Below are 824310 nucleotides of genomic sequence, written 5' to 3' on the forward strand. Positions count from 1 at the left end.
CATCTCAAAAAATAGTAATAATAATACTAATAATAATAAATAAAATCCAAAGCTTACAAAATATCAATAGTCAACAGAGAAATACAAATTAAAATCACAATGAAATACCACTACACGCAACAAAAGCAACTAACATAGGCCAGGCACGGTGGCTCACACCTGTAATCCCAGCACTTTAGTAGGCCAAGGCAGGCGGATCACCTGACGTCAGAAGTTCGAGACCAACCTGGCCAACATGGTGAAACCCCATCTCTACTAAAAATACAAAAATTAGCCGGGCATGGTGGCGTGCACCTGTAGTCCCAGCTACTCACAAGGCTGAGGCAGGAGAATCACTTGAACCCAGGAGGCAGAAGGCAGAGGTTGCAGTGAGCTGAGATCGTGACATTGTACTCCAGCCTGGGCAACAAGTGAGACTATATCTCAAAAAAAAAAAGCAAACTAATGTTAAAATAGTTCACAAAACAGTCAGGCATCGTGGCTCAGCCAGGGATGGTGGCTCACACCTGTAATCCCAGCACTTTGGGGAGGCTGAGGTGGGAAAACTGCTTAAGCCCAGGAGTTCAAGACCAGCCTGGACAACATGGCTACACCCCATGTCTACAGAAACTTTAAAAATTAGCCAGGCATGGTATTGTGTCCCTACAGTCCCAGCTACTCGGGAGGCTGAGGCAGCAGGATCCTTGAGCCACAGGAGTTCAAGGCTGCAGTGAGCTATTATTGTACCACTCACTGTACACTAGCCTGGGTGACAGAGAAAGACTCTGTCCCAAAAAAAGACAAAAAAAAAAAGGTTCACAAAACCCAGGATTAGCAACGATGTTGAACAACTGCAACTCTCGTACATTGCTGCTGGGAATGCAAAATGTTACACCCACTTTGGAAAAACAGTATGGCAGTATCTTATAAAGTTGAACATTCATTACTATATAACCTAGGCATTCTGCTTGTAGGCATTTACCCAAGAAAAATAAAAATATGTGCCCACAGAAAGATGTGCATCCAAATGATCACAGAATTATTATTCGTAAGATGTGCATGCTGGCCAGGCACAGTGGCTCACATTTGTATTCTCAGCACTTTGGGAGGCCAAGACAGGCAGATCTCTTGAGGCCAGGAGTTCGAGGTCAGCCTGGCCAACATGGTGAAATCCCGCCCCTACTAAAAATACAAAAATTAGCTGGGCATGGTGGTGCACACCTGTGATCCCAGCTACCCAGAGGCTGAGGCACGAGAATTGCTTGAACCCAGGAGGCAGAGGTTGCAGTGAGGCAAAATCACGCCACTGCACTCCAGCCTCAGCGACAGAGCGAGAGTCTGTCTCCAAAAAAAAGATGTGCAAATGATCATAGGATTATTATTCATAAATTCATGGGAAATTATTCATATATTCACTCATATAATGGTCATATATTAATTATAATTGAATAGATTATTCAAAATAACCAAAAACTAGAACCAAATGTCCTATCAATTGGTGAATGAATAAACAAATTGTGGATACACATATTATGGAACACTATCCAACAATATAAATGGAATAAAATATGAATATGTATAATACAAGCAAATCTCAAAAATATGCTAAGTAAAAGAGCTCAAAAATAAAAGACCACACACACTTCCTGATTCCAATTGCATGAAATTCTTTTTTTTCTTTTTTTTTTTTAAAGACAAGGCTTCACTCTGTTGCCTAGGCTCTGGAGTGCAGTGGTGAGATCACAGCTCACTGCAGCCTCAATTTCCTGGGCTCAAGCAATCTCTCACCTCAGCCTCCCAAGTAGCTGGGAATACAGGTGGGCGCCACAACACCCAGGTAATTTTTAAAATGTCTTTTAGAAATGGGATCCTGCTATATTGCCCAGACTTGAAACTACTGAAATACCAAAACTATACTGACAGAAAGCTGATGTGTGATTGCCTAGGGCGGGAGAAGGGAGTATACTGGGCAGCAGGGAGATCAACCACAAAAGGTTATAAGGAAACTTTTTAGGGTGAGGGAACTGCTCTCTACTTTGATGGTGGTGATGGTTACACAGCTGTATACATTTGCCAAAATTCATCAAAACATACACGTAAAATAATTTTATTTTATGTAACCAATACTTCAATATTTTTAAAAAGAGAAATTAATACAAAACTTAGCTGTTTTTATAAGAGATTTTACATTTAGTGTGTTATTTTGCCTAATGTAAATGATGTAAAACTCCCAACATAGATGGTTAGGCATTCATTTCCTATGTTTTGTTTTGTTTTGTTTTGTTTTGAGACAAGGTCTCGCTCTGCCAGCCAGGCTGGAGTGCAGTGGCTTAATCACGGCTCATTGCAGCCTTAATGTCTTGGACTCAACTGATCCTCCCACCTCAGTCTCCCGAGTAGCTGGAACTACAGGTGCGCACCACCAGAGCCAGGTAATTTTTGTATTTTTTGTAGAGAGGGTCTCATTTTGTTGCCCAGGCTTGTTTCAAAATCCTGGGCTTGAGCAATCTGCCCAGCTTAGCCTCCCAAACTGCTAGGATTACAGGCATGAGCCACCACGCTCAGGCTTTTTTTCCTATGATTTTTAAGGGAATGAGGAATCAAATGGGTAGTAAAGCATTCTGTATATTCCATAACTTCTGATATTTCAATGTCTGGTATTATTGTTTATCCTATCAGATTGTAACAATGATCCTAAGTTTGAATCTGTTCATATACTCTCAGACATGACTGAGTATAAACTGGTTCAAGCCAGATGCAGTGGCTCTAACTTATAATCCCAACACTTTGGAAGGCCGAGGCAGAAGGATTACTTGAGCCCAGGAGTTTGAGATAAGCCTGCGCAACAAAGTGAGACCCTGTCTCTACCAAAAAAAAAAAAAACATTAGCTGAGTGTGGTGGCACACGTCTGTGGTCACAGCTACTTGGGAGCCTGGATGGTTAAGGCTGCAGTGAGCAGTGTGATTGTGCCACTGCACTCCAGCCTGTACAACAGAGTAAGACCCTGCCTCAAAAGGAAAAAAAAAAAAAAGGTTCAACATTTCTAAATGGCAATTTAGCAAAACACAACAGCCCTGAAATTCTATACCCCATAATCCAATAATTCCATTTCTGGGAAATTAATCAATGAAAGCACACTAATACTTAGCTACAAAATGGTTCACTGCTATATTATTATTTAGAATAGGAAACAATATGAAATACCTTAAATGGTTACAAATAGGAATTTTATTTTATTTTTTTTTTGAGACAGGTCTTGCTCTGTTGCCCAGGCTGGAGTGCAGTAATGCGATCATGGCTCACTGCAGTCTTGACCTCCTAGGCTCAAGTGATTCTCTTACCTCAGCCTCCCGAGTAGCTGGGAATACAGGCACACACCACCACACCTAATTTTTTAGTATTTTTTGTAGAGACGAGATTTTGCCATGTTGCCCAGGCTGATCCTGAACTCCTAGGTTCAAGCAATCTGCCCACCTCGAACTCCCAGAGTGCTGGGATTACGGGCATGAGCTACCTCGTCCGGCCAAGATAATAATTTTTAAATTGTGATCTATCACATGATAGAATGTTTTGTGGTCTACATAAAAGTATACAGTAGAAGAATACTAAAAGATCAAAAAACATTTGGGCTATAGAAAGAAGTTTCTATTTTAGTAAAAAATTATGTGGATATACATTATATTTTTTTTTTTTTGAGACACAGTCTTGTTCTGTCACCCAGGCTGAAGTGCAGTGGCACCATCTCCGCTCACTGCAACCTCCACCTCCCAGGTTCAAGTGATTTTCCTGCCTCAGCCTCCAGAGTAACTGGGATTACAGGTGCCCGCCACCACACCCGGCTAATTTTTGTACTTTTTAGTAGAGATGGGGTTTCACCGTGTTGGCCAGGCCGGTCTCAAACTCCTGACCTCAAGTGATTGGTCTGCCTCGGCCTCCCAAAGCTGGGATTACAAGCGTGAGCCACAGAACCTGGCCATTCTACTCTTTTTACACATTTTATAATATATAATCTTCATGTAATTTTAGTTAATAAACATATATCAAAAAAAGCTAAGAGGGCCAGGTGTGATGGCTTACACCTGTAATCCCAGCACATTGGGAGGCTGAGGCAGGTGGATCACCTGAGGTCAGGAGTTCGAGACCAGCCTGACCAACAAGGTGAAACCCCATCTCTACTAAAAACACAAAAATTTGCCAGACACGTGGAGAGCGAGACTTCATCTCAAAAAAAAAAAAAAAAAAAAAAAAAAAAAAAAAAAAAGCTAAGAGTTGTTATTTCTGAGGTAGAATAACTAATGATCTTATCTTCTCTTTTTTCTTTTCTTCAAGATGGGGTCTTGCTTTGTCACCCAGGCCAGAGGGCAGTGGCACAATCATAGTTCACTGCAGCTTCAAACACCTGAACTCAAGCAATCTTCCCCGCTCATACTGCTCCCCAGCACCAGGAGCTGGGACTACAGGCACACGTCACCACATCCGGCTAATTTTTTTTTTCTTTTGGTGGGTAGAGACGGGGGCCTCACTATGTTGCCCAGGCTGCTGTCACACTCCTAGCTCAAGCTATCCTCCCACCTTGGCCTCCCAAAGCACTGGTATTACAGGTGTAAGCCACCAAGCATGACCACATCTTCTGCAAGACATATGTATTTTTTCCCTTGTTGCAAAAAATAAGTCATTTTACAAAGTCTCATAGATAAAACATCACTAACGTAAAGCTATAAATACCTTTTTTTAAATGAAACTCACAATATAAAATTAACCCATTTTAAACTAAACAATTCAGGCCAGGCGTGGTGGCTCATGCCTGTAATTCCAGCACTTTGGGAGGCCAAGGCAGGCAGATCACTTAAGGTCAGAAGTTTGAGAACAGCCTGGCCAACATGGTGAAACCCCATCTCTACTAAAAATACAAACATTAGCTGGGCATGGTGGTGTGCACTTTTTGTCCCAGTTACTTGGGGTGCTGAGGCAGGAGAATCACTTGAACTCAGGAGGAGGAGGTTGCAGTGAGCTGAGATCATGCCACTGCACTCCAGCCTGGGCGACAGAGTGAGACTCCATCTCAAAAAAAACACAAAAACAAAAATAAAATAATTCAATGGCATTTGGTGCATTTACAATGTTATGCCACCACCACCACTATTCTAGTTTGAAAACATTTAATTGTCTAATTTGTCCTCACCAAAATTAATACATATATCAAGAATGAGAAAATGTTAACTATCAAACTGTGTTCTACTAATCCTCTCCCCATCCCTCATATCTTGGTAAAGGGTCAAAGAGGCTATGCAATTGACAAGTTTATTAGGAAAGAAAGAAAAAAATAGACAAAATTACCTTTATCCCAATTTTCTCTTGAATAGTACTAATCTCTTTACACATATTTAAATCTTACAACATCAAAATTAGGTTGACTTGGACTCCAGTAACCAAGGTACAAAAGAAATAACAGATGAACAAGGGTTACCCATTAAGAATAACAAGAATAAGTTTGACATATAATGAAAAAAGTAGGGAACTTAATAGAAATGGAGAACTAAATATACACATATTCAGAGTTTTCTGAAATCCCATTAAGTAATGGTAAAGGGATTTTTCTTAAGCACAAAACTTCAAGAAAAAGAGAACAGAAGAAAAGAGAACTGCAAAAAAAATCTGGAAAAGGTAATCTATTTAGCAGAAGAGTGAAAGCTGAATTCCTAAGCCAGCAGTGGAGAAAGCCAACAAACCACCAGAGTTACACCACAGTTCCAACACCCATAATCTCACCCTGCCCCTCCTCTGCCCTGGAGAGAGTAAAACAGAGTGTCCCAGGACTGGCAGACAAGAGGCACAGTTATCAGGAAGTACAATACTGAAAATACGGAGATTAAATGAAAATCTACATATTGAATGAAACCTGCACCTGCCTCCCAACCCCCCTTCCCACCCAAAGCCCGCTTCCATTAATAGACCTCTAGTACAGCCAGGCCAATACCCTGCAAATAGGAGATCAGACATTTTCCTAAGGGATCTGACCAGGCCAAGATGAATCAAGATACTGACATTATGGGACTCCCAATAAAATGTCTCAGCGGATCACATTACAGCAAATCCCAAAAACAATAAGACCCAACCACCCACTCAGAACTACTAATCATCTGTCTGATATTTCACTCTTGAACATCAGCAAATAATCAAAGATTACCAGACATCTGAGGAAAGCCTCTAATTTGAAAGAGATCAAAACAAACAAAACTAAAGTCCACCTGGAAGAAATAGGACTATTCCAGACAGAAGAAAACTGTTATTAATACTGTTACAGAGATAAGATAGTATATCAATAAAACAAGAGAAATGGTATTTAAAAATATATTCTGAAAAAAGAATTTAGAAATTAAAAACCCAAGAGTAGAAATTAATAACTAAGAGAAGAATTAAAAGATGGTTGAACTGGGCAATGGCACCTGTAGGTATACATAAGAGAAATAAAACCATGTTCACACACAAACTTGTCCATAAATGTACATAGCAGCATTATTCACAATAGCCAAAAGGGGAAACAACCCAAACGTCCATCAACTGACGAATCCATGAGTAACTGTGGTATATCCACACAATTGTATTATTCAGCAATAAAAAGGAATGAAGGCCAGGCGTGGTGGCTCATGCCTGTAATCCCAGCACTTTGGGAGGCCGAGACAGGCGGATCACCTGAGGTCGGGAGTTCAAGACCAGCCTGACCAACATGGAGAAACCCCGTCTCTACTAAAAAAAAAATACAAAATTTGCCAGGCATGGTGGTGCATGCCTGTAATCCCAGCTACTCAGGAGGCTAAGGCAGGAGAATCGCTTGAACCTGGGAGGCGAAGGTTGCAGTGAGCCAAGATCATGCCATTGCACTCCAGCATGGGCAACAAGTACGAAACTCCATCTCAAAAAGAAAAATAAATAAATAAATAAATAAAAAAGGAATGAAATTCTTTTTTCCTTTATATTTTTTATAGACAAGGATAGATCAATACAAAAAAAGGAATGAAAATCTGATACATGCTACAACACAGGTGAATCCTGAAAACATTATGCTAAATGAAAGAAGCCATTCACAAAGGCTATATATTTTATAATTCCATTTATATGAAATGTCCAGAATAGGCAAATCTATAGAGACAGAAAGTAGACTGGTGTCTACTTTCCATTTGTAGACTGGTGTCTACAAATCTATAGAGACAGAAAGTAGACTACCCTCGAAGGGCCGAGGGTAGAAGAAATGTTGAGTGAGTGCTAAAGGGCATGGGTTTTGAGGAGGTGATGAAACTATTCTGAAATTAGATCATGGTGATGGTTGCACAACTCTATGAATATACTAAAAACCACTGGATTGTGCACTTTAAATGGGTAAACTGAATGGTATGTGAATTACATCTCAATATAGCCACTGTTTTTTTAATGATTGAAGAAATCACCCAGCAAGTTGAACTAAAAGAGACAGAGATGATCAAAAGTAGGAGGCAAAATAAAATTAGAAGACTATTCTAGGAGTTTCAACATCCAAACAACAGATAGTCCATTAAAAAAAGAAGAAGAACAGAGAAAACAAAGGGGAAGAAATTAAAGAAATAAATTTCTTTGAACTGAAGGACCTGAGTTTCTAAATTGAGAGGGCCTGCCAAGTACCCAATACAATGAATGAAAATAGACGTATCCCAAAGGTCTGGAAATTTCAGAACACTGGGAACGAAGAGAAAATCCTACAGGATTCCAGTAAAGAAAAACCAGATCACCTATTAAAAGTCAAGATCAGACTGCCTTCACACTGTTTTGTTTTTTGTTGTTGTTGTTGTTGTTGTTTTGTTTTGTTTTGGTACAGACAGGGTCTGGCCATGTTGCCCAGGCTGGTCTCAAACTCCTGGCTTCAAGTGATCCTCCCACCTTAGCCTCCCAAAGTGCTAAGATTACAGGCATGAGCCACCATGGCTGACCTGACCCTCACACTTAACAGCAGCACTGGAAGTTGGAAGACAAAAGAGCAATGCCTTCAAAATCTTTAAAGGAAAATTATTTCCAATCTAGAATTCTATACTCCTGCAAACTACAAATCAAGTGTGATAGCAGAATAAAGGCTACTAAACAATGTCCCCCACCAAAATGAGGGAGTAAACCAAGCAAGAAGATATGAAACCCAAGAGGTATCCAACACAGACAGGTAAGGAGAATCTCCACGGATGACAGTGAACGGAGGTTAACAGTTATGCACCAGGCATAGAGGGCAACAGTACAGATTAGAAATCAGGAGGGTCCAAAAGAGGTTTCTCCAAAAAGATGAAACAGAAAGTCTAAGGCTCCTCAACATCCTGAAAGGAGTTTCTGACAATTGGTGGAGAATCTAGGGTTGATTTAATGAGAGTCAAAGAAAACTAAACAAATAAAAAAAGACAATTACAATTTCAGAGAAAAGAAACATGAAAAACTATTAATAATATGTCATAGGCTCTGCTGTGAATTGTTTACATAGTTATAATGTAAACTCAGTAATAATCTAAACAAAATTACGATGTAACTATACTTGGAAAATGGCTAAAATTTTTTTATGAAAATAGGCTGGGCACGGTAGCTCACATCTGTATGTAATCCCAGCATTTTGGGAGGCCAAGGCAGGAGGTCTGCTTGAGCCCAGTAGTTCAAGACCAGCCTGGGCAACATAGTGAGGTCCCATCTCTACAAAAAAATTTTTAATTAGCCAGGTGTGATAGTGTGTGCCACTAGTCCTAGCTACTCAGGAGGCCGAGGTGGGAGGATGGCCTGAGTACAGAAGTTCGAGGTTACAGTGAGCTATGATTGCTCCACTGCATTCCAGCCTGAGCAACAGGTCAAGACCCTGTGCCTAAGAAAAAGAAAATATAATCATGCTATGTAGAATTATGGAGGTAAATACCAAAAGAAAAAGCATAAAGAACGAAAAGTGGTTATCTTTGGGTAGGAAGAGGAAGAGGCCTTGTTTTAACTATCTGACTTATTTTTGGGGTTTTACACATGCTTATTAAGTAAAATCAAATCTTTAACTTAAAAGCTATGTTGTAAAGGTATTCTTTTTTTTTTTTGAGACAAGGTCTCACTCTGTTGCTCAAGCTGAGTGCTGTGGCATGATCATGGCTCACTGCAGCCTCAACTTCCCAGATTCAAGCAATTCTCCAGGCAATTCTCCTGCCTCAGCCTCCTGAGCAGCTGGGACTACAGGCACACACCACCACTCCTGGCTATTTTTGACCATTTGTAGAAATGGGGTCTCGCTATGTTGCCCAGGCTGTTCTCAAACTCCTGGGCTCACGTGATCCTCCCACCTCGGCCTCCCAAAGTGCTGCAATTATAGGTGTGGGCTACTGCGCCCGGCCTACTAAAGGTATTCTTGAGAGACTTTTCAGGAGGCATGGACTGCACTGGCTAAGGCATCTTATAAAATATGAGTTCAAAGAAACCTGATTAGAGTCATCTTAGGTTCCAAGAATCTCTGAACTATGTTCAGAATCACTCATTTGTCTCAAATTTTCATTGCTGATTTTTTAGCTAATTCTGAAGGTCTTTGGTAAATGTTGAAAATAGAGCAATTCCTTCAACAGTGCCTTGTTTTTCAAAACGTCCATTCTCCCTTTGTGGCCAGGCATCATCTCCACCCCCCCAACCAGCAGGAATACCTTTCCAAAGACCATAAAAGTCTCGTTTGGTCACTGATAAACATCTGTAACCATTTTCTTTAAATCAGTGTTGGAAGAATCTTCTCAGTGCTCTGTGTCAGTGTTTATAGCTCATTCTTAAACTCTTTTTTTTTTTTTTTAAGACAGGGCCTCACTGTTGCCCAGGCTGCAGTGCAGTGGCGCGATCTCAGCTCACTGTAACCTCTGCCTCCTAGGTTCAAGCGATTCTCCTGCCTCAGCCTTCCAAATAGCTGGGACTACAGGTGCGTGCCAGCATGCCTGGCTAATTTTTGTATTTTTTGGTAGAGACTGGGTTTCACTGTGCTGGCCATGCTGGTCTTGAACTCCTGGTCTCAAGTGATCCGCCTGCCTCGGCCTCCCAAAGTGCTGGGATTACAGGCATGAGCCACCACACCTGGTCAGATTTATAACTTTTTTTTTTTTTGAGACAGGGTCTTGCTATTTTGCCCAAGCTGTTCTCAAACTCCTAGGTTCAAATGCTCCTCCCACCTCAATCTCCTGAGCAGCTGAGATTACAGGCATGCCCCACCATGCCCAGCTATGTTCACATATAACTTAGAAAAATAAAAGCTAAAGAAGGCCAGGTACGGTGGCCCACACCTGTAATCTCAACACACTGGGAGGCTGAGAGAGGAGGATTGCTTGAGCCCAAGAGTTTAAGAACAGCCCTGGCAACATAGTGATACCCCGTCTCTATAAGAAAAATTAAGAAATTAGTTGGGCATGGTGCCATGTGCCTGTAGTTCCAGCTACTTGGGATGCTGAGGTGGGAGGATCACTTGAGACTGGGAAGTCAAGGCTGCAGTGAGCCATGGTCGCACCACTGCACTCCAGCCTGGGCAACAGACCAAGATCCTGTCTCAAAAAAAAAAAAAAAAAGCTAAAGAAAATGATGTATGGTTCGAACATCCATTTCACCTCTAGGTAACCTTGTTTTTAACCCTTTCACTGCCAACAACAGCTACCCTTATATGCAGTACCAAGTGCAAGGCACTAGTCTAAGCATTTTATATATATTAACTCAACCTTTCATAAACATCCTACGAGGTAGACAGTATCAATATCCCCATCATTTGACTGATGAGCAAACTAAGATTCAATTTCAATTGGTCACAAAGGTAGTAATGACAGAGCCAGGAGCGAGTCCAGGAAGTTCTGACTCTAGAGTCCTCATTTTTAATAACGCTACCAAATTCTAATGAACTGCATAAAATGAAATCCTTTAACAAAACAAGTTTTAAAACTCCAGAAAACAAATCAATTTCTTCCTACTGTCCCCTCCTCACTAAATTTACAGTTCATTACTATTCATTTTCAAATTTTACTTTTAAATACAAACTCTTGTTATAACACCTGCAAACTGAAAGGGGTAAAATAAGTTGTCCCAATAAAACTACAATAATTCCCCCACTTAAGGTCTTATAAGAATAGGTATTTAGATTGAATATATAATAGTCATTTAGATTTAAGGATTTTCAACTCAGTATGAAACCTGAATTTCATTTCTTTAAATATTTAAATTTAAAATTATACAAATTAATAGTTTTCCCTCGCTTTTAGAAGAAAATACACATTGGAAAACTAAAAACCATCTTGATACCCTAAGTATAGGATGATCCTGTACTGAGATCACATCTACTTAGAGAAATAATACATGACTTTTGAAAGGATAAGTGAAGACAATATAACACTGAGAATTATTACGACACAACATTAACTGGAAAAAGAAAATTAAAGTTGTGCTATATAAACACCTTTTTTAAAAAACATAAGCATGTGGGGGCACATATCGTCAGGACCTCCTGAGGCTGTGTCATAGGCAAAAAAATTTATTAAAAAAAACCATAAGCATGTAGAAAGACAAAAATTACAGTAACAGTTGTGTTAAAGTAGAATAATGATTTATGTCACTTCGCAATTTTGCAGTAACATTTTCAAAAAGTTTAAAGACATTGTAAAAAGTTTAAACATAAAAAAAAATCAAGATGTTAGGTGACTTTGGAACTGTTCTAAAACTGCTTTGTGACGACAGCTTCACAACTCTGTAAATTTACTAAAATATCACAAAATTATACATTTAAAACGTGTGAATTTTATGGTATGTAAATTATACCCCAATAATGCTGCTTTAAAAAAATATGTTAGGAGAAACAACTCTTTTTACAATACTCACATGAGAAAACTGAGGCTGGGATGGGATAGGAAGTGACCCAGGAGGGAAGACTGGTGTGCTCTGAGATATTGGTGTTGAGGCTTGTGGTGATACAGTGGACTCAGGCAGGAGAGGGGGGTTTTCTAACTCCACTGGTTCACCACTTTGAAGTTTCTTCTGAAAAGGCTCTCCTCCTTCTTCAGATAACACTGACGTGTCCATTGGCTTATCTGGTTTAAAACAGGAGAAACAAATTGAGAAATATCACTCATCAATATTACTCATGTTCCAAAACCACTAAGAACAATTACACTACAGACATTTTCACTCTAAAAAAATAGTGACGTAATTTTTCAGAAAAGCTGACAGAATAATAGTAGACTGGGTCCTAGCAATCTACCAATACTTCCTTTGGTTGGCGGAGCAGTCCAAGCTCCTATTTTTAGGTATAGATCAAAACTGGATGCATCTGGGGCTACCCACCCATTCATAAAAAATGTTAAATTAACTTGGCTCCTTTCCTGATTTTATAGCTCAGTTTTTCACATTTCCTGTAGAAAAGCCCAAACTACTGGTACCTAATTTAACCATCATATATTCTACCACAGGCCTTGAAAGACAGTGAATTTGTCACCACTTTAGGTAAATACAGTATCTATAATTCATATTTACGAACTGATTATATTTGCATTAACAATTGCTAACTGCAGAGAGATGGATGCCTGTACAAATACAGATGAAGAAAAAAAATCTATCAATGCCAATCAGCACTGATTTATCAAAGAACTAAGAAAGAGAAGACACTAATCCTGACACACATTAGGAGGGAACACACACACACAAAACACAAAACACTGCTTTCCCATAGTATACTACCCACCTGTAGGCTATCAGGAACTTGCTTGGAGTCAGCCCAGCTAGCTAAGTATTTGATTCATCATTTGTATCCCCTATCTTACAACTTGACCCCAACCAGGCTTCCTCTAGACCACTCACAAACTACTAACAACATTTACCTTTTCCCCATAATTCACATTCATGCTACCAGCTACCCAAACTGCAACCTCAATACCCAGCTTTGCTGCTTAGCTTAGTCTCAACCTTACCAGTCTACACCTAATTTGGGATCCAGTGCTACAGGCCTTTAATATACTACCATAGCTGTGCTAAGTATTTTTGTTGCACCTTTTGAACTTTCTTGCCATGACAAAGCACATTAAAAACCTGCTGTTATAGGCACTACATACAAAAAAGGCTTTAGGTTAAGAGAAAAGCAAAAAAACAAATAAATACAAAAAGCACATATAGTTTCACAAACACTGATGTACATACATATTAAGCAAATGCATTAAATCTAAAATATAACTGACAAGGGAAAATACACTGTTACATAAAAAAAAAAAACTGAGTCATATACACAACATGCCAATTATGTAAAACTACTTTATGCATTGAAAACTGAAATATATCCAAATATACTAGTTGTAGCTATATCTGGAGTGTAGTATCACAGGTGATTTTTATTTTCATTAATTTCCTATATACTTAACAAACTTTCTACAATAAATATTGACTGTTTACAATCAGGGAGAAAGCTTTTTTTTTTTTGAGACAGGGTCTCGCTCTGTTGTCCAGGCTGCGACGCAGTGGTGCCACCTTGGCTCACTGCAACCTCCGCCTCCCAGGTTCAAGTGATTCTCCTGCCTCAGCCTCCTGAGTAGCTGGGATTACAGGCACCCGCCACCACACCCAGTTAATTTTTTATATTTTTAGTAGAGATGGGGTTTCACCATGGTGGCCAGGCTGGTCTCAAACTCCTGACCTCAGGTGATCTGCCCACCTTGGCCTCCCAAAGTATTGGGATTACAGGTGTGAGACACCGTGCCCAGCCTGAGAAAGTATATTTAATATAATTATTTTTATATTTTTTCAATGTTCACACTACAGATAAAAGATAAAAGAAACTGTTTTAAGAATTAACCAAACTTCACTTGTATTACCTGGGTTTTTGTAGAATTAATTCACCTAATCATGTTATACTTAGATTGATATCAGTCACTAATCATGTTATGCTTAGATTGATATTAGTCAATTTGGATACCTACAACTGATTTTAAGAGAAACAGCCAGAGACAAACTTTGTAGCAGAAGAAAGCCTAAGATCAAATTCTATCACTGATAAATTACATTTGAAAAACTGTTAAATGTCTATGTTTTATGTTACTCAAGAGCAGAGAAAGGATATAATAGGAGGCATATACATGACAGATGAAGGCACAGGCTCTGGAGGCAGCTGCCTGAGTTCAAATTCTGCTTCTACATCTCATTAGTTGAAAAATCTCTCTATGCCTCCATTTCCTCATCTGTAAAATGGGGATAAAAATAACACCTCCTTCTTAGGATGTTTGTGAGGATTCAATGAGAAAAACCACAGAAATGCCCTTAGAACAATGCCTTGCCTATACTAAGTGCTCAATAAATAAAACTATTATACCATTACTTGTATATGAAAGAGTGAAAAGATGAAAATCATAGAATTTATTAGAAAAAGCTTTGTAGAAATCGTAAGAACTTAGAAACATCTTGAATGACTGGATAGGAGACTAGGTCAGAGCAAAAGAAGCTTAAATAATGAGATAAATTAGGTAAGTGAAAAGGAAAGCTTTCTTGTGAATAAAGTAATATAAAATCTCTAAGTCGTCAAAGGAGTAAATGAATGAAGTTAAAATTTTTACCACCTACTCTTAACCATTCTTATGCTAAAACTATTTTAATAGCAAAAATAACCTATAAGGACCACAAGAAACAATTGCTGGTTCCTTCTCACCAGAAATGTGTTCACGTGTTGCTAGAAACAAGTAGGCCATTATTAATAAGTCCAGTTCTTCCCCATACTAATTCATTTCAGTTCAACTTTAAAAACAAAAATTTTTCCTTCAGAGCCTTTTTAAAAATTGAGCCAATACAGAAATCTCAATAGAATTAGTGCTAGAAAAGCAAAGAATGGGGGATGGTGTGTCCAGAATTGGTGGGTTCTTGGTCTCACTGACGTCAAGAATGAAGCCGCGGACCCTCACGGTGAGAGTTACAGCTCTTAAGGTGGCGCGTCTCGAGTCTGTCCCTTCTGATGTTCAGATGTGTTCGGAGTTTCTTCCTTCTGGTGGGTTCGTGGTCTCGCTGGTTCAGGAGTGAAGCTGCAGACCTTCGCGGTGAGTATTACAGCTCTTAAGGCAGCGCGTCTAGAGTTGTTCGTTCCTCCCAGTGGGCTCGTGGTCTCGCTGGCTTTAGGAGTGAAGCTACAGACCTCGCAGTGAGTGTTACAGCTCATAAAAGCAGCGTGGACCCAAAGAGTGAGCAGTAGCAAGATTTATTGCAAAGAGTGAAAGAACAAAGCTTCCACACTGTGGAAGGGGACCCGAGCGGGTTGCCACTGCTGGCTCGGGCAGCCTGCTTTTATTCTCTTATCTAGCCCCACCCACATCCTGCTGATTGGTAGAGCCAGTGGTCTGTGCTGACAGGGGGCTGATTGGTGCATTTACAATCCCTGAGCTAGACACAAAGGTTCTCCACGTCCCCACCAGATTAGCTAGATACAGAGTGTCCACACAAAGGTTCTCCAAGGCCCCACCAGAGTAGCTAGATACAGAGTGTCCATTGGTACATTCACAAACCCTGAGCTAGACACAGGGTGCTGATTGGTGTGTTTACAAACCTTGAGCTAGAAACAGAGTGCCGATTGGTGTATTTACAATCCCTGAGCTAGACATAAAGGTTCTCCACGTCCCACCAGAGCAGCCAGATACAGAGTGTGGATTGGTGCATTCACAAACTCAGAGCTAGACACAGGGTGCTGACTGGTGTGTTTACAAACCCTGAGCTAGATACAGAGTGCCGATTGGTGTATTTACAATCCCTGAGCTAGACATAAAGGTTCTCCACGTCCTCACCAGACTCAGCAGCCCAGCTGGCTTCACCCAGTGGATCTCGCACGGGGGCTGCAGGTGGAGCTGCCTACCAGTCCTGTGCCGTGCTCCTGCACTCCTCAGCCCTTTGGGTGGTCGATGGGACTAGGTGCCGTGGAGCAGGGGGCAGTGCTCATCAGGGAGGCTCAGCCACACAGGAGCCCACGGAGGGGGTGGAAGGCTCAGGCATGGCGGGCTGCAGGTCCCGAGTCCTGCCCCACTGGAAGGCAGCTAAGTAAGGCCCGGCGAGAAATCAAGCGCAGCGCCGGTGGGCTAGCACTGCTGGGGGACCCAGTACACCCTCCATAGCCGCTGGCCCGGGTGCTAAGCCCCTCATTGCCCGGGGGGCCGGCAGGGCCGGCCGGCTGCTCCGAGTGCAGGACCCGCCAAGCCCACACCCACCAGGAACTCCAGCTGGCCCGCAAGCGCCGCGCACAGCCCCGGTTGCTGCTCGCACCTCTCCCTGCACGCCTCCCTGCAAGCTGAGGGAGCGGGCTCCAGCCTTGGCCAGCCCAGAAAGGGGATCCCACAGTGCAGCGGTGGGCTGAAGGGCTCCTCAAGTGCCGCCAAAGTGGGAGCCCAGGCAGAGGAGGCGCCGAGAGCGAGCGAGGGCTGTGAGGACTGCCAGCACGCTGTCACCTCTCAATGGGGTTAGACAAAAAAAAAAAAAAAAAAAGGAAGGAAGGAAAAGCAAAGAACTGAGGACAGCACTTTACAGTAGGTCACATCCCTAAAGGTTAGACAAACATGAGTCCTACCGAATTGTGTAGGTCACAAGCATTCTAAAGTACAAAGAAGTAGTACATTTTGCAAGGCAGAAAAAGTGTTGCTCCTCTTCTAATCTGAGATCAACAGACAGATCAAGAGAGCTCACCTTGTCTCCCTTCTTGCTCTGTGGGACTGCTAGGAACGATAAAAGGAGTAGATCGGAAAGCATCAGGAGAAGGAGCAACAAGATCTGAAGAATTCCTTTATATAAAGAGAGAATCACAGGTTATTTTACCATAGCCACAGTTTTGCATTTCTGTATTTGCTTTTACTTTTTAACAGGAAAAAATATCTAAGGCATTCAGATAAATACTTATCAGCACTTTTCCCCAACAGCAACCTGAGGCTGGTGGAAGAACCAAAAATACTTCAATAACTATTTCCCACACCAGACATTTCTGTTGTAAAATAAGAACTTTTTCAAAAAGAGAGTAAGGGCAAAGTGAATGATCAGACACAAGGACATCATGATTTAAAAGCAAAATGAGCAGTGCTAGGAAATAAATTCATTTGCAGATTTGAGACATAAAAAAAATTATTCCATTTTTTTGCCTAATAATAGTCAGACCATGAACATTTTCATCAGAAAACTAAAACTAAACAAAAAAAACCAACAAGCGAACCTCTTTGCCCTAACATAAAGAAATCCAACTACTGTCAACTTAACAACCTATTCTCCACCCTCTGCTATTAAATGAGAAGAATTGCAAGTAAAACAGAGGAGCAGAATGCTTGTTTTGGATGTGTAACATTTTCTAAATAACTGCGCCTTTTCTTTCTTAGTGAAACGTTTGGGCTACTATTATAAAATTTTCAAATGGGACAACAGATTTATCTGCCTTCAACAGTTCTTCATCCCCAAAGCTCTAATGCATAGGTTCTACCATTTGGTTTCAAAAAGAATTCTAGACTAGCAGATAAGTTTAGCCTCTTTCAGCCTTAGCCTAAGACTCTCAGGCACATACTGCCTTGGCATAAGCTATTTTAGGCTTACTTACGTGGAAAGACTGTCCTGAACAAGGGACCTCTGACCAGAGAGCTGCAGGAGATGCAGAGTGGTGGCAGGAGTGGAAGCCAAAGAACACCCACCTTCCTCCCTTGAAGGAGTAGAGCAACCATCAGAAGATACTGAAAAAAAGAAATTCCAGTTGCACTTCTCAGATTGACACTACTGAGCTGCCAAAAACCATTCAGTACTGCAAAGAGTAATATCCATATTTCCAACATATTTCCATATTTCCAAAAGGGCAGAAATTGTTTTCTAATTATAGTACAACGAATGGACTACTACAATAGCACAAATCTTGAGTGAACATTAACCACCCCCGCAATGGGCTTCTTGAATAAAGAACTGATGAAGAGTTCCTTAGTCCTTTCTGTCATGATCTAAGCTTGGAGATTAAAAGCCAGAATCCTGGATGGGCGCAGTGGCTCACACCTGTAATCCTAGCACTTTGGGAGGCTGAGGCGGGTGGATCATCTGAGGTCAGGAGTTCAAGACTAGCCAGACCAACATGGTGAAACCTCATCTCTACTAAAAATACAAAAATTAGCTGGGCGTGGTGGTATGCGCCTGTAATCCCAGCTACTTGGAAGGCTAAGGCAGGAGCATCACTTGAACCTGCTAGGCAGAGGTTGCAGTGAGCTGAGATTGCACCACTGCACTCCAGCCTGGGCAACAGAGGGAGACTCCGTCTCAAAAAAATAAATAAATAAATAAAATAAAAGCCAGAATCCTTATACTTCTGCTTAGCTGCTCTTCTTTCTTGTGATGCTTCTATTAAAAAACAGCAAATGAGCCTTTTATTCCAACGTCTACCTTAGGTGAAGTCAAGCTCATGCCATGATACAGATGGGAGAAGTCAAAAAAATGCACATGACACTTGATGTTATAAATGCAGCAGTTTTCAAGATTTGGGCCTGCTCAAAGGAGTAAAAGGATTTATGAGCAGCCATTACTGTTTTATACTATGAAGAGTCTCTTGTTGGTCCCTTCCCCTTAGCAATAGATGGAGTATCAACTATATTAATCCCAGTGTAAAAGAATTTCTTAAATAAAACCTTACAACTTTAGTAAGAGACCAACAAAGGTTCCTCGGTGACCCTCTGAATGTCTTGCACAGCAACCTGTATCACAGCATAGCAAAGGAAGATAGCCTTCTTCCCTTCCCGCCTTACAACCAACATAATATGTTTTGCTGGTAATTAACTCAAGCTTTCTAGCTCTCTGAGGCTGTGGAATGAAAGATTGGTGGAGGTTAAAGAGGTGTGAAACAAATTATATCCTTTTAAGTTTTATGTCCTTTCCGCTAGATTTTAAATTCCTATCTGTGTCAGATTAACTAATAAACAGATTAAGTTAGTAAACTGTTACCCAGATGAATATGAAAAACCTAGGCTTAATATCATATTGAAGATTTGAAGACATAGTAGCCATGTAACAGAAAATGGCAGCCAGGTGTGGTGACTCATGCCTGTAAGCCCAGCACTGTGGGAGGCCAAGGCAGGCGGATCACAAGGTCAGGAGATCAAGACCATCATGGCTAACACAGTGAAACCCCATCTCTACTAAAAATACAAAAAATTAGCCAAGCATGGTGGCGGGTGCCTGTAGTCCCAGCTACTAGGGAGGCTGAGGCAGGAGAATGGCATGATCCCGGGAGGCGGAGCTTGCAGTGAGCCGAGATTGCGCCACTGCACTCCAGCCTGGGTGACAGAGTGAGACTCCATCTCAAAAAAAAAAAAAAGAAAAAAAGAAAATGGCTAGTATCCATAATACTAAATTTACTGTATTAGCTATTCTTCACCATCTCATTTCCAAAAGAGAGAAAATTATGTCAAAATATTAAATGGAAATTATTCCCAAAAAGCCCTTCTCACTAATTACTAGAAACACGTTTTCCTTCCATATCACAAACAAGTCTGCAAACCTATAAAATGCTTTGTAACTTAACCAGTAGCCTCAGAACTAAAGTAAAAGTTTAGATCTTTGGAGAAGAGCTGTAACGACAAATCACTCTTGGTACCTGTTTTATTGCTCTGGTCAAACAAGTCTTCCTGAGTTGACAAAACCTCAGGCTCTGGTGACTTCTGAATCTGCAGTCCACTTTCCATAAGTTCTTGTGCAGACAACTGTTCTTTTGCTTCCATAGCAGCAACAGATGCTTTGGGGCTAAAAGGCATGTCCTCTGACCTAGGAAATTCATATCACCAGGAGAAAAAGTTCCTAAGTTCAAATGTTTTTAAATAAAAAGCTTTTCCTGTTTTGTGTGTTTTTCTTTAATAATTTCAAAAATTCCAGTGGCTCTAATTTACATAATTATATATTAAAAAGGAAATAAACTACTCTTTATAGTGATAAAAGTCCTCAGCCCATTTTAAAACCTGTCTCACTCTCTCTCACAGCCAATACCTGTCTTCAACTCTGCTCAATACTGTGCTTCATGCTTTCTAAGATTTCTGATGAGTAACTTGGGGAATTTTTGTTACATATAATGTTATCTAGACCTGTATAAAGAATTCTGATCCAGACCCCAATGATGCCAGTAAGGAGAACAGTCCAAACCATGACATTCCATGGAAAGCATTTGATGTCAATTATCCTCCTTACTAGTGCCACACACATCTTCTGCTGACCTTTTCCATTTGATGTACCCAAACCCCAAACCAATTCTCCTTCAGATCAATACTAACATGTATAAGACATTCATCCCTGGCCCCTTTCCAGAGACTTATGAGGTTCACCTGTTCTACCACTCCCCAGGGTAAACAGAATAGCATAACTAGATGGAAGGCAGCATCTAAAAGAAAAGCCTAAAAAGTCACTGTTATGCTGAGTGTTTTACATTAGAAAGACAATTTCTCTTGATATTCAACTTTGCTTAGGACACTCTCTCCCCACTCTTTCCATTGAAGGAAATAACAAAACAATACTGTTTATTTATCCCCTATCCCAAACTGGAAGCATCCCAGTTTTCTTCTGCCATATTCAAACTTCACTTACTGGCCAGAGGTAATGAAGCTTTGGTTATAAAAATCACGAGAGATGAAGCAGAGGCACATTCCCCAATTCCTACCAAGTTAAGAGCCTAAAGAACCTGAGAAAATCCCTACATCTATCGATACCATAAAATACCAGATGCAGGATACCTAAGAACCCAAAGCAATCTGGGTGCTCCTCAAGTATAGAAACAGTAGGCTTTCAAATAAAATAGTCATGTTACTCTTCATAACACCAGAGAGGCTAAGAAGACCTCCCACAGACAAGCAGTGTCTCTGTAGACAAAGATCACAAAGGAGGAGTGGCAACCAAAGATTACGGAGTCATGCTTATAGTTAGAGCAGCCTTAAAACATCATTGCAGGCTAGGCAGAGTGGCTCACGCCTATAATCCCAGCACTTTGGGAAGCTGAGGCAGGAGGATTACTTGAGCCCAGGAGTTCGAGACCAGCTTGAGCAACATAGCGAGACTCCATTTCTACAACAAAAAAATTTTTTTAATCAACAAAAAAAGGTCTTTGTAGAATGCCTAAAGATAAGATTAGTAGTCAAGTGTGGCCCCAGTACTTGGGAGGCTGGGGCAGAGAATCACATGAGCCCAGGGCAACATAGTGAGACTTTGTTTCAAACAGACAGACAGACAGACAGACAAAAAACAATTCTTGAGACTTCATAAATAATCAACGTTTCCAATGGACCACAAGTATGCCCAGTACAAGGGGAAAATAATTTAAAAATCAACAATTTCTAAAAATGTTTTCATCTGGTAAAATGACATTAGTATAACCCTACAGCAAAACTCGTAAATCCTTTTTAGAAAGTTCGGCTTACCTTGCAGGTGGTGGATTTTGCTCTTTTACAACATGTACATCCTTACTGGGCTGTGCTGTCACAGGGATGTCCTTGCTGGACTGTTCTGCTATGGGGATATCTTCGTTGGACTGTTCTTCATGCTTAATTGCTGAGAGTTTTATAAAATGACAGGAAGGAGATAATTAAGTTTTCAAAATACTAGATACAGTCCCAGATGTTTTTTAAAAAGCAAAGATTTTAACAGAAGTCCAATTTAAAATATATACAGGCATCAGTCTATAAAGGAAAGTAACCAATAACTTAAAACCTCAGCCCACAAACCAACAATTGACAAGTATTTACCAGAAAACTCTTCAACCTTACTAAATTACTTAGATTATATTAATTTGGATAGCTGCAAAACTTATCAAAGAAAAAATAACTACCTCTAATATGGGAGAAAACACAACAACTCCAAATGCCAGAAAACATGTTTCATACCAGTATTAGCATCCACATCAGACAGCCTGGTATAACCAGAGTTGGTGGTTACTGATTGTAGCTGCTCTTTGTCCACTTCATATGGCACAGTATTTTCCTCAACATCCTGGCTCTGGGAGAGTTCCAGAACCCCAAAACCCAACTGTGATGAGGCAGTATCTAGGAACAAAATGCCAAGAAATTAGGTATCATCCCACAACATTATGCAATGTACAAGCTGCTGTCCTCAGCAAAGGAGGGTCCCGTTAAGTCCTTCACATCAAAGCCCTGTGCACCCCCCAAATTTTTCAAAAATAAAAAATAAATGTGGCCGAGCACGGTGGCTCACACCTATAATCCCGGCATTTGGGAGGCCAAGGTAGGTGAATCACTTGAGGTCAGGCGGTCAAGACCAGCCTGGCCAACATGGTGAAACCCCATCTCTACTAAAAATACAAAAATTAGCCAGGTGTGGTGGCGCACACATGTAATCCTGGCTACTCGGGAGGCTGAAGCACAAGAATGGCTTGAACCCAGGAGGCGGAGCTTGCAGTGAGCCAAGATTGCGCCACTGCACTCTAACCTGGGCAACAGAGCAAGACTCCGTCGCAAAAAAATAAAAAATAAATTTAAAAAAAATAAGTGCATTAAAGATGAAGGGGGAAAATGTGTAATAAAGTAAAAATACTTCATACTATAAAATCTTATAAGGAGACTACGTCTGCTTTCTAAAGGTACATCATAAACTACACCCACAGTCACAGCAATTCAGACTGTACTTACACCCCACAAAGTACACATTACAAAAATATTTGAAAAACAAATGAATACAAGAGGAAGAAAACTCAATATGCAGAAAGGGGCTAACCAATGAACTACAAATTCCTGAATACCAAATCAGGTGGAACATTTTAAATTACTAGCAAATTTCTTAATGACTCTCAATTTAATTATGAGAAATCTGCAACCTAATAAAGAGGAGAAATTTAGACATCTGCACAATCATGTTAAAGGGAAGTTAGAACAGTCTATTATTCTGAAAAAAGCACAAGGCTACCTTCAGCACCAAGGGAATGTGTAGTATTGCCTGAAGTATCTTCTTCCTTCTCTTTCTCCTTCTGTTCCAACTCTTCTCCCTTCTCTTCCTCCACAGCAGGAGCAGATTCCACTGACATTCCCAGAACACTACACAGCAGAAGGATATAATCATGTGTTCCCAGATAGTTTGGGACACTTTAATCAGAGCACTCTGACCCCCAACACATACCAACCATCTCTTAGCCAAACTTGAAAAAGTAAAATACCTCACCTTTATAGTGCTTCTTTCTACAAAAAGCACCTAAAAGATTAACAATTCAACATCCTACACAGAATTAAGTAAAGAAAAAATAAGGCACCAACATACTCGAATTTTATATTTTTGAGAAGAGGCAGAAAAATCTTGCATTCAGGAGAATTACTGACAAGTGACAAGAGAAGATATGCATTGGATGAGCACAGAAAGGGCTCAAAAAACTTTTTAAAAGTTCACAGAAGTATTTTAGTAAAAAATCTTAAAATACATATATAGAACCACAGAGTCCAAACAAAATTCAGGTAAGGAGCTTATATATGTATATAAATACACACACACACACACACACACACACACACACTTTTTATTTTTTACTTATTTTTTTTTTAAGAGACAGAGTCTGGGCCGGGCACAGTGGCTCACACCTGTAATCCCAGCACTTTGGGAGGCAGAGGCAGGCAGGTCACGAGGTCAAGAGATCGAGACCATCCTGGCTAACATGGTGAAACCCCGTCTCTACTAAAAATATAAAAATTAGCTGGGTGTGGTGGCATGCGCCTGTAGTCCCATCTACTCAGGAGGCTGAGGCAGGAAAATTGCTCGAACCCAGGAGGCGGAGGTTGCAGTGAGCCGAGATCGCGCCACTGCACTGCAGCCTGGTGACAGAGCGAGACTCTGTCTCAAAAAAAAAAAAAAAAGAGAGAGACAGAGTCTGTCTCCCAGGCTAAAGTGCAGTAGCACGATCACAGCTTACTGCAGCCTTGAACTACTGGGCACAAGCAAACTCCATATATTTTTAAAATAAGTTAACACCGACCAGGCACGGTGGCTCACGCCTGTAATCCCAGCACTTTGGGAGGCCAAGGAGGGCGCATCACGAGATCAGGAGATCGAGACCATCCTGGCTAACATGGTGAAACCCCATCTCTACTAAAAAATACAAAAAAATTAGCTGGGCGTGGTGGCAGGTGCCTGTAGTCCCAGCTACTCAGGAGGCTGAGGCAGTAGAATGGCGTGAACCCGGGAGGCAGAGCTTGCAGTGAGCCGAGATCGCGCCACTGCACTCCAGCCTGGGCGACAGAGCGAGACTCCACCTCAAAAAACAACAACAACAACAACAACAACAACAAGAAACAACCTATAAATTCAGCATTAAGGAAATGATTACATAATTTCACAATCTATTAATAACATATATCACCGTTAAAAATGTTTGAAACAAGGCCAGGCGCAGGGGCTTATCCCTGTAATCCCAGCACTTCGGGAGGCCGAAGTGGGCGGATCATTTAAGGTTAGTTCAAAACCAGCACGGCCAACATGGTGCAACCCCGTCTCTACTAAAAATACAAAAATTAGGCTGGGCGCGGTGGCTCATGCCTGTAATCCCAGCACTTTGGGAGGCCGAAACAGGCGGATCACAAGGTCAGGAGATCGAGACCATCCCGGCGAACAAGGTGAAACCCTGTCTCTACTAAAAATACAAAAAATTAGCCGGGCGTGGTGGCACGCACCTGTAGTCCCAGCTACTGGGGAGGCTGAGGCAGGAGAATTGCTTGAACCTGGGAATCGGAGGTTGCAGTGAGCCAAGATCACGCTACTGCACTCCAGCCTGGGAGACATGGCGAGACTCCGTCTCAAAAAAAAAAAAATTTAACCAGTGTGGTGTCATGTGCCTGTAGTCCCAGCTACTTGGGAGGCTGAAGCAGGAGAATCGCTTGAACCCAGGAGGTGGAGGTTGCAGTAAGCCGAGACTGCCCCACTGCACTCCAGCCTGGGCAACAGAAAAAGAGTCTGTCTCCAAAAAAAGAAAAGTGTGAAACAATCAAATACAAAATGTGAACCTGAATTGGATCTTAGATGCTATCAACCAACCAATCAATAAAACAAGACAAAAGACATCTTTGAGACAACTGGGAAAATCTGAACTGTATACTTAAATATTATGGAATTATTACTTTAAGTGTGATAACGGTACTATGATTATATAGAATAATGTACTTATTCTTAGGGGATGAATGCTGAAGTATTTAAGGGGACATTATATTAAGGAAAAATCTGATGTCTGCAACTTAAACAATTAATCCTCCCCAAAAAAGTACAGAACACACACACACACACACACACACACACACACACACACAGAACAAATGTATACTCTTTCATTTCTTCTGTGGGCTTAAACTTTTAAAATAAAAAACTTGGGGAATATGTTAAGTTTTAATTGTCATGAGAAAAATTTTCATGTTTTTAAGCAAAACATCAGCAAACATACACTTTTACTTTCCACATGATGTCAACCATATAAATCAAATGAACAAAAAAAGAGAGAAAAGATGCCAAAATGTTTACAGCAATTAGCCTCTGGGTGGCAGGATTACAGATGACATCTTTGCTTCCTTGCAACTTTCTACACAACTAATATTTCATAAAAAGAGCATTAAGCGTAACTGTAATAAACACAAAAGAGGTGAAAATATAAATTTGCAAAGTTGGGAACCGTGACCCAAGCAAGTGAAAGAAGACTAAGTAAAGATTTTTACAAAAGCAAAATAGAACATTATCTATATAACTGGAAGGACCAGATAAATGACTTTGGGAAACAGAGGGAAAGAAAGTTCAAGAGCAAATATTGCAAATGGTAGAAAAGAAGCAATGAAGGACGACAGCACAAAACAACACACTTTGAGCTCTTCTTAGTTTCTTTTGGTGTTTTTACCTCATGTCCCTGATCTCTAAATGCTGGTAGGCTCCGTGAGTCCTTGGACCTCTTTTCTAGCTACATTCACCCACTTAATGACCTCATCCAGACTCATGGTTTAGAATACTACCTATCTGCTTATGAGTCTGCAATTTAAATCTCTGGCCTAGACTTTTCCCTCTGAGCTCCAGGCCTCCTTGTCCAATTACCTCCTCAACACATCCAGCTGGTTGTTGAAAAGATAGCACAATGTTTCATATGTTTAAAACTGAACTTCCCCTCCTGCAGTCTTCTCTATCTTAACTGTCATTCCATTACTCTAGTTGCTCAAATCAAAAACTTGGAATCTGCCAGGCACGGTGGCATACATCTGTAGTCCCAGCTACTTGAAGCAAAACAAACCTGGAATAATTATTACTTCCTTCTTGTCTCTCACACTCCACATCTGATCTGTCTTTGAATCCCCTTTTCAAATACTCAGAATCTCACCATTCTTCATCTGCTTCAATCCTGGTCCAGCCACTATCACCTTTTGCTAAATTATGTCAATAGTTTCCTTGTTGGTCTTCCTGCCTCTAGCCTTGTCCTGCTTTCAGTCTATTCTTAATCAAGCAGCCAGAGTGACTCTGTTAAAAATCTAAATCAGATCATGTCCTTCCCCTGCTCAAAACCCTTAAATGTCTTCCTATCTCACTAAAAATAAGAGCCAAATTCCTCACAATGCCTTACATAATCTGGTTCCCTTCTGACTTCTCTGACCTCTTCTCTCACTTCTCTTAGTCACTCCACTACAGCCACACTAACCTCCCTGCTATTTCTCAAATATTCCAGGGACGCTCATGCCTCAGGGTCTTTGAACTTGCCATTCTCCATGCATGGATTACACTTATCCCAGATAACAGCAAATACACACTTACTTGTTTTTTGTTTTTTTTTTTTAAGATATGGTCTCACTCTGTTACACAAGCTAGAGTGCAGTGAAGCAATCATGGCTCACTGCAGTCTCAACCTCCCAGGCTCAAGCGATCCTCCCACCTCAGCCTCCCATGTAGCTGGGATCACAGGCGCACACTACCATGCCTGGCTTACTGTGTATTTTTTGTAGAGACAGGGTCTCACTATGTTGTCCAGGCTGCTCTCAAACTCCTGGGCTCAAGAGATCCTCCTGCCTCGGCCTCACTTAGATTTTTAATCAAATGTCCTATCAATGAAGCACTCCCTAGACACCCTATGTAAACTTGCAACCACTTTGTTGCTTCCTCTCCCCTTCCCTGCTATATTTATCTCTTCAGCCCTTATCAGCATCTAACATACTACATATTTTACTTATTTATCATATATTGCTATACCCTACACAAGAATGTAAGCTACATTAAGGTCTAGGATTTTTATTTCTTCTGATCACTTTGTATCCCCAAAATCCAAGAACACCTGGCACACAGAAAATACTCAATAGAAGGTACTTTGGCCGGGCACGGTGGCGCATGCCTGTAATCCCAGCACTTTGGGAGGCTGAGGCGGGCGGATCACGAGGTCAGGAGATCAAGACCATCCTGGCTAACATGGTGAAACCCCATCTCCACTAAAAATACAAAAAATTAGCCAGGCGTGGTAGCAGGTGCCTGTAGTCCCAGCTACTTGGGAGGCTGAGGCAGGAGAATGACGTGAACCCAGGAGGCGGAGCTTGCAGTGAGCCGAGATCGTGCCACTGCACTCCAGCCTGGGCAACAGAGCGAGACGCCGTCTCAAAAAAAAAAAAAGAAAGTACTTTGGGAGGCCGAGATGGGCAGATCACTTGAGGTCAGGAGTTCAAGACCAGCCTGGCCAACAAGGTGAAACCCTGTCTCTACTAAAAATACAAAAATTAGCCAGGCATGGTGGCACTTGCCTGTAATCCCAGCTACTCAGGAGGCTGAGGGACAAGGATCGCTTGAACTCAGGAGGTGGAAGTTGCAGTGAGCCAAGATGGTGGTGCCACTGCGCTCCAGCCTGGGCAACAAAGCAAGACTCCGTTTCAAAAAAGAAAAAAGAAAATACTCAAAAAAATTTGTAGAATGATTAGACAAATCAGAAAAAGCATGAAATAATTCAGATTACAGACAAAAAACAGTACTTTAGTTAAACTTTTCTCCACTGTCTAAAGTTGATGGAAAGAGAAAACAAAGGTTTAAATATATTATTTAGAAGTGTAAACGGAGCCAGAAGAATTAAAATAATTACCATCAAAAATTGAGAGGGTGAAAACAAACAAAAAAAAAATTGGGAGGGCCGCGGAGGTGCCTCACGCCCGTAATCCCAGCAGTTTGGGAGGCTGAGGGGGGTGGATCACCTGAGGTCGGGAGTTCAAGACCAGCCTGACGAACATGGAGAAACCCTATCTCCACTAAAAATACAAAATTAGCCGGGCATGGTGGCACATGCCTGTAATCCCAGCTACTTGGGAGGCTGAGGCAGGAGAATCGCTTGAACCCAGGAGGCGGAGGTTGCCGTGAGCCAAGATCATGCCATTGCACTCTGCCTGGGCAACAAGAGCGAAACTCGGTCTCAAAATAAAACAAACAAATAAACAAAAATTGGGAGGGTGTTGCTGAGTTACCCCATCTTTCATTATCAGAACTCAATTGTATTACTTTACATATAAAACACATTTATAGTTTTACAATAGTATTAGAGGTAGGAAGATAACCTCCCAAAGAAGTAAAACCATAAACAGTTAAAGAGAGTTGCCTTTGTGAAAAGGGAGCAAGGGTGAGGAAGGACTCTCTGCTTTTCATTATAAGCCCTTTTTACTATTATTTATTTATTTGTTTTTGAGGCAGGGTCTCACTCTGCCACCCAGGCTAGAGTGCAGCGGTGCAATCACGGCTCGCTGCAACCTCTGCTTCCCAGGCTTAAGCGATCCTCCCACCTCAGCCTCCTGAGTAGCTGGAACCACAGATGTGTGCCACCATGCCCAGCTAATTTTTTTGTATTTTTGGTAAAGACGGGATTTCACCATACTGCCCAGGCTGGTCTCAAACTCCTGAGCTCAAGTGATCCACCCGCCTTGGCCTCCCAAAGTGCTGAAATTATAGGCCTGAGCCACTGCACCCGGCCTATAAGCCCTTTTTAAAGTAAATGACTTATATTATTCTGTTAAAAATATTTAACAGCTCTCACCAAAATTAAAAATTGCTCCGTGAAAAACCCTATGAAGAGAAAGAAAGGATAGAGTGGGAGAAAATATTTGCAAAATACATATTCTACAAAAGACTAGTATCTAGAATATATAAAGAACTCTCAAAACACAATAGTAAAAAGACAATCCAATTAGAAAATGGACAAAAGATATGAAAAGACATTTCCCTGAAGAAAATGACAGGCAGCAAGTAAGCACATGAAAAAATCCTCACCATCATTAGCCATTAGGGAAATGCAAACTGAAACAACAATGAGGTATCACTACAGACTTGTAATGGCTAAAATAAAAAATACTGAAAACACCAAATGCCAGTAAGGATGAAAAAAAATTAGATCACTCATACATTGCTGGTGGGACTATAAAACAGTACGGCCACTCTAGAAAAGTTTGGCAGTTTCTTAAAAAAACAAACATGCAACTACCATGACCCAGCAATTGCAAATCTGGGCATTTATCCTAGAGAAATGAAGACTTATGCTCACAGAAAAACCTGTACATATGGCCGGGCACAGTGACTCACACCTATAATCTCAGCACTTTGGGAGGCTGAGGCAGGCAGATCACCTGAGGTCAGGAGTTCAAAACCAGTCTGATCAACATGGTGAAATCCCGCCTCTACTAAAAATACAAAAATTAGCCAGGCGTGATGGTGCACGGCTGTAGTCCCAGCTACTCAGGATGCTGAGGCTGAAGAATCACTTAAACCCTGGAGTGGAGGTTGCAGTGAGCTGAGATTGCATTCCAGCCTGGGCGACAGAGCAAGACTCCATCTCAAAAAAAAAAAAAAAGAAAAGAAAAACCTGTTCATAAATGCTTATAACAGCTTCTCAATAGTAGTCAAAAACAAGAAAAAAAAATGCAGATGTCCTTCAACAGATGAATGGTTAAACAAACTGTGGTACATCCACGGCATGGAAGACTACTCAGCAATAAAAATGAACTATTGATACATGCAAAAACATGGATGGAGCCCCAGAAGTTATGCTGATTGAAAAAGCCAATCCCAAGGATGGGCATGGTGGCTCATGCCTGTAACCCTGCATTCTAGGAGGATGAGACAGGAGGATTGCTTGAGCCCAGGCATTGGAGACCACCCTGGCCAATACAGCAAAACCCCATCTCTACAAAAAGTTAAAAAATTAGTTGGGTGTGGTGGCATGTGCCTGTCGTCTCAGCTACTTGCGAGGCTGAGATGGGAGGATTGCTTGAGCCCAGGAGGTGGAGGCTGCACTAACCATGACCTTGCCACTGCACTCCAGCCTGAGCAACAGAGTGAGGCCCTGTCTCAAAAAAAAAAAAAAGCCAATCACTAAAGGTTACAGACTGTATGATCCCATTTTATATAGTATTTTGAAATGACATTTTACACATGAAGAATGGATTAATGGCTGCCAGGGGTTTGGGTGCAAAAGACGGAGGTAGGTGTGGCTATAAAAGGGCAACAATAAACATCCTTGCAGTGTTAGAACTGTATCTTGACTGTTGTGGTGAAGACACAAACCTACGCAGGTGATAAAACTATGTAAAACTTAATACACACACGCATACACACACACATAAAAAGAAGTAAAACAGGAAATGTGAATAAATTTGGTGGATTTGGCCAGGCAAGGTGGTTCACACCTGTAATCCCAGCACTTTGGGAGACTGAGGCAAGTGGATCACTTGAGGTCAAGAGTTTAAGACCAGCCTGGCCAACATGGGGAAACCCCATCTCTACTAAAAATACAAACATTAGCCAGCAGTGGTGGTGGACACCTGTAATCCCAGCTACTCAGGAGGCTGAGGCAAGAGAATCGCTTGAACCTGGGAGGCAGAGGTTGCAGTGAGCCAAGATCACACCATTGCACTCCAGCCTGGGGAACAAGAGTGGGACTCCGTCTCAAAAAAAAAAGTGTTTTGAAGAGATTTCATTCTTTTGGAATCAACTCCAAATTCTTTCCAGCTTCATGGCCTATGCACACACAGTTCATTCTGTTTGGACAGCTCCTCCTTTCATACTGCACATAGAAATGTGCAGCTCTTCAACTATGCCCTCCAAGCCCTTCAACTATGCCTAACAAATTCATATTTATTGTTTAGATTGTATTCCACAAAGAGGTGTCCCCTTATCCTTCTGATTACGTTATATATATTTTTTCTCCTCTTTGCAATGATCACAGTTGTAATGGAATAGCTACTGATGTAATGACTCATTTAACATCTGTCTCTCCTATTAAATTATAAGCTCCACAATGGCAAAAGCCCCTTTAAAGCACATGCCACAGTGCCTGCACATTTATTTAACATGAAAAGAAGTAGCATGAAACTTCTCAAATAGCATTGCTTCATTCACAATGAGGGACGTGCATACTTCCTGTCCCCACTGGCTCAAACCAGGATGCTGAGCCACAAAAACATAGATAAGCCTGGCACATGTTCTTAAAGAGGTACCATAAACTTAAATGCCCACAGAAATCAAAGCAAGATAACATAGATGAGTGAAGCAGCTGGGTGTAAGAACAAAAGCACAAGCACTATGATAAATGACAAAAGAACACCTGGCCTCAGTGTCCAAGTACAATAATGAATTGTAGTGACTATGGCAAATCATAGCACTAATGCTCCATCTAAGCAGAGGCTGACTGCTACTCATAACTCCAGCCAACTGTTGCCAACAGAAACAAGAAATGCCAGAAGCTGGAAGTCTAAGTTTTATGAGAAATTTCCCCATTCTAAAATTCTGTCAATTAATTCAAATATATTAACATTTTACCACCTATGTAGGCCAAATAAAACACTTCTGCAGGCCACAATGAGCCCATCGGTTTGCAGGTTGTTCTAAAGCATTTATTTTACTTGATGATTTGTGAGAAAAAAAAAATTACGTACAGACACAGAGTGTAAAATAAAACACACCTCCAAAAAAGCTTTTCTTTTTGAGACAGGGTCTCACTCTATCAACCAGGCTGGAGTGCAGCGGCACAATCACGGCTGACTGCAGCCTCAATCTTCCAGGCTCAAGTGATCCTTCTATCTCAGTCTCCTGAATAGCTGGGGCTACAGGCACGGACCACCATGCCCTGCTATTTTTTTTTTTATTATTTTATTTTATTTTGAGACAGAGTCTCGCTCTGTCACCCAGGCTAGAGTGCAGTGGCACAATTTCGGCTCACTGCAACCTCTGCTTCCCAGGTTCAAGTGATTCTCCTGATGCAGCCTCCTGAGTGGCTGGTATTACAGGTACCCGCTACCACACCTCGTTAATTTTTGTATTTTTAAGAGACCGGGTTTCACCACGTTGTCCAGACTGGTATCAAACTCCTGACCTCAGGTGATCCGCCCACCTCAGCCTCCCGAAGTGCTGGGATTACAGGTGTGAGCTACCACACCCAGTCCTTTTTTTTTTTCTTTTGTAGAGACAGGGTCTCACTAGGTTGCCCAGGCTGATCTCAAACTCCTGGGCTCAAGTGATCCTCTTGTCTGAGCCTCCTAAAGTGCTGGGATTACAGGTGTGAGCCACTGCGCCCAGCCAAAAACCATTTCTTTTTAAGAAAAAACAATAGTCTTTAACCATCTCAAGCTAACATTCTCCTCTCTAACCACCTCCCCTTTCTACCACCCCAAAACTCCTGAAGTTCTCTACATTCTCCTTGGACCTTAGAAATATTGGGGCGGAAGACTGAGAAGCACTGATTAGTTAGAATGAAAGAGGAGGCATTAGAGTCATTAGGACCAGGTTCAAAGCCAGCTCTGCCACTTACTAGCAATGTACTCTAAAGCAAGTTATCTAATTTCTTTGTCCATCAATTTTCCCGTCTATACAATGGAAGTAATGTAATGTCTTCATCGTACAGCTGCTTTAAGAATAGGATTAAATAACATTATACTATATGCCAAACGTCCAATACAGGACCTAACACAGAGCATGAACTCAAAAAATGGGTATTATAAAGATATGCAAAAGACATGGTAACAATTGAATCTTGTTTAGGGTAAGAATTAAACATTCTAGATCTAAAACTGGTGGGGTACTTCAGTTGATAGATGGAAAACATGCCTAATAGTTCTGATAATACTCCTAAATTTTTTTTTTTTTTTTGCTGAGACGGAGTCTCACTCTGTCACTCAGGCTAGATAAAGTACACTGGTACAATCTCAGCTCACTGCAACCTCCGCCTCCCAGGTTCAAGCAACTCTCCTGCCTCAGCCTCCTGAATAGCTGGGATTACAGGCACGCACCACCAGGCCCAGCTAATTTTTCTGTTTTTAGTAGAGATGGGGTTTCACCATGTTGGCCAGGCTGGTCTCAAACTCCTGACCTCAAGTGATCCATCCGCCTCAGCCTCTCAAAGCGCTGGGATTACAGGCATGAGCCACCATGCCTGGCCCCTAAATACTTTTTAATAATTTTTTTCTACTAGGAGGAATGCTTATTTTGTTTCACATGCACAAGACAGATCATGATTTGAATAATGTAGGTATAAAAATTATTACCTTCACAAAACAGTTTCCAGCTATCAGTACTATTACAATACTATCTAATACAACCCTCAAGTCCCATTTCCTAATCCACAAGAAAGAGATTAATCCTTTTATCCTTGGGATGAGGCAACAGGTACAGATAAAAGAACAAATCTGATAATACATTTAAATAAACCCCTTCAAACACTGTATACCTGCTTGTCCTGTTTGGCTGAGGTAACTGCTCAATGACCTGACTGATGGAACCACATGTGTCCAAGTTAGAAGAATCCACAGGGTCTGAAAAAAATAACTGGATATTAGCATGAAAGACATTTACCAACAAACCTTAATACAAAATCAGGAATACAGACAATACCAATCTAATCAGTGACACTAGCACATCAACTTTTGAGTGACTACTACGCAGATACCACAGTAGGCTTCCTTACATACATTCGACACAACCACATAAAGTTTAAATCCACCCAGCACCAACAAGAGCACCCAAAAAATGCAAAGGGGACAGATAGCTTTAAACACCTCACCTGCAACCTTGTTTTCTTTCAAATGTTCATTGAACCCACTATTACCGTCTCCTCGTTCTTCTCCAGCTGTTTGTTCAGGATTGGACACAACATCCTAGAAAATACACATACAAAATATCCCCATTATATATGAAATAGTTCAAAATGAAACCTACTATTTGTGAACAATTTTTCCAATCAACTTTATTGAGAAGGTAATGATCTTCTAAATACTTATGTTTGCTGGTTTTCGGTTTAAAAAAAAAAATCTGCTCAATCTTCTTCAAACAAGGTATCACTCACCAACACAGGATTTTCTTTGTGCGTCTGGAGATTAGGAAGGTGTCGAGATAGCATACTGAAGTGAGAACCAGAATCATCCTCTAGAACCTGGCTTTCAGGCTGAGAATCTTCAATTATCAGGCAAGGAGTATCTTGCTGAGAGAAATCTGAATCCAACTGACTTCCAGTAGGGTCCATCTGCTCCCCTGGAATGGAATAACAAAAGATCAGTTCCGTGTAACCTACTAGCCTTGCTCACGCAGTCTAAACCTAAATAATGGGGCGGAAGTACAAGAGCTGGGAAACGGGACCACTTCAGGACTCCTCCAATTAGAATATTATATTTATAATTGCTGCAAGCACTTTCCTATCATGCCTACCAAGTCACCATTCCTCGTTATTTACAATAAGCCTGACTATCCCTCCCTATTTTTCATCACCTTCTCGTAGACACCCTTTCCCCTCCTTCCTAACCTCTTCTCTCCCCGCCCCTTTTTCCATCCCCCCCGCCACGTCCTTCTGGCGCCTCTACCTCCCCCCAAAAGAATGTTTTCTAAAATCTGTTCGCCAGAGGCCCCACAGCCTTTCAGCTTTCCTCACGACCACCAAGCCTTCTTAGCTAACGTTTCCCCACCCCCTCCTTAGGGCCCTCCAACCCCTTCCCCGTCACCGCCGCCATGCTTGCCACCCCGCCCCCTCCGGTCAGCCATCCCTTCAGACCCGAAATCCAGGCCTTCAGAGCCCACTGCACTCCCATTTCTCTCCAAACAGTACCAGGCATCCCGGCGGGAGGTCCCTCGCGCTCGAGCTAGAGGTCTCTGCACGCTCCCCAAGTCCCTCCAGATCGATCCCTAGGTCGCCGCTGTCGCCACCGCCGCCACCGGCCGCGAACTCCCCCTTTCCCGTCACGTCACACAATATCGGATCGTCCATTCGCTGCCGCCGCCCGCCACTCAAGAAATCCCGTGGATGATAGGTAGCTGCGGCAGAGTGCCCTGCCCCACGTAAGAAAAAGGAACACGGCGGCGCGTTTCCATGGCAGCATGGACGTTGCAGGCCCTCCCCTTTAGTAGAGCCGGAGAATGACGGTATCCTTGAACCGAAGGGACCTTGAGAGGGCGTGAAATACCTTCCCCTGCTTCCAGGACGATTGCATTTACCACTACTCAGACATTTCAGTACCTCTACCTGCTTTTTCTCGTTCACGCCCCTTAATCCCCGTCCCTCACCCTCTTTCCTGGAAAAGGAGAGAGTTTCCCAGCTTTCTCATAACAGGGCAAAGAAGAAGCGGCTTGAGGATGGCTAGGTACTTCAGAGCTGGTGAACCCAACAGAAGAGACTCTTTCTTCTTTGACACAGGGTTAACCTGTGTCAATCAGGATCCCTTTTGTGGGCCTCTACCCTGAATCCAAGGGCCTGACATTACATCTCTGCCAGGGCGTTTTTAGTATTTGTTTGTTTTTACATTGTATAAGGGCTCCAGTAAGCCATATTTCTTCCCATTGCCCTTTTCCGCCTAGGACGTATTTCAAGCTTCACACTTGTTTATCGTTGCCTTATCTTTTATGGGATTGCCTGCAGAGACTACAGCCCCAGACATATTTTGCACCTCCCATTGAGAGAATTGAGCACTGTCATTCTCAAACTCCATGGTAAAGAGAACAGCTGCCACCCCTTCTAACTAGATGACCTCAAAGATACTTCCAAACCCAGAGATTCTATTATCCTAATTATGGTGCCAGGGTCTTAAAGAGGGTGTGGCAGCTGTGACGAGTCTTAATGAACTAAGCCCCATGTGGCATATGTGTTTGTTTTGTTGTTGTTGTTGTTGAGGGGTGGGGGTATATTATTTAAGTGGCAGTTGGATCCAGGATAGAATTCTAGCCAGAGCAGCTGTCAATAGGGAAAGCACCTAGCACAGTGCCAAACATATACATAGTAGGCATTCAATATGAGGCAGTTTTCTCTTTCTACCCCAGGCTCAGATTTATTTCGGCACAGCCCAACCATGATTCTCCATTTCTGTAAATGCCCAATTCAGCACGTGATATAGGCAAAGCTGAAGTGGAGCTTCCTACCAGTCTTCTCACTGCTGCTATAAATTACAGTGATCCTATTTTCCAAACCAAATTCAAAGCATGTTGTCTGAATACACGTTACTTATGGGAACAAAAGGACTGACTCCTTGAAACTGTCCTGAAAAATCTAGAATCTATTACTGCTATAACTGGAATATAATTATGGTCGCCAGTATGTTTTATTAGTGGAGCTAAAATGAAATGGACCACACAGAGATGCATCTCACTTCTTAATCTTAAAATCATTTATAATTGACTCTTTTCATACTCCACTCCTAAAGCTGCAGAACACCAGTGACTAAACAAATCTAATACTTAAAGACCAGGTTAGAGCAATACTAACTACACTAGCTGGACAAAGTGAGTTCATCTGCTCTATTTGAGAGGGCACAACCAACCAGGTCCTGTTATGAGTAAATCATGACCTTGAGTCCCATAAAAATCCCCCAAAAGTTACCATTTTTTTGCTTTTCTTCTCCAGCCTGCTTCTGCTTCCTCCCCAAGTGAGGCACAAATAAACAGATCTGTTTGATTACTTGACAAGTGTGTTTGTCGAAACATAAAATGGCTGGGCGCAGTGGCTTACACCTGTAATCCCAGCACTTTGGGAGGCAGAGGCAGGTGGATTACTTGAGCCCAGGAATTTGAGACCAGCCTGGGCAACATGGCAAAAGCCCATCTCTAAAAAATATACGAAAAAAATTAGCTGGGTGTGGTGGCATGTGCCTGTAGTCCCAGCTACTCAGGAGGCTGAGGTGAGAGCATCTCCTGAACTAGGAGGCACAGGTTGCAATGAGCCAAGATTGCAACACTGTGCTCCAGCCTGGGCAAGAGAGTGAGACCCTGTCTGAAACAACAACAATAAAAACCTAAAAACCGCCAGGCGCAGTGGCTCACACCTGTAATCCCAGCACTTTGGGAGGACGAGGCGGGCGGATCATGAGGTCAGGAGATCGAGACCATCCTGGCTAAGATAGTGAAACCCCGCCTCTACTAAAAATACAAAAAATCAGCTGGGCATGGTGGTGGGCGCCTGTAGTCCCAGCTACTCAGGAGGCTGAGGCAGGAGAATTGCTTGAACCCTGGAGGCGTAGGTTACAGTGAGCCGAGATCGTGCCACTGCACTCCAGCGTGGGCAGCAGAGTGAGACTCCGTCACACACACACACACACACACACACACACACACACACAAAAGCCAGGTGCGGTAGCTCACGCCTGTAATCCCAGCACTCTGGGAGGCCAAGTCGGGCAGATCACGAGGTCAGGAGATCGAGACCATCCTGGCTAACACGGTGAAACACGGTCTCTACTAAAAATACAAAAAATTAGCCGGGTGCGCGGGCAGGCGCCTGTAGTCCCAGCTACTTGGGAGGCTGAGGCAGGAGAATGGCGTGAACCCGGGAGGCGGAGCTTGCAGTCAGCAGAGATCGCGCCACTGCACTCCAGCCTGGGTGACAGAGTGAGACCCCGTCTCAAAAAAAAAAAAAAAGCCTAAAAACCTCAGCCTGACTAAAAATAGATAAATAAATGAGTGAGCCATTTGCATTACTAAACAAGAATCTTAAAAAAAACTGTTAAGAAAAACTATTAATTCCTTGTTAGGCAGTGTGGCAATTAAATTAATCATTAAATTATCCAGAAAAATAAACTACAGGCAGAATGGTTGCAGCTAGATGAGCCAAAGGCCTTTATTGACTCCTAGACTGCAAAGGACCAACAGCACATCTACCTGTCTACAGGTAACATCTTTTCCTAAACCACCTTAGACAGAGAAATCTAACTTACCTCTAAAGCCCTCCCAGAGAAGGCTCATCAGATCTTAGGTTAACTTGCTTTAAAGTTTAACAAACCTCATTGTCAGAAATTTTTCTTCTAATATTAATCTTCTAATCTTCTAACCTAAATCCTTTATTATAGAATTTAAAGCCATTTCCTCTCATATTGTCTTTAACTGCTATCTTTAAAACCTAGATAGATGTCATTAAGTTGGGATCATCTCATTTGGTCCTATAATTATATAATAAATTTCAAACCATCAAACAACAAATCTAAATACTATATGACTTAGTTTGTGAGTATTTTTCTGAAGCCTCCTCAAAGACTTCTTAAGCAAAAGAACCCTAGCCCAGCTTATTCTTCCCTCACAGGTATTCCACCAACCTTTAAAGTTGCTTCACGATCTTATGAAAACTCATAGTTTTGGAGCTCAGTGGCAGAGTACTCTACTGAGGAGAATTGACAAGTGCCAAATTTAATGATAGGAAAACAATCATATATTCCTTTTTTTTTTTTTTTTTTGAGATGGAGTTTCACTCTTTTTGCCCAGGCTGGAGTGCAATGGTGTGATCTCCGCTTACGGCAACCCCTGCCTCCTGGGTTCAACTGATTCTCCTGCCTCAGCCTCCTGAGTAGCTAGGATTACAGGCATGTGCAACACACCTGGCTAATTTTGTATTTTTAGTAGAGACAGAGTTTCTCCATGTTGGTCAAGCAGGTCTCGAACTCCGGCCTCAGGTGATCCGCCCACCTCAGCCTCCCAAAGTGCTGGGATTACAGGCATGAGCCATAGTGCCCAGCCTCTCCCCTCTTTGTATAGAAGTAATCAAATCTTCACATCCAAGTATCATCTCCTGTCCACTCTACTTCTCTACGTTTGCAGTCTGGCTTCAACCTCCATAAATCTAATGCCTAGCACAATGCCAGACACAAAGTAGTTACTCTAAACATGTTAATGACTGATTCTAAAATTTTCTTGTCAAATTACCTCATTATCAGCCAGGTGCGGTAGCTCAAGTAATCCCAGTACTTTGGGAGGCCAAGGCAGGCTGATTGCTTGAGCTCAGGAGTTCAAGACTAGCCTGGCCAGCATGGTGAAACCCCGTCTCTATTAAAAATACAATGGTGGTGTGCACCTGTATTCCCAGCTACTCAGGAGGCTGAGGTGGAAGAATCACTTGAACCTGGGAGGCAGAGGTTGCAGTGAGCCGAGATCGCACCACTGCACCCCAGCCTGGGCTACAGAGTGAGACTCTGCCTCAAAAAACAACAACAAATTACCTCATTATCTTTGACGTCTGTAGTGTCTGATGCTGTTGCCATTCCCTCCTCAAAATTCTCATCCTGTGACTCGATAAATCCTGGCTCTTCTCTACCATCTCAGCTTTCTTTCCAATTCCTAACTTCCTGGAAGCCAGTACTATAGAATAAAAATCGAGAGTGATATGAACATGCTCAACACAGATGAACCTTGAAAACATTATGCTAAGTGAAATAAGCCAGACACAAAAGAACAAATATTGTGTGATTCCACTTATACGAGGTACCTAGAGTAGGCAAATTCAGAAAGAGAGAAAGTAGAATGGTGGCTGCCAGGAGCTAGGAGGAGGGAGGAAAGGGAATTTATTGTTTAATGATTTACATAGCTTCAGTTTGGGAAGATGAAAAAGTTCTGGAGATGGATGGTGGTGATGGTTGCACAACAATGTAAATGTACTTAATGCCACTGAACCATACACTTAAAAATGGTTATAATGGTACATTTATGTTATGTGTATTTTACTACAGTAACAAAAGTTTTTCAATGAGACTAAACTTTAATATTTAAAGATGTGTACTTAGATCATAAAAAATTTTAATAACAGGATTGCAATAAAAGAATGTATGGTTAATTGTATAGGTAACAGTGGGGTTGTAATTCATTAAGAGGCATGTGAGGTGCTTGGAAATGTTCTATTTTTTATTACCAGAGGCATTACACAGGTATACTATTTATAATTCATAAATTTGTACATTTATATTTTATTTTATTCACTTTATGTGTGCTATGTTTCACAATAAAGATGATTCAAAATAAATATCATTAATGCTAAAACTCATAATATGGTGAAAGAGGGTATATACATGATCTCAAAGTATCTCCCTAAAATGTACTGAATTATTACAAAGAGAAAAGTGGTAAATTTGCAGTGAAGAAACCTGGTATTCACCAACTCAACCAAGTGATCTCAGTTAATATACCAGTAAGGGAACAAAAAGCCATCTGTGTCACTTGATATAATGCACTGAGGATATATCACACTTTAATTGTATTCTTGCCAAAAATCTATAACCTGAATCTGATCATGAGAAAAAATCAGATAAATCCACATTAATGGGTGCTTTACAGATAAACAGCCCATATTCTCCAAAGAGAAAGAGAGAGAGAGAGAAAGAAGTGCTGCCAAGGTCAAGAATGACAATCAAAGTCTCAAGAAATGTTCTAGATTTGAGAAGACTACAAAGACAAAACCATTAAATGTAACAGATGATCCAGAACTGAATCCTGGACAAGAACTTGGTTTCCCTTCTTCTATAAATAATTCTAATGGGAGCACTGTTGATATCTGAATAAGGTCTGTAGATTAGTAACGAATCAATGTTATTTTCCTGATCTTGATAATTATACTCTGGTTATTAAATAAAAAATAAAGAAAGAGAATGGTACCAAATTATCCAAGATTGGAGCTGGGCAGTTTGGTACTAAGCAAAACTAAAGAAAAGTTAACCTGCACCTGACATAGGAACAGCATGAGGACAAGAGAAGGAATATACTTAGAGACTATGGAAACTGCCAGAAATCAGACCCAGGATGGTAGAAGGTGAGAAAAGTTCATTTTGCAAATTAAAAACAACAACAACAAAAAAAAAAAAACAAAACAAACCAGTTACTCCTAAACTCTTATGTTTCAATGGAAAGAAGGGAGTTTTTATGTCCTGGGGCTGAGAAATCTAAAAAGAATATAAGAGAAGACTTCAGTGGACAAGGACACCACTGTGTCCTAGTGGCTGAGCTGTGAAATAGTTACTCATATTCTGAGGTAGTGTGTGTACATAAAGTAACGTCTACGTACAAAGAAGGGAACAACAGACTCTGGGGCCTACTTAAGGGTGGAGAGGGGGAGGAGGATGAGAATCAAAAACTATCAGTTACTATGCTTGTTACCTGTGTGGCAAAATAATCTGTACACCAAACCCCGTGATAATGCAACTTACCTATTTAACAAACCTGCACATGTACCCCTGAACCTCAAATAAAATTTAAAAAATAATAATAAATAATAAAGTAAAAGTAACATAGCATGAACACAGTGCCTACTCTTGGATCCTACTTCCTGTGTCATTATTACACTTTCCCATTCTACTCTGAGCATATCCCTTCTGCAGTGTCTTCAGTACAGCTAGGTCTCAAAGGCTGATCTGGACTTGTACAGAGCTAGTGTGCTAACTAACAAGTGGCAAGAATAGCAGTAATGCATCTTGGCTCTACTCACATATAAGCACATCACACAGAGTCTCAAGAACTGAAAGTCAGAGCAAGTCAGAAAACCCATAAAACTGACCAAAAATTTCTTCACAAACTCAGGTTCATTTATTAATTTCAATTCACTTAAATGCAAGGTACCATTTTGGCTCCATGGTGGTGGTGGAGAGAGAGCAGTGTATAAGGATGAGTAATATCTAGTTTCTAGCTTCAAAGAATTTACAATCTAGGAAGGAGATAAGACATAGAAATAATGATAGTACAAGATACAATAAAAGTTCTGTAGGAATTGTGAGACAAATCGAAATAATTTTAGTCATGTGGTTATAATGAATACTTCTTGAGCACTTACTATGTTCTAAGTTCTATTTACTCTCACTCCTTTCTTGATTTCATCCAGTCACATTGCTATAAATACAATCTATATGCCAATGACTCCTAACTACGTCTTTGACCCACACCTCTCTCCCAAATTACCAATTTATGTATCTAACTGCCTATTCAATATCTTCATTTTGATGTCCAATTGACATCTCAAATTCAACATGCTTAAAATTGAACTCATCTCTTCTACCAAGTCTACTCCACCTGCAGCCTTCCCCATCTCAGTTGATGGCAACTTCACCCTTCTGGTTGCTTATAACAAAAAGCTTGAAGATACTGTCTTTTTATTAACAGAAAAAATTTTAAAAGCTATGTACTTATATAATACACCTTCAACAATTAGCAACAAATGCTCAATCTTCTTTTGTTGAAATTTTTTTTTTTCAAACAAATGCTCAATCTTATTTCATCTATATCCACCCACTTCCCCCAAACTGATTTCTAAACAAATCCCAGACATCATATAATTTTAACCAAAATACTTCTGTGTCTAAAATATAGAGAATATTTTAGGCCAGGCTTGGTGGCTCACACTTAAAATCCCAGCACTTTGGGAGGCTGAGGTGGGTGGACCACCTGAGGTCAGAAGTTTAAGACCAGCCTGGCCAACATGGTGAAACCCCATCCCTATTAAAAAATACAAAAATTAGCTGGGCATGGTGGCGAGCACCTGTAGTCCCAACTACTTGGGAGGCTGAGGCAGGAGAATCACTTGAACCTGGGAGGCGGAGGTTGCACTGAGCCGAAATCACGCTGCTGCACTCCAGCCTGGGCGACAGAGTGAGACTCTGTCTCAAAGAAATAAAATAAAATAAAGAGAATATTTTAAACATAAGAACACCGTCAACACACCCAAAGAAAATGAACAGGCCAGGCATGGTGGCTTACATCCCAGAACTTTGGGAGGCCAATGCAGGAGGATCACTTGAGCTCAGGAGGTCAAGTCTGCAGTGAGCAGTGATCATGCCACTGCACACCAGCCTGGGTGACAGTGACAGTCTGTCTAAAAAACACATATATATAAAGTTAAATTACTGTATTTTAAAATCACTTAAAACAATACTACCAATTCAATAGTTAGGCTTGTTTCTTTCATTTTGTTTTTTATTTTTAGTGACTGATATTTTTATTGAGGTAAAATTTACATACAGTGAAATCTATAGCTCTTAATTGTGTAATTTTTTTTTTTTTTAAGAGACAGGGTCTTGCTCTGTGGCCGAGGCTAGAGTGCAATGGCTTGATCATAGCTCACCACAGCCTTGAACTCCTGGGCTCAGCTCCTGGGCTCAAGCAATCCTCCCAGCTCAGTCTCCTCGGGGCTGGGACTACAGGTATGCACCACCACACCTGGCTAATTTTTCTTTCTTTTGTAGAGATGGGGTTACACTATGTTGCTCAGGTGGGTCTTGAACTCCTGGGCTCAAGCAATTCTCCCACCTCGACCTCCCAAAATGCTGGGAACACAGGCATGGGCCACCGTGCTTGGCCAGTAATTTGATGAGCTTTGACAAACATATACAGCCATGAAACCTACATATCAATCAATATATAGAACATTGTCATCACTCCAGAGAGTTATTCATGGTCCCTTCCAGTCAATCCCCATTCCACAAGGCAGTCATATTGTAACTTCTATGACCATAGATTAATTTTACCTGTAATACTATTTTATATAAATGGAATCACACAGTACGTGGTCTTTTGTGTCCAGCTTCTTTTGCTCAACATTTTGCATGTTGCTGCATGCATCAGTACTTCATTCTTTTTCATTGCTCAGCAACATTCAATTGTATGCAACACAACTTGTTTTATTAATTCTCCTATTACTGCATATTTGGGTTTAGACTATTATAAATAAAGTTGCTATGAACATTTATAAACAATTCGTTTTGTGAACATTTGTTTTCATTTATCTTGGGTAGATAACTAGAAGTGGAACTGCTGGGTCATAGGATGTGTGCTCCTTTCACTTTATAAGAAACTGCCAAAAACAGTTTTTGAAAATGACTGTAGGCCACCTGCAGTGGCTCGTGCCTGTAATCCCAACATTTTGGGAGGCTGAGTTGAGAGGTTCGCTTGAGCCAGAAGTTCAAGACCAGCCTGGGCAATACAGGGAGGCCTTATCTCTACAAAAAAATGTTTTAAAAATTAGTCAAGCATGGTGGCACCAGCCTGTAGTACCAGCTACTAGGGAGGCTGAGGTGGGAAGATCAATTGAGCCCAGGAGTTCAAGGTTGCAGTGAGCTATGATCGCACCACTTGCACTCCAGCCTGGGCAACACAGCAAGACTATGTCTCTTAAAAACAAATTAAAAATAAATAAATAAAATGATTGTATAATTTTATACTTCCACTAACAACATATTAGTTTCAGGTGCTCCACATTCTCACTAACATTTGGTTTGTCAGTGTGAAGTGATATCTCATGTTTGTTTTTTTTCTCATTTTTTTTTGAGTCTCACTCTGTCACCCAGGCTGGAGTGCAGTAGCGCGATCTTGGCTCACTGCAAGCTCCGCCTCCCGGGTTCACACCATTCTCCTGCCTCAGCCTCCTGAGCAGCTGGGACTACAGGCGCCCGCCACCACGACCTATTTTTTTTTTTTTTGTATTTTTTAGTAGAGACGGGGTTTCACTATGTTAGCCAAAATGGTCTCAATCTCCTGTCCTCATGATCTGCCCACCTTGGCCTCCTAAAGTGTTGGGATTACACGCGTGAGCCACCGTGCCCTGCCATTTGTTTTTTTCTTGAGGCAGAGTCTCACTTTGTCACTCCAGCTGGAGTGTGATGGCATGATCTCAGCTCACTGCAACCTCTGTCTCCCGGGTTCAAGCGATTCTTGTACAACCTCCCAAGTAGCTGGGATTACAGGCGCACACCACCACCCCCAGCTAATTTTTGTATTTTTAGTAGAGACGGGGTTTTGCCGTGTTGGCCAGGCTGGTCTTCAACTCCTGGACTCAAGCGATCAACCCGCCTTGGCCTCCAAAACTGCTGGGATTACATGCGTGAGCCACCTTGCCCGGCCTATCTTGTGTTTTTTAGTCAACTTTATATATCATTTATGTACAATTAAAATTGGGCCCATTTTAAGTGTAGAGTTTGATGAGTTCAATAAATGGGTGCGTGTGTGTGTGCGCGCATGCGCGGGTGTGTGTAGCTATGACTCCAATCAAATATAGAACATATCAATCACCCAAAAAGTTCCCTGTGCCCTTTGCAATCAATTCCCAGCCCTGGGCAATCATTTAGTTGCTTTCTGTCACTGTAGATTAGTTTTGCCCATTCTAGAATTTCAGATAAACTTATTCATGCAGTATGTACTGTGACAACCATGAAAATGTACCACTGGGCTGGGCAGAGTGGCTCACACCTGTAATCCCAACACTTCAGGAGCCTGAGGCAGGTGGATTACCTGATGTCAGGATTTCAAGACCAGCCTGGCCAACGTGGCAAAACTCTGTTTCTACTAAAAATACAAAAAATTAGCCGGGCATGGTGGCCAGCGCCTGTAATTCCAGCTACTCGGGAGGCTGAGGCAGGAGAATTGTTTGAACCCGGGAGGCGGAGGTTGCAGTAAGCAGAGATGACGCCACTACACTCCAGCCTGGGCAACAGAGCAAGACTCCATCTCAAAAAAAAAAAGATTCTTCCTTTCCAATCCTCCTTCCTTCCCTCTCTCCTTCCACAGATGTCAGGCTTACATCTTAGTCTGAAGTCTCACCCTGCCTTCTCCTGATTCTTCTTTGCAGTGTTTTAAAATATAGTCAGCCTTCCCTATATGTGGATTCTGCATCTGTGGATTCAACCAACCATGAATTGAAAATATTCAGAAAAAAAGGGTGGTTGGTTCCGTACTGAACATTCACAGACTTTTTTTTCTTGTAATTATTTGCCAAACAATACACCTATATACATAGCATTTACACTGTATTAGTTATTACAGGTAATCAAGAGACAATTTAATGCATACGGGAGGGCCAGGAATGGTGGCTAAAGCCTGTAATCCCATAGCTTTGGGAGACCAAGATGGGAGGATTGCTTGAGGCTAGGAGTTCGAGACCAGCCTGTGCAAAATAGCAAGACCCCCCTCCTCATCTCTACAAATCAATCAATAAATTAAAACAAAAATTTTTTGAGACAGAGTCTTGCTCTGTTGCCCAAGCTGGAGCGCACTGGCACGATCACAGCTCACTGCAACCTCAAGTGATACTTTTGCCTCAAGTGATCCTCCTGCTTTAGCCTCCCAAAGTGCTGGGATTATAAATGTGACCCACCGTGCCTGGCCATAAATACTATTGAATGAATGAATGAATTCCAGGCATTGTGCTAAGCATATTTAAAAGGTTGTTCCACTTAATTCTCAAAATAATCCCTATAAGGTGGGGTGCTATTATTTTAATTTTACAGACAAGGAAACTGAAGCACAGAGAAGATAAGCAAGTTGCCAAAGTTCACATAGTTGGTAAGTAAGAAAGTCAGTTCTGCAGAAGTAGTTGGGTTTGAGTTCGGTCATATCCCTTAAATCCTTTGTGGAATGAGATGAATCTTTATTCCACAAATAAGGTAAAGGTAAATAAATAAATCCTTAGATGAGTTAAGGAAAACAGAGTATTCAAGGAAAAATGAACAGCCTAAACAAAAAATACAAGAATGAGAAAAAGGCAAGTGGTTCAGACTGACTGAATAAAAAGGTTGATACAGGATATTTGCGGCCAGGCACGGTGTCTCACTCCTGTAATCCCAGTACTTTGGGAGGCCGAGGCGGAGAGATCACCTGAGGTCAGGAGTTCAAGACCAGCCTGGCCAAATGGTGAAACCCTGTCTCTACCAAAAATATAAAAAATTAGCCAGGTGTGTTGGTGCACACCTGCAATCCCAGCTACTCGGGAAGGTGAGGCAAGAGAATTGCTTGAACCTGGCAGGCGGAGGTTGCAGTGAGCCGAGATCGTGCCACTGCACTCCAGTCTGGGTGACAGAGCGAGACTCCGTTTCAAAAAATAAATAAATAAAATTTTAAAAATAAAATAAAAACAGGATATTTGCAGGAGGTAATGTTGGAAAGGGAAGTTAGGGCATATTATGAAGGATCTTTGAGAAGGAACTGATGAGAAGAAAGACAAAGTATTTGTGATTTTGTGATATTGTAAAGGGAATAATATTTCTTCAACCCAAGCATTCCTTGAAAGGAAATAACTCCATTCTATGAATACTTTGGGGAAAAAAAAGATGCAAAATATAATTCACACACAGGTATGGCCTGAAAACTAAGTTATATAGTTAGGTTTGAATCCTCTTTACCACCATCATCTCTACCACCACAAAGAAAATCCTTAAGAGATCCCTGCAGTAAGAGGTAGCTTTGCTCAGATTAAAAGAAAAGATGGTATCAGAGGTCACAGCCAAACACTACCTTCCATTTCACAGGCTAATGAAATGGATAAGGGAAGATGGTATTGATAAATTATTTTTTTCGCTTTTGGGAATCACTTTCTTAAATAAAAGAATGTGGGAAGTGAGGGAAGAAAAAGGGGAAATTTCTTCATTGTCCTTTGCAATGCTCTGCAGGGGGAAGGTAAACCCAGTCCCATTGCTCTGCCCATTTACTTAATGTGAACAAATAATAATTAGAAAAATATTTATTGTGGGCCTCCTCTGTGGCCCAGACATAGTAATAAATGCAGACTTCTTCCCCATCTCAACCTTTTTAGATATTATTTTACTCAGTGCCTTTTTAAAGGTTATTTTACTCCATGCCTTTGCAGACAAACCAGCTGTTCAGGCTGAGGTGACCCTATGGCTGCTGGTATGCATTATGATCATAGTATTTCCCCCAAAAGCCAAGGATAAGCCTCTGACACAGCACTTCTGTAATCCAACACGCCTCTCTCTGGGTAAGAATGCTTTACAGGCAGAACTGAGTGCAGGGAAGGAATCTGAGCTGTATGCAGCTCCCTTGGATATTTTGGTGGATAAAACCATGCAATCCAGCAGAGCAGGGCTGGAGTTCTGCCAAATGAGCTCAGACCCCCAGAAAAACTAATGACATTCATCAGGCTAGAAGAGAAGGCCCAGCATCTTTTCTTTATGAATTGCCAGAGCTGCCTTAAATCTTATGGAGACTTTAAGCATTGAAAGAATTATGATGTTCTTCTCTCCTATGAACACCTAATTCAAGATGAGTGCAACTAATTGCAAGTAAAGCTCTGATTTTTCATGGGGACAACTTTAATACTTTAAATGCCAAATATGAAATTATTTCCAGAAAAACTTAGAGATGCCCTTCCCACTTTGTTAAGAGTGTGCTTAATTTACCTATTGGATAATTTATCACTATACATTATGAAGGCCTGGGGGTTGAGAATTCCCTAACTGGTTTAAACTTAGCCGATACTTTTCAAACCATTTGAGATTTATACTATCTTTTGCCTTGTGCTGACTCCAGTGCATAACCAAGGAAACAGCCTATAATAGTGCCTTCCTCTTGCACCTCTTCTAACCTCCTCTTTCAGTGGTGGATCCTTAGACACCTTCGACAATTCAAGGGTCCTTCATCACAGTTCAAAAGCATTGGTGTGCCACTATATCTGCCAATTTTGCTTGACAAGACTGTGGAAGAAGCTACAGAATTGGAGAGCTCCCAAAAGATCATACTTGGTCATTCCAGGGGGTCAATAGTTAAATGAAACAAAACAGGAGGCTCCATAGCCATCAAACACTACTACCTGTGTCTGACAATCATGCATATCACAGGTCCCTAATAATCCCCTTGAGGCAGGAGAATAGTGTCTGGAGACAGGGAGCCTTCACTTCAGCCTCTGATTGGTGGGAGCCAAGTCTTCATTTGCAAAGGGTGTAACTTCACTTCAGCCTCTAATTGGTCACAGGCCAAGCCACCACTTCAGCCTCCAATAGGTCGCAGGCCAAGTCTTCATTTACATAGGATGTAATTAATAGGAAACCTCTAAAGGGTACTTAAACCCAAGAAGATTTGTGCAACTGGGGCCCTTGAGCCACTTACTCGAGCCCACTCCCACTCTGTGGAATGTACTTTCACTTCAATAAATCTATGCTTTCATCTTCCATTGGTTTGTTTGTGCATTTTGTCCAATTCTCTTTTTTTTTTTTGAGATGGAGTCTCACTCTGTCACCCAGCCTGGAGTACAGTGGCACAATCTCCACTCACTGCAACCTCCACTTCCTGGGTTCAAGCAATTCTCCTGCCTCAGCCTCCCGAGTAGCTGGGATTACAGGCACCCACCAACACGCCCAGCTAATTTTTGCATTTTTAGTAGAGATGGGGTTTCACCATGTTGGCCAGGCTGGTCTCGAACTCCTGACCTCAGGTGATCCACCCACCTCAGCCTCCCAAAGTGTTGGGATTACAGGCGTGAGCCACTGCGCCCAGCTAGTCCAATTCTTTGTTCAATATGCCAAGAACCTGGACAACTCGTAGTCAAGACCCTCCACTGGTAACACCCTTGGAAGGGCCTTTGAATTGCATCGTTTTACTACCAGGCTTCTGCCATAGCACACTTCCTAAATTCAATATAGATTTTTAAATACTTTATAATTCATATATGTATTTAATTTTTTATTTAGCTTTCTAAGTCTTATACATATGTATCAGAGCATTTTCTGTCTTTGCTTATAAAATTCTGGGACACAGATGCTAATGCTCCACAGTTTTCTTTTTTCTTTTTTTTTTTTCTGTTTGAGATAAGAGGCTTGCTCTGTTGCCCAAGCTAGAGCGCAGTGGCGAGATCTCGGCTCACTGCCTCCTGGGCTCAATTGATCCTCCCATCTCAGCCTCCTGAGTAGCTGGGACTACAGGCACACACCACCACACCCGGCTAATTTTTGTATTTTTTGTAAAGATGGGGTTCCATTATGTACCCCAGGCTGGTCTTGAACTTCTGGGCTCAAGCAATCCACCCGCCTCAGTCTCCCAAACAGCTGGGATTACAGATGTGAGCCACCACTCCTGTCCAGTTTTCTTTATAGAGCACTTTGGACAAGTGCTATGTGCAATTTAACACTTAAACATATTTTCTGGGCCGGGCACGGTGGCCCATGCCTGTAATTTCAGCACTTTGGGAGGCCGAGGTAGGTGGATCATGAGGTCAGGAGTTTGAGACCAGTATGGCCAACATGGTGAAACCCCGTCTCTACTAAAACTACAAAAATTAGCTGGGCATGGTGGCGCACGCCTGTAGTCCCAGCTACTCAGGAGGCTAAGGCAGAAGAATCGCTTGAACCCGGGAGGCAGAGGTTGCAGTGAACCAAGATCACGCCACTGCACTCCAACCTGGGCAAGAGAGCAAGACTCCGTCTCAAAAAAAAAATTTCTGGGCTGGGAACAGTGGCTCACGCTTGTAATCCCAGTCCTTTGGGAGGCCAAGGCAAGAGGACTGCTTGAGGCCAGGAGTTTGGGACCAACCTGTGCAACACACAAAGACCCTGTCTCTGTGAGACCCTGTCTCAAATAATCCTAGCTACTCCAGAGGCTGAGGTGCAAGGATCACTTGAGCCCAGAGTTTGAGGTTACAGTGAGCTACAATCATGCCACTATATACCAGCCTTGCTGACACAGCAAGACTCTGTCTCTAAATATATATACGTATATTTTGACAATATAATCATACTGGAATCATCACCCAGTGGAATGGCTGGAATACTGTTAACCAAGGAAAGAGGAGGATAATTAACAGACACCTATAGCCAATCTTTCTGTGACATTGTCAGACTTTGGCAGTGAGCCTGCAAAATACTCATCCAGCACACATAAGCAATTTTAGTACTATCATAATCTACATTTGCACTGTAATTAATAAAACCCAATTTTAGCAGGGCCTGAGATCACAAGGCTGAGTTTCTGCCCCTACCATCTAATCAGTGTGTGATCCTTCCCTATACCATTCAGATCTATTGTCTAGTCTCTTTGTGAGACTTGATGAAAGCAGAATCTTTGGTTAACTACTGCTGACCTTTATACTGAGACCCTGTGCTAGTTAGCGGCCTCATCTCTGCAGTTGCTATGGAAACTGTCCCTTTCTCCCCACAACCTATTCTGGCTCTCTGCCTCCACATGGTACTCTTACTGATTGCAGAAGAGGAGGCCTGTAAATCTCTCCAAGCTCTTTTCCAGATTCAGATCCACAAACGGGGGGGGGGGGGGCAGAGGTACAGCGGAACACCGTCTCATGTGTCATAGTCATGAGACTAGAGGGTGAGGCATCCCCAGCATCTGACATTCTGCCAGTACTCTTATTTTCCCCTTTCTGTGCAAAAAGGATTTTCAGGGCCATGTCCAAATTGGTTGCAGAGTGGACTGGCTGTTTTCCTGTAACACATGCTCCATGGTAGGGACCAGGATTGCTGTAAAGTTTTTTGTTTTGTTTTGAAACAGAGTCTCACTCTGTCACTCAGGCTGGAGTGCAGTGGTGCAATCCTGGCTTACTGCAACCTTCGCCTCCCGGGTTCAAGTGGTTCTCCTGCCTCAGCCTCCCGAGTAGCTGGGATTATAGGCGCCCAACACCACGCCCAGCTAATTTTTGTATTTTTAATAGAGGCAGGGTTTCTCCATGTTGGCCAGGCTGGTCTTGAACTCCTGACCTCAAGTGAACCACCCACTTTGGCCTCCCAAACTGCTGGGATTACAGGCGTGGGCCACTGTGCCCGGCCGCTGTGAAGTATTTAACATGCAGACACTGCCCAATCAGAACGTGGCTCACAGGCAGCCTTGCTGAATCTGATACTGTGTTCCTTTCTTTCCTGTACTATCTCCAAAGCAAAGGCAAACGGGACAAAAAAAAACCCAAAAACCCAAAAAACAAAACAAAACAAAAAAACAAAAAAACAAGTGCTGCTGGAGCCCTAGGGTGAAAGATAGGCGCTCCCATACATACATGTACAGAATGATTCGGTATCCTGGGTAAAAGACTACTCTGGAGTGTGGAGTAGGTGGAGACACACTGAGGAATGGGGGAGGCTAGACTAACAGCACTTTTTTACAAAGATGTTCCAGTCAGTCATAAAACAGTGCAAGGCCTCCTCAGTCCTTTCCCAACCTCTGGTTTTGATCTTAGAACTGTCAACCCCTTCTTTGGTGCAAACACTGCTCCTTCTGTTTTAAGAACTCCCGGGGGGTGGGAGGGGGGGAAGTAATACAACAGTCTCCTGAGGGAGACCCATCTCACTGTCACATCACTTGAAGATGGGAAGGTCTTTCCTAGGTTTTACTCAAATCCCCCTTGCTGCAGTCTGAGCTCATTGCACTCGAGTCCTGCACTCAGCAGAGATGGAAACTAGCCAGCCAACTGCTATCTTCAGAATAACAACTCACCAGGGACTCAAGGCCGGAAGGTCATTCTGTCCCCTCCAATACTGCGCAGCCTTCCAGAGCACTCCCAGGGCCCGGGGCAAGGACAGGGAAACCGAGGATGGAGACCTCGGGCAGGACCCAGGCAGGCAGTGACAAAAAACAAAAAAAAAAAAAAACACGCCAAACAACGATAATACAGACACACAGACACAGATGGAGGCAACGATACAAACTCGGAGGCAGAGAGGGACAAGATGGCTCCCCTCAGTTCGGGCGAGGCTGCGGAATTGCCAGACAGTACTTATCAGGGATACATCTTAACTAGAAGCTTCTTCCGGCGCCGAGGCAACCGCCTCGCCCCACCAATGGGTCCCCCAGAGACCCCACCCCCGCTCAAGTCTAAGTGGAAGCTCCCGCTGGTACTGGGGAGGGCGTGGTGGGAGGAAGGGGGCGGCCACCACCCTCTAGCCTGGCGAGACCGCAGAGCACGAGCTTCCAGCTCCGGCCCGCCCCTGCGGCGCCTGTGCCACGCCCCCTGACAGGCAGCAGCCAATGAACTGCACCTGCCGCCGGCCTTTAAGAGCCGCGCGCACTCTGCCTGCAGCGGAAGCTGCCGGACTAACACTCCGCGGGTGTTTCCATGGAGACCGAGGCCGAGCCTGCGCGGCCTCACGGCGTTGCCATGGAGACAACTCCGGGGCTGGGGCTCCGAAGTCCCGGCGCACCGCTGGCTCAGAACCCCGCGGAGCTGCTGTGCGAGGCCGGAGCCGCGGTGGCGGCTGCACGCTGGGACCTGCAGAAGCACTCTTTGCTAATTGTGATCGGCGATATCGGTACAGAGAGTCAGCTGAGGGCCGTGCGGGCCCACCTTGAACAAGGTGAGCCACTGTTCTGGCTGTGCTTCAGGCATCTCTACCCTGTGCTTCTCCGCCTTCTGCATTCAACTACCAATGCATACGTCTGCATCTCCATCCCTAGTGTGCACTTCCTGAGATCTGCGCCCTTGTCACCTGCATCTTCCATGCCATGTGTCCGTATCCTCTCGCTCTACTAACATCTCGCTTGCCCATCCTTACTGCACACTCCATGGCGTTCCGCAGTCTCCCTGAGGCAGCGGAGCTCTATGCAGCCCCTGGGGCCCCTCTGGTCACACCCTCCACCGCAGTGTTTTGGACCAGGTGTCCTGAAAGTCCTCACCATCCCTGGAGAATCCACGTCCCTATCTTGCTGTATCTTCTTTATGGTCCCTGAACCAGCACGGGGAGCTTTCTGAACGCCCCGTACAAATCTCAAATCTCTGAATGCCAGTAGCCAACCACTAAGTGACCTTCGTGGCTACCAGCTCCTAAGTCCTCACCTCCTTCCCCAGTGCTGTGCCTGTGGCTGTGGTGCAGTGCTGCGGAGCCACCTGCGGGTGGAAGCAAGCTGTGGAGGGCTGGGGACAAGGAAGGGAACACAGAAGGCGAACCTAGAATCCTACTTAGCTGTAAATGTGGGGAAGGTAGCCCTCAGTATCTGGGAATAGGCCCTTAGGTGTCACTTCCACCACAACTGGGGAACCTTACAAGAAAATTCCTACCTATAGACTCATTAATGACCGAGTTTAGTCTAAACTCTGTCCTTCTCCCTCTGGCTCAGGCAAAGCCTAGAAAAGCTGTAAACTGGGAGAAAGACACCATTACTAGCCACCTTTCTTTGAGACATCACTGAGGCTGATCATGGCAACTATCCATATACCCTCCCTCTCCTTACCTGTTCTGTGAACTTGAAAGTGTTCCTGCAGTCTCACCACCCTACAACCTGCAACCTTATCCAGAACCTTCTTTGTTTTTCTCCCACAGGGATTCTCTCCTGGAACATTGACCTGTCATCCTTTGACTTGAACCAACAGTTGAGACTCTTCATTACCCGGCACCTAGCTCACTTCTCCTCAGAGGTCAAAGGTTAGGACTAATGTTTTATTTCAGTCCTTTGGGTAAGAGCTGGTCACAGAGGTCCAGTCTCCCTGGGAGAAGTGGCCTTGCGGGAGGTTTGAGTGGAGGAGAAGGGAGGAACTTTATAGAGGAGGAAAATCATGGAATTCCATAGCTGTCCCCACATACCAAATATACTTTGCAGACATGGTTTGATACTGGAGGGAGACTGGAGAACATAACTTCTCCTTGAGAAGAGGGTTGTTTGTGGATAGCTGTTGACATGCACTAAAGAAATGAGGGACTCCTCTTAGTGATCAATCATCTCTCACGCAAAAATTCACTCTCTTCATTTGTGTTCCCCTTTCTGCATACCCCGGGTCTCCCTGCTTCCCTTTACAGACACCCCAGAATCCCCCATTCATCTTCCTTGACCCTTGTTTAGCATTTTTATTTAGGCTGCACAGGTTTCAGGGTTTCTGGTTCCTGCTTCGGCTTAGCCAACAGATCTCCAGGGCAGAGCAGAATCTTGGTACTTACATGATGATGGGCACCATCAAATCCAGAGTGGAAGGAGGGGCTCCTGAATTTACTGCTACAAGATCAAGTTGTACTCTGAGATTTGGCCCAGATCAAAGCTCACATAATGCAGTTTCCCATTCTGCTGGGTGGGAGGAATGGGTGGGTTAGAGATTTGAGAAAATAAGATGTTAGGCACTACCATTCCATGACAGATGTCTGTGAGGTGACTACGGAAAGCTCTACATGCTATTATAAAAGAACTAAGGCCGGGCACAGTGCTCACACCTGTAATCCCAACACTTTGGGAGGCTGAGGCGGGGAGATCACCTGAGGTCGGGAGTTCGAGGCCAGCCTGACCAACGGAGAAACCCCGCCTCTACTAAAAAATACAAAACTAGCTGGGCGTGGTGGTGCATGCCTGTAATCCCAGCTACTCAGGAGGCTGAGGCAGGAGAATCGCTTGAACCCGGGAGGCAGAGGTTGCAGTGAGCCAAGATCGTGCCATTGCACTCCAGCCTGGGCAACAAAAGTGAAACTCCATCTCAGGAAAAAAAAAAAAAGAAAAAGGAGCTAGGCATCTAGTCATGTTACTGGAAAATGTTGACACACCAATCCATCAGCTTAGTGGAATATAAAATCCATCCAGGTCAACAGCCACTGCAACTGAATGATTGAATTCATGTCTTATACAGATAATTCTCAATTACTCAGTATAGTAGTCACCTTTCCTTAATTATCTCTCCTCCTTTTCCACTGCTCCTAACTGCCAAATCTTTGATCACTTCCTGATCACTGATACTTATAGATGCTGCTAGGAAGTTGGAGAAAATAAGGCTAATATGACTAAAGCTCCATTAGCCTAGGAATATATACAGCAATTTTATATTAATATATGTGAGGCTGACATCTTCCTGATGTGACTGGCTTCCTGTAAAGCAGGCTACTCACTCTTTTGAGAATGTTTCTGTTTAGAATTACTCATGTCATGGCTTCCTCCATTTATCCCTAATGATGAAAATCGGCAGTTTTACCACTTAGTACTCCTAGGAGCTTTGGTGAAAGGCCAGATACAGGGATGACAGAGGATGAAATTAATGACTGAACAGAAGTTTGGGGATTATCTGCTGATGTTAATAATTCACACTGAATGCTCTAACCTTGTCCTTTTGGCTACAGAGACTTGAGAGTAGGCTGCTTTCTGGAATAATGTAAGAAATGAAAAGAAGTTAAACCAAAGTACTTAGCCATTCTTCAGATTAAGATGCAGCGATACTTGGGAAGACACTTACAGAGAGAACATAGTTATTCTCAGGCACTTCTTAGAAATGAGCATTGATATATAAACACCTACTAGGCCCTTTCCATCAAAGAGTTTGTCTGTGGTGTCCTCAAGGAGCTTAGGGCCATGTACCCTAGATCAGAGCTTACTTTGGCATACTGCATATTTTTAGGTTTGGACATTTTTATCATGGTCTGTCTATGTCACAGGAGAATAGTAGAGAATTTCCTGGAAAAACCCACACAGCTCAAGACAGCCACAGCCCCACCCCTGCTGGCTCCTCTTTCAGCTGTCCCCACAAACAACAGTCAGCCCAGAGCAGCTGCAGACACTGCCCCTCCCTCCAGCCTTCTGTTAGTGAGGACGCAAAGGGGACCAGGCAGCTGGGATGAGCTCAAGGGGATATGCTAGTGCCTTATGGCTTGACTACCCCACAGGCTGGGCCACCATTCCTATCACCTATCCTCAAGCCCTGGGCCAAAATGCTGAGAAAGCAGACAAAAATGTATCCTACAGTGACAAGGAGAGTGCACTTATTCCTAGGCACTGCCCCCTCCACATTGACATACCCACACACAGAAAAGAAGGGACCCTCTGATAAAGAGTCAGTGGCCCAGCTCCTTCTAGTGGTCAAGTCTGGTAAAAGCTTTCAAAGGTGATTTTTGCACCAGGTAGTCTCTCCAGTGGTGACTTTCTAACCCCTACAAAAAATCTGGATCTTCCGAGCATTCTAATACAAATTCAGAAACAATTAGGACAGTGGAAAACTGAGTTTCAATAACTCTCTGATTCTTTTACTATTGGATACCTATAGGAAATAGAAGGGGGCTTATAATTCATAACTAATATTCTAAGACTCTAAAAAACACAGGGCCGGGCATGGTGGCTTATGCCTGTAATCCCAGCACTTTGGGAGGCCGAGGTGGGTGGATCACTTGAGGTTAGGAGTTTGAGACCAGCCTGGACAACATGTTGAAACCCTCTTCTACTAAAAATACAAAAATTAGCCGAGGGTGGTGGTGCACACCTGTAATCCCAGCTACTCGGGAGGCAGGAGAATTGCTTGAACCCAGGAGACAGAGGTTGCAGTGAGCTGAGATCATGACATTGCAGTCCAGCCTGGGCGACAGAGCTAGACTCCATCTCAATAAATAAATAAATAAAAATACAGGCTGAGGGACCAGTCTGGAGGCCTTCGGTCTGACTCTCCATTTCCACTGACGGACTTAGGAAGTGATAGCTCTATTACTTCTACCAATACAACAGTTACCCTGAATTAATACAGCAGCTCATTAACCCCTGGAACCGGGGTCTGCATTGCTGTCTGAAATGGGAAAGCAAGGACATGAATAGGACTTCAAATCTCATACTGCAGGCATCTTTAGTTCTGGGTTTACCTGGGAGCTAAGAGTACTCCAGAGTTGATCTGGTCTGAGATCCTGATTTATGATTTCCTTGATCACCTAGATGACCTCTCAGAAATCTTCCACAAAAGGGAGAAAGACTTCCAGTGGCATTTGTACATTGCAGATTTGGAAGTCTAGGAATGAAGAAGCTTTTTTTTCATCTTTTATACAATTCAAACCTCACAGCATTATCGGAGGATGGTACTAATATTATACTCATTTCATAGTTTATGAAGTAGGCTCTGAGAGAGGTTAAGTCTCTTGTTTAGCAGCATGATTAGTAAAATGGTGGATCAAGTCTCAAATCCAGGGTTTCATATCTTACTTTGTAGCTCAGCTCAAGCCTCTCTTTCTTCTTTGGCATCTCACCATTTCATTGCAGCAGAGCCTAGGAATACAGCAGGTGGAGAGTTGGTTGTGGTGGGTAGCTGTTCAGAGGGTGAAGGCTGAAGGAAAACTCCACTGTGAGTTGGCACCATGCCCAGGGTGTGGCCCTTGGGGGTGGCAGCTGAGAATATGGGTGGGCTCTGTATTGGTCTGGGAAATGTTATTTTGTTCGTAAACTAAATGTCTACTTAAGTTTCCCTCCTAACACACTCCAGAAAGCCCTAGAAAGCAGGGAGGAGATAGAAGGCTTGAGGTGGGAGGAAATAAGAACGATGAAGTTGCAGAAGAGGGGTATTTCCCTTTTGTGATGCTCAGAACTCAGCCTGGTTTTCCCTGTGTATCTCTGCAGATGGCCGCTTCTACCCAAACGGGGTTGTTGCCATTGTCGCAGATTTGCATCCCCGGATCTAAGCAAGGATTGCTCCCCTTTTGTCCCCTCAACCCCCAAGAGTACTAGTGACTCAGCTCCTCCTCTCCTCTGGCTGCAATTAAGGGGGGATGGGGGATGCTGAGAGCACAGACTATTTTGGCTTCTCTGACCTTCAAAAGTAACTCTTGGCAGCCTGGGGCAAGGGTGGGGCTAGTGTTTGGGTGTGAGTGGGTGGCTGTGATTGTGAGGAAGGCCTTAGGAGCTGGCCAAACTGGGGAGGGTGGATGGGAAGAGGGCAGGGAAGGACTATGTAAGAGCATGAGCATCCTCGGGTTGGAAGGAAGTGCTACCACTCTCCAGATTCTTCCTTTGAGTCCTAGAGCGCTTTACTAAATCTGAGATGGAGGTAGAGACTAAGGGAAACAGGATCAACATTAGAAAGATCCAAATAATATAATATAGAAACAGCAAAGAGACAAGGAGAGAGCAAGAACCCAATCACCCTACAAAGTCATTATAGGGTTTTTTTAATCTAAAGAGTACTTCTGTTACATTTAATAATTGGCCTACAACCTTGCTTGGGCCGGAGGCCCTGGTGATCCTTCTTGGTCCTTGTTAACTCCTTCACTGTAAGGCAGAAAGCTCCCTGTCCCTTCAGGGACTTGTCTCTTCATATCCAATGACTCAAGAATCCCAAGAATCAGTGCCTGTGTGGTTACTGTGTTATGCTGCATTCCCATGAAACTTCATGTAGCTCTCAGGGTCCCTGTGCCCCACCCCAACAGGCTAGGGACCATGTGTCCACTCCGGAATTTCAAACTACCCTCTAACCCTAAAATAAGACTTATTTCTGCCCTCCTTGGTTTCTGTAGTGCTGAGGTTCAGAAGAAGGCAGCACATCTCTGCATCCCCAACCTTTGTCTTAAGCAGTTCCCCACACCTACCCCATGCTTTTGGGCCCCCAGCCTTTGTCTCCTGCTCCTCCAGGGACTGAAGGTCACTCCCTGGATCCATCTGAGGAGAGAGGCAGCAGATGGTTTCTAAGAGAAGGGGGAGAGCCCACGCAGCCCATGCCTCCTATAGCCTCGCTCTGTGCCCTAGCATGGGGCTTTGGTCTTTTGGCTGATGCCAAAAGAATATTTCCTAACTAAGCAGGGTTGGGAGAGAAAGGTCCTATGGGCCATAGGACATTGCAGAGGCTCCTTGAGCTGCTAGACAATCCCTCAGCCCCACAGAGCCAAGCAAAAGCACTGGAGCTCAGACGTCGTGAAGGCAAAGAAACAGTTAAGTCTCCAGTGCCTCGTCACGGACCAGCCCCTCTTCCCCGCCCTGGCGCCGCCCTCCTCATCAAGCACCCCCCTCCCCCCCCCACCGCCCGCCCCACTCCCACCCTAAGTGCTGCAGACTCTTCCCTGAAGCTGCCGGCTGAGGCCGGAGCTGCCGCCTCCATGAGAGGCTTCCTCCTACACCCCAGGGTAAGAACCGAACCAAAGGGCTTGGCATGTGGGGGTACACTGTGATAGGGAGGTGGGATGGGGGTCATGGAAAGGGTGCTGGTACCTAATCTGGCACATCTAGAACTAGCCCAGTGGCAGTAGGCAGGATGGGGAAATGGAGAGAGAAGATGAACGTTACTGGCTGTGGGCCCAGCCTGGACCCAGAACCAGAGGCCACCAGGGGCTGTGACAGTCCACCTCTCCAGCTGGGCGGGGATGGGAGAAATCAGCCTGGGACAGCAGCAGAGGGTGGTGCCACTGGCTCTGCCTGACAGCCCAGGATGCTGGAGGAGTTTGGGGGCTATGTTTCTGGTCAGAGGCAGAAGAATCTGAGAGAAAGGGGGATGTTATGGGAATGTGCCTAATAGGAGGGCCCCTGGGTGTCAGCTGCTGGATTGCTCAGCTGCTCCTATGCTGGGGGTGAGCAGGGCAGTGAGTTTTTGCCAAGTAAGGGAAGGTGGGGGACACTATGGAAAAGAAGGGAGGAAAGGGTCACTAAGACGTGGCACGCGCCTCCTTACAGACCAACCGGTTTGCAGTGGGCTCCCCCACCCTATTCCCTGCGGCTAGCTTTAGAATGGGACTCTAAACCCCCCTTTCTGGCCCTGCCGAGGCCACTCTGGAGACGGAGAACTCCCTCCCCAGCGGCTGCCCTGCATTTCCAGTCGTGTCAACCCCACAGGTTCCCAGTCTCAGCCCTACCCCCACCTCATCTCTGCTTCTCTTCCCAAGATGGGGGCTCTTGAACAGAGGAGCCAGTTTCTTCTCTCTCTCTGCATCCCCCCATCCCCACCCCCCATGCAGAAGCAGCCAAGAAAATGACTTGTCATGCTGGGGTGGGGGGTGGGGGCGGAGCTGGAGCCGGAGCTCAGCGCGCACACTCACACACTGCGGCAAACTGCAGCTGCCCAAACGGTCCCCCTCCCCTTCTGCCTCACTGCGGAGACACCTGCCCTCCTGCCTGCTCAGCCTCTGCACCGCAGCCCACCCCCCCCCGCAACTCCAGCACTGGCTGAGCACTGTGTGTCCCTGCCTCACAAGATGGTCCTCTCTAAAGAAAAAGGAAAAAACGAGTCAGTTCCCTTCAGTGAGAGAGCCAGGGGAGCAGAAGAAACGGCTTTCTCCCAGGCCTGAAAAAGAGAGGCACAGGATATAAACCATGTAATTTCAAGTCAGAACCACTCCCAGGGATAGAGTGAGGAACAGGACCTTATGCCAGGACAGGAACTGGGATCATAGAAGTCTTGTGGTGATAAATGGGGACCGTGAGGAATGGTTGGGGGCAGGGAGGGGTAGATAGAAAGCAAATCAGTGTGTGCTATAGATATTTGTCTTTCTGACCCTCCTACCTCAAATTTATGACCTTATTTGTGTGGAGGGAGCTCTTGTCTTTCTAAATCTGAACGACTTAAGGCTGGCAGCTTCCCGAACCTTGATATCCCTCACCTGCCCCAAGCCCTGCCCTTGCCTACATCTGAGGTGGCTCTTGTCCTCTGAATTTATCTCAAATGTTCCCTCAATTCTCAAGTAAATAGAAGGGAACCCTTGAATTCCCCTTTGGCCCAACCCACGCTGTATGGGGTTTGGTCTTCTGACACCATCGTTCATTTCCCCCACAGCTGCATCTGCAGCCCTGTGCTGCCAGATCTGCCTGATCCTGGCACCATGGCTCTGCCTCTTAACAAAGGCCCTGGCCCCAGGCTTCTCTTGTCCAAGCACCAGAAAGAAGAGAGAGCTGGGTCACAGAAGAGGGTCTAAGGGACAAATTATGGACCCTCCCACCAGTATCCTCCAGACAGCCCACTGCCATCTGTTGGATGCTCTGTGAGGTTAATGCCACTATGTACTGCAATTGGAAAGGGGATTTGGCAAGGAAGGGCGGGTGCAGGGGATGGCAGCATTCTTCTTCAGCATCTTCTGTCTCATTTGCCACTTTCTTTCTTTGCTGAATTGTTTGGTGTTTCATGTGAGGCTGGAGAAGGGAAATAGGGGATTTGGGGATGCCTTATCTTTCTCCATGGCCTGGGGAACACCCTGAATCTCTCCTTCCTTATTAATGTGTTTCTTGTTCAAGAACCTTTCACTCCCCATGCCCGTGGTAGAGGCCCCTAGGAGCGGGGCAAAGATGAGAGAAGAAACTGTTCACAATGAATAGGTTGTGGGGTAGTGAATCTGGCCTCTCTGAAACTTTGGGACATGAAGATCAGGTTGGAGAGGGTGTTGTGAAAACTTCCGAGCAGGAACAATATGATTGTGTGCATGTGTATTAGTGCGGGCTTGGCCTCTGAGGAACCAGAGGACAGAAAATGAAGTTATAGTCCTATGTCCATTCTTTGAATCATAAAACCCCAAAAATTTAGATAGCACAGGCTTCTCCGGGTCTTCTGGAACAGGAATTCTGGCCTTGGATGGCAAGAAGGGTGGGGAGTCTGTACCACACAGAAGCTCCTATTTCCTTATTTCTAGACACTCTGCGGGCAGGAAAGCCCAGGGCAGAGGCAAGCCAGGAAGGAGAAAGGGAAGTGAGGGTCATCATCCCAGGGGCCCTCTCTCCAGCTGAGCCCCCCATCCCCAGGCAGCACCAGGAGCTTAGTGCTCGAGAAGGACAAAAGCTTCTTGTCAATAGGGCAGTCTGAGGCCATAGTTCCAGGCAGAGGGATGGGGGCACAGGCAGCAGAGGGTGTGGTAGATGAAGGGAAGGAGAGGACAGCCAGTGTGGGAGAGGGGAGGTGGAAACCCTCTAAGGGAAGGGCTGGATGAGCCAGTTCCTAGACCTTACTCAGCAGTATCCAAGGTGGCAGGGCCTAAGGATACCTTCTCTTTCGTCTAAGCCCCATTTCCTGATAGCACATTCTTTCCTCTCCTGCACCACAATTTCTATACCTATTCTCAATATAAATTCCTACATCTCTCCCTCAGGCCAGAGGACCCTTTGCCACCAGAGTGAGATCCTAGAGACCATCATCCTGGTAAATCCCAGTGCAGACAGCATCAGCTCTGAGGTAAGGCCAGGGCCTGTGCCTTGCCAAACAGGCCTGGTGCAAGTGCTATACCCACCCTTGCCAGTGCTACCACTATTAGGCCAAGAATTCCTCTCTCTGCCATCTAAGCTGACGTATTGTCTCCAGCCCACTCTGGAGGTGTTATGAGGGACATAAGTTGGGAGCATGTTCTTGAGGTACTGAGGGGCCATTCATTGCCTTTCCCTGGATTTCCTATATCTGTGACCACTCCCCTTCTTCCATTCCAGGTTCATCATCTTCTTAGCAGCTCATCAGCTTATAAACTACTAATCTTGAGTGGGCAAAGTTTAGAGCCTGGGGGAGACCTCATCCTACAGAGTGGCACCTACTCATATGAAAACTTTGCCCAGGTCCTTCACAACCCCGAGGTAAGTTCCATGCCAGAGTGTCTGGGAGAAAGGGTAGCACTAGAGCTGTGGGAGGGATCTAAGGGAAAGTCTCATATTGCATGACCATGGGGGGCCCTGGCAGAAAGGTAAGAGTCCACCTTGGAAAGAGGTGAAGATTAGGGTACTGAATCTAAGTCAGACCAAAACAACTCTAGTGACCTGATCAGGTTTCTATCTCCTATTCTTCTAGATTTCCCAATTGCTCAGCAATAGAGACCCTGGGATACAGGCCTTCCTTACCGTGTCCTGCTTAGGGGAAGGTGATTGGAGCCACCTGGGATTATCCAGTTCCCAAGAGACCCTGCACCTCCGGCTAAACCCTGAGCCCACTCTGCCCACCATGGACGGCGTGGCTGAGTTCTCCGAGTATGTCTCTGAGACTGTGGACGTGCCATCCCCATTTGACCTACTAGAGCCCCCCACCTCAGGGGGCTTCCTCAAGCTCTCCAAGCCTTGTTGCTACATCTTCCCAGGTGGTCGTGGGGACTCTGCCCTCTTTGCTGTCAATGGTTTCAACATCCTGGTGGATGGTGGCTCTGATCGCAAGTCCTGTTTTTGGAAGCTGGTACGGCACTTGGACCGCATTGACTCGGTGCTACTCACACACATTGGGGCAGACAACCTGCCAGGCATCAATGGACTACTGCAGCGCAAAGTGGCAGAGCTAGAGGAGGAGCAGTCCCAGGGCTCTAGCAGTTACAGCGACTGGGTGAAGAACCTTATCTCTCCTGAGCTTGGAGTTGTCTTTTTCAACGTGCCTGAGAAGCTGCGGCTTCCTGATGCCTCCCGGAAAGCCAAGCGTAGCATTGAGGAGGCCTGCCTCACTCTGCAGCACTTAAACCGCCTGGGCATCCAGGCTGAGCCTCTATATCGTGTGGTCAGCAATACCATTGAGCCACTGACCCTCTTCCACAAAATGGGTGTGGGCCGGCTGGACATGTATGTCCTCAACCCTGTCAAGGACAGCAAGGAGATGCAGTTCCTCATGCAAAAGTGGGCAGGCAATAGTAAAGCCAAGACAGGCATCGTGCTGCCCAATGGGAAGGAGGCTGAGATCTCCGTGCCCTACCTTACCTCTATCACTGCTCTGGTGGTCTGGCTACCAGCCAATCCCACTGAGAAGATTGTGCGTGTGCTTTTTCCAGGAAATGCTCCCCAAAACAAGATCTTGGAGGGCCTAGAAAAGCTTCGGCATCTGGACTTCCTGCGTTACCCTGTGGCCACGCAGAAGGACCTGGCTTCTGGGGCTGTGCCTACCAACCTCAAGCCCAGCAAAATCAAACAGCGGGCTGATAGCAAGGAGAGCCTCAAAGCCACTACCAAGACGGCCGTGAGCAAGTTGGCCAAACGGGAGGAGGTGGTAGAAGAGGGAGCCAAGGAGGCACGTTCAGAGCTGGCCAAGGAGTTAGCCAAGACAGAGAAGAAGGCAAAAGAGTCATCTGAGAAGCCCCCAGAGAAGCCTGCCAAGCCTGAGAGGGTGAAGACAGAGTCAAGTGAGGCACTGAAGGCAGAGAAGCGAAAGCTGATCAAAGACAAGGTAGGGAAAAAGCACCTTAAAGAAAAGATATCAAAGCTGGAAGAAAAAAAAGACAAGGAGAAAAAAGAGATCAAAAAGGAGAGGAAAGAGCTCAAGAAGGATGAAGGAAGGAAGGAGGAGAAGAAGGATGCCAAGAAGGAGGAGAAGAGGAAAGATACCAAACCTGAGCTCAAGAAGATTTCCAAGCCAGACCTAAAGCCCTTTACTCCTGAGGTACGTAAGACCCTCTATAAAGCCAAGGTCCCTGGAAGAGTCAAAATAGACAGGAGCCGTGCTATCCGTGGGGAGAAGGAGCTGTCTTCTGAGCCCCAGACACCCCCAGCCCAGAAGGGAACTGTACCACTCCCAACCATCAGTGGGCACAGGGAGCTGGTCCTATCCTCACCAGAGGACCTCACACAGGACTTTGAGGAGATGAAGCGTGAGGAGAGGGCTTTGCTGGCTGAACAAAGGGACACAGGACTAGGAGATAAGCCATTCCCTCTAGACACTGCAGAGGAGGGACCCCCAAGTACAGCTATCCAGGGAACACCACCCTCTGTTCCAGGGCTGGGACAAGAAGAACATGTGATGAAGGAGAAAGAGCTTGTCCCAGAGGTCCCTGAGGAACAAGGCAGCAAGGACAGAGGCCTAGACTCTGGGGCTGAAACAGAGGAAGAGAAAGATACCTGGGAGGAAAAGAAGCAGAGGGAAGCAGAGAGGCTCCCAGACAGAACAGAAGCCAGAGAGGAAAGTGAACCTGAAGTAAAGGAGGATGTGATAGAAAAGGCTGAGTTAGAAGAAATGGAGGAGGTACACCCTTCAGATGAGGAGGAAGAGGACGCGACAAAAGCTGAGGGTTTTTACCAAAAACATATGCAGGAACCCTTGAAGGTAACTCCAAGGAGCCGGGAGGCTTTTGGGGGTCGGGAATTGGGACTCCAGGGCAAGGCCCCTGAGAAGGAGACCTCGTTATTCCTAAGCAGCCTGACCACACCTGCAGGAGCCACTGAGCATGTCTCTTACATCCAGGATGAGACAATCCCTGGCTACTCAGAGACTGAGCAGACCATCTCAGATGAGGAGATCCATGATGAGCCGGAGGAGCGCCCAGCTCCACCCAGATTTCATACAAGTACATATGACCTGCCCGGGCCTGAAGGTGCTGGCCCATTCGAAGCCAGCCAACCTGCCGATAGTGCTGTTCCTGCTACCTCTGGCAAAGTCTATGGAACGCCAGAGACTGAACTCACCTACCCCACTAACATAGTGGCTGCCCCTTTGGCTGAAGAGGAACATGTGTCCTCGGCCACTTCAATCACTGAGTGTGACAAACTTTCTTCCTTTGCCACATCAGTGGCTGAGGACCAATCTGTGGCCTCACTTACAGCTCCCCAGACAGAGGAGACAGGCAAGAGCTCCCTGCTGCTTGACACAGTCACAAGCATCCCTTCCTCCCGTACTGAAGCTACGCAGGGCTTGGACTATGTGCCATCAGCTGGTACCATCTCACCCACCTCCTCACTGGAAGAAGACAAGGGCTTCAAATCACCACCCTGTGAGGACTTCTCTGTGACTGGGGAGTCAGAGAAGAGAGGAGAGATCATAGGGAAAGGCTTGTCTGGAGAGAGAGCTGTGGAAGAGGAAGAGGAGGAGACAGCAAACGTAGAGATGTCTGAGAAACTTTGCAGTCAATATGGAACTCCAGTGTTTAGTGCCCCTGGGCATGCCCTACATCCAGGAGAACCAGCCCTTGGAGAAGCAGAGGAGCGGTGCCTTAGCCCAGATGACAGCACAGTGAAGATGGCTTCTCCTCCACCATCTGGCCCACCCAGTGCCACCCACACACCCTTTCATCAGTCCCCAGTGGAAGAAAAGTCTGAGCCCCAAGACTTTCAGGAGGCAGACTCCTGGGGAGACACTAAGCGCACACCAGGTGTGGGCAAAGAAGATGCTGCTGAGGAGACAGTCAAGCCAGGGCCTGAAGAGGGCACACTAGAGAAGGAAGAGAAAGTTCCTCCTCCCAGGAGCCCCCAGGCCCAGGAAGCACCTGTCAACATTGATGAGGGGCTTACAGGCTGTACCATTCAACTGTTGCCAGCACAGGATAAAGCAATAGTCTTTGAGATTATGGAGGCAGGAGAGCCCACAGGCCCAATTCTGGGAGCAGAAGCCCTTCCCGGAGGTTTGAGGACTTTACCCCAAGAACCTGGCAAACCTCAGAAAGATGAGGTGCTCAGATATCCTGACCGAAGCCTCTCTCCTGAAGATGCAGAATCCCTCTCTGTCCTCAGCGTGCCCTCCCCAGACACTGCCAACCAAGAGCCTACCCCCAAGTCTCCCTGTGGCCTGACAGAACAGTACCTACACAAAGACCGTTGGCCAGAGGTATCTCCAGAAGACACCCAGTCACTTTCTCTGTCAGAAGAGAGTCCCAGCAAGGAGACCTCCCTGGATGTCTCTTCTAAGCAGCTCTCTCCAGAAAGCCTTGGCACCCTCCAGTTTGGGGAACTAAACCTTGGGAAGGAAGAAATGGGGCATCTGATGCAGGCCGAGGATACCTCTCACCACACAGCTCCCATGTCTGTTCCAGAGCCCCATGCAGCCACAGCGTCACCTCCCACAGATGGGACAACTCGATACTCTGCACAGACAGACATCACAGATGACAGCCTTGACAGGAAGTCACCTGCCAGCTCATTCTCTCACTCTACACCTTCAGGAAATGGGAAGTACTTACCTGGGGCGATCACAAGCCCTGATGAACACATTCTGACACCTGATAGCTCCTTCTCCAAGAGTCCTGAGTCTTTGCCAGGCCCTGCCTTGGAGGACATTGCCATAAAGTGGGAAGATAAAGTTCCAGGGTTGAAAGACAGAACCTCAGAACAGAAGAAGGAACCTGAGCCAAAGGATGAAGTTTTACAGCAGAAAGACAAAACTCTGGAGCACAAGGAGGTGGTAGAGCCGAAGGATACAGCCATCTATCAGAAAGATGAGGCTCTGCATGTAAAGAATGAGGCTGTGAAACAGCAGGATAAGGCTTTAGAACAAAAGGGCAGAGACTTAGAGCAAAAAGACACAGCCCTAGAACAGAAGGACAAGGCCCTGGAACCAAAAGACAAAGACTTAGAAGAAAAAGACAAGGCCCTGGAACAGAAGGATAAGATTCCAGAAGAGAAAGACAAAGCCTTAGAACAAAAGGATACAGCCCTGGAACAGAAGGACAAGGCCCTGGAACCAAAAGATAAAGACTTGGAACAAAAGGACAGGGTCCTAGAACAGAAGGAGAAGATCCCAGAAGAGAAAGACAAAGCCTTAGATCAAAAAGTCAGAAGTGTTGAACATAAGGCTCCGGAGGACACGGTCGCTGAAATGAAGGACAGAGACCTAGAACAGACAGACAAAGCCCCTGAACAGAAACACCAGGCCCAGGAACAAAAGGATAAAGTCTCAGAAAAGAAGGATCAGGCCTTAGAACAAAAATACTGGGCTTTGGGACAGAAGGATGAAGCCCTGGAACAAAACATTCAGGCTCTGGAAGAGAACCACCAAACTCAGGAGCAGGAGAGCCTAGTGCAGGAGGATAAAACCAGGAAACCAAAGATGCTAGAGGAAAAATCCCCAGAAAAGGTCAAGGCCATGGAAGAGAAGTTAGAAGCTCTTCTGGAGAAGACCAAAGCTCTGGGCCTGGAAGAGAGCCTAGTGCAGGAGGGCAGGGCCAGAGAGCAGGAAGAAAAGTACTGGAGGGGGCAGGATGTGGTCCAGGAGTGGCAAGAAACATCTCCTACCAGAGAGGAGCCGGCTGGAGAACAGAAAGAGCTTGCCCCGGCATGGGAGGACACATCTCCTGAGCAGGACAATAGGTATTGGAGGGGCAGAGAGGATGTGGCCTTGGAACAGGACACATACTGGAGGGAGCTAAGCTGTGAGCGGAAGGTCTGGTTCCCTCACGAGCTGGATGGCCAGGGGGCCCGCCCACACTACACTGAGGAACGGGAAAGCACTTTCCTAGATGAGGGCCCAGATGATGAGCAAGAAGTACCCCTGCGGGAACACGCAACCCGGAGCCCCTGGGCCTCAGACTTCAAGGATTTCCAGGAATCCTCACCACAGAAGGGGCTAGAGGTGGAGCGCTGGCTTGCTGAATCACCAGTTGGGTTGCCACCAGAGGAAGAGGACAAACTGACCCGCTCTCCCTTTGAGATCATCTCCCCTCCAGCTTCCCCACCTGAGATGGTTGGACAAAGGGTTCCTTCAGCCCCAGGACAAGAGAGTCCTATCCCAGACCCTAAGCTCATGCCACACATGAAGAATGAACCCACTACTCCCTCATGGCTGGCTGACATCCCACCCTGGGTGCCCAAGGACAGACCCCTCCCCCCTGCACCCCTCTCCCCAGCTCCTGGTCCCCCCACACCTGCCCCGGAATCCCATACTCCTGCACCCTTCTCTTGGGGCACAGCCGAGTATGACAGTGTGGTGGCTGCAGTGCAGGAGGGGGCAGCTGAGTTGGAAGGTGGGCCATACTCCCCCCTGGGGAAGGACTACCGCAAGGCTGAAGGGGAAAGGGAAGAAGAAGGTAGGGCTGAGGCTCCTGACAAAAGCTCACACAGCTCAAAGGTACCAGAGGCCAGCAAAAGCCATGCCACCACGGAGCCTGAGCAGACTGAGCCGGAGCAGAGAGAGCCCACACCCTATCCTGATGAGAGAAGCTTTCAGTATGCAGACATCTATGAGCAGATGATGCTTACTGGGCTTGGCCCTGCATGCCCCACTAGAGAGCCTCCACTTGGAGCAGCTGGGGATTGGCCCCCATGCCTCTCAACCAAGGAGGCAGCTGCCGGCCGAAACACATCTGCAGAGAAGGAGCTTTCATCTCCTATCTCACCCAAGAGCCTCCAGTCTGACACTCCAACCTTCAGCTATGCAGCCCTGGCAGGACCCACTGTACCCCCAAGGCCAGAGCCAGGGCCAAGTATGGAGCCCAGCCTCACCCCACCTGCAGTTCCCCCCCGTGCTCCTATCCTGAGCAAAGGCCCAAGCCCCCCTCTTAATGGTAACATCCTGAGCTGCAGCCCAGATAGGAGGTCCCCATCCCCCAAGGAATCAGGCCGGAGTCACTGGGATGACAGCACTAGTGACTCAGAACTGGAGAAGGGGGCTCGGGAACAGCCAGAAAAAGAGGCCCAATCCCCAAGTCCTCCTCACCCCATTCCTATGGGGTCCCCCACATTATGGCCAGAAACTGAGGCACATGTTAGCCCTCCCTTGGACTCACACCTGGGGCCTGCCCGACCCAGTCTGGACTTCCCTGCTTCAGCCTTTGGCTTCTCCTCATTGCAGCCAGCTCCCCCACAGCTGCCCTCTCCAGCTGAACCCCGCTCGGCACCCTGTGGCTCCCTTGCCTTCTCTGGGGATCGAGCTCTGGCTCTGGCTCCAGGACCCCCCACCAGAACCCGGCATGATGAATACCTGGAAGTGACCAAGGCCCCCAGCCTGGATTCCTCACTGCCCCAGCTCCCATCACCCAGTTCTCCTGGGGCCCCTCTCCTCTCCAATCTGCCACGACCTGCCTCACCAGCCCTGTCTGAGGGCTCCTCCTCTGAGGCTACCACGCCTGTGATTTCAAGTGTGGCGGAGCGCTTCTCTCCAAGCCTTGAGGCTGCAGAACAGGAGTCTGGAGAGCTGGACCCAGGAATGGAACCAGCTGCCCACAGCCTCTGGGACCTCACTCCTCTGAGCCCAGCACCCCCAGCTTCACTGGACTTGGCCCTAGCTCCAGCTCCAAGCCTGCCTGGAGACATGGGTGATGGCATCCTGCCGTGCCACCTGGAGTGCTCAGAGGCAGCCACGGAGAAGCCAAGCCCCTTCCAGGTTCCCTCTGAGGATTGTGCAGCCAATGGCCCAACTGAAACCAGCCCTAACCCCCCAGGCCCTGCCCCAGCCAAGGCTGAAAATGAAGAGGCTGCGGCTTGCCCTGCCTGGGAACGTGGGGCCTGGCCTGAAGGAGCTGAGAGGAGCTCCCGGCCTGACACATTGCTCTCCCCTGAGCAGCCAGTGTGTCCTGCAGGGGGCTCCGGGGGCCCACCCAGCAGTGCCTCTCCTGAGGTCGAAGCTGGGCCCCAGGGATGTGCCACTGAGCCTCGGCCCCATCGTGGGGAGCTCTCCCCATCCTTCCTGAACCCACCTCTGCCCCCATCCATAGATGATAGGGACCTCTCAACTGAGGAAGTTCGGCTAGTAGGAAGAGGGGGGCGGCGCCGGGTAGGGGGGCCAGGGACCACTGGGGGCCCATGCCCTGTGACTGATGAGACACCCCCTACATCAGCCAGTGACTCAGGCTCCTCACAGTCAGATTCTGATGTCCCGCCAGAAACTGAGGAGTGTCCGTCCATCACAGCTGAGGCAGCCCTCGACTCAGATGAAGATGGAGACTTCCTACCTGTGGACAAAGCTGGGGGTGTCAGTGGTACTCACCACCCCAGGCCTGGCCATGACCCACCTCCTCTCCCACAGCCAGACCCCCGCCCATCCCCTCCCCGCCCTGATGTGTGCATGGCTGACCCCGAGGGGCTCAGCTCAGAGTCTGGGAGAGTAGAGAGGCTACGGGAGAAGGAAAAGGTTCAGGGGCGAGTAGGGCGCAGGGCCCCAGGCAAGGCCAAGCCAGCGTCCCCTGCACGGCGTCTGGATCTTCGGGGAAAACGCTCACCCACCCCTGGTAAAGGGCCTGCAGATCGAGCATCCCGGGCCCCACCTCGACCACGCAGCACCACAAGCCAGGTCACCCCAGCAGAGGAAAAGGATGGACACAGCCCCATGTCCAAAGGCCTAGTCAATGGACTCAAGGCAGGACCAAGTAAGTATATCATGAAACTTGGCAGAGAGTGTGGGTTAGGGCTGGGTGTGGGCTGGTCAGACTTCAGGAGTGGGACAGAGGGGAAGGTTGCCAAAAGGGTTCTACTTTTCCTCTACAATGAATCCTGGCTTGTCTCTACAGTGGCCTTGAGTTCCAAGGGCAGCTCTGGTGCCCCTGTATATGTGGATCTCGCCTACATCCCGAATCATTGCAGTGGCAAGACTGCTGACCTTGACTTCTTCCGTCGAGTGCGTGCATCCTACTATGTGGTCAGTGGGAATGACCCTGCCAATGGCGAGCCAAGCCGGGCTGTGCTGGATGCCCTGCTGGAGGGCAAGGCCCAGTGGGGGGAGAATCTTCAGGTGAGTAGCAAAGGACACCAAGGAAGTAGTCTGGTCAACGCTCACTCAGAGGCAGTAGTGGAACACAGTCCCTATTTATTAAAGGATGGGCCTTTTCTAAGGGCAGCAGAGCTGCTTCTGAGACCATGAGGTGCCCCTTCCCCCTCACCTACCTTCCCTTTATGTTCTCACATCAGACATATCTTATCTCCCTTCTAGGTGACTCTGATCCCTACTCATGACACGGAGGTGACTCGTGAGTGGTACCAACAAACTCATGAGCAGCAGCAACAACTGAATGTCCTGGTCCTGGCTAGCAGCAGCACCGTGGTGATGCAGGATGAGTCCTTCCCTGCCTGCAAGATTGAGTTCTGAAAGAGCCGCCCTCCCTTCCCCAAGGATCCACTCCCCCAGCTCCTTTAGAGAATGGCTACTGCTGAGTCCTTTGGGGTTGAGGGAGATGGGAGCTAGGGGGAGGGGAGGGAGATGTCTTGTTGTGGGGACTTGGGCTGGGCTAAATGGGAGGGGTTGTCCCTCCCCATCATCCATTCCTGTGAGGTGTCTCAAACCAAAGTTAACAGGGAGAGGATGGGGGAGGGGACAAATTAGAATAGGATAGCATCTGATGCCTGAGAACCCTCTCCTAGCACTGTCAAATGCTGGTATTGAATGGGGACTGAGGATGGGTCTCAGAGAGCAACCTCCTCCCTCGTAGAGGGAGATTATATCCCCAACTCCAGGGACCTCTTTATCTCAATCTATTTATTTGGCATCCTGGGAGGGATTTCCAATAGTAATTTATGTGACCTGGGGCAGGATACCGTCAGTGAGGTGCCCAGAGCTGCACCCTTTCCTCCATTTCCCATCCCCCATCTCCTCAACCACCAGGGTCTGAGTTCTAGCAGGGTCCTGGGGGTATCCCACTGCTATACTGTTCTACTGCTTCCCTCAGTATCTGAATGTCTCAATTTAAAACTTGAAGCTCTTTAGACCAATAGACTGGTGAGAGGAGAAAGGAGCTTATCCCCCAGACCCTGCTTTATACCATTCACATCCCAGGGCTGTGTCCAGACAGCACAAAACGGCAAGGAGAGCCCAAGCCCCAATGCCAGAATTCTTCCAAACTCCCTGACTCTTTGAAGTTTTTACTCACCCCATTTCAATTATCCTGATCCCTTCTCATCCCCTGCTTGGCTTCTCTGCATGTGGTCATCTGCTGTGGCTTGGTGTTTAATGGGTTAAAAATAAGCCACTGCCTGACATCCCAACATTTGACACCCCAGCAATGTGTGACTCCCCCAACATTCCACTATGCCATCCTGCAGCTGAAATGGGAACACTGGCTGCCTCTCCAAACCCGCTCTTGGACAGAGGATCTGGGAGGTGGAAGCCAGGCCAGAGGACTTGGGGAAAATGAGATGGAGGAAGGAAAAAGGGAGAAGCTGAGCCACAGCTTAACTCCTACAGAGTGAAATGAAAACGGGCTGAAAATACCACCCCAGGAGAGGACCTCGCCCCAAGCAAGCCAGTGAGCAGCCCTGCCAGACTACTGCCAGACTGAGAAACCCAGAAGCTGGTAGTCATGTGGGCTTGCCTTCTCTGCCAAACGACTGGGAAACCAAAATGAGCCCACCTTGTGTTCTTCCTAGCTCCACCCTCCCCGTGCTGCTGTGTTCTGCTCCTCCCCACGCTTCCCTGCTATAGTTCCCAGCTGCTGTAACGGAGCCACCTCCAACTCTAACAATAAACCAAGTTCATTGCAGATAGTGTAGTGCTGCTTAGGCTTTTTCTGACTCCATACATGCTTAGTTACTGGGCCCTGGCTTCTACCTCTCTGCTTCAACCAGTATTGAATTTATCTTGGAAGACTCCAATGCTTTTGATTACTGGAAACACTTGTGCCTGAGTATGAAGAATAGGAGCCTAGGGTGGATACATACATCTGGTCTGGGGGAGGGAAGAGGGGCAGAAGGCCTCCTGGGAAGGGGATATGCATTCCGTGGGGTCAAGAGTTGAGGACCAAATAACCAGGATCAGCTACCCTGGACAGCCTCTTGGGCTAAAGGGGTAAAAAGCTGAAGGACCCTAAGAGATCCAGAGCCTAATGAGGTTGGAAACAACTCTCCTTGTGCAGTCAGGATTTCCATGGAGTAAAACGGTCGACTTTCCTCCTCCATGGAAACCCTTTATAGTCCTAAGTATGTCAGAAGTGGCCAGGTTATGAATGTGTATATTTGGGGAGGGGCATATTCTAGCCCTCCCACTGTTCTGGGCTCTCTCATGGTAAAGATGTCAAAGGAGCAGAGAAAGGGCATAGCCCCTTTATATAAACTCCTCCTGACACTCCATCAGAGTGAAAAATTAACAGGATGATTCCAAGAACTTGGTGAGAAGGCATGTACCCTCTGGTGCTTCACAGAGAGGGAACCTCTTTCCAGTCCCCCATCCAACACTCTACTTACTCAATAAAGACCTTTTGGGGACCGGGCGTGGTGGCTCACACCTGTAATCCCAGCACTTTGGGAGGCCGAGGCGGGCAGATCACCTGAGGTCAGGAGTTCGAGACCAGCCTGGCCAACACGGCGAAACCCCGTCTCTACTAAAAATACAAAAAAAATTAGCTGGGTGTGGTGACGGGCATCTGTAATCCCAGCTACTCAGGAGGCTAAGGCAGGAGAATCGCTTGAACCCAGGAGGCGGCAGTTGCAGTGAGCTGAGATCGCACCACTGCACTGTAGCCTGGGTGACAGAGCGAGACTCTGTCTCTAAATAAATAAATAAATACCTTTTGAGATAGTGGGTTAACTGCCATAGGCTCCTCTTGGGATGCCTGATCTCTCTTTTTTTTTTTTTTTTTTGGAGACAGAGTCTCATTCTGTCACCAGGCTGGAGTGCAGTGGCGCGATCTTGGCTCACTGCAACCTCCACCTCCTGGATTCAAGCAATTCTCCTGCTTCAGCCTCCCGAGTAGCTGGGATTACAGGCATGTGCCACCATGCCCAGCTAATTTTTATATTTTTAGTAGAGATGGGGTTTCACCATGTTGGCCAGGATAGTCTCAATCTCTTGACCTCATGATCCACCCACCTCGGCCTCCCAAAGTGCTAGGATTACAGACAGATGTGAGCCACCACGCCCAGCTGATCTCTATATTTTTATAGTCTATTTTTGGATGCCTGATCTCTGTATTTTTACAGCCCATTCCTGCTCAACTATAATGGCTTTTGACCGATTCAGATTAATCAGTTACAGACACAATTGACTCATAGTCGTATTCCTTTTTTTTTTTTTTTGAGACAGAGTCTTGCATTTTTGCCCAGGCTGGAGGGCAGTGGCGTGATTTTGGCTCACTGCAACCTCTGCCTCCAGGGTTCAAGTGATTCTCCTGTCTCAGCCTCCCGAATAGCTGGGATTACAGGTGTCCACCACCATGCCTGGCTAATTTTTGTGTTTTTAGTAGAGACAAGGTTTCACCATGTTGGCCAGGTTGGTCTCCAACTCCTGACCTCAAATGATCTGCCCGCCTTGGCCTCCCAAAGTGCTGGGATTACAGGTGTAAGCCACCGTGCCCAGCCTATATTCATTCTTGAATTCACAAGGACATCACCATCATCCATCACCACCATTCTCATTAGTTTATATTTATTGAGCACTCATAATGTTCCAGCCCCCGACTCCAATGACCGCATTACCCCTCCTACCCACTCCCATTCCCATCCCTGGATCTTTGGAAAAAGCTTCATAATCATATCTGGCCCTCAGACACAATGATATAAGGACAAATTTCTTGGGGACCCTGCAGTGTTTGGTCTTTGGCCAGTCTGTCCCTGGCACAACTACAGAAATAAATATATATATATATATTTATTAAACCTTTGCTTGTATCTGTACAATATTGATCTCTGCTGATTGCTTAAAATAGAACCTGATTATCTCTACTACTACAGCATCTCCTAAGCCAAACAGCCCCACCACAGAGGAGGCCCACTTTCACAGACTGGCTAAGAATCCTCTAGAGCATTTTAAGTAGTTGCTCTGAATTTTGCACAGCAGTCTAATACCTACTTTTCCCTAGAGCTATTGCCCAGAGGAACAGGACTGAGGCAGAAGGGGCACTTGGGGATGATATGGAAGGATCTATAAGGCAAGTCTAAAGATTTAGTGGCCATGTCAGATGTTTGGGGAAGGGACTCTATTTTCCAGACATTTCAGATAGCCATCCCGGGCTCACCTGAGGAGTGCTGGCAAAGACAAGAGTCCCCTGAATGCACATATGGTCTAAGCGTACCTTGAGAAGTCGTGAACATTTCCCCAGAAAAGTGAAGACCCTAGAGTCCCCTCTTTTGCATTTGCTGTCGCCAGATGGTGTCTTCAGCAGTGAAGCGGCATTTCCTTTAACAATCTGTGATTTCCTAGGATGCTCAGAGAAGGCTGGGTAATGACAGACCAACCCACCCCAAGGAAATCCTATTCAAGTCTAATGGCTAAGTGAGGAGCCAATGGCTTCTTCGAACCTAAAACTGGCTCCTCCTCAACCACAGCTCTGGCACAGGTATGCTTCATACAAAGAGAACTACTTCCCCAGACACCGCTGGTGAGAGCTGGCCAGTGAGTTAGCCAACAGAAAAGGTTGCTGGCTCAAATGGCTGGTATAGTGTGATACCACTAATGAGAAAATTAATCACATGTTGCTGGTGGAAGGGGTGAGTGCTGGTCATGGGCTAGAGACTGGCTCTGAGGGTTTGGATCACCAGATGGATGCTGGGCTTGAGGAATACCCTCTCCAGGCAGCTGATCAATCACTTCAGGGACCACCCAGGACTTCTAATTTATCTCCTCAGGGACCTCCTGGGCCTGCAGATCAATCTCCTCAGGGAACTCTTGGGATGGTTTATCAATCTCAGGGATGCCCTGAGATAACAGATTGATCGCAGAAGTCTCCTGGGCCAGCCTGCCAACCTCCACAGAGAACTCCTGGTATGGCTGGATGACCTCCTCAGGGATCTCTTCAGCTGGGCTGCCAACTTCTACAAGGGTTTCCTGGACCAAGCTACCAACCCCTACATGGAACTTATGGACCAGCTTGCCAACCTCCACAGAGACCCCCTGGCATGGCTGGCTGACCTCCTCGGAGTTCTCCAGACATAGCTGGCAAACTTCCTCAGAGACTTTCTGGCACAGTTGGCTGGACTTCTGGCATGGCTGGCTGATGTGAGGGACCTCCTGGCATGTGTGGTTACCATTGTCATGGTTCTCCTGGCATTGCTGGCTGATGTCAGGGACCTTCTGACATGGCTGGCTGAGCGCCTCAGAAATGTCCTGGCATGGCTGGCTGATGTCAGGGACCTCCTGACATGGCTGGCTGACCTCCTCGTATGGCTGGCTGGTTTCCATAGGTGGCACCTGTGGGGACTGATTTGGTTCAAAAAGCTCTTGCTCCCCTTCTATGGAGAGCTCTTGTGCTCCACTCCCAGGGGTCTCCTGGAGCAGCCCAAGGCCTTGATGTTCTTCAGCCACGTGTGAATTTAGGGAGGGTTGATCACTGAAGCCAAATTGGGAGTTACCATCTACTGTAGTAGGGGAAGAAGGACCAGCACTGGACACAGTGCTAGAAGGGCCACTGCTGTCTGTAAAGCAAAGTCAAGAGATCAAGTTAGAGAAGCTGGAAGAGTAGGCTCTACCCTGTGCAGATAGTTCAAATGCTAGAATTGTTGGCCTATGCTACTTATGTCTTGAGGGAAGAGTGTCCAAATTCTTCCTAAGTTAAGCAGAGACTCCTAAGTTTGCTTACCTCAGGAACTGTCACCCTGGCCTAATGTATACTTTGAGAGTAACAATAAGGTACATCTAAGACTTCAGGAGAGAGTGCTAAGACCCACTTCATCTGGTTCTTTCACAAATACACTCCCATCCCAATTCCAAGTTCCCAAGGCCTCTCATTCCTACTTTGGAAGCATATGAATACTTTAGCCCAGTGGTTCATAAACAAAATCATGAAAAAATTTTTTAAAATACTAATTTCCAGTTTTCAACTCCAGAGATTCTAATTCTATAGGTTTAGCGTAAAGGTGTAGTTTGGAGGAGGGAGGAGGAAGAAGGCAATATAATTTTGTTGGAACACTCTCATTTGAATCTGATGTACACCTTCTGTTAAGAATCATTCTTTAAAGCAATCAATGTATTTCTGGGGCAGAGGTAATCATTATTTATAGCCCAAATGATAAGTTGGCAGAAGAATGTAGAAAAACCATGTAAATCAGAACAATAGGAAAGAAAATGGTTTACCTGGCTGGGTGCGGTGGCTCACGCCTGTAATCCCAGCACTTTGGGAGGCCGAGGCAGGCAGATCACTTGAGGTCAGGAGCTCTAAACCAGCCTGGCCAACATGGCAAAACCTTGTCTCTACTAAAAATACAAAAATTAGCCAGGCGTAGTGGCGGCTGTCTGTAATCCCAGCTACTCAGGAGGCTGAGGCAGGTGAATCACTTGAACCCCAGAGGTGGAGGTTGCAGTGAGCCGAAATTGTGCCACTATACTCCAGCCTGGGCAACAAAGCAAGACTCTGTCTCAGAAAAAAAAAAAAAAAGAAAATAGTTTACCCAAAAATGGAAGATGGCCATGGAATTTCTACATGGCAGTTCTTAACCTTTCTAGGGGTCAGTGGCCCCTTTGAGGTACTAAGTCAGATATCTTCCAGGAAAAATCTATATAAGAATATTCACACTAATCTTTACATGTGATTCCTGAAGCTCACAGACCCTACCCTGAAACCACATCTATGGATCCAGAGTTAAGACGCTTGTAAGTCTTGGGACATACAATGTTACAGGCTTGTGCATATTATATACACGGAAAACATTTAAAAACTGATTTCCTACATCCTGACAGTAGTGTAATAAAGACCTCAGAGTCTTCAATTACACTGTGGGATGATTCCTACTCCATCCTCTACTGCTTCATCGCCCTCTAGTACTTGACTAACCTACTTTTCCCTTGGTAAACATCATTTTTGTTGATAATATTATAACGATATATTAAAGCACTATGGTATCAATAATGACAGATTCTGGGAAAAGGGAACATCAGAACATATTGCCATTGAAGAAAACCTTGAAAAGTTGGTAAACCTGAGCCTACAAAGGCTCAATCCATCATTGAGTTGAAGGTATGCTAGTTATCTCTCTTCTGTAAACAATCAAAGGAGGGGCTGGACACGGTGGCTCATACTTGTAATCCCAGCACTTTGGGAGGCCGAGGTGGGCAGATCACAAGGTCAGGAGTTCGAGACCAGCCTGACCAACATAGTGAAACTCCTCCTCTACTAAAAATACAAAAAAAAATTAGCCAGGCATGGTGGCGCATGCCTGTAATCCCAGCTACAGCTACTCAGGAGGCTGAGGCAGAAGAATCACTTGAACCCAGGAGGCGGAGGTTGCAGTGAGCCGAGATTGCACCATTGCACTCCAGCCTGGATGACAGAGCAAGACTCCACCTCAAAAAAAAAAAAAAAAAAAAAAAAAAAAGAATCAAAGGAGGCATGCTTCAAGCAGAAAAAGAAGCCAGACGCGGTGGCTCATGCCTGTAATCCCAACACTTTGGGAGGCTGAGGTGGGTGCATCACTTGAGATCAGGAGTTCGAAACCAGCCTGGCCAACATGGCAAAACCCCGTCTCTACTAAAAATACAAAAATTAGCCAGGTATGGTGGCACGTGCCTGTAATCCCAGTTACTCAGGAGGCTGAGGTAGGAGAATCACTTGAGCCTGGGATGTGGAGGTTGCAGTGAGCCGAGATCGCGCCACTGTACTCCAGCCTGGGTGACGGAGCAAGACTCCATCTCAAAAAAAAAAAAAAAAAAAGAGAGAGAGAGAGAGAGAGAGAGAAGATCATGGTTTTGAACCAACAAGGCTTTAAGAGATGTGGAGCCTATTTCTGATGCAGACATACAGACCCTAAAGAAGACGTTTACCAGTGAGGCTACACACCTGATACTGAGTCAAAAATCTGATACTAGATGGAAAAAAAGAAAAAGAAAAGATGTAAGCTGAGCTTTACCCAAGTAAAGAAGTAGCCTTAATATCCTGCTAGTGGTCTGATTCAGGCAAATCAAAAAGGTCAAACAGAAACAGAAGAGGGAGAAGGGTAAGATTTCCAGGGGCACAGAAATCATAAACACTCCAGGAAACAGGTAAAAAGGGCAATGGCCCTACAAAGAGTGTAGGATAATCTGAAATTCAGGGGAGGAATTCTTGGTGTCAGAGAGGAAAGTTTCTTCCTCAAACAGGATGCCAGAAAAAGGGCAAAAATTCTACAACTGTTAAGTCCAATGCTGAATGAAGTAAGAATCTTTACTTCGGTCCTATCCAAATAAAATAATGAAAGGCATATTTGATTTCAGTTATTCCCCGGAGGCAGGATGATACTTCACCAGTGCCTCTGGCCCATATTCCCACCTCCAATTACCACCAGTAGCTCCTCCTCTCTATAGTCACTCTAACAACTCTGTGTGGCTCCACTGTTCACATTGTTACCAAAAATAACTAGTGATAGATTAGAGATAATAAACAAGATGGGAAAAAGCAGCATCTCAACTTAAACTAAAAATTGAAAACAGGCAACAGAGAGAAGGGTTATGTAGAAATAAGTAGCAGATTCTAGTCTCTCCTGCTCCCAGCCTTTTTTGTTTGCTTGTTTTTGAGACGGAGTCTCACTTTGTTGCCCAGGCTGGAGTGCATTGGCGCCATCTCAGCTCACTGCAAGCTCTGCCATTCTCCTGCCTCAGCCTTCCGAGTAGCTGGGACTACAGGCACCCACCACCACGCTCGGCTAATTTTTTGTATTTTTAGTAGAGACAGGGGTTTCACCGTGTTAGCCAGGATGGTCTCAATCTCCTGACCTCGTGATCTGCCCGCCTCGGCCTCCCAAAGTGCTGGGATTACAGGCGTGAGCCATCATGCCCGGCCTCCTGCTCCCAGCTTTTCTAAATATCTAGGTTGTCTGCTAGTCATCTTTACTGGAGAAAACTGTAGAGATCAAATAGGGATGAAAGGGGAATGAAGTCTCCATTCTTTCTTCCCCAAAGAGCGCTTTGAGGAAGAACTTCTCTCCAAATTAGAAATTATTCCTCTGAGGCAGGCGGGTCACCTGAGGTCGGGAGTTTGAGACCAGCCTGACCAACATGGAGAAACCCCGTCTCTACTAAAAATACAAAATTTAGCTGGGCGTGGTGGTGCATGCCTGTAATCCCAGCTACTTGGGAGGCTGAGGCAGGAGAATCGCTTGAACCAGGGAGGCAGACGTTGCAGTGAGCCAAGATCGTGCCTGGGCAATAAGAGCGAAACTCTGTCTCTCAAAAAAAAAAAACAATTATTCCTAATACTGCAGAAAACCTTCTCTCCAATGAAATAGAAGGAACATGGAGAACAGAGGTAAAGAGGTAAAGAGAGAGAATAAACAGATTCTCCTTTCATCTTAGAAATGGCAGATGAGACTGCTTCCCAGAATGGATATTCCTGGTCTTTCAAGCCCCACCTTCTTTGACCTCATGCAACAGGCCCCTCATTCACCAATCACTCCAGTCTTCATGACTTTTGTCTAGGCAGTTCCAAAAGGATTACTTACACCAAGGGGGCTTCTCAGAGCGCTGCTGGAGTTGCAGGGGAGGTGAATGAAGAGTACGTGGTGGAGAAAATGGGTTATCTGAGGCCTGGCTGCTGTGCATGGAATCAAAGAGGGCTGGAAAGGAGGTAGGGTGAAGGGAGAGGGAAGAAAAAAAGACATATGAGGAAGAATCCAGGAGCCACACGTTCTCAACATAAGTCAAAGCCAACTTACCCTTCCTTGGCTGAGAAGTAGCATTTCCTGGGGACCCTTCAACCAAACCATTTTCAATTTTTTAAACGTTATATTATGAACATTTTCAAACATATATTTTTAAAAAGTAGTTGAAAGACTGCTGCAGTCAATGCCCATATACCCGTCTCCTAGATTTAACACACTGACATTTTTGCCATACTTGTTTCATCTATTTCTGCATGCTAAAGTGTTTTAAAATAAATGACAGACATTATGAAACATGTCACCTCTAAATACTTCAAAATGCATCTCTAAAATATAAGAAATGGCTGGGTGCAGTGGCTCATGCCTGTAATCCTAACACTTTAGGAGGTCGAGGCAGGTGGATCACTTGAGGCCAGGAGTTCAAGACCAGCCTGGCCAACACAGCAAAACCCCATTTCTACTAAAAATACAAAAATGAGCCGGCATGGTGGCACATGCCTGTAATCCCAGCTATTTGGAAGGCTGAGGCTTGAGAATCGCTTGAACTTGGGAGGCAGAGGTTGCAGTGAGCTGAGATCGCACCACTGCACTCCAGCCTGGTGGCAGAGTGAAACTCTGTCTCAATAATAATAATAAAATATAAGATATTTTTCCAGCTGGGTGTGGTGGCTCATGCCTGTAAACCAGCACTTTGGGAGGCCAAGGTGGGTGGATCACTTGAGGCCAGAAGCTCAAGACAAGCCTGGTCAACATGGAGAAACCCCGTCTACTAAAAATGTAAAAATTAAGGCCGGGCACAGTGGCTCACGTCTGTAATCCCAGCACTTTAGGAGGCCGGGGCAGGCAGATCACGAGGTCAGGAGTTCAAGACCAGCCTGACCAACATGGTGAAACCCCGTCTCTACTAAAAATACAAAAATTAGCCGGGTGTAGTGGCACATGCCTGTAATCCCAGCTATTTAGGAGGCTGAGGCAGGAGAATTGCTTGAACCCAGGAAACAGAGGTTGCAGTGAGCCGAGATCGCATCATTGCACTCCAGCCTGGGCGACAGAGCAAGACTCTGTCTCAAAAAAAAAAAAAATTAGCTGGGTGTGGTGGTACATGACTGTAATCCCAGCTATTTGGGAGGCTGAGGCATGAGAATCACTTGAACCCAGGAGGCAGAGGTTGCACAGTGAGCAGAGATTGTGCCACTGCACTCTACCATGGGCGACAGAGAGAGACTCTGTCTCAAAAAAAAAAAAAAAAAAAAGAGAAGAGAAAAGATATATATAAAGAAATTTTTCCAACATAGCCAAACACCATTAACAAGCTAAACAAAATTAAAAATTATTGCCTAGTATCATTCAATACCCAGTCCATATTCAAATTTTCCCAATTATTCCCCCAAATGTCTTTTATAAAAGCATCCAAACATGAACCATGCACTGCATCTCGTTATGTCTTTGAAGTGTCTTTTAATCTAGAATAGTGCAGCCTCTCCTTTTTTCATAGTAACTTTTTTGAGACAGGGTCTCGCTGTCACCCAGGCTGGAGTGCAGTGGTGTGATCACAGCTCACTGCCGTCTTGACCTCCTGGCTCAAGCGATCATCACACCTCAGCACCTTGAGTAGCTGGGACTACAGGCACATATCACCACTCCTGGCTAATTTTTTGTATTTTAGTAGAGATGGGCTTTTACCATGCTGCCTAGGCTGATCTTGAACTCCTGGGCTCAAGCAATGTGCCCGCCTCAGCCTTCCAAAGTGTTAGGATTACAGGCGTGAGCCACCATCCCCAGCCCATAGTAACTTTTTGAAAAGAAGGTCAGGCACGGTGGCTCATGCCTGTAATCCCAGCACTTTGGGAGGCCGAGGCGGGTAGATCACCTGAGGTCAGGAATTCAAGACCAGCCTGGCCAATATGGAGAAATTCCATTTCTACAAAAAATACAAAAACTAGCCAGGCGTGGTGGTGGGCGCCTGTAATCTCAGCTACTTGGGAGGCTGAAGCAGGAGAATCACTTGAACCTTGAACCCGGGAGGCAGAGGTTGCAGTAAGCCAAGATCATGCCACTACACTCCAGCCTGGGCAACAAAGCAAGACTCCATCTCAAAAAAGAAAAAAAAAAAAAGAGAGAAAAGAGAAAAGAACAGGCCAGTTGTCTTTGCAGAAGGTCATGTCCCACATTCTGGACTTGTCTAATTGTTTCCACATAGAATCATTTAACTTATTTCACTATCCCTTGTATTTCCTATTAACTGGAAATTGATCTAACTTAACTGATTTATGTTAAATAATTTTGTTAAGAATACTTTAAGAGGTGATCCCATGTGCTGTATATTGCATCATACTGGAGGCATATTGCCTCATTGTCCCATTATAAGTAAGGCTAAGTTTACTAACTAGGTTAAGGTGGCACCAACAAGATCTCATTGTGAAGCTTTCCCCTTCTGATTAGGGGTGATCCTTTGAGGAATGTCTAGTTCTCCACCATCAACTGGCATATTCTCTGTAAAGAAGAGCTTTCCTTCTGCAAATGGGACTATTTGATTATACTGAACTACAGTTCTCACTGAAAAGGCAGAATGTTTATTTCCCTTTAATTGGTTTTCAGAGTAGAGAGTTAGTGAAAAATATTTTCCAATAGTGCTGGATGAGTATTAATTTGTCTTATTTACTTAATTTTGGCGGGGGGGGGGGGCAGAGTCTTGCTCTGTCACCCATGCTAGAGTGCTGTGGTACGATCACAGCTCACTGCAGCCTCAAACTCCCAGGTTCAAGCGATCCTCCAACCTCAGCTTCCTGAGTAGCTCAGACTACAGGCGCATAGCACAATGCCTAGCTCATTTCTGTATTTTTGTAGAGATGGGGTTTCACCATGTTGCCCAGGCTGGTCTCGAACTCCTGAACTCAAGTGATTCCCCTGCCTTGGCCTTCGAAAGTGCTGGGATTACAGGTGCATGAGCTACCTCACCTAGCACCCAGCTCTTGTTTTCATTCATTATGAGCTTGTGGATTTTTATTATATATATTCAGTGTGTGTGTGTGTGTGTGTGTGTGTGTGTGTGTGTGTGTGTGTGTGTGTTTTAGAGACAGGCTCTTACTCTGTCAGTGGCTGGAATGCAGTGATGCTAGCACAGTTCACTGCAGCCTCAAACTCCTGGGCTCAAGCAATCCTCCAACATCAGCCCACTGAGTAACTAGGACTATAGGTGTGTGCCATCATGCCTGGCTAACTTTTTAATTTTCTTAGAGATAAGATCTAGCTATGTTGCCCAGGCTGGTCTAAATTCCTAGGCTCAAGCGATACTCCCACTTCAGCCTCCTGAGTAGCTACATTCAGTGTACTTCAATCAACTACATAATTATTCTTTTTAATGCCCAAATTGTCCCAATTTTGGTCACTGGGAGCCTCTTTGGGCTTGATTGTTTCCTTGCTTTCCTTTACAACATGCTGCAAGATCATCCTGGGCTTTCTTTGCCCTCAGCCATGCATTCCAAACAAAATTGGTTCTTGGTGGGGGTAACAAAATCTTAGCTATTCCAATGGTAAATGGTCACAATACATAAACAGATATATGATATATCTGTGGTGTTAAAATTTCATGTGGTAGGAGGTAATTAGGAAAAAAAATTCTAAACAAACTGCTGGTTGGGTGGGGGGAGGGGGCAGGGATAGCATTAGGAGATATACCTAATGCTAAATGACAAGTTAATGGGTGCAGCACACCAGCGTGGCACATGTATACATATGTAACAAACCTGCACGTTGTACACATGTACCCTAAAACTTAAAGTATAATAAACAAACAAACAAACAAACAAACAAAACAAAAAAAAAACTCCTGGGATGGAGAGTAATTTCTACAAAGCTTTAAAAAAACCCTGCTCTAGACCAAAAATCAAGTTATTTCCCCATGGAATCCTGGTTACTTTTAGTGGATAATGGTACATAGAGACCAAAATCTAGTTGCTAAAGGAGCTCATGCTACATTTGCCAATGCATAGTACTAGAAAAAGCACTTAAAAACCAGAATTCATATTGATATTGCCAATTCATATTTATCATTACAGTATTTTAAAAGTCTTTTGAATTTATACTTTCATCTAATTTATCTTACTTTGAAAATCCTCGTTCCTAATAACAGGAACATAATTCCTTATTTGCTACTCTGTAATGCATATATATATATATATAAAATATATATTCACACACTATATACATAGTATCAATATCACTGTAGTATCAATATCACTATTAACAATTAAACTACTGAATAAGGATTACAATTATAGTTCTTTTTGTCCCACCAAAGAACTGATAAAGTATTCTAAAGTTATTGAAAAATTATTTTACCCATGTGGTTATGTTACTATTTTGATATACAGTTAGGGTCATTTCTTTCTTTTTTTGCAATTTTAGGTTTTGTTTCTTTTCTTAACTTTATATTTTGAAAAACATTTACAGGCTCACAAGTCAAAGCTATACAAAAAGGCACACTCAGAGAAACTGCATTTCCTTCATGCCCTTCAGCCCCATTCCCTATTGTTAAATCTGAGGTAATAAATTTTGTTTCTGGTTTATACTTCTAGCAAGTATTTTTTGTAAATATATATGTATTTTTTCTTTATTTCCCCTCTCTACTTACAATATAGGTAACATACTATTAACACTATTCTACATCTTGTTTTTTTCACTTAATAATATATCCTGGTGATTATTTCATATTAGATCATATAGAGCTTCCTCATTAGTTTTAACAGATGCATAGTATTCAATTGAGTGGACACACCACAGCTTTTTCAACTACTCTTGCACTAAAGAACTTCTGAGTCATTTCCAATATTTTGCCACTTTAAATAATGTCCCAATGAATAACTGTATATAAATGTTATTTCAGGCTGGGAGCAGTGGCTTACATCCATAATCCCAGCACTTTGGGAGGCTTAAGCAGGAGAGTCATTGAGGCCAGGAGTTCAAGACCAGCCTGGGCAATAAAGTGAGACTCTTGTCTCTACAAAAAATTTTAAAAATTATCTGGGCATGGTGGCACATGCCTGTAGTCCCAGCTATTTGGGAGGCTGAGGCAGGAGGATCACTTGAACACAGGATTCCAGCCTTCAGTGATCATGCCACTGTTCTCCAGGCATGATCATACCACAGTACTCCAGCCTAGGTGACAGAGCAAGACCCTGTCTCTAAAAAAACACATAAATAAGCAAATGTTATTTCAACTTTGCATAGAAATGGCTTCAGAATAGATTCTTAAAAGTGGATTATTGGGGCCGGGCGTGGTGGCTCACGCCTGTAATTACAGCACTTTGGGAGGCAGAGGTGGGCAGATCACGAGGTCAGGAGATCGAGACCATCCTGGCTAACACAGTGAAACCCCGTCCCTACTAAAAATACAAATAATTAGCCGGGTGTAGTGGTGGGCGCCTGTAGTCCCAGCTACTCAGGAGGCTGAGGCAAGAGAATGACGTGAACCCAGGAGGCAGAGCTTGCAGTGAGCCGAGATGGCACTACTGCACTCTAGCCTGGGCGACAGAGCAAGAGTCCGTCTCATAAAAAAAAAAAAAAAAGTGGATTATTGGATCAGAGGTTAACTATAATTCTGTGAGATACTACAAAATGTACCTCCATAGAGATTGTACCATTTTGTACCCCCACCAACAATGTACAGGATTTCTAGTTTCACCAGACTTGCCAAGAGAGTATATTGTCAAACTTTTGGATTTTTTCCAATCTAACAGGTGAGAAATAATATCTCAGTGTAGTTTTAATTTGCATACCTCTTATGGAAGGTTAAGCATAATTTCATATGTACAATGGCTATCTGCATTTCTTTCTCTGTACACTTCTTTTTTTTTTTTTTTTTTTTAGTGATGGGGTTGTTCAGGTAGTAGTAGCTGATTGTGTAGTAGCACAATCACAGCTCACTCCATCCTCGAACTCCTGGGCTCCAGTGATCCTTCTGCCTTGGCCTCCCAAAGTGCTGCTATTACAGGCATGAGTCACTGCACCTGGCCTAATTTGTCAATCTTTTTTTTGCTTCACAAGTTTGACTTTGAGTCAGAATTAGGCTTTCCTTACTTTCAGATGATAAAGGAATTTACCACTAACACCCTGCTTACTTTTAGTACTTGCATGGTTTAATTTTTTTTATTGAGGTGAAATCCACATAACATAAAAGTTAGCCATCTTAAATTGTATAATTCTGTGGCATTTAGTACACCCACAGTGCTGTGCAACCACCACCTCTATCTAGTTCCAAAACATTTTCGTCACCCCAGAAGAAACCCCATATCCATTAAGAAGTCAATCCCGGCTGCTCTGCCTATGGAGCAGCCATTCTTTTATTCCTTTACTTTCTTAATAAACTTGCTTTCACTTTATGGGGAAAAAAAAAAAAAGAAGTCAATCTCCATTCCATCCTACTCCCAAACCCTGGAAACCACCAATCTGCTTTCCGTCTCTATGGATTTACTTATTCTGGATATTTCATATAAATAAAATCATACAATATGTGACTTTTTGTGTTTGGTTTCTTGCATTTGGCATAATGTTTTTAAGGTTCATCCACATTTTAATATGTATCGGTACTTCATTCCTTTTTATAGCTCAGTAATATTCCATTGTATGTACATACTACATTTTATCTATTCATTGACATTTCAGTTGTTTTTACCTTTTGACTTTTTGAGAAAGGGTCTTGCTCTTTCATCAAGGCTGAAGTGCAGTGGTGTGATCGTAGCTCACTGTAACCTTGAATTCCTGGGTTCAAGTGATCCTCCCGCCTCAGCCTCCAGAGTAGCTAAGACTACAGGTGCACACCACCATGACTGGCTAATTTTTTTATTTCCTATTTTGTAGAGATATGTTGTCCAGGCTGGTCTTGAACGCCTGGTCTTAAGCAATCCTCCTGCCTTGGCCTAACAAAGAGCTGGGATTACAGGTGTGAGCCATCATCCTCAGCTTTGATTATTGTGAATAGTGTTGCCATGAACATCTGTGTGTATTTGTTTGAGTACCTGTTTTCAATTTTTTTTTTTTTTTTTTTTTTTTTTGAGTCTCACTCTGACACCCAGGCTGGAGTGCAGTGGCATGAACTTGGCTTATTACAGTCTCAACCTCTGGGGCTCAGGTGATTCTTCCACCTCAGTCTCCTGAGTAGCTGGGACTACAGGTGTGCACCACCATGCCCAGGTAACTTTCTGTATTTTTTTGTGGAGACAAGGTTTCACCATGTTGCCCAGGCTGGTCTTGAACTCCTGTGCTCAAGTGATCCGCCCACCTTGGCCTCCCAAAGAGCTGGGATTACAGGCATGAGCCACTGTGCCCAGCCTATGTTTAATTTTTTGAGGAACAAACTGTTTTCCACAGTAGCTGTACTATTTTATACTTCCATTAGCACTGTATGAGAGTTCCAGTTTGTCCACATCCTAACTAACACTTTCTTTTCTTTATTTTTAATGGCTATCCGGTGGGTATGAAGTGGTATGTCACTGTGGTTTAGATTTGTATATCCCTAAACTAATGAGAGTTAGCATCTTTTCATGTGCTTCTTAGCTATTTACATGTCTTCTTTGGAGAATGTCAATTCAAGTCCTTTGCTCCTTTTTAAACTGTGTTGTCTTTTTGTTGTTGTTATCATCTGTACGTATTAGATATAATATTTGTAAATATTTTCTCCCTTTCTGTAGTTGTTATTTTACTTTTTGATAATATCCTTTGATGCACAAATATTTTTAGTTTTGGTGAAGTCTAATTATTTTTTCTTTTGTTGCTTATGCTTTTGTTCTACAAATCCATTGCCAAATTTAAGGTCATTAAGATTTACTCTACGACTTCTTCTAAGAGATTTATAATTTTAACTCTTATACTTAGGTCATTGATCCATTTTGAGTTAATATTTTCATATGATATGAGGTAGGGGTGAATGAGTTCTTTTGCAATGTGAATACCTAGTGGTTTCAGCACCACTTATCGAAGAGACTATTCTTTCTCCATTGAATAGTTTTGACATCCTTGTTGAAAATCAACTGGCCATAGATGTTTAATTCTGGACTCTTGATTCTATTCTAGTGGTCTATATGTTTATACTTACAGCAATACCACACTGTTTTGATTACTATAGCTTTGCAATACATTTGGAAATTAGGAAGTTTGAGTCCTCCAGTTTTGTTTTGCTTTTTCAAGATTCTTTTGGCTGTTCAGGCCCTCTTACAGTTCCCTATGAATTAGAGGAGTCAGCTTTTCCATTTCTGAAGAAAAGACATTAAAATTCTGATAGGGATTGCATTAAATCCATAGATCGCTTTGGGGAATACTGCCATCTTAACAATATCATGTCTTCAACATGAACATGAAATGCCTTTCCATTTATATAGGTCCTCTTTAATTTTTTCTTTATTGAGACAGGGTCTCACTTTGTCACCCAGGCTAGAGTGCTGGTAGCTGGGCTACAGGCATGCATCACCACACCCAGCTAATTTTTTTTTTCAAGATGGAGTCTTGCTCTGTCACCCAGGCTGGAGTGCACTGGCGCGATCTTGGCTCACTGCAACCTCCGCCTCCCGGGTTCAAGCAATTCTCCTGCCTCAGCCTCCTGAGTAGCTGGGACTACAGGCACCCGCCACTGTGCCTGGCTATTTTTTTTATTATTATTATTTTTTAATAGAGACAGGGTTTCATCATGTTGGACAGGCTGGTCTTGAACTCCTGACCTTATGATCTTCCTGCTTCAGCCTCCCAAAGTGTTGGGATTACAGGCATGAGCCACCACACCCAGGCTTTTTTTTTTTCTTTTAATTTTTTGTAGAGACAGGGTTTCTCCATGCTGATCAGGCTGGTCTTGAACTTGTGAGCTTAAGCAATCTGCCTGCCTTGGCCTCCCAAAGTGTTGGGATTACAGGTGTGAGCCACCGCACCCTGCGTTGTTTTTTTTTTTTTTAAGCAAGACAGGGTTTCACTCTGTTGCCCAGGCTGGAGTACAGTGGTGCAATCATGGCTCACTGCAGTCTTGACCTTCCAGGTTCAGGTGATCCTCCTGCCTCAGCCTCCCAAGTAGCTAGGAATAAGAGGCACATGCGACCACACCCAGTTAAGTTTTCTTAAAAATTATTTGTAGACCCCGGGTGCAGTGGCTCACGCCTGTAATCCCAACACTTTGGGATGCCAAGGCGGTGGATCACCTGAGGTCAGGAGTTCGAGAGCAGCCTTGCCAACATGGTGAAACCCTGTCTCTACTAAAATTAGAAAAAAATTAGCTGGGCATGATGGCAAGCACCTGTAATCCCAGCTACTCGGGAGGCTGAGACAGGAGAATCGCTTGAACCTGGAAGGCGGAGGTTCCAGTGAGTGGACATTGCGCCACTGCACCCAAGCCTGGGTGACAGAGTGAGACTCCATCTCAAAAAAAAAAAAAAAAAAAAAAAAAAAAAATATATATATATATATATATATATACATATATATAATTTGTAGAGACAGGGCCTTATGTTGCCTAGGCTGGTCTTGAACTTCTTGGCTCAAGCAATCCTTCTGCCTCAGCCTCCCAAAGTGCTGGAATCACAGGCATGAACCACTGTACCTGGCCTTCCTTAATTTCTTTCAGCAATGTTTTGTAGTTTTTGGTGTACAAATCTTTCAACTTCTTGGTTAAATTTGTTCCCAGGCATTTTATTCTTTTGAATGCTATGGAAAATAGAATTGTTTTTATTATTTCCTTTTTCAGTTGTTCATTGCTGGTGTATATAAACACAATTGGGCCAGACACCGTGGCTCATGCCTGTAATCCCAGCACTTTGGGAGGCCGAGGTGGCAGGATCACTTGAAGCCAGTTCAAGAACAGCCTAGGCAATATGGCAATACCACATCTCTACAAAAAATTAGCCAGCCGTGGTGGCACATGCCTGTGGTCCTACCTACTTGGGAGGTTCAGGTGGGAGGATCACTTGAGCCTGGGAGGCAGAGGTTTCAGTGAGCTGAGATCATGCCAGTGCACTCCAGCCTGGGCAACAGAGCAACAACCTGTCTTAAAAAAAAAATCTTTATACAAATTTTAAAAAATTTATTTTGTAAGCCTGGGCTCATGCCTATAACCCCAGCACTTTGGGAGGCTGAGGTAGGAGGATCACTTGATTCCAGGAATTCGAGACCAGCCTGGGCAACATGGCAAAACCCCATCTCTACAAAAAATACAAAAATTAGCTGGATGTGGTGGTATATGCCTATAGCCCCAGCTATTTGGGAGGCTGAGGTGGAAGGATTGCTCCAGCACAGGAGGTCAAGGCTGCAGTGAGCCATGATGGCACAACTACACTCAAGCCTGGGTGACAGAATAAGACCCTATCTCAGCAAAAAATTACTTTATAGAGACAAGGTCTTGCTATGTTGACCACACTGGTCTTGAACTCCTGGCCTCAAATGATCCTCCCGCCTTAGCCTCTCAAAGTGCCAGGATTACAGGTACAAGCCACTGAGCCCGGCCCACAAGATTTTTGTGAGTTGATCTTTCTTTTTTCTTTCTTTTTTTTTTGAGACAGGGTGTTGCTCTATCACCCAGGCTAAAGTACAGTGATGCGATCACCAGTCACTGCCACCTTGACCTCCTATGCTCAAGCCATCCTCCTCCCTCAGCCTCTCAATTAGCTGGGACTACAGGTGCGCACCAACATGCCTGGCTAATTTATTTATTTATTTATTTTTTTTGTAGAGAGAGTGTCTCCCTATGTTGTCCAGGCTTGTCTCAAACTCCAGGGCTCAAGTGATCCTGCCACCTCAGCTTCCCAAAATGCTGGGAACACAGGCGTGAGCCACTGCGCCCAGTCTGAGTTCATCCTGTAACCTGCAACTCTGCTAAATTTGTTCGTTAGCTTTAATAGCCGCTTTTTTATTGTTGTTTTCTTTTGAGACTTCTTTGTGATTTTATATTTGGGACCATGTCCTCTGTGAACAGAAATACTTTTATTTTTTCTTTTCCAATTTGGATATTTTTTTTTCCTTGCCTAAAACTCCTGGTACGAATGTTGAATAGCAGTGGTTGAAGCCGGCATTCTTGTCTTGTTCCAAATCTTAGAGGGAAAGCCTTCAGTGTTACACTACTGAGTATGATGTGTGCTTTGGCTTTCATAAATGCCCTTTATCATGTTCATTAAGTTCCCTTCTATTCCTAGTTTGCTGAGTGTTTTTATCATGAAAGGGTGTTGGATTTTGTCAAATGTTTTTCTGTGTCAACTTAGATGACTGTGTTTTTTTCTCTCTTTCTAATAATGTAGTGTATTACAATGACCAGTTTTCTTGTATTGAATCACTCTTGCATTCCTGAGATAAATCTCATCAGCCCTGGTGTATAATTCTTTTATTGTGCTGTCGGATTTGGTTTGCTAGCATTTTGTTCGGGACTTTTGCCTCTATAATTAAGGGATATTGGTTTCTTCTCCTATGGTGTCATCTGAAATGTGTTATCTGACCTCAAGAAAATGTTTCCTTCTCTTCAATTTTTTTGGAAGAGCGTGAGTAGACTGAGTTACTTCTTTAAATATGTGGTAGAGTTCACCAGTGAAGCCATCTGGTTTTAGACTTTTTGTTTTTTGGAGGTTTTTGTTACTAATCTTTTTTGGCTGGACGCAGTGGCTTACACCAGTAATCCCAGCACTTTGGGAGGCCAAGGCGGGTGAATCACTTGAGGCCAGGAGTTCAAGACTAGCCTGGCCAACACGGCGAAACCCCGTCTCTACTAAAAATACAAAAATTAGCTGGGTGTGGTGGGCAGTGCCTGTAATCCCAGCTACTTGGGAGGCTGAGGCAGGAGAATCGTTTGAATGTAGGAGGCAGAGATTGCAGTGAGCTGAGATGATGCCACTGCACTCCAGCCTAGGCAACAGAGCAAGACTCTGTCTCAAAAAAAAAAAAAACCCACAATAATAATAATAATAATTTAATTTTTTCCTTGTTACAGGTGTGTTTAGACTTTCTACTTCTTGATTCAGTTTTTTTTTTTTTTGAGACGGAGTCTCGCTCTGTCGCCCAGGCTGGAGTGCAGTGGCGGGATCTCGGCTCACTGCAAGCTCCGCCTCCCGGGTTCATGCCATTCTCCTGCCTCAGCCTCCCAAGTAGCTGGGACTACAGGCGCCCGCCACTACGCCTGGCTAATTTTTTTGTATTTTTAGTAGAGACGGGGTTTCACCGTTTTAGCCGGGATAGTCTCGATCTCCTGACCTCGTGATCCGCCCATCTCGACCTCCCAAAGTGCTGGGATTACAGGCGTGAGCCACCACGCCCGGCTCCTTTTGCTTTTTGAGTTTAGTTTACTCTTCTTTTTCTAGTGTCATAAAGTATAAATTAGATTATTGATTTCAGATTTTTTTTTTTTTTGAGACAGGCTGGAATGCAATGGTACAATCTCAGCTCACTGCAACCTCTCCCTTCCAGGCATAAGCTCTCCTCCCACCTCAGACTCCCAAGCACCTGGGATTACAGGTTTGCACCACCGCACTTGGCTAATTTTAAAGTTTTTCTGTAGAGATGAAGTCTCACTATATTGCCCAGACAGGTCTTGAACTCTTGGGCTCAAGCAATCCTCCCACTTTGGCCTCCCAAAGTGTTGAGATTACAAATGTGAGCCACTACACCTGGCCCTTCTTTTTTTAAATTTAAATATTTATAGCTATAAAGTTCTCTCTGAGCACTAATTTTGCTGCATCCCATACCATCTGGCATGTTTTCATTTTCATTCATCTCAAAGTATAATCTAATTTCCCTTGTGAGTTCTTCTTCGACTCATTTGTCATTTAAGAGTATGTTGTTGGCTGGGCGCAGTGGCTCATGCCTGTAATCCTAGCATTTTGGGAGACCGAAGCCAGCAGATCTCTTGAGCTCAGCCTGGGCAACATGGTGAAACTCTGTCTCTATAAAAAAAAAAAAAAAAAGAAAAAAAAAAGAAAAAAGCAAAAATTAGCTGGGTGTGGTGGTGTGTGCCTGTAGTCCAGCTACTCAGGGGGTGAGTAGCTGGAGGTCGAGGTTGCACTGAGCCATGATCGTACCACTGCACGCCAGCCTGGGTGACAGAGTGAGACCCTGTCTCAAAAAAAACAAAAAAAAAAAGTATGTTGTTTCACCCACAAAAATTAAAAATAAAAAAGGAGTCCAGGCGTGGTGGCTCACACCTATAATCCTAGAACTTTGGGAGGCCAAGGCAGGTGGATCACCTGAGGTCAGGAGTTTGAGACCAGCCTGGCCAACATGGTGAAACCTCGTCGCTACTAAAAATACAAAAATTAGTTGGGGATGGTGGCACGTGCCTGTAGTCCCAGCTACTCAGGAGGCTGAGGTGGGGAATCGCTTGAATGCAGGAGGTTGCAGTGAGCTGAGATCATGCCACTGCACTCCAGCCTGGACGACAGAGTGAGAATCTGTTTCAAAAAAATAAAAAAGAAAAAGAATATGTTGTTTAATTTCTATACTTGTGAATTTTCCAGTTTTCTCTTCTGTTATTAATTCTAGCATCATTCCATTGTGGTTGGAGAAGGTCTTTTGTATGACTTCAACTTTTTAAAATTTATAGATACTTGTTTTGTGGCCTAACATATGGTCTATCCTGGAGGATATTTCATGTACATGTGAGAAGCATCTGCATTCTGCAGTTGTTGGATGGAATGGTCTACATATGTCTGTTAGGTCGAGTTGGTTTGTAGTGTTCTATTTCCTTACTAATTTTCTTCTTCTTTTTTTTTTTTTAATAGAGACAGGATCTCACTCTGTCACCCAGGCTGGAGTACAGTGGCACAATCACAACACACTACAACAGCCTTAACTTCCTGGGCTCAAGGAGTCCTCTCACCTTAGCCCCTCGGATAGCTGGGACTACAGGCATGTGCCACCATGCCCAATTAAATTTTTAATTTTTTGTAGAGACAGGGTCTCACTATGTTACCCAGACTGGTCTCAGATTCCTGGGCTTAAGCGACACTCCTGCTTATCCTTTCTTGTCCTCCCAAAGTGCTGGGATTTCCTTACTAATTTTCTGTGTGTTTTTTTTTTTTTTTTGAGACGGAGTATCACTCTGTTGTCCAGGCTTGAGTGCAGTGGCGCGATCTCGGCTTATTGCAAGCTCCACCTCCCGGGTTCATGCCATTCTCCTGCCTCAGCCTCCCGAGTAGGTGGGACTACAGGTGCCCGCCACCACGCCCGGCTAATTTTTTTGTATTTTTAGTAGAGATGGAGTTTCACCATGTTAGCCAGGATGGTCTCAATCTCCTGACCTTGTGATCCACCCGCCTCAGCCTCCCAAAGTGCTGGGATTACAGGTGTGAGCCACCTCGCCTGGCCACTTCCTTACTAATATTCCGACGAGTTGTTCTGTCCATTATTAAAAGTGAGTATTGGCTGGGCACAGTGGCTCATGCCTGCAACAACAGCATTTTGGCCGAGGCAGGAGGATCACTTAAATCTAGGAGGTCAAGGCTGCAGTGAACTATGATCACACCACTCCAGCCTGGGCAACAGAGCAAGACTCTGTCTCTAAAAATAAAATAAATAAAAGTAGGTTTTGAAGTCTGCAACTACTATTGTAGAATTCTTCCTTCAATTCTGTCAATGTTTGTGTCATGTATTTTGGGGCTCCGTTATTTGGTATGTGTTTATAATTGTTTTATCTTCCAATAAATTGACCTCATTATCAATATATGACTTTCTCTTACTTGTAACAACTTTTTTTAAAGAGACAGGGTCTTGCTATGTTCCCCAGTTGGAGTACTGCTGGGCTCAAGCAATCCTCCCACTTCAGCCTCCCAAGTAACTAAGACTGCAGGTATGCACCTCTGCACCGCTCCTCTTGTAACAATTTTTTTACTTAAAGACTATTTTGTCTAATACTGGTATAGCTACTTCAGCTCTCTTTTGGTTACTATTTGCACAGAATATGTTTTTCTATCCTTTTACTTTCAACCTATTTGTGTCTTCGGACCTAATGTGAGACTCTTCTCAAATATAAGACACCTGGCATACACACACACACAGACACACACACACACACACACACACACGCAGGCACGCACAAGGAAAGGTGGAATCTGTTAGAAAACAAAACAACATGAGAGAATATTACTAAAATTACAGTTCAAGGTATAAGTTGGAAGTCTGTCTTATTAGACTTTTCATTTGTTTATAATTATAATTGATATTATAATTATAATTAAATATTGACATTGTTAGAGTAAATAATAATTTTTTTTTTTCAGATGGAGTTTCTCTCTTGCCATCTACGCTGGAGGCCAGTAGCACGATCTTGGCTCACTACAAGCTCCACCTCCCAAGTTCAAGCAATTCTCCTACCTCAGCCTCCTGAGTAGCTGGGATTACAGGTGCCTGCCACCATGCCTCGCTGATTTGTGTATTTTTTAGTAGAGACAAGGTTTCCCCATGTTGGCCAGGCTGGTCTTGAACTCCTGACCTCAAGTGGTCCACCCTCCTTGGCCTCCCAAAGTGCTGGGATTACAGGCGTGAGCCACCATGCCCAGGCGTTAAAAGTATAAACTATAAATTAATAAATTAAAAACACAAAACACTATTATATTTTCCTAAATCTTGATTGCTTTTCTTCTGCTCACCTTATTATAATAGTCTTTCAATTAGAAAACTGTTGGAGTTTTCTATTTTTATTTATTTATTTATGTTTTGAGACACGGTCTCAGTCTATCACCCAGGCTGGAGTGTGGTGGCACAATCTCGGCTCACTGCAACCTTCACCTCCCAGGCTCAGGTGATCCTCCCACCTCAGCCTCCCAAATAGCTGGGACCCCAGGTACATGCCACCATACCTGGCTAATTTTATTTTTATTTTTATTTTTTTGTAGAGGTGGGGTTTTGCCATGTTGCCCAGGCTGATCTTGAACTCTTGAACTCAAGTGATCTGCCAGCCTCAGCCTCCCAAAGAGCTGGGATTACAGGTGTGAGCCACCATGCCTGGCTGAATTTTTGTTTGTTTGTTTTTATTATTACCATTTTTTAGAGATGGAGTCTCGCTGTGTTGCCCAGGCTGGAGTACAGTGGCACGATCTCAGCTCACGCAACTTCTGCCTCCCCAGTTCTAGCAATTCTCCTGCCTCGGCCTCCCAAGTAGCTGGGACTACAGGTGCATGCCACCATGCCCGGCTAATTTTTTGTATTTTAGTAGAGACGAGGTTTCACCGTATCACCCAGGCTGGTCTCGAACTTCTAAGCTTGGGCAATCCACCCTCCTTGGCCTCTCAAAGTGTTAGGATTACAGGCGTGAGCCACCATGCCTGGCCTTAAAATTTTTACTTTAAGTAATATTCTATTTTCTATAAAAATATTTAAGAACAGCAAATTAGAAAATAAACCAATTCAACACTAAATAAATAAATAGAGTCTCTTGTGGACACTTTAAAAAGTGCATTCTGGGCCGGGCGCAGTGACTCATGCCTGTAATCCCAGCACTTTGGGAGATCAAGTCAGGCGGATCACGAGGTCAAGAGATTAAGACCATCCTGGCCAACGTGGTGAAACCCTGTCTCTACTAAAAAAATACAAAAATTAGCTGTGCGTGGTGGTGCGCACCTGTAGTCCCAGCTATTCGGGAGGCTGAGGCAGAAGAATCACTTGAACCTGGAAGGCAGAGGTTGCGGTTAGCCAAAATCGTGCCACTGCACTCCAGCCTGGCAACAGAGTGAGACTCCATCTCAAAAAACAGAAAAAAAGAAAAAAAAAGTGCATTCTGGCCAGGTGTTGTGGCTCACACCTGTAACCCTAGCACCTTTGGAAGGCCGAGGTGGGTGGATCACCCAAGGTCAGGAGTCCAAGACCAGCCTGGCCAACATGGCGAAATCCTGTCTCTACTAAAAATTCAAAAATTAGCCGGGCATGGTGGCACTCCAGCCTGGGTGACAGAATGAAACTCCATCTCAAAAAAAAAAAAAAAATGCATTCTGAGGCCAGGCACAGGTTGTTCATTTGCCTTACAATGTTTTTAAGGAATGCTCTCTGCACAGCCACTTTTCTGCCCTGAATAAGTTAGAGTTAGGCAAAACAAATGTAGGCACTTTGTGTCAATCCTTCAAGTAGCCCACCAACAAATTAGAACAGAGAAAATTCTTTGAGAATAAGGTCTTCTCCGCTCCCTCTGGAACCAGGAACCAGGGTCCTACATTGAGAACGTGGGCTGTCATCTTCAAGAGCACAACAAAGCCAGGGAGGCAGGGTGGGGCAAGAGTGAGTAAAAATGCTGCAAAGCTTTTCTGCCATTTTTAGGTTGCCTCTTTCTGGATTCAGCATTTTCCTGGTTACTGAAAATCTTTTACTATTCTCCAGAGTTCTCACAATGTTGGTTCTAGCAGTTTTTTCTTACTTTTTGGTGTTTCTGTGGATGAACAAGCCCTTGGAGCTACCTACTTAACACATGATTTAATTTTTACGTTTAGATTTCCGATCCATATGGAGTTTATCCTGGTATACAGTGTGGGTTCAATTTCAATTTTTGTCAAATGCCTATTCAATTTACCCCCCGTCCATTTACTGAAAAGTCTTTCTGGCTGGGTGTGGTGGCTCACACCTGTAATCCCAGCACTGTGGGAACCCAAGGGGGGGTGGATCACCTGAGGTCAGGAGTTCAAGACCAGCCTGGGCAACATGGCAAAACCCCATCTCTACTAAAAATACAAAAATTAGCCAGGCATGGTGGCTTGTCCCTGTAATCCCAGCTACTCAGGAGGCTGAGGCAGGGAGAACTGCTTGAACCCAGGAGATGGAGGTTGTAGTCAGCTGAGATCCTGCCACTGCACTCCAGCCTGGGTGACAGAGTGAGACTCTGTCTCAAAAAAAGTCTTTGTGTCACACCTGTAATGCCAGTGCTTTGAGAGGCCAAGGCAGGAGGATCGTTTGAGCCCAGGAGTTCTGGGCTGCAATAAGCTACGACTGCAAAAATCAAAACTAAAATGAGATTTTATAGAATGATTTAAAATGTGGTAGGGCTAGTATTTGCTCACTGCTCTTCTTTTCAGGGTTTTTTCTCTCTCTCTTCTCTTTCTCTCTCTCTCTCTCTCTCTTTTGTGGTAACATCTTGCTCTGTCCACCCAGGCTGGAGCGCAGTGGCGTGATCATAGCTCACTGCAGCCTTGAACTCCTGGGTTCAAGTGATCCTCCCGTTTCAACATCCCAAGTAGATGAGACTACAGGCACACACCACCATGCATAGCCTTTTTTTTTTTTTTTTTTTCTGGAGAGATGGGGGTCTCACTATGTTGCACAGGCTAGTCTTGAACTCCTGGACTCAACAATCCTCCTGCCTCAGCCTCTAGAGTTGCTGGGATTACATATGTGAGCCACTGCACCCCACTCATTCTTCACTGTTCTTGGTTGTGTATTTTTCAATGAAAACTTTAGAATTCAGGAGTGATATTTCTATGATGTTTAGTTGGCCTATGCAATTATCCTTTTTTTTTTTTTTGAGATGGAGTCTCGCTCTGTCACCCAGGCTGGAGTGCAGTGGTGCGATCTTGGCTCATAGCAATCTCCGCCTCCTGGGCTCAAGCAGTTCTCCTAGCCTCCCAAGCAGCTGGGACTACAGGCACACACCAACATGCTCAGCTAATGTTTGTATTTTTTTTTTTTTTTGAGATGGAGTCTCACTCTGTTGCCAGGCCGGAGTGTAGTGGTGTGATCTCGGCTCCCTGCAACCTCTGCCTCCCAGGTTCAAGCGATTCTCCTGCCTCAGCCTCCTGGGTAGCTGGGACTGCAGGCGCACACCACCGCACCCAGCTAATTTTGGTATTTTTAGTAGAGGCAGGGTTTCACCATATTGGCCAGGATGGTCTCCATCACTTGACCTCGTGATCCACCCGCCTAGCCCTCCCAAAGTGCTGGGATTACAGGCATGAGCCACTGCGCCCGGCCTTATTTTTTTTCAGTAGAGACAGGTATCGCCATCTTGGCCAGGCTTGTCTCAAACTCCTGACCTCAGGTGATCCACCTGCCTCGGCCTCCCAAAGTGCTGGGATAACAGACATGAACCACTGCGCCCAGCCAGCAATTATACATTTTTAAGTGTACTTTTGTGTCTTTGTGGATTGCCTAACTAGCTTTCTAATTTACTACTTTCTTATATTCTAGGAAGCATGGGCATGGGGGCAGAGAGAAGGGTAAAAAAATAAGAATATCCCTACCTGCAGATGCCTGTGCCTGGGCATCAGTGTGGCGCTGGCAGACTCTACTCAAGAATTCACTCACTTGACGTAGGGAAAGGGCATTATGCAGTGTTTCCAGAGGGTAGATGGTAGGCACCATGGAACACCCTTCAAACCCTGTTTGAAAAGAGATGGGCAAAGTCAATGTTACTCCTGCCAGATATACCCCAACTGGCCAAGGAAGCATGGAGAGTCCCTGAGAGCCATCAGGAGAGTCCGTGGCTTTTGGAGTGTTGGGTATCCAAGACTCTTAGGAGAGGGAACTCTTTAGAGCCCCTAGGGAGTCTGTTTTTCTCACCTTCAGATTTCCTAAAACATCTACCTGCTAAGGCCTCAAGGTGAATCAAATCACCTTTCATGCTACCTATGGAGAGCTTGCAATGTCTCATGGAAAAATAAACAGAATCCCAGTAGGGTAGGCACCAACGTTGTTCTCACACTTTCTAGGGGAATAAAACAAGGATCCAGAGGTAAGGGGTGAAACTGCAGATCTAACATGAGATAGGGAGGTCAGGGAGCTGGGAAGAAACAGCAGATTTTGGGTATCATGAATAAGAGAACCAGATTAAGGAGAAGGACATGGAATCTGAGAAGGGGTTCATGCAAATTTAGGATGTCGGCAGAAAGGCTAGAATACTTGGATGCAAACTGGAGGGCATGCAATACACATGAAGCTCAGCCCAGGAAAACCACATGCATGAACAGGATGGGGATGGGAGTTCTTTCTTGGTAATTTCCATCACATCAAAGCTTCACTCTTCTGATCTACTGGAAAACCCCAGACTTGCTAGGGTCTTTCTACTTCATCAGAAAAATGAGGCAAATGCCCTAGAAAAAAGAAAAAGTACTGATTCTCTGCTCTAAACCCAAGAATTCCAATGTAGGTCTATCAGTCTGGGTAGGGTCAAGGATAAACATAAATATGTAACCCTAATACTAGGGACTGGTGATGGAAAAAATGTCCCCATTGGAGGATGAAGAAAAACACATCCAAACCACTATCTCAGTCCCCAGTCTTTCCTATGCCTCTTCAACATCTCCTTAAAGGGACTAAGGATACACGGGACAACGAAGTCTATGCAAGACAGCTTCCTGTTCACCAGTGACTAAAGCCCGTAACTCAAAAGGATTATAGCCTGACCATCTTCGAAGCTCTGGACTTTGCCCCAAGGATACAATTGAGGCTTCTGTGCCTCAATTTCTCCCATGATCTAGTGGCAGGAGGGCAGGAAAGTTACTGTCTCTAGCTCCTCAGAGTGGCTAGAAAAACATTTGGATTTGAAGATGGTGGTAGTAGAGGGTTAGAGTGATAAGAACAGATTCCAAGGCAAGAGATTACTCCTGTATTGAACAGAACTGGGGAATGAGTAACATTAGGGGGTGGTGAGAAAGGAGAATAGGAAGGGGATGAGCAGCCAATGCTACAGCTACCAGGCAGTCTGGCCCCAATCCCATCCAAGTGACTAAATGCAAGTTACATAAACTTAGGGCAAATAGGAGAAAGAAATAGGTGGGCTCTCCTGCCAGAAGTGCAATAAGCAAAGCAGTCAGACCCAGCCAGGGTAGTGGCAGCAGCCAGTTTGGTGGCAGGGGGTACCGTAGAGGCACTCGGGGTCATCCTGGCCTGAGCGCAGCCAGTTCCGGAAGAGGCGCAGGTGGTAGGAGCACTGGTGCAGGTGATGCGCCAGCGTGGCATCCAAGGAGACTGGCCGGCCCCCTGTACAGTCAGAGGAAAAACTGCGCAGCAACCGGACCACAGGGTGCTGGTCATCCAGCAGCTCTGGACGGGGTGAGGGGACCACGGCAGGAAGCACAAAGATAGAGAAAGAGAAGAGGGAGAGACAATGAGGGGGGCACTGACTAGCACAAGCATTACTGGGAGGTGGGGGCACTCAGATCCAAGGTGAGCTAAGAGAGAAGCAGAGATGGTCAGAGCCACTGGGCATCTCTTGCAGGGAAGAACAGTGGTGTCATCATACAATGAGTCTGAAAGAAGGGATAAGTGAGATCTCATCATACAGCAATGCCTTCCCCTTGCTCCTTGAGCATAATTCCGTCAGTGCTTGTAGACATCAGTCACATCATTGTGAACAGGGGTGAGCTGGCAGTTTTGCGGCTGGGAGTCTTGACTGCAGCTTCAGGATCCCTCATCATTGGATGAACCCTACTTAGGGCCTGCATTCTCAGGTGAATGGATTTATGTAGTAGGGATAAAAATGAAAAAGTGATGGTATTGTGTATCAAGACAGTCAAGCTAAAAAGGCTCTCTTTTAGGGCAGGCCTTCTGGACCACACTCTAAGATAGCTGAAGACAGGAATGGTATTAGGCAGTTGGCACAGGAGACTGGCAGGAAACCAGGTGTAGAACTCCTTTAAAACGGTATGTGTGGAAAATGGAATCAGTATGTGAAAATACCAATATTGACTAACCATCCTGTACCTTACTGTTGTTTAAACAATCAGTTAAAAAAAAAAAGTACACTAAAACTCCGGACTTAGAGATACTGTATCCATTACACAAGCTGAAAGTTAGATAATTTTATATTTTCTTCCCACTGCTGGTGAGTCTAACTGCACTTTTTTCAGCTGGTGAGTGGAAAAGCTTTGATTCTGAACCCCTCATTTTAGCTACTTGGCAAACTTTGTGGATGATGTAATTCAGCTACAAAAGGTTGAAGGCAGTCAAAGCCATGTGGAGAGGGGTGTAAGAGGAACAATAGTGAAAAGATCTTAGAGAAAAGATATGGGATCTTAAGACATGATGTGAGGATGGACAAGAACTTGAGTACAGGATGTTGGTATAGAGAAGGTAGAAACAAGGCAGCTCAGGATGACTGCTCAAAACTCCCAGACCAGAACTGGCTCCACAAGGTGATCCCATGAGACTGTGGTCTTCAGAGACCTTAGCTTGGATGTCAGGACAGATTTCAGCTCTACCTAGGCTAGTCTTGTGAGCACTAACTGTATATACCAATGGTCACATAGTTATATGGGTCCCTAGAAGATAACGGGCTTGACAAATCCAGTGGTCACACCCTGACATTCTGGATGAGCGTGAGCCACAGTCTTTCCCACTTTATTAATTTACTTTGGTGAATTCAGTGTGCAGCTTAGTAACAGGCTATACTTGTGTGCTGGATATAGTTACAGGATATAAGAGCAGCTTATTAGGAACAAAGGCAGAGAAAGGCTGAGGGCTGCTCTCCCATCAAAGTGTGAAGACACACTGCCTTGCCTCTTTTCCAAAGCCAGGTCCAGTATTTCCAGCTGCTGTTTCAAAGCCAGATATCATGGCAAGGAGATGGTGATGACGGAGCTGCTGTGACTTACCTGCAACTACAGACAAAACATCCACTTTGTAATTGCTGGTCAGTCAAGCAAGATCTTGGCCATGGAGAAGAGCCTTCATATTTCTTGAGGGTCAAATTGAATCTAGATAATCTTCCTCAGCAAGTGACATACAGCTCCAAATTTCTCCTATTGTCAACAGGTAGAGCCCAGATTCTGGCTTCTTAAGCATGTTAGCCTCCAAGCTCCAGCACAAGAAAAACAAAGGAGGCCACAAGGCCCCTGAGGAAGTGTGCAGGGCATTGGAGATCTTAAATTTGTTTTCCTGCACAACACCTGCATTTTCCAGCTCTTTTTTCCTCAACTCCTTTTAGCAGAATTAAATCTTCTTCAACGGGTGAGGCTGCTGAACAGTACTTCGGGGAATTGGAGGTACATACGTCTGAGGGTCTGTTTAATGGACTTGGGTCTTTTCTCATGGCACTTAAGAACTAGGAGATACGTGATTTAGCTCTGATTTCAGGAGCCCACGTTCCTTGTACTATATTGTGGACCCTAAGTCCAAGTCCCAGGCTATGCTATTCATGCATCAGGTTCTATTCTGGAGATGGCTGTGGCACATGAAGGCCAGAAGAGCTTGAAGCTAAATGAGCCGGCACACCCATGAGGCTCTGAACGGGAACTCCTGCCACAGGCACAATTGGGAGCCTGGGGGCAGGGATAAACTGAGCCAGCATAGGCTGGTCAACCTAGGGAGAGATTTCAGCAGTGCCTTGTGAAGATGTACAACCTGACTGGGCTAAAATCTAGCAGCTGTCACTTGCTAGCCAATAGGAGATTAGCACGTAGAGGTTTTCTAGTCAGGAAGCCAGCCTAGTTTTACTTCCCTCAGAGAGTCTTAGCTCTTGAATAGAAGAAAACCATACCTAAAAAACCTAGATTTACCCTGAAGACAAAATATAATACAGAGAGACAAATAAGGATACCAAGGATAAAACTTTGAAAGAGAGTGAGCCTGGGTTCTCCTGCTATACCCTACAAAGAGACCATACCCTTCAATTTATGGTTTACAGAGATCTCCAAGCTCTCCCACCTTAGTGTGGGCAGACCCAGTTCTTCAATGTTCTTAAAATATTATTCCTTCCTAAGCTCCCCCAGAATCCCCAGCAGACATCTCCACTCTTCAAACTTCTCTGCAATAGCTTTATCATAGGTAGGCTGGTGCCACATGGAAACTACACTTAAAAACTCAAGGTACAGTCCTTTTTCTTTTACCTACTACCTCCTACTCCTTTCTTTTTATTTTTATCCCAAAGCAACCTGGGCTCTTGTTTTCTAGGCCCAGGCAATAGGTTAGTAGTAACATAAAGCAAATGTCAGGAGCACAAGAGCCACACAAAATACACATAATGACAGGAGAAAGAAATACGGAGATGGGAAACTATATACTCAAGACTAACACCCATATAAGTAGGCTTAGGAGCTGGGAACTGCAGCATTGCTCCGAAAGAGGAACAAACTAGTCATCCACATCCACCCCAACAAGAGTTGGAGAAAACACAGAAAGATCAAAGTTATATCAGCTGAGGAATTGGGGGTATGGGGGAAGAGAAGAAATGGAATCAATCTAGGAAACACTATTCCCATCCTAAGAAGGGGAACCATCATATCTGTACACAGCCTGGCAGTCATGTGATAGGAAAGGGAGAGGTTTAATCAGTGTTTTGGTGGTGATGCTGACAAAAGTGACATAATGGTGATGATGGTGACTATGGAATTAAGACCCTGAGTTGCAGGGATGGGGCAGCCAGGCTGCAGCCAAGACTAAGGCTGTCACAAGGAAACCATCCCAGGAGGGACACTTAGTGAGTGACTCATTCAGAGACAGCAGGGTGTCAACACAGTGGAAGGAGAGGCAAAGTCAGTGTCGAAACTCAGAGTTAAGTGTCTAGAGGTGACATGGTGAGGAGGAATGACATTGAGTCAGAAGCAAACGTACCGTTAGTCGGATGCTTTGCAAACGACACAGAAAATCGTTTTACGGCCGGGACAAACAAGAGCTCTGGGGAGAAAAGACATCATGGGGATTATACCCACCCTTGTCCCCACCCTCTGCTCTGGAGTTTGCCCGCAAGATATTCTGTTCTTTAAAGTTAGTTATCTGACCTGCTCCCCTCCCCATCCCTTGGATTTCTAACTAACACACGTCAATCTCTTTTCCTTTGATAAATCTCTTAGGAATCAATGTGTCATCTCTACCACAATACACCCCTACAAACAACCCTAATTTTACCACTGTGTCTTCTTTCTGGTCATTTGGAAATAAAATCTTCACAGAAATATTCATCCCTTCCCCTAGTCTCTTTCCACATTATCTTTTCTCCCTTGGTTGAGTAACATTCCCTTCCCTAAACCCAATTTGCTGGATTTTAATCGAGGTTCCACCACTTTCTTCCCAACTATGCATCATCCTCCTTGGTCCTTACCCCTACAGGCCAGAATCCAGGAAAGAGTACAAACTGATGCAGCAGGACTGTATGTGGGAGATTATGAAGGGATAAGCATAAATAAGTAGTATTTTTATGGCAAGAGGAAATGCAAATGGAGGGGTGAAAGGGGTCCTGGTTCCTTCTCCCATCTATTACTGATGAAGAAAACTTGTTATAAGGCCAGTGTCATCTTAAGCATGAATAGTTCTTGAGCTATGTCCTTGCTGAGAGACAAGTGAAAAAAGGAGTTATCCCCCAAAACCCACCCACATACCATCTCGGTGCTTCAGACTGGCAGGTGGTAGCTTTTTGCCATGGCTGCGGGCGTAGTCCTGAAGATTCGGGGCACTGGAGGAGCCACCCAGCACTGTGGTGCTGAACAGCCCTGTGCACTGTGAGCCTGCAAGGCCGGGAGTGCGTTAGTAGCCACGTAAAGCCACAACTATCACACAGAACTATACACAACTTCACATGATAACATCAAGACACACATGCAGCCATTCAGAGCCACCACCATGTGGCCATTCCACATAACCACAAATGGCTTTACACTTCTCCATAGTCACAGTGGGCAAGCAAAAGGGGGATTCTTCTGAAGAGCTACATGGCAGAAACAACAGGCCACTACAAATGCAGGGTTAGTCATATTAGGGGATTCAAAGCTACTGGAAGGGATAGACTGTGCTCTTCAGGTGGCTCTCAGAAATGCCAAAATAACAGGTAGGTCCCTCTAGATTCCCCTCAGATTTAATTCGGCACCCCTTACCCTGGATATATAGCTTGAGAAACCCAGAAATCTAGTCCTTGTATATTTGAAAGGAAAAGGCTTTGACTGAAGCTAGAGACTATATTCTGAACACTCAGCTGGCACCCTTCCAATCCTTCCTAAGTTTTTCATCCAACATCCCCTCCCTTCAGGCCTTTTGACCTTTCCCAAGAATGAAAGTATGAGGCTCACAATTTTTTTTTTTTTTTAAGACAGGGTCTCACTCTGTTGCCCAGGCTGCAGTGCAGTGGCACAATCATAGCTCACTGCAGCCTTGGTCTCCCAAGCTCAAGTGATCCTCCCATCTTAGCTTCCCAAGTAGCTGGGATTGCAAGTACACACCATCATGCCTGGACAATTTTTTTATTTTTAGTAGAAATGAGGTCTCACTATGTTGCCCAGGTTGGTCTCTAACTCCTGAGCTCAAGTGATCCTCCCACCTTGGCCTCCCATAGTGCTGGGATTATTGGTGTGAGCCACAGCCCCCTGCCTCATTGAATTTTTTAAGCTAGAAGGGACTCATAGATCATCCAGTCCAACTTTCTTATTTTAGAGATGAAGAAACTGAGATCCAAAAGGGACCTCCTTTGCTCAAGGTCACATAGTTTTTTAGAAGCTAAGCTGGACTAGAATCCAGGTCTCCTGACTCTGAGGACCAACTGTATTGTTAGAAAATAAATAACTATTTTTTTTTAGGAACCAGCAGTTTCTAAAGTCAAGATGGACACAAATTGAAGGGCATGTGAAGAATCAGTTGATTATATGTAGAGCATGCCTATTATGTGAGGAGCACCCTACTAAGAAGGAATACAGGAAATAACAACAAAAAGACATGTTTGTTCTGCTTGCAAAAGTGTATTATCATGTAAGCCTATGCTCAAAGCCAGTTGCCCACACATATAAATTCTAAGAAAACAAAGAGAATTCCATTGCCAATGAGAGGATTAAATAAAATCTGAATAATCTCTGAAGTATGAAATAAATCAGACCAGTCACTGTCCCCAACAGCTGATCTAGAGGAGGGTTAGGACTCCACGGTCCCTTCTCCTACTATAGCCTATAAGGACAGAGTGGTCAAGAAGAAACAAGACTGATACCCAAGTTCTCAGGATTTGCCTCTCTACTTCCAAATCCATCTTAGCCAAGACCCTGGGTTTGGCTTGGGACTTAACATTCATAGGGGAAATGGATGGAGTGGAAAGGAGTTCAATTCCCTTGAGGCCACCAAGAAGGGACCATGGTTTCAGGGGTCCCAGGATTTCGGGGTCACCAGAGCAATCAGGAAGTTCAGATGCCTGATGATTCCCACCCTGGAATTCAGGACCTCTCCCCTATACAGCAACTTCCTCCACCTTTCATGTTCAAACAGGCTCTGGAATGAGATTCCAGAGAGTAATAACAGTTGCTAAATATGACTGCTTTTCTTCAGAGAAGCTAAAACTAGCTGGCTCTATCCCAGACCACCCCAAGCTTTGTCCTACATACACTTCCTCCACTGAATACTTTTCTGGTGCAGTCATGCCAACTCTGTTCTGCCCAGTCCTCAGATCATCTCAGAGGGTGGTCTCTACCTTACCACCACCATCTGCCAACCAGTTCCATGTCCATACCTCTGCCTTGCTCTTGAAAGCATTCCCACGGCCCACTTAACTGGGACAGACACACCTATCCTCTTTTCTAGTCTGTCTGAAACCTATTCTTTACTGGGACTTCTGGGAAGAGAGGTTCATTTCTTAGATCTACACTATTGTTGTTTCGGGTTTTTTTTTTTTTTTTGAGACAGAGTGTCACTCTGTCACCCAGGTTGGAGTACAGTGGCACAGTCTCAGCTCACTGCAACCTCCATCTTCTGGGTTCAAGCAATTCTCGTGTCTCAACCTCCCAAGTAGCTGGGATTACAGGCATGCGTCACCATGCTCAGCTAATTTTTGTATTTTTAGTAGAGATGGGGTTTCACTATGTTGGCCAGGCTAGTCTCAGAACTCCTGACCTCAAGTGATCTGCCTTCTTTGGCCTCCCAAAATGCTGGGATTATAGGCATGAGCCACTGCGCCTGGCCAGATCTACACACTTGTCATTTATTTCTCATGCCCCATACCATCTTCCTCATTTCAGGAATCTAGAAGGCAACTTATTCTCATAAAATTAGCCTGGAAAGTTACCAAAACCTTTCTCCCCCTTGCTAGTCCAAAAGCTGACCATTTTGGGGCCAAGAAAATGGCTGCCAAGGACAAAGGCAACAGAACAATTAGAGGCGCTAAATAGAGAGAATAATAGGACAAGACAGAAACAGCCAGAGGACCAAGACCAGACCCCACACAACCATGTCTGACCTCCAGTTCTAATTACTGGCTCACAAGGCACTGTGCTCAGAGATAGTTCCTCCCAAGGACTGCCCCCCACCCAAAGAATACAATACCCTCTGAGGCTTGGTCCTTCCTGCCGTCTGTGCTCTTAGAAAAAGCTGAGTGATGTTCTCTACCCCTTTCCAGGGATCCAAAAATCAAGAGACATTTCCTCAAAGTCCTGAGAGATGCCTCTGCCACTACACCAGTCTCAGACTGGTCAATTTTCCAGAAGGAAGGGGAAAAAGTTACAGGATTAGGAGATGATGGAGGAAAGGGCAAGGTGGTAAGAAGGGCAAGAGCGGGGATGTGAAAAACACAGGTTTCAGGGGAAGACGTGGCACATTTCTTCAAATGAGGAATACGACATTTATGAGGGTTGCAAGTACCTCTATTTATAGCTCTGTCTTTGATAACTCTGAAGGTTCAGAGTCTCCATGGCCCCTTAAGGTCTGGGCTAGACTGGAGGGACAGATAAGGAATGAGAGGGAAAGCCAGAAAAACGCCCTTTGGCCAGGGAAATGTGGTTGGTATAGAAAACCAAGAGATAAACACCTTCCTGGGATGGAATAATCATCTGAGATCCAAGTTCACATCTAACTATGGCTTCTCCCACTTCATCCTCCCTACCTCCACCTGATGATATTCCACTGATTGGACGGTCCCAAATCCCATGACAAAGGTTTCCCACAATAAAACTCTGAAGAACAGACAGACAACTTTTCCAACAATAGGTGAGAAATGCTGGCAAAACCATACCTAGGCCACTCTGCTTCATTTCTGTGGGTGGCCGTGAAGATGAAAAGAGCCGGTAGCCACCAGGCCTCGAGGATGAAGTCTCAGAAAGTACCTGCAGAAAAAGGACTCTATATTAATCATTTTGCCACCTCAACCCCAAAGTATAAAACTCAGGTCCTGGATTCCTGTCCCTACAAAGCCAAGCAATGTTAGAAAGTTTGGAAGTACCAAAGGATTTATAGGGGAAGAGGGATGAAAAGGGAACAGAGAATGTACTTTATGGAGGGAACTGTCCGGGGCATCTTTCTATACTAGAAGGCACTTCTATTTTCAAGATGCCTTTCCCCACAGCCCTCCCATTCCCAATCTGAGTTTGAGAAATCATTATTCAACCCATTCCTAGTTCTCAGCAGAGCAGAGTTTCCTAATTGTATCTATCCCCCCACAGACTCAGAAAGCCAATCACAATGGCTCAGCCACAGATAAGAGTCTGGCCACCCTCTCTTCTTTGCATGGGAGAGCTGTGGCTACTGCAACCATACTACATTCCTTGTTAGAACCAAGAAGCCCACCCCTCCACTGTCTCACCCCTAGAAACATGAAACAGAATTTTTACAATGCCCACAAGGGCCCAATCACACAACCCCCAAAACACACACATCCCACCCAGATAGTGTCTGAGCCCCTAGATCCCAAAAGGCAAAGACAGAAGGCAAGACAGGAAGGTGAGGTAGGGAGGGACACCTGTGTGCAGGATGCCAGGTGAGTGGTGGACACAGCCCGGGGCTGTAGGCCAATGGCTAGGGAAGGCTGGGGGAGGTCTCCCGACCTCCTGCAGCGCCGTCCCCGCAAGGGGATGAGGTCCAGGTTCCCCGTGCACTGCATGTTCATGACCTGCAATCAGACCGGGTGGAAAGCCGGTCACGGCTCCTTTAAACCCCAGGCTCCCAAAAGCCCCAGGGCCCACAGGGCAGAGCTAGTTACAGGGCTAGAGAGGATGACCAGCTAGGGCATAGCTGCTATAAAGGTCGTAAGTTTTATAATCTAAAATAGTTAAAAAGTATGAGATGACAAGAGGAGAAGAAGGGATGGAGGGAAGGATAAGTTGTATGCCTATATTTATAGAGCAAGGAAGATAAACATTAACATTAGTATCATAAGGCTTTGTGACCAAGGAGCAGAGAGATGATTTTCTTGCAAAGCTGAGGAAAATATCCTGGACAACCATCACCCTGGATAAGCCAGGGTCTAAGCAGCACTAGTAATTGAAAAGAAAGCCTGTGATTACAATAGGAAGCTTCCCATAGGCCTGAAAGAAGTCAATCTTATCAAGTCTGAGAGATGATACACAGAGCTTTCCTTTACCTGTGCCTTTTTTTTTTTTCCATCTTATAATGTTTTAAAATTTTTTGTAGAGACAGGATCTTGCCATGTTGCCCAGGCTGGTTTTGAACTCCTGGCCTCAAATGATTCTCCCACTTAGGCTTCCCAAAGTGTTGGGATTACAGGTGTGATCCACCACACGCAGCTGTCTATGTCTTATGACTGCATAAACCAGAAAAAAATGGTTGGGGGATGGGGGACGCGGTTCAGGCACAACAGCACCAGGAGAGACTAGCAGACCATGTGAATAGGAAAGACATTTGGAGGATCAGTTTATTGATGGAAGATTATGTATCATTCTATCCATGTGATCTATTGGATGTGAGTATAAAGGGTAATAGAGTACTACGGATACCAACCGACACCTACACCTCAAAGAGAAAATAATGTATATCCTACCTAAAGAAACTCTGCATATTACCAATGGCAATTTCACCTTAAAATAATCAGGAAGTAAAGGATGAATCAAAAGAAGAGACTGCAGTTCATCTTCTCAGCTTTCTCCAAAATCTGAATTGCAAAACTTTTGCTGAACCTAGGTCAGCTTGTTATAGATTCTTCTGATATATCCCTAAAATGGAAAAACCAATTCCTCTAAGATAGAGACCTGGCACCGAGCCAGGGTGAACACGGTCATTAGGACAGAGCAGAATCTAAATCAGACAGTCAAAGTCTCTGAGACAGGGATAAATTGTGGTGTCAAAATGAATGTAAGTGATACAGAAAGAGCAAGATAGGGGAAAAAAAAAAAGGATATAATTAGGCCAAAGACAGAAACAGTTTTTCCAGGAAAAAGACCAAAACAAAAACCTCAGATGGTTAGCTGGACACAATATGAGATTAATAACACTTACTGCCTTTAGGCTAGAGAGCTAGAACCAGAACTAGAAACAACCTCCAAGAACAGCAGAATATAGGCCCATGCTGATAAAGATCCTCATTAGAACAAGAGGAAGACAGACAGAGCTCTTGACTGACCCACTTTCTGGAATGACAGTACAGATAAAGTGCCAGGTATTTGCTCCTATCTGAGCTATAATTTTTACCCAAGGTGACCAAGAGCTGGAGAGGGCTGGACCTTTAATATCAATTGCATTGTTAATATATTACTGCTTGTTGAGCATCTATAAAGTGGATACTACTCACATTTTAGAGGTGAAAAAAAATTGAGGCTTAGAGAAGTTAAGGTCAGAGAAATGTAGAGAAGTTACCCAGCCAAAGTCACACAGCTTCCAAGTATTACACTGGGATTTTGGCCCGGAGTTCAAGCTGTTTCCACTAGATTTCCTTTTAAAGAACTACCTTTTCAAATTCATCCAGAGGCCTCCTCCTTAATCTTATCTCTTTAAACCCTTATCTCTCAGGCATCCCTCAATGGCAACTCTTTAATCTGAGAAGTAGCAACCAGTTAAAGAAGCACTACTGGGAGACCAGCTGTGAAAGAGAGATTAAGTAAAACATATCAATCAGAGCAGGAGGACTCTGCTTCAAGTCCCAAGAGACCCCCCAAGGGGATCTAGTGGATCTGTGGATATAGTCCTATGAGCACTGCCACCCCTTCATTTCTTCCCAAGGCCCTCTCATTACCTCCATGGAACCAGCTTTTCGGTTACGAATGAGGGGTGATCTCCTCGGAAGGCCAGGGCCCTCAGGAGGCTGGGGTGAAGTCTGCAATGCCCGGTCTGGTTCATCTGATGCCTTTCCTGGACACAGGTTCTCCATACTGCCTTGGTTGGTTTTCATCTCCTCATTCTATACAACAAAAGGCAGATAAGAGAGGTGTTAATGGCCTCCAAAATCCTAATCCCAGACTACCTAGCCCTTTTACTTCTCCCTGTACTGCTTCCCACCACTTGGTTCCTAAGTCCTTCAGTCCCAAATCCCAGCACTCTGACCCACCTCAGAAGAGGCTGGACGGAATCCACAGCCAGCCGGGGCACTGCCTTCTTCCTCAACACCTTTCACTCCGGGGCTGAAGTGTAGCTCCACATGGAACCGTTCCTCTGATAAGGGATCCTATGGAGCATAACCACAAGAGGGGGAAGTTGGGAGAAGCTGGATATTGTGGTGGAAGTAGAGAGGAACTCAAGGGGATTCATCCTCCCAGGAATTCAGGGTCTTGTCCCACTCCGGGGCTGACCTGTTATAGCTTCCTTTCAACTATATATTGTCTCTTACAGGATCCTCATTCCCTCATCTCTACCATTTGTGATTTCACCATTGCACATGACTTCTGAACTTCCAGCTTTACAACGCTTCCCATCACCTTCCACAATAACTCAGCTTGGCTGTGGTGCATATAGCAGAACATTTAAAGATACCTTGTGGGCCAGGAGCAGTGGCTCACACCTGTAATCCTAGCACCTTGGGAGGCTGGGACAGGCAGATCACTTGAGTCCAGGAGTTTGACACCACCCTGGGCAACATGTTGAGACCCTATCTCTACAAAAAATTAGCCGGGCATGGTGGCACATGTCTGTCATCCCAGCTACTTGGGAGGCTGATGTGAGAGGATCACTTGAGCCCAGGAGGCAGAGGTTGCAAGGCTGCAGTGAGCTCAGATTGTAGCACTGCACTCCAGCGCGGGTGACAGAGTGAGACCTTGTCTCAAAAAAAAAAAAAAAAAAAAAAAAGTATCATTGTGGAGCCGTATGCAGAAGGTATATGTATAACCATGTTTGAGGAAATAAGACTCATAACATTGTCCCAAATTCCATACTCTTCTAATGCCAGAGCTGTGTTCTAGGTTACCTCTCTGGCTCAACAACATCCCAGAACATATTTTCCATTCCAGTAGGAACCTCCTGGATGCTCTGTGTCATGCTGTGCGTAAGTGCCACACCTAGCTGGATTCTCCAAATTATAAGGATAAGCAAGTTTTTTTTTTTTAATAGAATTCAAAAGAAGGGGCCTTCCTCTCATCTCCCACCTGCTAGCTCCTCACCTGTGTGTTGTCCTCATAAAGCATGATGACAATCTGGGTCATGTAGTTAAGCTCTGAGATGGCACTAAGATAATCCAAAGCTCGCTGCCATTGTGCATCCTGGGTCTCCTACCAAATGCAAAAAGAGGTAAGCCATTGCTTAAGGAAATGGGAGTCAGAGAATGAGCAGGGAGCCAATGAGAATGGAGAAAGCTTTCATTTGAGAAGAGTAAAAGAATGCTGGGAAAAAGCTGTTCACAGGCTAAAGAAGAAGGAGGATCCTTACATCAAGAAGTCCTCCATAACGGAAGACACTGAGCAGGGAGTGGACATGGCTCTCACTGGTGAAATAGAGACGCGTTCGAACGTGGCGACCTGGGGAGAGCACGCCTCGGGAGTACCTGAGATAACAGCTAAATCACTCACACAGTCAGTTAACCCTGTTCCCACCCTTCTGCAAACTCCCTCCTCCCACCTCAAAGACTTCTCTCCTTTCCATCCCAAAATCTTGTCTATTCTTGGTTCCCCAGGCTGTCCCAGCTTTGATTCCCCCAAGGCTCCCTGACATGCCCCTCCCTCCATCCAACACCCCTCCCAGCCCTCCCTCACAGGGGATGCAGCTTGTTGACAGACTCATCCTCGTGGGTTCTCTGCAGGTCAAGTAGTATCTTCCGCAACAGTGGAAGACAGAAGCCCACAGCAATTTCCAGTTTCTCCTCCCGACTGATCCCGTACTCCTAGGGGCCACAGGCCAGGAATAAATACCTCAATAAATCTTGTTTTCTCATGCCTCATATTCCCAGGACCAAGATCATGCCTGTCTTCACCTCACGTCTAGGGCTTCTTTCATATCCACTACATTCCCCCTCTTCCAGGTGTCTCCTGAATTAGCCTCCTGTACTTACCAAGAGCCAGAGTGGACCCTGAGAAATGTAGCAACTCAACCTATTCCTTCTCTGAGTTGCTTTCCTCTAGTCTCAAATCACCCTTCCTTTCCACCTTTTCTCTCTTTCCTTCCCAACACCCTCATCCCCAGGCTAGGTCCCTTATACAAGACACACCTGGGGAATGACCACATCAGCCAGTGCCTTAGAGAGACGGAGCAACTCTGCTGTGCCTTGAAGTCCCAGACTCCCATTGTGCTGCACATCATACTTGACACAGTCATAGATGTCAGGGATCTTACTGATATCATAGCGCCCACTCTTCTGTCGAAAGTCACGCTCCAGCTTGCTCCAACGCTGTAGCATTAGCTCTAGTGTCTCACTGTGGTAGAGCTGCAGGTCTGGAAGAAAGGCAGGAATCAGATAAGAATCAAAGATTTTACCTCCAACAAAAGACCCTGACAACTCTGAAGTACAGCCAGAGGGAGGAGGAGGCCTGGTCTCTGACATTTAGGAGAGGACACCAGAATGCCTGAGAAACCCATCCATACCTGAGACCTTGAAGGGAAGATAGTAGTATTCATACCCACCTACAGACCTGGGGTCCTGCATTCGTTCCCGGATCTGGTGGGTGAGGTTTTCGATCAGGGCAAATACCTGATCACAGACCTTCACAGGATTCTGGATGATAGTCATGGAGTTGAGCAGGGAAGTACTTCTGGTGGGAGCCAGCTATGAAGAATAGAGAGAAGAAAAGCAAGACAGGCTCGGCACTAATTGCCCAGATTCCTGTGAGTTTATTACACAGAGACTACTCACAATACAGCTCTGTATGTTGGTTCACTCCAGTGAGCATTCTTAGGTTACTGGGCATACTAGCAGTTCTAGGCCTTCAGGTAAGGGCACTGCTCTAGCATATAGTCGTCTAAGAGGGATTGATTTTAAGAGTCCAGAGAAAATAAAACAGACCTAAGTTCTTTTCTTGAGGGCTCTAGAATACACATGGAAAATACTGGAGAATAAAGATTGAACCAAAATCCCTCAAAATCTCCACAGAATGTTTTCATGAGTAGAGATCACAGATAACATTATCTTCTTCCTCTAAACAAGATGCTAGCCTGAGCCTAGAGTAGAAATGCTGCCTCAAAACTGGGTTCTGACTCAGGCTTGTAGGACAGTAACAGTCAATGAGAAATGTGGAGGCAGAATCAAGACTGTGGCTGAAAATGCACAATTCTGTTTAGGTCCTCACAAGTTTCATTCTTGCTCGCAAAAGAAGGCAAGGCAGAAAGGAAAGCTGCCTTAGCTTTTTTGAGTTTGACAGTGAGCAATGGATTGGGAAATAAAGGAGCAAGGTCCTGTTCCTTATCAAGTCCTACTCAGAGAACACAGAAAATCCTATGGGCTCACAGCAATGTGCTTAGCTACTTAACTCATTTAAGAACCAATCAGAAATGTTACACAACAATGTAAATACATGTAATGCTACTGAACTGTAAACTTAAAAATGGTTAAAATGGTACCACAATTTTAAAGTTTTAAACATTTTTTTAAAAGAACATATCAGAAATGAGGAGTGGGAAGAGTAGAAAACCACTGCCTGGTCATTTGTGGCCTAGATATGCAGGAAAAAGAACGACCATATTGGGTAATGGCATATAGTGGGATTAATACTATAAAGCAATGTAACAGCCTGGGCGTTGGAGTTAGACCCCTTCGGTTTGTATTAGCTGGATGACATGAGGAAAATTGCTTAGATTCTTCTGAGCCTAGGTTTCCTCATCTGTAAAATGGGAGGAAAGTCCTTGTGGTCTACAGTCCTTGTAGTGCTTTAAAGATGACCATCAATTCTTTGTCTTCCTTTCCTTCCCTTCCCTTAAATCTGGCTGGCCCTGTAACTGTTTAACCAATAAAAAATAACAAAGTTATGTTGTGCTATTTCTGGGCCTACACTTTAAGAAAGCTTCTAAGCTTCTGCTTTTGAATATCCCTAAAGCTACCATTTAATACTTCTGGCTATCATGCTACGGAAACCATATGAAGAACCATGTGGAGAAAAGAGGCACTGAGGTTACAGGGAGAGCATGAAGAGGGAGAGAGCCAGCCATCCCACAGTCCCAGCTGAACTTCCAGATGGTTCCAGCTCCAGTCAATATCTGACTGCAATTTCAGGAGAGACTCCAAGCAAGATCAGATGAGCCCAGAACTGTGAGAGATAATAAAATGGTTGCTGTTTTAGGTTACTACGTTTTGGGGTAGTTTATTATGCAACAATGGATAACTGAAACGTTCTTTTGTTCAGGATCCTTGGGATCAGAGCTGTGCTTTGGAACTGAGAATCTGTGGGACTTTAGAAGTTAATACAGTACATATGCCATATGTATATAATACCTCCATCAGGGCCCATGGCATAACCAAACACATTAATATTTCTGCCACAAAATGCACGACTATTTACACTAAGTGGGAAAACTAAGGATTATAAAAGTCTTATGACAGTTCGTGTCAGGTTTAGCTGCCAAATGAATCTCAATGTCAAGAAAAAAATCTTTTTAATTTTCAAAATTATGCATAAGAGATTGTGGACCTGTACTTATCTCAAAGGGTTGCTGTAAGGATTAAATAATATATGTGTAAAATAACTAAAACAGTGCCTGGCATGCAGTAAATACTGTTATTATTGATCCCTACTATTTAGAATTCTAGGAATTGGGGATCCAGGCTATTTTTGAGCCTGACCTGATCGTAGTCCTCAGGGCCAAAGGGCGCATCCTGCTGTAGAATATGGTGCAGCCGAGCCTTCACCCGGTGCTGGCAGCTGCTCAAGGAATCCCCATCGCTGTCCAGTAGCCCATTCATGTTGGCACTCTTCACCATTTGCACCAAAATGGGTGTCAGCTCCCCTTCTAGAGCCAGAAGGCCCTAAAGAGAAAGCACAAGGTCTATTTGTTTCCCTTGCAGGTTAGCATCCCTAGGCCTAGATGGTCCCAGGGATCGAACGGGAGCTGGTTGAAGAGATGGGGCCTACCCTCACTAATTATTCTCAGCTCATTCTCGGTAGTACAGAATGGGTCCGATACATGCAGAAACTTCTCTGAGTTGGCCTACAAGCACCCTGAAATGCTCCAACTGGTTCTCCAAACTCTCTGCTTCTCTACCTAATGGAAACTGGGACTACAGAACTGTAGTATGCACCTTGGCGAAGGCAGCAGCAGTCATCTGAACACGACCCTCATCAGAGGCATAGATCTTGAGATCGTGGCGGAAAGTGCTATGGAGACGAAGCAGCCCACAACCAGGGAAGCCAGCATAGTCACCTGGGGACAAAGGTGGGGGACCACAAATGGACTGCTATAAATACTCGTGGAAGAAAAAATATTCATTCCCCCACTGTCTCTGTCCCTTCATTTTCCCCAACTTACTCTCTAATCATTTTATCCTGGCCCTGCTATGCGTTCACTCCCCAAAACACTCACCCTGTCCTCCAGGGTACATGCAGCGAAAAGCTCGCCCCAGCTCCTCAGCCTGAACACGGCCAGCAGGAGTCAGTTCTCCACCCCACTTCAGTACCAGCAACAGAGATGGGGCCAGAGTTTCCCTCTGTGGATCTGAAGGAATAAGAGGCAGTGAATGGTCTAGATCTAAGAAAAATAGTGGGAACATCTAAACCTTAGGTCTTCTGAGGAGACCAGAGATGTAATTTGGGGTAAAGGTCATCTATAGGCTCAAGAAAAAGAGATCTTGTGGGGAAAGAAGATGGACAAAAAACATAAAAAGAACACAAGATCTGAGAGGTAGTGGTAAGGGGGACTACATCTTACCTTGCCCCTCATTAGAAGCTTTTACTCCATGAGGGTAGTAAGTCAATTGTACCTTCCGGTTTATACCTGAGAAGTGACCATACCTGCAGGATAAAGTCACAGTTTATGTTCTGTTCCAGCACCCCAATTCTCACTGTTATTGGCTCCCTTTTGCTATCCCCTTTCTCACATCTCCAGTACAGACTTCAGCTGCTCTAGTTTTCCAGTCTTCTCCTCGATCTCACCACCTGGTTCTTTCTCCAGTTCAGCCAACAACAGCCTTGTGATATCCAGCACCTCCTAGAGGAAATAATAAGGTATCCATGCAGAAGGCCAAGTCCTAGACAGTTACCTTTCCATCCTAGTCTTTTATCAAGACTCCCAATGCCATATCCTCTATCTCTCTCATGGCACTGTTCCTCCTGGTCAGATTCACTACCTTACCTGGAGCTGCTCAGGTCGCTTGAGTTTTAATTTCCCTGTCTTGTAGCCACCATGTTTTTCAAACAGAGCAAAAAACCTGAAGAAGTAACGAGAAGCTTCAGTGTGGCATGAGACAGTCAAAGCCTCCAGGACTTGCCCCCCATGCAGTCTTCCTCACAAAAACCTATTTATGTAAATTAGGACACTCTTCTGACCTTGGGTGTTTCACTTCCATCTTCATCTTCTGCTTGGGAGTACGATCCCCATGACGAATAATTGCAATGACACAACGAAGTTCCATCCTAAGATCATAAATGTTATCAGAGCCTCTCCCACACCCCCATCCCACCTGCTGTCATCACATTACTTGACATGTCAAAAAAACAGAGGGGCTGAGCAGGGCTCAGGCCTGTGATCTCAGCACTTTGGGAGGCTGAGGTGGGAGGATCACTCAGGCCCAGGAGAAACATAGGGTGAGCATGAGCAACATAGGGTGAGTCTGTCTCTATAAAAAAAGTTAAAAGAAAAAAAATTATCCAGGCATGGTGCCACACGCCTGTGGTCCCAGCTATTTGGGAGGCTGAGGTGGGAGCATCACTTGAGCCCAGGAGATAGAGGCTGCAGTGAACCATGAGTGCACCACTGCACTCCAGCCTGGGAGACAGAGCCAGATCCTGTCGCAAAAAAAAAAAAAAAAAAAAAAAAGAAAGAAAAAGAAAAGGGAACTGAGATTAGGAATATAAATGGAGGCTGGGCATGGTGGCTCATGCCTGTAATCCCAGCTCGTTGGAAGGCCGAGGCGGGTGGATCACTTGACGTCAGGAGTTCAAGATCAGCCTGGTCACATGATGAAACCCCATCTCTACTAAAAACACAAAAATTAGCCAGATGTGCTCACCTGAACCCAGGAGGTGGAGGTTGCTGTGGGCCGAGATCATGCCACTGCACTCCAGCCTGGGCAACAGAGCTAGACTCTGTCTCAAAAACAAACACAACAAAACAAAAAAAACGGCGGGGGAATATAAGTGGAGTTAAGAAGACTGTGTATAAGAGGCCTAGGCTCCGTTAGTCAGATAGTGTGGGGTCAGGAAGTAACCATTAGCCTGGCTTAAGGAATCCCATGGGTCTTAAGTAGGTTACTCCAGATTTTTTGCTTTTGCTTACATAGTGCCAGATGTGGTGGGAACAATGGGAATGTCCTCAGCCTCCGTGGGGATGGACCATGGAATCTGGAACTGTGGGGCAAGCTCCCGCATTATGGTGTTCCTAGAAAGAGAAACAAAGAAGCCCTGTAAAAATGAATAAACCAGAACTACTCAGAGGAATGAAGCTCACAAAAACAAGCAGGCTGCAGGCAGAAGAATACCTTAATATAAAGTCTAAAAACATACAAACAAATACCCATATTTATGTAGTACAAATATAAATAAATACAAGGAATGACAAACACCAAATTATGGATTGTGGTTCCCTCTGGGGATGGGGAGGGGATGTTACTAGGGAGGAGTACATAGGGGCTTCGATTATATACACACACACACACACACACACACACACACACACACACACGTATGTGTACATACACACACGTATGTGTACAGTTTGTGTATATACACACATGTATGCGCATATAGATACACACATATGTGTATATAGATGCACATATGTGTATATAGATGCACATATGTATGTGTATATATACATATATACGTACATATATACACATATATACATATATGTGTACGTGTGTGTGTGTGTGTGTGTGTGTGTGTGTGTGTATATATATATATATATATATATTTTTTTTTTTTTTTTTTTTTTTTTTGAGATAGAGTTTCACTCTTGTTGCCCAGGCTGGAGTACAATGGCATGATCTCAGCTCACTGCAACCTCCACCTCCTGGGATCAAGTGATTCTACTGCCTCAGCCTCCCAAGCAGCTGAGATTATAGGGAACCACCACCACGGCTGACTAATTTTTTTTTTTTTTGGGTTTTTTTTTTTGAGATGGAGTCTCACTCTTGTCACCCAGGCTGGAGTACAGCGGCATGATCTCGGCTCACTGCAATCTCTTCCTCCCGGGTTCAAGTGATTCTCCTGTCTCAGCCTCCCAAGTAGCTGGGATTACAGGCGTCCACCAATATGCCTGGCTCATTTTTTTTTTGTATTTTTAGTAGAGATGGGGTTTCACCATGTTGGCCAGGCTGGTCTCGAAGTCCTGACCTCAGGTGATCCACGCACCCTGGCCTCCCAAAGTGCTGGGATTACAGGCGGAAGCCACTGAGCCTGGCCAATTTTTTGTATTTGTAGTAGAAACGAGGTTTCACCATGTTGGTCAGGCTGGTCTCAAACTCCTGACCTCAGGTGATCTACCCGCCTCGGCCTCCCAAAGTGCCAGGATTACAGGCGTGAGCTACCGCACCCGACCTATATTCCTAATATTTTATTTCTTAAGCTAGGTGGTGAATACATAGATGCTCACTATAGTCATCATTCCTCATATATTTCTGAATGGTTTATACATTACGTGACGAATTTCTTGGAAAGTCAAGTTGCAGAGCAGTATTATAGTATGACCACATTTAGTAAAAGAAATACAGTTTGGATATGGCAGAAAAAGATAAATTGTTATGTCTAAAACTGTTAACAACAATGGTCTCTGGGAGGGGCAGTGTTAGAAAGGCAAGGAGCCTGAGGAGCCCTTCCTTTCTTATTTTTATTTTTTAATTTAATTAATTAATTAATTTATTTATTTATTGGGACGCAGTTTTGCTCTTGTCACCCAGGCTGGAGTGCAATGGCACTATCTCAGCTCACTGCAACCTTCACCTCCTGCGTTCAAGCGATTCTCCTGCCGCAGCCTCCCTAGTAGCTGGGATTACAGGCATGCTCCACCATGCCTGGCTAAGGTTGTATCTTTAGTAGAAACAGGGTTTCACCATGTTGACCAGGCTGGTCTCTAACTCCTGACCTCAGGTGACCCACCCGCCTCAGCCTCTCAAAGTGCTGAGTTTATAGGCATGAGCCATCGCGCCTGGCCTGCTTTTTCACTTTTAAATCATATTTGTGATATTTAAAATAAAGCAAAAACTTTCAAATATTCTTCTGTAAGCCCATTCTCCCCAGCGCAGACCACTATGTCTCTTACCCCAGAATCTTGGCACAGTCATCGTAGTATTTCATCGAGTTCTTGACAAAACTAAAGCCATTGACATCACACACAAAGGAATGACCATTGGCACGAAGAAGGTCAAATCCACAAACTGTTTGCTGCAAGGAAAAGAAGAAAGATGAGAACAAGACAGTTACTCTTCCCGGACCCCTGTTCCTTCCTTTCTCCTTCATTTCACAACCTCCCTGGGCCCTCCTCTACCTTGAAAGCTACGCAGACTTTCCTGGCCACCAGCTTTTCCATGGCAGTCAGCATGACTGGATATCGAATCTCTTTCCCCTCACTGTCTCGTTCAACCTTCCCATCCAAAGCTGGAGATTTTCTAGCTTCAGCATGGGCATAATCTGGCCCCACTGTATACACCTGCAGGTACATAGCATCACTGAGTATGCCCACAGCTCACCCTGTATATGAGAAGACAATATGAGCACTAGGTCTGTAGACGAGTTTCAGAGTAAAACAACAACAACAAAAACAAAACAAATCCTGAGCATTAAGGAGACTGACCAACATTTTTCCTACTGAGCCTTACTGAAGTATCATTATGAATTTCTCCTCGGGACTCCACTACTGTCAGGTAGTCCTTATTAAAAAATAATTTACAAACATTATACCATTTTTCTAAGTCAGCCTTGCCCTTGCTCTGATAGTGAAAATGTGAATGTCTGTATCCTCCACTCATTATCTTCACCTGAATATGAAAGCCAATCACATTCACATCATGTTATTTTCTAGGACCTCCTCCCCATATACTTCCACCTGCTTCCCAAGTACCCCATCCCCACCCACACATTTGTAACCTCTTAAATCCCTATATCCACCATAACCTTGACATCTGTGCCATCTGTTGGCATAAACTCCTCATAGATGTACGACCCCGTCTTTCGGACGCTGCTCTCAGGAGAGTAAACACTGCTTCGGCTGCCAATCTTCAAGAGAAAAAAAGAAGAAAAAGCAATGTTGCCTCAACTCTCTGTTCTGTCCCCAAATTCTCCATCTTCCTTCCCCACAACCTCATCCTTGCCCTTGCACCTCTCTGACTCCCCAGATGCTCAAATATCCCCCCTACCTTACGAAAGAGACGCTGGCTTCCTCCTCCAGCTGAGCTGGGGTAGTAGATGTAAACATTGTGGTCTTCTGCACTCACTGGCTTCTCCACAAAGGGCTTGGGAAAGACAGCTCCATTGACCTCTACTTGGTCTTCACCTTCTATCAGGTTGCATTCTGAAAGGTGGATGTGTAGTCATTCCTATGGCCTAAGGTTGTGGAATATTACTAATTCTCATTTCCCCAGGTTTTCATCTCTATAACCCTCAAATTTTTATGACTATATCTTTGTAATAGATGAGGTAAAATCTCTATATAACAGGTCCAACCCTCTGTCCGAAGACTCATGGCTCTAACCCCACCCATAATCCAATAACCAAAACCCCACATAGATAGGTGGTATACAGGAGATGTCTAGAAGATGGAAACGTGGCTAAGTCATAGAAAGCAAGGAAAGGCAGGACTAACCCTCCCTCAGGCCAGGTACTCACCCTCAGGCCGGGCAGGATCACGGTTGAGCACAGCATATCGAGGCAGATCAATACCCTCTTCCTGCAGGATCCGGTACACCTCCCTCCTGTCACCCCCAAATAAAATAGCTGGGAGAGGTGGGAGTAACTAAGGGGAGAGGCTGGGGATTTCATTTGCACAGGATTAAAAGACACCAGGGCACAAAATTATGGTACAAAAATTAGGCATGTTGGTTTGACTCTGCCCCTCTCACAGTGGGTTCCCCGAACACGCATGATCCCAAAGCCACCCATCTCACTGGTCAACAGGAAGTTATACCTATCTTGGATGTAATACTGCATGGCCAGATCATTGATAAGAAAGGGGTTTCGAAGCTTGGAGTAAGCAACAGCTTTGTCCAGAGGAAAGCCTGGGATGGAGACAGGAAATAAAGAGACCAAAGGAAGGGAGAGAAAGAGAACGAGAAAAGAGCAAGAGAGATACAAAGACATATTAAAGCTATTAGCTGCCACTGAGCTCCTCTACCCATTCAACCCATCACTTATTCTTCTTCCCAGCTCCCCAAGTCTAGGATATTTATCAAGAAAAAGTAAAACAGAAGTTATTTTTACAGTCCTTCCAGAGACCCAATTCTGTCAGAGATCCTAAGACACTTAGAGTTGTCCTGAGGTTAGACTATAGGCTTTAAACCCCCGGCAACTCCTCCAAGATGCAGGGAAAGCAAACTCCTTGGCACCATTCTCTAGTGTGTCACAAGTAGCTGACGGCTCTTTACTAAGGAAATAAGACAATAAGAACCTCATTTCCCGAACCAGTATTCCCACCACCATTCCCTCCCATTTTCCTTCATAGACCCCAACCTTTGGAGTGGAAAGAGATGAGGCAGTGGCAGGATGGCCAGTTTTCCACAGGTTCATTAAGGATTACATCTTCTCCCAGAATGACAACAGTCAGGTAGTCAAATCTGCAGAGTCGCTCTAGGATTTGAGTCATTGGCTTGGACTTGGATTTCTTGGTCATGGCACAGATGCCAACAATGATCTGAGGTTCAGGAGGCTACAGAGAGGAAGTGCTATCAGAAACTCAAGAACTTCCCACCAATATCACCCCCTTCTGGGAACACTGTCTTATCTTCTTAGGGCACAGAGTTTCTTGCCAGGACTCTGGACCTATGGGATAAAGGGTGCCTCCTAACTTTGATCGAGGTTGAGGCACAGCTAGGGATTCCAACTGCCTACAGAATAGGAGCCTTTCCACAGTAGGAAATATGTGCTCAAGCAGGAGAGCTAGAGAACCAACAACCATGAGACGACAGGAAGATCCTAAGGGCAGGGGTTTCTTTTTTTTTTTTTTTGGAGATAGAGTCTCACTCTGTCGCCCAGGCTGGCATGCAGTGGCACGATTTCTGCTCACTGCAACCTCCAACTCCCGGGCTCAAGCGATTCTCCTGCCTAGACCTCCCGAGTAGCTGGGATTACAGGCGCCCACCACCACACCCAGCTAATTTTTGTATTTTTAGTAGAGACAGGGTTTCACCATGTTGGACAGGCTGCTTTTGAATTCCTGACCTCAAATGATCTGGCCGCCTTGGCCTTCCAAAGTGCTGGGATTACCCACGCCCGGCCAGGGCAGGGATTTCTAAGAGAGGCAACCTACCAATCTCTACTGCCCCTCCCCTAAACTAGGATAGGGCCTGTTTATGACAGGGAGTCTATGCATTCGGAAAGAACAGAGAGGTATCTCTAACCAATAGAATCTTAACTCTTTAGGACAGAGGCTCCAACCCCAAGTTACATCATTTTCCCCATTCTTACCACTTCATCCTCCTCATCCTCAAGGAGCTCGCTGTCACTCTCTTCTGGCCTCATGCCTATTCCACGGGTGCCCAGCCCCTCATCTCCAGCTCCAAGGAAGAAGTGGGCCGTGGTACTCTCGCCCTCACTGGCCGTCAATGACCACATCCCTGCCGGAACACCCACTCATCCCGCTCTGCAGAGGGGGGTACCCCATCAGCTCAGAACCCAAGCCCCCTGGCTGTGGGTGGGGCTGGGGATGGAGATGAAAAGCATAAGAGGGAACTATAAGGGGAAACAAAACAAAGCTATAGGAAGAAGGATCAACAAGAAAGGAGGCATATGGGCTATGACTTGAGATGCTAAAAGAGCCATAAAAGAAAAGCAAGGTATCCCTTTTCCTCCCTGCTCACCCCACCCCAACCAATAAATTAGTAAGAGGATCAGATAATCAGCCCTTACAATGCCGGCATGTCCCTGATTTGGCCAGCAAGAAACATTAACTTCAGGCAGCAAATGGGAAAGGCAGGTCCTCGAGGAAGGCTACTCTTGAGTCCTACCAGAAGAGAAGGTTAGAGTGACATTTCAAACTTTGGACTCATTTCACAATGTTCCTAGCCCTTTTCCACCTCCTCACAGTAGTGTTGAATTCAGTAATTTAATTCAAAGGCAGAGGAATGAGAGAGCTCAGCTGCCTTTCCCCTTAAACCTCTTCTTCATTCTTCCCAAAGATTAACTCAAAAAATATTTATTGAGGGCACCCTACATTCTAAGCATTATATCAGAACATTAAGGCCAGGCACACTGGCTTACACCTATAATCTCGGCGCTTTGGGAGGCTGAGGAGGGTGGATCACTTGAGTCCAGGAGTTCAAGACCAGCCAGGCAACATGTCAAAACCCAGTTTCTACAAAAACATTCAAAAATTAGGCAGGCATGGTGGTGCATGCCTGTAGTCCCAACTACTTGGGAGGCTGAGGCAAGAGGATCATTTGAGCCCAGGATGCAGACGTTGCAGTGAGCTGAGATCACGCCATTGCACTCCAGCCTGGGTGACAGAGTGAGACCCTCTCTCAAACCAAAAATTTAAAAAATAATAAAACCCCCATGCTCTCTCTCTCCTTCATCTACTCCACCTTAAAAGACAGTTGCACAGCCAGATACCATGGTTCATCCCTGTAATTCCAGCATTTTGGGAGGCTGAGGCAAGAGGATCGCTCGGGCTTAGGGGTTTAAGACCGGCCAGGGCAACATAGCAAGACCTCATCTCTACAAAAAAATTTTAAGGCTGGGTGCAGTGGTTCATGCGTGTAATCCCAGCACTTTCGGAGGCTGAACCAGGATGACTGCTTGAGCCTCGGAGTTTGAGACCAGCCTGGGCAATATAGGTAGACCTGACCTTTACAAAAGCTTTTTCTTAAATTAGCCATGCATGGTGGCACGTTGCCTGTGGTCCCAGCTACTTGGGAGGTTAAGCTGGGAGGACTGTTTAAGCCCAAGAGGTCGGGACTGCAATGACCCGTGATTGTACCACTGCACTCCAGCCTGGGCGACACAAAAATACCCTGTTTCGGCCAGGCACGGTGGCTCACGCCTGTAATCCCAGCACTTTGGGACGCCGAGGCGGGTGATCACGAGGTCAGGAGATCGAGACCATCCTGGCTAACACGGTGAAACCCCGTCTCTACTAAAAATACACAAAAAAAATTAGCCGGGCATGGTGGCCGGCTCCTGTAGTCCTAGCTACTGGGGAGGCTGAGGCAGGAAAATGGTGTGAACCCGGGAGGCGGAGCTTGCAGTGAGTGGAGATCATGTCACTGCACTCCAGCCTGGGCAAAAGAGCAAGACTCCGTCTCAAAAAAAAAAAAAATACCGTTTCAAAAGGAAAAAAAAAAAATTTCTTTTCTTGAGATGGAGTCTCGCTCTCTTGCCCAGGCTGGAGAGCAGTGGCATGACCTCAGCTCACTGCAACCTCCACCTCCCGGGTTCAAGCAATTCTGCCTCAGCCTCCCGAGTAGCTGGGACCACAGGCACACCCCACCATGCCTGGCCAATTTTTGTATTTTTTTTTTTTAGTAGAGACGGGGTTTCACCATGCGGTCCAGGCTAGTCTCGAACTCCTGACCTCATGATCCACCTGCCTCGGCCTCCCAAAGTGCTGGGATTACAGGCGTGAACCGCCATACCCGGCCAAAAAGTTTTTAAAAATTAGCCAGGCATAGTGAGTGGCACAAGCCTGTGGTCCCAGCTACTCAATAGACTGAGGTGGAAGGTTTGTTTAAGCCCAAGAGGTCAAGGCTGCAGTGAGCTGTGATCGTGCCACTGCACTCCAGCCTGGGTGAGAGCAAAACCCTGCCTCAAATAATGATGATAATAATAATAATAATAATAATAATAATAATAATAATAATAATAGAAGACAAATGCCCAAGTTCAGAAAACCTGTTCAGGGAAAGAGGTCTAGTGTGGTTGGGAGGTTGAGAATACAGGCATCCATACAGTAGTCTCCAGCCCACTCTCAAACTGAAATCTCAATGTTCTCTCTAGTGTCCCCTGGTACTATAGAACCAGTGCTAGTCTAGGCCAAGGTCCCTCACACCAGGAGCTACAGTGAAAAAAAAAAAAATCCTGCCTAAAACTGTACCAGTAAGAATATCTTAAGACTTTAACTTGAACCAGCAGTTCCACTTCTGTGTACACACAAGTAATGTAGTTGTTCTCAACCAGCTGTGATTTTGCTACACAGGGGACTTTTGGCAGGAGACATTTTTGGTTGTCACAATTGGAAAGGTACTATTGGCGTCTAGTGAGTAGAAGCCAGGGATACTGCCAAACATTCTAAAATGCATAAGATATCTCCTCACAACCAAGAATTATCCAGCCTTAAATCTCAGTAGTGCTGAGGTAGAGAAACCCTGCTGTAGAGAAATTCTCCTACATAAGACTTTTGTGAGGAACTTCTTAATCCTCTTCATCTCTCTGTTGGTAATGAGAAAAACTGAAAACAGTTCAGAGGTTACAAGTAGAATCCATAAATATAATGTCATATATAGAAATGATAGACTAATAGCAATGTAAAAATAAAAGCTATATGTAATAAATGGACAGTTTCCAAATACAAACTGCAGAAATATACCTGCAGTACATCGCTATTGTATAAATACAAATGTTACATATGGTTTATGACTGCATATATAATTAGTAGAAGTATAAAAACAGGGACTGGAAAGAAAGACATCAAATTCATGATAGTGGTTACCTTTGAGAAGGGAGAATGGAACTGAGGATTCAAATGGTACTCCACAACCTTATCTACAATGTTTATTTCAATTGTAAAAAAGATCTGAAGCAAATACACAGGTTAACATTTGTTCCTATGAATTGTAAGGATATGAATATCTGTTATTATTTTCCAAAAATAAAAATTGAGTCACACATCAGCAATTTTCCGTGGTCTCCAAAAGTTCTCAGAAACACTGACCAATGACTCTAGTGAAAGCCACAAACTCCTTAAGTAAATGAACTTGTCTTACAGAAATAATATCTTATATATGTAATTAGTCTCATAGATTTTGAAAACAGTCTTGAACAATTATTTTCTCTATCTTTATTTCAAACTCTTTCATTACAACTGGGGTTTGCAGTTTTGACTAGAAAGTTCTAGCTGACCACCAGGCACAGTGGCTCACACCTGTAATCTCAGCATTTTGGGAGGCCAAGGCAGGCAGATCACTTGAGGTCAGGAGTTCAAGAACAGCCTGGCCAACATGGCGAAACCCCGCCTCTACTAAAAATACAAAAAATTAGCCGGGTGGGGTGGCGCACGCCTGTAATCCCAGCTACTCAGGAGGCTGGGGCTGGAGAATCGCTTGAAACCAGGAGGCAGAGGTTGCAGTGAGCCGAGATCACGCCACTGCACTCCAGCCTGGGCAACAAGAGTGAAAATCCTGTCTCAAAAAAAAAAATAAACAGAAAGAAAGTTCTAGCGGACCTTTATATAGACCTCGACCTCTCGACCTTTCCAGTTTTCATTATCTGCTGTCTTTATTTCTCAACTGCCACGGGGGTGCGACATTCTCCTTAGGCTTAATATTTCTTGTTGTGCACTGCAGGTCTCACACACACACTCTTACCCCTGATAAAAACGCTATTTTTTTGAATTCCTTTTCAGTGACCTGACCCAATTTCCCTGACTTGGGACATTCCCAAGGTCCCTGTATAGTTTGAGCAAGTAGAATTTTGTTGCATTCTTTATCTTCGCTCTGAAGCCGGGACTTTCTCTCAACTCTAAGATTCCTAACCCTTTGCCCTTTCTTCCATTGAGTCCTTCCTCGTTTTCCACTGAATGTACACTCATGTTCTTGAAATTCTACTGCAACTACATAACGGGGCATGGTAACTAATAGAATAGGGAAGAGACTGTTTACAAATATGTGGCTGAAGAGAGACGAAAGGTCTAAATTCCCAGTTAACAAAGCAAAAATAGAAGCCTGACAGAAATAGCTATGAAATAAGCCAGGATTTATTTAGATGCACCTCTGGGAGAAGATGGGCTTTAATGTGGTGTTCCCAGAGCCGCTTCCCTGTTTTCCATGCTCTTCTCCCCATCCGCCTCTCCCCCAAGCTTTGTTGTGAAAGAAAAGAAAACTTCACACTCCACACTGGGCTAAAGGGCAGTCTTACTCTGACAGGAATCAATGTGAATGGAAGGAAAGAAGCAAGGAGATAGGCGAGTAAGGTAACGAGGGAGGGGCAGGCAGGCAATCTTCTCAGGAACATCTATGTTAGATCTGGAGAAGGGGTAGAAGGGAGGGTAAACGGTGTAACTTCTTTAACCCTTAGAATTTAGGGCTCCTTGCATAGTCATCTAATTTCCTAAATCACTATGCACTTGATGGTGGACTCCATTGGTAGCGAAGAGGAAATATCAATACAAATTCCAGGCAGGAATACTTCCAACACAGAAAAACTCCTCAGGCCACCAACACTATTTTCTGCCCACCTTGAACAGTGGACGCCTCACTTCCTTCTTAATGCAATTTTTAATTCTTCAGACACACTCCTCATTCCGACTCTGATCAACTGTGCTCCTCTCCCTGTTCTCAGTATCAGCTGCTTCGTTTCGCCTTCTTTCCCCAACTTGCTATGACTCTTGCCCCAATACTGACTGCAGCCTCCCCATCCCACCCCGCATCATTGGTCAACTAATTCCATTAATCCAACTAATCCTCGCACTCACTGATTGCCCAGTATTAAACTCCTTCACCCTCTCGCACGAGTCATCATACTTGGTAACATCTTTATATTGACCCCTCAGTGACCCCCCACAATGACGACCTGCCATCCATTCTTTCCTCACATCACCCCTCCCTCCAGGCTGTCTTCTCTCAGCCGCAACCCATTCCTCAAGCTACCCCCTTCCTCCTGGACTCCAGCCCCACCCCTCCTGGCGCAGATCCCTTCCACCTTGATCCTCTCCCCTGTACGACTCCGCTCCTCCATCCTCCCACAGGACCCCCTCTTCCTCACGCAGACCCCCACATACCTATCTCCTCTCCCGCCGACCCCCTCCTCGGTACTCTCCTCGCACAGCTCCGGGTCACGAATACCGCCCTCGCATCCCGACTCCACTAGCCTTTGCCCGCCCCCGCCTTCGCCGCCTCACTCTCCCTACGCTGACACTAAGGCCCCTCCGCTGGGCCTCTTCCCAAAGCGGAGCCCACCCGGAACGAACCCCAGCCCTGGGAACCCACCAAGCCCACTCTACCGCGCCCACCCGGTCCGATACCGCCCCCAGCCCCAGCCACTCCCCCACCGCCCCCGGCCTTCACTCACCCGCCTCCCTCCGCTCGCGCAGCCGAACCTGCAGGCAGCGACACCTGACAGCGGCCCAATCAAAGCGCGACTTCTTTGCGGTTCCACCAATCAGCGAAGGGCGCGCACCGGTAACAGAGTCAGGCTGCGTTGGCCGGCGCTTCTGCGCGGAGGAGCGTGACCCCTAGTGGCTCTGGGAGGGAATGCAACTTGATGCTCCCTTCCTTTGATTTCTTAGTGTGTCGCCAAAGTCCAGAAGCGTGGTCTAGACAGAGACGTTTCATGAGACGACGGGGTGGGTGGGAAGCCTCATGCTGAGAAAGAGGAAGAGGCAGAGTTTGTGCCATTGCTGTTCCTTCAGAGCAAAAACCAGGTCTTCCCTTTGTCTTATGAGACAAAACAGGGTCTCATATATGTACAGATCCAATAAATAAAGGTTGAAAATTTTAACAGATGTAAAGAGGACTGATAGGGAGACTGGAGACAAAAAAGAGACAAGGAGAGAAGCAGATAAGAAAGTTAAGGGAAGGAACAGAGAGACATTTACAGAGGAGGCAAGAAAGTGGATGGACCTGGAACTCTAGACAAATTGATTCCTATCTCCACAGCCTGCTTTTTCTCTATGCTCCAGACAAAGCTGGATTTGAATCCTGGCCTTACCTCTAATAGCTGTGCAGCCTTGAGCGACTCACTTAATTTCTCTGAGCCTTTATTTTTCTCATCCATAAAAATAGGATTAAAAACCTAGGGCTGGGCTCGGTGGCTCACGCCTGTAATCCCAGCACTTTCGGAGGCCAAGTTAGGCGGATCACTAGGTCAGGAGGTCGAGATCATCCTGGCCAACATGGTGAAACCCCGTCTCTACTGAATATACAGAAATTAGCCGAGTGTGGTGGTGCGCACCTGTAATCCCAGCTACTCGGGAGGCTGAGGCAGGAGAATCGTTTGAACCCGGGAGGTGGAGACTGCAGTGAGCCGAAATGGCGCCACTGCACCCCAGCCTGGTGAGAAAGCCAGACTCCTTCTCAAAAAAAAAAAAAGAACCCAAAAAAACCCCCCAAAAACCTAATTAAGGCCAATTGTAGTGGCTCGCGCCTACAATCCCAGTACGTTGGGTGGCCGAGGCGGGCAGATCGCTGGAGTGCAAGGAGTTCAAGACCAGCCTGGTCAACATGATGAAACTCTGTCTCTACAAGAAATGCAAAAGCTAGCCAGGTGTGGTGGCGTATGCCTGTGCTCCCAGCTACTTAGGAGGCTGAGGCGGGAGGATCACTTGAGCCTGGGAGATGGAGTTTGCAGTGAGCCAAGATCACCTCACTACATTCCAACCTGGGTGACAGAGCGAGGCCCTGTCTCAAAAAACAACAACAACAAAACACCTCACTTAAAGGTACTGATAATATGAAAGCATTTTGTATTGTATATGTTATTGCTCTTATTATCCTCGCATCTTCACTTGGGTTTCCCTGGTCAAGACAGTTGTTCCCTTTTCCTTCTCTGCAATATTAGGGGTCTTGCCACTTTTCCAGTCGTGCCTCATTGTACTGACCCCACAAGGCCTCCTGAATGGACATAGAAATGATTCTAATGGCTTGAATAGATTATTCTAAGAGGAATAGATGCCTCCCTAGTTCATGCTCAGGCTCATACCCCCTCCACCACTCTAGCCCTTCAAACTAGCTATTACAGCATCTTCCAGGTATTTAACTCCCCTTACTATCCCCATGAAAATGTAGACTCTGTCCCCAGTAATCATTGGAACAATCCAATTCAACTCAATGAAATAATACATATAAAAGTTCCTTGTAATTGTAAAGTGCTTTAAAAATATTAAATACTATTGACAACAATAATTCTTATTAAATAAATGAAATACCATATAACAATACCATATATTGATTACTTCCATATGCTGCAAAATAATTTTTTAAATGAGCATTAATATATTATGTGCTTGTAAAAGGCACACAAGGGATAAGAAAAGTGCATAAGTACATGTGTTTTCTCAGTGGAATTATTGTTCACATTTGGGAAGCTACTCTCTAAACTTGGGTAATTTCTCTACTCCTCTGGCTGTCTTATTTCTCCTTCGGTAATTATCTCTTCCCACTTCCTATTCCTTAGTAACACCCTCTCAATCAAATAGCAACCCTACTGCTCTGGAAGATTATCTCCCTATTTATCTGGATAAATACACGCTATTCTAAGAAATTATATTTATTTACTCATGGCTACTTTTCAACCTAGGTAAAGAGGCCCCACAACACAGGTAACATTTTCCACACTACAGCTGCATAACTCTGTTCTCTAATAATTGATGTCTTACCAGAAGAAGAAGGGATGGACCCAAGAGAGAAGTGGACACTTCTAAGAATACCCACAAATGACAAAGGTAGAATAAAAGGACACAAGGAAGGCCTAAGGAGAATGAAGGGAATGAGAGTAATATGGGGGAATTTTCTATGTAAAGGGAATTCTCTTTCCCAAATACTCTCTGTTAAGATTTCCAAGTATCTGTCTTGTGGGTACACCAGGATAGCAGAGGGAAGGGACTAATGCCACGGTGCTACTCCACCTTAACTGACCCTCCACGCTGAAGCCCCTCATCTCTATTTCAACTCTAGCATTCATTCTCCTTGCTACCAGGACAAAGGTCAAATCATACCTGGAGCTGGGAAACAAAGCCCTCTCAAATCTGAATATGTGTTTCACGAGGAGAGAGAGAGCAGCAGAGGGGACCACGAGGAAGGCAGAGATTCCCTGACGACCTCATGCCTTTGTACACCACTCGCCTTTACTCTCTGGATTAAACAGCATTAGGGAGACAAGAGAGGAAACACATGTGGTGTCTGGAGACCTGTGCCTGCCTGTTCCAGTCCCACACCCAGTCATCTCACCACACCCTTCACCTCACTTTACCTTCTCCTCCAGCACAGGAACTAGGAACTACGGAGAGAGAAGCCAAGGGAGAGGAGGAGGAGGAAACTAACGATTCCCTGCCCACCCCCACACCCAGCACCACCAACAGGTGGGCAAGCTTGCCGAGAAAACGCAGAGGGCATCCTGTGAGCAGCAAACACATCTGAGCCTGGAAAAGACGCAGAGAAGTAAAAGATCAAAGGTGAGGTAGGGGACGTGGAGGAAAGTGGGAGAGACAAAAGGAAAACAAAAAGTGGGGGATCATGAGAAGCAGAGGCAGGAAATAACAGGGCTTCAGACTTGGGTGCAGAATGGAGGTGGAGGACACAGCACAGATGGCATAAGAATTAATATTTCCTTGGTTCCTCCCAGGGAGTCCTTTCTCAACTTTGTAAGGCGTGCACAGAGGTGGCAAGGAAGCACCTTGCTCCTCTTCCTGGTTCTAAGGAAAAGGTGACCTTGAGCCAGTGGGTGTCTTTCCCAGTGCCTGCCTCTAACCCTGTGCTTTCTCCATATCCTCCTCTGGTATCTGTGTTTATTCCGCGGTTTCCCCGCGGCTGCCCCCGGGAGACCGAAGAGGTGGCTGGGGCAGGCCGAAAGCAGAGGAAAGGTTGGGCAGTGTCACCCTTGCACACCCACAGGGTAGACGGATCGAGTTTCAGCTTAAACCGAGGGGTGTGGGGGAAGGGTGTTGGGTTCAGCTAGTCCACGTGGGTGCTGTCCTCCACTTGGTGCTGAAATCTGGGCGGCCACATCCCCGGGGCGGGAGGGGGCTACATCCCCGGCTTTAGACGCGCGAGTCTCAGGTCCCGCTAATTACCTGGCGGGTGCTGCCCACCCCTGCCCTCGCGCACCTAGCGCGGTGGCAGGCGGGAAGGCGGGGCCTGGGGGAGCCCCACCCCTGGAGACTGCGGCTGGGGCCTCCCTCTCCTCCGCCCGCCCGCCTGCCACTAGCTCATTGCGCCTCTCCTGCAGTCTGATTGGCACCGGCTCCCATTCCGGCTCCAGCCTCCAATCCGACCCCCATTTCGGCTGCAGCCTCGGACCTAGCTCCGGCCCTCGGTCTATCCGGTTGCATCCTCCCTCCCTGTTCCGGATCTTATCTTGCGCCAGCGCCTACTCCAGGATCCCGTAGCCAGACCTCAAGCCATGGCTGGTCCCTTCTCCCGTCTGCTGTCCGCCCGCCCGGGACTCAGGCTCCTGGCTTTGGCCGGAGCGGGGTCTCTAGCCGCTGGGTTTCTGCTCCGACCGGAACCTGTACGAGCTGCCAGTGAACGACGGAGGCTGTATCCCCCGAGGTAACAGTGCCTGAGGCGCGGGAGGAGGCGGGGGCAGGAGGTGATGGGAACGAAGGTGCGGGTAGAAGTGAGAATCCGGGCAACAGAGAAGGGCTATAATCACGAAGGCCCTGGAGCTGGAGGGCTGTGCAGTCTGCAGACCTCAGTGGGGTGGGGGTGGGGGCCAAAACCATAAAGCAAGAACATTCCTGGGGACCTGCCAAGACCAGCTCTGGCCCTACGAGTTCTAGCTGCACTGGCTGCCCAAATCCCTAATTGTAAAGCCAGGAACTATCCTTTTCGCTCCCCTCCATCTCCTTCCCTCATTTCCTCAATTCCTCTCCTTAGGCTTTTCCCCTCCTCCATCCGTAGTGTTGTGTCATGGGAGGAAAGAACTGAGCAGATCTGAAGAAACTGAGCTGGCCAGCCAGAGGCAACTAGAACTATTAGGAAAGCATAGACTCTGAAAGTCCCTAAAGAGATTACCAAGGTTTACCCTCTTTCTAATTCCCCCTCCTCCCGCGGAGCAAAGCCAGACATGGCCAACTGGACAGCTCCCAGGTAACTGCACTAGGTCTAGGCGTCTGTGCCCTCCCTCCATGGTTACTGGGTACCCCCTCCCCAGCGCTGAGTACCCAGACCTCCGAAAGCACAACAACTGCATGGCCAGTCACCTGACCCCAGCAGTCTATGCACGGCTCTGCGACAAGACCACACCCACTGGTTGGACGCTAGATCAGTGTATCCAGACTGGCGTGGACAACCCTGGCCACCCCTTCATCAAGACTGTGGGCATGGTGGCTGGAGATGAGGAGACCTATGAGGTAGGGGGTCCCCAGAGTCTCCCTGATGATCCAATTCATCTTCCCAGTAATCCCAGCTCCTTTCCCCTAAAGACCTCTCACTTTCCCCCAAGACTCTGAGCCCCCCATACTTAAGTTTTCTGAACCAGTGAAATCAATGCACAATTGAAGTCTGGGGAGGGATTCCCTCTCCTTAACCATCTCTCCCTCTTAACTCCCCTTAGGTATTTGCTGACCTGTTTGACCCTGTGATCCAAGAGCGACACAATGGATATGACCCCCGGACAATGAAGCACACCACGGATCTAGATGCCAGTAAAGTGAGTTCAAATATCCCACTTCTGATTTGCATTGCCTGTGTACAACACTCTGTATCTCCAACCCCTTCACCTTATTTCCTGACTCATGGTCATTATACAGCTGAGCTTTTAATCTTAATGTAAGGAAAGAATCATATCTTAAGGGGCAGCATATATGGAGATGGAAGGATAGATAAGAATGACCATGACCCAAGGTGGGTGGTTTGGGGAAAGGTCTGCAATGCCCCCTTCAATTCCAGTGCTTTCCCAAAGGGCCTCTTCTTCCAATGCATGCAGGAAGAATGCACAAAGAGTCCTCTAATGCCTAAGGAAGGTCTCTCCTTTCCCAGGGGCCCTCAGTTCCCACCGTGTTTCTGTGACTTACATTCATTTCCCTTATCTCCCAGATCCGTTCTGGCTACTTTGATGAGAGGTATGTATTGTCCTCTAGAGTCAGAACTGGCCGAAGCATCCGAGGACTCAGTCTGCCTCCAGCTTGCACTCGAGCAGAGCGACGAGAGGTGGAACGTGTTGTGGTGGATGCACTGAGTGGCCTGAAGGGTGACCTGGCTGGACGTTACTATAGGCTCAGTGAGATGACAGAGGCTGAACAGCAGCAGCTTATTGATGTGAGGGCCTTAAGAGGGTGCTGGTTGGTGGGAGCAGATGGGGAAGGCTGGGCCAGATGAGACATGGGCTCTGAAAGGCCCAGGGGCCACCATGAAGATTCTTAACCCAAGTCCCGTTACTCTTCCCAGGACCACTTTCTGTTTGATAAGCCTGTGTCCCCGTTGCTGACTGCAGCAGGAATGGCTCGAGACTGGCCAGATGCTCGTGGAATTTGGTATGAAGCTGCTCATTACCTCTTTTGTCTTCATGCCCTCATAAATGCTTTTTTTCCCTCTATCTCTCCCAATTCTTGCCTTGCCTCTTGATCACTGTCCCTCTCCGGCCCTCAGGCACAACAATGAGAAGAGCTTCCTGATCTGGGTGAATGAGGAGGATCATACACGGGTGATCTCCATGGAGAAGGGTGGTAACATGAAGAGAGTGTTTGAAAGATTCTGCCGAGGCCTCAAAGAGGTTAGAGAAGACTATGTAGGGGAGCTAGGTGGGAGGACATAAGGAAAACCAAAGAGTAGCATAAATAGATTATGTAATTTACCAACCAACCCAGGACATGTCTTATAGTAAAAAGGACTATCTAGGACTCACTCCAGGACTAAAGGTGTAAACCAGCTGGGACCATACTGGGAAAACCAGGACATGTGGTCACACTAAGATTAGGAAAAGAAAGAGTGTCAGGAATCTTAGGAAGTGAACAAGGCTGTTGACAGAGAGTGCAAAGAAGGAATAAATGAGATGGCACGTCAGTGCCTGGGATGTGTGCAGTGGGATGGTGAGGTGTGCAGATAAGGAAAACATTCGAGCTTAGATTGATGTTGGCGGGGAGAGGTTGCTGTGTTCATGACTCTAATATAACCACCCAGTTCTGAGACAAGGTAGGCCTTGACTCTGGATTCTATCATTCTTGTTAAAGTATCGGGTCTAGGCTTTAAGTTGAGAGTTCGGAGAGAGACTGGGGAAGGTGGAGGATAGAATGGTTCAAGTTCTAGAATATGTGGCTCTAGATGAGAGGTTGAACTGAATCATCAATCCTACATGGATTGGGTCTCCGTATTCAAGTCTACATTAGAAATCCCCATAAACTCAATTCAATTCTTACTGTATGTTCTCAAACATACAGTTCTATTTTAGGTTTGCAAAGAAAAAGAGCTCCTCTTTTAGATTCTGAGAAGTTTCTACTATTTTTGGCAAGTAATAGATAACATATTCTGACTATGAGTGGGTAGGGAAGTACCTTTAAATTATATGCCTCAGTTTCCTCATCTGTAAAATTGGGATAATGAGATTTTCTACATTTTAGGTTGTTGTGGGGATTAAGTGAAATACAGGTAAAGTACTTGGTCCACAGTAAGTGCTTAATAAGTGTTAAAGTGTTAGCTGCAATATTATTCTGGATGGAAGAGTTTCCCCCCATGTTCAGCATGTAAGATATCCCCTATGGCATGGTTCCTTCTGAACTATAAAGAGGATCCCTTTACTCATGTTGGGTTGTGGTCTTTGTGACCATCATTCTGCTAGATCCCTTGTCTCTTGAACTCTAATAGTCATCTTCATGACTACATGGTTAAGTGAAGCCAAACGCCTTCCCCCCGCCCCCTATTCCTATGAATCTGGCTTTTCTGCTCTGTTTTCATCTTTCTCTGCATTCACACAGGTGCTCCGTTCACAGCTAACAGAATGTTATCTTACCTCTTCCTGGCAAAGCTTACACCTTCATCTTCTGTCTGAAGGGACCCTTCTAAGCTCTAGGCTCATTAGCAAAGCAAAGATAATCGATGCATGCAGACCTCATTGAATAATCAGTCATCTCTCAGTTCAGTTTACCACCTCTGTTCATTTCCCTAGATCATCCTTAATACACCACTCCTTCGAGTTTTCTTCTTCCACATAAGATATTTTTTCACAATCTCATTATTATGCACATCATAATTTTGCATCATGCATGCATGAAAACAATAACAAACCTTTTTCATTTAAAAAAAGACCAATGTCATTCATTCACAGCCAAGTTTCTGTTCTAGACATATTTCTAGTGTTCTTGTGGGTCTAGCTAAGGGAGGGTCCAGGGTTAATGAAATATCCCTGATTTTTCGTTAACAAAACCTTTGTGGACTCAGGTGGAGAGACTTATCCAAGAACGTGGCTGGGAGTTCATGTGGAATGAGCGTTTGGGATACATCTTGACCTGTCCATCTAACCTGGGCACTGGACTTCGGGCAGGAGTGCACATCAAACTGCCCCTGCTAAGCAAAGTAAAGGAGTTGTGGGGTTACAGAGGGGTGTGAGTAAGGAAGGGTGGGTTGTGGATGGGGAGGGAGTGGACCCTTTGGAAAGGAGCCAAACATGTTGTGGCTAAAGGGTCAGAGGACAGGCCAGGCACAGTGGCTCATGCCTCTAATCCCAACACTTGGGAGGCCAAGGCAGGCAGATTACTTGAGCCCAGGAGTTCAAGACCAGCCTGGGCAACCTGGTGAAACCCCATCTCTACTACAAATACAAAAGTTAGCTGGGTGTAGTGGAGGCTGAGGTGAGAGGATCACTTAAGCCTGGGAAGTCGAGGCTTCAGTGAGCTGTGATCACTCCAGCCTGGGTGACAGAGAGAGACCCTGTCTAAAAAAAATTAAAAAAGAAAAAAGAAAAAAGGAAAAAAAAAGTTCAGGAGACAGAGCTCTGAGCAGGTTCAGGGCTCTTTCAGGTAGGACTAGTCTCTGCCTCTATTGACCCTGCTCCCAATCCCTATCTCCTCTCTAGGATAGCCGCTTCCCAAAGATCCTGGAGAACCTAAGACTCCAAAAACGTGGTACTGGAGGAGTGGACACTGCTGCTACAGGCGGTGTCTTTGATATTTCTAATTTGGACCGACTAGGCAAATCAGAGGTGAGATCCTAAGGGATTAGGACAAGGAGAGGTATAGGTCTGCGAGGGCCGAAATATGGCAGTGAGTGAGCCTCCGGGATGTAAGATAATCTGAAATGAAATTCAGGTTGAGTGGGGAGGCAATTGGAAATGAGCAGGCAAGTCAGTCAGTGATAAAGAAAAACTCAGACTGTAGGAAGCAGATCAAAGATTAGTGTCCCTTAGGTGGAGCTGGTGCAACTGGTCATCGATGGAGTAAACTATTTGATTGATTGTGAACGGCGTCTGGAGAGAGGCCAGGATATCCGCATCCCCACACCTGTCATCCACACCAAGCATTAACTCCCCATCGCCAGCTGATGACTCAAGATTCCCAGGAGTTCTGCTCATTCTAATGATGGCCCATTCTACTTGCTCTGGACCTGCCCCCGCATCCCCTGCCTCCATCCTAGTAAAGACTCCTTGCTATGCTGCAGCTGTCTGTGTTACTTCTAATGGTGGGGTGAGGAGGGAGCAGCCTTCAGGAAATGAAAAGAGGCAGTGGGATTATTTATGATGGAAAGAGACTCCAGATATGGCAACCCAGGAACACTGATTCTCAGGTGGGTGGAAAGCATTAACATTTTACCCATATTCCTCATCAGCTTCTGAAAATAATCAGGATGCACTTCTGTTTGCACTTTATTCATTATGACTTAAGATTTCTCTCCCCACAATCTCCTTCTACTGTAGAGACAGGCTCATAGCAGGTGGCCAAGGAAGCTGATAGTCAATACCAGGGACCAGGAAGGTCGTGACCAGTCCTGGAGGCCCCAGGCTGTACTTCGACCTATAATAGACAGGGAATGGGAGTAATATCACAACTCAGCTCTCCAGGAGCATTGATACTTGGAAATTAGCGCTCTGCCTGTAGACTCCTTCACTCCAGGGATCTCCCTGGGTGCACTCTAAGAGCCAGACAGCACCAAATTAGGGGTTTGATTCTGGGTCAGGAGATGGAGGATCAAGCTGTGCAGCTGGGAACTCACCTTGCTGTTCTGGGCTCTCCTTTCCCTCATGTTGGGCCCATGCAACTGCTCGTCGCTGCTCAGGACTCAGAAAGGCCATTTGCTCAGGAGTGACAGCCACAGCCTGAGCACTGGTGAGACTAGATAGTTGGATGGGACTAAACACCACCTGAGGGCAGGGGTAGGAATCAGTGCATGCATGTAGTCCCCATTGGGCCCTGGCTCTCCTGTGGTCACCCCAGTCCATTAATACTTACAGCAAATTTAGGAGGAGGGATGACAGAAATGGCAAGAGGAGTAACGCCCTGGATCTGTCCCCGCAGCAGTGCTGAAAGAGCCAGGTCTGGGATCCCAGCTGTTGAAGCAAGTGGCATCCAAACATTGTCTTAGACTGACCTTCCCTCTCTTCAAACCTATAGACCTTCTCTAACTACTCCCAAAGTGCCCTATCATAGACCTTCCCCAATATGTCTCTAGCCCCTTATTTAAACACCCTCAGGCCCCCACCTTAAGAATTGCAGGGCAGTCTTCCATCCAGTCCACCCATGGTATAGAAACCAAACCAACTTGCACCAGCAGTGGCCCAGCTCCCCACCTGCTATGGTGCCAATTTCAGTGAAGATCTCAGGCCCCCAGTTACTGATTGGGCCAAACCCACCAGGCAGTACAAGTAGGTGGGCCAGAACCTCCAGTTGTTCCTCAGAGCACTGGAGATGCAGGGTGCCGAGGAAGAGAGCTGCTTGGCTGTAGAACAGTAGGAAGGAAGGAAGAAGAATTCGGCTTCAGTGAAAGGGGCTGTGGTCATGAGACAAAGGAAGAGATGGCTTCAAATGAGTTCCCTTCCTCCATGGGACCAGACCTTCATGATCCTTCTTTCCCCAGTAAGTCCACCTTTACCTCAGCACCACCACCCTCAGCCCCTTCACAAATGACCTGAACTCCCAACTGCTGATGTGCTGGAGCTCCTCTGGCCGCAGTCCACAGAGAGTATAACCCAGCGCTGTCAGATGAACGAAGTCCAGGTGGCTCACATGCCGACCACTCTGCCGTAGGAAACTGGAGACCACAATGCGGAGCTGGGGTGGGGGGTGGGAGAAGAGGGGAAGGAGGAAAGTTATGGAGAATTAATGGACAGGGAAGTGATAGGTGTTACTGGGTTATATTCTGTTACTATTAAGACCTAAGGAGTCATGGGGAAGGCTGAGGACTCAGAAAAGAAAAGGAAAGAAAAAGAGGAAGCCTCCAGGAAAAGAGGTAGGAGACAGTATTATGTGTCCAGGGCCTCAGAGTGAATAAATCAGAGTCCTGAAGGTCACTAGTATGGGGTATCAACAAAAGATAGAAAGAAGGACCAGGTAGGGTCACAGGAAAAAAATTCCTTGGGCTTTAGATGATCTATAGGGCTGGGTCTGTGGGATGGGTGTTTGGGAAGCCGTAGGGAGGAGGAAAAGTGTTACCTGAGTGGTGCTCCAGCCATCTATCTGCCCCAGGGTGCTCAGCACTCCCCAGTCCACTAGGATCAGCTCCTGTAGTTCCCGATCTCCTAGACCTATTAAGAGCCTACCAAGCTGCAGGATCTGCTCAGGACGAAATCCCCGGGGGGGACCCCACAACTAGGAGAAAGACAGGAACAATGTGAGTGGAAAAGCAGTGGATTGGGAGTCATACTGCTGGGTTTTAAGTCTTGCCTCTGCCCTTAGCTGTATAACTCTAGGTAAATCATTTGCCTTTTCTTTAGTTTCCTCCACTATAAAATGAGACCGTTGCCTTACAGTTCCTCTAAGGTGTTTTGAAAGACATTACAATCAGTGGAAAAGAAGAGCAAACTAACTCTAGTCCATGAGTTCCACACTTTTATGTGCATCAGACACAGAGACGCTTATTAAAACAGATGCCTAGGGCCCAGCACAGTGGCTAACAGCTGTAATCCCAGCACTTTGGGAGGCTGAGGTGGGAGGATTGCTTGAGCCCAGAAGTTCGAGACCATCCTGGGCAACATAGTGAAACCCCATCTCTACCAAAGATACAAAAATTAGCCAGGTGTGGTGCACCTGTAGTCCCAGCTACTTGAGAGGCTGAGGCAGGAGGATCGTTTGAACCCAGGATGTAGAGGTTACAGTGAGCCAAGATCACACCACTGCACTCCAGCCTGGATGCTGGGTGACAGAGTGAGACTCTGTCTCAAAAAAAAAAAAAAAAAAAAAAAAAGGAGATGCAGATGTCTAGACTCTTTCCCCCAGAGGCTTATTTTTTAATTTATGAGACAGGGTCTTGCTCTGACACCCAGGCTGGAGGGCAGTGGTGCGATCTTGGCACATTGCACCCTCCACCTCCTGCACTCATGGGATTCTCCTACCCCAGCCTCCTGAGTAGCTGGGATTACAGGCATGTGCCGCCACACCCAGCTAATGTTTTTTCTATTTTTAGTAGAGACAGGGTTTCACCATGTTGCCCAGTCTGGTCTCTAACTCCTGGGCTCAAGCAATCCACCTGCCTCCGCCTCCCAAAGTGCTGTGATTACAGGCATGAGTCACTGCGCCCAGCCTCCCCAAAGGTTTTTATTAAGTCAGTGAAGCATGGTAATCTGGCACTGGCACTGTTCCCATGCTCAGTTCAGCAGCACATACCCCAAAAAATTGGAATGATACAGAGATTTGCATGGCGCCTGTGCAAGGATAACACGCAAATTCATGAAGCATGCCTTTTTTTTTTTTTTTTTTTTTTGAGATGGAGTCTTGCTCTGTCACCCAGGATGGAGTGCATTGGCTTGACTTCGGCTCACTGCAAGCTCCCCCTCCCAGGTTCACGCCATTCTCCTGCCTCAGCCTCCCAAGTAGCTGGGACAACAAGTGTGCACCACCATGCCCGGCTAACTTTTTTGTATTTTTAGTAGAGACCGTGTTTCGCCGTGTTAGACAGGATGGTCTTGATCTCCTGACCTCGTGATCTGCCCGCCTTGGCCTCCCAAAGTTCTGAGATTATAGGCGTGAGCCGCTGCACCCAGCCGAAGCATGCCATTATTTTTTTAAGAAAGAAAAAAAAATAAAGAAAAAAATCTGTTCCCTTGATGATCGTGATATGCATTAAAATTTGGTAACCACTGCTTTCGTCCCTCTATTCATTATACTAGCTCTCTTTCCTCAATATTTATCTCCCTTCACCTCCTACTTGTGACCCAAATCTTCTAACTCTTCTATCTCTTGCTTCCCCCACCTCTCATCCAACTCTCCATTCTCTTTGTGTCCTACATCACACCCAAATAGCTTCCTCATGGCCAACCCCAGTTGGCTCTCCATCCCTAACCTGTTTTGCTTTGCCCATGGCTGCCCGCAGTTCCTCAGGCCCAAGTCCTGGGTCTCCTGCAAATAATGTCAGGCAGTCCTCAAAGTCTGAGAGCTCCATCTCTGCAATCTGGGTTGCAGACCAGGCTGCTGGGAATGTCCCTCGTACATCTGCACAATTTGGCACAGGTTCTGAAGGGGGAAGGCAGGGCCAGGAGGTCAGCGCAGTAATAAAATATGCCCAGAGAGATATCTGTAGATAGAGTGAGTCTTCCAACCTTTGGAGGATAGAGCACTGTGAGAAATAGGGATCAAAGGAGTATTACAGAGTAATATGTATAGGGCTTAGGAGATAATAGAACAAGAAGTGATTGGAGATGCCAAGACTTTTATAGATGGAAGACTGAGGATGTTATTCAGAGATTTAATGGTAGCACTGAATTTGAACCCAGTTCTCCAGCCTCACAATGTCTCCTTCAAAGCTTCTAGGGATCTCCCCAGCAGAGAGCTCCACACTTAGCCGAGCTAGAGCTGAGTCTAGAGCAGACACGAGAGAGCAGGAAAATGGAAGTTCTGGGCTAAAAGAAAACTTAATAGTTTACAAACTCCCAGAACTACAGAATTCTAGAACTACAAGAGGCTTGAAGATCATCCCTCTAAACTCTTTGCTTTATAAATTAGAAAACCCAGTCCCAGGGAAGAGCACATGTAGAACCCAGACCGTTTGATACTCCCTGTACATCCTGCTGGACATATAAGTATTTGGGTAGTTTCACCTGGAAGATCCTCAGCAGCTGGTCGCACCACCCCTGCTACCAGGGCTGCTTTCTTGGCAGCAAGCTGTGGCTCCCTACACAGCTGTCCAACTCTGCTCTGCTCCCAGCTCTGCTGCTTTTCTAGAAGCCGCTCCAGGGTCTCTGGACCCAAGGCCTCCTGCATGAGAAGGTAGAAGGAGAGTGGGGAGATCTGGACAGATCAGGACCTGCTGCTATAGCTCTAAGTCCAAAGTCCTGTCTCTGTTTTGCAGTCTCCCCCCAGATCTAGGCTTCATATCCTTTGCCCTCTTTGGCCACGGGTCCCCATAACCAGCTCACCAGTCCCCTCTATGCATTTACTCCCTTCCCTTCTTCCTTCATCTCACCCTGGGGATCAAGGAAATTGCCTCAGTAGACAGAGTGAATACTAGGCGTCCAGCTTGCTCTACTTCATCCTGGCTCCACAACTCTGGTTTCCTGGGGACAGGAAGAAAATCGGGGGCTGGGGAGCTGAGGGAACTGTGAGGAAAAGGAAGGGGAAAAGAGGACATGCTAGGATTTCGGACACAGGGCTCCAGGGGACCTTAAGAATATGGAACAGGCTGCCACTGATGATGGTGGCTGAGGGACTGGGTATAGAATGAGTTAGAATCTGAAGTTCTCGAAGGTCCATACCCAAGAACAGACTCCTGCAATAGCAGCCATCCCAGCTCTGTGGCAAATGTCTCTCCTAGGCAGAAGCCTTGCAGCTGACTGAGATGGGACAGCAGGATCTGTAGGGGGATCTGTCGTGTGCTCTCTGTCCCCAGGAATCCAACCAAAGGGCCTAAGGTCTCCAGCACTTCCCCTGAGACTGGAGTCTCCTTTGGAGCCTGGAGAAGAGCATCAGAACTTGGACAATGCACTTCTGACTCAGAATACCAGACACCTTGATCAAGACACCAAGCCCCCTAACCTTCCCTCCCTCCTGCTCCCAGCTCAGCACCCTATGATGCTCACTACCTTTGTTCACTTCCTTAAGCAATGAGCCCAGATAGGAGCAGGCAGAAAGACTGAGAGGTGGACTCCAAGAGATTTCTCGGACTCCAAGAGGTATGGACAAGTAACGTGAAGCATATTATCAAGGAACAGAACCCAGAGGCAAAACAGGGGCCAGGCCTTGTAGACAGGAATCTGTTTGGCAGCAAGAAAGCAAGAAGTAGAGGGTTGGGGGACAGTCAGAGAGCATTGTCTGAGGAGCAAGAATTGCCCAGGGCAGCAAATCTGAGTCTGGTAGGGTGGACTCTTACCAGGTTTTGTAGTGCCCTCTCTGCCAGGGCTGCCTGGTGGAGGGGGGTCAGTGCCAGCAGCTGCTCTGGAGCTCTTTGCACCAGCTCCACCACCAACATAATGGATTCATTGGATAGTCTGTCCATCAACTGGATCCTATTACAGCAATTTGACAACAACAGGATTCAGGTGGAGCTGGGCCAAGTCGAGAAGGGACCACAAAACCCCACAGTCCGCAGCTAAGATGTGACCCCAGACCAAATTTAGTGAAGCTGGACAGGAACTGATAGTAAACAGCTCCAGGGCCAATTCCCACCATCAAGCTTGAGTGGGGGAGAAAAAGGGAGCAACATATTTCTAGTCTTCCTAAAAAAAAAAAATAACGAACAATCCTACCTGATCTAATGGACTCAAAAGCTCCAAATATTAAGTACCATTAACATTTCCCCATTTTATAGATTAAAAAACTGAGGTTCACAGAGATCAAATGTTGAGGTCTCTCACTCCCAATTCCCGTTTTTTTCCACAGGACCACCCTTCCTCTGCTTGTGAAGAGGTCCCTTCTTGTTTGTACGTGCTATACAATTTACAAAGTTCTTTCAGGTGTTATCTCATTTGATCCTACAACAAGACCTGGCCTCACTCCATCACTCAGGCTGGAGCACAGTGGTGCTGCGATCTCAGTTCACTGCAACCCGCACCTCCCAGGTTCAAGCAATTCTCGTGCCTCAGCCTCCCGAATAGCTGGAATTACACGCACGTGCCACCACGCCCAGCTAACTTTTGTATTTTTAGTAGAGATGGTGTTTTGCCATGTTGGCCAGTCTGGTCTTGAACACCTGACCTCCGTGATCCACCCACCTTGGCCTCCCCAAATGCTGGGATTATAGGCATGAGCCACTGCACCCAGACAAAATAGGTGTTTCTCTTATCCTTCTTTCACAAATGAGAAACTCAAGTTTTTTGATGCATGGTCTAGGATCTTTCACCTCATCTGTAACCTTGGGATTCTAAATTATCTCACAGAACCCACATATTTAAACAGATCTGAATGGCATTAAAAAAAAGTAAAAACAGGCCGGACGCAGTGGCTCATGCCTGTAATCCCAGCACTTTGGGAGGCCGAGGCAGGCAGATCACAGGGTCAGAAATTCGAGACCACCCTGAGCAACATGGTGAAACCCCGTCTCTACTAAAAATGCAAAAATTAGCCGGGTGTGGTGGCACGCGCCTGTAATCCCAGCTACTCAGCAGGCTGAGGCAGGAGAATTGCTTGAACCCCAGAGGGAGAGGTTGCAGTGAGCCGAGATGGCACCATTGCACTCCAGCCTGGGTGACAGAGCGAGACTCTGTCTCAAAAATATAAATAAATAAACAAATAAATAAATAAATCCCTTTTACCCGAAATCAGAGGTGATAACCTGTACCCTACCTAGGATTACCAGTTCTGGAACTGGGCTAAGTCATACAAGAGCTGAAATCTGTGGAAAGGCCTATAAAAATATAAGAATGTTGGGAAGCCGAGGTGGGCAGATCACTTGAAGCCAGGAGTTCAAGACCAGCCTGGCCAACATGGTGAAAGCTCGTCCCTACAACAAATACAAAAATTAGCCTGGCATGGTGGTGCACACCTACAGTCCCAGCTACTCGGGAGACTGAGGCAGGAGAATTGCTTGAACCTGGAAGATGGAGGTTGCAGTGAGCCGAGATCACGTCACTGCACTCCAGCCTTGGTGACACAGCAAAACTCTGTCTCAAAAAAAAAAAAAAAGAAAAAAAAGAAAAAAGTAGGAATGAAGTCAACTGCTTTTACTCCACTTCAGCTCCATATTCCCCAGGAAGACTGTAACACCAGCATTTTCCTATCCTGACTTACAGTGCGGATGGCAACGGGGTGGTGGTAGGGGTAAAATGAGAAAAGCAGCATATGAGTAACATACTAATAAATTTCTCCATGGGTAGGGAGGAGCCTTGGGTTCCTATAGCCTTTTCTTCCCACAACCTGTATATGAACGTGCTCTACAACATTCCTGCCATGGGGCCATCTGGCTTAGGCTCGAACAGCTCCAAGGACCAGGAACTCACTACCTTAGTTTTTCTTATACTATGTAAAAATCTGATCTCCGTTAACTACTCTTAGTCTTGCCCAATGGGGCCACTCATAAATATGACAATCTAATTTCTACTTGATAGCCCCTCAGGTATTTGAAGGTATTTATCACATTTTTCATATATTTTTCTCTCGATCTACTCCTCTGAATGCACTAAGAACACAGTGCCCTGAGCAAACTACAATCCTCTGGGGCAGATTTGGAGCATTGCCTCCCTCACTTCAGATGCTCTGTCTCAATCTCAATTAATGTGGACTAGGTTATTGTAAGATTACTTGGCAGGCTTCAATACAGTGTTGCCACCCTCAGCTGCCCTGTGCTGGAGCATATTCTGGGAACCAGTCAATACATAGAGCAACTTTGAATAAAATCCTCTGCTTTGGGCTATAAATTATGTCAGGGAACTACCAGACAGAAAAACTACCTCCTCCAGGGCATTCCCTAAGGGCAGATCTTCACCCCAGATTGAGCTTTCTGAGGGGCCAATATCTCTAGCTGCAGTACTTACGGTAAGTCCAGGAGTAGCTTGCTATCCAGCCCGTTCAGTTCTGGCCCTACAGTTGTCCATTCTGGTTCTGGCATTGCCATCCTCCGCTGTAGCTCTGCCCAGATACAGGCCCTCTGTAGGGAAGCAGTGTGAGGCCAGAGCAGAACATAGGAGCTGGGTTCTATACCTAGGGTCCCAGCCTCCCTGCTCCCACTAAAGTCCAGGCACCCCCTCTCACCAGGCTCCCTCGAACTCTAGTGGGCAGCTGATAGATCATGTGCACCACTTCAAGGAAGTCTACCATGGAGTTGATCTGCTGCAGAAACTCACAGGACATGCCTCCTGCCAGGGTGCCCAGAGCCCTGTGGGTGTGTGAGTGGGGAGAGGCTCATTCAACACATACAACAGCCTGTTTGCTCCTTGATATCAGTACTCTCAACACAAGTACAGATGTTCATCCACCGTAATTTATGGTTTGAGAAATGTTTTTACATAGATATCTCATCAGCTCCCCATAACATCACTGCTGTTTATCAGAGGAGAAAATAAGGATTTATGGAAGTCAGGTGACATTCCCAACATCATTCTGCTAGAAATGTGGTAAACTGAAACTAGAGCCATGTCTTAGATTCTGAAGCCCTTGGGAGGCTGAGGCGGGTGGATCACCTGAGGTCAGGAGTTTGAGACCAGCCTGGCCAAAATGGTGAAACCCCATCTCTACTAAAAATACAAAAATTAGCTGGGTATGGTGGCACATTCCTGTAATCCCAGCTACTCCAGAGGCTGAGACAGGAGAATCGCTTGAACCTGGGAGGCAGAGGTTGCAGTGAGCCGAAATCGCGCCACTGCACTCCAGCCTGGGCAACAGAGCAAGACTGTCTCGAAAAAAAAAAAAAAAAAAAGATTCTGAAGCCCATTGTTCTTCTAATGTGGGTGTAAGTAAAGTGATACCTTCTTATTCCTATTTATTCTTGCTTGGCCAGTGCCTCTGAAGTCATCCTGAAGTAAACTAACAGTAGCAAATGACTACTGGGACTTTACAATGGACCAAACACTGTGTTAAATATCTTACATGACCTACCTCATTTAATCTTCACAGTAACTACCTATGAGGCTGGTGCCATTGTAATTCTCATTTAAAGAAGGGAAAACTGACACAGGGACGTTAAATGACTTGCCCAAGAGGACAAGTAGGTGACAGGACTGGAACCTGAATCCAGGTTTTCTGAGTCCTTTGGCTCTAGTCAGGATAGGCATGGCACTGTGGAAGGAAAGGAGGGCAAAGGGAGGTGCTAGGAGAACGTCCACGAGGCAGGGACTATGCATCATTCATCCCTATATCCCCCATTCCATATCACATGGTGCCTGGCACATAGTAAGCACTCAAAAAAATGTTGGTCGAATTCAGCGCACTGCTCAACACAAGTTACTCACTGCAGATTCCTGAGGGTAAGGTTGGTGGGTACTTGCATCTTCTTCCAGAGAAACTGTGCCTACAAGAGAAAGAAAGACGAGCCCCTTCCCAGAAGAGACACTGTCCAAGGATACCCCCTAGAGTGGAGAGGCAGGACTGCCTTGGACCCAGTCCTGCCTCCTCACTCTGTGGGACCCACCAGCCTCCCACTCTCCCAGATGCCCACTCTTCTCTCGAGAGTGAGAAAGAAATGAAAGAAAAGGGAAGGAGAAAGAAAAAGAAAAGCAAGTCACATTATAAGAGATACTAGGGGGCTGGGTGCAGTGGCTCAGGTCTGTAATCCCAGCACTTTGGGAGGCCAAGGCAGGAGGATTGCTTGAGGCCAGGAGTTCAAGACCAATCTGGACAGCATAGTACCTCAACATAGTGTCTCCACATAGTGTCCACATTTTTGTATTGTCTGTCTCTACAAAAAATTTAAAAATTGGCCGGGCATGGTGGCTCACACCTGTAATCCCAGCACTTTGAGAGGCAGAGGCAGGCAGATCACAAGGTCAGCAGTTCGAGACCAGCCTGGCCAATATGGTGAAACCCTGTCTCTACTAAAACAAAAAAAAAATTAGCCAGGCATTGTGGGGAGTGCCTGTAGTCCCAGCTACTCGGGAGGCTGAGGCAGGAGAATCGCTTGAACCCGGGAGACAGAGGTTGCAGTGAGCCAAGCTTGTGCCACTGTACTCAAGCCTGGGTGACAGAGCAAGACTTCATCTCAAAAAACAAAAAAAAAATTTAAAAATTAGCCAGGCATGGTGGTAACCACCTGTCGTCCTAGCTATTCAGGAGGCTGAGGCAGAAAGATTGCCTGAGCTCAGGAGTTTGAGGTTACAGCGAACTCTGATCATGCCACTGCACTGCAGCCTGGGCAACAGAGTGAGACTGTATCTCAAACAATCAAATAAAGGATAGTAGGGATAAGCTGGCCAAATAGGGCTAAGGGATAGGTAAAGAAGGTAGACTACATTGAGGGAGGAAGTTCTGAAATTAAGTGGGGAGAATTACCTGCTGCTCAGACCAGGGCAGCTCCCAGTAGCGTCTTCGATTTGCCAGAAGAGCCAAGGAATCCAGTTGTAGCAGCTTTAATGGGAGCAGGGGAAGCAGGCAGTCTGGCCAGGTGGTGGGAATAGGCTGCTGGCGGTGATGGGTATAGCAGTGTAGTGATAGGTGAGAGAGTCTGTACTTAGCACTCAGAGAAAAGGAACCATGGGGGTGGAAAGGGACCAAAGCTAGGACAGAAGTGGAATGGCATTTGCCACTGTAGCAATAAACGCCTAAGAGCCTCACACTGCAGGCTGCTGTGGTCAAGTGTTGCTGCTAGTTAGGCACCAGGCAAACAAAGTCCCTTAGCTTCTCCCAGCCTTGGTCTTTTCATCTGAAAGCAGGGTGGGTGGCCTGGAAGATTTCTCAGGCCCTTCCAGCTTTGACATTAGTCTAGGACAATGTGAGTGGATCATGCTGTCCTGCATCTGGCACTGGGGAGGGCTGCTAATGGGCACAGAGCTAACCAGAACTCTCAGGGCCACTGCAGGGTAGTGTGGGAGGTAGCACCAGCCATATGAAACTGCCCCAGAATGGGGAGAGGAGCTCAGTTGGGAGATCTCACACTTACCTGACCAGGGATACACACAGCTGGACCAGCACCTGTTGTACCCATATTTTTAACACCATCTTTAACCTGCATGAGAATTGGTTGTGTGTGTGTGTGTGTGTGTGTGTGTGTGTGTGTGTGTAAGTGGGGAGGTATGAAAGGCCTTCCCTGGCCTCAGGGAAGATGCCTTCCTCCCAACCAGAAAGAGCCGGTATCCCTGATTATCTCATCCTCCTTGCCACTCTCATACCCGAAAGGTCTGCAGCAGTGCTGCGGTCTGGCAGGCTGAGAGGCGTGACAGTTCAGGGGCCAGGCAGGAACAAGCCCCGACCAGGACTCGCCTAGGGATGGCCTGGAGTGTCTGGGGGCTGAGGCCTGGTAGCAGAAGGTGCAAGGAGCAGAGTTCCTCCAGGGATAGCTAAAGAGCAAGAGAGACAAGAGGCCTGAAGAAGAAGGGAAGGGTGTTGGGGAAGACAACAATCACAATGCAGCAAGGCAGTAAGTATGAGGGGAGCGGAGAGAGAGGAGGGGCAGATGCAGGAGCCAGGTTAAAAGAGGATAGAGACCTCTGGCGGGAGGCTGAGAAGTTGCTGCTACTCACATCGTGCCTAGGAAGGAGCCGTCCAAGCAGCAGGACAGCCTGTGTTGGGATGGGACCGAAAACAACAGCTCTCAGGACCCAGCAGCCAGGTCCTAAGTGGGTTCCTAAGGCAAACCCTCCAAAACTTCCCGCTGCCTCTTAACCATCCCTAGTAACCATCCTCAGTGACTCAGGTCCCTTCTTGATCTGAGGAAAGGGAATGAAGGCGTCCTCCTGCAGACAGAGTTTACCTCTACTGTTCACCCAGGGAAAGGAGGGGCTGCTTTTATCCCTGAATGGGATTCTCTTGACTGGGGCTCAAGCGGGGATGGAGGGTACATGCCAGGGAGTGAGACAGGCAAACCTGAGCAGGTGTAACACTAGTTCCCTGCAGGACAGGAAGCATGGCTCTAAGCTGGGGCTCTGACAGCTCCTGAAGGAAGCGGAGGCCCAGCTGAGAGAAGAGAGGGGCCCAGACCCGCAGCTCCCGGGGGCTCAGCACCGCTCCTCCAGATGAGCGCAACACACCCAGAAGTTCATATGCCACCTGTAACCAAAGAAGGTTTAGGACTGGAGAGAAAAGACAGATGAACCTTGAACTTCCTCTCTAATCCCACATCTGAATTTCCCAGGGCCTGGGCTAGGGTTTGGAACTAGGGATTGGACTGGAGTAGATTAGGTTCAAAATGGCAAAGGGTATGTTTGGGGTGCTACAGACCAGATAGAGAAGGGCCAGGAAGAGGTGGTAACAGGTAAGAATGGCCATGGAGTAAGGAATGGAGGTTGCAAAAGTGGGATGGGGGCTGGCACCACTGTGCTCAAGTTGACACAATGGGAAAGCCATCCACACAGACCCAGGGGAAGCCTAAAGTCTTGTAGGCTTGTGCTGAGGGGCTCACCCGTCCTTCTGGGCTGAGGGTCCCATTGGCTGCACATTCCAGCAGCCCCCGTTCTACTGGCCCCGTTGGATCACTCAGGGGCACTAGGCTCTGCAGCTCCTCAGGGCTCAGGAAACAGGCGAGGGGCCCAAGCCTGAGGAGGGCATGAAGCTGACCTTTGTGTGGTCCCCAAGACTAGCACTAAGGCAGGCCTGGCAGCAGATGGTATGGGTACATACACTGGGCACTCTGACACTACACCACTACACAGGGGCACCATCTATAGACCTCTCTCCTGGAACTCTATGCTGCCTGAGGCCACTGCCTACTCTCTTGCCCCTTTCTTCCTAGAACACCGACCCAGCGTGACAGCTGTGCCTTCCTCTCTCTACCTCTTCCACTCTTGCCTTGGTTACTGATCCCACAACAACTCACCTGCGTACCTGCTCCTCACCATCCTGGACACTCTGGTTTACCAGGCTGCGCAGCACATGGCGGGCATGCCCTGGCCCCAGACCTGCTGCTGGCCAGCTATCCTCCAGGGCCTGGATCTGAGATGGGGAAGGTTAGCTCGCACTGGGGTCACTATAGGGTTCTTGCAGGGAGGGGCCACTGAGAGACATGCCATTGACTCTTTGTCCCCACTAGCAGAAGATGGGCCAGTCAAGTAAAGAAGATGATTCTCATACCTGGTGAGGGCTGAGCTGCAAAAAGTTCTCCAGAGGGAGGTGGGGGAGCAGGGGCAGCACTGCCCACAGCAGCTCCTGGGGCCAGGCAGGCACTTCCCCAAACAGTTCAGGGGCCAGCAGTCGCTTTGCCAGAGCCTCCTTCTGTTCAGGCCTCATTCCTGGGCTGTAATCCCGGATGGCAGCCAGGCTGCGAGGAGTCATGGGTCTTAACCCTTTGTCTTCCTCCAAACTGTTTTCCTCTGACCCTCTGTAGCCCTGCTGTCTAGATAGGAAGGAGACTCTCCCTGTTTTTTTGTTTTGTTTTGTTTTTTGTTTTTTTTAAGACGGAGTCTCGCTCTGTCACCCAGGCTGGAGTGCAGTGGCACGATCTTGGTTCACTGCAACCTCTGCCTCCCAGGTTCAAGCTATCCTCCTGCCTCAGCCTCCAGAGTAACTGGGACTACAAGCGCCCACCACCATGCCTGGCTAATTTTTGTAGTTTAATAGAGACGGGGTTTCACCATATTGGCCAGGCTGGTCTCGAACTCACTAGGCGGACCTAGTGATCCACCTGCCTCGGGCTCCCAACGTGCTGGGATTACAGGCATGAGCCACCACGCCCATCCTCTCCCTGGTTTTAATAGAGAGGAGCTCTCTGATCCTTTTGTAGTTCATTAGCATAATGATTGGGTTTTCACACTCAGGCGTGAGATGTGCCTCTCTCAAACCTTGCTACGATGTTGGCACATTGCCTATCTGGCATGAAAGAAAAAAACAGAGAGGAGCTCCGGAAGGGGCTGCTCCAGGTGGATGCGGTTGGCCTGACCGTGACAGGAGCAGGAGGAGTAGTGCAAGAACCTTACACACTGTCGTTGGCTAACAGGGATGGTGGGAAGCGCATCAGGTCAGAGACAGCCAAGAAAGGGATGAGTGGTGACAGGTCAATGAAGAGCTGGGAGGTGAGGCGTGGGTACCGCTGGAGCAGCAGGGCTGTCAGGCGACCCAGGGCCTGCTCCTCGGATGGTGGTACCTGTAGGGGCACAGGAATGGATTCTGCCTCTGGAGATGCTCAGTATCCCTGCCATTTCCTCTCTGGAGTTCCTCCTCCCACTAAAGCAAGCCCTCTGAACACTAGGCTCCAGGTGCCCTTGCTCCCCTTTCTCAGTGCTCACCTGCAGCTTCCCCTGCAGCTTCCCCTGCAGCATGAGTGTCAGGAAGCCCTGTGCAGCCTCCCTCTCTGCTGAAAGCACCAGCTGCTGGAGGTTTTCTGGGGGCATATGCAGGTACGCCTGCGAATAGGAGGTCATGGTGGGTATGGCCTCACCTCACGGGGCAGGGACCTCCAGCCATGGCTGTCACCCAGCCCACCCATGTGCCCTCCACCTGTTACCTGCACTAGAATCTGCAGGGCCCAAACACTCTTTTCCCTCTGGAGCAGATCCCACAGCACAGGCTGGTGGGAAGAAAGACAATATGCCAACAGAGCTGTCTTCTCTGTCTCTCCTGCAGCTCCCCCAGGCATTCCAGCTCCACTTGCTGGGATGCTTGTCCATCATCTCAAGTGTGATTCTTCAGATATTAAGCTCTTTTAGGTCCGGGATCATATCTCTAATTTCTCTTGTACCCTCTCCCATGCCAGGTCCATAGTTGGCTCAATTAATACTTGTAGACCTGAACCAAATACTATGAGACTATCTAATTCCATTTTACTGGGCCCAGGGTTTGAAAAAGGTGGCCCCAACATGGAGTAAGAAATCTTTATATATCCTACAGAACCTAGCAAAGTGCCTTGCATATAATAGGCACTCAGTGAATTAATTATGGTGTTTAACATATTCTCACCCCTCCATTCTACAGACTAAAAACTGAAGCCCAGAAAAACTAAATGAAATTGCTTGCCTAAGATCACACTAATTTGTGGCACAGTTGAACCTAGAACCAAAGTCTTCTGATTGGTAGTGTCCCTGAATCTTTCTCATTCCTACCTTATCTTCCTGTATTCTGCCAGCCTCCAATTCTCACTCTCTAGGGGAAAAATTTAGAGTCCTCTAACTTGATCCTTTTTCTTTCTGGTGCAGAAAGTGAGAGAGTCAAAGAGCCCAAAAGAATAACAAGGTAATATTTATTGCATGTTTGTGTATCATGCACTGTGCTAAGCCCACAGCATGTATTATCTCATATACCATTATCATCCCTAGTTTATAAATGAGACGAGAAAAATATTGCTCAGAGAAGTTAAATAACTCATTCAAGGCTGGTCACAGAACCAAGATATGAATCCAAGCCTGTCTGACTCTAGAGCTGTGTGCTTCAACTACTACCCCACACTACTGCCTCTGAGTATTCGAGGAATTCCCCTGGAGGGCCTTCTCACTGTTCTAGGAGCTTTCCCTCTGGCAGAGCACTCACACTAAAGCAGGCCAGCAGCTCCATCTTGCTTATACCAGAGCTGGGGTTGACAGTGGGTTCAAAGCCTGATGGGGTTGGCTGCTCCTCATCTTGTTCCAGGTATTCCCCAATCGTCCGTAGCACACTGCGCCGGCCCTCTGGGCGAAAGGCATCCCAGAAGGAGCAGTTGTCTGGGAGACTGGAGAGCAGTAGGGCCCGACCCAGCATCCCCTGGGCCTCAGCGCCCCCAGCCCCTGGACCCAAGAGGAAGGTCAGCAGGCGGAGGAGATAGTGTAGGCGTGTGGGGTGAGCAAGAGCTGGGACAGAGGACTGACAGCGTGGCAACTGGGATAGCATGCCAAGGAGGAAGGGGCCAGGGGTCAGACAGAGTGGGGATGGTCCCAGTGGTGGCAGAGAGGGCAGAAGGGGGCCCAGCAGCCCTTCTAGGAAGCAAGTGTCATTGCCCCCACGACTTATCCTGCATTGGCCTGCTAGCCAAGGCCAGAAGGGCACCAGGACCTCATACATGGTGTCATTGGCACAGACCATCACCAGGAAGCTGCCCCCATCCGGGCAGCGTTCCCCACAGGGTCCAATGTGGCATGGTGGGGAGGCAGTGACATCTGGGGTGGGGCCCTGGCACACATGCTGGACCCAAGCCTGGTTGCTGGGGGGCACAGCCTGTAGACTTGCCTCCCCACACAGTCGCTCAGCCCACAGAGTCTCATTCTCCAAGAAGCAGCCCCAAAAGATGTCTGGGGTGAGGGGAACAGGGGGCAGGCCTTCAGGGCAGCTGGTAGGGGGTGGGAGCAGGCCAGCACAGAGCCGCTTCACCAGGCGGCGGTTGGAGCCAGACAGGGCTGAAAAGGAGAGGTTACTGCAGATCGCATCCAAAAACTCATCAGGAAACTGGTCGTGGCAGGCCTGTAGCCAGCCTTGGGCACCTGGTGCCCAGGACACTGCATACCACACAGCTGTCTGGCAGATGGCAGTGGTGCTGGGATGGGGCTGTGGAGTGGCAGGCTTGGTGTGCTGGCAGAGCAAGTGGATGGAGAAGTTGGAAATGCTGTAGGGTGGTGCTGGGCCTAAGTGGTTCTCACAGAGGGCCTCCACAGTGATGGCTCGCCGTTGGCGTGGGCTGATGTGGGCTGACGGCTGAGAAGCTCTGGGCAGAGGCACGCCCGTGCTCAGGCAGTGAAGGAGGGCAGGGGGTGGGGGTGGTGATCCAGACAGAAAGCCCAGCGCCTGGACATCCCAGGAAAGGTTGTGCCGGACGCCCCTGGGTGCAGAGGGAGGAGCAGGCAGGATCTGGTCAGTTCACATTTCCTCCAGCTGAAGATTCTGACCCTGACTCAGAGCCCTCAAGGGGCATGGCAAGCATAGGCTTTTCTACAAGCGAGGTCCCTGAGAGTTTAGGCGTTACTGGTTGAAATGCTGCAACGGGGCAAAAAAGAGAAAGCTGCCCTGCCAAGGTCCAAAATCACCTAGGAGAAGCCCCAGTTGGAATTCTTTCTGTCCACCTGGCCCCCTTCTGTCTCCTTTCTTCGTATGCTTTTAGATAGCTTAAACACAACCCTCAGCGGGCCTCATGTTAGGAAATCTGCTCAGCAACTCAATATGTCTAACTACTGTCTGGCATTGTTGTACTGAAGTAGTAAGGGGGTAGAGGAATCCAGCTGTGTCCTTATTTTCCAAATCCCATCTTTACTAGCTAACATTATTAAGCGCTATGTGCCAGCACGGTTTTAAGTCGTTTGCATACACAGTATCAACTCATTTAACCGGGTGCAACAACTCTGTGGTAACTAATATTATCATTCTCATTTTATAAATGGGGAAACTGAGGTATAGAAAGACTATGTAACCTGCTCAAGGTCATATGGCTAGGAAGAGGTGGAGCTGGGACACCAACCCAGACAGTCACACCCCAAAACCACTAAACTACACTCCTCCCATCAGTTTTCCTCTCTAGAGGCTGAGGTCTTCAGCTCTTCACCTCCAGATTTTCCAGGCCCAATCCCTCAGAACTGGTCTCCTGTTACTTACCATAAGAGCAGCTGTTGAAGGTTACCTAGGAGGGAAAGAGTAAGGAAGAAAACTACCCCAATTTCACTTTCCTTGCCCTGCCACATCCCAGTCCCAGCCCTGGCCACACTCACCTCCCTGGCACTGCCCATTGGTATCAGGCTCTGGCTGCCCCAAAATGGAGAAGACCTCATCCTGCAGGGAGTGAGTGACACGGAGCAGCCCCTCCTGAAAGGCAGCATAGAGGGGGGCCCCCACTGTGCGTAGCAGACCGCCCCAAAGAGCCTCCTTGGAGCCTAGCTCCCCTGTTGGGGTAAGCAAACCCAACAGACCCTGCAAAAAGTGAGGAGCTGCCTCCCTCCCATCGAGGCCTGTGGCATTGGTGGGGTCCACACTGGGCTGCACCTGCACCAGAGCTTGCCAGCGTGTGCCCTCTAACAACAGCAGCAGAGAAGGCAACCAGTCAGCAGCCAGGACACAGTCAGACGGCCCATCACGGGTGCATGGGGGCCGAGTTGGGGTAGGGGGGCCCCCAGGAACTAAGGCTCCCAGCAGCACCTCCACAAGTCCACCCAGCACCCCTGCCTGGTGCACCAGGAAATCTCGGGGAGTCTGCTCCTGTCCCAGCAGTGCCAGCATATCCCCTAGCAGCCCTAGCATTGGCTCCCAGTCGGGGCTACCTCTCAGTGTCACTAGAAAATCATGGAGCCGCAGAGCAGGCGGCTGGAGAGGTGGGGGCTCTCCTACTGGTCCTTCCCCCATTCTCCCAGGCTCAAAGGAAGAAGAAATGTTGGCCAGGAATGTAAAGAACCGTGAGCGGCTCAGGGAGCCCTGGGGAGCCTGGTCCAGAGTGGAGAGCAATGACTTCAGGAAGGAGAGACCAGGGTCCAGGGAATGAGGCCCAGTAGGGGCCAGAGTCACTGTAAGGAGAGAAACCAGAGGTCACTGAAGGAGAGGAACACAGAGCCCAAACTCAACCCTGCCCCTGAGCACAGTTCCCTACCTGGATCTAAAGATGAGGTGAGGGGATGGTGAGCTGAACCCCTTTCACTGGCCTACAGTAAGTCTTGGCCTGCTTTTCTTAACCCTCATTTTTCCCTTTTGCACAAGTCTCTGCCTCTCTCCTTTGTCCTTCTATCTAACAGGTTCACCTCCATATTCTTAAAGTCTTTTTCCAGCCACCCTCCTCCTCATCCCCAGTTCTGCTCACTGTTCTTCTTACCTGCAAAGGACAGCAGCAGCAGCAGCAGCAGCAGCAGCAGCAGGGGCCAGAGGCTGAGAGCCATGTTTCCAAGTGAACACTGGTACCGGAGGTGAGTTCTGGTTATTCTCACCTGTGTGGGATAGCCAGGTGAGGGCAGGGCACTGCAGGCAACCTGAGGCTCCACTGACACTGTAGTGTGGTCTTTCAGGAAACAATATGTGTAACCTGACAGCAGGTTTGTTACCTGAGCCGCTGAATATCTGATCCTTTAGCTCTGGAGAAGGGTATGCTTCTGTGAGAGGGACTAATGATAGGGGATCCCAGGGGCCCCTCAGAGAAACCCAAGGAGATTGCTTGAGTTAGGAGCCAGTGATGCAGAAAGGAACAGGCAGACATGGAGATGGAGAACTGGAGACCAGGGGTGTAATCTGGGGTTCTGCAGAAGCAAAGAAAACAAAGAGGATATGAAGGAGCTAAGAAGCAAGTAGGATTTGAGGAAATTGAAGAAGAAATGACGCCCAGGAGAAACAAACTGCACAGCAAGGTATAAACAGACGAGAGGTCCAGTCCAAGGATGGAGAATTCAGGAAGAGGAGAGCTGCTTTCAACTACTACCCAGAACCACAGAGTGTCAAGAGCTGAGCAGTACCCCAGAGATCACATACACCAAACTTTTTCACTTATGGATAAGGAAACAGACCCAGAGAAATGTGATTTGCTCATTAGGCCATTCAAATGTTTGGGTCTTTCCTTCCCCCTCCGGGATCCCCTATCATTTGGTTCTTTCTCTGTGGCCTAGGTGAAAGCCCTATCAAAAACTCTGAGCTGAGAAGACAGAAACCAGATTAAATCACTATGCACAGGGACTGATCTCCCTACACACAGAACTGCTCATGGAACAGAGAAAGAGATTTCATTCAAAATAATCTGGTCTGGTCAGGGTTAGAAGTCTTTTTTCGTCATTTTTGTTTTTTGTTTTATTGGTTTTTTGGTTTTGGTTTTTTTGAGATGGAATCTCTCTCTGTTGCCCAGGCTGGAGTTCAGTGGGGCTATCTGACCACTGCAACCCCTGCCTCCTGGGTTCAAGCGATTTTCCTGCCTCAGCCTCCCAAGTAGCTGGGATTACAGGCACGTGCCACCACACCCAGCTAATTTTTGTATTTTTAGTAGAGATGGGGTTTCACCATGTTGGCCAGGCAGGTCTTGAACTCCTGACCTCAAGTGATCTGCCCACCTCAGCCTCCCAAAGTGCTGGGGTTACAGGTGTGAGCCACCGCGGCATTTTTTTTTTTTTTTTTGAGATGGAGTCTCACTCTGTTACCCAGGCTGGAGTGCAGTGGCACTATCTTGGCTCACTGCAATTTCTGCCTCCTTCATTCAAGCGATTATCCTGTCTCAGCCTCCCAAGTAGCTGAGGACTACAGGCATGCGCCACCGCGCACGGCTAATTTTTGTATTTTTTGGTGGAGACGGGGTTTCACTATGTTGCCCAAGCTGGTCTTGAACTCCTGACCTCAAGTGATTTATCCACCTCAGTCTCCCAAAGTGCTGAGATTACAGGCTTGAGCTACTGCCCCAGTCCAGGATTAGAAGTCTTTTCCATTCTCCATCTATATCTCCCCAAAGGCCTTCACTTTATACCAACTCTAAATAGTAATTCAACACTGAAGCTATACCCAAACTTTTATTCTGTCCTTCTTTCCCTAGAACCCTTCCCCATTCTCTCCCTCAAATCCACACATGGAACTTCATTATTAATGTGCTTCTGATCTAGAAGATTCACTTAGGATCATAGAGTTTTATTTTTGTGTATTTATTTACTTAGAGACAGGGTCTTGGTCCATGGCCCAGGCTGGAATACTGTGGTATGATCCTAGCTCACTGCACCCTCAAACTCCTGGACTCAAGCAATCCTCCTGCTTCGGCCTCCCAGGATCACAGAAGAGACCTGAGGAATCCTCTGGTAAGAACTTCTCATTTTATAGACAGGGGAATTGAAGCCCAGAGAAATGGAATGACTTAACCCAGGTCACAAAGACAGCTGGGAGCAATGATGGGATTTTCCAAGGCAAATCAAAAGTTGAGATCAGTGAAATGATCTGTTGTGTAATTTTACCAATATTCCCTTTGCCCATCAAGGATACCACACCTAGTCTAAAAAGCAGACAGTTGAATCTGAGGGAGAATACGACCTGAGTTCCCAACAGCTTTGTGGTTCCAGCCCATCCTGTAATCCTTCTGAATTTCTGCCCTTCATTCTGTAACAACCCTCTTATAATAAATTATCCTTCTTTCCTCATAGGGTAGCAAAAAATGAGATGGTCTAGGTTCAAACCCTGGTTCCAACATTTACTAGCTGTGTGTCCTGGGGCAGTTTCTAAATCTCTGTTTTTGGTTTTTTGGGTTTTTGTTGTTGTGGTTGTTGTTGCTGTTGTTGTTTTTACTGTAAAAAGGAAAAAACCCTAGTGTAGAGTTTTTGTGAGGATTAAATTAGATAATGCATTTAAAGTACTTAGTGCAATGTCTAGCATTCATTCAACAAAGATTAAGCACTTATTATGGGCCAGACACTGGTACAGAATAAACATTCACTCTATGTTACTATTACTATTATTAGAATAGCTCAAGATGAATTTTTCTACTTGAAACTAAAGGAGTTCTAATGAATACATAAATGATTATCTGGAAGTTGTATCTTGAGTGAAAGACCTTCAGAACAAATATGGAACTAGTTGAGTCAACCAGAGAGAGAAACAATGAGGATTCCCTTAACTCAGGATGGAAATTTTCCTGGCAGTCCACGTTCTGCTGTTGTAAGCCATTGATTAAGCAATTCTCTTGCCGCTAAGGATTCAGACTATGTGCAAACTGACGGCAAAGTGCTTAGGGTTTATGGCACATATACCAGGCTATTTGAGTGTATTGGTAATTGCTTATAATTTGATAAAGTTCAACAAGAGCAAGACAAGTTCCAACCTACAGGTGACCAAATGGAAACAGAGAACAACCAGCAAATTTAAATTACAAAGGTCCAGAACAAGAAATTAATCATATGTCCTGCTAAAATGAAATGGATAAGACTGGTGATAACTGGAACACTCTGTGATCTGCCAGTTAGAATGGGTATACCTGGGAAGAGCCACAGGAGTTGAGAACTCTGAAACATCCTCACTCCCCAAAACTCCCACAGGACACTCTCTGCCTGACAAGAACAGATGCCTCCCTTTTTTTTTTTAATTGAAACTGAGTCTCACACTGTCGCCCAGGCTGCAGTGCAGTGGTGTGATCTCAGCTCACTGCAACCTCCACCTCCTGGGTTCAAGCAATTCTCATGCTTCAGCCTCGTGAATAGCTGGGATTATAGGTGCGTGCCACCAGGCCCAGCTGATTTTTTGTATTTTTTGTAGAGACAGGGTTTTGCCATGTTGCCCAGGCTGGTCTCAAACTCCTGGGCTCAGGCAATTTGCCTGCCTCGGCCTCCCAAGTGCTAGGATTACAGGCGTGAGCCACAATGCTCAGCCAGATGCCTCCCTTTGTAAAGTACAATTATTTTTCTCTTTTTTTGGTTTGGCTTTGGTAACTGAAATATTTATTGCTTACTAGATATCTAGGTGTTTCTCACATTTCCCAGATCTCTTGCAGTTAGCTGGGATCAGGTGATTAGTTCTGTTCAATGGACTGTGGTTGACCAAAGAATTTAAGAGCTAGCAAATGAGCCTCCAACAATCTCTTCCCTGTTGAGGCAACCTAGAAACCACATGTTGAGATGGCAGTGTCACAAGGTCAAAATAGCCCGAGGCTCCAAATTACCACAGCATTTACAGTCAGTCTTTGTCATTTGTGAGTTCTGTATTTGTGGATTTGCCTAGTCACTAAATGTTTGTAACCCAAAATCAATACTTACAGTGCTATTGAGGTCATTCACAGACTTGTATTGAGAGGTGACAAGTTGGAGTCACCTGATATACACGTTCCCAGCTGAGGTGGAACAAGGCAGTGCTCTGCCTTCTTGTTGCAGCTCTCATGGTGTAAATATTAGTGTCTTTTTTTTTTTTTTTTGAGACGGAGTCTTGCTGTGTCACCAGACTGGAGTGCAGTGGCGATCTCAGCTCACTGCAACCTCCGACCCCCTGGTTTAAGTGATTCTCCTCCCTCAGCCTCCTGAGTAGCTGGGATTACAGGCATGTGCCACCACCCCCAGCTATTTTTTGTATTTTTAGTAGAGATGGGGTTTTACCATGTTGGCCAGGATGGTCTCGATCTCCTGACCTCGTGATCTGCCCGTCTCGGCCTCCCAAAGTGCTGGGATTACAGCCGTGACCACCACACCTGGCCAGTAAGTGTCTTTTTTGTGGTCTATCTAGTGATGCACTTTTTGCATTTTGGGGCTATTTGTTGGTGATTTCACTGTTTAAAATGGCCCTTAAGCTTAATGCCAAAGTGTTGTGTGGTGTTCTTAAGAGCAAGAAGGCTGTAATGTGCCTTATAGAGAAAATTATACTGGAAAAGCTTCATTCACTACCGGGCGTAGTGGCTCATGCCTGTAATCCCAGCACTTTGGGAGGCTGAGGCGGGTGGATCACCTGAGGTCAGAAGTTCGAGACCAGCCTGGCCAACCTGGTGAAACTCTGTCTCTACTAAAAACACAAAAATTGGCTGGGCGTGGTAGCGGGCACCTGTAATCCCAGCTACTCAGGAGGCTGAAGCAGGAGAATCACTTGAACCCAGGAGGCAGATGTTGCAGTGAGCCGAGATTGCGCCATTGCACTCTAGCCTAGGTGACAGAGGGAGACTCTGTCTCAAAAAAAAAAAAAAAAAGCTTCATTCAAGCATGAGGCACAGTGCTGTTGGCCATGAGTTCAATGTTAATCAATCAACAACATATATTAAGTAAGGTGTCTATAAACAGAAACACAAAGAAAACCAAGGTTATGTATTTGATCAGTTGATGAAAATGTTGTCACCAGAGGCTCACAGGAACCTAACCCTGTATTTCCCCTGGGAGCAGTGGTTCAGTAGTCACTAATTCAGTTGTTTGCTGCACCTTTATAAAACATAATCATCATAAATAATAAAAATTTACTGTAGCTGCCTTGAACAGTTACCCAACCAGTATTGAAACCTTCATGAGTGAGTAATATGTCTTTCTTATACTAAACCACTGAGATTTAGGGGTTAATTTATTCTTGCAGCAGAGCCTTTGACTCTTCTGATTAAGACAGTTAAATTATGTTTGCACTTTGATATCAGATCTCTGAATTCTAGGTCTTCATTCCATATTTATTAGTCTGGTGACCCCAAGAAGTTTCTATAATTCACTTATCTGTAAAATGGAGATACTATTACTCACCCACCCAATTTTGCTCATTCACTTGTATTATAAAGTGTCTTGATGTGGCAGGTACTGGAACAGATCCACTAAATCTTACCACCACTATGATTAGACTAGCTCAAGATGAATTCTTCTTCTGCAACCCAATCTTTTTGGCCGGGTGCAGTGGCTCATGCCTGTAATCCCAGCACTTTGGGAGGCCGAGGCGGGCGGGTCACGAGGTCAGGAGATCGAGACCATCCTGGCTAACATGGTGAAACCCCATCTCTACTAAAAATACAAAAAATTAGCTGGTCGCGGTGGTGAGCGCCTGTAGTCCCAGCTACCTGGGAGGCTGAGGCAGAAGAATGGCATGAACCTGGGAGGAGAAGCTTGCAGTGAGCTGAGATTGTGCCACTGCACTCCAGCCTGGGAGACAGAGCAAGACTCCAACTCGGAAAAAAAAAAAAAAAAAGAATCTTTTCTTTTTTTTAGAGATGGAGTTTTGCTGTTGATGCCCAGGCTGGAGTGCAATGGCACAATCTCGGCTCACTGCAACCTCCGCCTCCCAGGTTCAAGCGATTCTCCTGCCTCAGCCTCAGTAGCTGGGATTACAGGTGCAAGCCACCATGCCCAGATGTTTTTTGTATTTTTCAGTAGAGACGGGGTTTCTCCATGTTGGCCAGACTGCTCTCAAACTCCTGACCTCAGGTGATCTGCCTGCCTTGGCCTCCCAAAGTCCTGGGATTACAGGCGTGAGCCACTGCGCCTTGCCAACTTAAAGAATCTTAATACAAAAATTGGTACAAGAAATAGCATCTTAAGTGAAAGACCTTCAAACAAAATACAGAAAAAGTTAAGCAGCAAGGAGATCTTTGAGGACTCCCCCAGCCCATAGAAACTGTTTAGCAGTTCTTGAGATTAGAATAGGAAGAACAGGTTTGAAGAAGTGGTAATAAGTTCAGTTTTGGACGTATTACAACACAGCGAGACCCCCATCTCTACAAAAAATTAAAAAATTTAGCCGGGTGTGGTGGTATGCACCTGTAGTCCCAACTACTTGAGAGCCTGAGGCAGGAGAGTCACTTGAGCCTGGAAGATCAAAGCTGCAGTGAGCTATGACTGCACCACTGCACTCCAGCCTGGGTGAAAGAGCAAGACCCTGTCTCAGAAACCAAACCAAACCAAATAAACAACAACCACAAAACAGGGGAGGAGATAAAATTACTATCTTCACGGACGTTTTATTATTTGATCATATGAGGAACTAGTTAGGAGGGACAGGGATTTCTGTTTTGTTCATTCACTGATATATCCCAAGTGTCTAGAACAATGTTTGGAATGTACAAACTCAACAAATTTGTTGAATAAACTTCCATTCCTGTAGAATTAAAGCCAGATTGTTTTCACTGAGGAAAGAGTTAAAGAATAAAATGCAGAACGCACAGACCACAGATCAGCTATAGGAAGTCAGGAGGGGGCCAGGGAACAGTAGCTCACGCCTGTAATCCCAGCACTTTGGGAGGCTAAGGAGGGGCGGATTATTTGAGGCCAGGAGTTCAAGACCAGCCTGGCCAACATGGCAAAAACTCGTCTCTACTAAAAATACAAAAATTAGCCAGGCGTGGTGGCGTGACTCTAGTCCCAGTTACTTGGGAGGCTGAGGCACGAGAATCGCTTAAACCCAGGAGGCAGAGGTTGCAATGAGCATAGATTGTGCCACTGCACTCCAGCTTGGGCGACAGAGTGATACTCCATCTCGAAAATGTCAGAACAGACTAATTTGAGTAATAATAAGAAAACTCCAGTTTCCTGCACAGCCAGCTCTGTGTGGGAAAAAGAAAGAAAAAAAGAGGGGGCAGGGGAGAGAGGGAGAGAGAGAGAGAGAGAGAAAGGAAGGGAGCTAGGGAGGGAAAAAGGGAAGAAAAGAAAACAAAAGAAAGTCAGAAGGGCACATCTGTGTAGTGTTGGAGGAAAAAAGGGGAAGGAGGGAATATTCATCAAATACCTATAAAGCAGTGCTTTTGAATCTTTTTTTTTTTTTTTTGCAAACTCTGCCACCCAGATTCAAGCGATTCTCCTGTCTCAGCCTCCTGAGGCTGGGATTACAGGCGTCTGCCACTGCGCCCAGCTAATTTTTGTAGTTTTATTAGACAGGGTTTCACCATCTCTTGAACTCCTGACCTCATGATTCACCTGCCTCAGCCTCCCAAAGTGCTGGGATTACAGGCGTGAGCCACCACACCCGGCCACTTCTGAATCTTTTATGTGCAGCTACATCACCTGATTCAATAGGCCTGGGTGATGAGGCCTGAGATTCTATATATTTTTTTTGAGATGGAGTCTCGCTCTGTCGCCTAGGCTGGAGTGCGGTGGCACAGTCTCGGCTCACTGCAAACTCCATCTCCTGGGTTCAAGCGATTCTCCTGCCTCAGCCTCCTGAGTAGCTGGGATTACAGGTGTGTGCCACCACACCCAGCTAAATTTTGTATTTTTAGTAGAGATGGGAGTTCACCATGTTGGTCAGGCTGGTCTCGAACTCCTGACCTCGTGATCCGCCCACCTCAGCCTCCCAAAGTGCTGGAATTGCAGGTGTGAGCCACTGCGCCTGGCCTCTATACTTATTTTTATTTTATTATTTTTTTTGAGATGGAGTCTCTCTCTGTCACCCAGGCTGGAGTGCAGTGACGCGATCTCGGCTCACTGAAAGCTCCGCCTCCCAGGTTCAAGCCATTCTCCTGCCTCAGCCTCTCCGAGTATCTGGGACTACAGGCACCCGCCACCAGGCCCGGCTAATTTTTTTGTATTTTTAGTAGAGACGGGGTTTCACCGTGGTCTGGATCTCCTGACCTCGTGATCCGCCCGCCTCGGCCTCCCAAAAGTGCTGGGATTACAAGCGTGAGCCACAATGCCCGGCCTTCTCTTTCTATCTTTTAAACGTTTCTGTTTCTCGGGTTTCTGTCTCCAGCCTTCTTTTCTTCTAATAATTTGTTTGGATTATTAGGAGGCTGGAGTGTGGTAGCTCATTCACAGCTCACTGCAGCCTTGACTTTCCAGGCTCAAGCCATCCTCCCACCTCAGCCTCCTGAGTAGCTGGGACCACAGACACATGCCACCACACCCAGCTAATGTTCCTTTTTTATTTTTTTTGGTAGTGATGGGGTCTCACTATGTTGCCCAGGCTGGTCTTGAACTCCTGGGCTCCAGCAATCCTCCTGCCTCAGCCTCCTGAGGAGCTGGAATCACAGGCATGAGGCCACCAATCCAGCCTTTAAAAAAAAAAATTGTTTTGTAGAGACAGATCTCACTATGTTGCCCAGGGTGGTCTTGAACACCTGGCCTTAAGTGATCCTCTTGACTCAGCCTTCCAAAATGTTGGGATTACAGGTGTGAGCCTCTGCATCTGGCCCTAATAGTATTAAATGTTATATTTGACCATTGTTATCTCTAATTCTAGTTGATTCCTCTGAAATTTCTAGATATAAAATCGTGTCTAAATATCACATTTTTAGTTATTTCCAAATATTTATGCCACATTTCTTATGAGGATTTCTAATCAATGTTATATATTGCAGTTTATTTTTAAAACATTTTTGTTTTCTTCCTCATTTTATGAGGAATGACTGAAATGATTTTCATTGAAATGTTAATATTGATTCTTGGTTTTAGATAATCTTTACTTCATTTTAAAAATTCAGATATAATTCATATGAAATTCACCATTTTGTGTGTGTGTGTGTGTGTGTGTGTGTGTGTGTGTGTGTGTGTGTTTTGAGACAGGGTCTCGCTGTTGTCACCCAGGCTGGAGTAGAGTGGCATGATCTTGGCTCACTGCAACCTCCACCTCCTAGGCTTAGCCTACCAGGTAGCTGGGACTACAGGTGTTCTCCACACCTGGCTAATTTTTGCTTTCTTTTTTTTTTTTTTTTGTAGAGATGGGATTTTACCATGTTGCCCAGACTGGTCTCAAACTCCTGAGCTCAAGTGATCCACCCACCTCGGCTTCCCAAAGTGCTGTGATTACAGGTGTGAGCCACTGCACCCAGCCAAATTCACAATTTTAATGTGTACAATTCAGTGTTTTTATTTTATTTTATTTATTTAATTTTGAGATGGAGTTTCGCTCTTGTTGCCCAGGCTGGAGTGCAATGGCGCAGTCTTGGCTCACTGCAACCTCTACCTCCCGGGTTCAAGCAATTTTCCTGCCTCAGCCTCCAAAGTAGCCGGGATTACAGGCAACCCCCCACCCACCACACCCGGCTAATTTTGTATTTTTAGTAGAGACAGGGTTTCACCATGTTGGCCAGGCTGGTCTTGAACTCCTGACCTAAGGTGATCTGCCCACCTCGGCCTCCCAAACTGCTGGGATTACAAGCGTGAGCCACTGCACATGGCCCAATTCAGTGTTTTTAAATATATTATATTGTTGAACTATTCAAGACTATCCAATTCCAGAACATTTCCATCACCTGCCAAATAAACCCTATACCTATCATCTGTCAGTCTCAATTCCTCCCTCCCCAACCCCCAAGAAACCACTAATCTACTTTCTGTCTTCATAGATTTGTTTATTCTGGACATTCAATTCATTTGCCTTTTCCCCATCTTGGCCTTTTTGCCAGACATACTCTTAGGTGAGGACTTTATAATTACCACCCTATTGCCCCCTTCCATCTCTTCCCCACTTGGGTAGCAGCCCTTACTTAAGGTTGGGTGTTACTGACCTTACCTCCAGTTCAGGAGAAAGCCTTAATTAGTGATTTCATCACAACCACCACCTTACCTCAACAATTTGTTCAGACGTAAGCATATGACCTAACTTCTTGGTCCAATCAGAGTGGTGGTCAGGATATCTTTAGAGGAGTGGAGGTTGACTTACCTGCAGTTAATGCCCAAATTTTAAGTGTACATTTTGTTGAATTTTTACATCTGTATATACCGGTGTAACCACCATGCAGATCAAGATATGGAACATATCTATAGCACTCCAGATGCTTCATGCTTCCTCCCCATCAGTATCTTCACTCCAAGAATAACCATTATTGTGACCCAAAGCTCAAAAATTTTGTTCATTGACTGAGAAAGGAGTCACCGGCTCTCTTCCCCTGCATATGGGGAAATAGGTATGCAAGCCTAGGCGCTTCAGAAAATTGTCTGGCTACCCAAGTGAAGCCAGTCTGAGAATAACAAGAACACGTGGAGGAGAGCGCAGACAGGAAAATTCCAGAGAAACAAAACCACAGATCTAACAACAGTGAATTTTTACATTAAATCAATCCTGAAGCTATACTACCTTTGAATTTTCCAGTCTCCAGTAAGCTATTTTATTGTTTAAATGGCTTCAACTGATTTTTTTCTCAACTCAGAATTTTTAACCTGAGTTAGAACCTTAGCTCTACCTCTTACTTGGTATGTGCTCTTGGGCAAGCTACTTAACTTACTTAATTTCTTTAGGCCTTAGTTTTCTGATCTCTAAAAATGTGACGCTATCTTCCATATATGATTATTTTATGAAATATGCATACTCTATATACAGTATATATATACTAAATATATAAATAACCTCATACATGTTAAACACTCAATAAGTGATATAATTTTTAATAATAAACATGTCTAAAGACTTAAGTCTTCTAACGATGGAATGGGATCCCTTCTAGATAATAAATCCCAAATAACTAGAAACATTAAGCATTACCTGGATAATCCTCCTTTCAGTGATGTTCTAAAAGGTGTTCCTGCTTTGATGGGAGATAGATTAACTCTGAAATCCCTTCTAACACTAAAAACCTGTACAACACTTACTGATTTGAACACTGCCCTGAGCTATGGCAAAATGAAATAAAGAGACTTCCGGTCCAGAAACAGGTAAAAATAATATCCAATTAAAGTTAATGGTTCACAAGAGAAGCAACATGAGTGGAACACGCAATGGAAACAATACTTCTCAATTAGTTACACTAACAGCTCTGAAGATCTCCTTACTCCACAGAGGGGCCTTTACCTATGCATCAGGGAGGGAGAGGGTAAAATTAGGACTCTAATCAGGCAGTAGAGGTTGCAGGAAGGGTGGAAGCTATAATGATAAAGTCAAGAAATGAGTCAGATTCAGGAGCTGTGGAAAGGGTAGAAAGCTAAGGAGCACAGACTCCACTGGCATCTGAGCTAACTTGTTTTGTTCTTTTTTAGAGATAGGGTCTCGCTATGTTGCCCAGGCTGGAATGCAGTGATATGATCCTAGCTTGCTGTAGCCTCGAACTCCCTGCCTCAAACAATCCTGCCTCAGCCCATAGCTGGGACTAGAGGCACACATCACCACACTCAGCTTGAACTAACTCTTTTACTTGACCTTATGCCTTTCAATATCCCTTATCTCAGGGTCACACTACTGAGCAGCTATCAGGAGTATTTATAAGACACTTATACAGAGTCTCACTCTGTTGCCCAGGCTGGAGTGCAGTGGTGCAATCTTGGCTCACTGCAACCTCTGACTCCCAGGTTCAAGTGATTCTCCTGCCTCAGGCTCCCAAGTAGCTATGATTACAAGCATCTGCCACCACACCCAGCTAATTTTTTTGTATTTTTAGTAGAGACAGGGTTTCACCACGCCTGGCCTAGACACTTATACTTTTTAATTTTAATGAACAGACATTGTTCTATCTGAATGTTTATATTTTCAATTCTCTATTTCCAACAATTCCCTTCATTATCTTTTGCTGGGCCCAAGGATATTGAAGCCATCCATTGCTTTACTTGTCTTCCAAGTTCATCAGTGCCTGCACTGCAAAGGAAACAGATTGTGAGGCTGGAGAGCTAAGAATATTCTACATATATAAATGTTTGGTGAAGACCTTGCTTTTCTGGGTTCTAGGTTCCCTCACAAGTCTTTACTAATCTTTAAATTAAGCCATATGATTCTGTGTACTCTTTGCCATAGACAAGTTTTATTAGGATTAAAGAAACTACCTTGCTGCATTTTCCTCCTTTTCACCCTGTCCTCCCTAGAGAATAAGTGGGAAGTCAGGGCTAAGAATGACTAGAAGGAACAGGATTAAATTTAGGCAACATTGTGAAGTAAGCAAAGCCTGTCTTTCACATCTTGCCCTAAATTCCATGTTCCAATATTATAAATTCCTCATTTCCCACCTGTGCCCACCACACACAAACACACAGTCCTCCTCTCTAATTTCTTATTTTCAAACTGAGTTGATTTCAACTAGGTATGAGGGGAAAAACCCAGATAACACATATTAAATCATTAAAATCCACCCCTAAATCTTCTGTTTTTGGTTTGTCTTGAGACGGAGCCTCATTCTTTTGCCAGGCTGGAGTTCAGTGGCGTGATCTCCGCTCACTGCAACCTCCGCCTTCCAGGTTCAAGCAATTCTCATGCCTCAGCCTCCCGAGTAGCTGGGACTACAGGCATGTGCCACAACGTCCAGCTGATTTTTTGTATTTTAGTAGAGACAGGGTCTCACCATGTTGGCCAGGATGATCCTAATCTCCTGACCTTGTGATCTGCCCGCCTCGGCCTCCCAAAGTGCTGGGATTACAGGTGTGAGCCACCGTGCCCGGCCTTTTTTTTTCCTTTTAGAGGGAAATTGTATTAAGCCAAATTAGTCATAGAGTAATGAAATTTAGGAAAAATAACTTTGAATAGATAGTTCCCAGTTTACATCAAACTCTACTATTTAAATCACATATTTATCTTTATAGAGGCTGACACTAGAAGGGGCAGATACAAACAGAAGTTTAGAATTCATAAACCTCTTTAGGCAGTTAGGACAGTGAGCACGTGTGGGCATACTGCTCATTGTCTGATCCCCCATAGCTCTCCAGCTTGAGGCTTAGGCCCTGCTGCTCAAGTCTGAAATGCAATCTTCAGAGAGAATAAACGTGCAGAAACTGGTGGGCTGCCCAAATCAAGCAAGAGCCTACCTTGTCCTAATTCCCAACAACTGGGATTAGACTTTCTCTTCTTGGGAAATAAGCTCTCATACCTCATAGGATTTGGGTGTCCCCTGCTACAGAAGCAGAGTTTCTAGGTTCTCTCTCAGTTAGGGAAAAGTGGGACACATTCCCAGAATGTGACATACCAAACCAAGAATTTTAGTTTCTGCCTATTTTAGTTGTAGGCAGAAATTGAGAAGCTGAGATGCCAGAATAGTGGACACCCTCCTCCTTCTCCACAGCTATAAACGCTATATATATATTCCCATGGTCCCCATGACTGCCCTAACTCCATACCTGCAAACTCTTGTAACTTCTTACGTTCCTCTAGGTTATACTGAAGCTTTTCTAGCAACTCAAAATATCGGAAGAGTGAGTCTCTGGGCCAAACACGGTCATCCTGATCCATTTCCATTAGCCCGGGCAGATTTTCGTGCACAAGAGTCTCCCAGTCCAAACGACCTGCAGGGAGGAATGCTTCAGAAAAGCACGTCTAGATTTGTAAAAGTTGGGTAAGAGCTGGTAAATCCTATGGTGTGGGTGGAAAGGTGGGGTGGAAAGAGGTAACAGGAAGCAAGGAGGGAAAGGGTGCATCAGTAAGAAACCACTTTTTACAACGAGCAAAGAGGGCCACAGCCACACTTACCCGAAGTGAAGAAGAAGTACAGGGGAAATTAAGAAGCAAAAACAAAGTAATTAAGACCAGAAAATTGGAAAGGAGATATACTAGGAGAGCTCCTGTTAAGACTAAGATGTCTTAAAGAGGAGTCTGAATTCAAATGGAAAAAACTCATTATTATAGTTCTTCGGCTCACCAATAGATTCAGAAAATCTGGATTCAGAAGAGGAAGAATAGGAAGAGGATGTGGAGGAGACACAGGAGGAAGACTGGTACTCTCTCTTTTTTGACAAGGTCTCTTCTGTTTTTGATGCAGATGTTATTAAATCCTCTTCAGTGGCACCATAATTAGACTCTACTTCAGACACTTCTGATAAGTCCAAACTTTCCCTTTGTTGACTAGCTCCTCTTGAACTTAAAGAAGAAATTTATGGCTTCACAAACATTTACAAGATATGACTAGTCCACTCATTATTCTGGTTCTGCCCCTGGCCACCCCCTAAAGCTGGGGCATAAGACAATGAGGGCCAAACTACTCCCAAACTCTAAACTCAGGCACTTCCAACCTCAATCATTCATGTGTCATCCTTAACTCTTCTCTCCCCTCCCATATCCAGTCCATCAAGAAATCCTGCTGACTCTACCTTCGAAATATATCTTTTCTCAATAACTCACTGCCACCACTCTGGCCTAAGCTGTCATCATTTCTTGCCTGGGCAGCAGCATAGCCTCCCAACTGATCTCTCTACTCCTTCCCTTGTTCTTCTATCAACACAGCAACCAGAGTAATCCTTCTTAAACGTAAGTCACTTCATGTCACTCCTCTGTTCTGCTTGCCATTTCAAAGTCCCTACAATGGCACCCATAACCCTACAGGATCAGGTCACCATTCTCTCTCTGACTTCATTTCCCAGCACTCTTCCCCCTGCTCACTCTACTCCAGTCACAATGGCCTCTGCTGTTTCTCAAACAAACCAAGCATGCTTCCAGCTTCGGAGCTTTGCACCGTTTCATCTGCCTATTAACAATCTTCTTACAGATATCCACATGGTAATCCCCTTACCTCCTTCGAGTCTTTGCTCACATTACCTTTTCAATGAGGTCACCGTGACTACCCTGTTTAAAACTACAACCCATCTGCAGCTGGGCACGATGGCTCACACCTGTAATCCTAACACTTTTGGAGGCTGAGGCGGGTGGAGTGCCTGAGCTCAGGAGTTTGAGACCAGCCCGGGCAACATGGTGAAACCTCGTCTCTACTAAAATACAAAAAAATAAATAAATAAATTAGCCAGGCATGGTGGCGGACACCTGCAGTCCCAGCTACTTGGGAGGCTGAGGCAGGAGAGTCGCTTGAACCCAGGAGGCGGAGGTTGCAGTGAGCCGATATATCGTGCCACTGCACTCCAGCCTGGTGACAGAGCGAGACTCTGCCTCAAAAAAAAAAAGAAAAAAAAACCTACAACCCATTTGCAATCCCACCTTCTACTCCCAATCTCCCTTAACCTGTTCTACTTTTAATTTTCCCATAATGCTTATCATATTTTAACAGATTAATTTACTTAATATATTCACTGCTTATTATCTCTTTACCACTACTAATATGTAAGCTCCATGAAGCAGGCATTATTGTCTATTTTGTTCACTGATAACATCCCAAGCACCTACTAAGTATTCAATAATTATTTGTTCTTTATTGTTTTTTGTTTGTTTTTTTTTGAGACAGGGTCTTGCTCTGTCACCCAGGCTGCAGAGCAGTGGCACAATCACGGCTCACCACAGCCTCAACCTCTCAGCTCAAGCAGTCCTCCCACCTCAGCCTCCTAAGTAGCTGGGACCACAGGAACACACCACCACATCCAGCTAATTTTTGTTCATAGAGACAGGATTTTACCATATTGCCTAGTTTAGTCTCGAACTCCTGAGCTCAAGTCATCTGCCCACCAGTTTTCCAAAATGCTGGTATTACAGGCATGAGTCACCGCACCCACCCTGCTAAATTTTTGAGATGGGATCTTGCTCTGTTGCCCAGGCTGGAGTATAGTGGTGCAATCATGTCTCAATGCAGTCTTGAACTTCTGGCTTGAACTTCAAGCAATCCTCTTGCCTTCACCTCTCAAAGTGTTGGGATTACAAGTATAATCCACCTCATCTAGCCAGTAATTATTTGTTAATAAGTGAATGAGTTTACTTCCGCTTCTGCTTTTTTTGTCCACTGCTAAACACTTGGGGTCTAGAATCATATCTGTTTCATGGAAGGTATTTGTATTAGTGTCCTGTGGCTGCCATAACAAATTACTATAAACTTGGTAGCTTAAAATGACAGAAATATATTCCGTCACAATTCTAGAGGCTAGAGTCTGAAATGAAGGTGTTGGCAGGGCCATATTCCCTCTGGAGGCTTTAGGGGAGAAGTTCCTTGCCTCTTCTACCTTCTGGCAGCTGCCTGGCATTCCTCAGCTTCCCTTGGCTTGCGGTGGCATTAGCCCCAACCTCTATCTCCGTCTTCACATCGCCTTCTCCTATTCTCTGTGTCTTCTCCTCTTTCATCTTTTATAAGGACCCTTGCCATTGGATTTAGGACCTACCTGGATAATCTAGGATGATCTCATCTCAAGATCCTTAACTTAGGATCTTTTTTTTTTTCCAAATAAGGTCACATTCACAGGTTCCAGGGAGCAAAGACATGGACATATTATTTCGGGTGCCACTAGTCAACCTACTACAATATGCAGTTATTAAATGAATGAATTATCTCTCAAAGCCAATCTTCATCTTTAGTTTTCCACCCTCTCCTCCTTCATGTGTTTCTATCCCAGTTCACATACATACTCCTAACCTGTCCTCTATTTTGCTATGGCTTGACGTCAGTGCTTCATGTGACATGTTTTTTCTCCTGCAGAGCAAAAAAAAAAAAGAGCAAAGACAGTTATATTCAAGCAAAAGTGTGGTAAGAAAAAAAAAGTTCATATCAGAAAGTGAAGAAAACTAATTGGGGAGAACAAATTGTAGTCAAGGGGTGAAAAAAATGGAGGACACCCCACAGTGGATGAAGAATCAGGCAATATTCTAGAGCTGGAGAATTCTTATCCTTGGGGGCAAATCTACTGTCACAAAGGGAAAAGTGGGGTCGAGAAGTAGAAACAAGAAATGAGCTCAGGAAACCCTTGAGAAGGAAAGTTGGGGTTGAAAAGGGAGAAGCAGACCTCTGGATGATCTGCCGCTTGAACATGTCAGCTTTGAGCTGAACCTCCCGACGCGCCATCTCCTCATTCAGCTCTTTCCTGATATTCTGAAAGTTAGTAACTGCCCCAAAGGGCCATTAGGAGCTGGGAGATGGTAATGACTAGACTTGGGAAGAGGGCTTGGGTGGGGAGAATCCAAGTGAAATATCCAATCCAGAACCCAAGCCTTCCTGCTACACTAGGTTCTTTATACCCATAAGCCACCAATCCCAGCTTTCAGAATAACTTTTTCCCAACCACACTTCCCAAACAAGTTTCACCTCCTCTATGCTTACCCATCATGGCTACTATGATACTTCGAAAGATAATGGAGCCAAGCAACAACCAAAGGATGAAATAGATGCTGCTGAAGATGCGACTGACTTCAGGCACCTTCCAGACGTCCTGAAGCAGTGCATACCAATGATCCAAGGTGAAGAGAATGAACACTGTTACCAGGGAATTCGGGAGGTCCCTAAAGAAAAAGACATGTGAATAGACAGAAGCAGAGACCTAAACCTTTCAAAAATGGTACCATTCTTACTTTTAAAGAAACATAAAGCATTTCTTTGTAGTTTGTTCTGATTTTGGCTCCTTTTCTACCATACTCAGTTTTTAGCTAATCATTCTATAGTTTGAAGTTTTTTTTTGTTGTTGTTTTTATTAGATGCAGTCTCACTCTGTTGCCCAGGCTGGAGTGCAGTGGCGCGATCTAGGCTCACTGCAACCTCCACCTCCTGGGTTCAAGAGATTCTCCTGCCTCAGCCTCCCGAGTAGCTGGGATTATAGGCATGCACCACCACGCCCAGCTAATTTGTGTATTTTTAGTAGAGATGGGGTTTTGTCATGTTGGCCAGGCTGGTCTCGAACTCCTGACCTAAGGTGATCTGCCAGTCTCAGCCTCCCAAAGTGCTAGGATTATAGGTGTGAGCCACCGCACCCAGCCTAAATTCTCCTTTATCATGAATAATCTATGACTAACTCTCACTATTCCATTAGTTCTTGGGTATAATAAATAATAAACAGGTATTGACTGAATTTTTTAAAGATGAATGAATCACCAACTAGATAGTTTTTCTATTTTTTTTTCTTTTTTTTTTTGAGACAGAGTCTCACTCTATCATCCACGCTGGAGTTGCGTGATCTCAGCTCACTTCAACCTCTGCACTCCAGGCTCAAGCACTTCTCTCACCTCAGCCTCCCGAGTAGTTGGGATTACAGGCATGCGCCACCATGCCCAGCTAATTTTCATATTTTTAGTAGAGACAAGGTTTCACCATGTTGGCCAGGCTGGTCTTGAACCCCTAACCTCAAGTGATCTGCCTGCCTCAGCCTCCTAAAGTGCTGGGATTACAGGTGTGAGCCACCATGGCTGGCCATTTTTTCTAATTTTATTCTCTACTGCTCTATGGACTCCACTTAATAGAAGATCACTCGCAAATTTAGCAAAATTTAGCAAAATTAGCAAATTTAGCAAAATAGAAGATCATTCACAAAATTATTCCTATTAGTTTGCTGGTATGAAATGATACCCAAGCAAATGGGTATGTTACATAAACATATGTGATCCTAAATAATGAATATATACAAATTATAAAATTAATATTTAAAAATTACTAAAAAAGTAAAAAGTTTCCAGGGAGGTATCTAAATTTTCCTACCTTTCTTTTTAGTCCCCCATATACAATTTATCGAAAACATGAGAGCTTTTATAGGATAAAATCTGGGACTTTCCTAACTCAATACTCTTACAAAACTATCTGTTAGAATTTAACAGAGTGCTGAGAGGCACTGACAAGATTGAATTCTAATTCATAAACAGGATTATCCACTCAAAATTCAAGTTGATTTTCTTCTAGAAAACACTGATTAGTGGTTTAATATTTAAAAAATATGTAACACTTCATAAATTTGTGTTTCATCCTTGCACAAGGGCCATGCTAATCTTCTCTATATCGTTCCAATTTTAGTACATGTGCTGCCGAAGTGAGCACTGATTAGTGTTTTCTAGACAGAGATCAGGAATAGGCGTGTGCATGTGTAATATGTAGAGATTGGGATAAAACCAGTGATCATATTTGAGAATCATAGTAACATTAATTGATCACTTATAATGTGTTACATACTGTGCTAAGTGCTTAAATGCATTACCACATTTAACCCCACACTCTTATGAAGTAGCACTGCTATTATTCTTTTTTTTTTTTTTCTTTTCTTTTTGAGATGGAGATGGAGTTTCACTCTTTGTTGCCCAGGCTGGAGTGCAGTGGCTCAATCTCAGCTCACTGCAATCTCTGCCTCCCAAGTTCAAGTGATTCTCCTATCTCAGCCTCTGGAGTAGCTGGGATTACAGGCGCCCACCACCACACCTGGCTAATTTTTGTATTTTTAGTAGAGACAGGGTTTCACCATGTTGGCCAGGCTGGTCTCGAACTCCTGACTCAGGTGATCCACCTGTCTTGGCTTCTGAAACTGCTGGGATTATAGGCATGAGCCACTGTGCCCAGCCTATTCCCATTTTTCTTTTCTTTTTCTTTCTTTCTTTTTTTTTTTTTTTTTTTTTGAGATGGAGTATTGCTCTGTTGCCAGGCTGGAGTACAGTGGCACTATATCGGCTCACTGCAATCTCTGCCTCCCAGATTCAAGCAATTCTCCTGCCTCAGACTCCCGAGTAGCTGGGACTACAGGCGCCTGCCACCACGGCTGGCTAATTTTTGTATTTTTGGTAGATACAGGGTTTCACCATGTTGGCTAGGATGGTCTCGATCTCTTTACCTCATGATCCACCCGCCTTGGCCTCCCAAAGTGCTGGGATTTCAGGGGTGAGCCACCGCGCCCTGCCCCCATTTTTCAAAAGAGGTAACTGAGTCACAGAAACCAAGCTTAACCACTGGAGTGTACTGCTATTTAAAGATGCCTGATGACAGTGTGGTTTGAATTTGCAAAACCCAGAATAAACATGGAACTAGCTGCCCTAACCTCAAGATCAGAGCTAATACCATTCACTATTCTTTTGCTTTCTCTTTCCCTCTCCCTATTGTGTTCTATTTCAGTTTCTTGGAATAGACTGCACTTTTTATATTACTATACTTTGGACAAGCTTCCTGGTCTCTTAGCCAAATTTTCTCCCCTCACCCAGCTGTCCCCAGCTCTGCTTACGAGAAGAACACATGGTACTCCAGGTCCTGACGAGGTGAACGGGTGTACTCTGAGAAGACGTAGACACCAGTCACAGCAAAAATGTAGAAGAAGATGAGCAGCAACATCAAGAGGAAGGTCATGCTCTAGAGGCCATAACTCTCATGTCAGATGTGGGCCAAACTAGGCTGATCTCCACCAACAGCCCAGTCAAGCTCACCTGGCAATCCCCCACCAAACCCTCTCTTGCACTGCTGAACCCAGTCATCTTTGAACCATGGCACCTGTCCCCAGCCCCTTCTCATCCAATAACATTTCACAGGACGTTTCATTGCCTTCTTTGACCCACCCAGATTTCTTTCATATATTTTTTTTTTTTTTAGACGGAGTTTCACTCTGTCGCCTAGGCTAGAGTGCAGTGGCGCAGTCTCGGCTCACTGCAACTTCCGCCTCCCGGGTTCAAGTGATTCTTCTGCCTCAGCCTCCTGAGTAGCTGGGATTACAGGCACACACCACCAAGCCCGGCAATTTTTTTTTTTTTTTTTTTTTTTTTTTGGTATTTTTAGTAGAGACAGGGTTTCACCATGTTGGTCAGGCTGGTCTCGAACTCCTGACCTCATGACCCATCCCCCTCGGCTTCCCAAAGTGCTGGGATTACAGGCGTGAGCCACCGCACCCGGCCAATTTGTTTCATATTCTATGTTAAGCCCTCACATTTATCTACCTTGCCCCCTGCTTTAGCTTGCAACAGTCAAATCACCTTGAGGGCCCTGACCAGGACCAAAATAATAATTTGAATTTGACGGAATTGTGCAAGGAGTTTGAGAGACCTCAGCACCCGGCAGATCCTCAGAAGCTGAAGCCACACCGATTGGCCTGTTACCCCTACCAATACCACAACCTCGGGAAGCAGGGACTGTGGAAAACACACAGGTTATAAGTAAAATACACCCCAAGGCACCCAGGCAGAATTGCAGCTTCTTCATCTTATCCTCTTCATTGTTCCCTGGGCGTTATCCCTTGAATAGCATTCTCTGAGAAGTGCTTACTATTCAGCCTTTCTATATTAAGTTGCTTAAACACTATACTTAAACTTGTTCAGATATAAAAAGGGGGATAAAATTCATGGTTATTTAATTGGGTTGTTGTGGAGCATAAATGAGATAATGTAAGGAAAACACTTAAAATAATGCTTGGCACTTAGTAAGTGCTCAGTAACCGGCAGATGCTCTTGTTGGCATTGATGTTGTAGTTAGTCTACTTTGCTCCTAATACCAACAACTCCTGCAATGATTGATGTTTAGTTTTAGGGAAAAAAAATCAAAAGAAAGAAGTTAAGTAAATTTTTGTTTCTTCCTATTATCATGTTAACTTGTTCTTTCGATTCACCTAGGCACATTCTTCATCCCACTAAACGAACCCTCAGGATCTCTATCCTTACCAACATGGTAACAACAAAGTCAAAGACATTCCAGGCACTCTTCCAGAAAACAGAAAAGTTGGATAGCCACTTAAGAAGGATCTCCAGGATGAAAATAAGCAAGATAAACCAAGCTGCCACCTCCAAGGTCAGCTTCAATGGCCATAGTTTGGTATTTGTGGATTCCAGCAATTCTGTGAAGATAGAGCAAAGGAGGAATAAAAGTTAAGGAAGCTGGAAACCGAATGATGGAGAATGAACACACTTATAAACCACAGTTTTGCCCACTACTGTTCCATTTTTCTTCACACTGTGTTAAGAGTTAAGAGTTTCTCTTCTTAACACTGTTGCTTCAACCTGTGAAATACAGGGAAGGACAGAATTGACCATAAAACACAGCCACAACCAATCTGTTCATATAGTTATGTCTGCCCAGCTACAAGTCACTTGCGATCCACTCTGGGGCTCACACAGCTACTAAGAGAGTACTCTCTTTAATTACCCCTACCTCCAAACCCCACCCCCATCTACTGTACTGTTATCTCAGTCCCAAAGTTCACAAGAAAGCAATGGGTCTTGAGAACAGAATGAAAATACAGGGCCATGATATCTGAACTACTTTATAACGAATGTAGAAACAAGCCACAATCATTAGGGTATATCGAATTATAACAATAAATCACTTGGTTCTGTTAGCTTTCTTTTAAAACTTTTCCTTTCTTCCCTGCCTAAAATTTTGCTCTGCAAAGCAAACTGAATGCAAATTTCCTCTCTAGAAACCTATTATTTACTTTTGTTTTGTTTTGTTTTTTGTTTTTTGTTTTTTTTTTTGAGATGGAGTTTCGCTCTTGTTGCCCAGGCTGGAGTGCAATGGTGCGATCTTGTCTCACTGCAACCTCCACCTCCGGGGTTCAAGCAATTCTCCTGCCTCAGCCTTCCGAGTAGCTGGGATTACAGGCATGCACCACCACACCCGGCTAATTTTGTATTTTCAGTAGAGATGGGGTTTCTCCATGTTGAGGCTGGTCTCAAACTCCTGACCTCAGGTGATCCGCCCACCTCAGCCTCCCAAAGTGCTGGGATTATAGGCGTGAGCCACCACACCTGGCCGAAACCTATTATTTACTAATTGCTATTCCTTAATTCATTGCCTTTCTCTTTCAACCTTCTTCATCTCTTTTATACAATGAATGGATGTATGCCATACCCTTGGAAAAAAAAAAAACACTCAGATTATAATAGGCTTAAGAGCTAAATAGAAATCAACATTGTGGTGCTCTGGCTTTAAAGTCATCCTGATGCTGAACTGAATCCAGACAAAAAGAACAGAACAATACTTCAATCATCCCTAGAATTTTACAGAGGTTGGCCCCTTCTAAAAACCAATGGAGTTACGCTATACTTATTTCTATGCTTGTTTTGAGAGAGAATCTCACTCTGTCACCCAGGCTGGAGGAGTGCAGTTGCATAATCACGGTTCACGGAAGCCTGGCTCTTCCGGGCTCAAGAGCCTCTGGGTAACTGGGACCACAGGCACATGTCACCATGCCCAGCTAATTTTTTCTTTAAATTACTTGTAGAGATGGGGTCTCCCTATGCTGCCCAGGTTGGCCTCAAACTGCTGGGCTAAAGCGATCCGCCCGCCTTGGTCTCCCAAAGTGCTGGGGTTATAGGCATGAGCCACTGCACCCAGCACTCCTATGCTTATTTAGGCTCTGTACTTCTGTAAGTTTTTCTTTCACGTAAGTTTCTCTAAGACGGACAATTTTTCACATTTTAACATACATGAAATTAGGATGCTTTTTTTTTTTTCTTTGAGACACAGTCTCGCTCTGTTGCCAAGATGGAGTGCAGTGGTGCAATCTCAGCTCACTGCAACCTCCGCCTCCTGGGTTCAAGCGATTCTCCTGCCTCAGCCTCCCAAGTAGCTGGGACTACAGACATGCGCCACCATGCCCAGCTAATTTTTGTATTTTTGGTAGAGACAGGGTTTCACCATGTTGGCCAGGATGGTCTCCATCTCTAGACCTCGTGATCTGCCCACCTCGGCCTCCCAAAGTGAGGATGCATTTTACAACCAGCGATGTGTCCCAGTTTAATTGAGCATGATTTTTATTTCTTATTGGTAAACAGTGAATTTCACCATTGATGACAGCTTAAATTCAATAAAATACAAAATTTTTTCACTTAACAATAAATTCTAGCTCTCAGGAGCATGGGATTATATAATTAGAAAGAGCTGAGGACCACATTTGTGGCTGGAAAATAGAATGCTATAATTTTTATTCAGTTTTTGCCCTTGCAAAACAGGAACCCAAACAGAGCAATGAAGTAAAATAAGGCTCTTGTAAAGCAGAATATAGTTTTGAGTAGTTTAAAATAGTTTAAGTAGGGAAGTCCAAATTATAGAAGCAGTAGCACTTTTACTCTCTGGAAAAATGAATAATTTTATAGAAGCTAAACAAACCCAAGGAAGTTCAGAGGAACGAATAGCAGAAATTGCCTCAGCAGCACAGAATGTGCAGAAGTGACTGCCTCCACTCTACATCAAGTAATGTGTCCTCTCTGAAGATGAAAAATAACTTTTTAAAATTCTTGGAATTTTTCAGGCTGCTATAGCAAGGCAAAGGAGTCTTAATGGAAATAGAGACCAGGAGCCCAGTGAAGTCTACCCAGGAATCTTAGCCAGTGAAGTGAAGTAGCAGTGAACATCTATGCTTCAATATTCTTCTCAGGGTGACAGACAGTAGCCATTTGATCAAGCAAGTCAGGCAAATATATAATTCTGTTTTACAGGGTAGAGTTCACCATGAACAGTCATCTATTGCTACTCCCTATTCTAGAAAAACAACAGTAGGTCACCTCACAGAATACCAGGTAAATTCACATTGGTTTCAAGGAGTCCAATATTATAGGTGAGGAGAATAGTACACTGCAACAAACTGATATGTAGATGTTGACATTTACACAGTTTTAATATTTTTAGTAATGTTTTGGCTAGTTATATCCATCATGAAACAAGGAATACTGATGTTGAAACATAATTTCTTTCTTTTTTTTTTTGAGATGGATTCCCACTCACTCTGTCGCCCAGCTGCCATCTCGGCTCACTGCAAACTCCGCCTCCCAGGTTCAAGCGATTCTCTTGCCTCAGCCTCCGGAGAAACTGGGACCATAGATGCGCATCACCATACCCACTAATTCTTGTATTTTCAGTAGAGACGGGGTTTCACCATGTTGGCCAGGTTGGTCTTGAACTCCTGACCTCAAGTGATCCGCAGGACTAGGCCTCCCAAATTGCTGGGATTACAGGTGTGAGCCACATGCCCAGCCAGCAATACAATTTCATGAAGAGCATTAAGAATGATAATTCTGCAAGTATAATCTCAAGATGATGTTCATCTGATTCTATAAATTCCATTCATTTGACCAAAAACTTTATATAGCACATCAAACCCTCTCTAGTACTTTAAAAGTCAATGTAAAAAATTGTAATCTTCAGGAATATGCCCACCTTTGGGAAAAAATTGTAATGATATTATACTTAGGTTTTATTTTATTTTTGAGACAGGGTCTTGCTCTGTCACCCAGGCTGCAGTGCACTGGTGAGATCATAGCTCACTGCTGCCTCAATCTCCTGGCCTCAAGTGATCCTGCCACCTCAGCCTCCCAATATACTCAGTTTTTAATTTTAAGGATTATCTACACTTGCATTGTGTTATTTTCTGACAAATGCTTGCAAATGAGTCAAATCTTTTTTTCTTTCTCATTATTTAGAAACAAAATATGAGATTTTTAAAATAAGCCAATTGGTGTTTAAAATGCAAAAGAGAATTACCAATATCCAGTTGTGGAAGCAGATTTTTTTAAAGCCCTAACAGTTTAGATCACTTTGTGATTGGAAAAAAAATTTTTTAAGCCTAAAAAAAGTCTTAATGTTTATCATATGAATTAGTCTGTTCAAAGAAATCTGTTAATCACAAATAATTTCCCTCTGCAAAATCCCTCCTCCCTTTCTACCACAAGAATAAGCTTAATAAAATAAAATTTCCAGGAGCTTGCCAGGTAATTTCTAGTCTGGCAATCTACTTATCCTCTGGCACAGTGACCATGTTTCATATTCAGTTAACTGTTTTACCAAATAGAATAGTTAGTGCTATTCTATTTTGATTTGTCTATTAGATCTAGGGCAGGGGTCCCAAGCCCCAGGCTACGGACTGGTACCAGTCCATGGTCTGTTAGGAACCCGGCCATGCAGCAGGAAGTGAGTGGTGGGTGAGTGAGCATTACCGCCTGAGCTCCACCTCCTGTCAGATCAGCTGCGGCATTAGATTCTCACAGGAGGGCGAGCCCTATTGTGAACTGCATGTGCGTGACCCTTAGGAGAATCTAATGCCTGATGATCTGAGGTGGAACAGCTTCATCCTGAAACCTCCCTCCTACCCCATCCATGGAAAAACTGTCTTGCAAGAAACCAGTCCCTGATGCCAAAAAGGCTGGGGACCACTGATCTAGGAAATCCTGTATAGTTACTATTATTTACTTCATTCCAAGGCTTAGGACTATAATTCTAGCCATGCAAGGCAAATACATGGCAGCAATCATACAATAAAAGGGAATTATAAGTAAGTTAGTTCAAAATCTTCACCATTACGAGGAGGAAATAAAACACCTCAAAGTATATAGTATACTGTAGTGGGTCTGTGACATCAATTATTGTTGTATATTTAAATATCTTTGACCTGACTGCAGTAAAGGACTATTTTATTTTTTTGAGACAGGGTCTCACTTTGTCACCTAGGCTGGAGTTCCGTTGCATGATGGCTCACTGCAACCTCCGCCTCCCAGGCTCAAGCGATCCTCCCACCTCAGCCTGCTGAGTAGCTGGGACTACAGGCATGTGCCACCACACCTAGCTAACTTTTGTATTTTTTGTAGAGATGAGGTTTCTCCACATTGGCCAGGCTGGTCTCAAACTCCTGAGCTCAAGCGATCCTCCCGCCTCAGCCTCCCAAAGTGCTGGGATTACAGGCATGAACCACCATGCCTGGGCCCCAGAGATAAGCTTGTAGGGGACTTGGAGCTAGAGGCAGAGTCCTGAACTGGCTACAGGCACTGGACATTTCTGTTGAGGAAAATATCTGTGTGAAATAAACAGCCAAGAGCTTCATAACTACTCCCTTCTCTTAAAAATTCCTCCTAGGCTGGACGTGGTAACTCACGCCTGTAATCCCAGCACTTTGGGAGGCTAAGGCATGAGGATCTTTTGAGCCCAGGAGTTCAAGACCAGCCTGGGCAACATAGTGAGACCCTGTCTCTACAAAAATAAAATCAACATAATTAGCCTGGTGTAGTGGGCATGCACCTGTAGTCCAAGCTACTCAGGAGGCCGAGGTGGGAGGATCAACTGAGCCCTGGAGGTCGAGGCTGCAACAAGCCATGATCACACCACTGCACTCCAGCCTAAGCAACAAAGTGAGACTCTGTCTCTAAAACATAAAGTGGGAGACTTCCCCACAACAGTGAGAATGAAACAAGTTCTACTGTCCTTTCATCATTTCTGAGCAGTTTGAGATTATCAACAAATGAGCTCACTGATTTTGCAGACATACTTATGTTTTGAATGTATTTCATATAATTTATTATTGGTTTCAGAATCATTTCCTTTTTAAGTAATTTTTTTGGCTCAGCTAATATCTTAGTTGTACCTACCTTTCCATACTTTGTGAGCTTTCTTATTTATACTTAATCTTTCTAAATATACTTGTAAAAATGTAAATGTTAGATCGTTCACTGATAGGCACCAATATCTTTAACAGAAAAGGTTAATTCAAACAAATGTCAGGCTAAACTGACAACAGAAATAAAACTGGTCTTCCCAAGTTCAGTTCCTTGTGGATTTGTTATATTGCTACATATTACACCTAGTTTTATGTGTCTAGATGCTCTGTATCTAGTATACTCTTGAGAGCCTCCAAATATTAATATTTCTTTTTTTTTTGAGATGGGGTGCAGTGGCGTGATTTCAGCTCACTGCAACCTCGGCTTCCCACGATCAAGCGTCCTCCTGCCTCAGCCTACTGAGTAGCTGGGATTACAGGTGCCCACCACCACGCCCAGCTAATTTTTTCTATTTTTAGTACAGATGGGGTTTCAACATGTTGGCTAGGCTGGTCTTGAATTCCTGACCTCAAGTGATTCAACCACCTCGGCCTCCCAAAGTGCTGAGATTACAGGTGTGAGCTACCGTGCCCAGCGAATATTTCTAGATTTTAGCAGTTGCATAAATTCTACTCCAGGAGGCTTAATATAATTGTCCTTAATATAAATGTCACATTTCAAATGACATTCAAAAATGTAAAATGATCAATTTAGAAAAAAAAATTACTCCTACCCACTTCCTCTTTTTCTTTTTCTTTTTTTTTTTTTTGAGACAGAGTTGTACTCTGTCGCCCAGGCTGAAATGCAGTGGCACAATCTCGGCTCACTGAAACCTACGCCTCCTGGGTTTAAGCGATTCTCCTGCCTCAGCCTCCCAAGTAGCTGGGACTACAAGCGCGTGCTACCAAGCCCGGCTAATTTTTTGTATTTTTTAGTAGAGACAGGGTTTCACCATGTTGCCCAGGCTGGTCTCCAACTCCTGAGCTCCGGCAATCCACACGCCCCGGCCTCCCAAAGTGCTAGGATTACACGTGTGAGCCGGCGTGCCCGGCCTCACTTCCTCTTTCATACAAGGTCAGTTCTCACCTATTTCAACCATCAATATGATCGTATTCAAAAAGACCAGGAAGATGATGAAGTTTTTGAAGAGAGGACCTGTTGTCTCTTAAGGAAATGTACAGAGTGGAGTTCTTTCTGATTTATGCAGCTGAAATAATAAGAGCAATAACATAAGCAGTGAAAATGAGACAGTGGAGTATGGGGAGCAAAAAATAAGTCATTAGGCAGATGATCAACAGCCAGGATAAAAATGAGTGACATGAAAGGATACACTCAAGGACCCATCCGGCCCACAAAGAAAGAGGTGGCCTCTGACTGCAGCGCACATGAAGCCTGCTCAACAGCCTCTGGGCATGTGAAATCTGTTCTATACGCTGAGGCTTTATAGAGAAACGCACTAGCTGGTGTTGATCTCCCAATACAAGTTTCTTCTGGCGGGAAGGATCTACAACAAAAATTAAAAAGGGATAGTGGATAAATACAAACAAAATAGACCAGGTAGGGTTGGGGGCAGGGATACTGGTCAGGTAATGGGTTCCCCTAATGCCTTACTGCTAGTCCTTCTCTTCTCACAGCAACTAAGAATTCTGTTTGGAGTGAGAGCAAATGTATTGCTTATGACCAACACTGTCCATGCCCACAAAAGCAGCAGGCTCACTCTCAAAGTTTTAAGAGTCTTTGACAGAAACTCTTCCCAATCATCCATGGCTAGTGGCTATCCTAGGCCTAAAAGTGAAAGACGTGGATTCTATCTCTTCAGTTTTATTTACAAGCCCTTGATTTATCAAGTTTGGTAAACCAGCAACTAAACCTCCCCAGAATTTTCCACTCTTAAATGTAGAGGATGTGGATAGGAGTCTTAAATTTAAATTAGTGAAGAAATAGGCTGCTGACCAAGTAACTCCCTGATAGTGTGCCGCGGCACAGCTTGGCTCAAGCCTTGCAAATGCTCAATGAGAGAGAAAGTATCGATGAGACGTGAACGAATGGCATCAGCTCGGGGAAGCTGCATCTGCTCTTCTTGTTGGTAAGCGGCCATGTCTGCTAAGAAAATGTAAGCATCAAGTGTCATTTCATTCTTGGAGCTGCACCAAGGATTACAGGTTTTCTGTCCCCTCCTCCCCACCCTCTTTACCCTTAAGATTCCTTAATGTACCCACATCTACGAACTAGGAGCAGTTGGGAAGAACAAACATTCTACTAGGACTCAGGGTGTTTTGAAACAAAAGGGGCTAAGTGGTAAAGACATTGCACAGTCGACCAAGCGGCCAGGCATCTTCACTTTGTGATGGCATTTCTAATTAAAACTCATTAAAAACAAAACAAAACAAACAAAAACACCGCAAGAAAAAGGAGCAGCCACAAGGGCAGGGGCCCGGGGCTGGACAAAGAATCTGGGTCCCACCTGTGCCTGAGACAATCGGGCAATGAGGTGGAGTTGGGGGAGGTCTTGGCCTGCTCACGCAAGAGAAACCAAGTGCAGAGAAATTGGACAAAATGCCAAAGCCTGACATTTTGAAAATGGGTCCCGTCCCAAGTGTGTCCACTCCAACACTCCTTCGGGGGCTAGCTCCTTCTCTCCTCCATTCTCGCTTCTGGGCCTCACCTCAGCCCAGGTTCTCTTTGCCCACTCAGTCCTTATTTCACGCTTCCGCCTCCAGCTCAGGTGCCCCGAGCCTGGCTACCCCTATGCAAGACGAGCTCAGGGCCGGCTCCCAGCCTCACTGCGCCCCATTCCCCGCCCCGCTCGACCCCCAGGTTTCGGCTCACCCCGGGACCCGGCCCTAGCCCCTACCCACAGCCCAGGACCATGCGGAGCAACGCTCGCCCAGCCACTCGCCGCCTAGGCCCCGCCCCGCCCCGCTCTCCGGCCACTCAGCGGTAACCAGCTGGTCCCGCCCGCCGGACGAAGGCGACGCGCAGCCAATCAGCGGCTGCCACACAGCGGCCCGAGCCGGGTTTGGGGGTTGGGACCTCCGGCTGCAGGTCCCCTGGGCCAGACGCGCCAGCGCAGGCAGCCGGTTTGTGGTCGCGCGCCCGACCTCCGCAGTCCCAGCCGAGCCGCGACCCTTCCGGCCGTCCCCACCCCACCTCGCCGCCATGCGCCTCCGCCGCCTAGCGCTGTTCCCGGGTGTGGCGCTGCTTCTTGCCGCGGCCCGCCTCGCCGCTGCCTCCGAACTCACGGACGACAACTTCGAGAGTCGCATCTCCTACACGGGATCTGCGGGCCTCATGCTCGTCGGGTTTTTCGCCCCCTGATGACGCCACTCTGCCAAGGCGGGGGAAGAAGGGCCGGGCTGGGCCGGGGCCGGGGGCGAGGGCGCGGGGAACTGTTGGGCCTACGCAGCGCCGGCGCCCTTCATTCCTGTGGGCCCCTGCTGTGGCGGGCACATTTCTCATTCCCGGGAGCTGGAGGTGCCTCGCCGAGAGCGGTGGAGTCGGTGCTGATCGGCCCAAGGAAAACCCGAAGGCTGCGCTCACGCAGGGCCTCATCCTTATCTCGGTGCTCTTGTGGCACTTCCTATTTGCAGAGGGTTTTGCCACCCCTTCCCCCAGTTCAATATGTAGCTATATTGTTTCTGCATGAGTCAGTATTAATGTTACTCCAGTCTACAGACTAGACATCCCAAAGCCTTGTAGTGGAAGCGGACGTTTCACCAAATGCAGAAGTCCTGGATCCCTAGGGTATTTCCTTTCATCTTACCTCACGCCGCACAGCCATTGGTTTCTAGCCAAGGTCACTGAGTGGCTGCAGAATGGTCCTAAGTGCTTTCTTGAGGCAGGCAATTTGTCCGTCACATGGTGTACAGTTTCTCCCTTCAGCTGATCACTTACATCTCAGTACCGGCAGATACCTCTGTCCAAACGAAAAGAGTACCTGAACAAGAATAATTCCATCATAATCTGTCCATATTGTCCATTTTAATTAGGATTTCTTTAAAATGTCAATACTCCGAATAGGAACAGCTCCAGTCGACAGCTCCCAGCATGAGTGACGCAGAAGACGGGTGATTTCTGCATTTCCATCTGAGGTACCCGGTTCATCTCAATAGGGAGTGCCAGACAGTGGGCGCAGGTCAGTGGGTGCGCGCACTGTGCACGAGCCGAAGCAGGGCGAGGCATTGCCTCACTCGGGAAGCGCAAGGGGTCAGGGAGTTCCCTTTCCTAGTCAAAGAAAGTGGTGACAGACAGCACCTGGAAAATCGGGTCACTCCCACCCGAAAACTTCGCTTTTCCGACGGGCTTAAAAAACAGCGCACCAGGAGATTATATCCCGCACCTGGCTCGGAGGGTCCTACACCCACGGAGTCTCGCTGATTGCTAGCACAGCAGTCTGAGATCAAACTGCAAGGCGGCAGCGAGGCTGGGGGAGGGGTGCCTGCCATTGCCCAGGCTTGCTTAGGTAAACAAAGCAGCCGGGAAGCTCGAACTGGGTGGAGCCCACCACAGCTCAAGGAGGCCTGCCTGCCTCTGTAGGCTCCACCTCTGGGGGCAGGGCACAGACAAACAAAAAGACAGCAGTAACCTCTGCAGACTTAAATGTCCCTGTCTGACAGCTTTGAAGAGAGCAGTGGTTCTCCTAGCACGCAGCTGGAGATCTGAGAACGGCCAGACTGCCTCCTCAAGTGGGTCCCTGACCCCTGACCCCCAAGCAGCCTAACTGGGAGGCAACCCCCAGCAGGGGCAGACTGACACCTCACACGGCCAGGTACTCCAACAGACCTGCAGCTGAGGGTCCTGTCTGTTAGAAGGAAAACTAACAAACAGAAAGGACGTCCACACCAAAAACCCATCTGTACATCACCATCATCGAAAACCAAAAGTAGATAGAACCACAAAGATGGGGAAAAAACAGAGCAGAAAAACTGCAAACTCTAAAAAGCAGAGCACCTCTCCTCCTCCAAAGGAACACAGTTCCTCACCAGCAACGGAACAAAGCTGGACGGAGAATGACTTTGACGAGCTGAGAGAAGAAGGCTTCAGACGATCAAATTACTCTGAGCTACGGGAGGACATTCAAACCAAAGGCAAAGAAGTTGAAAACTTTGAAAAAAATTTAGAAGAATGTATAACTACAATAACCAATACAGAGAAGTGCTTAAAGGAGCTGATGGAGCTGAAAGCCAAGGCTCAAGAACTACGTGAAGAATGCAGAAGCCTCAGGAGCCGATGCAATCAACTGGAAGAAAGGGTATCAGCGATGGAAGATGAAATGAATGAAATGAAGCGAGAAGGGAAGTTTAGAGAAAAAAGAATAAAAAGAAATGAGCAAAGCCTCCAAGAAATATGGGACTATGTGAAAAGACCAAATCTACGTCTGACTGGTGTACCTGAAAGTGATGGGGAGAATGGAACCAAGTTGGAAAACACTCTACAGGATATTATCCAGGAGAACTTCCCCAATCTAGCAAGGCAGGCCAACATTCAGATTCAGGAAATACAGAGAATGCCACAAAGATACTCCTCGAGAAGAGCAACACCAAGACACATAATTGTCAGATTCACCAAAGTTGAAATGAAGGAAAAAATGTTAAGGGCAGCCAGAGAGAAAGGTGGGTTACCCTGAAAGGGAAGCCCATCAGGCTAACAGCAGATCTCTCGGCATAAACTCTACAAGCCAGAAGAGAGTGGGGGCCAATATTCAACATTCTTAAAGAAAAGAATTTTCAACCCAGAATTTCATATCCAGCCAAATTAAGCTTCATAAGTGAAGGAGAAATAAAATACTTTACAGACAAGCAAATGCTGAGAGATTTTGTCACCACCAGGCCTGCCCTAAAAGAGCTCCTGAAGGAAGCACTAAACATGGACAGGAACAAACGGTACCAGCCGCTGCAAAATCATGCCAAAATGTAAAGACCATCGAGACTAGGAAGAAACTGCATCAACTAATGAGCAAAATAACCAGCTAACATCATAATGACAGGATCAAATTCACACATAACAATATTAACTTTAAATGTAAATGGACTAAATGCTCCAATTAAAAGACACAGACTGGCAAATTGGATAAAGAGTCAAGACCCATCAGTGTGCTGTATTCAGGAAACCCATCTCACGTGCAGAGACACACATAGGCTCAAAATAAAAGGATGGAGGAAGATCTACCAAGCAAATGGAAAACAAAAAAAGGCAGGGGTTGCAATCCTAGTCTCTGATAAAACAGACTTTAAACCAACAAAGATCAAAAGAGACGAAGGCCATTACTTAATGATCAATTAAGTAATTAAGGCCTTGTTGATCAATTCAACAAGAAGAGCTAACTATCCTAAATATATATGCACCCAATACAGGAGCACCCAGATTCATAAAGCAAGTCCTGAGTGACCTACAAAGAGACTTAGACTCCCACACATTAATAATGGGAGACTTTAACACCCCACTGTCAACATTAGACAGATCAACGAGACAGAAAGTCAACAAGAATACCCAGGAATTGAACTCAGCTCTCCACCAAGCGGACCTAATAGACATCTACAGAACTCTCCACCCCAAATCAACAGAATATACGTTTTTTTCAGCACCACACCACACCTATTCCAAAATTGGCCACATAGTTGGAAGTAAAGCTCTCCTCAGCAAATGTAAAAGAACAGAAATTATAACAAACTATCTCTCAGACCACAGTGCAATCAAACTAGAACTCAGGATTAAGAATCTCACTCAAAACCGCTCAACTACATGGAAACTGAACAACCTGCTCCTGAATGACTACTGGGTACATAACGAAATGAAGGCAGAAATAAAGATGTTCTTTGAAACCAACGAGAACAAAGACACAACATACCAGAATCTCTGGGACACATTCAAAGCAGTGTGTAGAGGGAAATTTATAGCACTAAATGCCCACAAGAGAAAGCAGGAAAGATCCAAAATTGACACCCTAACATCACAATTAAAAGAACTAGAAAAGCAAAAGCAAACACATTCAAAAGCTAGCAGAAGGCAAGAAATAACTAAAATCAGAGCAGAACTGAAGGAAATAGAGACACAAAAAACCCTTCAAAAAATTAACGAATCCAGGAGCTGGTTTTTTGAAAGGATCAACAAAATTGATAGACCGCTAGCAAGACTAATAAAGAAAAAAAGAGAGAAGAATCAAATAGATGCAATAAAAAATGATAAAAGGGATATCACCACCAATCCCACAGAAATACAAACTACCATCAGAGAATACTACAAACACGTCTACGCAAATAAACCAGAAAATCTAGAAGAAATGGATAAATTCCTCGACACATACACTCTCCCAAGACTAAACCAGGAAGAAGTTGAATCTCTGAATAGACCAATAACAGGAGCTGAAATTGTGGCAATAATCAATAGCTTACCAACGAAAAAGAGTCCAGGACCAGATGGATTCACAGCCAAATTCTACCAGAGGTACAAGGAGGAACTGGTACCATTCCTTCTGAAACTATTCCAATCAATAGAAAAAGAGGGAATCCTTCCTAACTCATTTTATGAGGCCAGCATCATCCTGATACCAAAGCCGGGCAGAAACACAACCAAAAAAGAGAATTTTAGACCAATATCCTTGATGAACATTGATGCAAAAATCCTCAATAAAATACTGGCAAACCGAATCCAGCAGCACATCAAAAAGCTTATCCACCATGATCAAGTGGGCTTCATCCCTGGGATGCAAGGCTGGTTCAATATACGCAAATCAATAAATGTAATCCAGCATATAAACAGAACCAAAGACAAAAACCACATGATTATCTCAATAGATGCAGAAAAGGCCTTTGATAAAATTCAACAACCCTTCATGCTAAAAACTCTCAATAAATTAGGTATTGATGGGACGTATCTCAAAATCATAAGAGCTATCTATGACAGACCCACAGCCAATATCATACTGAATGGGCAAAAACTGGAAGCATTCCCTTTGAAAACTGGCACAAGACAGGGATGCCCTCTCTCACCACTCCTATTCAACATAGTGTTGGAAATTCTGGCCAGGACAATTAGGCAGGAGAAGGAAATAAAGAGTATTCAATTAGGAAAAGAGGAAGTCAAATTGTCCCTGTTTGCAGACGACATGACCGTATATCTACAAAACCCCATTGTCTCAGCTCAAAATCTCCTTAAGCTGATAAGCAACTTCAGCAAAGTCTCAGGATACAAAATCAATGTACAAAAATCACAAGCATTCTTATACACCAACAACAGACAAACAGAGAGCCAAATCGTGAGTGAACTCCCATTCACAATTGCTTCAAAGAGAATAAAATACCTAGGAATCCAACTTACAAGGGATGTGAAGGACCTCTTCAAGGAGAACTACAAACTACTGCTCAAGGAAATAAAAGAGGACACAAACAAATGGAAGAACATTCCATGCTCATGGGTAGGAAGAATCAATATCGTGAAAATGGCCATACTGCCCAAGGTAATTTACAGATTCAATGCCATCCCCATCAAGCTACCAATGACTTTCTTCACAGAATTGGAAAAAACTACTTTAAAGTTCATATGGAACCAAAAAAGAGCCCGCATTGCCAAGTCAATCCTGAGCCAAAAGAACAAAGCTGGAGGCATCACACTACCTGACTTCAAACTATACTACAAGGCTACAGTAACCAAAACAGCATGGTAGTGGTACCAAAACAGAGATATAGATCAATGGAACAGAACAGAGCCCTCAGAAATAACACTGCATATCTACAACTATCTGATCTTTGACAAACCTGAGAAAAACAAGCAATGGGGAAAGGATTCCCTATTTAATAAATGGTGCTGGAAAAACTGGCTAGCCATATGTAGAAAGCTGAAACTGGATCCCTTCCTTACACCTTATACAAAAATCAATTAAAGATAGATTAAAGACTTAAATGTTAGACCTAAAACCATAAAAACCCTAGAAGAAAACCTAGGCATTATCATTCAGGACATAGGCATGGGCAAGGACTTCATGTCTAAAACACCAAAAGCAATGGCTACAAAAGCCAAAATTGACAAATGGGATCTAATTAAACTAAAGAGCTTCTGCACGGCAAAAGAAACTACCATCAGAGTGAACAGGCAACCTACAAAATGGGAGAAAATTTTTGCAACCTACTCATCTGACAAAGGGCTAATATCCAGAATCTACAAAGAACTCAAACAAATTTACAAGAAACAAACAAACAACCCCATCAAAAAGTGGGCAAAGGACATGAACAGACACTTCTCAAAAGAAGACATTTATGCAGCCAAAAAACACATGAAAAAATGCTCACCATCACTGGCCATCAGAGAAATGCAAATCAAAACCACAATGACATACCATCTCACACCAGTTAGAGTGGCAATCATAAAAAAGTCAGGAAACAACAGGTGCTGGAGAGGATGTGGAGAAATAGGAACACTTTTACACTGTTGGTGGGACTGTAAACTAGTTCAACCATTGTGGAAGTCAGTGTGGCGATTCCTCAGGGACCTAGAACTAGAAATACCATTTGACCCAGCCATCCCATTACTGGGTATATACCCAGAGGACTATAAATCATGCTGCTATAAAGACACATGCACACGTATGTTTATTGCGGGACTATTCACAATAGCAAAGACTTGGAACCAACCCAAATGTCCAACAATGATAGACTGGATTAAGAAAATGTGGCACATATACACCATGGAATACTATGCAGCCATAAAAAATGATGAGTTCACGTCCTTTGTAGGGACATGGATGAAATTGGAAATCATCATTCTCAGTAAACTATAGCAAGAACAAAAAACGAAATACCGCATATTCTCACTCATAGGTGGGAACTGAACAATGAGAACACATGGACACAGGAAGGGGAACATCACACTCTGGGGACTGTTGTGGGGTGGGGGGAGGGGGGAGGGATAGCATTGGGAGATATACCTAATGCTAGATGATGAGTTAGTGGGTGCAGCGCACCAGCATGGCACATGTATACATATGTAACTAACCTGCACATTGTGCACATGTACCCTAAAACTTAAAGTATTAAAAAAAAAAAAAAGAACAGCTTTTGGATTTACCCTGAGGTACTGTTAGTTAATTAAAGATCATGTGATAGATTGCAAATAAATAAATAAATAAATAAAATAAAATGTCAATACTCCAGTGAGAAAGTAACCAATATTGAGTAAATACTCCACTTTAGGGTGACTTAAATGAACAAGGGTGTAAATTCCTTAGATAGAACTAACTCAAAATAATCTGTTGGGGAGAAGGAAGAGCAAATAAGATTTCTGGCCCAGTCAATTTGAGTGGTTTTCTTTGTTTTGTTTTTGTTTTTTGTTTTTTAAACCTCCAGATCACTATCATAGTAAACAGTGATTCCTTTATCCTTGGGATAGCTCAATATATATAATTACAGTACTTAATTTTTCCCCTCCTGGCACAGTGACCCTTGGTTTAATACTATCCGTGTTCAAAAATGTCAGTAAAAGTTGTATATAACTTTTATTTGCTTCAGACTCAGGTCTTCGCTTCTTAGCCTCAAACAACTTGCTAAGGGTTACACGAAAAAAGTCCTGTAGTAAAGACCACCTGAATCAGAATGATGTGCTAGAGATGGCAAATTTTGTTTTCAGCTTGGACAGATTTTGTGTCCAGGGCATTTCTGGGGCTAACTGGCAGTACAGATTACACATATAGATAGTTCTTATACATCTCTGGAACTCATGTTCTCTCTTAGGAACAACTCTTCCCAATTATATGATAATGCTGTTAGCTTTGAGGGGGTGTCACTAAATTTGTAAAAACTGGGGGTGTCTGAGTTTGTCAGATCTGAGTAATGCTTTTTACTACAGGGGTCATGCAACAATTTAATGTGGGAATTGTTGGAGAATAGTGCGCCACTAGAATATTGGTTTAAAAAAGGAATTTTGGGGCCAGGCGCGGTGGCTCCCGCCTGTAATCCCAGCACTTTGGGAGGCCGAGGTGGGCGGATCACCTGAGGTTGGGAGTTCGAGATCAGCCTGACCATGAAGGAGAAACCCCGAATCTACTAAAAATACAAAATTAGCTGGGCATAGTGGCACATGCCTGTAATCTCAGCTACTCAGGAGGCTGAGGCAGGAGAATAGCTTGAACCCACGAAGCAGAGGCTGCAGTGAGCCAAGATCATACCATTGCACCCCAGCCTGGGCAATAAGAGCGAAATTCTGTCTCAAAAAAAAAAAAAAAATAGAATTTTTTGTTTGAATTGAAGGGGGTCTTTCCTACTTTAAGTTGTTACACGTGCTACCCTAAAAACTAGATATCCCATCAGGCACTGACTGTCTCAAGAATTGGGTGGATCTCTGCTGTGGTGTCTGCTTTGAATTTGTTTAAAAGAAAAAGTCACCCTCCACAATGTCAGCAAAGAAGTTGAGTTTTCTCAATGAGCAATTTGGAGTTAAAGAAGTCTCCTGTTGATGTCTTTTATATCTTCACATTCCACTACAGTTTTTTTTTTTTTTTGAGATGGAGTCTCGCTTTGTTGCCCAGGCTAGAGTGCAATGGCACGATCTTGACCCACTACAACCTCTGCCTCTTGGGTTCAAGTGATTCCCCTGCCTCAGCCTCCCAAGTAGCTGAGATTACAGGCCCGCCACAATGCCCGGCTAATTTTTTTGTATTTTTAGTAGAGATGGGTTTCACCATTTGGGCCAGGCTTCTCTTGAACTCCTGACCTCAGGTAATCTACCCACCTCGTCCTCCCAAAGTGCTAGGATTACAGGCGTGAGCCACCATACCCGGCCTATTTTTTTTTATTTTATTTAAGACAGAGTCTTGCTCTGTTACCCAGGCTGGAGTGCAGTGGCATGATCTGGGCTCACCGCAACCTCCGCCTCCCAGGTTCAAGCGATTCTCCTACCTCAGCCTCCTGAGTAGCTGGGATTACAGGCACACACCACCAAGCCCGGCTAATTTTTGCATTTTAGAAGAGACGGGGTTTCACCATGTTAGGCTGGTGACAAACCACTGACCTCAGGTGATCCACCCTCCTCGGCCTCCCAAAGTGCTGGGATTACAGGCGTGAGCCACCTAGCCCGGCCTTGGTATTTTTATTTATTAACATTTCAGCTGGAAATGTTTTCTGACTGCTATATTCCTTTGTACAGTTCAGGAGTACTATCTTACAAGAAACAGTTAAAGAATCCTTAGTAAGAGTAAAATGGGCTGCGCTCGGTGGCTCACGCCTGTAATCCCAACACTTTGGGAGGCTGAGTCGGGTGGATCACGAGGTCAGGAGATTGAGACCATCCTGGCTAACACGGTGAAACCCTGTCTCTACTAAAAATATAAAAAATTAGTCGGGCATGGTGGCGGGCGCTTGTAGTCCCAGCTACTCGGGAGGCTGAGGCAGGAGAATGGCGTGAACCCAGGAGGCGGAGGTTGCAGTGAGCCAAGAGCAGTGAGCCAAGATCGGACCACTGCACTCCAGCCTGGGCGACAGAGTAAGACTCCATCTCAAAAAAAAAAAAAAAAAACAAAACACAGTAAAATGGGGTCTGGCATGAAAAGAGATGGGCAAAGTCAATGTTATTCCTGCCAGATATACCCCAACTGGCCAAGGAAGCAGGGAGAGTCCCTGAGAGCCATCAGGAGAGTCCGTGGCTTTTGGAGTGTGGGGTATCCAAGACTCTTAGGAGAAGGAACTCTTTAGAGCGCCTAGGGAGTCTGTTTTTCTCACCTTCAGATTTCCTAAAACATCTACCTGCTAAGGCCTCAAGGTGAATCAAATCACCTCTCATGCTACCTATGGAGAGCTTGCAATGTCCCATGGAAAAATAAACAGAATCCCAGTAGAGTAAGCACCAACGTTGCTCTCACATTTTCTAGGGGAATAAAACAAGGATCCAGAGGTAAGGGGTGAAACTGCAGATCTAACATGAGATAGGGAGGTCAGGGAGCTGGGAAGAAACAGCAGATTTTGGGTATCATGCATAAGAGAACCAGATTAAGAAGGACATGGAATCTGAGAAGGGGTTCATGCAAATTTAGGATGTCAGTAGAAAGGCTAGAATACTCGGACGCAAACTGGAGGGCATGCAATACACATGAAGCTCAGCCCAGGAAAACCACATGCATAATCAGGAAGGGGATGGAAGTTCTTTCTTGGTAATTTCCATCACATCAAAGCATCACCCTTCTGATCTACTGGAAAACCCCAGACTTGCTAGGATCTTTCTACTTCATCAGAAAAATGAGGCAAATGCCCTAGAAAAAAGAAAAAGTACTGATTCTCTGCTCTAAACCCAAGAATTCCAATGTAGGTCTATCAGTCTGGGTAGGGTCAAGGATAAACATAAATATGTAACCCTAATACTAGGGACTGGTGATGGAAAAAATGTCCCCATTGGAGGATGAAGAAAAACACATCCAAACCACTATCTCAGTCCCCAGTCTTTCCTATGCCTCCTCAACATCTCCTTAAAGGGACTAAGGATACACGGGACAACGAAGTCTATGCAAGACAGCTTCCTGTTCACCAGTGACTAAAGCCCGTAACTCAAAAGGATTATAGCCTGACCATCTTCGAACCTCTGGACTTTGCCCCAAGGATACAATTGAGGCTTCTGTGCCTCAATTTCTCCCATGATCTAGTGGCAGGAGGGCAGGAAAGTTACTGTCTCTAGCTCCTCAGAGTGGCTAGAAAAACATTTGGATTTGAAGATGGTGGTAGTAGAGGGTTAGAGTGATAAGAACAGATTCCAAGGCAAGAGATTACTCCTGTATTGAACAGAACTGGGGAATGAGTAACATTAGGGGGTGGTGAGAAAGGAGAATAGGAAGGGGATGAGCAGCCAATGCTACAGCTACCAGGCAGTCTGGCCCCAATCCCATCCAAGTGACTAAATGCAAGTTACATAACCTTAGGGCAAATAGGAGAAAGAAATAGGTGGGCTCTCCTGCCAGAAGTGCAATAAGCAAAGCAGTCAGACCCAGCCAGGGTAGTGGCAGCAGCCAGTTTGGTGGCAGGGGGTACCGTAGAGGCATTCGGGGTCATCCTGGCCTGAGCGCAGCCAGTTCCGGAAGAGGCGCAGGTGGTAGGAGCACTGGTGCAGGTGATGCGCCAGCGTGGCATCCAAGGAGACTGGCCGGCCCCCTGTACAGTCAGAGGAAAAACTGCGCAGCAACCGGACCACAGGGTGCTGGTCATCCAGCAGCTCTGGACGGGGTGAGGGGACCACGGCAGGAAGCACAAAGATAGAGAAAGAGAAGAGGGAGAGACAATGAGGGGGGCACTGACTAGCACAAGCATTACTGGGAGGTGGGGGCACTCAGATCCAAGGTGAGCTAAGAGAGAAGCAGAGATGGTCAGAGCCACTGGGCATCTCTTGCAGGGAAGAACAGTGGTGTCATCATACAATGAGTCTGAAAGAAGGGATAAGTGAGATCTCATCATACAGCAATGCCTTCCCCTTGCTCCTTGAGCATAATTCCGTCAGTGCTTGTAGACATCAGTCACATCATTGTGAACAGGGGTGAGCTGGCAGTTTTGCAGCTGGGAGTCTTGACTGCAGCTTCAGGATCCCTCATCATTGGATGAACCCTACTTAGGGCCTGCATTCTCAGGTGAATGGATTTATGTAGTAGGGATAAAAATGAAAAAGTGATGGTATTGTGTATCAAGACAGTCAAGCTAAAAAGGCTCTCTTTTAGGGCAGGCCTTCTGGACCACACTCTAAGATAGCTGAAGACAGGAATGGTATTAGGCAGTTGGCACAGGAGACTGGCAGGAAACCAGGTGTAGAACTCCTTTAAAACGGTATGTGTGGAAAATGGAATCAGTATGTGAAAATACCAATATTGACTAACCATCCTGTACCTTACTGTTGTTTAAACAATCAGTTAAAAAAAAAAAGTACACTAAAACTCCGGACTTAGAGATACTGTATCCATTACACAAGCTGAAAGTTAGATAATTTTATATTTTCTTCCCACTGCTGGTGAGTCTAACTGCACTTTTTTCAGCTGGTGAGTGGAAAAGCTTTGATTCTGAACCCCTCATTTTAGCTATTTGGCAAACTTTGTGGATGATGTAATTCAGCTACAAAAGGTTGAAGGCAGTCAAAGCCATGTGGAGAGGGGTGTAAGAGGAACAATAGTGAAAAGATCTTAGAGAAAAGATATGGGATCTTAAGACATGATGTGAGGATGGACAAGAACTTGAGTACAGGATGTTGGTATAGAGAAGGTAGAAACAAGGCAGCTCAGGATGACTGCTCAAAACTCCCAGACCAGAACTGGCTCCACAAGGTGATCCCATGAGACTGTGGTCTTCAGAGACCTTAGCTTGGATGTCAGGACAGATTTCAGCTCTACCTAGGCTAGTCTTGTGAGCACTAACTGTATATACCAATGGTCACATAGTTATATGGGTCCCTAGAAGATAACGGGCTTGACAAATCCAGTGGTCACACCCTGACATTCTGGATGAGCGTGAGCCACAGTCTTTCCCACTTTATTAATTTACTTTGGTGAATTCAGTGTGCAGCTTAGTAACAGGCTATACTTGTGTGCTGGATATAGTTACAGGATATAAGAGCAGCTTATTAGGAACAAAGGCAGAGAAAGGCTGAGGGCTGCTCTCCCATCAAAGTGTGAAGACACACTGCCTTGCCTCTTTTCCAAAGCCAGGTCCAGTATTTCCAGCTGCTGTTTCAAAGCCAGATATCATGGCAAGGAGATGGTGATGACGGAGCTGCTGTGACTTACCTGCAACTACAGACAAAACATCCACTTTGTAATTGCTGGTCAGTCAAGCAAGATCTTGGCCATGGAGAAGAGCCTTCATATTTCTTGAGGGTCAAATTGAATCTAGATAATCTTCCTCAGCAAGTGACATACAGCTCCAAATTTCTCCTATTGTCAACAGGTAGAGCCCAGATTCTGGCTTCTTAAGCATGTTAGCCTCCAAGCTCCAGCACAAGAAAAACAAAGGAGGCCACAAGGCCCCTGAGGAAGTGTGCAGGGCATTGGAGATCTTAAATTTGTTTTCCTGCACAACACCTGCATTTTCCAGCTCTTTTTTCCTCAACTCCTTTTAGCAGAATTAAATCTTCTTCAACGGGTGAGGCTGCTGAACAGTACTTCGGGGAATTGGAGGTACATACGTCTGAGGGTCTGTTTAATGGACTTGGGTCTTTTCTCATGGCACTTAAGAACTAGGAGATACGTGATTTAGCTCTGATTTCAGGAGCCCACGTTCCTTGTACTATATTGTGGACCCTAAGTCCAAGTCCCAGGCTATGCTATTCATGCATCAGGTTCTATTCTGGAGATGGCTGTGGCACATGAAGGCCAGAAGAGCTTGAAGCTAAATGAGCCGGCACACCCATGAGGCTCTGAATGGGAACTCCTGCCACAGGCACAATTGGGAGCCTGGGGGCAGGGATAAACTGAGCCAGCATAGGCTGGTCAACCTAGGGAGAGATTTCAGCAGTGCCTTGTGAAGATGTACAACCTGACTGGGCTAAAATCTAGCAGCTGTCACTTGCTAGCCAATAGGAGATTAGCACGTAGAGGTTTTCTAGTCAGGAAGCCAGCCTAGTTTTACTTCCCTCAGAGAGTCTTAGCTCTTGAATAGAAGAAAACCATACCTAAAAAACCTAGATTTACCCTGAAGACAAAATATAATACAGAGAGACAAATAAGGATACCAAGGATAAAACTTTGAAAGAGAGTGAGCCTGGGTTCTCCTGCTATACCCTACAAAGAGACCATACCCTTCAATTTATGGTTTACAGAGATCTCCAAGCTCTCCCACCTTAGTGTGGGCAGACCCAGTTCTTCAATGTTCTTAAAATATTATTCCTTCCTAAGCTCCCCCAGAATCCCCAGCAGACATCTCCACTCTTCAAACTTCTCTGCAATAGCTTTATCATAGGTAGGCTGGTGCCACATGGAAACTACACTTAAAAACTCAAGGTACAGTCCTTTTTCTTTTACCTACTACCTCCTACTCCTTTCTTTTTATTTTTATCCCAAAGCAACCTGGGCTCTTGTTTTCTAGGCCCAGGCAATAGGTTAGTAGTAACATAAAGCAAATGTCAGGAGCACAAGAGCCACACAAAATACACATAATGACAGGAGAAAGAAATACGGAGATGGGAAACTATATACTCAAGACTAACACCCATATAAGTAGGCTTAGGAGCTGGGAACTGCAGCATTGCTCCGAAAGAGGAACAAACTAGTCATCCACATCCACCCCAACAAGAGTTGGAGAAAACACAGAAAGATCAAAGTTATATCAGCTGAGGAATTGGGGGTATGGGGGAAGAGAAGAAATGGAATCAATCTAGGAAACACTATTCCCATCCTAAGAAGGGGAACCATCATATCTGTACACAGCCTGGCAGTCATGTGATAGGAAAGGGAGAGGTTTAATCAGTGTTTTGGTGGTGATGCTGACAAAAGTGACATAATGGTGATGATGGTGACTATGGAATTAAGACCCTGAGTTGCAGGGATGGGGCAGCCAGGCTGCAGCCAAGACTAAGGCTGTCACAAGGAAACCATCCCAGGAGGGACACTTAGTGAGTGACTCATTCAGAGACAGCAGGGTGTCAACACAGTGGAAGGAGAGGCAAAGTCAGTGTCGAAACTCAGAGTTAAGTGTCTAGAGGTGACATGGTGAGGAGGAATGACATTGAGTCAGAAGCAAACGTACCGTTAGTCGGATGCTTTGCAAACGACACAGAAAATCGTTTTACGGCCGGGACAAACAAGAGCTCTGGGGAGAAAAGACATCATGGGGATTATACCCACCCTTGTCCCCACCCTCTGCTCTGGAGTTTGCCCGCAAGATATTCTGTTCTTTAAAGTTAGTTATCTGACCTGCTCCCCTCCCCATCCCTTGGATTTCTAACTAACACACGTCAATCTCTTTTCCTTTGATAAATCTCTTAGGAATCAATGTGTCATCTCTACCACAATACACCCCTACAAACAACCCTAATTTTACCACTGTGTCTTCTTTCTGGTCATTTGGAAATAAAATCTTCACAGAAATATTCATCCCTTCCCCTAGTCTCTTTCCACATTATCTTTTCTCCCTTGGTTGAGTAACATTCCCTTCCCTAAACCCAATTTGCTGGATTTTAATCGAGGTTCCACCACTTTCTTCCCAACTATGCATCATCCTCCTTGGTCCTTACCCCTACAGGCCAGAATCCAGGAAAGAGTACAAACTGATGCAGCAGGACTGTATGTGGGAGATTATGAAGGGATAAGCATAAATAAGTAGTATTTTTATGGCAAGAGGAAATGCAAATGGAGGGGTGAAAGGGGTCCTGGTTCCTTCTCCCATCTATTACTGATGAAGAAAACTTGTTATAAGGCCAGTGTCATCTTAAGCATGAATAGTTCTTGAGCTATGTCCTTGCTGAGAGACAAGTGAAAAAAGGAGTTATCCCCCAAAACCCACCCACATACCATCTCGGTGCTTCAGACTGGCAGGTGGTAGCTTTTTGCCATGGCTGCGGGCGTAGTCCTGAAGATTCGGGGCACTGGAGGAGCCACCCAGCACTGTGGTGCTGAACAGCCCTGTGCACTGTGAGCCTGCAAGGCCGGGAGTGCGTTAGTAGCCACGTAAAGCCACAACTATCACACAGAACTATACACAACTTCACATGATAACATCAAGACACACATGCAGCCATTCAGAGCCACCACCATGTGGCCATTCCACATAACCACAAATGGCTTTACACTTCTCCATAGTCACAGTGGGCAAGCAAAAGGGGGATTCTTCTGAAGAGCTACATGGCAGAAACAACAGGCCACTACAAATGCAGGGTTAGTCATATTAGGGGATTCAAAGCTACTGGAAGGGATAGACTGTGCTCTTCAGGTGGCTCTCAGAAATGCCAAAATAACAGGTAGGTCCCTCTAGATTCCCCTCAGATTTAATTCGGCACCCCTTACCCTGGATATATAGCTTGAGAAACCCAGAAATCTAGTCCTTGTATATTTGAAAGGAAAAGGCTTTGACTGAAGCTAGAGACTATATTCTGAACACTCAGCTGGCACCCTTCCAATCCTTCCTAAGTTTTTCATCCAACATCCCCTCCCTTCAGGCCTTTTGACCTTTCCCAAGAATGAAAGTATGAGGCTCACAATTTTTTTTTTTTTTAAGACAGGGTCTCACTCTGTTGCCCAGGCTGCAGTGCAGTGGCACAATCATAGCTCACTGCAGCCTTGGTCTCCCAAGCTCAAGTGATCCTCCCATCTTAGCTTCCCAAGTAGCTGGGATTGCAAGTACACACCATCATGCCTGGACAATTTTTTTATTTTTAGTAGAAATGAGGTCTCACTATGTTGCCCAGGTTGGTCTCTAACTCCTGAGCTCAAGTGATCCTCCCACCTTGGCCTCCCATAGTGCTGGGATTATTGGTGTGAGCCACAGCCCCCTGCCTCATTGAATTTTTTAAGCTAGAAGGGACTCATAGATCATCCAGTCCAACTTTCTTATTTTAGAGATGAAGAAACTGAGATCCAAAAGGGACCTCCTTTGCTCAAGGTCACATAGTTTTTTAGAAGCTAAGCTGGACTAGAATCCAGGTCTCCTGACTCTGAGGACCAACTGTATTGTTAGAAAATAAATAACTATTTTTTTTTAGGAACCAGCAGTTTCTAAAGTCAAGATGGACACAAATTGAAGGGCATGTGAAGAATCAGTTGATTATATGTAGAGCATGCCTATTATGTGAGGAGCACCCTACTAAGAAGGAATACAGGAAATAACAACAAAAAGACATGTTTGTTCTGCTTGCAAAAGTGTATTATCATGTAAGCCTATGCTCAAAGCCAGTTGCCCACACATATAAATTCTAAGAAAACAAAGAGAATTCCATTGCCAATGAGAGGATTAAATAAAATCTGAATAATCTCTGAAGTATGAAATAAATCAGACCAGTCACTGTCCCCAACAGCTGATCTAGAGGAGGGTTAGGACTCCACGGTCCCTTCTCCTACTATAGCCTATAAGGACAGAGTGGTCAAGAAGAAACAAGACTGATACCCAAGTTCTCAGGATTTGCCTCTCTACTTCCAAATCCATCTTAGCCAAGACCCTGGGTTTGGCTTGGGACTTAACATTCATAGGGGAAATGGATGGAGTGGAAAGGAGTTCAATTCCCTTGAGGCCACCAAGAAGGGACCATGGTTTCAGGGGTCCCAGGATTTCGGGGTCACCAGAGCAATCAGGAAGTTCAGATGCCTGATGATTCCCACCCTGGAATTCAGGACCTCTCCCCTATACAGCAACTTCCTCCACCTTTCATGTTCAAACAGGCTCTGGAATGAGATTCCAGAGAGTAATAACAGTTGCTAAATATGACTGCTTTTCTTCAGAGAAGCTAAAACTAGCTGGCTCTATCCCAGACCACCCCAAGCTTTGTCCTACATACACTTCCTCCACTGAATACTTTTCTGGTGCAGTCATGCCAACTCTGTTCTGCCCAGTCCTCAGATCATCTCAGAGGGTGGTCTCTACCTTACCACCACCATCTGCCAACCAGTTCCATGTCCATACCTCTGCCTTGCTCTTGAAAGCATTCCCACGGCCCACTTAACTGGGACAGACACACCTATCCTCTTTTCTAGTCTGTCTGAAACCTATTCTTTACTGGGACTTCTGGGAAGAGAGGTTCATTTCTTAGATCTACACTATTGTTGTTTCGGGTTTTTTTTTTTTTTTTTTTTTTTTTTTTTTTGAGACAGAGTGTCACTCTGTCACCCAGGTTGGAGTACAGTGGCACAGTCTCAGCTCACTGCAACCTCCATCTTCTGGGTTCAAGCAATTCTCGTGTCTCAACCTCCCAAGTAGCTGGGATTACAGGCATGCGTCACCATGCTCAGCTAATTTTTGTATTTTTAGTAGAGATGGGGTTTCACTATGTTGGCCAGGCTAGTCTCAGAACTCCTGACCTCAAGTGATCTGCCTTCTTTGGCCTCCCAAAATGCTGGGATTATAGGCATGAGCCACTGCGCCTGGCCAGATCTACACACTTGTCATTTATTTCTCATGCCCCATACCATCTTCCTCATTTCAGGAATCTAGAAGGCAACTTATTCTCATAAAATTAGCCTGGAAAGTTACCAAAACCTTTCTCCCCCTTGCTAGTCCAAAAGCTGACCATTTTGGGGCCAAGAAAATGGCTGCCAAGGACAAAGGCAACAGAACAATTAGAGGCGCTAAATAGAGAGAATAATAGGACAAGACAGAAACAGCCAGAGGACCAAGACCAGACCCCACACAACCATGTCTGACCTCCAGTTCTAATTACTGGCTCACAAGGCACTGTGCTCAGAGATAGTTCCTCCCAAGGACTGCCCCCCACCCAAAGAATACAATACCCTCTGAGGCTTGGTCCTTCCTGCCGTCTGTGCTCTTAGAAAAAGCTGAGTGATGTTCTCTACCCCTTTCCAGGGATCCAAAAATCAAGAGACATTTCCTCAAAGTCCTGAGAGATGCCTCTGCCACTACACCAGTCTCAGACTGGTCAATTTTCCAGAAGGAAGGGGAAAAAGTTACAGGATTAGGAGATGATGGAGGAAAGGGCAAGGTGGTAAGAAGGGCAAGAGCGGGGATGTGAAAAACACAGGTTTCAGGGGAAGACGTGGCACATTTCTTCAAATGAGGAATACGACATTTATGAGGGTTGCAAGTACCTCTATTTATAGCTCTGTCTTTGATAACTCTGAAGGTTCAGAGTCTCCATGGCCCCTTAAGGTCTGGGCTAGACTGGAGGGACAGATAAGGAATGAGAGGGAAAGCCAGAAAAACGCCCTTTGGCCAGGGAAATGTGGTTGGTATAGAAAACCAAGAGATAAACACCTTCCTGGGATGGAATAATCATCTGAGATCCAAGTTCACATCTAACTATGGCTTCTCCCACTTCATCCTCCCTACCTCCACCTGATGATATTCCACTGATTGGACGGTCCCAAATCCCATGACAAAGGTTTCCCACAATAAAACTCTGAAGAACAGACAGACAACTTTTCCAACAATAGGTGAGAAATGCTGGCAAAACCATACCTAGGCCACTCTGCTTCATTTCTGTGGGTGGCCGTGAAGATGAAAAGAGCCGGTAGCCACCAGGCCTCGAGGATGAAGTCTCAGAAAGTACCTGCAGAAAAAGGACTCTATATTAATCATTTTGCCACCTCAACCCCAAAGTATAAAACTCAGGTCCTGGATTCCTGTCCCTACAAAGCCAAGCAATGTTAGAAAGTTTGGAAGTACCAAAGGATTTATAGGGGAAGAGGGATGAAAAGGGAACAGAGAATGTACTTTATGGAGGGAACTGTCCGGGGCATCTTTCTATACTAGAAGGCACTTCTATTTTCAAGATGCCTTTCCCCACAGCCCTCCCATTCCCAATCTGAGTTTGAGAAATCATTATTCAACCCATTCCTAGTTCTCAGCAGAGCAGAGTTTCCTAATTGTATCTATCCCCCCACAGACTCAGAAAGCCAATCACAATGGCTCAGCCACAGATAAGAGTCTGGCCACCCTCTCTTCTTTGCATGGGAGAGCTGTGGCTACTGCAACCATACTACATTCCTTGTTAGAACCAAGAAGCCCACCCCTCCACTGTCTCACCCCTAGAAACATGAAACAGAATTTTTACAATGCCCACAAGGGCCCAATCACACAACCCCCAAAACACACACATCCCACCCAGATAGTGTCTGAGCCCCTAGATCCCAAAAGGCAAAGACAGAAGGCAAGACAGGAAGGTGAGGTAGGGAGGGACACCTGTGTGCAGGATGCCAGGTGAGTGGTGGACACAGCCCGGGGCTGTAGGCCAATGGCTAGGGAAGGCTGGGGGAGGTCTCCCGACCTCCTGCAGCGCCGTCCCCGCAAGGGGATGAGGTCCAGGTTCCCCGTGCACTGCATGTTCATGACCTGCAATCAGACCGGGTGGAAAGCCGGTCACGGCTCCTTTAAACCCCAGGCTCCCAAAAGCCCCAGGGCCCACAGGGCAGAGCTAGTTACAGGGCTAGAGAGGATGACCAGCTAGGGCATAGCTGCTATAAAGGTCGTAAGTTTTATAATCTAAAATAGTTAAAAAGTATGAGATGACAAGAGGAGAAGAAGGGATGGAGGGAAGGATAAGTTGTATGCCTATATTTATAGAGCAAGGAAGATAAACATTAACATTAGTATCATAAGGCTTTGTGACCAAGGAGCAGAGAGATGATTTTCTTGCAAAGCTGAGGAAAATATCCTGGACAACCATCACCCTGGATAAGCCAGGGTCTAAGCAGCACTAGTAATTGAAAAGAAAGCCTGTGATTACAATAGGAAGCTTCCCATAGGCCTGAAAGAAGTCAATCTTATCAAGTCTGAGAGATGATACACAGAGCTTTCCTTTACCTGTGCCTTTTTTTTTTTTCCATCTTATAATGTTTTAAAATTTTTTGTAGAGACAGGATCTTGCCATGTTGCCCAGGCTGGTTTTGAACTCCTGGCCTCAAATGATTCTCCCACTTAGGCTTCCCAAAGTGTTGGGATTACAGGTGTGATCCACCACACGCAGCTGTCTATGTCTTATGACTGCATAAACCAGAAAAAAATGGTTGGGGGATGGGGGACGCGGTTCAGGCACAACAGCACCAGGAGAGACTAGCAGACCATGTGAATAGGAAAGACATTTGGAGGATCAGTTTATTGATGGAAGATTATGTATCATTCTATCCATGTGATCTATTGGATGTGAGTATAAAGGGTAATAGAGTACTACGGATACCAACCGACACCTACACCTCAAAGAGAAAATAATGTATATCCTACCTAAAGAAACTCTGCATATTACCAATGGCAATTTCACCTTAAAATAATCAGGAAGTAAAGGATGAATCAAAAGAAGAGACTGCAGTTCATCTTCTCAGCTTTCTCCAAAATCTGAATTGCAAAACTTTTGCTGAACCTAGGTCAGCTTGTTATAGATTCTTCTGATATATCCCTAAAATGGAAAAACCAATTCCTCTAAGATAGAGACCTGGCACCGAGCCAGGGTGAACACGGTCATTAGGACAGAGCAGAATCTAAATCAGACAGTCAAAGTCTCTGAGACAGGGATAAATTGTGGTGTCAAAATGAATGTAAGTGATACAGAAAGAGCAAGATAGGGGAAAAAAAAAAAGGATATAATTAGGCCAAAGACAGAAACAGTTTTTCCAGGAAAAAGACCAAAACAAAAACCTCAGATGGTTAGCTGGACACAATATGAGATTAATAACACTTACTGCCTTTAGGCTAGAGAGCTAGAACCAGAACTAGAAACAACCTCCAAGAACAGCAGAATATAGGCCCATGCTGATAAAGATCCTCATTAGAACAAGAGGAAGACAGACAGAGCTCTTGACTGACCCACTTTCTGGAATGACAGTACAGATAAAGTGCCAGGTATTTGCTCCTATCTGAGCTATAATTTTTACCCAAGGTGACCAAGAGCTGGAGAGGGCTGGACCTTTAATATCAATTGCATTGTTAATATATTACTGCTTGTTGAGCATCTATAAAGTGGATACTACTCACATTTTAGAGGTGAAAAAAAATTGAGGCTTAGAGAAGTTAAGGTCAGAGAAATGTAGAGAAGTTACCCAGCCAAAGTCACACAGCTTCCAAGTATTACACTGGGATTTTGGCCCGGAGTTCAAGCTGTTTCCACTAGATTTCCTTTTAAAGAACTACCTTTTCAAATTCATCCAGAGGCCTCCTCCTTAATCTTATCTCTTTAAACCCTTATCTCTCAGGCATCCCTCAATGGCAACTCTTTAATCTGAGAAGTAGCAACCAGTTAAAGAAGCACTACTGGGAGACCAGCTGTGAAAGAGAGATTAAGTAAAACATATCAATCAGAGCAGGAGGACTCTGCTTCAAGTCCCAAGAGACCCCCCAAGGGGATCTAGTGGATCTGTGGATATAGTCCTATGAGCACTGCCACCCCTTCATTTCTTCCCAAGGCCCTCTCATTACCTCCATGGAACCAGCTTTTCGGTTACGAATGAGGGGTGATCTCCTCGGAAGGCCAGGGCCCTCAGGAGGCTGGGGTGAAGTCTGCAATGCCCGGTCTGGTTCATCTGATGCCTTTCCTGGACACAGGTTCTCCATACTGCCTTGGTTGGTTTTCATCTCCTCATTCTATACAACAAAAGGCAGATAAGAGAGGTGTTAATGGCCTCCAAAATCCTAATCCCAGACTACCTAGCCCTTTTACTTCTCCCTGTACTGCTTCCCACCACTTGGTTCCTAAGTCCTTCAGTCCCAAATCCCAGCACTCTGACCCACCTCAGAAGAGGCTGGACGGAATCCACAGCCAGCCGGGGCACTGCCTTCTTCCTCAACACCTTTCACTCCGGGGCTGAAGTGTAGCTCCACATGGAACCGTTCCTCTGATAAGGGATCCTATGGAGCATAACCACAAGAGGGGGAAGTTGGGAGAAGCTGGATATTGTGGTGGAAGTAGAGAGGAACTCAAGGGGATTCATCCTCCCAGGAATTCAGGGTCTTGTCCCACTCCGGGGCTGACCTGTTATAGCTTCCTTTCAACTATATATTGTCTCTTACAGGATCCTCATTCCCTCATCTCTACCATTTGTGATTTCACCATTGCACATGACTTCTGAACTTCCAGCTTTACAACGCTTCCCATCACCTTCCACAATAACTCAGCTTGGCTGTGGTGCATATAGCAGAACATTTAAAGATACCTTGTGGGCCAGGAGCAGTGGCTCACACCTGTAATCCTAGCACCTTGGGAGGCTGGGACAGGCAGATCACTTGAGTCCAGGAGTTTGACACCACCCTGGGCAACATGTTGAGACCCTATCTCTACAAAAAATTAGCCGGGCATGGTGGCACATGTCTGTCATCCCAGCTACTTGGGAGGCTGATGTGAGAGGATCACTTGAGCCCAGGAGGCAGAGGTTGCAAGGCTGCAGTGAGCTCAGATTGTAGCACTGCACTCCAGCGCGGGTGACAGAGTGAGACCTTGTCTCAAAAAAAAAAAAAAAAAAAAAAAAGTATCATTGTGGAGCCGTATGCAGAAGGTATATGTATAACCATGTTTGAGGAAATAAGACTCATAACATTGTCCCAAATTCCATACTCTTCTAATGCCAGAGCTGTGTTCTAGGTTACCTCTCTGGCTCAACAACATCCCAGAACATATTTTCCATTCCAGTAGGAACTTCCTGGATGCTCTGTGTCATGCTGTGCGTAAGTGCCACACCTAGCTGGATTCTCCAAATTATAAGGATAAGCAAGTTTTTTTTTTTTAATAGAATTCAAAAGAAGGGGCCTTCCTCTCATCTCCCACCTGCTAGCTCCTCACCTGTGTGTTGTCCTCATAAAGCATGATGACAATCTGGGTCATGTAGTTAAGCTCTGAGATGGCACTAAGATAATCCAAAGCTCGCTGCCATTGTGCATCCTGGGTCTCCTACCAAATGCAAAAAGAGGTAAGCCATTGCTTAAGGAAATGGGAGTCAGAGAATGAGCAGGGAGCCAATGAGAATGGAGAAAGCTTTCATTTGAGAAGAGTAAAAGAATGCTGGGAAAAAGCTGTTCACAGGCTAAAGAAGAAGGAGGATCCTTACATCAAGAAGTCCTCCATAACGGAAGACACTGAGCAGGGAGTGGACATGGCTCTCACTGGTGAAATAGAGACGCGTTCGAACGTGGCGACCTGGGGAGAGCACGCCTCGGGAGTACCTGAGATAACAGCTAAATCACTCACACAGTCAGTTAACCCTGTTCCCACCCTTCTGCAAACTCCCTCCTCCCACCTCAAAGACTTCTCTCCTTTCCATCCCAAAATCTTGTCTATTCTTGGTTCCCCAGGCTGTCCCAGCTTTGATTCCCCCAAGGCTCCCTGACATGCCCCTCCCTCCATCCAACACCCCTCCCAGCCCTCCCTCACAGGGGATGCAGCTTGTTGACAGACTCATCCTCGTGGGTTCTCTGCAGGTCAAGTAGTATCTTCCGCAACAGTGGAAGACAGAAGCCCACAGCAATTTCCAGTTTCTCCTCCCGACTGATCCCGTACTCCTAGGGGCCACAGGCCAGGAATAAATACCTCAATAAATCTTGTTTTCTCATGCCTCATATTCCCAGGACCAAGATCATGCCTGTCTTCACCTCACGTCTAGGGCTTCTTTCATATCCACTACATTCCCCCTCTTCCAGGTGTCTCCTGAATTAGCCTCCTGTACTTACCAAGAGCCAGAGTGGACCCTGAGAAATGTAGCAACTCAACCTATTCCTTCTCTGAGTTGCTTTCCTCTAGTCTCAAATCACCCTTCCTTTCCACCTTTTCTCTCTTTCCTTCCCAACACCCTCATCCCCAGGCTAGGTCCCTTATACAAGACACACCTGGGGAATGACCACATCAGCCAGTGCCTTAGAGAGACGGAGCAACTCTGCTGTGCCTTGAAGTCCCAGACTCCCATTGTGCTGCACATCATACTTGACACAGTCATAGATGTCAGGGATCTTACTGATATCATAGCGCCCACTCTTCTGTCGAAAGTCACGCTCCAGCTTGCTCCAACGCTGTAGCATTAGCTCTAGTGTCTCACTGTGGTAGAGCTGCAGGTCTGGAAGAAAGGCAGGAATCAGATAAGAATCAAAGATTTTACCTCCAACAAAAGACCCTGACAACTCTGAAGTACAGCCAGAGGGAGGAGGAGGCCTGGTCTCTGACATTTAGGAGAGGACACCAGAATGCCTGAGAAACCCATCCATACCTGAGACCTTGAAGGGAAGATAGTAGTATTCATACCCACCTACAGACCTGGGGTCCTGCATTCGTTCCCGGATCTGGTGGGTGAGGTTTTCGATCAGGGCAAATACCTGATCACAGACCTTCACAGGATTCTGGATGATAGTCATGGAGTTGAGCAGGGAAGTACTTCTGGTGGGAGCCAGCTATGAAGAATAGAGAGAAGAAAAGCAAGACAGGCTCGGCACTAATTGCCCAGATTCCTGTGAGTTTATTACACAGAGACTACTCACAATACAGCTCTGTATGTTGGTTCACTCCAGTGAGCATTCTTAGGTTACTGGGCATACTAGCAGTTCTAGGCCTTCAGGTAAGGGCACTGCTCTAGCATATAGTCGTCTAAGAGGGATTGATTTTAAGAGTCCAGAGAAAATAAAACAGACCTAAGTTCTTTTCTTGAGGGCTCTAGAATACACATGGAAAATACTGGAGAATAAAGATTGAACCAAAATCCCTCAAAATCTCCACAGAATGTTTTCATGAGTAGAGATCACAGATAACATTATCTTCTTCCTCTAAACAAGATGCTAGCCTGAGCCTAGAGTAGAAATGCTGCCTCAAAACTGGGTTCTGACTCAGGCTTGTAGGACAGTAACAGTCAATGAGAAATGTGGAGGCAGAATCAAGACTGTGGCTGAAAATGCACAATTCTGTTTAGGTCCTCACAAGTTTCATTCTTGCTCGCAAAAGAAGGCAAGGCAGAAAGGAAAGCTGCCTTAGCTTTTTTGAGTTTGACAGTGAGCAATGGATTGGGAAATAAAGGAGCAAGGTCCTGTTCCTTATCAAGTCCTACTCAGAGAACACAGAAAATCCTATGGGCTCACAGCAATGTGCTTAGCTACTTAACTCATTTAAGAACCAATCAGAAATGTTACACAACAATGTAAATACATGTAATGCTACTGAACTGTAAACTTAAAAATGGTTAAAATGGTACCACAATTTTAAAGTTTTAAACATTTTTTTAAAAGAACATATCAGAAATGAGGAGTGGGAAGAGTAGAAAACCACTGCCTGGTCATTTGTGGCCTAGATATGCAGGAAAAAGAACGACCATATTGGGTAATGGCATATAGTGGGATTAATACTATAAAGCAATGTAACAGCCTGGGCGTTGGAGTTAGACCCCTTCGGTTTGTATTAGCTGGATGACATGAGGAAAATTGCTTAGATTCTTCTGAGCCTAGGTTTCCTCATCTGTAAAATGGGAGGAAAGTCCTTGTGGTCTACAGTCCTTGTAGTGCTTTAAAGATGACCATCAATTCTTTGTCTTCCTTTCCTTCCCTTCCCTTAAATCTGGCTGGCCCTGTAACTGTTTAACCAATAAAAAATAACAAAGTTATGTTGTGCTATTTCTGGGCCTACACTTTAAGAAAGCTTCTAAGCTTCTGCTTTTGAATATCCCTAAAGCTACCATTTAATACATCTGGCTATCATGCTACGGAAACCATATGAAGAACCATGTGGAGAAAAGAGGCACTGAGGTTACAGGGAGAGCATGAAGAGGGAGAGAGCCAGCCATCCCACAGTCCCAGCTGAACTTCCAGATGGTTCCAGCTCCAGTCAATATCTGACTGCAATTTCAGGAGAGACTCCAAGCAAGATCAGATGAGCCCAGAACTGTGAGAGATAATAAAATGGTTGCTGTTTTAGGTTACTACGTTTTGGGGTAGTTTATTATGCAACAATGGATAACTGAAACGTTCTTTTGTTCAGGATCCTTGGGATCAGAGCTGTGCTTTGGAACTGAGAATCTGTGGGACTTTAGAAGTTAATACAGTACATATGCCATATGTATATAATACCTCCATCAGGGCCCATGGCATAACCAAACACATTAATATTTCTGCCACAAAATGCACGACTATTTACACTAAGTGGGAAAACTAAGGATTATAAAAGTCTTATGACAGTTCGTGTCAGGTTTAGCTGCCAAATGAATCTCAATGTCAAGAAAAAAATCTTTTTAATTTTCAAAATTATGCATAAGAGATTGTGGACCTGTACTTATCTCAAAGGGTTGCTGTAAGGATTAAATAATATATGTGTAAAATAACTAAAACAGTGCCTGGCATGCAGTAAATACTGTTATTATTGATCCCTACTATTTAGAATTCTAGGAATTGGGGATCCAGGCTATTTTTGAGCCTGACCTGATCGTAGTCCTCAGGGCCAAAGGGCGCATCCTGCTGTAGAATATGGTGCAGCCGAGCCTTCACCCGGTGCTGGCAGCTGCTCAAGGAATCCCCATCGCTGTCCAGTAGCCCATTCATGTTGGCACTCTTCACCATTTGCACCAAAATGGGTGTCAGCTCCCCTTCTAGAGCCAGAAGGCCCTAAAGAGAAAGCACAAGGTCTATTTGTTTCCCTTGCAGGTTAGCATCCCTAGGCCTAGATGGTCCCAGGGATCGAACGGGAGCTGGTTGAAGAGATGGGGCCTACCCTCACTAATTATTCTCAGCTCATTCTCGGTAGTACAGAATGGGTCCGATACATGCAGAAACTTCTCTGAGTTGGCCTACAAGCACCCTGAAATGCTCCAACTGGTTCTCCAAACTCTCTGCTTCTCTACCTAATGGAAACTGGGACTACAGAACTGTAGTATGCACCTTGGCGAAGGCAGCAGCAGTCATCTGAACACGACCCTCATCAGAGGCATAGATCTTGAGATCGTGGCGGAAAGTGCTATGGAGACGAAGCAGCCCACAACCAGGGAAGCCAGCATAGTCACCTGGGGACAAAGGTGGGGGACCACAAATGGACTGCTATAAATACTCGTGGAAGAAAAAATATTCATTCCCCCACTGTCTCTGTCCCTTCATTTTCCCCAACTTACTCTCTAATCATTTTATCCTGGCCCTGCTATGCGTTCACTCCCCAAAACACTCACCCTGTCCTCCAGGGTACATGCAGCGAAAAGCTCGCCCCAGCTCCTCAGCCTGAACACGGCCAGCAGGAGTCAGTTCTCCACCCCACTTCAGTACCAGCAACAGAGATGGGGCCAGAGTTTCCCTCTGTGGATCTGAAGGAATAAGAGGCAGTGAATGGTCTAGATCTAAGAAAAATAGTGGGAACATCTAAACCTTAGGTCTTCTGAGGAGACCAGAGATGTAATTTGGGGTAAAGGTCATCTATAGGCTCAAGAAAAAGAGATCTTGTGGGGAAAGAAGATGGACAAAAAACATAAAAAGAACACAAGATCTGAGAGGTAGTGGTAAGGGGGACTACATCTTACCTTGCCCCTCATTAGAAGCTTTTACTCCATGAGGGTAGTAAGTCAATTGTACCTTCCGGTTTATACCTGAGAAGTGACCATACCTGCAGGATAAAGTCACAGTTTATGTTCTGTTCCAGCACCCCAATTCTCACTGTTATTGGCTCCCTTTTGCTATCCCCTTTCTCACATCTCCAGTACAGACTTCAGCTGCTCTAGTTTTCCAGTCTTCTCCTCGATCTCACCACCTGGTTCTTTCTCCAGTTCAGCCAACAACAGCCTTGTGATATCCAGCACCTCCTAGAGGAAATAATAAGGTATCCATGCAGAAGGCCAAGTCCTAGACAGTTACCTTTCCATCCTAGTCTTTTATCAAGACTCCCAATGCCATATCCTCTATCTCTCTCATGGCACTGTTCCTCCTGGTCAGATTCACTACCTTACCTGGAGCTGCTCAGGTCGCTTGAGTTTTAATTTCCCTGTCTTGTAGCCACCATGTTTTTCAAACAGAGCAAAAAACCTGAAGAAGTAACGAGAAGCTTCAGTGTGGCATGAGACAGTCAAAGCCTCCAGGACTTGCCCCCCATGCAGTCTTCCTCACAAAAACCTATTTATGTAAATTAGGACACTCTTCTGACCTTGGGTGTTTCACTTCCATCTTCATCTTCTGCTTGGGAGTACGATCCCCATGACGAATAATTGCAATGACACAACGAAGTTCCATCCTAAGATCATAAATGTTATCAGAGCCTCTCCCACACCCCCATCCCACCTGCTGTCATCACATTACTTGACATGTCAAAAAAACAGAGGGGCTGAGCAGGGCTCAGGCCTGTGATCTCAGCACTTTGGGAGGCTGAGGTGGGAGGATCACTCAGGCCCAGGAGAAACATAGGGTGAGCATGAGCAACATAGGGTGAGTCTGTCTCTATAAAAAAAGTTAAAAGAAAAAAAATTATCCAGGCATGGTGCCACACGCCTGTGGTCCCAGCTATTTGGGAGGCTGAGGTGGGAGCATCACTTGAGCCCAGGAGATAGAGGCTGCAGTGAACCATGAGTGCACCACTGCACTCCAGCCTGGGAGACAGAGCCAGATCCTGTCGCAAAAAAAAAAAAAAAAAAAAAAAAAAGAAAGAAAGAAAAAGAAAAGGGAACTGAGATTAGGAATATAAATGGAGGCTGGGCATGGTGGCTCATGCCTGTAATCCCAGCTCGTTGGAAGGCCGAGGCGGGTGGATCACTTGACGTCAGGAGTTCAAGATCAGCCTGGTCACATGGTGAAACCCCATCTCTACTAAAAACACAAAAATTAGCCAGATGTGCTCACCTGAACCCAGGAGGTGGAGGTTGCTGTGGGCCGAGATCATGCCACTGCACTCCAGCCTGGGCAACAGAGCTAGACTCTGTCTCAAAAACAAACACAACAAAACAAAAAAAACGGCGGGGGAATATAAGTGGAGTTAAGAAGACTGTGTATAAGAGGCCTAGGCTCCGTTAGTCAGATAGTGTGGGGTCAGGAAGTAACCATTAGCCTGGCTTAAGGAATCCCATGGGTCTTAAGTAGGTTACTCCAGATTTTTTGCTTTTGCTTACATAGTGCCAGATGTGGTGGGAACAATGGGAATGTCCTCAGCCTCCGTGGGGATGGACCATGGAATCTGGAACTGTGGGGCAAGCTCCCGCATTATGGTGTTCCTAGAAAGAGAAACAAAGAAGCCCTGTAAAAATGAATAAACCAGAACTACTCAGAGGAATGAAGCTCACAAAAACAAGCAGGCTGCAGGCAGAAGAATACCTTAATATAAAGTCTAAAAACATACAAACAAATACCCATATTTATGTAGTACAAATATAAATAAATACAAGGAATGACAAACACCAAATTATGGATTGTGGTTCCCTCTGGGGATGGGGAGGGGATGTTACTAGGGAGGAGTACATAGGGGCTTCGATTATATACACACACACACACACACACACACACACACATACACGTATGTGTACATACACACACGTATGTGTACAGTTTGTGTATATACACACATGTATGCGCATATAGATACACACATATGTGTATATAGATGCACATATGTGTATATAGATGCACATATGTATGTGTATATATACATATATACGTACATATATACACATATATACATATATGTGTACGTGTGTGTGTGTGTGTGTGTGTGTGTGTATATATATATATATATATTTTTTTTTTTTTTTTTTTTTTTTTTTGAGATAGAGTTTCACTCTTGTTGCCCAGGCTGGAGTACAATGGCATGATCTCAGCTCACTGCAACCTCCACCTCCTGGGATCAAGTGATTCTACTGCCTCAGCCTCCCAAGCAGCTGAGATTATAGGGAACCACCACCACGGCTGACTAATTTTTTTTTTTTTTGGGTTTTTTTTTTTGAGATGGAGTCTCACTCTTGTCACCCAGGCTGGAGTACAGCGGCATGATCTCGGCTCACTGCAATCTCTTCCTCCCGGGTTCAAGTGATTCTCCTGTCTCAGCCTCCCAAGTAGCTGGGATTACAGGCGTCCACCAATATGCCTGGCTCATTTTTTTTTTGTATTTTTAGTAGAGATGGGGTTTCACCATGTTGGCCAGGCTGGTCTCGAAGTCCTGACCTCAGGTGATCCACGCACCCTGGCCTCCCAAAGTGCTGGGATTACAGGCGGAAGCCACTGAGCCTGGCCAATTTTTTGTATTTGTAGTAGAAACGAGGTTTCACCATGTTGGTCAGGCTGGTCTCAAACTCCTGACCTCAGGTGATCTACCCGCCTCGGCCTCCCAAAGTGCCAGGATTACAGGCGTGAGCTACCGCACCCGACCTATATTCCTAATATTTTATTTCTTAAGCTAGGTGGTGAATACATAGATGCTCACTATAGTCATCATTCCTCATATATTTCTGAATGGTTTATACATTACGTGACGAATTTCTTGGAAAGTCAAGTTGCAGAGCAGTATTATAGTATGACCACATTTAGTAAAAGAAATACAGTTTGGATATGGCAGAAAAAGATAAATTGTTATGTCTAAAACTGTTAACAACAATGGTCTCTGGGAGGGGCAGTGTTAGAAAGGCAAGGGCTACCGCACCCGACCTATATTCCTAATATTTTATTTCTTAAGCTAGGTAGTGAATACATAGATGCTCACTATAGTCATCATTCCTCATATATTTCTGAATGGTTTATACATTACGTGACAAATTTCTTGGAAAGTCAAGTTGCAGAGCAGTATTATAGTATGACCACATTTAGTAAAAGAAATACAGTTTGGATATGGCAGAAAAAGATAAATTGTTATGTCTAAAACTGTTAACAACAATGGTCTCTGGGAGGGGCAGTGTTAGAAAGGCAAGGAGCCTGAGGAGCCCTTCCTTTCTTATTTTTATTTTTTTAATTTAATTAATTAATTAATTTATTTATTTATTGGGACGCAGTTTTGCTCTTGTCACCCAGGCTGGAGTGCAATGGCACTATCTCAGCTCACTGCAACCTTCACCTCCTGCGTTCAAGCGATTCTCCTGCCGCAGCCTCCCTAGTAGCTGGGATTACAGGCATGCTCCACCATGCCTGGCTAAGGTTGTATCTTTAGTAGAAACAGGGTTTCACCATGTTGACCAGGCTGGTCTCTAACTCCTGACCTCAGGTGACCCACCCGCCTCAGCCTCTCAAAGTGCTGAGTTTATAGGCATGAGCCATCGCGCCTGGCCTGCTTTTTCACTTTTAAATCATATTTGTGATATTTAAAATAAAGCAAAAACTTTCAAATATTCTTCTGTAAGCCCATTCTCCCCAGCGCAGACCACTATGTCTCTTACCCCAGAATCTTGGCACAGTCATCGTAGTATTTCATCGAGTTCTTGACAAAACTAAAGCCATTGACATCACACACAAAGGAATGACCATTGGCACGAAGAAGGTCAAATCCACAAACTGTTTGCTGCAAGGAAAAGAAGAAAGATGAGAACAAGACAGTTACTCTTCCCGGACCCCTGTTCCTTCCTTTCTCCCTCATTTCACAACCTCCCTGGGCCCTCCTCTACCTTGAAAGCTACGCAGACTTTCCTGGCCACCAGCTTTTCCATGGCAGTCAGCATGACTGGATATTGAATCTCTTTCCCCTCACTGTCTCGTTCAACCTTCCCATCCAAAGCTGGAGATTTTCTAGCTTCAGCATGGGCATAATCTGGCCCCACTGTATACACCTGCAGGTACATAGCATCACTGAGTATGCCCACAGCTCACCCTGTATATGAGAAGACAATATGAGCACTAGGTCTGTAGACGAGTTTCAGAGTAAAACAACAACAACAAAAACAAAACAAATCCTGAGCATTAAGGAGACTGACCAACATTTTTCCTACTGAGCCTTACTGAAGTATCATTATGAATTTCTCCTCGGGACTCCACTACTGTCAGGTAGTCCTTATTAAAAAATAATTTACAAACATTATACCATTTTTCTAAGTCAGCCTTGCCCTTGCTCTGATAGTGAAAATGTGAATGTCTGTATCCTCCACTCATTATCTTCACCTGAATATGAAAGCCAATCACATTCACATCATGTTATTTTCTAGGACCTCCTCCCCATATACTTCCACCTGCTTCCCAAGTACCCCATCCCCACCCACACATTTGTAACCTCTTAAATCCCTATATCCACCATAACCTTGACATCTGTGCCATCTGTTGGCATAAACTCCTCATAGATGTACGACCCCGTCTTTCGGACGCTGCTCTCAGGAGAGTAAACACTGCTTCGGCTGCCAATCTTCAAGAGAAAAAAAGAAGAAAAAGCAATGTTGCCTCAACTCTCTGTTCTGTCCCCAAATTCTCCATCTTCCTTCCCCACAACCTCATCCTTGCCCTTGCACCTCTCTGACTCCCCAGATGCTCAAATATCCCCCCTACCTTACGAAAGAGACGCTGGCTTCCTCCTCCAGCTGAGCTGGGGTAGTAGATGTAAACATTGTGGTCTTCTGCACTCACTGGCTTCTCCACAAAGGGCTTGGGAAAGACAGCTCCATTGACCTCTACTTGGTCTTCACCTTCTATCAGGTTGCATTCTGAAAGGTGGATGTGTAGTCATTCCTATGGCCTAAGGTTGTGGAATATTACTAATTCTCATTTCCCCAGGTTTTCATCTCTATAACCCTCAAATTTTTATGACTATATCTTTGTAATAGATGAGGTAAAATCTCTATATAACAGGTCCAACCCTCTGTCCGAAGACTCATGGCTCTAACCCCACCCATAATCCAATAACCAAAACCCCACATAGATAGGTGGTATACAGGAGATGTCTAGAAGATGGAAACGTGGCTAAGTCATAGAAAGCAAGGAAAGGCAGGACTAACCCTCCCTCAGGCCAGGTACTCACCCTCAGGCCGGGCAGGATCACGGTTGAGCACAGCATATCGAGGCAGATCAATACCCTCTTCCTGCAGGATCCGGTACACCTCCCTCCTGTCACCCCCAAATAAAATAGCTGGGAGAGGTGGGAGTAACTAAGGGGAGAGGCTGGGGATTTCATTTGCACAGGATTAAAAGACACCAGGGCACAAAATTATGGTACAAAAATTAGGCATGTTGGTTTGACTCTGCCCCTCTCACAGTGGGTTCCCCGAACACGCATGATCCCAAAGCCACCCATCTCACTGGTCAACAGGAAGTTATACCTATCTTGGATGTAATACTGCATGGCCAGATCATTGATAAGAAAGGGGTTTCGAAGCTTGGAGTAAGCAACAGCTTTGTCCAGAGGAAAGCCTGGGATGGAGACAGGAAATAAAGAGACCAAAGGAAGGGAGAGAAAGAGAACGAGAAAAGAGCAAGAGAGATACAAAGACATATTAAAGCTATTAGCTGCCACTGAGCTCCTCTACCCATTCAACCCATCACTTATTCTTCTTCCCAGCTCCCCAAGTCTAGGATATTTATCAAGAAAAAGTAAAACAGAAGTTATTTTTACAGTCCTTCCAGAGACCCAATTCTGTCAGAGATCCTAAGACACTTAGAGTTGTCCTGAGGTTAGACTATAGGCTTTAAACCCCCGGCAACTCCTCCAAGATGTAGGGAAAGCAAACTCCTTGGCACCATTCTCTAGTGTGTCACAAGTAGCTGACGGCTCTTTACTAAGGAAATAAGACAATAAGAACCTCATTTCCCGAACCAGTATTCCCACCACCATTCCCTCCCATTTTCCTTCATAGACCCCAACCTTTGGAGTGGAAAGAGATGAGGCAGTGGCAGGATGGCCAGTTTTCCACAGGTTCATTAAGGATTACATCTTCTCCCAGAATGACAACAGTCAGGTAGTCAAATCTGCAGAGTCGCTCTAGGATTTGAGTCATTGGCTTGGACTTGGATTTCTTGGTCATGGCACAGATGCCAACAATGATCTGAGGTTCAGGAGGCTACAGAGAGGAAGTGCTATCAGAAACTCAAGAACTTCCCACCAATATCACCCCCTTCTGGGAACACTGTCTTATCTTCTTAGGGCACAGAGTTTCTTGCCAGGACTCTGGACCTATGGGATAAAGGGTGCCTCCTAACTTTGATCGAGGTTGAGGCACAGCTAGGGATTCCAACTGCCTACAGAATAGGAGCCTTTCCACAGTAGGAAATATGTGCTCAAGCAGGAGAGCTAGAGAACCAACAACCATGAGACGACAGGAAGATCCTAAGGGCAGGGGTTTCTTTTTTTTTTTTTTTGGAGATAGAGTCTCACTCTGTCGCCCAGGCTGGCATGCAGTGGCACGATTTCTGCTCACTGCAACCTCCAACTCCCGGGCTCAAGCGATTCTCCTGCCTAGACCTCCCGAGTAGCTGGGATTACAGGCGCCCACCACCACACCCAGCTAATTTTTGTATTTTTAGTAGAGACAGGGTTTCACCATGTTGGACAGGCTGCTTTTGAATTCCTGACCTCAAATGATCTGGCCGCCTTGGCCTTCCAAAGTGCTGGGATTACCCACGCCCGGCCAGGGCAGGGATTTCTAAGAGAGGCAACCTACCAATCTCTACTGCCCCTCCCCTAAACTAGGATAGGGCCTGTTTATGACAGGGAGTCTATGCATTCGGAAAGAACAGAGAGGTATCTCTAACCAATAGAATCTTAACTCTTTAGGACAGAGGCTCCAACCCCAAGTTACATCATTTTCCCCATTCTTACCACTTCATCCTCCTCATCCTCAAGGAGCTCGCTGTCACTCTCTTCTGGCCTCATGCCTATTCCACGGGTGCCCAGCCCCTCATCTCCAGCTCCAAGGAAGAAGTGGGCCGTGGTACTCTCGCCCTCACTGGCCGTCAATGACCACATCCCTGCCGGAACACCCACTCATCCCGCTCTGCAGAGGGGGGTACCCCATCAGCTCAGAACCCAAGCCCCCTGGCTGTGGGTGGGGCTGGGGATGGAGATGAAAAGCATAAGAGGGAACTATAAGGGGAAACAAAACAAAGCTATAGGAAGAAGGATCAACAAGAAAGGAGGCATATGGGCTATGACTTGAGATGCTAAAAGAGCCATAAAAGAAAAGCAAGGTATCCCTTTTCCTCCCTGCTCACCCCACCCCAACCAATAAATTAGTAAGAGGATCAGATAATCAGCCCTTACAATGCCGGCATGTCCCTGATTTGGCCAGCAAGAAACATTAACTTCAGGCAGCAAATGGGAAAGGCAGGTCCTCGAGGAAGGCTACTCTTGAGTCCTACCAGAAGAGAAGGTTAGAGTGACATTTCAAACTTTGGACTCATTTCACAATGTTCCTAGCCCTTTTCCACCTCCTCACAGTAGTGTTGAATTCAGTAATTTAATTCAAAGGCAGAGGAATGAGAGAGCTCAGCTGCCTTTCCCCTTAAACCTCTTCTTCATTCTTCCCAAAGATTAACTCAAAAAATATTTATTGAGGGCACCCTACATTCTAAGCATTATATCAGAACATTAAGGCCAGGCACACTGGCTTACACCTATAATCTCGGCGCTTTGGGAGGCTGAGGAGGGTGGATCACTTGAGTCCAGGAGTTCAAGACCAGCCAGGCAACATGTCAAAACCCAGTTTCTACAAAAACATTCAAAAATTAGGCAGGCATGGTGGTGCATGCCTGTAGTCCCAACTACTTGGGAGGCTGAGGCAAGAGGATCATTTGAGCCCAGGATGCAGACGTTGCAGTGAGCTGAGATCACGCCATTGCACTCCAGCCTGGGTGACAGAGTGAGACCCTCTCTCAAACCAAAAATTTAAAAAATAATAAAACCCCCATGCTCTCTCTCTCCTTCATCTACTCCACCTTAAAAGACAGTTGCACAGCCAGATACCATGGTTCATCCCTGTAATTCCAGCATTTTGGGAGGCTGAGGCAAGAGGATCGCTCGGGCTTAGGGGTTTAAGACCGGCCAGGGCAACATAGCAAGACCTCATCTCTACAAAAAAATTTTAAGGCTGGGTGCAGTGGTTCATGCGTGTAATCCCAGCACTTTCGGAGGCTGAACCAGGATGACTGCTTGAGCCTCGGAGTTTGAGACCAGCCTGGGCAATATAGGTAGACCTGACCTTTACAAAAGCTTTTTCTTAAATTAGCCATGCATGGTGGCACGTTGCCTGTGGTCCCAGCTACTTGGGAGGTTAAGCTGGGAGGACTGTTTAAGCCCAAGAGGTCGGGACCGCAATGACCCGTGATTGTACCACTGCACTCCAGCCTGGGCGACACAAAAATACCCTGTTTCGGCCAGGCACGGTGGCTCACGCCTGTAATCCCAGCACTTTGGGACGCCGAGGCGGGTGATCACGAGGTCAGGAGATCGAGACCATCCTGGCTAACACGGTGAAACCCCGTCTCTACTAAAAATACACAAAAAAAATTAGCCGGGCATGGTGGCCGGCTCCTGTAGTCCTAGCTACTGGGGAGGCTGAGGCAGGAAAATGGTGTGAACCCGGGAGGCGGAGCTTGCAGTGAGTGGAGATCATGTCACTGCACTCCAGCCTGGGCAAAAGAGCAAGACTCCGTCTCAAAAAAAAAAAAAATACCGTTTCAAAAGGAAAAAAAAAAAATTTCTTTTCTTGAGATGGAGTCTCGCTCTCTTGCCCAGGCTGGAGAGCAGTGGCATGACCTCAGCTCACTGCAACCTCCACCTCCCGGGTTCAAGCAATTCTGCCTCAGCCTCCCGAGTAGCTGGGACCACAGGCACACCCCACCATGCCTGGCCAATTTTTGTATTTTTTTTTTTTAGTAGAGACGGGGTTTCACCATGCGGTCCAGGCTAGTCTCGAACTCCTGACCTCATGATCCACCTGCCTCGGCCTCCCAAAGTGCTGGGATTACAGGCGTGAACCGCCATACCCGGCCAAAAAGTTTTTAAAAATTAGCCAGGCATAGTGAGTGGCACAAGCCTGTGGTCCCAGCTACTCAATAGACTGAGGTGGAAGGTTTGTTTAAGCCCAAGAGGTCAAGGCTGCAGTGAGCTGTGATCGTGCCACTGCACTCCAGCCTGGGTGAGAGCAAAACCCTGCCTCAAATAATGATGATGATAATAATAATAATAATAATAATAATAATAATAATAATAGAAGACAAATGCCCAAGTTCAGAAAACCTGTTCAGGGAAAGAGGTCTAGTGTGGTTGGGAGGTTGAGAATACAGGCATCCATACAGTAGTCTCCAGCCCACTCTCAAACTGAAATCTCAATGTTCTCTCTAGTGTCCCCTGGTACTATAGAACCAGTGCTAGTCTAGGCCAAGGTCCCTCACACCAGGAGCTACAGTGAAAAAAAAAAAAATCCTGCCTAAAACTGTACCAGTAAGAATATCTTAAGACTTTAACTTGAACCAGCAGTTCCACTTCTGTGTACACACAAGTAATGTAGTTGTTCTCAACCAGCTGTGATTTTGCTACACAGGGGACTTTTGGCAGGAGACATTTTTGGTTGTCACAATTGGAAAGGTACTATTGGCGTCTAGTGAGTAGAAGCCAGGGATACTGCCAAACATTCTAAAATGCGTAAGATATCTCCTCACAACCAAGAATTATCCAGCCTTAAATCTCAGTAGTGCTGAGGTAGAGAAACCCTGCTGTAGAGAAATTCTCCTACATAAGACTTTTGTGAGGAACTTCTTAATCCTCTTCATCTCTCTGTTGGTAATGAGAAAAACTGAAAACAGTTCAGAGGTTACAAGTAGAATCCATAAATATAATGTCATATATAGAAATGATAGACTAATAGCAATGTAAAAATAAAAGCTATATGTAATAAATGGACAGTTTCCAAATACAAACTGCAGAAATATACCTGCAGTACATCGCTATTGTATAAATACAAATGTTACATATGGTTTATGACTGCATATATAATTAGTAGAAGTATAAAAACAGGGACTGGAAAGAAAGACATCAAATTCATGATAGTGGTTACCTTTGAGAAGGGAGAATGGAACTGAGGATTCAAATGGTACTCCACAACCTTATCTACAATGTTTATTTCAATTGTAAAAAAGATCTGAAGCAAATACACAGGTTAACATTTGTTCCTATGAATTGTAAGGATATGAATATCTGTTATTATTTTCCAAAAATAAAAATTGAGTCACACATCAGCAATTTTCCGTGGTCTCCAAAAGTTCTCAGAAACACTGACCAATGACTCTAGTGAAAGCCACAAACTCCTTAAGTAAATGAACTTGTCTTACAGAAATAATATCTTATATATGTAATTAGTCTCATAGATTTTGAAAACAGTCTTGAACAATTATTTTCTCTATCTTTATTTCAAACTCTTTCATTACAACTGGGGTTTGCAGTTTTGACTAGAAAGTTCTAGCTGACCACCAGGCACAGTGGCTCACACCTGTAATCTCAGCATTTTGGGAGGCCAAGGCAGGCAGATCACTTGAGGTCAGGAGTTCAAGAACAGCCTGGCCAACATGGCGAAACCCCGCCTCTACTAAAAATACAAAAAATTAGCCGGGTGGGGTGGCGCACGCCTGTAATCCCAGCTACTCAGGAGGCTGGGGCTGGAGAATCGCTTGAAACCAGGAGGCAGAGGTTGCAGTGAGCCGAGATCACGCCACTGCACTCCAGCCTGGGCAACAAGAGTGAAAATCCTGTCTCAAAAAAAAAAATAAACAGAAAGAAAGTTCTAGCGGACCTTTATATAGACCTCGACCTCTCGACCTTTCCAGTTTTCATTATCTGCTGTCTTTATTTCTCAACTGCCACGGGGGTGCGACATTCTCCTTAGGCTTAATATTTCTAGTTGTGCACTGCAGGTCTCACACACACACTCTTACCCCTGATAAAAACGCTATTTTTTTGAATTCCTTTTCAGTGACCTGACCCAATTTCCCTGACTTGGGACATTCCCAAGGTCCCTGTATAGTTTGAGCAAGTAGAATTTTGTTGCATTCTTTATCTTCGCTCTGAAGCCGGGACTTTCTCTCAACTCTAAGATTCCTAACCCTTTGCCCTTTCTTCCATTGAGTCCTTCCTCGTTTTCCACTGAATGTACACTCATGTTCTTGAAATTCTACTGCAACTACATAACGGGGCATGGTAACTAATAGAATAGGGAAGAGACTGTTTACAAATATGTGGCTGAAGAGAGACGAAAGGTCTAAATTCCCAGTTAACAAAGCAAAAATAGAAGCCTGACAGAAATAGCTATGAAATAAGCCAGGATTTATTTAGATGCACCTCTGGGAGAAGATGGGCTTTAATGTGGTGTTCCCAGAGCCGCTTCCCTGTTTTCCATGCTCTTCTCCCCATCCGCCTCTCCCCCAAGCTTTGTTGTGAAAGAAAAGAAAACTTCACACTCCACACTGGGCTAAAGGGCAGTCTTACTCTGACAGGAATCAATGTGAATGGAAGGAAAGAAGCAAGGAGATAGGCGAGTAAGGTAACGAGGGAGGGGCAGGCAGGCAATCTTCTCAGGAACATCTATGTTAGATCTGGAGAAGGGGTAGAAGGGAGGGTAAACGGTGTAACTTCTTTAACCCTTAGAATTTAGGGCTCCTTGCATAGTCATCTAATTTCCTAAATCACTATGCACTTGATGGTGGACTCCATTGGTAGCGAAGAGGAAATATCAATACAAATTCCAGGCAGGAATACTTCCAACACAGAAAAACTCCTCAGGCCACCAACACTATTTTCTGCCCACCTTGAACAGTGGACGCCTCACTTCCTTCTTAATGCAATTTTTAATTCTTCAGACACACTCCTCATTCCGACTCTGATCAACTGTGCTCCTCTCCCTGTTCTCAGTATCAGCTGCTTCGTTTCGCCTTCTTTCCCCAACTTGCTATGACTCTTGCCCCAATACTGACTGCAGCCTCCCCATCCCACCCCGCATCATTGGTCAACTAATTCCATTAATCCAACTAATCCTCGCACTCACTGATTGCCCAGTATTAAACTCCTTCACCCTCTCGCACGAGTCATCATACTTGGTAACATCTTTATATTGACCCCTCAGTGACCCCCCACAATGACGACCTGCCATCCATTCTTTCCTCACATCACCCCTCCCTCCAGGCTGTCTTCTCTCAGCCGCAACCCATTCCTCAAGCTACCCCCTTCCTCCTGGACTCCAGCCCCACCCCTCCTGGCGCAGATCCCTTCCACCTTGATCCTCTCCCCTGTACGACTCCGCTCCTCCATCCTCCCACAGGACCCCCTCTTCCTCACGCAGACCCCCACATACCTATCTCCTCTCCCGCCGACCCCCTCCTCGGTACTCTCCTCGCACAGCTCCGGGTCACGAATACCGCCCTCGCATCCCGACTCCACTAGCCTTTGCCCGCCCCCGCCTTCGCCGCCTCACTCTCCCTACGCTGACACTAAGGCCCCTCCGCTGGGCCTCTTCCCAAAGCGGAGCCCACCCGGAACGAACCCCAGCCCTGGGAACCCACCAAGCCCACTCTACCGCGCCCACCCGGTCCGATACCGCCCCCAGCCCCAGCCACTCCCCCACCGCCCCCGGCCTTCACTCACCCGCCTCCCTCCGCTCGCGCAGCCGAACCTGCAGGCAGCGACACCTGACAGCGGCCCAATCAAAGCGCGACTTCTTTGCGGTTCCACCAATCAGCGAAGGGCGCGCACCGGTAACAGAGTCAGGCTGCGTTGGCCGGCGCTTCTGCGCGGAGGAGCGTGACCCCTAGTGGCTCTGGGAGGGAATGCAACTTGATGCTCCCTTCCTTTGATTTCTTAGTGTGTCGCCAAAGTCCAGAAGCGTGGTCTAGACAGAGACGTTTCATGAGACGACGGGGTGGGTGGGAAGCCTCATGCTGAGAAAGAGGAAGAGGCAGAGTTTGTGCCATTGCTGTTCCTTCAGAGCAAAAACCAGGTCTTCCCTTTGTCTTATGAGACAAAACAGGGTCTCATATATGTACAGATCCAATAAATAAAGGTTGAAAATTTTAACAGATGTAAAGAGGACTGATAGGGAGACTGGAGACAAAAAAGAGACAAGGAGAGAAGCAGATAAGAAAGTTAAGGGAAGGAACAGAGAGACATTTACAGAGGAGGCAAGAAAGTGGATGGACCTGGAACTCTAGACAAATTGATTCCTATCTCCACAGCCTGCTTTTTCTCTATGCTCCAGACAAAGCTGGATTTGAATCCTGGCCTTACCTCTAATAGCTGTGCAGCCTTGAGCGACTCACTTAATTTCTCTGAGCCTTTATTTTTCTCATCCATAAAAATAGGATTAAAAACCTAGGGCTGGGCTCGGTGGCTCACGCCTGTAATCCCAGCACTTTCGGAGGCCAAGTTAGGCGGATCACTAGGTCAGGAGGTCGAGATCATCCTGGCCAACATGGTGAAACCCCGTCTCTACTGAATATACAGAAATTAGCCGAGTGTGGTGGTGCGCACCTGTAATCCCAGCTACTCGGGAGGCTGAGGCAGGAGAATCGTTTGAACCCGGGAGGTGGAGACTGCAGTGAGCCGAAATGGCGCCACTGCACCCCAGCCTGGTGAGAAAGCCAGACTCCTTCTCAAAAAAAAAAAAAGAACCCAAAAAAACCCCCCAAAAACCTAATTAAGGCCAATTGTAGTGGCTCGCGCCTACAATCCCAGTACGTTGGGAGGCCGAGGCGGGCAGATCGCTGGAGTGCAAGGAGTTCAAGACCAGCCTGGTCAACATGATGAAACTCTGTCTCTACAAGAAATGCAAAAGCTAGCCAGGTGTGGTGGCGTATGCCTGTGCTCCCAGCTACTTAGGAGGCTGAGGCGGGAGGATCACTTGAGCCTGGGAGATGGAGTTTGCAGTGAGCCAAGATCACCTCACTACATTCCAACCTGGGTGACAGAGCGAGGCCCTGTCTCAAAAAACAACAACAACAAAACACCTCACTTAAAGGTACTGATAATATGAAAGCATTTTGTATTGTATATGTTATTGCTCTTATTATCCTCGCATCTTCACTTGGGTTTCCCTGGTCAAGACAGTTGTTCCCTTTTCCTTCTCTGCAATATTAGGGGTCTTGCCACTTTTCCAGTCGTGCCTCATTGTACTGACCCCACAAGGCCTCCTGAATGGACATAGAAATGATTCTAATGGCTTGAATAGATTATTCTAAGAGGAATAGATGCCTCCCTAGTTCATGCTCAGGCTCATACCCCCTCCACCACTCTAGCCCTTCAAACTAGCTATTACAGCATCTTCCAGGTATTTAACTCCCCTTACTATCCCCATGAAAATGTAGACTCTGTCCCCAGTAATCATTGGAACAATCCAATTCAACTCAATGAAATAATACATATAAAAGTTCCTTGTAATTGTAAAGTGCTTTAAAAATATTAAATACTATTGACAACAATAATTCTTATTAAATAAATGAAATACCATATAACAATACCATATATTGATTACTTCCATATGCTGCAAAATAATTTTTTAAATGAGCATTAATATATTATGTGCTTGTAAAAGGCACACAAGGGATAAGAAAAGTGCATAAGTACATGTGTTTTCTCAGTGGAATTATTGTTCACATTTGGGAAGCTACTCTCTAAACTTGGGTAATTTCTCTACTCCTCTGGCTGTCTTATTTCTCCTTCGGTAATTATCTCTTCCCACTTCCTATTCCTTAGTAACACCCTCTCAATCAAATAGCAACCCTACTGCTCTGGAAGATTATCTCCCTATTTATCTGGATAAATACACGCTATTCTAAGAAATTATATTTATTTACTCATGGCTACTTTTCAACCTAGGTAAAGAGGCCCCACAACACAGGTAACATTTTCCACACTACAGCTGCATAACTCTGTTCTCTAATAATTGATGTCTTACCAGAAGAAGAAGGGATGGACCCAAGAGAGAAGTGGACACTTCTAAGAATACCCACAAATGACAAAGGTAGAATAAAAGGACACAAGGAAGGCCTAAGGAGAATGAAGGGAATGAGAGTAATATGGGGGAATTTTCTATGTAAAGGGAATTCTCTTTCCCAAATACTCTCTGTTAAGATTTCCAAGTATCTGTCTTGTGGGTACACCAGGATAGCAGAGGGAAGGGACTAATGCCACGGTGCTACTCCACCTTAACTGACCCTCCACGCTGAAGCCCCTCATCTCTATTTCAACTCTAGCATTCATTCTCCTTGCTACCAGGACAAAGGTCAAATCATACCTGGAGCTGGGAAACAAAGCCCTCTCAAATCTGAATATGTGTTTCACGAGGAGAGAGAGAGCAGCAGAGGGGACCACGAGGAAGGCAGAGATTCCCTGACCACCTCATGCCTTTGTACACCACTCGCCTTTACTCTCTGGATTAAACAGCATTAGGGAGACAAGAGAGGAAACACATGTGGTGTCTGGAGACCTGTGCCTGCCTGTTCCAGTCCCACACCCAGTCATCTCACCACACCCTTCACCTCACTTTACCTTCTCCTCCAGCACAGGAACTAGGAACTACGGAGAGAGAAGCCAAGGGAGAGGAGGAGGAGGAAACTAACGATTCCCTGCCCACCCCCACACCCAGCACCACCAACAGGTGGGCAAGCTTGCCGAGAAAACGCAGAGGGCATCCTGTGAGCAGCAAACACATCTGAGCCTGGAAAAGACGCAGAGAAGTAAAAGATCAAAGGTGAGGTAGGGGACGTGGAGGAAAGTGGGAGAGACAAAAGGAAAACAAAAAGTGGGGGATCATGAGAAGCAGAGGCAGGAAATAACAGGGCTTCAGACTTGGGTGCAGAATGGAGGTGGAGGACACAGCACAGATGGCATAAGAATTAATATTTCCTTGGTTCCTCCCAGGGAGTCCTTTCTCAACTTTGTAAGGCGTGCACAGAGGTGGCAAGGAAGCACCTTGCTCCTCTTCCTGGTTCTAAGGAAAAGGTGACCTTGAGCCAGTGGGTGTCTTTCCCAGTGCCTGCCTCTAACCCTGTGCTTTCTCCATATCCTCCTCTGGTATCTGTGTTTATTCCGCGGTTTCCCCGCGGCTGCCCCCGGGAGACCGAAGAGGTGGCTGGGGCAGGCCGAAAGCAGAGGAAAGGTTGGGCAGTGTCACCCTTGCACACCCACAGGGTAGACGGATCGAGTTTCAGCTTAAACCGAGGGGTGTGGGGGAAGGGTGTTGGGTTCAGCTAGTCCACGTGGGTGCTGTCCTCCACTTGGTGCTGAAATCTGGGCGGCCACATCCCCGGGGCGGGAGGGGGCTACATCCCCGGCTTTAGACGCGCGAGTCTCAGGTCCCGCTAATTACCTGGCGGGTGCTGCCCACCCCTGCCCTCGCGCACCTAGCGCGGTGGCAGGCGGGAAGGCGGGGCCTGGGGGAGCCCCACCCCTGGAGACTGCGGCTGGGGCCTCCCTCTCCTCCGCCCGCCCGCCTGCCACTAGCTCATTGCGCCTCTCCTGCAGTCTGATTGGCACCGGCTCCCATTCCGGCTCCAGCCTCCAATCCGACCCCCATTTCGGCTGCAGCCTCGGACCTAGCTCCGGCCCTCGGTCTATCCGGTTGCATCCTCCCTCCCTGTTCCGGATCTTATCTTGCGCCAGCGCCTACTCCAGGATCCCGTAGCCAGACCTCAAGCCATGGCTGGTCCCTTCTCCCGTCTGCTGTCCGCCCGCCCGGGACTCAGGCTCCTGGCTTTGGCCGGAGCGGGGTCTCTAGCCGCTGGGTTTCTGCTCCGACCGGAACCTGTACGAGCTGCCAGTGAACGACGGAGGCTGTATCCCCCGAGGTAACAGTGCCTGAGGCGCGGGAGGAGGCGGGGGCAGGAGGTGATGGGAACGAAGGTGCGGGTAGAAGTGAGAATCCGGGCAACAGAGAAGGGCTATAATCACGAAGGCCCTGGAGCTGGAGGGCTGTGCAGTCTGCAGACCTCAGTGGGGTGGGGGTGGGGGCCAAAACCATAAAGCAAGAACATTCCTGGGGACCTGCCAAGACCAGCTCTGGCCCTACGAGTTCTAGCTGCACTGGCTGCCCAAATCCCTAATTGTAAAGCCAGGAACTATCCTTTTCGCTCCCCTCCATCTCCTTCCCTCATTTCCTCAATTCCTCTCCTTAGGCTTTTCCCCTCCTCCATCCGTAGTGTTGTGTCATGGGAGGAAAGAACTGAGCAGATCTGAAGAAACTGAGCTGGCCAGCCAGAGGCAACTAGAACTATTAGGAAAGCATAGACTCTGAAAGTCCCTAAAGAGATTACCAAGGTTTACCCTCTTTCTAATTCCCCCTCCTCCCGCGGAGCAAAGCCAGACATGGCCAACTGGACAGCTCCCAGGTAACTGCACTAGGTCTAGGCGTCTGTGCCCTCCCTCCATGGTTACTGGGTACCCCCTCCCCAGCGCTGAGTACCCAGACCTCCGAAAGCACAACAACTGCATGGCCAGTCACCTGACCCCAGCAGTCTATGCACGGCTCTGCGACAAGACCACACCCACTGGTTGGACGCTAGATCAGTGTATCCAGACTGGCGTGGACAACCCTGGCCACCCCTTCATCAAGACTGTGGGCATGGTGGCTGGAGATGAGGAGACCTATGAGGTAGGGGGTCCCCAGAGTCTCCCTGATGATCCAATTCATCTTCCCAGTAATCCCAGCTCCTTTCCCCTAAAGACCTCTCACTTTCCCCCAAGACTCTGAGCCCCCCATACTTAAGTTTTCTGAACCAGTGAAATCAATGCACAATTGAAGTCTGGGGAGGGATTCCCTCTCCTTAACCATCTCTCCCTCTTAACTCCCCTTAGGTATTTGCTGACCTGTTTGACCCTGTGATCCAAGAGCGACACAATGGATATGACCCCCGGACAATGAAGCACACCACGGATCTAGATGCCAGTAAAGTGAGTTCAAATATCCCACTTCTGATTTGCATTGCCTGTGTACAACACTCTGTATCTCCAACCCCTTCACCTTATTTCCTGACTCATGGTCATTATACAGCTGAGCTTTTAATCTTAATGTAAGGAAAGAATCATATCTTAAGGGGCAGCATATATGGAGATGGAAGGATAGATAAGAATGACCATGACCCAAGGTGGGTGGTTTGGGGAAAGGTCTGCAATGCCCCCTTCAATTCCAGTGCTTTCCCAAAGGGCCTCTTCTTCCAATGCATGCAGGAAGAATGCACAAAGAGTCCTCTAATGCCTAAGGAAGGTCTCTCCTTTCCCAGGGGCCCTCAGTTCCCACCGTGTTTCTGTGACTTACATTCATTTCCCTTATCTCCCAGATCCGTTCTGGCTACTTTGATGAGAGGTATGTATTGTCCTCTAGAGTCAGAACTGGCCGAAGCATCCGAGGACTCAGTCTGCCTCCAGCTTGCACTCGAGCAGAGCGACGAGAGGTGGAACGTGTTGTGGTGGATGCACTGAGTGGCCTGAAGGGTGACCTGGCTGGACGTTACTATAGGCTCAGTGAGATGACAGAGGCTGAACAGCAGCAGCTTATTGATGTGAGGGCCTTAAGAGGGTGCTGGTTGGTGGGAGCAGATGGGGAAGGCTGGGCCAGATGAGACATGGGCTCTGAAAGGCCCAGGGGCCACCATGAAGATTCTTAACCCAAGTCCCGTTACTCTTCCCAGGACCACTTTCTGTTTGATAAGCCTGTGTCCCCGTTGCTGACTGCAGCAGGAATGGCTCGAGACTGGCCAGATGCTCGTGGAATTTGGTATGAAGCTGCTCATTACCTCTTTTGTCTTCATGCCCTCATAAATGCTTTTTTTCCCTCTATCTCTCCCAATTCTTGCCTTGCCTCTTGATCACTGTCCCTCTCCGGCCCTCAGGCACAACAATGAGAAGAGCTTCCTGATCTGGGTGAATGAGGAGGATCATACACGGGTGATCTCCATGGAGAAGGGTGGTAACATGAAGAGAGTGTTTGAAAGATTCTGCCGAGGCCTCAAAGAGGTTAGAGAAGATTGTGTAGGGGAGCTAGGTGGGAGGACATAAGGAAAACCAAAGAGTAGCATAAATAGATTATGTAATTTATCAACCAACCCAAGACATGTCTGATGGTAAAAAGGACTACCTAGGACTCACTCTAGGACTAAAGGTATAAACCAGCTGGGACCATACTGGGAAAACCAGGACATGTGGTCACACTAAGATTAGGAAAAGAGTGTCAGGAACCTTAGAAAGTGAAGAAGGCAGGTAATGCAAAGAAGGAATAACTGAGATGGCACGTCAGTGCCTGGGATGTGTGCAGTGGGATGGTGAGGTGTGCAGATAAGGAAAACATTCGAGCTTAGATTGATGTTGGCGGGGAGAGGTTGCTGTGTTCATGACTCTAATATAACCACCCAGTTCTGAGACAAGGTAGGCCTTGACTCTGGATTCTATCATTCTTGTTAAAGTATCGGGTCTAGGCTTTAAGTTGAGAGTTCAGAGGGAGACTGGGGAAGGTGGAGGATAGAATGGTTCGAGTTCTAGAATATGTGGCTCTAGATGAGAGGTTGAACTGAATCATCAATCCTACATGGATTGGGTCTCCGTATTCAAGTCTACATTAGAAATCCCCATAAACTCAATTCAATTCTTACTGTATGTTCTCAAACATACAGTTCTATTTTAGGTTTGCAAAGAAAAAGAGCTCCTCTTTTAGATTCTGAGAAGTTTCTACTATTTTTGGCAAGTAATAGATAACATATTCTGACTATGAGTGGGTAGGGAAGTACCTTTAAATTATATGCCTCAGTTTCCTCATCTGTAAAATTGGGATAATGAGATTTTCTACATTTTAGGTTGTTGTGGGGATTAAGTGAAATACAGGTAAAGTACTTGGTCCACAGTAAGTGCTTAATAAGTGTTAAAGTGTTAGCTGCAATATTATTCTGGATGGAAGAGTTTCCCCCCATGTTCAGCACATAAGATATCCCTGGTGGCATGGTTCCTTCTGAACTACAAACAGGATCCCTTTACTCATGTTGGATAGTGGTCTTTGTGATCATCACTCTGCTAGATCCCTTGTCTCTTGAACTCTAATAGTCATCTTCATGACTACATGGTTAATGGAAGCAAAATGCCTTCCCCCTGTCCCCTATTCCTATGAATCTGGCTTTCCTGCTCTGTTTTCATCTTTCTCTGCATTCACACAGGTGCTCCGTTCACAGCTAATAGAACGTTATCTCACCTCTTCCTGGCAAAGCTTACACCTTCATCTTCTGTCTGAAAGGACCCTTCCAAGCTCTAGGCTCATTAGCAAAGCAAAGATAATCGATGCATGCAGACCTCATTGAATAATCAGTCCTCTCTCAGTTCAGTTTACCACCTCTGTTCATTTCCCTAGATCATCCTTAATACACCACGCCTTCGAGTTTTCTTCTTCCACATAAGATATTTTTTCACAATCTCATTATTATGCACATCATAATTTTGCATCATGCATGCATGAAAACAATAACAAACCTTTTTCATTTAAAAAAAGACCAATGTCATTCATTCACAGCCAAGTTTCTATTCTAGACAAATTTCTAGTGTTCTTGTGGGTCTAGCTAAGGGAGGGTCCAGGGTTAATGAAATATCCCTGATTTTTCATTAATAAAAACTTTGTGGACTCAGGTGGAGAGACTTATCCAAGAACGTGGCTGGGAGTTCATGTGGAATGAGCGTTTGGGATACATCTTGACCTGTCCATCTAACCTGGGCACTGGACTTCGGGCAGGAGTGCACATCAAACTGCCCCTGCTAAGCAAAGTAAAGGAGTTGTGGGGTTACAGAGGGGTGTGAGTAAGGAAGGGTGGGTTGTGGATGGGGAGGGAGTGGACCCTTTGGAGAGGAGCCAAACATGTTGTGGCTAAAGGGTCAGAGGACAGGCCAGGCACAGTGGCTCATGCCTCTAATCCCAACACTTGGGAGGCCAAGGCAGGCAGATCATTTGAGCCCAGGAGTTCAAGACCAGCCTGGGCAACCTGGTGAAACCCCATCTCTACTACAAATACAAAAGTTAGCTGGGTGTAGTGGAGGCTGAGGTGAGAGGATCACTTAAGCCTGGGAAGTCGAGGCTTCAGTGAGCTGTGATCACTCCAGCCTGGGTGACAGAGAGAGACCCTGTCTAAAAAAAAAAAAAAAGAAAAAAGGAAAAAAAAAAGTTCAGGAGACAGAGCTCTGAGCAGGTTCAGGGCTCTTTCAGGTAGGACTAGTCTCTGCCTCTATTGACCCTGCTCCCAATCCCTATCTCCTCTCTAGGATAGCCGCTTCCCAAAGATCCTGGAGAACCTAAGACTCCAAAAGCGTGGTACTGGAGGAGTGGACACTGCTGCCACAGGCGGTGTCTTTGATATTTCTAATTTGGACCGACTAGGCAAATCAGAGGTGAGATCCTAAGGGATTAGGATGAGGAGAGGTATAGGTCTGTGGGGGCTGAAATATGGCAGTGAGTGAGCCTCCGGGATGTAACATAATCTGAAATGAAATTCAGGTTGAGTGGGGAGGCAATTGGAAATGAGCAGGCAAGTCAGTCAGTGATAAAGAAAAACTCAGACTGTAGGAAGCAGAGATCAAAGATTAGTGTCCTTCAGGTGGAGCTGGTGCAACTGGTCATCGATGGAGTAAACTATTTGATTGATTGTGAACGGCGTCTGGAGAGAGGCCAGGATATCCGCATCCCCACACCTGTCATCCACACCAAGCATTAACTCCCCATCGCCAGCTGATGACTCAAGATTCCAAGGAGTTCTGCTCATTCTAATGATGGCCCATTCTACTTGCTCTGGACCTGCCCTCGCATCCCCTGCCTCCATCCTAGTAAAGACTCCTTGCTATGCTGCAGCTGTCTGTGTTACTTCTAATGGTGGGGTGAGGAGGGAGCAGCCTTCAGGAAATGAAAAGAGGCAGTGGGATTATTTATGATGGAAAGAGACTCCAGATATGGCAACCCAGGAACACTGATTCTCAGGTGGGTGGAAAGCATTAACATTTTACCCATATTCCTCATCAGCTTCTGAAAATAATCAGGATGCACTTCTGTTTGCACTTTATTCATTATGACTTAAGATTTCTCTCCCCACAATCTCCTTCTACTGTAGAGACAGGCTCATAGCAGGTGGCCAAGGAAGCTGATAGTCAATACCAGGGACCAGGAAGGTCGTGACCAGTCCTGGAGGCCCCAGGCTGTACTTCGACCTATAATAGACAGGGAATGGGAGTAATATCACAACTCAGCTCTCCAGGAGCATTGATACTTGGAAATTAGCGCTCTGCCTGTAGACTCCTTCACTCCAGGGATCTCCCTGGGTGCACTCTAAGAGCCAGACAGCACCAAATTAGGGGTTTGATTCTGGGTCAGGAGATGGAGGATCAAGCTGTGCAGCTGGGAACTCACCTTGCTGTTCTGGGCTCTCCTTTCCCTCATGTTGGGCCCATGCAACTGCTCGTCGCTGCTCAGGACTCAGAAAGGCCATTTGCTCAGGAGTGACAGCCACAGCCTGAGCACTGGCGAGACTAGATAGTTGGATGGGACTAAACACCACCTGAGGGCAGGGGTAGGAATCAGTGCATGCATGTAGTCCCCATTGGGCCCTGGCTCTCCTGTGGTCACCCCAGTCCATTAATACTTACAGCAAATTTAGGAGGAGGGATGACAGAAATGGCAAGAGGAGTAACGCCCTGGATCTGTCCCCGCAGCAGTGCTGAAAGAGCCAGGTCTGGGATCCCAGCTGTTGAAGCAAGTGGCATCCAAACATTGTCTTAGACTGACCTTCCCTCTCTTCAAACCTATAGACCTTCTCTAACTACTCCCAAAGTGCCCTATCATAGACCTTCCCCAATATGTCTCTAGCCCCTTATTTAAACACCCTCTCAGGCCCACACCTGAAGAATTGCAGGGCAGTCTTCCATCCAGTCCACCCATGGTATAGAAACCAAACCAACTTGCACCAGCAGTGGCCCAGCTCCCCACCTGCTATGGTGCCAATTTCAGTGAAGATCTCAGGCCCCCAGTTACTGATTGGGCCAAACCCACCAGGCAGTACAAAGAGGTGGGCCAGAAACTCCAGTTGTTCCTCAGAGCACTGCAGATGCAGGGTGCCCAGGAAGAGAGCTGCTTGGCTGTAGAACAGTGGGAAGGAAGGAAGAAGAATTCGGCTTCAGTGAAAGGGACTGTGGTCATGAGACAAAGGAAGAGATGGCTTCAAATGAGTTCCCTTCCTCCATGGGACTATAACTTCATGATCCTCCTTTCCCCAGCAAGTCCACCTTTACCTGAACACGACCACCCTCAGCCCCTTCACAAATGACCTAAACTCCCAACTGCTGATGTGCTGGAGCTCCTCTGGCCGCAGTCCACAGAGAGTATAACCCAGCGCTGTCAGATGAACGAAGTCCAGGTGGCTCACATGCCGACCACTCTGCCGTAGGAAACTGGAGACCACAATGCGGAGCTGGGGTGGGGGGTGGGAGAAGAGGGGAAGGAGGAAAGTTATGGAGAATTAATGGACAGGGAAGTGATAGGTGTTACTGGGTTATATTCTGTTACTATTAAGACCTAAGGAGTCATGGGGAAGGCTGAGGACTCAGAAAAGAAAAGGAAAGAAAAAGAGGAAGCCTCCAGGAAAAGAGGTAGGAGACAGTATTATGTGTCCAGGGCCTCAGAGTGAATAAATCAAGAGTCCTGAAGGTCACTAGTATGGGATATTAACAAAAGACAGAAAGAATGACCAGGTAGGGTCACAGGAAAAAATTCCTTGGGCTTTAGATGATCTATAGGGCTGGGTCTGTGGGATGGGTGTTTGGGAAGCGGTAGGGAGGAGTAAAAGTGTTACCTGAGTGGAGCTCCAGCCATCTATCTGCCCCAGGGTGCTCAGCACTCCCCAGTCCACTAGGATCAGCTCCTGTAGTTCCTGATCTCCCAGACCTATTAAGAGTCTACCGAGCTGCAGGATCTGCTCAGGACCAAATCCCCGGGGGGGACCCCACAACTAGGAGAAAGAGAGGAACAATGTGAGTGGAAAACCAGTAGATTGGGAGTCAGAATGCTGGGTTTTAAGTCTTGCCTCTGACCTTAGCTGTATAACTCTAGGCAAGTCACTTGCCTTTTCTTTGGTTTCCTCCACTATAAAATGAGACCGTTGCCTTACAGTTCCTCTAAGGTGTTTTGAAAGACATTACAATCAGTGGAAAAGAAGAGCAAACTAACTCTAGTCCATGAGTTCCACACTTTTATGTGCATCAGACACAGAGACGCTTATTAAAATGCAGATGCCTGGGGCCCAGCACAGTGGCTCACAGCTGTAATCCCAGCACTTTGGGAGGCTGAGGTGGGAGGAATGCTTGAGCCCAGGAGTTCAAGACCATCCTGGGCAACACAGCGAAACCTCATCTCTACCAAAAATACAAAAATTAGCCAGGTGTAGTGGTGTGCACCTGTAGTCCCAGCTTCTCGAGAGGCTGAGGCAGGAGGATCGTTTGAGCCCAGGATGTAGAGGTTACAGTGAGCCAAGATCACACCACCGCACTCCAGCCTGGATGCTGGGTGACAGAGTGAGACTGTGTCTCAAAAAAAAAAAAAAAAAAAAAAGCAGATGCAGATGTCTAGACTTTCTCCCAGAGGCTTATTTTTTAATTTATGAGACAGGGTCTTGCTCTGACACCCAGGCTGGAGTGCAGTGGTGTGATCTTGGCTCATTGCACCCTCCACCTCCTGCGCTCAGGGGATTCTCCTACCCCAGCCTCCTGAGTAGCTGGGATTACAGGCATGTGCCGCCACACCCAGCTAATTTTTTTTCTATTTTTAGTAGAGACAGGGCTTCACCATGTTGCCCAGTCTGGTCTCAAACTCCTGGGCTCAAGCAATCCACCTGCCTCAGCCTCCCAAAGTGCTGTGATTACAGGCACGAGCCACTCCGTCCAGCCTCCGCAAAGGTTTTTATTAAGTCAGTCTAGCATGGTAATCCAGCATTGGCACTGTTCCCGTGCTCGGTTCAGCAGCACATATACAAAAAAAAATTGGAATGATACAGAGATTAGCATGGCGCCTGCGCAAGGATAACACACAAATTCATGAAGTATGCCATTATTTTTTAAGAAAGAAAAAAAAAGAAAAAAGAAAAAAATCTGTTCCCTTGATGATTGTGATATGCATTAAAATTTGGTAATCACTGCTTTAGTCCCTCTATTCATTATAGTAGCTCTCTTTCCTCAATATTTATCTCTCCTCACCTTCTACTTGTGACCCAAATCTTCTAACTCTTTTATCTTCTGCTTCCCCCACCTCTCATCCAACTCTCTATTCTCTTCGTGTCCTACATCACACCCACACAGCTTCCTCATGGCCAACCTCAGTTGGCTCTCCGTCCCTGACCCATTTTGCTTTGCCCATGGCTGCCCGTGGTTCCTCAGGCCCAAGTCCTGGGTCTCCTGCAAATAGTGTCAGGCAGTCCTTAAAGTCTGAGAGCTCCATCTCAGCAATCTGGGTTGCAGAGCAGGCTGCTGGGAATGTCCCTCGTACATCTGCACAATTTGGCACAGGTTCTGAAGGGGGAAGGCAGGGCCAGGAGGTATCTGTAGATGGAATGACTCTTCCAACCTTTGGAGGATGGAGCACTGTGGGAAGTAGGGATCGAGGGAGTATTACAGGTTAAGATGTATAGGGCTTAGAAGTGAATTGAACAAGAAGTGATTGGAGATGCCAAGTCCCTCATTTTATAGATGGAAGACTGAGGATGTTGGTCAGGGATTTCATGGCAGAGCTGAATTTGAAACCAGTTCTCTAGCCTCACAATGTCTCCTTCGAGGGATCTCCCCAGCAGAGAGCTCCACACTTAGCCGAGCTAGAGCTGAGTCAGCTGTTTAAAGAGACAAGACAGCAGGAAAATGGAAGTTCTGGGCTAAAGGAAAACTTAATAGTTTACACACTCCCAGAGCTATAGAATTTTAGAACTAGACGAGACTTGAAGATCATCCCTCTAAACTCTTTGCTTTATAAATTAGAAAACCCAGTCCCAGAGAAAAGCACATGTAGAACCCAGACCGTTTGATACTCCCTGTACATCCTGCTGGACATATAAGTATTTGGGTAGTTTCACCTGGAAGATCCTCAGCAGCTGGTCGCACCACCCCTGCTACCAGGGCTGCTTTCTTGGCAGCAAGCTGTGGCCCCCTACACAGCTGTCCAACTCTGCTCTGCTCCCAGCTCTGCTGCTTTTCTAGAAGCCGCTCCAGGGTCTCTGGACCCAAGGCCTCCTGCATGAGAAGGTAGAAGGAGAGTGGGGAGATCTGGACAGATCAGGACCTGCTGCTATAGCTATAAGTCCAAAGTCCTGTCTCTGTTTCGCAGTATCCCCCCAGATCTAGGCTTCATATCCTTTGCCCTCGTTGGCCACGGGTCCCCATAACCAGCTCACCAGTCCCCTCTATGCATTTACTCCCTTCCCTTCTTCCTTCATCTCACCCTGGGGATCAAGGAAATTGCCTCAGTAGACAGAGTGAATACTAGGCGTCCAGCTTGCTCTACTTCATCCTGGCTCCACAACTCTGGTTTCCTGGGGACAGGAAGAAAATCGGGGGCTGGGGAGCTGAGGGAACTGTGAGGAAAAGGAAGGGGAAAAGAGGACATGCTAGGATTTCGGACACAGGGCTCCAAGGGCCCTTAGGAATATGGAACAGGCTGCCACTGATGATGGTGGCTGAGGGACTGGGTATAGAATGAGTTAGAATCTGAAGTTCTCGAAGATCCATACCCAAGAACAGACTCCTGCAATAGCAGCCATCCCAGCTCTGTGGCAAATGTCTCTCCTAGGCAGAAGCCTTACAGCTGACTGAGATGGGACAGCAGGATCTGTAGGGGGATCTGTCGTGTGCTCTCTGTCCCCAGGAATCCAACCAAAGGGCCTAAGGTCTCCAGCACTTCCCCTGAGACTGGAGTCTCCTTTGGAGCCTGGAGAAGAGCATCAGAACTTGGACAATGCACTTCTGACTCAGAATACCAGACACCTTGATCAAGACACCAAGCCCCCTGACCTTCCCTCCCTCCTGCTCCCAACTCAGCACCCTATGATGCTCACTACCTTTGTTCACTTTCTTAAGCAATGAGACCAGATAGGAGCAGGCAGAAAGACTGAGAGGTGGACTCCAAGAGATTTCTCGGACTCCAAGAGGTATGGACAAGTAACGTGAAGCATATTATCAAGGAACAGAACCCAGAGGCAAAACGGGCCAGGCCTTGTAGACAGGAACCTGTTTGGCAGCAAGAAAGCAAGAAGTAGAGGGTTGGAGGACAGTCAGAGAGCATTGTCTGAGGAGCAAGAATTGCCCAGGGCAGCAAATCTGAGTCTGGTAGGGTGGACTCTTACCAGGTTTTGTAGTGCCCTCTCTGCCAGGGCTGCCTGGTGGAGGGGGGTCAGTGCCAGCAGCTGCTCTGGAGCTCTTTGCACCAGCTCCACCACCAACATAATGGATTCATTGGATAGTCTGTCCATCAACTGGATTCTATTATAGCAATTTGACAACAATATCATTCAAGTGGAGCTGGGCCAAGTCGAGAAGGGACCACAGAACCCCACAGTCCCCAGCTAAGATGTGACCCCAGACCAAATTTAGTGAAGCTGGACAGGAACTGACAGTAAACAGCTCCAGGGCCAATTCCCACCATCAAGCTTGAGTGGGGGAGAAAAAGGGAGCAACATATTTCTAGTCTTCCTAAAAAAAAAAAATAACGAACAATCCTACCTGATCTAATGGACTCAAAAGCTCCAAATATTAAGTACCATTAACATTTCCCCATTTTATAGATTAAAAAACTGAGGTTCACAGAGATCAAATGTTGAGGTCTCTCACTCCCAATTCCCGTTTTTTTCCACAGGACCACCCTTCCTCTGCTTGTGAAGAGGTCCCTTCTTGTTTGTACGTGCTATACAATTTACAAAGTTCTTTCAGGTGTTATCTCATTTGATCCTACAACAAGACCTGGCCTCACTCCATCACTCAGGCTGGAGCACAGTGGTGCTGCGATCTCAGTTCACTGCAACCCGCACCTCCCAGGTTCAAGCAATTCTCGTGCCTCAGCCTCCCGAATAGCTGGAATTACACGCACGTGCCACCACGCCCAGCTAACTTTTGTATTTTTAGTAGAGATGGTGTTTTGCCATGTTGGCCAGTCTGGTCTTGAACACCTGACCTCCGTGATCCACCCACCTTGGCCTCCCCAAATGCTGGGATTATAGGCATGAGCCACTGCACCCAGACAAAATAGGTGTTTCTCTTATCCTTCTTTCACAAATGAGAAACTCAAGTTTTTTGATGCATGGTCTAGGATCTTTCACCTCATCTGTAACCTTGGGATTCTAAATTATCTCACAGAACCCACATATTTAAACAGATCTGAATGGCATTAAAAAAAAGTAAAAACAGGCCGGACGCAGTGGCTCATGCCTGTAATCCCAGCACTTTGGGAGGCCGAGGCAGGCAGATCACAGGGTCAGAAATTCGAGACCACCCTGAGCAACATGGTGAAACCCCGTCTCTACTAAAAATGCAAAAATTAGCCGGGTGTGGTGGCACGCGCCTGTAATCCCAGCTACTCAGGAGGCTGAGGCAGAAGTGCTTGAACCCCAGAGGGAGAGGTTGCAGTGAGCCGAGATGGCACCATTGCACTCCAGCCTGGGTGACAGAGCGAGACTCTGTCTCAAAAATATAAATAAATAAACAAATAAATAAATAAATCCCTTTTACCCGAAATCAGAGGTGATAACCTGTACCCTACCTAGGATTACCAGTTCTGGAACTGGGCTAAGTCATACAAGAGCTGAAATCTGTGGAAAGGCCTATAAAAATATAAGAATGTTGGGAAGCCGAGGTGGGCAGATCACTTGAAGCCAGGAGTTCAAGACCAGCCTGGCCAACATGGTGAAAGCTCGTCCCTACAACAAATACAAAAATTAGCCTGGCATGGTGGTGCACACCTACAGTCCCAGCTACTCGGGAGACTGAGGCAGGAGAATTGCTTGAACCTGGAAGATGGAGGTTGCAGTGAGCCGAGATCACGTCACTGCACTCCAGCCTTGGTGACACAGCAAAACTCTGTCTCAAAAAAAAAAAAAAAAAGAAAAAGAAAAAAGTAAGAATGAAGTCAACTGCTTTTACTCCACTTCAGCTCCATATTCCCCAGGAAGACTGTAACACCAGCATTTTCCTATCCTGACTTACAGTGCGGATGGCAACGGGGTGGTGGTAGGGGTAAAATGAGAAAAGCAGCATATGAGTAACATACTAATAAATTTCTCCATGGGTAGGGAGGAGCCTTGGGTTCCTATAGCCTTTTCTTCCCACAACCTGTATATGAACGTGCTCTACAACATTCCTGCCATGGGGCCATCTGGCTTAGGCTCGAACAGCTCCAAGGACCAGGAACTCACTACCTTAGTTTTTCTTATACTATGTAAAAATCTGATCTCCGTTAACTACTCTTAGTCTTGCCCAATGGGGCCACTCATAAATATGACAATCTAATTTCTACTTGATAGCCCCTCAGGTATTTGAAGGTATTTATCACATTTTTCATATATTTTTCTCTCGATCCACTCCTCTGAATGCACTAAGAACACAGTGCCCTGAGCAAACTACAATCCTCTGGGGCAGATTTGGAGCATTGCCTCCCTCACTTCAGATGCTCTGTCTCAATCTCAATTAATGTGGACTAGGTTATTGTAAGATTACTTGGCAGGCTTCAATACAGTGTTGCCACCCTCAGCTGCCCTGTGCTGGAGCATATTCTGGGAACCAGTCAATACATAGAGCAACTTTGAATAAAATCCTCTGCTTTGGGCTATAAATTATGTCAGGGAACTACCAGACAGAAAAACTACCTCCTCCAGGGCATTCCCTAAGGGCAGATCTTCACCCCAGATTGAGCTTTCTGAGGGGCCAATATCTCTAGCTGCAGTACTTACGGTAAGTCCAGGAGTAGCTTGCTATCCAGCCCGTTCAGTTCTGGCCCTACAGTTGTCCATTCTGGTTCTGGCATTGCCATCCTCCGCTGTAGCTCTGCCCAGATACAGGCCCTCTGTAGGGAAGCAGAGTGAGGCCAGAGCAGAACATAGGAGCTGGGTTCTATACCTAGGGTCCCAGCCTCCCTGCTCCCACTAAAGTCCAGGCATCCCCTCTCACCAGGCTCCCTCGAACTCTAGTGGGCAGCTGATAGATCATGTGCACCACTTCAAGGAAGTCTACCATGGAGTTGATCTGCTGCAGAAACTCACAGGACATGCCTCCTGCCAGGGTGCCCAGAGCCCTGTGGGTGTGTGAGTGGGGAGAGGCTCATTCAACACATACAACAGCCTGTTTGCTCCTTGATATCAGTACTCTCAACACAAGTACAGATGTTCATCCACCGTAATTTATGGTTTGAGAAATGTTTTTACATAGATATCTCATCAGCTCCCCATAACATCACTGCTGTTTATCAGAGGAGAAAATAAGGATTTATGGAAGTCAGGTGACATTCCCAACATCATTCTGCTAGAAATGTGGTAAACTGAAACTAGAGACATGTCTTAGATTCTGAAGCCCTTGGGAGGCTGAGGCGGGTGGATCACCTGAGGTCAGGAGTTTGAGACCAGCCTGGCCAAAATGGTGAAACCCCATCTCTACTAAAAATACAAAAATTAGCTGGGTATGGTGGCACATTCCTGTAATCCCAGCTACTCCAGAGGCTGAGACAGGAGAATCGCTTGAACCTGGGAGGCAGAGGTTGCAGTGAGCCGAAATCGCGCCACTGCACTCCAGCCTGGGCAACAGAGCAAGACTGTCTCGAAAAAAAAAAAAAAAAAGATTCTGAAGCCCATTGTTCTTCTAATGTGGGTATAAGTAAAGTGATACCTTCTTATTCCTATTTATTCTTGCTTGGCCAGTGCCTCTGAAGTCATCCTGAAGTAAACTAACAGTAGCAAATGACTACTGGAACTTTACAATGGACCAAACACTGTGTTAAATATCTTACATGACCTACCTCATTTAATCTTCACAGTAACTACCTATGAGGCTGGTGCCATTGTAATTCTCATTTAAAGAAGGGAAAACTGACACAGGGACGTTAAATGACTTGCCCAAGAGGACAAGTAGGTGACAGGACTGGAACCTGAATCCAGGTTTTCTGAGTCCTTTGGCTCTAGTCAGGATAGGCATGGCACTGTGGAAGGAAAGGAGGGCAAAGGGAGGTGCTAGGAGAACGTCCACGAGGCAGGGACTATGCATCATTCATCCCTATATCCCCCATTCCATATCATATGGTGCCTGGCACATAGTAAGCACTCAAAAAAATGTTGGTCGAATTCAGCGCACTGCTCAACACAAGTTACTCACTGTAGATTCCTGAGGGTCAGGTTGGTGGGTACTTGCATCTTCTTCCAGAGAAACTGTGCCTACAAGAGAAAGAAAGACGAGCCCCTTCCCAGAAGAGACACTGTCCAAGGATACCCCCTAGAGTGGAGAGGCAGGACTGCCTTGGACCCAGTCCTGCCTCCTCACTCTGTGGGACCCACCAGCCTCCCACTCTCCCAGATGCCCACTCTTCTCTCGAGAGTGAGAAAGAAATGAAAGAAAAGGGAAGGAGAAAGAAAAAGAAAAGCAAGTCACATTATAAGGGATACTAGGGGGCTGGGTGCAGTGGCTCAGGTCTGTAATCCCAGCACTTTGGGAGGCCAAGGCAGGAGGATTGCTTGAGGCCAGGAGTTCAAGACCAATCTGGACAGCATAGTACCTCAACATAGTGTCTCCACATAGTGTCCACATTTTTGTATTGTCTGTCTCTACAAAAAATTTAAAAATTGGCCGGGCATGGTGGCTCACACCTGTAATCCCAGCACTTTGAGAGGCAGAGGCAGGCAGATCACAAGGTCAGCAGTTCGAGACCAGCCTGGCCAATATGGTGAAACCCTGTCTCTACTAAAACAAAAAAAAAATTAGCCGGGCATTGTGGGGAGTGCCTGTAGTCCCAGCTACTCGGGAGGCTGAGGCAGGAGAATCGCTTGAACCCGGGAGACAGAGGTTGCAGTGAGCCAAGCTTGTGCCACTGTACTCAAGCCTGGGTGACAGAGCAAGACTTCATCTCAAAAAACAAAAAAAAAATTTAAAAATTAGCCAGGCATGGTGGTAACCACCTGTCATCCTAGCTATTCAGGAGGCTGAGGCAGAAAGATTGCCTGAGCTCATGAGTTTGAGGTTACAGCGAACTCTGATCATGCCACTGCACTGCAGCCTGGGCAACAGAGTGAGACTGTATCTCAAACAATCAAATAAAGGATAGTAGGGATAAGCTGGCCAAATAGGGCTAAGGGATAGGTAAAGAAGGTAGACTACATTGAGGGAGGAAGTTCTGAAATTAAGTGGGGAGAATTACCTGCTGCTCAGACCAGGGCAGCTCCCAGTAGCGTCTTCGATTTGCCAGAAGAGCCAAGGAATCCAGTTGTAGCAGCTTTAATGGGAGCAGGGGAAGCAGGCAGTCTGGCCAGGTGGTGGGAATAGGCTGCTGGCGGTGATGGGTATAGCAGTGTAGTGATAGGTGAGAGAGTCTGTACTTAGCACTCAGAGAAAAGGAACCATGGGGGTGGAAAGGGACCAAAGCTAGGACAGAAGTGGAATGGCATTTGCCACTGTAGCAATAAACGCCTAAGAGCCTCACACTGCAGGCTGCTGTGGTCAAGTGTTGCTGCTAGTTAGGCACCAGGCAAACAAAGTCCCTTAGCTTCTCCCAGCCTTGGTCTTTTCATCTGAAAGCAGGGTGGGTGGCCTGGAAGATTTCTCAGGCCCTTCCAGCTTTGACATTAGTCTAGGACAATGTGAGTGGATCATGCTGTCCTGCATCTGGCACTGGGGAGGGCTGCTAATGGGCACAGAGCTAACCAGAACTCTCAGGGCCACTGCAGGGTAGTGTGGGAGGTAGCACCAGCCATATGAAACTGCCCCAGAATGGGGAGAGGAGCTCAGTTGGGAGATCTCACACTTACCTGACCAGGGATGCACACAGCTGGACCAGCACCTGTTGTACCCATATTTTTAACACCATCTTTAACCTGCATGAGAATTGGTTGTGTGTGTGTGTGTGTGTGTGTGTGTGTAAGTGGGGAGGTATGAAAGGCCTTCCCTGGCCTCAGGGAAGATGCCTTCCTCCCAACCAGAAAGAGCCGGTATCCCTGATTATCTCATCCTCCTTGCCACTCTCATACCCGAAAGGTCTGCAGCAGTGCTGCGGTCTGGCAGGCTGAGAGGCGTGACAGTTCAGGGGCCAGGCAGGAACAAGCCCCGACCAGGACTCGCCTAGGGATGGCCTGGAGTGTCTGGGGGCTGAGGCCTGGTAGCAGAAGGTGCAAGGAGCAGAGTTCCTCCAGGGATAGCTAAAGAGCAAGAGAGACAAGAGGCCTGAAGAAGAAGGGAAGGGTGTTGGGGAAGACAACAATCACAATGCAGCAAGGCAGTAAGTATGAGGGGAGCGGAGAGAGAGGAGGGGCAGATGCAGGAGCCAGGTTAAAAGAGGATAGAGACCTCTGGCGGGAGGCTGAGAAGTTGCTGCTACTCACATCGTGCCTAGGAAGGAGCCGTCCAAGCAGCAGGACAGCCTGTGTTGGGATGGGACCGAAAACAACAGCTCTCAGGACCCAGCAGCCAGGTCCTAAGTGGGTTCCTAAGGCAAACCCTCCAAAACTTCCCGCTGCCTCTTAACCATCCCCAGTAACCATCCTCAGTGACTCAGGTCCCTTCTTGATCTGAGGAAAGGGAATGAAGGCGTCCTCCTGCAGACAGAGTTTACCTCTACTGTTCACCCAGGGAAAGGAGGGGCTGCTTTTATCCCTGAATGGGATTCTCTTGACTGGGGCTCAAGCGGGGATGGAGGGTACATGCCAGGGAGTGAGACAGGCAAACCTGAGCAGGTGTAACACTAGTTCCCTGCAGGACAGGAAGCATGGCTCTAAGCTGGGGCTCTGACAGCTCCTGAAGGAAGCGGAGGCCCAGCTGAGAGAAGAGAGGGGCCCAGACCCGCAGCTCCCGGGGGCTCAGCACCGCTCCTCCAGATGAGCGCAACACACCCAGAAGTTCATATGCCACCTGTAACCAAAGAAGGTTTAGGACTGGAGAGAAAAGACAGATGAACCTTGAACTTCCTCTCTAATCCCACATCTGAATTTCCCAGGGCCTGGGCTAGGGTTTGGAACTAGGGATTGGACTGGAGTAGATTAGGTTCAAAATGGCAAAGGGTATGTTTGGGGTGCTACAGACCAGATAGAGAAGGGCCAGGAAGAGGTGGTAACAGGTAAGAATGGCCATGGAGTAAGGAATGGAGGTTGCAAAAGTGGGATGGGGGCTGGCACCACTGTGCTCAAGTTGACACAATGGGAAAGCCATCCACACAGACCCAGGGGAAGCCTAAAGTCTTGTAGGCTTGTGCTGAGGGGCTCACCCGTCCTTCTGGGCTGAGGGTCCCATTGGCTGCACATTCCAGCAGCCCCCGTTCTACTGGCCCCGTTGGATCACTCAGGGGCACTAGGCTCTGCAGCTCCTCAGGGCTCAGGAAACAGGCGAGGGGCCCAAGCCTGAGGAGGGCATGAAGCTGACCTTTGTGTGGTCCCCAAGACTAGCACTAAGGCAGGCCTGGCAGCAGATGGTATGGGTACATACACTGGGCACTCTGACACTACACCACTACACAGGGGCACCATCTATAGACCTCTCTCCTGGAACTCTATGCTGCCTGAGGCCACTGCCTACTCTCTTGCCCCTTTCTTCCTAGAACACCGACCCAGCGTGACAGCTGTGCCTTCCTCTCTCTACCTCTTCCACTCTTGCCTTGGTTACTGATCCCACAACAACTCACCTGCGTACCTGCTCCTCACCATCCTGGACACTCTGGTTTACCAGGCTGCGCAGCACATGGCGGGCATGCCCTGGCCCCAGACCTGCTGCTGGCCAGCTATCCTCCAGGGCCTGGATCTGAGATGGGGAAGGTTAGCTCGCACTGGGGTCACTATAGGGTTCTTGCAGGGAGGGGCCACTGAGAGACATGCCATTGACTCTTTGTCCCCACTAGCAGAAGATGGGCCAGTCAAGTAAAGAAGATGATTCTCATACCTGGTGAGGGCTGAGCTGCAAAAAGTTCTCCAGAGGGAGGTGGGGGAGCAGGGGCAGCACTGCCCACAGCAGCTCCTGGGGCCAGGCAGGCACTTCCCCAAACAGTTCAGGGGCCAGCAGTCGCTTTGCCAGAGCCTCCTTCTGTTCAGGCCTCATTCCTGGGCTGTAATCCCGGATGGCAGCCAGGCTGCGAGGAGTCATGGGTCTTAACCCTTTGTCTTCCTCCAAACTGTTTTCCTCTGACCCTCTGTAGCCCTGCTGTCTAGATAGGAAGGAGACTCTCCCTGTTTTTTTGTTTTGTTTTGTTTTTTGTTTTTTTTAAGACGGAGTCTCGCTCTGTCACCCAGGCTGGAGTGCAGTGGCACGATCTTGGCTCACTGCAACCTCTGCCTCCCAGGTTCAAGCTATCCTCCTGCCTCAGCCTCCAGAGTAACTGGGACTACAAGCGCCCACCACCATGCCTGGCTAATTTTTGTAGTTTAATAGAGACAGGGTTTCACCATATTGGCCAGGCTGGTCTCGAACTCACTAGGCGGACCTAGTGATCCACCTGCCTCGGGCTCCCAACGTGCTGGGATTACAGGCATGAGCCACCACGCCCATCCTCTCCCTGGTTTTAATAGAGAGGAGCTCTCTGATCCTTTTGTAGTTCATTAGCATAATGATTGGGTTTTCACACTCAGGCGTGAGATGTGCCTCTCTCAAACCTTGCTACGATGTTGGCACATTGCCTATCTGGCATGAAAGAAAAAAACAGAGAGGAGCTCCGGAAGGGGCTGCTCCAGGTGGATGCGGTTGGCCTGACCGTGACAGGAGCAGGAGGAGTAGTGCAAGAACCTTACACACTGTCGTTGGCTAACAGGGATGGTGGGAAGCGCATCAGGTCAGAGACAGCCAAGAAAGGGATGAGTGGTGACAGGTCAATGAAGAGCTGGGAGGTGAGGCGTGGGTACCGCTGGAGCAGCAGGGCTGTCAGGCGACCCAGGGCCTGCTCCTCGGATGGTGGTACCTGTAGGGGCACAGGAATGGATTCTGCCTCTGGAGATGCTCAGTATCCCTGCCATTTCCTCTCTGGAGTTCCTCCTCCCACTAAAGCAAGCCCTCTGAACACTAGGCTCCAGGTGCCCTTGCTCCCCTTTCTCAGTGCTCACCTGCAGCTTCCCCTGCAGCTTCCCCTGCAGCATGAGTGTCAGGAAGCCCTGTGCAGCCTCCCTCTCTGCTGAAAGCACCAGCTGCTGGAGGTTTTCTGGGGGCATATGCAGGTACGCCTGCGAATAGGAGGTCATGGTGGGTATGGCCTCACCTCACGGGGCAGGGACCTCCAGCCATGGCTGTCACCCAGCCCACCCATGTGCCCTCCACCTGTTACCTGCACTAGAATCTGCAGGGCCCAAACACTCTTTTCCCTCTGGAGCAGATCCCACAGCACAGGCTGGTGGGAAGAAAGACAATATGCCAACAGAGCTGTCTTCTCTGTCTCTCCTGCAGCTCCCCCAGGCATTCCAACTCCACTTGCTGGGATGCTTGTCCATCATCTCAAGTGTGATTCTTCAGATATTAAGCTCTTTTAGGTCCGGGATCATATCTCTAATTTCTCTTGTACCCTCTCCCATGCCAGGTCCATAGTTGGCTCAATTAATACTTGTAGACCTGAACCAAATACTATGAGACTATCTAATTCCATTTTACTGGGCCCAGGGTTTGAAAAAGGTGGCCCCAACATGGAGTAAGAAATCTTTATATATCCTACAGAACCTAGCAAAGTGCCTTGCATATAATAGGCACTCAGTGAATTAATTATGGTGTTTAACATATTCTCACCCCTCCATTCTACAGACTAAAAACTGAAGCCCAGAAAAACTAAATGAAATTGCTTGCCTAAGATCACACTAATTTGTGGCACAGTTGAACCTAGAACCAAAGTCTTCTGATTGGTAGTGTCCCTGAATCTTTCTCATTCCTACCTTATCTTCCTGTATTCTGCCAGCCTCCAATTCTCACTCTCTAGGGGAAAAATTTAGAGTCCTCTAACTTGATCCTTTTTCTTTCTGGTGCAGAAAGTGAGAGAGTCAAAGAGCCCAAAAGAATAACAAGGTAATATTTATTGCATGTTTGTGTATCATGCACTGTGCTAAGCCCACAGCATGTATTATCTCATATACCATTATCATCCCTAGTTTATAAATGAGACGAGAAAAATATTGCTCAGAGAAGTTAAATAACTCATTCAAGGCTGGTCACAGAACCAAGATATGAATCCAAGCCTGTCTGACTCTAGAGCTGTGTGCTTCAACTACTACCCCACACTACTGCCTCTGAGTATTCGAGGAATTCCCCTGGAGGGCCTTCTCACTGTTCTAGGAGCTTTCCCTCTGGCAGAGCACTCACACTAAAGCAGGCCAGCAGCTCCATCTTGCTTATACCAGAGCTGGGGTTGACAGTGGGTTCAAAGCCTGATGGGGTTGGCTGCTCCTCATCTTGTTCCAGGTATTCCCCAATCGTCCGTAGCACACTGCGCCGGCCCTCTGGGCGAAAGGCATCCCAGAAGGAGCAGTTGTCTGGGAGACTGGAGAGCAGTAGGGCCCGACCCAGCATCCCCTGGGCCTCAGCGCCCCCAGCCCCTGGACCCAAGAGGAAGGTCAGCAGGCGGAGGAGATAGTGTAGGCGTGTGGGGTGAGCAAGAGCTGGGACAGAGGACTGACAGCGTGGCAACTGGGATAGCATGCCAAGGAGGAAGGGGCCAGGGGTCAGACAGAGTGGGGATGGTCCCAGTGGTGGCAGAGAGGGCAGAAGGGGGCCCAGCAGCCCTTCTAGGAAGCAAGTGTCATTGCCCCCACGACTTATCCTGCATTGGCCTGCTAGCCAAGGCCAGAAGGGCACCAGGACCTCATACATGGTGTCATTGGCACAGACCATCACCAGGAAGCTGCCCCCATCCGGGCAGCGTTCCCCACAGGGTCCAATGTGGCATGGTGGGGAGGCAGTGACATCTGGGGTGGGGCCCTGGCACACATGCTGGACCCAAGCCTGGTTGCTGGGGGGCACAGCCTGTAGACTTGCCTCCCCACACAGTCGCTCAGCCCACAGAGTCTCATTCTCCAAGAAGCAGCCCCAAAAGATGTCTGGGGTGAGGGGAACAGGGGGCAGGCCTTCAGGGCAGCTGGTAGGGGGTGGGAGCAGGCCAGCACAGAGCCGCTTCACCAGGCGGCGGTTGGAGCCAGACAGGGCTGAAAAGGAGAGGTTACTGCAGATCGCATCCAAAAACTCATCAGGAAACTGGTCGTGGCAGGCCTGTAGCCAGCCTTGGGCACCTGGTGCCCAGGACACTGCATACCACACAGCTGTCTGGCAGATGGCAGTGGTGCTGGGATGGGGCTGTGGAGTGGCAGGCTTGGTGTGCTGGCAGAGCAAGTGGATGGAGAAGTTGGAAATGCTGTAGGGTGGTGCTGGGCCTAAGTGGTTCTCACAGAGGGCCTCCACAGTGATGGCTCGCCGTTGGCGTGGGCTGATGTGGGCTGACGGCTGAGAAGCTCTGGGCAGAGGCACGCCCGTGCTCAGGCAGTGAAGGAGGGCAGGGGGTGGGGGTGGTGATCCAGACAGAAAGCCCAGCGCCTGGACATCCCAGGAAAGGTTGTGCCGGACGCCCCTGGGTGCAGAGGGAGGAGCAGGCAGGATCTGGTCAGTTCACATTTCCTCCAGCTGAAGATTCTGACCCTGACTCAGAGCCCTCAAGGGGCATGGCAAGCATAGGCTTTTCTACAAGCGAGGTCCCTGAGAGTTTAGGCGTTACTGGTTGAAATGCTGCAACGGGGCAAAAAAGAGAAAGCTGCCCTGCCAAGGTCCAAAATCACCTAGGAGAAGCCCCAGTTGGAATTCTTTCTGTCCACCTGGCCCCCTTCTGTCTCCTTTCTTCATATGCTTTTAGATAGCTTAAACACAACCCTCAGCGGGCCTCATGTTAGGAAATCTGCTCAGCAACTCAATATGTCTAACTACTGTCTGGCATTGTTGTACTGAAGTAGTAAGGGGGTAGAGGAATCCAGCTGTGTCCTTATTTTCCAAATCCCATCTTTACTAGCTAACATTATTAAGCGCTATGTGCCAGCACGGTTTTAAGTCGTTTGCATACACAGTATCAACTCATTTAACCGGGTGCAACAACTCTGTGGTAACTAATATTATCATTCTCATTTTATAAATGGGGAAACTGAGGTATAGAAAGACTATGTAACCTGCTCAAGGTCATATGGCTAGGAAGAGGTGGAGCTGGGACACCAACCCAGACAGTCACACCCCAAAACCACTAAACTACACTCCTCCCATCAGTTTTCCTCTCTAGAGGCTGAGGTCTTCAGCTCTTCACCTCCAGATTTTCCAGGCCCAATCCCTCAGAACTGGTCTCCTGTTACTTACCATAAGAGCAGCTGTTGAAGGTTACCTAGGAGGGAAAGAGTAAGGAAGAAAACTACCCCAATTTCACTTTCCTTGCCCTGCCACATCCCAGTCCCAGCCCTGGCCACACTCACCTCCCTGGCACTGCCCATTGGTATCAGGCTCTGGCTGCCCCAAAATGGAGAAGACCTCATCCTGCAGGGAGTGAGTGACACGGAGCAGCCCCTCCTGAAAGGCAGCATAGAGGGGGGCCCCCACTGTGCGTAGCAGACCGCCCCAAAGAGCCTCCTTGGAGCCTAGCTCCCCTGTTGGGGTAAGCAAACCCAACAGACCCTGCAAAAAGTGAGGAGCTGCCTCCCTCCCATCGAGGCCTGTGGCATTGGTGGGGTCCACACTGGGCTGCACCTGCACCAGAGCTTGCCAGCGTGTGCCCTCTAACAACAGCAGCAGAGAAGGCAACCAGTCAGCAGCCAGGACACAGTCAGACGGCCCATCACGGGTGCATGGGGGCTGAGTTGGGGTAGGGGGGCCCCCAGGAACTAAGGCTCCCAGCAGCACCTCCACAAGTCCACCCAGCACCCCTGCCTGGTGCACCAGGAAATCTCGGGGAGTCTGCTCCTGTCCCAGCAGTGCCAGCATATCCCCTAGCAGCCCTAGCATTGGCTCCCAGTCGGGGCTACCTCTCAGTGTCACTAGAAAATCATGGAGCCGCAGAGCAGGCGGCTGGAGAGGTGGGGGCTCTCCTACTGGTCCTTCCCCCATTCTCCCAGGCTCAAAGGAAGAAGAAATGTTGGCCAGGAATGTAAAGAACCGTGAGCGGCTCAGGGAGCCCTGGGGAGCCTGGTCCAGAGTGGAGAGCAATGACTTCAGGAAGGAGAGACCAGGGTCCAGGGAATGAGGCCCAGTAGGGGCCAGAGTCACTGTAAGGAGAGAAACCAGAGGTCACTGAAGGAGAGGAACACAGAGCCCAAACTCAACCCTGCCCCTGAGCACAGTTCCCTACCTGGATCTAAAGATGAGGTGAGGGGATGGTGAGCTGAACCCCTTTCACTGGCCTACAGTAAGTCTTGGCCTGCTTTTCTTAACCCTCATTTTTCCCTTTTGCACAAGTCTCTGCCTCTCTCCTTTGTCCTTCTATCTAACAGGTTCACCTCCATATTCTTAAAGTCTTTTTCCAGCCACCCTCCTCCTCATCCCCAGTTCTGCTCACTGTTCTTCTTACCTGCAAAGGACAGCAGCAGCAGCAGCAGCAGCAGCAGCAGCAGGGGCCAGAGGCTGAGAGCCATGTTTCCAAGTGAACACTGGTACCGGAGGTGAGTTCTGGTTATTCTCACCTGTGTGGGATAGCCAGGTGAGGGCAGGGCACTGCAGGCAACCTGAGGCTCCACTGACACTGTAGTGTGGTCTTTCAGGAAACAATATGTGTAACCTGACAGCAGGTTTGTTACCTGAGCCGCTGAATATCTGATCCTTTAGCTCTGGAGAAGGGTATGCTTCTGTGAGAGGGACTAATGATAGGGGATCCCAGGGGCCCCTCAGAGAAACCCAAGGAGATTGCTTGAGTTAGGAGCCAGTGATGCAGAAAGGAACAGGCAGACATGGAGATGGAGAACTGGAGACCAGGGGTGTAATCTGGGGTTCTGCAGAAGCAAAGAAAACAAAGAGGATATGAAGGAGCTAAGAAGCAAGTAGGATTTGAGGAAATTGAAGAAGAAATGACGCCCAGGAGAAACAAACTGCACAGCAAGGTATAAACAGACGAGAGGTCCAGTCCAAGGATGGAGAATTCAGGAAGAGGAGAGCTGCTTTCAACTACTACCCAGAACCACAGAGTGTCAAGAGCTGAGCAGTACCCCAGAGATCACATACACCAAACTTTTTCACTTATGGATAAGGAAACAGACCCAGAGAAATGTGATTTGCTCATTAGGCCATTCAAATGTTTGGGTCTTTCCTTCCCCCTCCGGGATCCCCTATCATTTGGTTCTTTCTCTGTGGCCTAGTAGGTAAAAGCCCCATCAAAAACTCTGAGCTGAGAAGACAGAAACCAGATTTAAATCACTATGCACAGGGACTGATCTCCCTACACACAGAATTGCTCATGGAACAGAGAGAGAAAGAGATGTCATTCAAAATAATCTGGTCTGGTCAGGGTTAGAAGTCTTTTTTGTTGTTGTTTTTGTTTTTTGTTTTTTCCAGGGGATGGTTTGAGATGTAATCTCTCTCTGTTGCCCAGGCTGGAGTGCAGTGGGGCTATCTCACCACCGCAACCTCTTCCTTCCGGGTTCAAGCGATTTTCCTGCCTCAGCCTCCCAAGTAGCTGGGATTACAGGCACGTGCCACCACACCCAGCTAATTTTTGTATTTTTAGTAGAGATGGGGTTTCACCACGTTGGCTAGGCTTGTCTTGAACTGACCTCAAGTGATCTACCCACCTCAGCCTCCCAAAGTGCTGGGGTTACAGGCGTGAGCCACAGCGCCTTTTTTTTTTTTTTTTTTTTTTTTTTTGAGATGGAGTCTCACTCTGTTACGCAGGCTGGAGTACAGTGGCACTATCGGCTCACTGCAATTTCTGCCTCCTTGGTTCAAGCAATTATCCTGCCTCAGCCTCCCAAGTAGTTGGGGGACTACAGGCATGCGCCACCATGCATGGCTAATTTTTGTATTTTTTGTGGAGATGGGGTTTCACCATGTTGCCCAAGCTGGTCTTGAACTCCTGACCTCAAGTGATTCATCCACCTTGGCCTCCCAAAGTGGTGGGATTACAGGCTTGAGCCACTACCCCAGGCCAGGGTTAGAAGTCTTTTCCATTCTCCATCTATATCTCCCCAAAGGCCTTCACTTTACACCAACTCTAAATAGCAATTCAACACTGAAGCTATACCCAAACTTTTATTCTGTCCTTCTTTCCCTAGAAACCTTCCCCATTCTCTCCCTCAAATCCACACATGGAACTTCATTATTAATGTGCTTCTGACCTAGAAGATTCACTTAGGATCACAGAGTTTTATTTTTGTGTATTTATTTACTTAGAGACAGGGTCTTGGTCCATGGCCCAGGCTGGAATACTGTGGTATGATCCTAGCTCACTGCACCCTCAAACTCCTGGACTCAAGCAATCCTCCTGCTTCGGCCTCCCAGGATCACAGAAGAGACCTGAGGAATCCTCTGGTAAGAACTTCTCATTTTATAGACAGGGGAATTGAAGCCCAAAGAAATGGAATGACTTAACCCAGGTCACAAAGACAGCTGGGAGCAATGATGGGATTTTCCAAGGCAAATCAAAAGTTGAGATCAGTGAAATGATCTGTTGTGTAATTTTACCAATATTCCCTTTGCCCATCAAGGATACCACATCTAGTCTAAAAAGCAGACAGATGAATCCGAGGGAGAATACGACCTGAGTTCCCAACAGCTTTGTGGTTCCAGCCCATCCTGTAATCCTTCTGAATTTCTGCCCTTCATTCTGTAACAACTCTCTTATAACAAATTATCCTTCTTTCCTCATAGGGTAGCAAAAAATGAGATGGTCTAGGTTCAAACCCTGGTTCCAACATTTACTAGCTGTGTGTCCTGGGGCAGTTTCTAAATCTCTGTTTTTGGTTTTTTGGGTTTTTGTTGTTGTGGTTGTTGTTGCTGTTGTTGTTTTTACTGTAAAAAGGAAAAAACCCTAGTGTAGAGTTTTTGTGAGGATTAAATTAGATAATGCATTTAAAGTACTTAGTGCAATGTCTAGCATTCATTCAACAAAGATTAAGCACTTATTATGGGCCAGACACTGGTACAGAATAAACATTCACTCTATGTTACTATTACTATTATTAGAATAGCTCAAGATGATTTTCTCTACTCGAAACTAAAGGAGTTCTAATGAATACATAAATGATTATCTGGAAGTTGTATCTTGAGTGAAAGACCTTCAGAACAAATATGGAACTAGTTGAGTCAACCAGAGAGAGAAACAATGAGGATTCCCTCAACTCAGGATGGAAATTTTCCTGGCAGTCCACGTTCTGCTGTTGTAAGCCGTTGATTAAGCAATTCTCTTGCCGCTAAGGATTCAGACTATGTGCAAACTGATGGCGAAGTGCTTAGGGTTTATGGCAAATATCCCAGGCTATTTGAGTGTATTGGTTATTGCTTATAATTTGACAAAGTTCAACAAGAGCGAGACAAGTTCCAACCTGCAGATGACCAAATGGAAACAGAGAACAACCAGCAAATTTAAATTACAAAGGTCCAGAACAAGAAATTAATCATATGTCCTGCTAAAATGAAATGGATAAGACTGGTGATAACTGGAACACTCTGTGATCTGCCAGTTAGAATGGGTATACCTGGGAAGAGCCACAGGAGTTGAGAACTCTGAAACATCCTCACTCCCCAAAACTCCCACAGGATACTCTCTGCCTGACAAGAACAGATACCTCCCTAACCGGTTGCGGTGGCTCACGCCTCTAATCCGAGCACTTTGGGAGGCTGAGGCAGGCAGATCATGAGGTCAAGAGATTGAGACCATCCTGGCCAACATGGTGAAACCCTGTCTCTACTAAAAAATACAAAAAATTAGCTGGGCATGGTGGCATGTGCCTGTAGTCCCAGCTACTCGGGAGGCTGAGGCAGAAGAATCGCTTGAAACCGGAAGGCAGAGGTTGCACTGAGCCAAGATCCCACCACTGCACTCCAGCCTGGGCAACAAGAGGGAAACTCTATCTCAAAAAAAAAAAAACAACAAAAAAGAACAGATGCCTCCTTTTTTTTTTGAAACTGAGTCTCACTCTGATACCCAGGCTGCAGTGCAGTGATGTGATCTCAGCTCACTGCAACCTCCACCTCCTGGGTTCAAGCAATTCTCATGCTTCAGCCTCCTGAGTAGCTGGGATTATAGGTGTGTGCCACCACGTCCAGCTGATTTTTTGTGTTTTTAGTAGAGACAGGGTTTCCCCATGTTGCCCAGGCTGGTCTCAAACTCCTGGACTCAGGCAATTCACTTACTTCGGCTTCCCAAGTGCTTGGATTACAGGCGTGAACCACCATGCCCAGCCAGATGCCTCTCTTTGTAAAGTACAATTATTTTTCTCTTTTTTTGGTTTGGCTTTGGTAACTGAAATATTTATTGCTTACTAGATATCTAGGTGTTTTTCACATTTCCCAGGTCTCTTGCAGTTAGCTGGGCTCAGGTGATTAGTTCTGTTCAATGGACTGTGGTTGAACAAAGAATTTAAGAGCTAGCAAATGAGCCTCCAACAATCTCTTCCCTGTTGAGGCAACCTAGAAACCACATGTTGAGATGGCAGTGTCACAAGGTCAAAATAGCCCGAGGCTCCAAATTACCACAGCATTTACAGTCAGTCTTTGTCATTTGTGAGTTCTGTATTTGTGGATTTGCCTAGTCACTAAATGTTTGTAACCCAAAATCAATACTTACAGTGCTATTGAGGTCATTCACAGACTTGTATTGAGAGGTGACAAGTTGGAGTCACCTGATATACACGTTCCCAGCTGAGGTGGAACAAGGCAGTGCTCTGCCTTCTTGTTGCAGCTCTCATGGTGTAAATATTAGTGTCTTTTTTTTTTTTTTTTTTGAGACGGAGTCTTGCTGTGTCACCAGACTGGAGTGCAGTGGCGATCTCAGCTCACTGCAACCTCCGACCCCCTGGTTTAAGTGATTCTCCTCCCTCAGCCTCCCGAGTAGCTGGGATTACAGGCATGTGCCACCACCCCCAGCTATTTTTTGTATTTTTAGTAGAGACGGGGTTTTACCATGTTGGCCAGGATGGTCTCAATCTCCTGACCTCATGATCCGCCCACCTTGGCCTCCCAAAGTGCTGGGATTACAGGCGTGAGCCACCGCGCCCAGCCAGTGTCTTTTTTGAGCTCTATCTAGTGATGCACTTTTTGTGTTTTGGGGCTGTTTGTTGGTGATTTCACCGTTTAAAATGGCTCCTAAGCTTAATGCCAAAGTGTTGTGTGGTGTTCTTAATAGCAAGAAGGCTGTAAAGTGCCTTATAGAGAAAATGTATGCTAGAAAAGCTTCATTCAGGCCAGGCACGGTGGCTCACGCCTGTAATCACAGCACTTCAGGAGGCAAAGGAGCGGCGGATTACTTGAGGCCAGGAGTTTAAGACCAGCCTGGCCAACATGGCAAAAAACCCATCTCTACTAAAAATACGAAAATTAGCCAGGTGTGGTGGCGTGTGACTGTAGTCCCAGTTACTTGGGAGGCTGAGGCACGAGAATCGCTTAAACCCAGGAGGCGGAGGTTGTAATGAGCAGAGACTGTGCCACTGCACTGCAGCTTGGGCGACAGAGTGATACTCCGTCTCAAAAACGTCAGAAGAGACTAATTTGAGTAATAATAGTAAAACTCCAGTCTCCTGCACAGCCAGCTCTGTGTGGGAAAAAGAAAGAAAGAGAGAAGGGGCAGGGGAGAGAGGGAGAGGGAAGGAAGGAAGGGAGAAAGGAAGAAAGGAAGGAAAGAAGGAAGGAAGGAAAGGAGGGAGGGAGGGAAAAAAGGAAGAAAAGAAAAAAAGAAAAGGGAAGAAAAGAAAAAGTCAAGAGGGTATATCTGTGTAGTGTTTTGGGGGAAAAGGGAAGGAGGGAATATTCATCAAATACCTATGAAGCAGTGCCTTATGAATCTTTTTTTTTTTTGCAACCTCTGCCAGCCAGGTTCAAGCTATTTTCCTGCCTCAGCCTCCTGAGTAGCTGGGATTACAGGCGCCTTACACCGCCCCCAGCTAATTTTTGTAGTTTTACTAGAGACAGGGTTTCACCATGTTGGCCAGGCTGGTCTTGAACTCCTGACCTCATGATTCACCTGCCTCGGCCTCCCAAAGTGCTGGGATTACAGGCGTGAGCCACCACACCCGGCTGTTCTGAATCTTTTATGTGCAGCTACATCACCTGATTCAATAGGCCTGGGGAATGGGGCCTGAGATTCTTTTTCCTTTTTTTTGGTTGGAGTTCAGTGGTGTGATCTCAGCTTACTGCAACCTCCACCTCCCGGGTTCAAGCAATGCTCCTGCCTCAGCCTCCTGAGTAGCTGGGATTACAGGTGTGTGCCACCACGCCCAGCTGATTTTTGTATTTTTAGTAGGGACAGGGTTTCACCATGTTGGTCAGGCTGGTCTGGAACTCCTGACCTCGTGATCCACCCACCTCTGCCTCCCAAAGTGCTGGGATTACAGGCGTGAGCCACCATGCCCGGCCTCTATACTTATTTTTTTAATTATTTTTTAGTCTCTTGCTAGTGAGAGATTCTACACTTCTAACAAATGACCAGATGAGGCCAATTCTGCTCATCTTCAGGCCACACTTTGAGCAAAACTATTCAAGAGCATCTCCTTTGTGGATAATATATGTAAGATTTATGATATAATGCTTCCTTATTCTGTTTTATGATGTTTATTGTATTCTGATTGACAAGTTCAATGGATGATGCTCCAGTCCAGCTCTTTTTTTTTTTTTTTTTTTTTTTTGAGACAGAGTTTCTCTCGTTGACCAGGCTGGAGTGCAGTGGTGCGCTCTCGGCTCACTGCAACCTCCACCTCCCGGGTTCAAGCAATTCTCCTGCCTCAGCCTCCCAAGTAGCTGGGATTACAGGCACCCACGACCACGCCCAGCTAATTTTGTATTTTTAGTAGAGATGGGGTTTCACCATGTTGGCCAGGCTGGTCTTGAACTCCTGACCTAAGGTGATCCACCCGACTCGGTCTCCCAAACTGCTGGGATTACAAGCATGAGTCACCACACCTGGCCCAATTCAGTGTTTTTAAATATATTACATTGTTGAACTATTCAAGGCTATCTAATTCCAGAACATTTCCATCACCTGCCAAATAAACCCTATACCTATCATCTGTCAGTCTCAATTCCTCCCTCCCCAACCCCCAAGAAACCACTAATCTACTTTCTGTCTTCATAGATTTGTTTATTCTGGACATTCAATTCATTTGCCTTTTCCCCATCTTGGCCTTTTTGCCAGACATACTCTTAGGTGAGGACTTTATAATTACCACCCTATTGCCCCCTTCCATCTCTTCCCCACTTGGGTAGCAGCCCTTACGTAAGGTTGGGTGTTACTGACCTTACCTCCAGTTCAGGAGAAAGCCTTAATTAGTGATTTCATCACATCCACCACCTTACCTCAACAATTTGTTCAGACGTAAGCATATGACCTAACTTCTTGGTGCAATCAGAGTGGTGGTCAGGATATCTTTAGAGGAGTGGAGGTTGACTTACCTACAGTTAATGCCCAAATTTTAAGTGTACATTTTGTTGAATTTTTACATCTGTATATACCGGTGTAACCACCATGCAGATCAAGATATGGAACATATCTATAGCACTCCAGATGCTTCATGCTTCCTCCCCATCAGTATCTTCACTCCAAGAATAACCATTATTGTGACCCAAAGCTCAAAAATTTTGTTCATTGACTGAGAAAGGAGTCACTGGCTCTCTTCCCCTGCATATGGGGAAATAGGTATGCAAGCCTAGGCGCTTCAGAAAATTGTCTGGCTACCCAAGTGAAGCCAGTCTGAGAATAACAAGAACACGTGGAGGAGAGCGCAGACAGGAAAATTCCAGAGAAACAAAACCACAGATCTAACAACAGTGAATTTTTACATTAAATCAATCCTGAAGCTATACTACCTTTGAATTTTCCAGTCTCCAGTAAGCTATTTTATTGTTTAAATGGCTTCAACTGATTTTTTTCTCAACTCAGAATTTTTAACCTGAGTTAGAACCTTAGCTCTACCTCTTACTTGGTATGTGCTCTTGGGCAAGCTACTTAACTTACTTAATTTCTTTAGGCCTTAGTTTTCTGATCTCTAAAAATGTGACGCTATCTTCCATATATGATTATTTTATGAAATATGCATACTCTATATACAGTATATATATACTAAATATATAAATATCCTCATACATGTTAAACACTCAATAAGTGATATAATTTTTAATAATAAACATGTCTAAAGACTTAAGTCTTCTAACGATGGAATGGGATCCCTTCTAGATAATAAATCCCAAATAACTAGAAACATTAAGCATTACCTGGATAATCCTCCTTTCAGTGATGTTCTAAAAGGTGTTCCTGCTTTGATGGGAGATAGATTAACTCTGAAATCCCTTCTAACACTAAAAACCTGTACAACACTTACTGATTTGAGCACTGCCCTGAGCAATGGCAAAATGAAATAAAGAGACTTTCGGTCCAGAAACAGGTAAAAATAATATCCAATTAAAGTTAATGGTTCACAAGAGAAGCAACATGAGTAGAACACGCAATGGAAACAATACTTCTCAATTAGTTACACTAACAGCTCTGAAGATCTCCTTACTCCACAGAGGGGCCTTTACCTATGCATCAGGGAGGGAGAGGGTAAAATTAGGACTCTAATCAGGCAGTAGAGGTTGCAGGAAGGGTGGAAGCTATAATGATAAAGTCAAGAAATGAGTCAGATTCAGGAGCTGTGGAAAGGGTAGAAAGCTAAGGAGCACAGACTCCGCTGGCATCTGAGCTAACTTGTTTTGTTCTTTTTTAGAGATATGGTCTTGCTATGTTGCCCAGGCTGGAATGCAGTGGTATGATCCTAGCTTGCTGCAGCCTCCAACTCCTGGCCTCAAACAATTCTGCCTCAGCTCATAGCTGGGACTAGAGGCACACATCACCACACTCAGCTTGAACTAACTCTTTTGCTTGACTTTATGCCTTTCAATATCCCTTATCCCAGAGGCAGACTACTGAGCAGCTACTAGGAGCATCTATTAGACACTTATAAATATATATATATATATATATATATATATATATATATATATATATATATATTTTTTTTTTTTTTTTTTTGAGACCGAGTCTCACTCTGTTGCCCAGGCTGGAGTGCAGTGGTGCGATCTTGGCTCACTGCAACCTCTGCCTCCCAGGTTCAAGTGATTCTCCTGCCTCAGGCTCTAGAGTGGCTGGGATTACAGGCATCTGCCACCACACCTGGCTAAATTTTTTTTTTGTATTTTTTAGCAGAGACAGGGTTTCACCATGCTGGCCAGGCTGGTCTTGAACTCCCGAACTCAGGTGATCTATCCGCCTCGGTGTCCCAAAGTGCTGGGATTACAGGCGTGAGCCACCGCGCCCGGCCTAGACACTTATACTTTTTAATTTTAATGAACAGATATTGTTCTATCTGAATGTTTATATTTTCAATTCTCTATTTCCAACAATTCCCTTCATTATCTTTTGCTGGGCCCAAGGATATTGAAGCCATCCATTGCTTTACTTGTCTTCCAAGTTCATCAGTGCCTGCACTGCAAAGGAAACAGATTGTGAGGCTGGAGAGCTAAGAATATTCTACATATATAAATGTTTGGTGAAGACCTTGCTTTTCTGGGTTCCAGGTTCCCACAAAAGTCTTTATTAATCTTTTAATTAAGCCTTATGATTCTGTGTACTCTTTGCCATAGACAAGTTTATCAGGATTAAAGAAACTACCTTGCTGCATTTTCCTCCTTTTCACCCTGTCCTCCCTAGAGAATAAGTGGGAAGGCAGGGCTAAGAATGACTAGAAGGAACAGGATTAAATTTAGGCAACATTGTGAAGTAAGCAAAGCCTGTCTTTCACATCTTGCCCTAAATTCCATGTTCCAATATTATAAATTCCTCATTTCCCACCTGTGCCCACCACACACAAACACACAGTCCTCCTCTCTAATTTCTTATTTTCAAACTGAGTTGATTTCAACTAGATATGAGGGGGAAACCCCAGATAACACATATTAAATTGTAAAAATCTGCCCTTAACTGTTCTGTTTTTGCTTTGTTTTGAGACAGAGTCTCGTTCTGTTGCCAGGCTGGAGTTCAGTGGCGTGATCTCCGCTCACTGCAACCTCCGCCTTCCAGGTTCAAGCAATTCTCATGCCTCAGCCTCCTGAGTAGCTGGGACTACAGGCATGTGCCACCAGGCCCGGCTGATATTTTGTATTTTAGTAGAGACAGGGTCTCACCATGTTGGCCAGGATGATCCTGATCTCCTGACCTCGTGATCTGCCCACCTCAGCCTCCCAAAGTGCTGGGATTACAGGCATGAGCCGCCGTGCCCAGCCTTTTTTTTTCCTTTTAGAGGGAAATTGTATTAATCCAAATTAGTCAGAGAGTAATGAAATTTAGGAAAAATAATTTTGGATAGTTCTCAGTTTACATCAAACTCTACTATTTAAATCACATATTTATCTTTATAGAGGCTGACACTAGAAGGGGCAGATACAAGCAGAAGTTTAGAATTCATAAACCTCTTTAGGGAGTTAGGACAGTGAGCACTTGTGGGCATCCTGCTCATTGTCTGATCCCCCATAGCTCTCCAGCTTGAGGCTTAGGCCCTGCTGCTCAAGTCTGAAATGCAATCTTCAGAGAGAACAAACGTGCAGAAACTGGTGGGCTGCCCAAATCAAGCAAGAGCCTACCTTGTCCTAATTCCCAACAACTGGGATTAGACTTTCTCTTCTTGGGAAATAAGCTCTCATACCTCATAGGATTTGGGTGTCCCCTGCTACAGAAGCAGAGTTTCTAGGTTCTCTCTCAGTTAGAGAAAACTGGGACACATTCCCAGAATATGACATACCAAACCAAGAATTTGCCTATTTTAGGTGTAGGCAGAAATTGAGAAGCTGAAATGCCAGAATAGTGGACACCCTCCTCCTTCTCCACAGCTATAAATGCTATATATATATTCCCATGGTCCCCATGACTGCCCTAACTCCATACCTGCAAACTCTTGTAACTTCTTATGCTCCTCTAGGTTACACTGAAGCTTTTCTAGCAACTCAAAATATCGGAAGAGTGAGTCTCTGGGCCAAACACGGTCATCCTGATCCATTTCCATTAGCCTGGGCAGATTCTCGTGCACAAGAGTTTCCCAGTCCAAATGACCTATAGGGAGGAATGCTTCAGAAAAGCATGTCTAGATTTGTAAAAGCTGGGTAAGAGCTGGTAAATCCTATGGTGTGGGTGGAAAGGTGGAGTGGAAAGAGGTAACAGGAAGCAAGGAGGGAAAGGGTGCATCAGCAAGAAACCACTTTTTACAATGAGCAAAGAGGCCACGGCCACACTTACCCAAAGCGAAGAAGAAGTACAGGGGAAATTAAGAAGCAAAAAGAAAGTAATTAAGACCAGAAAATTGGAAAGGAGATATAGTAGGAGAGCTCCTGTTAAGACTAAGATGTCTTAAAGAGGAGTCTGAATTCAAATGGAAAAAACTCATTATTATAGTTCTTCGGCTCACCAATAGATTCAGAAAATCTGGATTCAGAAGAGGAAGAATAGGAAGAGGATGTGGATGAGACACAGGAGGAAGACTGGTACTCTCTTTTTTGACAAGGTCTCTTCTGTTTTTGATGCAGATGTTATTAAATCCTCTTCAGTGGCACCATAATTAGACTCTACTTCAGACACTTCTGATAAGTCCAAACTTTCCCTTTGTTGACTAGCTCCTCTTGAACTTAAAGAAGAAATTTATGGCTTCACAAACATTTACAAGATATGACTAGTCCACTCATTATTCTGGTTCTGCCCCTGGCCACCCCCTAAAGCTGGGGCATAAGACAATGAGGGCCAAACTACTCCCAAACTCTAAACTCAGGCACTTCCAACCTCAATCATTCATGTGTCATCCTTAACTCTTCTCTTCCCTCCCATATCCAGTCCATCAAGAAATCCTGCTGACTCTACCTTCGAAATATATCTTTTCTCAATAACTCACTGCCACCACTCTGGCCTAAGCTGTCATCATTTCTTGCCTGGGCAGCAGCATAGCCTCCCAGCTGATCTCTCTGCTCCTTCCCTTGTTCTTCTATCAACACAGCAACCAGAGTAATCCTTCTTAAACGTAAGTCACTTCATGTCACCCCTCTGTTCTGCTTGCCATTTCAAAGTCCCTACAATGGCACCCATAACCCTACAGGATCAGGTCACCATTCTCTCTCTGACTTCATTTCCCAGCACTCTTCCCCCTGCTCACTCTACTCCAGTCACAATGGCCTCTTTGCTGTTTCTCAAACACACCAAGCATGCATCCAGCTTAGGAGCTTTGCACTAGCTGTTTCATCTGCCTATTAACACTCTTCTTACAGATATCCACATGGTAATCCCTTTACCTCCTTCGAGTCTTTGCTCACATTACCTTTTCAATGAGGTCACCGTGACTACCCTGTTTAAAACTACAACCCATCTGCGGCTGGGCACGATAGCTCACGCCTGTAATCCTAACACTTTTGGAGGCTGAGGCGGGTGGAGTGCCTGAGCTCAGGAACTTGAGACCAGCCTGGGCAACATGGTGAAACCTCGTCTCTACTAAAATACAAAAAAATAAACAAATAAATTAGCCAGGCATGGTGGCAGGCACCTGTAGTCCCAGCTATTTGGGAGGCTGAGGCAGGAGAGTCGCTTGAACCCAGGAGGCGGAGGTTGCAGTGAGCCGATATATCGTGCCACTGCACTCCACAGCCTGGTGACAGAGCGAGACTCTGTCTCAAGAAAAAAAAACTACAACCCATCTGCAATCCCACCTTATACTCCCAATCTCCCTTAACCTGTTCTACTTTTAACTTTCCCATAATGCTTATCATATTTTAACAGATTACTTAATATATTCACTGCTTATTATCTCTTTACCACTACTAATATGTAAGCTCCATGAAGCAGGCATTATTGTCTATTTTGTTCACTGATAACATCCCAAGCACCTACTAAGTATTCAATAATTATTTGTTCTTTATTGTTTTTGTTTGTTTTTTTTGAGACAGGGTCTTGCTCTGTCACCCAGGCTGCAGAGCAGTGGCACAATCACGGCTCACCACAGCCTCAACCTCTCAGCTCAAGCAGTCCTCCCACCTCAGCCTCCTAAGTAGCTGGGACCACAGGAACACACCACCACATCCAGCTAATTTTTGTTCGCAGAGACAGGATTTTGCCATATTACCTAGTTTAGTCTTGAACTCCTGAGCTCAAGTCATCTGCCCACCTCAGTTTTCGAAAATGCTGGTATTATAGGCATGAGTGCCCATGCCCACCCTGCTAAATTTTTGAGATGGGATCTTGCTCTGTTGCCCAGGCTGGAGTATAGTGGTGCAATCATGTCTCAATGCAGCCTTGAACTTCTGGCTTGAACTTCAAGCAATCCTCTTGCCTTCACCTCTCAAAGTGTTGGGATTACAAGTGTAAGCCACCACATCCACCCAGTAATTATTTGTTAATGAGTGAATGAGTTTACTTCTGCTTCTGCTTTTTTTGTCCACTGCTAAACACTTGGGGTCTAGAATCATATCTGTTTCATGGAAGGTATTTGTATTAGTGTCCTGTGGCTGCCATAACAAATTACTATAAACTTGGTAGCTTAAAATGACAGAAATATATTCCGTCACAATTCTAGAGGCTAGAGTCTGAAATGAAGGTGTTGGCAGGGCCATATTCCCTCTGGAGGCTTTAGGGGAGAAGTTCCTTGCCTCTTCTACCTTCTGGCAGCTGCCTGGCATTCCTCAGCTTCCCTTGGCTTGTGGCGGCATTAACCCTAACCTCTATCTCCGTCTTCACATCGCCTTCTCCTATTCTCTGTGTCTTCTCCTCTTTCAACTCTTATAAGTACCCTTGCCATTGGATTTAGGACCTACCTGGATAATCTAGGATGATCTCATCTCAAGATCCTTAACTTAGGATCTTTTTTTTTTTCCAAATAAGGTCACATTCACAGGTTCCAGGGAGCAAAGACATGGACATATTATTTCGGGTGCCACTAGTCAACCTACTACAATATGCAGTTATTAAATGAATGAATTATCTCTCAAAGCCAATCTTCATCTTTAGTTTTCCACCCTCTCCTCCTTCATGTGTTTCTATCCCAGTTCACATACATACTCCTAACCTGGCATCTATTTTGCTGTGGCTTGACCTCAGTGCCTCACGTGACATGTTTTTTTCTCCTGCAAAGCAAAAAAAAAAAAGAAAAAAAAAAGAAAAAAGAGCAAAGACAGTTATATTCAAGCAAAAGTGTGGTAAGAAAAAAAGAGTTCATATCAGAAAGTGAAGAAAACTAATTGGGGAGAACAAATTGTAGTCACGGGGTGAAAAAAATGGAGGACTCCCCACAGTGGATGAAGAATCAGGCAATATTCTAGAGCTGGAGAATTCTTATCCTTGGGGGCAAATCTACTGTCACAAAGGGAAAAGTGGGGTCAAGGAGCAGAAACAAGAAATGAGCTCAGGAAACCCTTGAGAAGGAAAGTTGGGGTTGAAAAGGGAGAAGTAGATCTCTGGATGATCTGCCGCTTGAACATATCAGCTTTGAGCTGAACCTCCTGACATGCCATCTCCTCATGCAGCTCTTTCCTGATATTCTGCAAGTTAATGACTTCCCCAAAGGGCCATTAGGAGCTGGGAGATGGTAATGACTAGACTTGGGAAGAGGGCTTGGGTGGGGAGAATCCAAGTGAAATATCCAATCCAGAACCCAAGCCTTCCTGCTACACTAGGTTCTTTATACCCATAAGCCACCAATCCCAGCTTTCAGAATAACTTTTTCCCAACCACACTTCCCAAACAAGTTTCACCTCCTCTATGCTTACCCATCATGGCTACTATGATACTTCGAAAGATAATGGAGCCAAGCAACAACCAAAGGATGAAATAGATGCTGCTGAAGATGCGACTGACTTCAGGCACCTTCCAGACGTCCTGAAGCAGTGCATACCAATGATCCAAGGTGAAGAGAATGAACACTGTTACCAGGGAATTCGGGAGGTCCCTAAAGAAAAAAGCATGTGAATAGACGGAAGCAGAGACCTAAACCTTTCAAAAATGGTATCATTCCTACTTTCAAAGAAACATAAAGCATTTCTTTGTAGTTTGTTCTGATTTTGGCTCCTTTTCTACCATACTGTTTTTAGCTAATCATTCTTGTTTGAAGTTGTTTTATTTTAATTTAATTTAATTTAATTTAATTTTTTTTGAGACAGAGTCTCGCTCTGTTGCCCAGGCTGGAGTGTAGTGGCACGATCTCAGCTCACTGCAACCTCCACCTCATGGGTTCAAGAGATTCTCGTCTCAGCCCCGCAAGGAGCTGGGATTACAGGCACGCACCACCACGCCCAGCTAATTTGTGTATTTTTAGTAGAGCCATCTCTACTAAACTTTTGTCATGTTGGCCAGGCTGGTCTCAAACTCCTGACCTAAGGTGATCCACCAGTCTCAGCCTCCCAAAATGCTAGGATTATAGGCGTGAGCTACCACACCCAGCCTAAATTCTCCTTTATCATGAATAATCTGTGACTACCTCTCACTACTCCATTAGTCCTGGGGTATAATAAATAATAAATAGGTATTGACTGAATTTTTTAAAGATGAATGAATTTTTAAAGATCAATTTTTTAAAGATGAATGAATCACCAACTAGATAGTTTTCTAATTTTTTTTTCTTTTTTTGAGACAGAGTCTCACTCTATCATCCAAGCTGGAGTGGCGTGATCTCAGCTCACTTCAACCTCTGCCCCCCAGGCTCAAGTGATTGTCTTGACTCAGCCTCCCGAGTAGTTGAGATTACAGGTGTGCACCACCATGCCCAGCTAATTTTCATATTTCATATTTTTAGTAGAGACAGGGTTTCACCATGTTGGCCAGGCTGGTCTTGAACTCCTGACCTCAAGTGATCTATCTGCCTGCCTCCACCTCCCAAGGTGCTGGGATTACAGATGTGAGCCACCATGCCCAGCGGTTTTTTCTAATTTTATTCTCCACTGCTCTATGGACTCCACTTAATAGAAGATCACTCGTAAATTTAGCAAAATTTAGCAAAATTAGCAAATTTAGCAAAATAGAAGATCATTCAAAAAATTATTCCTATTAGTTTGCTGGTATGAAATGATATGCAAGTAAATGGGTATGTTACATAAACATATGTGATCCTAAATAATGAATATATACAAATTATAAAATTAATAATATTTAAAAATTGCTAAAAAAGTAAAAAGTTTCCGGGAAGGTATCTAAATTTTCCTACCTTTCTTTTTAGTTCCCCATACACAATTTATTGAAAACATCAGAGCTTGTATAGGATAAATTCTAGGACTTTCCTAACTCAATACTCTTACAAAACTATCTGTTAGAGTCTAACAGAGTCCTGAGAGGCGCTGACCAGATTGAATTATAATTCATAAGCAAGATTATCTACTCTAAATTCAAGCTGATTTTCTTCTAGAAAACACTGATTAGTGAGGTTTTGTTAATATTTAAAAAATATGTAACACTTCATAAATTTGTGTTTCATCCTTGCACAAGGGCCATGCTAATCTTCTCTATATCGTTCCAATTTTAGTACATGTGCTGCCGAAGTGAGCACTGATTAGTGTTTTCTAGACAGAGATCAGGAATAGGCGTGTGCATGTGTAATATGTAGAGATTGGGATAAAACCAGTGATCATATTTGAGAATCATAGTAACATTAATTGATCACTTATAACGTGTTACATACTGTGCTAAGTGCTTAAATGCATTACCACATTTAACCCCACACTCTTATGAAGTAGCACTGCTATTATTCCCCCCACCTTTCTTTTTTTTTGAGACAGAATTTCACTCTTTGTAGCCCAGGCTGGAGTGCAGTGGCTCAATCTCAGCTCACTGCAATCTCCGCCTCCCTAGTTCAAGTGATTCTCCTGTCTCAGCCTCCCGAGTAGCTGGGATTACAGGCACCCACCACCATGCCCAGCTAATTTTGTATTTTTAGTGGAGACAGGGTTTCACCATGTTGGCCAGGCTGGTCTCGAACTCCTGACCTCAGGTGATCCACCCGCCTTGGCTTCTCAAAGTGCTGGGATTACAGGCGTAAGCCACCATGCCCAGCCTATTTCCATTTTTCTTTTCTTTTTCTTTTTTTTTTTTTTTTTGAGATGGAGTCTCGCTCTGTTGCCAGGCTGGAGTACAGTGGCATGATCTCGGCTCACTGCAATCTCTGCCTCCCAGATTCAAGCAATTCTCCTGCCTCAGCCTCCCGAGTAGCTGGGACTACAGGTGCAAGCCACCACGCCTGGCTAATTTTTGTATTTTTGGTAGAGATGGGTTTTCACCATGTTGGCCATGATAGTCTCGATCCCTTGACCTCATGATCCACCCGCCTCAGCCTCCCAAAGTGCTGGGATTTCAGGGGTGAGCCACTGTGCCTGGCCCCCAGTTTTCAAAAGACGTAACTGAGTCACAGAAACCAAGCTCAACCACTGGAGTGTACCGCTATTTAAAGATGCCTGATGACAGTGTGGTTTGAATTTGCAAAACCCAGAATAAACATGGAACTAGCTGCCCTAACCTCAAGATCAGAGCTAATACCATTCACTGTTCTTTTGCTTTCTCTTTCCCTCTCCCTATTGTGTTCTATTTCAGTTTCTTGGAATAGACTGTACTTTTTATATTACTATACTTTGGACAAGCTTCCTGGTCTCTTAGCCAAATTTTCTCCCCTCACTCAGCTGTCACTCAGCTCTGCTTACGAGAATACATGATACTCCAGGTCCTGACGAGGTAAATGGGTGTACTCTGAGAAGACGTAGACACCAGTCACAACAAAAATGTAGAAGATGAGCAGCAACATCAAGAGGAAAGTCATGCTCTAGAGGCCATAAACTCAAGTCAGATGTGGGCCAGACTAGGCTGATCTCCACCAACAGCCCAGTCAAGCCCACCTGGCAATCTCCCACCAAACCCTCTCTTGCACTGCTGAACCCAGTCATCTCTGAACCATGGCACCTGTCCCCAGCCCCTTCTCATCCAATAACATTTCACAGGACGTTTCATTGCCTTCTTTGACCCATCCAGATTTGTTTCATATTCTTTTTTTTTTTTTTAAACGGAGTTTCACTCTGTCGCCTAGGCTGGAGTGCAGTGGAGCAGTCTCGGCTCACTGCAACTTCCGCCTCCTGGGTTCAAGTGATTCTTCTGCCTCAGCCTCCTGAGTAGCTGGGATTACAGGCACACACCACCAAGCCCGGCAATTTTTTTTTTTTTTTTTTTGGTATTTTTAGTAGAGACAGGGTTTCACCATGTTGGTCAGGCTGGTCTCGAACTCCTGACCTCATGACCCATCCCCCTCGGCCTCCCAAAGTGCTGGGATTACAGGCATGAGCCACCGCACCCGGCCAATTTGTTTCATATTCTATGTTAAGCCCTCACATTTATCTACCTTGCCCCCTGCTTTAGCTTGCAACAGTCAAATCACCTTGAGGGCCCTGACCAGGACCAAAATAATAACTCGAATTTGACGGAATTGTGCAAGGAGTTTGAGAGACCTCAGCACCCGGCAGATCCTCAGAAGCTGAAGCCACACCGATTGGCCTGTTACCCCTACCAATACCACAACCTCGGGAAGCAGGGACTGTGGAAAACACACAGGTTATAAGTAAAATACACCCCAAGGCACCCAGGCAGAATTGCAGCTTCTTCATCTTATCCTCTTCATTGTTCCCTGGGCGTTATCCTTTGAATAGCATTCTCTGAGAAGTGCTTACTATTCAGCCTTTCTATATTAAGTTGCTTAAACACTATACTTCAACTTGTTCAGATATAAAAAGGGGGATAAAATTCATGGTTATTTAATTAGGTTGTTGTGGAGCATAAATGAGATAATGTAAGGAAAACACTTAAAATAGTGCTTGGCACTTAGTAAGTGCTCAGTAACCGGCAGATGCTCTTGTTGGCATTGATGTTGTAGTTAGTCTACTTTGCTCCTAATACCAACAACTCCTGCAATGATTGATGTTTAGTTTTAGGAAAAAAAAATCAAAAGAAAGAAGTTAAGTAAATTTTTGTTTCTTCCTATTATCATGTTAACTTGTTCTTTCGATTCACCTAGGCACATTCTTCATCCCACTAAACGAACCCTCAGGATCTCTATCCTTACCAACATGGTAACAACAAAGTCAAAGACATTCCAGGCACTCTTCCAGAAAACAGAAAAGTTGGATAGCCACTTAAGAAGGATCTCCAGGATGAAAATAAGCAAGATAAACCAAGCTGCCCCCTCCAAGGTCAGCTTCAATGGCCATAGTTTGGTATTTGTGGATTCCAGCAATTCTGTGAGGATAGAGCAAAGGAGGAATAAAAGTTAAGGAAGCTGGAAACCGAATGATGGAGAATGAACACACTTATAAACCACAGTTTTGCCCACTACTGTTCCATTTTTCTTCACACTGTGTTAAGAGTTAAGAGTTTCTCTTCTTAACACTGTTGCTTCAACCTGTGAAATACAGGGAAGGACAGAATTGACCATAAAACACAGCCACAACCAATCTGTTCATATAGTTATGTCTGCCCAGCTACAAGTCACTTGCGATCCACTCTGGGGCTCACACAGCTACTAAGAGACTACTCTCTTTAATTACCCCTACCTCCAACCCCCCACCCCCATCTACTGTACTGTTATCTCAGTCCCAAAGTTCACAAGAAAGCAATGGGTCTTGAGAACAGAATGAAAATACAGGGCCATGATATCTGAACTACTTTATAACGAATGTAGAAACAAGCCACAATCATTAGGGTATATCGAATTATAACAATAAATCACTTGGTTCTGTTAGCTTTCTTTTAAAACTTTTCCTTTCTTCCCTGCCTAAAATTGGTTTTGTTCTGCAAAGCAAATTGAATGCATACTTCCTCTCTAGAACCTTATTATTTACCAATTGCTATTCCTTAATTCATTGCCTTTCTCTTTCAACCTTCTTCATCTCTTTTATACAATTAATGGATGTATGCCATGCTCTAGAAAAAAAAACACTGAAATTAAAATGGCTTAAGAGCTAAATAGAAATCAACATTGTGGTGCTCTGGCTTTAAATTCATCCTGATGCTGAACTGGATCCAGACAAAAAGAACAGAACCATACTTCGATCATCCCTAGAATTTTACAGAGGTTGGCCCCTTCTAAAAACCAATGGGGTTACACTATACTTATTCCTATGCTTGTTTTGAGACAGAGTCTCACTCTGTCACCCAGGCTGGAGGAGTGCAGTGGCATAATCACAGTTCGCGGAAGCCTGGATCTTCCGGGCTCAAGAGCCTCTGGGTAACTGGGACCACAGGCACATGTCACCATGCCCAGCTAATTTTTTCTTTAAATTACTTGTAGAGATGGGGTCTCCCTATGCTGCCCAGGTTGGCCTCAAACTCCTGGGCTCAAGCGATCCTCCGGCCTTGGTCTCCCAAAGTGCTGGGGTTATAGGCATGAGCCACTGCACCCAGCACTCCTATGCTTATTTAGGCTCTGTACTTCTTCCGTAAGTTTTTCTTTCATGCACATTTCTCTAAGATGGACAATATTTCACATTTTAACATCCATGAAATTAGGATGCTTTTTTTTTTTTTTTTTTTTTTTGAGATGGAATCTCGCTCTGTTTCCAGGCTGGAGTGCAGTGGTGCAATCTCAGCTTACTGCAACCTCTGCCTCTGCGCCACCATGCCCAGCTAATTTTATTATTTTTGGTAGAGACGGGGTTTCACCATGTTGGCCAGGATGGTCTCTATCTCTAGACCTCGTGATCTGCCCACCTCGGCCTCCCAAAGTGAGGATGCATTTTACAACCAGCGATGTGTCCCAGTTTAATTGAGCATGATTTTTATTTCTTATTGGTAAACAGTGAATTTCACCATTGATGACAGCTTAAATTCAATAAAATACAAAATTTTTTCACTTAACAATAAATTCTAGCTCTCAGGAGCATGGGATTATATAATTAGAAAGAGCTGAGGACCACATTTGTGGCTGGAAAATAGAATGCTATAATTTTTATTCAGTTTTTGCCCTTGCAAAACAGGAACCCAAACAGAGCAATGAAGTAAAATAAGGCTCTTGTAAAGCAGAATATAGTTTTGAGTAGTTTAAAATAGTTTAAGTAGGGAAGTCCAAATTATAGAAGCAGTAGCACTTTTACTCTCTGGAAAAATGAATAATTTTATAGAAGCTAAACAAACCCAAGGAAGTTCAGAGGAACGAATAGCAGAAATTGCCTCAGCAGCACAGAATGTGCAGAAGTGACTGCCTCCACTCTACATCAAGTAATGTGTCCTCTCTGAAGATGAAAAATAACTTTTTAAAATTCTTGGAATTTTTCAGGCTGCTATAGCAAAGCAAAGGAGTCTTAATGGAAATAGAGACCAGGAGCCCAGTGAAGTCTACCCAGGAATCTTAGCCAGTGAAGTGAAGTAGCAGTGAACATCTATGTTTCAATATTCTTCTCAGGGTGACAGACAGTAGCCATTTGATCAAGCAAGTCAGGCAAATACATAATTCTGTTTTACAAGGTAGAGTTCACCATGAACAGTCATCTATTGCTACTCCCTATTCTAGAAAAACAACAGTAGGTCACCTCACAGAATACCAGGTAAATTCACATTGGTTTCAAGGAGTCCAATACTATAGGTGAGGAGAATAGTACACTGTAACAATAAACTGTTATGTAGATTTTGACATTTACAGTTTTAATATTTTTAGTAATGTTTTGGCTAGTTATATCCATCATGAAACAAGGAACACTGATGTTGAAACATAATTTCTTTCTTTCTTTTTTTTTTGAAATGGAGTCTCACTCAATCTGTTGCCCAGCTGCCATCTCAGCTCACTACAAACTCCGCCTCCCGGGTTCAAGCGATTCTTCTGCCTCAGCCTCCTGAGTAACTGGAACCATAGGTGCACATCACCATACCCACTGATTCTTGTATTTTTAGTAGAGATGGGGTTTCACCATGTTGGCCAGGTTGGTCTTGAACTCCTGACCTCAAGTGATCCGCAGGACTAGGCCTCCCAAATTGCTGGGATTACAGGCATGAGCCACATGCCCAGCCAGAAATACAATTTCATGAAGAGCATTAAGAGTGATAATTCTGGCTGGGCGCGGTGGCTCATGCCTGTAATCCCAGCTCTTTGGGAGGCCGAGGCGGGCGGATCACGAGGTCAGAAGTTCGAGACCATCCTGGCTAACATAGTGAAACCCCGTCTCTACTAAAAATACAAAAAATTAGCTGGGCGTGGTGGCGGGCGCCTGTAATCCTAGCTACTTGGGAGGCTGAGGCAGGAGAATGGCATGAACCCAGGGGGTGGAGCTTGCAGTGAGCAGAGATGGCGTCTCTGCACTCCAGCCTGGGAGACAGAGCAAGAGTCTGTCTCAAAAAAAAAAAAAAAAAAAAAAGAATGACAATTCTGCAAGTTTAATCTCAAGATGATCTTCATCAGATTCTATAAATTCCATTCATATGACCAAAAACTTTATATAGCACATCAAACCCTCTCTAGGACTTTAAAAGTCAATGTAAAAAATTGTAATCTTCAGGAATATGCCCACCTTTGGGAAAAAATTGTAATGATATTATACTTAGGTTTTATTTTATTTTTGATACAGAATCTTGCTCTGTCACCCAGGCTGCAGTGCACTGGTGAGATCATAGCTCACTGCTGCCTCAATCCCCTGGGCTCAAGTGATCCTCCCACCTCACCCTCCTAATATACTCAGTTTTTAATTTTAAGTAGAGATTGTCTACACTTGCAATGTGTTATTTTCTGACAAAGGCTTGCAAATGAGTCAAATCATTTTTTCTTTCTCATTATTTGAAACAAAATACAAGATTTTAAAAATAAGCCAATTGATGTTTAAAGTGCAAAACAGAGGCCAGGCACAGTGGCTCATGCCTGTAATCCCAGCACTTTGGGATGCCGAGGCGGGCGGATCACCAGGTCAGGAGATCGAGACCATCCTGGCTAACACAGTGAAACCCCATCACTACTAAAAATACACAAAATTAGCCAGGTGTGATGGCAGGGGCCTGTAGTCCCAGCTACTCGGGAGGCTGAGGCAGGAGAATGGCGTGAACCTGGGAGGCAGAGCTTGCAGTGAGCCGAGATCGTGCCACTGCACTCCAGCCTGGGTGACAGAGCGAGACTCCGTCTCAAAAAATAATAATAATAAAATAATAAAATTTAAAAAATAAAGTGCAAAACAGAATTACCAATATCCAGTTGTGGAAGTAGATTTTTTAAAGCCCTAACAGTTTAGATCGCTTTGTGATCTGGAAAAAAAATTTTAAGCCTAAAAAAAGTCTTAATGTTTATCATATGAATTAGTCTGTTCAAAGAAATCTGTTAATCACAAATAATTTCCCTCTGCAAAATCCCTCCTCCGTTTCTCCCACAAGAATAAACTTAATAAGATAAAATTTCCACGAGCTTGCCAGATAATTTCTAGTCTGGCAATCTACTTATCCTCTGACACAGTGATCATGTTTCATATTCAGTTAACTGTTTTACCAAATAGAATAGTTAGTGCTATTCTATTTTGATTTGTCTATTAGATCTAGGGCAGGGGTCCCAAGCCCCAGGCTACGGACTGGTACCAGTCCATGGTCTGTTAGGAACCCGGCCATGCAGCAGGAAGTGAGTGGTGGGTGAGTGAGCATTACCGCCTGAGCTCCACCTCCTGTCAGATCAGCTGCGGCATTAGATTCTCATAGGAGGGCAAGCCCTATTGTGAACTGCATGTGCGTGACCCTTAGGAGAATCTAATGCCTGATGATCTGAGGTGGAACAGCTTCATCCTGAAACCTCCCTCCTACCCCATCCATGGAAAAACTGTCTTCCAAGAAACCAGTCCCTGAAGCCAAAAAGGCTGGGGACCACTGATCTAGGAAATCCTGTATAGTTACTATTATTTACTTCATTCCAAGGCTTAGTACTATAATCCTAGCCATGCAAGGCAAATACATGGCAGCAATCATACAATAAAAGGGAATTATAAGTAACTTAGTTCAAAATCTTCACCATTATGAGGAGGAAATAAAACACCTCAAAGTATATAGTATACTGTAGTGGGTCCGTGACATCAATTATTGTTGTTTATTTAAATATCTTTGACCTGACTGCAGTAAAGGACTATTTTTTTCGAGACAGGGTCTCACTTTGTCACCTAGGCTGGAGTTCAGTTGCACGATGTCTCACTGCAACCTCCGCCTCCCAGGCTCAAGCGATCCTCCCACCTCAGCCTACTGAGTAGCTGGGACTACAGGCATGTGCCACCACACCTAGCTAATTTTTGTATTTTTTGTAGAGATGAGGTTTCTCCACATTGGCCAGACTGGTCTCAAACTCCTGAGCTCAAGCAATCCTCCTGCCTCAGCCTCCCAAAGTGCTGGGATTACAGGCATGAGCCACCATGCCTGGGCCCCAGAGATAAGCTTGTAGGGGACTTGGAGCTAGAGGCAGAGTTCTGAACTGGCTACCGGCACTGGACACTTCTGTTGAGGAAAATATCTGTGTGACATAAACAGCCAAGAGCTTCATAACTACGCCCTTCTCTTAAAAATTCCTCCTAGGCTGGACGTGGTAACTCATGCCTGTAATCCCAGCACTTTGGGAGGCTGAGGTATGAGGATCACTTAAGCCCAGGAGTTCAAGACCAGCCTGGACAACATAGTGAGACCCTGTCTCTACAAAAAAAAAATCAACATAATTAGCTTGGTGTAGTGGCATGCACCTGTAGTCCAAGCTACTCAGGAGGCTGACGTGGGAGGATCAATAGAGCTCTGGAGGTTGAGGATGCAGCGAGCCATGATCACACCACTATACTCCAACCTAAGTAACAAAGTGAGACTCTGTCACTAAAAAATAAAGTGGGAGACTTCTCTACAACAGTGAGAATGAAACAAGTGAGTAGTTCTACTGTCCTTTCATCATTTCTGAGCAGTTTGAGATTATCAACAAATGAGCTCACTGATTTTGCAGACATCCTTATGTTTTGAATATGTTTCATATAATTTATTATTGGTTTAAGAATCATTTCCTTTTAAGTAATTTTTTTGGCTCAGCTAATATCTTAGTGGTACCTACCTTTCCATACTTTGTGAGCTTTCTTATTTTTACTTGAATAATATTTCTAAATATACTTGTAAAAATGTAAATGTTAGGCTGGGCGCAGTGGCTCACCCCTGTAATCCCAGCACTCTGGGAGGCCGAGGCGGGTGGATCACGAGGTCAGGAGATTGAGACCATCCTGGCTAACACGGTGAAACCCCGTCTCTACTAAAAAATACAAAAAATTAGCTGGGCGTGGTGGCGGGCACCTGTAGTCCCAGCTACTTCGGAGGCTGAGGCAGGAGAATGGCGTGAACCTGGGAGGCTGAGCTTGTGGTGAGCCAAGATCGTGCCACTGCACTCCAGCCTGGGCGACCGAGTGAAACTCCGTCTCAAAAAAAAAAAAAATGTAAATGTTAGATCATTCACCGATAGGCACCAATATCTTTAACAGAAAAGGTTAATGCAAACAATTGTCAGCCTAAACTGACAACAGAAATAAAACTGGTCTTCCCAAGTTCAATTCCTTGTGGATTTGTTACATTGCTACATATTACACCTAGTTTTATGTGTCTAGATGCTCTGTATCTAGTATACGCTTGAGAGCCCTCCAAATATTAATATTTCTTTTTTTTTTTTTTGAGATCAGGTGCAGTGGCGTGATTTCGGCTTACTGCAACCTCCGCCTCCCAGGATCAAGTGTTATTCTGCCACAGCCTCCTGAGTAGCTGGGATTACAGGTGTCCGCCACCACGCCCAGCTAATTTTTTGTATTTTTAGTAGAGATGGGATTTCGCCATGTTGGCTAGGCTGGTCTTGAATTCCTGACCTCAAGTGATTCAACCACCTCGGCCTCCCAAAGTGCTGAGATTACAGGTGTGAGCTACCGTGCCCAGCGAATATTTCTAGATTTTAGCAGTTGCATAAATTCTACTCCAGGAGGCTTAATTGTCCTTAATATAAATGTCACATTTCAAATGACATTCAAAAATGTAAAATGATCAATTTAGAAAAAAAAAATTACTCCTACCCACTTCCTCTTTTTCTTTTTCTTTTTTTTTTTTTTTTGAGACAGAGTTGTACTCTGTCGCCCAGGCTGAAATGCAGTGGCACAATCTCAGCTCACTGAAACCTACGCCTCCTGGGTTCAAGCGATTCTCCTGCCTCAGCCTCCCGAGTAGCTGGGACTACAGGCCATGCCACCACGCCCAGCTAATTTTTTGTATTTTTTAGTAGAAACAGGGTTTCACCATGTTGCCCAGGCTGGTCTTGAACTCCTGAGCTTTGGCAATCCGCCTGCCTCGGCCTCCCACAGTGCTAGGATTACACGTGTGAGCCGCCGCGCCTGGCCTCACTTCCTCTTTCATACAATGTCAGTTCTCACGTATTTCAACCATCAGTACGATCGTATTCAAAAAGATCAGGAAGATGATGAAGTTTTTGAAGAGAGGACCTGTTGTCTCTTAAGGAAACATACAGAGTGGAGTTCTTTCTGATTTATGCAGCTGAAATAATAAGAGCAATAACATAAGCAGTGAGAATGAGACAATGGAGTTTGGGAAGCAAAAAATAAGTCATTAGGCAGATGATCAACAGCCAGGATAAAAATGAGTGACATGAAAGGATACACTCAAGGACCCATCCGGCCCACAAAGAAAGAGGTGGCCTCTGACTGCAGCGCACATGAAGCCTGCTCAACAGCCTCTGGGCATGTGAAATCTGTTCTATACGTTGAGGCTTTATAGAGACGCCCACTAGCTGGTGTTGATCTCCCAACATAAGTTTCTTCTGGCGGGAAGGATCTACAACAAAAATTGAAAAGGGGTAGTGGATAAATACAAACAAAATAGACCAGGTAGGGTTGGGGGCAGGGATACTGTTCAGATAATGGGTCCCCCTAATGGCTTACTGCTGGTCCTTCTCTTCTCACAGCAACTAAGAATTCTGTTTGGAGTGAGAGCAAATGTATTGCTTATGACCAACACTGTCCATGCCCACAAAAGCAGCAGGTTCACTCTCAAAGTTTTAAGAGTCTTTGACAGAAACTGTTCCGTATCATCCACGGCTAGTGGCTATCCTAGGCCTAAAAGTGAAAGACGTGGATTCTATCTCCTTAGTTTTATTTACAAGCCCTTGATTTATCAAGTTTGGTAAACCAGCAACTAAACCGGCCTCCCCAGAATTTTCCACTCTTAAATGTAGAGGATGTGGATAGGAGTCTTAAATTTAAATTAGTGAAGAAATAGGCTGCTGACCAAGTAACTCCTGATAGTGTGTCGCAGCACAGCTTGGCTCAAGCCTTGCAAATGCTCGATGAGAGAGAAAGTATCGATGAGACGTGAACGAATGGCATCAGCTCGGGGAAGCTGCATCTGCCCTTCTTGTTGGTAAGCGGCCATGTCTGCTAAGAAAATGTAAGCATCAAGTGTCATTTCATTCTTGGAGCTGCACCAAGGATTACAGGTTTTCTGTCCCCTCCTCCCCACCCTCTTTGCCCTTAAGATTCCTTAATGTACCCACATCTACGAACTAGGAGCAGTTGGGCAGAACAAACATTCTACTAAGACTCAGGGTTTTTTGAAACAAAAGGGGCTAAGAGTGGTAAAGACATTGAGCAGTCGACCAAGTGGCCAGGCATCTTCACTTTGTGACGGCACTACCAATTAAAAGCTCATTAAAAAAAAAAAAAAAAAAAAAAAAAGTCCGGGCGTGGTGGCTCACGCCTGTAATTCCAGCACTTTGGAATGCCGAGGCGAGCGGATCACGAGGTCAGGAGATAGAGACCATCCTGGCTAACACGGTGAAACCCGGTCTCTACTAAAAATACAAAAAATTAGCCGGGCGTGGTGGCGGGCGCCTGTAGGCCCAGCTACTCGGGAAGCTGAGGCAGGAGAATGGCGTGAACCCGGGAGGCAGAGCTTGCAGTGAGCGGAGATCGCGCCACTGCACTCCAGCGTGGGGGACAGAGCAAGACGGCATCTCAGACAAAACAAAACAAAACAAAACAAGAAACTCAATAAAAAAGGAGCAGCCACAAGGGCAGGGGCCCGGGGCTGGACAAAGAAGAACCTGGGTCCCACCTGGGCCTGAGAGAATCGGGCAATGAGGTGGAGTTGGGGGAGGGCTTGGCCTGCCCACGCAAGAGAAACCAAGTGAAGAGAAATTGGACAAAATGCCAAAGCCTGACATTTTGAAAATGGGTCCCGTCCCAAGTGTGTCCACTCCAACACTCCTTCGGGGGCTAGCTCCTTCTCTCCTCCATTCTCGCTTCTGGGCCTCACCTCAGCCCAGGTTCTCTTCGCCCACTCAGTCCTGACTTCACGCTTCCACCTCCAGCTCAGGCGCCCCCTGAGCCCGGCTACCCCTACGCAGGACGAGCTCAGGGCCGGCTCCCAGCCTCACTGCGCCCCATTTCCCGCCCCGCCCGACCCCCAGGTTTCGGCTCACCCCGGGACCCGGCCCTAGCCCCTGCCCCCAGCCCAGGACCGGGCCCAGCCACGCTCGCCCAGACACTCGCCGCCTCGGCCCCGCCCCGCGCTCCGGCCACTCGGCGGTAACGAGTTGGTCCCGCCCGCCCGACGAAGGCGACGCGCAGCCAATCAGCGGCTGCCACACAGCGGCCCAAGCCGGGTTTGGGGGTTGGGACCTCCGGCTGCAGGTCCGCCTGGGCCAGACGCGCGAGCGCAAGCAGCGGGTTAGTGGTCGCGCGCCCGACCTCCGCAGTCCCAGCCGAGCCGCGACCCTTCCGGCCGTCCCCACCCCACCTCGCCGCCATGCGCCTCCGCCGCCTAGCGCTGTTCCCGGGTGTGGCGCTGCTTCTTGCCGCGGCCCGCCTCGCCGCTGCCTCCGACGTGCTAGAACTCACGGACGACAACTTCGAGAGTCGCATCTCCGACACGGGCTCTGCGGGCCTCATGCTCGTCGAGTTCTTCGCCCCCTGGTGAGTCCATTCTGCCGAGGCGGGGGAAGAAAGGCGGGGCTGGGCCGGGGGCGAGAGCGCGGGGAACTGTTGGGCCTACGCAGCGCCGGGGCCCTTCATTCCTGTGGGCCCCTGCTGCGGCGGGCACATTTCTCATTCCCGGGAGCTGGAGGCGCCTCGCCGAGAGCGGGGGAGTCGGTGCTGATCGGCCCAAGGAAAACCCGAAGGCTGCGCTCACGCAGGGCCTCATCCTTATCTCGGTGCTCTTGTGGCACTTCCTATTTGCAGAGGGTTTTGCCACCCCTTCCCCCAGTCCAATATGTAGCTATATCTTTTCTGCGTGAGTCAGTATTAATGCTCCTCCAGTCTACAGACTAGGCATCCCAAAGCCTTGTAGTGGAAGCGGACGTTTCACCAAATGCAGAAGTCCTGGATCCCTAGGGTATTTCCTTTCATCTTACCTCACGCCGCACAGCCATTGGTTTCTAGCCAAGGTCACTGAGTGGCTGCAGAATGGTCGTAAGTGCTTTCTTGAGGCAGGTAATTTGTCCGTCACATGGTGTACAGTTTCTCCCTTCAGCTGATCACTTACATCTCAGTACCGGCAGATACCTCTGTCCAAACGAAAGGAGTACGTGAACAAGAATAATTCCATCAGAATCTGTCCATATTGTCTGTTTTAAATAGCATTTCTTTAAAATGTCAAAAAAGACTCCAATGAGAAAATAACCAATATTGATTACATACTCCACTTTAGGGTGACTTAAGTGATCAAGGGTGTAAATTCCTTAGATAGAACTAACTCGAAATAAAAAACTGTTGGGGAGAAGGAAGAGCAAATAAGATTTCTGGCCCAGTCAACTTGAGTGTTTGTTTTTTTTTTTTATTTGTGTGTGTGTGTGTTTTTAAACCTCCAGATCATTACCAGAGTAAACAGTGATTCCTTTATCCTGGGGATAGCTCTCTATATATAATTCAATATATATAATTACAGTACTTAATTTTTCCCCTCCTGGCACAGTGACCCTTGGTTTAATACTATCCGTGTTCAAAAATGTCAGTAAAAGTTGTGTATAACTTTTATTTGCTTCAGACTCAGGTCTTCCCTTCTTAGCCTCAAACAACTTGCTAAGGGTTACACGAAAAAAGTCCTGTAGTAAAGACCACCTGAATCAGAATGATGTGCTAGAGATGGCAAATTTTGTTTGCAGCTTGGACAGATTTTGTGTCCAGGGCATTTCTGGGGCTAACTGGCAGTACAGATTACACATATAGATAGTTCTTATACATCTCTGGAACTCATGTTCTCTCTTAGGAACAACTCTTCCCAATTATATAATCATGCTGTTAGCTTTGAGGGGGTGTCAATAATTTGTAAAAACTGGGGGTGTCACTAAGTTTGTCAGATCTGAGTGATGCTTTTTACTACAGGGGTCATGCAACAATTTAAAGTAGGAATTGTTGGAGAATAGTGGGCCACTAGAATATTAGTTTAAAAAAGGAATTTTGGGGCTGGGCATGGTGGCTCCCGCCTGTAATCCCAGCACTTTGGGAGGCCGAGGCAGGCGGATCACCTGAGGTCGGGAGTTCAAGACCAGTCTGACCATCATGGAGAAACCCCCGTCTCTACTAAAAATACGAAATTAGCCGGGCATAGTGGCACATGCCTGTAATCCCAGCTACTCAGGAAGCTGAGGCAGGAGAATAGCTTGAACCCAGGAAGCAGAGGCTGCAGTGAGCCACGATCCTGCCATTGCACTCCAGCCTGGGCAACAAGAGCGAAACTCTGTCTCAAAAAAAAAAACCAGAATTTTTTATTTGAATTGAAGGGGGTGTTTCCTACTTTAAATTGTTACACGTGCTACCCTAAAAACTACATATCCCATCAGGCACTGACTGTCCCAAGAATTGGGTGGATCTCTGCTGTGGTGTCTGCTTTTAATTGGTTTAAAAGAAAAAGTCATCCTCCACAATTTCAGCAAGAAAGATGAGTTTTCTGAATGAGCAATTTGGAGTTAAAGAAGTCTCCTGTTGAGGTCTTTATTTCTTCACATTCCACTACATTTTTTTTGTGTGTGTGTTTGTGTATTTTTTTTTTTTTGAGATGGAGTCTCGCTTTGTTGCCCAGGCTAGAGTGCCATGGCACTATCTTGACTCACTGCAACCTCCGCCTCTTGGGTTCAAGTGATTCCCCTGCCTCAGCCTCCCGAGTAGCTGGGATTACAGGTGCCTGCCACAATGCCCAGCTAATTTTTTTGTATTTTTAATAGAGACAGGGTTTCACCATGTTGGCCAGGCTGGTCTCGAACTCCTGACTTCAGGTGATCTGCCCACCTTGGCCTCCCAAAATGCTGGGATTACTGGCATGAGCCACTGCACCCAGCCTGTTTTTTTGTTTTTGTTTTGTTTTGTTTTGTTTTGTTTTTGAGACAGAGTCTTGCTCTGTTACCCAGGCTGGAGTGCAGTGGCATGGTCTGGGCTCACTGCAACCTCCGCCTCCCGTGTTCAAGTGATTCTCCTGCCTCAGCCTCCTGAGTAGCTGGGATTACAGGCACGCACCACCAAGCCCGGCTAATTTTTGTATTTTAGTAGAGACGGGGTTTCACCATGTTAGCCTGATGGTGAACTCCTGACCTCAGGAGATCCACCCTCCTCGGCCTCCCAAAGTGCTGGGATTACAGGCGTGCGCCACCTAGCCTGGCCTCTGTATTTTTATTTATTAACATTTCAGCTGGAAATGTTTTCTGACTGCTATATTCCTTTGTACAGTTCAGTAGTACTATCTTACAAGAAACAGTTAAAAAATCCTTAGTAAGAGTAAAATGGGGTCTGGCCCTGTTGTGCATTCCTGTAATCCCAGCAGTTTGGGAGGCCAAGGCAGGCAGATCACTTGAGATCAGGAGTTCAGACCAGCCTGGCCAACATGGGGAAACCCCATCTCTACTAAAAATACAAAAATTAGCTGGACGTGGTGGCGCACATCTGTAATCCCAGCTATTTGGGAGGCTGAGTTGGGAAAATCACTTGAACCCAGGAGGCAGTGGCGAGGTAAGAGACCAGCCTGGGCAGCATGGCCAGACCCCATCTCTACTAAAAAATGACAAAAATTAACCGGGCATGGTAGCACACGCCTGTAGTCCTAGCTACTCAGGAGGCTGAGGTGGGAGGAGAAGATCACTTGAGCCTGGGAGGTGGAGGTTGCAGGAAGCTGAGATTGCACCATTGCACTCCAGCCTAAATGACAGTGTGAGACCATCTCAAAAAAGAAAGTAAAATGGGCTTTTTTTTTTTTAACCTTATTCTCGTCACAAAATAGACCTATTTAAGCAAATTCTTTTTCCGCTTTCATGTTTCAAGTGAAAGTGAAAGGTGAAAGCTTGCTTTGCTTGCTTTTTTTTTTTTTGAGACAGTCTCTCTCTGTTGCCAAGGCTGGAGTGCAGTGGCGCGATCCCGGCTCTGCAACCTCCGCCTCCCCTGTCTGGCTAATTTTTTTTTTTTTTTTTTTTTTTAAGTAGAGACCAGGTTTCACCATGTTGGCCAGGCTGGTCTTGAACTCCTGACTTCACCTGAATCACCTGCGTTGGACTCCCAAAGTGCTGGGATTTCAGGCGTGAGCCACCGTGCCTGGCTTAGTGAAAGCTTTCTTTGCAGTTGATTTTGTAGACTAATATTTCCATTATGGAGTTAATCTGCTATATATTTTTAAGGATAAGAGTATCTGAATTTCTCTGGGGAAATAACACTATTTAAATGTTTGGAAATGTCCGAAAATTTATTGATTAGTGTTAATATGTAATATTAAGTCCTTGGCCGGGCACGGTGGCTCACGCCTGTAATCCCAGCACTTTGGGAGGTCAAGGCGGGTGGATCACGAGGTCAAGAGATCGAGACCATCCTGGCCAACATGGTGAAACCCCGTCTCTACTAAAAATACAAAAAGTTAGCTGGGCGTGGTAGCAGGTGCCTGTAGTCCCAGCTACTCGGGAGGCTGAGGCAGGAGAATGGTGTGAACCCAGGAGGTGGAGCTTGCAGTAAGCCAAGATCACGCCACTGCACTCCAGCCTGGGCGACAGCGAGACTCCTTCTCAAAAAAAAAAAAAGTCCTCAACATCTATTTATGCTATAGATGTGTATGCTACCCTCTAAGACAGTAGTAATAAATAATGGCTGGGTGCAAAGGCTCACGCCTGTAATCCCAGCACTTTGGGAGGCCAAGGTGGGCAGATCACGAGGTTCAGGAGTTTGAGACTAGCCTGGCCAACATGGGGAAACCTTGTCTCTACTAAAAATACAAAAATTGGCTAGGCACGGTGGCAGGAGCCTGTAATCCCAGCTACTCAGGAGGCTGAGGCAGGAGAATTGCTTGAACCTGGGAGGTGCAGGTTGCAGTGAGCTGAGATCATGCCACTGGACTCCAGCCTGAGTGACAGAGCAAGACTCCGTCTCGAAAAAAAAAAAAAAAATAATATATGTGCTAATTTCTTTACTTGTAATCCCCACCCCGAGTTGATCTTTTCAACATCAACATTTAGCTCATATTTTTTTTTTCCTTCCCTGGACAACTAACTGGTTGATCCTGCCTCTCTATTGGCATCTAATAATACTGTGTCACCCCTGCCAGACTGGTGTTCCTATAAGGAAAGGACTATACCAATTTTCTTATCAAAGACACTTGATAAGGCACTTATCAAAAAGTACTTGACGCATGGCACACATGATGAAGTGATGATTATGGGTGAATATATGTTGGAATTCATTATCAACTGCCAGGTGCCATCCCTGAGGATAGATAGAATTAATTGTGTTTTAATATTTTCTAGGGGTGGGTGAAAGAAGTAGTGGTTAATCTTGAAGGATGTATGTTAACCAACCCTGATTTCCCTTAAATACCACCTGAGTTCCATTCCTGCTGGATTTGAAGAGGAGAGTCTCCTCCAGCCTCATTGAAACTCTTTTTGTGGATTTGATGACCTTATGGATATTGCCAAAGTTTAAGGCAGTGGATTTTAGTCCCAGCCTTGCAGCTTACACACACACCTGGTTGCTCCCCAGATTTCTGGAGATTCTCATTCAGTAAGCCATGCATACTTTTGTTGTTTTAATGCTCTGTGGGTATTTTTGATAAGCATCTAGAGTTGACACCTACTGGCTTGACCTAGTAACTATTGTATGTGATTTTTTTCTCTTAAAATGTTTGAAGATAGTTGAAACAATTAACTCATAAATCTGTTGCCTCAGCCTTGACAACTACTATATATTCAACAGAAATCTCTCATCTGTCTCTTCTTTATTCTCATTGCTGCCATTCCGGTCCAAGCTTTTATTGTCTGCCATGTGAAATATATTATCTTCTAGATGGCTTTACTCTTGTCTCTATTTTCTCCCTTTCTGTCAGTCTTTGACATTGCTGATTGACGTAGTCTTAGTACACGTGCACGCACATTTATTATCTCACAAAAGCCCTTTACAGTTCTCTGAATGCATCATGCTTACTGGTATTCTTTTACGTTTGCTCTACTATCTCCCTCATCTTAAATACCCTGCCCTCTTCTCTCTGAAGCGTTAAATCCTTAAAGACCCAGATCCAATTGTTACTCCCTTTAAAATCCATTTACTATGCAGTATTAAAGGAATACAGAGGATATAATGAATAAGACCCTATTTCACACACATAAGATACCACTGATTGTGAGAGGAACTATCTTGTGTCTCACTGAGAAAGAAATACTACCACTGAAACTATAACATGACTGCAAAATACATCTTAATATCAGGAAAAAACAATGAATCTGAAATACAGCATAAGGAATAGCATTTGTTTGCACTCAGTCTGAAAAACATAGCCAGTACATTTGAAGTCCCCTATGTGCCCCTTTACCATCTTATACACTCCTTTATCTTGAATTTGGTATTTATCATTTGGTTCTTTTATACTTTAATAGGCCGCCTGAAGGCCTTGGAGAATAAGCTGTTATAATCCTTTATTTTAAACAAGTTTTAGGTGTACAATATTTCCAAGTTATCCATCACTTGATAAAATTACACCATTGACTATTGAAATATATCTGCTCAAGTTTCTTCTCTATTATATTTCTATTTTTGCTGTCTACGGGAAGGTTACAGAACTCACCTTCTCAACGTGATCCCTCTGCAACCCTTTGGCTTTTGAAAAGGTGATGTACAGCTGGTGCTAGCTGTATATACACTGATTAGGATTTTCTGGGCAGAGGAGCCGGTGCTTCTGGTGGCCCTCTGGGAAAGGTATTCTAGTTTACATGTTTTGTTATCACTTCTCATGGCTAGGTGAACTATGTAGCTGTAAAAATCAGGCCTGCCATCTAAAAGACTTAATATCATACTTGAGACATTACAGGGTTTCAGTCACAATTTTGTGTCCCCACCCCCACCCCGAGACAGAGTCTTATTCTGTCACCCAGGCTGGAGTGCAGTGGCGCGATGTCAGCTCACTGCAACCTCCACCTCCCAGGTTCAAGCAATTCTCCTGCCTCAGCCTCCCGATTAGCTTTGATTACAGGTGCCCACCACCACGCCTGGCTAATTTTTGTATTGTCAGTAGAGACGGGGTTTCACTATTTTGGCCAGGCTGGTCTTGAACTCCTGACCTCGAGTGATCTACTCGCCTTGGCCTCCCAAAGTGCTGGGATTACAGGTGTGAGCTTCAGTCACTATTTTTAACAACCACAATGCTGGTTTCCCAGGGAATTGTATTTTCCTCTGGGGAATTCTATCAGAAATGGGATTATTTCTATTTTGTCCTTCATTCAGCCTCATTAATTGGTCAAAAGGGCATTAACCCATTCAACCCTCTTTAATAATGTGGCGTACACCTTTGACTACAGCTTTCACAACTTAGTTATACTTTGTATTGAGAAAATAGAGCTGCCCTGTGCTGAGCCAGTACTATGGAGTCAACCTCAGTCTAGGGGTAGGACCTTTACCTCTTGAGAGTTCTGGTTTACTTTAACAATAATGAATGTTGTTCATGTGATGATTTTGCTTTTTGGAAGTGTCTACTAGCTCAAAGGTAGTATTATAGTTTGAGATTCTTCCTAGTGAGACAACATTAACAAATTCATAGGACTAAACTGAGAATTTGGCTTTTTTAATACGTATATAGGTGTGGACACTGCAAGAGACTTGCACCTGAGTATGAAGCTGCAGCTACCAGATTAAAAGGAATAGTCCCATTAGCAAAGGTAAGTACAGGTGGATTCTTCACTAAAGGACGTGAAGTATTTTAAAAAGTAGTTTGTTGTCTCAGCTTTGTTACATGGAAAAAAATAACAGTAATAAATAGTTTGTAAGATTAACATTCATTTTCTCTACTCTTATTCTGCTAAGAAGAGCGAATACTAGTTTCTGGGCAAATACACAACTGACTTGTAGTTTCAAAAGATTAAAAGTAGTGGCTGGGCGCAATGGCTCATGCCTGTAATCCCAGCACTTTGGGAGGCCGAGGTGGGTGGATCACGAAGTCAAGAGATTGAGACCATCCTAGCCAACACGGTGAAACCCTGTCTCAACTAAAAATACAAAAATTAGCTGGGTGTGATGGCACGTGCCTGTAGTCCCAGCTACTCAGGAGACTGAGGCAGGAGAATTGCTTGAACCCAGGAGATGAAGGTTTCAGTGAGCCGAGATCGGGCCACTGCACTCCAGCCTGGTGACAGAGCAAGACTCCGTCTCAAAAAAAAAAAAAAAAAAAAATTAAAAGTAGTGAGAGTAAGGAAATTACTGGCATAAGAAGTAAAATAGACCAGGTATGGTGCCTCACAGCTGTAATTCCAGCACTTTGGGATGATTACTTGAGGCCAGGAGTTTGTTGCCTGGGCAACAAAGCAAGACCTCATCTCTACAAAAAATTTAAAAAGCTGGGTGTGTTGGCTCACACCTGTAGTCCCAGCTTCTCAAAAGGCTGAAGCAGGAGGATTGCTTGAGGCTGCAGTGACTAGACACTGCACACTACTAGACTCCAGCCTAGGTGACAGAGTAAGACCCTGTCTCTTAAAAAAAAAAAAAAAAGTGTAATCCCAGTACTTTGGGAGGCCAAGGCAAGTAGATCACTTGAGACCAGCCTGGGCAACATGGCAAAATTCCATCTCTACTAAAGATACAGGCAGGCTTCCATAGTCCCAGCTACTCAGAGGCTGAGGTGGAAGGATTGCTTAAGCCAGAGAGGTTGAGGCTGCACTGAGCTGTGATTGAACCATTGCACTCTAGCCTGGGCAATAGAGCGAAACCCTGTCTCAAAAAAAAAAAAAGTAGTAAAGTATATGGTAAATAAGAATTAAAGATGGAAAGCAGAAGTACAGCTATAAAGGTTAAAATAATCATTGAGGCTGGGCACGGTGGCTCACGCCTGTAATCCCAGCACTTTGACAGGCTGAGGAGGGCGGATCACCTGAGGTCAAGAGTTCGAGACCCGCCTGGCCAACATGGTGAAACCCCATCTCTACTAAAAAATATAAAAATTAGCCATGTGTGGTGGCAGGTGCCTGTAATCCCAGCTACTTGGAAGGCTGAGACAGGACAATCGCTTGAACCCAGGGGGGCGGAGGTTGCAGTGAGCTGAGATCATGGCACTGTACTCCAGCCTGGGCGACAGAGCAAGACTCCATCTCAAAAAATAATAATAATCTACAAGTAAATGAGTTCCCTAAACTGCTATGTGATAATCACAATGATGGTAATACGAAAATGATATGAGGATATTGATGAAAATGTAACCAAATGGTCAACTGTAAACTTGGTATTTGTTTTTACAATTAAAGTAATGCTTCCAGAATGTTGCCATTCTGTAGTAAACCCATAGTTGTTCTAGTCTAAAAGCTCTTACCTCTGCCAAATAGTTCATATATAAGGCTATTTTTGGAAATTACTTTTAATCTTATCAAGCAGCTTGCCATAGGAAAAAAATTTAATCATAGCCAGGCGCTGTGGCTCACGCCTGTAATCCCAGCACTTTGGGAGGCCAAGGCGGGTGGATCTCCTGAGGTCTGGAGTTCAAGACCAGCCTGGCCAACATGGTGAAACCCCGTCTCTACTAAAAATACAAAAATTAGCCAGGTGTGGTGGCCGGTGCCTGCAATCCCAGCTACTCGGGAGGCTGAGGCAGGAGAATGGCTTGAACCTGTGTGGTAGAGGTTGCAGTGAGCTGAGTTCGTGCCATTGCACTCCAGCCTGGGCAACAAGAGTGAAACTCCGTCTCAAAAAAAAAAAAAAAAATTCAATCACAATTCCTACCTGTGTGACTATAGACACATTAATTAATTTTCTGGATCTTAGTTTACCCATCTTAGAGCATAAGGATCATACTTCATAATCTTATGGAGATTAAATGAGATAATATATGCAAAGTACTTGTGCCTGGGTTGGAGTAAGTGGCTCGTTCCGGGAAATTATTTTCCTTCTTCCTGATAGGTCTCACTAGATCGGTTATGTTATGGTATAGCCCAGATTCAAACTAGTTCAGGGTACGTGTACAGGTGTTGGTACCTTTGATAATAGCTCTAGATGATTTGCAAAATCAAATTACATTACACCTAAAGGATATGTACCACCATCGATATATCCCCTTGGTGATAGTCGTAATCAAAGTAAGCCACTGTTAATAATTTAAGTGATTTATCCCTCATGTGTTCTGAGGCAGAAAAAAGATGAAGACCACCGCTTTAGCTAATAGAGACTACAAGGGCAGAATTTAAACAGGAACTTTGCATTTTATGTGAGGCCTAGGAATCTCAATTTTAAAGAATTCCTTAGGCAGTTCTGATGTAGTTAGGCAAGCTCCAGTCTGCCTTTAAAATCTAATGTTCTGTGGCATATATGCCAAGAATTCCTTGATCCCCTTAGGATTTGACCAATCCTAGTATTTTGAGAATATAGGAAGAACCTGCAGCAGAAACTTGGATAAGAAAATAGTTTGTGTATTTTGATCTTTAGGTTGATTGCACTGCCAACACTAACACCTGTAATAAATATGGAGTCAGTGGATATCCAACCCTGAAGATATTTAGAGATGGTGAAGAAGCAGGTGCTTATGATGGACCTAGGACTGCTGGTAAGGATCCTGAATTACATTCTGGAAACTGATGTTAAGTACCTTATTCTTTGTAGTGGAAACATAAAAATGTGTTTTTCTACACAGTATACTTTCAGTCTTAAAACTTCCTCATCTAAGAGGTCAGTTTGGTGGTAACAAAAGACCTCTCTAAATGAACAGATTATATAAGTAATATAGAAAATACACAAACTTGATTTATAAGGTCAGCTCGACATTTTTTCATTTTACAAATATTTATTGAGTAATTACTGTGTGCCAGATATTCTAAATATACTAGGTCGTTGGCATTTATTGATAAAATAGACAAGGTCCCTACTCTTGTGAAGCTTACATTCTGGGGGATGAGGGGGAGAAGGCAACAAACAAGTTTTAAAAATATAGATGAGCTGGGTGCAGTGGCACGTACCTATAGTTTTAGCTACTCGGGAGGCTGAGGTGAGAGACTGTCTTGAGCACAGCCTGGGCAATATAAGTTTGTCCCCATCTCCAATAAAAAGTTTGGGCCGGGGCCGGGTGCGGTGGCTCACGCCTGTAATCCCAGCACTTTGGGAGGCCGAGGCAGGTGGATCACGAGGTCAGGAGATCGAGACCATCCTGGCTAACACAGTGAAACCCCATCTCTACCAAAAATACAAAAAATTAGCCGGGCGTGGTGGCGGGCGCCTGTAGTCCTAGCTGCTCGGGAGGCTGAGGCAGGAGAATGGGGTGAACCTGGGAGGCGGAGCTTGCAGTGAGCCGAGATCGCGCCACTGCACTCCAACATGGGCGACAGAGCGAGACTCCGTCTCAAAAAAAAAAAAAAAAGTGTGGGCCAGGCACAGTGGCTCACACCTATAATCCCAGCACTTTGGGAGGCTGAGGTGGGCAGATCACGAGGTCAGGAATTTGAGGCCAGCCTGGCCAGCATGGTGAAACCCCATTTCTGCTAAAAATAGAAAAAATTAGCACTGGGCGTGGTGGCACATGCCTGTAATCCCAGCTACTCAGGAGGCTGAGGCAGGAGAATCACTTGAACCCAGGAGGCGGAGGTTGCAGTGAGCCAAGATTGTGTCACAGCACTCCAGCCTGGGCAACAGAGCGAGACTCCATCTCCACACACACAAAGGTATGTGTGTTATCTCCATGTATATATGGATAACCATCTCATACCCATTAGGATGGCTACTATTTAAAAAAAAAAAAACAACGAAATAGGCCGGGCGCGGTGGCTCACGCCTGTAATCCTAGCACTTTGGGAGGCTGGCGGATCACCTGAGGTCGGGAGTTCGAGACCAGCCTGACCAACATGGGGAAACCCTGTCACTACTAAAAATACAAAATTAGCCAGGAGTGGTGGTACATGCCTGTAATCCCAGCTACTCGGGAGGCTGAGGCAGGAGAATCGCTTGAACCTGGGAGGCGGGGTTGCGGTGAGCCAAGATCATGCCATTGTACTCCAGCCTGGGCAACAAGAAGGAAACTCCGTCTCAAAACAACAACAACAACAAAATAGCCAATGTTGGTATGGATGTAGAGAAATTGGAAACTTTGTGCACTATTAGGAATGTAAAATGGGACAACCACTATGGAAAACACAGTATGTTGGTTCCTTTAAAAATTAAAAATAGGGCCAGGCCTGGTGGCTCATGCCTATAATCCCAGCACTTTGGGAGGCCAAGGCAGGCAGATCATTTGAGATCAGGAGTTTGAGGCCAGCCAGGACAATGTGGTGAAACCGTCTCTCTACTAAAAATACAAAAATTAGCTGGGTGTGATGCGCATACCTGTAATCCCAGCTACCTGGGAGGCTGAGGCAGGAGGATCACTTGAGCCCGGGAGGCAGAGGTTGTAGTGAGTCGAGATCGGGCCACTGCACTCCAGCCTGGGGAACAACGCAAGACTCCGTCTCAAAAAAAAAAAAAGATTGAAAAAATTAAAAATAGAAGGCCAGGCACGGTAGCTCATGACTGTAATCCCAGCTCTTTGGGAGGCCAAGGTAGGCTGATCACTTGAGGTCAGGAGTTCTAGACCAGCCTGGCCAACATGGTGAAACCATGTCTCCACCAAAAAATACAAAAATTAGCTGGGCGTGGTGGTGCACACGTGTAGTCCTAGCTACTTGAGAGGCTAAGGCAGGAGACTCGCTTGAACCTGGAAGGTGGAGGTTGCAGCGAGCTGAGATCACACCACTGCACTCCAGCCTGGGTGACAGTGAGACCCTGTCTCAAAAAAAAAAATAAAAATGAAAATAAAATTACTAGGCCAGGCGTGGTGGCTCACGTCTGTAATCCCAGCACTTTGGGAGGCTGAGGCAGGCGGATCACAAGGTCAGGAGAGCGAGACCATCCTGGCTAACACATTGAAACCCCGTCTCTACTAAAAATACAAAAAATTAGCCGGGTGCAGTGGCGGGTGCCTGTAGTTCCAGCTACTCGGGAGGCTGAGGCAGGAGAATGGCGTGAACCCTGGAGGCGGAGCTTGCAGTAAGCGGAGATAGCACCACTGCAGTCTGGCCTGGGCGAAAGAGTGAGACTCTGTCTCAAAAATAAGTAAATAAATAAATAAAATTACCATATATATGATCCAGCTTCTGTATGCCCACTTCTGAGTATACATTTAGTTCTCACTTAATGTTGTCTATAGATTCTTGGAAGCTGTGACTTTTAAGTGAAACAACCTATAACAAAACTTGTTTTTTTTTTTCCTCATCAATGTTACAGGAAACAGTGTTATTCTAGGACTTGCTATGCATTCTTTCTCTTGAAGTTGCAGTTTCTGAGAACATATGAATAATATTGAGGACTTATTGTATACCCAAAAGAAGATAGTTGTACACCTATATCCACAGCAGCATTATTCATAGTAGCCAAAAGGTAGAAGTAACCCAAGTATCTTATCAGTGAATGAATAGTAAACAAAATACGGTATATGCATCCAGTGGAAGATTATTCAGCCTTAAAGAAGAAAATTCTGACTACATGCTGCTATATGATTCCACTTACATGAGGTAGCACAAATAGTATACAAAATTGTATGTTTAAAAATGGTTAACAAGGGCCAGGCATGGTGGCTCACGCCTGTAATCCCAGCACTTTGGGAGGTCGAGGTGGGCAGATCACGAGGTCAGGAGTTCAAGACCAGCCTGACCAGCCAACATAGTGAAACCCCGTCTGTACTAAAAATACAAAAAATTAGCCGGGCGTGGTGGCAGGAGCCTGTAATTCCAGCTACTCGGGAGGCTGAGGCAGGAGAATTGCTTGAACCCAGGAGGCGGATGTTGCAGTGAGCCAATGTTGCAATCGCGCCATTGCACTCCAGCCTGGGTGACAAGAGTGAAACTCCATCTCAAACAAACAAAAAAATGGTTTAACAAGGCTCATGCCTGAAATCCCAGCACTTTGGGAAGCTGAGGCAGGTGGTTTGCTTGAGCCTAGGAGTTGGAGGCCATCCTGGGCAACATAGTGAGACCCCGTCTTTATAAAAATACAAAAAACTAGCCAGGTGGGATGGTGCATGCCTGTAGACCCAGCTACTCAGGAGACTGAGGCGAGAGGTCTGATTGACCCTGGGAGGTCGAGGCTGCAGTGAGCAATGATCATGCCGCTGGACCCCAGCCTGGGTGACAGAAGGAGACCCTGTCTCAAAAAAAAAATAAAGAAAAGAAAAAAAAGATTGGAAACAAATGTCCATCAGTTTTGCAATTGTGTCTGCTTAAATAAACTGTGGCACATTTATAGTGAAACACTATGCATTGTAAACAATGTTTCTGTTAAAAAAAAAACTTTTTTTTTTTTTTTTGAGACAGAGTCTCACTCTGTCACCCAGGCTGGAGTGCAGTGGCACGACCTCGGCTCACTGCAAGCTCCGCCTCCCGGGTTCACACCATTCTCCTGCCTCAGCCTCCCGAGTAGCTCGGGACCACAGGCGCCCGCCACCATGCCCGGCTAATTTTTTTGGTATTTTTAGTGGAGACGGGGTTTCACCGTGTTAGCCAGGATGGTCTCGATCTCCTGACCTCGTGATCTGCCCGCCTCGGCCTCCCAAAGTGCTGTGATTACAGGCGTGAGCCACAGCACCCGGCCAAAAAAACTTTTTAATAATAATAAAAAACGCTATGCCACTGTAATAAAAGGTTGAGGTAGCTATGTATATATAATTGCCTGTTTATGCAGAAAATGTCTGGAAGGATATACAAGCAACTGAAATCTTGGCTGGGTGTGGTGGCTCACGCCTGTAATCCCAGCACTTTGGGAGGCCAAGGTAGGTGGATCAAAGGTCAGGAGATCGAGACCATCCTGTCTAACATGGTGAAACCCCGTCTCTACTAAAAAAATACAAAAAAAAGTAGCCGGGCATGGTGGTGGGCACCTGTAGTCCCAGCTACTCAGGAGGCTGAGGTAGGAGAATGGCATGAACACAGGAGGCAGAGCTTGCAGTGAGCTGAGATTGTGCCACTGCACTCCAGCCTGGGCGACAGAGCGAGACTCTGTCTCAAAAAAAAAAAAAAAAAAACCTGAAATCTTACAAGGAGGAAACTGGGTGACTAGGGACAAGGGTGGCAAGAAGATTTCATCTTATACCCTTTTGTACCTTCTGAATTGTGAATGATGAATAATTGCCTTCTCAAAAATTATAAATAAGTTGTGTTGTCATAACTTTTATTTTGACTTCTAAGATGGAATTGTCAGCCACTTGAAGAAGCAGGCAGGACCAGCTTCAGTGCCTCTCAGGACTGAGGAAGAATTTAAGAAATTCATTAGTGATAAAGATGCCTCTATAGTAGGTAAGTAGCAAATATTAAACCGTGCCACAGAATTGTCAGTTTGGTTTCCAAAACCCTCCATGTCTGGGAAAACCACAGAATTAAAGCAGTTAAGGAAACCTTGGGGCAGTTGAGAAGGCAACTGACAGAATTGGGTCAGCAATTACTATAATGTACTATATAGTACATTATATAATTACTATATAATGTAATTATAATGTGGGGGGCAATTGGTGTTTTATTTGAGTGGGTTTGTGTTCTCATAGATGTAAAGGTTTAATTTCAATTAAAGGGACTGGAAGGGGTGGGTGTGGGGAAAAAAATAAAGGACTAGGATAGGAATATCTTCAGCGTTTTCTAATGCTTCTTAAACTCTGAGATTTGACTCACAATAGGGTAGTTATGACTGAAAATAAGGTTTTAAGGTAGGAAGATACAAGTAAATAATAAACCTCTGCTATTTTCACAGAAATTAGGGAACTTTAAAATCAGATCGCTAGGATTTATCTTGTTTTTGCAGCATTCATTGCTTTCTCATGTGTTGCAGTATCTCGTTTTTAAATGACATGAGCCAGTTAAACACTTTCTGCATCTTAGATGTTCATTGTTTTGTTTTTTAAATGTGATATATGATAAATTTGACTAAAAAATAAATTTAAACATAAAAGCTATGTTTGTGCTTCTCTTAGTCTCCTAATTACTGTAATAAAACTGACTTTCGCCTGGCTCAGTGGCTCACGCCTGTAATCCCAGCACTTTGGGAGGCTGAAGCGGGCGGATCACCTGAGGTCGGGAGTTTGAGACCAACCTGACCAACATGGAGAAACCCTGTCTCTACTAAAAATACAAAATTAGCCGAGCATGGTGGTGCATGCCTGTAATCTCAGCTACTCGGGAGGCTGAGGCAGGAGAAACGCTTGAACCCGGGAGGCGGAGGTTGGGGTGAGCTAAGATCGCGCCATTGTACTCCAGCCTGGGCAACAAGAGCAAAACTCTGTCGCAAAAAAAAAAAAAAAAAAGTGACTTTCTGGCAGCAGAATATGGTTTACTGTTTAAATTTGGCTAAAAGCCACTTTTTATCATCTAGATTTTACTGATTCTTTATATTTTACAAGGAGTTAGCATGTATTTATTAAACATTTATGTTTTAGTCACTTTTCTAAATGAGTAGTTCTGAAGACAAATATAGAGAAGGAAAAAAATTGGGTGAAGTGGTTTACAGTTTATTTTGACATGTCATCTTAATTTAATCCTTCTGATACCTGAAATAGTCCCTGAAACTCTTAAGCAATTTGCCCAAATTTGTTCAATTATGGGAAAGTAAAATGAAGACTTGAACACTGACAAATTTTCTCCCTTGGCTCTCTCAAGAAATGTTTCTGTAAAGGGTAGAGGGAAAATTCTCATCCTAAATATTGTGCCTGTCTGAGGTAGTCATGGCAAAGCAGACCCAGTCCTCAAAATAGAATGAAATGTTTATGGTTTATGGAATAGACGTTTATGGTTTGGAATGTCCATCTGTCAGCACTTATTGCTTCTTCCTTGTGTTTAATATTTTCTGTATAGGTTTTTTCGATGATTCATTCAGTGAGGCTCACTCCGAGTTCCTAAAAGCAGCCAGCAACTTGAGGGATAACTACCGATTTGCACATACGAATGTTGAGTCTCTGGTGAACGAGTATGATGATAATGGAGAGTAAGTGACTGAGTTGAATCTCCTGACCAAGTATTATTGTGTGAACTGGTGATACTGATTGACTGGGACAAGGTTTCACTCTGTCACCCAGGCTGGAGTGCAGTGGTGCAATCTCTGCTCACTGCAGCCTCCACCTCCCAGGTTCAAACGATTCTCGCGCCTCAACCTCCTGCATAGCTGGGAGTACAGGCACGCGCCACCACACCCTGCTAATTTTTGTATTTTTAGTAGAGACAGGGTTTCACCATGTTGCCCAGGCTGGTTTCAAATTCCTGGCCTCAAGTGTTCCACCCACCTCGGCCTCCCAAAGTGCTGAGATTACAGGCATGAGCCACCGCACCCAGCTGAATTGGTCATTTTTATACCTAATTTTTCCCAAGGGTTTATTGAGTACTTTCAAGGCATTATGCTACATGCCCAGAAACTATTGCTGCCTTCAAGGAACATCCCTCTATCTAGTAGAGGGAGATTGTATGCATGAACATATATAAAAATGAAAGTGTAAGTGTATGTAGAACTATATATGGAGTGGTTGGAAGTACAAAAGAGGGAGTGTTTTTTTCTTCTTATGGGGTAGGGGGGTAATATCAGAAATATTCATAGAGGGGGTGACTCTTGAAGGATCAGTTTTCTCTGGAAGGTTATGGCCTTTGAAATAAAAATTATTCCAGATAGAGCACCAGGAGTGAAGGCCTTGAGATGTAAGATAGCCTAGGCATGTTGGGGCCCATAGTACTGCTGGAGTATTGTTTGTGATTGAGATCATAATGAAAGATAAGATTGGAGTATTAAGCAGAGACCAAATTATAAATTTTAAGTGCCATACAAAAGAGCTTTGATTTTATCTTTTAGACATTTGAGAGCCATTAAAAGACTTTGGGCTGGGGAGTAATGCCTAGTGTTCCATTACTGGAATACTAAGCTTGTGGGAGTTATTTATATCCTCCTGCTCAAGGTCATTGCCAAGGTCTGATCTTTCACAAAAACAATTTGCAACCTCCCACGTAAATGGGTTAAATTTGTGAAGAAGTCACTGGCAGCCACATGATAATGATTTGAAGGGGGAGTGGTGCAAGGCATTCTAAGGATTCTAAGGAGAATTCTAAGGACTATAAGGAGAATCTAAACTGAGGATGACATGTGAGAGTCTAAACTCGGTCAACAGCATTAGTGGCAATGGATAGGAAGGGGTGAGTATAAAAAAATGTAAACAATAGTCACTAACTATGAGTGAAAAGAAGATTCAGAGCAAGTTTGAGTTTATTTTTTTATTTTTTTCAGACAGAGTCTCGCCCTTGTTGCCCAGGCTGGAGTGCAGTGGTGCGATCTCGGCTCACTACAACCTCCGCCTCCTGGGTTCAAGTGATTCTCCTGCCTCAGCCTCCTGAGTAGCTAGGATTACAGGTGTGCACCACCACACCTGGGTAGTTTATGTGTTTTTAGTAGAGACAGGGTTTCATCATATTAGCCAGTCTGGTCTCAAACTCCTGACCTGAGGTGATCTGTCTGCCTCGGGCTCCCAAAGTGTTGGGATTACAGGTGTGAGCCACCACACCCAGCCCGCTATTGTTTCTAAAGGTTTGAAAATCTACTCTAACCCCCTTTTGAGATAATGAAAAAGCTGAAGCCCAGAAGGATTAAATTGAGACCTGGTCCAACGTGTTTGGAATTAGTTGGGGAACTATGATTAGAACCACGTTCTCTTAATTTTCTAACCCAAAATTTAGTAAACCCTATACCCAATTATTGCACTTAAGATTAAGGTGGTTAGCATCTTAGTGTTAATGAGAAGGTCTTGTTGCTGAATCTGTGGTACTAGAAAAGAGTCCTTATGTGCTTAGATGTTGCTAGTTAAAAGTGGCAGCAAAAGTACATAGTCTGAGCTTTACATGAAACATGGGAGCTCCACCAGTAATCCCAGCATTTTTGGAGGCTGAGATGGGAGGATCGCTTGAGCCTGGGAGTTCAAGACCACCCTTGGTAACATGATGAGACCCCCATCTCTACAAAAATTTAAAAAATAAATTAGTTGTGCATGGTGGTGCACACCTGTGTTCTCAGCTATTTGGGCAGCTAAGGTAGGAGGATCACTTGAGCCTAGGAGTTCAAGGCTACAGTGAGCTATAATCACACCATTGCACTCCAGCCTGAGCAACAGAGCGAAACCCTATCTCAAAAAAAAAAAGATGGGAGACAGTTCTTCTGCTATCTGCCTACTGAGACTTTTCTTTTTTTTTTTTAAGGGGTATCATCTTATTTCGTCCTTCACATCTCACTAACAAGTTTGAGGACAAGACTGTGGCATATACAGAGCAAAAAATGACCAGTGGCAAAATTAAAAAGTTTATCCAGGAAAACATGTGAGTACTTCTTTGTATCTTGTCTGGGATTTATTTGCTTGATTTTAGTTTGTTTACCTCAGTTATTAAGCCGAGCTATATTTTGGCGTAAACAGTCTATTTGGGGGGATTGTAATAGTAATAGTTTGAGTTTATATTAAAGCAGTAATGTGTGGGTGTTAGAACTCCTGTTGTCATCCTGTAAGGTATATATTGCTCAGTACTTGTTCTAAATGTTTAAAATCTCTTTCCTTCATAAATGCTATCAATTATTTTGTGGCAACTTTATGATATAGCTAAAAACTTGGCAAGCCAGTTGATAATGGATTATTTCATTTCAGTTTTGGTATCTGCCCTCACATGACAGAAGACAATAAAGATTTGATACAGGGCAAGGACTTACTTATTGCTTACTATGATGTGGACTATGAAAAGAACGCTAAAGGTTCCAACTACTGGAGAAACAGGTAATAAGAATTATGTTTTTCCCTCATGAACAAGTTTACCCAATGTATAGACAGTCCCTTCTAACTATCTTGTTGGTTCCTTAAGAATCTGTAAAACAATAAATGGTTCCTTAAGAAGAGGTAAAAAAAAAAAAAAAAAAATTAAAGTAACTATCCTGTTACCATGTGTGGTATAAAAGCAGGAAAGAATGGGAACATTTGGCTTCCAAATTGTCTACAATTGACTTCAAATGGCTACATTTGAAGCCATAAGGACAAATAAACTGTTTTCACAATCTGTTGGGCATGTATTTCGTAGGTGTTTCTTTGCTTTGTGACACAGTGACTCCAAGTAGAAGGTGGAAATTTGATATAAAATGCACTTAAAACATTGTGCTTACTTGCACATTGAGCCTCTCAGTGCATTTTACCCTTACAAATTTTGTTTTCAGATCAGTTATTATGCCTATAATAGATTTCAGTTATATATTACAGCAAGATTTAGCAGGAATGCACCAGTTGATTGGGTATCACCAATTTGCCAGTGAAGTTCAGTAAGGCATTGAAGTATATCATAACCCTGTGTCAGTGCCCAAGAGCTCAGACTGTTCAGACTGATTCCAGAAGGCTAGAACTATAGAACTTAGTCTTTGCTTTCCAATCACTTGCTTCTTAGTTTCAAAAGTGCTTGACCACCCTGTATAGTCTTGGCACAAATGTCTCTTGTTTCCCACAGGGTAATGATGGTGGCAAAGAAATTCCTGGATGCTGGGCACAAACTCAACTTTGCTGTAGCTAGCCGCAAAACCTTTAGCCATGAACTTTCTGATTTTGGCTTGGAGAGCACTGCTGGAGAGATTCCTGTTGTTGCTATCAGAACTGCTAAAGGAGAGAAGTTTGTCATGCAGGAGGAGTTCTCGTGAGTTGCTAGTTGGGCTTTGATTCTCCAAGGCAATTATTAAAGCCTTTTATACTACAAAGGATTTCTAAAGAACAATAACCCTGGAATGTGAAGATAGGTCTTTTAATCAAGACCTATGACTGTCATTTTTCTCAATTTAAATATAGGTACTTTAGACCAGGCGTGGTGGCTCACGCCTGTAATCCCAGCACTTTGGGAGGCCAAGGCAGGTGGATCGCCTAAGGTCGGGAGTTCGAGACCAGCCTGACCAACATAGAGAAACCCCGTCTCTACTAAAAATGCAAAAAAATTAGCCAGGCACGGTGGTGCATGCCTGCAATCCCAGCTACTCAGGAGGCTGAGGCAGGAGAATCGCTTGAACCTGGGAGGCGGAGGTTGCGGTGAACCAGGATCGTGCCATTGCACTCTGGCCTGGGCAACAAGAGCGAAACTCTGTCTCAAAAAAAGAAATAAATAAAGAAAAATAAATACATATAGGTACTTTAAGGATTATGATCCTTAATGAATTCTGAAAACTAATGAAAGGATGGCAGGTTGGAATTCTTACATGATTCCACTTGGTCATTAGAAATAGCAGATAAAGGGTGAGCACAGTGGCTCACACCTGTAATCCCAGCACTTTGGGAGGCCGAGGCATGTGGATCACAGGAGTTAAAGACCAGCCTGGCCCACATAGTGAAACCCCGTCTCTACTAAAAATACAAAAATTAGCCGGGTGTGACGGTGCGCACCTGTAATTCCAGCTACTGGGGAGGCTGAGGCACCAGAATCACTTGAACCCGGGAGGAAGAGGTTGCAGTGAGCTGAGATCATGCCACTGTTCTCCAGCCTGGGTGACAGAGCAAGACTCTGTCTCAAAAAAAAAAAAAAAAAAAAAGAAAGAAATAGATAAGATTGGACAGCCTCCTTTGGGCCAGATGTGGTGGCTCACACCTATAATCCCAGCACTTTGGGAGGCTGAGGCAGGAAGATCACTTGATCACTTGAGCCCATGAGTTTGAGGCCAGCCTGGGCAACATAGCAAGACCCCGTCTCCAAAAAATTTAAAAATCTAAAAAAAGATTGAACAGTCTCCTTGATACTGACGTAATTTCAAACCAAACCATTCCCCCCCCTCATCCCTACAGAATGTATTTTCTTTTTGAAATAGCACATGGGTCTAAAGTGAACTCAGAATCGGGAAGATCTGAAGACCCCGGAAACAATTTTTACCCTCACTTTCTGAGATTTTGGGAGATTGAGACAAGAGAAAATCTTCCTTGTGAGCCAGTCAATAAAACAAAATACTGTAAATAGTGTGCTCCAGAGCAATAAGACCTTGTTTTCTTACAAAGATGAATCTCCAGAAGACCAATGATTCTCCTTTCTCTGAACTTTGTAATCCACAAAGAACACACTAGAAATAAAAGGAACGGTTTGTTTCTTCAGTCGGTAGTTCTGCATATTGAGAGATGAGAGTCCCCCTTTTTTAGCCTTGAAAAGCTAAAATACATAGTAACTATTCAAAGAAATTGCTGTAATTTTCTCAGCGGTGGGAATAGATTAACAAGCCTTACCCTTGTTTTCCAATTGTAGGCGTGATGGGAAGGCTCTGGAGAGGTTCCTGCAGGATTACTTTGATGGCAATCTGAAGAGATACCTGAAGTCTGAACCTATCCCAGAGAGCAATGATGGGCCTGTGAAGGTGAGGTGCTCACAGCCTCATCAAGCTATGAGCAATTGCCTGTCCTCATTTCTTTGTTCCAAAACTGTGGGGTCTAAATGAAGACTTCGTTGGCCATCTCTTTTTTTTTTTGTCCTTACTCCCGAGTCATAAAATAAGCATTGGCAGGCCAAGCGGTGGCTCATGCCTGTAATCCCAGCACTTTGGGAGGCAAAGGCGGGCACATCACAAGGTCAAGAGTTTGAGACCAGCCTGCCCAACATGGTGAAACCCCGTATCTACTAAAAACACAAAAAAATCAGCCGGGCATGGTGGCGGGCGCCTGTAAGCCCAGCTACTCGGGAGGCTGAGGCAGGAGAATCGCCTGAACCCAGGAAGCAGAGGTTGCAGTGAGTCAAGATTATGCCACTGCACTCCAGCCTGGGCGACAAGAGCGAAACTCCATCTCAAAAAAAAAAAAAGCATTGGCAGGGCTCATAATGCTTGGTAGGGGCAAGCGTGTAAAGCCTGCGTAGAATTTTCTGATGAAATTTATATTGGGCTAAGTTACTCTTGAGGATAGAGCAACCCCTAAGAACAGTGTGTTGCTTTGAATTTTTTATAGGGATGTGGTCTTACTCTGTTGCCTCAGCCTTCTGAGTAGCTTGGACTGCAGGCATGTGCCACCAAGCTTGGCTTGAAATTATTTTAAGGAATGGTTGGGTAGCACTTCTATGTCCTGTAACTTCCTGAACATAGTTTGACAGGTGACAGACATAGGAACGAGTTGGTATCTAGTGAATGACAACATCTTTAATACAATCTGTAAATGTGATTTGGGTTTCCATGACTTATTTTCTGTGGTAACACATCAAATTAGAGAGGGATTGGGTCTAGGAACAAATACAGTTGTGAATTTATTTTTTTATGTTACCAACTAGAGATTCTTCTGTGTTTTCCAGGTAGTGGTAGCAGAGAATTTTGATGAAATAGTGAATAATGAAAATAAAGATGTGCTGATTGAATTTTATGCCCCTTGGTGTGGTCACTGTAAGAACCTGGAGCCCAAGTATAAAGAACTTGGCGAGAAGGTAAGTGTGAACCCTATTCTGAGGATAACATTTGAGCGGGAGCAGTAAGTTTATGTATGTATTCAGCATTGGCTAATTTGGTTGGTTCCTAAGTACTGATAGATTTTTTTCCCAATTACTTGCTGTTTACTCACTTTCTCGTGACTGCCCCCTAGTGCTCCAGCCTGTGCAGTGCCTGAGATACCCACTTTTAACATTCCATTCCTCAGGCTCAATCTAGATAATGGTTAAAAATATCTAAGGACTTCTGAATTTTGGTAATGGCTTACATGAATCCATATGGTCCTTCATCTTAAAACATTTGGCTTAGCCCCTGTAATGTCTTATTCAGACCAGGTAAATTTGAAGGTGGCAATATGTAGAGTCTTAATACAAGAGAAAAAAGGGAAGCTTGTGGAAAGTGAGGTACTACCATCTGCAAACCACTCTTCCCACATGAACAGCAGTTTATCTGCTGGAATTACAGGTGCGCACCACCACACCCGGCTAATTTTTGTATTTTTAGTGTTTGAAGAATGAGATTGTTTTAAGTCTTCAATTGACTAAGTGTCCCTCTGTCACTGAAAACTTGAAATGTAAACATTTAACCTGTTTTATTAACAGCTCAGCAAAGACCCAAATATCGTCATAGCCAAGATGGATGCCACAGCCAATGATGTGCCTTCTCCATATGAAGTCAGAGGGTAAGTGGCTTAAAACTTAACAAAAGTGTCTAGGCAATAGATAGGAATAAAGCTTGTAACCACCAGGAAATCATTACTAGACATAGTTTTCATATTCAGTTGAAGGCAGAACCACTGATTCCTTCTTGGCTTAAGAGTTCTGCAGTATGGGCCCACATAACTGCTTGAAATTAATAAATGTTTCTTTCCCCAGTTTTCCTACCATATACTTCTCTCCAGCCAACAAGAAGCTAAATCCAAAGAAATATGAAGTAAGTGAATTGTCCCATATCCCCACAAATATATACACAGACGTAAACACACAACCTTAAACATAGTTCTTTAATTGGGTTTATTTATTTATTTAATTATTTTTTGAGACGGAGTTTCGCTCTTGTTGCCTGGGCTGGAGTGCAATGGCGTGATCTCGGCTCACCGTTCAAGCGATTCTCCTGCCTCAGCCTCCCGAGTAGCTGGGATTACAGGCATGCGCCACCACCCCGGCTAATTTTGTATTTTTAGTAGAGATGGGGTTTCTCCATGTTGGTTGGGCTGGTCTTGAACTCCTAACCTCAGGTGATCAGCCTGCCTTGGCCTCCCAAAGTGCTGGGATTACAGGCGTGAGCCACCGTGCTAGGCTAATTGGGTTTATTTAACTAAAATCTCTTTAAACTCTCATGGGCAGTATATGTGGCTGCTAATATGCTTTTACAAACTCAGAAGTCTTCCTGTTTGGGTGGGGCAGATCAGGGTTCTTTAAAAAGTTACACTTTTAAGCTGATCTTTCTGTTTTCAGGGTGGCCGTGAATTAAGTGATTTTATTAGCTATCTACAAAGAGAAGCTACAAACCCCCCTGTAATTCAAGAAGAAAAACCCAAGAAGAAGAAGAAGGCACAGGAGGATCTCTAAAGCAGTAGCCAAACACCACTTTGTAAAAGGACTCTTCCATCAGAGATGGGAAAACCATTGGGGAGGACTAGGACCCATATGGGAATTATTACCTCTCAGGGCCGAGAGGACAGAATGGATATAATCTGAATCCTGTTAAATTTTCTCTAAACTGTTTCTTAGCTGCACTGTTTATGGAAATACCAGGACCAGTTTATGTTTGTGGTTTTGGGAAAAATTATTTGTGTTGGGGGAAATGTTGTGGGGGTGGGGTTGAGTTGGGGGTATTTTCTAATTTTTTTTGTACATTTGGAACAGTGACAATAAATGAGACCCCTTTAAACTGTCTTATTTTCCACCAGATTGAGAACCAGATGTTCTCTACACACTATCACTGTTCAATAGAGCTTTCTTCAGTGATGGAAATGCTCTGTAATCTACACTGTTCAGTACAGGTAGCTACGGAGCATCTGAAATATGGCTAGAAACTACATTTTTGTTTTGATTAATTTAAATAGCCATACAGTTGCTACCATACTGGTCACGGCAGCTGTAGACTGACTGGGTCCATAGTTCATCACCTCAAAATTCTTTCAAAATTTATTATCTCTTTCTCTCCTTACATGTTTATTTCCCAGGCCTACCCTGGTGATTAGAACAGCTGAAGGGCCTTTCTTGTTAGGCTGTCCATGCCCTAAGGATGGGTTCCTGTTTATCCTTGCCACGCAGCTGAGCTTACTGCATGTTTATATCTCCCAAGGACTGTTCTCTGCTCAGAAATGCCCTGTCAAGGGTGTGGCATCACGCAGTTTCATCCAAGTTGTTTCAGGAATTGCTGACACTGCTGGGTGCAGTTCTATCCCCTAAAGCCTAGGGTGTGGCCCTTTAACTTCCCCTTCAGTAGAACTGGGAAAGGCAGTACCATTCCTAGTTATGAGTGAAGCATCCACTTTCTTTTGTAACAATGAGGAACAGAAAGGATAAGACTGAAGAGTGATCTTTTGTCCAACTAAACCATTTATCTCCTTTTGTAGGTAAATTCAAATCCTGCCCAGTTATAGTTTTCAGTCACTGGAGAATTCCAGGTAGGAGCCCTACTTTAGGTGATCCTAGGAACTCCTATGTTCAGAAAAGAATTTTCTTCCTACTATATAATTACAGTATTTAGCTGTCAATTTTAAGATGAATTTGGTAGAGCCTTATAGTAAAGTATGTATCTTGGTCACACACAAAGCTTGGAAAAAGTAAAAGATGTCTAAACCATAATCTTGTAACTCATAACATCTGGGCTGGGGCCCGGGGATCTAATTGTTTAGAGAGCCCCAAAAGTGGCTCAGATGTAAAGCCAGGGTTAAGAACCATCTGCCTTGGAAGATTTAAGGGAAACATATAAACTTGTACAAAGGACACAGAAGCAGTCAGTTTTAATTTTTTAGCCATGTTGGTAAAAGTTCATTTTCAGTACATGGGTAACACCCAGGCCCTTTCCCATTATATCCAGGTATGCTACAAGTTCTTTTAACTCTTATCAGAAGTTATTATTACTGTTTCCTTAGAGAGGCTACCAGGCTAAAATTCACTTAGTTTGGTTTGTCTAATGTCCTCATTATTTTATCCTGAAGATGATGTCATTTCTCAGGACTTGAAAATGACTTGGCTGAACTAAAGGTAAAAAAGCCAAGCCTCTGTCACTTTTCCTAGACTCCTAGGCACAGCTATGGAGTCTTTGCACAGTGCCCATACCCTAAAAATTAATAATGAAAACCAAACCTCAAGAACCTAGAGCAGCTCTCTACTTGCCACCATGGACTCCAGTGGTCAGCATAAGAAAAGCAGATAGTTGCATTCTATTTAGTTTATAGCTGCTTTGTTCCTTTGTGTTTCACTAAGCAGAGGCTCAAAAATTCCCTTGATAACTTCAGCTGCCCCTGTTCTTTTCCTCAAACTCCAGGATGAGACCTTTAATGTGGGACAATTTCTGGTGAAGGTACTCACAGCGACGCTTTTCTTCTCTGTAACTTGGGTACTGCTGCAGAGAAAAAGCATCCATGTCAAAAAGTAAAAATTCTCATTCTACCTTGCTTCCGTTCCCAGACCTTGTCTTACCTTCCTGAACTTTTTATATTCCTGGATTATCTTGTCTTCCAGGACCTGAAACAGAAATTACTAGCACTGAGTTCAACATTAAGAAATGAGAGAGGGGCGGCCAGGCATGGTGGCTCACGCCTGTAATCCCAGCACTTTGGGCGGCTGAGGCAGGCAGATAACGAGGTCAGGAGATCTTGACCATCCTGGCTAACACAGTGAAACCCGTCTCTACTAAAAAAATACAAAAAAATTAGCTGGGCGTGGTGGCAGGCGCTTGTAGTCTCAGCTGCTCGGGAGGCTGCGGCAGGAGAATGGGGCAGGAGAATGGCGTGAACCCGGGAGGCGGAGCTTGCAGTGAGCCAAGATCACGCTACTGCACTCCAGCCTGGGCAACCAAGTGAGACTGTCTCAAAAAGAAAAAAAAAAGAGAGAGGGGCCAGGCGCAGTGGCTCACACCTGTAATCCCAGCGCTTTGGGAGACTGAGGTGGGTGGATCACTTGAAGTCAGGAGTTCAAGACCAGCCTGGCCAACATGGTAAAACCCTGTCTCTACTAAAAATACAAAAAGTGGCTGGGCATGGTGGCACATACCTATAATCCCAGCTATTCGGAAAGCTGAGGCATGAGAATCGCTTTAGCCTAAGAGGTGGAGGTTGCAGCGAGCCAAGATTGCGCCACTGCACTCCAGCTTGAGAGACGGAGCTAGACTGTCCCCCCAAAAAAAGAAGGGAAGTAACTTCCCTTCTCATTCTACCAAATGATACAGACTAATTTTTCCCTTCAAACAGGTTTCCTTGTCACTTTGCTTAGTCACTTTATAAACACAGGTGTATGGATGGTTAGCAGGGGGTTAATGGCCAGTAGAGCTGGAAAGCCAGGCTGGGTCCTGTCCTTACCTTGTATTCTGGAGTTCCTCGCCGAACTCTTTTAATCTCTGCTCCCAGCTCTATGAACCTTTGGCTTGCAGTCCCAACACGGGCATGCAGGATGCGGTATTCAGCATAATCTGTCTCAAAGTCCTGCTCATAGGCATGTTGCTGTTCTGCACTGTGGATGGCCCTGTATTGCCTGCCAGGAGCAGAGAGTTGTCACCTTCAATTTCATTGCCCCTGAAAAGCCCCCAGCTTCCAGGAAGTGTATCTTAATATATGAACAAGTCTTGATGAAATTGGAAAAAGCAAGGAACTCACAGGAGGTAGTCTGGTATATCTTCAGGACTTGGGGATTCAGAATCTAGGAAGGAAGCAAGAAAACACAAGTGATTATAAGTCTTTTCCACTGGCATTTTTACCCTCCTCTCATTAACTCACCTTCTTGAACTGAGGAACTGTGTTCTAATCTGGGGTCCATGTCCTCATCTTCTTGCTCCCAATCTTCTCCCTCTTGTAAATCCTGATTGGTCAGGCCTTGTAGGGGGCTTGGCACTAAAGGCAGAGTTCTGAACCTCTTTTCTTCCAGTTCTACAGTGGCTACAGGCACTGAACGTTTCTGTTGAGGAAAATATCTGTGTGACATAAACAGCCAAGAGCTTCCTAAATATGTTCTTCTCTCAAGAATTTCTCCTAGGCTGGGCACAGTGGCTCATACCTGTAATCCTGACCGTTTCAGAGGCTCAGGTGGGGGGATCGCTTGAGCCCAAGATTTCAAGACTAGTCTGGGTAACATAGTGAGACCCTATCTCTACAAAAAAATAAAAAAATGAGCCTGGTGTAGTGGCACACACCAGCTGAGGAGGGAGAATCGAGCCTAGGAGTTCAAGGCTGTGGTGAGCCGTGATCATACCACAACACTCCAGCCTGAGGTGACTGAGTGAGAATAAGAAAAAAAAAAAGGATGGCCTGAGCCCAGGAGTCTCCAGCCTGGGGAACAGAGAGACCTTGTCTCTAAAAAAATTCCTCCCATATAACGAGCTTCCAATTTCTAAATTTTAGCTTGACTAAAAGTGCTTTTCAAAATAGTCTTTGCCACTGTTTAATTATATTAATGTTACAAAAAAAAAGCCCTTGCCATTCTAACTTACCTTGTCCAGACGTTTCCGGCTGGCAGAGGAAGGCAGTGCCTGAACAGGTTCTCTGTTTGGAACATGGGTCTGGCTTCTAGGATATTTTAAGGGAATGGGACAGATGAAGACCAGGGTAGGAGGTGGAACTGGATCTTTTATTACAACATTTAAGAGTGGAGATTAGAAAGGAAGACAATGCCAAAGCTTCCCATGTTAGTCCCACCCCATCCAAAGTACCTCACTTCCCACTGTGCCATGTGCTCCCTTGAGGATCCTGGGAGTGACTGTCCTTGGTTGCTTGCCAGTGGATCTGACACTGACACCTGGTGGGGAAAGTGGCAGGAGCACTTGGTTCCCTGGAGTACTGGGATACCTTGGACTTCAGGCTTTGCCCCACCTTATCACAACTCCCTGCAATTTCTGGCCTCACCCACCTCCTCTAGTGCCATCTGTGGCTGTGATACTGCATCTCCTTCAGAATAGCCTCCTGTGTTCTGCCAACTCTCAGGATGTCTGGCATCTTCAGTCAGGTTGTGTCCCTGAACTGATGATGGGGCTGGGATAGAATCCATGGCTGCCCAAATAATGAGGCGCTCCCTGAGTGAGCCCAGGCAGTGGAGGCTGTTAGGCCCAGACCTGGAAAAGGATGGTGGAAAAAAATAGGAGGGTGGAGACCTCTTAAGCACCTCTCCACATTTCCCTCCCCCACTTTCCACAAACCCTTTCTTGCCGGCTACCTGTTCCCCCTCACCTGAGGAAGCGTTGGCACACAAGGTCCAAGCTACCACCAGCGCCCTCCTGACAACACTGGGACACTATGAAGGAGAAGAGGCAGGACCAACCAGGGCCTGGGAGTCTCAGATACTGGGGGTGGAAGGAGACGGTAAGCCCCATGAAGTCAGCCCCTCCCCCTCCTGCCGCCGCCACTCGTCCGGGAGCCAGTCCGTAAGTAAGACTAAGACGGGTCCCACAGGGCTTGTTAGCACACCAGGTGCAGCTGGGCCTGAGTTCCCCAGGAGGCCGAAACAGCACAGTCCCCTCAAACCACAGCCCCCTGGGACAACCCCAGCAGCCTCCTCGCCCCACTTGGAGTTCAGTTATCGGAACTACCTCAGACCGTGACTACTCGCAGCCTCCGGCCCCGACCGCACCTTCCACCTCCAGCCCACGTTTATGCTCCCTCGCCCTCACCTCGCTCACACACCCTGAGCTCGCACTTACCCCTCGGTGGCCTTGGAAAGCAATCACCGGCCGTACCTGCGGGGAGAGCGAAGATGTGACCGTTGAGCGCAGGTGAAGCAGTGTCCCCAGGATCCGGCGTCCGGAGCCCGGGATCACCTGCCTAGCGGGCTTCACTTGGAGAGGTGGGGAGGCCAGAGCTTGCGGAAGCCGCTCCCTCTCCCCTGCACCTTCTCCAGGGTCGCCGGCTGAGGCCCAAGGTCCCTAGGGGCAGTGACTAGAGAAGAAGGGGGCCGGCCGTACCTGTTGCCGCTGACACTCTTGCAGCGCCCGCAGGGCAGCGTCGTTGAGCCTGAGCAGTAAGAGGCTAGTCCGGGCAGCTTGCGTGAAGCAGAGCCGGAGCTGTCCTCTCAGAGGCTCCTGGAGCTCCTCCATGGCGACGAGTTCGAGTGCAAGCAGCACGGGGGCCACAGGCGAGGGCCACCACCGCCACCTCCTCTGTTCAGGGTTTGGTTGGCACACCCGGTAACCCACGTCTGCCCCACCCTCCGCCAGGAACCCGCCCCCGGCCCCACCTCCCGCCAGCGCCACCCCAAGCTTTCCCAGCCGCGTGGGCGGCGCTTCGCTCTCCCCGGCCAACCGCCCGGACCTCGGCGCTTTCTTCTAGGATCCGCATGAATCGCTTTGGGCTATCGGAAGAGCTATCCCCAGTTCTCGGGAGAAAGAGTCCGCGACCAGCGTCTGACCTCTCACTCAGAGTCCCCAGTCCTGCCTTAGTTTCCCCAGCGACCCTGAATTTGGAGTTGCTGTCTCTAAGTGAAAGCTGAACCTGCAACCCCTTGAGGGTTTCAGCCGCAGAGGGGCGGGAGAAAGGGCCTGGTTGGTAGGCGGGCTCAGCGGTTCGCGCCCAGTTAGCCCCGAGCTTCGGAGACCCGAGAGACCAGAGGATGGCTGACACGAAGGGGCACCCGAGACAGCGCCTGGGCTTTTTCCCGCCCGCGGTTCCACCGCTCTGAAACCGATTTCTAACAGAGAGGTAATTGGGGCCCTGCGGTTGTGGTGGCAGCAGTGAAAGTTGGCTGTCACCGACTGGAGCGCCCCCAGTTGGTGGGCAGGGATACGGGCGCGGGTAGTGGCAGGAAAGTTGCAGGGCAGAGAGCCAGAACCCAGTCCTAGGTCTCACCTCGTGGCCTAAACACGCGTCAGAGTGGTGAGACCGCTCCCTGAGGAGGGCCAGGAGCTGCCATGAAGTCGCCAGGCATTCCAGAGGGCCAGATCCTGGTGCACTGAGACCCCAGCACCAACCTCTGGCCAGCCCTTGGTGTCTCCACTTGTTCCTGTTTGATTATGTTTCCCAAGAGCCCCGATGTTGTCCTGTTTCCTAAACAGGATCCCTCTGTTAAATCCCTGGACCTGCACAATCCCCGGGAACCTTAACGTCCTCTACTACAAATAAAATTACCTATACATTTGTCAAAACTCATAAAAAAAAAATACATTTTTTTTTTTTTTTTTGAGACGAAGTCTTGCTCTGTCGCCCAGGCTGGAGTGCAGTGGCACGATCTCCGCTCACTGCAAGCCCCGCCTCCTGGGTTCACGCCATTCTCCTGCCTCAGCCTCCCGAGTAACTGGGACTACGGGCACCCACCACCACGCCTGGCTAATGTTTTGTATTTTTAGTAGAGATGGGGTTTCACCGTGTTAGCCAGGATGGTTTTGATCTCCTGACCTCGTGATCCACCCGCCTCGGCTTCCCAAAGTGCTGGGATTACAGGGATGAGCCACCGCGCCCGGCTAATACACATAAAATTTGTATGTAAATTATACTTCAATAAAGTTGATCTTTAAAATCTGTGCTATTTCTGTTTCTCTGCGGCAATATCCTAATCTGATAAACAGTTGTGGTAATGGATAAAGCTGGTCTCTTAGCTGGGCATGGCGGTGCATGCCTGTAGTCCCAGCTACTCAGGAGGCTGAAGCAGGAGGATCGCTTGAATCCATGAATCAGGTTGCAGTGAGCCATGTTTTCGCCACTGAACTTCAGCCTGAGCAACAGAGAGAGACCCTGTCTCAAAAAAAGAAAAAAAGGCCAGGCGCGCTGGCAGATTCCATCTCAAAAAAAAAAAAAAAAAAAAAAAAAAAAAAAAAAGAGGCTGGGTGCGGTAGCTCATGCCTGTAATCCCAGCACTTTGGGAGGCTGAGGCAGGTGGATTACCTGAGCTCAGGAGTTCGAGACCACCCAGGGCAACATGGTGAAACCCTGTCTCTACTAAAACTACAAAAAAATTAACCAGGTGTGGTGGCGCACACCTGTAGTCCCAGCTACTTGGGAGGCTGAGGCAGGAGAATCGCTTGAGCCCCAGAGGTGAATGTTGCAGTGAGCTGAGATCACGCCACTCCACTCCAGCTTAGGCTGGAGTGAGACTCCATCTCAAAAAGAAACCTGAGTTTTGCTGAATACGGGGACAGAGAAATGGGAGTCATGGTGGAGGAAATAGGATCAAGAAAAAGTTTTAAGATGGGAGAAATAGCATGTTCCATGTTGACGGAAATAATTTTTAGAACATCTCCAAAATTTTGATGGTGTAGGAGATTTACTGCAGTAGTGCCCTTGAATAGGTTTGAGGTCATGAGATCTATTCAGGATTAGCTAAAGCCTAAAGGTAGGAGTGTGGGCAGTTCGTTTATGGTAACAGGCCACAGGCAGAGAAGGTGGGTGTAAGTGTAGAGGTTAGGTAGATGTGGTGGGAGTCTGAAAATTTTTTTCTGATTGCTTCCATTTTTCTCAGTGAAGTAGGAAGCAACTGAGAGAGAGAATGAGGGAGGAGTGATTGGGGTTGAGGTGTGAAAATAGTGTGAAACAGTTGCCTGTAAGTGTGAGAGAGTGAATAAGTTAGGAATGTGTCAAACACTAAGGACTGATGATAAATCTGAGGCTTAGAGAAGCAGAGATTCTAAACCTAGGCCTACAGATCATACAATTCAGGGAATCTGTGAACTTGGAAGGGAAAAAAAATTACATATTTATTTATTTATTTATTTTTGAGGCAGGTGTCCCTCAGTTGCCCAGGCTGGAGTGCAGTGGCACAATCATAGTTCACTGCATCCTCGAACTCCTGGGGTCAAGCAGTCCACCCACCTCAGCCTCCTTCATAGCTGTAACTACAGGAGCGTGCCACCATACCTAGCAATTTTTTAAATTTTTTGTAGAGACAGGATCTTGCCATGTTGCCCAGGCTGGTCTCAAACTCCTGGCCTCAAGTGATCCTCCCACCTCAGCCTCCCAAAGTGCTGAGATTTACAGGCATGAGTCTCCATGCTCAGCCAAAATTACATCTGTATTTTCACTAACTTTTAACAGAAATTTAGCATCTCCTTTAATTATGAATGTAGGCAACAAATCACTGGTACTGGCAGTAACTGCAATGTTATTACTAATAGAAATAACAGATATTTTCATTTTACATTACAAGTGTTGAAGATACATCTAAATATTGTTTGCATTCAGCACACTTTGTAATTATAATTGATATTAGACTTGCTGTTAGATCTTTAATACATTGATAAAAATCAGTTACATCATAAACATTTTAATATTTTGATAATTATATGTGAATATAATTGTTTTTCTTTATGAACCCCTGTGTTTTTTGCAAATTTAAAAAATGTTTATTTATTTTCTTTTTTTGGAGGCCAGAGTTTGGCTCTTGTCAACCAGGCTGGAGTGCAATGGTGCGATCTTGGCTCACTGCAAGCTCTGCCTCCCAGGTTCACGCCATTCTCCTGCCTCAGCCTCCCGAGTAGCTGAGACTACAGGCGCCCGCCACCACGCCCGGCTAATTTTTTGTATTTTTTTTAGTAGAGACGGGGTTTCGCCATGTTAGCCAGGATGGTCTCGATCTCCTGACCTCGTGATCCGCCCACCTCGGCCTCCCAAAGTGCTGGGATTACAGGCGTCAGCCACCGCGCCCTGCGATCTTGACTGTTTTTAAGTGTATGGTTCAGTAGTGTTAAGTATCGCCTATCCTATCGCCCTGCAGCCAATCTCCAAAGCTCTTTATCTTGGAAAACTGAAACTCTATATCCATTTAACAATTCCCGATTTCCCCCTCCTCCCAGCCCCTAGCAACAACCACCCTTCTGCCTTCTGTATCTGTGAATTTGACTACTGTAGATACCTCATACAGTAGTCTACCCTTATCTTCAGGGAAGTTCCAAGGCCCTCAGTGGATGCCTGAAACTGCAGATAATACTGAACCTGAATAATGACAATCAGAACATGTTTCTGTTCATGTCTCCCATCCACAAATGTAATGCCTTTTCTGTCTTAATTAAGCACTTAATGATGCACTGTGGCCATAACTTTTGCAGTTTGAGGTGCAACAGCAAAACTGGCATGAGTTTTTCTCTCTTTTTTTCACAATTTCACGAATAGGGGAGATTTGTTCTTACCTTAAATCTTAGCTAACTCAGCATAAGATTTTTTTTTTCCTTATTGAGAACTTCTACCTTTTCACTTAAAGGAAGCACTTGATGGCTTCTCTTTGGCAAAACCAAATTGGCAGCAACACTACTCTTGCATTTTGGGCTCATTATTAAGTAAAATAAGGGTTGCTTGCATATAAACACTGTGATACGCTCTGATAACTGAGATGGCTACTAAGTGATTAGTGGGTGGGTGTTGCCTACAGTGTGGATACACTGGACAAAGGAAGGATTGCCATCCTGGGTGGGATGGAGAGGGAGGACACAAGATTTTATCACACTATTCAGAACAGCACTCAATTGAAAAGCTTCTGAGTTGTTGGCCAGCCACGGTGGCTCACGCCTGTGATCCCAGCACTTTGGGAGGCCGAGGCAGGTGGACCATTTGAGGTCAGGAGTTCGAGACCAGCCTGGCCAACATAGCGAAATCCCATGTCTACTAAAAACACAAAAATTAGCTGGGAGCGGTGACTAATTTTAGTCCCAGCTACTCGGGAGGAGGAGACAGGAGAATCACTTCAACCCAGGAGGCAGAGGTTTCAGTGAGCTGAGATAGAGCAAGGTCTGTCTCAAAAACAAACAAAACAAACAAACAAACAAACAACAAAAGAAAAACTTATTGTTTATGTCTGCATTTTTCCTTTTTTTTTTTTTTTTTGAGACAAGGTCTCACTATGTTACCCAAGCTGGAGTGCAATGGTACAATCCCGGCTCACTGAAACCTCTGCCTACTGGGTTCAAGCGATTCTCCTGCCTCAGCCTCCTGGGACTATAGGCATGCCACCATGCCTGGCTGATTTTTGTATTTTCAATAAAGATGGGGTTTCACCATGTTGCCCAGGCTGGTCTCGAACTCCTGGACTCAAGTGATCCACCTGCCTCGGCTTCTCCAAGTGCTGGGATTACAGGTGTGAGCCACCGCACCTGGTCCTACTTCTTCTTCTTTTTTTTTTTTTGAGACACAGTTTGCTTTGTCACCCAGGCTGGACTGCAGTGGTGCGATCTCAGCTCACTGCAACCTCTGCCTCCCGGGTTCAAGCAATTCTGGTGCCTCAGCCTCCCGAGTACCTGGGATTACAGGCACATGCCACTGTGCCCCGCTAATTTTTGTATTTTTAGTAGAGATGGGGTTTCACCATGTTGTCCAGGCTGGTCTTGAACTCCTGACCTCAGGTGATCCGCCCGCCTTGGCCTCCCATAGTGCTAGGATTACAAGCGTGAGCCACCATGCCCGACCCTACTTCTATTTTTAAAATGAGGATTTAACTCTCATCTGCCCCCAAAATATGCATGTACTTTCTCTCTCCATCCTCCTAATGTAGTAATGTTATTTTTGTTATATCAATATTGAATGTTTCTATTATTAGGAGTATGTAAATGTTATTTGCAAGCTGTGACACTTACCATATTATGTTCACATTTTCCTTCTTGTATGTTCCTCTACACCAATTAATAATTATGCATTTTTTTTGTTTGCTTAGTTACCTATGTACTTATTACCAATTCATTCTCATACCCTCTTCTAGGAGTATAACTCTCCTCTTAGTATAACCAAATACAATCAGATAATTTATCAATTTTATCAGTTTCCATTTTTTCTTAGATATATGGCTCCAGAGCCCTCCATACTCCTGCTCCAATCTGAAATGATTGTTCTCTAGGTCGGCTGCAAAGCTATTATCCTGGGATCTCCCTTCTATCTCAGCTGGAGGATTTCCTTCACTTACCTCCTGTGTCAGATACACTTTTTCCTGGATCCTGTAACTTTTTTCTTGGCTTACTCCCTCATTTTGGTGCAAAGCCTCAAAGGATTTATCCACCATGCATTCTTTTCAGGAAGCTTTTGGACAAATCCTTTGAGACTTTGCATACCTTTATTTTATTCTCATAACTTTTTTTTTTCTTTTTTTTGAGATGGAGTCTTCGCTCTGTCACCAGGCTGGAGTGCAGTGGCGTGATCTCGGCTCACTGCAACCTCTGCCTCCTGGGTTCAAGCAATTCTCGTGCCTCAGCCTCCTGAGTAGCTGGGATTACAGGCACGCACCACCACACCTGGCTTTTTTTTTTTTTTTTTTGAGACATAGTCTAACTCTGTCACCAGGCTGTAGTGCAGTGGCACAATTTCAGCTCACTGCAATCTCCACCTCCCGGGTTCAAGCCACTCTCCTGCCTCAGCCTCCCGAGTAGCTGGGATTACAGGCATACGCCACCACACTCAGCCAATTTTTATATTTTTAGTAGAGACAGGGTTTCACCACATTGGTCAGGATGGTCTCAATCTCCTGACCTCATGATCCGCCCAGCTTGGCATCCCAAAGTGCTGGGATTACAGGCGTGAGCCACCATGCCTGGCCAACTTTTTTTTTGAGACAGTCTCACTCTGTTGCCCAGGCTGGAGTGCAGTGGCATGATCTCGGCTCACTGCAACCTCTGCCTTCTGGGTTCAAGCAATTCTTGTGCCTCAGCCTCTTGAGTAGCTGGGACTACAGGCATGTGCCACCACGCCTGGCTAATTTTTGTATATTCTTTTAGTACAGACGGGGCTTCATTATGTTGGCTAGGCTGGTCTCGAACTCCTGGCCTCAAGTGATCCACTGGCCTCGGCCTCCCAAAGTGCTGGGATTACAGGCATGAGCCACCAAGCCTGGCTTCATAATTTTTTTTAAGAGACAGAATTTTGCCCTGTTGCCCAGGCTGGAGTGCAGTGACACAATCATAGCTCACTGCAGCCTCAACCTCCTTGGCTCAAGCAATCCTCCCACCTCAGCCTCCCAAGTAGCTGGGACTACAGGCACACACCACCATATCTGGCTAATTTTTTTTTTTTTGAAATGGAATCTTCCTCTGTCGTCCAGGCTGGAGTGTGGTGACGTGATCTTGGCTCACTGAAACCTCCACCTCTGGGTTCATGTGATTCTCCTGTCTCAGCTTTCTGGAGTAGCTGGGACTACAAGCGGGTGCCACCACGCCCAGCTATTTTTTTTTTTTTTTTTTTTTTTTTTTTTGTATTTTTAGTAGAGACGAGGTTTCATCATGTTGGCCAGGCTGGTCTCAAACTCCTGACCTTGTGATCCGCCCACCTTGGCCTCCCAAAGTGCTGGGATTACAGGTATCAGCCACCGCACCTGGCCACATGTGGCTAATTTTTAAAAGTTTTGTAGAGATGGGTCTCCCTACCCAAGCTGGTCTCAAAGTCTTGGTCTCAAGTGATTCTCTTGACTTGGCCTCTCAAAGTGTTAGGATTTCAGGCATAAACAACTGAGTCCAGCCTATTCTCTTCAGGTATTTGATAACATTGCCCCATTGTCTTCTCGTTTCCAGTGTTGCTGCTGACAAGTCTGTAGCCATTCTGATTCTTCATCCTTTGTATATGAACTATTTTTTATCTCAGAAGCCATTAGGATCTTTTTAATTCTGACACTCTGATGTGTGGTGATGTAGAGCTTTTCTCATTTCTTGGGTTGGGCACTCTGTGACCTCCCTCTATTTTTGTTTTATTTATTTATTTTAATTAATTAATTCGTTTGTTTGTTTGGAGATGGTGTCTCACTCTGTCACCCAGGCTGGAGTGCAGTGGCGCGATCTCGGCTCACTGCAAGCTCCGCCTTCCGGGTTCACGCCATTCTCCTGCCTCAGCCTCCCGAGTAGCTGGGACTACAGGCACCCGCCACTGCGCCCAGCTAATTTTTTGTATTTTTAGTAGAGACAGGGTTTCACCATGGTCTCGATCTCCTGACCTCGTGATCCGCCTGCCTCAGCCTCCCAAAGTGCTGGGATTACAGGTGTGAGCCACCGCGCCCGGCCCTAATTAATTTTTTTGAGACGGTGTCTCACTCTGTCGCCCAAGTTGGAGTGTAATGACTGAATCTTGGCTCACTGCAACCTCCACCTACCGGGTTCAAGTGATTCTCCCGCCTCAGCCTCCCAAGTAGCTGGGACTATAGGCGCGCACCATCACGCTTGGCTAATTTTTGTATTTTTAGTAAAGACAAGGTTTTGCCATGTTGGCCAGGCTGGTCTTGAACTCATGACCTCAGGTGATCCGCTCACATCAGCCTCCCAAAGTGCTGGGATTACAGGCGTGAGCCACTGTGCTCTGCCATTATTTATTTATTTATTACTTTTTTTTTTTTTTTAGACAGAGTCTCACTCTGCTGCCCAGGCTGGAGTGCAGTGGAGCAATCTCGGCTCACTGAAACCTCCATCTCCTAGGTTCAAGCTATTCTCCTGCTTCAGCCTCCCAAGTAGTTGGGATTACAGGCGCCCACCACCACACCCGGCTAATTTTTGTATTTTTAGTAGAGATGAGGTTTCACCATGTTGGCCAGGCGGGTCACCAACTCCTGGCCTCAAATGATCCACCTGCCTCAGCCTCCCAAAGTGCTGGGATTACAGGCGTGATCCACCGCGCCCCGCCTGAATGTTTCTTTCTTTCTTTTATTTTTTCCTTTTTTTTAGAGACATAGTCTTGCTCTGTTACCCATGCTGGAGTACGGTGGCGAGATCACGACTCACTACAACTTTGAATTCCTGGATTCAAGCAATCCTCCCATCTCAGCCTCCTGAGTAGCTAAGGACTACAGGTGCGTACCACCACTCCTGGCTGTTTTCTGAATATCTGTTTTTATAAACTCCCTATTGTTGTTCAATACCCTCTCTCAAAGAATACTATTTATAGTCCTGTGTCTCCGATTTTCTTGTGATCTTGCAACTGAATTGTTTCTGTATCCTCTGGGACTGAATTTTCTTTTTCTTTTTTTTTTTTTTTTTTTGAGACAGATACTTGCTCTGTCACCCAGGCTAGAGTTCAGTGGCTTGATCTCAGCTCATTGCAACCTCCGCCTCCTGGGTTCAAGCAATTCTTGCGCCTCAGCCTCCCAAGTAGCTGGAATTACAGATGCATGCCACCACGCCCCACTAATTTTTGTATTTTTAGTAGGGACTGGGTTTCACCATGTTGGCCAGGCTGGTCTTGTACTCCTGACCTCAAGTGATCTGCCCGTCTCGGCCTCCCAAAGTGCTGGGATTATAGGCATGAGCCACCATGCCCAGCCATGAGACTGAATTTTCTGCTTGTGTTTTTTTGGGGTCTATTTTTATGTTAGGACTGTTTTCTCCAACGCTTGGTGATCTTTGGCTCTATATTCATCTCTACAAGCAAGGCACTAAAAAGCTGGTTGAAGGCCAGACACAGCGGCTCACGCCTGTAATCCCAGCACTTTGGGAGGCTGAGGCAGGCAGATCATGAGGTCAGGAGGTCGAGACCATCCTGACTAACACGGTGAAACCCTGTCTCTACTAAAAATACAAAAAATTAGCCAGGTGTGGTGGCGGGTGCCTGTAGTCCCAGCTACTTGGGAGGCTGAGGCAGGAGAATGGTATGAGCCCAGGAGGCGGAGCTTGCAGTGAGCCGAGATTATGCCACTGCACTCCAGCCTGGACCACAGAGCAAGACTCTGTCTCAAAAAAAAAAAAAAAAAAAAGCTGGTTGACGTTTGGTACGCATGGAAAGAGCTGCCTACACTTTAAGATAATCTGACTGGACCATTTCATTATGTAAGGCCTAAGTTCATCTAATTATCCAAGCTTATCCCCCTCTCAGGGCCTTGGTATATGCTGTTTCTCTTGTGTGTGTTTGATTAAAAGTATTTGGCTGAAGTGACAGAAATCTGACTCAAGGTAGCTTAAACCAACAAAACAATATGGTAGTTCCCACACCAGGAAACTCAATGTAGAACAAATGTTACAGTTGAGGTATCCAGTGGTCCAACAGCATGACCAAGAACCAAGATTCTTTCTGCTACTCATTTGCTTCAACCTAAGGCTGGCTCTCTTCTAGGTGATAGACTAGAGCTGCCAGGAGCAGTATGGGCTATGTGTTTCCTCATTCATGTCAACGGGAAACAGCATTGTCACCACCCTAGCAATGGAAAAAAAGTCCTTCTCTTTGGTCTGATCAGGCTAATTTAGGCCACATGCTCACTCCTGAACCAATAACTGTTACCAGGTGAATACCACAAAATAATCTGCTTAGGCCTGGGTTCGTTTTTTTGTTTTTTTTTTTTTGAGATGGAGTCTGCTCTGTGGCCCAGGCTGGAGTGCAGTGGCGCTCCACTCGGCTTACTGCAACCTCCGCCTCCTGGGTTCACGCCATTCTCCTGCCTCAGCCTCCCAGGTAGCTGGGACTACAGGCGCCTGCAACCACGCCTGGCTAATTTTTTGTATTTTTAGTAGAGACGGGGTTTCACCGTGTTAGCCAGGATGGTCTTGATCTCCTGACCTCATGATCAGCCCGCCTCGGCCTCCCAAAGTGCTGGGATTACAGGCGTGAGCCACCACGCCCGGCCAGGCCTGGGTTCTTAAACCAATCAATATTAAAAGGGATTAGTTTACTTTGATTGACTTAGCCATTCAGTACCACTCTTGGAGTATAGGCTGGAGGGGAAGAATTTTTTTATTTTTTGAGACAGAGTTTCACTCTTGCTGCCCAGGCTGGAATGCAATGGTGCGATTTCCGCTCACCGCAACCTCTGCCTCCCGGGTTCAAGTGATTCTCCTGCCTCAGACTCCCGAGTATCTGGGATTGCGGGCATGCGCCGCCATGCCAGGCTAATTTTGTATTTTTAGTAGAGACGGGGGTTTTACCATGTTGGTCAGGCTGGTCTTGAACCCCTGACCTCAGGTGGTCTGCCCACCTCAGCCTCCCAAAATGCTGGGATTATAGGCGTGAGCCACCTTGCCCAGCCAGAATTTTTTTTTTTTTTTGAGACAGGGTCTTGCTCTGTTGCCCAGGCTGGAGTGCTGTGGCATGATTACAGCTCACTGCAGTGTCAACCTCCTGAGCTCAAGCCATCCTTCCACCTCACACCCTCGAGTAGCTGGGACTATAGGCACACACCACCACACCTGGCTAGATTTTTAGTTTTTTTTTTTTTTTTTTTGAGATGGTATCTCACTCTATCACCCAGGCTGGAGTGCAGTGGTGCAATCATGGCTCACTGCAACCTCCTCCTCCCAGGTGCAAGCAATTCTCTAGCCTCAGCCTCTCGAGTAGCTGGGATTACAAGGTATGTGCACCATGCCTGGCTAATTTTTGTATTTTTAGTAGAGATGGGTTTTCACCATGTTGGCCAGACTGGTCTTGAACTCCTGACCTCAAGAGATCTGCCTGCCTAGGCCTCCCAAAGTGCTGGGATTACAGGCATGAGCCACCACGTTCAGCCTAATTTTTAAATTTTTTGTAGAGACGGGGTCTCACTATATTGCCTAAGCTTGTCTCAGACTCCTGGCCTCAAGGGATCCTCCCTGTCGGCTTCCCAAAGTGCTGAGATTACAGGCATGAGCCACCATGCCCAACCTGGAGACAGGGTTTCACTGTGTTATCCAGGATGGTCTTGATCTCCTGACCTCGTGATCGGCCCGCCTCGGTCTCCCAAAGTGCTGGGATTACAGGCGTGAGCCACTGTGCCCAGCCTTCAACCAGCTTTTTAGTGCCTTGCTTGTAGAGAACCACTTCTGAGGTAATATTTATTTATTTGTTTGTTTTTTGAGACAGGGTCTCATTCTGTCACCCAGGCTGGAGTGCAGTGGCGTGATCATAGCTCACTGCACCCTCCATGAGGTAACATTTAAACTGAGACCTAGAGCCTGTTGCCTGTGATAGTCTCCTGACTGGTCTCCTCATTTCTATTCATCTGCTGTAATCCATTCTCTACTGGTAAAGTGATCTTTTCAAAGCTTACACTATGCTAATGAAGAGCACAGGCTGGGTTAGACTCTCAGCTCCACCCCTTATTATCTCAGTTTCGTTGAGAAAGTTATTTAACCTGCCAGGGCCGAGGTTTCTAAATCAGTAGGAGGGGGATAATGACACCTCCAAAGGTCATCGTAAGGCTCAAATAAGAAAAGTACACTAGGGCCGGGCGCGGTGGCTCACGCCTGTAATCCCAGCACTTTGGGAGGCTGAGGTGGGCGGATCACAAGGTCAGGAGATCGAGACCATCCTGGCTAACACGGTGTAACCCCGTCTCTACCAAAAACACAAAAAATTAGCCGGGCGTAGTGGCGGGCGCCTGTAGTCCCAGCTACTTGGGAGGCTGAGCCAGGAGAATGGCGTGAACCCGGGAGGCGGAGCTTGCAGTGAGCCGAGATGGCGCCACTGCACTCCAGCCTGGGCGACAGAGTGAGACTCTGTCTAAAAAAAAAAAAAAAAGAAAAGTACACTAAATGTACCAAATAAAAACCCACCTGATGTTAGCTAGTAGTTATATTAGCAGTAGTAACTTGGATCTTGTCACAACCCTACCTCCCTATCTGACCTAGTTTCACACCACCCTGCTCATTAGGCATTAGTGACTTGCCCTTTACCTACACAATAATCCTGTGGCTCTTGATGGGATGACCTGAGGGAGGAGGGCCTTAGGGCCTTCACACGTGCTGTTCCCTCCTGAAATGTTCTCCCTGCCCTTCCCTCCTGGGCTTGGCTAATTTCTCATCTTTTTGCTTTAGCTCAAATATCACTTACTTCACCTCCCTAATCAAAATTAAAGTCTACAGAGTCCACAGGTGTACTCCCTTCATAGCACCAGCAGTACTATTTAGTTACTTCATACCAGGTGGAATTGTTCACAGAGTCTTCATTCAAATTACACTGACATCTGTTTTTATGGGTCAGTGCTTAAGCTGTGTGCACTGCGAAACATTTTGAATATCATCCTTGCGTGGAATCTGTTATTTTCCTTTAAAGCTATTATCATGATCAGTTTTCATATATAGGCTGGGCATGGTGGTTCAAGCCTGTAATCCCAGCACTTTGGGAGGCTGGGGTGGGTAGATCACTTGAGGTCAGGAGTTCGAGACCAGCCTGGCCAACATGGTGAAACCCTGTCTCTACTAAAAAAAAATACAGTCCGAGCACAGTGGCTTGCACCTGTTATCCCAGCACTGTGGGAGGCCGAGGCAGGTGGATCACCTGAGGTCAGGAGTTTGAGACCAGCCTGACCAACATGGTTAAAGCCTGTCTCTACTAAAAAATACAAAAATTAGCCGAGCGTGGTGGCACGCACCTGTAGGCCCAGCTACTCGGGAAGCTGAGGCAGGAGAATTGCTTGAACCTGGGAGGTGGAGGTTGCAGTGAGCCGAAATCGCACCACTGTACTCCAACCTGGGCGACAGAGCAAGACTCCATCTCAAAAAAAAAAAAAAAAAATTATCCGGGCGTGGTGGCGGGTGCCTGTAATCCCAGCTACTCGGGAGGCTGAGAAAGGAGAATCGCTTGAATACAAGATGGTGGAGGTTGCAGTGAGCCGAGAGCATACCACTCCAGCCTCCAGCCTGGGTAACAGAGTAAGACTGTCTCAAAAAAAACCAAAAATTCATATATATAGACAGACATATAAATACATATATGGATATTAGAGAGAGAGAGGCAGACAGGGAGAGGGAGAGAGAGAAAGTGTGAGAGAGCTTTTTTCTCTGTATCTTTCATGATTATAGGAATATGCTGTGCTCATCAAGATATACCCAATTGTGGCTGTGCACCGTGGCTCACACCTGTAATCCTTGCACTTTGGGGGGCCAAGGAGGGCGGATCACCTGAGGTCAGGAGTTCCAGACCAGCCTAGCCAACATGATGGAATCCCATCTCCAGAAAAACAAAAATACAAAAATTAGCCGGGCATGATGGCGGGTGCCTGTAATCGCAGCTACTTGGGAGGCTGAGGTGGGAGAATAGCTTGAACACAGGAAGCAGAGGTTGCAGTGAGCCGAGATCACGCCAATGCACTCCAGCTTGGGTGTCTCTTATTAACTGTTTATTTATTATTTATTTTGAGATGGAGTCTGGCTCTGTCGCCCAGGCTGGAGGGCAGTGGCGTGATCTCGGCTCACTGCAAGCTGCTGCTCCTGGGTTCACACGGTTCTCCGGCCTCAGCCTCTCAAGTAGCTGGGACTACAGGCGCCTGCCACCACACCCAGCTATTTTTTTTTTTTGTATTTTTAGTAGAGACGGGGTTTTACCGTGTTAGCCAGGATGGTCTCGATGTCCTGACCTCGTGATCCACCCGCCTCTGCCTCCCAAAGTGCTGGGATTACAGGCGTGAGCCACCTTGCCCAGCCTTTCTTATTAACTCTTTTTTTTTTGAGATGCAGTCTCGCTCTGTCGCCCAGGCTAGAGTGCAGTGGTGCGATCTCGGCTCACTGCAAGCTCCATCTACCGGGTTCACGCCATTCTCCTGCCTCAGCCTCCTGAGTAGCTGGGACTACAGGCGCCCGCCACCACGCCCGGCTAATTCTTATTAACTTTTTTTTTAGACGGGATCTCGCACTGTCGCCTGGGCTGGAGTGCAATGGCGCGATCTCGGCTCACTGCAACTTCCGCCTCCCGGGTTCAAGCGATTCTCCTGCCTCAGCCTCCCAAGTAGCTGGAATTACAGGCGCGCCACCACGCCCGGCTAATTTTTTGTATTTTTAGGGTTTTCACCATTGTTGGTCAGGCTGCTGGTCTCGAACTCCTGACCTTCTGATCTGCCCACCTCAGCCTCCCAAAGTGCTGGGATTACAGGCGTGAGCCACCACGCCCGGCCCTCCAGGGTCTTAATACAAAACCGGGTGGCTGGTGGCGATGGTACAGTAAGAAAAGCTCCAGAGGGGAAAAGCGAATATGTGAATTATCTAATCTCAGCCACTGATCCAACTCCATAGTCTGTGACTTTTGGAGTCCTCCAATACTTCCAAGCTGCATGTTCACATTTAAAGTTTCTGGGGGAAAACGAACAGGGTAGAGTTTTAGGAAATACCAGATGTTGCTGCGATTTTCTACAGTGAAGGGGCGTGGAAGGGGACAATGGGAGTAGAAGCGGGTTTCTGAAGTTGTGTTTGTACTTGATTTTAAGCGAGCTGTGAACAACTCGTGTCCAAATAAGTGGCTGAGAGGTGGTCCTAAGTAAGCACAAGTTTAGTAGTAGAGTACTCGTAACACAGAACTGGCTGAAACCCCGCCCTCTTGTCTACGGGCGTTCTTTCAGGGCGACTTTGTCAGTACCCCAAACTGTCCCCGCATGAGGTCACTCTGCACGGTCACGTGCTCGAGCCCGCGGGAGCGCCACATCGCCAGCCGCACCCCTCCACCCCCAACCTGCCCACGTGACCCGGCCTAGTTTCTCCAGGCCCGTCCCTACGTCTCACTCGGGAAGCCCCGCCCCACGCTGAGCGCTCCGCCTGCGACCCTCCGCCACTTACCCACCCCGGCTCAAGCACGACCCGTGGATCCACGTGCTTTTTCTTGTCCAATGGGAGCCGGCTCCCGGGCGCGAAGGGGCGGGGAGGAAAGGAACGACTGTGCTACGTTGCCAGAAGGGGCGGGACCTGCAACGTCCGACAGAACGAGGGGACGTAACGGAGGCAGGTTGGAGCCGCTGCCGTCGCCATGACCCGTGAGCACCGAGCCCCCTTCTCCTTGCCCTTTTCTTTCCGTTCACCCTAAACACCACCGGCGAGGCGCCGGCTTTGACCTTCCGTAGCTTCCCTAGCAAGGCGTTTCTCTGGGCGCGCTCTGTGGCCACCCTCACACTCGGTGCCCGGAAATCGAGCCCTTTGCCCACGGCTACTTCACGGGACCACCCTCCCGGGTTAGGCATAGGCCCTCCCGGATCTTCCGCGGTGTAAGGAGAAGGCCAGCGCCCCTGTGATAGGCCCAGAGCCCCCACTCCACAAGCCAGCCCATCCCCCACGGAGACCCAAACCGTCCACACACACCTTGCCAGCTGTTTGGGCCCCACGCCGCCCCAAAACACGCCTCCAGCTGGCCCCTTGGGACCTCCCTTCTCTAGTCCGTATTTTGACCTGGCCCGTGGCAGATTCGCCACTCCCCCCTACCCCAAGCAGCCTGGGCCTCGATGGGCCGTTGTCGGGGCCCGGAGATTGAAGTGGTGTTGGATCCTGCTGCTGGCCGCGCTGGGGTAGAAGGGTCGCCGGTGTGTGGGCAGAGCGGCCCCCGCGTCTCACCTTTAATTTTCTTTCCTTAGGCGGTAACCAGCGTGAGCTCGCCCGCCAGAAGAATATGAAAAAGCAGAGCGACTCGGTTAAGGGAAAGCGCCGAGATGACGGGCTTTCTGCTGCCGCCCGCAAGCAGAGGTAGCCCCAGGGAGGGGAGGGAAAGGGACGGTGGAGACCTGGGTTAGACCAAGGGTTATAGAAGGAAAGAGAGCTACCTCAGGGCTTGAATGTGGACTAGTCGTGAGGAGCAGAGTGCATTGCTTCCTCTAGGGTTTTATTTCCTCCCCACCCTCCAAATTGTTAGCTCACAGCCTTACAGGAAAGGACGGGGGCGGGCGCCTGCCCTCAGTCTGATTTCTGAGCGTCCCTGGGTCTGACCTTAAGGGCAAGGGCAGGGAGCTTCACATTTCAAATACAGTTGTGGTTACGGCAGCCCAGTACTTTTGGCCCTCCTTGCTGTTCGGTTCTCCTCCCTTCTCCCAACCTCCTCACTGGTGTTGCTGGGTGTGGTCCTCAATACAGAATAGAGACCCTTGGGCCTGTGTCACCAGACTTCTGACCCCTTGGGCAACAGCCAGATGGAGACTGGTCGCCTTTTGAGCCTCAGCTCTCTTCCTCTTGTTCTCCTAGGGTGGGAGTACAGCAGCCAAACGCTGAACTTAGTCCCATCCACTTCCATCTTATCCTTTGTGCCCTTCATCCCCCTGCATCTTGTCCTTTTTGCCCTCTGGTACCTCCCAGTGCCCCATCATCTCTACCCCCAGGGACTCGGAGATCATGCAGCAGAAGCAGAAAAAGGCAAACGAGAAGAAGGAGGAACCCAAGTAGCTTTGTGGCTTCGTGTCCAACCCTCTTGCCCTTCGCCTGTGTGCCTGGAGCCAGTCCCACCACGCTCGCGTTTCCTCCTGTAGTGCTCACAGGTCCCAGCACCGATGGCATTCCCTTTGCCCTGAGTCTGCAGCGGGTCCCTTTTGTGCTTCCTTCCCCTCAGGTAGCCTCTCTCCCCCTGGGCCACTCCCGGGGGTGAGGGGGTTACCCCTTCCCAGTGTTTTTTATTCCTGTGGGGCTCACCCCAAAGTATTAAAAGTAGCTTTGTAATTCCTTGAGCGCCTGGTTTGACTGGGGACTTGGGGGGATGGGGTTGGAAGAATGACTGCCCTTTCCCACCAAAAAAGGGAGAACTCTTTAGATTCAGATTGTGGGTATGTAGACTTAATAAGTGAAACATCACAGAAGAAGCCTTTATTATACAATGACAACCAAACAAGTACTCCGGATATGCAGTAGAGGAATCCTCTAAGAACCATAGAGACTTCTTTTCTGTGATTTTTGTTCCCCACCCTTGAACACCATCTCTAGGATGGAGTTGGCCTAAGAGTGAATGCTGCAAGATCTGTGTTTATGCCTCTTTTCCTCATTCTTCCTCAGTTTGTTCGTCTGCTTGAAAGTTGGCCAAAAAATCCTGCTGCTCACCGACTTCCCGTGGTCAGCTGCTGTCAAGCGTTCACTTTCTCTTCTGTCATTCCTCATGGAATGAGGGTGGTTTTGTCTTCCCGCTTCCCTTGACCTCAAAATCAGGATTAAAACCTGGGGTAGCCTCTGTGCTCCTTTCTTCTATGCCCTGGTTTGTTCTGTGGTTCTGGGCTTCTTATATCCGTGTGCCCAGGGCTGAACTCCTTATTTTCCTTTCTCCAAGGGCAGAGCCGAGTCTTCAGTCCCTGTTGGTCTTTCCCCACCCCCACTTCCAGCCCAAGAGCCAGGAAAGGGCTGGTGCCACACTGTCTGCTGGGATCAGCGGTGGTTCTTTGAGCTGCTGATTTGGGTGTTAGGCTCTTGAGCTGGGATGCAGATGTAACAGTAGCTCCAGTGAGTCAGACACTCTGCCCAGCACATTAGACTGTGTTTGACCACTTCTTCCAGTTCATAGTATTGACTTCAGCCCAAACGGAGATAACTCCCTGTGTGTCCTTGAGGTATTGAGCTGGGCTGGACAGCTCCCCTTGAGCCAACTCTAGGAGTACAATGTCAGGGGAACCCCAGTTTGTGAAAAGGACTTAGACTGGAGGATATTTGTTATCTGGGGATATGATGCGGTGGCGGCGGCGCCTCAAGATAAGGGGCTGGGGTTTCTGGGTGGGGGGCCAACAGAGTGGTGCCAGTAACAGCCCCAGATAGAGGAGTACGCAGGCCCAGCATGAGGCAACCTTGACCCAGAAGGTGGCCCAGCTACCCTTGATGAAGGTCTTTTCCAGTTCTGCTCCCTCATAGCTGTGTAACCAAAGGCTCTGGTTAGAGAATATGAAGGGCCTTAGCTTTTAGACCTGTTCTACCTCCTCACCAAATATAATGGCAGACCCATGTGTGTCTGGAATGGCCTTGAATTGCTCTTTCCTTAAAATAGCTAGCTCTTCAGGAGAGTATCTAAGGCCCACTCCATCTTACCTGAACCAGTTGGTAAGGGTAACCATGACATAGAGTGAGGCAAGGAAGAAGACGAAGTGGAAGGCAGAATAGTTGTAGGAAAGATGCTGGACTTGGACTGGAGGAGCTGGAGGGGTTTCTTGGTCAGCTGGCCTCGCAGCCCCACCCCTTTGCCCTGGAGAGAGGAAATGGCTGCTGGGAGCAGAGCTGCTGAAACACCTCTTCCCCTCTCCCCCAACTACCTTTGTTAAGGCTCTTGAGGGTTCTTATGGCACTCCACAGAGATCTACCACTTCTTATGGTTCCTCACTTGGCACTCACCTTTGTCTGCCTCCACTGTTTCAGGGCAGCAGAAACACAGTGAGGGCTTCTGCAAAACAGAACGCAGGTTTTGGAATGGTCTTAAAAGATGTGAGGGTGTTAATCTAGGAAACTTCCCCCGTGAAAAGATTGGTCTAGTATTAAAAAGTGGAGGCACACCTGGGTTCAAATTCTAGCTCCAGCATATAAGTGGCTGTGCAGACTTTGGTAAGATGTTTAATCTTTTGTGCCTCGATTTCTCCATTTGTAAAATGGAGCAAATACCTACCTCACAGGGTTGTTGTGAGGGTTAAATTAAATGAGATTATGTAAAAGTATCTAGCACAGTTGCCTAGCACATTGTGGGTACTCAATAAAAGGTAACAGCAGCTATAATCTGAGCATTCTGGGTAGAGGTTGGTAGGATGTGTGTGTGTCTTTGTGTGGGGGAGGGAGGGTGTTGGGGATATGGAGCTCTTTATCCTCACCTGAAACTCATAGCTGTAAACCTTGACAATCCACAGGGGTCCAAATACCTCAGCCAGGTAGGAGGCCTCATTGCTGAGAAAGAATAGAGTTCTTAAGCTGGTTTAGTTAAATAGGGATTATCTGGGGGCATTTACTACCAATTGGTCCATACTGGTAATCCTCAAAAGGGTACCATACTCCCTGTGCCCTTTTCCACCAAAGATTTAGAATTCTATTCATGTGAGAGCCCTAAGGTCTTTGGACATATTTTAAATTCTCAAGTCATTCCCCCCACCCCCTTCATCTCATACAGATCATCTGACAAAGTACTATTCTTAGAATTTGTCCCTGTTTGTGGGGAGCTTTTCTCACTCTAGTCTTGCTCTAAACTTTAAATAATGGTCCCAGACATTGTCCTGACCATCCTTCCCTGTCTTGGGCACCCTCCTTTCATACCTCCACCCTTGACACCTTTACGCACCAAGCAAAAAGCACACAAGCATACATGATGCTAGCACTCAGCATTGCTAGAGAGATATCTGGTGTTTGGGGTTCCATTTTACTCAGGCCAGGCAGGCACAGGGTGTGATTCTGTCCTTGAAGGATTACTGGGAAGGGACAACAGAAGAGATGGGTATTAACAATGAGCTAGGTATTTGGCAGGGGCAAAAAAAGGTCTTAGCATGGAGAATCCAGGTCCTGTCCCTTACCTCTCTCTGGAGGACGGCTGGACAGTGCAGAGAAAGTCAGATACATGATATAGCAGCTGATGACAGAAGCTTGTAGGAGGCCAGAGCGGGGTTGCTCTGGGGAGTAAGTATAATTGCTTTAGTCTACAGGCTGGTAATTTCCTCCATTTCTACCCCCACTTGTACTTCTGTCTCCCCATCCTTTGGTGGGGATAGGGAAGCAGAGATTCTTTTATCAAATAATTGAGATTAGGGAGGTAATGAAACTTGCTATGCTTTTAAGGCCCCCAAAACCTGGAATGCTGTAGGACATGTACCCACTGAGGCGGATGCAAGGAGCGATGGAGAGGAAGGAGATGAGGCCACAGAAGCAAAGGTGCAGACTGAGGAGCATCTTGTTAAGCAGGCAGCCAGCTGGGTGTGTATAATAGTGGAATAGGAGCACAGCTCCCACACCTGCCATGCTGTAGAATCCTAGGGTGGCCAGCAGGACAGCCAGGAACCAGCTACAGTCTTGAGCTGCACCTGTCTGCCTAAGGGTGGAAAGTGGGCAATGGCTTGGAGCTCCAGCATTTTTTTTTTTTTTGAGTTGGGAGTCTTGCTCTGTTGCCCAGGCTGGAGTGCAATGGTGTGGTCTCAGCTCACTGCAACCTCCGCCTCTTGGGTTCAAGTGATTCTCCTACCTCAGCCTCCTGAGTAGCTGGGATTACAGGCACCTACCACCATGTCCAGCTAACTTTTATATTTTTACTAGAGATGGGGTTTCACCATGTTGGCCAGGCTGGTCTCAAACTCCTGACCTCATGATCCACCCACCTCGGCCTCCCAAAGTGCTGGGATTACAGGCATGAGCCACCGTGCCCAGCTGGAGCTCCAACTCTTTTACCCATTACCAACTACTCCCCTGCTCTCAGAAGACTGGTGTGACTAGCCATCCTACTTGGCCCACGCAGTCATCACATTCCTAAGCTTTTTTGATACTGCTCAGTGGGAAGCTGTGGGACCAGTGCTCTGCCGTGCCTTTTGCCCAGCCCTTTCCATGTAGTAATACTAGAAACCTCCCCAGGAAAAGCCTTTAGGGTTATGTGCCCCTTACCAGTTCTTGTTCCAGGAATGGGCAAAAGCTGTAATAAGCACCAACTGCAGTAGGATGAATGCAAAGCCTCCACAGATGCCAATGTAATGCCATGCTGCAAGATGGGCACCAGTGGAAAAATGTCAAATTGTTACTTTTTTTTTTTTTTGAGACAGAGTCTTGCTCTGTCACCCAGGCTAGAGTGCAGTGGTGTGATTTCAGCTCACTGCAACCTCTGCCTCCCGGGTTCAAGTGATTCTTCTGCCTCCACCTCCTGAGCAGCTGGGATTACAGGTGCGTGCCACCATGCCCGGCTAATATTTTGTATTTTTAGTAGAGATGGGGTTTCACCATGTTAGCCAGGATTGTCTTGATCTCTTGACCTCGTGATCCGCCCGCCTCAGCCTCCCAAAGTGCTGGGATTACAGGCGTGAGCCACTGCACCCGGCCATTACTCCTCTTCTTACCCACTTGTTATCTTAGAAAACTTAGCCTACTCCTGCCAAGAGTGTGGGAGGGAGAGTACCTGGGAAGAGATGCTCATCAGGAATGCAGAAGGCAATAGCACAGAGACCTAACAGGAACAGCAGCTTGAGGAGCCAGAAGCTGGTTAGGAGGGAGAAAGAAAAACAGACTCAGGAGAAAAGGCAAAGGACAGTGAAGAGTGCCTATGGGGAAAGGCAAAAGAGAAACCAAAAATATAGGAAAGAGGACAGACGAGACAACTAAGGAGGAACCAATCCCAAATGAGAGGGGGTTGGGACAGGCCTACTGCACCTTATTCCAAATTCTAACTCAAAGATACTTAATAGCATCTGGGCAATGTTTTACAGTTTATAAAGGATTGTGTTACCAAGATAACCCCACTGTTACCTCCATTTTAGATGCTAGAAGCACAAAGTCTGGCTCAAGGTTACACAGCAAGTACACGAGAAGCAGGGACTTAAACCTGTTTTCTGTCTTTTTACAGTGCTATTACTTCATCCCGGAATTTCCTTTACCCAGCCTATGTCTACTTTCCCTCCTCTGTCCCCTCCCCACCCAGAAAGTACACACAAACCTATTATGCAGCTGTGCCCGCGGGCTGGTGGGGGAGTGGAGGTGGACCAGCAACACAGCCTGCAGCAGGTGGAAGGTGGCGGTTCCTGCACATACTCGGTACACAGCCCCAGAGCCACTGAGCACTGGACAGTCAGAGAGGCCAAACAGGTGGGCACACAACCCCGAGGGCATCTGGATCTGGGAGTGTGTGTGAGAGAAATGGCAGGACAAGTCATAATGCATGGAAAGGTACCTACTTGTCACGGGTATGACCACTCATTTGTCTCCTGCCCCCAACCGAAACCTTTTCTATCTTAGGGTTTTTCCTTTTATCTCTTCCCACCTGACAACCCGACCCCCTCTCACTTACCCTGTGTGTCTTGCCCCACACCCTTTCCACTACTGTCCTTGACAGCAGGAGGCAGCAGATTGCTGAGGCCCCCACATGGAGGAGGATGTAGAACAGGCGGCTGCAAGTGGATGCGGTGAGAGAGGGCCACCTAGAGTGGCAGCAGCTGGCACAAGGAGCAGGCCCACAGCAGCACACCTGGGAGTAGAGCAGATGCAAGGCAGCGAGGTGGAGACTTGCTGAGGAAAGGCATACGTTAATGTATGTGTGAGGTTAACCCAGGAGGTTGAATTCCAAAATTTCCCCTTCCCCTTTCTTCCTTTTACTCAGGTTCTGTTTCAAGCTGATTCCAGCCATTTGGGATTGCCGCCCACTGACAACTTAGTAGGGCTTTCATTATAAGCAGGCTTGAGATATCTGACCTTTCTCTCGACCTAAACACCTGGGGCTGGAAACATGGCGGGAGAGATTTACAGATTATACCTGGGGCAACGAACCAGAACGACATTAGAGGAGAAAAGAGGCCTGTCGTTTTTATTGGCTTCTGCACGTCTTCCTCCCCAGCTTCGGCCACTCTCCCCTTCGCACCCTCTCACCTGACAGAAGGGACTTTTCACTAGGACACTGCTGCCTCCGCTGTGCTGCTGTGCCAGGCCCAGGGAGGTGCCGGGGCTGGGGCCGGCCTTGGCACCCACCATCCTTGTCCCAGGGATTAGGCTTAGGTCCACCAGATGGAAGGCAGATGAGAGCAGCAGTTGCTTCTGTCCTCAGCCCATTGGACTGCCACTGTGTTGGGGCTGAGCACCCGGTCCCGGGCAGAATGGAGACGTCCGGAAGAGAACACTGACCTCCAGGTTGCGGTAAATGCAAATGCCCTGTGAAGGAGCTTTGTCCTTAGGGCCTCAACACTGCGGCCACTCAGGCTGTTCTCTCCAGATTAGGGGGCAGTTTGTCTATCTGGCCCCCTGTGGATTAGCATTCTTTATTGGTTTAGGATTAGACGTCATTCAGGTTGAACGGAGTTCCCTGAGGTGGGTGGGTGCGTGTTTATGTGTTGAGGGGACTATTCCTAGTTTATGAGGTGGTTAAGGATATCGGTGGGGTGGGCTGGAGCGGTGTCGGGTTAGGTCTGAGAGAAGGCCTCGCACAAAACACTGTACAAACCCGAAAGGAAGTCTGAGAGACGAACCGCCTTCCTCCCTGAAGCTTCTAGAACTGGAGCAGAAAGAAGGTGTGGCCCAGGGCCAGCCCCGCCTCCTCCCCGGGCGGAAGCTGTGTCAGTTGCCGGAAGTCGGCGTGAGGTGGGGCTTATGCGGCGGCGTGGTGAAATAGATATGGCGACCGAGGGGGATGTGGAGCTGGAGTTGGAGACTGAGACCAGTGGACCAGAGCGGCCTCCGGAGAAGCCACGGAAACATGACAGCGGTGCGGCGGACTTGGAGCGGGTCACCGACTATGCAGAGGAGAAGGAGATCCAGAGTTCCAATCTGGAGACGGTAAGGTTGGCCAAGAGCATGTCGGGGCGGGCTGAGAGCAGAGGGGGGCTCTGAGGCTGTAGCTGGAAGCCAGCGCTCCAAGACGGGGTTCTGATCCCGTTGGCAGGAGGAGGCAATAGGGTAGAGCCGAGGGAAACAGCGGTCACCGGAGCGCGCCGCTTGCCTAAAGGAGCTTGATAGTGGGCTTAAGGGGACCTCAGGTGCATAGAATGGAATTAAACATAGTCCTTGCTACCTGGTAACACTTGTCATCGTGAATCCATGCATGAACCGCTTGTTTTGTTGGCCTTTTAGATTATTGGGAATTGTGGGTAGCGGTGCAGTAACTAGACCTGCCTTTCCCATAGGCCATGTCTGTGATTGGAGACAGAAGGTCCCGGGAGCAGAAAGCCAAACAGGAGCGGTAAGTCTTCAGGGGCAGCCAACTTTAACAGTTCTTCCCTCCCCGGTCCCCAGACAAAAATAAAAACCATTATTAAGCCTTTATACCGTTCTTCAAATTTATCACCAATTCCTGCAGATCTAGGCGCCACAACTTTACTCTTGTTAGCAGAAGGCCTCCTGGCAACACCTGCTGCCAAGACTCCAGGGGAAAGGAGTATTAGTGGGAGTTTTTATTTTCAATCAAGGGTTTATCAAGATTTATTTACAGGGCACTTCTGGGAATGACCCTTCCTGGGAGTTTATGGTGTTGGTTGAGAATGAGGACTAATATATTTAAATATTTTTGCAGGGAGAAAGAACTGGCAAAAGTCACTATCAAGAAGGAAGATCTGGAGCTAATAGTGAGTGGTAGTGCCTAACTAGTGTATGCGGAGGGGAGGCTATTCTGCTTAATTTGGGTTGTTTCCTGAAACAAGCGGAGTCAGTATATTTGGTGGCACATTAATGCCTGGGAACCTATGTAACATGATTTTTTTCTGCAGATGACTGAGATGGAGATATCTCGAGCAGCAGCAGAACGCAGTTTGCGGGAACACATGGGCAACGTGGTAGAGGCGCTTATTGCCCTAACCAACTGATGCGTGCTTTCTCAAATATACCTACTGGATTAATTTATGGCAATAAAATTTTTTTTTGTCTTTTTCAGTTTTATCATCTTGGGTCAAGTAGAGTGTATACTATATCCTATGTTGTGGAGAATTTATATGTTGGAGACTAACTGAATTTAAGTGACCCATTAAAATCTAGCACACCTGTATGAAAAATCAGTGTAGAAGAATACCTCATGTGCAGATGCTAGGTGGCAGGCCAGTCTCATTCATCTGACTAGCTCTCAACAGTATTCAAGGTACATCTGGAGTCTCAGCAGAGTTACTGTACTCAAATGGCATGTGTCTCCAAGACAGCTTATGAATATCTAAAAGGCCAGCTACCTGCCTAGGAGCCACTATATATATAGATAGATGTAGGTTATGAACCCAGTTCATAGGCCACCTTGAGTTAGAATTTTGGTACCTACAACATGCTTGATTTTGAGTGATTAAAAAAAAATAATTTGGCTGGGTGCTGTGGCTCACACCTCTAATCCCAGCACTTTGGGAGGTCGAGGCAGGTAGATCACGAGGTCAGGAATTCAAGACCAGCCTGGCCAACATGTGAAACCCCGTCTCCACTGAAAATAGAAAAATTAGCTGGGCATGGTGGTGGGCGCCTATAATCCCAGCTATTCTGGAGGCTGAGGCAGGAATCGCTTGAAATTGGAAAGCAGAGGTTGCAGTGAGCTGAGATCACACTACTGTACTACTGTACTCCAGCCTGGGGGAAAGAGTGAAACTCCATCTCAAAAAAAAAAAAAAAAAAAAAAGCCCGGGCACAGTGGCTCACACCTGTAATCCCAGCACTTTGGGAGGCTGAGGCAGTCGGATCATGAGGTCAGGAGTTGAAGACAAGCCTGGCCAACATGGTGAAACCCTGTCTCTACTAAAAATACAAAAAAAATAAAATTAGCCAGGCGTGGTGGTGCATGCCTGTAGTCCCAGCTACTCAGGAGGCTGAAGCAGAAGAATTGCTTGAACCAGGGAGGCGGAAGTTGCAGTGAGCTGAGATTGTGCCACTGTACTCCAGCCTGGGTGACAGAGCGAGACTGTCTCAAAAACAAAACAACAAAAAAGAATTTAGGGGCCAGGCATGGTGGCTCATGCCTGTAATCCCAACACCTTGGGAAGCTGAGGCAAGACGATCACTTGAGCCCAGCAGTTTGAGACCAGCTTGGGCAACACAGTGAGATTTCGTCTCTACCGCGCTCCCCCCACCACCAAAAAAAGAATTTAGGTACCTGAGGGTTAGAACATGGTAAGACTAGAAGATATCAAAGGTTGGGCCAGGTGTGGTGACTCATGCCTGTAACCCCAGCACTTTGGGGAGGCTGGGCTGGGAGGACTGTGTCAGGTCAGGATTTCCAGACCAGCCTGGGCAACATAGCATGACCTTGTCTCTACTAAAATTAAAAAAAAAAAAAGCCAGGCATGGTGGCATGTGCCTGTCTGTGGTCCCAGATACTCTGGAGGCTGAGATGGATTTGCTTGAGCCTGGGAGGTTGAGGCTGCAGTGAGCTGAGATTGTGCTACTGCACTCCAGCCTGGGCGACAGAGCAAGACTGTCTCAAAACGAAAAAAACCTATGAAAGGTTTTGATTGGTATTCAAATTCTAAGCCATAATACATTCTACATGCCATTTCCTATCCTAGAGAGAAGGTAATTTTACTTTAAAGGTTAATCAGGGCCGGGCGTGGTGGCGCATGCCTATAATCCCAGCACTCTGGGAGGCCGAGGCAGGTGGATCACCTGGGATCAGGAGTTTGAGACGAGCCTGGCCAAAATGGTGAAACCCCATCTCTACTAAAAGTACAAAAAAAAATTAGCTGGGTGTGGTGGTGGACGCCTGTAATTCCAGCTACTAGGGAGGCTGAGGCAGGAGAATCTCTTGAACCCAGGAGGTTGCAGTGAGCAGAGATCGCGCCACTGCACTCCAGACTGGGCAACAAGAGTGAAACTCCATCTCAAAAAAAAAAAAAAAAAAAATCAGCTTGGACCAACTCACACATGTTGAACTAGTTTCCTCAACTATAAAACTGTGACGGCCCCAGCTAGGCACAGTGGCTCAACGCCTGTAATCTCAGCACTTTGGGAGGCTGAGGCGGGCGGATCGCGAAGTGAAGATCAAGACCATCCTGGCTAACATGGTGAAACCCCGTCTCTACTAAAAATACAAAAATTAGCCAGGCATGGTGGCAGGCGCCTGTAGTCCCAGCTACTCGGGAGGCTGAGGCACTCTAGCCTGGGCAACAGAGCCGTCTCTTTAAAACAAACAAACAAACAAAAAAAAAACCCTGCAACGGCCCCTGAGTCTGCTGTAAGGACACTCAAATGGCAATTACAGACATTTCTCCAAGAGTTTCAAGGCCTTACCCTCATTCTGACTCTAGGATAATTCTTAGATTGTATCCCACACAACAGTGACTTGTACCTGTGTTCATCTTTATGTATTTACCACCTCATAGTAATTATTTGCATTCATTTTTATCGTACGACACTAAACTATTTGATTCTTCCAGTGGGACATTTAAAGGATGTGAGAAGACCTTGGTCTTCTCAAAAACATCTGTATTTGGTCATGGAATAAATCCAGATGCTACCTAAAGCCAAGCTAGTACCTGAGCTTGTTTCTGAGATCAAAGGGAATTATCAAAATGTGAAACACCTTCTGCCTGACAATTGTTATCTTTTACTTTAATAGGCAATTAATACTTGTCAGCTTGGACATTTTATTTCCAGTATCATGCTAAAAATCTCCTTGTTGTGTGATTCTTTTATTTCTTGACATGCACACATATATGGATCAAAAAGTATGTACAACTAGAAAAACGGACTCCAAGCAAAAATGGAAAACATGTTTCCATGAGCTTAGATTTCCGGGTATATTACTCCTAAACCTAAGGTAGAAGTAATGCATTGTTCACTTACATGTCCACTTTTCTAACCCAAGCTAAGGGCTGGAAAAAGAAAGTCAGAACAGTCCCAAGTAAATATGGGAAACCATAGCAGTGATAAAACCTAAGATTTCTCAGAAATAGTTTTAAGTGGGAAGCCTCTAATCCTACCTGGACAGTGCTTTCCTGTGGGTTTCTCAGCATGAGTCCAAACCTCACAAAGCACCTTCAAAGTCTGGGCTACCCAGTATCACAAGTATAGCAGTAAGTCCAATATCTGGATACAGGGGCCAAGGAAACAATGAAAAAACCAAATCAAGGACCAGATGCTGAGACTCCCCTTGTGTTCCACAGTTGGAAGAATAAGCAGTTGGACCCTAGGTAGTTTTCCGCTTCTTGGCAGATGGCCGCTCAAATACATCTCGTACCCCAGCTGCCTTTTGTTTGAAGAACTTTGTGTTCTGGGCACTCTCTTGGCCCCAAGCTGAGTCAAAGGAGGTGGTATCTTGATCCACAAGGTGAGTGTATTTGGTGCGACCTGAGCGTCCAAAGTTCTTGACCTGAGGGAAGGATGGATGATGAGTTATACCACCAAACAAACCATGCCTCAGCTATCAATACATCACTTTTCTCTGTCATGTTATTAAGGTTCCCCATACCTGCATGACTTTAGGAAGAATGGTTTTATTGAAATGATCCTCCAGGGTAGGAGCGCTGAAATCTCTCTTGTATACTTCTTCATCCTCATCCTGTATAAAAAAAATCTTATCAATCTTGTGGCTTTATTTCCTATATATTCAAACCACAAATTTATTAAACTCTACAATAAGGGATACAGAGAAAGCAGAGGGTATTGAGCCTTTCTTCAAGAGCTTACATCTAGTTGAAGAGATGACATTCTTTTTTTTTTTTCTGAGACGGACTCTCGCTCTGTTGCCCAGGCTGGAGTGCACTGCCGCGATCTTGGCTCACTGCAACCTCCGTCTCCCAGGTTCAAGCAGTTCTCCTGCCTCAGCCTCCCGAGTAGCTGAGGCTACAGGTGCATGCCACCACACTCGGCTAATTTTTTGTATTTTTAATAGAGACGGAGTTTCACCGTGTTAGCCCAGATGGTCTCGATATCCCGACCTTGCGATCTGCCCACCTTGGCCTCCCAAAGTGCTGGGATTACAGGTGTGAACCACTGCGCCCGGCCGAGATGATATTCTTTTTCCTTTGTTGTATTTCTCCTTTTTTTTTTTTTTTTTCCCTGAGACAGCGTCTCATTCTGATGTCCTGATGTCCAGGCTGGAGTGCAGTGGGGTCACTACTGCTCACTGAAGCCTTGACCTCCCAGGATCAAACGATGCTCTCACCTCAGCCTCCTGAGTGGCTGGGACTACAGGTGCATGCAACTATGCCTAATTTTCTCCTTGAGTGTAGACGTGTCTTGAAGGTTGGCTTATTCTCTGCACTCAATGTGTTTGTTTACTCATGTGACTTCAACTCTGCATAGGCCTCTCAAATCTGCAATCCTGGATTTTTTACTGGCTTTCATATATCATAAGTTGGATATTTTATTGGGACTTGAAATGCACGTCTAAAGTGAAAACCATTTATTAATACCTAACCTTTCCATATCAACCTCTTCTCTTTAACTTTTCTGTTAGTAGGACCAGCGTACTCTTCGATTACCTAGATTCAAAACTGAGTAACCTCTGTGTGCATTCAATCAGTTGCCACATCTTACAAACTCTTACCACCTGGGTTATTAGTTTTCCTCTACTATCAGTCTCACATACTGTCATGGCACTGATGTTTCTAGACTGTAACTCATTATAATCTTTGCCTTGCTCAAAAACTTCAATGGTTGTCTATTAAATGAATACAACACCTAGGCTGGGCGCAGTGGCTCACGCCCGTAATCCCAGCACTTTGGGAGGCCAAGGCGGGCGGATCACGAGGTCACGAGTTCAAGACCCACCTGACCAACATGGTGAAACTCTGTCTCTACTAAAAATACAAAAAACACTAGGCCTGGTGGCGCGCACCTGTAATCTCAGCTACACAGGAGGCCAAGGCAGGAGAATCACTTGAACTCAGGAGGTGGAGGTTGCAGTGAGCTGAGATCGCACCACTGCACTCCAGCCTGGGTGACAGAGCGAGATTCCATCTCAAAAATAAATAAATAAATAAATAAATGAATACAACTCCTCTGTGTAGTAATCAAGGCCAAATATTATACAGCCTTAATCCACCTTTTCAGTTCTCTTTGCCGCTTCCCTTCACAGCTGATGCTTTCTGCCTCCACTCCTGCTGGTCTCCACCTGGAATGTCTTCCCAGCACCGAATGTCAAAAAGTCTATACATCTTGGCCGGGCATAGTAGCTCACGCCTGTAATCCCAGCACTTTGGGATACTGAGGTGGGCACATCGCCTAAGGTCAGGAGTTCAAGACCAGCCTGGCCAACATGGAGAAACCCCGTCTCTACTAAAAATACAAAAACTAGTTGGGCGTGGTGGTACACGCCTGTATTCCCAGCTACTTGGGGGACTGGGGCAGGAGAATTGCTTGAACCCGGGAGGCGGAGGTTGCAGTGAGCCAAGATCGCACCACTGCACTCAAGCCTAGGTGACAAAAAAAAAAATTATATATTTAATTTTTTTTTTTTTGATACAGTCTCACTCTGTCGCCCAGGCTAGAGTGCAGTGGCGTGATCTCGGCTCACTGCAAGTTCCGCCTCCCAGGTTCACGCCATTCTCCTGCCTCAGCCTCCCAAGTAGCTGTGACTACAGGCGCCCGCCACCACGCCTAGCTAATTTTTTGTATTTTTAGTAGAGATGGGTTTTCACCATGTTAGCCAGGATGGTCTCAATCTCCTGACCTCATGATCCGCCTGCCTTGGCCTCCCAAAGTGCTGGGATTACAGGCGTGAGCCACCGCGCCCGGCCCAAAATTATACATCTTAAATGCTTAAATGTTACAACCTTTACGTCAACCCTTTCAATCTTCTACCAAATATAACATCTCTCTCGTCAGAACCCCTACAGTACTTTACTTTTACTTATGTTATAGTGATTATGTATTCTCGCTAACAGTGCTAAACAGTGACCTTTGCATAGTATATGCACTAAAGCTTACTTACTCAATGAAATAAACAACATTAGTAAGGCTGGATGCAGTTGCTCTTGCCTGTAATCCCAGCACTTTGGGAGGCCAAGGTGGAAGGAGAGTTTGAGCCCAGGAGTTTGAGACCAGCCTGGGCTACATAGCAAAACCCATCTCTACAAAATAGAAATTAGGTGTGGTGGCACACACCTGTAGTCCCAATTACTCAGGAGGCTGAGGCAGGAGGACTGCTTGAGCCCAGGAGAATGAGGCAGCAGTGAGCCATGACTGCACCACTGCACTCTAGCCTGAGTGATAATATTACAATGCTGTGATACATATTTATAAACACATATGCTGAAGGAATTAAAAATAGCACTATCTTGTTTAAGAAAGACTTTTTAAAAACAATTTATTTTGAGACAAAGTCTTGGTCAGCCACCCAGGCTGCAGTGCAGTGGCACGATCACGGCTGACTGCAGCCTCAACCTCTCGGGCTGAAGCAATCCTTCCACCTCAGCCCCTTGATAGGTGACACTACAGGCACGGACCACCACGCCTAATTTTTGTATTTTTTGTAGAGATGGGGTTTTGCCATGTTGCCCGGGCTGAACTCCTGGGCTCAACTGATCTGCTGGCCTTGCCTCCCAAAATGTTAAGATTACAGGCATTAGCCAATGTACCTGGCCCACCAAAGGACTTTCACATACACTTTTCTTATGTATCTTAACTAGCAATGAACTGCTTCTCTAAGAAACTTGATTATTAAAGCTGCGAACTGCTTAAGCAAACAAACTTTATGACCGAAGCAGTACAAGAAGTAGTTCATAATCTCCACTGAATAGTAAGCTACATCTGCTGGAAAACTACCTAAGTAAACACTTCCTGCTAATCAGATAGACCTGAAACTGATTTTGGAGGGTGGCAGGGAAGCCGCCACTGAAGTTTTAACAGCATCTGCAGTGAAAGGCAGGAATTTAGTTGCAGTGGGGATATTTAGAATTTGCCACACGGCACTTGAAAAAGCTAGTCTAGTTTTTGGTGCAAACTGCTTTAACATTAGGAAATAAACCATACAGGGTTAACAGATTGCTATTTTGATCTTAGTCTTTATATGAAAAACAAAGATGACGGCATTCCATCTAATGGTTAGATAATAAACCATTTTTTTTGGTTAGTTACTCTTGGGTACTGTCAGTTCAGAATGAAGTGAACTAACTTTCTGCCACCCAAAAGTGAATTAATGTAAAGCTATTTGCAGAGTTTGGTTTTCACATAACCAAAACTTCTCATTCAGCTATGAAAGAATGACAACTATGTCATGTGGAGGACCTAATTAGTCCACTATCTGTACAGATCACTTCTCTATTTCATTTCCTCAATTTATCTAAGGCTGGGGATGATGGCTCATGCCTGTATTCCTAATACTTTGGGAGGCTGAGGTGGGAGGATTGCTTGAGGCCAGAAGGTCAACACCAGCCTGGGCAACATAGTGAAACCTGGTCTTTACGAAAAATTAAAAAAAAAATAACCAAAAAAAAAAAAAAAGCCAGGCATGGTTGTTGCATGCCTGTAGTCCCAGCTACTCTGGAGGCTGAAGCAGGTGTAAAGCGCAGGACGTCAAGGTTGCAGTGAACTATAATCGCACCACCGTACCCCAGCCTGGGTGACAGCGAGACTCTGTCTCTTAAAAAAAAAAAAAAAGTCTATTACATCATTTCCTATTTTTGAGAGTTGGGGCCAAAAGAGAGAACAGTTGATGCTACTTCTGTCATCCAATTGCTGATGCTTTTCTCTGAGTTTATATTGTTCAGAAGGAAAAAGCAAATGAGAAAGCTGACCACTGGCAAGTGGAAATTACATTCCAGAATATTCTTGAAGAGAAAAATAATTCAAAGTTTCTGAGTTATTCCTACTGCCCAATTTTCTGACTCTCTTTTCACTTCTTACCATGAAGAAGGCACCCCGGTGATAATACTTCTGTAAGAACTTGTATTTGCCCTTAACAGCTTTGTTGGTAATGACTTTGCCGTTTGCCCGAAGTTCAGCTCTCCTCTCTTCCTCAGTCAGGTTTCGCATGCGTTCAATTTCTGCTTTCTCCTTCTCAAGCCTGTCCAGGGAGCAAAACAATTTATTGGTACTGTTACAGCTTCAGAAAGACCAAATTATCTGAAAATAACAGTCCCATGTCATTTCAAGTATTAGTCACCTTCTTTAATTCTAGTCATTGCCTATTAGGAATCAAGATAAGGAGCTCAATAAACAAATGGGTGAGTTAGTCTTCATTATGTTTGCTAGACTAGGTATTGCCAACTTTCAAAAGTTGATTCTAGCCCTTCTGACGTTCAGACATACTATTACTGCTGGGTTTTCCAACATTACAAATTCTCTTTCCCTAAAAGGTCTTCTTAGCTTTAAAAAAAAAAAAAAATCAGTGAATTTAAAATAAGTGTCTGAGGCTTTGCTGGTATTCCTTTATGTAAGTGTATCATAATCATATAGGTGCTTGCATGTCATAAACCAAAGATTACCATCATTAATTAGATTGCAGTAACTTTTTTTTTTTTTTTTCTTTTTGGTGAGATGGAGTCTTGCTCTGTCGCCCAGGCTGGAGTGCAGTGGTGTGATCTTGGCTCACTGCAAGCTCCGCCTCCTGGGTTCATGCCATTCTCCTGCCTCAGCCTCCCGATTAGCTGGGACTACAGGTGCCCGCCACCATGCCCAGCTAATCTTTTTGAATTTTTAGTAGAGACGGGGTTTCACCGTGTTAGCCAGGATGGTCTCAATCTCCTGACCTCGTGATCCGCCCGCCTTGGCCTTCCAAAGTGTTGGGATTATAGGCGTGAGCCACTGCGCCCAGCCAGATTGCAGTAACTTTTTAGCCAGTGTTGGGGAGAGGGAGTGATATCCCTTGTCTCCAAATAAAATGCATACATACACACAATTTTGTGTACAATTTTATATTTTTTTGAGATGGAATCTTGCTCTGTTGCCCAGGCTGGAGTGCAGTGGCATGATCTTGGCTCACTGCAACCTCTGCCTCCCAGGTTCAAGCTATTCTCCTGCTTCAGCCTCCTGAGTAGCTGGGATTACAGGTGTGTGCCACCATGCCCGACTAATTTTTGTATTTTTAGTACAGACAGGGTTTCACCATGTTGGACAGGCGGGTGTCAAACTCCTGACCTTGTGAGCCGCCCACCTCGGCCTCCCAAATTGTTGGGATTACAGGCGTGAGCCACCACGCCCGGCCTTGTGTACAATTTTAAAGGGCACTTAGACTCCTACTCCTACAGGTCCAGGATAAAAATCTTAGAAACTACAGGCTGAGGGCCAGGCGTGGTGGCTCATGCCTGTAATCCCAGCACTTTGGGAGGCCGAGGTGGGTGGATCACCTGAAGTCAGGAGTTCAAGGCCAGCCTGGCCGACATGGTGAAAACCCACCTCTACTAAAAATACAAAAATTAGCTGGGCGTGGTGGCATATACCTGTAGTCCCAGCTACGCAGGAGGCTGAGGCAGGAGAACCGCTTGACTCCCAGGGGGTGGAGGTTGTAGTGAGCCAAGATTGCGCCACTGCACTCCAGCCTGGGCGACAGAGTGAGACTGTGTCTCAAAAAAAAAAAAAAAACCAAAAACAAAAAATTACAGGCTGAGTATGGAGTTATCTACTGTGTGTAGCTCATACTCAGGCAAGTTTTCTTTTTTTCTTTTTTTTTTTTTTCCAGATAGAGTCTCACTCTGTCACCTAGGCTGGAGTGCAGTGGCACGATCTCAGCTCACCGCAACCTCTGCCTGCCGGGTTCAAGCGATTCTCTTGCCTCCGCCTCCCGAGTAGCTGGGAATAACAGGCACACACCACCACACCCAGCTAATTTTTGTATTTTAGTAGAGATAGGTTTTCACCATGTTGGCCAAGCTGGTCTTGAACTCTCAGCCTGAAGTGATTCGCCTGCCTCAGCCACCCAAAGTGCTGGGATTATGGGTGTGAGCCATCACGCCCAGCCTAGAGTTATCTATTGATGGTTTCCTTTGTAATCTGGGATTACCCTCTCATACCTAGTAATTTACAGGAATGAGTGATGCAGCTCAGAAATGATTCTGCTGGGGCCGGGCATGATGGCTCATGCCATAATCCCAGCACTTTGGGAGGCCGAGTTGGGTGGACAACCTGAGATCATGAGTTCGAGACCAGCCTGACCAACATGGTGAAACCCTGTCTGTACTAAAAATACGAAAATTAGCCAGGCATGGTGGCGCATGCCTGTAATCCCAGCTACTTGGGAGGCTGAGGCAGGAAAATCACTTGAACCTGGCAGGCGGAGGCTGCAGTGAGCTGAGATTGTGACACTTCACTGCAGCCTGGGTGAAAAGTGAAACTTCATGTCAAAAAAAAAAAAAAAAGATTCTGCTCTAACACAGTGTAGATTATTTAAGTGCCACAAATTCTTCCCCTCACAGTATGTATGCCCCTTTTCAAAAAGTATGACTTTGCTGCTCCTCCTCTGCAGAGGTGGAGTCTGTTTCTCCACCTGCTTAAAGCTAGGTTGGCCTTGTGACTTGCTTTGACCAGTATGTGGCAAGATCGATGTATGAGTTCTGGAACCGACATGTCAGAAGACCTTGCCCTCTTAGAATGGTGCCCTGAGACTGCTATGTAAGGAAGCCAGTCTAATCCAGTGAAGGATAAGTGAGGTATCCTAACTGATAGCCACCACCTACTACTAACATGTGAGTGAAGCCCTTTTAAGTTTCCAGCCCAGTCAACCTTCCAGCTGGATGCAACTACATAAGTAAGCCCAGGTGAAATCAGTAGAGGAACTGTTCAGCCAACCTCCAAAGTTGTGAAAAGTAATAAATTATAGTTTCAAGTCACTCAATTGTGGGTTGGGTTGTACACAAGAAGAGATAACTACTAACAGTTACTAATTTTTGTGTCTACTAGGAAACTAAAGGGAGCACTGGCTGGCACTCTATTATGGACACACATCGACAAAGTGTTTTTCTCTTCCCTGATTTCACTGTAGCAAGTGAAACTCATATTCCAATTATAGGAAACTCACAAAGCAACAAGAACTCTGAAGGTGGCTAGAATGGAACTCACAGTAGGTAATGAGTCTCAGAGCTATCCTGCTAGAAACCTGTTCCATTAGCAGCATTAACTCTAGGCTCATCTTTTTACTCACGCTTCTCGATCTTCTCTGTCCCTCTTGATTCTTTTTAGCTCTCGAACTTTCCATGCCTCATATTCCTCCTCATCATTTTCATCATCAGTATTGAGTGCATCCAATGCAGCCAGGGATCGCTTGTTCTCTTCCAGCTCTTTTTTGGTTTCCTCTTCGACAATCTGGATAGGGAGAACAATTCAGCTTGGACTTCCTTACTCTCCTCAGACAAACCTGATTACACTATTTCTTGTACTCATTCCTTGCAACCACTCCCCAGTACCTTGAGTGTGTACTTGCGCCTTTCCTCAGCCATGCGTTTTGCTTCCTGCTCCAGCTCCTTCTGTTTCAATGCTTCGGCTTCACGTTCTTGAACTGTCACTCGGTCCTTCCTGCATCACAGAGATCCTGTTAATTGCCCAAAGTCCTTAGAGTGGAGTGCTTTGTTCCCCTAGACCTAGTCCCATCCAAATCAGACAAAAACCAAACAATCTTTGGCTCTATTATTTTCAAAGAGCAAAAAACGCTGAGTCATCCCAGGTCTTTTTTTTTTTTTTTTTTTTTGAGACGGAGTCTCACTTGTCGCCTAGGCTGCAGTGCAGTGGTGTGATCTTGGCTCACTGCAACCTCCGCCTCCTGGGTTCAAGCAATTCTCTGCCTCAGCCTCCTGAGTAGCTGGGATTACAAGAGTCTGCCACCACACCTGATTAATTTCTTTGTATTTTTAGTAGAGATGGGGTTTCACCATCTTGGCTAGGCTGGTCTTGAACTCCTGACCTCCTGATCCACCTACCTCAGCCTCCCAAAGTGCTGGGATTACAGTCGTGAGCCACCGTGCCCAGCCATCATCCCAGGTCTTTAGAGGACTAAAATCATGTTCATCTTTGAGAACTGCCTAGACAGCAAAGAACCTGCTGGCCTCTAAGCAGTAGGATTTCTAGCCATCAGGAAAGGAATAGGAATTTGCTCGTTGAGTTTAATTTTGTGCTTAAAAATATATGGCCTTGGCTTGGTGCCGTGGCTCATGCCTGTAATCCTAGCACTTTGGGAGGCTGAGGAGGACGGATCACCTGAGGTTGGGAGTTCGAGACCAGCCTGACCAACATGGAAAAACCCCCTCTCTACTAAAAATACAAAATTAGCCAGGCGTGGTGGCGCATGCCTGTAATCCCAGCTACTCGGGAGACAGAGGCAGAACTGCTTGAAACCAGGAGGTGGAGGTTGTGGTGAGCCGAGATCATGCCATTGCACTCCAGCCTGGGCAACAAGAGCGAAACTCTGTCTCAAACAAACAAAAAAAGGCCTTGGACAGATATATGCTCTATTACTGAAAAAAGAGATGTGAAAACAAACTCAGGTTCTCTGCTAACGCCAAGATATTCCTCAGCAGCTAGTCTGCCAAGGGTAGAGCACTAGCAAAAGCACTTTCACTCAGCGTTTAGATTTCAGAATAGCAAGACAGAAAACAGACTTTTGTCTCCAGGCCTGGAAAGTGGTAATTAAGTGGATTCAGATCTGGCTTGTGAGATACTTACTTTCGAATGAAGACTGGCTTAAGGCGAGGCTCCATCTCATCTTCACTGTCTGTGTACTCTTCATACTCAGACTCTGATTCTGACTCCTCTCCAGAACGACCCTCATCTTCCACTTCCATGACTTCCATCTCTTCATTTTTTCTCTCCTGTGCTCGCTGACGCATCATGCCACGCCGCCGCTCTATTTCCTATCAAGTCATATATATAAGCCAGTCAGTCAAATGGCCTATGGCTTTTTGTTCGTCTCATCAAACACAACAAATTCAAATGTAAAAAGATACAACTTAGTATCATTCTATTTTTAATCCTATCCCCACAAACAAGGAACATGATCAGAGTCCTGCCAAAGCAGTGATCTCATGTTTTTAAGGCTTCAACAAATGAGCACTGGCATGAACTTTTTCTTATATCCAGAAAAAAACTTCCCATGTTCCTTTATCATACCTCATCATCAATTTCCTCCTCCTCTTCTTCACTGCTGTCTTCTCGTTCCATGCGCCAAGCATCTCCTTCTACTTCTGAGTCACTCTCTCCTACCACTTCAGGTTCCACTATTTTTCGATGTCGAGCCAATCTGAAAAACAGTATCTCCAAATGTAACACCAATGTCATAAAAATGAAGTAGCATCAACTGCATTTCCATAGCCACAGAGCACATTATGTTTGCCTTCATTAATACTGAAGTTTTTTTTTTTTTGAGGCAGGGTCTTGCTCTGTCGCCCAGGCTGCAGTGCAGTGGTGCGATCTTGGCTCACTGCCACCTCTGCCTCCCAGACTCAAGTGATCCTCCCACCTCAGCCTCCTGAGTAGCTGGGACTATAGGCGTGCCACCACACCTGGCTAATATTTGTATTTTTTGTAGAGACGGGGTTTTACCATGTTGCCCAGGCTGGTCTTGAACTCCTGGACTTAGGCAATCTGCCCACCTCAGCCTCTCAAAGTGCTGGGATTATAGGTGTGAGCCACCATGTCCATCCAGTATTAAAGTATTGAGGTGGAGGAAACTGAGGTGCAGATTAAAGAAACTAAACTAGGATGTCAGAGCGAATAGTCAAGTTGGGCCTGAAATACTAAATGTATGTTGAGGCATCCTGGGGCACCACAGCAAGCCAGCAAACTCATAGGGATGCATTGGGATTTTTTTTTTTTTGAGACAGAATCTCACTCTGTCACCCAGGCTGAAGTGCAAGGGCATGATCTTGGCTCACCACAACCTCCACCTCCCAGGTTCAAGTGATAATCCCTGCCTCAGCCTCCCGAGTAGCTGGGATTACAGGCATGCACCACCACACCCAGCTAATTTTTTTATTTTTAGTAGAGATGGAGTTTCGCCATATTGGCCAGGCTAGTCTTGAACTCCTGACCTCAGGTGATCCGCCTGCCTAGGCCTCCCAAAGTGCTGGGATTACAGGCATGAGTCACTGAGCCTGGCCTGCATTGGAATATTTTTAATAGCTCAAGATAATTCACTTTCAACATTAAGTCACACTACATTCCTTTCGAGAATATCGTGTCTTTGTGAAACTGGGTTTTGGTGGCTGCTGTGATAAAAAGTAAAAGAAAGTATAGTATGAAAATCAATATAAAACAAGACATGAAAAAGTGACAGTGCTGATTCCAAGGTTTGAAAGGCTGTCAGTGTCCAACAGGCAAACAAATTCCACTAGTAACTATGGTTATGTGAGAATGAATAAAAGTGTTTTTTCCCCCCTGGGCACTGTAATTTTATTTTTTTTTCTTTTTTCTTTTCTTTTTTTTTTTTTGAGATGGAGTCTCGCTTTGTCACCCAGGCTGGAGTGCAGTGGCGTGATCTCGGCTCACTGCAATCTCTGCCTGCCAGGTTCAAGCAATTCTCTGCCTCAGCCTCCCAAGTAGCTGGGATTACAGGTGCCCGCCACCAGGCCTGGCTAATTTTTTTGTATTTTTAGTAGAGATGGGGTTTTACCAAGTTGGCCAGGCTGGTCTTGAACTCCTGACCTCGTGATCCACCCGCCTCAGCCTCCCAAAGTGCTAGGATTACAGGCGTGAGCCACCGCACCTGGCCATGGGCACTGTTAATCTTCAAGTGGCAAAGTTATTAGGACATAAATACTTATTAAGTTACTTGGCTCTAACTACTTAATAACTAAAATAAACAGAACTGTTTTGGCCCAGGAGCTCTGTGAAAAAACTCCTGGGACAATTATGAACGGTGAAAGTTCAGGACTCCTGGCCTACTCTATAAAGTAATGTCTCCATCAATATATAACATACAAAATCCCTCACTGGGAGGCTCTCTTTCTACCATGAGACCTTTATAAGGTCTTTTCTCCTACTTCAGTGTCATTTCCCCTTATTAGCATTTAGAATAAGTAGATGTATAAAATCAATTTACCAAAGTTTATAAAACATCTTTGTGCTAAAAAGACTCCTCTCAACAGCCAACAAATGGTCTGTGTTTTCTATTCCCATAAGGAGTTGAGTAGGTCCTTTAGGCCAGAAGTAACCTGCTGTTTCCTGAAGCTGCCACTTTGTAGCTTTGGTCATGTAACTTTCTTAGCCCCTTTGTGCTCTTAGTTTCCTCCTTTTGTGAAATGGGGATAATAGCACCTATTTCATAAAGTTATTGTATGGATTACAAGAATTAGCAAATGTAATCTACTTGGTAGTACTATTCAAGTATTAGCTATTATTATTATTATTAAGCTGTAGAGGTTCATGTTCAAGTAAACACAATCACAGACATTACCTCTCTTCCACATCTTCACTAATACGGTTCTGTAAACGCCGTAGCCGGGGGTCACTGGATGAATCCTCCTCCTGTTCCTCAGGCTCTGCTTCTTGTTCTTTGGCTTTCTTAATGAACTGAAATTCTTCATCCTCCTCATCTGAGGACTCCATAGGGGCATAGTCTGGCCTTTTTCCGGACACATAACGCTTTACCTTCACTTTTTCCATTGAAATCTCACCTGGGCGAGAAAGGTAACTTATGTTTCAGTAGCCTCTTTCTCAATGTGCTTCAACCCATCACGGCCTTTGCAAATAGAGCCCTTTATTCATAGTAGACAAGAGTCTAAGCAGAAGAAGAAGAGAGCCACTACCCAACCATCTACTCTTCTAATGGTGTTTTCCTACAAAGGCCAAGTCATGAGACTGCATCCTTGTGAAAGCCAACACTGATGATAATGAGGCTTACCTTGAGTACAATGAAGTAGAGGAAGGTAGGCAGTGAAACAGTAGAAAAAAGTCCCCCCCCAAAAAGGCAGACTGCATCCATCACAAATTCATGGTATCCCACCTCAACTATACCCTTAAACAAATTATTTGTAACAGTGCCCAGCACATAGTAAGGGTAATTTCTGCAGGAACATAAAACTGCTCAGGCATTCTTGTAGTTCCCTCTGGAATTTCCATGGCAGCCTTTATAACATACTGCCACATGACTCAATATTCTAATCTTACCTATTTCTACCTTCTTTTCCTTTACCTTATGTGTTATCAAACATGCAAGAGTATGTAATCTCTTACAAATACAATTCTTTTTTTTTTTTTTTTTTTGAGACGGAGTCTCGCTCTGTCGCCCAGGCTGGAGTGCAGTGGCGTGGTCTCGGCTCACTGCAACCTCCGCCTCCCGGGTTCAAGTGATTCTTCTGCCTCAGCTTCCTGAGTAGCTGGGACTACAGACGCATGCCACCATGCCCAGCTAATTTTTTGTATTTTTAGTAGAGATGGGGTTTCACCGTATTAGCCATGATGGTCTCGATCTCCTGACCTCATGATCCGCCCACCTCAGCCTCCCAAAGTGCTGGGATTACAGGCGTGAGCCACAGCACCCAGCCTACAAATACAAACAATTCTAGTGAACAAAGACAGTGAAAACTAACCAACTTATTTTATGAGTATAACCTTGATAACCAAATTGGACAGTTCAAAGGAAAACTTTAGGTGGATTTCACTTACAAACACAAATACAAAAATACTAAATAACGTAAGAGCAAATTTATCCCAGCAATATAAAAACTACCAAAAAAAAAAAAAGAAACAAAAAAAAAAAACCCCTAGACCAACACAACTTATTAGAATTTAGCCCAAGACTAGAAGGATAGTTTGACCTTAGAAAATTAATGAGGGGGCCAGGTGCAGTGGCTCATGCCTATAATCGCAGCATTTTGGAAGGTTGAGGCAGGAGGATTGCTTAAACCCAGGAGTTCGAGACCAGCCTGGGTTTAGACCTCATCTCTACTAAAAACAAAAAAAATTACCCGGACATAGTGGTATATGCCTGTGGTCCCAAGCTACATGGGAGGCTGAGGTGGGAGAATCACTGGAGCCCAGGAGGTTGAGGCTGCGGCAAGCCATGACCACACCAAGGCACTCACTTTAGCCTGAGTGATAGAGTGAGACCCTGTGTCAAACACAAAAATATATATAGCTGGGCACAGTGGCTCATGCTTGTAATCCCAGCACTTTGGAAAGCCAAGGTGGGCAGATCAGTTGAGGCTAGGAGTTCGAGACCAGCCTGCCCAACATGGCAAAACTCCGTCTCTACTAAAAATACAAAAATTAGCCAGACATGGTGGCACAGACTTTTTAATCCAAGCTACTCAGGTGGCTGAGGCAGGAGAATAACTTGAACCTGGAAGGTGGAGGTTGCAGTGAGCTGAGATCGTGCTACTGCACTCCAGCCTGGGCAACACAGTAAGACTCTGTCTTTAAAAACAAAACAAAACAAAACAAAATTCCAAAAAAAAATGTACATAGATAGATAGATGAACAATGGGAGGGAAGCAATATACTATTTTTACTTTTTAAAATTTTATTTTTGTTTGTTATTTTTTAAAAGGTAGAGAAAGGGTCTTGCTATGTTGCCCAAGCTGGCCTTGGACTCCTGGCCTCAAGTGATCCTCCAGCCTCAGTCTCCCAAAGTGCTAGGATTACAGGTGTGAGCCATCTCTCCTAGCCTACTATTTTTTAAAGTCACATTTTTAAAAAATAATAGATACAGCAGACTTTATACTTAATGATAAAACAATAGAAACATTCTATTTATTTATTTATTTATTTTTTTTGAGATGGAGTCTCGCTCTGTTGCCCAGGCTGCAGTGCAGTGGCATGATCTCCGCTCACTGCAACCTCCGCCCCCTGGGTTCAAGCAATTCTCCCTGCCTCAGGCTCCTGAGTAGCTGGGATTACAGGTGCCCACCACCATGCCTGGCTAATTTGTGTATTTTTTAGTAAAGACAGGGTTTCAACATGTAGGCCAGGCTGGTCTTGAACTCCTGACCTCAGGTGATCTGCCAGCCTCAGTATCATAAAGTGCTGGGATTTCAGGTGTGAGCCACTGTGACTGGCCAGAAGCATTCTCTTTAAAAATCAGTGGGCATCCAGCTGGGTGTGGTGGCTCACGCCTGTAATCCCAGCACTCTGGGAGGCCAAGGCGGACGGATCACAACGTCAGGAAATTGAGAACATCCTGGCTAACACAGTGAAACCCCATCTCCACTAAAAAGACAAAAAAATTAGCCAGGCATGGTGGCGAGTGCCTGTAGTCCCAGCTACTTGGGAGGCTGAGGCAGGAGAATGGCGTGAACCCGGGACACAGAGCTTGCAGTGAGCGAGATAGCACCACTGCACTCCAGCTTGGGCAAGAGAGCGAGACTCCGTCTCAAAAAAACAAAAAACCAAAAAATTAGCCGGGTGTGGTGGCACGCACCTGTAGTCCCAGCTACTCAAGAGGCTGAGGCAGGAGAATGGTGTGAACCCAGGGGCGGAGCTTGCAGTGAGCCGAGATCGCGCCACTGCACTCCAGCCTAGGCGACAGGGTAAGACTCCATCTCAAAAAAAACAAACAACAACAACAAAAAAAACCAGTGAGCATCCTAATGTTGTACCTATCACACCTTCTAGTCAACACTGTATTATGGTTCTAATTTGGGCAATAAGGAAAAGTTATAAGGATTTAAAAGGAAGAAACTGCCATAATTTGCAGATTATATGGTTGTCTTTGTAGAAAACACAAGATAACAAATAGATAAAAGAGTTCAGAAAAAATGCTAGATAAAAAACTTATTTATAAAAATAAGCATACCTGTACATTAGCTACATATAATTAGAAAGTACAATTTTATTTTTATTTATTTTCTTGAGACAGGGTCTCACTCTGTTGCCTAGGGTGGAGTGCGGTGGCGCAATCATGGCTCACCGCAGCGTCAGCCTCCTAGGCTCAAACCATTCTCCTGCCTCAGCCTCCCAAGTAGCTGGGACTACAGGCGTGCAACACCATGCCGGTCTAATTTTTAAAATTTTTTTGTACAGACGAGGTCTCACTATGCTGCCCATGCTGGTCTTGAACTCCTGGACTCAAGTGATCCTCTTGCCTAGGGCCTCCCAAAGTGCTGGGATTACAGGCGTGAGCCACCATGCCTGGCTTATTTTCTACTGTTTGAGAAAGGGTCTCATTCTGTTACCCAGGCTGGTGTGCAGTGGCATGATCACAGCTCACTGCAGTCTCAACCTCCTGGGCTAAAGTGAGCCTCCCTCTTCAGCCTCTCAGTAGCTGGGACTACAGACAGGTACCACCCAGGTAATTTTGTTTTTTTGTAGAGCACTGTATTTTTTGGGGTCTCGCTATGTTGCCCAGGCTGAAGAAAATATAGTTTTAAAATACCATTAACGGTCACAAGTAATCTATAAGATACTGTGGAATAAATCCAACAAACAATGTACAAGGCTTTTAGGAGGAAAAATATGTAATTTTATTGAAAGATAAAAAAGATGTAAATAGAGAAATATTTCATGTTCAAGGATGAGAAGATGGCAACTGCACCTGAATTAACCTATAAATGTATAATCTATCATTTTAATGCAATTCCATTAAAAGTTGTCTCCAGGCTTATTCCAAAATCATATGGAAGAACAGGAGGCCCCAAAATGCCAAGACAATGCTGAAGAAGAATAAAGCTGATGGGGGCGGGGAAGGAGGGGTGGGGCATAGTTTACCAGATATGTCAGTGACCCAGGAAGTACACAGAGATCAATGTAACAGAGAAAAGAAAAACAAACTTATATGAGAACTCGAGTATATTATAGGGATGGCATTAAAAATCAGTAGAAAATGGATGGGGTGAGAAGGGACAATTGGCCAACCATATAGTAAAATTAGACCTCTAACTTCCACCACAGACACAAAAATTCCAGATGGATTAAAGACGCAACTATGAAAAACTTATCTTAAATATTTACATTCCCTACTGGACTGTAAGCTAACTTATAATCTGTCTTGTATAAGTGTGTATTCAACTCAATTTAATATATACAAACACTCAGAAGATAGAAAACCTTTACAATATGAGTATCTGTGATCTCAGTGCAGGGAAGGATTATTTCTTAAACGATATACAAAAAAAAGCTAAAACCATACAAGATAAAGTTGATAAATCTGATAATACTAAAACTAGAAACGTGTGTAAGAGAAGACTCCATAATTAAAAGACAAGCCAAAAAATGGGGAAACGTATACTATAGATTTGGAATATATAAAAACAAAGCAAACAGAAAGTGGGTAACTGACAGAAACAGGTAATTCATGGAAAAGAAAATCTAGAGAGCTTATTAGACACATGAACAAGATGCCCAGCATCGGCCGGACGCAGTAGCTCTATGGTGAGCCGAGATGGAGCCATTGCACTCCAGCTTGGTCAACAAGAGTGAAACTCTTTCTCAAAAAAAAAAAAAAAAAAAGCCCAGCATCACTAGTAATCAGGGGAATGCAAATTAGAATAATGAGATACCATTTCACACCTGTTAGATTGGGCAAAAAATGTAAAAATCTGATACAACCAAGTGTGTAGATGATGAATATATGGGAAATAAAGCTCTTAGGTTCTCAAAGTTTGTTTTCTTTTTTTTCTTTGAGACAGAGTCTTGCTCTGTTGGCCAGGCTGGAGTGCAGTGGCATGATCTTGGCTCCATGAAACCTCCACCTGCCGGGTTCAAGTGATTCTCCTGCCTCAGCCTTCCAAACAGCTGGGATTACAGGCGTGCGCCATCACACCCGGCTAATTTTTGTATTTTTAGTAGAGACGGGGTTTCACCATGTTGGCCAGGCTGGTCTCAAACTCCTGACCTCAGGTGATCCACCCATCTCGGCCTCCCAAAGTGCTGGGATTACAGGCCTGAGGCATCACGCCCAGCCTTTGTTTTAACAGACAGGGTCTTGATCTGTTGCTTAGGTTGGAGTGTAATGGCACAATCATAGCTCATTGCATCTTTGAACTTTCGAGCATAAGTGATCCTCCTGCTTTGGCTTCCCCCAAGTAGCAGGAGCACATCACTACATCCCGCTAATTTTTAATTATTATTATTATTATTATTTTTGAGACGAAGTCTTGCTCTTGTCCCCCAGGCTGGAGTGCAATGGTGCGATCTCGGCTCACTGCAACCTCTGCCCCCTGAGTTCAAGTGATTCTCCTGCCTCAGCCTACCGAGTAGCTGGGATTACAGGCGCCTGCCACCACACCTGGCTAATTTTTGTATTTTTAGTAGAGACGGTTTCACCACGTTGGCCAGGTTGGTCTCGAACTCTTGACCTCAGGTGATCCACCAGCCTCAGCCTCCCAAAGTGCTGGGATTACAGGCGTGAGCCACCGCGCCGGGCCCTAATTTTTATTTTTGCAGAGATTGGCGGGGGTGGGGGGTGGTCTCGCTATGTTGCCCAAGCTGGTCTTGAACTCCTGGCCTCAAGCGATCCTCCTGCCTCAGCCTCCCGAAGTGCTGAGATTACAGGTGTAAGCCACTGTGCTCCACAAATTCTTATGTTCTTATAACTTACTTTGGGGAGCAATTGGCAACAGGTACTAAATAAAGCTAGTATTGGCTAGAGAATGACAATTGCAGAACTTTCTTTTTTTTTTTTTGAGAGAGTGTCTCACACTGTGGCCCAGGCTGGAGTGCAATGGTGCGATCTCTGCTCACTGCGACCTCCACCTCCCGGGTTCAAGCAATTCTCCTGCCTCAGATTCCCAAGTAGCTGGGATTACAGGTACCCACCACCATGCATGGCTAATTTTTTGTATTTTTAGTAGAGACGGGGTTTCGCCATGATCGCCAGGCTGTCTTGAACTCCTGACCTCAGGTGTTCAGCCCGCCTCAGCCTCCCAAAGTGCTGGGTTTATGGGCATAAGACACCGTGCCTGGCCGCAGCACTTTTTTGAACAAGGGGACAACCACCTGCCTCTCAGTAGGGAATAAAGTGTGGATTACAGTTTATTTTATACAATGGAATTCATAAGCTGTTAAGATGAATGAATTAGATGTATAGGGATCCAAAGATAATTCTCAAAAGCCATGTTGAGACTAGATACGGCGGCATCTACTCGGGAGGCTGAGGCAGGAGGACAGCCTGAGCCCCAGGAATTCGAGTCCAGCCTGGGCAGCATAAGCAGACTTCTATGGACAGCAAAAGAGGGACTGTATCCCGCACAATGCCCTGCCAACAGGCATTCTCTATCTATCTATCTAGTCTGATATTATATACATATTCTGATATATACTTAAGTTCCTAATTATTAGATTAATAATATACTTAAGTTCCTAAGTAATTACACTAATAATACATAAATTCTTGTAATTATATGTAATTAGTGATATTATATTCTAATCATAATATATATTAGACTAATACATATATTCTAGCATATATATATTAGACATATATATTCTGATATATACTTAAGTTCCTAATGTTTTTATATGTGTAATATATATTATATATATGTAACATTAGTCTAAGGAATTTGTGGAGGCTAACAGAAGAGAGGTGCTTGCTGAATACGAGAGCAGGCCACAGGAACAAGATCGGATGCAAGTGGGTGGGGGTGGAAAGATCGAAGAATCTGGCAGCCAGATCTCAAGAGCTGGCGGGGTTGGAGTGGTCTGTCCGGGAGAGGTCTGGAGGTTGCTGGGGCCGGAAGGGGTTAAAATTCGACTGGGAAGAGGGTGTTAGCACCGTACCTTTCTCATTGCGAACTGGGACGGCCCCAGCCGTAGACTGAATGGGCGGTTGCTTCATGAGAGCGCTTGGGACCGACATGTTGATGGCAGCGACGGTGATTCCCGAAACTTGACTAATTCCAAACAGTGAACACCAGCAACGTCAACGAAGAGAAGAAATTCCTTCCACCTGAGTCCGCGAACACAGCTGCGCGACTGATAGAGAAACTACTTACGGCTGAGCTAGATAAACCGGAAATACGTGACGAGAGGATTGTGGGATGGTGGACGACGTTTGGGCGCCCACAGCTAGGAAGTCGAGTCGGTTTCTGCGCATGCTCATTGGCTGCCCGCATGTCCTCTACGTCGCAGAATTTGGAAGCAGCTTTTGGCGGGAAATTTTGCTTCCTTTGGGCTTTGCTGTTAGGACTCTGCGGTGAGGAAGGTTCGAATGAAAGATTTTACGTGTTAGCTTGGTTTGAAGCCAAGAACGGTATAGTGAATAAGAAACTCAGGCGACAGTGAGTTACTGTTTGAATGGCTTGTTGAAAGCTCAGAAGAAGTAGAGTTTGATGGAATAAAAATCTTGCCAGTAGTATCCGATTAGCTTAGTTCATAAGGCCAGGGTGGGCTGTGGTGCGGTATTTGGTTTCACAGGGCAGGTGGTGCTGATTTAGGCCAGTGACCGAAAAAAAAAAAAAAAAAACTCCCGAGGTGCCTGGGACATTGCCCACCTGAAATCCCAAAACTCCACTTTTTTAGGCTTTCAGGTTTTTCCAGTTTCTGGAAACTACCTATTAAAATACATTCCTGGCTAGAAAATGTTTGTATTTAAATATCTAAGTAATTATTATTCTTTTGAGACTGTCTTTTTCTGTCACCCAGGCTGGAGTGCAGTGGCTCGATCTCAGCTCACTGCAGTCTCCACCTCCCGGGTTTAAGCAATTCTCGTGCCTCAGCCTTCTGATTAGCTGGGATTACAGGCGCCTGCCACCACTCCCTGCTGATTTTTGTATTTTTAGTAGAGACGAGGTTTCACCATGTTGGCCAGGCTTAAGTGATCCGCCCACTCCGGCCTCCCACAGTGCTGAGTGTTGGCGTGGGCCACCACTCCCGGCTAATTTTTGTATTTTTAGTAGAGGCAGGGTTTCGCCATGTTGCCCAGGCTGGTCTTGAACTCCTGACCTCAGATGATCCACCTACCTCGGCCTCCCCAAAGTGCTGGGATTACAGAGGTGAGCCACCGCACCCGGCCTATTTAAGAACTCTTTAAGGACTTACAGGATAATAACAGAAGCAGCTCCAATTTACAAGCTGAGTCGTGTTAAAAAATATATATAATATTGGCTAATTGGAAAGTCAGGACACATTTCACAGTAGAAAGGACTTTATAACTGCGGGGGAGACAAGGGACAGTAGGAACAAAGTCTTAAAGTCCAGAAACAGTATGTTTTATACAGGACACCATGAAAAGTTTGGTTTTATCAGTAATTTTTGAGTCATGAGGGGCCTTGAAGTTGCTATTAATATGATTAACCCAAATTACTTCACCTGTGTTCTACAATTGGGCCTTGAGTGGGAGAAGAAATGAAACTGGACAAATCTCAGGCAAGGAACAGTGTGGGACCCAACTAAGCAACCAAGGAAACAGTTTTGGGCTAGAAGGAACCTTAAAGAGAATAGCCAGAATCTTATTTTATTATTTATAGAAGAGGGTCTTGCTCTGTCGCTCAGGCTGGAGTTCCGCGCAATCACGGCTCACTGTGGCCTCATCCTTCTAGGTTCAAGCCATTTTCCCACCCCTGCCTTCTGAGTAGCTGGGACTACAGACGTACAACACCACGCTGGGCTAATTTTTGTATTTTTTATAGAGATGGGGTCTCACTATGTTGCCCAGGCTGGTTTGGAACTCCTGGGCCCAAGTGATCCACTCCTCTCGGCCTCTCAAAGTGTTGGGATTACAGGCGTTAGCCACCGCTCCCGGCCTGTTAGTGTTTTTCAAAGCGACATCCCAGTACCACCAGAATCAAAATCACCAGTCAAAGGTAAAAATGTCAGTTCAGCCCCAGGACATCCCTAAAGAATTTGAGTCTAGGGCTTTAAGACAGCATTTTTTTTTTTTTGAGACGGAGTCTCACTCTTGTTGCCCAGACTGGAGTGCAATGGCGCGATCTCAGCTCACTGCAACCTCTGCCCCCTGGGTTCAAGCAATTCTGCCTCAGCCTCCTGAGTAACTGGGATTACAGGCACGCGCCACCAAGCCCGGCTAATTTTTGTAATTTTAGTAGAGACGGGGTTTCGTCATGTTGGCCAGGCTGGTCTCAAACTCCTGACCTCAGGTGATCCGCCGCCTCAGCCTCCCAAAGTGCTTAGGATTACAGGCGGGAGCCACCGCGCCTGGCCAAGGCGGCCTTCTTAAGAAGCGCGCGTAAAACCCCAACTTCCTGCTCTGGCGCTGCGGCCGCTGGGGATCTGAGTGGGCTCCGCCCCGCCTCGGACCCGCCCCTCCCGGCCTCCCGCCGCAATCTTGGCGGGAAGGCGCCGGCCGCTAAGAAGCCGAAAGATGTCCAGGTCGGGCGCGGCGGCTGAGAAGGCGGACTCCAGACAGCGACCCCAGATGAAGGTGAGAAACGGACTGGTGCTTCCAAGGTGTGCTCCTGCCTCGGTTTTTGTGAGGGTTATGCGGGACACAGGCCCAGGAGGTCGAGGGCACCTGGCACCGGGGGTAGGCGGGGGATCCCTGCCCTTAGGCCTTCAGCTTTGACGAAAGGTTCTTATCAATAACCCGAGAAATAGTGGGAGAGTCACATCTGGGATTCCCTTTCTTCAACCTTCTGCGTTTTCTTCTGCCACAGTTATGATCGGCTTCACACTCTTTAAATAATTCCAGACAATCCGCAGCTGACAGTTGGGGTATTTGCCCCAGTCACAAATGCTAGTCATTATTATTATTGGTCTGGAAAACTTATGGGCAAATGTGCCCAGTAAGTGAATTCTACTGAGGTTAAGGTTAGTGAATTACATATCTAGGATTTTGGAGGGGAAAATAAGTTTTCTTACGAAGGGTGTCAATTTGGATTTATTTATTTTTTTGAGCTTAAGTCTCACTCTGTTGCCCAGGCTGGAGGGCAGTGGTGTGATCTCGGCTCACTGCAACCTCCGTCTCCCGGGTTCAAGTGATTCTTCTGCCTCAGCCTCCTGAGTAGCTGGGACTACAGGCGTGTGCCACTATGCCCAGCTAATTTTTGTATTTTTAGTAGAGACAGGTGGTTTCATTATGTTAGCCAGGATGGTCTCGATCTCCTGACCTCGCGATCTGCCCGATTGGGCCTCCCAAAGTGCTGGGATTACAGGCGTGAGCCACTGCACCTGGCCTCAATTTGGATTTATATTGTCTTTGGGAAATGGGAATTATTAGATCTGTTAGGGATCCTGTAAGAAAAGGCACAGGACTTGGAGTTCTAATATTCTGTTTTCTTTTATTGATCTGAATAGGTAAATGAATATAAAGAAAATCAAAACATCGCTTATGTGTCTCTGAGACCAGCACAGACTACAGTTTTAATAAAAACAGCTAAGGTCTATCTTGCCCCCTTTTCACTCAGTAATTACCAGCTAGACCAGCTTATGTGCCCCAAATCCCTATCAGAAAAGAATTCTAACAATGAAGTGGCGTGTAAGAAGACTAAAATAAAGAAAACTTGCAGAAGGATTATACCTCCAAAGATGAAAAACACATCTTCCAAGGCAGAATCCACGCTGCAAAATTCATCCTCAGCTGTTCATACTGAAAGTAACAAGCTACAACCCAAGAGAACGGCAGATGCGATGAATCTCAGTGTTGATGTGGAAAGTAGTCAGGATGGAGACAGTGATGAAGATACCACACCATCCCTGGTAAGAACTTAATTAGTAGCTTGTTCTGGTTTCTCTTTTTTGAAATTTGAAGTTCTGATAAATCGAAGTTTTTCGAGGATCTCTCTGGTACAAACAAGTTATTTCATCATCTAATGTAAGTATAAATGTAATAATACATTTTTATTATTTTTAAGGTTTAACAAATAACTTCCTTGGGTTATTTTTGCTCTTGCTGTTGATGTGTCAATGAAAGGATTGACTTAATCTTTACTCTGCTTCCTTTTTTCTTTCTCTAAACTAACTGCATATATTTTTGGGTTTAGTCATACTTTATGGTGCCTTTCTCACCTTTACATGTTTATGTACAGTATATCAGAAGTCATCAGTTTGTGGGACATGGTATTGACTGACCTTTGATATCAGGGTAGGGAAACATAAATTGATTCTATGGTTGTGTTGAATAATATTTCCTTTAAATGCAAAACGAGACAAATGACAGAGTAGGTAAGATACATGAGAAACACATTTGTTCTGTGTAATTCCAATCAATTTAAGGAATTTGGTGTGTAATTTTTTTCTTTTTTTTTTTTTTGGAGACAGAGTCTCGCTCTGTCGCCCAGGCCAGAGTGCAGTGACGCTATCTCGGCTCACTGCAACCTCGGCCTCCCAGTTTTAATAGATTGTCCTGCTTCAGCCTCCTGAGTAGCTGGGATTACAGGCGCGTGCCACCACACCTGGTTAATTTTGTGTTTTTAGTAGAGACGGGGTTTCACCATGTTTGTCAGGCTGGTCTCTAACTCCTGACCTTGTGATCCACCCGCCTCAGCCTCCCAAAGTGCTGGGATTACAGGGGTGAGCCACTGCGCCCAGCCTGGTCTGTAATTCTTTTGGCTTCTGCTGCCTACCAGGAGCGCCGTGCTCCATTCAAAGTGACAAATTTTAACTGGACAAGATAAAACATACATAGCACATGACACAATGTTGATGGAACTCAGAAAACAGAAAATGATCCTAGGGAAAGGGAGATACTATAATTGAAGGCTTGTTGTTATGAAATAGAAGTTTGCTTTATGCTTTCTCGTCCCAGAGTTAAGAACCAGGACTCATAGTGGGACAGCATGGGGTAAGTATTAAATGAATTGGACTTGGGGTTGAGAGCCTAGCATGGCCACTTTTTTTTTTTTTTTTTTTTTTTTTTGAGACGAGTCTTGTTCTGTTGCCCAGGATGGAGCGCAGTGGCATGATCTCGGCTTACTGCAAGCTCCTCCTCCCGGGTTCACACCATTCTCCTGCCTCAGCCTCCTGAGTAGCTGGGATTACAGGCGCCCGCCACCATGCCCGGCTAATTTTTTATATTTTCAGTAGAGACAGGGTTCCACCATGTTCGCCAGGATGGTCTCGATCTCCTGACCTCATGATCCGCCCGCCTCGGCCTCCCAAAGTGCTGGAATTACAGGCGTGAGCCACCGCGCCTGGCCTAGCACGGGTACTTCTAAGAAACCTTGTTCCTTTAAGCAAATGACCTTAGGGGATTGGATAAAATCTGTGGTTCTCAAACTTTAGGCTATATCAGAATTACATGGAGAGTTTGTTAAAACTCCATTGCAGGGCCCCACCAACAGTTTCTGATTCAGAAGTTGGGGCATACAATTTGCATATCTTTTTTCTTTTTCTTTCTTTCTTTTCTTTTTTTTTTTTTAATGGAGATGTTGGGATGTTTGTGGGGTGGAGGTTGGGAGGTGTTGCCCAAGCTGGTCTTAAGCTCCTGAGCTCAACCAGTCCTCCAACCTCAGACTCCCAAAGTGCTAGGATTATAGGCTTGAGCCACCACACCCAGCCCAATTTGCATATTTAACAGTTTCCTAGAGACGCTGATGTTAGTCCAGGACTGCACTTTGATAACCACTGGATTAGGTTATCCCTTTGGCCTCTTAGACTGTAAGATTCTGAAGAAGTCAGGCTCGGTGGCTCACGCCTGTAATCCCAGCACCTTGGGAGGCTGAAGCAGGTGGATCACCTGAGGTGGGGAGTTTGAGACCAGCCTGACCAACATGGAGAAACCCCGTCTCTACCAAAAATACAAAATTAGCTGGGCGTGGTGGCACAGGCCTGTAATCCCAGCTACTAGGGAGGCCGAGGCAGGAGAATCTCTTGAACCTGGAAGGTGGAGGTTGCGGTGAGCCGAGATCGTGCTGTTGCACTCCAGCCTGGGCAACAAGAGTGAAACTCCGTCTCAAAAAAAAAAAAAAAAAAAGATTCTGAAGAATACAAGGTAAATATAAAGCAGATTTTAGTTTGATGTAATGAAATAGGTCCATTAATAGAGTTGCTCCTAAAGAAAAAAAAAAGGAGGTGGACAGATCACCTGAGATGAGGAGTTCCAGACCAGCCTGCCCAAAATGGTGAAACCCTATTTCTACTAAAAATACAAAAATTAGGCCGGCCATGGTGGTTCATGCCTGCACTCCCGGCACTTTGGGAGGCCACGGTGGGTGGATCACTTGAGGTCAGGAGTTGGAGACCAGCCTGGCCAACATGGTGAAAGCCTGTCTCTCCTAAATATAACAAATATTAGCCAGGCATGGTGGTGGGCACCTGTAGTCCCAGCTACTCAGGAGGCTGAGTCAGGATAATTGCTTGAACTGAGGAGGTAGAGGTTGCAGTGAGCCGAGATCATACCACTGCACACCAGCCTGGGCGACAGAGCGAGACTCTGTCCCCACTTCCCCACCAAAAAAAAAGAAAATATAAAAATTAGCCAGGCGTGGTGGCAGGTGCCTGTAATCTGAGCTACTCGGGAGGCTGAGATGGGAGAATCGCTTGAACCTAGGTGGTGGAGGTTGCAGTGAGCTGAGATCAGGCCACTGCACTCCAGCCTGGGTGACAGAGCAAGACTCTTGTTTTAAAAAAGTAAAAAATAAAGCCTCCCAAATAGCTGGGACTACAGGCATGTGCCACCTTGCCAGGCTAATTTTGACTTTTTATTTTGTAGAGATGTGGGTGTGCCATATTTATTGCCCAGGCTGGTCTAAAACTCCTGGGCTCAAGCAGGCTGCCCACCTCGGCCTCCCAAAGTGCTGGGATTACAGATGTGAGCCACTGAGCCCAGCCAAGATACTTTTTTTTTTTGAGACAGGGTCTCACTCTATTACCCAGGATGGAGTGCAGAGGCACGATCTCAGCTCACTGCAACCTTCACCTCCCAGGTTCAAGCGATTCTCCCATCTCAGCGTCCCGAGTAGCTGGGATTACTGGCGTGTGCCACCATGCCTAGCTAATTTTTTGTATTTTTAGTGGAGAAGGGGTTTCTCCATGTTGGCCAGGCTGGTTTTTAACTCCTGACCTCAAGTGATCTGCCTGCCTCAGCCTCTCACAGTGCTGGGATTACAGGCGTGAGCCACCGCGCATGCCATGTCTTTCTTTCTTGGTTTATTCTTTCATTTTGGTGAAGTACAGCTTTCTGAGAAAAAGTGTATACGAGGCAAATACTTTGCATATCAGAGAAATTTTTTTGTTTTTTTTTTTGAGACGGAGTCTCACCTGTCGCCCAGGCTGGAATGTAGTGGTGCGATCTCAGCTTACTGTAACTTTTTGTTTTTTTAATAGAGATGGGGTTTTACCATATTGGCCAGGCTGGTCTCAAACTCCTGACCTCGTGATCTGCCGGCTTCAGTCTCCCAAAGTGCTAGGATTATAGGCGTGAGCCACTGCACCTGGCCCAGAAAAAGTCTTTAGCTTTATATTTGATTGATGACCTAATTGGATTTAGAATTGTAAGTTGAAAATAATCTTTCCTTAGAATTTTTAATGCATTGTTCCATTGTCTTCCAGCTTCCTTCAATGTTGAAAGTTTGTGCCATTCTGATTCTGGATTCTTTGTGATCTTTTTTTCCCCTCTGCATGCTTTTAAGATCTTTTCTGGCTGGGTGTGGTAAGGCAGGCCTGTAGTTTCAGCTTCTTGGGAGGCTAAGGCTGGAGCCCAGGAGTGCAAGGCTGCAGTAAGTTATAATCAAGCCAATGCACTTCAGCCTGGGTGACAGAGTGAGACGCTATCACTTTAAAAAAAAAAATTGTGATAACATGCCGAGGCCTGGGTTCATCTTTGTTTTTTTTTTGTTTTTTTGTTTTTTTTTCTTGAGGTGGGGTCTCACCCTGTCGCCCAGGCTGGAGAGCAGTGGCACAGTCTTGCCTCACTGCAACCTCTGCCTTCTAGGTTCAAGCGATTCTCCTGTCTCAGCTTCCTGAGTAGCTAGGACTACAGGCATGCGCCACCATGCCTGGGTAATTTTTGTATTTTTAGTAGAGATTAGGTTTCACCATGGTGGCTAGGCTGGTCTCGAACTCCTGATCTCAGGTGATCTGCCCACCCAAAGTGCTTGGATTACAGGCATGAGCCATTGCACCCGGCTTGCTTTGTTTTTTTTTTTTTTTTTTTTTTTTTTTGAGACAGTCTCGGCTCTTGCCCTGGCAGCTAGAATGCAGTGGTGTGATCTCGGCTCACTGCAACCACTGCCTCCCAGGTTCAAGCAACTCTTGTGCCTCAGCCTCCCAAGTAGCTGGGATTACAGGTGTGCACTACCACACCCAGCTAGTTTTTTTGTATTTTTAGTAGAGACGGGGTTTCGACACGTTGGCCAGGCTGGTTTCAAGTTCCTGGCCTCTAGTGATCTGCCTGGTGGCCTCCCAAAGTGCTGGGATTACATGCATGAGCCACTGAGCTTGCTTGCCTGGGTCCTTTTTCATTCATTATGCATCCAAAGGCTGCATACTCATTGGGCCTTTTTAATCTGGAAGCTCATGTCTTTAGTTTTGAGAAACTTTAAAATAATATTTGTTTTCAAACTATTATTTTTTAGAGATGGGGTCTCACTCTGTTGCCCAGGCTAGAACACAGTGGTGTCATCATAGCTTACTACAAACTTGAACTTCTGGGCTCCAGTGATCCTCCTGCTTTGGTCTCCCACTTAACGTTATTTTTCTTTCTTTTCTTTTCTTTTTTTTTTTTTTTTGAGATGGAGTCTGGCTCTGTTGCCCAGAGTGGAGTGCAGTGGCGCCATCTCGGCTCACTGCAAGCTCCGCCTCCCGGGTTCATGCCATTCTCCTGCCTCAGCCTCCTGTGTAGCTGGGACTACAGGCGCCCACCACCATGCCCGGCTAATTTTTTGTATTTTTTAGTAGAGATGGGCTTTCACTGTGTTAGCTAGGATGGTCTCGATCTCCTGACCTTGTGATCTGCCTGCCTCTGCCTCCCAAAGTGCTGGGATTACAGGCGTGAGCCACTGCTCCCAGCCCTTTCTTTTTTTTTTTTGTTTGTTTGTTTTTTGAGACGGAGTCTTGCTCTGTGGCCCAGGCTGGATGGAGTGCAGTGGCATGATCTGGGTTCACTGCAACCTCCATCTCCCGGGTTCAAGCAATTCTTCTGTCTCAGCCTCCCGAGTAGCTGGGACTACAGGCGTGTGTCACCACACCCGGCTAATTTTTGTATTTTTAGTAGAGACTGGGTTTTGCCATGCTGGCCAGGATGGTCCTGATTTCCTGACCTGGTGATCTGCCTGCCTCGGCCTCTCAAAGTGCTAGGATTACAGGCGTGAGCCACCACACCCGGCCTGCCATTTATATTATTTTTTAATAATTGATTCTCTTCCAATTTCTCAGCAGTTTCTCGAACAATGAATTGGATATTGGACCTCTAAGACTGAGTATTTTTTTGTCTTTTCTGTTCATGTGTTTATCTTTTTGTTCTACTTTCTAAATTTAAGCCTTTTCATGGATTTAAAAACTATTGAGTTCTTATTTTTTGAATTTTCTTTTCTTACAGTATTTTGCTATTTCCTGAATATACTGCCTTATATCTCAGGGTTTTAAAAAATTAGCTTACTGTTACATTAGTGGCTTTTTAGGAGAAAGTAGAGACATGTACTTACTCACTCTACTGCGTTTAAGGGAAGTTTTTTTGTTGGAAAAAAATAACTTTTTTTTTTTTTTTTTTTGAGACGGAGTTTCGCTCTTATTGTCCAGGCTAGAGTGCAATGGTGCGATCTCGGCTTGCTGCAACCCCCACCTCCCAGGTTCAAGCGATTTTCCTGCCCCGGCCTCCTGAGTAGCTGGGATTACAGGCTCCTGCCACTATACCTGGCTAATTTTTTTTTTTTTTTTGTATTTTTAGTTGAGACAGGATTTCACCATGTTGGCCAGGCTGGTCTCGAACTCCTGACTTCAGGTGATCTGCCCACTTCGGCCTCCCAAAGTGCTGGGATTACAGGTGTGAGCCACCACGTCTGACCAACTTTTATATTTTTAGTAGAGATGAGGTTTCACCATTTTGGCCAGGTTGGTCTTGAACTCCAGACCTCAGGTGTTCCATCCACTTCAGCTTCCCAAATTGATGGGATTACAGGCGTGAGCCACTGCCCCTGGCCAAAAATAACTTTTGTGTAATAGTACAATTAATTGCCACTAGGAAATAATTTGCTACTAGATCATACTACTTGATTTCTAATATCAGATCACTTCTTAACTGGGAAGCCATACAGATATTTTGGGGGTATCCCAAATCCAGACTTACTGAAATATCCAATTCAGCAAACGTCTGTTTTGGTAAGATGATGAAATGAATAGAGATAGTACAATTTGAAGTAAAGTATTCATGTAGAAAATGAAACATGTAGTTTTGTGAAGTGCTTTTCCTGTAGATTATATAAAGTAATGGAATCTTTTTGGTGTAATTTTATAGGATTTTTCGGGATTGTCACCCTACGAAAGGAAGAGACTGAAGAACATATCAGAAAACGCAGACTTTTTTGCTTCTCTTCAGTTGTCTGAGGTTTGTGTGGAGTCTATTTAAAAGCAAGATGCAGGGCCGGGAACAGTGGGTAGCGCCTGTAATCCTGTCACTTGGGGAGGCTGACATGGGAGAATCGCTTGAGGCCAGGAGTTCGAGATCAGCCTGGGTAACATACGGAGACCCGCCCCCCGCCCCCCGCCCCCCACCCCAATCTCTATAAAAAGTAAATTAGTTGAGCATAGTGATGCATGTCTGGAGTCCTAGCTACTGGGGTGGCTGAGGTGGAAGGATGGCTTGAGTTTGGAAAGTCAAGGCTGCCGTGAGCTATGATCATGCCACTGCATTCCAGCTTGGGCAACAGAGCCAGACCCTGTCTCAAAACAGCAACAACAAGAGCCGTAAAACCCAAGATGTCATAACTCCCACCAGGTCAATAACATATCAGGTTTCATAGTGTCATATGAGGGAGGGTAAAATTGGAGCAGGTTTTGTGCTTAATAGGAAGAGGTTACTGTACTCTGTTGATTCTAAGGCATTATTTTTTTTGTCTTTTTTTTTTTTTTTGAGACGGAGTTTTGCTCTTGTTGCCCAGGCTGGAGTGCAATGGCACGATCTTGGCTCACTGCAACCTCTGCCTCCCGGGTTCAAGTGATTCTCCTACCTTAGCTTCCCAAGTAGCTGGGATTACAGGCGCCCGCCACCACGCCTGTAATTTTTGTATTTTTAGTAGGAATGGGGTTTCACCATGTTGGTAAGGCTGGTCTCGAACTGCTGACCTCGGGTGATCTACTTGCCTTGACCTCCCAAAGTGCTGGGATTACAGTTGTGATCCACCATGCCTGGCCTGTCTTTTTTTTTTTTGAGACAGGGTCTCGCTGCGTTGCCCAGGCTGGAGTACAGTGGCGCTGATCATGACTCATGGCCTATCTTAAGGATCTTTAGTTCCTGAATAGACCTTAGTTTAGTGTGGGTATAGTAGCAGATGCTTAATATTTTAAAAGGTAAGATACGTAGTTATAACATTTTTACATGATTTTTATACTTTACAGTCTGCTGCAAGACTCCGTGAAATGATAGAGAAGAGACAGCCTCCTAAATCCAAAAGGTAAAATATCTAGTTTGCAATGCCTGAACCATGATACATTGCTCAACTGTTTTATAATTTGAAAAAAATGGTTTGGTGTGGTAAGCTTAACAGATCATAAAGTGCTATTTAATCTCAGTCCCTCTAGGATCTCTGAGGGAATGCTACCCTTTAATAACTTTACAATTCTCATCTTCATCAAAGGAATATGGAGCAAATAAAATGGAGAGCTGAATTTTGTTTATATTTATTGTTGCTACTAATGAAGGGAAATCTTTATTTCCACTAAATTACTGTCACTTAGAAAACTATTAAAGATTCTTCTACTTACTTTTAATTTTTCTGGCTATCTTTTTGCGTCTCAATTTGTTTTTGCTTTCTTAGTCCTAGAATAAAGGAAAGGAATTAACATTTATTGAATATCTCTGAAACATACTGCAGTGATCTAGCAATTTTGTCCTATATTATCTCATTTAACTCTGACAACCACTGCATGTGGTAGGTAATATATTCATTTTGTGAGTTAGAAATCAGGCTCAAAAGATAAAATTGTTGGCTGGGTGCAGTGGCTCATGCCTATAATCCCAGCACTTTGGGAGGTTGAGTCAGGGGGTCACCTGAGGTCGAGAGTTCAAGACTGGCCTGACCAACATGGAGAAACCCCATCGCTACTAAAAAAAAAAAAAAAATTAAAAATTAGCCGGGTGTGGTGGCACATGTCTGAATCCCAGCTACTCAAGAGGCTAAAGCAGGAGAATCGCTTGAACCCGGGAGGCAGAGGTCATGGTGAGCCAAGATTGCACCATTGCACTCCAGCCTGGGCAATAAGAGTGAGACTCCATCTCACAAAAAAAAAAAAAACAAAAAAAAACAACTATTTGCTGAAAGTCAAAACAGCTTATAAGTGGTAGCTTTAGGATTTGAACTCAAGGGTGTTTAAATTTTGAATTATCTCCATTGCATTTTAGCAGTGCTTACATATAAATGAAGAAACTAAAATCTTGGTATCATTAGCTCATTTGTTTAGTGCCAGTTCCTAATGAAATGTAGCTTCATTTACTTGGTTTGATTCTGTTACAGGACAATTAGCTTGAGAAAAGCTGGACCTTTAATCATGGCCAGGTATTTTCAAGTGTGAAAAGTTACTATAAGAGGAACATCATTAACACTGGAAAAACAGTAGCACTGGTCCTGTTGCCCGCTGATTAGTAGCTTTACATTTGCATTTTTTTATTAGCCAAGATTGGTGATTTCTTCCTAAATCACAAAATTCTAGCCCTTAATAGTTGTATAGGCAGTAGCAAGTTGATAGTATGGAAGTTGTGTAATGTAGCGCAGAAGTGTAGCCTTTGAGATTTAGCAAATTTGGGTTCAAGTTTTGATTCAGTCACTTACAGCTATGACAGTAACCTTGGATACTTTATATAATTTTTCTTTCTGTAAAGCTGGCATTATGCTAATCTAGAAGGATTTAAATTTTTTGAAAATTATTAAATATACATATAAAAAGGTACATATAATGTATTTGTGTAGTTGAAAAATTATACAGGTCCCATCCATGTACCTGCCATCCAGGTTAATAGAAATTACGAATACCCCTGAAGGCCCATATATACCCCTCCCTCCCGATACAACCACTATGCTGAATTTTGTGGTAATATTTCCTTGCATTTATTTATTGCTTTTTTTTTTTTTTTTGAGATGGAGTCTCGCTCTGTTGCCCAGTCTGGAGTGCAGTGGCGCGATCTCGGCTCACTGCAACCTCCACCTCCCAGGTTCATGCCATTCTCCTGCCTCAGCCTCCCGAGTAACTGGGACTATAGGCGCCCGCCACCACGCCCGGCTAATTTTTTGGATTTTTAGTAGACGGGGTTTCACCGTGTTAGCCAGGATGGTCTCAATCTCCTGACCTCGTGATCCGCCTGCCTCGGCCTCCCAAAGTGCTGGGATTACAGGCGTGAGCCACTGTGCCCAGCCTATAGTTTCATTTTTATTTATTTATTTTTTTGAGACAGAGTCTTGCTCTGTTGCCCAGGCTGGAGTACAGTGGTGTAATCTTGGCTCACTGCAGCCTCTGCCTCCCAGGTTCAAGCAATTCTCATGCCTCAGCCTTCTGAGTAGCTGGGATTACAGGTGCTCATGACCATGCTCTGCTAAATTTTGTATTTTTAGTAGATACGGGGTTTCGCCATGTTGGCAAGGCTGGTCTGGAACTCTGGACCTCAAGTGATCCACCCACCTCAGCCTCCCAAAGTGCTGGGATTACAGGTGTGAGCCACTGTGCCTGGCTATTGATTTATAGTTTTACTACCAGTGAGTGTATCCTTAAACACTATATTGTTTAGCTTTGTCTTTTTTTGGTGTTCACATACAATATGCCTTTTTTATATTCTGAGATTTTCTTATTTTGCTCATCTTTACATATTTATGCTTTTAAATTTACCCATGTTGATGCGCACAGCTTTATTTCGTTCTTTTTTTCTGCTATATGATATTCCACTGTATGAATGTACTACATTTTATTCTACTGTTGATGAACAATTGAGTTGTTATTTTTATTATGAAAAGTGCTGCTCCAAACATTCTTAAGTCTCTTAGTGCTTATGTATGGGAGTTTCTCTAGGAGTAGATTTCTAGGATTGTATGACAGCCCATATTATTCCATATACTCAGGTGTCTTTTTTGAGGATTAAATATGAGATGGAATGTTGACTACAGTTTTTAGTATATAGTATACTTTCAATCAGTAGGTTTTACTAATTCTCGAAGTAATGTGGACTATAACTGATAATTTTTTATGTGAATTTTTGGAAATAATTTCAGAGGCTTCTCTTTCCCCAACATTTTAAAATGAATTACTTTTTTAAAAATGAAAAAATAGTGCATAAAAAAATAGAGAATGTATATTATTTAAAAAGTAAACTACAGTGTATGGAAGGGAATGCAGTGAAACGTTTTAAGTTTCCTTCCTATTTTAGACCTTAGTTTTCCAGGCCTTTTCCCTAGAAGTAGTAGTTTTATGTGTATTCCTCCAAAGGTAACCTCAGCATGTACAAATGTATGTGTATATGTAACCTTTTTGTATACATGTACTGGACTTTGTTTTTGCTTTTTATAACCAAGGGTTCCTTTCAGCAGTGCATAAAGATCTATATCATTCTTTTTATGGCTGCGTATTATTCTATTAGATATGTATACCATAATTTAACAGACCTCACCTCTTTTTGATGAACATTTAGGTTTGTTTTTTCCATACTTCTTATTAAGATAATTGTGGCCATGTATATATATATCTATGCAGTTTATAAATATATCTGTGGTATATATTCCTAGAAGTTATCTCTTTAGTATTAGTAAATACATTTTATTGTTTTGTGAGTATAACATGAGTTTTTCCCCACTCCTTTAGAAAGAAGCCTAAGAGAGAAAATGGGATTGGATGTAGAAGGTCAATGCGATTACTAAAAGTTGATCCTTCGGGAGTTTCATTACCAGCAGCTCCAACACCGCCGACATTAGTAGCAGATGAAACTGTAAGGAAATGTGCAAATATAATATTTTAATGTAATAAAATACTGAAAAATTTGAAGTGTTGAAACTAGACTAAAAGTTCATTAAATTATGTTTAATTTTATATTTCATTAATACTTGAATGTTGTATGGTTTTGTTTTGTTTTTTTGAGATGGAGTCTCACTCTGTCGCCCAGACTGGAGTGCAGTGGCATGATCTTGCCTCACTGCAACCCCCTCCTCCCGTGTTCAAGCGATTCTCCTGCCTCAGCCTCCCGAATAGCTGGGATTACAGGCACATGCCACCATACCTGGCTGATTTTTTTTATTTTTGGTAGAGACGGGGTTTCACCATGCTGGCCAGGCTGGTCTTGAACTCCTGACCTGAAGTGGTCTGCCTGCCTCGGCCTCCCAAAGTGCTGGGATTACAGGTGTGAGCCACTGTGCCCGGCCCATTTGTACGCTTTAATGAGTAAGATTTCGAAGTCGTAAAGACTGTATTGGATTCTGTATTTCTGCAGGACTTACCTGCTTAGGATTGTGGGTGAGTTAATTAACCTTTCTGATTGTTTCTCCATTAAAAAAAAGTCAGCAATAATAGAACCCTCAGTAAATATGTACAATTTTATGTCAGTTTAAAAAAAAAACCTCAAAGAGCTACTGTAAAGATAAATGAAATCATATCTATAAAGTTTCTCACATATTAGGGGCTTAGTAATCAATAGAATATAGTTATTAATGTTAATAAATACGTGATAATGTGTAGTTTTAGTGAGTAGAGTTTTATTTAGCAAACATTTTCTAAATATTTTTTATTCAAGAACACCTATTTTTAATACTTTATATGTAAGTGTTTAATTGTAAATAGGAAGATAGCACTAATTAGGCTGGTGTTTTGGGAGCAAATTGCAAATCTAGGTGTTATGGGAAGCAGCATAGAAGAGTAGCTTCAAATTTTTTTGAAGCCTCAGCCCACAAGAAATATATTTGTGGCCAGGTGTAGTGGTTCATGCCTGTAATCCCAGCACTTTGGGAGGCTGAGGCAGGAGGATCGCTTGAACCCAGAAGTTTGAGACCAGCCTAGGCAACATCAAGAGACCCTGTTCTTACAAAAAAAATACAAAAATCAGCTGGGTGTGGTGGCATGTGCCTGTAGTCCCAGCTCCTCAGGAGGCTGAGGTGGGAGCATCACTTGAGACGTTAATTTAAAAATATATATATATATTTATTTACATTGTAACTATCACACATATATGCAACTGAAACCACAGTTTGTCAAACGACACTTAATACATGTGGTGCACTTTGGTATTTCTTTTTTTTTTTTCTTTCTGAGACAGAGTCTCCCTCTGTCACCCAGGCTGGAGTGCAGTGGCACAATCTCAGTTCACTGCAACCTCCGCCTCCCGGGTTCAAGTGATTCTCATGCCTGAGCCTCCAGAGTAGCTGGGACTGTAGGTGTGTGCTACCACGCCTGGCTAAGTTTTGTTTTTTTGTTTTTTTTTTTTTTTTTTTGAGACGGAGTCTCAATCTGTTGCCCAGGCTGGAGTGCGGTGCTGTGATTTTGGCTCACTGTAAGCTCTGCATCCCAGGTTCATGCCATTCTCCTGGCTCAGCCTCCGCTGGGACTATAGGCACCTGCCACCACGCCCGGCTAATTTTTTTGTATTTTTAGTAGAGATGGGGTTTCACTGCGTTAGCCAGGATGGTCTCAATCTGACCTCATGATCTGCCCGCCTCGGCCTCCCAAAATGCTAGGATTACAGGTATGAGCCACCGCACCCGGCCCACGCATGGCTAATTTTTGTATTTTTAGTAGAAATGGGGTTTCGCCATGTTGGCCAGGCTGGTCTGGAACTTCTGGCCTCAAGCTATTTGCCTGCCTCAGCCTCCCAAAGTGCAGGGATCACAGGTGTGAGCCATGTACCTGGCCTGGTATTTCTATTCTATTCTCATTCACTACAACAAATTGCTAGTTGTGACATACTAACATGATTTCTCACCCACTAATTGGTTACAAACTGTTTAAAAAAATACTGATGTAGGTATAATACTGAGTAATGAGTTAAGATAATCTGAGTCAATTCTCAGCTTCTCCAGTTATTGGCTGTGTGACTTTGGGCAAGTTAACTCCTCTTAAGTTTCTGGGGTTTTTTTGTTTTTGTTTTTTGTTTTTTTTTGAGATGGAGTCTTGCCCTGTCACCCAGGCTGGAGTGCAATAGTGCAGTCTTGGCTCACTGCAACCTCCAACACCTGGGTTCACACGATTCTCCTGCCTCAGCCTCCTGAGCTGCTGGGATTACAGGTGCCTGCCACCACGCCCAGCAAATTTTTGTATTTTTAGTAGAGATGGGATTTCACCATATTGGCCAGGCTGGTCTCGAACTCCTGACCTTGTGATCCGCCTGCCTCGGCCTGCCAAAGTGCTGGGATTACAGTCTCTAAGTTTCAATCCACTGTCTTTAAAATGTGATACCTCATTTGCTAGGTTGTTGAGAGGATTAAATGAGATAATACATGTTATTATTACTTTATAGGGTACCTGGCATTCATTTATTGAACAATTATTTTGAATGTCCATGATATGCCACCATTACTGTTGATGTTGAAAGTGAAGTTGTGGGGAAAACAGACAAATACCCTTGCCCTCCTTGTGTTTATATTCTAGGGCAGGGAGCCCAACAAATAACTTTTTATTTTTTATAACAGCCTTTGTTACCTCCTGGGCCTTTAGAAATGACTTCTGAAAATCAAGAAGACAACAATGAACGATTTAAAGGATTTCTGCACACATGGGCAGGAATGAGCAAGGTATCACTTGGGAAGGCCAATAGCCTTTAGAATCATCTGTTAAGGAAATATATATATATGTAAAAATATATACATACTAACTTAGTTCTTTCATCTCTCCCAATGTTTCAGCCAAGTAGTAAGAACACTGAGAAGGGATTATCTAGCATTAAAAGGTAAGTTGAAATTCCTTGTGTTTCTTTTATATTTTTTGAGATGTTTGAGTTATAAAGACTATACGCCATTTTAGGGAATTTTGAAAGTGAGATGAAATGTTTCCACCCTAACAACTGTTGTTTTTGTGTATTTCCTCACAAGTGTTGCCATATACAATACCACTAGGATATAAGCTTCATATACAATACCACTAGGATATAAGCAAGAATTCTATTTCAATAACCAGAACAGTGCCTGGCACATAATATATGTTCAGTGTTGAATAAATGAGTGAATCCACATACATTTTTACTATATGTTGTAATGTATATACAATTTTGCATTACACTTTTTTCTTTTTCTTTTTTTTTTTTTTTTTTTTTGTTTTTTGAGACAAGGTCTCCCTCTATCGCTTAGGCTGCAGTGCAGTGGCACTATCTTGGCTCATTGCAACCTTCGCTTCCTGGGCTCAAATGATCCTCCCACCTCAGCCTCCCAAGTAGCTTGGACTACAGGCGTGCACCATCACATCTCACTAATTTTTGTATTTGTAGAGATGAGATTTTGCTGTGTTGCCCAGGTTGGTCTTGAATACCTGGGCTCAAGTGAGCTGTCTGCCTTGGACTCCCAAAGTGCTGGGATTACAGGTGTGAGCCAGTGTGCCTGGCCTGCGTTATGTTTTTTTTCATTTGCGGTTGCATGTTACTAGAGTCTTTAAAATTATTGAATAATTATAAAATATTCCATTGAGTAGAAGGAGTTCACTTCTCCTCCTACCTGCTTGGTATTTGCGGTTGTTTTCCATTTAGCTTTGTGTGTTTGTGTATGTGTTTGTTGAAGTATATGGATATGATAGTGGATTATTTCTTTAGGTTAGATTTCCAGAAGTGAGATTAATGCATCAAATATTGTGAACATTTTTATGGCTTTTAGTACACATTGCCGAATTGTTGCTCAAAGGTCTTTTTTTTTCTTCTGAACATTTTATATGAACTTACTCTTCCACTAGCAATATGTGTGAGTATGTGTATTTAACTGCAGCCTACCAGCTTTTGGTGTTATTAAAATTATCAAGGGTAATTTAAAAAGTGAAAGAATATTGCTTAATTTGATTTCCTTGGTTACCAGGAGATTGAATAGTTCCCATATTTATTTGCTAATTGTGATTTTTCTTTTTGAATAATCTTTTACTTATTTTGACTATTGAGATTGGTTTTACTTACAAAATTTAACTTTGTAATTTTCTTAGCTACAAAGCCAATTTAAATGGCATGGTCATTAGTGAAGATACCGTTTACAAAGTTACCACAGGCCCAATATTCTCTATGGCTCTCCATCCATCAGAAACTAGAACTTTGGTAGCAGTTGGGGCCAAATTTGGGCAAGTTGGACTTTGTGATTTGGTAAGTTATTAAATTTCTTGAATATATTATAGTTTGACTAAAGCAAATAGGCTGGAAGAGAATAGGCTAGAGCCATGTGTTTATAAATGTTGCGTGAGACTTACAATTTTGGGCTTTATGATGCTTTATGATTCCAAATTTTAGAAATCTGGAAGAATTTAAATTTGCTTTATAGAACTTTAATATTTTTAGCTTGAATATCATTAACCATCTGGTCATAAATTAACTGCCAGAAAACTTTGTTACACTTTGTGTGATCTTTTCACATATACATTTAAAGTGGCCGGGTGCGGTGGGTCACGCCTGTAATGCCAGCACTTTGAGAGGCTGAGGCGGTCGGATCACCTGAGGTCAGGAGTTCGAGACCAGCCTGGCCAACATGGTGAAACCCCGTCTGTAGTAAAAAAATACAAAAATTAGCTGGGCGTGGTGGTAGGTGCCTGTAATCCCAGCTACTCAGGAGGCTGAGGCAGGAGAATTGCTTGAACCCAGGAGACGGAGGTTGGAGTGAGTCGACACTGTGCCATCCAGCCTGGGTGATAGAGTAAGACTCCGTCTCAAAAAAAAAAAAAGGGCTGGGAGCGGTGGCTCACGCCTGTAATCCCAGCACTTTGGGAGGCCGAGGCGGGTGGATCACGAAGTCAGGAGATCGAGACCGTCCTGGCTAACACAGTGAAACCGCGTCTCTACTAAAAAACCCCATCGCTACTAAAAATGGAACAAATTAGCTAGGCGTGGTGGCAGGTGCCTGTAGTCCCAGCTACTCGGGAGGCTGAAGCAGGAGAATGGCGTGAACCTGGGAGGGGGAGCTTGCAGTGAGCCGAGATCGCACCACTGCACTCCAGCCTGGGCGACAGAGCGAGACTCTGTGTAAAAAAAAAAAAAAAAAAAAAAAAAAAGATCAAAGTTTAGTTTTCTTTTTTTGGAGAGGGAGTCTTGCTCTGTCGCCCAGGCTGGAGTGCAGTGGTGTGATCTCGGCTCACTGCAAGCTCCGCCTCTCAGGTTCACGCCATTCTCTTGCCTCAACCTCCCGAGTAGCTGGGACTACAGGCGCCTGCCACCATGCCTGGCTAATTTTTTCTATTTTTAGTAGAGGTGGGGTTTCCCCATGGTCTTGATCTCCTGACCTCGTGATCTGCCTGCCTTGGCCTCCCAAAGTGCTGGGATTACAGGCATGAGCCACGGCGCCCAGCCCGAAGTTTAGTTTTCTAGTTGTGTTTAAAATATGGTCTGCTATGGTCTGAATGTTTTTGTCTTCCCCAAAATTCATATGTTGAAATACTAATCCCTATGGTATTAGGAGGTAGGACCTTTGGGAGGTGATTAGGTCATGAATAAGATTAGTGCCCTTATAAAAGAAACCCAGGAGAGACCACTGTCCCTTCTACCATATGAGGACACAGCTAGAAGGCACCAACTATGAACCAGAAAGTAGGCCCTTACCAGACACTGAATGAACTGGAAGCTTGATCTTGGTCTTCCTAGTCACCAGGACTGTGAGAAATAAAATGCTGCTGTTGATAAGCCACTCAGTTTATGGTATGTTGTTTTAGCATCCCAAATGGACTAAGAAACAGTTTCTAAGCTGTATCAAAATATCTTCCCAGGGACCTGCTTTGGAATGATTTTAGTTATCTTTGATGAGTCAGAAATAGATACTGAATTCCATTCATTGTGCATATAATTCTGCATGAAATACTGTCTGTTATTACAAAATTGAGAAAAGTCAAGTTAATGTTCTCTGAATTTATTTTCTTATTGGGGAAGAAGACCAAAGACATGAAAAATGCCATAAGGACAATTAATGAAGGTGAAGAAATAGTGGTGACTTGAAGTTGGTTGGGGTTTATAAACAAAATTTGCAAGTTTGAAGACAGAAACCAAGTTCTTATTTTGGGATCATAGATTCTCCCTTATTTTGATAAGATGTGAGTGGGGATAGGAGGTGATAGGATTTAGCAAAGAAAACTGAAGCAAAAAAGTGGGAAGAAGATCAGAATAGTATGTTTTGGAAGCCAAGAGATGAGTTTCAAGGATGGGAGGTTGACAGAGCCTTTTGCAGAGAAGTTAAAAGAATGGAGAAAAGGCCATTGATTTTGAAAATAGGGTACCATGTAGTGAGTTGAGAGAATAGCTTTGACAATGAGGTAAGTAAGGAACAAAGGCTTTAGGAGATTAAGGAAGTATGGGGGTAATGAAAGAACTGGAGAAGCATTGGATAGAGACTTTTTTTTTTTTTTCCCGCCCCTGAGATACGGTCCCACTCTGTTGCCCAGGCTGGAGTGCAGTGGCATGATCATAGCTCACTGCAGCCTCAACTTCCCACGGTCAAGCAATTCTCCACCTCAGCTTCCTGCGTAGCTGGGACTACGGTCATGTGCCACCACACCTGGCTAATTTTTTAACTTTTTGTAGAGATGGGTCTCACTATGTTGCCTAGGCTCATCTCAAACTCCTGAGCTCAAGCACTCCACCTGCTTCAGCCTCCCAAAGTGCTGGGATTACAGGTGTGAGCCACCACACCCATCTGAGACTACTTTTTGAAGAATTTTGCAAAGGAAAAATTGAAAATTAGCATGATTAAATGAAGGTTTTTTTTTGGATGAGTTGATCTGTATAGATTTAAGACATACATAAAAATCCTTTTTTCATATCTTTCATGATGACTCCAAAAATCTGTATTACAGCCGGACGCGGTGGCTCACACCTGTGATCCCAGCACTTTGGGATGCCAAGGTTTGGCGGATCACCTGAGGTCTGGAGTTCAAGACCAGCCTGAACAACATGATGAAATCCCATCTCTACTAAAGATACAAAATTAGCCGGGCATGGTGGCACATGCCTGTAATCCCAGCTACTTGGGAGGCTGAGGCAGGAGATTTGCTTGAACACAGGAGACGGAGGTTGCAGTGAGCCGAGATGGCGCCATTGCACTCCAGCCTGGGAAACAAGAGCAAAACACCACCTCAAAAAAAAAAAAAAAAAAAAAAAATCTGTATTACTAGGTCTCTGTAGTCCAGTATCTCCATCAACCTAATTTTCCAGGACATTTGGCAATCTCATTAACAGATTTAACAAGTCTAAAAGCAATATTACCTTGTCTATCCTGTGCTCACAATTTCCCCAGTTTTTTTAAAAAATGGCTTCATTGAGGTAATAATTTACCTATCATAAAATCCTATTTAAAAAATGTAAAATTCAATGCTTTTTTTTCTTTTTTTTTGAGATGGGAATCTTGCTCTGTCACCCAGGCTGGAGTGCTGTGGTGTGATCCTGGCTCACTGCAATCTCTGCCTCCTGGGTTCAGGTGATTCTCGTGCCTCAGCCTCCTGAGTAGCTGGGATTATAGGCGCTCGCTGCCACACCTGGCTAATTTTTTTTTTTTTGAGACGAGTCTTGCTCTGTTGCCCAGGCTGGCATGCAGTGGCGTGATCTCTGCTCACTGCAGCCTCCGCCTCCTGGGTTCAAGCAGTTCTCTGCCTCAGCCTCCCAAGTGGCTGGGATTACAGGCGTCCGCTACCACACCTGGCTAATTTTTTTGTTTTTTTAGTAGAGATGGGGTTTCACCATCTTGGCCAGGCTGGTCTTGAACTCCTGACCTTGTAATCCACCCGCCTCGGCCTCCCAAAGTGCTGGGTTTACACGAATGAGTCACCGTGCCCAGCCTAATTTTTGTATTTTTTGTAGAGATGAGGCTTCTCCATGTTGGCCAGGCTGATCTGGAACTCCTGACCTCAAGTGATTTTCACCTGCTTCGGCCTCCCAGAGCTGCGATTACAGGCGTGAGCCACTGCACCTGGCCTCAGTGGTTTTTAATAAGTTTACTTAGTTGTTTAATTATCATAGTCTGGTTTTAGAACATTTTCATCATCCCTATAAGATCCCTCATGCTGGCTGGGTGCAGTGGCTCATGCTTGTAATTCCAGGGCTTTGGGAAGTCAAGGCAGGAGGATGGCTTAAGCCCACTAATTTGAGACCTGCCTAGGTGACATAGTGAGATGCCTGTCTCTTAAAAAAAACAAACAAACAAAAAAAAAACTGGATGTAGTGGTGTGTGCCATTAGTCCCAGCTACTCAGGAAGTTGAGCTGGGAATATCACCTGAGCTCAAGGCGGTTGAGGCTGCAGTGAGCCATGATTGTGTCACTGTACTCCAGGCTGGATTGACAGAGTGAGACCCTATCTCAAAAAAAGAAAAAAAATTCACTTACTGCAATAAGAAAGAAGCAGAACCTAATGTAGTATACTTCAAAAACTAGCTACCAAGGAGAGAAACAAATCTGTAGCAGAGCTAGGAGACAGCATAATTTAGCTTCTGCCCTGCCCCGTGTGCAGAATCTATACTGGTAAATTGACCAAATCCTGAGAATTTTCTATATTATCAAAAGTAGAGAGAAGCACATTGGGTATTCCGATTTTTCCTCTTTTCAATGAGGAATGGGGAAATAGTTGCTGGGGTGAAATCAGGAAAAATAGAAGAAGTAGGGACAGTGAGTAGTAGAACTGATTGTCTTCAAAGGAAGTTTTCTTGGCCCACGGGAGTGGTAACACCCTCCACCGCCATACAAGTAGGTGGTATGAATCCTGGTATAAAATAATGAACAAGGCCGGGCGCAGTGGCTCATGCCTGTAATCCCAACACTTTGGGAGGCTGAGGCAGGTGAATCACCTGAGGTCGAGTTCAAGATCAGCCTGACTAACATGGTGAAACCCTGTCTCTACTAAAAATACAAAATTAGCTGGGTATGGTGATGTGCACCTGTAATCCCAGCCACTTGGGAAACTAAGGCAGGAGAATTGCTTGAACCCGGGAGGCAGAGGTTGCAGTGAGCCGGCATTGCACCACTGCACTCCAGCCTGGGCGACAGAGTTGAGACTTTTTTTTTTTTTTTTTTGAGGCCAAAAAAACTGCATTTCAGATTACCTGCTGTCTCAACATGGTGAAACCCCGTCTCCACTAAAAATACAAAAATTAGCCAAGCATGGTGGTGGGTGCCTGTAATCCCAGCGACTCAGGAGGCTGAGACAGGAGAATCGCTTGAACCTGGGAGGTGGAGGTTGCAGTGAGCTGAGATCGTGCCACTGCACTCAAGCCTGGGTGACAGAGTGAGACTTCATCTCAAAAAAAAAAAAAAAAAGACTGTTGGAGGAAGGGTGAGAATAATATTCTCAAATCAATATAAATTATCTAAAATTAACAGTTTAAAAAATAAAAAGCATAATGACTACAATTGCTTTTTGTTTTATACTTTTGCCATTGTAGAAGATAATGTCTCTGTAAATACTTGAAATTCAAAAATTCCTTTAGCTTCATTTTCTTATATTATTTTGACAGATTTATGTGTACCTATACAGATAGAATGATAGCGAAGAAATTTTAAAAAAGGACCATGCTGTATATGCCGTTTTAAATCACATTAAATTTAACTATAAAGATGTCTATAATCTCAGTGTTTCAATGATAATTTTGGTTAATTTTAGATTTGGAATGATTTTTTTTTTTGAGACGGAGTCTCGCTTTGTCGCCCAGGCTGGAGTTCAGTGGTGCAATCTTGGCTCACTGCAACCTCTGCCTCCCCGGTTCAAGCAATTCTCTGCCTCAGCCTCCTGAGTAGCTGGAATTACAGGTGTCTGCCACCACGCCCGGCTAATTTTTGTATTTTTAGTAGAGACGGGGTTTCACCATCTTGGCCAGGCTGGTCTTGAATTCCTGACCTCGTGATCCACCCACCTCAGCCTCCCAAAGTGCTGGGATTACAGGTGAGCCACCGCGCCTGGCCTGGAGTGATTTTTTTAAAACTTCCATCTTTGTACATTTCTGCATTGTTTGAGTTCTTTATACCAAGAGAAAATTTTATTTTTCTAGAAAACAAATGCTATAAACAAATATGTCAGTAGTTTCTAACTCTGGTAACAGGAAGAGTATGTGTGATTATAATAATTTTTTCTCTTATTTTTTCTTTTAAAGAATACTTCTCTCCATTTTAAAATTTAAAATAAAAAAGAAAACAAAAATGCTTGACCATTTCAGAGTAGAGTAAGCCAGATTTAGAGGTGATTCTTTGGTTCATAATATGCCATATGGCATAGAAACATAACTTGTTCTGAAAAGCGACTTCTCAGGAGCTGGCAATCCAGTTGTGGAAAGGATAGTCCTTAGGAGTAGGTATATTAATATGGAAATTCAAATACATGCATTTTTATGGTGTTATTTTTTTATTTTATTTTATTTTATTTTATTTTATTTTATTTTATTTTTTGAGACGGAGTCTTGCTCTGTCACCCAGGCTGGAGTGCAGTGGTGAGATGTCGGCTCACTGCAAGCTCCACCTCCCGGATTCATGCCATTCTCCTGCCTCAGCCTCCCGAGTAGATGGGACTACAGGTGCCGGCCACCACGCCCGGCTAGTTTTTTGTATTTTTAGTAGAGATGGGGTTTCACCATGTTAGCCAGGATGGTCTCGATCTCCTGACCTCGTGATCCGCCCGCCTTGGCCTCCCAAAGTGCTAGGATTACAGGCGTGAGCCACCGCGCCCGGCCATTTTTATGGTGCATTTAGAGGACAAAGTATGTTTAAAACCATTATCTTTGTCCCAGGACCAAATACCTTACGAAAATTACACTGAGAATGAGTAAGTTAATATTATACAGAAGAAGCCTGCTGCAGAAGCAAAGTGGTAAGGTACTGATACTGTTTTAGTTAGCAATTATACCATGTGTGAAATAGAGTAGATTTATCATTTCCTGAGGATTTTATAAACTGACAGTAATATATAAACTATTTTGTTAGTTACAGAAAGCTGGTCACTGTTAATGTGACTTGGTATTGTTGGATTGAAAACTAGAAAAAAGTTAATGACAAGATAAAGTTTCTCATTCTGACTTTGTGAAGGGGAGAGTGGTTACAATTATAGACTAAGAAAAGACTGAATATAATCCAGTGTAAATTCTTTAATGACATAATAGCATAGCAAAAATCACTATTTTTCACTAGTTTTTTTCTCTCTCCCCTTTCCCGCAACTCTCTTCCAGACCCAGCAACCTAAAGAAGATGGAGTTTATGTTTTTCATCCCCATAGTCAGCCAGTTAGCTGTCTTTACTTCTCACCCGCCAATCCGGCCCACATACTGTCACTGAGCTATGATGGCACGTTACGCTGTGGGGATTTTTCCAGGGCTATTTTTGAAGAGGTAAATGTTAATGTGTTTACATGCTGACTTCAGATGATATTCTAGATTCTTCGAAATGCCACATGAATAATTATTATACCAATTGGGAGAAGTGGTATAGCAGAAGGACTTTGAGAACTACGCTGCCTAAGTTCAAATCCCAGATCATCTGTTACTAGTTGTATGACCTTGACAAGTTGCTTAACCTTGTTGTGCCTCACTTTCCTTAGCTGTGAAATGGGATTTAACAGGACTGACCTTACAGGGTTGTCATGAGAATTTAATGAGCTTATGCAGATAAAGTACTTAGAAGAGAGCCTGGCACATAGTATGTGTTTGCGCTTGTTAAATTTCTTTTTTTTTTCTCTCCCAAAGCTTTTAACTAAAATAACTTACTCTTCTGTTTTTAGGCATAAGACTTGTATTTAGCTGGGTGTGGTGGCTCATGCTTGTAATCTCAGCACTTTGGGAAGCCAAGGTGGGAGACTCACTTCAGGCCAGGAGTTCCAGACCAGCCTGGGCAACATGGCGAGACCTTGTCTCTACAGAAAATAAAAAATATTAGCTGAGCTTGGTGGTGTGTGCCTGTAGTCTCAGCTACTCAGGAGGCTGAGGTGGGAGAATCACTTGAGCCCAGGAGTTCAAGATCAGCCTGGGCAACATAGTAAGACCTTGTCTCTAAAAAAAATTAGCTTGGTGTGGTGGCATGTGCCTGTAGTCACAGCTACTCAGGAGGCTGAGGTGTGAGGATTGCTTGAGCCCAGGAGATTGAGGCTGTAGTAAAGCCGTGATCACATACATCATTGCACTTCAGCCTGGGTGACAGAGTGAGACCCTCTCTCAAAATAAGACATCTTCTACTTAATGTTTAAAACAAACATATCATTTGAAATGAACTTTCAGATTTGCTTAACTGTATCAGATTGCCTCAATAAGATAAGTCTTATAAGTTGAACTTTTTTATTTTATTTTTTTTGAGACGGAGTTTTACTCTCGTCACCTAGGCTGGAGTGCAGTGGCGAGATCTCGGCTCACTGCAACTTCTGCCTCCCAGGTTCAAGCAATTCTTCTGCCTCAGCCTCCTGAGTAGCAGGGATTACAGGCACCCATCATCACGCCCGGGTAATTTGTTGTTGTTGTTGTTGTCGTCGTTGTTGTTGTTGTAGAGATGGAGTCTCACTCTGTCGCCCAGGCTGGAGTGCAGTGGTGCGATCTTGGCTCACTGCAAGCTCCGCCTCCCAGGTTCAAGTGATTCTCCTGTCTCAGCCTCCTGAGTAGCTGGGACTACAGGCGCATGCCACCATGCCAAGCTAATTTTTGTATTTTTAGTAGGGACGGGGTTTCACCATGTTGACCAGGCTGGTCTCGAACTCCTGACCTTGTAATCCACCTGCCTCAGCCTCCCAAAGTGCTGGGATTACAGCGTGAGCCACTGTGTGTGGTCAGATTTGCCTCTTCTGGACATTTCATATAAATGAAATCATACAATTTGTGGTCTTTTGTGACTGGTTTCTTTAACAAAATGTATTCAAAGTTCATCCATGTTGTAGCCGTGTATCAGTACTTCATTCCTTTTTATGGCTGCATAATATGCCATTGTATGGGTATTCCACATTTTATTCATCTGTTCATCAGTTGATGAACATTTGTGTTTCTATTCTTTCTTTATATATTTATTTTTGAAACAGAGTCTCGCTCTTGTTGCCCAGGCTGCAGTGCAGCAGTGCAATCTTGGCTCACTGCAACTTCCACCTCCCGGGTTCAAGCAATTCTCCTGCCTCATCCTCCTGAGTAGCTGGGATTACAGGCACGTGCCACCACACCTGGCTAATTTTTGTATTTTTAGTAGAGACAGGGTTTCCCCATGTTGGCCAGGCTGGTCTTGAACTCCTGACCTCAGGTGATCCACCCACCTTGGCCTCCCAAAGTCTTGGGATTACAGGTGTGAGCCACCACGCCTGGCCTTACTTATTTTTATTTTTTGAGATGGGGGTCTCACTCTGTCACTCCAGCTGGAGTGAAGTGGCTTGATCTCGGCTCACCGCAGCCTCTGCCTCCCAGGCTCACGTGATCCTCCCACCTAAGCCTCCTGAGTAGCTGGAACTATAGTCATGTGTCACCATGCTTGGCTAATTTTTGTATTTTTAGTAGAGACGGTGTTTTGCCATGTTGCCCAGGCTGGTCTCAAACTCCTGAGCTCAAGTGATCTGCCCACCTTGGCCTTCCAAAGTGCTGGTATTACAGGCATGAGCCACCGCGCCTGGCTGTAACTTACATTTCAATAAGCTTGACTTTAAAACAATAGGTGGAGAACTCCTATAGCTTAATTAAAAAAGCTAACCCAATTAAAAAATGGGCAAAGGATCTGAATAAACATTTCTTTAAAGAAACACAAATGGCACCGGGTGCGGTGGCTCACCCCTGTAATCCCAGAACTTTGGGAGGCTGAGGCGGGTGGATCACCTGAGGTCAGGAATTTGAGACCAGCCTGGCCAACATGGTGAAACCCCATCTCTACTAAAAATACAAAAATTAGCCAGGCGCGGTGGCAGGCACCTGTAGTCCCAGCTACTGGGGACGCTGAGGCAGGAGAATCGCTTGAACCCGGGAGGTGGAGTTTGCAGTGAGGTGAGATTGCACCACTGCACTCCAGCCTGGGCGACAGAGCGAGACTGTCTCAAAAAAAAAAAACAAAAAAAAACAAAAAAACCCCACAAATGGCAAATAAGCACATGAAAAGATTCTAAGCATCATTATTCATTAGGGAAATGCAAATCACAATGAGATACCCCTTTACACTCACTAGGATAACGATACTTGCCAGTAATAAGTGTTGACAATGATGTGGAAAAATTGAAACCCTCATATTTTGAGAATTGGTATGTGAAATGGTAAAGTTGGTTGGGGAAAGTTTGACAGTTCCTTAAATGTTAAACAGAGTTACCATATGACCTAGCAATATCCCTCCTAGGTATACACCCAAGAGAAATGAAAGCACATGTCCACACAAAAACTTGTACGGGAATGTTCATACAAGCATTATTTGCAATAATACAAAGAATAGGTTGGGCATGGTAGCTCACACCTGTAATCTCAGCACTGACAGAGGCCGAGGAGGGTGGATCACTAGAGCTCAGGAGTTCAAGACCAGCCTGGCCAACATAGTGAAACCGCACCTCTAAAAGAATACAAAAATTAGCTGGGCGTGGTAGCATGCGCCTGTGGTCCCAGCTACTTGGGAGGCCTGAGGCATGAGAATCACTTGAACCTGGAAGGGTGAGGCTCCAGTAAGCCGAGATTGCATCACTGCGCTCCAGTCTGGGTGACAGAGGGAGACTCTCAAAAAAAGTTACATATGGTACAATTTACCACTTTAGGTATATAATTCTCTGAGTTTTGGTGAATTGTGTACACATGTGTAACTATCGTAATCAAGATATAGAGCTGGGCGCAGTGGCTCACGCCTGTAATCCCAGCGCTTTGGGAGGCCGAGGCAGGTGGATCACTTGAGGTGAGGAGTTCGAGACCAGCCTGGCCAACATGGTGAAACCCCATCTCTACTAAAAACACAAAAAATTAGATGGGCATGGTGGCTCACGCCTGTAGTCCCAGCTACTCAGAAGGCTAGGCCACGGAGAATCGCTTGAACCCAGGAGGCAGAGGTTGCAGTGAGCCAAGATTGTGCCATTGTACTCTAGTCTGTGTGACAGAGTGAGACTCCATCTCAAAAAAAAAAAAAAAAGAAATTTTCCATTTCCCTCAAGATTACGTCATGACCTTTTGTAGTCATTCTCCTCCCATTGCCTGCAATCCCTGGCAACTACTGAAGTGATTACTGTCCCCATAGTTTTGCCTTTTTCTGAATGTCAGGCAGTTGGAATTATATGATTTGTAGACTTTTGTTTCTGGCTTTTACCTAGAGTAACAGTTTTAAGATGCGTTCATGCTATTGCATATATTCGTAATTTGTTTCAGATACCACTGACTAAACAGTTACCTTATACTAGGCACTATCTTGAGTGTGCTTTATATACATCATTAAGCCTTATAACACCCTAGAAAATGAGTAATGTTATTGCATTTAACAGGTGAAAAAACTGAGGCAGAGAGGTTTATGAGGTTGCTCAAGGACATAGATGGCAGAACAAGAATTTACACCAGGATTTGTGTGACTCCAAAGCCCCTGCTCTTAATCATTTAAATATATTGAGTATGCCAAGTTTTCATTTGTATATATTGGTCTTTTTGTGGGGTGTGAAGGTTGTGATGCCTTTAGCATATTAATTTATTCTTAGTTTATAACACTTGTTTTTAAAACTAAAAATCAGTTCATGATTCAACAATAAGAATTGTGGTCATCCCCTCTTAATTGACAGGAAGATTTATTTTTTATTCTTTATGTGCATGAGTCCTAAACCCAAAGTGATTGCATTGTAGATTACATGTGATTAAAAACTTAATAACGTGCTCATGATATAGTCGGGCATGGTGGCACGCACCAGTAATCTTAGCTACTTGGGAGGCTGAGGCAGGAGAATCACTTGAAGCCAGGAGGCGGAGATTGCATTGAGCCGAGATCGTGCCACTGTACTCCAGCCTGGGCAACAGAGTGAGACTCTGTCTCAAAAAAAAAAAAAACACGCTCATGATAAAATATTTACAGTAAATCAGATATGAAAGTAAATCTGCCTGTTGTTCATTCCCATTATCACAAGTAACCGTTGTTGCATATCTTGAGTATGCTTCCACAAAGTACACCTATGCTTACAAGCATATAGTTATACATTTTTTTCTCCTCTTCTTTATACTAATGGCTTCATACTAATATACATAGCCTTTTGCAACTCTTTTCACTTAATAGTATATCTTGGACAGTTAATACTATAAAACTACCTTATTCTTTTTAGCATTGCATGGTATTTCAAAATAGAGGTGGATCATCATTTATTTAACCAGATCTCTCTTGGTGGATATTTATGTTGCTTCTTATTGCTATTATAAGCAATCTTGCAGCAGACATTTTTATAGATCTCTTAGTGAAATTACTGGGTCAAAAAGTATAAGCATTAAACATTTTGATAGATGTAGCCTGATTAACTGTCAAAAATGTATATATTTACTCTTCTACTGAGAGTAGGTGAGCATTCAGCTGTGTGTCTTGGACTTGGTTGGCAAAGTTACTTTGCATATTAAAATATAATTTCAATTGGGTAGAATTCACATTCAGTTCTTTTCTGTTAAGTTTCACAGGGTAGATCTGGAACTGAGGTTTATTGGATTGAGAGATTTGGGATGTAGCCCTGACATGGGTAGATGGGCCATTTAATTGTAGACACAGCTGATCAGTGCCTTTGTTTCTTTTTTGTTTTGTTTTGTTTCTTTTTTTTTTTTTTAATTTTCAGTTAGAAGGAATAAGTTCTAATGTTCAGTAGCAGAATAGGGTAACTATAGTTAACAACAGTGTATTGTATATTTTAAAATAGCCAGAAGAGAGGACTTGAAATGTTCCCAACACATAGAAATGATAAATATTGAAGGTAATGGAACCCCAAATACCCTGACTGTGTTTCCATTATGTCCTGTGCATCTGATGGGGATGATGAGAGGATAAATGAGGTTATTTGGGTAAAGTGTTTTATAACCCTTTTACCAAAGAATTTATGCTTTGGCTTTCTTTACAAGAAGAGTGTGATATAAGCTGATTGTTACTTATATTCTTAGGTGTATAGAAATGAAAGAAGTAGCTTTTCCTCCTTCGACTTCTTGGCAGAAGATGCCTCCACTTTAATAGTAGGACACTGGGATGGAAATATGTCACTGGTGGATAGACGGACACCTGGAACTTCTTATGAGAAACTTACCAGTTCTTCTATGGGAAAAATAAGAACTGTTCATGTCCACCCAGTGCATAGACAGTATTTTATCACTGCCGGATTGAGGTATGGTCTTTATAAGACTTTATGACTTAGACCTTTTAATGTCACAATTACATGGTTTAGTTTGGTTGTCAAAGATATTGTAATACAATATTACAAAAGGTATTACTTTTGTAATACCCAAAGGCCAAGTAATTTTCCTTTCTATACTGATTGAGACTTGAGTGATTTTTTTTGAAAATGAAAAATTCTTTTAGATTTGATAAATAGTGAAAAAGCTGAAAGAAATTTTTGTTTTCCTTGGCATTATATGCATTCGCCTCTTATGAGAAGAAAATTTAAATTTCACAGAAAAAAAAGTTACATGTGACCTATAACTTGTTGGCCTGTGTTAACTTTTTTCTAGGAAGGATTGAAAAACCAACTAGAAACTTGACAGCTGGGCGTGGTGGCTCATGCCTGTAATCCCAGCCCTTTGGGAGGCTGAGGCAGGCAGATCACTTGAGGTCAGGAGTTCGAGACCAGCCTGGCCAATATGGTGAGACCCTGTCTCTACTAAAAATACAAAAACTAACCAGGTGTGGTGGCATGCACCTGTAATCCCAGGTACTTGGGAGGCTGAGGCACAGAATCACTTGAACACAGGAGGCGGAAGTTGCAGTGAGCCAAGATTGCACCATTGCATTCCAGCCTGGATGACAGAGCGAGACTCTTGTCTCCAAAAAAAAAAAAAAAAAAAAAAAAGTCTTTCTGTACACACTGGATCCAAGTATCTGCTATAGTTTTGAGATGTGTCTAGTATTGTACTTGTTATCTATACCAGTTTTGGGGAAATTAATAAGAGTATTAGAGGGTTCTGTCTTTTTTTTTTTTTTTTTTTTTGAGATGGAATCTTACTCTCAGCTCACTGCAACCTCCGCCTCCCAGGTTCAAGCGATTCTTCTGCTTCAGCCTCCTGAGTAGCTGGGATTATAGGCGTGCACTACCATACCTAGCTAATGTTTGTATTTTTAGTAGAGACAGGGTCTCACTGTCTTGGCCAGGCTGGTCTTGAACTCCTGACCCTGTGATCCACCCGCCTTGGCCTCCCAAAGTGCTGGGATTACAGGCGTGAGCCACCATGCCTGGCCTTAGAGAGTTCTGTTTTTTTTTTTTGTTTGTTTGTTTGTTTGAAATGGAGTTTTGCTCTTGTTGCCCAGGCTGGAGTGCAATGGCGCGATCTCGGCTCACTGCAACCTCCGCCTCCCAGGTTCAAGCAATTCTCCTGCCTCAGCCTCCCAAGTAGCTGGGATTACAGGCATGCACCACCACATTAATCTTGTATTTTTAGTAGAGACGGGGTTTCTCCATGTTGAGGCTGGTTTCGAACTCCTGATCTCAGATGATCCACCTGCCTCCACCTCCCAAAGTGCTGGGATTACAGACTTGAGCCACCGCACCTGGCTGAGAGTTCTGTCTTAAATGTTCTTCAGTATAGCAAGTATGTGAGTGTCTAACTTATGTTTAGCCCTGTTGTAGAGGTTCATTACATGTACTATGGCAACATTGATCATTGTTTCTCCCATTACAGGGATACTCATATTTATGATGCAAGGCGATTGAATTCCAGGAGAAGTCAGCCTTTGATTTCTTTGACTGAACATACAAAGAGCATTGCTTCCGCCTATTTTTCACCTCTTACTGGTAACAGAGTGGTGACCACATGTGCTGATTGTAATCTGAGGTAAATTGGGAAGGCAGAAATGTTTTTAGGGAATCTAAAGAGTCTATAGCTACTGTGTCAGTAAACCAAAAGCTTTGTTTACTGCTGTTCCCTATTAAATTGCTAGTGTTATTGTTTAGTAGTCATATGTAGGTTCCTAAAGACTGGTGACCTGTATTTAATGGCTTTTCAGCGGTTTTTGGGTCCTGGAAATTTCCTTGAGACTGGCAAAGGTCCGTAGGTACCCTGGGGGGTTTATGGTCTGGCTTCCCTTTAAGCACTGAAGAATCCCAGAAACCAGGCTGTGTAGTATCCTGAAAAGGAGATAATTTTAGCATACTTTGGGGTCAGTGGGATCTATTCTGCAAGTGAAGTGCTGAATGGAAATTGCAGAGCCCCAGACCATGGGCAGACAGAAAAGAGCAAAAACTGGGATTCTATACAAACTATTGGATATGGTTTTATAGTTCTAGGGTTTTAGCTTTAGTACCTTCCTATAGCTACTTCCTAAAAATGGATTTAAAGTGTAATATAAACCAATCGAACAAAAAACAGAAAACAGTGTCAATAAAGATGTCGGGAACATTAGTGTAATCACAAAGGAAAATTATTTTGTTCTCTTTTAGAATCCCTGATTTTGCTTAAAATTTCAAGCATTTTCAGTTTATGAGAGTTTTACCTTAAGTGATTTTGGAATTCATATATTATTCAGTTGAATGTATACTGTTCACCAGGCTCCAGAATGGCACCCAGTTTCTGTTTAAACCCACCTGATGGGAAGAGCGTGGTCTGCAGTGTGTGACAGGTGTCTAGTTAGTTTCTAGCAAAGTCTGTGAGTATTAACCAGGTGTTGTAGGAAGAGAGTCACCCGGGAATGGTAGGCCAGGATCCCGTTTCCACTCATGTAGTTTCCTTTGTCTCAAAAGCTGCTTATTCTGTTCCTGTTCGTTTACACTGCAGTTTACTCTTGTTACATTAACTATTAGTGGTTTGGCTTTCTACTAATCTATTTAGGCAATAAACTCTAGTGCCAGCAAACCACACTAGAAAAGCTAGGCACAAGGAGAAGAGAAGGAGGTGGTGATGCTGTTAGTTTCCTTCTGCTGTAGTGCTCAGTGGAGGCTTCTAGACTCCTCTCCAACTGCTGTATAAAAATTCCTCTCTTTGGCCAGGTGCAGTGGCTTAGGCCTATAATCCCAGCATTTCGGGAGGCTGAGGTGGGAGGATCACTTGAGCCCAGGAGTTCGAGACCAGCCTGGGCACCAAGGAGAGACCCTGTCTCTACAGAAAAAATTAGCCAGATATGGTAGTGTGTACTTGTAGTCCCAGCTACTTGGGAGGCTGAGGCGGGAGGATCACTTGAGCCTAGGAGGTTGAGGCTTTAGTGAGCTGTGACGGTGCCATTGCACTTCAGCCTGGGCATCAGAATGAGACGTTGTCTCTTGAAAACCAAAACACAACTCCTCTCCTTTGTTGCTGGTTGGTCTTAGTCTGGAAATGACACTATCAGGCCTTCAGCTGATGAGTCTCAGGGAAACTGCTCTTGATACACAGATGTACTTTTAGGTGATTTGTACATTTTCAGGCCACATCCTTTATGTCCCATATTTTTGTGAATTTTGTATATAGTTTTACAGTTCAGATGATCGCTTTAGAATGGGCATTTTATTTCTATTCATTTATCATTATTGATGTTTTTTTAGAGACAGTATCTCTTTGTTGCCCAGGCTGGAGTGCAGTGGCATGATCATGGCTCACTACAACCCTGACGTGCTGGGCTCCAGCCAACTTACGGGCTCTAGCAATCTTACGGCCTCAGCTTCCCAAGTAGCTGGGTCTAGAGGCATGTGCCACCATACCTAGCTATTTTTTTTTAAATTTTTTTTTGTAGTGATAGGGTCTCACTATATTGCCCAGGCTGGTCTCAAACTCCTGGCTTCAAGTGATCCTCCCACCTTGGCCTCAAAGTGCTGAGATTACAGGCATGAGCCACAACACTCAGCCAAATGATTTCTACGCTAAACTATAAGCACTGACTTATTTTATAAAACGTCTTGTAACTTTTGTTTAGTATCTTGACCAAGATTTGTTAGCGCCTGATCTTACTCTTTTTTTTTTTTTTTTTTTTTTTTTTGTAGACAAGGTTCTCGCTCTGTTGCTCAGGCTGGAGTGCAGTAGAGTGATCATAGCTTAGTGTAATCTCAAACTCCTGGGCTCAAGTGATCTTCTCACCTCAGCCTCCTGAGTAGCTCGGACTACAGGCATGTGCCCCATGCCCAGCTAATTTTTAAATTTTTTGTACAGATGGGTCTCACTGTATTGCCCAGGTTGGTCTCAAACTCTTGGCCTCAGGTGATCCTCCTGTGGATTACAGGCATGGGCCTCTAAACCCGGCCTGATCCTACATATTTTTAAGTGACAGTTATATATTTCATACCATGAATTAATGAGAAGCTTGTTAAATACACTGATATTTATTTCAGAAAGTTTTTAAGTAACAAAAGAATGTCTTACTCTCTTTATTTTGCAGAATTTTTGACAGCAGCTGTATATCTTCTAAGATTCCGCTCCTCACCACCATCAGGTAGGCTTCTATATGCCAAATAATGTAGATGTGGATTACTATGAACTATTTGTTGCAGTGCATACATTAGACATCTGATTGTCAAAGAGATGTAATAGTCCTGATTTTTGAATACAAAAATTATAAGTGTCCCAGTTTGCTAGTTCCTATCCAGAAGGGTTCTTGCTTCCAGGTTCCCTGTGTCTGTAGAGGTTCAGTCTCTTGTAGTCAGTAGCTGTTCTCTGCAGGTGGGAGGTTATTTTTGGTTAAGGTTAATGACTTTATTCTGAACTGAATTACTCATGTTATCTTATTAAAGAAGACTGTAACTACTCACTTGCTGATGAGGCTGTCTGAAGGTCTGTTTATTTGTGTCTGTTTATTCTGGGCCTTGAGGGCTTCCCCATCTTCCCACTTCATTTCTTTGATTATACTCTTGCATCAACTACTTTGAATGTATTTGTGTATTTTTTTTTTTTTTTTTTTTTTGAGATGGAGTGTCACTCTGTTGCCTAGGCTGGAGTGCAGTGGCGTGATCTCTGCTCACTGCAATCTTCACCTCTTAGGTTCAAGCTATTCTCCTGCCTCAGCCTCCTGAGTAGCTGGGATTACAGGCATGCACCACTATGCCCAGCTAATTTTTTGTATCTTTAGTAGCGACGGGGTTTCATCATGTTGGTCAGGCTGGTCTCGAACTCCTGATCTTGTGATCCACCCGCCTCGGCCTCCCAAAGTGCTGGGATTACAGGCGTAAGCCACGGCGCCTGGCCTTGTATGTGTGTATTTTACATCAAACTTTACTCAATGCCTTCTCCTTGATATTCCTCTTTGTCACTATTTATGAAGTTGCGAATAGTGTGTGATATACATTGATTGTTGCTTCATACATTTTGTTCCATTTTATCAGTTTCTTTTTTTTTTTTTTTTTTTTTCAGGTCCACAATTTTTTTTTTTTTTTAATTTTTTTTTAAAGATAGAGTCTCACTTTGTAGCCCAGGCTGGAGTGCAGTGGCATGATCTTGGCTCACTGCAGCCTCCGCCTCCTGGGTGCAAGCAATTCTCCTGCCTCAGCCTCCCAAGAAGCTGGGATTACAGGTGCACGCCACCCTGCCTGGCTAATTTCTGTTTTTTTTTTTGTTTTTTGTTTTTTTGTTTTTTTTTGAGACAGAGTCTCACTCTGTTGTCCAGGCTGGAGTGCAGGCTCGCGATCTCGGCTCACTACAAGCTCCACCTCCCTGGTTCATGCCATTCTCCTGCCTCAGCCTCCTGAGTAGCTGGGACTACAGGCGCCTGCCACCATGCCCGGCGAATTTTTTGTATTTTTAGTAGAGATGGGGTTTCACTGTGTTAGCCAGGATGGTCTCCATCTCCTGACCTCGTGACCCACCTGCCTCGGCCTCCCAAAGTGCTGGGATTACAGGCGTGAGCCACCACACCCAGCCTAATTTCTGTATTTTTAGTAGAGATGAGGTTTCTCCACATTGGTTAGGCTGGTCTCTAACTTTTGACCTCAAGCGGCCACCCACCTTGGCCTCCCAAAGTGCTGGGATTACAAGTGTGAGCCACTGTGCCCAGCCTATTTTATTTAGAGACAGAGTCTCGCTCTGTTGTCCAGGCTGGAGTGCACTGGCACGATCTCGGCTCACTGCAGCCTCCGCCTCCTGGGTTCAGGCGATTCTCCTGCCTCAACCTCTTGAGTAGCTGGGACTACAGGCATGCACCACTATGCCCCACTAATTTTTGTATTTTTTTTAGTAGAGACAGGGTTTCCCATGTTGGCCAGGCTGGTTTTGAACTTCTGGCCTCAAGTGATCCGCTTGCCTTGGCCTCCTAAAGTGCTGAGATTACAGACATGAGCCACTGCATCCAGTCTTATTTTTTAATTGACTAATAAAATTGTGTGTATTTATCATGTACAACATGTTTTGAAATATATACATTGTGGAATGGCTAAATCAAGCTAATTAACATATGTATTACCTCACGTACTTACCATTTTTTTGTGATGAGAACACTTAAAATCTGTCAGCAATCTTCAAGAATATAATATATTGTTATTGACTATAGTCATCCTGATGTACAATAGACCTCTTGAATGTATTTCTCCTATTAACTGAAATTTAATAGTTTTTGACCAACATCTCCCCAAACCTTTCCCTCTCTGCCCAGCAGTTTGTTAACTACTCTCTTTTTTAAAAAAAAAAAAAAAAAAGAAACAGGGTCTCGCTCCCTTGCCCAGTATGGAGTGTGGTGGCATGATCATGGCTCACTTCAGCCTCAATCTCCTGGACTTGAGCAGTCCTCTTGCCTCAGCCTCCCAAGTAGATGGGACTTCAGACACACAGAACCATGCCCTGCTAGTTAAAAAAATTATTTGTAGAGATGAGGACTTGCTGTTGCCCAGGCTGGTCTGGAAGTCCTGGCCTCAGCCGATCCTCCCACGTGGGCCTCCCGAAGTGTTGGCATTACAGGCATGAGCCATCATGCCCGGCCTTACAACTTTGTTATTTTTTATTTATTATTATTTTTTAGACTAGTCAAGTGTAGTAGTGAGAAGGTGGGAAAGAGTAGAACAAAGAGTTTTATCTGTAACTGACTGTGAACAATCAATTAAGATAAGTTACTACCTTTGAACCAGCCTCAGCTTTTTAATATTCCCCATATGAGTGAGGTCATGTGGTATATGTCTTTCTGTACCTGGCTTGTTTTACTTAACATAATGTCTCCAGGTTCATCCACGACAGGATTTTCTTGTTTTAAGTGAAATAGTATTCCGTTATGTGTATATACTACGTTTTCTTTATTCATTTATCCATTGATTTGTTGATTCCATATCTTAGATGTGACAGTGAATGTGGGAGTACAGGTATCTCATAGATAGTTCATTTCCTTTGGATATATTCTCAGTAGTGGGATTGCTGGATCATATGGTAGTGCCATTGTTACTTTTTTGAGGAACCTCATACTGTTTTCCATTATGGCTGCACCAATTTACATTTCCACCAACAATGTACAAGGGGTCCTTCTTCTCCATATCTTTACCAATACTTGCTATCTTTTGCTGTTTTCATAATGGCCATTCTACTAGATGTAAGGTGATATCTCATTGTGGTTTTACCTTGCATTTCACTGATTAGTGATACTGAACGTATTTTCATATAATTGGCCATTTGTATATCGTCTTTTGAGAAGTGTGTATTCAGATCTTTTGCCCATTTTTTAATTATTTGTTTTCTTTTTTTTTTTTAAACGGAGTCTTGCTCTTGTTGCCCAAGCTGGAGTGCAGTGGCATGATCTGGGCTCACTGCAACCTCCGCCTCCTGGGTTCAAGCAGTTCTCGTGCCTCAGCCTCCTGAGTAGCTGGATTACAGGCATGAGCCACAATGCCTGGCTAACTTTCCTATTTTTAGTGGAGATGGGATTTCACCATGTTGGTCAGGCTGGTCTTGAACTCCTGACCTCAGATGATCCACCTTCCTCAGCCCCGCAAAGTGCTGGGATTATAGGCATGAGCCACTGTGCCCAGCCAGTATTATGTATATTTATTTTATTTTTTAATTTTTAATTTTAATTTTTTGAAATGGAGTCTCCCTCTGACACGGGGGCTGGAGTGCAGTGGCGCGATCTCAGCTCGCTGCAACCTCCACCTCCCGGGTTCAAGCAATTCTGCCTCAGCCTCCCCAGTAGCTGGGATTACAGGCAAGCACCACCATGCCTGGCTAATTTTTGTATTTTTATTTTTTTTTTTGAGACAGAATCTCACTCTGTTGCCCAGGCTGGAATGCAGTGGTGCAATCTCGGCTCACTGTAGCCTCCATCTCCTGGGTTCAAGCAATTCTCCTGCCTCAGCCTCCCCAGTAGCTGGGATTACAGGCAAGCACCACCATGCCTGGCTACTTTTTGTATTTTTATTTTTATTTTTTTTGAGACAGAGTCTCACTCTGTTGCCCAGGCTGGAATGCAGTGGTGCAATCTTGGCTCACTGTAGCCTCCATCTCCTGGGTTCAAGTGATTCTCCGGCCTCAGCCTCCCTAGGAGCTGGGATTACAGGCACCCGCCACCATGGCCAGCTAATTTTCCTATTTTTAGTAGAGACGGGGTTTCACCATGTTGGCCAGGCTGTCTCGAACTCCTGACCTTGAATGATCCACCCTCTTGGCCTCCCAAAGTGCTGGGATTACAGGTGTGAGCCACTGTACCTGGCCAATTTTTGTGTTTTTAGTAGACTGGGTTTCGCCGTGTTGGACAGGCTGGTCTCGAACTCCTGACCTCAGGTGTTCCACCTGCCTCGGCCTCCCAAAGTGCTGGGATGACAGGCTTGGGCCACTGTGCCTGGCCATATTATGTATATTTTTAAAAAATTTATGTAGGGTGACTATTCTAGGGGGTAAGAATTTTCATTAATGATGGGGTCATTTAAGTGGCAGTGGGAAATGTGTAGTCCATACTTTAATGAAAAAGGATTGTTAGTGATATTAAGGCAAAAAGACTAAAAGGGCAGTACTTCTGTTTTTGCTTTTGGGAACTATAAAGGGCTCCATATGTTTTATTTTGGGAGATTTTTAGATGAGGAGGATATCGTCTCTGTCCAGAGGTTCAGTCCTGTAAGGATGAGGTAAGGTTGGTGGTAACTCAGTAACTTAATGAGAAGAAACTTGGCAGAGAAAACTAGCATTTAGGAGCAATGCCGTCTTTACCCTCTGCCCAATGCTACCTTATTTAACCTTACTTCATTTAAAAAATATATTGTTTTCCTCACTAGGCACAACACTTTCACTGGGCGATGGCTGACCAGGTTCCAAGCCATGTGGGATCCTAAACAAGAAGACTGTGTCATAGTTGGCAGCATGGCCCATCCACGACGGGTAGAAATCTTCCATGAGACAGGAAAGAGGGTGCATTCGTTTGGTGGAGAATACCTTGTCTCTGTGTGTTCCATCAATGCCATGCACCCAACTCGGTATATTTTGGCTGGAGGTAATTCCAGCGGGAAGATACATGTTTTTATGAATGAAAAAAGCTGCTGAGTTTTTGGTTTAGGAACATCAATTTGTTCAAATTGACCACTGTCTAAGGAGCCTAGTAATCGGCGTGCCTTAGTGTGTTTATGTGGTAATGTGTTACATTTAGCAATTATAACATTGTTTTATTAATAAGACTATAAGAAGAGTGTACTTTTAGTAAGGGAGAAGTCTTGGAGGGTTGCTTCTGCAGGACGGGGAGGGAATTTGAGGGGAGGCTGAGGTGCCGTCAGGACTTTTTTTTTTTTTTTTTTTTTGAGATGGAGTTTTGCTCTTGTTGCCCAGGCTGGAGTGCAATAGCGCGATCTTGGCTCACCGCAACCTCCGCCTCCCAGGTTCAAGCGATTCTCCTGCCTCAGACTCCTAAGTAGCTGGGATTACAGGCACCTGCCACCACGCCTGGCTATTTTTTTGTATTTTTAGTAGAGATGGGGTTTCATCATGTTGGCCAGGCTGGTCTCGAGCTCCTGACCTCAGGTGATCTGCCCGCCTCGGCCTCCAAAAGTGCTGGAATTACAGGCGTGAGCCACCATGCCTGGCCATCAGAACTTGTAATCAAGACAGTATGTTGAGAAATTCTAACATTATAAATTACAAAGCTTTGACTATTAAAGTTTTTGTGATCTAATGATACAGTTTTGATTCTATAGTAATTTGTGGCTTATTTTATAGTTTATAATGAATACTTATTTCTAGACTCATACACTGGAAGGGGACCCGGAAAGGTAATGTAACTCAGTGATTTTAAAACTTGATTTTTTTAACTGAGAACTTTTTTTGCCCCCTGCCTGTAGGTTAAGTCTTACGTGAAATGCCAAGATAATTGCTGAGCAGCTTTGGTTACCCAGGGCGGGGTCTGGGTCTGTCTGTACTTTGCCTTTACTCTAGATGGCTCCTGAGACACAGGCAGGACTCCCAAGCACCGGGTTGGGATCTGCCCTGGTCCCGGCATTCCAGTATAAGATTGCCTCAGACCTGTGTTTTTCAGACTGGGTTTTTGCTCTTCACATGAAATCAAGTTAGATGACAATGACTGGTGTTGAAAAAAATGAAAAGGAAAGAATTTGTAAAGAACAGAAAATATATTTGAGTAAGTATTGTTTGGTAAAACTTAGTTACATATGCATATATATTTGTTAGGTATATATGTTTATGTGTATTCTGATGTAAAATATATATATATATATATTTTATTACTATAGTACCATGGGTAATGGATAAAGAAGTTAAAGCTACTGCTTAGAATGAAGAAGGCCCCAGGCTTACCTGTCCCGATCTTTAAACTGTCCGAAGGAAATTCAATAGCCTGTTAAGTGAATACCTTCATTCTTACTTGTATTTGGGGGAATATTATGAAATACTCACCACTTTTGGTATTTTATGAAAATGTTTTCTTTTCAGAAGTTATGGTAATTTCAATGTGTTTGTTGTTGGGAGGGGAGCTGCCAAATCAGTTACTAATATTACTGTGTGACATCTATCCAACTTTTTTCATTATTCTTCATTGCCAAATACTGAAAGACTTGTAAATGGCTTTGGCAATATGTTTGAATTCTAAGAGGAAATATTTTCCCATAATTGTATATCAGAGAAATATAGTGATATACAATTTCCTTGAAAACCAATTTCTAAATAATTTTCTTCTCTGTAATCTAAGTGTAAAAAGGTTTAGTTTTTTAATAGGTTTAGGTGTTTATAAGCAATAGTTCTCTATTTTCTAGTTGATATAAGTAGAAGAATTGACAAGTGAGATGGAAATGTTAATTTATAAAGGGAAAGAAAAGCTAGGTGAGGTTGAGTTATAATTAAACTGTTCAGGAAACATCGTAAAGGCTTTAGGCTCCCTTTTTCATTTCTATACCAATTAATCTCATGGGTTCTAGAGTGGTTAGTTCTACGGGAATTGTTTTTGTTTTTGTTTTTAAAGATGCTGAAAACTACTCTCAATCAAATTAGTACCATCATTTAAGCTTTGAATACTTGGCAGTAATTGCCTGGGCTCGTCAATAAATGTTAGCAAATTCTTGATGTTCCTCACTTTTGTGGTTTCTTTTGCCATTGTGGCTTCATAAACAGTGCTATTTATATTCAGTTATACTTTATAGAGTTATATCTTCAGGCAGTGCAGGAAGGAAGGAGAATGAGTAGGGACTTTTTTTTTTTTTTATTGGTGATAAGCTTTCTAATGGAGTAATTGTTTAAATCTAGACAGCACATAAAAGAAAATTGTCTCCCTTGGGACATTCTTACACTGTAATCTGTAGTGAAAGGTACTTCTCCCACAGACTTGCCTACAGCTGTGTGGCTTCTGTAATTATGTGTGTATTATGATTGCCTCCTTCGGGATAAGCCTTTTCTGTAAGTTTGGCCTTTATGATATCTCTTAAGCTCTGAATTCCGCTTGAGTTTTTTTTTTTTTTTTTTTTTAAGATACCCAGGCTTTTGTTATGTAACTTTTAAGGAAGGAGCAGACAATTCTCATTTTTGGTTGTCAGAGACTTTGTCAGACTAGGAGAGACCACAAATGATTAGGAATTAATAGAATCTGAGTTGCTTAAGTCCTATTTTAGTATTCTGGTCTTTGAGCTTCCTTTCCACCAAGAAGATTTTGCAAGGGGAGTTCTCCAGGAAAACAGGGAGCCTTAGGGCTATGGATACAAGGATTTAAATCCTTTCAGCTAATGTACAGTACATGGGGTAGGGTGGGGGAGAAGACACACATGCCTTCTGAATCAATCTGAGAAGAGGAAATATATGCCCTCTAACTTCAGATTCCAAAAACTTCAATGTCCTATTGGGCGGTCCTTTCTGACTTAGTACATTTCCCCCTGCTTTTTAGTAGGGTGTTGATGGCTAGAAATAACAAGACAGCAGATTGTATTTTGACTTATTTGGCTGTAAATACTTGGATTTTCAAATGAAAAGGTAGAATTTATGAGGAAGATAACATTTAGTACACTTACACGGAGCTGAAGAACAAAACATTTTATGATACATTTTCCCCAAAATGGAAACTGGGCAAGAGGAAATTTATTAAAAGGGTGCTTTGCTTGTTTTACTCCATTCCATCAGCAGGTCGTAGGGGTCTGAAGAGGAAGCCTGTTCATGAGCTAAAACCAAAAGTGTGTTCAGGTGCAGAGGAGCTAGATTGTGCTAGAGGAACCCAAAGCAGAGGGAGTAGGGACTAGAGTCCTACAGGGGTGTGTGCACAGGTAGTTCTTGATAAGCTGTCAGCAGAAGGGAGGCTGCTGTGAATCGGCAGGGCCACGGGAAGCCACCCAGGTCCAGTGTTTCTTGTGCTTTTTACTCTTTGGATCACTTCAAGCAAAATCTTATGTCATAAAAACAAAAAATTCCGCTGGGGATAGGGTGCTAGATAGCATTTTTTAGGTAGTGGGTACCTCTGAAATTTGGAGGTAACATAGCCTGATTGGTGTTTAGGAGGATGATCTGGCAACAGAAATGGGAGAGTGGAGGGCAGGCAGAATTGAAAAGACAAAGATTAGGTAAGAAGCTAGCACAGTGGACCAAGCCCCCATTATCACCTCTTATCCTCATGGAATTTAGAAGACCATTTCCAATTCCGTAGCCACAGAGTGATGGTTACATAATCAGATGAGATAATGCTATAGGGATATATTTTGTAAATATGTGGTGGTGGTATCATTGTAGTTCCTTCTTAGAAAGTATTTTCTGTGCTCCCACTTACTCCAGGCTTGAGTAAGAACAGCAGACCAGAAGGTGGACAATCTGGGTTCTAGTTTGGACTCTACCACTATGTAATCTTGGGAAAATCACTTAGTCTTCTTGGTTTTCCTCATCAGAAAAATACCCAATTCACTTTAAAATTATTACATATATAGCTTCTCAGTTTTTTTTTTTTTTTTTTTTTTTGATGTGGAGTCTTGCTCTGTCACCCAGGCTGGAGTGTAGTGGTGTGATCTCAGCTCACTGCAACCTCCGCCTCCCAGGTTCAAGCGATTCTCCTACCTTAGCCTCCTGAGTAGCTGGAATTATAGGCGCCCGCCACCACACCTGGCTAATTTTTGTATTTTTAGTAGAGACGGGGGTTTCACCACGTTGGTCGGGCTGGTCTTGAACTCCTGACCTCGTGATCCTCCCGACTTGGCCTCCCAAAGGGCTGGGATTACAGGCGTGAGCCACTGTGCCTGGCCGCTTCTCAGTTTCTAACAGTATTTATCTGGGGGTAAGGACAAGGATAATAGGTGGATACAAGCAAAATAATTATGTTATATGATCCAAGTGAATAGTAGTCAGCTGTGTAAATCCCACCAGTATCCTTTTATCTATGTGTTAGTAACTTTAAGGGAGGAAAAGTAAGACAGGCTATTATTAAAGAAAGAGCCCACTCTTCCATGATATTTAAATATTTATTTAAGTTTAAAAATAATCTTCATGGCACCAATGATTTTATGCTAACTACATACTGCATATGTAGAAAAAAGTACATTGCTTTGAAGGAAAATGTAACTTAAGAGTTTTTGGCACACAGAAGGTTAACAACTATATATTTTTAAATGTATCTAAGAAATTCACATTTGCAGGTAGTTTACCCTCTACTGCTTAAAGATGCAGTATGCTATTCTTTAGTAAGAGTTTTATTTCCTGATAGATGAAGCTATGAAAACCATTGCTTTTTCTACAATGAGATAAACTAATTTTGAGAGAAAATGAGAGACATGTTAGAACACAGTATAACCAGGTTAAAAACTTGAACAATTTTTAAAGGTGGAGATATACCAAAAAAGACTAGTCACCAATCAAAGGAGGTTTATTATTCAAGCACTATTTGAAAAGCAAACTGAAGGAAACTTTTCTATCCATATTTTCTGGGATGAGCCCTGGAAAAAAACAACCCTAAAGTTTCTGTTTACAGAGCAAAATTTAGCTGTTAGAAATGGCATAGACTACTGTACTGTTAGAACTCTAGACACAAGGAACATACTAGGATATGGAATACTGCATCTGTCTCTAATGTGAATATGAAAGGTCAGAGTTGAGGCTATCACTCACTGCATAGAAACACCAGATTCTACAAACTGAGGTAGGAGCACTACACTAAAAGGTAATCTTCTATGTTGCATAAGACAGTAGATACCAGGTGGACACCAGCCCCCTGTCTCCTGACAGCCTTTTCATCTCTGGGTCTACTTTTCACGTTAGTCCTGTGCTAAATAAAGCCTTTGCTATGTAGATGACAAGTGGCAGTGGCTAGTTGATTTTAACTGACCCCTAATCTCTACTAGGATCTCCTTCGGTTTGTATTGTCACTCGATAAATAGATGTTTATAATTCTGCCTAAATTGTTGCTGGTATGAAAATGGTCAGAGAAGCCCTCTTCCCTTCTTAGATTCCAGCTGTGTTTTAGCATTCCAGTATTTGATCTTGCCCATTTGGCATCAGACATCTCTTTGCTGGTTAGTTGTTCAAGCACCCTTTAAACAAGCAACCCTAGTGCCTCCACTGGGAAGAGGTCCCAGATCTTTGATACATGTCAGGCATGGAAACAGAGCTGACTGACCCTCTTCTGCTAACATACTGGTAAGGATCAGTTTTATTGTCTAGAGCAGGATTGGCGTATTATGGCCTGTAGGCTAAATTCAGCTCACTGTTTTCATAAAGTTTTATTGGAACACAGCCATGTTCCTTCATTTACAAATTATCTGTGGCTGTTTTTGTGCTGTGATGGCAGAATTGAGCAGTTGTGACACAGTATGGCGTGCTAAACCAAAATATTTACTGTGTAGCACTTGACATAAGTTGATTGACCTCTGGTCCAGATGAAAGGATGTCTTTAAAATTATGCAAATCTCTCCCTAAGAACCCCAATTATTCCACAGTTGTCATATTGTAAACATGGACATGGTTCTACCATCTCGGGGGACAAAATAGGGGAGGTCAAGTCTACAAGTGACTTGTTCTGTTCTGCGTTTGGGGCTGTCCAATTAGGGTATCAGCAGCTGCTCTACTTTTGTGTGGGTCCAGGAATATGTCCATTGACCACCCTTAAATAAGCCCTCAAGCCCCAGATGACTTAGAAATCTCTCCCTGAGATGAAAACAGGATCTTGTGTGTGATTGGTTTTAGAGTTGAAGAGCTTGGGCCTAGGATCCCACACTCGCCCTTCATATGCCTGTGCTGCGTGCTTCGAGGACTTCCCTCTGCAAGGATGGTGATGCTTTCCTAGAACTTATGCAGAGGATGACCCTAGGGGGCAGCATTTCTACATCTAAGTGTTGGTCTCTGCCACGGTCACATTCTGTGTTTTGTAGGCATCTCTTAGAAATCTATTTTAAAAGATTCTTTTCCTGGTCCCTTCTAAGGCTGTTGATCTTGGAATTCTATTTTCTGAAGCTTTTCATTCTCAGGATCAGTTTCTTTCTTGCATCGTTTAGTTCATCAGGCTCTATTTTCTTAATCCATAAAGTAAAAACAAAATATGAATTGTTAAGAAAATAACATTTCGTTGTTAAAATATAAATTGAAATAGTCTTTGGGTCAAGGGGGTGTATATAAAATAAGCACTGCTATCCAAATCTCAACAGTCTCTCAGGTAACTTAACTCTGCTTTCTCTTAACTACACTTTGTCCAACATTTCTGACAGAACTATCTATCTCTGGTACCACTGAATTCGTTTAACGCCCCTGGAGCACTATAAAAGTCTTGAGGTTCTTCGGAAAAAAAAAATCACGTTAAGTCTAGTTTCATTATACAAAACTATGGTGATGCCCACTAGGCTCTAGACTAAGGGGACAGACTTACCCCACCCCTGATGCTGCTGTTGCTGTAGCGGTGGTCCCTTCAGATGCCCACTCTGCTCAGATTTGAAAAAACAAAAGGAAAAGAAAATCCAACTCAGACCATCATAAGAAGCAACTTTCCATTTAATCATTCTACATGGATGTTTACTTTTTTAAAAGTTCTGGCTGGCAAAAAAAACAAACAAAAAACTAAACAGTCCCCATTGTCCAGATCCCTGGCCTGCCCTGCTGAGGCTGCAGTGATGAGTCTACTGGAACCCAGTGGCACCAGCAGGAAAAGCTCCTGCAGAATACAGAGGACAGCAGCTCTCTAGTTTTCAACTAGTGTCCCCTCTGCTAGGTGATACTACTGCAATAATCAGTAATAGTAAAATAAATTATTTTTATTTGATACTTCAAAATAATATACATCTATGAAAAATCAAAATTCAAAACCAAAAATTATCCTGCAAATTGGAAAGATGAGAAACAGAGTCGCTGAGCCTTTCTTGAAATAACTTCTGAAGAAAATGAGTTTTCCCAGTTTGTTTAGACAGGGCATGAGCCTATCCCTTTCTTCTTCTGGGAAACACCCTCCTAGGCTGCAGTGGACTTTGAGTCATGAGAGGAGGACTTGGTATATGTGCCGATGGTTCCGCGATGGGTCCCATTGCTGGGAATGGGTAGCCGGGTTCCTTGGTCCACCTGGCTAGTTTTTGGGAGGAGTCATGCCTTCTCAGGTGTCAATGAGCAGGCTCACCACTGAGCGGATTTTGCAGGCAAACCATCGCCTGAGGGGACAAAAGTATTGATAGTGGAATTGTTCAAACTCGGGGGTCTGGCGGATATCACGGAAAAAGGCAATGTCAAGGTCAGACTCGGTAAGGATGATCAGGAGGAGGAGCAAAACAAAGAGGAGTCCCATGGTCACAAGGAGCAAACGGAGGACACTTAGAACAAACTTATTCACCTGTTCCTCCTCGGGCCCGCTGTGCCCCTGACACAGGGCCCTCAGCTCTCCCCCAAGGGCCTCCACCTCTGTAGCAGTTGGGGTGCTGGCTTCAGATTCCTTCTCCTCCTCAATGCTGCAGGTGGCTCCATTGATCTGCCGGGAAAGCAACATCAGCTCCAGGCTGTGCTCAGCCACAGGGGTGGGCAGCACGCTGTCTGCAGGGCTGTAGGCCTCGTCTGCAATCACAGCTACTCGCTCATTGCTATCTGTCCGGCTGCTTCTCACGTGAGGCAGGAAGGTGTCCCCATGGGAAGTGGAACGCACTGGTGTGGAATGGGCACTGTCCCGTAAGGACTCTAGGCCTAGAAAGGCAAAAGGAACATGAGTAGGCTGTGTCCCAATGCACCCTTTGCTTTCCAGTAGCACCCATTGTGTTTTATTGGGTACCATTCTGCACACCCACATGACCAGCAGCAGTAGCCACTGCACTCTATTTTGATATATCGAGAAGACGACAGGCCGGGTATGGTGGCTTACACCTGTCATCTCAGCACTTTGGGAGGCCGAGATGGGTGGATCGCTTGAGGTCAGGAGTTCCAGACCAGCCTGGCCAACGTGGTGAAACCCCATCTCAACTAAAAATACAAAAATCAGCCGGGCCTGGTGGCACATGCCTGTAATCCCAGTTACTTGGTGGGCTGAGGCAGGAGAATCGCTTGAACCCGGGAGGCGGAGGTTGCAGTGAGCTGAGATCGCACTATTACACTCCATCCTCGGCAACAGAGTGAGTAAGATTCCATCTTAAAAAAAAGAAAAAGGCTGGGCGTGGTGCCTCATGCCTGTAATCCCAGCACTTTGGGAGGCCAAGGCGGGCGGATCATGAGGTAAGGAGTTCGAGACCAGCCTGGCCAACATGGTGAAACCCCGTCTGTACTAAAAATACAAAAATCAGCCACGTGTGGTGGCGGGCATCTGTAATCCCAGCTACTCAGGAGGGGAGGCAGGAGAACTGCTTGAACTTGGGAGGCAGAGGTTATAGTTAGCAGAGATCGTGCCACTGCACTCCAGCCTGGGTGACAGAGCAAGACTCTGCCTCGGGGCGAGGAGGAAGCCAGGTGTGGTAGTGCATGCCTGTTGTCCCAGCTACTTTGTAGGGGGGCAGATTGCTTGAGCCTGGGAGGTCAAAGCTGCAGTAAACCAAGATCACACCACTGCATTCCAACCTGAGCAACAGAGAAAGACTGTCTCAAAAAAAAAAAAAAAATATATATATATATATATATATATATATATGTATGTATGAAACAAGAGAAGGCACAGAAATCACAGTGGCCATTTTAGAAGAGTTTTTCTTTGCTTTTTGCTTACGGTTTTGGCCTAGTTTGTGTGTGTTTTGAGATGGAGTCTTACTCTGTCGCCCAGGTTGGAATGCAGTGGTGCAATCTCAGCTCACTACAACTTCTGCCTCCCGGGTTCCAGCGATTCTTGTGTCTCAGCCTTCTGAGTAGCTGGGAATACAGGTGTCTGCCACCACACCCAGCTAATTTTTTTATTTTGAGTAGAGACGGGGTTTTGCCATTTTGGCCAGGCTGGTCTAGAACTCCTGGCCTCCCAAAGTGCTGGGATTATAGGTGTGAGCCACCGCACCCAGCCCCTAATTTGTTAAAGATTCTGCCTTTCTTGCCTTTGGTGTCCTGGGCCTAGTTTTTTTTTTTTTTTTTTTTTTTCTTTCAGTCTTTCATATGATTTTATTTTCTTCCTTCAACCATAATAATATGATATCCAAATTTTGTCTTAACTGCTGGGTCTGTAAACACAGGCTTATCCATCACACTTATAGGCAAGGCAAATGCTGCTTCTTGAAATGGTCCCACCATGGACCCTCTGGTCATCCAACCCAAGACGCCCCCTTGCCTGGCTTTATCTTCACTATATTGTGTGGCCACTTCATTGAATCTCATCCCAGACTTTAACTTTTCCATGGCTTCCATGATTTTGCCATGTTTTTCCCATAGAATGTGTCTGACCTTTACTGCATTGCCACCACCTTTGGGACCTTGAGCCTTCTTGTCAGCACTGTCACTCCCAGAGGCTGCACCCCCTTTCCCCGCTTTTCCAGAACCACTTTTTCCTTTGGGCGGCATCTTGGAAGCTTGTTGTTGAACTCTGAACTCTGGGCCTGGTTTTTACCCCAGTTTGAAAGAATCTGAATTCCAAACTACCCCTGATGCAGAGCTGGGACCACGGTTTGAGTCTCAAGTCTGCCTGTTGGGTGGAGGGCTTTAAGAGGCAGGAATGGGCCAGACACGATGGCTCCCATCTGTAATCCCAGCACTTTGGGAGGCCAAGGCAGGTGGATCACTTGAGCCAAAGGGTTCAAGACCAGGCTGGGCAACATAGACACTGTAACTATAAAATTTTTAATAAAAGAGAGGTAGGAATGGGGAGAAGGGGAATATGTCATGCCTAACTGGGTTTCATCAAATACCGAATATCCTTGTAAAAACCCAGCATACAGCATCTTGAGCTTATAAGGTCAATATTTTTGGATTTCTGCAGCTGCTCTCAGTCTCTTCAGCCTCCGTTCTAGCTGTTCTGACTTTGTGGAATGATGGGGTAGAAACTCTCTCTGCTCTTCTTGAGGGGGCATGGGAGTAGTCCCTGGCCAGCTCCCTCTCTTTTCCTCTGAGAAGGAGCTGGGTCTAGAATAGGCTGAAAAGCTCCCCTATCTTTAGACACTTCAGAGCACAAAACAGTTTGAGAAGATCTTGTTGCGGGGGTGGATTTCTCTTACATTTGGTAGGAGGAAGGGGTATTCTATCCCCTAAAACTACCCATTATCTCTTCTCTCTTCCCAAGGTTCTCACAGGACTCAAGCCCTGGCAGGGAAAACAGGAGCTGGTTACACTCTCAACTGAACAGCAGCCACCCAGGCCAGAGGCTTTGGGCATATAGTGAGTGAGCGCGGCCCCCATCACAGTGCTCCCAAGGAAATGGCTTCTTGTTTTAGGCTCAATGTCTGCATTTTCCACTCCTGGCCATCTTGGTGATGCTGGTGTGGTTCTCTCTGCCTTTGTGACCTATGACAAGAAAAGCCAGTCCCCTTCTGTTGCCCTGAAATAGTCCCTGACAATCCCAGACTGAACCAGATTCCCAGCTCAGTAAAGGTTTTACCTAAGTCAGGTTGATTAGGGAGTTTTTTGGTTCAGGGCTAGCTCCAGAAGCCCAAAGGGTCTCTTTTTTCCCCTTCTTCCAGGACATGAAGCAGTCCAAAGGTCTCTCTTAAAAAGGTGTTAGTAACCTTTCAGAAGCAGTGTGTCCCATCTTCCTTGGCTCCCTCATGGCTTGGCCGTTTGCACCCAGGCAGCCTGCCTGACCAGCCTTGTGGAGCCTGTCTTGGCACAGGCACAGTTAAGGATTCTCCAGAGGAATGAGCCCTGGAATCTGGGTTATGAATGAGTAGGACAATGGGGAGAGAGGGTGGGGGCAAAGGCAGGGCACCTGCCATCTAGTTACGCTCCCCATTGCGTCACGGCTCATATATTTGCCACAGCTCTCAATCTCTGCTTTCAGAAGCTCCTCATAGTCTTAGCTGTATTTTTTGTCCCTGTGCTAAAATCTTAAATTTGTATAATGCTTTCATCTTTTTAAAGCACTTTGATTTTATCTTTCAGTAACTCCACAAGGTAGTGAGGGCAAGAGGTTATCTGAAGTCATGTGGTTGGCAGTTAATGGCAAAACCAAGGATAGAATCCAAGCCGCTTTCTAGTTCATGATCCTGCTGATCATATCTATTAAGTCCTCATGTTGTCAACAGGTTCCTGGAAACCATGACTTTAAGCCAAATGATGTTACAGCAGGTCCTCCAATGTTTTCTTCAGCATCATTTTGTTATAATTTTTTTAAAGTTCTTTAGTTTTTTGAGACAGTCTTACTCCATTGCCTAGACTGGAGTGCAGTGGTACAATCACGGCTCACTGCAGCCTCGACCTCCCAGGCTCAGGTGATCCTCCCACCTCAGCCTCCTGAGTAGCTGGGACTACAGGCATGTGCCACCACGCCTAGCTAATTTTCGTATTTTTTGTAGAGACAGGTTTTTGTGCTGGGATTACAGATGTGAGCCACCACGCCCAGCCCCATTTTGTTATAATGTTGATGAGAAAAAAAAAAGTTTAATTGTACATCATTTTGCTTAAAGTTGCAGTTTCTAAAGACCCTGTCAACGCTGTTAAGTGATGACTTAACTGTAGTCGGATTCCATGGAATGGAACCATGGGCCAGGACGGATTAAATCAACAGCCAGCATCTACCTTAGATTTAGGTCTTAATTGCTCGAGAAACTGTTTTGAAATAACCTGAAATTAAGAGTCTCTGTCCCTTGTTCTAGAGCTCTTGCTGTTCCTCTGATCTCTCTTCCACAGTATTCCTCCCTGATGTCCCCATTTGCACATGCAGCTTGAGGAATATGTACCTTGGGACAGGTTATGGGTCACTGATAAAGCAGAAACCTTAAGGCCCTGGTTGCAGCATATTGCTTGCTTGGCTCCTTTCCCAGGCAGTCCTCAGCCCCATTGCATAGGGCGCCTGCCACCCTTTCAAAGGCCTGCCCCTTCATGAAGACAGCTCTGACTGCAGGATCTTTCAAAGTATGAAAAGCTTAGCTTAACCTACGATTACACCCCTCAGCTTGTGGGGAAGGAGAGGCAGATGCTGTGACATCAGAAGAGGAAAATGTCAGAGGACCACCTGGAGCCACATCATACTGGGAGCTGTTGGTGCTCTCATTAAACAAGATAATGGATAGATAGGCATTTCTTTTTTTTTTTCTTTTCTTTTTTTTTTTTTTTTTTGAGATGGAATCTCACTCCATCTCATTGCCCAGGCTGGAGTGCAATGGTGCAATCTCGGCTCACTGCAGCCTCCGACCCCCGGGTTCAAGTGATTCTCCCACCTCAGCCCTGCGAGTAGCTGGGATTACAGGCGCCCACCACCATGCCCGGCTAATTTTTGTATTTTTAGTAGAGATGGGGTTTCGCCATGTTGGCCAGGCTGGTCTGAGCTCCTGACCTCAAGTGATCTGCCCATCTCAGCCTCCCAAAGTGCTGGGATTACAGGCATGAGCCACCACATCCAATTAGATGTGCATTTCTAGTAGAATGCCTGACAAATACAGTTGCTCAGTAAATATCAGTTGGTCTCCTCCCTTAACAGAAGATCTCACCTGTAAGGTGACCCTCCCACATCAGGTTAGTCCTATATTAGAAACTGTTTTCACTGCTGTAAAAGCCACCACCTGTCCTGCCATTTCATCGAACCTGTTATTTTGGGATAGATGGGATGGGTGCCGTGGGAAGGATCTGCGCTAACTGGCACAGCAAAACAGGAGAGCCTTTTTTACCTTGGAAATGCTCCAGCTGATTCCCTTGCCCGGGGGTCACAGCAGTCAGGACCCTACCCTGGAGCCGGGGCCCCATCCTCAGGATGCGCACACTTAGGGGCCGAAAGCAGTGATTAGTCAGCCGGAGCTGGACCCGGACTCTGGTGTGAATCTTAATCAGACTCTTCCCCATGGTGGCCCAGGAAGGCAAATACTTCTTCAGTGGAAACCAGCTGATCTCTTCAGAGAAACCAGCCAGGCAGGGAGAGATACAGAGAGGCAAAGATGGAAAGCCAACTAGGAACAAAGGATTTCTGCAGATCCCACATCATAGCAGCCCCTTGGCAGTGCCTCGCGTGTTGCAGGGAGAAGGTCACCTCCCCAAGCTTCACATCAGGCTGAACTGCAGGGAAGGAGCAGCTCTGAGAGGCCACCGTTATCAGGGGACTGGATTTAGTCAGAAGCACTTAGAGCCATAAAAAGTAATGCTTCCTTGGCCTGCAGCTCTTTCCCTGAGGCCTGGATAAGGGCTCCAACCTCTCAGAGGGCAAGGGACAGAGGGGGCAGAGAACAATCCCAGAGGGTAAGGGGAATCAAGACCGTCCCAGAAAATCCAGGATGTAAAGTGACAAGGCCATTGGCCTTTATCCAGGCCATATATAGTCCAGGCCTGCCCTGGTGCCAGCCAAGTTGCATGGTCAGCCTAGCTTTGGGGCTGGGTGGCTCTGAAGTGGGAGGAGGTAGTCTCTGTGATACTAAATGGGCCAAATGGACTATAGAAAAGAAAGTCTTTGGTGGAGCATGAACCAATTTAAATGCCTCTAAATTCCTTGGGGTTTTTGTTGGTTGCGCCCTTCTTCTGAGGCCCTCATCGCATCCCTCGCAGCCCCTCCCTCCCTGGTTGGGGTGGGCAGTTAGTTAGGGTCAGCAGTGCCTGTCAGGACCTTTAAAGGCAAGCCCTCCTCTTGAAAGACGTTGCACCTGAACTCTCGCCTCCTGGAAACTAACCCATTCTTTACTTCCACAGGCTTGGTAGCCCCTGTACTGATAAAGCCATTTAATTGCTACAATCTTTTATTTATTTCCACATCCAAACCTGATGTCCATCTCCCTCTCCTCACCCTGAGCCTGTGAGGTTCATTTGGGCCAGGTCAGTTTTACCTGCGCTGTCCTGCATCTAATGGGTCCTGGGCTGGGGGCCATGACCAGGGCCACTTGCAGCCTTGGGCACAGGGTGTGAGAAGCACCTGGAAGTCTGCTGAGCTGTAACCTACCAAGTGTGCCATTCTATGAGGCTGGTTTTGAGGAAGTGCCCTGGCCCTAGGGGGCCTATACTCCTCAGCAGCCTCTCCCCACTGTACGTCTCTTTGCATTTGGCAGCAAGGGGGAATAGTTTGGACAAGGAACCTGCTGCTGCAATGGGAGGAGGAGGCTGGAGGTAAAGCCAGAGCTGAATGGGGACCTGACTCAGCCTCAGCATGTCTCAGGATCACAAGGACTGTTTTCCCCGCCTCTGAGTTGTTCTACTAACCCTACTTGGCAGCAACTCTCAGTGAGTTTTGTCTCTACACAGAGAGCCTCAGCCCTCCCTCTTTTGGGAATGCTGGTTTCCTGGACATTCTTCCCTGTTCTGGGAAGTAGGCATGCACAAGGCTCCTCTCCTGTTTTACATCCTGCATGGTGCTAGCTTCCCTAGGGTGAGCCTTTTGTTTGGGAGGACAGCTGTCCCAGCTCTCTGTGGAGGATGGGGATGGACCCTCTAGCTTCAGCCTCAGAGGGATGGAAAGAAAGGCCACAGAGGGGAGAAAGTTATGTTTCCTCAGAGAATTTCATTCTACTTCCTGAGATGTACACCCCAAAAGAGGGACGGAGAGAGCCAAGGGACAGTGAGAGCCAAGCTCAGTTCTCCGGGTCAGCCTAAGATGGGAGGAAACACCAGGAGGCTGTGTCTCATGATGGTCATATATCCATAATTCCATTCTTTGCATAACAATTCTACTTGGTAGTCCACAGGCACTCTCCCACACCCAGCTCTGTTCTGCAGTGGGGGAACTAGGCTCAGAGATAAAACAACCTGTTACAGAAAGTGCATGGCAGAGCTCCTAGTCAGACCTTGGCTTCCTGATCAGAACTCTGCACTGTGCTTGCTGCCGGCCTGTAAACGCTTTAGTCTCTTTCAAGTACTTCCGCACATATTAGCTTCCTTGCAACCAATGGGGTGGGCAAGGAAGATGTCCCTATTTTACAAATGGAGCAATGAAGATACTCAAGTAACTTGATGGTGTTTGTCTAGCCGGGGTTCTCAACCTCTAGACCATAGGGAGTTACATACTAGACTTTGGTAACATGGAATCTCACACTCACAGTGACACATCCTAAAATCCTAAACACAAATTAGATCTCAGGGAAACAGCAGAGTGATAGCCTTCCTAACGTGAGCAATTCATTTTCATTCCCAAGCAGCATTCTTACAGAAAGGACAAAGGGCTGTCCTGCCAGCTTCCACACCATTAATCCCAGGAGAGAGACAGGTATGAACCAATTCTGCTGTTTCCCGCTGTGTGAGATTTCTGAGGTCCTAAAAAAACACCATCTTCGGGAATGAAAGCACTCAACTTTACACCTGTATCCAGCCTGCGGGTGACCTGGGCCAGTGACAGCAGCTAGAGGGCAGTATTCCAAGAGCGCCTCCTAACAGCATTAACTACCCAGAGAATAGATTGTTGGCCTCAGCTATTGGGGTATCTAGTTCAGTGGAGATACGTAGAATTTCTCTCTCTTCCCACCTCGGCCTGCTCCAAAGGAAGGGAGTCTGGAGGGAGATGGGTCGTATTGAATTTCCTGAGACAGTGGTAAGATATGCAGATAGCAACAGGACAAATTTCTTTCTTTTTTTTTTGAGATGGAGTCTTACTCTGTTGCCCAGGCTGGAGTGCAGTGGCACGATCTCAGCTCACTGCAACCTCCGCCTCCTGGGTTCAAGCAATCCTCTTGCCTCAACCCCCCAAGTAGCTGGGATTACAGGCGTGCATCACCACACCTGGTTAATTTTTGTATTTTTAGTAGAGACGGGGTTTCACCATGTTGGCCAGGCTGGTCTCAAACTACTGACCTTAGGTGATCCACCCACCTCAGCCTCCCAGAGTGCTGGGACTACAGGCGTGAGCCACTGCCCAGCCAACGGGACAGATTTCTATAGCTGAAGCAAAACATGGTGGCAGCTACTAGAAATGCTTCGGAACCAAGAAGTGAAAATTCTTGGTTAACAGTCTCAGCCATCCTGATAATTTTACTGTGGAGATTGGTCAGATTTAGCAAACAAGTGGAATCCTCTTTTTTTTCTTGAGACAGAGTCTCTGTCACCCAGGCTGGAGTGCAGTGGTGCAATCTGGGCTCACTGCAGCCTCCACCTCTGCCTTCCGGGTTCAAGCAGTTCTCCCACCTCAGCCTCCCTAGTAGCTGGGATTACAGGCTCCCACGACCATGCCCTGCTAATTTTTTGTATTTTTGGTAGAGAAGGGGTTTCACCATGTTGGCCAGGCTGCTCTCAAACTCCTGAGACCTGAATTGAACCTCCCAAAGTGTTGGGATTACAGGCGTGAGCCACTGCGCCAGCCCCTTTTTTTAAAAAATTCTTTTTTTTTTTTGGACAGTCTCCTTTACCCAGGCTGGAGAGCAGTGGCACGAACTCAGCTCACTGCAACCTCTGCATCCCAGGCTCAAGCGAGTCTCCTACCTCAGCCCCCCGAGTAGCTGGGATTAGTCATGTGCCACCACGCCCAGCTAGTTTTTGTATTTTTAGTAGAGACAGGGTTTCACCATTTTGGCCGGGCTGGTCTTGAACTCCTGACCTCAAGTGATCCACCCATCTAGGCCTCCCAAAGTATTGAGATTACAGGTGTGAGCCACCGCACAGGGCGTGAAAATCCTCTTGATGGAAAGCAATTTCAGAACTGCATGGAACCTATAGATCCCACATATGCAAGTCCCCCAAAGGGCTAACCCAGCACCCTCAAATCCACAACCCTCCTGCTTAGATACCCACACCCCTTTACCCTGTACCCAGCTAATATTCCCATCCACTGGATAAAACCTCCTACTTGCCACTGGAGGCCCTTTTCCCCAAGAGACATGCTGCCATCACTAATGCAAATTAGCCTCTTTTCAAGGTCCCAGATCACAACTTGGAGGACCCCAGTGGTCACCTCAAGAAGCTCATGCTCACCTTCCATGATGGAGATGTGAACAGCTCTTCTGCGGGTCCTGGGGACGCTGCTCAGCCTTGGGCCATGGGTTATGGAGGGACAGCTCCGGCTGGGAACCATCCCTGCTCTGAGGTTAAAGAAAAAGAACCTTGTTAATTCAGTGCATGGACACATTTGGTAGGCACTTAAGAATTGAGTACTGGCTACTAGAATTGCCTGGCTATATTAAGTCTTGGTCTCTCTCTTTTTTAAAATCTTTAATACCTTCTCTTTGCCTTTGGTCTCTGGATTCCAGTCAGAGATAGTGCTTCAAACTCCTCCACCTCTTTGTAACCCTAGACTCATCTGAACCTTTTTTTTAGTGTGGCAGCAGTGCCACTGGTCTCTGGGGTGGGGGCAAGACTGTCAGAGAGTAGAGCCCCAGGATGAGCAGTACTCCTGAAAATATGCCTGGACCAATACTGGCAGCCTCCCCTGACTTCCAATAGAGGCTGCTGATGACAGGGCTCCATGTGAAGGGGCAGGCAGTAATGCTCCCCTTCCCAGAGGCAAAGGCTGGTTGGCAAATCCTACCCTTCTTGGTCAGTCATATTCTTTCTGGGTCTTAGATTCTAGGAGATAGGCTTCTGGAAACACAATTTGTGGATCTACATGAAGCATGGATCCTGAAATTATTTTAGAGCCAGTGTGGCAGGGCTGTGGGACTATCCTTGGCTTCATATGATCGACTGGTTCCAGAACCACTGAAATTGTGTGACACATCTATGATCAGTGTCAAGACTAGGGAGGGCAGAAGAGAATTGCCAAGTGAAGTGGCACCTGGATCTGATGTACTATCTGCAGTAGCCCTTCCTCCCTCCCCAGCTCTCTTATTAAGGGTCAAAGACTTCTCCCCATCCCTCTGAGAAGTTTCTTCAGCCTTCTGCTCCATTTTGGACTTTTTGGTAGCCACTGGAGCCAGGGGCTTCACAGTACTCAAACTGCTGGATTGAGATTCTGGGATCTGAGCTACAACTGTTTGGGGGGAAGCCCCTGGCAGCCTACCTGTGTATTTCCGGTGGCTCCCGTTTGATCTTAGCACTTGATTCCATGACTTCCTTTGCAACTCGGCCACTGTAAGTAGTGTAATAAAAACAAGCAGCAAGAAATGAGACTGTGTTGTAGGACAGCTCCTCTCCAAGATCTTAGGTGCTTTCCCTGAATCAGGAAATGGCATCTGTGGCCCACCCTTTCCCTGATGTTTTGGTCATGGAGAAAGGCTTGCTTGGTGGGGTAGACTTCTAAACTGTCATGACAGCCTATCTGAGAGAACTCTCTCCATCTCTAGAGTCTTTAGGATCTTCCATTCTCATTTAGGAGTAATTCCTCATTTTCCAGCATGTTCCAATTACATCACAAAAAAACACATAAGAACAACCTTTAGACAGTGAGACATGAATCACTGTTATAGTTCTTATTTTGCTATTGTAAGGGAAAGAGAAGATACATATTTATTTTTCATTTTCTTGGAGACAGGGTCTTGCTCTGTCTCCTGGGCTGGAGTGCAGTGGTGCAATCATGGCTCACTGCAGCCTCGACCTCCTGAGCTTAAGCAATTCTCCCACCTCAGCCTCCCAAGTAGCTGGGACTACAGGTGTGTGCCACCACACCCAGATAATTTTTTTTGTATTTTTAGTAGAGATGGGGTTTCATCATGTTGCCCAGGCTGATTTCAAACTCCTGGCCTCAAGTGATCCACCTGCCTCAGCCTCCCAGAGTGCTGGGATTATAGGCATGAGCCACTATGGCCGGCCAATATACATTTAAAACCCTACAGACAAATTGCTGTAGGGAAGGAAGGAAATAGTAAAAGGGTCATAAGATGGGAGAATTAGATGGAGACCTCAGACTTTTCTGAGTCCTCCCTGGTTTCTCTGTTCTAAAGGATAAGGACCACTGAGTTCTCCAGAGAAGGGTCTGAAAATAGATCCATAATGGTTACTTACTGTCACTATTTACCTGTATCGGAACCGGCTCCCTTTAAAGAATAAATTGCTGCTGGACACTGTGCGGACTTGGCTTGACTTCTCCAGCCTGTAGCAAGGCAAAGTCCAGTGTGATAGACAGCCTGAACTGCCTCACACAGGTTAAGGCAGCACATCCCCAGCTTCTTCCAAAGGCTACTTGAAACTTCAGGAAAAAAGCCCTTCATAGTCCACATTTGTCTCTGACTCTCATTTAGGATCTGGGGGCTGTGCTCACAGCCAGCTGCTCTCCTGCCTCAGTGCCCAGGACTGTCAACATGGAAACCCATTTTAGTGTCAGGAGAGTGAAGGCTCCCCCAAAATGCTTCATAGGTTTTACCAGGGGGACTGAGAGAATACATGCTCGGGTGGATGGTCTTGGGGAATAATAGAATGCCCATCTAATCTCAGCCACGTCACTTATTAGCAGTGTGACCTCGGGCAAATTTCCTTCTCTCTTAGCCTCACCCTTTTTATAAAATGATAGAGCTGGGACTACTGGACCTTAGGGGTCTCCTTTCCAGTCCCAGTATTTGATTTTGTGTCTATGTCTGGGTAATTGTGGGTGGAGAAGAGGGTGGGGGCTGTCTTTCCTGTTCCATCTCCCTTTTGGAGGGTCCTAAAATACATGACCACAGTAAAGACAGAAATCCTGCGATGAAGAAACTAGCTTAACTTTAATAAAAGTCCGTCATGTATTTGAATTTGGAGCCTTTCTCCCTCCCCCAGGATATCTATTTTATATCTCGTTTGAAGCTGCAGACAGCCGATGTGGAGCTCTGTAATACTTTCTCCTGGGTGACTTCACTGAGCCCATTAGCTCTCTCAGCTTGGGCACAGCAGCTCAGAGAGAAGCCTCCTAAGATGGGATCCACCTGTAACATGCCCAGGTGCCTATGGTACTGATCCAACCAGTAACCTATGTGAGTCTGAAACCTGTGCTATGAGCAGTGAGTAGGAGCTGTTTCCACAATCCATGAACAGTTCTTGGGAGACACCATCCCTGCCCGTCTCAGGGCTCCAGGACATCCGAGCTGCTTACTGGAGCCTGGGCATGTTCTTGCATCTGACTGGGCTCCTGCCATGGCACTAGGCCAAAGGCAGGACTAGGGATCTGTATGTGAGAGACACTGAGGGCAAGGCCAAAGCGCTGCTGCCAGAGACTTGACATACCTGGGGATCTCACCCAGGCTTTTACCGTTTGATGAGAACATTAAGGAGGCAATGGAAAACTGAAAAATGACCTCCATTTCCAGTGTGGGTGCAGGCAGGGCTGGGTGGGTAGGGAGATCTACTCGTGGGAAGACTCAGAAACTGAGTGAGGTCACAGGTTCAGAAGCAACACTTCTGTTTCCGTGACACAGATGGGAAAACCAAGCCCTTAAGAAATGCTGCTGAAGGCATGAAAAGACAAGAGGCAAGGAGATTGCTTCTGTTTGCTTCTTCTCTACCCTTTGGTAGAGAGAAAGGGAAAGCTTCCACATATGCCATTCCCAGGGCAGGGATAGTTCAGTGTGGAGCAGGCCCCTGTCGGCTAGTGCCTTCCTCTCTCTGCTGCGGAGACCCGTGGGACCCCAGTTCTTGGGCTGCTCCTCAGTCCCACAGGCAGGAGCTTGCATCTCAAGTTGCTTCTCTCTAGGTTCAGGTAACTGGCCAAACCTGGATTACATCCTCACAGGCAAAGGGAGGGTGGTAGCAAAAGAAAATAAATGTTTTCTTGACTTTCTATGGACAGTAGGGACTGAACAGGAGGGAAGTGTGACCATGCCAAAGTCTCCCGAGTATATTCAGGAGAAGAAAGGCTGCCGATTCAGTGAATCCTTGGTTCTGGTATAAACACATAATGGGAATTAAGTAATTCAGAATGCCTGTCTAAGAAACAGCTTCTGGGGCTGTGGCCCTGGCAACTGGGAGGACCCAGTTCTGCCAGCCAGCATCCCATAGCAGCCAGCAGGCAGCAGAATCTTCCCTGGAGAGAAGTATGGTGCCACTCATCCCAGAGCAGTTCTCATCTCTCCAGGATCCTTCAGGTTACTGGAACTGGGACCTGGCCAATCAGGGGCATTTGGTGAGAGCAGGGCTCACCCCAGGTAGAATATACCACACTCTGTCTTGCCTTGACCTCATTCAGATACATCTTAGTAAAGCATAAATCATTACGGTATATTTTTAAAACAAGACCAAAGGGCTTAGTGAGACATATTTTACCTGGCATCATGCCCTCAGTGGGCCATTTCTTCACTACCTAATGCTTTTATAACCACTTTCTTAACCGAAGAAAACAACACAAAAGCCCCACATTCTTTACAAAATCCCTTTGGTAGGCAAAGCTCTTGCCTTTGGCCTCAACCTGGCTTCTCAGTAACTGTCAAGCTCTTGCCCACTTCCAGCTACCCCGCCCCAAGTTCCTGGGCACTTGGCCTCCTGTCACCGACTCTCTCTGACTCTGGCTCTAAGAAAGACAGTCCCCATCACATGTATCCACTCACTTGTAGAAGGCTTGGTTCTCGATTCCACATTTCCAGAGGTGCTTACACGCTTCAGGAGTTGGAGCAAAATATGTAAGAATAATTTTCTTTTCCTGCAAAAAATTCCACATTGATATGGCTGAGTGTGGATGGAGAAGCAAAGGGTGAAGTAGGCGAGGACCCTGACCCCAGAGCTGTTAGAGGCCCTGGCAGCTGGCTAGTTAGAGGGGAGGGCCTGTGGGACCCACTGAGGCAGAGCTCAGTTAAGTGCATCACATCATACTTGGCAAGTCCAATCAGGGTAAGTCTCAGCTGGCACAAAAGTGGCACAAATTGAACCAGGAGAGCTCTTGGTGAGAAAGTTGCCCTTGCCTCTGGAATTCCCATATACACGAAAGAAAAAGAGCCTTCCTTTGCATTTCCTGGAGGTAAAGATCTCTTGAGTGGAAGCTCTGGGTGTCAATAGCATCCCTGAGGAAGTCCTGTGCTCCAGGGCCTTCCCGCTCCTTCATATTGTACCTCCAGGTCCTGACCTTGGTCTTGGCTTAGTATGTGGGTAGCTTGGCTCTACTGGGGTCCCTCAAGCTTGGCTCTGGCCACCAGGAAGCATCCCATCACCCCAGCCCTCCTTGAAGAGAAGGAAGCCAGCACTCACCTCTTTCTGACTTACGTATAAATAGAAAGTCTTTCCTTCAAATTTCAGCTTGGTCACCTCATTCCTAGAAGCACAAAGATAGTGCCTGTCACCTCATTGTGGGCTGCTTGTTCACAGCTAAATCTTGTAGATGCACAGCCCACCCCAACTGGAAGGGGCTCCAGGCACAGACACAATTTTAGCCAAAATCAGAACTGAAACAAGACAGCAGCGCAGTGGCCTTAGAGAATGTTGTTGAAACAGTTCAATCCACAGTTTTCTGGTCAATCACACTATAGTAATAGGGTGACAGGAGGATTTCGGGCTTATCAACAGTGGCTGTAAAAGGGAAACATTTGCATGGAAAGTGAGTCTAGGTAGAGTATCTGGGGTCATTTCAGGATTGGGTTCATAACACAGGTGCATTATCTGGATGGGACTGTCAAACGTAAGATGCCACAGGTAGCTGATGAGGCCAAAGTTCAAGATACAGCAAATAATGAGAAACAATGCAACCAGGTTCTGAGGGAGTTGAGTCTTTCAGGTGACTGTGCCACTGGATGGAAAATGCAGTTTAATGCAGACAAATATCAAACAATCTCAGGGAGCGGGGCAGGGCAACATACCAAAGAGAGAGAACAGATTACATGGAACAGTCATGCAGCGTACTGACCAGGAAAGGGGCTTAGGGGTTATTGTAGAAAAATCCTTGAAGCCACCAGCCCAGTGAATGGCTGCAGTAAAAGAGGCAAACAGGATACTGGGGTACATCACCCGTGGGACAGACACAAATCAGAAGAAGTGACATGGTTACTGTACATGGCACGGCCTAGACCTCACCTCCACATCCACCTCCTGCTCTCAGCCTTGGTTACATTTGCAAAACGGAAAAACTACTGGGTCTTAGGTGAATGTCCCTGAGAGCCATGGAACTAGGCCTCAGCACTGGTTGCTCCTCACTTCCCTTCTATCTGCCCAACATAGCTGCCCTCTGGAGTCTCTCAGCCCTCTCCATGTCACTGGAGGCCCCATTTTTCAACCCAACTGGGACCCCCAAGGCGGTCTTGTCATGCACATTCACCTCCACTTGGCTGCTGCTTTTTTTTGTAATTTCTAAGGAGATTTCCTTCATCTCCTAGGAAATAGTAGAAAGGTAGCGAGAATCATGTACCCAACTTACTGCTGGAAAAAGTTCAGGGGACAGAGGAAAATCACTTGTTCTCCATGCTCCTGAAAATCATGGCTGGGTCAGGATGAGATTTCACAACTTCTGACCACCAGTTCTGAGCTAACACAAGTCACACGGTATTCCTTCCCTGTTTGATTCCCTCTCAAACTCCCTCTCAATCAACCATCAATCTCATACACACACAGTACAATAATGCCAATTGGTTAATATATAGACAAGCACACAGATCACCTAGGTTCCAACAAGCAAGCTAGGAAAGTAAGGAGTTTTATTTTGAGAGTGAGATTGGGTTTACATCTATTATTACAGAGTTGACACATGGTGAAGAGGAGACTTCTAGAAGAAGTGGTGCATGAGAGAAGCCGTGGAAAGAAAAGTGTCTGTGAGAACCAAGAGCCATCATGGTTTCTGGAAGGGTGGGTATAATTTAGGGACTGCAGGTGTCTGTGACAGGTGTGTCCTACTTGTTTCTAGCCAAACATTCCCTCTAACAGGGACCTCACCCAACAGCTACTCTGGTTGGAATGTGGATCTGGGCCCTCTAAAGAATATCAAATAGCCCAGATGTATCCAGGCAGCAGAGACCCCACACTAGGAGGGCTGAGGCCTGATCCTGCTCATTGCCTTTTTCTGAAAAGCATTTTGTTGGACAGGAGATTGCAAATCCTCACATCTTCACCCAGAGAGCACAGTGAAGTGGGCCGACTTGAGGATGCCTAGGAAACAGGTATGTTGGGGTGTATTCTGGTAACTCCAGGGCAGCAGCTGCCTTGTGGCACGGCTGTTGTCCTGGGGAGTCGAGTTTCCTGTCCTGTGTGAGGAGCAGTTTCACCAGCACTCTGGCTGACGATCGTAATGCCCTCCTTCACAAAATCAAGGTGGGCTGGAAAGGCGGTATCTGTCCTCAAGCTCAAACTCAGTGGGGGAGCTGAAGAGGGCACAGCGGGATAGATGGTCTGCAGTGTCCCCAGCAGAACGCTGACTAGGAAGCAACTGTACTCAAGATTCCTCATGAGCTCTCCTGGAGAAGACAAACCAAACAGACTTCCCCCCACTGAGCTCTGCTGGACCAAGGGAAGCCACTTATCTAAGCCCCTAGAAGGAGCTGGCCAGCTTAGACTTGGCAGTCTGAGGCCCAGGAAGGTACAGAAATCACAAGAGCTTAGTAGAATATGCAAAATGTTTTGATGACGCTGACAGATGTTTGTATGGGCTGGCCAGCTAAAGGGTCTCCAGGAAAGCCAAATGTCAATCAACAAACCAGAGTCTGCCCAGAGGCATGCAGCAGAACAGACCCCAAATAAAACAGAGAGGGGCAGGAGAGGAAGCAGCTCAGAGTAGCTGCAGCTGAGGCAGTGGCTCTTGCCTGTTAGATGGGAGTGGAGAAGGGAGGGAAGGAAGAAAGAGTGGGAATATGACTCCTGGAAGCTGAGGACACTTAAATGCCCAAGAGGGATAGGAGTGAGACAGCAGCAACTGAGCTTTTGCAGACACGATGCCCACAGGGAGGGCTGGTCTGAGGAGGGTGTTTTGCCAAAGTAGCAAAGGACTTATATCTGCCCCAGAGGTCACTGTCTGTGAGCCCCTCCCTTGTTAGTAGAGCAGGTAAGGGCACTAAGCCATCCACAGAGATGCTCCAGAACAGCCGGCTCAACAGGGCTAACTATGACCCTCAGTGGGTGACGGCCCCAAGGATTCAGTTCTCACAGGAACTTTGCTCCGCTAACACTGGCTCCAGCCCCAGGCCTCTCACCCTCCCCAGAAATCAAACCTCTGTATCCCTTTTCCTTTCTGGAGAGGCTGTTGGCTCTCAGGGACACCCCTTTAGAAGAAAAGGATCCCTAGGAAGAGACCACTCCCTTCGTCAGTTACCACCATCAACGCAAGGCTTTGGAGAGGGCTCTGAACCAGAACTGCCCAATCACAGACAAAGGACACGGGAACCGTCGCCCCTCCCCAGTTGGTGAGATATAAAGAGCCTATTTTGGAAATGAAGATGCTCACCATTTAATGAAGTGGACCCTCTTGTTTCCTTGAAGAACAACAAACCCAAAAGGAGTGAAGGCCAGAAATGCAGCATTTCCTGACACGTCCTGCAACACAGAAAGACTTCTCATCGGGTGATGCAGGCACAGAGGTGAAAGGGTAAGAAACACAGCTGTTCATAGGTGATGCAGGGTTAATACTTGGCAGTAGGTCACAGAGGGAAAAGCATATCATCTGGAATCACAAGACCATAGTTTGAGTCTCAGCCTTGCCACTTGCCAGCCGCATGACTACAGGCAAGTTACTTGCTGAGCCTCAGTGTCCTGATCTGTAAGTTGTAGGTTATAATGATACCAACCTTAGAAGGTTGCTGTGAACATCCAAAGAGAATGGCAACACCTCATGCATTGCTGATGGGGTTGTTAAATGGTACAGTCACTTTGAGAAAGAGTTTGAAAGTCATTTAAATTGTTAAAAATAGAGTTACCATATGACCCAGCAATTCCACTCCTCAGTATGTGCTCAGAGATTTAAAAATGCATGTCCACACAGAAACTGGTACATGTATGTTAATAGCAGCAGTATGTGTTAAGAGCTAAACAGCAGAAACAACCCAATCCATTTTCCAGTGTAAAGTTTCCATTAACTGATAAATGAATAAACAAGTAGTATCATGATACAGTAGAATCTTATTCACCGGTAAAAAGGGATGAAGGACTGATAGACGCTACAACACAGGCGAACCTTGAAAACATTATGCCAAGTGAAAGAAGCCAGTCACAAAAAATCAGGTTGTGATCTTTTAACCCTGTGAATATACTAAAAACCACTGAATTGTACACTTTAAAAGGGCACATATCGCCAGGAGCAGTGGCTCGTGCTTATAATCCCAGCACTTTGGGAGGCCGAGGCAGGTGGATCATCTGAGGTCAGGAGTTCGAGACCAGCCTGGCCAACATGGTGAAACCCCATCTCTACTAAAAAGACAAACATTAGCCAGGCGTGGTGATGCGTGCCTGTAATCCCAGCTACTCAGGAGGCTGAGACAGGAGAATTGCTTGAACCCAGGAGGTGGAGGTTGCAGTGAGCCAAGATTGTACCACCACACTCCAGCCTGGGTGACGGAGTGAGACTCCATCTCAAAAAAACAAAACAAACGAAAAAACAAAAAAAAAAAAAAACATTTTATGGTATGTGAATTACATCTTAAAAGGCTGTTATTAAAGAGTGGGGGAGTTGTTATCCACTTTCATAATAGTCCTATAACACTGGGCCCCTCAGGAAAGTTTAGCTGAAGAAAAAAACAAGAAGCAACTGGCAAAATAGAACAGTTGCCACCAGCCCTGAGGTGCCTGAACCAACAGAGAGGGCCTCCTGGTCACTGGCACCATCAGTCAGTAAACACCAGGCTTGAGGCTCTGTTGAACATAGTGGGGAGCGGGCGGAGCAGAAGCTGTAGGTCTCGCTTCCTCACTTGCGAAAGTGAGCTCCCTGAGGTCTAGGCTGGGTGGAGGATTTTGCCCTCCCAGAGGGGCTTCCTTTGTGACAGGGGCGTCAGGTGAGATTTGGCACCGTCAGGCTGCATGAATGGTGATGGAGAGGGTGTAAGTGTGTTGAGGTGACCAGAAACTTATGCTGTGATGCTGGTCAAATGTGCCTGCAGGAGAGTCTTCTGGGCCACAGCTCAGGTGGTGCCATGGAGTTAGGGCCAGACACCGGGCGTGAGGCATGGGTGTGGGGGCTGAGGCTGCTGGGCCAGGTCAGCCTGAGGTTTGGCTCTCCTGGCCTCTCTGCTTTCAGGGCTCACCTCCCTGACACAGATTCTCAGCCTGATTGGTCGCAAGAACAGTGGGGCCTCTGCAGGGCCTCATGAGTCCTGCCTCAAGAAGCAGTCCAGTTTTGCCTTAAAACTATCTCTCAGAGTCAGGGTTACAAGTATGAGCATCTGGGTCCAGGGAATAAACTAAGTGTATGTTTGGCAAACATTTGCAATTAATGTATTGTTGTTATTATCCTTTCCTCAGGGTCTGTCATGATCCAGACACTTGGCTACAAGCACAATGTCATGGGCAGAACAAAAAGCTGTTTAAAAATAACTGGAATGCAGACACTATGAAGCCACAGGGCTGATTTTCCTCCTGCTTATAATCAGTGCCTGGTGGTGGTTATTAATATCTGAGTACCAGGCACTACACACAAACACTGTTCCTGTCAGGAGGCACCAGGGCTAATCTGGCAGGCTTGGCAGAGGTATGGGTCAGGGAAGGGTGGCCTTGAGGTAAGAATGACTGGGAGAGGTTGGGGAGGGAGGCAGCCTGCCTGTTCTGTCTCTTCTGCTCACTGTGCAAGCAGGACCCGGGGAAGTCCTACAACTGCAGGCTTAGAAAGAAAGAGACTGGGAGTGGAGACCTTATTGTGTGAATGGTGGTATAGAAAGGGTCTCAGAAAATGTTGAGCAGATGAAGGTGTTAGACAGTGGGGTGGGTCAGAGGGGCCAGTCTGGCTGCAGTGGGGAACGTCCGTATGTGCGTAAAAATGAGAGGGGAGGCAGAGGTGAGGCAGAGGCACGGAAGGGGTCATAATGCCCGCTGAGATAAAGGAAAGGCCTAGGAAGGAGAGGTGGAGGGATGGAAATGAAGCCTTGGGCCTGCAGGAGGCTACTGGACAGCTTGAAATAACGGAAGGAAGTAGGGAAGGGAGTTGGGAGGGAAGGCAGGGGAGGGAGGCAGCGGAGGGCCCCCCTCTGCTTCTTCCACTCTGGCTCATATGGGCAGTGACAGGCAGAAGAGCACCCCCACTAGAACCACAGTGGTGCGGGCTCTTGGTCAAACCGCTCGGGTCCAGGTCCAGCTCTGCCACTCATTGTGTGGCTGTGGCCAGGTCCTTAATTTCTCCATGGTCAGACTCCTTGTCTTAGAATGAGGGTTGATCGTGTTACCTACCTCATAGGTTATGTTTAGGAGGCACCTCACAAATGCTAGTGGCCATGTTTTTTGTTTGTTTTAGAGACAAGGTCTCACCATATGGCCAAGGTGGGTCTTGAACTCCTGGGCTCAAGTGATCCACCCACCTCAGCCTCCCAAAGTGCTGGCATTACAGACATGAGCCACCACACCCGGCCTGTGTTTGTTGTTAATATTATTATAGCTGCTACTAGTTAGCTGAGTTTGTTGAACTTAATACAAATCCTTTTGTAAAATCTAACATTTTACTATTTTTCCTGATGTTGACAGATTTAAATTTTGCTAGTTAGGAAACGAAAATGTGGGAAGTTAGAATGAAAAAAGGAGAAGTAATTCACTGTTAGGGGACCATGGAAGAGTGGGGTGATCCATGAATCTGAAGTGAGAATGGGAAGGGAACAGAGGCCATGACACAGTCAGAGATCCGCCAGAGTCCTCTCAGTGACCTCTGTCCCTCTGCAGAGCAAAGGGAATACACAGTCCCACAAGATGGGTGGTGCTGGCCAGGTTGCCCTGCATCCTGCAGATACCTCAGAGCTGGCCTCTGAGTGAAGGCAGGTGTTAGAGTTAGAGGAGCACAGCCTCTCCTAACCAGACTGGCTGCTTTAGAGCAGAGAGCTGGGAATAAAACCCAATGAAAATGAGATGCCACATCATTTCATAAGCAATAATAGCACCTTGAACAATCCCAATTGTTCCCAATCTCATATGAAGAGAGCAGTTCTCCAAACTGCTTCAAATGCAACAGATGCAGATGAAGGCCACCGCAAGACCCTGACACCCGGTATCCGCAGGGGCAGATGACAGCTGGGATGTTTGCAACTTGCCTCTGGCACATGAGGCTCAGCAATCAGTGTGGAAGGGACTCGAATTACAGTGGGAAATCTCACATCTGTACTGGCATGAAAATACAAGCAGGCAGCCACACTGACACCTTCCCTGGAACTTCTCCAGATTCTTCTATCTGACTTGTCATTCTTGTTGTGAGCCTGCCGTTGGAGTTTGTGTGCAAAATAACAAGTTGCATGACAAAAAGAGGAGGGAATGAGGACAAGGTGAGAAGTGAAGAGTCAACAGTCACCTGTTCTTCAGATCTCCCATTTTATCAAGCTGGATTCTCTTTCTTCTCTGTCCCCTTCCCATCCCTATGAAATCAGTGCCCACAGGACTGAGCCATTAATGGAGTCGGGAGGTGGAAAACAAACTAGGGTCCTGATAGCTATGCCGTGGATATCGCCAGCTACACTCTGCAGCAGGTAACAGTCGAAATAATCTAGTTCACTTCTTCAGTTGTGAGGTTAAAAAGAATTGTTTTCAATTTCTCATCCTTGTGAAAAGAGCTTCTGTCTCAGTTTAGGACCCCAGCTCTCCTCCTTCTTTCCTCTGTGACTTCACTTCTCCAAACCTCGGTTTCCTCATTTGCTAAATAAGGACAATAATATATACCTGGAGAAATACTACTTCCATCTGATTTTAGGGAGATAGACCAAATATCTTACTGCTAGGATGTGGCCAACGGTATTCTCCTTGGAGAGGGGATGAACATGCATTCCTTGTCATTCATGTGTTTACATGGCCCCTGCCATCAAACTTCACCTGTGTCAGTCAACACCAGCAAAGTTCACCCTAGGATGATCACTCTGCCCAGGAAAGGATTCTTGCAAATCAAAGCATTGACTGGTTCAGAAGCAGGAACATCTGGCCACCATTTCTAGTCCCCACCAGTTCCATTTCCAGATTCAAAGTAGCCTTCTGTCTCCTGCCACCCTAGAGGACACACTGGGTGTGACTGAGTAGGCAACACAGCATTCTTGGTTGTTAGGCCTCTAGGGTCATACTGTGCCCTCTCTGGGCCATGACTCAAACTAATTCAATTTTGATGAATGAAGCCACTATTTCTTATAAAACCCTCTGGAAGATGATTCCACATGCTGTACCAGATACGCCCATTTCTGAAAGAGCTCACAGTTGGGAAGCTGAAGTCAGTCATGAAAATCACCCAGTTTGAATATACTACACTTAAACTTGGCCACAATAAACTAGAATGGAAATGAAGAGGAGAAGGAGGAGGAGGAGGAGGCACCCTGTAAGAGATTTGGTGTTACTCCATGACAGCTCAGAAAGGAATTCCTGGTGGAAACTGCACCAGGTGGCTTTGGTGAAGTTCTTCATTTCAGCAGTAAATCTAACACCCTACCTGCCACACAGCCAAGATGGGCCCACCCAAGGGTGGGACAGCCATCATTGATCCTTCTTGTTCTGTTTCTCAGAAGTGAGGGGTGCTGGGCATGGTGGCTCACACCTGTAATCCCAGCACTTTGGGAGGCCGAGGCGGGCAGATCACCTGAGGTCAGGAGTTTGAGACAAGCCTGGCCAACATGGTGAAATTCCATCTCTACTAAAAATACAAAATTAGCTGGGCGTGGTAGTGTGCACCTGTAATCTCAGCTACTTGGGAGGCTGAGGCAGAAGAATCACTTGAACCCGGGAGGCAGAGGTTGCAGTGAGCTGAGATTACACCATTGCACTCCAGTCTGGGCAACAAGAGTGACACTCCATCTCAAAAAAAAAAAAAAAAAAAAAAAAAAAAGTGAGGGGCAACTCGTCAAGATGGGGGATGGGGTTCTTCTTTAGAGAGCTGGCTAGGTGGCTGGATTATGAAAGTAATGATTCCATTTTAAGGGCAGAGGGACAGTGTAATTTTATTTTTGTGGTTGATCTAACCTAGATCCTGTTGAAATCAATTTTATCCTGGTCTATACAAAGCAGACATAAAGACACTGGTGAACTTACATTAAATTTTTATAGGATGATGATATGGTTTGGCTCTGTGTCCCCACCCAAATCTGATGTGGAATTTTAACCCCCATGTGACAGGGGAGGGACCTGGTGGGAGGTGATTGGACCATGGGGCAGTTTCCCCATGCTGTTCTCATGATAGTGAGGGAGTTCTCACAAGATCTGATGGTTTAAAAGTATGGCATCTCCCCCCTCATTCTCTCTTTCCTGCTGCCATGTAAGACATGCCTGCTTCCCCTTCCGCTATGATTGTAAGTTTCCTGAGGCCTCCCTAGCCATTTGGAACTATGAGTCAATTAAACCTCTTTTCTTTATAAATTACTCAGTCTCAGGTAGTTCTTTATAGCAGTGTGAAAATGGACTAAGACAGATGATATCAATAATCTTGTAGGTCAGTGTCCTTTCTGTGTCAGAATTGGCAATGAGTTGTGCTTAGTTCCTAAATTCCATCTCTCCAGAGGGAAGACCATGAATAATAATTGAAAAAGCACAGCACTGAGACTCAGATAACCCTGGGTTCGAGCCTCAGTATTGTGTTACCCAGTACCTTTGGGCATTACTGTGTTACCCAGTACCTTTGGGCATGTTAGTTGGTTCCTTAGAGGGGACTTATCTCCCTCATATCCCTTCTTGTCTGCATCTTCAGAGGCTCAGTATTCTTATCTTAAAATAAGGACAAGAATATCTTCTTAGCAGTGATGTTGTAAAGATTCAATGAGATAATGTACAAAGCTGGCACAGACAGACTCTCAATAAATGGTATCTTCAAGACTCTTAACAACAAGGCTGGGCATCTGTAACAGGCCTCACTACTCCATGAACCGTAACAGGACATCTCCGTAAGTTGGGCCCAGGAGGCCAAAGTACAGTGCTGCAGGAGACCCAGGCCAAACCACCAGTCTCAGGGCTACCTGGATGGAGCAAGATGGTGGCTCCTGAAGTTGGAGTGCTGTCAGGGCCAGGGAACAGATATAGCAATGGACTGCCAGTGGTTTGCTTCATTCTCCTCCTCCAGCAGCTGTAGGCTTGGGCTGCTGGGGCTCCCGCCAGGAGTTGAGGGCTGAGGGTCAAGGCAGAAAATGCAGGACAGCCTTGTCCTGCACTTTTGGAATTTGGGTATTAGCTAATAGAGCTCTCTGGCTGTCCCATCCAGCATTTGTAGAATCTCCTCTTCCTGGTCCCAGGGCCAGACAAGGACATTCTGGGCAGAAAGAAACCATCAGTGTGCACAGGAAGAACAGCAGCTTCTTAATCAGTCCAGGGGACAGAGCCTAAGCTAGAGCGTTGTTCTGCTCTCATTTAATTATCAAAATGATTCCTCTTCTGTCCTCCCTAGGGCTGCATGCCCCAGATTCCCTGGGCCCAGTAATTGCCTCTCTGTTAATAGAAATCATCAGTATTTATTACACCAAGTGTGCCAGCTTATTTCAGCTCTTCTTGTAGCAGCATTAAGGCGAGCACTTGATAGCATATCACTAAAGTGACTCCACTTAATAACAAGAGTAAAGGCCCCTAAACTGTTCTCTTTGCTGGGAGAGCTGAGGAATCATGGCCAGAGCCTAATGAGAGGAGCTGAGGGGCTATGTGTGGGGTCTGCAATAGGGCCCTGACATGGCCCTGGGTGAGGAAGAGGCACAGGGCTCAGGAACAAGGGACCTGAGCACTCCCCCAAAAGAAGTCTCCTGGGGGGTTTCTGTTCTTCCATAGGGTACATAACAACGGGTAGTGACTTGAGTTCAAATTCTTGCTCTACCGCTGAGGGCTTGTGAATTTTGGCCTCCTGGAATGCCAGTCTTCTTATCTATAAAACAGGGAGAATAACATCTACCTCCCAGGGCTGGTGTGAGGATTAAATGAGAACATAATGTGAAAAGACTCCACTGAGGCCGCCATGGGAGGCATACCACAAACATCTCTTCTTCCCTCCCTCCCTCTTTCCTTCCAGGAGTTGATGCTATGGGATTGAGATGGCATGACATAAGTGACTGGGTGGCAACAGTGCCTGGTATGAATGCTGGTTCCTCCCTGCAGCCTCTTCAGCCTCTCTGCGTCCAATGATGGACAAACTCACCCAAGACGAGGCTGAGACAGGAGCCTCACAGTCCTGGGGTGCATGTGTATTTGGGTTGGAAACCAGGCTGGCTGCCACTACAGCTTCCAGAATCCCGTGGGCAACGGTGGAGAATCCCTTTCCCCGCTCTAGTCAGTGTAGTGCTCGGGCTCACTGTCTGCCCATCTCTGTGTCTTTTCAACTCTGCTCAGGGACCCGTCTCTGAAGAGGTGGGTGCTATGTGTGGCCTCAAGGGGACTGGGCAGGTTTGGGGTCAAACGCAGAGGTAACCTGGCCCTTTCTGATGAACATATCTTCAGGCAGCCGTCTTTAAGGTCCTAGAGTGACTCAGCAGTTCAGGGAGCAGTTATTGAACACAGACTGTGTACTTTCAAGTGAGGCTCAGAGAAGCTCCCAAAGGCCCCAGTAAACAGGGGATGGGAACCGGAGCCCAGGGCCAGCTTATCCAAAGCTCTCTTCACTCCTGTGTGGGTGCCCTGCTAACAGTATTGGAGCAATTTATGGAGGGGTTTAAACTGCATCTGTTACACAGAGGGCATTGTTTGGAAGTTTTGCTAATGTGTAAATATCCAAATGTCAATTCTCTGGTATAACAGGCATGAATGTGTTTTCTGACAGTGTGGCCCCAAGAACACAGGGGTTACTTTGCAGCAGGCTGTGCTAGTGGATAGGGAACTGTGGGGTAGGGAAGATGACCAGGGTTTCTGAATATCAGGATGTTCTCAAGGTTCATAACTCCTAGGCAAGAATAAATCACCATCTTCTCACCAAGGGACCAAAGGACACTGCTTTGTCCCTATGTCACTGTGCTCATTCATTCCTGGTTTTTTTTTTTTTTTTGAGACAGAGTCTCGCTCTGTCACCCAGGCTGGAGTGCAATGGCATGATCTCAGCTCACTGCAACCTCCACTTCCCGAGTTCATGCGATTCTCCTGCCTCAGCCTCTTGAGTAGCTGGGATTACAGTCATGTGTCACCATGTCTGGCTAGCTTTTTATATTTTTAGTAGAGACAGGGTTTCATCATGTTGTCCAGGATGGTCTTGAACTCCTGACCTTGTGATCCGCCCACCTTGGCCTCCCAAAGTGCTGGGATAACAGGTGTGAGCCACTGCGCCCGGCATTCCTATTTGTTATGCGCTATACACTGTGTCTTCAAAAATTCATATGTTGACATTGTAACCCTCAGTACCTCAGAATGTGACCTTCTTTGAAGACAGGATCTTTACAGAGGTAATTAAGTTAAACTGAGGTCATTAGGATGGGCCCTAATCCAATATGACTGGTGTCTTTGGAGAAATCTGGACAGAGACATGTACAGAGGGAAGAAAGCGTGAAGACACAGGCAGATGACAGCCATCCACAGGCCAAGGAGAGGGGCCTGGAAAGGATCCTTCTCTCAAAGCCCACAGGAAGAACCAACCCTGCTGACACCTTATCTCAGATCTCCAGCCTCCAGAACTGTGAGACAATAGACTTCTGTTCTTTAAGCCACCCAGTCTGTGATACTTGTTACAGAAACCCTAGGAACTAATATACTATTCTTTTAATTTTTGCTTGAAGCTTAGTATCCCCTCTCCAGTTAGGAAGAAAAGGTTGATGTCTTCCTGTTCCTGGCTGATACTGCTTCCTTCAGATCAGCTTGCCAGTTGGTTTTACTGGTGATACTGGACCCTCTCCAGTAATGGAAAGAGAGAGGCAGAAATGTGGAGAAACTGAGGTAGAGACCAGGAGTGTCAAAGCAACAGGGACAGGAGGTAACGTGAAGGGCCACAGCCACAGAGAGAGACTGGAAGGGGCCATGGGTCTGCACAGGCCTCGGCAGTGACTGGCTGCCCCCGCTCATCTCCAAAATGCCAGATGTGCATGAGTAATTACAGAGGTTTTCTCTGGGCAGCCTCCCCGGCTGGTTCTCGTCTATCCCTCACAGGCGCATAATGGCATTAAATGTGACTCCACTGCAGTTCCGTGCAGTGACTTATGCCACTGCAGTCAATAAAACCCACTCTCGGAAAGAAACTAGATTACAGGTCAGGAAAGGGTGGGCAGGCACTGAGCCGCCTCTGATCGTTCTCTGTGGGGGGCCTTCCATATCCCTCCTCTCTTCATTTCTACCAAATTACCCATTGCGGGGCCCTAGCTTTGGATTTGTTATTTAGATTGACTTTGCCTCGGTTCCTCTGACATTGATGTGGCACCACAAAATTATGTAGCATGTGATCCAGAGGAGTTTTCAAAGCAGGCATTTTCTCTGATATCTCACTGAAAGTGCCAGCCATGTAAACGTTGAAGGGGGCCTCTGAGCGCAGGCATGGGGGCTCTTGCTCCTGATGCCTTCTAGAGGAGGAAAGGTCATGCAGTCTCCAACCAGGGGGTCTTACCTTACATGGGTGAGGATCCACTCCATATGTTTCCAATGTCTGTGCTTTTCTTAAGAAGTTCAGCTCTGATGTTGCTGGTGTTTGACCACTGGAATAAAGAAGATGAGATGATTTCAAGGTGTCTTGTTCCCACAGGTTCCCCTGAGGTAAACTCTCTATGAAGATGTGCTTAGGATGAGCCACACATCTCAGTTTGTCTAGGGTGTGCTCCCTGCTTGGTTCTAGGACCAACTTCGAGACTCCTGCTAGAGTCTCTGACTGTCTTCAAACGTTTTCAGAGTGAGGCAGGCTACATAATGAATTACTTGGGCTGAGTGTAAACAATGGGGAGTGGTGGGGACTGTGGCAGCACCATCTTAACTCTGAGATTCCCATCACTGAGAATGCAGGGCCCACTACTTGGGAGGCTGAGGTGGGAGGTGGGAGGATTGCTTGAGCCCAGGAGTGCGAGGTTTCAGTGAGCTATGGTCACAGCCCTACACTCCACCCTGAGTGACAGAATGAGACCCTGTCTCAAAAAAAAAAAAAAAAGAATGCAAGGCTTAGCTAGATATTGTGATTTTAAAAGAAAAGTCAGAGATACTGATTTTTATGTGGTATTTCACAATTTAAAATACTATGGGGTAAAACAAAATACATCTGTAGGCTGGAAGCAGGTCATAGGCTTCTCATATGTGATCTGTTCTAGACTGAAATATAAAGAAGGGGCTCATATAGCTTGCTGGTGCCACCCAGCCCTCTTCCTTTGCCAAAAGGAAACACAGGAAATTAGGGTGAGGAGAGGCAGGAGACAGTGCTGAGCTCCCATGCTCCACAACAGCTGTCTGTCCATAGGGTGATGACCAGGAAAATGAAAGATGCTGAAAAAGGCAGAGATCAGCTCCGGCTCCAGGCCATCTGAAGGGGCCTTTGGCATCACCCCTTCCCACTGCCTCTTTAGCAGGTGTGTTGATGGGCTCATTGCAGACCCAGTGGCAGAATAACCATCAGGCTCTTGCCTGGGTCCAGAGCCCTGCAAAGCAGATATACTTCTACAGATACAGGTTTGGCTTCAGTGAGGAGGGGTGGGCAGCTTGTGAAGTCAACATCTCTGATGGCTGGTGGACAGGACTGCACGTTGCTCGTTTCTAAGCTTATCATTTGCCTCAGGTGATATGGCCAGGCAGGAAGATAAGCTGACCCCAGGCCAGATTCCCCCTAGTGTCCCTCTGGAGAGGCATTAGTCAGGCAGCACCTTTATGTGCCAGCCTCTGTGCTACTTGCTGGAAAATATATGAAGAAACACAGTATACAGTCTGTGCTCTCAAAAGCCCATATCACAGTTGCATAAAGGAAGCATGGATGTATTTTTACATTATGAAGACGAGGCAGGACCTATGGAAAAAGTACCTGTGGAAGGGGGTATTGCTGTGAATAAAGACTTCTGCATCCACTAGTGTACCTGAGGCACAGGGAAGGTAAGTTAGGAAAATATCTGTGTGGCAAGCAAAGGGCTGGCTAGAGCACAGCTTCCCTTTCCAGGGAGTGTCCTCTGTCTGCAGGGGGAGTGGGCCCTGTGGGCTCCATTTACCCTTGGAGTTGGCCCAAACCTCCAGGGTCCTCAAAGCGGGCATCATTTCCTGGGGGATCCCCTGCTTTGAACTAGGTTTCTGGAGGGCTGTCCCTACTATTCTGATGTCTCCTAAAGCCCTCCAGGCAGTTCCAGCACATCCCTGATCTCTTTGAAGGAACCATGAGGCCCCTGCCCCCAACACCACAGGCCCGTGTTTATTCTGATTTTTACCACAAGGGGTCGCTATTCCCTAACAGAGTGACTTGAGGAGCCATGGGGTCCTGCACCTGGGAAGGCACACCGAGGGAGAGGGGCGGGAAGCATCTAAGATTCCATTTGTTCGGTGTCGCCATTCCGCTGGGAGGGTCAGGAACCCCTCCTGCCACAAGGCATGGGCAGAGGGGTCTGTTTACAAAGGCTAAGGAGGCTTTGGGTTATATTTGTTGGTAAAATCATTGAGTGAAGGGTTTCTGGGGGGCCTGTGGTCGGGGAAGGAACAAGTTGAAGCTTAGTATTAGCATTAGAAATATCCAGCTCTGCTCCCTGTTGCCAGGCATAGTCTTTCCTCGGAACAGTAGATACACAAACCTTTTAAAATATTTTTTTAAAGCTGTAATGTATTATAATGACAACATAACTTTTTTTTATTTTTAATTTTTTGAGACAGGGTCTCGCTCTGTGGCCCAGGCTGGCATGGAGTGGTGCAATTCCAGCTCACTGCAACCTCCACCTCCCAGGTTCAAGTAATTCTCATGCCTCAGACTCCTGAGTAGCTGGGATACAAGCGTGTGCCACCACATCTGGCTTTTTTATTTATTTACTTTCATTTTTAGTAGAGACAGGGTTTTCGCCATGTTGCCCAGGCTGGTCTCGAACTTCTGACCTCAGGTGATCTGCCCTCCTCCGCCTCCCAAAGTGCTGGGATTACAGGTGTGAGCCACTGCGCTTGGCCAACACTGCATTCTATATCCTTTTTCCTCATAGTTTGTCAGTTTGGGGAATCTGTGCCGTAACCAAATGGAGCCCAAACACCCTATTGTTGCTTTTTAAAATCAGGCTTTGTAGAAAATCCTACTTCATGTGGGTGAAAAGCTGCATTAATGCTGTTTTATGGTATTCAGCATATTCTGGGCAAAGTAAGAGAAGCTGAGAAAGATGAGGCTCCAAACTTGAAGCCACGTCTCCTCCACTTCTCTCTGTGCAAAGTCGGGGACTCCAGGTAGGGTATGGGGGGGGCCTGAGTCAGGCGGGGCTGAGGACATACTTCTGAACCAGAGTGCTCCCAAGGCACCCTCAGCATTTATGAATCAGCCCTGCGCACTCCATCCTCCACTGAGAAGCCACCTGTCACACTGTCACAGACTAAGAGCAGAAGCCTGCCCTTTTTCACATCCTCACTCAACCTCTCCTTTTTTTTTTTTTTTTTTTGAGATGGAGTCTCGCTCTGTCACCCAGGCTAGAGTGCAATGGCGCAACCTCAGCTCACTGCAACCTCTGCCTCCTGGGTTCAAGCGATTCTCCCGCCTCAGCCTCCGGAGTAGTTGGGATTACAGGCACCTGCCATCATGCCTGGCTAATTTTTGTATTTTTAGTAGAGATGGGTTTTCACCATGTTGGCCAGGCTGGTCTTGAACTCCTGGCCTCACGTGATCCACCTGCCTCGACCTCCCAAAGTGCTGGGATTACAGCCGTAAGCCACCGCGCCTGGCCTTTTTCTTTCATCTTTTTTATCTTATGCAATTTCCTTTATCTTTTCCTTTTCCCCAGTTCATGCTTTCCTCTGTATCTTCATTAAATATCATAGTGAGGCAGATGCCTTTCAAAGGCCAATCCCTCTCTGTTTCCCCTATAACACAACTTCTCCCTTGTCTTTAAGCTTCAGGCTAAATCGCTTTTCTTGGAGAGGGAGCCTACAGGGCTTGTGGCTGTGACTTGTGCTGTCAGTGTATCACTGACAATGGTACATCCGCGGTCAGGAAGGCTGGGGAGCATCACTCTGTGTCAGTAAACAGTCTGCGAGAACAGAGGACACGGCGTGGAGCCTGCGTGCTCAGGCTGTGGAGAAGCCACAATGTTCTGGGCCTGATTAAGTGCCACGTACCTCAGTTCCGTCTTGTGAATCTCAGCAATTTTCCTTTCCAGCTTCTCTGAATGTTTAGGGAAAAACTGGAACTTGGAGCTGTAGCCTTCAGGGTGTTTCCCTGAGTCATAATCCCCAATCTCCGCTTTCAAAAGGAAGGTGGAAGAAAACAATTGTGGAGACAGGTAAATCATCATTGACAAAGCAACAAGAGATTAGCACACAGAGCAAAAGCCAAAATACACATCAGATTTATAAGAAACAGTGGATTCTGAGCACGGCTGTGGGCTGGGCAGAGGGCAGGCCCTTCAGGAGCATGTCCACCTTTGTTTTTCCAGGTGCACACACTGGGTTGGCATTCAAGTCTATGCAGAGAGACAGAGAGCTGACCTTGTGTTCTGAGGTCACCACAAGTAAATTTACAATGAAAGAGCAGAGGCCTGCACTATGGTCCTCATCCATTCCGCCATGAGAAGATGGTCTGGGAGCAATGGTCTTTGTGGCAGCACAGGAAGTGGTGAGCTTGATCAGAAAGGGAGATCCTCTTGGGCCTCAGCCAGATCATAAGTCTAAATCCTAGTTTGAGGATGTTAGCAGGGACACAGTAAATTGATGAATGAGCTGCGATCCAAATTCAGAACTCAACCCTCAGTTCAAATCAAATCAAATTAATAAATTTGAATAAATATTCATTAAGGGCTGACCAGGTGCCAGGTTCCTTCGAGAGGCCTACAGAGTGGGAAGCCTGGCTGTAACTAGAAAGTATCGTTGAGTTCAGAAGCATCAAGTTCTTTTTTTTTGTTTGTTTGTTTTTAGACGGAGTCTCACTCTGTAGCCCAGGCTGGAGTGCAGTGGTGCGATCTTGGCTCACTGCAAGCTCCGACTCCTGGGTTCACGCCATTCTCCTGCCTCAGCCTCCCGCGTAGCTGGGACTACAGGCGCCTGCCACCTCGCCCGGCTGATTTTTTGTATTTTTAGTAGAGACGGGGTTTCACCGTGTTAGCCAGGATGGTCTCGATCTCCTGACCTCGTGATCCGCCCGCCTTGGCCTCCCAAAGTGCTGGGATTACAGGCGTGAGCCACCGCACCCGGCCGAGAAGCATCAAGTTCTAAGGCTCATTTCTCAAGTCCCTGCCAGGTGTGAGCCTTTCTCCTCCAGCTATTCAGAGAGAGTTTATCTCTAAACCTGGTAAGATCTCAGGGCAGTAAACTTTAGGAGGGCAGAAGACCCACGGTACTTTCCACACCCAGGTCAGAATCCAGCTTTTTCCACGTGAAGCTCTCCACAGGGAGGATGGTGGGTAGGACAAAAGAAAGAGGAGGGGCCAGCTACTCTGTGGGTGCCCTTTTTCCTTCCCAGGTGAGAGCCACAACCACTTCAGATGTGAAGTCTTGAGGGAGGAGAAATATTAAGAGGAAAAGGTGCCCTCCTCCCATGGCTGAATATTGTACTTGGGACTTGTACTTTTTCACTACAAACCTACTCACTGTATCTTCCAAATTACTTGGGAACTTCTACTGTTAGCAAGAGACCCAAGTCTGAAGTCTGGGGTGACCTTGAGCCTTGCAGTCTTTTTTCTTTTGAGACAGGGTCTCACTGTCATGCACGCTGGAGTGCAGTGGCATGATCATAGCTCACTGTAGCCTCGACCTCCTGGACTGAAGTGATCCGCCCACCTCAGCCTATAGCTGAGACTACAGGTGCACACCCCAGGCCTAGCTTTTTTTTTTTTTTTTGAGACAGAGTCTGGCTCTGTCACCAGGCTGGAGTGCAGTAGCGCGATCTCAGCTCACTGCAGACTCCGCCTCCCAGGTTGAAGCTTCCCAAGTAGCTGGGACTACAGGCATGTGCCACCACGCCCAGCTAATTTTTGTATTTTTAGGAGAGACGGGGTTTCACCATGTTGGCCAGGATGGCTTCGATCTCTTGACCTCATGATCTGCCTGTCTCGGCCTCCCAAAGTTCTGGGGTTACAGGCGTGAGCCACCGTGCCAGGCCTAATTTTTAAATTTTTTGTAGAGATGGGGTTTCACTCTGTTGCCCAGGCTGGTCTCGAACTCCTGGGCTCAAGTGATCTTCCACCTCGGCCTTCCAAAGTGCTGGGATAACAGTTGTGAGCCACTGTGCCTGGCCCAGAGTCATTTATATTGATTTTATTTAGAAAGTTCCAAATGGAAAACATCAATGTTGGACGTCAAGTACTTTTTTGAAGGAAAATGAATGATTGGGTAAAACTGTAGAAAAGACTAGAGTTTAAGACTCGACTTAGGTCAGGCCAGGCTTTCTCTTTAAAAATAAAAGGGGCACTCAGGAGTTCAAGATCAGCCTGGGCAATGTGGTGAAACCCCATCTCTACAAAAAAATTAAAAATTTAGTTGGGTGTGATGGTGCACACTTGTGGTTCCAGCTACTTGGGAGGCTGAGGTGGGAGGATCACTTGAACCCAGGAGGTGGAGGTTGCAGTGAGCCGAGATCACACCACTGCACTCTGGCCTAGGGGACAGAGCCAGATCCTGTCTCAAAAAAAAAAAAAAAAAAAAAATTCAAAGGGGCATCTTTGGGTATCTCCCCATGGACTCTCCATGTAGGTGATTTTAAAAACAGGAGTCTCAGAAGTCAAAGTGGCAATGGGCTGAATTTTACATTCTTAACACAGGCAGCCAGCCGTGGTATTTCTATTGCCAGAAGGACTTTAGTTTCTTATTGGCAAGCAGTTTCCAGGTTCTCTTCACAAAGTTGCTTCCAGGATTTCCAACTAAGAGTTCAAATTCTTTTGGGGAAACTTCATGATTTTAGTGCTGTCGTCCAAAATGATCCAGTAGTAATGGCAGTTTCAGGCCTAGGGACTAAGAGGAATCTAGGAAGCGGCACTTAAGTGTCTCTGCATCTCAGGAGAAGGGGACGTGTGTGAAGAGTGCATATCTCTCCCACTGTTTTGCAAAAAAACCCAGTCTGGGCCTCAGCTGGGTAAGCCTCAACTCTTACTTATTAGCCTGTTAGGAAATGTGCTTGTTACTTGGAAACACTTTCAACTTTGAGCACACTGAACTAAAAGGTCTCTGAAATAGATACTAGAATTCTAAGATGCTTCATATCTTGGAGATTTGCCTGAGAGGATGGGGAAAAAATCAAGTCTGATTACACTCCAGAGTCTCAGGGACTTTATCAACCAGGGGCCCAGGACAAATCCCTAAAACAGAGTCAGAATGACTTTAAGGGGCTGGTAGTAAGATCTCAGGCGCAGTTTAGGGTTGAGTGTTCAGTGTTTTCTGGCTCTAGGAAATCCAAGCAAAATCCTCTAACTTGGCTGGGTGTGGTGGCTCACACCTGTAATACCAGCACTTCGGGAGGCTGAGGCAGGTGGATCACCTGAGGTCAGGGGTTCGAGACCAGCCTGGCCAACACGGTGAAACTCCATCTCTACTAAAAATACAAAAAAAAAATTAGCTGGGCATGGTGGTGGGCGCCCGCAGTCCCAGCTACTCAGGAGGCTGAGACAGAAGAATAGCTTGAACCTGGGGGGCAGAGGTTGCAGTGAGCCGAGATTGCACCACTGCACTCCAGACTAGGCCACAAAGCAAGACTCCATCTCAAAAAAAACAAAACAAAACAAACAAAAAAAACTCTCTAACTTGAACTCTGCTTCAAGTTAGATACTGTTTGTTTGTTTGTTTATGTATTTATTTATTTGGAGATGGAGTCTTGGTCTGTTGCCCAGGCTGGAGTGCAGTGGTGCAATCTCGGCTCACTGCAACCGCCACCTCCTGGGTTCAAGCAATTCTTGCACCTTGGCCTCCCGAGTAGCTGGGACTACAGGTGTGTGCCACCACACTGGCTAACTTTCGTATTTTTAGTAGAGACGGGGTTTCACCATGTTGGCCAGTCTGGTCTCGAACTCCTAACCTCAGGTGATCTGCCCACCTCGGCCTCCCAAAGTGCTAGGACTACAAGCGTGAGCCACAGCACCTGGCCTAGATAATGTTTAGATTCAAGAAGGAGTCATCAGTGCTAACTGAAAATAATGTAATCAGTACTTGGCATGAAAAGCAAACTTATCCTGTCAAAAGTCATTACCTTGAAGGATGTAAGCTGCTAACAAGGCAGCATCCGATGTTTTACAGAGGAGTCGGCCATGGTAGAGATCCCTTTTGATCTGCAGGAAGACTAAATACCTGGAGAGAAAACAGAGAATAAACTATAAAGGATTTCTTTGATTGCTTTAAAGATAGAAATATGTATTGTAAGCCTATCAAAATCTTTGTCAGGATACTTTTACTACATTAAAAAAAAATCCTAAAACATAATGTAGAACAAATACATTCTCCATTTCCCTGGAAACTCTTTCAGGTACTTTGCCCTGAACTGACTTGAGGTTCAGTTAAAAATATGCCAGTTTCCTCCTGTAGCTCAAGTCAGAAATGGCTGTTTCCTGGTAAAAGCATCACCCCACAGTGCTGAGCTTTGGAAGGAGCCAGCCCCAGTCGATCTGGTGCCGAAAAAGAAAACTATGCCATCAGAGACTGGCAAACTGGGCCTCTCTCCGCCTTGGATGCCAGCTGATGTTCCTTCTTAAGTAGAATGGTGGGTGAAGGAACTAGCCCAGGAAGAGTTCAGCCTCAACTTACCAAGAGAATCTGTCCATATGTGGAAACAGCCTGCAGTTACCGAGGTCAACCAGACCTTTGAAATGGAATAAAGTGTAAGAAGAGTGAGCCGAGATTGTGCTACTGCACTCTAGCCTGGGCAATCGGAGAGACCTTGTCTCAAAAAAAAAAAAAAAAAAAAAAAAAAAATTGCAACAAGAGGCACTGGTGAAAGAAGCACACAAATGAAGCAGAAACCTGGGGCCAGCACCTCTTTAAATACAGAAAGCTGTTGCCTCAGGTGGAAGCAGGATATCAAAAACAAGAGCAAATAGTAGCTGACATGTATTGAGCACTTACGATCTGCCAGTCCAGGTGTTACACACTTTACATGCAATAACTTATTTAATTCTCACATGACACTTTGAGATAGGTACTGTTATTATCCCCATTATTACAGATAGAGAAGCTGAGGCTTTAGTGATTTTCTCATGGACGTACAACTAAGTGAAAGAGCCAGGATTCAACTTCAGCACTGTGAGACCCCTAAACTTGGCTCTTCATCACTATGATATTCTGCCCTCCTTGCACTATAAATGCTTTGCAGTTTCACTAGTTGGATGGACCCTGTCACAGTGGAATGGAATTGATGACTTTCCATTTTGAAATGTCTTCACAAGGAGTGTGGTCTTTATTGCTCTTCTTAGAAGACCTGTAAGATTATGAGGAGCATCAGTCCCTTGAGTGGGTCACCTACCATGGTGGCTCCTTGGCCAGGGAGCATCTCTGGTGATTTAAAAATATTTCCACAGATTCTTTGATAATCCTAATTTCATGAGGTAGAGCTTAATTCCTTCTCTGAGTATGGCTTAGACTTGGTGACTCACTTCTATCAATAGAATAAAGCATGAGTGAGTGTCTGACTTCTGAGATCATAAAGTCATTGCAGCTTCCTCCTTGTTCTCTTGCCCTTGGATCACTCATTCTTCTTGAGGTTGCTTCAGCAGTCCTATAGAAAGGTCCATGTGGTGAGGAACTGGGGCCTTTGCCAACAGCCAGCAAGGAACTGAGGCTTTCGGCCAACAGCCATTTGAATGACCCATCATGGAAATGAAGTCCCCACCTCCAGTCAAGCCTGTGGATCACTGCAGCCCCAGCCAACCTCCTGACTGCAACCTCGTGATTGACCCTGAGCCAGAACCACCCAGCTAAGCTGCTCTTGAATTCCTGACCCATAGACACTCTGAGACAATTAAACGCTTGTTATTTTAACTTTTATGGTCCAGCATCCCTAGGGGAGTAATGAAAATGTAGTAAAATTCCTTTAAATTCGAACAGTCTGAACCAAAAAGAAATTGACCCCTCCCTGGACAGTTGGAGGTTTCCATTGTTTCTGTTTTCGGGCTGAAGAATGAAACAGAGGATTCCTTGTCCACTTGATCATGTAAAAATGCTCAACAGGAAGAGGGCTGTTGACAGTGCAACTTCTAGGAGGTGGTAGGAAGGGGTCCTAGCAGGTAACTCTGAGAGGCTTGGGCTTGAAGATTCAAGCAATTAACAAACAGAAATGAGGGAGCAACCAAGCCATCTTCTCTCCTCAGCGCTTGCTACTCAAAGTGTAGCCCACATATCAGGGGTATCAGCATCACTTGAGAGCTTATTGGAGATAAAGAATATAGGCCCATCCTACACTTCCACCTACACCTTTTAACAAGATCCCCAGGTGATTTGTGTATAGATTAAAATTTAAGAAGCTGTCCTAAGAAAATTCAAAAGCCATCTTCTAACCACAGCAGGATGGACTGCCTTCCTCAGACCAAAGGGAAGGTGAGTCTTAGCCTGGAAGTTAATAAGAACCCATCCCCTCACTCCCACCAACCCTACTCTGCCCAAATGTTTGCCAAGAAAAACGAAAGGAAAAAAGACATCATGTAGAGTGAATAATTAAGATGGATCTACCAAATCAAGCTCGTCTTCACTCTGCTTCCCACAGCGAAATGCCACACGGTGTGTGGGAGAGAGTGAGTGAGCACTTCTCTGCCTCTCACTGTTCCAACTCCCACCTTCCACAGGCTTCAGCAGGATGTGGATGCAAACCTTTTGCCCCTTACTCACTGATCACTCCCTGGGCCTGGATTCACGCATCACGTCTTCCATGTTTCTCTGCTTGTCTGTGTCCAAAATTCAGGGACTGTACATATTGGACTAAAGGAGATATTACAAAGGGATAACATGGCTCTGGGCAGTGATTCTCAATGTGGCAGAGAGGGGAACATCTTCCAGGGGGAGCCCGTCAGAATCTGTATGTGTTGGGGGTGCTCCTGTGGTTTGAAATGGCCCCTTTGGGCCGGGCGCGGTGGCTCACGCCTGTAATCCCAGCACTTTGGGAGGTCGAGGTGGGTGGATCACCTGAGGTCAAGAGTTCGAGACCACCATGGCCAACATGGTGAAACCCCATCTCTACTAAAAATACAAAAAAAAAAAAAAAAAATTAGCCAGGCATGGTGGTGTCGGCGTGTAATCCCAATTACTTGGGAGAGGCTGAGGCAGGAGAATTGCTTGAACCCAGGAGGCAGAGGTGGCAGTGCGCCAAGATCGTGCCACTGCACTTCAGCCTGGCTGACGAGAGCAAAACTCCATCTCAAAAAAAAAAAAAAAAGAAAAGAAAAGGCCCCTTTAAAGTTTCTGATTTGCTCCCCTTCTCCTCCCACCCAAGGGAACATGATCCTGCTCACACTGAGAACCACTGTCTTTCCAAGGCATCATTATTGATGGCAGGTAATGGCCTCAGGTGAACTGGAATAGAAACAAGGCTTTCCACTGCTGGGCAGGGTTCCTTTTGATTTCTGGTGATAAAACAGCTGCAGGGAGGTTAAAGGCAAGGCCACAGGGCATTCTCAGGCAATGTCATAAAACTAGATGGGAAGAGGGAAAAGGATACACCAGTATCCTAAAGAAACAAACCATAGTTGAGGGCAAGAGGAGATGAGCTCATGAAAGAATCAACTGACAGCTTCAAGAGAGAGAATGAGCTGCACCAGGGCTCCCCCTCCCTTTCTGCCACAGTGGCTTCCATCGAGCTTTGTGTTTGGTTCATTTAAGAAGATAACCAGTGACTCAATGTTGTTGGTGGAAATATATTCCACATGACTCATAGCATCCTTAGACCTATTCACAAGAGACCCTGGCATGTTCTCCCCTGCCACACAAGGGCCTAAGGAAGACTATCTTGTTGCCTGAGGCACTATCTCCAGGGCCACTGTGTGTTGCCAGGCAAGGGATCAGCCTGCTGGGGCTGCCTAGTGCAGCCCTCCTGAATCTCTGAACCTCAGAACATTTCATAGCCAAGGAAATAGAAGTCCAGAGATGGAGAGTGACTTATCTGAGGTAACACAGCAATCAGAATCCAGGCCTTCTGACTCGGCCCATGGTAATTCACTTAGTTATCAGGTTAGTCCTAATCCAAGTCAGGAGGACCCTTTGTTATCAGAGAGATATTCTCACTGAGACTAAAGGAGAAATGAGCTCTAGACCGGATTTAGGAGAACACGCTTGCTTCTGAGGAAACTGGTTTTTTGTTTTTTAAACTCTGCTGATCTCTTTCTGGCCTCAGAGGGGCTTTACCTCACCTCCATTTTTGTTTGAATGCTAGTGTTGTCCTAAATTGATTGGAGTGTGAATCAGGACAGAATTAGCAAGAGCCTGCAAGATGCCAGGGAAAACCTGAGCTTTTGTGTAACACGAACATCTCTCCAGGGTATTGGCTTTGGCATAATGCTTTCTGATATCAGAGGGTAGAAATGAGTCCACAGGCATTTCCAGAGTTTAAGGCTGTGAACTCTGGAAAGCACTGGAGGCTCCTGGAGAGTTTTTTCCAGAAGATCCTTTGGCCTTACCTTCCCTTCAAATAGATTCTTTGCCACTGGCTTCCCCTATTTACTATTTCCTTTTTCCTGACTATAATTATGTTTAGTACGTCTTCCTCCCCAATATTAGACTGTAAGCTCCTTGAAGTCAGAGACTATGTTTTATTTACTTTTAATATTCTTCTACAGAGCCTAAACATCCTGTGCCTAGCTTATCCATCTATCCATCATCCATCCATCATCCATCCATCCAGTTCTGACACTTACTATATGTGCCAGGCACTGTCACAGGTGCTGGGAATGCAGTAGGGAACAACCTGGAGTCCTGTTAATGGAGCTTACATTCCAATGGGGGAGATGGCAAAATAATAACAAAACAAAATAACAATAAAGACTCACATTTACTGAGTGCATGCTGTGTGCCCTGTTTCATTCAGTCCTCCCAGCAACTCTATGAGGTGACTACCTTTTTTTTTTTTTTTTTTTTTGAGATGGAGTCTTGCTCTGTTGCCAGGCTGGAATGCAGTAGTGCAATCTCGGCTCACCACAACCTCCACCTCCCGGGTTCAAGTGATTCTCCTGCCTCAGCTTCCTGAGTAGCAGGGATTACAGGCACGTGCCACCACGCCTGGCCAATTTTTTGTAGTTTTAGTAGAGACAGGGTTTCACCATTTTGGCCAGGCTGGTCTCAAACTCCTGATCTCAGGTGATCCGCCCACCTCAGCCTCCCAAAGTGCTGGGATTACAGGCGTGAGCCACTGCGCCCAGCCTGTGACTACCATTTTAATCCTTGTTTAATGGATGAAGAGACTGAGTGCTTAGAGATACTGTTCTTGCCTTGTCACAGAGCTAGTTAAAGAACAACCTGGGATTTGAAGCCAGCTCTCTGATTTCTTAGCCCAGGGGTTGGCAAACTACAGCCCACTGCCATAGTTTCCAATGGAATAAAATTTTACTGGAACACAGCCTTGCTCATTCATTTATGTATCGTCTATGGCTGCTTTCACACTACAATGACAGAATTGAGTAGTTGCGACAGAGACCATATGGCCCGACAAGCCAAAAATACTTACTATTTGGCCCTTTACAGAAAAAGTTTGCCAATCCATCTTAGCCTAAGCTAGGCTCAAGCGATGTTCACTGAAGGCACAGTGGCCTGGTGACTCCGTTCGTTCATGTATGTCTTGATTCATCCTGTTAACGTTTTTTGGAGCACCTGTTGTGTGTCAGACATTTTGCTTCCTTGGACGGCGGGGCCCCATTTGCAGTCAGTTTCCTTCTCCTACTTGATCTTTCCAAAGAGTTCATACACCTGCAATCCCTGTTAAAAGCCAAATCTGGTACCTGAATTTCCCATTTTCTTTGCCTTGTCTCTAGCCTAGACAAGAAAATCTGTTTATTACTTTAAAAATGACAAAAGAAATTAATCAGGATTTGGCAACTAAATTTATCATCTGGGAAGAAGCCAAGAGATAAACTGAAGCAAGTTCTGTACTCCCTACTTCACCCCCTTCTCTCAGCCTGGCTTTATGGGAATGGCTGAGACAGCAGTGAAATTTAGGACCAATATTGCCTGGAAAAAACACACTGACAGCTAAATTAGTTTGGCAGCAAGGTGGGATGGAGGGCTCTAAGCCAGGGATGAATTACGGATGTTGAGTGAGGCTGGGCCCGGTATCTCCTCTCTTAAGATCAGTAGGGATGTGAATGAGGAGAAAAATGCAGCTAATTCCACAGGCTCACAGAATGCCCCAGGGAGGGGGAGGCACAAAGACTGCAAAGCAGGCCCAGGCACCGGTGGTTCACACTCCTGACAATGCTGGAAAACTGCATACTAGGTAAAGAACGCTGGTGAGGTTGAGAGAGAGGGGAAAATTGCCCAAGATGGTTAGCACAAATGCATGCAGACCGAGAGGAGCTCCTTCTCTTGCCAGTGTCCTTGAAGTCTGCTGACTTGGTGAGAGGCCTGGCCATGGTCCTAATGCTGTGCTTACCAGGACTTGGATGACTACCTGGGATAGCTTTCTCTCTCAGGAAACAGAAGTTAGCTGCTTAAGTTTTAGGATTCTAGCTGGTGGGGAAAGGGGACAGAGGAGGAGTGGAGATTATTAGAAAAGAAGTACCTTTCACATAAACAAGGAAGAAAAGCCAGTACTAACTGTACTTGTGCATGATGCAGAGCCCCTGGGGCCTACGGACTGTGTAATGAATCTGGCAACGAAATATTGAGACTTTGCTCAGTGCAAGGCTCACTGTGGGTGTATTAAGAAGTGTAAGAGGCCGGGATAGTGGTTAATCTTCCCGACAATTCTATGAGGTAGATATCACTATCCCCATTTTATAAATGAGTAATCTAAGGTTAGAGAGGTTAAGTATCTTATTTCCAAGTTAAGTATCTTATTTGGCTGTATACAGCCAACAAGTAACATAAGTAAGATCTGAGCTCCCAGGTCTATGCTGCTTCTTGGGTAGGAAGGTCTGTCCATTCATGTAAGATAGTGACACTGGATTTACAAAATTGTATTTTTTTTTTTTTTTTGAGACAGAGTTTCACCCTTGTTGCCCAGGCTGGAGTGCAATGGCGTGATCTTGGCTCACTGCAACCTCTGCCTCCTGGGTTCAAGCGATTCTCCTGTCTCAGCCTCCCGAGAAGCAGGGATTAAAGGTGTGCACCACCACACCCGGCTAATATTTTGTCTTTTTAGTAGAGACGGGGTTTCACCATGTTGGTCAGGCTGGTCTCAAACTCCTGACCTCAGATGATCCACCCACCTCACCCTCCCAAAGTGCTGGGATGACAGGCGTGAGCCACCACGCCTGGCGGAAAATTGTATTATTAAGAGCTCTTCCTAAGGGCCAAGATAACCATACATTTCCAGTCCTTTAATCAAATTGGAAAGCCATGTGTCTGTGGTGCTCTCACTGGCTGCTCCCTCTCATCCCCACTGTTGGTCCAGTGAGGTGGACAACAAAGACGTGTTAGGTTTGCTCCGATATGTAGACAGGAGTACCAACTTTGGGGTCTGCCCTGGCACCAGTACCTCTTTTAGCAGAGACAGACAGAAGTTCAGAGCTAAGGCAAACACTCTGGAGATCATGAGTGGGGCAGGCTAGTGGTATTTTAACAAAACTCTTGAAAAAAATTTTTTTTTGAGACAGAGTCTCACTGTGTCACTCAGGCTGGAGTGTAATGCCGCAATCTTGGCTTACTGCAACCTCCACCTCACGGGTTCAAGTGATTCTCCTGCCTCAGCCTCCCGAGTAGCTGGGATTACAGGCGTGATGGCCCGGCTAATTTTTGTATTTTTAGTAGAGATGGGGCTTCACCAAGTTGGCGAGACTGGTCTCGAACTCCTGACTTCAGGTGATCCGCCCGCCTCAGCCTCCCAAAGTTCTGGGATTACAGGCGTGAGCCACCACACCTGGCCTGAAATTTTAAACATAGTGGTTCTACCCTTACTCACCTACCTAAAGCCTTAGGGTGTCTATGATTTGGATGGATTTGGTTTTCTGAAGCAAAGCAAGAGCCACCTCCACTTCCACATAGATGAGCAGAGCCTGGGGCTTCTATGCCTAGTAAGAGACATGAGATTTGGTTCTAGCTACACTCTTCACTGTCTTCAGTGCTTCAAAGTAGGTGGGTACACGCTGCCCTATGCATCTGCAGGAAACAAGCCTTCCTGAAGAGGATCTCCCTCAACTCCCATGTGAAGGGCCCATGCCGAAGAAGCCACTTTTCTCCCCTGTCCCACTTCCTTGTTGCCTTTGTACTGATAATGCCTGCTTCTTGGCCCCCTCCTCTCCCCATTTCCTGATTTCCTCTCTTAGAGAAATTTTTGCTCCTTTCACCTGGCATGCTCTTTAGATCAGGAAATGAAAATAATTCTGGCCGGGCACGGTGGCTCATGCCTGTAATCCCAGCACTTTGGGAGGCTGAGGCAGGCGGGTCACGAGCTCAGGAGTTCGAGACCAGCCTGGTTAACATGGTGAAACCCCGTCTCTACTAAAAATACAAAAATTAGCCAGCCGTGGTGGCAGGCGCCCGTAATCCCAGTTAGTCAGGAGGCTGAGGCAGGAGAATCGCTTGAAACCAGAAGGTGGAGGTTGCAGTGAGCTGAGATCGCGCCACTGCACTCCAGCCTGGGCAACAAGAGCGAAACTCTGTCTCAAAAAAGAAAAGAATTCCATATTCTTTCCTCCTTCTTCCCTCCTCCTTTTCTGTCTTTGGAATTTTCCCAAGCAGTTAAGGATCTAGGAGTGGATCTCAAAGCCTTACAGGATAACCCGTCTATATGGCTGGCAATATCCTCATTCCCACCTTTGCTGTCTCCACGGTCTTAGGGAAGGGGTTAGAGCTGACAGTCCTATCTCTTCCTCAGCTCTAGGATTCCCTGGCATCACATCCTTACCTATGGTCCTGCCTTCTACAAAGTAACATCAAGGTTTTGCTTATGTCAAAATTAGGTCTTTCTAATATAAAAATTAGGGATCCATGTTGTAGAGTTCTTGAATCTCTGAGGTGAGACTTTCACAGTAAATTTCGCTCAGATACACAAAATCCTGGGGAAGCTTTGAAGCTCTCACTCACTGACCCTCTTTTAGGATGGCTGTGGGCACAGAGGTTCTTTTCATCCTCAAGTGGCGCTGGATGAGACAGGATGCATTCCACGCAGCTGTCGGCCTGCCACAGAACATGATCCCCACAATAGTTTATCACGAACCTGATCCAACAGCACCACAGAGTTTATCCATTTTGATTTTAAATCTTCAGTATCTCCCAGCTTATCTTTCAGTGTTATGCCTTTGGCATTTTCCAAGTATATCCATTAGACCACTTGAATCTATTTGCAACCTCCGAAATAAGCAGCAACATAGCTCTCTCCAAAAATGTCCACAGTGGCAACATCATAGGTAAAAGAAAAGACGCTTCTGATTAGTTACTCCAGAGCCCTTTGAGAGTGACCAGTTCAAGAGGTAGTATTCACACTTCTTGAAGGAAAGAAGTCCACTCTGTTGCGACTGCACTGAGGGGTACGCGAAGAAAGCATGTGGAAATGAAATACAGAAGTCATTATATTTAGGAAGAGTTCCTTGCCTCTAAGAGTTAGGCGCTTCCAAATGAGAGGCTCTAAGAGGTCACCATCCCCCTTTCCTATGCTCTCCAACAGGTCCTAATGGCTGCGGGAAGCATGTTCACCTCACCTGGTTATTTCTTCTTTCAGAGCAGCAGGGTCTGCAGGATAAAACTTCACACGGAAGCACATGGTGAATGGAGGCTGGGCTGCAGAGAAAAAGAGGTGCTCATCAGGGAAGACTCTCACCCAGAAGAGGACAGGGCTCTTCTGCCCACTAGCATGAAGCAGCAGAAGAGAACCCTCATATATTTAGGGCCAACTTATACTCAGAACAGTGGGAAATTATATATGTAGATCAAAACTTGAGATAAGTGGGAGGTTTCGTCCCACCCTCCCCAGGGGTGTGGCTTGAGTCTTTTCATGGAGAATACTTACATCTCAATTGTTTCACCACAGACTTTGTAAATTCCAGCCAATGCTGAAACAGAGAACACAGAACATGAAAACCCTAATGAGAAGGGCTGTAAAATATAACTTGTTTTCTCCAACTTAAAAAACTAGACAGATTGTAGCCTAGGGTGAAAGCAGCCCAAAAGCTTATGAAAGATAAGTTTGGTGAGTAAAGAGTGATATGATTTTCTGAAATGAGCTCCCATGGAGCCAGCTGTGAAGGGGGGAATAGTTCCAGCTTCAGATGCCATTTATGGGCTTCCCTGGAAATGCTGTCTTCTAAAGCAGGGTGCCAAAATTCTGAGCCATGTTTTTGGCATGCGATTAAGGCACAAGCGACTGCATGTATGTGTGGCGGGGACAGAGCCCCACCTGGGTTGAGTCGGGAAATACTGACTTTAATGGGTGGTGTGTGTTTCTGTTATGCACCAGCTTTTTTTTTCTTCTTTTTTTGGCAGGGGAGTGGGAATAGAAGATTTTGGTAGCAACTCTAGAAAGTAGTGAGAAGTGGAAATTTCCTAAGTCAGGGATGGCTGGTATATATTCCATCTTTCTTTGAGTAACATAAATTGCCAACCCTTGTGTTAGAAAACACATACTCAGGATTCCTTGGCATCCAGTGATGTTTTAAAATCTAAATCTCAAATGATAACTAACCACAACCAACGTGTAGGATAGTACCTTCTTCCCCTTGGATTTTTCAAGGAGGCAGGACATAGAGGCAGAATACATTTTCCCATGGTACTTAACGTCTGGGGGAAGCAATGAAACCATTCTATATGTGTTCCTTAATTCTACATGGGTCCTTTATAAATTTTATTATTGATGTTTGTTGCTTTTTGCTAATCAAGATTAGGTAGGACTGCTATTAATTGGAGTTTGATTATCCAGAGGTAGCTTAACATTGCCAGATGTAAGCTCCATGAAGGCCCAGAACTGTCAGTCTCGTTTACCACTGTATCACCAGTGCCTAGCACAGTGTTCAATAGGTAGCTGCTGAATGGCAAAGGGACTGGGCCCATACTTCCTTCTTTTCTGGCTACTTCAATTTAGTGTAATGTCTTGGCAGAGTCCTCCCTCTGGCAGGAGAGCAGCCAGGGCGCTGCAGTCAGCATCCTGGCCTCCCTTGATTCCCAGTGATCACCTTCTGGGCTGGGCCATGGGTCATGCAGTTAATGGACCCACTAAGAGCCAGTTCTTCTGTCAGCTCCACATGGATAATCTGGACTGACATTCTGCTCTCCTGCTTCTGCTGATCTGAGTTCCCACGAGGCTGGCAACTCATTATAGCCACTCAATGTGGTTAAGAGGCCCTTCTCACATTACACGGCCCACCGCGGCTCAGCTTCACAGGGAGGCAAAGGCAAGAGATGAAATTGCTCAGAAACAACTGGGGTTCCAGGGTATGCCTGTGAAGACGGAGGAGGCCTATCTGTTCAGAGCACACTGGAATTGTGGACAGTGAGGAGAACATAGCCAGTGCCAGGGATTCAGTACACAGAACAGCAACACCCCCAGACATTAGACTGATAGATTAAAAGAAATAAACAAAGGAAGGTAGAAATTAATGACTGTGAGATGCATTATCAGCAGAGGGCAGATAAAGCTGAATGACAAAAGCCTATTCCCCTTGACAATAGCTAGAAAGAAGATTTTAGTTTTATTGTAGTGAGAGCTCAAGAAAGGACTGAGGCTGGAGGATAGTAGCAAGGGGTGAGAAGGGACTGAAGAGCTGTCACAGCTGATCCATGGGATTTGGAGTCTGGCAGAGAAATCTTGAGAGGAACCCAAGAATATGGTGATGGCCAGAGTGGCTTTTTGCAAATGCCTGACCAAATCGGTCCCAGATTCACTAGCAAACAGACAACATGGGCTTAGGGAGGAGGGATTAAAAGAAGAGGAAAAGAAGATTCAGAGAGGAGGGTTTCCTCCCCTATCTGAGTGAATGGGCCAATGTGGCACAATCTTCAGACTCTAGGGGCTTGAAAGGGTACAAAGCAGAGGCCAAGAGAAGGTGGAGGCCCTGGGCCCGAGTCAGGCATCCTGGGGAAGGAAAGTAAGGGCAGCTCCTCCAGGAGAGACCAGGAGAGCTTGCAGATGCATGGAGGCTCCTGCAGAGCAAGGACTGACATCGGATGGATGTAAGTGCTGGGTTCAGACTGTCTTGAGACCCAGGGAAAGAGGTTTATTTTAGGCCCTTACACCCTGAGGGAGCAGGGGAGCTCAGCTCCTCCATCCCTACCATGAATCAGTGGACTAAGGACAACTCTCTACAGGTCCCCATTTCCCTACAACCCTCAGTTACTGTCTCAAGCCTCTCTGCTCTCCTTAACCCCTCCCGCAAGGCACAGAATTACACAACTTTCAGAGGCTATCAGTTATACATTCAGCATGGAATCTCAGAAACCACACTGGCCCTGGAGTCAAACAGGTCTGAGCTCGAGGCTGGCTTTGCCACTGACCTGGGGCAAGTTACTTAACTTGTCTGAGACTTTATTTACTCATCTGGATAACAGATATTATCATTAGGGATACTCATCTCATTTTGTTAAGGATGAGATGGAATAACATACGTGAAGCTCTTAGCTTAGTGCCTGGCACGACTCAGTGAGCAGTATACATCAGCTGGAAGAATTAGGTTTGTGTGCAGCGCAGAGCCTGGCAAGCAGTAGGAACTCCATAAATGTTTACTTCTCCTCTTTCCCATGTTCTTATCTCTCTCTAGTTCCTTCTCATTTTAACCTTCACCACATCCACATATTCTCTTACTCTCCTCAAGCACATTCTGACCTAACTAAAAAACCAATGAACAGGATACAATTCGCCTTTTTTTCTTCATATACCACCACTCTAGGGGATGAAGAGATCTTGGAGTAACTGGCCCTCCTTTTTTTTTTTTTTTTTTAAAGACAAGAGTCTTGCTCTGTCTCCCAGGCTGGAGTGCAGTGGTGTGATCTTGGCTCACTGCAACCTCCACCTCCCGGGTTCGAGTGATTCTCATGTCTCAGCCTCCCAAGTAGCTGGGACTACAGGCACATGCCACCATTTCCGCGAATTTTTGTATTTTTAGTGGAGACGGGGTTTTGCCATGTTGCCCAGGCTGGTCATGAACTCCTGGGCTGAAACAATCCGCCTGCCTTAGCCTCCCAAAGTGCTGGGATTACAGGCATGAGCCAGTGCACACAGCCAGCCTTCCTTTTTAAGGATAAAAGTTTGGACCAAACAAAGAAACACCATCATTACCTCTCTACTTTGGTGGGGATGCCAGAGAGTACATCTCCACAAAGAGCAAAGGGTAGATGAAGGGAAGTTATAGAAACTGCAGGTGTCTGCAAGCTGGGAGGCTGGGCAAATGGACGTAAGAAATACAACACTATAAGCCATTAACTCACTCATGCATTCATTTCTTCAGAAAATATTTATTGAACACCAACTACATTGTAGGCCTGTGCTAGTTAAATGGGAGATAGTGATGAATGAGACAAAGTCCAGGCCCTCATGGAACTTACATTTTTGCAGGGAACACAGGTAATCACAGAATGATGTAATAAGTGCTATAACAGGGTAGCAGAGGGCACATGGGGGCCCATAGGAGGATCCCTAATACAGAGTGGGGTTAGGGGAGATTTCCCAGAGGAAGTAAAAGTCTAAGCTGAGACCTTAAGTGTGAAAAGGAGTTAGCTGGAAGAAGGGTGTGGAGTGTGGAGCGGTAAGGAAAAGGAGAAGATTCTAGGCAGGGGAACTCTATAGGTGAAGGCTCTGTAAAGAAAGAAGGTATGATGTATCTGGAGGGCAAAAGTATTACTGTCTGGCGGGACCACAGCAGGTTGGGGAGATGAAGCTGGAGAAATAGGCAGGGGCCTGAGATGATGGACTTGTTCCTGAATCTGTCTGGAATATCAGCACCCTTGGCTATCAGAATGCCCTGTGTCTGCAGAGCTGCCTATGCTGTGTAGAGCAGAGCAAGAACTGCAAGATCTGCAAGGTGCTGAAAGGCCCGCGCTGGTTTGGCTCTGTCTGTACTGCCTAGATTGGGTTGGTATGGCACCTTTGGTGAGGCCTTTCCTAACCAGTACAATGTGCTTCAGCCTGCTTACTAGAAAGTGGGCAGGAGAGGCTCACCCTGTGACTTGGGCTCCGAGACCACAACTCCAGCCCAGCTGCTCTGCCTCCAACTTTGTGCAAATCATTTAAGCTCCCTAGCCTGCCATTTCAGCAACTGTAAAATGACAAGCTTCTCCAGGTGAGCTCTAGCCAAGGTGCCTTCCAGGTCTAATGCTATGATCTGAAGAGACGACATCCAACTGCAGGGTCTGGTTGGTCCCTGATTCCTGAAGCTTGACTTTGAATATGAATGACAGTTCAAGACCTCAGTCTTATTGACTAGCCCTGTCCTCCTTTTGTGCTTTGAATATTGACTTACCCGCTGCTTATCTGGGTCTACAAAGCGGATACCAAAATAGTCTTTCTCAAGTAGGTTCAGATGGTGGCAAAGAAGGTCAAACAGGTACTGGCCTTTGGCATCTCTCTGCAAAGAAAGAAAACTCCATTGAGAAATGAGTGGGTTTCTTCAGTGTAACTTTTTTTTTTTTTATAGCCATTAAAAGTTGTTTGTAACTGTTGCATGTGTCTATGAAAGGGGTGAATGTCCATAACTATGTCCTCCACATTGTGATACATCACTCACTGTCTGGAATCCAGAGGCTTTTAGCACCTGGAAGGAGCCCAAGAACCCTTCCCACCACAAAGATGTCAGAGAAGTCAGGGTAGAGTCAGGTAAGCCCAGTTCCCATCTCAAATGCACAGAGAGCTTTCTTAAACTGTGGGTGTAGGGAATGTCAGTGTGGAATACAGCAATAATTACACCAGGCCCAGCTGACTGAGCCTCTAAAGTAAATCTTGAATCCATTCACTTCTCTTCCTCTCTGTTACCAACACCATAGGTCAAGCCACCACCATCCCTCAACAGGACCACTGCCAGAGCCTTCTAACTGATCTTCTGCCTTTGCTCTTGCCCTTTCAGTCCATTCTCCGCACAGCAATGAGGGTGTCCACAATTTAGACATCATCTCTTTCTTGCTGAATAAGTGATCAGGCACATTGTAGGATATTTAAACAAACAAAAGGATATACTATGAACAGTAAGTCTCCCTTCCACCCTGGCCACCCTGTGCCCCAGTTCCTCTCCCTAGAAGCAACTGTTATCAGCTTCTTGTATATCCTTTTTTTTTTTTTTTTTTTGAGATGGAGTCTCGTTCTGTCTCCCAGGCTGGAGTGCAATAGCGCAGTCTTGGCTCACTGCAACCTCCACCACCTGGGTTCACACGATTCTCCTGTCTCAGCCTCCCAAGTAGCTGGGATTACAGGCATGTGCCACCACGTCCAGCTAATTTTTGTATTTTTAGTAGACACGGGGTTTCACCATGTTGGTCAGGCTGGTCTCTAACTTCTGACCTTAGGTGATCTGCCTGCCTCGGCCTCCCAAAGTGCTAGGATTAAAGGTGTGAGCCACCATGCCCAGCCCTCTTGTATATCCTTTATGTGATGTTTTATACACAGGCAAACCTACATACATATACATCTCCTCTTTTAAAAATACATTTTGTAACATATTTTTAAGCTCTTTTCTCCCACTTAGGGTATCCTGCAAATCCTTCTATGGCAATATATATAGATATGCCTCACAGTTTTTAACTGCTGCATGTCACTGCAATGAATCTAAAATTATTTACCCAGTTCCATATTGATGACATTTGTTTCTAATTTGCTATTACAAACAATGTGGCAGTGAACATACAATGATCTTTATGTTACTCACTTCTCTTAATTCTTGTTGCTCTCAGAATAAAATGAAAACTCTGATCATGGCGTCCCAGGCCCTATACAGCCTGGCTTCTCTCTGCACTCACCCAAAATCATTTTCCTCACTACACTTCAGCCATGGCCTTTCCGTTCTGAACTCCCCAAGGCTTTTCTGCCACTGTCTTTGCATTCCCTCTGCCGGGAATGTTCTTCCTGCAGCTCTCTGCAGCCACTCCTATTTTTTGAGGACTCAGCTCAAATGTCCCCTCTTCAGAGAGGCCTTTCCCTATAGTACAGCCCTTCCCAGTTACTTTCCATCTCATTTTGCCATTTATGTCCTTCATAGCACTTATACCAATCTGTAATTATCTTGTTGATTTGTTTAGTTATCTATTTACTATCTGCTTCCTTTCTAGACTGTAATTTTCATGAGGTCAGAATCCTTCCCCCAGAACTTAGCACAGGGCCTGATGCATGGCAGGCAGGTCCTCAATAATTATTTGTTGAATAAATTACTGAATGAATAGAAGGGAAAAGGTTTGCTAAAAGATTTCACAAAATGGTGAAAAGCTAGGCCGTTTATAACCCATAACCTTCTACTTCAGAGACCTGCCTGGATGCCAAGGGTGAAGTGGGAGGAGAATGACTTGCAGGAACCTGTCAAAACATCTGGAGCCTGCACAGCATCCATCGCTGGCCTGTCCCCAGTGGTCTCTGCAGCTCAGTTCAGATGATCATCTCTGGCGGGTCTATGTCTAATTTTGCATACAAATTGAGGTTGTATGAGGAATTTCTGTAGTGTAGTGGTTATCACGTTTGTCTCAGAAATTGAGGTTGTAAGATAAGATCCAAAGATCTCTCCTGTGCCAAGGCCCAAGGCCATGGGTAATTACAGAAGGGCCTGGCCCTGCCCCAAGAATGAGCATATTTTAAAGACCTTCACAAAAGGTTTACACCTCACCTCTTCCCCTTCTGCTAACTCACCACATACTATCCAAGGAGAACTAGGGCAGGATGCTGATCTCGCGGCAGTTATGTTAAGAAGTTTGTCCTTGCAGGAGCTGGAAGAATAGGTGAGTAGACAGCTCAACTACAGAAGGAGGCAACATGTGGGCAACACCCCTCCTCTTCTGAGACAGGAATAATACAGGGTGGTCACAGGAGAATAAAAATTCCAGACAGCAGTTTCACATGACTAGAGGCTATGGGCTGATAAGACCCTGAAAAACAGGGCATAGACCAAGCTAGCTAAGACCCACTGAACCCAATGTGTGGCTGGATTTGACCTAGGTTTCTCCTAGGACCTCACTATAAACTCGTTAACATACTAGATCACACACCTACCAGCGCCAGGACTGTTCCAAGACCACCCATATTTGCTGTAAAAATAGGTGCCACTGCAGTTATGAGAAATCTCTACCTTTTCCCAAGAATTTTCTTGAATATTCCACCCCTTGGTTAAAGAAACCCATAAAGACAGAAACCCCAAACCCCACTGAATGACTCTCTCAAGTATGCCTACGCTCCCTTTTCTTGAATGTGTACTTTGCCCTTTGCAATAAATCTCAATAAATCTCTGTTCTTTTACTATTTTCTGACTCTTCCTTGAATTTCTTGAAAGAATTCTTATCTTCTCAATGGTGTCAAGAGCCTGGACACCAGGTGGGGTGGAGGTCTCACTGGCGTTTGGGGACCTCCCCCAGCCCACTGGTATCACTTCTGCTAGCCTCATACTCCCTCTCACAACATAAGCCTGAACTCGCAGGCCCTATTCCTCCTGTCTTTGGTCCCCTACAGGAAAGAGTGACTCTCAGGACAGAGACTCGTTATGAATCACACTGGGACTTCTGGGTGGTGGGCCACAAACCAGGTCTTTCAAAGGACTCCGTCAGAACTTTCTTTGTGCAGGGCCTATTAACTACTTCTTCACTGATGCCAAGAGAGTGAGAAGAGCTTAAAGAGGTATTTCAGGTTCTCTGGGAGCAGAGGAAACATGTTCCACTCTATCCCATGCAGCATATCCTATACTATTATCTCTCTCAGAGCAACTGAAATGGAACAGTGAGAGACAGTAGCATATTTTCATTGCTTTTCTCTACAAATTTTACTTTGCACCAAGCTGGCTTTTACATTGTGATCAGCTGGTGCTTTTTTTTTTTTAATGAAAAAATGTTTTTCACAAACACTACTACAGTATGATGTGAGTTTTACGGGCTGAAGAAGTTTGCTTCCATACATACAACAACCAGATTAGCAATGGGACAGAGATAGCTATAGGGAAAACATGCTTCTGTGATGGAAATCATACAGACTTTTAATAAGAATCCTGCCTTTCATAAAACAACTCATTCTCATGGGCTGCGAGTTCAGATGCACTTGTAAGGCTCTTAGCTGGTAAGAACCCTGAACTTGGTAGATCCAACTTCAGATTTCTTCCACTTCACAGGAAGAAAAAGGAAGCATGGCTTTTCTCTTGGAGTAGTTAGGAAATAAGGATATATCCCACTACCCATTCCCTACAGCTACATAAAAAAGACCTTTTTCTGGTTACTTTTCAGCACCTGGTGAATCCCCCTGCTCCCCCGCCGTGAAGACATAGTTCCCTCAAGTTCCCATTTACCAGTTACCAGTGTTAGATGCATTGTTTTGAGCTGCAGGGCTCTTGCATAGACTAATGAAGAGAAGCATCTTCCTTTGCTCTTTCTCCAAGGCTGGGGTGGGGGTGAGGGGAATGAGGAAAGAGGTAGACATAGAATTCCATGAAATTTAAATCCCCAGTAGGTATGCAAAGGTAGAATCAACTTAGAGCTCTGCGCAGAGGCACCTTTCACAGAGGGTTGCGACAAAGCCCTTCCTTTGAGGCACTCACACCTGTGGCTGGTGGAGTGGCCTGAGGCAGCACTGGGTGAAATCACATGCAGCTGAACCATCATGATGGGCTCCCTACAAGCCAACGGCAGGGGCAAGATTTTAGGAATTTTACAACTTCCTGGGCTTGTGGATCCCCTTGCACTTCCTGATGCCAGCTGCGTCCTGGGATACCCTCTCCATGGTCTCCCAGTCCTAAGTCCAGGGGTTTCTGGAATATTCTGTGACAGTCAGTCTTTTCTTTTGATGAGATGGCAAAGCCGTCTTCCCTTCCCTTTGCCTGCAGGTGCCCTGGCACTGTGGCTAAACTGTGCGTTGAATGTTGTGCCATTGATTATACCGGAGAAACAGGCACTTGCGCTGACAGGTGATTACTGTTTAGTCACAAAGTCAGAGCTCCAAGCCTGAGGACATTTATCTTCAGGACAAGTGAGCTGAGGCAGAGCACCCAAATCCTCACCCTGCAGCTACTTCTGAGGTTATTCTCTTCCCAAAGACATTATTGGATCAAAATAACTTATTAAGCACTCGTTTAAAAAATAAATTTATATTTTATGAACCACAACAGTGCCTATACATATTTGAAAATACTAGTGCATATAGGTACAACCCATTTATTCTCTCTATATGGTGCACAGAATGATTCATGAGCCTCTTGGAATCACTGTGCAGCTCTGAGGGTGGGATAATTCCTATTTTTGCTCCTCCCTGGAACGCCTGGTTCTGGTTCTCTATGGTTTGCCTATTCTTTAGGGAAGGGACTGAGGTAGCAAGCAGTAAGCAAGCTTGGGCCAGTGACCTAAACTATTTAAGGTTAATTGCATTTTCTGTCTCATCATCGATATCCATGGGCAGGAGAGGAGCTTTATTTTAACCCATCATGGATGAGGTTAATCCCAGGCTCTCTGGCATGCAGCATCCTGATGAGAGAAGCCAAGATGCAGAAAGCTCCACTCATTAGGCTCCACTTTATTCAATCCTGCTTACTTGTGAGGCACACAAGCACCTCACAAGCAAGTGCAAACGAAGTAGAGTCTAGCAGAGGGTAAGAGTGATTCCAACTTCCTCCTGGCTACATGCTATGACCTTGGTTCACAATCTGTTAAAGGGTAGCTGGCCTTGGTTTCACGGGCCCTTAGAGAAGGCAGAGGTAAAATGGAGGGATTACAGAAAGTGGGCACCCGTAGCCCAAAGTACAAGAGTCCAGAGGTGGAAGAAAGCCACACTGATACTAGGCACCCTGGAGGAAGGGCAACAGTTGAACGAGTTGTCCTTGGAGGCCTGCCGGGGAAGAAACAGGCACCAGGGATGGGATGGCATCTTAGCCTGCATTCTAGCTTAACTATATATATTTAAATTTCTTGTAGGCCAAAGACTTCCTTGCTTTCCTTCCATGCCTTTTAGTGGTGTGAGGGCATGAGTGGCATGCCGATGTCTGCCAGGTTCCAGAGCAGATGCTGTGTAAAAGCACTTTAATGTTACAGAGGAACAGCCACAGTAGGTCATCTTCTCAGGGCCATGGCATTAGTGAGCTGAGCAGAAAAGTGTGAATTAATTTCTGGGGTGCAGTCCCTGCCTCTATGGTCACATGCTACACCCAGCCCAGCTTTCTGAGGCAGAGGGAGGGTGTGGGGCACAAGTGCTAACAGCAGAACCTCAGATTCCCTAACTTCAGCACCTTCTTTACACTTTCTTTGAAGGGAGGGAACCCCTGCTGAGCTCTTGGCCCAGGAGCTCACTTTTCCTGCTTAGTCGTAAACCAATGAAATCTGTCCAGGAACTGCTGAGGCTGCAGCTAGAAGAGCAGCCAGCTCACTCTGGGAGAAGATTAAGAAAGCTCATTCCAGGGGGAAATGCAGAGACGTCCATCTGCAAGCAATACTCTCTTGAGTAGCAGGTCACCACAAATGTGGCAGGGCCATAGCTCACCCCTACCCAGGTACTCCCTTCTGTTTCCTACTCTCAGAACTCAGCCATCAGGCTGGGAAGAACAGGGCCCAAGCAGGCTCTGGTATCTAGACTACAATGCCAGGAGGCTGCTGTGGGGCCACGTAACCATGTGGCTCCTGGAGGAGTGGTGAGGCCCCAAAGTGGAGGGAAATCAGAGCTCAGAAGGAGAAAGGATCAGTGCTTCTTAGCCACTGTTCTCACCAAATCCTTAAATACAGCAACTTCTTTGCCCCAACAACTCCCTTCTACATGCAAATTGAGAGCTGGGGTGATTTTCATGAAGCCACACAGATATCTCTAGGTTCAGATGCCAGGTGCAGTGCTGCAGGGAGCCCTGTTGGCAGTCCTCACTTGGGTCAGAGAACTGGCTTTGCTCATCGCCACATGGTGTGACACGCAGGATGTGCACGTGGGGTGGGGAAATCACATTCAGTCTGGAACATGGAGGTCACCGTGCGCAAGGAAATGTCATGGGAGGGAGGACTAAGTGTTCTGTCAGCACAGATGGCCCAAAGCAGACTCAACAAGGGCAATTAAGACCCTCTGAGCAGAACTTCAAACCTGCTGTTGTACAGCTTGTAAGAGCAAGGCTAACAAGAGGGCCAGTCTTATTGAGATATCAGTGGTGATGCTTCAAGAGACAAGGTGTCTCATTTCTATATGAAATCTTTGTACCCTGTGAAGTGTCTGGAAAGAAAAAGAAAAACAGAGCCAGGTCTGAAGAAAAGCAGACAACTCGTTCATCTTTCTTATCTTTGGAGAAGCCACTTTTACAAGTAAGGTGACTCTTAAAAGCATCACTGCATCTTGCTATTGATTGAATAAATTTTAGTTGTATTTTTCCAACCAGTGCTGAATATCTCAGTGGACTAGTCATGTCACAGCTGCAGAACTACTGGAAACTCAGCCAGGCTTGTTAGGAAAAAACTCATTGCTTTGTATTTGTGAAGCTCATATTCTCTTTCTCTATTCTCTGTCTCTCTCTCTCTCTTCTCTTTCTCTCTCACACTTATACCCCCCGATCCCCACTCCCAACACACACACACATTCTCTAATACAGCTGCACTTCTCATACAACGCTGCTTCAAATAACTTGTAAAGAAAATCTAGAATTTGGGGAAAGATCGACTTCCCCTTGCTCCAACCCTAAGGACAGTTTGACAACTCATTTTATTGCTGCTTTTTTCTTTTTTTTTTTGCAAAAGACAAATGCATGTTTGGCAAAATCTGGGAATTTCTGGGGTTTTAGGGAGTATCCTGGATGGCCAGGGTCAGGAGAAATATGATAAACTCACTGGTCCTCATAACTCTTTGATTATTTCCCTCCTCTTCACAAAAAAATTGTTTACTGGCCAGTGCCAACATATGTGATGGATCCTGAGGTAGACACATTTCATTAGCAAACAGGTCAGGATCTTTGAGTCCTGAGTGCAGTCTGGGTGCAGTTTCCTTTTCAACTCTCCTATCAGGTTACTTATGTTCCTTAGAAGTTGAGGCACAGGGAGCAGAAAGGGGAGGAGCTCTGGGAAGGCAAAGGCTTTGAGAACGAGCACTAAGTAGACTTAGAGTCAAGGCCCTGGTCTGCCACTTCTCAGCTTGTGATCTCAGACCCATCCCTTAATGTACTCAAGCTTCAGCTTCCTTATCTCTAAAACAGAGTTAATCTTACATCTAAGGATGACTGTGGGGCTAAAATCAAGACACAAAATATACATAAAAACCCTGTGAGTTTTCGTGCCAACTTCCTCAGCCTCTTGAGACCTCTTCTTCCTCCAGGATGGATGGACTTGAATGCACAAGGCCTCAGCAATGAGTCAATGCACTCAAGGAACAGAAGCCTGTCCTCCCTGGACAAGAATGCATGAATGGATCTTGGCTACATGTCCACCTTGTAGTGTCCCCAAGATCTGGGAGTGGCTACCATTTTGGAAATATGCCCAAAGTGGCTCTTAAAGTACAAATCTGCGTCTTCTTCTTACCCAAGGCTATTTTTTTCCTGATCAGAAGAGTAGAAAATTTCAAATATATGTAATCAAACCAAATCCCCTCAGAAGCCTGGCAGCCTCTAATCAGTGCCACAGAGACAAAGGCAGAGCTTCTGTGACAGGCTCCTGACATGCTCCCTAGAAAGGAGGAGCTGAATAAGGGGAATAAGATATGACACAATTCCAATAGACACTATACCTTTTAATGCCTTGGCTTTAATTAGAATAAAAAGAAAAAAAGCATTTGGCAAAATATATTTCAAGAAATTAACTCAGCGTCCTGATCTCTCTCAAAAAACAGAACAGGTTCCCTCTGTAGTTAAACCTATGGGAGCTACCTGTAGCATTAGACTCTTCCCCCTGGGATTCCCCAGGGCACTGCACAACAGGATATTGACAGATAAATGAGAGAGGGATGGGCAAGTAGGGCCCACAGCTCTCTGACTGAAGCCCCAACTTCCCCAGAGCATGCCCAGTCACACACAGCTGCTGGCATCCTATCCCAGGACCAGACAAGTCATTTTCACTGCTTCTCCTGAGAAGGACAGCCAGGGCCTCCCTTGAAAGCCCCTTGTCACAGCAAACAGAACTCTGAAGAAGAGTTCCATGGTCTGCCTTGATCTGTGGTCCCACTAGAGGAACAAAAGCCACGTTTATGCCTCCCTTCCCAGCACTGAGTAGAAACAACCTCACTGGAACAACAATAGTGAGAGTCCCAGGAGAGGAGTGAGACAGCTGGGGCCCAGAGCCAGACAGATGGGTGGAGAGACAGTTTCCTGTACAAATACCGAGGCCTAGGAAAGCAGCAGGACAAACCCCGAATCTTCCAATAGTGGTTGTCCCACTGGTGGAGGAGAAGAGGAGAAGGAGGCAAGATAGGAGGCAGACAGCTAGCTCACTCAGAAGGCTGACTTTCCTTAATAAACAGCAAATTAGGAAGCATACCATACTCCGGACCATTGGTTCTCACACCTGAGTCCACCTCAGAATCACCTGGAGGGCTTGTTAAAATACAGATTGCTGGGCCCCGCCCCTAAAGTTTCTAGTTCATAGGTCTGCTGTGGGGCCTGGGAATTGGCATTTCTAACAAGTTCCCAGGTGATGCTGCTGTTGCTGGTCTGGGGATTACTGGCATCTGATGGTCTTGTAGCTCTTGAAGCCAAGATTACAGGGATAAGGGAAAGAGAAGCAGATATTTGACCTCTGTCACAATCCAACTCTGTTAGCACAAACCCCACTTTCATTAACCTTCCACGTTTTCATATAACAAGAGTACCAACTTCAGAGCATTAGACTGTGAGTTAAATATTACAGAGAAACACTGCTTCTTCCTACCAGGTTTTTAAATTCTGCCTTTCATGACAGTGGGCAGCTACCCAACTCTGGCTTGCAAGTTCGAGTCCCCAATTACCATTTATTTTCAATGGCTAACTAGCTCAAAACTCACTGCACTTTTGCTATGAACTAGATCATCAGAAAATAAAGCCAGCAGTTATCATCAAACTCAATCCGGGGAAAGAACTCCCCTTCTCACCCCAGATCTGCTGTCAGTGACAGGGAGTCTGTTCCAGAACATGTCCTATCCTGGCCTTTGGGCTCTCTTGTCTAGGAGGCGGGGCTGGAAGGTGCCCCAGTACCTCATCCTGCTGTCTCCTCCCTACATCTACGCTCCTTGAGGCTCCTTAGTCAGAATTCTGTCTTGGCTGTCAAGACCAGCCTTCTCCTTTCTCTCCTTTTCCTGAGAGAGGATCCAGCTGCCCCTCCATGGAGGGTTGGGGTGGGTATAGGAAATATGCTCTGAGCATGTAGTTCCATGCCAAGGAGGCAAGTCCTCCATGTTCAACTTTGGCAGGGAGTTTGGGGCAGGAGGGAAGCGATGGGAGTAAGAAAAGGCACATTCTGACTGTGATCTCTTGGGCAGGTCATTTTCCCTTTCTGTGCCTCAGTTTCTCTATCTGCAAATAATCTCATGTCCTCTTATGTGCTCAAAATCCTCTGATTCTGTTATTAGTCAATCAAAGTAATAACATCCCAGGTCCATCTTCTAAACAAGGATTTAAAACAGTTTTTTTTTCTTTAAAAAGGATAATCGGGTAGCTTTAACAGGTAGATGTTTATTGCTAGTGTAATTAATCTAAAAAACTCAGGGCCATTGCTCAAAGTAAATGGAAAGAGTAACTAAACAGAATCCATTCAATTTTAGAAACTGCCTCTAGCAGGCCTGACACAGTGAACACCATTATGTGAAACTATTATCCTGCTAGAGTCTGGTCATTTTACATTCCACTGTGAGCGATGGAAAAGTCCCATTAGATCATCTAATGCCCGCCTCCAGCCTCATAAAATGAGGATCGTTGCAAGATCTTCTCAGAGTGGATCCTCAGGCTAATACCAGCCTCTGTCCTTCCCAGGCCCACTATTTCCTAAACTATAACCCAGGCAGCAGCGGGACTGCTGGATTTCTATATGCGAGGGCTTTAGGCGTGACAGTCTGGCTGGGGTGAGGGTGGGGAATAAAGATTTATTTGTATGATCTTGTGTATAAGATTGAGAACTCTTCAACTGTCCAGATAAAGAAGGGATAGGAACTGACAGAGATGGAAAGGGGCTGATAAAGTGTCCCTTGCAACCTCATCTCACTTAACCAGAGGCAGAGCCTCTGAAACGTGGCTGAGGCAGAAGCTGCGGATGTGCTTTCAGACAAGTACCATTGGGTCCCTCAACTTGTTAGTTTCCTGAAGGTTCTCCCACATGTGGTATTTCAGTGGCTGAGCAGCAACAGATGTCTTTTGGTCTATAAATAATTCTTGGGGCCAGGCGTGGTGGCTCCCGCCTGTAATCCCAGCCCTTTCGGGGGACAAGGAGAGCAGATTATCTGAGGTCAGGAGTTTGAGACTAGCCTGGCCAAAATGGTGAAACCCCATCTCTACTAAAAATACAAAAACAAATTAGCCGGGTGTGGTGGCGGGTGCTTGTAATCCCAGCTACTTGGGAGGCTGAGGCAGGAGAGCTGCTTGAACCCGAGAGGCAGAGGTTGCAGTGAGCCGAGATCGTGCCATTGCAACTCCAGCCCGGGCGGCAAGAGTGAAACTCTGTCTCAAATAAGTAATAAACAAATAAATAATTCTTGGGCTTGGAAATGTATGTCTTAATGTGCACTGGGGGTAGGGTGGGAATGACCAGGTCCCCAGAGCATCAGGAAGAACCATGGTCCAGGCTTTGCAGTGTGATAGAGAGAGCAAACAGAGGAGGCAAGTTTTCTGGAAGTGTGTGACTGCTCCTTCTTCAGTTTTTGGTCAAGAAGAGTAGGGGTGAGTGGAGGGGAGGCAGGAACCTTGAGCCCAGCGGCTCCCTGAGGCCTCTGGCGCATCCCTGTCATCTTCTGTGCCTCTGCACATTGGTTGGGATATTACTGCTGAAAAAAATCTTAACATCTGCTGCCAACTGAATATTGTGTTATTTGAAGGCCAAAAAGTGGATGGAAAACCATTGGGAAAAACACTCAATTCAGTGTGTATCTACTGAGGGTCTAATCTGAGCAAGGCACTACCTGAGCTATCTCAAGGCTGCAGAGACACGCGGTTTAGACATACCTGAAAAAGTGACTTGGGAAAAGCCATCTTTTCTCTGATCTCATGATATGCACTGCCTGTACTGCTTAGCTGTCCTAATGCTAACCTTCCCATGTTTAATTCCACTCTCCTCTCCATTACTGGGAGAGACAGAAGCATGGTGTCCAGTGTTTGCATTCATGGTTCACAGCCCAGTGCCCTGTACATGATCCTCAAGAAGTATTTGTGGGTTTTTGTTTCTGTTTTGAGACAGGGTCTTGCTCTGTTGCTGAGGCTCAGGCTGGAGTACAGTGGCACAATCACCGCTCACTGTAGCCTTGACCTCCTGGGCTCAAGCGATCCTCCTACCTCAGCCTCAGAATAGCTGGAATCACAGGCATGCGCCACCACACCCAGTTAATTTTTAAAGTTTCTGAAGAGGGGGGTCTCCCTATGTTGCCCAGGCTGGTCTTGAACTCCTGGGCTCAAGGGGTCCTTCTGCCTTGGCCTCCCAATGTGCTGGGATTACAGCCATGAGCCACCACGCCCGGCCAAGAAGTATTTGTTGATTAATTACTAAATGACTATGACCAGGCTAATTACCTGATGAGCTCCTCCTTCCTGAGTCTTCAACTCCTAATACCCAGTGAGATCAGTGTAGGAAAGAACAGAGGATCAAACTGGGGTAAGGGTATTCCTGGAGATGGTATCCCTGTCCAAATCAGAGTCTAGCTTAACTCTAGACATTCACTTCAGAATCGGTCTGCTGGGTTCTGCCTTTTATCTAGTTTGCTGATTCTAACTACATAGGCTGTACTTGGGAAGGGAGGGAAGGGGAAGAAGCTGACTGAGACAAGGGGGTCCCAGCCTCAACTCCAGAAAGATGCCGACAGTACAGCCCGGTTCTAAAGTAACTTCTTATACAACCAACACAGTAAAGGCAAGTAAAATGGCTTTGCTTCCAGGAAGATCGCTAACTGGGTCCTTGCCATTGGAAAGGGAATTAAAAGCTCAATGCTGGAAAAAACTAATAATTACATTTGCTTAATTATATTGATGTGAACCTCATAGCCAAGTTATTTTTAGGAAATTGATGCTAAAAAATACTGCCATGCTCTTGGGGTCATGTGGAGCAGGATTTAGGATGTTTTTAACTTTTGGAAATTATCAAATGCCTTTCTATAGGAAAGTGTTACATTTCTAAGATTTTTCTCTTTACAGTTTTTCTGATGCTTTGCCTGTCTTTCTAAAATACATCCTGACACCTAGACAAAATGGCATAGGATCATTGGGCTTCAGATCAATGGGTGATAAATGATAACATAGAATTGGCTGCCAGCCTTATCATTTGTCACAGGTCAGATTCCTTAGAAAATAAACTCCGGGACAGAGTTTAGCATGAAGGATGTTTATTAAGAAGTGCTCTTCGGCCAGGCGTGGAGGCTCATGCCTGTAATCCCAGCACTTTGGGAGGTGGATCACTTGAAGCCGGGAGTTCAAGACCAGCCTGGCTAACATGGCAAAACCCTGTCTCTACTAAAAATAAAGAAATTAGCTGGGCGTGATGGTACGTGCCTGTAATTCCAGCTACTAGGGAGGCTGAGGCAGGAGAATCGCTTGAACTTGGGAGGCTGAGGTTGCAGTGAGCCAAGATCGCGCCACTGCACTCTGCACTCCAGCCTGGGTGACAGAGTGAGACACTGTCTCAAAAAAAAAAAAAAAAAAAGTGCTCCTGGGAACAACATCCATGGAAAAGAGGGGGAGAAAGCTGGAGTGAGCAGAGGGAGAAGCTGAGCTGCCACGTGGGCCTAGTGTTGACTTGGTTGGACCATGGGGAGATCTGGAGCCAGAGGGGCCCTTTAGAGTTGTTTCAAGTTTAGCCAAGATAGCCAAGTCTTTTATAAGCTTGTCTCAAGCGGTAACTGAATGTTGACCACTGCCAACAGGACCCCTAGTGGGGACCTGGGTGGAGTATTAGCCTCCATCACACCACTCTTGACAGAAACCCCAAATCATAACTACCATTTCTTAAGAGCCTACCATGTGCAGGCTGGGAGCGGTGGCTCATACCTGTAATCCCAGCACTTTGGGAGGCCATCCTGGCTAACACGGTGAAACTCTGTCTCTACTAAAAACACAAAAAATTAGCCGGGTGCGGTGGCGGGCGCTTGTAGTCCCAGCTACTCGGGAGGCTGAGGCAGGAGAATGGTGTCAACCCAGAAGGCAGAGCTTGCAGTGAGCCGAGATCGCGCCACTGGCAATCTGGCCTGGGCGAAAGAGCGAGACTCCGTCTCAAAAAAAAAAAAAAAAAAAAGCCTACCATGTGCAAAGCATTCTACAAACATTATCTCTAATGCTAACAACAATCTCACAAGGAAAGTTTCTATTAACCCCATTTTATAAAGAGAAACAAAGGCTCAGTGAGGTTAAATGACATGCCTAAGACAACACAACTAGTATATGGGACTCAAATCCACGCTGCCTTGCTCCAAAGCTCACATTCTTTCCAAACGCTAGACTCTTATTTTTTGATTTTCTCATATAGCTGCTGCAGAAGCAACCTACAGCTCCATCCTTCTATGCAGCTTTGGGTTGCCTTTATAGTCCTCTGACTATATTTATAAATTGGTAGCTATGCACATATATACAGCCCATTGCTTGAATTCTTTTCTGAACTCTTTGGATTCCTTAGACCTGGGCACTATTGGCCTGCTTCAACCAGAACACCACTCCTGTTGAAAACAGTATAGAGGCTGGGCTTCTCCAAGAAGGTACACAAAGAGGGAAAGCCTCAAAATTTAACAGAAACCAGTAACTTAGCCAACAATATTTGAAGATTATGAAGCAAAAAATGAGCAGCATTTAAAGCCAGATTTCTTTTTAGATTTTTTTTTCTTAATGACACCATGCTCATCCTTAATAGATTAATTAATTTATTTTTGGAGACAGAGTCTCACCCTGTCACCCAGGCTGGAGTGCAGTGGCACGATCTTGACTCAGTGCAACCTCCGCCTCCTAGGTTGAAGGAATTCTCCAACCTCAGCCTCCCGAGTAGCTGGGATTACAAGCATGCACCACCACATCCGGCTAATTTTTTTTTTTTTTGTATTTTTAGTAGAGATGGAGTTTCCCCATGTTGGCCTGGCAGGTCTCGAACCCCTGACCTCAGGTGATCCGCCTGCCTCGGCCTCCCAAAGTGCTAGGATTACAGGTGTGTGAGCCACTGTGCCCAGCCAATAGATTTATTTTTTGATCAGAACATTTCTGAATTTCTATATCCTGGAGATTAAATATCAGTGGATAACCAATCCCAAATCCCCCAGATGGGGGAGCTGATGAGGCAGGTGCCAGGGATAACATGAAAGGTTATATACAACCTCTCTATATTCCCCAAAGGCTGTTATTAATCTTGTTCTTCCTTTCCACACTCCAGATCTCCCTAATCTTCAGCATGACATGCATGTGCCAAAAGAAGTCATCAGTTCAAGACAAGAAAAGCTGCTGCCTCAGTAAAAAGATGCACCATTGACAAGTTCATTTGGCTCTGTGGGTTTTTCTCCCCAGGTAGAGTGTCTTATAGTTGTTCTCTGGGGTGCTCTTTTTTATTAATTAATGTATATATTTATTTTTATCTTTTTGAGATAGGTTCTCACTCTGTCACCCAGGCTGGAGTGTCGTGGCACAATCATGGCTCCCTGTAGCCTTGAACTCCTGAGCTCAATTGATCCTCCTACCTCAGCCCCCTGGGTAGCTGTGACTACAGGTATGTGCCAACAGGCCCAGCTAATGTTGGTTTGTTTTTTTGTAGAGACGGGTTTTCAGCATGTTGCCTAGGCTGGTCTCAAACTCCTGGGCGCAAGTGATCCACTTACCTCAGCCTCCCAAAGTGCTGGGATTACAGGTGTGAGCCACTGTGCCAGGCTGGGGTGCTCTTTTTCATTTGTCAGAGATGCTTAGAAAAGCACCAGGCGCGGTGGCTCATGTGCTCCCAGCGCTTTGGGAGGCAAGGCAGGCGGATCACCTTAGGTCAGGAGTTTGGGACCAGCCTGGCCAACAGGGTGAAACCCTGTGTCTACTAAAAATACAAAAATTAGCCAGGCTTGGTAGCGGGTGCCTGTAATCCCAGCCACCTGTGGGGCTGCGGAGAGACAATCACTTGAACCTGGGAGGCAGAGGTTGCGGTGAACCCAGATGGAGCCACTGCACTCCGGAGCCTGGGCGACAGGGCAAAACTCTGTCTCAAAACAAACAACAACAACGACAAAAGATGCTTTAAAAAGTGCGTGGCATCAGACTGTGCAAGATGCAGTCAATGAACAGTTTCTGGGGCAGCCTCCTCAGTGCATTCAAGTCATCCCTGCACTCCAAGAAAGTAATGGGGCCCTATTTCTTGTGCCCATTCTTCCCGCCCAGGGAGACTCTAGAGATGAGAAATGATAGAATGATTCCCTTGACTATCCATTAATTAGAAAGTGAACCTTATTTTTGGGAAGGGGAGATTATCTCCCAAATTACAATGGGATGATAGCTGTTATAAGAGAGGTATGTACAAGGTACAGGGGTAGTTTGGTGGGAGTGAGACCATCATGTCTAGAGCATGTTCTAGGAATTTCAAATAACTGCCTTGGTACAAGGACGTCGGTTGCAGATCAATATGGAGAGGTAAACAAATGCCACATGGTGAAGGGCTGTGTATACCATGCTAAGAACTAGTCGGGAAATCACTGTAACAATACAGGTGAGCTATAATAGGCAATAAGATAAGGGCAGTGAGGATAAAAATTAAATCAATATTTAGGTGGCAGAATAAATAGTATTTAAGTGACCAATTTGAAGAGGGGCGTGAATGAGAATTAGGAATGGAGGATAATTAGCAAGGAGGCTGGGAGAACAGGTTGAAAAGCTATCTTTAAATCGAGTATTATCACAATGACTTTGGTGAATGGGTCATTAATATTTTCAGGGCTCTGACTACTGAATTAATTAAGGAAATAATTAAGATTTCTTAGATCAGCCATTGCATTGATTTCTTTTTAGAGCACACTGTTTTGGCAAACCCTATGTTTTAAAAAAATGTTTGTTAGAATACATTATCTTCTTGTAGGTACCAAGGTTGAAGTCAATTATCAAAGCATAGAAATCATGTTTGGGCCAGGCAGAGTGGCTTACACCTGTAATCTCAGCACTTTGGGAGGCCAAGAAGCGGATTGCTTGAGCCCAGCAGTTGGAGACCAGCCTGAGCAACATGGTGAAACCCCATCTCTACAAAAAATACAAAAAATTAGCCAGGTGTGGTAACGTGTGCCTGTAGTCCCAGCTACCCAGGAGGCTGAGGTGGGAGGATCGCTGTGTTGCCCACGTTGGGGTGTAGTGACTGATCATAGCTTACTGCAGCCACAAACTCCTGGGCTTATGTGATCCTGCCACCCAGCCTCTTGAGTAGCTAGCACTACAGGTGGGTGTGTGCCACCATGCCTGGCTACTTGTACATTTCTTTAAAGCAAGTTTTAGATGCTCTTTTCTGAGCTTCCATAGCATTCTGGACATAACCCTGTCAATATGTTGTATCTGCTTCTCAATATGTTGTAATTATCTGTAAGTTATCATGGAGAGCTGGGTGGGTGGAATAGGGACTTTGTCTTACTCCTTCTGGTATGCCCACTTCTTGAAATATGGTGGGCACTTAAAAAATAAATCTTGACAGCATAAAAGCTGCAAAAATAAAAGTAGTAAATTATGTCTAGCAAATACCATTCTAAGTGCTTTTTTCAGACTGGCCAGCAGAACTGAAACTAATTCTGCACAGAAAACTAAGGGCGGGGGGGCGTTGCTCCTGTGAGCTCAGCTGCACCTAAACACTAACTTTGAGTTGTATACTGGTGATCATTTTCATAAGAAAGTGGGTCAATTCCAGACATGAAATACATCTGAAGACGTAGTCCATCAGCAGGAGCCTTTGGAGGCAATATTTTCTTACCTCTAAGATTCTTATTCAAGAAATATATTAAGAGAATTACTGATGCTCATATTTATTGTCAAATTAGCCATGACAGCTGCAAAATGTTTTCATTTTAAGTTGAATCCCCAAAGCTTCATTTGCATTTTCTCTAACTTAAGGATATTGTTAGAAAAAGCCAGGCTTGCTGGTATAGGGGTAGAGGGAGAGGAAGGAAGAAGATATTTCATCTTTGGTTCTTCTGAGTTGAATTAAATATTTTAAGTTAATCATCTCTGATCTGTCATTAGGGGAGTTGTCCATATGCTTTTTACAAATTATGACTGCTAGGAATTCATAATTAAAGAATGTATGAAGGTCAAGAATATGGAATTTCAACTAATGTCTGAAATGATGGCCTCAAAGACAAGAGTCCCTCAGACATCTGCCCCCTCCCTCTCCTAGAGCAGTCTAGTACAAGGACTGCTGCTGAGCTGCAAGCATTTCCAAATGCAGCAACACCGAAACTCATTATAGTTTTAACAGCTTGCTTTTCAGAGTCTATGGGACTTTGACAATCCAAACTTAGGTCTGCTTAATGGAATGGCTTTGCTTTAGAAAACAGATTTTGTGGAGGGTTTTATAACCCTCTTCTCCCAAAAAATGCATTTAACCTTACTCATCTGGAACAATGGAAGACAGCAAAAGACAGGGAGAAGGCTGGGATTAGTATTTAGTGATATCTTAATTTTAAATGTTTACAGTGAAATGAAATTCTTGTTACTATCAATGACAACACATAAGAGTCAAAATATAAATGAGTCATGAATAATTAGGTATTAATCATAACACATAATATACTGTCATGAATACTAATGTTCCATAAAAGAGAATATTTCTTTTTTGAGACAGAGTCTTGCTCTGTCACCCAGGCTGCAGTGCAGTGGTACCACCTTGGCTCACTGCAATCTCCACCTCCCGGGCTCAAGAGAGCCTCCTATCTCAGCCCCCCAAGTAACTGGGACTTTAGGCGTGTGCCACCAGGCCCAGCTAATTATTGTATTTTTTGTAGAGATGGGGTTTTGCCGGCTGGGCACGGTGGCTCACTCCTGTAATCCCAGCACTTTGGGAGGCCGAGGTGGGCAAATCACCTGAGGTCGGGAGTTCAAGACCAGCCTGACCAACATGAAGAAACCCTGTCTCTACCAAAAATACAAAATTAGCTGGGTGTGGTGGCGCACACCTGTAATCCCAGCTACTCGGGAGGCTGAGGAAGACAGAATTGCTTGAACCCAGGAAGTGGAGGTTGCAGTTAGCCGAGATTGTGCCATTGCACTCCAGCCTGGGCAACAACAGTGAAACTGTATCTCAAAAAAAAAGAAAAGAAAAAAGAGACAGGGTTTTGCCATGTTGCCCAGACTGGTCTCAAACTCCTAGACTCAAGTGATCCTCCTGCCTTGGTCTCCTAAAGTGTTGGGATTACAGGCGAGAGCCATTGCTCCTGGCCGTAAGAGAGTACTTTAATATTAAGGATTAAGTAGGCCCAGAACTGTAAGACCTTGGATATTTCATGATACTTTTAACTCACCTCTGTACTGGGTAGAATAGTGTCCCCCAAAATTCATGTTCACACAGAACCTTAGAATGTGACCTTATTTGGAAATAAAGTCTTTGCAGATGTAATTAGTTAAGATGAGGCCATACTGGATTAGGGTAGACCTAAATCCAGTTATTGGTTCCTTATAAGAAGACCATGAAGAGACATAGACACACACAGAGGGAAGACAGAGGCAGAGGTCAGAATGATGTAGTAACAAGCAAGGAATGGCAAGGATTGCCAGCAACCACTAGCAGCTGGGAAGAAGCAAGGAAGAATTCTTCCCTAGAGTCTCCAGAGGGAGAATGTCTCTGCTGACACCTTGATTTCAAACTTCTAGTTTCCAGAACTATGACAGAATAAATTTGTTGTTTCAAGCCAGTTTGTGATTGCTATGGCAGCCCTAGAAAATGAATACAACCTCTCCTTCAGGGCAAAAGTTCCACACTGTCCATGAAGTCTTTCCTTACCAAATCTGGCCATTGTGACCCCTCTTTCTACTTAGAGCAAAGCAGACTTTGTTATTTTGCACTTGGGGCTCTCCATGATTGGTCATTTACTTATCTTTTCAGTACCATATCCCATCGGCCACTGCCTTAGTCCTTTTCTGTTGCTTATAACAGAATATCTGAAACTGGGTAATTTATAAAGAAAGGAAATTTATTTCTTACAATTATGGAGGCTGAGAAGTCCAAGGTTAAGGCACTGCATCTGGCAAGAGCCTTCTTGCTGGTGGGAACTCTATAGAGTCCTGAAGTGCCACAGGGCATCACATGATCATGGGGCAGAGTGGGCTAATGTGCTCGGCTCAGATCTGTCTTCCTCTTCTAAGAAAGCCACCAGTTCCATTCCCATGATAACCCATTAATCCATTAACCCTTTAATCTATTAACGCATTAAGCCATTCAGGAGGGCAGAGCCCTTACAAATCCCATCACCACTTAAAAGGACCCACTTCTTTTGTTTTTGAGACGGAGTTTTCACTCTTGTTGCCCAGGCTGGAGTGCAGTGGCGCAATCTCTGCTCACTGCAACCTCCACCTCCCGAACTCCCGGGTTCAAGTGATTCTCTTGCCTCAGCTTCCTGAGTAGCTGAGATTACAGGTGTGAGCCGCCACGACCAGCTAATTTTTTTTTTCGAGATGGAGTCTCACTGTGTTGCCCAGGCTGGAGTGCAGTAGCATGATCTTGGCTCACTGCAACTTTCACCTCCTGGGTTCAAGCGATTCTCCTGCCTCAGCCTCCCAAGTAGCTGGGACTACAGGCACCCGCTACCGGCTGGGTTCCTTGGAGTCTGTCCCACGCATACATAGTTAAAGGGTCAGTCAGATATTTGGGCAGGATTTATGCACAGAATTTGGGGCTTCCCATTTGCCTCTCTCCTTTCTGGAATTTTCCTCCTCATTTTCCAGCTGCTGTGGCTATCCCAAGCTGTGGCCTCTGTGGGTTTGATAGAAACTGTGGGTTTCTATAAGTTTATTTATTTATTTTTTTTTTTTTTGATAGAGGGGGGGTTTCACCATGCTGCCCAGGCTGGTCTCCTCCTGAGTTCACGTGATCTGCCCACCTTAGCCTTCCAAAGTGCTGGGATTACAGGCATGTGCCATAGCGCCCGGCAGGTTTCTATGAGTTTATATGACACCAGATAGGACATCTCCTTAATCTAAAAGCCATTAAAAAATGGGAAACTTACCCACTGCCATTTCCTTCTTCCAAGGGTAGACCCTACACTACCCTGCCTACTTTTTATTATGCTCCAGTGGCATTAGGTGGTTGCTTTTTATATTTTATTCAACATTTACACTTATCTGTGGGAGAGTTGGTTCAATAGGAAGTGCTTGGTCATTATAGGAAGTAAAGACTCCCTTCATTAAAAATGTCATTTTTTTTAAATAAAAAATTTTCCTGAACCCAAAGAACTAGAAAGAATACTAAACAAAAGCCAAAGTCACGGTCAGTTGTAGGCAGAGGAGAACTGATTTAAATTACTACTGAGGACATTTCAATCTTTTTTAAAATATGAAATTACTTTTACTTGTTACAGTGGAATATCATTATGAATGAAGTAGGTCCTGGGTACCTGAGCCTGTTATATGATTGCCAAGCCCTCATCCTATGCCAACATAGGACACTCATACAAAAACACCACATGGAACTTCTTGGACACACAACTGCATGCATCCCACTGTAAATGTACTGAAGTGTAATATAACCTTTGTGAAGATTTCTTAGGCATATGGACGGGAGGGCACATTGCACCATAGAAAGCAAAACTCTGCCCCCTGCCCCCCAGATCTTTTAAAAATGTCTTCCCCAGGTGGTGGCTCACCTGTAATCCCAGCACTTTGGGAGGCCAAGGCAGGTGGATCACGAGGTCAGGAGTTCAAGACCAGCCTGGCCAAGACGGTGAAACCCTGTCTCTACTAAAAATACAAGAATTAGCTGGGCATGGTGGCATGTGCCTGTAATCCCAGCTACTTGGGAGGCTGAGACACAGAACTGCTTAAACCCGGGAGGCGGAGGCTGTAGTGAGCCGAGATTGCACCACTGCACTCCAGCCTGGGCAACAGAGCGAGACTCTGTCTCAAAAAAAAAAAAAAATTCCCCAAAGTCTCACTTCCTCTGACAGCACCCAAATCTCTCCTCCTCTTGGCTTCCCTCTTCCAGTCCTATCCAGGTCCTTTGCTCTCTTATCTCTCTCTTCTTTTAAAGGCAAAGCTCTTGACTGTTCTAAATCTGCAGCTGTATCTATTTCTCTGCTTATCACAGCAAAGGCAGCATGGTTAGCCATGCAACTACAGGATTCTTCTTCCTCAGTGTGTATGTGTGTGCGTGTATAGCATGACTGTAAATACTTATAAGTTAATAGTTTTCTCCTGTTTATATACGCATGTACACGAGGAAATAACATAGGCTGGAAAGGGATATCGTTCAGGCTGGCAGAGTCTGAGCACTAACTATGTGCCATGTACTTTATTTACACACATTATTTCTAATTTTATTTTTCAGATGAGAAAATTCAGCCTTAGAGCTACTGTTCATTCTCTTTCCACTACAACACACAGCCTCTGGGGTATCTCTAACATAATAATGTAAAATGCATTAGAAAACATGAAGGATATGTCTGGGAGTCTTAGGGGAGGGAAAGGAAGTAGAGGATTGGGTTGTCTTGTGTTCAGGAGAGAAGGTTTGGGATCTGGGTCGTTGAGGGAAGAAGTTTAATGAAAGAGTTCTGCTAGATGGGGCAGTGGGTTCCCAGGATGGAAGGGGGTCTCCACTTTCACTTTGCTCTCTTCTGTCCCCCTGCTCCCTACATGGTGGTCACATGGCCTCCTCTGTGCTCCTCAAACACTTCAAGCTCATTCTAAAAGACAGACACATTCTGAATGATGACCTGGTTAATTTATTTACTAGTGTTAGTTAAAGTAGATACTTTGGAAGTCTGGTAGGCAACTTCAGTCTTTAGAACACCAGGTAACACCATTTCTAGCATTAAACTACTTCTCTCAGTTTACTCATAAGCTGGAAAAGTACAAGCTTTTAAATTCCCGTACACCTTGTCAATTTGAGGTGAACTGGTTCAAAAGAAAAAGGAACCTACAGAAATGTCTACTTTTAAAGTTATCACTTGAATAGAATTTAATGAATACTAGTGCTTAAGCAACTTCTGTTTCATTGTATAATATCCTTTAAAATCTAAATTTCCTGGCATAAATGTTTTGGATGCTTCACTTTTAGCCAGCATTACACAGCGGTGGCTGCTAGATATTTACCTTGAGTGTGAGAGTATATGTGAAGAATATTAGCTAGGAAATAGACTTCTTGGTAGATTACAAAAAGCTGTGCATGGCTATACAATTTCCATTTATTCTGTTTTCCAAACTCCATATATTTAAAAGCTATCACCTCTCAATTTCATGCTGATAACTTTGAGTTTGGCAAAAGTTGACAGTTAAAACTATCTTCCTATAGTGTTTGGGTATGGCTTTATAAAAAGCAATTTACAAAAGAAAATCCATTTGAAATTTTAAATTTAATTTCAAAATGATGGTTTTTATAATCCCTGGTTTTAAGGAGGTTGCAAGGAATGGAAAGACATGAGAAACAAAAAGAAGAATGAAGAAAGAAAGAAAGACGGAGAGGGCAAGGGGATGAATGGTTGCATCATGGACCGAGGTGAGGACAATCAGAAAGGCAGGGAGGAATGCCACACCCAGGGAGACAGCACAGGTGCACTTTATATCAGACAGAGTGTGTAGAGGCCTGGGAAAGCTTTAGTTTTCATAAATTCAATCTCCCTTATTGCTGAAGCAGAGGCAGCTGGGATACAGGAAGATTAACTGATAACTCAAACCCTACTACATTTCAAACCCCTCCAGTACTTAAACCTTTTATCCCAGATGTTAGTAAAAGCTAACGAGTAGCCAAGCTGGCAATTTTTAATAACTATCCTTGGGCTTATTCTCCCACAGGTGTAGATCCTGAATAAGAGGGGTAGGGAGAGAAGGATAAAGAAAGCTGATGTTGGCTGAGTGCTAACTCTGTGTCAGGTACTGTGTTAAGCACTGTGCATGTATTCTTTAATCATCACAACAACCTTATGAGGTAGGTACCACAATCCCGCCCACTTAAAAAAGGGAAAATCAAAGTACAGAGAAAGCAGGCAAACTTGCTTAGTAAGTGACTGAGCTGGGAATTGAACCCAAGCAGTTTAATTATAGAACCTGAATATATAATCATTGTGCCATATGGCATTTTCCAAAATAACAAAAAATAACCAAGTTGACAGGATAAAAGGGATTGAAAGTGTATTGTACTCTAATATATGGCTGCTGCCTGGGAAACTGTTAGGATATAGTGGTAGAAGTCTGGAGTCCTCTTCAGTGTACATTTCTGCCACCCACCATTACTTGTAAGCATGGGGGAAGAAAAAAACCTACCTGAAACCATCCTTTCTTCTAAATTCAAATTTGAATAAGTTAAAGAATTAAAAATCTGTTTGGATTTTTGACATGTTCATTCCATTATATTAAAATTTCTATTAAATGTCAAATCCTCCTTGTGGGGAACATTTCGGTAATTTGGTGGTTGAATCATGTAGCAATTACAAGCCTAACTTATAAAACAGTTTCCATAAGGAGGGCATATTTTTTTCCAAAGTATGTATAAATACACACACATACCAATACTCCCTCACTCTATATAAGATACCTTAAAGCCAAGTTCCCATTTTTCAGGTTCTATTTATATGCAACCAGTTCTAAGAATTCTCCGAAAAGGACAGGCCTGTACTGTCCCCTAACTAACATCTGTCAGAAGAAAACTCCTCATCCATTTTTCAGGCATGACCCACTTTGAGGGTTCAGATTCTGTGATGAGTCACATGCAAATCTTCTAAGAACCTTGATGGGTTGCAAATGAGATGAAAATGAAAATGACCAAAATGTTCAGAGTCAACCACCTTAGTTTCTCTTTCCTATTTGCCATCTGTCCACAGCTCATTAAGTTCAAATCATATTTTTGTGAGTAAGAATCTAGAATTTGGGGACCTCTTCATGGGACACTTCTGCTTCACAGACATACAGGCCAAAAGAAGCACTAAGCAGGCTTCAGGGCTCCATGGTTAGTAGGCAAAGCCTGCAGGGAAAGAGCTCAGCAAGGGTCACCAATGGGGACACCTCAGGCACCCAAACTTACCACTTTGGTGGCCTGTGTGGATGACTGGGAAAGGCCCTGCAAAGCCCCTGCAAGGTTCCCTGACATCCCTAGCAGTAACTGTGAGCTTCTTACTCCTTCCCTTCCCCTCAGTCCCATCCACTACCATCTATGCTCACTGTCCACATGGGTTCCCCTTCACAATGGGATGGGCTTTCCATCCCTTTTAAAAATCTGTCTTAGGGCCCTCATAACTTTCCACCCAGTGATATAATTATTCACAAACATATTCTACTTCCTACTAAACTGTGAGCTCCCTTCAGGTAGAACCTACATCCAATTCCCCTTTCTGGAACTCATGGAGTCTTGCTGATAGATGCTCAAAAAAACACTGAATTAAACAAATGGTCCTAGAAGCCAGTCTCTGAAAGTCCTGCTTGGTAGCAACTACAGGATGAGATGGGCACCATATCAGCCTCAAAATGTTCATTCCTTGTACGACACTAGAGTTGTTGCATCATTCCACATAGCCAATGGTGTTTTTTGTAAGTTGGCTTTGTGTACTCCCCAGTGTCTTACAGGTGAAGCAGTCCAATTAGGCAATGATTGTTTAAACACACATTAATCATGCATTAGGAGTCCTAAATTGAATAACACAATATCCAGGAAAATACCCTGGACACAAGGCATCCATTACAGACAGAAGTGATCTCTCAAGTCGTGCTGCATACATATTTGGAGAGTAAGTGCACTTCAGGGAGTTCTGCTAACTTAAAAAAAAAAGGATGAAAGAAGAAGACATTTGCATGCTGCATGGAGATTCCAAGGCTTGGGAAGGGCACACGTGTCAGGCAGCCAGGAGCTCTGGAACTTGCATTGGTCATCACAATTATGCCTCAGTTTCTTGAACTGCTTCCTTCTTCCTTCTTGGTATGCAGGAAGGCTAGAGGTTGTCCTACACTGCATCTGGGCAGGCTCTGGTTACAAATTCAGGCCCACTGCTCAGTGGTCTCAGCCCTCCTAGCTGAGGTACTGGTGGAATGGTGCAGCCTCTGAAGAAACCCATTCAGATCTCTGCCCTAGAGGCCATGTGTATTAGATGTGCTTCTGTACAACCGGGAAGGTGGATAGGTGAACGAAGGAGTAGGGTGTGACCAAGGAGGGACATATGCCTCCTTTAATGAGATCCTAAATTCAATCCTATTTTCCTCAATAAAAAGGGAGCAGGCCATTGTCTGGGGAGGAAAATTGGTTTCATGCTTTAAAACACGCATTCACATAGACAAACAGCCATGCTTAAACTACGATAGACTGAAAGCTGATGACAAGTCCTTGGGGATGATGATTCTATAGTCTCTCTTCAGCTACCTCAGGCATACTTGGAAATACATTTGCATTCACACCCATTCCTGTGGGCAGGGATGCATTAAGAGAGACACCGACTGAGCCTCTCTTAACCTCAGTTTCACCTGCAGCTCCTAAATAATGTGGGCAGAGGCCAAGCGTTCCCATTCAATGGATCTGAGTCCCCAGAGTGAGCTCAGCTTGGGACCTGGCATCCTGAGATGATGAAGAGAATTTTGACAATAAGGCACAGCTGGGACATCCTTACCAGCGACAGCAAACCCCAGATTCTAAAATGGTTTACTCCAGCTGCCTTGCTCAGTGCTATTTTAATAACCGGAGAGGCTGGCTGTTTAACAGTTGAATGCTTCCCCTGCCATCATTTTGGTACTTTGATTACAGGCAAAGTGACACTGACTTTTAACAACAGGGATATATAGTCTTCAATATAATGCCCCTTATATCAATGGAGGATGATTAATCTTGGTTTCTTCCCTCGAAATGCGGTGTGAGACCAGATAACAAAATTCAGGTGGGCCAGTCAGAAGATCTACAGAGGAAATGATCAAATCAGGTAATTAGCATATGCATCACCTGAAACATTTATCATTTCTCTGTTTTGAGAACATAAAAATCTGTTCTTCTACCATTAGAAAATATACAATAAATAGTGCCAGGCGTGGTGGCTCACACCTATAATCCCAGCACTTTGGGAGGCCAAGGTGGGCAGATCAGAAGGTCAGGAGATCGAGACCATCCTGGCTAATACGGTGAAACCCTGTCTGTACTGAAAATACAAAAAAAATTACCCGGGCATGGTGGCGGGCACCTGTAGTCCCAGCTACTCGGGAGGCTGAGGCAGGAGAATGGTGTGAACCCAGGAGGCGGCACTTGCAGTGAGCCAAGATCGCGCCACTGCACTCCAGCCTGGGCCACAGGGTGAGACTCCATCTCAAAAAAAAAAAAAAGAAAAGAAAATATATAATAAATTGCTGTTGATTGTAGTTGCCCTATAATGCTATAGAACACTAGAACTATAATGAAAAATATTTTATAAAGAAAATAATTCATAGTGCTCTTAGACTTCAAATACCAAACAGATTATGCTCTGGATAATTAAGAATGGATTACTGAATTCCCCACACACCAGATAATATGTGTGAAAGTAAGTCATGCACAGTACAGTGGTATAACTGTATTAGATGTTATTGTCCTTTAATGCTTTTGAGCCTTAAACTGCTGTATTAGCAAACTACTTAGGATAGCTCTTGTTTGTTGTGATGAGTGATGCTCAGCAAGGCTGAAGGGACAATTCACATGCCATCAACCAAAAACAACCTTACATTAAACAAGGACTTGCCTGCTACTTTTCTGAAAATGAACGAACAACAACACAAGACAAATTCTCCCCTGACCAGGCCTCTCTTACATCTTGGGTGGAAGGCTAAACCTGCTAAGGGGACACATTTTTTTGGGCCCGAGTCTGTATGTGCATGTGTGTGTGTGTGTGTGTTGTGTGTGTGTGTGTGTGTCTGTGTGTGTGTGTGTGTGTGTGTGTGTGTGTGTGTGTGTGTTTCAGAGTTGCCATGTGGTCAAACTGCCATAGACTGTCCCATCCAAGCTGAACAAGTAGCTCTCCTAGGAGGGGTAAAAAACAAACAACGATCTGCTCAGCACAGCGAGCAACTTCCTCACCAGGTGGGAAAATCTGGACCTGCCTCATAATGATTTTCTGTCATGCCCCACATAAGCAAATGCTGCACTAAATATACATCCCAAATACATTCTATCAGGGAGCTGGAGCAACACCAGTATTTATGCTCAGGCTAATGTTCTATTACAGGGATTATACTCAACTGAAATAAAATGAATATTCTCTAGCACAACCCAATTGTTCTTTATACAGTTTTTAATGAGATTCCGCCCAGTGTCACAGCAGTACTTATGTAATTACTCTATATAACTCTGCCAGCAAGAAGGGAATGAAATCTCCTTATCAGGGTATTGCAAACCAATAACACCTCAGCAGCCAGTCTCTTTCCATGCGCTGCTGCATTTTGGATAGTCTGGGAGCACGGCCATCATGCAGAGGGAACGCTTGGGTGACCAAGGCTTCAGCACTGCAGACTCGCTTCCAGGAATGAACACTGCACTTTCTTGAGATTTCCCAAGAAAACATATGAAAAGAAAGCGAGCCTGCAGCTTCTGAGCTGTGTCCTCTTCAATTGGGATGTTCAAAGGGGCATGTGTGGCCAGTATGCAGCCATGCGGTCAGCACGCAGCTTTTGTCAGAGGCTGCTGAAGGCAGCTTTGCTGGAACTCTGGAATAATCCACCCAGGAAGGGAAGTGAATGGGAGAAGAGGCAGATGCAGATGAAAAATTATTTGTTTGGCTCCTTGAGGAAAACTGTAAGTCAGCAGAAAGCAGAATTGAGAAAAAAAGTGCAGCTGAGAAAGAGGCTAATCTGGTCCTGAGAAATTATCTAAATTAGGAAGATAGCCTCTGCCATCCACTGCTGAAGAACCCCAGAAGCCAGGGGCTAGACCTCGAGCAGTTCCACTAAGGCTTTGTCCTGTGGTCCTAAGAATGACTTTTTCTCTACTGGTAATTCCGCTTTAGATGTGATAGGAGCCTTGAGCTGCCCCAGGGGCTATGAAATCCAAGAGCACAGCACAGGGACTTCCCCTCTACCCCAATGTCCAGTGAAGGAATTCAGTCAGAAGGACTTAGCAGCATAGTCTTGGTATCTGCTAAAGAGTTCTCAGGGCTTTCCCAGGGGAGCAAAACTGCACAGATTCTGCAAGGTAAAACATGGAGGAAGGACAGGACCATTGCATCACAAAGTCCTTGCTGGCTGCTTTCTGGGATTTTCTCTGGTAGCATCCCCATCCCTCAAGCATGGCTCAATCCTTGGTGGTGGAGATGGGTGGGAGAGGGAGCAGAATTAGGAAGCAAGCATCACTCCTACTCCACAACCAAAAGAAAATCAGCAATGAGAAGAAGGCTTGGTCAGATAGCAACAGGAAAACATAAATGAAGAATCACTACTGTTATGGCCTACATTGTAGACATTGTTCTTTACAGTCAGACCATATCGCTCACTAAGCCTTGTTGCAGAACTAGGAGAACTATGGTAGATCCTTCTTTGATCTTTACCACAGCTATCCCTCACAACCACTTCCCTCACAACAATAAAAACCTCACACCTTAGCTATAATTTACACTCCTGTGCCAACAGAGAGTGATAACAGGTTTCCACAAGGTACTTGTCATCTGTTACCTCCATGGGTGGTATTATTTGCACTTAATTGTGTTAATAGTTAAGACTCTAGTAATAAAAATAACCTTCAAAAGGTATTCTCAGCTATGATGTGACTTTACAGCCTTAGACACAAAATTCATGGAGACCAGTAGGATGGGTATTCTTCCTACTTTATAAATGAAGAAAAAATAACTCACAGATGTTAAATGACTGCCTGAAGTTTATGGCACAGTTTAAACTGGTTCCCAGGTTTCTTGATCCTTACCCAAGTCCTCATTCTATGAAAAAGTTCTGTGCTACCTGGGTAGAATGATCATTACAAGAGAAATCTGCCAGAGCTGAGCTGCACGTGAGGGAAAGCAAGCTACCTGGCCAAGCCCTGTCGATGCCCAGATTCAATTAAATATCATCAGGAAAGGGCTATTCAGTTTGTGCATTTCTCATCTCTTCTGCTCTCACGCTTTCCCTGGGGGCTGGCACAGAACTGCACAGACTGTGATTCAGGACGTTCTTCTGGGCCAGAGATGCTTCTGCCTGTTTGCTTACCCAGGAGACGAAGGCCTGCTGGAGGGCTGAGACCCAAAGCAGATGGGCAAGCTCATCACTGCACTGGGTACTGTCCTGGCCCACAAAGGCACCATGTGATAGTGACTCAAAGGTTATATTTACAGACCCCAAATTATTCAGTGCCTGTATATGCTTCCCTACTTCAAATGTAGGGGATGAGTGACAGGACAAAGTGAGAGCTGGGTGGCCAAAGTAAGATGAGTAATAGTGAAGGGCAGGCATAAAGATGACTCTCACCCAACACCATCCCAAAATGTGTAGGTGATAATGTGTGCGAGGGGAAAGGGGTTGACTCATCCTGGTTTGCCATATCTGAACAACAAGTATGACATTTTACTTAGCATTTCCATAGCATCTCTTTCTACAGAGCTTGGCGCTTGCCACATCCACCTTCTCTTGGCCTGATGAAATACCCTTGTTTAACAGGGGATCAGAGGGAGCAATCCATGCCCTTTAATAAGACTGTCCCTATCATCCTGCAAAGCCTCAGATGAAATCTACCTTACATGAGATAAGTGATATAAAGTGCTACAGTGCTTAGTACAGCACCTAGCACTCTTCGTTTAACAGCTATTTCTTGTATGTGCTAGATGATATGCTGAGCATTTTACATAGTAAATAATCAGAAAATGGAAGCTATTATAATAATTATTATCTAAAGGGAGTATGCCTCCTGTTCCTACATGCTCCCATTGCAAATCAAGCTCCTTTTGATTGTGGAACACAGGAGAAAAAAATGTCATTTTACTGTTTATGTGAGTAAATTTATTTGCCTTTGATGTATCTTGCTAAAATAAAATTTGTCCTCAGCCTTAGGTACACTGTAAATGCATATGAAGTAACAAGAATTTTCTCAAAGTCTCAACTCTTTAACACGGTCTCTCCTTTGTGCACAGGGATGTAACCAAAAAGCTAAACACAGGGCACTCCTCACCCTTGGAAAGTCACTTCCCAACATGGTACCCAAAGAGACATCTTGAAAGAGACATGCACAGTTATGTGCTCCCTCTCCAGGGAACAGTCTTCTCCAGTGGATGTGAAACAGGCTGTGGCAGCTGCTTAGTATCATTAGACCAAGGGCAAGTCACCTGCTCTCTCAGGCTTAAAATAAAGTTATCATCTCAAGCCAAAAATACTCAGCATTTGGCCAATAAAAGAAAGCCAATGAAGGCCCAGTTATCACAAGGGATTTCTTATTGATGAGATTTCTACAGTGAATAACTGAAAGTGTGATTTGTATGCATGTATGGCATTATGGAGAAGTTGATGAAAGCCAACTGCTTTGTGAAAAGGGCCATTTTGTGTGTGTGTGTGTAGATCAGCAAACCATCAAACCTGAATAAGTTTGTTTTTGTTAAGCACACAATTTCTTAATACATTTCATAAGCAATCAACCTCTGAGTGAAGAACATTAGCCTCCAATAAAAGAACAAATTATTCTTCTATATGTTCCATGTTTTCCAATGAACTGTCTCTATTCTGGTTATAATCAAGTAAAAGGCACCCACTTCAGAGATTTTTTTTTTTTTAGGGCATGGTCCTTGGCTATACAAGAGAACCAAAATGTTTTCAGAGTTTCAGATGATAACTGAGGATCCATTTGGGGTTCTGGTTTTTTGGTGGAAGTTTACCACAGGTAAGACAAAAACATAAGGCTAAGTAACTAGTACATGCAAACAAGGACCACTTATAAAATCACTCATAGCTGTACTTATTCAAGCCCTGGATAAAAAGGGAAGGCTCATACTCACTATTTCGACTAATAATTTGAATATGATTCTATCACACTTAGAGTAGATCCATTTCCAGCCTAATGCTTGGTTTTCTCTAATCTTGTTTATTCTTAATTGACACAATAATCTTTAGGCAGGATAAGGTATTTTCTCTCATAAATTTATAAACCTTTACAAAAGAAATTACTTTGCGGAAATTACTTCAAATGTCAAGTAAGTCAAGGAACTTAATCTTGGAATTATGTTTCTATTTTTAATGTTTTAATCCAGACACAGCTTTTTTTCCCTAAGTCTCCTCAAGTATTGAAGGTACTAAATCAGCTCTCATACAAACAGCTCTTCAGAAGGGAAATAATTGGAATTTTCTTCCTCATTTAGTTCTTTTAAATTCAACTACTTTGAGGGAAGATATAAAAATAAATAAATAAAATCAAATTGATTAAAATACACATGATGTGAGACGACTTTTTTTTTGCTCTAGTGTTCAACATCTTAATTAGAAACACCTGCTCAATTAAGAAAAATAGATTGAATGGAGAAATCTCAAAAAGTCATTCAGTCTATGACCCTGCTCTTGGGTCACGGGTTAACTAAAGCATCTCTAAAATGTAATTGCCTATATTAGTGTTTCTTAATCAACTTTGCAACACTCCAAGGCATTAAACAAAATGAATTTTAAATCATTTTACTTGTTAAAGCTGCTCATATGTACGTGTGTCCATCCAGAAAGGCTGGAAATGATGAGTTCATGAATTTCAGAAGAAGTAAAGCAAGGAGGGGATTACTGATGTTCATTGATAGCTGGCCATTGGTTAGACAACTTAATGATTGGGCCTTTTCTCTTTTGTCTCTACAAAGTTGACTGTACTGCAATCCCATTTCTTCCAATTCTATCATCTATGAAAATGAAGATTTACCATCATCTACCTTTTATTTATTCTTTTATAGATAATATCCACAGGTAGTTAAGTCAGCCTTTTTAAAGGGAGTATCTTCCCCTATCATCCCTTTAAAAAACTGATTTATATAACGTTTTATAATTTGCAAAGTACATATTCACAAAAATCCTCAGAAATTTAAAAATTATTCTTAACCTTGTTTACAGATGTGAGAACTGAGTGAGGTCATGTGTCACCTATTAAAATATTTGTGATAATTTCTTTCTTTCTTTTTTTTTCTTTTTGAGTTGGAGTCTGGCTCTGTCACCCAGGCTGGAGTACAGTGGTGAGATCTTGGCTCCCTGCAACCTCTACCTCCCAAGTTCAAACAATTCTCCTGCCTTAGCCTCCCAAGTAACTGGGATTACAGGTGCCCACCACCATGCCTGACTAATTTTTTGTATTTTTAGTAGAGACAGGATTTCACCATGTTGGCCAGGCTGGTATCAAACTCCTGACCTCAAGTGATCCACCTGCTTTTGGTCTCCCAAAGTGCTGGGATTATGGGTGTGAGCCATTAAGCCCAGCCTCTGATAATTTCTAGTTAGTTAGGTGGCTAGAAAATGTTGAGCCAGGGGCTCAAGCCCAGGCTTTCAATTTCTAATCTTTGGTTCTCTCCACTGTTCTGTATTAGCCTCTCAGAAGGTATTCAGACATTTGTATTACCTGATTTAGTTTTTCTCAGTGCTTTTAAGCCATGCAGCCCCAAACTAAAGTAACACTCCAGTAATGTGCAGTGAAAGCATTATCACTTTTATTTTGAATGTTGTGCTCTTGACAGTCTTTTAAAAGAGCCTCTTTCATTGATTATTAATTCAACTACCAGTCTGCTTTTATTCTTAATCATTTTTCCTGTGTTTCCTTGTTGCTAGCAAGCAAGTCAGTATCCTTGCATACTTACTTAATTTACTCTTCCTCCTTAACACACAGACCACTTACTGAGTCTTTACTGTGGGCGAGACACTATGCTTATGTCATTTTCACATAACTCCACAAGGTATATATCATTAACCTATTTTGCAAATGAACAACCTGAGGCTCAGAAAGGTCAAGTGTGTGTAACCTATTATTTTTTTGAATATATCTAAGAGAATCTGAATTTTGTCTTTCAGGTTTTTCTTGGTCTTATTTATGATACAGTGTATACTCCCCTTTTCTTAATTAAAGAAGCACTAAATGTCATTCCAAATAATGACTCATTTGTGCATACACTAGGACCCAGAATATAAGATAAGCTGCCCATGTAGTTTCATGGCTAACACAGTGGTCAGCACACAGGTGCTGAATAATGTACTGAGAGCTGCTCATGCCTTTGAGGACCATGCCTTAGAGTACCATTGATGGACTGAAAATATAAGAAAAAACAATCTAGAAAGAAAAAAAAATGAAAAAGGCAAAAGACAGAAGAGAAAGAAGGGGGAGATGGTTCTGTAGCCTCTGAAGTAAATTTTTGTTTTTTTGTTTTTTTGTTTTTGAAACAAGGTCTCACTCTGTCGCCCAGGAGCGCAGTGGCAACATCACAATCACGATCGTGGCTCATTGCAGCCTCTACCTCTGGGGCTCAGGTGATCTGCCCACCTCAGCCTCCTGAGTAACTGGGACTACAGGTGTGTGTCACCATGTCTGGCTATTTTTTTGTAATTTTTTTCGAGACAGGGTTTTGCCATGTTGTCCAAGTTGGTCTCGAATTCCTGGACTCAAGCAATCTGCTCACCTCCGCTGGGAGACCTTGGCCTCTCAAAGTTCTGGGGTTACAGGCGTGAGCCACCCTGCCCAGCTGGTAAATGCTTTTTAAAAGGAAGATTCATTGCTTTACATTCTATACTCAAGTTCTTATTAGTACTCCTATTGCTTGAGCTCCTGTTCTTTCCCGTGTGGTGGTCTCTATGGCTATGTCACAAAGGTGGTGACAGACTCCTTAGAAACAGAAACAAACAAGTATTCAACTGTGTGCATCTCTGCTGGCCATTTGTGTCATTCCAGCCCACACCTGGCATACAAACAACACTGACATCAACTCTCTTATGCATCCTCTGAAGGGAGCTGAAAAAAAGCCTTCTCAAGCCTTAACACAAAGACTAAACTTCCCTCCCCCACAGATTACTGTGCTTTCTTACAAATTCAAACAACCTCTAGTGAATAATTATTTAAGAAGTCTCTCTCCTTGGACCTCATAGCTCACTGCCTCAATTCCTCTAAACAGAGCCATCTGTTAGCCAAGGACTCAACATCAAAACATTCTTTGATGAGTCACAATTAATGACAAGTACAATGTGAGTACTGCCAGAATGATAAATTTAACACTACTCAAATATTCATCATGGACTAAATAAAGAGCCTTTTAGGTTTCGAAGACGAAATATTTTAAGGTTTATAAAGCTGCTTGGCTTTAAAAATAAACCAAATACAGTCCTGGTAGTTCCCAAGAAATCAAATGGATCTGAGGTAGTGTTAGCAAAGCTGACATTATGCGCCTGAAAATAATCATAATTTAGATTTTAATAGTCGATATGAATATTTTAATAGCTGATTTAGATTTTAATAGCTGCAACTATAGAAGTCAGGTGAGCACAATGAACTGACTGGGAGATGAGACACAAGAACTCTGACTCTAGCTGGGACACCAACTACTTTACATCCCTAGACCAGATGATTACCAAAGTCCCTTCCAGGGCTAATACTCCATCACTCTGTGAATATATGATTTAGAAACATGCCTACCTTTTGGATTCAAAGAGGACTCCACTGACAATATTTTTTGTGTTAAGATTACTGACATCTGAGATTTTTTTTTCCTAGACATTTTTGCTTGTTAAAAGACTAGCAAATTCAATGAGTGAATTTGGTCAATATTTCTTTTCCCTTTTAACGGGCCTATTGCTCATTGATACTACTGAAAGGGCAAGTTATTTGCATCCACACGCTAAATTTTCTCAGTAAAATGATGATGATGATGATAATTTTTTGAGACGGAGTTTCGCTCTTGTTGCCCAGGATGGAGTGCAATGGTGCGATCTCGGCTCAACGCAACCTCCACCTCCTGGGTTCAAGCAATTCTCCTGCCTCAGCCTCCCAAGTAGCTGGGATTACAGACATGCGCCACCATGCCCAGCTAATTTTGTTTTGTTTTGTTTTTTTGAGACGGAGTCTCGCTCTGTCGCCCAGGCTGGAGTGCAGTGGCACAATCTCGGCTCACTGCAAACTCCGCCTCTAGGGTTCATGCCATTCTCCTGCCTCAGCCTCCCAAGTAGCTGGGACTACAGGCGCCCACCACCACACCCGGCTAATTTATTTTTTGTTTATTTAAGTCTCACTCTGTCACCCAGGCTGCAGTGCAGTGGCGCGATCTTGGCTCACTGCAAGCTCTGCCTCCCGGGTTCATGCCGTTCTCCTGCCTCAGCCTCCCGAGTAGCTGGGACTACAGGTGCCTGCCACCACACCTGGCTAATTTTTTGTATATTTAGTAGAGACGGGGTTTCACTGTATCCGTCAGGATGGTCTCGATCTCCCGACCTCATGATCTGCCCGCCTCGGCCTCCCAAAGTGCTGGGATTACAGGCGTGAGCCACAGTGCCTGGCCTAATTTTGTGTTTTCAGTAGAGACAGGGTTTCTCCATGTTGGTCAGGTTCGTCTCAAGCTCCCGACCTCAGGTGATCCGCCTGCCTCAGCCTCCCAAAGTGCTGGGATTACAGGCGTGAGCCACCGTGCCTGGTCTAAAATGATTATTTTTTAAAAATGAGATCCATATAATGAAAACCAACAGTTCTCCTTAGGTCTGTTTCGCAATCAGTAAAAGATAAATAAGAAATAGCTCAGCAATAATGAGCAGTAGAAAAACAAATGTAATTTAAAATCTGAGTCCCATTTTATGGCTTAAAGCTGAGTAGCAAAAGTAGACAAATTGAAGTCTAATCTTGTATTTGAAAAAAACCTAAACTACATAGAACTGTGGCTTTAAAAGCATTTGTGAAGAGAAAGCAGGAAAGATCTAAAATTGACACCCTAACATCACAATTAAAAGAACTAGAAAAGCAAGAGCAAACATATTCAAAAGCTAGCAGAAGGCAAGAAATAACTAAGATCAGAGCAGAACTGAAGGAAATAGAGACACAAAAAAATCCTTCAAAAAATCAATGAATCCAGGAGCTGGTTTTTTGAAAAGATCAACAAAATTGATAGACTGCTAGCAAGACTAATAAAGAAGAAAAGAGAGAAGAATCAAATAGATGCAATAAAAAATGACAAAGGGGATATCACCACCGATCTCACAGAAATACAAACTACCATCACAGAATACTATAAACACCTCTACGCAAATAAACTAGAAAATCTAGAAGAAATGGAGAAATTCCTCGACACATACACTCTCCCAAGACTAAACCAGGAAGAAGTTGAATCTCTGAATAGACCAATAACAGGAGCTGAAATTGAGGCAATAATTAATAGCTTACCAACCAAAAAAAGTCCAGGACCAGATGGATTTGCAGCCGAATTCTACCAGAGGTACAAGGAGGAACTGGTACCATTCCTTCTGAAACAATTCCAATCAATAGAAAAAGAGGGAATCCTCCCTAACTCATTTTATGAGGTCAGCATCATCCTGATACCAAAGCCTGGCGGAGACACAACAAAAAAAGAGAATTTTAGACCAATAATCTTGATGAATATTGATGCAAAAATCCTCAGTAAAATACTGGCAAACCGAATCCAGCATCACATCAAAAAGCTTATCCACCATGATCAAGTGGGCTTCATCCCTGGGATGCAAGGCTGGTTCAACATATGAAAATCAATAAACGTAATCCAGCATATAAACAGAACCAAAGACAAAAACCACATGATTATCTCAATAGATGCAGAAAAGGCCTTTGACAAAATTCAACAACCCTTCATGCTAAAAACTCTCAATAAATTAGGTATTGATGGGATGTATCTCAAAATAATAAGAGCTATCTATGACAAACCCACAGCCAATATCATACTGAATGGACAAAAACTGGAAGCATTCCCTTTGAAAACTGGCATAAGACAGGGATGCCCTCTCTTACCACTCCTATTCAACATAGTGTTGGAAGTTCTGGCCAGGGCAATCAGGCAGGAGAAGGAAATAAAGGGCATTCAATTAGGAAAAGAGGAAGTCAAATTGTCCCTGTTTGCAGATGACATGATTGTATATCTACAAAACCCCACCATCTCAGCCCAAAATCTCCTTAAGCTGATAAGCAACTTCAGCAAAGTCTCAGGATACAAAATCAATGTGCAAAAATCACAAGCATTCTTAAACACCAATAACAGACAAACAGAGAGCCAAATCATGAGTGAACTCCCATTCACAATTGCTTCAAAGAGAATAAAATACCTAGGAATCCAACTTACAAGGGACGTGAAGGACCTCTTCAAGGAGAACTACAAACCACTGTTCAATGAAATAAAAGAGGACACAAACAAATGGAAGAACATTCCATGCTCATGGGTAGGAAGAATCAGTATCGTGAAAATGGCCATACTGCCCAAGGTAATTTATGGATTCAATGCCATCCCCATCAAGCTACCAATGACTTTCTTCACAGAATTGGAAAAAACTACTTTAAAGTTCATATGGAACCAAAACAGAGCCCGCATTGCCAAGTCAATCCTAAGCCAAAAGAACAAAGCTGGAGGCATCACACTACCTGACTTCAAACTATACTACAAGGCTACAGTAACAAAATCAGCATGGTACTGGTATCAAAACAGAGATATAGACCAATGGAACAGAACAGAGCCCTCAGAAATAATGCCGCATATCTACAACTGTCTGATCTTTGACAAACCTGAGAAAAACAAGCAATGGGGAAAGGATTCCCTATTTAATAGATGGTGGTGGGAAAACTGGCTAGCCATATGCAGAAAGCTGAAACTGGATCGCTTCCTTACACCTTATAGAAAAATTAATTCAAGATGGATTAAAGACTTACATGTTAGACCTAAAACCATAAAAACCCTAGAAGAAAACGTAGGCAATACCATTCAGGATATAGGCATGGGCAAGGACTTCATGTCTAAAACACCAAAAGCAATGGCAACAAAAGCCAAAATTGACAAATGGGATCTAATTAAACTAAAGAGCTTCTGCACAGCAAAAGAAACCACCATCAGAGTGAACAGGCAACCTACAGAATGGGAGAAAAGTTTTGCAACCTACTCATCTGACAAAGGGCTAATATCCAGAATCTACAATGAACTCAAACAAATTTACAAGAATAAAACAAACAACCCCATCAAAAAGTGGGCAAAGGATATGAACAGACACTTCTCAAAAGAAGACATTTATGCAGCTAAAAAACACATGAAAAAATGCTCATCATCACTGGCCATCAGAGAAATGCAAATCAAAACCACAATGAGATACCATCTCATGCCAGTTAGAATGGCTATCATTAAAAAGTCAGGAAACAACAGGTGCTGGAGAGGATGTGGAGAAATAGGAACACTTTTACACTGTTGGTGGGACTGTAAACTAGTTCAACCATTGTGGAAGACAGTGTGGCAATTCCTCAGGGATCTAGAACTAGAAATACCATTTGACCCAGCCATCCCATTACTGGGTATATTCCCAAAGGATTATAAATCATGCTGCTATAAAGACACATGCACACGTATGTTTATTGCGGCATTATTCACAATAGCAAAGACTTGGAACCAACCCAAATGTCCAACAATGATAGACTGGATTAAGAACATTTGGCACATATACACCATGAAATACTATGCAGCCATAAAAATGATGAGTTCATGCACTTTGTAGGGACATGGATGAAGCTGGAAACCATCATTCTCAGCAAACTATTGCAAGGACAAAAAACCAAACACCAGACGTTCTCACTCACAGGTGGGAATTGAACAATGAGAACACATGGACACAGGAAGGGGAACATCACACACCAGGGACTGTTGTGGGGTTAGGGGAGGGCGGAGGGATAGCATTAGGTGATATACCTAATGCTAAATGACGAGTTAATGGGTGCAGCACACCAACATGGCACATGTATACATATATAACAAACCTGCACATTGTGCACATGTACCCTAAAACTTAAAGTATAATAATAATAATAAAAAGAATATCACTAGAAAATAAAATAAAATAAAATAAAATAAAAGCATTTGTGAATGCAACTTTTGTTATAATCATAGATTAAGGTGATGATTCACTGGGTATAGATCAACTTTAAAAAGACCAATCACAAGGGATTTAAGAAATGGCACACTAGTGGGTCAGACTCAATCAAAAGTCCTTATAAATATAATAATTCAGTGATGCCTTTTTCCGTGTTCATTTCTGTGATAACTAATCCTTTTGTGGCTATTTTCCTGAACTTTTTTTCTTTTTTCAAGCATGAAAACAACATAGCATTAAATATTGAAATAAGTGAGGCCAGGCACAGTGGGTCATGCCTGTAATCCCAGCCCTTTGAGCCATGATTGTGCCACTGCACTCCAGCCTGGGCAACAGAGTGAGACCCTGTTTCAAACAAACAAACAAACAAACAAAAAAAAAAACAAAAGAAAAGAAAAAGAAAAATGAGTGCTCATAATGACAGAATCCTGATGTAACAAGGCTTTTTTTTAATTTTGGCATATTAGATTTTGGCCTCTTTCACATGTTAATGCTTTTTCTTATGTGTAAGCATGCACATATTCAGAATCCTGCCCTCAATGGAGAAAAGATATTACCTAAAAGCCAATTCCAGATGATGACAATTTTCTTGTGACCTTGCATTCTGCCTAGTCTTATATTCTCAAGTATTGACAACATTGTGATTTATGACTGAAGTCCTTCCATACCATTGCTTTGGGTCTTGTCTAGAAGAGGCAACCTTGGATTACTAAATAAATGAAAACACAATGACTTATAGCCCACAGTTCAGAAGACTCGGAGTTGGCAAACTTACCATGACTGTAGGCAAAAGACTGCAGGAGAACTAAGTATAATTAGGGTTGCTGTGAAATAAAGGGCAAGCAAAGAAAGAGGATATGACTGAGCTATGGTTTGGATTGAAGGGAAGTCTCCAAAAAAGTATACTGAGGGAACTCACCTAGTATGGAAAAGGATAGAGCATGGCCTGGGGACTCAGTACTTTTTAAATTGACAGGGATTCCAGCGATATTTAGCTTATAACCCTTATTAATGAAAGATGCACAAAAGCAAATACAGAGTACAGAGGCAGGGCTTGAAGGAACGGGCAGAGACTTTTCCTGATTCTTCTCTATATTTACTGCATTCTATCTCCTGAGAGTTAAAAACAACTATGATCATTCACTTTGATGACCTGTCAAAACCATCTGATGTGCACTAGGATGATATCTGCCTTTTACTGATGACGTGTCAGGGACTGTACATACACTGCGCCTAACTTTGCAAAGCAAGTCTTATTACTGTATTTCTAGTTTATGATTGAAGAAGCTAAGAAATAAAGAGGTCAAGTAAATTACCAGGATTTCACATAGCTAATGTGTCTAGGTTGGGATTTGAATCCAGGTATGTGTAACAAGTAAGACTGCACCTAATTTCCCACCATGCCACCCTCTAAAAGATGCCATGCAAAATTAATCTTTTAAAAAGTCTTTTTTTTTTTTTTTTTTTTTTGAGACAGAGTTTCACTCTTGTTGCCCAGGCTGGTGTGCAATGGCACAATCTCCGCTCACCACAACCTCTGCCTCCCAGGTTCAAGCGATTCTCCTGCCTCAGCCTCCCAAGTAGCTGGGATTACAGGCATGCACCACCACACCCAGCTAATTTTGTACTTTTAGTAGAGACGAGGTTTCTCCATGTTGTCAGGCTGGTCTCGAACTCCTGACCTCAGGTGATCCGCCCACCTTGGCCTCCCAAAGTGCTGGGATTACAGGCGTGAGCCACCGCACCCGGCCTAAAAAGTCATTTTTTAAGATCCAAAGAAGCACATATGAGGGTAGTATTAATATGCTAAGTATGGCTATCAGGAACTATATAATCCCAGCTCAGTTTAGGTAATATTTTTCCACAAATGTTAATGAAAGTGCCTGCTGCATGCAAAGCACTGGACCTTGAGGCAGGAAGATATAAAAGTCACAATTCTTGCCTTTTAAGAGTTTATCATCTGGGCTGGGTGCGGTGACTTACGCCTGTCACCCCAGCACTTTGGGAGGCTGAGGTGGGCAGATCACTTGTCAGGAGTTCGAGACCAGCCTGACCAACGTGGTGAAACCGCATCTCTAATAAAAATACAAAAGTTAGCCGGGGCGTGGTGGTGCATGCCTGTAGTCCCAGCTACTTGGGAGGCTGAGGTGGGAGAATCACTTGAACCCAGGAGGCGAAGGTTGCAGTGAGAGGAGATCTCATGCCGTTGCAGTCCAGCCTGGGAGACAGAGTGAGACCCTGTCTCTAAAAAAACAAAACAAACAAACAAAGTTTACCATCTAACTGGGCAGGATAGGAAAAAAGTAACAATAGGGATAATTAACTGCTTAAAACAAGAATAAACATAATATTACAAAGGAATACATGATTAATTGCCAAACCAATCATATTTAAGACTAAGAAAAGGGAGAGATTACATGGTCTGGAAGGGTTTAGGAAGACTCCATAGAAGAGAAGGAGGGATGAGGCTGATTTTTAGGGATTGATAGAATCTAGACAGGGAGAAAAGTAGTACTGGATTCCAAGAGGAGAAATGGGGAACAAAAACACCAGAAAGAAAGCCTTTTGCTCAGAGCCAAAGGTTTAGAACATGAATGGTTGTGAGGTAGCTGGAAAGGCAGGTTAGAGACCAAGCACTGGAGACTTTGAAGGGTAGGTTAAGTAAATTAGATTTAATTCCTTGGGCAATGGTGATTCAGAAATGTTTCTGAGCAAGGGAGTCACATGATCCAAGTGGTGTTCTAGGATGATTTTTCCAGCAGTAGGTTGCAGAAAGTTTACAGAGGGGCAGGAAGAACAGTTAGGAGTTGCCTATAGGAGCATCCCAGAAACAGAGAAACAGAAGCAGAGAGAAAGAAAAGGAAGATATTTCAGTTTCATTCTGATGCTATAGATTTAGAAAGACATGGACTTGCTTCTGGCTGGAGCTGGTTTAATTAAATGTAAATTTGGAAAATAAAGCACAAATAACTTTGGATAGATGCATAGTTCAATTAAAAATTATTTGGATTTACAGTTTTGTGTCATTTTACAGATTATACAGCACTTTCAGAAATATATAAACATATATAATCATATATATATACACATAAATATATAAACATATATATATATATATGTTTGGGATGGAGCCTCGCTCTGTCGCCCAGGCTGGAGTACAGTGGCACGATCTCACCTCACTACAACCTCCACCTCCCGGGTTCAAGCAATACTTCTGCCTCAGCCTCCGGAGTAGCTGGGACTATAGGCATGTGCCACCACGCCTGGCTAATTTTTGTATTTTTAGTAGAGACAGGGTTTCACCATACTGGCCAGGCTGGTCTCAAACTCCTGATCTCATGATCTGCCCACCTCGACCTCCCAAAGTGCTAGGCTTATAGGCATGAGCCACCGCACCCAGACCACTTTCAGAAATATTAATTCATTTATCTGCATAACATCCTATAAGGTAAAGTTTGGCATTATTTCCATTTTTCAAATGTTGAAACTGAGGTTTAAAGACCTGTGGTAACTAACACGAGGCTGCACTGTTAGTACATTTTAAGATTGAGACCTGTATATAATGGGCTTCTGATTCTATATTTCATGCATTTCCTATTTTTTTTTGGTCTGAGTAATATCTTTAAATTTTTTTTTAAATTTTACTTTAAGTTCTGGAATACATGTGCAGAATGTGCAGGTTATATAGGTATACATGTGTCATGATGGTTTGCTGCACCTATCAACCCATCATCTAGATTTTAAGCCCCACATGTATTAGGTATTTGTCCTAATGCTCTCCCTCCCCTTGCCCCCAACCCCTCGACAGGCCCTGGTGTGTGATGTTCCCCTCCCTGTGTCCATGTGTTTTCATTGTTCAACTCCCACTTATGAGTGAGAACAATGCATTTCCTATTTACCACACTGATCTGAAAAAAAAAAAAAGGAAGATTTTTTTCCATTTTAGGAAATCATCATTTTTAGTTTTTTCATGGAATATTTTAAACATACACAAAAGTGTATGAACTCCCACATACTTATCATCCAGCTTCAACAATGATAAACTCACAACTAATCTTATCTTTATCTCATCTGTACCCCAACCGCCCCCAATTACTTGACGCAAATCCCCCACATCATGTCATAATCCTTTTAAATAGAAGGCCTAGGTGATATTTTTAAGAAGAATTCAAAATTGGTTGTATTCCTTGCCAATGGAGTATTTCCTATCTTTAGCTTCAATTGAAAAGCTGAGGTAGATGTATGCTGTCCTGCAGAGCATTCCTATTCGTACCAAGATGTGAGAAGTTGAAGAGCAAAATAATTGACCCTTTTTCTCAGAAGAATTTCCTGGGAATTTCATTTTTTTCAAGCTACCTCTGAAATGAAAAGTGAAATATATTTCTTTTGTTCTCCTGACTCCTATTCTGTGTGTTTCTTTTTTCCAAGCTGGAAAGATGACAGTCATTAATTGTACATAAGGTGCTTGCAGCTTTCCTAAAGGTGGTTTAAATAGAATGCCTTGTATCTATCTACTTTATTCTACTATGTATGAACGTGTATGGAATATATGCCGGGTGTTTTATTGGCTAGTCTAAAGGAAATTGTTTTTCTTTCTGTAATTTGAGGGAAAAACACATTCCTATGTTTAACAAGCTTTTCCTTCATTGCAAAATGACTGCTTTTGCTAAGGACACTATCATTTCACAATCATTTATTCTCACATTGCTTAGGGAAAAAAATACCTAGAATTTTAAAGTTAGTAACGGAAAGACACTGAAAAAAATCTTTATTTTCACAAAAATCCTATGTTGTTATTTTATTCTGAATTTCTGCCTAATTCATAGACTATGTTTCCTAGAGTTGGACAGGACTATGGGTGAATGTAGACTGATTATATCTAGAGGCCTTAATACTGATTTAGAGGTAAGAAAATAGTTTGTTACTGGCATCCCAAAATGAGGTTTAAATTGCCTTCATTCTTTTTTTTTTTTTTTGGAGACAGGATCTTGCTCTGTCATCCAGGCTGGAATGCAGTGGCACAATCATGGCTCACTGCAGCCTCCAACTCCTGGGCTCAACTCCTGCCTCAATCTCCTGAGTAGCTGGGACTACAGGCGTACACCACCACATCCATGTAATTTTTAAATTTTTTGTAGGGATGGGGTCTTACTATGTGGCCCAGCCTTGTCTCACACTCCTGGGCTCAAGCGATCCTCCCACCTCAGCCTCCCAAAGTTTTGCTGGGATTACAGGCATGAGCCACTATGGTCCAGCCATCTTTATTCTTCAATCATTGAGAATTTTACAGCCATGCACATTCATTCATTCATTCGGTCATTTATTTAACAGATATTTACTCAACACCTACCATGCCCAGTTCTATGTGTGCTTCTGAGCATATAATAATGAATAAGAGAGATATGGTCCCTCTCCCATGGGTGGAACTTCTTCATATAAATTGGTGGAATTTCTATATATAAATATTGCAATCTTTTGATTCCCAAAAATTGTCACATACACTCAAAAAGACTGGAAGTTCTTATAAAGGACTCCTTTTAAACATCTTAGCCAATAAATAACAGCCCTGAGAGGACTGTACATTTCCTATAACCAAATCCATAAGACTTGCCAGACAGAACATACGCCTTTGAGGGCCTATACTAGTTAACTGGATAGTTTCCTTGTTAAGAAGAGATGAATGATACTATTCCTCTATCCTAAGATTTTCTGGAGGTAAGAACTATACTGGTTATAAATGTACTTTTATTGGAGTTACGGAATTTTATTTCTTCTGTGTTCTGGTATAAGCATCCTCTTCTCTCAGCACCCTGCCTCTCATTATGAAACCTGCCAACTGGCCACACAGAAAGTCAGCCATGAGAGTGTTCTGGCTGAGACACAAACTGCATTTGACAAAATGCAAATCACAAAAGGGAGGATAGAAGAAAAAGTGGGAACTGGATTTTGTGCTTAATTTTCTTCAACTACTATATTGTAATGTGATTGATGAACTAGATGGAGTTCTAAAATTAAAACTAGAACCAGGTGGAAGTTTCTTTTAAGATAAATCTCTATTCTCAGAAACATCAGAAGACAACCCAGGCTGCTGGCCTGACACTCATGGCCTAGCTACTGCCAGCATTTCTTGACAATTTACTCTTGTTAACTGCTCTGCACTTCTATTCTTTGTCTTTGAAATGTTCCTCTCCCAGCATTCTTTGGATTGGAGGCAGAAAAGGCTTAGAAGTTGAAAGCACTGCATCAAATGTTTTTTAGTTTATGCCCTCTCTCGCTTCAACATATATGGTATCTAGGGTAACATACTCTTCTTGGATGTAGCATTTTACCCCATTATTTCTTTGTTGCTGTTGTCGTTGTTGAGACAGTCTCGCTCTGTCACCCAGGCTGGAGTGCAGTGGTATGATCTTGGCTCACTGCAACCTCCACCTCCTGCCTCAGCCTCCTGAGGAGCTGGGATTACAGGTGTGTGACAGACACCACACTTGGCTAATTCTTTTGTACTTTTAGTAGAGGCAGGGTTTCGCCATGTTGGCCAGGCTGATCTCAAAGTCCTGCCCTCGAGTGATATGCCTTGGCCTCCCAAAGTGCTGGGATTACAGGCGTGAGCCACCGTACCTGCCATACCCCATCTATTTCTGAAGTTCATTTCCAAGAGCATTTCTTAGGTAAATGAGACGTCTTTTTCTCCAGCAGAATTTAATTGCACTCTGTTTGGGTAGCATATTATAGTAATATGATAAAAGAAATGAGAATGTAAAAGATGAAAATTTCATTGGTGAGTAAGCTGATGACAAGGTGGGAGGAAAAAATTCAGGCCCTTTAGAAATTTGAATTCTTGCCAGGTGTGGTGGTTCACACCTGTAATCCCAATGCTTTGGGAGGGCGAGGAAGGCGAATCACCTGGCCAACATGGTGAAACCTTGTCTCTACTAAAACAAAACAAAACAAAACAAAACAAAACATTGCTGGGCATGGTGGCAGGACTGTAAACCCAGCTACTCATCAGGCTGAGGCAGGAGAATCACTTGAACCCGGGAGGTGGAGGTTGCAGTGAGCTGAGAGCATGCCACTGCACTCCAGCCTGGTGACAGAGTATGACTCCACCTCACAAAAAAACAAAAAACAAAAAACAAAAACCAAAAAAACAAAAAATAAAAAATTTTCAAGGTGAAGAGAAGATCATTTTAAAATATTTGTTTTCTGTTATAAAAATAATACTATCCATAAACCTGTCCCTCAGAGAGTACATCTGCTACTATTTTTTCTTTTGTTCAAAAAAATTTCTGCCTGGTGCGGTGGCTCACCAGCACTTTGGGAGGCCAAGAGGGCGGATCACGAGGTCAGGAGTTCAAGACCAGCCTGATCAAGATGGCGAAACCCCATCTCTACTAAAAATACAAAAGTTAGCCAGGCATGGTGGCACGCATCTGTAATCCCAGCTACTCAGGAGGCTGATGCAGGAGAATCACTTGAACCCAGGAGGTGGAGGTTGCATCTAAAAAAAAAAAAAAAAGAGTTTCTATGCAATAGGGTTGAAATGACATTATATGCATAATTTTATATACTGTTTTTAAAACTTCGTTTTTTCTTCTTTTTTTGAGTTTCACTCTTGTTGCCCAGGCTGGAGTGCAATGGTGCAACCTCAGCTCACTGCAACCTCCATCTCCCGGGTTCAAGCGATTCTCCTGCCTCAGCCTCCCGAGTAGCTGGGATTACAGGCGCCCGCCACCACGCCTGGCTAATTTTTTGTATTTTTAGTAGAGACAGGGTTTAAAACTTCACATTTAAATATAAGGATTTTTCAGTCCAGGCATGGTGGCTCATGCCTATAATCCCAGCTCTTTGCCTGAGGTCAGGAGTTTGAGACCATCCTGGCCAACATAGCAAGACCTCATCTCTATTAAAAAAATATATATTTTTATATATTTATATACTTATATATAAATATATATATATATAAAGATTTTCAGTAGAAAATATTTTAATGGTGCTTAACCTCCAAAGAAAGATACAACAGGCACTGAATATGCCTCAGATGTAGCAGAGCTCACACCTTGTTATTAAGAGAGTTCATAGAGCATGGAAGACCAACCAACTCCATCTCTCTCTTATCCCCTCCTGCAGCACATCACACAACATCATGTGGGATGGGGTTAGGGAGGCCTTTAAATGCATCAATATATTAAAAAGCATATATAAGTTATTCTCCTTTGGGTTAAATGGAATTTGTTTGCTTGGATTTTCTTCACCTTACTTTATTGAGTTTTAATTAAATATAGCTGTGACCATAGACTAATGGACAATAAGATGTGGCAGGGGGTTAGCGGTTACTAATCTGATCTCTCACCTGATAAGAAAACCTTTCTATATCTAGTAGATCTGGGGCATCTTTGGGTGAACTATAAAAAGGTACCTCTTCCTCTGGGTAACCAATGCCAGGATACATGATGTAGTTACTGCAGCACTGGCTGGATTTCAGCCCCAGTTGCCCCCTTGGCCGGGTGCCCTTGTACAATAACTAACCTATACAACTGTACAGTCCTAATCTCAGGGCTATGGTTTTCTAGCCTCCACGTGCATGACAGAGAGCTCACCACCTCATACAGGTAGTCCCATTCACCTTTGAAGAGTTTTGTGGCAAGTTCTTAATAATAAGTAAGGTCTCCTAGGTAACTTCTAGTGTGCAACTTCTACCCACTGACCCTAGCTCTGCTTTCCGAAGGATAAGAGATCAACTCCACCCAGGCTTCTACATGATTGCTTTTCAGATATTTGATACTATCCTATCCCATGTCTTCCAAGTCTTCCCTTCCCCAGGCCGAATATCTAATTCTTATGACTGGATCATCATATGACTTCTTTCTAGATTTTAGTTAATATCCTTTTCTTGTTTTTCTTGTTTTTTTTTTGAGACGGAGTCTCGCTCTGTCCTCCAGGCTGGAGTGCAGTGGCGCGATCTCGGCTCACTGCAAGCACTGCCTCCCGGGTTCACGCCATTCTCCTGCCTCAGCCTCCCGAGTAGCTGGGACTACAGACGCCCGCCACCACGCCTGGCTAATTTTTTGTATTTTTAGTAGAGACGGGGTTTCACCATGTTAGCCAGGATGGTCTCGATCTCCTGACCTCATGATCCGCCTGCCTCGGCCTCCCAAAGTGCTGGGATTACAGGCGTGAGCCACCGCACCTGGCCGATTTTGGTTAATATCCTAGTTACTTTCTTGTTTGCTAATGCTAATGTTTTTTTTTTTTTTTGAGACAGAGTCTTGCTCTATCTCACAGGCTGGAGTGCAATGGCACGATATCTCCGCTCACTGGAACCTCCGCCTCCCAGGTTCAAGCGATTCTCCTGGTTCAGCCTCCTGAGTAGCTGGGATTACAGGTGCCCACCACCACACCCAGCTAGTTTTTGTATTTTTAGCAGAGACGGGGTTTCACCATGTTGGTCAGGCTGGTCTCGAACTCCTGACCCCAGATGATCCACCTGCCTTGGCCTCCCAAAGTGTTGGGATTACAGGTGTGAACCACTGCTCCTGGTCACTAATGTTCTTTAAGTCAGAAGATCATATTGAGCATGATACTCCAAATATACTGCAGCATTATAATACAGCTATTAAATCTTAATCTAAATGCTATATTTTCCTTAATACAACCCAAACCTCTATTTGGTTTTAGAGAAACTTATATACCATTGGCTTATATCCAATTTGCGGATATCTAGAATGCCATTTCAAACATTCTCCTACTAAGTCAGGCCTCCTCAATCTTCTACTTGTACAGTTTAACTGCTGGAACTAGATGCAGGATTTAGGCCTAGTAAATTTCTTCTTGTTGATTTTAGCCCACTGTTTCAGTATGTTAGGATCCCATTGAACATATCAAATTAACTTTTTTTTTTTTTTGAGGTTACTCCAAAAGGGATCAGCTTGATCTTGAAGTTACTCTACTGGGTGGAGACAAAGAGGCACTTTCAATGCAGAGTGCTAAGTGGAACAGTTGGAATCAGCAGTAGGGTGCTATGAAAGCACACAAGATGGTCCTCTAGTGAAAGTGAGAGGCAAGGAAGAAAACTTTCCCATGAGAATAAAAATCTCAGGTGACTCCTTAAGGGTGAATGAGAGTTTGCCAAATGAAAAGGGTCATGGAAAGCAATCTAGGAGGTGAACAGCTTGAGCAAGGATTTGGGATTACAGAAATTTCTGAATGCCAATATCTTTTAGTGTCTTTCCCTTTTTGGACTCCTATCCAGTTGTCCAGAAATTATGTGCTGCAGGTGCTCATTTAATTCTCTACTTATACTCTTCCTGGACAAGTTTCTATAGGTTAAGGCTGCTTGCTTTTTATGCCTTAGGATGGTCCCATTCCCGCATCTACCTTCCCTTTTCTTTCTTTGAGAAAGCATTGGAGTTAGTTAACTCCTACCTATACTCTGGCTTCTGTAAGCTTTTCTAAGAGAGGGCGGTGCCTTATCCATTTTGGTGATTCTGGTTCCTGACACAGTGCTTGGCACACCATAGGTATTTGACAAATGTTTAAAGTGTTGAAAAGCAAAATAACTATTCACAAATTCTAATATGCATAAACAATATTCTGAAAGATACAACCAGATTCATGTAGCTCTCTGACTTAGACATCACAGGAAGCCTACTTTGTAGCCAACAGAAATCAAAGGCTTCCTTTTTAATAAAAATGAAACAAAAATTTTTCAAGAATTTGTTACATGCAGATCCTTTTAATTGTTCAAAGCAGGTTCACAGAACACTGACTGGGGCTCTTGTGGCTTCTGACAATCATCTCCCAGAGTTGTTGAGCAATTTGCCAAGTTGCCTGTTGGCTCAAAGGTGAGAACCCCAGGCTACCTAAGCTCTGCCCAGTGATGCGGAATTGTCTCTCTCTTCTAATGTGCTCAGCTGGAACAGAATCGCAGAATGTCCAGAGCAGTGAACCATGAGGAATGAGAGCAGATTAGCTTAGCAAAAAGATAAACTAGGCATCGCCCAAGGGACATTGACAAGTGAGGTGACCTCATGCTTTGCTCTCAAATCAGAGTTCTCAAAAGTCATCTAAGCTAGAATATGCCAGGGAATACCAGAGCTTCCTATTGGCAGAAAGTAGGAGAGATAAAACTAACAAGGAATGAAAGATGTAAAGAGGTATTTGCCTCAATATCTAAATTACTATTTCAGAATTCAAGAGCCAAAAAAGAGAAACATCTCCACTATCAATAAAACAAACAAACACAAAATAGACGAAACATAAGAGACCATAAGATCACCCAGCAGAGATATTCTTGGCAAATAAAATGCCGGGCCAATATAAAAGCAATAGAGAAGAGGAAACCTGAAGGGCCAATAAACACTTGAAAGATGCTGGATTTCACTGGTCGTCAGCAGTGAAACCACAATGAGACACCACTTTACACACAAGTGATTAGCAAATATTTAAAACTCTAACAACTCAAGGAAAACAATAAGACGTTGCTGAGAGAAATGAAAGAAAACCTAAACAGAGGGATATATCATGTTTATAGGTTTCAAGATTCAAAATTGTTAACATGTCCATTCTCCCCAAATTGGTCTATAGAGTCAATGCAATCTCAATTAAAATCCCAGGAGGCTTTTTTTGTAGAAACTAGCAAATGAATTCTAAAATTCATGTGGCAATAAAAGGATCTAGAATATGCAAAACAAGTTTGCAAAAGAAGAACAAATTTGGAGGACTAATATGATCTAGATTCAAGATATTATAAAGCTACAATAACCAAGACAGTGTGGTACTGACACAAAGAAAGACAAATAGATCAACAGAACAGAATAAAGAGCCTATAAATAGACCCACACATGTTCATTTTCAACAAGGTGTAAAAGGGAATTCAGCAGAGAAAGGAAAGCCTTTTAAAGAAGTGGTGCTGGAACAGCGGGATATCTATGTGCTAAAAAAAAAAAAAGGGAGAGGGAGACTTCAATTCATACCTTGTTCCATATATTAAAAAAAAAAAAACTTAAAGTGGATCATAGACCAAAATGTACAACATAAAACAATAAAATTTATAGAAGAAAACATTTGTAACCTTGGATTAGGCAAATACTTCTTAAATATAACACCAAAAACACAACCCATAAAAAACAAATAAATGTCTACTCATAAAATAAATGGATATATTAGTCTTTATCAAAATTTAAAACTGCTTTTCAAAAGAAACTGTTGAGAGAACGACATGACATGCCAAGAACTAGGAGAAAATCTTTGCAAAGCATTTATCTGATGAAGGACTTGCATGTAGAATAAAAAGAACCCTCAACATTCCATAAAAAAACAAGCAACGCAATTTTTTTAAAAAGGCAAAAGATTTGAACAGACACTTTAACAAAGATATATATGGATGGTGTTAGGAAGAGTTTTAAAAGGAAGAAAGTGAGAGAGAAGGCAACTCAATGGCCAAACAGGTTTATTTACAAGAATAAGCCTGTGAGGCATCCCAGTCAGGAATCTGGCTGAGACCCTGATTGCTTACAAGCTGACGTTTTTATACTAAAGTTTCTTTTTTTTATTTTTGAGACGGAGTTTTGCTCTTGTCGCCCAAGCTGGAGTGCAATGGTGCGATCTCGGCTCACTGCAACCTCTGCCTTCCAGGTTCAAGTGATTCTCCTGCCTCAGTCTCCCAAGTAGCTGGGATTACAGGCATGTACTACCATGACCAACTTTTTTTTTTTTTTCTTTTGAGACAGAATCTTGCTCTGTTGCCAGGCTGGAGTGCAGTAGCGTGATTTCAGCTCACTGCAATCTCCGCCTCCTGGGTTCAAGTGATTCTCCTGCCTCAGCCTCTTGAGTAGCTGGGATTACAGGTGCATGCCACCACACCCAGCTAATTTTTTTTGCATTTTTAGTAGAAACAGGGTTTCACCATGTTAGCCAGTCTGGTCTTGAACTCCTGACCTCAGGCTATACAGCTGCCTCAGCCTCCCAAAGCGCTGGGATTACAGGTGTGAGCCACTGTGCCCAGCCTCATACTAAAGTTTCTATAGGGGAGGGGTTGGGGAAGTGCTAGCAGGTTGGAACTGCAGGGGGCTGGGGAAGGATGTGGTAAGGGCCAGGCTTTGTTGTGGTCAGGGTTGTTACTCTCTGTTAAGGTATGGGTGAGGTTGACCTTTGCTTTGTTTTTGGAAACACTGTCACTAAGGTAGGAAACACAGTCACCAAGGTGGAAAAATGGCATCACTATTGTTAATTCTCACATTCCCACCTCTTTGTATTATTATCATTTAGGAATAGGGATGTAGGTTCTCTTTGACTACTTCCTGCTCACTGGGGGTGGTGCATGGGGGAGGTGGCCTTCCTCTGGTGATGAGGTCATTCATTGTTGCTATAGCAGGAATGCCTCCTTGATGTGTTCCGTTATGGTGGTCTGAGCAACTGAGGTTACTCTTTCTAAAATAAACTTTTGAAAAAAATTTCATCAAGCAGGGTAAAAACATTAATATTAAGCAGATGACAATGAAAGGACCAATTAAAGGGAGTGCCCAATGGAGGAAATAACTGAAAAAGTCAGCAGGTTGTTTGGGCAGGCGTTCTGCAATTTTTCTGTTTGGATATTCCTTCTTTTACCAATCTAGATTTATTTGTAAAGAAACAGCATTTTCTTGCAGGAAGAGAAATAGGCCTCCCTCTTCTACAGTGAGGATATCTAGTCCCCTGCGATTTTGGAGTACTAACTGTTGCTAGGGAGTTTATCTGGTCAGCAAAGGTCAACCTCGCCCATACCTTTAACAGACAGTAACAACCCTGACTACAACAAAGACTGACTGGCCTTTACCACATCCTTCCCCTGCCCCCTACAGTTTCAACCTGCCAGCATATCCCCAACCCCTCCCCATAGAAACTTTATTATAAAAACTTTATTATAAAAACCTCCCTATAGAAACTTTATTATAAAAAAATAAATCAGGGTCTCAGCCAGATTCCTGACCGGGACCGCTTGCAGGCTTATTCTTGTAAATAAACCTGTTTGGCCGTTGAGTTGCCTTCTCTCTCACTTCCTTCCTTTTAAAAATCTTCCTAACAGCTGGCAAATAAGCAGATGAGAAGCAGCTCAATATCATTAGTCATTAGCAAAATACAAATGAGATACCACCACAAATACATACCATTACAAACACAAAAGAGATACAGCTACTGGAATGGCTAAAGTGAAAAAGACTGACCCTACCAAGTGTTGGCAAGCATTTGTGCAGGTACTAGAACTCTCATACATTGCTGGTGAGAATGTAAACATCATAATAATGGTTACTAATCAGGGAAAGAAGGGACTGCGATTGAGTTGGGGTACCTGGGCAGGGCTTCTAGAGTAGGTGGCAATGTTCTATTTCATGATCGAGGTGATGTTCACTTTATAATGATTAAGACGTACATTTGGTTAACATGATTTTCTGAGTCTCCATGTGTTTTTGTAATCAAAAAGATTCACCCAGGCTGGAGTGCAGTGGCGCAATATTGGCTCACTGCAACCTTCACCTCCCGGGTTCAAGTGATTCTCCTGCCTCAGCCTCCCAAGTAGCTGGGATTACAGGTACCCACCACCACATCCAGCTAGTTTTTGTATTTTTAGTAGAGACAGGGTTTCACCATTTTGGCCAGGCTGGTCTCGAACTCCTGACCTCAGGTGATCCACCCACCTCGGCTTCCCAAAGTGCTGGGATGACAGACATGAACCACCACACCCGGCCAAGTTTTCTTTTAAAACAAAAAGTTCTTTAGCCTTTACTCTGTTGGATAAATATAGATTTTTGCATGTTAAGTTTGCTTAAAGGAAGATGGAATTCTACTGGCAAAATACTGTCTCCTAAATCTCCAGTAAGTAAGCTTGTACTTTTGAGGACAACACTATTTTTGGCAATGTAGAAAATGCTTATAGAAAGGGTTCAATTTGTGGCTGGGCACAGTGGCTCATGTCTTTAATCTCAGCACTTTGGGAGGCCGAGGCGGGCTGATCACCTGAGGCCAGCAGTTCAAGACCAGCCTGGCCAACATGGCAAAACCCCATCTCTACCAAAAAAATACAAAATTAGCCAAGCGTCATGGCAGGTGCCTGTATCCCAGCTACTCAGGAGGCTGAGGCAGAACTGCTTGAACCTGGGAGGTGGAGATTACAGTGAGCGGAGATCACGCCATTGCACTCCAGCCTGGGCTATAAGAGTGAAACTCTGTCTCAAAAAAAAAAAAAAAGGGTTCAATTTGCTTCCCACAGCATGTTCGTCCACCTCCTATACCTCCACACTCTTATAGGCAGATATTGATCCATGGTTATTCAGATGCAAGGAAAGGCCACTAGAGTCCATTGTTGAGGCAAGGGACTGGGACTTGAACTCGGTCTTATAAGGCTTAAAAGTGGCAGTCTTTTCTGAGATTCAAAATATGTTATTCCTCATGAATTGGATGAGGGTCATGGAGGAAGGCCATTTGGAAATAACACATACATTACTGACCAAAAAGAAACATAGATAGCAATACACAAAACTATTGGATGATTTCTTTCTCTCCAGTTCAAAAGTCCAAATGAATTGTCATCAGGCATTAGTGGAGATACTCTGAATATTTTTATATATTTTCTGTTTCATAAAGAATTTCCAGAATGATTGTGCTTTACTTTTACCCACTGTTCTTCACAAATGATAGAAAAGCCTGGGAAGTGTCCCTGAATGGTTAAATAATGAGATAAAGCAGAATGTTTCTTACTTAAAAAAAATTAAAGAAGAAGCAACATAGAAGTCGGGCGATGCTGTGAAAATAAAGACTTGAAGAACAAAACCAACTCTAATTGGAGAACAGAGTATTTAAGGTAAAGGAACCAAGACATATTAGATTGTAGTTGAATTCCAAGACCAATGTGCTGCTCAGAATCCTAGATGTTCCATTTGAATTCCTCCTGTTTTTGCTTCGAAATACTAGTCTATAAATCTAATTGATTGTAAGTGTGATTTCCCTAGATGCTTGTTTACTCGTTTAATGTAGTATTATGTTGCTTTTAATAAGGTATTCAGGCCCTATAAAGTATGCTTCCAAAAAAATCAAAAGCTACACTTGAGTGCTTCTCTAATAAAATCTACCTCTGCTTAAATATAGGTAGAACCTCAACTATGCCAGCTTTTCTAATAGGGGACTGTCCCACTCCTGCAGAAGTCCTTCAGTAACTGAGAATGCTGGTGGGGTGTGGGGAGATATCCTTAACATCATTGCTATTAGAAAGTTAGTACTAGGGAAAATAACTCAGCATTTCTAACACAATATCCTCCATTAAGCCTTCAAACAAACATTTCCTTATTTACCTCCTAAAGTCTTTTCTGCTACCATTTAAGTCATTTGATCTTTAGATGCTTTCTTGCCTCTGATTTTAATGAGAAGCTGGCCCTTGGTTCTCTTTCAATACTCCCTGGCTTGTGGTGCTAGATCTTTCTACTCTTGACACCATTCTTGTCTCTTGACAATTTTCCCTCAATTGAAAGATATGAAACTGAGTATCACTGAAAATTTAAATACCCAAACCACACATCTGAAATCTGATTTTTTTTATCTTAAAGCTGGTCCCAGTTGGAGGTAGCCTAGGAGACCGAAAATACATGTTATTTAATGAAGGAGAATATTTCAGTAAAGTTAAAGCTGGGCTTATTTTGGCCAGACACAGTGGGTTGTGGGTGCTGCTCATTTTTGTGTATTCATTATACAATTGACCCTTGAACAATGCAGGAGTTAGGGTACTGACCCCCTCCCACCAGGTACAGTAAAAAATCTACCTATAAAATTGTGACTCCTCTAAAACTTAACTACTAACAGCTTACTGTGGACCAGAAGGCTTACTGATAACATAGTCAATTTAACACAGACACACAAACACACACACATACACATTTTGAGACAGAATTTCACTCTGTTGCCCAGGCTGGAGTGCAGTGATGTGATCGTCACTCACTGCAGCCTCTGTCTCCCGGGTTCAAGTGATCTTCATGCCTCAGCCTCCCAAGTAGCTGGGGTTTCACCATGTTGGCCAGGCTGGTCTCAACCTCCTGGCCTCAAGTGATCCATCCACATTGGCTTCCCAAAGTGCTGGGATTACAGGCGTGAACCACCTCACCTTAACACATATTTTGTATGTTGTATGTGTGACATCCTGTATTCTTACAATAAATTAGAGAAAAAAAAATTATTAAGAAAACCACAAGGAAGAGGAAATATATTTACTATTCATTTAGTGTAAATGGATTATCATAAAGGTCTTTATCCTTGTCTTCATGTTGAGTAGGCTGAAGAGGAGGAGGAAAAGGGGTTGGTCTTACTGTCTTGGGAGTAGCAGAGATGGAAGAGGTAGAGGAGGTGGAAGGAGAGGCAGGAGAAGCCAACACACTTGGTGTAACTTTATGGAAATACATTGTAATTTTTGATTTTTTTGCTTTTTCATTTCTCTAAAAATGTTTCTATATGGTACCAATTCTTCTTCCACCTTTTGCTTTAGTTTCAGTGCCCATATCATAGAAGGATCCACATCATAAAAGAAGTCAAAAGCATTCTTGAATAATTAGAAACCTTCTGCTAGATGGTCTCATGTCAATTTGCTTTCTGGCACTGCTTCTTCTACATCTTCTTCCTCATTGTTTAGCACTGATTCAGAAGCACTCATCTCCATCGAGTTGTCTTCTGTGAAATTCTCAGGTGTGGTGTCTGTTAACTCTTGCAGTTCTCCAAGATCCATGTTTTAAACCTTTAAACCTCTACCCTCTCCCCCACTTTTCTGCCATATCTACAATCTCTTTCATGATTTATTTGATTAGCTCTGTCATAAATCCTGTGAAGTCACGTACAACACCTGGATACAGTTTTCTCCAGCAGGAATTTATTACTTGGAGCTTGATGGCTCTCATGACTTTTTCTATAATGATGGCATCTCCAATGCTGTAATCCTTCCAGACTTTCATGATGTTCTCTCTATTGGGGTTCTCGTCCATAGGGTTGACATCCTTCCATACAGTTCTGTGTGAAATGAGCCTTAAAGGTCCTTATGATTCCCTGACCTAGAGGCTGAATTAGAGATGTTGTGTTTCGGGGCAAGTAGACCACTTCGATGTCTTTGGTGTTGAACTCATGGGGTTCTGGGTTGCCAGGGGCATTGTCTGATATCAGAAGAACTTTAAAAGGCAGTCCTTTACTAGCAAGGTGCTTCTTGACATCAAGGACAAAACATCAATGGAATCAATCCAGTAAAAGGATTCTTGTTGTCCAGGTCTTCTTTTTGTAAAACCCAAAGCCTGGCAGCTGGTGTTTTTTTTCACTTTAACGCTTGAGGGTTAGCAGCTATACAGATAAAGGCAGTCCTGATCATAAACTCAACTGCATTTGTACAAAACAGTAGAGTTAGCTTATCCTTTCCTGCCTTAAATCTTGGTGCTCACTTCCTTACTAAGAAGTGTCCTTTGTGGCATTTTTCCCCCAGAATAGGGCACTTTCATCTGCATTAAGAATTCAATTTTTATACTTCATTAGGGGAGAAATGGAACTTTAGCAGTCCTACCAAGAAGTTTTTAAAGAACACATTGGGTCTTTATAAACTGTATTTTTAAAGTTTTTTTTCTAAAGATAGAAAATGAAAATAATTACCTAAAATAGACCTCTGATATGGTTTCCAAAGAACAGAAGGTATCTTTTTTAAATCAGGGTATGAGACTTGCTGTAAAATATTTATTGATGCTAATGTGAACCTTCAGTTGGAAAGAAAAAACTAGGTAGTCACTTGCAAACTAAATTTCCCCAGGTATCTTTTTTCCAATCTTTTTTTGAGATGGAATCTCACTCTGTCACCCAGGCTGGAGTACAGTGGTGTGATCTTGGCTCACTGCAACCTCCACTTCCCGGGGTCAAGTGATTCTCCTGCCTCAGCCTCCTAAGTAGCTGGGATTACAGGCATGTGCCATCACATCTGGCTAATTTTTGTATTTTTAGTAGAGATAGGGTTTCACTGTGTTGGTCAGACTGGTCTCAAACTCCTGACCTCAAGTGATCCACCAGCCTCAGCCTCCCAAAGTGTTGGGATTACAGGTGTCAGCCACCATGCCTGGCCCCAATCTTCTAATTTTTAAAGATACTCTTTCCCTTCTCTTTACTCTGAGATCTAATGTATCTATACATAAGCAAACTAGGTGCTTTATATACATTTTTGTCCCAGCCTTCAGTGTAAACCTTAACTTAAATCATTAATGGAGACTTTTCTGGCACCCTAAGTTGAAAAGTTATAATGGGGAGGCTGTGAGGATTTTTTTTCAGCCCTTGGACCATTATTTACACTAGTTTCCTTGATCTGGTTTCCTCAGCTATAAAAATACAGTCCTGTCTCCTCCAAAAGTCTGTTATCGCCAGCAAGATTCACAACTGCCAAATCACCCAGGATTTTGTATTTCATTTAAGAAGTCTGACAATGCTTTTATGCACAATATGATACAGCCAAAACCACATTTACCTGGGAATCAGGAAACCTGAGCTCTAGTCTAAATCTAGCCCTAAACAAACTGTGCAACTGTAGCTAAGTTCGTTGACCACTTGGGGTCTCAGCAGAGAAAACAAAAATTTTGGAATCAGAATTGAAGCAGGAGAGTACTAAGGTCCTCCCCCCATCCACCGTCTCCACCTCTGGCTCTAAAATGTCATGTCACTGTGAAATGCTCTTTCATCTTCAGGGGCCTAGTGAGAGGCCAGGGTCCCAGGCAGCAAGTGCTAGAGAAAATGTAAGGACAATTTATAAAGAAGTCCCTTGATCTCAGTTTCCCTGAACTATGCAGCTCTTCAGTCTTTAAAATGGCTACAAGACACATTAGCATTTCAAACACTGCTGTTGCCTGTGACAGGTGAACTCAGGGAGATTAGGAAGTAGCAAAATTCTGTTTTTGTTTTTCTTCAAGCCAGAATGGGTATGTAAGCATTAACGTTGCTATTATACATACTATTCAACATTCCCCATTCATTTTTCATGAACTTACACAACATATCAAAGGGATGATGCTCTACTCCTTAGTGCGTCTCTCAGAATTACAGGCAGACTCATTTCACTCTGTCAGCAAACCTGAAGGCCAGAGTCTTCAGTTGTGAGAATATCTTATGCAAATAGAAAAAGCTTTACAGAATAGTATATTCAACCCCTACCCAAACCCGCATCCCCATCTTCTCCTCTATACACTGCCTCCGGAAACAAGCACTGTGTGCACAAGTCAAACAGATACCTAAGCCCCCAGTGGACAGCAGCTTAGGCACCAGTGGGCAGGCACAGAGCAGGCAGAGGGTAAGCACTGGAGCAGGACTGGATTAAGGCCTCCAGAGCTGCTCCAGGCCTCCATAGCTCCTACTACCTCAACAATCCTTGTCACAACTGCTTTCCCATTCACTACAGAGAAACTTACTTGAGCATCTCTCTTCAGATATTATTGCACAGATTCACACAGAAAAAGAAAATCACCACAGGAGAGTTTGAAAAAGATGATGATGAACGACTTTGATTGTATCCCACAGGATGGAAATTAGGTTGAAAGACTGGGAGTTTGGGGTGGGCGCAGTGGCTCACGCCTGTAATCCCAACGCCTTGGGAGGCCGAGGTGGGTGGATCACTTGAGGTCAGGAGTTCAAGACTAGCCTGGCCAACATGGTGAAATCCTGTCTCTACCAAAAATATAAAAATTAGCCAGGCATGGTGGCATACACCTGTAATCCCAGCTACTCGGGAGGCTGAGGTGGGAGAATCGCTTGAACCTGGGAGGTGGAGGTTGCAGTGAGCCGAGATCGCGCCACTGCACCCCAAACTGGGCGACAGAACAACTCTGTCTAGAAAAAAAAAAAAACAAGGCCGGGCACGGTGGCTCACGCCTGTAATTTCAGCACTTTGGGAGGCCAAGGCAGGCAGATCACGAGGTCAGGAGATCAAGACCATCCCGGCTAACATGGTGAAACCCCATCTCTATTAAAAATACAAAAAAATTAGCCTGGTGTGGTGGCAGGTGCCTGTAGTCCCAGCTACTTGGGAGGCTGAGGCAGAAGAATGGCGTGAACCTGGGAGGCGGAGCTTGCAGTGAGCCGAGATCGGACCACTGCATTTCAGCCTGGGCAACAGAGCGAGACTCCGTCTCAAAAAAAAAAAAAAAAAAAAAAAAGATTGGGCGTTTGGAACCATCAGTTCTAGTTCCTACTCTGCTTGTAACTGGGAAGCCATGGGCAAGTCATCTGGCAACTCTGGACCTTAGTTCTCTCACTTATAAAATGAGTAGGTTTGACAAGACAATCTCTAGTATATTTGTCAGATCTAAACTTCTAGTAGTCTATAGTAAGATTACTAAGAACCAGGAAAGCATGGTTTATATTATAAATCAAACTTGGCTATAATATGGAGAACATTTAAATATATAGATTCTGAGGCCCCACCCAGGACCTTTACAGAGTCCCTTACACAACTGACTGGACCATATGACCAAAGGATAAGGATGAGCTGGCTGGGTGAACCTGTGCTGGTATTCAGGAATTGACATTCTGTGCGGATAAGTATTCACATTAATGAATGGAGAAATGTCTATTTAATTTGCAAACGATCACAAGCTAGCGGGGCAAATCAGTATTTCAAACAAACTTAGAGATTGAAGGAATGGTCAGAAGCCAAGAGCATAAATGTCAGAGAGGAAAGATCAAAGGTATTGCCCCTGGAGGAGAAAGAGAAACTTCACTAAGATGAAGTTAGTAAGGCATATATACCAGAAAAAGATCTGAATGTCAGAGTAGATAACTGACCAGGAATCAGAAAATTAGCAGTGGGCCTGAAGGAATGCAGGAATTGACTGAGGTTGTCCTCACTTTGCATGGTTCTTAGATGAAAGAATGTCAGTCCCCAAACAACAGGGTTGAAATTTCAGTTGCCATGGTTTATTAACTGTGAGTAATTACATGAAGTACAAACTTGATTGCTAGCTCTTCAGTTCACAACATAAATAACAGATGTGTATCACGATCAGTGACAAATCACGTCACTTCTTTCACAGTCTGTCGGTGACTAGTCACTGTGCATCTGTTATTCAGTTAATGCACAAACAACAAAGTGTGCGGTGGGGTTGCCTCCTTGTCTTCCAATGATGAAACCCAAAAATGATAACTGAAAGAGGGAACTGGCTAACGAAGATGAAAATGCAGCAAAGTAACAAAAAGTGGTAACAGGAATGTAAATAGGGTTATAGAAGAAATAGCTAACTGTGAGATTATTGACATTGCTGCTATTTAAGGGACTCTAGATATGCACCAGAGGAACTTAGTGAAGGCAAACTAATCAATGTAAATGAGGAAAGTGGTTGTGACGAAACGTATGAAGATGTCCCAGAGGAAGTGATGCTGGCAAAAACTTCACATTAAAGAAACTCTTGCAGATATTTCATGACACTGAAAGCACAAAGTGTAAAATATTGGAAGCTCATCCAAACTTAGAAGGGAGTATGATGACAATTCACCAAGGCACAGAAAAGATGTTTTCTCAGTATCATAAACTATATGACAAAAAGGAGGCAAGTACTGTTAAAGTACTTGGGATTTTTTTTTTTTATAAATACGGACATACCTGGTTTTATTGTGCTTCACTTCATTGTGCTTTGTAGATATTGTGGGGTTTTTGTTTTTTTTTTAAATAAATTCAAGATTTGTAGCAAGCCTGCATTGAGCAAGTCTTTCAGCACCATTTTTCCAACAGCATGTGCTCATTTTGTGTCTCTGTTGCATTTTGTTAATTCTTGCAATATTTCAAACTTTTTCATTATTATATGTTATGTTAATCTGTGATCAGTGATCTTTGATGTTACTATTGCAATTGTTTTGAGGTGCCATGAACCACACACATAGAAGACAGTGAACATAACCAATAAATGTGTGTGTCCTAACTGCTCCACTGACAGGGTATTCCTCCATTTCCCTCCCTCTCTTCAGGCTTTCCTATTCCCCCAGACACCACAATATGAGGAAATTAAGCCAATTAATAACCCTACTACGGCCTCTAAGTGTTCAAGTGAAAGGAAGAGTCACATGTCTCTAACTTTAAATCAAAACCTAGAAATGATTAAGCTTAATGAGAAAAACATGTTGAAAGGCCAAAAACTAGGCATCTTGTGCCAGTTAGCCAAGTTGTGAATGCAAAGAAAAAGATCTTGATGGATATTCAAAGTGCTACTCCAGTGAACACATGAATGGTAAAGTGAAAGAGCCTTCTTGCTGATATGGAGAAAGTTTTAATGGTCTAGATAGAACAGCGGTCCTCAACCTTTTTGGCACCAGGGACCAGTTTTGTGGAAGACAATTTTTCCACGGACCAGGTTGCAGGGGGTTTCGGGATGATTCCAGCACATTACAGTTATTGGGCACTTTATTTCTATTATTACTTTTTTTGTTTTTTTGAGACGGAGTCTTGCTCTGTCACCCAAGCTAGAGTGGTGTGATCTTGGCTCACTGTAACCTCAGCCTCCTGGGTTCAAGTGATTCTCCTGCCTCAGCCTCCCAAGTAGCTGGGACTATAGGCATGCATCACCACGCCTGGCTAATTTTTGTATTTTTAGTAGAGATGGGGTTTCACCATGCTGGCAAGGCTAGTCTCAAACTCCTGACCTTAAGTGATCCCACCTGCCTCGGCCTCCCAACATGCTGGGATTACAGGTGTGAACCACCATGCCCAACCTATTATTACATTGTAATATATAATGAAATAATTATAAATTCACCATAATGTAGAATCAGTGGGAGCCCTGAGCTGCTTGTTTTCCTGCAATTATATAGTCCCATCTGGGGGTCATGGGAGACAGTGACAGATCATCAAGAACTAGATTCTCATAAGGAGCATGCAATCCAGATCCCTCATGTGCACAGTTCACAATGGGGTTCATGCTCCTATGAGAATCTAATGCTGCTGCTGATCTGACAGGAGGTGGAACTCAGGTGGTAATACAAGTGATGGGGAGCGGCTGTAAATACAGATGAAGCTTCTCTTGCCCCCCCACCACTCACCTCCTGCTGTGTGGCCTGGTCTGTGGCCTGGGGGTTGAGGACCCCTGGACAGAAGATCAAACTAGCCACAACATTCCCTTAAGCCAAAACCTAATACAGAGCAAGGTCTCCAGAATTGAGGCAAGACCCTTTTGCAGCAAAAAGATTACTACTCACTGAAGGCTCAGATGGTCATTAGCACTTTTTTTTTTTTTTAGCAACGAAGTGTTTTTTAAGGAAGGTATGTGCATTGTTTTTTTAGACATATGCTACTGCACAATGAATAGACTACAGTATAGTGGAAACATAAGTGTTTTTTTTATAAGGCATGCACTTTTATTCAACTGGTCTCAAGTCAGTGTACAGGTATGCCCTGGCTACCTCCACCCACTCCCAACTCCCAGGGAGACAAAAAGCCTTCATACATCTCAAGTTGGGGGACAAAAAAGTGGGGCCATGAAAGCTGATCATTCAAAATAAAACAAAATAAAGAAGTATTAAGGCAAAGATTAAAAAAAGTTGTATTACATAATTTACATGAAAGCAATGCTATCACCTCCCCTGTGTGGACACGGGAGAGGACTGGGCCATTCTCCTTAGAGAGAAGTGGGGTAGCTTGTAGGAGGGCAAGGTACTTCCTGTAACAACACATCTCACGATATTTGGAATGACTATTAAAAAAAGAACAATGTACAATGAAAGTCCCTGGCCACACTGTAGAACTCTGGGGGATGCTCACTCCAACCAACTGCTGTCACCTTCACCATTCCAGTTTTTAAATCCTGAGTCGAGCCAAACAAAACAAAACAAAATAAAAAAAACAAAGTCATGCCAATCTCATCTTGTTTTCTGCGCAAGTTAGGTTTTGTCAAGAAAGGGTGTAACGCAACTAAGTCACAGTCCGCCTAGAAGCATCTGCGGTGGATGATGGAGGTGCCTGACTCATCATATTCCTGCTTGCTGATCCACATCTGCTGGACGGTGGACAGCCAGGCCAGGATGGAGCTGCCGATCCACACGGAGTACTTGCGCTTGGGAGGAGCAGTGATCTTGATCTTCATTGTGCTGGGCGCCAGGGTGGTGATCTTCTGCATCCTATCGGCGATGCCAGGGTACCTGGTGGTGCCGCCAGATAGCACTGTGTTGGCATACGGGTCTTTGAGGATGTCCACATCACACTTCATGATGGAGTTGAAGGTAGTTTCATGGATGCCGCGGGATTCCATGCCCAGGAAGGAAGGCTGGAAGAGCGCCTCAGGGCAGCAGAACTGCTTTTGCCGATGATGATGACCTGGCCGTCGGGCAGCTTGTAGCTATCTCCAGGGAGGAGCTGGAGGCCACCATGGCCATCTCCTGCTCGAAGTCCAGGGTGACATAGCACAGCTTCTCCTTGATGTCATGCACAATTTCCCGCTTGGCTGTGGCGGTGAAGATGTAGCTGTGCTAGGTGAGGACCTTCATGAGGTAGTCAGTCAGGTCCTGACCAGCCAGGCACACACGCAGGATGGCATGGGGGAGGGCATACTCTTCATAGATGGGCACAGTGTGGGTGACCCCGTCATCGTAGTCCATCACGATGTCAGTGGTAGGCCAGAGGTGTACAGGGACAGCACGGCCTGGATGGCCACGTACATGGCTGGCCTGTCGAAGATCTCCAACATGATCTGGGTCATCTTCTTGTGGTTGGCCTTGGGGCTCAGGGGGACCTTGGTCAGCAGCATGGGGTGCTCCTTGGCAGCCACACACAGCTCGTTGTAGAAGGTGTGGTGCCAGATCTTCTCCATGTCGTCCCAGGTGGTGACAATGTCCTGCTTGATGGGGTACTTCAGGGTCAGGATGCCTCTCTTGCTCTGGACCTCGTTGCCCACATAGGAGTCCTTCTGACCCATGCCCACCGTCACGCCCTGGTGTCTGGGGCGCCCCACAATGAAGGGGAAGATGGCCCGGGGTGGGCATCGTCACCTGCAAAGCTGGCCTTGCACATGCCAGAGCCATTGTCGACGACAAGCATGGTGATATCATCATCCATGGTGAGCTGGCGGCGGGTGTGGACGGGTGGCAGAGAGGCGAGGGCAAGGCTCTGTGCTCGCAGGGTGGACACGGTCTCAGCAGAAACATAAGTTTTATATGCACTGGGAAACCAAAATATTTGTCTGACTTTGCTTTTTTGTGATATTTGCTTTTTGCAATAGTCTGGAATCAAACCTGCAATATCTCTGAGGTATGCCTATAAATAAAATTTCTTTTCTCATTATTTATAATGTTTTAAATTACAGCTTACTAACATTAGTTTTACTATGTTTTTTCATTTCTCTATACATTTATAACCAATAGAAATAGAGTTTCAAATGTTTTGACACACATTTATGTATCACAAATTTTCTCATTGATTATTAAGATCATATAGAGTCAGCTAGCATGGTAATTTTTGGTCTCACATTAGTGTGCAAAGCAAAAACTACAAGTATTTAGGAACACGAGGTGAGTTTTTCACTGTACTAAGTACTCATCAGATATTTCTACAGCACTGGGTCCTGTTTAAGCTTTACAGCCAAAGATTGCCATGGAAAATGAAGAGAAGATAATAATAACAGGTAAGAGACTAAAAAAACTGGCCATAGAAAAACTGTTTAAGGAACTTGATAGATTTTAGCCACTGAAAAGACAGTTGAAGTGGTAATTTAACTATGGCTGATCTTCAATGACTTTTACATAAGGGATACCGACTAGTCATTATACATCTCTATAGATGACTGAACAAACAAAAACCAATTTTAACTGGAACATGATGGATTTGGGTTAACTTAAAAATGAACTTACAGTGAAAGAGGTACTATATATCAGAACAGATTTCAAAGAGAGCTCTGTAATTTTCTTTCTGCAAGTCCTAAAATGAAAAATTAGTTCTTATCCAATTAGAATGGTTTAAGTTTTGAAAACAGGCAAGGGAAGATGGACTGTATGACCTGTACAGGTCTCTGCCAGAGTTAAGATGCTGTGATTTTTATCATTGTAGAACTGTATTTTACCCGAAGCTGCCAATTATTTTTGAGCACTGTACTTAAATTGTTCTTTGCTTTGCACATTCAGCTCCCTTTCTCCCAGATCCTCTCCAGCTAAAGGGCATTAGATTATGGAGTGGAACTCTGATGGGAAAGGAAAGCTGCAGAACAATCCTTTTTTCTGTGAGGCTCTGTGATGGGGACTGCAGTGGCTTTGATGTACGCAGCTCCCACAGCATCGGTGCATCCATACACATGAGCCCTGAATGCCTGGGACAGGTCTTTGCTGCTGCTGCTACTGCTGCTGCTGCATTCTGTGCCCTCAGACAGTACTGCTCCAGAGCACCTGCCTGGGTTTGAAATATGGATATTCATTATAAAAATCCATAAATTCATTGCCAAATTGGGCATATTAACACCCTCCCAGGACAAGGCATTTACAGGGAGGACAAATATTGACCTTTTGATCTGTCTTTGGTGCTGATAATTCTTGAACATTAAACTAGACAGTTCTTGCCACAAAAAATCCACAATCTCGTCTCTATTAAAAATCATCAGGCCTACCAGGTAAGGGATTGATATTTTCAAACAGGGCACTGATGTGTTCTCCATTCTCCTGTTTTCTCAACTCCATTTACGTATTAGCTCTGCTAAACTCGAATCTTGGTCCAACATTCTTTGGAGATGGCTCAATAATAAAATCTCTAACACAGCGCAGTGTCCTAGCCCTGCATCCTTTTACTAATTAGTAGGTTTCCAGAAGAAAACCATGTGTCAGAAAAAATCCAAACCCTGAATGCTGATAGCTCCCAGCAAGATGAAGTATGAGAGAAACAGAAACTCTTTAAACTATAAGTTATTTGACGATAAGGTATCTTCTATTAAAAAAATACTACTAGGAATATTTGCTTTCTACTATAATTCTGGCTTTGAAAATAATAAAGTTGGCTTTAGAAATAGAGACTACAAATATTCTCCACTAATGAGTCTCACAGCAGAAATGAAATTTGTTCTTTAATCAAACTTCCAGTTGGAGATTGTTCTGAGTTTGTTTTTGTTTTGTTTTAATCTGACGTGGAGTTTTAGACTTGAGAATTGTCTCTATAGCAAAAATGTAAAGTATTGGTTGGTGGTTGGGCATTCCTGAATATGTCCAAATATTTACTGATGAGAAGGTTGTAAATTCTTTTTTTTTTTTTTTGCAAGGGACTGGAGTTTTATATTTATTTTTATTTTTTTGAGATGGAGTCTTGCTCTGTTGCCCAGGCTGGAGAGCCGTGGTGCGATATCAGCTCACTGCAACCTCTGCCTCTGGGTTCAAACAATTCTCCTGCCTCAGCCTCCTGAGTAGCTGGGACTACAGGTGCATGCTACTATGCCCAGCTAATTTTTGTATTTTTAGTAGAGACAGGGTTTCACCACATTGGCCAGACTGGTCTCGAACTCCTGATCTCAGGTGACCCACCTGCCTTGGCCGCCCAAAACGCTGGGATTACAGGTGTGAGCCGCTGCACCCGGCTGGACTGGAGTTTTATTATTACTCAAATCAGTCTCCAATTCTTATTTTATTTTTAGAGATGGGGTATTCCTCTGCCCAGGCTGGAGTACAATGGCATGGTCATTGCTCGTTGTAACCTCAAACTCAGGCTCAAGTGGTCCTCCTGTCTCAGCCTCCCAAAGCACTGGGATTACAGGCATGAGACAATGGGCACTTTTTCTTTTTTTGATGTAGATGTTTATTGCTACAAACTCACCCCTTAGCACTGCTTTTGGTGCATTCCATAAGTTTTGGTATTTTGTATTCTATTTTTGTCTCAAGATATTTTAAAAGTTCCCTTTTAACTTCTTGACCTATTTGTTGTTTAGAAGCATGTTGTTTAATTTCCATATATTTGGAAATTTTCTAAAATTCCTCCAGTTCTTAACTTCTAGTTTCATACTTTGGTGGGCAGAAAAGATATTTGATATGATTTCAATCTTCTTAAACTCATTTAAATTTATTTAGACTTGTTTTGTGCTCTAACATAATAGTTTTTTTGTTTTGTTTTGTTTTTGGGATGGAGTCTCATTCTGTTGCCAGGCTGGAATGCAGTGGCACGATCTCGGCTCACTGCAACCTGGAACTCCCAGGTTCAAGCAATTCTCCTGCCTCAGCCTCCCGAGTAGCTGGGACTACAGGTGCGTGCCACCATGCCCGGCTAATTTTTTTGTATTTTTAGTAGAGACAAGGTTTCACCTTGTTGGCCAGGTTGGTCTCAATCTCTTGACCTCGTGATCCGCCCGCCTTGGCCTCCCAAAGTGCTGGAATTACAGGCGTGAGCCACTGCATCTGGCCCTAATATATTATTTACCCTGGAGAATGTTCCATGTGTGCTAGAGAAGAATGTATATGATGTTGCTGCTGGATGCAATGTTCTGTATATGTCTGTTAGGTCCATTCGATGTAAAGTACAGTTTAAGTCCAATGCTTCCTTATTGATTTTTTTTGTCTGGATGAAATGTCCATTGCTTAAAGTTGGGTATCAAAGTCCCCTACTATTATTGTGTTGCGATCTATCTCTCCCTTCAAGTCCTTTAATATTTGTTTAATATACTTAGGTGCTCCAGTGTTGGTGCATCTATATGTATAATTGTTATAGTCTCTTGATGAACTGACCTCCTTATCTTTATATAATGACCTTGTCTCATTTTACAGCTTTTGACTTAAAGTCTATTTTATCTGACATAAGAATAGTTACCCCTGCTTTCTTTTGATTTCTATTTGCATGGAATATGTTTTGCCGTCCTTTTACTTTCAATCTATGTGTGTCCTTAATGGTGAAATGAGTGTCTTGTAGGAAGCATATAGTTGGGTCTTGTTTTTTAAATTAATTCAACCATTCCATGCCTTCTGATTAGAGAATTTAATCCATTTACATTCAAAGTAATTATTGATAGGTAGGGACTTACTATTGCCATTTTGTTAGTTGTTTTCTGATTGTTTTGTGGATCCTTTTTTCCTTCTTCTCTTGCTATCTTCCTTTGTGATTTATTTTCTCTAGTGTTAGGCTTTGATTCCTTACTTTTTATTTTTTGTGAATCTACTATAGGCTTTTGTTTTGTGGTTACCATGAGGCTTACACAGAACATCTTATAGTTATAACAGGCCATTTTAAACTGGTAACAACTTTGAATGCGTAAAAAAACTCAATACTTTTACTCTACCTGCCCCTCATATTATGCTTTTACTATCAACATTTACATCTTTTTATATTGTGTATTCATTAATCAATTATTATAGCTATTATTATTTTTATTTTACTTTTCTGAGAGAAGGTCTCATTCTGTTGCCCAGCCTGGAGTTCAATGGTGCAATACTGGCCTCCCAGGTTCAACTGATTCTCCTACCTCAGCCTCCTGCGTAGCTGGTACTACAGGCACATGCCACCACACCCAGCTAATTTTTTTATTTTTTGGTAGAGATGGGGTTTTACCATGTTGGCCAGGCTGGTCTCGAACTCCTGACCTCAAGTGATCTACCAACCTCAGCCTTCCAAAGTGCTAGGATTAAAGGCGTGAGCCACTGCACCCTGCGCTTAGCATTTTTAAATAGTTTTGCCTAACCTTCATGCTAAAGATATAAGTAACTTACACACCGCCATTACAATATTATTCTGAATTTGACTGTGTACTTACTTTTACCAGTGAGTTTGTATGTTTTAATGTTTACTAATTAGCATCCTCTTCTTTCAGCTTGAAGAACTCCGTTCAGCCGTTTTCATAAGACAAGTTTGGTGGTGATGAACTCCCTCAGCTTTTGCTTATCTGAGAAAGCCTTTCTCTCTCCTTCATTTCTGAAGGACAGCTTCCAGGTATTCTTGTTTTCTCCTTTAGCACTTTGAATATAGTCATCCCTCAGCATCTGTGGGGAATTGGTTCCAGGACCCTTTGAGAATACCAAAATCCACAGATGCTCAAGTCCCTTATATAAAACAATATAGTATTTGCATATAACAACATATGCATATCCTCCCACACATTTTAAATATCTAGATTACTAGTAGTACCTAATACAAAGTAAATGCTATGTAAATAGCTGTTATGCTGTATTGTTTAGGGAATAATGACAAGAAAAAAAGTCTGTACATGTTTAGTACAGATGTAACCAATGTAGGCTTAACTACATTTGTGATCCATGATTGGTTAAATCCATGGATGAAGACCCTGCAGCTACAAAGGGCTGAAGCCTGATTTCAAAGAGGATGGCCTGGTGCTGGGGTGTGCCTGGAGCCTGAGTTTGTGGGGGCAGGCTGGGTCCTAGGTCCACAGGAGCTGGCCTGGAGCATGGGTCACCAGGAGTGGTCCTGGAGACATGGTTCATGGAGACTGTCCTGGCACTGGTGTCTACAGGAGTGGGTCTGGACCATGGGTCTGCTGAAGCAGGTTTGGATTCTGGGTCCACTGGAGGTTGGGTCTATGGGGACTGGCCTGGAGCCTGGGGCCAGCCTGGTATTAGGGCAGGAATGAAGCTTGGATCTGTAGGGGCTGGTCTGGAGCCTGGGATCATGGGTACTGGCATGGTACCTGGAATCCTGGGGACTGGCCTGAAGACTGGGTCCATGGGGATATGCCTGGAGGTTAGGTCTGGAGGCTAGGTTTTTGAGGGCTAATGTAGGTCCTGGAGCCGTGAGAGCCAGCTTGGAACCTTGGTCCACATGGATGTTCCTAGAGCCTGTGTCCATGGGTTCCAGCCCAGTGCTGGGGTCTACTGGGATGAGCCTGGACCCTGGATCTGCTAGAACAGGGCTGAACCCCAGAGCTGCTGGAGTGTAGGGCTGCAGAGGCTCCCCTACAGGGTGGGGTCACGAGGATCAGCCTGGCCTGGAGCCCGTGTCTGAAGGTGATGGCTTGGTGCCTGAGGCCTAGGCTTCTGCCGTGGCACTGGGGCAGGCTTAAAGCCTGGGGTTGTGTGGGCTGACCTGCCTCTGGGCTGTTCTGGAACCTGGGGTGGGCCTGCAGACTAGGTCTGCAGGGGCTGGCCTGGAGGCAGGGTCCACTGAGCAGGCCTGGAGCCTGGGGCTGCAGGATCTAGCTTGGCACTGTGGTGGACTTGGAAGCCTAGTCTGTAGGTACAGGCCTGGAGTCAGGGACCATGGGGCCTACCCAGTGATGGGTTTTACTGGGACAGGCCCAGTGTTGAGGAATGAGGCAACGTCCGGTACTCACTCTCCTTCCCTCACACAGAGGGTATCTTTCTCCATGCTGTGCTGTCTGAGGTTTGGGGAAGTGTGACGAGGGTAACGTAAAACTGTCTTTCCTGCCCTCTTCAATGTATCTTTTCTTATTTCTACATGATACCTCATTGCTGTACTCCCTCATCTGATTTCCCTAGTTCTTGTGAAGGTATTTTCATGCATGGATAGTTGTTTACATTGATATTTCTGTGAGGTGATGAGTGCTATAAAGTTCAATTTCACCATCTAGCTGATGTTCAAACCCTCAGTTTCTCTCCTATAGATTCTTACTGAATTGATCTGAGTGGGGATTGCCTTTTTTTTTTTTTTAAGCTCCTCAGCTGATTTTTTTTTTTTTTTTTTTTTGTATACCAGTTTGAGAGCCATTGTTCTGGAATTTGCTGCTCAAAGTGTTCTGCATGTTGAAAATGCAGAATTTTAGGCTCTATCCTGGATCTACTGAAAGCAGAAACCATCTTTTAACGAGATCCCCAGATGATTCATTTTCACATTAAAGTTTGATAAACACTGCTCTTGAACAGTGTCAACCTTGGCTATATATTAGAATCATGTGGGGGGCTTTTAAAAAAATGATACATGCACTGATATTTCTTTAAAGCTTTCCAATGATTAAAACATGAATATCACTGAACTAGAATGTACAAACACAAATATCTGCTCAGGTATACTCTAGTCATGATGAGAAGAAAGAAAAGAGAGAAAGTTTGAACTCCCACTTTCAAGAAGACAGACACAGGGGACCTACCTTAACAGAAGAATGCTGCTAGCACCAGAAAGAAAATGACTCTTATGATGATAAAGGCCTGAAGGGTAACTCCCAAATTTCATCTCACAATACTCTAACTACTATGCTTGTTTACGGCATCTTTGCTCTACCTCTCTAAAACCAGCCTTCATTGTTGTCCTGTTCTCTGCGCACTCCTCTCCCCAATCCACACCCAAAGATTCTACTCTTGAGATTCCTCAAGAAAACATATTTTTGACTCTAGGGAACAAAAACGGATCAAGCTCAAAAGAAATTCCCCATTCTGCAGTAAGGTTGCAAAGGATATATTCTTACCAACACATTCTCTTGTGGTTCATCTCATTCCCTTCAGGGTGCCTGCTGGCAATGACACAGGATACCAGAATTGCTGATAGAACCTAGTCTGTCTCCATAGGAGAAACTGTCTCCTTGCCTGTTGTCTCCTTGCCCCTGAGCTTTCTTGATGTAGTTCTACTACCAAAGTGAGTGGATTTTTCCCCTGGGCCTGATTTCTATTCTTTTTATATTATTGAAATCTAACAGTGGCAGTTGCCTCCCCATAATCTAGACAATGCTTGCAAATGATGAAAAGGAAACACGTCTATCTATCTCTACTCTTTATAGAAAAATCAGAATGATCATGCACGCCACAAGAAACAATTAACAGTTTCAGTCCATATGACTTGTGTTGTTTCCAAACAACCACAATAAAACCATAATGACAACAAAAATATATGTTCTTCAATGTTCATGACATTGAGATCTCCGGTCTACTTCCAGTAGGCCTCTTAAAGGCCTCTTTTTCCTGTCTTAAAAAAAGTTATTATATATATTTAAGGTATACAACATGATGTTATATTATATATAGTAAAATGGTCCTTTGTGTGAGGTATTTCCTACATCACACTAAAGAGACTTTGTTAGATAATATAATTAACATCTTCAACTGGTTCAATGTGGAACTAAGGTATTGTCATCAGGGATATAACGATCATAGCTGCTTACAGGTGGTATATGATCTGAAGCTATGATTCCTTCTCCACAAAATGGGGATAAGACTATCGCCTTTTAGTTCTGCTATCAAGATTAAATGAGATAATAGATACATAACTTTGTAAATTGCAAAGTGGTCTACAAGATTTAGATATGCTTATTATTAGTTGGTAGGAATGAGTGACATATCCTGGAAGACAAGTAAAGAAATCATTTCCAGGACACAGCAAAAGTATTAAAGGACAGATGAAGTTCTCTGATGGCAAATCTCTGCACAGGTGACCAAGGGTTCTATTTCTAGTTTCCTATTAAAGGTAAGAGGCAACACTAGACATTGTCTTTGACATTAGTTTCAAGCAAGCAGACTGATCAGAGGCAATGCATATGTGATCCAACACTCCACAGAGAGGGTGTCTGTCAATTCTGTCATGACCATTAGGCTCTCTACCTTATTCAGTTTAAGTACATACAAATCCCTAAACTCCACTGCCATTCAAACTGGCAGACACTAAGGCTTGAGCACTAAAGGGAAAACAAGGGGTGCTTTTTCAGATCTAATAATGGCTGGCCAGAGGATTCTATCCCTGGCAGCACAGCTGCTTCTACCAGGAAATTGATGAGATAAGCTTGTGAGATGATGGCTGATTTCACATCAGGAAGTTCAGTATGATTTGAATGAAAGACTCCGCATTCCAAGACTCCGCCCTGCCGTGAGATAGGCAGGCCTATTTCTATCCAGCTGCTCTCTACCATGCAAAATGACGTCACTTTCTAGAACACAGACAATCTCTGGGAACAACCTGCTGGCAAGCAAGCACCAAAACTTCTGGAAAAAGAAAATAAGCTGTAATCATCAAATGCTAGGGATAGGAAACAAACAGACGATAATTTCATTCCTCAGCTGTTAACACTGTTTTTTCTCTCTTCACAAGTTGCTTTCATTTTTATTTTTTTTTCAGACGGAGTCTCCATCTATTGCCCAGGCTGGAGTGTGGTGGTGTGATCTCGGCTCACTGCAACCTCCACCTCCCAGGTTCAAGTGATTCTCCTGCCTCAGCTTCCTGAGTAGCTGGGATTACAGGTGTGTGCCACCACGCCTGGCTAATTTTTATAATTTTAGTAGAGACAAGGCTTTGACATATTGGCCAGGCTGGTCTCGAACTCCTGACCTCAGGTGATCTGCCTGCCTTGGCCTCCCAAAGTGCTAGGATTACAGGTGTGAGCCACCGCACTCAGCCTTTAATTATAAGTGTGCAGTTCAGTTGTGTCAAGTACATTCACACTGTTGTGCGACCAATCTCCAGAACTCTTCATCTAGCAAAATCAAAACTCTACACCCATTTAAAAACTTTTTTCCTAGTATGCAATTCATTATTATTATAGTCACCATGCTGTATATTCGGTCTCCACAATTTACTTATGACTGCAAGTTTGTTCCCTCTTACCAACATCTTCCCATTTCCCTACCCCCACACCTGACTCCTGGTAACTACTTTTTTACTCTTTTTATGCGTTTGACTTTCTTAGATTCCACATATGTGAGATCATGCAGTATTTGTCTCTGACTTATTTCACTCAGAATAATGCCCTCCAGTTGCATTCATGTTGTCACAAATGGCAAGACTTCCTCCTTTTTACAGGCTGGGTAGTATTTCATTGTATACACATGTGTGTGTATCTATATATGTGAATACACACACACATATACAATGGAATATCTATATCACAGATATATGTGTGATATACAGATACACACATACATGATATACCATTTTATATTTGTGTGTGTGTATGTATATATATATATATATATATATGCCATGCATATATATATATATATATATATATATATATATATATGTGCCATGATTTCTTTGTTTTTGTTTTTTTGGAGACAGCATTTCACTCTGCTCTGCCACCCTGGCTGGAGTGCTCATTGCAGCCCCAAACTCCTTGGGCTCAAGCCATGCTTCTGCCTCAGCTTCCCTAGTAGCTAGGACTATAGGCATGCACCATGCCCAGCTATTTTTTATTTTTTTGTAGAGACAGGGTCTTACTATATTGCCCAGGGTGGTCTTGAATTCCTGAGCTCAAGTGATCCTCCTGCTCAGTCTCCCAAAATGCTGAGATTACAGGTGTGAGCCACTGCACCTCACCCTACCACAATTTCTTTGTCCATTCTTTTGTGAATGAACACTTAAAAGATTGTTTCCATTTCTTGGCTATTGTGAATAACGCTGCAATGAACATGAGAGTGCAGACATCTCTTCAACTCATTTCCTTTGGATATATGCCCAGAAGTGGGATTGCTGGATCACATGGTAGTTCTATTTTTTTTTTTTTTTCTTGAGACAGAGTCTCGCTGTATCCCCCAGGCTGGAGTGCAGTGTCACAATCTCGGCTCACCGCAACCTCTGCCTCCCGGGTTCAAGCGATTCTCATGCTTCAGCCTCCAGAGTAGCTGGGATTATAGGCAAGTGCCACCACACCCAGCTAATTTTTGTATTTTTAGTAGAGACGGGGTTTTGCCATGTTGGCCAAGCTGTTCTTGAACTCCTGATCTCAGGTGATCCACCCACCTTGGCCTCCCAAAGTGCTGGGATTACAGGTGTGATCCACTGTACCCTGTGGTAGTTCTATTTTAAAATTTTTGAGGAACCTCCATACTGATTTTCAAAATGGCTATACTTTTTTAGTATTTGGAGATAGGGTCTCACTCTGTTGCCCAGGCTGGAGTGAAGTGGTGTGAACACAGCTCAGTGCAGCCTCAACCTCCTGGGCTCAAGCAATCCTCCCACCTCAGCCACCCCAGTAGCTGGAACTATAGGTGCGAGCCACCATGCCCAGCCTCAAAATGGCTATACTAATTTACATTCCCATTAAGAGTGTACAAGGGTTCCCTTTTCTCACCGATAACAAGTATTCTCACCAATACTTGTTATCTTTTGTCTTTCTTATAATAGCCATTCTAACGTGTTTGAAGTGCTAGCTCATTGTGGTTTTGATTTGTATTTCCCTAATGATCAGTGATGTTGAACACCTTTTCATATACTTGTTGACCATTTTTATATCTTCCTTGGAGAAATGTCTATTCAGCTCCTATGCCCATTTTTAAATCATGTTATTTGTTTTTCTGTTATTGAGTTGTATGAGTCTCATATATTTTGGATTTAATCCCTTATCAGATAGACATATGGACTATAAATATTTTCTCCCATTCTGTGGGACACTTTTTCATTTTGTTGATGGTTCCCTCTGCTGTGCAGAAACTTTTTAATTTGATGTAGCCCTACTTGTTTTTGCTTTTGTTGCCTGTGTTTTTAGTGTCATATTAAAAAAAGTATTGCCAAGACTAATGTCATGGAGCTTTCCCCCTATATTTTCTTCTAGGATTTTTATGGTTTCAGGTCTTATGTTTAAATCTTTAATCCATTTTGAGTTTATTTTTGTGTATGGCATAAGATAAAGATCCAATTTTATTGTTTTTTTTTTTTTTGAGACAAAAATCACTTTGTCATTCAGGCTGGAGTCCAGTGGCATGAACACAGCTCACTGCAGCCTCCGCTTCCCACACTCAAGTGATCCTCCTGCCGCAGCCCCCCAAGTAGCTGGGACTACAGGCACATGCCACCACGCCCAGCTAATTTTTTTGTATTTTTTGTAAAAATGGGGTTTCAAAATGTTGTCTTGAACCCCTGAGCTCAAGGGATCCTCCTGCCTCAGCCTCCTGAGTAGCTGGCTAATTAGCACCCGGATAATTTTTGTAATTTTAGTAGACACGGGGTTTCACCATGTTGGCTAGGCTGATCTCAAACTCCTGGCCTCAAGTGATCCACCTGCCTCAGCCTCCCAAAGTGCGAGCCACCGCACCCAGTTCATTCTTTATTTTGATGCCAAAAGACTCCTCGGTTTGGCCACAGTGAGCCCCTTCAAGTTGTTTCCTGTCCTTTTGACATGTCATCATTACTTGAGCACTTTTCAACTTTCTAGCACAATAAGATGTCCCAGGCCCATCTTACCCTTTCTCTGCCCTGGCCCAGAATCAGCTAGTTCTCAAAGGCACCTGATTTTTTTAGTGGAGAGTGGCATTTAAAAACTTACATCTGGGTGTTGTGTGATCATTGTTATTGGAGGCTCATTCGTCACAGGCCTTCTCAGTAATGAAGTTAAGAAAGTATGTTTGAGGGTGTATATTTATATCCATTTCTGTATCTCAATGTTAAAAACCATGGGTTTACACTAATATCTCTAATTCTATTCCAATTTCAAAGGGTTCATTCTGTAGCAGGATGAGCTGCAGACAAGAACCCCTCAGACACCGAGTTGTGAAAGGAAAGGGCTTTACTCAGCTGTGAGCATCGGCGGACTCACATCTCCAAAAACCAATCTCCCTGAGTGAGTAATTCTTGTCCCTTTTAAGGGCTTACAACTCTAAGGGGGTCCGCGTGAGAGGCTCATGATCAATTGAGCAAGCAGGGGGTATGTGACTGGGGGCTGCATGCACTGGTAATTGGAATGGAACAGAACAGGACAGGGATTTTCACAGTGCTTTTCCATACAATGTCTGGAATCTATAGATAACATAACCTATTAGGTCAGGGGTCGATCTTTAACTACCAGGCCCAGGGTGCGGCGCGGGGCTGTCTGCCTGTGGATTTCATTTCTGCCTTTTAGTTTTTACTTCTTCTTTCTCTGGAGGCAGAAACTGGGCATAAGACAATATGAGGGGTGGTCTCCTCCCTTAATTCTAGTCTCCCCCCTTTCCATACTTGTAACTCCCTTTTCTAACAATGAGAGACCTACCTCCTATTATCCTCACTTTACTTATGTGCTCAGTCCCAGGATACAAGGAAAGAATTCCCAAGTCATACCACAGCAGAAGACTGAACTCTTGATCTTTTGTTCCAAATGGGGTCCACCCACAGCCTACCCCATTTCAGTTGATGGCAACTCCATCCTTCTAGTTGCTCAGATAAAAAACCCTGGAATCATCCTGGAGTCTTTACTCTCTCTTTCATACTACACATCTATCTAATCTGTCAGAAAATCCTATCAGTTCTACCTTCAAAATGTATTCAGAATCTAACCACATCTTACCACCTCCACCACTATCAATCACCCTGGTCCAAGCCACCACCATCGTCTTGGGCCTAGATTGCACCCAGCTAGTCTCCCTGCCTCTACCCTTGCCCCTTAATCAGTCTGTCATCAACATAGCAGTCAGGGTAGTGCTTTTAAAAATGTAAGTCACTTTCAATCACTCCTCTTAACATTCCAATGATCACAAAACACTCAGATGTAGGTTGTTAAAACCCTGCGATGGTTCCCTATTTCACTCAAGAGTAAAACCCAGAGTCCTAAAAATGTCCCTATAACTTTCTGGCCTCACCTCCTATTACTCCCTTCATCATCCTACTTTACTCCAAACACAATAGCCTCCTTGCTATTTGTCACACTCTACAGCTATAATCTTATTTATGCCCTTGGCTATGATTCCTCTGCCAGAAATGATTATTTTACTTCCTTCAAGTGTTCAATCTCACTTCAACAAGGCCCACACTGACTACCGTATTTGATACGTATACTTGATATTACAACCACCCATCCAACTCTAGCAGTCCCCATTTTCCTTACCCTACTCTATGTTTTCGTATTCTACAGCACTTATCACTTTCTAATATACCATATATCATTTACTAATTTTTTTATGTTTATTATTCATTGCTTATTCTCCACCCCTGGATCACTGCTAGAATTTATGAGGACATGAATTTTTGTCTCTTTTGTTCACTGAAGAAGAAAGGGGCCTAGAATGGTGTCCAGCAAGCTGTAGACACTCAACAAATATTTGCTGATGTTAAATGAATAAATTATTAGGAACCCAGCATTATGAATTGTTTCACCCCCTATTTTGGCAGCATGGTTTGACTAAAAATTTTCTGTAAAACAATTTGATTTTTAATCTATAATAGCAATTTGGACCAATAGCTCTCATATTTATTTTTCAAACCAGCATTCTCTCCAAGAGGAATGTGTCCTTACAAGAAATTTAGTAACACACCCACACCAGTGAGCCAAGGTACTTCAAATGAATGTTAAATCAAACTTCCAGAGAAAATGCCATAGTTTTTATTTAACATGTATGTATACCTATGTGTGTACATATCAGTACAAGCATACCTCATTTTATTGTGCTTCACTTTATTGTGACTCACAGATACTATGTTTTTGTTTTTGTTTTTGTTTTAATAAATTGAAGGTTTGTGGCAACCTGGCATCCAGCAAGTCTACTAGCACCATTTTTCCAATAGCACATGCACACTTCATGTCTCTGTGTCACACTTTGTTAAATCTTGCAATATTTCAAAGTTTTCCATTAATATTATTTTTTCTTACAGTGATCTGTGATCCTTAATGTTACTACTATACTTGCTTTGGGGCACCATAAGCCATGCCCATAGAAGATGGCAAACTTAACAAATGTTTTATGTGTCCTCACAGCTCCATCAACCAGCTGTTCCCCCAACTCAGTCCCTCTCTTTGGGCCTCCCTATACCCTGAGACACAACAATATTGAAATTAGCCAATTAATAACCTTTCAATGGCCTGTAAGTGTTCAAGTAAGAGGAAAAGTCACATGTCTTTAACTTTAAATCAAAAGCTAAAAATGATTATGCTTAGTGAGAAAAGCAGGTTGAAAGCTGAGATAGACTGAAAGCTAGGCTTCTTGAGCCAAATAGCCAAATTTGTAAATGCAAAGGAAGAGTTCTTGAAGGAAATTTAAAGTGCTACTCCAGTGATCACATGAATAACAGGAAAGTAAAACAGTCTTCAGGCTGATATGCAGAAAGTTTTAGTGGTCTGGATAGAAGATCACACAAGACACAGCATTCCCTTTAATCAAAGCCAAATCCAGAGCAAGGCCTTACCTCTCAATTCTGTGAAGGCTGAGAGAGATAAGAAAGCTGCACAAGACAAGTTTGAAGCTGGCAGAGGTTGGTTCATGAGGTTTAAGGAAAGAAGCCATCTGTATTAAGTCCACTCTCATACTGCTATAAAGAAATACCTGAGGCTGGGTGTGGTGGCTCATGCCTGTAATCCAGCACTTTGCGAGGCCAAGGCAGGCAGATCATCTGAAGTCAGGAGTTCGAGACCAGCCTGGCCAACATGGTGAAACCCCGTCTCTACAAAATCAGCCGGGCATGGTGGCATGTGCCTGTAATCCCAGCTACTCGGGATGCTGAGGCAGGAGAATCACTTGAACCCGGTAGGTGGAGGCTGCAGTGAGCCGAGATCACGCCATTGCACTCCAGCCTGGGCAAAAAGAGTGAAACTCCATCTCAAAAAAAAAAAAAAAAAAAAAAGAAAAAAGAAATATCTGAGAGTGGGTAATTTACAAAGAAAAGAGGTTTAATTGACTCAGTTCTGCAGGCTATAAAGGAAATACAGCGGCTTCTATTTCTTGGGAGGCCTCAGGAAACTTACAATCATGGTGGAAGGCAAAGGGGAAGCAAGGCATCTCACATGGCCGGAGCACGAGGAAAAGAGTGAGGGGAAGGTGCTACACACTTTTAAACAACCAGATCTCATGATAACTCTTATCCCAAGAACAGCACTAGGGGGATGATGCTAAACCATTCATGAGAAGCCACCCCCACCAGATCCAATCACTTCCCACCAGGCCCTACCTCCAGCACTGGGGATTATCTTTCAACATGAGATCTGGGCAGGGACACACATTCAAACCATATCACCATCTCCATAACATAAAAGTGCAAGATGAAGTAGTAAGTGCTGATACAGAAGCTGCAGCAAGTTACCCAGAAGATCTACCTGAGATCACTTATGAAGGTGGCTACAACAGATTTTCAATGTAGATTAAACAGCCTTCCACTGGAAGAAGATGCCATCTAGGACTTTCATAGATGGAGTAAAGTCAACGTCTGGCTTCAAAGCTTCAAAGGACAGGCTGACTCAGATTAAAGGATAATGCAGCTGGTGACTTTAAACTGAGGCCCAATGCTCATTTACCATTCTAAAAATCCCAGGATCTTTAAGAATTATGCTAAATATATTGTGCCTGTGCTCTATAAATGAAACAACAAAGCATGGGTGACAGTACATCTGTTTACAGCATGGTTTACAGAATATTTTCAGTTCATTGTTGAGACCTGCTGCTCAAAAAGAAAAAAAAATCCTTTCAAAATATTACTGCTCACTGACACTCTACCTGATTACCAAAGAGATCTGATGGAGATGTACAGGAGATTAATGTTGTTTTCATGCTTGCTAACATCCAGTTGGTAGCCCATGGATCAAGGAGTAATTTGCACTTTCAAGTGTTATTTTAAGAAATACATTTCATAAGACTATAGCTGCATGAATAGTGATTCCTCTGATGGATCTAGGCAAAGTAAATTGAAGAACTGAATGCCATCATTCTAGATGCCATTAAGAACATCTGTGGCTCATGGGGAGAAGTCAAATTATCAACATTAACAGGAGTTTGGAAAAAGTTGATTCCAACCCTTGATTTCAAGCTGTCAGTGGAGGAAGTAACTGCAGATGTGGTAGAGATAGCAAGAAAACTAGAATTAGAAGTTGAACCTGAAGATGTGACTGAATTGCCGCAATCTCAAGATCTTATGGATGAGCAGAGAAAGTGGTTTCTTGAGATGGAAACTACTCCTGGTGAAGATGCTGTGAACATTGTTGAAATGACAACAAAGGATTTAGAATATCCCATAAACTTAGTTGATAAAGCAGTGGCAGGATTGGAGAAGATTGACTCCAATTTTGAAAGAAGTTCTACTGTGGGTAAAATGCAGTTAAACAGCATTGCATGCTACAGAGAAATCTTTCATAAAAGGAAGAGTCCACTGATGTGCCAAACTTCATGGTTATCTTATCTTATTATAAGAAATTGTCACAGCCACCTTCAGCAGCCACCACCCTGACCAGTCAGCAGCTGTCAACATCAAGGCAGGACCTTCCACCAGCCAAAAGATTTTAACTTGCTGAAGGCTCAGGTAATTGTTACCATTTTTTTTTTTAGCAACAAAGCATTTTTAAATTAAAATATATAAATGTTTTTTTCCAGCCATAATGCTATTACACACTTGACAGACTACAGTATAGTGAAACATAACTTTTATATGCACTGGGAAACCAAAAAATCTGTGACTTGCTTTATTGCACTATCCACTTTATTGCGGTGGTCTGGAACTGATTCTGCAATATCTCCAAGGTATGCCTACATATATATAAACCTCTGCTTTTAATGATACTGTGAGGGCCTAGAATTTCATTTGGAGTTAATGTACACATTTGACAAACTTGACTGTTTTGAGAACAATGTTTTTAATCCCTCAAGTTCTCTGTCTGCTGATCAAAATGGACATTAACATCCTAACATACTTTGCATTTTCCTAGTATCTACAAGGCCAGATATTTTTATCTTTTAATTTTTTGAATTTTTAAAATCTAATTTTTTTAATTAATTAACTAATTTTTTTTTTTTTTTTTTTTTTTTTGAGACAGAGTTTCGCTCTTGTTGCCCAGGCTGGAGTGCAATGGCGTGATCTTGGCTCACCGCAACCTCCATCTCCCGGGTTCAAGTGATTCTCCTGCCTCAGCCTCCCAAGTAGCTGGGATTATAGGCATGTGCCACCACCCCGGCTAATTTTGTATTTTCAGTAGAGACGGGGTTTCTCCATGTTGGTCAGGCTGGTCTGGAATTCCCGACCTCAGGTGATCCACCCGCCTTGGCCTCCCAAAGTACTGGGATCACAGGCGTGAGCCACTGCGCCTGGCTGCTAATTTTTTTTAAAGAGATGGGGTCTTGCTCTGTTGTTGTGGCTAGAGTGCAGTGGGATGATCATGGCTCACTGCAGCCTTAACATCCTGGGCTCTAGTGATTCTCTCACTTCAGCCTACTGAGTAGGTGGGGACAATCGGCAATTTTTTTTTTTTTTTTTTTTTTTTGTAGAGATGAGGTCTCCCTATGTTGCCCAGGCTGGTCTCAAACTCCTGGACTCAGGTGACACTCCTGCCTCATTTTTCTGAAGTGCTGGGATTACAGGCATGAGCCTGTAAGGCTTTATTTCTAGAAGCCTTTATTTCATGTAGAAGGCTTTATTTTATTATTTTTTTGAGACAGAGTCTTGCTCTGTTGCCCAGGCTGGAGTATAGTGGCACCATCTCAGCTCACTGCAATCTCTGCCTCCTGGGTTCAAGAGATTCTTGTGCCTCAGCCTCCCAAGTAGCTGGGACTATAGTTGTGAGCCATCACACCTGGCTATTTTTTTTGTATTTTTAGTAGAGATGTGGTTTCCTCATGATGGCCAGGCTGGTCTTGAACTCCTGACCTCAAGTGATCTGCCTGCCTCAGCATCTCAAAGTGCTGGGATTACAGGCATGAACCACCGCGCCCGGCCACAGGCTTTTTTAACATGTGGTGCACCAAAGATTTTTGTATGTAAAATTTTGTGTAAATGTATTTTCATTGTGGAAGCTAATACTTGCATCAGATTTTCAAAGGATTCTCTGACCTAAAATAAGTTAAGAATCACAGCATTAAACTTGTAGAGTTCCTCCATTAAAAATTAGCTTCCCAGGCCAGGCGCAGTGGCTCACACCTGTAATCCCAGCACTTTGGGAGGCTGAGGCAGGCAGATCACCAGGTCAGAAGATCGACACCATCCTGGCTAACACGGTGAAACCCTGTCTCTACTAAAAATCCGAAAAATATGCCAGGTGTGGTGGCAGGCGCCTGTAGTCCCAGCTACTGGGGAGGCTGAGGCAGGAGAATGGCATGAACCCGGGAGGCGGAGCTTGCAGTGAGCCGAGATTGCACCACTGCACTCCAGCCTGGGTGACAGAGGAGACTCCGTCTCAAAAACAAAAAACAACAATAACAAAAAATTAGCTTCCCGACGACAGGAACCATGTCTGTCCCATCATCTTATCTTAGTTCCTACCAAGTAGTAAATAATAAATGTTGAACAAATAAAAATAAGGAAATGAATAAAGAATGGATGAACAAATCACTAATTTATTGCCTCAGCTCACACTATCTCTTCTTTGCCCAGCTTTCTAAGGGTTGGGTCACAGTAGCTCATATGACTGATAATGAGTCAGAGAGGTAATAAGACTTGCTCAATGCAGTTATCACTAAACATGGCTGGGGGGAACCTTTGTAGGAGTGAAAAAGAAATCTTAAAGATGCAAAAGACATTTGTCTTTCTGTACATTTTTAAAGTAACATGTGGCTGGGTGCAGTGGCTCATGCCTCTAATCCCAGCACTTTGGGAGGCTGAGGCAGGATGATTGCTTGATCCCAGGAGTGTGAGACCAGCATGGGCAACATGGAGAGACTCTGCCTCTACAAAATACAAAAAATTAGCTAGGCATGGTGGCACACACCTGTAGTCCCAGCTACTCAGCTGGCTGAGGTGGGAGAATTGCTTGAGCCTGGGAAGTCGAGGCTGCGGTGAGCCGTGATTGTGCCACTGCACTCTAGCCTAAGTGACAGAGTGAGACTGTGTTTGAAAAAAAAATCCACTTTTATGGAGTTTTTTTGAGGCATAGGTTTCCTGGGGGCTTTGGGGTGCTGTGTACTTCTAGGTACTAAGAGGAAAGGCCCAGAGAACAGGCTGCTAAGAGCTTGCTCCAGGTCCCAGGCTTAAGGGGAAAAGGTAATATTTATTACCCTTAAAGTTCCCTGTTTGGCTGTCCAACTCAGCTTATAAAAGTAAGAATGGAGACAGAAATTCAAATAAGAATTCTGCCCAGGAGTAAACACTGTGGATCTCTACTGCATCTTTTTGGAACCTGAGTATATTAGACAGAGCACAGAGGCTACTCTTCCCTAACATCATACCCTGACCTTCAAAGGGGTTTAAACATTTTTATTATCCAATTTCTGCATTATGCTGGCCATAAAGAATCATTTCTATTTATAAGGGAATTATCCACTAAGATTGATCAGGCTATTGTTGAGGACAGATTCCATCTCTGGAATGGCTGCATCTATTCTGCTGAGGGAACTTTCTGCCATGGATGGCTTGGCAATGAATTACCAGAAATACTCAAGAGGAAAGCAAGTTGCCTTCTGTCTCCACTTTACACACAGCAGAAAACCCAAGTGGTTATGGAATACAGTGAATTACCCAGAAACAATCAGTTACCAGAAGCTCTCTAGGATTACAGTGATGACTAACCTCAGAGATGAAGCCTTCCAAGAATCTCTTCTCAATCTTTTTTCCTTTTCTTTTTTTTTTTTTTTTAGACAGAGTCTTGCTCTATCACCCAAGCTGGAGTGCAGTGGCACGATCTCAGCTCACTGCAACCTCCATCTCCTGAGTTCAAGCCATTTTCCTGCTTCGGCCTCCTGAGTAGCTGGCTAATTAATAACTGGCTAATTTTTGTATTTTTAGTAGAGACAGGGTTTCACCATGTTGGCCAGGCTGGTATCAAACTCCTGACCTCAAGTGATCCAGCTGCCTTGGCCTCCCAAAGTGCTGGGATTATAGGCGTGAGCTACCATGCCTGGCCTCAAGAACCTCTTCTCTAAACCAGACCTACAAATGATATTCTTGACAATGGAATGGATTACTTGAAGCACAGAAAACAGAAAGGAAGTTAAACAAACATGAATACAACAGGGAACTCTTCCATATAGCTTTTATGCTGGGCAAAAGAGCCCTAACTGTGGGCAGAAGTTGTTCAAACTTCATTACTCAACGTTAAAAAAAAAATGCTTCAGTGGGTACCTACTATGTGTAAAGCATAGCACTGGGCACGATGAGAGAACTAGGGTGAACAAGATGAGAAGAGTCCATGATCTCTAATACTAGAGATAAAATATGAACACTAATAACTGGAATGCAGGTGGAAAAGAGGTACAGATAATTTAGAAGAGACAGAACATTTGGCTAGTGGCAGTGGGGTCTTGTTGCTTCTGCTTGGTGGATTAAGGAAAGAAGGAAAGAAGGTTAGGGCCTTGGATGCCCAGCTAAGTAGGCTTCTTTTCTTTTTCTTTTAATTTCCCTTCCTTCTTTTCTTCCTCTCTCCCTCCCTTTCTTCCTTCCTAATACTTTACATCCTTAAAAGTTTTAAGTAGAGAACTGAAGACGATAAGAACTGCTCTCTGGAGAAATTAATACGGTAGTAGTGAAGTTTGTAGCAATGGGAATTGAGAGACAGAGCCAACAGATGTTTAGGATATAAATCAACAGGTCCAGGCAACTAACTGTTGTGGGGATCACTAAGAGGGAAGAGTCAAAGGTGACTTGGAGAATGCTGATGTCATTCAAGAACAGGTGCCCAGGAGAGAAATAGAAGAAGGTCGGACAGATGATGTGTGGTTCTGGACACAATGAAGTGTTAGTGAAGCCACCTGACAGGCTGTTGGAAATGTGCGACTGAAGCCCTGAGGAGAGGTCTGGATTGCTGAAGCTATAGATGTGAGACTATTATGCATACAAATGAGCTGATGCCATGAAAGTGGATGAGATCATCAAGGGAGATAGCAAAGGAGGAGGAAAGAGAAGGGTAAAGGGCAGAACCTTAGGGAATACTTGCATTTAGGATAAGAAAAAGACCCTGATGACGCCATCAAAGAAGGAATCATCAGAGCAGTAATCTGAGAATCAGCAGACTGTCACAAAGCAAGAAAGAGGCTCAAGAGGGTGTAGGAGGTCACAACAGAAAATGCTACCCAGAGGTCAAAAAGGATGGGGCTTGAGAAAAATGCCAGCGAGACATCGAGGAGCATTTTTCACTAGACTTTTGGTGGGATCAGAAATCAGAGGTTTCAAGTGCAACAGCTAAAGAGGGAACAAATGGGCTATTCAATTCATATTTGTTGGTGTCCATCTGTCTTTACTGCTTGACTCTTCTTTTTCCTTCCTGAACTCACCATCTGTTCACTTTCACTGCTATGTGCAAATTTCTAAAGACCTTCATTTTAAGGATTCAGCAGATACTGACAAATATTGACTTAATAAATCTCCCTAAGAAATCCTAGATTCCTAAAAGGGTGACTGCTTGTTCACATTTTGTTTCTCAAGCAAAGATATCCCAAAGACAAGTGAAATGGACTGCGGATAGAGAGGGCTGACTGTAAGTGCACCACTGAATAAATGACACTTCCAAAGTCTTCCTGACTATCACAGAGACTCTAAACTTTTCTAAACACTCTGCAGATATTCTTTTGACACATCTAGGCTTTGCAAAACCATATACCTAATCACATTTAGTAAGAAGCTTTCTTAGAACTTAAGTGTATTTAGCCATTTCAAGTCTATAGTAGAATACGGCATTAAATGATAAAGTTCCCCTACCAAATTAAATAAGGGTAACTGTTCTATTCATAGATGAAAGAAAAACATAACAAATTTTGGTATGCCTCTTTCAAAACCGGTCACTAACTTCCCAAACATCTTCACTGAACAGATACGGTATTGAGAAGTGTTGTGGGTGGCACAAAATTACAGGATATGACTACTAATGTTATGCACCAATCTCAATTAACAGGGGGTACACTTGCAGGGTACATAAGTATAATCTGGGTTTAACATAATCTTTTGGGTTCACCTAAAACATTATTGGTTACTGGCAAGTTATTGGGTTTTTTTTTTTTTTTTTTTTTTGAGATGGAGTTTCGCTCTTGTTGCCCAGGCTGGAGTGCAATGGCACAATCTCGGCTCACTGCAACCTCTGCTTCCCCGGTTCAAGGGATTCTCCTGCCTCAGCCTCCCAAGTAGCTGGGATTACAGGCATGCGCCACCATGCCCAGCTAATTTTGTATTTTTAGTAATGGTGGGGTTTCACCATGTTGGTCAGGCTGGTCTCGAACTCCTGACCTCAGGTGATCCGCCCTCCTTGGCCTCCCAAAGTGCTGGGATTACAGGTGTGAGCCATTGCGCCCCGCCTATTGTATCTTAAAAAGTAGATTCTCATTATGAAAAGCACACATTGATTTCTGAAAGTCAATTATTTTGTCCCAGTACTTTGAGAAGCTGAGGCAGGATGACTGCTTGAGGCGAGGAGTTTAAGACCAGCTTGGGCAACATAGCAAGATCCTATCTTTACAAAAACATTTTGAAAAAATTAGCTGGGCGTGGTGGCATGCCCCCGTCATCTCAGCTACATGGGAGGCTAAGCTGAGAGGCTCACTTGAGCCCAGGAGTTTGAGGTTAAGTCCCTAAGTTACAAAAAAGATATATTTCCAAAGTTCTTCAGTAACTTAGGTACTTAGAAATTCATGAGCATTTTCTCACTGATTCAATGATATTAATAATGATTAGGTCAAATCATGGACTTAACCATGGTGGTGATTTTTATCCCTAGAGATTGGTATAATATCTTGCACATGGTGTTCTAAAAAGTTGCTGAACAAATGATTGAATGAGTCAACGAATAAAGTGTAGGCCTATACTATTCTGAAAGTAATACAAACTATTAATATAAAAATGTTTCCTTTGAAAAATATGTTCTGAATTCCAGCTTGGTTGTAAAGAACAATCTCTCCTATGGTTCATTCTCTAATTTTGGTGGTTGAATGAGGACTTCTTTCCCAGCTATGACATTAATTTCATATTAAGTTTCAGTTACCCTCGACATTTTCTTACTTCCATTGGGGAGGCCCTATAAGGAAAGTTAGAGGAATGAAAGGAAATAGATGATGATGAGGAGGAGTGATGCAAGTATCTGGAGACACCTTCTTTTTTTTTTTTTTTTTGAGACAGAGTCTCACTCTGTTGCCCAGGCTGGAGTGCAGTGCTGCGATCTCAGCTCACTGCAAGCTCCACCCCCTGGGTTCACACCATTCTCCTGCCTCAGCCTCCTGAGTAGCTGGGACTACAGGTGCCTGCCACCACGCCCGGCTAATTTTTTGTATTTTTAGTAGAGATGGGGTTTCACCGTGTGTTAGCCAGGCTGATCTCGATCTCTGGAGATACTTTCAAGAGAGACACTCATCAGGGCTGGTTGAACCAATCCTGTCATCATTTGTTCAACATTAGCCTAACTGGAACAAGGTGAGGACAGAGACTGGCATGAGAGGGGGTCTAGGTCACAGAAGACTGCAGCTGTGATGGGGGGAAAAGCAGTCTGAGGAAAGGAGTCTTTCTGTGCAAGCTTATCTAAGGCTGGTATTCATCCAAACAAAAGTAGTATAGTAGAGAGGTTAAGTGTAAGGACTCGGGCCAAACTTTCTGGGTTCAAGTCTCAGCCCCCTACTTTTTAGCTATGAGATGTCAGACTAGGTACTTAACCTCTCTATATCCCATTAAAATGGGTATAATAAGAATATCTACCTCGGCTGGGTGTGGTAGCTCACGCCTGTAATCCCAACATTTTGGGAGGCCGAGGCGGGAAGATTGCCTGAGGTCAGGAGTTCGAGACCAGCCTGGCCAACATGGTGAAATCCCATCTCTACTAAAAATACAAAAATTAGCCGGGTGTGGTGGCAGGCGCCTGTAATCCCAGCTACTCAGGAGGCTGACGCAGGAGAATCGCTTGAACCCAGGAGATGGAGGTTGCCTTGAGCCAAGATTGCGCCAATGCACTCCAGCCTGGGTGACAAGAGCGAGACTTCGTCTCAAAAAAAAGAAAAAAGAAAAAAAAAGAATACCTACCTCAAGAGTTGTTAGGAGGATTAAATAATTTAACAGTATCTGAGATACCCTGAAAGCTATATGAGCATTAACTAAACGAGCACATCAGGCATGTGTAAGTTGCTGATTACATGTTATGTCAATTATAAACTTAGTTAACTTTTAAAACTATAGGTTTCCTAGGGATGAAAGCACAAGAGGAAATTAAGGTGGGTATGGTTTATTAAATATCAGTAAAAACCATAGTACTATCTTCAATCATATGTGATCCCTGTTTTTCACCCCAAAAGAAAAGAAAAAAACTATGCCTAACCTTGTGCCAAATCACCACTTAGGACTAGGAATTTTTAAATGGTACCATGAGACCCAAGCAAGCCTTACTGAAACTTTTTTTTTTTTTTCAAGACAGGGTCTCACTCTGTTGCCTAGGCTGGAGTATAACAGTGTGATCATAACTCACTGCAGCCTTGAATTCCTGGGCTCAAGTGATCCTCCTGCCTCAGCTTCTTGAGTAGCTAGGACTACAGGCAAGCACCACCATGCCTGGCTACATTTTTACCTTTTGGTTTTTACAGAGCTGGGGTCTCATTATGTTGCCCAGATGGGTCTCAAACTCCTGGTCTCAAGTAACTCTTCTGTCTTGGCCTCCCAAAGTGCTGGAATTATAGGTGTGGGCAACCGTGCCTGGCCCTGAAGGTATTTTAATAGTGCATTTTCTTCTAATAATGAGAAGAATATAAAATATATCTTCTTTTTTGACAGTGTTGCTCTAAGAAAAACTATTCAAAATGGACTCTATTTAAGAGTACAACTCATTTCACTAAGTGAAATAAGGTCATTCTTTTTAATTTCAGAAAAGTCTGTGTCCAAACAAATGTCCTTTGGACCCTTAGTACAGAAATTGCAATAATTTTTGAGACAAAAACTTCAGGGTTGGGCTGCCAAGTCCACATGCTTTCTTTCATGGTTTGCCAGCACAAAGAGTTACTAGGGGAAAATGTTCATTAAATGAGAAAGGTTACGTCATACTGAAGGACTATGCACTTACAGATAGATGGCTTGCCTTTGCCCAGTATTCAAGGATCAGAGTAGCTGTCGTTTTTTCCTTTACTGCAGAATTATTATTTTAAGTAAATGAAAGGTTGATTTATATCTGCATTACATTTATCATCTTGCTAGAGTACAGAGTAAGGTTCAGAATACAATATTCAGATACAGGGAGTGCCTAGATGTGGAGAAGTTCCCGGTTTACAGATAATCTCCAACAGAAAAAGACTAACACCTTGCCTTCCCACCAGTTCATAGGACCCAAAGAAGCATTATCTCTTGCTTCAAAACCCAGCCACTTATCAGTTATGCAAATGAACCTCCTGGTTCTCTCATCCTCTACAGAGCAATCTAATTAAACAGCAACATCTGCAAACCCAGAATGCTGACAAAATGTGGCAGATCTGGTCAGAAAAGAAAAAACCTACCAAAACTACCCATAATATTTGACCAAGAGAACTGAGCAATCTAGTGGGAATTATACCACTGAAGTGTTTTACTAAGAAACCATCAGAGTCCTTATAAGGTAGTTAATATTTATATATACGAATAATGTATTTCTTCATTATACCCTGAAACAGGCCATAGGGATGCAGCAATGGCATTGTGGAAACTACCATTTCTGGCAAATGAAGACTTGGAGGTTGGGCGCAGTGGTTCACAACTGTAATCCCAGCACTTTGGGAGGCCGAGGCAGGTGGATCACCTGAGGTTAGCAGTTCAAGACCAGCCTGGCCAACATGCGAAACCCTGTCTCTACTAAAAATACAAAAAATTAGCCAGGCATGTTGGCATGCACATGTAGTCCCAGCTACTTGGGAGGCCAAGGCAGGAGAATTGCTTGAACCCGGGAGGTGGAGGCTGCAGTGAGCCGAGATTACACCACTGCACTCCAACCTGGGCAAAATAGTGAGACTCCATCTCAAAAACAAAACAAAAAAAAAATGAAGACTTGGGTTCGAGTCTAGCTACTACAATTTTATAAATAGAGTGGCCTTGGATAATAAGAGATAATAATAATAACTGTTGTAGTTCACATAATTTTTTTTTTTTTGAGACAGGGTCTCACTCGGTTTTGCAGGTTGGAATGCAGTGATAAGCCTCCCGAGTAGCTAGGACTACAGGTGCTTGCCACCACACTGGGCTAATTTTTTGTAGAAACAGGTTTTTACCATGTTGCAGGCTTGTCTTGAACTCCTGGGCTCAAGTGATCTGCCCACCTCAGCCTCCCAAAGTGCTGAGATTAAAAGCATGAACTGGCCGGGTGCGGTGGCTCACACCTGTAATCCTAGCACTTTGGGAGGCTGAGGCAGGCAGATCACGAGGTCAGGAGATCAAGACCATCCTGGCTAACACGGTGAAACCCCGTCTCTACTAAAAATACAAAAAATTAGCCGGGCCTGGTGGTGGGCGCCTGTAGTCTCAGCTACTGGGGAGGCTGAGGCAGGAGAATGGTGTGAACCCGGGAGGTGGAGGTTGTAGTGAGCCAAGATAGCGCCACTGCAGTCTGGCCTGGGTGAAAAAGCGAGACTCTGTCTCAGAAAAAAAAAAACAAAAACCATGTACCATGGCACCCGACCTCTGATAGAATTTTTGAGATCAAATGAGATCATGTATCTGCCAGTATTTTGTAAACGGTTAAGGCCTTTCAAATTTTATTTTTTATTATTGTGATTACATTTAACTATTTATTTAGTACATTAGTCACTATGGATTTTAAACACAGTACACTGTGTACACTGATAAATCAGTTGCCATGTATTGAGCTGATTTTGGGCAAGTCATTGATCTAATAGCATTAATCCCCAAATATTTCTTTTTTTTTTTTTTTTGAGACTGGCTCTGTGGCCCAGCCTGGAGTGCATGGTGCGATCTCGGCTCACTGCAAGCTCCGTCTCCCGGGTTCACGCCATTCTCCTGACTCAGCCTCCCAAGTAGCTGAGACTACAGGCGCCCGCCACCATGCCCAGCTAAATTTTTTTTTGTATTTTTAGTAGAAACAGGGTTTCACCATGTTAGCCAGGATGGTCTCGATCTCCTAACCTCGTGATCCGCCCGCCTCATCCTCCCAAAGTGCTGGGATTACAAGTGTGAGCCACCGCACCTGATCAAACATGGCTTTCAAACCCTGCTGCAGTCCCACTGCACAAGAGCTAATTTTTTATATTAGCCTAAGTCCCACTGCCTAGGAAAGGCTAAATGTTTATCCTTTTTTGCTTATAAGGAAAGAGAAAATGGAACTCTGCACATCTATATTAGCATTTAAATCAATATTTTATCTGAGAATATGTTAGGCAGCAGGATTATTTAAGTTAATGTTATCTACTTGAAATATTTGTTCAAAGCACAGGCTGGCATCAAAGTATTTAATATGGTTTAGATCAAGGGATTAGACTGTGACTTAATGCAAATAAACTTCAAAAAGCACTTTTGACGAAAGTTAATATAAATGGAATACATAAACATAAACTATCATTCTTCCTCAAAGGAACAGTTAAGCAGTATACACCAATCTGTTTGTTTCATGCCTCAGTGGGATTTAGGTATTCTAAAAAGGGAGGGGTAACTCCTTTAGTAAAGTGTCGAGCTACTCTTAATGGCTGTCTGCATAAAGTGATGAGAAAAATTTGATTAAGTTTGGGCATGTGAGTAATTAATTCTCAGCAAGGAAATCTGATAGGGGCCTTTGCAAATAGAACACTGAAAAAAAGTATCACTTTGGGGGCATAATCATTAAAAATGTCCTGTCACTAAGTTCTCAATCTATTCACTTGTTTAATTCTCAGTCCACAGGCACAGGTCTGTGGCTGCACCCCTAAGAATTCTAGTCTGACTCAAGGAGTGAGACAAAGTGTACAGGGCAGGAGGAGAAAGCCCTGGCTTCCATGGCCCTAATCCTTTCTTTTTCCATTCTTCTTTATCATCTGGTCAAATAGAGACTTTTGCCCTGTAAATCCCAAGCCAGCACTGTCTCCTTGTCCTCCATGTTTTGGTCTTACTGACCTAGGCAGTTTATTTCCAGAGAAATAATTTTTGGCATATTAAAATAGCTAAGAGGGAGAGAGATGGCTAACAGTCGATGTGGGTATACATTTCTTTTCTTTTCTTTTTTTTTTAGATAGAGTCTCACTCTGTCACCCAGGCTGGAGTGCAGTGGCTGATCTCAGTTCACTGAAACCTCTGCCTCCTGGGTTCAAGCGATTCTCCTGCCCTAGCCTCCCAAGTAGCTGGGACTATAGGCATACACCACTACATCCGGCTAATTTTTGTATTTTTAGTAGAGACGGAGTTTTGCCATGTTAGCCAGACTGGTCTTGAACTCCTGACCTCGGTGATCCACCCACTTCGGCCTCCAAAAGTTCTGGGATTACAGATGTGAGCCATCATGCCTGGCTGATGTGGGCATATATTTCTAATGCATTTATGATTGCCTGTTTTCTGCAGACCATATTTCACCCAATTTTGTAAATCCTAGAGTTTATATTTTTATTAGCACAGCTAGTACATACAGTGACTATCTATTAAATGCTTACTGATGATGATCTAACACCATCATCCAAGATGCCCTGGAAAATAATATCAAAGAAGGGTTTTTAATAATCAGAAAGGCTAGTCAAAATATCTTTGGCATCCTGTTAAAAAAAAAAAAAGAAAGGGCCAGGCACGGTGCCTCACACCTGTAACCTCAACACTTTGCAAGGCCGAGGCTGGTGGATCACCTCAGATCCGGAGTTCGAGACCAGCCTGGCCAACATGGTGAAACCCCATCTCTACTAAAAATACAAAAAATTTGCTGGGTGTGGTGGTGGGCACCTGTAATCCCAGCTACTTGGGAGGCTGAGGCAGGACAATCGCCTGAACCCGGGAAGCGGAGGTTGCAGTGAGCTGAGATTGACCCATTGCATTCCAGCCTGGGCAATGAGAGCAAGAGTCTGTCTCAAAAAAAAAAAAAAAAAAAAAAAAGGAAAAGAAAAGAAAAGAAAAAAGAAAGAAAGAAAAAAAAGAACAAGCACTAAAATCCTTGGCACGGTGTCTAATACCAAACATTTCCCACTTAATTTTTCTGTTCTCTAAATGTTGTATTTGTTATCATTATGAGCAGATATGCATCTTTTGAGTGCAAGAAATCTATTTCTGTAATATTTTCCAGAACACCTAGCACTGAACCAGGCAAATGAGACTGCAAAATATTTATTTATAAAGAAATAAAATAAATATATGTTTTCTTTGAATGAAACAAATTATCTATATACGAATCCTTATCTCTATTAGAGTCCTTTAACCAACCAACATATGAGGTAAATACATTCAGTATATGGTATGATATCATATCATATCTTTTTTTTTTCTTTTTCTGAGACAGGGTTTTGCTCTGTTGCCCAGGTTGGAGTGCAGTGGTGCGATCTTGGCTCACCATTTCATAATATATCTTAATAAGACCACTTTACATCTGCTTAATGCTGCTTGTTCATAAAGTGGTTTCAGCTTTGTTATCACGTTTGCTCTTCCCTCACCCCAGTATTGTAGCAGCATAGGTCTGTTGTCCTCAATTTACAGATGAGAAATTGAGACACTGAGAAGTTATATATCTTCATTTGTTCAACAGCTAGGCACTTTTCTAGGTGCCAGATTTACAGTGATGAACAAGACAGAGTTCCTGCTCCTAGGATGCTTACTCAGTAGTGTGTTTGTAAATTTTTAAAAACTAGCTCCTCAAATGTGGGTCACCATGAATGTATGAATTAGTATATTTTTTAACAACTAAGACAAAAGTAAAGCAAAAAACTGTACGTTGGAGCTTTATTAATTTATTAATCATATGAGTGACTTCTTTGCTAAATCAATGAATAATTTTCCCATACTGGAAGAATATTTCTCAATCTTTTGTGCTATTCACAAGTAATAGCTATAGAGAATGAATTATTAACATTTTCTTCATCACTTTCTTGAGTCTAGACAATCAACAAAACAATAAATCAAGCCCTGATTTGTAGTGTTTGTTGATTTCAGTGGTGTAAGTACTTCTATCACAGGTAATTTCAAGCTATCAACATGAAATCACTGAACTCAGAGTTGGCGAAAAAATGCAGTGGTACACCATTACATAAGATTTCCATCATTTAGATATAATAGATACAAATATCTCAAGAGAATAGATAACCATAAAATGATTAGCTTTGTGTATTTATTTTGTTTTTAATATAACTTGGCCTGGTGCAGTGGCTCACACCTATAATCCCAGCACTTTAGGAGGCCAAGGCAGCTCATTTGAGTCCAAGAGTTTGAGACCAGCCTGAGCAACATGGCTAAACCCAGTCTCTACAAAAAAATACAAAAATTAGCCAGGTGTGATGGTGTGCATCTGTGGTCCCATCTACTCGGGAGGCTGAGATGGGAGGATTGCCTGAGCCTGGGAGGCAGATGTTGCAGTGAGCTGAGATTGCAACACTGCACACCAGCCTGGGCAAGACCCTGTCTCAAATATACATATATATGTAAGTTTTTAGTTCATATAGTTTAATTTTTAATAATTTCTGTGCCTTAAAACCAGCTCATAAAAGGTAACTAACTCAGCATGGGAGGAAATATTTGCAATGCATATAGCTGATAAGGGATTAATATATATAACATATAAGGAACACCTACAACTCAATAACCCAAAAGGCCAAACAATTTTATTTTAAAAATAGGCAAAGGGCTTGAACATTTTCCCAAAGAAGATATACAAATTGCCAGCCAGTGAGCACATGAAAAGATGATCAACATTACCAATCATTAGGGAAATGCAAATCAAAACCACAATAAAGTACTACTTTGCATCTACTAGGATGGCTATTACTAAAAAAAGAGAAAGAATAACAAATGTTGCTGAAGATGTGGAGAAACTAGAACTCTTATATATGTAAAATGATACAGCTGCTATGTAAAATGTTATGGTCGCTCCTCAAAAATTAAACATGGAATTACCATACAATCCAGCAATTCCACTTCTCGGTATATATTCAAAAGAATTGAAAACCAAGATTCAAACAGGTATTTGTACACCACTATTCAGAGAAGCATTCTTCACAATAGCCAAAAGGTGGAAACAACCCAAATATCCATCAACAAATACACAAAATGTAGTATGTAAATACAATGGAATAGTATTTAGCCTTAAAAGGAATAAAATTCTGGTACATGCTACAAGATAGACGAACCTTGAAAACATTATGCTAAGTGAAATAAGCCAGACACAAAAGGAAAAATAATGAATAATATCTACTTACATGAGGTACACTCAGTAAATTCATAGGGACAGAAAGTAGAAGAGTGGTTACTTGGGTCTGTGAGGAGGGAGTAATAGTTTCTGTTTGGGATGATTAAAAAGCTCTGAAAATGGATAATAGTGATGGCTTCATGACCATGTGTATGTACTTTAAAAATAGCTAAAACTATAAAGTTTATGTTATGTATATTTTAATATAATACAAAAGAGGGCAGGCGGCTGGGTGCAGTTGCTCATGCGTGTAATCCAGCACTTTGGCAGGATGAGATTGGGGGATCACTTGAGGCCAGGAGTTTGAGACCAGCCTGGCCAACATGGTGAAACACCATCTCTACTAAAAAAAAAAAACATACGAAAATTAGTTGGGCGTGGTGGCATGTACCTGTAATCTCAGCTACTCGGGAGGCTGAGACAGGAGAATCACTTGAACCTCGGAGGCAGAGGTTGCAGTGAGCTGAGATTGCACCACTGTACTCCAGCCTGGGCAACAGAGCAAGACTCTGTCCCCACTCCACCAGAAAAAAAAAAAAAAAAAAAAAAAGAGGGCAGGTAATCATGAATATTCTTACACTTGAATAATTTTAAAAGAAAAAAAGCTCATGAGATTGCCAAAAATTTAACAATCGTATTTTGTGGGCCAGGATAGGCTGGTTCCAGGATTCCAGTGAGCTTACTTTCCTTCTAATGGAGAGGAAGAAAGAGACTTGCTCAGGGACACATGTGAAATGGAAGAGCCAGCCCTGACTCTAGACCATCTGAGTAGTCTAGCACTATTTCCACAGCTGCATACCGTTTTTCATATAGTCAAGTAACTATCAGATTAATGTTACAAAGTTTTGGGTTATATGCATTTGTTACAGAATGGCTTCAGGTAGATCAGAAAAATGACCCTGGAGGTTAAGAACATGGTGATTTGGAAAAAAGCAATGGGGCAAATTTGAAGGAGAAGAAATGTTGGGGAGAGGAGTGAGAGGAGCTCAGAGGTCCAGTAGCTTATCTGTTAGATATGTATTTATGCAAAAATAGGGGCAAGGGGACACAAAAAGCCCCAGTCTTTGGGCCACACCAGTTATGTACACTCCTGGGTTGAGGTCAGGGGTCTACAAGAGACGTTCTTGCCCCTGAAATGTAGTTACCATCTAGATGATACCTGAAGACACTCCCATTTCCCCTCAATTTCCCCAGGTCCCCCAGTATCTCCCCATCTGGAGGTTGTTACAGGAATTGCTTGCAAATGAGGCAGTGAGAGTTATAACCTGACATAGGAGTCCTAAGCTATAATGTTGAAATAACATTTTACTCAGAGGAAATGACATGTACAAAGGCTCAGAGGCCAGACAAGTAAGCCAAGGGGCTGTGGACAGAAAACAGGGAGGTGGCAATAGGCAGAACATTACAAAGCACCTTGAGCTTAATAATACGGAACTTTCTTTGTGGGAAAGAGCCTGTTTTAGTACAAAACCTTTTCATTTATTTCTTTTAAAGAAATAAGCTCCTCTCAACTTAAACGTCTAGACTTAAAAACTGTAGAGTGTATTTTTAAAGCCTCTTTTAAAGTAAATTGGACTTGTTTGCAGTCCATACACATTCCCACCAGTGATCCTCCAGTAGTCTAAAAACAAAATTACAAGAATTGGCAAACACTAAAGTCTTCAGTAATATAAAATTTACAGTATTTGAATGTCACTTTTTACTATATTAAAATGGATCATTTTAAAGCTCAGGTTATTAACTGATTATAAATTATGGAACATTAATGCTTTCAGGACACAAGGGCAGTACTTTGTGAATTTCTGAGAATCAGCATGATATCAAGAAAGAAGATAACCTTTCTTTACCTTCCTAGGTCTCGTTTTCCATATCTAGTGGCTGGCCTAACAAGACCTGCCTTGCAAGGTTGTTGGATGTGAAGGATATGAAGTATATGTAGCACCTAGCAATAAATAAGCACTCAGTAAATTGTGACTGCTATTACCATTGTGAACATAAATGAAATTTTAATTCAATAAACATTTGTTAAGTGTTACAATGTACAGTTGGAATCTAGGTTTCTTTCATCTTTTGTTTTACATTATTAATATTTTAATCATAGAGAAAAGTACAGAAAATAAACACCAGATGTGTGGCAGATCATTTGTTTTAACTCCCTATGATTTTTTTTTTTATGATTTTCGACTGTATGAAAATATCACAATTTGTCCATCCCCCTCATAATATTGGCACTAAACATGTCTCCTGGGAGAATTTCTTTAAGATATATATTAAGAAGTGGAATTGCTGAGTCACAGGGTATGATAACCTTCACAACACCAGAGTGTTCTCCAGAGTGGCATATCATTTTCTTTTGTACCTAGCATTGTGCATTTTAGGTGCATTCTCATTTAGCAAAACTACATGTCAGGCATTTTAATTTTTGCCAACATTACAGGTTTGAAATGGTATCTCATCTTTTAACTTATATTTCCCTAATTGCTAATAAAGTTATCATTTCATACGTTTTTTCCTATTACAGGTTACCCTTAAGTAAACTTCCTGTTCATTTCTTTTGATCATTTCTTAAATTGGGGAATTGGTTCATTTTTTAAAAATTGATTTGTGGAATTTTAAAAACATATTCTGGCTCTGAATTCTTTGCCAGTAAAATAAAATACGAATATCTTCTCAAAGTCTGTTATTTTTATCTTTGTTTATAGTAAGCATGGGTTTTCTCATCCATAAAATGTAAATAAAAACATCTACTTCATGTGATAAAATACCTGAAAGCTCTTAGTCAAGTGTCAGGCACAGATTATACATTCAGTAAAAGTGAGTTTCCTCCATTTGCCCTCAACCTACATCCTCACTCAATTCATAAGTGAGTAATAGGGGAATGGTTTATAGGTATGAGATCTGGAGAGTAACAGATTTGCTTTTAAATCTCAACTTTACCAAACTAGCTGTATGAATTTGGCCCACCTAGCTCAAGCTCTTTCAGCCTCAACTTCCTCATTTGTAGAAGTGGGGTAGTAATACTTAACTCACAGTGGTATTGTGAGGAATAGAGTTTAATCCAGTGGCTGGCCAACAGAAAGTTCTCAACATATGGTAGCTGCTACCACCATCACCATTATTAGGGGGGATACAAATATATACAAATAACTATAATATAGAACAAAATATCATTAAAACTCCCTATGAAAAAAATAATTAAATGCTATTGGAATGTAGACATGGGAAGAGGTAACGTCTAGCTAGGGGTTAAGAGAGAGTGAATGGAGGCTTCATAGAGGAAATGCCATTTAAATGGACATTAAAGGAAGTTAGATATTGATAAGAAGGATATTCTAGCAAACAAAAGAGATGCATGGGAGAATGTACACACACACATATATATACACACACACAAATATATGTAATTATATGTATTATATCTAATATCTTATACATCTATGCAGTCTGCCAAAGTATAGGAACAACTGAGTAAGTCAACATCAGAAGCAAGTCTTCATTTTTCAGGTTATTAGGGTACTCTATGCATTAAATGGTAACTCATAATTTAATTAGTATTCTAAGTATAAATGTGAAATGCTGTTGACTTTGGAATAAAATTTGGTACAGTAGGATCTGTGGAAGAATTAGAGCTGGGAGTGTTAAGAAAATAGGGAGTATTAAATATGAATAGTATACAGAAAGCCAACAGATATGGATGCCCACTGAATGACAGGTGAGGAGCCTACCACTCTTGAGAGCCAGGCTTGGTGGCTGCTCACTTACCGCCTTTCTGGGAATCAGCAACATATGATTTTCTTTGTTAAACAGGATAAGTTCTGAAACCTGATCCAGGAAAATCACACCTTTTCTCATTCACTTTACTTATACAGGCTCTGGCAATTATGGTCAGCCTAATTTCCTTCCACCCTCCTTAATTCCTTTTTTTGGTGGGGCAGGGTGGGGCAGAGTCTCACTCTGTCACCCAGGCTAGAGTGCAGTGGCACCATCTCAGCTCTCTGCAACATCTGCCTCCTGGGTTCAAGTGATTCTCGTGTCTCAGCCTCCTGAGTAGCTGGGACTACAGGCATGTACCACCAAGCCTGGCTCATTGTTTTTGTATTTTTGGTAGAGACAGGGTTTCGCCATGTTGGCCAGGCTGGTCTCAAACTGCTGACCTCAAGTGATCCACCCGCCTTGGCCTCCCAAAGTGCTGGGATTGCAGGCATGAACCCCCACATCTGGCCTCTCTCTTTCTTGATAGAAACAAATTTCATTCAGTATGTTTTGTCTTAAGCAAAAAGTTCCACTCATTACCCTCTTCTGTCATACCTATTCTACGATTTAAAATAGCATTTGACTGTATTAAAATACACTAGATTAACTATTACTGTATTTCTCATGTTCTATCTAGTTTTTTTCCCTTTCCACATTTATAGCACATGAACAATTACTTTAAAAGTGATTTGGCCCTACATTGTTGCTTTTCTTCACAGCTTATTATTTATTTACTCAAGAGAACTGAACTACGAATCTGTTATCAGATTCAGTTGCAAGCCCTGTCTATCACAATAAAGTATCCGAAGTTAGGACTATTATTTTTTCTTAGCAAACCCAAGGTTTGAGCATGATGAAATGATTTTTCTCAAACAGAAAATGGTGGGCAGTTCTATATACAAACCAGAAATATATCAGCAGGGAAATTCCAACCACTCAAATCCAGAGGAATCCTAAGCATTTCTAAAGGAAAAAGCTACTATATTTTTCTTTTTCCAAAATTTATTCTGCTCATGGTGATTACCATGTGTGCACAGATTAGCTAAAATGATCACTGTGGGATCAACAGTTCTTTCTTCATTGTCTACCAGTTCTTTTGCTTGCCTCTGGCGTAAGTAAATAAACAGGTGTATTCACCACTAAATAAATCTTACATGTTTACAAATTCCTAAAATACAATGCAATAAAAAATAGCAAGAAGAATCTGTGGTGTTTGTTGGAATCTGAGCTATATCGCTTGCATCCACACAAATAAAGACAGAAAGGATCCCATGGTTGTTCACAAACTGTGGACAATGACCCTGGGATCACAACCCAGAATTAACCCACCACTGAATAGGGTTAGTACCTTCTTCTCTATATTACGTCCCTATAACAATGTCACAATCTTAAAATAAGACTTTCTATCCTTTAATTACTAATTTTCACCTGGATATGCTGTATGCATAGCATTTATTTCCATAACGATGGTCACTTCTTTCTCCAGAGCAAAAAACAAACACAACAACAACAAAAACAAAAAAAACCCAAAAAAACTAGAGGTTAGAATATTTTCCATATTTAGTTCCTCTTGTTATGTAACATGGAATATTTGGAAAGAATTAAGTCAGCTTTGCTGCAGTAACAACCCCAAATCTTCATGTTTATAAGGACAAAATTTTCTCACTACAGTGCAGTTTGGATTCAGGTCAGGGGCAGCTTGGTTTCTGTTACATGACTCTTATTCTGCGACCCTTGCAGAAGCAACAGCCCTGATTTTGGTCATGCCACTTTCACGGCAGAAGGAATAAAGAGGGCTGGTGGAAACCTGTGCTGACTTTCTTTTCTAGTTTTTTTTTTTGTTTTTTTTTTTTTTTCCGAGACAGAGTCTCGCTCTGTTGCCCGGGCTGGAGTGCAGTGGTGCCATCTCAGCTCACTGCAACCTCTGCCTCCTGAGCGATTCTCTTGCCTCAGCCTCCCGAGTAGCTGGGACTACACGTGCGTGCCAACACAACCAGCTAATTTTTCATATTTTTAGTAGGGACAGGGTTTCACTGTGTTAGCCAGAATGGTCTCTATCTCCTGACCTCATGATCTGCCCTCCTCGGCCTCCCAAAGTGCTGGGATTACAGGCATGAGCCACCGCGCCCGGCCCTGTGCTGACTTTCAAAACTTCTGCCCAGATGTGGTCTATATCATATCTGTTCACACGTCACTGGCCAAAGAAAGTCACACATTTAAGCCTAACATCAATGGGGCAAGGATGTGTACTCCTCTCATAGGAGGTGTTGCATATCACACGGAAAAGGAAGGGAGAATGAACAAGCAGAGAAAAATATAATCTATGACATGCAGGAAAACAGTAGTTTATAAGCGAAAAGTCATCTTAAAGACTTTTCCAAAATACTTTTTCTCCCTTTTCTATATCAACCAACATGCCCATACAAAAGGGAGTGTAGAGGAGATATTCCATCCAACTATAACTGCCATGCTAGGTCTATGGCAAGAGAAGGATATAATGTAGGAAAAAGTCCTTCCAGACTTCCAGACTATGCGAGATGGAAGTGCAGCAAAGCAACACTGATTTCCTCAGCCTGGAGATAAATCAGTTTGTTAAATAAGTGAGGATAAAATCAAAGGCCAAGTGCCCACTCCTTCTTCATGTTTGGGAGTCTAGAGAAGATCAACTCTCAGGCAGCCTCCACCACAACATGGTGCACAGAAACAGTGACTCAGCGTTGTAGCAGGTCTGGTAGAGAAGTGTCTGAGGTTCAGGTTTCCTGAGCCCCCATAGTTCCCATAAGGCACAGATACTGAGAGATTATAAGAGGATGAACTGGATGGCAGACACACCAGAGGCTCAGGGGGGTGCAACCAGAAGTCAGGGGGAGGCCCAGGTAGCCAGAGTGCTACTGGGTTCTGAGCAAGCAGCCTACAGCCACATATTTCAGCCCTAAATGACAGCAGAACAAGCAGCACTAAAGTGGATGAGGGACCTTGCCCCTGAGACCAGGAGACACCTATGGCCATCATTTATGACACTACCCCAAGGGACTGTCTGAATTACTGGATCAGTTTAAGCTTTAAACTAGACTGGATATTTAGGTAATTTTTCTCTCCTGGTCTCAGGATAAAGGCTGTAAAGACATTGACAAAGAAGTGACATTTTCTCTGAGGAAGGCTCAAAGAAATAGACTAAACCATTTCTATTTTATTTACCACTACATCCACTGCTTTAACAGTGCCTGACATAAGTAGGTATTCAACAAATATTTGCCAAATGAAGGAATGAATAAGAGGCCATAGTGAGAGGAAACTGATCAACTAGCAAAGCTATGATAGAAATACCAGGCAGGCTGAATTGAAAAAACAATGCCAGTTCCATTTTGGCACCAAGCCAAAAAAGTCCCCACTTCACTCCTAAAACAAGTTTGTAACCTTTATGGAATGGCTCCTGCCACCATATTTAACTTACATTTGGTTCACTGTTTAAAGCCCTTCGGATAACACTGCTGCATCCTTTTGCTTCAAGGAAAAAAAAAAACCAGAACCACAAATAGCTGTGCAGGATTTCGACCTTGCAGTCACAATAAGAAAGCAGCAATAGGAACCAGAATGGGTGATGTCTGAACCAATAAACTAACTCTGGTGTTTAGCAGCAACTTTATTTTACCTGCCCCAGGATAATTTCAGTGTTAAAGCTATTAAACCTATAGGTATTCTAGTGGCTAGGATTAGTAAACAGAACATAACAGGGAACAGTACAGAGAAAATATGGTAACTAAAATACAAGCTTATACAGGATTGAGGTGGAGACACAGGCTGACATATGCTGACATGGTAACTAAAACACAAGGCTATATAGGATTGAGGTGCAGACATATTCAATCACTGTACTTTCCACAGTAAATTTGTTTCTCAACACTCTAGCAATAACATTAAAATTACCTATCAGGCTTTAAAACAGAACAGATGCTTAGAGATTCCGATTCAGTAGGTCTGGGGTGGAGCATACGCAATGCTAATTTTTAGTAACGTCTCAGGTGATTCTGATGCATGGCCACAGCATTCTGCAAGTGAGAACACCTGAAGAACATCATCAGTAAACACTGAAAGAACTTATGAATGAAAAGCCTCTTTGAATTATATATTTTTTGAGTATGGACTATGTTTTATTCATTTTTGTACTCTAGCCTCCAATGTTTCTGGTAATTAAAGAATAAGTGAACAAACAAATCACAAATTCTCTGCCTTGGTAGCCTGATGCTCTCAAAGAGACTGGAACATGGGAAACAAAAAAGTTGACAGCTGATGTTGTAAATCTGTACTTCCTGGAACAGAATTCCTGGCATAACTTTAGGCAGACTAAATGGGAATGAACATGTGTGATCATTACAACACTGATTTTTTTTTTTTACAAAATTAATTTTTGTTGAACTGGGGTGAGGGGTGAGGGAAGGAGGGGAAATTGGTGCTCTAATAAGATTTACGTATCCAAATCCCATACCCAGAGTCAGATTATGAAGAGCAGAATCACAAAGCCACTCCATTTATAAATCCTGATTCTGCCCTCTACTGTTTGTTTATTTTTGTATTTACTTCTCCTTGAGCAACAGTATAATGTACAACTGAAAATACTTAGTGTTACTGACAAGATTTATAATTCAGCACTACTTTATGTGTTAATGACTTCAAAGCCCTGGATGAATAAAGCGAACAGGGATTGACTCAGTGAAACTTCTAGCTTCCTGTAAACTTCATTCATTCTCAAGCTTAATGGAAACAAAACCCTATGCTAGGAAAAAGCAAGTATGTTTCCCTTTCTGAGTCTCCCTAGTTAAACACTATAATCAATGGCAACTCCACCTTGTAGCAAAGCTCAGTGATACCATGGATCCCATTACAATCCCCAAAAAGGAGAAGGTGAAGGAGGAGGAAGATGGAAGTTTGGCATGGTTTGACTCTGTCTCCACAAAATCTGCAGTCTTTCTGTCACCCTCACACTTGAAGTTACGTGGAAAGGAAGAAGAGGGAAGTGCTGGATGAGAGAAACTTAAGAGTGCAAAGTCTGAAAAAGATAGGAGAGAGAATAATGGTCTGAACTAAATAGGCAGAAGAAATCTATTCTCTATTAAAACAACAAGAATTTGCCGAAGCAGGTTTTCCAAAAGAGACCAGAAAAAGAAAAAAAAAAAGAAGCCCTAAAGTGATGCAGGAGGAGTGTCAGTCAGTCTGACTGGGTCTCCTAGTCAAAAGCTCTGGCCAAGTGACTAGATACTCACATGCTCTACAACCCTAGTGAGGAGTGCTTTGGGCTCCCACCTGCCTGGATGGATGGGTGCTGCACACTCAGCTACCTGCTTGGGTGATAAAAATAATTAGAATAGTGGTGTAGATGAAGGTTGAAGTCCTTGAAAAGTGCAAGAATATAAAGTTCTGCCCAGGGCCCCTCTTCCACAGGGGAGAAAAAAAAGCCACACACAACTGGATATTACAGTTATCCCATCATTTCTCTATGAAAATATAAAAACAAAATTAATGTTTGTCTTAGTCCATTTGGGCTTCTGTAACAAAATACCATAACCTGGGTGGCTTATAAACAACAGAAATTTATTTCTCATAGTTCTGGAGGCTGAGAATCTAAGATTAAGGTGCCAGCCATTCATGGTGTCTGGTAAGGGCCCTCTTCTTGGTTCATAGATGGTGCCTTCTTAATATGTCCTTACATGGTGGAAGGGGAGAAATCTGGTATCTTCAACCCCTTATAAGGTCATTAATCCCAATCATGAGTACTCTATCCTCATGACCTAACCACCTCCCGAAGGCCCCATCTTCTAATACCATCACACTGGGGATTAGGTTTCAACATATGAATTTTGCAGGGTACAAACATGTTCAGTCCATGGCAATGTTAACCCCTTTTGGTCCTATTTCACGTAGTCCAGTATTTGGTGGCTATTTTCATGATATTCCCCAATCATCTTATCCTTACATCTGCCTTAACTTTAAGATTACTTGAACGTTAGAGAAACTAAAAATGGGGACATCTTTCATTTTTATCAAATGATTATTCTGCTCCAACTCTATAGATTATAGATGCAAATCTTTATGGATCAGGTCCCTTGAGAGCTATTTTAAAATTCAAGCAGGGTAGAAAATAATTCCTGCAAGTCTACAGTACCCAAAACAGCATAGTACTGGTACTAAAACAGGCACATAGACCAATGGAACAGAATAGAGAGCCCAGGAATAAGGCTGCACATCTATGACCATCTGATCTTCAACAAAGCTGACAAAAACAAGCAACGGGGAAAAAGACTCCCTATTCAATAAATGGTGGTGGGAAAACTGTCTATCCATATGCAGAAGATAGAAACTGGACCCCTTCCTTACATTATATACAAAAATCAACTCAAGATGGATAAAGACTTAACTGTAAAACCCAAAACTATGAAAACCCTGGAAGACAACCTAGGCAATACCATCCTGGACATAGGAACAAGCAAAGATTTCATGACAAAGATGCCAAAAGCAATTGCTATGAAAGCAAAAATTGACAAGTGGGATCTAATTAAACTGAAGAGCTTCTGCAGACACAGCAAAAGAAACTGTCCACAGAGTAAACAGACAACCTACAGAATGGAGAAAATATTTTCAAACTATGCATCTGACAAAGGTGTAATATCCAGCATCCATAAGGAACTTAAATTTACAAGAAAAAACAAACAACCCCATTAAAAAGTGGGCAAAGGACACAAACAGACACTTCTCAAAAGAAGACATACATGCAGCCAACAAGCATATGGAAAAAAAGCTCAATATCACTCATCATTAGAGAAATGCAAATCAGAACCACAAGGAGATACCATCTCACACCAGTCAGAAAGGCTATTATTAAAAAGTCAAAATATAACAGATACTTGTGAGGTTGTGGAGAAAAGGGAACACTTATACACTGTTGGTGGGAGTGTAAATTAGTTCAACCATTGTGGAAAGCAGTATGGCAATTCCTCGCTACAAAGAGCTCAACAGCAGAGCTACCATTGGACCCAGCAATCCCATTACTGGGTATATACCCAGAGGAAGATAAATCATTTTGCCATAAAGACACATGCATGTGGATGTTTACTGCAGCATTATTCACAACAGCAGAGACAAGGAATCAACCTAAATGCCCATCAATGACAGATTGCATAAAGAAAATATGGTACATATACACCATGGAATACTATGCAGCCATAAAAAAGAACAAGGTCATGTCTTTTGCAGGAACATGGATGGAGCTGGAGGCTATTATTCTTAGAAAAATAACACAGTTACAGAAAACCAAATACCACATGTTCTTACTTATAAGTGGTAGCTAAATGATAAAATATAATTTTGCTAATTATAGCTAAATTATAAGAACCTATAAACACAAGAAGGAAATAACAGACACTGGGTCTACTTGAAGGGGGAGGATGCGAGGAGAGAAAGGAGCAGAAAAGATAACTATTGGATACTGGGCTTAATATCTGGGTGATGAAATAATATCTACAACAAACCCCTGTAACACATGTTTACATATGTAAAAAACCTTCACATGTGCCTCCAAACCTAAAAGTTAAAAAAAAAATAAAGTTTTTCAAACTGATAAGAGGCAAATTCTCTTTTAAGAGGCATTTCAATAAATATCCCAAATAATAGTTTTTGTTCAAGTCTCTTTTTTGATATAGCATAAATGAACTTAATATTTTCATATATAATTTTCATTGTGTATATTCACTTGAAGCTTTCATTTATTCCATTGTTTACACTTGCTTTGTAAGATTTTTGTACAGAGAATTACACCAGTAAACAATTCTAATATTTCGAAAATGGTTTTAGTTCTGAGCTAATTTCAAAAACGGGAAGAGAAAAGGCAGTAGAATATAATGATTAAAATCATGGGCATAAACATCAAACTCCTTGAGTTCAAATTCTGATTCTGAAACTTAGTAACTGGGTGAGTTGGGGTAAGTTGTTTGAACTCTCTTAGGCTAGCTTCCTCTACAACATGAGTGAAAACGGTTTGTCCCTAAGATTCGTAAGAATTAAATAAGATCATTTATGTTTGAGGCTTGGCATACTGTCTGGTATTTATTAAGTGTTCAATAAAAGGTGATTAGGATTCGCTCTTATTTATTTGATCTAGAGTATAAATTTTCCCATGAAGCATTTATACAGGAAAACACAATAGGCCACAGACAAGGCATCTCTGATATTGGTCATCAGAAAGACTCCAGGAGTCTGCCCAGTCACATGGGGTTCTGGAATTTAGCCAGGCTGCTGAGTGGAAACTGTTACTCTTGTTTCCTTGGCAATAGTCTGGGCATGAGAAAGATCTCAATTTTTGATAATCAAAAGTCAATGAAAAATATGCTCCTTAGGCAGGTGTCTAATTGAATGTTGTCTACTTGAAAAGTACAGTGATACAATTCACCATAACAGGGTCTTAAAAGTTTACTAATCACACAGGAATGATTACTGTTCATTCAACCTCCTTTTTCAGCAATTTATTTTTTCAGGTTTTCTAGTTAGAATTATTTGACTACCTACTTATATGGTCTGTTACCCTGACCAAGTAATACCCATGTGTTGTCTTTAAAGGTTCACTTGGTCTACACTTGGGTTCACGGACTTCTAAATGCTGGGAAACAAAGTTACATTCCTCTCACTTGCCACCTGCATTAGTTTCTGCTTCTGCATCAGTAAATTTTGCAATAAAAGATTATTGTGAAATAAGCACATATTCCCTTTCATACTCCTTTGGGAGTTAATGGGGTTATGTGCCCATCTATCTTAGGAAAATATTTCCCCCTTACTTAGCACTGTCTGGAGCAGGAAGACGTAAGGCTTGTCTAAGTCTGTGCCCCAACCTCCAAGTTGCATCCTCAGCAACTTCAGCTAATTTTAGATTTAGCTCTTTTTCCAGGCTTTGGGCAGTCTGAAACTTGGGAGCTGAGGGGGGAAGAGAAGAGTTAAGAAGCCCTAGTCAAACACCGATGAGTTCTACATGAGGCTCATTCTAGCCCTAACCTAACAACTGGGTGCTTCTAACTATTTTCCCTCTACCCAGGTTAGAGATCTCTCCAACCTGTCCACTTGTATATCCAATCCCTTCTTTTTGATACCTCAGTCCCTAAAGCTGGTTCCCTGAAACAGTGAATGTTCCTTGCTCCCCATTTCCACTGGCCTATCAGAACACTTAATTCTTGTTAGAATTCTGCTGTTTTCACTTTCTATATTTGCTTAAGACCTGGTACTATATTTAAAATTTCTGATGTAGCATATGCAGCAGTTTCCAGACTTCAGTCCAAACCCCAAAGAGCCTGCAATCATGGTGTCACAGGTGACTCTTCCGGGGCTAAGTCACAAGATATGGTTCCATACCCAAAAAACACTCTACATAACCAGTGGTTTTAAAATTTTTCTTGTCTTGCCATGCCATGCTGACAAAAGGCCATAAAGACCTTAAGGAATATACAATTGCTAGCAATTAAATCAACCTTGAACAGGTTGTATACCACTTAGGTCTGGTCTGAGCTCAAGTTTTGAACATTTACACATCTAGAACATTCTCCTAAGTGTTACTCTGGTGGTGTAAAGAAGCAACACGTCAGACTTTGCCTGTGCCTGACTGGCTGTGAGTCAAACACACAGTATCCTGGATGACTGCTATTTTGGCATTTGCTAGAATGTCTTTTGCCAAATTCCTCCAGCATTCATTTGAAGGCATCAAAATCCGTTTTACCTCCCAAAGAGTATTTGATTTTTCTTGGCCAAAAAATGCCTGTTATGATGTACTTATTAATGTTGCTAGGGTAAAACAGAAGTAATAAAATTTGGAGACCCTTTTGGATCTGTCAGGGATGTGCCATTATGCAAATGTTTCTTATTAGAGGTTGGTACCTGACTATTTTTTCTTTGGACCAACTGCCACCTGAGCAGTGTTGATCCCATTTTTTAAAAATCTATGTTTTATATTTTATGTTTATATATCATAAAACTTGAGTAGCCCCATGCTACTTTGAGGCATTTAAGAAGGTGACATCAGGTACTTTGTATTCATCAGCTGGGAGGTTTTTATTTTGTCCTGAAGCCAACTAACTAGAATGACTAAAAAATGTTATACATGTGCTCCTGACAGATCTTCCTCGTAGTAAACTCTCTCTGAAGGCACTGCTTGGATGAACTAAGTGAGAAATGTATGCTGACCTAAGAGAAGCCTCTGGCCAGAGAAACTGCGTCATATGTCACAAAAATTAAAGGAACAAATCCTAACGCAGCATTGCCCATAATATGTACTGAGAGGGCACTTGTCAACAGGATCAAAACAAGACCAGAAATGCCTACTCCAAACTCTGTGGTTTGTTTCAGACATAACAACCCTTAAGCTAGTGTCAGAGGATAAGGGCACATTTCTCCTGACCAAGGTTGAACTTCTCTCAAGTTTTTTCTTTTTTCAATCTCTTCCAGAACTAAGTTCCTTCAATTAGTCCCTCTTCACCCTCACGCACCTGCTCAACATTCTCTTATCTTCAAATTAAAAAAAAAAAACCCTCCTGGGTCCCTTCTAATTACTATTTCTGACTCTGTCTTTGAAAATAGAGGAGAGAAGTTGTTTAGAGAGTATAGGCACCGGCAGCTGGGCCCTTGCAGCCGATTGGGCTCAAATTCTCATACTGCTATTTGCATGGCTGTGTGATTGCACAAGTTACTTAACCCTTCTGCACCACAATTTCCTCATCAATAAAATGGAGCTGAAAATTGTAGTTGATCATAGTTATTAAGAGGATTAAATAAAATCGTATGTGTCAAGCACTTAGAACAAAAATCAAACTGAGTTTTACATATTCTTGAACTCACTAGCTTGTAGATTCTCTTGGATTTTTCTAATACAAAATAGTATATCATCTGTAAGTAATGACACTTGTTTCTTTCTAATCCTTATACTTTTTTGTTTTGTGCATCGGCCTTCAGTACAGTGGTAAAGAAGCAGTGCTGGTGAGCATCCTGATCATATTCCTGACTCTGCCACTTCTTTTGGATCTTCTTCCCTACTTGGTCACTAAAAGGTTCTGGTAAAGGACTCTAATGAAATTCTTGTTGTTAAATCCAACAGGTACTTTTCAATCATTATTTTGCCTGACTGTTAGGCAGCACTCAACATTACAACTACAGTTTTTTTTTTAATACTTTAAGTTCTGGGATACATGTGCAGAATGTGCATGTTTGTTACATAGGTATGCATGTGCCACGGTGGTTTGCTCTACCCATCAGCCTGTCAACTACATTAGGTATTTCTCCTAATGCTATCCCTCCCCTAGCTCCCCCAACCCCCGACAGGCCCTGGTGTGTGATATTTCCCTCCCTGTATTCATGTGTTCTCATTGTTCACCTCCCACTTATGAGTGAGAACATACGGTGTTTGGTTTTCTGTTCCTGTGATAGTTTGCTTAGAATGATGGTTTCCAGCTTCATCCATATCCCTGCAAAGGACATGAACTCATCCTTTTTTATGGCTGCCTAGTATTCCATGGTATATATGTGCCACATTTGCTTTATCCAGTCTATCATTGATGGGCATTTGAGTTGGTTCCAAGTCTTTGCTATGGTGAATAATGCCTCAATACACATACGTGTACATGTGTCTTTTCTCTTTTTTTTTTTTTTTTTGATATGGAGTCTTGCTCTGTCGCCAGGCTGGAGTGCAGTGGCGCAATCTCAGCTCACTGCAACCTCTGCCTCCCAGGTTCGAGCAATTCTCCTGCCTCAGCCTCCCAAGTAGCTGGGACTACAGGTGCATGCCGCCACACCCAGCTTTTTTTTTTTTTTATAGTTTTAGTAGAGTTGGGGTTTCACCATGTTGACCAGGAAATGGTCTTGATCTCTTGACCTCATGATCCACCTGCCTCGGCCTCCTAAAGTGTTGGGATTACAGGTGTGAGCCACTGTGCCCAGCAACATGTGTCTATAGTAGAATGATTTATAATCCTTTGGTTATATACCTATTAATGGGATTGGTGGTCAAATGGTATTTCTGGTTCTAGATCCTTGAGGAATCACCACACTGTCTTCCACAATGGTTGAACTAATTTACACTCCCACCAACAAAAGCATTCCTATTTCTCCACATCTTCTCCAGCATCTGTTGTTTCCTGGCTTTTTAGTGATTGCCATTCTAACTGGTGTGAGATGTTATCTCATTGAGGTTTTGATTTGCATTTCTCTAATGACCAGTGATGATGAGCTTTTTTTCATATGTTTGTTGGCCACATAAATGTCTTCTTTTGAGAAGTGTCTGTTCATATCCTTCACCCACTTTTTGATGGGGTTTTTTTTATTGTAAATTTAAGTTCTTTGTAGATTCTGGATATTAGCCCTTTGTCAGATGGATAGATTGCAAAAATGTTCTCCCATTCTGTAGGTTAACTGTTCACTCTGATGATAGTTTCTTTTGCTGTGCAGAAGCTCTTTAGTTTAATTAGATCCCATTTGTCAATTTTAGTTTTTGTTGCCATTGCTTTTGGTGTTTTAGTCATGAACTCTTTGCCCATGCTTATGTCCTGAATGGTATTGCCTAGGTTTTCTTCTAGGATTTTATGGTTTTAGGTCTTATGTTTAAGTCTTTAATCCATCTTGGGTTAATTTTTGTATAAGGTGTAAGGAAGGGGTCCAGTTTCAGCTTTCTGCATATGGCTAGCCAGAGCTTTTTTTTTTTTTTTTTTTTATAACAATTCTCAGTGGCTGTCAAGATGGCTGAATAGGAACAGCTCCAGTCTGCAGCTCCCAGCAAGATCAATGCAGAAAACAGGTGATTTCTGCATTTCCAACTGAGGTACCCAGTTCATCTCATTGGGACTGGTTGGACAGTGGGTGCAGCCCACAGAGGGCGAGCTGAAGCAGGGTGGGGCATTGCCTCACCCGGGAAGCACGAGGGGTCAGGGGATTTCCCATTCCTAGCCAAGGGCAGCCTTGAGAGACTGTACCGGGAGGAACAGTGCACTGCGGCCCAGATATTGCACTTTTCCCATGGTCTTCACAACCGGCAGACCATGAAATTCCCTCCAGTGCCTGGCTCGGCAGGTCCCACCCCCATAGAGCCGAGCAAGCTAAGATCCACTGGCTTGAAATTCTTGCTGCTAGCACAGCAGTCTGAGGTCGACTTAGAATGCTCAAGCTTTGTAGGGGGAGGGGCATCCACCATTGCTAAGGATGGAGTAGGTGGTTTTGCCCTCACAGTGTAAACAAAGCCTCTCGTAAGTCTGAACTGGGCGGAGCCCACCACAGCTCAGCAAGGCTGCTGTGGCCAGACTGCCTCTCTAGGCAGGGCATCTCTGAAAAAAAGGCAACAGCCTCAGTCAGGGACTTACAGATAAAACCCCCATCTCCCTGGGACAGAGCACCCGGGGGAAGGGGCAGCTGCAAGTGCAGCTTCAGCAGACTTAAATGTCCTTGCCTGACAGCTCTTAAGAGAGCAGCAGATCTCCCAGCACAGCATTCAAGCTCTGATAAGGGACAGGCTGCCTCCTCAAGTGGGTCCCTGACCCCTGTGTATTCTGACTGGAAGACACCTCCCAGTAGGGGCCAACAGACATCTCATATAGGAGAGCTCTCGCTGGCAACTGGCAGGTGCCACTCTGGGACAAAGCTTCCAGAGGAAAAAACAGGCAGCAATCTTTGCTGTTCTGCAGCCTCCACTGGTAATACTCAGGCAAACAGGGTCTGGAGTGGACCTCCATCAAACTCCAGCAGGCCTGCAGAAGAGGGGCCTGGCTGTTAGAAGGAGAACTAACAGACAGAAAGGAATAGTAGCAACATCAACAAAAAGGATGGCCACTCAGAGACCCCATCTGAAGGGCACCGACTTCAAAGACCAAAGGTAGACAAATCCACAAAGATGGGGAGAAACCAGTGCAAAAAGGCTGAAAATTCCAAAAACCAGAATGTCTCTTCTCCTCCAGAGGATCACAACTCCTCGCCAGCAAGGGAAGAAAACTGGATGGAGAATGAGTTTGACGAACTGACAGAAGAGGCTTCAGAAGGCGGGTAATAACAAACTCCTCTGAACTAAAGGAGCATGTTCTAACCCAATGCAAGGAAGCTAAGAACCTTGAAAAAATGTTAGATGAATTGCTAACTAGAATAACTACTTTAGAGAAGAACATAAATGACTTGATGGAGCTGAAAAACACAGCACAAGAAGTGCATGAAGCATATACAAGCATCAATAGCCGAATCGATCAAGCAGAAGAAAGGATATCAGAGATTGAAGATGAACTCAATGAAATAAAGCAAAAGACAAGATTAGAGAAATAAGAGTGAAAAGAAAGCCCCCAAGAAATATGGGACTATGTGAGAAGACCAAATCTACATTTGATTGGTGTACCTGAAAGTAGCAGGGAGAATGGAACCAAGTTGGAAAACACTTCAGGATATTATTCAGAAGAACTTCCCCAACCTAACAAGGCATGCCAACATTCAAATTCAGGAAATACAGAGACCACCACAAAGATACTCCTCGAGAAGAGCAACCCCAAGACACATAATAGTCAGATTCACCAGGGTTGAAATGAAGGAAAAAATGTTAAGGGAAGCCAGAGAGAAAGGTCAGGTTACCCACAAATGGAAACCCATCAGACTAACAGCAGATCTCTTGACAGAAACCCTACAAGTCAGAAGACAGTGGGGGCCAATATTCAATGTTCTTAAAGAAAAAAATTTTCAACCCAGAATTTCATATCCAGCCAAATTAAGCTTCATAAGCAAAGGAGAAATAAAATATTTTACAGACAAGCAAATGTTGAGAGATTTTGTCACCACCAGGCCTGCCTTACAAGAGCTCCTGTAGGAAACACTAAACATGGAAAGGAACAACCAGTACCAGCCACTGCAAAAACATACCAAATTGTAAAGACTATCCACACTATGAAGAAACTGCATCAACTAACAGGTAAAATAACCAGCTAGCATCATAATGACAGGATCAAATTCACACATAACAATATTAACCTTAAATGTAAATGGGCTAAATGCCCCAATTAAAACACACAGACTGGCAAATTGGATAAAGAGTCAAGACCCATCAGTGTGCTGTATTCAGGAGACCCATCTCATCTGCAAAGACACACGTAGGCTCAAAATAAAGGGATGGAGGAATATTTACCAAGGAAATGGAAAGCAAAAAAAAAAAAAAAAAAAAAAAAAAAAAAAAAAAAAAAAAGCAGGGGTTGCAATCCTAGTTTCTGATAAAACAGACTTTAAATCAACAAAGACCAAAAGTGACAAAGAAGGGCGTTACATAAGGGTAAAGGGATCAATGCAACAAGAAGAGATAGCTATCCTAAATATACATGTACCCAATATAGGAGCACCCAGGTTCATAAAGCAAAGTTCTTACAGACCTACAAAGAGACTTAGACTCCCACACAATGATACTGGGAGACTTTAACACCCACTGTCAACACAAGAGAGATCAACGAGACAGAAAATTAACAAGGATATCCAGGACTTGAACTCAGCTCTGGACCAAGGAGACATCTACAGAACTCTCTACCCCAAATCAACAGAATATACATTCTGCTCAGCACCACATTGCGCTTATTCTAAAATTGACCACATAATAGACATCTACAGAACTCTCCACCCCAAATCAACAGAATATACATTCTGCTCAGCACCACATCACACTTATTCTAAAATTGACCACATAATTGGAAGTAAAACACTCCTCAGCAAATGCAAAAGAACAGAAATCATAACAAACAGTCTCTCAGACTACAGTGCAATCAAATTAGAACTCAGGATTAAGAAACTCATGCAAAATCGCACAATTACATGGAAACTGAACAACCTGCTCCTGAATGACTACTGGGTACATAATGAAATGAAGGCAGAAATAAAGATGTTCTTTGAAACGAATGAGAACAAAGACACAACGTACCAGAATCTCTGTGACACATTTAAAGCAGGGTGTAGAGGGAAATTTATAGGACTAGATGCCCACAAGAGAAAGCAGGAAAGATCTAAAATCAACACCCTACCATCACAATTAAAAGAACTAGAGAAGCAAGAGCAAACAAATTCAAAAGCTAGCAGAAGACAAGAAATAACTAAGATCAGAGCAGAACTGAGGGAGATAGAGACATGAAAAACCCCTCAAAAAAATCAATGAATCCAAGAGCTGGTTTTCTGAAAAGATCAACAACATAGATAGACTACTAGCCAGACTAATAACGAAGAAAAGAGAGAAGAATCAAATAGATGCAATAAAAAATGATAAAGGGGATATCACCACCAATCCCAAAGAAATACAAACTACCATCAGAGAATACTATAAACACCTCTAAGCAAATAAACTAGAAAATCTAGAAGAAATGGATAAATTCCGGGACACATACACCCTCCTAAGACTAAACCAGGAAGAAGTTGAATCCCTGAATAGACCAACAACAAGTTCTGAAATTGAGGCAGTAATAGCCTACCAATCAAAAAAAGTCCAGGACCAGATGGATTCACACCCGAATTCTACCAGAGGTACAAAGAAGAGCTGGTACCATTGCTTCTGAAATGATTCCAAACAATAGAAAAAGAGGAAATCCTCCCTAACTCATTTTATGAGGCCAGCATCATCCTGATACCAAAACCTGGCAGAGACACAACCAAAAAAGAAAATTTTAGGCCAATATCCCTGATGAACATCAATGCGAAAATCCTCAATAAAATACTGGCAAACTGAATCCAGCAGCACATCAAAAAGCTTATCCACCACGATCAAGTCAGCTTCATCCCTGGGATGCAAGGCTGGTTCAACATACGCAAATCAATAAACGTAATCCATCACATAAACAGAACCAATAACAAAAAGCACATGATTATCTCAATAGATGCAGAAAAGGCCTTTGACGAAATTCAACAGCCTTCATGCTAAAAACTCTCAATAAACTAGCTACTGATGGAACGTATCTCAAAATAATAAGTGCTATTTCTGGCAAGCCCACAGCCAATATAATACTGCATGGGCAAAAACTGGAAGCATTCCCTTTGAAAACCGGCACAAGACAAGGATAGCCTCTCTCACCATTCCTATTCAACATAGTATTGGAAGTTCTGGCCAGGGCAATCAGGCAAGAGAAAGAAATAAAGGGTATTCAATTAGGAAAAGAGGAAGTCAAATTGTCCCTATTTGCAGATGACATGATTGTATATTTAGAAAACCCCATCGTCTCAGCCCAAAATCTCCTTAAGCTGATAAGCAACTTCAGCAAAGTCTCAGGATAAAAAATTAATGTGCAATAATCACAACCATTCCTATACACCAATAACAGACAGACAGCCAAATCATGAGTGAACTCCCATTCACTATTGCTACAAAGAGAATAAAATATCTAGGAATACAACTTACAAGGGACATGAAGGACCTCTTCAAGGAGAACTACAAACCACTGCTCAAGGAAATAAGAGAGGACACAAACAAATGGAAAAACATTCCATGCTCATGGATAGGAAGAATCAGTATCATGAAAATGGCCATACTGCCTAAAGTAATTTACAGAATGAATGCTATCCACATGAAGCTACCACTGACTTGCTTCACAGAATTGGAAAAAACTACTTTAACTTTCATATGGAACCAAAAAAGAGCCCGCATTGCCAAGAGAATCCTAACAAAAAAGAACAAAGCTGGAGGCATCACGCTACCTGACTTCAAACTATACTACAAGGCTACAGTAACAAAAACAGCATGGTACTGGTACCAAAACAGATATATAGACCAATGGAACAGAACAGAGGCCTCAGAAATAACACCACATGTCCACAACCATGTGATCATTGACAAACCTGACAAAAACAAGCAACAGGGAAAAGATTCCCTATTTAATAAATGGTGTTGGGAAAACTGGCTAGCCATATGCAGAAAGCTGAAACTGGATCCCTTCCTTACACCTTATACAAAAATTAATTCAAGATGGATTAAAGACTTAAATGTAAGACCTAAAACCATAAAAACCCTAGAAGAAAACCTAGGCAATACCATTCAGGACATAGGAGTGGGCAAAGACTGCATGACTAAAACACCAAAAACAATGGCAACAAAAGTTAAAATTGACAAATGGGATCTAATTAAACTAAAGAGCTGCTGCACAACAAAAGAAACTATCATCAGAGTGAACAGGCAACCTACAGAATGGGAGAATATTTTTGCAATCTACCCATCTGACAAAGGGCTAATATCCAGAATCTACAAAGAACTTAAACAAATTTACAATAAAAAAAAACCCCATCAAAAAGTGGGTGAAGGATATGAACAGACACTTCTCAAAAGAAGACATTTATGTGGCCAACAAACATATGAAAAAAAGCTCATCATCACTGGTCATTAGAGAAATGCAAATCAAAACCACAATGAGATACCATCTCATGCCAGTTAGAATGGCGATCATTAAAAAGTCAGGAAACAAGAGATGCTGGAGAGGATGTGGGGAAATAGGAACACTTTTACACTGTTGGTGGGACTGTAAACTAGTTCAACCATTGTGGAAGACAGTGTGGCGACTCCTCTAGTATCTAGAACTAGAAATACAATTTGACCCAGCAATCCCATTACTGGGTATATACTCAAAGGATCATTTTAGTATAAAGTCACATGCACATGTATGTTTATTGAGGCACTACTCACAATAGCAAAGACTTGGAACCAACCCAAATGTCCATCAATGATAGACTGGATAAACAATATATGGCATATATACACCATGGAATACTGTGCAGCCATAAAAAGGATGAGTTCATGTCCTTTGCAGGGACATGGATGAAGCTGGAAACCATCATTCTCAGCAAACTAACACAAGAACAGAAAATCAAACACCGCATGTTCTCATTCATAAGTGGGTGCTGAACAATGAGAACACATGGACACAGGGAGGGGAACGTCACACACTGGGGCCTGTCAGGGGGTGGGGGGCTAGGGGAGAGATAGCATTAGGGAAATACCTAATGTAAATGACTGGTTGATGGGTGCAACAAACCACCATGGCACATGTATACCTATGTAACAAACCTCCACGTTCTACACATGTGCCCCAGAACTTAAAGTATTTAAAAAAAAATTCTCATTCCCTTTGTTTCCCTAATATGACATGTTCTATGTTCATTTCCTTTTTAAGCTTTCTGTCCCAGACTGCTTTAAAGACTATACATCCTCTGAGTTCCCCATAAATAAAACTGTGACACATAACTCACACTATAATTCAGATGTGGAGAGAAAAATAAAATTTCTTCATTTCATTTAGAACTAATCTGACTCTCCTTCCTACACTCACAAGTTAGTGGGAAAAAATAACTAAATGTTCAGTTCAGTGTAAAGTGTATTCTTATTCAATAATTTACAAAATTCAATTAGGTCAATTTCAGTCTATCTTGGATTACCCAGTCAGATGTGTCCAGGAAGTAAATAATTAGCAAATTCCACCATTTGTCCTAGATATTTTCCAATTTAACCTTAGATTTTTGAACGTGGCATTTATGGCAAGGACTCATTTTCCTGTTATGCTGTCTCTTTTCTAACGAAAGAGAAATAGCTGTTAAGTTCTGACATTCACTTCCCCTCTCTGGAGTATCTTGACTACACTTAAATGATTCATACCAAAAGGCTGATCAACCCACATCAACAAGAATCAATTAAAAAAAGCAAAAACAGGGGAAAGTGGAAAAGTTTACTATGCCTATGTACATACTTGTATATGCACGTATAAATTCAACATGGAAGATCAGATGATTTATTAAGAAATATCAGTTGACAATAAAACTAGTAATAAAGACTATTCTTCAATAGACAGTACACTAATATAGAAGGAGGAGAAACAAAATGATAGGAGTGGTTAGAAAGGGCATTCAGAGTGTAAGGAAGGGGCAGAAGGAGAAGAGCAGAAAGGAGAAATGTAGTATTTGTCACCCATTCTCTTTGATAAGTGAATACAATGCTGTTGTATCCTAAATATGAGAACAGCTGACTTTAATATCAGGTCAAAGCACTATCTGACTAATAGGAAATGCAGTTATTCCTTCAGCTCATGATCAGGGCTTGAACAAGATCTGTTGTCATTTGTCACTCTGTCACAGATAGTTCAGTGGAATTATTCTGTTTCTTCTGACCTACAGTTGTATAGTCTCTTTGCTGCTATCATTATGCACAGCACTGAAATGTTACTTTAAACAGTACCTTAGAAATCAGCTCTGCAGTCATCTCCTTGATTAATTTAGAAACACCCAACACCTAGCATAATACCCTGGACAGAGTACATACTCAGCAAATAATTCCTGAATGAATGAATGAAGTTCTCCTTTCATTGAAGAAGATGGAGTGATGTCGTAGTCTTCCTTTCTTAAATATTCCCCAAAGAAAAAGATGTGAACATTTTAAATTTAACCCTGAATAAGGAACAAGTAGGACAGAACTCAAGAGAAAATAAAAAGGGGAATTAATAAATAGCTACAAATGTGCTAATACCTCACAGCAAGAATGGAAGTAGACAAGCCACACATAGTGAAAAAATAATTTTGATGACAAATGACAGAAAATGCATTATGCGCTTTATTGCACCAAGGACACTTCCATATCCTTACACATTTCCATACCCATACACATTTTCATTTATGTCTTCAAGGTTTATTCAATGTCCAGTGCCAACTCAAGGCAAATAGAAAAGTACAATGGGCCATGCACAAAAATACTGGCTCAAGAGGCTAATATGAATTTAAATTTCAATCTTCCTTCACAGCCGCTTTCCTGGTGTTTGCTAGCTGACTCTGACACACATTTTTTTGGCTCTGGAATTAAAATACAATGTTGGTGTAATTACTTTTCCAAGAATAGCAATGGTCACTATAATTTTTCTAAGCAGTTCCTAACCTTTTTACATTTTAGTGTTTGCAAATTCTTGGAAACACCACAATACATAATGTAATACATTTGGAAGTTATATAAGGATAGCCAAGTTCAACTTCCCTTAATCTGAAAATATCAAAAACTAGACATCCACATAGCCTAAGAAAAGATTATCCTATAACTTTTCTACACTGAATACCAACTGGAACCATTCTTAGAAGATATTAATTCAGATTTTGCTATAGAGGTCTAGCATGCCAGTATCATCTTTACTGTGAGGACGTCCTCTTAGGAAATAATTCAACTGTTAGTCAATGAAAAAACTAAGGCCAGGCGCAGTGGCTCATGCCTGTAATCCTAGCACTTCAGGAGGCTGAGGCGGGCGGATCACTTGAAGTCAGGAGTTCAAAACCACTCTGGCCAACGTGGTGAAACCCTGTCTTTACTAAAAATACAAAAAAATTAATTGGGCATGGTGGCGGGTGCCTGTAATCCCAGCTATGTGGGAGGCTGAGGGAGAAGAATTGCTTAAACCCAGGAGGCAGAGGTTGCAGTGAGCTGAGATCGTGCCACTGCACTCCAGCCTGGGCGACAGAGCAAGACTGTCTCAAAAAAGAGGGGAGGGGAGAGGAGGGGAAAGGAGGGGAGAGGGAAAAAGAAAAAACTGTTTAAACTTCCTCTGACCAATTACTAGGCCAGACACGGGTGCCCTCTGGCCTGCTGTCTGATTTGTCCTTTAGCTTAATGTTCCTAGGCCTGTGGAAAGTTTTAAATGTTATGTGTTGGTGGGGTGACCCTTTCCCTACCATAAAGATCAATAAATTTTATAATACAAACATCTATGACAAACAATTCTTTTTCAAAAATGGATTTATTGAGATATACTTTACCTATCATAAAATTCACCATTTAAAGGGCACAATTCAGTGATTTTTGATATGTTTACAACAATCTAATTTTAGAATATTTTTGTCCCTCCTAAAAGAAACCCTGTATCCATTAGCTAATTCTCATTCCTGCCAACACATTTCCTAATCCCTACCAACGCCTGGCAACTACTAATCTATTTTTTGTCTCTAATGGTTTGCCTATTCTGGACATTTTATAAAAAGGGAATCATACGACTTGTGGCCCTTTGGGTTTTACCATAACTTTTTCAAGCTTCATCTATGTTGTAGTATGTATCAGTACTTTCTTTTTATTGCAAAATCATATTCTATTACATGGATATACCACATTTTGTTTATCCTTTTCTCAGTGTATAGACATTTGGGTTGTTTCCACTCTTAAGCTATTATGAAAAATGCTGCTATGAACATTCATTAACAAATTTTTGTGTGGACATCTATTTTCAATTCTCTCGGTTGTCATCTTAGGAGTGGTATTGCTGGGTCACATGGTAACTCTATAAACATAGAGTTTAACTTATTGAGGAACTGCCAAACTGTTTTCCAAAGTGGCTATACCATTTTCTATTCCTACCAGCAGTATAGGAGGGTTCTAGTTTCTCCACATCCTCACAAGCAAGGCTTGTCTATCCATTTAATTATAGCCATCCTAATGGGTATGAGGTGGTATCTCACTGTCGTTTTGATTTTAATTTTCCCTATGACTAATGATGTGGAACATCTTTTCATGTGCTTATTGGCCATTTTTGTAACTTGTTTGGAGAAATGTCTATTCAAATCCTTTGCCCTTTTGTTATTGGGCTATCTTTTCATTATTGAGTTGTAAGAGTTCTTCATATATTCTGGATATGAGTCCCTTATCAGTTACATGATTTGCAAATATTTTCTCCCATTTTGTGGGTTGTCTTTTTACTTTCTTGGTGACATTTGCAGCACAAAGTTTTTTATTTTGATGAAGTCCAATTTAGCTATTTTGGTTTTTTTTGAGATAGAGTCTCACTCTGTTGCCCAGGCTGGAGTGCAGTGGTGTGATCTCGTCTCACGGCAACCTCCGTCTCCCAGGTTCAAGCGATTCTTGTGCCTCAACCTCCCAAGCAGTTGGGACTACAGGTGCTCACTACCATGCCTGGCTAATTTTTGTATTTTTAGTAGAGACAGGGTTTCGTCATGTTGGCCAGGCTGGTCTTGAACTCCTAGCCTCAAGTAATCTGCTGCCTCAGCCTCCCAAAGTGCTGGAATTATAGGCGTGAGCCACCATGCCCGGCCTCATTATGATTTTGATCTCATATCTACACTAATTTTGAATATAATCATATACCTAGAAATCCACTGCTAAGCCACTTTGTACTTCTTGGCGGAAAGGCAGCATGCATTATTGCTGTTGCCTACAGATTTAAAAGTTGGGTCAATTTAAAAACAAATTGCAATAGTGCAACCAACAGGGAAACCCTGCTAAAAATGGCTGGCATGTGCTACCAGCCATGTCTTAGTTATCCATAGAAATGAGGGAGATAGCCCATGCAACTGAAATCCACAGATGATATGCAATCTTTATTTCAAACATAGTTTTAAGCTCCCAAACCAGACCTCTAACCAGAGTTGGCTCCCAAACCAGACCTCTAACCAGAGTTGTTAAGAAGTAGACCACTCATTTGACTGAGTTTTACTTCTCCTGGAATCTGTACCACCATCTGACCAATACTTCCACAAGCTTCAAAGTAGCTTAAAGAAATAAGGCACACAAGAGTATAAGTAACCCAAATAAACCTTAAGCTGGACAGTGGGCTCCTTAAAAAACAGAGTAACCCTAGTGAATAAAGGGCTGGCTTTGCTCCTCCATTCCATATTCCAGCCATCAAAAAGTCACTATAAAAAGCCTTTGCAAACAATTTATTTATAAATAATATATTTGTTGAGATGTAAAAATGGAAAGTGACATAATCAAATTAACTCATTTATCAAATGAGGAATCAATAAGAAAAAAAGATAGAATAGATATTTGTTTCATACAACATTGTTAGAAGCAATAGGTAGAACTAGAATATCTTTCCTTGTCCTTTCTGTCATCTCCATTTGCATTTAAAATCCTTCAGTCAGTCAACAAATGTTATTTAATACCTACTATGTGCTGGAAGTACATATATCAATAATATATAACTCTTGACTTAGAGGAATCTGAAATTATTCAAGTCTAGGTCAACCTACTAATTCCTCTATGAAACCTTCCCAGAGTTCTCCAATTGGGAATGATCTTTTCCATTACTGATTTTGGATAGTATTTTATCAACATCTTTATTGGAAAGTTATAACCCTCTACTTTATGATTTAGTTGTTTATAAACATGTCTTGTCTCCAGCACTAAACAATAATCTTCTTGTGGGCAGGATCTATGTACAAGTAACCTTCCTGACCCCTAGATCACCCTGTATATGACCACAATAAATTTTAGTTTAGTGAATAAACTTTTTAAAAAAATCAAATTTAGGAACACCAGAAGATTAATATAAACCATATCTTTCACAAAAATTATATCTATGAATTATTAATGCAGAAGCTTATTACCTTAGTCTGGAATATCAGCTATTCTAGTTTCCATATAAATGATTTCTTCTCATCTTAAGCAGTGTGCAAAAAAAGAGAGTGGTTACATCTTTAGAATATTTCAGCTCAAGTAATAAAATTCAAAACACTAGAAAGAAAAAAATGATAGAGAAGTTATGCTTGAGGAGTATCTGATAACTAAAGAGTATTTTTCTTTTTCTTTTTTCTTTTGAGACAGAGTCTCACTCTGCCGGCCAGGCTGGAGTGCAGTGGTGTGACCATGGCTCACTGCAGCCTTAACCTCCTGAGCTCAAGCTGTCCTCCTACCTCAGCCTCCCGAGTAGCTGGGGACTACAGGCACATGCCACCATGCCTGGCTCCCTTTTTTTTTTTTTTTTTTTTTGGTAGAGATATGGTCTTGCTATGTTGTCCAGCCTGGTTTTGAACTCTTGGGTTCAAGTGATCCTCATGCTTCAGCCTCCCAAATTACAGGTGTGAGGCACACTGGCCTTTTTTTTTTTTCTTTTTTCAGACAGAGTCTCGCTCTGTCGCCCAGGCTGGAGTGCAGTGGGATAATCTCAGCTCACTGCAACCTCTGCCTCACAGATTTAAGTGATTCTCCAGCCTCCACCACACTGGTAGCTGGGATTACAGGTGCGCACCACCACACTCAGCTAATTTTTGTATTTTTAGTAGAGACGGGGTTTCACCATGCCGGCCAGGCTGGTCTCAAACTCCTGACCTCAAGCGATCTGCCTGCCTCAGCCTCCCAAAGTGCTGAGATTACAGGCATGAGTCACCGTGCCCAGCCTGGCCTTTTTTTCTTGAATTTAGAAAATATTTTCCTAAATCTACCCCAAATGGGCAATACATAAACCTACAAAGCAAATAATTAGATCCTAAATTGACTATTTCTCACTGGTCCTGAAATTCCAGAGCCCTGTTAAACTCTTTTCATCTTTCACCTCCTAATTACTGTATACATTCAGTCACTTTTTTTTTTTTTTTTTTTTTTTTTTTTTTGAGATGGAGTCTTGCTCTGTCACCCAGGCTGGAGTGCAGTCATGCAATCTCTGCTCACTGCAACCTCTGCCTCCTGGGTTCAAGCAATTCTCCTGCCTCAGCCTCCCAAGTAGCTGGGATTATAGGCACCCATGACCACACTGGGCTAATTTTTGTATTTTTAGTAGAGACGGGGTTTTACCAGGAGTTGAAGACCAACCTGGCCAACATGGTAAAACCCCGTCTCTACTAAAAATACAAAAATTAGCCCAGTTTTAAAGATATTACAGTTTTAAAGATTGACAGTTGTAAACATAGTACAGACTTCCAATATATCTGATACCATTTCCTTTCCTATTATTAACATCTTACATTAGTACAGCACATTTGTCACAATAACCAATATTATTATTTTAAAATAAAATCCATACTTTATTCACATTTCCTTAGTTCTAACCTAATGCTCTTTTTCTATTCTAGGATCTCACAATATATTCTGTAGTCATGTCTCCTTAGGCTCCTCTTGGCCGTTACTGTTTTTTAGATTTTCCTTGTTTTTTTATGATCTTGACAGTTTCGAGGAGTACTAGTCAAGTATTTTGTAGAATGTCTCTCAGTGGGGATTTGTCTGATGTTTTCCTCATGATTAACTGAGCTTATAGGTTTTTATAAGGAGGAAGAACTTATAGGGAGGAAGAACTACAGAGATAAAGTGCCATTTTTATCACATCATATCAAGGGTAATACTATGAACATTTATCACTGTTAATGCTGATCTTCATTGCCTGGCTAAGGCAATGTCTGTCAGAATTTTCCACTGTAAAGTTAACTCTTTTTTTTTTTCCTCTTTATGTGCTCTATTCTTTGGAAGTAAGTCACTATGTACAGCCCATACTAAAGGAGTGAGGAGTTGTGCTCCACCTCCTTGAGAACAAAGTAGTTACATATATTATTTTGAATTTTTCTTCATGGGAGATTTGTCTTTTCTCCCAATTATTATAGCTTTTTCTAGTCTCTCCAATTTATTCAGACTTTTATTTATATCAGTATGGACTTATGTATATTGGTTTTATACTTTGGGTTACAATGCAATACTACTTTATTTTGTTGCTCAAATTTTTCTGGCATTGACCATTGGGAGCTCTTTCAGTTGGATCCTGTGTCCCTTTAACATACGCAACCATTGTGTTTCTTTTGAGCACTTACTGTCTGGCACTATAAGATGCTTCAGGCCTATATTGTATATTTCCTGTCCCCATCCTAGAATCAGCCATTTCTCTAAGGATCCTTCATTCCTTTACCTGAGAATGGTATTCGAATCTAAGAGCCAAGTGCAAGGTGTACTTGTTACTAGTTGGGTACTATTGCTTCCACAGCCACTTCTTTTTACATAACATTTGTTTCCATTTCCAGAATCAAAATATTGCTCAGGACACCCTGAGATAGTGCCTAGGAACAATATTAGAGACCAGAAGTCCTTTCACTCTGATTTTGGGAAGCACCACTCTAATATATCAGTTTTAGTCCCAACAAAAGACACCATGACCATTTCTTAAACACAGTGAACAATTACACTCCATTTAATACTTATCCAGTGGTATACTTCTCTGTCCCTTATAGAATCATAGAATGTTAGAGCCAGAAAGGGCCTTAGAGAATACTGAATTCATTTGTTCATTCATTCACAAATGTATATTGAGGGTCTAGTATGTGCTGGGTAGTATCCTAGGTGATGGGGATGTAACAGGACATAAAATGAGACACACTCCCTGTCATGAGGGAGTCCATGGTCTGGTAAGAGAGATGCATGCTATTTTTAAAATATCACACAAATAATTACAACAGTGTAACTGTGCTAAGTGTTACAAAGAAGAGGTAGATGATATTATGAGATAATACTGCAGGGAGACTTGATCTGTTGTGGATTAGGAGTCAGGGAAGGCTTCCCAGAGGAAGCTAAAATCAGATGGAATAGGAGGTAACTAACTTAGAGCATGAAAACAACTTCAAACAAGGGGAAGGCAAAAGTTTGCAGCAGGAGAGAATGTGGTACATTAAAAAGCTCAGAGAGTTAGGGGGATACTGGCAAAAGATGAACATGGAAGGAAAGCAACCACAGTAGTCCTTGCCAGTCATGGTAAAGATTTAGTCTTTATTTTAAGAGCAATGGGAAGTTCTTGAAGTAAAGTTCATTAGAGTTTTAAGGAGGGTGGGATGGGTAGTGACATCTTGAAATTAGTGTTTTGCAAGGATCGTTCTGGTTGCTGTGTGGAGAATGAATATGAGTGGGTGAAAAGCCCAAATACTAGTATTTTTACTGGAATAGCAGAAAAAGATGATGCTAGAGAGCTTGGATGGGAGCGGTGGCAGTGGAGATGGAGAAAAGCAGACAGATTTGAGTTATGTAGGAAGCAAAATTGAGAAGACTCTGTGACATACTGGATATGAAACAAGAATAAGGATGGCTTAAGGCAAGACCTAGGTTTCTAGTTTTGCACAATCAGATGGACGATGGATGATGTCATTCATTAATAAAGAAAACACTGTAAGAGGACCAGGTTTGATAGGGAAGTCCACGAGCGCAGTTCATTCTGAGATATCCAAATGGAAAGGCTAACAAGATAATTAGATATAAAAAAACTGAAGCTCAGGGTGAGAAATATAAATTTGATATAGTTACTAATTTTATAGATGGTAACTGAAGCTGTAAGCACAGATAAGATAGTTTAGGAAAGAATTCAGAATATGAAAAGAAGAGGCACTGAGCAAGACAAGTTATTCACAAAATGAGATTAATAATTTCCATTTCATAGAATTATAGTCAGGATTAAACGTCATCACATGTGTGAAAGCAAATAGCAAACTGTAAGCACCCAACCTTTAAAGCATTGAAATTGTGCATTTTATAAAAAACACTCCTATGGAATATATCTATGGTTGTGTGCCTTCTCATGTTCAACTGCTTTATGTAATGTATATATGATCACTTATGTCTTTTAAAACACAAAATCTCTGGCAGTTATAGTAAAGGATTAACAGCTACTAATAACATGACAAACAGTGTTGTTTTAATGTTATTTCATTTTCCTAATCATTGGCCCACAGGTGAAAATGAGGCATTGAGGGAAGAAAGCATCAGGGTGTGGGAGCAGCTTTTATCCCAACCTCTATCCTATTATCTTCCCTGCAATCGTCCGCTCTCCAGAGCCATTTGGAACAACTGTTTACAACCATAAAAGTCCCAAACCCGCCAGATTTTACTAGAGTCTCTTCAAATACACATTAACTAATTCCACAACAAATAACATCTTGATTATAGAAACTGATTCTTGAGTGAATGCAAAAACATCTAATACAAAGAATGGTTTAACAGCTTGTAATCATCAACTGAATGCTATTTTCGTAGGGGTTGTCCGCCAAAGAATAGAATTATTCTAGCTATAATAATTCTATAGAATTATAGCTAATTCTATTCTTTGGAGAATATATTAATAATCCTCTAATTAGATTCTACCCATATTTTAATCATATGTAAACTCTTTGGGATAAAACTGTGAGTGATATGTCAGTTTTCAAAAAGGTAATACCAGAATCACAAGGATGAAAGGTACACAAGGATCTGCTTCCAAAAGAGTGGAGCTGGCTGGGCGCAGTGGCTCACACCTGTAATCCCAGCACTTTGGGAGGCCGAGGCGGGCACATCACGAGGTCAGGAGTTCAAAACCAGCCTGATCAACATGGTGAAACCCCATCTCTACTAAAAATACAAAAATTACCTGGGCGTGGTGGCATGCGCCTGTAATCCCAGCTACTCAGGAGGCTGAGGCAGGAGAATAGCTTGAACCCAGGATATGGAGGTTGCAGTGAGCTGAGATCGCACCATTGTACTCCAGCCTGGGTGACAGAGCAAGACTCTGTCTCAAAAAAAAAAAAAAAAAAAAGAGTGGAGCTGTTTCCTAAGATTGCACAGTTTGTGCACTGCTCAAAGGCACCTGGCTATAGGATCTGAAATGCAGCCCTGCTTCTCTCACAAAGCTTTGTGACCAGGAGCTAGGGTGGGTAGCTGGGGTGGAAGTTGTTTGTGTCTTATTTTATTTTTTTACTTGGCCCAGGATTAATGACTCTGGCACCTTATAGACTAGTAGTAGCACTGTAGAAGCATCAAACACAAGAACAATTATTTGGACTCCAGAAAAACACTGGAGTCTTTTATAACTTGATTTGAGTTTAGATAGTAGTCTATGTTTTTACGACAAAAGCAACTACTAAAGTGCTTTTATTAAATGATTAGCACTATCCTCAGCTACTAAGAGGATCTCATTTGCTTGTTGAAGCCCTGTAACTGACACTATACTATCAACATAAAGTCACTATACACACTACAAGCTTTACTATGCAATGCATTTTAAAACATTGAAAATAAATTAAAAATCAAGTCCTTTAAATTTTACCAATTATTGCTATGAAAAAGCCACCAAATAGGAAAAATAACTCTTCAGGAAAGGAAATATGAAACATTCTTAAAGTAGCTGTGGTGCTCTGTGGTACAAGGTAGATGTGGCACAATCATCTGCAATCCAAAGGCCTCAGTTCAAATCTTGGCCTCTGATCTTAACTATTGTGTGACCTTAAGTCACTTAACCTCTTTCAGCCTCAGTTTCTTCACCTATACATTAACTGGATTAAACTAAATTATTTCTAAGGCCTCCTCCAGCACTGACGATTCTCTAATTCTATAAATGTCATGATTATACATCTCCTTTTCTTTGCGTGATCTTCTTCATTTTCTATACCAGGTATTTTCTAACCACCATTTTACCTCCTTATCCTGGTACTTCTTCCCATTTGTCCCCAAATTGAAATAACCTCCTCCCTTATTCATTAATCAACATATGATTCTCTCTCATCTTCAAACCTTTCCAAACAAGTAACTTTAACATTTTCATTTGCAGTTATTCACTGAAGAACTTAAAGCTTTAATTACTTCTTTGTCCACTGTCCAAATTCTTTCTGACAACTTGGCCTAGAACAAATACTCCAGCTTATATTTAGGTAGTCAACAAGCATTTAAAATTCAAGGTAGTGGGGGGATTCCCAAAAATTAAAGATACCCAGGAGGAAAACTAGCATACAAACAAACCAGGATAGAAAAAATCTGAAGTAATATTTAAATGAAAGAGAGTAGGGCAAATACAGTGAAAATAAACTCTAAATAGCCAGAGCAGCAGAAATCTCAATATAGGCTAGTCAGTTCATCTGCAAAGAAGAATAAGAATTGAATTGACTGAGGAAATCTCTGCATGTGGGGCAACCTACACAGAAACCCAGGTACCAAGCAATTATAATTCTGAAAAGCCTTTCCAGGTGTTTTCTTTTTTCTAGAAAAGAGAGATGGCCAGGAGAACAAGTTTCCTAATGACAGTTTTAGTTACATGTTTCAATAGTCTAAAGAGTGTCAGCCATAGCAGTGTGAAAAAATGTCTCATTAGAAAAAAGAACATGACTGTCAATTTAAGCAATTCCTTCAAATACACTAGTTAAGGGGTCATCATGCTCATAAAGGATGACTTCAGAAACCTAGGCTAGGAAGGGCACTCTCTTGGCAAGTGTGTCAGACGCCTCTCCTTGGTTCTCCTCCACACCATTATCTCATTGACCCTTAAACACCTCCTCAGTTTCCCTCCACACCATTGTCTCATCATCCCTGAGGACAACCAGGGACATTGCAGGAGGGAGGAGGAAATCTTCCCTGTTGACTACAAATTAACTATATACCCAGAGCTTATGGATTCTCCTACCACTTCCAAACTTGGATGAAATCCTTCACCAGGGCATGGAATCTGGCTTTCCAAATGGAAGGGCAGCATGACACCACTCAGAACTGTGAGTTCACTCTCCATGACTGACCTTTGATAATGGGAAACAAGCAGCCAGAGAGGAGATGGGCAGATAAATTCCCTCTCCCTCTTTGCTCTTATGAACTGTTCTATTTTTTTTTTTTTTTCTCACTCTGTTGCCCAGGCTGGAGTGCAGTGACACGATCTCGGCTCACTGCCACCTCTGGCTCCGGGGTTCAAGCGATTCTCCTGCCTCAGCCTCCCCAGTAGCCACCACGCCTGGCTAATTTTTGTATTTTTAGTAGAGACGGGGTTTCACCAAGTTGGCCAGGCTGGTCTTGAACTCCTGACCTCAAGTGATCCACCTGCCTCAGCCTCCCAAAGTGCTGGGATTACTGGCGTGAGCCACCACGCCTGGCTGAACTGTTCTATCTATCCTATCTGGAGATATTGCACATGGTCAAGCATATGTACTTGCTGAATAACCAGCTGTGTCTCTTTGAGGATCATCATGACACAATTGCTAACATGGTAATCTAATCGCCTTGCTTTGCTTCTCAAAGCTTCTCACTTCTCATCTCTTTTCCTTCACTCTTACTCTTCTGAAATTGTACCACCAAATAAAGCTTCACTTAATTTCCAGTCAGGCTCTTGTTTCTAGAGAACCCAGGATACAACAGCAACAAAATCCAAAAGGAAGTAAAGAACCTTGGATTAGGAATCGACACACATTAGTTCTAATTTTGCTATAATTGGTTCTGTTATTAATTAACTATTTGATCTTGAACAATGAACATTCTGAATTCTGTAAAATGGGATAGGAGTTAGAGAAGAGGGACTAAGCTTCATGACTGCTGGGTCCCTTCCAGTTCCAGCGCTTTATGATCCTTAGGAATTAAAAACCTCAAAGCCTCAAATAACCCATTAGAAAATGGGTCAGTGTGAAAACCATGGAGTCCTATATATCCCAATTCATTTGACCACATCCATAGTTTGGATCAGCTTTATGAAATACATCTATAACCTAATCTTAGCTCTGAAACAGGGCCATTTTCATTATCATCAGCAGCCAATGTTATTTGACGTGTAACAGTATATTCTGCAACTTAACCAAATCTCACAAATCCAATAAAACCAGGCCACAGAAGGACTTATGAGAATTACAAGACCACATCTGTTCTGAGGAGAAGTTATAAATACAAGAATATTTCAAAAAAACAAATATCAAGCAGTATCAAGTGAAGGAAGCCAGTCACAAAAGACCACACATGGTAGGTATAATTATGTTTATATGAAATGTCCAGCATTGGCAAATCTATAGAGACAGAAAGTAGATTTGTGGTTTGCCTCAGACCGGAAGCTGGGGAACTGTGGAGTGACTGCTAAGGGGCATGAGGTTTCTTTTGGAAGTCATGAAATGTTCTAAAATTATATTGTGGTGATGGTTGTACAACTCCGTGAATAAGCTTAAAGCCACTGAATTATGTACTTTAAATAGATAAATTGTATGATGTGTAAATTATATCTCAGTAAAGCTCTTTTTAAAAGTAATGGGCTTTGGGAGGCCGAGGTGGGCAGATCACAACGTCGGGAGATCGAGACCATCCTGGCTAACACAGTGAAACCCCGTCTCTACTAAAAATACAAAAAATTAGCCAGGCGTGGTGGCGGGTGCCTGTAGTCCCAGCTACTCAGGAGGCTGAGGCAGGAGAATGGCGTGAACCTGGAAGGTGGAGCTTGCAGTGAGCCGAGATTGCGCCACTGCACTCCAGCCTGGGCGACAGAGTGAGACTCCGTCTCAAAAAAAAAAAAAAAAGAAGAAGAAGAAGAAATGGGGCTGTTTTATTGTGGGGAATGAACTGGCTCAGAAGCAAAAATGTGTGAGGAACAAATAGGCATTTTTCTGTAAGAACAGAGCATTTTTAAAGATTTTATCTTTTAAATGGCTCTGGAAGGGGAAGCATATAGTAACTTTATTTCTGTTTGACACTAAATTTCCCCAAGCAACAAAGAGCCAGGATCTTTGAGGACAAATAACAGGAAAAACTTAGGAACCTGTGCAACTGGCAGAGAAGTTTTAATGTGAGCAAATGCAAGATGACACATTTGGTGTGAAGAACCCTCAACTAGCATCAATCACAAACTACAGAAGGGACCTGGGAGTGAGCGGATTATTCAACTCAACAGAACATTTTGGAGAAAGCTATGATATACAAGGTATTATCTTAAGAGCTGTAGTAAAGAGGGAAATATAAAGATGATATAAATAGATTCCCACCCCCTCCTCGATTTCAAAGAGCCTTTAAGGGACAGAACATGCACATTTCAAGGCCAGGTGAATAAATGCTATGATAGAGTCTGCATAGGTTCTAGAAGGGTAAAGAAAGCCTTCATAGAAGAACTAGAATTTTCTCTGGGCCTTAAACATCTGAGAATACCAAGCCAATATGCTGGATAATAAATACAAAAACTAAATTATTCTACTCTTATTTAAAACAAGAGATATTCTTAGTATGGGTCACTATATTTCTTTCTTTCTTTTTTGAGATGGAGTCTCGCTCTCTTACCCAGACTGGAGTGCAGTGGCACAATCTTGGCTCATTGCAACCTCTGCCTCCTGGGTTCAAACGATTCTCCTGCCTCAGTCTCCTCAGTAGCTGGGACTACAGCCGCACACCACCACGCCCAGCTAATTTTTTTTTTGTATTTTTAGTAGAGACGGGGTTTCACCGTGTTAGCCAGAATGGTCTCTATCTCCTGACCTCGTGATCCACCTGCCTCAGCCTCCCAAAGTGCTGGGATTACAGGTGTGAGCCACTGCACCCAGCTAGGGTCACTATATTTTATAAGGTAAAGTAAAACTTCATTTATATAGAGACAGGTTTCTGGACAAATCCCTGGTTTCAAATTCAGAAACACCTTTAAAAAATAGTATTTAAGTTTCAGATCAAGTCCCTGAACACCTGGCAACAAAAATAGCCAAAAGTGCTAAAGAGCTGCACTGGCTATTTGTAGGAAAAGCCTTCTTCCAATCTGCTGACAATGTGTACGACACAAAGGAGAAGACAAGAAGGTAAGTGGAGAGAGCTGTCAGATAGAACAGAGATTAGAAGCAGAAGCAGAGGTTGGAAATGATGACAGAGTAGGCAGCAAGGTTGCAAGTAGCAGACACTGGCACATAAGAAAGCCAGTTACAAAAGAGGGAGAAAAGAAACTCATTCTACAGCCTAATCCAACAAAGAGTTACCAGCTCATAAGCAGCCCTTGAAGGCAGCGAGGGAAGACAGCATGCAAAGAGTGCCTAAGGACATGCTCCTTAGTATCCACACTAGGTGGATACCCAGAAGCGTGAAAACCAAGGCAGTTCAAGGGCCCAGGGGAGAAGGGGCTGTGACAGTGCTGAGCTCTACAGTGACAAATTAAATCATTCAGCTTCATGCCCTGCACCATATATATCTACAACACAGAACACTGACATTCCTAAACATGACCTTGAATCAACAATAGATTAAAGTAAGATAAACATTCTCTGTTTAAAAAGGTACATCTTAGAAATATTCCCTTCAAAATTAAAGTCAAAATATTTGGGGCAGAAATAATAAAATCCTCAACTATACAGCACACTTATTTTTTTAGTCCCCAAATGGCTTAGGCACTGATGACCTAGGACAACAGAAATTTCATTCCATAATGGAACAAGAGGGCAGAAATGATAATTCTATGACGACTGCCTAAAAAAAGAAAAGGTGAGAAGCCACTTAATTACATAAAATAATGAAAAAGGAAAAAAATCCCTGGCACACTAACTTATTCCTCACATCTGAATCTGAGAATACTTGGATTAAGGGCTTGAGCTCTAAGAGAGGAACTGAGACAGGCCCCTGTGTGCAAACATTTTATATCCCTTAAAAATATATAGGCTCAGTGAACAGGAGGAAACTGTTTCTTATTTGTCTCTCTATCCTCCACAGTACTTAGACATAATGTCTAGTATACAACATAAACTTTCAAACTGTAACACTCTTCTCTGCCACTTAACAACTAAATCTTATTTCACTGTGTACTTGCTGCTGCTTTTGATTAGCTCAGAAGAGTAAGGCAGTACCCTCCTACATTTTTCAGCTCTTGACACAAAGATACATCAATGGGGAAATCCTATGTCCTTCCTGACTCCCTACTCTTATGTGATTTACAGATGCAATTTTATCATTATATTCTCTTTTCTCTCACTTCCCACAACCTAGACATTCCAGCTTTTCTCAATATCATAGTTACTTAACTCTGACTCCTTCACAGTCAAAATCTAGGGGCAGATTTCAGGGACAAGTCTCAATGCATTTGGGAGAGATTATGGTTTCAGTCTGGGCTTAAAGTAGACAAACTGTAATGTCCATGGATGCTCTCACAGCCTCAGTCCTAAAGAAAAGTGTAGGGTTCTCCCAAGCTTCACCAAGATTACTGCTTTTTAGCAATAAAGGGCGGCCAGTGGTCTCTCACTATTAGTCTGGCCCTTTGGCTGGACTATTATCATTACCCTTTATGCTTTGAATTGTTTAGAGCTTCTGATATAGGCCATAAATGTGTAACTACTCATCCCAGTTTGTTATGCCAGTCCAATTTACCTGCTGCTGTCAGGGAAGTCCATAAAGTTTGACATTTGACATTTGAATCAGAATGTTAACTTTTCAAAAACTATTATTACTCGTTGCATTAAAATAAGCTGGGGTGGGTGGTTATGAATGTTGCAGGATCTTTGCTTTAAATTTCCAGCCTTTGTCATGGTCTTTTCTAATGGCGAGATGCATTAACATTTCCCATATGGTGTTAAATCTGAAATACGGCCAGCAATCACTTTCCCCCACCATTTTCTGATACCGGACGTAATACTTCTCTTTCAAAGATGGCATGCACATGCTTGCTGAACAAATGAAGTGTACAGGTACATGAGTGGCTAGGGACAGTTCATTCTTCCTGACCATGTCTTTTGTGAGATGCACAAAGCTGCTAGGCTTCCAGATAGTGAGGTCAGTGGGAAATGTGAGAAATTGTAGGTTAGATACAAGTGCAGGAAATACAATCTGAACAGCCTTGCTGCAACATATTTAGATAGTAGTCTGTATACTCTTTCACAGTGATTTTGTCATTTATTTTCCTGATGTAAATAAAGACTTTATTTTCTTGTGTGGTGATGCCTTTTTACTTTGCAATAAACATTTTTGGCAGCAATAAACTTTAAAAAGTTCATGTTTATAAAAATTTAAGTCCCAAATTTCCTTCTCAAGTAAGTTGATTATGAATATGTATACCACACAAAATACTGTATCCACCATGGGGACCACAGAGATGTTACTTCCAATATTAAAACTAGAAGACACGGTCTTTCTGAAGAAGTATCAGTATTACTTCAAAAGTTAGTAGCTACAGGCTGGGCGCTGTGGCTCATGCCTGTAATCCCAGCACTTTAGGAGACCAAGGCAGGCGGATCACTTGAGACCAAGAGTTCGAAACCAGCCTGGCCAACATGGTGAAACCCCGTCTCTACTAAAAATACAAAAATTAGCCAGGCATGGTGGTGGGTGCCTATAATCCCAGCTACTCGGGAAGCTGAGGCAGAGAACTGCTTGAACCTGGGAGGCAGAGGCTGCAGTGAGCTAAGATTGCACCACTGTACCCCAGCCTGGGCAACAGAGTGAGACTCTGTCTCAAAAAAAAAAAAAAAAAAGTATATGGGAGAATGTACATAGGTTACATGCAAATACTATACCATTTATATAAGGGATTTTGGTATCCTCAATGGGTCCTGGAACCAATCCCCCCCAGATACAGAGGGACTACTGTAATTTTTTTTGTATAAGGAGTATGATAAAGGTTGAGGTTATTGCACAAGGATATCCAATTTTTCCTTGGTACCTTTGTTAAAAAAAATCAATTGACTGTATATATGTGGGTCCATTTCTGGACTCTCTATTCTGTTTCACTGATGAATATATCTATCCTTAAGCCTAAACCATACAATTTTGATTACTGGTGCTTTAAACTTAAAATCAATGACAGTGAAATCTCCAGCCTTTTCTTTTTCAAAATTGTTTTGGCTATTCTACGTTCTTTCCATTTCCACATGATTTCAGTTTGTCAGCTTCTTTTTTAAAAAAGCCAGCTAGGAAGAGTTTGTATAGAACTAGTACAACGTATAAGTAAATCTATCTAGGAATACAGTTTTATTTTTGGTTTTGAGATTTTAAACCATTAATTAAATTTCTTTAAAAGACATAGGACTACTCCAGTTATCTTTTTCTTCCTGGGTGAGCTTTGGTTGTTTATGTCTCTCAAGAAATGTCATTTCAGTTGTCAAATTTATTAGCATAAATTTATTCATGTATTTATGTATTTTAATATAAAACAGTCTAAAGTCCACCAATGTATAAAACAATTTTTCAAATAAATATTTTGAAAATTAGGCTTTCTGCTCCTCCCGTTTGACAACAGCATCTTCTTGTGCAGGGCCAGCTGCACCCCTGGGACACCATGGTGAAGGTGAAGGCCAGGGTAAATGAATTTAGTTGTACTGGTCACCTGGTCACCAGGGCTGCTTTTAACTCTGGCAAAGTGGATATTGTTGCCATCAATGATCCCTTTGTTGACCTCAACTACATGGTCTACATGTTCTAGTATGATTCCACCCATAGCAAGTTCCACAGCATCATCAAGCCTGAGAATGGGAAACTTGTCATCAATGGAAATGCCATCATCATCTTCCAAGAGAGAGATCCCACCAAAATCAAATGGGGTGATGCTGGCACTAATTACATCATGGAGTCCACTGGTGTCTTCACTACCATGAAGAAGGCTGGGACTCATTTAGACGGGGGAACCAAAAAGGTCATCATCTCTGCCCCCTCTGTCGACGTCCCCATGTTTGTAATGGGTGTGAACCATGAGAAGTACAAAAACGGCCTCAAGATTGTCAGTAATGCCTCCTGTACCACCAATTGCTCAGTTCCCCTGGCCAAGGTCATCCATGACAATTCTGGCATCATGGAAGAATTCATGACCACAGTCCATGCCATCACGGACACCCAGAAGACTGTGGATGGCCCCTCTGGGAAACTATGGCACAATGGCTGTGGAATTTTCCAGAACATCATGCTTGCATCTACTGGCACTGACAAGGCTGTGGGTAAGGTCATCCCTGAGCTGAACAGGAAGGTCACTGGCATGATCTTCCATGTCTCCCACCACCACTGTGTCTGTCAGTCATGGATCTGATCTGCTATCTAGAGAAACCTGGCAAATATAATGACATCAAGAAGGTAGTGAAACAGGCTACGTGCAGTAAAACTCATGCCTGTAATTCTAGCACTTTGGGAAGACGAGGTGGGTGGATCAGCTGAGGTCAGGAGTTCAAGACCAGCCTGACCAACATTGAGAAACCCCGTCCCTACTAAAAATACAAAATTAGCTGGGCGTGGTGGCGCATGCCTGTAATCCAGGTACTCTGGAGGCTGAGGCAGGAGAATTGCTTGAACTCGGGATGCGGAGGGTGTGATGAGCCGAGATCTCGTCATTGCACTCCATCTTGGGCGACAAGAGTGAACTCTGTCTCAAAAAAACAAAACAAAACAAAACACATTGCCTCTACCTCCCCCTTTAGAGGAGCTTAGAAAAAATAAAAGTGAAAAAATCCTACTGAAATAATATCAGAAAGCACACTGTAGTCTTATATTACCTCCATTTCAAATCCAACTTTCAGAAAAGGAAGAAAACTATTTTGGGTAACCAAATAACAAGTCCCTTTTAAGTCCCAGAATTTAAAGATCACTGAAAAATGAAAATTATGTCTTGTACTCAAGATGCTCTGGAAATTATTTTTGAATTCCCACACCATTATCATTAATGGACACCAGCTGTGGGCTCACAGTATCATGGGTATATTACACAATAAAAACATAGACAGGATGTCACTGCACATATGCCATGCACACAGCTTGGTTCTAACTAGCATCACTGAGAATAGACATTTATTAAAGAAGATAGTGTAGCGGTTAAGAGCACAGGCTCTGGAGTCAGACCACCTGGGTTCCAATCTTGGCTCAGCCACCTATGCAATGTGTGACCTTGGGCAAATTATTTAAGTCCCATTTCTTCCTTTGAAATAACTCACAAAGTTGCTATGAGAATTAAACGAAATAATGAATATACAGTACTTAGTATAGTGTCTACCCCTTAGTAAGCACTCAATAAATATTAAGGATTATCACTATTGGTACTACTGAATAATTATAATGGTAAAGAGGTCCTGGTAGGACTAGGGTTTACAAAAATATATGGCACAGTTTCTCAGCTTTCAAGAACTTACAATTTAGAAATCAATTCAAAAAGCCCAAAAGGAAGGGGTAATGAAGGAAGGAAAAATAATGAAGAGTATCATTTTCCTATTAAGACCTGAAAGTTAATAAAACAAAATCACTTTAAGTCACCCAACCCAAACAGGTAAATATTTAATCGATTTAGTGTCATTTGAACACTCAACAGAGTTAATAACACTATGCATATGATGGAGGTTGAGTACGATCTAGTACACAGGTTGACTTAGACAGTTTAATATAAAAGTTTGGGACTGGGTTTATCCTTGAGAATATATTGATTTTGGTCATGATATTGATTTCATGACCCACCCATCCTTAAAGAGCCAGCTGAGAGACTGCTACCACCTACCAACCAGCTAACAGTAGTCAATAAGCATATAAACTGACCTACATTTTGTAAGAAATATTTTTAACTTTAAAGGTCAACTTATATGCAGTGCTTTAGAGTTTACAAAGTTCCTGCACTCATTACTTTTTATCTCCATAATTGGGAGATGAACATGACATCCTTCACAACAATTCTAGGGCCTTCATTCAAAACAGATGATACAGTTTGTCAGATAAGGTGACTTTATATCATTTTACTCAACCAGTTCCACTTTTTTTTTACTCTTAATGTTTTGAGATTAAAGAGTAAATATGCTATGCACTGATTGTTTTTCAAAAACAAAACTGACATTCAGAAAAATGAGGTTTTCAACTCCAGGTGCTCTGATTTGCTGTAAAGCTAAAGCATAAATTACCTTCTCAGTTTCACCTCCCACTGTCTACCCCATGTTTTCTGCTTTATCTTTTCAAGATTTTTCTCCACAGATGTAGGTGTCCAGGTTCTTGTTTTCAATTTAAATCAAAATAATTCAAGAAATACTCAATTCAATAAATCAATTCAAGAAATACCTACTAGCTCTACTAGCTCTGGGTGGCTGCTGGAGAGGTCCACAGATAGGTAAGTCTCTGCCTTCACAGAATTCACAATCTACTTTCAAAAGCTATAATACGAGGTCAAATAGTAAGGGCCACACAGTCGTTTACGATGTGATAGGGATTCAAAGATTGGAGAGCGCCCTCTGGTGGAAGGGGAAGAGATGATCAACAGAGACTTCAAGGCATTTAAATTTTACACAGAATTTCCATAGGAAGAACTGAAGGAAGACAGGCATTCTGGGGAAAAGGCATTACGCAGGAAACTAGTGGCAAGGGGGTGTTCACGGAAAAATGAGTTGTTCAGATCTATCAGAGTTGAGAGAACATGTTATGAAGGGCTTTGAATATTAGGCTGGGAGGTCCTATAGATAACTCGATATTAAATGAGTCATCAAAGTTTTTAGGCAGGAGAGTTAGGTGATAAGAACTTTACTTTGGGAAGATTCATCTGATAGAAAGTGTGTAAGAAGAGTCCAAGGGGAGACTTTGGAGTTGGAGGCCACTGAGAGGGTTACTACAATATTTTAGACGAAGTGAAACTGCTCTTTCAAGATTAAAAGTAAAGGGAAGGAGTCAGAGAGGTTGGTAGCTTAAAGGAAAAATAAAATTGGGCAAAGCTCCCCCTCAGTTCTTTTCCTTAAAGGGGCAACAAAGACCTGAGATTGTATGAAGGCAGAAAAGAAAGATTAGTAGAGAACAAAATATTATTGATGCTAGTGGGGAGAAAAAGATCAATCACTGAATTAAAGTCCAAGAAGAAGAGGGATGGAATGGACCAGGTGGAGGTATTCATTTTGAAAAGGAAAATTCCCGTAATTCAAAAGAAAGAGAGTATAAAAGGGAAAAGAGTGAAAATACATGGAAACTTATTGAGACAGAGGAAGTTGAAGAATTTATGGCAAATAATCTCAACTTTCTCAGAGAATAGGAGGCAAGCTCATTTGCATGGAGAACTGGGGAGAGACTAGGTATGTGCCATGAATTAGGTGTACTTAGAAAAGACATTGAGAGGGATATAATCATGAGCAAAAAAGTACTGGTTAAAATATTGCTTAGACACCAAAGTAAATGCAACCAAATAAAAAATAGTTAAAATGGTCATATTCAAAATGTAAAGACTTTTGTGCTTCAGAGGACACTGACTTAATCAGTGTTAGGCTGCTATAACAAAATACCATAGACTGAGTAGTTTATAAACAGTATAATTTATTGCTTACAGTTCTGGAAGCTAGAAGTCCAAGATCAAGGCACCAGCAGATTTGGTGTCTGGTGAGGGCCTGTTCCTCATGGATCATGCCGTGTTGCTGCATCCTCAGAGGGTGGAGGGCAGAGACAAGCCCCTTGAGCCTCTTTTATAGGCATACTAATCCCATTCATGATGGTGGAGCCCTCATGACCTAATCACGCCTAAAGGCCCCAACTCTTAATACTACAGCATTGGGGATTATTTCCAATATATAAATTTGAGGGAAATATCAACATTCAGACCATAGCAGACACTACCAAAAAAGTGAAAACACAACCCACAGAATGAGAGAAAATATTTGCAAATTTGATATCTGATAATCATCTGGCACCCAGAATATACAAAGAACTCTTAAAACTCAGCAATGAAAAACCAAATAATGCAATTTAAAAATAGGCAAAGATTGAAACAGATATTTCTTCAAGTAAATACAAATGGCCAATAAGCACATGTAAAGATGCTCAACATCATTTATCATTAAAGAAATGCAAATCAAAAACACAGTGAACTATTCCTTACCTACCAGGATGGTCATAGTAAAAAACACAAATGGACATAATAAAAAATAACAAGTGTTGCTAAGAGTGCAAAGAAACTGGAACTCTCACATATTGCTGGTGGTAATATAAAATGGTTCAGCCATTTTGGGAAACAGTTTGGCAGTTTCTCAAACAGTTAAATATAGAGTTACCATATAACCCAGCAATTAATTTCATTCCTATATACCCAAGAGAAATGAAAACATATAGCCACACAAACTTGCGCACAAATGTTCATAGCAGCATTATACATGATAGCCAAAAAGTGGAAGCAACTTAAATGTCTATCACTTGATGAATGAGTAAAGAAAATGTGGGATATCCATATAATTGAATATTATTTGCCATAAAAATGAAGTACTAACATTAATACATGCTGCAGTATGGATGAATCTTTAAAACATTATGCTAAATGAAAAAAGCCAGACACAAAAGGCCACTTAGTGCAGAATTCCGTTTATATGAAATGTCCACAATAGGCAATTTGATAGAGAAAGAAAGCAGATTAGTGGTTTCCAGGGGCTGAGGGAATGGGAAAATGGGAGAGTGCAGAGTGACTGCTAATGGGTACGAGATTCCTTTTTTGCAGTGATAAAAATGTTCTGAAATTACATACTGGTGATGTTTGTACAACTTTATGAATACTAAAACCCACTGATTTGTATACTTTAAACAGGCAAATTTTATGACATGTGAATCTTGTGTTGAAAAGATTGCTAGCAAGTTTAGATGACCTGTATTTTGTTCCAGATCTATTCAGAATGGAATCATGATTTTCTCAGGCTACAACACATCATAGAAGTCAGATGTGAGGGTTACTGTGAATAAGGTATTGGGAAGGCAGGAAGGCAGAGTCAAGGAATGAATAGCACATTGCTGAAATTGATATCTATAAAGCCCAGGCTCTTTCAAAATCCAATAATAAAAACACAAACAATCCAATTAGAAAATAGGCAAAAGACATACAAAGACATTTCACCAAAGAGGATATACTGATGGCAAATAAGTACATGAAAAGATGTTCAATAACATTAGCATTAAGGAAAGGCAACTTAAAACCATGAAATATCACTACACACCTATCAGGATGGCTAAAATAAAAAATAGTGACAACACCAAATGCTGGCAAGGATGCAAAGAAACTGAATTATTCACACATTGTCAGTGGGAATGTAAAATGGTACAGCCACTCTGGGAAACAGTTTGGCAGTTTCTTACAAATCTAAACATGAAACTACCACATAACCTAGCATTACATTCCTAGGCATTTATCCCAAAGAAATGAAAACCTATGCTCACACAAAAACCTTTACACAAATGTTCATAACAGCTTTATTCATAATAGCTGAAAACTGGAAGCAATCCAGATGTACTTCAACAGGTAAAGGTTAAACAAACTGTTATACCATGGAATACTACTCAGCAATAAAAAAAAAACTGTTGATACACTCAACAACCTACATTAATCTTCAGGAAATTATGTGGAGTGAAAAAAATCCCAAAAGGTTATAAATGGTATGATTCAATTTATATGACATTCTTGAGATGACTAAATTATAGAAATGGGGAAAGGATTAGTAGTTGCCAAGTGTCAAGGATGAGAGGGTGAGAGGTGTCTATAAAAGGCAATAGGAGGGATCATCATGGTGACGGAAATGTTCTACATCCTGACTGCAAGCATCATTGTCAGTATCTTGACTATGATATTGTGCTGCAGTTTTGCAAGATGTTACCATAGGGAAAAACTGGGTAAAAGATACATAGGCTCTCCTCTTTGTATTATTTCTTACAACTGCATGTAAATCTACAATTATCTCAGTTTAATTTTTAAAAAATAGCTCAGGTTAAGGGGGAGGCAAGACAAATCAAAATCTGGCATGCAGTTTTCATATTCATAAGAGGATTATAATAACTACTAAGGAAATTTTTTAAATGTATACAAAGTAAGGAGATTTGGGAACACAAGGTCTCTTAATGACAAATGGTAATTTAATATTACTTCTACCACTATTGAAATGGCTTAGGAACTACAAATGGCTAACCATTTCCAGAGGATTTATTCTCAAGGGAATGTGATGGCATAAGTGCCTCAAAGGGTAAATTAATGATACCTGAAACCCATAGGAAACCAGGGCTGGGTGCAGTGGCTCATGCTTGTAATCCTAGCTCTTTGGGAGGCCAAGGTGGGAAGATTGCTTGAGTCTAGGAGTTCAAGACCAGCCTGGGTGACAGACCAAAACCTTATTTATAAAATAAAAATAAGAAAAAAAAAAAAGGCAGATCCTCTAATGCAAGCTAGGCCCTCTCATTGAGAGTCTGCTTCTGTTCCAGAATGCTTGAACAAATAATGCTTGAACAAAAGCTTAAAGAACAAATCACAAAAGAATGGATCTAACTAATAGTTATGTGAATTAGAGATCTGCAGCTATAGCACATAAGTTAGCAAAACTACCTCCAGATTTGAATCTCACCTCACCAATACTGTGTGACCTCAGATAAGTAATCTGTGGAGCCTCAGCTTCCTCAAATATTATAAGAATCAAAGAGATGATATATACGCCACACTTGACATGGTAGCTCCATAAGCTCAATAAATGTTTGCTATTATTAATAATCAAAAGGGGCTAGAGTAATTAACTTATGTAGTCCAACATTTCCTGCATGAAAGGAATCACTCAACAACATTCTTAACATCCTATCCAACCTTTACCTGAACATAGCTACTGATAGGTAACTCACTGCTTTTCAAGGCAATCCATTCCAATGTTAGGCAGCTACAATGGCTAGAAAGTTGTTCCTTCGATTTTTGTCCCAAATCATCTCTGTAACTTTCAAACGTTAGTCTTGGTTCTGCCTTTTTAAGCTGCCAAAAAAGGTCTGGCCCCTCTTCTGCACAGCATATCACATGTTTGGCACCTGCTATCCCATTGCCTGGCATATTTGGAAACTAGTCTGTAGTCTGCTCCTCTCTCTTCATGTGACCCAAGACACATCTCTCTGAGCCTGCTTCCTCAACTTGAAAGTCAGGATTTCAGATCAAATAATCTCTCAGGCTTTCTTCTCCCAGAAGCAAGAGCTATACTTTTACTTATGTCTTTGCCCAGTTATTCTGATTCATCCTCCCAGGTCAGTTTTCAGTCCCCACATCCACTTGGTGCCTTCCTCTGAGTACACCCTAGCTGGTTAGCATCTTTCTTAAAATTTGATGCCCAGAATAGAACACAAAACTAAAGTTCTCACACCTGTAATCCCAGCACTCAGGGAGGCTGAGGAGGAAGATCATCGGATCCCAGGAGGTCAAGGATGCAGTGAGCCATGATGGTGCCACTGCACTCCAGCCTGGGTGACAAAGCAAGACCCTGTCTAAACAAAACAAAACAAAACAAAACAAAACAAAACAAACTAAAGTTCTGGCAACAGTAGTCAAGTGTACTATAAAACTCTCTCCTCCCTACTTAATACAATTTAGTTTAAGCATTTGGGACTAACATTTTACCACCTTGCTTTACGGTGAGCTTACAGCTAATTATAAACTTGGGGTCTCTTCCCATAAAATGCTGTGTTCTCTATCATGGGTATCCAGAGTTGATTTTTTGAACCTAAGTTCATGATTTTATGTTTATTTATGGTTAATGTACTCTTTTCCATCTCTTCCATCATTTCAGCCTATGAAGCTACATTGGACTCTTGTGTTATTCATTGCATTAGTCAAAGTACATTGACTATATTCTTAATAATTAAGAAAATATTTTTAAAATCGTTTAATATTCCACTATATACACAAGTGCTTGTATACAAAAAATGTTTCCTTACTATTGATGCTGAGACGGAATCTTGCTCTGTCACCCAGGCTGGAGTGGAGTGGTGCAATCTCGGCTCACTGCAACCTCTGCCTCCTGGGTCCAAGTGATTCTCCTGCCTCAGCCTCTTGAATAGCTGGGATTACAGGCGCCCACCACCATGCCTGGCTAATTTTTGTATTTTTAGCAGAGACGTGGTTTCACCATGTTGGCCAGGCTGGTCTCTAACTCTTGACCTCAGGTGATCCACCCACCTTGGCCTCCCAAAGTGCTGGGATTACAGGTGTGAGCCACCCCACCCAGCCGAGTTCTTAAAACTTTAAAATTTTTCTTAAGGGTTCTGATTGTACAAACAGACAAAACATGCTTTAGACCTATCGACCTCGTAAGTTCTTTTTTAAAGATTCTAAAACTTAACAGTTTCTAAGTATGACGTACAACAGTCAAAATAAGGAACAGGGTATGCCTCTCAGTGTGTTGGAACTGCCTGATAGAAAAGAACCCACTCCACACTACCATATAAATGTTTGTACCTTTTTGCTACTTGTTATAACAGCAAATGATTCTCCCTTGTTAATACAGTAAGAGATTTTGAAACACAGCTAGACTACCTTGCCCTCTCAAGGTGGAAAAAAAAGATTACTATAAAAATTTGCTGTTACAGACAATTTAACCAGCTTTAAAATGCTTTAGAATTATTACTGCTTACCTCCATTATGAAGCCTTCCAGTGGAAAGTTCTGGATGTTTTTGCTTTTGTAGGACACCAGAACATACCATGCTGTATTCCTTTATGTCATACTAATATTCATATGAAGACTGTGCTCAGATTGAAAGAAACTCTTTCAACTAATTGGATTATGATTCTAGATGGCAAATATTGTCCCTTTCAAAGATAAAATTGTCCCAAATTTGCGCTAGCAATAAAAAAAAACAAACTGTGTTTTCCATTATCTATGTTTTATACCTGAATAAAATGAAAGATCAAGGCTGGACACAGTGGCTCACACCTATAATGCCAGCACTTTGGGAAGCCAAGGTGGGAGAATTTCTCAAGGTCAGGAGTTCAAGACCAACCTGGGCAACATAGTAAGACCCCATCTCAATTTTTAAAAAATGTTTTTAATAGTTGGGCATGGTGGCACACACTGGAAGTTCCTGCTACTTGGGAGGCTGAGGCAGGAGGGTTGCCAGAGCCTGGGAGTTAAAGGTTAGAGTGAGCTATTGATCATGCCACTGCACTCCAGCCTGGGTAACAAAGCAAAACTGTCTCTAAAGAAACAAAACTAAAAATTTTAAGATAAAAAATAGTAAAAGTCCATATTTCAGGTAAATCTTACGTATTCCTCTCCCTATTGCATGATTTCCTGTTTATTTGCCTGTTCCAGAGTTTCAAATTCCTTTTCTTGACCCTTCCAGACACTCTGCACACAAAAACATACGTGTATAAGAGCAAACTTAATATTCAGCCCAAACACCTTAAAGTTAATTACTAATATTTATAATGATGTGGGTGTTTGCATATAATTATTGTCCATAAGTGCTGTAGCAAATGGATTAATATATTAATTTGAAGACTGCCTGCTAAATGGATAAGGACTTGTAATTAATTTTTTTTGGAACAATCAAATTATACTGACTACCTATTATATTCTGACATGTTAATAATAGCAGAAATGCAAAACATCATGGACATAGGAATCTTGATCCACTTCAAATCCTTGACCTGGCCCTGACTGCATAGTTTCATCCTTGGTTTTCTTTATAGGCCTTACAAAGGCTGATCCCACTGCCCACAAGGGTCACTCTCTAATGGATGCCTAGTCCTGATCTCAAGTTAATAACATGCACTCTCAAGCCATTCCCTCTCCTGGGGCCATAAGGAGGGGGTTCCCACATCCTTCCCAGACAAAAACAAGTCCTCTATGACACCTATTCATATGAAATTTTTAAAATCTAATAGAATTTTGCAGCTTACGACAATAAAACATTGGTATGAACTGTGAGTTAGATCATGGGGATATGTAATGACATTATATATAACTAGATATAATACAGTATTTGTTAAATGGGATTCTATCCATAAATTCTGTCCAAATTTATGTTAACAGTAATCCAACACCATGTATTCTTAAAAAGGAGCCAAGAACTTAAGGCCTCATTCTAGAATACCCTCTCCAAGCCCTATCCTATATATCCATCCTAAATAGACTCTGAACTGGGAATCAATTAGTTTGGCTTTGCAGGTAAGTCATTTCTACCTAACTCCTGAAGCATTACCATGTTTATCTATAAAATGAGTAGTTTAGACAATATTATTGATTTTTAGTCTGCGTGTTCAGAATCATAGAAGCCCCCCCAAAGTAATAATTGGGCCTGGAAGTTATTTTTATTTCAAAAAGCTTATTTGTTACACAAATATCTTTTTTTTCTTTTTTCTGAGCTGCAGCTAACCAACTGTAATTTTCTCATATTGACCAGAAGTCCTGGTTGGCTTTGGTCAGTAAAATTAGGAAACAAATGAATTATTATTTAATCAATAGAGAATAATAAATATTTCAAAATATGGAGGCCATGAGAAACAGAAATAATTAACATGATCTTTGGCAGGAGAAAAAATGGAAATCACAGAGCTGAATTTTTTTTTTGTTTTTTTTTTCTTGAGACAGAGTTTTGCTCTGTCGCCCAGGCTGGAGTGCAGTGGCACCATCTTGGCTCACTGCAACCTCCGCACCTCACCCCCCGGGTTCAAGTGATTCTCCTGCCTATTCTTCATCTAATATTTACTGTATACTTTTTCCTGTACCAGGTTTTTCACTAGGTCTTAGGGTTACAGGGATATCATTGAGAAGTCCATGGCCACAGTTCAATAAAGGGGATGAGGTACCTTCTAGCTGCTATGGAAGGTCTATTTATTTGTTAATGGAGAAGTTAGTTGCTATAAGAAACTTTTAAACTTCCTCACAAGGGGTACAATACCTCCTGCCTGCTTTTCATAGTGACGTCAGCTTTAGTGCCATCACCAGGCATTTCTTAGGTCTGCATTTCAGAGGTCTAGTACTAATAACCTAAGCACTAAGGAAAAGACCATTGGGGTCCCTCTGAGCTATAAGGTGAAGCTAGTGCTTGGGCAGCTCTGGGTGATGAGCAGCCATTACAGTGCCTTTCCCGGTCCAGGCCAGCTCTTAGCACAAGTGACTCCTGAGGGAAATGGCTGATTACTTGGCTCTGAATAGTATAAAATAGAACATGTTTGCTTCTTCATTCCACATAATAAATTTCTTTTTAAAAAATCACATAGGCCTTGGAGGGTTTCTAAACATGGCTGGTTTGATACAGAGCCATCATAAGTAGACCCAGAAAATATCCTCTCCCTGGCTTGAACATCAACAATTTTAATGAATTGGATGGGAAATGAGGTCTTAGCCAAATAGATCTCAACTGGAAATTCTAAAGTGGTGCCAATTTTGAAGGAAAATGAATAAATTTCTTCAAACAAGAGACTGCTCAACTCTTGAACAGTCATAGTTTATTACAAATATTAAAGGAGTTAAGGAGATGTAAGTTTATTAAGCCCCTATTTCCATCATTAAAAAAAAGTTTCCCCTCTTAATTTAAGTGAGTCCTGTCTCAACCTTTTTGACATTTATAATACAAAACACTCCATTGTAAATACTCAAATGATGGTATAAATATAGGGAATTTCTCCCTATTTTAGACAGTACTTTCCTTTTAACTTAGGGTTTAGCAAATCAAAGAAAACAGGTATGTATGTAGCCATGGAAGCATTCAGAGTTGCCTCCCCTGCATATTCTCTGTTTGACTCATTTTTTCTATAGACGTTCCACAGGAAAAGGAGTGTTCCAACTAAAAACCAAAAAACTATCCAAATTCAATTATTCACTCCCCTGATATGAGAGCAGGAGCTCGTGAAAGCACAAGTCCCGACAAGCAGAGGAAAACACTCAGATAAATGAAAAGCTCTATGATTGCCATTCTAACTGGTGTGAGATGGTATCTCATTGTGGTTTTGATTTGCATTTCTCTGATGGCCAGTGATGATGAGCATTTTTTCATGTGTTTTTTGGCTGCATAAATGTCTTCTTTTGAGAAGTGTCTGTTCGTGTCCTTCGCCCACTTTTTGATGGGGTTGTTTGTTTTTTTCTTGTAAATTTGTTTGAGTTCATTGTAGATTCTGGATATTAGCCCTTTGTCAGATGAGTAGGTTGCGAAAATTTTCTCCCATTAAAAAGTCAGGAAACAACAGGTGCTGGAGAGGATGTGGAGAAATAGTAACACTTTTACACTGTTGGTGGGACTGTAAACTAGTTCAACCATTGTGGAAGTCAGTGTGGCAATTCCTCAGGGATCTAGAACTAGAAATACCATTTGACCCAGCCATCCCATTACTGGGTACATACCCAAAGGACTATAAATCATGCTGCTATAAAGACACATGCACACGTATGTTTATTGTGGCATTATTCACAATAGCAAAGACTTGGAACCAACCCAAATGTCCAACAATGATAGACTGGATTAAGAAAATGTGGCACATATACACCATGGAATACTATGCAGCCATAAAAAATGATGAGTTCATGTCCTTTGTAGGGACATGGATGAAATTGGAAATCATCATTCTCAGTAAACTATCGCAAGAACAAAAAACCATATACTGCATATTCTCACTCATAGGTGGGAATTGAACTATGAGATCACATGGACACAGGAAGGGGAACATCACACTCTGGGGACTGTTGTGGGGTGGGGGGAGGGGGGAGGGATAGCATTGGGAGATATACCTAATGCTAGATGATGAGTTAGTGGGTGCAGTGCACCAGCATGGCACATGTATACATATGTAACTAACCTGCACAATGTGCACATGTACCCTAAAACTTAAATTATAATAATAAAAAAGAAAAGAAAAAAAAAAAGCTCTATGAACAAGTATAGAGGCTTTCTGGTCTCCAGACTTAAAATGATACCTCTTATAGTCATCTCTCAGTCTGAGATGTCCAGAAATGGGTATCTTAGAGTGACCCACAGTTGTTACCAAAAATCTCAATTCAACCATCACATGTATTCTCAGAAATGCCAGATTCATCTGCTTGGCTAGCACAGATTTATTCTTGGATATAGACTGCTATAGGGAAATGTTGTGATGTCTGAAATAACAACACTCTCGCCTTGATACTTTCCCCAGAAAACATTTCTTTTGCTCACTCTCTTGGAACATTTTCCCTGGGGAAATCTATAAGTCAAGCATAACAGGTTATGACATATCCATGTCAATGGGTAACTGAATACATTTTAGGAATAAATTGTCATTACCTATCATGCCTTAATGTTCATGTAAATCAAAGAAACTACTTTCCACTTAAAACACACAGAAACTATTATTTTTCCTTTTCTTCTCAAGAGCTATGGTGTACTACTCTGGAGTAGGAATATTACTAGAGTAGCTTGAGGATTTGTTTGTTTCTGAGAAAAATCATTACAAAGAAATGGGCACTTATTTAAAATGTTCTTAAACACATGGAGAATATATTCAACTGCATTGTCAAAAAACTAAACCAAAACTGTAAGAGATTACAAAAAGAAATGATAAATAACTGCAAGATTAAAAAAGAAGACAACAATGACTGCAGCATGCTTAAGTTCAAAGCAAAAGAAATTTGATAATTCAAATAAATACAAATATTGATGGGAAAATACTAACTTTTTACCTTTTAATAAAAATGAGTGAATCCAGAAAATTCAAAAAAATGTGATCACTAACAAATTTAGTAAGCACCTTTCCTTCAAACAGATAGGGGAGGAAACGAAGTGACTGGATGTATGAAGTAACTAAGCCAGAAAAGTTCCTTCAAATACTACCTATTATTGAACAAGAAAAAACAGACATAAAATTCTTATTAAAATTTCACTAAAAAACAATTATCAAACATCTGCTATGGAAAGTAACTGTGCTAGATTACATGAAGCTCATGAAGATGAGAAGGACTTATCTAAAAGCTCTCATGATTTATACATCCTTAAATAACAAAAGGTAGCCCCTGAAGATTTGGATTTTTACAGCTTGTTAAAGTGGTTAAACTATGTATATTTTTTATGTCTATATTACATACATATCTTATACATTGCAGAATAAAATCCCCAAAGCTTATTCATTTACAAAGCAAAAAATAAGATTATTGAGAATGGGTGGGAGGGGAGTCAATCTAAAACCTTTGCTAAAGGCAAATGCTGAATAGCTGAATGCTTTCCAATCAAACTTTTAAAAAATTCAAAAGGCATGATAACTGTTTTTTCAAATGTGGTTTCCTTCTTTTTCTCTACAAAGAAAATATCTTTTCAAATTCTTTATCCTGTAATCTTTTATTCCCCCTAAGGGTTTAAATAATACCATGTAGCCCTATACTGGCTTAAATTATCAGACCCTGCCATTTATCCTAAACTTAGATGAACTAGAGAGGATTACTTCAAAAGGAGTTTTTATATAAAAATGTCATAGAGGACTTCCTATAAAATACTTCAAAGACCACAAGTAAAAGTATGTTACTGTCCTATAATTCACATAGAATCTCAAGAATCCCAGAGTCAAAACAATCTTATAAAAGAAAAGCAAATTGATGTCTCACATTTCCTGATTTCAAAACTTACTAGAAAGCTACCATAATCAAAACAGTGTGGTACTGTACTGCATAAGAACAGACATATAGACCAAAGGAATAAAATAGAGCCCAGAAATAAAACATTATGCTATGAGAAATAAGCCAATGGCCAAATTATTTTTCAACAAGAATGCCAAGACCATTTAATGGGTAAAGGAAGTCTTTTCAACAAATGGCTTTGGGATATCCACATGCAAAAGAATAAACTTGGATCCTTATGTTATACAATATACAAAAATTAATTCAAAGTGCATCAAAGATCTACATATAGGAGCCCAAACTATAAAACTCTTAGAAGAAAACATAGGGAAAAAATTTCATGCCATTAGATTTGGAAATTTCTTAGACCACCAAAGCAAAAACAGATAAATTGGACTTCATCAAAATTAACAAAGGGCACTATCAAAGTCTGCCAAAGGACATAATCAACAGAGTAAAAGGCAAGCCACAGAATGGGAGAAAATATTTGCAAATCACATATCTAATAAGCAATTGACATTCAGATATATAGAGAACTCCTATAACCCAATAACAAAAAACATCCCAATTAAAAAATAGGTAAAGGACTTGAATAGATATTTCTCCATCAAAGATAAACAGATGGCCAATAAGCACACGAAAAGATATTCAAAATCACTAATCCATTAGGAAAATGCAAATCAAAATTACAGTGAGATACCACTTCACACCTATTTGGATGACTATTATCAAAAAAAAACCCAAAACAAGGTAACAAATGTTGTCAAGGATATGGAGAAATTAGAATGCCTGCACTTTCCTCGTGGGAATGTAAAATGGTGCAGCCACTGTGGAAAATAGTATAGTGGCTCCTCAAAAAAGTAAACATAAAAGTATCATATGATCCAGCAATTGAGCTGGGTGCTGGTCTACCTGGCCTGTAGTCCCAACTAAGTGGAAGGCTGAAGCAAGATGATCCATTGGAGCCAAGGAGTTCAAGGCCAGCCTGGGCAACATTGAACTTGTCTCTTAAACAATAAAACAAAACCCATCTGGGTAAGTATACCCATATGATAACTATACCCATATGATCTAGCAATTGCACTTCTGGGTATATACCCAAAAGAACTGAAAGCAGGGACTTCAATGGATATTTGTACACCCATGTTCATAGCAGTATTATTCACAATAGGCAAATAGTGGAAACAATCCAAATGTCCATTGACTGATGGATAAACAAAATGTGGTATATACACAAAATGGAATATTGCTCAGCCTTGAAAGGAAATGGAATATTATTCAGTCTTAAAAAGGAAGGCAATTCTAACTCATGCTACAAGATGGATGGACCTTGACAACACTATTCTTGGTGGAATAAGCCAGACACAAAAGGACGAATATTGTATGATTACACTTATATGAGGTATCTAGAATAAATTCACAGAGACAGAAAATAGAATGGGGAGCTACTATTTAATGGATACAGAGTTTCAGTTTGGGAAGATTTAAAAGTGCTGGGGATGAATGGCAGTGATGTTAGCACAACAATGTGAATGTTGTTAATGCCACTGTACTTTATACCTAAAAATGGTTAAAATGCTTATGTTATATATATATTTTACCACAACTAAAAAAAGTGAAGCATGTGACTGAGGCTATAAAGGAATAAGAAAATAAAACTTTTTATCTCCTTTAATTTTGTTTGAATTTCCAAACCCAATTTTAAATTAAGAGTTCATATATGCATTCTTTGTCTTCCAAAATTTGACAGTACTGTGTTTTACAATCTGTCCTTGTCATAAAGGGTTTGTAGGTATATGGGATTATGTACGTATATATAACAATGATCAGTTCTCGTGTGTGCCTAAAACACCTGAATTCTACATTTGCAACCCAAATAAATGATAGCTTTGAGAAAACACTCCATTTTTGTATGTGTATCTACATTTCTAAATCTACCTTTGAAGTAATCAGAAATGGAAAGTTTACATTTCTCTACTCAAAAGTTGATGGGAGAGGTCCAAAAGGCAGTTGACTACTCAGATCTGGGGCTTACAAGAGAAAATGAGACTAGGAAAAGACGTTTAGGAGTCTTCAGACATAGGAGTATTATTTTGTACCACTTTCTGGTATGCTTATTGTTTGTATACTTGTCTCTTTCTCCATAATAGATTATACACTCTTAAAAGGCAATGAAACACCTCACTCAGCTATTTGTTCCATGCAGCATTAGCACATCATTTTTAACAGAACAGGTAGGTCTTCAATAAATTTTTTAAAAATTGAACTGAATTGAGTCCTAGACAGAGAACCCTCAAGTCTTTCTCCAGCTGGTCTACCTAGATGTGAAATTTATGAATTTCCTCTAAATCTTGGCTAATCATTTTGGTTCATTTGCAAATGGAAGGTCAGAGGTTTGCGACTAGGCCATAATGCCTATATTTCAGTCTCCATTTTACTATATGAGCATCATTCAATAAATAATACAAATGAGATTTTTTTTGTTGTTGTTCATTTGGCACCATACTCTCCTTGCATACCTACCCCACTGAGGATCATGGCATAGAGATTCACAGCCAAAAATAAGGCAGGAGGTCAAGGAAGGCTCCTTATGCAGGAAGGATATTCCCTCCTTCCCTTTTGGGAACACTTCAACTAACCCTATTTTAGTTTGGCTGCTTTGCCTCATTTCTAAAAAAAATTCATTACACTCCATAGCCCTTCCCTTGATGCCCTAGTTAATTAAGTTTACATAATTTCCTACTGATTAGTTTTGAACAGCTTGTTCTGGATTTTCTCTCCTTTAATTTTCTGTCTTTACTGACTGCTTAAAATCCTCAACTATGAACTTGGGAAAGTCTATGTGTTACCACAAAGTTCTCTGTTACACATACAGAAAGAAAAGCAAATCGGCATTGTGATTCATAAAGAGATCTGGGATCAACTATTTCAGGAAACAGAAACTTTTAGGTGGAATCCAGTAACAAGCCAGAAATAATAAACACCAGGAAGACACAAGTTATATTCTTTCACACACAAAAATGAACTATGGTCCAGTCGTTTACTTATATTTCACGTTTACTGAGATCCTATGGGATTCTTTCTCTGTGCTTTGGAACTCAGAGGATTAATAAAAAGAATTATTAATATGTATTTAAAATTATTGTTCAAACTGATTTATATCCTCCTCAAATAAAATTCTGAACTGACATTTTGTCTGCATTTTGGGGCCATAAATGAATAGCTTACAAGGTAATTTAAAAATCTACCCATTTTGGCCATTTTTGTGGCTAATGTAAATTGCGACATAACCAGTGAAAGTTTCTAATAATGGAAATAGTGAAAATTAACAGGTCAGCTGTGCCACAATCTGGTCCATCTGCTACATATAGACAGCCTCAGAGGACAATGAAGAAGAAAAGTGAACCCAAAACGTCAACACCAATATCCTAAGGCCTTTCATGATCCAAGAAATGGCAATTGGCTGTGAAATTATTCTGAGACCTGCTTTTCCCAAAAATTCTTTCATTTTCTTGGTACTTTAGGGACAGTAGAACAATTTATTTTCAAAAATAAATTGAATTTTTTATTTTTATAAATACCAAAATTCTTATGACTGTTCAAAATTTCACACAAATTCTTTCTTGCTCACATTAACTCTACAAAACAAAGGTAAGGGTCCCCATACGCCACTAGCTCATATCGGAACACAGAGGGGAAAAGTTGAGTTTAAAGGTTGCAGCAAATCTCCTTCAAAAACACTCTATCTGCTAATCGAGAATAAGTCTGCACTGGCAAAACCAAACTAATATATTTTTAAATGTATTCTCAAATGACTTTTCTGGTGGTGAGATACTCTCCACCCCATATATTGAACTATGCTAGGTCAGCCAGTATTCTTGCTATGTGACAATCAGTCCTCCTCCCTGGAGAGACCAGGTGTTTGATTTCTGGTGATTTTGTCCATAATTGACAGCCAAATATGCTGTTTTGTACAAATTGCATTCAGTATTCTTTCATTTCTATTGAAGACTCCCTTGTTTTATATGCCAAGAAATTCTATGAGACAGGAAGTTCCTTTAAAATTTGTTTTAAAAAATCAGTTTCCACAAACAGTCTGAAGATATTTTTTTAACTCAGACATACATAATCATTTCCTAAAAGCATAGCTGAAGGTCATATTACACAGTGATGAGATGTCAAGGAAAGGAATACATACATTTCAATTTGCAAGCTCACAAATAAATGTTGGTACTTAGAGGAAAAAAATCACAGGCTTGGGAATGAAAGATAAGATATGAAACACTAGCTAATTGGCTAATTCACAAGGATAGCTTCTCCTTGGAACAAGCATAATTCCTATTATGATAAGCACTTTGCAGGTGTACTGAAGGAAGAAGAGATAAAGTTTGCCAATTAAGTCAGTGTTTTCCCAAGTGAATTCTGACTCCAACAATGGTACCAAAGGAGTGTGATGCAATTATGAACCTAAATTTCACAGGATTTTGTGCTGAAAATACTCTGTACGTGATTCACTGAAAGTGCTCATAATTCATGACAAGCTTCTCAAACACTTTCTGATTATATGCCTTAAAAGACAGATTAAAATGCCCTTCTTTTACCTTTGGACCTCAGTGGTCATATATAAATATCACAGGATATTTCATGTGATTTTTAGAAAGTGAAAAGAGAACTGGAAATATGCAAATATCCTACTCTCTTTGGTATGCTAGGAAGAAGATGAAGACATGTAATCTCACAGGACAAATCTATATGGTCCCATTTCTTCTAAATGCATCCACTAAAGCAAGAAAATTTATTTGATAAACTCCTCTTAAAATATTTAAAACAAGGATCAAGATTAGATTTCATTTTCTCATGCCAGTCTTGCATGGTTACTAATTGTAATATTTTAATGCTATGTGTTTAAATTTGGAGGACAGAATTGCTGTCCATTCATAGTCTGGAACAATTGTTTCTAACCTCTGTGATCCTGCTCAAGCTTCACTACTGGCTGATATACACCTAGCCGAGCTTCAACTGAACCCAGGATTTTTTCCCCCACTGCTTTTATTTCATTGTTCTTGAATGTCTTACTGCTTTTACTGTTATTGATGTTAGAAGTTACAATGCCTTGCTGTTTAATGCATTTGTTGTTTGTGTTAACCATTCAAGACGCTGAGATAAAAGTGGACTTGGAATAAAACGGGACACATGGGATCAAACTATGGAAATAATAAAACATTCAAAAACAATGATAAAAGCAAACAGAGAAAAGACATAAAGACATACACAGTTTAAAAGCCATTGTGTGTTAAATCAGTGGTTCATTCAGTTCAATATCTTCTTTCTGTCAGCAGCACCAGGGTAAGTTTTGTAGTAAAGCTTGTCATTTGTACTGTTTGATCTTATCCTCAAAAGGCTTGAAAGGTATCCTGAACATACCTACCTTTCATTAATAATACATTAAGGATGTGGTCATAACCTAGTCTTGGACCTGTCAGTTTTTCCATCCAGTAAATTATTTTTATCTTAATTATTAAAATGAATAATTCCATTATTTGTCTTAAAACAATAGGGAATCTAGTTCCAACTCTGCCACTGACTGGCTATTTGACCTTGGGCAATGTTTAATAACCTCTGTATCTGAATGTCCCACCTATATAATGAGGCGGCTAATCTCAAATTTTATGTTTTGACTACCAAATTTCAAGAAGATGATAACACACCTATCTTTACATTATACATACCCCCTGTTTTGCAAGCTGTAAACTTCTTCTCCCTTTGTTTTCTCTAGCCTTCAAAGAATCAATCTCTCATGGTAGAAAGAGACCGCAGAAATCACCTAATACAACCCATGGGATGCCTGAATCACCATTACAGAATTCCCCACTACCAGTCATCTTGCTCCTGTTTGGATACTATTATTGTTGGAGAGTTTTATGAACTCCCGAGGCAGCCCACTTTATTTTCAACTAATGCCAACTGTTAGAAATTCTTCTGATATGAATTCAGATATAAATGTTGATATAAATCTATCTCCTTGCAACTTCCTGGTTCTTCCCTCTGGGGCAACACAGCACAGACTTAAACCTTTTTTGTATATTATCCACATGATAGACCTTCTAATACTGGAGGAAGCTGTCACATTCTTATAAGTTTTCTCTCTTCTCCAGGCTAATAATCCTTTAGCTTTTATTCCATTGAATTGTACACTTTAAATTTAAATTGTACACTTTAAATGGTATGTGTTGTATCTCAAATTTGTTTTTTAAAAAGAACTATAGAAATGTAAGACACTTCAATTGTTATATCTCTAGTGAAAAACTGACAGCAGCTCCAACAATACATCCCTGAGCTATGAAACTCAGAGGCCACCATTCCCCATGGGCAATTATAATTCTGCCAAAAGATCGTGACTTTGATATACAATCTGGGGAAGCAATCTGGGGGTGTGGTATAAACCACATCCAGATATCATTACACACAAATGACTGTGATCTGAGCACCAAGAGATTTACCTATGGAAATCTAATATGGCTACCAGGAAATGTTCCCCTACGTACAAACTTCACTCAGCAGCTGTCATTTATATAGATTCTTATTTGGCAATTGCAACAATCAGTTTGTTGTGAATTTTAAAAGGTGAACAGGTATTCCAAATAAACAATGTGGTTTGGAGAATATTCATTAAATAGATATTATATAAGCACTATGTTCTAGAGCCTAGGAATATAAAGATACACTGAACTCACTTCTAGCCCTAACTCCTATTTGAGAAGCAAAGTGGAAAGACAGGAGATTAGACAAGAAATATAAAAAAGACTTATTTCTGTCAATAGGGTAGACCAGATAACCTAAAAAGCCTCTGCCAACAAAACTCAAAGAAACTTCAGAATAAAATATAGCAAACATTTTTTAAAAATACATAGCTAAGTTTTCAAGAAGATAAGGCAACGACTCATAGGTCAAAGTAGAAAAATTAAGTAAGAAAACAGAAGAGAAAGCAAATGACCTGATACTATGGCAGCCCTGTGGGTGGTTAGGATGCCAATACTGGTCTTGATAAGGAGCCACATAGGGCAAGAGAAGCCAAAGAGGGGTATCTCAAACCAAGTCTGGGCATTATCTTATAGGCATAGAGAGTTGTAAGAAAATATAAAATAGGGAAGCAATGGTTAATTTTGCATTTTAGAAAAATTACTCTACCAGCAGTATGGCTAATGAATTTTGAGGTAACCAAACCTGAGGAAGAGAGACAAGTTAAAAGATTATTAATAATCACAAACATTTATTGAGCCCTATTATGCAATCAGAAGGCTAAGAGCTTTATATGTATTATCTCAATTATGACAACCCCATATATACATTATCCTCTATCTTATCAATAATGAAATGGAGACTTGAAGACATTAAATAATTTGCCCAAATCACTTAGCAACTGGTTAGGTAAAATATACTAAGAGTCTGATGGTTTGAATGGAAATGGAAGCTTTTTTATTATCTCCTGTCATATTCAGGAGATAATTTTAAAAGGTAGAACCAAGAGGGCCTGAAGACTGCAGGAATGAGAGAAACAGAGGTGTTTAATAATGATACAAGCAATAATATCCATATGTGTTATACAATATCTATAAAATTATACAAGGGATATTAGAGTTTCCTCAATAAACTAAACATAGAACTACCATATGACATAGCAATTCCACTTCTAGGAATACACTCAAAGGAATTAAAAGCAGGTGTTCAAATACTTACATATGAATGTTTATAGCAGCTCTATTCATAACACCCAAAAGATGGAAACAACCCAAACATCCATCAACAGATGAATGGATAAACAAAATGTGGTATATTCATGCAATGAAATATTATTCAGTTGTAAAAAGGAATAAAGTATTAATACTTGATACAACATGGATGAACCTTGAAAATGTAGTATGTTAAGTGAAAGATGCCAAAGGCCACATATTAGATAATTCTATTTATGTAAAGTATCCAGAATAGGCAAATCTACAGAGACAGAAAGCAGATTAGTGGTTGCCAGGGGCTGCAGGTAGGAGAGAAATAGGAGTGACTGCTAAGTGGGTTTCCTTTTGGGGTGATGAAAGTATTCTGGAACTAGTGAGTGATGAGGTTACATAACACTGTAAATGTACTTAATGCCACTGAATGATACACTAAAAATGGTTACATTGGTAAATTTTATATTATGTGTATTTACCACAATTTTTAAAAGGTGAATATTGGCCTACTGATAGAGTACTTCCATGGATGGAGATATTTAAAGAGTAGGACTGATAGGGGTGAGGGACAAAGATTAGTCTGTCATTAAAAAGTAATAATCATGGCTTTTATGAAACATTTGTATTATAAAAGGGATACTGACCTTAAAATAAAGCAGTACTATGGAAAGGATTTCCATTCACTGTAAAAATCATCATCATTCATGGTCTTGATAATATAAGGGCAACACAGGACAACAATGGCTTTATCTGTTAGAAACAGATAAAGAGGTAGTCTCTGCCCTTACCAGTGTTTTTTTGTTTGTTCATTCTATCACCCAGGCTAGAGTGCATGGTGCAATCTTGGCTCACTGCAACTTTCGTCTCCCAGGTTCAAGCAATTCTCATGCCTCAGCCTTCCAAGTAGCTGGGATTACAGGTGTGTGGTAACACACCTGGCTAACTTTTGTATTTTTTAGTAAAGATGGGGTTTCAGCATGTTGGCCAGGCTGGCCTCAAACTCTTGACTTCAGGTAATCCACCCCGCCACAGCCTCCCTAAATGTTGGGATTACAGGCATGAGCAACCGCGCCCGCCCAAGTTTTAAAATAGAGTAAGTAGAACTCACAAAGAGCCCTACATTATAACACGTAATAACATATAAACTTAAGAGTAATGCAGTCAACATATGCAATGAATTCAGAGGAGAAAGTAGTCAAGGCAGGTTCCTTTGAAATATATGAACCAAAACATTACGGCACATTCTAGTGCAGTAGTTTAAAGTATAGGTTTTCCTGCAATATTGAACTTTGGCTCCACCACATACTACCTGCCTGAACCTGTGCAAGTTACTTTTCCTCAATGTCCTTACCTGAAACATGAGAATAATAATAGAACCCATCCCAAAATTGTTGTAAGGATTAAATGAGATATACATACACATATTTATTCATTTATTTTAAATGCTTAGAATAGTGCCTGAAGCATAGAAAGTGCTCAGTAAATATCAGCTGCTATCATCATCATCATCATCATCATCATCATCATCATCATCATCATCATCATCCCAGGCATTGAAGAAGGAGTAAATTGCATTTAGGAATAAAATTTGGTGTTCCAGCCCAGCAATGTTCAAACTCTTTGGGGAATGCAAATAAAATCAAAATTGAAAGCCCAATAGTTACACTGAGTTGAAGTAAAACTACTCTAGCTGAAGTAATTCCTGTATGGTGAGTCACATTGTCTGAGAATTCTGTCCTGGACTTACTCAAGGAGTCATTCATTATTCAGCATTTCGTGAACATCTACCATGTGCTAGTTTTTATGCTAGGCTGAGTGTTTAGAGAGGAAAGATATAGGTCCTGTTCTCCAAGAAAGTTACATTCTAGTTGAGATAGGCAAAAACTCCCCCAATTTTAAACATTTTTATTGAGATATAATTCACAATCCCACTCATTTAACATATAAAATTCAATGGTTTTTAGTGTATTCACAGTTATGCAACCATCATCACAATCAGTTTTAGAGCATTTTCACCATTCCCGAAAGAAACCATGTGCCCATTAGCAGTCACTCCTCACTTTCCATTAACTCTCTCCCCACCAGCTCTAAGCAACCCCTAATCTACTTTGTGTCTCTATAGATTTGCCTATTCTGAACATTTAATATAAACAGAATCATAAATATATGGTAAAAATCCAACAACTTTAAGACCACTCCACGATAATTATATTTATTTAAGTAATATCAGGACTTAGAAAAGAGAAATGATGCCCTGATTCTTGTTCCACATGTTTTGATTCCATGTGTGCACCTCTGACAGCTATCAACTGTTTCAGGTTATCCCTCCTCATGTTTTCTCTTCTTCCTTCCCCCAAAACCTTGGGTGTACAGAGAGGTACTCAGGACTGAAGTTAAGAGGAGAGAAAACAATACTGGAGGCTATCAGTTATTCATTCCATACCATATGCCAGGCACTATGATGTACTTTATATATGTGCTCTCCTTTAATTGTCACAATAACTCTGGGAGACAAAAACTACTAGTATCTTCATTTTACAAAGGAGGAAGCTGAGATTTAGAAAGGTTAACTAGCTCGCCCAAAGGCACACAGCCAGTGATGTCAGAGATGGGATCTGAACCCTGTTCAGTCTGACTACAAAGCCGTAAGACCCTAAGCCCCTAAACTGTTAAGCTCTTTCACTCAGTAGTGGTTTTCTCCTGACCCAGTCAAAGTGGCTTATTCTTCAAGGAACTCCTTAATGTATAATATAAATGGATTCTTAATATTGCTGATAAACTTTCATATTTATTCTCTATTTTACAGACTTACATTAAAAACTCAGGTTTCAAGAGAAAATAAAAGTTGGCCAGCAGACTGATATAATAGAAAGAATTTATCAGCACAGGAGGGGACAGAAAGATGGTGACTCTGTGTCTCCAGATCTATCCATGTTTCTCACATTTGTTTGCCCTCCCTTTTCCCACTCTACAGCATGAATGTACTTTATAACCTCAGACATGCTTTTAAATCTTTGTGAGTCCATTTTTATATATAGAACAAGAAAATAAACACCACATAAAACTATTAACGATGGTTTTAAGTATATGTGTAATGTGGAACTGACCACTCCTTGTCAGTACCAGAGTTTCCAGGAGATAAACAGGCATGTCTGCTTGTCCTTTAAAAAGTTTTTCAGGGCTGGGTATGGTGGTCCCCGCCTGTAATCCCAGCACTTTGGGAGTCCACATGGGAGAATCACTTGAGCTCAAGAGTTGGAGACCAGCCTGGATAGCATGGCAAAACCCTGTCTCTACAAAAAATACAAAAATTGGCCGGGCATGGTGGCATGCACCTGTAGTCCCAGGTATTTGGGAGGCTGAGGTGGGAGGATGACTTGAGCCCAGGATGCATAGCTTGCAGTGAGCCAAAGTCATGCCACTACAATCCAGCCTGGGCAACAGAGCCAGATCCTACGTCAAAAAAAAAGTTGGTCACTTCCTAATAGAAGGCATTTTATTTGGGTGGTTTTCTGCAGTCAGAGCAAGCAGAAGCAAAGGAACTGGGACATAAAAAACAGAATTTCAGTGAAAGATGTCTGTAGTGCATGTAGCCAGGTAAGTCAAGACATCAGAAGTGCCTATTATAAAGCAGGAACAAAGAGAAAGTGGCTGATTAGGCCTAAGGGCCTAATGAAACTTTGTCTTCCACCTCTCTCACTCTTTATCATAAAGAAAGAACACAGCAAAGGCCTCCATCACAGTATCTCTCAGCAGTGTACACCCTGCATGCACACACACGTGCATGCATGCTCACCTCCGTCCCTCACTTCACTTGAACTTAATCTATGTTTAGGGAGCTCCTACTTGAATTCCCATTTTAAACTTGTCTATCCTGAAGTTGAGGCCAAGAATCTGAAAATCTGTGGTATAGGTGAATGTTAGACACACCAGGGTACAATTTTAGATCCCATTTATAAGCTGCAAGGTCATAAGCAAGTTATTTAATCTCCTAGATCCTCAGAATGCTTGCCCATAAAATTACTGAGATGATGTAAATAAAATCCCTAGTGAGTACTGCTCTCTTTAGATGTCCCAATTGATTTGTAACTATATTTCAGAATATACAAGATTTAGCCACAATAGCTAGCTCAATATTTTAAAATTAAAGATAAAATGTTATGGAAGCCCTGTCTAAATTACCAAAGAGATGAATAACTACTTTTTTTTTTTTTTTGAGATACTTTCACTCTTGTCTGGGCTGGAGAAGAGCAATGGCGTGATCTCGGCTCACTACAACCTCTACCTTCTGGATTCCAGTAATTCTCCCACCTCAGCCTTTCGAGTAGCTGGGATTACAGGTGCCCACCACCATGCCTGGCTAATTTTTATATTTTTAGTAGAGATGGGGTTTTACTGTATTGGCCAGGCTGGTCTCAAACTGCTGACCTCAGGTGATCCGCCCGCCTCACCCTCCCAAAGTGCTGGGATTATAGGCGTGAGCCACTGTGCCTGGGCGAATAACTGCAATTTTCTTCTGACAATGTGCATGTTTAAATTAAGTCTTATAGTACTTATTTCCAAAGAAAGTGCTGTATTTTAATCACTCTATGTCCCATGTTTTGAATTTTTTTAAAAGACTACTATGAATCCTTACCATGACAACTAAATTCTTTCCATTACTAAAGCCTGCAAATACCCAATCTGAGAAAATGGGCAATTCAAGACAACCTAACACAACCAGCTTGGGGACCCTGCACAAAGAGCACTGTAACTATGGAAACACCTGTTAATGAAGTTACACTATAAATCACAGAACCTGTTCCATTATTCAAGTACCAAGCATTTGAGATCAATTTATAGCAACTGTAAGCTATTAATAATGGTATTCTATTTAATTTGTCAAACACAATTTTCTCTCTCAATGAAATCTTTAGGAAATACTTAAGTATTTTTCTTCAGGAGAAGAAAATGTTAAATCCACCTAAGTGTTACAGTATACCTGACTGGTGGTTTTTAACCTGTTTGTGAAACAAGCATTATGAAATCAAGCTTATTTAGCACTTGGCATATGTTTATGATATTATTTACATTTTACATATATAGCCTGATATATATAGATATATATGCACACACACACGCACATGCACACACACACACATATATATCCTGTTTCTTCAACCAGGTTAATAAATTCCTTAAGAACATAAAACATAACTTATAAGTCTCCTTATCACCAGTGCTTAGTGGAATGCCCATGATCCAGTCCTTAATGAATGCTTTCCTAACTAATTTTAGCTTCTCTTTTCTAAGCACAAGAGACTTTGGAAGAAGATAAATCACAGCACATTAATGTGAACAAGATTTTGTGATGGGAAAAATGGGAATCAGTAACTGAATGAATCTTATAGTGCTAAGTTCCAGAAGGAGGTATATAAGAAATACCCTTATATATATGGTGTCTGGTTCATTAAATACTCATCTTTTTTCCACAAACTTTTTTTTATTGAGAAAAGAAACTCTAGGCCAGTGCTAACTCTTATCTTAATTTTCTTCCATCCATGGGAATTTTTTTTTTAACTGACAGGATTTGCTTTTTCTCTAGAATTGTGTGCTGCCTGAGCCTCTACTCTCCTCTCTCCCTGCTTCCCCTCAGTCAAGAGAGGAAGGAAAAATACATAGTGCCTATGTATGAATTTAGGATAGAGGTGAGGCCTGACATCCTACATGAAATATAAACAGAGCACCTCACTGTATGACGACATGGGATGCAAGAGAAGCAGACTTTGAAGTATTTAAGTTTAATGCTCCCGATTTTTAATTTAAAAAGCAAGGGGAATAACTGCTTCATATTTTTCTCTCATAAAACAGTAACGTGTAGGTTTCTTTCTTTTGGTCGTCACTCTCTTTTGGGAATCTAGTCCCTCTGTTTTGGGAATCTAGTCCCTTGATTGAAAGGGTCTCTGCCTCTCCTGTATGTCTAGTCCTTCAGATTCCACTTCCACAATGTTCTACCAGTCAGCCTCCATCCTTTCTGTTCTAGCTCAGCTCAAAGGTCTTCATTAATTCTCAGCCAAGCTACCATATTCACCTCCAAATTGGTCTCACAGCTCCCAGTCTTCCCCTATAACTCATTCTATTTGGTGCTGCCAAATTAACGTTGCTAAGATACAGCTGTGATTCACGAAGTCACAAATATTTCTTAAGCACACACTCTCTATGCCAGACACTGTGCTAGACTCTAAAGAGTCAGAGAAAAAGACACACAGTTGTTGTTGTCATTTTATCTCATGAAGCTTACATTCTAATGATATACTCTGTGCAAAATTCATCAACCCACTGCCAATGGAATTAAGTGTAATTTCCTCACTGTGTTCATCATAGGATATGAGCTAAGTGATCCTTTCCAGATTTATCTCCTACTGCACCCTTGCCCTCTGTTCTAGTGAAATGGGTTTTGCTCATCTAGAATTTTGCTACAACCATGCTATTTTTTTCTGACTTCTGCACCCAGAATCCTCTCCCACCTCTACCCACATCACCTTCTAGAAACTTAATCTAAATTTCAAGGCCTGTCTAAAGTGAAATGTCCTTCATAAAGTCTTTCGCTGACCCCACATCCTAATGTTTCTCTCCCTATACTGTCCTCGGAAACTTTTATCTTACTTTGCATTATAGTAATTGTATATTTGTTCTATCCTCTGCCTTTTTTTTTTTTTTTTTTTTTTTGAGATGGAGTCTCACTCTGTCGCCAGGCTGGAGTGCAGTGGCACAATCTCGGCTCACCACAACCTCTGCCTCCCGGGTTCAAGTGATTCTCCTGCCTCAGCTTCCCGAGTAGCTAGGACTATAGGCGCGCACCACCACACCCAGCTAATTTTTGTATTTTTAGTAGAGACGGGGTTTCACCATGTTGGTCAGGATGGTCTCGATCTCTTAACCTCGTGATCCACCCACCTCAACCTCCCAAAGCGCTGGTATTATGGGCGTGAGCCACCGCACCCAGCCATTACTCCCTTTTTATTACTTATAAAAATTAGCACAGAAACTTGTATACATTAGATAGGGAGTATTTTTAGGAATGTACATATTTTCTAAACTCTCTTCCATTCCTTCCTTCAGGACAAAAAAAAAACAACTTGATCTTATCAGGGGTAGGGAAAGGGAAGGGCATGAAGCAACAAGGAAGACTGGCTGATGAGCACTTCTCCTGAAGAGTTATTTAATCTGAAACTTGAACTTGAATGAGGCTAGTCAGGTGAAGAAGGGTAGAAATGACTACATCCATTAGATTATGCAAAAGCATGGATGAGAGACAATACTTGGTTGACAAAACACTGCAACCATGCTATCTTTTTTTTTTTTTTTTGAGACGGAGTCTCGCTCTGTCGCCCAGGCTGGAGTGCAGTGGCGCCGTCTCAGCTCACTGCAAGCTCCATCTCCCGGGTTCACGCCATTCTCCTGCCTCAGCCTCCAGAGTAGCTGGGACTACAGGTGCCCTCCACCATGCCCGGCTAATTTTTTGTATTTTTAGTAGAGACGGGGTTTCACCATGTTAGCCAGGATGGTCTCGATCTCCTAATGTTGTGATCCGCCTGTCTCGGCCTCCCAAAGTGCTGGGATTACAGGCGTGATCCACCACGCCCGGCCCCTAATATCTTAATGGAGCAATACAACCCAGCCCCACTGAAAAAAAAAATAATAAAAGTCTTCACCATTATATATCATAATACTTGCATTTTTGGGGTGAATGAATCAGCTTGCAAGAACCCTCTTTCTCAAAGACCATACCTCCACATTGCATTCCATATCTCCAGAAACATATGGACTCTGGCATATGTGCTTACCATGAACCCAGGATACAAACTGACTCAAGCCAGGCCAGTCAGATTTCTTCTCCTGAGAGTTTGGAATTGAAATCATGACAACAAATCAAGGCAGTGTCTTCATGAGTTACTCAGGTACTGCAGCTTGGTGATTTTTCTACCAAGTAGACTGTGGAACAAAGAAATCTTGTCTGTATATAGATAAGAGGCAGATATGCAAACAAAAGCAGAGGGAGAGGGAGCATGGGCACCTCCTAGGTCCGGGCTGGCTTTCCATTTGTCCCCTAATTCCAGTCTCTCTCTGAGGCCCAGCTGCTCCCATTCTTAGGTCTGGCAACCTCTACATCCTTATAATAAACCCCTCTTTCTGCTAAGGCTAGCTCGAGTTCTTCTCAGACACCTACAACCCATTAGTCCTAACTAGGACATAAACGTTTTATTGAGCCACCAAACTCCCACTAAACAGTGTGTTGGAATTCCTCTAGTATTTATCAAGCTCCTACCATGCTCAAGTTATTCATCACCAGTGTACAGAAATCTAAGAGTTTTATTTTCCATTTTATTTAACATTTTCTTTTGATTGTAGCACAAATTATTTTAGGTCACACACTTAAAAGTTTTGTGTCATAATGTAAACCCAAAGCCTATGATTCCTGTTTTATTTTGCAGCTAATATTCACTCTGAGCTACTGATATATGAATATCAATATTCTGAAAGACACTTTGGGAGATAAAGGGGCAATTAGTTCAAAAGCCATTTTTCATCTCTTTAATCAGACCAAGTTCATCCACAAATTTCAATTGTGCTGATAGATAGTTTTAGGAAAATTCATTGAGGGACACATTGAAATGGCCTCTCTAGAAAGCTTTGACAAAATTATTATATCCATGGATATAACATGACCATGATCCAGTGATTCACGATGCATTACTCACTGGACCCCTAGGGAGCCAGCCGACATAGAGTCCCACCCAACAGGATTAATATAATCTAGCAGCAGAGTATTTCTCAAAATTACCCAAGCATAAGACTCATCTAGAGCATTTGAAAACATACAGATTCCACGAGTCCATCTGAGACCTGATCAGAATCTCTATGAGACAGGACTTGGACTCCATTCATCTAACAAGCACCTCCAGGGGATTCACAATTTCTTTCTTTTTTTTTTTTTTGAGTCAGGGTCTTGCTCTGTTGCCCAGGCTGCAGTGCAGTGGTACAACTGTGGTTCACTGCACCCTCAATCTCCTGGGCTCAAGAGAGCCTCCTGCCTCAGTTTCCCGAGTAGCTGGGACCACAGACATGCACCACGACACTTGGCTAATTTTTAAAAATTTTTTGTAGAGTTAGAGTCTCACTATGTTACCCAGGGTGGTCTCAAACTCCTGGGTTACAGCAATCCTCCCACCTTGGCCTCCCAAAGTAATGGGATTACAGGTGTGAGCCAACACGCCTGGCTTGAATTCACAGTTTCTGTTTAGCATGACTTTAAAAATGAACCCTGAGCTTCATGCCCAAAAGAGAGCCCCTGTCAGATGTTGCTGAAGGAGCTCTGATTCACCTGTGCTGCTTCTTCTTTCTTGCATTTTCTTACCTTCATTTAATGTTCTGGCTTCTCCTCAAATGTACCCCCTGCAGCAGGATTCTGTAGCTTTTCCAGAGTTCAGTTACTTTATTCCCTCCTGGCATGGCCAACTGGAAACCCACTAAGATAAAGGAACTGCTCCTATACCTTCTCCCCATTCTTGCCCTAGTCCTTCCAACTGTATGCTGCACTCAAAGGCATGCCTGACTGGATATGGCCTGGCCTTGAAAGCCCACTTCCATCCTTAACAGACTCCAGGAAGGCTGACCTACTCTTACTACATAAGAGTAAACTGGCCGGGTGCGGCGGCTCACGCCTATAATCCCAATACTTTGGGAGGCTGAGGTGGGTGGATCACTTGAGGTCGGGAGATTGAGACCAGCTTGACCAACATGGAGAAACCCCATCTCTCCTAAAAATACAAAATTAGCTGGGCGTGGTGGTGCATGCCTGTAATCCAAGATATTCGGGAGGCTGAGGCAGGAGAATCGCTTGAACCCAGGAGGCAGAGGTTGTGGTGAGCCAATATCACGCCATTGCACTCCAGCCTAAGCAACATGAGAGAAACTCCATCTCAAAAAAAAAAAAAAAAAAAAAAAGAGTAAATTAAATTATGTCCATCATTCCAACTCAGGGTGATCCATTTAATCACAAATGCCACACTTATGCTATATAAACACTAAAGCAATCGTAGTAGCATAAGCCCACTCATTTAACAACCTAAAACAAATGCTACAGTGTATTACTGAAGGATCAATCTAGTACGGTGTATCTTTTTTTTTTTTTTTTTTAGACAGAGTCTTGCTCTGTTGCCCAGGCTGGAGTACAATGGTGTGATCTTGGTTCACTGCAACCTCCGCCTCCTGGGTTCAAGTAATTCTCCTACCTCAGCCTCCTGGGTAGCTGGAACTATAGGCATGAGCCACCACACTCAGCTAATTTTTGTATTTTTAATAGAGACGAGGTTTCACCGTGTTGGCCAGGCTGGTCTTTTACTCCTGACCTCAAGCGATCCACCCGCCTCAGCTTCCCAAAGTGCTGGGATTACAGCACTTTGTAAGTGAGGTCACCACACCCAGCCTAGTAGTGTGTATCTTTAAAATAAATTTTGTAGAAGGGAATTTGCAGGAGGGCAGTCCTTGACCCAGCCCATTTCACAACCACAAATGTGTTCTTAAGGTCAATGTGCAGTCACCACTCTGTATTCCAGCTGTCACACAGGGGTACTACTCACTGAAAAATGTCAGGAGCAAGAAAGGAGACAGTGATAAGCAGGGATGATGGTGAGTGACCCTTGCCATATCTCACCCTTATTGATGCTTCATACAAAAAATGTGGGGTCTGCTTTGGAAAGTACAAAAAGCATGATAATGAATCAACAAACACAAGTAGAGAATGGATGTCTCGAAGAGTTTATTCATAGATTTACTGATAACAGTTAAATAATGTAATGATGCAAAATTATAATGCTATCATTTTAGTATGGAACATGCAGGATTTTTTTCCTTCACAAAAGCTAGTGAGAGAACAAGAAGTCCAACAAAACCACTTTGTTCTCTGAAATAAAGAATACATCTGATGGTTAAATCCACTTTGCCAGAGTTGATGAGTGAGAGTAAAGTAAACCTAAGGGGAGAAAAAAACAGCTACCCTCACCTGTAGGAACAGCAAGCTTTGTAGAAAAATTCTGAAGTGCCTTTAGCAAAGCCTCACTTTGCCTCTGCAAAACTGTGCTCTTGGGAGACTTCAGACAAGCAGTCTGGGCCTTAGGGCTTATCTGGGTCAGACCTGAACCCTTAGAATGACATGGCTATGAAAGTGTCCAGGTCAACCAGACAAGAAGAGGGGCTCCTGTACTAACCTTAAAAGAAGTAGGAGGTGCTACCAGAGCAGACTATAGGGAAGCTCTGAAGAAAGCAGTGTACCTCGGGGAGGGCTCTGCCTTTAACACTGTATATAGAATAATATGTTACAGTGTATAAACACAAATATATACACACACAGAACCGTCTATCTGTGTCTTGGAGATTCAGACTAGTAATTTGTCTAATGTGTGCAAACTCCTTCCGTGGGCAGAAGGACTGCTACTGTGTGCCCAGATGGGTACATAGGACAAATTATGTTTACTCAACTTCAGAGAAACCATGCCAAAATGTTCTTCCCAAACAATTGATTTCAACTTGTTCTTGTTTTCCTCCAATAGCAGCCTGACAAACTGTTTTATACATGCATTTGACTTTTCAAAAATTTGCATGCAATCATGGCAAACTCAGCAAGTCTTTGTGCTCCAGGAGCTGCAGAATGGCCTTTGAATGACATGTTTACTGCATCCTAATGTAAAATGTCATCTTCTTAAAGTCTGGGAGAAAGGACCTGCAGCAGCATGAACCTGGCCTGACCCTGTGTTATGTGCATCAGCAAGAGCCAAATGCCTAAAGCAGCCAGAAAGTAATGCCATGCTCCCAAAAGTTCAGAGTGACAAAACAAAAAAAAAAAAACTAAACAACAACAACAAAAAACTAAATAAAAAGTCCAAGCTTCAATGATTATGTTACTCTCTGTCACCTGACTCTTCAATGAACAGGAAGCATACTCTCTACTAAAAGGGATACAAGGCCGGGTGCAGTGGCTCACGCCTGTAATCCTAGCACTTTGGGAGGCCAAGGCGGGCAGATCACGAGGTCAAGAGATCGAGACCATCCTAACCAACATGGTGAAACCCTATCTCTACTAAAAATACAAATATTAGCTGGGTGTGGTGGTGCATGCCTGTAGTCCCAGCTACTTGGGAGGCTGAGGCAGGAGAATCACTTGAACTCAGGAGGCAGAGGTTGCAGTGAGCCGAGATCATGCCACTGCACTCCAGCCTGGCGACACAGCAAGACTCTGTCTCAAAAAAAAAAAAAAAAGAGAGAGAGAGACATAAGCAGAAAAGCAATCTATGACTTAGTTTCTGTCAGAGCCTTGAGTCTTTCTTTATCCACAGAGTTAGAAAACTATGAACCCAAACTGCAAATGTACCATTTCCTCACCAATGGTCATTTGTCACTTCTGATGCCTCTTGAAGAGACCCTGTCACAGTTGTGACTTAAAGAAGACTCTACGTTTTACTGCCTCCATTTTTTACATTCTCTTAATTCCTTTAAACTTCATATATTAGAATAATTAGACAAAGTCACCTTTTTCCAACATCTACACACTTCATGCAAAGCAAATTCTCATTTAAAAATTATCTTTTGAGCTTTTAAAATAGACTATTTGCTACTTATATAAAGATAATTGATTTGCAAATGAAGAGTAGCAAACTGCTCCCCACCTCCTGGACATGTTTATAAAGTTGAGCAGGACAGCAGTCATATATCAAAAACACGACAACATTATCTTTCAGTTTCCTAGGTTAAGGGCAACCTCATCAGAAACTGTTCAGGCTGGGTGTTACATGGTTTCTGCATGGAAGCCAATCACCTTCACATATAAACACCTCCCTCACATCAATATGTTGTAGTTCTAGTAAGTTCACAGTCATTTTAATAATCAAGAGAGGTCGGGAAATTAGTATGCACATGACCAATAAAATAAATAGCCACAGTTCCCTCTACCAATGCTCCTCAAACTTTAACATGCATGCAAACCACCTGAGGATCTTGTTAAAATACAGATTCTGATTCAGTAGGTCTAGAGTGGGGCCTGAGATTATGAAATCCTAACAAACTCCCAGGTAATGCTGCTGCTGCTTCTGCTGATCCATGGACCACATTTTCAACAGTAAGACAATCTACCATGACCTCTCTTGGAGGTGGTAATGTCCAAGTAATCTCTTTGACACACATGAATTCCCATCATATGATTATGAAAAAGGAGACTGTTAAAACTGAAAAAAAAATGTGGAAACTGCAATCATGGGTTCTGGAGAATGGAAGGAAGAAGTGAATTTGGGATTCTTGGCCCCTATTTTGATTCATATCATTATTCTATTATCTGTTCCTCAAAATTTGCTTGGCATCCTGACTCCCTCAAGAGAGATGGAGATTGTTTGTTGCCAAGGGCCACCAGTATCCAAGATACAAAAAGATACATCTTTTATCCTCTACTTGCAAGTACCATAAAGAGGCCAGCTCTGGGGTACTTTTAGGCTTGCTATGGAGGCAGCCACAACACTATCTCTGGCACTAGAAATACATCTGAACAATCTGGAATTAATTATAGAGTTGCAAAGAATTCCACAACATCTAAAAAGATAAGCTTGTATGAGTTCAACCGAACTATTCTGATTAAGCAATTTTTGCTAGCTTTCCTTCTTTCTGATTTAACCCAGAGCATTTAACAAGCACTCTGAAAGCCCCCCTACACTCTGAGTCTAGCCACACAAAAGCTGAAATCCAGTCATCCTGACTGTATCTAATAGCTTCTTCTTCTCTTTTTTTTTTTTTTTTTTTTTAAGATGGAGTTTCGGTCTTGTCTTGCCCAGGCTGGAGTGTGGTGGCATGATCTCGACTCACTGCAGCTTCCACCTCCCGGGTTCAAGTGATTCTCCTGTCTCAGCCTCTCAAGTAGCTGGGACTACAGGCATGTGCCACCACACCCGGCTAAATTTTTTTTTTTTTTAAGTAGAGAGGGGGTTTCACCATGTTGTCCAGGCTGGTCTTGAGCTCCTGACCTCAGGTGATCCACCCGCCTTGGCCTCCCGAAGTGCTGGGATTACAGGCATGAGCCATCGTGCCAGGCCAACTAATAGCTTCTTAATCACAGTTTTGCATCCCAACTCTCCACATTGTCACCTAGCAGCAAATGGAATCCACAGCACTATAAATAATTAGTGTATGTCAAACTGCTCATAAATGCATTAAGATTACTAATAAAGAAGCACATACCCTATGAATACAGTATACTTCCTCCTAGTACAATATTTAAAAATACAAGCTGTTGACAAGCTGCTCCTCTGAACTAAAAACCACTTCTACATTATTAATATTAGTGACCTCACATGGGACCCAAGCTCTCTTGTAACAACAGAAAGTGACAACCATCAATGAGACACAGTGCAAGGAGGTGCTATCTCCCAAGGCAGATGTGAACCACAGATAGCTTGACTTCTGAGACTAAGATTCTTTTTCTTTACCTCCCAAAGAAGTTGCTGTATGGAAAGAAACCCGGTTTTTCTGAATTCTTTTTATTCATTAGACTAAATGGCCTAAACAAGGGAACTAGTTCCTGCAGCTAGAAATAAACTAGTCTTGGGGCCAGGCACAGTGGCTCACGCCTGTAATCCCAGCACTTTGGGAGGCCGAGGCAGGTGGATCACGAGGTCAAGAGATCGAGACCATCCTGGCCAACATGGTAAAACCCTGTCCCTACTAAAAATACAAAAATTAGCCGGGTGTGATGGTGCACGCCTGTAGTCCCAGCTACTCGGGAGGCTGACGCAGGAGAATCCCTTGAACTCAGGAGGCGGAGGTTGCAGTGAGCCGAGATCGCGCCACTGCACTCCAGCCTGGGCAACCAAGTGATACTCCATCTCAAAAAAAAAAACAACAAACAAACAGAAAAGAAAAAAGAAAAGAAGGAAATAAACTAGTCTTTCCCACTCTGTGATGCCAGGGTGGAGAAGTCAGCTTTGTGGCCTGGCAGCTATTCACATGATTCTGAGGGGCTTTCCCCCAGAAAGAATATAAAGCAAGCTTGTGGATAGCAGGCAGGGTATGAAATCAAACCAAATCAAGTACAAATGTCACAAGATACACATCTTTCCCAAAATGTAGGCATAGTAGAGTATCTTAAACACTGTAAAACAATACTAACTCCATAGCCTCATTAACTAACCTACTTACTATGTATTTCTTGTTGCTAATTCCCTTGGGTGCCTCTGGATTCCAGGCCTCTTACAGATGATTCTGAAACTCCTATGAAGGTGAAAATAGACTTATCATGAAAGCTGGTAAGCCTGCTTCTTTTGGATCTTTTCTATAAATGACAATGAATGTACTTGTTCCCAAGGTGAGGATGAACAAACATAAGATGATGAGTACTGTTGTTACTTCACAAGTAGATACATTCCAGGTCCTAGGCAACTTTTACTATATTTTGCAGATTACTCTTAGTTCTTTCTAAATCTCTAGGGATGGAGCCTGTTACTAAAGGAAAGGTGGTTATGACATTGTTTCCTCTGAGAATGATGCCTGAACCAACTCTATCAGAAACACCTGGGTGCTTTTCAAAAACACAGATTCCTGGGCCCAACTTTAAGACAGTTTAAATCACAGATTTGGAGGTGTTCCAGAAATCTATTTTAAACCGCTACCAAAGTCTAGAAACTCTGGCTTAAGGTATTGCAGGGTTGAAAAGCTTTGGACTATTGACTAGTTGAAAGCCATGTAATTTATTCTTATGGTGACTGCCGTATCACACTCAATGGCAGAAGCAGTCCACTTGGCACCATTATCCATTCTTTGCATACCTTTAACCTCTTGGACATATCCACTCCCCTGGACCACAAGGTCTAAATACAAACCAGATGCAGTTGATCATGCACTGGCATGTAGAACCTTCAGAGAATACTCTGATTAGAGAATGTGAGGAATGTGTAGTTCAATGCAAGAAACAAAGATGAATCAGCTGAAAGGTAAGAAGTAAGCCTGGATGCTACAGTGTGAAAAATATAGTCAAATCCAACAAGCATCAGTTGAGTTCCACTCAAGGAAAGATTGAGTTCTGAGAAGGAAGGAGTTGTCAGGAATATTATCACATAAAGTTAAGTCAAAAGAGGACAGAAGGTTTTGGCATGAAGGAGGTCCTCAATCTAAGAATGTACTTCTGGTAAACGGATCTGACAAATCAATGGAAATAAAAGCTAATTGAAACAGGGCTGTGGAGAAATCAGGGTATGGAAATGAAGATCTCACAAACAGACTACTCTTCCATAGGAAAAGGAAAGAAAGAAATTGTCCTAGCTTGGAATTAAATATAGTGTTTGTTTGAAGATGGGAGGCTTTTCAGGAGTTCCCAAGCAGACTTTCATTCTGCCTGCAGAACAAAAGGGTAAGGGCTCAAAAGCTACCATGTAAGAGTTCAAAAAGCCTCCCAGTCCACAGCCTACCCAAACCACTAACCAAATGGATGGTCAGAGTTGGACCTAAGGTCTCACTGACTCACTTGGGAATCACTTAGACAAGCAACAGTATAACAAAACTGGCTGGACTCCCAGCTGTTCACTGTGTGTGCCTGAATGAGTAAACAAATCAGAAAGGCTCACTAGTCACAGCCTTCTGCTCTGAGGCTTGGAGACCTAAAAGGAATGAAAAGGGGAAATTGATAAAAGGAGATGACAGCTTTGGAACAAAAGCCTTGCCTACACTCATAACCTTGGGTACTAGGAGAGGGAAAGGAAGGAATTCCAAAAGTCATGGTAGGGAGATTTTCCTCCTATTATTCAAAGAAAGGAGGACACACATGGTCAATTAGGAAGAAAAACCTCTTTGTGCCTGATACATTGGATGCATTGTCCTCATGCCATTTGCCCTAATGTAAGAATAGTCTTGGGAACACAGCCAGCATGAGTGTCCACTTGACTCATTAGCTGCAACAGTACCAGTCTCTGAGAACTTGTCAGGTCAGTATAGAAGGAGCTCTGTCAGAATCCAAAGTTTCTCCAGAAAGAAGGAAGAAGGAATTAAATATTAATAAAATGGTAAAAGATATAGAGGATTTTTACCTTCAAAGGAAAAAATCATTCTATTCAAATTAGGAAGGAGTTTTATGGAATAGTTTTGATTAGACATATACTGGTAAAATGTAGTCTTTGGCGTTTTACCTTCCCTCACAACATGTATTTTCAAAGTTTTCAATATTCAAGTTATCACTCTAACTGTTGAAATACAGATAGATCAAACAGCTTTATAGAGGGATAACTCATATGCCATACAATTCATCTATTTAAAGTGTATAATTCAGTGGGTTTTGGTACATACATAAGGTTGTGCGACCTTTGCCATAATCAACTTTAGAACATTTTCATCACCCCAAAAAGAAATCCTCCCATATCCATTAGCAAGCAATCATTCCCCATTTCCCAACTTCCTTCTTCCCCAGTCTTGGAAAACCATTAATCTACTTTCTGTCTCCATGGATTTGCCTATGCAGTTATGCAGCTCATACAACATTTTGGTCAACAATGGATCTCATATATGACAGTGGTCCCATAAGACTAAAAGGAAGCTGAAAATTCTTATTGCCTAGTGGTGTCATAGCCATCATAATGTAATGCGTTACTCATATGTTTGTGATGATGCTGGTGTAAACAAACCTACTGCAATGCCAGTCATATAAAAGCATAGCACATATAATTATGTACAGTAAATAACACTTGATAATAGCAATGACTATTACTGTTTTATGTATTATTATACTATACTTTTTATCATTAACCATGTGTGTTATTTCCCCTGAAGACCTTCCAGTGGGACAAGATATGGAGATTGAAGACAGTGATAATGATGATCCTGACCTTGTGTACGCCCAGGTTAATGTGTGTTTGCCTTAGTTTTTAACAAAGTTTAAAAAGTAAAAATAAATTTTAAATAGCGAAAAGCTTATAGAATATTTTTAAATGTTTTTGTACAACTGTGCAATGTGTTTATATTTTAAGCTAGGTGTTATTATAAAAGAATCAAAAAGTATAAATATTCTAAAAGTTCATGAAGTTACAGTAAGCTGAGCTTAATTTGTTATTGAAGAAAAAAATTTTTACATAAATTTAGTGTAGCTTAAGTGTACAGTGTTTATTAAATCCATAGTAGTGTACATCAATGTCTGAGACCTTCATATTCATTCACCACTCACTCACTGATTCATCCAGAGCAACTTCTAGTCCTGCAAGCTCTATTCATGGTAAGTGTCCCATATAGGTGTACCATTTTTAATGTTTCATACGTTAAAGATGTTTGATGTTTTACTGTACTTTTTTATGTTTAGATACCCAAATACTTACCATTGTGTCCCAACTGCCTATAGTATTCAGTACAGTAACATGCTATACAGGTTTGTAGCCTAAGAGCAATAGGCTATACCACATAACCTGGGTAGTATATATAGTAGGCTATGCCATCTAGGGTTGTGTACACTCTATGATGTTCACACAACAAAATCACCCTATTCTCAGAACATACCCTGTTGTTAAGTAATGACACATGACTGTAACTGGAATCATACAATATGTAGTCTTCTCGATTGGTTTCTTTCATTTAACATAACGTTTTCGAGGCTCATCCATGTAGAAAACATATATTTCTTTTTATTGGCAATATTGCATTATATGGATATACCACACTTTATTTATTCATTTCTCAGCTGACAGATATTTGGGTTACTTCCACTTTTTGGCTATCATGAATAATGCTGATAAAACTTTCATAGTAGTACCATACATGGTAGTAAAGAGCCTATATCACTCAAATTCTTTTCTTTTTTTTTTTTTTTTGAGACAGGGTCTCACCCAGGCTGGAGTGCAGTGGCACAGTTACAACTCACTGCAGCCTCGATGTCCCAGGCTCAAGTGATCTTCTCACCTCAGCCTCTTGAGTAGCTGGGACCACAAGCGCGCAACACCTCGCCCAGCTAATTTTTGTATTTTTTGTAGAAACAGGGTTTTGCCATGTTGCCTAGGCTGGTGTCTAACTCATGGGCTCAAGTAATACACCTGCCTCAGCCTCCCAAAGTGCTGAGATTACAAGTGTGAGCCACTGTGCCCAGCTCAAATTATTTCAAAGGTGTGGAAGGCAAAATTTCTTTAAAACACCTGTGCTATTCAAGGTGCCATCCTAGAAGCAGAGTGACCAAGGCGCTAACTTACTGATCTTGAACTTCCCAGACTGTGGGAAATACATTTCTGTTCTTCATTTTTTTTAGTGTGCTAGTTGTAGGAAACCATCAGTTAGATTTAAATGGTGGCAATAAAAATGATGCAGATTTGGTAACATGTTTTGTCATTTATACTGAGTTGAGAATTTAAAGGTTTAGAGTTCACTTTACTACTATTTATTTGTAGCTTGTCATTTTTCCTTTCATGCCTGTACTGCTTTTAGCTCTATTAGTTCTCAACTTAGTCTTTAAAAAAATGGACCTATTTTTTACCTTCATTAGCTTCGACAAGAAAACCCATAATTACTACTGCCCATTAGAACTAAATGGATGGTGAGTATTTACCACACAATTTCTTCTTATTAAGCTCACTACAGTTGCCCCTTGGGGACTGGTTCCAGGAACCCCCACAGATACCACAATCCAAATGTTCAAGTCCCTTATATAAAATAGAGTAGTATTTGCATATAAGCTAGCACGTCCTCCTATATACTTTATCTTTCTGGGTTACTTATAATACCTAATACAATGTAAATGTATGTAAATGGTTGTTTAACTGTATTGGTTTTTTATTATTTTTTCTTGTTTTTTTCCTAAACATTTTCCATCCACAGTTGGTTGAATCCATGGCTGTACGATGTTTTAAAAAGTACGGTTACATTCTGTTTCCTAAGAAAACACTTAACTGTATTTTTCTGTTTACAAATGGGTCTGATACCCAATAATTAAAATTATTTTAATAAGCCAAATTCTTCATGCATAGAAAGACGAACTAATACCACATATGTGCTCAAAAATAAATAAATAAATAAATGTGGGGTTTCCCTTTAAGGATAGAGTCTAAACTCCTAAAAGGCTAAAACTGACTCTCTAAGAACTGTTCCCTGCCATATCTCCAGCCTCATTGCCACTACTCTTTAAACCCACCCTGCATGCAGTAACAGAGGCCTGCTTGTGTTTGCCTGTACATATTGCACTCTTTGCTTCCCTGTCTTTGCTCCTGCTGCTTCGTCTAGAAGGCCTCCTACAACCATCCTTCACCTGCCTCATTCTGATTTTTAAAATAATTGGTTCAGTGGTCACCTCCTCTAGGAAGGCTTAATAAATGTGGTTCCAGCCTCTCACTGACCCCTCCCCTATCACCAGTAACATAATCACAAGTTAAGTATACTTCCCTCTGGACTCCCGTGGTGTGTAAGATCTCTGCACTTACTGACTCCAACTGTACTTATCCTTTGAGAAGTATGTCTTCACCTCTAAACTGTGAGGCAAAGTTCTGCCACCGATTCTACACAACTAGTACTGGGACTGAAAATACAAAGCTGCTTAATAAATGTTTTTAGTTTGCTGATGAAATACATTAGCCATTCTCAAACTTTTTGGTCTCAGGACCCCTTTACACTGCTAAAAATGACTGAGAACATCAATGAGCTTTGTTTATGTGGATGATATATGGTATATTTTTACCATTTTAGATGTTTAAACTGAGAAATTTTTAAAATATGCATCAATTCAAGAAAAGAAAAGTTAATAAATAACCCTTAGCATTTTTTGAAAATATCTGTGACTCCAAGGACTCTCTGAAAGGGTGTCAGGGACCACCCAGGGCCCCAGCACAATGGTATTGTGGGTTGTTTGTTTCACAAATTACAAAATGTATTTTCATTCACAAACGAAATATTTGAGAAGGTTGATAGGCAAATGAAAAGATATAAAGGAAGGGAAGGGGGATACAACCTTAACCATAGCTAGAGAAAATAGCTGAGGACAGAGAGGCAAAGCCAAGGAAGAGTGGTAATAAAGTAGTATAAACATCACCAGTCTTAGGAAAAATAATAAAGAAGCTAAAAGTAATTCTGTACCAACAAAACCAAAAACAGGAACGACACAGAAGGACAAAAGTCTGAACGAAACCTTAAGTAAAAATTGATCTTTTGGGTAGGAAATGTACCACTTTAACAATTCTATTCCACACAACTCCCATCTTTTTATCTTTCTCAGTCCTCATATGCTCTTTATTACACATCTCTTCTGCCTCTTTTGGATATCTATTCTCTCTTGATTTGTAGTTATCAGCCGAAAAATGCTGCTCAAAGGTTATATGATTAGAGGGGGGAAAGCAACAGCTCTCATGAAGCTGCATGATTGGAATTCAACTGATAAATTTTTTAACATTCCATTAAAATATAAAAAATGTTAATGAGATTTTAAAATTAGAAATGCTGAAGTTATTTTTACATGCTGAAAATACATTAAAAATTACTGTTCTTAAAATATGCTGCATAAAGGCCAGGATTGGAAAGTAATTTGGATTTGGCTATTGTGCTAGGGTGGTAGAATTACAGATGATTTAAATTACTTCTTTAATTTTGTTATATCATTGCTCCTACAGCAACAAAAGCCACAGAAATATGACAATTAATTCTCAATTTCCATATGCCTTTGGTCCTTTCTACAGACTTTTCAGGGATGTGCAATTGGTTTGGATTTTGTTAAGTAGTCATGTGCACTGAGGTCAAAAGCTTAAAGTCTAGACCAGGGGTAAACAAATTATAGACTAAACCAAACTGAGCCCTCATACAGTTTTTGTATAGCCCTCAAGCTAAGAATGGTTTCTTACATTTTTAAAAGGTATAAAAACAAAACAAAATTAAAAAAGAATAATAGACAAAAGAAATTGTAAATAGTCTGCTAAACTGAAAATACTTACTGTCTGGACTTTTATTTTTAACAGTCTCCCTTGCCAGGTGCAGTGGTGCACACCTGTAGTCACAGCTACTGGAGAGGCTGAGGTGGAAGGATCAGAGGATCACCTGAGCCCCGGAGTCCAAAGCCAGAGACTCTGAGATCTCTTTAAAAAAATAAAAATAAAAAAAATAAGGCCAGGCGCGGTGGCTCATGCCTGTAATCCCAGCACTTTGGGAGGCCAAGGCAGGCGGATCACCTGAGGTCTGGAGTTCGAGACCAGCCTGACCAACATAGAGAAACCCCGTCTCTACTAAAAATACAAAATTAGCCGAGCGTGGTGGGTGCATGCCTGGAATCCCAACTACTCAGGAGGCTGAGGCAGGAGAATTGCTTAAACTCTGGAGGCAGAGTTTGTAGTGAGCCGAGATCACGCCATTGCACTCCAGCCTGGGCAACAAGAGTGAAACTCTGTCTCAATAACAACACCAAAAAACAAAAAAACAAAAAACCTCTGGGCACAGTGGCTCACGCCTGTAATCTCAACACTTTGGGTGGTGGCCAAGACAGGAGGATCTCTGAAGCTAGGAGTTGGAGACCAGCCTGACCAACACAGTGAGACACCTCTACCAGTAATTTAAAAATTAGCCGGGCATGGTGGCACAAGCCTGTAGTCCCAGCTACTTGGGAGGCTAAGGTGGGTGGATCCCTTGAGCCCAGGAATTCAAGGCCACAGTGAAATATGATGGTACCACTGCATTCCAGCCTGGGCAACAGAGTGAGACTTCTCTCTAAATAAAAATAAAATAAAATAAAATAAAATAAAATAAAATAAAATAAAATAAAATAAAATGTTTGCCAATGCCATTGCCAGATATAAAGCATTTCAGCTTAGTGCCCGGCCCATAATATGTACTCAATAAAATGTTAGATACTATTGTGATATTATTGCTGTCTTCTATTATCATTAATGGTTATGTTCCTTGAATAATTTTTTAATTTCTAAAATTGGTCTCATCACATTAACTATGAAGTATCAGTGCCACTGTTTGCTCTTTGCATTCTTTTCATCCAGCTTTTTCTTATATATCTTGATCTCTCCTTTCTTTTACTGTGGTAAAATACATATAACATAAAATTTACCATTTTTCTCCTTCATTTTTGAAAGACATTTCCACTGGTTATAGAATTCTGGGTTGACAGAATATTTTCCCATTTAAATATGTCACCTATTATCTTCTGGTTTGCAAGGTTTCTTTCTCTTCTTTCCTTCTTTCTTTGCTTCCTTTTTTATTTCTTTTTAGTTAATAAATTTTGTTTTTTTTAAGAGCAATTTGGGGTTCACAGCAGAATTGAGCAGAAAGTACAGAGTTCCCATATACTCCCCTACCCCCTACATGAAACCCACCCCCAACTATTGACATCCCACCCTACGGTGGTACATTTGTTATAATCAATACATTGATTATGAACCTACATTGACATACCATTATCACCCAAAGTCCATAGTTCACATTAGGGTTCACTCTTGGTAGTGTACTTTCTCTGGGTTTTGAAAAGTGTACAATGACGTATATCCATCACTGTCATATGATACAGAAGAGTTTTACTGCCCTAAAAATCCTCTTTGCTCTACCTAAGTTCCCTCCTTCTTTCCTAACCCCTGGAAACCACTGATCATTACTGTCTCAATAGTTTTTCCTTTTCCAGAATGTCATATAGTTGAAATCATATAGTATACAACCTGATTGGTTTCTTTCACTTTGTAAAATGCCTTTAAGTTTCCTCCATGTCTTTTCATGGCTTGATAACACAGTTCTTTTTAGTGCTAAGTGTACCATGGTTTATTTATTTATTCACCTTCTTGTAACTTTGTGTATTTACTGTAAATTTTTTGTATGTAATTTTTTTGTATTTATTCACCTTCTTGTAAAATAACCTCCTTTCTTCTGAAGAACATTTTGGTTGCTTCCAAGTTTTGACAATTATGGATAAAGCTGTTATAAACATCCACAGGCAGTTTTTGTTTTTTTAGAGACAGGGTCTTGCTATGTTGCCCAGGCTGGAGCACAGTAGATATTCACAGGCATTTATAGCTTACTACAGCCTCAAACTCCTGGGCTCAAGCAATCCCTCTGCCTCAGCCTCCTGAGTAGCTGGGACTGCAGGCCCACAGCACCATGCCCAGCTACGTGCAGGCTTCTGTGTGGATGTAAGTTTTCAGTTCATTTGGGTAAATACCAAGGAGTGTGATTGCTAGATTATATAGTAAGAGTATCTTCAGGTTTGTAATAAACTGCTTGCAAGGTTTCTGAGAAGTCTACTTTTTGCAGGACTTCATATATTTCACAACTGCAGTACAGACAGTCCTCAATTTACTACCATTCAACACAGTAAATCACTGATACAATCCTCTGGCAACTACTTTCCATTACCTCTCTTAACACAGAAAAAGTGTGGACCATCTCTACTTTTCCATTATAATCCATCTCTAGCTTCAATATTTTTTCACCGTTCTAGCTACTGCTAACCCTGAAACTCTCAAAGGTTAGCATTTTCTAATCCCTTTAATGAAGCCATGCTCTAGCACTTCCTTGCCTTATGATCTTCCTCAGATTACTGAATCTCTCTAAACTTGTTTCCCCATTTGCAAAATGAAGATAATAGTGTGAGAAATTAAATGAGAAAATGTATAATCTTTGAAAAGTGCTTGCCTATTATTGCCCTTTTCTATCACTAATAGCTGATTAAATATTACATTTATAACCAATTTTATAAAGACTCGGATATCTCTCCCCCAGTTAAGCATACAACTCTATTATAATGCTACTTCCAAAGGAAAACCAAATTAAACTTAAGAAAACCACTTCCATTTAATTAAAATGCCTTTTCCAGAAATTCAACCTGCTGTAAATATGACGTTCTCCTATGAACTACAAAATCTTTCCTTTCTTATTTTAACTCTCATGTATACATATATATGTAACATACATATATGTGTGTGCTTCTATATATATGAACCTGATGATTCGTGACTGCTCCTGAACATCTGGCCTTCCATCTGCAACAGGGACAGTGCCAGATTCAATGCTTAGCTAATTTTTTCTTGAACAGACTCCATTACTCACTCATATATTTCACTGACTCTGAAAGAACCAAGCAAATGATCTGATGGTTTTGGTAATTAAAAAACTTCCTGCCAGCACGCATTTTCAGCAATTGTCAAAAGTATTCCAGGGTGATAAACTGCTCCTGCAAGGGCCCGATCAATTTATTTCTCTTGATCATCAGGTTCAAGGGACTTGTCTATAAAACAATGTCCCTAAGAATATTTTAAAGCAACTGCTAGTATCCTTGGAAGGCTCACTGCGTATGCATTCCTTCATAACAGAAAAGTCTCAGGCTGAAAAAGGACTCATAACTTTCTCTCAACTCCAAAACATTTAAAGTTGTTCTTAATCACCCAATCGGAACCCTTTGAAGAAGCAGAGCAAGAAGCGTCTTGTTTCTAATCTCTGCAAAAGAAATAGATGCTACTCCTAGTACTCTCTCCATTCTTAGTCATTTGAGGTGCACGAAGGAGCTAGGGAATATTGGTTGGTGACAGTCACCAATCAGTATTTCAAAAGTCAACACGAGGAAACCCATACGCCAAAACTGATTTGTTGAATACTTCTCTCTTTTCCTTTTTTTTTTTTTCTGAGACAGAGTCTCGTGCTGTCGCCCAGGCTGGAATGCAGCGGCACCACCTCGGCAACCTCCGCCTCCCGGGTTCACGCCATTCTCCTGCCTCAGCCTCCCGAGTAGCTGGGACTACAGGTGCCCGCCACCACATCCGGCTAATTTTTTGTATTTTTAGTAGAGACGGGGTTTCACCGTGTTAGCCAGGATGGTCTCCATCTCCTGACCTCGTGATCCGCCCACCTCGGCCTCCCAAAGTGCTGATATTACAGGCGTGAGCCACAGCGCCTGGCCAAATACTTCTCTCTTTTCATATAAAAATGTCAGAAGTCCCTGGAGATAGAAGTATATCTTATTTTTGTATTTTAAAGTTGTGCTATATTGCTTAAGTGCACAGGAATTATAGTGAACTTATACTAGAAGTTTTATTTAAAAATTCCTGTTATATGGTTTTAGAAATCATTTTAAGAGAATAAAAGCCTGAAGGGACTGTTAAGAACTCCTTATATTATTTGTGTACTATTTTAAAACTCATAATTCAATCTTTCTAATTTTTAAAAAATACTGAAACAAAAATGTAATAAAAAAGGAATCCCTTATCTGCCACTGCACCTTCACTGATTTTTTTTTTTTTTTTAGATGGAGTCTCGCTCTGTTGCCCAGGCTGGAGTGCAGTGGCACCATCTCGGCTCACTGCAAGCTCCACCTCCCGGGTTCATGCCATTCTCCTGCCTCAGCCTCCGGAGTAGCTGGGACTACAGGCGCCCGCCACCATGCCCTGCTAATTTTTTGTATTTTTGTAGAGACGGGGTTTCACCATGTTATCCAGGATGGTCTCGATCTCATCGAGACCTCATGATCCACCCACCTCGGCCTCCCAAAGTGCTAGGATTACAGGCCTGAGCCACCGCGCCTGGCCTGTATTTTTAGTAGAGATGGGGTTTCACCATATTGGCCAGGCTGGTCTCGAACTCCTGACCTTGTGATCCACCCACCTCGGCCTCCCAAAGTGCTGGGACTACAGGCATGAGCCACCACACTCGGCCACCTTCACTGATTTTTTCCTTTCATATTTCTCTTTATAAGTCTTCTATTAAAATGAAAATGCTTCAGAGATAAGTTAAGCTTCATTAGTGAATACCTTTGTATTTAGCCAGATGAGAAGGGGGTCTTATAGGAATGGTTCTACATAAAACCTTTCTTTAACTTTTGCCCTTCTATCTGCAGCTGTCCCAGAGAAGATCAAAGGGTACCAAACTTGCAGGATTCTCCCTCACAAACAGGGTATGACTATATCCCCAAGAACACCTCTTGACAAGCTCTATGCCACTTATACCAAATAGGGTGACCCTGCTTTCCCGGTAGGAGCAAAGAAAGAAATTTCAAAAGAAACAATCTGCATTGTAGGGTTTTGCTCCCTTCTCATTTCGCATCACTAAGTCCACTGCCTGATTCTACTGCTTATCTTGGAAACATGGACTTTGAAGTCAGAAAATCTCACTTTAATTCCCAACCCTGTTACTTAATAGCTTTGTTTTTCACTTTTTAATTTTTGTGGGTACACAGTAGGTGTATATATTTATGGGGTATATGAGACACTTGATATCTCTCATGAGGTACATGATATGAGCATGCAATGTGTAATAATCATATTATGGTAAATGGGGTATTCACCCTCTCTGGCATTTATCCTTTGTGTTACAAACAATCTAATTATATACTCCTTTAGTTATTTTTAAATGCACAATTAAATTATTATTGACTGTAGCCACTCTGTTGTGCTATCAAATACTAGGTCTTATTCATTCTTTCTAACAACTTTTTGTGCCCATTAACCATTCCCGCTTCCCCTCCTCCCCACTTCTACCTTTCCCAGCCTCTAGTAATCATCTTACTAGCTTTTTGACCTTGAAAAAGTCACTTATATTCTCTGATCATCAGTTTCTTTGTTTTTAAAAATGGGAATCACGACACACTCGCAGATAACTGACACAGGGTCTGAACTGGATAAAACAACATGATATATGTGAACTTTATTTGCATAACTATGAAATATTAAACAAACACCAGATTAATCGACATATGAGAACAAAGTATACTCAGAATTTAGAAGACAAAACTAAACATGAATCTAGAAAGGGTAAACATATAATGGATGGTATCTCTATCTATAACAGTCGTCCACCATAAAAAGACCATTTGAGTTCCTCTAGCCCAAGTCCAATAAGGTAATTAGGTATTTCAGAAAAAAAAATGACATATATAAAGACGTAACCTAATGATACTGAAATTCATATAAAGAATGTATTAACAGAAGACAGTAGTATAAATGGAGTTTTTAGAAAGAAGGAGGGGGTTATAAAAAGAATTTCGCAGTATTCACCCAACACTGTCCAAGGAAAATGGATACTGACTCAGCAGGCATTATGATTTTGAGAGACAAATGTTTTGTACTATAAAGCAAACTTAATACATCAGTCCTCGCTAAGGTATAATGAAATCTCCTTCAAAACTACTGCTTCCTTTATTCTGAGTCTGTGTTCACCAAGCCACTTTCTGATTACTAACTGGATCAGCAAGAATAAAAACCAGACCTAAACTGACAAGATCTCCACAGGGACACTATGAGGCTCTGTAGGTAGAAGGCCAGCATTTCTTCTGACTTCTCTATTGACTCCTCTTTCTAGCTTCAACATTAGCTATTTTTATTGTGAAGGCACTTTGCATATTTATCAAGAGCCATGTAACTGTTCTCATTTTTTTGACTCTATACTTCTGCTTCCAGGTTATAATGCCAATGTGAAAGAATATGTTTACAAAGTTGAAAATCACAGAATTATATACACTTTTAAAAAGAAAGAAATCTGATAATTGTAGTACCCTTATTCCATGAATATTTCATAATACTTTAAAATAATGATTTATATAGTAGGGGTCACAAACTCAAACACCTACAGGATCAGGAAAGAAGCAATAAAGAGAAAAGTAGACTGGCTTGAGAGATTATAAAGAATGACGAAGACTGTGGCCAACTACTAGCTAACAAGGGCAGCCACTACTCAGCACTGGTCATTTACTGCCACAGAGGAATGTGGACCCAAAGTTGTTAAATCTTCTGATTTTTCAAGAGAAGCTACAAGTCAGGAACTCTTCCTGAAATAGCTTTACTTTCAAACATTGGCAATTAATTCACTTTTTAAAAAAAACTGAGTAAGCTAATATTATGAAGACCAAACAAAACATTTCTATAGCCTGATCTGGCCTGGAGTCTACCAGTTTGAATTCTGTTCTGCAACTCTGAAAAATGCTTATGTTATATAAAAAACACTAATATTGGAACATAAGTCAAATTATATAAATACAACATACTCTTCTCATAAACAGATACATAAAAACTATCTACATGCGTTACATGTAATACATGTAATAAGCCAGTAATAAATTCTGTTATCAACATCAACTTTTATCTCCATAAAAACAGTAGTTTTCTGCACTACTCAAACATATATGTCACATTGCATTTTATTCTTTTAATCTTGGATCAACTTGCAAAATAAACTTAACATATTCTATAGTTTTAAGTATACTTCAGCTGGAAATGCGTTTCTTTACAGTAAAGAAAACTAGAAATAATGTTCAGATCTTTAATAACATTTTGAGTCAATCATACATAGGGATGATATTATATGAAACTACAGATACATATATGTAAAATAATAAAAACTAAGACTGGGTTGAGATGATAGACTTTATGCACATAACTGAACCCCTTTCCATCCTAAATCCAGTAAAATGAAATACTTAAAAGAATAAATTCAAATTTTCAGTGAAAGCAAGGAAGAGTGCTAAGCAGATCACAGATTTTGAGGATTTCTCAAAGGAAAGAAAGCATGTGGAATCAGATCAGAGAAACAAGATCAGAGGAAATCTGAGTTCTAAACATTTGTAGGAAAAAACTGCTACAAAGGTAGGTGCAGTTTCAGGCAGCTGCAAACGTAGAGTCAATTGAATAAGGAGCAGATGCAAATTCTGAGGCAATCATCAGGATAAGAAAGCATCCAGGGTACAACAAGGCAGGTCCTTTCTTTCTCTGGATTATGCTAATAAGCAGCTGACTGATCAAAGCAACTAATGTGAGCACTGGAGTCCAACCTATTGCTTGTTAATAATTCAGGCCCTGTTCTGTCACCCCTATTTGATTGCCAGCCTTCCTCAAAATGACAGTTGCTCAGATGAATGCTAACCAGGGGAAGGAGTGCGATAAGGAAGAGGAGGAAAGATGATTTATTAGGGGAGATGGAATAATGTTTCAGAATATATCTATATACAACTATATATATTTTATATACATATATAACTATATATATTATATATATATAGAGAGAGAGAGAGAGGGAGAGTTTTGTTTTGTTTTGTTTTTAAGAGACAGGGTCTGGCTGTTTCACTCTTTGCCCAGGCTGGAGGGCAGTGATACAATCATAGCTCACTTTAACTCTGAAATCCTGGGCTCAAGTGATCCCCCTACCTCAGCCTCTGGGGCAGCTGGGACTAAGGACGCCACCACACCCAGCTCCAAATATATTTCTTTGGCTTTAACAACTGGCAGAGCCTGTGTCCTGACTACAGGGCTACAACAGCCAGAGAAAGGGTACATTTTGAAAACTGTCACAAAAGCATCTGAAGATGTCAAGTAGACATGTTGTTGCCAGCATAATACACTTTCATTAACTGGCTAAAGGGTTAAACAAGGAACCGGTTGTCTGCAACAGGTTAGGGTTGGGAGAGAGGGAGAAGGGTCAGCACTATCTCCTTTATGCCCCTCGCTCCCCAGTGTTGGTTACCAATCTTTTCTGTCTGCATCATTCCTCCCTTGGGCTCAGAAAACAGAATTCTTGGATCCTCAAAGAAACTTCATGTAACCTTACAAAATTTATTAAAGTGTGACTGCACGGGCTGGGTGCAGTGGCTCACACTTTTAATCCCAGCACTTAGGGAGGCTGAGGCGGGCGGATCACCTGAGGTCAGGAGTTCGAGACCAGCCTGGGCAACATGGTAAAACCCTGTCTCTACTAAAAATACAAAAATTAACCGAGCATGGTGGCGTGGGCCTGTAATCCCAGCTACTCAGGGGGTGGGGCAGGGGGGTGGGCGTGGTCTGAGGCAGGAAAATCACTTGAACCCGGGAGGCAGAGGTTGCAGTGAGCTGAGATCGCACCATTGCACTCCAGCCTGAGCGACAGAACAAGACTCCGTCTTAAAAAAAAAAAAAAAGTGTGAATGCACCCATCCAGGAGGAAGAGATAGCTAAAATGTATTTTGTCTTCACCCAGTTAATTTGCCTTCACTGCCCTCTAATGAAAGTTCTCTTTGGACTATCCACTTTCCCAGGACTTACTGTGATTCAGAATCAAGAGAATGAGTGGTAGAGAAAGGCAGGACTGAAGAGCTAAGAAGAAAGAAGAAAATATTCCTGCTTGCTCAGTTTCTGAACTCACCTTTGTAGAGAATCTGAGTAATGGGCAAGGAATCGAGAAAAATTAGAGAATAAGCCAAAAAGACTAAGTCTGCCCATCTAATAAAGAGTTGGGGAGGACAAGATGAAAGGGAAAAAAATCAGATTGGGGTAGCGGAAAGACCTCAGGCTGAGCATTTTCGGGGTTTCTGAGCAGTGCTACAATGAAAGAATTGGAGGGACGATAAAGAGATTGTAAGAAGCATTGCTATGGGTTACAACTTAGATGTTATTTAACAATCTTTGAGAAAAGCACATCAAGACTGAGATTCCTTTTAAATTCCTTCTGGATGCTGGACTGTGCTTCTTTGCATGCAATTCTGCAGAGATGGCCCACCTGGGCCTTAGCATTTATGAAGGCTAAGGCCTTAGAGAGGCCAGAGGAGGTTGAAGGGAAAGTGATATAAATACAATCAGGGGACCTAGCAGCTGGGTGTACTTCCTTTGTCCAAGATACTTATAACCTAAATTAAAATTAAAAGGAATTTCTAAATAAAACAGCAGTTTTCAATCACTAATAAATTTTCCCTCACTCTCAAAACCACTCAGCCTTTAAAGGTTTGCTTTGAGGAATTAGAGCAAGGACTAAAAACTAGTCAGTTAATCTGGATTCCATTTCTTTCTTTTTTACTTTTTTTTTTTTTTTTTTTTTTTTGCCACTGTTCTTTACAGGGAGAAACATTTCAAAGACTAATGAAGCTTGCTAGGGGTAGTGATTGAGGAGGATACATGTATTCCAGTAATTCTCTTCTAATTTAAAATCAAACTATGAGGAAGAAATTAAGGAAGTAATTATGAAAACTTCTGTACTTAAACTTCTTTAATAGCTACCAGGTAACTCCATGGTAAGGCCTACCTGAGCCAAATTTCAAAGCAGACCAAGTTAGTCCATAAGGGCTATAAAGTGTTTTCCCTTCTGGGTATATTGTATTGTACAAGGACAAAGACATCTTTAAAAGAATGTTCAGCCTTCACTAGTAAATGGAAAACACATTTTAAGGCAGATTTTAAGGGTCTTTCTGGGGCTCTAAAAATCCAGAACATATTTGTGGTCTCCTCCTCTGACCACTACAAGGCCAACTTTATTTAATACTCTGTATTATTTTAGCATAGATTTCCCATTTACCACTTCTACATCATTTTGCCTCTATATTCAATCACTTTCTTGGCCCCTATACTCACTTTTCTATGAACCTGTCTTCTTTTCATTTCCTATCCTACCATTTCACTGTACTGATTATTACCTCAATTTATCACAGCATTTACTTCTCTTTTTAAAATTCCAATTCAAACTCAAGCCTAAAGCAGGAAATCTTCATAAACCAGCCAGTCAAAATCTCAGATTCAACCAGATCCCCCGATGGGATTCGAAAGGTATAATACACAGCTTTGTATGGAATCTGTTCTCTAAGATTTTCCTTTCTCTTTTTTTAAAGGCAGGATCTTGCTCTATCACCCAGGCTGGAGTGCAGTGGCGCAATCACTGCTCACTGCAGCCTCGACCTCCTGTGCTCAAATGATCCACCCACCTCAGCCTCCTGAGTAACTGGGACTACAGGTTCATCCCACCATGCTAAATTTTTTAAATGTTTTATTTTATTAAATTTAACTTTTATTTTTTAGACAGGGTCTTGCTCTGTCACCCAGACCAGAGTGCAATGGCGTGATCACAGCTCACTGCAGCCTCGACCTCGTGGGCTCAAGCAATCCTCAGCCTCCTGAGTAGCTGGGACTACAGGTATGCACCACCACACCCAGTTAATTTTTTTTATTTTTTGTAGAGACAGGGTCTTACCATGCTGCCCAAGCTGGTGTCAAACTCCTGCTGGGCTCAAGAAATCCTCCCACCTCGGCCTTCCAAAGTACTGGAATTACAGGTGTGAGCCACTGCACCTGGCCACTAATATTTTTTAAATCACACTCATTAATTTATTACCATTTATAAGAAAACAGCACCTTTCCTCTAAAATGGCTTACCAATCTTCCCAAGATCCATGTAAAGGGAGGTAAGCAAGGCTACTGACTTCGAGACGTACAGTGACACTACCCACCATAACTTAACTGGTTCCATTCTAGGTTGTTTTTTTCTTTCTTGTTTCCAAAGTTTAAACTTTATTTTAGGCAATCTGGTGCTTAAAATTCCCCAAGCTTAAAGTTTCTCTGGCCTTTTGGAATAAAATATCCCTGGGAGGGATATTTTAAACCCTTATTTTTATTTCCCATGAATAAATTTCAGATCCTTTCATCAGAGCAGGTTCTGATAATAAAGGAGAGAAGGCAGTTTATGCATTAGCAATGGTTCCATCTCCTAGGAAGGATTCAGAAGGGCACATGATAGAAAAGCTGAAATCATAGAGACTGTCTACTTCTTTTTTTTTTTTTTTTTTAAGTTTAAGGCACTGTGTGAAGACAAAAGCACCTAACCCAGTTCTGGGTTCTGCCAGAACACAAACTCCATGAGCACAGGGATCTTTGCCTGTTTTATTCATTACTATTTCCAGCACCTAGAACAGTACCTAACATACAGTGAGTGGTAAAAAAATACTTACTGAATAAATGACTGAGCATCTCAGAGGAAGTAACCAACTAAACAAGACAGAATATATTTCAAGGGAACAGAATGTGCAAAAGCATAATAAGCAATAAACAGCATGGTCCCAGAGATGTACAGATAGTTCAATATGACTGGAGCATAGAACACCTGTCAGGGAATGTCAAGACATACAATTCTGAACAGGTACAGAGGAGAAAGTTCATAGGGGGACCTACAAACCATACCAAGGAGTTTGGGCTTTATGCTGACAATAATGGAACATTAAAGTATCCCAAGAAGAATGGCAGGGGCATACTGAGTTTTAGAAAGATCTCTCTGGAATCACTTTGCCAGAAATAGGAATGAATAGGAAAGAACTGTCTAGAGGCAGGAAGATTAGGTAAGAGGCCACTGGAGCTCAGGCAAAAATAATGAGGGCCTGAAATAAGACAGAGGCAGAAGAAATGGAGAAGGGCCAGATTTAAGACAGATTTCAAAGATAGAACCGACAAAACATGATAAGAGATTCATGTATAGGTGGGAAAGAAGAAGAATTATAGAATAAGTACTAGATTTGGCTTGGGTAACTAGAAGGATAAGGAAGAATTCCCCAAAAGTAGGGATTATTGGGAAGAGTGGATTTTTTTTTTTTTTTTTTGAGACGGAGTCTCGCTCTGTCGCCCAGGCTGGAGTGCAGGAGTGCAATCTCGGCTCCGCCTCCCGGGTTCACGCCATTCTCCTGCCTCAGCCTGCCAAACAGCTGGGACTACAGGCGCCTGCCACCACGCCCAGCTAATTTTTTTTTTTTGTATTTTTAATAGAGACGGGGTTTCACCGTGTCAGCCAGGATGGTCTTGATCTCCTGACCTCGTGATCCGCCCGTCTCAGCCTCCCAAAGTGCTGGGACTACAGGCGTGAGCCACCGTGCCCAGCCGGGAAGAGTGGATTTTGAAGATGAGATGATGAACATGCTGAGTTAGAGGTGCTGGAATGAACCCAAGTAGAGACATGTAGCAGGAAATTGGGTATACATACCTTGTGCTTAGGAACACAGCCTGAACTCAGTCAACTTATAAATTTAGTAGTCGTCAGTGTTTAAGTGGTAGTGGAAATTGAGGCCACAGGTAAAATCAATCAGAAAGAAAACACAGAGTGAGAAATGAGAAGTTCAAGTATAACCCCCTGAAGGAAGGAAAAAAGAAGCTGCAAAGAATTCAAAGATGCAGGAAAAGAATGAAGGGGAAAAGAGTAGTAATTATGTTGATTTTGAGGAAACTATCAAAAAGAAGTGTTTAACAATGTCGAATAGTGCAAAAAGCTCAATTAGTATAAGGGCTGATGAAGTATCACTAAGGACATTAACTAGGACATCTGGGGCAGGGGGGTGGGAGGGGGAGTCAGCTTTCAGTGGATGTGAAGGGAATAAATGCCAAGGAGATGAAAACAGCAAGATATCCTTCAAGGAGATTGGCTATGGAAGAGAAGAGGGAGAATAGAATTAAAGGATTTTTATAAAGTGGGAAAGGCTATTAAAAAAGTATTGCCATATTAGTGCTGAAATCTTGATCTGCTTTCAGTCTTCAATCCAATGATCACTGGTCTAAATGTAGCAAGATTTAAGATCTGTAGTCCCCAATGAGTAGACAGAGTCTAATCACCAAATCTCTCAAGCTCGAGGTTTCTCTCAAGCTTGACCCTTTCTCTCTAGTTTTCTAGATCTTTCATGGGTATCTCCAGGCTTTAAAGGGGAAACTTACCAAAAAAAAAACAAAAACAAAAACAAAAAAACTCCTTATATGACAGTTGAAATAGTCTATTCAGGCTGGGGCAGTGGCTCACACCTTTAATCCCAGCACTTTGGGAGGCTGAGACAAATGGATCATGTGAGGTCAAGAGTTCGAGACCAGCCTGGCCAATATGGCGAAACCCTGTCTCTAACTAAAATACAAAAATTAGCCGGGCATGGTAGCGTGTGCCTGTAGTCCCAGCTACTTGGGAGGGTGAGACAGGAGAATCGCTTGAACCTGAGGGGTGGAGGTTGCAGTGAGCCAAGATTGCACCACTGCACTCCAGCCTGGGTGACAAAGGGAGACTCAAAAAAAAAAAAAAAAAAAAGGAAAAGAAATAGTATACTTTTCACTGTAACACATGAAATATATTTATTCAAATCACATTCCTAAATTATAGTGACATGTAAGTAGAAGCTTTGGTAAAAAATAAAAATTTCATTAAAAAAACGTAACAAACCTTGAAATACTCAGACATTATTTTAACCAAACGTAAGCTATTTACTTAAGGAAAGAGACAAACTGTTAATGGTAAAAGAAGGCATAAATAAATTAAAAGTTATACGTCAAGTAGATAAGACTAAGTTTTGAAAAGATAATAGGCTGGGCATGGTGGCTCACATCTGTAATCCAGCACTTTGGGAGGCCAAGGCAGGCAGATCACTTGAGGTCAGGAGTTCAAGACCAGCCTGGGCAACGTGGCAAAACCTTGTCTCTACGAAAAATACAAAAAAAATCAGCCAGGCATGGTGGTGCATGCCTGTAGTCCCAGGTGCACTTGGGCTGTACTGTGTGGTCTGAGGCAGGAAGATCGCTTGAGCCTGGGAGGCAGAGGTTGCAGTAAGCAGAGACCGCACCAGCCTGAGCAACAGAGTGAGACCCTGCCTCAAACAAAACAAAACAAAACAAAAACAAAAGATAATGGCTGGGCATGGTGCTCACACCTATAATCCCAGCATTTTGGGATGCCGAGGGGCCCAACCCAGGCTGAGGGCAGATCACGAGGTCAGGAGATGGAGATCATCCTGGCTAACACGGTGAAACCCCGTCTCTACTAAAAATACAAAAACAAAATTAGCTAGGCGTGGTGGCGGGCACCTGTAGTCCCAGCTACTCAGGAGAATGGCGTGAACCCGGGAGGCAGAGCTTGCAGTGAGCTGAGATCGTGCCACTGCACTCCAGCCTGGACGACAGAGCAAGACTCTGTATCAAAAAAAATTTAAAAAAAAAGATAAAACCTCTAATTTAATAAGTTTAATTCAATACCAATTAAAAGCCTTTCATATTTTCAGTGATGATGAGCCTGATAAATACAGAAAATAACATGGCAAGAATCATTTTATGGCTATCATAATGTGAACATTAATCAAAATGATATGGCAGGCCTGGCACAGTGGCTCACGTCTGTAATCTCAGCACTTTGGGAGGCCAAGGTGGGTGGATCACCTGAGGTCAGGAGTTTGAGACCAGCCTGGCCAACATGGTGAAACCCCATCTCTACTAAAAATACAAAAATTAGCCAGGCATTGTGGCAGGCACCAATAATCTCAGTTACTCTGGAGGCTGAGACAGGAGAATCACTTGAACCCGGGAGGCACAGGTTGCGGTGAGCTGAGATCGCGCCATTGCACTCCAGCCAGGTGACAAGAGTGAAACTCCATCTCAAAAAAAAAAAGTGATATGGCATAGGGTTAAAGAAAAGTGACCCTCAAGGAATATGATAGACAAGTTTATTTGGTACTATTTTCGTATATAAACAAGCTGGAAATCAATAGCAACTCAATGTTGGGTAAAGGAATCACCACTTGGGAATTGTTGGGATAACTGACTATTAGTACAGAAAATTTATTTATATACCTAGCTTGTTTCATATACCTATGTATCTGTAGAATTAAATATTTTTTAAAAAATAAAGAAACCAGAAAATCAACTTTTATAAAAAGCAACACAACACATTGAGAAAACTGACAAAAGTTTCTTGTCCAAAAATGTAAAAGAAAACAAACATGCAATTACATAAGGGCGACACCTAAAATTCACTCATAAGTGGTCAAAGAGAGAAAAAGATAAATTTTGAAAAAGAAAATACAAATGGGAATCATCTGAGAAAATACAATGTTAGAAATTAAAGAAATGCTAATTAAAATAGCTTTAAAGTACTACCGCTTAACTAGCAAGATGTAAATTACAAAATCTGAGGCTGACTGGGCTATATTTCTACTTAGTGACATTATCATTTGGTAAACTCTTCTTGAAAAAAACCAAGATTATGTAATAAGTACTATAAAATTGTTCATATCTTTTGGTTGTTTTGTTTTTTTGTTTTTTGAGACAGAGTTTTGCTCTTGTCACCCAGGCTGGAGTGCAGTGGCATGACCTTGGCTCACTGCAACCTCTGCCTCCTTGGGTTCTAGCAATTCGCCTGCCTCAGCCTCCCAAGTAGCTGGGATTACAAGCACTCACCACCATGCCTGGCTATTTTTTGTATTTTTAGTAGAGATGGGGTTTCACCATGTTGGCCAGGCTGGTCCCGAACTCCTGACCTCAGGTGATCTGCCCGCCTCGGCCTCCCAAAGTGCTGGGATTACAGGCGTGAGCCACCGTGCCCATATCTTTTTACCCAATAATTCCACCTGGTATTACAAGGAATGTAAGGAAATATTCAGTATCCTCAAAATAAAAGAAGGAAGGAAAAAAAGAGGTAGGAAGGAAGAAGAAAGAAGAAAAATAAAGATGTTCTTGTGGGCGATGGCTCACACCTGTAATCCCAGCACTTTGGGAGGCCAAGGCAGGCAGATCACGAGGACAGGAGATCAAAACCATCCTGGCTAACACGGCGAAACCCTGTCTCTACTAAAAATACAAAAAATTAGCCAGGCATGGTGGCACGCGCCTGTAGTCCCAGCTACTTGGGAGGCTGAGGCAGGAGAAGCACTTGAACCTGGGAGGCAGAGGTTGCAGTGAGCCAAGATCATCCCACTGCACTCCAGCCTGGGTGACAGAGGGAGACTTCATCTCAAAAAAACAATAATAATAATTTTAAAAAGATGTTCTTAGACATGCTATTTAAAACAGTGAAAAACTAGAAATCATCCAAGTATCCCTCAGAAAGAGAACGGTTATAAAAATTAGGATATATGAATAAGACAGACTTCAAAACAACAATTAAGAACATATCCAGAAGCCAGGCGTGGTGGATTGAGCAGAAGAGGACGGGAAGATCGCTTGAGCCCAGGAGTTCCAGACCAGCCTGGGCAATATAGTGAGATCTCATCTCAAACAACAACAAAAATCCACTGACAAATAAGAACAATTAATTTGGAAAAATGTAAATAAAGTTTTGTTTTTATTGTATTGTAGTCCTTTTTTCTTTGAAGTTACTTCAGTTCATGAAAAGGGTGTTTTCTTAGGTTGTCAATAAGAATGTTGTGCAAGTCAAAATCAAAACCTTACTAAAACTAGGAAAGAATAACTAGCTGGGCATTGTGGTTCATGCCGATAATCCCAGCTACTCAGGACACTGAGGCGGGAAGATTGCTTGAGTCCTGGCATTTGAGACTGTAGTGAGCTAGGATCATGCCACTGCACTCCAGCCTGGGCAACAGGGTGAGACCCCCATCTCTTAATAATAATAATAATAATAATTTACTATTTCATCCTCATCTATGGGTCTTTCATTCTATCAGAGAAGAACAGGAAATAGATCTGACATGGCTGATTTTCAGAGCCATTCTGATTATTACCATAGTACCTTGTGCTCTTACACATAATACCAAGCTAAACGTTAGATGATTTATTCCAGTTTCTTTCTAAATGCTGAGGTTAAAGCTGATTTTAAAATTCCTTTGCTTTACCTCAGGGCCTATGGAATTGAGGCTAAAGCCTCAGCTACAATTTCTGAGATCATGAAATTCTTAGACATGAGACGGGTGGCCTGATGAATACTAACTACTGTGATTTGACATTCAGACAAAATAAAAACTCTTATTTCTGAAGAAGAAAAGAGGACTAAGAAGATAATAAAAATCAGTTTTTCTTAACAGTCTTCCAAATTCCGACATCATTTTTATGACCTCTTGTGGTATTTTTAATGTGTCAATGATCACTGAATACAGCACTCATCACCAATCTTGCCACAGTAGTCCTCCTTTACTGTCATGTAGAATTGACTCTGCTACCCTGCCACCACTGACTTCAGGGAAGCACATTGACAGGGAAGCCCAGGACATCTTAGCCTTTTCCGAGTCTATCTAAAAGCAATAAAAAGCTTTTGAAAATGTAAGTAGTCTTATCGGTAAATTCTATAAATTACCTTTCACTTGAAGAAATTCCCACAGAGTTATGATCAGATAGTATCAAAAAAACCAATATAAGTGAAGTCAGCTACTGCAATGATTCTGCTGGACAAACACCAAAGTCTCATTAAAAATTCACCTCTCTGAACCTCCTCCCAAGAGATAATCAGTACCAGGATCATTTTCTCCTTTTCTCTTATATATGTTACCACATTAAAATGACACAATCCAGCTTGGTGAGTAAAAAAAGATTCAAGAAATATGGCTCCAACTGACAGCTTTGAAATCCAGGCACTTCAAAGTGTTTGAGATAATGGCATTTCCCTATGACAGGTGCTACTTTCCATAGATTTAACCTTCTTCTTTGCCACAGTAATTACTTTAGATCAAACTTCATTTTTAGAAAAAGCTGAAATGCATGAACTAATACAATAAATCTTTAAAATAATCTAAGTTTGTATGTGATCTGTGTTATGCCAGTTTTAGAGACTATGGGTATCATGCAGTTCCTAATAAAATGTGAGCATCTAAAAAACACTGAGTTTCTCTTCCATCCACAATGACATGATCCTGCCATAAACCTTTGCAGAAACATCACACCATCCTCTTGACCAGGAGCCAATTCCAATCTGAGTTTCACATTCTTATTGCCACACTCCAAGGACCCTCTACTCTTCATACTCTCCCACATAGGCCCTAGACTCTTCCCTCATTAGAATTTATCTAGTCCTCATTCTCTTTACCAGCCCATTGTTCCACCCTTCCTTTTGGCTCTCATACGTTATGTTCCTCCCACTCTCAGCTGACCAATCTTCCAACCTGTCATTGCCTAAATAACTTTGGAAATTAGTCTCCTTCATAAAAACTTTCCCAAGTAACTAGAAGTAAGGGGAATAGTCCAGTCAAGAGAACGTTAAGCTAATTAAACTAATGTACTTCCCTCATACCAATCACTGGGCACTGCTACATTCATGAACTATAAATACTTTTTTAAGTACTTTGATCCTAATGAATGTTCATTCTGCAATTGGTCACTTTAAATAATAAACACCTAGAGAGGAACAATCTTTCTGTATTCTATAGAACAGAACATGTTTCATATAGTCATTTAATAAACGTTCTTTTGAAATGGAGTCTCGCTCTGTCGCCCAGGCTTGAGTGCAGTGGTGCAATATCGGCTCACTGCAGCCTCCACCTCCCAGGCTCAAGGAAGTTCACGCAATTCTCATGCCTCAGCCTCCCAAGCAGCTGAGATTACAGACATTCACCACCACACCGACTAATTCTTGTATTTTTGGTGGAGACAGGGTTTCGCCATGTTGGCCAGCCTGGTCTCAGACTCCTGACCTCAAGTGATCTGCCCGCCTTGATGTCCCAAAGTGCTGTGATTACAGGCGTAAGCCACCACACCCAGCCTAATAAATGCTTTTTTATTGTGAAGGTAGTAAGAGACTTATACCCAGATCTCAATCTGGAGTCTTCAGTGTTCATTTCAGAAACTGAAAAGCAATGACTATCCATCACCACTCCCCACTTCCATGACTACTGTACAATCTCAACTTCATTGCTCTTGGCTCTCCTTTCCCTCAATTATATTTATTAATAAAAATAACCAGGCCGGGTGCAATGGCTCACAACCCGTAATGCCAGCACTTTGGGAAACTGAAGCGAGAGGATCACTTGAGCTCAGGAGTTTGAAATCAGCCAGGGCAACATGGCGAAACCTCATCTCTACAAAAAAATACAAAAATTAGCTGGGCATGGGGCACACCTGTAGTCCCAGCTACTTGGAAGGCTGAGGTGGGAGGGCCGCTTGAGCCTGGGAGGTTGAGGCTGCAGGGAGTTGTGATCTCACCACCGCACTCCAGCCTGGGCAATAAAATGAGAGTCTGTCTCCAAAATAAATAAATAAATAACCCAGCAGATGTCGATAATATTCTAAGATAACAAACTTTTAGTAACGTGAAGGAGGCAGCTGTAGCAATCTGGCTTTTCAACATTTTCCCTTTTGCTTATGCTTCCATTTTTAATTATTTAACTTATTTAGCAGCTATGCCAAGAGAGAGGAAGGTAAAATTTCGCCCCCACCGTACAGACAGAATCATGGCAGTTACATTTCAATGAAGCTTCTGAGAAAAAAAGCAATCTTCAAAAAATGCCCAAAAGAGCAACTATTTTTATATCCATACTATTTAGCACTCATGAGTTAAGAAATTAAGTTTCACTGGGCACAGGGGCTCAGGCCTGTAATCTCAGCACTTTGGGAGGCCGAGGCGGGTGGATCACATGAGGTCAGGAGTTCAAGACCAGCCTGGCCAACATGGCGAAACCCTGTCTCTACCAGAAATACAAAAATTAGCTGGGCGTGGTGGCGCAGGCCTGTAATCCCAGCTGCTGGGGAGACTGAGGCAGAATCACTTGAACCTGGGAGGCAGAGGTTGCAGTGAGTCGAGATCATGCCATTGCACTCCAGCCTGGGTGACAAGAGCAAAATTCCATCTCAAAAAAATAAATAAATAAAAATAAATTAAGTTTCACAAAGTAGTATCATTGAGAAAGAAATGGGATTATGAAGCTGATTAAGATATATGGTAGGCATACATCACTAGGATTTCAATATTGGCATTCATCATTGAGTAGGTTAGGGTATTCCTAGATATGTGCTTACCTAAGCAAACTGGTACCATTATTCAAAAATAAAATAGTCATACAGTAAATAATATGACTACTTTCAGGAGCTCTTCTACCATCCCCTCAACATCATTCTTCCTTTAAACTGAAGATGATAGGAATCAGAAGGAATTAAGACTGAATTTTTAAGATTTGAACAAGGATAGAAATAGGGAAATTAAAGGAGCTAAAAAAAAGAAAAAGAAAAAAAAACAACACAGAATGATGTGGTACGAAGTCCCTAAGCATGAGTGGGGAGAGAAGGCATATATAATGAGTTACTTTTGGAGAAGGTAGGCAGTGTTAACCAAACAGCAGCTAGGAGTACAACATTAGTGGAGGTCTGAAGCTCTTTACACAGTCAACAGCACTGGGCATAAAACATTTCCACATTATAAAATCTCAGGCAAGTCCTACTTTGAAAGAGATAATACAAAAACTGAGACTACAGGCTAACCTTAATCCAAATAGCCCTTAAGGATCAATGTCAATTATATTGGAAACATGTACAGAAAGCTCTTATGATTCCCCAATCTAAAATGAAAAAAAAAATCCCTTGCTTACATGCTATTTTTTAAAGTCAATTCAAGAAACTCCATCTAGTAAAAAATAATTTTGTCTCTAAAGCCAAAACCCAACTTTTGTATACTTAGTAAACATTTCATAAACCTAAAACCTGACCATTTTGATTATAAGTCAGATTCTAGAATTGCAAGAAGCATTGTCCCAAAAATGTAATAAGCAAAGGAATCACAGACTTTATCCCAGGGCTATGGAACTGTAACAACTTTGTCCTGTTTCTGAAGAATCCAGTGAGGAGTGATGGCAATTCCTCTGATTATGTCTTTATCCTGTCATCTATATCTCAGAGGCACTTTTTTTTTAATTTAAAATAAACAAAAAGTTAAAGTAATCCTTAGAGGTTCTCTGCAGTCCCCAGATATTAGAACTCAGTTTCTGCTTCAATATCCCATTAACTCCAAACTAGGAAAGACAGCTTAAAGTCATTTCCAAGGGCATCAAGAGATACTGTAGGATAGGCTTTTAGAGTGAAGCTTCTAACAGCCGTCCACATCACAAAAATGACCTAACTAGAGCCCAAAACAGAAGGAAGAGCCTTTTCCTCTCCAATTTTCACAGTCATTTTGTTTCTTCCAACAGAAAAGTCATTCTAGATGCTTTCACTTGCAGCAGTTCCTCAGGTTAGTAACTAGGACCCTTCCCATGATTGACTTCTGGCAAGGAACAAATGAGCCCCAGGCAAAGCACATGGGTCAGCAAACTTTTATAACCACTGTTTCCCAGAGAACATCAGCTTGGGGAAGGCCAACCAAGGACCTCAATGTCCACATTTACAATGTCAACTCTCCCTAACTCAGTGTCCTCTTCCTTCTCTTAAAAGATGCTGGGATGGTTTGCACCTTGCTTGGTGATTCCTGTGGTCAATGGCGCTCCCTCCAGGTGGGCTGCACTAATACTATAACCACCCTCTCCCCTCTAAACCCATCATGCTTCAGCAGGTTGCTAACACTCGTCACCATTATCACATCTATTACCCTGTGCAAGGTGAGGACCATGAGAGACTGACATCCCCGCCAATCCTTGGAGGCAAGAGGATTCGCCCACTAGTCTGGGACAGCTCTGCCTCGCCTTCATGGCCTTTTTCCCCACGGTGGCAAAGTCTATTAGATTCCTTCCCCAGGACCCTGATGGCATTCCTTTCCAACTCTTTTTCCAAAGATTACACTTCAGTTCTACTATTCCAGGGAACTTCCAAGTGAGACACCTGGCTCACTAGTAAAGCTTAGTTTTAGGTGACCCTGAATAACTAATAAGAAAAAGGATAAATCTATTGCAGTCCAGGCAAAGTGAACCTTCTTCAAAGTTCTAAAAAATGACTCTGGAGCAAGTCTTTCCATAATATGTTATTATCTACTAGAACTATAAAACCTGTTTAAGAATTTGTATGCTTAGCACTTCAGAAGGTACATATTTCTTCCAAACTTGAATAGTTACAAATTACAGGGCAGCACCTGTTTACAGTTGTATGGAACAAATGGAAAAAAGTAAGAGGGAGAAAGCATAGCATCTCTTGTGGAACTTTCATTCATTAGAACTTCAAAGCACAAAATGCATAGATTTACAGATTTACTTACAACCTTGACTCTGGCAAGCAGAAGCCAGCTTAGCATAAACTAGTTGGTGTTTACATTAAAAGAAATTATTATTTATATACTAGTAATTTCACAGTAATAGCAGTAGCAAAAAATAAGTAAATAAATAAATAATTTGTTTTCTTTGACACAGATGACCTCTACTGACCAAAGGATGAATCCAAGCCAGGATTTAGCCTTATAGTTATCCAAACTTTATCTCAAAGGCTATCTAGCCTAACAGTTTCTAATCCTTCAATTGCATTTATAAAATCTCCAAATCTTACTGTGCTGCCAAGGTTAGTGCTATCCACTTTCATTCAAATGAGTATCAAAAAAGTAATTCTTTAGACATTTCTCCAAAGAAGATCTACAAATAGCCAATAAGTACATGAAAATATGCTCAACATTACTAATCATTAGGAAAATGCAAATAAAAAATACAATGAAATACTACCTCACACCCACTAAGATGTCTATTATCAAAAAAACAAAAAATAACAAGTGTTGGTGAGGATATGGAGAAAATGGAACCCCTATAAACGGTAGGAATGTAAAATGATACAGCCACTGTGGAAAACAATACGGCAATTCCTAAAAAAAAAATCAAAATATAATTACTATATGATCCAAAGATTCTACTCTGGGTGTATACTCAAAACAACTGGGTCTCAGAGAGATATCTGTATACCCATGTTCATAAGCAGCATTATACACAATAGCTAAAACATGAAAGCAACCCATGTCAATCAACAGATGAATGAATATGCAAAGTGTGGGATATACATACAATGGAATATTATTCAGCCTTTAAAAGGAAGGAAATTCTGACGTATGCTCTAATATAGATGAACCTTGAAAACATTAGGCTAAGTTAAATAAGCCAGTCACAAAAAGAGAAATACTGAATAAATCCACCTATATAAGGTACTTACACTAGTTAAAATCATAGAGACAGACAGTAGAACGGTGGTTGCCAGAGTGTGGTGGGAGAATAAAATGGAGAAGTATTGTATAATGCAGTGGTCCCCAACATTTTTGACACCAGGGACTGGTTTCATGGAAGTCAATTTTTCCACAGGTGGGCGGGAGATGGTTTTGGGATGATTCAAGTGCTTTACATTTATTGTGCACTTTATTTCTATTATTATTACATTGTAATATATAATGAAATAATTACACAACTCACCATATGTAGAAGCAGTAGGAGCCCTGAGGTTTTTTTCATACAACTAGATGGTCCCATCTGGGGGTAATGGGAGACAGTGACACATCATCAGGCATTACATTCTCATAAGGAGTGCGCAGCCTAGATCCCTTGCATGGGCAGTTCACAAAAGGGTTCACGCTCCTTTGAGAATCTAATGCCACCGCTGATCTGACAGGAGGCGGAGCTCAGGCGGTAACGTGAACGATGGGGAGTGGCTGTAAACACAGATGAAGCATCACTTGCTCGTCCACCACTCACCTCTTGCCGTGTGGCCTGGTTCCTAACAGGCCATAGATCAGCACCAGTCCATGGCCCGTGGGTTGGGGGACCTCTGATGTAATGGGTATAGAGATTCAGTTTTACAAGATGAGAAGAGTTACTGGGGACAGATAGTGATGATGGTAGTACATTATGAATGTGTGTGTGTGTATTTATTTAGAGAAAGAAACTCACTCTGTCATCCAGGCTGGGGTGCAGTGGCATGATCTCTGCTCACTGCATCCTCGACTTCCTGGACTCAAGTGATCTTCCCACCTCAGCCTCCCAAGTAGTTGGGACTACAGACATGTGCTATCACACCCAGCTAATTTTTCTATTTTTCGTAGAGACAGGGTTTTGCTACATTTCCCAGGCTGGTCTCAAACTGCTGGACTCAAGCGATCCTCCAGCCTCAGCCTCCCAAAGTGCTGGACTTACAGGCATGAACCATCATGCCTGGACATCATGAATGTATGTATGTATGTATGTATGTATGTATTTATTTTTTTGAGACAGAGTCTCGCCCTGTTGCCCAGGCTGGAGTACAGTGACACAATCTTGGCTCACTGCAACCTCCGTCTCCCGGGTTCAAGCAATTCTCCTGCCTCAGCCTTGCCTCCCGAGTAGCTGGGACTACAAGTGCTTGCCACCATGCCTGGCTAATTTTTGTACTTTTAGTAGAGATGGGGTTTCACCACGTTAGCCGGGATGGTCTCAAACTCCTGACCTTGTGATCCGCCCATCTTGGCCTCCCAAAGTGCTGGGATTACAGGCATGAGCCATCATGCCCAGCCACATGAATGTATTTAATACCACTGAACTTAAAAATGATGACACTTAAAAATGATTAGGCAGGAGAATCCCTTGAACCAGGGAGTCGGAGATTGCAGTGAGCTGAGATCGCGCCACTGCACTCCAGCCTGGCGACACTGCGAGACTCCGTCTCAAAAAAAAAAATCAAAACAAAACAAAAAAATGATTAAAATGGCAAATTTTATATGTATTTTAGTACTATAAAAAACTGAAAAGGCCGGGCACGGTGGCTCACATCTGTAATCCCAGCACTTTGGGAGGCCGAGGCAGGCAGATCACAAGGTCAGGAGATCGAGACCATCCTGGCTAACACGGTGAAACCCCGTGTCTACTAAAAATACAAAAAATTAGCCAGGCGTGGTGGCAGGTGCTTGTAGTCCCAGCTACTTGGGAGGCTGAGGCAGGAGAATGGCATGAACCTGGGAGGCAGAGCTTTCAGTGAGCTGAGATCGCACCACTGCACTCCAAGCCTGGGCAACAGAGTGAGAATCTGTCTCAAAAAAAAAAAAAAAAAAACTGAAAAAAGATAGAATTCTTAACTATGTCTGTGAGGAATCTTTAAAACTACTTATTTAAAAAGAAAAAATAAAGAAAGAAAAGATGCTAAATAGAACTTAATTCTGACAAACCAGAAAGAATAGGTTGGTGTTGTAACGATAACAAAACTCTAGGAAAAAGAAGAAGAAGCCTATATAAAATTCAAGTATTTAATCACACACAAAAAATTAACACTGGTCATATCAGGCATACATATTAAAGTTTAAGAGTTTTAAAGTTTTTAATAATAGATTACAAAAGTTCAGAGAAGAATCAGATATAAGCCAATGTCCAGAGATTGTAAATAATAATAATAATTTTAGCCCTAGAAGGCTGAAAAAATCAAAACTAAAAGAAAAGGAATAAAAGGGAGAGAACTCTAAATAAGCCAATATGGATGGTCAAGGAACTCTCTGAAGCACCCAAACTTTAAAAGATGTGTTCAAAAGATAGATGGAAAATAATCAGATGGCCAAAGCAAGACATGCAAAAGACTGGCAAATACTTTGTTTTTTTTTTTGAGACAGGGTCTCACTCTGTTGCCCAGGCTGGAGAGTGCAGTGGCACAGTCATAGCTGGAACTCCTGAGCTCAAACTATCCTCCTGCCTCAGCCTCCTGAACAGCTAGAACTACAGGTGTGCATCACCACGTCCAGCTTTACAAATACTTACAAAAGAATATCTGGAAGGTGAAGGCCCAAAATGAGCTAAGGCTCATGAAAAATATGGAGGGCAATATTAACAGCGCTTCTTAGAGGCATAGAAAGTGAGGAGAATAAGGGTGTGGTAATTGTTTAAAAAATAAAGCTAGGTAAGAGGATAGAGAGGTATATTTTATTTTTATTCTTTTGAGACAGGGTCTCGCTCTGTCACCCAGACTGGAGTGCAGTGGCATGATCTCAGCTCACTGCAACCTCCGCCTCCCAGGCTCAAGAGATTCTCCTGCCTCAACCTCCCGAGTAGCTGGGATTACAGGCGCGCGCCACTATCGTCTGGCTAATTTCTGTATTTTTAGTAGAGACAGGGTTTCACCATGTTGGCCAGGCTGGTCTTGTACTCCCGACCTCAAATGATCCACCCTCCTCGGCCTCTCAAAGTGCTGGGATTACAGGCACGAGCCAACGCGCCCAGCCCCGAGAGGTGTACTTTAGCTAGTCAGTGATAGCCTTTCTGAGAAGGTGGCATTTGAATGCAGACCTGAATTAAATGAGGGTGCAACCCATGGGAGAAAGACCCTGCAAGCTGAGGCGATAGCAAATGCAAAGGCCCTGAGTTGGCAAGATGCCTATGTGAGAAACAGCAAGAAGATTAGGGCTAGAATGGAGGGAACAAGGAAAGAGCAACAAGAAATAGGTGGAAAGATCTGACTCATACTTTGAAAGTGTTACTCTCGCTACTGTAGAAAAGAGACTATTGAGGGATAAGCATGAAAGGAGACGGACCTGCTAGGAGGCTACAAGTTCAGGACAGGAATGAACTCTCATTTCTAAAAAAGTTTGAATCCCCAAATCTATACAAACTATACCTCAGAGTACTGAAAAAATGTAAAGATGTGTGGTTCATACAACCACCCTCAATAATTTTTTACAACTTATAAAAAACAAGAGTAGTGCCAGAAGCCTGGAGTTAAATGTTTTTCTAAGTTTTCACAAATGGAGAAAAGGAAAGGCAAATTTCAGAAACTAGGAGTCAAAACAAGCCTACTATGAACAAAACAAGCCCCACTGGCTTTATTTCCTCTAAGAAAGCATCAGCTGTTTCCAATTTTTTCATATTTCCTTACAGTACCTATTCCTATGCATACCTGATTTTTCAGTTACAATTATAACATAGACATGTTTTATTGCCTAATTATTATAGATTTTACTATATTACAGACATTTCTCTGTGTTGTGACTCTGACATCAGTTTTTAAATAACTACAAATTGGGTCAGGCATGGTGGCTCACGCCTGTAATTCCAGCACTTTGGGAGGCCAAGGCAGTGGGGATCACAAGGTCAGGAGTTCAAGACCAGCCTGGCCAATGGTGAAACCCCATCTCTACTAAAAGTACAAAAATTAGCCAGGCGTGGTGGTGCACACCTGTAGTCCCAGCTACTCAGGAGGCTGAGGCAGGAGAATTGCTTGAATCCGGAAGGTAGAGGTTGCAGTGAGCCGAGATCGCACTACTGACTCCAGCCTGGGAGACAGAGTGAGACTCTGTCTCAAAAAAAAAAAAAAAAAAAACTACAAATCAAAGGCAACAAGGAGACAAGTTAGTAGACGCATAAAATTTTCAGGATATTTTTGCTTATTTCCTGAACTATATTCATAATATTATTTAAAATACAAATCTGACACCAGTTAAGTTTTGGGTCGCAGTAAGTAATGCCAGGAAAATTATTAAATAGAACATTTCCCTTTTTTTCTTTTCTTTTTTCTTGAGACAAGGTCTGGCTCTGTCACCCAGGCTGGAGTACAGTGGCGCCATCTTGGCTCACTGCAACCTTCACCTCCCAGATCTTCCCACCACCGTCTCCCGAGTAGCTGGGACTACAGAGGTGAGCCACTACACCTGCCTATTTTTTGTTTTGTTTTGTTTTGTTTGGTAGAGACGGGGTTTCACCATGTTGTCCACGGTGGTCACAAACTCCTGGGTTTAAGCAATCCACCCACCTCAGCCTCCCAAAGTGCTGAGATTACAGGCGTGAGCCACGGTGCCTGGCCTGAAATAAAACTTTTCTTATCAGGTGCAAATAATATTTTAATAAAAATGGAATGTCAGAAATCCCAGAACCCTTTCACAAAGATGGCTAGAGTTAATATTTTTATTCTATAAATTCTGGAGAAGGACTTTATTTCTCTAGGCACATAAGTCACAAACTGGCTATGATAAAATATAAAAGTAGAAAGAAAAGAGGGAGAGTAAGATTTATTTGTAGCTAGTTGATATTTTCTACTTTTGATCATATTAATTCATCATAGTCAAGGAACACAACCCTTTATTACCTTGCAGTGGTAGAAAAATGTGTTGCATCTTCCAAATGTCCTTAGGCCAATCACTTTGCATTAAAATCCTAATAAACACTGCCTTCTTTCTCCTCTTCTAGGGTAACACATGCCATTATATTTCAGTTTTGCAATGTTATGGTTGAGACAACCTTGCAATCAATAATGGTTTTACATACCAAGGAACAAAACGAAATCATTTGAAATTGAAAAACAATATAAGTAACAGATAATTCTTGTTAAAATGGCTGTGTAGGTTCATACTTTGAGGTCACACACCCCAACACATACAAACTCCTGCACCCTTCACACAACAGCGATAGATAAAAAATTAAAAAAATTCTTAAAAAAGGAAAATTATAGCTGCCATATTAGTTAGAGTTCAATTGCAGGTATAAAAAAACCTCTAATATTTTAAACAGGATCAGATTTAATATTTAGGTGCTAACACTTAGATGCTAATAAAATAAATGTAAGAGTTGGAGGAGGAGGTTATAAGCTAGACCTTAAGGAATGTAACTCAGAATCCACACAGAACTGGCCTGCCAAAGGAACTGCCACCTCTGCCACCATCGGAAAGCTTGAGGAAGCAAGGCACTCCTGTGCCAAGTGCTGGCTACAGGATCACACCTCCTTAGCCACAGTCCAGGAATTCGGTAGCCACCAGTGTGATTGCTGTCTCCAAGAACATACTGCCTTAGCTTCAGTTAGATCAATAAGCTCCCACCAGAATTGCTGGCTCTGAGGAATGCAGCCCATGGCTGCAATTTGGGGATTAGAAACACTGTAAACGCCAAACCACTGGATCTGCATCAGCAAAATGAATGCTCTGTGCCCTACCACCCTCTCCCCACTGACTCAATTCTGAATTCAAATCTCATGCAAGTAAATATGATTAATGGAATCGGAATCATATCAGGAACTCTAGAGGTAAGGAAGCCTAACTAGTACTTTTTACTTTCCAGTCACTGTAGCACAGGAAGGCATACCAGAAGGAGGTTAAAACAGATGCTAAATTAGCCCATCTATCATACATGCCATATCCATCAAAATGACAATAAATTATATGATTATATGATAGTAATTATTTAGAATAAATATTTCCAAGGACTATAAATGGAACAGAAACAGAAAGCAGTCAGTGAAGCCTAATGGGTTCCATATCTGAAAGCAAGCAAAGATGGTCAGGAGTTCAACTTCTGTAGGTCAATGAAAATTTAAGGTGTCTCACTTAAGGCAGGGGACTGAGGCCAGGCACATTGCTTAAAGCCAGGAAGTGGGCAGCACTCCAGAAATGACACTGGAAAAAGCAGTTATGTCATACTGTACAATAAAACAGGCAGGAGGCACCAAAATCTAAGCCAGCCACTTGCTAGCTCAGTGGCTAGATATGTACTATTTACCATTATCACAATGATCAGAAATCTGAGTTACCTACAGGAACCAGATGGAGGCAACCACAAAACTGATAGGCTGGGTAGGATATGATGATATTGGTTAACAACTGTCATTCGAGTTAAGCTTTCAAGCCAAAATTCCAAATACATGAAAAAAATTAACACCACGATTACCAATAAAATCAACTATTTGGTAGATGAATTCACTCAAGACAAAATGAAAATAATAAAACAATCTGAAAATGACCTTAAAATAAGTATTTAGAATTCTCAAAGGATATAAAGGAAAAATAGCCATAAAACATAGAGATTCAAAGTGCAATCTCAGTACCAATCAGGATAAACATAAATAAATCACACCTAGACATATTATAGTGAAACTGCATAACATCAAAGTGCCATAAAGAAATATCACCTACCAAAAAACAACAATTAGACTGACAGCAAACACTTCATCAGCAATAATGGATGCCTTGAAGATAGTGGAGTTATAAGTTTAAAATGTTAGGAGAAAAGAACTCTCAAGCTAGGATTCCATGCCCAGCTAAGCCATCATAAAGAATGTAGGCAAAATAAAAACATTTTAAAACCTACAATGACCATGTTACACTAACAGACTCTTAGTAAAGAACTGATATATCATAGAATATACTTCAGAAAGAAGAGCCCAAAGAAGGAAGCAAGACAGGTTGGTGGTCACAGAAACTGATAAAATTTATTATCAAATGCAACCAATTACAGATTATAAATAAATTATGATTAAAAGTGATTATGATGAAAAGAAAAGTGGCAACATGGATGAACCTTGAAAACATTATGCTAAGTGAAAGAATCCAGGAACAAAGCCACAGATTATATAATTCCATTTACATAAAATGTTCAGAATAGACAAATCTAAAGAGACAGAAAGTAGATTACTGGCTGCCTATGACTGGGGCGACAGAAAAGAGAGTGGGGAGTAGGCCAGCACTGTTGGTGAGCACAGGATTTCTTTTAAGGGGGACAAAACTAAGGGGACAAAAGTGTTGTAAAATTAGATCGTGGCAATGGTTGCACAATTCTGAATATACTAAAAAAATGACTTGTACACTTTAAATGGGTGAATCGTATAGTATGTGTATTGTATCTCAGTAAAGCCATTTTAAAAAGCGGAACTAGAAAGGAAAAGGGGATGTTCAAATACACTAAGATCCTTTTAAATTTTGATAGAAATTTTTATAATTATTTATGAATGTTAAAAACTTAGAAATAACAATTACAAGAACAGAAACACCATCTATAGCTCCCCCTCTCTCTACACACACACACACACACACACACACACACACTTTCTTTCATCTACTAAAAGACAGAGTCTATGAGACTAAGTTAAAAAAAAATCTTATTGAGAAGCCAGAATAGAAAAAGAAAAAAATCACAAAAATAATTTTTTAATCCAACTATACACTGCTTATGAGACATGTCTAAGCCAAAATGATGCAGAAAGTTTGAAAATAGACAGTGAAAAATATATCAGGAAGGTGCAAAAGAAAGCTGGTATAACAACATTAACAGACAAAATAGAACTTAAGATAAAAAACAAATTTGGAATAAAAAAAGACATTACAGGCCAGGCATGGTGGCTCATGCTGTAATTCCAGCACTTTGGGAGGCTGAGGGGGCAAGATCACTTAAGCCCAGGACTTGGAGACCAGCCTGGGCAATAAAGTGAGACCCAGTCTCTACAAAAAAAAAAAAAAAAAAAAAAAAAGACATGACATAATGATAAAAAAGAATACTCTTCAAAGAAGCTATAATGAATGAAAGTATACAATTAATAATATAAGCTCTCAAATGCATATGAAGCAATGGCAGATACAATTAATAAGGAGAGACTGACACAACTAGTCATGATGGGAGACTTTAATACTGTGTTACCAGAAACTCACAGACTAAATGGACAAAAATTCCCCAAGGATACAGCAAATCTGAACACAACAGTAAGTCTGATCTTATACATATACATATATACACATAAATATATACACATATGCAATACATGTCTGTGTCTATGTATATATCCACATACATATATGTGTGTATACATATATACACACATATAGATATAAAACTGTGCTAAACAGAAAAAGAATATACAGTGGCTTTAAGCACATAAGACATTTATAAAAATTTACTATTGTCTCAAAGATAGTATCAACTAATTTCTAAGAATAATATACTAATCACATTATGCACAATGCAAATTAGAAATCAATAATAAAAAGTAAACAGAAATAATCATATATAGAGAAAATAACGTACTAGAAAAACTCATAGGGAGGAAATCTAAATAGATATTATGAAATACTAAAACTGAACAACAATGAAATTACCATATAAAAAACTTTGTAAAAATACAACTAAACGTGTAAAGAGGGGTAGTCAAGAAGATAATAAAGATACCCGTTACCACCACTTCTAAACAACATTGTTTTGGAGGTCCCAGACAATACAATAAAGCAAGAAGAAAAATAAAAGGCACAAGAATTAAAAAAGAAATATCAAAAATGTCATTATTTGCATGCTATCATTGCTCTCATAAGAAATCCAAGAAAGGCCAGGCACAGTGACTCGTTCCTGTAATCCCAGCACTTTAGGAGGCCGAGGCAGGTGGATCACTTGAGCTCAAGAGTTGGAGACCAGTCTGGGCAACATGGCAAAACCCCAACTCTACAAAAAATACAAAAAAAATTTAGCTGGGTACAGTGGCACGTGCCTGTGGTCCCAGCTACTCAAGAGGCTGAGGTAGGAGGGTCGCTTGGGCCCAGGAGATCGAGGCTGCAATGATCCAAGATCACATCATTGCACTCTAGCCTGGGTGACAGAGTGAGACTGTCTCAAAAAAAAAAAAAAAAAAAAAAAATCCAAAAGAATTTACAATTAAAATAAAGAGGATTCAGCAGGGTTGCTGGATATAAGATCAACTTGTAAAAACTGACAGTGTTCTCTTACATACCGTAATAACCAACTTAGAAAATGTAATTTTTTAAAAAAAACCAATTACAATAGCAATAAACACTACAGGGTAACTGTGGAAAAAATCCTACAAAATTTGTAAAACTGTCAGATGAAAGTACACAATTATATTAAAAACCTCCAAAAATAACATGAATGGAGAAATATATTATGTTCACAAACATGAATACTTGATGGATAACCACATCAATTCTCTTCAAATTATGCCAAAAAAAATCAATATTCTACAAGGAAATTTTACAGAAGTTGACAAGTTCATTCTAAAGTTGACATAGAAGAATAAATAGCCAAGACAATTTGAAAGAAAAAGACAAAATAATTAAAAGAGTGTGATACTAGCCCAGGGGTAGACAAACAGATCAATGGACAGGACAGATAATTCAGAAACAGTCAAGTACATACACAGAAATTTGGTTCTAGACAATGGTGGCACTACAAATCAGGGGGAAATCAGACCACTCAATAAAAGGAGCTAGGATTAGCTATGCATAAGGCAAATTAGATCACTACCATATAACAAAATAAAATTGATGGAAGAAAAAAGAACCCTAAATGTGAAAAGCAAAACTGCAGGACATTCCACAGAAATTATAACATTGTGATTCCTTTGACTTTCTTACTTGATACAATTTCTAGGCTTTAAACTGTCCTACTTGTTCTCCTGAAGGGCACTCTGTACCCAGAACTGAATTCTCCTTGTAATTCGGAAGCTGCAGAGTTAGAGTGTGAGCATCACTTTCCAAGTGCTGTTATTAGACTTCTGGTGACACAACCTACCTCAGACCACACCAGCTTTACTTATTCACTACAAAATTGGAATGATGAACATTGCACTTGCCATCTATTTAACAGCTAAGTTAACAGCTACCTAACCTCTCACATCCTGGGCTCATTTGTATAGGGTTTTTTTGTCTTCTCCAAGTGTAAGGCCTTATTCTTACATCTACTCATTGCTGTCATTAAATTAGGCTTGTTGTCCTTGTCTGTGGCCTTTTCCATAATCTCTTTATGTCATCAGATGTATTCATTATCCCATCCTGCACTATGTCATTCACAAAATCAATAATCCTGCCTTCTATAGAAGGCTTCATCCAAATAACTGATTTAAAATGTTGATCAAGAAGGTTTACATAGAGAACCCTAGAGACATAACAGAAAATGTCCTCTTAATTAATACTGATCCACTTAATTATATTAGCAATCAGTCCATATTTTTCTATCTGGCCATCAAAACCCTTATAAGACAAGGTAAAATGTCCTGCTCAGTTTTGGTTTAGCTTTGCTTGTTGCATTTCCATGATCTGCCAATCTACAAAGCTTTTCAAAGAAGTGAGATAGAAGTGAGATAGTCTGACATCACTTGATTTTAGTGAACACATGGTAGCATCAAACAACTTGTACATCTTCTCTCAGATGCTCACAAACCACTCAAAAAATTTTAAGTAAATTCTGAAAAATTAGCACAAGTTACAGAAGAGACCAAATTATAGAGACTCCACACATTCATAACATAATTATTATAGTCTCTATGGGAAATATATAACTATTGAAAAAACATGTCCACAATATGCAGGCCAGAAAATTTCTTTAAAATCTATCATTCACAGAAAAAGAACTGGTAACGCTAAGAAATGGAGCCCCCTGGGGTGGAGAGGAATATGGGGAGAGTGATAAATGTAAAAGGATAATAGAGTTCAAAAACATTACTTTGATAGTTTAAATTAAGAGAAGGCAGACAGGTATACAACTGGGCAAATGCTGTACTTCCTCACAAAAGAAGAGTAAACGTAGGCCGGGCCGCAGTGGCTCACACCTGTAATCCCAGCACTTTGGGAGGCCAAGGTGGGTGGATCATGGGGTCAGGAGTTCAAGACCAGTCTGGCCAACATGGTGAAACCCCGTCTCTACTAAAATATACAAAAATTAGCTGGGCGTGGTGGCGCGGGCCTGCAGTCTCAGCTACTCAGGAGGCTGAGGCAGGAGAATCGCTGGAACCTGTGAGGCAGAGAGGTTGCACTGAGCTGAGACTGTGCCACTGCACTCCAGCTCGGGTGACACAGCGAGACTCCGTCTCAAAAAAAAAAAGAAAAAAGAAAGAAAGAAAAAGAATAAACGTGTTCAAAATCCAGATAAGTTATAAAACTCAGCTCCCAAGAAAACATGGGGCACCTATCCCACCTAATCACAAAGGATGTATCAGACACAGTACACCCTGAACACTGAAACTAGAGAGTAGAAAATATTCTGCTACCTTCATGTAGCCTGCTTTGAAACTGTTCCTCATTTGATCTTCCTGGTGAATTCACACATGAGCACCTAAGAGACTTACTTCTATCTGGTTCTCTCAGTGGTCCTCAGACACAAACTTTTCACTTGGGGACTAAGAAACCAGCTATCTACAAAGACATTGTATATAAGGAGATGGGCATATAGCCAAAAATTTTCACTGGCCATGAAGAACTATGATATGGAATAAATATTTTGCTACTTAAGGCATCTTTCCAAGGGTTCCATTAATAAGATATTATGAGTATTTAATTACAAAAACCCATTCTTTTACATTTCCCAACAAACTATAATAGAGGTATCAGAACGCATTACTAGATGGTAGAAAGTATTATCTTTCGGCTGGGCGCGATGGCTCACGCCTGTAATCCCAGGACTTTGGGAGGCCGAGGCAGGCTGATCACGAGGCCAGGAGATTGAGACCATCCTGGCTAACGCGGTGAAACCCCGTCTCCACTAAAAATACAAAAAATTGGCCGGGCGTGGCGGCACGCACCTGTTGTCCCAGCTACTCGGGAGGCTGAGGCAGGAAATCGCTTGAACCCAGGAGGCGGAGGTTGCAGTGAGCCAAGATCATGCCACTGCACGCCAGTCTGGGCGACAGACTGAGACTCTGTCACCAAAAAAAAAAAAAAAAAAGGAAAAGAAAAGTATTATCTTTCCCTGAAGCTCTATTTCTTGACTGTAAAAGAGAAACGTAAATATACAACACTCAAAAGCTAAAAACAATGCCAGATATTCTGTATAACTATGAAGTCCCTGAGAACTTTTCAGTGTCCAAAAAAGTGGCATTCAATAATTTTTAAATTTTATCTGCTCCATCTGCCAGTGTTCGTCATACTTCATTATAGGATTTCCTTCTCGTCTTCTTTTTTTCTAGCATAGCTTCTGCTTAAAAACAAAAGCTTTGTAAGTTGAGGATATCTATAGAGTAGGTATTATTTTTATAAATATTTCTTCATCTTTTCAGTTAAAGGCTCATCCGGAAAAGGAACTTGTAAGTAAATAAGTCCAACTCAGCCTCCAATTCTGTATCAGCTTGTGGTCTGAATGTTCCCTCTTATCTCTTATCCACTGGGTGACAGCTAGGCATGGATAGTGGGTAGAGCCAAGGACACAGTAAATCAGTGAGTAGAAAAAGGAGTGTGCTCAGGAGTTTCCATCTATTTCATTCACAGGACTCCATGTGATACAAGAGTTTAATCTATAGAGGGTCTTGGGCCCAGAGGACTTTGTGGTTCAGGGTCCCCAAAGGATCCTAGAATACACAACTTCTCTTTCCAGGGGCACCCTGAGCTAAGTGGTTTCTGTGAACTAGCTTGAAAACCTCATCACCATTTAGAATACTGTATCTATTTAAAACACATCTTCCCATAATAAACTGATGTTCAAACACTTGCATAATTCATAAATATGCCATTGTTATACTTAAGATTTTCCATTCATTTTCTCAAAAACAAAATTCTTCCAGAAGGGGGAAACTGCAACGGAGTGAGTCAAGTCCTTCCAAGCGTTTTAAAATGTGAGAAGATTGAGGAAACCTGTGCTTGTTCCCTTTCTGTAGCAGGCTGGTCCTAAGTGTAGAAAGCTGGTCCTAAGTGCAGGGTTGGTATGCAGGATAGGAGAAGAAAGGGTCCTGACTGAAACCTGGCCAGTGCCCAGTATCATAGAGTTACTAATGAATTTGTCCTGATAAAGTGTTCTGGAAGCAGAATGCTCTTATCCTTTTCAGTTTACTAAAATTTAAAATTAAAATTTTACACTGAAGTAGAATCCCAGGGGGATATATAAACTACAGCAGCCTATTTCTCTGTTTTTGCTCCTGATGCTGCTTGACAGCCCTACCTATAAAAGCCTCCTGCAAACATTTGTCCTGAGGTCCCAGTGCTCCAGGCCATCAGGGAGCTGGCAGATAGCAAAACTGCACAGAACTGAATGCACCAGCTACTCATTTCAGTCCAAAATGGGAATGGAAAATGTCTTTTATGACACCATCAACTTAGTGTGCCTGTTAACACAACCACTTAAAATCCTGCATTTCTTTAAAAACTCACTATTTCAAGTAAAGTATTACTTTTTACTATTATATTTATTTGAACAGTTGTTTCATAAATGCAGTGTTCTTGTACCAGTGAAACTGACAGGGATTAATTGCTGGTATCACTAAGAAAGTTTAGAGGAAGAGGATTTGGGGTTCTAAACTAAGGTTTGACAGGAAAAATTAAATGCAAACTTAGATTAAACATACATTTCAAAACACAAAATTTGGAAGTAAAATCCGTTTTGGTGTAAAACTCATTTTGAACAGGACTCCAACTCTAAGAAACCTAACCTTAGAAGTTGCTTTCAGAGTCTGGAATTTGCTAGCATATTACTCACAGTTACAATTCTGATTACACACTAGCAGTCCAATTTTGTTTGATAAGCAGCAGGAACACATGGCTACCAAGGATAATTCTGCCGAACTGAATGAAAGTTTAAGATTTAACACAAGTAATTTAGTGGGCATTATTCGGCCACTAATAAAATATAACTGACCCTTTGTCTTTCATTTTAATCATCCTTATTAGAAGAAAAACATATCATACTAAGGGAGCTTACCATATGGAAATGGCAACTTAAACTTGTATGCTGTATTAACATGCAGAAATTTAATACATTACATTTTTGCATACTGAGAATGGAATTGAACTTTCACTTTAAACTTTTTAGTTCCAGGATACATGTGCAGGACATGCAGGTTTGTTACATAGGTAAACATATGCCATGGTGGTTTGCTGCACCCATCAACCCATCACCTAGGTATTAAGCCCCGCGTGCATTAGCTATTTATCCTGATGCTCTCCCTTCCCTTGCCATCCCCCAACAGGCCCCAGTTTGTGTTGTTCCCCTTCCGTGTCCATGTGTTCTCATTGTTTGGCTCTCACTTGTAAGTGAGAACATGTGGTGTTTGGTTTTCTGTTCCTGTTAGTTTGCTGAGGATAATGGTTTCCCGCTCCATCCATGTCCCTGCAAAGGACATGATCTCATTCCTTTTTATGGCTACCTAGTATTCCATGATGTCTATGTACCACATTTTATCCAGTCTATCATTGATGGGCATTTGGGTTGATTCCATGTCTTCGCTATTGTGACTAGTGCTGCAGTGAACATACATGTGCATGTATCTTTATAACAGAAAGATTTATATTCATTGGGTATATACCCAGTAATGGGATTGCTGGGTCAAATGGTATTTCTGGCTCTAGGTCTTTGAGGAATTGCCACACTGTCTTCCACAATGGTTGAACTAATTTACATTCCCACCGACAGTATAAAAGCATTCCTATTTCTCCATAGCCTTGCCAGCATCTGTTGTTTCTTGACCTTTTAATAATTGCCATTCTGAATGGTGTGAGATGGTATCTCATTGTGGTTTTTATTTGCATTTCTCTAATGATCAGTGATGTTGAGCTTTTTTTCATATGTTTGTTGGGTGCATAAACGTCTTCTTTTAAGAAGTATCTGTTCATGTCCTTTGGCCACTTTTTAATGGGGTTGTTTGATTTTTCTTGTACATTTGTTTAAGTTCCTTGTAGATTCTGGATATTAGACCTTTGTCAGATTACAAAAACTTTCTCCCACTCTGTAGGTTGCCCATTCACTCTGATGGATAGTTTCTTTTGCTGTGCAGAAGCTCTTTAGTTTAATTAGATCCCATTTGTCAATTTTTGCTTTTGTTGCAATTGCTTTTGATATTTTTGTCATGAAATCTTTGCCTGAGCTTATGTCCTGAATGGTATTGCCTAGATTTTCTTCTAGGGTTTTTATAGTTTTGAGTTTTACATTTAAGTCTTTAATTCATCTTGAGTTAATTTTTGTATAAGGTGTAAGGTCAGGGTCCGGTTTCGATTTTCTGCATATGGCTAGCCAGTTTTCCCAGCACCATTTATTAAATAGGGAATCCTTTCTCTGTTGCTTGTTTTTGTCAGGCTTGTCAAAGATCAGATGGTTGTGGATGATGTGCAGTCTTATTTCTGAGATCTCTATTCTGTTCCACTGGTATACATGTCTGTTTTCATAACAGTACCATGCCTTGCAGTATAGTTTCAAGTCGGGTAGCGTGATGCCTCCAGCTTTGTTCTTTTTGCTTAGGATGTTTTTGGCTATAGGGGCTCTTTTTTGGTTTCATATGAATTTTAAAGTAGTTTTTCCTAATTCTGTGAGGAATGTCAATGGTAGTTTAATGGGAATATCATTGAGTCTGTAAATGACTGTGGGCAGTATGGCCATTAAGTTGAAAGCATTTTGTCTTTGAACATGACTTAGAAAACAGGTGTTAGACCAGTACAGGTAAGGATTTTGGTAAGATGGCAGAGTAAGAAGTACCAGGAATCTGTTGCCCCACCTAGACAACAAATCTGTCTGATGTAACTATTTTGGAACTCTGGAGTCTACTGAAGGCTTCCAACTTCCAGGGGAAGGCTTGGATGGTAAAGTGTGGTTAATTTTTATAAATTTCAGCTGTTATCACATTAGCAGCTGCCCATTCCCCACCCCCAGCCCTGTGGCAGACAGCTGTGCACCTACTCCTGGAGCTGCTTGCACATAGCTTGCAGGAGCCAGGGTGGGCAAAAAAAGACTTTGTCCTTCAAATATCAGTGATCTGTGCTTTCAGTGCTGATTGCTGCTTCTGACCACAATATCTGTTATGACATTATCAATTTAGTGTTCCCATTAACACCTAACCACTTAAAATCTAGCATTTCTTTAATCCAGCATTTCTTCACCAGCTGAAGTGACTTCCAGAGTATTTAATGGGCCCACATCCTTTTTGTTTCCCTCCCTTAATTTTTCTCTTTTTCCCCTTTTGGAAGTTGGATAATAAAGACTAAGATATTCAAAAGTAAAAATAATAAAATAAGTAAATAAATGAAGATATAGGCATACCTTGTTTTACTATGCTTTGCTTTCTTGTGCTTCACAGATATTACTTTTTTTTTTTTTGAGACGGAGTCTCGCTCTGTCCCCCAGGTTGGAGTGCAGGGGCGCAATCTAGGCTCACTGCAAGCTCTGCCTCCCGGGTTCACGCCATTCTCCTGCCTCAGCCTCCCGAGTAGCTGGGACTACAGGCGCCCGCCACAACGCCCGGCTAATTTTTTGTATTTTTAGTTGAGACGGGGTTTCACCGTGTTAGCCAGGATGGTCTCTATCTCCTGACCTCATGATCCGCCCGCCTCGGCCTCCCAAAGTGCTGGGATTACAGGCGTGAGCCACCGTGCCCAACCTACATTTTTTTTTAACAAATTGAAGGTCTGTGGCAATCCTGTGTCAAGCAAGTCTATCAGTGCCATTTTTCCAACAGCTGTACTTTGTGTCTCTGTGTAAGCATTTTTAGCAATAAAATATTTTAATTACAGTATGTACATTTTAAAAGGCATAATGCTATCGCACTTAGTAAACTATAGTATAGCATAAACATAACTCTTTTATGCACTAGGATACCAAAAAAATTGTGACTCACTTTATTCCAATATTTGCTTTATTTCAGTGGTTTAGAACCAAATCCACAATATCTCAAAGGTGTACCTGTAAATACCTGGGCAATTATAAAAGCTAGTATTATTGTAACAATGATTTGTAACTCCAGTTTTTGTTTTCTCCATGATTTGAGAGACTTATACGTTTTAAAAATTATTAGTCTAAAAACTAATATTATTATAACTTTGGTTTGTGACTCCACATTTTGTTTTCTACATAATTTAAGAGACTCATGTATTAAAAAGATTTAGTTTATGTTTTGGCACACACAATGTATAAGGATGTAATTTTGTTATATCAACAACCAGAAGGAATGGGGACAGAACTGTAAAGCATAGTTTTTATGTGATTAAAGTTGAACTTGTAAAAATTCAAATTAAAGCATTATAACCTTAGAATGTTAAATGTAATCCCTATAGTAACCACAGAGAAAATACCTGTAGAAAACACACAAAAAGAAATAAGAAAGGAATGTAAATAATTCACTACAAAAAGTCAACTAAACACAAAAGAAGATAGTAATACAGAAATGAGAGATTTTTAAAACTATAATATATATAGAAAACAAACAACAAAATGACAAAAGTGCTTCCTCATCAATAATTACTTTAAATATAAATGGGTTAAATGCTCCAATCAAAAGACAGATTAGCAGAATCAATTAAAAAACACATGATCCAACTATATGCTATCTATAGAAGACTCACTTTAGATCCAAAGACACAAGTAGGTTGAAAGCGAAAGGATGTAAAAATATATAGTCACCATAAGAGAGAAGGAGTGGCAATATTAATATCAGACTAAACAGACTTTAAATCAAAAAAGTTAACAAGAGACAAAGGACAATATATATTAAATATTCAATACAGCAAGAAGATGTAACAATTACATTTATGCACCTAATAACAGACCATCAAAATATATAAAGCAAAGACTGAAAGAAATGAAAGGAGGTAGAGACAGTTCTCATTCTCATTCTAGGAGGGCAGCACTACCCTAATAGCAAAGCAAAGACAGTATTAAAAAATTACAGAACAATACCCCATATGAACATTTTGCAATGCAAAATTGATGCAAAAATCCTCAACAAAATACTAACAAACCAAATTCAGCAGCATAGCAAAAGGATTATACAACATAACCAAGTTAGATTTTTTTCCTGCAATGTAAGGATGGTTCAACATATGAAAATCAATCAACGCAATATATCACACTAACAGAATGGAGGAAGGAAAAAAATAATCATTTCAACTGATGCATAAAACTATTTGACAAAAATCAACAGCTTTTTGTGATAAAAACATTCAACAAACTAGGAATAGAAGAAATTACCAATATAAGAAAAGTCATATATGAAAAATCCACAGCAAATATCATACTCAATAGTGAAAGACTGAAAGCTTTTCCTTTAAGATCAGGAACAAGGCAAGGATGCCTACTCTCACCACTGCTATTTAATATAGAATTGGAAGTTCTTAGCAAAGAGATTATGCAAGAATAAGAAATAAGTCATAGAAGTTAGAAAGGAAGATATAAAATTGTTTGTTTACTGACGATATATAATGTGTAGAAAAATCCCAAAGATTCCACCCCCATCAAAAAGAAAAAAAAAAAAAACCTGCTACAACTAATAAATGAATTCATCGAAGTCTCAGGATATAAAGTCAACACACAGGCTGGGTGTGATGGCTGACTCCTGTAATCTCAGTGCTTTGAGAGGCCGAAGCAGGAAGATCGTTTAAGCCCAAGAGTTTGAGACCACACTGGGCAACACAGTGAGAGACCCTGTCTCTACAAAATTCTTTTTTTTTTTTTTTTCAATTAGCCAGAAGTGGTGCTATATGCCTGTGGTCCCAGCTACTCAGGAAGATGAAGCAGGATTGTTTGAGTCCAGGAACTCAAGGCTGCAGTGAGCCATGATCACACCACTGTACTTTAGCCTGGGCAACAGAGCAGACCCTGTCTCAGAAAATAAATAAATAAAGAGGCTGGGTGCCGTGGCCCACGTCTGTAATCCCAACATTTTGGGAGGCCAAGGCAGGTGGATCAATTGAGATCAGGAGTTCGAGACCAGCCTGGCCAACATGGCAAAACCCCATCTCTACTAATAATACAAAAATTAGCCAAGCGTGGTGGTATGCACCTGTAGTCTCAGCTACTTGGGAGGCTGAGGCAGGAGAATTGCTTCAACTTGGGAAGCAGAGGCTGCAGTGAGCCGAGATGGCACCACTGTACTCTTGCCTGGGCGAAAGAGCAAGACTCTGTCTCAAAAAACAAAACAAAACAAAAAAGGACCGGGCGTGGTGGCTTATGCCTGTAATCCCAGCACTTTGGGAGGCCAAGGCGGACGGATCACGAGATCAGGAGATTGAGACCATCCTGGCTACCATGATGAAACCCCGTCTCTACTAAAAATACAAAATATTAGCCAAGCATGGTGGTGGGCGCCTGTAGTCCCAGCTACTTGGGAGGCTGAGGCAGGAGAATGGTGTGAACCCAGGAGGTGGAGCTTGCAGTGAGCCAAGATCGCGCCACTGCACTCCAGCCTAAGTGACAGAGCGAGACTCCATCTCAAAAAAAAAAAAAAAGAAAGAAAGAAAGAAAAAAGAATTAACACACAAAAATCAGTTGGGTACTATATACTAACAAATAATAATCCGAAAAGAAAAGTACAAAAACAATTCAATATATAATTGCATCAAAAAGAATAAAATACATAGGAATTAACCAAGGAGGTAAAAGATTCATTGGATGAAACTACAAAACAGTGCTAAAAGAAATTAAAGAGTAGTGCTAAAAGACCTAGATGTAAAACCTAAAACTATAAAACTCTTAGAACAAACAGAAGCTTCACAACACTGGATTTGGCAATGATTTTCTGGATATGAGAACAAAGGCACAAGCAAGGAAAGAAAAAAAAGTTTGGACTTCATGAAAATTATAAAAATTTTGTGCATCAAAATCAACAGAGTAAAAAGGCAACCCACAGAATGGGAGAAAATCTTTATAAATCACATATCTGATAAGCGATTAATGTCCGGAATATATAGTAAACTCCTAAAACAAACAAACAAAAATCACAATTAGTAAATGGGCAAAGGCCAGGCCAGGCGCGGTGGATCACAACTGTAATCTCAGCACTTTAGGAGGCCGCGGTGGGCAGGTCACTTGAGGTCAGGAGTTCGAGACCAGCCTGGCCAACATGGTAAAATCCCCTCTCTACTAAAAATACAAAAATTAGCCAGGTGTCCTGGCGCATGCCTGTAGTCCCAGCTACTCAGGAGGCTGAGGCATGAGAATTGCTTGAACCTGGGAGGCACAGGTGCAGTGAGCTGAGATTGCGCCACTGTACTCCAGCCTGGGTGATAGAGGGAGACTGTCCCAAAAAACAAAACAAAACTATATTTTCCCCTTTTCCAGTCAAAAACCTGCAGCAGTAAACACTATTGTACATCTTTTGTGTCTCCCTTCTTTTGCTCAATTTTTAAAGATAAATCTAGGTTGTTATATGTATCAATACTTAATTCTTTAACCTTATTGTGTAGTATTACTCCAATGTGCAAATACATAAATAAGCCACAATTTGTTTATTCATAATCCTACTGAACATTTGGTTTGTTCCAGTTTGGGACAATTATAAAGTTGCTACACACATTCTCATACAAGCCTTGCAGAATAAGCGTATGTTTAATTTTATTAGAAACCACCAAACAGCATTCTTGAGTTACCTCAGTAAATGGGAAAAAGCTCCACCAGATTTGATTGTGAGCTAAGTTGCTCTAATCTCTGGTAACACTTGGCCTTAATTTTTTTTTAACTTTAACCACTCTGGTGGATGTCTACTGATATTGCACATCAATTTTTACTTGCACTTCCCTGATGAACAATAATGGAACATACATTTACTGACCATCTGGAGATAGTCTTTTGTGAAGTGCTTGATGACATATTTTGTCTGTTAAAATTGGCTGTTTATCTTTTTCTTATTGCTTTGCAGGAGTTGTTTATATATTGTGGATCTGACTTCTTTATTAAACTGTACTGCAAATATTTTCTAAAAAAAAAAGTAAACGGGCAAAGATCTTGAATAGACATTTCTTCAAAGAAGATATACAAATGGCCAATAAGCACATGAAAAGATGATCAACATCACTAATCACTGAGGAAATGCAAATCAAAATTACAATGAGATACCTCCTCACATCATTAAGATGCCTATCATCAAGAAAAGAGAAGACAAATGCTGGACAGGATGTGGAGAAACTGGAACTCTTATGCACTATTGGTGGGACTATAAAATGGTACAGCCACTATAGAAAATAGTATGGCACTTCCTCAAAAAATTCAAAATATAATTACCATATGGTCCAGCAATTCTATCTCTGGGTGGGTATATACTCAAAATAACTGAACACAAGGTCTCAAAGAGATACTTGTATATCCATGTTCACAGCAGCATTATTCACAATAGCTAAAATGTAGAGGCAACCTAAAAGTCCATCAACAGATGAATGAATAAGCAAAATGTGGTATATACATATAATGAAGGATTATTCAGACTTTAAAAGGAAGGAAACTCTGACATAGGCTTTAACATAAATAAACCTTGAAAAAACTATGCTAAGTGAAATAAGCCAGTCACAAAAAGACAAATACTGTATGATTCCATTTATATGAGGTATAGACGAATACTAGAATGGTGGTTACCAGGGGTTGAGGGGATAGGGAAATGGGAAGTTATTGTTTAAAGGGTATAGAGTTTCAGTTTTACAGATGAAAAAGACTGTGGAGGTGGATGGTGGTAATGGTTGCACATTATGAATGTATTTCATCTGACTGGACTGTACATTTTAAAATGGTTAAGGCCGGGCATGGTGGCTCACGCCCATAATCCCAGCACTTTGGGAGGCCCAGGCGGGTGAATCACCTGCTGTCAGGAGTTCAAGACCAGCCTGGCCAACATGGTGAAACCCTGTCTCTACAAAAATTCAGAAATTAGCCGGGCATAATGGCAGGTGCCTGCTATCCCAGCTACTCAGGAGGCTGAGGCAGGAGAATTGCTTGAACCCAGGAGGTAGAGGTTGCAGTAAGCCAAGATGGCGCCACTGCACTCCAGCCTAGGTGACGACAGGGCAAGTCTTAAAAAAAAAATGGCTAAGATGGTAAATTTTACATTATATTAATTTTAAGTACAATTAAAACTTGGGAAAAAATGTTGACGGGTGCAATGGCTCACACCCGTAGTCCTAGCACTTTGGAAGGCCAAGGTCAACAAACTGCTTAAGCCCAGGAGTTGGAGTCCAGCCTGGGCAACATGGCAATTACCCCATCTCTATAAAAAATACAAAAATTAACTGGGTTTGGTGGTGCATGCTTTTCATCTCAGCTATTCAGGAGGCTGAGGTGGGAGGATCAATTGAGCCTGGGGAGGTTGAGGCTGCAGTGAGCCATGATTGCACTTCACTCCAGCCTCAGTGAGAGTGAGTCTCAAAATACAAAAACAAAAACAAACAAAGAAAAAAAACCTTGGGAAAAAACTTTAAAAAAAAAAGACCAATAGAGTACACAAGTTTTTAGTTTTTCCGAATCACCATGTTAACTTTCTTTATCGGCTTACATACTTGGTTATTGAGGGCACCAAAGCTTTTACTTTGGGATTAATTTGGTTTTTAATCCTATGCAACAGTATAAAATAGTTATTTATGATTTATAATCAGTGCATACTTAGAAGATGCTTAGAGTGGAAACTGCTTGGTAGATACTTTTAATCAAGCTTTAGTGAACTGTTTTCCCTGCAAAGCAGGCAACACTTTATGTGTAAAACCTTTATTGCAACTATTATATCTGCACAGTCACAAAGTACCTCATGTTGTATGATTCCATTTATATAAAATATCCAGAATAGGCAAGTCTATAGACACAAAAAGTAGATTAGTCATGCGGAAGGGCTGAAAGGGAGAGGTTACATAGTGACAGCTAAGGGGTGCAGGGTTTCATTTTGGTATAATAAAAATTCTCCAAAAATTGTGGTGATAGATGTACAACTCTGAATACCTTAAAAGCCACTTAATTGTACACTTTAAATGGGTGAATTGTAGGACATGTGAATTATGTCTCAAGAAAGTTATTTTTAAAAGAAAAAGAAAAATAGGTACTTCACTAAAAAAACTAATAAATATAAAAAGATACTCAATATCATTAGGCATCAGATTAGCACCAAAGTGAGATACCATCATACATCTATCAGCTAAAATATAAAAGATGGATAATAACATGTGTTGGTGAGGAGACAGTACAGCATACACACACTGTTGATAAAAAGAAAAGCTGGCCAGGCACGGTGGCTCACACTGTAATCCCAACACTTTGGGAGGCCAAGGCAGGCAGATCCCAAGGTCGGGAGATCAAGACCATCCTGGCCAACACGGTGAAACCCCGTCTCTACTAAAAATACAAAAATTAGCTGGGCATGGTGGCACGTGCCTGTAGTCCCAGCTACTCAGGAGGCTGAGGCACAAGAATTGCTTGAACCCAGGAGGCAGAGGTTGCAGTGGGCCGAGATCACACCACTGCATTCCAGCCTGGTGACAGAGCGAGACTCTGTCTCAAAAAAGAAAAAAAGAAGAAAAGCTGTATAGTCACTCTGGAAACTTATTTGTTATTATCTATTAAAGCTGAATATAAGCATACCATATGATGTAGAAACTCCATTCCTTTATCAAAAAAAGGGTTGAATTCTTTTATTCACTAATTTAATTCCTCCCCAAATATATATATACATTTTTTGCGAGACAAAGTCTCGCTCTGTCACCTAGGCTGGAATGCAATGGCACCATCTCGGCTCACTGCAACCTCCACCTCCCAGGTTCAAGCGATTCTCCTGCCTCAGCCTCCCGAGTAGCTGGGAATACAGGCACCCATCACCACGCCTGTCTAATTTTTGTATTTTTAATAGAGACGGGATTTCACCAACGTTGGCCAGGCTGGTCTTGAACTCCTGACCTCAAGTGATCCGCCCGCCTCAGCCTTCCAAAGTGCTGGGATTACAGGTGTGAGCCAACACGCCTGGCTCCTCCCCAAACATATTTTTTGAGTGACCACTGACTAGGTGCAATAAGGAATATAATGAAATATGCAAGAAGTTCTCCAGAGGAAAGCAGGAAAAAAAGAGCTGATAGTCATGAAAAACAGCACAGTGTCACAAAAGTTGAACCACTGAGGCAAGGTTCAAAGCCTTAAGTGTATTGAAAAAGACTAATATTTAGTCTCAGTGAACTGAGGTCAGTCAACTACTTGCCCAATAGTGAAAAATAAAAAATGACATATAATTTTTTTTTTGAGACAGAGTCTCGCTCTGTCACCCAGACAGGAGTGCAGTGGCATGATCTCGGCTCACTGCAACCTCTGCTTCCCAGGTTCAGGTGATTCTCCTGCCTCAGCCTCCCTAGTAGCTGGGACTACAAGCAGGCGCCACCACGCCCAACCAACTGTTGTATTTTTAGTAGAGACGGGGTTTCACCATATTGGCCAGGCTGGCCTCAAACTCCTGATCTCAAGTGATCCACCCACCTCAGCCTCCCAAAGTGCTGGGATTACAGGCGTGGGCCACCTTGCCCAGCCCGTATAAATAATTTTAACTATAAATAGAGGCCAAAGATTGTGCTTTAAAAAGTAAGGCAAAGTTGAGGATTTTTTAGTAGCTTTTAGTATTCTAAACATCCCTTAAAACATGTGAGTCCAATGTTTGAGGTTCACACATTTGACTTTTTTATGTGTTTCCAGGAACATATATATGATCTAAGAAAGTTGAGGAATACCTATTAGACCCAGATAGGCTTCTGTTGCTTATGAACATAAATCTCATCTCTACCCTGTCATTTGGAAGTATGAAAATAGGATTTGATATGCATCTTGACTTACACCCATTATATGTTTGGTGCTGTAATACACATCAGGAATGTATCTTTTTAATTGTCTCTTCTACTCTAGTACCAGCTACTTGGAAAACTGAGGCAGGAGGACTGCTCCAGCTCAAGAGTTCATGACCAGCCTGAGCAACATAGAGAGATTTTGTCCCAAAATATATATATATAAAAATGCAAAAATAAACTGCCCCTTCTAGATACATAAGAAACTAGTTAACAGTAGTTTTTCTGAACAGGCAAGCTGGGAATTGGAGGTCAGGGATGAGACAAAGATCAGTTTTTCATACTACATCCTTTCTCTCTGTCATTAAAAATAGGTCAACCTTCTCAAATAAAAAAGGCATTATGATTACAAGCTACATATCATATTAAATACATACAATAATTTTTACCTGTATTATTTTATGAGAGCTAAAATCCAGACACCTTCAGATATGTTTAATTCCTACTTCTCTAGAGGAAGCCTCCTTTCTTCATGAAAAGTAAAGCATACTTTATGTCAATGAACACTTATCTTCAAAAATTTTATCCAATGTCCAAATGTTCAAGAGTAATCAATCAGTATCAATGCAGGCAATATTCTATATTTGTAATCTACCTGTGAGGTCCTCTCACATTAGGAACTGGACCTTCAGACTGCTCTTTAAATAACTTTGGGTCATGTGATTATATGAAAAGCCTAATAGATGTCTAAATTATTAGTACCACTGTAGTATCCTACAGGTAGTAGTATTCACATAATACTTCATATAATTCATAATGACGACTTAAAAAGTCCTAAGCAGGTAAATCACACTATCAAGCAATTAATTGTTCAATGTGCTAAAACAGAAATTTCTAAATGTGTTGTGTGAAAAACAACTATTGCTAAGTCATTTATATCATAAACTGTAAATAAAAAATACCACTAGCTCTATGGTATGCAAATGTACAATCTGATTTCACTTTAAGTTTGTCTCACTTCCTTTCTTCACTAGACTCCAAATAAGAAAATGAAAGAGTACAATTCAGGAGATGAAAGAAAAGGAAAATCCAGGAAATTCAATCAGATCTACATGACTCATGTTGTGTCAACTGCAAATTTCTGATTTCAAACTTAAAAAAAAAGAAACTTCAAGGACCCTTCAAATTATGTTCAAGTCATATGCCTGATGAGACAATTGAATCACATTACTGGACTACATTTTTTCCCCTTGATTCAATCTCTTGCTGCCACAAATATGTTTGTTCAGTGTAAATGGAGTGATAAAGATTGACCTTTCTAGTTGAGCATCTGGCGGAACTGGATTTTAAATAGTATGCTTAGGATTTTACTTCACTTGATTTAAGGCAAAAGAAGTGACATAAAAGTCCATGGATAATAGATCCATATATCTAATTTTAATTCTAGGAATTTTAGAGCCTCTGTCTCACCCTCTTTGACAAATTCAGCATCTCACACCAGGATGAGGTATAACCACAAGAGAAACATTAAACTACTACTGTGAGAACTTAGTAGCAGTTCTACTTTTAAGAATTGTTCCCATCTATTTTCTGTTCTAAAGAAAGGAGAAAAAATAGAACAGAAGGGAGAAAAAAATTGTTGTGACCTTAAGCCCTGTCTAGTACCTTGACTCATTCCAATGTCTTTTCACTGATTTTCTATCCAATAGCACCAAAATAATAAGACTTCCAGTTCCTTCTTTCTTTTGTACCTCATAACCTGACAAATAAAACAGTCTTGGAAACTGTTCTGGATATTTAAGACCACATATATTTTCAGCTTTTTGTAAAATTTTTACTCTTCCTAATATTTGTCACCTTATCCTAATTACTGTATACTCATGACCCAACCCATTACTAAAATTATAAACATAGAAGATTATGTGCAACTGCTGAGAAATTACATACTCAAAGCAGCCCTCAAAAACAAATTTCCATGAATACCTAATGTAAAGAAGAGCCTACATTTACGAAATTTCTTTTAGACCTGCTACCTGATTTCCATTCAATGCTAGCATGTGATCAAGAGCTAATTTGCATAGCTGATAGGAAGCTGAGTCCAGTCATTTATTCACAGCAGGCATAGTGCTAGAAGCTAAGGATGCAGAGATAAAAGACTCAGTCAGACTCTTCATTCAAAGACCTCAAAGTCTAGTGGAAGAAAGAGCCACACATACCTACAATCACAATATCATGGGCAAGTATCATGGCAGGAGTATGCCCAGCATGGCATAGGAAGACAAAAAAAATGAGCACCTAACTCAAGTCTGAAAAGACTGGGAAAATCTTCTCAGACAATGTAGCACTAGAACCAAGCCTAGAGAGATCCTTAGGAGGAACAGGGATGGGAGCAGAGGAACAGGGCATTCTATTCAGAGGAAAAAGACACACATGTTCTGTTTGGGATGATGAAAACATTCTGGAAATAGAGAGTGGTGTTTGTTACACAAATCTCTATTGGTGTACCTAATGTCACTGAATTATACACTTAAAATGATAAATTTTATGTGTATTTTACCATACACACACGTTTGGGAGGGTAGAAACACCACATAAGGTATCTGTGGAGGAGACTGAGTGGCAAGAGAAAGGACTGAGATGCAACAGGGCTAGACCATAAAGGGCTTTGTATTCCATGGTAAAGGAGTACGGAGGCTAAACCAGGGTGGAAGAAAGACTGGAAGGGGCAGGAATGATTAGGAGGCTACTGATATCTCCAGATGAGAAATTAAGGTCTAAATTCTGAGAGGCAGTGAGACAAAAGGAATGAATTGACTTCCAAGACAGCAAGAAAGAAGAATGAAGGGATCTTGGAGCCTAAAGTTAAGGAACAAGAGGAGTTTAAGATGCCTCTCAGGTTTTGTGCTTGAGCAATCAAGCAGATGACACTGCCAAGTCACCTAGAGAATGAAAATAGGAGAAGCATCAGGTTGGATCAGGAAGCATTGGTAATTCTTGCTTTGATCTGCCAAGTTTGAAAGCTTGTGGACAAAGGATAAAGATTAGCAGTTAGAGGAGTTGCTTCATTTCTTAAGTGGATCTGTGGACTTTGTGCTGCTTCAAGGCCCAGGCAACAAATAGCAGCTGAGATTTAAGGAGGAAGCCATTTTTCATACCTTTAAATAGAATCCAGCACTATCACCCAGACAATCAGGGGCTATGACAGGCTCAGGGGGTAGCTTCTCTCGCAAGGTCCCGAGGTTCTCAGTAGTACCTTCAGTGAGGCTCCTCAAGTGGCAGCATCTATCATCAAGGGTGAGCCAAAGATGAATAAGTAGCATGGCTGACCCTTCACGGTAGCCACTGCTGACATTTAGTTCTCATAGAAATAACTGGGGAAGTGCCAGGCACAGTGGCTCACGCCCATAATCCCAGCACTTTGGGAGGCTGAGGTGGGCAGATCACTTGAGGTCAGGAGTTTGAGGCCAGCCTGGCCAACATGGTTAAACCCTGTCTCTACTAAAAATACAAAAATTAGCTGGGCGTGGTGCCACTTGCACCTGTAGTCCCAGCTACTCAGGAGGCTGAGGCAGGAGAATCACTTGAACCCGGGAAGCAGAGGTTGCAGTGAGCCGAGATGGCGCCACTGCACCCAGCCTGGGCAACAGAGTGAGACTCCATCTCAAAAAATAAATAAATAAATAACTGGGAAAGTTTTGCAGGATAGAACAGAACCTGAAAGGTGGGGAGGAGAGGGACGGATAAGTTGTAATCATTTTGAAATGCAAATGGAACCTCTTGTATGATTCCAGATTACTAAAGCCTACAGCTTACCAGTTTATAAACATTTTAGCAAAAGCAAAACATTGCTCATACTGTTTGTATACTGCTTTATTGTAATTAACAATATGGTGAGCATCTTCCTGTATTATAACATTCTTCTATAACTTCATGTTTAAAGCTAAATAGTATCTGATTATATATCATGATTTATTCAACCACCTATTGTTGGATGCTTAAGTTTGAAGAAAGCTTTTCAAGCTAATTTTAAAAATTAAGCCCATCATTCTAAGTAATCCTAATTCCATTTTTATGGTGACAACTAGCAATATCTTAGTATTTTATTTGATGATTCCTTGTCTATAAAATTCCCTTTAGATTTTTGTTTAAATCATTTTTAAAACCTATATAACCAGCTAAAAGAATGCATAGCAACTTACTAGCCCTTTCATAAGAAGGAAGTAAATTGCTCACTTGTTGGGGATGCATTAATTTTATCAAGCCACTAGTGTACCATATTGTACAAGAGAGGAGGCAGGTAATTCACTAAATAGCACCCTCGTGGCACAAAAGAGTAAATACATCTCCAATAAGTGAACCATGTGCTCTCTGTCAGCAGGATCAGCATATTATTTTATATCTCCTTTCCCATCCCATGGATGCTTACTGGTCCCTCCTTGAGTTAACAATAAATGTAGACAGAGATGCCTCCATCTGTGCTCATGTTGTTCCTTCCACCCATGTCCCACAGCTCCCTCAATTTCTATTCCCAACCAACTCCTACTTATTCAAAAAAGTTCAACTGCTGCTTCCTCCAGAAAGTCTTCTCTAACCATGCTCATCTTGAGTCAAGTGGTCCCAAAGTGTCCTGCCTGCACCTCTGAGTATAGAATATAGTTTACTAAAATGGTAATTTTATATTCACCCACCAAATCATAAGCCTCTTTAGGATACCTCATAGCTTCATTAAATAATTGCTGAGAAGGAATGCTGTGATTCAAAGAGTGCCACAAAGTTTTACCTGCCTTCTTCACCTGTAATATTAATATCTGCAAGCAACTGGGCAACATGCTTAACTATTAAGGTTATGTATAATTTTCCAATAAAATACAATAATTTGACACATGCTCAATGTGTAATCATTGTTGTGATGCATGGTATTTAAACATGATTTGTATAAATTACTACCATTGGTAGTTTTCAGGAATGTAGTGGGATGGCATATGGTGACCAACTTCTCCCTCTCACAGATATGCAGCTGACCTCATCTACCTCTGTTCTACATCTTTCCAAATGTTCCAAGTTCCAAAACAGCCCCTTACTATACCGTATCTTCCTCTCCTTCCACAAACTCTCCACTAAAATGACTATTTTCACAGGAAATTGAATTCAGCTGAGACTTTTATCTCTACTTTTGTACTGAACTGCCATCTTTATGAGCCTTATGTTCTGTCATCCCTTCTTGGGATTTTTAGGTAGAGGTATTTCCTTGAAAGGTTATAAGAAACTCAGACTTCCCTCTTTTCCTTGTCTTTTCCTTGTCTCTCCTAGTGCCCTAGGCTGGAGTACAATGGCACAATCTTGGCTCACTGCAACCTCCACTTCCCAGGTTCAAGCGATTCTCCTGCCTCAGCCTCCTGAGAAGCTGGGATTACAGGCGTGTGTCACCACACTCGGCTAATTTTTGTATTTTTAGTACAGATGGGGTTTTCACCATGTTGGTCAGGCTGGTCTCAAACTCCTGACCTTGTGATCCACTCGCCTCAGCCTCCCAAAGTGCTGGGATTACAGGTGTGAGCCACCGTGCCAGGCCTTTTTTTTTTTTTTTTTTAAGACAGATCAGGTCTCACTATTTTGCCCAGGCTGGTCTCAAACTCCTAAGCTCAAGCAATTCTCCCACATCGGTTTCCCCAGTGGATGGGACTACAGGTCCACGCCACCACACCTGGCTTATTTAACTCTTTGTCTTTATATTAATATTTACATTACTTTGCCTAACACTGCATTTCCTCCCTTTGCTAGCTTTCTTTCATTATAATTTGCCAATTTTGTATTTCTATTGGCTCTAAAGTCATGTTTTTTCCTGCCTCCAGGCTGAAAATTTAATGTTCTCTTTGTCTTAAAACTCCCATGTCGGCCGGGCGCGGTGACTCACGCCTGTGATCCCAGCACTTTGGGAGGCCAAGGCAGGCAGATCACCTGAGGTCAGGAGTTTGAGACCAGCCTGACCAACATGGAGAAACTCCGACTCTACTAAAAATACAAAATTAGCCAGGCGTGGTGGCGCATGCCTGTAATACCAGCTACTTGGGAAGCTGAGGCAGGAGAATTGCTTGAACCTGGGAGGCAGAGGTTGCGGTGAGCCAAGATCGGGCCACTGTACTCCAGCATGGGCAACGAGAGCGAAACTCCGTCTCAAAAAAAAAAAAAAAAAAAAAACAAGGCTGGGCGCGGTGGCTCACGCCTGTAATCCCAGCACTTTGGGAGGCCAAGACGGTCGGATCACGAGATCAGGAGATCGAGACCATCCTGGCTAACACAGTGAAACCCCGTCTCTACTAAAAATACAAAAAAATTAGCAGGCGTGGTGGCGGGCGCCTATAGTCCCAGCTACTCGGGAGGCTGAGGCAGCAGAACAGCGTGAACCCGAGAGGCGGAGCTTGCAGTGAGCCGAGATTGCGCCACTGCACTCCAGCCTGGGCGACAGAGCGAGACTCCGTCTCAAAAAAACAAAACAAAAAAACCCCTATGTCTCCCCAAATCCGCATCTTTCAGCTCTTATATTATGTTTGACTCTCTCAGGATATTAAGGAAGTGTTAAAAATCCTTGTAACACTTCTTGATTATATTCAATGTGTCTACTTCTTCAGTGGACTGTGAACTCTTCAAGGGCAGAGAATAGGTCTGTCTGCCTTCTCTGCTGTACCCCCGTGTACATAACTAGTGCCTGGAATAGAGGGGTTGGGCATTCTAATACTTTTTGAACGACTGAGTGGATAAATAATGAATGTGGTCATGGTACACTTCTTTAGCTTTAACAGATTCATTACATTGTTTTGATAACTTCATATCAAATTTTCCTACCACTTGTATCAATTTGTTAACTGCTCTGGAGTCCTATTATTCATCATCCTCATATGACTAACAAAAGCTGAGTTACTGAGAATTTGGCTTCAGTGCATACAGATATTCTACCATTTGATAATCGAGTTGCTAACTAAATCTGCATGAAACAAAACGTCCAAGTATTCATTCTTTACCAGACTTAAAAGGGAATAAAGTGAACGTCTAATGAATAACAACTTCTGCAGGGTCTCAGGAAAAGGTAAAAACTGCTATCTCCCTCTCTTCTCTCTGTTCTAAGATTTTTAATAAGGCCACTTCTCTTGCTACATGGGGAGAGTGTGCAGCTGATCAGAGGCCCTGAATGTTGCCTAGTCAAGTTCCTCCACTTCATTCTGTATAGGCCAAATTAAATGTTGACAGACATCATCATCCATCTTTTAACTTTACATTCTCTGTCTCTGCCTTGCTTCTAGCAAGGGGAAGTCTTTCAAACCTGAGATCCATTTTATGCTGCTCCTTAACCTCCGCACCAGTTCCTAAGAATGCAAACAAAATGCTTCTCTCCTTCAATCCTCATCTGTTCTTTCCTGTTTCTCACTGTCCTCCCCACCTTTCATTTCTTCAGCCCCACTCCCTTCCAGACAATGTCTATCCCCGATCATGTTTTCTTTGGTTTCCCTGAAAGCCCTTACTTACTTAATGATAGCTTAACCTGAAATTCCCCCTACTTGATCATGGTACATTCTAATAGTGTACTATTTTTGTAAGCACTTTTTTTTGCATTATAAGAAAAATATACTATTTCCAACTTTTATGGATTCACTTAACAACACTGACTACTTACCATGTTCACATATTATTGGTCATTTTTTTTTTGCAGATGCACTATTCTGCAAATTAAAATCAGCCTAAGGATCAGGGACCACATAGAAGATAGATTGTGACATACTCATAAATAGCACCATACAATAACAGAAATTAATGATGTTAGCCTATTCACTAGCAAGATAAGAGGCAACAGACAGTAAATTTTAAAACTTTGTTCATAATTTGATGAAATAACATAAATATAATGGATTTTTTCCTGCTCAACATGGGAACTACTTTCTATACAAGTCTTAATGGGAGACACTTTAGAAACTGAAAATACCAGATACCTACTTTCCCAGCCTCCCCTACAGCTAGGATAGAGTACATGACTTGGGCTTGGCTACTCAGACACTCCTACCTTGGTCTTTGACAATGAAACTGTCACAGTGAAGAAGCAGGAACCACGGAGAATACATTTTGTTGGTCAGCAGAAGCAGCTAAGACAGCTGCACCACCAGTATGAAGTGCACAGGGGCAGATGTGGTAGCACTGTGGCACCGGTGCCTAGTGTTCAGTGTCCCAGATGACAGTAGAGCAAGCTGGAGCATCCAGATACATGTTCGGAGGTGGAGGCAGCAGTGTCCTCTCAGACTGGCTCTGTAGTAGTATTCTGGGTCCTGGGTGCTCCCTAGCCTCCCTTTTTGTTGTCCACTTTCTAAGCCCATTTCTGCCTGCACCCTGCTTATAAAATTTCTGAGCTACCCAATGTCCTTGCAATAAAGTCCCCTTCTGTTAAAATCAACCAAAGTCGGCCAGGAGCGGTGGCTCACACCTGTAATTCCAGCACTTTGGGAGGCCAAGGCAGGCGGATCACCTGAGGTCAGGAGTTCGAGACCAGCCTGGCCAACATGGCGAAACCCCGTCTCTACTAAAAATACAAAAATTAGCTGGGTGTGGTGGTGGCACACGCCTGTAATCCCAGCTACTGGGGAGGCCGATGCAGGAGGATTGCTCGAAACTGGGAGGTGGAGGTTGAAGTGAGCTGAGATCATGCCACTGCACTCCAGCCTAGGCGACCGAGTGAGACTCCATCTCAATCAATCAATCAATCAATCAATAAAATCAACCCAAGTTGGGTGCTATTGCTTGCAACTAAGAACTCCAACACAATAAGACAGTAACTAGCAGGTAGCAGATATTAAATTAATCTAAATCTATCAAATTGGCAGCTGGCCATGGTAGCTCATACCTGCAGTCCCAGCACTTCGGGAGGCCAAGGTGGGTGGATCTCTTGAGCTCAGGAGTTTGAAACCAGCCTGGGCAACATGGTGAAACCCCATCTCTACAAAAAATACAAAAATTAGCCAGGTGGGTGGCATGTGCCTGTAGTCCCAGGTTCTTGGGAGGCCGAGGTGAAAGGATTGCTTGAGCTGGGGAGGCTGAGGCTGCAGTGAGCCATATGCCACTGTACTCCAGCCTGGGCGACAGAGTGAGACCCTGCCTCAAAAAAATAAAAATAAAATAAATCTATCAAATTAATATTTCCCACTCAGCCTCTGAGTATTAAAAGAGGTATAATTAACATACATGTTTCAATATGTAAAAGAATTTTTTTCACTATTATAAATAATTTTCTAATGAACATCTTGGTATAAAAATTATTTTCTTCTATTTTAAATCATTTCCTTAGGGGAGATTCCTAGGAGTTAACTTGCAAATCTTTTAATAAAGACTGTACTGACTTAAACTTGTACTCAGTATATTCTTATCATTATTTTTTAGTTCCTGCTAATTTACATAATACATTTGGAACTTATTTAACTTACAGTTTTTGCTTACTAGTGAGGTTGAAATAAACATTTTTCACATGTTTATTAGCTAATTGTAATTCCTCATTGTATTAATTGTCCACTTTGTGGCATTCTCTCCATCGAGCTAGAGTTCTTTTTAGTGTTTATATAATGGATGATGATGATGGTGGTGGTGATTATTATTAAGGATAGTAACCCTTTGGCATATTGGCTGCAAATTTTTCTCCTAAATTTTTACTCACTTTCTAGCTATTGGCTTTGATGTTTCTGACATAAAGAGATTTTTAATTTTTATGTGGTATATCTTTGGATCTTTTTCTTTTTTATTTCTCTCGTTATCTTTACACTTAGAAAATTCTCATGTACGCCAGGTGCGATGGCTCATGCCTGTAACCCTAGCAATTTGGGAGGCTGAGGATGGTGGATCACTTGAGGTCAGGAGTTCAAGAACAGCCTGGTCAATGTGGCAAACCCCATCTCTACTAAAAATACAAAAATTAGCTGGGCGTGGTGGTGAGCAGCTGTAATCCCAGCTACTCGGGAGGCTGAGGCAGGAGAATGGTTTAAACCCGGGAGGTAGAGGTTGCAGTGAGCCAAGATCACACCACTGCACTCTAGCCTGGGTGACAAAGTGAGACCCTATCTCAAAAAAAAAAAAAAAAAAAAAAAAGAAGAAAGTTCTTGTGCAAAGATTAAAAAATACTCACCTCTATTTTCTCCCAGTAACTCCGAATACTGCTTATTAAGGTCTATCCAAAGTGAGAAATCAAGTTTACTGAGTTTGTTTTTATCTAGTCAGTATGTCTGAAAGTCAGTGAATCATTGAATCATTCCAACTAAAGGAAATGAAAATAGATTTAGCATCCTTCAATTCAACTAACTCCTTAATTAGCAATTTTTTTCTGAGACTTCTATTTCTACCAATTAGACTTTTCCATATAAAAATAACACTAGATGGAAGAGCCAACAGTTTCACCTCCAAGCAACTGGTTCATATTGGCTGCCCAGAGCGCTGGATTAAGAAAAATATTCAAGCCTGGGCAATGTAGTGAGACCTCGTCTCCACAAAAAAAATTTAAAATTAGCCAAGCATGGTGGGACATCCCTGTAGTCCCAGCTACTTAGGAGGCTGAAGTGAGAGGATCATGTGAGCCTGGGAAGTGGAGGTTGCAGTGAGCCAAGATCGCATCACTGCACACCAGCCTGGGCAACAGAGTGAGACCCTGCCTGTCTCAAAAAAAAAAAGTGTTCAGCAGAGAACATTACTGATTGTGGTTCAGGAAGGAGAGTGTAGTAACAAATACTCTCTCTGCCCTAGACACCTGGATCCTGGAGGACTTTATTCTTTATCTTCTATATTTGGCCTACTACCTTTTGAGTGACCAAATGATGTCCAATCCAAGGACCTCTCTCTGAGGCATCCTAAACACTTTAGTGAGGCATTTCATTATCACAATTTTTTTTTTTTTTAAGACAGAGTCTTGCTCTGTTGCCCAGGCTGGAGTGCAATGGCACAATCTTGGCTCACTGCAACCTCCGCCTCCCAGGTTGAAGTGATTCTCCGGCCTCAGCCTCCCAAGTAGCTGGGATTACAGGCATGTGCCATGATGCCCGGCTAATTTTTGTATTTTTTAGTAGGGACGGGGTTTCGCTATGTTGGCCAGGCTGATCTCGAACTCCTGACCTTAGGTGATCCACCTGCCTCGGCCTCCCAGAGTGCTGGGATTACAGGCATGAGCCACGGGGCCCAGTCATTACAATTTAACTTCAAATTTGTGACAGAGTCACTGAGACAAAGTCCATATTCAACAAAGCAGAACATCGCTCCTATTTGTTCTGTTCTAAGATACACTGATACTAATATAAGTTAACACTACAAATGATCTTCAAATTAGGTAAAGTGAGTAGAAACTCCATTACCAATCAATCAATAAATGGATAACCAATCCTTCATTAAATGGGGGAATAATTTACTTAACTGTTAGGACAACCGTTAGAATAAATCAAATTGTTTGCATTGAAAAAACACACCTCTTATGGCAACAGAGTGAATACACCAAACAGAATGGACCACCGCATAGTTTATGTGGCTGTTTAAACACAAGTCTTGTGATCTTTGAGTGACTTCCCAAGCAAGAGGGAATAATGTTATAATGCAGTAAATACTGGCATTTTAAAAATTGCTCTTAAAGTCAGACTAGACTGTGACTAAGGGCCTTTATGAATTTAGGATCCTTTCACATATAGATCATCTATTTGATTAAGTTCTCATAAGGATTAGTGGAAGAATCATGCATATAGACTTGCTCAGTGCCAAATTTACGTGAATTTTAAGATTCCTGTCTTTAATTCTTGTGTGTCATAGCCAATTTTATTTTGGGTGGTGAACACAACTGTAACTATATTAGTAATGACAAGAACAATTACTTGATGTAAAAACTTTTCTTTAACAACTCTACTTTCTGAAAGTGAAAATAATAAACTGTATCTTTATTGTCCAATCAGAGTTCAGGAATCAACTTAAATGTATGTTAGCGTTAAAACTGTAGGTACATCTATATTTAGGGGCTAGGACAATTCAAATAATTTGCCAATATCCCCAACGTACTTCATTTTTGATTGTCCAGATTTTGTTTATTTCATTTCTACCCAATCTTTCTCTTCTGATTCTCTCCGAGGTGCTGATCTTAATGCGCTAGGATCCTCTTCTGCCAAGGTGACTAAACGCTATTTCATCCTAACACCCACCTGCTGCTACAAGCCTCCTTTACTTCAAATGTTTCTTCTCTCCCTGTTGTTCCTTGATCAATATCATTTCAAGATCGCCTAGGCTACTCCTCCCCATCGCTTATTACTTCAGGTTGCTCTATTTATTCTCTCCTGTGTTCACGTGCAATCATTGGTCACAGGCCCTGATGAACCAACTTCAATTTTATTCAGTAGAAGCTGGTAAATATAAAAATTATGCATCTAATAAAATACTTACTTTTGGCTTCTGTATTATACTCAGATTTACTCTATTCACCTCCCCAATTATTCCTGTCGCCTTTTCTTCTCACCTTGCATGTAAAGGCTTTTGTCGCCTTTTCTTCTCACCTTGCATGTAATTCTTCAGGGTATGCTATACCCTATCTTCCACAAGGAAAATGTAAAACAGTCCCCTAGATTCTCCGCCATTCCTCCAGACCTTACATGAAGGTGACCTTTAACCAAATGATTCCTTTGGAATTAGAATCCTTCCATAAAAAAAAAAATTAAGAGAAGATAGTTATTTTAAAAAAAACCTCTGAGACCTAAGATCACCAGGTGGAAAGGGAGTAGAGAGAAGTGAAGCTCCTAAGAAACCAGAGTTGAAAGGAGAGAGAACAGGCAGAAAGCTTATGAGAACAGAGTTATCCTGAAAATATTCAGGCACATCTCTCTTTCCAGGAAATGTCAGTGGATTTCCAGGAAATCCCAGAAGATGTGGGGTCAGGTTTTATATGGGTTTCCTTAACAACAGCAGATTTCTGGGGACCCTTGCTTTATCACCTCTCATCAAAATATGTGAGCTCCAATATGATACAATAACAAAACAAGGAAGTTTTTAGCCCCAAATGATAGCTATTTATATATAATTTCTGAGAATATAAAATTCAGTTAGACTACCTGAATATACTTTTTAAAAATATGGTAACTATAACTATTTCCATACTTAGGTATAATACTACTGAAACTCCTTTCCATGTGTTATAGAAAAATATATGTAATTATTACTGAAACATATTCAGAGGTGAATATAATATTCAGCCTTTCACTTATTGCCTGTGTATAGAACTACTACATACTCTTTTGTTCCTGGAGAAGAGATAGTATCAACATATAAATTGCTCCTTCTTATTTTTAAATATTATTTTTTAAAGTTTTCTTCTCAAATACAGATTTCCCAAAACCTACTTTTGCCACGTGGTTGCTTTTTTTGTTTAAGAGACAGGGTCTCACTATGTTGCCCAGGCTGGCCACAAACTCCTGAGCTGAAGTGATCCATCTCAGCTTCTCGAGTGGCTGGGACTACAGGAGAACACCATCAAGCCCAGCTGGTTGCTTATTAAATATACTTTAATTAGGCCAGACATGGTGGCTCACACCTGTAATACCAGCACTGGGAGGCCAAGACAGGCAGATCACCTGAGGTCGGCAGTTCGAGACCAGCCTGACCAATATGGTGAAACCACGTCTCTACTAAAAATACAAAAGTTAGCTGAGCGTGGTGGCATACATCTCTAATCCCAGCTACACGGGAAGCTGAGGTGAGAGAATCACTTGAACCCAGGAGGCGGAGGTTGCAGTAAGCCGAGATCACACCACTGCTCTCCAGCCTGGGCAACAGAGTGAGACTTCATATCCAAAAAAAAAAAAAACTTTAAATATGTTTTCAGATACCTTTTTGTACATGGAAAGAAATCCCCGTTTCCCCATAATTTTTCCCATTCTGTAGTTATGATCCTATAGTCACTCTCTTTTTGGCCCCAACAGTGTTCCTAGGCCCAGGGACTTTTGCAAAGAAAGCAAGCTGAGTCTCTGAACCCTGCCAGCCACTTTTGATGGAGTTTTTTCCCTTAGATAAGCCACTGGCTTTTGTCTGCTACTCCACAAGGCGTTACCTTACCCAGTTGGTTATACTACAACACCTATAACATGAAAACTCTAAATTGAGTTATATATTACTTTAATTTATACATGATTTTTCACTTAACAAAGAGACTTACTATCGATTTTTACAGTTTATTTTAAAATACTTCCATTTATAATATTTTAGAAAGCCATTCCATGACAAGATATACCTATATTGCTCTATCTCATAAAGCTTTAATTGATGTAATCTCTTCATGTTGCTATGTTTTTTAAAAACACACACATAACCATTAAAATCTAAAATATCCATAGCTTGGTGACAAGATATATGCCTATAAGCAGTCATCTTAAGAAGCCACAGAGATACCCTAAAATATTAAGTAAAAGAACCTACTTTTCTTAAAGTATGTGTTAGTGCACATTTTTTGCATAATATCTGAATACAAAATATACTAAGTTATCACAGAATAGTGACAATTTTAGAATTTCTTGATGTATATATTGCTTAAAAATATGAAAGCTAAATTATAATTGTTACCATAACTATGTCTAAGTGATATTTTAAAGCAGTCATTCTATTTCCAGCCAGTTCATTGATCAACTTGTTCAAACTGCCCAATTTGCTAGTTATGAATCTTTCTCGTCTACTGAGTATTCAACACTACAAGCTTTTGGTTATAATTTCAAGGCTGTATAAGGAATCCAGTATTTTTGTTTGGGGTTTTGTTTTTAATATACGTTGAAGTATATAATAATACACACTGAGAATGCTGCCCATGTAGTATCTTTAGAAATTATTTTTTTTTCTGGGTTAAGGTACGATTTTCCCAAAATATGAATGATTAAAGTATATGACAACCTCTGAATTTCCAATGAGGTTGGGAATTGAACTCAACTGGCATTGATACTTCACCTACCCCATTCCAGCCTCTGTCTTTCTACCCCTCCATGAATGATTGCTATGAACAAAATGACCCTAGAATGTCATTATTAGAGAAAGTATGCCTTTGGTCAGTATCTGCTGGCTTTTGAGACAGAGTCTCGCTCTGTCACTCAGGCTGGAGCACAGCGGCGTGATCTAGGCTCACTGTAACTTCTGTCTCCCGGGTTCAAATGATTCTGGTGCCTCAGCCTCATGAGTAGCTGGGCTACAGGCGTGCGCCACCATGCCCCAGCTAATTTTTAGATTTTTAGTAGAGACATGGTTTCACCATGTTGGCCAGGCTGGTCTCAAACTCCTGACCTCAAGTGATCCACCTACCTCAGCCTCCCAAAGTGCTGGGATTACAGGCATGAGCCACCATACCCAGCCTCTGCTGGCTTTTAACACAATATCACTACACTTTTTTTTTTTTTTGAGGCAGGGCCTTGCTCTGTCACCTAGACTGGAGTGCAGTGGCACAATCATGGTTCACGGCAGCCTCGACCTCCTGGGCTCAAGTGATCTTCCCACCTCAGCCTCCTGAGTAGCTGGGACCACAGGTGTGCACCACCATATTTGGCTTTCTTTTTCTCTTTTTCTTTTTTTTTTTTTTTTAATTTCTGAGGGACAGGGTCTTGCCATGTTGCCCAGGCTGGTCTCAAACTCCTGGACTCAAGCCATCCTCCTGCCTTGGCCTCCCAACCAAAGTGCTGGGGGTTCAGGTGTGAGCCACCATACCCAGCCCATTTTTATTTCAGAAAACATACATTAAGAGTGTGGTTTCTGAAATACAAAGTATAAATAACCAAGAGGTAATTCTAGGCAAATTATAAACACATCAGTCAGTATTGCTATTTCCTTTGCTTTAATTTAGAATTCAGTGACTTTTTGAAAACTAGCCTCTAGTTTCAAAAATGGGACATGCTATTATTTAAAAAATATTACTCCAAATGATGAAAGTAGATCTAGCAAGCATATGAAACTCCCAAGAATGAAACAGTACTTGATGCAGATGTGCTTGTTCTCCAGAATACCCATTCATCTCAGAACTACTTAAAATATACAATTTTATTTTTTAGTTAATTTAAATAAAAATAAGCGATTAGCTAGAAACCACTGAAAATAAAAACCTTCAGGAAAAAGTTTTCCTTCTCTTAACCAGGAAGAAAAGGAAATAACACTAAAATTGACAACCTTACCAGCTTCAGCTATCAAAAGGGAAGATACTTCCATTTCACCAACATTGTTTCCAACATTGTCTCCTGTGTCTGCAGTTACTGAGGACTGGCAAATAACTTTTAACTCCATCTAAGACAGAGGAGTCAAATCAACACATGAAATCGCTTGTCATCATTATTGGAGCAGTTGAAATACATGACCCCACCGTTCATGTCTACAAAATATATCATGATAAAGTATTGTAACTCTATTACAGACCAACAAATGGGCTTGACCAAGGTAAAGGCATATTAGGTTTCAAACACATCTAAAGGAAACAAATCCCAGAGGAAAGGCAGGCAGAAGTACAAGGAACTTAACCACAAGGAAGGGAAATTCAATGCCAAATAAGAAAACCTACATGCAGCTTATAGGTTTGATACTTTAGCCAGGGTTGTTAGGCTAAATATATGTAGAAAATAAAAACTATTTCATTTTTTCCATAGGAAAAAAGTAATACAGCTAGTTCTCCTAATAGACAAAAGTGAGAAAATGTCATCTATTTGAAAGAGGAGGAGGGGGACTAAGGACAGAGCAAAGTTTCCAAAAACTCCAAAAATGAGAGACATAGGACAGAGGCTAAAAGAATACAAGTAAATTATAGCCAAATATAAGGAAGAAAAAAATATACATATTTTTTTCTTGAGACAGAGTCCCCCTCTGTCACCCAGGCTGGAGTGCAGTGGCACAATCTCAGCTCACTGTAACCTCCAGGTTCAAGTGATTCTCCCACTTCAGCCTCCCGAGTAGCTGGGACTACATGCATGTGCCATCATGCCTGGCTAATTTTTTTTGTATCTGTAGTAGAGACAGGGTTTCACCATGTTGCCCAGGCTGGTCTCGAACTCCTGAGCTCAAGCGATCCTCCCATCTCGGCTTCCCAAAGTGCTGGGATTACAGGCATGAGCTGCCGCATATGGCTGAAAAATCATTTTTTAAAAATCCTGTGTGTTGCAAGTTCAAAGATGATTATTAGTAATAAAACTATAGCTAAATAGCACTAAAATGTATAAAGTACTTTCAGATACATTTTCTCTATTTTTTTTTTCTCATCTTCACACAACTCTTGGGAATAGGCTGATCACAGAAGTTAGGTGACTCATTCAAGGTCATATAGGTAGTATGAAGCAGAGCCAAGGTTTGACCTCAAGTTTCCTGAGTTCAAACACTATACTCCTTTCACTATACCATTATTAAATAAAATTTCTACTCAAATCCACCAAAGGCATTCTAATAAAATTCTGCTCAATGTAACCATGCATTGCTCACTCATCAGTCCCAAAGCCAATCTCAGAATTGCCAACACTGTATAGAACTGCTTTCACACTCTGGTAATTTCTAGAAAAACCTCAATAAAGAAAAGATTTCAGAACTGAATTTTTCTTATTAAAAAAAAAACTTACTCTAACCATTATGATTGCATCTAATGAATTCAATTTTACTCTTTCAACATTGATGAACCATTGTCAATGTTCATCAAAACTGATAACAAAATACAATGTCTGTTTCCCAATGGCAAATCCCTGCTTGTTCCCTCACCTATTTCTATAATGTATTGTCATTTATAACCTCTGACAGTTGTGCCACATTTCCCACATTACACAGAAACCAAGCACAGTAATTTTGGAAGGTTTTGTACTAGAAATTGGATTCCTGAAGAAAAGATAACCTCATTTTTTAGTCAGTACAGCTAACTCATGAAAAATGACTTAGTTTCCATATACTACTTTTCAATGTAAAAGAAAATTTTTAAAATATTTATGACTTCAACAAATCTTGGTCAGAAGAGTTTTTATCATAATTCTTGAGTCAACAAACAGTAGAATCTGAAAGTTATGACAAGATAGTGCACTGCAGAATAAAGAGCCCTATTGTATGAATCCATTTCAGACTACAGAATCTTGGGTAAGTCAATTTACCTCTCTGGGTCTCAGTTTTGCCCTTTAAAAAAATTCAGTTCAAATGAGAACACATGGACACAGGGAGGGAACATCACACACCGGGGCCTGTTGGGGGGTTGGGAGGAAGGAGAGGGAGAGCATTAGAACAAATAACTAATGCATGCGGGGCTTAAAACCTAGATGACAGGTTGATAGGTGCAGCAAACCACCATGGCACATGTAAACCTATGAAACAAACCTGCACATTCTGCACATGTATCCCAGAACTTAAAGTAAAATAAAATTTTTTAAAAAATTCAGTTCAGTAGCTTTCATTTTTGTTTAACAGAGGCACCTTTTTTCTAACAATTTATCACCTGGAAATTCAATATTTTTAAAACTGATAAAATGTAGAGCCCTTCTAGGCAGGTTGCTCAGATCCCACCCACTCAGCACTCAGCATGCTCCTCAGTCCCCAAATCCCCACCTCAGACACCCCATGAAATATGTCTGAGGAACAGAATATAAAAACCAGAAATGAACTCTTTCAAGTCTCTTCCAGCTCTAAAAGTCTAGGATTTCATTATTTTATACTCCATATCATTAGCCATTAGAGAAATGTAAATTAAAACCTCAATGAAATATCACTATATACCTATCAAAATAACTTTTTAAAAAAATGTTAATAACACCAAGTGCTGGTAAGGACACAAAGTATCTAGAATTCTCATATATTGCTGGTGGGAATGCAAAATGATATAGCCACTTTGGAAAACAGTTTGGCAGTTTCTTATAAAGGTAAACAGACACACATATACAACTAGTAACTCTACTTCTAGGTATATACCTAAGTAAAATGAAAACCTATATTTATATAAAAACCTGTATGTGAATGTCTTTTTGCAGCCTTATTCATAACTGCCAAAAAATGAAAACTCCAATGTCCCTCAATGGGTTAATAGATGAACAAATTGTGATACATCCATAAAATAGAATAGTACTCAGCAATGAAATGAAAAAAACTGCTAATATACACACTAACATGAATGAATCTCAAAAGCATTATGCTTACACTGAAAACCACAAAGCATTTTTTTAAAAATTAAAGATCCAAATAAATGGAAATACATCCTACATTCATGAATCAGAAGACTTAATACTGTTAAGATGGCAACACTCCCTGAATTGCTGAATTGATCAACAGATTCAATACACTTCGTATCAAAATTCCACCTGGAATTTTTACAGAAATTGACAAGCTGATTCTAAAATTCATATGGAAATGCAATAAACCAAGAATAGCCAAAATAATCTTGAAAAAGAATGAAGGTGGTGAACTCATACTTCCCAACTTCAAAACCTACTACAAAGTTATTAATCAAGATACTGTGGTAGTGGAATAAAGGTAAATAGATAGATCAATGGAATATAATTTAGAGTCCAGAAATAAACCCATATATTTATGGTCTATTCATCTTCAGCAAAAGGGCTAAGACAATTTAATGAGGAAAAGAATAGCCTTTTCAACTGATTGCGCTGGACAACTGGATATCCACATGTAATAGCAAAACTTTGGACACCTATCTCACACCATACACAAAAATTAACTCAAAGTTGATCATAGACCTAAATGTATGAGCTAACACTATACAACTCCTAGAAGAAAATACAGGTATAAACCTTCTTGACATTGGGTTAGGCAATGATTTCTTAGATATGCCACCAAAAGCACAAGCAATAAAAAATAAGATTATTAAATTGGACTCCATCAAAATTAAAATCTTTTGTGCTTCAAAAGATACCATCAAGAAAATGAAAAGACAACTCACAGACTAGGAGAAAATACTTGTAAATCATCTATCTGATAAAGGACTTGTATCCAGAATATATAATAAATTCTTATAACTCAACAAAGAGACAAATAACCCAATTTTTAAATGGCCAAAGACTTGAATAGACATTTCTCCCAAAAAGATATACAAATGGCCAGTAAACATACGAAAAGATGCTCAACATATTTAGTCATTTGGTAAATGCAAATCAAAACCACAATAAGATACTCCTTCACACCCATTAGAATGGCTGTAATAAAAAAAGGCACATGTATACATAGGTAACTAACCTGCACATTGTGCACATGTACCCTAAAACTTAAAGTATAATAATAAAAAAAAGAAAGTTCATAAAATAAAATATGTAAAAAAAAAAAAAAAAAGGCAGACAATAGTGAGGATTGGCCAGGAGAAACTGGAACCCTTGAGCCACTGTGGAAAAGGGTTTGACAGTTCCAAAGGGTTTGAGCACTGTGGAAAAGGGTTTGAAAAAGGGTTTGGCAGTTTGCTGGCTCGTGTGGTAACAAAGAATTACCACACAATCCAGCAATTCCACTCTTAGGTATCCATCCAAAAGAAATAAAAACATACTTCCACACAAAAACTTGTACAAAAATGTTCATAATGTATTCAAGAGAAAGGAAAACATGTCCACACAAAAACCTGTACATAAATGTTCATAGCATTATCCATAATAGCCAAAAAGTTGAAATGTCCATCAACTGATGAATAAACAAAATGTGGTATATCTATGACCTATACAATGGGAAATTACTTGGCAATTAAAAAAATAAAGCATTCATGTTACTACATGAATGAACCTGAAAAACATTATACTAAGTGAAAGAAGTTACAAAAGACCACGTTGTATGATACCATTAATTAATATATCTAGAATAGGCAAATCTGGAGAGATGAAAAGTAGGTGTTTGCCTAGGATAGGGAGCTATGGGAGGGGAGTCAGAATTGGGGAATAACTGCTAATGAGTACAAGGTTTATTTTGGGGTGATAAAAATGTTTTAAAATTAGATATCTTGATGGTTGCACAACTCTGAAAAGATACTAAAAACTGTTGAAATGTACACCTTAAACAGATGAACTTTATGGTATGTAAATTGTATCTCAAAAAAGCATTATGCTAAGTGAAAGAAGCCAGACTCAAAAGATTACATATTGTATGATTCCATTTATAACACTGTGGAAAAGGCAAAACTGTAAGGACAGAAATCAGGTTTGTGGCTGCCAGAAGCTGGAGAAAGAGGAGAGGACTAATCACAAAGGGGCATAAGAGAAATTTACAGGGTGCTGAAAATATTCCATACAAGGTAGTTACACAACTTGCATATATTTGTCAAAATTCATAGAACTGTACAGCTAAAAAAGTTAATTTTAATCTATGTAAATTGTACCCCAATAAATCTGACTTATAAAAGGCAAGTTTTGCTGGGCACTGTGGCTCATGCCTGTAATCCACTTTGGGAGGCTGAGGCGGGCAGATCATGAGGTCGAGAGTTCGAGACCAGCCTGGCCAACATAGTGAAACTCTATCTCTACTAAAAACACACAAAAATTTGCCAGGCATGGTGGTGGGTGCCTGTAATCCCAGCTACTTGAGAGGCTCACACAAGGAGAATCGCTTGAACCTGGGAGGTGGAAGTTGCAGCGAGCGGAGATCACACCACTGCACTCCAGCCTGGGTTACAGGGTGATACTCCATCTCAAAAATAAATAAAATAAAAAAATTAAAAGGCAAGTTTACATTTAGGAGATACAGAAAACTATATTTGGAAACTTGAGATCAAAACAATAGTGGAAACCTTTGAAATATACCAGAACTCACCCTTACTGAGTTCTATAACTAAGAGGAGCATGCCTCCTACGTATACCGTCAAGTTTATATATTGCCGATGACAGAATGACAATATAGTCGAAAACATATGGACCATGGCAGAATTCCCCTTGGAATTCGGGATCAATGTTAGAATGAGTCCTCCCTCTGAAAGGTGAACTAGTGAAAGTCAACATAAAACTAAAGTTGTCTGGCCAAGTCCTCTAACTTAGAGGGGAAATGACATTTAGATTTGAGTCTTAAGAAATACCCAAGTCTAGGCCGGGTACGGTGGCTCACACTTGTAATCCCAGCACTGGGAGGCCAAGGCGGGTGGATCACCTGAGACCAGGAGTTCGAGACCAGCCTGACCAACATGGTAAAACTCTATCTCTACTAAAAATACAAAATTAGCCAGGTGTGGTAGCACGCACCTATAGTCCCAGCTACTTGGGCGGCTGAGGGAGGAGAATCGCTTGAACCCAGAAGGCAGAGGTTGCAGTGAGCCAAGATTGCACCACTGTACTCCAGCCTGGGCAACAAGAGTGAAACTCTGTCTTGAAATAAATAAATAAATAAATAAATAAATAAATACCCAAGTCTAATCAAAGTAAACAGTATCATGTAGACTGGGATGTACCTTTAAAAAAATAAGAAAAGGAAAAATTAACCTATCTGAAAAAAAGTCATATTAGCATAGGTACAATAATCTGCATGAAGCAGGAGAAAAAGAGAAGACTACCAGCCATTAGTAACTACTACTTAAAGGAGAAAGAAAACTGATTCCAAATATAATTACTAGAACTCTACTACAGAACAGAGATCATTTATAAGACTTTGAATCTGAAAAATACCCCTCAAACCCACTTGATTCCCTTTGCCTTCCAAATAGTTTCTAATCTGGTTTTCCAAAGTCTCTGATCCTAAAAGAAGTGCCTACAATGGCAGAAACCAGTATTCACTATTCCATTATAATTGACAAACTAAGATTCTGGATTATACATAAAAAACAAAAGCTCTTACAATTTTGGTTAGCATGAATCAATTCCCGAGAACCTGAAATCAGTTGAATGAGCATATAAAGCTGTATTTTGTGTTCTGCAAACTCAAAGACCAGATCATAGATGGAAGCAGTCACCAAGCTCTTCCTTTGACATCTCTTTCTTTAAAAGGAACATCTGTATTTATAAATAATATCCTTCACAGAGGGAACACACACACATTAAACAAACAACTTATAGAGCCAAGGATAAATTTCTTGAACTACAGAACATCTGTGCTAAAAGGGGCTGGCGGGATCATCTATTTGTGCCTCCTCATTTGGCAAATAAGAGGGTTACATTGCAATTTTAGAGATTAAGTTACCTGACCAAGGTCTCAAAGATAATCAGTGCCAGGCATTTAACACAGTTCTCTCAATTCACTCCAAGTTATCATCAGAGAGAAGTAAAACAACTGTAGCTAGGCACAGTGGTGTGTGCCTATAATCCCAGCCACTTCGGAAGCTGGAGTGGGAGGATCATTTGAGGCCAGGAGTTCAAGGCTGCAGTGCACTGTGCTCCACACCTGTGAACAGACACTGCATTCCAGCCTGGACAAGATAGTGAGACTCCATCTCTTAAAAAAAAAAAAAAAAAAAAGGCAAAAAAGGCAAAAAAAGAAAACAACTCTGCAGTCACACAGATGTAAGTTCAAATCCCAGCTTCCCGACTTACTACTCCTGGGACATTAAGTTATTTCACTTGTCTAAGCCTCATTGCACTCATCTGTAATTACAGACAATATCATTTTTTATCTTATAGATAAGATTAAATGAAAGAATGCATATAAAGCACTTAGCACAGAGCCTGGAACAAAGAACTCAATAATTTTTTAATCAATTAACATATATTACAAATTAAAGATATGTAATATGGACTTTATAGCAAATAACTCTCTAAGACACAAAAATGGCACCGTGTCATAATATTCATAACTTATCAGTACCTTCATTTTAATTGTAATTATGTCAGAAATATTATTTTTAAAGGAACAAAGAATTACAGAGAAAGGATGTAAAAAAAGAATACTGGCCAGGCGCGGCAGCTCACACCTGTATTCCCAGCACTTTGGGAGGCCAACATGGGCGGATCACTTGAGGTCAGGAGTTCGAGACCAACCTGGCCAACATGGTGAAACCCTGTCTCCACTAAAAATACAAAAATTAGCCAGGCGTGGTGGTGGGCACCTTTAATCCCAGCTACTCAGGAGGCTGAGGCAGGAGAATCGCTTGAACCTGGGAGGCAGAAGTTGCAGTGAGCTGAGATCCTGCTACTGCACTCCAGCCTGGATGACAGAGTGAGACTCCATCTCAAAAAAAGAAAAATACTGCCAAGATACCATTTCTAAATCCTTAACTTTTATCTTTTTATTAGATTATAATTGATAATTATATAGGATTATTTATAAGTAGATAGGTTTTGACATATGATACTTGAGAATAAAATATTGACATAAAATTTTAAAAAGTAACTGGATCTCTAATCAAGTGAGAAAACATTCTATAGCAATTCTAAACCATAAACCCAAACTTAATCATAAACACATTTGGTTAGAAAAACTAATTTAATCACTTTTTTTATTTTTAAGACCAGATCTTGGTCTGTTGCCCAGGCTAGAGTACAGTGGTCTGATGACAACTCACTGCAGCCTCCAACTCTGGGGCTCGAGCAATTATTCCACCTTAGCCTCCCAAGTAGCTGGAACTACAGCAGCATGCCACCACACCTAATTTTTTTTTTTATTATTTTTGGTAGAGACAGCGGTCTCACTATGTTGCCCAGGCTGGTCTCAAACTCCTGGACTCAAGCAATCTTCCCGCCTCAGCCTCCCAAAGTGTTGGAGGCATGAGCTACTGTGCCCATCCTAACCTTTTTACATTTTTTTATTATGCAATAGTTATAGATACACAAAATTGCAAAAAATAGTAAGGAGATGTCCCATGTGCCCTTCACCCACCTTCCCCCAGTGGTAAAATCTTACATAACTATAGTATGTTATCAAAACCAGGAAATTTACATTAGCACTGAAATTTAATTCACATACCATAAAATTCACCATTTTATAGTATACAATTAAATGGTTTTTAGTATGTTCCCAGAGTTGTGCAACCCTCACCACTAACTAACCACCTTTTAAAGTCATCATAAGCTGGGCACGGTGGCTCACACTTATAATCCCAGCACTTTGGGATGTTGACGTGGGAGGATTACTTGAGTCCAGGAGTTTGAAACCAGCCTGGTCAACATAGCAGGACTCTGTCTCTACAAAAGAAAATTTTAAAAATTAGCTGGGCTTGGTGGCATGCACCTGTAGTCCCAGATACTGGGGAGGCTGAGACAGGACTGCTTGAGCCCAGGAGTTCGAGGGTAAAGTGGGCCAAGATCATGCCACTGCACTCCAGCCTCAGCAACAGGGCAAGACCGTGTCTCAAAACAAAACAAAACAAATAATATCACCATATCATAACTCTCAAAAATAGAAAACATGATGGGTTCATTTTTTCACCTATTTTGCTCAAGCTATAGGTAACTTTACATTTGCTTTTTTTTTTTTTTGAAACGGAGTCTCACTCTGTCGCCCAGGCTGAAGTCTAGTGGTGCGATCTCGGCTCACTGCAACCTCCATCTCCCAGGTTCAAGCAATTTTCCTGCCTCAGCCTCCCGAGTAGCTGGGATTACAGGTGTGCGCCACCATGCCTGGCTAAGTTTTATATTTTTAGTAAAGACAGGGTTTCATCTTGTTGGCCAGGCTGGTCTTGAATGCCTGACCTCATGTGATCTGCCCACCTTGGCCTCCCAAAGTCCTGGGATTACAGGCGTGAGCCACCACACCTGGCCCTACATTGCTTTTCTTTTTTTTTTTTTTTTTTTTTCTGAGACGGAGTCTCGCTCTGTCACCCAGGCTGGAGTGCAGTGGTGCGGTCTCGGCTCACTGCAACCCCCACCTCACAGGTTCAAGCAAATCTCCTGCCTCAGCCTCCCAAGTAGGTGGGACTACAGGCACATGCCACCATGCTTGGCTAATTTTTTGTATTTTTAGTAGAGACGAGGTTTCATCATGTTAGCCAGGATGGTCTCGATCTGACCTCGTGATCCACCCACCTTGGCCTCCCAAAGTGCTGGGATTACAGGTGTAAGCCACCGCATCAGGCCCATTTGCATTATTTAATAATCATTTTTTCAGAGCTAATACTTTTATTCATACACATCTACAATCAACATATATTAAGCCCCTTGGTGACACCTTAGTTACTAGCTGTACAAAGATATCTCTGCTCTTCAAACAGTTCACAGTACACTGAGAGACAGACATGTGAGAAAATATTCACATTTCATTTTTTGAGACGGAGTCTCGCTCTGTCGCCCAGGCTAGAGTGCAGTGGCATGATCTCGGCTCACTGCAAGTTCCGCCTCCCGGGTTCACATCATTCTCCTGCCTCAGCTTCCCCAGTAGCTGGGACTACAGGCGCCTGCCACCACGCCAGGCTAAATTTTTTTTTTTTTTTTAGTAGAGACGGGATTTCACCATGTTAGCCAGGATGGTCTCGATCTCCTGACCTCGTGATCCGCCCACCTTGGCCTCCCAAAGTGCTAGGATTACAGGCGTTAGCCACTGTTCTGGCAAAAATACTCACATTTCAATATGGTAAGTGCTATAAGTCCCCCAAGGCACTGCCCAGCAACAATGGGGAGGGAGTCTACCCTGGAACAAGAAGGCTGGTGATCCATGCAGTGAGAAAAGGTGCATACAGAAGATGAGACAAGACAATGCTGGAAAGGGGGGTAGCAGAGAGATTATGGAGGGCCTTCTGTGCCATGCTAAAACGCTCCTGTTATCCTGTAGGCAATGGGAAAACCATGTAGGATTTTTAAAAGATAAAATATTAGAGGTGCACTTGGGAAACATGTGAAAGATGTGAATGGGCCCACCACTCCACAGGAAGGTAAAACCTACACAAGTTGGTCCCCACATCTGGCAAGGGCAAATGGGAAGCCAGAGAATAGAATGTGGTCAGCACTAAATAGTTAGTGGCCCGTCCAGCAGAGGGTTCTATACCCAGCACCAGTGCACTGTGGCAGAGTATTGTGCAGTGAGGTGTTCACTATGACTCATTGATTGTTGAATATTTTAAATGTCACCCCCACATGGAGGCCAGGCCCAGAGGGCTCCTTTAAACCATTAAGCCTCTACCATCACACACAGCTACAACAACAAAAAATAGATCTCAGCCGGCGCGGTGGCTCAGGCCTGTAATCCCAGTACTTTGGGAAGCTGAGGCAGGTGGATCACCTTAGGTCAGGAGTTCGAGATCAGCCTGGTCAACATGGCGAAACCCTGTCTCTATTAAAAATACAGAAATTAGCCAGGTGTGGTGACTTGAGCCTACAGTCCGAGCTACTGGGGAGGCTGAGGCAGGAGAATCACTTGAACCCAGGATGCGGAGGTTGCAGTGAGTCAAGATTGCGCCACTGCAGCCTGGGCGACAGAGCAAGTCTCCGTCTCAAAAAAAAAAAAAAAGATCTCCAATGTTCTTTCATTATCCTCAACCTGCTTCTCCAGATTCTCCCTCCAGATTCGTCCAGGTATTTCTGCTTAAGGCTCTCACTCCAACCCCTCTGTTTCTCTGTTTTGATCTTTTGTTTCTCCATTTAGTCAATCATTTTAATTCTCCCTCCACTCTAACTTCGGCTGTCTAAAGTAAGGCTTTACTGGCCATGGAAAGTCCACCTCCTGCCATCATGTCTACCCATTCCTGAAGCACCAGACCTGAAGACATAGTAGACACAGAGTCACATTGGGTCTATTAATCCATTAAGAAATTATTACCAAAAAAAGTTAATAGAAAACTCTTAACATATAATACCAATCCAGCTAAAGCCCAAGGTTTTCAGGAATCTTTAGGTTGGAGTTTCAAGATGTCATTTTATACAATACAGATTTCCATTTGTTTGTACTGCCTCAATTAACTAAATATACAACACTCTTAAGTTTAAAAATGAACTTAAAGTACACATATCACATTATGCCTTAGTGTACATTTACATACACTATGAATGCACCTATTTAATACCTCTCACTACCAAGAGAAGGTGTGACCATCACACAAAGAATCTTACCAGCAAAGGTATAACTAAGCAGTGATGGCAATTAGAAATGGTGATAAAAGACTCTATTAAATGAGAGGCTAATAGTATAAATTAGCATAAAGCAAAGGAGATAATAAGAGATGAACAGAAGGGCTATCTTGTTCAGGAAAGATGGCAAGAAATAAAATTGTGGAATTCAGAAAGTGAAAAAAAAGTAAAATTCTTCCACTTCTTTTGTCATTGTCTTTCAGCCAGAAAGTAGCTTATGTGAGATAAATCATTAGTAAAAATAGTCCATAATATTTTATAATGACACACTGAAAGATCTCATTTGCAGCAAGATAGTATATCATTATATCTGTCTCTTTAAAAATAATCAGACTGACCAGTATACCCAATATTACAAATTAGAATATGGGTAATATCTCCTTACCATAAAATTAGAAAACAGTTTATAGATGTACAGTCTGTAATGTGGCTATTCATTTAAACAAACTTTTTAAAATTATTTAAGATAAATTTAAAAGTAAGCAAAGAAAGTATTAAGTTTTCAGATTAGCTGTGCTGCTTAGTTGGTTCAGTGTTTTATGTTCTGTAGCTACACCAAGCAAACTCCTCTCCTGGTTTTTTTAAAACCTATTTCACATGTACTAGAATCTGAAGCTGGGCATAGTTTGAAGAAGTTGCATTCCAGTACTGGGACTTCCTTATGTTTTTATCAGAGTTTCACTGCTCAACAGCCAAATTTCTTTTGATAGTATAACTTCCAAATGGCCTCCCGAAGAGCTGAGGGGCTATTCTGTTAGACAGATAAGTGTATACTGAGAAATTGCAGGCTTAATATGCCTTATAACATTCCAGGCATCATTGCCAATCCATGGAGTCCTTCTGACCTACAAACCTCCAATTCCATAATAACTTTGGGGCCTTTAGAGTCTTCTAGAGGCAAGGCCAGGCATGGTGGCTCACACTTGTAATCCTAGCACTTTGGGAGGCTGAGGCGGGTGGATTGCTTAAGGTCAGGAGTTTAGAAACCAGCCTAGCCAACATGGTGAAACCCCTTCTGTACTAAAAATACAAAAATTAGCTGAGCGTGGTGGTGCATGCCTGTAATCCCAGCTACTCAGGAGGCTGAGACGCAAGAATTGCTTGAACCCAGGAGGCAGAGGTTGCAATGAGCCGACATCATACCACTGAACTCCAGCTTGGGCGACAGAGTGAGACTCTTATCTTAAAAAAAAAAAAATGCTCTAGAGGCAAAAAATCTAAAAGAGGGCAGGCTAGATGCTTTCTCCATCTTAAATTACCTCTGGAAGTACATGAGATCCTTATGTGAATTCACTAATTCTGCTTTCTTGTGTTTTTTGTCTGTTTGTTTGTTTTGAGACAGAGTTTCTCTCTTGTTGCCCAGGCTGGAGTGCAATGGCGTGATTTCGGCTCACCCACAACCTTCGCCTCCCCAGTTCAAACGATTCTCCTGCCTCAGCCTCCAGAGTAGCTGGGATTACAGGCATGCGTCACCACACCCAGCTAATTTTTTATTTTTAGTAGAGACAGGGTTTCTCCACGTTGGTCAGGCTGGTCTCAAACTCCAGACCTCAGGGGATCCACCCACCTCGGCCTCCCAAAGTGCTGGGATTACAGGCGTGAGCCACCGCACCCGGCCTTTCTTGTGTTATGATCAATGTTCTTACCTGCTTGGTTCAAGTCTAACAAAACAAGAATCTTAGTGGCACCTCCTGCCTAGAGTATTTGGAATCCTTTGGAAATCCTGAAGCCAACTTTTCCACTCAGTATCCTCAAAATTAGACTGAGGCCCAGACTACAGGCCCTTGGGTTAAGTCAGGGTGTAGAGAAAAAAGGCTCTGCACCTGTCTGGAGGTGAAGGATAATTTGCCTGACTAAGGAGTGCCTGGATGGAGTACCAGACTATGAGGGTTCCTAATGATTTGGCTTTTTCCTGCTACAAGTTCACTGAAAGTGGCCAGACATTTGAGTGTGCCCTAGGGCATGCGGGTTTGATGTACCACTATTTATTTCAGGTCTTGGGCCTGTGGGCCTTTGCTAATTTTTCTGGCTCCCACAATACCACTTCACAGCAAGCCCCCTTAATCTCTCCAATAAAGTGGAGTGTCCGTATTGTCAGTCATCCCCTATTCATCAGTCTTTAGACTATCCCTTCTTTTTCTCCTTTTCCAGAGCAAAATAACCTATTAGCATTGGCATTCTGCCGAACACTGATTGCCCAAATGCCGAACAGTGCTTTCTTGGAGGTTCCCATCCCCAAAGCTCTAGCCTGGCATTGTGTTGAGTGCTAAAAGTACACCCTGTATAAGGCTGGGAACTTCGAAGCTGTCAGGGGTTCACTGGGGAATTCAGAGACGCAATCCTCGGTCCTCAAGAGAAGCTATTTTTGGTGGCCACTTAGGTTTGGGAACAGAGATGCTGAAATGTGCCTTTTAGGACTCCATGGGTCACATTTCTTAACTGTTAATGCACAATTGGGGCTGCACTGTATTCATCAAAGGATTTTCAAACATCGGCTAAATGTTACAATTTGATACCCTCTTTTTTGTCAGATGATTAAACTGATCCTGAAGAGAAGAGTCCTCTTGGAAATAAAATTCATATGTAGTTACTGCAGCCACAGAATGAAGATTGAAATCTGAATCCACCTTTTCTTGACATAATGCCATTGCTTTGTGAAGAATCTTAATTTGTGTTATACAATTTTAGAATTAGATTTAATTCAACACTAGCTTTATGCATTATTAGTTTAGATTGATTCCTCTCTGCATGTCAAGTATGATTGAAATTTACTGACAGGAATTTTCCCCAAGCAGATTTCTGTTGTTTGACTCAACTATACCAGAGTAAGTCAGATAAACATACTAAAGAAAAAAACTAAAGACTTTACATTTTTAACTTTTCCACTTAGAAGTAGTCTGCTGTTAACTCAGCCTCTAATGCTCTTTACGCATCCCCATGCCATTTTTGCTTTTGGCAATTTTTTTTTTTTTTTTAGGAGACAGCGTTTCCATCTGTAGCCCAGGCTGGAGTACAATGGCACAATCATAGCTCATTGTAACCTCAAACTCCTGGGCTTACAAAATCCTCCCACCTCAGCCCCCTCATGTAGCTAGGACTACAGGTATACACCAACATGCCAGCCTAAATTTTAAATTTTTTGTAGAGACAAGGTCTTGCTATGTTGCCCAGGATAGACTCAAACTCCTGGCCTCGAGGGATCCTCCTGCCTTGGTCCCCCAAAGCACTGAGATTATAGGCATAAACCACAGTGCCTGGCCCTGCTTTTGGCAATTTTTCATAACCTGGTTCAAATTTCATCTCCTTTGAAAAACAATTATTAATTTTGGAATCCCTCCCCATTTCCCAAACTCCAACCCAAATCTGCATTGCCACAACATATCCCCTTGTCTTAGCTCCAAATTCCATGATGCTTTATAGTTTGTTATTTACGTGTTTGCAATCCCTAAGTTGTAAGCCCTTCGACAACAGGGGCCTTGACTTTTCCTTTCCCCTAGTGCGTCAAGTTGTGAACAAAATTTATTTTTAAAAAATATACAAATATACAATAATCTACTGTTTTTAGGTCAGGAGAGACAAAAAATACTAACCAATAAATACAACAGCATCAAACTGGTATAATGACGCACTGCAGAATCTTTAGACTCCTACCCACTTGAAAATAGGTATGCATATCTGTAGACAACCTAGCATTTACCTTGCAAGGGAAGAGAATCTATTAAGACAATTCAGGAATAAATCAAAAGTTAGAAATGTGAGATTCCTTCTTCACCTCTCCCTCTCCCTCACATTTTACATCCAGTCAATCAACACTTGTCCATTTTACCTACTAAATATCTCTGTAACCCAGTAGTAGTGATTCTCAAACCTCAGCAAGCCTAAGAATCACCTGGAAGACTTGTTAAACAGACTGCTGAACTCCATCCCCGGAGTTTTTGATTCACTAGGTCTGGGATGGGGTCAAGAATTTGCATTTCTAACAAGTACCCAGGTGATATGGATAATGCCTATCTAGGGGCCATACTTTGAGAACCACTGCTTTATCCAATCCCTTATTTCATTTTCCATGCTTTGAGAGGCCTCACAATTTCTACTGAAGGAAAAGGGCCCCTGAATTGTGACATAGTAAAATGACTCAAATGAGGCATAAGAATAGCTAGATTTGGTCCTGATTTTGAATGGTTTTTCTTGGTGGGCAGTGGTTGTCTGAGGCTTTGAACTGATCTTTAACACACAGGAATGAGTTCTAGGCACTTCTGGAGTGGTCCAGAGCACCTCTAAATACGAAGCAGCAGATGAGGTCATGGTAATTCGGGGAGTCAGAAGTGGAAGGGTGGGGGGTTGAAAGCTATAATCACTGTCAAAGGGGTGTTTTCTGTAGACAAGTGAATGGAGCTATTGTACACAAACTCAGTGGTTGCCAAGCATGTGGCCCAATTATTTTGCCTTCATGAGCATGGCACGGAAGGATCTCTTTAGAGAACTTGATTCACACAAGTTTGTGTTTAGTCTAACGGTAGCAGGCAAAAGCCTGGGGAATTTGAACCTAAGAGTCTTTACAAGTTCCTGCCTCCCAAATCTAGGATATGATACTAGAAAGTTGGTAAGACCACAAAAGTAAAACACAATCTTTAGAAATAATACAACAATTACAACTGTTGAAAGACCAATATAGGGGCCTATCTTGGTCAAAATGTTGACAACAATAATGAAGATCACATGTTGACCTTGGGAGGCAAAAGGTCCATAATTTAAATTTCTCTGAGACAGTTTTAGCCTGATGGAGAAACTGGAGGTTGGGAGTATGTGAACTTAGACCCTCTGTTCCCCCTGGTTTATCTTTGGCTCTACCTGTATTTACAGTGCTTGTAAAAGTCAAGACTTTTTTTTTTTTTTTTGGGACAGAGTCTTGCTCTGCCACCCAGGCTGGAGTGCAATGGTGCTATCTCGGCTCACTGCAAGCTCCACCTCCCGGGTTCAAGCAATTCTCCTGCCTCAGCCTCCCGAGCAGCTGGGATTACAGGCATGTAACAGCACACACCTGGCTAATTTTTGTATTTTTAGTAGAGACGGGGGTTTTACCATGTTGACCAGGCTGGTCTCAAACTCCTGATCTCAAGTGATCCTCCCACCTCAGCCTACCAAATTGCCAGGATTACAGGCATGAGCCACCATGTCTAGCCAAAAGTCCAAAGAGTTTTATTGGTCACCAGGGTCTAGGGTCTTAAAAAGGAATGGAAGACCTGCTTCATTTGCTAGGATAGACATATGAATTGGCGATTTGCTGTCTTAGGGGAAACACCATTCTCCCTGCAACATGGGAATGGAGATGCTTTAGTACCCTTCAAATTTCCCAGCTGCATAAGAAAACCACTGAGGTGGTTGGCCTAAGCCCCAAAAAGTCAAGACCAGAAAACAGGGGCAACAACCATCACCTGGCCTCCAGGAAAGCAGCACTGTCCTTCCTGGGCACTACAGAAGTGAGAAACAGAAGCTATAAGGTTGCTGCCAATCCTCCATGATATTCACTTCTTTAGTACAAGCCTTAACTAGACACATTTGAGAGACGAGCAACTCGCAGAGTCAGACAGGATGTTATAGATGAGGCTATCAAAGGTGAATTCAACTTAAAATAGATATAACTAGAAACAGGATGGGAAGCATGGTCCACTTCCTCTTGGAGCAAGAGGTGAGAAAATGAGGCTGTGAGGAGGTCTGTCTCCTCTTTTATGGGGTACTAAGGGGAAAAGTGTGAAGGAAACTTCTGTAGCTATGGTGATCCCTACATCCAAAATCCTAATTCTGGCAGAACTCTAACACTCCATGAAGTACTGCATCACACAGTATTCATTTGATCTAAGCCCTCTAAACTTGCAGAGATGGAGGCAGGGGGACCTGAAAGTTTTGAAATCCTAAGAGACAAACCAAAAAGTCATAGGAGCTATACCAACTGGCACTCCACTAATTCAACAAAGGATAATTGCAGAAATTGACTTCATAAATACCTCAAAGACCTCATAAATACCACACTAACATACTGTACTTCTCACCCGGGAGAGGGGTCACACAGCAAAACGGTTTGTAATGGAATGGATTAAAACTATAAAGAGTTATACAGGTGTTAGAACTGTTTATTGTTTTCAGGAATAAGAAAATTTGAAGTGAAGTTAACATAGCAATCATGTAGCACAAACAAATTAGAACAAATATTTATTGAATTAAAACTATGTAAGGCATCGAACTAGATGTGATAATTCTTAGGGTTTATGATTTATAGCTTTCTCTTAATCTATTATAAACTCTAGAGTGCCTGGCAAGCACAGGGCTCAATACATTTGTTCTCTCCCTCCCTCTCTCACCCTAGCTACCACAGCTACTAAGTGGTTGAGCCACAATCAAATCCAAATATTGGTTATACTATGGAAATGCCCCTGCACACACATTCTATTTATGGTAGTATCTTATTTAACTGCACAATTTAACCTGGCTGCTTAATCCATTATTTTAATATGTCTCTCAGTAAAATCAAATTCATTTCTAGAGTAGCTCACCTTTCAGTAATCACAAAAAACTGATTAACATTTCTGACTTGAAAATAGGTATTTTTTCAACACATATTTCTATTAGAAATGTTGCAATATATATTCTCATAATTTATAAACTATTATAAGCTGAAAGATAGTTCAAAATCTATTCCTGGCCGGGTGCAGTGGCTCATGCCTGTAATCCCAGCACTTTGGGAGGCGAGGCGGGTGGATCACGAGGTCAAGAGATAGAGACCATCCTGGCCAACATGGTGAAACCTCGTCTCTACTAAAAATACAAAAATTGGCCAGGCATGGTGGTGGGTGCCTGTAATACCAGCTACTCGGGAGGTTGAGGCAGGAGAATCGCTTGAACCCAGGAGGCAGAGGTTGCAGTGAGCTTAGATTGCGCCATTGCACTTCAGCCTGGGCAACAGAGCGAGACTCCACCTCAAAAATAATAATAATAATAATAAAATAATCTATTCCTTATAAGCAGGGCATGGTGGTGCACTTCTGTAGTCCCAACTACTTGGGAGGCTGAGGCGAGAGAATCACTTCAGCCCAGGAATTCAAGTCCAGCCTAGGCAACATAGCAAGATCCCGTTTCTTAAAAACATAAAAATTCCTTAGGATATTACATGCCTAAGCACGTAAATGACTCCTTCAGTATACTGAGTTCAAAGATATTAGTTATCTTTTCATTTTTTAATTTTCCCTATTTTCTCCAAATAACAAAGTAAGCTGATAAATGTGGTAAATATATATATATATATATATATATATATATTATATATATATATATATATGTATCTCCATAAATGAAACAGATGAATGAAAAACAGATGAGTAGACCAGATCTGCATTTACGAGGAAATGACCTTCAAAACTGGCAGGGAGCTGTTAACAATGTTCTTCACAGGGGAGCAATTATACTACAACCCTCCTATGTATACTTTCATTTCTCATGGTCTACAAATACATTTGCATATCAGAAAGAGTGAAAGAATAGTCTGGTAACTGTGGCAACCTTCATTGAAAAGATATAAGGCATTTTCATTACCTTAATAATTACATCCTAAATGCCAGATCGGAATAAATGCTGCATTATGAAAGGATAGACAAATACTTTGACAGAATTTCTTATAACTGAAATTTACCAAATGGAACTATCATGACTCCAACCCAGTGATACATTTCTGATTCTGTAATATCCTAAGTAGTCTCTGATTATGCTAAGGCAGTAAAATCATTCTAAAATAGATACTTTATTTAAACAAAAATATGGCATACAACACTTTAAGGAAAATGAGTTCAAATTATCACCATAAAATATACAGTGCTACAATGCCTAAAATGTTGGGAATATTGCTTAACCTAATAAGAAGTTCACAGATCCTTTCCATACTGATTTAAAAGATCCTATGCCCAGTATTTAACAAATAAGCACATGCACATATACACACACACTCACTACAGAAATGCATGAAGGGAAAAGCTGATAAGAAAAGCTCAATTTCTAAATGTTCAAAAAAGCTACATGCAGAAAATGTTAATTTCATATAAGATACTGTCTTTTTGCTACATTTCCTCACATGGGTAAAAACAAAAGCAATTCGCCAAAGTGATGCCAAAGAATGACAACATTACATATACTTAACAATCCCTGTGTTCTTTAGATTCCATGCAAAAATCACAATGCACAATCATTAACATGTCTAGACAGTGGACACTTACTACAGTGTGGCCATATTACACCAAGCTTAATTTTTTAGGTGGCCTAGATATTTTATAAAATTAAATTGTAATAATGTAAAATGAGAGCAGTAGGAAAATAAGTACAGCTATAGTGGGATATAGCAAGCACAAATCCAATAAGTCCTATTTAACTCAAAAATATTTTTTTTCTAAATGGTAATAAAAACTACCCACAATTATAATACCAATCAAGCAACCTCAAAGGTTCCACTAACTGGGAAAAAAATAACTATTTGCCTCACTGCAATACTTTAAAACCACAAGGTTAACAATCATTTCTAGCGAAATGGTGATGTGAATTGTGTTTTATTTGTATTCTACACCTTGGCAAAAGTTAATGACCTGCCTCGGAAATTATTTCACATACCCCAAAAGTATTCTTAGGACTTATAAAGTCTAAATCTCACACTCCCCTTGATATGCTATTGGATAAATGCTTTAAATTTTAAAACAAAAGGATAAAGACTTTTAAAAAGCTCTAGACAATATACTCAAATGGTGAAGATATCAACTCAATGTATTCTCATACCCCAGCAAAACAAAAAAAGCAAAAAAAAACTGGACATGGCACAATGATACAATAGGAACAAAAAGTAGTATTCCACTCATTCAGCAAGGAAATAATACAGAGCATCTCTCTATCATATTCAACTACAAAAATCCTTTCACTTGATGGCTAGCATCTTTATGACTGCTTAGTCTGTATTTAAGTAGCCTTAAAAAGAGATTTTGTGCTCTTTCTCTACCCTCATGGATCTTTGGCAGCAGTCAGCACTTATGCCCAGAGCTGGTTTCGAGGGGAGGGAGAAAAGGGAAAGTGAGGAGAAGGCTGAACTGAGCACGGAGTCAGCAGAGACCAGCTGCTCTCATACACTACCCAGTGTCTTTCTCACACACCGCTATTTTCCGCGATTGAGCACTGTCAGCAAAAATAAATAAATAAGGAGGCGGGGGGCAAGAAGACACTGAGGGTAGGACCCAGGCCGACAGTTTTTGTCTGTCACATCTGAGCCAGAAGCCTCCTCCTGTTTTCCTGCTGCAAAGGCAAAGGATCAGGTGAGACCCCTCTGGGTCCAGCTCAATTAGCTTCTCCACAAAGAGCAGCTTCCGGCGATGAGCGCAGGATCCTCCTGGCTGATGAACTAAACACGGGAGCATTGTCAATGTTTTCAATCTCTGACTTTTTCATAAGGGAGGAGAGAGGGCTGTGACTGCATTCCCGGGAAAGACTACTACTCCTGACGTGCACACAGCAGTAGCGAAGGAACATGAGCAAGAGGTTGTAAAAATCCCTTCAAAAATACCAGGTTCTGAAAGAAATGCTGTTGAGCATTACCGTATTGTTGGCGTTTTTCCTAAGTCGCCGATTCTTCCTGGCCACTTCCAAGCCCCAAATCGCTGGGACTTGTTGCTAAATCTTTACCTCACGTCCCCTAGAACCGCCCAACACAATAAAATTTGGGGATCAAAAGGCGGGAGGGGGCCTAAATCTCTAAAACCCAGAGGACTGGGCTTCCTTCAATAGGCCACTCCGCATGGGCTGCGCGTTCAGTTCTACCTTCTGAAAGCTCTGACTCACAAATGGTGGGGGGAGGAATTATGACATAAACCATTATCCTTCCAACCCAAGAAAGATAAGAAAAGCCAGCCATACGTCCTTGCCCGGGCAGAGAGCCAAAGCCTGCGCCCCCGACGGGGCGGCCGGGCTAGGAGCCTACCGCCCTACCCGCCTCCCTCCGGGCGCCCCGGAAAGGTGCACCTTACTCGGGCGGGCTCGAGGAACCAGGACGGGGCGCCCTCACCCAGGGAGAGCAGGGTAGGACTTAGGGGTGTGGGACGCGGAGACTCGCCCCGCGGCGGCGGTGACACACCGGGTGCCAGGGCTCCGGCAGGGGCTCCGGTGAAGACGCCCTGCACTAGGGCGGTCCGCCGCAACCAGGAACGGACAAAGCACGGCGCTGGGGCTGGGGCGACCCCTGGGCGGCGGCCGCCGCCGGCCAAGTTGACCAGACTTGGGGGACAAGGGGGTCCCGCGGGCGGGGCGGGGCGGCGCGGCGCTGACCTGGATGGTGCAGGTGTACTCGCTGTCGTCCAGCAGCCGCACGGTGCAGCTGTACTCGCGCTCCAGGCTCCTGCTGCTGCCGCTCATCAACCTGCTCAGCATCTTCCCGCCCGCCCGCCCGGGAGCGACGCGGCGGCGCTGCGGACCCTGGACCAGGCGTCCCTCAGCCCGGCAGCTCCGCACCGACCCCAGGCACCTGCACCATCACCCCGGCCCCGTCGCTGCCGTTGCCTCCTGCTGGCCTCGTTCCTCCTCCTTATCCTCCTCCTTCCCTCAGCCGCCACCGCCTCCCCCCAGCCCAGATCAAGCGCCGGGCTCTGTCTCCTCGGCGCCCCAGTGCCCGTGCCCAGCTCGCGGGGCGGGGCCTCAACTGGAGGGGGCCAATGGGGGTCAGCGCGGCGGAACCGAGTGGCAGACCGAAAAGCCAATCGAGATAGAGTACTGGGATGATGGGCGGGATAAAGAAGCAATCACAGAAAAGCAGTCGGACCTAGTCAAGCCGGAGCAGCCCTCTAGCGTCCCAAACGAGGGGTTCCTCTCCGCCCCGTGGTTCCTATGGATGCTGTTTCCCCTCCCCCGGGCCAGGTGTGAGCACCCAACTGGATTGATGTCTGCCGCCTGAAATACACTTGATCTGCGTTTCCGAAGCCAAGCCTCGCACCCTGCAACACCGCGGTTCCCGCCCTCTTGGGAGCCGGAGCGAGGAGGCGGCAGGGTGCTGGATCACAGTCCCTGCACCTGCAGAATGCGGATACCTCTCGCTCCAGATAGGGCGACTGCCCCCGACCTGTGCTGTACCCTAAGTTGGCCCGTCTGGCCTCTGTGCTCCAGCCCTCTTATTTTGGGAAACAGGAGCTACTTAAATAAAAGCTAAAGGGACCTCAGAGGTTCTGAAGTACCCAGGTTTAATCCCCTAAAAAACCCTCCACTCTAACACCCTTTGCCTCCTTTTTATTTCAGAAGACAAAAGGAGACTGCTCCTTCAGCTGGTAGGGAGCAGAGGAAGCAATGAATCTTCTCCTTGCACTTTTAGAACTGGAAATTATGTCTTCAGACTTTCTCAATAGAACAACATAGTATGTCAGGAGGTATACATCACAAAGAATTGTCTCCTTCTCTTTGTCACCCCAAATTTACAGACTTCAAGGTTTTTTACCAGAACTTCAATAAGAGATATTCTCCCTCAAAGATTTTTGATGTGAGGAAATGTTATAAAATAATTATGTCGGCCGGGCGCAGTGGCTCAAGCCTGTAATCCCAGCACTTTGGGAGGCCGAGGCGGGCGGATCACCTGATGTCAGGAGTTCGAAACCAGCCTGACCAACATGGTGAATCCCCGTCTCTACTAAAAATACAAAAAAATTAGCCGTGCATGGTAGCACGCACCTGTAATCCCAGCTACTCGGGAGGCTGAGGCAGGAGAATCGCTTGAACCCAGGAGGCAGAGGTTGCAGTGAACCAAGATCACGGCCATTGCACTCCAGCCTGGGGGACAAGAGCAAGCCACCGTCTCAAAAAAAAAAAATAATCGTGTCAACATAGAACATTAATGCTGTAATAAATATATTAATTTAAAATAATGAAATAGGCATAATTTCCTATTACTTTCATTTGCACTGTTCTTGTTTATAGGTATAATGTGTAACAAAAATGAAACTCTACATTAGCCTAGAAAACTATCCCGCCTTTAAAGTATGCTTCTTCCCTAGTGTCTTTGGATTCCAATATTTTCCCCAATTTTTTTTTTTTTTTTTGCATGGGGAGATTCATTCTCTTTCATTCTCTCTCTCTCTCTCTCTTTCTCTCTCTCTCTCTCTCTCTCTTCCTCCCCCTCTCCCTCCCCCTTTTTCTTTCTATCACCTTAGTAACCTGGACTGCTCTTAATTGGTTGCATTCTCCTTTGTGGCATTTAATAGCCATAGGAGCAGGATTCTCTTTTCAATGCAATTTGGATGGAGTTAGTTATGAGTCTAGAACTAGTAAGTCAAGTGTTCCAGGCATAAAACCAGGCATGCGCTCCACTACTTTGTAGCTTCAGCAGGTAGTCTGATGCCTGAAACATAATAGGTATTCAATAAGTGTTGAACTGAATACAAAAATTAGCCGGGTGTGGTGGCATGCGCCCGTGGTCCCAGCTACTGGGGAGGCTGAGGCAGGAGAATCGCTGGAACCCGGGAGGTAGAGATTGCAGTGAGCTGAGATTGTGCCACTGCACTCCAGCCTGGGCAACAGAGCAAGACTCGGTCTAAAAAAAAAAAAATTGATGAACTGAAGTAAATGGAATTGACAGGTGTTCTACAGCACTTAAATCCCAGAGGAAGAAGACCTGTGAAGAAACTCAAAATTTCAGGAAGATCTTGGAGACAAGTAAAATTATTAATATGCCAAAGTGATATTCTACAAAGCTCAGCTTTGTTATGTAGCTGTAAGAAGATAATGAAATATTTCAGGCTGGGCGCAGTGGCTCACACCTGTAATCCCAGTACTTTAGGAGGCCGAGGTGGGTGGATCACGAGGTCAGGAGTTCAAGACCAGCCTGGCCATCATGGTGAAACCCTGTCTCTACTGAAAATACAAAAATGAGCCGGGCATGGTGGCATGTGTCTGTAGTCTCAGCTACTCAGGAGGCTGAGGCAGGAGATTTGCTTGAACCTGGGAGGCGAAGGTTGCAGTGAGCTGAGATTGGCCACTGCACTCCAGCCTGGGAGACAGCGAGACTCCATCTCAAAAAAAAAAAAAAAAAAAAGAAAGAAAGGAAAAAAAATTCAAACTGAAAGAGCTTTTGTTGAAGGCAAAAGTTACTGTTTGTTATAGAATCAACAAGAGCAAGAAAAAATGTCCAAGCTAGAGGAAGTCCATAAGTGTGATGGTAGGAAAGTGTTTTTAACAGGTTATCCAAATAAGCAGCTGTTAGAATGAAAAGGCAAAGCACTATGAATCCAGAAAAGCTCTAAGGAACTGAATGCAGTCTTTTTTCGAAGTATGGCCATAGTTGCAATCAACAGAGGTGAGACTGTATTTCCTATGTCAATGTGTTAAGTAGAATCCTTGCTCAGTCTGAGAAAATCATGTCTGAGGCTGGGTGCAGTGGCTCATGCCTATAATCCCAACATTTGGGAAGCCAAGGCAGGCAGATCGCTTGAGCTCAGGATTTCAAGACCCACCTAGGCAACATGGTGAAACCCCATAGCTACAATAATAATAATAATAATAATACAAAGATTAGCTGGGTGTGGTGGCACACACCTGTAGTCCCAGCTGCTGGGGAGGCTGAGGTGGGAGGATTGCTTGAGCCTAGGGGGAGGGGAAGGTTGCTGTGAGCCAAGATCACACCACTGCACTCCAGCCTGGGCAACAGAGCCAGATCCTGTCTCAAAAAAAAAAAAAAAAAGGAATTAAAAAAAATCACATCTGCTTAGATGCTCACCTCACCGAAAGACCAGTTAGATATTCATTCATGCTTAGGTGTAATATCCAGAGAGAACTTCAAACTCTCCCTTCTTCTCTGATACAAAACACTTTGTGAGGAATACAGAGAATGAAAAAATAATGGAAGAAAAGCAAGAATCTAGATGTATGTCTCCACAAAAAAGCTCATGAGAAGAAGCATAAGGAGAACTAGAAAGGAAGGGCTCATATAAAACCAAACTGAATTTTGGGAGACTGGGCAGAAGAATCAATTGAGCCAGGAGCTATGACTGCATCACTGCACTCCAGCCTGGACAACAGAGCAAGACCTTGTCTCCAAATAAAATAAAAAGTAAAACCAAACAGAAATATTTTGTTTATCTTTGTTTTCCTCAAATCTATTAACTAGGATGCCCAGAATGGAAAGGGCTTATTTAATAAAAGGCCTTATTTGCCCTTGAGAACCAGCGTGCCATAGCTTTCATGTGTCTTTAAGTATAAAGGAGGCCACATTTAAAAATAAGAATCCAAATTATAATGGCTCTGAACCCCCACCTTCCAAATTATCAGAATATCAGCCGTCTTTTGAATTTCTTTTCCTTCTCTACTATGAGGGAGTCCCCAGGGGAGGTACTATCCCCCACGTATGCCTGAAAAAACTAAACAAAGCATTTCGTGTCTCTGCTTCAGATATTCTATACCCTGCTGTTCTGGGACACTGGTCTCTCTCTTTAGCCAATGCAACCTTCACCATTTCTTTAGATTTTGGCAGGAAGGAGTACTGCCCTCTCTTCACCAAGACATGACAAACACAGGCCCTTCCCATCAAAGTTTCCCCCAACACAGCTAAGACCAAGCTATAACTCCTAACAATATTTAGGAAAAAAAGAATAATCTGAAGTGTAACTTGGACGTATGACATAGCTACTTTCAAAGCCTCATGGACTATGGATTAGATACAGGCCTGGCCTTACTGTCAGGCTTCCATTCTGGTTCATGTGGCTGAAGATAGCTTCCCCTCTCCAGCAAGAGTTCCCCTGACTACGTCTTAGGCATTTACTCCCAATCACTGTGAAGAAAACAACTCTCCTTACCTAGGTTAGGGTCCACTTTCCAAGTCCCATTTTCTGTCCCAGGTGCTACCTCTTCCTAGAATGACTAACCATGGAAATATTTACTCTTCTGGAGGAAACCCCACCCTGCATGCCCAAGGGTATGACCTTGACCTCTGATTCAACAGGGCTGTCATATCAGAACACAATAGTCAACATCAGCATGTTTCTCACAAAGGTTGAATTATTCAGTCTTTACACGTGGGTCAAGGTAAAGCCGTGTCAAAGCCAGTCCTGTCCCTTTGCATAATTATTTCTCCAGTAGAGCAGTGAAAATCATGCCTGTCCTTGCTTTCCTATATTCATTAGGTCTCAGCTTCTGCTATCTAAAGAGCAGGGGCTCAAAAGGACATTCACATCTCCACAGAAATAATAATGCATTGACACATATATGCTCTAAATCCACACAGAGGAAAGAAACAGATTTTCTGTTCTTCTCTTCTACATCAATGTCTGCAGAAGCAGTACTTCTGCTCCACACACAAAGATTTGCATATTCAAATGAAGCACTCTGCTTCTCAGTCTAAAGCATTTATATTCGGGTTAATTGTTGCTTTATAGTTTTCTAAGAGTAATACGTGTCTACTTGTTTGAATATGAGTAACTAAACAATTCATGTAGTTTTCCCAGAGTAGTCTTCTCTTGAAGAAATGCTCTAGTTTTCCCATTTATCAGGACAGAAAACCACATACAGTTTAAGAGACAGTTTTTCTACCTAACCTTTAGACTTTTGGTTAGCCCCCATTACACTTAGAAGAGGTGGGTTTTTTTATATGGAAATATAAGCAGTACACACGCTTTTTAAAATTCCAAACTACAAACATTTATTGAGCGTATGTGTTAGGCACTGTGACAATGTTCTAGAATATGTAAGACATAGCCCAGATATGGGAAAAGGAAATAAGTCAAGAAGTGTATAAAGAAAAAAATTCTTCACAATGTAAGAGAGAGTGTTAGATGTATGTAAATTAGCTATAATACAATACATGGAGCATAAGCAAAGTACTACAAGAGCACAACAAATGGTACAATTATGTAGGCTTAATTAGGAGAGACAGTGAAGCCTTACAGAGAAAGCATTTATGTTGGGCCTTGAGGACTACAGTAGGCTCTTGATTGTGAAGAAGGCAGAAAAGATGGATATGGGATGAGGAGTGACATTTAAATAGAGGAAATTGTATAAGCAAAGACACAGAGGTCCAAATAAGCATGAGTATAGCATGCTCTAGAAGCTGCAAGTATCCCTGAATGGATAGCATGTGAGGTGCCTTGGCCAGAAAGAGATGGACTGAAGCCAGGTCATGTAGGACCTTGATTGCCATGGTTAGGAGTTTGAACTCTGTTTCATAGTCAATAGGCTGTCATTGGAGGTTTTTAAATAGAGAAGTGACAAGATCAGATCTGTGTTTAAAAATGATAATTTTGATAGCAGTGTAAAGGATTAAATTAGAGTATGAAGAAATTATTTGCTGGGGGAAAATGGATTCTGAAAACAATAGAATATCTTTAATGAAGCATCAGAAGCATTTATAACAGGTCTCTCAGATTTGGGTGACAGGCTTTATTATATTCTCCAATTACGGCTCATTTTTCTTATATTCCCAGCTAGTTTTCAGCCATTATTCTAGCAACAAACATAAATGAAACAAAGCAAATTAATTCATTTATTCAAAAAAAGTATTGGTGGTCTACTATGTGCAAGTCCCTATGCCATGTGCTGACAGAATTCAAAGATGAATAAAACATATCTCCAATCCTCATAGAACTTACAGTCTTATGCAACTGGAAAAATTACTTCAACATTTATTAAATCATCAGTTTATGTAGATTGACATTCAATACACATTGGTTAAAAAAAGATATAAAGGGGAAAGGCAGGAAATATATGAGAAATAGCCCAAAAAAATGTGAGCAAAGAAAATATATAAAGAAGAAATCAGAATAGCTCATATTTCTTGGCCAGGCACCATGGCTCACACTTGTAATCTCAGCACTTTGGGAGGCTGAGGCCGCTGGACTGCTTGAGACCAGGAGTTCAAGACGAGCCTGGCCAACACGGCAAAACCCCATCTCTACTAAAAATACAAGAATTAGCTAGGCGTGATGGTGCGCACCTGTAGTCCCAGCTACTTGGGAGGCTGAGGCAGGAGAATCACTTGAACCTGGAAGGTGGAGGTTGCAGTGAGCCGAAATCGTGCCACTGCACTCCAGCATAGGTGAGAGAGTGAGACCCCATCTGAAAAAAAAAAAAAAAACAGAAAAAGTGTCAGTTGACCACTTGCTCTGTGAAATAAGATATTTAGTATTCGTATACTTCCTCCTACCTCCGTATTCCAACTCCCAATCTTGTGGTTTCTATTATTTCTATTTTGTCAGGGTTTATAATTTATAGCTTTTGTCAGTCATACAAGGGGACTTCAAAAAATTTATGACAAAAGGGAATTAAAAGATAAACATAAAAATATAAACTTTCTCAATATAAGCTCCATCAAGTTCAAGGCACTTTTGTAAGTGATGATATCAGTCATTTAGTCCATCCCTAAAGAACTGAGCATCTTGGGAATTTAACCATATCAATGCAGTCTTTTACATTAAAATGTGTGCCCTTTAAAGATTTTTTAATATTAGGAAACAAAAAGAAGTTAGAAGGATGGTAAGGTGGATGCCTAGTGATTTCCCATCAAAACTCTCACAAAATTGCCCTTGTCTGATGAGAGGAATGAGCAGCAGGAATATGTCATGGTGGAGGAGGAATCTCTGGTGAAGCTTTCCCAGGCTTTTTTTTTTTTTTCACTAAAGCTTTGACTAACTTTCTCAAAACACTCTCATAACAAGTAGATGTTATGGTTCTTTGGCCCTTCAGAAAATCAACAAGCAAAATGCTTTGAGAATCCCAAAAAAAACTGTTGCCATGACCTTTGCTCTTGACTGGTCCACTTTTGCTTGGACTGAACCGTTTCCACCTCTTGGTAGCCATTGCTTTGATTGTGTTTTTGTCTTCAGCACAATCTGGTAAAGCCATGGTAAACTGGTAGAGCCATGTTTCATTTTCTGATACAATTCTTTGAAGAAATGCTTCAGGATCTTGATCCCACTTATTTAAAATTGCCTTTGAAAGCTCTGCTCTTGTCTTCAGTTGATCTGGATGTAATGGTTTTGGGACCCCTCAAGTGGAGAGTTTGCTCAAGTTTAATTTTTTAGTCAGAATTGTATAAACTGAATAATTTGAGAGGTCTGTGGTGTTGGCTATTGTTTCTGCTGTTAATCATTGGTCCTCCTCAATTAGGGCATGAACAAGATTAATTTTTTTCCTCACAAATTGATGTTGATGGCCTGCCTCTGTGGGCTCCATTGTCAACATCATCGTGTCCCTTCTTAAAATGAGTTATCCATTTGCAAATTGCTGATTTCTTTGGGATATTTTCCCCATAAACTTTTCATAAAGCATCAGTGATTTCACCATTCCTCCACTCAAGCTTCCACCATAAGTTTGATGTTTGTTCTTAGTTCAATTTTAGCACAATTAATGTTGCTCTGATAGGAGCTCTTTTCAAACTTCTGTCTTATCCTTTTTAGTGCTTCAAACTAGATCCTGTTCAACATGTTATAAAAGTTATTATAAGTTTATTTTCTTGCAAGAAAGTTTTGAAATCAACGCATAGTTTTTTGGGGTTTTTGTTGCTGTTGTTGCTATTGTTTGTTGTTTTTTGAGACAGGGTCTTGTTCTGTTGCCCAGGCTAGAGTGCGGTGGTGCAAGCATGGCTCGCTGCAGCCTCAACCTCCTGGGCTCAAGTGATCCTCCCACCTCTGCCTCCCAATTGGCTGGGACTACAGTGCATGTCACCACACTCAGCTAATTTTTTAATTTTTTTTTTTTTAGAGACGGTGGGGGGTCTCGCTTTGTTGATCCAGGCTGGTCTTGAACTCTGGGCCTCAAGCAACCCTCCTACCTCAGCCTCCTGAGTAGCAAGGACTACAGGCTTCTAAAGAATAGAGGCAAGGTGAGTAGCCACACCTTACTGCACCAGAATATTCTGTTTCTTTTATTGTCTCCCCACCTTTTTTGTTGAGACAGAGTCTCACTCCGTCATCCAGGCTGGAGTACAGTGGCAATCTTGGCTTACTGCAACCTCCGCCTCCTGGGCTCAAGCGAGTCTCATGCCTCAGCCTCCCTAGTAGCTGAGATTACAGGCGTGAGCCACCACACTTAGCTACTTTTTGTATTTTTAATAGAGATAGGGTTTCACCATGTTGGCCAGGCTGGTCTCGAACTTATGGCCTCATGTAATCTACCTGCTTAGGCTTCCCAAAGTGTTGGAATTACAAGCGTGAGGCATCCTGGCTTTTTTTTTTTTTTTTTTTTTAACATTTCACTTATATGTAAGGTTTTCCCCTTTACCTTGTTGTAGCTGCTGTTTGAACTTTATCAATGTATTTTTGTTGTTCATTTCATTAGCTATTGGTGCACAGAAAAATCTGTGACTTTATCTAATTCTTCTATCCTTACTCAGAAGTTACTTAGCTGAGCTCAGCTGGGCTTGAAGCAGTTGCAAATCAAAGATATTTTCATAAAGAGGTTCAAACAGAGGAGAAAGGAAGAATAAACATTCCACAATGCACATGCTAATTATTCAGTAAATGTCTGCAGAATTAATTTCAAAGGTTCTCTGGACATAGTTCAATTAATTAAAATTGCAAATCATGATTACACCTTATCATTTCACTTTTTCCATTATAGTAATAAGGGAGCATTCACTATATGCCAGAGACTATGGTGAGTACTTTACATATATTATCTAATTGAATTCTCATAATAGTGTTGTTAGATTGTGCTATTGTTATCATCCGCATTTTATAGATGAGGAACTTTCAGTGCAATGAGACTAAATAACTTGTTGAAAGAACACAGCTATCAAGAGGCAAGACCTGGACTCATATCCAAGTGTCTGGTGCCAAACACTGTGTTTTTAACAACTACATTACACAGCTTTCGTTTTCAGGAATTTAGTGGAAAGAGCGTTGAATGTGGAGTCACAAGTCCTGAATACAAGCCCCAGCTCTAACATTCTATGCCATGTAATCTTGGCAAGTCATTTAAATTCTGTTTCTCATTTGTAAAATGGGGATTAGAATGCCTTCTCTGGTTGTTTTGAGAATCATAAGACTTTTGCTTAAAAATGGCAGGTTAAACACACGTATTTACCTCTGCTGTCACACCGAACCACTGAAGCAACAGTAAAGTGATGTCTAAAAGGCTTTAACCAGGCCAGGTGAGGTGGCTCATGCCTATAATCCTAGTACTATGGAAGGCTGAGGCAGGTGGATCCCTTGAGCTCAGGCGTTTGAGACCAGGTTGGGCAATGTGGCAAAACCACATTTCTACCAAAAATACAAAAATAAGCACCTGATGGTGCACACCTGTAGTCCCAACTACTTGAGGGGCTGAGGCAGGAGGATCCCTTGAGACTGGGAGGTGGAGGTTGCAAAGAAAGATCGTGCCACTGCACTCCAGCCTGGGTGAGAAAGTGAGACCCTGTCTCGAAAAAAAAGGAAGGAAGGGAGGGAGGGAAGGAAGGAAGGAAGGAAGGAAGGAAGGAAGGAAGGAAGGAAGGAAGGAAGGAGAAGGGAAGGGGAGGGGAGGGGAGGGAAGGGAAGGGAAGGGAAGGGAAGGGAAGGAAGGTAGGAAGGGAAGGAAGGGAAGGAAGGAATAAGGCCGGGCGAGGTGTCTTACACCTGTAATCCCAGCACTTTGGGAGGCCGAGGCAGGCGGATCACGAGGTCAGGAGATTGAGACCACCCTGGCCAACACGGTGAAACCCCTTCTCTACTAAAAATACAAAAAATTAGCTGCGCGTGGTGGCGGGCACCTGTAGTCCCAGCTACTCTGGAGGCTGAGGCAGGAGAATGGTGTGAACCCGAGATGTGGAGCTTGCAGTGAGCTGAGATCGCGCCACTGCACTCCAGCCTGGGTGACAGAGCGAGACTCTGTCTAAAAAAAAAAAAAAAAAAAAAAAAGAAGAAATAAATAAAAGGCATAAACCTAAAAGACCAATTTAATGGAAAGAAGCCACAACAACAACATTTTGGAATCCAGAAAGCATATGGATGAGGAATAATTGACTGAGCAAACCCAAGAAAGCTGAATCCAAAACTAGCAGGGCAAAGCTGAGAAGCAACCTGATCTGCACTGTAGAATGCACAAAATATTTAGAAATTGATTTACCCAGTTCTTTTGGAAATGAAGGTAGAACTGAAAACAGGAGGATTGTTAGAAAGTCAATTTAAGAAGCAATTCCCTTCTCTGACTCTGTGCAGCCAAGAGACTTCTTTTCTTCACCCTATCAGAAAAGTGAAGGGTAATTCTCTGGAGAGACTAAAACAGAATTTCTGAACCAGAATGGGGTCGCCAGAAATTTAAGAAATATCTCTAACATAAAATATAGAGACTAAAACAAAAGGAAAACAGGCAACTTGGAGGACAGAAAAACTAAGTAGGAAAAAGAAAAATTTCAAAATGGAAATTATTAGTAAATATCCTAATAGAGATAGAAGATCTTGCATCCAGTAAATAAGTCTGGGATGCCATTTAGAAAAAGAGGGGAAAAAAGCATTCTGAGAATTAAAAATAACATGTGCAAATGTAAAATAAAATAGGATAGGTGAAAAATAAAACTAAATAGAAATAGAAATAGGGGGAGAGTGCCAGATACGGTGGCTCACGTCTGTAATCCCAGCCAGCACTTTGAGAGGCTAAGATGGGAGAATGGCTTGAACTCAGGAATCTGAAACCAGCCTGGGCAACATAGTGAGACCCTGTCTTTACAAAATAAAAATTTTTAAATTAGCCAGGTGTGGTGGGAGGTGCCTGTAGTCCCAACTACTCAGGAGGCTGAGGTGGGAGGATCACTTGAGCACAGGAGGTCAAGGCTGCAGTGAGCTGGGATCATGCCACTGCACTCAAGCATGTGGGTGATAGAGCAAGATCCTGTATTAAAAAAAAAAATGGGAAAAATGGAGGGCAAAAAATTATCAAAGGCATAATTCAAGAAAATTTCCCATAATTAAGGACATGAATTTCCAAATTTAGAGTGGGTACCAACTGTCCAGCACAATGGATAGAAACAAATCCACACCATAACATACTACTATGAAATGTTAGAACACTAGGAACAAAAGTAAGCCTCCAGAAAAGGAAAAAAAAAGTTACAAACAGTATTAGAATTACATTGAACTTCTCAACAGCAACATTGGAATCAAGAAAATAGTAGAACAGCATTTACAGATTCTGAGGAAAATTATTTCCAATATAGAATTCTATACCCAAATACACTACTCTTGAGTAAAAAGACACTTTTAGACATGTATGAACTCAATATCTAATATCTTATACTCATATATACCCTTCTTCAGGAAGCTTTTGAGGGATGGGCTCCCCAAAAATGTCAGAGCAAACAAAGATATAAGAAATAAGAGCCGGGCACTGTGGCTCACGCCTGTAATCCCAGCACTTTGGGAGGCCAAGGCGGGCAGATCACGAGGTCAGGAGATCGAGACCATCCTGGCTAACACTGTGAAACCCCGTCTCTACTAAAAATACAAAAAATTAGCCAGGCGTGGTGGCAGGCGCCTGTAGTCCCAGCTACTCCGGAGGCTGAGGCAGGAGAATGGCGTGAACCCGGGAGGTTGAGCTTGCAGTAAGCCGAGATCGCACCACTGCACTCCAGCCTGGGTGACAGTGAGACTCCGTCTCAAAAAAAAAAAAAAAAATGAAATAAGAATACATGGTAGATTATGTATTATGTCGCCTGTAATCCCAACACTTTGGGAGGAAAAAGTGGGAGGATCACTTGAGCTCGAAAGTTCAAGACCAGCAAGGGCAATATGGCAAAAACCCATCTCTACAAAAAATACAAAAATTATCTGGGTGTGGTGTGGTGCACACCTGTAGTCCCAGCTACTCGGGAGGCTGAAGGGGAAGGATCACTTGAGCTGGGGAGCTCAAGGCTGCAGTGAGCCAAGATCACGCCACTGTACCCTACCCTAGGTGACAGAGCGAGACTCTGTCTCACAAAAATAAAATAAAATAAAAGATTGTGTTATGTCTTCAAATATTCACTGTCGTCTCCATTTCTACCTACCCTACTGGCATTAAACTTGACCACTGATTTGGTTTGAACAATAGAATGTAAGTGAAAACATGTATATTATTGATCTTTTCTTTCCCAAAAGACTGGCATGGCCCAGATGGAGCTTGCTCCTGGGTCCTGGGAAGAAGCCAACACGGAGTAGACGACACAGCCAACCCACAGAGGATGTCTAATGAAAGTGAGAAATAAATCTTTTTTGTTGTAAGCTACTCATATTTTGGAGTCATTCCTGAAAAAAAAAAGTATCAAAAGCTGACTAATACACATGGCATCCTGGAAACAGGATCTAACACAGAAAGAGGTAATGTAAATTCTCAGAATAATTGTGAGGTTTGATCCCAGAATAACAGCTGTGAAGCTAGTCTAGAAAATAATCAAGGTCAGAAGGGAGACAATCAGATGGCTCCCAGGTGTTTCCAAGAAGACGAAATTGATAGACTACCTAATATGCCCGACTATGTAGTAATGAGAAAAAATACACTTCTAGGGGAGAATTTGGTTATAACTTAGTGATAATTATATTAAAACAAAGTAAGAGAAAAATAAAAACGAAGCTTGTATTAACTTTAGGAAAAACAAAAAGTTGTATAAGAAAGGAAAAGTAATCATAGCACGTGTATAAGAATTTATATAATCATAATAATATACTTATTACTAATTTAACTGACATAACTATATTGGGATAATGGATAGAAAAGTATGTGTGATTGGGGTATGCTGGGGGTTGGAGTAGTTGAAAGAAATAATATATCTTTCATAGATAACACCTACATTTTAAAAAATCAAGAAATAGCAGTATATGCTAGGCACAATGACTCATGTCTGTAATCCCAGCACTTTGGGAGGCCAAGGCAGGAAGGAGGATTGCTTGAGCTCAGGAGTTCAAGACCAGCCTGGGCAACATAGGAAGACCTTGTCTCTATTAAAAATAAAAATAAAAAAATTAGCCAGATGTGGTGGTGTGTACCTGCAGTCCCAGGTACCTGGGAGGTTGAGGTAGGAGAATCACCTAAGCCTGGGAGGTCGAGGCAGCAGTGAGCCATGATCATGCCACTACACTCCAGCCTGGGCTACAGAGTGAGACCCTGTCTCAAAAAAAACCAAAAAAACAAAAAAGAGAAATAACAGTAAAAGCATATTATTTAGAAGAATTGAGACAAATGCAAAAGAAATAGCTAAAATAGCTAAAAGTTATTATGGGGGCGGAGGGGGGCGGTAGAGGAGGCAGAAATTGAGGCCTAGGGAATTGATTTTTTTTGTTTTGTCTTGTTTTGTTTTGTTTTAAGGCAGGGTTTCACTCTGTTGCCCAGGCTGGAGTGCAGTGACCCAATCCCAGCTCATTGGAACCTCTACTTCCCAGAATCAAGTGATCTTCCCACCTCAGCCTCCCAAGTAACTGGGATTATAGGCATGAGCCACCATGCCCAGCCCTGATTTTTTCTTTTTTTGTAATAGGCCTTGTAGAGCTATTTGACTCCTAAACTATGTACATGCCTAGTTTTGATTAAAACAAACATTCCAGCACAGAGGCACCTTGAGGCTTAAGAATTTGAAAGATGCAAAAGAAACAATATGATAAATCAATACAACACACATTTATACACCAGGAAAAAAAAGAAGAAGAAAAGAAAAAGGAAAAGAAGAGAGAGTTTGAAAGGACTTAACTCTAAAACACGAGGAACAAGTTAGAAGACTCGGTAGCATGGAAGCAAGAGAACATGGATAAGAGTATGGGCTCTAGGTTCCAATAATCCCAGTTTACGCTCTGCTGTGTACCAGCTGTGTGACCTTGAGAATGCTGCGAAGGCTCAGTTTCCTTATTTGTAAAACAGGTATAATAATAGTCCCTCTCTATGAGAGACTGTGAGAGTAAAATGAGATAAGCCTTTGCACAAAGAAAACATTGGAAAGTTTTAGCTACTATTAATCTCTTGTTCCTTCATTTTCTCTGTGGATTAATAGACATTAAATGGAGGACTAAAAGGGAGTCAGTTTAAGGGAAAATCTAAACCAAAAATCTGAGATGATACACAAACTGGAGAACCAGCATCCGAGTACCTGAAAACTGTGATTGTTATGTTATCGCTTCAGCAGTGTAATTGGTGAGCCAATTGCCTTAGAGTTACAGCTATTCATGCCTTCCTCTGTCCCCTTTCCTTTTCTTCTTCATCCTAACCATTGTCATTATCATCATCTTTTAATGCTTACTGAGCATTTCATTCATTCAGCAAATATTTATTGAATGCCTAATGTGCTTCTTTTAGTCTCTGATTCCCATGTGCTCAGCTGATTTAGCTACATTATTTAGACAACAGGTTAAGACTATAGCTATGGAAAGGAACAGTTTTTCTGCAACAAGAAGTAGGTGTGATCAGTGACAAGTAAGGAGGCAAATTAATCTAAGAGCAACCACAGGGCATCCAACTCTCACAGAAGGTCATTTTCCTCTATAACTAGTGCAATTCTCCTTCCAAACACCATTCCATTTCCCTAATCTGGTAATCACAAAATGTGAGTTTTCGAATTAAGTTTTTATGTTATTCTAAATACGCCTGGCTCTTCCTTGAATTCTAGGGAACAAGTTTCTTTTTGTTTTCTTGTTTGTTTGTTTTGAGACTGAGTCTTGCTCTGTCACCCAGGCTGGAGTGCAGTGATGCGACCTCGGCTCACTGCAAACTCCGCCTCCCGGGTTCAAGCAATTCTCCTGCTTCAGCCTCCTGAGTAGCTGGGATTGCAAGCACATGCCATCACGCCCAGCTAATTTTTATATTTTTAGTAGAGATGGGGTTTCACCATGTTGTTCACGCTGGTCTCAAACTCCTGGGCTCAAGCAATCCACCCGCCTCGGCCTCCCAAAGTGCTGGGATTACAAGCATGAGCCACCACACCCAGCCAGAATATAGTTATTTTTGTTGTTGCTTTTGTTGTTTTTTCTACCCATCACTCAGAGATATAGCCATGGCTGAGGCATTCTTTTTTTTTTTTTTTTTTTGAGACAGAGTCTTGCTCTGTCACCAGGCTGGAGTGCGGTGGCACGATCTCGGCTCACTGCAACCTCCACCTCCTGGGTTCAAGTGATTCTCCTGCCTCAGCCTCCTGAGTAGCTGGAACTACAGGCGTGCGCTACCATGCCCAGCTAATTTTTGTATTTTTAGGAGGGACGGGGTTTCACGATATTGACCAGGCTGGTCTCGAACTCCTTACCTTGTGATCCGCCCGCCTCGGCCTCCCAAAGTGCTGGGATTACAGGTGTGAGCCACCGCACCCAGCCTGGGCTGAGGCATTCTTACGGACCATGAGGCATTCTTAAGGACCACCATTCCTTCACTGAGAGAGTACCCAGAGTTAAATGGTACTTTCTGTGACTCAAAGTTTAAAAGACAAAAGAATGCTTGAAGAACTGCCTCACTGTCCTTTATAGACATCCAGTTGTTCTTTTCTCCCTCCCCCTCCCAGCCTCTTTTATCCTTCTTATCCATACAGCTGAGCCCTTTGGACCTGAAGTTTCCACCCAACCCATCCCTAGGACCATCCTGACCAGTCTTTATCCCAACACCCAGTGTAAACTTGCCATTGCGGCTCTGGTTCTGGTCTTATGCTACAGTTTCAACAGAGTTCAGATTTCTGAGATCTGGCCCCGACTTCTAGTTTCTGAGCTCCTTTTTGATTCCTTTCATTGGCTCCCTTGTCTTAATACACCATGAAATCACAGTCCCTCAGAGATGGAATCCAATATGCTCCTACTACTCTCCCATTGCAGATGCTGCTATTTGCAACATCCCTTACTCAAATAGCAGGCTGTTTGTCTGGATCTCTGAATAGTCCTTCTTCTGGGTTACCCATCACTGTGCTATCCAGTTTAGAAAAATTCTCTAGCTCCAAGTTATTCCTTCTTGTCAACAACTTCCCAGGCTACCCTCCCTTCTGATGTGTACCACTGAGGCTGGACTTCCTTCTAGAATCTGCAGCTGGTTTCATCTTATACTTGTCTTGACCCAATGTACCTTGTCCACCTATAGTTAATCAGAACATGCTGGCCCTGTCCTAAGACAAGACAGTCATTCAACCAACCTACTGGGCAGAATGTAATTCTCATAAGGAAGTAGGAGGTCTGAATTTTGAGATCAAGGCTACTTCTACATACATAGCTCTTATACACATATATACACATAACCCATATACACACCATACCGTTCCTTACCCACATTGCTCTCTGCTTGTGAAAAGCCAGACATATATCTATTTCCCTACTTTTGAGTCACTGACTGGATTTGAAAGGATATTGCACTAATAAAATAATTAGCTCCATTGGCAGAGATTTCAAGAAAATACAAGGTTTTGCATATGGGTATAATAATGACTAATGCAACTTACTATAAGCTAGGCTCTGTTTTAAGTGCTTCATATAAACTAACTCATTTAATCCTCATAACTATCCAGTGAAGTAGGTACTATTATTATCCCCATTTCACAAATCAGAAAATTGAAGCACAGAGCCTGGGTATGGTGGCTCACGCCTGTAGTTCTAGCACTTCGAGAGGCTGAGGCAGGAGGATCACTTGAGGCCAAGAGTTCAAGACCAGCCTGGGAAACATAGCGAGGCCTCATCTCTAAAAAAATAATAACAATTTTTTAAAAAAATTCGAGACAGAGTCTTGCCCTGTCGCCTAGGCTGCAATACAATGGCACAATCTCTGCTCACTGCAACTTCCGCCTCCCGGGCTCAAACAATTCTCCTGTCTCAGCCTCCCCAGTAGCTGGGATTACAGGCGCCTGTCACCACGCTCAGCTAATTTTTATATTTTTAGTACAGAGAAGGTTTCACCATGTTGGCCAGGCTGGTCTCGAACTCCTGACCTCAGGTGATCCATCCGCCTTGGCATCCCAAAGTGCTGGGATTACAGGCATGAGCCACCAGGCCCAGATGAAAAAATAATAACAATAATTTTTTTTAATGCTTAAATTAAAGCACAGAGAGCTTGAGTAATTTACCAAAGATCATACAGTTAGAAGAACTGGGTGTTGAACCCAGGCAATACTAGAGGACTACTATGCTATACTGCTTCTGATCTTTACATCCTCCTTCAAACTGGATTTTGTAGTCCTTAAAATAAAGTTCAAACTGATTACTCTCAGTGAATCAAGAAACTCCTAGTACATTTGGCACTGTCTTCATAATACATTTGCTAATGTAAACAGGAAAGCAACCAATTACCAGTAAAGTGTGTTTTGTATTTATTATTATTATTATTATTTTGAGATGGAGTTTTGCTCTTGTCACCCAGGCTGGAGTGCAAAGGCATGATCTCAGCTCGTTGCAACCTCTGCCTACTGGGTTCAAACTATTCTTCTGCCTCAGCCTCCCTAGTAGCTGAGATTACAGGCGTCCACCACCACACCCGGCTGATTTTTGTATTTTTAGTAGAGACGGGGTTTCACCATATTGGCCAGGCTGGTCTCGAACCCCTGACCTTGGGTGATCTGCCCGCCTTGGCCTTCCAAAGTGCTGGGATTACAGGCAATGTGCCACCGCGCTCAGCTGTTTTGTATTTATTAAACAATACTATAAAATTCTGATGAAATCCGTATTGTAATTCGGACTTGAGGTTTCTTTTTTTGATCTTCAGAAACTGGTCCAGCTGTTTCTCCAGCTGCCTGGTAATTCAACAGGAACAAAATCAGTGTATCAGTTCAAATTCTTAATTCTGAAAAGAATGCATTTCCTTTTGTCTTCATAAGACACCTACATTTAAATTATAATGCAAAAGCAATCAGATGCTGTGGGGTCAAATTTACATAATTGGTGTCAGGGGTCTAAAGCAGAAGCAAAAGGGGGCTAGAAATTGATGGAGCTGATAGAGCTGATTATTCCATCCATCTTAGAATCTTTTCAAGTCTTTTATAATGGAGACATTAAATTGCTGTGCATATCTCCTTTGTCTCTCTATATTAACGGGGTTTAATTAAGTTAAAGAAAGCTAATTTAACCATAGGTTTTGCATGCTTAGATCTATACTTTTTGGTTTAGAACATGTATGGTAAAACATGTGCCCACTGCTGCAAACGATTTCGTGCCAATCAGCATTTCTTTGTGACCCATTTGCTCACAGAGCCTGCCACATCTGTCATACTAAACAGCCAGTTCATCTACTGGAAGGCTAACCTTAATAATTTAAGCAAAATTTTCAGAAGCCAAATACCTGCAGTAGATGTGGCATATGTTCTTCATAGATTTTAGCCATTCTATGTATAGAGACATAGACATATTTCTTAAGACAGCAATAATTGTAGGGCACTGAATCCCACTCAAATTAGTTCAAGTACAAGGGGATGATGTTTATTGAAAAGATACACACATAACTTATAAAACCAAAACTGTTAGGACAGTCAGGTTTCACAAGGGATTTGACGTGGAACTTGAAAGTCACAAACTGAAGATATTACTTTCATCTCCTCTAGGCTCCATAATGTCTTCTCTCCTTTCTTCGAAGATTGGCTTTCTCTGCTTCAACATCCCCTTGGTAGAAAATGGCAGTCAGCCCCAGCTCTTCATTATCTAACAGTTCCAGTGCCCAGTATAAACAAACCAAAGACTCTGCATCCCAATTCCAAATTCCCAGGAGAAAGAATGTAATTAACTTAAGTCAGGTGTCTACCTCTTATTCAATCAGCTGTGGGTAGACGAGCAACATCATACAGTCACTGTGTTGCTTTCTCCACATGAGGAATTGCGGTTAGCCAGCGTTCTAAAAAGGATTCACAATTGCCATTCTTTGAAACGAGAGATAAGGAGGTAATGCATATGTTAATTAGATCAATTGGGCCATTCCATAATATTTCAAAACACCATGTTGTATATAATAAATATATATATTTTTATATATAATTATATATATTTATTATGTACAATTTTATATATAATTTTGTTTTGTTTCTGAGATGGGGGTCTCTCTGTTGCCCAGGCTGACCTTGAACTTTTGGGCTCAAAGGATCCTCCCACCTCAGCCTCCCAAGTAGCTGCGACTAAAGGCATTTATCTCTACATTCGGCTTATACATAACATTTTTGTCAATTTAAAAAATTGAAAAGAAATTTTAAAAATTAGAGACAATGAATTGCAGATACTTAGCGTTTAAGCCCTTTAGGATCCACGTTTTGTCCATCTTCACATTTCAAATCCATTCTGGCCTCTACTAATAACTGCAACACTTGATTTTTTTTATTTCTGTATCTGCCCAAATCACCAACCAAGTGTTGACAAGATAGTTGTGAGCATTTGTCAATTTGTACAACTGATGCTGACTCTCCTTGTGGAGAATTTCCTGGAAATTTTATGTTTATGCTTCAAGAAATTTCACAAGTAATGCCTGCAAATATCTCCACCTTCCCTTGAGCTAGGTGCTCAGTGACCAAAATTAACATCAGGAAAGCCAATCCACATCTTTTAATTTTAACCTCCAAATAAATGAGACCAATGTAAATACCATCTGAGTGTGCAAATGTGTAAAGGAAAAAATCAAGGTGATACCCTTATTAATTAACACATTATAATTTCAACTTCCAACCTGAAAATGAGCCACTTCATTAAAATATAGCCATAACCAGAAGAGGTTGCAGTGAGCCGAGATTGTGCCATTGCACTCCAGCCTAGGTGACAAGAGCAAAACTCCATCTAAAAAAAAAAAATACATATATATATATATATATATATGGCCATACCATTGTCAATTCCAAGTCACATTTCAGGGAAGAATAAGTGGTGATCCATCTAATGACCAAATTCAGTCACGATAATCCCATGTCACTGCAATTTAGCCCAAGCCTCTTTCTATGCAAAGACAGAGAAAGTGCCCTCCTAATTGTTTTTAATTTTCTTTAATTTTTAACTTTTACACACTATATGAAAGTTCCCTTCTGGCATCTAGAGTTTCCTAGGAATAGGAGATAAAGATCTCATGCTGAGTGGCTTTTTTAACTCACTCAGTAAGAACTTAGAATTTTAGGAGCTGAGCTAGAGATGATTTCCAAATGCATCTGTGCAGAAAATGCTGATTATGGGTACTAGTCCAGGAATAACCACAGCCATTTTTTGGCCTTCTTGTGTTTTCCAAATGACTCATAAAGGACCTTCTGCATTCAAATAGTGTGTCATGAAATGGGAATGATAAAATACAGAAAGCGGACATTGCTGTCTCTTCTTGATGAATGCAGCTTTTTGTTACCTGGTATGAGGCCAGAATAGCCCGTCTAAAACAGGAGTGAGTTGTACTCCATGCCAGCCACTTCCTGTGCTCTGTGCTATTTCTCTGCTATTTGTGTGACTTCTCCCTGGGGGAAGCAATGCGGCTTTGTCTTTGAGAATGTCTGGTCCAGTGGTTCTTAACCCTGTCTGCAAATTAGAATTACCTGGGAACTGTTAAAAAAAAAAAAAAAAAAAAAAAAAAAATATATATATATATATATATATATATATATATATATATATATGTTAATTCTGCCAATTAAATTAGAATTTCTGGGAACTAGACTTGGATATCAGTGTTTTTAAAAAGCTCTCCAAAAGACTTAAATGTTCCACTAGAGCTGAGAACCCCCTAAATTAGATTTGATGAAGATAACCTGACCATTATAGACCAATGTTACTCAACCTTTATTTCATTATCACCTCTCAAGGAGCCTTTTTAGACTTTTTTCCTAATCATCCCCCCATAAATATTTAATATATAGTATATCTATTTGTGTACTATATATACAATAACATCTGTGTGTTTTGTTTTTGTTTTTTTTATTTGGGGGGCTCAAAAATCCTCCTGTCTCAGTCTCTCAAGTAGCTGGGATTGCAGGTGCAGGCCACTACACGTGGCTAATTGTCTTATTTGTTTGTTAAGGGATTAGGGCTCACTATGTTGCATGAGCCACCACACCCAGCACATCTGAGTTTTATAACATTTAAAAAAAAAAAAAAAGCCCGGGCACGGTGGCTCACGCCTGTAATCCCAGCACTTTGGGAGGCCAAGGTGGGTGGATCATTTGAGGTCAGGAGTTCGAGACCAGCCTGGCCAACATGGTGAAACCCCATCTCTACTAAAAATACAAAAAAAAAAAAAAAAAAAATCAGCTGACATGGTGGCGGGCACTTGTAATCCCAGCTTCTTGGGAGGCTGAGGCAGGAGAATTGCTTGAACCGAGGAGGTGGAGGTTGCAGTGAGCCAAGACCACGCCATTGCACTCCAGCCTGGGCAACAAGAACAAAACTCCGTCTCAAAAAAAAAAAAAGGCCAATTTTTGCCTTCCATGGGGTGAAACCTCTCCCATTGAGAATGTATGATGTAGGGTTGTGCTACAGTGACAAACAACCTTAAAAAAGCAAAAGCTTACATCTCATTCACACCACATGTGCATTGGAGGTCAGCAAAGTTGCTCTGCTCTCTCCATCATTATTTTCACTTTGGCACCCAGACTGCCAGAGCAACTTCTGTCTGGAATGTTATTGGTAACCATGGCAGAGGAAAAGCAGACCATGAAAAAGCATGCTCTGGCTCTTAAAACTTCTGCCAGAGGAACCCCCAGAGCTTCCACTCACATTTCAATGGCCAAAGCAACTCACATGGTGACATCTGAGCTCAACAGGACAGGTTATTGTGATCTTTCCACATGAAGAGGAACCAGGTATCAGTGAGCAGTCTACTAGAGCCGGCAGTCTCTCAGACATGTCCACTGTGATTAAGAGACATAAACACTCCCATTGGCCAGTAAGAGCTGATCTTCTGGTTATCGTGCACCTGGCTCCAGACCAAGGTAGGGCATAACATGGCACTGGCAATGCTATTTCCTTCTGATTTGTATGCCCATCTTTCACTTAAAATTGAGGTGGAATTAAGAGGACACAGTGGCTGGGTGTGGTGGCTCATGTCTGTAATCCCAGCACTTTGGGTGGCCGAGGCAGGCGGATCATGAGGTCAGGAGACCGAGACCATCCTGGATAACACGGTGAAACCCCGTCTCCACTAAAAATACAAAAACAAAATTAGCCGGGTGTGGTGGTTGGTGCCTATAGTCCCAGCTACTCAGGAGGCTGAGGCGGGAGAATGGCGTGAACCCGGGAGGCGGAGCTTTCAGTGAGCCGAGATCGCACCACTGCACTCCAGCCTGGGCAACAGAGCCAGACTCCGTCTCAAAAAAAAAGAAGAGAGAGAGAGAGAGAACACAGTTACGGTTCTTCTAACACTGTGACAACGAGCCCAGCACTTGCATTATTAACAAGAATGTTTTTAGTAGATTCTCCTAATTAGCTCTGGGATCACATCAGGTTTTCTTTATTGGCTTTTAACCGGGTTTCATATTTCCAGTCTGAGGTTTGGGAGTGCCCATTGACTAAATTATATAGCCTGTGCAAAATTTGTTTTAACTTCAAACCTAGAAAATGCAGGTCAACATCCTGGGTTTTTGTTGTTGTTTTTGTTTATCAATAAAAGTTCTGCCAGGACTATATAAGATGTCTAAGCCTTATGAAGGCAATAGCCAGGATTTTTCCCGTTACAAACCATGATCATTGGACATATTGCCAAGCACTGTAATCCAGAATGAAGTTTGGATACAGCACGGAAAAAAAAAGTGGAAATTCATAGTTGAAATCAGGCACATCATTTAGAAGTAGCCAGGGGTCACTAAAAGAAGTAATGCTGGCTGGTCGCAGTGGCTCACGCCTGTAATCCCAACACTTTGGGAGGCCAAGGCGGGCGGATCACGAGGTCAGGAGATCGAGACCATCCTGGCTAACACGGTGAAACCCCGTCTCTATTAAAAATACAAAAAAGTAGCCGGGCATGGTGGCAGGCGCCTGTTGTCCCAGCTACTCGGGAGGCTGAGGCAGGAGAATGGTGTGAACCAGGAAGGCAGAGCTTGCAGTGAGCTGAGATCCCGCCACTGCACTCCAGCCTGGGGGACAGAGCGAGACTCCATCTCAAAAAAAAAGAAATAATGCTTGTGGAAAGTAAAGATTTAACTTAAACTGATTGACATTATGACTCAAAGTATTTAGTATGGTATTTCTCTCCATTGTTGTAATTAGGTACAACAATTCCCATTAGTTACCAAAAGACTGTCTAAACTACAAAGTTGGTCTAAGAGCTCAGCAGCTTTTAGAAAGACTCTTGATTAGAAAAAAAAAAAAAAATGCTGGTTCTTGGTCCTGTGTTCTAGGCTCTATACCCATTACTTTGAAGGACCCCAAACAGTAGATCACATCACAATAGATCCATAATAATTAGAGACGTATCTTGCAAATTCCATAATGTGTTTCCCACATTCTTCTTTCTCTGTGGTTTGTCTGGGTTTACCTTGGGAACAAAGCTTCACTCTTAGTAACTGTCCCTCACACAAACCTTTTCTGTCATAGTCCATTCCTTGCCTCTGCTTCTGCCCCTGCCCCTATCCCTGCTGCAATGATCTCAAGGATTTGAGGAGACGAAGAGTTTTCCTTTCTACAATTCCATCACTTACTACTTTCTTCAGTTCTGTCCTCTCCTAGGTCATGGAGAAGCATATTATTGAATGTCACAGAGAAGGGTCATTCTCTCAGGATCCTAAAGATGTCACCAGTAACAAACGTTTTATTCCAGTAGATATGTGATCTCACATAGAAAGTCTAAAAAGCATTCTCCTCACCATATGTCGCTAGAATTTAATGACCAAAACAGGACCATCTGTGCTTTTTATCACCTGTTCCTGCTGGAAATCTACAAGGTTGGGAAACTCAAACATGATCTCCCCAACTCTTTTTGGGGAAGGGCACTATTGAAAGATCCAGGTCTTTTCTAGTAGCCTAGAGACTTCTGGAGCCATGAGGGATACTGTGGAAACCCTTGAATTGACTGGGTCCAGTTCATTGTAAAGAGAAAATTCTGTGCATGACACAATTGGATGCACGCTTTCTCAAAACTGACCCTAGCTGTTGCAGTTCCTCCATGGAGATAGGAAATTGATAGAAGTTTTCTGGGCGGCAACCCACTGCCCTGTGCTTCATTTGGTTCTCTCCGTCCCTAACCTATTTCCTACTGTTTATCCACACAGTTACAGCTCTATCTGGTGCAGTTCTTTGTTCACTTTTGGTTTTTCTCATGACGGGAATCTGGCTTTGACCTGGCATTTCAGTACCAGGGACTGATTCAGTCACTGGGAGAATGACTTGAATATTCATAGTCGACTCTGGCAGTCACTGTCTGGCCATGGGGAGATTGTTGAAGAGTAAGCAATACTGCCGCCTTGTGGAAGACAATAGTTATATTCTTTGTGGCAGAAATGGCAACAAAGAAAAGTAACCTCTGCTTTTTTTTTTTTTTTTTTCTTTTTTTTGGAGAGGCAGTCTCACTCTTGTCCACCAGGCTGGAGTGCAATGGCACTATCTCGACTCACTGCAACCTCTACCTCCCAGGTTCAAGCAATTCTCCTGCCTCAGCCTCCCGAGTAGCTGGGATTACAGGCAACTGCCACCACGCCCAGCTAATTTTTGTATTTTGGGTAGAGACGGGGTTTCACCATGTTGGCCAGGCTGGTCTCGAACTCGTGACCTCAGGTGATCCACCCGCGTCAGCCTCCCAAAGTGCTGGGATTACAGGCATGAGCCACCGCGCCTGGCCTTAACCTGTGCTTTTCTACTTTGTACTTTTTTGAATTGTTTGAATTTTGCCATTTGCATGAATGACTCTTATTTTAAAATAAATTTAGCCCGTTAGAAAATTAATTAAATTAAATTTCAAAAAGTGAAAAAAAATCTAGGATATTTTAATATATCCTAAAAAATATTCTATTGTTTAAGTCATTTAAAGTTTGCCCTGGCTCCACCTCTAACTATCTCTGTAAGTTTAACCATTTGAATTTTTTTCTTCATTAGTAAAATGTGGGAGGTGAATTTGATGACACTTAAATTACAATTAATGCTCTATATTGTCCCATTAAACTTTTCCCAACCTTCTTTTGTCAGGTATAGTAATCAATGTGTATGTGACTCACATAATAGAAAAATGAAAACCTTTTAGTAATGAGGTTAAATCAAAACAGGGTTATTCTAACCTGATAGTTCTTAAACATAGCTGCACATTAGAATCCATCTGGGGAGCTTTAAAAATTCCACTTTCTGATCCTCACCCCAGACCAATTATATTAGACTCTCTGGGGGTGGGTCTCGGCAATAGGCATCTTTTAAAAGCTTCTCAAATGATTCCAAAGTGCAACTAAGATTGAGAATTACTGCCAGTTAAATTATTGCCTGACCTAAAAAACATCTCCTTTACAGAGCCTAAAATTCCACTACAAAATCATTGTCACTGGGGTTAATGACTGTCCTTTCTCAACTGTAAATATGCGTAAAGATTAAATTAACCAAATGCTTTGATTCAAATTAGCTTAGTAAGAGCACTTGCTTCCTAACGCCTAGCTAAGTTGAGCCTTTTGAAGAGGTTGAAAGTTTAAACAGAGTTAGAAATGGCCGAGTGTGGTGGCTCATACCTGTAATTCCAGCACTTTAGGAGGCCAAGGTGGGCGAATCACTTGAGGTCAGGAGTTTGAGACAAGCCTGGCCAACATGGTGAAACCCTGTATCTACCAAAAATACAAAAAAATTAGCCAGATCTGGTGATGTGCACCTGTAGTCCCAGCTACTGAGGAGTCTGAGGAAGGAGAATTGCTTGAACCTGGGAGATGGAGGTTGCAGAAGGCCGAGGTCGTGCCATTACACTCCAGCCTGGGCAACAAGAGCAAAATTCTGCCTCAAAAACAAAAAACAGAGTTAGAAAAAAAGACACCTCATTTTGGAGTACACTGTGTCATGAAATACTTTCAGAGAAATAAGTTCTGAATAGACTGCAAAAAGGAAAGCAACAAGCAATTAGAAACCATCATGTGGACACCAGGAATGTGAATACAGAAGAGGATGAACCTGAACACAAAGGGGCAGGAAGGTGAACCAAAGACTAATTGCAACTACTTCAAGTTTGTCTAAAAATGTTCCTTAGTCCAATTCATAATGTAAACATTCCTAATAATATCAAGTCTTTAAGGTTGTATGGAGAAGGCGTCTAGATATGTAGAGTATCTTAGTATTTTTTCTATGTATTATTTAATTGATTAAACATTTACTGTACTTACTTGTTATTTTATGTAACATATTTAATCCTTACAGCCTCATGAAGTAAACAGTATTATCTCCATTTTATAGATAAGAAAACCGAGTAGGTTTGAAGGAAATGGGATCAACTTTGCTTTGTCACACTGAAAAGAAACTTAATCATGTCTCTATTTGGTATCTGAAAGAAGAGGTGTGTGTGTGTGTGTGTGTGTGTGTGTGTGTGTGCACGCATGTGTATCTCACAGCTGTCCTGAATAATTATGCTTCATAACTAGCTATTTTCCTTAAATATCTGCTCATCTGTTCTTTCCTTTTCTTTTTTGAGATGGAGTTTCACTCTTGTTGCTCAGGCTGGAGTGCAATGGCACGATCTTGGCTCACTGCAACCTCCGTCTCCTGGGTTCAAGCGATTCTCCTGCCTCAGCCTCCTGAGTAGCTGGGACTACAAGCATGCGCCACTATGCCCGGCTAATTTTTTATATTTTTTTAGTAGAGACAGGGTTTCACCATGTTGGCCAGGCTAGTCTCGAAATCCTGGCCTCAAGTGATCCACCTACCTCGGCCCCCCAAAGTGCTGAGATTACAGGCATGAGCCATTGCACCCGGCCATGGCCTGTTTTCTTTAATCGTGCTTATTCATACCCACACACACTTCCCATTTTGATGATAAATGGCTATCTTGAAAATTTTAAAAATTACTAAGCATAAAAGTAATCTGACACAAGATTACCAAATATTACACCTAGACAGATTTTCTAACCTCACAAAAAATTAAAAGCATAACCTGTTGTTTTATGAAGTAAGGTAAGGGAGAGATTTTATTTGCATACATTGAAACATTAGCAACCAAAGCAGGAGGCAACTAATGAGAAAGAATGAGCTTCCTTTCTTGAACTGAAAGGAATGTCATTTCCACCAGTACTTAACAAGTGACGTTTATAGAGAAGTTTCCTGTAAAATGAGACTGGCAGTAGTTTTAGTTACAGTGTTTTCTTCCTGATACAGGATCTTCAGGGACCACTAGAGAAGAAATTATTATTTGCTCTGGACTTAGTGAAACCTGGAATCACAGACCTGAGGTCACTTGGAGAAGAATGCCCAGGTATTTAAAAGTGTTTGTTCCCCCTGCTACTCAGGAGGCTGGGGCAGGAGAATCGCTTGAACCTGGGAGGCGAAGGTTGCAGTGAGCTGAGATCACGCCGCTGCACTCCAGCCTGGGTGACAGAGCGAGACTCTGTCTCAAAAAAAGAAAAGTGTTTGATCCATGGCCGGGCAGGGTGGCTCACACCTGTAATCCCAGAACTTTGGGAGGCTGAGGTGGGTGGATAACCTGAGATCAGGAGTTTGAGACCGGCCTGCCCAAGATGGCAAAACTCTGTCTCTACTAAAAATACAAAAATTAGGCCAGGCGCAGTGGCTCACACCTGTAATCCCAGCACTTTGGGAGGCTGAGGTGGGCAGATCACCTGAGGTCAGGAGTTCGAAACCAGCCAGGTCAACATGGAGAAACCCTACTGAAAAAATACAAAATTAGCTGGGCATGGTAGCACATGCCTCTAATCCCAGCTACTAGGGATGGTGAGGCAGGAGAATCTCTTGAACCTGGGAGGCGGAGGTTGCGGTGAGCCAGGATGGCGCCATTGTACTACAGCCTGGGCAAAAGAGGGAAACTCTGTCTCAAAAAAAAAAAAAAAAAAGTAGCCAGGCATGGTGGCATGTGCCTGTAATCCCAGCTACTCGGGAGGCTGAGGCAGGAGAATCGCTTGAATCTGGGAGGCGGAGTTTGCAGTGAGCTGAGATCACACCACTGCATTCCAGCCTGGGTGACAGAACGAGTCTCCATCTCAAAAAAAAAAATAAAAGTGTTTGTTCCTGATGACTGTAGTGTCTTGGAGTTTATACTTATGAGCCAATTAATTTACTTCAGTTCAAAAAACATTTATTAATGACACTGGAAACAAACACTTGTACTCGACCTTGTAGGGGATGCAAATATCTAAGGGTCTAAGTTACCACAGTCTCTTGCCTGAATAATTGCAAACAACAAATAAAACCACCTCCCACCAAAATAAACAAATAACAAACTCTTGTGTCTCAGATACATTCATATTACAGCAAACATGTGCTTTTATTTTTTTATTTTTATTTTTTTGAGACAGAGTCTCACGCTGTCGCCCAGGCTGGAGTTCAGTGGCACCATCTCAGCTCACTGCAACCTTTGCCTCCCGGGTTCAAGTGATTCTCCTGCCTATTCTGTTGGCCAGGATGGTCTCTATCTCTTGATCTGTGATCCACCCACCTCGGCCTCCAAAAGTGCTGGGATTACAGACTGGAGCCCCGCGCCAAGCCAACATGTGCTTTTACAAACATAATTCTGACCTCCTCATTTCCCTTATTAAAACCTCCAATTACTTCCTACTGCCCCTAGGATAAAATCATAAATTCTTAGGACAGCGTGATTCAGCTGCTGTCTGCTTCTACAGGCTCACATGGTGCCACTTTCCTCCTCATTTATTAAATTCCCACAACCTTGACTTTTTTCAGTACTAAGAACATGTCATTATTTCTAAAGTCTTAGCTTTCTTAGATACTGTTCCTGTCCTGTTTCTGTCCTCTTTCAGTTCCCTTCCCATTTTCATCTTTTTGGTTCCTACTTTTTTTTATTGTTTATTTGTTTGTTTGTGTGTTTGTTTTTGACACAGGGTCTTGCTCTGTAGCCCAGGTGGGAGTGCAGTGGTGCAATGATGGCTCACTGCAGCCTCCATCTTCCAGGCTCAAGCAATCCTTCCACCTCAACCTTCCTGGTAGCTGGGACTATAGGCATACACCACCATGCCCAACTAATTTTTTATTATTTTTTAGTTTTTTTAGTAAAGACAAGGTTTTGCTATGTTGCCCAGTCTGTTCTCGAACTCCTGAGCTCAGGTAATTCTCCCACCCCAGCCTCCCAAAATGCTGGGATTACAGGCATGAGCCAAAGCACCAGGCTGGTACTATCCTTTAAATCTCAGTTTAAGTGTTACTTTTTCCAGGAAGCTTTCCCCAACTACTCAGACTAAATTATGTTCCCTTCTAATATGCTCCTATTAAAACTTACCTTTCTGTCATCATATTCAACACACTTGTAATTATTCGTTAATGTCTGGCTTTCCTTGTTGACTAGAAGCTTCATGAGAGTGTTTAACACAGTGACTAACCCCATTCATTATCGAATGACTAAAATTAGTGAAAAATTTGGTCACTGCTCTTAGGAGCCCAAGTCCAGTAGAGCAAACATATTTACAAATCACTCTTAATTTGAATACAAGATAAACCAAGTGTAGTAGTGACACAACACATGCAATGAAAATAATAGGAAAATAAGAGAGAGAGGCATTAACCCTCAATAAGGAGATGTAAAATAGCACTACTTCAGCTGGGCCACGAAGGATGGGAAGGACTCCAAAAGGAAGAGACAGATGATAGGAAAGGATTTCACAAGGAGAAACTACCATAAGGAAAGATATGGAGATAAGAGACTGTAAGTAGGTTTGGGAAAAGGCAAGCCCTCTAATGCAACTGAGGTATAGAATATGTGAAAGAGTATGGTACAAAATAAAATTAGAAATATAGGCTGACATTATCAAACTGAATATCAGACTGAGGAGTCTGCATGCTATTCTTCAGGCAGTAGAACCAAATCAGGCTTTATAAAGGACATTTTGCATCTTATACAATTAAGTGAAAGACAAGGAAAGAGGCAGAGAGATCATTTAGGGACTGTTTAGAGAAGCAGATCTATTTACAGACAGCAGTCTCTCTATGATCTAAATATGTCTATAAACATTTAAAACACACAAGAGATTAGGAAACTTCTATCCTGCCGCATGCAAGCATTTCCAGAAAAAATGTGGATTATGCTATGGATATTACAGATGCTAATTGCAGAAGAATATAGGATCCATCCAGCTAAGTTTATTCCAAAGGTGCAAGTTCCAAAGTTAGTGTGGTCTTCTTCTTTCTTTTTTCTTTATTTGAGAGATGAGATCTCACTATGTTGCCCAAGCTGGAGTGCAGTGGCTATTCACAAGCACTATCATTGTGTACTACAGCCTCAAACTTCTGGGCTCAAGCAACCCTCCTGTCTTATCCTCCCAAGTAGCTGGGATTACAGGTGTGCACCATTACACATGGCTATAGTGGTTATCTTTTTGAAACAGGTTTTTATCAGGGCTAAATAACAGTATCTCCAATAACAGTGCTGGTAATTTCACTTAAAGAGCAAAATGCCTTTGGAAAAAACTGCTTTAAAGTTCATGTAGAACTAAAAAAGAGCCCACATTGCCAAGACAATCCTAAGCCAAAAGAACAAAGCTGGAGGCATCACACTACCTAACTTCAAACTATACTACAAGCCTACAGTAACCAAAACAGCATGGTACTGGTATCAAAACAGATATACAGACAAATGGAACAGAACAGAGGCCTCAGAAATAACACCATACATCTAAAACCATCTGATCTTTGACAAACCTGACAAAAACAAGAAATGGGGAAAGGATTCCCTATGTAATAAATGGTGCTGGGAAAACTGGCTGGCCATATGTAGAAAGCTGAATCTGGATCCCTTCCTTACACCTTATACAAAAATTAATTCGAGATGGATTAAAGACTTAAATGTTAGATCTAAAACCATAAAAACCCTAGAAGAAAACCTAGGCAATACCATTCAGGACATAGGCATGGGCAAGGACTTCATGACTGAAACACCAAAAGCAATGGCAACAAAAGCCAAAATTGACAAATGGGATCTAATTAAACTAAGGAGCTTCTGCACAGCAAAAGAAACTACCATCAGAGTGAACAGGCAACCTATAGAATGGGAGAAAATTTTTGAAATCTACCCATCTGACAAAGGGCTAATATCCAGAATCTACAAAGAACTTAAACAAATGTACAAGAAACAAACAAACAACCCCATCAAAAAGTGGGCAAAGGATATGAACAGACACTTCTCTAAAAAAGACATCTATGCAGCCAACAGACACAAGAAAAAATGCTCATCACTGGTCATCAGAAAAATGCAAATCAAAACCACAATGAGATACCATCTCATGCCAGTTAGAATGGCTATCATTAAAAAGTCAGGAAACAACAGATGCTGGAGAGGATATGGAGAAATAGGAACGCTTTTACACTGTTGGTGGGAGTGTAAATTAGTTCAACCATTGTGGAAGACAGTGTGGCGATTCCTCAAGGATCTAGAACTGGAATTACCATTTGACCCAGCCATCCCATTACTGGGTATATATTCAAAGTATTATAAATCGTGCTACTATAAAGACACATGCACATGTATGTTTATTGCAGCACTATTCACAATAGCAAAGACTTGGAACCAACCCAAATGTCCATCAATGATAGACTGGATTAAGAAAATGTGGCACATATACGCTATGGAATACTATGCAGCTATAAAAAAGGTTGAGTTCATGTCCTTTGCAGAGACATGGATGAAGCTGGAAACCATCATTCTGAGCAAACTATTACAAGGACAGAAAACCAAACACCGCATGTTCTCACTCATAGGTGGGAATTGAACAAGGAGATCACTTGGACACAGGGCAGGGAACATCACACACTGGGGCCTGTCGGTGGGGTGGGGAGCTGGGAGAGGAATAGCATTAGAGACATACCTAATGTAAATGATGAGTTGATTGGGGCAGCAAACAAACATGACACATGTATACCTATGTATCAAACCTGCACATTGTGCACATGTACCCTAGAACTTAGAGTATAATAATTAAAAAAAAAGAGCAAAATGCCTCAATTTTTCAAAGAAAAGAAGTTGATCTGGCCTTCAAAAATAAAATCAATAAGATCAAATTATTTAAAACTCTTCTTCTAGTTCAGGAAAATAAATTCTCATAAACAACTGGTGTGACCACATCTGCCTAAAAGACCAATTTGGCAATTAGTTTCCTATAAGCAAAAGGCACCTGATAATGTTTCCATTTTCTATGGCACAATGCTTTAATGACAGTCCTGTGTGATGCAATAACACAAACCTATCATGACCTTGAAATTTCTTACATGTATTCTGAGGGATTTGGCATTTTTTTTTTCTTGCTTTCAGGTGCATTGTTTGATGTGTGAATGGCATTCCTTCTGCATGCATCTCAGTAACAGAATATAACACAGTTCCATATACTTGTGGGTGTCTTCTTTCCCTAGTTCCTGCATAAAGTATTTGCAAGAAAGTATGGAATTGTGGTAATTCCTCCAAGGATGAATATTTCCTATACTTATATCAATGTATGTTTTGCTGCTGTTTCTGGGCTTTTCTGAAGACAGAATAAACTTTCATTTCAATTCTGAATCATGATGCAATCATGATTAATTTTAAATGGTGATTAAGCTTAATACCTGTATTTCAAACAGTGCCTATAACTTAAGCAATATCAACTGAACAGTATGACCAAGGCCATGCACACATGCATAGGCATTGACAACTATGAAAAGGCTGCTGCTTGGGGCGTGGTGGCTCATGCCTGTAATCCCAGCACTATGGGAGGCCGAGGCAGGCATATCACCTGAGGTCGAGAGTTCGAGACCAGCCTGGCCAACATGGTGAAACCCCGTCTCTACTAAACATACAAAAATTAGCCAGGCATGGTGTCGGGCACCTGTAATCCCAGCTACTTGGGAGGCTGAGGCCTGGGCGACAGAGTGAGGCTCCATCTCCAAAAAAAAAAGAAAGAAAGAAAGAAAAAAAGAAAGGCTGCTGCTTGAGTAAGGAGTAAGAATAATTTTATGATTTTATACTCTGATTTCAGAAACACACCCTCATCTCAGAGATGCTAAAAGATGTAGGGAAAAGAAAGAGAGATCAGACTGTTACTGTGTCTATGTAGAAAGGAAAGACATAAGAGACTCCATTTTGAAAAAGACCTGTATTTTAAATAATTGCTTTGCTGAGATGTTGTTAATTTGTAGCTTTGCCTCAACCACTTTGACCCAACCTGGAGCTCACAAAAACATGTGTTGTATGAAATCAAGGTTTAAGGGATCTAGGGCTGTGCAGGACGTGCCTTGTTAACAAAATGTTTACAAGTAGTATACTTGGTAAAAGTCATCGCCATTCTCTAGTCTCAATAAACCAGGGGCACAATGCACTGTGGAAAGCTGCAGAGACCTCTGCCCTTGAAAGCGGGATATTGTCCAAGGTTTCTCCCCATGTGATAGTCTGAAATATGGCCTCATGGAATGAGAAAGACCTGACCGTCCCCCAGCCCGACACTCGTAAAGGGTCTGTGCTGGGGTGGATTAGTAAAAGAGGAAAGTCTCTTGCAGTTGAGATAGATAGTGGAAGGCGACTGTCTCCTGCCTGCCCCTGGGAACTTAATGTCTCGGTATAAAACTCAATTGTACATTTGTTCAATTCTGAGATAAGAGAAAAACCGCCCATGGTGGGAGGCGAGACATGTTTACAGCAATGCTGCCTTGTTATTCTTTACTCCACTGAGATGTTTGGGTGGAGAGAAACATAAATCTGGCTTACGTGCACGTCCAGTCATAGTACCTTCCCTTGAACTTAATTATGACGTAGATTCTATTGCTCACATGTTTGTTGCTGACCTTCTCCTTATTATCACCCTGCCCTCCTACTACATTCCTTTTTGCTGAAATAATGAAGATAATAATCAATAAAAACTGAGGGAACTCAGAGACCGGTGCTGGTGCAGGACCTTGGTATGCTGAATGCAGGTCCCCGGGGCCCACTGTTGTTTCTCTATACTTTGTCTCTGTGTCTTATTTCTTTTCTCAGTCTCTCATCCCACCCGACTAAAAATACCCACAGGTGTGGAGGGGCAGGCCACCCCTTCAAAAAAATATGGAGAAAAGGAAGTACATCAGAGAGCCAGTGAAATATGGTGATCCTGCCTCCCCAACTAGACTGTGTCTTTGAAAGTTGGAACCTAGCTTCAGGTAGGATGCTTTCTGCAAATAACATCAATACTGATTCAAACTGTCCTAAATCAAAAGTTTATTGACTCACAAAAGCTTCAGCGTTAGTTAACTCAGAGGAAAAATTACATGATCAAGAACTCAGAGCCTCGTGTGGTGACACATATGTGTAGTCACAGCTACTCAGGAGGCTGAAGCAGGAGGATTGCCTGAACCTGGGAAGTCAAGGCTGCATTGAGCCGTGATTGCGCCACTTGCACCCCAGCCTGGGTGACAGAATGATACCTTTTTTCTCAAAAAAAAAAAAAAAAAAAAAAAAAACCTCCGTTTTTTCCATCTCTCTCCTCTGCCTTCTGTAATATAGGCTTAATTCTAAGCCTCCTCTGCCATAATCTCAAGATGATCTTCAGTAACTATCAGGCTATATAGGCTACATTCTACCCCTTAACACCCAGCAAGATCAATGAAGTTCCTTTCCCAGAGGCTTCCAGCAAACCTCCTGTGACTTGTTGGTCAAAATTGGTTCACATGTCTCTTAAGCCAATTACATGACAATGGAAAGGAGGGTTCTTTTTTTTTTTTTTTTTGAGACGCAGTCTTGCTCTGTCGCCCAGGCTGGAGTGCAGTGGCTCAATCTTGGCTCACTGCAACCTCCACCTCCCAGGTTCAAGCGATTCTCCTGCCTCAGCCTCCCCAATAGCTGGGACTACAGGCACCTGCCACCACGCCTGGCTAATTTTTGTAGTTTTTTTGTGGAGATTGTGTTTCGCCATGTTGGCCAGGCTGGTCTCCTGACCTCAAGTGATCCGCCCACCTCAGCTTCTCAAAGTGCTGGGATTACAGGTTTCAGCCACCGCGCCCAGCCCAGAACCCTCTTGAATACTTCTTTTGCATCTCTGCTAGTACCTAGCACCTGACATACGAAATGATCATGTTTTTTAAGGCCAAGGACTATGACCTTATGTATTCTCTAATTTCCTTCACTTAACTGATGCTCAATAAATGTCTGCATTTTTTTTTTTTTGAGACAGAGTCTTACTCTGTCACGCAGGCTGGAGTGCAGTGGCCCAATCACAGCTCACTGCAGCCTTGACCTCATGAGCACAGGTGATTCTCCTGCCTTAGCTTCCCAAGTAACTGGGACTACAGACAAATGCCACTATGCTCAGATAATTTTCTTATTTTTATATTTTGTAGAAACAGGATTTTATCATGTTGTCCAGGCTTGTCTCAAACACCTGGACTCAAGTAAGCCACCTGCCTCGGCCTCCCAAAGTGTTGGCATTACAGGCATGAGCCACTGCACCTGGCCTATTATTTAATAGTAGCAGTATTGTTTTTGTTTTGTTTTGTTTTGAGACAGAGTCTCACTGTATTGCCCAGGCTGAAGTGCAGTGGTGTGATCTTGGCTCACTGCAGCCTCTCCCTCTGGGGTTCGATCAATTCTTGTGGCTCAGCCTCCCAAGTAGCTGGAACTACAGGTGCGCACCACCATGCCCAGCTAATTTTTTGTATTTTAGTAGAGATGGGGTTTCACCATGTTGCCCAGGGTGATCTCCAACTCCTGAGCTCAGGAGATCCGCCCGGCCTGGCAGTATTGTTTATAATATTGATTGCTTTTCTTGCCAAAAGAATTCTAAAATTACCTATAGTTTCCTTTTCTTTTTTATTCAGAGGACTCTGTACCAACACAAAGAAATCAAAGATTGGGCCCGGCACAGTGGCTCACGCCTGTAATCCCAGCACTTTGGGAGGCCAAGGCCGGCAGATCACGAGGTCAGGAGATCGAGTCCTGCCTAACACGGTGAAACCCCGTCTCTACTAAAAATACAAAAATTAGCTGGGCACGATGGCAGGCGCCTGTAATCCCAGCTACTCAGGAGGCTGAGGCAGGAGAATTGCTTGAATCCGGGCGACAGAGGTTGCAGTGAGCTGAGATCGCACCACTGCACTACAGCCTGGGTGACAGAGTGAGACTCTGTCTCAAAAAGAAAAAAAAAAAGAAAAGAAAACAAAGATTTTGCTTGAAAAATCTGGTCCATTTGGATTCTTGGGCTAAATTTTTGCATGGGCATGGCAACTTATCCATGAAAGTAAAGTCAGAAAGTGTGTAATAGCTAAAGAGTGAACCAATGTCATTAAAAGAAACAGGATTATATTAACCAAAGCTGTTTACCAAAAGCTTTAATAAGGATTCAAGGAAAGGAGGAAGTAACCCCACATCTATATCAAAAGATTTCTTTTGCAGAACTCTGCTCCAAGGAAGACAAACAGAGATTATAGCTTTTTGTTTTTTTCTTACACTGGTTGTATTCCAGTATGACTCATTTCTTGTTCTAAACTATTCTGCTTTCCTTCTATTTGATCCCCAAAGTCTGAAAACTAAAGATAGACAAGATCTGCTTGGCTAGCTAATCTTTTTCTCCCGAGTAGTCAGAGCTTCATGCCTTGGAGACTTTTTTTTCTATTTGACATTCATTTTAAATGTCTCAAAGGCACCAACCAGAATGTGAGCCCTATGTAGGTAGGGACATTGTCTGTGTTATTCCTGAATCCCCAGTTCCTAGCAGAGTGTGCAGTCCAAAGAAAGTACTCAATAGTTTTTTGAATAGAGCTTGCTTAGGCAGCACATATACTAAATTTGGAACAATAATTGTTTTGAATAATGCAATACATAAATGAGAAGAATGCATTAAGAAGAAATGATGTGGTTGGGAGCTGTGGCTCATGCCTATAATCCCAGCACTTTGAGAGGCCGAGGCAGGTGGATTGTCTGAGCCCAGGAGTTCGCAACCAGCCTGGGCAACATGGTGAAACCCTGTCTCTACTAAAATACAAAAAATTAGCCAGGCATGGCGGCGTGTGCCTGTGGTCCCAGCTATTCGGGAGGCTGAGGCAGGAGAATTGCTGGAACCTGGGAAGCAGAGGTTGCAGTGAACCAAGATAACGCCACTGCACTCCAGCCTGGGTGACAGAGGGAGACTCCGTCTCAAAAAAAAAAAAAAAAAGAAGAAGAAGAAATGATGTTACTATATAGTAAATTGTGAGATATTAGTACTTTGGGGTTTTGTTATTTTATTTGTTTTTTGTTGATTTTATTTTATTTGTGTGTGTACTGTGATTTTTTTTTTCTTTTTCTATTTTTTTGAGATGGAGTCTCACTCTATCACCCAGGCTGGAGTGCAGTGGCATGATCTTGGCTCACCACAACCTCCACCTCCCGGGTCCAAGTGATTCTCCTGCCTCACCCTCTCGAGTAGCTAGGACTACAGGCGCATGCCACCATGCCCAGCTAATTTTTGTATTTTCAGTAGAGACGGGGTTTCACTATGTTGGCCAGGCTGGTCTTGAACTCCTGACCTCGTGATCCGCCTGCCTTGGCCTCCCAAAGTTTTGGGATTACAGGCGTGAGCCACCATGCCCAGCCCTGTGTTGTATTTTGCACCTAGAAAGTGCTGTTAGAGCCTTAAGTGAGGAGTACTAGGAATATGCACAATTAAGCATTTCATAGTAATGGTTTCTCTCATAGAAAATTGAAATCTTCAAGGTGCATATTTGGAAAAATCCCAAATCTTGATTTTCGATAAGGTAGAAGTACATAATTTTAGAAGTGTATAATTTTATACATGATTTGTAAGAGGAGCTTAGAATTAAATTAGCAAAAAGTGTCTTTCACAGAGAAGGCATTTCAGAGACTGATTATTGAATTTAATTATATTATCTTATAAATCAAGTGGTAGGGATGGAAGAGACAAGTAGATGACCTATGGAAAAAAAACACTGGCATACTGAACTGGATAATTTTCATATTCAAATGCCTTTGGTTACTTAGTATCTTCAACCATTTACAGATAATGCCCCAGCATCCCTAGAAGTATTACTATGTGAGTGTCACTGAGCACTTAGATGGTCAATAGCAAGTAGAGGCTGGGCGTGGTGGCTCACGCCTGTAATCCCAGCACTTTTGGAGGCCAAAGCAGGCAGATCATGAGGTCAGGAGATTGAGACCATCCTGGCCAACACGGTGAAACCCCATCTCTACTAAAATACAAAAAATTAGCCGGGCGTGGTGGCGCACATCTTTAGTCCCAGCCACTCAGGAGGCTGAGGCAGGGGAATCACTTGAACCCGGGAGGCGGAGGTTGCAGTGAGCTGAGATTGCACCACTGCACTCCAGCCTGGTGACAGAGCAAGACTCTGTCTTAAAAAAAAAAAAAAAGGCAAGTAGAAGGGATATTGGAAAAAGATGCTTGATGCTTGTCCTTATTCCATTTCAGGTAATTAGTCAATAAAATTTAATTGCAATTTTAGGAAAAAGGTTTGACAATAGTATTCCCAAAGCGATTTCTAGGCATGGCAAAGTTTATCAGATGCTCTGTAGACATAACTTCATACATCCTCCAACACCCTACAGGAGGAAAAGTTCTACTTCTGTACTGCTTAATATGTATGTTTGAAGGCAGCTTTCTTTCATTTTTTTTTTTTTTTGAGACTGAGTCTTGCTCTGTTGCCCAGGCTGAAGTGCAGTGGCACGATCTTGGCTTACTGCAACCTCCACCTCCCAGGTTCAAGTGATTCTCCTGCCTCAGCCTCCCAAGTAGCTGGAATTACAGGTGTGTGCCACCACACCTGGCTAATTTTTGTATTTTTAGTAGAGACAGTGTTTCACCATGTTGACCAGGCTGGTCTTGAACTCCTAACCTCAGGTAATCCGCCTGCCTCAGTCTCCCAAAGTGCTGGGATTACAGGGGTGAGCCACCGTACCCAGCCTGAAGGAAGCTTTCGAATTAGGGTGACTAACTGGTCCTGATTTGCCAGGACTTTCTCAATTTGTTAAAAAAGTTCTGTATCCTAGGAAATTCATCCGTCCCAGGAAAACCAGGATGGTTGATCATCCTACTTTGAAAATTTCTTTCAAAAAAGCATAGAAAACTTACTTGAACCTATCCGGATTTCTTAATGTACCTCTTTTCTCCTTCTTTTCTTTTTCAAGTTTATAGTTTTTCTATTGAAATCCTGAAATGTTTTTCCCTTGTACCTCTGTTGACTTGTTTCCCTTAGTTTATTGTAGATTTATATGCCAAGGTTTTTGTTTTATAGCTGAACGCTTACTATATTTGTTAAGCTCTAAATAGGTGGATGGTCTCCATGAATTTTATTTGAGTGAATAAATAATGCATCAGATAAGGTGATACAGGTGCATTGACAGGCTTTCTTTTATTAGCTTGAGCCTTTATTTATTTATTTATTTATTTGAAACTGAGTGTTGCTCTGCCACCCAGGCTGGAGTGCAATGGCACAATCTTGGCTCACCGTAACTTCCGCCTCCCAGGTTCAAGCGATTCTCCTCCCTCAGCCTCTCAAGTAGCTGGGACTACAGGCACACGTCACCATGCCTGGCTAATTTTTTGTATTTTTAGTAGAGACAGCATTTCACCATGTTGGCCAGGCTGGTCTCAAACTCCTAACCTAAGGTGATCCACCCACTTCGGCCTCCCAAAGTGCTGGGATTACAGGTGTGAGCCACACGCCCTGCCCGCTTGAGCCTTTATAATGAGGGATCTTAGAATGAAAATGAACACTAACGAAATTGTGCTTTATAGATTTGAAAATACAAGAGTATGATAATATTTGGTGGCATAAAGATTTCTCCTTTTTGGAATTTTCCCTCAGTTTTTAAAAAATAATTCAATCCCTTTTTCTCTTGGTTTACTGTATCCCAAAGTGGGGCACACATACCACTAAGATACAGGAAATAATTTTAGGTGATAGGCACAACATCAATTAACTTGGGCAACAAATATAATATTTTCCTTTTAATTTTCTTTTAATAACACTGATTATGTCAAGAAGAAAGTTTCACTTTAATGCTAATATGTCTTAACATCTTTCTAACATCTACCAATCTTCCTTTATAACAAAGAGTGAGTCCAGCCTTGGGCTGAGAGTCCAAGAGTATCTAGCTGGAATTTGATGAAAAAGTTTTATTTTTGTTGTATTTCTTTTCATGGTTACATTCTGCTTATGATAACCGAAATCTTTTTTTTAATTTATGACAGTGATACAAATATACTTTTTAAAAATAAATGTATACAAATAAAAATAGTTAATTTAAAGAAAAATATTTGGCAAAAACCATGAAAGTAAGACAAAGATTACTGAAGCATAGAAGCCCTTGTCTAGTTAATTTTCCACATTCCCAAAGGACAATAGGGGATAGCCTGAAAGAGAATGGCATCTAAAGCTTCCTATGCCTCCACACACATATATACACCTATTTCCCTGAGGCAGAACTGAATAAAAAGGTGTAGCATACTATGTGAAATAGAACACCATAGAATCTTATATTCGTAGCAGTATTTTAAAGGAAAACATATCTATATCCCTTTTTTCATGGCACACTGTACTTCTTAGCTTCCAACAACTATAACCAACTAGCCCTGCAATTGGACTTAACAGATTGCTCTAAATTCTAAGGTCTTGGCATGTCCAGAAATTGGAATTGTCATGTGAGAGGAAAGCTATGAGCTATCCATGGTATTAATGTTGGAAGGACTGAAATGAATAAGTTTTACTTGTTGAGCTCACATTTAAAAGAAACAGAAACTGTATTATTATTATTATTATTTTAGACAGAGTCCCACTCTGTCACCCAGGCTAGAGTACCTTGGCACGATCTTGGCTCACTACAGTCTCCGCCTCCTGGGTTCGAGCGATTCTCCTGCCCCAGCCTCCTGAGTTGAGTAGCTGGAATTACAGGAGTGCATCACCATGCTCAGCTAATTTTTGAATTTTTAGTAGCGACGGGGTTTCACCATATTGCTCAGGCTGGTCTTGAACTCCTGACCTCAGGTGATCCACCTGCCTCGGCCTCCCAAAGTGCTGGGATTACAAGTGTAAGCCATTCTGGCCCAAACAGAAACTTTAGATGGGGTTTGATTTTCATAATTTTTATTCCTTTTTATGAAACGGTTTTTATGGATCAATTTCAGATAAAAAAGATAAATCTGGGAGTTAGCTTTCATCAATAGCAAACTTTTTGTTTTTATTAAAGTAAATGGTACAGTAACATTTACCTTCTATTCAATATAAGACAGACAGCATAATATGATATTCAGTCAAATTATCTGGAATATCACAGATCTTATCTTGGACTGAAATTTGAGAAAACTCTGTTTCCCAAAACATCACCTTCATCATAGTAATTTCCACTATATCAATCAATCATTTCTTTTTTTTTTTTTTTTTTTTCTGAGACAGAGTCTCATTCTGTTGGCCAGGCTGGAGTGCAGTGGCACGATCTCGGCTCTCTGCAACCTCCACCTCCCTGGCTCAAGCAATTCTCCTGCCTCAGCCTCCTGAGTAGCTGGGATTACAGGTGTGTGCCACCACGCCTGGCTAATTTTTGTATTTTTAGTAGAGACGGGGTTTCACCATGTTGGCCAGGCTAGTCTCGAACTCCTGACCTCAGGTAATCTGCCAGCCTCGGCCTTCCAAAGTGCTGGGATTACAGGTGTGAGCCACCGCACCTGGCCATCAATCAATCATTTCTGAGCTTCTCCTATGGACTCAGCTCACTTAGATACTGAATAGCATACAAAGAGTAATAAATCATAGACTCGTCTCTTAATTGATTTGTGATACAAGTAGGGAGAGAGGCTATACTAACTAACCCATGTGAAATAAGTAGACATAATAAGTTGGAATCAATACATGCTAAATAGAACCATAAAGATTTTATATATAAAGGGAATTACATAAAGTTATGTAAAGAAAATAGCAGGTTACACTAGTCTAAGAACTTTTCACTTTGAAGTGAAATAAAGATAGTGAAATAAAGCAAGATCTCCATGATTGAGAACATGATTAAAGCGTGAGTTAGGATGATGTCAGGACTGGGTGTGAAGGAAAATCTGTAGGACTAGTGGGACCACCTTGGGTAGGCATGGAATTTGTGAGAGGTACTGATGAGAGGAAATACTGGGTAAATGGAATGAGACCAAACTGTGTAAGACCTTAACAACCAGCTTCAGAAGATCAGCTAATTGTTTAAGCAGTAGAGAGATGATTCTCATAGAGTTGCTGTGAGGGTTAAAAAAGGTCATGTTATGTTGTATTCGTCCGTTTCCATGCTGCTGATAAAGACATACCCGAGACTGGGCAATTTACAAGAGAAAGAGGCTTAATGGACTTACAGTTCCACATGGCTGGGGAGGCATCACAATCATGGTAGAAGGCAAGGAGGAGCAAGTCACATCTTAACGTGGATGGCAGCAGGCAAAGACAGAGAGTTTGTGCAGGGAAACCCCCCATACAAAACTGTCAAATCTCATGAGACGTATTCACTGTCATGAGAACAGCATGGGAAGGACCTGCCCGCGTGATTCAATCACCTCCCACCGGGTCCCTCCCACATGTAGGAATTCAAGATGAGATTTGGGTGGGGACACACCCAAACCATATCATATGTGAATTGAAATGGAATTTTCAGAATATGTGTCTAACAGTAATAGGCAAGATAGATTAAAATGAAAGAAGAAAATGAGGGAGCCAGAGAGAAAGCTATTTCAATATTCTAAATATGAAGCCGTGAACGTCTGGACTATGTTGGTGGAAATAGGGATAAAGAAAAGAGGCAAATCTGAAACATTTTAAAATAAGAATCTAGTTATTTATATTCTGATTTGTTTCTCATTTAACATTTATTGAGCAACTGTTATGTCCTAGGCACTGAGCCAGGCACATGAATTGATAGAACTCAGTACATAAGATGTCAAAGATTTCTGAACAAAGAGATTAGAAATAACTTCATCAGATTAACTTCCAAATAAAGGTGGCATCTTAACAGAGAGATCCAAGAGAGTTGAGAAGTATGCTTCTTGGGGAAAGCTCCAATTTGTATATTTGATATTTGAGGAGAAAGCATTTATTTGTCAAACACTAGCAAATATTTATCAAAACATGCTGAAGCTACAAGAAGGTGTAAGAAAAGATCCCTACCTTCAAAGAGCTGACATTTACACCAGGGAAAGAAGAAATATTAATCAAATGGTAAATGACTATACACAGTGACATATGCTTACTCTCAGATGAGTGGTACAGATAACAAGTGCAAGAGAAGCCAGGAAGGGGGCACTGTGGTAGGAGCAGTCTGAGGAATTTTTATAAAAGATATAGTACTTGTGCTGAATATAGAAGGTAAGGGGTAACAACAATGGAATCACTACTATTTGTTAACTGTTTGCCTTGTGCTTATATCATCTCATCACATACTTACTTCCTTTAATCCTCACAAATGATATAGATACAGAAGAGGAGATGAAGTCTTGGAGAGATGAAATGCCTTACACAAAGTTATGTGGTTGGGAAGAAATAGAACTGAAATACCAATCCAGGTTTGACTCTAAAGACCATACTTTTAATAACTTCTCTACAGGGAGGTACGAGACGTTATAGGAATTAAAAGTAAGGAATAAATTCAAAGGGCATGCAAGTGGAGATATATTAACAGCAGATTTAAAAACTAATCTAGAGCCTAATAAAAATAATAGTAATACTGACATAGAGTTACCATGTAGTAGGCATTATTCCATACATTTTACATAAATATATTTAATTCTCCAACAATCCAACCAAGTAAGTACTATTATTATCCCCATTTTACATATGGGGAAATTAGGTGACACTACTAGTAAGTGGCAGAGCCAAGACTTGAACTCAGGCATTCTGACACCACAATCCATGCTCTTAAGCTGTATATCATTTTACCTTTTTTTTTTTGAGATAGAGTCTCGCTCTGTCCCCTAAGCTGGAGTGCAGTGGTGCGATCTCGGCTCACTGCAAGCTCCGCCTCCCAGGTTCACGCCATTCTCCTGCCTCAGCCTCCCGAGTAGCTGGGACTACAGGCACCCACCACCATGCCCGGCTAATTTTTTGTATTTTTTTTTTTTAGTAGAGACGGGGTTTCACTGTGTTAGCCAGGATGGTCTCCATCTCCTGATCTCATGATCTGTCCACCTTGGCCTCCCAAAGTGCTGGAATTACAGGCGTGAGCCAGTGCGCCCAGCCAAAAATTAAGTCTTAGGAGAGGAATATGTATGTATAAAGAAATAGGAAGGTATTAAAATGAGGAAGAGAATGAATGAGACAAAGCCAGGCCCAAGGACCCAGCTTTAGGGGCAACACAATTGGGTATAAAAGAGGGGAGAGGCCAGGTGCAGTGGCTCACGTCTGTAATCTCAGCACTTTGGGAGGTCGAGGTGGGCAGATCACCTGAAGTCAGGAGTTCGAGACCAGCCTGGCCAACATGGTGAAACCTGTCTCTATTAAAAATACAAAAATTATCTGGGAGTGGTGGTACATGCCTGTAATCCCAGCTACTTGGGAGGCTGAGGCAGGAGAATCTCCTGAACCTGGGAGGCAGGGGTTGCAGTGAGCTGAGATCGTGCCACTGCACTACTGCCCGGGCAACTCTGTCTCAATAAAAAGAAAAAAGAGAAGAAATGTTGGCAAAGGAAATGTAGTGGTGGGCCACCAAAAGGCACTACAGAGAGATTCTTCCATCAGCAGAACAAATATTGCTAAGAAGAAAATATGAACTCAATAAAACTGACTGAAAGAATATTGGTTATCTTGGAGAGAGCAGTCTTAGGGATGGAAGTCAAAGCTCAAGATGTTAAGAAGAGAATGGGAGAAGATGTGGGTACAGTGAATGTGAACCACACATTTTAGGAGATTGACGGTGAAAGGAGAGAGAGAAAGGACATGAGCTAACAGTGTCAACAAGGTCCAATAAGGCCAGTCTCTCAGTTTTCCTTCCTGCCCTCAGGGACTTGGACATAGAAAGATATTCCACACCTTCCCTCCATAATTTGAACAACCGGGTCCCAGAGAAGTCTCTCCTTTTAGGTGGATGAACAGAAGCTGGAGTTGTGCAGTGGTGCAATCACAGCTCACTGCAGCTTTGAACTTCTGGGCTCAACTGATCCTCCCTTCTCAGCCTCCTGGGTAGCTGGGACTATATATGTGCCATCACACCCAGCTAAGTTTTTTTTGTTTTTTTTTTTTGTTTTGTAGAGATGGGCCCTCAATATGTTGCCCAGGCTGGTCTTGAACTCTTGGCCTCAAGCAATCTTCCTCCCTTAGTCTCCCAAAACACTGGGATTATAGGCATGAGCCACCATGTCCAGCTGTCCTTTTTTTTTTTTTTTTTTTTTTTTTCTTTGAGACGGAGTCTTGCTCTGTCACCCAGGCTGGAGTTCAATGGCACGATCTCAGCTCTGCAACCTCTGCCTCCTGGGTTCAAGCGATTCTCCTGCCTCAGCCTCCTGAGTAGCTGGGATTACAGGCGCGTGCCACCACACCCAGCAAATTTTTGTGTTTTTAGTAGAGATGGAGAGTTTCACCACGTTGGTCAGGCTGGAACTCCTGACCTTGTGATCTGCCCGCCTTGGCCTCCCAAAGTGCTGGGATTAAAGGTGTGAGCCACTGCGCCCGTCCCCAGCTGTCCTTCTTTATGTATTGTTGCAAGTTGTAGTTTATTACAAGATAGTGCTACAAGTATGCTGTTTCATGCCTCTGAGCTTTTCCACTTGTTTATCTCTTCATATTCTCCAAGGTTCCATTCAAATGCCGCCTCTTTTGAGGCCTTCTCCGGCCCCAGTCTGAGACTCTGCTCTGTGTCCCCACAAACCTCGCTCCCACCCTATCATAGCACCTACTGCACTCTCCTATAATCACTAGCATTTTTATCATTCTCCTCACATAGACCAAGTGCTCTTGTGGGAAGAGAGCAGGGCTTTCATTGCTGGCTTCCCAATGCCAAACACAGTGCCTGACATAGAGTAAGCACCTGTAAATGTTTATTGAATAAAGAAGTAAATAAAAGAAAGTAGGATTATAAGGCATCGAGCTGTACTTTATTTATCCATTCAGTTCATCTGTCATCCTATAAGAACAAGCTCAGGACTGGGCTTCCAATAGCATTTGACTTTAAGGTGGTATATCACAAGTTCCTTACCTGCAAGATAAAGTTTTGTTAGTCTTTAAAACAGCGATTTTAAACTTTGTAACCCCCTTTCAACATATGCCTGTGAAAGAGAAGTGGAAGTAGAAATTAGCATTTTTATCACTTTTCACAGATAAGGAAATATGTCAGAAAGCAGTGGAATAATTGTAAGAAGCTCATCTCTCTCTTTTTTTTTTTTTTTTTTGAGACACAGTCGCTCTCTTGCACAGGCTGGAGTGCAATGGCGCGATCTCAGCTCACTGCAACCTCCGTCTCCCCAGTTCGAGCAATTCTCCTGCCCAAGTCTCCCCAGTAACTGGGAGTACAAGCGCATGCCACCATGCCTGGCTAATTTTTCTACTTTTAGTAGAGACGGGGCTTCACCATGTTGGCCAGGCTGGTCTTGAACTCCTGATCTCAGATGATCCACCTGCCTCGGCCTCCCAAAGTGCGGGATTACAGGCGTGAGCCACCGTGCTGGGCCAGAAGCTCATCTCTTTTTTATTTTTATTTATTTATTTATTTTTTGAGACAGAGTCTGGCTTTGTTGCCCAGGCTGGAATGCAGTGGCGCGATCTCGGCTCACTGCAAGCTCCGCCTCCTGGGTCCACACCATTCTCCTGCCTCAGCCTCCCAAGTAGCTGGGACTACAGGCACCCACCACCACACCCGGCTTTTTTTTTTTTTTTGTATTTTTAGTAGAGGCGGGGTTTCACTGTGTTAGCCAGGATGGTCTCGATCTCCTGACCTCGTGATCCGCCAGCCTTGGCCTCCCAAAGTGCTGGGATTAGAGGCGTGAGCCACCACGCCCGGCCTAGCTCATCTTTTATACTTAGGATCTCAGGGTCTCCCAAGAGTTGAATGGTTTGCTCAGTCTGTGCTGAGTTTCTAGGTAAGAATGATCTGTGACTCTGGTTTTTTTTGTTGCTGTTGTTTGTTTGTTTTGAAAAAATTTATTTATTTATGGCTGGGTGCGGTGGCTCATGCCTGTAATCCCAGCACTTTGGGAGGCCAAGGTGGGTGGATCACGAGGTCAGGAGTTCAAGACCAGCCTGGCCAAGATGGTGAAACCCCGTCTCTACTAAAAATACAAAAATTAGCCGGGCTTGGTGGCCGGTGCCTGTAATCCCGGCTAATCGTGAGGTTGAAGCAGGGAATTGCTTGAACCTGGGAGGCGGAGGTTGCAGTGAGGTGAGATCGAGCCACTGCATTCCAGCCTGGGCGACAGAATGAGACTCTGTCTCAAAAAAAAAAGAAAAAGAAAAAATTTATTTACATAAGTTCATGGGGTATAAGTGTAATTTCAGTACATGCATAGACTTTGTAATGGTCAGGATTTTCGGGGTATTCACCACCCAAATAACATATATTGTACCCATTAAGTAATTTCTTTTTATTTTTCCCTAGGGTATAGATCCTGAACATTAAGTAATTTCTCATCCTTTACCCAACTGCCATGATCTGTGACTCTATTAACCCTCCATCGGCCTCCTACACATACATACCCCATAACTGGCTCCTATTCTCAGAATTCAATACTCTGCCCTGGGCAAAACTGTCCCTATGCCAAACACATATTTGCTTGCAAAAACATCACCCAAATGCTATCACAAATCCTCTGTTAGGCTGGGCTCTTTCCCAAATTGGCTCATTCTCATCTGCAGATCAGAATCTGAACCACCAGAGGCTACATGTCTTTCTTATAGAAGCTTGCAACAAAGGGCAGAGGGGTTGGGAATCATGACATAACAAAATAATTTGGGGCCAGGCACAGTGGCTCACACCTGTAATCCCAGCACTTTAGGAGGCTGAGGCAAGCAGACCACTTGAGTTCAGGAGTTTGAGACTAGCCTGGGTAACATAGTGAAACCTTGTCTCTACAAAAAATACAAAAATTAGCTGGGCATGGTGGCATACACCTGTGGTCCCAGCTACTCCGGAGGCTGAGGTGGGAGGATTGCTTGAGCCCACAGGTGGAGGTTGCAGTGAGCCGAGATTGTGTCATTGCCCTCCAGCCTGGACAACAGAGAGAGACCCTGTCTCAAAAACAAACAAACAAACACCCCCCCCGCAACAAAAAAATACCCAGTTTGGTTAGTTTGTGTTTATTTGATAGGTTTTCTTTAACCATGTGAGATGAGCTAAAGTAATTATTTCCATGGTATCTATTCCTTGAGTCTTGGGCATTCAAATATATGTGATGTACCATATAACTCCAGCTCTGTCCATCTGTAAACACAATGGCCAAGTCAGGTTTTCCAGGTAACTAGGCTGTACTCTTCTGCTGATTTGTAAATTTTAAGGCAGTTGGGCGTCTGGCTCCACTTAGTGCTGAAATGTCATAGTGCAGCCCGGTTACTGTTCTACAACCATAGAAATTAAGGAAAGGGTGAACCATAGGTCACTTTTTAAAAAATTATTTTTAGTGATAGGATCTCACTCTATTGCCCAGGCTGGAGTGCAGTGGCAGCCCTGAACTCCTGGGCTTAAGTGATCCTCCCGTCTTAGCTTCCCAAGTAGATAGGACTACAGGCGCGTGTCACCACACCCAGCTAAGTTTTGTATTTTTTGTAGAGATGGAATCTCACTATGTTACCCAGGCTGATCTTGAACTCTTGGCCTCAAGAGATCCTCTCGCCTCAGTCTCCCAAAGTGCTGGAATTATAGGCATGAACCACTACACCCAGCCTACAGGTCACTTTTCTGACTAAGACAGATATGTGACAATTACAGACAATCTGAGAAGTTGAAGATCAAATCCTATAGTGTTTGTGGTGAAAATAATAAAAACTAGGGGCAAAGCCTATGAGAACAGAACTGAGTTGAGAGAGAGGAGAATCTCTGGCCCTCTCTGATAAATCAGTTTGAGTTCCTGGTCTGTATTCTTTGCTTTCTAGATAGTATTACAGATCCTTTTAAAATAAACTGTCCTAATGCCACTGCAAGACTGTATGGAGGAGGGAAGAGGGCCCAGAGAGAGGCTAGAATCAGAAGTTGGAGGTATCATTGTGTTAGCCCAAATTTTGGGTTTACTATACACAAAAAATTTGATGATAAATTATTGGGCTAGTTTAAATTTGCTAAACCGTAGAAGGGGCCCTGTCTGTCATTAATAAACATTTTTTAAAGTACTAATGATATACTATGTTGAATTTCTTTCAAACATTGCACCGTAAAACACATTTGGTCTCCATTGCTGCTCTCTATCCATCAAGAATTGGGTCAAGTCAAACACTAAAATTTGAGTGCACAATGAGACATCAGACTCTCAAAAAGAGAGAGACAGAAATAAGGAAACAGGCCATTCAAAAAAGAGGAAAACCACTTCTCTGTTGATCTTGGTTTTCAATTCACTCTGTCCTTTCCTGGCTCCCACATAAATATCTCTGTAGTCACAATTTTTTTTTTTTTGAGATGGAGTCTCATTCTGTCACCCAGGCTGTAGTGCCGTGGCACAATCTTATCTCACTGTAACCTCCACCTCATGGGTTCAAGCAATTCTCTGCCTCAGCCTCCTAAGTAGCTGGGAGTACAGGCGCCCGCCACCATGCCCAGCTAATTTTTTTGTGTTTTCAGTAGAGACGGGGTTTCACCATCTTGGCCAGGTTGGTATTGAACTCCTGACCTCGTGATCCACCCGCCTCGGCCTCCCAAAGTGCTGGGATTACAGGCGTGAGCCACCACGCCCAGCCTTGTATTCACATTATTTATTTATTTTTTATTTTTTTATTTTTTGAGATGGAGTCTCGCTCCATGGCCCAGGCTGGAGTGCAGTGGCGCGATCTTGGCTTACTGCAAGCTCCACCTCCCAGGTTCACGCCATTCTCCTGCCTCAGCCTCCCGAGTAGCTGGGACTACAGGCGCCTGCCACCACGCCTGGCAAATTTTTTGTATTTTTAGTAGAGACGGAGTTTCACTGTGTTAGCCAGGATGGTCTCGATCTCCTAACCTCATGATCCACCCACCTCGGCCTCCCAAACATTATTATACTCACTTAAATTTTAGATTCCAGTTTGATCTGAGGAAGTCTTTTTTTTTTTTCTTTTTTTGGAGACGGAGTCTCGTTCTGTCGCCCAGGCTGGAGTGCAGTGGCAGGATCTTGGTTCACTGCATCCTCCGCCTCCCGGGTTCAAGGGATTCTCCTGCCTCAGCCTCCCGAGTAGCTGGGACTACAGGTGGGTGCCACCAAGCCCGGCTAATTTTTTTGTGTGTATTTTTAGCAGAGACAGGGTTTCACTGTGACTCCATCTCCTGACCTCGTGATCCACCTGCCTCGACCTCCTAAAGTGCTGGGATTACAGGTGTGAGCCACTGCACCTGGCCGAGAAAATAATTTTTTTTTTTTTGAGATAGGATCTTACTCTGTTGCCCAGGCTGGAGTTTAGTAGTGTGGTCTCGGCTTACCGCAACTTCCGCCTCTGGGCTCAAGTAATCCTCCCACCTCAGCCTCCCAAGTAACTGGGACTATAGGTGCACAGCACCATGCCTGGCTAATTTTTGTATTTTTTGTAGAGACAGGGTTTTGCCTTGTTGCCCAGGCTAGTCTCGAACTCCTCGGGCTCAAGCGATCCTCTAGCTTCTGCTTCCTAAAGTGTTGGGATCACAGGCGTGAGCCACTGCGCCCAGCCTGAGAAAGTCATTTTAAAACTATTTTTTTCTTTAGCTCCAGGTTCCATAAATGATAGTGTAGGTATCATTCTCCTCAAGAGCAGATACTAAATCTGTTACTTCCCAGGTAGAGCTTGCAGCATGTATTCTTCGTATGTAATGGGTACTCCATGAATCTCCTGACTGATGAACAGGAGGATGACACCGAGCAAATCAGCAGACTCTTCAACATGAATTGCTTCTACATAATAGTTTGTGTTGATTTAGGAACCATTATATGGCTTTGGAGAAAAAAAAAAATTGATCCTGGCTTATTTTTATTTTAATAGAGACAAAACTTTCATTTTATGTCTGAAAGAGAGAGGTCACGCTTATTACCAGTATAATCTTTGGGTTTTCTGAATGAATGGAGTCATAGAAATGAGGCTGCATCTGAGTAAATACATTAATCTGGTTCCAGGCTTAGTGTTTTGGCTAGTACAATTTCAATTGTTCATTGTTATTCCTTAAATAGGCCTCTCTGTGTAATCACAAAAACAATTTCTTAACAACCATTATCAAATAATTAAAGGGATAGGATACAGCGCCGTTGTGCTATGATACAAAGATAACACTATTATATTTATATAAAACTTTATAGTTAACAAAGTACTTTTCCATCTTATGACACCTTAATCATCTAATCTTTGTGAGTCCATGATACAGATATTATTACTATTACCACCCATTTTATAGATGAGTAAACTGAGACTTAGAGAGGTCAGGTAACTTGTGCCAAAAAAAAAAAAAAAAAAACAAGCCCTGTCCACCTAAGTCCCATCCTTTCCCCCTTGTTGGTATATTTGTCATGCCTTGATCCTTCAGTGTAATTTGGGACAATTATAATGTTTGGATGATAAGAATAAGGAAAAAAAAGTTAAAATGTCAACTGAGGAAGAAAATTAAATAAAAATATAATTTTAATTAATTTAAAGAATTTAATTAATAAACAGCTTCCTAGATGACAGTGTCTACGTAGATTTATAAAAATGATCTAAAAAGAAAAGAAAGGGATGTAAGTGTATCGAAGGGACACAGAAGCTAACCTGAACAAGCTCCCAATAGCAAAAGCTGGAATAATTTGATCAACAAAACCATATAATGGGCTCGGCATGGTGGCAGCTCACGCCTATAATCCCAGCACTTTGGGAGGTCGAGGTGGGCAAATCACTTGAGGCCAGGAGTTTGAGACCAGCCTGGCCAACATGGAGAAACCTCATCTCTACTAGAAAAAAAAAATACAAAAATTAGCCAGGCATGGTGGCACATGCCTGTAATTCCAGCTACTCGGGAGGCTGAGATGTGAGAATCACTTGAACCCAGGAAGCAGAGGTTGCAGTAAGCCGAGATTGCACCACTGCACTCCAGCCTGGGCAACACAGCTAGACTCTTCTTAAAATGATAGATAGATAGATAGATAGATAGATAGATAGATAGATAGATGATAGATAGATAGGTAGATAGATAGATAGTATTATAAGCCAAAGAATATAATAAATATCTATGAGTCCACACAGATATAAATGAAGGACTAAATAAATAAATAGGAGAAAAGGAACAATTGTTCCTTGCAGAAGAATTCCAGTTAACAGTGTAGAAAAAATGAGGGAAACAGAAAATTACAGTTAGAAAACCACAATAGTGGCTGGGTGCGGTGGCTCATGCCTGTAATCCCAGCATTTTGGGAGGCCAAGGCCGGTGGGTCACCTGAGGTCAGGAGTTCGACACCAGCCTGGCCAACATGGTGAAGCCCATCTCTACTAAAAATACAAAAATTAGCCAGGCATCGTGGTGGCTGCCTGTAATCCCAGCTACTCGTGAGGCTGAGACAGGAGAATTGCTTGAACCCAGGAGGCAGAGGTTGCAGTGAGCTGAGGTTGCACCACTGTACTCCAGCCTGGGCAACATGAGCGAAACTCCATCTCAAAAAACAAAAACAAAAACAAAAAACCAGAAAACCACAATAGTAATTGCTACAGGCAAGATCAATTGAATGTTAAAATGAGTGGATGTAGTGAAATCTAAATAGAGTACAGAGTTTATAGTTTAATGTATCAATGTTGGTTTAATAGTTGTGACAAATGTACAGGGAAGATATTAACAATAGGGGAAAATGGCTACTATGTACTATTTTTGCAACTTTTCTGTAAATCTAAAACCATTCTAAAATGAAAAGTTTATTTAGGCCAGCCCAACTTTTCTCTAAATCTAAAACTATTCTCAAACAAAAAGTTTAATTAGGGTGGGTGTGGTGGCTTATACCTGTAATCCCAGTTCTGTGGGAGGCCGAGGCAGGAGAATCACTTGAGCCCAGGAGTTCAAGACCAGATTGGGTAACATAGCAAGACCCTGTCTCTAACAGAAAGAAAAGAAAAGCAATGAAAAAAGAAAAGAAAAGATCATTTAAAAGCTGGACACAGTGGCTCACACCTGTAATCCCAGCACTTTGGGAGGCTGAGGCGGGCGGATCACGAGGTCAAGAAATCGAGACCATCCTGGCCAACATGGTGAAACCCTGTCTCTACAAAAAATACAAAAATTAGCTGGGCGTTGTGGCATACGCCTGTAGTCCCAGCTACTTGGGAGGCTGAGGCAGGAGAACCGCTTGAACCTGGGAGGCGGAGGTTGCAGTGAGCCGAGATTGCACCACTGCACTTCAGCCTGGGTGACAGAGCAAGACTCCATCTCAAAAAAAAAAAGAAAGAAAAAGAAAAGTTGGTTTAAAAAATAAAAAACTAATGGGTAAAGTGTTAAGGAGAAACCAGATATTTGCATAGCCCCAAAATATCTTCTGAAAAATATTTGTTAGTTACAAAGAAAAAATAGTAACCTTACAGTGGAGAAACCTGGCAGATACCACCTTAGCCAAACGATCGAAGTTAATAACACCAGTAATTAGACATGTCAACAGCATGTACTCCTAATAGGATGCATTGAGAAGGGCATGTTCCCTCTGTGATATTTTTTCTCCCAAATTTATAAACTTAATCTAATAATGAGAAAACATCCAGACCAACCCAAATTGAGGAAAATTCTAGCAAATTCCTGATTGGTACTATTCAAAAGTGTCAAGGTAGTTAAAGACAAGGAAAGAATGAAGAACCATCAGAAATTGAAGGAAACTAGGGAGATGTGACAACCAAACGCAATGTGGGATCCTAGATCAGATCCTGGAACAGAAAAAGAGCGTTAGTGAAAATTGGTGATATTCAAATAAAGTCTATTTTGTAGTTAATAGTATTGTACCAATGATAATTTCCTAGTTTTGATAAATGTACTATGGTTCGGTAAGATGTTAACATGTGAAATAAAGGGTATATGGGAACAGTTTATTCTATCTTTGCAACTCTTCTGTAAGCCTAAAATTATTTCAGAAATTTAAAAAATTCGGCCAGATGCGGTGGCTCATGCCTGTAATCCCAGCACTTTGGGAGGCTGAGGCGGGTGGATCACCTGAGGTCAGGAGTTCGAGACCAGTCTTGCCAACATGGCGAAACCCCGTCTCTACTAAAAATACAAAAAATTAGCTGGGCATGATAGTGGGCACCTGTAATCCCAGCTACTTGGGAGGCTGAGAAGGAGAATTGCTTGAACCCAGGAGGCGGAGGTTGCAGTGAGCTGAGATCGCGCCATTGTACTCCAGTCTGGGTGACAGAGCGACACCCTGTCAAAAAAAAAATTCATAACAAATTTAAATTGTATATAAATGATACACAAATTAAGTCTGCTTCCTATGGCTGACCTGTGCCTTCTGGAAAGTCCTATTAGGTTTTAATACTTTGTGTAGTAAAACTGAAATATGGTCCCTATGTATTAAATCATCTCTTTGGAAAGATAAATACCAGTAGACTGTAAGCTCCTTGAGGCAGAATCCACGTTTTTAAAAACAGATACGGGAGCTTGTGCTATTGCTCAGGCTGGTCTTGAACTCCCGGCCTCAAGTGATTCTCCCATCTCAGCCTTCTGAGTAGCTGGGATTATAGGCAGGAGCCATCATGCCCAGCAGAATCCATATCTTATTCATCTTTGTGTCCTTGATGCATGGACATAATAACTTAATAAATGCCTATTAAACTGAACTATGATGTGTAGATGTATATTATATATATACATATTCACACAGATATATACATAATGCATCTATAGAAAGGATGGGGGAAGCAAAAGATTACAACCATAAAGGCATAAGTGTTACTAAAATTGAAGAGCAAAATACAAAAAATGAAACATCACATGAATTAAATGAGCATGTTCTATGAACTCAGATGCTGTAAATCCTTGAGTCTTTTCCTCCCTGATAAGCTTTTGGGCCATTTGACAGAGCACTTTGCCTTTGCCACCTGGTGACAGGATTGCAGAAACAGTGAATAGGCTGACAGACTATTCACTCTTGCCCTGTGGGTCACCTTCCACAAAGTGCTCAATCAGAGTTCCCCCCGTATCCATAAAAGAGCATCTCTTTGATGGCTCCTGTGAGCTGACAGCAGCTATGGAGTCACTGAAAAGGGAAATCGTGGCACAGAAAATAGCGGACTGCCTTTTTGCACACCCACTTTGTCTTCAAACCAGCATGAATAAGGGAATAGGGAGCAAATGAATACAAGAGAGAGCATTTTGCCCAAGTTTGCAGAGTGATGGATAGGAAAGTACAGATGGTAGATGGATCAGATTGGGAGCTGTTTTCATATTTTCTTTTTCTATATCCTTTTCTTTCTGTGTGTGTTTGAATATGTATGTGTGTGTGAGAGAGACAGAATGAGAAAGAAAGAGATACAGAGATACATAGAGAAGAATTCATTTCTGAATGTGTGTAAGAGGCCATATGCAGCCACCGTTACACACAGACACTTAGAGGTGTAGATAGAATTGGAGACAAAACTCCCTGCTTGCCAATTTTACTAAATAAACATGTTCATAGATTTCATAGCATTAATGAGCTGCAAAATAACCACATATTGAAGCTGCATGCAGCTGTCTGTACTATTTGAGGATATTTTAAGTGAATATTAAGCCAATAATATAAATTAAAGAGGCAAAGTTCTGAAAGAGGCTTAAATAAGAAGCCAGTTAGCATGAATAGAGAAAGAGCACACGGTTTGGATGACAGATGTTAGATTCATGGGTATTCATTATAACTTTATGATTTACATTATACGATATGCATTTTGTGAGTTAAAAAAATATATATTCTGGGCCAGGCTTGGTGGCTCACGCCTGTAATCCCAGCACTTTGGGAGGCCGAGGCATGTGGATCACCTGAGGTCAGGAGTTTGAGACCAGTCTGGCCAACATGGTGCAACCCTGTCTCTACTAAAAATACCAAAAATCAGCCAGGCGTGGTGGCGGGCGCCTGTAATCCCAGATACTCAGGAAGCTGAGACAGGAGAATCACTTGAACCCAGGAGACGGAGGTTGCAGTGAGCCAAGATCATGCCATGCACTCCAGCCTGGGCCACAAGAGCCAAACTCCGTCTCAAAAAATATATATATACACATAAATATATATATACACACACACATATATATATATATACACACACACACACACATATATATACACACATATGCATATATATATGTGTGTGTATTTATATATATATATTCTGGGGGGATGGTAAGAAGATAATAAGAAAAACATTTTAAATTGGTTTCTAGGTGAGCACAAATGTTTAAAGTTAAAAAGATGAAGATGGCCGAATAGGAACAGCTCCGGTCTACAGCTCCCATCGTGAGCGACGCAGAAGATGGGTGATTTCTGCATTTCCATCTGAGGTACCGGGTTCATCTCACTAGGGAGTGCCAGACAGTGGGCGCAGGCCAGCGTGTGCGCGCACCGTGCGCGAGCCGAAGCAGGGCGAGGCATTGCCTCACCTGGGAAGCGCAAGGGGTCAGGGAGTTCCCTTTCCGAGTCAAAGAAAGGGGTGATGGACGCACCTGGAAAATCGGGTCACTCCCACCCGAATATTGCGCTTTTCAGACCGGCTTAAAAAACGGCGCACCACGAGACTATATCCCACACCTGGCTCAGAGGGTCCTACACCCACGGAATCTCGCTGATTGCTAGCACAGCAGTCTGAGATCAAACTGCAAGGCGGCAACGAGGCTGGGGGAGGGGCGCCCGCCATTGCCCAGGCTTGCTTAGGTAAACAAAGCAGCTGGGAAGCTCGAACTGGGTGGAGCCCACCACAGCTCAAGGAGGCCTGCCTGCCTCTGTAGGCTCCACCTCTGGGGGCAGGGCACAGACAAACAAAAAGACAGCAGTAACCTCCGCAGACTTAAGTGTCTCTGTCTGACATCTTTGAAGAGAGCAGTGGTTCTCCCAGCACGCAGCTGGAGATCTGAGAACGGGCAGACTGCCTCCTCAAGTGGGTCCCTGACCCCTGACCCCCGAGCAGCCTAACTGGGAGGCACCCCCCAGCAGGGGCACACTGACACCTCACACGGCAGGGTATTCCAACAGACCTGCAGCTGAGGGTCCTGTCTGTTAGAAGGAAAACTAACAACCAGAAAGGACATCTACACCGAAAACCCATCTGTACATCACCATCATCAAAGACCAAAAGTAGATAAAACCACAAAGATGGGGAAAAAACAGAACAGAAAAACTGGAAACTCTAAAACGCAGAGCGCCTCTCCTCCTCCAAAGGAACACAGTTCCTCACCAGCAACGGAACAAAGCTGGATGGAGAATGATTTTGACAAGCTGAGAGAAGAAGGCTTCAGACGATCAAATTACTCTGAGCTAGGGGAGGACATTCAAACCAAAGGCAAAGAAGTTGAAAACTTTGAAAAAAATTTAGAAGAATGTATAACTAGAATAACCAATACAGAGAAGTGCTTAAAGGAGCTGATGGAGCTGAAAACCAAGGCTCGAGAACTACGTGAAGAATGCAGAAGCCTCAGGAGCCGATGCGATCAACTGGAAGAAAGGGTATCAGCAATGGAAGATGAGAATGAAATGAAGCAAGAAGGGAAGTTTAGAGAAAAAAGAATAAAAAGAAATGAGCAAAGCCTCCAAGAAATATGGGACTATGTGAAAAGACCAAATCTACGTCTGATTGGTGTACCTGAAAGTGATGTGGAGAATGGAACCAAGTTGGAAAACACTCTGCAGGATATTATCCAGGAGAACTTCCCCAATCTAGCAAGGCAGGCCAACATTCAGATTCAGGAAATACAGAGAACGCCACAAAGATACTCCTCGAGAAGAGCAACTCCAAGACACATAATTGTCAGATTCACCAAAGTTGAAATGAAGGAAAAAATGTTAAGGGCAGCCAGAGAGAAAGGTCGGGTTACCCTCAAAGGAAAGCCCATCAGACTAACAGCGGATCTCTCGGCAGAAACCCTACAAGCCAGAAGAGAGTGGGGGCCAATATTCAACATTCTTAAAGAAAAGAATTTTCAACCCAGAATTTCATATCCAGCCAAACTAAGCTTCATAAGTGAAGGAGAAATAAAATACTTTATAGACAAGCAAATGCTGAGAGATTTTGTCACCACCAGGCCTGCCCTAAAAGAGCTCCTGAAGGAAGCGCTAAACATGGAAAGGAACAACCAGTACCAGCCGCTGCAAAATCATGCCAAAATGTAAAGACCATCGAGACTAGGAAGAAACTGCATCAACTAACGAGCAAAATCACCAGCTAACATCATAATGACAGGATCAAATTCACACATAACAATATTAACTTTAAATATAAATGGACTAAATTCTGCAATTAAAAGACACAGACTGGCAAGTTGGATAAAGAGTCAAGACCCATCAGTGTGCTGTATTCAGGAAACCCACCTCACGTGCAGAGACACACATAGGCTCAAAATAAAAGGATGGAGGAAGATCTACCAAGCCAATGGAAAACAAAAAAAGGCAGGGGTTGCAATCCTAGTCTCTGATAAAACAGACTTTAAACCAACAAAGATCAAAAGAGACAAAGAAGGCCATTACATAATGGTAAAGGGATCAATTCAACAAGAGGAGCTAACTATCCTAAATATTTATGCACCCAATACAGGAGCACCCAGATTCATAAAGCAAGTCCTGAGTGACCTACAAAGAGACTTAGACTCTCACACATTAATAATGGGAGACTTTAACACCCCACTGTCAACATTAGACAGATCAACGAGACAGAAAGTCAACAAGGATACCCAGGAATTGAACTCAGCTCTGCACCAAGTGGACCTAATAGACATCTACAGAACTCTCCACCCCAAATCAACAGAATATACATTTTTTTCAGCACCACACCACACCTATTCCAAAATTGACCACATACTTGGAAGTAAAGCTCTCCTCAGCAAATGTAAAAGAACAGAAATTATAACAAACTATCTCTCAGACCACAGTGCAATCAAACTAGAACTCAGGATTAAGAATCTCACTCAAAGCCTCTCAACTACATGGAAACTGAACAACCTGCTCCTGAATGACTACTGGGTACATAACGAAATGAAGGCAGAAATAAAGATGTTCTTTGAAACCAACGAGAACAAAGACACCACATACCAGAATCTCTGGGACGCATTCAAAGCAGTGTGTAGAGGGAAATTTATAGCACTAAATGCCTACAAGAGAAAGCAGGAAAGATCCAAAATTGACACCCTAACATCACAATTAAAAGAACTAGAAAAGCCAGAGCAAACACATTCAAAAGCTAGCAGAAGGCAAAAAATAACTAAAATCAGAGCAGAACTGAAGGAAATAGAGACACAAAAAACCCTTCAAAAAATCAATGAATCCAGGAGCTGGTTTTTTGAAAGGATCAACAAAATTGATAGACCGCTAGCAAGACTAATAAAGAAAAAAAGAGAGAAGAATCAAATAGACACAATAAAAAATGATAAAGGGGATATCACCACCGATCCCACAGAAATACAAACTACCATCAGAGAATACTACAAACACCTCTACGCAAATAAACTAGAAAATCTAGAAGAAATGGATACATTCCTCGACACATACACTCTCCCAAGACTAAACCAGGAAGAAGTTGAATCTCTGAATAGACCAATAACAGGCTCTGAAATTGTGGCAATAATCAATAGTTTACCAACCAAAAAGAGTCCAGGACCAGATGGATTCACAGCCGAATTCTACCAGAGGTACAAGGAGGAACTGGTACCATTCCTTCTGAAACTATTCCAATCAATAGAAAAAGAGGGAATCCTCCCTAACTCATTTTATGAGGCCAGCATCATTCTGATACCAAAGCCGGGCAGAGACACAACCAAAAAAGAGAATTTTAGACCAATATCCTTGATGAACATTGATGCAAAAATCCTCAATAAAATACTGGCAAACCGAATCCAGCAGCACATCAAAAAGCTTATCCACCATGATCAAGTGGGCTTCATCCCTGGGATGCAAGGCTGGTTCAATATATGCAAATCAATAAATGTAATCCAGCATATAAACAGAGCCAAAGACAAAAACCACATGATTATCTCAATAGATGCAGAAAAAGCCTTTGACAAAATTCAACAACCCTTCATGCTAAAAACTCTCAATAAATTAGGTATTGATGGGATGTATTTCAAAATAATAAGAGCTATCTATGACAAACCCACAGCCAATATCATACTGAATGGGCAAAAACTGGAAGCATTCCCTTTGAAAACTGGCATAAGACAGGGATGCCCTCTCTCACCGCTCCTATTCAACATAGTGTTGGAAGTTCTGGCCAGGGCAATCAGGCAGGAGAAGGAAATAAAGGGTATTCAATTAGGAAAAGAGGAAGTCAAATTGTCCCTGTTTGCAGACGACATGATTGTTTATCTAGAAAACCCCATCGTCTCAGCCCAAAATCTCCTTAAGCTGATAAGCAACTTCAGCAAAGTCTCAGGATACAAAATCAATGTACAAAAATCACAAGCATTCTTATACACCAACAACAGACAAACAGAGAGCCAAATCATGAGTGAACTCCCATTCACAATTGCTTCAAAGAGAATAAAATACCTAGGAATCCAACTTACAAGGGATGTGAAGGACCTCTTCAAGGAGAACTACAAACCACTGCTCAAGGAAATAAAAGAGGACACAAACAAATGGAAGAACATTCCATGCTCATGGGTAGGAAGAATCAATATCGTGAAAATGGCCATACTGCCCAAGGTAATTTACAGATTCAATGCCATCCCCATCAAGCTACCAATGACTTTCTTCACAGAATTGGAAAAAACTACTTTAAAGTTCATATGGAACCAAAAAAGAGCCCGCATCGCCAAGTCAATCCTAAGCCAAAAGAACAAAGCTGGAGGCATCACACTACCTGACTTCAAACTATACTACAAGGCTACAGTAACCAAAACAGCATGGTACTGATACCAAAACAGAGATAGAGATCAATGGAACAGAACAGAGCCCTCAGAAATAATGCCGCATATCTACAACTATCTGATCTTTGACAAACCTGAGAAAAACAAGCAATGGGGAAAGGATTCCCTATTTAATAAATGGTGCTGGGAAAACTGGCTAGCCATATGTAGAGAGCTGAAACTGGATCCCTTCCTTACACCTTATACAAAAATCAATTCAAGATGGATTAAAGACTTAAACGTTAGACCTAAAACCATAAAAACCCTAGAAGAAAACCTAGGCATTACCATTCAGGACATAGGCACGGGCAAGGACTTCATGTCCAAAACACCAAAAGCAATGGCAACAAAAGCCAAAATTGACAAATGGGATCTAATTAAACTAAAGAGCTTCTGCACAGCAAAAGAAACTACCATCAGAGTGAACAGGCAACCTACAACATGGGAGAAAATTTTCGCAACCTACTCATCTGACAAAGGGCTAATATCCAGAATCTACAATGAACTCAAACAAATTTACAAGAAAAAAACAAACAACCCCATCAAAAAGTGGGCGAAGGACATGAACAGATACTTCTCAAAAGAAGACATTTATGCAGCCAAAAAACACATGAAAAAATGCTCATCATCACTGGCCATCAGAGAAATGCAAATCAAAACCACTATGAGATATCATCTCACACCAGTTAGAATGGCAATCATTAAAAAGTCAGGAAACAACAGGTGCTGGAGAGGATGTGGAGAAATAGGAACACTTTTACACTGTTGGTGGGACTGTAAACTAGTTCAACTATTGTGGAAGTCAGTGTGGCGATTCCTCAGGGATCTAGAACTAGAAATACCATTTGACCCAGCCATCCCATTACTGGGTATATACCCAAATGACTATAAATCATGCTGCTATAAAGACACATGCACACGTATGCTTATTGCGGCATTATTCACAATAGCAAAGACTTGGAACCAACCCAAATGTCCAACAATGATAGACTGGATTAAGAAAATGTGGCACATATACACCATGGAATACTATGCAGCCATAAAAAATGATGAGTTCATGTCCTTTGTAGGGACATGGATGAAATTGGAAACCATCATTCTCAGTAAACTATCGCAAGAACAAAAAACCAAACACCGCATATTCTCACTCATAGGTGGGAATTGAACAATGAGATCACATGGACACAGGAAGGGGAATATCACACTCTGGGGACTGTGGTGGGGTCGGGGGAGGGGGGAGGGATAGCATTGGGAGATATACCTAATGCTAGATGACACGTTAGTGGGTGCAGCGCACCAGCATGGCACATGTATACATATGTAACTAACCTGCACAATGTGCACATGTACCCTAAAACTTAAAGTATAATAAAAAAAAAAACATTATTCCAAAAAAAAAAAAAAAATGCATTCATGTAAAGTTAAAAAGATGAGGCACAAGTTACAGTTATGATAAGTGGGTAATGATGCCCAGAGCTGACTGATACATTGTCTGCTGCATGTCATGTCATATCATGACATGTCTGATACATGTCATGATAGCTTTGACACATTTCTGAACTGGACTAAGAAATATTTATCATGATGCCAACAAACCCGTGCAGTGCTGAATTTTAACAATCCAGTCACAAGCCTGACTTTTTATTGCACTGAGCATTATAGAAACAAAACCTATACTCTGTATGATTTATAACTAATATTAAAGGAGGAGGAAGAGAAGAATAATGGTGAAATTTAAAATGTGCATCATAATTTATAAAACATTTATAAAGAATGTATTCATATACATAATTTTTACCCCAATCTCTCCCAGTTTAGATAATATGTATCTAATGTACCCCAATCTCTCCCAGTTTAGATAATATGAATTTCTGAAAATTAGGCTCTTATTATCAAAAACTTCTAGCATCTCAGACCTGCCATTGCTCCCAGTCAACTGAGAAGGGTGTAGGAAAACACGCTAGACAAGCCAAGAAAGAACAGATATAAGGACCACCATTATCAAGTTCCTTTTCTGTGCTAAGCACATTTACAAAGGTTCATTCCTCATAAAGTAATTATTTTTATCCCCATTTTACAAACTGATAAGCCTGAATTTAGGGAAGCTAATTAACTTGTGCTTATAAAAGTGACTGTCTCAATGGGAAGAAGATAGTCTCATATTTGCAATAACAAAGTTATTTTTCTTCCCTAATTTCAGTAATAAAGATGTTTCTGTTATTGTGGCCTAAAAATTGATCAAAATAGATAAAAACAAGCCTGTACCATTCTCATGTCCCACAGTAACAGAGAATGGTAGGAGTAAATTCAACCTCAAGTCTGATAGCACGGCCCATGTTTTTCCCACTATATCATGTCCTTTCAAAGTGCTATTGTCATTAAAGTTCTAAATAACTATAGTCCCACAGAAATTTAGCTGCTGAAAGTCAGCACTAGGAGAGAAAAATGAAAGTTCCACTTGACATGTTAATTCTAAAAATTATACAGAAATGCAAATAGCCAAGACCCAAACTGAAGAAGAACTGGAATGGAGCACTTGTTCTCTTGGATATAAAGACATGGTATAAAGCTATAGCAATTAAGACAGTGTGATGTCGGTACAAGGATAGACAAATAGAATGAAATGGCTCATATATTGATCAACATTTGATTCTTAACAAAGATGGTGCTGCAGAGCAGTGGAGAAAGAACAGTCTTTTCAATAAATGACACTATGATATTTGAAAAAGAATCTTGGGAAGAAAAAAAGAAACAACCTTTAACTCACATCATATATAAAAGACAATCCAATGTAGATTGTAGATCTAAATTTGAAAGGAAAAACATACAATTTCTAGAGGATAATACAGAATACCTTTATGATCTTGGTGTAGGGAAAGCATTCTAAAACAGGGAACATATTAAAAAGTTGATGAATTTGACTGTGTTATAATCAAGAATTTCTCTTCTTCAAAAGACTATATAGAGAATGAAAAGACAAGCTACAAAAAGGAGAGGAAATTTACGACATATACAACTGACCAAAGGCTTGTATCCAGAGTATACTGTATGAAGAACTACTGGAAATCAATAACAAAAAGATGAACAACTCAATTGAAAAACAGGCAAGAGACTTGAACAGGCATTTCAAAAGAGGATATCAAATAGCCAATAAACATATGAAAATTGCCCAATCTCATTAGTGATCAGGAAAATGTAAATTAAAACCACAATTGGGGCTGAGCATGGTGGCTCATGCCTGTAATCCCAGCACTGTGGGAGGCCGAGGCTGAAGGGTTGCTTCAGCCCAGGAGTTCAAGACCAGCCTGGGCAACAAGGTGAAAACCCATCTCTAAAAATAAATAAATAAATAAATAAATAAATAAAAATTAAAGGAAAATAAAAAGACCAGCCTGGGCAACATAGTCAGACTCTGTCTCTACGAAAAAAAATAAAAATTAGCCAGGTAGGGTGGCATGTACCTGCAGTGCCAGTTACTTGGGAGGCTGATGTGGGAGGCTCAATTCTGCCCAGGAGTTTGAAGCTGTAGTGAGCTGTGATCCTGCTACTGCACTCCAGCCTGGGCAACAGAGCAAGACTCTGTCTCTAAAAAAACAAAACAAAACAAACAAACAAAAACCCACAATTGGATAATACTGTATATCCCCCAGAAAAGCTAAAATTAAACAGACTACAATAATAACTGTTGGCAAGGGTGTGAAGCACTGGGAACTCTCATACACTGCTGGCAGGAGTGATACAACAACAGCTTGACTTTCTCTACTAAGGTGGAAGGTGCATACTCAGTGATCCAGCAATTCCAGCAATTCCACCCTCAGGTATCCAGTACAAAAGTCAACACATATATATCAAGAGACATATATATAAATGTTCATGGAGATGTTATTTGTAATCGTTCCAAACTGGAAATAACCTAAATATGGCATCGACAGTACAATGAATAAATATGAGGCCAGGCACAGTGGCTCATGCCTGTAATCCCAGCACTTTGGGAGGCCGAGGCGGGTGGTTCATGAGGTCAGGAGATGGTGACCATCCTGGCTAACACGGTGAAACCCTGTCTCTACTAAAAATACAAAAACTTAGCCAGGCGTGGTGGCAGGCGCCTGTAGTTCCAGCTACTCAGGAGGCTGAGGCAGGAGAATGGCTTGAACCCAGGAGGCGGAGCTTGCAGTGAGCCGAGATCACACCACTGCACTGGAGCCTGGGCCGACAGAGCGAGACCTCATCTGAAAAAAAAAAAAAAAAAAAAAAAAAAAGAACGAGTAAATACGTAGTGTGATGTGTTCATACAATGGAATGACATACAGCAATGGAAATGAGCAGGCTAAATCTATATGCAACATTATGGATGATTATGGATGAATTTTAGGTACAAATCTATTTACAACATTATGGATTCATTATAGGTGAATCTGAGATACAAAAGAACACATGCACAATTAGTGCCCTTGGACGGAGTTTCCTGATGGATCCCAGTCATCCGGAGTCAGTAGCAGCAGGGGAGCTCTTCACACGGCAATGTGTTGGGCGGGATGCTCCAGCAGGCGGCTCCTCTAGGGTAACTGCCTCTTGGATGAGCAGGTTTAGAGAACTAAGGAATTAGGGCTTCCTTTTTCTGGGGCAGGTAGAGAGGGAGAGAAAATGTGGCGGGGGGCAGGCATCTAAAAAATACTCACCTTAATCATTTTCAGCTCTGAATATTTCAAGGTTTTCTCTTCCTGTTCAGTGTTATTCCATTTGTAGTAAGTTTTAAAAACCAGGCCAGACTAACCTACAGTATTTAAGAGTATGTGTTTACAAAAGTCAAGATAATAGTTACCTTTGGGAGAACAAAGGGGATAGTGATTGAGAGAGGGTTGCTGGTAATGTTTTTATTGAGCTGAGTAATAGCTACATGGATGTTGCTTTGTGGATAATTTGTTGAGCTATACATTTTTGTATTGTGCTCTTTTCTGCCTTGCTGATTTCACAATAAAAAAGGTTTAAAAAAGATCATAATTTTAAAATTCCCATTCAATTTCACTGAAGAAAAAAAAGGTATTCAGTGCCTATGTGTTAGACATGGTAGTCTTTTTCTGAAGCCAAGGGAGAAATGAAATATGAAGATGAATGGTATGATTCCTGTCTTCAATAAGCTTACAATCTGAGAGATAAAGTATTACAAGGTAGAATTCAATAAGCAGCAAATAAAGGCACTGTTGTGTTATTTGCACAACTTGGGTTTAAAACATCACGTTATCAGCTGGGCGCAGTGGCTCATGCCTGTAATCCCAGCACTTTGGGAGGCTGAGGTGGGCGGATCACGAGGTCAGGAGTTCAAGACCAGCCTGGCCAAGATGGTGAAACCCCGTCTCTACTAAAACTACAAAAATTAGCCAGGTGCGGTAGCAGGTTCCTGTAATCCCAGCTACTAGGGAGGCTGAGGCAGGAGAATCACTTGAACTCGGGTGGCAGAGTTTGCAGTGAGCCAAGATCACACTACTGCACTCCAGCCTGGGCAAGACAGAGTGAGACTCTGTCTCAAAAAAAAAAAAAAAAAAAAACACACATTATTTAAAAATTGCATTTAAAAGTTGATGGTCTCAATGGGAAGAATTGAGATATAAGAAAAAATAATAAAGTTCTTTTTTTCAGTAATGGCAGCAATAAAGACGTTTTTGTTATTGTGGCTTAAAAATAACAGATTGGGGGCCAGGCACGGTGGCTCACGCCTATAATCCCAGCACTTTGGGAGGCTGAGGTGGGCGGATCACGAGGTCAGGAGATCGAGACTATCCTGGCTAACACGGTGAAATCCCATCTCTACTAAAAATACAAAATATTAGCCGGGCGTGGTAGCAAGCGCCTGTGGTCCCAGCTACTTGGGACGCTGAGGCAGGAGAGTGGCGTGAACCCAGGAGGCAGAGCTTGCAGTGAGCCGAGATCGCACCACTGCACCCCAGCCTGGGCGACAGAGCGAGACTCCGTCTCAAAAAATAATAATAAAAAAAATAACAGATTGGGGCCAGACACAGTGGGTCATGCCTGTAATCCCAGCACTTTGGGAGGCCGAGGAGGGTGGATCACAAGGTCAGGAGTTCAAGACCAGCCTTGCCAGATGATGAAACCCCATCTCTACTAAAAATATAAAAATTGGCTGGGCATGGTTGCACACACCTGTAATCCCAGCTACTCAGGAAGCTGAGGCAGCAGAATCGCTTGAATCCAGGAGGCGGAGGTTGCAGTCAGCCAAGATTGCACCACTGCACTCCAGTCTGGGAGACAGAGCGAGACTTCATCTCAAATAATAATGATAATAATAATAATAACAGATTGGTTGATCAAAATGAACAAAAACAAGCCTGAACCCTTCTCATGGCCCTTTAACTTCACACTCTGGAGCTTTCCCATTACTGTTATCATTTCTGGCCTTTAAGTTTTCCAAGCGCTTACATTCCAAAAAAATAACTTTTAAAATCTTATTAACATTGACTTTATTTTATTTTGAGATGGAGTCTTGCTCTCTCACCCAGGCTGGAGTGCAGTGGCATGATCTCGGCTAACTGCAATCTCTGCCTCCCAAGTTCAAGTGACTCTCCTGCCTCAGCCTCCCAAGTAGCTGGGATTACAAGAGACTGCCACCATGCCCGGCTAATTTTTTTTTTTTTCGTATTTTTAGTAGATACGGGGTTTCACTATGTTGGCCAGGCTGGTCTCGAACTGCTGACCTTGTGATCCACCTGCCTTGGCCTCCCAAAGTGCTGGGATTACAGTCGTGAGCCACTGCACCTGGCCAACATTGACTTTAATAATATGAAATCCAGACCACATTGTTCTTTATTGCCAAATAATATTCCAGTATATAGATATGCCACATTTTGTTAAATATTCAGTTAGAAAACATTTAATTTGTTTCCACCTTTTGGCTATTACGAATAATGCTGCTATGAATATTCATGTATAAGGAAACCTATTAACTCTGTAGGTGTTGAATAGCAGGGTGAGTCTGTGACCACATGCCTGTGAATATGTGAACATCCTGAACATCACTTGCAGAGCTAAGCAGTCACTGCGAAAATAACGTATTAAGTTTAGGTTAAGAACAACCTTAAGTTGTTCTTTTTCCACAACATAAAGCATATAAATTATATCAGAGGAAAGGAAAGAGCATATCAAATATACTACATTACAAAAACGCTTACCACCTTATAATATTTCTAGTGGAGACGAGAAGATGCTTACCTTTTAGCGCTCCAAATGAGAAAGAAAAAGTTATAATTGGATGTCTTCACTATCAATCTTTTTTTTTTTTTCTGGAGACAGGGTCTGGCTGTGTTGCCCAGGCTGCAGTGCAGCAGCACGATCTCAGCTCACTGCAACCTCTGCCTCCCGGTTCAAGTGATCCTCCCACCTCTGCCACCCGAGTAGGTGAGACTACAGGCACCTGCCACCACGCTCAGCTAAGTTTTTGTATTTTTAATAGATGTTGCCCAGTCTGGTCTCACTCGTGAACTCAAGTAATTCGCCTGCCTCAGACTCCCAAAATGCTGGGATTACCGGTTTGAGCCACCACGCCCAGCCTATCAATCTTCTTGATTAAACGAGAAGAAGGCAGATAACCTGGGGAGCAGGGAGCAGAAATCAGGTCAGGTCTTACTGAGACGGGCAGGGTCAATCTCTGTTTCTGGTTGGAACTTTGACAAAATTCTAGGGGCAAGATTACCAGGAGCAGATGGCTGATAAGCCAGTGCAGGAAATATCCAGTAATTACTGAATGTTACCTTGAGTGAAAAATAAGGAAACTATGTTGAAAAAGCATTCTAATTGATGTCTGCTTCTTGGAGCACTGACATTTTCACTTAGGGAACCTAATAATTAGTTTGCATCCTGGTTTTAACCCCACCACCCCCCCAATTTTTGTCTTAACACTTGCTGACTTTGTAGGCATTATTGTCCCATGGAGCACAATTTGGGAAGTGCTGGTATAGCTACCTCTGTTCTTTTGTTGGGCGGGGAGGGAGGAAAGGCAAGCCGCATCCTGGGAACCTCCCCACTCTGTTATCTCTGTTCCTCATTCCATGAGCAAATTATTTCTCATTGGATCAAAAGTTAGGATCCTCTCTTAGCAGCAATCATTTGAGACTTCATAAAACATTTAAGTACGGAACTTAACAACCTGGCCATTTCCCCATATTTAGGTCTTAGGACAATTCAGCTCATTTCTAACATAGGTCTGTGTCAAAATGACTTATAGTCTTAAAATGAGCAGTCAAACTCTTAAAATTTAAAAACTGGTCTAATTGGCCTGGCGTGGTGGCTCATGTGTATAAAAGTAAATAAATAAATAAAAATTAAAAAACAAACAAACTACCATAACAAACAAAAAACTCCACCCTGGGCTCAAGCGATCCTTCTACCTCTGCCTCCCAAGTAGCTGGGACCACAGGCATACACCACCATGCCCAGCTAATTTTTGTATTTTTAGTAGAGACAGGATTTTGCCATGTTGCCCAGGCTGGTCTCCTGACATCAAGCGATCCTCCTACCTTGGCCTCCCAAAGTCCTGGGATTACAGGTGTGAGCCACCACACCCGGCCAAGAGTGAAGTTAGAAGAGGAATTACTGCTTATTTTTTTCTGCTAGGAAGTTCCACTGAGACTACTAACCAAACTAATATTCCTCTTGGAAAAAGATTGCAAACAATCCACAATCAGGACCAGACATATTACTAGCATATCCAGGAAACTGAGGGTCAGATGCCAATGATCAAGGTACAATAGAAGTCAAATTTCAAGAGAAGACTGCTTCTTAGAAATAACTCATTCCAAATGAAGAAGTAATTAAACACTGCCTTTCACTGTTTGGGCCTCTTGCATCTTGGTCCTGTCCTTTCACCATTGTAGTCATGCTGTTGATAAGTATTGTACTACAGGAACAGTTATAAAATGACCACTAACATAGAATTAGAGAGCAACACAATGAGGGGATCACTAGGAGAAAAGGAATTAATGTTCACAGTTCATCCTTATTTGGTTTCTTCTCTTTATCTGCCTGGGTCTTGCTGTATTTCCTTGGGTTTCAAAACTTTTCCAATCTTATTACCACCATGCCTCTCCATTGCTGAGAGAGAGAGGCATAGAGCCCCAGACTGATTCTGAAAGAGCAAGGAATCACAAAAGCAACACTAATGACATTTGGGGCTAGATAATTCTTTGTTGTGCGGGGGGCGAGTGGGCAACTGTTTTGTACATTGTAGGATGTTTAGCAACATTGCTAGCCTATACCCACTAGATGTCAATAGTATCCAGACATTGCCAAAAGTCCCCTGAGGGGGAAAAGGATCTCCAAGTTAAGAACCACTGTAGCCTGATGCACTGGCACATGCCATAGTCCCAGCTACTCTGGAGGCTCAGGATGGAGGATTGCATAGGTCCAGGAGTTTGAATCCAGCTTGGGCAACATAGTGAGACCCCTGCCTCTTAAAAAAAAAAAGAAAGAAAGAAAGAAAAAGAAAAACTGTAATGGCGATATGAAAAAGTTTTTTTTCTTTCCTTTTCTTTTTTTTTTTTTTTTGAGACAGAGTCTCACTCTGTCGCCCAGGCTGGAGTGCAGTGGTGCTATCTCGGCTCACTGCAAGCTCCGCCTCCCGGGTTCACGCCATTCTCCTGCTTCAGCCTCCCAAGTAGCTGGGACTACAGGTGCCCGCCACCACGCCTGGCTAATTTTTTGTATTTTTAGTAGAGACGGGGTTTCACCGTGTTAGTTAGGATGGTCTCGATCTCCTGACCTCGTGATCCACCCACCTCGGCCTCCCAAAGTGCTGGGAATACAGGCGTGAGCCACCATGCCCAAGCGAAAAAGTTTCTTTTCTTTTCATTCAGCTGAGGGAGAAGATTTATTTAAAATAACATTATCTAAGGAAACTAAGGGAGGAAAAACAAAACACGAAAGCATAGCATTTATAGTTAGTGATGATGATTACACAATATTGTGAATGTACATAATACAACTGAATTGTACACCTAAAAATGGTTAAAATGGTAAACTTCATGTTCTGTGTATTTTACTACAATATTTTCTTTTTTGAGACTGAGTCTCACTCTGTCGCCCAGGCTAGGGTGCAGTGTTACAGTCTTGGCTCACTGCAGCCTCCGCCTCCTGGGTTCAAGCGATTCTCCTGCCTCAGCCTCCCAAGTAGCTGGGATTACAGGTGCACACCACCACACCCAGCTAATTTTTATATTTTTAGTAAAGACAGGGTTTCACCATGTTGGCCAGGCTGGTCTTGAACTCCTGACCTAGTGATCCGCCCACCTTGGCGTCCCAAAGTGCTGGAATTACAGGCGTGAGCCACCGTGCCTGGCCTTTTACTACAATTTTTAAAAAAGCATAGTGGCCAATTGTGGTGGCTTATACCTGTAATCCCAATACTTTGGGAGGCCAAGACAGGAGTATCACTTGAGGCCAAGAGTTCAAAACTAGCCTGGGCAACATATTGAGACCCTATCTCTAAATTTTTTTTTAAAAAAAACATTAACTGGGCATGGTGGTGCACACCTGTAGTCCAACCTAGTTGAGAGGCTGAGGTGGGAGGATCACTTGAGCCCAGGAGATTGAGGCTGCAGTGAGTTGTGATCACACCACTGCACTCCAGCCTGGGTGACAGAGCAAGACCCTGCCTCAAAACAACAACAACAACAAAATAGCACTGCTCATGTCTACAAATTTCTGATTCTAATTTAACCAAACTTTAATGACAGATTAGCATGGGCAGCAGTTTATCATGTACTTAAGTGTGAGGTTATTTGCCTTGCCCCATCATTGTCTAGGGGTCTCTACCTGAGAGACCCTTTCTTAGGACATAAATATTTTAATTTCTGTCTTGTTCCAGGCATGTAAGGCAAATCTCCTAGCCAGATAGGACATTAGGCTGCTTAGTTCACAATTCACCATCTGAAAGGACCATTATAGTCGAAGGGATCTTAGAGATCATCTTGTTTTACCCATAAAAAATGTTGAGGTCAAAACAAGTTGAGCAACTTGCCCAGGTTCATGGAGTTCCTTGAAGGACATGCCAACATCTAGATATCCTGCTTAGAGCTCAGTTTTCAGCCCCCAAGCCACGTGAATGACTGTACGTGGATATATATTTTTATCACAGACTGCCAGTACCTTTTGTAAATTATAGTAACTCTTAGAGAAAAATGGCTAATGGGAAGAAAATTAATGCAGATTAATGTGAGTAAAATTATCTAAATAAGTCATTGAGAAGTGATTGAGGAATAGCAATGCCTGTTCTTAGGATATAAGATATACTAGTTCTACACAATAGAATAGATGTACATTTACATTATTTTAAAACTTATTTGAAAATTGGCTTTCAAAAAACCTTGTTTCAGCCATGACAGACAAATTTCCATTCTCTAAACTTCCACAGCAATGTTTCCTGTTTCTTCATGATGTATCCTCACCTGGATGTGCCTGTCCCCCCTTGTATACCTACGAACACATTCTCTCCTTACTCAAAACTCAGATCAAATGGGCAACCTTCCCTGAACTTCAATCCCCCTGGTACCTCCAAGAAGGAATTAAGTATTTCTTTCTCCACGTTTCCATAGCAACTTACACTTACAGACATTTCTTCTACAGTGGATTTTCACATTGCAAACTAGATACAATCAGATATGTAGGGAACATGAATCACAGGGCCTAGACTGGCTACAGGTTCTATAACATCACTGTGATACAGAACTGCTGCTGCTTGTTGCACTAGGAACATAAGGTTGAATGAGAGGCTGGCAGCTCACTTGGCCTCTTGCTCATGCTTGGTGTTTGCAAACTGGGCTGGGATTTGTTTTGCATTGCATTTCACTTTTCTGTGATCTCTATTATTAAAACAGATAATAAAAGTGATAAGCAGGTATATAAGTGCTGGGTTAACAACAGTAATTTGCAGAGCTAGAAAATAAAGGCCATGACTTGTGCACAAGTCAAGAGTAATAAATTCTTTGAAAAGACTTGCATTGGCCAAGCGTGGTGGCTCACGCCTGTAATTCCAGCACTTTGGGAGGCCGAGGCGGGTGGATCTTGAGGTCAGGAGATCGAGACCATCCTGGCTAACAAGGTGAAACCCCGTCTCTACTAAAAAAAAATACAAAAAAAATTAGCCGGGCGCGGTGGCTGGCGCCTGTAGTCCCAGCTACTCGGGAGGCTGAGGCAGGAGAATGGCGTGAACCCGGGAAGCGGAGCTTGCAGTGAGCCGAGATTGCGCCACTGCAGTCCGCAGTCCGCAGTCCGGCCTGGGCGACAGAGCGAGACTCCGTCTCAAAAAAAAAAAAAAAGAAAAGACTTGCATTGGCCAAGCGTGGTGGCTCACGTCTGTAATCTCAGCACTTTGGGAGGCCAAGGCTGGCGGATCATGAGGTCAGGAGATTGAGACCATCCTGGCAAACACAGTGAAACCCCATCTCTACTAAAAACACACACACACACACACACACACACAAATTAGCCAGGCGTGGTGGCGGGCGCCTGTAATCCCAAGTACTCAGGAGGCTGAGGCAGGAGAATCGCTTGAACTCGGGAAGCGGAGGTTGCGGTGAGCCAAGATCGCGACATTGCACTCCAGCCTGGGTGACAGAGAAAGACTCTGTCTCAAAAAAAAAAAAAAAAAAATAGTAATGAAGTATTGATACATGCTAAAAACATAGATGAAGCTCAAACACATTATGCTAAGTGAAATAATCCAATCACAAAAAACCCCATATAGTATGATACCATTTATATGAAATGTCCAGAACTGGTAAATCCATAGAGTCAAAAAGTAGGCCTAGACCTAGGGGGAGGAAGAATGGAGAGTGACTGCTTATGGATTTCTTTTTGGTATAATGGAAATAATCTGGAATTAGATAGTAGCAATTGTTGCACAGCTCTGTAACTATACTAAAAATCATTGAATTATACACTTTAAATGGGTGAACATTATGGTATGTAAATTACATCTCCAGTGGCCGTGCGTGGTGGCTCACGCCTGTAATCCCAGCACTTTGGGAGGCCGAGGCAGGTGGATCACAAGGTCAGGAGATCAAGACCATCCTGGCTAACACGGTGAAACCCCTGTCTCTACTAAAAATACAAAAAAATTAGCTGGGCGTGGTGGCGGTCGCCTGTAGTCCCAGCTACTCCAGAGGCTGAGGCAGGAGAATGGCTTGAACCCAGGAGGCAGAGCTTGCAGTGGCCGAGATTGCGCCACTGCACTCCAGCCTGGGCGACAGAGTGAGACTGTCTCAAAAAAAAATAAAAATAAAAATAAATAAATAAATAAATAAACTTTTTTTGTAGAGACAGGTCTCTCTGTATTGCCCAGAATGGTCTTGAACTCCTGACCTCAGTGATCCACCTACCTTGACCTCCCAAACTGTTGGGATTACAGGCATAAGCCACTGCACCTGGCCTATACCATCATTTTTATGAGCCTCTGTTCCAGGGAAATGCTGTTTCTATGTATCCATCTAGAAAAACTCTAAGATATGTAAACTACAGTTAAAGGAGTCCTAAGTAAGAGATAGAAGTTGTAAATTCTTTGATAGGGTTTTGGGGGAACACATTTCAATGGATTTAAGTCAGATGGATCAGGTCTTACTACTTTAGCCAAAGTTATAGATAAATAATACTATAGCTAAGACATACACTTTAAAAAGTAATGTTTCAAGTTAGTAAATTCCTAGACTTAATTTGCTCTCACCCAAAAATTATCTTTGAGTGGGAGAGGAAAAGGAGGAAAGACAGTGGAGAGGTATCCTGCTTCAGCTTCGAGAATGCTCAGGAGAGCTGGCCATCAGTCTTGCTAGGATAAGTTCTTCTTGAGGAATAAAAGGCAGGCCCAGATGTGAGGAACATCAGGCATGATGAATGAACCTTTCCAGGCCCATACCTACCATTCTACTACTAGACTAAGGGAATTGTTTGTGTCTTGTTGTAAAGCTAGTTGACTAAACCCCAGTAATCTTGTTTCCTTTTTCTTTGGAATCCATATTTCTGAAGCATCAGTCATCCACCTAATACTTTCTAGAAATAAGAAACAGTCTAGACAGATGCCTGTTCCTTCAAAACGACTTCCCAGAGGGAAGAGGAGGAGGAGAAAGAGAAAGTGTAACAAAAAGTGGGGTGGTGGGGGGAACATGGAGAAAGATCACACTTTGTGAATGGATTATCAAAAATTTTTTTAGTATTTTTTTCTTACATATCCGTCACACATTGGCAGGAGGAGGTAAAAGGCATGACATGTTATTCAGTCAAGAAAATTTATTTCATTATGACAAAGGATAAAGCTAGAGGAGTAAAAATTAGCTTCATGGTTTAAGACTTAAGACAACCACAACCCCAAACAGCTCTTGAATAGAATTTGAGAGTAGAAAAGGTCTGAGGTTGTCAGATGAAGATCTTCAAGGACTTAGTGAAGTAATGTGTAATTTTTCGTTCAACTAGAAAACCTTCTGCCTTATAGAAACGACTTGTAAGCTCATCAGCTCTCCAGAGTTCCTGTTTCAGGGAATGCCCCCAGCACTGATAGAACTGTCCAAGTTAAAAACTGTTTCTGGGATGTTTCTTGGACTCTAATGTTTCTCATATGAATTGTTGCAACAGTCTCTCAACTAGCCTTCCTGCCATCTACAGACTTGCAGGCACAATCACACTTAGCTAGAAAAGTCTTCCTAAATCATAAATATTCCTAAAATCTTTTAGTGGTTTTCTCTTACTCTTGGGTAAAAAGCCAGACTCTTTAATATGAGCTCTCTATGATCTGGCCCCCACTTATCTCTTCACCTCCATTTCTCGCTACTTCTTTCACTTCTACACCGGGGATCTCAAGTGGAGTGTACAAGATCATCCTCTGGGTATAGGATAAAAATATCTGAACTTCTACTTACTGACAATAAGGGACAGAAACCAAAAGAATATCACATGTAGGAGACGAGAGCAAGCCAAGTCAAAGCTCTGTACAAGTGGAAGTTGAGAGGAAGCAAAAACTCTGAAGAAGAAGAGAAAATTGGGGAGACATGGAGATGAGAGGAGAGACAGAAGTGTCAGAAAGAGGCTGGGCGCAGTGGCTCATGCCTATAACCCCAGCACTTTGGGAGGCTGAGGCGGGCAGAACACCTGAAGTCAGGAGTTCATGACCAGCCTGAACAACATGGTGAAACCCCATCTCTACTAAAAATACAAAAATTAGCTGGGCATGGTGGCAGGTGCCTGTAATCCCAGCTACTGGGGAGGCTGAGGCAGGAAAATGGCTTGAAGCCGGGAGGTGGAGGTTGCAGTGAGCTGAGATCACACCACTGCATTCCAGCCTGGACAACAGAGCAAGACTCAGTCAGAAAAAAAAAGAAGTGTCAGAAAGAGTAGTTGGTTTATAGAGCTGTGTCCTGATAGATGGACTTCTGGTTCCAGTTTTGATCTATGGACTGAACATCCTTTAACTTGCCCTCTTGATCCTTGAGGAAATCTGAATGAGTCTTTCCTACATTTTTAAAGTATCTTGCCAGCTGGGCATGGTGGCTTATGCCTATAATCCCAGCATTTTAGGAGGCCGAGGTGGGTGGATCACCTGAGGTCAGGAGTTCGAAACCAGCCTGGCCAACATGGCGAAACCCTATGTCTACTAAAAATACAAAAATTAGCTGGGTGTCGTGGCATGCATCCCAGCTACTCGGGAGGCTGAAGCATGAGAATCGTTTGAACCCAGGAGGTAGAGGTTGCAGTGAGCCAGGATTGCACCACTGCACTCCAGCCTGGGTGACAGACTAAGACTCTCTCTAAAAATAATAATAATAAAATAAAAATAAAGTGTCTTGAGGGATGTCTTTGTTCTGGGCGACCATAAGAAGCTACCTAAAATACTTAGTGATCATCTATAGGAGATTCGTTAAATAAAGTATATAGTACATCGTTCTATGCATTGACCAAAAACGGATATGTAGCAATAAATTTATTACATGGAAAGTTGCCTGCAAGATATTGTTAAGTGAAAAAGCAGGTCACAAAACAATACACATGGTACTTTTGATATGCATTAAAAATGCATTGATGGGCCCAGGAGTGGTGGCTCATGCCTGTAATCCTGTGCTTTGGGAGGCCGAGGAGGGAGGATCACTTGACGCCAGAAGTTCAAGATCAGCCTTGGTAATATAGTGAGACCCCCATCTCTGCAAAAATAAAAATTACCTGGGCATGGTGGCATGCACCTGTGATCTCAGCTACTTGGGAGACTGAGGATGGCTTGAGCCCAGGAGTCCGAAGTTACAGTGAGTTATGGTTGTGCCACTGAACTCCAGCCTGGGTGATAAAGCAAGACTCTATCTCAAAAAAAAAAAAAAAAAAAAAAAAAAGGAAAAAGGAAAAAGTCTGGAAAGCTCTATGCTAGAATGTTAACTGTGGTTTTACTTTGGTGGATGAAACTGTTGGTGATTTTCACTGTTTGTTTTCCCATTCTGACTATCTGATTTTTTTTTTTTTTGCTCTGAGCATGTTCATAAGCATTAAAAAACATTAAATTATTTCCACTTTTAAAAAACACCCCCAAATTCATACATTCATACGAATTCAGACAATTCAACATGAAAAATTCATCTATTTTAGGATTTTCTTTATATGTGATAGAAAGACCAAGGATTAGTCAAATACCACCCAGAGGAAATAAATCATGTTCCTTTATCAAACATGATATATGTCAGCCACAGTGCTAAATGGTGGAAAGATAAGGACATAGTCCTTATCTTTAGGGATCTCACAATCTATAACAAGGTGACATATGTATAAACTAAATAGCAGTAATACACTTATAGTAAGTGTAATACCAAACATGTAAATTAGGTGTAGTAGAGGCACAAAGATGAAATTGTTTTGTAAGAGACATTCAAATAGTATCTTAAAAGACTTAGGAGAATGCAAAGGGAGTGCATTCTAGCAAAGAGAAACAGAGTGTTCCAAGGCATGGAGGCATGAAATAGCACAGTATGTACTGAGTGTGGTCTAGCTACATATCATTTGAAATAACTTACCTGGCTATGGAAATTAACAGATTTGCTTTAAAATATCCGTAGTTTGTTTGTTTGTTTGGTTGGTTTTTTTGAGACAGGGTCTTGCTCTGTCGCCCGGGCTGGAGAGCAGTGGTGTAATCACAACTCACTGCAGCCTTGACCTCCTGGGCTCAAGCGATCCTCCCACCTCAGCCTCCTGAGTACGTGGGACTACGGGCACATGACACCATGCCTGGCTAATTAAAAAAAAAAAATTTTTTTTTCTTTTTTTGAGACAGAGTATTTTGCTCGTCAGCCAGGCTGGAGTGCAACAGTGCAATCTCAGCTCACTGCAACCTCCACCTCCTGGGTTCAAGCAATTCTCCTGCCTCAGCCTCCAGAGTAGCTGGGATTATAGGCGCCTGCCACCACGCCCAGCTAATTTTTTTTTGTATTTTGAGATGGGGTTTCACCATGTTGTTCAGGCTGGTCTTGAACTCCTGACCTCAGGTGATCCACCCGCCTTGGCCTCCCAAAGTTGTTTTTTGTTTTTGTTTTTGTTTTTGAGATGGAGTCTTGTTCTGTCACCAGGCTGGAGTGCAGTTGCGCCATCTCAGCTCACTGCAACCTCTGCCTCCGGGGTTCAAGAGATTCCCCTTCCTCAGTCTCCCAAGTAGCTGGGATTACAGGCACGCACCACTACGCCTGGCTAATTTTTTGTATTTTAGTAGAGATGGTGTTTCACCATGTTGGCCAAGACGGTCTCGATCTCCTGAACTTGTGATCCTCCCGCCTTGGACTCCCAAAGTGCTAGGATTACAGGCATGAGCCACCATGCCCGGCCAAAAAAAAAATTTTTTTTAATAGAGATGGGGTCTCACTGTGTTGCCCAGGCTAGTCTTGAACTCCTGGCCTCAAATGATCCTCCCGCCTCAACCTCCCAAAGTGTTGGCATTACAGGCATGAACCACTGTGCCCAGTTAAATATCAGTAATTTGTTTTATTTTCATTTTTTGAGACATGGTCTCACTCCCATCGCCAAAGCTGGAGTACAGTGGTGTGATCATGGCTCACTGCAGCCTCATCCTCTTGCTCAAATGATCCTCCCACCTCAGCCTCCCAAGTAGCTGGGACCATAGGCATGGGCCACCATGTCCAGCAAATTTTTGTATATTTTGTAGAGATGGGTTTTACTATGTTGCTCAGGCTGGTCTCCTGGGTTCAAGCAATCTGCCTGCTTTGGAGTAATTTTTAATATGGATTTAAAATAATCCCATCAATACTCAGATGCCAAAAGAAAGCATTGTGCACACCAATATGTTAATAAGGATCAGTATTTCAAAGTTACTACATCGTCCTGCTACAAAATATGATGTTTTGCAATCGCTGCCTTCTGTTCTGGCCTTGGATGCAATGGGCTGCTTCTCTGGGATACCGACAAATCAAAACATAGCACCTGAACAGGAGCATGAAGTGAGCTCAATCCTTAATGGTGTTTACTTGATAGATATCAGGAATTGCACTACTGAAAACAACACAAACAGCATGCTGAAACTAACAGATTCAGTGAAAAACTATGTAGGTTAAAAAAGCTTCTACTTAAAGCTCAGACAATGGATACACACGAGGATCTGCTTAAAAAGCAGTAGATGACACATGACCAGCTCTGCTCACAGCTGTGTCTTCTGCCTGAAAGTCAGCACAGGAGGATTTATTGTGATGGCACACTAGCATCTGCAGCAGGTGCTGAGGAATGAAAAAAAAAAAAACTACATAAATAAAGGTTCGGAAAATTACAAGGTGGTCATCTGAAACTAGCCCCACATAAAGTCCCACTGCATCAAATGGGGCCATATTTAATTGGGTCACTCTTCAGAACAATATCTAGCAGAGAAAGCCACCATGAGCTAGAAGATTAGATGAACTGCAGGGCAGAGAACAAAAAATAGGGCAGAAACCTTGGGTTTTCTGCCAAGTGTAGAAAAAATACATTGCAGCAGACTGTGCAGAGGCATGACCATCTTTTCATTGCTTGCCAAAAATCTAAGTATGGTTTTTAAAAATTACAATGGAAATAGAAGCAAATGTTAAGGAACAAGAACCACTATATTTTGAAAAGATAGGTGAGAAGTGATGACTAATCAGTCAAAAAATATTTGAATCCCTACTATGTGCCCATTAATTCACTCAGTACATATCTGCTTAATATCATTAACTGCCAGCAGAGAAAATAAAAGTGAAAAATCTGTGCTTTCCAGAGTTTACAGCTAACTGGAGAGTCAAGTCAAACCAATGTGAAAGACTTGAGTAGCAGTGCAAGGCAGTATTATACTCTGATTATTGCCAAAATGATGCAGACAATAAATGTAGATAATATACGCAATGATGTAGACAATAATTGCAAAATTCAGATGAAAAATATGTGAGCTGAGCTGGAATTTGGAAGAAGCTCTCAGAGGGTGAGGATTTATGCTGGATCTTGAAGAAAGCTTGTATTCTCATCCTATGTCTGCCTTTGACTGGTAGAATAGAATAATTTTTTTTTTTGAGACCGAGTCTTGCTCTGTCACCAGGCTGGAGTGCAGTGGCACAATCTCAGCTCACTGCAACCTCTGCCTCCTGGGTTCAAGCGATTCTCCTGCTTCAGGCTCCTGAGTAGCTGGGACTACAGGCGCGCACCACCATGCCCAGCTAATTTTTGTATTTTTAGTAGAGACAGGGTTTCACCATGTTGGCCAGGATGGTCTCGATATCTTGACCTCCTGATCCACCTGCCTCAGCCTCCCAAAGTGCTGGGATTACAGGCGTGAGCCACCACGCCTGGCCAAATAGAATAATTTTAAATCGCAATACTTCTCTGGATTTTTATCTTCATCTATTAAATAGGAGTTTTAGACTAGGTAATCTCTAAATTCCCTTCCTGTTCTAAAATTCCATAATTCAAGGATATAAAGAAAAAAAGAATGAAATGAATAAGAGAGTATTTTAAAAATGTTTTAGGCTGGGCACGATGGCTCACGCCTGTAAATCCCAATGCTTTGGGAGGCCGAGGCGGGAGGACTGCTTGAGCCCAGGAGTTTGAGACCAGCCTGGGCAACACAGAAAGACACCGTCTCTACAAAAAATTTAAAAATTAGCCAGGTGTGGTTGTGTGTGTCTGTAGTCCCCACCTACTTGGGAGGCTGAAGCAGGAGTATTGCTTGAGCCAGGGAGGTCGAGGTTGCCGTGAGCCATGATTGTGTCACTGATCTCCAGCCTGGGTGACAGAGTGAGACACTGTCTCAAAAAAAAAGTTTCAGATAAATGGAAAAGAAAGAAGTGAGCAGGCATTGGAGAAGGGGAAAAAAAAGCCTAATGGTGTGGTGTCAAAACAAAATCACAGCCTACCTCATACTATCTTATAATGTGGTCCTGCAGAAAAACATCTACCAGCTGGGTGTGGTGGCTCACGCCTGTAATTCCAAAACTTTGGGAGGCCAAGGCGGGTGGATCACGATGTTGGGAGATCAAGACCATCATGGCCAACATGGTGAAACCCCGTCTCTACTAAAAATACAAAAAATTAGTTGGGCATGGTGGTGCGCATCTGTAGTCCCAGCTACTCAGGAGGCTAAGGCAGGAGAATTGCTTGAACCCAGGAGGCAGAGGTTGCAGTGAGCCGAGATTGTGCCACTGCACTCCAGCCTGGGCAACAGAGCAAGACTCCATCTCAAAAAAAAAAAATCTACCAAAAGTCTACTGTAGAGTCAGCAAAATAAACTGCTACAATAGAAAACTAGAGGACATCATGCAGGCACAGTAAGATAGTGGTCACTTCCATCACTTGGGAGCAGCAGGGCATGGGAGCTGTTGAAAAATGTTCTCAAGGAGGAAACTGAATACAGTGTTCCCCTGGTTGGGCACTGGTAAAGGAGGAAGAGACTGGAAGCTTCAGGAGGACCTTTCTATTTCTGCTGTATCCTCCGCACTTCCTCTCACCTACAACACTATAGATTGTCACATGGCAGGCACACAGTAAATATTTGAGTAATTAATTAATTTGTTAATTACTTAATGCATGCACCATGATATAAATCCTTGAACAAAGTAGGCTTCCAATAACAATGCCATGATGATGAATTTTTTAAAATTTCACTGAAAAGTATTACTCAGCTGGACACAGTGGCTCACATCTGTAATCCCAGCCCTTTGGTAGGCTGAGACAGGAGGATTGCTTACGGCCAGGAGTTCAAGACCAGCTTGGGCAATATAGTGAGATCCTGTCTTTACAAAAAAATATTTTTTTAAATTAGCTTGGGAGGCTGAGGCAGGAGGATCGCTTGAGCCTAAGAGTTCGAGGCTGAAGTGAGCTATGACTGCACCACTGCAGTACAGCCTGAGTGACAGAGTGAGACCCTGTTTCAAAAAAAGCCAACAAAAAATTACTGTTACAACTTCAAATTATATTAATAGTATAGTTTTGATTGTGTACCTATGTGAGAAATTTGTATCATTTTTATTAAGAATGAATTCTTGAATAACTGACAGTGAAAGAACAAAGTTAGAGAAGCATTCCAAAGGGCCAGAGACATAATATATCCTGGGAAACAGGATTATCCTAGAGCTAGGGCATAAGTGATATGAAGAAAAAATAAGGCTATGGAGGCTGGTAGAGGTGGGGTTATAGTCTTATAAAAAATGTTGTCCTGGCCGGGCGCAGTGGCTCACGCCTGTAATCGCAGCACTTTGCAGGCTGAGGCGGGCGGATCACGAGGTCAGGAGATCGAGACCATCCTGGCTAACATGGTGAAACCCTGTCTCTACTAAAAATACCAAAAATTAGCTGGGCGTGGTGGCGGGCGCCTGTAGTCCCAGCTACTCGGAAGGCTGAGGCAGGAGAATGGGGTGAACCCAGGAGGAGGGGCTTGCAGTGAGCCGAGATTGCACCACTGCACTCCAGCCTGGGCAACAGAGCGAGACTCTGTCTCCAAAAAAAAAAAAAAAAAAAAAAAGTGGTCCTATAGGCCCGAGGGCCCAAGATTACCAACTTTTTTTTTTTTTTTTTTGAGACAGAGAGTCGCTCTTGTTGCCCAGGCTGGAGTGCAGTGATGCGATCTCAGCTCATGGCAACCTCCACCTCCCAGGTTCAAGCGATTCTCCTGCCTTAGCCTCCCAAGTAGCTGGGATTACAGGCATGCACCACCATGCCTGGCTAATTTTTTTTTTTTCTTTTCCGAGACAGAGTCTCGCTCTGTCGCCCAGGCTGGAGTGCAGTGGCGCAAGCTCGGCTCACTACAAGCTCTGCCTCCCGGGTTCACGCCATTCTCCTGCCTCAGCCTCCCGAGTAGCTGGGACTACAGGCGCCCGCCACCATGCCCGGTTAATTTTTTAAAAAATATTTTTAGTAGAGACCGTGTTTCACCGTGTTAGTCAGGATGGTCTTGATCTCCTGATCTCGTGATCCTCCCGCCTCGGCCTCCCAAAGTGTTGGGATTACAGGCAGGAGCCACCGCGCCCAGCCGCTAATTTTGTATTTTAGTAGAGATGGGGTTTCTCCATATTGTTAAGGTTGGTCTCGAACTCCTGACCTCAGGTGATCCACCCACCTTGACCTCCCAAGGTGCTGGGATTACAGGCGCGAGTCACCGTACCCGGCCTCTAACCTTTTATTTTTTTAGAGATGAGTCTCACTATGTTGCCCAGGCTGGAGTGCAGTGGCTAATCACAGTGAAGATCATAGAGCACTGCAGTGTTCAACTCCTAGGCTCTGGCCATCCTTCTGCCTCAGGCTCCCAAGTAGCTGGGACTATAGGCAGTGACAATGCTCTGGGCTTAATCTTTTGATTCTACAGACTTTTTTTTTCTTTTTTTGAGACGGAGTCTCGCTCTGTCTCCAGGCCAGAGTGCAGTGGCGTGATCTCAGCTCACTGCAACCTCCGCCTCCTGGGTTCAAGCTATTCTCCTGCCTCAGCCTCCTGAGTAGCTGGGACTACAGGTACATGCTACCACGCCCAGCTAATTTTGTATTTTGAGTAGAGATGGGGTTTCACAGTGTTAACCAGGAGGGTCTTGATCTCTTGACCTTGTGATCTACCTGCCTCGGCCTCCCAAAGTGCTGGGATTACAGGTGTGAGCCACCGCGCCCAGCTCAAACTTCTTTTTTAATGTCAAAAACTGTACAGATTACCATGTGATAGTAATTATAAGTTTAGTACATATTGATTTTTTTTTTTTTTGAGACGAAGTTTGCTCTTGTTGCCCAGGCTGGAGCGCAATGGCGCGATCTCAGCTTACTGTAACCTCTGCCTCTCAGGTTCAAGCAATTCTCCTGCCTCAGCCTCCTGAGTAGCTGGGATTACAGGTGCCTGCCACCACACCCGGCTAAATTTTGTATTTTTAGTAGAGACGGGGTTTCACCATGTTGACCAGGCTCGTCTTGAACGCCTGACCTCAGGTGGTCCACCTGCCTCAGGCCTCCCAAAGTGCTGGGATTACAGGCGTGAGCCATCGCGCCCGGCCAGTATCTACTGATTTTAAAAATACACAATGAAAAAGGTTAAAGTGGATTCACTAGTAATTTTACTTAGTTTTTTTTTAGAGACAGGGTCTTGCTCTGTCTCTTATGTTAAAGTGCAGTGGCTTGATCACGGCCCACTGCAGCCTCAAACTCCTGGGCTCAAGGGATCCTCCCAACTCAGCCTCCCAAGTAACTGGGAGTACAGGCATACACCATCACACTCTGCTAATTTTTAAATTGTTTTGTAGAGATGGGGTCTTGCTATGTTGCTTAGACTGGTCTCCAACTCCCTGCCTTAAGTGATCCTCCCACCTCGGCTTCCCAAAGTGTTGGGATTACAGGCATGAGCCACTTCGCCCTGCTATTTCTTTTGAGACAGGATCTTGCCCTGTTACCCAAGCTGGAGTGCAGTAGTGTGGTCAAGGTTCACTGCAGCCTTGAACTCCTGGACTCAAGAGATCCACCAACCTCAGCCTCCCAAGTAGCTGGGACTACAGGCATGTGCTACCATACCTGGCTAATTTTTAAAATTTGTTGGTAGAGATGGGGTCTTGCTATGTTGCCCAGACCAGTCTTGAACTCCTGGCCTCAAGTGATCCTCCTGCCTTGGTGCTCCAAAGTGCTGCTATCACATGCATGAGCCACCATAACCAGCTCAATTTTAAGTAAAATTTTATTCAACACAATTTCAAACTCTTTTTTAAAGTAATGAGATTTTGTAGACATTAATTTTTCTGTACATGGACAAAAGTTAGTGAAAATATAGTGAACATTTATGACCTCCTACAAACTGAGAACCACTGCTGTAATAGTAGCCAGAGTAGCAACATTTAGTGAATACTTGATAAGTGCCAGTTCTAAACACTGTGCACTTATTAATTAATAAAACAACCATGTGAGATAGGCTTTATTATTATCCTCATAGATTTCAGAGTTGTTTTTTGGTTTTGGTTTGTCTCTTTGTACCTTTCTTCTCTTTTCCTTTACTAAAGATCTGAATTTTCAACTGGGGACACTGCTGCTCTGCTGTAGCACTGTATTTCCTTGCCTCCTTAATGTCTACGATGACTCTGTGACTAAATGAAAAATGAGTAGAAATGTGTATTTGGAGAAGTCTTCTTAAAAATTGGGGGAGGGTGTACCCTTCCTCTTTTTTTTTTTTTTTTTTTTTTGAGACAGTCTCGCTCTGTCACCAGGCTGGAGTGCAGTGGCTCGATCTTGGCTCACTGCAACCTCTGCCTCCTGGGTTCAAGAGATTCTCCTGCCTCAGTCTTCTGAGTAGCTGGGACTATAGGCGTGTGCCACCACACCCAGCCAATTTTTGTATTTTTAGTACAGACAGGGTTTCACCATGCTGGCCAGGATGGTCTCCATCTCTTGACCTTGTGATCCGCCCGCCTCAGCCTCCCAAAGTGCTGGAATTACAGGCGTGAGCCACTGTGCCTGGCCCTTTTTTGTTTTTTGAGACAGTATCTTGCTCTGTGGCCCAGGCTGGGCAGTCCTTCTCCCTCAGTCTCCCAAACAGCTTGAACTACAGGTGTGTACCACCACCCCTGCTTTTTAAATTTTTTTGTAGAGACAAGGTCTTACTATGTTGCCCAGGCTGGTCTCAAACTCCTGAGCTCAAGCAATCCTCCTGCCTCAGCCTCCCAAAGTGCTGGGATTCCAAGCATGAGACACCATGCCTGGCCCTTTCTGCTTCCTGCATCAAGAATGTCATGGCTGGAAGTGAACATGAGGGCAACACTGTAGGGATGATTGAGCAGTGAACTCAAAGGAGCCTGCCGTGTCAATCCTGAATGGCCGGCTTCTGGATTTATGTGTGAGAGAAGAAAATCCTATCTTGTTTATTTTTATTTATTTATTTTCCTGTTACATGGCACCAAACTTAATCCTAACTGATTTGCCATTTTGGAAACAAGAAAACTAAGGTTAAGTACCTTGCCCGATGTTACAAAATTAGTAAAAGTGAAGAGACGACTTTCAGCCCATGAATTCTTACTCCAGAGCCCACCTTACTCTTACAGTATATTGCCTCATGCTACACAACTATAGGAAATGGATTTGTCATAGGGAAATAACACATGTGTTCTGTTGACCAGTATTGGATGGGGGGCTGGGGTATTTCCTTTATGAAGCAGCCCTCTTTAGCTGAGGC

The 824310-nt window shown here is 43.3% G+C and overlaps 15 protein-coding genes, 1 long non-coding RNA gene, 3 other non-coding genes and 12 pseudogenes across 135 annotated transcripts in view, besides 68 other annotated features; 14 read left to right on the forward strand and 17 right to left on the reverse strand.

Annotated features, from left to right (window-relative positions):
• Positions 1-52628, reverse strand: part of TP53BP1 (tumor protein p53 binding protein 1) — a 107580-nt gene extending 54952 nt beyond the window's left edge. For 5 of the 11 annotated variants that reach the window (XR_007064488.1, XM_047432995.1, XM_047432998.1 and 2 more), the window contains exons 1-13: positions 52358-52628; positions 39388-39526; positions 35025-35245; positions 34272-34456; positions 33990-34083; positions 33657-33741; positions 22883-23010; positions 21847-22005; positions 21385-21514; positions 19581-19747; positions 17553-17682; positions 16661-16755; positions 11846-12054 (exon numbers count right to left, since the gene is read on the reverse strand). Coding sequence is in view for 9 of the 11 variants with exons in the window: in XM_047432995.1 (XP_047288951.1) it covers positions 11846-12054; positions 16661-16755; positions 17553-17682; positions 19581-19747; positions 21385-21514; positions 21847-22005; positions 22883-23010; positions 33657-33741; positions 33990-34083; positions 34272-34456; positions 35025-35031 (1389 nt within the window). In the remaining 2 variants the exon portion in view is untranslated. Of the gene's footprint in view, positions 1-11845; positions 12055-16660; positions 16756-17552; positions 17683-19580; positions 19748-21384; positions 21515-21846; positions 22006-22882; positions 23011-33656; positions 33742-33989; positions 34084-34271; positions 34457-35024; positions 35246-39387; positions 39527-52357 lie in introns of those variants that run through there. The other 6 variants (NM_001141979.3, NM_001141980.3, NM_001355001.2 and 3 more) reach the window with 3 other exon arrangements.
• Positions 19192-19433: a silencer, noted in NCBI's record as "fragment chr15:43769402-43769643 (GRCh37/hg19 assembly coordinates)". NCBI's record gives its function as "represses an EF-1alpha promoter that drives an FKBP-Casp9 reporter gene in an ReSE screen in K562 erythroleukemia cells {active_cell/tissue: K562}" and the evidence as "EXISTENCE:reporter gene assay evidence [ECO:0000049][PMID:32094911]".
• Positions 34170-34878: an enhancer, noted in NCBI's record as "OCT4-NANOG-H3K27ac hESC enhancer chr15:43784380-43785088 (GRCh37/hg19 assembly coordinates)". NCBI's record gives its function as "activates a minimal SCP1, AML or CMV promoter by ChIP-STARR-seq in primed H9 embryonic stem cells {active_cell/tissue: H9 hESC(primed)}" and the evidence as "EXISTENCE:reporter gene assay evidence [ECO:0000049][PMID:30033119]".
• Positions 34879-35585: an enhancer, noted in NCBI's record as "NANOG-H3K27ac hESC enhancer chr15:43785089-43785795 (GRCh37/hg19 assembly coordinates)". NCBI's record gives its function as "activates a minimal SCP1, AML or CMV promoter by ChIP-STARR-seq in primed H9 embryonic stem cells {active_cell/tissue: H9 hESC(primed)}" and the evidence as "EXISTENCE:reporter gene assay evidence [ECO:0000049][PMID:30033119]".
• Positions 37082-37582: an enhancer, noted in NCBI's record as "H3K4me1 hESC enhancer chr15:43787292-43787792 (GRCh37/hg19 assembly coordinates)". NCBI's record gives its function as "activates a minimal SCP1, AML or CMV promoter by ChIP-STARR-seq in primed H9 embryonic stem cells {active_cell/tissue: H9 hESC(primed)}" and the evidence as "EXISTENCE:reporter gene assay evidence [ECO:0000049][PMID:30033119]".
• Positions 52518-52637: an enhancer, noted in NCBI's record as "active region_9314". NCBI's record gives its function as "activates an Ori minimal core promoter by ATAC-STARR-seq in GM12878 lymphoblastoid cells {active_cell/tissue: GM12878}" and the evidence as "EXISTENCE:reporter gene assay evidence [ECO:0000049][PMID:35858748]".
• Positions 52818-52977: a silencer, noted in NCBI's record as "silent region_6386". NCBI's record gives its function as "represses an Ori minimal core promoter by ATAC-STARR-seq in GM12878 lymphoblastoid cells {active_cell/tissue: GM12878}" and the evidence as "EXISTENCE:reporter gene assay evidence [ECO:0000049][PMID:35858748]".
• On the forward strand, positions 52942-73599 carry MAP1A (microtubule associated protein 1A). Of its 2 annotated transcripts, NM_001411089.1 has the most exons (7): positions 52942-53214; positions 54178-54279; positions 62629-62711; positions 62960-63100; positions 63312-71496; positions 71638-71858; positions 72057-73599. In NM_001411089.1, the coding sequence occupies exons 1-7, from the start codon at positions 52977-52979 to the stop codon at positions 72210-72212; spliced, it is 9126 nt and encodes a 3041-aa protein (NP_001398018.1). In that variant the 5' UTR covers positions 52942-52976; the 3' UTR covers positions 72213-73599. The 2 variants fall into 2 exon arrangements, with proteins under 2 accessions (NP_001398018.1, NP_002364.5); NM_002373.6 differs by lacking the exons at positions 52942-53214; positions 54178-54279 and adding an exon at positions 59596-59688.
• Positions 53078-53297: an enhancer, noted in NCBI's record as "active region_9315". NCBI's record gives its function as "activates an Ori minimal core promoter by ATAC-STARR-seq in GM12878 lymphoblastoid cells {active_cell/tissue: GM12878}" and the evidence as "EXISTENCE:reporter gene assay evidence [ECO:0000049][PMID:35858748]".
• Positions 60071-60714: an enhancer, noted in NCBI's record as "H3K4me1 hESC enhancer chr15:43810281-43810924 (GRCh37/hg19 assembly coordinates)". NCBI's record gives its function as "activates a minimal SCP1, AML or CMV promoter by ChIP-STARR-seq in primed H9 embryonic stem cells {active_cell/tissue: H9 hESC(primed)}" and the evidence as "EXISTENCE:reporter gene assay evidence [ECO:0000049][PMID:30033119]".
• Positions 69702-70334: an enhancer, noted in NCBI's record as "H3K4me1 hESC enhancer chr15:43819912-43820544 (GRCh37/hg19 assembly coordinates)". NCBI's record gives its function as "activates a minimal SCP1, AML or CMV promoter by ChIP-STARR-seq in primed H9 embryonic stem cells {active_cell/tissue: H9 hESC(primed)}" and the evidence as "EXISTENCE:reporter gene assay evidence [ECO:0000049][PMID:30033119]".
• Positions 71316-71816: an enhancer, noted in NCBI's record as "H3K4me1 hESC enhancer chr15:43821526-43822026 (GRCh37/hg19 assembly coordinates)". NCBI's record gives its function as "activates a minimal SCP1, AML or CMV promoter by ChIP-STARR-seq in naive H9 embryonic stem cells {active_cell/tissue: H9 hESC(naive)}" and the evidence as "EXISTENCE:reporter gene assay evidence [ECO:0000049][PMID:30033119]".
• Positions 71817-72317: an enhancer, noted in NCBI's record as "H3K4me1 hESC enhancer chr15:43822027-43822527 (GRCh37/hg19 assembly coordinates)". NCBI's record gives its function as "activates a minimal SCP1, AML or CMV promoter by ChIP-STARR-seq in naive H9 embryonic stem cells {active_cell/tissue: H9 hESC(naive)}" and the evidence as "EXISTENCE:reporter gene assay evidence [ECO:0000049][PMID:30033119]".
• On the reverse strand, positions 75463-132241 carry PPIP5K1 (diphosphoinositol pentakisphosphate kinase 1). Of its 56 annotated transcripts, none has more exons than XM_047433379.1 (32): positions 132160-132241; positions 126787-126880; positions 126346-126520; positions 125392-125587; positions 124850-124940; positions 124552-124637; positions 124083-124237; positions 123841-123942; positions 123215-123376; positions 122990-123111; positions 121007-121108; positions 120058-120144; positions 119864-119939; positions 119610-119719; positions 119441-119523; positions 119096-119227; positions 118815-118936; positions 118359-118541; positions 116210-116351; positions 115797-116020; positions 115369-115472; positions 115022-115136; positions 114757-114864; positions 113712-113828; positions 113400-113564; positions 111174-111323; positions 110451-110541; positions 106855-106980; positions 106091-106153; positions 100783-100920; positions 81458-81571; positions 75463-77464 (listed from the first exon to the last, which is right to left on the reverse strand). In XM_047433379.1, the coding sequence occupies exons 3-32, from the start codon at positions 126490-126492 to the stop codon at positions 76662-76664; spliced, it is 4416 nt and encodes a 1471-aa protein (XP_047289335.1). In that variant the 5' UTR covers positions 126493-126520; positions 126787-126880; positions 132160-132241; the 3' UTR covers positions 75463-76661. The 56 variants fall into 56 exon arrangements, with proteins under 56 accessions (XP_047289335.1, XP_011520551.1, XP_047289332.1 ...); XM_011522249.1 differs by having other exon boundaries at positions 115345-115472; XM_047433376.1 differs by having other exon boundaries at positions 115345-115472; positions 126346-126609.
• CKMT1B (creatine kinase, mitochondrial 1B) lies at positions 134845-141394 on the forward strand. Of its 14 annotated transcripts, none has more exons than NR_135750.2 (10): positions 134845-135259; positions 136033-136355; positions 136960-137158; positions 137362-137457; positions 137844-138065; positions 138195-138280; positions 138396-138519; positions 139364-140315; positions 140815-140940; positions 141145-141394. NR_135750.2 is itself a non-coding variant. In XM_011521194.2 (10 exons), exons 2-10 carry the CDS (start codon positions 136207-136209, stop codon positions 141259-141261), a joined length of 1347 nt encoding a protein of 448 aa, XP_011519496.1. In that variant the 5' UTR covers positions 134845-135259; positions 136033-136206; the 3' UTR covers positions 141262-141394. The 14 variants fall into 14 exon arrangements, 9 of the variants coding, with proteins under 9 accessions (XP_011519496.1, NP_066270.1, XP_011519497.1 ...); XM_011521194.2 differs by having other exon boundaries at positions 136867-137158; positions 140181-140315; NM_020990.5 differs by having other exon boundaries at positions 140181-140315.
• STRC (stereocilin) lies at positions 141551-160788 on the reverse strand. Its single transcript, NM_153700.2, has 29 exons — positions 160647-160788; positions 159559-160344; positions 159446-159470; positions 157421-158678; positions 156402-156464; positions 156184-156300; positions 155875-156041; positions 155033-155219; positions 154779-154894; positions 154365-154497; positions 153830-154012; positions 153487-153525; positions 153136-153303; positions 152907-152972; positions 152300-152425; positions 151264-151322; positions 150068-150191; positions 149851-149963; positions 147252-147387; positions 146638-146834; positions 146349-146439; positions 145984-146140; positions 145230-145399; positions 143384-143539; positions 142860-143002; positions 142522-142670; positions 142184-142281; positions 141948-142095; positions 141551-141748 (listed from the first exon to the last, which is right to left on the reverse strand). Exons 1-29 carry the CDS (start codon positions 160708-160710, stop codon positions 141660-141662), a joined length of 5328 nt encoding a protein of 1775 aa, NP_714544.1. The 5' UTR covers positions 160711-160788; the 3' UTR covers positions 141551-141659.
• RNU6-554P (RNA, U6 small nuclear 554, pseudogene) lies at positions 144531-144636 on the forward strand (annotated as a pseudogene).
• Positions 154987-155486: an enhancer, noted in NCBI's record as "H3K4me1 hESC enhancer chr15:43905197-43905696 (GRCh37/hg19 assembly coordinates)". NCBI's record gives its function as "activates a minimal SCP1, AML or CMV promoter by ChIP-STARR-seq in naive H9 embryonic stem cells {active_cell/tissue: H9 hESC(naive)}" and the evidence as "EXISTENCE:reporter gene assay evidence [ECO:0000049][PMID:30033119]".
• On the forward strand, positions 155670-155773 carry LOC124903598 (small nucleolar RNA U13). The gene has a single exon (XR_007064825.1). It is a non-coding gene; the product is annotated as a small nucleolar RNA U13 (small nucleolar RNA).
• Positions 157325-158198: an enhancer, noted in NCBI's record as "H3K4me1 hESC enhancer chr15:43907535-43908408 (GRCh37/hg19 assembly coordinates)". NCBI's record gives its function as "activates a minimal SCP1, AML or CMV promoter by ChIP-STARR-seq in naive H9 embryonic stem cells {active_cell/tissue: H9 hESC(naive)}" and the evidence as "EXISTENCE:reporter gene assay evidence [ECO:0000049][PMID:30033119]".
• Positions 170491-190872, reverse strand: CATSPER2 (cation channel sperm associated 2). 4 transcript variants are annotated; one of them, NM_001282309.3, is made up of 14 exons: positions 190806-190832; positions 190617-190697; positions 189905-190054; positions 189282-189455; positions 189038-189106; positions 182312-182484; positions 181631-181786; positions 180892-181016; positions 178029-178207; positions 177715-177814; positions 177348-177404; positions 174705-174916; positions 174187-174351; positions 170491-172720 (listed from the first exon to the last, which is right to left on the reverse strand). In NM_001282309.3, the coding sequence occupies exons 3-14, from the start codon at positions 190047-190049 to the stop codon at positions 172689-172691; spliced, it is 1587 nt and encodes a 528-aa protein (NP_001269238.1). In that variant the 5' UTR covers positions 190050-190054; positions 190617-190697; positions 190806-190832; the 3' UTR covers positions 170491-172688. The 4 variants fall into 4 exon arrangements, 3 of the variants coding, with proteins under 3 accessions (NP_001269238.1, NP_742093.1, NP_001269239.1); NM_172095.4 differs by having other exon boundaries at positions 174705-174922; positions 189905-190051; positions 190617-190832; NM_001282310.2 differs by lacking the exon at positions 190617-190697 and having other exon boundaries at positions 172550-172720; positions 190810-190872.
• Positions 172550-232019, reverse strand: PPIP5K1P1-CATSPER2 (PPIP5K1P1-CATSPER2 readthrough; annotated as a pseudogene). The gene is made up of 40 exons (NR_146339.1): positions 231992-232019; positions 226622-226715; positions 226181-226444; positions 225227-225422; positions 224685-224775; positions 224387-224472; positions 223918-224072; positions 223676-223777; positions 223050-223211; positions 222825-222946; positions 220578-220679; positions 219623-219709; positions 219429-219504; positions 219175-219284; positions 219006-219088; positions 218661-218792; positions 218380-218501; positions 217924-218106; positions 215775-215916; positions 215362-215585; positions 214910-215037; positions 214587-214701; positions 214322-214429; positions 213277-213393; positions 212965-213129; positions 210016-210106; positions 206406-206531; positions 205642-205704; positions 191715-191888; positions 189905-190051; positions 189282-189455; positions 189038-189106; positions 182312-182484; positions 181631-181786; positions 180892-181016; positions 178029-178207; positions 177348-177404; positions 174705-174922; positions 174187-174351; positions 172550-172720 (listed from the first exon to the last, which is right to left on the reverse strand). The product of NR_146339.1 is annotated as a PPIP5K1P1-CATSPER2 readthrough (transcript).
• Positions 179620-179726, reverse strand: RNU6-610P (RNA, U6 small nuclear 610, pseudogene; annotated as a pseudogene).
• Positions 180484-180613: an enhancer, noted in NCBI's record as "active region_9316". NCBI's record gives its function as "activates an Ori minimal core promoter by ATAC-STARR-seq in GM12878 lymphoblastoid cells {active_cell/tissue: GM12878}" and the evidence as "EXISTENCE:reporter gene assay evidence [ECO:0000049][PMID:35858748]".
• Positions 180664-181193: an enhancer, noted in NCBI's record as "active region_9317". NCBI's record gives its function as "activates an Ori minimal core promoter by ATAC-STARR-seq in GM12878 lymphoblastoid cells {active_cell/tissue: GM12878}" and the evidence as "EXISTENCE:reporter gene assay evidence [ECO:0000049][PMID:35858748]".
• Positions 191009-191279, forward strand: PDIA3P2 (protein disulfide isomerase family A member 3 pseudogene 2; annotated as a pseudogene).
• Positions 205633-232073, reverse strand: PPIP5K1P1 (diphosphoinositol pentakisphosphate kinase 1 pseudogene 1; annotated as a pseudogene).
• CKMT1A (creatine kinase, mitochondrial 1A) lies at positions 234774-241210 on the forward strand. Of its 12 annotated transcripts, none has more exons than NM_001321927.1 (10): positions 234774-235091; positions 235865-236187; positions 236699-236990; positions 237194-237289; positions 237676-237897; positions 238027-238112; positions 238228-238351; positions 240002-240136; positions 240629-240754; positions 240961-241210. In NM_001321927.1, exons 2-10 carry the CDS (start codon positions 236039-236041, stop codon positions 241075-241077), a joined length of 1347 nt encoding a protein of 448 aa, NP_001308856.1. In that variant the 5' UTR covers positions 234774-235091; positions 235865-236038; the 3' UTR covers positions 241078-241210. The 12 variants fall into 12 exon arrangements, 10 of the variants coding, with proteins under 10 accessions (NP_001308856.1, NP_001015001.1, XP_016877858.1 ...); NM_001015001.2 differs by having other exon boundaries at positions 236792-236990; XM_017022369.2 differs by having other exon boundaries at positions 235928-236187.
• Positions 235666-236500: an enhancer, noted in NCBI's record as "H3K4me1 hESC enhancer chr15:43985876-43986710 (GRCh37/hg19 assembly coordinates)". NCBI's record gives its function as "activates a minimal SCP1, AML or CMV promoter by ChIP-STARR-seq in naive H9 embryonic stem cells {active_cell/tissue: H9 hESC(naive)}" and the evidence as "EXISTENCE:reporter gene assay evidence [ECO:0000049][PMID:30033119]".
• Positions 236501-237334: an enhancer, noted in NCBI's record as "H3K4me1 hESC enhancer chr15:43986711-43987544 (GRCh37/hg19 assembly coordinates)". NCBI's record gives its function as "activates a minimal SCP1, AML or CMV promoter by ChIP-STARR-seq in naive H9 embryonic stem cells {active_cell/tissue: H9 hESC(naive)}" and the evidence as "EXISTENCE:reporter gene assay evidence [ECO:0000049][PMID:30033119]".
• A 195-nt stretch (positions 241211-241405) lies between the features above and the next one.
• Positions 241406-260248, reverse strand: STRCP1 (stereocilin pseudogene 1; annotated as a pseudogene). Its single transcript, NR_146078.1, has 28 exons — positions 260109-260248; positions 259021-259806; positions 258908-258932; positions 256883-258140; positions 255864-255926; positions 255646-255762; positions 255337-255503; positions 254495-254756; positions 254241-254356; positions 253292-253474; positions 252949-252987; positions 252598-252765; positions 252379-252444; positions 251772-251897; positions 250736-250794; positions 249542-249665; positions 249325-249437; positions 246730-246865; positions 246445-246613; positions 246118-246314; positions 245829-245919; positions 245464-245620; positions 243202-243357; positions 242678-242820; positions 242340-242488; positions 242000-242097; positions 241764-241911; positions 241406-241564 (listed from the first exon to the last, which is right to left on the reverse strand). The product of NR_146078.1 is annotated as a stereocilin pseudogene 1 (transcript).
• On the forward strand, positions 244351-244458 carry RNU6-353P (RNA, U6 small nuclear 353, pseudogene; annotated as a pseudogene).
• Positions 255132-255235, forward strand: LOC124903599 (small nucleolar RNA U13). The gene has a single exon (XR_007064826.1). It is a non-coding gene; the product is annotated as a small nucleolar RNA U13 (small nucleolar RNA).
• On the reverse strand, positions 276167-276273 carry RNU6-354P (RNA, U6 small nuclear 354, pseudogene; annotated as a pseudogene).
• Positions 277482-277561: an enhancer, noted in NCBI's record as "active region_9318". NCBI's record gives its function as "activates an Ori minimal core promoter by ATAC-STARR-seq in GM12878 lymphoblastoid cells {active_cell/tissue: GM12878}" and the evidence as "EXISTENCE:reporter gene assay evidence [ECO:0000049][PMID:35858748]".
• Positions 277572-277641: an enhancer, noted in NCBI's record as "active region_9319". NCBI's record gives its function as "activates an Ori minimal core promoter by ATAC-STARR-seq in GM12878 lymphoblastoid cells {active_cell/tissue: GM12878}" and the evidence as "EXISTENCE:reporter gene assay evidence [ECO:0000049][PMID:35858748]".
• Positions 277722-277771: an enhancer, noted in NCBI's record as "active region_9320". NCBI's record gives its function as "activates an Ori minimal core promoter by ATAC-STARR-seq in GM12878 lymphoblastoid cells {active_cell/tissue: GM12878}" and the evidence as "EXISTENCE:reporter gene assay evidence [ECO:0000049][PMID:35858748]".
• On the reverse strand, positions 277922-288286 carry CATSPER2P1 (CATSPER2 pseudogene 1; annotated as a pseudogene). The gene is made up of 4 exons (NR_002318.2): positions 288036-288286; positions 287010-287158; positions 286383-286556; positions 277922-278996 (listed from the first exon to the last, which is right to left on the reverse strand). The product of NR_002318.2 is annotated as a CATSPER2 pseudogene 1 (transcript).
• Positions 288142-288441: a silencer, noted in NCBI's record as "silent region_6387". NCBI's record gives its function as "represses an Ori minimal core promoter by ATAC-STARR-seq in GM12878 lymphoblastoid cells {active_cell/tissue: GM12878}" and the evidence as "EXISTENCE:reporter gene assay evidence [ECO:0000049][PMID:35858748]".
• PDIA3 (protein disulfide isomerase family A member 3) lies at positions 288426-315266 on the forward strand. Its single transcript, NM_005313.5, has 13 exons — positions 288426-288694; positions 295812-295890; positions 298637-298754; positions 303412-303519; positions 305065-305194; positions 307438-307554; positions 307875-308000; positions 308716-308898; positions 310477-310585; positions 311506-311634; positions 312238-312317; positions 312511-312568; positions 313093-315266. Exons 1-13 carry the CDS (start codon positions 288528-288530, stop codon positions 313204-313206), a joined length of 1518 nt encoding a protein of 505 aa, NP_005304.3. The 5' UTR covers positions 288426-288527; the 3' UTR covers positions 313207-315266.
• Positions 288942-288991: an enhancer, noted in NCBI's record as "active region_9321". NCBI's record gives its function as "activates an Ori minimal core promoter by ATAC-STARR-seq in GM12878 lymphoblastoid cells {active_cell/tissue: GM12878}" and the evidence as "EXISTENCE:reporter gene assay evidence [ECO:0000049][PMID:35858748]".
• Positions 289002-289051: an enhancer, noted in NCBI's record as "active region_9322". NCBI's record gives its function as "activates an Ori minimal core promoter by ATAC-STARR-seq in GM12878 lymphoblastoid cells {active_cell/tissue: GM12878}" and the evidence as "EXISTENCE:reporter gene assay evidence [ECO:0000049][PMID:35858748]".
• Positions 314608-318954, reverse strand: ELL3 (elongation factor for RNA polymerase II 3). The gene is made up of 11 exons (NM_025165.3): positions 318758-318954; positions 318497-318532; positions 318027-318139; positions 317710-317911; positions 317513-317598; positions 317294-317369; positions 316584-316761; positions 316464-316506; positions 316170-316341; positions 315292-315336; positions 314608-315214 (listed from the first exon to the last, which is right to left on the reverse strand). Exons 1-11 carry the CDS (start codon positions 318887-318889, stop codon positions 315104-315106), a joined length of 1194 nt encoding a protein of 397 aa, NP_079441.1. The 5' UTR covers positions 318890-318954; the 3' UTR covers positions 314608-315103.
• Positions 318395-318923: an enhancer, noted in NCBI's record as "H3K4me1 hESC enhancer chr15:44068605-44069133 (GRCh37/hg19 assembly coordinates)". NCBI's record gives its function as "activates a minimal SCP1, AML or CMV promoter by ChIP-STARR-seq in naive H9 embryonic stem cells {active_cell/tissue: H9 hESC(naive)}" and the evidence as "EXISTENCE:reporter gene assay evidence [ECO:0000049][PMID:30033119]".
• Positions 318417-318466: an enhancer, noted in NCBI's record as "active region_9323". NCBI's record gives its function as "activates an Ori minimal core promoter by ATAC-STARR-seq in GM12878 lymphoblastoid cells {active_cell/tissue: GM12878}" and the evidence as "EXISTENCE:reporter gene assay evidence [ECO:0000049][PMID:35858748]".
• Positions 318907-319016: a silencer, noted in NCBI's record as "silent region_6388". NCBI's record gives its function as "represses an Ori minimal core promoter by ATAC-STARR-seq in GM12878 lymphoblastoid cells {active_cell/tissue: GM12878}" and the evidence as "EXISTENCE:reporter gene assay evidence [ECO:0000049][PMID:35858748]".
• On the forward strand, positions 319074-338077 carry SERF2 (small EDRK-rich factor 2). Of its 6 annotated transcripts, NM_001199877.2 has the most exons (5): positions 319074-319490; positions 327398-327522; positions 333964-334371; positions 334963-335071; positions 335698-338067. In NM_001199877.2, exons 3-5 carry the CDS (start codon positions 334365-334367, stop codon positions 335759-335761), a joined length of 180 nt encoding a protein of 59 aa, NP_001186806.1. In that variant the 5' UTR covers positions 319074-319490; positions 327398-327522; positions 333964-334364; the 3' UTR covers positions 335762-338067. The 6 variants fall into 6 exon arrangements, 5 of the variants coding, with proteins under 5 accessions (NP_001186806.1, NP_001186804.1, NP_001186805.1 ...); NR_037672.1 differs by lacking the exons at positions 319074-319490; positions 327398-327522 and having other exon boundaries at positions 335698-335924; positions 336362-338077; NM_001199875.1 differs by lacking the exons at positions 319074-319490; positions 327398-327522 and having other exon boundaries at positions 335564-338077.
• Positions 319077-319286: an enhancer, noted in NCBI's record as "active region_9324". NCBI's record gives its function as "activates an Ori minimal core promoter by ATAC-STARR-seq in GM12878 lymphoblastoid cells {active_cell/tissue: GM12878}" and the evidence as "EXISTENCE:reporter gene assay evidence [ECO:0000049][PMID:35858748]".
• Positions 330017-330076: an enhancer, noted in NCBI's record as "active region_9325". NCBI's record gives its function as "activates an Ori minimal core promoter by ATAC-STARR-seq in GM12878 lymphoblastoid cells {active_cell/tissue: GM12878}" and the evidence as "EXISTENCE:reporter gene assay evidence [ECO:0000049][PMID:35858748]".
• Positions 331011-331510: an enhancer, noted in NCBI's record as "H3K4me1 hESC enhancer chr15:44081221-44081720 (GRCh37/hg19 assembly coordinates)". NCBI's record gives its function as "activates a minimal SCP1, AML or CMV promoter by ChIP-STARR-seq in primed H9 embryonic stem cells {active_cell/tissue: H9 hESC(primed)}" and the evidence as "EXISTENCE:reporter gene assay evidence [ECO:0000049][PMID:30033119]".
• Positions 331313-331402: an enhancer, noted in NCBI's record as "active region_9326". NCBI's record gives its function as "activates an Ori minimal core promoter by ATAC-STARR-seq in GM12878 lymphoblastoid cells {active_cell/tissue: GM12878}" and the evidence as "EXISTENCE:reporter gene assay evidence [ECO:0000049][PMID:35858748]".
• Positions 333803-335002: an enhancer, noted in NCBI's record as "CDK7 strongly-dependent group 2 enhancer chr15:44084013-44085212 (GRCh37/hg19 assembly coordinates)". NCBI's record gives its function as "activates an origin of replication core promoter dependent on BRD2, BRD4, P300/CBP, MED14 and CDK7 cofactors, with strong dependence on CDK7, by STARR-seq in HCT116 cells {active_cell/tissue: HCT116}" and the evidence as "EXISTENCE:reporter gene assay evidence [ECO:0000049][PMID:35650434]".
• Positions 333803-335120: a biological region, named in NCBI's record as "CDK7 strongly-dependent group 2 enhancer GRCh37_chr15:44084013-44085212".
• On the forward strand, positions 333964-344577 carry SERF2-C15ORF63 (SERF2-C15orf63 readthrough). The gene is made up of 6 exons (NR_037673.1): positions 333964-334371; positions 334963-335071; positions 342483-342772; positions 343120-343175; positions 343506-343557; positions 343699-344577. It is a non-coding gene; the product is annotated as an SERF2-C15orf63 readthrough (long non-coding RNA).
• Positions 333991-334070: a silencer, noted in NCBI's record as "silent region_6389". NCBI's record gives its function as "represses an Ori minimal core promoter by ATAC-STARR-seq in GM12878 lymphoblastoid cells {active_cell/tissue: GM12878}" and the evidence as "EXISTENCE:reporter gene assay evidence [ECO:0000049][PMID:35858748]".
• Positions 334791-335120: an enhancer, noted in NCBI's record as "active region_9327". NCBI's record gives its function as "activates an Ori minimal core promoter by ATAC-STARR-seq in GM12878 lymphoblastoid cells {active_cell/tissue: GM12878}" and the evidence as "EXISTENCE:reporter gene assay evidence [ECO:0000049][PMID:35858748]".
• Positions 335456-336309: an enhancer, noted in NCBI's record as "H3K27ac-H3K4me1 hESC enhancer chr15:44085666-44086519 (GRCh37/hg19 assembly coordinates)". NCBI's record gives its function as "activates a minimal SCP1, AML or CMV promoter by ChIP-STARR-seq in primed H9 embryonic stem cells {active_cell/tissue: H9 hESC(primed)}" and the evidence as "EXISTENCE:reporter gene assay evidence [ECO:0000049][PMID:30033119]".
• Positions 335647-335747, reverse strand: MIR1282 (microRNA 1282). Its single transcript, NR_031695.1, has one exon. It is a non-coding gene; the product is annotated as a microRNA 1282 (primary transcript).
• SERINC4 (serine incorporator 4) lies at positions 336150-342208 on the reverse strand. Of its 2 annotated transcripts, NM_001258031.2 has the most exons (12): positions 341873-342208; positions 341298-341474; positions 340947-341125; positions 340413-340492; positions 339908-340001; positions 339133-339344; positions 338833-338928; positions 338604-338730; positions 338143-338215; positions 337676-337724; positions 337376-337529; positions 336150-337201 (listed from the first exon to the last, which is right to left on the reverse strand). In NM_001258031.2, the coding sequence occupies exons 1-12, from the start codon at positions 341972-341974 to the stop codon at positions 336988-336990; spliced, it is 1557 nt and encodes a 518-aa protein (NP_001244960.1). In that variant the 5' UTR covers positions 341975-342208; the 3' UTR covers positions 336150-336987. The 2 variants fall into 2 exon arrangements, with proteins under 2 accessions (NP_001244960.1, NP_001244961.1); NM_001258032.2 differs by lacking the exon at positions 339133-339344 and having other exon boundaries at positions 341298-341515.
• Positions 337031-337532: an enhancer, noted in NCBI's record as "H3K4me1 hESC enhancer chr15:44087241-44087742 (GRCh37/hg19 assembly coordinates)". NCBI's record gives its function as "activates a minimal SCP1, AML or CMV promoter by ChIP-STARR-seq in primed H9 embryonic stem cells {active_cell/tissue: H9 hESC(primed)}" and the evidence as "EXISTENCE:reporter gene assay evidence [ECO:0000049][PMID:30033119]".
• Positions 337533-338032: an enhancer, noted in NCBI's record as "H3K4me1 hESC enhancer chr15:44087743-44088242 (GRCh37/hg19 assembly coordinates)". NCBI's record gives its function as "activates a minimal SCP1, AML or CMV promoter by ChIP-STARR-seq in primed H9 embryonic stem cells {active_cell/tissue: H9 hESC(primed)}" and the evidence as "EXISTENCE:reporter gene assay evidence [ECO:0000049][PMID:30033119]".
• Positions 341305-342005: an enhancer, noted in NCBI's record as "H3K27ac-H3K4me1 hESC enhancer chr15:44091515-44092215 (GRCh37/hg19 assembly coordinates)". NCBI's record gives its function as "activates a minimal SCP1, AML or CMV promoter by ChIP-STARR-seq in naive H9 embryonic stem cells {active_cell/tissue: H9 hESC(naive)}" and the evidence as "EXISTENCE:reporter gene assay evidence [ECO:0000049][PMID:30033119]".
• Positions 342006-342706: an enhancer, noted in NCBI's record as "H3K27ac-H3K4me1 hESC enhancer chr15:44092216-44092916 (GRCh37/hg19 assembly coordinates)". NCBI's record gives its function as "activates a minimal SCP1, AML or CMV promoter by ChIP-STARR-seq in naive H9 embryonic stem cells {active_cell/tissue: H9 hESC(naive)}" and the evidence as "EXISTENCE:reporter gene assay evidence [ECO:0000049][PMID:30033119]".
• Positions 342006-342863: a biological region, named in NCBI's record as "H3K27ac-H3K4me1 hESC enhancer GRCh37_chr15:44092216-44092916".
• HYPK (huntingtin interacting protein K) lies at positions 342409-346415 on the forward strand. 2 transcript variants are annotated; one of them, NM_016400.4, is made up of 4 exons: positions 342587-342772; positions 343120-343175; positions 343506-343557; positions 343699-346415. In NM_016400.4, the coding sequence occupies exons 1-4, from the start codon at positions 342611-342613 to the stop codon at positions 343792-343794; spliced, it is 366 nt and encodes a 121-aa protein (NP_057484.4). In that variant the 5' UTR covers positions 342587-342610; the 3' UTR covers positions 343795-346415. The 2 variants fall into 2 exon arrangements, with proteins under 2 accessions (NP_001186814.1, NP_057484.4); NM_001199885.1 differs by lacking the exon at positions 343120-343175 and having other exon boundaries at positions 342409-342772; positions 343699-344577.
• Positions 342614-342863: an enhancer, noted in NCBI's record as "active region_9328". NCBI's record gives its function as "activates an Ori minimal core promoter by ATAC-STARR-seq in GM12878 lymphoblastoid cells {active_cell/tissue: GM12878}" and the evidence as "EXISTENCE:reporter gene assay evidence [ECO:0000049][PMID:35858748]".
• Positions 346416-346479: 64 nt separating the features above from the next.
• MFAP1 (microfibril associated protein 1) lies at positions 346480-366678 on the reverse strand. Its single transcript, NM_005926.3, has 9 exons — positions 366479-366678; positions 359217-359436; positions 356933-357062; positions 356489-356676; positions 355237-355345; positions 354975-355135; positions 351743-351902; positions 347364-347453; positions 346480-347264 (listed from the first exon to the last, which is right to left on the reverse strand). The coding sequence occupies exons 1-9, from the start codon at positions 366555-366557 to the stop codon at positions 347082-347084; spliced, it is 1320 nt and encodes a 439-aa protein (NP_005917.2). The 5' UTR covers positions 366558-366678; the 3' UTR covers positions 346480-347081.
• Positions 351475-351524: an enhancer, noted in NCBI's record as "active region_9329". NCBI's record gives its function as "activates an Ori minimal core promoter by ATAC-STARR-seq in GM12878 lymphoblastoid cells {active_cell/tissue: GM12878}" and the evidence as "EXISTENCE:reporter gene assay evidence [ECO:0000049][PMID:35858748]".
• Positions 351585-351644: an enhancer, noted in NCBI's record as "active region_9330". NCBI's record gives its function as "activates an Ori minimal core promoter by ATAC-STARR-seq in GM12878 lymphoblastoid cells {active_cell/tissue: GM12878}" and the evidence as "EXISTENCE:reporter gene assay evidence [ECO:0000049][PMID:35858748]".
• Positions 354610-355809: an enhancer, noted in NCBI's record as "MED14-independent group 3 enhancer chr15:44104820-44106019 (GRCh37/hg19 assembly coordinates)". NCBI's record gives its function as "activates an origin of replication core promoter dependent on BRD2, BRD4, P300/CBP and CDK7 cofactors, and independent of MED14, by STARR-seq in HCT116 cells {active_cell/tissue: HCT116}" and the evidence as "EXISTENCE:reporter gene assay evidence [ECO:0000049][PMID:35650434]".
• Positions 366482-366741: an enhancer, noted in NCBI's record as "active region_9331". NCBI's record gives its function as "activates an Ori minimal core promoter by ATAC-STARR-seq in GM12878 lymphoblastoid cells {active_cell/tissue: GM12878}" and the evidence as "EXISTENCE:reporter gene assay evidence [ECO:0000049][PMID:35858748]".
• Positions 366482-367125: a biological region, named in NCBI's record as "H3K27ac hESC enhancer GRCh37_chr15:44116704-44117335".
• Positions 366494-367125: an enhancer, noted in NCBI's record as "H3K27ac hESC enhancer chr15:44116704-44117335 (GRCh37/hg19 assembly coordinates)". NCBI's record gives its function as "activates a minimal SCP1, AML or CMV promoter by ChIP-STARR-seq in primed H9 embryonic stem cells {active_cell/tissue: H9 hESC(primed)}" and the evidence as "EXISTENCE:reporter gene assay evidence [ECO:0000049][PMID:30033119]".
• Positions 368959-369018: a silencer, noted in NCBI's record as "silent region_6390". NCBI's record gives its function as "represses an Ori minimal core promoter by ATAC-STARR-seq in GM12878 lymphoblastoid cells {active_cell/tissue: GM12878}" and the evidence as "EXISTENCE:reporter gene assay evidence [ECO:0000049][PMID:35858748]".
• Positions 368990-410400, forward strand: WDR76 (WD repeat domain 76). Of its 2 annotated transcripts, none has more exons than NM_024908.4 (13): positions 368990-369080; positions 369953-370354; positions 377049-377138; positions 378149-378204; positions 381593-381716; positions 384403-384504; positions 384616-384659; positions 385889-386042; positions 393075-393233; positions 398934-399151; positions 400659-400811; positions 403321-403374; positions 408116-410400. In NM_024908.4, exons 1-13 carry the CDS (start codon positions 369021-369023, stop codon positions 408378-408380), a joined length of 1881 nt encoding a protein of 626 aa, NP_079184.2. In that variant the 5' UTR covers positions 368990-369020; the 3' UTR covers positions 408381-410400. The 2 variants fall into 2 exon arrangements, with proteins under 2 accessions (NP_079184.2, NP_001161413.1); NM_001167941.2 differs by having other exon boundaries at positions 370063-370354.
• Positions 410401-412751: 2351 nt separating this feature from the next.
• FRMD5 (FERM domain containing 5) lies at positions 412752-741461 on the reverse strand. Of its 12 annotated transcripts, none has more exons than NM_001322949.2 (16): positions 736941-737259; positions 466193-466297; positions 461755-461797; positions 461447-461525; positions 451870-451967; positions 447816-447939; positions 444163-444250; positions 433969-434057; positions 430797-430860; positions 430163-430254; positions 427669-427743; positions 426715-426783; positions 425691-425797; positions 416107-416450; positions 415159-415210; positions 412752-414808 (listed from the first exon to the last, which is right to left on the reverse strand). In NM_001322949.2, exons 1-16 carry the CDS (start codon positions 737040-737042, stop codon positions 414795-414797), a joined length of 1545 nt encoding a protein of 514 aa, NP_001309878.1. In that variant the 5' UTR covers positions 737043-737259; the 3' UTR covers positions 412752-414794. The 12 variants fall into 12 exon arrangements, 10 of the variants coding, with proteins under 10 accessions (NP_001309878.1, NP_001273419.1, NP_001309880.1 ...); NM_001286490.2 differs by lacking the exon at positions 736941-737259 and adding exons at positions 643447-643518; positions 736215-736434 and having other exon boundaries at positions 412752-415927; positions 430812-430860; XR_931927.4 differs by having other exon boundaries at positions 415159-416450.
• On the reverse strand, positions 417794-420159 carry PIN4P1 (peptidylprolyl cis/trans isomerase, NIMA-interacting 4 pseudogene 1; annotated as a pseudogene). Its single transcript, NR_003571.1, has one exon. The product of NR_003571.1 is annotated as a peptidylprolyl cis/trans isomerase, NIMA-interacting 4 pseudogene 1 (transcript).
• Positions 421037-423681: an enhancer, noted in NCBI's record as "VISTA enhancer hs1881". NCBI's record gives its function as "enhancer in: heart[6/14]" and the evidence as "EXISTENCE:transgenic organism evidence [ECO:0001131][PMID:17130149]".
• Positions 422728-423418: an enhancer, noted in NCBI's record as "H3K27ac-H3K4me1 hESC enhancer chr15:44172938-44173628 (GRCh37/hg19 assembly coordinates)". NCBI's record gives its function as "activates a minimal SCP1, AML or CMV promoter by ChIP-STARR-seq in primed H9 embryonic stem cells {active_cell/tissue: H9 hESC(primed)}" and the evidence as "EXISTENCE:reporter gene assay evidence [ECO:0000049][PMID:30033119]".
• Positions 469903-470554: an enhancer, noted in NCBI's record as "OCT4-NANOG-H3K27ac hESC enhancer chr15:44220113-44220764 (GRCh37/hg19 assembly coordinates)". NCBI's record gives its function as "activates a minimal SCP1, AML or CMV promoter by ChIP-STARR-seq in primed H9 embryonic stem cells {active_cell/tissue: H9 hESC(primed)}" and the evidence as "EXISTENCE:reporter gene assay evidence [ECO:0000049][PMID:30033119]".
• Positions 470555-471204: an enhancer, noted in NCBI's record as "OCT4-NANOG-H3K27ac hESC enhancer chr15:44220765-44221414 (GRCh37/hg19 assembly coordinates)". NCBI's record gives its function as "activates a minimal SCP1, AML or CMV promoter by ChIP-STARR-seq in primed H9 embryonic stem cells {active_cell/tissue: H9 hESC(primed)}" and the evidence as "EXISTENCE:reporter gene assay evidence [ECO:0000049][PMID:30033119]".
• Positions 490700-490969: an enhancer, noted in NCBI's record as "active region_9332". NCBI's record gives its function as "activates an Ori minimal core promoter by ATAC-STARR-seq in GM12878 lymphoblastoid cells {active_cell/tissue: GM12878}" and the evidence as "EXISTENCE:reporter gene assay evidence [ECO:0000049][PMID:35858748]".
• Positions 491080-491189: an enhancer, noted in NCBI's record as "active region_9333". NCBI's record gives its function as "activates an Ori minimal core promoter by ATAC-STARR-seq in GM12878 lymphoblastoid cells {active_cell/tissue: GM12878}" and the evidence as "EXISTENCE:reporter gene assay evidence [ECO:0000049][PMID:35858748]".
• Positions 514892-515393: an enhancer, noted in NCBI's record as "NANOG hESC enhancer chr15:44265102-44265603 (GRCh37/hg19 assembly coordinates)". NCBI's record gives its function as "activates a minimal SCP1, AML or CMV promoter by ChIP-STARR-seq in primed H9 embryonic stem cells {active_cell/tissue: H9 hESC(primed)}" and the evidence as "EXISTENCE:reporter gene assay evidence [ECO:0000049][PMID:30033119]".
• Positions 516940-516989: a silencer, noted in NCBI's record as "silent region_6391". NCBI's record gives its function as "represses an Ori minimal core promoter by ATAC-STARR-seq in GM12878 lymphoblastoid cells {active_cell/tissue: GM12878}" and the evidence as "EXISTENCE:reporter gene assay evidence [ECO:0000049][PMID:35858748]".
• Positions 530466-532253, reverse strand: ACTBP7 (ACTB pseudogene 7; annotated as a pseudogene).
• Positions 530891-531728: an enhancer, noted in NCBI's record as "H3K27ac-H3K4me1 hESC enhancer chr15:44281101-44281938 (GRCh37/hg19 assembly coordinates)". NCBI's record gives its function as "activates a minimal SCP1, AML or CMV promoter by ChIP-STARR-seq in primed H9 embryonic stem cells {active_cell/tissue: H9 hESC(primed)}" and the evidence as "EXISTENCE:reporter gene assay evidence [ECO:0000049][PMID:30033119]".
• Positions 531729-532565: an enhancer, noted in NCBI's record as "H3K27ac-H3K4me1 hESC enhancer chr15:44281939-44282775 (GRCh37/hg19 assembly coordinates)". NCBI's record gives its function as "activates a minimal SCP1, AML or CMV promoter by ChIP-STARR-seq in primed H9 embryonic stem cells {active_cell/tissue: H9 hESC(primed)}" and the evidence as "EXISTENCE:reporter gene assay evidence [ECO:0000049][PMID:30033119]".
• Positions 563123-563337: a silencer, noted in NCBI's record as "fragment chr15:44313333-44313547 (GRCh37/hg19 assembly coordinates)". NCBI's record gives its function as "represses an EF-1alpha promoter that drives an FKBP-Casp9 reporter gene in an ReSE screen in phorbol 12-myristate 13-acetate-treated (for megakaryocytic differentiation) K562 erythroleukemia cells {active_cell/tissue: K562(+PMA)}" and the evidence as "EXISTENCE:reporter gene assay evidence [ECO:0000049][PMID:32094911]".
• Positions 605432-606297, forward strand: GAPDHP55 (glyceraldehyde 3 phosphate dehydrogenase pseudogene 55; annotated as a pseudogene).
• Positions 608219-608513: a silencer, noted in NCBI's record as "tiled region #1582; HepG2 Repressive non-DNase unmatched - State 12:CtcfO, and K562 Repressive DNase unmatched - State 12:CtcfO". NCBI's record gives its function as "represses a minimal TATA promoter and a strong SV40 promoter by Sharpr-MPRA in HepG2 and K562 cells {active_cell/tissue: HepG2 | K562}" and the evidence as "EXISTENCE:reporter gene assay evidence [ECO:0000049][PMID:27701403]".
• Positions 736590-736649: a silencer, noted in NCBI's record as "silent region_6392". NCBI's record gives its function as "represses an Ori minimal core promoter by ATAC-STARR-seq in GM12878 lymphoblastoid cells {active_cell/tissue: GM12878}" and the evidence as "EXISTENCE:reporter gene assay evidence [ECO:0000049][PMID:35858748]".
• Positions 736760-736809: a silencer, noted in NCBI's record as "silent region_6393". NCBI's record gives its function as "represses an Ori minimal core promoter by ATAC-STARR-seq in GM12878 lymphoblastoid cells {active_cell/tissue: GM12878}" and the evidence as "EXISTENCE:reporter gene assay evidence [ECO:0000049][PMID:35858748]".
• Positions 737143-737644: an enhancer, noted in NCBI's record as "H3K4me1 hESC enhancer chr15:44487353-44487854 (GRCh37/hg19 assembly coordinates)". NCBI's record gives its function as "activates a minimal SCP1, AML or CMV promoter by ChIP-STARR-seq in naive and primed H9 embryonic stem cells {active_cell/tissue: H9 hESC(naive and primed)}" and the evidence as "EXISTENCE:reporter gene assay evidence [ECO:0000049][PMID:30033119]".
• Positions 737645-738144: an enhancer, noted in NCBI's record as "H3K4me1 hESC enhancer chr15:44487855-44488354 (GRCh37/hg19 assembly coordinates)". NCBI's record gives its function as "activates a minimal SCP1, AML or CMV promoter by ChIP-STARR-seq in naive and primed H9 embryonic stem cells {active_cell/tissue: H9 hESC(naive and primed)}" and the evidence as "EXISTENCE:reporter gene assay evidence [ECO:0000049][PMID:30033119]".
• Positions 737660-737759: an enhancer, noted in NCBI's record as "active region_9334". NCBI's record gives its function as "activates an Ori minimal core promoter by ATAC-STARR-seq in GM12878 lymphoblastoid cells {active_cell/tissue: GM12878}" and the evidence as "EXISTENCE:reporter gene assay evidence [ECO:0000049][PMID:35858748]".
• Positions 739044-739279: a silencer, noted in NCBI's record as "fragment chr15:44489254-44489489 (GRCh37/hg19 assembly coordinates)". NCBI's record gives its function as "represses an EF-1alpha promoter that drives an FKBP-Casp9 reporter gene in an ReSE screen in HepG2 liver carcinoma cells {active_cell/tissue: HepG2}" and the evidence as "EXISTENCE:reporter gene assay evidence [ECO:0000049][PMID:32094911]".
• Positions 773825-774025: a silencer, noted in NCBI's record as "peak2318 fragment used in MPRA reporter construct". NCBI's record gives its function as "represses an SCP1 promoter by STARR-seq MPRAs in K562 erythroleukemia cells {active_cell/tissue: K562}" and the evidence as "EXISTENCE:reporter gene assay evidence [ECO:0000049][PMID:32103011]".
• Positions 803904-804109: a silencer, noted in NCBI's record as "fragment chr15:44554114-44554319 (GRCh37/hg19 assembly coordinates)". NCBI's record gives its function as "represses an EF-1alpha promoter that drives an FKBP-Casp9 reporter gene in an ReSE screen in K562 erythroleukemia cells {active_cell/tissue: K562}" and the evidence as "EXISTENCE:reporter gene assay evidence [ECO:0000049][PMID:32094911]".

Source organism: Homo sapiens, chromosome 15, assembly GCF_000001405.40.
Source record: "Homo sapiens chromosome 15, GRCh38.p14 Primary Assembly".
Lineage (NCBI taxonomy): Eukaryota > Metazoa > Chordata > Mammalia > Primates > Hominidae > Homo > Homo sapiens.

What these genes read in the sequence shown, in the direction of transcription:
- MAP1A (NM_001411089.1), top strand. Translation starts at nt 52,977, where the DNA reads ATGGAGACCGAGGCCGAGCCTGCGCGGCCTCACGGCGTTGCCATGGAG. An exon ending in GCGGGCCCACCTTGAACAAG is followed by an intron (nt 53,215 to 54,177) that starts GTGAGCCACTGT and finishes TTTCTCCCACAG; the next exon opens with GGATTCTCTCCTGGAACATT. An exon ending in AGGTCCTTCACAACCCCGAG is followed by an intron (nt 63,101 to 63,311) that starts GTAAGTTCCATG and finishes CTATTCTTCTAG; the next exon opens with ATTTCCCAATTGCTCAGCAA.
- PPIP5K1 (NM_001394395.1), bottom strand. Translation starts at nt 126,492, where the DNA reads ATGTGGTCATTGACGGCCAGTGAGGGCGAGAGTACCACGGCCCACTTC. An exon ending in GACTGTGCCAAGATTCTGGG is followed by an intron (nt 121,109 to 122,989) that starts GTAAGAGACATA and finishes TTCTCTTTCTAG; the next exon opens with GAACACCATAATGCGGGAGC. An exon ending in GCAGGACCCCAGGTCTGTAG is followed by an intron (nt 116,021 to 116,209) that starts GTGGGTATGAAT and finishes CCTTTCTTCCAG; the next exon opens with ACCTGCAGCTCTACCACAGT.
- CKMT1B (XM_011521194.2), top strand. Translation starts at nt 136,207, where the DNA reads ATGGCTGGTCCCTTCTCCCGTCTGCTGTCCGCCCGCCCGGGACTCAGG. An exon ending in TCTGCCGAGGCCTCAAAGAG is followed by an intron (nt 138,520 to 140,180) that starts GTTAGAGAAGAC and finishes TTGTGGACTCAG; the next exon opens with GTGGAGAGACTTATCCAAGA. An exon ending in ACCGACTAGGCAAATCAGAG is followed by an intron (nt 140,941 to 141,144) that starts GTGAGATCCTAA and finishes AGTGTCCCTTAG; the next exon opens with GTGGAGCTGGTGCAACTGGT.
- STRC (NM_153700.2), bottom strand. Translation starts at nt 160,710, where the DNA reads ATGGCTCTCAGCCTCTGGCCCCTGCTGCTGCTGCTGCTGCTGCTGCTG. An exon ending in AGCTGCTGGCCTGCTTTAGT is followed by an intron (nt 156,465 to 157,420) that starts GTGAGTGCTCTG and finishes TCTTCCCACCAG; the next exon opens with CCTGTGCTGTGGGATCTGCT. An exon ending in GGCTCCTTCCTAGGCACGAT is followed by an intron (nt 153,304 to 153,486) that starts GTGAGTAGCAGC and finishes CTTGCTCTTTAG; the next exon opens with CTATCCCTGGAGGAACTCTG.
- CATSPER2 (NM_001282310.2), bottom strand. An exon ending in CATATTGATGGTTGAAATAG is followed by an intron (nt 182,485 to 189,037) that starts GTGAGAACTGAC and finishes CTATCTTCACAG; the next exon opens with AATTGCTGGAATCCACAAAT. An exon ending in CAGATTTTCTGAATCTATTG is followed by an intron (nt 174,352 to 174,704) that starts GTGAGCCGAAGA and finishes TCCTCCCTGCAG; the next exon opens with GTCGTTTGGACTGGGAGACT.
- CKMT1A (NM_001321927.1), top strand. Translation starts at nt 236,039, where the DNA reads ATGGCTGGTCCCTTCTCCCGTCTGCTGTCCGCCCGCCCGGGACTCAGG. An exon ending in CGGATCTAGATGCCAGTAAA is followed by an intron (nt 237,290 to 237,675) that starts GTGAGTTCAAAT and finishes CTTATCTCCCAG; the next exon opens with ATCCGTTCTGGCTACTTTGA. An exon ending in CCAGATGCTCGTGGAATTTG is followed by an intron (nt 238,113 to 238,227) that starts GTATGAAGCTGC and finishes TCCGGCCCTCAG; the next exon opens with GCACAACAATGAGAAGAGCT.
- PDIA3 (NM_005313.5), top strand. Translation starts at nt 288,528, where the DNA reads ATGCGCCTCCGCCGCCTAGCGCTGTTCCCGGGTGTGGCGCTGCTTCTT. An exon ending in GAATAGTCCCATTAGCAAAG is followed by an intron (nt 295,891 to 298,636) that starts GTAAGTACAGGT and finishes TTTGATCTTTAG; the next exon opens with GTTGATTGCACTGCCAACAC. An exon ending in ATAAAGAACTTGGCGAGAAG is followed by an intron (nt 311,635 to 312,237) that starts GTAAGTGTGAAC and finishes TTTTATTAACAG; the next exon opens with CTCAGCAAAGACCCAAATAT.
- ELL3 (NM_025165.3), bottom strand. Translation starts at nt 318,889, where the DNA reads ATGGAGGAGCTCCAGGAGCCTCTGAGAGGACAGCTCCGGCTCTGCTTC. An exon ending in CTTTCCAAGGCCACCGAGGG is followed by an intron (nt 318,140 to 318,496) that starts GTAAGTGCGAGC and finishes TTCCACCCCCAG; the next exon opens with TATCTGAGACTCCCAGGCCC. An exon ending in CAGTTCCTCAGTTCAAGAAG is followed by an intron (nt 316,507 to 316,583) that starts GTGAGTTAATGA and finishes CTTCCTTCCTAG; the next exon opens with ATTCTGAATCCCCAAGTCCT.
- SERF2 (NM_001199875.1), top strand. An exon ending in GCTGCCGCCCGCAAGCAGAG is followed by an intron (nt 335,072 to 335,563) that starts GTAGCCCCAGGG and finishes TTGTTCTCCTAG; the next exon opens with GGTGGGAGTACAGCAGCCAA.
- SERINC4 (NM_001258031.2), bottom strand. Translation starts at nt 341,974, where the DNA reads ATGGTGGGTGCCAAGGCCGGCCCCAGCCCCGGCACCTCCCTGGGCCTG. An exon ending in CGCTCCTTGCATCCGCCTCA is followed by an intron (nt 338,929 to 339,132) that starts GTGGGTACATGT and finishes CTTACTCCCCAG; the next exon opens with AGCAACCCCGCTCTGGCCTC. An exon ending in TTTACAGCTATGAGTTTCAG is followed by an intron (nt 337,725 to 338,142) that starts GTGAGGATAAAG and finishes TCTGTTTTGCAG; the next exon opens with AAGCCCTCACTGTGTTTCTG.
- HYPK (NM_016400.4), top strand. Translation starts at nt 342,611, where the DNA reads ATGGCGACCGAGGGGGATGTGGAGCTGGAGTTGGAGACTGAGACCAGT. An exon ending in CAGAAAGCCAAACAGGAGCG is followed by an intron (nt 343,176 to 343,505) that starts GTAAGTCTTCAG and finishes ATATTTTTGCAG; the next exon opens with GGAGAAAGAACTGGCAAAAG. An exon ending in AGGAAGATCTGGAGCTAATA is followed by an intron (nt 343,558 to 343,698) that starts GTGAGTGGTAGT and finishes TTTTTTCTGCAG; the next exon opens with ATGACTGAGATGGAGATATC.
- MFAP1 (NM_005926.3), bottom strand. Translation starts at nt 366,557, where the DNA reads ATGTCGGTCCCAAGCGCTCTCATGAAGCAACCGCCCATTCAGTCTACG. An exon ending in CCCAGTTCGCAATGAGAAAG is followed by an intron (nt 359,437 to 366,478) that starts GTACGGTGCTAA and finishes TTTCTCGCCCAG; the next exon opens with GTGAGATTTCAATGGAAAAA. An exon ending in GGCGCAAGTACACACTCAAG is followed by an intron (nt 355,136 to 355,236) that starts GTACTGGGGAGT and finishes CTCCCTATCCAG; the next exon opens with ATTGTCGAAGAGGAAACCAA.
- WDR76 (NM_024908.4), top strand. Translation starts at nt 369,021, where the DNA reads ATGTCCAGGTCGGGCGCGGCGGCTGAGAAGGCGGACTCCAGACAGCGA. An exon ending in AAGATACCACACCATCCCTG is followed by an intron (nt 370,355 to 377,048) that starts GTAAGAACTTAA and finishes GTAATTTTATAG; the next exon opens with GATTTTTCGGGATTGTCACC. An exon ending in AAGTTGGACTTTGTGATTTG is followed by an intron (nt 386,043 to 393,074) that starts GTAAGTTATTAA and finishes ACTCTCTTCCAG; the next exon opens with ACCCAGCAACCTAAAGAAGA.
- FRMD5 (NM_032892.5), bottom strand. Translation starts at nt 737,042, where the DNA reads ATGCTGAGCAGGTTGATGAGCGGCAGCAGCAGGAGCCTGGAGCGCGAG. An exon ending in GAGAACCAAGCCTTCTACAA is followed by an intron (nt 427,744 to 430,162) that starts GTGAGTGGATAC and finishes GCCTTGCTACAG; the next exon opens with GCTGGAGAAGTCAAGCCAAG. An exon ending in GAGCCACCGGAAATACACAG is followed by an intron (nt 425,798 to 426,714) that starts GTAGGCTGCCAG and finishes CTTTAACCTCAG; the next exon opens with AGCAGGGATGGTTCCCAGCC.